This window comes from Oryctolagus cuniculus, chromosome 15, assembly GCF_964237555.1.
Source record: "Oryctolagus cuniculus chromosome 15, mOryCun1.1, whole genome shotgun sequence".
In the NCBI taxonomy this organism is placed as follows: domain Eukaryota; kingdom Metazoa; phylum Chordata; class Mammalia; order Lagomorpha; family Leporidae; genus Oryctolagus; species Oryctolagus cuniculus.
This window is the reverse complement of record NC_091446.1, coordinates 76,916,974-77,978,361: the sequence shown is the minus strand read 5'-3', so window position 1 is coordinate 77,978,361 and position 1,061,388 is coordinate 76,916,974. Positions and strand designations below refer to the sequence as shown.

Here is a 1,061,388-nt window from a genome sequence, read left to right as displayed (position 1 = left end):
CTGTCCACTCTGCCTGTCAAAAAAAACAAACAAACAAAAAAAAAACCAACAACAACAACAACTGTGGGTGGAGCGTGGGCCCCTGTGTCTTCGTCCCTCTAGAGTGTCCTATTGCATCATCCAACAGATTTACTGAAAACCCCCATCCTTGGGAACAACAGCAAAACACCTTGAGAAATCCAATTCCCTGCTTACGTTCATAAAGTTCTCAAGGACGCAAGTTTCCCGACAGCGCACTTGTCATGGGCGGAAATGGAGACCCGCTGAGCACTTGGCAGAGGTGCAAGGCTGGTGTGACCCCGAGGGGACAGCCACTCCAAACAGTTTGCTGAAGGTGGGAAAAGCAGAGGACCCTGACATTTGCGGGGTGGTCTCTGCAGATTAGGTGGCGGACAAAGGACAGAATTACAAACTTTCTGTGCATGAAAGAATGAGAAATTGGGGAACTCTGATAGATGAAGGTCTGTTTTATACGAGGGGCTGCAGCCTCGTGGATTTTGGTATCCTCAGGGGTCCTGGTCCAATTCCCTGTAGATACTTGGGGTGAACCCTACTTGTAGAGTGAGCCCATCAGAGAAGAGGGAGGTCAGAAAATTACTCACTGATTGTAAGCCCTGATCAAAGCACAGTGACCGCAGTGTCTAAACGAGTCCAAGCGGCTTGGACGGAACAGTCTATCATTGCTACACCAAATAGCAAGAGCGGCAGGCAAGCGTTTGAGCCAGCATTTAAAACACCAGTGAGGGGGCTGGCGCTGTGGCATAGTGGGTAAAGCCGCTGCCTGCAGTGCCGGCATCCCATATGGGCCCTGATTCAAGACCCAGCGGCTCCACTTCCGATCCAGCTCTCTGCTATGGCCTAGGAAAGCAGTAGTAGATGGCCCAAGTCCTTGGGCCCCTGCACCCACATGGGAGACCTGGAAGAAGCTCCTGGCTCCTGGCTTCGGATCAGTCCAGCTCTGGCCGTTGCGGCCAACTGGGGAGTGAACCAGCGGATGGAAGACCTCTGTGTATGTGTGTGTGTATGTGTATGTATAACTTCTCTCTCTCTCTCTCTCTCTCTCTCTCTAACTCTGACCTTCAAGTAAATAAATACATCTTTTGAAAAAAATTATCACTTTTAAATGTGCACCTCCCTGGGACTTGTTATGTACTCACAGAGTCATCTAATCCCGGGACATCCCCATCACCCAAGAAGAAACCCTGTTCCCTAGCAAGCACAACTCCACCCCAAATGCCGTGGCCCTGTGGAGCGGTCCCTCCTAGGGCTTCAGGGGCTGATAACCTCCCTCTCGGCCGTTCAGGCCACAGCCCATGACTTCCTGGCTTTCAGTATTATATGCTAACACGTGTCCCCTCCCACCCACCTCCCCTACCCCGATTCATTTGTCAAAGTCCTAAGCCCCAGGACTTTGGAATGTGACTGTATTTGGAGACAAGCCTTCAAAGAGGTAATTTGGGTCACATGAGGTCCGATGGATGGTCCCGAATCCAACAGGCCTGGTGTCATACTAGGAAGAGATGAGGACAGAGCCAACACACAGCCAGGGGTGGCCACGGGAGGGTGCAGTGGGAAGGCTGCCGCATCCTTCCTCATGACTGCTCCTAAGCCTTCTCCAGCCTGCTGCGAGATTAACCTGCACGTGTGCTTGGAGCCTCTTCGGATGAATGACATGCCCTCCTCTTAGCATTGGACCTTGTGTTTCCAGAGAAGGCCACGGCGGGCTCCCACACCCGGGGGCAGATTCACTCTGAACCGAATCTCTCATCACCCTCAGGGCCTGCCCGACTCCGCTGGTCTGGCCCTGGCTGCTGACCCTCCTCCATCACCACCCCACCCTCCAGCCCCACTCTCTTCTGCATTCCTCCATCAGCTCCTTTACCCTGGGGAGACGCCAGAGCTGACGACAAAGACCCACAGAGAACACCAGGTGGAAGCTCCCCCCACAGTCGTCTCTGCTCCCCGCCATGCCGCCATGCACCCACGACTGCCCACTCGCCTGCTGTCCCCACGTCGGCTTGAGAAGTGCCTGCATTTGGTGGATTTTAAACATCCTCTGATGTTGGTTTCCTTCCCAACAAACCACTGATACAGGAAGTGGGGTCCCGTGGGACCCACGCTCCGGCCCCACCCCACTTCCTCTTCACCTGCTCGTCTTCTCTCAGCTGTCTGCTGGGCTTTGTGGCTTTGCTGTGCTGCGGACTTGAACGTGAAGGGGGCAGAGCCCTGGGGAATGTTCCTGAGAAAGACCAAGAGCGGATGCTCACCGGGGGTAGCCGAATAGGGAGAATGAAACCTGGAGGAGTCTCAGGTCCCAGGCAGGAGAGGGAGTCCTGCGTGGGGAGCAACAAGGGGAACCGTCCAGGGGGAGGCTGCAGTAGGGTGGGAGCTGCATTGACTGTCTTCCGGCCTTCCTGTCACCCTTGGCATTCTGCAGGGGATGGGGGGGAGCTGATTTTTTTTTTTTTTAAATTTTGTTAGGAAAAGAGGCGGCAGAGTTACAGAGAGGCAGAGCCATAGAGAAAGGTCTTCCATCCACTGCGTCACTCCCCAGAGGGCCACAATGGCCGAAGTTTTGCCTTTCCAAAGCCAGGAGCTTCTTCCGGGTCTCCCACGTGGGTGCAGGGGCCCAAGGGCTTGCACCATCTTCTACTGCTTTCCCAGGCCATAGCAGAGAGCTGGATTGCAAGTGGAGCAGCCGGGACTCAAACTGGTGCTCAAATGGTACGCATGCACAGCAGGCGGTGGCTTTAGCCACTACGCTACCTTGCTACCTTGTTGGCCCTGAGCTGATTTTTGAACTGGGCTCCAGCTCCTCCATTCTGGGCCACTGTTGACGTTCAGCTTCCGTTTCATTGTTGGCTTCCTGTTACAGAAAGGACAGAGGGCCCTATCTTGAGATCCGTACTCACACACTGGGGTTCCCTAATAAGGGAGGTAACAGAAGAACAACAAGGCAGGGAGAACCACCTGTTAGCACCAGGCAGATTCAGCAGTCTGGGGGCCATGCCCTGTGCGCCAACCCCCACCCTGTGCTGGGCCGCCTCTCTGCCCCTCCACTCCCACTCTGGAGCGCAGGGGAGCCCGTCCAAGGATCAATCCACTGATGTAACCAGAAGTAGAGGATTTAGGTGAGAACGGGGTGCAGGAGCAGGGGCAGAGACCCTCATCAGAGAGTCGCACTCATCAGGGCTTATTTCTCAGAGGGTGATTGGGAAAAGCTGCTCTTGCTGTTACAGGTGAAATTGATATCGGGAATGACCCCCTAAAATCTATACCATAATGTGGCCCCTTAAAGTTCCCCAGAAGCACCATCTGGGGTGCCACATATGTTACTGGAATTTGGGGTGCCATATGATATCACCATATGCTTATTAATAAATCCCCAGTATTAATAACCCCCAAGGGTTCTTGCCTAATATTTAGAGAAGAATTCTAAATACCGCCATCCATGAACGAGGCAGCATAGTACATTTTAGGCTTTTATTTAGTGAGAAAGATGCATAGGAGAGAGCTTTATTTAAGAGACAGAGATAAATCTGGGTTCATACTGAGCACCAGGAATCAGCCACATGCAGGAGCATCTAGGCCAGGAAGTCTAGGGTGGATGGCCCGAAGGCCATGCGCCCTAGAGGCGCAGGGCTACAGCAAGCCCCCTCCTGGCAAGAGGCCAGGGCAAAGGGAGGGGGCCTTGGACACACCTTGTCCCAGGCTTTTAAACCACATCCAAAAGGGAGTGGTTAATTAACCTGATTGGCTGGTGGGCACCCAGGTGTGGCCAGAGTGTGGCAAAGATATCAGGTAGGGTGTGAGGTCACACAGGGGCGTGGTCACACCTTCACACACAGGTGAAGGCGTGGTCTTCCAGCTCACAAACCTAATTGATTTTAACCTGTATGCCTGCCTACTTCAAAACAGCAATGGAGAAAATATTATTATTTCAGTTCTTTGTTTCACACAGAATAAGAATTTCAAAGTGGACAAGCAGAGATTTTTTTTTTAAAGATTTATTTATTTATTTGAAAGTCAGAGTTACAGGCCGGCGCTGCAGCTCATTAGGTTAATCCTCCGCCTGCAGCACCAGCAACCTGGGGTTCTAGTCCCGGTTGGGGCACCAGATTCTGTCCCGGTTGCCCCTCTTCCAGGCCAGCTCTCTGCTGTGGCCCAGGAGTGCAGTGGAGGATGGCCCAGGTGCTTGGGCCCTGCACCCCATGGGAGACCAGGAGGAAGAACTTGGCTCCTGCCTTCAGATCAGCGCAGCACACCGGCCTTAGTGGCCATTTGTGGGGTGAACCAACGGAAAAGAAGACCTTTGTTAGGTAGGAAGTTAGATATGAGCTTATGTGTGTGTGACAGGCCTAAAGAGAAGACGTCTATGTCCAGCATATGCATCTGCATCTCAAAGTCATCCCAATAATGTTTCGGGGCAGCCCAGTATCTGTATCCTGCCTTGCCCCCTCCTACCCGATAACCTGCCAGGTGGGGGTCCCCCCCCCTTCTACCTGACAAATCCTCCACAGTCTCCCAGATGCAGCCCAGTATCTGCATTTCTAATACCCTGCTCCGGATCCCGATGCTCACCCTTCCTCTGAACCCAGGATGGCACCAGCTAGGCTTCCTCCTGTCTGATACCTTCAGGGGAAAACTCAGATAGGAGCTTCTTAATATTTACAGCCATAAAATCCCTTGTTTCAGGAGGAGATGTGTGAAGACAAAGATCCATCTCCTTAAAACCCCCGGCCTCAACCGGAAGGCGTGCTCAGCCCTCTGCCTCTATGCTGAGTCGCCCGCCTGCCTGGCCAGGTGTAATCTCTCTACTCAACCATGTAACCTCGCTTCCCCCCACCCCCGTCCGAGCGACTGCACTCTCTCTCAGGTCCTATCCAGAGAGGTGCCCATCCGTCTTTATGGATGTCCCTTCCCTAATAAACTTTGCTACTTTTTACTTTCCACTACTCTGTCTCAAGCCTGAATTCTTTCTTGCGCAAAGACAAGAACCCTGCCATTCACCGGTAACACTTTCTCTCTGTCTCTCTCTCTCTGTCTAAATCTGCCTGTCAAAAAAAAAAAAAAAGGATTTATTAGAGTCAAAACCCTCCATGCCACTCTGGCTGGTGGCATGGTGGTATGGAGCTGGTGGTACTGGGGCTTTTAAGCACAATTTTGGGGAAGGAAAAAGCTTGATGTTCAGTTACAAAGCTGGGACAAAACCCATTAAAAGACCTGGTTTGCAATCTTTTACCCTGTCTGGCTTTCTCAAGCTAAAACTAAAAGGGCCTTGAGAAGGGTGGGACCCCTAACGGACTCTACAACAAACTGGGAGCTCAGAAGGAATCGCCACTCCCTTGCTATTCTCATGACCGTTGGAAGCCTTCAAGGAGTGGGCAGGCAGGCACTTTTGACCTTGCTAAAGATTTTGCACCTTCAGTTTCCAGTGGGACCACCCTGTCTGAGTCCTCACTCTGGAGCATGGTGGTTAGAGGGAGCCAGAGCCCCACAAACAAGGAAGCCACCGCTTGGGACGCCTGCACTCCATATCACTGTTTGAGTCCTGGCTGCTCACTTTATGATCCAGCTGCCTGCTAATGCACCTGGGAAAGCAGTAGAGGATGGCCCCAGTGCTTGGTTCCCTGCCACCTGCGTGGGAGGCTCCTGGCTCTGCCCTGGCCCAGCCTTGGCTGGTGCAGGCATTTAGAGAGTAAACCGGAGGTTGAAAGATCTCTCTCCCACTCCCTATCACTCTGCCTTTCAAATAAATAAATTTTTAAAATCTTTAAAAACTCTATTGTTCTGCCTAGGAAGAGGCAGTTTCTTTAAGGAACTATTTCTTCCCGTAGTATCCCTTACTTGTCATAAGTAAATAAAGTTCCCGCTTGAGGGGTCACTTCCAACCCGCAGGGTAAGTGTGGACAGCGGGGCCGTCCTGGAGGCAGCCGCAGTACAGCTGGGCAGCCACTGGGTGGCACTGCAGTTCCAGCGGGAAACTTCCTACAAAAGGGGGAGCCGCGAGGGAGTCAGGGACGGGGCTGGAGGGGGGAGAGCGGCTCCACTTGGGCTCTCTAGTGCTGGACAAGTTGTTTTGGGGCCAGGGTTAGGAAGAGATACAAGAAGTAGTCCCTGCCTTCCTGGGGCCCACGGGGGAACAGACACTGGGATAACAGCGCCCTGCTGTAGGGTTCCTCTGCAGGCCACCCCAGGGCCTCTTGTGCCTGCTGGAGTGGCCAGGGTGGGCAGTGGGGGCTGGGGGTGCGCCCCAGAGAGGTTTTGCTGAGACCCCAGGAGGGCGGCCTGGAGGGAGCTGAGAACTGGAGGCCTTTGTGCCCAGGCGCTGGAGTGCGACCCCCCGGGGTGCTTTTCAGGCTCAGCACTCAGCAAAGGCACCCAGGAGAGACCCCTGGTGTCAGGAAATTCTGGGAGCCCCCATCCCTCGTAGGAGGGGGAGAAAAGTGGCCTCCCGCCCTCTGGCGGGGCCTTGCTCATGCTCCACCTGGACAGGGCTCTCAGGGGTCTGTGATGGCCTCTGCAGAGGGGTCCTCCATGCCCACAAATAAGGTTCCTCACAGGGTCCATGGAACACTAGAATTGAAAGCTAAGTTTATGTGGGTGCAAGGTATTTTGAAATTCATTTAGGGTTTTTTTCATAGTACGCATTTTCATGAACTTTTTGAAGAGCCCTCATGTACATGGATTTCAAGGTTTTTGCACCAAAGTAAACTTCTCTGCTTTCTTTCTTTATTTTTGTATTTGAAAGGCAAAGTGACAGAGAGAGAGAGGGAGAGAAAGAGTTGGAGAGAAAGAGAGATATTCCATCTACTGGCTCACTCTCCAGATGCTTAAAGAGTGGGGCTGGGCCAGGCTGAAGTCAGGACCCAGGGACCCCATGTGGGTCTCCCACATGGTAGCAGGGACTCAGGTCCTTGGGCCATCTGCTGCCTCCCAGGTGAATTAGCAGGGCTCTGGATTGGAAGTGGGGATGAGACAGCCTCAGGCACTCTGAAACGCAATGCAGGCGTCACTACAATGCCAACCCCAAACGTTTAATCCCATCTTCCACTAACTTTTTTTTCTTTTTATGGGCAGAGTTAGACAGTGAGAGAGAGAGACAGAGAGAAAGGTCTTCCTTCCATTGGTTCACCCCCCAAATGGCCGCCACGACTGGAACTAGCCTATCCGAAGCCAGGAGCCAGGTGCTTCTCCTGGTCTCCCATGCGGGTGCGGGTGCAGGGCCCAAGCACTTGGGCCGTCCTCCACTGCCTTCCCGGGCCACAGCAGAGAGCTGGACTGGAAGAGGAGCAACCGGGACAGAATCCGGTGCCCCAACCAGGACTAGAACCCGGAGTGCTGGCGCCGCAGGCAAAGGATTAGCCAAGTGAGCCACGGCACCGGCCACTGACTTTTGAAGTATCCTTGCATAGGCAGATGGAAAAAATCATAAAAACCCATTAAGAGTAGGCTGCTTAAGGGGTGGGCTTTGTGGTGCAGTGGGTTAAGCTGCTGTTTGGGACACATCATCCCGTATCGGAGCACCTGGGATTGAGCCCACCTTTGCTTCTAATGCAGCTAATGCTAATGTACCTAGGAGGCAGCAGTCAGGGCCCAAGTGCTTGGTTCCTGCCACACACGTGGGAGAGCCAGGTGGAGTTTCTGATTCCTGGTTGTAACCTGGCCCAGCCCCAGCTGTTACAACCATCAGGGAGTAAGTAAACCAGTGGTTGGAAGATTCTGTGTGTGATGTGTGATGTGTGTGTGTGTGAGTGTGTGTGTGTGTGTATCTTCCTTTCTCTAAGTAGACTGATTAAACCACACAGCAGAGCACAGACACAGTTAGGAAAAGGATAAAGCCTGTTCACATTCTCTAGGGCATGTCAGTAGGTCCTCAATATATTCTCAAGATTTTAAAAGCAAATTAAAAACAAGTCTGTTCCCTGGAGCTGGTGCTGTGGCTTAGCGGGTAAAGCTGCTGCCTGCAGTGCTGGCATCCCATATGGGCACCGGTTAGAGTCCCAACTGCTCCACTTCTGATCCAGCTCTCTGCTACGGCCTGGGAAAGCAGTGGAAGATGGGCCAAGTCCTTGGGCCCTTGCATTTGCTTAGAGACCTGGAATAAGCTCCTGGATCCTAGCTTTAAATTGGCGCAGTTCCGGAAGTTGTGGCCAGTTGGGGAGTGAACCAGCAGATGGAAGACCTCTCTCTCTCTCTCTGCCTCTCTGTGGTTCTTTCAAATAAATCTAAAAAAAATACAAGGAAAGGCAAACCGCAGGATGGAGAAGCCTCAGGGTGGGTGCCTGCTTGCGCGATCAGTCGCTTCCGTTGTTAGCCTTGTGCACGACTCTAATTTCTATGTCAAAAGAAGCCAAAACTTGCAATACTATTTTTAGCAGACAAAAAAAAAAAGAACTCAGCATAAAATGTATAAATATTTTTGACTTGAAAATGTGGATGGCAGTGGGTGCAAACACGCTCGGAAGCCGCGCGTGCGGGGAGAGGGCGGGGCCGCAGGGCGTCCGGGACCTGTGAACGCCCGGCCGCCCAGGCAGACGCGGCCGCCGCAACGCCAGCTTTGGTTTTCTGTTCGTCTGAAGAGGGAGGAAGCGTCTCCCTCGTCCTCACTGGCTCCCGGCTGCCCTGGCATCGGGGCCGCGACCCCGGGGCCACAGCCACAGGCGCGTTCCCGGCCAGGGTGCGGGGGCTCCCGGGCCGAGGCAGGAGCCCAGGATGTTTCGTTCATGATAAAACCGCTTTGTAAAATTCACATTTACAGAATAATAAAGTCAGTTCAAACCCAAAAAAAAAAAAAAAAAAAAAAACCACTAGTCTGTTCCCTATGAGTTTGTCTATGTCAAAATATACATCTAAATATTCATTAGCTTTGGGGTGTGTCTAAAACTTTCTATATTCTGTAATTCTGCATTTTAAAATGTTTACAATATACCTCAGTGTTATGACCAGTGAAAAACAACAGAATTTGCATTTGGTGAGAAAACCCACATTCTGCCCTATAGTCCCCATGTCTTTGAGGATCTTTAAATTCACTGCCCCTTGATAGCTAACGTGCTGTGTCCCATGTCAGATCCTTGGGTTCTAGTCCCAGCTCCCAACTCCAGCTTCCTGCTAATGCAGACTCGGGAGGCAACAGTGGTGGCCCAAGAAGCTGGGTCCCTGCTACTCACACGGAGACTTGGATGCCCTGGCTGTTGTGGGCATTTCAGAGTAAACCAACTCACTTGCTCTCTCTTGCCTCCCCCTTCCATCTCTCTCTCCGAGGGCAATAACCACACTCCAGCTGGGTCCTTGATGCCAATTTCAGGTTTGCCACCCTCCAGCGGGCAGAGAACACGCAGCACCCCGCAGGGTTCCAGTCCTCCAGAACAGGATTGGGCAAACCTGGCTCCGTGAAGGCCCAGAGGGTAAATATTTCATCCTGTGCCAGCCTCCTGGTGCCAGCAACCATTGCCCAGCTCTGCCATGATGGCAGAAAAGCAGTCCCAAGCCCGGCGCCGCGGCTCAACAGGCTAATCCTCTGCCTTGCGGCACTGGCACACCGGGTTCTAGTCCCGGTCAGGGCGCCGGATTCTGTCCCGGTTGCCCCTCTTCCAGGCCAGCTCTCTGCTGTGGCCAGGGAGTGCAGTGGAGGATGGCCCAAGTGCTTGGGCCCTGCACCCCATGGGAGACCAGGATAAGTACCTGGCTCCTGCCCTCGCATCAGCGCGGTGCGCCGGCCACAGTGCGCCGGCTGTGGCGGCCATTGGAGGGTGAACCAACGGCAAAAGAAGACCTTTCTCTCTGTCTCTCTCTCTCTCACTGTCCACTCTGCCTGTCAAAAAAAAAAAAAAAAAAAAAAAAGAAAGAAAGAAAAGAAAAGAAAAGAAAAGAAAAGAAAGAAAGAAAAGAAAAGAAAAGCAGTCCCAGACAATGCAGGAGAGAAGGGTGTGGCCAGCTTCCACTAACTCTGTGTTTGCCGGGAGACCACAAGCCAGGCTGGAGTTGATTGATCCCTGATCCAGGACAGCAGGCGGAAGGTGGGCGAGACCAGTTGCTGCCTCGGACTGTCTGTGTCCAGGAACAGAGCTCTCTGCCTGCCAGGCTTGTGGCTGTGCAGCTGGTGAGGGAATATTCCCACAGCTCTGTTACTCAGTGCAAGCCTCAGCTTCAAGCTCAACACCAGTTTCCACTTCACCTTTATGCTAATAGGGCACTTTCTTCTAATGGGAGAGTACTGGCTACACACACACACACACACACACAGAGAGAGAGAGAGAGAGAGAGAAATGCATGTACACAGGCCCTCAGAAGGAAAAGCAGGTGGATATTTTAAAAGGCACCTACTTGCATTGATAGACGATGGTGAGACAGCCTTTTTTTATTTTTTTACCGTGGTGAAAAGTACAGAAGCAAGTCCCAGCAGGCTGCTCCAGCTCCCTACTAATGCACCTGGGAAAGCAGCAGAAGATGACCCAAGTGCTCAGGCCCCTGCAACCCATATGGGAGACCTCAGTGGAGTTCCTGGCTCCTTGCTTCAGCTTGGCCCTGTCCTGGCTATTGAGATCATTTGGGAAGTGAACCAGCAGTTGAAAGATCTCTGTCTCTGTATTGCTCTCTCTCTCTCTAACTCTGGATTTGAAATAAATAAATAAATAAATATTTTTTTATTTTTTATTTTTTATTTTTTTATTTTTATTTTTATTTTTATTTTTTTGACAGGCAGAGTGGACAGTGAGAGAGAGAGAGACAGAGAGAAAGGTCTTCCTTTGCCGTTGGTTCACCCTCCAATGGCCGCCACAGCCGGCGCGCTGCGGCCGGCGCACCACGCTGATCCGATGGCAGGAGCCAGGAGCCAGGTGCTTTTCCTGGTGTCCCATGGGGTGCAGGGCCCAAGCACCTGGGCCATCCTCCACTGCACTCTTGGGCCACAGCAGAGAGCTGGCCTGGAAGAGGGGCAACCGGGACAGAATCCGGCGCCCCAACCGGGACTAGAACCCGGTGTGCCGGCGCCGCTAGGTGGAGGATTAGCCTAGTGAGCCGCGGCGCCGGCCAAATAAATAAATAAATAATTTTTAAAAAGGCTTTTTGAGGGACTGGTGCTGTGGCATAGTGGGTAAAGCCACCACCTGCAGGGCTGGCATCCCATATGGGTACCAGTTCAAGTCCTGGCTGCTCTACTTCTGATCCAGCTCTCTGCTGTGGCCTGGGAAAGCAGTAGAAGAAGACCCAAGTCCTTGGGCCCCTGCACCCACGTGGGAGACCTGGAGGAGGCTCCTGGCCCTTGGCTTCGGATCAGCGCAGCTCCGGCCATTGCAGCCAATTGAGGAGTGAACCATCAGGTGAAAGATGTCTCTCTCTCTCTCTCTCTCTCTCTCTCTCTCTGATTTTGCTTCTCTGTAATCTGCTTTTCAAATAAATAAATAAATCTTAAAAAAAAAAAAAAACTATGATAGGCCAGAGCCGCAGCTCACTAGGCTAATCCTCCGCCTGCGGTGCCGGTACCTCGGGTTCTAGTCCCAGTCCAGCTCTCTAGTGTGGCCCGGGAGTGCAGTGGAGGATGGCCCAAGTGCTTGGGCCCTGTACCCGCATGGGAGACCAGGAGAAGCATCTGGCTCTTGGCTTCGGGTCAGCACAGTGCGCTGGCCGCAGCGCGCCAGCTGCAGTGGCCATTGAGGGGTGAACCAACGGAAAAGAAAGATATTTCTGTCTCTCTCTCTCACTGTCCACTCTGCCTGTCAAAACAAAAACAAAAACAAAAAAAACTACAATAGTGATGGTCAAGTATCTAAAAGAAAATGCGAGCATGATAGGGAAATGAAAGAAAAAGGACGAAGTGGAATTCCTAGAAATGAAAAATACAATACCTGTATCAGAAAAATCACTGGGCGCTATCAAACAGCAGATTCAACACTGAAGGAAACGATTCATAAACGTGAAGGTACATAAACAGATTCTATTCCAAATGAAACAAAGAGAAAAAGAAAGACTAAGTAAAGTAAACAGGAGCGACGCTGTGGCGTAGTAGGCTAAGTTTCCGCCTGCAGCACCGGCACCCCATATGGGCACTGGTTCAAGTCCCAGCTGCTCCATTTCTGATCCAGCTCTCTGCTTCTTGCGCAGGAAAGCAGTAGAAGATGGTCCAACCGCTTGGGCCCCTGCACCCATGTGGGAGACCTGGAAGAAGCTCCTGGCTCCTGTCTTCGGATCAGCCTAGCTCTGACCGTTGCGGCCATTTGGGGAGTGAACCAGCGGATGGAAGACCTCTCTCCCTGTCTCGCTCGCTCTCTCTCTCTCTGTAACTCTACCTCTCAAATAAATAAATAAAATCTCAAAAAAAGAAAGAAAAGTAAACAGTCCAGTGACCTGTGGAACAATGTCCAATTATCTAACAAGTGTGTAATTGGAAACTAAGGAATAAAAGATACACAAAACAGAAGAAACAATGGTCAAAACTTTTCCCATAAATGGTAAACACTACAGAATCATAGACCCACAGCCACCAACTACCACAGGGCAGGATGACTGCATAGCCACCACCACAAGACACATTACAGTCAGATCACTGAAAGTCAGACTATGGTTAAGAGAGAAGTCTCGGGGCCAGAGCTATGGCATAGTGGGTAAAGCTGCCGCTTGCTACACCAGCAACCCATATGGGCACTGGTTGGAGTCTCGGCTGCTCCACTTCCTATCCAGCTCTCTGCTAATGGCCTGGAAAAAAATAGGGGAAAATGACCCAAGTACTTGGGCCCCTGCTACCCATGTGGGAGCCTGGAAGAAGCTTCTGGCTCCTGGCTTCGGGTTGGCCCAGCCCTGGCCATTACAGCCATCTGAGGAGTGAACCAGTGACTGGAAGATCTCTCTCTCTCTCTCTGTCTCCCTCTCTGCAACTCTGATCAAGCAAATAAATCTTAAAAAGAGAGAGAGAGAGAAAATCTTTTTAAAAAAATTTTATGTATTTATTTGAGAGGTAGAGTTACAGACAGAGAGAAGGAGAGACAAAGAGAAAGGTCCTCCATCTTCTGGTTCACTCCCCAAATGGTCAAAACAGCCAGAGCTGGGCAGATCTGAAGCCAGGAGCCAGGAGCTTCTTCCAGGTCTCCCACGTGTGTGCAGGGCCCCAAACACTTGGGCCATCCTCCACTGCTTTCCCAGGCCATAGCAGAGAGCTGGATCAGAAGAGGAGCAGCTGGGACATGAACCAGAGCCTGTATGTGATGCTGGCGCTGCAGGCAGAGGCTTAGCTTACTGTGCCACAGCGCCGGCTTTGAGAGAGAAAAATCTTAAAATCAGCCAGTGGAAAAAAGAAAAAAAAAAGATAAGGATAAAAATGACTTCCTTTCAGAAATAACATAAGGCCACGCACAGCAGCTTTTTAGTGGGGGTGGGGGATTGGGGGGTGGGAGACACAACATAGAGTCCTAGATCAATGATCCCAGTAAATTAAATCGATAATTTAAAATTGTCCCACGAAGGGGCCAGTGCTGTGGCATAGTGGGTAAAGACACTGCCTGAGATGAAGCATCCCGTGTGGGTACCCGTTCCTGTCCTGGCTGCTCCACTTCTGATCCAGCTTCCTGCTAATCGCATGGAAAAGTAGTGGAAGATGGCCCAAGTGCTTTGACCTCCTCTCTCCACATGGGAGACCTGGAAGAAGCACCTGCCTCCTGGCCTCAACCTCGCTCAGCCCCAGCTGTTGTAGCCATCTGGGGAGTGAATCAGTGATGGGAGATCTCCCTCACTCTCCCTGTCTCTCCCCCTTGCTCTGTAACTCAGACTTCAAATAAATAAATCAATCTTTAAAAAAAAAAAATCCCACACCAAAAAAAAAAAAAAAAAAACCAAAACAAAACAAAAAAACAGGATAAGATGGTTTCAGTGATGAATTCTACCAAAGATTTAAAGTAGTGTTAGTACGTATCCCTCACAAATTATGAAAAAACAGAAAAGGAGGAAAGACTTCCAAATTCATTCTGAGGCTAGTATTACCCTAAAAACAAAAGCCATATGCCAGTATCCCTATAAAACCTCCACCAAATTACTAGTAAACCCAACCCAGCACTTCAATTATATAAAAATCCAACTTATGGGGCTGGCGCTGTGGCACAGCGGGTTAACGCTCTGGCCTGAAGCGCCGGCATCCCATATGGTCGTTGGTTCGAGACCCGGCTGCTCCACTTCTAATCTGGCTCTCTGCTGTGGCCTGGGAAAGCAGTAAGAAGATGGCCTAAGTCTTTGGGCTCCTGCACCCGCATGGGAGACCCGGAAGAAGCTCCTGGCTCCTGGGTTCGGATCGGCACAGCTCCAGCCATTGCAGCCATCTGGGGAGTGAACCATCGGATGGAAGACTTCTCTCTCTGCTTCTTCTCTCTCTGTGTAACCCTGACTTTCAAAAAAATAAATAAATCTTTATAAAAAATCTAACTTATAAATTATATAAAATGAGTATAGATCACCACCAAATGTGATTTATCCTAGGAATCCAAGATCGGTTTAAAATCTAAAACGGCAATCGATATAAGACACTTTATTAACAGAATAAAAGGAGAAAACCACATGCTTACTTGAGTGATGCCGAGAAAATATTTGACAAAATCCAACACCAACTCAACAAATTGGGAACAGAAAGCAATTTCTTCAACCTGAAAAAGGCATCTATGAAAAACCCCCAGGCAACATCCTTGAAGGGTAGACTGAGGCTGCCGAGACAAGAAACAAGGATGTTCCCCATCCTCATTTACATTCAACTCTGTATGGGGGATGCCAGGCAGGCTTATTAGGTAACAAGAAGAAAGAAAAAGCGCTCAAATTTGGGGCCGGCACGGGGATGTAGCAGGTAGAACTGCTGCCTGTGATGCCAGCATCCTATACGGGTATTGGTTCGTGTCCTGGTTGCTCCACTTCTGGCCTGGGAAAAGCAGTGAAAGTGGCCCAAGCACTTGGGCCCCTGCACCCATGTGGGAGACCCAGAGGAAGCATCTGGCTCCTGCCTCCTGGCTTTGGCCGGGCCCAGCTCCAGCTATTGTGGACATCTGGGGAGATCTCTCGATCTCTCTCTCTCTCTCTCTCTCTCTCTCTCTCTCTCCCTATCCCTTTCAAATAAGTAAATAATCTTCAAAAAATAGATAAATGAAAGGAAGAAAATATATGCACGTGATATCCCATAGGCCAATTTCTCAAATAATAAAGAATTTCTAGAAATCAAGAAGACAATGACCAATAAATTAACATAGAATGAAGAAAGAGCAAGAACATGCTTTTCAGGAAAAAAATTATCCTTAAACAAGTGGAAGACCATGCAGCTCCACTCACAACAAGAGAAATGCGGATCTAAACCATGCCATCACGTTTCTCGCCTATCAGACTGGCAGACATTCAAAAGGCTGACAGCACACTGCCTGAAACTGTGGGGAACAGGCGGGCTCGCACTCAGCTGGTGCAGGTGCAAAACGCCAATACCCACCAGCACGGTCAGAGCACGTGCTCTTGCACACAACAATCCATTTCTGAGAGGGCATCAGACAGATATTCCTGGATGCGGACAACGTGATGTGTTTTACTACAAGATCGGGGTTTGCAAACTTCTTTACTATATTCACTATAACATAACGTTTAACAGGAAAATACTGGAAACTTCCCAAATGTCCATCTGTTGGTGTTTGGTTGAAAAAAGCATGGTTCATCTATATAGCAGATGTAAGTATTAAAAAAAAAGAATAAGAAAGCTCTTTCTGGGGCTGGCACTGAGGTGTAGCGGGTAAAGCTGCCGCCTGCAGTGCTGGCATCCCATATGGGCACCGGTTCAAGTCTTGGCTACTCCACTTCCGATGCAGCTCTCTGCTATGGCCTGGGAAAGCAGTACAAGATGGCCCAAGTCCTTGGGCCCCTGCACCTGCGTGGGAGATCCAGAAGAAGCTCCAGGCTTCTGGCTTCAGCTCTGGCTGTTGCAACCAACTGGGGAGTGAACCAGCGGATGGAAGACCTGTCTCTGCCTCTGCCTCTGCCTCTCTGTAGCTCTGCCTTTTAATTAAATAAATAAATATTAAAAAGAAAGAAAGAAAGAAAGAAAGAAAGAAAGAAAGAAAGAAAGAAAGAAAGAAAGAAAGAAAGAAAGAAAGAAAGAAAAAGAAAGGTCTTTCTGTACTGATATAAAGATATAAAGATTTCTCTGGAAAATACTGTTAATGAAAACACAGGATACACAACAGTATAAGTGAGATTCTACTTGTTTTCCTAAGGAAGAGAGAGAAATAGGCATATATATTTGTTCATATTTTCTTTTATCTGCATAAACAAACACTGCATTACAAGGCTATCTGGGTGGCTGGCGCCGCGGCTCACTAGGCTAATCCTCCATCTTGCGGCGCCGGCACACTGGGTTCTAGTCCTGGTCGGGGTGCCGGATTCTGTCCCGGTTGCCCCTCTTCCAGGCCAGCTCTCTGCTATGGCCAGGGAGTGCAGTGGAGGATGGGCCAAGTGCTTGGGCCCTGTACCCCATGGGAGACCAGGAGAAGTACCTGGCTCCTGCCATCGGATCAGCGCAGTGCTCCAGCCGCAGCGCGCCAGCCACTGGAGGGTGAACCAACAGTAAAGGAAGACCTTTCTCTCTCTCTCTCTCACTGTCCACTCTGCCTGTCAAAAAACAAAAACAAACAAACAAACAAACAAAACAAAAAAACACCTAACATGGTAAAAAGTCAATTAAATCCTCACTTAAGAAAAAAAAAACCACACACACACAAGGCTATCTGGGAAGTCTAGCACAGCAGCTCAGGAGGCTAGGGAAAATCTACCTGACACAGTGGAGTGGAACTGCGACTTTCCTTATACAGCTGCCAAATTAGTGAACCTATTTGTGATCTTGGTGGGACACAGAGACCATCATGTTCCACTGTAGAAGCCATAAAAGCTGAATACTCACCTTCCCAGCTTCCTTGCAGCCTCAGCCAATCAACTGTATCCTCTGTGGAGCCTGGGTTGGGAGCTGGTGTGAAGCCTCTCTCTGGCCGTCCACAGGAGCCAGGGCACCTGCGTGTTCTGGAGTGGTAGAAAAGTCCTGGGACCAGTGCTGGCAGGGAGTCAGGGGCTGCCAGTGGGTCCAGTGGGGATAACCTGGGCCCCCTGCCAGTGGGTTCAGTGGGGATAGCCTGGGCCCCCTGTGGACAGGCCTGGTGAAGGCAGCAGGGGACTTAGTTTGCTTGCTGATCTCATCTGACAGCACCGGTTTTGCTGTGATTTTGAGGGGCAGCTTCCCTTGCACCTGCCTACCTTCCAGTCCTGTGTTTCCAATGCGCCGTGTGTTCATTGGCTTCCTGAGCACTGGTTCTAGTCCCAGCTACTCCACTTCTGATCCAACTTTCAGCCGATGATGGCTGTCTTCCCACCCATATGGGAGACCTGGATGGAGTTCTAGGCTCTTGGCTTCAACCTGGCACAGCCCTGGTGTGTCGCATTTGGTGGAAGCTGGTGGAAGATCTTTCTCTCTCTCTCTGTCTCCCCTTGCCACCATCACTCTACCTTTCAAATAAATAATAAATCTTAAAATAAATTATTGCACAAGGATCGGTTTCAATCCTTTTTATTCTTTTGTGTTTATACCAAGAAGTGGGATTGCTGGGTCACTTCAAGACATGTATGCAAAAATGGAATTAAAAGATAAGTTTATTTTGGTGTAAAAAAATTAGGAATTCATGGCATATGAGGAATTTTCAGCAAGTTCATGGAAAATGCCTATTATAAAAAACCATATGCACAAATTTCAAAATTGCATTTACCAAAATAAACTTATCTTTTAAATTTTCTTTCCACAGAATTTTTAGTATCCGCCCATGGCAATTCTGTGCCTAACCCTTTGAGGAGCTGCTGGGCTCTGTACTGCTTGTCTTTCCATATTCCTGCCAGCGTGGTGTGTGGTATCTGAATGGGTGCGCAGTCACTTCCTAAGGCATCACCCCGCAAGGGGTGGGGCTTGCACACCCAAACTCATCGGACCCTGAGCTTTCCACCCTGCATCCTGGCCTTTCTGAGGACCCCGCACATTCGTTGTGACAAAGTAATCTCCCTAACATCACAGGCTTTAGCCGAGCCATGCAATCTTTGGTCTGCTCCCAGGTGCCCTGCCTCTGATCCAGCTCCCTGCTAAAGCGCCTGGGAAAGCAGTGGAAGATGGCCCAACTGCTTGGGCCCCTGTAGCCGACGTGGGAGACCTGGATAGAGTTCCAGGCTCTTGGCTTTGGCCCAGCCTGGGCTACATTTGGGGAGTGAACTAGTGGGTGGAAAATCTCTCTCCTGTATGTCTCTCCTCCTTCTCTCTCTCACGCTGCCTTTCAAATAAATAGCTAAATCTTGGCACATTCCGTTAGGCTGCAGCTTGCTACTTCCACGGGAGGCAGTGCTAGGCTAACTTTAACACTTGTAATGAGCTTTTCTTTCTCCAAGCCCCGCCCCACCTCCCGCCCCTCCCTGCAGACTCTCACACCTCGTAGACCCAGGAGGAAGTCCCGCCCCGTGTGGGCCACGCCCACCTGGTGTTCTGCTGCGACAAGCATTTTGCCTGTGAACCTAAGTAGAGTGGTAAGGTGATGATGGTCGGTGTTAGAGCTTTGAGAGTGTTCTTTTGAGAGTCTCTCGTAACGCGAGCTGAGGTGGAGCCAAGCGGCATCCAGATAGCCACCTGGACCGTTGTGTGAGTGTGCACTAATAAGAGAGTTAGCGGTTGAGACCTTGCCCTCCAAAGCTGGTATCTGGAGGCTGAGATAATACACGCCCGGGACCACTGATCCCAGCGCCTCCAGACACCTCTAGCTGGGGCTCCACCCTCTGGGAGTGCTCCCTCTGAGACAGCATCGGCTGCCAGAGGAAAGTCCTCTGCTTCCCTGCTGACCACGCACGGGACGGCCATGGCCATCTGAAGTGGGTCCAGTGCCGCCTTAAAGAGCTGAGCTCCAAGACTGACCACTTGGACAGTCTCTTTCCTGGACGCACTGTGTTTCCTTCCTCACCAGCACTCTGTGGCTGAATGATTGTCTTCTAATTTTTCCCAATTTTTTTTCATATATTCCTTTTGCTTATTCTGTTTTTGTGTAACTTTCCATGAACTGATTAATTTTAGAATTATCTTTGTTTTACCTGACTTGTCATTTGATTACAGAGGAAAGAACCCACCCCTCTTTTTTTTTTTTTTTTTTTTGCAAGATTTAATTAATTTATTTGAAGGGTTACAGAGAAAGAAGGAGAAACAGAGAGAGATGTTTTCCATCTGCTGGTTCACTAGCCAGATGACTGCAATGGCAGGGGCAAGACCAGGCCGAAGCCAGGAGCCAGGAGCTTCTTCCAGATCTACCATAGTGGGTACAGGGGCTCAAGCACCTGGCCATTCTCTGCTGCTTTCCCAGGCCATTAACATGGAACTGGATTGGAAGTGGAGCGGCCAGGACTCGAACCAGTGCCCAGATGGGATGCCAGCACTGCAGATGGCAGCTTAACCCGTTGTGCCGCAGTGCTGGTCCTGAGCCCGCCCCTCTTAGAGAAATCGGAATCCTTGAGGTTAAACCTTTGCCAGGTGGTAAGGAGCCAGACCATCTTTCCTGGTGCAGCCTGACAGCCCTTGGGTTTCAGCCTTTCTGAGGGCGCTGACCAAGGCAGGACAGGGAGATCTATGCCCAGCAGCAGTGTGGCTCAGCTCTCCCTGAGGCTGAGAACAGAACGCTCAGGGATCCCGGGGCTGTGTGGATGGTCCCAGGGGAATATCACCTCCGAGCAACAAGTATGCAATTCCGAAACCAGAGCCTAGGGAGACCAGAGCCAAGAGACTGCGCTGCTGGACAGAGCTCCACGTTTGCTTTTCAACGAGTCCCTGCATTTGTGGGGGGAGGGTGGTGGGCTTGAAGAGTTTCAGGATTTTAGACTCAGGATGCTTTGGGGGTGGCCATCTGGCCTAGGAGTGAAGACGCTCGCAATCCACGTTAGAGTGTCCAGTCAGTCCCAGCTCTGGCTCCTGACTCCAGCTCCCCGGTGATGCACATCCTGGGAGACAATAGGTGATGGCACTGAGTACTTAAGTCCCCGCACCCACATGGGAGACCTGGATTGAGCTTCTGGCTCCTGGCCTGACTCAGTTAGCCCCAGCCATTGCGGGTATTGGAGGATTGAATCAGTGGACGAGCGATCTCTATCTCTTTGCCACTAGAATAATAAAAACAAATTAAATTAAAAATTTTAAAAATAATGCTTTGTTTCCATTTCCCAAATTAGGGCAGTTTGTTATAATAGGAGCTTTTCTGTTTGGTGCAGTCTAAGCTGCTGTGTGGAAGCTGGGATAGATGGTGGGATAGAGCCTGGGCGACTCACACTCCAGAATTCTACCTTAGGGATTTTGGAAAAATGAGCTTAAAAAAGGACCAACTTTGGGGCCAGCATTGAAGCACAGCAGGTAAGCCACTACTTGCAACTCTGACATCCCATATTCAAGTGCTGGGTCAAGTCCTAGCTGCCCTGCTTCTGATCCAGCTCCCTGCTAATGCACCTGGCAAGCAGCAGATGATGGCTCAAGCACTTGGGCCCCTGCCACCCACATGGGAACCAGGATGGCGTTCTGGCTCCTGGCTTTGGCCTGCTCTCGCCCTGACTGTTGTACCCATTTGAGGAGTAAACCAATGGATGGAAGATCTCTCCCTCTCTCTTTTTCGCTCTTCCTCCGCCTTTCACATAAATAAATCTTTAGAAAAGGATCAACTTTGATCATAAAATGTCCATGGGACCACTTTTTTTTTTAAGGGAAAATATGTAGAATAGAATAAATGAACAGTAGGGATGCTGGTGAACCACAGCATGTCCTCTCAATGAGGGAGAGGCAGTTATCAAAGGCTGGCAAGGATGGAGCCTTGGCTGGACTCTCAAGGCTCAGAGAATGATACCCCAAGTGCAGGCCTCACAAGCAGCCAGGAGGGAAAGTGTCTCTCCACGCCTTCCACCTCCTGTCTCTTCCCATCCTGCTCCCCAAGGCAAGGCAGGTAAAAAATCCTTAAACCCTTTTCTCCAAAGCAAGACGCAGAGCCTAACATTCTTACCCTAATCTTCCCTGACCTTGCTGCGTGGGAGCTGGCCGTAAGGGCATTCTCCAATCCACCTTGTTTGATCGTGGGTCCTAAGACCCCACTTATAGAAAGTGTCCTGCAGCATGTCCAAGAGGAAGAAATCCTAGAAACGAGGGCCGAGAGCACTATACAGACAGGCCTGTGCCCATTCTGCCCAGTCATGTCTCTCTACGGAACCCAAGCACTCACAGTCACTCCCGCATCAGGGACGACTGTGAACAAGTCCATTTGTCAGGCTTTTCTCTTATCCACCAGTCTTTTCTTATAAAGATGTCAGCTGTGGGGGCCGGCGCCATGGCTCACTTGGTTAATCCTCCACCTGCGGCGCTGGCATCCCATATGGGCGCCGGGTTCTAGTCCTGGTTGCTTCTCTTCCAGTCCAGCTCTCTGCTGTGGCCCAGGAGAGCAGCGGAGGATGGTCCAAGGCCTTGGGCCCTGCACCTGCATGGGAGACCAGGAGGAAGCACCTGGCTCCTGGCTTCGGGTCAGTGCAGCGCGCCAGCCGTATTGGCCATTTGGGGAGTGAACCAACGGAAGGAAGACCTTTCTCTCTGTCTCTCTCTCTCACTGTCTGTAACTCTAACTGTCAAATAAATAAATAAATAAATAGGTGTCAGCTGTGACTCTTGGCAAAGGGGAGCAAAGGGATCACACACACACACACTCACATTGACACACTCACACTCACTTGCACACTCACACACATAACACCCCTTTTCTGTCCCTACAGGACCATTGAAAAACACAAGCAGAGACAGCACTCTATAAGGACAAAAATATGACGTTCATGAATAAAGACCAGAAAACACACTTCCCCCAAAAGTGACTTAGGGACTGGGGTTGTTGGTGATTTTATTTATTTACTTATTTATTTTTAACAGTTTGTTTACTTATTTGGAAGGCAGAGTGACACAGAGAGAGGGAGAGACACAGAGAGATATCTTCCATCCACTGGTTCACTCCCCAAATGGCCTCAACAGCCATGTCTGGACCAGGCTGAAGCCAAGAACCAGGAACTCCATTCAGGGCTCCCACATGAGTGGCAGGGGCTTAAGCACTTGAGCCATCTTCTGCTGCCTTCCCAGCCACATTAGCAGGGAGCTGGATTGCAAAACAGAGGGGCTGGGACTTGAACCAGTGCTCTGTTGTGGGCCGCTGGCCTTGTAAGTAGCAGCTGAACCTGCCATACCACTCACCAGCTCTCGGCTTTCTTGTCTAAAAACACCACTCACGTCCCTGTGTTGTGTTTCCACTAAGGAAAGGGAAGGATCAAAGTGAAGCGGACGTTTCGCTGAGGCCAGCCGCTGGGTGACAACAAGCGCGGGTTCCCATTTTGTCAGGCCCTGGGCCTCGCTGTGACTCTGAAATGTACCCTGAGTCACCCAGGGGGCTCTCCCTGGTGACAGCCTAGGGCGGTGTGATATTGTGAAACACGTTTGGACTTTGTCCCCACATCCTGGTGTATATCTCCTGAAATTCTTGGAATCTTCAAAGTATTAAGTGTCCTTTGATGCTAGAGAGTTGAAAGACGGCTGGCAGCCCCAGGTAGCCTGAGGAGGAGGCTGGCCACAGGTGGACTGAAACAAGATAGGGGGGTGGAACTTTCAGCCCCACCCCAAACCTCTGGGGAGCTGAGAGGCTGAGAATTAAGTTGGGCAAGATATGATCAGCGATGCCTATGTGATGAAGCACCCATAAAACCCCAAAAGGGCAGCCTGTGGAGCGCTTCCCCGTAGCTGAACATGTGGGAGGTGTGGAAGCTCTGTAGCTCCTCGCCCGTGCCTCTCTCCATCAGGACTTCATCTGCATGCTGTGAAATATCCTTCATCAGAAACCAGTGTACATAGCTCCCTGGGCCCTGTGAGTCATCTTAGCCAAGCAAACTCTAGGTCAAGGGAGGGATGAGGGGAACCCCAGCAGATAGCCCCTTGTCAGAAATTCTGGACTTACAACTGGCTTCTGAATGGAGGGAGCAGGGAGAGGGAGTCTTGGGCACTCAACCAAATTGGATAGGACACTGATTTGCAGAATTGCTTGCTTGCTCAGTGTGTGGGAAGATATCCCCGGGCGTTTTGTGTTGTAAGAGTAGAGACACTGATTTTGTTTTTTCCCATATTTACAAAATGGGCTCTAAGAAAGGAGTGATTAAAAATGCATCAGCAAGGGACCCAGCGCTGTGGTGTAACCAGTAAAACCACCGCCTGCAGTGCCGGCATCACTTATGGGCACCAGTTTGGGTCCCGGCTGCTCCGCTTCCTATCCAGTTCTCTGCTGTGGCCTGGGAAAGCAGTGGAGGATGGCCCAAGCCCTTGGGCCCCTGTAACCACATGGCAGGACCCGGAGGAAGCTCCTGGCTCCTGGCTTTAGATCGGCACAGCTCTGGCCGTGGCAGGCAACTGGGGAGTGAACCAGCAGATGGAAGACCTCTTTATCTCTGCCTCTCTTTCTCTCTCTGTATAACTCTGACTTTCAAATAAATAAGTAAATCTAAAAAAAAAAAATGTGTTAACAAGGCCGGGGTTGTGGCATAGTGGGTAAAGTTGCCGCCTGCAGTACGGCATCCAATATAGGCACAGTGGTTCAAGTCCTGGCTGCTCTACTTCCTGCTAATCCAGTTCCCTGCTAATGAGCCTGGGAAAGCAGTAGAAGATGACGTAAGTCCTTGGGCCCCTGCACCCACTTGGGAGACCCAGAGGATGCTTCTGGCTCCTGGCTTTGGATCAGCTCAGTTCTGGCCATTGAAGTCACTTGGGGAGTGAACCAGTGGATAGAAGACCTCTCTCTCTGTCTCTACCTCTCTCTGTAACTCTGCCTTTCAAACAAATAAAATAAATCTTTAAAAAGAAAAGTGTCATCCTGGGTGGGGGTTGCTGCTTGTGAAATAGTGGGTAACGTTGCTACCTAGACACTGGCAACCCTTATGGGTGCCGGTTCCTTTCCCAGCTGCTCCACTTCTGATTCGCTGCTTGCTAATGGCCTGGGAAAAGCAGCAGAGGATGATCCAGGTACTTGGGCGCCTACTACCCATGGAGGGAGACCCAGATGAAGATCCTGGCCCTGGCTTCAGCCAGGCACCGTGCTGGCCATTGCCACTATTTGAGGAGTAAACCAGCAGATGGAAGATCTCTCTCTGTCTCTTCCTCTCTCTCTGTAACTCTGACTTTCAAAATGATTACATAAAACTTTTTTAGAGATGTATGCATTTGAAAGACAGAGAGAGAGAGAATTTTTTCATCTACTGGCTCACTCCCCAAATGTCCACAACAGCTGGAGCTGGGCCGATCCGAAGCAAGGAGCTGGAGCTTCTGCCAGATCTGCCATTTGGGTGCAGAGGCCCAAGGACCTGGGCCATCCTCTACTGCTTTCCCAGGCCATAGCAGAGAGCTGGATCAGAAGTAAAGCAGCTGGGACTTGAACTGGCGCCCATAGAAGTTGCCAGCACTGCAGGTGGCGGCTTTACCCACTACTCCACAGCACCGGTCCCATAAAGCTTTTTTTAAAATGTGTCATTTAGGGGCCAGCGCTATGGTGCAGTAGGTTAACCCCCTGGCCTTCTGATCCAGCTCTCTGCTATGGCCTGTGATAGCATAGAGGATGGCCCGAGTCCTTGGGCCCCTGCATCTCCGTGGGAGACCTGGAGGAGGTATATGGCTCCTGGCTTTGGATCGGCACAGCTCTGGCCATTGCAGCCATCTGGGGAGTGAACCAGAGGATGTAAGACCTCTCTTTCTGTCTCTATCTCTCTCTGTAACTCTTTTCTTTTTCTCTTTCAAATAAATAAAATAAATCTTAAAAAAAAGTGTCATCTAGGGATGGACATTTGGCCTAATACCTAAGGTGCTGCTTGGAACATCTGTATCTTGTATCAGAGTGCCTGGGTTTGAGTCTTGGATTGGCTCCTGATTCCAGCTTCCTGCTGACGCATACCTTGGGAGGCAGCCGGTAATGCCTCCAGAGCTGAGTCCTTCCATCCATGTGGGAAACATGAATTGAGTTCTGGGCTCCTGACTTTGGCCTGATCCCAGGCATTTGGGGGAGTGAACCAGCAGATGAAAGATCTCTCTCTCTCTCTTGCAAATAATGTAAAATATTTTCCAGATGTGGCATCCAAATTTTCAGAGGCCAGGACAAGTCTGTCAGATCTGGTTGTTAACAGCCAGTCTGATGGGGACATCCCAAACCCTGGGGATTCTCCCCTGTGCTGAATAACCACAGGATGCTGCTATGCATAGGCTGTGCTACGTACCCCAGACAGGCTGTGCTTCCCCTACCTCCTTCCTGTGGGCAGTGACACTGGTTAAAATGGGCCTCAGGGAGCCGGTGCCGTGGCTCAATAGGCTAATCCTCCACCTTGCGGCGCCGACACACCGGGTTCTAGTCCCGGTTGGGGCGCCGGATTCTGTCCCGGTTGCCCCTCTTCCAGGCCAGCTCTCTGCTGTGGCCAGGGAGTGCAGTGGAGGATGGCCCAGGTGCTTGGGCCCTGCACCCCATGGGAGACCAGGAAAAGCACCTGGATCCTGGCTCCTGCCATCGGATCAGCGCGGTGCGCCGGCTGCAGCGGCGGCCATTGGAGGGTGAACCAACGGCAAAGGAAGACCTTTCTCTCTCTGTCTCTCTCTCTCACTGTCCACTCTGCCTGTCAAAAATTAAAAAAAAAAAAAAATGGGCCTCAGGTTCAAATCCTGGCACCTCCACTTCCCATCCAGTTCCCTACTAATAGCCTAGGAGAGCAGTGGAAGATGTCCCAAGTGCTTCGACACCCCTGCCACCCAACTGGGAGACCTGGACGGAGCTCCAGGCTCCTGGCTTTGGCCAGGTCAGTGGCTATGTGGGGAGTGAATCAGCAGATGGCACATCTCTCCCCCTCTCTCTGTAACTCTGCCTTTCAAATAGATAAATAAAAGTGTTTAAGAAGCTAGAGGAAGCGCTTGCATACACGCTTCTGCACCTGTACTTGCCCTCTGTAGTAAGGCAAGAGCTGAACCTCGTGTTGGAATCGGGATCTACCTGGTGTCTTTCACCTGGGCCTGGCACTTATCCTCTACCCTCTGTGCCCCCTGTCTTCTGATCACCTTTCCACTCTCTGTGTGCCCTGAGGCTCAGCAGCTGTAGGGCAATGGTCCCCCTCTGGCTGCCCCTCGGGTTTGGCTGAGAGGGAGCCCCAGCAGCAGGGGCCGGGAAGCAGAGCGTGTGTGCCTCCGTTTCCCCTGCAGAGCCTCCACTGATGGCTGCGGTGCCACCCAAGCCTTCGTCGGCACACAGGTGGGCGCTGACACATCCTCTCTGTCTCCAGATTCCAGAAACTGCTCCCCGCCCTGGTCTGTTCGGGCCTGTCGCTCCCCCTCTTCGTGGAGGAACGACACAGGACCCTGCGCTGTTCTTTCGTCTGCTCGGCCCTCCCCGGGTTTGCTGCTGGTTCTTCCCGGGTTGGCTACTATCCCTTCCACCTCCGTGGAAGGGCAGTTCCCCCTGGCCACATTCCCCACTTCCGCAGGGGAGCGGCACACCGCCGGCCGGCTCTTCTCGGGGGCTGCACAGGTGTTCCTTCAGCTAGATGTTCCCCTTAGATGTTCCTGGTGCATGCCGTCTCTCTCCTCCTTTATAGTCCTCCTCCGCCAATCCTAACTCGGCTGCCCACACGCTGAGTACGCTGCTCTCCTCCAATCAGGAGTAGGTCCTACAGTTTATTGGTTGAACTGGAGGCAGCTGCGTAGAAGCTGTTTTCTCCTCTCCCAGCGCCATATTGTGGGAGAGCAGATGCATAGAATAAGTCTTAATTCCAGTAACTCAGTCTAGTCCGGATTGCTCCCCACAGGGCCCAAGGGAAAGCACCAGCCCCATTGTTCCTGGTCCCTGCACCATCCCTGGTGGTTACTCTACACCTTACCCTCACATTTGTAAATACCCCTTTATTCAACTTTCCTCAAATGACCCAATCGCGTGTGCCACCTGATTTCTGCCGGGACCTCAACTGACGTAACCCCTGAAGAGATAGGGAGTAACTCATCCAAGTTCAAGGTTAGTAGGTGGCACAACCGGCCTTGGGAACAGGTCTGGCTGCATTCAGAGCCGGTGCCTGTGCTGCTGGATGCACTGCCCAGTTGGCGTCTGCTGGGGAGAGGCGCGAGCACCTTGGGCACTTGGGAGGCATCCAACACTGCGCATAGGAAAGGAGTTCTGCTTGTGTTCTAGAGCGCAGCTGCCCGGGCCTGTGCCCACATCTGTCCTTCCTGGAGCTGGTGTGTGCACCCTCATTACAGGCATACTCGGAGATCCTGTGGGTTTGATTGCAGGTCATTGCAATAAAACAACTCATGTGAATTTGTTAGTTTCCCAGTGCAAAAGTTGTATGGACACTATATTGTAGTCTGTTATGTATACAATAGCATTATACCCCCAAAACGATGTATAAGTCTTAATTTAAAAATATGTTATAGGGTAGCTGTTGTGGCACGGCAGGTGCACACGCTGCTTGGGACACTTGTATCCGACATCGGGTTGATTAGTATCCTGGTTCCTAGCTTCCTGCTAATGTGCACTCTGGGAGGCAGCAGATAATGGCCCAGGTATGTGGATCCATCCCTACCATCCATGTGAGAGACCCAGCTGGAGTTCCTGGATCCTGGCTTCAGCCTGGCCCAGCCTTGGCTGTTGTGGGCATTTGGGAGTGAATCAGTGAATAAAAAACCTCTCTCTCTATCTCTCTCTGTTTTCAAATAGATGAAAATAAACAAATATTTTAAAAACGAAAATTCGTTGTTGCTATAAGATGCTAATGATTGTCAGTGTTGTTGGAATTACAGCACAGATAGATTTGCTCCATAAAGGGTTGCCACAAACCTTGTACACAATTGTATACAAGGAAATGTATGGGGAGTACCATAAAACAAAGTATGTCTGTAACCAGCTCTAAGAGTCCTTTTTCTAGCCCAGGGAGCCTTTGCTTTCACAGAGCGGCCAAATTAAGTTTTTGAAACACTCGATCTAGGTCTCCCATGTGGGTGGTAGGGACTGTCCATTTGGGAGAGGTTGCATTAGCAGGAAGCTGGAATTGGGATCTGGACCTGGGGCTTGAACACAGCACTCAGACATGGGATAGAGGCTCTTACTCAGCATTTTTTTTTTTTTTTGGACAGGCAGAGTGGACAGTGAGAGAGACAGAGAGAAAGGTCTTCCTTTTCCGTTGGTTCACCCCCCAATGGCCGCTATGGTCAGCGTGGTGCTTCTCCTGGTCTCCTATGCGGGTGGGCCATCCTCCACTGCACTCCCAGGCCACAGCAGAGAGCTGGACTGGAAGAGGGGCAACTGGGACAGAATCCGGCGCCCCAACCGGGACTAGAACCCGGTGTGCCGGCGCCACAGGCGGAAGATTAGCCTAGTGAGCCGTGGCATCGACCCTTATTCAGCATCTTAACCACCAGGCTAAACACCTGCCCCATGGTCATCAATTATTTCTCCTCTTCCAATTCCTTTTACTCTCACCCTCTCTTTCCCTCTCCCTCCATTTTTCAGCCTTTCAAATAAGTAAGTAAATAAATCTTAAAAGTAATGTGGTGATTTGAACCAGGTCATATTGTTTTAAAAGTCATTATTGGGACAGTTGGCAAAAAAAAAAAAAAAAGAACTTGAATGGGGATTAAATGGTAGTAATGTTAATTTCTTGACTTTGATGCTTGTTTGATTATAGGAAGTAAATATAAACTTAGTGTTCCATGAGAGAAGTAAGCCTTAATATCCTCGTCACCCATAGCATAATAGGGATGGTGTCTTCCCTGTGACACCTTTCTTGAGAGAACTGTAATCATTAGTCCTGCAATCCTCTTCAGATGAGGAATTCTGGGTAAGAAAGGATGCACAGAAGTATTACAGGATGATCATACTGTTTCAGGCTTGAAAATGCTGAATCCTATAAATCCTTTTTTAAAAAAGATTTATTTATTTATTTGCAAGGCAGAGGCAGAGAAAGAGAGAGATCGATCTTCCATCCGCTGGTTCACTCCCCAGATGGCAGCAAGGGCCGGAGCAGCGCCGATCCGAAGCCAGGAGCCAGGAGCTTCTTCCCAGTCTCCCATGTGGGTGCAAGGGCCCAAGGACTTGGCCTATCTTCTACTGCTTTCCCAGGCCATAGCAGAGAGCTGAATCGGAAGAGAAGCAGCCAGGACTAGAACCAGTGCCCATATGGGATGCTGACGCTGCAGGCAGCGGCTTCACCCGTTATGCCACAGTGCTGGCCCAGCTATAAACTTTTAAGCCAAGGTGTGGTCCCAGGACTTTATCTGATTATGCTAAAAGAATCTCTAAGTTCTTGTAGCCCAGAGTGGTGAGATAACCAGAAGTCAGACCCAAAGTCTGAGCAATAGTTTGAAAAATTACAGTAGTTGTTGAATTCATACTTATCCAGTTTCTTAGGTAAACATTCAGGCAGTAATGAGCAAAGAATAGGATTGTCAAAAGTGCACGGAGGTTTACAGTACCCAAAACTGTGCTGAGCCTCACTGTGGACTCACCTTGCTTAAAGACCCCCTGGAGACCTTCCTGAAGAAGTTATCTGTGAGAGGAGTCTAATTCTGCACCTACGTACCCAGGGCTGGATCCAGACCTCCTACCAGAACTGACTCCCAATCTTGGAATACCACTCGGTGACCTTAAAAAACACCAGGTCACACTCTCAGAAGTTCCAACGATATTAGAAGTCATTGGCAACATTTAAAAACCAGGCGTCTAAGGGCCGGCGCTGTGGCGCAGTGGGTTAACGCCCTGGGTTGAAGCGCCAGCATCCTATACGGGCACTGGTTCTAGTCCCAGCTGCTCCTCTTCCGATCCAGCTCTCTGCTATGGCCTGGGAAAGCAGTGGAAGATAGGCCAAGTCCTTGGGCCCCTGTACCTGTGTGGGAGACCTGGGAGAAGCTCCTGGCTCCTGGGTTCGGATTGGTACAGCTCCAGCCGTTGCGGCCATCTGGGGAGTGAACCAGTGGATGGAAGACCTTTCTCTGTCTCTGCCTCTCTCTCTGTAACTCTGTGTTTCAAATAAATAAAATAAATCTTAAAAAAAACACTTCTAGATGAAGTGTTTCTTTTGAAATATAGCAGCATCCGACAGCCCCGGGGCCTCTCTCGCCCAGGGCTTCCATCAGAGCACCTGCCGTCTCTCAGGCAGGGCCTGCGTTTACCCAGTTCCCTGCAGACATCTCCTACCCCATCCCCACCCCCTAGAAGGGGAAGGCTCTGATCACTGTGTAACCACTGCACGCAACAGGGAGACTCTGTCTTTATATGACTGCTGAAAGCAGAACCATCCTAACATACCAGTCATTTAAAGAGAGAGTCTTCCTCTTTTCCAGAAACTTTCTACAGTGGGAATACTGGATACCCCACAGAGATGGCTGCTCTCTGAGGCTTCAGCCTTCCAGGGCCTCCCTTCTAGACCCACCTTCTTTAGGTTAAAAATAATACATATGCTTTTTAAAATAATATGGGGCAGGTGTTGTGGCACAGTGGGTTAAGTGGCCATTTGCAACACCACCATCCCATAATGGAGCGTGGGTTCAAGTCCCGGCTGCTCCACTTCCGATCCAGCTCTCTGCTATGCACCTGGGAAACCAGGGGAAGATGGACCACATACATAACTCAGATGAAGTTCCTGGCTCCTAGCTTCGGCTTGGCCCAGCCCTAGTTGTTGCAGCCGTTTGGGGAGTAAACCAACAGATGGAAGAGCTCTCTCTCTCTCTGTCTTTTCCTTTGTCTCTGTCACTCTGCCTTTCAAATAAATAAATCTTCCAAAAATAGACTTTTTACAAATGGTTTTGGAATTTAAGAAAATAATTGACAATATAGTATAGAAATTTTTCATATGCCCTGCTTCCTATTTCTCTTATTAATATTAATGGCATCTTAATGTGAATGTGGGATATTTATGTATATTAATATAGATATGACATATTAATATGACATTAATATTGCTACTGTTAATATAGTATACCGATTACAAGGAGTGCACCAATATCAATTACTAATTTAAAAAATTTATTTATTTATTTAAGAGGTAGAGTTACAGTGAGAGGGAGAGACAGAAAGATCTTCTGTCCTCTGGTTCACTCCCCAATTGGCCGCAACAGCTGGAGCTGTGCCGATCTGAAGCCAGGAGCCAGGAGCTTCTTCCAGGTCTCCCATGTGGGTGCAGGGGCCCAAGGACTTGGACCATCTTCTACTGCTTTCTCAGGCCAAAGCAGAGAGCTGGATTGGAAGAGGAGCAGGTGGGACTAGAACCAGCGCCCATTTGGGATGCCAGCACCACAGGCAGAGGATTAACCTACTATGCCAAAGTGCCAGCCCCTCAATTAATTACCATTAACTGCAGTCCATATTTTATGCAGATTTCCCTCTCTTTTCCCTGCTGCAGGATGCCTTCCAGGGCACCACATGGCATTTCACTGGTTCCCTTAGGCTCCTCTTCGCTGCGACCACAGCTCTGACTTGCCTTGTTTGGATGGCCATGACAATCTGATCATTTTAAGGGCAGGTGTTCTGTGTTTTTCTCATGGTTAAGAGGTTACAGGCTTTTAGGAGTAGGACCACAGGTACGAAGCCTCTTACAGGTGCACCCTGGGGGCGTGAGTTACCGCCTGATCCCCGCTGAGACGGTGTTAGGTTTCTCCACCGTAGACCCAGTTCCTTCCATACAAAGTCTTTGGAAAGAAGGAAGCCACTACGTGCAGGGCAGAGTATCTACATAAATTATTGAGGAGTCTTCTACATGGGAGAGCTGTCTTTTACTTTCTACTTGTTTATATTCAATCATTTATTTATAGCAGTATGGACTCATGGTCATGTATTTTATATACTTTGGGTTATAGTCCAGTACTACTTTACTTATTTTATTGCTTAAGTTGTTCCAGCTTTGGCCATTAGGAGCTCCTACAATTGGCTTCTGTCTTCTTTTGGCGTGACCCAGCGTTTGGTTTTGTTTTTAGAATGTCCTTACTTTCTGTCACTACAAGATATTCCAGGGTATATTTTCTGTCTGGTACTAGACTTGGCCGTTTCTCCTAGGGGCTGTAGTTCCTTTTACCAGAGAATATTATTAAAAAAGATCTGGCCGGCGCCGTGGCTCAATAGGCTAATCCTCCACCTTGCGGCGCCGGCACACCGGGTTCTAGTCCCGGTTGGGGCGCCGGATTCTGTCCCGGTTGCCCCTCTTCCACGCCAGCTCTCTGCTGTGGCCAGGGAGTGCAGTGGAGGATGGCCCAGGTGCTTGGGCCCTGCACCCCATGGGAGACCAGGAAAAGCACCTGGCTCCTGGCTCCTGCCATCGGATCAGCCCGGTGCGCCGGCTGCAGCGGCGGTCATTGGAGGGTGAACCAACGGCAAAAGGAAGACCTTTCTCTCTCTGTCTCTCTCTCTCACTGTCCACTCTGCCTGTCAAAAATAAAAAAATAAATAAAAAATAAATAAAAAAAAACTAAGATCTGAGCCTGGCATTGTGGCACAGCAGGTTAAGCCGCTGCCTGTGATGCCGGCAAACCGTATCAGAGCACAGGTTTGAGTTCACTTCTGATCCATGTCTCTGCTAGCTGCCTGGGAGGATGCTCCAAGTGCCTTGGCCCCTGCCACCCCATATGGGAGACCTGAAAGAAGTTCCTGGCTCCTGCCTCACCAAGCCCTAGCTGATGTAGCCATTTGATGGTGGAACAGCAGACGGAAGAGTACACTCTGTCTCTCTGCCTCTCAGATAAACAAATAAATCTTAAAGACACTAAGATCTGAGAACAGAAGTCATTTTTGTATTTTGCTACACTAAATAATAGACCTAGGGGTAGGCACTTGGCCACATCCCATATCAGAGTGTCTGCTTGGAGTCTTACCTCTATCTCCTGACCCCAGCTTCCTGCAAGGAAGCAGGTGATAGATCAAGTAAGTGGGTCCCTGCTGCCCACATGGGAGACATGGATTAAGTTCCTGGCTTCAGCCTCAGCTTAACTCCAACTGTTGAGAGTATTTAAGGATTGAGCCAGTGGATAGAAGCTCTCTCTCTCAAATAAACACATTTTAAAAATTAAAAAAAAAACCCTGACCCAAATAAAAAAGCTGTCAACCACTCTAGAATGTCACCTGCCACTCTAGAATGTCACCTGCCCAAGCCTGTGTCTTGGCTGTCTTTTGGGAGTCAGGGTTGGAGGTTGTCCTGCTGACCAGTGTCTGGCTGGTGGCCTTCCTTCACGTGGGTACCAGTCTGGCTCAGGTGGGCACTGATGACACAAACATATTTGGAGGAGTACTCCGAGAGTGAAGTCCTCACAGCAGTGTTGGGGCAATGCAATGTAATCAATTCTGAGAACTGTCTGGACTGATGGGGGTGGGGAGGGAGCCAGAGACCAGGAGCGTGCCAGCTGTGGGCACTCAGACAAACCCAAGGAAGATAAAGGCAGCACAGCAGGGAGCTCTATACCAGGGGGCTGAACAACTTGCTGGAGAAGCCAGGAGGGGAAGCCCTCTGTAGTTGTGGGGGTGGGGTTGGGTTGGGGGGAGGAAGAGCAGGAAAGGGGCATTCCTGTAGGCAAACTCACAGCTAGAGTGAAAACACTGGGGCTGGATAGCGCAGGTACCTGCTGGGGAACAGTTGTTTTTTTTTTTTTTTTTTTTTTTTTGAAAGGCAAAGTTACAGAGAGGTAGAGAGAGAGAGAGAGAGAGAGAGAGAGAGGTCTTTCATCCACTGCTTCACTCCCCAGATGGCCGCAATGGCCGGAGCTGTGCTGATCCGAACCCAGGAGCCAGGAGCTTCTTCTGGTTCTCCCACACGAGTGCAGGAACCCAAGCACTTGGGCCATCTTCTACTGCTTTCCCAGGCCATAGCAAAGAGCTGGATTGGAAATGGGGCAGTCCCATATGGATGCCAGCACTGCAGGCGTAGGCTTTATCTGCTTTGCCACAGTGCTGGCCGAGCAGGGCAGTTCTGTTACCGGAAAGAGCTGCTTGCACGTTCTTGTCTTCGCCCGAGAAAGAACTGAGAAGTGAGGCAGAGAGTGGTGGTGCCAGCCAAGTGTAATGAGAGGCGCACACAGAGAGAGCAGGCGGGGTCTCAGGGAAGAGCTGGGAGCCATCTGCATTCAGACTGCAGTCTTCCAGGCTATGGCTATGAGTGTCCGACCCCCTCCCTCTTCTGGGATATTGCTGGGTGGGGGCTTCCTGGGTGTGGAGTTCCCAAAACTCCTCCCGGGACCTTCTGAGCACGGTGTTATCCGACCTCACAGCCCTGTTGGTGCAGGCAGGGGAAGAAGCCCCTGAGCAGTCCCCAGGGACCCCACCTAACAAGGTGATTGTTACATATTAATGTTAGCCATCGCAAAACACACCAAACGCCGGAGTAAGGGAAAGAATTTATTGGGGGAAACCAGCAGACCAGAGGGAAGGGGTGAAGAGGGAAAAGGGAGAGGAGAGTATAACAGAGAGAGACAGAGGAGAGGAGATAGTGAGAGAAGACAGAGCAGAGAGAAGAGCCTAGAGAGAGTCAAGAGAGAGCCACGTGTTCAGGAACAGGTGCTTTTAAAACTTTGCCGGAGGGCGGGCAGGGAAGCAGGAGCAGCGAATCCCATTAGGATGGGGGTGGAGCCTGGCTCAGGTAGCTGGGCCATGCGGCCACCTGGCTAAAACTGCCCCAGTTTCCTAACAGTGATCCCACAAGAGCAGTAGCCTGTTCAGATGTGTGCTTGCTGGTCTGCTCTTAAGGCTTGTATCCTAGTCCCATGGCACAAAAAATGCCCATTTTCTTCTGCCCCTCTTACCATGGCTAACGTCTCTCTACTGCCTAATAGCCTGCTAAGAGCAACATTACGCAGGCAAGTAAGGTTCTGGACAAGATTCCCGAACCTGGGCCTGGACCCACCTCCAGGTCCGGAGCCGGAAACGGAATGCAAGATTGACAGGAGGTGCCTTAGCTCAAGGAGACTGAAGCCAACCGCGTTTCTCAGAAGCTGAGCATCTACCGGGGCCCCGCTAGCTTCTGGGTGGCCCGAGATAAAAACCCAGGCTGCGGGGAACGGCTTATCCACGGGGCCTGGAACCCGACCCACGGCTTATCAATAAGGCCCGCAGTCGCGTGGCCCCCGACTCGCGCCTCCTTGTCTTTACGCCTGTGCTTATCCTGCCTAACCGCAGTTCTCATTCCTTTTGCACCCTGCCTTCCGGAAGACCCTCGGAGCTTGGGGCTAGGGGCACACGGCAACACCCTGCATGTATATATTGCAGGAAAAGCCTGTCCGGGAACTGGGGCGGCCGGGACACTCCCGGGAGGGACGCGGCCCCTAGGGAAGCGAGGGCGCACTCAGCTAATTGGAACTGCGGCTGCAGCTTCGCACAGGAGGGCTTTCGGGACCCGTGGGCGTCGGCTTTGCTGTGCAAACCCTCCGCTGAGCGGAGGAAGCGCCGCCCGCAGGGGCGCGGATTGAGAGACGGGCGCTGCTAACTGCCGCGCCCTGACGTGAGCAAGCGGTGAGCGCCCAGGGCGGCTCTCCCGACGGCTGATTCGCGCCACCGCAGCCGCCTCACGCTGCACCTCGAAGGCTCGCGGCTGGAGGGAGGCGCACAGGTGGCGGGGCGTCCGCCAGGTTGGGGCTGGCGCTGGGCCCGGCGCTTTTAAGTCCCTTTGGACGCGAGAGATCAGAGACCAGGAGAGGGAGGGAGGGCGGGAGCGAGGGCGGGGGGAGGAGTCCCCGCGGCCGATCACAGGGCCCCTGCGCCCCCCGCCGCAGCGCACCTGCGCCCCTAGGCCCGCAGCCGGCACCACGACAGCCCCGCAGAGCAGCCGCAGCCGGACCGCCAACCCGGCCATCAGCACTACAAAGGCAGCCCCAAGCGGCGCCTAGGGTATCGTAAATGCGCAGTGGAACACTCCTCGCTCCCCTCCCGCCCAAGCCCCCTCCCCCCCCCCCCGGGGGGAGAAGCAGCCCCGAGGCCCCAGCCCCACTCTGGAGCCCCTTCATTTGAAATGTTAACGTTTGGGAACTTCCTTCTCGGCCCGGATCCGCCTCCGTCGGAAGCAGGATGCAAACACCAGCCTCTCTCGGCTGGGGTGGGGGGCGCGGCAGGCCTTGCCTGGTCTCACGGAGAGACGCTGGTTGTCCAGAGACGAGCGCGGGTGACTTCCCGCACGGCTCCGGACACTCGCTGCCGCCTCTTCTGCGCCCTCATTGTAGGAGCTTTAGAAGGCCAGGTCAGCAGATCCTAAATATCCGCCCCAGTCCCCGCACGCCCTCGGGGCGGAGCGCGCGGCCCGGCCGCCTCCCGCCCCCGCTGGCTCCGAGTCGCAGGTGGAGGGCAGCGCGAAGCCCGAGCACCGCCCACGTCCGCCTGGCCGACCCCGCCCCGCGCGGTGGCCGGACCTCGGGGAGTCCTGCCCGCTGCCGGATTGGGTGTCGCTGGCCAGGGGGCCACCGTGCCAGCAGAGGGGGACACATAGCGGGGTCACTTCTCAAAGACCGGGGGTGCGTTTTCCCCGTCCACGCTTCTGTAGTTTATGTCGTGTTGTTTTTTTTTTTTTTGCTGACACACTCAGGTCGGATTCCTGGTCCGGCCCCGCGGCAGGCGGCTTTGTAAACAGGACCGTGGACGCCATGCCAGCTCACGACCTGTGACAACGAGGTGGTTTCTTTCCAGAGCAGGACCACACCTGCGCACCGCACGCCTCGCGGCTGGGTGACCCGGGATCCCCGACCGCGCTGCTCATGGACCCCGATGGAAACGTCAGCGCGGGGCTGGGGGAGTCAAAAGGCCTCCTCTGGATTCGGCACGGTTTCCAGAGCTCCAAGTCTCCAGCTTGCACGCTCTCTAATCCACTAAATCCTCCGAGCAGGCACTGCCCGGTAAAGCCCAGGGCAGGAGTGACCGTTTTCTAGCCAAGGGAGCCGACGCTCACCGGTGAGGGAGCTAGGCACACAAGGGCAGAGTCTTTCCGTCCTGGGAGAGGCCCCTCTGCGCGCCCACCCTAACTGTGGGCGAGGTGGGGGCAAACAGGAGCCTTCCCACACACCCCAGGCTGCAGTCCATCCAGGGACTGTTCTTGAGCCTAAGTTACTCATCGGCTTTACTTTGAAATCCCGGTTCTCCTTTCTCTGCCCCAGGGCTGGCTGTGGATCCTGTGCCCAGCTGAGAGAGGCACTTCCTCCTCTGTCTCAGCAGTGCTGGATGCTGTCGGGAGGACCTGGTGGGCAGTTCCCCTTGCCCTGCTAAGACAAGGCATTGGCTCTCCTACACTTGCTGCCCACAGATGGGGGGGGGGGCACTTGATTTCCTCCCAGGCCAAGGCTGTTCCTCACTCATGCTTGAACTTGGCCTCTTCCTGTGACCAGCCCTGAGGCTGTGACCCGGATTTTCACTCCTCCAGGCTGGCCTCGGCTGTTTTGTGAGGACAAGGGGAGGATGGGGTTCCTCTATCTGGCTTGATATTCACAGCCCCAGGGAGCATATGCTTTGTGCCTGTGATCCCTGGACAACAGACCTGGTTTAAAACCCTAGCTCTGTCACCTGCTAGCTGGCTGGACGACATTTATCTTTGTGCAGTGTTCCTTTTTTTTTTTTTTTTTTTTTTTTTTTTTTTTTTTTTTTTTGACAGGCAGAGTGGACAGTGAGAAAGAGAGAGACAGAGAGAAAGGTCTTCCTTTTTGCCGTTGGTTCACCCTCCAGTGGCTGCTGCGGCTGGCGTGCTGTGCTGATCCAAAGCCAGGAGCCAGGTGCTTCTCCTGGTCTCCCATGTGGGTGCAGGGCCCAAGCACTTGGGCCATCCTCCACTGCACTCCCCGGCCATAGCAGAGAGCTGGCCTGGAAGAGGGGCAACCAGGACAGAATCCGGCGCCCCGACCGGGACTAGAACCCGGTGAGCCACGGCGCTGGCAGTGCAGTGTTCCTTAAGTTTCCCATCAGTGTGGTGGTCAGGAGGAGATGAGATGCAGATGATCTAAGTGACCAGGCAGGGACATTTGGGCTCAATCAGCAGTAGCCCCTTCTGCTCAGGTGAGAGCAGACAAAAGTTGTCATCGTTGCTGCTGGCCTCTACTCCCACCTGCTCTCTGTATGATGGCAGAGATTGTAACGTTCCTGCCAAGACTCCCCACACTAAAACCATATGGCTCTGGGATCCTGGCTTGGGCAAGCATCTTGGCTTTCAGAGCCAGGTGACAGCCCGGAGGCTCCTCTCCTGTCGTCATGGTGGGCAGGAAGTCAGGAAACCCAGCCTGACTCTGGGACCTTCCCTAACATTCAATAGCCCTGCTCCGCTTCCACTGTTTCCATCTCAGGGTGATCAACCCCTAGTCCGCCTGTGGCTGTCAGAATTCAGTATCAACATTTCCAAGAGAAGACTCACGTATACAAATCTCAAAATATTTTTGCACCAAAACTGAACTTACCTTTAATCCCACTTTTCACATCTTTACAAGAGGCACAAAAATTACCAAAAATATTATCTGCCTTTTTCTTGGGGGGAGGGGTATTTCTTTTTTAAAACATTGGTATTTGAAAGGCTGAGAGAGACAGGGATTGTGTTATCTGTGGATTCACTCCTGAAATGCTTACAGTGGCTGGCGCTGTGGTGTAGGAGGTTAAGCTTCTTCCTGTGGCACCAGCATCTCATATGGGCACCAGCTCTAGTCCTGGCTGCTCCTCTTCCAATCCAGTTCTCTGCTATGGCCTGGGAAGGCAGTACAAGATGGCCCAAGTCCTTGGGCCCCTGCACCCACGTGGGACACCCAGAAGTAGTTCCTGACTCCTGGCTTCGGATCAGCCAGCTCCAGCTGATGCAGCCATTTAGGGAGAGAACCAGGGGATGGAAGACCTCTTTCTCTGCCTCTCTCTCTCTCTCTAACTCTACCTCCCAAATAAATAAATAAGTAAGATCTTAAAAAAAAAAAAAAAAAAAGAAATGCCTACAATAGTTGGGGCTGGGCCAAGCGAAAGCCAGGAGCCAGGGACTCAAACATGGTCTCCCATATTGGTGACAGGGGAGCCATCGTCTGCTGCCTCCAGGAATGCACATTAGCAGGAAGCTGGAACTGGAAGCAGAGCCAGGACTCAAATCGAGCACTCTGACAGGAGTTGTGGGCATCCCGGGTGGCAGCTTAACTGCTATGCCAAAGCCCTTTGCTTGTACCAAGGACCAAGGATGACTGACCCACGTGTGGGTGTGTGTAGGACTCATGGTAAGGCCCCAAAAGGGCATAGGGAAAAGGGCATTGTAGGCAGGGGGAATAGGAGCCTGCCATGGAGCCTTGAGACCTGTGTGTAGTCACACATGGGTGGTCAGGAGCAGAGCAAGGAGCTGGAGGTGTGGGAAGGCAGCAAGCCACAGTAAGTGCCATGCAAATGACACTGGGTATGAACTTGGTGCCCACAGTGGGGAGCTAGCAAAGTTTTTTTAGGAGATGGAAGTGACTTGCTAAATGTATGTTCTAGAAATATAATTGTGGGGACTTACGAGGATGCATTCATCTAAGAAAAAGACATGTTTTTTAAAAAGTTAGTTCATTTGAAAGGCACAGTGACACAGAGAGGCAGAGAGAGCTGGCTCACTCCCCAAAGGCTTACATCAGCAGGGGCTGGGCCAGGCAGAAGCCAGGAGCCAGGGACTCCATCCCAGTCTCCCACATGGGTGGTGGGGACCAGAGAGCCTGGTTTGTCATGTGCTGCTTCGAAGATGCATCAGCAGGAAGCTAGATCAGAAGTGGAAGTCGGGGGTGGGGTTGGCGCTGTAGCACAGTAGGCTAAGCTGCCACCTGTGGCGCTGGCATCCCATATGGGCACTGGTTCATGTCCCAGCTGCTCTTCTCTGATTCAGCTCTCTGCTTATGGCCTGAGAAAGCAGTAGATGACCCAAGTATTTGGGCCCCTGCACCAGTGTGGGTGACCCAGAAGAAGCTCCTGGCTTCAGATCGGCCCAGCTCTGACCCTGTTGTGGCCTTTTGGGGAGTGAGCCAGTAGATGGAAGACCTTTCTCTCTGTCTCTCTTTCTCTGTCTGTAACACTCTACTTCTCAAATAAATAAAATCTTTAAAAAAAAAAAAAAAGCGAAGGTGGGACTTGATACTAGGCACTCCCACGTGTGCAGAGGTGCCCAAGTGGTGCCTTAACTCATGTACCACAGCACCCGCTGTGGTGAATTCACTTTTTATAGTTTTCTTCATCAAATATTTACTGTGCTTCTGTGTCAGTGCCACCAATACAGATACAACGCAAGTCACAGATGCAACTTAGATTTCCTAATAGACACATGACAAAAGTGAAATTAAGTTTAATGATATATTCTACTTAACCTAATATATCAAAAACATTATTGTTACAATGGTTAAGCAGGATAAAAAACGACCAAGATAGTTGATACTCTTTTTTTGTACTGAGCCTTTGGCATGCACTGTGTATTTTAACATGTTCAGCACACCTCGACTTGGACCAGACCAGCCACATTTCATGCACACACAGCTTGTGGCTATCACCGGGGTTGCAAAGCTCCATGCTGAGTGCTGAGGGTACAGTGGGAACGAGGACCAGCAAGGTCTCTGCCCTCGCATAGTTCACATTCTAGTGTGGGAGACAGGTAAGCAAATAGTTTTGGAGCCTGCTGAGTGTTTTTTAAGTAAATATACGATTATCTTGCCAGAGACCGGGTCAGAGAGGCCCTTCTGAGGCTGAGACCTGAACGAGGAAGACTTAACCAGGGGGAAAAATCAACTTCTCTATCAGTTATCTATCGCCAAGTAATGCTGACCAACCAAGTGCTCCCAAATGCTGAGGCCTGCGGTGGGAGTCTGGCCTAGCCGTGAAGAAGGCTGCATCCCACTGGTGCCTGCCTTCGATTCCGGGCTCAGGCTCCGCCTCCCGACTGCAGCTTCCTGCTAATGTGCACCCTGGGAGGCAGTGGTGATGGCTTCAGTAATCGGGTTCTTGTCACCCATGCTGGGGACCTGGGTCTCATTTCTGGGTCCCAGTTTGGCTTTGGCCCAGCCCTGGCTGTTGTGGGCATTTTGGAGTGAACTAGAGAATGGGTGCTCGCTCTCTGTTTCACTAGCTCTCCCACAATTTTTAAGATTGAGAGAGGAGGAGATAGAAAAGTCTAAAAAAAAAATTCAGGGGCTTAATGTAATAGGTTATGATTGCTCGGAAGTCTACAGGCCAGGGGGTCCCAGGTGAGCTCATGTAAGCCTCTCTGAACAGCTACAGGTCAGGCAGGTAGCCTTCTGGTCCTGGCTGGGCTTCCACGTCTGGGGCCTGCTGGCTGCCGACTGGTCTGGGATGACCTCAGCTCTTTTCTATGTGGCTCCTTATCCCCAGCCTGCTAGCCCAGGCCTGCTCTCTTGGCGGAGGCAGGGATCTGCAAGAAAACCTTGGATGCCTTCGAGGTTTCCTAAGGCTCAGGCTCAGAACTGCATCACTTCTGCCACTTTCTTTTGGCCAAGAAAAATTACAAGGCCGGCTGAGGTGCTGGGAAGAGCCGCAAAGTTACACTGCAAAAGGTGTGGCAACAGGGAGGGGTGGGAACTTCAGGTGACTTTTCCAATTATTCTCCCATGTGACTTTTTTTTATAAAGAGATTTATGGGACCAGCACTGTGGTGTACCAGGTAAAACTGCCACCTGCAGTGCTGGCATCCCATATGCATGCCAGTTCCTGTCTCAGCTGCTTGACTTCCGATCCAGCTCTCTGCTAATGACCCTGGGAAAGCAGTGGAAGATGGCCCAAGTGCTTAGGCTCCTACACTACGTGGGAGACCCTGAAGAAGCTCCTGGCCTCGTGCTGGCCATCATGGCCATTTGGGGAGTGAACCAGCAGATGGAAGATCTCTCTCTCCCTGTCTCTGTGTAACTCTGCCTTTCAAATTAATTAATTAATTATTCTTTAAAAAAAGTTTTCAATTCTACCAGGAAGCTATAACAAATCTAAACTTTCCACATCCAATAAAATAGCCTCAAAATACAAAACAAAAATAGAACCACAGGGAAAAATTGCCAGATTCACGGTAGGGGCTTCAATGTGTCTTTTGCTATTATTGATAGGTCAAACAGACAAAAAATACAGGAGTTGAACACAATTTAAAGCTCAGCACAATGCAGGTATTCGGCTAACAAACACACACAGCGTGGTTTCTGCATGTGGGCACGCTGGGCATAAAACAGTGACCACAAGTCAAGCACCCGTCTTCCCGAGTTTATATTCTAGCGGAAGGACATAAGCAACAAATTAATAACTAAGACAAATTTGGTGGCCATTATGGAGAAACACAGCAAGGAGAGGAGACAGAGGATGCTGGATGGCAGGCTGAGGGTTTTAAGTTAAACACAGCCACGCATGTTACAACTGAGGAGCAGGCACGTGAGCAGAAGCCTCAGAGTTTAGGGTAAGCCACATTCCTACGTGCAGGTCAGTTGGCGTGTACAGCAAGTGCAAAGGCCCTGAAGCAGAAGCTAGTTAGACGTATTAGAAGGCAGGCCTGCCAAGAAGGGACAGGAGTAGTTAGGGGTTTTAGTCTTACTGATGGGAAGCCCCTGGAGGGTTTTCGGTCAGGGCATATGGTATAGCGTTAGGGGTGAGGGCCCAGGGAGAAGACAGCTGTTTCCAGAGACAAGGGCTAGGAAGGCAGGTCACTTCAAGGTCGCTAGGTGCCAACCCTTGTTAGGCAACATGCCCCCAGGGAATTTCCCTTACTGAGTCTTTGGGTTAGTTAGGCAGCAGTGTGTTCCCCAAAGAGTGTCACCATCTCCAGAGAATATATTCCAATTATCCTGGAAAACAAGGTAATGGGGATCATGATAGCACTTTTCTTTTCTCAACTCTCAGCGTGAAAACCGACTCCAGAACACACCCTCCCCACACCCCCTGGGAAAACTCGGGAAGCAGTTTATAGAGACACCAGGCTATGCAAAACCACTGTTACTTTCAAGTCATGATCTCAAAGGCAAGGCGTCTTTACTGAGCAGTGACGATGTGCTAGGGATGAGACCCTGACGGTCACAGGAAGACCAACATGTTCCGATCAACATGCAAAATACATGCAAGGTCGAGAGAACATAAGCGCCTTGGACAACAATCAAGCAGGGACAGGGGACACTCGGGAGTCAGGGAAGGGTCACTGTGAAGTTCCATCTGAGAGCAATCCTAAGGGAGGCTGGGCTCTGGGGGAAGCCAGTTCAAGGCAGAGGGAAGAGGAGGTGCATGGGCTCAGGGATGCAAAGGCAGGGCCCGGCCCACCCCTTGCACTGCAACATGCAAGTTCCAATTTATACTTTTATTCTGTAGCCTATGACAAGAAGAAACCACTGCTACTATAGTGCTTGCTGGCTTCTCAGAGCTGGAATTCTGTAAGTTGTAAGACATGTTACTACACATTTATCAGAAAAAGATTGGAAGGTCTACTTAGCAATGGCAGTTCTGGCGGTTCCCACGCCTGGGCTAGGAGGCGGGCAGAGCAATGGTAGACCAGGTGCCCTCTCCTAGTTTTCTCTGTAGGAGTTTCTGTTCCCAGTTAAAAGCAAGCTCCAGTCTACTCCCGTGGAGTTCCAGGGAGTGGGGGTTCTGTCCTCCTCCAGGCAGCATACAGGAGGGAAGCCTGCAGCTTCAAAGGGTCCCAGACTTGGCTCACATTCATGATTTTCATTTTGCTTAAATATGATATTTAACAGGGAAAAAAAATCAGACATCGGAGGGGAGGTGGAATGTGAGTTGCAGGAACTAAGAAAACAAAAGCAAGACAACAAAAAGCTGCTTGCCCACCTGTACCTCATACTGGCGTGGAACTCAGGACCACAGCAGCGGAAAGGGGTGCCTTTGGGTACTGGCCAGCCTCAGTGGACTAAGGGTTAAGATGTGGTGTAGCCAGCAGGGACAGGAGAGTCTGAACTTCCTCCAGGTGGGGCCCCAGAGGTGTCAGGCTCGCCAGTCTTTTTTTTTTTTTTTTTTTTTTTAAAGATTTATATATTTGGGGCCGCCGCCTGCAGCACCGGCATTCCATATGGATGCTAGTTCCAGTCCTGGCTGCTTTACTTCCAATCCAGCTCTCTGCTGTGGCCTGGGAAAACAGGAGGGAGCTCCTGGCTCCTGGCTTTCGACCGGCACAGCTCTGGTGGTTGCAGGCATCTGGGGAGTGAACCAGTGGATGGAAGACCTCTCTCTCTGCCTCTGCTTCTCAGTCACTCTGCCTTTCAAATAAAATAAATAAATCTTAAAAAAAAAAAAAAAGGATTTATTTGAAAGGCAGAGTGACAGAGTGAGGGAGATAGGTCTTCTATCTGCTGGTTCACTTCCTAGATGGCAGCAATAGCCAGAGCTGGGCTGATCTGAAGCCAGGAGTCAGGAGCTTCCTCCCGGTCTCCCACATGGGTGCAGGGGCCCAAGGATTTGGGCCATCTTCCACTGCTTTCCCAGCCGCATTAGCAAGGAGCTGGATGGGAAGCGGAGCAGCTGGGACTGGAAGCAGAACTCATTTGGGATGCTGGTGTCCCAGGTGGTGGCTTAATCCACCATGCCTCAATGCAGGCCCCTGACAGTAACACATTTGAGGATTCAATCACCATGGATCAAAAACATTTGGAAGGGCAGAAGGCTAAGCTGCCACTTGGGATACCAGCATCCCATTTTCAGAGTGCCGGTTCAAGCCCCATCCACTTCCCATCCAGCTCCCTGCTTATGTGCCCGAGAAGGAAGTAGAGGATGGCCCAAGTTTTTGGGCCCCTGTTACCCATGTGGGAGACCCAGATGGAGTGCCTGGCTTTAGCCTGCCCCAGCCCTGGCTGTTGTAGCCATTTGGGGAGTGAACCAGCAGATGCAAGATGTCTCTGATGCTTAGCCTTTCAAATAAATAAATAAATATTTTTAAAAGTTTCTGTCTATACTGAACATGTGCCTTTTTCTTGCTCTTAGCCCACTAAACAACACAACTATTTACAAGCATCAATATATGGATGGTGTGTGAGTGACATTCAAATACAGCATGTTACACTCCTTTGAGGGACTTGAGCATCCGTAGACGGAGGGTCCTGGAACCAATTCCTCAGAGGGACAGTTAAAGTCCAGGTTCTGATTCCCAGGAGTTAGGGAGGGGACAGGAATTCTGCATTCCTAACAAGCTCCCTGGTCATGCCCACACTGCTGCCTAGGGATCATTCTTTTGAGAATTTGACACTACTATGTTTCATTGCTTATCTTAACCACCATACAGAAAGTCCTCAAACTGGCTCCACAGACTGTCTCTTTAAATAATTAACCCTTTCACTCCAGCTCCCTGGGCCTATCAAGTGTCCAGCAGCCAGGCCTGAGGAATATATCCTGCAGTGTAGGAGGGTCCAGGCATCCTCCTACTGGAAGATCTAGCAATTGTCTCCTCCATCACCTCCATCACTGGCTTTTGATCTTCCCTCTTGCCTCTGATGATAATTACTTTAATTAGCACCCACCACCGTGCCATCTAAATAATTACTGTAAGTGCAGCCAGCACCTCTGCCAGCAACCTTCAAACACAATGAAAAAAAGCAGCTCATGTGTTTAAAAAACACTGACACCCCCGCCCCCCTCCCCGCCCCAAGTCAGGTACCACCCGCAGTGGAAGACACAGACCTCTTATAACCGCCATTCATGAGCTGATATGGCAAAATTAAAAGAAAATTCTGATGCTGTATTCAGCAAGACTGTTCGTGTCAGCATACAAATTGTGCAGGCGGCCAGGCACAAACAGAACACTTGAACCACCCTCAATTTCACCTTGACTTCCCACTGGGAAGGGCTGCAGGGCCTCTCAACTATTTTTCTGGATTTTGGAGTTTCCAAATTATATGGGGGTGGTGGTGGTGGTGCTTGATGACTCTGGGTGCATTCAAAGCAAACTGTTTGCAGAAGTGCTAGTGGACACAAGGGGTCAATTCCTTTAGGATGTTGCCAAATAATCAAGCTGGAGGCCCTCAGTGGAGAGCTTTATTTACTTGTGAGACAGTGGGCAGGTAGATCTCCCTAATTAGACAGCTTACCAGGGAGTGTCCAAGATGCAGGAAAGAGGGGGCAGCAGGAGGGCCCTTCCTGCTCAGCCAGCACTCATCCTCACACATTCCCCTTTCAAAACTGAGGCAGTCTGGTCCTGGTGGGAGGCCTCGGGCTCCCCTTGGAGTACATACAACGTTACAAACTTTCCTGGGAGGGGACATCGGCTCTGCCCTCGTCCCCAAGCCTGCCTACACTTCCAGGTTACACAAAAGGGGCAGTTCCCGGCTCCCCGCCCCCCTCCCCACCCCTCAATAGTAATTGGTAGCATTCTGGTTTCCCAGTGGGTCCCCCTGAACCTCCAGTCCCAGGTAGATGAATCACACGCCCCCCTCAAGAGGCAGGACCGTGCCTCCCATCGAAGCCTGCACTGAAATAACAAAACTTTCCAATCTTCTCAATTAGGAAATGCACTGGCCCGGAAAAAACAAATATCCAAACCCAAACAGCACAAAAGGGCGTACAGCGACATACAAACACTTCTTCCTTCCACCTTCCGCCACCTCCCAGCCCTCCCCAGAGGTTTAGTTCTTGGAGCGCTTTATTATGGAAAATTTCAGACACACCAGGGTTTGAGTCCCCTCCCTCCAGTTCCTCAAGGAAAACTGACACCACCTGTCAAAACTTTGCCATGTATGTCTGTTTTTTTTTTCTTTTTTCCCCCCTCTCCCAAATAACCGCATTATCGCTATCACAGTGCACAAGGGTAACGATAATTCTTTAATGCCATCCAATATCCTGGGGGTCACTGCTAAGCAGGGGCAAGCAGGCAGGCAGGCAGGCAGGCAGGGGGAGACTGAAAAGCCAGGACGCAGGGGACGGAGCTGACGCCGGCCCGACACCGCTCGTTACCCGGCGGTCAGGAGGCTGCGCCTCCCGCTCCTCGCCGAAGTGGCCCGCGGGTCCGAGCCGCAAGCTCCCCGTCTCCCCGCTCCCGGGCGGCGGTCCCAGCAGGCCCGGCGCAGCTGCACGACCCACCGTCCCCAGATACCGGCGGGTCCCTGGAGGGGAAACGATTGACACAGCTGCCTGCACTGCGCCGCCGGCCCTCCCCCACCGCACCTGCGTCTCCCTGCTGGGCCGGGAGCTTGGAGCTGCCTCCCGAGCCCCGCCGGGCCAGCCCCGCCGCTACCGCCACTGCCACCGCCACCGCCACAGCCACCGCCGCTCCGCCAGCCGCCAGCTCCGGCGCGGGGGCTCTCGGCGCCGTGACCTCGCGGACCGGGACTACAACTCCCGTCGGGCCCCGCGCTGGGCCAATGGCGGGCGTCGGGGCATGCGGGGCGCGGCGCCTGCGCGGCGGTTTGAGTAAGCGGCCGCGCGATTGGCTGCGGGGTCGGGCGGCCGCGCGGGGCCTGTGGGAAGCGGAGTGACGGAGCGAGCGGCTGTTGGAGGAAGGAGGTGGGGGCCGGAGCGCAAATGGCGTTGAGATGGTTCAGGGCCCTGTTCAAACTCCAGCGCTGACCATTCACCGGCGGAAGCGGCGGCGCAGGAGGCGGCGGCGGCCCAGCGGGAGCACGTAGCGGGCTCGGCACCGGCTCCGGCGGCGGCGGCCAGGGAGGCCTAGGCCCGGGCCCGGCCGGCAGCGCTCGAGGCGGGGAGGGAAGTTGCGGGGCCGCCGCTCCCCCCCCCCCCCCTCCGCCGGGCTTCCTATTTACCGAAAGCGGAGTCGCGGCTTGTGACTGTAGTGGAGCCCCTCGCCGCCCCCGGCGTGCCGGCCGGCCGTGTGCTCCCGCGCGGGGCTCCCGCGCCCGCCCGTGGGCCATTGGGAGCGGGAGAGGCGGAGGCGGCCCGAGGCCAAAGCACCCGCCAGGCGCCGAGGGTAAGTGAGGTCTCGGGCGGCTGCCTAGGCCTGGAGCGGAGCCGGGCAGGGTAGGGGAGACAAGGAGCTGCGAGGGCGGAGTGTGTGTGGGTGGGGGGGGTCCCGCTGCCTCCTCGCCCACCCGGCTTCGGAGGAAGTTGGGCAGGGGAACGACCCGAGGAACTCTTTTTTTTTTTTTTTCCTGTTTTATTTCCCCCTTTCCCCCCCCCACTGAGTTCTTTTCCGGGAGGCTGCCGGTGGACTTCCCCCTCCTTGAGCCCCCGAGACCTTGCCGGTCTTCGCCCCCGCCCGTGGCCGCCCCCGAGGCCCGGCCCTGCCCGCCCCAGGGATTCGGTGGCAGAGGCTTCCGGGGCGTCGGAAGCGACATCCCTGGGCCGGGCGGTGGGGGCGGGGAGCAAAGTTGCGTGAGCCTCTCGCCTGCCCGCCGGCAGGTGAGGGTTTCTGGCTGGTCGGGTTTGCGCCTCTCCAGTCTTGGCTTCCTCCGTGGCAGCCCCCTGCGGAGCGTGGAGGGGCCGGGAGGGGGTGAAGTATTGGGAGGACTTCATGCTTCTCTTTAGACCCCAGCGCAGGTCCTCCAGAGTTGGACCCGGCCTTGGGCAGAGGCAGAGGTCTCAGAGTCGGGACTGGTTCGTTCTCCTTCGTAGTCTTTGGAGTTGGAAGGCGAGTTAAGACAGCCCGGGTCGTGAGATAGCACTAGTACAACGCACACCTGAGTTGGGGAGTTTTAGGCGTGCTTTACGCTTAGATAGTGCCATCGGTGCTTGCCAGCAAGAGCCCGGAGTATTATATAATGTACTCAGATGTGTCCGTCTCAGCTTCAGCAGGTATTAACACTTCCTATTTGTTCCAGTTGGAAAATCGCTGGTGTTACCTCGTCAGTATCTCAGAATGTATTTGTAAAAGACAAGGGCGCTCTTATCACACTTAGGGTAGTTCACTGTTTCCACAGTGGTGGCTTCGTCGTTCCAGGGACGTTTTTCCTATGAGCTTTTCTGGTGCTGGCCCAGAGGATCTGAAGTCCAGAGTTTTGGGTTGGCCTTTAGTCAGCGTTTTTAGTTGATTACCACTTAAGTGCATTCAAAACGTGCCAGCTCTGTTGGTGTAGGTGTAACTGTAGGGCTGTCGCTCGCGGCTTTCCATTTACAAGGAGAGAAGTGTCTTCATTTTGTCTTTGGTAGCTGCTCAGTAGCCTTAGTTTGGTTCTACAGTAAGACTTGGTAGTGTTCAGTCTACAGTGAAAGTGGGAAATGGCTCTCCCTGGGGAAAACTGTTTGCTCTTAGCACAGATGTGTATGATGACTATGTTGTTATTTTGACCAATTAGAATTGGCTACTTACCAAACATGGTGTGATCCTGTACTGAGTATATATAAAACTAAGTTGGACAGTGATTCGTTTTTAAGAGTTCTGTCTTTTAAAGATTTCTTTTTTCTTTATTTGAAAGGCAGAGGGACAGGGAGAGAGATCTTCTGTCCACTGGTTCACGCCCCCAAATGGCGGTAACAGTCAGGGCTGGGCCAGGCTGAAGCCAGGAGGCAGGAGCTCCATCCACGTCTCCCACAGGGGTGACAGGGACCCAGGCACTCAGGGCATTGTCTGCTGTTTTCCCAGGCACCTTAGAAGGGAGCTGGATCAGAAGCTGGGACTCAGACTGCCTTTGGGATATGGGATGTATTCCATCAGCATTATGGCATCCAAAGTGGCTGGTTAACTTGCATCACAATGCCAGCCCCAGAATTTTTTGTACGAAAGATTTATCCGTAAGGCAGAGTGACACAGGTAGAGATGGAGTTCTTCCATCCGCTGGTTCACTCCCCAAATGGCTGCAACGGTGAGGTCTGGATCAGGGCTGGGCTAGGGCAGAAGCTGGGAACTGGGATTTCAATCCACGTCTCCCGCATGCGTGGCAGGAACCCAATTACTTGCTGCTTCCCAGGGTGTGCACTAAGAAGGTAGAGTTGGGAGCCTGACCTGAACCCATTGTGGGTTATGGGTGTCTTAACTGAAGTCTTAACTGCTGGATTGAAAACCCACCTTACTTGTATTGAAGTTAATAAAGGGAACACATTAAAAGTACATTTCAGGGTCGGGCATTTGGCCTAGTGTTTACTTCAAGTTCCAGCTCTGCTTCGGTTCTAGTTTGCTGCTGTTAGGCATACTGCGAGACAGCAGCTTAAGCTTATGTAAGTGGTCCCTGCCACCCATGTGGGAGACCTGCATTGGCCTCCCAGCTCCGGGCTTTGGCTGTTTCAGGGCATCTGGGCAGTCAGTCAGCAGATGAGAGCTCTGTCTTTACCTAAAAATTTTTTTTAATTATTAAAAATGTACTTAAAATATATTCAAAAGTGTAGGTCAGATAGCATTTCCACTATTGTAAGTTTCAAAGTAATGAAGATTTTTCAAGCTCCTGTGCAGTTTATTTTTTCTAGTTGTGTTTGTTGTGATGATAAACTATAGAAGGTCAAAGTATAAGGGATGGATAAAGGTTGACTGGCTTTAAAAGTACTATAACTTGGTTTTAAAAATGTTTGTACTTTATTTGTTCCGTACCTGTTTTTATTAGGTAGATATATCACGTGAATTAATTTGTTTATCAGTGGAAGAGGAATATAAAGGTTCCATACTTCTATCCCTGTGAGAATCGTTGAAACTAATAAACTGAAGTTCATCAGCTCCAGAAAATGTAATTCAGCAAATGAACACAGCACTGGAGGGACGAGACAGACAGAATAAGGATGGTTTCTTGTGTGTAGGGAGATGTCCATCTAAGTCCAAATTACATTAGACCAGGGATCATAATCTTTCTGTTTGGGTTAAAAGCTGCAGGTTGTAATAATGTGGAAAAAAAAGTCATGCCATTTTGACCTTTTTTTCCCTCATAGAATAAATGCTGTAGAATTCCAGAGAACTAAATTTAGTCAGCTATTAGACATTTCTGAGGTCCTGAAAGAAAATAACATTTTTTTGCTTAAGATTTTATATTAGGGGCAATTAACCTATTCAGATTTTTTAAAGATAAAAATGATGTTTATGAAAATAGTTGATTGATTTGAAACTCCAAAAAATGTTTTACTATAAGTTAGTTTTGTGTCTGCTGTATTGTAAGTAGGTTAGTCAGTAATTTATTTGTCAGTAGCTTGTATGTGCTCACTATAAAGAAAAGGGAAGACATGCCGAGTAAAAAAAAAATGAGCCTCTTTGTTTACCCCTTCTTCATATTAACCATTTTTAGTTTTTGTTTTTAAAGATTTATTTTGAAATTCAGAGTTCCAGATAGAGATCTTTCATCCATTATTCACTCCCCAGATGGCCACAACAGGAGCTTCTTCCCAGTCTCCCACATGGGTGACAGGGGCCCAAACACTTTGTCCAGCTTCTGCTGCTTTCTCAGGCCGATAGCAGAGAGCTGGATCAGAAGCGGAGCAGCTGGGATTTGAACTGGCATCCATATGGGAAGCTAGCATTGCAGGCTGCGGTTTTACCCACTAAGCCACGATGCTGGCCCCATATGAACCATTTTTAAAGGCTTGTGTGGTGAATGTTGAAAAGTTGTGTGCAGAGAATGCCTAGGTTCTTATGTGTAGGTTAAATACTAGATGTATAAGTAAATATGATTGTATATTTTCTTAATTTTTTTTCACAGAGAATATGAAACAGGTGTCAAAATGACATCCAGATTTGGGAAAACATACAGTAGGAAAGGAGGAAATGGCAGTTCAAAATTTGATGAAGTCTTTTCCAACAAACGGACCACCCTTAGCACAAAATGGGGAGAGACCACATTTATGGCTAAATTAGGGCAGAAGAGGCCCAATTTTAAACCCGATATCCAAGAAATTCCGAAGAAACCTAAAGTTGAAGAAGAAAATACTGGAGATCCTTTTGGATTTGATAGTGACGATGAATCTCTACCAGTTTCTTCCAAGAATTTAGCCCAGGGTAAGGGTTCCTCTCACTCGGAATCTAGTGAAGCTGCTCCGCTGGAAGAAGTCACTTCTGTACTTGAAGCTAATAGCAAAACTAGTCATGCGGTGGGTGAGGACAGTGTTGTGGCTGTCAAATGCTTACCTTTGGAAGATACTTTGCTGGGGAAAGAGAAGAGCACAAGTCGGATCCTAGAAGATGACACAAGCAAAAGTAGCTGTACTAAATTAATGACTTCAGGTAAGTTTCGGTTTTCTTTATGTTGAGTCCAGAGCTCTCTGTAAACAGTTTATTTAAATGATTTAAGTTCTAAAATACCATATAACTTAGATTTTCTTTCTGCACTTGTGATTAATAGGGAGCACTGATTTTGTAAGAGATTTAAGAACTATAAAGAAAGTTGAAAGTTGACAATGTATTCAAACAACTTGGATATTAATGTTTCTAGGCTATAACTCAGTTTTAGAAGCAGTCATTTATAAATCCCTAACTTTCATTCCAGTAAGAAATCTCTTCTCTTGTTGTCTTAAGGTTACACAGCGTCTCATTTCTATTACCGTGGAGGATTTGGACGGTTATTGATAATGGAAATGAGATGGGCATTTACAGTGAGCATTAGTTAGGAGTGTGAGCTTTTTCTCCAAAACTAGTTCAGAAAGATTAAGGCGGTGTTCAGTGGAGACAGAAGAATTAAACTTCGTTGCAAATTGAGGGGAGGATGGGGACCAGTAGCAACTAGTATTGATAACATTTTATGTATGAAACTGGCTGTATTTTTAAAATGTTAATTGGTAAATTTGTTACCTAGTCTTTTCTCCTAAAATCATATATTTTGTCAGTTACATTCCCATTCACTTTTTAAAAAATTTTTTTTCAAAGATTTTATTTATTTGAGAGAGAAAGTTAGAGAGAGAGGGAGAGAGAGAAATAGGTCTTACATCCACTGCTTTAATCCCCAAGTGACTGCAATGGCCAGAGCTGGGCCGATCTGGAACCAGGAGCCAGGAGCTTCTTTCAGGTCTCCCACATGGGTGCAGGGGCTCAAGGACCTGGGTCACTTTCCACTGCTTTCCCAGGCCACAGCAGAGAGCTGGATCGGAAGTAGAGCAGCCGGGATTAGAACCAGTGCCCATATGGGATGCTGGCACTGCAGGCAGTGGGTTTACTCACTACGCCACAGCTCTGGCCCCCTGAAGCGTTGTTCTTAAGTTAAGCTCAAGTCAAACAGCAGCATAAAAACTGTTACCAGGTCAGCTCCTAAAACGTTTTATAATGAAGAACTTTTGAGCTTAAATAAATTCTAGTTCTACTCTTATTTTTCAGATGAGTTACAAGAAGTTAGTTAAGTGACTGTGCAAGGTCAACAACTAGTGGCAGAAATGGAATGATATTTATTTATTGGTTTTCCACATGTTATTGAGCACCTACTGTTTGTCAAACCACTGTGCTATGCTCCAGGAATACTGTTCCAACTGAATTATTTAGTGTTCTGACTGCCATTTGTCCACATTGCGAGGCTTGTAGGCTGGAGGAAAAAGACGAAGTCGGGCAAGTGGTGAATGTGCTCACAGAAGGCTGACCCAGACTTCCCTAAGCATGCTGGCTTCGAGAGAACAGAATGTCATTGGCGGGCCCTGATAGTGGAGGGTTTTAATAAGGATGAATGCTTGGGTGAGGGAACAGGAATGTGGCAGTTAAACATTCATAGGCAGTGGTTGCTTACGGCGCTTTGCTGATGGTGTGTGTTTGCACGCAGTGTGTCCAAACTAGTGTTGGAAGTTGACTGGTGGGAACTGAAAGCGTAGTTTTTTGGTGGAATGAGGTAATCCCTTGCCAGTCTGATGTGGCTGAATTGTAGTTCAGATGCTGATACTAACTGTGAATTCACACTGCATTATAATGGGTGCTAAAATACAGATAACCAGATGTTCAGGAACATCTTGTTTCTCTTCCTCCCTCACAGAGACACCCTTGGTGGGAAGGGAATGGTGTGGTAGTCAGTGCTTTCCCTCCTCTCCTTTGGCCACTCAGCTGCAGCAGCCCTGGCATCTTCCCTGTGAGATAAGAAGTAAAACTGAATGAAGGCTTTTAATTTTCATAGTAGTTGCTAATGTGGGCAAGTTAGTTGCTCTTATCAACTGTTTGTTGTAAGTTTGTGTATGTGTGAATTGGTTATAGCTGTGAGAATGCTTTTATGCTTTATCACCTTCCATTTTTTTGGCCCCTTCCCTCTAAACTTAGCAAGTCCTCTTGGATCACCCAAAAAACCTTGTAACTGTAGAAACTCAAACTTAAGTTTTTGATAAAAGAGGTCTAAATCTCAAGTACTCTTAACCTTTTTTGAATTAGGGATCCTTCTGAGACCTTTCTCCAGATGAAAATATTTATATACCTACTTAGGTCTAAGAAGTCTAGCTGGCTGTGTTTAGGTATTTTGTTTAAGAACCTTTCAGCAGTTTTATCAACAATTTGCTAGAAGTACACAGATTAAATTGCATAGGATCCTGCCAGTGGAATGTCCCTGGTCCCACCATTTTTTGCAGTAGAATTACATCATATCAACCAGAAGGGCTTATCCAAGCTCATAATGATGTCATTTCTCTTGGCATTACTTTTTTAAGTCCATCTCTCTTTCTGTAGGGGAATATGTGTTTTTTTTTTTTTTTTTTTTTTTTTTTACATTGTTAAAATTATTTCAGTGCTTTATCATAGATAGCACTTTCAAATTTTCTGACTAATTTGAAGAAACTCAGGACGAGGTCATGATAAAACATACAATAGTGGTTATTTTCTAAATAGATGCTTCATGGGTTGGGGTACTGGAAGCAACATTATAAACTGAATAAGACCTGTGGAGAGGGGTCGAGTTGCTAAAATGTCTTAACCTGTAATTTAAACAAGAAACACTTATTATGAAACTTTCACACACATAAAAATCGAATGGTACCAGAATCTCAAGTATTCAGTTGTCCAGCTGAAACAGTTGTCAGTTTATGGTAAACCTTGTAAACTACTCTTTTATCTTTTATTTATTTGAAGAAATAATGTTTTATTTATTTTGTTGTTAAAATTTTCAGAGTACCTCATATTTCAAAGTGGAATGATTGAATGATCAGGTGCCAAGGGTAGTAAGTACTGTTACAGGTCTGGCTTTTTCTTTTTTTAAGATTTATTTATTCAAAAGGCAGAGTGACAGAGAGATTGATTCATTGATCTTCCATCTGCCCATTCATTCCCCACGTGGCCGCAATGACCAGAGCTGGGCAAGGCTGAAGCCAGGCGCCTGGAACTCCATCCAGGTCTCCCACATGGGTGGCAGGGGCCCAGGCACTTGGGCCCTCTTCTGCTGCTTTTGCAAGTGCATTAGCAGGGAGCAGGATTGAGAGTGGAACAGCTGGGACTCCAACCAGCCGTGGGATTGCCTGCATTGCAAGAGGCAGCTTAATCCAGTACACTGCAATGCCAAGCCCCTATTTGTTTATTTTTAAACGATTTAATTATTTGAAAGGCAAAGTGATAGTTTCCATTCTCTAATTCACTCACCTAATGCCCACAGCAGCCAGGACTGGTCCAGTGCCGGAGCCAGGAACTCCATCTGGGTCTCTGACATATGTGGCAGGAACCCAAGTACTTGGGCCATCATCTGCCTACCTCCAGGCACATTAACAGGAGGCTGGATCAGAAGCAATGGTGGAAGTCTATCCCAGGCACTCAGATACCGGAGGCAGGCATCCCAGGGTGCAAGTTAACCCACAGTGCCACAGTTTCTGCTCCACATCTCCCATCTTTTACCCCCCTGGATTATTTTAAACCAAATTCAGCATTTCTAATTTCATCTGCACATACTTTTGTATTGAATGCTTATTTTTTTTTTAAAGATTTATTTATTTATTTGAAAATCAAGAGTTACACAGAGGTCTTCCATCTGGTGGTTCACTCCCCAATTGGCTGCAACAGCAGGAGCTGCGCCGATCCGAAGCCAGGAGCTTCTTCTGGGTCTCCCACATGGGTGTAGGGGCCCAAGGACATGGGCCATCCTGCACTTCTCCACTGCATTCCCAGGTCAAAGCAGAGAGCTGGATCAGAAGTGGAGCAGCCAGGTCTCGTACTGGAGCCCACATGGGATGCTGGCACTGCAGGCCATTGTGTCAAACCATTACCCCCAGCACACAGCGCAGGCCCCTTAACTGGGTAATTTTAAAAACAAAAAACTGATCACAGTTGCTGTTTAAATACTGAGTTGTTAGCCAGGTGTGCCACTGAAAAGTTTATTCTTCTGAGCTCCGAGGTATTCTTTGCAGTTTGGAGTCCAGGGCTGTGTGTGCTGGAGGGAAAAGAAGCCTTCTCTTGCCTTTTACATGAGGCTGCTTCTGTTTTCTATCTTTGTTAATCTGGACTTAGAATAAAGTGTGCAAAGACTTGTATTTCTGCTTGGCACATTTTCCTTGCCAGCCAGCTGGGATTCAGTCTACATGTCCTGCCAAATATTGAGATAACTATGGCATAGGCTCTTAATTTGCATGACTGAGTTTTTAGCCAATAAATTTTTTCTTATTTGCTTAAAGCTGTACTAAGTATTTGTATAAATTATAGTGATGGCATTGTCAAGGAAGTTATGACTTTTGATTTCAAACTGAAGGTGATTTGTAGAAAGGGAAATAAATTGTTCCTGAAAGTTTAAAGTAGGCCAAGAACTTGTGACCCGAGATGAGATTGTCATTTACTCACTGGATAAAGTACAGGTGATTAATGAGGATTATTTTAAAAATCCTGAAAGTACAGTATTAGCAAATTATCTTTAGATACTGAAGTATTTCTTGTATAGAATATATTTAAGTCATTCCTAAAATCAACTTTTTTAAAAAGCGAATTGGATAAAAGGCCTATTTCTTAAGTTCCTACTTTATGCTAAGTCTTTTATATATTTATTCTTAATTACAAATGTGTAAAACTGACTTCATTTCCATCATATAAAACATAGTTCAAAGTTTGAATTACTTACATTGTTAAGTGGAAGATCTGTGAAACATGCAGTGATTTCTTTTAGTACAGTGCTGCTGTATTCTGATAAAAATGAACTTAGTTTTGTTGACTTATTTAAAGCTGTATATTTAAACAACACATGATTACTGTAAGATCAGTTTCATCTTAATGTGGGAAATAACAAGGTTATGGGATACGGGTGGTCTGAGTATCATCTTCACGGCTGTGCCAGTTGCCCGCCCCAGTTCTTGGGTTTTTCATGTTCCACTGGGGAAGACAGAATAAAGAATAACAAATGTGCTGAAAATTACGGAAAACTGCAGGGTGCTATGGGAGTGTATAAAAAGCTCATTTGTCTTCTCTGGGGGTGGAGGTGTGTAGGCAGGGCTGACATTTAACCTGAGACCTGTTGGTGCACAGAGAAGATAAGACTGGCAGGGCTTGGGTGAGGGAAAGGAGGAGACACTCAGGAATGGTTCCCAGGTCTGGGACGCGAGTTGAGCAGATGATAGTGTCATCAACTGGAATAGTGGGCATTTTAAGGAAAAGGTCATTCTATCAGTTTTGGACATGTTTGGCTTGAGATGTTTGTAAAATTATGTTTAAGAGGCAGATCTACTGGGATGGAGCTTGGATAAGAAGTCTGGGTTTGAGATGGACAACGTGAAATTCAGCGTATAAATGTTATTTGAAAATACAGAATCAGATAAAGTCATTAAGGTGAGTGTAAAAGGAAAACAGTTTTAGGAAACTGTGAAAAATTTCCAGTACTGAATAGGTGGAGAGAAAAGCAAGAAACTAGAGAAGGAAATTAAGTAGGAGCAGCTAGAGCTGCTGAAGGGAAGTCAAGCCAGTGGCATGTTTCAGAAGCCGGCAGCAAAGTGTTTCTGAAGGATCCACTGAATCTGAATGCTGTGACAGAGTCAGCCAAAGTGAGGACAAATAGATGCTGAGTTTGCAGCTTAGATCTGAGTCATCTTAGGAGTGAGGGGAGGGGTACCAGTATATATACCATGTATTAAAGATTTGTAGAGAAGAAGGGTAGTTGGAAGGATATGAAGGATTCTGAACTTTTTTTTTTTTTTAAAGCTAATGATTGCCCCCTCCCCACATACTTCTTTTTTTATTTATTTATTTGAAAGGCAGAGTCACAGAGAGGGAGAAACAGAGACCTTCCATCCACTGGTTCATTTCCCTGGTGGCCACAACAGCCAGGGCTGGGCCAGGCCAAAGCCAGGAGATTCATATGCATCTCCCATGTGGGTGGCTGGGGTTAAAACACTTGGTCTACCCATGGCTACATTTCCCAGGCCATTAGCGGCGAACTTGGTTGGAGCTGGACACAAATTGCCAGCCAGGTAGCATGCTACCTTGAAAGCGGTGGCTTTACCCACTCCATTACAATGATGGCCCCTCTGGAAGGTTTTAATACATGGGATAGCCTTGAGATGTGGGCACCAGGACTTGGGGAGAGTGGTTGTGGGAGAAGGGATTCTGCACTTCTGTACAGGACGGTTGATGGGAGAAAGATGAGCTTAGATGAGAGATGGTAAGAGGTGATAGCTTTTTTTTTTTTTTTTAAGTGACATAAAGGGGCTGGCACTGTGGCTCACTTGGCTAATCCTCCGCCTGAGGCGCCGGCATCCCATTTGGGCGCCAGGTTCTAGTCCCAGCTGCTCCTCTTCCAGTCCAGCTCTCTGTGGCCCAGGAACACTGTGGAGAATGGCCCAAGTGCTTGGGTGCTTGCACCTGCATGGGAGATCAGGAGGAAGCTCCTGGCTCCTGGCTTTGGATCGGCATAGTTCAGGCTGTAGCGGCCATTTGGGGGGTGAACCAACGGAAGGAAGACCTTTCTCTCTGTCTGTTTCTCTCACTGTCTAACTCTGTCAAATAAAAAAAACACACACACAAAAAAAAAAATGACAGAAGAGGTTATTTTTGAAAGAGAGAAAGGCAGGGGACGTGGGAAGAGCAGGAAAGGGTTCAATATATGTTACCTAAAGTGGAAGAGTGAACTGTGTAGAGAGAGATTAAATACCTATCATGTATTTTTTTTTTTAATGTGTGTTTCCTCTTCCTTTAGTAGGCCCCCTATGTAGAATACAGAATGTGAGTCAGGATAATTGGGATTATTCTGGATTGGCATTTTGTCAGACAACCTATGGCCTGAAGAGATAAAGAAGCAAGGGAGTTTAGGATATTGCCTGGAGAGTGAGGAGTTGGACTGTGGAATTTGAATTGTTTAGCACACAGATAGGGCTGATAGATAGGAGAAAGGAGAGAAGAGGGCCAGTGTGCTGAGTCTTATGACAAATCAAAGTAAAAAATAGGAGTACTGGGACAAACCAATTGGATCAGTTGTTGAGTTACATAGGGCAGGTGCTTGGTACAGTGGTTAAGGTGCTGGCTGGGATATCTGCGTCCTGTGTCAGACTCTGGCTCCATTCCCCACTCCATTTTCCTCCTAAGGCACACTCTGGGAGGCAGTGGTGATAGCTTACGTAATGGGGTCCCTGCCACCACCTAACACAGGAGACTTGGATTTCAGTTCCTGGTTCCTGGCTTCAGCCTGGCCCAGCCTTGGCTAATGTGGGCATTTGGAGGGTAAATCAGTGGATGAGGGCTTTTTGTTTGTCTCTCTGACTCTGCCTCTGGAAAATATGAAAAAGCTGTGTTTTTCTCAATTGCTTTTGGTGTTAAATTTGGGTCGTACCATTAATGTGATGCTTAGTGAGATTGGGAAAAATGGGATAATTAAAAAAAAGGTTCTTTATACTTAAACTTAGATTCTTAGTGGTATTGCTTGTATTGACTTTTTTTTTTTTTTTTTTTTTTTTTTTTTTTTTTACTTGAAAGAGTTACAGAGAGGCAAAGAGAGAGAGAGAGAGATCTTCTGTCCGCTGGTTCACTCCCCAATTGGCTGCAACAGCTGGAGCTGGGCCAATCCAAAGCCAGGAGCCAGGAGCTTCCTTTGGGTCTCCCACGTGGGTGCAGGGGCACAAAGACTTGGGCCATCTTCCACTGCTTTCCCAGGCCATGGCAGAGAGCTGGATCAGAAGTGGAGCAGCTGGGACTTGACCTGGTGCTCATATAGGATGCTGGGACTGCAAGTGGCAGCTTTACCCACTATGCCACAGTGTCGGCCCCACTTCCATCGATTTTTTAAAAGTATTTGTTTGTTTGAAAGAGAGATCTTTTATTTGTTTCGGTCTCCAAATGCTGTCAACAGCCAGGGCTGGGCCAAGCCAAATCCAGGAGCCCCATTTGGGTCTTTCACATGGATGGCAGGCACTCCATCTAGGTCTCCCACTTGGGCTGTCATTTGCTGCTTTCCAGGGGGTGCATTAGAAGGAAGCTTGATCTCAAGTGGAGTAGCTAGGACTTAAACTGGCACTCTGATATGGGATATAGGCATCCTAAGATTGGCTTAATCTGCCATGCCATAGCACTCACCCACTTTTTTTTTTTCAAGTGTGTTACATGATTTTAATGTTTAAGAAGTGAAGTGCAAACTGGTGGCTGAGATGGAATGTGGTAGAAAGTTATTGGTGATGAGAGGAGGTTAAAGACTTGGGAGGCCAGAGGGTTGGAATTTGAGGGAATTCAGTATAGTAGCAAAACTATGATAGAGGGTAGAGCATAAATCTGGTGTAAAATCCTTAAATGAATCATAGGTTGTTAAATGACAGATGCTATCAGGAAGATTAGAGAGTAAATAGATGACACAAGCCTTCAAAGAGAGGACTTTTTTTTTTTTCTTCGATTTATTTGAAAGGCTTTTTTTTTTTTTTTTTTTTTTTTTTTTTTTTTAACAGAGGAGACACAGATCTCCCATCCACTGGTTCACTCCCCAAATGGCCACTACGGCCGGAGCTACGCCGATCTGAAGCCAGGAGCCAGGAGCCTGGAGCCTCCTGGTCTCCCATGTGGGTGCAGGGCCCAAGCACTTGGGCCGTCCTCCATTGCCTTTCCAGGCCACAACAGAGAGCTGGACTGGAAGAGGAGCAACCGGGACTAGAACCCGGCGCCCATATGGGATGCCGGCGCCACAGGCGGAGGATTAACCAAGTGAGCCATGGCGCCGTCCCCAAGACAGGACTTTTATAGTAAGATGGAGGAGTAATAGTTTTGTAAAGAGGCTCTGGAGAGTCAGCCTATCAGTGGTCCCAAACTGTCCTACTCTGAGGTAGCAGGGAGGCTGCCAGAGAATGGGCACCTTTAGTCAGATGTTAGCCAGGACAAGGCAGTGGTAGAAAGAATGCTCCTGGATACTCCAGTGGGGGATGGGGTGGTGGCAGTGATAGGTTGGATTAGGAGATGGGAAGGAAGTACAGATAAGTTGTGAGTATGGATGGAGTACAGAGGGTAGATGATAAACCATGTTTAGATTTTGGATTGTGAGCTAGAGAAACAGATGACTGTCCTGGAGGCTTAAACACCAAGGTTTCCTGGAACAGTGGTGGTCAACCTTCTTTGCTCATGTATTACCTAAAGGATTCTTTTAATCTGTCTCTCTACTTCATACATTTTTTTCTCCATATGTATATATGTATATGTATATATGTTTGTGTTTTTTAAGATTTTAATTATTTATTTGAAAGGCAGAGTTACAGAGAGGTAGAGGTAGAGAAAGAGATCTTCCATCCTGTGGTTCACTCCCCAGTTGGCTGCAACGCTGGAGCCAATCCAAAACCAGGATCCAGGTGCTTCTTCCGGGTCTGCCACGTGGGTGCAGGGGCCCAAGGACTTGGGCCATCTTCTACTGCTTTCCCAGGCTGTAGCAGAGAGCTGGATTGGAAGAGAACTGGGGGTTGAGGGGGAGGACTGTGGCTTAGTGAGTAAAGCTGCCGCCTGCAGTGTGAGCATCCCATTTGGGTACCAGTTCAAGTTCTAGCTGCTCCACTTCCATTCCAGCTCTCTGCTATGGCTTGGGAAAGCAGTGGAGGATGGCCCAAGTCCTTGCGCCCCTGTGCCTGCATGGGAGACCTGGAAGAGGCTCCTTGCTCCTGTCTTCGGATCGGCACAGCTCTGGCCATTGTGGCCAACTGGGGAGTGAACCAGTGGATGAAAGACCTCTCTCTCTCGCTCTCTTTCTCTCTCCCTCTCCCTCCCTCCCTCCCTCTCTCTCCTCCTCCCTCTTCTCTCTCTGTAACCTGACTTACATATAAAAATAAATAAATCTTTAAAAAAAAAAACAGCTAGGACCTTCAACCTGCCTCCATATGGGATGCTGGCACTGTAGTTGTTAGCAGCTTTACCTGCCTGGCCACAGCCAGCCTCACTCCCCCCCCCCCCCCCCCCAATACATTTTTAAAGTTTGTCTGGATCCCAGCTGGAAACAGATGGCCTTCCCAAATCTGGTAACAGGAGGAGGGTTTATTTATAATGATACTATTTACAAAAGTGGGGGGGGGGGAATGTTGGGAAACCAGGAGGGATGGTTCCCTAACCTTGGTTAGTTTCAGGGAAGCAGCTATCACCAGGCCCACAGGGATGAAGGATTACCTGAGCCATGCAGAGGAGGCCACCTTAAGAGAAACAATGCCTTTAGATACACATCAGCCTCCTGGGGTTGGGGTGGAGTGTGTGTAAGGACAAATTAAAGATATCTGGAACAACATAGCTAAGAAAAGACTTGTAGAATTCTCTAGAAATGTCTACATTCAGGTAACCATTATGCTACCATCAAAATAGGGAGTATTTCTATCACCTTAAAAAGTTCCTTTATGCATCTCTGTGGTCCTTTCATTTTCTTTTCTCCAACTCATGGCATCCACACTCATACATGGTTCATACACAATGTAGCCTTTTAAATCTGGCCTCTTTAGTATAATCTTTTTTTTAAAAAAAGATTAATTTTATTTATTTGAAAAGCAGAGTGATAGGGAGAGACAAAAATGGATGCAACAGGCAGGGCTGGGCCAAACTGAAGCCAGGAGCTTCATCCAGGTCTCCCATGTGGTGTCAGGGGCCCAAGTACTTGGGCCATCTGCTGCTGCCTTCCCAGGCACGTTAGATTAGCAGCAGGGAGCTGGTTTGGAAGCACAGTAAGTGGGACTCTGATATAGGCTGCTGTGTTGCAAGCAGGTAGCTTAGCTTGCTGTGCCACAACCTTGGTCCCTTAGTATAATCCTTTTAAGAGTTTTGTATGGGGCCAGCATTGTGGTGTAGCAGGTGGAGCTGCTACCTGTTACGCTGGCATCCCATATGGGTGCCAGTTCCAGTCCCGGTTCTGACCCAGCTGCAAGAGGACCTAATGTACCTTTGAAAGCTGTGGAACATGGCTCAACTGCTTGGGCCTCTGCACCCGTGTGCACCCAGCCTTAACTGTTGTGGCCATTTGGGGAGTGAACCAGTGGATGGAAGATATCCCACACCAACTTTGCCTTTCAAATAAGTCTTTTTTAAAAACAGTAGTTTATTTATTTATTTATTTTTGCTGAGTAATATTCTCTTTTGTGTGTGCTCTTAGTCATTGGGGTTGATTCCAGTTTTTGACAGTTGTGAATGAAATTACCATAAGCATTCATGTTTGTTTTTTGTGCAGCGTGTGTCTTCTGTTGTCTTGGATATGGAATTGCTGGTTAGGAAAGTATTGATTTTGAATTTAAATGCCTACAAATGATAGTTCTTATTAATATTGACTTTTTTATTTTTTGACAGGCAGAGTGGACAGTGAGAGAGAGAGACAGAGAGAAAGGTCTTCCTTTTGCCGTTGGTTCACCCTCCAACGGTCGCCGCGGCCAGCGCGGTGCAGCCGGCGCACCGCGCTGATCCGAAGGCAGAAGCCAGGTGCCTCTCCTGGTCTCCCGTGGGGTGCAGGGCCCAAGCACTTGGGCCATCCTCCACTGCACTCCCTGGCCACAGCAGAGAGCTGGCCTGAAGAGGGGCAACTGGGACAGAATCCGGCGCCCCGACCGGGACTAGAACCCGGTGTGCTGGCGCCGCAAGGCGGAGGATTAGACTAGTGAGCCGCGGCGCCGGCCAATATTGACTTTTAAAAACTAATATGTGTAGCCGGCGCCGCGGCTCACTAGGCTAATCCTCCGCCTAGCGGCGCCGGCACACCGGGTTCTAGTCCCGGTCGGGGCGCCGGATTCTGTCCCGGTTGCCCCTCTTCCAGGCCAGCCCTCTGCTGTGGCCAGGGAGTGCAGTGGAGGATGGCCCAAGTGCTTGGGCCCTGCACCCCACGGGAGACCAGGAAAAGCTCCTGGCTCCTGGCTCCTGCCATCAGCTCAACGCGGTGCGCCGGCCGCGGCGTCCATTGGAGGGTGAACCAACGGCAAAAGGAAGACCTTTCTCTCTGTCTCTCTCTCACTGTCCACTCTGCCTGTCAAAAAAACCAAAAAAAAAAAAAAAAAAAACCAAAAAAAAAAAACAAACAACAACAACAAAAAACTAATATGCGTGGGCAAGTGTTTGTCTCAGTGGGTTAAGCCACCATTTAGGATGCCAGCAGCCAGTATCAGTGCCTGGGATGGAGTCCATCCTCTGCCTCTGATCCAGCTTCCTGCTAATGTGTACCCTGGGAGGCTGTGGTAGCTCAAGGATGTGGGTCCCTGCCACCCATGTGGGAAACCTGGATGCAGTTCCTGACTCTTGGCTTCAGCCTGGTCCAGTCTAGGCATTTAGGGAGTGAACCAACAGATGGAAAATCTTTGTGTATCAGTCTTTCTTGAAAAGTTCCTGGAAAATGAAAAAAGTTTTTTTAAAAGTTTAGATACAGCAGTCTCCCCTTATTCAAGGGGGGATACATTCCAAGACCCCAGGAGATACCTGAAACATGAGCTAGTATTGTACACTATTGTACGGTTGTTCCCTATAAATACACACCTATGATAATGTCCTGCTCCTGCCCTTCTTGTGTTGATCTTTGTGATTAATTGAAGCAAAGTAGGTGACAAAGGCATTGTTGCTTGAATACAGGCACTGCAATGAACCATAGTTGATCCCAGTAACTGAGGGTTGAGAGGTGGTATAACTACAGCATGGATGCTGGACCAAGGGTCAGTCCGTGTCTGAGAGGGATGGTGCAAGGCTTCACCATACTACTCAAAGTGGCATACAGTTCAGAACTTAAGAATTATTTCTGGAATTTTTCATTTAGTGTTTCTGGACTGTGAGTAAATGAAACTGTAGAAAGGAAAACTGAGGATAAGAAGAGATGACTGTATCATAGTGTTTTCCTTTAACTTTTCTAAAGTTGTAAAGTAAAACATTGATAAAACAACACACAATGTGTTTAGCCTGAGGAATTATAAGAGCAGCACCATAGCCACTCAGGTTAAGAAGTGGGATTGTACCTGCCACTCCAGAGGCTTTCCAGTGTGTCCCTTTCTTACCCTCAAAAATGACTGCAGTGGTATCTTTTTCAGAGTCACTGTCTTGTTTTCAAGGGCCATAATTACTTGCTGTTCACTTTCATACACTAAAATTATCAGAACAGGCTCTTTAATAGCTAATATTCCAAAAAGGGGGGAAAAAGACCTAAAAAATAGCTAATGTTCCCCCCCCCCCCTTTTTTTGGTAAGACTTACTTATTTATTTGAAAGGCAGAGTTACAGAGAGGCAGAGGCAGGGAGAGAGAGGTCCTCCATCTGATGGTTCACTCCTGAGTTGTCCACAACGGCCGGAGATGCGCAGAGTGAAGCCAGAGGCCATGAGCTTCGTCTAGGTCTCCCATGCGGTTGTGCAGCGGCCGAAAGACTTGGGCCATCTTCTGCTTTCCCAGGCCATAGCAGAGAGCTGGTTCCAAAATGGAGCAGCTAGGACTGGTGCCCACATGGGATGCTGGCACTGCAGGTGGCGGCTTTATCCGCTACACTATGCTGCCAGCCCCTCCTTTTTCTTTTTTTAAGATTGTTTATTTGAAAGACAGACTGATAGAGGGAGATATAGAAAGAGAGCAATCTAGTTCACTCCCCAAATGTACATAAGAGCCAGAGAGCTGTGCCAGGCCAAAGCTAAGAACCTAGAACTCCATCCTGGTTTCCCACATAAGTGGCAGGAACCCAAGTACTTGGATCATTATTTGCTGCCTCTCAGGCACATTAGCAGGAAGTTGGATTGGAAGCAAAGTAATCAGGACTTGAGCCAGCAGTATAGGATGTGAGCATCCCAGGTGGCAGCTTAACCTGCTGTGCTGCAACACCTGCCCTTTTTCTTTTTGAAAATTTATTTCTGTCCCATTTTACTTTTAGAAGTAATAAATACAAAATAAACACTTCGGTTTAGTCTTTTAGTGGTCCTCATTTTTGTTAGTTTTGGCACAAAAATAGGCATATGCATTTAAATTTAAATGAATTTTCTGTGACTATATACTTTAAAATGTTTAATGAATTCTTCTGGACTGTGGTATGGCTGTTAGTGTCTAATTGATACTATGGATTTTTAAGGTAGAATTTATTGGAAATTGGTCTGTTTTTGAAATTGGTGGCGCCTTTTCCAGTTATTTTATGTGTTTGTGGATGAATATTATTGCTAGAATAATAAAAATATTTTGGCATTCTTAATTTTTAAAAATATATACTGAGAAATCGGCCGGCGCCGTGGCTCAATAGGCTAATCCTCCGCCTGTGGCGCCGGCACTTCAGGTTCTAGTCCTGGTCCGGGCACCGGTTTCTGTCCCAGTTGCTGCTCTTCCAGTCCAGCTCTCTGCTGTGGCCTGGGAGTGCAGTGGAGGATGGCCCAAGTCCTTGGGCCCTGCACCCCATGGGATACCAGGAGAAGCACATGGCTCCTGGCTTCGGATCAGCGCGATGCGCCGGCCGCAGTGCGCCAGCCGCAGCGGCCATTGAGGGGTGAACCAACGGCAAAAGGAAGATCTTTCTCTCTGTCTCTCTCTCTCTCACTGTCTAACTCTGCCTGTCAAAAAAAAATATACTGAGAAATCATTAATTGATATAAGAATAGTTTGGCTATAGCAGTTTATATAGCTCAAACCATGAGATAATCATCAAATTTTTTTTTAAATAATGACTCACTTAAATAGCTCTTTTGAATTTTGTGGAATGTGATAGTTGGAAGCCACCTTGTATGCAAAGGATTCATTGCTCAGAAATGAATTACTTAATTATGAAGCACGGAAGATCATAATCTTTTAAGGGTCATGCCAGAGTTGGAGACTATGTAATGTAGTAAGATTAGGGATCAGTGAGCTATGTGCCATTATTTGCAGTGTGGGAGAATGATTGATCCTAAGTGGTTTGGCAAATTAGTTTTTGGACTTGCAGATACATGAAGGCTGGGGGGACTTAGAGCCCTCTCTCCCTCCTTTTTAAAAAAGATTGATTTATTTGAAAGGCAGAGTTATAGAGAGAACTTCTGTCCATTGGTTTACTCCTCAGATGGACCCAACAGCTGAGTTTGGGCCAGGCCAAAGCCAAGAGCTAGGAGCTTTTTCTGGATCTCCCATGTGGGTGCGGGGGCCCAAGGACTTGGGCCATCTTCTGCTGATAGCCCAGGCCATAGCAGAGAGCTGGATCGGAAGAGGAGCAGCTGGGACTAGAACTGGCACCCATATGGGATGCTGGTGTTTCAGGCCAGGGCGTTAACCCATTGTGCCACAGAGCCGGCCTCTAGAATTTCCTTAAAACATAATTGTACCTGTATATATTTTAGAAGATCTTCGTATACCTCCAGTGGTATGTGTATCTAGTTAGAAGAGTCCATGCCACCTGGAAGGGAGTTCTAAGACTCATTTGGTTGAGCATCCACTGAGTTGTGTGGTGTGTTTCCTGTTGTGCTGCAAGGATGGGGCAGAAATGGGTGCTTCAACAGAAGGGCACAAAGAACTGTCTTGGTGTGCACATCAGATCTGGCATTTGGCAGACAGTCTCTACAGGTTGTGTTGATTGGGGTGAAGGGAGCTTGTGTTAACTTGGACTGCCGTGTATAGCGGACCCAGCTGAATAGTACTTCTGAAAATCGATTTTAGTTTATGGTCTCATGTTTAAACTTACATGTAAATTTTGAATTTTATAGGCATACTTTATACATTTTTATCAGTTGAAATGCTCAACTTTTTTTAAAAGATTTATTTTGGCTGGCGCCGCAAGCTCACTAGGCTAATCCTCCACCTGTGGTGCCAGCACCCCGGGTTCTAGTCCCGGTTAGGGCGCTGGATTCTGTCCCAGTTGCTCCTCTTCCAAGTTCTGGCTTCGGATCGGCACAGCGCGCCGGCTGTAACGGCCACTTGGGGAGTGGACCAACGGAAAAAGAAAGACCTCTCTCTGTCACTCTCTCTCTCTGTCTAACTCTGCCTGTCCAAATAAATAAATAAATAAATAAAGATTTATTTTATTTATTTGAAAGACAGAGTTACAGAGACAGGTAGAGACAGAGAGAGAGGTCTTCCACCTGCAACTGCTGGGGCTGTGCCGATCCGAAGCCAGGAGCTTCCTCTGGGTCTCCCACGTGCGTGTAGGGGCCCAAGGACTTGGGCCATCTTCTGCTGCTATCCCAGGCCACAGCCAAGAGCTGGATCAGAAGAGGAGCACCAGGACTAGAACCAGCGCCGATATGGGATACTGGTGCTTCAGGCCAGGGCTTTAACCCGCTGCACCGCAGCGCCGGCCCTGAAATGCTCAATTTTTAAAAAAGAAGTTATTTCTTTCATTTGAAAGGCAGAGTTGCAGAGAGAGAGCGCTTCCATCCACCAGTTTACTCCCCAAGTGGCCAGACCAGAGCCAGGAGCTTCTTTTGGGTCTCTCATATAGGTGCGGGGACCAAGCCCTTGGGCCTTCTTTTACTGCTTTCCAGGTACATTAGCAGGGAACTGGATCAGAAGTGGAGCAGCTGGAAATCAAACCAGTGTCCATAAGGGATGTGGTTGATGTGAGTGGTGACTTAACCTACGCCACAGTGTTGGCCTCTCTACATTTTTTTAAGTGCTTTTTACCATTCAAATATTTGAGTGCAATTGATTTGCTGAGGAAAGTGTGTCATGCTTTCCTGTGGCGTTTTAGGTGCCTGTGATTATTAACCACATGTTGACAGTATAAAGTCAACACTGAAGCAAATGTTGTAACCAAGTTTTTCATGTCATGTGCACAGCACTGATGACTGTGGATGTTTCCTTGAAAATGACACACCCCTGAATGGGAGCATTATATGCGTAGTACCCTATGCCTTTAAATACACATCAAGAGTAATCTTTAAGATGTATTTTTTAAAGATTTATTTATTTATTTGAAAGTCAGAGTTACACAGAGAGAGAAGGAGGGGCAGAGAGAGGGAGGGTTCTTCCATCCGATGGTTCACTCCCTAGTTGGCTGCAACGGTCAGAGCTGCGCTGATCTGAACCCAGGAGCTAGGAGCTTCTTCCAGGTCTCCCACGTGGGTGCAGGGGCCCAAGGACTTGGGCCATCTTCTACTGCTCTCCCAGGCCATAGCAGAGAGCTGGATTGGAATTGGAGTAGCCGGGTCTCAAACCGACGCCCATATGGGATGCCGGGTTAACCCACTGTGCCACAGCGCCAGCCTCTAAGACGTATTCTTACCAGTATTTATATGTACATATACATGTTCTAGTTTAGCAGCTTCATAGTTTTCTGTGTATAGATGTATTATGTTTTAGTGTCAGATGTATTTTTGCTATTTCTGCTTTTGGTATTACAAATAAATACTGCATCAAATTTTTTTTTTTTTTTTTTAATTTTAAAAATGTTGAGATGCTGAGAGGAGACACACAGATCTTCCATACTCTGGGTCATTCCCCAAATGCGCGTAACAGCTAGGCCTGGGCTAGGCCTACACCAGGATCCTGGAACTTAATCTGAGACTCCCATGTAGATGGTATAGACTCAAGTACTTGAGCCATCATTTGCTGCCTCCCAGAGTGTATATTGGATTGGAAGCAGAATTGGCACTTAACCCAAACACTCTGATAGAGATGCCAGTGTTTTAAGCAGCTACGGAGCCCATTGTTCCACACATCCTTCCCTGAATTGCCTCTTTAATATTTCTAGCATCTTTTTATATGAGTCATTGGGCTTATTGATATATGAGGATTCTTTATGTACTGGGCAATTGAGCCTTTTGCATTCCTTCTAACAACTAGTGATGAATATTGTAAATGTGCTTATTTGTTACCAGTATAGTTTCTTTGGTAATCCCTCTTCACATATTTTCAGTTCTTTTCTCATTGAACTTAGGAATGTATTCATTCTTTTTCTTTTTTTTTTCCCCATATTAATTTACATATTTGAAAGGCAGAGTTAGAGAGGGGGAGAGAGATCTTTCACTTTTTTCACTCACCTGATGGCCACAACCGCTGGGCCAGAGCCAGGGCCGAGCCGAGCCAGGAACTCCATCCTGGTCTCCCATGTGGGTGACAAAGGCCCCAGTACTTAGGTCATTTTCTGCTGCTTCCCAGGTTTATTAGGGAGCTGGATTGGGAGTAGAACAACCAGGACTAGAACTGGTGCTCTGAATGGGATGCCAAAACGAATGATTTCTTCACCAAGTTTTTTCTGTTTTCTCAAAGCAGCCATTCATGTGATAGTATTCCCTCTCCTCCATTTAAACCTTTCTTGATTCCTCAACTTTATTTCATGAGTTACTGTCTCCAAAGCCACCTTTTCTCTGTGCAGACTTCTTAGAAGTAGAAGACTTTGTTTAGAGTTATTCTTCTGCATGTTATGTGATAACACATTTGGTATTTAGCCAGCAGATTTGATTTTTCACCTTTTATTGGAACCTCTTCTGTTAATGTGGGTTAAGATGAGTATCTGCTTTAGTATTTCATGTTAGCAGGCTCTGCTAGAGGTTGTATAATATGATATAACTCAGTATGGAGTATGGACTCTGTGTGTGTGTGTGTGTGTGTGTGTGTTCTATTTTGGCCATTGGTTCAGTTGGCAGCCTTTGCAGTCAATAATTTTGCTGGGCCTCTTTCCCCTTAGCCATGTTAGGATGGGTTTGGTAAGAAATAAAAGGAAATTTCTAATAAAAAGGGCAGAAGAAGTATATACGTGTGTACATAGACAGACTAGCACCTTTCCTCTGCACCTTTCCTCCTACCTGTCTGCACCCTTCCTCCTACCCCCCACATGTTGTCCCTTGGTATCCATGGTGACTTGGTTCTAGGATTCCCTTCAGATGCTCAAGTCCTTTATATAAAATGGCATAGTATTTGCTTGTAATCTACACGCATCTTCCCATAGACTTTAAATCTTCTCTAGGTTACTTTTAATACCTATTAACTATATGCCTGGAATGGCCAAGGAACTGAAGCCAGGCTGTAGGAACTCAGTGCAGCAGATCTTCCATGTGGGTGGTCAGAAACCAGTCATTTGGACCATTACCTGCTGCCTCCTAGGGTGCATATTAATAGGAAGCTGAAATTGAAGTGGAGCAGGTCTCCAGTCCAGGCTAGCTCTGATAATGGGTTGTGGGCTTTTTACCTGAGATCTTAACCTCTAGGCCAGATGCCTATCTGGAAAGCCTTTGTTTTATATGTTAAACTATTGCTGTGGAGAATTTGGTCAGCTTTTCTTAAATAGAACTCTGTTGATTGAATTAGCTTATCTATGTAATGTGTTTCAGAAGTTATAAAATAGGTAATACATTTTAATAACAGTTTGGAAGATTTTTTATGCTGTATAGAAGGAGACATGGGTGGATGATGTTTGCTAGTGATGCAGTTCCTTTTTTTTTTTTAAAAAGATTTATTTTATTTATTTCAAAGAGTTAACAGAGAGAGGTAGAGATACAGAGAGAGAAGTCTTCCATCTGCTGGTTCACTCCCCAGATGTCCGCAAAGGCTGAAGCTGCACTGATGTGAAGCCAGGAGCTTCTTCTGGGTCTCCCACATGGGTGCAAGAGCCCAGGAACTTGGGCCATCTTCCACTGCTTTCCCAGGTCATAGCAGAGAGCTGGATTGGAAGAGGAATAGCTGGCTCTTGAACCGGCGCCCATATGGGATGCCCGTGCTTCAGGCCAGGGCTTTAACCTGCTGCGCCATAGTGCTGGCCCTGATGCAGATCCTTAGTGAAATATTTTCTATAGGATTCTTTTTCACTCTGTACTTAAAACAAGTTTGCAAGATAAGCCCAAGATAAAGTTAGACTTTTATCACATGAAAGATAGTCAGCCTATGGGGTAAGATCATTTTCTCTGATTTTAGGAAAATTGGGGGTAATAATGATAATTACATTTGTAGTAGTGATCTTTAAAAACACAGTAATGTTTATTCTCATAAACTCTTTTTTTGTCCTAAAGATGTTTATTTTATTGTCGTTAAGAATAACCTAAATAAATTTTATGACAGTGGCAATAGAATACTTCACAAGTGTAAAAATGATGTAGTTTTTGAGAAATTTATTGACTCTCAAAGACCTTTATGTAGCTAAGTGTACCAAGCATTCGCTAAGTGTTCCCATAGGCATTCAGTAACGCTGTGACATAGACAAGCTTAGTGGCTCACTGTTGGACATACAAGGAAATGGAAACTCTGGAGAATTCCTGAAGTTAGGGGTCTTGGCTGAGATCTGCAGACCTATTCAAGGAGGGCAGTACAGGTCTTCAGCATCAGCTACCAGTAGTAGTATTTTGAACTTGAGGTTTGGTTTTAGACTTGACTTGTCTGTCTGTCATGGTGTCAGATGTTAGAGTCAGCTTTTTTTTTTTTTTTTTTTCCTGACAGGCAGAGTGGACAGTGAGAGAGAGAAAGGTCTTCCTTTTTCCGTTGGTTCACCCCCCAAGTGGCCGCTGTGGCAGGCACACTGTGCTGATCCGAAGCCAGGAGCCAGGTGCTTTTCCTGGTCTCCCATGCGGGTGCAGGGCCCATGGATTTGTGCTGTCCTCCACTGCACTCCCTGGCCACAGCAGAGAACTGGGACTGGAAGAGGAGCAACTGGGACAGAATCCAGTGCCCCAACCGGGACTAGAACCCCATGTGCCAGCACTGCAGGCGGAGGATTAGCCTATTGAGCTGCGGCGCCGGCCAGAGTCAGCTTTTAATTTTTAGTTTTCTGTGTTTTATGATTAGTGATTGGTGCTTATGAAATTATGAAAGCTATAGTTCTTTAACTTTAGTTGGGAAATATCTAAGAATAAAGCAGACCTACCTTGTTCATAAATTAGATGCCTTCTAAAGGAAAGTAAATATAAATCTTAGGCAGTTGATTTACATTTAAACTCATTGGGTGGAATTAAAAATTATACAGTCATTCCATCCTTGTGAAACATTCTTCTTACCTATAGTTGATAGTTTGTTAACTGAGATTTGTAATGGCTTTTCTTTTCCTTTTAAAAGCAGTTTGTTTATCTGGAAAGACAATTGCAGAGAGAGACAGAGTAGTCCCTTGGCTCGCCTCCTAAATGGCCACAAGGGCTGGGGCTGGGCCAGACTGAAGTCAGAATTCTGGAACTCCATTTGAATCTCCCATGCAGGTGGCAGGGGCCTAAGCACCTGAGTCATCCTCTGCTCTCCTCCTAGGCACACTGGCAGGGATTTGAATAGTGCCTACAGGGGGAGTCAGCTGTGCAGGCCACGGCTTACCCACAGTGCCGCAGTGCAAGTCCCTATGAATGGCTTTTCTTAAATTAGGTATATTTTTTAAAATGTTGTTTTATTGTTTGTCAGAGTAAGTATTTTTCCCAGTGTTTTTCTAACAGTAGAGACTGAGAGAAATAATCATAATACCAGTTTGAATCACAGTTCCATCTCTCATTTGGAAAGGTTTCCTATGTTAAAAATTTGAGGCAGCAACAATAAATTTCCTGAGTATAAAGTGAATTAGGCAGGTTAAAGTTTACTGCCGACTGATGTGCATCAGTAATTATTGTAGCCACTTACCAGAACCACTGTTAAAAGTTCTTTGATGTTAAATGGCTTTTCAGAGCTGAGTAAAGAACAGAAACAACTAGAAAAATCTAATCCTGTGGACAGGTTTCTAGACAAAAATAGCATTCTGTATGGGTATCTCTACCCCAGATGATTTTCTGCTGGGAGATTTTCATTAGTTGTATTAAACTGGTTTAGGTTCTATAAATTTAAATGTAAGAATTTTAGTTTGAAAAGTCTGTAGTACCCCAAGAAGGTTTGGCAGGGTCATTACTTGTCATTTGAATTGATGCAGTTGCTTAACACTGTTGAAATCTCTCGAGTCTGGGGTGACAATTTTCAGGGACTTGGATGCCTGAGAAAAGATCACCAGGAGATAGGAGAGCTGTATACTGAAAAAGCAGGACAGGAAATGTAAAATTTAAAAGAATACAGTTTATTTAAGATTGACGCCAATTTCCCTGTTGGTTATTAACTTTTATGTTGATGGCACTCATGTATCATTGTTTGACTTGTATTCTTCATTTTTATAGATAAAGTGGAGAACTTTAATGAGGAACAGGAGAAGAATAGTCACCATTTTCACAGAAATGCTGAAGACAATACTAAGAAACCCAATGTAGAAACCACCCTGACTCCTGGATACAAAACTGAGGAAATCAGGGAAACAAATGATACTTGGAACTCCCAGTTTGGGAAAAGGTCAGAATCTCCATCAGAAATGTCTCCAATCAAGGGATCTGTGAGAACTGGTTTGTATGAATGGGATAATGATTTTGAAGATATCAGATCAGAAGATTGTATTTTAAGTTTGGATAGTGATCCTCTTTTGGAGGTGAAGGGTGAGGATTTAAAAAACCGATTGGAAAATGTAAATGAAGCCATCGAGGAAGATATTGTACAAAGTGTTCTTAGGCCAAGCAACTGTAGGACGTACTGTAGGGCCAATAAGGCAAAATCCTCGCAAGGAGCATCAACTTTTGATAAGCTAATGGACGGCACCAGTCAGGCCTTAGCCAAAGCAAATAGTGAATCAAGTAAAGATGGCCTGAATCAGGCAAAGAAAGGCGGTGTAAGTTGTGGGACCAGTTTTAGAGGGACGGTTGGACGGACTAGAGATTACACTGTTTTACATCCATCTTGCTTGTCAGTTTGTAATGTTACCATACAGGATACTATGGAACGCAGCATGGATGAGTTCACCGCATCCACTCCTGCAGATTTGGGAGAAGCTGGCCGGCTCAGAAAAAAGGCAGATATTGCAACCTCCAAGACCACTACTAGATTTCGACCTAGTAATACTAAATCCAAAAAGGATGTTAAACTTGAATTTTTTGGTTTTGAAGATCATGATGAGACAGGAGGCGATGAAGGAGGTTCTGGAAGTTCTAATTATAAAATTAAATATTTTGGTTTTGATGATCTCAGCGAAAGTGAAGATGATGAAGATGAAGACTGTCAAATGGAAAGAAAGACAAGCAAAAAAAGAACTAAAACAGCTCCATCACCCTCCCTGCAGCCTACCCCAGAAAGCAATGATAATTCCCAGGACAGTCAGTCTAGTACTAACAATGCAGGTAAGAATTAAAAAAAAAAATTGTATGTAAGTGCATTTTCAGATTTAAGAGCTTAGTTTTATTCTAGATACTCAGTTTTAACTTGTTATATTTAATTTTAATAGTACTTAATTCAGAACTACCATATCCAGATTACCCAAAGGTAAATTTTAAATGTGTTAATAATCAGGTCTAAAGTTGTTAGGGACCAATTTGTAGATTGGAGGGAGAGTCTTTTCATATTTGTGTTTAAAATGACATCAGCACTTGCTGATACTAAATCTTGTGTTTCAGGTAGGGATACCAAGCATCTTGATGTTTCAAGTTTGAAAATCCAAATGCTGTGGAGATACAAGGATACGTTTTTTGACACTTAGAATTATAGAATGAGAGAGATACTAGAAAACTAAAATTAACTAAAACCTTTTGTAGTTCTAAACTAGTAAACCTTCAAAACATTCTCAAATGCTCTTAAGTCGGTTTAGTAAAATGGAAAAGTGCTATGTAAGTATTTATTGCTTTTAATGGTGAAAATTTGTCTATTAAGGTAATAGGCCCAGTGATGACTAGAGGTTCTCAAGGAGTTCGAGGTTCCACTGTGAGAGACAAACAAAAGGTCAACTCTGCTGTAATTAAGTCAGTACCTGACAAGGGCTTTGTGAAATGGATTGACTGTCCAGTGAGGAGGAATATGTGAAAACCTCTGGTATAGAGGGTTTCTTAAGCAAACACACTCCTTCTGGATTGGTTTACTTGTTAAGTAAAGCTTTTGTGGTGTTAGAGTCACAGGAGTGTCATTATGGGGGATTGGAGTGATTATAGTATCCATAGATCTCTGTTGAGCATGTCATACTTGAGGTTACCTACCGTTTTGTTTTATGTGGTCTAAAAATAGCTTTGCCAGGTGAGAATTCTTATTTTTAAAGTTATTATTATACAGTTGCTTCTAGGGGCCCACCCAGTATTCCCTGTTTAAAAAAAAAAAAAACCCTGGAAACAGAACAAAAAAGGGTGTTATCAGAGTTCACCCCATGTTGCTTCAGTCCCTTCTGGAGAAGGGAGGTTTACAGCAGCCTCACTAGTCCCTTGAGATCTGGCTGGACAGGATGCCCTCAGGAGCATGATGCTGTGCAATACCTGAGTTCTTGCCCTGCTGCCATTTACTTTGCTCTTGTGCTAACCCAATAGCAGGTGTGTTTAACCGCAGTTGAAATTCTGTGGCTAAAATTTACATCTTAGGGTATGAAAACTTTTAAAACTTTAAAATGTGAAATTAGACTCCCTTTCAGAAACTTGAAGTTACAAGGAATAAGGTTTGAAAGTTAGAGACCATTTGGTTAAAGTACTTTTTGTAGACTTGTCACATGAAGTATGAGAACATTTTAAAGTTAGGATAGAAAAAAGTCTTGATTTAAAAAAAAAAATATTTATTGCCATCTGGGAAATAAGGTAATAGACCATTGAACTACATTGTACTAGGTCCCTTTATATCTTTTGCCAAGGACGGTTGTCTGTCTGTTTAAATATACCCTTCTTTGTAGATGCAAGCAGCCGTTGTTTGAAGGCCAACATGATTAAGTGGATTTAAAGTTGGAAAAACGTTAAAAGTAGATGCCACTTGGTGTTTTTTGGTGTGTAAATGAGATCATACCAGTGTCAATATCATGGATATTCAGCAGTTATATGACCTATGAAGTATGAAAATTATTTTGGAAGAGATTTTAGATTGCTACTTAAAGTAAAACTAGAGCACTTACAACAAACTAGGTTTATGGTTTTCTTTTAGGGGCAGGGAAGAGCAGAGGATAATGAAAGTATTTTATCTGTTTTGTGGTGCTTTTATTTCTTTACTCTCTTTTTTCCCACACAATATGTAAAAAAACAAACAAAGAGGCAAGTCTATAAGTTGACTAGTAGATAATTTGAAATCTTAGAAAGCTAGCTGGTTTTGATTACCATTTCAGAAAACTTGGATTTTACAGAGGACTTGCCTGGTGTGCCTGAAAGTGTGAAAAAGCCCATAAACAAACAAGGAGATAAATCAAAGGAAAATACCAGAAAGATTTTTAGTGGCCCCAAACGGGTAAGTAAAGCACTATCAGCAATTTTTATTATTTTTTTTTTATTACTGAAGGGCTGAACTCTTTCGAGCTTACTTTTTTCAACTGACATGAAAATTATGGTATTTATAGGGCACTATGTGATGTTGTTACATATATGTACATTGTATAATGATCAAATAGGGTAGACATCTATCTCCCCTAATATTATTTCTGTATGATGAAAACATTCAAAAAGATTATTAGCTGTTTTATAAAAATTATTTATTTTATTAGAGAGTTCGCATCTGCTGGTTCTTTCCCTAAATTCTGAGAATTCATCCTGGGTCTCCCACATGAGAGGGAGGGGTCTAAGGACTTGAGTCATCGTCTGCTGTCTCATGGTGTGCGCCGTCAGGACACCGCCATTGAAATGAGAGCTGTGTGCATCAGGTGTCTCCTTAACTGCATTGCCAAACACCTGCTCCTCATGTTTTCTTTATCCATTCATTAGTTTGTAGACATTTAGGTTGTTTCCATTTCTTGGCTATTGTGACTAGCACTGTAATAAATGTAGGACTGCAGATATCTCTTCTGGGGGGCCAACTCAATAATTTTTTATTTAAAAGTTACATAACAGCGGGTGTCTTTAAAATCATTGTAAACATTATTTATGTGATAAAATATATAACATTATTTTAACCATTTTCAAGTATACAGATCAGTGACATTAAACACTTTTACAGTGTCAATGTAATCATCCTTACCTGGGCCTGTGTTAATGAGCTTTTCATTACCATAACAGCATAACTGAGGCAGACTACTTGTGAAGAAAAAAGGTTTCTTTAGTTCTTAGCTTTGGAGGGGTGAGGGGTGGCACTGGCATCAGCTCACCCCTGGTGAGGACCTTTTTGACTGCATCACATCCTGGTGGATGGCAGTGGGGGAAGCACACATGGAGGGGTCACAACTTAGAGCAGAAGCCAGAGAGACGCAGGTTTTCCTAACAGGGATCTCACTAGAGCTAGCCAGAGTCCTTTTGGAATGTGTGCTCCTTGTTGACCTGAGGAACTCCCACTAGATTTCATGTCCTAAAGGTCCCATTTCCCAACATCACCTCATATACAAATCATAATGGTGCTCTCAACTTTTTCACATTCCCAATAAAAACTTTGTGCCCATTAAACAGTGATTTCCTGTTCCCTCCTCTCCTTATTCTAGGTAAACATTGTTCTACTTTCCGTCTCTATGAATGTTCCTGTTTCAATTCCTCTTACAAATAGAATCTTATTTCATTACCATGGTTTTTCTATGGTTTATCCATACTGTAGCATACTTCAATCTAATTCCTTTTTTATGGCTAAATAATACTCCATCATCATATGTGTACGAGATATATACACCTCCCACATTGTGGTTTACTCACATCCTAGATGGACACCTAGGTTGTTTTCACCTTTTGGCTATTGTGAATACGGCTTTGACTGTTGGTGCACAAATACAGATATTCCTCAACATATGATGGGGTTGCATCCTACTAAAGGAGTCATAAGTTGAGAATACTGTAAATAATGTGTTTCATATTCCCAGCCTCTCTCAGCACAGTAGTATGGCATGCTGTGGAGTGTTGCTTGTTTCCTCTTGAGATTGCGTGGGCTGCCTGGGCACTGCAGCTCACTGTGCTGTACAGCATCATTAGAGTATTGTACTGTGTGTTGCTGGCCCGGAGAAAGATCAGAATTCAGAGTATGGTATTTTGCACCATTGTAAGTTTGGGACTATCTCTGTGTGTTTTTCAAGTCTCTGCTTTCAGTCATTTTGATACATTCTGAGGAGTGGAATTGGTGGGTTGTGACTAGCACTGCAATAAATGTAGGACTGCAGATATCTCTTCTGGGGGGCCAACTCAATAATTTTTTATTTAAAAGTTACATAACAGCGGGTGTCTTTAAAATCATTGTAAACATTATTTATGTGATAAAATATATAACATTATTTTAACCATTTTCAAGTATACAGATCAGTGACATTAAACACTTTTACAGTGTCAGTGTAATCATCCTTACCTGGTTGTGTAGTAGGTCTGTAATCTTTTTGACAGTTTGCCAAGTGGCTGTACCACTTACAATTCCCAGCAGCAATACATAAGTGAGGGTCCAGTTTCTCCATATCCTTCCCAACACATTATTTATTAACCACTTTTGATATTAGCTATCTTGATGATTATGAAGAGGTATCTTATGGTTTAATTTGATTTTCCTTAATTGTGGAGGGTGACTTCAGGGCCTCCACAATTAAGAAAAGGGATATGAGCTTTCTAGCTCTCCCCTGAAATACAAGTCACCTGTCTGGACTACAGAAAATTTACCCTAACTGAAGAAATACTATAGTTACAGTATGCTTCTTGGATTGTAGTTCATGTTTTTATGGCCTGCCCATTGCTCCCTTGTAAGCATATGTCAACAGGCACCCTAACTACGAAGGGATTGCCACTGCAGTATACCTCTCAAATTATGGTCTGCGAGTAGCAGTTGTCAGCCCCTTCTTGACTTGCTTGCCTGCTGCTTCCTTGCAGTGTGTTCAGTAAATCTAGCTCTGCTGTCTGTTTTGTTCTTTTCACCACCTGTGATGGGAGCCTCAGTTGGTAGCTTCCAGCAACACTAAGGCTGAGTAATGGTGAGCATCTTTTCACATGCTTATTGAATGTTTGTATATCTAAGAAATGTCTGTTAAAGTCCTATATCCATTTTTTATTTGGATTCTTTGTTGAGTTGTACTAGATACTTATGTACTGTAGATATTCATTATCAAATATAGGATTTACAGATATTTTCTCCCCTTCTGTTCGTTGTCTTTTCACTTTGTTGAAATTGTCACTTGGTACAACAAAGTTTTTATTTTTGATGAAGTCCTTTATGTCTTTTTGTTTGATTTCTTCTTTTAAGTGTTTTTTTTTTTTTTTTTTTTTTTTTTTTTGACAGGCAGAGTGGACAGTGAGAGAGACAGAGAGAGAAAGGTCTTCCTTTGCCGTTGGTTCACCCTCCAATGGCCGCCGCGGCCAGCGCGATGCGGCCGGCGCACCGCGCTGATCCGATGGCAGGAGCCAGGAGCCAGGTGCTTTTCCTGGTCTCCCATGGGGTGCAGGGCCCAAGCACCTGGGCCATCCTCCACTGCACTCCCGGGCCACAGCAGAGGGCTGGCCTGGAAGAGGGGCAACCGGGACAGAATCCGGCGCCCCGACCGGGACTAGAACCCGGTGTGCCGGCGCCGCTAGGCGGAGGATTAGCCTAGTGAGCCGCGGCGCCGGCCTAAGTGGGTTTTATTTTTAAAAAATTATTTTTAGAAAGGCATAGAGAGAGGCAGAGACACAAATGAGATCTTCCATACTCTGTTTCATTCCTCAAAGGCCTGCAAACAGCCAGTGGTGGGCCAGGCTGAAACCTTGAGTCTAGAACTTAATCTGGGTCTCCCAAATGGGATGTAGTGACTCAGCCATACTTGAGCTGACTTTCCAGGCTGTGCATTATCAGGAAGCTGAAATCAGAAGCAGAGCTGAGACGTGAACCTAGGGACTCACTTCACTGGGATCTGGTGTCTCAAATGGCATCTAACCATTGTGCCGAAGGCCTACCCCTTTTTTCTTTCATTTTTCGTGCTTTTGGTCTAGAACCTAAGAAATCATTCCAACCAAATCCAGTGTCTTGTAGCTTTTCTTACATTTTCTTCCACGAGTTTTATAGTTCTAGGCATTCAGTTTAGGTTTCAGATTTTAATCCATTTTGAGCCATTTTAATCCATTTTATATTTGGTGATACAGTTAGGATCATTTAAAAAAATTATTTTTCCCACAGAAGAACTTACTTATTTTTATTTGAAAGGCAAAGTTACAGAGAGAGCAAGAGCATGAGAAAGCGCGCACGCTGCTTCTTTCAGCTGCCTCACTCCCCAAATGGCCGCAAACGCTGGAGGAGCTTCTTTCAGGTTTAAAGGGTTTCTTTTATTTGTTTAAAGTTTTATTTATTTGAAAGAATAAGAAGAGAGGTCAGTCTTCCATCTACTGTTTCTCTCACCAAAACCAGAAACTGGGACCTCCATCTGGGTCTTCTATGTGGGTGGTAGGAACATAAATACATGGGCTACCTCCCGGGCACATTAGCAGGAAGCTGTGGATTGGAAGTGGGGGCTTGAATCAGCACCATGATGTGGGATGGGATGTGCACATCACAAGTGGTAGCTTAACATACCACACCACAACAGATGCCCCGTCTTCATTATTTATGCATATGTAAGTCATTTAATATTGTCTAATATAAGTTATGAAGAGCAAATAATTTGCCTGACACTTTTCTAAAAAACTAATTATGTAACTAACTGGTTATGGTATTAGTTTTGTTATTGCAAGGTATATTAGTAGTCAATGATATTTATTCCTATAGATTGAACTGTTTTTAAGGAGTGTGTTCATTTTTTGTGTCCTTTTATTTTTCCTTGTTACACCTATATAAAAGACCACTGGGAATATTTTTAAAGTAATTGTGCTGAACTCTTGCATTCCAGGTGCTTTGGTGAGGCTTTTAATTTACATAAAATTGGGTGTTGAATGTGTTAGTTTCCAGAGCAACATTTTAACAGTTTTTTTGGTCTCAAAGCCAAATAATGCTGTTAAGAATTTCAAGAATCACAAAGAATTTTGAATTGTATGAGTTTTATCACTTTATATCAGAAATTAAAACAAATTTCAAATATATTTGTTCATAATTCATATGAACCCCTTCATTACATATTAATATAGCAAATGAAAAATTATTTTCAGGTGCAGGTGTTGTGGTGGGGAGAGAACGAGTTAAAGCCACTTCTTGAAAGGCTCCCATCCTATATGAGAATACAAGATTGAGTTCTGTCTACTCTTTTCCCATCCAGCTTCCTGCTAATGCACCTTGGGAGGCAGCAGATCATGGCTTAAATGCTTTAGCTGCTGCCGCCCAAGAAGGAGACCGGGATGGAGTTTCAGGCTCCTGGCTTCAGCCTGGCCCAGCACTGGCTGTTTGCATTTGGAGGATGAACCAGCAGATGGAATCAGACTCTCTGTTTCTCTCTTTCTCAGTGTTTCTTTCTCTGTCACTTTGCCTTTCAAGTAGATAAAAGTTAATTAAAAAAAAATTTAAGAGAAAAATCATTTTAAAAGCAAAAAAAAAGATAATAGCATTGTTTTACCTTCATACAGTTCTTTAAATGTGGCTTAATAAAAAGACAGCTGGATTCTCATATCTTCTGCATTTAGTATATTTTATTATGCTTTATTGATTGAAATGTGTGAAGAATATCCAATCTCATGCAGATATGTAGTTGCATTTTAAAAAGCCCTTTCAGGTGATTGTGAATATTCGTGATAATTACACCACAACTCCGAAGTGAAAGTTTCTTAAAGATTAATTGTGACTGGGAAATTGAAAGCTGTGCCTGTGAACCTTTCATGTTACGTTAAAATCTGTTCCTTCTGTAATCGTAAATTACCAGTGTGTGCTGAGTGACATCATATGTTGGTAACTGAAGATAGTGGTTGTACCGAGTTATGTAAGTCTTTAAAATGGTGACAAATTTCATTTTATAGTACAAAAAAAATTGCCTATAATTAGCAAGCTCACAAGAAAAGTTGGAAGTATTGGGAAGCTATTAAGTTCACAACGGTAGATGACATTCTCCAAGTTTTGTTAATGGTTTAAGTTTAAAATACTTCAAGGAGAATAACTGGCAAGGTTAGGTGCCTTTTTTTGGAGGATTGTTTATTTACTTATTTAAAAGGCAGGTGTTAGATCTTGTTCATGCCACAAACAGCCACAATGACTGGGTCTGGGCTATGCTGAAGCCCAGAACTCCATTAGGGTCTCTCATGTGTGTGTCAGGGTCCAAGCACTTGGACTGTCATCCACTGCCTTCCCAGGTGCATTAGCAGGAAGCTGGATTAGAAGTGGAACAGCTGGGACTTGAACTAGTACTTTTATTGGATGCAGATTAAGAATAGTTTGTTAGTCTTTAAAGGAGAGAATATTCTAGAAGGAAGTGGCTAGCTTACATTGTAATTCAGTGCATTTTTTTTTCTAAGTAGCAGAAGTATTTTGTGCATATTGATTTTGTCACACAGAATATTTGTATATACAGTGGTCAAGATTTAATACAGGGGATGGGTGTTGTGGCACAGCAGATTTGGCCTTTTTGTAGGATACCCATATCCCATATCAAGGTGTTCATGGGAGTCTTATCCATCATCTGCTACCTCTCAAGGTGCCAAGTAGTAGGAAGCTAGAATAGGAAGTGGAGCTGAGATTCAGTCCCAGGCACTCTGATACGGGATGTGGGCATCCCAACTGGTGTCTTAACTGCTACAGCAAATGCTCATCCTAGACCTTTGGTTCTTTTTGTGGAGATTAGTCTTTAGAAACCAGAATCTGAGTACTAGCTGCTAGTTTTAAGACTTCATTAAACAAAACTAGGAAATATATTGAAAAATACAAGTTCCGTCCTGGCTGGTCTTCTTCCAATCCAGCTCTCTGCTGTGGCCTGGGGAAGCAGTAGAAGATGGCCCAAGTCCTTGGGCCCCTGCACCCACGTGGGAGACCAGGAGGAAGCACCTGGTTCCTGGCTTCGGATCCTCCAGCCGTTGTGGTCATTTGAGGAGTGAACCAATGGAAGGAAGACCTTTCTATCTCTCCCTATCACTGTCTGACTCTACCTTTTAAATAGGGCCCGGTGCTGTGATGCAGCAGGTTAACGCCCTGGCCTGAACGTCGGCATCCTATATGGGCGCCGGTTTGGGACCTGGCTGCTCCATTTCCAATCCAGCTCTCTGCTATGGCCTGGGAATGCAGGGAAGGTGGCTCAAGTGCTTGGGCCCCTGCACCTGCATGGGAAACCTGGAAGAAGCTCCTGGCCCCTGGCTTCGGATTGGTGCAGCTCTGGCCGTTGCAGCCAATTGGGGAGTGAACCAACAGATGGAAGACCCCCCCCCCCCCGCCTCTCCTCTCTGTGTGTAACTCTTTCAAGTAAATAAATAAACCTTTAAAGAATAAATAAATAATATTTTAAAAAATAGAAGCTCCTAGTGATAGTTCCATTTCAGATTTAAAAATTACAGAATTTTGCACTTAGCTGTTACTTGTTTTATTCTGTAGCACACCTAAATATCCAAATTGCAAACCAGTTTTTACTATGAACAATAAGTACACCAAGCATAGTTTAAGCTTTGCAGTTCCTTTTGTCCTTAAATTATATTTCACTGAAGATGTTCAGTCATGGCAGTGGATTCAAAAGTGTCTTGAAATAATTATCTTGTGTGTCTATATTCAATATTAGAATTTGGTTCATTTGTATCCATTGTGATCAGTTTTTAAACTTAGTTTTAAAGTTCATATTGCTGTCATTTTATTGCTACTAATGTAGTTCAGAAGGCAGTAGTGCACATGTACTTGACCTGATTTTGAAGGAATCTGGCCTAAAGTAGATCAGGTCACAGAAGCTGAGTTGGTGGCAGACCTATTTACTGCTGATGGATACAACCTGGTAGTGTCAGAAGAAAATTGATGCTAACTTATGAAACTAACAGGGGCTCTGGAATTGAACTGACTGGAAAGATGTAATATGACTAAAGCCTCGTCTTAACACAATAATAGTTCTCTAACATTTTACTTCCTAAAAAGGCTTACTTTTGTAAGTGGCACAGGTTTATTTTATGTATGAGAAGTTAGGCTTTGTGGAAAGCTCAGTTCTAAGGGCTTTTTGTTTTAAAGATTTATTTACTTGAAAGGCAGAGTTACAGAGAGAGGAGGAGGGTCAGAGAGAGATCTTCCATTTGCTAGTTCACTCCCCCAATGGCCATAATGACTGGAGCTGGGCCAGGCTGAAGCCAGAAGCCAGGAGCTTCTCTGGGTCGCCCACATTGGTGCAGGGGCTTAAGGACTTGTGCCAGCCTCTACTGCTTTCCCAGACTAAAGTATTAGCAGAGAGCTGGATTGGAAGTGGAGCAGCCAGGACACAGTGGGCACCCATATGGGATGTCAATGCTGCGGGCAGTGGCTTAACATGCAGAGCCATAGCACCGACCCCTCTGAGGGGTTTTTACATAGATTATCCCCCATATACCCAGAGATGAGACAGAAGGGCTAGAAAACTCTATGTTGTTGTTATGCTCAGGAGTTGTTCCAGTATCTCTTATATTAGCAACACACTCATGTAACTAATAGGTCACTGGGAATAGCTAGGTTTTCTGCATTTGTTTTTCTAATCTTGCTAGATTTAAAGGCACCAGTGACCCCATTTCCAAGTGGTAGAGGTAGTTCATGGCTTGTATGTAGTGATGAGGTTTTCTCTGTCTCCGTTTCTCAGCCTGAGCACTACTGACATTTTGGACTGGGTTGGGGTGATGGTCCTGCACATTGGAGGCTATATAGCAGTCTTCCAGGTGTCCATCCACTAGATTCCAATGGGGAATTCCCTGGTGGGGTCACATGCCCCTTTCCTAATTAATTTGTGTGACTTGAGGGTCAATTCAGAGAGGATGTTCATAATACTAAAACCTCAGTTTGTACTTTGTAAAAACAAGAACACTCTCCTGTACAGCCAGAGAATACCTGTCAAAACCAAGAAGGTAACAGCAGTGTATTGATAGGATCTAATCTAGAGTCCCAGTTAGATTTACCAAATTGTCCACTATTGTGTTTTATAATAAGGCAAAACAAATACAGCACATCTTCTGAACAAAGAATCCATGCTCCAAACCTGAATCTTGTGTTTGTCATCAGTTTGTACTTCCTTTCAGTCTGTTAAAATATCTGTGTTTCCTCATCTTTTGATGATTCCGACATCTTTGAAGAGTTAATGCCGCTTATTTCCTAGGATGTCTCTCAGTTAGGCAATTCCTTATGATTAGACTTAGATCATGTATTTTTGGTGGAGATACCACAAAGGTGTCCTGTTAGGTAGTACTCAATGTCAGTTTGTTCTGTTACTGTTGGGGTAGAATGGTCACTTGGTTGAGGTGGTGTCTGTTGGGCTCCTCAGCCTCCCTCAGCAGACTCTCACCCACCAATTTTAACATTGATTCTTGCCTGAATCAGTTGATTTATGTTGGTCACCAAATGTGATTTCCCAGTGCATCATTCCTTCTGTTACTAGTGAGGAATTGGTCCTGTGTTCTGGGGTAGAGCTTTTCCTTCACCTCCATGTATGTAAGACTGTATGTGTATGTATACTTATTTATTCTTTCTCATATGCCAGTATGAACATGAATTTCTGCTGTATTACTTTTTTTTTTTTTTTTTTTTTTTTAGTATTTATTTAAAAGAGAGTGAGAGAGATCTTCCATCCATTGGTTTAATCCCCAAGTCTAGCCAGCCAGGGCTGGGTCAAGCTTAAGCCAGGGAACTCCACTCTGAGATGGCAGGGATGCAAGCATTGGCTCATCTTCTGCTGCTTTCCCAGATGCATTAGCAGTGAGCTGACTTGGAAGCAAAGTACCTGGGACTTGAACTAGAGTTCTGATACCATAAGCTGGCCTGGCAAGTGGAAGCTTAACCTGCTGCACCACAATGTTGGTCCCCTTATTACTTGTTTAAATGATAGTTTTATCATTTTCATACGCAGATTTTCTTACATTAGGTTGGTAGGTGTTCTTCAATTTTTTTTTTTTTTTTTTTTTTTTTTTAAGATTTCTTGATTTATTTGAGAGGCAGAGAAAGGTAGAGACAGAGAGAAATGTCATCAATGTGCTGGTTCACTCACCAAATGGCTGCGATGGTTGGAACTGAGCTGATTGGAAGCCAGGAGCTTCCTCTTGGTCGCCAACGCAGATACAGGAGCCCAAGCACTTGGTCCATCTTCCACTGCCTTCCCAGGCCATAGCAGAGAGCTGGATCAGAAGTGGAGCGGCCTGGTGCCCATAAGGGATGCTGGTACCACAGGCAGAGGCTTAGTTCACTACGCCACAATGCCGGCCCCTAAATCTGCTTTTTTTGACATCAATTTGCATTTCCTTATTTATTGACACCCTTAAGATATTCCAGTCTTGTTCCATGAAATAGAAATTCAGGATTCCTATTTCCATTTAGTGGTAGAGAATAGTATTTAGAAAGAACGATTAGGGCTGGCACTGTGATGCAGTGGGTTAATGCCCTGGCCTGAAGCGCTGGCATCCCGTATGGATGCTGGTTCTAGTCCTGGCTGCTCCACTTCCGATCCAGCTCTCTTATGGCCTGAGAAAGCAGTGGAAGATGGCCCAAGTCCTTGGGCCTCTGCACCTGTGTGCAAGACCTAAAAGAAGCTCCTGGCTCCTGGCTTCGTATCGGTGCAGTTCCAGCTGTTGCTGCCATTTGGGGAGTGAACCATCGGATGGAAGACCTCTCTGCCTCTGCCTCTCTGTAACTCTGCCTTTCAAATAAATAAGTGAATCTTTAAAAAACAAAACAAAAAACGCATATTCATCTCACAAACTACCTTTGTTTCCCTATCCATCTCTATGTTTAAAATCTTGAGTTCACACTGAGAATTATAATTCTGGCCCACACCATATTTTATTCCAGTCTTCTCATTTTCCATATTTTACTTCCCTTTGCCAGCAGTGAGAAATCTGGTTCTCATTATCCTCAGCATTTTTGTTTGCTCAGTGCTCATATTTGACCAATGTCTTGATCATATTGATCATTCTCTCACCTTAATCTCTCTGACGTGGTCTAGTTAAGAGTTTCTCTTCCACTCTCCCCTACCTCCTCGTGGTGGAAAGCGCTAACTTGAATTTGCTGTGTGTGATAATTTTCTTTTCCCTCACCAAGGAGTACAGAAGAGGGTTATTGTCATCAGGATTGAGGGCTTGCTGGGATAATACATGCAGGAGAAAGGTGGAGAAAACTGGTAAAGGACATTCACTGTTGAAGTAATGACTCAGAAGAATGGTCACTTATGAGTAAAGATAGAATTTGAGGGATTAGGTTGAAACTCACTGGATTTAAGTACTTTTTTGTTTCTAGATAATGTGTGTGTGTGTATGTGTGTAACTGTAGTACATGAATATTTTCACATGTTCCATTTTCTCTACATCCTGTTACATGAAGCTGTTGTACATGTGCTGATATACTTAAGATCATTTCTATTGTCTGCCCTGCTCATTGTTTGATTTCTGCCTTTCCATGTAGCTGATGCCTATCTTCAGTGCTTGAAGGGTTGTGTTTTATTTGCGATGTTGGCCATCTTTGTCTTGGTTTGCATTTAAGACGGCTGCTAGGTCATTGATGAAACTAACCGTAACATTATTCTCAGTTTCAGTTCTCAAATATTTATACCTTTTGCTTTCATTATTTGCCTGTGGTTTACTGCTGAGTCTGTCTGGCACTGTCTTTTATCTGATTCTCGAAGGAGCATTCTGGACTTAGTTTTTCTTTCCCTTCTGTCATTCAGTATGACATTAGTTAGTGGGCTTTGGGGCAATTCAATTAACTTTTTTCATTGGCATAAATCATGGCTACATATTCAGTTGTATTAGAATGTTGTAATTGCATAAAGCTGCAATTTTAAAGTTGAGTGTAGCTTTATTTGATAAGCTCATTTTTGTTTCATAAAATGAGTTTATGTAAGTAAAAGCTTAAACAGACTTTTCTAATTGGAATCTTTAAAGGATAAGTGCTCACACATCTCACCCAAGAACAATCTTCCACACAGTGTCTTCCTTTAGCAGTTAACAACCCGCTCTCATGAAGCAGCTTATTTGTCTTGTCACATGGCTTTACTCAGAGTTACCTTTGTTTGGTGTATGGAGATTCACTGACCATCTTGGGATCCAATCCTCAAGATGGTATTGTGAGATCCACTGTGTTTCCAGAGACTAGAAACCCAAGGCATTAATGGGTATGAAAGCTGAGCCATTGGTGTGGTGATGAGGATAAGAGGCTGCAGTATAGAGATTAAAAGCCACTGCTATTCATTTGCAGCTCCTAGCTTGGTGATTCAAGGAGTTCTTAGGCCCCTGCACGTGCGTGGGAGACCCAGAGGAAGCTCCTGGCTTCGGATCAGCACAGTTCTGGCCAATGTGGCCATTTGGGAAGTGAACCAGTAGATGGAAGAACTCCCTCTCTCTCTCTGCCTCTGCCTCTCTCTCTGTAAATCTGCCTTTCAAATAAATAAATCTGTAAAAAAAAATCAGGTTGATATTTAGAAGGGCAAAAATAATACTATGTTCAAATTTCTCTTGTAACTTAAATGAATGATTGTCTTCAGACAGAAATTATTCTAAGAAAAGTCTATGAAATATAGTGAGTTTTGTGCTTAGAATTGGCTAATGTACCTCATTATGTATATGTACATTTAAAAAAAAAAGATTTACTTATTTCAAAGGCAGAGTTGGCCAGGGTGGGCATAGAGAGGTCTTCCATCTGCTGGTTCACTCCCCAAATGGCTGCAATGGTCAGAGCTGGGCTGGTTTGAAGCCAGGAGCTTCTTCTGGATCTCCCACATGGGTAGCAGGGGCCTAAAAACTTGGGCCATCCTCCGCTGTCTTCTCAAGCACATTAATAGGGAGCTGGATTGGAAGTGGAACAGCTAGGACTTGGATTGGCACTTTTATGGTCTCTGCCTGCTACATAGGAGTTGAAGGGGAACTTCAAATTTAGATGAAATTTAAACCAAATGATGTTTCATAGACTTCAGCAAACATTGTCATATGTGAAGAGGTCAGTGTCAGATCCAGCTGCTAAGTGGACCACGATCCTGATTTCTTGCAAATTAAGAATTTCTGTTAAGGGGCTGGTGTTGTGACACTGTATCCAGAAATCCCTCATTTGAAGCTCCAAGTCTATGGGTTAAATCAAGGCTGTGTCTCCATCAAAGAGATTCCAAGCTAATATAGGGTATTTTAATTTTGCTGATAATATGGAAGTTTCTGATAGTCTGTGATTAGTGAATAAGGTTTCCCTGTAAGAAAGCAGTAGTCGCTCAAATTAGAGTGTCTATAGCACTTTACAGGTGTAAAATATTCTTGTAGCAGTATTCTTTCCTGTTAACTTCATAGCTGGCTTTATCTGTCATTCTCCTCTCATGGATGTCACAGCAGATTTTTATAGTCACAACTAATAACATGGTTACTCATACTTTTTTTTTTTTTTTTTTTTTTTGACAGTCAGAGTGGACAGTGAGAGAGAGAGAGAAAGGTCTTCCTTTGCCATTGGTTCACCCTCCAATGGCCGCTGTGGCCGGCATGCTGCGGCCGGAGCACCGTGCTGATCCCATGGCAGGAGCCAGGTACTTCTCCTGGTCTCCCATGGGGTGCAGGACCCAAGCACTGGGCCATCCTCCACTGCACTCCCTGGCCACAGCAGAGAGCTGGCCTGGAAGAGGGGCAACCGGGACAGAATCTGGCGCCCCGACCGGGACTAGAACCCGGTGTGCTGGCGCCGCAAGGCGGAGGATTAGCCTAGTGAGCCGCGGCGCCGGCCATACGTTTTTTATTGGACTAGGTGAACTGTCCCAGTGCATGTAGAGATTCTTATCTTTTTCTCTAAGATTCATTTCAGATAGCGCCTACTGCTACATTTTCATGTTTTACATCATCCAATCTATTAATACATCCATTATAATTTACCTATAAGAGATTAGGTTGAATATCTCTTAACTTTTTAATTTTTTTTTTTAAAAAGATTGATTAATTGACTGATTCGAAAAAGCAGAGTCAGAGAGGAGGGAGACTTTGAAATGGCTACAGCAGCCAGGACTGGGCAAGTCTGAGGGCAGGAGACAGAACAGATATACCATAAGTAAATCTTTGAGCTTTTCTGAAGCCACATCAGGAAAAGCTGTCAGTGACTCCTTGGCTTTTTAGGAAGGGCCATTAAAAATAGAAAACTTCTATTAACTTTAAGCCAAGTATTGGTTCTGTTCTAGTCTTTTGCAGGACGTCAACCAAGGAAGTATTATCGTTAAGCTTAAATTTGTTACTGGTGGTTTATTGAAAAATGTTTAGTTTCAGAATATAAGTGAAGGATATCTTTATTCCCATTTTGTAGGATTTGTCTGTATTGAGATTATATTTGTCTTATTACTCTTGATTTTTCATTTTTACTCTTTGCATTTGATATAGTTTTTTCATGAAATTAAAATATTCGGTGATAGAGTGATCATTATTTTGGTATTTTTCAGGTTTCCTGAGACAAATTTAGATAGATTTTGAGTTGGAAAAATTTAGTATCATAAAAACAGTTTAATTGAAAATAATTTGATAAGTATGGGAAGTTACAAAAGTAAGACTACAAAGAACAGACACTGTTTATCCTGATAGTGTTATTAGCATTTGCTCTTTCATTCTCTGTGTGTGTTGTGGGGGGGCGGGGGAAAGCTTGTTTATATACAAATAACCATATACATTTACACTTGATTTTTTTTTAAATATTTCTATATTTGAAAGGCAGAGTTAGAGAGATAGAGACAGAGAGATATCATTCTTCTCCTGGTTCACTCCTCAAATGGCTGCAACCGCTGAGGCTGGATCCATCAAAAGCCAGGAGCTTCTTCTGGGTCTCTCATGTGGGTGCAGAGGCCCAAGTACTTGAGCCATCTTCCTCAGCTTTCTCAGGCGCATTAGCAGGGAGCTGGATTGGAAGTGGAGCAGCTGGGACTCAACTGATGCCCATTTGGGATGCTGGTGCTGGAGGTGGCACAGCAGCTTACTGTTACACCACAGCACTTACCTTTACACTTGATTTTTTTCCCTTGAATATTCTAGGTTAAGTTTTATATGTTGTAGTGACTTATTACTAAATACAATGTAAATTTCCTAATCACTTACATATCTATATTACAGTTATCAATTTTATTGAATGTAATGTTATTAATATATTTTTACCTAATCTACTGTTTTGTTCCAGTTTTGTCAGTTAACACAGTAATGTCCTTTGTACTGGTATTTTTTTTTCCCTCCCCAGATTAGTGTAGTATTAGCTTTTAGCTGTCATGTCTCTCTTTAGTCACCTTTAACCTGGAACATTGTCTGGAACATTGTCACTAACAATTCAGTGGTTACTCTGTCCCCCCCCCCTTTTTTTTTTTTAAAGATTGTTTTAATTTATTTGAAAGAACTACAGAGAGAGGTAGAGACAGAGAGAGAGGTCCTCCATCCACTGGTTCACTCCTCAGATGGCCGCAATGGCTGGAGCTGCACTGATCCGAAGCCAGGAGCCAGGAGCTTCCTCCAGGTCTCCCATGTGGGTGCAGAGGCCCAAGGACTTGGGCCATCCTCCACTGCTATCCCAGGCCACAGCAGAGAGCTGGATCGGAAGAGGAGCAGCTGGGACTAGAAACCGTGCCCATATGGGATGCCGGTGCTTCAGGCCAGGGTGTTAACCCACTGTGCCACAGCACCGGCCTCAGTCTGTTTCCTCTTGATTGGATTCAGATTGTGCGTTCTAGGTTGGAGTATTGCATAGATAATAATGGGTCATTTTCAGGGTACCACATTGGAAAGATGTCAAGATAGTCTACACTGTTTATCTCTTTTAATCAAAAGATAGTCTTTGAAGAGACACTTCAAGACTATTCAGATACTCTGCTCTTCATTAGAGTATGCACTTAGATTTATGAAATGTACATGTTGATAATTTCCTGATATCAGTGTTTACTATGTTGACTATAAAATAATTTTTAAAAATAATGTCTTAAATTTTTAAAAATTTATTTCATTTTATTTTAAAGGTAGAGAAAGAACTATCTTCTATCCATTGATTCATACCCCATATGCCCACAATTGCCAGGACTAGGCCAAGCCAAAGCAGCCGGCCCAGAACCCATCTAGGTCTTGCATGTGGGTGGCAGGGATCCAAGTACTTGAGCTGTTGGCTGCTGCTTCCTGGGGTGCACATTGGCAGAAGCTGGATTAAAAGCAGGAGTACTTGGGATTGGCATTGTGGTGTAGTTTTTCTCGTAACTTTCTTTGCTTTTACCACCCATCTTAAAAATTCTTTAAGGCTTTTAAAAAAAGTGTTTTTATTTGAAAGGCAGAGCAATAGAGAGAAAGAAGTTTTCCATCCACTGGTTCACTCCCTGAATGCCTGCCACAGCCAGGACTTGGGTCAGGCTGAAGCCAAGAGCCAGAAACTGTATCTGGGTGTCTGTAGATGCAGGACCCCAGCTATTTGAGATATAACCTGCTGCCACCCAGGTTCACAGTAGTAGGAAGCTGTATGGAAGGGTAGGTGGAGCATAATCCCAGCACTCTGTGATACGGGGCGCAGTCACATCAAGTGATTGCTTAACACGCTGTGCCACAACGCCTCTTAATTCTGCTTGGGTTTTGATTTTGGTCCCTAACCCTGGGATAAGGCTTTAAAAAAAAAAGCAAACCAAGATTTGGGTTTATTTTGTTATGTTTTTTTCTTCTGTCTCTTCACCCTTTCTTTCTTTCTTTCTTTTTTTTTTTTAATATTATTATTTTTATTCCTTTGAAAGGCAGAATTAGAGAGCTTCTATCTGCTGGTTTACCAAATGGCTGCAATACCCACGGCTAGGCCAGACTGAAGCCAGGCCATCTTGGTGTCTCACATGGGTGCAGATGTCCAAGGACTTGAGCCATCTTCTGCTGCCTTCCCAGGCACATTTGCAGGGAGCTGGATTAGAGGTGGAACAGCTAGGACTTGAACCGTCACCCATATGGGATGCTGGTGTTGCAGGTGGCACCTCAACTCGCCATGCCACAAAAGCAGTCCTTTTTGTCCCTCTAATGGAATTGCCACTAAAGTACCATACATAGACACACAGTTGTACCTTATTTGCTCTTCATGCTAATTGTATTACTGGTAAGAGCACAATTGCTTTTTTTTTTTTCTTTAAGATTTATATGAAAATCAGAGTTAGACACAGAGAGGGGAGAGAGAGAGAGATGTCTTTCATCTGTTGGTGCACTCCCCAGTTGGCTACCATTATGCTTTGAGGGTTTTTAAGATGAGAATGGTATGTCCCAAGTCTGTTTGCTTATAATAGTAATACTTGCTATTTGTTTTTTCACGTTAGCTGTCCTATTTATTTATCACAAATGTTAGATGTTAGATGGGTAGACCAGTCCAATTTTCCTTTTTCTTTCTTTTTTAAAGATTTATTTGTTTGTTTGAAACTCAGAGCTATAAAGTCGGAGGGAGGGTGCGAAAATTGGTTTTTCGTTCACTGGTTCACTCCCCAGGTGGCCGCAACAGCCAGGACTGGGCCAGGCTGAAGCTAGAAGCCAGGAGCTTCTTCCAGGTCTCCTACATAGGTAGCAGGGGCCCAAGTGCTTTGGCCATTCTTTGTTGCTTTTCCCAGACCATTAGCCAGGAAATGGATTGGAAGTTGGAGCAGCCAGGACACGAACCAGTACCCAAATGGGATGCGTTCATGGTAGGCTGCAGCATTACCCACTATGCCACACTGCCACACCCAACCAATCCAATTTTCTTAGGAAGGTAATAGACTAAAACTGAATGGCGTATCATCACACAATTATCAGTAATATCAACATAGCACATTGTTTTTGGCATTCTCTTAAGTATTTTAATTTAGAACCCTCAGTTTCTTTGATATTTTATTATTCATGGAACTAGATAACCTTTTAACCAAAAGATTATTACCTGGATCTATTTTTTTTTTCTTTTTTAAAGATTTATTTATTTGGGACCAGAATTGTTGTGGGTAAAGCTACTGTCTGCATTGCCAGCATCCCACAACTGGTGCCAGTTTGAGTCCTGGCTGCTCCACTTCGGATCCAGCTTCCTGCTAATTTGCTTGGGAAATCAGCAGCAGATGACCCAAGTCCTAGGGTCTCTGCACCCACGTAGGAGACCAGAAGAAGCTCCTGGGTCCTGGCATCGGACCATCCCAGTCCTGTACATTGAGGGAGTGAATCATTGGATGGAAAATTCCTCTCTATGTCCCCCTCCCCCTCCTCTGTAAACTGTGCCTTTAAAAAATGTATCTATTTGAAAGGCAGTTTATTGGCGGGCGGGATGGTGGGTGCAGAGCTGAAGAGATCACACTACCAGAGCTGGGCCAGGCCGAAGCCAGGAGCCTTGAAGCTCTATCTGTGTCTTCCATGTGGTTGATAGGCCCAGACACTTGGTCCATTTTCCACTGCTTTCTCAGGCAGATTGAAGGGGGCTGGATTGGAAGTCAAGCAGCCAACTGCATTGCAGGCAGTGGCTTGACCTGCTGTACCACACAACAGAGGCCCTGCATCAGGCTTTTTTTTTTTTTTTTTTTTTTTTAAAGTAACAATGCTTAAGCTTTGAATCACCTGTTCTTATCAATAGTTTATTGTTAGCCTCAGCTAACCAGCAGGCACACTGATTATAGTTCCGGTAGAGAACTAGAATTTTATTGAATTTTGATTTTGTGTAGAAAGAGACAGAGATTCCCATCTGCTCGCTTACTCCTCAGATAGCCAGGGCCGGGCTAGGCCAAAGCCAAGAGCTAGGAACTCAGTCCAGGTTTTCCTTGTGTATGGCAGGAACCCTATTACTCTTGCTGTCATGCTAGCTCCCAGGATCTGCATTAGCAGGATGTTTGAGTCAGGAATGGAGCCATGTTTCAAATCCAGGCACTCCAGTATGGAATCAGTCATCCTAACTTGTATCTCAACCACCTAGCCAAAGGCCTGTCCCAAGAACTAGGTTTTACAGTCTTGTATTGAGGTTGGCATGTGTTTTGTGTGGTGGCACCACTTGGGATGCGTACATACCGAGTTAGAGTTCCTGAATTTGAGTCTTGGCTCTACTCCTGTTCCAGCTTTTCTGCTATTGTGCACCTGGGAAGCGCCAGTGATGGCTTAAGTCCTTGTGTCTCTGCCACAAAAAAATCTTTCAGGAGCCCTGAGTTGAATTCCCAGCTCCTGACTTCAGACTGGGTTAACGTTGGCTGTTGCAGACATTTAGGAAGTAAACCAGTGTGTTTCTTTGTCTGCTTATTCAAAAATAATGAATAAATGAATAATGTGTGCTGATACACTGTGCGGACTTAGGTAGCCAGATCAACTCATAAGTTTTTAAGTTGCCAGATTACTAACGTATCTTCACTTTGTGCAAACCTGGTGCTTAAGAAAGTAATGGGTTTATATGCACAATACAAATGAGGGACTTTGTGAAAGACAATACAATGTTAACTGTGTGGAATCAATTATGTTGCTACACTTCAGCTTATAAGGCAAAATAATTTTCTAGTGTGGATTTTGGCTGACCTTAAAGTTTGTTTTTCCACTTACTATTTTTTTCAATATAGTACTGAAAATATGGAGACCACTGTCTTGTAAACAGAAAGAAAATCACTGCTTATGGGGCTGGCGCTATGGCGTAAAAAGGGTTAAGCCTTTGCCTGCAGTGCTGGCATCTCCTGTGGGTGCTGATTCAGGTCCCAGCTGCTCCACTTTGAATCCACCTCCTTGTTGTTGTGCCTGGGAAGGCAGTGGAAGATGGCCCAAGTGTTTGGTCCTCTGCACTGATGTGAGAGACCTGGAGGAGGCTCTTGGCTCTTGGCTCTGGCCATTGCAACCATTTGGGGAGTGAAGCAGCAGATGGAGGATCTCTTTCTCTCCTCTCTGTATCTCTGCCTTTCAAATAAATAAATCTTTAAAAAAAGAAAATCACTGTTTAAAAGACATACAAGGTGAGGTGCTTCTTTTTTCCATGTTGTCAGTCTTTTTTTTTTTTTTTCTTGTGGTTAAGATGTATTTATTTGAAAGGCAAAGCACTTGAGAAATTTTCATTCTACCAGTTCACCTTCAAAATGGCCTCAACAGCCAGATCTGGACCTGGACAAAGTCAGGAGCCAGGAACTCCATTCTGGTCTCCCACATGGGTGGCAGGGCCTAAGCACTTGGGCCATCTTCAGTTGCCTTCCCAGGTGCATTGGCAGGGAGAAGGATGGGAAATGGAGCAGCTGTGCTCCAGCCGTACTCTGATACAGTGTGCCAGTGCCGGCAAACACAAGCAGCAGCTTAATCTGCTATGACACAGCGCTGGTCCCTAGATTTGTTTCTATAGGTTCACAGTTATTCTAAATTCTGAAGTTCAAGGGTAAAAATTAAGAGGTTTTTATTCTTGAATTTAAGTAAATTGATTTTGTGTCACAGTAACCTAAAGTAATGTGAGGTAGTTTACATCTTTATCCCATTTTATTGTATGAATTTTCACATTTTGCTGTGAATTATATGAATGTTATACCATGGTATTTCTTTAGGATCCACTGTGTTTTGTAATATTTGCTGTGTGTGCCATATTTACCTTTATAAAGTCTGGAGACTTACTGAATGATGGCACACATCTGTCCCTAAAGCTTTCACATTAAGTGAACATGGACATATATTACTGGTTCCAAGCTGCCGGCTTCCTACTGTTAGATGATTCTAGGGCTGAATCACTAGAATGTGGATCAAGTTTTGTCAACATACTGAACTGAATTCAGTGACTACTCGATTACTATAGTGCTGGCCAGGGGTTTCCTTTCAAGCACCCATCTTCCCTTGGTTGTTCTAGTGGCCCAGAGCACTAACTGCCAATTCCTGCAGTGACTGTATCTGCCATAGCCATGGAAGCATGACGGGAATGCACCCATATAGTGTCTGTTACCTTTGACTAGGATGTATGTTTATGGATTTAAGTTACTCCTTATGGTTGAAGTGAGACACTTTTGTAAAGACACGAAGACACTTTGGTATAAAAAATGCAAACAGTTGATACTTTTCTCATTTCTCTTAGTCGCCTACAAAAGCTGTATATAATGCCAGACATTGGAACCATCCAGACTCAGAAGAACTACCTGGCCCACCAGTAGTAAAACCTCAGAGTGTCACAGTAAGTGAAGTACGCGTACTCATTTTGTGTCCTTTAATAGGTTAGAAATTCATTAAGCAGTTACTGTCTTGTTTCATAATTTGTAAGTCTGTGGGTTTTCCATTTAACAGTTTATTTTGGTCTTTATTGAAATTTAGGAGCTTCAGATTACAGAGGAGTGAGAGTAGGGATAGGGTAGCAGAAATTCTAGTGCTACTAGATTATAAATGAAAGCCTCAAACAATAAGATTGTTTTTATTCATGGCCTGCATTTCATGGAATTTGAGGTTGAGGGTTTAAGAACAAATTATTCCTAATTTGAAGTTTGTAATAACCATTAAGTGTTGTATTGTAAATTATATCCTATATAGATCTCACAGGGCTTTCATTGCTTAATGAGAACCTCTTCCTGCATTCTAGTAGTACTTTAAAAAAAAAAAAAAAGCTTGAGTCTTACCCTCTCCTTCATTTTTATTTGAAAGGCAGGGAGACAGTTGGAGAAAGCTCTTAATCTGCTAGTCCACTTCCTAGTTTTCCACAGTAGCTGGGCCTGGGTCAGGCTGAACTCAAGAGTTTTGAACTCAGTGAGATCTCCCACAGGAGTGGTAGGTTCCCAAGTACTTAAGCCATCTGTTGTCTCCAAAGGTGCACATTAGTAGGCAGCTATATTGGAAGTGGAGTAACTGGGATTCAAACCACTTGTACTGATACAGCATGTTGGCATTCCAAGCAGCACCTTATTCCCTGTGCCAAACAACCCCACTCCTATAGCATTTTGCAGTCCAAAACACATTTGTGAAGAGATTCCTATAAAATTATTTTCTTCACAAGGAAAGGGGTAGCGTCATACATAAAACTTGTGGCTTAAAGCTGTCATTGGAAGCTGCCATAGGAGTAATTTTTTTTTTTTTTTTTTTTTTTAAGATTTATTTATTTGCTTGAAAGGCAGAGTTAGAGAGGCAGAGTGAGAATGAGAGAGAGAGAGAGAGTGGTGTCTTCCATCCATTGATTCACTCTCTAGATGGCCACAATGGGCTGGAGCTGCGCTGATCCAAAGCCAGGAGCCAGAAGCTTCCTCTAGGTCTCCCACGTGGGTGCAGGGGCCCAAACACTTGGACCATCTTCCACTGCTTTCCCAGGCCATAGCAGAGAGTTGGCTTGGAAGTGGAGCAGCCAAGACTTGAACAGGCGCCCATATGGGATGCCGGCACCACAGGCAGCAGCTTTACCTGCTATGCCACAGTGCCAGCCCTGAGGAGTGAGTTCTTTATAACAGGAAAAAGTGGGAATAGAGGTACATCTGAAATACTTTTCCAGTTTCCTGTTCTCTTGTTAGTTTTTTAAAACTATTTTGATAGTATAAGCTCATCCTTATACATAGTAGTGATTTTTATGACACATGTACATGGTATTGTTAGAGCTGATTTTTTCTATCTTCAACTACCTCAGATTCTTATGCTTTTAACATTCTTTAGTTTATCTGTTAATAGTTTTTCCTGTCTGCTCCCTAGTAGCCTATCAGTGCTATTTTTGCATGCAGTTGTGGTTCTTTATTCCTTCAGTGGTCCTTGAGGCAAATAACAAACTGTGTGAAAATATAAGGTTAAAAAGACCTGAAGGAATTCCTGAGTGGTTCTTTTGTGTGTAAAATATAAGTCTTACCTACTAGTGCATGGAATTTAAAGTACCTTTTATGATCTTGTATGGGCCTCCCTCTTCCCCCTTTTTTAAAGCTCTTACTTAAAAAAAACAAAAAACAAAAAACAAAATTTGCCAGATAGACAAGATGTTATTTATATATATTTATCTAGAGCAACTAATTTAATACCTTTATTAATAGGTGAGGCTGTCTTCAAAGGAACCAAATCAAAAAGATGATGGAGTTTTTAAGGCTCCTGCACCACCACTCAAAGTGATAAAAACTGTGACAATACCTACTCAGCCCTACCAAGATATAGTTACTGCACTGAAATGCAGAAAAGAAGACAAAGAAGTAAGCAGCTATGTATAGTTTTACTGCACGTGGATAGATTTTTGTATGTTAATATTTAGCCTTTAAGTGTCTTAAATATCAGTGCACCGATATTCACAGTTTTGAACCACAAACTTGCCTTGTCTCCTACCACTACCAGTGTTTTAAGAATGTTTTTTTGTTGCCATCTGTCTAACTAGTTTATATTCTTTATTTTGAAGTACAGTGAACCATGGATTTATATAATGCTAGTTCATATTTTAAAAAGAGCTGGGCTTATTTTTTTTCTTGGCAGCTATATACTGTTGTTCAGCACGTGAAGCACTTCAATGATGTGGTGGAATTTGGTGAAAATCAGGAATTCACTGATGACATTGAGTACTTGTTAAGTGGCTTAAAGAGCACTCAGCCTCTAAACACACGTTGCCTTAGGTAAGATCTTATTTTTATAATTTTTAATTATGCTCATGCTTTATCTCACTAAATTTTTCCAAATGGGTAGAATATTATTTTAAAAAGCCAGACTTTTTTGTTATCATGTATGTAGTATGTAGCCAGTGATGTTAAAATGTAGTCAGTTTCTTCAAAAGCACTTGATTCTGTGTGATGGAGGGAAAGCTTTGGGTGATCATAGCCTTTTTAGCAGATTTGAGGCTTCAGTTTCCAGATGCTTAAAGGAAGAGTCAGTACGCTAAAGTGTTTTTTTCTCTCAAAATTTCACTCATCAAAGGATAAATTAGAATAAATTAAGCATGTTGTGGTGTGGATCTTCTTTTGTGTACTCTAATGGATTGAATATTCTGATTTGGATGAATTAGTTAGTTGTAGTATATCCAATAAAATAGAATTTTTATAGTCTTCATATGAGCACCCAGGATTTTAATGGTAATAGACATAAGGAATGCATTAAAGACTAATCATTATTTTTCTATATGTAGTGTACACAGTCACATAGTAGACATTAATGTATTTTTCATAATTTGGTTTGCCTGTGGTTTATTATGATCTGTATGGGCAACCATTCGATCCCTTTACTTCCTCCTTATTTGCTTGTTTTGTTATTATGTAAACTACAGTGTAGTGTCCTAGCTGTTTTCAGTTGTCCTAACATAGTCTGTCTGTTTTCTAGTGTTATTAGCTTGGCTACTAAATGTGCCATGCCCAGTTTTCGAATGCACCTGAGAGCACATGGAATGGTAGCAATGGTCTTTAAAACCTTGGATGATTCTCAGCACCATCAGGTATTTTTAAGTTCCCGGGATGAAAAAGCATTATTGAAAAGTTCTAAATTATTTGGCTATCAGTAAATAACTTCATCACATGTTCATATAAATTATATCCTAATTGTAGGTGAAGCTTGTTTTATTTCTAATTATATAGAGCTTAATTCCTTTTTTTTTTGCTTAATAAGTCACTTGTTTTCTCAAAATAACATTTTTCATAACTTGTCAACTTACACTATTAAAATTTATTCAAATAACTGTAGCTAACATACTATCTGGAATGTTTAATTCTGTAAGCATGATTTCCTTTAATTAGAAAATACTGAGAAGACTTCTTTAATACTGTTGGATATTAATAGCAAGAAAAATGGTTTTGAAATATAGCCCTAATTTAAATTTTTTTAAATTTATTTTTCATCAATTCTCATGCTAATGTATATTAACACAAAGAGAACAGATTCCATGTAGTTCATAGATATAATTCTAAGAATATAATGACACTTCTCTTCCTCCTTTCCCCTTTCTATCACCCTAAGTTTTGTAACCATTTTGTTTGACGTTGAATCTGTAAAAGCTTGATTATGATAAGGAAAAAATTCCTCTTCATTTCCTTTGTTTTCTCTTAATAAAATATTTATAATGAAAGTGAGGCTTAACATTGTCAAAAATTAGAAGAAAGTAATCTTCATTGCTAGTCATTACCAACAGTTGTTTTGTTTTGTTAGATTTTATTTATTTATTTGAGAGGTAGAGTTGCATAGAGAGAGACGCAGAGACAGAGAGGGGTCTTCCATCCGTTGGTTCACTCCGCAAATGGCCACAACTGCCAGAGCTGAGCCGATTGGAAGCCAGGAGCTTCTTCCAGGTCTCCCATGAGGGTGCAGGGACCCAAAGACTTGGGTCATCTTTTGCTGCTTTCCCAGGCCACCAGCAGGGAACTGGATTGGAAGTGGAGCAGCCAAGACATGAGCTAGTGCTCATATAGGGTGCTGGCGTTGCAGGTGGAGGCTTAGCCTACTATGCCACGGCGCTGGCCCCCCACAAGTGGTATTTTGAGCTGGCCTTATTATATTTTTGCTCAAGGAAATGATGTTCCAAATACAGACTCCGACACAGAATTAATGAGTCTTCTGAAACCAAAAGTAGTGCACTTGACCCTGAGTGAGCAGATACAGCAGGAAGGAAAGATGAGAACTAAAAATTAGTTTCTTTTGTTAGGTAGTTAGACTAAGATTTGACACTATCTGTTCTTGGGGGCAGGGTACCCCTTATGGCCTTTACTGTGGTTTCTTTTAAAAAATAATTTGCTGTGTAAACATTTAATTAATGAGTCACCCTATTCTGAAGTTCTCTACTTTCAGGGGTTTAAAGTTTAAGTCTTCAGATGGTTAGTTGTATTTCTGTACATTCTGTGCATGTAAACAAGTAGAATGGCAGATACAGAGTATCTCAAATGTTGTAAATCCCAAACATAAGGCCTTTTTGCTATATAATTGTCCCTTTTGTGAAATGATGTTATATTTGCAAAGAACCTGTGTAAAACCTGATATATTTTAAATCATCACTACTTATACTACCTACTGCAATGTAAATGCTATGTGAATCCTGTTTTATTTAAGGATTAATGACAAGGGAACAAGTCTGTACATGTTACGTACAGATGTAATTTTTTTTCTCATATTTTTTGACCCGTGCTTGGTTGAATCCACTGATGTGGAAGTGTGGATTCAGAGGGCTGATCATTAACATTTATCTAAAAGATACCACCTTCAGGACTTGAGGTTGTAGTATCTGTTTTGAACTGGTAATTACCTGATCTGAGCAATTTTGAGAGCATATTTTATTAATGGGTTTTTAAAAACTACTTGGTGAGGGGATTGGTTTATTTTAAACAAGATTAGATATGTTTCTTTCAGCATCCTAGGTTTTATGTACTGTTGCAGACTCAGCTGTGTCTATTTTAAAATACATTTATGTTATGATTTTTAAACTGAAATTTGACTGTATTTGCTATATCATAAAGGTTTAGTTATAGTATTTTTTTTTTTAAAGAAAAAGATGTTCTATAAAATTGCTAGCAAAGACATGTATAATTCAGCTTAGTTCTTCCAGCTGCAGGGCACTCATAGGAAATATTTTTGAAATGGAAATTGTAAGCAACAATGCTTTATTTAATAGACATATTTCTCTAGAATATTTTAGGGAGATTAATGAATAAAATATTAAGATTTCCAGTATGGTCAGCAGAATGTTAGGCATCTTAGCTTGTCAACAAATGTCAATAATGATCTTATTTTCTGAGATTGTGGTAATTGCTTACCTGAACTTTTTTTGGGGGCGGGGTCTGTTGAAGAATCTATCCCTCTGTACAGCTGCCCTCATGTACATACTGAGTAGGGATCGTCTGAACATGGATCTTGATAGAGCTAGCCTGGATCTCATGATCCGACTTTTGGAACTGGAACAAGATGCTTCATCAGCTAAGTTATTGAATGAAAAAGACATGAACAAAATTAAAGAAAAAATCCGAAGACTCTGTGAAACTGTACACAACAAGCATCTTGATCTAGAAAATATAACGGTGAGTGCCTGCCTTCATCCTTCTGTTATAAAATGTGCTTTTTGGACAAATCATTTAACCTCTCTTAGCCTTGGCTTAGCATTCGGCAAATTCTTTTAAAGTTTTTAACTCTGAGCATAATTCCAATTCTTGTCTAAAAAACCTACATGGGCTTCTCTGTGTTTGTGTGTGTGTGTGTGTGTGTGTGTGTGTGTTTTTGACAGGCAGAGTGGACAGAGAGAGAGAGAGAGAAAGGTCTTCCTTTTTCTGTTGGTTCACTCTCCAGTGGCAGCCGGCACACCGCGCCGATCCAAAGCCAGGAGCCAGGAGCCAGGTGCTTCTCCTGGTCTCCCGTGGACTTGGGCCATCCTCCACTGCACTCCCGGGCCACAGCAGAGAGCTGGCCTGGAAGAGGGGCAACCGGGATTAGAACCAGGGTGTTGGCACCGCAGGCGGAGGATTAGCCTATTGAGCCACGGTGCCGGCCTTTTTTTTTTTTTTTTTTTAAGGGTTATAACTAAAGTGATACAAATTTTCTGTCGCATTTTGCCTAATCCTTTTCTCTCGTCTTTGTTTTAATGTAGAAAATGCATTTAGGCTATTGGGAATTTGCATTCTTACTCTGGATTTCAGCAACAGGGAGAGACATCTTCCATCTACTGGTTCACCCCCCACATGCCTGCAGTAGTCAGGGCTAGCCAGGAAAGGAGCCAGAAACTTCATCTAATGCAGGTGGCAAGATCCAACCATTTGTCCCGTAAAGTGTTGCCTTCCAGGTGCACTAGCAAGAAGCTGAATTGAAATTGCAGAGTAGGCAGGACTCACACCAGGCAAGCATCCCAAGTGGTAGCTAGACCACCTGCACTACAGTGCCCCACCCCATCTTGGGGCTCTTTTCAGTGAGTGAGCATTTTGCTTATTCTGGAATATCTCTGGTGTCTGACCAGCAGCTTTAGAGGACTGAAACTGTTCCAGTGATGCAGAAGGAATATTTCTGGCTCTTGCCCTTTATAGAGCAGTGCTTTTCAGAATGGGGTCATGACTGGTAGGTAGCCTTACGACAGCATAGCTCTCCATGTTTAAGATGGCTGTGCTGTTTTTACTTGATTCCCATTCTGCTTTCTTCTGGCTTTTTCACTTGTAGAATAAATAACATTCCTGTGGTTACTAGGCTAGTAATAGATAACTGGCCTGTGGTTTTGAAAAAATAAGATTATTTGTAATAACCTGGTTTTGGGGCATAAGCTCACTCTTTCCTTTTTCTTTTTTCCTACTTAACTGCAGTGTTTGCTACAGAAATTGATAGAATGTCTTGTGCTACCCAGATATGGTTTGATGGCTTTTACTGTCTTTTCATTTATGGTAGAACTAGTGATAGAATCTGGCGAAGCTGAGGGATGAGAAGGAGAACAAGTTATCTCTATAGGAGGTAAAATACAAAACTGAAGTTGTCAACACTCTTTCCTTAATAAAATTTAGGAGACTGCCTCTGTGTTCAGATAGCAGGACCATCAGGGATCCCTCTGCATCACCGCACTATCTCTGTACTGCCTTTAAAACTATCTGTCATCTTTATTTACTTTTAGCATTTATATTGTATACTAACTTTTAAGGCTATGAAAGAATAAATTTGAACCTATAATTTTTCTTTTGAATACTTGTGTTTTTTGTCTCAATATTTAGATTGATTTCAGTTATTCGTATTGAAGAGCATTATAAATTTTTTCATTGGATTTACTCCATTTCTTGTTGGATGGTAAATGCCAGTCTAAAAACTGTCCTCCAGTGTGTTAAATATAGTTTACTTACATGACTAAAATGAGAACAGAGTTGCTAATTTTAGGATACCTCTTCCCCTTACCCCTCCATGTCAGCAATTTTTGAATATGAGGTTTAAGTTGTACAATAAATTCAGTACTTAGTTGTGTACAGTGAACATCCCCTACACGTTAGTTTTGCGTGTTAGATTAATTGCTTCTTCCTTTGAAATAAATTGGTACTGTTTATTTGCCATAAAGAGATAATTGAAAGTGGTAATAGTATAGTTTTTTTCAGTTAAACACAAGTGACTGAGAGCTAGCAGTTGCAGAGTGGTGTTCTGATCAGTGATTTGGCTGAGCTTTAAAACTCTGAAGATTATTTGTTTTCAAATAAAATGTTTGAATAATAGGCTTTTTAAATACTAGCTTTAATATATTTTCATATCAATAGAACCAAATGTAAAACTTAAGAATTTGTGTTACTCTCATTGAAGCATCAAATTACTCTCCCCCTGTTTTCTTAAACAAAGAATGCCTCATTGATCTTCAGTTTCAATTCTGTGAGCCTGGAGTTGATAGACTTGGAGCAGTCTGATTCAATTACTCTGTAGTTTTGTAATGTTTGGTTCCAGATCTGTGTTTGTTACCTTAGACAACTTTTTTTTAGCGATCTCCTAAATCTGTAGTACTGATGTTTTTATTGGTAGTATGTGTTATTTGAATTTCTAAATATTCTAGTTTATAATTAATTCCAAATATAATATAGGTCAGGATGAAATTTGCATCTTTTGAAGGGCAGAAGTTTTGGGAAGGAAACCAGGTGTGTTATCAGTCTTTGCTATTAAAGCATTCCTTTTGTTATACTGAAATTAACTTTATTACATCAGGACCAGATTGCTCTTTTTTAGGCAATGGCTTTGTGTTTTTACAAAAGAAAGTTGAAGTCAAAGCAAAACTTGAACCTGCTTATAAATAATGGCTCTTACCTTTTGTGCTCCCTCTAGTGGTGGTCCTAAAGCATTTTGTCATGATGGTCATAGTGATGAGGATCCAAGTTGCTAACCATATAGTATAAAATTTAAGACAGTGCAGTCTGCAGCACTAAAATCAGCAAAGAATAGATAATGAAATGCATAAAGCAATAAGAAAAAACAAGCAGCTGTGCAGGAAGATCAGAGTAATGAACAGGGGACTCCTAATAGAAGAAATAATCAGAAAGGAAGCAATGCTGACATTTACTTTAGTTAGAAGAATATGTGTAGACATCAAAGCAGTAAGTTACTGCTAGGTAAACTATAAAATGGTATGTTGTAAGTTTGATGATTCAGGGCAACTGGTACTTGTATACTTTGTTCCTGAGAGTGTTACTTGTTACATCCTTTGTGTTATATTAATATATTGATTTACAATGAAATACTTGTAGCCTTTGATTCAATACTCCCACACTTGAGTCTCTACACTATAGAAATAACAGTATCAGTATATATTGCACTGAACTGTCAAATGATAGTTTTTTTTTTAATTTTAGATTTATTTATTTATTTGAAAGGCAAAGTTACAGAGAGAGAGAGAGAGAGAGAGAAAGAGAGAGAGGTCTTCCACCTGCTGGTTCACTCCCCAGAGTCCGCAACAGCCAAAGCTGCACTGATCAGGAGCCAGGAGCTTATTCTGGGTCTCCCATGAGGGCACAAGGACCCAAGGACTTGGGCCATCTGCTGCTGCTTTCCCAAGCTATAGAGAGAAGCTGGATTGGAAGTGGAGCAGCCAGGACTTGAACCGGCTCCCATTTGGGATGCTGGCATTGCAAGCAGCAGCTTTACCTGCTGTGCCACAGCTCTAGCCCCCTATACTGCTTTTAATGACAAATTTTCTCTCTGAAAATAGCCTTGTAGATAAAAACATTCTTTCAACATAGATTATTTTGATAAAAATTAGCTCAGTTTTACCTAACTTCCATTTTAAAAACCTAAAATTAATGCTTCAGAAATATTGCTAAGATTGATTAGTGGTGCTTCTCATTTTCAGACTGGGCATTTAGCTATGGAGACATTACTGTCCCTTACTTCCAAAAGAGCAGGAGACTGGTTTAAAGAAGAACTCCGGCTTCTGGGTGGTCTGGATCATATTGTTGATAAAGGTATGATGCACACACATGTAAATGCTTTTTGCATATTATTTATACACTTTAAAAATGTATTGTTTGGGAAAGGTCTGTTCTTTCAGAGGCATACTGTAAATCTCTAACTTTTAAAGAAGTGGCTACTACTAACACTTTGGTATTGGGAGGGTTATGGAAATAAAATAATTATAGAATATCATACATTTCACAATCTCACAGATTTAAACCTAGAATAAAGAGTGGCCCTAGCATATTTATAGCATGTGTGCAGATTACTTATTAATGTTAGCTAAGGGAGTGAGTATTGAAGTGATAGGAAATACTAACTTATGTCCATTTCTTTTCACTTAGTAAAAGAATGTGTGGATCACTTAAGTAGCGATGGGGATGAAGAGAAACTAGTAGCCTCGTTGTGGGGAGCAGAGAGATGTTTACGAGTTCTAGAAAGTGTAAGTATGGACAGCTATTTGAGGGAAATTATTTTAATTTTAATGTGTTGTGCTGTGGTAGGGGGAAGACACTGCCAAATGTTTGATGTGTTCCTGTCTCCTTTGTTAATACAAACTGAGATTGCTTTTGTTCTTTGAGCAATCAGTTGTTAATGAACAAGTTCTAAGTGAAGTTCATTTTTTGAGACTACATCTATTATTACTGCACATGAAATCTTTCATGTCAGGTTTATAAATATGTGCCCAACTTTTTAATTGTTCTTAATGTGGAATTCTACTTAAATACATCAACTTTTTACAGAAAACAATGGTTAAATGTAGTCATATTTTTATTTTAATTTTCAATGAATGAGTGTCTTCTTGATTTAGCATTCGAGTCATTATTTGTAGCCACAGTTTAACAGTATTTGACTTTGGGAGAAGGATACTGTTGAACTGTGGAATAGGTTTGTTTTGTTATTTGGCTGATGATTCAACCTAATTCAATTTGGATTAGAATTCATATTGCTAATGAGTTTCAAGATGCTTAATTGTTGACCATGTTGGATTAGCTACATACTTTTTAAACATATGTGGAGAAAATCATTTGGTGTTAATTATAAGCTGCTAACATAGATGAAATTGAAATTATTCTTCTCTTCCTGGAGTGTTTCAGGTATATCAGATAACAGATACTATTTCTTAGTAAGAAATTTTTCTAATTGAACCCACTTTTTAAAGTATTAATTTGTTTAAAAGTTGGGGACTTCACTGATACCAAAGTGCTTGATAACTCAGTACGGTAAATATATAGTAAAGGATATATAATTCCAAATAAGCATTTGTAACAGTGACTCCTTAATTTTGTAATAAACCAGGAGCTCTTTTATTTTAAGCCTGGGACGTGTGGGTCGTGAAGTTAGTATGTTAGATGTCAAGGACTGTTTCTTGCCATTGTGAAAGTTATGGATTGCCACAATCATTCTGTATTCTTCCCTTTTAGGTAACAGTGCATAATCCAGAGAATCAGAGCTACTTGATAGCATATAAAGATTCCCAGCTCATTATTTCATCAGCTAAGTAAGTTTTTCTAAAATCTCACATTAGTTCCAAACACTTGGACTGAGCATAGAGGAAATTAGATTGTATTACCTTCTCCATAAGATGCTCTGTTGAGTTCTAGGATTCAGAGTATATTACAGATCAAAAAGAGTACAGATTCTAGAGCTAAAATGACTGATGTGAGTTTCAGCTTTATAACCTTGGATAAGTCACTTAACTATAGAACCCCGTCTTGGTTTTTGATGATATGGTATTGTCATGGGATATGTGACATTTTTGTTTATTAATTTGAGATGCAGAGAGCATACTGGCATCCTCTGGTACATATCTCAAATGCTGGCAAATGCCAAGACTGGGCTAGGCCAAAATCAAAAGCTATAAACCCAGTCCAAGTCTCCCATGTGAGTGGCAGGAGCCCAGTTACTGAGCTGTTGCTGCTGCTTCCCAAGGTTTGTGTTTGCAGAAAGCTGGAGTGAAGAGCAGAAACAGGCACTCTGATATAGGACCACTGGGCCAAAGACTCACCTCTTGCTCAGGTTCTTTAAAGGGGATCAGAATATATCTGCCTATCTAGGGTTGTTAGAATAAAATGAGTTTCATATATATGTTAATACATATAATATAGTAAATATTTTAAAGTATGTATGTATTGAATATCAACAATATAACTATCAACAATAGTTTGGGTTATTTTAAAACATGTGTAGTATATACTAATGAATTAAATTTGTTAATATGTGAAGCCTATAACAGTACTTGGAATATAGTAGATACTAAGTATTTGTCCTTGTATGTATTGTAAATGAGGTTTTCAAGCCCTCTTCTGCCCCTTATTTATATTTATACCTGCTTTCCCAAATCTGTATATGTAGCTTCTTCCATTCTGTATGCTTCATCACACCTAACCTTCATCACAATTAGGCCAGTGCTATCACCATCGTGCGTGTGTGTCTCCAGGCCTGGTTCTATCTTGTTACAACAGCTTTCTCCTGATGTCTCTGTCCTAGTTCTTAATACCTTGTCCTAGTTCTCTGGTCTGTAGCCTCTCCTGCACAGTACCACGGGGAGTTAACTTTCTCCAGATCTCTTCTTTGAAAAAAAGGATCCTAAACTCCAAATCTCTGATTTCTAACTTCCTCTAGATATATGTCCAATTTCCTTATCCAAGGAAATGAGACTCACTGCCCATTGCAGTTTGAGTCTAGTTTGTGTCATTTTTTTAAAACTTCTTTTGAAGAATGTCAGACAGATGAAAGTAGACAAAATAGGGTGATGAACCTTAATGAACACATTGCTTAGCTTAAATAATTACCAATTGTGGCCAGTTTGTTTCCATATATGACATCTCTTTCCCTCCTATATAATTTTGAAACAAATCCAAGTGTCATATTTCATCAATAAATACTTGAGTTTATGATCTCTAAAAAAAGAATTCTTTTTAAAAACACACAATACTATTTTCAAACCATATAAACTCTTAACTACTTCATGTAATTTGTCTAGTCCACACACAGATTTCCAGTAGTCTCAGTAGCTGACAATAGATGTTTTTTGGTTTTTTAATATTTTTCAATAGTTTTTTTAATTTGTAGTTTGCCCTTCACCTTTTTTGTGTTGCATTTGTAAGTTTTTATTTCATGTTATAGTACCCATAATATTTCCTTTCTCATTTGTTACAGTTTCTTACTTTTTGTAACATTTGTTACAGTTTTCTTACTTTCCAAAGGGTGTTCTTGTAAGTTAAATCTGTTTATGATTTTTCTGTTAATTTTTACTTCCTTTTAAATTACAAATAAAAATTATATTTCTGATTTTATAATATCTCTGTATAGGCATTTTATAATCCCTGACAGTTGTCTTGTAAATGGAGATAATTAATATGACAGGTCTCAGCTCTTCCATTAAATTAGGAAGTTCAGGTCAGATTTCTGAGAAGTGACTTTAGAGGCTAGAATTTCCTGCTTGTGAAAGAGCACTCCTCTGGCATTTTGAGCTTTTCAGAACCATGATAGAGGCACAGAGATGGAGTCGACGCTGTAGTGTAGTGGGTAAAGCTGCCGCTTTCAGTGCCGGCATCCCATATAGGTGCCGGTTCAAGACCTGACTGCTCCACTTCTGATCAAGCTCTCTGCTATGGCCTGAGAAAGCAATAGAAGAGGCCCAAGTCCTTGGGCCCCTGCACTCACGTGGGAGACCTAGAAGAAGCTCCTAGCTCCTGGCTTCAGATTGGCGCAGCTCCAGCCGTTGAGGCCAACTGGGGGGTGAACCATCGGATGGAAGACCTCTCTCTCTCTCTCTCTCTCTGCCTCTCCTCTCTGCGTAACTCTTTCAATTAAAAGAAATAAATTTTAATAATAAAAAAAGAGGCACAGAGAGCATATTGAGTGAGACATTACATGATAAATATTAACCTCACTCCCTTCACAAGGAATTGTAGAATTTCTCAGTATGTTTTAGAGTAGTTAGAAATAGATAAGGTAGGGAACAGCTTTCTTTAAGGGTTTTGTATGGTGTTTCCTACATGAAGAATCAACTGACAGAATCAACTTAATTGATCTTTGCGGCACTTAAAGAAGTGAATGGACTCAATGAAATAGTCTTCAGAAATATTAAACCCGTTTAGGGTTTATGTTTTGTTATTTTGGGTTAGAATCATAAGAATCCTTGGATGCAGCTCATACTCTTAAATGGCTCCCAGGATATATGCACGTTAAAAATGATTTATTCTAATGCAAATTTTTAAAGGAATGATTGATTTATTTGAAAGAGTTACACAGAGAGAGAGAGAGAGAGAGATCTTCCATCTGCTGGTTCAGTCCCCAATTGGCTGCAATGGCTGGAGCTGCGCAGATCGGAAGCCAGGAGCTTCTTCCGGGTCTCCCACGTGGGTACAGGGGCCCAAGGACTTGGGCCATCTTCTACTGCTTTCCCAGGCCATAGCAGATCAGAACTGGAGCAGCCGGGACCTGAACTGGCACCCATATGGGATGCCGGCATTTCAAGCCAGGGCATTAACCTGTTGCACCATAGCGCTGACCTCTCTAATGCATATTTAATACCCATTTTTTATTATGTAATACTAAGATATGTAACATTCTCTACCTGCTAGGAGCTTGCTTTTCTAAATAAAAAATATCTGAATGAGACTTAAAAAGTGTATCATGTTAGCTGTTAAAGGTTTATTCACTTTAGGGAAGGGTTGTGTCTCTTGTGTTGGAGAGATGGGTAAAATGAGGGACAACTCATGGGAAAGTTTATAGTGGCAGATATGGTAGATGTTAACTTATGCTGTGAGTTTTTAATTTTAACTTTTCTTAAGTCTTTTAAATAATTTTTTGCAAAATAAAATGAAATTTAAAACCTACAGATGCATCAGACATACTTTGTAGATGATTGAGTAGTTAGCACATTGTAACTTCTAGAAGAGAAAATAATTGGGTAGCGTTTAATCCAAGTTAATAGATGTCTGTTGATATAGTTTGTATTGCATACTGTACTAGTGTACATTTTGTTGTTTCTTAAGAGCATTACAGCATTGTGAAGAACTGATTCAGCAGTATAACCGCGCTGAAAACAGCATATGCATAGCTGACAGTAAGCCTCTGCCTCACCAGAATGTGACGAACCATGTGGGCAAAGCAGTGGAGGACTGCATGAGGGCCATCATCGGGGTGTTGCTCAATCTGACTAATGATAATGGTGAGTGATACTTTTTTCATGTTTTGTCTTTGAAAGAGTATAAGAGGGTCTAGTGTTAGGGCATAGCGGATAAAGCTGCCACCTGCAATCTGTGCACCAGTTCCAATCCAGCTCCCTATTAATGGTCTGGGAAAGCAGCAGAAGATGGCCCAAGTCCTTGGGCCCCTGCACCACGTGGGAGACTTAGAAGAAACTCCTGACTCCTGGCTTCAGCCTGGCCCAGCCCTTGCCATTGAGACCATTTGGGTAGTCAATCAGCAGATAGAAGATTTCTCTGTCTCTGTCTCTCTGTCTCTCCCTCTGTAATTCTGTTTTTCAAGTAAATAAAAAAGACGCCGGCGCCGTGGCTCACTAGGGTAATCCTCTGCCTTGCGGTGCCGGCACATTGGGTTCTAGTCCCGGTCAGGGCACTGGATTCTGTCCCGGTTGCCCCTCTTCCAGGCCAGCTCTCTGCTGTGGCCAGGGAGTGCAGTGGAGGATGGCCCAAGTGCTTGGGCCCTGCACCCCATGAGAGACCAGGAGAAGTACCTGGCTCCTGCCATCGGATCAGCGTGGTACGCCGGCCGCAGCACGCTGGCCGCAGCGGCCAATGGAGGGTGAACCAACGGCAAAAGGAAGACCTTTCTCTCTGTCTCTCTCTCTCTCACTGTCAGCTCTGCCTGTCAACAACAACAACAACTTTCTTAAAAAGAGAGTATGAGAATACTTTAAAAAGTTGGTGGAGGGGTGGTTGTGCTCTCCTGGTGCAGCAGTTAAGCTGTTGCTTGGGATGCCAGAGTGTTGGGTTTGAGTTGCTGGTCCACTTCCTGGTGTGCCCTTGGAGGCAGCAGGTGATAGCTCAAGTTGTTAGGTGCCTGTCACCTATGTGGGAGATCTGGATGGAATTCCTGACTCAGCTTTGGCCTGACTCCCCTGGCTCTTGTGTTGCAGGCATTAGGGAAGTGAATCAGTGGAAGATCTCTCTTTTCCTCTCTGTCATTCTTGCTCTTTCTCACTGTCTTAGCTATCACTCTTTCAAATAAGTTTTTTAATATTTATTTATTTATTGGAAAAACAGGGTTACAGAGAAGGGGGAGAGACAGATCTTTCATCTGCTGGTTCACCCCCCAAAATGGCCCCAACAGCTGGAGCTTAGCCGATCTGAAGCCAGGAGCTTCTTCCTGGTCTCTCACATGAGTGCAGAGGACCAAGTATTTGGGTCATCGTCTGCTTTCCCAGGACCATTAGCAGGGAGCTGAATTGGACGTGGTACAGCCCAGACTCAATCCTGTCGTGCCCAGTTGGGATGATGGTGCCAGAGTAATTGGCTGTACCCACCATCCACAGTGCCAACCCCTCACATAAATTTTAAAAACTGAAAAAAAATTCCAGAGTCGTAATTGTGAAATGTTCTGTTTAAAAAAATGTTGATGGAGACTGGTGTTATGGCATAGCCGGTAAAGCCCCTGCCTGTGACACTGGCATCCCATACGAGTGCTGGTTTGTGTCCTACCTGCTCCACTCCCCATCTGGCTCCTTGCTAATGGCCTGGAGAAAGCGACAGAGGATGGCCAAAGTACTTGGGCCCTGCCACCCACTTGGGAGACTCTGATGAAACTCCTGGCTCCTGGTTTCAGCTTGGCCAAGATCTGGCTGTGAACCAGTAGTTGGAGAATTTGTCTCTCCTTCTCTGTCTCTCTAACTCTTTCAAATAAATATATTAATCTTTTTTTAAAAGTTGGTAGAGGCCGGCGCCATGGCTCAATAGGCTAATCCTCTGCCTGCGGTGCCAGCACCCTGGTTCTAGTCCTGGTCGGGGCGCCGGATTCTGTCCCGGTTGCTCCTCTTCCAGTCCAGCTCTCTGCTGTGGCCCAGGAGTGCAGTGGAGGATGGCCCAGGTCCTTGGGCCCTGCACCCCCACATGGGAGACCAGGAGGAAGCACCTGGCTCCTGGCTTCGGATCAGCACAGCGCGCTGGCCGTAGCAGCCACTTGGGAGGTGAACCAACGGAAAAAGGAAGACCTTTCTCTCTGTCTCTCTCTCTCTCTCTCACTGTCTAACTCTGCCTGTCAAAAAAAAAAAAAAAAAAAAAAAAAAAAAAAAAAAAAAAAAAAAGTTAGTAGAAGAATGGAATTAAAGGAAAAGGAAAAGCTTATTTTAGTGTAAAATGATTTCTCTCAATTCCATTTTCCCCACCAACATTTTGAAGTGCCTTTATATATTCAAGTAAAAACAAATTATTCTCCTTTTCTTGATGCATTGATGTTTTAATTGCCATCATGTAATTGAATTAATCCTGTAGGCTTAATTTACTTTGAAGAGGTTGATAATTTTAGAACCAGCCTTGTAGCTTTGCATAGCAATATCAAAAGTGTATTTTAATTTATATAGCCATATAATTCTAAGTTGAATAATTTAATTTAATTGATGCTGATTGTTAGTGTCATTAAGAAGAACTAGTGATAATTTTCCTATTTCCATTTGTTACTTCAGAGTGGGGCAGCACCAAAACAGGAGAACAGGATGGCCTCATAGGCACAGCAATGAACTGTGTGCTTCAGGTCCCAAAGTACCTACCTCAGGAGCAGAGATTTGATATTCGAGTGTTGGTGAGTTAAAACGACTTCTGCAGAAATGGGCATTTTAATATAATTAGATGATGAAAATGTCAGATTTTTAAGAACAAATTGATGAATATATTGTGGTTTATTTTGATGATTTCCTTATGAGCGTACTTGTAACTATAAAACCGTATGACAAGTGAAAGTGCTGATTGAAAAAACTAAGGGCATCATTCTTTGAGAAGACTGGTATCTTACATAATGATTTTGTCATATTGCAGGTAGAAATGTACTGATTAGGTTTTAGCTGCCAATTAAAGTTATGCATGTTGTATTTATTTGTTTTAAGTTCTTATCTGTGATCATATTCATCTTCTAAAATTTTTCTAGGGCCTAGGTCTGCTGATTAATCTAGTGGAGTACAGTGCCCGGAATCGGCACTGCCTGGTCAACATGGAAACAGCCTGTTCTTTTGATTCCTCCTTCTGCAGTGGAGAAGGAGGCGACAGTTTGAGGATAGCTGGACAAGTGCATGCTGTTCAGGCGTTAGTTCAGGTGAGTGACAAGGCGATCATTTTTGCTAGTCCTTTATCCATTGCTCCTTTTTTTCTATATTGTTTAGAACTCCTGAAGCATGTTTTTGTTAGTGAGGATAGCAAGAGAATGTTTTTTTAGAACTGACCAATTCTTAAATATTGATGATTTTATAGAATGAGGCTTTATTTTAAACTAGAATTCTGAACCAATTAAAATTGTGCAATTTATTTGTAGATCAGTAGGAGGTACACTTGCTTAGTATAAGGAGACTCTTAACTTTGTCCTGCTGGCTTTTTTGAACTGTTGTAATCACTCCTTAAGCATTGTTAGCAAAAAGCAAACTGTGTTTTATGAATCAAAGTATCACTGATAACAAATTAGAACTTGAGTCCAGCCCTGTCTGATCCAGTTCAAGTTCTCCAACATTTACTGGTCTGATCTGTGTCCAGGGCTCTGTTAGGTCCATGGACCATAGAAGAACTGGATACCGTTTGTTAGTTGCTCCTGAGCCAGTCTGAAAAGTGGTTGAGCATTGGAAAGGCTGTAGTGAGACTGCTTCTTTGAGTCATTTGAGGTTGTATTTTTCCATTATCCTGTCCTCTTCTTGTTTATTCTGTGTAACTGAGTGTTCAACACAGATGAGAAGTAATTTCTAGACTTTTCCCCTGGGATCCAGAATACTCAAATAGCTTTGAAATTTTACTCTTTAGTTTCTTTCTTTTTTCTTTTTTTAATAAAGATTTATTTTATTTATTTGAAAGAGTTACAGAGAGAGGTAGAGACAGAAAGGTCTTCCATCTGCTGGTTTACTCCCTAATTGGCCGCAACTACCGGAGCTGTGCTGATCTGAAGCCAGGAGCTTCTTCTAGGTCTCCCACGTGGGTGCAGGGGCCCAAGGACTTGGGCCATCTTCCACTGCTATCCCAGGCCACAGCAGAGAGCTGGATAGGAAGAAGAGCAGCCAGGACTCGAACTGCCACCCATATGGGATGCTGGCGCTCCAGGCCAGGGCTTTAACCCACTGAGCCACAGTGCCAGCCCCACGCTTTAGTTTCTAAAACAGTGAATTAAATGTGAAACCAGTGGAAAATAGTCAAGTTATTTACAATATAGACTTTAAAATATTGTATAATTTTTTTGTTGCTTTTCTTAATAGACCTCATTGACACTTTTCCTTCTAAAAGCATTTCTCATTAATTTGTTACTTCCAAAACTGTTTTTTGAAATCATTATAGACTCACAGAAAGTTGTGAAAGTAGTGCAAGGACTCCTGTGTACACTGTGCTCAGCTTCACTAATGATGTTATCTTACCTTAAACTAGTATAGTATCAAAACAAGAAATTGACACTGGTACATTACTGTTAACTGTATTTCATACCTTAGTTTTACTTTTAACCAGCAGTCATTTAAGTGTGTGTTTAATATATGTCTTCTGTGCAATTTTATCATGTGGATGGATTTATGAGCTCACTCTTACATTAAGCTACAGAACCATCACCATGGAAGGATTCTTTTTTATTTATTTAGTTTTTGGACAGGCAGAGTTAGAGAGACAGAGAAAGTTCTTCCTTCTATTGGTTCATTCCCCAGATGGCCGCTAAGGCCGGCGCTCTGAGCCGATCTGAAGCCAGGTGCCAGGTGCCTCCTCCTGCTCTCCCGTGTGGGTGCAGGGCCCAGGCACTTGGGCCATCCTCCACTGCCTTCCTGGGCCACAACAGAGAGCTGGACTGGAAGAGGAGCAACCGGGACAGAATCTGGCGCCCCAACCGGGACTAGAACCCCGGGTGCCGGCGCTGCAGGCGAAGGATTAACCTAGTGAGCAGCGGCGCCGGCCGGAAGGATTCTTTTATATTACCCATTACCTAGCCTGCCACCCTTCCTGTCTCCTAGCTACCTCAAATCTGTTTTCTATCTCTGTAGTTTTGTCTTTTGAGAATGTTATATAAGTAGACTCACAGTTTGTAATCTTCTAAGGTTAATTTTTTCCACTAAGCATATGCCCTTTGTGATGTATCCAGGTCATTGGGCATGTCAGTAGTTAATTCCTTTTTATTGCTAAGTAGATATTCCCTGTATAGTTCTTCTAGGATTTTTTAATTTTCAAACATTCTGGTCTCTGCCTTTTAAAAATTTTCTTGTTCAGGTGGAACTTAAATTTTAATAAAAACACAACCATGAATGGTCTCAAAGCATTTGTTCTTGAAGAAATAGATGATTGATCTGCTTTATTCATACAGTAAGCAATCATTTGCAGAAGCCATCCGCACATCACAGGTTCAGAGATCGTTTCAGTTTCCTGCAGTGTCTTGCTGACTTGGGTGTGTGTGGTATATCCAGCCAGTTCCCCGACTACATTGCATGTTAGAGAAGCTGCTTGTTCTGCAGTGTCATGGCTTTCTCTTCCCTTGTTAGGGTCTGTCATTGTTTAACCAGTCTGAAGTTTTTGCTTTTAGATTACAGTTCCTTTTGAGTAATGGGCTCTGTAATGCCATTTTACAACATTGTGTCACCTTAAAATATCAAGAATTGGCTGTTAATTATAATACTAAGATACTGAAGGAAAATTCACGTTCAGATTTAGGTCCTTTACACTACTGATAATACTGATCTTCATCCAGTTGTTTTCATTACTGATGTGAACTTTCTAGTTGCTGTCCTTCTCTTAACTACTTGTTAAATTTTCTTTATTTTAAAAGTCAAATAATTCATGCGCATAGTTTTAAAATTCACTTTCAGAAAGTTTAAAATGCATAAGTTCATTTCCTATAAAGTTACTATGTCTAATAGTATTGTGCATATAACAACATTGATATGTAATAATGTTTACCAAAGTGTATTAGTGTATACTGCTTTTTTGCATACTTTGAGTTTTTATGTTAATACCTGAGTTTATCTCATTCTCTTCAAAGATGACTTACTATTCAGAAGTTATTGATACACTTTTTTTAAAAAAAAAAAACTTACTTGAAAGGCAGAGTTAGAGAGAGAGAGGTCTTCGTTCTGCTGGTTCACTCCCCAAATAGCCGCAAAGGCCAAAGTGAAGCCAGGCCCAAACCATGAGCCATAACCTTCCTTCAGGTCTCCCATGTGGGTGCAAGGGCTTGGGCCATCTTCCACTGCTCTCCCAGGTGCACTAGCAGGGAACTTGGATTGGAAGCAGAGCAGCTGGGACTTGAAATGGCACCCAAATGAGATGCCAGTGCTGCAGGCCATGGCTTTAACTCAGCTGAGCCACAGTGCTGGCCCCTATTGCTAAACATTTTGATTTGTTTTTGGTTTTCTTTTGTTACGAAAATTACATGAAGAAAAACTTGTATCTAAAGATATTAAAGTAATATTGTGTTCCTCCTAACGTAATCCTGCTCAGTTTATTCTATGTCTCATGTTCCTTCTGTGCAGTCCATAGTCCAGCCAGCCAGTTTGCCTAGGTTTCTTTTCACTGTTTTTTAAACTCTAATTTTTTTACTTGGATTCATTGTCATTATTACCCAAGTTAAAGGAAATTATGAAGACTTTTAATTCTTATCAATAATATTTGCATCATTATTAGATAAAATTGAATACCAGGAGCATTTACACTTTTGTTTTGACTTTTGGTAGGAGGTAGTACAAATGCTCTTGCTTATTATATTCATCCTTTTTGGTAGACAACCTTCTTAGTGATGTTACCGGCAATCAGAACATCATGTTTGAATATATACGTTGGTTGGTGATGCCTTTTAATGGTTGTCAAAAATAATTTTTATCAGCTATTCCTTGAGCGAGAGCGAGCAGCCCAGTTGGCAGAGAGTAAAACAGATGAGTTGATCAAAGATGCCCCCACCACTCAACATGATAAGAGTGGAGAGTGGCAGGAGACCAGTGGAGAAATACAGTGGGTATCAACTGAGAAGACTGATGGCACAGAAGAGAAGCATAAGAAGGAGGAGGAGGATGAAGAACTTGACCTCAATAAAGGTATGTTTTCTTCCTGGGCCTTCCTTTCCTTTATTGACTTGTGGAGAGAAGCAACTAAGCAATGTGGTTTTCCTGATTTTGAGGTTTTGAAATTGTTTTACCAGTCTCACTTCAAACTGAGATCTCGCACCATAAGTTACAGTAATAGTTTTCAAAGAATCAGTACTAGGTACACATATATAGGCAATGTGCTAGAGGTAATTATTGTCATTAATCAAACATTATTGGGTATCTGCTTTTTTTTTTTTTTTTAAAGATTTATTTATTTGAAAATCAGAGTTACACAGAGAGAGGAGAGGCAGAGAGAGAGAGGTCTTCCATCTGATGGTCCACTCCCTAGATGGCCGCAATGCCCAGAGCTGCGCCGATCTGAAGCCAGAAACCACGTGGGTTTAGGGGCCCAAGGACTTTGGCCATCTTGTACTGCTTTCCCAGGCCATAGCAGAGAGGTGGATTGGAAGAGGAGCAGCCAGGACTAGAACCCGCGCCCATGTGGGATGCCAGCGCTTCAAGCCGGGGCGTTAACCCTGTACTTGAAAGGCAGTTACAAAGAAAAAGACAGCAAGTGATCTGTCATCTGCTGGTTCAGTCCCCAGATGGCCATGGTGGTCAGGGCTGAGCCAGCACAAAGCCAAGAACCTGGAACTCCATCCAAGTCTCCCAGGGGGCTTGCGGGGTCCCAAATACTTGGACTATCTTCAGCTGCTTTCCCAGGTGTATTAGTAGGGAGCTGGATCAGAGGTGGAGCAGTAGGGACTCAAAACAGCACTCATGGGATACTGGAATTGCAGGCAGCAACTTAATTTGCTGTGCCATAATGCTAGCCCCAAGTATCTGGTGTTGTCAGGAATTATAATATACCTGCTTTATCATTTATGTAAATTCTGGAAAACAGGCATTTGCAACTCATGTCCCTAAGGTTGTGAGATTTAAATGCAATGTTCCACTTACCTGGCTAGGAAGCAAGCTCAGCAGTGTCTGATTCTGAGTCTAATTGGTTTCTGTGCTGCCTGATCCTCCCTATATTTAATTTCTAATTAAATTTACAGTACTAGTTTCTAGTATTGTAAGAAATTGTTACAGTTAATAACTCGTTACAATTAATTGTGAAAAGTGAGTACTAACTTCTTAGATTTACTAAATTCTGATGTTTCCTTTAGCAGAACATTTTTGGTTGTTTAGCAGTCATTTAAGAAAAAAAATGGGTTTTGGGGCTGGTCTTGTGGCACAGCATGTTAAGAGGCTGCCTGGGACACCCACATTCCACCTTGGAGTGCCCGAGATTGAGTCCCAGCTTCCTGCTGATGCATCCTGGGAGGTGGCAGTTGATGATGGCTCAAGTGCCCCTATCTGCGTGTAGGAGACCCAGGTGGAATTCCCAGCTTCTCACTTCAACCTGCCCTGGCTATTGAGGACATCTGAGAGTGGAACAGGGAATGAAAGATTTCTCTGTCTTCTCTGTTGCTTTGTCTTTCAAAGAATAAATAAAATAATGGCTTTAAGAAAAGATTTATTTATTTGAAAGAGTTTGAAAGACAATTGAAATTGTGAAATTCATTTTTTTAACTGAATATCCAATTCAGTAGTTTTAGCATATTCACAAGGTTGTGCAGTCATCACCATTACCTGATTCCAGATATATTCCCATCAGCAGACATCCATTTTCCCCTCCTGTAGCAACTGGCCATCACTAATTCACTTTCTGTCTTTGGGTATTTCATTTAAAAGGAATTGTATAGTATGTGGTTGGTTGTGTCTGGCTTCTTCCAATCAGCAGCTTGTTTGTAGTAAGGTCCATCTGTGTAGTGTTCTGTGTTCCTTGTTTACATGACCCAATATCCATTTTATTGTTAGGCCATGTTTTGTTTAACTGTCCAATTTATAGACATTTGTGTTTATATTTTTTGGCTATTTTGAATAATGCTATATTGAATAATTCTAGAAATATGTTTTTATTTCTCCTGGATTATAGGTGAGGAATTGCTGGGTAAATGTTAACACTGTGTTTAACATTTTAAGGAAATGCCAAACTCTTTTCCAGTGTGGATGTACCATTTTACATTCCCATTAGCACTGTATAAGTGTTCTAGTTTCTCCATGTCTCCATAAATTATTTGTTTGAAAAATGTGCTTTTAGTCATGTTAGTGGGTGTGAAGAAGTATATCGTTGTGATTTGATTTGCAGTTCCCTGATCAGTGGGGAGCATCTCTTCATGTCTTGTTGTCCTACATATTTTCTTGGGAAGAAATACCTGTTCAAGTCCTTTGCCCAGTTTTTAATTGAGTTGATTCTTTTTGTTGTTGAGTTGTAAGAATTCTTTATATTGGGGCCAGCATTGAGGCACAGCAGGAAAAGCTGTTGCCTATAAAGCCAGCATTCCATATGGGTTCCTGTCTCAGCTGCTGTATTTCAGATCCAGCTGCCTGCTAGTGGCCCAGGAAAAGTGGTAGAAGATGGCCCAATTGTTTGGGCCCCTGCCACCACCACATGGGAGACCTGGGTGACATTTCTGGCTCCTGGCTTCTGCCTGGCCATTGCAGCCACCTGGGGAGTGAACCAGTAGATGGAAGATATCTCTCTCTCTCTCTCTCTCTCTCTCTCTCTCTCTCTCTCTGTCTCCCTTCCCCACCCCCAACTCTGACTTTCAAATAAATAAATCTTAAAAAGAACACAAAAGCCTTGATAATCTTCCTGATACTTGATCCATTTGTTCATTTTGTTAATGGTGTCCCTTGCAGCATAAAAGCTTTAACTAAAAAGTTTGTGGTCTCGGCATTTGGCATTTACTTTTGAGTCTCTTAATCCATTTTGAGATAATTTTGGTTAATTTGTGGCTATCCTATTGTCCTAGCACAATTGTTTATGTTATAGCAGTTTTGAAGAAAAGATAATAGAATAGTTGGTTTTGTAAGGTTTGTATTCTTTTCTTATCCTATTAAAATTCTTTATTTAAATGCTCTCAGCCCTTCAGCATGCTGGCAAACACATGGAGGATTGCATCGTGGCCTCCTACACGGCCCTGCTTCTCGGGTGTCTCTGCCAGGAAAGTCCAGTAAGTAAATGATGTCTTAGGTGTCTTCGCAGCACTATGACAGCATCATCCCAGTGCTCATTTTGGGCTCGTTTTTAGGATTGTTTCTTCCCCATGGAATAAAAACGACCAAAAAAAAAAAAAAAAAAAAAAAAGTCTAACATTTCCAACATTTTAAGCTACTTGAATAATTTTCTTTTTTTAATACAGTAGGTGTGTTTCCATTCTTATATAAGTTTTTATGTAGCAAGGTTTGGAGTGAAATGAATTGATCTTCAGTTTTTAAAAGTGAATTATATTCTTTATGGCTTTATTGTAATTGATGTGCCTTTTAGACTGAGGAGTTGTGGGAAACAAGCAAAGCAGAGTGCTTTCAGTCTCATGAAGAAGAAAGACTAAAATGAATTTAAGGTGTCATGTAAGAAAAATATTTGAAATATTTATTGGACTGTTTAAGTCTTTATCCCAAAGTAAGTGTGTATTAGTTCTAACAATTAGTTTTGTTTGGTGAATCGATCCATTCAGACATCTCTGGTTTTAGTAAAAGAAGTGATAGTACAAAAGTTGCACTTAGCTGCTTTCAACAATATGATTAATCTGGGGTAGTTGAGTGCCTCCGTGAGGTCTTCGGGAACTCAGCTCTTGCCTGTCTGTAGACTTGAATCCTTTGTCCTTTTTCTTGTCCTTTGCCAAATCTTTTTGTGGTTCTGTGCTGACAGTAGCCATGAGTCTCATTAGGTAAAGAATGTCTGGCAAAGTAGGTCCCTCTGCCCCAGTATTTCTTTTTAAAACAATGGTTTTGGTTTTTCCCACTGGCACTCATCCCCAATCTGTCCCAAGTAGATTCCCCCTCATGTTGACTGGTACTGGGTCACATACTTTTGCCTGAACCACTCACTGTCTAGGAAGAGGAGCTGTCAGGGGTTTAGATCATCAGGGCCTCAGGACAAACAGGAGGTCTGGGTAGTCTGGCTGAGTCAGCAAAGAAATAAAAGTTTGTAGCTGCTGGGCAGCCTGCTGCTGTGGGAAAAACAGGAGCAGCACAACAGCTTGTTACCTTTAAATTGCAGTGCAAGGCGGATGTTTCTAAGAGGAAGTGTCCTCTCGGAGCAGAGCGCTCAGGGAGCAAGAGTGCGCAGAGATCCACTCTGTAGTTAGGTGGCTGGCTTCAGTGGGAAGCAAGAGGCATCCATCTCGTGTAGGATTACAAGAAAGTGTGAAGGCCAGTGAATGGCTTCATGTGAGGACGTGCTCATGCCAGCCCTTTGCACCTGCCAGGCTCCATCTGCCACCCATAGTTCCTCATTTTCACCTTCACGTTCTCTGGGTTGCTCCCTCCCTTTCCAGTGGTCAAAGTCATTTGTATTTTTCTAAATCAGTCTCATCCATCCCTTCCGAATTTCTATTGTAGTCAACTAAAATATACCAGCCTATTCCACGTGACTCTCTCGGCCCCAGTGCCCTAGGGTGAAGACAAAGTTCTCCTCCTTCCCTACGACCGCTTCAGGTCAGTGACTGTAAGAACAAATGAGAAACACCTATCAGATATGAAGGGAAGGAAGGAAGAAAGAGCAGGCAGCAAATGAAGGTGGTGGGCATAATGTTGAAATGTAATTTTTAGGTGCTTTGTACAATGCTAGGTTAGTCATATTTGGTCATGTTCTTTGTGAAGTAATGGATATCGACATCATGTTGGTACCACGTGTGCTCTATCTTGAGCCATCTTTTCTGTGTTAATTCCTGTTCATGTTTGTCTCTCTCGAGCCTAAAGAGATGATGAGGTTAAGTTGTGGGCAGTGTTGTGAATTGATAGAGCCCCAGCTACGTCTGTTGCCTTGGAGATCATCACGGTTAATTCAGAAAGCTAGCTGGCACACCACAACGTGAAGGAAGTAGGCTTGCCCCGTGTGCCAGTGGGAGGCGGCAAAGCAGTGAGCACTGCCTGTGCTGAGGCGGCCTGCAGGAGCCCACGCTCCTCCTCTGTGCCCACCCTGACTCTGGGGCCTCTGTTGGTCGTCTCCTTGCTGTTCTGCTCTCCTGCCTTGCCCCGTCCCTGGAGTCTTGCACTCTGCAGGCACAGCACAGTTCTATTCAGAGCGCTCGCTGACTCCATCTCCCTCTCTCTCCCTCCCCCTTGCCCTCCTGCTCCCCTCCCCCTTCCTGGGATGCGCTCAAGTTGACTTGGATGCTGCCAGTCAGTCACAATCAGGAGGTGTGGCACCCTGGGGAGGCGTGAGGGTGCTGCCCTGGCATGCAGCATAGTTCATGGTACTTTTTGAATTATTATTAGGAGTCCACTAAACAGCAGTTATAAAGATAGTATAGTATATATATAAGCCGTGTGTGATGGGGGTGTTACACCCTGGACATAATTATATGGGCTATACCTGCATATACACCTGCGTACTGCTGGCAGTTGAGTAAGTACACTTACACCAGCATCATAAACATGCATGCTGCACTATAGCATGGTAGCAGCTATGCCGTGACTGGGGAAGAGTGAGATTTCAGCTCCATTACGATCTTATGGGACCACAGTTGTATATATGGTCTGTTATTGCCTGAAATGTCACTGTGTGGTACATAACTGTATTTTGCTCCTTTCTAATTGATAAGGACCCTGTGGGGGAATTTTTTAAAATGGAACGGGGAGGGCTGGTGGCAGAGTTCCTTTAAAAATGGTCTTTTACGGCCGGCGCTGTGGCTCAATAGGTTTACACCGGGTTCTAGTCCCGGGCGGGGCACCGGATTCTGTCCCGGTTGCTCCTCTTCCAGTCCAGCTCTCTGCTGTGGCCCGCGAGTGCGGTGGAGGATGGTCCAGATACTTGGGCCCTGCACCCGCTGGGAGACCAGGAGAAGCACCTGGCTCCTGGCTTTGGATCAGCACAGCGCGCCAGCTGCAGCAGCCATTGGAGGGTGAACGAACGGAAAAAGGAAGACCTTCTCTGTCTGTCTCTTTCTCTCTCACTCACTCACTAACTCTGCCTGTCAAAAAAAAAAAAAAAAACACGAAAAACAAAAAACACCCTGTTGATGAAAGATTAGAAGCTTGTTTTTTGTTTGACCTCTTACCTGTGTTTTAAAACTTAGCACAGCATATGTTGTTATGTGTTCTTTATCATAGGTGAATGTTCCTAGAGCGTTTTCTTTTACTCTTGCTGAGATCCTAAGGCTTTTTTTTTAAGACTTATTTTATTTATTTGAAAGGCAAAGTTATAGGGAGGGAGGGAGGAAGAGATCTTCCTCGCACTGGAATGACCACAACAGCCAGAGCTGGGCCTGGCCAAAGTCGGGCCAGCAGCTGCTTCCCAGTCTCCCACGTGGGCCCAAGCACTTGGGCCATCTTCCACTGCCTGCACTTCCACTTCCCAGGCACATTAGGAGGGAGCTACATCGGAAGTGGAGCTGCTGGGACTTGAACCAGTGCTCATGTGGGATGCCGGTGTTGCGACAGCAGCTTAACCTGCTCTTCCACAATGCCAGCTCCTGTAAGGCATTTTTTAATGCAATAGGGGAAAAAACAAACAATGGTTTAAGCAGATGTTGTAATGTTTTCTTTATAAAAGTTTGGTGTGTTTATGGTTTGCCTGCTTCTTGCTGGTAATGAAGGAAAAAGCCTTAATCTCTAATCTTGGCTTTGGCCAATAATTTCTTTGCCACAGATGATGTTAGATTACCTTTACAAAGATCTTTGCATTCGTTCCTGTTTTACGTAATCAGTTGAATTCCCCTGTGGATCATGAGTTCATTAGCAGCTCTGAGTTCATTCTTCAGTCAGCTCCTACTGCCAACCGAGCAGTGCTGCTCAGTATTTCAGGCTTTCTTTAAAAAAAAAAAAAAAAAAAAAAAAAAAAGTAAGTATACACAGAAATCTTTCTTGATCTGTCTTGGGCGCCTTTGCCAGCTTTACATTTTTCCCTGAGAGTGAGGTAGATAGGAAATGGACGCAGACAGGTCCACGTACAGTGAAGTACCTGTGGAGAGGATTACCAAGGCATTGCACAAAGCTTGTCGAAGTGTGCAGCAGGGTGTGTGCTAAGCCCACACGGCTGTACAGGTGCAGTCTCCTGTTTTCCGGCAGCTGAGCAGAGCGTTCTGGATCTCTCCTTAGATCAATGTGACCACTGTGCGGGAGTATCTGCCAGAAGGGGACTTCTCCATAATGACAGAGATGCTCAAGAAATTCCTGAGCTTCATGAACCTTACGGTAAGTGGCTCTCCCGGAGGGTTTCTAATTTAAGTATGATGGTAGACAGAGGAATAGAATACCGTGGCCACAATGAACAGAAACAGAAGGTACTCTGAGTAACTGGTTTCTTCAGGATGAGTACTGTGTATTCTGTGTTACACAGTGCCCTGCATTATCAAAGCCAGCGCCTTGTCTCTCTGTGCTCTGGTTTGTAATGCTCAGTTTAGTAAAGCTGAGGCTAATCCGTCTCTGATTTAATGCTTTTAAACGGTTATTAAATGTTAACTGTGACTTCCTTCCCTCCCCTTTCAGTGTGCTGTTGGAACAACAGGCCAGAAGTCTATCTCCAGAGTGATCGAGTATTTGGAACATTGCTAGCTGCTTTACCATTGCTTCAGGTGCTCGGTGACGCTGGAGCTGTCCTTAGACAGAGAAGTCCTTGAAGATAGACCGAGAACAGCCATCAGTACCGTTCGTGTTTGGATTCTTAAGACCACCTGATTTCTTCGTCATGCATTCTGCATCTGCTAAATGACAGTTACTACATCAATCTGCAGCTATCAAAAATGAGGGAAAAGGTTCAGGCTGTTAACAATTCCACGCAGTATTTAAATACCCTTAACTTTGGCAGAGTTTATGCCCTCCCCTTATTTTCTTGCTGTCTTCGGGGCAAGTGTTCAGGGGAAATTTTGTGCTGCTGTTTAGTGCGACTGCTGTGTACTTTGAGCCACTGTCGTCATGCCAGCCAGGTGCAAAGGCAGCTTAGCGACTGAGGTGTCGAAGGTTCTGAGGACATTCTAGACAACAGCTCAGTTCCTTTTTCAGGCTCATTTGCTTTTGCTTTTTGTTGAATGATTCCAATCGTAAATAAAGCTTTTAATAATTTTGTGAATTTTTTTGTTGTTGTTCCCTGAACTACTGTCTGTATTTAAAATTAGATGGAATCCAAAGACACAAGGGATTAATAGTATATTTTTTTATTATTGATTAGGTTTGGGTTGTTGAACTATTTTTCACTTTTGAGACCATGACCATATTCAATATCATGCCATAATGTGTCATAGCTATAGATAACAAGAAAACAAGTAACAGTTTGAGGGAATATTATATAAAATTATGTGCCCTGTTAAAGGATTAAGCAAAATAGACAAACCCAGGGTAGTTTACACTTACGCTAGGGAGGCTCTTGAAACATTATTACGTTTTGAGGGAGGGTCTCTAGATATCTTTTGTAATGTTCAGTTCAATAAATACAAGGAAGCTAAAACACCAATGTGGAATTCATGTTTCCAGATAACCTGTATGTTCTTGTTACAGAGTGACAGGATCAATTGTGTAAGCGCAAAGCCTTAAATTGCTGGTTTAGAGAAGACCCTTTTATTTTGCTTTGTTTTTAAATTTAGATTTCTTTTTCATAGAACAATTGTTTGGAAAACCGGTATGGAACACAGAAACCACCTTTTATAGATTTAATTTCATAATCTAGCAAGTTTTTCTTACTAATTATTGTTTAGACCACTGACAATAACTTTTTTTCTTTTTAATTGATTTGGGCCTGAATACAGGCTTTCCAGAGGTCTGTCTCATTAATAGTTTTAAATACCTTTCAGATAATTACATCACGTTTCTTCATTGGATTTGTAAAACTTGAAGCCATAAAACTATTGAGTTTGGTGTGTATTGAGGAAAATAGCTAGAAGTCTAATAAGGTTACCTGTTTAGACTTTGTTATTTCCTTGTATAAAGTGACAAATCGGGGCTCTTGTATCAGTGCCAGCTGTAATGTTTTTTAATGCAGTGGCTGCCTTCTATTGTCTTCCTATTTTTGATAATGCAGATTGTTGGGAAATCTATGAGGAAGTAACTGATTGCAGGCAAAATTGTTTTCTTCTCCCGACCCCAATCCCAATCCCAACCCCAACCCCAACCCCAACCCCAACCCCTCCCCCTCCCCATCACTCTCTGAGAACGCAGTGTACCAGTGTAACCTGGAAAGATGGAGACTGTTGCCCTGAGTGTGAGAGCGAGCTGAGCAAGCTGTTTAAAAAGCAGATCCAGACTGATCTCCGTAGAGTTCAATTAGCTAGGTAGATTTTGTTTAAGTATTTTAAAATATGTTCATATTTATTAATTGATGGATCTAGGAAAAGGAGCTGATTTTTGGTCCAGCTGACTTGTGGCAGACGGTAAGGAGTATTAGGACATTTGGGTGAGAACAGTCAGGGCGAACTGCATTTCTCTGTTACACTGGTAAGCATTTGAGAATTGATTTACCTCAGTGTTTAACAGTTTCTGTTGTGTTTTTTAAATAATAACTAATTGTCAAGCACTGATAGAGATGCAGGTTTGGGGGGCGGGCGGGGGGAGTTGTCTCCTCACCAGCTGCAGTGCATTTGTGTGTTTTTAACCCTCAGAGGACTCTGCATTTTAGGGTACTTGAGGCTGACTTGCAGATTAACTAAAGTTTTAAAGTAACCTTTTTTTCCACTGTAAATATCTCTGTAAATACTGCCAATTGGAAATTAGAACAGTAGAGTACTTTTCTGAATCCAATCCTATTTTTATTTTATACAGTATTTCTCAGCTGTGATCTTTGGAGCAAAAGCCAACGGCAGGAAAAAATAGTTTGTACCAGTTTCATGAAGTATGTCTTTGGGTTTTTGTAAATAATTTTAACTCGAATAAAATTGCTACTTTCAATACACATGTTGTCTTTAACATAAATCTCTTCACCTGTTTTGGAGGAAGAAGCCACACCAGCCTGATAGAGCCAACCCTTACGCAAACAGCGGGCCACTCCAGTGAGTTGCACCGTAAACACTGGCATGCACAGGTAACCAACCTGCTTTGGTGAAGTGTTTATTCCCTGCCCTGGACATTCACCTGACTGATGCAGACTCCCAAGCAGTTTCCTGGTGGTGGAGTTAGGTCACAGCCTACTTGCCTGGCTGTAGAGGTTTCTTCTCTTGCCCCAAGGCTTCTTTGCTTTACAGGTTTTACAGCTGTTTGTTACTTTTTCAGTTTTCTTTACATTATGGGTCTTGAGACCTCCACCTCTCCTTACTGCTTTTAGCCACAAAGCTAGGTTGAAGGATCTCTCCTGGGAATTCCATGTCTTCTCCCCACTTACACAAAGACCCCATCTAAAACAGTGGTTGAAAGATGTAGGCTTCAACCTAAAACACACAAATGTTGAAGCCTAGCTCTGATCCTTGCTGATTGACTTTGGGCAAATTCCTGAAACTTAACATATTTCTCCAGCAGAAAGATGGGACCAGTGCCTACTTCCTGGCTGTGAAAATTAAGTGCACATGAAACCTGAGCACCTTGACCCGAGCATACCAAGGTCTTGGTGAATGGTAATTGTTGCCGTTGGACTCTGTTGGCTCTGCTGGGAAGGCTGGGATTGTGCACAGTGGTGTAGAATACTGTGACTGCTACAGACAACCTGTGTGTGACGCAAGCTCCCCTCATCGCCCAGGTCGGTGGGACCTTGGGTGCTTTCACAGCCGATCTCTTAAACCAGGTGTTCCACAGTTGGGCTTGTTAATACCTTGCTAATGACCAATAACACAGGGGGAAACTGAACAAACTAAGTGATCATTCAAATGTTTGAAACATGTACAGGTTTTTTCTTTCCTTTTTTTAAAAAGATTGATTTATTTATTTGAAAGAGGAGAAGCAGAGAGAGGTCAGTCTTCATCCACTGGTTCAGTCACCAATTGGCCACAATGGCTGGAGCTGCGCTGATTCGAAGCCAGGAGCTTCCTCCAGGTGTCCCACGAGGGTGCAGGGGCCCAAGGACTTGGGCCGTCTTTCACTGCTTTCCCAGGCCACAGCAAAGAGCTGGATTGGAAGTGGAGCAGCCGGGACCTGAACCAGCGGCCATATGGGATGCCGGTGCTTCAGGTGGTGGCTTTTCATGTTTTGCCACAGCATGGGTCCCAGGTTTTTCTTTATGTTAGAAGAAAGGGTTGAAAGAGGTTTGCACAATGCACTATCAGTTAAGGTCTCCTGGTCTTGGACACAAAGGTGAATACCTTCATGTAGATTGTTTTTGAACAAAGAATTTGGATTTTGGGTGTTTTGCACAAACCTCTTCTTCCCAGTATGGCCTTTATGTGGGTACAGTTTGATAACCTGACAGCATGTGCTAGCTCTGGGAAGAAACAGAGAAGACAGCATGTGCACAGGACTTAGAGTGGCCTGTCTGCTATCCAGAATTCTATCACAGAGCTGGTGAGTATGTGGAACTGTACTGTCACGTGAGTCATTAGTATTGATGCAATGTAATACTGTGTAGGTTGTGATATGTTAGAGTTGTGTATCATAATGCAGAGAGAAAGCTGGATCTCTTAAATGGAAAATGGAGTAAAAATGGAACACTGAAAGATACTTGATTAACTTAAGGAAGGCAGAAAAAAGAACAGTAACAAAGATTCAGCATAGAGAAAACAATTGCAAAGACAAATAGAAAAGTGCCTGCCTTCTAAGGAACAAGCCAAGGATGTCCACTAAATCTAATGATACCACAGTTATATGTAAACGTATGACATGTGAGGTAAAAGGCACAGGTTGTCGAGTGAACGAAGACCCCTGAGTACAGATACACAAAGGATGAATAAGGATAGCGTCACGCAAGCTCCAGTAACAAAGCTGGGCAAAGCAGCTTCCAAGACAAGGGAGCACTACTGGATATAAAAGATCAAGGCGGGACGGTGTCGGGAAGAAGTGACAGTTACGTCTACTCATACACCTGATCGTAGAACTTTAAGTCACAGTCCGAGTCTGGGCTTAAGTATGTGCTCAAGAATTAATAGGGTCACCAGCATGTGAAAATATTTATTTGAACAACATAAAGAGGGAGAGGGCTCCCATCATCTGATTCACTCCCAAGTGCCTGCGGTGGGGAGGCTTGGGCTAGTGGGGGCCAGGAGCCAGGAATCAATCTAGGTCTCCCGTGGATGCGGTAGGGACCCAATTACCATAGCCGACACTGCTGCCATCCAGGGTATGCATCGGGAGGAAGCTGGAGGCCAGGGCCAGAGCCAGGTATCAGACTCAGCCGTTGAATTTGTATTTTAAAAATATTCCTGCAGATGAAAACCTTGTTCCTGAAGGCTTTACTGGTGTGTTGTGTGAGACATTAAGGAAAAATCCTCACTTACCGAGCAGGAAGGAGAATACTTCTCAAATCAATGCATGGAGCCTACTCATTTCCTTAACATTTTGTTAAGTATAGATGCAAAATCTTCTACCAGAATATTAGTGAAATAGATAGATTAAAAAGTAAAGCCCATCACAGTGAAGTGCCAATTATCAGAAGCATTTTAACTACAGAAATCAGTGATCAACGGCACAAAGGACTAAAACCACTTGGTTGTCTACTTAGAGATGGCTGAAGCACTTGCCAAAATGCTACACCTGTTCATGATTCACAGCAAAACAAAAACTTCTCAGGGAAGTAGAAATGGAGGAGAGCCAACCTTAATCAGACATGTGAAGAGCATGTTCCCGTGGTGGGTCTCTGACCACTGTCCTCCTGACATCAAGTGCTAGATAGATAACAAAGGTCCTAACACAAATAGGGGCTGCATTGTGGCAGCATGAGCCAATCAGCTGCCACCTGCAGTACCAGCCTCCCGTGTCAGAGCACTGGTCCAGGCTTCTGGCTGCTCCCCGGCTTCCTGCTGATGGCCTGGGAGAGCAACAGAATGGACCAGCTCTGCTCTGGCTGTTGGGGACATTTGGGAGGACTTAGACTGTCGGACTAGAAATACCATGTGAAAGTCGTCAGATCCATGTGGCAGTGACACCTGCATTAATACAAGGGAAGAGAGGTAGACTTATACATGTATGCTCAGTTGGTTGTTGGCGGTGGCACCAAGCAATTTAATATAGAAATGAATATTTTAAATTGGTGGTTCTGAAAGGAATAGCATGTTTAAAAAAAATTATTGACCCCCTCAACTTTGTGTAAAATTGAAAAATTAAGTCCAAATGGATCCGTAACTCGAAAAGCTAAAACTGCAATACTTTTAGTTTGTTTTTAAGATTTATTTATTTATTTGGGAGAGGCACAGGCACAGGCACAGAGAGAGCTCTTCTATCCACTGGTTTACTCCCCAAATGACTGCAGCAGCAGGAGCTGGGCCGATCTGGAGCCAGGAGCTTCTTCCAGGTCTCCCACGTGGGTTCTGGGTCGCTGCCTGTCAAAAAGTAAACAAAAAAATGCACTGAGCAGCTTACCAAAATGGTATTTCTTGGTCTAATTGGAAGGAGGGAAGAAGAAAGGACCCAGTACTCAGTCACTTTTTCCCTAATGGATTTGCTAATCTGCGAGAAGCAGCAGTGACACTTTAAGACAAAGAGTGTTGCTGGTCATAAACATTGTCACTCTTAACAACAAAATGGTCAACTCACCAGGAAGATATAAACTTTATTTTATTTTATTTAATGAACATAAATTTCCAAAGTACAGCTTATGGATTACAATAGCCCCCTCCCCCAACTTCCACCCACAACACTCCCCTCTCCCACTCCCTCTCCCCTTCCTTTCACATCAAAATTAATTTTTAATTATCTTTATATACAGAAGATCAATTTAGCATATATTAAGTAAAGATTTCAACAGTTTACACCCACACAGAAACACAAAGTGTAAAATACTATTTGAGTACTAGTTATAGCAATTATTAAACACCTAAGAGTAATTGTGTATTAATTACAGAGTTCAACCAATAGTTTTAAGTAGAACATAAAAAATACTAAAAGGCTAAAGTATTAAGTTCTTTTTTTGTTTGTTATATAGTTTTTTTTTATTTAATAAATGTGAATTTACAAAGTGCAACTTTTGTATTGTTGTGGCTTCCCCCCCGAACCTCCCTCCCTCCCGTGGCCCTCCCCTTTCCCACTCCCTCTCCCATCCTGCCCTTCATTGAGTATCATTTTCAATTACCTTCATATACTGAAGATCAACTTAGTATATACTAAGCAAGGATTTCAACAGGCTGTACTCACACAAACCACACAAGGTATAGGGTCACACAACCGCACAAGGTATAGGGTATTGTTCGACTAGTAGTGTTGTCTTTAAGTTTCATAGAACACATTAAGGTAGAGATCCTACGTGGGAGCATGTACCCAGTGACTCCCGTTGTTGATTTAACAATTGGCACTCCTATTTATGACGTCAGCAATCACCCGAGACTTGCTATGAGCTGCCTAGGCTATGGAAGCCCCTTGAGTTCACCGACTCTGAACTTCTTTAGTCAAGGCTGTATCACAGTGGAGGTTCCTTCCTCCCTTCAGAGAAAGGCGCCTCTCTCCTTCATGGCCTGTTCCTTCTGCTGGGGTCTTGTTCACCAGGATCTTTAATTTAGATTGTTTTTTGCCACCGTGTCACGGCTTTCCATGCCTGTGAGACTGTCATGGACCTTTTAGCCAGATCCGAATGTCCCAAGGGTTGATTCTGAGGCAGGAGTGCTGCCATTCTATGAGTCTGCTGTGTGTCCTGTTTCCCCCGCAGGATCATTCTCTCCCTTTTAATTCCAGCCTTCATTATTTGCTTACACTGGTCTTATTTGTGAAATCTCATCGACACATACCCTATCTTTTTGATCGGCTGTGTATTTATACTTATCACTTTACCAAGTGCACTGGCATTGGTACCTGCCTCCTTGGTAAGATTGAGTTGAAATCCCCTGGCACATTTCTAGTTCCACCATTGGAGGTAAGTCCGAGTGAGCATGTTCCAACCTATATATCCCCTCCCTCTCTTATTCCCACTCCTATGTTTAACAGAGATCACTTTTCTGTTAATTTTAAATGCCTAAGAATGATTGTGCATTGATTACAGAGTTCAACCAGTGGTCTTATGTAGAACAAACAGAGCAACAACAACAACAACAAAAATACTAAAGGAACAAAATAGTAAGTTGTTCCTCAACAGTCTAGACAAGGGCTGATCATGTCATTGTCTCTCAGTGTCCATTTCACTTCAATGGGTATCATTTTAGATGCTCGTTTAGTTGCCATCCATCAGGGAGAACATATGATATTTGTCCCTTTTGGACTGGCTTATTTCACTCCGCATGATGTTTTCCAGCTTCCTCCATTTTGTTGTAAATGCCCGAATTTCATTGTTTTTTACTGCTGTATAGTGTTCCATAGAGTACATATCCCATAGTTTATTTATCCAGTCATCCGTTGATGGACATTTAGGTTGATTCCATGTCTTAGCTATTGTGAATTGAGCTGCAACAAATATTGAGGTGCAAATGGCTCTGTTTTTCTCCCCTTTAATTCCATTTGGGTAAATTCCAAGGAGTGGGATGGCTGGGTCCTGTGGTAGTGCTGTATTCAGGTTTCTGAGGACTATCCTAACTGTCTTCCATAGTGGCTTTACCAGTTTGCATTCCCACCAACAGTGGATTAGTGTCCCTTTTTCCCCACATCCTCACCAGCATCTGTTGTTGTTTGATTTCTGTATGTAAGCCATTCTAACTGGAGTGAGGTGAAACTTCATTGTGGTTTTGATCTTCATTTCCCTGATGGCTAGGGATCCTGAGCATTTTTTCATGTGTCTGTTGGCCATTTGTATTTCCTCTTTTGAAAAATGTCTGTTAAGGTCCTTGACCCATTTTTTTATTGGGTCGTTTGTTTTGATTTTGTGGTGTATTTTGATCATTTTATAGATTCTAGTTGTTAATCCTTTATCTGTTGTGTGGTTTGCGAATAACGTCTCCCATTCTGTTGGTTGCCTCTTCGCTTTCCTGACTGTTTCCTTTGCTGTAATGAAACTCTTCAATTTGAGGTAATCCCATTTGTTTATTTTATCTTTGATTACCCGTGCCTCTGGGGTCTTCTCCAGGAATTCTTCGCCTGTTCCAATATCTTGAAGGGTTTCCCCTATGCTCTCAATTAGTTTCATGGTGTCGTGGTGCATCTCTAGTGCTTTGATCCATGTTGAGTGGGTTTTTGTATAAGGTGTAAGGTTGGGGTCTTGCTTCATACTTCGACATGTGGACATCCAGTTTTCCCAGCACCATTTGTTGTTCCAGGGGTTGGTTTTAGATCCTTTGTCAAATATGAGTTGGTTATAGATGTTTGGATTGATCTCCGGTGTTTCTGTTCTGTTCCATTGGTCTATTTGTTTTTGTACCAGTACCAGGCTGTTTTGATTATAACTGCCCTGTAGTATGCCTTGAAGTCTAGAATTGTAATGCCTCCAGCCTTGTTTTTATTGTTAAGGATTGCTTTAGCTATTCTGGGTCTCCTGTTTCTCCATATGAATTTCAGCATCGTTTTTTCTAGGTCTTTGAAGAAAGACTTTGGTATTTTGATTGGTATTGCATTGAACTTGTAAATTGCTTTTGGGAGAATGGACATTTTGATGATATTGATTCTTCCAATCCATGAGCATGGCAGGTTTTTCCATTTTTTTTGTGTCATCTTCTATTTCTTTAGTGTTTTGTAATTGTCATCGTAGAGGTCTTTGACCTCCTTGGTTAAATTTATTCCAAGGTACTTTATTGTTTTTGTGGCTGTTGTGAATGGGGTTGATCTTAGAAGTTCTTCCTCGGCCCTTGCATTATCTGTGTATACAAGGGCTATTGATTTCTGAGCGTTGATTTTGTATCCTGCTACTTTACCAAACTCTAATATGAGTTCCAATAGTCTCTTAGAGGAGTTTATTGGGTCCCCTATATATAGTATCATGTCATCTGCAAATAGGGATAGTTTAACTTCCTCCTTTCCCATTTGTATCCCTTTAATTTCTTTTTCTTGCCTGATGGCTCTGGCTAACACTTCTAGGACTATATTGAATAGCAATGGTGAGAGTGGGCATCCCTGTTTGGTGCCAGTTTTCAATGGAAATGCCTCCAACTTTTCCCCATTCAATATGATGCCATTGGTTTATCATAGACTGCCTTAATTGTGTTGAGGAATGTTCCTTCTAACCCCAATTTGCTTAGGGTTTTCATCATGAAAGGGTGTTGTATTTTGTCAAATGCTTTCTCTGCATCTATTGAGATAACCATATGATTTTTGTTTCTCAATTTATTAATATGATGTATTACATTGATTGACTTTCGAATATTGAACCATTCCTGCATACCAGGGATAAACCCCACTTGGTCTGGGTGAATGATCTTTCTGATGTGCAGTTGGATTCGGTTTGCCAGAATTTTTGTTGAGTATTTTTGCATCTATGTTCATCAGGGAGATAGGTCAGTAGTTTTCTTTCTCTGTTGTGTCTTTTCTGGGCTTAGGAATTAAGGTGATATTGGCTTCGTAGAAAGAATTTGGGAGGATTCCCTCCCTTCCAATTGTTTTGAATAACTTGAGAAGAACTGGGGTTAGTTGTTCTCTAAATGTCTGGTAAAATTCGGCGGTCAAGCCATCCGGTCCTGGGCTCTTTCGGTAGTGCATTTATTACTGATTCAATTTCTTCCATGGTTATGGGTCTGTTTAGATTTTCTATATCTTCACGGCTCAGTCTAGGAAGGTTGTTTGTGTCCAATCTTGCCATTTCTTCCGGGTTCCCCAATTTGTTAGCATACATCTCTTTGTAGTGGTTTCTGATGATTTTTTTTTAATTTCTGTTGTGTCTGTTGTTACATTTCCATTACTATCTTTGATTTTACAGATTTGGGTCTTCTCTCCTTTTTTTGGTTAGTTGGGCCAATGGTGTGTCGATTTTGTTTATTTTTTTCAAAGAACCAGCTCCTGGTTTTGCTGATCTTTTGTATTTTTTTTTTTCAATTCTGTTTATTTCTTCTCTGATCTTTAGTATTTCTTTCCTCCTTCTGGATTTGGGCTTGATTTGCTGCTGTTTTTCTAAATCCTTGAGGTACATGGAGAGTTCATTTGGTTCCTTTCCAGCTTCTTGATGTAGGCACCAATTCCTGTAAACTTTCCTCTTAGCACTGCTTTTGCTGTGTCCCACTAGAAATCTTTTGATTTCTCTTTTAATTTCTTTGATGACCCACTGTTCGTTTAGGATCATGTTGTCCATTCTCCATATATTTGCATATGGTGTAGAGATTCTTGGGTTGTTGATTTTGAGTTTCACTGTGCTATGATCTGAGAAGCTGCATGGTATAGTTTCAATTTTTTTGAATTTGTTGAGGCTCCCTTTATGACCTAGCATATGGTCAATCCTAGAGAATGTTCCATGTACTGGGGAGAAATACGTGAACTCTGTGGCTGTGGGGTGGAAGGTTCTGAAGATATCTATTAGGTCTATTTGGTCTATAGCGTCAATTAACTCTGTTGTTTCCTTGTTGAATTTCTGTCTGGTTGATCTGTCCATTGGTGAGAGTGGGGTGTTGAAATCCCCTGTTGCTATTGTATTTGAATCTATATCTCCCTTTAAATCCTTTAGTAATTCTTTCAGGTAGCTAGGCACCTTGTAATTAGGTGCGTATACATTTATAATAGTAATGTCTTCCTAAAGGATAGATCCTTTAATCATTATTTAGTGCCCTTCTCTGTCTCTTTTAATAGTTTTTATGTTAAAGTCTATTTTATCTGATATCAGGATGGCCACACCAGCTCTTTTTTGATTTCTGTTAGCTTGGAGTATCTTTTTCCATCCTTTCACTTTCAGTCTGCGTGCATCTTTGCTGATAAGGTGTGTCTCCTGAAGGCAGCATATAGATGGATTCTCTTTCTTGATCCAATCAGCTAGTCTATGTCTTTTGGTAGTAGAGTTAAGACCATTCACATTCAGTGTGATTACTGTTAAGTACTGTCTTCCCATTCATGTTTCCTAAACGAGCTGTTTATATATTTTGAACTTTGTAGGTTACTCTACATTCGCTTTTTTGTAGTGAAGTTCTTGTTTTTGTATTTCTGTGTGCAGCACGTCTTTGAGCAAGTGTTGTAGGGTTGGACGCGTGGATACAAATTCTTTCAGTTTCTGTTTGTCTTAGAAGATCTTTATTTCCCCTTCATTCATAAATGATAGCTTTGCAGGGTATAGTATTCTAGGTTGGCATTGTTTGTCTTTTAAAACTTGAAATATATCATGCCATTGTCTCCTTGCATGTAGTGTTTGCGATGAGAAGTCTGGGGTGAGTGATTAACTTACCCCTGAATGTGATTTGTCGTTTTTCTCTGGCACATTTTAGGATTTGTTCTTTGTGTGTCACTGAGCTGAGTGTTGCCACAATGTGTCGTGGTGAATTTCTCTTCTGGTCTACCCTGTTCGGAGTCCTGGATATCTGTTGAATTTGCCTGTTGTTATCCAGCTGCCTTTGTTTGAAGTTTTCTGATATTATTTCATTGAAAACACCTTCCAATCCATTCTCTCTTTCCACCCCCTCAGGGACTCCTATTATCCGAACATTACACTGTTTGATTGAATCTTGTAGGTCTCCAACCATATTTTTTAATTTTTAAATTTCTTCTTCCTGTGTTTGAACTGACTGTATTATTTCTGCAAGTTTGTCTTCGAATTCTGATATTCAGTCTTCTGTTTCATCTGTTCGATTTCCGAGGGATTCCACAGTGTTTTTTATATGGTCAATTGAGTTTTCATTTCCAGTATTTCATTCTGGCTTTTCTTTAGGCTCTCTAATCCTTGGGCTTGTTTTTCATTCAGCTCTCAACACTGTTTCTCATTATTTCTAAGTAATCTGATTATTAATTTTCTGAATTCTTTTTCTGGCATAGTTTCAAATTTTTCTTCTTCTTCAGCCTCTGTTATGGTTGGTTTAGCCTGCTCCATTGGCGAGTTTATATGTTCTTCTGTATTATTGTGGATTTTTGTTTTGTTTTTTGGCATTCTGTCTGGGTGGTTTTTGAGGTTGATTTCCCTCTGCTATGGGCTGCTGTGAGTCTGTACCAATATCCAGCGTAAGCAGGCTGCTCTGCCTTCTAGAGTTTGTTTATTTTATTTATTTATTTTTTTGTAACTTGAGTGGGCTGGTGTCAGGGCTTTGCGGTGCCGATCTCCGCCCCTTGGGGGCCAGTTTCCTTGTTCCTATGTTCACCCTTATGTGTCTGTGCCTGGGGTTCGTTGGTCAGCCACTCTTTTTCACTGCACCTCCTGCGTGAGGAGTGTCAAGTAGCTCCAGACCACCATTGGACTCCGCCCCTGCTGCTTCCTCCTTTGGAGCAGAGGCCAGCCTCCTTTAAGCCTGAATGTAAACAAACAAGATGACTGCACTCTGCCCGCTGCAGCTCTGATTGTGGGTTGGGTGGTTCCTAAGGACCCTGGCGTTTTTGATCCCTCAGTTCGTCCTCCTGGATCCTGCCCTCTTCCCGTGGGCGCTATTCAAAAAAAAATTTTTTTTCTGGTAACTTGAGTAGACTGGTGTCAGGGCTTTGAGCTGCCCTCCCTCGCTGCCTGCCCCTGCGCAAGGAGTGTCGTGTCACTCCACTCCACCTTTGGGCTCCGCCTCCGAAGGTTAGTGCAGAGGCAGTTCTCCTTTACGCCCGAATGTAAACAAACAAGATGGCTGCTTCGTGCCTGCTGCAGCTCTGATTTGGGGGAGGGTTCCTGGATTGTTTAGTCCCTCAATTCGTCCCCCTGAATTGCGCACTCTTTCCGCAAGCGCTACTCACTCTGTTCTGTTTTCTATTTCCTCCCCCACTCAGTGCGTGTCTCAGTGTCCATCACAGGGTGGGTTGGGGGAGGGACGGCGGCGGCTATTAAAGCAGTGCTGGGCGAGTGCCCTGTCTCACCTCGGCTTCCAGCGCTGGTGTGTACACACTCCTGCTGGTGTCCTACTCTTCAGGCGTCCGTGTCCTCCTCGCAGGTCCACCCTGTCTCCCCCTGTTTTGGAACAGCTTCCCTTTCCCCGAAACTACAAATTCTCACCCCTCTTTGAACCTTCCCTTCCCGGACCATCGGTGTGCTCCCTCCCTATTCCGCCATCTTGGACCAAGTCTTCCCAGTGATCTCAGAAGATATAAACTTTTTCACCCAATATTACAGCCTAAGGATACATGAGTCTAAAGCAATAAATCCCAGAATTTCAGTGATAAATTGATAGACTGGACTTCATCAAAATTATGAACTTCTGCCCTTGGAAAGATCCTGCTGAGAGACCAAACATACAAGCCATAAACTGGGAGAAAATATTTGCGAATCTATCAAAGGAATTGCACCTAGGACATGGAACTCTCAAATCTGAATAAATTAACAAGCCAGCCAATAAAAGAAGTGGGCAGATGCTTCACCAAAGAAAACTTAAGCATGAATAATAAGTACAGGTCAAGGAATAGATTGTCAATATCATTAGACATTAGGAAAATCCAAGTTAAAACCAACACACAGTGGGGCAGCACTGTGGTGTAGTGGGTAAAGCTACTGCCTGCAGTGCTGGCATCCCATATGGTGCTGTTTTGATTCCCACTTCCCATCCAGCTCCCTGCTAATGTTTTGGGAAAGCAGCAGAAGATAACCCGTCCCTGGGCCCCTGCACCCACACAGGAGGCCAGGAGAAGTTCCAGGCTCATGGCTTCGGATTGGTGCGGCTCCGACCATTGCAGCCATCTGGGCAGTGAACCAATGGATGGAAGACCTCTCTTTCTGCTTCTGCCTCTGCCTTTGCTTTTCTGTAACTGCTTTTCAAGTAACTAAATCTTTAAAAAAATAAAAAAACCAGCAAATACATATTGGAATGTCTGAAATTTAAAGATGGACAAAAGCAAGTGTTGACAAGGAGGTGCAGCACCTGGGACTTTCCATCTGTGTTGGTAAGGAATTTGGAGTGGGAGAGCTGCTTGGGAAAACTGTTTCCCAGTTTTGTGAACACACCTCCACACCCAAGGTACGTGAAATCGGAATTCCATCCAAAGACATGTGAATTCCACGTTCCTTGGAACTTCACTGCCATAACCAGTTGATTTTAACTGCCAAAACCTGGGGTTTTTGAATTGAATTTGAACATCCATTGCAAAGTAAATGGATAGAGTATTGTGTGTCCGTACAGAGTGGACAGCCACTCAGCAATAAAGAATGAACTTTTGCTACATAGAACCACCTCAAGTGATCAGGCTGTATGAGGAGCCAGGCAGAGTCGATGCCATTGGCTTCCATTATTACAACATTCTAGACCACACAGGCTAGTCACTAGTGTGGAACGCAGGTCAGTGTTCCCAGAACAGACAGAACGGCAGGAGTGGATCAAAGGGCAGGAGAACCTATCCAGGCGCTAATTCTGTTCTGTGGTGAAGGAGGGAACTAAGCAACACAATACATGTAGCTCATTGTGCTGTAATTCTACCTCAGTAAATAATAAACTTTGCTATGCAGGAATCATTTGGTCCATTTACCTTTACTCGTGATGATGCTTCCAACCTATTTTTTTTTTTATCTTTTTTATTTTATTTTTATTTTTTATTGAAAGGCAGAGTGACATAGACATAGAGGTCTTCCAACCACTGGTTCACTCCCCAAATGGCTGCAACAACCAAGGCTGGACCAGGCTGAAGCCAGGAGCCAGGAGCTGCTTCCAGGCCTCCCATGTGGGTGCAGGGGCCCAAGCACCTGGGCCATCTGCTGTTGCTTTCCCAGGCACAATAGCAGGGAGCTGGATCGGAAGTGGAGGAGCCGGAACTGGAACCTGTGCCCATTTGGGATGCCGGCAGCCACTTAACCCATTGTGCCACAATGCCAGCCCCCATTTCCAACATTTTAAGAAAGAGCAACAGCCTTCCACGAAGTCTTTAGGAAACAAGGTGTTCTTGGAGCTTCTTCCTGCCTGGTGTTGGGGCGCAGGCATCCCTTGAAGCCTGGTCCCCATCTCCCGTCTGCTTCAAACAAGCCAAGGGCAGCTCCTGGCCTGAGGGCAGCCGACACACAAGCCTCTCAGGGTTTGCCCAAGGGAGAAAAACCAGCAGCAGCAGCAGCTGAACATATTGGTGAAATGCAGAATGAAACAGACCTAACGAGCAAGCCAGCGAGATTTTGAAAGTAGAACAGAAATATAACAAACTCCACCCACCATTCTTTTTTCTCAGAAAGGTCAGAACTTACCACCGGAATCCCAGATTTTGGGGTAGTGCCATTGGCCACCCATCCGCGGGCATCTATGGAGCGGATGGTGAGGCACAGGTGGTGTTACTGAAGAGTGGAAGGGACAGGATCTGAAGATACTACAACAGGTTACAGAACAGATTTTTTTGGTTGATGAAAATCCTCACTTGGGGAAAAAGCTCCTCTCCAGAGAATTCTGTCTGAAGCCTGCTGGAATCCAGTGGAAATTGGAAGGATTTGGCCAGACGCTGAGGTCAAGGGCAGAACATAGGCAGCCGGAAGAGGCAGCGTGTGGAAACGGGGAGCTTCTGTGCCTGGGTCCCTGACCGCTCTGCTGCAGGTGCAGGGAGTGCCAGGGGTCGCCAAGGATGGATGTGGCCAGATCTGCTATGGTACTGCTGGTTCCTGTTGGGACCGTGCGGAAGGGGAGGGAGAGGAGGATGATGAAGAAGGGGATGAGAACCAAGAGGAATAAGATGATGATGACTAATGCAAAACACTAATGGGTTCCAACTTTTTTTTCTTTTTCCAATTTTCTCCAGTCCCTGGGAGCAAGTTGCCATCTTGTTTCTCTTTTCTCCCTCTGTGCTATCTCCCTGTCTTTGAGGTCTCTTCTCTACACCGTGCTTCCCACCTCATAGTGGAGGAGAATGCCTTAACAGAACACAGTGGTGAAAGAGGCTACCCCATTCACCGTTCTGCATTCATTTAATCCCTTGTCTCAGCAAGAACTGTACGCAGTGGGGTAGGTGGGCATCTCAGCTTCTCCTTTGGCATTGTCTGTGACGTTTAACGGACACCCTTAAGATGACACTTTTACAAATAAAATCCTCTCCTAGCGATCACTTGAGTGCTGCCACTTGATGGGGGAATCCGCAGAACCCTCAGGATCTTATTTGGAGTTGGCACTCTGGTAATTTTGTTCCTGTCTATTGTTAAATTTCCTTGTTTCACTGGATGATGCTCAGTTTTAAGTGCTAAAAGCGTGCAAGTTGCTTTGTTTCAATAAAACTCAATGTATACACAAAGGAGTTGCTTTTCTCTCCAAATAAACTATAAATTTTTTTTTAAATTAAATGCTTTCCAATCCATTTTATGAGATCAGTTTGTCCCTGATACCAAAACCTGACCAGGACATTATAACAAAGAAAAATTGGAACCCAATCTTTTAGTGATTCAGTGACAAAGTGGTAAATAAAACATTAGTGAGGGGCTGCCGCTATGGCATAGCGTGTAATGTGGTACCAGCATCCCATATGGGTGTCGATTTGAGACCCTGCTGCACCGCTTCTGATCCAGCTCTGCTATGGCCTGGGAAAGCAGTAGAAGATGGCCCAAGTCCTTGGGCCCCTGCACCCAAGTAGGAAACCCGGAAGAAGCTCCTGGCTCTTGGCTTCGGAGCGGCACAGCTCTGGCCGTTGTGGCCAACTGGGGAGTGAACCATCAGATGGAAGACCCCTCCCTCTCCTGCCCCGCCTCACCTCTCCTCCTCTCTGTGTAACTCTTTCAAATAAATCAGTCTTAAAAAATAAAACATTAGCTAGTCAGTTCCCACATATGGAGCACCTCATAGTCAAGCTGCTTTTATATCAGGACAATGACCAATTGGGTGGGTGCTGAGAAGCTTCTCGAAGGCTCTGCTAATGGCCGACGGTCCCTTTTACATCCTCCCTCACTTCTTGATGACCCTACCTACGGCTTGAGATATCATCTATGTAGCGATGGCTGCACAAGCAGTGCTTGCTAGCTTGCTTTCTCTTTAGAAGATTGATTTATTTGAAAGGGACAGTTACAGAGAGAGAGGGAGAGACAGACCGAGAGAGATCTTCTATCCATTGGTTCATTCCCCAGATGGCCACAACAGCCAGGATTGGGCCAGGTGGACGCCAGGAGCCAGGAACTCCATCCAGGTTTTCCACTTGGGTGCAGGGGCCCAAGCACCCAGGCCATCCTTCCTAGGCCATTAGCAAGCAGCCGGGTCAGAAGTGGAGCAGTTGTTACTCCAACCTGTGCTCATACAGGATGCTGGCATCCCAGGGGGCGGCTTTCCCCTCTGTGCAACAGAGCAGGTTCCTTGAACTGCATGTTCAGTCCTAAATTTGCACTAACATCGCACCCCCGTGCCTGCTCACTGTCCGCCCGTCTGTGCTCTCCCGCAGTGCTGCAGCCTTAGCTGGCTGAAATTCCAGCAGTGACTGCCGAGTCCGCAACTACTGAAAGTGTGAAGATGGCTTCTGACCCAGGAATTTTGTCTCTGGCAATGGACTGGGGAAAACACTGGCTTTGGGTACCCCCTGCAAAACAAACAAACAAGCAAAAACCGTGAACATGTTCTCTATAACAACAGAACAGTGAAAAGTTAAAGCTGCCTGAGTAGATGGATTGCATGCCTGACCCCCTCCCTCCTCTTCTGGAATATTCTACGGTGGTGAGAAGCAAGAGAGCCCTGGTGTGTGTGTGTGTGTGTGTGTGTGTGTGTGTATAAGGGAGCTGTAACTGTCAAAGCAGCATAGCAATAGGTAGAGGGTGTCATAATCGCTGACAATGTAATTTCTGTATGTGCGTAGGAGGGAAATGTTCTGGAAGCTTCCATCTCCACCCCATAGCAATGATTATTGCTGGGGGTGAGGTGAAAGGAGATTGAAGGCAAATTTTATTTGGATATTGATTGGAATTCCCTTTAAGTGAAAATATCTTTATTCATTTTATATGTATTTTTAATTATTTATTTTTTTATTTTTGACAGGCAGAGTGGACAGTGAGAGAGATAGAGACAGAGAGAAAGGTCTTCCTTTTGCCATTGGTTCACCCTCCAATGGCCACCACGGCCAGTGCGCTGCGGCTGGCACATCGCGCTGATCAGAAGCCAGGAGCCAGGTGCTTCTCCTGGTCTCCCATGGGGTGCAGGGCCCAAGCACTCGGGCCATCCTCCACTGCACTCCTGGGCCACAGCAGAGAGCTGGACTGGAAGAGGGGCAACCGGGACAGAATCCGGCGCCCCAACCGGGACTAGAACCCGGTGTGCCAGCGCCGCAAGGCGGAGGATTAGCCTAGTGAGCCACGGCGCCGGCCTCATTTCATATGTATTAAAAGCAAATAGGAGGGGCCAGCGCTGTGCATTAGCAGGTAAGGCCTGGCGCCTGTGGCGCCAGTATCCCATGTGGGCACCAGTTCAATACCCAGCTGCTCTACTTCGCATCCAGCTCTCTGCTGTAGCCTGGGAAAGCAGTACAAGATGGCCCAAGTCCTTGGGCCCCTGCACCCGCCTGGGAGACCCAGAAGAAACTCCTGGCTTCAGATTGTCGGAGCTCCTGCTGTTGCAGCCAATTGGGGAGTGAACCAGTGACCTTTCTCTCTCCCTCTCTCTCTGCCTCTCTTCTGTGTACACTGACTTTCAAATGAATAAATCTTAAAAAAAAAAATCCACATAATTAAAAAAAACAGGAAAGGACAGAAAATCAGTTGAACAGACGTGATGTGAACTTGGTACTGCTGGCATTGCTATCCAGCAGCTGTCTGTGGAGGGTGTGAAATATTTAGCCGTGACCTAAATGATGGTCTGGCTGCAGTTAAGACCAATGCAGACAACCGGAGATAGCATAGGAAAAGGAGTCCCCGTAGCTCAAGGGAAATCTGATCTTTATGGGAAATGATTGTTACTGTTTAAAAAACTTTTTAGAAAATTAGGGATGGGTGATGTGGTGCAGTGTGTTAAGCCAGCATCCCATCACAGTGTGTGTTCGAGTCCCAGCTGCCCCACTTCTGATCCAGACTCCTGCTAATGCACCTCGGAGGGCAGCAGAAGATGGCCCGAGTGCTTCAGCCCTTGCACCACGTGATGACTCTCATGGATTTCCTGGCTCCTGGCTTTGGCCTGGCCCAGCCCTGGCCATTGCAACCATCTGGGGAGTGAACCAGCAGATGGAAAATATCCTCCCTCTATCTCTCCTCTCTCCATCTTTCTTTCTCTTTTTTACCTCCCTTTCAAATACATAAATACATGTTAACAACAACAAAGAACCCCCCCCCCACAACTGATATTTGTAAACGTGTATCCACATCTAACTGCTGGAGACACAACCTACCCTGTGGCATAGCAGGTAAAGCCGCTACCTGCAGTGCTGGCATAGCATATGGGCACCGGTTCAAGTCCCGGCTGCTCCACTTCCAATCCAGCTCTCTGCTATGGCCTGGGAAAGCAGCAGAAGATGGCCCAGATCCCTGGGCCCCTGCACCTGCGTGGGAGACCTGGAAGAAGCTCCTGGCTCCTGGCTTAGGATCAGTGCAGATCTAACAATTTAAATAAATACATAAATCTTAAAAAAAATAAAATAAAACGAGTGGTGGCTGGGCCTGGCTTAGGATGGAAACCACAGGCCAAGTTGAGGCTGCCAAGCGTGGCACAGTTTCTGAGGTGGGGAAGCATGAATTCTTGCATGATCGCCCATGTGGTCCGTGGAAGTTCCTGGTGCGCACACATTGGAAACGTGCAAGGTGCCAGTGACACAGCAGGCCGTGGAAAATGGGATGATGCAAACCAAGTGTTAGGCACGCAGGCTACCCCAGCCTCTCCTGGTTTGTGTTGCTCGAGGTGAGCGTTTAAGCACAATCTCCATAAAAACAGCCAGCCCGCCCTGAGTGCTGCTGTATGTGAGGCAGACCTGGGGGAAACCACGTCCTTCGGATCACTGAGCAGTTTCCAAAGGGCTAAGCATGAATGACTGTGCAGTCTGCCGCTTCCGGACAGAAAGAGTTTAAATAGACTCATGTTAACTACAGCATTTATTTTTGGGCGTTTAGGAGGAACATGGTGGACTTGCATTATACAAGAGGAACTAAAATGGAGCAAAGTAAGCCACTCACTTAGCACCTGCTGCTGTCCCGCCCACCCCCCCCCCCCATCCCAGGATGACGTTTGGATGAATGATTTCCTGTGAACTGCTCACACTTGCCCTGCTCCTCCAGTGGGCCTGGCACAGCCTTCATGTCCAGATAATTCCAGAAGAGTTCATGTTTCACTTCTGGGGGCCAGGTCTCGGCTTGGAGAGTTCACAGAGTGTGAACAAACTCACTTGTAGTGAGTTTTCAAGGCAGCTTGAAGTTGAAAAAAAAAATAGGGTTTATGTTGGGCTTTGCATGAAAGTGTGTGTGTGTATTTTAAGATTTATTTATTTATTTGAAAATCAGAGTCACAGAGTGAACCTGTTGGTTCACTCCCCAAGATGGCCGCAATGGCCAAGGCTGGGTCAGGCCGAAGTCAGGAGCCAGGAGTTTCATTCACGTGGGTGGCAGGGATTCAAACACTCGGGCCCTCTTCTGCTGCTTTTTCCAGGCCATTAGCAGGGAGCTGGATGGGAAGTGGAGCAGCCAGGACTTGGACCTGCGCCCAACTGGGAGGCCTGAGTTGCAGGTGGTGGCTTTGCCTGGTCTACCACAACACCAGTCCTATGGTTTTTTTGTTTGTTTGTTTTGTTTTTAAGATTTATTTATTTGAAAGGCAAAGTGATGGGGCGGGGGAGAGAGGGAGAGTGGGAGAGAGGGAGAGAGGGAGAGAGAGGGAGATCAGTTTTCTATCTTCTGGGGCTGGGGCTGGCGCCGTGACTCACTAGGCTAATCCTCTGCCTGCGGCACTTGCACACCAGATTCTAGTCCCAGATGGGGCATCGGATTCCATCCCGGTTGCTCCTCTTCCAGGCCAGCTCTCTGCTGTGGCCCAGAAGTGCAGTGGAGGATGGCCCAAGTGCTTGGGCCCTGCACCTGCATGGGAGACCAGGAGAAGCACCTGGCTCCTGCCATCGGATCAGCACAGCGCCAGCCATTGTAGCCATATGGGGAGTGAACCAGTGGATGGAAGACTTCTCTCACTGTCTATAACTCTCTTTCTCTCTCACTAACTCTGCCTGGCCAAAAAATTAAAAAAAAAAATTTCCATATTCTGGTTCACTCCCAAATGGCTACAATAGCCAGAACTGGGCCAAGCAGAAGCCCGGGCCGGGAACTCCATCTTGGTCTCCCATGTGAGTGGCAGGGGCCCAAGGACTTAGACCATCTTTGGCTGCTTTCCCACGTGCAGAAACAGGGACCTGCCCAAGGGTGTGCTGCCCCGGGGGCTCCCTGAGTGGGTGAAGGAAGAAGTCCGTAGCTCCGGTGAAGGCGCACGTCAGTCCAAGCAGTCACCGCTGCGGACAGCAGGAGCCACATTAAACAAGAACAAAAGCAAACCCCGACTCTTTAGAAGGTGTTGGAGGGAGTGGAGGGCCAGTGTTTAGCCTGGCGTGTAGGATGCTGCACTGCGTGTTCGAGGGCCTGGGTTCAGCACCTGCATGCAGCTTCCTGCTCTTTAGGACCCGCGAGGCAGCTGGGGATGGCTCAGGGCCTGGGCTCCCCGCCCGCCACGTTGGAGACCCGGAGTGCATTCCCGGCTTTGGCCTGCCCCAGCCCCGCACCCATTATTGCAGGCATTTGGGGAGTAAACCAGTGAACAGTTCTCTTTGCTTCCGCCTTTCTACCTGTCTGCCTCTCAGGCTTATAAAAAATATTGCAGTGGAAATAGAAATGCTAGACAAAGTTTGTAAAGTTTAAATTTTCTAAAGTCTTCCTATAGCACAGGAGGGAGAAACCCTAAATAATTTTAGACTCTGATCAGTGACATATTAAAACTTTAAGGATAATCACTACAAAATAGAAATATACTAAAGCAGTTAGAATTTTATCACTTAGCAGGCAACCAGCCTTGCCAAGTGCCACCACCGGAAGGGCTTGGCTGCTATGTCACCAGGGACCTCCGGGCCACCTGTCGCCAACGGGACTCCCACAGCCCCGCTGTCTCCTCCCCTCCCCACTGCCAGCCCAGCCTGGCGCCGTCCCAGCCTCCTCACTCCTCCTTGCCTGGCAGCCCAGCCCCATGGGCAGTCTTGCCTTCTTCCGGACCCTGACCTCTCACACCTGCACCTGTCCAAGCCTTCGCTGCCTGCACACCGGACTCACCAGGGAAGCTTTGTAAAATGCTGATGCCCAGGCCATGGAGCCCGCGCCTCCAGGGGTGGGGCAGGGCCTCTGCCTCTTTACCCAAATCCCCCTGGTGCCTCCAGTGCCAGGCTGCCTCCTCCACTCCCCCAGATACAGCTCGGGGTCCAGCCTGCTGAGCGCCAGCTGCCAGTGTGTCAGCGCCACCTGGTGGGGAAGAGACAAAAACGTTCCTTAAAGCTGCAGCGAGCTTGTAACCACCGTGCGGGGGCGGCTGGAGCTGGGCCTGGAAGCTGGTGGCCCCCACAAGCTTGTGGCTCTCCCTAATCAAGTAGTACATCGTGCACGATGTGCCCGCCACTGTTTTAATTGCCTCATGACAGAGATGCTAGTATTCCTATTTTACAGCCTGGAAAACTGAGGCCCAGAAATTTTGCTCAAGGCCATGCAGGTAGCAGGTTGAGGAGCAGGGATCACGAACTGCCTGTTGCCCTCTGCAGGACTTATTTATTTATTTGAAAGGTAGAGTTAGAGGCAGAGGTGGAGAGAGGTCTTCCATCTGCTGTTCACTCTCCAGATGGCCACAGCGGCCAGAGCTGAGCTGATCTGAAGCCAGGAGCCAGGAGCTTCTTCCAGGTCTCCCACGTGGGTTTAGGGGCCCAAACACTTGGGCCATCTGCCACTGCTTTCCCAGACCATGGCAGGGAGCTGGATCAGAAGTGGAGCAGCCAGGACTCTAACCGGCGCCCATATGGGATCCTGGCACTGCAGGCTGGGACTTTATCCACTATGCCACAGCGCTGGCGCCGGTTCCTTCCGGATTCACCCGCAGGTGCAGGGAACCTATGGCTGTAGCTCCGAGCTGGTCCCATTCATGCCCTTTGCTTCCTGCCTCGCCCTCAAGAGGAGATGTTTGACAGACAAACCTGACGCACACATGACGGGAGATCTCAGTGGCAGTGTGGAGGGAAAAGCCCAAATCCTCAGCAGGCCCTTCCCCATCTCCCCACATCCTATTCTAGCCCCCCCCACTCCGAGCCGCCCTCCAGCTGTGTGGCCCCCTAGCTACCCCCCACTGGCCTGGGTCTGCTCCTCCAGGGAGCACCCCCAGTCCCAGCCCCCAACAGGCCTGCAGCCTCGCTCTGATCATGACTCACCTTGCAGCTTTTAGCTCAAATGCCCGACCTCCCTGTGCCCTGGCCTCGGCCCAGTTGCCCAGCGCTGTCGGCCAGTCTGGGCACGAGGCTGTGGCTGGCGGCGGCCGCAGGTGCCCAGTGCACCCCGCGGGCTCTGTCGCCCCCTGGCGGCGGCGGCGCGCCTGGCCTTCTGGTCCTAACAGCGCCCCGGGGAGGCCTGGCGCGGCCCCCTCCCCGGGGAGAGGAGACCCCCACCCCGCACCTGGCATTGCTCCCGGAGTCCAGTGAATCCCAACGCTCAGAGCTGAGCGGAAGTCAGCGAGGCCAGGGTGCAAATTCTCACCGCTGCGGCTTCCCCATCACCTGAGACCTTCAACCTACGTCACGCTTACCGGTCGACTTTGGGAGACGGATAGACAGTCTTAGGGCAGCCACTGGGCCTAGCAGTGAAGACACCCGTTGGGACACCCGCATGTCCTGTGTGGGTGCTTGGGTTCAAGTCCTGGTTCCGGCTCCGGCCCCGGGCCGCCTGTTCATGGCACGCTGGGAGGCAGCAGGGGGCGGCTCACGTAGCTGGGGCTCCTCCCAGCCACCTGGGAGACTTGGATGCAGTTCCTGGCTCCCGGCTTCTGCCCCAGCCCAGCCCCTGCTGTTGTGGGCTGGGAGCTGTCTGTGTCTCTGCCTGCCTCTGTCTCTCTCCGTCTTCCCTCCAATAAATAAAAATGTAAAAGGTTTAGGAAGGCACAGAACAGGGTGGGGGGTGTTGAGTGATTTGGGGCAGGGTGGTCTGTGAAGATGCCGGTTCTCTGCTTGGGGGCGGGGCTTTCTGCCCGGAGGCAGAGTGGGGAGGGAGGGAGGTGGCACAGCACCCCTGGGTGCCCCCATGCCTGGAGAACAGAGCCCAGGGCCCCAGCTGGAACCCTGGGGCAGGGCAGGTGGTGGAAGCGAGGGGACGGGAGTCCCAGTGTCATTGGAGGAGGCAGCGTTGGCTGCGGGGTCCCTGAGGGGTTGGAGGGAAGAGAGCTCCAGGCCGACTGGGATGTTGGCTGGCAGGTGGGGGGGGGGGGCCGGGAGGAGGGGGCTACACTTCCTCTCCTCCAGTCCATCACAATATGGTGAATACCATGGTTGGAGTTTTAGATGTTAAATCAACTTTCGTTACTAGAATAAAGAAAAGTTGGTTATAGCGGATGGCCTAGGCCGACGCTGCGGCTCACTAGGCTAATCCTCCACCTGCAGTGCCAGCACCCTGGGTTCTAGTCCCAGTTGGGGCGCCGGATTCTGTCCCAGTTGCTCCTGTTCCAGTCCAGCTCTCTGCTGTGGCCCGGGAGGGCAGTGGAGGATGGCCCAGATCCTTGGGCCCTGCACTCGCATGGGAGACCAGGAGGAGTACCTGGCTCTTGGCTTCGAATCGGCGCAGCGCACTGGCTGTAGCAGCCATTTGGGGGGTGAACCAACGGGAAAAGGAAGAACTTTCTCTCTGTCTCTCTCTCACTGTCTAACTCTGCCTGTCCAAAAAAAAAAAAAAAATAGTGGATGGCCTATTACATAATGCATACTTAATACGTACTTAGATGGTACTTAATTTGGTCAGCTAATGTTTGGGATTTTTGCATTTGCTTTCTTGAAAGTGATTGGCTTGTGATTTTCATTTCTTGATGGTCTTTGTCAAGTTTTAGTGTGAGAGCTGCGACGGCTTCCTGGACAAGTTGGTAGTTTTTCTCCTTTTCCCAGGCTCTGGAAGGGTTTCTGTACTATTGACAGTTGGGTAAAATTCATCGATGATCTAGATCTGGAGGATTTATATTTCTTTAACAATTACAGGACCATGAAGCTCTCTGTTCCATCTGGGATAAGTTTGGATAAATTGTATTTTGAAAGAGATTTATCTGTTTCGTTGGAATTTTCAAATATAGGCAGGTGCTTTCTTCTCATGTCTAGGAGCCTTGGCTAACTTCTCTTTTCCTCACTCTCGGTTAGCTGTTTTGGGTCTGTCTCCCTGCTCTCCCATTTTGGTCAGTTCAACTTTGTTAGTCATTTCTACGAAACAACTTTTGGATTATTGCTTTGATAGCTCTGTGGGAATTATAAATTTGCTTTAAATTTTATTAATTTATACTCTGTTATTAAAGTTTTTCTAAAGCATTATTTAATTTATTTATTTGAAAGGCCAAGAGATGGAAAGAGATAGAGACAGACAGATCTCTGATCTACTGCTTGATTTCCTACACGCTAGCAGCAGCTGGGGCTGGGCCAGGCTGAAGCCAGGAGGTTGGGACTCCGTCTGGGTCTGCCACGAGGGTTGCAAGGATCCAGGCACTTAAACCGTCACCTGCTGTCTCCCAAGGACTGTGTTACCGGGAATCTGGAATTGAGATGGAGCGGTAGCTCAAACCAGACATGGGTGTGGAATGTGAGCGTCCCCTCCTGCTTTCTGAACTGTGCGGCCACAGATCTTTCCCCGCTGTTTTCTTTCTTTTTTAAAATATTTATTTGAAAGAGTTACACAGAGAGAGAAGGAGAGGCAGAGAGAGAGAGAGAGGTCTTCCCTCCACTGGTTTACTCCCCAATTTGGCCACAACCACCAGAGCAGCAGTGATCTGAAGCCAGGCGCCAGGAGCTTCTTCCAGGTCTCCTATGCGTGTGCAGGCGCCCAAGCACTTGGGCCGTCTTCCACTGCTTTCCCAGGCCATCCTGCTGTTTTCTTTATTCTATTTTTGGGGGTTATGTTATTTTTGATTTTTCTGATTTCTCATTAACTTTCTGCCTTTCTTCCTTCAAGACTTCCAACCTCTCTCTGAACACCCCCACCCCGGGCTACCAGAGGGAGCTCATGTTTGGATAGGGGACATTTTTGCTGTTCTCCTGCTGTAAACATGTGTGCATTTCCCGTGCCGGTTCAGTCCGCCGGGTTGCTTAGGGATGCATCTTACCTTTCAAACCCCTGGAGATTTCCTAATCACTCTCTTATTATCAGTTGCAGGTCAATTACATGCTGTGAGAAATCATCTGGTTGATCTTTTTGTAGCGTTCGCGTGTGCTTGGGAGGATGGTGGCTGCCTGTTCATGGCATCGCACGTGCTGCTAATGCTTTGTCTAAATTCCCTCTCTCTCCACTGAATTGCAACTGCTTTTGACTGCTCTCCTTAACGATCCAGCGAGACATGTATTAAGTTCTCCTATTGCGATTGTGGATTTGTCTATTTCTTTTCCTACATTGATAATTTTGGGCTTTATGTATTTTGAGACTATGCTAACTGCAGATACATTTAAAATTGTTATGTCTCCTTGGTAAATAGAGCCTCCTATCACCATGGAATAATCGTCTTTATCTTTAATAATACCTTTTTTGCTTTAAAATCTATTTTGTCCACTGTCAGTGTAGCCACACAAGTTATTTTTTGGTTAGTACTCTCGTATCACATATTCTTACTCTTTATACTTACCAATCTTTTATCTTTGTGTTCTACGTGTGACTTCTGTAAATGACATACAATTGGATTTTTAAAAAGATCTGGTTTGCCACCATTTATCCTATAACTCAAGCATTGAATTCTCCCACATTTAACAGATGTTCTTATTAACGTATTTGTGTCATCAGGGGCTGGTGTTGTGGCACAGTGGGTTAAGTTGCTTCTTGCAACACCAGCACAGGTTTGAGTCCTGGCTGCTCCGTTTCTGATCTGGCTCCCTGCTAATATGCCTGGGAAAGCAGGGGAAGATGGTCTAAGTGCTTGGGCCCCTGCCACCCACATGGGAGATTTGGATGGAGTTCCTGTATCCTGGCTTTGGCCTGGGCCAGTCCTGACCATTACAGCCATCTAGGGCATGAACCAGCAGGTGGAAAATCTCTGTCTCTGTCTGCCCCTCTGCTTTTCAAATGCAGAAGTAAGCCTTAAAAATTACCACTGGGGCCGGTGCTGTGGCGTAGCAGGTAAGGCTGCCATCTGCAGTGCCGACATCCCATATGGTGCTGGTTCATGTACCAGCTGCTCCTCTTCCAATCCAGCTCTCTGCTATGGCCTGGGAAAACAGTAGAAGATGGCCCAAGTGCTTTGGCCTCTCTACCTGCATGGGAGACCGGGAAGAAGCACCTGGCTCCTGGCTTCTGGCTTTGGATTGGCACAGCTCCAGCCATTGTGGCTATATGGGGAGTGAACCAGCAGAGACAAGACACTTTTCTGTCTCCCCCCATCTCTGTCTGTAACTCTACCTCTCAAATAAATAAAATTAAAAAAAAGTCCCCACCCTTTATGTTGTGCTATTTGTTCTGTGTTCTTTCTTTCTTTGTTGCTTTTGGGTGCAGCTATATTTTTGTCTATTTAAGTGCATTTTATCATGCCATTTCCCCCTCAGAAGTTAGCCTCCTTTTATGTATGTTTTCTCTCAAAATTAAAATATGCACCCTTAACTTACCAACCTATATGGTTGATCAAGGCTTTCACCCTATTCCTAGGTGATGCACACGCTGTCCTGTCTTTTAATTCTGATTCTTTTTAGTCCGCAGAGCTTACTATCGTCTGTGGGCCCTTCCATGGGGTCACTTTCCTGCTGCCTGAAATATGCCTTCTAGTATCTCCTTCTAAAGGCACTGTCTGGGCTTCTATTTACCTGAAAAACCTTGATCTCATCTGCATTCTTTTTTAAAAAAGATTTTAAAAATTTAAATGAAAGGCAGAGTGACAGAGAGAGAGAGATGGGGGGAGGGAGAGAGAGAGAGATATATATCTTCCATCCTCTTACTGTGGGCTCTTTCCAGGACTACCCTGGCCCTTTTTCTGCCCAGGATTTATAAGAGAACCCCGGTGAGACGGCCCTCACCTCATCACTTTGGATTCTGGGATTTATTGGGATCTTGGCCATTCGAAGCTCCCAGGGAAGGCTCAGGAGAGTCCCCAACAGATGCACGGGACAAACAGCACCCCAGTCACCCCACGGGGCCCAAGCAGAGAACACGCAATCATTCAGGCTTCCAGATGCTTGCTTCTCGCTTTGCCGGAGGGACCTGCTCATGGGGTCAGACCCTCGAATCTGCAGAAAGTGACGGTTTTACACGAAGAGGACAAGGGATGGAGCGGGTGCACCTGCTGTGCCCCGTGCCCGATGCCTCGGCCTGGTTCCCAGGCAGCAGAGCCCCCCCCCCCCACCCCGCCCCTGTACTTCCCATTCTCCATAAATTACCCCGCCTTGCGTTTTGTCACAGCAACAGGAAACGGACCAAGGCAGTGTCCCGGCCCTATGGGGAATTGGATGAGGGGTGCATGAGGTGGTAACACACGGAACGTCTTCACAGCGCCTTGCGCACAGCAAATGCTGTGTAAGCCTCACTAATCCCGGTGACAGTCCCTGAGACCAGGCCCGGTCAGGGAGCCCAGTTCCCCGAATCCGTCCTCCTGCGGTTCCCCCATCCGTCGGCAGGGGACAGCATCGCACCACGGCTGCCCCAGAGCGGCGCGCGTAGTCCTCCCCGGGAAACCCCGCCCTGGCCGCGTCGTGGCCGCTGTGCCTTCTTGCGTCCGGGAGTCGGCGGGCACCGTTGCTTTGTGGCCCGGGCTCTCTCCACTTGCTCATGCAGGCATAACTGGCTCGGGAGGGCAATTTTGGAATTAGGTATGCGTAGCCTTTGACCCCGCAATTCCACTTCGATGCATTTAGTGTAGCTTAAGAACGTAAGTGCCCAAGAGCAAAAAATGCATGTGTGAGGATATTTACCATCGCCTTAAGACGTTGAGAATTGAGGGTGGGGGTGTGGAAGCCCAGCAGCAAGGGAGTGGCTAGGGGGTACTGTACAGGGTACAGCCGTAATCACGTTTTCAGAAGGAAAACGGAAGGCAAAGGGGGCAAGTGCACCATGGAAACGGTCTTCACGGACTCGCTAATTCATTCGCATGTGCTAGGCTGGCCAAGTGTTGTTGCAGGTTTCCTGGAGGAAAATTGTGAGCCAGAGGAAGACTGTGCCCCTGCCTATAGGAAGAGACAGGTAATAAAGACGTGAAAAGTGAATGCGTTCCCCGTAGTGGTGTTTTTGTCGGTTTTGATCTGTGCGTAGCTGCACAGGACTGGAAGGAAGAGGCACAGTGTCCGAGGACCTGCTTTGGGCTGATGCTGTCAGACCGGGCTTGTGTTCAGTTACAGCCACGGCCTCAGCTGGCCCAGGGCTCAGGACACAGGGCCCGGCTCTGCTGGCCTGGTCCCACGCAGGCGCGGCTGCTCGAGGACTCACGGGGGCCACCGCTCTCCTGCGTCCCCCACCTGTGCTCCAGGTAGAGGAAAAAGGTGGTCAGAGAGTGGGCAGAGCTCCACGGGGGCCTCTTGGGGAGAACTTGCATGTGGTGTTAGGGGTTAGCATAATTTTTTTTCTCCTTTTCTGGCATTTTCTAAATCAAACCAGACATTGAAATCAGCTTCTGTGCATCGGAAACAAAGGGCTGTTTGTGTTTTAGGAGCCAGGGTCGGGGTGGGTTGCTGTATGGGGTGGGGTGGGGAGAGGGGAAGCAGAGTGACGGCTGCAACAGCTGGACTTACATACACCTGCTGATTCCAGTGCTTTGGGGGCCTGCCCTTGCTCTCACGCTTTGCTGGTGCCTGGGGCATGTGGGGGGGCAGGTGCAGGGGTGTGTGTATGTCTGTGTGTGTGAGGTGCAGGGGTGTGTGTGTATATGTGTGTGTGAGGTGCAGGGGTGTGTGTGTGTATGTGTGTGTGTGAGGTGCAGGGGTGTGTGTGTATGTGTGTGTGGCAGGTGCAGGGGTCTGTGTGTGTGTGGCAGGTGCAGGGGTGTGTGTGTGTGTATGGCAGGTGCAGGGGTCTGTGTGTGTGTGGCAGGTGTGGTGTGTATATGTGTGTGTGGCAGGTGCAGGGGTGTGAGTGTGTATGGCAGGTGCAGGGGTGTGTGTGTATGTGTGTGTGGCAGGTGCAGGGGTGTGTGTGTGTGGCAGGTGCAGGTGTGTGTGTATGTGTGTAGCAGATGTAGTTTGTGTGTGTGGCAGGTGCAGGGGTGTGTGTGTGTGGCAGGTGCAGGGGTCTGTGTGGCAGGTGCAGGGTGTGTGTGTGTGGCAGGTGCAGGTGTGTGTGTGGCAGGTGCAGGGGTGTGTGTGTATGTGTGTGTGGCAGGTGCAGGGGTGTGTGTGTATGTGTGTGTGGCAGATGTAGTTTGTGTGTGTGGCAGGTGCAGGGGTGTGTGTGTGTGGCAGGTGCAGGTGTGTGTGTATGTGTGTATGGCAGGTGCAGGTGTGTGTGTTTGTGTGTGGCAGGTGCAGGGGTGTGGGCAGGCAGGTGTGGGGGTGTGCAGCAGTTTGTCCCACGCCCAGACCCTGTGGCTGTGGGCCCAGCCATCTGGGTTTGCATCCTTGCTGCTTTGTTGTGTGCGTTTATTGTGGTTGCTACGTGAAATGATCGGAGCTGCTGCTTTCCAACAACAGACGTGGGTTCTCTCGCAGTCTGGACTCCTGGAGCCTGAGCCAGGCAGGGCCACGCTGCCTCTGGGGATTCCTGGGGAGACTGCTCCCTGCCCTGCCAGCTTCCGGTGGCTGCCGGCCCTCCCTGGCTGCCATCACTGCCCTGTGGTCATGCTGCCCTCTGGGCACATGCTTTCATTCTGCCTCTGTGCTGTCAGGACACAGGTGATGACATCTGGGACCCACCCAGGCAACACAGGACAGTCTCCAGGACCTTACTTTATCAAACATGCATGGTTTATTCCCCTCTCCCAAAGCCGGCAAATATACAGGTTGTAGGGATCACGACATGGCGGCTTTTGGGGGGCTATGTTTGCACCTGCCATTCTCATGAAACATCAAGGGATTTGCGTGCTCTGAGCATCAGTGAGCTCCTCTGTAGGGAGGGGCTCAGGGCTCTGTTTTGTTGCTTATTTATTTATTTGAAAGGCAGAGTTATAGGAAGAGAGAGAGACAGACAGACAGAGATCTTCCACCTGCTAGTTCACTCCCCAGATTGCCACAACAGCCAGGACTGGGCCAGGCTGAAGCCAGGAGCCAGGAGCTTTTTCCAGGTCTTCCATGAAGGTACAGGGCCCCAAGCACTTGGGCCATCTTCCACTGCTTTCCCAGGTGCATTTGCAGGGAGCTGGATGGGAAGTGGAGCAGCGGGGACTCGAACTGGCACCCATCTGGAATGGCGGCAATGCAGACAGTGACTTTATCCTCAATGCCACAGCACCTGCTGAGGTGAGAGCCTTCTTACCTCGCCTGCGTGGGTCACCCAGGGCAGCAGGCAGGTAATGAGCAGGTGAGCAGGCAGCGCCTGTGCCTGTCTCTGGCTGACCCCTCCCCGCTGTTCCCTGGATCTCTGAGAGATGCCTCTTCCTCCTCCTCCTTTCGTCATTGACCTGTCCTGGTCCTGGGGGGACAGTTCAAGAGACCCTGGGGCAGCATGCAGCCCGAAGGCCTCCGTCTGCTGGCCCTTGTCCTCTCCTCCTTCCTGCCGGTCCCCACAGACAGGCATGGACACTGCCAGACTGCACAGACCTGGTGCTTAGCCAGGGTTTGGCACCTGCAGGTTCCTTCCTCACCTGGGGCTTCTGTTCCCTGCTGCTGCCTCTCTTATTCCCCCACATCCGGACCCTAGACCTCCCTCTGTTTGCACATGCTGGGATGTCAGGGTCTTTACCCATGGCTGCCTACCACATCCGTGCTGGGTGGAGCCATCTCCCCACCCCTCTGGGAGGGGCTCCATGCATCCCAAGCCAATCCTCAGGAGTATCCCTGGGAGATGCACCTGCTGGCTTCAGGTTTACAGGTGCTAAATGCACCGTGACACCAAGACAGGAAAATCAATCAGTTTCATTTCATCACTGGGTAGGAGAGGAGGTGTACAGGCCAGAAAATCTGCTCTTGGAAATGGGTGTGTCCGTGAGTAGCGCGCTCTGATCTGTTCTGGGCTGCGTTGGGGGGGGGGGGGCTGGGTGTGGGAAGCAGCTATCTGTGAGATGGGTGAGCTTCCTGCAGAAGAAGAGCTGCTGACCTGCCCCTGACTTAGGATGGGGTGAGCTTGGGGTCTGCAGGTACCCCCGTCACAGACAAGGTGAGTCCCAGGACCTCACCCAGGTGTGGACACCTGCAGCCTCATCCCTGAGGATCTATGAGTAGAACAGAGCATCCTGGGCAGGGCCAGGGGGAGGCCGTTTTCCAGGAGCTCCCTGGTGGCCAGGGGGAAAAGGGCCTGTGTTTCCGCTGTTAGACTCCCCTTTGTGGCTCAGTGGCTCTGACGACTGTGCCTGGGGTGGGGATTTGTCTGGCCCCAGCATCTCCCACCAGGACCCTTCTGGTACTGTCTATGCTGACTCCTCCAGTGTATCCTACTTCACATCCTTACCTCTAAACCACCCCCTCATTGGTCTCTCTTCATGGGATGTGTACCCCTTTCCTTAACCCAGCCCAAGATCTGAGCTCCACCAGCAGGGGGAGCCCTGGGAGCTGCTGCAGCAGGTGGCAGCGGGCAGCAAGAGCCCTGGGCAGTGGTGGGAGGGGCCAGGGCCTGTGTGGTCCTCTTCATTCACATAGGAGGGCTGTGGCTGGTGAGGGTGTGGGGGCCTGAGTTCTGCCTGGGAGATAGGCAGATAGGCCAGAATTCAAGTTCTGGCCACTTGGTCACCTGGGGAATCAGGCATGCCACAAAGTGCACAGAGCACAAAGCTGGAGGCCCAGGACGTGGAGAGAGGAAGGAACCACTCCAGACCCTGTGGCTGGGAGGCAGGGGACCCAGGAAGGGACCACTAGGGGACTGGCCAGAGAGAGCCCCTTCATGGCTGGTCAGCAGCAGAGCCCTCTCTCCACGCCCCACGGGACTTAGGCACCTGCGTGCAAGGTGTGGACTGGAGTGGGGTCCACGCTATGGGGCTCATCGCTGGGGAGTCCACATGGCTACCCCAGGAGGCCCGAGCCTGCAGTGCCGGCTCTCCCATGCCCTTCCCTTTCGCCTTATGACATTTGGTGGCATCTTCAGGCAAAGGCCACTTTACTTCAGCTGACCTCTGGGGTCTCCAGGGAAGGGAGGGACCTTGCAGGAGTGGAGGGCCCAAGGGGAGCCCTGGCTGTGAGCGTGAGGGCCCAGACCAGCCAGGCTGTGTGGTCTCTGCCTGGAGAGCCTGGCTGCAGGGACCAGAACTCAGGGGTTCCAGGTTGTAGCTGTGAAGGTAGTAATTCAGACTCATTTTTTTTTAAAGATTTATTTGAAAGGGTCTCTCTCTCTCTCTCTCTCACACACACACACACACACACACACACACATCATCATCATCATCATCTATCTGTTGGTTCATTCCCCAAATGGCTGCTCCAGCCTAAAGTCAGTAGCCTGGAATTCCATCCGGGTCTCCCATGTGGGGCCCAAGCACTTGGGCCATCCTCTGCTGCTTTCCCAGGTGCATCAGCAGGGAGCTGGATTGGAAATGAGTAGCCTAGACTCAAACCAGTGCTCACACGGGACGCCGGCGTTGCGGCCGGTGTCTTAGCTCGCTGCACCACAACGCCAGCCCACATTTGTCGGTTCTAAGCAGACTGAACAAACCCATACAGAGCCCCAATTTCCTGATTGTCTTGTGGGGACAAAAGGAAGTCTGCAAGGAGGAGTGGCTTCTGTCCCCAGCATCACACCCTGGAGGCCTCCTTCCTCCCACAGCACGGAGCTCCAGCTCTATCGAGCAGGGTCCTCCTCCTGGGCTGCCAGCCTCAGGGGTTTGCACTGGACAGCTAGCAGTGCCATGGGCACATCAGAGGGTTCTGTCCTGGAGGCTCAGGCAAGTTGGTGCAGGGAGGCCCCCCCATGGCCCCCTCCTTACACCCACCCCGCCCTCAGGAGGGCCAGGGGCTGAATCAATGGATGCTTTGAGTAATGGAGGGAGCCATACCAAACATGGGCAGCCCTGGGCAGCTAAAAGTAAACCCCCCTTCCCCAAGATGACCAAGAGTAAAAATAAGCCAAGACATACATACAGCGATAGAAAAGAAATGCAAATAGCGAAAGCAGAAGCGGAGAGCACAGGAAAAGCGAGGGGAAAGGGGTTAGCAAGAAGGCACAAGGAAGACAAAGCAGAGAGGAGCCGCTAATGTGCAACGAGGAGCCCTGGCCGCAGCCGCATTGGACGGAGCAGGTGCAGTCAGCAGTGAAGATTGGAGAGGAACCCCTGGTGGTTCCAGTGGAGGGGGGGTCCCTGGAGCTCCACGGTGGGGCTGAGCCTGGTGCTCAGGCTCCTTCCAAGACGCTGGCTGAATCCTCCCTGCTGGCCGGACGCCAGGACTTGGGCTGTCTTCTTCCTTGTGGACACAGCAGAGCTGGTCTTCCAGGCCGAAGTGGGCAGAGAGGCCCCTGGGCTGTCCCCGTCTCTTTTTGGCCTGCATGCAGTGTCCTGGGCCCAGCTGTCCTGGAAACCCCAGGGGAGGGAGGGAGGAGCACCCGGGATCCTGTGGGCTCCCTCAGAGGCGTGCGGCTGGGGAGGGGTGCCCGGCAGGGCTGGTTCTGCAGGCAGTTCCTGGCGCTGACCCTGCGGGAGTCCAGGTGATTGGCGGGGGTGACAGGGAAAGCTGGGAGAAGGGGGGCTGTGCATTTTCAGCACAGACAAAGCTACAAGTGCCCGTCTGCCCGGACGCTTCACCAGGAGCCTCTGTGGTGATCCGGTCTGCTCCAGCGACATCTCAGTGGACAGTCCCAAGAGGCCCAGCTGCTCCTTTTGCACCCTCCTCCCTCAGTTGCTTGTGTGGGAACACCATCTCCTGGGTTGGGACTAATGGACTCGGTGTTCATTTCTGGGAGCTTACCTTTGCACAGTGAGGAGCAAGCCGAGAGGACTCGCCTGGTGCCTTGCGCCAGTCATGCCTTGCTAAGGCTTTACTCTCCTTTCTGTGGAGTGGGCATGCATCCCACGACTCAGAGATGGCGGATTTATCTGCTCTGTGAGGTCTCTGCGGTATCGGTAACTCGTTCACTGAGTTCAGCTGCTTCTCCTGGTTTTGGGTCTTGGTTTGGGGGAGGCAGCTTTTGCTGTCCCAAGGGTTATCCACTCCAAAGGCTTAAGGGAAGCTGGACTGGGCAGGCCAGGATCAGAGTAACAAAGGCTTGACAAAGTGGACCCAGCCTCCTTAACGCCCCCTGAGGCCTGGCAGTCCCAAGTTCAGGGGGCAGAGGGTTACAGGCATCCTGCTTAGGGGCTGGCACTCTGCAACAGTGGGTTAAGCCACCTTCTGTTACGCTGGCATCCCTAATGGGCACTGGTTCAAGTCCTGGCTGCTCCACTTCTGATCCAGCTCCCTGCTAATGTGCTTGGGAAAGCAGTGGAGGATGGCCCCAAGTCCCTGGGCCCCTGCACCCATGTGGCAGGCGCAATGAGGTTTCAGGCTGCTGGCTTTAGCCTGGCCCAGTCCCAGCCATTGCAGCCATGTGGAGAGTGAATCAGCAGATGGAAGAGCTCTCTCTCTGTCTCTGTCTCTTCCTCTCTCTGTAACTTTCAAAATAATAAATAAATCTGTTTTTAAAAAATGTTCTGCCTAGAGGTGGCTCTGCATAGGTCTCCTGTGATCTCTGGGCATGTCTCCCAGCGCAAAGAAAAGTGGGGGCCACATAGAGTGTCCCTGATGTCCAAGCAAGGAGTCTCTGGGGACCTCAAGTCCTTCTCAGGGAAGCTAGCTGGGCTGCATGGAGGGTTTCAGGATCATCACCAGGGGCTGAGCACCTAAGGGTGGTGAATGAGCTTATCATCTGGGAGCTGGAGGAGAGAAGGGGGAGCGGAGGACAGGAGGTGAGAGTCACCCAGGACAGCAGGGGGCTACACCTTGAATCATTACCCTCAGGTCCCAAGCCATGTGACCTCCTCATCCAGACTAGAAGTTGCTAGACATTTCCCGTGTGTGTGTGTGTGTGCATGTGTGTTGTGTATGTAAGTGTGCACATGTGTGTGGTGTGCATGTGTATATTGGTGGGTTGTGTTTCCAGCATCTGGAGAGGGGTCTTGAGACTTGCCCCACAACCCTGCTACTCCCAGCTGGGGAAACCTGCATAGTGAATAGCCCCTAGCTGGGGGTGTCACAGGCCCATTCTGCCAACACACTGCAAAGCGCCAGACAAGGAGCTGCTCCGGGGTCTCAAACCCTGTGGCTCTCAGCCTCAGATCCGAGCCCCTCTGGGACGGTCCCCTAGGAAGCACACTGCTATATAATAAAGCCTCACCCTTTATTCCCCGTCTCTCAGGGACTGGTGGGATTCCGTAGGAATGAGAGTTGCAGGAGGGTTCGGGACGGCTGGGCGGGGCAGCTCTCAGCACTCACGTCCCCTAGCCTGGTTTCTTGAAGAAGTGGGGCTGTGTGAGCCCACAACCAATGTCGCAGCCCAGTCTCCGAGGACTTGAGTGGCCCTTCATCCTGGCCGTCGCTGCACCTGCCCTTGGGGTTCCTGGCTGTTTCCACCTGCTTCTGTTCGCCACCTGGATGACCCTGCTTGTCCTCTGGGCTCTCCAAGCCTCCACAGGTCCCTTTCCTGACTTCTCCTTCCTCTGTCTTTCCCAAGTAAACTTGCCAGTGAGTGGTGGGCAGCTTGGGACACACACACACACACACACACACACACACACTCACTCACTCACCAGAGCTTAATGCCTGCAAGAACCGCCCTCTCCTCTCGTGGTAACCTCTTCTCCGCCATTAGAACTGGCACCTCCTCCAGGAAGCCAACACTGCTCTTCCTCCCAGACCCCGTCGGAGCTCAGGGCTCTCCTGCGCACACGCGGGTCATTCACAGTAGCTCCCTTCTCATCTTCCAGTGCCCCGGTAGGGGTCTGCCTCGTTCACTGCGTCGGGTGCGCTAAGCCGCTCCAAGTCTCTTGCACCCAACGTACAGCCTGTCACTCTGCGGGGTTACGACGAGGCCAGCAGGCGCTTCGAGCAGCTCCTCGCACGAGGCTCTTCCCAGGCGCGCCCAGACCCAGCTTCTGCGGAACCCCGGTCCAGGAGGGCTCCGCTGTCTGCTCGAGATCCTGGGAGTGTCACGGGGAGCCCGGTCCGACCCGGACTTGGCGCGAGGGCTATGCGTCCGGCTCGTCTGGCCCGCCAGGCTCGATCCCACAACCGGCGTCGCGCTGTTTGGTGGCGGCTGGCCGGAGGCGTCCGCCCGGCGGCGGAGGCTGCCCCGCTGGGCTCTGGCCGCCGGGCGCGGGCTGTTCGCCCGGGCTCGCGCGCGAAGGCGCCGTGCAGGGTCGGAGTCTGAGCCCGCCGGACGCTTGGAAGGCTCCTCACGTCCAGGCGCCGCGGTCACGGCTGCGCCGGTTTCCGGCCATGAATTGGGCTTCAGAGTCCGAGCCTCCCGCCCGACTCGGGGCTGAGCGCACCGCCCGCGGCGCGGGGGATGGGCCTCCGCTGAGGTCCGCGCGGCCAGCCGGGGTTCGAGCCCGCAGCCAGGGCTCCCTCCGCCACGCTCGGACGCCACTGGCCCCCTTGGATCCCCTGGCATCCTGGTGCCTGGCTCGGCGCCGTGCCCCCGTCTCTCTCCGGGATACCCAGGTCCTGCTCCGAGAAAGGGCTGTCTATCCGGGTCCGGGGCATGACCCGAGACCCTCGGCGGCTGAGGTTGGCCGGGGCCGGGGCAGTCGGGGGCCGTCCCTCCTTCTTCCTCTCGCCCCTGGCGATCCGGAGGAACAAGGTCCGGGCCGCCACGTCTCTGAGCGCCGCAGCCCGGGCCGGTCCCCTCCGCCCTGCCGGCCTCCGAGCGTCCCCCGGGCCGGGAGCGCGGAGCGCCCGGCGCCCCCTCCGAGCCGCGAGCGGGCGAGCGCAGCGCAGCGAGGCTGAGGCTCCGCAGTCACGTGGTGGCGAGGAGGGCGGAGGGGAGGGAGGCGGGCAGGGAGGAGGGGGAGTGGAGCCGAGGGGGAGGGGGAGGGGAGGGGGCGTCCTCCGCAGTTCGCTCCTCGCCGGGGCTCAGACACACCGCGAGCCCGGAGCCGCCGCGCCGGCCCGGCCGCCGCCGCCTCTGCCGCCCCCAGAGCCGCTCGAGCCGCGGGAAGCGCCGCCGCCCCCGCCGCGGGCCGCCCCCGCCGCGCCGGCCTGGGCTCGGGCTGCCGGCGCCGCCGCAACCGCCGCCGGAGCCGGAGCGGGAGCCCGATAGCGCTGGGCTGGGCTGGGCTGGGCTGGGGCGGGCGCAGGGCGCAGGGGCGGGCGCGCGGGGGAAGACGCACGGGCGGGCTCGGCTCTGCTGGGGAGCGGCCCGGGACTGCACCGGGACCGGCGTCTCCCCGCTCCGCGCTGCCCTCGGCCTCGCCCCGGGCCCGGGCGGATGAGCCGCGCGCCCGGGGGACATGGAAGCGCTGACGCTGTGGCTTCTCCCCTGGATATGCCAGTGCGTGTCGGTGCGGGCCGACTCCATCATCCACATCGGTGAGCGCGGCTGGCGGCGGGGCCGAGGCGGGGTGGGGGCCCCTACGGCGCGGGGGTTGCACAGCGTCCAAACTTGGCGGTTCCCTGGGTCGAGGGGCTCGGCGGGCGGTGCTCCCCCGAAGGGCCGCGCCGCGCCGCCCCGCGGAGGAGCTGTGCGCGGGCTGCGCCGCGCTCCCGCGGGCGCCTCGCCGCTCCCCGGGGCTCCGCTCTGCGCGCGGGGCCCCGCGGCCTCTGTCGACACTTAGGGCCGCGGCTGCTGTGGGACGCGGGGAGGGACGCGCGTCGAGACCCGCGCCCCCGGCGGGGCCGTCGGCGGGCTCGGGCGGGCCCTTGCGCGCAGCTCGGGGCAGCTGGGGGCCAGGGGGCGGGCAGGGCCCCCGAGACTCGCCAACTTGGCAGGGCAGGATCAAAGAGGCCGGACTGAGGCCGTGCGCGAGAGTGGGTGGGTGCCGTCAGCGTGTGTCGCGGCGGGTGCACCTGGCACCGCGTCGGTGTCCCTGCGTGAGGGCGTTGGAGTGTGCGGGGCCATCGGAGTGTGTGTTGGCGCGAGCACCACGGTCTGTCAGCCTGTTAGAGTGGACGCAGCGTCTGCCTGTTCCCCGGCGTGTGTCTGTGTAGCTCTCGGTGTGTGTGGGTGTGTGTGTGTATCTGGTTGTGGCTACTGCAGCCCAATCCTGGACAGGCTCAGAGTTTCGCGTGGTCCAAGACTATGGGGCCAGCAGACGGTCTGCGTGGAGGGAGCCAAGGGAAGCAGCGTGGGCAGCGGGGATGGGGTGGGGGGCTCTGGGCGGGAGAAGATGGACGGAGGGCGAGAGGGAAGCCGGAGAGAAGAGCGCGCGGGGAGGAAGGGGCGCGCCGAGGGGGAGTGGGCGGGAGTTGCGCGATGCACGGAGGAATCCCGGGAAGTTGGGCCGGGCTGGGGGCTGCGGACAGTCGCTCTGGGGGCGCCCCTCCGCAGTCGCCGTTCCGGAAGTTGGGAAAGACCGGCGAGCCCCGGGAAACTGGGGGCTGGGAGGTGAGAGAGGCGGAGAAGGCGGGACACGCGGGCGGGAGGAGTCGGGTGGTGAGAGGCCGCCCCCTTCCCCACTGGGAGAACTGCATTGCCCCCCGCGGGGGTCGGCGGGCGCGGGTCTCGAGGTCAGCGTTGCGGGCTCCGGGAGTGGCAAGGACCCGAGGAGGAGCGGGTGCTCCCTCCTGCCCTCGCCCTTCTGGCCCTCAGCTTGGGGGTTCACCAGGCCTAGTCCGGAGACCTCGGCCATGCTCCGGGCATGGCCGGGTGGGGATCCGGAGCGGCCCAGGCTGCAGGGCCGGGCTCCGGCGGCGGATCCGAGGCTGCAAACGCAGGGTCTGTCGAAGCAGGGTTATGTGCGCAAAAAGCCAGCCGGAGGGCGCCCTGGAGGAGCTGTCCGCGGTTCTAGAAGGGCCTCCAAGAACAGCTTCTTCTGGGACCTTCGTCCCCGCTGGATCAGAACGCGAGGGGCGTAGGAGGCAGTCCCTCCCCCTGCCCCCACAGGAAGAGGAAGCGCGGGAGATGGGAGGGAAGAGAGCAGGGGCCGAGCCCCGCGCGCTGGGAGGGGAGCGTCGCGGCCATCGCCGCTGCCAGCCAGCCAAGGCCCCGGGCCTGAGCAGTCCTCCTTGGCGCAGGACAGCCTGCTTGGTTCGGCTCCACTCAGCAGGGGATGCACATGGCAGAAAGGAGGCACACTGCATTCTGGAGTCGGGGTGGGGATACTGCCCTCTCCGGGAACTCTCAGACTCCTGGGATGGGACTTACTAGGTCCACGTCGGGGCGGCTGGGTGCGCCTGAGGCCACCTCGGCTTGGCTCCATCCATTGTGGCCTGGCTGGGACCTGTAGTGCCTGGGTTATATGACACGGGTGTGACCTGGTGACAGCATGTGGGATGGGCGTGCGTAACTCATGTCAGCGGTGTGCACATGCACCCCGGAGGGCAGCGCGGAGCACGCTCTGTGCGCACTGAACCGGCAGAGCCTAACCCGCACAGACTTCCTCATCACCTGGGAACCGGCGGTCCCGGGAGCCATCAGATCCCGGGGACGTGAGGAAGGCGCGCGCGCGGTGGGGGAGGCGCTTCTCCAGGCCTGGTCTTGACCCGTCCTCTCCCCCAAGGTGCCATCTTTGAGGAGAACGCAGCCAAGGACGACAGAGTGTTCCAGCTGGCTGTTTCCGACCTCAGCCTCAACGATGATATCCTGCAGAGTGAGAAGATCACCTATTCCATCAAGGTCATCGAGGCCAACAACCCGTTCCAGGCCGTGCAGGAAGGTGAGTGGCCGCTGTGCCCACGGCTCGCTGGGCCACGCGGCCTGGAATCGGGGCGGCAGTGGCGACTGGCTCGGCTGCGCGGAGCCCCTTGCGGGCTAGTAGGCTGCGGTGCAACCTGCGATGGCGCACCTTTCTAGGCCCAGACCGGCAGCGGCACCGGGACTGCTGCGTGCGGAGGAGCTCTCGGACTCCGCTCTTTTCTGGCCCGGCGGCCGCGCGTGTGCGCTCCGCGCTCGCCGCGCAGGCGTGCTTGGCTCGGGGCGGTCTTTGTTGCTGGGGTGTTTGCGGGTGGGCGTGTCTGCGCACCGGGTACCTGTGTGGAGCGCACCCGCCCGCCGGGTTCTTGGTGCGCCCCCGGGGTCTTCCTTGCCTGGAGCCGACGAGCGCCCAGCAGCCCGCGCCCGCATCGTCTGCCGTCTCCGGAGCAAGACTCGACTGGCGCCCTTCCGCGGCCCCGGCCCCCCAGTTAGCCTCGGCCCCGCTTCGCCGCCGCGCTCCTCCTCCATCCAGGTTTGAACAGCAGGTTTCTCTCTCGCTGCCCACAAGGCGGGCGGAGGCGCCACCGCCTGGGCCGGAGGTGGGCGCTGTTTGCACAGGAAAGGAGCAGAGCTAGGCCGGGCCGGCAGCGGGGAAATCCTTACTCTAGGCCGGGCCGGGCTGCGGGGAAATCCTTACTCGAAGAGACTGAGGGGAAGGGCAGGCAGCCCCAGCAACAGGTACCCGGCGCGGGCGTCAGTGACCCAGCTGCCTCCCGCGCGCCTTGGCTCCCCAGTCGGCTCACAAGGCTCCTCTCTGCCCCTGACGCAGTCCAGAGTGGGTCCCATTTCCTCCCAGTTTGCCTTCCTCCACACACGGCCTGTGGGTTTGACTCTGAGACCGGCACCCTGGAGCGCTGAGCGTAGAGGAGACAGGGGTTCTTTGCAGAAGGGAGAGACAGGGCCCTGGGTGCAGGGAGGAGGCGGCTGGCTGAGGGCTTGGGCCCAGCAGTCTCTAAACCAGCAGACCAGACCCAGAAGTGCCTGCAGTCGCCCTGTCTTACCCATAGCCTGCCGGTTCCAGGGAGGCTGGTCTGAGTCAAAAGGTCAAGGCTGTTTGGTGCCCGACGGAAGTCCTCGGCGGGCCTCCTGTTCTTGGCTGCAGCAGAAGTGAGCTGTGGTCCCAGCTCTGAGGAAGGGACCACCTTGGTGTGGGGTCTGAAGGCCCCAGGGTGTCTGGGAGGGTTTGTACAAGCCCAGAGTCTGAGTATTTTAGTTTGCAGGGAGTGGGGTGGTGCTCGGACAGGCGGTGCTGGGATCTGCTGCTTGCAGCTTGGCCTCGCCAGCTGTCCTTAGAGATATGGGCAGGAGGCGCCCCCCGGGCTTCTGTGGGGTCTGGTCGTGGCCCTGCAGCAGTCTCTAGAATGTCCGGGCATCCCCGGGCTGCTTTTATGTGAGTCCTCAGTGCAGCTCCTTGCCGATGTCCAGCCAGGTGAGAGGGAGCGACACTAACTGGAGTGGAGCTCTGAGTGATGCCGGCTTCTCCGGTGACGCGTCACCATTTCCCAGCACTTCCTCGACACTGTCCCCACACACCTTGTCTCTGCGTCCATTCTTTGTGCAGGGGAGCTGAAGGCACGGTCTGCACGTGCATTCTTCCAGCATGCAGGAGTCGCAGGTGTGGCGGGGACCCTGCCAGCGTGGCACAGCCGGGCGACATCCTTCTGCTGACCTGTCTTGCTTGCTTGCTTGCTTCTCCGGAGTCCCCCTCTGTGGAGTTGAGTACGCCGTGGGCATTCCTCTCCCCCTGGGTGAAGCCCACACAGCAAGCAGCTCCTTAGGGAGAGGGTTACCATGGCAGGCAGGTAGCACGTGTGGTTGGAGTGGGCAGCCTGTCCCCTGGGGCCCGGGGCTGTGGGGCCTGCAGGGGTCATCTCTGTTCAAAGGAGCAGCTGTCACACGGCTTCGGTGATTTTACCGTTTGGGGGTGACAAATGTTGTAGAAGTGCCAATTTGTTTTTAAAAGAGGAACCCCAAGTCCGGGCTGTTGCTTCAGTATAAAATTTTGACTGTGCTAACTCATGAAGCAATTTCAGCAACCCAAACAAAACATAGCTGGGGCTATTCAGACTTCAGCCTCCTTAAAAGCCCGCCTCCCCCGGAGGGGGCTTTTCTGGTCAACATCCTGCTTTTCTGGGTGCCGTATGTCATTGGTATAACTAGAAAGTGTCCGAGGCTTCAGGGGTGGTGGGTTGACAGGGTCTTACGCTGGGTGACACTGAAAGTTTCCGCACAGTTGAAACCACAGCGTAGTGACAGCGTTTGGGTCTGGAGACGCTGGCCAGGTTTTAAAGCCCGTGTGTGGGCACACCTTACGACGCCAAGGGCAGAAACCCACAGTATTAGCTCATGGCCTTGTGTAGCCCGTGGGTGCCTGTAGGGGAAGGGAGGGGCCGGTCCCTGGAGGGCCTCTGGGAAGGGCAGAACACAGCTGAGAATCCCCAAGCTTTGCCTGGGGCTCTGCGAGCAGGTGCTCAGCTCCCTGGGTATCTGTCCGTGTGGTGGCCTTGTCCTCTGCTTGGTGGATGGATGCTTTGTCCCCTGGGCCCGGACATTCCCTGCAGTGGAACAGAGGTGGCACATTGCAGTGTAGGGGAGAGGCGGGGCAGGCTGGAGTCCTCACTGCGTGGGGACTCTGGGGGGGATCTCCATCCTGTCTCAGATCTGTTAAAAGGGAATAATGGCAGTACTGGCCTCACAGGATTATCGTGAGCGTTCAATGGGATGAGACGTGTGTCAGTTGCTTGTGGAGGGCTGGCGGCGGGTGTTCAGGAACCACCAATTCCCTCCCTGTCCCTTGACCCAGCTCTGAATCCAGCTCAGCTTGTCTTAGGCTGTTGGTATTTTCAGCTCTGTCATTTCTTAAGCCAGTGGATTCCTTGAGAGAGGACCCGACTGACCTCTTCATTTTTAGCTTTTGCTTTTCCCTCCCCAATTATAAAAGCAATGCATTGCTACGATGAACATGTATTACGTTAAAAATCCAGAAATGAACAGGGCGGTGGATGCCTATTGTATACAGCGAGGAAGGTGCCGCAGCATCAAGGAACAGAACAGAATTGTTCTGAGTTCTACCATTGTTTTTCCTTCCAGTCCTTCTTTCCCTCCCGTTGTGGCTGATAAGCCCCTATCCTGTTCAGTAGTATTTGCTGCTTTTGTTCACTTACTGTAGCGTCGACTTTTTCTGAAACCCCTGTGAGCTACTTGTAAACATTACTTTTAGTGGCTGTGTGTATATTTCAGTGTTCCAAAGCCACTTTTTTTTTTGTAAAATAAGATCATTTGTGCTGAGACCTGCAGAATTAAGTTATTACTGAAAATACCGAATTGTAGTTGGCTAGATTGGTCCTGCTCTGACTTCTGCAGGCAGGTACACATTGCTTACAAACACGATCCTCTGGGACAGTTTATGTGAAAGAATGAATCACTTTTTAAAAAAGCATTTATTTATTTGAAAGGCAGACTGTCAGAGAGAAGGGGAGATGGAGAGAGAGACCTTCCATCTGCTGGTTCACTCCCCAAATGGCCACAACACTCAAGGCTGGGCCAGGAGCCAGGAATTCCACATGGTCTCTCATGTGGGTGGGGCAGGGGCCCAAGCACTTGGGCCATCCTCCGCTGCTTTCCCAGGTTGCATCAGCAGGGACCTGGATTGGAAGCGGAGCAGCCAGGGCTCGAACCTGCTGTTGTCACCAGGTTGACTCCATGAATCACATTTAATAGGCTATGCATTTGATGAGGATTTAAAGTTAGCACATTCAGGAGTACTCAAAAAGTTCATGGAAAGAGCGTGCAATGAAACAATTCTGCATGAATTTTTTTTTTATTTGACAGGCAGAGTTAGACAGTGTGTGAGAGAGAGAGACAGAGAGAAAGGTCTTCCTTTCGTTGGTTCATCCCTCAAATGGCCACCACGGCCAGTGCTGCACTGATCCGAAGCCAGGAGCCAGGTGCTTCCTCCTGGTCTCCCATGCGGGTGCAGGGCCCCAGCACTTGGGCCATCCTCCACTGCCCTTCCGGGCCACAGCAGAGAACTGGACTGGAAGAGGAGCAACCGGGACTAGAACCTGGCACCCATATGGGATGCCGGCGCTGCAGGCAGAGGATTAACCAAGTGAGCTACGGCAAATGTAGCCCATGTAGCCTGGGCGCATGGTGGCCTGCACTTTCTCTCCCCCTTGAGTCTCTTCCGCTCGGTTTGCTGTACTCTCTGCTCTCAGCTTCGCCAGGCCTGGTGGAGGGACTTGGGATGGATGGCCATGTTGCTGTTTCTTGCGGCCTCACTGGGGAGGCATCACATCACAAACTTGCCGGATTCCACACACATGCCTGTGTTCTCAGACCACCCGTTAGCTTCCTTCGCTGGGCCCGGAAGGTGTCCGTCTGTCCGGCCCCTCCTGGAGGAAGCTGCTATGTGAGGGCACACCTGGAAGCTTGTGTTGCCACGTGGTTCTGTGTGGCCTCCTTTTCTGCCTGGGCAGGCTCTCCCTTGGCATCTCACCCTCCGAGCCCCTGCCCTTTGCCCACCTGTGGCCCCGGTTGAGCTCTGTCTTGCTTTGCTGTGCTGTGTCCCACAGAGCTCTCCTCTTCCTGACCTCTCGGGGGCTGGTATTAGTGACATTTCCAGCAGGAAGTTGGCTGTGGATGAGGCTGCAGCCACTGTTGGCTCTTCACAGTGTTTGGCTGGGGACGGAAGACCATCTGTCCCCTCTGTGGAGTCCCCACGGGCTGGGACTGTAGCCTGTCCCTGCTGAACTCCGTGACTTCAGGGTTCTCCTTTGGTCTGGGGTCCCTCCTGTTCACGTGCACACACACCTGCATATGGTGGAACAAGGGGTCTGTCGGAGCCCCGCCTCTGAGAACTCACACACACACACACACACGTGTGCAGGCATCCATATGAGCATGCCCATGTACACATGTGCACATGTATACACACCTGCATATGGTGGAACAAGGGGTCTGTCGGAGCCTCACCTCTGAGAACTCACACACACACATACACGCATACGTGTGCAGGCATACATATGAGCATGCCTCTGTGCACACACACACATGCACACATGCTACCATTTTATAAACTCCTACCTCACTCCCATCCTCCAGTTTTTCGAGGGACCTTGGTTCAGCGTTCCTGTTGTCCCAGCCTTGGCAGGGAGCACACGAGCACCCACCGAGCCCAGTGCATGAGGAAGCCTTGAGTCTGGTGCAACACTTGTTCTCCTCGCTGCCGCTGCGTTGCTGCCACTCCCGGGCTGATGATGCGGGGACTCTAACAACCTTCTGCCTTAGGAGCAAGTTGGGGCCATCACTCCAGGTTTCTCTTGGAGGCCGGCTTAGCGCTCGCAGCCTCAGTCTTTCCAAATTCTTGGAGCTGCCAGGTCAAAGTCCCCCGGCCTTGTCCCCTCCAGAAGCTGTCTCCTGCCTCCCCTTGGCATCGTGGAAGAGCATGGAGCATTTTGTCCACACTGCGTCTTCCCAAGCCATCTGAGACCCAGTCTGATGCCTGGGCACAGCCCTCCTTGGGCTTGCTGACCCAGAGCTGTGGCTGTCTGGCCCTCGCCTTTCTGCTGGCTCTGGGACATCCTGTTATGTGTGTCGGGGTTGGCCAAGTCACGTGCAGCAGTAAAGAACACTCCCTGAGCTCAGTGGCTTCCCAGGACCACCGCTGACTTCCTGCACCTGCTGTGTACCGCGCATGGGTCAGCTGGCTTTGGGCCCTGTCGTGGTCACAGAGCTTGGCTGTTTCTAGTCGCTGTGCCAGAGAGAGAGAGGGCTGGGGATGGGGGCCCAACCTGTACATGGCCCCAGTCACCTCTGCTTGTGACCAACTGCCCCAAGCCAGTCGTGTGGCCCTAGCCGGTCCTAGGGCACCCAGGGAGCATAGTCCTACTATGTGCTCTGAGCTGGGAGACCTGGAAGTACTTGGCGAATATCACAACTGCCCGCTTCCTATTGGTGTCAGAATAGCCCTCCTGTTTCCTTAGTGACTTGCAAAGCAGCAGCAGCGACAACGGATGGAAAGGTTGGGTGTGGGGTCCTGGCCCCCCACCCCATGGCGCTCACCATTCCCTACGGGCTTTCGCTTCCTGGTCCTCATGCCCGAACCTCAGGGCGGGCCTTTGGGGTGATGAGAGGCCAGAAGCCTGGCCCCCACCTGGACAGGATGGACTGCCATCTCTCCTTGCCCCTGGATCTGCCAGTGCGTGTTCGATTAACCAGGGCTGGGCAGGGCCCAGCTCTCAGCCTGGAGTTTGCTGAGCAGAGAGGTGGCGTCAGGGGCTGCAGAAGGGTCTTAGGGACGTGTTGGCCAAAGGATTCACAATTGTGGCCAAGCGCACGGACTAAGGTCAGCAGCTCCGTTGTCCAGGGTGGGGCTGGGTGACCTTGGAAGGTGCTCAGAGAGTGGGCATTAAGTGCTCTAGCTGCAGGAAATGTTAACTCTGCAGGTAATGCATTTGTTAAGTAGCTACGTTTAACCTCTGCACTGCATACATAGGCCTTACGCTGTGCCTGATAAACACGCAGGGGTTTATATATCAATACAATTAGTTTGAGAGAAAAAAGAAAGAAAATGGTGAGTTCCAGGCCTGGTGGCCCCGGGCCAGCACCCGCGTCCCCCTCCTTGTCCCTAGCTGGCCTGTGGCAAGTCTGCACTTCGCATTGCCTCAGCCCTCATGGCCTGCAGTGGGCTGGGGCACACTGTTCGTCTCTGCCCTGGCTGGCCCATGACAATCCCTCTCCCGGGGGCGCTGGCCTTGGTCAGTGGCTTTGGGTCCAGTATCCCGTCAGCTGGCTTGCCGGAGACTTCCCTCCCTGTCTGTAAACAACCAGCTTCCTGGCTGATGGCCGTGGGCAAGAAGAGGAGGATCTGAGTTCCCCGCTGCTGGACTGAAGCAGGGCCCCGTGGCTGGGTGTGACTGTGTGGCCTCAGCAGCTGAGGGAGGGAACAGCCTCCCGGGGGGAGAGGTAGGGTGGGGGAGTGGGGGAGCTGCCAGCTGGGGGCCCAGGGGCATCCCTCCAACAGATCAGGGACATGTGGTCCTGGCTGGCCCCGTCTGTCCAGTTTAGCTCCCTTATACCAGTCTTTCCCCAGACCCTAGCGGCTGTCTCTCCATCTGCCCTGCGCCTGTCCCCGTCCTTGTTCAGCTTTGCTCTTCCCTACCCGTCTGCCTGAGAAGACAGGGGTGCCCAGGAGCTGAGCTGGGGGGCAGGGGTCCTGTCGCTCTCCCTCGGGCAGCCTGAGGCTCCTGTCCCCCTGTAACCTTGCAGTGACAGCACAGGGGAGATGCACTGACAAGCCCCGCCCAGGGCTGAGCACTGGGCAGTTGCTGGGGAAAGTGGCAGGGGTGGTAGTTATGTGCCTGGCCCCAGTGCTCCCCAGGGGGGCCCTGGCCACCTCCCACTTCCTGCCCTGGCTGGGCTGCTGATGGGTGCGGCTCTGAGTCGAGCCCCAGTCTTTATGGCTGTCTCGGGAGAAGCAGGAGGGGGAGTTAGGATTGTGAGTGGGTTCATACGGAGTCTACTGGGCACCATCTGTGCAGGCCGGGGCTCCGGGCACCTGCTGTGTGTTACTGTGCGCTGTTTCAATATGGACAGCCTGGCCCAGCCCCATGGCCCGTTTGGTGGGGAGGCTGGGATGGGTTTGGGCTCAGTTCGGGCTCTGGGGCTGACGGGCTGCGTAGCCTGGGAAGGGCCAGCTGCCTTCCCTAAGCGTCAGTGTTGGGGGTGTGGGCGAGTGGCCGGGGCCTGACCTGGAAGGCCGACTCCTTGCTACCCGCTTTCCTTCAAGCTCCTGCTCCGTGCCCTGGAGAGGTGGGGACTCGCTGTCTTGCCTCGGCTCTGCCCTTGCCCTGGGGCTGTGGCTTTGTCCATCTTTCTATCTGTGTGATGGAGGGGCTCCCTCTGGCCTCTGCTTTGAGACCTGCCCTGAGCTTTGGGCTGAGCTCGTCTCAACAGCGCCCTTCTTTCTCAAGTGGCTCTGACCTGGCCTGGCTCCAGGGCTGGTGCCACCACCTCTGTCCAAATGCTGCTTCTCTTTAGTCCCGGGTAGCTCCAACCTTCCTTCCCTGGGGGGCTGCCAGGGCACCTGCCCTCCCTTACCTCTCCGACAGGGCTCTGGTAGCCTAAACAGCTTAGTAGGTTGCCCTCCAGAGGGTTGGCTCTCCTTCCCAGCCTCCAGCCAGTCCTGACCTCAGAACTGCTCAGCAGGCTGGGCCCAGGCCTCGTCCCCTCGGCCCAGCTCCCCAGCCTGCCCTGTGCCATGACTCGGGTCACTGAGCAGCACCCACGGGGCTCCGGGTTGCACCTGCTGCTGTGGTTCTGCATCTGACACGGTCCTGTACTGTCTTCTGTGAGTTCCAGGGAACCGCAGGGTGCCGGAGTCTGCTGGGGGCCTGTAGCCATGCCCGTGAGTCCTCCTGCGGTGTAGAAGCCCCGTGGGTCCCTGGGGCCAGTCTAGGAATGGGGCGGCTCTGTCTGCTCTGGCTCCTCCAGTTGCCCATTAGTAAGCAGAGGCATCTGCTGATAGCTGGGGTCTGTTGGCACATTGTGCCCGGGGCCGTCTGTGCACTGTTTAGGATGACTCCAGGCAGTGCAGGCGCCCGGCACAGAGAGCAAAGTGCGGCCTTGGTGGCCCATGAGCTGTGAAGTGTTGGCAGCCAAGTGGACGCTCTCCTTCTTCCCTTCCTCTCTGGCCTCTTTCCCATTCTCGCCACCTCTCCAGCTTGGCCTGGACCCCTATCTGTTCCCTGCCTCTACCATCCCTCCAGAGCCCTGACCAGGCAGCAGCCAGATACTCTGCAAAAAATCAATCTAACCACTTAGTCTCCTGCTGAAAACCTCCAGTAGCTCCCACTGCACTACAACTAAAGTCCAGACCCCTCGCCAGGACCTGCAGTACCCTGACGAGGCCTGGCTGTGCCTGCCTCCCGGCTGCTATTCCTCTTGACCTCACTGCTCAGGTTGCGTTGGCCTTTTTGCTGTTTCTCCAACAGGCCAAGCCATGCACCTACCCCAGGACCTTTGCACAGGCCATTGCTGCCATCGGGAAGGCCCTTTGCATGATGAGTTCTTCTCAGCCTTCAGCCGCATCTCAGATCTTGCTTCCCGAGAGAGGTTCCCTTCCCCAAGAGGGGCTCCAGCTCGGGCCCCCATTATTCTCCTTGTACTTCTTTGCAGGCTTCCATATCCAGAAATTAAGTTATATTTTTAAAACAATATTTGTTTAAGATTTGGAAAGAGAGAGAGAGACGGAGAGAGAAAGCTCGCTGCTGGTTCATTCTGCAGACAGCTCATGGTGACTGGGGCTTAGCTGTCACTGCTGCCTGCCAGGGTTTGCATGCGCTGGAAACTGGAGTCAGGAACGGAACCCTGGTACTCCGATGGGAGCTCTTAACCACCAGGCCAAACACCTGCCCCTGTGGCCCTGTGTTACTAATGCACTTTTTGAGGGCCTCAGCTCTGAAGGCATGGAGAAGGATCTATTCACTGCTGTGTCACAGTTACAGGTGCTCGGTGAGAGTGTCCAGATGGACAGACAGACAGACGGCTCTCCGCAGCCAGTGAGCTGCTGCCTGGGGTCCTGCCTTCATGCCCAAGCCCACTTAGGGGCGTGGCACATGGCCTTGCTGCAGCCCAGGGGTCTTGGGTGCCGGCCCCTCCTCCTGGGCGGATCTGGAGCTGAGGGTGCAGTGGGGATGTTGCTGCCACTCATGGGCAGGGGTGGGTGGTGTGGGAGGGGGCCTCTTTGGGGAACCAGAAGCTGCCCTGGGCTGCAGGTGCCGTGCTCGGCCTGTGTGCCCAGACCCGGGTCCCCAGGGCCCTCTCTCACCTGGGAATTCTCTGCTGGACTTGGGAGCCTCAGCCTGTGAGAGTGTGGAATGGGGCTGGGGTCCTGGCCGCTGCCTCTTCTGGGCTGGGGCAGGAGGAGGGGTCCCTGGTGACTGCAGGTGTGGGGCCAGCAGGCCTGGCAGCTTAGCGTGGCAGGGGTGGGGTACTGCCCCCAGCTCTCCCAGGGCCTGTCTCGGGGGTGCTCTGGGAACCCGAGAATGGTGCCTGTGTACGGAGACCTAGCCTGCCGCAGCCGCTGCTGTCGCGTGGGCCTCCGAGGAAGCAGGAGCGGGGGCTCTCCTGCCGAGCGGGGGGGCTGCCAGCCTTTGAAGCTCTGCTGTTGTTCATGATCAAAACCTCATCGGGGAAGCCTGCGTGAGCGCAGCACGCGGTGCGGGTCTGTGTCAGGGTACTTAGCTCCTGCGAAGAAAATAAGAAAATTAGCATCATTAAAGGGAGGAGAGCAGGGTGAGGCTCGGCACCCACTGGCCAGTCCTGACAGCTGCTGCGGGGCACTCCTGGCTGTCGGGCCTGGCCCCTGGCCCGGGTGTGGCAGGGGCGTGGTCTGCATGTGGACCTGCTGCCGCCCAGCCAGAGCCCCTTGCATCTTCTGTCACAGCTGTGGCTCCCGGGCCTGCAAGGTGCTGCTTGTGCTGGGCACTCGAACTTCGGGGTCTGGGCCCTGGCCGGGTGTCCTGCCCCATGCCTGCTATCCTCTTCCCTGCCTCCTTAGTCTCAGCTCCTTCTGCCAGGGCCCGGCCACCCATAGCTGTCGTCCGTGCCTTAGTTGTGCCTTGGTTGTCCCTAACTCCCACACGTGCCTCGTGGTCTGGGAGCACCAGCGCCATGAACTCCACATCTCGAGGCTTCCAGGTGTGGAGAGGCCGTGGCACCTGCAGGCAGGTTGGGGGGCTGTCTGGCTGCACCTGTGGTGTGGACACACCTGGGCCTCCAGGAACTCATTCTCAGGGTGGGTCTGGGGGCTGCAGGAGGCCCCTGGGGAGGTGCTGGGAGTGCCCCGGGGGACCTAGGGAAGGTGGCTGAGCTGTGTCACCCCCTGAGGGCTCTTGCCTGGCGTCACCTGGGAGGAAGTTGTCTCCTGCCCTTGTGTTGGGACAGAAGTCAGACGGTCTGCAGGGAAACGTGCTGTAGGCCCATCGTCGCTGCCGTGTGTGTCCTGGCAGTTGGAAAGCCACATGCTGGCCTAAACAACACGGGGGACCAGGCTACAGGATATTAGGCTGTGTGATAGAGGAGACCAGAGGCTGTGAACTTCAGGCATGGCTGGATCCAGGGGCTTTGGACCCCACCCTCCCCTAGGTGGGCTTTCTACTCAGAGCAGTCGCAGCCCCTCCCCATTAACAAGCATCTCACGGGAGTCCCGGGATTGCTGCTCACTGGCCTGGCTCGGCGACAGATTGGCTCCTCTCGGCACCAATCCGGGGGCAAGGGAGTGCAGGAGCCTGACTGCCCAGGTCTGGAGGCCGGTCCCAGCCCCTGCGCTGAGAGGTCACCCGAGGAGGAGAAGTGGGATCGGGCCCGAGGCGCAGCAGTGTGGCCTCACCAGGACGCACCCTGAGCCTGGGGCTTCACGGCCCGTGCAGATGGGACGTCCCCTCCCGGTGCCGACGTGAATCTTCTCTGTGCTGCAGGCAAGGTTAGGAGGGGGAGGGCCTGGCTCCATCTGGGTATAGGCAGTTAGCGAGTGCACCTGCTGGCCTGCAAGCCTGGCACAGGGAAGTGTGGAGCCCGCAATGTGGGCAGCAGCTGGGGGAGGGGAACCTGGTTCCTGAGAGTCCCTGTGGGCGTGGGACCACCTGACCTCTCCTGCCCTCCCTGGTTGCACGGGAGCCAGGGCCTGGTGTGCAGGCGCTGGAGCTGCTCCCTGGGAACCCGCAGCTCCTGGGTGGCAGCAGGATCCCCTTGTGCTGGGCTCCGGCAGGGCCCCGCTCCCACCTCCGCATGCGTGTTGTTGCAGGAAAGGGGCATCTGGACCTCGCACACTGAACCCGCTGCGATCCACACCCTCGTCGTGGCCATGGCCTTCCCTACAGCGAGGGTTTTTGCAGTCCCCAACATGCACCATGGGCAGAGATCTCCACTCCCTCCAGCTGGGCACATCTGTGGGTTCCTAGGCATGGTGAAGGGACGAGGGCTGGCAGCCCGGGACCTGGGCTCACCCCTGCCTGGGGAAGCCTCTGTTGGTTCTTTGCCCTGGTGGTGACCCTGCTGGGGCTGCTGTGGTCCCTGGATGCTGGGCTGCCTTAGTGGCCAGGGCCTGGCTCCTGCCACCTCCTGGGCAGTGTCTGCCCTGCACTGGCTGAGTAATTACATAGAATTCCTCCGACTGGGCCCTGCCTCATCTTGTTAAGAGACCCCCCCTGAACCCCGACTGCTGGCTTTGGGGGGCTGGCCTTGGGCCCAGGCCCCGCCCAGCTTCCTGCAGTCTCAGGACTGGGCAGGGGCGAGGCGGGAGCAGCTCGGCTGGTCACTGTCAGTCCTCACTTAATCCGTTCTGGTTTGCTGGACTTAATTACTCCGAAATGATGAGGCTCAACTGCAGGGAGCGGGTGGTGGTCGGGGAGGTATGTGAGCCTCCCTCGGGACTTGAGGTGGCTGGGCCTGTGAGGACGGTGTCCAGCCTGGCAGGGACCACTCTCTGAGACTGCCCTGGTGGCCATATCCAGCAGCCGGTGAGGACGTGGCCCCTTCTGGCTGCCCACTCTGCTTTGCCGTGGGTGTGGCGGGGACAGAGATGTGTGACTTGTGTTAAAATGGGAAGGAGGGGCCCAGGGGCTGTGGGAGCACAGAGACGGTGCTTAACCTAGCCTGGGTTTAGAGGTAGCCAGGGGAGGCTTCCTGGAGGAAGTGGTGTATTCCAGAGTATGTCTACAAGTGAATTATTGCATGTTGAGCAGGGGTTGGGCAAGCGAAGACAGGGAGGCAGGCACTGCAGGTGTTGGGGTGACTTGAGCCAAGGTTCAAGGGCATGGATGGAAGGGTCCATGGTGACTGTGAGCTGTCCAGAGTTGCTGGTGGACCTGACAAGGTCTGCAGAGACCATGCACCCGTGTCCTATGCGACTTGCCGAGGTAGTGTGCGGAAGTTGCCAGGCCCAGCCAATCAGTGACGGTGCCTCAGGCTGGAGAGGTGGGCTGGCAGGTGGGGGATCGTGGCCCGTTCTCTGGCACCCCGTGGGTGCTTGGCCAGTAGGGTGCAGGGCTGGGAGCTGGCCCTGGCTCCCGTCCCTTGCTGGGAGTGCTTCATCTCGTGACTTGCGCCTCCTGCTGGGAGTGCTTTGACCCGTGGCTTGCGCTCTGCTCTTGTGGTAGCGGGGTGTGGTGGAACAGAGCAGTGTGAGTGTTCTAATTCACAATTTTACGGTAATTTACAAAACCTCCAGATACTGGTTTTCCTGCGGTGACAGGCAGGCGAGCCCACCGTCTCTTCATAATCGGATTTAAATTGTTTTAATTACACAGCCCATATTCTCCCAGTAACATACCATCGCCGTGAGTTAATGGACTTTGAAATCTTCCTTTGTTCCATACACTGTAGATACAGATTTTTTTTGTTAAATGATTTATTTTAGATAGAGAATTCCTGAAAACTAGGCTGACGATGAGCCCTGGGAGGGTGTGCTAGTTTAAGGGCAGAGGGAATGAATGTCTCAGAAATCCAGCACAGCTTCCTGGACAGAATTCGGAAAATCTTGGCTCCAAGGTGAGGTGTTCAGAGCAGGAGAGGTGCACGGTGCAGTCAGCAGCAGGAGCTGCCGTGGAAGGTTCCATGTTGTTCCGTCAGTGGGGACACCAGGAAGACAGTGCCCACTCTTTCATTCAGACCTTGAACTTGCGTGTGCTTGCCAGGGGAGCGGACTCTGCCCCCAGTTCCCAGATAGGAGCTCTGCACTGCACTGGGCTTGCGGGCTGGACTCCCAGCACACAGGGGAAGCAGAGTGGGCTCCGGAGTGCACCTGCCCTCCCCACTCTGTTCTGGAGGCCTGGTCTGGTCTTACTCAGGCACAGGATCTTGTCCCTGGCCAGCCCTGGGGGTCTCAGCCCCTCCTTGTGGATCCGTTAGGGCCCAGCTGCCCTCTTCATGGGGCGGGGTCATCCCAGGCAGGCCAATGGGGTTGTCGGAAGACTTGCATCTTGATGGCCCCAGGGGCAAGTGTGTGTGTGTTTGTGTGTGTGTGTGTGTGTGTGTGTGGAGTATGTATGTGTTTTGTATATATGCATGTGTGTGTTTTGTGTGTGCGTGTATTATGTGCCTCTCAGTGTTGTAGCAGGGTTTCCTCTGTATTCTTACTTATTTATTTGAGAGTAGAGTTACAGACAGTGAGAGGGAGAAACAGAGAGAAAGGTCTTCCTTCCGCTGGTTCACTCCCCAGATGGCTGCAACAGCCGGAACTGCGCCAATCCAAAGCCAGGAACCAGGAGCTTCTTCCCAGTCTCCCAAGTGGGTGCAGGGGCCCAAGGACTTGGGCCATCTTCTGCTGCTTTCCTAGGCCACAGCAGAGAGCTGGATGGGAAGAGGAGCAGCCGGGACTAGAACTAGTGCCCATATGGAATGCCGGTGTTGCAAGTGGAGAATTAACCCACTGTGCCATGGCACTGGCCCCTCCTCTGTAGCCTGAGGGCCCCTTGTCGCTCCCCCTCTTCGTGGAGGAACGACACTAAACCCTGCCTAGGTTTCCTATCCGAGTCACGGCACCATTATGTCGCTCCCCCTCTTCGTGGAGGAACGACACAGGACCCTGCACTGTTCTTTTGTCTGCTCGGCCCTCCCCGGGTTTGCTGCTGGTTCTTCCCGGGTTGGCTACCGTCCCTCCACCTCCGTGGAGGGGCGGGCCCCCTGCCACTTTCCCCACTTCTGCGGGGGAGCGGCACACCACCGGCCGGCTCTCTCGGGGGCTGCTCAGATGTTATTCGGATGTTCCCCTTAGATGTTCCCGGTGCATGTTGTCTCTCTCCTCCTTTATAGTCCTCTTCCACCAATCCCAACTCTGCTACCCACACGCCGAGTACGCTGCCTTCCTCCAATCAGGAGCAGGTCCTGCTGTTTATTGGTTGAACTGGAGGCAGCTGTGTAGAAGCTGTTTTCTCCTCTCCCAGCGCCATATTGTGGGAGAGCAGATGCATAGAATAAGTCTTAATTCCAGTAACTTAGTCTAGTCCGAGTTGCTCCCCACACACCCTGTCCCCTTTATTCTGATGTTTTAGGCTGCAGCTGCCAGTGAGTTCCGGCCTCGCCTCCCCTTCTCCCAGTATTCCCTCTGGCCCTCCTTTGCTCCCTCTCCCGCTGGTTTTCCCAGCATTCTCCAGGCAGATGGCTTCCAGGAGGTCTAGAAGGCAGTGCCTTCTCCCGGGGCAGTGGGTGCTCATTGCACACTCCCAAGAGCATGCCGGCTCCCGCCTGCCCTGGGCTCTCCAGACACGTCCATCATCTGTATGGCGCCTGCCCCTGCCTCGGGAGGACTTGCCCTGCACACTGCCTGCCCCTCCTATGGGCGCTGGCTCCACTGTGGTGCTTAGGCCTGGGTCCAATGGGCCTGGCTCGCCCTCTGCGTCCCATCTGTGTGCCTCTCTTTGCCTGTCCCTGGCTTGGCGTTCCACCTCCTGACCGGGCTCCTACTTGCAGCAGCGGCACTGCTGTCATAGCTGGGAGACCCTGTCTGCTGCCTGCAGTCCCTGCTCAGAACCATGTCTGCGAGCTCCTGCCTAGCCTGACCCCAACCCCACGGAGGGTCCAGCGCTCCTGGCACTGCCCAATTAATCTCTGTGGCGCGTCTCTTTCTCTACCGTCTTTAGGAGCATAGGGACTGCTCTCCTGGGGACCCCCCTTCTCCTGCCCTGTGCCTGGCACACGCTGATACCCCCAAGCTGTTGCCATACCCCAGGGGAGGATGCTGTCCTGTGATCCCCCACATGTACGGCCCCTGGAGGAGCCCTGAGGCCGCCTCCGCTCTGCAGACCCCCAGGCTTCCTCCTCTGCTCCTTCCCTCTCTTGTTCTCATGGGGTCTTCAGCACCGTGCCGCTGACCCCAGCACTACCCAGCAAGGTTGACCGTCCCTGAGGGCCAGCTCCGGGTCCTTCTCCCTGTGGTTCAGCCACAGGGTGCTGTGGGAACTCCCATCGGGAGCAGCAAGCTCTCTGTGGGGCTGGAGCCAGCACGGGGGTGGGGGGTCACCAGGTCCACTCCACAGGGGACATGTGCTCACCCCCAGCCCTTCTGGTCTGGCCTCTGCCACCCTTTGCCACTTTTCTTGTCTTCTCCTCCCTACTCTGCTTCTCCTCTTCTGCTGTCCCCGGAAGCTCAGGAGACTTCTCTCCGGAGAGCAGAACTCCCGGAGGCTCCTGGGAGATGCCCAGGAGTGGTGCTGCAGGTGGCATTTGATCACTTGCACAGATGCTCATCGGGGCCAGGCACTGTATTGGGTGCTGGGCTGCATGGTGGACTTGGCAGGTGCATGGCATGGAGCTGCCTTGGAGTGGAGAGAGAGGGCAGGAGACGGCGGTCTGGAGGCTGGCTGTATGGATCTGAACCCCTTACTTAGGCTCATCTGAGGGATAAACTCAGAAGCTGCCACCCTGGGTATTTGTGTGAATTGAAATGGGAACAGGATGTAGCATAGCTGCCTTCCTCTTCCTCCCCAGCACACATCAGGGCAGCATGTATGTGCCAAGCACCTACTGTGTGCTAGGCGCTATGAGGACTGCAGGAGAGACTCTGGCTGGCTCTCAGAGCTGCAGGAACTCCCATCAGCAGGGAGTGTGGAGGACAAGGGGGCGACAAGGTGGGACCTTGTGTTGACAGGCAAGAGCTGGACCTGGCAACAAGGGACCAGGACACAGTTGCAGGCTCTGGTGTGAACGGTCCTGGGGCCCACTGAGACCTTGAGGGTCTCTTGACTGGGACCCTCATCTCTTGTCTCTCTTGACAGGCACTTATGCTGCTGGACTTTGAGGGTTGAGCTGAGCTGGCGAACAGAGAGCAGGAGATGCACCCCTGAGGGTGCTGGGTGGGCGTGATGGCAATGCTTGTGGCCCGGTGGCCCTGGGAGGGTGTTGCTTGGACCCGACATTGGAGCAACCAGCAGGCTTCCTAAATGAGTATCAGTCAGAGCTACTCAGTTGCATGGGACCCTGCCTTGGTCTAACGGGGACTCAGGGGGAAGTTGTCCCCAGGCCGTGGATTATCTCTTTGTGGCTCCATTTGCCTTCATTTTTTTTTTGTCAGACTCCCTCCATGCATCAGTTACTCTGCTTGCTTAGCAAACGTGGCAGGGGAAAGAGACAGGGTCCCTAGCCCCTACCAAAGAGAAGGAGGTGATTGGCTCAGCCTGGGTCATGTGCCACACCTGAATTAAGTATTACCAGGCACAGGAATATCCTGATTGGCCCATTCTGATTATGTGCCTATCCAAGAACCAATCAGCACCATCAGAGATTGGGGGGAGTCCTTCTGATTGGCCTCGCCTGGGTCATGTACCTATCAAGAACCAATCAGTGCCATCAGGGGTGTGGGAGGGTCTTCTGATTGTTTCAAGCGGTGTCATGTGCTTATCCAAGAACCCAGTCAGTGTTACCAGGGAGTGGTAATTTGATTGAGCAGCCTGAGCCGCTGCCTCACTTCTGGCCAGGTGGAATGGGAAAAAGTTCCCAAAGGGAAAGAGAAAGGCAGTTAGCAGAATAGGGTGAATGAGTAAGTGTGCTGGCATGGCAGCACCAGGAGCAGCTCCTCCTGGGCAGCTCTGGTCATCTCCTGGTAGCCTGGGCCACCCCTGAAGACGGCGGGCACCTGTATTTCAGGACAGTGCCTGTCACCTTTCCAGTGCAGGAGAGGGTCTCACCTTTGGGTGTCTCCCAAGACAGGGTGTAGCAGCTGGAGCCCAGGGTGAGTGGAAACCTTTTGCCCTTTCCATGATGATGTCCTTGGGAAAGTCGTGGCCACAGACTCCCTGGGGCACAAGGATCAGAGCCCCTCAGCTCCTGCCTGGGCCAGCTCAGCCCTGTGCAGAGGTGGCACCTGCTCCCGTGCTGCCCGCGCTCAGGTCGGAGGGGCTCATGGGCTCTCTGTCATGTGCGAGATGGGCTGTGCTCCTGATGGCTGGCTTGTGACCAGTCAGTTTGTTGGTCCATCAGTTGGTCAGATACTGGGCCAGGCAGTCAACAGGGCTGTGTGTCAGGATCTTTCTAGAAGTGTGTATGGATGAGTGGGCGATGCTCACATTTTGAAATAACACAACTGTCAGAAAGAATTTATATCCGTGTTCCCATGGAGCCAGGCCTAGTTATGACTCTGCGTGTTGCCTCCTGGCAAATGAGGTTTGTCACCTAATCATTGCGTTTTAGTACCTGCTGTGAAAGCCAGCCCTGCAGTGGGCTGGGCGGGGCCTCCACGGGGCTCCGCGCACCTGGGGAACGCACAGTGGGGAGCTGGGAGGTGTGGGGCTGGTGTGGATGCCAGGCAGCCTTAGCTGTCACCATGGAGGTGGCCTGGCTGTGGGCACCTGCTCAGATTTCTTTGTCCTTCGAGGAGGCCTTAGCTGGCCAGCACTGGGTGCTGTGCTGCGGCTGCTGCAGGAACTGTGCGGTTCCAGGTGCCCCGCTCCTGGCCTGCCCAACTCCTGGATGTCACATTGCTTCTATCCAGTCCACTGTTTGGACTGTGACTTGGAGCTTGCACCTGTCATTGCACTCCCCAGTGGTGTCTGTGTGTGTGTGTCCGTGCACATTTGGTTGTCAGCACAGTGAACAAACCCCATCTTGGGTGAGCTTTTACCTAGGAAGTCTGAGGATCGGCCTCCTAGGAAGGCAACCCAACATAGGGTATGATTGACAGTGGCTTGGACTCCTGATGTGCACAGCAGGTGTGATGGTCATGTGATTCTTGCCCCTTCCTTGGTTGGCAAGGCCCCAGGGGAACCATGCTCAGTTGAACCTGGGGGAGGCTCCTTGAAGGCCAGGACTAGGTCAGGTCCGTGACTACCCTGTCCCTTCCCAACCTCGAGGGCTTCTCTGTCATCTTTGGAGAGGTGGCTGTGGGAAGTGCGAGGGGTTTAGAGGCAGGAAGCTCCAGAATGCTCTCCTAGCACTCCCCTGCGTGGCCTTTTACTTGGCATCTCTTCCTGTGGCTCCCAGCTGCTCGTCCAGGATGCACCAGGTGTCGGCGTCTGTGTTGGCTGCTTGGGACCCAGCAGTGAAAGGGAGGGACATGGCAAGTTCGTGTCACCGTTTCTCAGCTGCGGACGGCTGTAGTCACTTTCCAGGGCTGGTGAAGAGTGAAATGAAGTGACAGCGTGTCCTTTTTTCTCTTTTTAAAATATTTTATTTATTTACTTGAAAGCCACAGACAGAGAGAGAAGTCTTCCATCTGCTGGTTCACTTCCCAAATGGTCACAAAGGCTGGAGCTGGGCTGATCTTAAACTAGGAGCCAGGAGCCTCCCCCTGGTCCCCCATGTGGGTGCAGGGGCCCAAGCACTTGGACCATCTTCTGCTGCTTTCCCAGGCCATAGCAGAGAGCTGGATCGGAAGTGGAGCAGCCGGGACTTGAACCGGTGCCCATATGGGGTGCTGGCCCTGTAGGCGGAGGATGTTCTGAATCGAATCTGGTGACTGCAGATTGTGGTGGGAGAGGTGGGCTCTGTGGCTGAGTACGTGCGGCCCAACTGGATGCATCTCTTAGAGACGTTGCACACGTCTCAGTGTCTCAGTGTATTTAAGGCTCTGAGAAGTCCTGCAGCAAGGAAGCCCGTTGCCTTTTGTGAACTCAGCATTTACAGGCTCAGTGGAATGTGGTGCTTTTGGCGCAGCCCCTGTTAACATCCTGGGTAATTACTGCTCTGCAGAACCCATCCTGGAAACGCCAAGGCAGCATATGTACAACGCCCCACCAAGTGCCGGGCACCTGGGAGACACTCGGTCACCGTCTGTCTGTCCCCTCTGTGGCATCCTGGAGGAGGCCCAGGGACAAGGTGGCCCGGGCTGGCTGCATTTCACCTTGGTAGTGCTGACAGTAGCCAGCATGCTCAGGTTTTAATGGTTACAGCCACGAATGTCAAAAAGGAGTTTGATGTTAAAAGGCCAGGAGTGATTTCCCCCAGGCTTTGCCAAAACAGGGCTTGGTAAATATTGCAGCAGGATTTGCTGGCTGCTGGGCCCGGCTCCGGGTTGGGCAGGATCTCTGCCAGGAACAGACTGGTAGCAAATGGCTCTTGCTTTTCCACACTCCAGTTCTTCATACCAGGACTCGCTGAGTGACGGATTCACCTGCCGTACAGCTGGTTGGCCAGGAGACGGCAGTGGGTTTGAAGGGCCTGTGTTCGGGAGAAGGGGCTGAGGCCATGGGAGGGCTCTCCAGCCCCAGCCCCCATGCACAGCCTCCCAGTCATGGGGCATGTTCAGGGAGCCTGGTTCCTTCTCTGGAACTTGGAAATCATTGCGCCCAGCCCCATTCCATGAAGTAGGAACTGCAAATTTTGCCTTGTGTCCTGAGCAACCCAGCAAAGGTGAATGTCAGAACTGGGTTTTGAAGGATGCAGAGGAGCTTCTTACGCACACAGTTGAAGAGTAGGGTGTTCAAGGAAGACAGCCCTCCGTGTACCAAGGCAGGGAGGCCTGAGCAAGCCCGGCGTGTGCCCTGCACCATGACCAGCAGGGACTGTGTTTGTTACAACCGGACCCGTGACAGAGAAACTATCGCACCGGGCACCTGCCTCCTGTGTCCTGTGTCAGCAGGAACTCCGGGAAGGGAGGACGGTGTGTGCAGAACCCCACCCCCCCGCACCCCACTCTGGAGAACTACCTCATTCCGTCCTGACAGCCGGCAGCAGCAGCAGCAGTAAATGAGGGAGATGGAACGTGTTATTTTAATTATATACTCTCACCACCTCATTATAATTTTAATTGATATGTGAGCAGGTGCTGTGCTCTTCAAAGCAGTCGAAGGCAAGCATATTCCCCAGCAGAGGAGCACAGGTTGTTCTCCTCATTAGTCAAGCAGGTGGATGGGCTGGAGGCGCTGGCAGGGCGCCGGGGGCTGGGGCCCAGGGCAGGCGGAGGCCCCCTTGGTGTGGAGCGTGCAGGAGCTGAAGGGCTTTGCCTTGGAGGATTGAGTCTGGCAGGAGAGAGGAGGAGGGGAGTGAGGAGGTGGTGGCTGGCACCCAGTGCCAGGGTGAGTTTCAATTCTCCACTCAGCAAACTTTCGCCAAGAGCTGCACTGGAGCAACCTCTGTGCTCGCTGCAGGGGCTTGCAGAGTGACTCCAGTACCCCCCCACCCCCCTTCTCTCAAAGTGCTCCCAGTCTGGTGCAGGGCTGCGTGGAGGTGGAAATGATTACTTCGTGGGATAAATGGGAAGCACTTGGGGGAGAGCTTAGTCCTCAGGGAAGGCCTCCTGCAGGACACTGGAGTTGAGGTGTTTCTTTTTTTGACAGGCAGAGTGGACAGTGAGAGAGAGAGAGAGACAGGAAGATCTTCCTTTTGCTGTTGGTTCACCCTCCAATGGCCGCCATGGCTGGTGCGCTGCAGCCGGCGCACTGCGCTGATCTGAAGGCAGGAGCCAGGTGCTTCTCCTGATCTCCCATGGGGTGCAGGGCCCAAGCACTTGGGCTATCCTCCACTGTACTCCCTGGTCACAGCAGAGAGCTGGACTGGAAGAGGGGCAACCGGGACAGAATCCAGTGCCCCAACCAGGACTAGAACCCGGTGTGCCGGCGCCGCAAGGCGGAGGATTAGCCTAGTGAGCTGCGGCGCCGGCCTGAGTTGAGGTTTTGAAGTGTGACTAGGAGTTGGCCAGGTTGCCCAAGGTGAAGGATAGGAGACAGGTGGGAGACAGCATTCTAATAAGAGGGGGAAATGCAAGGAGTGGGGTTTGCTGATGCTCTGGCCCGGGAGGAGCTGGTAGAAGACAAGGCTGGAGATTTGAGGAGGAAGTGGACGGCTCTCCCAGGGGTGGGAGTCAGACTTATCAAGTCTCGGAGGGGCGGGGATTTGAAGCCAAGGTGATGTCCTCGTCCTGGTGGAAGGGGAGCGGGGGAGGGGGAGGAGTGAGGAAGGCTGTGTGGAGGCAGGCTCAGGTGCATGGAGGCTGGCTTCTGGATGTTGGAGGGTGGGGAGTCAGGGTGAAGCTCAAGTGTGGCCTTGGGCTTTGGGGGAGGCCCCGTTGGAGGTGAGGAGCCACAGCCCTGGTTAGGCCAGCGTAGCCCTAGAGTTTGCCGTGTCTGTGGGGCCTCCGGGTTGGGGGGGTGAGATGCCTGTTGAGCAGAGGATGGTGACTGCAGGAAGGTGGGAGAGGGCGCCCAGAATGTCAGTTCCCGGGGAGCTGACGGAGCGGGAGCTGGGGTGTTAGAGGCTTATCGGTGCTGCTCTTGGGATCCGTCTTGGGGGGGAAGTCAGGGAGGGAGAAGGACAGAGGCTGGTCTGGGGGCAGCCCCGTAGACCCCTGTGAGGAAGGGGAGGGAGGGTGCTCTGGGCTAGAGGAGAGGCCAGACGCAGTGCTTAGGCTGGGGGATGGGATGGGCCTGGGCAGAGCGTTCTCATCAGCCAGGCTGGTTCCCTTGGAGGCTGACAGGAGGGGCTGCCTGCAGGCGGTGTCCCCACACTCAGTCCACATGTAAGGAGACAGGGAGAGGGCCCCGGGGACCGAGGTCCCTGGCCTCTGTCTGCCTCGTGTTCTCCCCTGCGGCCCTCACCTCTCCAGGGGCCCATTCTTACCCATCCTTCTTCCTGGGGCTGCCGCTGCTGCTCTGGCAGAAAGTCCAGGCCTTGATCAGAGGGGTCAGGGAGGGGCTGTGTCCATGGGGAGGGGGGAAGGCCAGGGACAGTGGTCTCTCTGCCTCGTCCTTCCAGCAGCCAGCTGTGTGACCGTGGGGAAGTCACCTTCCCTGGGACTCCCATCTGCGGAGTGGGTGGTCTGGACCCAGTGTGTAACGACATTTGCAGGTAGCTGGGTGGACCCTTGGTTGTCCATTTCTGCTGTCTGTCATCCTTGTCCAGCAGGATGGCTGGGGTTGTAGGCAGTGGGTCTGGGCCTGAGTCATCTCTGTCCACCACACTGAGCCCTGTGAGAGCTGGCAGGGATGGGGGCAGTGGCCTTGTTTTCCTGTGTCAGCCCAGTGCGTACCCTGAGCATTGAAATCTCAGGGCCATCTGGGGCTGATGCTGTGATGTAGCCGATAAAGCTGCTGCCTGCAGTGCCAGCATCCCATATGGGTGCCCGTTTGAGACCCATTTGCTCTGCTTGTGATCCAGCTCCCTGCTAATGCACCTGGGAAGGTAGTGGAGGATGACCCAACTGCTTGGGCTCCTGTACCCACATAGGAGACCTGGAGGAAGCTCCAGGTTCCTGGCTTCAGACTGGCCCAGCTTCGGCCATTGCAGCCATCTGGGGAGTGAACCAGCAGATAGAAGATTTCTGTCTGTTTCTCTTAACTCTCTGTAACTCTGACTTTCAAATAAATAAATGAATTTTAAGAAAAACAAGAGACCATCTGCCTGCAGATGAGGCTCAGTACCTGCCCGAGAAAACAGCTGGGTAGAAGTGACAGCCGGTTGGGAACCAGGTCTGCTGACCCCAAAGTCTGAGCTCTTTCTGCTCTCCCTGCTCCTGGGGACAGTGAGGGTCTGTGTCCCCTCCAGCTCTGCCTGGCGAGGGACATTAGTGAGAATGCCCAGCACTGGGTTGACCCCAGCCGTACTGTTTGCAGAGGTACCGTGGTGGTTTGCAGGGTGGGGGCATTGCCGTGGCACCTGAACTCCCCATTGCTCTTGGCTGTCCAGGCGAGTGCTTGGGCTCAGCCTGCAGAGGGTCCCCTCCCCCTGAGTGGGGTGGGGCCTCCAAGGAGGGCAGACTCCTATTGGCGACTCTGGCTGTGCTCCCTGCCCCACCAGGGGTGTCCAGTGTGGGAGCCCAGGGGGAACTTGGCAGGGGCACCTGGAGAGGCTGCAGGACTCTGAGTGTTGGCAGCGAGGTGGGGGTGGGGGAGGGGTGGGGCCAAGCCAGCAGCTCTGCACTGCTGCTCAGCTACCATCTTCCACAATTCTCCTGTGTGTGCTGCTCCTGCTGGGGACACCTGGGGGACACCTGTTGCGGGGACCCTGGGGGACACCTGTGCACACAGCCTGCCGTCCCTCCCGGCCAGCCCTGCTTTCCCCTTCCTTCCTTCCTGCCAGTGGGCATGTGGGCCACCATCCTGCCTTCCTGGCCCTCCAAGGCTGCCCTTGGCCATGGGCCTTGCAGGTGTGTAATGGGCTTCCCAGACAAGTTGCCCCCTCCTCCCCGGCCCAGTGCTCCTGGCTTATGTTGCTGGGGGAACCCCCTTTCCACCCTGCACTTGGACTTGTCGATTGGGTTGGGGTCTGAGCACAAGACCGTGCCCCAGTTCACTCAGCGATACGTGCTGAGGACTCAGAGGAAGCAGACAGATGGTCCTGCCCCATGGGACTCCTCTTGTGCGGGACATAGGACTCCTGTGTGATACCTGTGACATAGGCCCTGACGGCTGCCAGCTGCGGAGATGGAGGGCGGGCAGTGAGACGAAGGCCTGGGAATCTGTCGCTGGAGGGGAGCTCAGGGTGAGGCTGCGGGGCCTTGCAGATGGCTTCCCGGGGGTTGCATGGTGTGGCCGCCGAGCCGTGACGTAGCCCTGTTTGCTTTGTAGGAGGCTCCTTCCGACTTCTCCAGGAAATGTGGGCTCCGGGTCTGGGGGTTGAATCCTGAGTTGTCCCCAGCATGGGCAGGGAGGGGACTGGAAGGCTGGGATGAGCAGAGACCTCTCCCCCAACTCCAAGGGGCCTTTGCCTTGGAGGCTGCTCAGCTGGGCCCTCTGGGTTCTGGCACAGGGCTGGCCAGCGCAGGTGCACTGGGCTCATGCTTTGCACATCTCGTTTCTGAGGGGTCAGGGCAGCCTGCAGCTCTCCGTGCTCCCAGGAGGAGTGGCTGCCAGGTATTCACTGAAGATGCTGTGCACCTGCTTCTTGGATTGGTCCCCCAGTCCCTTCAGTCTCAGGCCCTGTACTCATTTGCTTGTCAAGTGCCAGACAGTAGAGAGAAACAGAGGCTGGGGTGAGGGATGGTCCGGGAATATGAGGAGCATAGGCTGGAAGGTGCAACAGGGCCCCGTGCAAGGTGACCCCGAGTCTGGGTAGTCTGGGGCGTCCAAGCGTGTCCTGGTGCCGGTGGCAGGGGCCTTGCCGGGTGCACGTAGCACTCCAGGGCTCCCTCCTGACCCCAGAGTGAATTCTCGGAATGTGAAAGCGTTCTATAGGAAATCCCTCCCCGTGGGAGAGTCAGCAGGGCTGGGAGGGGGGTGGGGAAGAGGTAGCGAGCCGAGTGGAGGGGGAGGGTGGCCATCTGTGCAGAGAAACGCTTCCTGCATTTTTCTGATTGTCAAAGCAAATATACAAGCCTTCCAGAAAAATTAGGGCGTGCTGAGCAGCGCAGGAGAGTGGCTTCAGGACCGGCAAGATAAATGCTGCCGGGAACCCGGCCGAGCGGCGACCCTGCTGCTGCTGCTGGTCCTGGTGTGGGACCCGTCCTCTCTGCGGACGCCCTCACTCGGCTGAGCACGCGCTGGGCACGTACTGGACTTTTACCTTCAGGCTTCAATCCCAACACCTTTATTTCTTCAGCTGTCACAAGCGACAGGACACAAAGACCTGTCGCCATACAAGATCTAAGAAAGAGTTAAAAGCAATAAAGCCCCGTTTCCTTCCTGAGAGGTAAACTGAAATCACGGTCATCCGCCTTCTGTGTTTACACGGACGCCCATAATGGGATACGGAGTTTGGCCTTGTTTTCATGTGTTTTGAATACATAAATAATGCTGACCGTGCATCTTCCTCTGTATCTTGCTTGTAATCGGTTTTCTCCAATATGTCTTGGTGAGCTTGCTGGGCTGTTGCTTCTAAGGCATTTTAAACAGAATCTCATTGCCAGGTTCTCTGTTAAGAGACGTTGAGCCGATTCCTCTGTTAACAGATATGCAGGTGCTTTCTCTGATTTCTCAGTTACACACCAGATGGTGGCGAAAATTCTCGTATCTGCCTCCGAGAGATTTTTTATTTTTCTACGATTTATTTATTTATTTGAAAGTCAGAGTTACACACACAGAGAGAAGGAAAGGCAGAGAGAGAGAGAGAGAGAGAGAGAGAGAGAGAGAGAGAGAGAGAGAGATATCTTCCATCGCTTGTTCACTCACCAGTTGGCTGCAATGGCCAGAGCTGTGCTGCTCCAAAGCCAGGAGCCAGGAGCTTCTTCCAGGTCCCCCATGTGGGTGCAGGGGCCCAAGTCCTTGGGCCATCTTCTGCTATCCCAGGCCACAGCAGAGAGCTGGATGGGAAGTGGAGCAGCCAGGACTTGAACTGGTGCCCATATTGGATACCGGCACTGCAGGCAGCAGCTTTATCTGCTATACCACAGCACTGGCCCCAATGAGAGTTTATCTAGGTGGACTTCAAGATACGGAGCTACTTGGGCTGAAGAGCACGTGCATTTAAATTGTAAATAAGTTCTCCCAAATTGCTGCGCTGAAAGCCAAGGCAGTTTGCTCTCTGACCTGAGTGTGAGGGGAGCGCCCACTTTTCCCATGTGCCTGCCAACACTTGATATTTTCAACCTTTTCATTTTTTTTGACAGAGTTAGTGAGAGAGAGAGAGAGAAAGGTCTTCCTTCTGTTGGTTCACTCCCCAAATGGCCCATACGGCCAGCGTGCTGCACCTATCTGAAGCTAGGAGCCAGGTGCTTCCTCCTGGTCTTCCATGCAGGTGCAGGGCCCAAGCACCTGGGCCATCCTCCACTGCCTTCCCGGGCCACAGCAGAGAGCTGGACTGGGAGAGGAACAACCAGGACAGAATCCGGCGCCCCAACCGGGACTAGAGCTCGGGGTGTCGGCGTCGCAGGCGGAGGATTAGCCAAGTGAGCCATGGCGCTGGCCAGCCTTTTCATTTTTGTCAACCTAATGGTTCAGACCAGGTACCTCTTGTTATTTTAGTGACTATGAGTCTTTTCTTCTGCTTCCATAACATATACCTATTGTTAATAAAAATATTATTTGTTCAATGTATCCAAAGAGTTCATTGCAAACACAATTAACAATGGCATTCTCCCTCATTAAATTACAGTTGCTGTTTGTGTCATAAGCCCTATTATGACACTTAGAAATTTTTTTAATTAAAGATTTGTATTTTATTTAAGAAGCAAAAGACACGCAGGGAGGAAGGGAGACAGAGAAAGATCTTCCATCTGCTGGTTCACTCCCCAAATGCCTGCAACTGCCCAGGCTGAAGCCAGGAGCCAGGAATTCCATCTGGGTCTCCTGTGTGGATGGCAGGAACCCAAGATACTTGGGCCATCATCCACTGCCTTCCAGGGTGTGTGTTAGCGGGGAGCTGGATCGGAAGTGGAGGAGCCGGCGGTCCGACCTGGGATGCACATGTCCCAAGTGATGGCTTCACCTCTGTGCCAAAGCTTCCTTCTCTGGGGATGAAGCTTTTGGAAGAGCAGTTTATCATCGTCACTTACTTATTGCTTGTGAGCGTGTTGTCTTCATGGGGATTTGTGGTGCTGTTTGGCTGCTTGTGTACATGTTTTAGTATGCTAGTCCAAGCGTGAGGTCTCCAGCAGTGGGCAGAGTAAAGCCTACCATTTGACGGCACACTCTGGGAGTAATAGCCGGTTACCACCGGGACGACCGTGAGACCCCGGGGCCCTGTAAACACTGGGATTTCAGGTTGCCTTACCTCCACAGCGAATGCAGCCTAGCAGCCCTCAACTACAGCATGCGTGCAAGCGTGCACAGCACAAGGTATCGGTTTTCTCAGGGTGAATTAGGAGTACTTTGAAATCAACTTCTTTTTCAAATGTGCTCTTGCTGAGGGCTCTTGCTTTGCTGGTGGCCTCCTGGGGGACCAGGCTCAGGCTGCTCTCTCTTGCCTCCAATTTAACCCATGGTGTGCCAGCAGCTGTGGCCAGTATTCATGCATTTTTTTGTTACTATAATCAAATACCCAAGCTGACTAAGTTTATAAAGAAAGGAGGTTTCTTTAGCTTACAGTTCTGGAGATGAAAGGGAATCCTGGCAGGAGTGTGTGTGAAAGGAAGACATCACATGTTGAAGTAGGAAACCAGCCGGCGCCGCGGCTCACTAGGCTAATCCTCCGCCAACGGCAAAGGAAGACCTTTCTCTCTGTCTCTCTCTCTCACTGTCCACTCTGCCTGTCAAAAAATAAAAAAAAAAAAATAAAAAAAAAATACATTCTATGAAGTAGGAAACCAGAGAGATTCAGAGGTTGGGCTCTCTCTCTCTCTCTTTTTTTTTTTTTTTTAAAGATTTTATTTATTTGAGAGATAGAGTTACAGACAGCAAGAGAGAGAGACAGAGACAAAGGTCTTCCATCCACTGGTTCACTCCCCAAATGGCCGCAGTAACCAGAACTGGGCTGATCTGAAGCCAGGAGCTAGGAGCTTCTTCCGGGTCTCCCACGTGGGTGCAGGGGCCCAAGGACTCTACTGCTTTCCCAGGCCATAGCAGAGAGCTGGGTCAAAAGAGGAGCAGCTGAGACTCAAACCGGCGTCCATATGGGATGCTGGCACCACAGGCAGAGGATTAACCTACTGTGCCACAGCACTGGCCCTTGGGCTCATTCTTTAACAGTGTGAGCTCAGAGGTTCACTTAGAGTTGCTTTAATCCCTCTGAGAGCAGTGGTCCCAGTGATTTCCCACTAAGCCCTGCCTCTTAAAGTTCCCATCATCTGCCCTGCTGCCACACTAGGGACCAAGCCTTTGTGGGACAGCCGACGCCTGCCACGTTCTGTGTGCCCATGGGACCTCCAGCTCACTGAGCCCTGGAGCCTGGTGCAGTGGAGCTCCATTCCTCTCTTCTGCTGGCCCGTCTTTCTTCTCTTGGATGCCCTTTGCCCTGTCTGGGGCTCCAGATTTTTAATTTAGGTCTCGTGATCTATTTGAACTGCCTTCTATTTCATTAATCTTTTTCTCTGAATCATCAGAATTTGTCCACTTGGTTCAGACCTCTTTGCCCTTCTTAAAACTTTCAAGCATTTGATTAAGTAAGGAAATGCTTGGAAAACGCATGCAGTTAGAATAATCATGAGCTCCTTGTCACCTGCTGATCAGAACTGGAAAGCGTGTCAGTGACGGGGTGCTTCGCGTACCTTGGTTAATAGGGCTGGAGCTGCCATCATCACAGTGCCGACAGCTGCCGTCCAGGGACTCCGTGCATCTCCCCATTTATTTTGGGGGCTCTTTTGCTGCTTTTAGTAAAGTTTTGTGTTTTTCTTTGTGTTGGTCTTGCCCATTTCTTATTAGGTTTCTCCTAGGGCTTTTATAGATTTTTGTTTCTAATATGAATGAGCTTATTTTTTTGGATTGCATTTTCTAATTGGGAGTGCTGGCATACACGAAAGCTATTGATTTTGCATATTGATTTTATATCCAGGAGTTTTGCTGAACTCTTGTGTGAGTTCGAATGGTTTATTCGTCGATTCTCTTGGAGGTCAGAGGTACATGCTCACATTTCCTGCAAATTATGACAGTTTTGTCTCTGCCTTGTCAATGCTTATTTTTAAAATTCTTTTTCAGGTGTTATTACATTGTCTAGGAGAATGATAAATATTGACAGTGGTGGAAAATCCTGATGCTCCGCAGTGGAGTACAGTACTTGCTGTGGGTTCTCAGGAAATGTCCCTTATCCAGTAGGGATGTTCCTTTTGGTGCCTAGTTTGCCCAGAGGCACTAGGGGTTTTGCCAAGAGCACTGTGTTGGTTAAACCCAATGGAGTACCCCAATTCAAGCTTATTTGTTAATGGTTTGGAATTTCTGTTCTCTCTTAAGCAAGCAGTTGTAAAAAAGAATGTTTTAAGTGTTCTAAGACCAGGAAGGGGAATTCCTTTGTTCATTGATAGTCTGACTTCATTGAACCTGGTTAATGTACCATGAGCTTCGGAAGATGTTTTCCTTTAGGACTGTACTAAAATTCCCACCGTGCAGTGTTGGATGTGCATGGCAAAGACTGCAGTGTCTGCTGGGTAATGGGAGGGAGAGGAGGTGGGGCCCGAGGGTGCAGACTCCGGGCCTGGCCCTGTCTCCCAGTGGGTGCGTGACGTTGAGAAAGTTGCTGGGGATCAGTTTCACCGTGTGGAAAATGGGCACACTAACATCCTAACTTCATAGCATCGTGTGTGGGCTTAGCTAATAGACACAAAACATTAAACCTGGACTTACTATGTTGAAGCTGACTTGTAAGGCACCTACAGCGTCACAGCTGTTATGAGGGGGTGGTGTCTTTTATCAATGGTAGATCTCTGTTTTTCTGAAGGCTTCCTCCTTGCCTTCTGTTCCGTCTGGTAAGCACCTCCTTGGGCTGGTTACCTTTCGCTTGGTGTTGAATTTCTCATGCCATTACTTTTAGCCTCTCTGTATGTTTATCTTTGCATCTTTTGTAAAAAGGTTGTGTCACAATGGAAAAATAGTCCTGTTTATTGAGGATTTTATTGGTGAAAATTTAACCTGTTTACATTTGTTGAGATTATTTATATGCTTGGAGTTTTTATTTTTTCTCTTTCTTTCTTTCTTTCTTTCTTTCTTTCTTTCTTTCTTTCTTTCTTTCTTTCTTTCTTTCTTTCTTTCTTTCTTTCTTTCTTTCTTTCTTTCTTTCTTTCTTTCTTTCTTAAAGATTTATTGATTTAAAAGTCAGAGTTACTGGGGGGGGGGGGTATCTTCCATCCACTGGTTCACACCTCAAGTAGCTGAAGCTAGGATCCAGGAGCTTCATCTGGGTCTCTCACATGGGTGGCTGGGGCTCAAGCATTTGGGCCAACATCCACTGCTTTTCTCTGACCATTAGCAGAGAGCTGGATCAGAAGTGGAGCAGCCGGGACTGGAACTGGTGCCCATATGGGATGCCGGTGCTGCAGGTGGTAGCTTTACCCGCTGTGCCACGACACTGGCCCTGGAGTTTTTTCTTGACATTTTCTCTTCTGTTTTTCAGTTATTACTCTTCCTTGTGCTGGTTCTGCCCTTCCCTCCCTTGTCTCGGCTTGGTTGGGTTTCCTCGTCTCAGTTTTTGTTCCTGAAAGCAGTGTTGTCCACAGGGTGCTGCTCTCCTTAGGGGACGTGGCACTCTGCTCTAGCACGGGGCGGTTAGCACATACCAGGTGAGAGCAGATCCCTCCGGCCACTCTGACTGTCAGAATACCTCCACCTCTCGTCTGCTGGTGGTAAGCCAACTATTAAAGTTTCAAAAATCATACATTATATATTTGTTTTCTAGTGATTATTTATATTTTAAAGATAACATTTAGGCCGGCGCCGCGGCTCACTAGGCTAATCCTCCGCCTAGCGGCGCCGGCACACCGGGTTCTAGTCCCGGTCGGGGCGCCGGATTCTGTCCCGGTTGCCCCTCTTCCAGGCCAGCCCTCTGCTGTGGCCAGGGAGTGCAGTGGAGGATGGCCCAGGTGCTTGGGCCCTGCACCCCATGGGAGACCAGGAAAAGCACCTGGCTCCTGGCTCCTGCCATCGGATCAGCGCGGTGCGCCGGCCGCAGCGCGCCGGCCGTGGCGGTCATTGGAGGGTGAACCAACGGCAAAGGAAGACCTTTCTCTCTGTCTCTCTCTCTCACTGTTCACTCTGCCTGTCAAAAAAAAAAAAAAAAAAAAAAAAAAAAAAAGATAACATTCAGGCTCCTGCTTGTCTCCCCCAGTGTTGCCATGGTCTCTCTGAACAAATCTAGACTTCAGGGTACCTCATCTCTCTACACCTGACCCTTAACCTTAACCACTGTCTGAGCTGACACCAGCCGGGATTTTAGTTCCAAACCTTAATACTCATGAAGAGTCATACAAGGTTTTAGCCATATGTTTGAATTTTGTCTCACTCCTGCTCTTGTGTCCCACATCCTGTTCTTGGATGTGTTTTTGTTTTGTCAAGTTCAAATTCATGTAACATTTAATCCTTTTAAGGTGTACACTTCAGTGACACCCAATTTATTTACAGTGTTGTGCAGCCATCACCCACCATCTAATTCCAGAACATTTTAATTATTCCAAGGAGAAACCCTGTATGCATTAAACGGTTACTCCCCAGGCCCCGAGTTTCCCCCTCTCCTCGCAGCCCCTTGGCAACCAATCATCTGCTCTCCATTTGGATTTCTTTTTCTGGTTGCTGGAGCACATCATTCAGTAATTCTAAGAGACTGGTGAACTTTCTGTGTTCCGTCATTGCTGAGAGAATGTGTTTCCTTCCCAATGAGTAAGTAATCAAGGCTATACCATTTCTCTCCTAAGCCATTTTAAAGCAATAGCATCTCATTTGTTATTTATTTGAAAGGGAGGGAGGGAGGGAGAGAGAGAGAGAAAAATCTTCCATCTGCAGGTTCATTCCCCAAATGACTGCGTTGGTTGGGACTGGGCCAGGCTGAAGTCAGGAGCCTGGAACTCCATGCAGTCTCCCACATGCGTACAGGAGCACAAACACTGGGGCCATCTTCTGCTGCTTTCCCGGTTGCACTAGCAGGGAGCTGGAGCAGAAGCAGAGCAGCAGGGACTCAAAGCAGTGCCCCGATATGGGATGCTAGCGACACATCATGAGTGCAGCTTAACCTCTTGTGCCTCAGTGCCGGCCACATTTTAGCCATTTTTCAGGATGCAGTAGAATCCTATACCTTCACACGTGTATAGCCATCACCGTCGTCTGTCTCCAGAACTTTGTGTCTTCCCAAACGGAAGTGCTCTGCCCCTTAAGCAATAGCTCTGCCTCCCCCCACCCCCAACTCCCTTCTTAGGGGCTCCACCCACCAGCATTCTCCTTCTGTCTCTGACTGTGACTGTTGTAGGTCCTTCCGGTGGGTGGGGTCTCACACTGTTTGTCCTTTTGGGACTGATGGATTCCACTCCCCCAGCAACCTCCCTGACCATATTCTGGAATCCCTGGGGGGGCTGTGTCTGGTGTCTCCGCTGCTGTCTCCGGTGTCTCCATGTCTCTCTTCACTCCTGTGCAGGGGGCTCTTCCCGGAGACTGCCATCGTCACTCGCTCAGTGATTCATCGCAGAGCCAGAGCCAAATGAGATGGAATTTCATTCCCAGCAGGCCTGGTCCCCAAGTTTGCTCATAAAGTTGGTTTACAGTAATCTATAAATTGAGTTTTGCACTCTGCCTGCACCGCCTCACCAGATGTGTTGTCCTGTGAGCACTGCTGGGCCCAGGTGGGCAGGGGGACCTCAGGACGCCTGCTCTGTGCACGTGTGCATGTGTGTGTGTGTGAGTGTGCGTGTGTGTGCATGTGTGTGTGTGTGTGTGTGTGTGTCAGACAGCCAGGGGGTGGGACTGAGAACCGGCCTTGCATTGGCTGCCGCCGCTGTCACTGAGAGAGCTGGGGCCCCTGCTTCTCTCTGCGCTGCTGAGGGCAGAGACTGACTGAGCTCAGGGAGGGAGGGAGCAGACCCCACTCCAGCCTGGGAAAAGGCTGTCAGTGGGGTCTTTGCCACTTTCTCTGTCCTCAGCAACTTCTGTCTGCAGATGCTGTGATGGCCCACTGCCTCGGTATCTCATGGGACTCCCTGTGAAACCATTACTAGGACCATTTTTAAAATTAATTTATTTTTAATTGACAAATATTGGCAGGATATACTGAAGGGGTACAATGTGACTTTTTTTTTTTTTTGACAGGCAGAGTTAGACAGTGAGAGAGAGAGACAGATAGAAAGGTCTTCCTTCCGCTGGTTCACCCCCCTAAATGGTCGCTACGGCTGGTGCGCTGTGCCAATCCGAAGCCAGGAGCCAGGTTGCTTCTCCTGGTCTCTCATGTGGGTGCAGGGCCCAAGGACCTGGGCCATCCTCCACTGCCCTCCTGGGCCACAGCAGAGAGCTGGCCTGGAAGAGGAGCAACTGGGACAGAATCTGGCGCCCTAACCGGGGCTAGAACCTGGGATACTGGCGTTGCATGTGGAGGATTAGCCTAGTGAGCCATGGTGCCGGCCAATGTGACATTTTTTAAAAAAAGATTTATTTATTTATTTGAAAGTCAGAGTTACACACAGAGAGAAAGAGAGGCAGAGAGAGAGAGAGAGAGAGGAGAGGTCTTCCATCGCTGGTTCACTCCCTCATTGGCCGTAATGGCTGGAGCTGCGCCAGTCTGAACCCAGGAGCTTCCTCTGGGTCTCCTACGTGGGTGCAGGGGCCCAAGCACTTGGACCATCTTCTGCTGCTTTCCCAGGCTCATTAGCAGGAAGCTGGATGGGAAGTGGAGCAGCGGGGAACTCTGATACGGGATGCTGGCGTTGCAGGTGTCAGCTTAGCCCTCTGAGCCACAATGCCAGCCTCTTCTTTTGTCAGTGTTGAAACTCACGGCACATTATCATGACTGTGGACACCACACAGGGCAGTTGCTCACTGAAGCTCCTCCCTCAGTCTCACTGAATCGTTGTCCCCTCCCAGCAACCTGGCCCTCTGCCCCTCCCTGCTCCCTCCCCACCTCTGTTTCTCTGAGGTTGATTGCTTGGGTTCCTCATAGGCATCTACCTGAGATCCTGCAGTGGTCGTCTTTCTGGGCCTGGCCTCACTCAGCATCATGTCCTTTACTTGGGTCCACGTTGCCCCCAGTGGCCCCACTGCCTCCCACAGAGGGGTGAGTGGCGCCCCCTTTGCCAAAGCTGCAGCCTGAGTTTGCTCCTCAAGGCAGGATGTTGCTTTGTCCACAGGGGTGAGGAGAGAGGGGAGGGCATTTGGAGTTCCTGGGTCCTGGAACACCAGGAATGTGCATCCCGGGGAGGGGATCCCGCTCCCTCCTCCCATGCGCTCACACCACTCGCTCCCTGGGGCCCCTGGAAGAGATGACAGAGCTTGGCTAGTTCTGGCACCTGCCTTCCCTCCCGCCCAGTGCAGCGGCTGCCTGGGGAGCTTGCTGGCCGGGGCCAACAGGTGGGGTGGACAGAGCCCCCGTGCGGCTTTAGGGGCAGTGAGTGGGGGACCCAGACTGGATTCCCGGCTCTGCCACCCTGGTTGAGTGACCTGGGCTCAGCTACTTAACCCCTGTGAACTTTGACCCCATCACTATGACATGCCCTGTGTCGCTCCCCCTCTTCGTGGAGGAACGACACTAAACCCTGCCTAGGCTTCATATCCGAGTCACGGCACCATTATGTCGCTCCCCGTCTTCGTGGAGGAACGACACAGGACCCTGCGCTGTTCTTTCGTCTGCTCGGCCCTTCCCGGGTTTGCTGCTGGTTCTTCCCGGGTTGGCTGCTGGTCCTTCCCGGGTTGGCTACCGTCCCTTCCACTTCCGTGGAAGGGCGGTTCCCCCTGCCACATTCCCCACTTCCACAGGGGAGCGGCACACCGCCGGCCGGCTCTCTCGGGGGCTGCACAGGTGTTCCCCTTAGACGTTCCCCTTAGATGTTCCTGGTGCATGTTGTCTCTCTCCTCCTTTATAGTCCTCTTCCACCAATCCCAACTCTGCTACCCACACGCCGAGTACGCTGCTCTCCTCCAATCAGGAGCAAGATCAGCTCCTGCAGCTCAGTCAATCAAATTGGCGAGAGGCAGCTGCGTAGAACTTGTTACTCCCTTCTCAGCGCCATATTGTGGGAGAGCAGATGCATAGAATAAGTCTTAATTCCAGTGACTTAGTCTAGTCCGAGTTGCTCCCAGTTGCTCCCCACACCCTGGACTTGGCCAGGGTGGCTGAAGCTGGTGTGTGTCAGGCTGGCTTGTGTGCTTCTGTTCCAGCTGTCAGGGTGAGCCTTTGAGGACAATCTGCTGCCTCTAACCTGCGTGGCTTCCCGTTTTCTAAGTTGAAGCCCAGGAGGCACGCGTGACTGAGTCCCCTCTTACACCTCATCTCTTTCCTGTCTCCCCGGGCTCCTTCCATGCCAGCTCAGCGGCCTCCTCCCTACTCTCCAGCACCCCAGACTTGGCCAAGCCCCAGGGCCTTTGCACTCCGTGCTCCCTCTGTGTAGCCCCCCGCCCAGGACGCTCACACGAGTTCCCTCCTGTCTGCCTTCTTTGGGTACGAGGTCCCATGTCGATGAGACCGCCCTTAACCCCCCATCTAAAGCCTGACACCTGCTAGAATGTACAATCCATGAGAATAGGGTCCAAGTCTGTTTTGAGTTCTGAGCTCCTGGCATCTGGTAGGTGCTTAAATGAATGAATGAATGAGGGAATGAATGAGCGATGCAGATGTCTGCCAGGTTGTCCTGCCCATGGTGGGCCTCAACAAGAGTTAGCTCTTTTCTCTCCCACACTCCTGCCCCCTGCTCTGTCCTCAGCCAGGTGCCCCAGCAGGGGATGACAGGCAGGACCCTAGGCCTGCTCTGCCTTGGGGTCTTGTGTTCTTCAGCCCCTGAGACATCCCCCAGGACACCAGGCTGGGCAGTGCTCTGTGGACCCCTGGTGTGGGTCAGCCCTGGTAGGTGAGCACAGGGGCCTTGGAGGAGCCTGGAGCAGATCCCAGAGCGTCTCCGAGCCTTGGTCCAGCTTCGGTGTGCTGTGACCAAGCCTGAGTTCAGTGCACCATGCAGAACTCATGGTTTCTGGGGCCAGTTCTGTCGCTTTATGGAGAAGACACCAGAAGGGGTGGCTGTTTAGCTCCTGTGTAGGTCAAAGCCCTTGCTTCCTGCCTTTCCCACTCTGGGGGTCCTGCCAAAGTCTGGCTGGTTGACTCTTGACCTTGACTGGAGGGGGAAACCAGCCCCATTCCCCATGACCAGATCTTTAACACAGTGAGAGGTTGGCTCCCTGATGGTGCCAGAGAGAGAGCTGCACCTGCTGCTGTAGGAGGGTTGGAAGAGGGTGAGACCACCAGGGGGGGTCTGGTTGGGGCACCTCTGCACGTGGGGGCTTCAGAGTGGGCAGTGGGCCCCCCAGCAGCCTCTCCTGGCCAAGCACCCAGACACTGAGTCATTGTCTGAACCTGCTCTGAGGCAGCCTAGCTTTTCTTTTTCCCCTGCAGATGAGGCTGGTGGTGGGGTGAGGTGAGGGGACCCCAGCCTGGCCCTTCAGGCTGAGCCAGGGACACATCGATGTGTGGGTGGGTGGGGCAGTCCCTTGGCCTCCTGTTGTCCTGGTCAAGCCAGGGATGGGGGCCCCAGCAGGAGTACGGGCTGAGCTAGTGGGATGCAGGGTCCCTGCCGTGTGTGGCCTGCCCACCTCTCCTTACCTTCCCAGCATAGGCAGGGTGTGACATACAAGAAGGTTCTCCTGAGAAAAGCAGTGGCATGGGGGAACTGGCGTGATGTTGGTGACTGCAGAGCGCCATCAAAGCGGTTTGTTGTGATTGTTAATGAGTACTTTCCCCGGGTGTCTCTGTACAGTCCCAGGGGCTCCTAGATCCACAGAGCATCCTCAGGTGCATCTTGTTCAGATGGGGGGCTTGTGGGAGGATCAGCCCAGCAGGCATGAGCAACCAGTTCTGGAGGGACAGCCTGGGTCCCATTGGTGAGCCTAGGATCAGGGTATGAGGAGGGCAGGATAAAGGGGCAGCTGTGCAGGTGTGGGCTGAGCCAGAGGACCTGTGGCAGCAGCCAGGAGGGCTGACCGGGATTGAGGGGGCGCAGGTCTGGCTCCTGTAGGGCGGTGGGGCACCAGGATGTTCTCTTCCTAGGGATATAGGTGTGTGTCCTTCTTTTACAAGTGACCCTGCAGCCCCCTGGATTTGAACCACCACACAGATTCCTACTCCCATTTCCCTACCAGCCCCACCTGGTCTCCCCAGAGGCACCTGTGGATGTGCATTTAGTCAGGGTGACTCTTGTGATTCTCCTGCACACTGAAAGCTTAGAATAGGTTGCTTCTAAACTCCAGTCTGTGCCTGTCTCATGGAAAACTCCATAAAGCCAAGATCGGCATCTTCCCTGGAGGCTGAACAGGTCTGTCTGGGGTTTATAAATCTGGGAGTGCTGCCCTCTAGAAGTGACCTTGGGAGGATGCAAGGCTGGAGTTCAGGCGCGATTGGGCTCCAAGCTTGCTGCGCCAGGTTGTTCCAGGCTGGGTGCCTCTTGCTGTCTGGAGCACTGACTTCATCTCCACCCCATGTGCCTGTCTTCCACTGGGTCCTGCCCTTGCAAGCCTGGAGGCTTCACCTGTGCTGTCCCCATGGGGCTGGCACAGCTTTGATGGGTGTCTGGGTCAGCACCGGGTCAGCTCTTCCACCTGGTTCCAGGAGTGTGAAGAGCATCAGGGCCCACGTGGGCCTGCCCTGTGGAGCTACTGCAGTTCTGAGCATTTTCAAGGGCACTGACTTCTGACTTGAGTCACTTGCAAGTCAGGGTTGCAAAGTCTCTTGTACAAAGGAGTTGTCAGTGCTGGTTATGGGAGTGAGTGGGGAGGGTGGAGAGCAAGTGCTTGGTGGCCAAACATGCTGGCAGCACAGAATTTGCCTGGAGCATTAGGGAGGGCATCCGGGAGTCTAGCACCTGAAGGTTGAGGTGGGTGTTGGCTGAGTGGGGGTTCCCAGAATGGGCAGGGCTTCCCTGGCTCACTCATGTCTCGTGTTGTGCCCTGTGATGCTCTCACTCAGTCTTAGAAAAAGAGCAGGGGAATGGAGGTTGGCTGGACGTGTAGGTGGGTGGAGGGGATGATGGATGGGTGCATGTGTAGATGGATAGATGCATGGGTGGATGGGGCTGATAGATAGCAGTTAGCATGTTGGGTGGATGGATGGATGGGTGAATACTTGGCTGAGTTTATGGCTGGATGGCTGGGTGGGCAGTCAGTGGGAGGATATGTAGATGGATGGATTGATGGAGATTGAAGTGGGATAGAATTGGAAGGTGGGGATGGCTGGCTGGATGACTGGATTGATGAAGTGTGGATGGAATAGATAGATGTATGGGTGGATGACTGGAGGGAGAAATGGATGGGTGACTGTAAGAAAATATGCAGGTGTCTGAATGGATGAGTGGGAGGATGGATGCATGAGGGAGGGGGTCTGCAAGTGAACGGATTTGTGGGGGTGGAAAGAAATGTTGTGGGGTAGGAAACTGATCAGGTGAATGACCAGGCTAAGTAACATAAAGCTAAGCTGTAGTCAGAAGTGCAGAGTGGTTCTCAGAGGGGTTACCTGGCTCCAGGTTCATTAAAGGACAAAGCCTCAGCCCCTCCCTGGACTGGGCAGATCATGCTCTCGGCTTGATGGTCACTGTGTTCTCTGTGCCATGCCTCAGCCGTGTGCATCTGGCAGGTGTGGCCACCTGGGGTCAGGGAGTGATGGCCTGGGGGACAAAAAGAGAGAGCTGTGCTGGGGGTGCCCGAGAGCCACGAGCATCGGGAAGGGCATGGGATTCTGCTCTCTAGAGTCTCCACCAGATGATGTGCTAAGTGCAAGGGCAGTGCTGAGTGTGCTAAGAGCTCTGTGTACGTGGCCTCGTTGTCTTCGTGACAGCCGAGGAGGTTTGGCCCCACGGATGAGGAGGTTGAAGGTGACTTGCCCAAGGCCATGCTGTGTGACGGAGGCAGAGCTTGGAGGCCTGGGTGAGGCAGAGGGCTGTGAACCAGGGAGGTCACAATGGGATGTGATGCCAGCAGCAGCAGTTCTCAGGTGGGAGTCAGTCTTGGGAGGGGTAGACTGGACAGAGGGCATCAGGGATGGCTCCCTGATCAGGGGTGACACCCATGGGATGGCTGCACACAAGGGCCCAGTGATGAGGTCCTGCACCCACGTGGCTTGCCCAATACCCCTGCAGTGGGCGCACTGGGCAGGGCTCCACACTCTGGGCTCCACATGGAGGGCCAGGCAGCAGGTGCACCTGTGAGAAGTGCTGGTGGAGGAGACTGCTGCCTTAAGCACCACGGACAGCTCCGCAAGTGCATCTCCTCTAGAGCGCCATCTCCTGTGGGTCTTTTGCTAGGCATGTGTGTTTCCTACAGCCTACCCTTTCCTTCCAAGGTCTTCCCCTGCCACTATTCCCCAGCCCTGGCAGGAGATGTCCCCCAGAACGCATCTCTGGGCCAGGTCAGAGATTCCTCTGATGTCCCCCAGGCTGGGCCCTCTGGCACAGCCGTTTCCACTTCGAGGGTGGAGCAGGGTGATGGCCTTTGGACCCAGAAGCCCCAGGGGTGGGAGGAGTCCTGGTCTCAGGGATCTGAGCCTTCTCCAGGCTACCTATCCTCTGCCGGAGGTTCTGGCATTGTGGCTGGGGCAACCCTTGCTACCTGCCTCAGCCCTGCTTCCGTGAGTCTTGTCTGGTCATGTGTTTCAGGCTAGGGTGGTCAGCCCTTGACTGTGTGGACCTTGGGCCCCAGCTAGGGTTAGCCAACCCCTCCTGTTGGTCACGGAGCCTGAGGTTGCAGAAGTGGAGCCTGAGGAGTGAGGAGTTGGAAGTCCTCTGTGTTTGGGAGGAAGGAGGGGGTGGAGAACTGGACCTGAGCTCTCTTGAGTGAAGATAAAGCAAGAGCACCTGAGAAGTAATTTTAGTGCATTAGGCTTAGATGGGAGCATGTTTACGGATCATTTAGCTTTAGGATGGTGATAGGTTAGTGGTTAGATTAGCAGGAAGCCAGTCAGCTTGAAAGGAGGGAATTAATTTATGAGATTGCAAAGGGGAAAATTGTTTGCAAGAATTATAGGAGTTTTGTTGTAATACCATCGAGTTTACAGAAACAGTAAGTGCTGGCAGGCCTGGCTGTCCATCAGGGAGGCAGATTCCAGGCTGTCAGTCAGGGGGCTTGGGGACAGGCAGGAAGAGTGGGATGCCCCAGTGGGGCCCCAGCCCAGCTTCCCAGCCAGGGAGAAGGCTCTCTCTGTCTCATAAGTTTCCAGGGCTTCAGCACTGAGGGTCTGGAGCCTGAAATCTGGACTTGGGAGGCTTTGGTGATAGGCGGGCAAGTCCAGGGACACCATTGCACCTGTGCCAAGGTCATGCTTTGCTGAACCTCAGGAGGGAAGCTCTCCTGGCTAGAGACCTGGGAGTCATTTGAGGAGGCTCCCCTGTGGCTTCTTCCTGCCCTGTGCTGCACCGTGAGACTTGTGCTCAGCTCATGTGCATGCCCAAGAGATAGTGTGATGGGGCCAGAAAGACTGCTTCCAATTCTGCCCCCCAAATTAGGAGCTGAGTGACTCTGGCTGGTTGTTGAGCCTCTTGGAACCTCTGTCGCCTCATCTGTCCATGTATCAGGATTGTTTTGTGGATGGCCTGAGGAGAGGGGTGGAGGAAGCTCAGAATGAGGCCGGAGCTGCCCTCCTCCTGCTGCTCTGCCACAACCCTGTCTCTGCACAGGACCTGCCTTTTCAATTTATTTGAAAGGCAGAGAGGGAGAGAGGGAGAGAGGGAGAGAGGGAGAGAGGGAGAGAGGGAGAGAGGGAGAGAGAGAGAGAGAGAGAGAGAGAATCTTCCATCTGCTGATTCACTTCCCAAGTGGCCACAACAGCTGGTGATGTTGGACCAAGCCAAAGCCAGGAGCCAGGAATTCCATCCAGGTCGCCCATGTAAGTGGCAGGGGCTCAAGCATGTGGGCCATATTCTGTTGCCTTCCCAGGTGCATTAGTTGAGAGCTGGACTGGAACGGAGCGGCAGCTTAATTTGCTGCACCATAGTGCTGGCCCCAGGACCTGCCTCTTGTCTGGGCTCTCCCTCCTGCCCCTGAGCACTGGCCAGTGCTCTGTCCAGCCCTCTTGGCCTCCCCTTTAGCCCATAGCAGGAGGCCTGGGGCATCCTAATGCTTGCAGTGGTGGAGCAAGGTGGGGATGGTTCTCCTGCAGCCCTGCAGGTGCTGCCAGCTCCTCCTATTCCACTGGCCCTGGAGGTTGGAGGTCTCCGGTGGGTCTCCTCCATGGTCGGTCAGAGGCAGGACTAAGACCTCAACATCCACTGCTGGAGGCAGATGGGGACGACTCCTTTCTGGGGGAGCAGCTGCTGACTAATGGAGGATGCATTTGCTGGTTGGGAGGTGGCGGGTGAGTGCTTTGGTCCTTGGCTCCTGCAGAGACAGGGCCAGCGTGTGTAGGGTGGGCTGGGACACTCAAGGGTACTTTTCCTCCCTCCCTTCCCAGCCTAACCTAGGGAGGTCGCGTTTCCTGATTGTGGAATTTTCTGATTTGGAAGTGAAATGACTGATGTCATCTGGACTTGCAGGAGCTAAGCCATCTGGAAACCCAGGGAGAAGGGTGTGCTTTGTTTTCACCCCCATTTCATTTAGCAGTGGCCAGGGCAGCCGGAACTTCACAGGAGTGGCCCGTCAGCAGGAAGTGCCCTCAGAGGCACTCGGCAGGTGACTGGCACAAGGAGATGGAGGCTAGCCTAGGGAAGAAGCCAGCTCCCAGATTCTGCCCATGAGGCTGGGTCCCTGGTAGGGGGAGGGGTCCTGGGAAACATAGACTCCAGGGCGTCAAAACCAGGTGATTAAAACAGATTATTCAGCCCAGGGATGGGGAGGGTGTGACTTAACTCCCAAACTAGAAGCTTGGACAGAATTGGTAGGACAGAGCCAGAGATAGAGATACGGAGAAAGAGAGGGGTCACGGTATGTCTCTTCATCATGGGAGCCCGGTGTCCTCAGGAGTGGGAGCCCCTGGGATCTGTCTTGGTGTTGGGTCAGACTTGTGTGATGACAGCCCAGGTATTTGTCCTACCCTGCCTGGATGGGGAGGCCCATGTGGGAACCAGTGGCCCCTTGGGTTTGGATGGTGGCTAGTTTTGTAGCTGAGCTACATCCCGGATAGAATGGAGGGCTAGGGGAGCAAGGCTGTAGGTGATGTGCATCTGTTGTCCTCTCTGCCTCCTGGAAGCCCCAAGATACAGAGGGATGGGCATGGTCTTTCCCTTTTGCCGTCTGGCTGTGTGTTTTGAAGGAAGTTTCTTAGCCTCTCTGAGCCTGTATCTGTACAGAACTGCTTTCTGTCCATCAGGCTCCTGAGGACTGAACCAGGGATCCACCTGTGCCGTCTCGGCTCTCTGGCTGAGGCAGAGGAGCTGTATCTGCCCCGCCTCCCTCTCTTTCCACTCCCGAGCTCTGCTGCCCGCCCCCCTCCTCTTGCCCATGTCCTCCTCCCTGCTCCTCCATCCTGACCTGTGAGGCTTTTCAGGATGGATTGGCTGGGAATCTATCAAGCTCACCTTCCTGTACCCTCTGCTGTCTGGGACTATGAGATCTGAGCTCAGAGATAACAGGCTATTACCGGGCAGACTTCTGCATGCTGTTAGCAAGGCTGGCCAAGTGGTAAATGCCTCTGACGCTGGCTTTTTGGAAGCTCCCAAAATAAATGTGGGGACATGTCAGTCTCCAGCAGACTGGGGTGCACCTGCAGCTCCTGGGCCAGGCTGAGAAGGGGAGCCGGGAAGTCTGGCTGGGTCTGAGTGGAATCAACCACCTCTACTGGGGTTTCCATCCTCTTTGTGGAAGTCGTGTATGAGGAATCAAAAGCCTGGGGGCCGGCCCCACATACACCACGCCACCCCCTCAACACTCAGACACAGATCCCCAACAAGGGCATTGTAGATGGATGCTCTGAACTGTGCTTGGGGTCCTGAGGCTCAGGTACAGGCTGAAAGTTGATGGGACTCTAATGCCCACCCCGTGCCTCCTATCAAGGCTGGAGACACCATGGCAGATGCTGGCCCTGGTGAGAGAGATGGAGATGAGGAGGCACCATGGCCAAGTGTGTAATGAACCCCTACGTAGCAGTGGAGCCCAGTCCATTGAGCAGGGCATGGCAGGGAAATGGCTGGGGGTGTTGGGCTGCGTCTGTTCACAGTGGAAGCCACTAGTGGCTGTGGGCCTGGCTAGAAGGGTCTGGGCTGGGGCTGGGGACGGGAGGGTGTGAGGACTGCTCTGAAATTGTTCTGGGTCAGGGCAGAGTGAGTGGGGAGGGTGGGGGCACTGCCCTGTGCACCAAGTTCTGGCTAAGGAAACAATGGAGGTGATTTTAAGCTGTGTGGATGGCGGAGCTGAAGCTGCAGACTAGCTTCAGGACACCCAGCCTGGACCGGAGAAGGTGGTGGTCAGGTCGGGACAGAGCTGCTGTGAGTTCTGAGAAGGTGGCCATGGAGAGGTGGAAAGAACTTAGTTCTTCCTGGGCACCTGCAGACGGCAGGGTGGGGGCTGGAGCAGGTTAGAGCTCCAGAGCTGAGCTCCCTGAGGCACTGGGACCAAGTCCTGTCTTAGGCTGGACTCTCCCGAGAGGGGCTTTGCAGAAGGGACTCCAGTGCAACCTTTGAATGCTGGTTGCACAAACACATTTGAGAAGGAAGGCGGTTGAAGGCTGTTGACCCTGTCCCACTTGGTGGACCTCCCTTGAGTTGGGCTTTGATGGCAGTAGCATGGGTGCCAGAGGCCACACCAGGTACGTGCCTATGGGAGACCTGACAGCAGGTGCACACTGGGACACACACGCTCAGTGGATTCCTTTGCCGCATGCCGTCTTCCTTTGTCCACCACTCCATCCCTCCAAACTCTGCCCCCGGGGTAGCTCATCCAAGACCCAGTATTGCCTGGTTACTTCCTTTACTGTGGTTTTGTTAATGATGACGTTGTTGGCATGAGGAGGGGCCCTTTGATGGGTGATGTGGAGTGGTATCTGTAGGCTCGAGTCTCCTGGGGGCTCTGTTTTTCACTTTGTCAGACTCCGGCTGTTTGGGACTCGCCTCACTCGTGTGGTCTCAGGAAAATTGATGCTGTGAAGTTTCCTCTCTGCTTATCTCTCCTGTGCCTTTGTAAATCCTGAGTCCAAGACAAGTCCTGCTAAATCTGCTAGTTTACTCTATCATCTTCCCACCGACAGGGGCTATTTTCAAACATAAATAACCAAGTGACGGTATGGTGGAAACCCTCGCACCATGTGTATTTTATGGACTCACTGTTGGGCATCATCCGTCTTCTGCAGAACAGCGGGTTTCTCTTCTGAGCCTCCCCCACCCCCCGGGGAGAGTCTGTGGCTTGTGGACAGTGACCCAAGGCTGGCCCGAGGTCGGGCATTTGGTACTCTCATTCCACCAGTTCATTCAGGCACAAACCGTTCCTCCGCTCTGACTTGTGAGGTTGATGGTGCCATGCCCTATTTGAATCAAATCTCCACGGATCTTGGACGTGGCTCTGGGACTGGGACCATCTCCAAATTGGGCGGGCCCTAGTTTAGGTCTGGAGACAGAGGACCTCAGCTGGCCAGAGAGGGGCTCAGTTCTTGTGTCCATGAAGATAGAGAGGGGCTGCTTCTGGAAAATACATGTTTAGGGTAGAGGAGCTACGATGGGTGGGTGGCAGGAAGTGAGCATAGCCCAGCCCCCTGAGATACTGGACAGTAATAGTCACACTGAAGAGGTGGCTGGGAGTGGGCATGAGGACTGGTGGTCCTGGGTTGGGGCACGTGGGGAGCTGTGGTTCAGTGGGTGAAGAGCTACAGTTCTGCCCGATGACTAAGGTCCAGGGCTCTGCCTTACAAGGTGGTGCACGTAGCTGGCAGTTAAGTGAGGTACCATGTACTTAAAGCCATTAGGAGGGCATGCCTCTTGTGGAGTGTTTTTACCACACATATACACAGAGCAACAGAAGCAAAAAGGACACAAGGAAGTATTTGTGTTTGCTCTTTTTTTCTTCCAGCTTTATTAGATATAATTTATAAATAAAAACCATACTTAAGATATACAATGTGCTATATATATATACATACATATGTATATATATATGATTATCACAGCCAGGCTAATTAACATGTCCATCATCTCATCCACCTAACTTGAGAACACTAAAATCTGCCTTGTTAGCAAATTTCAAGAATGCACTGCCCTATTGTTCACTACAATCACTGTACTGCTCATTCAACCTTCAGAACTTATTCATCTTATAACTCAAAATTTATATCTTTTGGCCAAACTCTCACTATTCCCCCCACCCCAGCTGCTGCAGATACCTTTGTATGCTTTTAGTTTTTGAGTTTTACTGTTTTTATATTCCACATGTGAATATACTCTGGTTTCTCTTTGTATTGTATAAATCTTTCATCTTCTATTCCACACATGAGTGGGATTCTGTAGTATTTGTATTTCTATGTCTGGCTTATTTCACCAAGCATAATGTTCTTTAGTTTAATTCAAGTTCTTGTAAATGCCGGGATTTCTCTGTTTTTAAAAGGCTGAGTAATATTTGTGTGTGTGTGTGTGTGTGTGTTCATGTGTGACATTTTCCTTATGCAATGTTTTCTAGACATTATCTTCTTTACATGTCTTGGCTATAATGAGTGGTGCTACAGTGAACATGAGCATCCAGATACCTGAATTCCTTTGGGCATACCCAACCTGAATCGCAGGGGAGGTCTCTTTTGAGTGTTTTAAGGACCCTTCCACATTCTTTTGTGGCCGTATCAGTTTACAGTCCCGGTAGTGGCGTCCAAGGATTCCCTTTTCTACACATTCTTGGCAGTACTCGTTCATATCTGGGAACACAAGGACTTTCTTGGAGGAGCTGAGTTTGTTTAGTACCTGAACTGTGGTGATGGTAGCAAGACGTATACATATGTCTAAATGTACCGACTTGTATACATTGATTGCAGTTTGGGGTATACAGTTGAACCTCAAGAATGAGGGGGAGAAAGGAAAAAGAATGGTGGTCTACCTCTTCTCCTGATTGGTTGAAGCACATGTGGACAGGTCAGGTCAGCACCTGGGACAGCACCGAGGTGGACCCCCCCCCCCCCCCCCCCGCCCCCATCCTACTCTCTGACTGCCTTGTGTGCTCTGGCCTCTGTCAGCCTCTAGTGTCAACATCATCTTCAAAGACTTTGAATCTGTCTGGGGAGTGGATTTTCCTTGTTTTCTGTCCCTCATGTTAGATCTCCCCCCTCCTTTTCCTTCTACATTTCCCTCTTCTTTTTCTTTACTTCTCTGTTGACATCTGGAAGCCAGGCTCATGGCAAAGACAAGGAGACAGAAGACGGAATAGAGTCCAATGTAGGAAGCCTTGCCAACTTGGAGACTTCTGGATTCTGAGCTCTGGCCAAACACTGGTTTGTATTTGGAAGTTTCTAGATAGTTTTCCGTTTGCTTGGAATCTGGAAGTCTCCTTGAGTCAGATAAGAGAGCATCAGATGTGACCAAGAGCTATTTAAAATCAATGGGAGGAAAGTAATTGGGGAAGATTACCCAAGCCAAGAGCCTTCTCCGTTGGCCTTGGCTCAAGAGAGCTCTTGACGAGCCACCAGGGTCCGTGAATGCCCACAGTTCTCGTGGGAGCCAGGTCTAGGGCAGGGATCAGCTGGGGCCCGAGCTGTAGCACGAGGGCTCCACACCAGGCCCTCCTCCAGGACGAATCTCATCCTTTTGCATTCTGGAGAATGGGCTTGTTCCCCATTTGTGTGCCCAAAGACAGACTTGAAGGGTCCAGAGGGCCCAGCCCTGCCGGCGTCTCCTGCTCACATCTGAGGAAGCAGTGTTTCCTGTAGGCAGGGTAGATGTTGGGCCACTGGTCAACCTCCCCGTTATGGGGGAGGAGGAATTGGACTGGAACACAGGAGCAAGCACTTTGAAATGTGTCGCACTCATTGTGGGCTTGTGACGTAGGTCCCTGAGCTTTAGGTGCATCAGTTGCAAAACGGGGACAGGGCCACCTTCCTGGGAGAAGGACAGAGACAAAGTAGAGGAAGGGTCAGAGGAAGTCTTCCTCCAAGGCTTGTAGGACCCTCCTGCCTGATCCCCTCGGCTGTCTGAGCTTGAGGGAGGGCCTTACTGAGACCCCCACCTGCCATTGTGTTCTGAGAGCCAGCGTTCCACTCCCTCCCTGCATAGGAAGCTGGCCTGGGGAGCTAGGTAGAGGCACCTCCTGCCCTGAATCCCACTGTACTTTGGGGCCTCTGATGTGGACTTGGAGGAACGAGGGACAGGGCAGAGAGGTCTGAGAACCACGTGGTTGTGCCCTCACAGCTGCTTTCTCTGGAGTTTTACACGGTCATAAAGCCAGGATCAGTGCTTGGCCATGTCACTTCCAGTCACTTTAGGGGAAATAAAGAGAGGTTTATGGGTCACACCTCAGAGCACACACCTGCCCTGCCTGTCTGTTTGCCTCTGAGCTCCTGACCAGTGATGGGAGCCTGAGGGAGTGCTTGTCCCAGGAGGTGGTGTAGACAGTGTGTGTGTAGGTGTCTGTGTATGTGTGTGTAGGGAGCGAACGAGGGAGACTGTGACACAGCCTTTTTTAAGCCCTTCAACTGACTGGGGAGGACCCCTTCACATTTGAGAGAGCTACCTGCTTCACCCAGAGCCTACTGGTTTCAGTGGGAGTCACATCTGAAAAACACCTTTACTTCTATGCTAGCAAACAGCTGGCCACCATGGGCTAGTGCTGCTGACACACAAAATTAACTCTCGGGCATGGGGCCTGCACCCGTGGCATCCAGGGGCTGCAAATGTTCTTCTCATCTGTGTGTAGAACCAATAGGCTCGGGTCCGAGAACAGTCCTCACTGACTTGGAGAGTGAATTCTTGTCTTCCCTGGCGAAGACAAGGGACCTTGCTCCTCTCGGAGCCTTCATCTTTCCACCTGTGAAATGGACACAGTAGCTTGTGTCTTCCCAGAGTGCTGGAGAGTCATGGAGATGATGTAGCAGGACCAGGCACAGTGCCGGACTGAGATCTCACCTTCAGTGGGTTAGTTTCCTCCTGGTTTCCCTGCTGGCCTCTGCCTGTGGCTCTGGCCCTTGCTTTGATTTCTGGTTTGAGGATGGCAGACAGAAGCAGAGTTCTACAGGGTGTAGCAGGTGTCTGCTGGTCAGGGCCCCAGCAGCAGGGCTTGGGGTGGGCACGGACCAGGCTTTGCAGGGAGGCAGCTGAGGATGGGGCGCATGGAGCCCAAGGGGGAAGATTTCCTCGTGCTGTCATTGCAGTCAGGCTTCTGGCTCCTGCCCTCCGTGTAGGTGCATCTTGAACACCCGGTGTCTAAGTTCTCCAGGAAAGACTCTGTGCCAAGGAGCAGAGGTGCAGTTTGAAGCAGGCTATTGAGGAGGCAGGGCAGGGAGGAGGCACAGGGACACTTAGTAGAGGTGCCCAGGGACTGAGCCCTTGGGACCCTCTCAGTGCCTCCCCTGTATAATGCAGGGCAGAGAGGGTCACTCATGGGGCCCGGGCTGGACAGCCTGAATGGGAATAAGGGTTGAGAACATGCAGCATTGCATCTTCCCATGGCACAACCAGAGCACACCTGCACACATGTCCAGCGGCAGCAGAGGGAACGTGGGCAATGGGAATGGGCCATGTCCTGAGGAGTCAAGATCTGAGACTACAGAGAGAAAGCCTGTTGGGTCCTTAGAAGCTCAATGGCGGTGAGGTTGGTTAATCCTGGAGCTGACCTTGGGAGGTGGCTCTTAGAGGGTGTTTCCAGAAAGGCCCCAGCACTGGAGGTGCCCAGCAGGGAAACAGGTGCTCAAGAAAGGTGCGTTCTTTCTCCTCCTGCTCACTCATTCCCCTTATCACCTGCCAAGTGAGCAGATGACCTGAGGTCAGTTCTTCCCAAGTCAGTCTTGGGTTTTTGTTGAGAAAACTCTTTATTTGAAAGGCAGAGAGGAGGAGGAGGTGGAGGAGGAGGAATAAGAGGTGGAAGAGGAAGAGGAGGAGGGAGAGTTGGGGAGGAGGAGGGGGAGGAGGAGGAGAGAACGACTGGGCTTCCATCTGCTGCTTCAATCCTCTAACGATGCAGTATGTGGGGTTGAGCCAGGCTGAAGCCAGGAGCCAGAAACACAATCCAGGTTTCCCACATGGGTTTTTCCAGCTACTTGAGCTGCTTCTGAGGCTGCACATCGGCAGGAAACTGGAATTGGGAGTGGAAGAGGAGCCAGGACTCAAACCTGGGCACTGCATTGCAGGAGTAGGACATCCCAGCTGGCGCCTCAATTGCCATGCCAAATACCTTCCCTTAGAAAAGTTCTTTAATGCAGTAAAAGGCTCTTTTTATTTCTAATTTTTGGTATAAAACAATACTTTTATGTATAGGTAGTGGATGCGTGTAATGGACACCCAGGCTTAGCATCTGGATTTGATGTAAAAATGTTAACATTTTGTCTTCTGTCTGCTTCATCTAGTTTTGTTGTTGCTGTTGCAATATTTAAGAGTAAGCTACAGACGTTGTGGCATTTCTACTCTTAAATACTTATGTGTGTGTCTCTAACAGCTGGAGGATTTTTCTTGCCTCTCATGCCTAATCCTAACTTATTGAATGTAGCACTTAATGTATATTAAAATTTCTCTGGATGTCCCCAAAATGTCTGTCATAGAAGACGGGATCAATCTGGGCTTCAGTCCAGGGTCATGTGTGGTGACTGGTCGTTGTTTCCATAAGTCTCCTCACTTAGATGAGTCCTGTCTGACTTGGGCATGTGCACCCTGCCAGCTGGGCATTTTTCTTGGCAGATTGTGATTTGGGGTCTGGGGTGGGGCCTGTAGTTCTGTGTTTCTAGCAAGTTCTAAGCGACCCTGCTGCTGGTAGTCCATGGGAGACACAGAGTAGCAGAGGTCTGGCACTCCCCTCCCCCGGCCCTGCCACTCCATCCTCCCCCTACTGGATCTAGCCAGGTGCTTTCTCTTGGTGTCCTTTAACTTGTCACTCCACCTGCTCTGCTGCTGGTAAACAGGAAGTTGGAGCTGGTGGCAGGTGCGACCCAGGTAAGACATTTGTGGCAAGAAGAAGTGGTTGGGGTGCTGTGTGTCTCATAGTGCATCACATCAAGGCACGCATCAAGAAGTCTTTCAGCTTGATTGGGGTTTGGACATCAGATGTTCATTCATAGCTGTGTGTCCCTGACCACCTGGGCTTGTAGGCAGATGCTGGGTGGATGTGGGCTACTGTATTTTGGGAAAGTTGGAAAAGGACCTATTGGTTGTATCCGATTCTCTAAAAAGTATTAGAGGTTTACACTCACACCCCACAGTACTTCTCAGCCCTTGGTGGCTATCAGGGATGGACCATGCCTGGGCGTTGTCTGGAATGTGTGCCAGGATGAGGAGGGCTAAAGATGGGGAGACTTGGGGCTGCATGAGCGAGGTGAGGCTTTCAGCAGAGAAGCAAGTGCTGGACCAGGAGCCAGGGAGGGTGAGAAGTGGAGCAGGGGCCAGGGCGACCCAGGAGGGAGACGGTGAGCCCCTGCCTGCCTCTGAGCCCATTCTGGGGAGCGCAGATTTAGCTTTAATGGCTCATGAGGCTCCTTCGAAGACACTGAAGACCCCAGGAACATGTTCTCTGGACTGGAGGAGAACAGCTGCTGTTCCACGCCCCTTAGCAAGTGCTGATGAGGCCTTGCAGAGGGTACAGGGATGGATCAGGGAAGGGACCTGGCCAGGGAAGGGGACAGTGGTGACAATGGTTCTGACAAACTCTGCTCGGAGGTGAGGGGTGGGGGCAGGGGCTATCTGCTTCCCAGCTCTCTGGGGTCCTTGTCGCCTCTTTGCTTGGGAAGGTAGGGATTCTGCACGGTGCTTCTAGATGTGGGTAAGCTTTGTGCCTGTTCCCTTGCTCAGAGTCGGCAGAGCTGGAGAGGAAGGCACGTGTGTGCAGGCTCAGGGGACCGATAATGCTGTATAATTTTATATCTTTTATGCTGTGCCTTAGCCACACATCATTAGCACAACAGGAGGGAAAATGAACGGAAATGAAGGGTGTCAGTGGCAGAGAGAGATGGATGGAGTGCTTCGATTTGGGGCTTGTGTCTTTCAACCTAAAGAAGAAAGTCCATTAGCCAGAATCTGCCAGGGTCCCTGGAGGCAGGTCAGGGTGGGGCAAGGAAGCCCCGGGTCCCAGGCCACCATACTGTCTCCTCCTCCTGGCCCTCTCCCGACACTGAGATGCTTCTGTGGGCAGGGTTGTGGCACGGCTGACCCAGGAGGGTGGACCCCAGGAATACGTTGTGTTTGGAGTCCCAGGGCTCAGAGGGTGCTGGCGTTCCTGTCTGAGAGTTGCTGCAGCTTCATTCCTGCCCGAGTGTCTGCTGCTGGGACCCCGAGGAGGCTGATGTGTGTGGTTCCAGGAGCAGGCCACGAGGGTAGAGGCTCCAAGGGACTCTGTTAAGGAGAGGAGCCTCCAGGCCTCCTGTTGCAGTTTGCTGGAGCTGCCATATGTGATTCCCACACACTGGGTGGCTTACAACCCCAGAAGTGATTCAGAAGGAATCCTTTGCCTCTTCCAGGCTCTGGTGGCTTCTACCTTTCGCTAGCATCCCTTGGCTTGGGGAAGCACCCCCCTGCCCCCAAGGCTCTGCCAGCATCTTCGCATGACTTCCTTCTCTCGGTGGGTCTCTGTGGGTCCTCTCTTCTTCCAAGGACACCAGGCATTGGCTTTAGGGCAGGACCTCATCCTGACTGATCACATCCACACATAAAGTGACATTTGGGTCGGGTGGATGGGACTTTTTGGAAGACATTCTTCAAGCTTGCACTCATCCCAGGTGCCCAGGCAGGGCAGGGCAGCCCTGGCAGAGGTGCGTCAGTGCTGCTGGCGTTTTGGTGTCCTAGAGATGATCTTCAGTCCGCGAGTCTGTCCTGTTGTCCGCTGTGGTGGCGCTGACACTGCCAGGGGAACAGTGGTGGCCACTGATTGTGCAGGTGCGTGGGTAGACAGGGACTAGCCCTGGATTTTCTGCTGGCTTTTTGCTAAGCCCTTGCAATCCGTATTAGCAAAGTGTTACTGAGTTCTTACTGCTCACATGGAAAGCCAGCCTCTGCCCTGCGGGGAGCAGGTGGAGCAGACGTGCACAGCGAGGCTGAGGTGGAGGCACCAGCTTTGGATCTGATAGGCCTGTGGTCGACAGGGTGGTGTAACTGCTTTGGGCTCCTCAGGGCATCTACAAAGGGAATGTAGAAACTTCATGGAAAGCAGAGTTAAAGATCAATGTATGGGGTGAGTGTTTGGTCTAGTGATTAAGATGTCAGGTCTCCTATCGGAGTGCCTGGGTTCAATTCCTGGCTCTGATTCCGGCTCCCTGCTAAGGCAGATCCTTAGAGCCAGCAGTGCTTGCTCAAATAGTTGGGTCCCTGCCACCTATGTGGGAGAGCTGGGTTGAGTTGCTGGCTCTGGCTTTGGCCATTGTGAGCTTTTGGGGAGTGAACTAGCCGATGGGAGCTCTCTTTGACTGTCTTGTCTCTGTCTCTCAAATAAGCTAAATAAATAGAAATCTAAAATGTTTATTTTGGTGTAAAAATAAAAATATTTCAAATAAAGTTTTTTTCATAATATATATTTCTCCTGAATGTTACAAAAATGTATTTTATTTATCGAGAGGCAGAGAGAGAAAGAGACGTCCACATGCATGCACGCACGTGCACACATACACATACACACACATGCACACACACAGATAGAGAACTCCCATTTACTGGTTCACTCCTCAGATGCCTGCAACAGCTAGAGCTGTGCCAGACTAAAGCCAGGATCTGGGAACTTAAACTGGCTCTCCCATGTGGATGTCAGGGACTCAAGTACTTGAGCCATCGTCTGCTGCCCCCTGCATTAGCAGGAAGCTGGGGAGTTGGGAGTAGAGCAGAGACCCTGATCCAGGCGCTCTGCATATGGGACACAGGCATATGAAATGGCATCTTAACCACTATGTCTAACACTCACTCCTCTGTGAGTGTGTTGAAGACTGTTTGCATAAAGTGGAGATGATGGCCGGCGCCGCGGCTCAATAGGCTAATCCTCCGCCTGTGGCGCCGGCACACTGGGTTCTAGTCCTGGTCGGGGTGCCGGATTCTGTCCCGGTTGCCCCTCTTCCAGTCCAGCTCTCTGCTGTGGCCCAGGAGGGCAGTGGAGAATGGCCAAAGTCCTTGGGCCCTGCACCCCATGGGAGACCAGGAGAAGCACCTGGCTCCTGCCATCGGATCAGTGCGGTGTGCCAGCCGCAGCGGCCATTGGAGGGTGAACCAACGGAAAAGGAAGACCTTTCTCTGCCTCTCTCTCTCTCACTGTCCACTCTGCCTGTCAAAAAAAAAAAAAAAGTGGAGATGATGATAGACATCCACCACCCCAGCAGGGTCAGGTGAGGATGGACTGGGGTAAAGCATGGATGGGCCCGCACAGGGCCTCATCAGTGTGAACTCCCTTCCTTTTCAGCTAATCTGTGAGCTTCCAGAAGGTGGGAGGCTAATCCATCCCTCTTGCCCACCCTCCCCTGTGCCACCCAGGATTGGCATTCAGTTGGAGGCCAAGGATGCATCGATGATGAGTGCATCTTTACTGGTGTCTGCTCTGTGTTGGACCAGTTCTTGGTGCTGAGCTGCCGAGGCCCAGCTGGACAGTACCACTGCTTTAAGGAGCCCCTGGGCCAGGAGCAGGAGATGGACATGCCAGCAGCTCCGTGTGGAGGTGGAGTTTGTATGGAGCAGGGGAGAGAGGTGAGGAAGCCCACAGGCGCATACAGAGCTCCTGGATGAGTACTGAACATTGGGGAGTTTTCCAGGGAGGCAGGGAGGGTGTTTCAGACATTCCAGGAAAAGCACGGCAGAGGACAGGATTTTGCCTGCTGGAGGAGAGCCAGGGGCTACCCGTGACCCTGCAGCTCCAGCTCAGGGTCTCTGCAGCTCAGGGAGAGAGAGGCAGGGGAGGCTGATTGCACAGCCCGAGAAACTCCTTTGAGCCTTCTGTAATTCACCAAAATGCTCTTTAATTGGAATTGAAGTAACAGACCAGACCTAATGATTCTATTTTCATGTTCTGTGTTCCTTTCCAGTCTTTGGTCTATAGGCATATTTTTAATACAGCACGAACCACAGTTTTGCTTACAGCTCTCTTTATTATACTGTAAACATTTTTCACTGTTGCTACAGAGTTTTCATAATTATCATTTCAATGGTTGCATAAATTGGCCATTAAGTGGATGCTCTTTCGTTTATTTAAACATCCACTTTTGTTGGAGGTTTAGCTGGGTTTCTAGTTCTCCACGTTACAAATCGTGTCGTGTCCAACGGCACCTAGAAGTCGTCTCTGCGGAGGCTTGGGTGAAGCATGGGTGTCTTCGTGGTGTATGCAAAGGTGACGCAGGACTGTTTTTGAAGGGATTGCATCCCATCAGTGCATGCAGGAAGATCTGATTGGCATCGAGCGCCAGAACTTTGCTTTTGGTTTGTGCTGTTTTCATGGATGGGAAGTGCCTTGGTCTTTGATGGCTTGTGTGTGTTTACTAATGAGCCTGCCTCATGCGTACGTTTCTGTTCAGCCTGTTCATCTCTGGGCATCTTGGCAGCACTTGTGCAAGCTTTTGGTTTCTGACACAGCACCACACATGTTTTCAGATGAGCTCTCTTGTTTCTGTTCTACAAAGCATCTGCACTTTTCATATGCTTAAATCTTTGTTTTTTTTATATTTTTATTTTTTATTTTTTATTTTTTTTTGACAGGCAGAGTGGACAGTGAGAGAGAGAGACAGAGAGAAAGGTCTTCCTTTGCTGTTGGTTCACCCTCCATTGGCCGCCGCGGCCAGTGCGCTGCGGCCGGCGCAGTGCGCTGATCTGATGGCAGGAGCCAGGTGCTTCTCCTGGTCTCCCATGGGGTGCAGGGCCCAAGCACTTGGGCCATCCTCCACTGCACTCCCTGGCCACAGCAGAGAGCTGGCCTGGAAGAGGGGCAACCGGGACAGAATCTGACGCCCCGACTGGGACTAGAACCCGCAAGGCGGAGGATTAGCCTAGTGAACCGCGGCGCCGGCTGTATTTTCTTTTACAAGTAGGGAAACTTGCAAAGTGTGCACTCCCTCCAAAGAACAGATAAATATTTTCTTCTAGGTTTTTTGTTCATTGCACTTCTCTGACCTTTTAATCATATTTTTGTATATTTTTGGTGAGTGATGTGTGCCGTGTTTCTGAATTAACTGCTTTTCCTCAAAATGACTGGCATAATTTATTAACCAACATTTCCTTTTCCCATTGTTTGTTGATGCCTACTTTGTAATGCATTAAATTCTCAAGTGCAATTAGGTCTATTTAGGGATTTTTATTCTGATTCCTAATTTCTATTTTGGAACCAGTTCAACAGTACTTTAATTATTCTTTTATAATTTTTTAATGTCAAGTTTCCTTTTAAAATTATATTTAATATTCTCTTTTCAGCCAGATCCGAATGCCTTAAGGGCTGATTCTGAGGCCAGAGTGTTCTTTAGGACATCTGTCATTCTATGAGTCTGCTGTGTATCTGCTTCCCATGTTGGATCGTTCTCTCCCTTTTTTGTTCTATTGGTTAGTATTTTCAGACACTAGTCTTGTTTATGTGATCCCTTTGATTCTTAGTCCTTTCATTTTGATCAATTGTGAACTGAAATTGATCCCTTGGACTAGTGAGATGGCATTGGTACATGCCACCTTGATGGGATTGAATTGGAATCCCCTGGTATGTTTCTAACTCTACCATTTGGGGCAAGTCAGCTTGAGCATGTCCCAAATTGTACATCCCTTCCCTCTCTTATTGCCACTCTTATATTTAACAGGGATCACTTTTCAGTTAAGTTTCAACACTTAAGAATAACTGTGTATTAATTCCAGAATTAAACCAATAGTATTAAGTAGAACAGACAAAAAAAATTAAGAGGGATAACGTATTAAGTTGTTCATCAACAGTCAGGGCAAGGGATTCCTGAGTTGCTAATTTCCAACTTCATTCCTTTATGGTCTGAGAAGCTGCATGGTATGATTCTAATTCTTTTAAATTTGCTGAGGCTTGCTTTATGGCCTTTTTTTTATTCTCTCCTGTAGTTAGTCTGGTGAACTTTCCCCAGTGGGGCTTCAAGCCTAGTTCCCTCTAGGCTCTGTCTGCTGTTTCCCCCGCCAATGTCTCGAGTTACTGAGCTCACCTCCCCTTCCAGCGCAGATGTGTAGACTCGGAGCTGTGGGCTTCCTTGCTCTCCCCGCAGGTCATCTGTGTCACCTTCACTAGATCTGGAAGATTTTCCTCTGCATTTTTTTCCCCGAGTCTTTCCCTGTAATTACTGTAATTCCTCTTTTATCAACCTGTCTTTTCCCAGACTATCAGTGTATGTCCTCACTATTCCACCATCTTGGCTCTTCCCGTGTTAGTGTATTTTTAGTTACTATAATGAAATACCCAAGGCAGGTTATTTGCCAAAGAAAAGAGGTTTATACTGGGCCACACTTCTAGAAGTGCAAGTTCCAAGGGTCTCATCTGGAGGAGTCCTGAGGATGCACAGAGCATACAAGGAGTGTGCATGTGTGTGTGTGTACACACGTGTGTCAGGTCTCTCTGTAAAGCCAGCAGGATTCAGTCATTCAGACTGCATCCTAATGATCTTTTCTAGTCCTACTCACTTCTCCAAGGGCCCAGCTCTGAACCCTGTGGTCACATTAACTTTGCACCCTCTCAGCACCTCACAATGGGAATTAAATTTTACTATGTGAAGCCCTGAGGGACACTCAAAGCATATTCAAGCCATAGCATATGTTAATTGATTCACGAGTGTTAAATTAAACTTACATCGCTGCAGGTTAAGACTACTTGTTCATATTAGGTCATCATTTTATGGATTGTCGGATTTAATTTTCTATCATTGTTTGCGTTTGTGACCATGGGGCACGTTGGCTTGATGTCTCAGTGTGGGCTGCTGTAACAAAAGTTCCATAAGCAGAGTGGTTTGCAAATAAAAGAAACTTGCTTCTCACAGTGCTGGAGTCTGGAAGTCTGGGATCGGGACCTGGCATGGGCTCACTTCACTGGCTTTGTGTACATTCACATGGCTGTGCAGCCTCCGCCACTTTCCATCTCTAGAGCATTTCTCATCTTCTCAGGAGGAACACTACCTGCAAAGCAATAATTCCCCATTCCTCCCCTACTCCCCATCCCACCAACTGGCAGCCACCTTTCTACTTTGCATCTCTCTGATTTTGGCCAACCCAGATACCTTATATAGATGGAATTGCACAGTGTTTATCCTCTGGATTATTCCACTTAGCATCATGTTTCCATTTTTGAAGGCCATTTTTGCTGGGTATAGAATTCCTGCTTAATTTTGTATTTTTTCCCCCTTCTTTTGAGCCTTTCAAATATGGCATCCCATTGCCTTCTGGCTTACCTTATTTCTGATGAGCAATTCACTAATAATCTTACTAAGGGGGCCAGCCCTGTGGTGCCCCAGGTTAAGCTGCTGCTTGCAGCACCAGTATCCCATATGGGCACCAGTTCGAGTCTTGACTGCTCCACTTCCGATCCAGCTCTCTGCTAATGGCCCGGGAAAGCAACAGAGGATGGCTCAAGTCCTTGGACCCCTGCATACACGTGGGAAACTTGGAAGAAGCTCCTGGCTCCTGACTTTGGCCTGGCCCTGTCCTGGCCATTGTAGCCATTTGGGGAGTGAACCATCAGATGGAAGATCTCTCTCTCTCTCTCTCTCTCTCTCTCTCTAACTCTGCCTTTCAAAGAAATATAATAAAACTTAAAAAAAATCCTATGGAGTGTGATGTGTTGAATTGTGTTCTTTAAAAAATTTAGTATGTTGACATTCTAACTCCCAGTACTTACGAATGTAACCTCGTTTGGAAATGGGGTCATTGCTGGTGAATTAGTTGAGATGAGTTCATTAGAGTAGAACCTAATCCAACACGACTGGTGTCCTTATGAAAAGGGAAATTTGGCTAGAGAAGACGGAAATGTGTAGAAGGAAGACCACGTGAAGAGACACAGGGTAAAGATGACCAGGCACAAGCCAAAGATGGGGACCTGTGGCGGATTCTTCCCTTAACAGTCCTTAAAAGGAGTCAGCCACCAATACCCCAATTTAAAACTTCTGTCTGGAATGGTGAGACAACGCATTCTTGTTGTTCCAGCATAGTGAGTGATACTCTGTTATAGTGTGTCCGGGGCAAGAGATGGAGTGAGGACCACTAGTGCGTGACCAGGTACTTCTTTTTTTTTTGTGTCTTCAAGATTCTCTTTGTCTTTCAACAGTTTTATCATAATGATTAAACTGTATGTGTCTGTGAGTTCATTTTACTGAGAGTTCATTGGATTTTACTTTTTACTATTTACTTCAGAGAGAGAGAGGTGAGAGAGAGGTGAGAGAGAGGTCTACTATCCACTGGCTCACTCCCCAGATGGCTGCAATGGCTAGAGCTGTGCCAATCTGAAGCCAGAAGCCAGGAGCTTCTTCCCAGTCTTCTGCACGAATGCAGGGGCCAACTTCTACTAACTTCTACTGCTATCCCAGGTCATAGCAGAAAGCTGGATTGGAAGTGGAGCAGCTAGGACTTGAACCGGCATCCATATGGGATGCCAACACTAAAAGTGGTGGCTTTACCTGCTATGCCACAGTGCTGGCCCCGAGGGAGAGTTTGAGAGAGAGCTTCTGTCTGCTGGTCGCGCCCTAAATGCGTGCAATGGCTGGGACTGAGCCAGAAGCCAAGCCAGAGCTGGGAACAGGAAGTTCCTTGTGTGAATAACAGGAACTCCATTACTTGAGCCATCACTGCTGCCTCTGAGGGTCTGCAGTAGTAGGAAGGTAGAATCAGAAGTTGAAGTTGCACTCAGGTGCTCCCAGGCGGGGCGAAGGCGTCTTAACCATGAGGCTGAATGCTCACACCAACCCTTGAATTTAGAATTCATGTCTTTTAGCAAATATTGTTCTTTCTTCAGATACTATTTGTGCCCCCTGCTCTCTCTCTTATCTGAAATGCTCACTATAGCTGTGCTGATCTGTTTGATGATGTTTCATAGGTCACATAGGATAGTTGACTTTTTTTTTTTTGTCTCAGGCTTGGTAATTTTCATTGTCCTGTCGTCAGTGTCACTGAATCTTCTTGTGCTCAAATCTGCTATCTTAACCGACCCCTCCTGTGTGTTTTTCATTTCAGTTGCAGATTTTTTTTAACATACTTTCTAACTTTCGATTGACATTCTAATTTTGCTCGTATATGATTTTCCTGAATCCTTTAGTTATCTGTCTGTGTCTTCCTTTACCGCTTTGAATATATTTAAGACAGTTGTTCTAAAGTTGCTCTCCAGTAAATATGGTGTCTAGGATTTCTTGGAGATGGTTTCTGTAAATTTATTTCTTTCGTTTGACTGGGCCATGTGTTCCTATTTTTTGTATGCCTTTAAAAAAACTGGAGAATTTGGATTTTATAGTATTAAAATTCTGGAAGTCAGATTCTTCCTCTTTCCCAGGCTTGATGCTTTTTTGTTACTCCATTTTCAGGTGATTTTCCAGACTGTCTTTGTGAAGACTGTATTTCTTGTCTTGTGTGGTCACTGATATCTAGAATCTTTTAGCTTGTGTTCAGCTAATGTTTTCACAGGTATTTTCTTGTGTGTCATGAGCTAAAAACAAATAAAAGACAGCAACAGTAGCAACGAGAAAAACGGAAATACCTGCCCATCTCAGAGTTTACAGATCTGTTCTGTGCTGGGAGCCCCTTCCCGCCTCCGCACAGCCTGGGATCAGCCGGAGGTGACAGCTCAGGGCCTTCTCAGGGCTTCCCGGAGCCTGCACTTTACTATATTCCTGGTGTGGCTTTTTGAATTCCCATAGTGCTGTTGTGTCCCAGTTTCCCAAAGAATCTACCTGACTCGTCCTCCCAGCCTCGGGCAGTCCCCTGCATGTCTCAGCTCTGTCTTTTGTCCTTGTGTTTGTAAGTAGTTAGTTTGTTTTTGCAGAATTTTGAGCAACATCTACCTCTTTTTGGTCTGAGTTAGGTGAAACAGAGATGAGTACATCGATCCTTTAGGTGGCCCCTAGACAGGCTGCAACAGATAAACCCAGCAGCTCGACAATAAGATCTTCTCTGTTGCCCCTGGAGTCAGTGATGAGGGTCTCTCACTTCAAGACACTGCCGTGCTGGGGGTGGGGGTTGGGTAGTGGTGGGTCAGGGGCAAGTTAAACCACCATGATGCTTTCCTGAAATTTTAAGCCCTGCCCTCCCCCACTGTTGGTTAAGTATTGTCTTAGTTGTCCAAAACTTGTGACCATTTTCCAGAGTTCTGAAAAAGTTGGCTCTGGAACTTTCTGCTTATTTCTTTTTATTTTAAAATATTTCTACAGGGAGAGGAGAACTTGGAGCTGCCTATTCTGCCATTTTGCTTCACTTTTGAGAGACGATCTTCTGTGTTCTGGTTCATGCCCCCAGATGACCATATGAGCCAGGCTGGGCTAGGATGAAGCCAGGAGCCAGGAGCCAGGAGTTTCTTCTGGGTCTCCCATATGGGTATAGGGGCCCAAGCACTTGGATCATCTTCTGCTGCCTTCCCAGGCCATTAGCAGGGAGCTGGATCAGAAGTGAGCAGCTTGGATGGGACCTGACACCCATATAGGATGCCTGGTGGCAGCTATACCTGCTCTGCCTCATTGCCAGCCTCTTTCACCTTTGTTTTGAAATATATTTTTGCTGGGTATAAAAATCCGGGTTGATAATTATTTTGCTTTCAGTTTCTAAAAGGTGTTTCATTGTCTTTTGTTGTATTTAAAAAATTTGCATTTTTTGTTTTGTTTTGTTTGAAAGGTGGAGAGATGGGGGATGGGGGGAGGCAAAGATGGATAGATAGATAGATAGATAGATAGATCTTCCATCCACTGTTTTACTCCCCAAATGCCTGCAACAGCCAGAGCTGGGCCAGGCTGAAGCCAACAGCATTGAACTCAATGAAGGGCTCCACATGGGTGGTAGGGAACCCAGTACTTTCCCCTCACCTGCTGCCTCGTAGGGTGTACATTAGCAGGAAACTGGAATTGGAAGTGGGACTGGTCTGGAACCCAGGAACTCTGATAGGTAATGCAGGAATCCCAAGTGGTGCTCTAACTGCTGCACCCAATGCCTGCCCATTTCTACATTGTTTCTGGAAAGGAACACGCAGTCATTCTTGTTCCTCTGACTGTAAATGTCGTATTTCTCTGGTTGCTTTTAACCTCTTTACCCTGGTTTTGAACATTTTGATTATGATGTGCCTGGATGTAGTTTTCTGCTTTATGTGTCTTGTGATTGGGTTTCATGAGGTTCTTGGGCTTGCGTATTTATAGTTTTTGTCAAATTGGAAAATTAAAAAAAATTATTTGAGAGAAGGGTGGGGGAGAGAGATCTTCTATCTGCTTGTTCACTCCCCAGTTGGTTACAACAGCCAAAGCTGAGCCAGGTAGAAGCCAACAGCTTGGAATGCCATCCAGGTCTCCCACCTGAATGACAGGGGCCCAAGCACATGGGCCATCATCTGCTGCCTTCCTAGGCACATTGGATCAGAAGCGGAGCAGCCAGGACACAAACCGGCACTTGATATGGGATGCCTGCATTACAAGCCATGGCTTCACCCACTGCACCACAGTGCTGGCCCCACAGTTGTTTTAATCAGGAGCTGCTGCTGCTCAGACAGAGGAGACACTTTGTGTTTCTTTTTCCAAAGATGAAGAATTAGCTTCATTGGAAATCTTGCTCATTGAATGCAGGTTTAAGTGCTATTCCGGGCTCTACAGATCAAGGTAGATTTGTTCAGCCATTCAGGGAAGAGCGTGGTTGCCTTTGTGAGGGGGCTGTAGGTGAAAGCTGGAGCTCAGGGTCACAGGACCCACGGATGAGCCTTACGGGGAGCTGGGTGCCCACACACAGTCACACAGAGATCATGGCAGGTCTCTTGCTGAGCTTGTATGGCAGGTACCTGTGAAGCCCTCAGGAGGGTGCCTGGCACCAAGGAGGGGTTTGCCAAGTGCAATCCCCATGTCTTTTTGTGCAGAGAAGTCCTTGGCTCGTGTCTTTGCATGGCAGGGCCTGCTGATGGGCATTCCGACAAGCCCCAGGTCCCCACTGCTGTCGGAGTGGAGCCCACACAGAAAGGAGCAGTGAGGGCCTTGAGTGATGTGCTGCAGTCTGAGAGATGCCCTCCTTAGCTCTTCCAGGGTCCCTGCTCTTGTGCCCCGCCCCAGAGGGCTTCCACATAGGTGTGCACCTGCCTCCAAGAAGTTGCTGCCAGCCTGCTCCCAGAGTGCCTCCGGTGTGGGAATTGGACTCAAGAACACAGAGGGAAAGGGTCAGTTCTGACCAGGGAGGGAAGGACCAAGGAGCAGGAGGGGTTTGAGGATGAGGACAAGAGGACTTGTATCCAACAAAAGCTGTTGATGCAGGCCAGGAAGCAGGTATCCTGGAGGAGGCAAGAATGGCGTCTCAGAGTGTGTGGTGGGGAGGGTCTGTGGATGCATTAGCTTGGTGACCCCTGTGAGCTCACACCCCCGGTGCCTGGGGCCCCTCTGTGCCATGTGTGGGTGAAGGGAGGTGCCCTCTCAGGTACAGCCTGTCCTGCTGGCTGGATGGTGCTTGAGTGTGCCCATGCCAGGACTGGGGGGCTCAAGCAGACTCAGATGCCCCCACTGCCCAGGGTCTTGGAGTAACTTAAAGGTTCTAGCAGGCATGGGCATGGGAGAGGTCCCAAGATGCTGGGCACGCAGTGCTGGACTCTTCTTATTTTGAGGACACTGGGAAGCAGGTTTTGTTGCACCTGTTTCAGGCTATGGAGCTGAGGTCTGAAGAGAAGGGACTTGGTTAAGGTTACGGATGTGACTGAGCTTGGATTGAACCCACCTCTGTTTGCCTTCCAAAACCCCATCTTTTTTTTTTCTTAAAGATTTTATTTATTTATTTGAGAGGTAGAGTTACAGACAGTGAAAGAGAGAGAGAGAGACAGAGAGAAAGGTCTTCCTTCCATTGGTTTACTCCCCAGATGGCTGCAACGGGTGGAACTACGCCGATCCGAAGCCAGGAGGTACTTCTTCCTGGTCTCCCATGCGGGTGCAGGGGCCCAAGCACTTGGGCCATCTTCTACTGCTTTCCTAGGCCACAGCAGAGAGCTGGATTGGAAGAGAAGTGGCTGGGACTAGAAATGGCGCCCATATGGGATGCCAGCGCTGTGGGTGGAGGATTAACCTACTGTGCCACGGCACTGACCAAAAAACTCCATCTTTCTAGCACCCCCCCCCCATTTCTCTTCCCTTTCCAAGCTTGGTTGTGTGTTTACTATGGCAGTCAGTCCACATGGAAAGCCAGCTGGGGGTGTCGGCGACCCCCGCAGGCCGCATTATCCTCCTACTGCTTGCACTAGTCCCAAGAGGCTGGCCTGGGTGACTGTAACCAGCAACCTTTGTGTTTCTGTGACTGGCTGGTTTCTTACCCAGGCTACATGTCCATCAGGGGCTGGCCTGGGCTCTGCTCCTGTCCTCTATGTTCCTGGTTCCAGGAACCAGGCTGGCGCGTAGCTGCTAATGGGGATGCTCTTGGTTACTGGTGGAGAAGAACAGGGAAGCAAGAACCAGTTCTACGACTTCTACCTGGAACCAAGGCTCACCACAGCTGCTTCCATCTCATTGGCTGGAGTGGGGCACCTGCCAGGCCTGACTCAGAGGCGTGGAGGGATTGTGGGGCATTCTTGCCAGTAGCCGTGGACAGTGGATGCTTTGTGTTCTCCCATGAGTGACAGCTTCCAAGGCATCTCCTCCCCAACATGACCTTGCTTGCTGGGCTGGGGCTGCTCAGTGGAGTCGGGCCCTGTCCCCTGCCCCAGGAGCTCTCCAAGTAGTGGAGGGACAGTCGTTACTGAAGAATGGGACAGTTTCATGGGGGAGACTGTGTGGCAGGGGTGACATGGGGCTGTGGGGTGCCCAGGAGCAGTGACAGAGGTGTCCTCGTCCTCAGGGCCTCTGTTAGAAGAAATCCCTGGGGGTGGGTCAGGAAGGAGAGGGCTGTGCATTGCATGTATAGGAATGGGATGGAGAACAGGTGCTGGGGTTTGCCAAGGGCCATGTGTCGGGAGCCCCCCTGTGTCCGGGGCCAAGGGGGTATGATGAGCAGATAGGGGGGCTGGGGCTGTACATGGGGCTGGGACTGAGGCTTCTGCACTGTGGGCTGGATTTTGGGGCCTTTTTGCCATCTCCCAGCTGAGCTGTGGCCTGGGCATTCTGACCTGTGGGTATAGTGGGCGCTGGGGACTGCCTGCCCAGGCAGTGCACGAAAGACCCCTTCCCCAGCCCAGCCTGGCTGCTGCAGGCTCCAGGCTGCAGGCAGGGTCTAGACCTTGCTCCCCTGCCGACAGGCCCTGGTGTTCACCCTGGGGGGATGAATCAGCTCCATTCTTTGTGAACAAAAGCTTCTGGGTTGCCAGGGAGATGCAGGGGCTGCCGCCTGCACTTCCTGGAGCTGCAGTTTCGTGTCAGGAAGAGACCAAGTCCGGGTCTGTCCTGAGGAGGGCGGGGCTCCCTTGAGCTGTCACTGCCCATTCACCCGCCTTGAATGGGCTCTGTGTGGGTCAGAGACAGCAGGGGCGCCAGGATTGGGCAGATTTGAGCATGAATGCATCGCTGCTGGTCGATGGCGCGTGGCTTTTGCCCCCCACCCCCAGCTGCTCTCCTTGAGTTGGGATAATGCTAGTGTCCCATGAGACAGTTGGTAAAGGCTCGCCACCCATGTGCTTACTCAACTCATGTTTGCTACTGTGTACTGGGGGCAGGCACTGTCGAGGGTAGGGGGAGTGCAGGCTGTGCTGGCAGGGTCTTGTTGCTCTGAGGACAGGAACTCTGTGGGGGCTGGGGGAGAGTCCCACCTTTGGGAGGTTAGGGGTTGGGTGGACCCTGCTTCCCAGTCTCATGGCCCTGCAGAAAAGTAGGTGGGCTCGGAAGAAGGCGATGTGGGCAGCAGCTTCTCCAGCTGGGAGTCTGAGAGGTGCAACCATCAAAGCTGCTACTCTTGGCTTTGGGGCCACCACAGAGCCACGGTGCAGGGGCCAAGTGGGTCTTTTCTGTTTTTTCTGCATCTCTCTCAGCAGGTCCGGGCAGGCTCTGGGGAACTGGACCAACCCAGCCCATCAGAGATGTGGGATCTAGGGTAGGGCAGGAGGCCCTGCCCTGGGAAAGGATCCTCTTCTCTGTACCCTGTTCACACATGGTGATGTAGGAACCTGGGCTGGATTGGAGTGTGTGTGTTGGGAGAGAGGGTACCGGGAAGCCAGGAAGTGCGTTTGGCAGTCTGGTGTGGGCGTTGGGGTTAGTCAAGCATTTGGGGGTAGTCGGGGATGCTGGGTGCATGGATGCTCCGTGGCGTGAAGGATTGAGGGGGTACTGGGGAACCTTCTGATGAATGCTGTGCACTGGGGTTGGCTGTGGTTGGGGTCACAGGTGTTTGTGGGTCGTCCCTGGTGGGGAGGTCAGAAGGGTCATTGATGAGCAGAGAGGTTCGCAGTGATGTCTAATCAGGAGTGGCCTTTCATTGTTGTAAAAGGTTGGCTTCCTCTCGCTGCCAATGACAGGTGAGTCACAACGGCCATGAAGGAAGACAGGCCCTGATCAGAATCCACGGCCTGCCGCACTGGGTTGTCCCCCCTCCTTCCCACGTGGCTGCAGGAGTGGGACTCGGTGTCTGATTTCATGCATGGGGCAGCACAGATCCCCGAGCTTCCCAGCCACGTGGCAGGGCTAGTGCTAAGAGTTGGGGGTTTGGGACTCAGGTACATCTGGGTTCATATCCAGGCTGGGCCACTTAGAAGCTTTGTGCCTGTGGGAGAGCCTCATTGTCCCCATCTGTAAAATGGGAGGCCTGTTCCCAAGTGGGTCTTGGATTTTTAAAGCTCCCGACACAGTGCCTGGCACAGGTTGTCAGGGCTGGGACAGCTGAGATGATCCCAAACTCACAAGATCCAGGGCCCACATCACTTTCTCAATGGCAGCAATGGACAGTGGAGGAGGCGGGATGAGGATGGGACAAGAGGAAAAAGAGGGGGTGCAGTGAGGGCAATTTTTTTAAGATACATTTATTTGAAAGGCAGAGTTACACACAGAGAGAAGGAAAGGCAGAGAGAGAGGTCTTCCATCCGTTGGTTCACTCCCTAATTGGCTACAATGGCCAGAGCTGCGCCAATCCAAAGCCAGGAGCCAGGAGCATCTTCTGGTCTCCCACTAGGGTGCAGGGGCCCAAGCACTTGTGCCATCTTCTACTGCTTTCCCAGGCCACAGCAGAGAGCTGAGTGGAGCAGCCGGGACTCGAACCGGCACCCATATGGGATGCCAGCATTGCAGGTGGTGGTTTTACCTGATACTCCACAGCACCAGCCCCAAGGGCAATTCTTTAAGACAGTGCTATGCCCAAGGCAGGGTTGTTGGGAGCTCACACCTGCTGGGAACTGGGCAGTGTGGGCCATCCAACATGAAGGACTGGCCCAGGCTGGCTGTTGAGTGGGTCTGAGCCACTGGTGTGTGGTTGGGGAGCCCGTGGCACTCATTTCGCTTAAATGTGTCTAAAAAGAACAGGGCTGAGAAAGTGCATGTCACACCTGGCGGTTCCCGGGCCTTGGTGTCAGGTGGCTATAGTCAGGGAGTCTCCCCAGGAGCCAGGGAGCAGCCCTTCTCCCCGGGGAGCCCCTGGGCTGCAGGCTGGAGGGGTTCTTAGTCTGAGTAGCCAGGTGGTGGTGCAGACGAGCACTGGGAGGTCTCTGTGTTGGGCGTCTGTCTGCCCGCATGCCTGCCTCTCTGTTGCTCTGAAGGAGGCAGGGGCTGGGCCTGCAGCTGCCTGGGCAGAGTGGCTCCTGCGTGGGACACAGCTCTTCTCTCTGGTTACAGACTCGCCGCTTCGCTCCCAACCTACGTCCACAGGCAGCGTGGAAGTCTCCTGTAGGGAGAGTAGTTGGCCTCTGGGAAGTGTGCAGGGGGAGGGCCTGGAGGGATGTGGGGGGGGGGGTCGGGGGCCTGGGGGAGCAGTGGTAGTGGGAGAGCAAGGCCCAGGCTGACCTCCAGCCTGTGGGCAGGGTGATACTCAGCCCTGTGGGTGAGAGTTTGAGGTGTCAAGGCATGGAGAAGGACAGTCAGGGAGATCCGGTAAGTCTCGGGGCCAAGGCGACACCACAGAGAACCCGAGGATGCAAGCAAGGAATGACACACCAAGGACAAATGGGCAAGGGGTTGCCAGACAGCAGAGTGTGTGTGTGTGTGTGTGTGTGTGTGTGTGTGTTTGTGGGGGGTGTTGAAGTCTCAGGGGCATGGGTTTCACCTGCTGGCAGGGCCGGGTTCTCGGGGATGGGCGAGGACAGTACCCAGCCGGTTGTGTTGTGGGGGTCAGCCGGCGAGCGTAGGGAAGAGAGTTAGGTCACACCTTCAGTGACAGTGAGGTGAGTGGGCATCCCTTTGTTCTATGCTGGAGAACAAAAGAAAAAAGAGAGAGAGAGAGAGAGAGAGAGAGAGAGAGAGAGAGAGAGAGAGAGAGAATAACCTGACCTGGGGGGTCGGAGGCCTGGATTCTGCTTTTGGTTCTGCTGGGGATCCTGGCCAGGTCCCTTCCCTGCTGGCTTTTGCTCTGCTCCTGTGTACAATGGGAACCAAGCATTTTCAAGCAGTGGGATGTTTTGTTCTGTGACCCCCCCCCCCCACCTTCTTGACCAAGTGAGGTGGTGGTGGTGGGACACTCATCCTGGATTTTAAAAATCGATGTTTTTAAACAAACTCCTGTTGAGTCCTTGATCTATGCCAGGCACTGTTTTGAGCACTGCACAAATATTCACCCAGTTCATTCTCCCAGGGACCCTGGGAGATGGGAAGATGACATTCCGAGGTCACAGCAAGCAAGTGGCACAGCCAGGATTCCAGGGACCCTCATTAGGTTTTCCCACTGCTCTCTGCTGCCTACTGTAGGTGACATACAGGAGGCGGCTTGTTCTGCTGGGAGAAAGCTCACCAGTGACTGCGGACATTCAGTGTCTGGAGGGCTGTGCCGCCGGGCCTGGGTGTAGAGGGGCTGGGAAGGCGAGACGTGATCCTCCCTGGGGCCTCCCCATTCCTAGTGGGGGCCACTAGGTCCAGGGTAGCGTGCGGCACGCAGGGGTTTCTGCGCCAGGCACACCCTCTAACCACCAAATTTATTTAAGCAGATAAAATGCAGGGGGTGTAATGTCAGATTAATGGATAAATAACCGTCCCGGGTTTTGGCACGGCGGCGGGCCGCGGCAGTGAGAAGCCTCATTATGTGCGCTCTGCCTCGAAGAACAAGCCTTGCGCGGCGCCCCAGCACCCGCGCCCGCGAACAGAGCATTAAATTGTTGGAAATGGCTCCCTTCCCTCGCTGAACAAAGATGTTTTCTCCGGAATAAATTGACTCCCTCTCGGCGCGCGGAGCCCCGGGTTCCCACAGACGCAGCAGCCTCTACCCGGGCTGAGCTCTGCACTGGGTAGGGGGAGGGCTGCGGGGCGGGCCTGGGGGCGCATGCGGGGCGCTTCCTGCCTGGCCCGGGGGCTTTCCAGCTCTCAGTTCCCCGGGGCCCCGGTGGGCCGCTGCTGGCGAGCGAGCCTGCCGGGCTCTGGAAGGGGTTGGGGTTGTTGGCGTTAGGGCACGCGGAGAGGCGATGCAGACTTGTGGTTAGCGCTTGGTGTGGACAGTGCCAGGGTCTGCATGTCGCAGGCCCCTGCGCAGCCATCAGGCCCACAGTCTCACTTCCCCGGGTTCCATTTCTTAACAGGGAGGCGGGGCTGTGGCGAGGGTAGGAGGGAAGGACCTTGGACAGCGCCAGGGCGGACGTACAAGGTGCTCCAGCCGCCTCTCTCCACCATGCCAAGGTGGGCAGTGAGGGACTGGGGAGGCCGCAGTCCTGCAGAGCCTTGAGGGGCTGGAGGGCTGGACTGAAGGAGCAAGGCCTCCCCAGTAGCTCCTGGATCCCCAAAGGTCTGCGCAGTGCCTGGCAGCCCCGTGGCTCAGAGGTACTAGAATCTCAGAGGAGAAGCTTTGCCCTGGGCCAGACGGGAAGGCAATGTTTGCCTCTCTGATCTGCCCTGCTTGGGCTGCTGCCCTGAGCTGCCTGGACTCAGTCCCAGCAGGGCTCAGAGAGGCAGCCCCTGGACACTGCTTTCTGCCTCACAGCAGCCCTTTCTTCCTCCTCCTCCTCCTCCTCCTCTTCTCTTCTCTTTCCACTTCCTCCACCTCCCAGGAGTCCCCTGAGGCAATGGGAGAGTAGCACAAGTGCTGGGGCCAGGTTTACCACGGTCACCTCTTGGCTGTGCTGCACGGGACAAATTGCCTCACCTTTCTGAGCCTCTGTTTTGCCACCTGCAGATGCCATGATAATATTTTCATTGAGCAAGACTGGTCCTGAAGAGTGACACTCCTCGGGGCAGGCATTTGGCAAAGTGGTTAAGATGTAGCTTGGGACGTGCGTGTCCCATTGGAGTGCCTGTGTCTGTCTCCTGTCTCTCCTTTTGATTCAGCTTCCTGTTGGTGTGCACCCTGGGAGGCAGCAGGTGATGACTCAAGGACGTGTGTCCCTGCTACCCATATGGGAGACCTGGATGAAGTTACTGGCTCCTGGCTTTGGCCTGTCTCTCGTTGGTATGGGCTGTTGTAGGCATTTAGGGGAGTGAACCAGGGGACAGATTTCTGACTCTGTGTCTCTCTCTGTCTGCCTCTCTGCCTTTCAGATAAATAAAAATAAATCAGGAAATACTTTTAGAAAGAATACAAAACTGCTGGGTGGATAGTGGGCATGGAGTGAACTCCTTGGGCAGAGCTGTTCTATAACAGACCCTCTGCCCCATGTCCTGAGCTTCTGTGCCAAGCAAGGCAGCCATGTGTGACCTCTGGGGCGCGGCCTGTAAGCTGGTGACTTCCCAGATGCATATATGTATGTGCCACCTACTTGCACCTGCTCAGGACCTGGGAGGCTGGCTGGCCTGGGGTTCTGCTACAGTAGCAGGATCTGGCCTTTGGCACTGTGGTCACCTCCTCCTTACCTGCTCCACACGTAGTTCCTCACTGATCCAGCTCAGAGGTTGGAGAAGGGAAGCTTGGACTTGGTCAGATGAAGCCTGGAGCAGGGGCATGTGGCACAGACCTCTCATCATTGATGGAGCATCTCCCAGCCGGTGCCTTGGGCGCTGTCCAGGTCCTGGGGTCCCAAGTGAGCAGAGCTGAAGCAGTCTCTGTTCTCCTGGGGAATGACAAGTGACTGAGCATGTCTCGGTACCCAGTGTTAAGAGCCTCATACATTAGATTCTCACCATGAGCAGGCAGCCCCAAGGACAGCTTTGAGGCCCATCGTTGTCCCCTGCTGGGGTCCTGGCTGCCCTGCCTCTCTCAGCTCAGACAGCAGTGGGTTCAGATATGGCTCTGCCCTGTTACCACACAAGTCTCAGCCTCGTCTGAGCCTCAGTCCCCTCATCCAGAAAACTGGGGTAACACTGTCCCCCCCAGGGGGGAATGTGTGCACAGAGCCTGGGGGTGGGGCTTGGCCAGTGGTGTTGGGTGAGTGGTGCCTTGCAGTGTAGGCTCAGAGCCTGCCCAGGCCATTTCTGCACTGTTTGGGAGGAGCAGTGTCCCAGGGCCTCATTTAGCTCCACATTAAAGCCCAAGCAAAAACACAAAACACACAGTGAGCCAGGTGATCATGGGCTTCTGCGTTGGTCTCCACTTGAGGCAGGCACCTGCTGAGGGACCCCTTCTGGCTGGAGCTGGCTATGCCAGGAGGTCAGGGTGTAGCCTGCAGCGGCTGCTGCCTCTCTTCACTCCACTGTCCTCGCTTAACTCTCCCCTCCTGTCTTTGCCTCCACCCACCCTGCATCTGCGAACGTGTGTGCACACACAGCCGCAGACAACGTTGTTAGGGATGCAACTCCCTGCTGGACTTCATCCCTGTTTGAATTTGGCATAATTAACTTGATTTCAGATTTGAAAGGCTCAGACCCACTCCTCCCTTGCTGGCAGTGCTCAAGCTTCCCTGTCATTTTTTTTAAATCCTGCTATTTTATGTTTTTAAATTTATACATTGATATTTACATAATTATGGACAAGTATAATTATGTGTTATTTATGTGGTTTAATAATATTCTGTAATAATTGAGAGATATTTAGTTTTCTGCATGCAAGTAGTTTACATACACAAGTGAGGGAGGAGAGGGGGCAGGTGCAGATTGATGAGAGACAGGAGGGAGGAGACAGAAGGGACAGAGAGGGAGGGAGGGACAGTGAGAGAGAGAGAGAAAGACCACTGAGGTCTGGCAACAGAGGCTCTTTACGCTTTTTGGGTGAACTCTAAGAGCTGACAGTTCACAAAGGAGTCAGCCGAGGACATCCTCCTGGGGCACAGGGGGCTGGGGTCACTAATGGAAACAAGACTGTATTCTTGCAGGTGTCCCCAACTTTGCGGGCTGTGGTCCTGTGTCCAGTCTCATGCAGCCATCAGCCTCCACCTCTGTGAGGCCACAGCCTCTCTGTTTTGCTTCCCCGTCAGAACAGTTCCCTCTCCTTGTCGGGCAGTCGTGGGCTCCCTCATCTGCAGGGCACAGGTTCCAGTGCTCACAGTGGTGCCCGAAACGACCCAGAGTGCTGACCCCAACCTATGCGATGCATTTTACTGCACATACTATGATAAAGTTCACTTTATAAATGAGGCACAGTAAGAGATCAGTATCGGTAACTGCCGACACAACAGAACAATTATGGCGATATATGTAATACATGGAATGGGGTCTCTATCTGGTAGGAGCCTAGACCAGCACTAGAATTTCTGGACTACGGTTGACAGCAGGTAAGAAAAATGGCAGATCGGGGAACTCCTGTATTCAGTGATGGGTGCAGCATTCATTTCTTTTTTTTTTTTTTAATTACTTATTTTATTTGAAAGGCGGAGTTACAGGAAGAGAGGGAGAGACAGAGACAGAGATCTTCTATCTGCTGGTTCACTTCCCAAATGGCTGCAATGATCAGAGCTGTGCCAGGCTGAAGCCAGGATCCAGGAGCTTCTTCCAGGTCTCCCACATGGGTACAAGGGGTCATCTTTTGCTGCTTTCCCAGGCACAGTAGCAGGGTGCTGGATTGGAAGTGGAGAAGCTGGGGCTCAAACTGGCACTCTTATGGGATGCTGGTGGTGCAGGCAGCGGCTTTACGTGCCATGCCACAGTGCTGGCCCCAACATTAATTTCTGTGTATGAACTCTTCCTGAGATTGGCTATGACCTGCTCATTTCAGTTCAGCCCCAGGAACGTTTCTGTTAGGCTTACAGAGATCAGCTGTTGTCAGTTCCTTTTGTCTTTTGTGGGAATCATTACCCCACTGTTGGGTCCTTGTTTAATGTTCCTTTTCTCTTTTCTGTGTCCTCTTTCCCATGAGAAAGAAGCCTTTAGGGGCCGGTGTTGTGGCATATGGGTTAAGCCTCTGCCTGTGATACAGGCATCACCTATGGATACTGGTTCACGTCCCGGCTGCTCCACTTCTGATCCAGTTCCCTGCTAATGGCCTGAGGAAGTAGTGGAAGATGGCTGAGGTGTTTGGACCCCTGCACCCATGTGGGAGACTTGGATGAAGCTCCTGGCTCTGGGCTTTGCCCTGGCCTAGCCTGGGCTGTTTCAGCCATTTGGGGAGTGGCCAGTGGATGGAATCTCAATCTCTGTCTCTGTCTCTCTCTCTCTCTCTCTCACTCTGCCTTTCAAATAAATAAATAAATCTTTTTCTTTTTTGGAAATCTACCCTATAGTCTGCATATGTATAGAAGATTGCCTTATTGTTCAAAGTATCCACTTCTGTCTGTGGGAGGAGTCAAGGCTGCCTTGATGATGTCATTCCTGGCCATGTGACTTGCCTGGGCCAATGAAATGGGGTGAAAGTGACATAAGTCTCTTGCATATGGAAATTCTAGGAACCATCCCATGCCATGGCTCTGCCATGTTTGTGTTTGCCTCTGCCCTGAGAGGTGGGGGCTACCTCTTGGCCTGGGTCCTGGGATACAGATGCCAGGGGACCCAGCCAGCCTGCCATACCCAGGAGGGTGAGGACAGTGTAGGTTGGCTGAAGTCCCTGAGACTCTGGGGCTACTCGTTATAACAGCCTGGCTTTGCTTTAATAATGGACTCACCTGCAGTTTTTTTTTTTTTTTTTGACAGTGCCAGTTCTGTTTTTATACTTTCCAACAGTGGTTTTATTAGAATCTCAGGGATTTTAATTTTGCTTTGAACTCTGTGTTCCATTGATATAATGTAGTATTTTTTTCTCTTTGAAAATGGCTTGTAGTATTTCCCCCCAAATCTTCTTGTGCTCTGTGAATCTATTTTAGGAGTGACTTCCTACGAAAATGTGTGTGTGTGTATGTGTTTTTTTTTTTTTTTAAATAGGACCTAAGGGATTTTGATTTCTTTTATCTGTTTTCTCATCTTGGAGTTTTCTCTGTTGAGCCTTCCTGTTTGGCTGTGGGATTTAGCAGCCTCACTGGGGGTAGAAAAGCTGGGTTGTGGGGCTGGAGGGCGGATCCCAAGCAGGCCCTGGCTGGTGCTGGGAGGCCCTGGGTGGGGGAGGCTGGGCTTGTTTTCTGCTCATTGCCTGGGCTGTGGCTGGGATGCCTTTTGTTTCTGTGGATTGCAGGCTGTTTTAATTGGATTAGAGGGCGAGAGTCCTTGGCACCGCTCTGCTGGGTTTTATCTTCCTGGAGATAATCCTTTTAGGTGTCTGATGCTGGCTCTCATGTCACCTTCACACTTAGCCTGCCGCCTCCCTGGTTCCTACTGGCTCCCTCAGCCTTGCCCTATGGGAGATGGACTTCTGTGCTGTGCACACCTGCCTGGCTGGCCCCTGTGCACACCTTCCCTGAGTGTCCCTGTCCTCCCGAATATGGAGCCCAGGGTGCAACAGCCCTCAGCTGACGTCTGGCCTGTGTCTCTCTCCTTCTCCCGAGTGTATCATCCTGGGAATTCAGTCCGCAGGCTTGTACCAAGCTCAGCAGTGGCTGAACACAAGTCTGGCTCCCAGAGACTTCTGGTGAGCTTTTTCCACCTGTGACTTCCCGTGCATCTCTGTGGTGTCCTAGAGGGATCAGTCTATGGCCCGTGATTCCAGACGGCCCAGGTCTTTTTGGATACCAGATTCTGTAGTAACTGTCTTGGGAGTGGAGCCAGGGGCAATCCTTGTCCTCTACCAAGTCAGACATAAAACTGTTGAGCCCACAGGTCTGAGGCTGGAGCCCTGAGGCCTGTCATTGCAGACTCTGCCAGCCATCACGAAGTGGCCTACTTTGGATGTAGCCAGCCAAGTCTCTGATCCACCTCATTGTCTTAGCACTCGGCCCACCTCAGAGAGGACTATGTGAACCCCTTGCTGAAGTCCAGCCCTGCCAGCTTTGCAGGTGAATTAGTGTTTTGCCTGTAAAGGGACTTTGCACAGAGCTGAATGAAGAGGAAGCAGCCAGGGATGGGGAAGCCCTTGGGGACCAGCAGTCACGAAGGGCTGCCCTGTCCCTGGTGTCCGAGGGGGCAGAGTTGCTGGACCTGAGCAGGAAGCAACAGTCAGGGAGGGGCTGCCCAGTGGGAGCTGTGTCCTTAGCGAGGGGAACACGGCCACCTTGAGGCCAGGCCTAACTCGGCCTTCTGACTTACTGCAGGTGCCTGCCAGTGGGGGAGGGATCTGGGGGCTGAAGCAAGTCTGGAAGGGTGCAGAGCAGGTGGAGCAAGAGACACAGCACACGAGGCTCTCCCCGGGGTCAGCCTGCCACTGAGGGCTGCGTCTCCAACCTCCACGTTGTGTCACACTCATCACTTACTGACGTCCCTAACGGTCCTGTGGATGAAATATTTGTCCGAGTGCCGATCCCTATCGTGGAGGGGGGCTTCTCTGTCTGCTGTCACTTGGGGATCCTCTGGCCAGTGGGTGAGTTTCATTGCAGTCTTAGGGATGTGAGGCATTGATGTAATCTGTGGAAATTCAGTGGCCCTGGGAGCTGGCAGGGCCCTTCCAGGTCAGGGTGGAGCCTGTGTCTTGTCAGGCTGGCAAGAGGGGAGGCAGAGCAGGCAGTTCCCAGGAAAGGGAATGGTTGGGTGGGGTGACCACCGAGTCACCCCTCTGCCCAGGGTTGTCCTGACACAGACAGAATCCACACAGACACACCTGGGCGGGGGCAGAGAGCTCTGTCCACTGCTGCAGAGCCACGCAGTTTTTGTCTGGAGCCTGCTTTTGAAGGAAAGGAGAGGGTTGTGTCGTGGCTGGGAGGACAGGCTGGACTGTGTGGCCAGAAGGAGGGGAGATGGAGTGTGTGCTGGGCTGGGCAGCAGAGGGGAGCCCCCCTGGGTCTGTTGCTCAAGTTGCCTGTGCACCTGCTGACTCAGCCTAGCACAGGTGAGTGGACACAGCCAGTCTCGTTAGCTGTGTTACAGGACTTGTGCCCGACAGACAGAATGAGGACACCCTAGGATCCCAGGTTGGGCAGTGTGGGTCCTGTCTGAGGCTGTGTTCTGGGCGAGAGAGCTTGTGAGGGCAGGAGGAGGAGGGTGTTGGGGGCCCAACCGGGGGTGCTCATGGGCTGCCGTCCTGAGGGTGGAGAGCTCAGGGAAGGGACTGGCATTTGTGTCTGGTAGGGATGATGTTGACCTGGGCCTGGAGTATAGATACAGTTTAATTATTAATTTTAAAATATATGTACAATGTCATCATAGGACAGAATGCTTGGAAAAGACAGATAGAGACTGAGTCTTGGATTGTTGCCTTGTGGGCACTTCTCAAGTTCTGGGCCAGGCTCAGGCAGGAGTTCTCCATGGGGACCCTCACTTGGCCTGCCCTGGGGCCTGGTTCTCAGGTTTACTGTGTTCTTGAGGCTTTCAGTGAGGGTGTCCTGGGCAGGGCAGTTCAGCTGGGGTCCCTCTGCAGCTTGGGCGTGCCTGGCTCAGACAGTGCACTGAGTATGGGTCTGGCTAGGTCTGTTCCCGGGAGCCATGGGACCCTGGGCATCTTGGTGGCTTGTGGAGAGCTGTGAGGCCTCAGGCAAGTGATGGCAAGAAGTGAACTTTAGGTGGCTCTGCCGATGGCACCTGTGGAAGCTTGCTAGGCCCTGTCTGCCATCCTGGTTCTGCACACCTGGCCAGAGTGTGGCCTTCAGCCCAGAACGTACGATACACTCAGCCGAGAACTTGTAAAAACCCAGACACCAGGTGCCCGCAGTGGGAGTGCAGCTGACTTTTGGGGTTGTTGAAGTCTACTTGGGTGATTTTGAAGAGCAGCCTTGGTGGCTGTTTGTTTTCTGGGTCTCAGGAGGACCTGGAAGTCTTGTTAAAAAACAAATTCCAGGGCCCCATCTCAAAAGTTGCTGATGCATTAGGTTTGGAGTGGCAACTGAGGCTTGATAGGAGGTTGAATACTGACAAGTTCCCAGGGGATACTGGGTGCTGCTGCACTGGGGTGTCCACTCTGAGAACCACTGGCCTAGACTGGAAGATAATGTGGGGAATCTTGGTGTTTCTAGGCGGGGAGGGTGCTGTCAGCTCTCCGGGTGGGGAAGGCAGATGCTAGCTCTCTCACACGTGTGAGGGCAGGTATTCACGCTTGCAATGTTCAGGGCACAGGTTGCTGTGTCACAGTGAAGCAAAGTGGTGATGGTTGCAGGTGGAAAGGCAAGGGGCTGGCCCTTCTAGTGGGGTCGGGAGTGGTCAGCCCACTGAGGCTGAAGCTGGCTCCTGGGACCCCTTGCCTTCCTCCCAGAACCCCTTGCATTCTTGATACCTCTGGGCTTCGCCTGTTGCTCTCCTGTGCTGCAGGGAGTTGGGGTCCCAGAAGGTGGGTGGCGCTCTGTGGCCTGGGAGGCAGCAGTGTTTGGGCATGGGGCTGTGTATGTCATTGGGGAAGTGCTTTGCACACTGTCCTCCTGGCCATAAATAATGCATCTGCCACATAACCGTGGCCCCAGGAAGCCTCACTTCCAATACACGCACACATTTCAGTGCAGAAGCGACAGGAAGAATCTTCTCATCTCTGTCTTTCATCATCCGTTTCCAATCAAGACTCACAGCAGCCGTGTCCCGGGGCTCCAGCCTGGTGCCTGTGGGGAACCCAAGTCTCCCCAGCAAGTGCATGCAGGCTGCTGGGGCCGGAATGCTGAGACCTGGAGCCGGGCCTTTGGAGACGCGACGTGTAGATGAGCTGTTTTTCTGGGGGGAGAGGGGGTTGGAGAAGATGGAGCTGTCAGTCTGACCAGGTCTGATGTCCCTGGTTTCTATAGCTACAGTAAATGTAATTACCAAAGAGGAACCCTTTGCGGATTTCACTGTAACCTCAGCTAGCTAATGACATTTCCTGGGTCCCTAGCAATCTGGGACAAAATGCTCATTTTGAATTTAACATGAGTAATGCCGTTTTCCATCTTAGTTAAGTACTTTGTGTCATAAAAGAGTTATCTGCCCAGAGCGCCGGGCTCTGTCGGTAAACATATTACAAATATTATCACCACGTATTTTCTGCATGAAAGATGTGGCGCAGGCCCAGAGAAGCACTCCTCCCTGCATTGGCGACTTTGCTTGGAGACTCAGCAAATTCAGCATGAAATCATCGTGGAGGGAGTTCGGCCTACGCACCAGTATCTCTCGAGTAGCCGAGGGCTCTCAGAGCCAGTCACGTTATCACAGGAAGCACAAACCGTGGAAACGTGTCCTTCCCCAGCCAACCACAGTAGGCATCGGGCCATGGTGCCTGGCTACCTGCAAAGGTGACGGATGCTGAAAGGCTGTGGTGGAGAGAAAGGGAAGTCACTCACTGCTGGGTTTCACTCACCTCCTGGAGACACTGGCGAGTTTGCACACCAGAGTGGAGGTGGTGTCAAGCTACACATTCTTTCATCCATCCATGTATTCATGTGCCACGCGGGGCCATTCACACAGGCGAGTCAATGCTCATTACAGTGCAGTGCGGTGGGTGTTTTAATGTAGGGATGTACAAGGCATGCTGGAACGGGAGAAGCACCAGTGGTGGAGGCACTTGAACTTCCTAAGGGTGTCCCCATGGGGGAGGTGATGTCTGAGCAGGAGCTGGGTGCATGTGATGGGACCGGGCTGAGGCTGAAGAAAGACATTCAGGGCTGGGTTCTTTTGGGGGTCAAGTTCGAGTCTTTGGTTAAGTTCAAGATTTGGCTGGAGAGAGGACAGCCTGGGCCCTTGCTTCCCCTGGGACTCATCAGTGCTGCAGGGGACCCAGGTGGAGGGAAAACCCAGGCCCTGGGCTCTGGACCTGGCTCTGCCACTTAGTAATGGAGCAACTTCAGGGAAGCCGAGATCCTCAGTTTTCTCGTATGTGAAATAGGGACAGCCACACTGGCCTCCCTCAGTGGTGGTGAGGGTGACACAGAATAATGCCCCCGGATGCAGGTGCTGCTGCAAGTGTCTTGCTTCCAGCACCTCATTTAGGCCACATGAGTGCCATCAGGATATTCCCCCTGGGAGACTGTGCTCATAGACCTTCCAAGCCAGCCCTCTTCCCAAGTGGACTAGAGATGTCTCAGCAGGTGCCCGCCTCTGGGCTGCTGCAGGCCAGGCAAAGTGGTTTAAGAGGTGAATGCACAGGTATGCGGAAGGCCCTGCATCTGTGCCACCTGACCCCTGGTGTTGCCCCGAGGTGATAGAAGGTCCATTGCACTCTGGAGATGCTTGTCAAAGGAACTGGTGGGTCAAGTCCAAGGTGAGAGAACGGTGGGGGAGGAGCTTCTGTGTCTCCTTCCTGGCATCCTGGTAGTGGGTCAAGTGGCTTCACATAGTACTGCCCAGTCCTGGTTCCAGCCCTGCAGGCCACCCCTGCCTGGGGCCTGAATTCTGGGGAGTCAAATGGAAGGGTGTCAGCCTAAGAGATTCCAGGAAAGGATGGAGCAGTGGCTTGCAAGGCCTGGGGGACTGGCTGCTTGCAGAGGTGGGGGCTGTGAGCCTCAAGTGCAGGGACTGGCTGTTGCTCCACTGCTGTGGTGATATGGCAGAATTTTGTCTTAGTGCATAGAAAAACCGTTTTTCAATGTTCCCTGGGCCAGCCGACTGAGAAGCCCCACTGGGGAATCGAGGTGCAGCACACTCAGACAGCTCCCTCTGCCCATTGAGGCCATTCCTCTTGGCCGATTCAAATGCTTCATTTTTATTTTTAAGATTTATTTATTTATTTGAAAGGCAGTTATAGAGAGGCGGGGGGGGGGGGAGAGAAAGAAAGGTCTTCCATTTGCTGGTTCACTCCCCAGATGGCTGCAACGGCTGGGACCGAAGCCAGGAGCCAGGAGCTTCTTCCAGGTCTCCCACATGGGTGCAGGGGCCCAAGGACTTGGGCTGTCTTCCACTGCTTTCCCAGGCCATAGCAGGGAGCTGGATGGGAAGTGGAGTAGCCGGGACTTGAACCGGCATCCATATGGGATGCTGGCACTGCAGGTGGCGGCTTTACCGCCATGGTGCAGGCCCCATGCATCATTTCTTGATGACGTGTCTTCCCCAAATTGCTGTTCCAGGAAGAGCCTGTGTACTGGGAAGGTGACTGTGGAGGCAAAGGGGCTGCTCCAAGGCAGCAGGAGGCGAAAGTTCACCACAGCTATCCCTCTGCCTCTGCTTAGGGCTGCCTGGAACTGCCCCCCCACCCTTTTTGACAGGCAGAGTGGACAGTGAGAGAGAGAGACAGAGAGAAAGGTCTTCCTTTGCCATTGGTTCACCCTCCAATGGCCGCTGCCGCCGGTGCACCACGCTGATCTGATGGCAGGAGCCAGGTGCTTCTCCTGGTCTCCATGGGGTGCAGGGCCCAAGCACTTGGGCCATCCTCCTCTGCAGTCCTGGGCCACAGCAGAGAGCTGGCCTGGAAGAGGGGCAACCGGGACAGAATCCGGCACCCTGACCAGAACTAGTACCCGGTGTGCTGGCGCTGCAAGGCAGAGGATTAGCCCATTGAGCTGCGGCACCAGCCTGCCTGGCACCCCTTGAAGGGAGGGGTAATCCCTGGCCTATTCAAAGTCAAAAGAATTGGCTACCAGAGGCAGTGTTTGCACCTGCTCTTGTGTCAGCTCCATGTGGTTTTCCCGTTGGACCCATGCGTGCATGCAAGCACTTGTCCATTCATCCGTGCAAGCGTCTGTCCAACATGGATGAGGCTGTTCTGAGTCATGCCCTGTCCCAGTGACCGAGGGTTGCAGGGTCCACCATGAGGCAGTCAGGGACACCAGCAGATGGGCCTGAGAGGTCCCGCAGCCCCTGTGGTGGGTTGGTGATAAGGCTTTCTCATGGAGGCCAATCTGGGCTGAGTCTGCAGTGGAAGGAGGTGGTGGGGGAGGGAAAAGCATTCTAGGCAGGGGGCCAGCCTTGAGAAAGGCTCCGAGGCCCGAAGTGGCTCTCTGTCCATGGGGGCCAGTGAGGGGAGGCGGCAGGTGCATTGGGATCAGTGGAGGACAACGGAGGTGGCTGAGGAGCCCGGGCAGTAGGCAGGGCCCTCAGAGAGGTTGCCAGCTGTTGTCCTGCTGGTCTGAGGGCTGGGAGGGGCCGCAGTCAGGTCTGTTCAGGTAGATTCGTCTGGTGGCAGTGACTGGAGGGGATGAAGGAGAGGCTGAGCGTGGGACAGGATGGATCCACAGGAGACTCTGACTCGACTCTAGGGAGGCCCCTGAGGACAGGATTGGTCGTGACCTTGGGACCAGCTGGCCTGTGCACGGCCAAATGCTGGGCCCTCTCGGGTCTCCCAGCGTCAGCCACTGGGCACAGGTCCTGTTGCCAAGGAAGGGGCACCTTGGGAGTTAGCGCTGACCTTGCCTTGGTGTTTGGGTTATCTGGGGTAGCTCCTGTCGGTTATCCCTCTCAGTAGGGGTTGTGGTGGGATATGGTCGTTACTCGGCACTGCCAGGACACCTGAGACAGATGGACACTACTAGAAACTCATCTTGGTTGTTCAGGGGCTTGGTATTGGGCCCACGTGGGTCTGCTTAGACTACCATGTATGCTTGTCGGGCCTCTTTGAGGGTGGAGTTCTGGCCTTGCCTCTCTCTCCAGCTCACGGTGCTCCCCGGGGGACCCATGCAAGTTTCTGCTCTGCCTGGTGTTGCTCTTTCCCACATTCATTCATCACTTCCCCTTCTCAGTCTCAGACTCCAGCACCTGTCTCTCCCAGCTTGGTCCCTGTACTTCAGAGAGACTCTTGGCGGGGGGGCATGCCTGTCATGGCCCTTTTTGGAGGCCCCTGTGCTTCTCTTCCTGGCCTGCTACCCTTGAAGACACTACTCAGCCAAACTTTTAATTTATAGGTCTGGTTTGGTTTCTTTGGAGTGATTAGTTTGAGAGTTTATTCATCTATCTATCCATCCGCCCATCCATCCACCTGTCCTCCCATCCATCCACCTGTCCTCCCATCCATCCATCCATCCATCCATCTGTCCATCCATCCATCCATCCGTCCATCCATCCATCCGTCCATCCATCCATCCATCCATCCACCTACTCATTCACCCACTCATCTTCTGGTCCATCCATCCATCTATCCATCCATCCATCCACTCACCCACTCATCTACTAGTCCGTCCATCCGTCCATCCATCCATCCATCCATCCATCCGTCCATCTGTCCATCCATCCATGTGTGCATGCATGCATGTATGCATCCATCCATGCACCTGTCCACCCTTTCTCTCAGCCAGCCAGCTTTCGGTTACTCCAGTGAAATATGTGAGATGAGCCACTTATGAAGAAGGAGGTTTATTTTGGCTTGCTGTTCTGGTGGTTAGAATCTTAGATCAGGCAGCCCCACTGGTTGGGCATCTGGTATAGCCAGAGGATGGGGATGGTGGGTTGTGTGTGGAGGGAGGGTCACATGGCAGGCCAAGGGGCAGAGAGCAGCTAGACCTACTTTGGTTTTATTTATTTATTTTTTTTGAAAGGCAGAGTTAGTTAGAGAGAGAGAGAGAGAGAGACAGAGAGAGACAGAGAAAGGTCTTCCTTTTTCCGTTGGTTCACCCCCCAAATGGCCACCACGGTCCGCGCTGCACTGATCTGAAGCCAGGAGCCAGGTGCTTCCTCCTGGTCTCCCATGCGGGTTCAGGGCCCAAGCACCTGGGCCATCCTCCATTGCCTTCCCGGGCCACAGCAGAGAGCTGGACTGGAAGAGGAGCAACCGGGACAGAATCTGGCACCCCAACCAGGACTAGAACCCGGGGTGCCGGTGCCACAGGTAGAGGATTAGCCAAGTGAGCCACGGCGCCGGCCTGGTTTTATGTTTTTATTTTATTTTTAAAATTTATGTGAGAGGCAGGGAGAGAGAGACAGATGGGAAGGGGTGGTATTTGCTGGTTAACTCCTCAAACACCTTCAGTGGCCTGGGTCAGACCTGAGGCTGAGGCAAGATCCAGGAGCTTAGAACTCAATCCAGGTCTCCCACCCGTGGCAGGGAGCCTACCTCCTGAACCATCACCTGCTGCTTCCCAGCACCTGTGTTAGAGGCAGGACTCAAACACAGGCACTCTCATACGGAATGTGGGCATCAGTTAATTGGCATGTTAATTGCTGGGCCAAATGCTGGCTCCCTAGCTCAGCTTTTATAACCTTGAGAACTGCCTTCCTGGGGCATATTCCCAATGATCTGAGAACTTCCTGTGAGGCCCTTCTCTGAGACACCACGACTGGATTAAACTTCTGCAACAGTTTATGATTTTGGGATTCAGTCATCTGTGTGAGTTTGGGAACCGTATTCTGTTCACACCACAACTTCATCCACCCACGCATGCAGCCATCCCTCCATGCGTGTAGCCATGCATCCATCCATTCACCCGGTTTGGGCCATAATCCTGAAATGTTGAGACCCCAGAAGATTCAAAATCCTTAAAGTTTACAATCTTGAAAATAAAAATCTTGCAAAAGCAATTTTTAAAATTCTTTAAAAGACCTTTATTTACATTTTGAAAAGGAGATTTATTTGGGACACACATAAAAATGTGAAAGAATACTTCGTAGGCCTCTTAACACAATAAAATGGATGATGATAACATTTTTACAAGCATAAACATATACGATAGTATGATAGTTGCATGGGTGTAACAGTTACGAGCAGACTGTATTCATAAAGAAAGGTGACTTATTCAAATGCACACCACTATGGTGGGTAATTGTGTGCCCCCAGCTTTATAACTGGGTCACTTCATAGAATCCAAGTCCTTTGAGGAGGTGCAGTGGCTTTCACTGCATATGCTATCATTGAAAGAGGTGAGATTTTGAGAAATTTTATCTTTCTGAGATGCATCTATGTGTATAAAAAGGCATCTGTTCATTTGCTGAAGAAATTTCAACATTTATATGAACACATTCTGTGTGTACACATCAAGTCAGCATTGTGCTCACGTACTTTTGTGGAGTCAAATTTGCAAAAAAAGCATAAAATGAATTAGAGCTTTAAATTTTAAACTGGAGGCAATTTATACCTTCATATATGGAAAACGATGTGAAGATGAAATATACAACATAGAGAATTATAACAAATAACATCAACAATTTAGAATAGTGGAGAGAAAAATAAAACTAAAAAATTCCCAAATCCCACAACAAACAAACAAACAAGCAAAGCTGAAATGAAACTTTGCATACAAAATAGCATACGCAGGGCCAATGTTGTAGTGTAGCAGGTCAAGCTATGACTCGTGATGCTGGCATCTCATATGGGCACTGGTTCAAGTCCCAGCAGCTCCACGTCTGATCCAGCTCTCTGCTAACACACCTGGGAAAGCAGCAGAGGATGGGCCAGTGCTTGGGCCCCTGCACCCACATGGGAGACCCAGGTGGAGTTTCTGGATCCTGGCTTAGGTATGGTCCAGCCCTGGCCATTGTGGCCATTTAGAGAATGAACCAGTGGATGGAAGATCTCTCTGAGTCTGACTTTCTAATAGATAATATACATATACATATACGTGTATATTTTAAGAAGCATACACAGGGAGGGTGCGTGGTCAGTGGCACCGCAGAGCTGGTAGACTCATAACCACTGTTTTGGAGTCACATGTCAGGATGAGTGGCTGAATTTTTTCTCTCAAGTGTGGCTGTCCTCAGAGAGTGTGTTCATGTTAGTTTTCTGTGTGGTGCTGCTCTTGGAATTCTTCTATGATTGGGTGCAAATCAACAGGAGGATTCCCTATTCAGTTTCGCCGTCTCCTGTGCCATCTTCTGTGCTGTGTGGGGTTTGTGGAAATCCATTCTGTGTACGGTCACACACAGAACATATATTTGGCAGTAACAATGCTGGCGATGGAGCAGCAGTGGGCTGCCTGAGTGTCTTTGTATCCTCCATGCACAGAATTACTTTCTAAGCAGGCAGCAACTTCTCTGGCTTCTTCAGGCTAATGTGGCTCACATATATTAGAAGCTCCTATAGGGGCCGGCGCTGTGGCATAGTGGGTAAAGCTGCCACCTGCAGCACCAGCATCCCGTATGGGCGCTGGTTCAAGTCCCAGCTGCTCCACTTCTGATCCAGCTCTCTGCTGTGGCCTGGGAAAGCATTAGAAGATGGTCCAAGTCCTTGGGCCCCTGCACCTGCCTGGGAGACCTGGAAGAAGCTCCTGGCTCCTGGCTCTGGATCAGTACAGCTCCAGCTATTGTGGCCACCTGGAGAGCGAGCCAGCAGATGGAAGACCTCTCTCTCTCTCAGCCTCTCCTTCTTTCTCTGTGTAACTCTGACTTCCAAGTAAATAAATAAATCTTAAAAAAAAAAAAAAAAAGAAGCTCCTGGGAGGAAACGGTTGGGAGGGTGCCAATGCAGACAGGTGGCCCATACAAGGGGTCTTTTGGAAAGTTCATGGAAAGTGGATCACAACATTTGTTTGCACTGCAATGAATTCATCTTGTAACCTCATTTCCCCAGGACTTATTGAAATACTCCGGTATTTAATCTGATGTTTTCCTCATTGCTGTGTCGTGTGGCCAAGGCCTTCCACAGAGTTCAGCTTTCTACTCCTCTAATGTCACCTTTTTTTTTTTTTATCCATGGGAGTTTCAGTTTTCAGAATTTCAGCATTTCAATATTCAGGATTTTAATCTTTTGAGATTTTAGACTTTGGGGATTTTGATCTTTCATGATTTAACGTTTGAGATTATGGCGTTCAGGATTACGTATTTTGGAATTATGATCAGCATCACATCTCTCCACCCATCTTTCCATCCACCCACCCATCTGTCCATCTATCTATGTATCTGTCCATCTATCTGTCCACGTATTCCTCCATCTATCCATGAACATCCATGTATCCATATATCCACCCATCCTTCCATCCATCCATCCATCCATCCACCCACCCACCTACTCACTCGTCTGTCATCTGTCAATCCATCTGGTCATTCAGCCAGCAAGTGTTTGTTAACACATATGAGGGTACTTCAGAAAGTCTGTAGAGGGGCTGGTGTTTAACCTGGTGGTTAAGATGCTGTTTAAGATGCCCGTGTCCTACACTGCAGTACCTGGGTTTGATACCCGGCTGTGGCTCCTGATTCCAGCTTCCTGGTAGTGCAGACCCTGGTAGGCAGCCATGATATGGGTCTCTGACACTCACATGGGAGACCTGCATTGAGTGCCTGGCCCCCCAGATTTGGCCCCTACTCTAGTGCTGGCCGTTGCAGGTATTCCAAGATTGAACTAGAGGATGGGAGTGCTAGCTTTCTCTCTTTCTCTCTAATAAATAAACATTAAAAAACAAGTGTGTGCAACATGGACTAAACGTGTTTATCTGGGTATACATATTTTTGAAATCCATGCATAGTTTTGTTATAATGCGCATTTTCCACACATCAAAGATGCCTCCTTCGGTGTGCTAGGCACCCGAGACCTGAGAACAGATGCGGCCTTTGTTTCCAGTTGGAGAAACGGCTTGCAGGGGGATATCAGTCACTTCGTGGAGCTGTGGTGAGGCCGTGTGTCGCTCCCCGTCTTCGTGGAGGAACGACACTGAACCCTGCCTAGGCTTCATATCCGAGTCACGGCACCATTATGTCGCTCCCCGTCTTCGTGGAGGAACGACACAGGACCCTGCGCTGTTCTTTTGTCTGCTCGGCCCTCCCCGGGTTTGCTGCTGGTTCTTCCCGGGTTGGCTACCGTCCCTTCCACCTCCGTGGAAGGGCGGTTCCCCCTGCCACATTCCCCACTTCCGCGGGGGAGCGGCACACCGCCGGCTGGCTCTCTCGGGGGCTGCACAGGTGTTCCTCAGGTGTTCCTGGTGCATGTTGTCTCTCTCCTCCTTTATAGTCCTCTTCCACCAGTCCCAACTCTGCTACCCACAACGCCGAGTACGCTGCTCTCCTCCAATCAGGAGCAGGTCCTACAGTTTATTGGTTGAACTGGAGGCAGCTGTGTAGAAGCTGTTTCCCTTCTCAGCGCCATATTGTGGGAGAGCAGATGCATAGAATAAGTCTTAATTCCAGTAACTTAGTCTAGTCCGAGTTGTTCCCAGTTGCTCCCCACACCGTGTGTTGAGATCTAGGTGCCGTGGGGCTTGGCCGGCTGCCCATGGGTTCTGAATGGTTGGGCTCATCACAATGCTGTCACTGAATGTGGTAGAGGCTGGGTGTGCAGGGGCAGTGAGGGCCACCCTGGCTAGAGAGGCCCGGAGTAAGCGTTCAGGCCATGTCACTCCCTGTGGCCAGCAGGGTATCAGGAAGACCAGGGTGCATGAGGATGGGTGGTTGAGGGAGGAGGGAAGGACCAGGGGTAACAGAGGCTGGGAGGGGGATGCTGGTGGGGGCTTGGCTCTGTGGTCCTGTGGTGCTGGGCAGACTCTCAGGCTCCTCTCAGAGTCACAGACCTGTGTCCATGAGCTGGCTGGCTGTGGCCAAGTTTGCAGTGACCAGGAACTAGCTGGGGTCACTTGTCAGAAGCTCCTCTGGTGGAAGCTGGCACCCAGCCTTGGCCTGGGCTTCTCTTCTCTAGATACATCATCCTCTCCCTGGAGAGAGGCCGTGGGAGAGACACCCCTGGGGCACAGGTGGGCCCTGGCTTCTCAGGGGCCTTTACCCGAGTGGCCCTGATCAGAGGTTGGTGGGGGCCTTGAGGACAGGTGAGGGCAGAGCAGCCACCACCTGCCAGGTGGACCCTGAGCCCAGGCCAGAGAGGCCCCGCAGGTACCTCAGGCCCCTGTCCTCAGATGATGGGGGCGTTGCTTTTCCAGCTGTGCAGTCCTAGGAAGGGTCTGAGCGCCCCTCGGTCTTCTGGGTTCCTGCCTGGCACTTGGTGCCTGTCCTGGCAGGGGCTGGGCTCTTGATCCATCTTTCCCGGCCAGGGTGCCCACTCACCACTTGTACGGCACCGTCAGACACGGGTCCTTTGGGTTGAGCTCTTGGGCAATGGCAGTAGAAGTTGTGATGATGATGATGATGATGATGATGATGATGATGATGATGATAGAACGCTTTGGGAACAGCTGACTGAGGGGAGGCTGCCTCTTGCCTGTCCCCTCCGGGAGAGACAGATGTTGGGACAGTGGCAGCATCCTGCTGCCTGCCAGCCCTAAAGCCATCAGGAGGGGAATGTCTACTGTTCCCTAGCCCTGGGTCGAGCCCAGGAGAAAAACTTCCAGGCAGTGAGAGCTGGGCCCAGGCAGGCTCGGGCTCCGTGCCAGCCCAGGTTCTCAGAGCTTCTGGGGCAGGGTCCATGTCTGCGAGAGGAGGAAGGGGACACTGAGAATGGCCAATCGGCGGCCGTCTCTGCGCCCTGGGTGACGTCAGGGCTCTGGTTTTGGGCCCTGGTGCTCCCTGTAATTTGGGGTGGTTAAATATTTACCTGCCAAGGAGAGGGACAAGGCTTTCAGACTGCTGAGCTCTTCTGACAGCAGTGCACTGGGAAATTCATTAAACCACAGTTAATTAGGGGATGAAAGATACGTGTATAGCTCATTAGTTCAGCCCACATCATTTACGTCTGGGCGGGTAGTCGGGTGCCGGCCCTGCTCAGGTCCTTGGGAATGCAGTGGTAGAGTCGAGCCCTGCGCTGTGGCTGCCTCTCCGGGCTGGGGAGAAGGGCCACGGCTGCCCTCCTTCCGTCCATCTGTCCAGGAGCAGGTGAAGGGGCTGAGGGCCTGGCTGCCCCTGCTGTTTGCTGCTGGGGATGATGGAGGAGGCGGCAGCGGCCCCCTCCCAGGCACGCTGCTTAGCATAATGGTGTCTGAGCAGGTTTAAGCTGCGCCGAATCCGGTCCCTAGATCAGGCACATTATCCCCGATTTAATCCGTAGCAGTCCGAGAAATCAGGGCTGGAGCGTCAGATCTGAGAGGCTCTTCCCAGACAATAAATCCTGTCCTGGTGCCTGCCGGGGCCTGGAGTGGGGGTGGGGCCTGGACACCCAGCGGGCTCCTGACTGCTCCCTAGAAGGGCCTGCTCCCCTGTGTGACTGCACTCACCTACTTGGGGCTCCCGTGGGGTTATGACATTGCCCAGGTTGCTGCAGACTTGGGTGTTGGCAGGAAGTGGGATTGGTTTAAAAATCTTGCCTGTCTGGCCTCCCACCATCAACCCTCATCCCAGCTGGAAGAGAGACGAGAAGAGACATATGTGAATGTGTGCACACACAGATGTACAGAGGTGCACACATGTGTGGATGTGCATGTGTGGTATGTGTGTGTGTGTGGAGGGGGGTGGCTGTGAGGGCTGAGGGAGGCTGGATCAAGCATCCCAAGGGGTCCGGCTCTGACGTCTGCAGTCTTGTGTTGGGGGCTGTGAGTGAACAGAGAGTGACGGAAATCAGATTTGTAGGTGTGAACTGCCGCATCTGCCACTAAGTGCCTGTGGCACTTTGGGCAGCTGACTTCCAAGTGCAGCACTCGGTTTTCTCATCCATACGTGGCAGCTGTATTCCCTAACTCAGGGCTGGCTTTGAGCGTTACAGGGAGATTACGCAGTGGACATTCTTTCTCCAGAGCCTGGCAGAGAGCAACTTCTCACTCAGTGCTGCCTCCTTTCATTAGATTGCTTTTTTTTGTTTGTTTGAAAGTCAGACTCACAGAGAGAGAGAGAGAGAGGGAGAAAGGGAGAGAGATCCATCTTCCATCCTCTGCTTTATTCCCCAAGTGGCTGCAATGGCTGGGGCTGGGCCAGGCTGAAGCCAGGAGCCTGGAACTCCATCCGGGTCTCCCATGTGGATGCCAGGGCCCAAGCTTGGATCATCTTCTGCTGCCTTTCCTGGTGCATTAACAGGGAGCTGGATGGGAAGCAGAGCCACTGGGACTTGGAACCGGAGCTCTGATATGGGATTCCAGTGTTACTCCACGATACCAACCCCTCATTATTGTTTTTTTTTTTTATTTATCTCAGTGAACTTCAGCTTTCTTTTTTTTTTTTTTAAGATTTTATTTATTTATTTGAGAGGTAGAGTTACAGACAGTGAGAGGGAGAGACAGAGAGAGAGAAGTCTTCCGTCCATTGGTTCACTCTCCAATTGGCCACAACGGCCGGAGCTGCGCTGATCCGGAGCCAGGAGCCAGGAGCTGGTAGCCAGGAGCTTCCTCCAGGTCTCCCCCACGGGTGCAGGGACCCAAGAACTTGGGCCATCCTCCACTGCTTTCCCAGGCCACAGTGGAGAGCTGGATTGGAAGAGGAGTGCCGGGACTAGAACTGGTGCCCATGTGGGATGCCGGTGCCGCAGGTGGAGGAATAAGCCACTGCGCCACAGCGCCGGCCCCAACTTCAGCTTTCTTATCTATTAAATGGGGTTAATGTTGCCTGGCTTTCCGGGTGATGTCAGGAGCCAAGGACTGCTTGGCACCTGGCACATAGGAACCAGCCAGGTGGATGACTTTGGGCCATGGGGCTGAGTGGGGAAGGGTGGGTGTGGCCCGGCAGCGCTGTTGTCTCATGCCTGCGGTAGGGCTGCAGACGGACTGAGCCCTGAAGTCCACATCTAAGGACCTCTGGCCCCTATCCTGGCCTGCCTCGGGGGAGAGCTACCTCCCTCCTTGAGCACTGGTCTGTGGAGCCAGTGCTCTGATTACTGCTGTTCATCATGGCTCTCACACCTGTTCCAAGTTCCTGGCTACAAATCACCATGCATACCACCACACAGCAGCAGCAACAGCCTCCAGCGTTACAGCTGCTGTACACTGTGCTTGCATCGTGTGCCAGCGTCGTCTCTGCCGCTCTACACCACTCAGGGACCTAGAGCTTTCAGAGTCCTCATAGAGCATCCTGCAGGGAGGAGGGTGGCTGGGCTGGTGGGGTTGTGGGAGGGGCTTGACAGGGGCTGCTGGGGAGGTGCTGTCAGATCCCAGGATGTCTCTGCTGGGGGGGGGGTGGTGGTGGCAGGGGCTCCCTGTGCAAAGCACCTGGCTTGTGCAGTGCCCTTGTTGCCGGGAGCGGGGACCAGGAGAATGTGCCCATGGAGGGAGGGCCTTTTGGAAGAGGTGTCCCTGAGCTGATGCTGAGGTTCGAGGGCTGGCACGCTGGGCACTTCTGTTCCTGGGTGGCCTCTGAAGCTGAGGCCTCGGCGTGCCCTGAGTTCTCTGCAGAAGTGTGCCAGGCCGGAGACTGCCACACGGGTTCCTGGGAGTGGAAGTGTGGCAGACCCCAGCCTGGCTCCCCAAGGCGATCAGGGCTGGGGTGGGGAGGCAGTCTCCCTGTCCCCCATGCCCATCCCAGCAGTGTATGGAGACTTTTCCCCCAGACTCCCCGTGACCCCCAAACCAGCCTCAGTTCCCTGGACTGCCGGGAACTGCCCTGCTCTGTCTGGATCTTGCCGTGTGCCTGGAGCACCAGGGCTGGTTCTTTCCTTGGCACAGCTCAGTCTTCAGAGGCCTCAGTTCATGATTTAGCCTCCCCTGGGGCTCACCAGGTGGGGACATCATTTGTTTCCAACTCCATGATGTCACACAACCTGGCACAGGGCTTGGCACGTAGAAGGTGCACAATAAAAGTGTCACTGAATCACTGTACATTATTAAATCTGTCTGTTTCACATCTCTATTGCCTCATCCACACGGCACCTTGAGTGAGGTAGGGCCTGACTTGAGGATGGGGGGGCCACTTGGTCCCCATGTCCAGGGGCCCAGCGTGGATGTGAGCGTGTAGCAGGTGCTTCCTGAAGGTCTGCTGAGTACAGAAAAATACACCAGGGCTGTGACCAGTTTGGGTCAGATTGGGGTATCCCCTGTACCACCTTGTGCAGGCTGGGCCTGTGCCCATAACCTCTCACAGGTGAAGATGGCCTAGGGGCTGTGATTGGGAGTTCGTTCCAGCAGGATTTGAGGACGGATCTGCACTTGAACATTCATAGCTGATGAACCGCACTGCAGAACTGAGCTTCCTTCTTATTACTCACTGATGAGAAAATTAAAGATCTCTCGCTATTGCAGTGATGAATTGAATGAAAGAGTGGAAATAACTGTGCAAACCCTGGGTGGGATTAAGTCGGAGTGTTAATTCCCCCATGGTCAGAGTGCAGAGGAGGAGTCCTGCTGAGGGAGTACGGGAGGTCCGAGGCCTGGAGACCCTGTCTGTTGGTCCAGGAGGTGGCACAGGCTGATGGGTGGTGCCTCTGTAGCATGGGTGTTTCCCCGAGGGGCAGGGATGGAGAGCTTGGAAGGACGCCTCACTCCTAACCTGCCAGGAACAGAGTGGTCCCCAGGACTGACCAGGGCCTGCCAGAGGATGGCGCCTTTTCTCTGTAATGACTGGGAAGGAGGCTCGGGTTAGCAAGAGGAACCTCATTCCTGCAGGGAGCACAGGTCCTGGGTCTGGGAAGGCCCAGGGCAGAGTGAGCCAAGAGATCAGGGAACAAGGCAAGGCCGTGAAGGGTGTGAGAGTGGTTGATGGCTGGTCTCGTGTGCAGCAGGGCCCTGGGCGCTGCGCGGGGCGTGGGCAACAGCTGCCCTCTTCAGCAGAGTGGTGGTCTCTCCTAGAACCAGATGCTGGTCTTGGTTGTAGTACTGGGGTTGGGGAGACTGCATGCTGCAGGTCCTCCGTCGACCAGAATGGGGCGCTGTCCCAGGATTTGTCTCAGCCTGGCAGGTGGTGCTTGGGGATGCTGGAGAAAGCTCTGTGGCTGGGATGCCCTCCTCAGGCTGCGTGCTCCATAGGTGGACAATGGTCCTCTCTTCTTCCTGGCATGGCTGCTGCCCGGTAGAGGTGGGTCCTGGGCCCCATCTGCCCCCAGAGTGTGCTGGGGACCCCCTGCCAGCCTCTTCACTGGCCAGTTTCTGCTTCTCCCCCTGTGGGGAGAAGGTGCTGTGCCTTCATTCTCCAGGGAGTCCCTGAGCGCCTCTGTGTGCCAGGCACACCCTAGCAGAGTCCTGTTCCCAGAATGCTCATCCAATCGCGATGTGTGCTGGGGTGAGGTAGGGCAGACAGGGTAGGGGCTGAGGGTCTCAAGGCAGACAGTTCAGGGACAGCCCACTGCCCCAGCCTCAATTTCCTTATAAGGAAATGGGGTGTGCTGGTTTCCTGAGGCTGAAACATAGAAAACCACAGAGCAGCAGCTTCAGCAACAGGAATTTATCTTCTCACAGTCCAGGATCCAAGTGCGGGCAGGGCTGGTTTTTCTTGAGACTTCTCTCCTTGCCTTGGGGATGCTTCTCCTCCCTGTGTCTTCACATGTACCCCTCTGTGTGTGTCTGTGTCCTGATCTCCTGTTCTTGCATGGACACCAATCATCTTGGCTTAGGGACCAGCCCAGTGGCCTCACCTGATCTTAATCACCTCCATCTCAAAGTAAGGTCGCATCTGAGGTTCTGGGGTTAGGACTTCAGTATAGGAGTGTTTGAGGGGTCACAGGTCAGCCTGTGAGGTGGGAGGTAAGGCCGCCTCCTCTCAGGATTGCGGTGGGGAATCCACAGTGTCCGTTATATAGCTCCTGGCACAGAGGGCTCCCCCTGGTCCCCGGGGCTGTGGGGCTGCCAGAGGAAGGGCTGGGAGGGGCTTCAGAAGCTCAGGGCTCTGCTATCCTCCTGGCAGGTGGGGTTCAAGGTTCAGGAAGGCATCTCAGCAGACCACCTCATCAGGAGCGGTGCCCTAAGGCTGGCTTCCAGGCGCCATGCCACTGCCCGCCCCCCCTGTGACTTTGAGAGCTGGGTCCCGTGGGTAGCTCTTCCCTGGGCTCCCAGAATGAGCTTGGCACCTTGTCCTGTGTTGTGCCTGTCCGCCATCTTGTCGTCCCCCTCTTGTTCACAGTCCTGCCCACTGGATCTGAGCTTCGCTGCCAGGATGGCTGAGTAAGTCCAAGGTGCCTGGGTCCTGCTCTGCACCAGGCCGTGCGCTGGGCTTCAAGCTGAAGGCAATGACTGCACAGACCCTGGTTTCCAGGGATGCAGGGGAATGGCGGCGATGGTGGTGGTGGGGCTCCATTTGTGAAGGCGTGTATGCCAGGTCTTGTGCCGGACACTTAATACTCATTAGCTCTGCTCTTGCCTACGCCATGGCTGGGTGTTCTCATGAGCTGTACTTCCAGGTGAAGAAACTGAGAGGTTGAAATGCTGCCTAGGAGAAAATATTTGCAACTCACATATTTGATCAGAGATTATGTAAATGAGTCTTACAATTCGATAACCAAGGCAAACCACCCAGTATAAAATGGGAAAAAGATCCGAGAGGATACTTCCTCCCAAAAAATGTGTACAGATAGTAAGCAAACACACAATGGGATGCCCAACATCTTTCGGAATGTGCAGATCCAAACACTGTCAGGTTACTGTTCCACACACGCTAGGATAGCTGTAATAAAAAATGACAGCATACTGCAAGTGCTGTGAGAAAGGTGAAGCCACTGGAACCCTCAGACACGGCAGGTGGGAACGCAAGGGGGTGCACCTGCTGTGGGAAGCAGTTTGACAGAGGCTGAAAAAGCTAAACATCCACTTCCCCATGTTGTTCAGCAGTTCCACTCAGAGGGGTTTATGCACGAAAAGTGGGAACAATTGTAGATACAGAGATATGCATGTGACTGTTCATAGCCGCATTCTACATCCTGGCCTTGAACTGGCCACGACTCAAGGCCCACCAGCAGGTAAGTAGATAAACAAAATTGGGTGTATCTGTGCAGTGGAATGCTACTCAGAAATGAAACTCTGATGCTTGCTTTCACATGGGTGGCTCCTAGAAGCATTATGCTGAGTGGGAGAAGCCAGTCTTTTGACTGCGTGTCATATTATTCCATTTATATGCAATTTCCAGAACAGGCAAAACTACAGAGACAGAAAGTAGATTAGTGGTTGCCTGCAGCTGCGGGTAGAAGCAGGAATCCACTGCACACAGGCATGAAGCAACTTATCTGGGGCAATGAAAGTGCCATAAAGCTAGATGATGGGAGCTGGTGTTGTGGCGCTGTGGGTTAAGCTACCGCCTGCGACACCAGCATCCCATAGGAGCACTCTCGAGTTCCAGCTGCCCTGCTTCTGATGCAGCTCCCTGCTGATGTGCCTGGGAGGGCAGCTGAAGATGGCTTAAGTGCTTGGACCCCTGCCACCCATGTGGGACACCTGGATGGAGTTCTAGGTTCCTGGATTATGCCTGGCCCAACCCCGGCTGTTGTGGCCATCTGGGGAGTAAACCAGTAGGTGGAAGATCTTTCTCTCTGTCTCTGTAACTCCTACTTTCAAATAAATAAGTAAGCACATCTTTAAAAAAAGGTAGATAATGGGACTGCTGGCACAGCTGTATATAAATTTTCTAAAACTCTAAGAAGTACACAGGGGGCTGAATCTCATGGTATATGATTTGTATCTCAATATAGCTTTTTTTTTTTTTTGACAGGCAGAGTGGACAGTGAGAGAGAGAGACAGAGAGAAAGGTCTTCCTTTGCCGTTGGTTCACCCCCGAAATGGCCGCTGCGGCCGGCGCACCACGCTGATCCGAAGGCAGGAGCCAGGTGCTTCTCCTGGTCTCCCATGGGGTGCAGGGCCCAAGCACTTGGGCCATCCTCCACTGCACTCCCTGGCCACAGCAGAGAGCTGGCCTGGAAGAGGGGCAACCGGGACAGAATCCGGCGCCCTGACCGGGACTAGAACCCGGTGTGCCGGCGCCGCTAGGCGGAGGATTAGCCTGTTGAGCTGCGGCGCCGGCCTCAATATAGCTTTTTTTAAAAAAGATTTTGTTCATTTGAGAGGGAGAAGGGGAGGAGAGAGAGAGAGAAAGAAATGGTCTTATTTGCTGCTTCACTCCCAAAATGGCTGCAGTGGTTGGAGCTGAGCCGAGCTGAGCCCACACCAGGAGCCAGGAGCTTCTTCTGGGTCTCATGCGGCTGTAGGGGCCCAGTACTTGGGCCATCTTCTATGGCTTTCCCAGGCTATAGCAGAGAGCTGAATTGGTAGAGGAGCAGTAGAGACTCGAACTGGCACCCATATGGGATGGCTTAGCTCACTCTGCCACAGCGCTGGCCCCTAGCTGTGTGTGTGTGTGTGTGTGTGTGTGTGTGTGTTTATTAAAGCCTTGCCAAGGGCATAAGTGGTTAATAGCCAAGGCAGAGTTCAAAGTGAGGTCAGCCTCCGGAGCTCTCTGAGCCCCTGCTCCGTGCTGCCAGGTAGAGACAGATGGTGTTGCAGTTGCACTGGGTGCTGGGTCGGGGGCTGGCAGGCTGAGACAGGTCCATTTCCAGGCTCTGGAACTGGGGGCTCGGTGTGTTTGTGGGCGTGGCCGGCAGAAGGTCTGGGCAGGGGAGCAGGGCGGCTGAAGGGGCCAGTCCACGCACTCCCAGTTCCTGGAGGAAAAGTCTCTATGCACAGAGGTCCCTGGAACTCCTCCTGCTCTCCCTGCAAGGTGGCTCCGTAGCAGGGCCCCAGGCTGCAGGTCCCAGCATGGCCAGCTAGCGTCTCAGCTCCTTAAGGACACCTGCTGTGCTTTGCCTGTGGGATGGCCGTTGCCTTCTCACCCTCTGCTCCCCATCATTCGCATTCCAAAGTGCAAAAATGGGCCTGGTGCTGTGGCTGCCTAGTTATGGGATGCTTGCTGGGGTCAGAGGGTGAGGGCCATCCTTGGGGTTAAAGAGGGATGCCTCAGTGCCTGACGGGGCAGGGCCTCCGCTTGGCGTTCTAACAGGGCTTTCTGTTTGCTTGTGGGAAACTTAGTCTTTCTGGGTTTTTGAGGTAAAGTGCGTGCAACTTTAACCCAGGGCTTTGTACTCCTTCTCCCTGCGCTGTTACTGAGTGGGCAGGCCAGGGGTGCAAGGCTGCCATGGGTGAGGCTTTCCTTTCTCTGGCCTCACAGGGAGGGGCCCTGGGCGGGGTGTGAGCTGGGAGCAGAGGGGCCCAGGATGTGTCTCCCTGGCATAGAGAGTGCCCTTCTTCACCAGAGCGTGGGCAGGGTTAAGGGAACTAAAGAGGATACTGAACACCCAGGGCCCTCATCCTGAAGGGGCAAAGGGAGGGGACAGTGATCAGGGCAGGGCAGTGCAGCCATGGCCAGCCTGGTGAGAGGACAGTGACCAGGTCAGGGCAGTGAAGCCATGGCCAACTCAGGGAGGGGAAAGTGACCAGGGCAGGGCAGTGCAGCCATGGCCAGCCTGGTGAGGGGACAGTGACCAGGTCAGGGCCTTGCAGCCATAGCCATCCCAGCCAGGAGGGAGCTCATTCGCTTCCTGCCTGTGTTTCCCACTGGCCAAATCCCAAAGGGATGGGAGGCCGAGGGAGTCTTGGTGATGCTGACAGTGGTCAGCCTCTCAGAGAAGCGGGGATGGAACTGGAGGACCCAGTAGCCTCCAATGGGGAACCCTAGGGGCAGCAGCTGGAGGCAGGCAGGTGAGAGGAGGAGAGAGCCGATCAGGGAGGTGGTGTCAGTGTGGTGGAGCCTGCCTTTCTCAGGGTCAGTGGACAGTAGGGCCATCCCTCTGAGGTCACGAGGTACGGGCTTCTGCAGGCTGGGAGTGGCCGTTACCTCCAGGTGTGGGCCCTTGCAGGAGGAGGCAGCTGTGAGCCTTGGCTAGCCAGCACTCGTAGCAGCAGGGGTGGAGGTGTGCTCCCATCCAGGGGGTCTGGGTGCAGCATTGGCAGCACAGGTGGCACCCCCCCACCCCAGGCATGGCCTCCACACCACAGTGTGGCTTTGGGGAAAGGCTGATGTCCACTAGCAGGAGCCTTAGTTACCTGGCTCCTTGGCTCCCTAATGATCTTATCCGGGGAATTAACCTGAACACAAGTCTTCTCAGAGCTGGGCTGGGCAGTTAAGATGCCTGAGTCCCACACTGCAGTGCCTGGGTTTCAAACCTGGCTCCGACTCCTGCTCAGGCAGATGCTGGGAGGCAGTGCTGATGGCTCCAGTAATCGGGTTCCTGCCACCCTTGTGGGAGACCTGCATTGAGAGAGAGAGAGAGAGAGAGAGAGATCTTTCATCCATTAGTTCATTCCCCAATTGACTGCAACAGCTGGGCCGGGCCAGGCCAAAACCAGGAACCAGGAACTGCATCCGGGTCTCCCACATGGGTGGTAGGGAGCCAAGCACTTGGACCATCCTCTGCTGCTTTCCCTGGTGCATGCGCAGGGAGCTGGATCAGAAGTGGAGCTGCTGGGGCTTGAGCCGGCGTGCTTATGGGATGCTGGCGTTGCAGGCAGTGGCTTAGCCCACTGTGCCACAATGCGTCCCTCTTGCTTCCTGCCCTCCTGCCTGTCACAGAGACACTGCGGTGTCCCTGCTCTGTGAAGGTCTGGCTGCAGTCCTCCCTCTGGTTATCCTGGGAGATTATCCTGAAGGATTGCTGCAAGTGAAGAATTTCAGATGAGGGTATTTATCAGAGCCGAGCATCAATAATAAATGCCGCATGATTTTTTTATTAGAGGCGCCACATCCGTGGGCCACCCCGCCTGACTTTTCAGCTCCGTGGAAGGCTTGCAGTCTCTGGCCCTTCTGCTGGGGAAAGTGCCGGCTAATCAGGTCCCATTCAGATGCAAAGCACTCCTTAGCTGAGCTCATCAAAATTCAGTGGTTTAAAAAAATGTTTATAGACTTCTCCCTGCAAAGGGCTGCGAGGAAGACGAAGAGTGAAAAATACAAATCGTTAATATCCTGAGTTGGAAGCCTTGTTCGGAGCCCGCTAAAGTGTTCCCTATTCTTCGAGGAGAACTTAAAAGTGGGCATTTGTATGCAGCCTGCAGCCTCCTTCACTTCCTTTTACCAAACTCCCTCCTTTATTCCAACTGCTTCTCTGTCAGGGTCTGGTCTGATCTTTTTCCGGGGGAGTGGTGATGGTTTTGGGGGTTGGTTAGCAATCTCCTTAAGGCTTTTTTTTTTAGCATGGTAACTCTGGCCCCATTATCATGATAGGAAAACTGAGGTTCAGAGAGCAGGCCCATGGCTCTCAGCTAAAGGACCCTTGGCGTGTCACTACCTGAAGGAGTAGCTTTGCTTTGCCCCAGTTTGCTCTTTCCTCGCCTCCCTCTGCCCCGTGACGCTTGCTGTGTACCCCAGTGCCCTTCCTGGTCTCTCAGTGGCTGCATTGTTCCAGGGAAGGGGAGCTGGGATTCGGGGCGCCCATGGCCCCCTCCTCTAATCCATTTGTTCTCCCTCTTGATCCTCAAGTGCAGTGAGAACAGAGCAACCAGGCCTCAGGCTTCGGTGCAGGTGCATGGTAGGGCTTGCAGTAGGGGATGGTGCTCCCTCCCTGCCTGGCTCCTGTTGGGTCTGTTGTATGCTGGCCACTGAGAGTCATGGTCACACGCTGGGGCTGGGCTGCCTGTCTCCTGGGTAAATGCAGATTCCTGGGGAGGGGTTGGCGTGAGTCAGTGAAAGCAGTAGGTCTTCAGATGCAGCTGGGAGGCACAGAGCAGGTGCAGGATGGACCTCAGGTAGCTAATGGCCTGTGCGTGATGAATAACAGCTGCTCACCTGCTGCGACCTCCTGTGGCCCCAGGTACTCTTTAGAGACCCAGTCAGACAGGTTGTTGTAACCATTTGTCAGGCGGGAGAATGGAGGCCTGGATCATGTTCTTCATCCAGAGCTTTGGCTGTGGTATGGCTTGGGTGCATGCTTGGCCTGGCCATGGTCTGTCTGGGCAGTTGGGGAGTGAGCCCGAGGTTGATATCAGCCTGCCCCAGCTCAGGGCATGGGGCTCTGCTCGATGTGGCCCTGAGCACCACAGCCAGGCATGGGGGCTGTGCTATGAGTGTCTGGACAGGGGAAAGGGTCCAGAGAGTGGCCCTGTCCCTTTGATGTCGGCCCACAGGGCAGCTCTGGATGGGTGGGGGATGAGCAGATGGCTTTGACATAGCTAGAAGGGGAGGTAGCCCTGCTAAGATGGAAGAAAGACCTTGGAGAAATTAGGGTACTTCCTGGAGGAAGTACCAGCTGGGTGAGTTACTGAAATATGAGTAAGAGTTCATAGCAGGAGGGGTGGGGAGAGTTCTGCAGGTGGAGGATGTGGGAAAGCTCAGACAATTAAAGATGAAGTGGGTCAGCAGCTGTGAGGGCTTCAGGTGTGGAAAGGAAGGGATGCAGCTGTCCTTGCTCCGGGATTGCTGCTGACGGGGCTCACCCACCGGGGACCAGGAGAAGCCTTGGGCTGCTCTTGGATGGCACTTCCTGTGGCCCTGGATGAGAACTCCCCAGATGCTTGTGTGACCAGGGACAGCTGGGGATCTTGGTGGCCTCTCCCCCTCTGGTGGGGTGGAGTCGGGGGCAGGGAAGTATCAGGTGTGGCCAGGTGGGGCTTGGGGGTCGGGGTTAGGAAGCGAGGACTGGGGGTGGGCTGGGCGGTGGGCCCTGTGAGGGATGCAGGGGAGGAGCATCCACTTTGAGCTGCACCTGCTGCACCTGAGGCCTGGTGAATGGCGCTCCCTCACCTACAGTCGGTCACTGGTTCAGCTGGCAAACACCTGTAAGCCGCGCTCTGCCTGAGGACCCTTAGGTGGGCAGAGAGGTGTGGCTCCATATTTGGATGGCGCCCTGAGCACAGGGTTATGTGTGGTGGCATCGTACAGGGTTCACAGCCTCATGTAGGGGCCAGTGCAGGTCAGCTCAGGCAGGACTTTGTGCAGGGTGGAGTGTGCAGGAGGCCATGCTGTCAGAGAGTGCAGGAGGGCCCTGTGCCCTGCCTTGGGCAGCCCTTCTGGAAGATGTGGGGCTTGGGGACAGGGTTGGGGTACCCACTGGAGCACAGCGTGGAGCCCACTGGGAGCACCCCCGGAAAGCTGACTCCGAGCGGCCCCAGGCCTGGTGTCACAGAGCTATTCTGGGTGATCTGCACCGTGGCCCCAGGCAGTGCTGGGTGGTGACACCTGCTTCAGGAGGAAGCTTCCCCGGGCCCTGGGGACCTGCTCATTCACCACCTCCGATTGTCACCGTGTCTGGAACACAGGAGGAAGAGAGCTCCGTAAGTCACGTTACCCCATCTGCCCACCTGGCCCTGGGCGGTGGGACTTCTTAGCCCATTGTGCTGGGAGGAAATGACATAGAAGTCACTGCCCTTGTCCACAGGCCACACAGCTGGTGTCGGCTGTGACCTGGGCAGCCTGGCTCCCCTGGCCTTCCTGTGGGCTCTGCACCTTGACTGCACGGTGCCTGGTGTTTCTGGGGGCAGGGCTCCAGTCCCAGCAGGTACACTTCTGGAAGGCCTGGGGTGACCTGGCTCAGACTGAGGTGACTGGCTGATGAGACTGAGGGAGCAGGGGGCAGGGTGGGGCCACAAAGGAGAGGACCCCAGGAACTCACATGGGGACGCTTGCCTGAGCCCAAAGAGGTCTCTATTTCGAGGGCACGGAGCCCCCCTCTGGACTGAGGCAGCCCTCCCAGCTGAGTGTGCTCAGGGCACCCCTGGAGAGTGGTGGAATGGAGTCTCGTTCTCTCTGTCACTGCCCGGCCAGCCACGGAGATGCCAGTGTTCCTCAGGCACTGAAGGGATGCTTCACTCCTGTACAATGAAGGCCCCTGTCCGAGGTGTCAGCCCTTGAGGACAGGGACCCGGTCAGTGACCAGGGCAGAGGGCCCCCCATGTCTATTTTCTCAGTCTTCTTGGTTTTCCAACTTCTGCTCTGGACTGCAGCTCCTGGGCCACCTTTGTCCCCCTTGGACCTTGGGGACCTGGGCTACCTGCTCTGCTGGGCAGGCCCATCCCTTGCAATCCCTACTATGGTTCCAGCACCTGTGGCTCTGGGATGCCTGGCCAAGGGGTCAGGTGGAATTCACTGGCAGCAGGGCCAGGTGGGTATGGGTTGAGGCTCCCATTGTATCACGAAGACTTAATCCTTCTAAGTGCTTTGTGTTCTGGTAGCCTGGAATGAGGTTGGGGAACCAAGGCCAGAGCAAGGTCAACTTGTGATAGTCTGTGTTTCCTCTTCTGCCTCCCATCCACCCATTTACCCTCCCTGACTCCCTCATTAGTACCCCTGAATGCCTACCTACCATCTGCTTGTCCTCCCACCTATTCATCCACCCTCACTCATCTTCTGCCACCTGTCTATCCTCCTTTCTTCTTTCCCTCCCTTCCCTTCCTCCTTTCTCCTTCCCCACCCTCTTTCCTTCCCCTCATGTTCCTCCTTGCTTTTCATCTTGGCTTCTATCCATCCATCCACCCACTTACCCATCCATCCATCCATCCATCCATCTATCCATCTGCCCATTCATCTATCCACTTCAGCCACCCACTCCATCCACCCATCCACCCATCCATCTACCCACCCACCCATTCACCCACCCATCCATCTATCCATCTCCCATCCATCCATCCATCCACCCATCCATCCATCCACCCATCCATCCACCCACCCATCCATCCCCATCCATCCACCCATCTGCCCATCCACCCATCTTCTGTGGTCATCATCCACTTTCCTCCCTCAGTGTCTCCTGGGTGTCTGCAGTGTGCCAGACACCATGCTGGGACCCGGGATGCAGGCACAGAGGAGGTGTGGCCTCGGCCCTCAGCAGCTCATAGTCCAGTGGTGTTAGGAAGGATTGGACAGCCCCACTGGGCTGAGCAGGAGGGATTTGGGAAGGTGCTTCAAGGAATGTGGCAAAGGGGCCCTCACTGCCACTGTCCTCTGGCCTCTTTCTCTTGACCCCACCTGCCCCCAGCCCTTCCTCTCAGGCTTGCCTCCCTTGGAAGCTACACTGGGTGGGAGGCTGTGCAGGGCCTGGGGAGTGCGTCCTGGGTGCCCACTTTCTCTGGGCCTTCTGCGTGCATCTGGGGCTGCATGAGCACAGTGCAGGCAGCTCCTCCTCCAGTCGCCGTGTGTGAAACACAGGATGCGATGCAGGCTGCGAAGCCCCAGAACAGAGGAAGCGGCTGGGTTGAGGCAGGCGCTCCTCTGCAGCCGTCATTAATGCAAGCTGCCGAGCTCAGTGAGGGGTCTGCGTCTGGCCAGGGGCGGTGGGGGAAGTGGAGCCTGGCTGCCAGCCTGCTGGGAGAGAGGAGGCTGGCCCCGGGGCTCAGCCTGCTGCCAGCACACTGAATCTTCTGGAAAGCACAGAGTAGGGGAGGTGGGTGCTGCCCACTGCTCCCATGCGTCAGTGAGAGGCGGCCCTGCCAGTAGTTTGCATAGGAACGAGTTCCTTGTGTTTATGTGTGCATAGCATGTGTGCTGTACCTGGTGTGTGCTGCATTACATGTATGCATATGTGTGTTGTATACAGTGTATGTAGTACATGGCATGTGTATGCATGGTGTGTGTGTGTATTGTATGTGATGTATTTGTGTATATATGTGTTATATGCAATGTATGTGATAGGTGACATACATGTATGGTATGTTTGTGGTGTGCATATGTATATTATGGTGTTTGTGTATGTTCTATGTAGTATGTGTAGTGTATGACATGTGCAAGTGTGTATATGTGTGCACTGTGAGGACATAAGTAGTGTGTATATATGTGTGTTGTGCAGTGTATATAGTATGTGACATATTCATGCATGGGTGTTTGTGTGGTATGCACAGTGTGTGGTGTGTTTGTATGTGTATGTGTGCATTGTATGCAGCATTTGTGGTATGTGGCACTTATATGCATGTTGTGTTTTTGTGTGTATGTGTGTGGTGTGCACAGCACATGGTCTATGTAAATGTGTTATAGGTAGTGTGTGTAGTGTGTGACATGGTTAAGTCTGCTGTGCTTTCCTTGTGTGCTGTATTTGTGTATATGCATGTTGTGTGCAGTGTATGTAGTGTGTGTCATATGGTGTGTTTGCTATGTAGACTGTGTGTGCATTGTATGTAGGGTGTGTCATGTGCATGCATAGTGTGTGGTGTGTGGCATGTAGAATATGTGCAGTGTATATAGGGTGTGTCATGTGCATGTATGGTATGTTGTGTGGCATGTAGAATATGTGCAGTGTATATAGGGTGTGTCACGTGCATGTATGGTATGTTGTGTGTGGTATGTACAGTGTGTGTGCCGTACATGTAGGGTGTGTCACATGCGTGCATGGTGTGTTGTGTGTGGCAAGTACAGTGTGTGTAGGTTGTGTCATGTACATGTATGGTGTGTTTGTGTGCAGTGGTCGGGGTGGTCAGGTTGGAGGCTCAGTGGGTCCTCATGGGGCACACAGGGCCCCCTCCAGGTGTGTGGCTCTGAGACGCTCCAGGATGGCCTCTTCTCTCTGTCCTGTTCTTGCTCTGTGTGCCTCTCCCTGTACTGCCCATCACCCCGCCTGCCCACCTGCAAGCTCTCCACACCCTCACCAGGAGACTGCGATTGGAATGCCACATCTCCAGCGAGGGGTCCCCAGGGGGCCCCCAGCTCTGTAGCCAGGGACCAGGACTCCTGGAGCGCTGCCAGCCATGACAGTGGCCCGGCCCTCACACGCACATCGTCCCGCTGGTGTGGCTGCTGCAGCAGCAGCATGCAAATTCATTCACTGAAGCTCTGGGCCATGCCGGAGGTGCTCTAGCTACAGGTACTAAAGCAAAACCGCTTCATACCGGAGGAATTCCCGAGCCTGCAAGGAGAAAGGGCGCTGTCACTCAGAGGGATTTGTGGGGACCCCCCAGCCATGTGGACTGATGCTGCTCCTCTCGCCAATGCCTTGGGCCCCTCCACCTTCTTGTTTTCCCCCAGGGTGCAAGTGCCACCTCTCAAGCCCAGGATAGGGCTGGAGCCGGGAGGCTGCCACCCTCCAGTGCCTTCCAGACCCCAGTGTCTCCAGGCCAACACATGGCCGTCAGTTCTCCTTCCAGGCAGAGCTGCAGGGTTCGAGGGGTGTGCCTGCTGCAGCAAGCAATACAGAGCCCTCATCTGAATACTACTGTGCTTAAGCACCACACACAGTCATAATTCTCAGCCCTGAGTACTGCTTCCCTGGTGTTGTATCATTTTAAAAACCATTCAAGAAGTCAGCCATTTAAGGCAAAGAAAAAAAAAAAAAAGGGCTGAGCATCTCCTGGGTGGCTGCCTTTGCTGTCTCACCATTGGAGAAACATGGTAGTGATTGAGACTTGAGGATCTTAGCGTGTGATCTGCTTGGCCCTGGGACAAAGGGTGGTGGCCCGAGGGAGGGACTGGGAGACCGCACTGCCTCCTTCCTCTCTTCCCATCACTCTTTGCATCAGCTGGAAAACTTGGGGCAATGTAGATACTGTGTGGGTGAAGCTGCTCCCTGCACCTGACCATGATCTAACTCACCCCGTTGATAAACATTCCCCAGACACCTGCACCCTGGGGACTCTGAACCATGGTTTCTGACCTCTCACAGCTCACAGCCTGAGTGATAAGTCACAGGCTGAGCTGAGCTCATGGGGTTGTGTCTGTGGGGTGGAAGGTTCTGGGGGCTTCCTGGAGGATGGAATGCTTGCACTGGGGGGAGGCGAAGGGGACAGGACACCACAGGCCAGGGTGTGACTGTGACAATGGCCAGTGCCCTGGATGGCTGTGTCCAAGGGGTGCACTCTGGCTGCCCTAAGAAGATCAGCTGGTGGGGCAGGGCCCAGGGAGCGAGAGTGGTGTTTGGGAGGAATGGATGATGTTTGTGTGCCCTCCACGTCCCATGTGTCCACTCCCTGTGAGGTCCTATGAGAGCAGAGACAGTTGTCCTGGGAGGGTCATGGGCAGGGCAGCTGCAGCTCCAGCCATAGCAGGCAGTGGCGGCAGCGTCCCTGGGTTCCCATCTCCTTCTGGGCATCCCCAGGCTCAGGGACTTTGGGTGCATCTCTCTTCCCATTATCTGTGTGTGTGTACGGGCAGCTTTCTAAGAAGGCTTTGGGGAAGGGGGACCAGACTGGGCAGGCTGTGCCCAGACAGACACCCACCCACACTTGGGTCATTAGCCAGCAGCAGCACCTTCCTTCAACTTGTGCAGGCTGTTGTGGCTTAAAGAGATGCAGAAAAGAGAGCTGTGAGTCTGTGCATGCCGGCCATCAAGGCAGGGGTCCTGTGAGTCCAGGAGGGGTGGGCAGAGGGTAGAACCAGAGTCCTACTAGTGGGGACAGTGGTGGGGATGAGAACAGGACACTTTCCTTTCAACATGTGACTTGGAGTATTAGTCTGTCACCTGCTGGTCATGGTCCTCACTTGCTCGTCCCTGGTCCTCACCTGCTAATCCTTGTTCCTCACCTGCTGATCCCTGGTCCTCACCTGCTGGTCCTTGGTCCTCATCTGCTGATCCTGGTCCTCACCTGCTGGTCCTTGGTCCTCACCTGCTGATCCTTGGTCCTCACCTGCTGATCCCTGGTCCTCACCTGCTGATCCTAGTCCTCACCTGCTGATCCTTGGTCCTCACCTGCTGATCCCTGCTCCTCACCTGCTGGTCCTTGGTCCTCACCTGCTGATCCTTGGTCCTCACCTGCTGGTCCTTGGTCCTCATCTGCTGATCCTTGGTCCTCACCTGCTGGTCCTTGGTCCTCACCTGCTGGTCCTCATCCTCACCTGCTGGTCCTTGGTCCTCATCTGCTGATCCTTGGTCCTCACCTGCTGGTCCTTGGTCCTCACCTGCTGGTCCTTGGTCCTCATCTGCTGATCCTTGGTCCTCACCTGCTGATCCTTGGTCCTCATCTGCTGGTCCTGATCCTCACCTGCTGATCCCGGGTCCTCACCAGCTGATCCTTGGTCCTTACCTGCTACTCCTTGGTCTCACCTGCTAGTTCTTGGTCTTCACCTGGTGGTCCTCATCCTCACCTGCTGATCCTTGGTCCTCACCTGCTGGTCCTTGGTCCTCACCTGCTGATCCTTGGTCCTCACCAGCTGGTCCTTGGTCCTCACCTGCTGATCCCTCTTTCTCATCTGCTGATCCTGATCCTTACCTGCTGATCCCAGGTCCTCACCTGCTGATCCTTGGTCCTCACCTGCTGATCCCAGGTCCTCACCTGCTGATCCTTGGTCCTTACCTGCTGATCCTGTTCCTCACCTGCTGATCCTGTTCCTCACCTGCTGATCCTTGGTCCTCACCTGCTGGTCCTTGGTCTCACCTGCTAGTTCTTGGTCTTCACCTGCTGGTCCTCATCCTCACCTGCTGATCCCGGTCCTCACCTGCTGATCCTTGGTCCTCACCTGTTGATCCTTGGTCCTCACCTGCTGATCCTTGGTCCTCACCTGCTGATCCTGGTCCTCACCTGCTGGTCCTTGGTCCTCACTTGCTGGTCCTTGGTCTCACCTGCTAGTTCTTGGTCCTCACCTGCTGATCCTTGTTCCTCACCTGCTGATCCTGGTCCTCACCTGCTGGTCCTTGTCCTCACCTGTTGATCCTTGTTCCTCACCTGCTGATCCTGGTCCTCACCTGCTGATCCTGGTCCTCACCTGCTGGTCCTTGGTCCTCACTTGCTGGTCCTTGGTCTCACCTGCTAGTTCTTGGTCCTCACCTGCTGGTCCTTGGTCCTCACTTGCTGGTCCTTGGTCTCACCTGCTAGTTCTTGGTCCTCACCTGCTGGTCCTCATCCTCACCTGGTGGTCCTTGGTCCTCACCTGCTGCTCTGGGGTGCAGGGTCTTGCAGAGCCCCTCCCTACACCTTGCCTGCTGCTAGATGTGCTGGCAAGCCTGGGCTCTGTGGTCTCTGCCTGGCCTGCCAGGCAGCGTGGTTTCAGTGGGGCTTCAGCCTGGGTACAGTGGGTGATGGCCCTGCTTTTTCACTCGCCTGACCGGCCACCCCCACTGCCTCTCCCCTGGACCCTCGGCTCTCAGCGAGTCTCTGGAGCAGCTCTGACACAAGCAGAGGAGTGTGGTCTGACATCCTGCCCTGGCTCCCAGCTGCCTTGACCTCGGCCAGGCCTGAGGCTGGGCAATGTGAGTTTCTCAGAAGGCCTGGGTTCCCAGCCTGGCTCAAGCTCTGCTAGCCTGCCCGGCCACATCCCATCGGCAAGCTTTAGCTGTGCCTGTGAACATAGCAGGGGAGGGCGACCCCCTCCTAGCCTGAGCGGAGGCTAGCAGATGGTGGGTAAGCTGGGCGGGGGGTGCCCTGCCCCAGTCCTGCTGCCCTTGGGTGGCCTGGACCCCTGGAGCTCAGTGTCTGCTGTAGGCCTGTCCACCTGCTTGCTCCCCACTCTGCTCAGTTTATCCCAGGTTGTCGCAATAGCTCTAACTCCTCCCTGGTTGCCTCTTGCCTTTCTGCATGTATCTCCCTGCTCCTGCCAGGGTGAAGAGCAAGAGGGGTCAGCTTAAGCCTCTGGCTCTCTGGCTGCACCCTCTCTGGAGCCAGACTCCCAAAGGCAAGCCCTGCTTCCATTCAAGAGCCCTTCAAGGCTCCCTGGTGCTCTTGGGATAAAAATAAAACCACTCATCTGAGCACTCACAAGATGTCTGCTGTGGACTGCACCCTCCCCTTCATCCTGGTAGCCACCTTGCCCCCTGTCCTTCCTGCCCGGGCGCCCCCTCTCCCACAGACCACACAGGCTGCAGAGCCATGCCTGTGCTCACAGCACCATCAGCCTGGGTTGTCCTCTTACTCTGCCAGGCATCTGCTGTCCCTAGTCACGTGACTCCCCCCCATCTCTGCTCCTCCTCCTGCTGGACATAGAACCATGGCCTGTTCCACCCTCGGGTTCCCTCCAGCCAGCATTCGCCAGGGCTTAGACCTGTATCTGCGTCACTTCTGTGTCCCCAGCACGGGAGCCCTGGGTGGGGGCATGGGCCATCCTTGGAGAGGTTTTTGGTGGGCTCAGGGAGTGGGGGGCGGTTTGATTGCCTGCTGGGGAGGATGTGGCTCCCAGTCTGTTTTCTTGCTGCTGCATAGGTGCTGATGGGAACATGGAGTCCCACCCGAGCAGGCCACTCTGAAGTTCCTCTCTGGTTTGTGAATTTTGTTGTATTGTTTTTCAATTCTCTCCAAGCATCTGCTACTGTGAAAATTTTCATTATCACTGGCAAAGATCCCCTCCCGTCCCTGCTGGCTGCTGGAGATTTCTGATTTCTCTCTCCCATCTGCTTTGAAGCACCTGGGGGCTGAGCTGGATAATGCCCCTTGGCCAGCTGGGCCCTTGCTCAGATCCCAGGAGTGAGCTGTCCCCTGAGCTGTGGCTCTGCAGGGCTGGCCTGGATGACCATGGCTTGTGTCCTGAGGGCTCTGCCTCTGCTTCCCCAGGTGGTAAGGCGCTCGTGCTGGGAAAACTGGCTTTGGAGGCTGCATCAGCTCCTGTACTGTCCTCTTTTCTGTTCTGAGTGCCCTTCTCTCCTGGGGGTGTGCTCTCAGAAGCTGGAGCCGGAGCAGGTGCAGCTCCTCCCTCCTCCCCGCCCTGCCTGACTTAGTCTGGAGACTGTGGTTGCCACGACAGCAGTGGGGGACTCTGATGAGGTGGTGGGAAGCAGGATCCTTCAGGGCTTGGGGAGGGTGAATAGGGGGAGCTGCAGCAGGTGGACCCCAGGCTGCCCATCACCTGCAGAGTAGCGTCATCTGAGTACTGTGCTTGGGGACAGCACCGATAACAGAGGATGGCCCTGGTCCTGCCCACTCTCTGAGCCATCAGCTTGGGCCTCACTCTTCTGCCTGGTTTTGGGTCCTTCCCCAATGTCCAGGCATGTGAGGGAGCAGCCTGAGCCCTCGTCTGCCATGCCGGAGCTGGGACTTGGGCTGCGTGGTTGTCATGCTCCTTGGGTGGCTCCGGCTGCCTCCCAGGGAGAGCCTCTGTGTGGGGATGGACAGAGACCATTTGCAGGAGACACCTTGGGGGTCTGCGAGGCTGCTGCTCCACTCGGTTGTTTGGGTCACAGTGCCCCGGAGTGAGAGCTTTGATCCCTTTGTTGTTGTGGACAACAGCAGGTGAGTTGGATGTATCCATGCCAGGACCAGGACAGGTCAGGACCTGGGGGCTGGGGCCACCTCTGCCACCACCTCCCCAACTGCACCCCGAGCTGTCGCCCCTGCTGCCCTTACCCTGGGCGCCCTGTGATGAGGGCTCAGGCTCCTGCCGAGGAGAGTGGGGCAGGAGGGGACCACAGTCCCTGGGCTTGTCTGCAAGGCATGCTGGGGACTTGATTGCAGCAAGAAAGTATGAGGGAGTGGGCAACTGGGCTGGGCAGAGACAGAGGGGGTGGAGCCTGTGGAGGTGTGTTCCCTGGAGAGGGAGCTGCAGCCCACACCTGGGCAGAGGGAGAGAGTGCAGCTGGCAGCTCGGAGCTCCAGGCTCATGTCTGGAGGGCGAGCACAGCTCCCCAGTCTTGGAATCAGGAAAGGCGGTGGATGCACTGTGGGCTCCCCTGGGTGGGTGGAGCCCAGTAGCTCAGGGTGCAGGGGTGGCAGCCTCCCCATGAGAGGGTGGGCTAGCCATGCTGGTGCATCAGTCCTGAGCCCCATTAGGCAGCAGGGCAGAAGGTCCTGCATAGGGGTCCTGCTCAGGCAGTCGTAGGGGAGTTAGGTGTGTGTAGAGTCCCTGTGTACACTTGTCCCAGGGATGGCCCCCTGCTTGGGGAATCACCACGGCCCAAGGTTTGCTGGTGAGCATAGCTGTCTCAAGATGCCTGGCTACAGTGGGTGGATTGGGGCCAGAATTGTGGCCATCAGCATCATCCTGCTGATGCCTGCTGCTCTGGGCACTCGTCAGGGAGAAGTCCAAGGGGGTGACAGAGACCCACAGTTCCTGGCACTGTAGGAGCTGCAATCCTGTATAAAGTGATAAGGGAGGCAGCAGAGGAGGGGCCTGTGTTCTCCTAACTGGAGAGGAGGAGGCACCTGCATGGGGTTCAGGATGGTGAGGGGCTTCCCCAGGTGGAGGAGAGGCAGTGATGTGAGTTTCCAGCAGGGGAGTAGCAGGTGCAGGCCTTAGGCAGCCTGGCGTTGGGCTCCAGAGCCTGGAGGTTGCCCCCTGGAAGTCTGCTGGCAGAGCTGCAGGCTGGAGCTGGTAACTGGAAGGGCCACCAGCCCAGAGGTGAGGCTCGCTCCTGCTTTGCGGATCCCTGGGCTGGGGGAGACTAAGGGCCTAGCAGGTGTGGCTTCCTGGATTAGCTTCTGAACCCAGGATGGGAGCAGGAGCCAAGGCACCCACTGGAGCTCTGCCCTCTGGAACAGTCAGCTCTGCCCAGGGGAGAGAGCATAGCAGTGTGGGGGTGGATGGGAGTGAGAGTGTGAGATGCCCACCAGCTCCGTGCACATGTCTGCACACACACATGTGTGCAGATGCACACACACACGCATGCACATGGCTGAGACAGAGAAAGGTCAGGCACAGAGTTTCCCATGGGGGAGTGAAGCACCTGGGATGCCAGGAGCACTTGGGCCGGGGCTCTGCCTGCTGTGTGGCTGGATTTGGCTTTCAGGAGGCAAATGCAGGAGGAAGAGGAGAGTGAGGGTCACTGCAGCTGAGCATGGAGGCCCAGGCGGTACCGGGAAGGCTGAAGGCAGGCACTGTGGTCTGGTCCGAGCTGCCTTGGGCTCCGGGTCTGTTGTGCTGGCGCTTGGAGTGGTCTGTTGCTAGGAGATCAGGTTGGCTCCAGGGATAACCCAGGTAGAGGGGCCGCTAGGCACCTTCCTCCTGGAGCCTGCTTGGGATTGCAGAGGACATCTGTCCCCATGGCCCAGTGACCCAGCACAGGTGTTGCCTGCTGGTATTACACTATGCCCACAGCGCTGCAGCCACCCCATGCTGAAGTCTGGCTAAGCAGGTCTCGGGCTTTCCTGCTCGACAGAGCTGGGGCTACCCTGCTCCTCTTGAGAGGGTGTCGTGGTCTCCATGCACCCCCTCCAAGGGCGGGATCCAAGTGCTGCCCCACCCCCAGCTCAGCTGTCTTTAAAAGCCAGGATCCCTTATGAGCAGGTCCTGTGCTAACATCGGAAGTCATCCTGTGTGAGCACGTTTGGTCCTGGCAGCACTAAGGAGGCAGGGATTGCCCTGGGCCCATTTCAGGGTGGGGATGGTGGTGGTGGTGGAGAACTGAGGCTCAGCAGGGGCACACGCCTGCCTGCAGGTGCAGGGCTGGCCCTGAAGGTGGGCCTGCCTATCTCCTGGGCTGTGCTCTTCCCTCTGAGGGGTCAGGGACAGCTCAGGCCTGAGCCCAGCTCCCTTGGGATTTTAGGCAATGCCCTAGGCTGGAGTGTCAGCTCCTGGTTCTCCTGCCCAGACTGATCCAGCAGTGGCCATGTCCCAGGGAGGCTGTGGAGCTCAGTGTATGAGTGTCTGGGCTGTGTAGCCTGGGGGTGATTTGGGAAGGGGACTGCCTCCCTCCTTGGTCACCTCTGCAGCTGCAGGGAGCCCATCCTCACCCCCACCTGAAGCCCTGCCATGAAACCCTTTCTTCCTTCTGTCTTTCTCAAAAACAGAGCTGAAAGCAGTTTCCTGGTTACCTTGGGGATCCCTTTCTGGCCCCAACTTGGCTGAGATGTGGCCACACAGGGGTGTTCCCATGCCCTTCCTCTCTTAACCAGTCCTGGATACAGCTGAGTCCCTGACTGTGCCTTCCGGGTCTCTATCACTGCCTGCTCTGAGTCAGTTCTGCTCCACAGTCCTGGGACCTGTGTGTCCAGCCCCTGGGCCCCATGGGGCCAGCAGTGGCCAAATCCTGCTGCGTCTGTCTCCCTCTCTCTGCGCTCTGTCCTGGAGAGCACCGTTGCTTTCTCCCGAGGTCCCTGCCGTTCTCTTTTCACCCTGGAGCAGTCCCTCCTTCTGGGGCGGAATTAGCTGGGGCAAGCCCAGGTCTGGTTGGGTTCTGGGCCACATCCAGGACTTTCCTTCTCGTGTTGCCTGTGGCTGGTCCTGTGCTGGACAAGGCGGAGGCTTCCTTTGCTTCCACCAAGCCTGTCCTGCCGGTTCTCTGGGTGCTCGCTTACCTGGTGGCACCGATGCTCCTGATGCTTTCTTTAGAACCCACGCTCCGTGTTGCTTCTTGCTCAGGCATCGCTGGTGGTTTGAGTGCAGCCCCTGGGAGTGGGAAGTGGTTAGATCTGAAGGGGGTATTGCCCTTGCAAGGGATTAAGTAGTTCTCTAGGACCGCATTTAGTTTCCTCAAGAGTGAGTCAGGGGGCCAGTGTTGTGGTGTAGTGGGTGAGGTTGCCACCTGTGATGCTGGCATCCTGTATGGGCACTGGTTCAAGTCCCAGCTGCTCCTTTTCTGATCCAGCTCTCTGCTATGGCCTGGGAAAGCAGTGGAAGATGGCTCAAATCCTTGGGCCCCTGCACCCAAGTGGGAGACCTGGAAGAAGCTCCTGGCTTCTGCCTGGCCCAGCCCTGGCCAATGCAGGCCTTCTGGAGAGTAAACCAGCAGATGAAATCTCTCTCCCTGTCTCTGCCCTTCTCTCTGTAACTCTTTCAAACAAATAAATAAATCATAAGAAAATGGTGAGCCGTGAAGGGAGCCAGGACTGCTCCCCACCCCAGGTCTCTGGCTGCCTGTCTTGAGATAGGACCCCTCCCTCTTGCATGTGTCTCTGGTATGACACCATCCATGAGGATGGGACACTGCCAGGGGGGCCTCACTAGAGACTGTGCCAACAGAGACATCCAGTCTTGGACTTGAACCTGTTTTCCCAGTGGAGAACTCAGCCTCAGGTATTTTGTTTATTGTAACAACAAATGGACGAGTGCAGCCACCCAATATCCTCTGGCTGTCTTGGTGCCAGGCCCTGAGCCTGGTGGTGCAGAGAGCCATCATCCTCTGTCCCTCTCTTTTGGACCATGACGGCATAAAGAGTAAGATGATGGAATACATACCTGACAGAAATGTGCTGGCAGCAAGTGTCCTACACCCACGTAAAAAGGAAGGGTGGACTTTGCCTGGCAAGGGGAAAGTCAAAGGTTAAGAAAGCTCCATAGCGGAAGAGGCACTTGGGATGGGGTTTTGGGAGATGAGTAGGAGCTTGAAAGGAAGACTAGGGAAAGAAGAGCATTTCGGGAAAAGGGAACCAGCAGGTGCAAAATTAGGGATTAGCAGCCACATGTTAATGACCTGAACCGAGAATGTGGGGCAGGTAAGGTTGAAAAATAAACTGTGAACTCCCAGAGTGTGGTGTATCCCACAAGCTGCCCTGAGATCCCCAGGCAGTGGGGAGCATGGCACATGTCTCGTGCTCAGTGCTAAGCTTCTATGGAGTGAGCTGGAGAAAGAATAGCTGGGAGGCAGCGAGACCAGTTGGCTAATGAAGGTTGAGCAGACAGAGGGGGAACTGGGTTCAAGATTTTGATATTCCAAGGCAGGAGGGGCAGGGGACCTCTCCTGGGCTGTCGGAAATTCAGGAGGTACTGTCTGGACTCAGAGCACTGAGGGATGTGGAGGACCCCCATCATCTAGGCTGCTTTTTTTTTTTATTTAAAAAAATTTTTTTTTTGACAGGCAGAGTGGACAGTGAGAGAGAGAGACAGAGAGAAAGGTCTTCCTTTTGCCGTTGGTTCACCCTCCAATGGCCGCCGCGGTCGACGCGCTGCGGCCGGCGCACCGCGCTGATCCGATGGCAGGAGCCAGGAGCCAGGTGCTTTTCCTGGTCTCCCATGGGGTGCAGGGCCCAAGCACCTGGGCCATCCTCCATTGCACTCCCTGGCCACAGCAGAGAGCTGGCCTGGAAGAAGGGCAACCGGGACAGAATCCGGCGCCCCAACCGGGACTAGAACCTCGTGTGCCGGCGCTGCTAGGCGGAGGATTAGCCTAGTGAGCTGCGGCGCTGGCCTTAGGCTGCTTTTGAGGTTCTCCACTGAGCTCCAGGTGCGCCCAGGATTCTGCCCTGTCCCAACTTCCCTTTTGCAGTGCAGACTTCTCTGTGTGACTGCCGTGCGGGAGCCTAGTGTTCCATTGGCGGAGCAGTAAAAGTCGTTAACGAGGAGCTGGAGAGCTATAAATAAGCGCGCACGGTCCCACCCTGTGTTCCCTGCGTTCTCACCCGTGGGAGCGGGGGAGTAGGTTTTGATTCGTTAATTGGCAAAGGCATGAGGCCCCAGAGACCCCTTGGAGCTGCCAGCTCTTCCCTGCCTTCCTGGTTGGTTCTGTGCCTCCCACCTGCACCAGTTGCCCACCCCCCAGGCTGTGATCCATCATCCTGTAAGTCCTGTTGGCTCTGCTCCATTGGCCCCCAAGGCTGAACTGAGCTTGACGCCAGAGGGGAGCTGGACTGAGCTTGTAGCCTGGTGGGCGTCCGGGCTGAGGTCTTCAGAGAGGCCTGCCCAGACCTGGCTTCAGCAAGCTCACTTGCCTCTCCACTGTCCCCTTGGCTCCCTCCCAGCTCCTAATGACCCATCCTTAGAGCACCGTGCAGTGTACTCCCCTTCTCCAGACTCTGGGCTGTGGCTTCACGCTTTGGTGAACGGCGAGCATCACGGGACCCGGTGAGACTGAAAACTGTGTCTCTCCCCTGTGAGACCCAGGCCCTGATGGCCTTGTTCTTCCCAATGTCAGGAGCGCTGGATGGTTTGAAGCTCTGCTCTGCCATCCCGGGCCCTGGGCCGGGTGCTGGGAGGGTGGGTGTACAGGTGTTTCTGCACATGGGCTCGTGGGTCAGAGACGGAGAGCTCCAGGCAGCGGCCACACAGAATAATCTCTGATGGCCAGTGTGGGTAGGGGTGGGCGAAGGCAAGCCAGGGGATGGGGAGATGGAGTTGTGCCGGGTTCTCTGCAGGTGCCCACAGAGCACACAGGAGGAGGAGCGTCAGGCAGATGGGCAGGATGGAGATGCGGCAGTGATGGTGAGAGCTTGTTGGCACCTTCTACCTTACAAAGACCGGCTATGTGAGACACAGCATGGGGTGTGGATTACAGGGACTGTGAACATCTGTTGGGGGTGTGCATTCTATTTTATGGGCAGTGGGAAGCTGATTTTTTTTTTTGACAGGCAGAGTGGACAGTGAGAGAGAGAGACAGAGAGAAAGATCTTCCTTTTGCTGTTGGTTCATCAGCACCGCGCTGATCCGATGGCAGGAGCCAGGTACTTCTCCTGGTCTCCCATGGGGTGCAGGGCCCAAGCACCTGGGCCATCCTCCACTGCACTCCCTGGCCACAGCAGAGAGCTGGCCTGGAAGAGGGCAACCGGGACAGAATCCGGCACCCCGACCGGGACTAGAACCCGGTGTGCCAGTGCCGCAAAGCGGAGGATTAGCCTAGTGAGCCACGGCGCCGGCCTGATGTGTTTTTTTAAAGTTTCTATTTATTTATTTATTTTTTAAAGATTTATTTATTTGGCAGGTAGAGTTACAGAGAGAGGTAGAGACAGAGACAGAGAGAGAGAGAGAGAGAGAGATCGATCTTCCATCCGCTGGCTCACTCCCCAGATGGATGCAACGGCCAGAGCTGCCCCTATTTGAAGCCAGGAGCCAGGAGCTTCTTCTGGGTCTTTCACGTGGGTGCAGGGGCCCAAGCACTTGGGCCATCTTCCACTGCTATCCCAGGCCATAGCAGAGAGCTTGATTGGAAGTGGAGCAGCCAGGACTAGAACCTGCACCCATATGGGATGCCGGCGCTTCAGCCCAGGGCTTTAACGCACTGTCCCACAATGCCAGTCCCAAAAGTTTCTATTTATTTATTTGAAAGGCAGAGAGGAGGAGGGAGTAGGATATTTCCTATCCATTGATCACTCCCCAAATACCCCTGAGAACCAGAGCTGCGCCAGGCCAAAGGCAGGAGCTGGGAACTCAGTCCGGGTCTCCCATGTGGCTAACAAGGACCCATCTACTTGGGTTATTATTTGCTGCCTCCCAGCTGGAGCTGGAGCCTGGATCCAAACCCAGGTGCTCGGATATGGGATGAGGAGGTCCCAGGCGGTATGTTAACTGCTGTGCCACATACTTGCCCCATCTATGTGGCTTTGAGTGGGGACAGCACAGTTTGGTGGCACTTCCTAAAGACCAGTCCACTGGGGTGTGTGAGTGTTCAGGGATGGGGAGACTGGGTGTGGAGGTGACCGGTTTAGACCACTGGGGTGGCGGTAACCTGGAGGGAGTTGGCAGTTTTTGAGATATATTTGGGAGCTAAAACTTCAGGGCTTGGGTATGGGGCGTCAGGTGAGGGGAGGGTCAGGAACAACTCGGGCACTGAGCAGGGGACCAGCTTTCACCCCTTGGAGCTCAGTGTTAAGCTGCTGATGGCCTCAGTGAGTGCGACATTAGGTGTGTGGTTGTCTGGGGGTCCGGAGCTTGGGGAGGCTACAGCTGTGCAGTGGCTGTGGGGGCATCTACAGGGCTGGGGTTGGGTCAAAGGGGAGGGGTCAGATAGGTAAGGAAGTTGATGATCCCATGGAGAGAGGATACAAGAGGTGAGTCTGGGTGTGGGAGGAGGCAGGAGGCAGGAGCCTGGGAGCTCGGGCCTCCGTGGGAGCAGCTTCCTTCTCAGCTCCTGGCACAGATGCATGTGGGCCTGAGGGCCTTGAACAGAAAGTCAAGAGTTACCTTGTGATAGCCTCGGGCTTGTTCATGAAGAATGAAGCAAGGTCATGAATTGGCCTTGAGGGAGAAGCCTGGGGAGTCGGGAGGGAGGTAGTTGAGAAAGGTGGTGAGGTGAAGGCAGGGGTCACCAGTTTGCTGGGTGTGTGGCTGTTTCTGGGGTTCCCTATGTGGGGGTGGTGGGCCAGCCCCAGGTGGTCCTGCCCTGGGTGCACCTGTCCCAGGTGGGGCTGCCCAAGGTGGGCCCTTTTCAGGTGGACCCCAGGTTGGGATTTCACCAGCCCTGTTACATAAAGAAAGAGATGGGATCCAGGGAGTCCCCAAAAGATGATGTGGGACGAGACTGGGAAGGGGCAGTGAAGGGAGGGAGAGTCAGCAGGTGTCTGGGCAGTTGGCCAGCCTGCAGGAGAGTTCCTGAAACCAGCGGCCTCCCAGATGCTTGTCAGGACTGTGCCCTGTGCTAGGGAGGGAGGTGGCTTCCCACGGGGTGGGGGAGGAGGGTGCATGTGCCCTGGGGCCCAGGGCCAGGCCTCTAGCACTGCCACCCACTTCCCCATTTGATGGTTTTGTTTACCTTTTATAGACATCTTAATAAAAGATGAAAAATATTTATTCTCCCTAGGTCAATAATTTACTCTGAGTTATGACAATACTAAATTTGGTCAATTATTCAGTGGCTATAAAGTATTTATAAATGCTACCTTAATTTAAAGCATTAGCCACTAGAATTCAAATATTCATAAAGCCCGTGCCGGTTGAAAGGAGCAGAGGAAGGGCACAGATAACGAGGGTGGCTGGGAGGGTGGGTGTACATGGCTGCTGAGATTATTGAAGAACAAGCCCCAGGGGTTCCACTTGTGGGAGCAGCCTCAGTGCGGGCACAGGCTCTGGACTCCCCCGGGGAGCGATCGTCTCCTGCATGGCCAGGGTTGACTCCAGGTCTCCTCGGAGCATGCCCTCCTTTCTGCTGCCTGTGGAGACCAACAGAGCCTTCCAGGCTCCTCTGGAACACAGGCACCTGGACCTGGCTGCTTCTCCCCAAGTGGAGGCCCTGTCTTGCCTGTCCATCTGGGAACGTCCTGCTTTAAGTGGGTACTCAGAGGCCAGCTTCCACACAGGTTGCTGGCTGAAGGGCTTGCAATGAACAGGTCTGATAGTTTCAGGGGGAGCAGGTGTCGCTGTGCCTGGGGAATGGTGCATCCATGTCCCCTGGCAGCTGAGTTGGGGGTGGACAGAGTTGTTGGTGGCTGGCATCACTGGCAGGTGCAGACCCCAGGAATTGTGGGTCTCTTCTCACGTAAGCCTTCTGAGTGTTGCTCCCTTCAGCCTTGTCCTGAAAGTCTTCTAGAAACTTCCATGGGGATGAAGAAAGGTGGGCATGGATCAGTGGCGGTACCCAGAGTGACCTCTTATCACCTCTTCTCTCCAGTGCCCACCTGTGGGCATTGAGTGAGTTATCAGCAAGGGATCTGTAAAGGGACCTTGTTCCTGCCTTCCCACCCCTTCCCGAGAGCCTGGCCTGAGCTTGGAGCTGCCCTGGCCAATTCCATGCAGGGAGGCGTTGGGTGGGGTCAGTCTCAGCATCCTGGGCTTTGTCCCCTGCTGGCCACCTGTCTCCCTAGCGCTGTCTGCAGAGGTGCCTGGTGCTCTGGTTGTGCTGTGCTCTGGCTGTGTGGCCATGGGCAGATGCATCTGTTTTCTTGTCAGGTGATCAGAATGCCCACCTGGGGTGAGAGATCCTTCTGTGAAGTGGCAAGGACTGTACTTGTCACCTCCTACCCTGAGAGCCCTGGGTGTGCAGAAGCCTGGCTCAGCGGGATCAAACATCCCAGGAGAAGCTGCTGGGAATATGATCGTGGGTGTTGGGGCTGTGTCTGGGTGTGCTGGCAGAGCCCCTGGGGTTGGCCAGCCCAGGGACTTTCTCAGAGACCCCGTACTTCCCCGGGGCCACAGAGTGCTGGTCAGGAGACTTGTGCTGTGGGTTCCAATTCCACCGCACTTCCTTACTTGCCCTGCTGATGGGTGAGTGTCAGGGAGCTCTTATCAGTCCATCAAACCTGTATTGCAATCAGGAGAGAAATCAGCTTTATGACCAGAGGATATTGGAGGCAGAGGATGGTCACAAAAGCTGTTATGCTCCAGAGAGCTGTGAACATGCATCTCAGCGCCAAGCTGGACAGAGGTCACTCCTAACTGCTTACCACGCACCAGGCCGTGTGGATGGTCCTTCACATATAAACACCTTTTGTGGGATACACACAGCAGCCTGGTGAAGTGATGCCATTGTCTTTTTTTTTTTTTTAAAGATTTATTTATTTATTTGAAAATCAGAGTTGCACAGAAAGAGAAGGAAAGGCAGGGTGGCGGGGGGAGGTCTTCCATTGCTGATTCACTCCCCAATTGGCCGCCAATGGCCGGTGCTGCACCAATCTGAAGCCAGGAGCCAGGAGCTTCTTCTGGGTCTCCCACGCAGGTGCAGGGGCCCAAAGTCTTGGGCCATCTTGCACTGCTTTCCCAGGCCATAGCAGAGAGCTGAATCAGAAGTGGAGCAGCCAGGACTGGAACCAGCGCCCATATGGGATACCAGTGCTGCAGATGGCGGCTTTACCCGCTATGCCACAGCGCCGGCCCCGCCATTGCCTTTATTTGTCAGAACAGGATAGAAAAAAGACACTCACTGGAAGCCCAGGGATGACCAGCCCCTTGCTTAGAGTCATGCGGCGCGGCCAGCTCAGACCCAGGTGGTTGGGCCTGGTCCTGGGGTTCAGCGTCTGTCCCCATCGCTGGGATGTGGGTTGTGTGATGTCCCGTCTCACCCAGCGTTGATGAAGCTAAGAGCTGATTTGGCTTTGATCTGATGTATTTTGATCTTATTATTTTTATGTTAGAAGCGTCCAAATAACCGTCATTTCGGCAGTGCCCCAATTAGCAGGCCATTCACGGTGGATTGAAAATTGACTGGGATCGGGCCTCTCCATTAGCGCTCGCAAGAGGCCTCCAGGCTTAATTACCCGTGCTGTTTGCTGAGCCGGGGCGCTGGTGGCGCTGCAGGTGGCGGCACGAGGGACAAGTCAGCCGTGCCCACCTGCCCCGCCAGGGGGGCTGTCAGCCTCTGGGGTGCGGGCAGTGGGGAGATGGCTTGTAGTTCTGATGATAACTCTTATGATCCTGCTGTGACCTGGGAGGGGATGCTGGGCCCATGAGGATGTCCAAGGAAAGGGTGGGGAACTGACACCGCTGTAGGATCTTTCTGCATTCCAAGTCATAGCTCTGCTGGGTCCGGAGTCTTATCCCCAGTGAGTAGACTGGAGGCACAGGCAGGTGAGGTGCCCACTGCCTCATGGCTACTGATTGGGGGGCCCCAAGCCAGAATGTGGGCTGAGATCCTCATGTTCTTCCTGCTGTCCCTGTAAGGGGTGCTGCCTGGCCCCTGTGTCTTTGTCATGCTGTTCCCCCCAGCTCTGCTGGTGCAAGGCCTTTTCTTCCTTGGAGACTCTGATGCAAACCCCACCTGGGTTCATCTTCCTTGGTGTCCCAGGGAGCTTCTCCTCTTTCCTCAGGTTAAACTGTGGGGTCTGGCTACCCCATGGACCCTGTGTGCTCAGGGCAGGGGCTTGCGTGGTGTTCTGAGAGCATGGTTGAAACATGTAGGAATATGGGGGCCCACCCAGAGTGAGCAGTGGCATGTGTGCCCAGATGGGGAAGTTGAGGCTTGGAGAGGTTTTGTGACTTCAGGGGAGTGGGGTCGGGGCTGGGGAGGTGATGAGAGCCAGGAGTGACGGATGGCTGCAACGGGCTCTGCCGCAGGTGGCCTGGGATGGGATCGCCCCCTCCCTAGCCTGGGGCTGGAGCTCCTGGACAGTGTAGCCTCCACTGATGGATGGTTGATGTCATAAGTTTGCATTGTCAGATTGTAAATTCGGGGCCCATGTTACAGCACAGTCGATTAAGCTGGTGTTGGAGCACCGGTTCAAGTCCCAGCTGACCCAGTTCCCATCCAGCTCTCTGCTAATGTGCCTGGGAAAGCAGTGGATGATGGCCCAAGTCCTTGGGTTCCTGCTATCCACATGGGAGACCTGAAAGGATTTCTGATTTCCAGTCTTTGCCCTGGCCCAGCCCCAGCCGTTGTGGCCATTTGCTGAGCGAACCAGCAGATGGAAGGGCTTTCTCTCTGTGTGTCTTCCTAAATAAGTCTTTTAAAAAAGATCATAAATGCACCATAGCAACATGACTAGAACATGCACAGAGGAAGAAGGCAGGACACTCTTCCACTTGGTGCCAAGGCTTTTAGTGTTTTTCTCGCCTTTTCATGGGTGTGCTTTCTATACTTAGCTGTGATTTATGGTCATCGTGGAATTTTGTGCCCTGGTTTTATTGTGTTTTTTGCTTGGCTACTTCTCAGAAGTTTTTTTCCCAGGGCTGTGGCAACATGAAAAGAACCCTGGGTGGCGTCAGCCCAGCCCTGTTCCTTGTCGGCTGCATGGCCTCTTGTCTTGTTACCTGGAAAGTGCACACACGACACACACGGCTGTCCTGAGATGCACGTGGATCCACACACACGAAGTGGGGAGCTTGGCACGGAGGAGATTCTCACATGATAGTCCCTACTCCTGCATAATTCCCTTCTTACTCGCTCTTGGAAGATTATTTTCTTTTCTCTAAATTATCTGTTCATGTCACAGAGTTTTGGCAAAGTATAGAAAAGAGCGAAAACCACTTCTGGGGCTCCTTCTGCATTGCAGTCATTTTTAACACTTTGCAATATTTCCTTCCTTTTTTAAATGCATGTTGAGTTTCATTTCATTGACTTCATCAAATACATACAATTTTGTATTAATTTCACGCTCCTTTTTTGTGACTAGCACTTTTTCATCTTATGGAGCATCTCCAGGAATAGTTTTCAGGATGGCACGTGCCTTCAGCAGGTGCGGGATGTTTGTAACCACTCACCTGGTCATGTCTTTTGCACAATTAGCAATATTCCGAGAATGTGCACATGTGTTGGATATGGTGCTGTCTGCATGATATGGACAGGTGCCCGGGGAGGAGTCGCTGGCCAGCAGGCATGACATGTAAAGGCTTCTGGTGTCCTGGCACGAGTCTTTTGGGTTTTCCTCTTTCTAGTTTTATTGAGATTGGATTTTTTTTAAAGTGACATGCAATGATTGTCCATCTTTATTACAGTATGATCATTCAATCCATGGATATAATGTGTAGTGACCAAATCAGGGCAGTTGGCATTTCTCTCTCCTTAAACATTTACCATTTCTTTGTGTATTGGAGCTTCAGAATCCTTTCTTCTAGTTCTGTATAAATTGTGTCATATGTCCTTATGAACCGTAGTCACCTGCTGTCCTATAGAGCATTAAAACTCACCCTTTTGGGGGCTGGTGTTGTGGCATCTGCCAGCAGTGCTGGCATCCCACATGGGCACCAATTCGGGTCCCAGCTGCTCCACGTCCAGTCCAGCTCTTTGCTAATGCACCTGGGAGAGCAGTGGAAGTCTGTAGCAGTAGAGAGTAGAATGATGGTCACCAGAGGACAAGGAGAGTAGGAGGAAGAGGAGAGAGAGGAAGGCTGGACAGCAGGTGTCAAGGAGGAGTGAGCTCTCTCTCTCTCTTTTTTAATATTTATTTGAAAGGCAGTGTTAGAGAGAGAGAGAGAGATCTTCCATCCACTGGTCTATTCCCCAAATGGCTGCAGTGGCTGGTTCTGGGCTGGCTGAAGCCAGGAGCTGGGAGCTTCATCTGGTTCTCACATACGGGTGACAGGAGCCCAAGTACTTGGCCACAACGATCAGGGCTGGGCAAGGCCAAAGCCAGGAGCCAGAAACTCCATTTGGCTTTCTCACATGGGTGGCAGAGGCCCAAATACCCTGGCCATATTCTGCTGCTTCCCCAGGCACATGAGCAGGGAGCTAGATGGGAAGTGGAGCAGCCGGGACTGGAACTGGAGCTCACGTGGGATGCTGGTGCTGCGTTGTGTTGCCGGCCCCCTGCGTCTCCTTTAACTCCGCTGACTTTGGCCTTGGAGGCCCAGCGTTCTCAGGGAGGAGTGTAGGGTTTGAGTTATCATTCGGTGATGCTCATGGTGGCACAAGGCAAGCCCCTGACGTGGGGAGCAGTGGTCTCTGGTGCTGGTGAGCACGGAGGGCTTTTCCTGGCCTCCCATTGCCTTCTTCCTGGGGTGGGTGCCCCGTGTTCCCCATCTGAGGCACAGCAGGAGCTCTGGGCTCTGGCCCGTGTGCTCGGTGATGTCAGAGTCGTCGGGAGCCCTGCATGCAACAGATGGCGGCCGCCACTCACAGGCGTTGTTGTGACATCGCAGCTGCTCGTGCATGCTCCTGCCACCACACACAGCACTGGCGAGAACCGTCGGCTTCAAAGCTGGCACCGAGGGTTGGGGCACGGGGAGGTATGTCTTTCTACAAGCCTGGCATAGTGAGGAGGGGCACCCCTTCTTCCCAGGTGCCCCCCAAAGGTGAGCCCCTAGGTGCACCCACCCCAGAAATGGCTGCTGGCACCTCCACAGCTCTGTGCACCCCACACTCTGCAGTCACCACCCAAGCAGCCCGAGCACCTGCCTGCGTTGTTGCTGTCCTGGGCTTCACTTTGCGTGGGGCCTGCCTCAGTATTTCCATGAAGTGCACCAGGTGCACTTGGTCCTGTCTGTGTTTTTCCGCCTGCTACCGGGGTCCTCTGGGGTAAGCATCTCCCTAACTTTCCCGTGTTCTGCAGTCTCTTCTGTCCTTCCAGCCGTTGCGGGACACGTGTGTATTCTCAGCCCATGGCTAGGCCACTGGGATGCAGTAAAACCAACTGTTGGCCCTCAGGGGGGACTCCCATCCCAGGTGGGAAACAGACTCAGCTCTGTTGGGTGAGTCAGGCAGCTTCAGTTGAATCCCTGTATGTGTCCCTCCTTGAGGGACCTCAGTTTGCTCATCTGTTCAGTGGGTGCAAGAATGTCCCACTGGTATTGTCTCCAGGGATGTCAGTGGTCTGGGATGGGTTCTTGGTGCCAGGGTGGGGTGGGGGATGGGGAGGGCGGTGTCTCCCAGGGTCCCAGGTGTGGGCTGCTGAGGCTGACCCTCCCTCTCTGTCTCCTCTCTCTTTGCAGCCTGTGACCTCATGACCCAGGGCATTTTGGCCCTGGTCACGTCCACGGGCTGTGCGTCCGCCAACGCCCTGCAGTCGCTCACCGACGCCATGCACATCCCACACCTCTTTGTCCAGCGCAACCCCAGCGGCTCGCCCCGCACTGCCTGCCAGCTGAACCCTAGCCCCGAGGGCGAGGCCTACACGCTGGCCTCCAGGCCGCCCGTCCGTCTGAACGACGTCATGCTCCGCCTCGTGACCGAGCTGCGCTGGCAGAAGTTCGTCATGTTCTACGACAGCGAGTACGGTGAGTGGGGGAGGAGCCCAGGACCCGGATCTGTAGACAGGCATGAGCGTTGCCTGGCAACAGCACTGTATCCTGACAGCTGAAGTTTGAGTCATCTTAGAGTTTTCAGTAAAATATTAATCAACTGCTGGCAGGGGTCCGAGGGGCTGCACGCAGGCAGCGGTGGAGGCCACCAGCCTGGATTCTCCTGGACGCCTCCCCTCCGAAGGCTGCCCAGCCTTCTGGGTTCCCAGCCCCACTCACCCTTGTCCGTCCTCCGTTTTGGGGTGAAGGTCAGGAGGGAGGGATGGCCTGAGTGTCCTGGGGACAGTCCAGCGTCGGTGAGCACAGCTGGACGTGGCTTCTCTGATGACCTGTCCTCTGATGAAATTTGGCTTCTTGGGAAAACACAAAGATGTGTGCTTTGCAGAAGATAGCTTAGATTTTTCTCACAGCAGCTCTGCACAAAACCTGCCTGACTCCTCGTCCTGACATAGGATGGTTTCCATCTCTGATGTTCTGTTTTGAGATAGTTGAGATTCATGGGCAGTTATGAGAGATCGTACAGATCCCAGGCACCCTACACTTGGGCTGCCCGAGGCTAGCATCTCACACAACTGGAGTGTTTGATGCTGACCTTGTCAGCTGGCCTTGTTTGTATCTCACCTGCTTACAGGCACTGTGAGTGTGGCTGTCCTCTCTCCCTTATAGACCTGGGTGACCCCCGGTCAGGACAGAGCGCAGCTCCCTCACCAGAAACCCCGGGACCAGCCCTGCATAGTTGCAGCCACCACCATAACACGGTGTGAGGGTCAGTGGCTCCATGCCCGGGGCCAGGGTAGAACAGGTGGAGCCTTGAACATCTCTCTCCCTCTCTTTTTCCCCCCTCTCGGTGAAATAATTCGTTTGCCAAGAATGTAACTAAGAAAAGAAATCAGCATATGTTTGCATTTGCCTAAATACCCTGCTTCTCTAAGCCTGAGATGTTGCCCGCAGCTCTTGAGCAAATACGCCAGAAGAGCAGACAGTTACTGTGATCAGACAAAGAGGGAGGCTCTGTCCAGGACCTGAGGTCTCCCTCCTACCTCTGCTCCATCCCAAGACTTGGAGACAAGTTAGAGACCTTGCAACAGCCCCCAGATGCCCACAGGGAAGCCCCTGAGAACACTTCAGGCTGGTGGCTCTGATGCTGGGCCCTGTGAGAGCTATGGGCCCAGGGAGGGCTGGGGCTGCTGTGGTCCAGTGTGCACAGGCCCATCCCACCCCGCATCCCCTGGGTGCTGCTGCTCCCCTTCTGCTCTGGCCTGGGAGTGGGCCTTGGGAGCCTCGGCCACATGGAGGGCCAGTGCTCGGCTCTGTCCAGCCTGCCCACTCCTTCTGGATGCCAGTGATGCCTGCAGACTGAGTGATGCCTGAAGGCATTTGCCCAGCGCCTGTGTCTGCTTCTTACCACACCCCTTACTCCCACGAAGCTCGAGAAACAAGTCATTGCTCCAGCAAGGTCATCCCTGACCCCTGTGCGTCCCACAGAGCTGGCGCCTGGCTTACCCCTTCTCCTGCCCTCAGCCTGTTCTGGGCTTCTCAACACTGGATGACATCTTTTGTGGGGTAGCAATTTCCAGGACAGCTGGCCGTGTCCCTGCTGCCCTGGCACAGAAGAAATAGTCACCGTTGTGAGTGAACAGTGCTCGGATGCAGATGTGGAGTTTCCAGCAATTTTTGCACAAGAAAAAGGAGAAATGGGGAGAAACACAAGATGTGGGGAAGGGGCTAGGAAGCACATGTTTCATTCCTCCCCCACCAGTCAACCTCCTTTTCTGACATGGGCACCTTTGCTGCCTGTGCTGGGGATGCAGTAGTTCCAACCAGACTTATCTTTGCCATTCATTCTATAGACACAGGGGGACCCGTGGCTTTCCTCTGGTGGACCACTGTGGCTGCTGGTTCAGGAGTCTGTGGCTATCATGTTGGCTGAGTCCAATCTGGGGCTGAGAGTGCGCTTGGGGCACTGTCCAGGGTGCTGACATGTTGGCTCAGGGCTTTCGGGGGGAGGGGGCGGGGGTCTGAGCTCTCTTGCTGGATTCTGTGTAGGACAGCCTGCCTTTGCCGGCTTTAGCATTGGCCTTTGGAGCTGACAAACCCCAGCACATTCTCTGTACAACTTTAACCAGCCCAGCTCCTGCTGCCTGTCCCGGCTGCTCCCTGCACGCACAGCTTGTGTGAAGTGATTGGGACCCACGTGCCATTTGATGCAGCACCTCCGTTCCTTAGTGAGGGTGTGGGCAGGCAGCGGTCTGTTCGAGTGCCTTGGGTGTATTCACATCGCTTGCACAGCCAAGACAAACGAAACCCCTCGGGGCCCTTCCTCCAGCCCACAGACTGCAGATGAGCCCAATTAAAGAGCAAATTGCGTGTAAAGACTGTTTTACTCCTCCCAAATTCAAACAGAAGTGGTTTGGGAAGTTCCGGCTTTTTGATGCTGATCGACAAATACCTTTACATAACATCTGTTGTAGGATAATTGCAAAGTTTTACAAACAAGACCTTTTGACCTTAAGACCCACAGGCTTAGCCAAGGCAACATTCTATTTCTGTAACTGGGGCTTGCGAATCTCCAGGTCAGCTCTCCTGTCCCCAGCCAGGTTTGTCTTTACGGAACATCACATGTAAGATCCCTCCTTTGTAGATGAGACCCAGTTCTTGCTCAGTTGCCCATCAGAGTCCACTTAAGCCCAGGAATGTTCTACCCAGGTGGAGACAGAGGACTGGGCACCAAGCCATGAGCCAGAGATCATAGCAGGAAAAGCCTGGGGCCCCGAGACAGGACCTGGCAGAGGAGCGAGAGAGGAGTTTGTGTGTGTACAGTTTGTGCCATTTGGTAAAATTCCATGGAAAATACTTGTATGCTTGTTGTGACAGTGAAAGGAAAAATAAAAGAGAAGCTGACATTTGGGAGAGAAAATCTGTAACGCTGAAATACCAAAAGTTTGGATGGAACGGAGCAGAGCACTTTCTGACTTGCCGCTCCAAATGCTGGGATATTATTCATGTGTGTGTGTTGGGGGGGTGGAAGGGGTGTCTGTAGCTGCAGCCACAGTTTCCCTCTGGTGAGTACACTTGGATGAGGGTTGTAGTTGGGATAGTGTAGTAGACATACTGATTAAACTGTTCAACAGATATTCCCAGAGTCTCCGTGTGCACCATGTATTTTGTGAGGCATTTATTTAAGAAGAAGCATAAGGGTGGAGCGACTAGGCTCAGTTTGCACAGTGCTGGGATTGGAAGTCAGGACCCATGGGCTCTTTTCTGCTGTAGCAGTTCCAGGGTGCAGGGATTCCCTTTTTGGCCTCTGGGCTGGCTTGCAGGGCTGGGATGGGTTGGGAGCTGGGATTCAGCAAAGGAGAACCCCAGGGCTCTGCCTGAGTGGGCATTGTCTATTCGTGCTAGTTTTAAAATTATTTTCAAATCCATGAAAGTTGTGTGTGGTCACGAGTGTGTCCAGTTAAAGAATAATAAGTGAAATGAATGCTTATGAACCCATGATCAGCTTAAAATATGTGAAGGGTCTTTGTGTGCTTCCTGCTTGGAGGACATAACCTCCATCCTGACTGTGTGCTATGCAATCCATTAATTTTTTGATAGTCTTACCACACAAGTGTGGATCTTAAAATACACACAAGGATACTTCAGAAAGTCTGCGAAGGGGCTGGTGTTGGGGCGCAGCAGATTAAGCCACCACTTGCAATGCTGGCATCCCATATCAGAGTGCTGATTTGAGTCCAGCTTGCTCCGCTTCTGATCCAGCTCCCTGTTCATGCACTTGGGAGGGCAGTGGATGGTGGTGCATGTCCTTGGGTCGCTACTGTCCATGTGAGAGATCCAAGTGGAGCTCTGGGCTCCTAATTTCTGTCTGGCCCAGTGCTGGCTGTTGTAGGCATTTGGGGAGTGAACCAGCAGATAGAAGATCTCTCTCTCTCTCTCTTGCTCACTCGCTCTCTCTCTCTCTCTTGCTATTTCTCTCTCTCTCTTTCCCCACCTCTCTGTCTGTCACTCTGCCTTTCAAATAAATAAAACAGGTCTTTGAAATATTTTTTGGAAAAAATTGAGCTGAAAGGTCAGTTTTTTATTGCAAAAATTTTTTTTGGAATTCACGCATATAAGCAAGCGGTCTTCATAAAATTCATGAAAAATGTTGATCATGAAAAAACTGTGCATGTACTTCAAAATTATTTTGCATCAGAATAAACTTGTTTTTTTAAAAAGGTTTGCTTATATTTATTTATTTAAAAAGAGTGACGGGGAGAGAGGGAGCAACAGAGAGATCTTCCATCTGCTGTTTCACTCTCCAAATGCCCACAACAGCTGGACTAGACCAGGCCAAAGCCAGGAGCCAGGAACTCCATGTGGGTCTCTGACGTGGGTGTCAGGGACCCACCTACTTGAACCATCATCTGCTGCCTCCCAGGAGCATTAGCAGGAAGCTGGATGGGAGCACAGAGAAGCCGAGACTTGGACTGGTGCTCCCACGTGGGAGGCAGGCGTCCCAAGCTGCGGCTCTGTCCGCTGTGCCGCAATGATGGTTCCTGAACTTTCCTTCTAATCCCGTTTTCCATGAACTGTTCGAAGTAGCCTAGTGCTGTTCAGTTAGTCTGCTTGTGAATCCCGTATGTGTGGAATAACATTTCTTTCTTTTTTTTTTTTTAAAGATTTATTTATTTGAAAGTCAGAGTTACACAGAGAGAGGAGAGGCAGAGAGAGAGAGAGGTCTTCCATCCACTGGTTCACTCCCCAATTGGCTGCAACGGCCAGGAGCTTCCTCTGGGTGTCCCACATGGGTGCAGGGACCCAAGGACTTGGGCCATCTTCTACTGCTTCCCCAGGCCACAGCAGAGAGCTGGATTGGAAGTGGAGCTGCTGGGTCTCGAATCAGCGCCCATATGGGATGCCGGCACTTCAGGCCATGGTGTTAACCCGCTGTGCCACAGTGCTGGCCCCAGTGGAATAACACTTCTGTGTCCTTCTGCGGTTGCTTTTTTCACTCAACCTTGGGTTTTTGAGATTCATCCATCTGATGCCAGTGAGTGTATTAACCATTTTCAGTGCTTCCTGGTATACCATGACCTATGTATCCCTTTGGTTGTTAGTGGGCAGTTGGGTTGTTTACAGGACTTGTGGTATCACAAGTGATCCTGGTAGGACACTCTCCTGTTTGTCTCGTGATGTTAGTGTGCAAGAGTCTCCAGGGAGCAGCACTGCTGGACTCTGCGAGGTCAACACCTGTTTCTCTTGGTTCGCTTCTCTCGATGGTGCCCCCGAATGGTCCCCATCTGCAGTGCACCAGAGTTCTCTAAATTTCCCACCCTCGCCAACTCCTTACCTTTACTTTTAAGTCTCTAGTGCAAAAGGTGGCCTTACTCTGATTGCAGTTTACATTTTCTTGATGAGAAATGAAGGCCATCTTCTCATATCTCTATTTTGTTTTCTCTTCCGTGAAATGCCTGTTGGTAGCTGTCTTTTTTTCTTCCCCAAATGGAGTCTTTGCTTTTGTCAACGTGGCAAATATCTTCTCTCTGTTAGTTGCTGGTCGTAATAAAAAGATGTTCTTCATTGTGTTGTCAAAATGTATTTATCTTTTTTGTGGTCGGCTCTCTCCCTTGTCTCATTGAAAAAGCCCTTCCCTACCAAATGTCGGAGTTTGCTGCTAAACTCCCACTCTGTACACAGAGAAGTATTGTTCCCCTGGCCAGGCACCCATAGCCCTGCGCCTGGACCCTGCTGCAAATCTGCCTCTCCTTATCTCTCCCTTCCAGCCCTGGACACTGCTGCACTGTGCCATGACCTTGGGGTTGATCTTGTTCTTGGTGGTGATTGAAGAAGGCTCACTCATTCAGCACAGCCTGTGGCCAGGCTGTCAGAGGGTTTCCCGCAGGAGGTGACAAAGACAAGGCGTTGGGTGGGAAGAGTGTTCCAGGCAGAGGGAAGAGCTTGTTGGGAGGCCTGGGAACAACAGAGAAGAAGGGAACCTTGCTGCTGGGTGATGGGTGGCAGCCAGGGCTGAGGCCAGGGCAGGTGTGGAGGCCTCACTGCTAAGCTCAGGGTCCCTGCTGTGTCTTGCTTCCTTGTCTGGTGCCTTTGGGTCTGGTTCTTCACACCCATCCAGGGATCTGAGGGCATACAAAGGAGATGAGTCTTCATCGCCAGAAGGCTCTGGTCCTCCCACGACATTCCTGTGCTGACTCACTGGCTACAAACAAAAGGGGCGGAACCAAAATATGGGCAGCAACTGTGGTCTGACTGAGGGCGAACAGCAGGCCCAGAGCCACGCAGAGGTGGGGCCTGAGCTCCCCAGGTGACCGTGGCCTGTGCTGGGAGCCACGTGGGAGCTTTGGCTGCACTGCCTCAGTCAAGAATACACTGATTCAACTGGCATAGATCTACATGAATTTTTAGTAAACACATTAAAAAACAATCCCAGGGACAGAATGATGCCGCTAAAATTGGAACAAGAAATTTTAGATTTCACTGGTAATAATGAGTCTCCACGTAAAAAATTTCCCCCAGTGACATCTTACCACAGGATGCTATTACACAGAATAGCTGCTTACTTTGGATTAGACCAGAATGATAGAGGCGAAGACTTTCAGAAACGATATATCCTTAAGAGAGGTAACTCTAGCTTTGACAAAGATGATAATCAGATGAGAACACATTTGAAAGATGACAGAAGTAAATCTATAGAAGAAAGAGAAGAAGAGTACCAGAGAGCTGGAGACCAAATATTTTCCCAAGATTCCCAAGGGATCAGCCCGGCTTATAAACACTGGGGATCCTTTCCATCCCAGACCCCAGCCCCTATGGTTAGGTGGAAAGACCCCCTGACAGGAGAATGGAAGAGACCACACCCTCTGCTAACCAAGGGTTGAAGATATGCTTGTGTCTTTCCAGAGAATGTGGGGCAGCCCATTTGGGTACCAGCCAGAAACATCAAGCCTGCAACTGACACCAACCAGAACCAGCTGAACAAGACTGAGAGTCTGCCTTGTTAGCAGACGCACCTGCCCTATCATCCTACCCCGAGAAACTGCCCATAGCAACATCCATTACTGCTTTGTACCCCACTAGCTCTGGTCAGTCACTCAAATGGCCCACAGCCTGTGTGTGGTCATGCCATTCCTGATTACCACTGTTCCTCATTCCTACCCCCATCTGAGCAAGCACTCCTGTGGTCTCCCATTTTGATTGTTGGTTAGTCAATGACAGGTAAAATCCCCTGGGGGACAACCTAAGACAGGCACAGCCTCATACGGAGACCACATGGAAACAGGGTCAACAATGGTATGGCCAAGAATCATGCCTCCCGTTGCTCAAAAATAAACGAAAAGGGGGAAATGTAGTGGAATGAGAAGGTGAGAAGGTCATGCCAAGATGGCCGCTGACAACAGAAACTGCCTGGCAACAGGCCGTGATTGGATGGCTTCCGAAACCACATGACAACAGAGCCTGACTGACAACAGGCCGTGATTGGATGGCTTCCGAAACCACATGACAACAGAGCCTGACTGACAACAGGCTGTGATTGGATGGCTTCCGAAACCACATGACAACAGAGCCTGACTGACAGTAGGCTGTGACTGGATGGTTTCAGAAACTGGCTGGCAACAGAACCTGACTGGAAACAGGCTGTGATTGGATGGCTTTGGAAACTGCCTGGCAACAGGCTGTGATTGGTTAGGGCATAGACCGCCTCTTGACTGGATTGGCTGCCTTGGCTATGTAAGCAGCTGTAGCAACTGAAATAAACGAATCTACAGGCTGCTTGCCTCTGGCCTGCTTTCACCTGACTCCCAGGGTCTGTGTGGTGACTCCTGCCCCCAGCATGCTCCTCCTCTCAGAAATGAATCCACAGCAACATCTCTCCCTCACAGCATCTGTGTACCTGGTGGGTCTGTATTGCTTCTGCTCCACAGATGAGGAAACCAGGCTCAGAGAAGGGGGTGGGAGTTTGCTCTGGGTCATCTGGCTGGTGAGTGACAAGACAGGCTGGGTTTGATTCCCAAGGCCCTAATATCTCTGCTCATAGCCTTGTGGCAAAGCTGTGGGGAGGTGTTTTTTTCAGTATGCGAGATCTATTGTGGCAGTGTTGATAATGGCAGAAATTGGCGATGACTTAAATGTGCATCTTTGGCAAATTGGTTAAATATCGTATGTGTCCATTTAATGGAAAACTGTAGTTCTTTTAAAAATTGTATTTGAGCGGTGGGGATGGAGGGGAGGGGAGAGCATGAGAGAGAGAGCTGCTATCTGTTTCATTCCCCAGATTCCCACAATGACTGCAACTAGGTGGGGTCAGGAGGAGCCAACAACTCAATCCTTGTCTCCTGTGTGGAGGACCCAATTACTTCAGCCATCACCACCGGCTCCAGAGTCTGCATTAGCAGGAAACTGGAACATGGAGCACAGTTGGGACTTGAACTTCAGTGCTCAGATATGAGACATGGACACCCTAACCGTGTCTTAACCACTAGACCAAATGCCTGCCCCTACAGTTCTTTGTGTACCTCGAGGCAGTAGTTGGCAAACATGTACTGTTAGCTGACACAGTGAGAACAGTGGTCAGAGCGTAGCTCTGTGCAAATGTGAGCTTTATCCGAGAGTGCTTCACGAAATTAATGGAAAACAGGATTAAAAAATCAATTTACTTTGGTGCGAAAAAGTTTTAAAATCCATGCATTCAAGCGGCCTTCAAAAATTCATGGCAAATGCTTCGCATGAAAAAACTGTGCATGCATTTCAGAATTTCTTGCACTAATATCCACTTGTCTTTTAATTCCTTTTTCTCTGAACCTTGTGAATGTGTGTCAAGAGTAGATGCTCTCAGTCTGTAGAAGGAAAATATAGTTGTGGTCAGGGAAACTGTGGCTTGGGGTGGGATGGGAGATGTCACTGCATGATTTCTTGTACCTTTTGGGGTTTGTGTCAGGTGCAGAAAGATAATAAGTAAACTAAAAAAGTGAACATGAGTAGCTCCCACCCCTTTCTGCAGACTTTCATTTCCCTGGGCTTCTGCTTCCTCATGTGTGGAGCCCAGCTGGTCATTTCTGAACCCTGGCAAAAAGCACCTCATATCCTGTCTGGCACATGGTGATGGTTTATAAGGTGCAGAATGTCTGGCCCTGTCCTGACAACCACAGGCGAGACGTGAAATTCAATAAATGCTTAGCAGGCTTTGTTTTTTTAAGATTATTTATTTGAGAGGCAGAGCTACAGACAGAGAGAGGGAGAGACAGAACAGTCTTCCACCCATTGGTTCACTCCCCAAATGGCCTCAACGGCTGGAGCTGAGCCAATCCAAAGCCAGGAGCCAGGAGCTTCTGGGTGGCAGGGGCCCAAGGACTTGGACCATCTTCTGCCACCTTCCCAGGGCTTCAGCAGGGAGCTGGATTGGAAGAGGAGCAGCCTGGACCCAAACCAGAGTCCATATGAGATGCAGGTACTATAGACAGAGGCTTAACCCACCATGCCACAGTGCCAGCCCCAAGCAGCCTAACTTTTAAGTTGCTAATTTTGTATGGCCTGCTCATGATGTTTTAAATATCTGAATGTGGCCCTTGGAGGCAAAAAGGTCCCTCACCACTGGCTGATCATAATAGCTGTGTTGGGGGTGGTGGTGCTGGGAGCTGCAGGAGTTGGCATTCGAGACCCTCAAAGCAGTGAGTGGCCATGGGGCAATCTCTGTGGGCACTGGAGTGAGAGATTTGCCTGTTGGGTTCTTCACTCTGGCTGAGGTTATTTGTTGGATTTTGTAGACGGGGGCCCGGGCTCTGCAGCAGCCTTGCTGGCTTGAGTCCTGGCCTTGCCTCCATAGCTGTCACTCAGTCTTGCTATGCAATTGCTTCTTCATTTATGAAATTGGGATAAAATGACCATTCTCGCGTGGATGTGTTCCGTGTGGGGATTGAATGATTAATTTGTGTAAAGGGCTCAGCTCAATGCCTGGCATATGCTAAGTGCTCAATAAGCTTCCTGCTCAGGAACTGTGCCCAGTGGGGGCCCCAGTACTGCTGACCCCCCGGCCTCCCAAATGATGAGTCCCATCCTGTGCTGCAGCCCAGAAAACAACTATATCTTGGTTGCATTGTTGGTGCTTGGGGAGACAGACATGGGCGGGGGTCAGCTCTCCCGTGATGAGGCCGGGCTGCCTGGCCCACTTGGGGTCACAGTGCATGGCCACACGTGACTCTGTGAACCACTGTGCCTTCTATGCTAGTTCCCATAGCAAATATCTATCAGCCATTGGACCCCAGCCCCAGAGCCTTCTTGCAGTAAGACTCCCTGGAAGGAAGTGAACTATGATGACGAATTAAATGGAATCTGTGTTCTCCCGAGCTGCCTCTCCATTCCAGGCACTGGCAGAGCAGGCAGGCCCTAGGACTGAACTTGGACAGCACACGAGCTCATTAATAACATATAACAGATCATGATGGCATTAGTTTAAATGGAAGTAATAAATACTTTTTCCAGACGAAATGAGTAAGTGAACATAATTGCTAGGAACCCTACCAAAGAAGTTCAACTCTAACTTTCCCTGGATGAGTGTTTTGGGTTCTGTTCTTTGATCTAATTGCAAAGAAGATGTGCTGTGGGGCATGCTAATTGCCACGTTCACTAGGAGATTAAAGTTCATTAACTCTGAGGTTCCTGTACCCTCTCTGAGAGGAGATGCTGTGTGGGGAAGGGCCTGGTGTGGAGGCTGCACTGGCTCCTGTGTGTGCCCCCTGGTGCAGCTATATCCTGCAGGCACTACACGAGCAAGGATTTGGCCAGAGCACTTGCTTTTTCCTGCAGTGCCCCTTGGAGGACGGGTGTGGGCTCTTGTGAAGATCCCCCTTCTGCCTGGCCCTCCTTTCCCTTCTCTGTTCAACCCTACACGTGAGAGGGAAAGCCAAGGGGCTGGATTGTTAAAAACCAGAACTCCAGGACAGGCATCAGTGAGATGCAGCCCCAAGCCTCTCAAAGACCCCTGGGTCTGAGTGGGACCCGCCTCCCCCTACCTCATCCAGCCCCTGCTGTGAGCGAAATTGTGGTCTCAGTGGAACCCTCCTCTACCTCCCATCAGGAAGAGCGTGCTTTTTCCTAATAGGATCTAGCAATGGTCAAGAACGCACCTTCGTTTATTAAGATTTAATTGGTGTGCAATAAAATGCATCTCTTATCTTGCATCGTTTTGATGGTTTTGACAAATGTGGCCATCATTCTGACTTCCACCTTAATTAAGGTGCATAAGATTGCCCAATATAGGAATCTCTTTTTTTTATGAGACTATTTATATGAGATTCAGAGAGAGATGCAGCTGGCGTTGTAGTGCAGCAAGTTACTATGAAGCCTGGGATGCTGGCATCGCATGTGAGCACTGGTTTGAGTCTTGGCTACTGCACCTGGGAAAGCAGTGGAAGATGGCCCCTGCCCCCACGTGGGAGAACTGGAGGGAGTTCCAGGCTCCTGGCCCAGCCCTGACTGTTGCAGCCGTTTTGGGGTGGGGAGCCAGCAGATAGAAGATATTATCTCTCTCTCTTTGTAACTCTGCCTAGAGAGGCAGGGAGGGAGACACGCACACACACAGAGAGTCATCAGTCACTTTGTCCCTGGCTGGATGGCCTGGGAGCCTTTGGGCAGTGCTGAGAGCCTGGGCCTGGGCAGAGCCTCCGGGAGCTTCCCGTGCTCCAACAAGGGCCTCAGGTACCTGCAGTGTCAGTACCCTGCCCATAGAGGGAGTCAGTGAGGAAGCACGGGAGGCAGCATGGAGGGTGGGAGGGGAGCAGGGAGGCCTGTGGGTGTCCAGGGCACGTGCGTGATGGAAGTGGTCCCCAGCCAGGGCTGCAGCCCTGACCACGTACTCACTGGCCAGAGATGCCCCTCTGCCCTGGCACCCCCTTGGATGTGGCCCTGGGGTTGTTTATGAGCACAGACTTCAGGTGTAGAAGGAACTGTGCTCTAGTCTCTGCACATCCTCATCAGTGACATGGGTACCACGGCTCCTCCCTCCTGGGCTGCTGGTGGGGCCCCGCTCCTAGTACATCAGCAGAGGGAGAGCCTCGCATGGTTAAAAGCTTGGCTCTGCCTGCTGCCAAAGACTCCCAGCTGGAGACACCCACTTGGTGGCCTGGGAAGTGGGCTTCCTTTGCTTTCCCGTAGCCCAGCCTTGATGTCCAGGCATGGGCCATGGCAGGGGCATTTGGAAAGTTCCCCCTTCCCAGACAGTGTCTCTCCAACAGCTTCTCCATGGAAATCTTGGGAGATGGAAATGCTGGGAGCACCTTAGGATGTTTCCCCGTGGAAGCAGAGGTCCACTGTGACCCCCGAAACCTCTGCCGCTCACAGAGGAGTAGCAGCCACCATGGCTGCCATGGGCCTCCGTACCCTCCCTGTGGGCACACCAGGCACAGTCCTGCCACAGTACCTTTGCATTGGCTGTTGCCTCTGCTTGAAATCTTCCTGCTGATATCTACTTGATACTTCCTTAACTGTGGGGCTAGGCCTCATGATGCTGGACCTTGTCTCCTCCTGTACCCCTTTCTTTCCTGCCTCATCTTCTTCCAATAACTATATTCCTACTTAGATTTTTAAAAATATATTTATTTTATTTATTTGAAAGGAAGAATAACAGAGAGAGATGGACACGCACACACACACACACACAGGCCTTCCATTTGCTGGTTCACTCCCCAAAATGCTGCCATGGCCAGGGCTGGGCCAGGCTGAAGCCAAGAGCCTGGGGCTCCATCTGGGTCTCCCACATGGGTGGCAGGGCCTCAGGGACTTGGGCCTTCTTCTGCCACTTCCCCATGAACTATTATCAGGGAGAAGGATCCCAGGATGTGGAGGGGAAAGCTGGCCCTTCCCCAACTTCCAGCAGAGGGCTGGCATGTTCAGCCTGCTGTGTTTCCGCCTGTATCTTTCAACTTGGTGGGTGTGTAGGGCATGCCTGTGCGTGCTGGGGGTCAGGGCTTGATGGTAGGTTAGACGTGCCTAGCCCTTGGGAATGTGCTCCCCACAGCTCCACTCCTGTGAGGCAGGGAGCACCTGTCACTGTCATGGTGGGCTGGCAGTGGTGCCCTGAGGTGGTGGGAGGCCCCAGCTTCTGCTGCAGCAGCTGCTTCTCTTCCTGACCCTGCCTTTTCCTCTTGTGTGTCTGGGCATGCTGATGATTCTCTGTGGTCCTTGGCTTCCTTATTTTGGGAGCAGGATTGGTAAACATGCCTGGTGCAGAGGGATCTGGTGAGGCTGACGTGAAATGAGGTCATGGGGTTGAGAGCGATGGAGCAGCCTGATGGTCCCATTGCTCATTTGTCTTGTTCCTCTTCAGTACCTGGGACAGCACCAGGCACGTGGCAGCTTATCATTGAGGTGTGTTTGGAACAGACTACCTTGGGAGGCAGTGGCCTTTGCATTCCAGCTGGGAGCAAGGGGGCTGCAGCAGGTAGAGGCAGCCTGGGTATAAAGCTCAGGATGTGACATGGCATGGAGGGGACAGAGGAGGCTGTGGAGGGTCAGCAGCTTCATGGCAGAGCTGGGAACAGGGACTGAGGGCTGGAGCTGCACCTGCTGCACCTGCTGCACCTGCTGTACCTGCTGCCTGGCCAGAAGTCTCAGTGGTCCATTCATTGTGTCTGTGGTAGTTCCATTCTTCTGATGTGAGGCATGTCATCCTGGGTGAACTCTCCTGTCCAGTAAGGACGACAGGACCAGAACCCTGTCCTCTGCTTGCACGGCCTGGGAGTGTTGAACACATGAACTTAACTGTACATTGTGTGGCTGGTTCTCCACCAAATGAAGCTGATGGTTTCAATTTTGGTGATAGCTGCCCACCCATGTTGACCTCCAGAGGTTCCAGCAGGGATGACAGGGCCACTGAGAACCAGAAGATGGACGTCACTGGACATGGCCATTGTCCACCTGGCGGCATTGTGTCTCCTCTCCAGGCCTCCATGTGTCTGATTTCTTGCTGGAACTTAGTCCCCAGGCTTCTTGGCATAGTGCCTACCTGCTTCCAGCTGGGACAGTGGGACCCACGGAAGCCTGGGCATGCATTGTCAACCTGTTGGCTTCTTTGCTAGTTTATTTCCTACACACTTCCAGAGTGGATGTGCAGGTGCTTATGATGCTCGGAGAGAGACCACGCGCTTACAAAAGCAGCAGTCTCCAAAAGCCGAGATGTGACAAGGACAGCTGTGGTCAGAGTGAAAGGGATGTGGCCTCAGGTTACGGAGTGTCCACACCCTCGGGCAGGAAGCAGCAGAAGGATCTGGCTTCCCCCGACACTGCACGGAAGCCCCCTTAGAGGTTCCCAACCCGTGCAGGAGACGCCGGGAGACGGCCTGGATGGTAACTGTCTCAGCTTTAAAGCCATTGCAGGGTGGGTGCTTGTTTGGCGGTTGAGAGTCAAGTCCAGTTCTCTGTACAGTGTAGCCCTCCTGGAACTCGCCTTTCTGGGAGGAAGGTGGGGGCATGATTTGCCTCCATGTGAATGTCCTTCAGGCTGGTCTTGGAAGAGGGCCTCAAGTTCACACTTGGCAAGGAGTGCATGCTCTGGCTTTCCTTGTTGGCCAGTGAGTGTGGCTTCCTCTGTCCACTCAGCCCAGTTCCATTGCACTCAAGCCCATTGAGGTCCTTCTTGGTCCCAGGTGCTGTGTGGGGCTGTGTGCTCTCATGGCCTGGTATTATCTTCCATGAGCCAGATGAGAGCTGAGAGCCATGTTGGAGCCATGCGCTGTGCACCCCAGAGCTGTAGTGGAGCCTGGGAGGGCCCTGAGGGCCCCTGGAAGGCCCTCAGGTGCAGTGGAGTCTTAGGGACTGAGAAGGGCTGAGCGGTATGTGTGGGGGTATGTGGGGGACACTGGAAGTCATGGAGGGGCACTTGTGTTCCAAGGGCAGTGGGCAAATGCCAAGGGGTAGGCTTTGCCTTGCGGATTTTGCTTTGAAATTATTTTTTTCTAAAGTAAGATTCAACCAAATATTGTTGAACTGTTTTTTGAGAAGATTATTTACTTGAAGAGGAGAATGGCAGAGAGAGAGAGAGAGAGAGAGAGAGAGAGAAAGAAAATATCTTGCATCTGCTGGTTAACTCCCAAAATGGCTTCGTGGGCAGGGCTGAGCCAGGATGAAGCCAGGAAACAGGAGCTCCATCCAGGTCTCCCACGCAGGTGGCAGAGGAAGAAGTACTTGGCCCTTCCTCCATTGCTTTCCTAGGTGCATTAGCAAGGAGCTGGACCAGGAGTAGAGCCACCAGGACTTGAACTGGTGCTCTGATACGGGATGCCATCACTGCAGGTGGCGTCTTAGCTCCCTGTGCCACAACACCAGCTCTTGAAATTATTTTGTCATCATGAAATGAAATGTTCTTGTTGAAAGCAATGAGAACAATAAGGTGGAATGCGTAGGCGCCCCCTAGGCCCCCTGTTCTCCTTCCCTGGGGGTGGATGCCTCTGGGCCTTCTTTGTTTCCTGTGTGAGGTTGTTTCTGGTTCCTTGCTAGTACACAGGGCCATGGCGCACAGCCTGGAGCGTTCTGAGGATCCTGTGGGACTGGCTGCCAGAAAGCCAAGTGTCTGGACTTCAGGGATGCTGTGCTTCTGGCCAGATGGCCAGGAGGTGCCAGCTACAAACATGCGGAGAACAGATCCTGTTGTGGTCCTTGCTTTTTCCCAGTGCCTGGGAGGGAGAGGGATTCTCGGTACGGTGTTGCCGAGAAGTGTGGTTAGGCAGGAAGGCAGGCTGACATCCAAAATAAGAAAACCAGACGTGAAGCATGTGTGGGGTCCTCCTGAGTCAGCAGCAGCTCTTGGGAGAGAGGGTTTGGGAATTGAGTGTCCTATGGCATTGCTGTGTGCGTGAGCATGGAAGTGAGCGGATGTGAGTTCAGAGAGGATGGGTGCCTCCGGAGCAGCAGCTGCTGTGTCTGGGCTGGGAAGGGCCCATGTGAGCCTGTGGTGGTGACTGCACTGAGTGGTCCCTGGGCCAGGACATGGAGCATGAGGCAGGTGGAGAAGAGGACAGGGTTCAGTCCACAGAGGGACTTTCTGGAACTTTCCACATGTCTGAACTGGTCTGACCTGGAGCTGGCTGCTTCCAGCCCCTTGGGAGCCCCAAGGGCCATGGTGGGAGGAAGGGTCCTTAGCCCTGACCCCCTGGAGCAGGGGGCTTTGAGTGAGCTGTCTGTTGTCCTGCACGTGGGGCCTCATCTCCCCAGGCTTGGCTGCTTCAAGGTGGGAGGGTGGAGCTTCATGTGCAGATTGTGCAGAGAGTGCTGTGTGCTGCATGCAGCCTCCCAGAGGAAGGGGCAGGATGCATCTTGGTGCCAGCACATCTGGCATCCTGGTCCTCCAGGTGGCTCGGCAGGGTGGGCATCTGCCCCCAGCCCCTGCTGGGATCCTGGGCGTCTGCCCCCAGCCCCTGCCAGGATCTGACTGGGGTGGGCTGCAGCTGTCAGTGGTGACCCAAATCAGGTTTTTTTTTTTTTTTTTTTTTTTTTAGAGATTTATTTTATTTACTAGGAAGGAGGGAGAAAGGGAAGTGGAGAGGGAGAGAGGCCGTCCATCCATTGGTTCACTCCTCAAATGTTGCAACAGCCAAGTTGGAACCAGTCTGAAGCCAAGAGCTTGGAGCTCCATCCGGGTCCCCCATGTGGGTGGCAGGAGCCGAGTATGTGCGCCATCTTCTGCTGCCTTCCTAGGGGTGATGACAGAGAGCTGATTCGGAAGCGGAGCAGTAGGAAACTCTAGCTAGAGTTCCAGTGTGGATGCTAGCGTCACAGGCGGCGGCTTAACCCGCTGCTCCACAATGCCAGCCCTAAGGGTCACTTCCATTTTTTTCCCATTTGGTTTCTGAGGGTGTTGGAAGAGGGGCGTAGTCTCTTGGAGCCCCTGCGTGTGGGTGTGTGGTACATGCTCTGGGTTTGTGTGTGGTGAGCGTTTAATACTATGTCTCCTGAAAGTCATTCGTTCTTTGCTCTGCTACCAAAGTCACTTTCCTGAAATGCACCGTCCTGCTTGCAGCCCCAGGGCCCCTTCCTCCCTTTAAGGATCAAGTTGGGATCCCTTGACAGTGCCCGTGGGCCTCTGTGATCTGTCACACATGTCCCTCCCCTGTCTCTCTCTCCTGCCCTCTCAAGACCTCGTGTCCCAGCTATGCAGGAAGTTTCAGCTGGGGCCCAGGCAGGCAAGCAGCTCCATCCGGGTTGGTCGGAGGAGAGGGGTTAACATGCAGGACTCCGACAGGTGTTGGCAGAGGTGAGAACAGGAGAGGTGGAAGCAGCCCAGACTAACAACTAGAAGCAGGCACTGAGACCTCAGGGCTGGAGGGAGATGGTCGGTGAGCCAGGACTGCTTGGTTGGGATTGGGACCCCCTAAAAGGGCTAGGCCAGGGGACTGGGAGTCTGAAGGAGATCTAGCCATGGCAGAGACACCAGAGGCAGAGAGAGAGAGAGAGAGAGAGAGAGCGAGCGCGAGAGAGCCTCTGTGTGTGTGTGTGTGTGTGTGTGTGTGTGTGTGTGGTTGTCAGCAGTCCCCTGGGCATAGTGAGGAGAGCAGGGCACAGCTCAGAGTGCAGACTGGCTGGGACCCCTGTTCCCATTGCTGGACATGTCCTATCCACTCCTGGGGTGGGGGGCTCACCCTCGCCAGACCCTCTCTCTGTCATCAAGACTCCGAGTGTCTCTCCATCCTGGAGGGCTTCTCTGGCTCCCATGTCCCTCTGCCAGACTGGCTGTCCCTCCTCTGAGCTCTGCAGCCCTCTGCATGTCTCACACTAGGTCATGGGGTTGTCATCATGGAAGGTCTTTTCTCTCTCCCTCTGAGCAGTCGGCTCCTCAGGGGTGGAACTCCTGCTTGACTTGACTTTGAATCCTTGGCACCAAACTCTGGGCTTTGTCCATAATGGGGCCGAGCAGATGCTTGCGCAGTTCAGCAAATGGGTGAGAGGTAACTGAAATAAGATGTGGGGCTTTCTCTAATGCATGCATGTGCACACATGTTCACACACGTGCACCACATGCCCGTGCGTGAGCACACATTGATGTGTATGCACATGCATGCACGTGCACCCAGCTGCATGCACACACACGCACGCACAAGCCAACACCCGCTCATCTCAGGTGCTGGCAGCAATTAAAGTCAGAGGCACAGATGAATGTAGTCTGTGGCCAGCTATGAATCTTGCTAACAGTCACCAAGGAAGATCAATAAATTTGCCTGCTTCCTTCTAAGTCGGCACGAGGTTTCACTGGAGGGCCTAGGGCAGCTCAAGGTGAAAACTCTTCCCTCAGAGGTTCCCCAGCCTGGCCTCTGCGGGGAGGGGAGATGCAGGTGAGCCCCAGGCTCCCTGCAGGCCCACAGGATGGGGGTGAGCATGTCAGGGCACCTGTGCCCTGGGGTCAGAGGCCCTGGCTACAGAGTCAGGCTGTGGCCTTGGGGTGCTGCCCTGGTCATTCTGTGACACTGCAGAAAGCCCACACCAGTACATTTTGGCTTCATGGTCCCCCTAGCTGCTTGGGGCCCTGGAGTCTGAGGATAGGGGCTTGTGACAGCAACTGGGCCACTGCTTTGGTGGCTGGGAAGCTGCCATGGTGGGAGTGTTTGCATCAGGATATCAGCAAGTGCTGCATACCAGGACCCAGAGCCCAATCAGCGCAGCCCAAGCTGCACACTTTGTCACTTGCACCACTTTGAGGGTGTGTGTGCACACATGCAACTCGGCAGTGCTCACTGAGGGTGGGCTCCGCCAGGGGCTGCACAGGATGGGAAAGACGGGGCTGAGGCCTGGAGTGTCCCTGGAGGCTCCACCTGGCCCTGCTGTCACCAGCTAGTGGGCTTTGGGTGACTCTGAGACTCAGTCGCTCTCCATCACTCAGGATGGGGGGAAGAGGTGCATGTGGCCGAGATGTCTCTGGTCCTGGCTGCAAAGTAGACGCTCCTTAGGAGGTGGGTGGTGGGGGCTTCTCCTTGAATTATGTGCAAATGAGCTGATAATGGTTCCTGCACCATAAATACCTCCCCTGCGACCAAGACAGCTCTGCTCCCCCCCCCCCCCCCCAATGATCTCTCTGCCTCTCAGCAAAACACAGCTGCCAGGGTCCTTGCTTGTTCTTCCTGGGCCTCTGGCTGCTCCCGGATTTCTCACATTTTCTGTTCTGGTGCAGTGCTGGGCCTCTGGGTATATCTGTTAGTTCTCACAGTCCCTGGGAGGATGGGTCACTGGCAGCAGTGGAGGGTTGCTGAGCACATCCACTTGCAGTCTTTGGAGTGCTGTGATGGTAGGAAGGCGTCCGTTTCTCTGCATCCACAGGCAGCCTTCCTTCTCATGAGGTGCAGAGGAGTTGGCCCCGGCACTTGGAAAATGCTGCCAGATCTTTCATGTTATTACCAACCCAGTTTTTCCCATGATGCCATCAAGCCTCAGGTCGGCTAAGTGACCTTCCCGATGTCGCAGAGCACATGTGCTGGGTCCCGAGTCCCTGCTTTCCCCATGAGCTGTGGGTGTCCATTGAAGGCGATGAGAAGGTGAAGCTGGAAGGGACCTGGGATGCCCCTTTTTTGGTTCTCCTCTAGGATGTGTGCCGAGCCCTTGGTTTCCATGGACACACTGCCCCAGGTCATGGACACGCCGTCCTGGTTTCCCAGCTTGCTCCTCTAAAGCTGATGCAAAGGATCAGGTGGTTCTGCTGGGGAAATGGTCTACTCACCTCGATTTACTGCTCTCTAAAAGAGTTCATCAGATCTGCCGGCCTCTGTGGCTGCATCAGCCTCTGTGTTTTATGGCCGTGGGGTGCTCATTGTGTGTCCTCGGCTGTCACTCAAGGAGGCAGTGGGGGTGGGGGCCTGTCAGGGAAGGGAAGAAGCAATTGCTGGTGTCAGCACTGGGCCCCGTATTTCATAATTGATCTCATTACATTGTCACAACAGCCTTGTATGGTGGACACTTGTGGCTCCATTTTTCGAACAGGAAGATTGAAGCTCAGGTTATTTAACATAAGGTATTTTTTTCAAGATTTATTTTATTTATTTGAAATGCAAAGTGACAGAGAGAGGGAGAGACAGAGAAGGAAAGATGTCTTCCATCTGCTGATTCACTCCCCAGATGCTGCAACAGATAGGACTAGACCATGCTGAAGCCAGGATCCAGGATCTCCATCCACTTCTCCTGCATGGGTGGCAGGGTCCCAAGTATTTGGGTCATTCTCTGCTGCCTTCCCAGGTGCATTAACAGAAAGCTGGATTGGAAGTGCAGCAGCTGGATTCAAATTGGCACTCCTGTGTGGGATGGCAGCATTGCAGGCAGCAACTTAACCTGCTGCACCACAATGCCAGCCCCTGACTAAGGTTATCCAGCAAGAAACACAGCATTGGTGACTGTGACTTCCGATTCCATTGCCCCTTGGCAAAGCAGAAGGTTCTCAAGTGAATCACCAAGCTTCCTCTTGAGAAGAGAGCCACTGGAATCCAGAGTCAGTAGAAGAAAAGAGTGAAGATCAAAGTGGAAATTATGAAATAGAAAGCAGAAAAGCTCAAGAGAAAAAAAAAGGCAGTTTAGAGCTGGTTTTTTGTGAAGATGAAATTGGTAGGCCTCTAGAAGACTGATCACAGAAGAGAGAGAGAGAGAGAGGAGACACAAACCACCAGCGTCAGGACCGAGAGAGTTGTCACCACTGTAGAGCCCACAGATATTAGACAATCAAAGGATGTGATGAAGGCCTTGAAACGCTAGCAGTTTTGACAACTAAGCTGAAATGGATGATTTCTTGAAAGGCACAAATTACTAAAGATCGTTTGTGGAGAACTACAAAACCTGAATAGTCACATGCGTGTTAAAGTCCCATGCCTATTCCAGGACTCGGATTTGTAGTTTGAAAGCCTCTGAAAAAGATAACTCCTAACCCGGATAGCTTTGCTGGAGAACTCTGCCAAATATTTGAGGAAGAAACAGTAGCAAATTTGTACAAGAATTTGTACAATTCAATTTGTACTTGAATTCCAGAGAATTCAAGAGAAGGGAATACCTCCCAAGTCATCCTATGAAACAAGTGTTATCTTGATACTGGAGCTGACCAGAGCTCTACAAGGCAATTAGATGGATATCTTTTATAAACAGACACACACACACACACACACAAATACTCTGCAAAAAAAGATAAGCAACAATATATGAGGGTTCTTTAAAAAATTCGTGGAAAATGCATTTCGAAAAAAACTATGCATGGATTTCAAATTTTTTTGCACCAAAATAAACTGATCTGTTAATTCCATTTTCCATGAACTTTAAAAATTATTTATCTATTTGCAAGGCAGATTGACAGAGGGAGGGACAGAGATAGAGATAAAGACAGATAGATACCTTCCATCTGCTGGTTCACTTCCAAGTGGCTGCAACGTTATGGGCTGGGCCAGGCTGAAGCCAGAAGCTCTGTCCTGGTTTCCCACATGGATAGCAGAGGTCCACACACTTGGGCCATCTTCCACTGCCTTCTCAGGTGCATTAGCAGGGAGCTGGATCAGAAATGGAGCAGTGGGGACTCAGGATGCAATGTTAGCTTAACTGTGGTTGCACCACAATGCTGACCCCATTAATGAACTTTCTGATGAACTCATAAATACCAGCAATGAACAATTGAAGTAAAATTCGAAAGGATACTATGTATAGTATAAAATAATGTGAACTATTTATGGATAAATGTGGCAAAAGCTAGCAACCTATATCCTGAGATCTACAAACAATTCTGAGAGAAGCTGAAATTAAGTGGGAAGATGCCCTGTGTTCATGGATTGGGAGACTCATTACTGTTAAAACATGAGTTTTCTCCACATTAATCTTGATTCTTGATTCAATGCAATCCCAATAAGAATCCCAGAATGTTTTTCTTTTTCATGTGGAAATTGATAAGCTGATCTTTTTTAAAAGATTTATTTATTTTTTTGAAAGTCAGAGTTACACAGAGAGAGAGGAGAGGCACAGAGAGGGAGAGGGAGAGGGAGAGGGAGAGCGAGAGAGAGAGAGAGAGAGAGATAAAGTCTTCCATCTGATGGTTCACTCCCCAGATGGCTACAATGGCCAGAGCTGTGCTGATCCGAAGCCAGGAGCTAGGAGCTTCTTCTGTGTCTCCCACATGGGTGCAGGGGCCCAAGGACATGGGCCATCTTCTACTGCTTTCCCGGGCCATAGCAGAGAGCTGGGCAGGAAGCGGGGCAGCCGAGTCTTGAACTGGCGCCCATATGGGATGCCAGTGCTTCAGCCCAGGGCGTTAACCCACTGCGCCACAGCGCCGGCCCCGACAAGCTGATCTTAAAATTCATGTGGAAATGGGCCGGTGCCACAGCTCACTAGGCTAATCCTCCACCTGCCGAACTGGCACCCTGGGTTCTAGTCCCGGTTGGGGCGCCGGATTCTGTCCCGGTTGCTTCTCTTCCAGTCCAGTTCTCTGCTGTGGCCGGGGAAGGCAGTGGAGGATGGCCCAGGTCCTTGGGCCCTGCACCTGCATGGGAGACCAGGAGGAAGCACCTGGCTCCTGGCTTCGGATCGGCGCAGCACGCTGGCCATAGCAGCCATTTTGGGGGCGAACCAACAGAAGGAAGACCTTTCTTTCTTTCTCTCTCTCTCTCTCTCTCTCACTAACTCTGCCTGTCAAAAAAAAATTCATGTGGAAATGTAAAATATCTAAAATAGGCAAAACAACTTTGGAAGGAAGAATACTCTTGGAGAACTAACACTATGTGACTTTTTTTTTTTTTTAAAAGATTTATTTATTTTTTTTTTGAAAGAGTTACAGACAGCGAAGGAGAGACAGAGAGCGCAAGAGAGAGAGAGAGAGAGAGAGAGAAAATCTTCCATCTGCTGGCTCACTCCCCAGATGGTGGAACAGTCAGGTTGTGACCAGGCTGAAACCAGGAGCCAGCAATTCCTCATAGGTCTCCCACATAGGTGTCAGGAACCCAGGTACTTGGGCGATGTTTGGCTGCCTTTTAGCAGGGAGCTGGATCACTAAATAAGCAACTGGGATTGGAACCAGCACTCCGATATGGGATGGTCGCGTCCCAAACGGCAGCTTACCCTGCTGCACTACGGAGCCGGCCCCAGAGGATTGATTTTCAACAGCGGTGTGAAGGCAGTTCAATGGAGAAAGAATAAATAGCCTTCCAACAAATTGTGCTGGCATGGTTAAATATCTATGCACAAAGAAGTACACTTCAATCACCTTGTACTCTCTATAAAAAATTAGAAAATACATCATAGCCATAATCGTACAACTTAAAGATATAAAACTGCTAGGAACAAACGAAGTAGAAAATCACTGTGAACTTAGGTCAGGCAAGGCTTTCTTAGATATAATGCGAAAAGCACAACCCACAAAAGAAAAAACTGGATAAGCTGGATTTCATTAAAAATGAAGAACTTCGGCTCTTTGAAAGATACTGTGAAGGTAATACAAAGCCACAGAAGGAAAGTATTTACAAATCACAGATCTGATAAAGGAGTCACGGAATATGAAGTCCTGTTAAAAATCAGCAAGAACAGCCAACACAATGGAAAACGGCAGACACATACGGGTAGCAAAGAAGTGGGTGAATAAAGTCTGACTGCTGATGACCGAGATGTACGTTGGAGGCGCAGTGACACACCACCTTCTAGAACTGCTAAGATCAAGAAGGACCAAATAGAGCAAGCGCCGGTGTGGTGATAAAGCAAGGGGAATTCCCACCCCCTGCTGGTGGGAATGAGAAGGGACCTCCACCAGCTACTTAGCAGAGCAGTTCAGCAGTTTCTTACGAAGTCCGTCGTACACCGTCCGCATCAGCCACTGGACTCCTGGGTAGTTATGGGAGAGAAATGAGAGCTGAAGTCTGTGTGTTGACTCAGGGAGCAGCTTCAATACCAGCAGCCCCCAAGTGGAGACAGCTGAACTGCCCGTGCGCAGGTGAGAAGCAGCATAGAGTTGTAGGAGGCTTAGCCTCGCAATACTGCTACTTGGCCATGAAGTGGGATCCGCTCTTGGTACAAGCAGCGACGTGGATAAAGGCCAGAATAATTAGGCTGAGTGAACGAAGACAGAGGAGGGGATGGCCTGTATGATTTCATCTGTGTGCAACACTAGCACAAATGGACTCAGCTGTAGCACATCAGTGGTTGCCTGGAGACCAGCACGGGGGCGGGGCAGGCAGGGAGGCCTGGGAGGGAGAGACCCCAAAGGGGTACAAGAAAACTTTGTGTGTGTGTGTGTGTGTGTGTTTGGGGGGGGGTGATGAGCATGTTCATTATCCTGTGATCAAACATACACCATGTGTTTAAAATGTTACATTTTGATATGTGCAATTTATTGCATGACAGCTACACGAGGCCTGTTGCAGGAGTTCTGTCTCCACTTTGAGAAGCCATAGTGGCTGAGATCTTGTGAACAATGGCTTACCTGCTATGGTTTCTGAAGACGCCTGAGTCTGAGCATCGGGCTGCAGAGCATGCGCTACATCAGGGGGCGGTGTGGATTGGCTGCTGTCATGCCCGGGAGAGAGAGGGTAGATCTGCCCGGTTACGGCAGGCGCTCCGAGTGCACGGAGCGATTTTTACTAATAGTCCTTGGAGTGCACTGTACAAGCAGCTAAGTGAATTGCAATCTCTTGGAAGCTGACATCACAGTTTCTAATCTCCGTGTTGGTAATTTTCTTCCTTTATCGCCCGTCTGCATTAAGGTTTATTAGTGAGTGTGCAGCCCGCCCAGAAGCCATCAGGTGGGGACAGATTAGCACGGCGCTTCTGGAACAGTGCTAGGGCACAGCCCATCCGGTGAGCTCAGATGGCGCAGTAATTAGCGTGACCGAGACACCGGGCTGCCACGCTGGGGCGGCCTTGGCCGCTCTCGCTGTGCAGTAGCTTGTTCCTCTCCATGAAGAAATTCATTAGTGGTGTGTGGTGGGGAGCGGTGTAGGGGCTCCTCCACCACTGACTCCAAGTCTTCATGGTCCCCAGTCGCCCTTTGCTCTTGGCCAGGAGACAGAAGTCCCCATCCCGGCCGACTGGCTGCTTCCCAGAGAGAGGCTGCCGGGAAGCACCCACAGCCTCACCCACACTCCCGGCTCCAGGGCTCTGAGTCTGTGGACCCTGATGTACAGTGGGTGCCAGAGGCCAGTGCAGGTCTCAAGTCACTGAGTCAAGCTCTCACAGAGCTCGTTTCTTTGTGGTTTGCTCCAGCAACTTCTGAGTGTGAAAAACAAGGCTGGAGATTGTGTTCTCATCCAGTGTTTCCTGTGTGCCTTCCGCCCACCAGGCTCAGTTCTCTGGGTGTTCACAGAATGTTAGAGAGTCAGGGTTCCCAATGCCCTCATGGCATTTGTAGTCTTGCCCAGGGGACAGGGACTAAACATACAAGCCCACAAAACAGGTGCTAGGGAGTACTTGGTAATGAGTACTTCTTAGAACAGAATGCACAGAATTCAGGTGGCTCCTCTTACTCTGAGATTCCTTCTCTGGGTTCATAGCTTCCAAAAGCTGCTTCTGCTGCTGATCCTTCTCCTCCTCTCCCTCCCCCTCCCCCTCTCCCTTTCCTCCCTTTCTTCTCCCCTCCCCTCCCCCTCCTTTATTTATTTATTTTTTTGAAAATCAGAGTTACGTATAGGGAGGGAGAGACAGAGAGATCTCAATCTTGCAGCTGCTGGTTTACTCCCCCATGGCTGTTGCAACTGCTAGTACTGGGCCAGGCTGAAGCCAGGAGCCAGGAGTTTCTTCCAGGTTTCTCACATAGGTGACAGGGCTCCAAGCACTTGGGACATCTCCCATTGGTTTTCCCAGGTGCATTAGCAGGGAGCTGGATTGTAAGTGGAGCAGCCGGGACACAAACCAGTGCCCACATGGGACGCAGGCATCACGGGCAGCAGCTTTACCCGCTATGCTATGCCACCGGTCCCTCTAAACACTTCTTGAAAGAGTGTGAAGTGTGTCTGTGTTGGCACAGGTGTGTGCATGTTGCTGTGTTTCCTCTGGCTATACTTCTCACCGGATGTCTATAAAGTGCCTGCATCCGAAGGAAGGGGTGGAGGGGTGACTCCAGGTCATCTGCCTGCTCGTGTGTCCGTGGGCACAGACGTCTGTTCTGAACCCTCTCCTGGGTCCGATGCTCTGCTGCCTCTCTAAGTCACTTTGCTCTTACCCTAGCTGGGCTTCAAGCTGGTGCTCCCTTCTGTGGGTTCAGTATGTGTCCCCTGGCAGGTGCAGCTCACCTGCCTTCTGATGGGGGGTGACTGCCAGAGTACAAGTGTTTCCCTGTAGTCACGAGATGGGGTCTGCACCCCCTGCTCCTGGAGGGCCACACCCTGTGGACTGAAGCTTTGGAGCAGCTGGATGGGGCTGGATGGGGCTTTTTCATCCTTGCCACCCCCGAGCTGGACCTTTGGACCCACATGGTGCTGGCTGCAGTGGGCGGCCGTGGCTGGGCACAGGTCACAGGTTCAGGCACACAGCCGTTGGGCCCTTGGGAGACAGTGATTTTGTGGCGTGGCTTCTGGAGTTGGCCACTAGGAGGTCGGGGTCAATTGATGACTTTGTCACATGGGGAGCTGACTTTGGAGGTGCAGTTTTCGTGGAGTTGAGGTGATTTCTGAACTGAAAACACATCTCGTCCAACGTCCCCTTAAGGCCCTGATACAACCCATCTCCTCCTGGAGGGAGTATGGCGTGCTCTTCACCGTGGGGGGACCAGGCCCCTGTCCCTGCCTCTCTCGTGCATACTAAGGTCTCTGCGTGTCTGTGTCTCCCAAGCACACAGGTCGGTCTGTCTGTCTCTCATTCCTTCCCCCTCTGTCTTTCTATCTCACACACACTGGAGCCTCTCTCTGTGTCTTTGGCACTTTCTCTCTCTCTCCCTCTCTCTCTCTCTCCACACACACACACGTACCCCTTCCTGAGGCAGGATTTTCCCACAGGTAGCTCTGAAAGCAACCATCATTGGAGGGAGACGGGGGAGCCTAAGGCACCGTAATTGGCCTGCACGTCTCTCTTTGCTGAGGTTCAGGTGAGAAAGTTCTTGGGAGCAGGTGCAGCCTTTTCCTTCCCTGGGTGTCTTTGCCGTTTTGGAAACCCTTGTTCTGTGCTGGCTGCTGTCTGGCTGCCGACCTGATGTGATGGCAGCCGCCCCGTGTACGCCTGGGGCTGTTTCACCGATGCCTTGTCTGAATGCGACTTCTCTCCCCAGATCCGGTCCCCTCCTGTGGTGGGTGACACTGCTGTCGCTGGGTGGTGTTCCTCTCTTCCCTTTGCAGCTCCCAGCTGCTGGAACACGGCCTCTCTCCTTGGCTCTCCGCCTTTGTCACCCTCGCCCTTACAAACCCTCACTGATTTGGACCTGCACTAGAGTGACAGTCACCGGTCAAGACTTTTCTGCACTGGCAGTTTCTGTGTCTGATCTGCTCCTGGGGTCACCAGAGGGGGTCTGGGCACAGGAGGCTGATGAGTTGAATCCTAGCCTGAGCATGTTCAGTTGCTGTCCTCTGCTTGTGGGTCAAGTTCAAGCTTTGCAAGGTGACCTTCCCCCTGCCTCTCCCCTTCTTCTGCACCCTCACCTTTTCATCTTCTCCCACCATTGCCTTTAACTGGCAGCAGTGTTGGATTGCTTTAATTCTCAGAGCACATGTGGACTGCTCCCTCAAGTGCTTTCCTCTTTCCAAGCCTCAGTGCCTTTGCGCATGCTGACCTTCTGCCTGGGAATGCCTTCTTTTTGCCTTGTACCCTGGTGTATTTCATAGGCATCTTCCTGTTCTTTTAGGTAACATTAGGTAGCCTCGCCATGTGCCATTTTTGTTGTTGTTGTTTGATGACATCTATTGTGTTTCTTGCACTGTGCTAGTATTCATTTGTTTCTGTAAACTACTCTCTTCCTTTTCCTGTCCCAGGCTGTGACATTTGAAACTCTGCGTTGTTTACTCTCTGTTCCTAGAGAGTACTGGTCCAGGACTTGGCATAATAACTGTTCTGGGGCCGGTGTTGTGGTGCAGTGAGTAAGCTACCGTCTGCAGTGCTGGCATCCCATATGAGTTCTGGTTCGAGTCCCAGGGGCTCCACTTTGCATCCAGCTCCCTGCCAGTGTATCTGGGAAAGCAGCAGAAGATGGCCCAAGTGCTTTTGGGCCCCTGCCACTCATGTGAAAGACCTGAATGGAGTTCTGGGTTCCTGGCTTTGGCCTGGCCCAGCCTAGGATGTTGTGGCCTTTTGGGGAGTGAACCAGTGGATAGAAGATCTCTCTTAATCTCTCCTTCTCTCTCTGTAACTCTCTTTCAAATAAATGGATAAATAAATACATAAAACTTTTAAAAATATAACTCAAGAATGGCAGTGCACTCATTCCAAAATAAATCCATTCTGCCCATGGTAACCAAAGGCTCGCTATGTGCTGGGCACAGCTGCAAGCCCCAGGACCACACACAGGTGAGTGCCAACCATTGGATTTAGCACACACTCACCCCCCAGGGGCCGCCGGTGCCCGGAGTGTCCTCAGCCGTACATGTTGCAGCACAGTAGCCTGAGCTGAGGAGAATGGGTTCCAGAGAGAATGGGGAGGGAGCGGGGCTGGCAGTGCGGACAGCTTTGTTTGGAAGGCTGTTTGTCAAGGGAGCTGACAGGCGGCAGGTGCAGGAGGGGTCATGGTGCTGAGAGTGCTGTTTCTCTCCTGGTGGGAGGTACGGCCGTGTGAGCAGGTCCTGATGGAATGGCTCTGCAGATGGCGTGCTGCAGAGAAGAGAGAAATGACGGGAGGGGATGGATTCTGTGCTCTGGATCTAAGGGTAATTCAGTGAGGGGAGTGATGGGGCCTCGTTCAACTTCTCCCGGCTCCATTAGTCAGCCAAGGAGCTGAACATGGAAGAGAATGCAGGGCTGGCCTTTCCCTCACCAAGTCTGAGTGCCACTGCTGCCAGGACTCCTGGCACGAGCAGGTGCAGGTGGACTTGTGCTGACGCACAAGGATGTGCAGGTGTGGCCCTGTCAGTCTGGACAGGGTGGAGGTGGACAGATGGCGCTGAGGACAGGGTTGACTGCGGTTTGCTTGAGAAGATGTTGGAAAGGCATCAGGGTGGTGGTTATGGTTGAGGTGGGGTCCACAGATATCCAGGATGGTAGGAACACCAGCAGGGAGCCCATGGTTGATTACAGAATAAACTGTTCTAGAACTGGGATGGGAGTGAAGTGGGTGTGGCCCACTGGGAGGTCCTGGCTTAGGAAGTGGGGGAGCGGGCCAGAGCTCACTTGTCACATTGCTGCACAGTCTATGGCACATCCATATGGGGAAAGGATCTCTCAGTCATTGGTGTTGTGGGTTGGCCTTTTCTGTAGATTATTTATTCATAATCCATTTGTTCAGCAAGTGTGTCTCACATCTAGTGTGCTCTTTGTTGGAGAGCCACTGTTCCCATTACTAATGAGGGCCTGGGGCTCAGAGGAGGTGAAGAACAGCCCAAGCGTAGGAAGCAGCTCAGCCTCTTGCCATAGAGGGGTTGGACCAAGGTTCCTGGAATCAGCAGAGGGAGAGTGGGTCCTGGACCCAGCAGAGAGGCGTGTGCACATGTGTGGGTGTGTGCATGGGTGTTCAAGTGTGCATGTGTGTGTGCATGTGTGTGTGTGTCTGTGCCTGTGTGAATGTTTGAGTGTATGCATGTGTGAGTGTGTGCATCTCTGTGTGCATGTATACATGTACACACACACATGTGTGTGTGTGCATGCATGCGTGTTGAGGGTGTCAGGAGGCTTCAGCCAGAGGGATGAGGGATGAACAGGCCTGGAGCTTGGAAGGTCCGGAGGCTGCCTCATGTGGCAGCAGCTCTCTGGGTGTGCAGGTGCAAGCTGCTGGCTGAGTGAGTGTCCCTGTGTGGTTCATTGAGCCAGCAGCAGCCTTGCCTCGTCCTGCCCACCTCGAAGGTCCAGGGGAAACCAAAGAGGCAGTTCCTGGGCCGGAGCAGCCACTGTGGTTCATGCTGGGTGGCGCATCTGAGTGCCAGCTCCTGCACTGGCTCTGCAGTGTGTGCTGCCGGCACTGCAGCAACCCTGTGCACTGCTGACGGTCAGAGCTCACAAGGGCATCTGGGCAGCGGGCATGTGCTCCTCATGACCACAGCCTCTGCCTGGGGTTGCTTCTTTCTGGCGCTCCAGCTGTGTGTCTGTGTGTGCGTGTGTGCGCATATGTGTGTGCATGTGAGCACACATGCATATGTGTATTTGTGTGCTGATGTATACGTATACATGCATGTTTATCCATATACACACATGCGCACACGTGCACATGTAAATACGTGCATGCACGCATGTGCATATGCATGTATATGTTGCTTGCATCCATGCAACGTGTATGTGTGCACATGTATGTGTATTTGCACACGTGTATGTTCATGTGTATATGTGTGCACACATGTATATGAGTGCATGTATGTGTGTGTATTCATGTTTGTATATGTGTATCCACGCAGGACGGAGCTTTAGGAAGCATTGCTTGAGCACCTACTCTGGGACAGCCCTGTGCCATGAACCTCACATTTTTATCTTTTTCCTCATGATGACCTGTGAGATGAGCAGTCTGAGTGCTTTATCCAAGGTCACACAGCCTGTGAGAAGAGCACTGCATTGGAACCAGGTCTGCTTGACCCATCCAGGACCTTCACTGCGGACCATTGCATTACTGGCTCTGATTAGGCTGTCCTGGACTGACATGTCTAAGGGATTATGTGTTCATGTGTGGACAAATGAAGACCATCCTGATGGTTCCAGGCAGTGCAATGGGATGACAGCTGGTTGAAGGAGTAGGGTAGGGCGGAGTCCAGAAAGTGAGGTGGAGATGGCAGGAGGCAGAGGGTGGGTAGGGTGCTCCACAGGCACCAGTTACACCTGCTCCCTGCACAGAGTCCTCAGCATCTGCCTTAGCTCAACCTGCATCTAAGTATCAACCTCTGTGTGTCTGTACACGAACATGCATGTGTGCTTTTGTGCACATGTATGTGGGGCACACATCAGTTCATATAGTGTGGGTATGCAGGACACAATACATGTTCACATGCATCTGTATAATGTATGTATGTGTAGAGTACATATGTGTGTGTGTGCAGGCCCACACATTGGTGTGATGAGTATACATGTACATGTGTAGGCAGCACCAGGTAGTTCCATCCATCCCTCTATTTATCCTCTATTTGATGTACTGATTTGTTCATTTATAGCTGTCATTTGCTTATCTCTGTCTTCAGTGCTGGACAGGGAGGGGCTTAATAAATGCCTGTGAGGATTCTGCCTGGCTCCACCTCCATGCCAACTCATATTCTCATGCTGTACGTAGCAGTGGTGGCGTGGCTACTGTCCCTACTAATGGGGGGAATCCCTTCCTGGTGAGTGCATTTCTGCTTTGGTGGGGACTCAGGGCCTCCTCTGTCCCCTTTGTCCTCCTGGAATGGTGGAAAGAGAAGGCCCATGGTGTGAGTCCGTGGGGGAGGAGACTTCCTCCTGTGTGGTCAGCTCTGGGTCTTTTCCTGGCTCTTCCTGGTGCTCTGTCATGGACAATGTTGCCTGATCTGCTGTCCCTCTCTCTCTCTCTAGTCTGCAGTTCTAGTTTTCTCACCTTCCCTCAGGCCACAGCTATCTAAAATCTCAGAGGTGAAAAGCAGAAAACTGTCCCTGAATTTTCTCTGACTGAGGTCAGCACTTTCTTTGGATTCTTTATTTATTTTACATTTTGCTACTTTAGTGAGGGCAGCAAAGGGACGAAATGGCTGTTAGGGTGTGAATGCGTGAGGAAAATGAGAGAAAGACTCAGACATTACCTAGGTCAAGGTGTGGAGATCCTCCATCTGTACCTTGCCCTGTCCATACACCTACACCCAGTCTATGCTAGACTGATAGTTAAATCCACACCTATGCACACTGACAGCTGTACCCACACCCATACTCACACCTGTACCCACACCCATGCTCATACCTATGCCTACACCCACACTCACAGCTATACCCACACTCATGCTCACAGCTATAACCACACCCACACTCACACCCATACCCACACCCATGCTCACACCTATACCTACACTCACACTCACATGTATACCTACATCCACACTCACATGTATACCTACACACACACTCACACCTATACCTACACCCACACTCACAGCTATACCCACTCCTACACTCACACCTATACCCACACCCACACTCACACCTGTACCCACACCCACACTCACATGTACCTACACCCACACTCACACCTATGCTCATACCCATGCTCATGCCTATACCCCCACTCATGCTCTCACCTATGCCCACATCCACACTCACACCTATACCCATACCTACACCTCTGTTTATAGCCTATACCTACATGTACAACCGTACCAGGACCTACAGCTGTGTTTATGTCTGTATCATCCATATGCACATTCCCTGATGTAGACATATTCATGCCCATACTTTAATAATCTTTATGTAACTTGTTATTGTTCTCAAAGGTCCCACAAAGCTCTGCTATGTTGCCTTGGGGGAAGAAGAAGAGGAAGGGGACAAATACAGACTAACAGCAATTTAAGAGGCATGCTGTAAATAATTGTACGTGTGGACTTTAGGAGATTTGAAAAGATACTGTGAAAAAGAAAAATCTGTGGGCCATGGGGCATCTGAACACTGACTGGATACTGGAAGATGTTAAGAAATCATCTGCTTTCTTTAGGTGCACTCACAGTGTTGTGTTTAAAGAATCCTTGTCTTCCAGAGACTGTCTGTGTTGCCAGCATCTCATATGAGTGCCAAGTGGAGTCCCAGTGCTCCACTTCCACCCTGCTCCTACTAGTGTGCCAGGGAAAGCAGCAGAAGTTGGCCTAAGTTCTTGGGGCCCCTGCATCCAGGTGGAAGACCCAGATGAAGCTCCTGGCATAAGCCTGGCCCAGCCCTGGCCATTGCGGCCATTTGGGGAGCAAAGCAGCCTAGATGATCTCTCTTCCCTTTGTCCCCGACCTGTAACTCTGCCTTTCAAATAAATAAATAAATCTTTAAAAAAAGTGAAATAAAATCTCAGAGCAGTAACTATTCCTCTAGTTGTGCAAGGAACAATGTTTTTTTTTTTTTTTTTAGAGTTTGTGCCTGAACTTTTCTGGAATCGTAGGTGCTGTTATCATTGTGGTCCAGAGTGAGGAGCAGATGGCAGGATGGATGGAAAAGTAATGAGCAAATATTAATGAGAACAGGAAGCTATCAATCGGGTTTCCTGGACAGCTTGCTTTTGTCCCTGGATACTTTTGCAAAAATTACATGCATATAATGTAGTCATATCTTTTTTTTTTTTTTTTTTGGCTAGAAAATGATTCATCCCAAGGGATTAAGAGGGCATACTTTGTGGTGGGAGGTTTATGGAGGCTTATGTTGGTCGTGGAGGCAGACTGCCTGGCTCTGCACTTTGTAATGCTGACAGGAGCTCCCCATCAGCTGGATGAAGACAAAGGCAGCGCCTACTGTATACTTAGGCAATGGAATCTGGTACAGCCACAGAAAGAAACAAAGGAGGCACATACAACCATGTGGGTAAATTCTGAGGACATATTATGTGCCACGAAAGAGGCCAGACACAAACGACCATCTTTTGTGTTAGTGCATTTATGTGGGATTCCAGGTCAGCTAAACCCAGAAAGACGCTGCCCAGGGGCTGGGGTGTGGTAGGAGTGGCCACTCACAGACACGAGCTTTCTTTCCGGGGTGATGGGAATGTCCTAAGATCAGACCCTGGTGGTGGCTGTACTACTCTGAGTGTGATGATAAATCGTGGAATTGGACACTTAAAACAGGTAGACTGTGTGCACGCGACGGATGTCTCGATCGAGCTGTTTGGGAAGAAGAGCCTACCCACACCGTGGAGTCTGGGATTCCACGGAAGCAAAGGGGATACTGTGTGTGAAGTGTTTAGCAGCGGGCCGGGCAGGGCACGCAGAGATTGCGGTTCTGGACTGTTTGGCTGAGGTCCGTGGGAAGCGCGTCCTCCCCGCTGCTGTGATGTGTGTTTCTGAAGGGTGTGATGTGTATCCGCTGTGAGTCTCTGCAAACGAGCGGTTTTAGGTGGGATTATCATCTGGAGGGTTTAATGACCACACAGCGGCACGGAATTAAACGCCTTCGAAGCTGCCCGACAGTAGGTTCTTCACACTGCTCTGCGTTTTGGGCTTTGGAGAAGCTCGCTCTTGCAGCTTGAGAATATTTTGGGCAGTCCGTAGCATGGCTTTCTCTTGTTCCCCTGCTTACCTCTCTCCTCTCTTCTGCCATTTCCGTGGCTCTCTGAGTGTCGGTAATGACTTCACCCTTCAGCTCCTCACCTCCATTAGCAGATATCAAGCTAATTAGGAGCTAATCTCATTGATTCCCCATCTCCTAATTTGCCTCTGTTCCTTCAATAATTCCTTAATTGCCCATGGTGTGGGGAGAGAGATGGAAAGTGGGCAGATCCAGAGAATTGGCTTCGCTGTTGGTGATTTCCTTTCCTTTCAACTTGCAGACTTGCACAGCAAATCCCTGGGCTGGAGGGGATCACTGCCCCAGGTCTCTTCCCCAGGAATGCCTTTGAGAATGAGAAACAGGACTACTGTTCCTTTAATTTAAATTTTGGCTGTCCTAGCGGGGGAGCTGCCCAACACACTTTTCATAGTGGCTGCACCCTGCAATCTCTTAGGGAGTTTAAGAAAGTGTTGATGCATGAGTCCTGCCTCTCGATGCCCTAACATAATCGGTCCAGAGTACAGAGAGTAGAGAAAACGTCTGGGTGATTCTAACAAGTGGTAAAGTTTGATAACCACACTGGACGGGAAGCCATCTGCAGGCAGGGACTATCTAGCACAGAGAGGAAGTGTACAGGGTAAGCGTTGCCTTGTGTGCAGAAGGAAACCTTCGTGTAACCACAAGCATACTATTTTCAACTCCTGTTTGCCCTTTGTCCAAAAATAGTGCAGAAGCAGCAGGCCAATAAGCATTCAGCTTTTAGAGCACGGCCCACAGGAGCTTCCTTTCTGCATCCTGAGAGGCACTCTGCCTCTGGCCGACATGTCAGTAGTCGCCAGTGCCTGGCAGTCAGAACATGTGCGTGCGTGTGTGTGCGTGTGCGGACGATGGAGAGGTCGTGCACAGACATGGTGCATGCATCTTCTTTTTTGTGGGTCTCTTGTCCCTGGGGGAGTGCAGGCCCACAATGTCCTGGAGTCTGGCAGGCCCCAAACTGCTCTTGGGAAGTCCTGCCACTCCCACTCCCCCTCAGCAGCTCTTCTCTCTCCCCAGTTCACTTGCAAGGTTCTGGTGTCCAAAGATAGGATGTCCTTGGCCTCTGGGATTTCTCTTCTGCATCCTGGGGACAGGCCTGGTTCTCCATCAGTGGAGACAAATGTTCCCTGGAGGTCTGGCTCAGCGGTCCTGTCTGGGATGCAGGCATTCGAACAGCCTTGTGGTCCCTCTTACCACTGCTCACCTCCAGGAAGACAGGAGCAGGGAGGCTCTGGGCTCCTGACAGGCAAGCACACTGGATGCCCAGCCTCCCAGGGCTGGGCGCCTCTGTTCCTCTCAATGGAAGCCCCAGAGCAGCCCTTAGGAGTGCAGTGTGACCATCTCTCCCCCTGACAAGCTGGTGCTGGGGTGTCTGGGGTGTCTGATTCCAGGGTTTGGGGAGAGAGGGTCCTTCTCCCCCTGCCTCTCCTGTCTGGGCTGGTGTGGATGGGGTGCTTTGTGCCGGGAGGCCCCCTTGCTATAGCTGAAAGGTGGGGATGACCATGGATGACCAGGTGCGAGCACAGGAGAGTTGGGACTCTGGCTGTGGGTCTTGGCTCAGGCTCCCCTGTTTGGGAGGTGAGGAGGTCCTGGGTGCCAGACAACAAGCCGCCCTGTGGTAGGTAACGTGGCAGTAGAGACTGCCCAGCAGAAATGTGCTAGCGCTGTGGGGAACCATGGAAACTGCACGCTGGTCCCTACTCTGCTGCTTCAAGAAAGCAAAGCAGGCGTTTATCCCTCCTACACTTGATTTTGTTTTTAAAGATTTATTTACTTATTTGAAAGTCAGAGTTACACAGAGAGAGAAGGAGAGGCAGAGAGAGAGAGAGAGGTCTTCCATTCACTGGTTCACTCCCCAATTAGCTGCAACAGCTGGAGCTGCGCCGATCTGAAGCCAGGAGCCAGGATCCTCTTCCGGATCTCCCTTATGGGTGCAGGGGCCCAAGGACTTGGGCCGTCTTGTACTGCTTCCCCAGGCCAGAGCAGAGAGCTGAATTGGAAGTGGAGCAGCTGGGATTCGAACTGGCACCCATATGAGATTTGCTTTACCTGCTATGCCACAGTGCTGGCCCCCCTCCTACACTAAATGCCAGCCAGGCCAACTGCTAACTGTGGGGCCGGGGAAGCGACTGTCTGCGGCATGTGCTGTTTTGAGACTTCCCAGCTGTGGCCCTGCCCTGTACCAGGTTACTCCTGTACTCTGAGCCTCAGTGTGTTCACCTGCAAAGTGGGACAGTAGTACAGACCCTACAGTGAGGACCAAGTGAGGCAGCATCTGCAGTGCACTGGGGAGACTAGACCCGCAGGCCCAGTAGATGGTGCCAGTTTGATTGCAGTGACAAAGAAGAGCGACAGCACTCAGTTCATGAGTGGCATTTACTCCACAGGTAGCTTGGGCATAATGAACCGTAGCGCATTTTCCTGAATCAGCCTTCTGTCCTCTCCTTCTGTCTTGACTGCTCCCCACGTGGCTTGAGCCTCGACTGAGGGTGCTGGGAGCCAGCATGGTGTGCAGTATTCCTGGGTGGGGCTGTGAAGAGGAGGCGTGTTTCCTTTCTCGACTCCCGGGCCTTGCTGCACTTGGCTTCCTGCTCGAGTGCCAGCCCTGGAGACAGCCAGCAGCTCGCGGCCCTGCCTTGCTCTGCGGCAGAAGCTGCCCTGTGTTTCCTCCTCTGGGCCCCCCTCGTGGGAGGCAGTGTGTGGGACAGATTGTCGCTGGGCTCTTGGGAGAGTAAAGTGAGGGCTGGCCACCCGCCCTGATGTCAGCTCCCCCTTGAACCCTGACCAACCCCAATCCTAACCCCCCTGTGGCCCAGCCCCAGTCTCAACCTTGAACCTAACTGAGAACTGGAAATGACTTGCTGTTCAGCGAGGGGTCTCTCGCCCTGTGAGTTGTCCCAGCCACAGGCAGCCCCTGTGATGCCTGGACTCCTGCAGGCCCGGCCCTTGACCCCGGCCCTCACACTCTGTCCTGATGCTCTGCCTCTCCCTATTCTCTGAGCCTCCCGTGTCGCTGCAGTAATGCCTGTGGGTCCCACAGAGTCCTGTGGGGCCTTTCCCCATGCCCCACCTTGCTCTAGCCTGGGCCTTTTGTCCCAGAACCCAGCAACCTGATGACAGCTGGGTGAGGTAGAGACCATCCTGTCCCTCTGGGCTTGTGTTGAGCAGGCTGCCTGGAATGCAGTGTCACCTCGAAGTGCACATTTGTCCCGTGCATGCATGAATGATGGACTGGCCCAAGCTGGGGGCTGAGGGCTGGCTGTCAGCACCAAGCTCTGTTAGTCTTTGCTCCAGGGTCTGCTGGGGCTGGGCCCTCCAGGCCTTGGGATGCTGGGAGTTGCATGCACCCCCTAGTTCTGAGCCTCCTTCCTCTTTCTTCCTGGGCCGCTGTTCCAGGTCACTGGGCTGGAGCCTCCCCCAGATTTTGTCCTTTAAAATGCATTGATTTTTGTGCTGACTTTTACAGTACAAATGTCATTGTTAGATAAAATAATTGAAGCGGGTAATCTATTCACCGAGCTCTCGGAGCCCCTCCCACTCTGCTCAGCTTCGTGCACCTGGGAACCTGCAGCTGCATTTGTTTCGGCCTGTTGTCCTCTCTAAGGCTCCAGGGACAGGGGTGAGCAGGACCAGGTGGTGCAGCAGCCCCAGGCCAGGGCCCTCCTCTGCGAGGTCAGTGGCTCCTCGTGATGCGAGGGCCCCCAGTGAGGCTTAGCCTGCAGCCACCTGCCGGCTCAAGGGCCTGGGCTCCACTTCATCCTCTCAGCTATTCGGTTGGGATAATCACGCTTCTCCAGAAAGGAGATTAAACGAGAGACCACAGATGGATGGCCCCCACAGCCCCTGCCACCAAGCCGGGACTCCACAGTCATGTTCCATCCCACGCAGAGTCCCTGCACGTGATCCTGGGCCAGAGGGGGCACCCGGGTCCAGCGGCAGAGGCAGGGTTCACAGTCTCAGACCCGCCTGACTCCTGTTTGTCCCCACTGGCTGGCCACTGACATGCCAGTCCAGAGTACAGCACACTTGTGTCTTCATTGCTGGCTCAACAGCTAATGCATCAGCAGAAATGTGTTGTAAGCTTGGGGCTCTGGGAAGGGGGACAGTAACCCGCTGCAGCCCCTAGCTCTGCCTCCACTTTAGGTCTCAAGGGCCATTGAGAACCTTGCTCAGTCAGACGGCAACAGGGCACAGCACGGTGGCCCAAGCAGCCATGGGGCTCAGAGGCCAGACCCAGGCCCGGCTCTGCAGCTACTCTGCCCCAAATCTCAGCCTCTGTGTCTCCACCAGGTCTGTGCTCTGGTGTATTGCTCAGAACAGACCCTCCCAGGCTGGGTTCCGGAGCCCCTTGTAGGCTCACACCCGCAGCAGTGAGTCAGATATCCCTCATGCCCCATGCCTGCACCCACCTAGGAGAGAAAGCCTCAACCCCCAGCAGCCAGATTGTGGTGGGCTGTGGGGCTCTGGGATCTGGGGGCCTGGCCCCAAAGGCACTCTCTGGGACTTGGGAAAAATGCACAAAGCCATTCCCTGGGAAAAATAAGGCCCAGGGGAACGGCGCTTTCCTCTTGTAGGTGGGGGGGCTCCTTGCCCCCACCTAGGCTGCCCCAGGCACGTTGCTGGTCTCCACCAGCAGCTTCACTGCCTGCAGGACAGGCTGGTTCTCCCCTCCTCAAAGCCTACCAACCCCTCCCCCTGCTCTGCTTCCTGCTTCCCTAGTGAGCTCCTGCCCCAGCAACAGTTTTCAGTGCCTCACCCAGCACAAGGGGCAACTGGTTAGCCCCCCAACCCAGCCCAGCCAGCTGGGGCTGATGGGACCTTGCAGCGCCTCCAGGAGAAGCTGGGGCGGGGCAGGGGCCAGCAGGGCTCTGTCTGCACTGCCCTTGGGGTGAGTCTGGAGTGTAGATCAGCAGGGAGGGAGGGCTTGCTTTGGCCTGAAGATACCCATGGTGAGGGGTGCCTGGGCAGCCCACGGGTCTGGGGCTTCCTTGGGGACCCTGGGCTTCCACTGTTGTTCTTTGGCCACGACCCCAGCCTGCCTCCGACTTGCTCGGGGCTCATGCCTCTCCTTGTGCTTGCTCCACCTGCCTTTGCAGTGGGAGCTGCCTCTTCCCCACTGGAGGAGCTGTGGCCGTCTCCCTCCTGCCCCTGTGTACAGCCATGGTCTCCGGGGCCAGCACCAAGGCAGTGCACATGGCACTGCGTGGGTGTAAGGTCCTGTTTCCCCAGGCAGGACCTGTGGGCCCCACAGGTAACCCATGCTTTTCCTACTGCATGTTTTTTTTTTTATCCTACACCACCAGCTCATGAAGTGGGTACCCCTTCACAGAGCCGGGAAGTGATGGAAGTCGAACCCACACCTAGACAGGCAGGTGCTAACTCAGTGCTTTCCTGGGACTTGCCTGATACAACAGCTGCATGCTGCAAGCCCCTGGTCCTTGGGGAAAGCCAGCCAGCTGGTGGAGCTCTGTCCCAGCTCTCTTCACCATCCAGAGCTGCCAGTAATGTGCCCAGCAGCCTCTAAGCAAAGTCCTTTCTCTCCCTGCCCCCAGACTCAGCCTCACCTTTCCAGCACCCAGAAAAATGAGCAGTCAGGAGCATCCAACCTGTTCTTGCTGGTGGAACAAACAGCCCTACATGACACCCTTGCCTGCCCAGAAATGCACGCTTGGCTGGCTCTAGGTCCAACAGACTTCATGCCTTCAGGCATTTATTAATTTAAATATTTATTTGTTTTAAAGGCAGAGTTACAGAGAGAGAAGGAGAGACATGCATACACACCCACACCCACACCACACCCACACACAGATCTTCCACTTGCTGGTTCACTCCCCAAATGGCCACAATGGCTAGGGCTGGCCCAGGCTGAAGCCAAGTGCCTGGAACTACATCCAGCCATCCCACGTGGGTGCAAGGGCCCAAGCACTTGAGCCATCTTCTACCACTTTCTGAGGCACGTTAGCAGGGAGCTGGATTGGAGGTGGAGTAGCTGGGACTAGAACCAGCACCCATGTTGGATGCTGGCATCACAGGCAGAGGCCTAACCTGCTATGCCACAATGCCGGCCCCACCTTCTGGCTTTTCAAAAGGTGGCCTGAGTCCCTTCTCATGAACAGGAAGCTCCATGTTTCTAGAGGCAGGACTTGCAAAATTGGGAGCAGAAATTGAGTTTAAGCCAGTGTACGTTACCCAGGGAGAGTTCCTGAAAACAAAAGATTTGTTGGTTTATGTTATTGTGATGGAGCTGTTTTCTCGGTGTGGGGTGGTAGTGTTGGTAGCCATCCAGTGTTTCCAGTGATGCTGAGTCAATAGTATACCTGTTGGCTGGCGCTGTGGCTCAATAGGCTAATCCTCCGCCTGCGGCGCTGGCACACCAGGTTCTAGTCCCAGTTGGGGTGCCGGATTCTGTCTTGGTTGCCCCTCTTCCAGGTCAGCTCTCTGCTGTGGCCCGGGAGTGCAGTGGAGGATGTCCCAAGTGCTTGGGCCCTGCACCCGCATGGGAGACCATGGCTCCTGGCTTCAGATCAGCGTGGTGCGCAGGCCACAGTGTGCTGGCTGTGGTGGCCATTGGAGGGTGAACCAACGGAGAAAGGAAGACCTTTCTCTCTGTCTCTCTCTCTCACTGTCCACTCTGCCTGTCCAAAAAAAAAAAAAAAAATAGTATACCTGTTACCTGGCAGCTGTGCACTCAGGAAAGGAGGAGTTGCTTTGCTGGGTTTTCGGTGGCTGGAGTGGGTGGAGGGGTGGAGGGCTGCAGGTGCACCTCCAGCCGTCATGGCTCCTCCCCCGAGTCTGGAAGGTGGTGGGTGTCCCTGGGCCTCAGTGGGGACACAGTGATGAAGGTGGGTGGTTTGTCCTTCCCCTAACTAGCTCTGTGCCAAGGGCAGGTCTCTGCTTGTGATGGCCACACCCTCTTCCCCTTTGCCTCGAGGCCATCACTCACCCAAGCCCCTCAAGATTGTGGGATCCCTCTGGACAAACTGGTGCCACCAGGGTGCAGCCGCTTACTCAGCACTTAATGTCAAGTAGAAGTAAAACCACCCCCCTGCCACCAGCACCAGCCCTCCCGCCCCCCAGATGCCCTGCCTTCTTCCCGGGCCATCACTGGTGTTTTCCTCCTGTGGCCCAGGTGTGCCCATCATAAATTTGTACAAAATAAGCTATACTTCTTTGTCGGCCTTGGCTATCGATTGGGTTTTCGAAGGAAAAAGCTGGATGTAATTTTCCTTTGATTTTCCTCTTGGGTTCCAAGTGGATAGAGATGTTTTTTATCAATTCCTTGCACCCTCCCCTCTCCCCCTTGGCGATCCGATTCCTTTGTGAGCGTCTGCTCCCAAGCCTCTTGGCACAGCTTGGCACAGCAGACCAGCCAGGAGGTCTCTGCTGCCCCTCACCAACATCATGCTGGGTGCCCAGGCGGGTGGCCAAGCGCTGTGGAGCACTGGGGGCAGGTAGCTTCTGGCTGATGAGAGACAAGGCTTCCTGGAGACCTCCACAAGCCCTTGCACTCTGGAAGGGCCCTCGCTCACTCCTGGGCTATGTCGCAGCTTGAGGTCCTCTCTGACCCTCTGTATCCTCTTCTGTGCTGGGCGTTTCTCGTGGGAGGCCCAGGAGCATTTGGTGAGTATAACAGCCACCCTCCAAATGTTGTTCCCTTCCCATAGCTGCCTGTCAAGGCTCCACTTTTTTTTTTTTTTTTTTTTAAGATTTAATTGTTTGTTTAAAAGTCAAAATTACAGAGAGAGAAAGAGAGAGATGTTGCACTTGCTGGTTCATTCCCCAAATGGCTGCAACGGCCAATGCTGGGCCAGGCTGAAGCCAAGGATCCAGGAGCCTCCTCCAGGTCTCCCACATGGGTGCAGGGGCCCAAGGACTTGGGCCATCTTCTGCTGCTTTCCCAGGCCATAGCAGAGAGCTGGATTGGAAGTGGAGCAGCTGGGACTCAAACTGGTGCCCTTGGGACTCCATCCAGCACCCATATGGATGCTGGCACTCAGAAGACAGCTTTACCCTCTGTGCCACAGCGCTGGCCCCCAGGCTCCAATTGTTGCTGGAGTCACTCCTCCAAATTGTGCAGACTCCCCTCCCAACCCTCAAGGCTTCAGCCACCTGAACACCCACCCCCCAGCCACCCCCTAGCCACCTGACCTTGTGAGGACACCAGCCCCAGCCTTCCCTCACGACACACCTGCTGTCACTTCTTTCTTTTTCTCCCCAAGGTGCGGCTCACACTCGGGTTCTCTGAGCTGCGGGGGGCAGGTGGCCATGGCCAGGGGGCTTTTGCATGGCTGTGACTGTGGGACTTTGACATAGCACAGCCTGCGTTATTGTTGTTGGAAGCGTCAGCGCAGAGGTCGGAGGTCGGGACCATGCACAGCTTTCCCGAGCAGCAGCTGGGCAAACACTTTTTAACAAGAACAATCTCATTCTTGCATAGTAACTAGCAAACTGATGTCAAGAGACTGATATGGGCTTTTGGTCTCTGAGAAGAGGGCTGTGTTGTTTCCAGTGTGCTCTGACTGTGGGCAGCACCATTCTAAGAGAACAGCTTCCAAGCTGGACTCCATGCCCTGCCACACCCCTGTTCCCTGTGTGACCCTGGGTGAGTCACTTTACCTCTCTGATGTCAGACTGCTGATCTATAAAAATGCAGGTACTTTTCCTACGTGGAAGGATTGTTGTGCGGGCCTACTGCGGGAGTGCGTGGTTCCTGGCACATAGTAGGTCTTGGGTGCGTGTTGGTGACTGCTTCTTCCTGCTGTTGCTGAACTTCTATCTGCCTAGCACTTCCAGGTGGGCACCTGGACCTCGAAATGGTGACCACCAGCAGGGAGTTAGCTACTGGCCACTGGCCACTCAGTCTCCTGGGCCTGTGTTGAGCAGGCTCTTTCTTCCCCTCCCTTCGGAATGCCTGGAGGCATACACTGAAATGTCCCCTGGTTGCCGAGCTTGTGTGAAGTCTCACCGTCGCTGCTTCTGAATATGTACTCAAGGGTGACGGTGCCAGTGTTGGTCTGCTAGAGGTGTGTCAGGGTGGGCAGGAGGAGCAGCAGTGGTCTGGGCTATGCTGGGAATGCCACGTGGTTGGGATGGAATATTTGCTTTGGAGAAGCAGAGGGAAGGAGAGCACGCAGTGGGCACTTGGAGGGCACCTTGGGACTCAGCCATGGCTCTGGCAAGACTAGTATAGCATGCACCGTAGATGGCCACCCTGCATAGAAATCAGACCCTGCCTGGCCCAGTACTCCAGGTTAGGGATTGGTATCCTGGAGATACGGAGTGTGCTTCGACTCACATGGTGATGGTGAGGATGATGATGGTGATACTGGGGATGACGCCGATGTTAGTGGTTATGATGAGGATAGTGGTGGTGAAGAGACTGTTGATGATGATGGTGATGGTGATAAGGGATGATACAAGTGATGATGGTGATCGTGATAATTGCGATGATGATGATGGTGATGGTTGTGGTGGTGGTGGTAATAGAGCCAATTCAGCATTTACTGCATACCAGATAGTGATGTACCCACATGGCATGAATTCATTGAGTTCCCGAGGAATCCTATGAGCTGGACACTGTTATCTCATTCATTCATTTAACTGCATAAGAATCCAATGGGCTTGATACTATTACCATTTGTTCACTCATGAATTCATGTAATTCTCATAAGAATCCAGCAAGCTTGGTACTTTTCCCATCTGCATTTTATGGCTGAGAGTCAGAGGCAGACAGAGGCTGTGTAAATTGCCCAATGTCAAGTTTTCAGGAAGAGGTGGAGCCTGGGGGTGGACACTAGCTGACTTAGCTGCTGTCCCCACCAGGCAGAGAGAGACAGCGTCTTGTGAGCAGACCTGACTCTGGCCTGGCTTTGTCTAATAGACCTATAATGTGAACCTCATATGTGATTTAACATTTTGAGAGTAAAAAGGAACTGGTGAAATTAATTTAGTGTATTTCATTGAGCCCATTATTTTCATTTCAACGTGTAACTAATATAAAGCATATTTCATTTAATGAAACATCTTGCCTTCTTTGTTTTGTACTGTGTTTGAAATTCCATGTCTGTCTCATCCTCATGCCTAACAATTGGATTAGCCCTGTTAAAGAACCAGTGGTCCCTTGTGGCTCATGGCTGCCATATTGGACAGTGTGAGATCACCCAGCCTCCATGCCTGCTGGGTGCACGGCCGGACCAGGGAGATCTGCTCATTGGTTTGCTTCCCATTTGTCACACGGACTCCTCAGCTCTGTGTTCTGTGTCTCCCAACTTGCTCCACCATCCTCTCATTTGGGTCACTCCCTGAATGCCTGTCACAACCGGGGCTGGACCAGGCTGAAGCCAGGAGCCAGGAACTCCATCTGGGTCTCCCATATGGATGGCAGGGGAGCAAGTATTTGGGCCATCTTCTGCTGCCTTCCAGGGTGTGCCTTAGCAGGGAGCTGGATCAGAAGCAGAGCAGCCGGAACTTGAGCTTGCACTCTGATATGCGATGCCAGCATTGCAAGCAATGGCTTAGCTCACTGTGCCACAGTGCTGGTCCCCCTTTGTGCTTAAATCCGTGGCATTACTGGTAGGAAACTGAGGCACAGAGCAAGGTCAGAGGCACCTTAGCTAACGGGCAGTGAAGTCAAGGCTGGAGCCCAGGGCTCTCAGATTCCAAGGCCAGGCACCTCTTTCCTGTCAGGGCATTCAGGCCAAAGAATTGTAATTCTTCTTAGGGCCTGGGAGCCATTGAGGCTTGTGGGGGATGAGTCTGGCCAAGGGAGGACTAGAAAGACATCAGCCACCATGTGGAATAGCAGTTACTATTTGTGCTATGCTGCTATTCTGGGCACTGGGCCCCAGCATCCTCCTTGGGGAGACCCAGGCAGCCTGTGGGAGCAGCTGCAGTTGGACCTCAGCCAGTTCTCCTTTCAGTCGGGAACAGTGGGCAGTAGTGGTAATGCTACTACTAATGACTGATAGTTAAGGAGAGGAGGCGGGAGCGGGGGAGGGAATGCCTTCATTGATTGCTCGTGGTCAATGTGCATTTGTAAGTCTAGCGAATTCCAGGTTATCCCCAGAGCAACCTCGCTCTTGCTCCCTGGAGGTTTTGTCCACTTTTTCCTATGGGGACTGCAAAGGTGGCCTAAGAACTCAAGTCACTAGGAATTGCCCTCAACTCGGAACTGCCTGTGGTAGAAGGCAGAGCATGGCAGGTCTGGGGAATTTCCTGGCGGCGGCTGGTGCCTTGAAGGACCTACTGTGTGTCTGGGCTGTCAGACAGGTTCCCAGGCTGGGTGTCCTGCCCTTGCTGGTAAGTTCAGAAGCTTCTGAGCCCATAGAATCCAAGAAGACTGCATTTTATTCCAGCTCAGCAGGGGCCAGTGACATCCAGGACTGGAGGACCAGAGTCTCATGGCCACGGCCTGTGAGTTTCCAGGTTTCCCATTGAAGCAGTGAGATGCAGTACCCAGAATCTGCCCCAGTCTCTCCTCCTTGCTGTGTGAAAGCATGTAGCCCAGCTTCCTGGTAGTGGGACGTGTGTAGGATACCCATTTCTCTGGACTCAAAGTTGGGGTGACTACACCTCCTTGCAGTGTCCTGGTGAGGACTGGGGCAGGTTTGCTCTGGTCCCACTCAGTGGCCAGCATCCATCTGGATTGGCTGGTAGCCATACGGGCACTTGTGGCCCCCATGCAATGGACAGTATGTGAACCCCTCTCCCTGTCACCCTTAGTTCTTATCTTTCTGCATCATTCAGAGGCCTTGGTGCTCAGTCCAGTTTCACTGTTTCTTGTTGTTCTCTCTGCTTCCGTTCACTCTGATTTCTTCCTCTTCCACGTCCCTCCCCCATCCTGAGTCTCCAAGCGCCCTCCTTTTCCAGTGCCAGAGCCTGGCAGATGCCCTCTCTGTTTACTGCTCTATCTCATCATGACGTTCTCCATTTCTGGGGGGTCAAGATGGTTAGGCTCAGAATGCAGATGTTTGGTTAAGCAGTAACCTAGGTAACTGGCAGGAATGGATTTTGGAGACGTGGTGAGCAGGTGCACTCCATTGACCTTACGTATGGGAAGTCATCCTCAGCTGTCTGGCTGAGCCTCACCCAATTACAAGACCATAAAAGGACCATAAAAGGAAACAGGAAGTATCCCCGAGCACGAAGAAACTCTGCCTGAGTGTTGCAGCCCGAGCTCCTGCCCAAGAATTCCCAGTCCCCTGCATGCCTCGCCTGTCCCCACGGGTGTGTGAGCCAGCTGCTGGGAAGAAATCCCCTCTGCTTCTGCTTCCCTGGACAGGCCTGGCTATTGGAACCCCTCGTCTTTGCTCCCCCTTTGTCACCTCGCTGCGTTCTCCGAGGGCTTCATTGGTGCCTGTGGGGTCAGCCTCCAGCCCTCCGTGGTACCCGGCCATCTCAGCCACACTGATTTCTGGCCATTGTCCACTTCACTGGTTTGGGGGAGCTTGGCATCTGGGTATGACCCCCTGTCCTCAGCCATCATCTGTCTCACTTGGTCTCTTCCTGGCCCCGTGTCAGCTTGGTGACTTCAGTCCCTCCCATGCTGAGAAGTCTGCCATCTGCGTCTTTAGCCCTGATCTTTGCAGACTGGAGTTTTCAAACCTGTGATTAGAATGTGGACCAACAGCTCACAGTCAACAGGCCCCTGATGGAAGGCCTTGCTTCCTCCCTACACTCGCGCCTCGTCCTCTGGTTTGTGGATTCATTACTGCCATCTGCCTGCCCCTGGGGAGCCAGTGTAGATGATCACAGGTCACTCTCTGTCCGGTCTGTGAGCTTGTCCACTCTGCCCCCTGAGCGCCTCTCTGCCTTCCTCCCCTGCTATTGCTACTGCTGTAGCTCCTGGGGTCTGCTTTCCCTCCTCTCTTGTCTGGCCCATTGTAAGACCTTCTGTGTCTCCCTGGTGCCTGCTCCAATATGCTTCTGCTGGCCCAGCCATACGAACCTGTCATCCTCAATGAGACTTCAGATCTTCTTGATGTGACTTGTTCTAGAAGTCTCTTCTGGCATCCTCCTCCCCCTCTGCTGCCACACAGCACCTCTCATCAAGTCACATCTTTTCTTCTGCAACTTTGCTCCTGCTGAGGTGTCTCTGGGCTATCTGTGCCAACGACCCAGCATGAGCTTCCAAGTTGAAGGGTAAGAGACTGCCTGGGCCCCTGGGACTCAAACGTGGTCAAGGCTTTCTTTCCTTGGTTTCTCCACCTGCATTTGCCTAATTCCTGCAGCCCAGCTCCCTCCAAACTGTAAGACAGAAGGCAGCTCCCACCTCTTGAGCTTTGTACTGCAAGCTTTGTCACTAGAAGGCTACCCCTTCTCTTAGCTGTAGTTTGAAAAAAAAAAAATAACAGGGAAGGACTCAGATTGGCCTGGCCTGGATCATATGACTTCTCCTGGACCAATGAGCTACAGCTAGTGCCTGGAGGGGGATGGGCTGCTCTGGCTGGACACTGCCACCAGAATTGCATGTGTGTGTTGGAGTAGGATGAGGAGACAGTCCCCCAAACAAGAGCAAGTCATTCCAGAAGAAGAGAGATGTGGCAGGCGGGCAACGGGCTTCTTCCTGTCTTTGACATCTCCTGCAAACAGGAGTCTTTCCCTGCGCTCTCATGGCATTTGCATGTGTGTGTGTGTTTTAAAAGATTTCTTTATTTATTTGAAAGTCAGAGTTATACACAGAAAGAAGGAGAGAGAGAGAGAGAGAGAGAGAGAGAGAATGTTTTTCATCCACTGGTTCACTACCCAGTTGGCTGCAATAGCAGGAGCTGCGCCGATCTGAAGCCAGGAGCCAGGAGCTTCCTCTGGGTCTCCCATGTGGGTGCAGGGGCCCAAGGACTTGGGCCATCTTCTACTGCTTTCCCAAGCCATAACAGAGGGCTGGATTGGAAGTGGAGAAACCGGGAATTGAACCAGCACCCACATGGGATGCCGGCATTGCAGGTGGCGGCTTTACCTGCTACGCTACAGCACTGGCCCCTGCTTGTGTCTTTAATGGAGTGCTTGACACAGTGGTGCCCATGTCTGTCTCCCCAACCCCAGCCCAGCTGCACGGTGCTCTTGGGTCAGCAGAGTCCCCTGGTGTGTGGTGGAGGCACAGCGTGTGTGCGCTTCATCCCTCTTTCCCTGCTCACATGTTCTTGTTCCAGCTTCTGCTTTCACATAGGTATTTCACATTTGTTGTTATTGTTATTAATAATAATAACATCAGGCTGATTGCAAGCACCTTGCACCTGCCATCTCATTTAACCCTGGAGTGGCAGCCCTCAAAGGAGGCATTACAGTTCTCCCCTTATAGACGAGAGAGTGGGTGCTTGGGGAGGTTTGAAGTGACTTGTGTAAGGTCACATGGCTAGGAGGAGGGGCCGGGCTGAGCTGGGTTCACACTTGGAGCAGTCTAGCTGTAAACTTGGGCTCTCGACTCCCTCCAACCTGCTGCCCTAGCATCTGGTGAGTGCCTACTGTGCACCAGCTTGTGGGGATGCAGGGGTGCAGCAATCACAGCATTCTCCTAAGAGCATGGGCACACTCTCTCTCCTTCTCTCTCATGCTCTCTCTCCTTTGTGGAGTCCCATGCGGGTCCCGACTGCTGAATTCCCAGTTCTGCCATGTGGTAAAGGGGAACTGCTCCACCTCAAGTTGGCCGGCCACCCCGTGCTTGGCATTTGCTCTTGACCTCCTGCCGCCCAGGGGGAGCCCGAGGTCAGTGTAGGGACTGCACCTGGCCTCAGGTGTGGGAGGTGGCGTGGTCCTCCCCATCCCAGACTCGGGGGTGCCTGCCTTCCCATCTTCCCTCCGCCCGCATCCTGCACTGATCTTCAGGCCTTCCCAGGGGGCTGCACACAGGCGAGCCGCTCCCCGCCAAGCCGCCCTCCCTCCTGAGCACTGCTAACCCGTCTCCTCGCTGGGGGCTGACGCATGCAGCCAGCAGCAAGGACAGGGGTGTGGCGGTGACAAGGGCAGCTTCTGGCAGTGTGTTTGACACCTCCGGCCATCCTGGGAACCTGTGCCAGCCCACGGGCAATCAGCTCTCTCACTCCTCCTGGTGACAGGGCTCCTGATGTACTGCTCATATTTCATTGCTAACCGAGTTTTATTGCTTCTCCGGAATGGGAGGATTAATTCTAAATGCTTTCTGGGGGGCTCATTTCCTTCTAAACTGGAAATCACTATAATCGTCACGAAAACTCTGACTCAGAACCTGAATCTGCATCTCCAGTTGCTCTGGGGAAGTTGGTGGAAAAGGCAACTGTGGGCCATGAAAGAGCCCATTTGGTGCCCCCGGGTGGAGGCTGCACGGCCACTGCCTGGAAGAACAACAGATCAGCCACCCACCTGCCTGGCTGAGCCAGAGGACGCCACCACCCAGCTGTGGGCTGTAGGACGGGTCAGTGCCACCCCAGGGCCACTGCTCTGCAGCCAGCCTATGGCCAGGCTCCCAGCCCATGGTGCAGGTCTTTGAAGAGGGTACTTGTCAGATTGCTGGCTTGTTTTGGATTTGTTGTTTTCCTGGAAGATGGTGGTGGCTGACATTGGGGGCTTCTGCTGCTAGGCTGAGAGCAGGGGCTTTGGGGCCGGACCAGCTGGGACTTGCACTGCGGTATTGACTGTTACCTCTCTGAGTCTCAGTTTTGCCATCTGTAGAATGGGGTTAATAATCTCACTTCTCTCCTGGGGTGGCTGGAGTGAGCAAATGAGATGGAGCATGCATAGAGCTTGTCACACTGCCAGGGGGTCCCCCATGGTCGCTGCTGTTGGGGAGGCTGCAGTGGGCAGAGGCACGTGCACTTAGGCAGCCCACGGCGGCAGCTTTGGCTTTTCCTCTTCCTCAACGTGCACAGCCCAGCCCCAGTATGGGGCCCTGCATCAACCCAGCAGCCCCTTGTTGGACCTGAGCGTCTACCCTGGCCTTTGATGAGTTAATCGAGACCCTCCTCATGTGACTGATGGAACCAATACTCCACGCAGGCTCTGTGCTTGGAGCGGGGGTAGACAGTGTGGATAAGACTCTCTAGGCTGGCGCTGTGGCTCACTAGGCTAATCCTCCACCTGCGGCGCCGGCACCCCAGGTTCTGGTCCTGGTTGGGGCGCTGAATTGTGTCCTGGTTGCTCCTCATCTAGTCCAACTCTCTGCTGTGGCCCGGGAGTGCAGTGGAGGATGGCCCAGGTCCTTGGGCCCTGCATCCACATGGGAGACTAAGAGAGGCACCTGGCTCCTGGCTTCGGATCAGCGAGGTGCGCTGGCTACAGTGCACTGGCCGCAGCGGCCATTGGGGGATGAACCAACAGAAAAGGAAGACCTTTCTCTCTGTCTCTCTCTCTCACTGTCCATTCTGCCTGTCAAAAAAAAAAAAAAAAGACTCTCTAGAGACACCTGCTGCTGCTTGTGTGGAACCCTTGGAATATGGGGCCAGCCCAGAAGTCAGGAGTGCGGACTGTGGTCTCTGGTGCTCCATGTTCTACTGCGTTCGACCCCCTGAGTCAGCCCCTATTACTTGAGTTTCTGAAGCTCTCTGAGCCCCAGTTTTCTCACCTGTAATGGCGTCACCGACTTGCTGGAATGTGTGACAGCTATGGGGACAGCAGCCGGGAGGTGCTACCATAGTGAACATCTGCTTCCCAACTCCCCTGACCCTGAGCCACAGGAAGGACACTTGCCCAGCATGGGAGGAAGAGGAGGAGGAGGTGGAGTAGGAGTCGGAGTCGGAGTCGGAGTCGGAGTCAGAGTCAGAGTTGTCTTCGGGTCTCTGCAGCCAGCCCATGGGCATTAGTCATGTGATTAGTCCAATTGCCTGCATCCTCTTCGGTGCCTGAGTGCAGCCCTGGCATTTCCAGGGCCTCTGGTGGCTGGTGATGGATGGCCTTGAGCCGTGGTTCGGCCCTTGCTTGTGGCAGCCCCGAGTGGGTTCGGGCATGTGATGGATCAGCCTGAGGCTGGTATTTGGAAGGAAAAGTTCAGATTCTACTCCAGGGTAACATCTTGCCTCCCCTGGCCTCCAGCCTGCGTCCCATTTGTAATCTGGCCCCAGAGGTCCTGGCAGGAGGTAACTAGCTTGTGATGGATGGGCCCGCAGGTCCTGGCTGTTAATTAACACAGATGTGGGTTTAATTTGGGGATTTAGTGCATTTCAAAAGCAGGGCAACACGGAGCCTCAGAGGTCCTCGGCCACCCTCTCCTTGCCTTGTTCCCTGCCTCCAATGACTGATCTCTGCCTCTAGCGTCTTGCTGGCCAATGACCAGAGTGAGGCTTGGAAGCTCTGCTCCCAAGGCATTGTGGGGAGGCAGCTGCAGAGAACCAGCTTCCCTGGTCCAGTGTGCAGGGGAGGGCAGGGGGCTCTGGATGGAGCCTTCATTCCTTCAGCCTCAGAGCAGCTTCGATTCCCTTCCCTGGGCGTGGGTGAGGTTTCTGATATCTGGGTTGTGTTGGGTGAGATAAGATGTTAGTGCAAGTATAAGTGTGAGAGTGTGCATGTGCATGTGTATGCATGTGAGTGTGTTAGCATGGATGGGCATGAGTGTGTGTGCATATGGGAGCTGGGTGCCAGTGTCTGTAAGTGTGTTAGCATGGGTGTGTAAGTGTGTGCATATGTATGAGCTGGGTGCCAGTGTGTGAGTGTGTTAGCATGGATGTATGTGTATGTGTGTGAGCTGGGTGCCAGTGTCTGTGAGTATGTTAGCATGTGTGTGCATGAGTGTGTTAGCATGGATATATATGTGTGAGCTGGGTGCCAGTGTGTGTGAGTGCATTTTGGCATGGGTGTGCATGAGTGTGTGCATATGTGCTGATTGCCAGTGTGTGTGTTAGCATGGGTATGCATGAGTGTGTGCACATACATGGACCAGTTCAGTCAGCCCACCTGTGTCCATAGGTTCTGGGTCTGCAGATTCAAGCAACAGGGGTCCAGAAATGTTAGGGAGAACAGTTGCTTCTGTACTGAACATTTACAGACTTGCTTCTTTATCATTATTGCCCGGACAATACAGTGCAAGGACCATCTGCATAGTGTTGACGTGGGATGAGGTTTTATGCATAATCTGGAGATGATTTAAAGTCCATGGGAGGACGTGTGAAGGCTCTGTGCAAAGCTCAGTCATCTTTTATAAGGGCCTTGGGCCAGCCGTGGACTCTGATACCCGGCAGGGAGTCCTGGGACCAGTGCCCCCAGATGGGTGACCACGTGTGTGCGCATGTGTGTGTTTTGTGAGCAGTGACGTGCTACTGTTTCACAGCCCACTCTCTGAGGAAAGCAGACAGCCCTGTTCTGTGGAGCATGCTGATTTTTAGGATGTAAACCCTCCTGCTGTGGCTGCCTTTTCGTGATATGATGTCACTGGACGTGGGGTCAAGGAGAGAGGAGAAGTCCTTATGTCCTAAGTCCCACACGATAGATGTTCATTTCCTCCAGGGTGTGGATAACAGCAGAATGTGGCCAAATACGTAGGAAGTGATTAGCCTGGTGTCTTTATCAGCTTTGTTTGTAACGTAATTTATTGAATTGCAGGTTTACATAATTTAATTCACAGCATCCGTGTTTAATAACTGGCTCATGAAACTCCTGAAAATTGAACAGTAGGCTCTCAGAGGTAGCCCAAGCTGGCTTCAGCACACTGTGAATGTGTGAGTGTGAGTGCATGTGAGTGTGTGAGCCTGTGTGAGTGTGTGCCTGTGCACAGGCAGGGCGAAGCAGAGGCGCTGGCTTTGCACCCACCTTGGGGTCCTCCCAGGCTGAGTCCTCCACCCCACTCTCCTTGCCTTGGCCTTAGTTCTTGTCCACTGGGCCTGGCAAGTGTAACTCAGCCCTCCATTGCTTGCTGCTTCCTCACTTTCTGCTCTGCAGCCAGAGGTGCCTCTTGTCCCCCTGAGGGCTCCTGCCTGTCCACACCCTGGCTCCTTTGGGTCCTACCTTGGCCACGGCTCTGGTTCCCCTTAGCCTCTGGGTCTTGCCCCCTACGGAACTGCCAGATGCACTTTTTTATTTTTGACAGGCTGAGTGGACAGTGAGAGAGAGAGAGAGAGAGACAGAGAGAAAGGTCTTCCTTTTTGCCATTGGTTCACCTTCCAATGGCTGCTGCGGCTGGCGTGCTGCGGCCGGTGCACTGTGGCCGGTACCTCGTGCTGATCCGAAACCAGGAGCCAGGTGCTTCTCCTGGTCTCCCATGGGGTGCAGGGCCCAAGCACTTGGGCCATCCTCCACTGCACTCCCGGGCCATAGCAGAGAGCTGGCCTGGAAGAGGAGCAACCGGGACAGAATCCGGCGCCCCGACCAGGACTAGAACCCGGTGTGCCAGCGCCGCAGGTGGAGGATTAGCCTATTGAGCCGCGGCGTCTGCCCAGATGCACTTTTCGAATCAAACCCTTCGCTCTACTCCAGGGAGCGAGTGTCTGCTCTGCCCCAGCCTCCTCCAGTCCCTCCATGGTCCACCCTGTCTCTGACTCCTGTCTCATTCACACAACACCCCTGGGACCCCCATTCTGCAGCAACAAGGAATCCCAGGCAGTGCCGTCCTCAGGCCTGTTGCCCCCTGAGGGACCGCCCCCCTGCTCCCACCTGGCGCTGTCCACACTTCCTCCAGGGTAGAGATTTCTTCTGGGTCCTGGTGTTTTCCTGCCTCTCCCCCTCCAGAGCGAGGCCTGCGGGGGTGGTGACGCCACCTGACCCGGCAGTGTATGGCCTGGGCCAGCTGGAGCCTCTGATGCGCCCTTGCCCTTGAGCTTGGGCAGAATAGGAACCTCCTGCAGAGGCGGCATTCGAGAAGCCCCCAGTGAGGGGCCCCGGCTCAGGCTGGCACTGCCTCTTCAAAGACAGGTTCCAAAGGAAACAAATTAAACCTGAGTAAATATCAGAGTGTAATTATGCAAATTACATGCATAAGTTAGAGAACACTTGTCGTGGGGTCAGTGGAAAGCTGTGAAGACAGAGCCTCCTACGCCCAGGCTGGTGAGACGCAGGAGGGTGAGGTGTGGAGGCTTCAGGGGCGTCACTGGAGAGAGAGCCTTGTTGTCACAGGCCTCTGTGCCCTGGGCCCTGTCCTAGATATTTTATTTCTTTTTTTTTAAAGATTTATTTGTTTATTTGAAAGAGTTATACAGGGAGGGAAGGAGAAGCAGAGAGAGAGAGAGAGAGAGAGAGAGAGAGAGAGGTCTTCCATCCTCTGGTTCACTCCCCAACTGGCTGCAATGGCCAGAGCTGTGCCGATCTGAAGCCAGGAGCCAGGAGCTTCCTCCAGGTCTCCCATGCGAGTGCAGGGGCCCAAGGGCTTGCACCATCTTCTACTGCTTTCCCAGGCCATAGCAGAGAAGCTGGATTGGAAGTGGAGCAGCCAGAACTCAAACCCGTGCCCATATGGGATGCCGGCACTGCAGGCGGTGGCTTTACCTGCTACGTCACAGTGCTGGCCCCCTAGGTATTTTCTATACCCTATCCCATTTGTTGCTCCCATCACTTTGCCCATTTTATGGAGGTAGCCACTGAGGCTCAGATGGTTTAAGGGCCCTGCCCAGGGGAGTGGATGAGGCCATCTGCATGTGTCAGGCGCAGGGACCACGCTCTCTCCCACCTGAGGCCACACAGCTCAGCCACGAGGGGAACCGAGCCTCAGAGCATGCTCCAGGACTGACTCAGATGCACGGACCTTGCTGCCCTCCCTCCTTCCTCGGCCTCAGAACCCTGACTCACAGCAGGTGGGCAGGTCCTATTCTCAAGTGACTGGAGGCCACTGCAGCACCCCGCATATCCAGAAATGCTGTGTGGCCATCCTCCAGGGGGACACAGCAGGCCTTGCACCTCTTCCCCATGCAGCACCTCCTGCAGGTCCCTCTGCTGGGCTCTGTGAGACCCTTGACCCTGAGGTTCTCTTGATCTTGGGTGCTCCTCTCTCTCTTTCCATGCAGCAAATGTCTCTTCATGCTGTTGGCTCCAGCTTCCCATCCCCTGAGACCGTCTTCTCTCAGCACCACCTTGGGAAGCCGGCCCTTCCTGAGCATGGTACACTGGTAGAACCAGTGTCTGATCTGTCCAATGCAGCATCCACTATGGGGAGTGGCATGGTTGGGGACCGGACATGGGCTGGGACAGACCTGAGAGAGGGAGGTGAATGGGGCCAGTGCTGTAGCCCTGTCTCTGGGAGCTGGCAGGTGTGGGGAGTGGCCAGAGCTCCCAGCACACACCTGGGCTGCTGCTGTTCCTGGGGCTCAAGAGGGTGGGCAGCTGAGAGCCCCTGGGCAGTCGCATTGCACGGTGTAATGTCAGTTATTAATCCTGGTTGCAAATTAACAGGTGGAGATGCCATATGTCACCTTTGCATCCACTCACCATTCTTCAAAAACAGACTAGAGCCCTTGCCCAGGGTGCCGTGCAGTCTGCGTCTGGATCTCTGTGTGCCTGCGGTGGCTGCTCTGGTTCCCAAGTCCCAGCACAGCAGAGAGCAGAGCCTCTTATAGCAGACAGGTCTGGATTGTATTCTAAATCTGTTCTGAGCCAGTAGCTTGTCTGTAGCATGGGTGTAACCAGTCATCCCTCAGGAGTGCACGGGCTCAGGTGAAGTGTGGCTGCCAGGTACTCCCACTTGGCTTCCGGACATGTCCTTCCCATCCAGTCCTAGGTGCCTTTTGTTTGCTGCAGGATGTGGCCACAAAGCTCTAGCCCTGGAGTGGCGGCTGGGTTTGAGCACCAGTCCTGCCTCTCACTGGCTGCATAACCTTGGCAGAGACATTGAGGGCACTGTGGGAATTAAATGAGAGAACATATGCAAACTATGTAGCACAGAGCCCGGCCTGAGGTCAGACCTGAACAAGCCTGTGCTATGTCCCGGTCAGCTTGGGCAGCTTTAACAGAATACTTGACACCTGGGCGACTCCAATTCTGGAGCCTGGGATGTCCAGGGTGCGAGGTGCCAGATGGAGACTCTGCCAAGGTCCCTCTTCCTGGTTTGCAGATGGCTGGCTTCTCACGGTGTCTTTGGTGGTGGGCAGAGAAAGATCCGGAGCCTGAGCTTTCGTCTTCTGTAATGGCATGATTCCTATGAAGAAGACAGCACCCCAACGGCTAATTCCCTCCCAAAGGCCACCCCTAATACAATCAGGATTAGGGTTCCAGCATCCCAAGTTTGAAGGGAAGCAGACATTTAGACCGTAGCACGTGGTGACTGTTTTTCCAGCATTGATTCTGCCCTGCCACACAGTGAGGTCGTCCGGCTGTGCCAACAACAGCACAGACGTTGGGGGCCCTTGGGAATCCAAACACGGCTGTTTTGAGCAAACACTTGGTGGTGACTCGCCTTGATTTGCTCCAGGCTCTTGCCTACATCAGAAGTCCAGGGAAGCATCCGGAGCTCCCTCCAAGCTGTGGTGGCTCCTCTGCTGCTGTTGGTGGAGGCACTCACTTTCTCTCTGGCCTTCAGCTTTCTCTTCTGCGCCATGGGTGCTTCGCATTCCCCACAGATGCTGGAGAAGAGGTGAAGCATCTGAGTGTCCAGCAGCTCGGGGGATGGAGAGGTCTGACTCCCAGCCTGCGGGACGCTGAGGGCCTGAAGGTTTGGGGGGCCTCAGAGGCCAGAGGGCAGCGTCCCTGAGTCCCGGGTGCACAGCCCCACCGTGGGCACACTCAGCGGGGACCTCGCTCCGAGTCCCCAGGAACCTGTGGGTGCAGTAGAGATGTTTGCCGTGAAACGCCAGGCTGGTTCCTCATCCAGAACAGACGGCATCCAACGTGGCAGGGTTTTGAATTTCATCCCTACCAATCTTGAAGGGAGGAGAATTGCTAAAATCGATATCCGATACTTCGTACATGGAAGGGGACAGGAACATCAAACTGTATTTGTGAAAATTCTACAAATAATTAGCATATTATGGATCCTTTAAAAATATGATCTCACATATTTGACGGAAGGGAATTGCAAATCAAAGGAACTATTTATTGCAGTGGGAATAAGGGACCTGCCAGATTGAAAAAAAATATATACTGGAGGAGCCAGGGATTTGAAACATGAAAGATAGTAGCAAATAAACACTGCAGAATTTTATCCAAATACTGGAACCCAAATAGGAACAGAAGTTGGTGAAGAATTATTTTATAAACCCATTTTCATCATAACATGTGTAAAATGCAAATCTTGATCATTATGTAAATTAGTTACTTGGTGTAATTTACTTAATTCAAAGCACTTAATGCAGCGTGGTATGTTTTTTCCAAAGTGCCAGAGTAGACGTTTATTTTAAATTGTTTTTAATCTCCATCTTCCAGCCTGATTATTTAAAATGTTTTTCCCTTGTGTGTGTGTGTGTGTGTGTGTGTGTGTGTGTGTTTAAGGAAAGGATTGGAACCTGGTGAGAAGTGGGGCATGTTGTAACCAATGGATGCCCTCTGGAGCCAGGGCCTTGGTGGGGAGCGTGAGTAGGGCTCAGGCAGAGCCTTTCTGTCCATCCCTGCACGTGGGTGGACACTCCCTGCAAACGCCAGCCGCGACCCCTTCCTCTTTGCTGACCTGCCCTTGTGTGGCTCTGTGGCCAGTGCTGAAGCCTGTCCCAGCAGAAGTCTCCTGGCTGTGACTGGCTCTTAGTGGAGGGAGGCATTTGTTCCCTTTCTCAGAGAGCTTTGGATGCCAGACCTGGCCCTGCAGCCACTTCACAGTCGCAGAAGGGAGAGCCTTCCCTTTTAGCCGTCTATTGTGTTGCCCAATTGTCTGTGTGGCACCCTCCCTTCCTGATGAGCCTCTGGAACAAGTGAGCTGATTTGCTCAGTTGGGAGCTCTCTCGGAGGCGTTTCCCGTGCTGATGAGAGGCCCCAAGGCAGCGGGCAGCCACCCCACGCTGCTTTGCCATGCACCAGCTGTCGTGTGTGCCCTAAACGCAAGGTTCACGGGACTCCTAGGAGAAGGCCGGGAGCTCTGTTTTGCAAACGCAGAAGTAGGCTCAAAAGAGTGGGTGCTCAGGGTCACCCAGCAAGGGAGAGGTGGGTCTTCAGCCCACACCTGTGCTTTTTCTGTGTAACAGTGGGGAAGGGGGTGGACCCTGGAGCTGCCCGTCTGTGCCCTTCCCTAAGATCTGCATCCCATGTCTTCATGGAATGGGTGGATTCTTTTACACATAAAAAAGTTGTACATATTTGTGGTGCTCAACAGGTTTTGAAGCAGGTGTGCATTGAGGAATGGCTAAATCAAATCATGTAACACATGTGTAATTTGACATACTTATCATTGTGTGTGTGTGTTGAGAACACTTAAAATCTACTCCTCTGAGCCATTTTCAAATGCACAATACATTGTGCTATATAAAAACTGTAGTCACCATTTGCACTGTGGCTTATTGAGATAATTCCTCCCATTTAACTGAAGTTTTATGTCCTTCCATCAACATCTTCCCAGCCCACCCAGCTGCCAGCCCCTGATAACCACTATTCACTATTACTTAACTCATTACTTTATTATTTTTAAGGTAACATATTTTTAATTTATATCATAGTCAAAGGCTTAATGCTTCACTGAGTAAGAGCTCAACAAACAAAAAATGAAAAGACCACAGCTGAGCAGGAAAATAGGTGGGGGCTGTAAACAATGATCAAATGAAAAGGTGCTCAATTTCACTCATAGAAAGTGAATTTTAAAATAATCACAAAGATGGGCTTGGTGTTGTGATGCAGTAGGTTAAGCATCCCATAGGGGCACTGGTCTGTGTCCTGGCTGCTCCACTTCTGATTCAGCTCCCTGCTAATGAGCCTTGGAAAAGCAGTCGAAAATGCCCTAAATGTTTGGACTCCTGCCGCTTAAGTGGGAGACCAGGAAGAAGCCCCTGGCTTCAGCCTGACCCCATCTCCTGCCATGGTGGCCATTTGGGGAATGAACCAGCAGGTGGAAGCTCTTTCGCTCTGTCTCCTCACTCTGTATGTAACTCTGCCTTTCAAAGAAATAAAATAAATCTTTAAAACAAATAGTCACAAAATCGTTAGAACTATAGTAGTATATAATTCCTGTCAATTTTGTATTTGCAGCAAAACTGATGCACACATGCATTTCTTTCAATTTTTTTCTTTCTCTTTTTTTTGCAAACTGCATGTGAGTGCAGATCATACATTATTTGTCTTTCTGTATCTGGCTTATTTCACTTAGCGACCCCCAAGTTCATCTCTGTTGTTGCAAATGTCAGAATTTGCTTTATTTTATTTTATTATTTTTTAAGATTTATTTATTTGAGAGTTACACAGAGAGAGAAGGAGAGGCAGAGAGAGAGAGAGAGAGAGAGAGAGAGAGGTCTTCCATCCACTGGTTCACTCCCCAGTTGGCTGCAATGGCCGGAGTTGTGCCAATCCGAAGCCAGGAGTCAGGAACTTCTTCTGGGTTTCCCACGTGGGTGCAGGGGCCCAAGGACTTGGGCCATCTTCCACTGCTTTTCCAGGCCACAGCAGAGAGCTGGATTGGAAGTGGAGCAGCCAGGACTCGAACTGACGCCCATATGGGATACGTGTGTTGCAGGTGGCAGCTTAACTTGCTGTACTACCACGCTGGGCCCTGATTCTGTACCTTGACTGTTGTGAATAGAAGAATGTGAATGGAAAAAACGTGGAGTGTTCATGGGTTTTATTATGTAGGTAGAGCAAGGCCAACAGATCAGGAGATGGCTAATCTTAAAGAGATATTTTGCTTTTGTTAAAATTTAAAATAAAAAGACATTTAAAGTTTCATTTCTTTTATTTGAAAGGCTTAGGGACACAGAGGCACAGACAGTGAGTTACCCCAACTTCTGCTTCACTCCTCAAATGCCTACAATGGCCAGAACTGGGCCAGGTCAGAGCCAAGAGCTGGGAACTCGATCCAGGTCTCCCATAAGGGTGACAGGGACCCAACTATTTGAGCCATCACTGCACATGAGCGGGAAGCTGGAATTAGGAGTGAAGCTGAGACTGGAACTCAGGGACTCTGATAGAGGATATGGGCATCCCGAGTGGCATCTTAACTGCTGTGACAAAGCCCAGCCCCTAGGTAGCTTGTTACACTCACGGGTCCCGGGAGAAGAGCACATGCCAAACCACAGGGCCACAGACAGCACCCTCTGCAGGAGGACCTAAAACAGGCTTCAGGCTCAGTCTTACCTGAGTGCTTCTTACAGGCTGGGCTGAGAAGCTCCAAAATTCTGTTGTTCTGGTGCCCAGCACAGGGATGTCCCAGAAGGGCGCCCAGGATGTGTCTGAGGAAGGGTGGAAGGAAGGGAGAGAGGGAGAGAGGAAGGAATGCCTGGCTGAGAAGCCGTGGTCCGGGGGGGAGTGGAGGCACCAGAATGGGGTCTGGGTGGAGGGCCGCAGCAGGTGGGCCTTCAGGTCCCCATGCTGGCTTGTGGGGTCGGGCAGAGGGAGGCGGGTTCGCTGGGGAAGGGACAAGGAGTCAGCAGGAGCAAAGCTGACGTGTGCATTATGGATGGTGGGATATTCTAAGTACTCACTTGCTCGATGGAGAAGAGTAGGGGAAGCAATTTGAAATGTGTTTTGTTCCAATTACTTTTCAGAAAGAAGATACTTAAAATACCCAGTGAGGTTTTGTTTTCCCCAAAATAGAGGAGGGGTAGCTGCAGCAATCAGGTTAGTTGTGCAGCAGTTGTCCCTGGGCCCCCACTGCCTGGAAGGTCACCACGGAACGGTGGCTGAAGTGCTGGCCTCTGGCTGGAGCTGGCTTGGGTTCAGTCAGATTCCACAGACTTTTACTGTCCCTGCTTCAGAGCCTTGGGGCTGAACAGAGAGACATTCTGAAGGCCCAGTTTCTGCTTGCCTTATGAGGGGACTTTCAAAGTTGGTGGGAAAATGGAATGAAATCGTAAGTTTATTTTGGTGCAAAATTTTCTGAAACTCATCAGCAGTTTCTTCATAATCTTCATTTTCCATGAACTTCCTAAAGACCTCTTATATACGTGGATTTTAAATCTTTAAAAAATTATTTGTCAAGGCCAATACTGTGGTGCAGTAGCCTAAGCCTCTTCCTGTGGTCACTGGTATCCCATATGGGCGCCTGTTCAAGTCCTGGCTGCTCTTCTTCCGATCCAGATCCCTGCTGTGGCCTGGAAAGCAGTGGAAGATGGCCCAAGTCCTTGGGCCCCTGCACCTGCATGGGAGACCTGGAAGAATATCCTGGCTCCTGGCTTCAAATTGGCTCAGCTCTGGCCATTGCAGCCATTTCAGGGTGTGAACCAGTGGTTGAAAGACCTCGCTTTGTCTCCCCCTCCCAACTCTACCTGTCAAATAAATAAATAAAATCTTTAAAAAAATTATCTATTTGAGAAGCTGAGGGAGGGAGAGAGAGGAGAGAGGAGAGAGAGGAGAGAGGAGAAAGGAGACAGAGAGAGAGAACACTGCCAGTCACTGGTTCACTCCCCAAAGGTATGCAATGGACAGAACTGGGCCAAGTTGAAGTTGGGATCCTGAAATGATGCATGCAGGTCTCCCATGCAGGTGACAGGAACCCAATTACTTGAGCCATCACTGCTCTCTCTCAGGGCCTGGCTTAGCAGGAGGCTGGAGTCAGGAGGTAGTGATGGGCATTGAACCCAGGCAGTCTTACGTAGGCCTGAAATATCTCAACCAGCATCTCAACTGCTAGGCTAAATGCCTCTCCCAGTTTCAGAATTTTGTGGACTGAAATAAACCTTTTAGTTTTGCTTTGACATGAAACTTTGGAAGTATATTCTTATCTAATATTATTTATTCATGTTTAATATTCCTAAGTTTGAGAGAGGCTGAGTTGCAATTAAGTACCTGAGCTGGTCTTCCAGGAGGAGTATGATTTGAACGGGGTGTTGGTAGAGGAGTGGGCTCTGTAATTTTGTACTGAGGGAACACAGGTGACGAGGTGTGTGTGTGTGTGTGTGTGTGTGTATGTGTGTATGTATGTGTATATATGTGTATGTATGTGTGTATGTATGTGTGTGTATGTGTGCATGTATGTGTGTTTGTGTGTGTATGTATTTGTGTGTATGTGTGGATCTCCCAGGGCCCACGGTTTGTCATAGTAGGATTGGGTGGGGATGGCCACTCCCAAACATAAGTAGAAAGAGCTGTTGTGCCCTGAGTGTCCCTTATGCAGTGAGCTGAGATGTATGGAGTTTAGTTTGTGTGTATTACAAAGTCTCTGAAAGGCTTTTGATTTATTTATAATTTGATTCGCTGGTGCTTTTGAGGGGATTAATTTCTTGGTCCCTTTTAAAATAAACTTGTGTTCTTCCTTGAACGTTTAGAGAAGAGCTGTACGTGGGTTCTTTGGAAAGCATAAGGAAAATGTGTATTCCAAGTACACTTGCGTTTTAATTCCATTTCCATGATTTGTTTTGACACAGCCTTGGATCATGAGTGGATATGGCTGTCTGGGGGCATGTTGCACGTGCTGAGGGGATGCGTGGGGGATAGACACCAGCTCGGGGGGCCCTGCAGGAGGCTGGGCTCAAGTCCCAGGGGCGGAGTGGAGGGTGCTAGAAGCTGAGACGGTGGAGAGGGGTGTAAGATTATTGGAATAAATAGAGAGGCCTCTGTTGTAGGCTTTCTTCATCCGTTTTGTGCTGCTGTAACAAAATACCTGGTGCTGGATGGTGTATACAGAGAAAAGAGGTTTGATATGTGGCTTGCGATCCCAGTGGCTGGAGAACCTTGATGGCATGGTGCCGGCATCTGGCGACAGCCCCCGGCACGTTCTGTAGTGAAGAAGGGAGAAGGGGGCTGGCTGACTGCAGAAGTGGGGCACAGGGCAGGTGCCAGGCTCACCTGCAACAGCCCATTCTTGCAGGGACTGTCCCCATCCCAGAAGGCCTGACTTCTTTCTCTCTCTTTTTTTTAAACATTTATTTATTTGAAAGACAGAATTACAGAGAGAGGGGGAGGGAGAGAGGGAAGGAGAGAGAGAGAGAGAGAAAGGCCTTGGACAGCTCACGAGGAGGACAGGGAAGCTGGTGGAGGGAGGACAGGCCTTGTCTCCTCACGTTCCTCGTGGGGAGGACTTGCCTGTCTTCACTGAGCTGTCCCCTTTCTCTGGCCGGGATTCCTCTCCTGGGAGCCTCACTGTGTCCCCGTGGGCAGCCAGTGCCCTTCTCTGCTGTTTATATCTCCTCTCGCCGTGTCCCGCGCCAGGGCAGGGTGAGGCTTGGTGTGGTCCCAGTTAGCTGGCACCGTTGGGACAGTGGATGGGAGCTGCATCTTGGAGCAGGTGTAGGATTCAGTGGAAGCTGGTCTTCTAGAGCTGCCTCCGACCCTAGTCCGTCCTCTTGAGGGGCTCCCCCTTCTTGGGGAGCAGCAGCAGAACTGGCTTTATTAGGGGAGGGGGTGAAGTAGCATGGTGTTGCAAGCTTGTTCTTTTGCAAAGAGAACATGATCAGGGGGGCTTCCCTGGGCCTCCATTTGTGGGGACCGGGGAGGAGTGCTCCGTACCATTGTTCTCTCCCTGGTCCTCCCCAAGTGCAGCTGCGCGAAGCTTCAGGGAAGAGAGCTGCGAGTTGACCTTTTCTGCCGAGAGAGCTGGGGAGCCATCCCTGGGGAACGCTGCCTTCAGCTGGCGCCACTAATTTCAGGAGTGAGGAGGCAGCCGCTGACGGGAAGCTGGAACTCTCTCTGGTGGCTCTGTCCCCCTGGGGGATGCTGGAAGAGGAGCCGGAAAGGCAGCAGCCGAGGATGGGCAGGGGCCCTGAAGGCTCCTGTTCTGTGTGCCATGTCCTTGGATGTCCTTGTGGGTCCCTGGACAGTGGCTGGCTGCCCTTGCACTGCACCTCCTACTCCGGGAGGAAATGGACCCCTCTCTGTAGACAGAGATGGTGGCAGGTAGGAAGGGACTGAAGGGGACTCCTCCATCCCCAGACACTGGCATGGATCCAGGGGCCACATGGATGGTGCCACCAGACTCATGGGCCCAGGGGAGTCCTTGTAGAGCAGGTGCTTGTGTGAATGTGCAGCCAGGCCTGGCCAGTGTCTGCCACTCAAAAGACTTACCATGAATTTAGGAATCTTTGGAAGAGGAGCAGACCTGGCTGGATGGTGGGTCTGGGGCTCCACCTTCCTGCCTTTGCTGGGCAGCTCTCACTGTCCTGACAGCTGTTTTCAGATCTGGATCACAGCCAAGGCCATGGGGACAGTGTCCTGGGGGAGGCATAGGGCTGCAGAAGCCATCTGTGGGTGGCTGTGTCTTGCTCCGGGGCTGGCTTGTACTCAGCCTTGTGCACAGTGCCACAGGCAAGCTGTGGCGGGTGACTCTAAGGTTTAGGCCTTGTTCTTTTTTTTTTTTTTTTAAGGTTTATTTATTTATTTGAAAGGCAGAGTTCCAGGGAGGGAGGGAGAGAGAGTGACTTTCTATCTGCTGGATCACTCCCAAATGGCCACAATGGCCAGGGCTGCACCAGGCTGAAGCAAGGAGCCAGGAGCTTCTGGGTCTCCCACTGGGTAGCACTTGGGCCATCTTCTGCTGTTTTCCCAGGTGCATTATCAGGGAGCTGGATCAGAAGTGGAGCAGCCAGGATTCAAACCGGTGCCCATATGGAATGCCAGTGCTGCAGGCCGTGGCTTTAACCCACTGTGCCACAGTGCTGACCCTGGCCTTGTTCTTTTGCTTACAGTTCCATGAGGTGGACCAGATTGAATGCATCCAATGACCTTGGTCTACCTGTTGGTCATTTCTGGGACATCGACCCTCCCTAAACTTAGTGGCTTAGAACAACAGACATGTGTCATTCTTGAGGAATCTGTAGACCAGATAGACAGCTCTGTTTTGGCTCGCATGCCACAGGCCTGTCCCAGGGGCTGTTCTCGCAGTTTCTCAGGGTCCACAAGCAGAAACGGCAATGCCCAAGCACATCTTCAAACCTCTGTTTGTCTCAAGTTTAATGCTGTCCTGTACTCCAGAGCAGGTCAGACGGCCAAGGCCAGAGCTGAAGCTGGAGGATTTTTTAAAAAAATATTTATTTGAAAAGCAGAGTTAGAGCAAAAGAGAGAGAGAGAGAGAGAGAATCTTTCATCTACTGGTTCATTCCCCAAGTGGCTGCCATGGCCAGAGCTGGGCCAATCTGAAGCCAGGAGCCAGAGCACAGGTCCAAGGACTTGGGCCATCTTCTGCTTTCCCAGATGCATTAACAGGGAGCTGGATTGGGAGTGGAGCAGCCAGGACTTGAACCAGTGCCCATGTGGGCTGCTGGTGCTGCCGGCGGTAGCTTAACTTGCTACGCGACAGCACTGGCCCCTGGAGGAGTCTTTAAGCACAAGGCAGGGGGTAGGGGCCTGAAGGCAGCTGTTCTCCTGTACTCAGGAGCAGTGTTTGCTGTCCACCGGCCGGCTGTGCTGAGGAACTGAACATATCATTTGGTTTCATTTTGGTGTGTTTGATAAATATATTACTTTATGCACATTTAGACACCATGTGTGGCCAGCAGCTGTTACTGGACAGCTCGTGTCTAGGGGGAACCCTCATAGAGTGGGAGAGCCGCTGTGTGCTGGGCACAGGAGCCCTCTGCTGGTCTCCTCACCGGTAGCTCTAGGTGCTGATGGGCAGGTGTGGGCTGTGCTGTGCTCAGGAGAGGTGGACCCAGGGTGGCCGCAGGGCTGAGGGTGTCTTGCTGGGTCTCTCCCCCTCTCCCTTGTGCCTCGAGTCATCCTGTCCCACTGATGGGCTAAAAGGGTCTTTGTCTTTCTGTGCCTGGCTTACTTCACTTACATACCGTGTCCAGTTCATCTGGGTGGCCTCAGTGATGTTTTCATTCCTGGTTTATGGCTGAGTCATATTCCACTGTGTGTATCCGCCACCCTTTCTCTATCCATTCATCTTTTGATGGACACTTGGGTTGTTTCCATATCTTGGCAGTTGTGGACAGCATTGCAGGGAGCAAGCACTGCATGGTCTCACACGTGTGGGATCTCAGAAAGCCCATCTGATAGAAGTCAGGTGTAGAAGAGATGAGTGGGGGGCCTGGGAGATGGGGGCAGATGGGTCAGTGTTTGATGATGGTCTACGGTGCAGCAGGATGACTGCGGTTAAGTCTCCTATTGAATGTTTCAAAGTAACCAGAAGGGGGCTGGCACTGTGGTGTAGTGGGCTAAGCCTCTGCCTACGGCGCCAGCATCCCATATGGGCAATGGTTCATGTCCTGGCTGCTTCTCTAACCATCCAGCTCTCTCTCCGATGGCCTGGGAAAGCAGTAGAAGATGGCCCGAGTGCTTAGGCCCCTGCACCTGCATGGAAGACCTAGAGGAAGCTCCTGGCTTCTGGCTTCTGATAGACCCAGCTTTGGCTGTTGCAGCCATTTGGGGAGTGAACCAGCGGATGGAAGACCTCTCTCTCTGTCTCTCTCTTTCTGTCTGTAACTCTACTTCTCAGATAAGTAAGTAAGTAAGTAAGTAAACAAAGCAACCAGAAGAGAGGATTTGGAATTTTCTCGCCACAGAGAAATACTAAATGTTGTGATGGACTTGTAGTACCCTCTGATTTGATTATCACACAATGTATATACATCTTAAGACAACACACTGTACTCCGTAAATGCGTAGTTATTATTATGTGTCAATTAACAAATTAAGAAGGAGAGGAGATTCATTTACCTACAGAGCTGCAGGGTCCTCAGCAGGCTTGGGGGGGTGCTGTATGGCTGCTCCAGGACCCCCAGGAATATTGACAGGTGGAGTCCCTGTGCTGGGGGCCCTGGTGCTGGGGCAGGCCTCAGGTGTTGTGTGTTCCCAGTGAGCAGGTTTGGGCGATGGCTGTGCCTGTGATAAGGGCTGGGTGGAGGCTGTGGCCAGATTGGAGTGCAGATGCTGTGGGCTTTAGTCTCAGTCACGCATTGGCCATCTCCAGGAGGGCTCCCAGCCTTCCCCTCTGGCCACTGCGGTGCCCTCCCCATGGGCCATCAGGAAGCTGGCTCCCTGCCTGACTCAAGCAGGTGGTCCCCACAGGAACCAGATCCCCCAGACTATCCTGGAAATGGTCGTGATTTCCACCCCCAGCTTGCGGCTGAACAGGGAAAAGGAGCTGTCCAAGGGCTGGAGTATCGGTGTCCACAGCAGGTGCTGGGGCTGCAGTCCAGGGCTTCCCCTTGTGGGGAGCAGGGGCGCTGTGCTTGGCTCCCAGCAGCACAATCATCATGGCCACAGCACTCTCCTCTGCTCTCTGGTACTGAGTTTGGTTGTCTGTGAAGCTGTTGGCACCTCCAGCTGGGATGTGCTCTGTCCTCCTGGCAGGATGGGACACTCAGGGGACTCAGGCAGCTCTCATGGCTCCTGGCACGTGTGGAGCACAGATTGACAGAACGCATTCGAAGAGAAAGTGTGGGGATGAAATCTGGCTGAGTTAACACTGTTTACTGGGTTTTGCTGCTTGGGCACCCTGGCTGAGTTAATGCTGTTTACTCGAGTTCTATGCTTGGGGACTCTGGCTGAGTTAACACTGCTTACTAGGTTTTGATGCTTGGGGACCCTGATAGTGTGCCTGTGGGGTACTTAGGACATGGGGAGACCCAGGGTGCCCTTTCCTTTGGGAAGTAGGAAATGGGATGGGTCAGAAGAAGCAAACATCCAGGCTGGGAAAACATGGCCTGAGGATTGAGACCCTGGGCTGCAAGTGACAGAACTTACCTTTGCCGAGAAAGGGAGTTCCCTGGCTCCTGGACAGTACAGCTCAGGAGAAAGAAGCCTGAAGAATGTCTTCAGACTGTCCCACTCCCAGACCCGCTGGCCTCTGTGCTGGCTCCGTGGTTGGGCAGAGGTGCCCCTTAGGGGAAGTCAGAGGGTTTGTTCTGGCTGCTGCTGCGAAGACACTAGTCTTGGTTAGAGAGAAAAATCGGTTACCTCCAGCTCCAGCAAGTGTTGATTCTGCTGGGCTGTAGGCTCCCTCTAGGCTCCCATGCCCCCGTGGTTTGTTCCAGCAGGGCCCACCTCGTGGGGACTCCACCCTCCTGCCGGGATGGAGTCTCAGTGGACGGCATTGGGCCATCTGCTCATCCCTGAGCCCACCAGGGGCGGAGCTTCCAGCTGGACTTGGGTGTGAATCACCCACTGGTCAAGGCGTGGATGCGGGCTCTTGCAGCCAGGGAAATCAGGTCCTTGACATGAGACCCGAGCCTCAGCACAGGGGCACATGGTGAAGGATGTTTGGTCACAAGGTTGGGGTGGGGACCCAGGGCTGGAGATGAGCATATCCTGGGGCCGGTCCAGCTCTGGTTGGGGTGGTCGGTGATCTCTGCTCATCATTGAGGCTATAGGGGTACCAAGGGAGCTGGAGAGAACTGGGGTTAGGGCCAGGGCCTGCTGTACCCAGATTGTGGCCCACAGAGGAGGAAGAAGAGGAAGAGAGGAGGTCATCGTGAAAGACACTTCCTGGCCACAGGGCCTGTCGGGGGAGGCGGTGACCCTGCCCAGGTGGGGACACTGCACTTGATGTCCTGCAGGGTCCTTTCCTGCTTAACCACAGTTTTATCCTCCTCCTCCCCCACTCCCCTTTTCCTGCTCAGATATCCGTGGGCTCCAGAGCTTCCTGGACCAGGCCTCGCGGCTGGGCCTTGACGTCTCTTTACAGAAGGTGGACAAGAACGTGAGCCACGTGTTCAGCAGCCTCTTCACCACCATGAAGACGGAGGAGCTGAACCGCTACCGGGACACGCTGCGCCGCGCCATCCTGCTGCTCAGCCCGCAGGGCGCCCACTCCTTCATCAACGAGGTAGGTCATGGGGGCCCGAGGCAGCAGGAGCCCAGTGTCCAGTGCTACTGGACTGGCTCAGGTTGGCGGCAGGGTGCCATCTTCCTGTGCATTGCTGAAATGTGTGTGAGGACCCATGGTGTGGGGCCCACAGCACATGGCCATGCAGAGACAAGCTTGGCTCTGAATTGGTCCCTGACCGGGGACTGAAGCCTTGTCCAAGTTTTGAAACCTGCACTGTGGTGGTGGCTGGTGGGATGCCTGCTCACTAGCCACAGGCAGAGACTTTTGAGAAGACGCTGGGGCTATTTGCTTCCTTTTTAATTTCCCTCTCTTTGTTGACAGCTGTCAAAGTGTGTGGTCCTCTGCGGAGGTGGGGTGTGCAGTGTTCCCCTGGGCATTTGGTAGCGTCTGATTGGGGTGCCTTTTGCATATCACCCAGTGAAGTTGTGCCAGCTTGTTGTTTTGGTGCTTGGGCTAATCAGTGGTGTTTGCTTTAAAAACTTCTTTATTGGAGGTTTGGAATTTTTAACGGAGGGGTGAAAATCAGTTTAATACCAAGGAGTCCATTCATCTGAGAACAAGTGAGAAAACCCCAAACTTGAATGGGCTGGCTGAGGGGTGCTAGCCCCAGTGGCCTAATGACAGAGAGGTGATGAGTGGATGCTGGGTGGGTTTCAGGGGACCTCTTGTGGGATGGTGTGTCTGGGAGGAGGAGTGCACTGAGGAGGTCACAGGGCCTCTAGGTCTTCCCTGCAGTTTGTCTGCACAACCCCAGTCACCTTGTTGGCCCTCTGTGATTGGAAGTGACATGAAAAGACAGACAAGTTTATATTAATTCCATCTGAGGTCGTTTGCTTGCTTATTCTGCCTTCCTCTAATTAATTATGACTCAGAATGCTACCTTATGCATCAGGAAGCAGCACAAAGCCCACTGCCCAAGCACTGAAAACCCAGAGTGCTTAATTTGATGCTATGCGTGGGCAGCCAGGCTGAGATATTCTGTCAGCCAGTGGCACCTGGACTCGAATGTTTTCCTAAAAATCCATCCCAGTGTTGGGTGGCCCAGGGTTAGCAAAGCACGTGTGTCCATCTCCTGTAGCCTGCTGTCACTCTGCCACCTGCCTCCCTCCTTCCCATCCTCCTTGCTCTGCCACAGCTCTGCAGTGCAGCCTGGGAGTGCAATGAATGTTGTTGTCAAATCCCAGCTCACTCTTTTACTATTTGTGTGACCTTTGGGTCATCGACTTTGCCTCCCATCCTCAGTTTCGCCACGAGTAACGAAGGGATGGAGGAGGTGACAGCAATGATAGATACCTCTCAGGAAGCATCTTCTCTTTCCGCTGCACACGTCGGCGCATTTCCCTTCTGCATGAATCCAGCCCCTTCCTGTTTCTAGGCCCTGTAAAGATTTAGCACATGGCCAAGACTGGCCTAAAGATCTTATTTCCATGTGGTTAATTATTCAAGCTCCTGTTGCGTTGGAGTCAACGCCTGGCTTTGGTGAGTTGCCTTCTCCAAAGCCCCCAGGCTGTGTTTGCAGATCCTTTGCATTGCTGAGTGCTTTGGGTCTCCACAGTGGCCACTCTGAATGCCGGGCAAGAGTGGCAATGTCCTGACAGTGTCGGCAGGAGACAGAGGGGATGGGATGGCATCCGGCCTCCAGGCTTGGGGGTAGCTGCACCTGCTGTTGGCCTTCAGCTCCTGTCGTGAGGGTCTTGGTCTCTCATGGCGGGTGCTTGCTCTTGGCAGTTGGAGGAAGCATTTGTTTCCTGGTGGGCTGGGCACATGCATTTGAGCACTTTGCATTAAACTGAAAGAATCACATTGAATGACTTGTGTAAGGTCACGCCAGTGCCGCTAAGAGACAGAACAAGATCCACATCCACCTTCCACCCATCCTGGAGGCCCTCTCTTCCATACTGACAAGGACCTGCTGGCTTCATGGGGGAAGATGTGGGTTGACTGCCTCTGGCCTGGGCCTGGCAGAAGTGTTCTGGATGCTTACGCACGTGGAATTGTGGTGCCTCTGTGAAGCCTGGTAGGTGAAGGCATCCGGACTCTGGAGGTGAACCCGGACCTGTCCTGCTGGCCAGCCCAGCAGGTTCCCCAAGAGACGCCTGAGAATGCCAGCCCTGTACAAAGTACCTCGTCACTGCTGGAGGCTTTGCTTTGGGTTTGTTGAGCAGACAGACCCAGCCTCCTCTTTGTTGTGACGGGGACAGGTGATGTTCACAGGGGTGATCCCTTGCTAGACATGTCCTAGATTTTCTGAAACTGTTATTGAGACGTAATGGCCTGATTCCCCACTACCATCCATGATGGGTCAGTGTCCTGCCCGGCTGGGGGTGGAGTGGATGTGCTGCTGTCGGCGTGGGGTGCATGGCCATCCCAGCCGTGACTTCTGCACTCCACTTGCAAACCTGGCTGAGTGGGAGGGAGGGAGAGAGGAAGCGGGGTGGGTCTGCTGGAATCTATAACATTTTGCAAAACGTGACTCTGTTGCTGAGGCTGGCACTTTCACTGTTGTTGGTGTGAGACACAGACGCGGCTGCCTGTGACCTGGCTGGCTGGCAGGGTGCTGCACTGGGAGCCATCTTCCTAGCAGCATCCACAGGGTGTCTGTTTACTGTGGGTGGCCCTGGGCCCGGTGGCAGTGGTCACATGGCACCGCTGGCCTCTCTGTGATCCTGCTTCACAAGGGGCACACTGGCTGGGCTTGGCAGGGTCAGGAGCCTGTCCTTGCTGGTAGGAAGGGTGAGGCTGTGGACCAAGGCACTGGGACATGCGGAGGGCGGGGTTCTTACGGGCTCCTGTAACAGACCCCACATGGAGATCCCTTGTTGTCCATCTCAGTCCTGGTTTCAGATTGTTTCCCATGGAATCTTTCAGCTGGCTTTGTGGCCACCGCATCAGTGCATCATCTTAGAAAGGTGTTGAGAGGATCCCCATGGGGAGGCTGGGCTTGGGGATGACAACACTCTGGTCTCCTGGTCCCAGGCCTGGGGCCCACTGTGCAGCTGCCTTTCGGGGTTGCTGAGGGAGCAGGCACTGGAGGGATCCCTTTCCCCAGTGGAGCCTGTTCTGCTTTGGGGTTGGTGGGAGCGTGGATCTTTGCAGTCAAGCCTTAACTGGGGAGTGGGCTAGACTCAAGACCTCTGGTCTTCCCCTTGGTTCTCCTCAAGACCCCTGGCTGCTGAGTGAGGCTTTGGGGGCAGTGACAATCGTCTTGGTGCTGTGCTCTTGCATGTCTGCTGGCTGGCCTGACTCAGAAATGAGGCAAGGTGGTGAGGCCTCCTCCCCTCACTCCAGGGTCTGCTGCTCCTGCACTCATCAGCTGGCAGCTGCAGAGAGGGGCTAAGGGCAGAAGCCTTGCTCTGGGAAGCCCGTTGGTGGCTGCTGGAGCCTTGCCTCTCAGCCATGCTTCCTTCTGTCACTTCTCCAGACTTAGTGATCCCCAGCTCCATGCCAGGCCTGTACCAGGTTACTGTTTCTGCCCTCTTGGGACTCATATCTACATGAGGAAGACAGAGATGTGGACAGAGACCTGTGAGAGCACTGAGGATGGAGTGGTGCCCTCTGTCCAGGAGGGTTCAGGGTAGTCAGAGGCCAGGGGAGCTTCCTAGATTGGGTGACTCTGGGACTGGGTCCATAGGAATGGACTTGACTGACTGTGGATAGGTTGGGGATAGAGGTCTGCAGAGCCTCAGCATGTTCAGGGACTTGTGTGTCATCAGGTTGCTGCAGTGGACATACAGGGCAGGGAGTGGCGGGAGGTCAGGCTGGGGTGCCAGCAGGAAGGGCTCTCTAGTTGGGGTGGGGAACTTGAACTTCAGGACTGATTGGTTCCTGGGGTCCTTTTCAGGATCTTAGAGGCTAACAGCCTGTAGTTTACATATCTTATTGCTTTTGCTCTTCTCCAAGCCAGGTTTGATGGGAAGACTTCTAGTCCACAGTCAGGGTTCATCTCAGCTTTCTGGAGGGGAATCCTTCCTTCCATCCCTCCATCCATCCATCCATCATCTGTTCATCATCCGTACATCTGTTATCTGTTCACCATCCATCCATTCGTTTTTTTTCTCCCATCCATCCATCCATTGTCTATCATCCATTCATCCTCCACCTGTCATCTGTTCTTCATCCGTCCATCTGTCCATCATCCATCTATCCATGATCCATGTGTCCATCAGTCATCTGTTCATCGTCCATCCTTCCATTCATCCACCCCCTTATCCGCCCAGTCCTTGCCCCCCAGCAAGTGCCAACTGGGTGGCTCCTATGGATCAGGAAGCATATCCAGTACTGAATGAGAGCATGGCACAGTGCCTCCTCGCCAAGGCCAGCCACACATTGAAGGCAGTGGCCACTCACCATGGCCACAGTCCTGTTGGGCCTCCCCAGTGACCAGCAGAGCAGCCTGCCTCAGGGCTCTCCTCCACTGAGGTCACCTCTGGGTGTGTGTGTGTGGGCATTATGAGGGGCTCAGGACTTCGGCCTTTCACCCCTCTGTCATCCTCTCTGTGCCTCTGTCCCTAACTGTACTTGGGTCTTCCTCTTTCCTCAATCTCCCCATCTCCCTCATCTCACTGGAAATAAAAGAAAAGAAAAATTAACTATTCTAAGCCATTTGTGCACTTAACAGGGAAGAATTTCTGCTCCTTGCTTATAGCTTCTGGGGAGATAGTGCAGCCTCCCTGTCCCAGGTGCTCAGTGTGTCCTGCAGATGCTGGGCAGTCTGTCCATCTTGCTGGAATGTGCCACACTCAGCACCAGGCGCTGTGTGGTCTTTACCATCTTATCTTCCAAGAGCAACACAAGGCCTGGTCCATGGTACAGCCGAGGAAGTGGGTGAATGTGTAGTTTGTATTTCTCACTTCCAGTAGAAAAGCTGCTGCTTCTTGTGTGCGCCTTGGTTGCCGCTGTGGCTGTTCAGCCAGTCCTAGGTCAGCTATCAGCAGGTGCTTTGGTCTTAAAGCTTCTGCTCTGGGGAAGGCTTTTCTGTTTCTTAAGAAACCTATCTTGGACCTGGATGGGTCAGCACATGGGGCCTGGGCTGCTGCTGCAGACGGTGAATTCCTGACCCAGCCGTGGCCCAGAGCAGAAGACCTCTGGGTACATAGAGGTGACTACAGGGGCAGCGGGCATCAGTGGTAAGCAGCAGCACAGGCACGTATGGGACTGGCATCCATGTGTGTATGTGTGTGTGTGTGTGTGTGGTGTGTGCACATAGACATATATGGATGCGAATACACAGGCTGATCCAAGGATGCAACCAATAGCTACATACACTGGTACAAACAGACCCTCAGACTAGCATAACCCAGTGGGCACACACACACACACACACACACCCCTATGAGATCCACACGGCAGCCAGGCTGATGGCAGTAGTGGTGGCAGAGTGGTCTGAGCAGGTGTTGCTGTGCTGGGAAGGAAGTGACAGGCACTGCAGCAGGTGGCGTCTCCCTTTGCAGTGACACAGATTTCAGGATCTCTTCTGCAGTGAGAAGGGGGAGACAGACAAGCAAGGGGACAGCCTGCCGGCAGGACGGCTTTCCATAGCTCTTGGAGCAGATATCACCTTTCTCTCAGACTGCATGGGGTCCTGAGGGTGATGGGACAAAGGTGGAAGGGGCCACTGTCCACACCCCCACCCCAGGTTACCTTCTCAGGCAAGGCGTGTGGCTGAAGCCAGTTTCAACCTGAGTGAGCTCCCGCCGTCAAATCAGTTGCTTCTAGGAGTTTGTGGTAGTGAGTGAACCTCCCACTGTTTGAATATAAAGACTGTTTCATTTCACACATTTATAGCAAAGGTAATTTAGATCATCACCATGTTCCTTGTCCCACATGATACATGCAAATATTTCTCACTCTGACACAGTAAATCTGTAGCAGATGACTTTATCATTCAGGGCTGAGATAATGCTGTGCCATTTAAGTATGGTTTACCAGCATATTTTAAATTACTAATTAATTATAAAGGATTAATTTTTAAATAATGGCTCGTATTTGCATTTAACTACAGCCTCTGTTTATGGATTTTTAGCCTTAGCGCTTTAGCAGAAGTGCTACGAGTTGGAGAAATTAATTTATTTTTCCTTTAGAAATTCTTAGAAATGAGCTCACGTGGCAGAGATGTTGTCTGGCGGGTTTGGCGCTCAGTGGCTGCGAGAGGCAGCTAGGGCCTGTGTTTGGAGACTCCACGGAGCCTCTGTCCCCTCCCTTCTCTGTCCCCAGCACATGGCTCACCTTTCCCAGCTTCTCCCAAGCTGGCGAAGCTGCAGGGGACTCCTGCCCTAGGTGCTGGACTCCGATGTCCCAGGCTGCTGTCCCCTCCCTGTGGCAGCAGCATTGCACCCCATAGGGCCTGTCCCAAACCCACTGTACCCCCAGTGTTGCTGCTGCCTCATCCAGAGCCAGCCCCACACTCACGGTCTGTGCGTGACTATGTGGCCTCCCCTTCCCACGGAGAACCTGGTTGCATCAGCGGCACGCGCCGGGGCCTGCCCTGTGCAGGCCCTGTGCAGGCCCTGTGCAGGCCCTGTGCAGGATGGATTGGCAGATGGACCAAAGGAAGGTCAGGTCCCAGGAGCGCTGACTTCTGCCCCCAGCTGAACGTCACTGCCCTGTAGACAGACTTCACTACACTTTTAATGCTCAAGCCAAGCAGAGGCATCTGAGAGAATTTGTCTGATTTTTGATACGTCAAAGGAGCGTCGAAGCAATCAAGGGAAAGCACCCGAATACTCCCGTTTCCCACCCTGTCTTGAGTCAGGCCGACACATTGCCTGCATTAAGGGACACTGAAGGCCTTATGCACAGTGATGTGACTCCTGGGCCTGGGACTCCTGGGTCTGAGGAACCTGGTGCCCTTTCCTTTCTTTGCAGGTCATTAAATAGCTGGGTCCAGTGTCAGTTTCTCCCTGCGGGCATCTCTGCGACGGCTTATTAGCAGGTAGCCCCTGTGGCCGGGGGAGGCAGGAGGCATCAGAAATAGCCACTGACAAAGGGAAGTGGCCTGTAGCAGCTGAAATGGCTCAATTACCCTTTGTGCTCCGGATCCCCAGGAGCGGTCACCTTGGGGGGCTCCCCTGAGGCGGTGAGTCAGCCTGCTTGTGGATGAAAGGGCTGGCCTGGGGAGCCCAGTGGGGAAGCCCGAGGCAACTGTGGGGGTGTTGGGAGAGGCAGAGGTTGGGGGAGGTTTTCTGTACTGGAATGGATTCCTCTTGGGGAAGCTGTCTGGGCCGCGTAGCCCACGCCTGGTGCCTTCCTCTGCACAGGGTATCCCCTGACATGGAGCCCTCACTTGCTGCTGGTTGGACTTGGTCTTGGTCACCTGCCCTCTGTGCCCCAGGAGCAGGGGGTGGGGGTGGGGGATGGCCTGCCCATCAGCTTGCAGGGGAGACGGCCCCCGCAGCAGCCGGCCAGTGCAGGTGGCAGTCGGTGCTGGGAAACAGTATGCATCTGTTGTCATCCGTGGGTCACGCTCCGCTGGTCTTGCCTGGGCTGGCTCAGAGAAATGGTGGCTGGCCAGCTGGGAGCGGAGGTGAACAGGCTGTGGGTCTCTTCTCCTCTGGCACGGGGACCCATGCCTATCCCCGAGGCAGCAGCTGAGTTCTGAGAGAGCTGGTGGAAGTGGCTAGGGCAGCTCAAGGCTTGGGCTTGGACCTAGCAGGTTGGAGCCTCTGCTGCCCAAGCCAATGACAGGCTCGCTCCATTAGGCAGGGAGAAGAGATTGCCCCTCTTAAGAGGGGAATTGCGGCTGGTGCTGCAGCTCAATAGGCTAATCCTCCACCTATGGCGCCGGCACCCTGGGTTCTAGTCCCGGCCGGGGTGCCAGATTCTGTCCCGGTTGCTCCTCTTCCAGTCCAGCTCTCTGCTGTGGCCCAGGAAGGCAGTGGAGGATGGCCCAAGTGCTTGGGCCCTGCACCCGCATGGGAGACCAGGAGAAGCACCTGGCTCCTGGCTTTGGATCAGCGCGCCAGCCGCAGTGGCCATTGGGGGGTGAACCAACGGAAAAAGGAAGCCCTTTGTCTCTGTCTCTCTCTCAGTGTCCACTCTGCCTGTCAAAAAAAAGGTGGGGGGAATTGCAAAAGGAGTGCATACAGGAAGGGGTGGGGAGTTGGGGGGACTTTGGAAGCCATCTTCCAGCACCCCAGTGTGCAGGTGAGCTTCCTGGAGGAAGCTGTTGGCTGACAGCTGTGAGAAGGACCTGGGGCCCTGTACCTCCTGCCTCTTACTTTGCTTCACAGATGCTCAACTTCGGGGTGAGGGTGGCGAGGAGGGGATGTGCATGCGGGGAGGGATGGAGCACGCCTGCCCTGACTCAGTGCCCGGAGCCCACCTGGTCTCAACAGGGCTGGAAGGGCAGGGTGGCGATAACACTGGAGCCATGGGATTTTGGGATCAGCTTGTGGTCCTGCAGATGCAAGGTGACAGAGCTGGGCTCTGAGTTCAGCGCAGCTCCCCCAAGCCCAGATCTTTCCCATACTGGGGGAGGAGGCTCGGGGTCCTTGACGGGACCTCCAAGATCACGACCCAGAGCAGACGCCAGGAGTCTCACTGAGGCGGGATGTGACGGGGAATGTAGGATGAACACTTCTGCAACCTCTTCTGGGGGTGCAGGACACGCCCACAGGCCTCTCCTGCACCACACCTGCAGAGAGCAGAGGGTAGGGGTGGGGGATGGCCTGCACGGGACCCCTGGGCGCCAGAGTCTGAGGATGTCTGATTTGGGGCTGGTGTTCTGGCGCAACAGGTTAAAGCTCTGTTTGTGACACAGGCAGCCCACATCTGAGTGCCAGTTCAAGTCCCAGCTGCTCCACTTCCCATCCAGCTCCCTGCTAGTGCACCTGGGAAAGCAGCGGAGGATGGCCTAAGTACCTGGGCACCTGCACCCACGTGGGAGACCAGGAGGGAGCTCCAGCTTCCTTCTAAGTTTCAGCCTAGCCCGGTCCTGGCTGTTGCTGCTATGTGGGGGGAGTGAACCAGCATATGGAAAATCTCTCTCTGCCTTTCAAATAAATAAATATTTTCTTTAAACATGAGAGTGTCTGACCTCACCCTGCTGTATGGGGACAGGGGAGGGGCAGGGCACAGGCAGCCCCGCCCTCTTCCTCACCATTAGGCTTTCTGACCTCCTTCACCACCCGCACAGTGGAGTTAATCCTGCTGGACCCGCCAGGTTGCTCGGAGTATCAGCGCGGGGCATTGTGGGGCCAGGCCTCCTCATTCTCCTCTCCTGGAGTCTTTGATGGCCCTGGGCGCTTAGCAGGTGTCCCGTAGCTGTGGAGTGCATTGGGAGATGGAGGGATCTCAGCAAATGTGAAGAGGTTGGGGGCGTAGAGGACGTGGAGAAACAGGAGACCTCTTCCGAGAGTTGGAGCCGGCTGGACACGCCTTGGGGCGTGGCCGACACCTGGGTCTGCGAGGGAGACCTGCGGCCAATCGGGGGGCTGTGCACTGCGGTGTGTGCGAGGGCGTCTCGCTGTGCCTGCGCATGCTCAGTATCGATCCTGTGTGTGCCTGCGGTGGTGTTCGCGAGAGCCAGGGTCCGGGTTTTGCTCTGCCATTGGAGTCCTGGAGGTAGGGGTGTGGAGCTGCTACAGGAGACAAATGTGAGGGGAGAGGAAGGGCCCACGTGGAAGCAGGCATGGAAGGAAATACCAGGAGGACCATGTGTAGCCCTACTCCTGCCCAGGGAGCCAGAGAAGTAGGGGGCCTGGCGGACCCAGGGTGGTACAGGACTGCACCTACGTCGGTTATATAGCAGCAGACAGGGCGAGGGACCCTAGGCTGTCCTTGCCCACGGCAGCTGCTCTCTTCTTCACAGAGGCTGGGTCCGGCTGGCAGGTGCAGCTCTGGCCACGCCACACTCAGGAATATGGTGCTGCTGGAGGCAGCGGAAGGGGCGGTGCCTGCAGAGTAAACAGACCCCAGCCTGTTCACTAGCCTGTGAGCTGGGGTAGTCCTACCTTCCCAGAGGGTTGCCATGGGAATTAACATGCGATGGAGTGAGAGAGGGCCCGGTGCGGGGCTGCTGCTCTGCGAATGGCAGTTTTCCTTCTTGTGTCTGTGGATGATGCCTGGCTGAGAGCGTGCGTCCAACCTCAGAGTCAAGGTCAAAGTGGCAGTGGCTCAGAGAAAGGAGGCTGCGGCTGACCTGGCCTTGGTCTGTGTCAGGAAGCTCAGCTCTTGGCGCCCAGTGAGAGGGAACCCAGACGAGGGGTGCTGAAGGGAGGGGCCTAGCCGAAGGGGACACCGTGCGCTCAGCCCTGAGCTGGCGCCTCGGGGATGCAGGTCTGGCCTGTCTCTCTGGCACACCTCAGACAGTACTCGATAGAGTCCTAGGGGGATGGAGGAGGTGGGGTCTCAACGCCCCCTGGGCACCTGCGGGTCTTGCTCTGGAGCAGGCCGGGGACTCTCAGGGTGCCTCCCGTTTGGGCTGTCAGTGGGCCGTCAGAGCAGGCACAGCTGCCTGTGCATCTCAGGATTGCTAGTTCCTGGGCTGATGGAGGAGGGACAGCCGCTGGTGCTTGCTTTATTTATTTATTTATTTATTTTTTTTTTTTTGACAGACAGAGTGGACACTAAGAGAGACAGAGAGAAAGGTCTTCCTTTTGCCGTTGGTTCACCCTCCAATGGCCGCCGTGGCCGGCGCACTGCGGCCGACGCACCGCGCTGATCCAATGGCAGGAGCCAGGTGCTTATCCTGGTCTCCCATGGGGTGCAGGGCCCAAGTACTTGGGCCATCCTCCACTGCACTCCCGGGCCACAGCAGAGAGCTGGCTTGGGAGAAGGACAGCCGGGACAGAATCCGGCGTCCCGACCAGGACTAGAACCCTGTGTGCCGGCGCTGCAAGGCGGAGGATTAGCCTAATGAGCCGCGGCGCGGGCCCGCTGCTGGTGCTTTCTGCCTGCAGCGTGACTCTTCAGATGAGAGGGCATTTCTCAGGGCTGTCAGTGGTCAGCAAGGGCCCCTTCCCTGGACCTATTGCAGTGAGTCTCTTGGGGCAGAAAGACCTGGTCCCTGCTCCTACAGAGCTGCCCGGCTTAGCTAGAGAGAGAGCATTTGCCGTGAGATGGAGAACTGCTTGCCCACAGAGCTGAGCACCTGGGGAAGCAGCGTGGGAAGGGGGCTGCTCATCCCTGCTGATGCAATCCCAGCAACCCCAGTAACTCCTCCGGGACAGGTCTCTAACTGGGGTCTTTGGAAGACAAACAGAGGATGAGATAAGAATGACGAAAGCCACCCTTTGAAGTGACAGCTCAGTACAACACAAGTCAAAAAGCCAAATGCCAGGGCGCCCCAGCAGAACTACTGAGGCATGGAGCAGGTGGGCTGCAAGCTGAGCTGAGAGTGCAGCAGCTGCAGATACCTCGTGGGCACCTCTGTCCCTGAAGGGGACCACCAGCCACCCGCCACCGCCCCGAGAGTCCCATGAGAGTCCCGTGAGAAGGCCTGATGTGGTCCTTGGTTCTTGTGTTTCAAGAGGAGCCAGAAATCTGGACTTTACTGGGACATCTATTAATTTTTTTAATGTTAGCAAATAATTACAGTTCTTTTTAAATTCCCTGTTGGCTAAGTCTGCCTTGGCAGGGCTGATAAGGCTCACAGACTGCCAAGTGACAATGTCTGATCTCGCAACTGAAGCATGTTAAATATGGACACGGTGTGAAGCGAGGCCTTTCTCCTTCCCCGGGGCCATGCTCGGTGAGGACTGGCACCCATCACTCACACAGTGGTCCCAAGAGCTCTTCTTTTCTTTCCTTGGATCCTCAAGGCACCTCCCCCTTTTGCTAGGCATCAGCCTTCCTCTTGGCCTTGGTGGTCGGTGCTAGGACCTAGCTGACTCGCCTTAGGGACCTGCTTTTTGCTTGCAGGAGGTTCCTGTGCCTACCAACCCATCGCACCCTCAAAGTCCACCCTGAATGCTAAGCAGACTCTTCAGCAATTACAGGCGTCTTTGTTTGCTTCTTATCGCTCCTGCGTGAAGGTCAGCTCTCTAGATGGTTATCGCTGGCATTGCTTTCTCCCTGTCCACAGTGTAGCTGCTAGTTTCTCATTATCCTGGGACTGGCAGCTTTCAGTTCATGGTGCTGGTGGCTTTTTCCTTTCAGCTTTGGACGCACTGGCTCTGTTCTGCGGGAGGGGGTGTGGATTTGACTTGCTTGGTCTTTAGCATGGGAAGTGACTCTCCGTTTCCGGTCGCGGTGGGGGAAGAAGGCTTGCTATTGGCAGTAAAGTGGAAGCCACAGTGCAGTGCCCTAACATCAGACTTTATTCCCCCAGTCCCTGCTGTGGGTGCAGCCTCTCAGGGGAACCTGACCAGGGTAGCGCTCAGCTTTATTGTCTTAGGCAGAGTGCTCAATTTTCAGGTTTTCCTGAAACCATAGCTCCCTTGCAACATCAGTCCTTACCCATGTCCCAAAATGCAGAGTAGACTCAGAGTCCCCAAATGCATCAGCCAGGACTTTAAGGAATTGCCCTGTTCCCTGTGTCGTACTCAGGCCCCCTCTAGAGCACCTGGACTGTCACTCACACAAGCTTCTGCCCTGGCTGTGTTCGGTGGCTGTAGGTTACTGTCTTGCTTCTCTGGAGCTCAGTTTGCCTGCCTTGAAATGGACTGGGTATTAATTAAGCAGCTGAGAAGGCTACGTTCTGTTCTAGACCCTAAGGATGCAGAGCCAACATGCTAATGCACGTGTGGGCCAGGCAGGACACATGTAGATGAGCAAACCAAAAGTAATTCAGGTCGACGCTACTTCTATGAAATAAGGAGAAAGGTGTATCTAGTGCAGGGTGAGCCAGGGTGACAGTGGTGGCAGGTGGATGTGGGGAGGGGTCCAAGGCCAGGGCACAAAGAACCTCTCAGGCCACTGTAAGATTTTGAACTTGATTTCATTCTCATGGGAAGTTGGCGGAGGTTCCTGAGCAAGTGAGTGGCATGATCTGGAAAGGGACCAGGCTGAAGATGCTGTCTCTGCCATCTCTCTGGATTCGAGGCATGGGAAGGCTAAGGGGGTGGTAGCTCAGTTATCAGCCCCCAGGGGCTGAGAATGGCTACCTTGGGGAGACACTCTTCTACCCTCTCTGCTTGCAGGGCACAAGGCAGGGATGAGCAGCCCCCTTGCCCGGCAGCCACACTCTGGACTTCCTGCCCTTAGGCTGCCCTGGATCCTTGGCGAGGGAAATCAGACTGGCCCCTGGTTGAGCAGGTTCACAGGAGTGCTCTCAGCTCCCGGGAGCTACCACGGCGGCCTTTTGCAAGGTTCAAGTGTCAGTGCAAAGAGCTCTGCACGTGACTGATGCGTGCACAGACGGGCCTGCTCTCTGCTCTGAGGGCTGTCCTTCCAGGAGGCCAGAGAGCCACCCTTCGCAGCCCATTTTGCCTCTTTCCTTCAGCAAGGAATTCAGGACAATGGCAATGGCAAACCCTGCCGCTATAACCTTTCCTTGGTCACCCGATGAAAATCAGGCAGGTTACAGAGCCCAGTGCAGCCTGGCTGTTCCCAGGGCCTCTGTTTGCACTTGTGCCCGTAGGTAAACAGACCTGCACTGCCGTTGTGTGCTTGCGTGTGTGCACGTGTGTGTGTGCACCTGTGTGAGCCAGAGAGGCAGAGTATCCCACCATTGTTCACCTGCTCTGTACTTTGACTTTGGCATTGGCTCAGCGCTTAGGACCTGTCTGCAGGGTTGGGGGGCGGTGGGGGCAGTGGGAAGAGAAGGGCTTGGGAGTTAGGCAGTTGCACAGCCTCTCTGAACCTAGAATTGCTCACAAGTTGGAGAGCTCTTCTGTGTTGACTCCCTGAGCTGGAGCGTGGGATGGGGGAAAGTGGGAAGGAGACAACATGATGATGTCTGTGGCCTTGAGAAGATGATAAGTGAGTGAGTGCAGCTTTCTCCCTTCCATGGCAGAGCCTGGCTGCTGTCACTTCTCCTGTTTCTCTCCTTCAGACACTGACACCCTGCAGGGCTCTTCTTATAACTTATGGTCTCCAGGGAAATATTTCTAAAGCAACCCAGACTTGAAGGGAGAGGAATCAGAGAGGGTATGAGCATGCCTGGTCTTAGGGTTGTCCATTTGGGATTAGAATCCAGGCACTGTCCTTAGGGCTGGTGGCCATGGGCAAGTCACAAAACCACTCCAAACCTTTTTTTTTTTTTTGACAGGCTGAGTGGACAATGAGAGAGAGAGAGAGACAGAGAGAAAGGTCTTCCTTTTGCCATTGGTTCACCCTCCAATGGCTGCCGCGGCCGGCGCACTGCGACTGGCGCACTGTGCTGATCTGATGGCAGGAGCCAGGTACTTATCCTGGTCTCCCATGGGGTGCAGGGCCCAAGTACTTGGGCCATCCTCCACTGCACTCCCTGGCCACAGCAGAGAGCTGGCCTGGAAGAGGAGCAACCGGGACAGAATCCGGCGCCCCGACTGGGACTAGAACCCGGTGTGCTGGCGCTGCAAGGCGGAGGATTAGCCTAGTGAGCCGCGACACTGGCCTCCAAACCTTTTCTTTCTCCTTTCTGAGATGGGCACACTGGCAGGACCACACAGAGAGAGGAGAGGAGAGTTCTGCAGGACAGTGCATTTGAAGTGCCTAGCACAGTTCCTGGTACGTATAGGTGCTTAGTGAACGTCCCTGGCGCTAATGAGGCCATGGTGATGATTGTGGTGCTTGCTGGTGATGACAGTGACCATGGTGATGATGGTGGCGGTGTTGACTATAATGATGATGATGGTGATGATGACGATGTTGATGGTGGTCACAGTGATGTTGGTGATGGGGTGATGATGATGGTGCTGATGTTGATCATGATGGTGGTGTTGATGATGTGACAATGATGATAGTTATGCTGATGACGGTGATACTGATGATGGTGATAATGATGGTGGTGATAGTGATGATGGTGACAGCAATGACAATGATGATGGTGGTGTTGATGCAACTTGTGCTTTCCATCAGAGCCACTTTGCTTTTGGGATTGCCTTTGTCTTAATTGGAAACACAGGTGACCCAGGGGTCTCGACCCAGCCCTGGAGTGTCTGAAGCTTACTTTTACTTCATTTCTGGATTGAAGGGAGGGAGTGAGGCAGGGGTGGAGGCTCCTTGCTGTGTGAAGTCAACAGGGGGTCGGGGACCCCAGGCCTGGTGGCTGTGGGGTGTGAGTGAGTGTTGCAGGGAGATGTTTGAAACATGAGCTCCAGCACATTGCAGAAGGTCAGAGCATCCTTCTCTGTCCCCTGGAAGGACTAGGGGAAGCTGGTGTTGAGCTTGCTGCTGGAAGAAGGATCGGAGAGCTGTCTGTCTACTGCAGTGGCTCTGATGTTGGGTCTTTGTTCCTGTTATTTAATGTTGTATGATAAATGACCACCAAGCTTAGTGGCTTGGCAGAAACAATCCTTAGCTCTCTTGGGTTTCCCTTGGGTCAAAAATTTGATCTCCGATGGGAGATTTGGGCTCTGGGTCTGTCATGTGAATGCAGCAGGACCTGGAGGCTTGCTGGCTGGAATGCATCAGTCAGCTTTGCATTCCTAGGCATTCGGATCTGGCTGAAGAGCACATGAGAGTATTTTAGGCATGGAAAGCCAAGACACTCTGGGAAAAAAAAAAAAGACCTAAATGAAAGATCTCTGTGAGTGAGATCCCAGTGGAAAGAACGGGGCCATCAAAGAAGGAGGTACCTTTCTCTGAAGGGAGGAGAGAACTTCCACTTTGACTATGACCCTGTCGGAATAAGAGCGAAGTCGGCAAACCCAAAAGGCTTCCATAGCCTTGGCAACTCATGACTAGAGCCTAGGGAGATTACTGACGCCATAAACAAGAGTGTCAAATTGTTAACAACAGGAGTCACTGTGTACTTACTTCTCATGTGGGATCTGTCCTTAATGTGTTGTCCAATGTGAAGTAATGCTATAACTAGTATTGAAACAGTATTTTTACACCTTGTGTTTCTATGTGGGTGCAAACTGATGAAATCTTTACTTAATATATACTGAATTGATCTTCTTATGTAAAAATAATTGAAAATGAATCTTGATGTGAATGGAATGGGAGAGGGAGCGGGAGATGGGAGGGGTGCGAGTGGGAGGGAAATTATGGGGGGGGGGAAGCCAATGTAACCCATAAACTGTACTTTGGAAATTTATATTTACTAAATAAAAAAATAAAAAATAAAAAAAATAAAATAAAATTCCTGAGAGAGTTTTCCTAGGAGGGAAGTTTTGTTTCAGCTTACTGTTTGGAGGTTCATAGTCCAGGATCAAGTGGCTCCGTTAGTCTTGCATCTGATGGGGATGGTGGATAGTGGAACCCACACAGAGGGAGGATCCTGTGGTGGGCCAGGAAGCAGAGAGACAGGAACCACACTCTGCTTATAGGACCAATCCTCTTAGGAGGACTACCCCCCCACCCCCCTTTGACCTAACACTTCCTACCAGGCCTGCCTCCCAGATGCCACAGTTAGATTAAGTTTCTACTCCTAATCCATCAACCATTAACTCTGCAATGTAGCACTTTGGAGTTTAAATGTCTCTGTGAGTTTGGAGAGACAGATTCTGGTCTATGCATAATACTGGGAGATCTCTTTATTCGGTGTCTTGCATGAGTTTGCCTAGGTGTCCACTTAGGGCTCTGTAGTGAGTGATCCATGAAGTTGGGAACATTCGGGGCTATGTGTTCTAACCTGATCCACAGCTGATGGAATGGCCTAGGGTGAGTTTGGTTTTCATGGTAGCAACATTGATGTTGCTGCCATTTGTGAATGGCCTGAAGGTGATTGGCTAGAGGTGAGATTTTTGTCAAGGCACAGAATGAAGTTGCAATTTTTAGTAACAATGCCAAAGCAAGAGTTGGGAAGTGGCTGGAAGAGAGGATGTGGCGGAGGGGTGGAAGCCCAGATGGGGTCTCCTGGATCCATGGGAAGCTAGCAGCCCCTCCCAGGCTTGCCTTTGCGGCTGTCACCTAGTCACAGCTTACTGAGGGTCCCGCACTCCTTGTGGGTGCTGCCACTTCCTGTTATGGGAGGAGCTGGAGGTCGTGATGGATGTGTCACTTGGGGACCTCTCAAGGGACCTGGACAGAGCCACAGATCCAGGTGTGGCGGTCTGCACTAGGACATGTGAAAGACAGCTCATACAGAGGCAGGTGCGCTGGGAGCCCAGCCCCAAGCCAGGGAGGTGGCACAGTGCTGAGAGGATCACAGCAGCTGGCAAACCAGATGTTCTACTTGGCACTACTTCCCCCGTGACAAAGCCGCTTCTCATCAAAAACTGGTATTTCCGAGCCCGGCGATCACAGAGTTAGAGAACAGCTATGTTGAAGGTGATATTTAATATTTATGCCCAAACTGGCAATACCTTGACATTAATTATCCTGTTATAATTAAATCTAGTAACCCATTATATTGCCATATAATGGAATGTGGTTATACAGGACTCTAGTGAGGATAATGGAGTTCTGAAGAGTAGCATTTGTCATTTAAAACCCAGGAACAGAAGACCTGGCTGGCTGGCTGCGATTTTCCACAGCACCTTTTTCCCCAAGTCATTTACTCATCATTAAATAAGTATTGGTTGAGGGTTGGCACAGGAGAGGCACAGACGAGAGCACATGCTCATCCCAGCGATGGTGCAGGGGAGACGGAAGTGCAGGGACTTTTAGTTGACTTCAAAGCCAACATGTTCATTCTGGGGTGAAGGAGGGCTTTCTGTAGGAAGCTGTGTCTGGGCTGAGCCTTGCAGGATGGGCAGGGGTGAGCCAGCGAAGGCGGTGGGAGAGGGCGTCCCTGGTGAAGGGGACACAAGGGGAGGCACATGGAGGTTGCAGGAAGAGTTTTTTGGAAAAAGCACAATAGACATCTTCAATGGCAGCATCAGGGGAGGCGTGTGGAGGAGGAGGAGGAAGGAGAGGAGGAGGAAGAGGGGGCAAGGCTTGGAGAGGACCCTGTGTAGTATGCAAGAGGCTGGGATCTGTGATTAAAATAGTGGGAGCCATCGCCACATGAGTATCCTGGTTGTGTCTGTGTTCCCAAAAGCTCTGGGTGGCCTCAGGAAACAAGACAGCTCCAAGAGGCAGCTGGGGCCAGAGAGGAAGGGTGGTGCCAGTACATGGTTGCTATTGGTCCAGAACTGAGCTGAGGCCGGGGTAACGGGCCTTTTTTTTTTTTTTTTTTGACAGGCAGAGTTAGACAGTGAGAGAGAGAGAGACGAGAGAAAGGTCTTCCTTCTGTTGGTTCACCCCCCAAAGGGCCGCTAAGGCCGGCGCGCTGTGCCGATCCAAAGCCAGAAGCCAGGTGCTTCCTCCTGGTCTCCCATGCGGGTGCAGGGCCCAAGCACTTGGGCCATCCTCCACTGCCTTCCTGGGCTACAGCAGGGAGCTGGACTGGAAGAGGAGCAACCGGGACAGAATCCGGTGCCCCAGCTGGGACTAGAACCTGGGGTGCCGGCAATCCCTGGCTGTGCTAGCTTCTCAGAACTTTCTCTTTGGTTTTGAGGAGAGCTGGTCAGGTATTTTGCATCATCCCCCTCAACTGAGATCTGTGATTTATCCAAACAGGGTTGTGGGCTTGCTGGAGGCAGATTACAGTGGTGAGTGCTGTCAACACGATGTGTCAGCGTAGGTGTTGGCCCTGGGCACCCGGCTGAGGCCATGCTGGCCAGGCTTCTCTACCATGAAGTTAGTCTGTGCTTCTCCCTTTCTGTTCTGGACTCTTTGGAAAGGTGTCACTATGAGCAGCTCGTACTGAAGAGGTGATCTACCTCCTGCAGGGTGGAGAACTGATATGGAATTCTTCAGCTTGGGGGATTCTGATTCACTTTCTCAAATGCAAATTCATTAGATACGGTCTGTGAAGTTTATGCGTGGTGGTGATGTGGTAGTGGTGATGGCGATAGTGGTGGAAATGGTGATGGTTATTGTGGTGGTGATGGTAGTGGTGATGGGTATCATGGTAATTGTGAAGTTGGTGGTTATGGTGGTGGTGATGAAGATGGTAGTGGTGATGGTGATGATGATGGTGGTGATTGGTGATGGTGGTGATTTGGTGGTGGTGTTTGTGATGATGGTGGTTACTATGCTAGTGGTGATGGTAGTAGTGATTTTGTGGTGATTATGGTGGTGATGGTGATGTGATGGTGGTGGATATGGTATTGATGATGATTGTGGTGGTGGTGGTGATTGTGGTGGTGATTATGGTGGTGCTTGTGATGGCAGTGGTGGTGGCAGTGGACAGGCTGGCAGGAGAGGAGTCAAAGGTTTTCCTGAGAATCACTCTTTGGGCTACCTCTGCTCCTCTGGGCCTGGCTCCCGGGGACAGCCTACTTGGTGGTGAATCAAAGACTTGGGCTGCATCCTGAGCTCCTAGGGGAATAAGGCTTGGCCTCTCCCTTGTGAATCTTAGCCCCAGGCTACAATGTCTGTCCTGAGCTTACAGAGCTCCTCTCATCATGAAATATGGAGACCGTTCGATTGATCTTTCTTTATTTCAGGTCAAACCTGTAAGCATTTTCCAATGTTGCCTTGTGTGTGGGCTAGACCTGTGCTGGCTTCAGACATAGATAAATGAATCCAACACATTCTCAGCCCTTGCGAGGCCACCAGCTGTGCGTGCCCTGCTTCCTCCCACCAGCAGTCCTCGTCCCCTTGGTCTGTCTCTGAGAGAGGCTTCACTTGGTTGAGTTCTCAGCCATAAACCTTCCAGCTGGGCTCCTTTTTGGGGGTGCAGGGGAGAGAGCGACACTGTTCCTAAACATTTCAGCATGGTGTGGGGTGTTCCATGGCTGCCGCCGCTCTGCACCTCCTCCCTGCCTGCTGTCCAGCCTTGTGTCCTTGGAGGACAGCATAGGCCACGTGCTGAGTTCTGCCATTCTGCAGGGGGCCCACGCAGGTGACTCTGCCCGGGACCTCCAGGTTGCACCATAAGAAGAGTCAGACCCTTACACTGCTCTCCGTGTTGGGAAGACAGCTGTGCCACATCCAACACCTTGGTCCCTGCCCCGTGCAAGGTGCTCTGGGCATCAAAATGAGTCCCTGCCCTTCCTTGGGGCATTGCGATCAGATTGGGGGACTAAGGCTGAGATAGAAGTTACCAACATGAGGCCAGTGCCATGGCTCACTTGGTTAATCCTCTGCCTGCGGTACTGGCATCCCATATGGGTGCCAGGTTCTAGTCCTGGTTGCTCCTCTTCCAGTCCAGTTCTCTGCTGTGGCCCAGGAACGCAGTGGAGGATGGCCCAAGTGCTTGGGCCCTGCACCCACATGGGAGGCCAGCAGGAAGCACCTGGATCCTGGCTTTGGATCAGTGTAGCTCCGGCCGTAGTGGCCCTTTGGGGGGTGAACCAACGGAAGGAAGACCTTCCTCTCTGTCTCTCTCTCTCACTGTCTAACTCTATCTGTCAAATAAATAAATAAATAAATAGAAGTTACCAATGTGAGGCTGTGGACTCTGGACCTTGTGTGATGCCCCTTTCCCTAGTACACATGCTCCAGTAGTGGCGTCTGCTTATACCTCTGGAGACGGGGAGCTCACTACCTATTCAGGATCTCTCGTTTGTGTTTGGGCAGCTCAGAAGTGAGCTCACTCCCATGTCAATAGGGCTTTGACCCAGCAGCCTGTACTACACAGCACCTATATGGTTTTCTGAAGATAGGATGCCTGCACTTTGTGTCCTCTTGCTCAGCCCAAGTCCAACAGCACCCCCACTGGGCTCTAGCCCACGCGTATTTATTGTCAGATCCCCTGCTGCCCTGGGAAGTAGCAGGTTGCATAATAGGTGAGGTCCCCTCACCTGTGGAACTTACATTTCAGATGAGAGAAGTTGCAAAAAGATTCTTTTATAGAGTGAACGCTTCCATAAAGGACCCAAAAATGAGACCATGTGATAGGCGTAGCTGGGAGCTTTTGGTCTCTCTGATATTTACAATTTTTTTTAATGTTTTATTTTCATTTTATTCGAGAGGGGGGAGAGTGACAGGGAAAGAAAGCCCAGCACTCCATCCAGGTCTCCCACATGGGTGGCAGGGACCCAAGTACTTGAGCCATCACTGCTGCCTCCCAGAGTGTGCATCTGCAGGAAGCTGGATCAGAAGTTGGGTGCAGGCAAGCTGCTATGGGTTAGGGGTATACCAAGTGGTGGTGTCTATTTTTTTTAAGATTTGTTTATTTGTTTGAAAGCCAGAGTTACACAAAGAGAACCAGCAGAGAACCGGCAGGCAGAGACAGAGAGAAGTCTTTCGTCTTCTGGTTCACTCTCCAATAACCACAACTGCTGGAGCTAGGCTGATCCGAAGCCAGGAGCCAGGAACTTCCTCCTGGTCTCCCACGTGGGTACAGGGGCCCAAGGACTTGGGCCATCTTCCACTGCCTTCCTGGGCCACAGCAGAGAGCTGGAGTGAAAGTGGAGTACCTGGGACTTGAACCAATGCCCATATGGGATGCCAGCACTGCAGGGTGCAGTGCCACAGTGCCACATGCCTGTCCCTTGTCTGACCTTTGAGCTGATGCCTGATTGATGGAATCAGCCCTTTGAAGGCTTTGCTTTTAGCAGGGAGACCTTTGCCATTTCCAGGCTCCCAGCATGGGAAGGGAGCCTGCCAGGTTAGGAGAAGAGAAAGCAAACGCCTATGTAGTTCTTGGTGAGAGGAGGGCAAGGGGCCACAGTGGTCCTTTCTTCGTCAGTGTCAGTGGTCAGAATGTTGCTGAGAAGGCCCATCCTCATCAGGAGCCAAGGAGGAGGTGAGATTTGGAGGAGGTGAGATCGAAAGCTGGGGCTCCGTGGCCCATGCCGCCGTCATGCTCCCTCAAGCCTGCCCCTCCTTGGCCACGGCTGTCGTGCGTCTGAATTTCACTTCTGCTCTCATCCTTCACTCACTGTTTGTCATTTCTGGGGAAGGAGCCACTCTGCCAGCATGTTCAAAAACCGGTTTCACTGCCGGGGAGAAGGGAACAATACAGGTTTCCATCCTAGGCTAATTATGCCTCCAGTACACTGATGCTGAATAAAACCGAGGGGAAGAGGATTGGAAATTTTTGATGTGACATTCTCAGCTTTGAGACAACCAGATGTTCACCTGGGAGCTGGGAAGAGCAGGCCTCTCCCTGCCCCTGGCTGCTGAGATGGGTTCCTGGAGGTAAGAGAGGGAGAGCTGGTATGGGGATCCTCTGCCGAGCCCCTGAGTTCCTGGCTGCCCCACGCTGGCCTGGGGCCCCAGGTCCCAAGGCTGTGTCTCCTGTCCCTAGCCTTTTAGCATCCACTCAGGTGCTCTGTCTGAGCCGACTTGGACCATCCTGTGTTGAGTGATCCGAGACACTAAGTGGCAGCTCAGACCTCACACCTGAGAGCATCCTGCTTGTCACCTTGCCCTGCCACCCACTGACTGTGGGGCTCCCTCGTCTCTGGTCTCTGTGCCTGTCATGTGCTCATCCAGCAGCTGGAGAGAGCACCCACAGGGTCCTAGGAGACTTGGACAGGACATGTCTGCAACATACCCGGAACCTGAATGTCATCCGGAAGCTTCCATTTTCTCCCCCAGACATGGAGCCTTCCTGTGTATAAAGGCTGGGCCTAATCTTAGTGCTTCTAGACAGGGCATAAGTACCCTTTGGGCTAGAAAAGACTCTGGCACCCACTTGGCCGTTATGACTGGGGAGAATCCGTGTTGTGCTGCAGCATTGCTCTCCGTCTCCCTGTCTGGGCTGGGAGCTGGCGTGGTCCCTTGTATGGTTACCCCCAACTCACTGTCCTTCATCCAGACCCCAGTGGTGGCCCTTGGCCTTGGGCTTTGAGTTGGGCCACGTGACTTGCTTTGCCCATGGCAGGTAAGTGGAGGTGACAGCATGCCAGTTCTGAGCATGGGCCTTAGCAGATATTTCTACCTGAGCCCTTGAGTTTCTACCATTTCTGCCTTCACGTGGAGCAAAGCAAACCCTGAACAACCCACTGGTCCAAGGAGGGAGAGAAACACAAGGGGTAGACCGGGGCCGCAGAGCTGGCGGAGCTGCCCCAAGCAGCCCACCCATCCATAGAGTAGATGGCTTCTGTGCTTTAGCCACTGGGCTCTGGGTGGCTCATCACACAGTATGATAAGGTAATATAGCGGACCGATGCACTGGGCTGTATTTGTGTGTCCCTTATGCTGAGTCCATCCATGCCTGACATAGAGGAGGCTCTAAGAACTTAACTGAATGAGCAGGCGAGTGAATGAGCAAGCATCGTATTTGGTTGTGAACCCCAATTGTTGCAATGCTTCCATCTTTGTAAGTTGATACCCATGGATGCTCTGAGCCTGAGGGTCTTCAGGCAGGTGTTGGGGCTGCCCACTCCATCCACTGGGCTCTTTATGGGTTTTGTGAGGATCACAGCTGGGGAAGGGGTGGGAGAGGAGTGGGTCCCAGAATGACCTATGGAATACCAAGCCTGGTCCTGGGATGGTCATCCCAGTGTTGGCCTGAGGGGGGCGGTAGTGAGCCCAGGCTCCTGCAGGATGGAGCCTGGGTCTCCTCTGGGCCATAGTGCCCTCCTTCCCAGTAGATGGTTGCTATGGGGTGTTTGAAGTGGTCTCCAGGAGACCTGCCCCAAAACCATTTCCCTCAGTACCTGGACGAAGTAGCCCAACATAGGCAGACTGGGAAGGCCTGCTCATTTCCCCCTAAAAGCCCTTGGCTGTGGAGGCAGGGGAGACTGGTCCTGGGATGCTGTGACCCATGGTGAATAAAGAATGCAGATCCATCCCCCATCTGAGGCGTGTCTCATGGGCATCTCCTGCTTTACCCACAGGAGGGACGCTTTTGATTCTCCTCGTGACCAAGGACACAGGGCCCCAGAGAGGCTGGGTAACTTGCAGGGTTGGGGTCCCAGCTGGCTGACTTCAGAATGCCTGTTCCCCAAAGCCCAGTGGTCTCCGCCCGGCCTGCACACGAGGGTCAGCTGGGGATGGAGCCTGGGACCCACTCTTTACTGATAAGTGGGAGCCCTGGCTGGGGAGGGAAGGCCAGGCAATGATGAGCTTAAACATCTTCCAGGTGATCTGATGACACTAGGATGGCTTCCTCTGTGCCCTGAGGTCCGGGCTGTGTCCAGGGGCAGGACCTGGCTGCAGTGCCCTCTGGTGTGGGGACACCAAGCACCATGTGTGTGTGGTTGTCCCTTTGTGGAGTTTTTTTGTGAGAGGGAACTAGCCTGCTTCTGGGGAGGGCCTTCAGGCTGCTTGGCCACTGGGACCTTGAGCGTGGCCGTTGTCTCTAGGCTTCAGAGCTCCTGCAGCAGGCCTGTGAGGCCTCTTGTGCTGGGTCCCTGGTCCTGTGCTGAGAGCTTTGGTGGCCTTGTCTGGCAGGGCAGGGGCGGGTGCATCACCTGCTGATTGGTGCCTCTTTGTCTTTGCACGTGGCATTTGCTCCTTTCTGTCTCGGTGCACCAGGCCCTATTAGCTGCTACGTGAGGTCCCGCTGGAGTTAAGGGAGCCGTTGCTTTGACCTGCAGAAGAAGGGAACATAGAAGCAAGGCAAACACGAGGGGTCAAGTATGCACCAGGAGGGGTATTCCATCTGTAATGGCGGCTGGAAGAGTTTTGGCTTAGGAAAGGGGCAGGAGCAAAGCGGAGGAGAACGGCACAGGCCGCGCAGGACTATTTGGATTTCTGTGATGCAGGCAGGCTCAGGCTGGGCAGGGGTGAGGACTCACACTGGGCATGGGGAAGGGGTGGGGAAGGGGCACAGAGAGCAGGGTGGCCACTGTGGCAGCTGATGGAAGCCCCCGGTGGCAGGGACTGCTCCAAACAAGTCAGAGAAACCGAGTGATCAAAACCCGCACCTGCAGCCCTCAGATGCGTGGGCCTTTTCCAGAAGGTGCTGATGGAAGTTTGAAAGTGATCAAAGACCTCCCCTGTTAAACACAGGGCTGGTGAGACAGAGAGTGGGAACCATAAAGACTGGAAGTGAAGCGAGTAAGAAAATACAAAGAACCCGGAGAAGAAAGGGACAGCCCAGGCTGGCCCAGGTGGGGGGTGTGAGGGCTGGGGAGAGGGAGCTGGGCTCCTGAATGTAATGTGTGCATGCATGTTTGTGTGGGTGCTCCTGTGTGGGTTCACAGGTATGCTTGCCTATGTGTCTGCATAGCTGTGTTCACATACATGGGTTTCCGTGCATGTGAGGTCAGTTGTATACATGTGTGTACACACATATGCAGGTTGACAAGTGTGCTCACAAGGTGTGTGGGTGTTTGTGCATGTATGGTCATAGATGTGTTTACATTCACAGGAATGCGTGCATAGACGTGTAGGTATGGCTGTGTGTGTGCATGAGTTATGCACATGTGTATTCAATGGTATGTATTCCTGGGTCCATATGTGTGTGCTTGTGTGTGTTCATGGATATGCATGCCCCAAATGCATGTGGTTCATAGGTGTGTGTTCATAGGTGTGTGTATGTGTGTGTTCACAGGGGTGTGTCTGTATGCGTGCAGATGTGTGCATGGATATGTGCATGTGTGTGTGCATGTGTAAACACCTGATTCCTGGGAAATTTTGTGTCCTAAGGGAGGAGAGGACCGTATGGTGGCTGGGCTGCATTCTGAGCAGGCAGTGACGATGAGGCTCACCACAGGCCAGCCACTTCCTGAGTACTTTCTGTGTCTACCCTTATTGAATCACCTCAATTCCATAAGGCGGGTTTTTTTTTTTTTTTATCAATTCCATTTCACTTAGGGAAATTGAGATGCAAAGAGGTGACGCTCCGTGGCTGAGGTCTGGGCCAGCAGTCTGGCTTGGGCTGCCTGCAGAGCAGGTATGTCTCAACCTAAGGGAATGCCTGTGGTCATCCCGGCACGTCTGGCCATCAAGTGTCCCGAACAGAGCAGTTCTTTGGGCTGGGCCAGGGCTGCAGTGTAAAAGGGACTCCCTGGCTAGTGATGGGTGCAGGTGGCCTAGCTCCCCCAGAGTGAGGGTCTTGGCTGCTGGAGGACGGAGCTGCCCAGCAGTCTGCAGCCCCTGCTGTGTCCACACTGGATGATGTCTGATGCCACTCACGGCAACCAGGCCATCACCAGGCCTCCCTCTGGAGTGCAGGCCTGGGCGCCCCCACCTGTGCTGGGACACCTCCTTTTCCTGGGCTTGCAGTGCAGGACTATGCTCCATTTGTGCCCACCTGGGGTTTCTGTAAGCAGCTGTCCCATTCTCTAGGCTGTTGACCTTGAAGCCTTCACTCCTAGGACTTCACACTCTGCTATTTTTTCTCCGCTGAGCTCTTCACCTGTTCACTTCCATTCTTCAGCCCATCTTAGTCCTCAACTCTGACGGCCTCTGCCTGGGCCTGCCCATCCCCAGAACTGCTCCCCCTGCAGCTGCTGGTCAGTCTTCCCACAATGCCCCCTTGCTTTCCCTAGGCCTCACTGTCCTGCTTTGTCTGTGGGAAGGATTGAGAGTCCAATGACCCTACCCAAGCCCAGGGTCAGAGCTTTAGCTCCAGTCTCACACCTTGGTGCAGGTGTCTCCTCCCTTCCCCACACCTGGTACAGGTCCATCCCCTTATCCCCACATCTGGACCTAGGTTTCCTTCTCCCATCCCCACACCTGGTGCAGCTGTCTTCTCCCTTCCCCACACTGGTACAGGTCCATCCCCTTATCCCCACATCTGGACCTAGGTTTCCTTCTCCCATCCCCATGCCTAGGTGCAGTGCAGGTCTCCCCTCCTTTCCCCACACATCAGGAGATGTACATCTCCCCTCCTATCCCCACACCTCGGTGAAGGTCTTCTCTTCGGGAAGGCTTCCCCCACCTCACCGCCTAACTGTGTCATTGCTTTGTTTCCTGTGTTCTTCTCCGAGTACATGCACCCGGATTTTCCCGGGAGGCACTCGTCACTCCATTGTGATTCCGTGCTCTGCAGTTTCGGCCTGACATCTGGCACAAACACTTCCTGTGTGGCTGCATAGCCTCTGTGATGATCATTCCTAATGATTGCACCGAGATGAGGAATTGAGGCTCCATAGCTACCTAATGTTTCCTGTTATTGGACATTGTGGATGTCTCCAATCTTCACTCAATTTTCTTGACAACATTCAGTAAAAACCTTCATATGTGGTGCTTTGCTTTTCTCCTTGAATTATTGCCAATAGGACATTTCCTGGAGTGAGTCAGAGGGTCAGGGAAGACAGTGACGACTGATGAGTGCCAGCTCTGCCCAGCACCATCCTGGGCTTGGCTGTGGTGCTGAGTGCTGGGCCTGCTCACCCTCCTTTCCTTGACTTTTCTAGAATCTCCCCTCCCAGGCCTCCCTCCTGCTCTGCCCCTTGTGCCCCTTGCTTACCTGTGTCTTCCTTTTAATCTCCCGCCTGTTGCTGCTCCCAGGGCACCTGCTCTGCCCTGCCTGCGCATGGTGCCCGCGCTTTTCCTGCAGAGCGCACTCTGCAAGGGCACATCCATCACCTGCTTATGTGATCGATGCCAGTCTCACCCACCGTGTTCCACTCTGCCAGGGAGGGAGTGTGGCCGTCTCTCCCCTCAAAGTCCCTGGGACGCAGGAGGGGCTTAAGAAGTGCTTGCCGAGCAGTGAATTCAGGCTCCGTGGGCTCAGGACACATGGCAGGGGGCAGCTGGCCCTTCGAGCTCTGCTGTCCCTGAGGATCATGTTCCCTGCACAGTGCAGAAATGGGCCTGCGAAGACTAGGACACGAGTATGAGAACCGAGTGGGAGTCCCAGAAGGCCAGCACACTGCTCCTGGGAGACTGTGGGGCTGCCTGCCCCTCCATGCCCCGTGACTGGAGACCTCAGAGTGCCACGCCCTCGGGCCTCGGTTTTCCCATGCGTGTGATGGGCACACACCGTGCCCCCTGGATCTGAGGGTGTCCTTGCCTCTCCTTATTGTTGTCCTGAGGGAACACAGCCCATTACATCACAGAGGCCTTTTCAACTCACCGGGAGGGAAAGTGACGATGGGGCTGGTGTTGCGGCTCAATGGGTTAAGCTGCCACCTGTGATGCTGCAGCATCACTTGTGAGCACTGCTTTGTGTCCCAGCAGCTTCACTTCCCATCCAACTCCCTGCTAATGCACCTGGGAAAGCAGCAGAAGATGGCTAAAGTGCTTGGACCCCGGTACCACATGGGAGACCCAAGTGGAGTTCCAGATTCCTGGCTTCAGCCTGGACTAGCCACAGCCATTGCTGCCATTTACAGAGTGAACCAGCAGGTGGAATATCTCCATCTCTCCCCATCCATCTCTCTGCCTTTTTGTTAAGATTTATTTTATTTATTTGAAAGGCAGAGTGACAGAGAGACAAAGGGAGGTGGGGAGAGAGAGAGAGAGAGAGAGAGAGAGACAGAGACAGAGACAGAGACAGACAGACCACAATGGCCAGGGCTGGGCCAGGCTGGAGCCAGGAGCTTCTTCCAGGTGCAGGGGCCCAAGTACTTGGGCTTTCTTCTGCTGCTTTCCCAGGCCATTAACAGGGAGCTGGATCAGAAATGCAACAGCCAACACTCGAACTGGCACCCATATGGGATGCTGGTGTCACAGGCAGTGGCTTTACCTGCTATGCCACAATGCCAGTCCCCACTCTGCCTTTCAAGTAAATAAATCTTCATTAAAAAAAGAGAGTGATAATAACCAAAGCCACATGTTCCAAGCAACTGTAGATCACTACTAAAAAAAAAACACCCCCAAACCTGGTATAACTTTGTGAATAACTAATGAAGTTAGAAGTGGGTAGGACTGAACTGTCAGGTAGATTAATCTCAGCGGCAAGTGCAGGCTTGTGGGAGCACGAGACCATCACAGACCTGCACCTGCTCTGGGCCTTGCTGCCTCCTGGCTCTTGATGGCTGCGTCTTTCACCCTGCTGTTCTCCACTTGCCTTCCAATGCACTGTCTGATAGAGAGGCTGCATGGACAGGTCTGGTGTGCCCCTCAGCCCCAGAGGGTCCTGGGAGTGAGGGAAACTGAGCGTGGCGTGTTTATGCAGGGTCCTGGGAGTGAGGGAGACTGAGCGTGATGTGTTTATGCATCCCAGTGTATATCCAGCGTTGAAGGGATGGAGGCAGAGCCCTGGTGCCCTGAGGGCCTGGGAGTGGGGCATGGGGCAGCTGGGCTCCCGCAGAGGGTGTGGGAGTTTGTCAGCTTCGTTCTGTTGAGCACTCCCCTGATGGTTCGGCGAGGCGCTGGTCTTTGGCCACACGGGGGCTGATGCTGGGCCTGAGAATGCACTGGGCATGGCAGGTCTGGACCTGGCTGGGCTGTCCTCACAGCAGGGACCTGCACCCTGGAAGGGAACCCTAGGTCTCGGGCAAGCTGGTGGGTGTGAGCTGTTGTTCTGTGTCGGTTGGAGGACCCTGGGCCCCATGTCCGAAGCCTGCTCTTGTTAACTCTGTGATACTAAATGTATGGGGGAGGCGGTCAGTGGGACAGTACCTCACCCAGGGGTCTCTGCTAGACTGGAGTGTGTGTGAATGCATATGAGTGTGTGTGTGTGTGTGTGTGTGTGTGTGTGTGTGTGTTGGGGGTGGGGGTCAGAAGAGACTGCAGGGCCATGCCAGAGAGTGGCGCTTAGGAAGGAAGTGTGATCACCTCTGGGATGCACTTGTGGTAGGTATGCAGACATGGGGTGACGAGGCCATGCCCACTGTCTGTGATTGGGTGACTGATGTCTTCCCCAGTGTGCAGGATGCCGCCCTGCTGTGCTTAGCAATGGCTTCGTCTCTCCTTGCTGACATGTTGGAGAGGGGGGAGCTGGGCGGTGTGCAAGGTGGCCCCGCCCTCTGTCCTTGCTGCCCTTGGAGTGTAGGGTGTTATCTCTCTCTTTTAAAGATTTATTTTTTTAAATTTGCAAGTCAGACTGACAGAGAGAGAGGAGAGACAGACAGACACACGGAGATCTTCCATCGGTTGGTTCACTCCCCAGATGGCCAGCGCTGAGCCAGGCTGAAACTGGGAGCCAGGCACTTCATCTGTGTCTCCCATGTGGGTGCCAGGGGTCCAAGCACCTGGGCCATCTTCTGATGCTTTTCCTGGGAGCATTAGCCAGGAGCCAGATCAGAAGTGGAGCAGCTGGGACACGCATCAGCGTCCATATGGGATGCAGGTGTCACAGGCAGTGGCTTTACCCACTGCGCCATGCTGTCATTTTTGAGGGTTCCTTCCTATTGCAGACATTTAAGAGCTGTATCTGGGGTGGGACCTGAGATGCGAAATGAAAAGAGGAACCCATGCCTGCTCCTCATTCAGGTGCTGCCTAAGCCAACCCTGGGAGCCCTTCCTCCTGAGCCTGCTGCAGTGTCATTGCCCACCTCCGCAGGCAGGCAGGCACGTGGGCTCCAGCTCCTGCACCTGATGCTTGCCCTTGGCATCCGGAGCCTTGGACTGGAGGTGCTGTTGAGTCTGCTTTGGTCACCCCTTGTGAACCTGGCCAGACAAAGAGCTGTGCTTCAGTGGGACAGAGCTCACATGGGACTGTTGAGGGCCTCAGCTGGGCCCCAGGTGGTTGTGTGGCCACTGACTCCAGGACTGTCCTCCTTCCCAGCCTCCTCCCTGGGGCACATGGGTGCTCCGCGTGGGGCGCGGCCGGGGATGCAGCCCTTCCTGTTTGCATCGGCTCCCCTGCTCTCTGGCTCTTCTGCCCTTCCTCAGGCCTTGTGGTCTGTCCAGGAACGGTCCCCAGGGAAGGCCCAGCTCCCTCCCTCTGAGCTTTTGTGCAGTGGCCCTGGGCAGGTTCTTTTGAGAACCTTGGGTGCACAAATCCTGCTGGGATCTTGGTGTGGGGAACGCTGTCAGTCCCTGATGACCACATAATGCTGCCTATCAGGCATCTCCAGTCGGTCCTGCTGGCGTCCAGGGGCTCACGCAGCTCTGAGGGTGTCTGGGCTGAGGCTGAGGGAGCTGTAGCCACTCAAGGCAGCCACGCAAGGCCATGATGAGTCCCTGCCTCCGCCCAAGCACATATCAGGCACCTGTCAACGTCCCGTTGGCTGCAGCAATGGAGCTGGGCTGATCCACAGGGAGGGACCGGTGGACACCACAGCAGTCTAGACCATCCGCAGCACCTCCCAGCAGGCCTTTCCTGGCCAGCCGGGTTTCTAACCCTCTCTGCTTTCTTGTTGTCTCAGCACTCACCACTGTGTAACTTATTAAACACTTTATTTATTAATCTTGTTCATTTCCTGACTCCCTCGCTGGAGTGCTTCACCGGAGCAGCAACATTTGTCTGTTTCATTCTTCTATCTCCAGCACCTAGAAAAATGCTCAATAAATATTTGGCTAAATGATTGCCTAGGGGTGTGCTCGGAATTTATTGAGATGACATTGGAGGCATGCGTAGAATGCCGGCTCGCGCACAAGAAGTGCTCAGTAATTTGTGGTTCCTTTTACTCTGCTGCATGAATGCTGTTGGGAGAATTAGGGCCGCGGTTTATATCTACAGTTGCAATACTTTGCAGGCAGGCAAGCCTTTGAGGCTGCATCTGGTCTCATTCTGGCTTCAGAGGTAGGCATTGAGGCACGAGGGGGAATCCTTTGGCCAGAGTCACCTGGCCAGTGAAGGTCGCTTTGATCCAGAGCTCATGGTTTCCCCCCTTCATGCTGGTTTCCAGGATCTGGCCCTGTTCCCTGCACCTGCTCCTTGCACCAGTGTCACTGTGATGTCAGAGTAGCTGATGTGATGCTGCAGCTCAGCTCCCAACACCCCTTGTGGCTCCCTTGCAAGACCCCCAGAACATGGAGGGCTTTCCTATGACACTTGCAGCCCCCAGGGATCCCCGCACATGGAGACCCTAGAGGGGCAGCTCTCTGCAGACTTTGACAGTCAGACCCCAAGGACGGGTAGCTGGGCCTCTCTCTGGGCAGAGAAGAGCCCAGGCACACAGGCTCAGAAAAAGCGGAGAGTTGCCGGTGGGAGAGTCACGGAGGAAGGGCTTGATGGATGGGGCATGGAGAAATTGATGAGAGTCATTCCATTTGGTCTGTGACCCGTCATGGATGACATTGGGCTGCTGGAGCTGGGCTGTGCACAAATGTGAAACTTCAGAAAGATGAATTTGACCGTGAGTGGCCGATTCTGCCCCAGGAAAGGCACGAGGGGACTAGGTTGTGCCCTCTCAGTCCCTTGAATGGGGGCTTCTGCCGGGATGTTTGGCCGTTAGCAGTGTCTGTCTGTCCTTCCTGCCAGAATCTGAGTGCCTGGCTCATCTCTGTATGCCCAGTGCCCTGCAGGGTGCTTGGCCCTAATGACATCACAGATGTTTGTCAAATGAAGGCTTTCTTAAGCAGTCACTCGCACTTAGCTTCTTGGGTCCCTTGTCTCATTTGCTGCCTTCTCGTGATCCAGTAGGAAATTGCTGTTCTTATCGTCTCGGGGGTAGAGCTGAGCTATGGCTCTGGGCTTATTACCTGAGAGCCGTTTTACCTTCTGAAGTTGGAGATCACGTTCTGGACCCAGCCCCACTGGTTAGTGGCCACGGGACATTGGCACATCCAGTGTCCTCACTTTAGACCCTTGCTGTCTGCCTTGTTGTATGCAGCCTAGAAATCCCTTGAATGCTCCAAAATAGGATACTTGAAAAAAACAGACCCAGGTGTGCTTGCATCAAGGACAGCCTAGACATCCCTTGCTGGTGTTATTTCAATTGGGCGCCAGTGGACGCAGGAGTCACAGCGGAAGAGTGATGCCATAGAAGACTTGGAGCAGCGTCTCTGATGCTGATTGCTCCCTGTGGGTTGCAGAGAGCATACCCAGCCCATCACAGCGGGAAATGCGGCTTGGTAAGAAGCATATAGAAAAGCACTTGAACCTCAGTTGCAATCAGAGCCATGCAGATTGAAACAGGACACCATTTTTCACCACTTAGTTGAAGAACCACTGATGCCTGGCTGACTTTGGGCAAATGAACACTCTTGTCTTCTGCTGTGCCCTGTGGGGACGGTATGGAGGAAAACAGTACCAAGGAGCTGAGAGAGAGAGAAAAAGGAGAGCAAGCACTCCCATCTGCTGGTTTACTTCCTGAATGCCTGCAATGGCTGGATTTGGGCTGGACTGAATGAAACTGGGATCTGAGATCTCAATCCAGGTCTCCCATGTGGGTGGTGGGAACCCCATGACTTGACCATCACTCTGCCTCCCAAGGTCTACAATAGCAGGAAACCGGAGTCAGAAGCCAGAGCCAGTAGTCAAACTCATATGAGATTCAGACGTCTTCACTGCTGGGCAAACCAGCCATCCCCAGGCACTGTGTTCTTTTTTTTTTTTTTTTTAAGATTTATTTATTTATTTGAAAGCCAGATTTACACAGAGAGAGGAGAGGCAGGAGAGGCAGAGAGAGAGAGAGAGAGAGAGAGAGAGAGAGAGAGAGAAAGAGGTCTTCCATCTGATGGTTCACTCCTCAATTGGCCGCAATGGCCAGAGCTGCGCCGATCCAAAGCCAGGAGCCAGGAGCTTCTTCCAGGTCTCCCATGTGGGTGCAGGGGCCCAAGGACTTGCGCCATCCTCTACTGCTTTCCCAGGCCGTAGCAGAGAACTGGATTGGAAGTGGAGCAGCCGGGTCTCGAACTGGGATCTGAGATCTCAATCCAGGTGCCCATATGGGATGCCGGCGCTTCAGGCCAGGGCGTTAGCCAGCTGCGCCACAGTGCTGGCCCCGGCACTGTGTTCTTAATGGGGCCCTGGTAAGTTAGAAGCAAGAGGGGGACAGAATGTTCTCTGGTGTGTTAGGTGCTTTCCATCTGCTCTGCTTTGGAGCAGAAGCGTTCATTTTGATGCATCTGCGTTTCCAGCTCAGCCATTCACTGCTCTGATGGTAGCCCTGAGTCAGTTCCTTACCATCTCTGAACTTCTTCCTTCTCTGCACCGTAGAAGCTAAATCTGTACCCTTAGGCTGGTGGAGATCCTTGAACCCCTGGCCCATAATATGAGATGAATAGAGGCAGGCTTTATCATTAATGAGTCCTCATACCCACTACAGGTCTTATATTAGATCCTGTGTATTCGTGAAGAAAAAGAACATCTAAGTCACTTGTCCAAGGCCCCAGTGCTGGTGTTTGCAGTATGGCCAGGTCAGCCGCAAACTTGCTTTCCTTTTCCTCACTGGCAGAAGGGGTTGCTTGGTGAGGTGGAGATGTGTTCACCCAGAGGCTGATGACCCTTCTTCTGGGTCTCTTGAATCCAGTGGAATTTAGGAATAGGTCATCATTTTTCAAATTGTGCTTCTAAGAGGATGTTGCAAGGCAGTAGGGTCCTCTGGCCAATAAAATTGCAAATACGAGGCTTAAACAAAGTTCATGGATTCTTCGTGGTGGGACTTCTCAGTGTCTTTACTGCGTGTGCACTAGAATCACCCAGAGCTAGGCCCTCAGAATGGGGTGATTCTGCTGGCACCCCTGCCTCTGGCCCCGGCCTCGAGCCTCACGTGATGATTCTCAGCTGGGCTCCCCAAAGTATAGTCCTGCTTCCATTCCTTGTTCCTCCAAGGTGATGGTCCCTTAGGGTTAGGGACCAGGTTGCCCCTTCCCACAGTTTCTGGGGCTCCTGCAAGTCACCTCCAGGGGTGCTGGTTGGCGCCTTAGATACTGGAATTTTCTGTCCCCTCAGCTTTTCCTTTCATTATGATTTTCATTTTGCAATAACTGTAAGTAGTGCAGAGGGATCCAACAGACTCTCTGCACTTGGCCCCAGTGGAAACATCTTGTAAAACCGTGGCACTGTTGCACAGCTAGAAGGTGGAGACCAGTGCTGGCAGCACCACAAGGACCCTTCCTGTCGTCCTTTTATAGCCATAGTGCTTCCCTCGCATCCCAGCTGAGAGCTGTCACCACTAATCTGTTTTCCATTGCTCTTAATTTTGTCATTTAAAGAATGATGGACGGGGTGGGTGTTGTGGCGTGGATGGTCAAGCCACTGTTTGGGACACCTGCCCACACTGGAGTGCTGGTTCAAGTCCCAACTACTCTGCTCTGGTCCACGTTCCTGCTGACGTGCCTGGGAAGGCAGCAGAAGATGAGTCAGCTACTTGGGCCCCCGCCACCCAAGAAGAAGATCTAGGTGCTTTTCCAGGCTCCTGGACTCAGCTTTTCCCAGCCCTGGCTGTTGAGGGTGTTTGAAGAGTGAACACACAAAGGGAAGATCTTTCTCTTTTTGTTGCTGTGCTTTTCAAGTAAATGCATCGTTTTAGAAATCATGCTATGCAGCATGAAGCCTATAGGACTGATTTTTTTTTTCACTCTGCATAATCCTAGGATTCTTCCAGGATAATGTGTGTGTCCTGAGTGCCTTCCTTTTCGTTGCTGAGTAGTATTTCATGGGATGCGTTAGTACTGTTTGTTCCATTAGCACTCATTAAATGACATCCCCTCCCTACAAATTTTTTTCTACTACTGGTAATGTGTAAAGGTGTGTGGGTGACCCTGTCTGATTTCTCTGGGATACGTGCCCAGAGTCATTCCTGGGTCCTGTGTTCTTTGCCTTTTTCTTTCATTCCAGCCTCTGTCATTGGTGTGTCCTGCCTCCCAGCATGGTCTCCATGTGCATTCCTGTAGGGTTGAAGGCCCTGAGCACCTGCCCCCATGCTGATCTGCCATGCCGAGGTTCTCTGCAGAGATGATTCCCTCCGTGCCTTTTCCTGTTTGCTCTTTGGTTTGCTTCTTTACTCTTGAGTTCTAAGAGCTGTTTGCATTCCTGCCACCAGGCCTTTATGTGACACGTGTTTTGAGTCTGTGGCTTGTCATCTTTGACAGTGCCTTCACAGGGAGAACGGTTTTCATTTTGGTGAGTCCACTTTATCAATTTCTAATTTTACGGGTCGTGCCTTTGGTGTCATGTTTAAGGATTCTTTGCCTAGGATTAGATTCCAAAGATAGCTTGTGTTTTTCTAAAAGTTTCCTAGGTTTAGGTTTTATAGTTAAGTCTCTGATTCATTTTGAGTTGATTTTTGAGCAAGGTTTGAGACTTAGTTCAAGGTTAATTATTTTGTTTATGTTTTGGCATTGAAGTTGTCCTGCGGTGAGTTACTTTGCACCCTTGCTCAGGTCCAGTTGAGCCTGTTTGTGTGGGTCTGCTTCTGGTGTTGCGTTCTGCCCCATTGATGTGTGTGTCTGCTTTCCTCAACACCATGCGGTCTTCATTACTGTGGCCCTGTAAGTCTTGAAAATGCGTGTACTGATTCTTCCAGGTGTATTTTTTTTTCCTTCAAAATTGTCAGCTATTCTAATTCTCTCACTTTTCCAAATACATTTTATATTAATCTTGTCTAGTTTTAGAAAAACCCTTGCTGAAATTTTGATAGGAATTACCTTAAATCTTTATATCAATTTGGATAGATTTTATATAGTTACTGTGCTGTGTCATGTAATTTATAAACAGTGTGTCTTTCCATATATTTAGATTTAGATTCTTTGGTCTGCATTTTGTAGTTTTCAGCATGCAAATTCTGCATGCTTTTTCTTTTCTTTTTCAAATTTACACTTAAATTTTTTTTCTTTTTTGTTCAATTGTATATGTTGTTTTCTAATTTCAGTGTCCACATGTGTTCATTGCAAGTACAGTAGTCCCTGCTTATATGCACAGGGGGCACATTCCGAGACCCTAGTAGATTCTTGAAACCATGGAAACACTGAGCTCTGTCTCTCTGTCTCTCTGTCTCTCTCTCTCTCTCTGTCTCCCTCTCTCTCTCTATATATATGGTTTAATTTATAAACTAGGCACTGTAAGAGAGGAACAAGAAAAACTAATAATAAAGTAGAATGATGCTTTCTTATGCAACATATTGCCATCATATCTACAACCACAAACAGTGCCTTTTCCATTTTTTCATATATATATTTTAAAGATTTATTTATTTTATTTGAAAGGCAGAGTTACAGAGAGGCAGAGGTAGAGAGAGAAAGAGAGAGAGAGAGAGAGAGGTCTTCCATCTGCTGGTCCACTCCCCAGATGGCTGCAACAGCTGGAGCTGCGCTGATCCAAAGGCAGGAGCCAGGAGCTTCCTCTGGATTTCCCACGCGGGTGCAGGGGCCCAAGGACCTGGGCCATCCTCCATTCCTCCACCGCTTTCCCAGGCCATAGCAGAGAGCTGGATTGGAAGTGGAGCAGCCGGGACTTGAACTGGCACCCATGTGTGATGTGGGCACTGCAGGCGGTGGCTTCACCACTATGCCACAGCACCGCCCCCACCTTTTCCATCTTAATTAAGCTTTGCCATAACTATGACCCAAACTTTTACATTTTGATGCACTGGCAAGACTAGCATGCATTTCTTTTTCTTTCTTCACAGTTTCATGGATAGAAGAATTGCTTCATTATAGATCTTAATCTCAGCATATGATTTGCTTCTTTCCTGAGTCAAGAACTTGCGCCTTTTCAGTTAAAAGAAGCACTTTACAACTTCTCTTTTGCATATCTGAGTTGCCAGCATTGCTACTCTTGTCCTGTGGGGTCACTATGAAGTGAAATAAAATGACCTGGACACAAGTCCTGCAGTGCTGTGGCAGATTTGGTTACCGAGAGGTCTGCTGAGTGAGTGATGGGCTGGTAGTGTACACCGCTTGGATACATTGGATAATGAGATGGTCCCAGCCTTGGGAGGGATGGAGAGGGATGGCATGACGTTTCATCACGCTGCACAGAACAGTGTGCAGTTTAAAATTTATGAATAGTTTATTTCTGGATTTTCCACTTATTTTCAGACCAAGGTTGACTGTAGGCAAATGAGACCACAAAAAGGTGAAAATATGTGTAGGTGAGCTGTTATACATACACAAATACACACACACACACACACACACACCACTTTTGGTATATATGTCTCATATCCTGTGACCCTGTTGATCCCTTTTTATCTGTTCTGTCTCTTTTATTTTATATACTTGCAGCTCTATTGATTGCTGCACACAAGTTAAGGGTTGCTTTGTCTTTCTGGGTTGACCCTTTAACTGATATATAATATATAAGGTCCAGTCTCCCTCTGGTAACGTTCTCTGCTCTGAGGTCTACCTTATCTGCTTTCTTGCTTTAGTTTGATTAGTGTTTGCATCGTGGATTTTTTCCATCCTTTTACTTTCAACCTTCTGTATTATTATATGGAAACAATGTTCCTATAACAAATCTGCATTTGTTATAGTCAGCTTATAGGTAGCTATGGTTTTTAAGGAACTATGCCAATCTTGGTTATTTACTTGTTGTAGTTAAGATTATTTATAGTCATATATATATATATAGCCATATATATATATATATGTCATTGTTGTTATCAGGCTATTAGGGCTTAAGTTTGCCATTTTATTTATTGTTTCTTGTTTGTTCCCCCCCCCTTTTTTTTTTTTTGGTTTGTTTCCCTTTTCTTGTCTTCCTTTGTGTTACTTTAACTTTTTTAGAAATTTCATTTCAACTTAACTATGGAATTATTTTAAATAAAGAAATTTCTTTATTTGAAAGCCAGAATTACAGAGAGAGAAAGAAACATACACACACACACACACACACAGATCTTCCATTCACTGATTAACTTCCCAGATGTCTGCAATGACCATGGCTGGGCCAGGCCAAAGCCAAGAGCTTCTTCCCTGTGGGTGTCAGGGGCCCAAACACTTGGGCCATCCTCTGCCACTTTCCTAGTCCATTAGCAGAGAGCTGGATTGAAAGTGGAGCAGCTGAGACTTGAACTGGCATCCTTATGAGATGCTGGCATTGCAGACAGCAGCTGGCTCCAACTGTAGGGTTTTAAGTTTATCTCTTTGTATTGTAAAGTGTTTTCTCTCAGACACACCAACACAGACACACAATCACATTGTGTCTATTGGTGTTGACATTTTACCTGTTCATGTGAAATATAGAATCCTTACCTCCTTTTACTTAAATTTTTGTCATTGTTTATAATACATATACCTATATACATATTATGTATGGCATTACATATACATTATATTTTCTATCAAAATATCTTACATATACTATACAAAGGTTCACAACCACACCATATGGTGTTATGCTTTTCTTCAGCTTTCCATCAAAGTTTGGAAAACTTAAGCAAAGGAAAGTAAATCATATTTACGCATACTTTTGTTTCCCATTTTCTTTCTTCCTTTGTGACATGCCAAGGTGCCTTCCTCAATCATTTCTGTTTTGTTCCGAGAACCTCCTTCATCCATTCCTAGCTGCCGGTCTGCTGACAACGGATTCTCTTGGCGCTTATTCATATGTGAATGTCTGTGTTCTCATCCTACCTAAAGGATATTTTCACTGGATATAGGATTCTTGGTGACAGGTCTTTTCTTTCTCTCCACTTGAAAAATCGGATAGTACTTCTTTATGGCTTCCACGGTTCTGATGAGAAATAGGTTGTCATTCAAATTGGTTTTCCTTTACAGATACTGAGCTGTTTCTCTCTTGCTGCTTTCTGGAATTGTTTCTTTGTCTTTTAGCTTTCAGAGGTTTGACTATGATATGTCTTGGGATTAATTTCTTAGGCTTTTTCTTATCTGGGGTGTACTCAGCTTCTTACATCTGTAGGTTTATGTCTTTTGACAAATTTGGGATGTGTTTAACTGTTATGATTTTAGTTTTTTTTTTTTTTTAAATTCTTACCCTCATTCTTCCAGTTGCAGGACTCTGGTGGCTTAAATATTAGATTTTTAAAAATATTTCCATAGGTCCCCAGTCTATGTTCATTTAATAACTTCACTCTCATTTAGCTCTGGAAGTTTCTGTTGTTCACTGGTTTCTTCCCTTTGTAGCCTCTATCCACTATATTTTCAGTTATTTTTTTTTTAATTCTAAAATTTCCATTTGGTTATTTTTTATTACTATTTAAAAATTTTTTTTTATTTGAAGGGAAGGGGACATTCCCTTCTGCTGGGTTACTTCCCAAATGCCTGGATGGCTGGGCTGGGTCAGGCTGGAGCCAGGAGCCAGGAGCCAGGAGCCAGGAGCCAGGAACTCAATCCAGGTGTTCCATGTGGGCGGTGGGGACCCAGTGACTTGCCCCACATCAGGTGCCTTGTAGGAAGCGTGAGTGGGAGCAGAGCTGGGACTTGAACCCTGGTACTCTGGGTTCTTCTTTATCCCTTGCATTTCTTTGCTGAAGTTTCCTGTTTTTTTTTTTTTTTTTTTTTTTGTCTGTTTCAGATATATTTGCAAGTGCTCCTTGAAGCATTTTTGTGATGGCTGTTTTAAAAATCTGTGAGACTGTGACACCGTGGGTGAAGCCTCTGCTTAGCACACCTGCATCCTCTGTTGGAATGCAGGTTCAAGTCCTGGCTACTCCACTTCTGCCCTGGCTCCCTGCTAAATACCTAGGGAGCAGCAGATGATGGCCCAAGTACTGGAGTCCCTGCACCGACATGGGAGACCCAGATGTGAATTCCTAGCTCTTAGCTTTAGTCTGGCCCTGCCCTGGCTGTTGTGGGCATTTGGGGAGTGAGCCAGTGAATAGAAGAACTCTTCTGTATCTGTCACTCTGCCTTTCAAATAAATAAATCTTTAAACAAATCTGGCAGGTTGTTACTAACATTTCCTTTTCTCAATGTTGGACTCTGCTCATTGCCTTCTCCTTTCCTTCATTCTGAGTTCTCTGCGGTTGTTCGTAGGCCTAGTGAGTTTTCATTTAAAACCTGGACATTTATGGATCTTATGCACAGCTTCTATTTTTTTTTAAGAGATTTATTTTATTTATCTGAAAGGCAAAGTTACAGAGAGAGGTAGAGACAGAGAGAGAGAGGTCTTCCATCTGCTGGTTCACTCCCCAAATGGCTGCAATGGCTGGAGCTGGACTGATCTGAAGCCAGGAGCCAGGAGCTTCTTCCATGTCTCCCACGCAGGTGCAGGGGCTCAAGGACTTGGGCCATCTTCTACTTCTGCTTCCTCAGGCCATAGCAGAGAGCAGGATCAGAATTAGAGCAGCCGGGACTAGAACTGGTGCCCATATGGGATGCCGGTGCTGCAGGTTGGTGCTTTAACCTACTGTGCCACAGCGCCGACCCCCCATACCTTCTGCTTTAATGGGTTTCTTGTGATGCCACTCTGGGGAGGGAGCTGCTGTCTAATTGCCACAGGAAGGGAGGAGTGTAGCCTCTCCTGTTGTTCTCTGTTGCAACCTGCCACGGGGGCTGATTGTCACTGAGAAAGAGATGTGGGGGTGCTGGCTCCCTGCTTGGGCCTCTGCTGACCCCTCTCTGGCTGGGAAAAGCAGGGAGGCATCACAACATGGCCTCCACTAACCACAGCTGACCACGGCTGCTGGGTGTGCGAGTATGATCTCTTCCTCTCCATAGAGGGTGAAAGTTCTGAGTCGACACTGGGGAAGGGGAATGGGGCCTCGTTTTAGGCCAGTGAAGGTGGGAAGTCCAGTCTTCTCTCAGGCTTAGCTGCTGTGAGTGAGGGTGGACCCAGCCTTGTTTTGAGGTGTGAGACTGGAGTAGAGTGGTTACTGTGGAAAAGCTTTCTGTTGCGGTTACTACCTCTTTCCTGGATTGGAAGGAGCAGCTCTCTCTCTCGCTCTCGCTCTCTCTCTCTCTCCACACCTACTAGCATTTCCAGGTTGCCGAGTCTTCAGCTCTGAGTCTGGGGTCTCTGATGCTAAAACCAAGACTAGGGACCCCATCACCCAGTCATCCCTTGGGTCCTGCAGCCCTGACTGCTGTGCCTTCGCCTCTCCACCATTCAGATTCTTCTCTTGTTTCTTTTTTTTTTTTTTATTTTATTTTTTGATAGGCAGAGTGGACAGTGAGAGAGAGAGACAGAGAGCAAGGTCTTCCTTTGCCGTTGGGTCACCATGCAATGGCCACCGCAGCCGGTGCGCTGCGGCCGGCGCACCGCTCTGATCCGATGGCAGGAGCCAGGTGCTTATCCTGGTCTCCCATGGGGTGCAGGGCCCAAGTACTTGGGCCATCCTCCACTGCACTCGCTGGCCACAGCAGAGAGCTGGCCTGGAAGAGGGGCAACCAGGACAGAATCTGGCGCCCCGACCGGGACTAGAACCTGGTGTGCTGGTGCCACAAGGTGGAGGATTAGCCTAGCGAGCTGTGGCGCCAGCCCTCTTGTTTCTTTTATTAACGTGACGTTTGGGGGTTGCAGCTGTGCTTAGTGGGAGGAGTAGGGGGAAGAATGTTGATGTCCTTTCCTTGGAAGTCCTTGCCCTGGCCTGCGCTCTGAGCCAGCATTCCTTCCTGCGCTGCCCCCCCGAGCTGGGAAGCCCACGCTGTCCACGTGGCGGTGTCAGCTGCTCCGTAAGCAGAAGATTCAGAGTTAGTCAAAGTACAGTTGCTCATTTTTTCAGACGTGCTTCGTGATAGAATTCATTTGCATACTAAGCAAGTGCATTTGGATTCTAAGAAAGTAGTTAAGGAGTCTTAAGTGGAGGATATTTATTTAGTTCTGAATTAACAGTTGTGATCACGTTCTCTCGCTTTCTTTTTATTTGCCTTTTATCCTATTGTTGTCTTTTAATTAAACAATCCGCTCGCAGGATAGTCTTTCATTGAGAATTATTAAAGACCAGCCGCCTCTCTTTGTCAAACCGGGGGCGGAGCGTGTCACTGTAGACGCCGTACGCCTGGCTCTGGGGAGATTTCAGCATGGCGGGGGAGAAGGTACTTCATTAGCTGCTGGAGCAAGACTGTGCCTTCCGTGGTGATAAAGCCACGGAAGGTGGGGCTGGAACAGCTTGTGGTTGGTGGCCAGGACAGAGGTGGGTAGTGCCGGGTGTTCTGTAGTTGGTTCTTCCTCCTGCACTGACCACAGGACGCGCCCTGTGTGGGCGGATGGAGGGTCAGGGGGTGAGCAGGAGCCTGGACTGGGGCTGGTGGCTGCACCACCCACCTGCAGAAGCCCCTGGAGTCTTGGGCTGCCTTCTTACCTCAGGGTGTCCAGAGGCCAGGGGAGACGAGGACAGATGGGACAGGCAGGCTGGGAGGCTGGGAGGCCTGGGGTGTGAGTCTGAGCACCCCTGAGGTTCCTGGACAAATAAGTCAGTTGTATTTGGAGGATGTCTAAGAAGTGGCCAGTGAAGGGAGACAGAGAGAGACTGGTCTGGCCTCTGGGGTCAGGAATTACAGCCTGGAGGGGAGGCAGGAGATACACACATGCGCACACACAGATATGCATGTGGGTTCCCGCCATCCATAGTCCCAGCAACATAAGACACACAGGTTCAGACACGCACATGCATGCACACACAGCCTGCACTGGCCTAGACACACCCATACACTCACACATGGACAGGTATGCACACGTATCACACCCGGCATTCCCCAGGCAGGCAGGCACACGCACTCTATCATTCTGTGCAGAGGTGACCGTAGCTGTCAGGATGGAGGAGGCCCAGGTGGGGAACCTGTACAGCCATTGGAAGGAAACCAAAAGCTTGTGGTGGTTTCAAGGCCCAGCTTCTCCACGAGTAAACTCATTTTTTAAAAGATTTATTTATTTATTTGAAAGGCAGAGTTACAGAGAGAGGAGGACACACACACACACACACACGCACACACAGATCTTCTATCCACTGGTTCACTCCCCAGTTGACTGCAATGGCCAGAGCAAGGCCTCCTGTCTGAAGCTAGGAGCTGGGAACTTCTGGTCTCTCATCTGGGTGCAGGGACCCAAGCACTTGGGCCATTCTCTGCTGCCCTCCCAGGCATACCAGCAGGGAGCCAGATCAGAAATGGAGCAGCCAGGACTCCAACTAATACCCATACACAGGTGGCAGCTTTCCTGGCTGCATCACACTCCTGGCCCCCTAAATTCATTTTATTTTTTTATTTGTCAGGTAGAGTTATAGACAGTGAGAGAGAGAGAGACAGAGAGAAAGGTCTTCCTTCCGTTGGTTCACTCCCCCAAATGGCCGCTACGGCCAGAGCTATGCCGATCTGAAGCCAGGATCCAGGTGCTTCCTCCTGGTCTCCCATGTGGGTGCAGGGCCCAAGCACTGGGGCCATCCTCCACTGCCTTCCCGGGCCACAGCAGAGAGCTGGACTGGAAGAGGAGCAACTGGGACTAGAACCAGCGCCCATACTGGATGCCGGCGCTGCAGGTGAGGATTAACCAAGTGAGCCACGGCGCCGGCCCCACCATAAACTATTGCTAACTTTCTCTATATCTCTAGAGACCCAGGGGTGCTCCTTCCACTGTTCATGTTCATGCAAAACATGTTCATGCAAAACAAATGAACTTCTAACAGTGACAGCTCACATATGCACACAGCTCTAGGGTTTGCAAGTGGTTTAGTAAACTTTACCTGTTGCTCAGATGTAGGGCCTGTGGAATGTCGTGGGCACAGAACATGGATAAAGATGAGGTCCTTCTCTTTTGAGAGCTCCTGGACCTGTGGACTGGGGCCGAGCCCAGGGACCGGGAGAGGCCACGGTGCATACACACACACTTGGGCAGTTCATGCATACACACACTTGCACACATGTGCACACCCCATTTCATTTGCTTCTTGTAATCTCCTGCAGGTTCTGCAGGACCTGTACACAGATGTGGCTGTGAATCCCAGCCTGGCCTCTCCTTGCTATGTGACTGTGGCTCTCAGCCCTGCTGGGTTCACTTCCTTGATCTGTAAGGTGGGGACAGTAATTCTTTTTTCTTTAAAGATTTATTTATTATTTATTTGAGAGGCAGAGGCAGAGAGAGAGAGAGAGAGAGAGAGAGAGAGAGTGAGTCTTCCATTCACTGGTTCATTCCCCAGATGGCTGCAATGGCCAGAGCTGCGCCATTCTGAAGCCAGGAGCTAGGAGCTTCTTCTGGGTCTCCTATGTGGGTGCAGGGGCCCAAGGACTTGGGCCATCTTCTACTGCTTTCTCAGGCCACTGCAGAGAGCTGGATCAGTAGTGATGGGCTGGTGTGGCAGGGCCAGGAGCAGGCGGACCCTCCGTGTGCTGGCAGATGTGGGTGGAGTGGAGCACATCCCAGGGCAGGACGAGCCCTCAAAGACCCTGCAGACCAGCAGAGCTCACATGAGGCTCTGGGCTACTTCTCAGTGGTCCCTGTAGGGCTCGTTCCTTCTTGCTGTCAGTGTAGACGTCTGCCTCCCACTCGGGGGACTCTTAGAAGCTCTGAGAGACACCTTTGGCCTGCCCTTCAGACTCTTCTAATTACGGTATACTCGGGGTAAAATGTGAGCCTCGTGCAACGTATCCTGGTCATCATTTGCATGTGTCCTGCTCTGTAGCTTTGAGTCCCTCTGCCTTGTGTGCAACCCTCATCACCATCCACCTGCAGAGCCTATTGCTTTTTTATAAAACTGGCGCCCTGTATCCTTGAAACATGAGCTCTCCCCTTCCTTCTCCCCACAGGCCCTGGCAATGCCATTGTGCTTTCTGTCAGTCTGACTGCCCTCCCAGGCACCTCACACAGTATTTGGCTGATTGAAATTAACATTGATGTCTTGGAGTCTCCTCCATGTTGGAGCTTGTGTCAGAATCCCCTGACACATGGGTATAAGGACCCAAGCACATGGGCCGTCTTCCACTGCTTTCCCAGGTGCATTAGCAGGGAGCTGCAGCAGAAGTGGAGCAGTCAGGAATCGAACCAGTGCCCACATGGGATGCCTGCCCCGAAGATGGAAGCTTAACCTTCTTCACCACAGTGCCGGCCCCAGCTCAGGGCATCTTGGAAGAATGAATGTGCAAAATCCAGAGCCAGGCTGGCCTCCAGGACTGATAGCAGGGACTTCAGACACAAGGAAAGGAGCCTGGCCCCTGCCCCTGGGACTGCTGGCCTGCAGACCTGGGAGTTTCCATGGGTGCTGGACTGGAAAGCAGCTCTGCTGTGGCAGGGTCTCACGGCTGAAGTCGCAGATGCAGGGTCCACACCAGCTGGACTGGGGCTGATCTGCCCCGGAGTCAGGTGTCCAGCCCACAGCTGCGCACATGTGCTGGGCGGCAGTCACTGGCAGGGTTGGCTAGGGTACCCCAGTACCTGAAATGAACAGCAGCAGATTTTGCTTCTTCCCTGGGATGGAGACAGTTGTTAACTTCTCTGCCTGGTGGTTTGGTGACAGCTGCAGTCCTTCTCAGAATGGCTACGATTCTTGGATCTGAAGGGAGTTGGCCTTTTCCTACCCTTTGCAAAAGCAATGTCAGCTGTAGCTGTCCTTACCTTGCGGAGAGCTGTCTGCTTCGTGGATAATAGCCCAGGAGCTCTGTTCTTGATTGGATCTGTCCCATTAGAGAGAGGAAGGGAGTGAGAACCTTAGTGCATCAGCCCAGTGTAAACCACCTGTGGGTGCTGCATATCTCACCATCTCACCGTAGCATGCCGGATAGAGCCACAGAGGTCACACTCCAGAACAAGAACTTCCTGCTGGTCCCAAGCCCCTCCAGGGCAGTCCTCTGTTATTCTCTTTATTTGGGAGAGAGAGGGAGGACGGGGATGGAGAAATCACTCCCCTCTGCTGGCTTACCCCTCAAATGCCTACAATAGCCAGGGCTGGGCCAGGCTGAAGCCACGTGGGTGGCAGGGGCAGGGACAAAAGTCCCTTGAGCTCTCACTGCTGCCTCCAAGGGTCTGCATTTGTAGCAAGCTGGAGTCAGGAGCTGGAGCTGGGAATTGAACCCAGGCCCTCTAGTGGGAGATGCAGGCATCTTAACCACTAGCCTAACACCACCCCTGCTCCCCCAGTGATGCTTAGGAAATGATTGCAGGAGAATAGAATGTCCAAGGGAGGAAGAAAACACTGCTTTCAATGCCAAGTTCAGATTTGGAGCTGGGCCAGGTGACGCTTGCTCATCTTTTTGCTCTGTCATTCCACAAACTTCTCTGTGCTCCTACCATGCATCTGGCCTTGTGCAGAGGGTGCTGACAAAGACAAGTAGCATGGCATCTTCCACTCTTCAGACTCCTGGTCTCACGGAGCAGAAAGTTGGGCAGGTCCTTCCATGCACCATCGTAACTGCGGGATGAGAAACAGGAACCTACAGCGGTAAGGTCCCCGACTGCTTGTGCTGCTCCTCCTGGGTGTGCTGGGGAGGAAACGTTTGGGCTGGGTTTCGAAAGGTGCAAGCAAAGAAAGAGGGACAGATGATGTCATCAGAGGGGCACAGTGTTGTGGTTTGGGGAGCACTCCATGGCTTGAGACAGAGGCAGGGAGATGAGGCTGGGCACCAGCAGAGTTGGTGAAGGGCAGTGTCCCCCTGGAGTTAGTTTTCTTTGAGGCTCCCTGTGGCAGTAGCATGAAGGATAGGGTAGCATCTGGGGGGTCAGATGGGAGCTCTGACAATGGCCCAGGTGACAGATGACGAGGATGGGGTACAGGAGAACCCCTGGAGAAGCATGCCTGTCCTGAGCAGTCCTAGGCCTGGTTAAGTCCAAGGTTTCCTCTCACTCTGCACCTGTAGCTGCACCTGGGCTGAAACTGGAGTGTGGCACTTCTGGCTGCCCACTCCCCAGGGACCCTTTGTGCCTCCTGGTGATCCCGTCACATTCCCCTTAGTTGCTCATATCACAAGTTCCCTCTCCTCATCTCCCCCAAACTTCTATACTTACTTTCTGCTGATTTTTTGAATTAAGTCAATAGGATTAATTTTGGGGGGAGTTTTGGCTTTACACAATAAATGAACAGAAAGCACAGAGATCTGTAGACCCCTTGCTCCTCCTCCACTTTCTCCATAAGTAGTGTCTTGCATCAGAGTAGATGTTTGTTAGAACTGAGGAGCCTACACTGACACATCATATCACTCAGTGTCCATGGGTTACAGTAGGGCTCACTCTTGAGTTGGGACATTCTTTGGGTTGGGCAAACCCAATCACTCTGACAGCACTGTGCTGTGTATAATATTTACAGCCCTAAGAATCATCTGTGCTGTGGCCGGCATGGTGGCATAGTGGGTAAAGCGGCAGCTTGCAGCCCTGGCATCCCATATGGGTGCCGGTTTGGGTCCTGGCTGCTCCACTTCCTGTTCAGCTCCCTGCTAATACACCTGGAAAAAGCATTGGTGAGTGATCCTTGTGCTTGGGCCCCTGCCATCCGTGTGGGAAACATGGATGAAGTGCCTAGTCCCTGGCTTCGGCCTGGCACATTTCCAGCCACTGCAGCCATCTGGGGAGTGAACCAGCAGATGAAAGATTCTCCCCCCACCCCCATCTCTGTAACTCTGCCTTTCAGATAAATATATCTTGTTTTTTAAAAGATTTATTTATTTGAAAGTCACAGTTACACATAGAATGAGAGGCAGAAGAGAGAGAGAGAGAGAGAGAGAGAGATATTGAGAGATCTTCCATTCCACTGGTTCACTCCCCAAATGAGCACAATGGCTGGAGCTGAGCTGATCCAAAGCCAGGAGCCAGGAGCTTCTTCCAGGTCTCCCATGTGGATGCAGGGGCCCAAGGACTTGGGCCATCTTCTGCTGCTTTCCCAGGCCATAGCAGAGATCTGGGTAGGAAGAGGAGCATCTGGGACTCAAATCAGTGCTCATAAGGGATGCTGGTGCTGCAGGCAGGGGCTTTAACCAACTGCGCCACCTCGCCCCACCCCCCGGTAAATAAATCTTAAAAAATAGTTTGTGTCCCACTTACACATGTTCTGATCTACAGCCCTGGCAGTCACTCACTTTTCCGCTGCCTTCCCAGTTTCCCTTGCCAGACCATCTCAGAGCTCTGGGCGGAGTAGCAGCAACTTCTCAGGCTGGCTGCTTTCACACGGCACCAGGCACGGAAGGGCACTCGGTGTCTATTCTTGGTTCCACAGCTCATTTATTCCAGTGCAGAATAGCACCCCATTGTGTGGCTTCAGCACGGTTGGTCCATCCTCCTAACTAAGGATACCGTGGCTACTTTCAGCTTTTGGTGATGGTGGACAAAGGCTCTGTCAGCCTACTGACCGACCCTGCGAGCTAACTTATGGAGAGAACAAGAGGTGGGGAGAGGGCAGCATGGGGCATGCCCTGACATGGCCACCGGCTTCCGTCACTGGGGGGGTGGGCTTTACTCTGATGCTGCACCCTGCTATCAAGAGATGACCCCCAAGCTACTCCTGGGTGGTCACCAGTGGTTATTTCTTGGCCTCCATCTTCCTCCATCTCTTAACAACATTTGGCCTGTTGGCCACTTCCTTAGACTTGAACTTGGAGATGCTGTCCCTCCCTTTGGGCTTCTTCATACTTTCCTGACCCCATTTTCTAACTGATTTCCTTCCTGCCCCCAACACCCTCTGTCCAGGACGTGGGCCAAAGCCTATAGTACCACTGCAGCATGGCGGAGCTCATTATGCCCTGTGACTGCTGGGTGCAGGGGTGGCAGGGACATGTCTACCAGGTCCCTGATGTGTGCGGGACACTCTGCCCCACTAGGATCAGCCCCACAGTGGGGTGTTTCTCACCTCTGCCAAGGAGGCTACACAGGTTCGGGGCAGTGGAATGACTGGATCAAGGACACCCAGCATTGGCTCTGGAGTTTGGATCCTGGGCTATCCCCTTTATAGAGCTGTGGGCCGAGATAGCTCTGTATGAATTAGACTTTGGTTCCGTTCCTATTTCTTTCTCCCCCACTTGCTGGCCTGACGGATGCCTTATTCCCTCCAGTCCAGAGCCCTTAACCCTGGATTTGGCTGAGCCCTGGAGGCCTGGAGGCCTGGAGGCAAACGGGTGATTAACCCATCAATGATGCAGAGCACCAGCGACTCAGAGGCAGTCCCTGCTCCCTCCCCTGGCTACAGTGCTCAGCCTCTGTCAAGACCAAGGCCGACTTCAGAAATTCCTTTCCTGCACTGTGCCCAGAGGGTGGTCGGTCCCCACCCTGGCCCTTTGCTGAAACAGGGCTGAGTGGTTCACCAGGCCACTGCACACAGCTACCTGTGGCCTGGCTGATGCTGTGGAGGCTGCTGATGGAGCTTTCCAGAAGGGATGGTGCTCCTATCCCCACACTCACTGTTCAGAAACCTGGGCGAGCACAGCGGGAGTCCCTTCATGCCTTGTGCAAGGCTGAGTTTCCTGGTCCTGTGCTGCTCATTGGGGCAGCTCCGCTGGCCCTATAGGGGGTTTCTCTTGTGTACACTGAGCTGCCCTGGAGGTGGACCTTAGCCTGTCTAGTTCCTGATACAAAGCCTGGGCCAAGGAGGTGACTGGTCACTTTTGCATGAGTGAGGAGTGTCTTGCTGCTGCTTCTTGCTGTCACCAAAGGCATTCACAGTGCCAGCGAGGTAGCGGCAATGCCTGGAGACTGGGGACCAGGCCCTGTGGAGCAGGCTGGGGTTGGAGGTGCCCTGACCTGTCCTGAACCTTCATATGTGGTTCCTGTTGTCCCCCCAGCCCTAGGCACTGAGTTGTGCCTGGGGTTCATGAGTAGCAGAAGGGCACAGTCCTGAAGGCAGGGCCACTTGTTCCCCTATGGAGCCAGTGTCTTGTTCCTTGTTCAGGGGAGATAGAAGACAGGAGGCAAGACTCTTGAGAAAGAAGACACAAGCCCCTGATTTACACAGCAGAGTGAAGAGGAGGGACTGAGAGGGCAGGTGCAGAAACTGTTGCAGGTGTGTGCTGTGCCCCCTCTGCCCCGTCTGCAGTCGGGGGTCCTGCTGCTGACTGTCCACGTGAGGACATTTCTCATTTCCAGATTTTACACGTTGGGGTGTCTGCAGTGAAGAAGCAGCTGTGTGTTTTAGCAGGAAGCCAGAAGGAGGCCGAAAGCCCAGGCAGGGATGCATCGATTGTGCTGCCAGTTAAAATTATTCCAGGGCTTTGCAAGGCGTTTCCTTGGAGCTGCCCCTGTCTCCTGGCCTCTGGGAAAGATAAGCTGTGTGGTCACGGCCTTTTCCAGCTGTGAAGCTGAAAATCACTCCTTGTGCATTTCCTTTTTTTTTATTTGACAGGCAGAGTTAGACAGTGAGAGAGAGAGAGACAGAAAGGTCTTCCTTCCGTTATTTCACTCCCCAGTTGGCCACTACGACCGGTGCGCTGCATCGATCTGAAGCCAAGAGCCAGGTGCTTCCTCCCAGTCTCCCATGCGGGTGCAGGGGCCCAAGCACCTGGGCCATCTTCCACTGCCCTCCCGAGCCACAGCAGAGAGCTGGACCGGAAGAGGAGCAGCCGGGACTAGAACCTGGCACCCAAATGGGATGCCGGCACTGCAGGTGGAGGATTAACAAAGTGAGCCATGGCACCAGCCCCGTGCATTTCCTTGAAGTTGAGTTGTAGGAGCTCAGGGCTAGGCCCACCAAGGGGGAGATGGGTACAGCTCTGGGGTGGCCAAACCCTCTCTCCTCCTGTGTCTTAGAATAGCCCCTGAGCATACATGTGGCCAGATGGGATGCTGGGCAACCTCAGAGGAGCTTTCCATGGGAGCTTTCGAATCAAATTGTCCTGAGCCTGCTTGGCAGGCTAGGCCAAATGAGCTGTTGTCTCTGCCACTCACTGTCACTAGAGACACTTAGGCCCCGTGTCCTGGTCCGTGTAGAGATTTGTGGGTCTGAGACCAAGGTTGCTTTGTCTGCTTTCCATTTTCCCATCCTGATGTCCACTTCCCAGTAGAAGTTCTCAGAAGGCCACAGGGGCTCCTGATCAGCAGGTGGGGATGGCTCAGCCAGTGGTCACATCAGCATGGGGACAGATTCCTTTTTCCTTCAACACAGGTGAGCCACTGATCAAAGCACACAGGATGTGGTTTCATGGGGGTCTGTGTAGATGGAGACACAGAAAATAGATATCTTGATTCTGTGTGCAGAGAGTGGGAGCATGACCTGCATGACCTCATGGAAGAAGAGTTCCAGGACACAAGGTCTCGAGGGGGAGGGCTCTCCAGGTGGGAGGGGTAGAGTGTGCAAAGGCACAGTGGTCGGGCGCTGCAGGGGGTATTTGGGCAGTGGGGCTTGCTTTGACATTTGTTTTTTTAAAGATTTATTTATTTGAAAGGCAAAGTTAGAGAGAGGGAGAGACACACAGAGAGCGTCCATCTGATGCTCACTCCCAAGATGGCCACAATGGCTGAGGTTGGACCAGGCTGAAGACAAGAGCTTGGAATTCCATCCAAGTCTCCCATGTGGGTGGCAGGAGCCCAAGTACTTGGGCCACCTTCTGCTACCTTCCCAGGTGCCTTAGCAGAGAGCTGGATTGGATGTGGAGCAGTTGGGACTTGAACCCATGGTCATATAGGATGCCAGTGTTGCAGGTGGTGGCTTAACCCACTGCACCAGAACGCTGTTGTCACTTTGGCGTTGTTGGATTGGAAGGCGTCCCATGGACAAGTTGGTGGTAACTGAACCAGGGAGGGCTTTTAAACTGCAGTGAGGAAACGAGGCTTCTTCTGCAGCTGATTTGGAGTGAGCAGGAGGGTGCTAGTGAAAGGTCACGGTGCCGGAGATGCTAAGCTCTGACCTGTGGACAAGTTTTCAAGGAGTTGGTGGGGCAGGGCTGGAGGTCAGGAGGGCATGTTAGGGTCTCAGTGTTTGTGTCCATCCAGAATCCTCATGTAGAATCCTAATCCTCAGGCTGGTACCATGGCACACTAGGTTAATCCTCTGCCTGAGGCGCCAGCATCCCATACGGGTGCCAGGTTATGGTCCCGGTTGCTCCTCTTCCAGTCCAGCTCTCTGCTGTAGCCCAGGAAGGCAGTGGAGGATGGCCCAAGTGCTTGGGCCATGCATCCACATGGGAGACCAGGAGGAAGCACCCGGCTCCTGGCTTCGGATTGACGCAGCTCTAGCCATTGTGGCCATTTTGGGGATGAACCAACGGAGAGAAGACCTTTCTCTCTGTCTCTCTCTCTTTCTCACTGTCTGTAACTCCACCTGTCAAATAAATTTTAAAAAAATTAAAAAAAAAATAAAGGGGAGAGTGATCCAACATGGGAAGTGAGATACTCAGCAGACTCATAGAATGGCAGATGTCCTAAATAGCACTCTGGCCTCAGAATCAGCCCTAAAGGCATTCGGATCTGGCTGAAAAGCCCATGAGAGTATTTCAGGCATGGAAAGCCAAGACACTCTGGCAAAAGATCTCTGTGAGCGAGATCTCAGTGGAAAGAACAGGTCTTCAAAGAAGGAGGTACCTTTCTCTGAAGGGAGGAGAGAACCTCCACTTTGACTATGACCTTGTCTAAACAAGATAAGAATCGGAGAACTCAGAGGGCTTCCATAGCCTTGGAAACTCATGACTGGAGCATAGGGAGATTACTGATGCCATAGACAGGAGTGTCAATTGGTAAAGTCAACAACAGGAGTCACTGTGCACTTACTCCTCATGTAGGATCTCTGTCCTTAATGTGCTGTACATTGAGATTTAATGCTATAACGAGTACTCAAACAATATATTTCACTTTGTGTTTCTATGGGGGTGCAAACTGTTGAAATCTTTACTTAATGCATACTAAACTGATCCTCTGTAAAAAAAAAAAAATTATCAACTCCTAACTTGACTTTCACTGGGATTAAACATGACAATAGGTCTGATCTGATTTCATCATCATTTAAAAAAATCATCTATTATTTTTCACTTTATGTTTCTGTGTGGGAGCAAACTGTTGAAATCCTTACTTAATGTATACTAAGCTGATCTTCTGTATATTAAGATAATCGAAAATGAATCTTGATGTGAATGGAAGGGGAGAGGGAGTGGGAAAGGGGAGGGTTGTGGGTGGGAGGGACGGTATGGGGGGGAAGCCATTGTAATCCATAAATCGTACTTTGGAAATTTATATTCATTAAATAAAAGTTAAAAAAAATTAAAAAAAAAAAAGAAACCTAATCCTCAAGCTGATGGTATTCGGAGGTGGGGCCTCTGGAGATGGTTAGGTGATGAGGGCAGAACCTTGATGAGTGGGTTTAACACACTGATAAAAGGACCTTGGAGAGGTGCCCCGCCCCTTCCAGCACGTGAGATTAGAGAAGAAGACAGGCATCTGTGAGCCAGGAGGTGGGCCCCTCAGCAGTCACAACGTCTGTTGGTGCATTTTGTCATGGCAGCCTGGATGCAGAAGCCAAGGTCCATGGACCTTTCCGTTGCCCTGCTGGCTGTCGTTTTGCTGGGTCTGGAGCCTGGCTGGACCTGTTCTGCCTGGGCCTTCACCCCTCACCAGCAGTCCTGACTTTTAACCCCAGGAGTTAAGGTTAAGTTGATGTCTACACAGGCTGGGCCCCAGAGAGGTCACCTGGCCGCCTTCTGGATGTCCTGCAAGAGTGTTTTGGATGGGATTAACACTGAGCTTTGAGCAAAGCAGAGGGCCCTCCGTCACATGGATGGAGTCATCTTGTCAGTCAAAGGTCTGACCAGAGCCAAGGACCTTCCCCAGCCCCCCACCCCAACCCCACCCCTGCACTGGGAATTCTGCAGGGGACCTGCATGCTTGAAGCTGCACCATTGGCTCTTTCTGGGTTTCTGGAAGGTCATGAGAGTCAGCTCCTGAAAATGGACTTTCTTTCTACTTTTATCCATTTCCAATTGGTTTGGTTTCTCTGGAGAACCCCTACCCAGACACCGGCTTTGGCCAGGCTGTTGCTGCTTCGTGAGCGACTCCCACGATTTCTGCCATTATCCTGATGCTACCTGTTAATTACTGTCGCTCCCCCTCTTCGTGGAGGAGCAACACAGGACCCTGCGCTGTTCTTTCGTCTGCTCGGCCCTCCCCGGGTTTGCTGCTGGTTCTTCCCGGGTTGGCTACTATCCCTTCCACCTCCGTGGAAGGGCAGTTCCCCCTGGCCGCATTCCCCACTTCCGCAGGGGAGCGGCACACCGCCGGCCGGCTCTCTCGGGGGCTGCACGGGTTCCCTTAGATGTTCCCCATAGATGTTCCTGGTGCATGCCGTCTCTTTCCTCCTTTATAGTCCTCCTCCGCCAATCCTAACTCGGCTGCCCACACGCCGAGTACGCTGCTCTCCAATCAGGATCAAGTCCTACAATTTATTAGTTGAACTGGAGGCAGCTGTGCGGAAGCTGTTTACTTCTCTCCCAACGCCATGTTGTGGGAGAGCAGATGCATAGAATAAGTCTTAATTTCAGTAACTTAGTCCAGTCCGGATTGCTCCCCACAGATCCCCCTTTCTTTTTATTTTTTGGCGTTGATACGCGCCTGTCTTCGGTGTCCCGCGGCACACACTCTGCTCTACTTGCTAGAGTTGCCACAGGCTCTTACAAGTCCTATCAATCAGGCAAACCGAATCCAAGCCTTCTCATTGCCGTATTGTGGGGGAGACTTATTAGTGTTGGTTTGTGCCTATCTTCGGTGACCTGCAGCTCATACTCTGGTCGAGCTGCTTGCTGGCGCTTACCGCCTTAATCAGGCAGACCGAATCCAAGCCTTCTAATTGCGGTATTGTGGGGAAGCCTTACTGATGTTAATTCGTGCCTGTCTTCGGTGACCTGCGGCGCATAAGCTGCTAGCCGCCCAGGTGCTCATCGCCTCACTAATCGGGCAGACCGAATCCAAGCCTTCTAATTGCCATGTTGAGGGGAGGCCTTTCTATTTCTCTATTTCTCTATCTCCGGGCATTCCTATTTCTCCCATTTTACTTCTATCTTCCAGCATTCCTATTTTTCTCATCTTACTTCTAAACTTCTGTTTCTCTTATCCCCGCAGCTTCCCGCTGCCCGCCCCGAGGCTACTTCTCGGCGGCTTCCCGGCTGAGCCGCTTCAGCCCGCGCCTCTCTCATCTGCGCAGCTTCCCGGCTTTGCGCGGCTTGGCTTCGCGCGCTCCGCGGTCTCCACGCCCTTCGCGTCTGCACCACGGCCTACGCCAGCCCTGTTCCCTATCTACTTGTGCCCCGCACGCTCTCTCTGCGCACGGCAGCCTCCGCGAGTCACACAGCGTGTAGCTTACGTGTCCGCCACTAGCATTCAATCTAAGTTCCCCGGGCTAGCCTGGCGAATTCAACCCAGCGTACGTCTCCGCCCCACGGTTTGGCTTCCCGTCCTTTGCTCCCCGGGCTAATCAGACGGATCCCAACCTGGCTCACGTTTCAGCTTCTGGTTTCAACTTTTCGCCCCCTATTCCCGGGCTAACTTGAGAACCCCAAAGTGGCTTCCGTTTCCGCCTCGGCCTGCCCCCTGCGGCTTCAATTTCCCTAACATTTTTCTCTACCCGGTATGTTTCCCCAAGCTTTCCTCCAACGATATTCCTCCCTCATTTCTCCTGGCCTCTCCCCACAGTCCGCGTCCGAGTCTGTTTGTTCTAGCTTTCACTTTCGCTTTCGCCCTTAGAGATTTCTCCCAGCTTCCCCCTGTAGTCCGTATCTGAATCTATGCCTAGGCTTTCAACAGCTTCTTCCGGCACCCTTTTCGTCCGGCTTTTCCCTAGGCTGTTTGCTAGTCTCTCTCTCCGGTATTTTCCCAGTTCTTCCCGTTTCTTCCCTCTTAAGTTTGCTATCCGACCTAGGTTTCCTAATCCGAGTCATTTCTTCCCTCCTAAGTTTCCTATCCGCCCTAGGTTTCCTATCCGAGTCACGGCACCATTATGTTGCTCCCCCTCTTCGTGGAGGAGCAACACAGGACCCTGCGCTGTTCTTTCGTCTGCTCGGCCCTCCCCGGGTTTGCTGCTGGTTCTTCCCGGGTTGGCTACTATCCCTTCCACCTCCGTGGAAGGGCAGTTCCCCCTGGCCGCATTCCCCACTTCCGCAGGGGAGCGGCACACCGCTGGCCGGCTCTCTCGGGGGCTGCACGGGTTCCCTTAGATGTTCCCCATAGATGTTCCTGGTGCATGCCGTCTCTCTCCTCCTTTATGGTCCTCCTCCGCCAATCCCAACTCGGCTGCCCACACGCCGAGTACGCTGCTCTCCAATCAGGAGCAAGTCCTACAGTTTATTAGTTGAACTGGAGGCAGCTGTGCGGAAGCTGTTTACTTCTCTCCCAACGCCATGTTGTGGGAGAGCAGATGCATAGAATAAGTCTTAATTTCAGTAACTTAGTCCAGTCCGGATTGCTCCCCACAATTACTTCCCATCTTCTCTTTAAACCGATGCCCTTCTAACGTATTGCCTCAGCCCTAGCAATAATTCCCATGAAATTGTGCATCGGATATGCTAGCAGTGAATATTTTTCCCAATTAGAATTAATTAAAATAAATATATAACCATTAAAAATGTTCACACACATACCGTCCTATGTCAAGTCACGTACACCTTGCAGTGGGTGATAATGTGTTGCGAAGAGTAGCTGGGCCTTCTCAGGGACCGGGACACGGCCCTGCTCGACTGGCTGTCTCCTTCAAGACTTTGCTGGGCACTTAGGGTGCCAAGCCTGGGGCGGAAGCTGGAGAAGCCGACTCAGCGCTGGCCGTGACTTGCTCAGTTCTGTGGGGAGAGTCGGATGCCAGCAGTTGTGAGGGTGTGGGGAGCCCCAGGCATGGGGCAGGGGCAAGCCTTTTATCCTGCTGCTGTGTGCTGCCCTTCACATTTTAATTCCTCTGCTATTTCCCCCCACACACACCTGGCCAAGCTCATCGGGAGCGCTGTCTTCCAAGAGCAGGGTGGTCTCTGCCTTTTCCCTGCCCTCACCCCCCTTGGGCACCTGCTCCCACACAGCCATGCACACTACTGGAACTGTGCAGCCATTAGCAGCAGTAGCTGTAGAGAGGGCCTGGCTGGGGGTTGTGGGGAGGGGGACCCTTAATGTGGCTGTGTGATGTGGCCCCACCACCAGGCCCTCACCCAGCACGGCATTCGGTGCCTGGCGGTCCAGGGTCCAGCTGTCGGCAGGCATCATTCCTTCTGTGCTGTCTCTGCCCCTCCATTAGCCTCTGTGGCTAGCTGGCAGCCTTCGCCCTTCCTTTTCTTGTGGAAGAATCATTTCATCCCTGGCTGCTTCTTCATGGGTGTCCTCCCTGGCTGTGTCTCCCAACCTCCATTCTTCTTCTTTTAAAAGATTTGTTTGAAAGGCAGAGTTACACAGAGATGAGGAGAGACAGAAAGAGAGAGAGATCTTCCATCTGCTGGTTCACTCCCCAATGGTTGAAACAGCCGGAGTCGGGCTTGGCCAAAGCCAGGAGCCTGGGACTCACTCCATCCTGGAGTCCTACATGGGTGGCAGGGGCCTGAGGACTTGGTCCTTCTTCCCAGGTGCATCAGTAGGGAGCTGGATCAGAAGTAGAGCAACCAGGACTCGAATCAGAGCCACTGTGAGATGTCGTAGGCAGTGGCTTGTGCGCCACAATGCTGGCCTTTCTGAGTCCCCTTCTTATCAAGACGTCAGCCATAGCATGTGAGGACTCACCCCAATACCTCACTGACATAAATTGGCATTGGGGAGTGCTGGGAGTTAGGACTTGCACGCCTGGGGGATGGTTCCACCTGTACAGGCTTCCAGTGACTGTCACTGATACACAGTGATGGGGCAGATGGCCATAGGTGAGGAGCTTCTGCCAGGACCAGGGTGGCTCCCGTGTCTCTTGCTGAGCGTTGCCGTGCTCATCCACACCCAGATGGAAGCTTGCTCCTTGCAGGGCACTCCCTGCACTCTCTGCACACCCACAGTCACACCCAGTTATTCACTCATTCAATTCTTCCTCCCTACGCTGATAACACTCATTCACACATTTTTGCACTTCATTCATTCATCCCTGCCTCAGTCACTCACACATCCGCCCTCCTACTGTCACTCATTCCCTTGGTCCCCCCTCAAAGGCAGGTGGGGCCCTGTTCTGTGCCATGGCTGTGCCAGGAGCTGGGGACAGGTTTGAATAACGCTCCTCCCCTTCTCCAGGTGATGGGGGTAAGGCATGTCTCTTCTGCCGTGTTTTGACACTGCACTGCTGAGCTGTCGCTACTTGGCCAAAGACCCTTGGCTTTCCAGACCTGAAGGGCAAATATCGGCTGGGTGAGGAAGGGGTGGACAGACCTGTTGTGCTCTTGGTTTCCTGGCCATCAGAAAGATAGGGGTGCCACCTCCCTCCTGCTAACTGTGGGGGACAGGAGCTGTGTCCTGAGCACACTTGCTGGAGATCGGGGTGCCTGCCTGCCATGGTCCCAACTGTGCCCACCTTTACCTTCCTAGGGCGCTTGGAGAGCCCAGGCAGTAGGGCTGGTCAGCCGGGCAGGTGTGTGCATTGCTGCCTCTCATCCTCTGTCTTTGTCCCAGTCCTGAGTCTCACTCAAAGGAGTCCAGCCCTGCGACATGGGCACCTGGCCCTGCCTCCAGCTGGCACTTGAGGGGTGGCCACATTATGATCTGGTGCTCTGTGGAGACCTGGGATGTCCTAAGTTATCCCTGGAGCAGAGAGGACACCAGGATCCTCCTCCTGTCTCATTCCAGCAGGTGGCAAGAAAGCATCACCGTTCTCACTGTTGCTGGGCTCTGAGTCCACATCGCCATGAGACTCACCAAAGTGCTGTTGTTGGAGTGGACAGTGAGGAGCAAAATGCTGGGGTGGGCATTGTGGGGCAGCGGGTGAGGCCAGCACAGAGGACGCCCACACCCTTTATCGGGTGCCTCGGATGGCGTCCAGTCTCGGCTTCCAATCCAGCTTCCTTCCTGCTAATGCACACCCCGGGAGGCAGCAGGTGGTGACTCCCTGCAGCCCACATGGGAGACCCACATGGAGCTCCTGGTTCCCAGCTTTGGCCTGGTCCAGTCTCTGGCTATTGTGGGCATTTGGGAAGTGAGCCAGCAGATGGAACCCCCCCCCCCATTTTTTCTGTAGCTCTGCCTTTCAAATAAAAATAAATAAGTAAACTTTTTTAAAGACCCAAATGTCCATTGAAGAAGGCTGTGGCTCCTGGCTGATCCTACTCTCCCAGGAGCAGAGAGAGTGTCTTATGTCTCCGTGCTCCAGCATGTAAAGGGAAATCCACGCTGGTGTCCCTGCTGCTCCCATTTGGGCTTTAGCTGAAGGTCATACAGAATGAGTCAGTTTGACCTTGAGCATTGCCTTAGCTGGTGCACATGTTTACACTCTCCATTTTGCTAATCATCTTAATCAAAATTTATTCACTTACTGCAATGTCTGGGGTGTTTGTCCCCCTGAATCCCTGCAAGAAGCAAATCTTTCACACCATTAGTGGTTGAATATCTCCTGCCCACATTGCCTGGGGCCATGAGTGTTTCGACTTTTGGATTTTGAAATATTTGTATAAGCATAATGAGATATCTAGGGGATGGGACCCAGGTCTAAACACACAATTCACTTATGTTTCAAATACACCTTGTACCCATAGCCTGAAGGTACTTTTGTAGGCTGTTTTTGGTGCACCTGCGTTTTGCCTGCAATCCCTCACGTGCAGTCAGGTGTGGGATTTTCCATTCGTGGTGGGAAGTTAGCAGTCAAGAAGTTTTGCATTTCGGAGCATTTCAGACTTCAGGTGTTGGGGTCGGGCATGCTCCACCTGCACTGATGAGTCACAGCTGGAAACACGAGTGGAGCTGGTTGCTCTGCATCTGTTCCTGCTTCTCAGGACTCAGGAAGCCACACAGCTGGATAGGAATTTCTGGGGCAATTCCGTCAGCTGGATTGGTGTTTCCAAATGTGATGGTTTGGCTGTGGGTCGGTGATGTAATGCAGTTAAGAAGCATCTCGTCCCACATAGACCCCACGCCGCACAGGAATCTGCTCCCTCCCAGCCGGCAGTTCTGGGTGTTTTCATAGGGGCTGAAGTGCCTGCTCCGTGCAGACTGAGCTCTGAGGCTGTGAAAACGTGTAGGATAAGCTGATGAAGACACATCGATAGAAACGTACATCAGGAAGGCAACTCCCTGGGCCAATCACATCCAAGCCTCCGTGTTTTAGGTATCGCTCTTCATGTTGGCATTGAGTGGAATTTTATTCATTGACTCAGCGTGGAAACATTTAATTTGTACTCATCATCCTTAAGGATATACTGGGGTCTTTGGAAAGTTCATGGCAAATGTGTATTGTGAGAAATCTGTGCATGGTTTTTCTTTTATTTTTTTAGATTTTATTTTTTGTTGGGGGGGGGGAGAGACTGATCTTCCATCACCTGTCCCACTCCTCAAATGCCTGCCACAGCTGGGTCAGGGCCAGGCTACAGTCAAGAGCCAGGAACTCCATCTGGGTCTCCCACATGGCTGGCGGGGGCAGGTACTTGTGCCCTCACCTGCTGCTGCCCAGATGTTGACAAGCAGGAAGCAGGATCAGGAGTGAAGGCGGGACTTGAACCCAGGCACTTTGATATGCAACATAGGTGTCCCAAGTGGCAGATTAACCATGGCACCACAGCATCTGTCCCCATGCATAAATTTCAAAATTGGTTCGCACCAAAATAAATTTTAATTTTAATTCCATTTATCATGAGCTTTTTGGTCTCAGTTCTGACATTTCGCTTTGTTTCCTTCTGTTTCTTTTGGTTTTCATAATTTGTTTTTCCATTTGGGCTTCCATAAGTAATTATTTTCTCTACTCATTTGAAATGAATTCATCTTTATTTGCAGAGTGTTATATTTAATCACCTCTGTTTCTTAAAACGTATCTGTATTTGCCCAAACATGGCTGTTTCTTTACCCAATAGAATAAAAACAAAAGAGTATATAAGCATCCATTCCTCTGGGTAGGAGGGGAAGCAACTTGTTGTCACTGCCTGAGAAATGTCCGCTCCTTGCCTTGTCCACAGGTCTCAGCTCCTCAGAGCTGAGGCTCAGACTAATTGCAGAGGTTTCCTGACCCCAGGCCTTGGTCAGTGATCAGGTTCTGGGTCAGTGATCAAGTCTTTGGTCAGTGATCAAGTCCTTGGTCTGTGATCAGTCTGTTGATCAGTGATCAGTCTACTGGTTATTGATCAGTCTGTTGGTTATTGATCAGTCTGTTGGTCAGTGATCAGCCCCTTGGACAATGATCAGGCTCTTGGTCAGTGATCAGGTCCTTGGACAGTGATCAGTCTGTTGATCAGTGATTGTTGGTTATTGATCAGTCTGTTGATCAGTGATTGGCCCCTTGGACAGTGATCGGGCCCTTGGTCAGTGATCAGTCTATTGATTATTTTTTTTGACAGGCAGAGTTAGACAGTGAGAGAGAGAGAGACAGAGAGAAAGGTCTTCCTTCTGTTGGTTCACCCCCCAAATGGCTGCCACGGTCCACGCTGCACCGATCCGAAGCCAGGAGCCAGGTGCTTCCTCCTGGTCTCCCATGCGGGTGCGGGGCCCAAGCACTTGGGCCATCCTCCACTGCGCTCCCGGGCCACAGCAGAGAGCTGGACTGGAAGAGGAGCAACCGGGACAGAATCCGGCGCTCCAGCCGGGACTAGAACCCAGGGTACCAATGCCACAGGCGGAGGATTAGCCAACTGAGCCGCAGCGCCGGCAGTCTGTTGATCAGTGATCAGTCTGTTGGACAATGACCGGCCCCTTGGCCAGTGATCAGTCTTAGTGTGCTGCTTTCATCTCTGAATTGTCTGTCCTGAGTTCTCTCTGCAGGGAAGGTGGCTGAGGGTGGGTTGTCCCCAGACCCTGTCTTAAGCTTGAAGTCTGCACAGTACACTTGCCTTGTCACTTATCTGCTTCAAACCTTCCATAGAATAACTTTCTGCTCCGCTAGCCCCCACGGGACCCTTAAAGACCAGCCCACCTTTCCTGTACCACCCCCACCCCTGCTCTCACCTGCCAGCAATGTCCCTCCCGTCACCCTGTCTCCCCTCTTAGTCTCTGCTCCTGCAGGCACTTTTCTCTTCCTTTGACCTCACTGATCATTCTCATCCTTTAACATTCACTCAGATGCTGTCTCCTCCTCCAGGAAGTCCTCCCTGACCACATTTTCCCACTAGTTGGGGCTGTCCTCACAGCAGTCAGGGGTTCCCTCTCCTTTCCAGGCTCCTATTGGGCGTTAGCATTATGAGTCTCTACATAGACTGTGCACTCCTCATGAGTGACCCAGCCTCCTCACCACTCCCCGTTAGCACACTGTGCACAGATCTGGCCCACAGCAGGTGCTCTGGGAATGTTTGTGCAACCTGAACAAGAAAGATGTCGGACATGGTTTAGACAGAGAGGTGGTGTGTGAGTTTGATGGTGTGGAAGTAAAACTAGAGTAAGGAATTTGAAGAGAAGGGCTGCCTGAGTCGGCATTTGCTGACCTGCCTCACCCCCTTGCTCTGTGCCTGGGAGAGTGCGAAGGGCCCAGCTGTGTAGGTGAGGGAAGTCAGACTCCAGGAATTTCCATACCCTGGCTGGCAGGGCCAGGGCCCCAGCCTAGGCGCCCCCAGCCTGTGTGTCCCCCAGGGCCCTGAAGCCAGGCCAGGGTCCTGGGTGGCACCAGCGCTCTGCCTGTGTCCCAGGACCATGGGCTGCTTCTCTGTTAGTGCGTGAGCTCTCTCGGCCCAGGCTGGGCCAGCGTGTGCCTGCTGTGGATGGGGGCTTCTCTCAGAGCTTATTCCTCTGCAGGTCTTCCTGTTGGAATTGTAAAAATCAGCCAAAGTGGCGAAAACCAATCGCAGGAATAACTCCCTTGCATGAAGCAGGTAGGCTGAGGACCAGAGGCCACCCTGAGTGTACAAATTCACCTGCCCTGTGCCAGCATGGAGTCAGAGTCAGGTGCAGGGGCTCCGGGAGGGGGTGAGCGTGCAGTGCTTCTCTTCCCAGACAATTCCCTCTTCAGTGCTTCTTCTCCCTTGTCAGCCTAGAGCTCCTGCAGGGTCAGAGCAAACTCAGATGACCCCTGCCGGTGTCTGTGTCAGCAGGGCCAGGTCAGCGCCCACACCGTCCACCGCTGTTGAGAGACGGCCGACTGCACAGTGAGTCTGTGAGCATGGGCCCGTGTGCGGGGTGTCAGGGAGCAGGCTGTGGGGTCACCACGGAGACACGCGCTTCTGTTGCTGCTCGGGGCGGGGGGTTCTGGGAAGGCGAGTGGACACTTCCCCACGTGTGCTGTGGAGAGGAGTGGCGTGTGTGCAGGAGTCTTCCCCACTGTGCTTGCAGACACTTATGGGGGTGGGGGTCCCTGTGGAGGGCACCCAGGATCAGGCAGGATGGCTGTCAGAAGAGGGTCTGGCCGGAACAGTGTTTGAGACAGTCGCCTTAATGTGAGTGCTAGGACGCTGAGGGCTTCGCCCAGGGGACTAGCCTCCTTGGTGGGAGATTTGACTATGGATGGAGACTGCACTACTCAGTTCTACGTGATTGTCATGAAGCGCCGGAGGCAGGTGCAATTTGTACATAAAGGAGGCGTTCCCAGAGGTCCACGGTTCAAACAGGAAGACGGACAAGAGAGAGGCAGAGAGAGAGAGAGAGAGAGAGGTCTTCCATCTGCTGGTTCACTCCCCAAATGAATGTAACTGCTGGGTCAGGGGCCAGGCTGAAGCCAGGAGCCAGGAGCTTCTTCCAGGTCTCCCACATGAGTGGCAAAAGCCCAAGCACTTGGGTCATCTTCTGCTGCTTTCCCAGCCATAGCAGGGAGCTGGATCCAAAGTGGAGGAGTGGGGACAGGAACTGGCTCTCATAGGGGATGTTGGCATTGCAGACAGAGGCTTAACCTGCTGTATTGTGATGTCGGCCCCTCTGTCTCTGGTTTTATAAATCTATTGGAGTTCAAACCTGGGGGCTGCCCTTTGACAACTTGATCTAATCTTGATCACTTCCCAAAGCCTCCCCTTCCCCTCCTCAAACACTTTGATTGGATAAAGTTGTCACCCTCTACGTGTTGTTGATGTGTGACACTGGGGTTTAGACTCCTGCAGGAGTGTGGAGGCTAAACCATAGCAGAGATTCTCCCGTAGAAGTGGGGTCTGGTTAGGTGTGCGGACCATGCCCCCTCGACTCTGCTCCCGTCGCTGATGCTGGTTTAGACAGTGCCAACTTCTGTCCTGCCCCGAAGCCTGGATGCCTCTGGCTAGTGCCTCTTGGAGATAACTGACTGTCCCTACAGCCTTTCTGAACTACAGGGAGGAGCCATCGGCAACAGGGAGAGAAGTAAGCGGGGGGAGTGGAAGCATTGCTAAAAGCGCTGACATCCCATTCCATGCTCCCTGCCTTCTGAGAGGTGCTCGCTCTGGCTCTCTGGCTCCCAAGGGCTGGCTCAGCCGAGACAGCTGCTTGCCTGGAGCCCTGCTTTCCTGCCACACACTCCTTGCCTTCGACTGTATCATGCCAGGACCCACAGGGAGGCAGGGGTTTCCTTGTGATCACGAGCAGGTGGCCCCCACACCTTGCACCCACCCCTGCACCTGGTGCCTGGCACTTTCAGGATCTTCTGCACCAGGGACGGCCTCTTCTCTCCCTCACACCCAGCGCAGGCCTGGCGGTGCGCTTTGCCAACAGGAAAGGAAGCTTGCCCGGCGCAGCTCGCCTGCCAACTTCCTGGGCATTCTTCCCTTGGAAAATGAGGCTCGGTGTGGTCTTCCTGCTGAGGCTTCTTACCTGTTCAGGTGGCCAGGGAGGGAAGTGGTCTTGATGGTGTCTCTCCCAGGGCCTGGCTCTGCAGTCCTGGACAGGATACCCTACCTATTCTCTGAAAACTGGGACCTGCTTTTATTCTGCTCACGTCCTGGCCTGAGCTCCCTTGGCAGACCTTGCTGCACACCTGGTACAGGTGAGCCAAGTCCTCTCCTGCTTACAGCTCCCATTGGGGAACCCTAAATACATAAACACCTGCTCCTCCCTCCTTCCTACTCCTTCCCTGGCCCTCCACGGCCCAGCCTCCCTCACCTGCACACACAGGTACTCCTGCAAGTTGTGAGATCAAATCCCACCAGAGGTCAAGGGGCTGCAGGCCAAACTATGGCTTCATTTTTTTATATTTATTTATTTATTTATTTATTCAAAAGTCAGAGTTACACAGAGAGAAGAGAAGCAGACAGAGAGAGAGAGAGAGAGGGCTTCCATCCGCTGGTTCGCTCCCCAATTGGCTGCAACTGCTGGAGCTGTGCTGATCTGAAGCCAGGAGCCAGGAGCTTCTTCTGGGTCTCCCATGTGGGTGCAGGGATCCAAGGACTTGGGCCATCTTTTGCTGCTTTTCCAGGCCATAGCAGAGAGCTGGATCAGAAATGAGGCAGCCAGGACTCGAGCCAGTGCACATATGGGATGCCGGCACTGCAGGCAGCAGCTCTACTCGCTACGCCACAGCGCTGGCCCCCAGACTGTGGTTTCTGACTGGGGCCATGGGGGGAGGCTTGCACAGCCTGGGAAGGTGTGTGTGTGGATGCATAATGGCCAGCCTGGGAGAACAGGACCTGTGCCTCCCACTCAGGGCACCTGCCTGTCAGCCGGGAGGGCCCTGGACATTCATTAATACCAGCTCAGGGCTGGCTGGCTTCACTGGTGGGTTTTCGTTTCACATTTTTGATTGAGGTCAGCGCTCCGTCTTCCCAGGAATGGGGTGTCCTTGGGTGACCCCATTGGAGCAGGTTGCCTTCCCTGAGATGTTCCTCCCAGAGCTCATTCTAATTAAGCGAGAGCGGGTGTGACAGCATCAGAAGCCGCTGTCGCTGAGATGGTTAGCTCCTGTGCACAGGCGTGCACAGCGGGAGTATTTGCCCAGTGAAACACACATCCTAAATTAAAAAGTAGGATCTGCCTTATAACTGGGAGTCAGACAGGTGGCAAGCCGTGCGTGCAGGTGCTACGTGGCCATTCCGCGAACGTCCCCTGTGGTTATGAGCTCCTCAGTGCAGCCATGCCTTCTTTCTCTCCGACCGCTGGCCACCTGGTGCATCTTCTCAAAGCTCCATTCTGTCTTCTTCTCACACCCAGCTCGTGGCAAACCCGGGGGGACATCCCACGGCATCACTCCGATGTTCTTCTTATGACTCAGCGTCCAGCCCGCCTGGGTCCCGTCTTGCCTTTGCCAGCTGAGATCGGTGTGACCTTGGCCGAGTCCATTCCCTTCTGTGTTTGTGAGTGGTGCTGATTTCCCACACTCACCAGCATGCAGGGGGGAAGCCTGCGAATAAGTGGATGGATTTCTCACCCTCACTCTGCAGCTGGCACGCAGCAGTGCTCAGAAGATGGACATTCTCACCCGCCTTCCTCCCTGCCCTGCCGACCTCACAGAGAGCTCTGTAGGAGGGGTGGCATGCAGCCCAGCTTCTGTGTTCACAGGCTGCAGACCTCCCCCAGGGGCAGGGCGTAGGCTTCCGGGCGTTTCTGGGGTAAGCAGGGGAACACAGCATATGAGTTTTGGGTGTGAGGCCCACCTTGCTTCTGCTGTCCCCTCGTGGGCAGCTCTGGCTGGACCTAACCACAGGCCAGGCATTCGCAGCCCTGCACCTGCAGGTATCTCTGGGAATGTGTGTTTGTATTCTGCAGCCCTCTCAGGATCAGTTCCAAATCAAGAAGCTCCCAGGGTTTAACTGGCTCAGCCTCCCCTGTGTGTGCAGAGAGCCAAGGCCCTGTGCAGTCGGAGCCGCCTCTAATCAGCGTTTGGCTGGGGTTTATTAACACCTTATCAGTGCCTGCGAAAGCTCCAAGGACACTTCCTTCTCAGCGGCATCATCTCACTCCAGGAAATCGGCAAACATTAGATGGGCAAAGCCATCCGGCATGCTTCATTAGCTGTTCAAAGTGCGCCTGGCTTGAGGGCCATTGGCGGAGCCCATCAACCCCCCGGGGCGTTTAAGGAGGGCTGATTGATGGGTGAGTCCTACACGGAGGTGCTGTGCTCCCCATGGCATCGGGCAGGTGGGACGTTGGCCCCCATGGGACAGCCCCAGGCCTGCCAGCACCTTGGGGACGTTTGGCTAGGGGTCTGGGCTGTGGCTGAGGGTGTTTGCTGCCTCAGCCCTTTACCACTCTGCAGTCACACCACAACACAGATGGCCGGATGTCGGGAAAGAGCACCGAGAGCCTCCGTGGTTAGGCAGAGTTGGCTTTGACCCCAGCTCTGCCGCTTCCAGAGGCTTGGAAAATGGAATTCGCAGGTGAGCTATTTTGGTGCAAAACATTTGAAAAATTCATGCCTAGGTTGTCCGTAATTAGCATTTTCCCTAAGCTTTTTGAGCACTCTTTCTATGCATTGATTTCAGATCTTTTTTGATCCAAAATAAACTTTTTTAAAAAAAGTTTTTATTTATTTATTTGAAAGGCAGAATTACAGAGAGAGAGAGAGAGAGAGAGAGAGAGAGAGAGAGAGAGAGAGAGAGAAAGCTTCCATTTGCTGGTTCACTCCCCAAATGGCTGCAGCTGCTGGGACTGGGCCAGCCTGAAGCCAGGAGCCTGGAACTCCATCTGGGTTTCCCATGTGGGTGAGAGGGCCCTGCATATTTGGACCATCTTCCGCTGCTTTCCCAGGAGCATTAGCAGGGAGCTGGACCTGAAGTGGAACAGCTGGAATTTGAACTGGCAGCACCGCAGATGGTGGTTCAACCCTCTGCCACACAATGGCAACCCCTAAAGTGCTTTGAATTCCATTGTTCCTCCAACTCTTTGAAGTATCCACTTATAAGCTATGTGAATGTGGGTGCAGTCTTCAGTCTTCTTATCAGCAAAGTGGGAACAGATCCTCCCCCTTTAGAGATAAGTGAATGCCCCCCCCCCCTCGCAACGGCACACAGCCTATTGATAAGTTCTACACCCATATTAGCTGCCCGACTGTTAGTAACAGTTTTTGCTACTACTACTATTAGGACAGGATTTCAATCTCTAGCTTGGGTTTGAGCTCCTAGGAGGTGTGAAGACCCTCTGAGCTTCTCCTTGAAAGGGAGCCACTGGAGAGAACATCTCCGAACTCCTCTGTCTGGGAAGGGGCCATAGGTGTGTGTGTGTGTGTGTGTGTATGAGAGAGAGAGAGTGGGGGGGGGGAGAGAGAGAGAGAGAGAGAGAGAGAGAGAGAGAGATATGAGTGCCTCCTCTTCTGAATCTTGCGTTTCAGTCAATCCAACCTCCTGCTGTGTGTGGGCAATGGCACCACCTTAATACCACCCTCCCCCTTCTTTAATCTGTCTTTTGAGAATGTTCTGTCAATTAGAAAATGCTTGTCAGCTAAGTGACTATTCGGGGAAAACAACCTACATGAGTTCGCCAGCACTTGAAGAATTTAAAATAATGCTGGGGGATTAACGTGCAGGGGAAGGCATTGTCGGGAAGGAGGCGGCCCCTCGTCCGCACGGTTTCATTAATAACACCTTTCATTCTGGAAGCATCGTGAGTGATTCGCAGGTGCTGTTAATAGGAATTACTTCATCTGCTGCTGCAACACCGCCGCTCCTGGGGGCCGCAAGCATTTGATTCTCACCATCCCTGTGGTGCTAGAGAGGAGCTGAGGTGGCTTCATGGTCACCCCTGCTTCTGTGAGTGAAAGGGACATAAATAACCAGCTAGTGAGTGGCTGGCATTCTGCAGAAGCTCCTGGGCCTTGGCTCTGGGCTAGGCACCCGGGAGGGAAATATCTGAAACAGCCCCTGCCTAACAGGTCTCATCTCGGGGGAAGACAGGCAGGCAGGTGAAGAGCACGGGGCCCCTGGGCAGGGGGAGTGCGTGCAACCCCCGGGGTGCTGCCTGGTCTGGAGCTGACCCAGGGTGGGGCTTTGCTGGGGCCCAGGATGGAAGGCAGGGGTGGGGTAGAGAGGGGAGGGGTGGGCATAGGCTGGCCATGGTGCTGGAGCAGGGGTTCCAGATCCTCCAGGGGGCTGCTTGTCATACACGTACCACTGGGAATCCCTGTATCCAAGTCAGGGCCGGAAGATGTTCCATCTGCCCAGTTCCCTGGTGATGCTGTTACTGCCGGGCCGAGGACCATGCTCTAAGAACCATAGTCCCAGATGAGCATCTCCAGGGGCTGGCAAGGGAGGTTGGATGGTGGTGCTGGGGGGCCCGTGACCAGCTGGGGGCGTGCACCCCTTATATGGGAACAGCAGCCCTGCAACCACACCCTTGCGGTTACCACATCTTCTGTTTGGAAAGACTGGGTATCTCGAATTTGTTTTAAAAAATATGAAATGTCTTTATTTTTGCAATGCCCTTTGGATCTGAGAAAATGCATCTGTAGGCATCCTGTGGTCTGCAAGCTTTTGGTTTATGACCTTTCTTTTAAAGAATGAACAGGGATTTGCCAGATGGCGAGGGAGAGAAAGGGCTTGTCATGTGAAGGTGCCCAGAGCGGGGGCAGTGGGGCTTCCCGGCTGGGTGTGGTGGATGTGGGGAGGAGACCCCTGGATCTGGGGTGGGAAGGTAGTGGGAGGAGGCAGACTGGGCCTTGAGGAGATGTTAGATCAGACCTAGGACTCTGGCTTGGCAGGCTAGGCCTGCCCGTCTCAGCTCCCCCATGTCCTGGGGTCTGGGCAGCGATTTCGTACCCATCACAGCTGGCCCGGAGTCCTGACGCCTCGCTCCTTTGATGATGTGGTCCACTCAGGCCAGCCTCTGGGAGGATGGGAGGAGGAGCTATGGGCCCGTGCTGGTGTCTGTCCCTAGGGAGGGGCCCCTGTCCGTGTCCTCTGGGAACGGGAGCCCAGTGGCCTCCCATCCCTTGTGGGTTTCCTGCTTGGCTTCTTGGACCACGAGGACCTTTGGCAGGGGTCACGACTCACGTGCATTTTGGGAAAATTGCCAGAACTTTCTCAGACTCCCTTCTTCAGCTGTGAAATGGGGAAGATCATCATGAGCATGAATAAATTACTTCTAATGCAGAAATTCCAATAGATTATTTGCCTAAGCAGTATTTTTTGGGGAGGTTATACATTATCATGGAAGAAAAACAGGTATAATCAAACACAAAGAAAAATATCAAAAAATGTAAACGGCCCAATTTTCCACTGCCTTGAGGTAAATATTCATATTTAGGGCTCAATTCTTCTAGGCCAGGAGTTGAACTTATTCTTGAAGTCAGGTGGTAAATATTGCTGATTTGCAGCACGTAAGATCTCTATAGCAACTACTCAACTCTACTCCTGTGGTCTGTGGTGCTCAGGGACAAGTCATACATGACTGGGCGTGGGTGTGTTCTAATAAAACTTTATTTATAAAAACAGGCCCTCATGTTATAGTTTGCTGACCGCATTCTAGACTTTATGCAAAGTTCCATGTGAATCCTATCTTTTATGCACATTCATACTTTTTCTTCATCATTCTGATCTTTCAAAACTCAGTCTGTGACCAGAGTCCTTTATATGTTTGTTTCTGAGAGTTGCAGAGTGTCTCTTACAAAAACAGTTTACTTAAAAGAATTTGTGGGGGGGCCGGTGCTGTGGCTTACTTGGTTAATCCTCTGCCTGTGGTGCCGGCATCCCATATGGGACCAGTTCTAGTCCGGGCTGCTCCTCTTCCAGTCCAGCTCTCTGCTGTGGCCCGGGAGGGCAGTGGAGGATGGCCCAAGTGCTTGAGCTCCTGCACCCACGTGGGAGACCAGGAAGAGGCATCTGGCTCCTGGCTTTGGATCGGCACAGCGCGCCAGCTGTGACAGCCATTTCGAGGGTGAACCAAGGGAAGGAAGACCTTTCTCTCTCTCTCTCTCTCTCACTGCCTGTCAAATAATAATAATAATAAAAAGAATTTGTGGGACCCTTAGTAATTTACTTCACCAGTCTGGTGCTGTTGGGAGCCTTTCCAATCCACTTCTGTTTAAATGTGATCCTAGGGACAAGGTGGATATGACACCTTTGTGCACTTGCCCAGTTTGCAAGCAGCCTGCTCTCTGTAGGTTCCTCTCTTGGGCTCCTGTCTCAGCTTCCCCTCATGGTGTCTCACTCCAGTGTCCTCCTTGTTGAGTTATCCACGAATCCCTTTGTACTTCCCTGTGACGGGTGAGTGTTCTTCCAGGACCTCCAGGATTCCCAGTGTGACTGTATCGGTGTTATGTACATCACGTGGATGCTCAGTTCCCGCATGCACACACGCGAGCAGCCTGCAATCATGGCTTCCTCCTGGCTCTGGAGGAGTCTGTTCAGGGCAGTGGCCTCAGTTGTCACGCCTCTGACAGGGGTGGTGCTGCTGCCCTGGCCACTGAGGACATTTGGACACCACCCTGGGCGGTGGAGGAGGGAGGAGAGTGATCGTATCACTCTGTCCCTAGAGAGCAGTGAGAAGGGACACTTTGGGACCGAAGGAGAGGCTCTGCTGGCTGTGGGCGTGTGGTCAGCAAGAGCCACGGGGCCATGGCTACAGACTGCAGCCACAGGACCAAGAGTGGGCCTGCTTGTGACAAGCAAGTGCTGGGTGCTGGAGCTCACACAGGTGTGCAGCCATGGCCACCCACTGAAGGAGCTTATGATCTGCAAGGGGAGATGAAAGCATGTGACTGACAGAGAGCGGGAGCCAATCTCAATGCTCCAACTGTAAGGCAGGCGTTGGGTACCGCAGCTCTGCGGAGGCACTTTGCATGCATGCACTGACTCTGCACGGCCACTCTGCAGGGCAGACTGCCCCCAGCCACACCTTGAGCTGAAGATTTGGGTGCAGGTGATTTCCTAAGGAGGTGTGTGTTCTCAGCAGAGGGTGGGAAGGACGGGAGAAACAAAACAGGGAAGAGGTGGAAGCCAGGCATGGTGGGGCCTTGGGAGAAGTCTCAGCAAGTCAGCCTGACCTGCAGGGAGCTCAGGGCAGGTGACAGTCCCTGACTGTCCCTGAGGCAATGGAGCTGTGCTCTCGCACCTGCATCCCTCATCTTGATTGTGTGTGTGTGTGTGTGTGTGTGTAATTCTCAGGCCTGTGCAGGCCTTGGTGCCTGTTGGGCACTGTAGGGTCTCCAGAGGGCCATTCTGTGCACAGGAGGCCCAGGTGGTGCTGGGCAGCAGAGGTGGGATGCACAGCAGAGCTCCTCCTCCCGTTGCCAGAGTGTTACGATCCACGTGGCACTGATGGAGAAATCAAGGCCGTCGGAAGTCCATGAACTCGAGTGCAGCAGGTGGAAAAGCTGGGCGAGTCCTGACTGTCCCTCAGGCAGCCCCGGTGCCGTCGAGAGGGTGGGTGAGCACCTGCTCCCTGAGACACGGGAGCCCCGGGGATGGGTTCCTGCAGCAGAGGCCTCCACTGAGCCGGAGGGTGGCAGTGATGGCACCAGGGACAGAAGTGGGCTGGATCCAGGGGAGGCAGGGGGTCCTCTTGGATGGGGACTTTTCTATGGGGCCCGGAGGGAACCAGGAACCCTCTGGAATAGGATGGAGGGCTCTGCTTCCCCTTGCTATGCAGAGAGGGGGTGGCAACTGAGAGCATCCTGTGGACCTGAGGCTGTGCTGTGAGGGATGCGAAGCTGGCGGTTGGGAAGGCTGAGCCAGATGGCAGGGCTGCTGGCGTGCAGGCTGATGTCACGTGAGCGGTGGCTGCTTTCTGGGTGGAAGGAGGTCTGTGCAGAGATGGTCCCTGTCGGAGTCAGAGGTGTGGCATGGCCTGTGGAGGGGCCCTCGCTGCTGAGGGGAGCCTGTGACCGGCCTTGGCTTCTCTGCAGGGCCTTGGAGACCTCAGTGCTGGAGATGTGAAGGCATTCAGGTTGCAGGGTTGCAGGTGCAGGCGGGGAGTGGCCCTGAGCATCCACATTCAGGAGGTGGAGGAAGGAGGAGGGAGTAGAGGGGTACCAGGAAGGGCCAGGGACAATAGAGGATGGTGTGGGCAGCAAGGCAGTGGGGATCCTGTGGAGCGAGGGGAGGGCTGTACTATGGAGTGGACTGGTCTGCGGGAGGCTGAGAGGTGAGCACTAAACCTGCTCACCTTGCAGCAATGTGGGGAAGTGCTGCACAGAAGGCATTGACATCTGTAAGGAAAGGAGCTGTCAGTGGACAGAGGACAAATTTGGTCCACGGAGGATTCAGGAATGGTGGAAGTAATGGCCTGGGGCCAGCAGGCTGGAGTCTGGAGCTTGGGTTCAGGCCATGCCCATCGGAAGGACGGAGGGAAAGCCAGCCTGGGGTTCTGCTAATCACATACATATGCACACACAAACACACACACACGGGAATCTCCATGTGCAGAAAAGGGCGGCAGGTCACTGAGATCAGGGCCCTGTGGGGTGGTGTGAATGACATCTGGGGACTCCCAATATGGTTAAGGGGCAGGGTCTTCTGAGTAGCAAGGGGGCTGCAGCCCTGGCGATGCCCTTCCAAATTCCTCGACAGTAAGGTGAGACTGTGCTACCTGCAAAGTACGGGCATCCTCATCGGAGCTCTGGCTGGCGGGGCCGGGTCTGTCTGGGGGCTGGAATGGGAGAAGCTTCCTCTCTGCCCCTGGTAGTTAACTCTCATATGTGCTGTAGTACAGAAAAGCTCCTAACAGAAAGTGATGTTTTTGTATTTTCCCAGGAGGATGGTCCTGTGTTTAGGGGAGGAGGTCAACCTGAAGTTGAACATAAAATCTCCTAGGGAGGCAGATGGGAGAGTCAGATGTCTAATGGGAAGCATTCGATTGATTAATTTAGTTGTGCATATGTAATTAAGTGCATGAGATACAAAATTAATTTAGAACCAATGCTAGCTTTTTCTCTGCTCGCATGTTTTTTAAAAGATTTATTTTATTTTGAAAGACAGAGTTACACAGAGAGGGAGACAGAGAGAGGTCTTCCATCCACTGGTTCACTCCCCAAATAGCTGCAATGGCTGGAGCTGAGCCCATCTGAAGCCAGGAGCCTGGAGCTTCCTCTGGGTCTCCCACATAGGTGTGCAGGGGCCCAAGGCCCTGGGCCATCTTCTACTGCTTTCCCAGGCCATAGCAGAGAGCTGGATCAGAAGAGGAGCAGCTAGGACTCCAACCTGCGCTCTTATGGGGTGCCGGTGTTACAGGCTGGGGCTTTAACCTGCTGCACCACAGTGCCAACAGCACCTCCCCACCTCACGTTTTATGAGGTGGTTTGATCCCAAGTCCCTCAGGGCCTTTGTCACTGCCAGAGCTAGTGTGTGTGGCCCCTAACCCAGGTTGTCAGGGTGTAGAATCTGCACTGCCGTCATAGCTGCTTGAGACCCAGCACTTTGTAGATCGTGCAAAATGCTGTGGCTGGGGATTTTATTCCAAACACCTGAGCTCATTTGCATACCATTAGGAGTTTTTTTCTCCAAATTTGTTCTGCCCGTGTATATTCACGATCTCCACGGTGCCACTACTTGTAATAGTGGTTTTTAAACTGATTTGTGAAAGGCTTATTTAAAGCAACATCCCCAGCTTGTAATTCTAAGGTCAAATCCAGGAATAATTATTAAATAGGGGTTAAATATCTTTATCTTTTCTGTTAACAAACCCATCAGGCAACCTCTTAGAAGGATCCGAAGTAGCATTGATTGAGGTCATTTCAGGCTAATGTCTTTTCCCCCTGATGGTACCGTGTTGTTTAAAATAATGTAAATGAGAGAACTGCCCTTTAATAGGTGAGTTTGTCAGGAATTTGAATATAAATTCACTCACTCTTTTTATTAAAAAATTACTTATTCAAAAGGCTGAGTGACAGAGAGAGAAGGAGAGATGGAGAGAGAGATGTTTTCCACTTTCTGGTTCACTTGTCAGATGGCTGTAACTGCTTGGGCTGGGCCAGGCTGAAGCCAGGAGCTTGTACCTCCATCTGGGTCTCCCACATGGGTGGCTGGAGGCCAAATACGTGAGCCATATTCATTGCTTTCCCAGGTGCATTAGCAGGGAGCTGGATTGCAAGCTGTCGGGACCTGAAGCAGCTCTCTGTTTGAAATGAGATGGTCTATGATATTGCAAGCAGAGGCTTAACTTAATTCCCCATAATGCTGGCCCCACTCACTCTTTCTTTAGGATGATTTTGGGAAAAAAATATTTTTTCTTTTGCTAAGTGAGAAGGAGTGCGGTGACTCCATAGATTGTTGGTGAATGCAATGGATGAATGAATGAATCTAAGGATTTCATAAATGACAGAACGCTTGGACCTAGTGTGTGCTTGGTGAAGACGGATTCTTTCCTGCTGCCTGAGTCCCATTGCTTCTTTCCCTCTTGTGTCCCTAAGCAGTGACCAGCAGGGAGCTTTTGCCTATTACCTGTCCCTGTGATGTTGTCAGGCCCCTAGAGGGGGAACCTATTGCATCTTCCCACATCGTGACACTCAGGACTTGCGTGGAGTGGCCACCCCTGCTCCTTTGGCCTGCCTTGTCTCAGACCACATCTGCCTTCCTCCTTCATCCATCTGCTCTGTCATGACTCATCAAGGGGTTTTGCACCTGCTATTTCCTCTGCTGGGAACACCCCTCCCCTGTAGCTCTTACACCTGGCCCTGGGGTCCCTTCCTGAGGGAGGGCTCCCTGCCCCCTAGATGAGGTCAGTCACACCCCTGCCAATGCTGTCATCTCTTAGGGCTGTGTCCTTGACCTTCCCAGCACTTCTCCCGGCTGCCATTCAGCATCCATGGGGGTGGGCATTTGCCTGGTGTGTGTCTGTCCTCAGGACTCTGAGCTCTGAGAGGGCAGGGCCCTGGCTGCCTCCCCAGCTGTGCGCAGGCTCAGTTCTGTGCTGGGCACAGAGCAGGTCTCAAGATGGCATCTGCCATGTGTTTGGCTGAGTGTGTGGTGCAGGCTAAGGCACAGCCTCCAGGAGGACCAGGATACCCTCGTCCTGCTTCTTGGGACCTGGAGCCCTCCCCGAAGAGCTCCGGCAGACTGTGGTTCTGTCATTTTGCATAAGTAGGGTGGGCTCAGGAAATAAAAGCACATGGATACCCAGAGTCTCCAGCTTGGTTCTTTTCTCCAGAGGGAATGAGCTAGGCCTTTGGGTGTAATCAGATGGTTTTGCTTTGCTTTGGAGCCAGCTATGAGTTATCTGAAAAGATGTCCATGGGCACATGGGCAGTAATGAGAACAGAGGGTGCTCATGTGAGCATAGACCTGGGCTGGAGACACCACCAACCGGCTGGAAAGCCAGGTGGCAAAGGACTGAGTTCTCCCTCACTCCCACTGGACCTGCTATGCACACAGGACTTCAGTTGTCCTCTAACTTTCTCTCTGCTTCCCTGCCTTCCCCAGCCCTCGAGTCCTGAGGTCTTGTTTTACTCTTCCTTCCTTCTTCTACCTTATTATTCCTCTTTCGCCCACCTCCCTCCCTCCCTTCCTCTCTCCCTTCCCCATCTATCTCCCCCACTTCCCTACCAGTTCTTTCTGATTTTACTTCCCAAATAATCTTATTTACACTCAAATTTTGCTCCCACCATCTTCTTCTGGGAGACCTACCCTAAGACAATATGGATCTTCCACTTCCCACAGCCAAGCTCCTCGTTAGAGTTCTTGCAGTATTAGTCCATCCATGTGTTCGCTCAACAGCTAATTTTGCACCAGCTTAGATGTGGAACATGCAAATGTAAGCAAAAGTAGGCAAGGTACATGCCCTCATGGGATTCACCGACTAATGGGGAGGACAGATGTGAACTGAGCACTTCCATGGATGGTGATATGGGGAGAGAGATGGAGATGGAGATGGAGATGGAGAGGGAGAGGGAGAGGCAGAGGGAGAGGGAGAGGGAGAGGGAGAGGGAGAGGGAGATAAAGATAGATATAGAGTTAGAGATAGAGATAGAGTTAGAGACAGAGAGATAAAGTTAGAGAGAGATAGAGATAGAGATGAGATGGAGATGGAGTTAGAGATAGAGATGGAGATAGAGTTAGAGACAGAGATAGAAAGAGAGATAGAGAGGGAGAGAGAGAGTGCTCCCTGTGAATAAAACTCATCCAACCTGGAGGGTCAGGGTGTCTCCCGTGAGGAAGTAGCCTTTGGGGGTGAAACCTAAAGGCAGAGAAGTGGAGCATCAGGTCCTGTGCTGAGGGATGTTGTCCCAGGGAAGGAAGAAGCCCAGTAAGGGAGGGTAAGAGGGCAAAATGGCTGATGGAGTGGGCCAAGGCCAACCTGTAGGATCTCATAAGCCACAGCTAAGGCTGTAGACTTCATTAATTAAAAAAAAAAAAAGGAAAGCCACAGCCTGGCCTTCAGCAGCTTGGTGGCAGTAGATAGAATGCGAGCCCAGCCGTTTGGTGGCGGTTGAAGGAGGAGGCCAGCCCAGGCACTGGAGAACCTGGAACATATAGAAGGTCCCACTTGGGTGCCGCAGAGGGCCAGGTTCGCCTGACTTGAGTCCTACATGGTTCCAGGTGGCCTCTGGAGATGTGGCCGCAGAAGGATCTTTTGAAAGGCCCCAATGTTGTAACCTCCAGACCTCATCCTCTATGGTTCCTCCCTCTCTGTCCGAGCCAGAGCTGGTTGCCTTCTGTGTGCATCCGTTAAGTCATTACCACCCTCACTGCTCTGCCAGGGAATCCTCAAGGGCTAGGGACATGCTTTGTTCATGGGAACCACAGAAAGCTGCCCTTATCTTGGCTAGGAGCTGCACGGCAGCCTGGAGCTGGGGGCAGTGCTCCAGCTCTGAGGGGAAGCACGTAGCATCTTCTGATGCTTCTTGGCATCCCACATGAAGCCGTGTCTTTGCACAGCAGATGGGCCGCAGACCCTAAGGGCTCTGGATTGCGGTGTGGTTTGCAAGGCCCAGCAAGCAGATGCCAGGCTGCCATATGTATGGCAACAGCCAAACAGCCTCCATAAGCTACAGAGCCTGGCGCAAGATCCACCGTGTGGTGTTGGAGAAGCTACGTGGGTGACCTGGGGCTCTGTCTCCTCCACGGGCACAGCATGCTGCTGCCTTTGTGATGGCGCTGCCCCAGTGCAGCCTCATCTCCTCGGTTTCAAGTAGGGACCCAGGCCCCCCCATATGTGTGCATGCTGGGTAACCTGTGTGGCTCAGCAGACTGATTTGTGGAGATGGCTTTGGGGATGAGGGTAGATAAGACTAGGATGTTGTAGGCAGGCCCTAGGAATCAGGGCTGGCTGGGAACCTTGGGTCTCTGGGGTTGGGAACAAGATGAGAATTCCTGCAGACAAGTCTTCCTTGTCCTTGCTAAGCCTGGAAGGGTGATCAGCCCAGTGTGGACCGATGCGCACTTTCCTGGGTGCTAAGAGACCTTCATTTCTGTCTTTCCTTTGCCTTTATCTACAGTCTGACCTCAGCCAGTTCCTTGGGGTCTTCTGCTCTTCTGCTTCATCAGCCATGTAACCAGGAAGTTAGACTTAGGCCCTCCAAGACTGTTGCTAGCCTTGGAATTCTAGAATACGTAGAATTCTGAGATGCTCTAGCACAGTCCCGTGGCTGTGGCTGAGAAATGCCCTGGAGGTGGAATCTGTGCACCATGGCCACCGCCCCAAGGCTGGGTGGGGAACAGTGGACAGTTTGTTAAGAGCACGGTCTTTGGATCCTTGCTTTGTCTTCTCCTAGCTATGAAATCCTGTCTAAGTCTGCTGACAGACTGGGTGGCTACAGGCTGGGAGTCAGATATCAGGGTCTCAGCAAGCTCGGTTTCTGGTGAGGGCTCTGCTCCTGGCTCGCCGCGTCCTTGCAGTGCCCACGCCTGGCACGGGGGCTGAGGCGGGATCATCTAGTGATTTCTTCTTGCGAGGGTGCAAATCCCGTGGAGCCCAACCCTCATGACCACATGTACTGCCCATCGCCTCCCACATGCCCCATCTCCGATACCATCACATGGGTGGACACTTTTGGGAAGACATAAACACTGAGTATGTAGCAGGCAAGTTTCTCTGATGGAGCCTGAGCACAACCGTGGGGTTCATCTGTGCCTGTTTATTTGTTATCATAATAATCCATTGTCACAAACTACCCCCAAACTTAGACAACCACGATCATTCCACTAAGTACAATAAAGCCAGGCCAGAAAGACAAATATCACGTCTTCTCTCATTTGTGGATGTTAATATATGGGGTATAAATATTGTGTAGGTGTCATATTACTTGGCACAGAGTTGCAAACACTGCTTCAACTGAATCGTACCGTGTATGTGGCAGTATGCCCTTTTTTCCCCCATTATGATCATTTTCACTAATCCTCATTGTTTTTAAGAAAAATAGTATCTGTGTGCAGGTATATAAAATCTACATGTGGAGTGAATGTGGCAAAATGTCAGAGAATTGTTACATTTTAAAATTTAAAAAGTAATAAATGTATAATAAAAAGAAAGACAAAAACAAACCATGTGTTACTCCTCATGAGTGTGCAAGACCACTGGGCTGGGCTGGGCTGGGCTGTCGCCTGTCCCTGGTCGGGGGAGGTTTTCTGGCCCCATGCCCATAGCTGGGACGGCTCCTCACCCTGTGGTCACATCCTCTAGCAAGCTGGTCCAGGCATGTTCTCACAGAAGCGGCAGGATTCCAAAGGAGTGAGTGCAAGGGCCTGGAGATGCAGGCTTGGAATTGGCACACCAGCGTGTCTGCCCCATTCTGTCAGCCAAAGAAAGTCCCAACGTCTGTCTGCCCAAGGTCACAGACGAAATGGAGTTTCATCCCAGGAGCTGCCAAGTCCCCTGGCACAGTCTGTGGATGCAGCAGGGAGAGGCCAGTGCATGCTGCCTGCCTTACTGCTGGGCTTCTGCGAGGCAGCTTATGTGGTGGCAGAGCCTGAAGACATGTTAAGGGTGGCTGCCGCTCCAGGGGCCCAAAGGAGAAGCAGGGTGCCCTGCTGCTGCTTCATATGCACAGGGATGAACGCTGAGGCTGAGTTGTGGGCCCCTACCTGGGCACTGGTTTTGGTCTTGACTTTCTTTTTAAGTTAGGGGGAGCCCAGCGCAAGTCTGAGTCCCCACTAACACACTTTCTTTGATGGGAGATGTGGCTCAATGCGTTCTCCAAGACTGATCCATGTCGCTCACGCTGTAGAACCTACTGGGGTTCTGATGCTACCCTCAGTCTTTGCTGCCTGCTACCCAGGTCAGTTCACTTGGTTGCCCTGTACCCCAACCCCCAGTTCCTTCTCTCCGTAGAATGGCACCTGCAGGATTCATGGATGCTCTTTCAGGGGATAATAATGGCCCCTTGGACTCATTCCCTGAGTTCTGAAATAGTGGTCTGGGGGTGATGGGAGATCAGTGGCTGCTCAGTGCCTGGAGTATGTCTATGATCTGAGCTTCATGGCATAGTATTTCTTTGTGTGTTTGCTTGCATTTGAAAACCATTTTAGTAAAGTTTGCAAAATACAGAGAAGTGGAGTGACTCAGAAAGAGAGACAGAGAGAGAGAGAGAGAGAGAGGGAGAGGGAGGTGTGCAGCAGAGGCTGAAATCCAAGATCCTCTCTCTCCTCCCCATCCCTCTTGTCCTCAGCAGCCCCTGAGGAAAGTTTTTGGATTCCATGGTGGCAGCATTTAAAAACTACTTGAGGGGCTGGTGCTGTGGCACAGCGGGTTAAAGCCCTGGCCTGAAGCACTGGCATCCCATATGGGCGCTGGTTCTAGTCCTGGCTGCTCCTCTTCCAATCCAGCTCTCTGCTATGGCCTGGGAAAGCAGTAGAAGATGGCCCAAGTCCTTGGGCCCTTGTGCCCGTGTGGGAGACCCAGAAGGAGCTCCTGGCTGCTGGCTTTGGATCAGCGTAACTCCAGCCATTGTGGTCATCTGGGGAGTGAACCAGCAAATAGAAGACCTCTCTCTCTGTCTCTACCTCTCTCTGTAACTCTTTCAAATAAAAAAAATTAAAAAAAGCAATTCGAATAGAGAGACTCAACAAATAGACATCCATTAGAGTAGCGCTCTCGGATATCAATCAACCAAGCTGGGCTTTTTCCTTTCTTTTTTTTTTCCTTTTTAATAACTTCTGAATTTAAAAAATTACATAAATGATAATATTCATGGTAGAAAACTTAAAAAATATGAATACGCAGAAAGAATGGAAGTCATCCATAATCCCCGCCCAGAGATGAGTGTCATGAATTGGTTGGTGCATCCCCTTGAAGCAGAGGGTGAACATCTGTTGGTATCTTTAAATATTCTACAGCTTGGCATCCCATTGTATAGGAGGCTGGGGTTTATTTCATTAATCATTAATTTTTGGGCATTTAGGTGTAAGGTGCAATCTTGTCCCCAAGTCCTTGAGCACCTTCTTAATGATTTTCTTTAAAAAAATGTGATTGCTGGGGACAAAGGGCATTCATTGCCTAGCAAGAATTTTTAGTTATGAAATATGTATTTGTGCTCACATAATGTGAGTTTTATATAATGCATATGAATAGTTCAGACATGCGTGTATGAAAGGACTTCGAAATGTTCATGGCCATGGAACTGAAAGATGAGTTTTTCATTCACAATTAATTTTTAAATCCATGCATACAAGGGGCCTTCAAAAAGTTAATGAACGTGTATGCTATGAAAAAACTCCATATATTTCAATTTTTCCTGCACCAAAATAAACTTAATTCCATGTTCCTTGAACTTTTGCAAGCACTCTTGTATTTCTGTGTTAAATTCCTTCATGATACCTATCAGTGACACCTGGCACTTCTCTTTATTTTAGTCCAAGAGAATTCTTTAAAAAAGATCTATGTATTTATTTGAAAGGTAGATTTATATACATACATACATATATATATATATATATAGAGAGAGAGAGAGAGAGAGATTGATTTTTCCATTCATTGGTTCACTCCCCAAATGCCTGCAATAGCCAGGGCTGGACCAGGCTGAAAACAGGAGCCAAGAACTCCATCTGGGTCTCCCACATGGGTGGCAGGGATCCATGCATTTCGTCACTTGCCACTGCCTCTCAGGTACATTACCAAGAAGCTGGATAAGAAGCAGTGGAGTCAGGGCTTGAACCAGTATTCTCTTGTGGGATGTGGGATTTGGGCATCCCTAGTGTTGGCTTAACCCATTATGCCACAATGCTTGTCTCAGAGTTTTGCTACCCTGTTCACTACCATCATCCTCTTCCTTTGTCCTATCTTGGTGGCTGTAGAATTTAATTTCATTTTTGTGGTCTCTAGGATGTGTTGCATTAGCATTTATTTATGTCTTAAGAAACACAATAAATCATATCCCTAATGGTAACATGTAAACTCTATGCAGTCGTTCGCTGTGAAAAACAGTAGTGCATAGCATAATCTTGTAATGGGGTCAGTTTGCATTTTTTGCAAGTACATCTATCAGATAACTTCCTACAAATGGAGTTGCAGAGTAAAAGGATTTTTGCATTTGTAATTTAGATGGATGTTGCAAAATTTCCTTCCCAAAGGCCTGTGCCAGTTTGTCCTCTCACCAGCGGTGTGTAAGCATGCCTGTTTTTCCATTGTTTTGTTGATAGAATACGTCGTCAAACTCTGGATTTTTGCCAATCGGATGACTAAAAATAGTGGCAGAGCACAGTTTTAATTTGCATTTTTTTTGCTGTGAGGTGAAGCATCTTCTCGCACACTCAGCAGTTACTTGGCGTTCATTTTCCATGAGCCGTGTGTCTATGTGCTTTGCCCATTTTCCTATTGATTTTTGGGGGCTCTTTATTAAAGTAGGGATATTATCTGTTGATCTTCAGCGTGCATTGAAAATATTGGACCCAGTCCATTACTGCTTTTACTTTGCCTGTTTATCCTGAAAAAGTTCTAAATTTATCTGCAGTAAAATTTTTGGTTACTTCTTCTTTGGCTTCTGGATTTCAGTTCAGAGGAAAATATACCCCTTACAAAGCTGTAAAGGATTTCCTTCATTTTTTCATCTGAGTGTTTTTATGTTTCCATTCAGAGTTTTTTTCTGGTGTTTAATTACATCAATATCATTTATTGAAAATCTAATTTTTTTCTCCTTGGTCTATAATATCACTGTTATACTAAAAATCTCATCATGTATGTGAATTTATTTCTAGAATTTCTGTCCTGTTTCACCAGTTTTAGAGTTCTTCATATGTCTGTACCACACTGTTTTATTAATGATTTAAGCTTTATATCATGTATATATTGCTACCTGGTAGGACTAGACCCTATACCCTGTACTATTTTTTATTCAGTTTTTTTTCCTGATTCTTTGATTATTTTTTTACTTTAAAATGCTCTATCCTCCCCACTCCCCCCGAAAAAAAAAAAAAAACACCCCACACAACCTATTGGCATTTAATTGGTATTGATTTAAATTTATAGATTAAGTTAAGGAAACTGAAGTCTTTGCAGTGTCAAGCCCTGCCCAAGACAGTGGTCTTTGTACATTTTCGGTGCCTACTCCTGTCTTTCGGTAGCATTTAAATTTCTTCATATAGATTTATGTATTTGTAAGTAATTTCTTTTCTAGGAATCTTCCCTTGCTATCCTTGTGAATCTTTTTTATCCTGTGCTAAATCTTCAATATTTATGAGAATTACTGACCTTTTTATGTTGCTTCGTACTGAATTTTTACGAAGTTTTTGGGTCCCCTGTTTTTTCTTCCCAGAAGTGCGTCAGCATCTCTTCCTGTGTTTCTCAGAGATCTTACACAAATTCAGCCATGGTTACACATTAAAAAATTACATTCCCGTCTACTGTTAAATAAACAGCTGTTCAAAATTTGTAGTGCTGCTTAATTAACTAACTACATGCATACAATACACACATGTACACACACTTCTCACAAATATCTTTGAGTATTGTGAATTCCAACTAGGTTTTGCCAGTTGAGAAATTCTGTGCCTTATTCCTCATTGTTGTATTTTTATATGTTAGTTGTTATTTATTTGTTTGAAAGGGAGGGAGGGAGGGAGAGAGAGAGAGAGAGAGAATAGAGAGATCTTCCATCTACTTCCCAAATGGCTACAACCCCGTCCAGGTCTCCCACATGGGTGGCAAAGCCCCAAGCCTTGTGGGCATCATTTGCTGCTTCCCCAGTTGCATCTAGCAGGAAGCTGGATCGGAGGTGGAGCAGTGGGGACACAAACCAGCACTCCGATGTGAGATGCCAGCTTAACATTCTGTGCCACAATGCCAGCCTCCGTTTTTATTTTTTTAATTGAAGAAATTTCTGTATTTTGATAGTCAATGGTATTGTCTGATATAAGGTTTGCCATCAGCTTTGTCAGTTGTCCTGACAGCGTCCACTCTGACGGTTCCTTCTGCCCTCACTTGCCGTTCTGCATCCAGTACAGGACACACATTTCATTTAGCTGCAGGTGATTTTAGTCTCCTTTAATCTGGGCGAGTTTCTCAGCCTCTCATTGTCTTTCCCGACGCTGACATTATTGGACGAGTACAGGCTAAGTGTTTGGAGTTTGTCTGATATGTCTTCACGTCCCCAGGCAGGTTATGTGTTTTCAGCCCATGTGGGGTAGAACAAATGTCCTTGCAAGTGCGCGACATCAAGAGCTCGCGATGTCAGGCTGTCACTGGCGATGTTGACTTTGATCACTCAGCCATGGTGCTGTGAGTCAGGCTTCTTCATTGCAAAGTTACCGTTTTCCCCTTTGTGTTAACAGGGAGGCTGTGGAGAGGTGCTCCGAGTCCTATATAAATATCCTATTTCTCATCAAACTTCCACTGGTTGTTCTAGCATCCGTGGCGATTCTTACCTGATTAATATGGATGACAGCAAAGTGGATATTTTTAAACTTTTTGTTTTATTTTACTGGTAATGGATATGCTCAATACCTTGTGCCTCACTTTTCTAGGCTGAAGTCATTGAAAATCAGAAATGCAGACATTTTTTATGACATGCCATTGATGACCTGGGTCCCCCCTGTCAGTCCTTTTTTTTTTTTTTTAAGTTTTATTTATTTATTTGAAAGGCACAGTTACAGAGAGGCAGAGGCAGAAAGAGAGAGAGAGGTCTTCCATCCACTGGTTCACTCCCTAGATGGCTAAAACTGCTGAAGCTGTGCTGATCTGAAGCCAGGAACCAGGAGCTTCTTCCAGCTCTCCCACCTGGGTGCAGGATCCCAAGGACTTGGGCCATCTTCCACTGCTTTCCCAGGCCATAGCAGAGAGCTGGATCAGAAGTGGAACAGCCAGGACTAGAACAGGTGCCCATATGGGCTGCCAGCACTGCAGATGGTGGCTTTACCCGTTACACCACAGCACTGTTTCCCCTCCCCCATTCAGTTCTTATAGGTGGATCGACTGGATTTCCCTGTGATCGCTGGGTGCAAGCCATCTGTGGAATCCCACCTGGCTGAGTCTCAAGGGAGCACACCTGGTTTCTGTGTGTGCATGCGTGCACAGCCTGCCAGGTTGCATTGGGTGGATGAGCAGATGGGGTGAGGCTGAGCTCTCTGGCAGGTGTCTGCGTGGATCTATGTGTTGGGAGATGACAGTCTTGCCTCTCGAGGTGAGGGGCCACACGGATGTTCTGTGAAGAAAAGCTGGCAGCAGCTTGATGACAAGCAGGAGGGGATGGGTTAAGCTGCAGGCAGGATCCACGTATGGTTCTCAGAAGAGAATTTGATTTCTCAAAGGCTTGGATAAGTGAGATTCATAGATGGAATCGGGGGCCCAGCAGCAGGCGGAGCCAAGCAGTGCAGCCGTACCCACCAGCAGGGTGGTATCCTGGGGCATGCATGCCATTCAGAGTCACCCCTGTTCTGGCAATGGCTGGATTTTCTCAGCACTGTTGAGAAGCAGCCTCTGCTTTGTCCAAGACTAAGCGTGTCAGTCTGTTCCCTGTAGGTCACATCTTTCTGACTCAGGTTCCCATCTCAGCACTGAGCCAGGCTTTTCCTGGGCCACACCGTAGCCCCACCTCCAACCAGTGCTTCTTATTCCAGATACACAATGGAAGGAAACAAATATTGACACTCATAGAATGTTGGGTCCAATCCAAAAAGGTAAAAATTTGATATGTGTCAATGCAGTGGCTAAGAGCTATCCCCCCATCCCAGCTACCTAATAGGAGGAGGGGATGAAGTGGTTGACGTGACTTTGCAGGCTGTCCCTATCCTGGTTGGTTGCTCCCACACCTGGCATCGTGGGGTAGTTGTGTGACCATGCCTGTGGCCAGCCCACCAGTTTTACTTCTCACTTCTGCCACTTACTGGCTAGTTGCTTTTGGAAAGTAGCTAAACTCCTCTGCACTTCAACTTCTGTGTCAAACAGGGATGACTGTTGGTTTGTCTCATGGCATGGCTGAGAACCAGGCAGCCTCTGAGAGGGACTCAGCACGATGATCACAACACAGAGGGGCTCTTTCTGTTTTCAGTTCTTCCCCTAATTCTGGGAGCAAAGCGAATTGCTACTTCATGCTACAGAGAAGGAAACAGCCCCCAAAGGGGAAAGAACTGGAGAGCCCAGGTCTGCAGGGTGCCAGAGCCTGTGAGCCTTCCAGCACGTTCTGCAGTGCCCCATAACAATATTATTTTTTATGCAAGTGAGGTGAGTCTTCAGTATGACGTGTTAGTGATAAAAAGCTACTGTAGGTTTCGGCCACGTGGATCTACAGTTTTGTATGTGTTGTTTCCAAACACCTAGGATCAGGAGCAGGGGGGCCTTCAGCATTCGCTGGGTGCTCTTCCAGGGACTCCACCCTCAGGGGCTTCAGCTCAGGCCATTAGCCTAAGTCCCCTTTCCCTTGAAATAGTTTCATTGCCAAGTCTTCACTGCCTACCTACTTGGGTCTCTGGGACTTACCATTTTGGGTTCCTGGGGTTTTAGTTCTCCCTGGGAGGTCTCTGGAAGACTTTGCAGGACACAAAGGAAGTAATTCTGTTAATAGACTCATAATTCCTGGCAGTAGCTGCCTCCCTGCCCTGCTTTTGTCCCAAGTGGTCATTTAGAGGTCAAAGAAGTCATGTTCATGATTGCACGAACTTAGAAAGTGAGTGCACATTAGAGCCTCTGATTGATTACCTTTGGTCCTGGAACTTTCAAATTGTCTGGCTTCTTCACTTGACTTCTCGCAGTGGTGTAAATGGACTCATGCTCACTTATGAGCAGGGTTGGTTTAGGCTTGAGCTCAGGGGCAGCAGAGCAAATCGTGGTAGCCCAGGAGGGGGATGCAGTGGCCGCATTGCCATGTTGGGTATTCCCAGTGAGAACAGAGCACCTGCTATTTTTCTCCTAGGAGGTGGTAGGCAGCCAGAGAAGGAAAACCCAAAGGCCTTTATCAGCACCATTTATGCCCAAGTTCTGGCTGGCCTCACTGTTGTGGCGGGCTCCCAGGCTTGTGGCTTTTGTGGCTGTTTCTATCTAATTACACATGTAATTCCATTTTCCAGTCTTGATTAAAAGTCATTTTTCTCCCTGGAAACCACATCGCCGAGTGCTTCTGCAATGCCGTGGAGGGCACCAGGGTAGCATGCTTGTGGAGGAACAGCAGTCAGGACTTGGCACGTCCGAGATTACCCCAAAATCTTCCCCGGTAATCATCGCTGGACTCTCATTAACCCCAAGCTTCTTTGATTTCAATTCTTAAAGTGTACTTCATGCCCATTTTGAAGGCAAGCACAGGGACAGGGTTAGGAACTCTGCTTAGGCTCGGTAATGCGACGCCCCCACCCCAAAGTCCCAATTAGCCATGAACTTGTGCACACCACCCTGTGAGTAACAAGTCCTCTAATGTCCCCATTCACGGGGAGTAATTGCATCATTTCTCAGGGCTGTTGCTATGTCTCAGGAAAGGGCCAACACCATTAATCACCAAACGCAGAATAAGTGATTTCCAGCTTATGTTTTAATAATGCGTGCCCGCTCAGGTCTGTGTAAGCAGGGCTTGGCTCTGCTTCGTGCTCCTGGGTTACTGCTCTGCCTGTTCCAGGCTTACTTCTCCCCCGAGGGTCCAGGAAGCTTAGGAGACTGAGTCATTTAAACCCGCAGGTTTCTTACTGGGGGAACCGTCTTGGACAATGATCTTGGGTTTGGTATTTTCAGTCATGGAGAGTGAGACTTCAGTGAGCTTAACTAAGATTAATTGGTTGTGAGTATGAACAGCTAATTCGTTTTAAGGCACTCATTTGTTCTGATGCTTGGAGAACAGTGGTACCCCGCTGTGGAGACATTTTGCAGCAGCCGTTGGTTCTGAAGATGCTGGGGAGCGAGGAGGTGGCCTTTGCTGTGGGATGGACCTGAGGGGAGTCCCCACTTGACTACTTGCCAACCATGTGGCCCCAGTGATGACTTTGACCTCTCTGAGTCTCTGCATCCCTTTGAGATGTGGGCTTAAAGCTCTGAAGTATTGCTGCAGGGGCCCAGTGCACTTACAGATATAAAGAGACTGCATGCAGACAATGGGTGTTCTATGGGGACCGTTGTCCAGAGATGAGCAAATGGCACTTCCCTCTCTGATGTGTTCCTTGTCAAGGTAATAACCCCTCCTTTTGGCATGGGCATTTTGCTTAGTAGTTAAGATGCCAGGTGAGACATTTGCATTTCTTATCAGAGTAGCTGGGCTCCACTCTAGGCTCTGTCCCCAATTCCAGCTTCCTGCTCCAGCACACCCTGGGAGTCAGCAATTGATGGCTCAAGTAGTTGGGTTCTTGCATGTCACCTGCATGGGAGACCTGGACTGAGTTCTCAGCTCCTGGCTATAGCCAGGTCCAGCTCTGGCCATTGTGGACATTTGGGGAGTAAGCCAGCATAGGGAAACCCTCTCTCTGCCTGTCAAATAAAAAATAAAAAATAAAAAATATTCCTGGCATCCTTGGCTGACAGGGGGAGAGCAATCCACGGGAACCGAGATGAAGTTAGGGCTTGATGATTATATATGATCTCTATGAAACTAGCTCTTTGGAGAAGAGGATGAAAAGGGAAATTCTCAAGTGTTGAATTGACATGGTCCTGCTGCCTCAGCCAGAGCTCAATAAGGGCCTCCGTGTGCCTTGCAATCCAGGCAAAAGTGCTCTCAAACCCTCTGCTCTGGTCCTTGGCCTGTGGGAGTCTAGAGCCCCTCCAGGGATGGCTGGCTGTCTCCAGAGGATTAGTGTCCACTGGCTTCCTTTCTCTCTGACCCTTGGTTTCAGCAGGTGTGCCCTCTGTCCTTCACCAGGTCTTCCCCAATGGAAATCTTAGCCCTTCTTGGCCACAACAAAAATGACAGTCCTTGTGCCAGTGAGGCAATGAGCCATCATCACCATCATCACGGCAGCAAATCATGGAGTTGGAAGAGTGTCTTCAGGATTTGCTGGGTGGATTCCCCAGAGATGGTCTTGCTCTCGCTCGGTTCCCAGTTTTCTTGCCATCTTGCTCTTTCTCCCCTCTCTCTCTATCTCTTCTCTTCATCCTGTCCCTCCCGGATCATCTCAGGATTCCAAAATGCTTCTCCTTTATCACACAGGCTGCCTTGTGGCCCTTCCCTCTGAATCTTGGAGACTTGTAACACTCAAGACTTAGGTGGTTCTCTGTTACTGTGAGCAATTGTCTGCTGTTGTTCTAGGTAGACAGTTCACTCCAAGAAAAATCCAAGTTTCACTTGTCACAGTAACTGCTCCACCTCTCCACCTCATTACTCTATTGATCCCCACGTTATGTGTTCATCTTGCTGTACAGTCCCTGATAGAGAAGGTGTGGATGTGCCAACCCAGGACTTGCAGGCTTCTGTCCACCCAGCTCCTGGAGCGGCTGCAAATGAGGACTCCAGAGCAGAGCTGGGATTCGGGTCCCAGTCCTGCTGTTAACACTTGTGTAACCTTGAGTGCATCACTGAACCTCCCATGCTTAGTGTCCACTTGTGGACAATGGAGATAGTATCAGACTCTGCCATGTTGGGTTGTTGTTCAGATCAGATGAGTTCATACAGACAGAGCTGTGAGGATAGGACCTGGCAAATGACATGCACTCAGTATCTGCTTTCCATATACAGACAACAGCCACTCAACCATAGGTTACACAAGAGCCCAAGGATTTGTACATCCTTGGGGCTGATATTGTGGACAGAGGGCTAAGCCACCACTGCTTGCAATGCCAGCATCCCATGTTAGAGTGCTGGTTCAAGTTCTGGCTGCTCCACTTCCTATCCAGCTCCCTGCTAATGTGCCGGGAAAAGCAGCAGAAGAGGGACCCATGTACCTGAGCCCCTGTTCCCCAATGTGGGAGATCATGATGGGATTCCTGGTTCTTGCTCTCTATTTCAGGCTGGTCCAGACTTGGCTGTTGAGGCCATTTGGAGAGTGAATCAGCAGATGGAAAAATCTCACTCACTCTCTGCCTTTCAAATAAATAAATAAATAAATAAATCTTTAAAAAAAGGAACTTGAAGCTCCTTGTATTCCAGTGTCAAGAGGAGGGCCTGGCACACAGAAGCTGTCCAATAAACATCTGAGTGATGAAAGTATGAGCAATTCGTGTGAGTCTGCCTGGCGCCAGCACAGGACCCAAGAATGCTCTTGCACTTGGCCTGGGCTCGGGGCTGCAGTGTGAAACTCGGGAGTCCACACAGAGTGTGCTCTTGGCTCTGTGTGAGACCACTTGTCCATGTCAGCTGCCAAGTTCTGCCTGAAAACAAAGGGCTTGGACTTCTCCTTTAGCACAAAAACACGGTTCCCACGAGGCCCAGTGACAGTCTGGAAGTCACCCTGCCCCCCCACGCCGCCATCCCCAGTCCCATGTTTGTTTTATACATCCCAGAGAAGTGGGGGATATCTCCCGGGGCCCTGAAAGAGAGCCTCTGTGATGCAACTGGTAGATTTTCCTCCTTTGAGAGAGGTTTCCTATGAGAGGTGAGGACGCGGAGCCCCCTGGGGGAAACTGGGTGTGCTGTGGTTGTGGATAGGCATGGCAGAGAGCAAGGAATTTACGTGAATGCCTTGTTCTTTTCTAAGCACATCAGGTATCTTCTGTTGATCAGAAGTGTCTGCAGAAGGGTGGCATTAAAACACACAACAACGGAAAGTCACAGCCCAGCATGTCAATGGCCAGCGCCAGGTTAGCAGTTTTATTCACTATGATTAGCAAGTGGGGCAAAGGAGAGGCTTGTGGGAGTCTTTGCCCAGAGTTTCAAAAGCAAACAGTGAATATAAGAGAATGCCATTAATTCCTTCACTCCTTCTTTCAGCAAGCATTGGAATGGCACTCATTGCGCACCTGTTACATTCTGAGGAAGGAGAGATTTTTTTTTTTTTTTTTTTTTTTTTTGACAGGCAGAGTGGACAGTGAGAGAGAGAGACAGAGAGAGAAAGGTCTTCCTTTTGCCGTTGGTTCACCCTCCAATGGCCGCCGCTGCAGCCGGCGCACCGCGCTGATCCTGGCAGGAGCCAGAAGCCAGGTGCTTTTCCTGGTCTCCCATGGGGTGCAGGGCCCAAGCACCTGGGCCATCCTCCACTGCACTCCCTGGCCATAGCAGAGAGCTGGCCTGGAAGAGGGGCAACCGGGACAGAATCCGGCGCCCCGACCGGGACTAGAACCCGGTGTGCCGGCGCCGCAAGGTGGAGGATTAGCCTATTGAGCCACGGCGCCGGCGAGGAAGGAGAGATTAACAGCTCTCTGTCCCCTTCCTGACCTTGAAAAGCCTGCTGTCTTTTTTTTTTTTTTGACAGAGTTAGACAGTGAGAGAGAGAGAGAGAGAGAAAGGTCTTCCTTCTGTTGGTTCACCCCCCAAATGGCCACTATGGCCAGAGCTACGCTGATCTGAAGCCAGGATCCAGGTGCTTTTTCCTGGTCTCCCATGCGGGTGCAAGGCCCAACCACTTGGGCCATCCTCCACTGCCCTCCTGGGCCACAGCAGAGAGCTGGACTGGAAGAGGAGCAACCGGGACTAGAACCTGGTACCCATATGGGATACCGGCGCCACAGGCGGAAGACTAATCAAGTGAGCCATGGCGCCGGCCCCACCCTGCTGTCTTGAGTAGTGTTGTTCTCATGGGGTTTGGCAAAACTATCTACCATATCATTAGTGAACTCCTGAAAGTAAAAGTGAAACTGCTATTCTAGAATAATAAAGAACTTACTTTCTTATTCTTAAATACATGGTTGTTAGTAACGTTTATTCCATCTCCCAATGTTCTTACGAAAATAATTTTATTTTTGTTTTTTTTTTTTTTTTTTATTGGCATGCATGAATCATTCAAGATCTCAGAGGCTCACCTCACATGGGGATAATTATCTTGTAGGTAAAGATGCTGCTATTTAAAGTTCTAGAAAGTATAAGTTATTGTAGGTTGGTGGAACTCAGTGGAAGGGCTGACATTTGGGAAACAGAAATGGAGGTAGTGAGAAGGAATTGTTTCTGTAGGAGTGGTCAGGTGTCGGGTTCTTTATGATGCAGTGTGCAGCTCCGGAGGGAATTTTACTGAAATCGGCTGAGCTGTGAATGCGCCAGCGATCAAGAGGAAGCTGCAGCTGGTTGCAGAGGTGAGGCAGGTCAGTTGGTACCTGGAGCCTGCCCACCTGTGCCTGTTCTCACTGTGCCTCTGGGTGTCATCCAGCCAGTAATGAGGGCAGCTGAGCTGGTGGCAAGAGGCCTGAGGGAAGCTGCCGCCTCTAGCCTGCAGGATGCACTCCCTGGGGAGGCTGACTTGGGCTCCCTGACATCACCTGTGTGGCCCCACCCCTGCCTGTGAAGGAGGTCTGCCTTTTGCTTAGCTGAGCTGCTTCCAATGGATGGAGAGGAAGCTGCTTCCCGGTTTTCTGTCCCCAGATTTTTGTTAAGATTTTTTTTTTTTTAATTTGAAAGGCACAGTGACACACACACACACACACACACACACACACACACACACACCTTACATTCGATGGTTCACTCCCCAAATGGCTGCAACAGCTGGGGCTGTACCAGGCTGAAGTCAGAGGCCAAGACTCCATCTGGGTCTCCCACACAGGTGGCAGGGGCCCAAGCACTTGATTTGTCTTCCACTGCCTTTCCAGGTGCAATAGCAAGGAGTTGGATTAGAAGCAAAGCAGGGCCGGCGCCGCGGCTCACTAGGCTAATCCTCCGCCTTGTGGCGCCGGCATACCGGGTTCTAGTCCTGGTCGGGGCGCCGGATTCTGTCCCGGTTGCACCTCTTCCAGGCCTGCTCTCTGCTGTGGCCCGGGAGTGCAGTGGAGGATGGCCCAAGTGCTTGGGTCCTGCACCCCATGGGAGACCAGGATAAGTACCTGCACCCCATGGGAGACCAGGATAAGTACCTGGCTCCTGCCATTGGATCAGCGTAGTGCGCCAGCTGCAGCGCGCCGGCCGCAGCAGCCATTGGAGGGTGAACCAACGGCAAAGGAAGACCTTTCTCTCTGTCTCTCTCTCTCTCTCTCTCACTGTCCACCACTCTGCCTGTCCAAAAAAAAAAAAAAAAAAAAAAAAAAAAAAAAAAAAAAAAGGAGCAAAGCAGCCAGGACTTGAATCAGAGCTCAGATACAGGATGTCCCAGCATCACAGGCTGAGGCTGAGGCTTAACCCACTGCACAACAATGCTAGTCCCAGTCCTCAGATTCTTGGTGGTTTTCATCTCAGAGGCTTGGGCTGACAGAAGGCCAAGGTTTGGTAGGAAGGGGGGAGTCAGACAGGGACAGGGCCTGCTAGGTACCTGGGATGAACGGTTTGACTTGGCCCTGATTCGCTGCTCAGACATTGGCTGTACTCTTCACTACTTTCAAGCATCAAGTCTTCTAGAAGCTTCTTGTATTACAGGGCAGCCATTCCAACAGATGTTCCCAGGGGGCTCTGCTTTCTGCTTGGCCCTGCGGTGCTGTGCAGGTGGGGCTTTGTGAGGCCAGAGGCTTGACTGCTGGGTTGAAGGGAGACTCCAAGGGCTCAGACACCTCCTGTGGGTCCTGGGGGGCCTTGAGGCAGGTGTGTGGATTCAGTATTTGGCTGAGCCCTGCTAAGGTCCTGGATCCCCTGGCTAAGCTGACGGGCACTAAGGTTTGGGCTCAGGAAGTGTGACAGTGGAGGTGCCGCAGGTGGCCTCCCCACTGACAACAGCAGGAAAAGCAGCCTGTTGGGCTCCGGCCCCACTTCGTGTCAGGTCACTTCGTCATAAACAGCACACACCAGGGAGGTTTCTGGATGAGATCAGCATCCTCCTTGTGGGTCATGGGGTAGGATGTGGCTCATGCACCAGCCACTAGGAGGCCCTTGGGGTTTCCCTGGGCCCCGGGGCAGGGGGCGACAGTGGTGTAGCAGGTGCACATTCTGCGCTGCTGCTTTGATGTTTGTGAGTCCTCAGGCTTCACAGAAGGCCCCTCAGAGGCTCATGGACTTGCCTCCACTTGTCACACTGGGGGTTGGTCTGCAGGGTGATGTCAGCTGACATGCCGCTGGTTCAAGGTGTACTAGGAAGCCTCTGTGTGCATCTGATTTCTCTTTCTGGTAAACTGGAGGAGAGAGGAGGGAGGGGTGACACCAAAGAAAGGCAGATGATGAGGCCCTGAGAGAGAGAAGCCCTGAGAGAGAGGAAGTAGGGATGCATTCAAGATGGATTTTTTGTCTTTGATCAGAGTGAAAGAAGGAGAGGGAGGGAGGGAGGGAGAAAAGGAGTGATAGAATGAGCTTGCATTCACTGGCTCACTCTTCCAATTCTCTGCAATAGCCCCCATCTCCAAGCCAGGGCTGAACTGAGGAACTCAGTTGAGGTCCTCAATTTAGATGGCAGAATCACAATTACTTAAACCATCACCACTGCTTCTCAGGGTCTGCATTAGCAGGAAGCTGGAGATAGGAGTCAGAGCCAGGTGTCCAACCTTGGCACTGCAATACAGGATGTGGATGTTCCAACGGGCATCTTCACTACCAGGCCCAATGTCCATCCCCAGATCTATGGAGAAAGCAGAATTGGCAGGACTTGCCATGGCTTGGTTGGCCCACCGCAGGGATACCATTGGCTTGGGGTAGAGTTTGAGGCTGCGGATTTAGCCTCTTGCCTAGGAGATGAGGGCTGTTGCAAGGTTTCTACAAAAACGCGGAAGAGAGCCAGCCATAAGGTCATCTTTACTCCTTTAGCCAACACAAAATAGATGTGCACAGACATGCACCTTGCAGAGGTGGGGCAAAGTGGGATCCTTGGAAGGGCTGAAAAGTGGGAGGCAAAGACAAAGGAGCATTGCAGGGCCACATCCATCTCAGCACAGAGCTAGGGGTGTTAGAGGCCAGCTTTGCAGGGCATGGTTCTCAGTCAGGGCCATCACCAGTGTGGAGCACAGCACCAGAAAAGCAACGGGCTTCCAGACTCATCAGCCAGAACTCAGCTCTGCGACGCTGTGCAATTGGCTTGCCTGCTTTGTCCCATCAATCAGCTGTGGCTTCTGATTCGGGAGTCCAGGAGATTTGCCTGCAGCAGAACGCATCCTGTCCTGGGGATGCAGATTTCAGTCCTGGGCTCAGCGCAGCTGCTGTTTGTGCTGCACCTGGCTTGTTTCTTCGCATGAGAACTGCCATGCCCATCTCTCCCTAACCCTGTTTCATTGTAAGTCATCACATGGGTGGCTTGAAATTGGCCACGGTTGGAGGATGTGTGTGCCCAAGCTGCTGTATCAAAGCATCACACACTGGGTGGCTTCAACAACAGAAGCTTGTCTCCCAGTCTGGAGGTCAGATGCCCCAAATCAAGATGTCAGCAGAGTCGGATTTCCTGGGAGGTCCTTCGCCTTGGCACCCAGGTCGCTGTCTTCTCCCCTTTGTGTGTATGTGTGTGTCCTGGTCTCCTCTTCTTAAAATGCCATCAGTCATCCTGGATTGGGGCTCATCCACATGTCCTTAGTTTGACTTCATTCATCTTTAAAGACCCCATCTCCGGGGCTGGCGCTGTGGCTCACTTGGTTAATCTTCTACCTGTGGTGCCGGCATCCCATATGGGCGCCGGTTCTAGTCCTGGTTGCTCCTCTTCCAGGCCAGCTCTCTGCTGTGGCCCGGGAAGACAGTGGAGGATGGGCCAAGTGCTTGGGCCCCTGCACCCACATGGGAGACCCGGAAGAAGCACCTGGCTCCTGGCTTCAGATCCGTATATCTCTGGCCGTAGTGGCCATTTGGGGGGTAACCAACGGAAGGAAGACCTTTCTCTCTGTCTCTCTCTCTCACTGTCTAACTCTGTCAAAAAAAAAAAAAAAAAAAAAAAAAAACAAAACAAAAGACCCCCTCTCCTGTGACAGCCACATTCTGTGGTCCTTCAGGCTAGGATTTCAACATAGCTATCTGGGAGGACACACTTCAGCCCATCACAATGGAAGTATTTGTAGCATAGATATGAGCAGATGTACAACTCTCGGCTGCCTACCTCCACCCAACCTGAGAGCTGGATGTTAAGCATGTAGCAGCATACCACCTGGAGATCGCTCACTGCCCTGGGTGTGTGTGTGTGTGTGTGTGTGTGTGAGAGAGAGAGAGAGAGAGAGAGAGAGAGAGAGAGAGTGTGATTGATTCCTGGAGCTGGCTTAGGCCTCAAAGGGAAACCTCATAAACTAACAAAGCTAAGAAAAGATCCATCTCTGGAGGGGAGGATGTGTCTGTGAGGTGCCTTAGCACCTACCAAAGGCTTCCTGACAGTGCTTCCCTGCCACAGGGCCATGGGAATAAGAGTAGCAGCTTTTGCTGGCCAGTTCCTATGGAGAAGGCCCTGGCCTCAGCCCCTTGCATGGAGTGCTCCCTGTAACCCTGCACGTTAGGTTGTATTATTACTGTGGTATCCGATTCTGGGTGAGAAACTTGCCTAATGCCACACAATTGGTCTGTGGTGTTAGGGTTCCTGCCCTGCCATTGTCCTTGTCTAAAGAGGCCCAGGTGCTCTGTCATTTTATGCCGTCTCAAGACACTAATTGTTATTAGCGTCCCCCAGAGGCCAGATCTTGGTCTTGACCTTCCCTGCTTCTCCAAGAAATGAAGTAAATCTTTGCCAGTACTTGTGCACGTAAAGCTTGTGTGGAAAGTTTGAGGCTACTCCTAGGCACTTCAAGCCCCTTGTATCATCCAGGAAAGTGGTCCCAAAGGGCACCTTTAGAATGCAATCTGACTGCCTAAGCACTTTAAAGAATACAAGTGTAATTTGTGACATATATTCTCTCAGCGAAATATAGTAAGGCATGCTTCAGGGAACACACTGTGCTACTGTACTAATTCATTTGTCAAATTGTGGCTAATTATAAAATGCAGCCTTGCTTATTTTGATTTGTAATGTAGACCGCATGGTTTTAACCACTGAACAGGAAGCAACAGAGCGTGGGGGTGCAGAACATTTCCTCCAGGCTACAGGCTATAGGCGTCTGGGTTGCTTGTGTCAGGAGCGTGCATTGCAGGTGATCCTTGGCCTTTCCTGCAAGGCTGGACGTCCAGCCCCAGTCCTTTCCTCTCCCAACAGGTGGACACTGGAGGGTGTCCCTGCTGGTCAGCTGGTGGACACTCCCACCTGAGTTGCAGTGAGGTCTGATGCAGCGGGGGAGGGACCCAGGCTTTCAGTTTCAAAGCCAAGAGGGGTCTGGGAGGCAGGACAGGGGGACATCCTGTTGGTAGGTGCTAACCAAAGGAAGAGGGCCTGGCTCTGGACCTCTGGCTGTTCCTCCTTAGGGTTGGAGGTGATGGCTACTGGATCAGGCACTCAGGGTGCTGTGGACTGGCTTGCGAGATGCCTTGGGTGGTGCTCCTTGGGACCTTCTCTGTGTAGATTGGTAATCTGGAAGCTCATGGTCAATAGCCCTTTTAGAGGGACTCTTTCCAAGCCACAAATGCACAGCAACCAGCCAAAGAAATCCATGTGTAACCCCAGGTCAGATTTCCTGGGACAGTACCTCCTGGCCTCACCATGAGTCACCCAGCCCAGGGAGATCTGAGACCCGGCTCATCATTTAAAGCCTTCCAGGACCACTCTGCACCCAGGGCTGGAGCCTGGGGGTCATCCTGGCTTCTTATCCCCCAGTCTCATTGCATGAGTGCTGCTGCCAGCTTCTGCCTCTGTGGGCTTCCCTCCCGGAATTCCAGGCTGATCTCCCCACCCCAGTGATTGCACTGTCGGGTGACCTCTGTTACCTTTTGAGGACACACCAGGGCTGTGAGAGGGTCTCCAGCAGATTCAGCCTGAGGCTCCACCCCATGCGTCTGAGGGTATCAGTGTTCTGATGTCCTCCTGTATTTTCCCACCTCCATGTTATTCTCTCACCGCACCCGCACTTGCTGTTCTCACTGGGAGTGAGTATCTCATCTTATAAATACTAGTTTATTACTATTTATTGATGTGTATTATAATTATATGATGACATATTTCTGTAATCACTTTATTCCCCTTCTCTGTCTCCCAGACCCCAGCTGTTTTGTTCTCCAGGGCACACCTGCAGTGTAGCCTGAGGGCTTCCTCCAGCTGTGCTCAGTAAAATATCTGCTGACTGCACAGAAACTTCAGGAACTTAGCACCGGAAGGGAGCCCCAGGAGCACTTCCCTTCCCAAACCTGCTCAGCACTGCCGGCTTGCTTTGTCTATGGCCATAGTTCCAGGCACTTGACTGGCTGAGCACCTGCCTCAGGCCGGATCCTGCACTGCTCATTCACTGCCATCCATGCTTCATAGTCAAGAGGGCACTTGATGAGGTTAAAAGGCTGCAAATTTAAAATAGACATGCGGGGACCCTTTGTGGACAGCACACAATTAATCACCCTTTAGAACTCAGTTCTGCAGGATGTTATGGAGGAAATAATTCAGCCTGACTTGAGAGGGGATTACAGAGTGCTGTGGATAAGGATGGCATCTGTTGGCATGGGGCTTCACCTTTCAGAGAAAGGTAAAATTTCACCACCAGCTGTGAGGGAGGGTAGCAGGCCTATGAGAACAGAGTAGATGAAGTAAAGGCTGCCATTGAGAGGTGATTATGGACCCTGTCTTCCAACTGGCCATGGAGAAAGATGTGGGCCCTAGGCAGCCCAGCTCCCGAAAGCTTCTGCCAAAGAACTGTGCTCCTCCTACCCATCCATCTGTCCTTCCATCCAGCCACTCATTCATCAATATTCATCTATTTTCCATCCATCATCCATCCACCCACCTACCCATTCATTCATCCATGTACTCACCCATCCAATCATCCATCCACCCATCGATCAATCATCCATCCATTATCCCTCCATCCACCCACCTACCCATCCATCCATCCATCCATCCATCCACTTATCCATCCACTCATTCATCAACATTCATCTGTTATCTATCTATCATCTATCCACCCACCTGCCCATTCATTCATCTATAGACTTATCCATCCACCCATCCATCAACTCACCCATCCATCATCCATCCATCCACCTACCTACCCATCCATCCATCCATTGTTCCACTCACCAACTCACTTGTCCATCTGTCCCCTTGTTCTCGGTAACTCACTGTCCCGAAGGAAGACTGAAAATAGACAGCTCTAATTACTATCACAGGCTGACTTTAATGACAGGAGAACTCCCAGATGCCAGAGGAGTCCAGGGGAGGGCCTGCTAGGTGGAAGTAAAGCTCTTCTGGGTCTTGAAAAGTAGTGTAGTGTCATGTGAAGAGTGTTTGCTTTGAAAAACTCATCAGAAATTTGAGTCCTGACTGTTCTTTTTATGATGGAGCTGTTATGGAGAAGTCATGGGGCCTTTCAGAGCCTTCATTTCCTACCTATGGAATGGACATCACAGTTGCCACCAGGGCTCCTTGAGGGTGCACTGGGATGATGCAGGTGAAGGGTTTAGCAGAATGCCTGCCCTCAGGAGCTGGTGGGGGATTAATGGTGTGTTTCTTCCACTTGCCTCATGCTAACTTTTCAATGAAATACAGATTCTACTTTAAGATATTCATATAATTCATATTCCACACATATACATTCACACACATACAATTAATTTCAAACTATCATTTTGGCCTTTGAGTCTCCCTCTCTCCCTCTTCCTGAGCAACTTGCAACGACATTTGTTACCTGATGCTGTGTTAGCACACCTATAAGTGCCTCATTAAAAAAAATCGAATATTAACAGCATTGCAGGAGCTTTGGGATTTTTGTTTGATTATTCCGAAGGGTAAATTTACTTAATATAAGTTGATTTAGAATTCTGATGCTGTAAATTTGAATAACACTGTTCCCTGCAGACTTTGCCCATGGAATCCAGGCATAGACACAGAATCTGCAGAGAGGAGATACCAGGGAACCTGGGACAGAAGTGAGGTGGCCAATACCCCACATCTCCTTAGTGCAGTTCCTGCCGCTACCACTGGGGCCCATGGTGGGAGTTGGGCACTTGTTGCTCTGATGGGGCCTGTTACCATTTCCATCTGAGGGTCTCCTATGATGACTGGTTTTTCTTTGGGTATTATGGGAGCTCTGTGCAGTCTGGAGATGAAGCCACCAACCAAGAGGGCTGGGATGGCCCAGAAGACTGGGGCCGTGGGAAGTGACAATGCCTTCCTGTCTGGGTGTTCCCTGGAGAAGCCTTAGAGTGCACACTTCTGCAGGCCAAGTCTGCTGTCCGCCTGCACAGGCTTCAGGTGGTGGAGTTGGGCTGTAGAAAAAGAAGTGCAGTGCTCATCTCATCTGCACTCAGTTCCTATCCTTCCCAGGCTCTCTGCTCTTTTTCCCACCCCTTGGACTGTGCAGAAGGCTGAAGCATCATTCATATTAATGGGCCTCCTATTGTCTGCTGTTCCAGTTTCCTCTCTCCCTTGGAGCTGTGTGCCAAGCGGGGCAACATGTGCTCATGGGCCCTTAATAAATGTTTGATGATGATAATTAGATCATGGGCAATTTGTTACCATAACATTTATTTTTCCCATTTTTCTTGGAAGTGGTATGGGTCTCTGGCTCTTTTGCTTGACTCGGGACAGTGATTTAAATTTCCACAGAGCATGTGGCCCAGAGAGGCAGTTCAATGGTGAAGAAAGGGGAAAGGCGTGGGGGCTGGGTGGATCAGGCTTCCATTCTGGCTGCTCTGCTTTCTAGCTGTGTGAATCTGGGCAGCTTTGATTTCCGTGTTTGTGAAATTCCTTCTCCTCCCACCCACAAATATTTAATGGGCACCTAGTCTGTGCCATTCAGTGAGACACAGCTGTGAGCCAGACTGAGCTGCCTTTATCATGGAGCTTACAAGAAGCCAGATAGATAAAATCCAGATGACTACGTATATACCTTGTGGTGACATGCACTGAGAAGGGAAATAAAGTTGAGCAAGGGGAAAAGAGAAGGGGCAAAGTGTTACAGAGGGAGGGTTCTCTGATTTGGGAGACATTTGAGAGGCCTGAAGGGGCAGCGAGAGCGAGATGCTGGGACATTGTGGAAACAGCATCCAGGCAGAGCGACAGCCAATGCAGAGGCTCTGAGGGTATACTTTGCATGTTCAAGAAACACCCTGGTAGTGGTTCATGTTAGGGTCTTGTCGGGCTTTGAGGGGAAATTGGATTTTACTGCAAAATCGAAGTTGTTTGAGAGTTTTGAGCTCATCTTAGAGAAGGAGAGGAGGAAGGCAGGAGGGAGGCCTTTGAGGACGTGACTGGAGAATCTAGGCAACAAGTATTGGTGCTGTGATGAAGCAGACAGAGGTCAAAACCTGAAAAATTGGCAGATGCTGGGCCTGTCTGGCCAGCACGTGGACAGAACCTGCTGAGAGATTGGCTGTGGTCTTTGGAGAAAGAGGAGTCAAGAACAGTACCATTGACTTTGGTCTGAGCAGCAAGGTGGGGTGAGGAGAGCCCGGGGCTTGGTTTTGGATACATTGAACTTGAGACACTCCTGACACATCCATTTGGAGGCTTGGAGTGGCAGTTGGATGAGGGAGAATTTGGAGCTGCAGGTACAACCCAGTGTCCCTTCACAGAGACACTGCAGAAAGCCAGCATCCCAGGGGAGATGCTTGAAGGAGGGAGTGAGAGCAAAAAGAGGCCTGGGGTCTGGTCTGGTTGCAGATGGGAGCCTGACTCAGTCACCTTTGGTCCCTCCACATTGGTGGGAAAATGTTGACCTTTGGATTTTCTGATTCGGAAGTCTACCAGAAGGCCTGGGACTTGACAAAAAAAGTATAGATATTTTGCTTCTGATATTGCAAACTATGTAGCACAAAAGGTCTTTGGAGGTGGGCAACACCCCCTTACCCCACAGCCTCTAAATTTCCTCCACCACACAGCTTCTCAGAGGCAAAGTGGGTGTCCCAGACCCCGGACACTCACTGGCGTGTGCCTTGATGCTAAGTACTGAATAACACACACACACTCTCTCCTTCTCCAGCTGCAAGCCCAGCTCTTCCATGGGGATATGAACACAGATTTCTAAAGATTCCAGTAGCTAAAGACAATTCTCATCATTCCTAGAACATTCCAGACCAGACAATGGATTCCCATTCTTTTCAAGAAAAAGAAAGCTATTTGACAGACATACAGACACACATACACAGATCTACCATCCACTGATTCACTCCCCCAGATGCCTACAATAGCTGAGGCTGGGCTGGGACCTCAATCTGGGTCTCCCATAGGGGTGGCAGGGAGCCAACTACTTGAACCGTTACCTGCTGCCTCCTAAGGTGTGCAGCAGCAGGAAGCTGGAATTGAGAGAAGAGCCCGTAATTGAACCCAGGCACTCTGATATGGGGTGCGGGCTTCCCAAGGTATGTCTTGACTGCCAAGTCAAATACCTACTCTCAGATTCCCATTCTTCTGGCAGGAAGGTCAGGGTCAGCTTGGTGGACTGGCTTGCCTGAGGTCAGGTGGGAAATCAGGGCTCACCAGAGACTGTGGCTTCTGGTCTTTTGGCTGTGGACCCCCATACCATAGCCTCGCCTCCAGAAGGAAGGAGATAGAACTTCTCCAAGCACAACATCCAAGCACGGGAGCTTTGCTGAGTCACAGAGTTGCCGTGGTTCCCAGTGTGATGGGGCAGGAACCCAGGGATGTGACTGGAGCAGGCTACAGTTGCTAATAATTATGCCATTGAAGAGGCACTGGGCTGTGAGTGGGGAGACAGCTTTGCAGCCTGGGGTGTGAATGCCAGTGCAGCCTCTCCTTGGCTGTGTGATTGGAGACTAGTCGCTTCACCTCTTGGGGCTGGAATTGTTCTCATCTGCATAACTGGGGATGTTCACTCCTACTTCCAAAGGATCAAGGCAGATAACTGCCATCAAGGAGCCAGAAAGGGTCTGGTACAGATCCAGTGCTCACCCAGTGTTCATTTTCTTTCCTCATTTGTATGCAGCCAACGAGAAACTCCTGATGATGATAGTTACAGGCTAATGGTTAACCGTTTTGGTAATGACACTCATAATAATGCAAGGGTTGATTTTATGTCAATAAATCAGTCAGAAAACCTGAGTTGAGGAAATACAAGGCAGCGTTGATGTGCAGGCAAAACAAAGGCAGTGTGTGCATGGGAAGCTCTTGGCTCCCAGCTTTACTCAAAGAAGGTTGGTTTTAAAGAAAAGTCAGGCCGGCGTCACAGCTCACTAGGCTAATCCTCCGCCTGTGGCGCCGGCACCCCAGGTTCTAGGCCCAGTTGTGGCGCCGGATTCTGTCCCGGTTACTCCTCTTCCAGTCCAGCTCTCTGCTGTGGCCAAGGAAGGCAGTGGAGGATGGCCCAAGCGCTTGGGCTTTGCACCTGCATGGGAGACCAGGAGAAGCACCTGGCTCCTGGCTTTGGATCACCGTGGTGTGCTGGCCTCAGTGCGCCGGCCATAGCAGCCATTTGGGGGGTGAACCAACAGAAAAAGGAAGTCCTTTCTCTCTGTCTGTCTCTCACTGTCCACTCTGTCTGTCAAAAAAAAAAAAAAAAGTCAGGAAGAACATTCCAGACGCTCCCGGAGTGACATGAAGAGCTGAGCTCAAGACTGTTGGAGTGGAGTGGTGTGTTTCCTGTGCATTAAAATCAGATAAGTGTTTCATGGCAGCACCATGCCCAAGAGGCAAAAAGCATCACCAACTTAGTGCTCACCAGTGGTTGAGTGGACCAATGGTTTGCAGGACGTACACGCAGGGGAGTAGTATGCAGCCATGAAAGGTAGGCAGTCGTGAAAGAAACCCAACAGAAAAGGATGAATACCACGTGACACCTTTCTTATGAAATGTCCAAAGTAGACAGAAAGAAGACTAGTGGTGGCCAGGGCCTGGGGAGCGAACGAAGCAGGGAGTGACTGCTGCTGGCTATGGAGTTTCCTTTTGGAAAATATTCTAGAACCCGATGGAGGAGATCCATCCTTGTGAATGGATCCAATACCACTGGACTGTATGCTTGAAAATTTATGTCATGAGTGTTCTACCACCATTATGAGATCATCGTGTAGGGGGGCTGGCATCTTATCCCACTAGATTCTTCAGATGGGCTGCAAACTACCTGTGAAGCTTTTTCCTGACTCCCACTGTGGACCAGATACAGGGTCGAAGGCATTAGGCATGTCCTGCCTTCATCTTTGCAGCAGCTTCTTGGTGAGCCTGGGGGCCTTAATCCTGCTTCACAAATCAGACACCAGAGGCTGAGAGAGTCCTGTCATTCATTTCCTGTGGCTGCCAAGCCAGCATGTGCTCTCTCTCTTTCTCCCTCAGGGCTGCACCTGCCACCCCAAACACCAGTCTCCTGTCAACTATCCACCCAGTCACTGCCATTTTTTGTGCACTTGGCATGTGCTGGGCTGCTGTCTCACCATTTGGGTTCACTCCCAGGTCTCCTGTGCCTACCTAACACAGCATCTGTCAAAGGGTAGAAGGTGTGTGTTATGTAAATGACAGGTGTCTGTCACTGAAGTTGGTGAATTGGCAGTAGATGGTAGGACTGGGTGGGGAAGTAGTTTTGTCTTAGGTGACTGTGAATATGAATGACTTCAAGAAGAGTTTCACTCATTACTTGTCTATGAAGTGAGGCTCTTTGGAACCCCAGTCTTCCTTCCCCTGGTGAGCTTGGCAGTCACAGCTCATCAAGTGGTTGAATTGCACTGATATGTTCTGAAATGGACAATTCTGTCTTGTACATTTTTAAAAATTAGCAGACTGCTAAAGGATCAGCGCACTTCAAGTTGTGGCAGAAAGCAAGCATTCTGGCACTTGTAAGAGCAATATGTGTACGTGTGTATTTCAGACATCACCCTTCAAATACAAGCATATGTCTGTAACCCACCATCTATATGCAAATTGCTTGTGGCGTGGTGCTTCCACCCCCCCCACAAACAGTGTGAAATGTATATAAATTATGCAATAATATAGATGTTGCACATATGCTAGTCGGAGCTAATTGTCGTCAGAACTCTGGGCTTGGTTGGGTTTGTTGGAGTGCAGCACAGCCCCTTTGCAGGCCTTAGGGTGGCACTGGTGAGAGTCCTGCATGGCAGGGAGCCCTGGAGCTGTGTGGCCAGGAAAGGGCCTTATTGCCTGCCTAGGACACAGAGAGGAGAGAGGATTTGGAGGCAGGTCCTCAGGGTGGGATTCTGGCTTTCAGTTCTGCAAGATACGGCTGCCAGAGCTGCTGTTGCAGACAAATGAAATCCCAAGACTGGGTTCTTAATTCATAGTGAGAAATCTCTGTCCATCTTCCAGATAACACACAAGTCACAGATACCAGGTTTTGCTCTGAGTTCGAAGTCTAGCCCTGGCACTTACTAGCCGTGTGACATCCCAGGGAAATACTCCACTTCTCAAAGACTTCTTTCCCTTCTAGGTATGGCGAGGGGGTAATGGTTTCTCTCGTAGGGGTGTGGTGGGGACAGCAGTGATACCACTGGGGAGACTTGGCTTGTCTAGTGTGTTCTCAGGTACTGCACCTCCTTAGTCATACCTGCCATTGTTGGGAATCTATGAGGGGGAAGCTGATTCTAATGAGAAGGCTGCTTGGTCTCCCACCCTGAGCAAGACCATGTCAATGGCAACAGTGCAGCCAGATGCAGGCCCTGCCTGCATATAGCCCAGCACGGGGAAAGCTACCAAGATCACTAGACTGTGCACCTACTGTGTGGCAGGCACTGAGTGCTTTGTGTGCATTTTATTCCCTGGTCTCCTAAATGCAGAGGTGATGCCATTACAATTTCTGGCTTCCAGCTGGGGGAACCCCGTGTTTGGTTCACAGAGCTGATGAGAAGGTGCCAGGGTTGGGGTCCAGCTCTGAGTCTAGAACACACAGCTCTGGGGCTGACTGCTCCATCAGCGCAGCTTCTCCCCAAGCAGCGCAGGCCCCGTGGGGGACAGGCTTTGAGCTCTGATCATCACACACTTCCTATGTGAGAGAGTTTCAAGCCACCAACACTCTTTCTGCATCTCTGCTCACTGGGACCGACCCCACAACTTTCCCAGGCTTGCTTTTCTGGAATGAGCCTGATGTGAAGACCCCTGGGCCTCAGAGAAAGTGTTAGGATGCCCAGCGTCATCTCACCTATGCTTTGGGCATTGTCCTTGCTTACATCTTGGCCGAGCGGAGTGGGTTCGTGGGTCCTCTTGGTCCTCTCCCTGTGCTGGGGAGCAGTGCCCTGAATGCCTGGACCAGCAGCAAAGGATGAGGCAGGAGACTGCCGGGGGTTGAGAGGAAAGGCTCTCTGGCCAGCAGGGTGAGGCCACAGGGCAGCTATGCAGTGGACAGGCAGGAATCTGGACTGTAGGCAGCTGAGACGTGGGGCTCCGGATCAGAGACCCCCCTCTTCTGGGAGTGCCTTGTCCCTGGCTCAGATCTGCCGACCTTGCAAAGCCCCTGGTCCTCACCACATCGTGCAGAAGCTTCTCATGGTGGCTTCTTAGGGAGCACTGTGGACCCCCCAGAGAAGCTCACGGACAAATTTAGCCTGGCATATTTTGGGCTGATTGAAGTTGTAGGCATGCTGCCTGGGGACAAAAATAGATCTTTTCTTGCTTGATGTGTGACAGATGAGAGCGACAGGGAGGCCCTCACACTCTGTCCTGCACTCTGTGATGGCCGCCTTGGGGCTTAGGCCCTGGGGGCTGGCGCCTGTACCATCTGCTTTGGGGAGGTTGAAATGGGTCATCCTCAGCCTGCTGCTGGAGGACAGTGGGCAAGGGGTGCAGAGGGCAAGCAGGTGCATTCCTGCGGGACAGTGGGAGAGGGGTGCTCACCAGGTCCAGTACTCCCTGTGCCCACTTTTGGGAGCTGGGTGATCTCATCCCAGCCCTGCTGTTTCAGCTAGCACTTTGCCTGTCTGTGGCTTATGGGCTGTGGGAGTGCAGAGACCCACCCACCTCCTCCTCACCAGCCTCTTATGCAGGAGAAGCTGACAGCTCTTGTGTCTTCACTGCTCGGAGACATAAGTGGCTGGCCTTGAAGAAGTGGCCCTGAAGAAGATGGACTAGAGAGGAATTAATTAATGAGCACAATTAGTGAGCTCAGTATATTTGCCAGGAATACAGACATGATTGTGATTATGCTTTGTAGCCTTTTTCTTTGGATGTTGTTATTTTTCCTGTAGCCCAAGTGAGAGATTGTAAGTCCCTTGGAATATATAGCCCAAAGGTGGGAAGTGGGTCTTTCTTAGGTCGTGTTAATGGAATTAACTTAGAGGTAATTGAACTTAGAGAGGTGGGAGCCGGGTGGATTGGAGGGCAGTGTCTGGGGCAAGCCTGGGTCCTTGTGTGCCTGGCTGTGTGCACCATGTGCGATTCAGAGAGCGCAGGAGGCCAACAGGAGTGAGGTGTTTGGTGGGGAGATGGTGGATCGGGCTGCAGGCATTTGGAGTGTGTAGTGTTCGTGTGAATAGGCATGGTAACAAAGAAATGGTGTTGCAAGAGAGGGCTCCAGAAGGGGGACCTGGAGAAGACGGTTGGTGTGGGGCAGTTTTCAGAGGGGACTTGAGACAGCAGGGTAGACAGGGTGGGCGAGGGCTGTGCTTGGGCAGCAGGATCATCCTAGTCCTCAGCCTGTGGGGGTGTGAGAATTCCATGGGGTGAAGCACAGGGCAGAGATCAGTGGGAGCGCCAAGCACCGGGGCTGTGCAGGGTCTCTGGTTGGTGGTGTGGATTGCGCCATGGCTGTGATGCTGCCTCCATTACTCCTTCCGGCCTTGTTGGGGTGCACATTTCACCTTTAGACTCATCAGACGTTAGTGAGGAAGGGAGCTGGGACTCCTGACTTGATGGACAAGCAAGACCCTGAGTGCTCTGGCCTGGGGCGGGAGGCCAGGAGAGCTGCAGTCCATCTGCCTGGGGGATGGTGACTGAAATATCCCTGTAGGTGTCACCCAGGTCTCTTCAAAGGGGCTTTTCATAAAACCCATTCCCTGTGGACTAGTGGCCTCAAACTAGCCCCTTGCAAAGAACCTGGGAACAAAGACCTTCAGTATAGAAGACTTGGTGCAAATGTCAAATGTCTGTAATAATTTTTATATTGATTGCAAGTTGAAATGGTAATACTTTGGATAGATTGGGCCAAATAAGATGTGGTATTAAAACTATTTTTAACCTATTTTTACCTTTTTATGATGGCTAAAACATTTTAAACTTATGCAGCTTGCACTGTATTTCTTTTCTTTTTTTTAAGATTTATTTATTTATTTATTTGAAAATCAGAGTTACACAAAGAGAGGGGAGGCAGAGAGAGATAGAGAGTTTTTCCATCCGATGGTTCACTCCCCAACTGGCCGCAACAGCCGGAGCTGTGCCAATCCGAAGCCAGGAGCCAGGAGCTTCTCCTGGGTCTCCTACACAGGTGCAGGGGCCCAAGCACTTGGGCCATCTTTTACTGCTTTCCCAGGCCATAGTAGAGAGAAGGATTGGAAGTGGAGCAGCTGGGTCTCAAACCGGTGCCCATAAGGGATGCTGGCGCTTCAGGCCAGGGCATTAACCCGCCAAGCCACAGTGCCGGCCCCTTGCATTGTATTTCTACAGGACAGGCTACACTGGTCTCACCAGGACCAAAGCTGCAGCTTCAATGCATCTGTCTAAGAGCCAGCTAGCCCTTTGCAGACATGTGATTGGGTCAGCCCCTCGTTGGAGAAGCTGATGACTCCAGGCTTCCCTTCGAGAATACTCCATGTGGGTGAATGGGAAAGCTTGGTAAGTTTAAACCTGGACATCCACCTTAACATCAGCACTGGACTTTGGATGACAATGTGTCAACCTAGGGACAATTAATATGCCCCAGTGTTGGGGGTGTTTATGGGGGGCTGTGCCAATGTGTATGGGGGGCCCACAAATAGAAGATGCTGTCTTTGTTGCTCAGCTTTGTTGTGAACTTCAAACCTCCCCAAAAAGAGTCCAAAGGAAAAAAAACCCCAAAACTTCAAGGAAAAAGTAAGAAAAACACTCAAGCAACCCAAAATCCCTACAAATAGGCATCTCTGGATGTCATTCCTGTCACTTTCAGGGGGAAAAGAAGTTTGCTAAATTAATTCCAGCTCATCAGTGAGGGTATGGACAGATCAAAGCATGGCCTTGCACAAGGCCAGGCTCAGTGAGGAGCTGGCGGATCGCCCAAGAGTCTCCCCTGTGAGACCATGTGGGAGAGAAAATGCCTGCTCTTAATTGGCCTGCCTTCCATTTGGGAGATCAAGGCATGTGATCAAACTCCACAATTACAGGCAGATTCCTCGCAAGCTTTGATCATAGGCGGTGTCTGCATGGCCAAGTGGCTCGCAGGCAGGCTGGTCCAGGTTGTAGGAGCCACGTTTGGGAATCAGAAACACCAGGTGGAACGGTCGGCCAGGGTTCTGGGGGCTGCTAGGATTCTCTGTGCACACTCTCCTGTATGCATATGACACTCCAGTAAGCAGAGTTTGTTTATCAAAAGGCTCCACAGCCAACTGTCCTTGTCACCAAATCCAGCCCAGAGCCAGGGGGATGATGCACCTGGGAAGGCTGGTGCCATCCCTGTGGGCTTTGCAGACAGAGGCCAGGTGACATGACTCACGCTGGGGCATTTTGCACAAGGTGGGGATGGAGCAAATGATGATGAATTTCAAAGCCCTTCCTACTTTTTCCTCCTGTCTGTTACTTCCTCTGACCCATATTCACCTTCTCAGATCTGACCTCACCTAACAGGTGGAAAAGGCCCTTAGGGAACCCCAGGGGTCTTTATCAAGATCGCTGAGCCAAGAAGCAGAGGAGGATTGAGTTCAGTTCAGCACAGCTCCCATGGAGCCCACGGTCATCCCCATAGGCAGGCAGGGGCCAAGTAGGCCAAGAAAATGAGGGGTGGCTTTGACTCCTGCTGTCCTGCCTGGATGCCTGCCAGTCACTGCTAGTACCTGGGAGCCGAACTGTCAATCACGGGACATGTGGGCAGCCAGCCTCATGCTGGTTTCTCTCCTTGCTTCTGTCTAGCACGTTGCAAATGTGGGAAGGAGCACCATCTAAAGGAGAGCCCAGTTGTCTCCCATGTGTGCATAGCTTTGCTCCTCTGCATCTGCACCACCTCGCTCAGTGCTGGGGGTGTGCCTGAGACTTGTGTGTTATAAATGGGTACACATTTAGGTGATGTATGGTGTCTGTCATGTTTGCTCCAGGCTAGGTCAGCTGGAGGGCATTTCCAAGGCTTTGGTGTCCATGGTGTTACTATTTTCCTGCTGTAGTCACTAGGGTGAGGTTGCCAGTGAGCCGGCCATGGCACCGTGACGCTCAGCTCTGGCCACGCAGTCCCTGGATGTGCCTGCCCTGGCCAGGTGTTCTTCTGGCTCCTGAAGACCCAACATGGAGTCAGACAATCCTCTGATGGAAGCTTGATCTACTTAATAGCTGGCTGTGTGTCCCCAAGGAAGGCACATGCCTTCTTTGTGCTCCTGCTTCTGTATTTGTGATAGACAGAGAAAGCTGACTTCCTCCAAGGGGCTTTCTGGGGGGATGCAGTGGAAATTCTGAAAGGGTCCTGGCCTGCAGGTCTCATTCATGTGGACTGCTTTTCCTCATCTCTAAGTGGAGAGCTCACATTCCACCTGCTTTGCCTCCTACTGGGGAGTCGGTTTCTTAAAATGGGGCTGGGGTCGTGGGCAAGATCCCTGAAGCCCCCAGAATCACAGGAACTTACAGCTGCTGCCCCCTCCCCAGTGGGGCCACAGTGGTCATCCTGGTGGGAGCATGAGGCTAAGGCATCAGAGGGCTTGTTAGTAGTGCCCAGTGGAGCACCTACCTGTGTTGAAGGCAGCTGGGGCAGAGGAGGCAGCTGTGGGGTAGGGCTCCCAATGGCAGCACAGGAAGTGGCAGATGAGTACAAGTGCACAGGCTCCCATGGAGTGCAAGAGCCAAGCCTGGTCCAGCCACCAGGCCTGTGATTCAGGCTGCCCGTCTTCCTCCCTCTGCTCCTCCCCTTGGGAGGGGAGGCTGCACCTTGGTCAGAGACTCCTTGTGGCTTAGCCTTCCAGGCTGGCATCCGGTCTTAGCTGCCTTGACTCTGCACGCTGATGTGAGGAGTGTGAACTCCTCATCCCACATCTCAGGGGTCTTTTGCGGGAGGCTTATTTCGACTGGGCACGTGATGCTCTCTTGGAGTCAGACCAGTGCAGAAAAGTATTTGGTTACATGATGAAGGAGAGGGCAGTATTGCAGGGATGGTGTCAGAACCCTGGGTCTGAGGCTGTTGGAGACACAGACACAGAGCAGCCTCCTGCTCTCAGCCTTTGGCAGGGCTGGCAGACAGAGCTGTGCCTCTTTGGATTCCAGTTGTCTGTGGGGCTGGTGAGGTACACACGTGCTCACAGGTTTGGAAGAAATGAGCTTTGCAGGTTCGGCCCAGCAGAAGGCGTGGGCACCTGCCGTCTCCTGTGTATGCCGGAACCAGCTGTGTGCTGTTGTCCTCAGAGCTGTAATGAAGAACCGAGGACTTGCTGGAGTGAGAGACGGGTTGTCATGCTGTGTGCGAACGCTGCGTGTGTAGCTCGGTAGAGTTCCCCCAGACATTTTGGCATGGGTTGCCGTCTGTCTTGTAGCATTTGCCGAGGCTTCACGGAAGCCTGTCTTATCTCTCCCCGCAGGGGTGTGGGCGGCCAGGGAGCGAGTCGGGCTGCTGCGCTCATGCCCGCTGCAGGTACTCATGGAATTGTGACCACGCTGGCAGTCTGGATGTGTTTCCAGGAAAGGCTTCTGATGCCAGGGCTCGGGTCAGGCTCATGTACAAAGGAGTTCACGAGAAGCCTGTGTCCCCATGGCCCAGTGCCAGATCCCCTTACGTGGAAACAGCAATGAACAGACGGCCCTGCTTAGTTGTGAACATTGCTTCAGGTAGTTCTCTGTGGCCTGGACTGGTGGGACAAGCACAGCACCTCACAGCTTGCAGGGAGGCACCTGGGAGAGTCCAGCAGGGAGGTGATGCAGAAGATCCATATAATGAGGCTGAGTCTAGGTTGCATTGTTGGGCTTAGAGGCAGGTGTGCCCCTCCACAGGCCTGAGCACTGGGGGCGCGCCTACCTCCTCTCTCTGGCCCCTCCCTGTCTGCCAGTAACCGTTCAAAGTCCAGGTGGGACTTGCATCCCCTCTATCTCTTCCCTTCTTGGAATCTCCACATCTGCTCTTGTTGCTGCAACATGTGTTCTGATTCAGAACTACTCGAAACTACAGATCCTTTGCAGTTGTCAGGGGTGCTTCTTGGATTCATACGAATGGCTCAAGGGTAGAGGGACACTAGAGTTGTCAGCTGGACATCATGGCTCTCTGGATTGTGTAGCTGCCGCTCCATGCCTGCCCTATGTTGTGGGGATGCCAGGGTCCATTTAGCCAAATGGGCTGTGGCCTGGCTGTGCTTGCTCAAGGGCTCTAGGGAAAGGGGCTGAATAACTCCCACTTTTGCAAACATGACTGGGGCAGTGGGAAGCCTGGTGCACAAGTCAGTGGCCTGGGGTGGCTCAGTGGTCACTCACCAAAGTCTTCTGTGGGGACCTGTAGTCCTGCCTTCTCCAGCAACTGTGTGCCCAGCCTCTTATTACAGAAGAGAATGGGCAGGATGGGAGATGTCTCCTGATACTTATCCACATGCCAGGAATTTGATTATGTTGGGCTGTTGTTCCTGCAGGTAAATGAGGGATCTGAGCCTCAGAGAGGGTTGGGTCATTTTCCCAAACCAGTGTGTCATCACAGCAAGTGTGTGGTTAGGGTAGAATCTGAACCCAGCCAGGCAGCAAATGCAGTCCTCTTTTCTGTGCCCTCTGATCTTCATGGTTACATGTGTGTGAGCTCTTCTGGGAGTTTCGGACCCTCTCCCTCTGAGCTGTCAGATCAACAGCACAGTAGCATCAGTAAAGCTTTATTGCATGAATGAAGGAACCAGTTCTGGACTCAAGCCTGAAACGGTCCGTCATCAGAGCACCCTTATCCTGGGGATGTTGGGGGTGAGACCATGATTCTTGGCCATGTGGTTCTGGCTGACAGAGTGCTCACTGTTTGCTGGGGAGATGGAGTTGTATGCCTAAAAGGAGAGGAATTTAGAAATGGGAGCTGAAGACTTGAGAGAAGGACCAAGGTGTGTGACCAACCATCCTTCAGAACCATCAAACATAAAATACTACAAAAGCTGGAAGGACATGAAATGAAGAGAGGCTAAGGCTCATTCATTCATTGTATATACTATGAATATTTACTGGGGGTCTCCTATGTGCTGGGTGCTGCCCTTTTCTCCTGGGGGATAAGAATGCAGAAGATAGAAAAAGTCCAAATCCACTTTAGAGAGGAGTGGTAAACCAACACTTATTTGCAGCTCTCTTACAGTTCAGCACAAAGAAGGCTTGCTACAGTTGAATCTTCAGAAGACATTGGCTATTCTAGGCCCTAGGGATTGAGCAACAGCCATCTCTGATGCCCCTGTAAGATGCACTGCCCTTTGGAGCCAGTCTGACTATCAGCACAGCCTCCAGCCTACTACCTGTCATTTGTCTAAGGCTCTGGTCCTGTCTTCCTTATCAGCCTGAGCCCAGGCATGATGCTGGGTAGCCGTGCTGTCTGCGGGTCACACTTCACTCTATAGGCTCTCATTCCTTGACCACCATATTTCCAGAGGTCTCTTCCCTGCTGCTCCCCAGCTTCCTCCCTCCATGGGCGCCTTGCACTTCTTAGCATCACTGGAACCCACTCCACTCCCAGCTCCTGCTTTCTGACTGCATCCTTACTGCTCTCCCTCCCTCACTCCTGTACCTTCTGGGTTTTGATCACAAGCAATGGGAGTGAGCAATACTCAGTCAGTGAAATTTATGAATTTTTAGGGTATTGGGCAGCTAGCTCACAGAAGCAATGGGATGTCTGGAGGATTAGATTAAGGAAATGATCAACAACCAAGGCCAAGAGCAGACACAGTTAAGTCACTTAGTGACTGTGTGATTGACAGGGGGGCCAGGGCTGAGTTCCATCCTACCATGGCCCCCAAGGCTGGACTTGTGATTGCACTGCTGAGGTCTCAATAAGCCTTATGCATCTTTCTATCATTTGCATCAGCTTTGGGGGCCTTCTATTCCTTTCTCTCTTTTCACATCTTCAGGAACTCCTAGAACTCGTATGTTGGGTCGTTTGATAGTATCCTGCAGATTCCCAACAGTGTTTTTTTAGTTTTCTAATTTCTTCTTGTGTTTGGTTTGACTGTGTGATTTCCTTGGCTTTGTCTTCTAAGTCAGATATTCTTTCTTCGGCTTCACCAATTCTGTTGTTAAGGCTCTCCACTGTATTTTTTTATTTGTTCTATTGAATTCTTCATTTCCAAGATTTCATTTTGATTTCTCTTTAAGATCTCAATTTCGTGGGAGGAATTTTCTTTCATGTCATGTATGGATATCATCACTTCATGCATTTGCTTCTGATTACTTCTAAGTAATCCTATGATAAATTTTTGAATTCCATTTCTGACATTTCTTTCTTTCTTTCTTTTTTTTTTTTTTTTTTTGACAGGCAGAGTGGACAGTGAGAGAGAGAGACAGAGAGAAAGGTCTTCCTTTGCCGTTGGTTCACCCTCCAATGGCCGCCACGGCCGACGCGCTGTGGCCTGTGCACCGCGCTGATCCAAAGGCAGGAGCCAGGTACTTATCCTGGTCTCCCATGGGGTGCAGGGCCCAAGCACTTGGGTCATCCTCCACTGCACTCCCTGGCCACAGCAGAGAGCTGGCCTGGAAGAGGGGCAACCAGGACAGAATCTGGCGCCCCGACCCGGACTAGAACCTGGTGTGCCAGCGCTGCAAGGTGGAGGGTTAGCCTAGTGAGCCACGGCGCCGGCCTGACATTTCTTCAATATCATCATCTTCACAATCTAGTATTGAAGTGTTGTGTTCTTTTGAGGGTGTTATGTTGTCTTACTTATTCTTGTTTCTTGAATTGGTGTGTTTGTTATTCAGCATTTGTGGAGATACTCATTGGTTTCTTCTTTGATTTTTTGCTGTGGCAGCTTTTATCTTAGGACTGTGTCTGAGTGGATTAGTGGAGTGTCTGCTTTCAGGAAATACCTAGAGGCATGTGGTAGGTGTGGCCAGGGCACTCTATTCAGGGTGAAGGGTGTGTCTGAGGTGACACACTCAGGTTTGTCATAGTAAGTCTCTCTCTCTTTTTTTTTTTTTTCATCAGAGGGGAGGTTTCTTCTTGTCTGTTGGCATAGTCCCAGCTGAGCTCCTGTCCTCAGAGGAGATCAGTGCCTGGGCAGTAGCCCCAGTGAGGATATTATTTGTCTGCTCTGCCACAAGGACCATATAAAATATCTGTGAAGTCCTCTGTGTGAGCTCAGATTCCCCATCAATGTGCCTCGCCTGGTGACCAGGGAGCGCTGATTGTGTGGATCCTCTCACAGTGACTGCCCAAAGTCCCAGTCACACCCTGAGTCCTCCTACACAGCCTCAGCATTTCCACAGTCCCAGCACATAAGCCTCCCACAATCATGAGCACCCAGCCCCCTGTCTGTTCTCCCCACCAGACTCAGGAGTCTCCACTTGGCTGGGTGTGGACACAAGCTGGCAAAGCTGTTATGTATGTTCAAAGCGGCACCTGCTCTCTATCAGCTTGTTATAGGATGCCTCTGCAGGGAGATCAGGGAGAGAGAAAAAGTGTCCCTCCCCTTCTTTTTTCTCCTGTAGTTTGGCGGGTACACTATCCCCCACAGTGCTCCAAGTTGGATTCCCTCTGGGTTTTTCCTGCAGCCTTTTCACCAGTGGCTTGGGCTGCTGCAGTCTGGTCTTACCTCACTCTCCAATGCTGGTATGAAGACTCTTGGTTGCTGGGGTTCTAAGTTGTGTGCGTCCTCAACATCCACATAGATCCACTGTGTTCTTCCAATTTGTGTAGAGTTTTCTCTGCTGTTTCCCCCCAACTCTTCCCTGAGACTGCACTCTTTCCACTTTTTACAAATTATCTTCTAGACTAGAGCATCAAGCTCCCTCCCTACCCCACCATCTTAATCCAATTCTCCTCTGCTTTCATAGAAGTTGTTTTAATCCAAATGCACACTCATGTCCTATGAAGGAACTCTGTGCTAATTTATGCTCCCCATGACGTCAGCATGATGTCATCAATGTATTGGACCAGCGTGGTGTTCTAGTAGGTGGTCAGACAGTGAAATTCTTATGATATGGTTTTCAGGTACAGCAGTGAAGTTTTATTTCTTTACTTACCTGGACAAGGAGAATGTTTCTAGTAGTTTTCTTGTTATTCAGATTGAGGGAAAAAATACTGACAGATCAATAACTCTGTACTAGTTGGCAGGCTCTGCATTGATTCGATCCAGTAAAGAGACTGTATCAGGAACAGCAGATACAATTGGAGTCATCACTTGATTAAGTTTATGATAATCCACTGTCACTGTATATGACTTATTGTCTTTTGCAGCTGCCAATCTAGAAAGTTATATAGGGATGCGATTGGATTTCTCTGCTTTGCACCTTTTAAATATTTAATGATGGAGCTAATTCCTGTGATTTCCCTGGGGAATGCAATGGTGCTTTGGTTTTGTTGTTTTGGTCAGAGGAGGGAAATTGTTTCCATTTTGCCCTTTCTACCTTATTAGCCCTGACTCGATTTTCAGGAAGTCGATTGGGATGCTCATTGTATTGCCGAAGACATCTGTTCCAAACAGGCAATCAAGAAATGGGGAAAACAACCCTTGAATAGGTCTGAGGTCCCTCTGGCCTCCCTATGACATTGACTAAGGTCAAAACTCTGTTTTTCATTTGACCATATTAGCTCTTTCTCTTACCAGAGCCAGATTTCTAGGAATTAGTGTTAGTTAAGATTCAGCATTCACTAATATCCAAAAGGGCATAGTGTTTTCTTTCCTCCTCTTTAGTCACCCTGATAGCTAGCGTGCTAGACCACACAGGCTTCTGCAGAAAACACCATAAACTGGATGGCTTATAAACAACATAGCTGTATTTCTAATGGTTCCGGGTGCTGTACTTCTAAGATCAAGGTGCCAGCAGATTTGGTGTCTGTCAAAGTCCACGTCCCTGCTCACGGGAGGCATCTTCTCTGAGTCTTCCCATGGTCCCAGGGGCAGAGAGGCTCCCATCATAACCCACTTGTGAGGGCTCTGCCCACAGGGCCAAAGGCACCATCAACACTGGGGTTAGCGTTGCTGCGTCTGGATTTTGGGGGAACTCAGACATGCGGATCATAGCGTTTAGTTCCAAGTCCCAATGAGAAAGGCTAAGGAGGATTCATGGTGCTTAATTGTGTTGTTCTATGGAGCACTCAAATCCTCCTTCCCTTTAAAGGGTCCAGAGTCATTCAGGAGACTCAAGGTTTGGACATTGGATGAAAACAGACTATGCTTCAATTTTTATCTCTGTTAAAGTCTTCCTTACACCCCTCCCCCATTACACCAATTAAGTGAGACTTTGTGGTCATCTGTCTACTTTTGATTTGAGGATCTAGGGTCAGTTAAGCTCTGTTGGCTCTCCCAGAGGATGAGAGCATGCTGATAACTCCTGCAGCTATGGTGATCCACCCAAGCTTCCCAGACAGCTGATGCTTGGGTATTGCCACTGGCTTCTGACCTTCTCTTGTTAAAACCAGGGGCCACGTTCAGCTGCAGTTGATGAATACTTCATAGGCTACTGGGGCCGGGCTCTAAAAGATTTCCTCCAAATACTGAATCTCCCCTGGTCTGTCTTCCTTCCTGCCTTCCTTCCGTCTTACCTTCCTTCCTTCCGTCCGTCCTTCCTTCCTTTCTCTCTCTCTCTCTCTCTCTCTCTCTCTCTCTCTCTCTCTCTCATCTCAAAGGCAAAGTTACAGAGAGGCAGAGACAGAGAAAGAGGTGTCTTTCATCCGCTGGTTCACTCCCCAGTTGGTCACAATGGTCAGAGCTGGGCCAATCTGAAGCCAGGAGCCAGGAGCTTCTTCCGGGTCTCCCACGTGGGCACAAGGGCACAAGGATTTGGGCCATCTTCCACTGCTTTCCCAGGCCATAGCAGAGAGCTGGATTGGAAGAGCAGCAGCCAGGACTAGAACTGGCGCCCATATGGGATGGCGGTGCTTCAGGCCAGGGCTTTAAGTTGCTGCACCACAGCAACTGCCCCCTGGTTTTATTTTTGAACACTTGGTGAAGAGGTTGACTTTAAAGAATGTGTTTAAAGATGAGTGACGTGAGGTAGCATGTGATCATCTATTTTAAAAGCCTTTTGTCTTTGCGTTGTTTCTTCTAGATCATGTCGAAGTCCTGTCGTCTCAACATCATTTAGAGTTGATCCCTGTTGAGTTCAGATTTCTGTTAAATATCTGGGCAGGCAGTTAGAACACTGTCAGCTGCTTGAGCTGGGACACTGGATTTGGAATTCTGTTGAATGCCTCCATATCCATGAATTTAGTCTGATCTGAGATGATGCTCTGCCTCCCTTGGTGTGGTCCTCTCACGGCTGTGCCTACACATTTATTCCTGGTGTACATTAGCCAAATCCTGCTGTATTTTTTTTGTGTGTGTGAACAAATCGTCTCCTCCCAGCCTCTGCTTTGGAATTCGTCCTCTAAGAGATGCTGGGTGCATTCTCTAGTTACAGATATGGAGATGGTGAGTGTGTGCGGGAAAGAATTGGATCTGTGCAGAGGGACATTTTTCAAAATGCGAAATGTGGAAGTTGTCTACCATCTTCCACCCCAAATTCCTTCTGCCATTTTCACTGATGTAGAGTAAAATCCAGCATCTTGGACGTGACATGCATCGTCTGTGTAGGTTGGACCTGACTTGGCACCTACGTGTTTCCTCTGCCTTATTTGCTCTTCCTGTCACCCACACACCCTTTCAAACTCATTACTTCGCTTTCATCCTTCAGAAATCAATTTAAATGTCACTTCTTGATCCCCACTCCCACTCCTGCCAACATAATCAGGTCCCTCAGCACCCTGCCTGCTCTTTATAGACCTTACTTTGATTCGTAATCAAACATAGTATTATAACCATCTGATGAAGGGTTTTTCCCTGCAAAGAAGCAGGCCCCAAGGCAGTGAGGCAGTAGGCGCCATGTTTGGGTGTGTTGGCTGCTGTGTTTCCGGTGCTGAGCGTGCTGTCTAGCACATAGCAGAATACCCACCTATTCAATGAGGATTTGTCTAGTGGATTAATGACACCATGACTCACATCTTGTTGATTGCTCAGTCCCAAGTGCCAGAATAGGGGTAGGTACTGATACTGTCAGGTGGGCAAGACACCCTTCAAGGATTCTAAGGGCAGCCTGGGATGGCTTCTTGGAGGAGAAAGAGTTTGAGCCAAGAAGTACAGTGAGTTTCTCCTGGAATGAGTATTTTTCAGTTGCTGGTGGCTTTTTTGTTCTGGATTCTATTGTGTGCCTGGTATTCAAACCTGGATGAAATGACTGTTGATTTTAAATACCTTTCTGGATTCCAGCAGGTGTAGAGGCCGCATTTCTGTATCTGATCTTTGGAAACCATTGAGACAGGGGTTTTCAGTCTGGTAACCTTACTTATTTATCTGCTATGATTCTGACCCAACTTTTTGAGTTGATCCTCTTTCTGCTCTCGTCTGGGGCTGATGCATAGAACGTAGGCAGTGAGCAGACCTCAGTGTAGGCCTGGTTAGGAAACACTTGATGTTTTCTTTTCAGTTTTGCATTCCACAGTTACAGCTGTACAAGTTCAGCCACATTCTGAAAACAATAAATGGAAAATTGCAGGAGTAAAGAATTCATAAGTTCTACTTTACACACTGTTTTCAGTAGCGTGATGAAATTTTGCACCATCCTGTTCTGTGCCATTGGAGACTGAATCATCCTATCCACACTGAATATGCTTGTCACTCGTAGACACTTCGTAGCTGTCTAGTTACCGGATCAACCTCCACAGTATGGCAGGGCTTGTGTTCAGTTCTCTTATTTTACTTAACACTGAATCCGAAGCCTAAGAGTACTGATGCTGGCATTTTTATCACCATGTAGTATTATAATGGTTCTACTTTTTATTAGTTATGGCAATTAATTGTGTACTGTACATAATTTATAAATTAAAACTTTTCATATGTATGTATGTAGAGAAAACCCATAGTGCAGGGTTTGGTACTCTGTATCTGGAATTTCAGGCATCCACCGAAGGTCTTGGGGTATATCCCTCATGCCTAGGCTGAGGCCTCTGTAAGGTGTCCATGGTCCTAGTTTCCCCAAGCTCTTTTGAGGAGAGTGAAAAAACTTCTTTAGGGGAAGAACATAAACAGTTTGGAAATCTAAAATCTCACCACAGCGGTTTTTTTTTTTCTGTTGTTCCAGTTATATCTACAGTCCTTCTTAGTAACACATTATCTCTTTTATCACCGCTGCTCCATTTGTCCAATAAACTCTCGATTATCCATTTTCAGTGGTGTGGCCAGGATTTATCTCTGGCAATTGGTTCCAGCAGACAGACTGATTAGAAGCCATTTCCTTCCCAAATTCCCTATCTTGATGTTCCTGTTAACTTTTATCATCAGGGCTGTAGAATCCGCTCTTAGCTCTGTCTGAATGCATGCATAAATAAAAGTGGCTATGGCTAAGCCCCCATCTTCTGCCTTTTAGATCCCAATTTATCTCGCTGTGGGCTGCTGCTGTAGAAATTTCATTTATGGTATTGGCTTGAGAAATGTCATGAGGGGTTTTCTGCTAAAAAAAAAAAAAATTCTTCTGCCACAAGCATTTATGCCCCTTGCACGGATGAGGTCACAGTATTTGTCTAACTATGGAGAGAGGGCTGTCTTTCAAAAACAGAATTTTCTGCATATATTTTGGACTTGAGAATCGGATTGGTTCACAACACAGTCTCATCATTGCTGTGTGGCCAGAGTTCATTACAGAGTTCTGCGTGTCATACGGCATTATAGTGGGATGCTGCTGTGCACAGTGTCCATTCTCCTGTTGATGGGCATCAGGCATGATGCCAGGATGCGGCTTTGCAGGCTGTGCAGCTGTGATCAGCCTTGCACATGCTTCCTCCTACTCATACAGAAGTTTCTTTCGGAGTGACACTGCTGAAATGTTGGGGCCATGAATGTTCACGCTGGGCAGCAAACTCTTCTAAATTGATTGTATCAAGTTATCGTCCTGCTAGCAAAGTGTGGGAGATGTTCTTAATCTGTGCACTTTGACATACAGGGAGGCTTCTTAACCTGTGTCCAAAGAATGTCCGCAAAACAGTATTTTGTTGTGGTCTTGAATTGCATTTCTCTACTCATCTGTCTACTCTACAAGGGCAGTGAAGGTCCTCTGGCTTTATTGCTCATGGCCATTTCCTTCTCTGTGAGTTGATCCTTTATGTCTTTTTTTTTATCTTTTATTTAATGAATATAAATTTCCAAAGTACGACTCATGGGTTACAATGGCTCCCCCCCCCCCATACCGTCCCTCCCACCCACAACCCTCCCCTTTCCCACTCCCTCTCCCCTTCCATTTACATCAAGATTCATTTTCGATGATCTTAATATACAGAAGATCAGCTTAGTATACCTTAAGTAAGGATTTCAACAGTTTGCTCCCACACATAAACATACAGTGAAAAATAATAGATGATTTTTTTTAAATGATGATGAAATCAGATCAGACCTATTGTCATGTTTAATCCCAGTGAGAGTCAAGTTGGGAATTGATAATTTCTTTTCTTTTTTTTTTTTTTTACAGAAGATCAGTTTAGTGTACATTAAGTAAAGATTTCAATTGTTTGCACCCCCATAGAAACACAAAGTGAAATATACTGTTTTTGAGTACTCGTTATAGCATTAAGCCTCAGTGTACAGCACATTAAGGACAGAGATCCTACATGAGGAGTAAGTGCACAGTGACTCCTGTTGTTGACTTTACAAATTGACACTCCTGTTTATGGCATCAGTAATCTCCCTATGCACCAGTCATGAGTTTCCAAGGCTATGGAAGCCCCTTGAGTTCTCCGACTCTTATCTTGTTTAGACACGGTCATAGTCAAAGTGGAGGTTCTCTCCTCCCTTCAGAGAAAGGCACCTCCCTCTTTGAAGACCTGTTCTTTCCACTGGGATCTCACTCACAGAGATCTTTTTGCCAGAGTGTCTTGGCTTTCCATGCCTGAAATACTCTCATGGGCTTTTCAGCCAGATCCGAGTGCCTTTAGGGCTGATTCTGAGGCCAGAGTGCTATTTAGGACATCCGCCATTCTATGAGTCTGCTGAGTATCTCACTTCCCATGTTGGATCACTCTCCCCTTTATTTATTCTATCGGTTAGTGTTAGCAGATACTAGACTTGTTTATGTGCTCCCTTTGACTCTTAGTCCTTTCATTATGATCAATTGTGAACTGAAATTGATCACTTGGAATAGTGAGATGGCATTGGCACATGCCACCTTGATGGGATTGAATTGGAATCCCCTGGTATGTTTCCAACTCTACCAATTGGGGCAAGTCAGCCCGAGCATGCCCCAAATTATACATCTCTTCCCTCTCTTATTCCCACTTTTATGTTTAACAGGGATCACATTTCAGTTAATTTTCAACACTTAAGAATAACTGTGTGATAATTACAGAATTAAACCAGTCATATTAAGTAGAACAGACAAAAAAAAATACTATGAGGGATAATGTATTAAGTTGTCCATTAGCAGTCAGAGCTATGCTGATCAAGTCACCATTTCTCATAGTGTCCATTTCACTTCAGGAGGTTTCCTTTTTGGTGTTGAGTCAGTTGTCACCGATCAGGGAGAACATATGGTATTTGTCCCTTTGGGACTGGCTTACTTCACTCAGCATGATGTGCTCCAGATTCCTCCATTTTGTTGCAAATGACTGGATTTCGTTGTTTCTTACTGTGGTATAGTATTCTAAAGAATACATATCCCATAATTTCTTTATCCAGTCTACCATTGATGGGCATTTAGGTTGGTTCCAGGTCTTGGCTATTGTGAATTGTGCTGCAATAAACATTAGGGTGCAGACCGCTTTTTTCTTTATCAATTTAAACTCCTTTGGGTAAATTCCAAGGAGTGGGATGGCTGGGTCGAACGGTAGGGTTATATTCAGGTTTCTGAGGAATCTCCAGACTGATTTCCATAGTGGCTTGACCAGTTTGCATTCCCACCAACAGTGGGTTAGTGTCCCTTTTTCCCCACATCCTCGCCAGCATCTGTTGTTGGTAGATTTCTGTATGTGAGCCATTCTAACCGGGGTGAGGTGAAACCTCATTGTGCTTTTGATTTGCATTTCCCTGATTGCTAGTGACCTTGAACATTTTTTCATGTGCCTGTTGGCCATTTGGATTTCCTCTTTTGAAAAATGTCTATTGAGGTCCTTGGCCCATCTCTTAAGTGGGTTGTTGGTTTTGTTTTTGTGGAGTTTCTTGATCTCTTTGTAGATTCTGGTTATTAACCCTTTATCTGTTGCATAGTTTGCAAATATTTTTTCCCATTCTGTTGGTTGTCTCTTCACTCTCCTGACTGTTTCTTTTGCAGTACAGAAACTTCTCAATTTGATGCAATCCCAATAGTTGATTTTGGCTTTGACTGTCTGTGCCTCCCGGGTCTTTTCCAGAAATTCTTTGCCTGTGCCAATATCTTGAAGGGTTTCTCCAATGTTCTCTAATAACTTAATGGTGTCAGGACGTAGATTTAGGTCTTTAATCCACGTGGAGTGGATTTTTGTGTAAGGTGTAAGGTAGGGGTCTTGCTTCATGCTTCTGCACGTGGAAACCCAGTTTTCCCAGCACCATTTATTGAATAGACTGTCCTTGCTCCAGGAATTAGTTTTAGATCCTTGATCAAATATAAGTTGGCTGTAGATGTTTGGGTTGATTTCTGGTGTTTCAATTCTGTTCCATTGGTCTATCCATCTGTTTCTGTACCAGTACCATGCTGTTTTGATTACAACTGCCCTGTAGTATCCTTAATAGAAGTTCTTTATGTATTACTGGCATTAACCCATGCCCAGTTATAATTGTAACAACTATTATTTTCCCAGTTGTCCTTTTCACTTTCTTGAAAGTTTCCCTTAAGAAATGGAAGTTCTTAATTTGGATATAATCAAATCCATCCATTTATTTAAATACTTAATTTATTTTTATTAAAGTTTAAAAAATTGAGAGGTGCATGCATACACATGTGCACACACCCACACGTACACAGCAGGGAGGGAGAGAGACCCTATCCTCTGGGTCACCTCCCACTTGCCCACAGTGGCTGGGGCTGTGGTGGGGCTGGAGTCAAGAGCTGGGAACTTAATCCAGGTCTCCCATGTGGGGAGGCAGGAACCCAGTTACTAGAGCCATCACTGCTGCCCCCTGGAGTCTGCATTGGCTCCTGGAGTCAGGAGCAGGATTTGGAAATTGAACCCTGGCAGTCTGACATGAGACGTGAGCATCTTAACCAGTAGACTAGACCCCCTCCTCATCCACCATTATGCAGCTTTTTCTTTTGGTTTAAGAAATTATTTTCTGCCCTTCGATCAGAAAGATATTCCCTTATGTAAAAGTCAAGAAGTTAGCTTCTGCCATTTAAATTCTTAATCCAACTTCAATTGATTTTTATATTTGGAGTGAGTTGGATTTTGAAATTAACTTTTTTTTCTCAAGTGGACAATCATATTTTTATTCCATTGATTGAATAGTTCTCATATGTCCTGGGAGCTGACTTGCTATTTCTGTCACCTAGAAAATTGTCCTCATACCTGCCTCAGGGCTATGTATTCCATTCTGCTGGTTAATTTGTCTATTCCTGCATTAGTGCCATCGTTTCTTAATTGCTATAGCTTCATAACAATTCTTTTTATAAAAAGATGTACTTGTTTATTTGAAATACACAGAAAAGGAAAGAGATCCTCCATCCTCTGGCTCATTCCTCCAATGACCACAGTGGCTGGGGCTGGGCCAGGCTGAAGCCAGGAGCCAGGAACTCCATCCAGGTCTCCCATGTGGGTAGCAGGGGCCCAAACCCTTGATGCCTCCCCAGGCACTTAGCAGGAAGCTGGGTCAGCAGCAGATCGCCAGGACTTGAAGCAGTGTTCTGATAAGGGATGATGGCATTACACGTGGTGGCTTAACCTGCTATGCCACAGCGCTGGCCCCTTCATAATAATTCCTGATGTCTGGTGAAGCAGGCCTTTCTTCTTCACTCTTCTTGAGAATTTTAGTGACTATTCTTTGTTCTTTAGTTTTCTGTGTGAATTTTAGCATCAGCTTCTTAGGGTCCATGAAAGTCATGGTGGACCATTGGATAGAATTACATTAAATATATAGTTCTATTAGCGAAGACTTTGCATTTTTGAGATATTATAGATTCCTCTTCATGAGTATAGTGTATGTCTTCATTCATTTAAAATCATCAGAGATCAGATGGGGCCTTATATTTCAATAGTGCTCTTGCTTGCTGTCACACAAAGCCCTGCCACTTAGCTCTTCCATGGTCACACCAGGAGCCGTGCCCTATAATAGTACAGATCCTCATAAACTGTCGTCACTCAGTGCATGTTCTTGTCCAAGTTGATGGTGATGTTATCTGACTCCAGGGAATCTAGCATGTGTCTTAGAGCCATCACTGTGACCCTCATCAGAATTTGTCTTCACTGTGGACTCCCTTCACTGAGCCTGGAAGTAATTGATCAGTGTTCTGTGTGCGTTTGCTTTCACCTTTACTTCTTGGCAGTTCAGGAATCCTCTACTCGGTTATTGGAGAGCCTAGTGTCCATTGCACCTCTTTGACCTGCTACCTGGTCTACCTGACTAGCCAGCACACTTCCTAACAATATCTGCCCTTACCCTTGGTCTTTCTCCTTTCTAACTTAGAGGTAGCCCCCATATGTGGGAGCTATGTATGAGTTTTACCTTTGTTCCCGTTGGAGGGTATTGGGTAGCCAGACCCGCGGGTCCACCGTGGGGTCTTCTGTAGGCAAACCATATTCAGATCAGCAGCTCCAGTGTCCAAACTGACCAGCTGCTAGGATTCATGGTACTTGCACCATTTGTGGTTCGATTGTTGGCAGAGGCAAGTCTACCCAACATCTGAGCCCTTGCTCTGGGCTTTTGAGGGCAAGATAGAGAATTTAAGCCTTAACGCGTTTTGTTGCTTACCTGAAGTGAGACCTTGGTGCATTGTTTAGCTTCTCTAAGCCTTGGCTCTCCTCCTTTTAAGTGGAATCAGCCAGAACTCCTTTGGAATGTGGTGTTATGATAATTAATAGCTTCCTTGTGGTTTCCTCTCTCAAGATGCCATACAACACAGCTTCCAGGCCTCTTTCCCTTGGCCCAGCCCCAGCTGCACTGCCGGGAAGGACTGGAGGGAGGCCTTAATAGTCAGGGTTGTCCACAGAAGCAGAGAACCCATAGGAAAGAGAAATTTGTCTTAAGGACTTGGCTCACACAACTACAGAGTCTGGAGTCTGCGGTCTGGGCCAGCAGGTTGAAGACCCAGGACAGCCAATTACGCAGATGAGGTCTGAAGGCAGTTTAGAGACTGAAGGCTGCAGAACTCTCTCCCCAGGGCCAGAGCAAAAAGCCTTTTTTGATCTATTGAGGACTTCAGCTGGTTGGGTGAGACCCACTCACATTACAGAGGGCCATCTGCTTGACTTAGAGTCAGCCGATTGAAACATAAACCTCACCTAAAATCAACCCCACAAAAACATCCAGAATGATGTTTGACCAATATCTGGGCATGGCGGCCCTGCCAGGTTGACAGGTAATTAATCATGAAGGAGGGGCTTTGGCAAGCTCTTCTGTTGTAGCCCTTCTTTGGTGGTTAGGACACGAACAGCAGGGAGCGTTGCAGTCTACTTTCAGAATTCCGTAGAGGAAGCATTGCAGACAAGGTTAGAGCACAGGTTTTAGGCCAGGTGGCCTGGATTTGAACCTTGGTTCTGCCTTTTGTAGCTGTGTAAACTTGGGCAAGCTACCCCCTCTGTGCCTCCATTTCCCCATTGGGCAATGGGGGTAAATGGTTCACTTTCCTTACTGGGTTGCATGAGAATTCCCTGCTAATGGGACTCCTGTGTTAGGGAGAGTTCGCCTTCTTATTCCTGTGCTGCAGCACATTAAGGAGTGCTGTGTTGAGCACCATCTGTTCTCCTCCTATCCTAAGTGCATGGGCTACAGAATATGGCAGGCACGCAGTGGCAGGGTCACTGGGTATTACCCAAGAGTTCTCCGGCTTGGCTCTCTTTATTTTTCATGCTCTGATGGATAGTATTAGACTTTTTAAATCATTGCCAGTCAGATGGGTATAAGTGCTATTGGGGTGCAGTGTGACTGTCTCCATTTATAGCAGTTGAACATCTTCCCAGGTACTCATTGCCCGCTGGGCTCCAGCATTTCATAGAAAGAGAGCTGCCTTCACATTCGGTGGCTGGCTCTCTCCCGGGAGGCCAGTCCCCCACCCCACTCTGGGTTTCACCAGCTGGCTGCCATGTGCTCTGCTGGTTCCCGGTGGTCTTAGTGTCTTCAAGAAGCGCCTCAGAGTCTGGGGCAGTTGGGCCTCCCTGGTTAGTGACTGCAGTAATATTCTAAGTGGGGCACAAGTGCCAGGGAATTAAAAATACTTCTTTTTATTGAATCAGAAACTGACATGTTCTCAGGACAGCAGGGCTATATCTGGAGGAACAGCTGGCAGCTGCCTCGCGGGCTCTCCCAGCCAGCCGAGCCGCCAGGGCCCCCTCCCCTTGCTCCCAGCTCCCCGGGTCCCCTGCCTCTGAGACAGAGGCTGTGTGGGGGCCGTCACCTGTCTCCACTGCCCACCTGAGACCAGGGCACGCTGGGTGTGGACTGTCAGGAATGTGGCATGTGTCTCCAGGTGCCCCCAAGTGGTCTGAGGTGTGCGGCATGGAGTAGGGGAGCAGAAAGAGAGGAAGATGTCTTTGCCCTGGTGGGGTTTCCATGGCCTCAGGGAGATGAATGATTCCAGCTGCAGGGCAGCAAGGCATCCCTTGCTCTCAGGGTAAGTTAAGGGCAAGACCTGGGTCCTGTGGTACCTTTTGTTAACTCATGAAGGACACTTAGGACACTGAGTTTTCATCAGTGTTTGTGGCTTTGCATCTCCAGGACAGCGCATGGGTATGGACAGGGCATGCAGTTAATGTGTATTTACTGAAAGAATGAATAAGTCAACCAAGAGAAGGTACAGCGACACTCCCCAACCATCGTCTTAACACACTGACTGCTTTTGTATCTCTGTACTAGGTGTTTAATTCCATGACTGCTTTCTGTATGTGCAGCACAGCGAATTCTCTGTAAACCGCAGCACGCCATGATGGATACGGCTGCTTTCTCCTGCAGAACATGTGGCTGGGCTTGGGGAGCAGTAGTAGGGGAAGAGAGACTTGTTTATACGCCTCCCAGGGCCAGTAACTACCCTGGTAATTCTGTGCAGAGGCCAGGCGGTTAAACAGAGATTTTGCTGAGACTTGGGAAATTGAAACACAGGAGAAGGCAAGTGCAAAAAAAAGTATTAAATTTTACATCTGCGAGCACTGGTTGGCACCTTTAGAAAGAGGTGCAGCCGGCATTCTATATAAAAGAAAGCATTGGGCTCCAAGGAGGCCTGGATTTGGTGAGCAGTTCTCAAAGGTGACTCTGGATGAGCAGAGGCATTCATGCCAATGAACTTCTGTGAATCAGCTGTTATTCGTGCATTACACAAATGAAGGTCAGTGTTGCCGTTTTAGCTTCGTTTCTCACTTTCTATGAGGTCGTGATGCTTCAGGTTGACTTGTATTCCCCCCCCCCCCCAAAGATAGGCTGAAGACCTGAAATGTGACCTGATTTGGAAATGGGGGTCTTTGCACGGGTAATCAAGTTAAGATGAGGCCAGTAGTGTGGCCCTGGTGCAGCAGGACTGGTCCTCCTTGTAAAAGGAGAAAGCTTGGGAGACAGACACACAGGCGGCACAGATAAAGAGGGAAGGCAACCCTGTGGAGAGGGAGGTGGGGACCACAGCAGTCTCGCTGCCTTAAGCCAAGGAATGCCTGGGGCTACCAGATGCTAGAATATGCAAGGAAGAAGGGAGCATGCCACCCTCCCCGAACCCCCCACCCCCAAAACCTTGGCTTCAGACTTCTAGCTTCCTGAACCCTGAGAGAACACAATCTATTGTTGTAAGTCACCTGGTTTGGCAGTCCTTTGTTACAGCAGCCAGAGCCAAGTAATATGCTTGGTGTAGCTGGTGAGTTTAAGCAACCCAGCTGAACGTCAGGCATAACCCACCAATGGTGAGAGAGCATTCTGGATCATTGAAGCCTAAGCAGTAAGGCAAAATCACAATCGCTGCTAGAGCTGAGCCTGCATTTGTGACAGACACAGCCTAACTCCTTTAAGAAGTCTTTCCTAGGGATTGGCCCCGAGGCATAGCAGGTTAAGCGGCCACCTGTATGCCAGCATCCCATATGAGCTCAGGTTTGAGTCCCAGCTGCTCTACCTCTGATCCAACTCTCTGCTAATGCTCCTGGGAGAGCAGCAGAAGATGGCCTGAGTGCTTGGGTCCCTGTCACCCCTGTGGGAGAGACCTAGGTGGAGTTCCAGGCTCTTAGCTTCAGCCTGGCCCAGGCCCAGCTATTGCAGCCATTTGGGGAGTGAACTCGTGTGTGCAAGATCTCTCCCTCTCTCTGTGTAACTCTGCCTTTCAAATAAATAAATAAACTCCAGTGAGCAAGCAAGTGTGAGCCTCAGTGCTCCCCAGTCTCACCAGGTGTTGCTAAGTGCAGGGCGCACGGATGAGCTGTTCTGCAAGGCTCAGGAGGAGGAATCTGGACACCAAGTTGGTGAGGCCCTCAGGAGTGCACCCTGGCCCTGCACTGCCTTGCCAGCCTCTGTCTTCAGCTTGCGATGTGTGTTTTCTTTCATTTGTTAAGTTTTTGTTCCCATCCTGGGTCTCAGAAACTGACTGGAATAGACACAAGGCCTCCTGTGCGGGTTTTTTTTTTTTTTTTTTTGGTTGGTTTGTTTGGTTCCATCTAGAAATTCCCTTGTGTTATCCCTTGATAGTTACACTAGACTCTATCCCTAACTCCTGGTAGCCTCTGATCTGTTCTCTATCGTGATGGCTGTATCATGCTCAACCTGTCATATAAATACAGGCAGGCAGTATGCTTGCAGCCTTTTTAAAAAAAGATTTATTTATTTATTTATTTGAAAGTCAGAGTTACACACACAGAGGGAGAGATAGTTCATCCTCTGGTTCACTCCAACAGATGGCTGCAACAGGCAGGGCTGGGCCAGGCCAAAGCCAGGAGCCAGGAGCTTCTTTCAGGTCTTCCTCGTAGGTGGCAGGGCCCAGGCACTTGGGCTAGCTCCTGCTACTCTCCCCAGGTCATTAACAGGGAGCTGGATGGGAAGTGGAGCAGCTGGGACTGGAACCGGTGCCTGTCTGTGATGCTGGCATTGCAGGCAGTGTCTTTACCCGCTACGCCACCGTACTGGCCGTGAGTGCAGCCTTTTGGTACTGACTTCTCTCAGAGGAGTGGTGCCTTTCTGCCTCCTCCAGGTTGATGAGTGATGTGCATCAGTCGCTCATGCATTTTCTGGCTGAGTAGTATTTCACTGGGGGTACCAGAGCTGGATTCTCTGCTCACCTGCTGAGGAACAATTGGGTTGTCTCTAGTTTGGGGTAATTATGAAAAGTGCTGCTAAAAATACTTGTGTACACTCTTGTGTGAATTTTTCATTCACCCAGCAATGGGTTTGCTGAGTCATCTGGTATGTATTTAATTCACTACAACTGCCAAATTTTCCCAGACTGACTGATCCAATTTGAGTTAACTTTTGAGTAAAGTGTGAGACCTGCTTCAAGGTTTATATATATTTTTTGTATGTGGATATGTAGCTGGTCCTACACCATTTGTTGAAAAGATCAGGCTTTCTCCATTTAATTGCTTTTGTATTGTTGTTAAAATCAATTAACCATCTCTGTGTGGCTCTATTATGGACTCTCTCTTCTTTTTCATTCAATATTTGTCTATCCTTATACCAATTCCTTCCTCTCCAGATTATATAGATCCATATTAAGTCTGGAAATTGGATACAGTGATTTCCTTAGCTTTTCTTTTCACCCAAGATTTATTTATTTTATTGTTGTTTGAAAGCCAGAGTGACACACACACACACACACACACACACATAGAGATCTTTCATTTGCTGGTTCACTTCCTAAATAGTTGGAACAGCTGGACTGGGCCAGGGTGAAACCAGGAGTAGGAACTCCATCCTGATTTCCCACATGTGAAGCATGGGCCCACGTGCTTTGTCTGTCCTCCACTGCTTTCCCAGGAGCATTATCAGGGAGCTGGATTGGAAGCAGAGCAGCCAGGACTTGAACCAGTGCTCCCATATGGGATGCTGGTGTTACAAACAGGAACTTAAGCCATTGCACCTCAATGCCTGTCCCTTAACCTTTGTTTTCAAAAGTGTCTCAGCTGTTCTAGTTCATTTATATTTTAGAAACTTATCTGTGTTTTGAAAAATCTGCCCGACATTGTGGGGATTGGCCGATTTAGACAAAATTAACATTATTGCTATATTGAGTTGTCTAATCTGTGTACATGATTTGTCTTTCCATTTTTTTAGGTCTTTGATGTCATACATCAGTGTTTTGTACAAATTCTTTGCAGGTTATATTAGCTTTATAACATTTCATTTTTTGGCTGGCGCCGCGGCTCACTAGGCTAATCCTCCACCTAGCGGTGCCGGTACACCGGGTTCTGGTCCCGGTTGGGGCACTGGATTCTTTCCCGGTTGCCCCTCTTCCAGGCCAGCTCTCTGCTGTGGCCCAGGAAGGCAGTGGAGGATGGCTCAAGTGCTTGGGCCCTGCACCCCATGGGAGACCGGGAGAAGCACCTGGCTCCTGCCTTCAGATCAGCGTGGTGTGCCGGCCGCAGCGCGCCAGCCATAGCGGACATTTAGGGGGTGAACCAACGGCAAAGAGGAAGACCTTTCTCTCTGTCTCTCTCTCTCACTATCCACTCTGCCTGTCAAAAAAAAAAAATTCATTTTTTTGGAGCTACGCATGACATATCTTTAAATTTTGTTTTCCATTTCTACATTGCTAGTATATAGAAATACAACTGAGTTTTATATTTTGAGCTTGAATGTTATAACCTTGCTAAATTTAGTTGTTGGCTCCAGGAATTGTTTTGTAGATTAATTGTGGTTTCCCTGTGGACAATCATGTTGATTGTGAATGGGGACACTTTTATTACTTCCTTTTCAAACTGTATGCTTTGGTTTCTTTTTCTTGCCTTCTTACACTGACTAGGGTTTCTATTAGGATGTAGAATCAGAAAAATACAGTGGACCTCTTTATCTTTTCCAATCCTTAGGCAGGAAATCATTCAGTCTTTCACCCTAGCTTATCATGTTAACCACAGAGTTATTTAAATGGATGCCTTTACCGTACTGAGGAAGTCCTCTTTCATTTTTCATTTGCTGAGAGTCTTTTAAATCTTGCATGGAAGCTAAATTTTATCAAATGCTTTTTTGGGCATCTATTGATGTAATCATATAGTTTTCTTTAGATTGTTAACAAATTATATTATATGGCTTGATCTTTATTTATTGGAAAGGCATAGTTACAGAGATGCAGAGGCAGAGAGAGCAAGAGGAAGAGAAGTATTCCATCTACTGGTTCACTCCCCAAAAGGCCGAAACAGCCAGAGCTGCGCCGATCTGAAGCCAGGAGCCAGGAGCTTCTTCCAGGTCTCCCACGTGGGTGTAGGAGACCAAGGACTTGGGCTATCTTCTACTGCTTTCCCAGGCCATAGCAGAGAGCCAGATAGGAAGTGGAGCAGCTGGGACTTGAATTGGTGCCCATAGGGGATGCCAGCACTCCAGGCAGCGGCTCTACCCGCTATACTACAGTGCCAGCCCCGTGGCTTGATTTTTTTAAAAATTTCTTTCTTTATTTGAAAGGAAGAGTTACAGAGAGGAAGAGGCGGAGAGAGAGAGGGAGAGAGAGAGAGAGAGAGAGAGAGAGAGAGGTCTTCCATCTGCTGGTTCATTCCCTAAATGCCTGGAATGGCTGGAGCTGGGCCAATCTGAAGCCAGGAACCAGGAGCTTCTTCTGGGTCTCCCATGAGGACGCAGGGGCCCAAGGACTTGGGCCATCTTCTACTGCTTTCGCAGGCCATAGCAGAGAGCTGGATTGAAAGTGGAGCTGTCAGGATTTGAACTGGTGCCTATATGGGATGCTGGCACTATAGGCCGAGGCTTTAACCTGCTGTGCCACAGCGCCAGCCATGGCTTGATTTTTTTTTTTTTTTTTGACAGGCAGAGTAGACAGTGAGAGAGAGAGAGACAGAGAAAGGTCTTCCTTTTCCGTTGGTTCCCCCTGCAATGGCCGCTGCAGCCAGTGCACTGCGCTGATCCGAAGCCAGGAGCCAGATGCTTCCCCCTGGTCTCCCATGCAGGTGCAGGGCCCAAGCAGTTGGGCCATTCTGCACTGCACTCCCAGGCCACAGCAGAGAGCTGGACTGGAAGAGGAGCAGCCGGAACAGAATCCGGTGCTCCAACCGGGACTAAAACCTGGAGTGCCGGCGCTACAGGTGGAGGATTAGCCTATTGAGCTGCAGCGCCGGCCCATGGCTTGATTTTTAAATGCTGAATTAATCTTGCACTTTGAGAGAAACCACATATAGTCATGGTATATTATTCTTTTTATCTATTGCTAGCTTCAGTTTGCTAATAAGTCATGTATCTTAAAGATTTTTGCAACCACATCCATGAGGGATGTTAATCTGCAGCGTTTCGGTTTTGTACTGTTTGTTTGTTTTTTAGAAATATTTGTTTATTTATTTGAAAGGCAAAGATACAGAAAGAGATAGGTAGATAGAGATCTTTGATTCACTTGTTCACTCCCCCAAATGGCTACAGCAGCTGGGGCTGGGCCAGGCTAAGCCATGAGCCTAGAACTCCATCCAGGTCTACCATGTGGGTGGCAGGGGCCTGATTACATGGACCTTCTTCAGCTGCTTTTCCAGGAACATTAGCAGAGATCTAAACTGGAAGTGAAGTAGCAGGGACTCAACCAGACTCTGATGGCACTCAGATGGGATGCTGGCATTGCAGGTGGTGAGCTGACTTGCTGTGCTACAGTGCTGTCTCCCGTACTCCTTGGTTTTGTTAGTAGGGTAATACTGGTTCATAAAATGAGTAGGGAGTATGCCCTTCTCTTCTGTTTCGGAAAATATTTGTAGAATTGGTGCTATTTCTTTTTAAAAGTTGTGATAAAACTTTTCAGTAAGATCACCGAGGATTTAGGAATCTGTTTTGGATGGTGCGTAACTATGCATTAAAATTATTTAATATTTATAGGAATATCCAGGTTGTTGGTTTCAATTTGGGTATATTTTGATGTTTGTGTTTTTCAGTGAATTGATCTATATCATCTGTTAGGTTTATGTGTGTAGAGTTGATCGTAATATTTCTTTACTATCTTTTTAATATTGTAGAGTCTGTTGTGATGCCTCCTTTACTTTCCTGATATTCTTGATAATTTGTGTCCTCTCTTTTTTCTTTGCTAGTTTCACTGGAGGTTTATCAATATAATTGATCCTTTTAAAGAACTAGTTTTTGTTCCATTAATTTTTGTATGTTTTAATGTCTTTGATGTCTGATCTTAGTGTTACTATTTCCTTTCTTCCGCCTGCTTCGAGTTTAATAATATGCTATTCTTTTTCCAGTATCTTAAAGTAGAAGCTTAGCTTAATGGTGTGAAACTTTTTTTCAATATAAATATTTCAAAAAATTTCTGTCTAAACATTGCTTTTCCTGTGTCTTGCAAACTGCAATATTGTATTTTTGTTTTTGCATAAATATTTTCTACTTTTCTTTAGACTTTCTTTCTGACCCACAGACTGTTTGACAGCATGTTCTCAAGTACTTGGGGTATTTCTTGTCATTTTCTTTCACTGAATTCTATTTTAATTTCATTATGATCAGGACACTTTCTTTGTGTGATTTAATTATTTAAAATTTGTTTGGGGGTTGGCATTGTGTTGTAGAGGGCTAAGTGGCCACCTATGACACTGGCATCTCATATGAGCACTGGTTCCAGACCCGGCTTTTCCACCTGTGATCCAGTTCCCTGATAATGTGCCTGGGAAAGCAGCAGAAGGTGGTCTGAGTGCTGGGGCCCCTGCATCCAGGTAGGAGACCTGGAAGAGGCTCTGGGTTCTTGGCTTCAGCTTGGCACAGTCCCAGCCATTGTGGCCATTTGGGGAGTAGAATGAAGATTCTCTATCTCTTCCTCTCACTCTGTAACTCTGCTTTTAAAATGAAAAAAAAAATTTTTTTTGAAGATTCATTTATCTATTTGAAAGAGTTACAAAGAGAGAAGGAGAAGCAGAGAGAGGGAGAGAGGTCTTCCATGTTCTGGTTCACTCCCCAATTGGTCGCAATGGTCGGAGCTGCACTGATCCAAAGCCAGGAGCCAGGAGCTTCTTCCGGATCTCCCATGTGGGTATAGGGGCCCAAGGACTTGGGCCATCTTCTACTGCTGTCCCAGGCCATAGCAGAGAGCTGGGTCAGGAGTGGAGCTGCTGGGACTTGAACCTTCTCCCATATGGGATGCCGGCATTGCAGGTGGTGGCTTTACCCACTACACCACAGCGCTAGCCCCCCCAAAAAATGTTTCATGAAACAGGATATGGTGTATCCTGAGGAATATTTTGTCTACACTTGATAATAAATTGTATTCCACTGTTTTGTGTTCTATGAAAATCAGTAAGATCTGGAAGGTTGAGGGTGTTTCCTGATTTTCTACAGTCTTGCTGAAATTTCTACTAATTCTATTATTGAGAAAGTTGTATTGGAATGTTTATAATCATGAACTTTTTATTTCTCATTTAAGTCCCTCCAATTTTTTCATCATATATTTGTACTTGTTTTTATGTGTACATAACATTTAGGATTATACTATTTTCTTGGAGCACTGACTCTTTCATTGTGTTTTATGTCTCCTTATATATGGTAATTTTTTTGTTTTGGTGTTTTCTCTGTCTATTGTTGATATAACTGCTACAGCTTTTATTTGAATAGTGTTTGCATGATATATTTCTCCATCCTTTTGAACTTAATCTATCTATAACATTATATATATATATATATTTATTTATTTATTTGACAGGCAGAGTTAGACAGTGAGAGAGAGACAGAAAGAAAGGTCTTCCTTCTGTTGGTTCACACCCCAAATGGCTGCTACAGCCGGCACTGCACCAATCCGAAGCCAGGAGCCAGGTGCTTCCTCCTGGTCTCCCATGCAGGTGCAGGGCTCAAGCACTTGGGCCATCCTCCACTGCCTTCCTCAGGCCACAGCAGAGAGCTGGACTGGAAGAGGAGCAACCAGGACAGAACTAGCGCCCCAACCAGGACTAGAACCCGGAGTGCCGGAGCCACAGGCAGAGGATTAGCCTAGTGAGCTGCAGCACTGGCCCCTATAACATTATATTTGAAGTTAGTTTCTTATAGGCATGTGTGTGTGTATATGTGTGTGTGTGTGTGTACAAAATTCACTCTTTGATTGGTATATTTAAGCCATTTACATTTAGTGCTTTGGTTGGATTTAGGCCTTTTATTTTTTGTTTTATATTTCCTCACTGTTTTATGTTCTTCTGTTTTTTTCTTTCTTTTTCTGAGTTTGAATTTTCTTACTGTTTCACTTGCATTTAGGTCCTTCCTTTTGTTTTGTTTTATATTCTTCACTCTATTTTGTGTTGTTTCTACTTTCTTTCTTTGTTTTGAGTTTGAATTCTTTTAGAGTTTCATTTGGATTTATCGGTTGTGATTTTACTATAATTCTTTGATGCTTTATGGTGGTTGCTTTGGTGGTCACAGTATGCATCCTTAGCTCTTCACAAGGTACTAAAAATCAGTAACTTACCATTTCAAGTGAAATGTAAACATTTGTCACCATTTAGTTCCCTTTACTCATATTGAAAGCTCCATGAGGTTGTATAATTGTCACTTTCAGCTACTCACTAATGAGGAGAGCGTTCTATTATATATAGACTTGATTGCTTTGAGGATTTTTTTTCTTGGTCTCTAGTTTTCAAAAGTTTGATTGTGATGTGGTCTGATCATGAGTTTCTTTAGCTTTTTTCCTCTTTGGGGTTTGTAGAACATGGATATATAGGTTTTTAGTCTTTCACCAAATTTGGGACATTTTCAGCCATTATATCTTCAAATAACCTTTCTTTCTTGTTTCCTTCTAGGATGCTGACAGCACAAATGGTTCATCTCCTAGGCTCTGTTCAGTTTCTGTTATTGTTTTTAAATGTTTCTCTCTCTCATTTTGTTGGGTAATTTCTATGTATGTCTTCAAGTTCACTGATTCTTCTGTCATCTGCATTCTCCTTTTGAGCCCATACATTGTATGTTTTTTAAAGGTTTTATTTATTTATTTGAGAGGTAGATTTACAGACAGAGGTAAAGGTCTTCCATCTGCTGATTCACTCCCTAAATGGCTGCAATGGTTGGATATGGGCCAATCTGAAGCCAGGAATTTTTTCCCAGGTCTCCCATGTAGGTGCAGAGACCCAAGCACTTGGCTATCTTCTTCTGCTTTCCCAGGCCATAGCAGAGAGCTGGATCAGAAGAGGAGTAGCCAGGACATGAACCAGTGCCCATATGGGATGACAGCACTGCAGCCAGAGGTTTAGCCTACTATGTCACAGCATTGGCCTTTTGTTGAGGTTTATTGTTGTTGTAATACTTTGGTTACTGTACATTTGAACACAGAACTCCTATTTAGTTTTTCTGCATCTTGTACGTTTCCTTGCTGAGAGGTTCTATTTTTCCATGTCATTTAAGATGTTCAAGGTTGTTATTGGAATATTTTTCTAGTAGTTACTTTGAAGAATTTTCCAGAACATTCCAGTGTCTGTGTTATCTTTGGAGTCTATGGACCATCTTTTTCCTGTGAATTGGGATTTTGCTGGTTGTTATTCTGAGCAATTTTGGATTTTATATTGGCTGTTTGGAATATATAAGGCTCTTGGTCCCATCTGTGTCCAGTGGAGGATGTTGATATTTTCCTCTTGGCAGGTGCCATTTGGGCCACAAGTCCAGTCCAGCCTGTTGTCTGTATGCTGTTCCCGTGGACAAAGGCCCGCTCAGGTTTCAAAGCATTTGCATTGCTGCTGTCTTCTTTCCCTATGCGTGCTCCCCAGGGGCCAGCCTGAAAATTGATGGGAATCTGTGTTTAAATTCTATAGAGAGAGAGAGAGAGAGAGAGAGAGAGAGAGAGAGAGAGAGAATCTTCCATCTGTTAGTTCACTCTCCAAATGCTCACAACAGCCTGGGCTGGGCTGGGCACTCAAACCGGTTCTCCCAACTACTTGACCTGTTGCTACTGGCCCCCACCCTCCAGGGTGCACATTAGCAGGCACTGGGAATAGGGATAGAGCCAGAACCCAAACCTCAGCACTCTAATATGGAAAGCCAAGTCCTGAGTGGTGTCTTCACCTCGTGCCAGTGCCTGCCCTTGTTCTTGGTTCTTTATCTGCTGATTAGGACACTGTCTGTGTGTGAGCAGTTCTGTGGTGAGCCCAGGAGTCACAGAGAACCTGGTGGGGCTGCTTTCCTGAGCCCCTTCCTCTCTGGGAGGTCTCTGTTTCTTTTCTGTTCCCAGGGGCTCCCCTTTTCAGTTCCTCTAGCTGGGCAGCTGTGGCTTTGGAGACCTCACTCTGCTGCACATTTGTGTGGATACTCCTGCCTCCAGAGCCAAGGGGTGAACTGACAGGCAGCTTCAAGTACTCTGAATTTTTGCCCTCTATCCCCATCCACCTGCCACTGTTCACTCGTGAGAGTCCTTGAGGTACTGCTCCATGCTTTTTGGCCAGGTTTTATGGCTTCACCGTGGAGAGGTGTTGTTACCCCATTGTCCCACATCAGTGTTTGGTAACCAGATGTGCAACGTTTTCCCCTGGGGTAGTGTTCAAGGAGCCCTCCAGGTGGGGTCCACCACCCTTCCTCACCCCAAGACTGAGAGTTCTTTTTTAAAAAAGATTTATCTATTTATTTATAAGGCAGAGTGACATAGACAAGGGAGAGAGAGAGATAGAGAGATCTTCCATCTGGCAGTTCACTCCCTAAATGGTTGAAACAGGGCCTGGCACTGTGGCATAGCAGGTAAAACCGCTGGCTGCAGTGCCAACATCCCATACGGGCACCAATTCATATCCTGGCTATTCCACTGTGATCCAGCTCCCTGGTGATGGGCCTGGGAAAAGCAGTGGAAGCTGGCTCAAGTACGTGGGTCCTTGCACCCATGGAGGAGACTTGGGAGAACCTCCTGGTTCTGAGCTTCAGCCTCACTCAACCCTGGCCATTTGGGGAGTGAATCGGAGGATGAAGAGCTCTCTCTCACTCTTGCTCTCTCTCACTTTCTCTTTTTCTCTCTGTTCCTGGCTCTGCCTTTAAAATGAATAGATGAATCTTAATTAAAAAAAAAATGGTTGCAATAGCCAGAGCTGGTCCAGGCCAAAGCCAGGAGCCTGGAACTCCATCCAGGTCTCCCATGTGGGTGCAGGGGCCCAGGGATTTGGGCCATCTTCTGCTGCTTTCCCAGGTGCATTAGCAGGGAGCTGGACTAACACAGAGCAGGCAGGCCTCGAGCAGGCTTTCTGATATGGGATGCCTGCATCTTAAGTGGCGGCTTACCCTGCCTCAGCACAGCGCTGGGCCCCTGAAGAGCTGTGGACAGGGGTAGTCATGGTGAGGTGCTCCCTAGAGACCAAGAACACACAGCTGCTCAGAGTGTGTGGACTCCTTCCTTTGCCAGGATGCTCTTGAGACCCAGGATCTGACCCAGAAACAACCCACAGGGTGGCAGATAGGTGGCTAGTCCCCTAGAGGACCATGGCCAGTGATACATCACCCAAAACTGCTTTGTTTCCAAGTGACACAGCTCTGTGCAGTGTTAGGTGAAGCTCCGGTTTCCTGTGGGTGCGGAGTTGTTTTCTATGGATGCAGGGTTCTGCTTCTGGAAAAGCACTGTGAACAAAATCCCCAAGCCTAACTGAAAAGAAATGAAGAGAACACAGAACACAAAGATGTGCCTTTCCAAACGTGTGGTGAGCATGCAGAGCCGAACAGAATCTGTTAAGAGTCGTTTTACACTGGCAGTTATTCCAGCCGGGTGGGGACCGCTGAGAAGTACAAGCCTGGTGGCATTTGGAGTGAAGACGCTGTCTTCTAGTAAATCTCACAGATTAGGCACTTCTTACTGCTCAAAGAACCTTTAAGCTGAATTCAGAAGTAGGGAATTCTATTCCCTAGAAGCCTCTCTCTTTAAAATCACAGCCTCCTCGCCTACTCCTCCTGCCTGGGCAACTGGAGATGAAGCTCCATGCATGGCTCCCAGCCGGGGAGCCACTGCATTGAACCCAGGCCACTGTCATTTTGTGCTGTTATGCTCTGAGTTATCTAACGGTTTGCAGATAAGTGGAAGTATGTGTGCACACACACACACACATACACACACACCTGGTGCTGCGACCAGAACTGATACCAATTTCTTCACCTCAATGGGCACCCAGGAAAGTTGGGTCCTGGACGGGCAGATCTGCAGATCGAAGCCATTACAGATCAAAGGTATAGTTAGACCTATAGCGACTGCATCAGTACTGGACATGTGCAGACTTTTTGTTTTCTTGCCATCTTTCCATATGTCGCTCCCCGTCTTCGTGGAGGAACGACACAGGACCCTGCGCTGTTCTTCTGTCTGCTCGGCCCTCCCCGGGTTGCTGCTGGTCCTTCCTGGGTTGGCTGCTGGTCCTTCCACCTCCGTGGAAGGGCAGTTCCCCCTGCCACATTCCCCACTTCCGCGGGGGAGCGGCACACCGCCGGCCGGCTCTCTCGGGGGCTGCACAGGTGTTCCCCTTAGATGTTCCTCGTGCATGCCGTCTCTCTCCTCCTTTATAGTCCTCCTCCGCCAATCCTAACTCGGCTGCCCACACGCCGAGTACGCTGCTCTCCTCCAATCAGGAGCAGGTCCTGCAGCTTGTCAAGTTGGTGAGAGGCAGCTGGGTAGAAGCTGTTGCCTCCTCTCCCAGCGCCATATTGTGGGAGAGCAGATGCATAGAATAAGTCTTAATTCCAGTAACTCAGTCCAGTCCGGATTGCTCCCAACACCATAAACTGCATAGTTTGAGAGTATTTCAAAAAGTTGCTGCAAATATCAAAGTGCCCTCCAAAACAACTATTTGCATGGTGTTTACATTGTATTAGGCATTCTAAATAATTCAGAGATAATTTAACTTAAAAGGGAAGACGTACATGTGCTATATGGAAGTGCAATGCCATTTCATGTTCCGGACTTTAGCATCCCAGGAAGGTCCTGGAACCAACCGTCCATGAATGCTGAGGGATGACAGTATTTCTGGTTCTGCTGGTTTTGCAATGGTCAGAGAAGTGGGCAGCTAGGACTCTGTGTGGCTCTGAGCCTCTGCTTCCCAGTGTGTGATTTCAGAGCAGGGATGGTGGGTGCAAGGATTGCAGTTACTGACAGTTATTGGCTGGATTTTTGGCAATGTCAACTCTGAGTGCATCTGAGTTCAGGTCAGCGCTCTCCTCTGGACACCACCTGCTTTTCCTCTGTCTATGCCCAGCTGCCAACCCTGTGTGGTCCTCCTGACGGCTCCAGCGGGCCCGTCCACCGGCTGTGGGTCACCGCACAGCATCTGCAAGCCCAGATGGAGGGTCCGTTTTCCGAGTGGGAAGAGCTATTTAGGGGCACTGGGTCAGGCCTCTTTCGGGTCCGGTTTGCTCATTTTTCTTTCCTGTTGTTTGATGTGTTTGAAAAATCAAAGCAGCTTGCAGCCCTTGGCCTGAACATGTTTGATTAGCTGGTTCATCGTGGAAGATGGCTCCATAGGGTGAGAGTCCAAATGAGGTTAAAAGTTGTGGCGTCCATCTCTGTGGCAGGGGCACCTGCTCTGTATTTAAATCGGTCACTCCACGGGGCAGCTGCTGCCTGATGGGACTTGGAGAGTGACTTCTGTCAGGGGCTACTGTGCCGAGAGACCTCATCTACAGAACATCAGCAAGCATGGCAAGGGGTCCTTGGCTTTGACCTTGGGCACGTCCCATTGCTCTTCATGTCTGTAAGATGGGTCTGTAATAGCATTTATGTCTTAGTTTTGTCGTGAGGATGAAATGAGAGGATGCATGTAAAGCAGGTAGCGCCAGCACACAGGGAATAAGTGCTGAAGAAATCCAAATGGCACTCCTCAGCATCATCTTCTTATTTTTAAAGATGTGTTTATTTATTTGAAAGGCAGAGTTACAGAGAGGCAGAGGGAGAGAGAGAAGAGAGAGGAGAGAGAGAGAGAGAGAGAGAGAGAGAGAGGTCTTCTATCCACTGGTTTACTCCCCAAATGGCTGCATTGTCCGGAGCTGGGCCGATCTGAAGCCAGGAGCCAGGGGCTTCTTCCAGGTCTCCCACATGGGTGCAGGGGCCCAAGCACTTGGGCCATCTTCTACTGCTTTCCCAGGCCATAGCAGAGAGCTGGATCGGAAGTGGAGTACTCAGGACTCGAGCCGGCACCCACATGGGATGCTGGCACTGCAGGCGGCAGCTTCACCTGCTACGCCACAGCACCAGCCACCAGCATCTTCTTGTCCTTCCTCTTCCGTGCACATTGTGGACCCTGGGTGGGGCTCCTGTTTTCTTGGAGTGTTGTCCTCAGGCATGAGAAGGGAACAGCAGTGCCTCCTCTGCAGACTTGTGGGAGGATTCAAGGGGGAGCCATTACAGAACCCTGGGGACCAGTGGGTTTCCAATTCTAACCACCTCTCTGACTTCATTGGGTTCATATCAGTGTCTATTTTCTAAAGGTTATCAATATGCGAGGAAAGGTGGCTCCTGCGCTGTGCCTTGCCCGAGTGAGGCAGTGTCCTGAGACTCACCATTCCACTGAGCAGAGAGCCAGAGACCCCAGCTCCAGAACTGGGTGGTCCTCCCCTCTGGACATTGCCCCCCATTCTGCTGCCCTGCTTATCTCAGAGCCGTCCTGGAAGCTGTACAGCCTCCACTTGCTACCCTGGGCCAGAAAACGCCCCAAACTCCTCCTCCTGTCTTACCTTTCTTTCCTTACCTCAGACCCAGTGGTCCTCTGGGGACGGCCATCAAGTCGAAGGGCTCATTCCCTTCTTGTCCAGGTCCTTCAGGACGTATACTCCTGCCTGCCTCCAAATCACCTCCTCCTCTTCTGCCTGCACCTGCCAGCTCGTTCTGTCTACACCACCTTCCCCATCCTCACAGCCAGCCCCCTCCCCCTCTTCCCTTCCTAAGCCTCCGGCTCACTCTCTGTCTACACCTCAGCCTGGCTCCTCCGGTTACATCTCCCAACCTAGCTGATCCTTTTGCCCCTGTCCAGCTGTGCTCGCAGCAGTGACCACAGCACGCTGGGACCACAGACACAATCAAGCTACTCTCAGCCGCCCCACCCCCTCCACCCGAAATGTTCTTCCACCTGGGGAGACCTCCAACCCCACCTTTGAAGATGGTGGTGGTCCCCAGTAATCTCTCCCTCTCCCACCCAGTTTTCTAGAGCCCTTTCCTTTGGAAAACCCACCAGGGAAAACTCGCCCAGGAACCCAACCTGGCCACCTGTCTCTGCTCACCAGTACCTGAACACCATGCATTGCTACAGGGAATCACAGAGACCATTGCTCGTTTTGCTTTGCGTGCTTCCTCACACGTCTCCATGGGTTTCTCCCTGCTTCCCTAAGCACCCGTTCCATACTTCATCTGCTGCTCTCAAGCCCCATCTGCCTCCTTCCCCACCGCAGCCATCCACTGGGAGCCCCTCATCTCCTGCCTCTAGAGCTGGGAGTCCACCTGCCTCTGCAGCCATTGGCTCCCTGCCCCATCTGGGGATGCCAGAGGGAGGGAGTGTCCTCCATGGAGCAGCCACGTCCTCAGATCCAGGCTCTGGATCACGGCCATTTCCCCTCTCCAGGATTTTCCTCTCGTTTGTTTACCACATCTCCCTCTGGACACATTACAGGTTTCTTCTTCCTCTCATTTTCTCACTGCTGCTCTGCCTGGAAACTTGCGCAGAGTCTTGTAAGGAACACACACACACACACACACATTTTCCCACACCCCTAAAATTGTAGCCCCAACTCTCCAGCTGTTTGCTCCCCTTTTGTCTGCTTTTCCACCCACCTGGGTTTGGCTGCTGATTTTCCCCTCTTTGCCTAGAAGTGGCCGTTGCCAAGGCCACCTGTTGTCATAGCTCCCCCCAGGTGTGCCGCTCGCCCTGCTCACCCTGCGCCCCACATTATGACACTGCCTTCAGCACAGGGCTCCCCCTACTGCCCAGGACGTTCTCTCAGCCTCCTTTGCAGGCTGCCCCTGTGCCTGCGCAGATTCCAGCCCCCACAGTCCAGAGGGAGCAGGCCTTTGCCTCCTGTCTTCTCTCTGGGCTTCAGCCGCACCCATGGCTTCAGTATTTACCCATTAAACTCAGGGCATCCGTGTCCCATATCAGAGTAACTGGGCTTGATTCCCTGCTGTGGCTCCTGCTAGTGCAGACTCTAGGAGATTGTGGTGGCTCAAGTAATTGGGTTCCTGCCACCTATAAGGGACACCTGGTCGAGTTCCCACCTCCTGGCTTCAGCCTGGCTCAGTCCTGGCCATTGCAGACATTTGGGGAGTGAACCAGCAGATGGGTGCATTGTGTTCTTCCTGTTTCTCTCTCTCTCTCCCTCTCTCCTCTCTCTCTCTCTTCCTCTCTCCTTCTGTCTCTCTGCCTCAAAATAAACAAACATACAAGTAAATAAATAAATAGATTTAATCTTTTCCCAATGCTAGTCTCTTACCCAGACATTGCGTATGAGCCGTGGCATGCACCTGGGTGTCTCACAGGCATCTTGGCTTTGATAAACCCCCAAAGAGGATTCGCCCTCCTCCTCCCCAGGTCCGTTCCTCTTATACAGTGGCTCTGCAGCCACCAGCTGCTTGAACCCCAAACAGAAATCATCCCTGATCTTCCCCTGCCCTTCACACCCTCCGTTCAGCTGGACAGGTACACCTGCCTCAGAAGGAACTAGACTCAGCCAGAAGGAAGCAATAGGTGGCAGATGATCTGGGCCTCTTAAGAGCTCTGTGCTTGTTCCCCAACGTGGGCCAGAGCAGTGGACGTCCTGAGGAGTAGGGAGGGATATGAAAGGAGTTTTAGTAGATCCTACCTCCCTGTTCCCCAGGACAGAGGGCTAAGCATTAATAATTGAAAGTGTCTTAAAATTATAGTGTCTTTCTGGGACCAAGGAGAGTGACTGGAGGAAAAGAAAGCTGTCTTTCTATTCTTACTCTGCTGGGTTCTGATTGTTCAATAAACCACTCATAATAAACATGACAGCACTCCTATTTAAGACTGTTCAAAGACATCCTACTAGGCTTCTCATGAAACCTGAAGTTTGCATGGGGGGGGGCTCCATGCTGTCCACCTTTCCACCCTGAGGGGCTTCTAGCCTCAGGTCCTCTGTTCTTGGAACGGTTGTGGCTGCTTGCTTCTCATCCTTCTCATGACACCCCTGAGTAGAAACACCCTGCTGTCCCCTCTGGCTGGACATGAGCTGGTTAGGGAGGGCAGGAAAGGGGAATCCTGCCTGGCTCTGCAAATCCTTGCTAAACACCCCCAGCTGGGAATGCTGCTAGTGGGGGAGGGGCAGGCTCCTGAGCGGAGGGGGCTGGTGGTTACTTCCCCACTGACACGGACACCCCTCGAGGGAAGGATGCTTGTGCATGATCTTGTGCATCTGGAACAGTCCTGAAGGTCAGGGGTGCTCAGCAAGCACTTGTTGAATCAGGGAAGGTTGCACGTGGGTTGGGCTGGGCGGGGCGGGGGGGGGGGGCATTGGGCTGAGCTGATCATGGAGCAGGTTCTGGATGCCAGCGTCTGCCTGCTTCCCTCCCCTCTGCAGGCTGGGCTCAGGCTCCCCTGTGCTTCTCAGACCTTGGCGAGGTGCGCAGGAGCAGCAGGTTGCAGGGGGAGATTGAGCAGTGATGCTAAGCTTCTCCAAGCCGCCGTGTTTACCTGATTGTTACGCAATGCTCTTCCCAGCCGGCCTCCCTGCCAGACCCATCTCTGCGGCTAATGCCATTTCCCCGGCAGAATGCACAGACAAATCAAATATCGCAAACAACCTGTATTGTTATCAGCTTTTTCCCTTGGATTGACTGCTCCGGCGCCCACCAAGGGCTTTTGCAGGGCATCTGTTTTGGAGATGTTCTGGGTTTGCTCTCTGCAGGCGATTGCTTTTAAGACAAAGGCCGTTGGAGACAACTTCATTACCTTCCAGATTTTTCCTCTGTCTAATGTGGGCTGCCTCAACCACGGGTGAGTGACTGACTGTGGACATCGTAGCATACCTCTCTGCGTCCACCTGTCTGCAAGCAAACATTGGGAGGCAGGCACAGCCTTCTGTCCCAGTCGGGCTTAGCATTGCAGACTTTTATTAAACAAATGATTTATCAAGCCCCCTGAATGCAATGGACAGGACGCCAGCCACGTAATCTCCCATGCCTCGTTTTATTTCCACCAGGTCCCAGTGAGGGAGGCGGGCTCTTACTGTATTTCTTCTTTTGAAGGAGTGAGTGAACGCTTCAAGAGATGAAATGATAGATTTAGAAGGTGGCAGATTTATCCTAAGAAACCATGCCTTGCTCCTGTCTCCTTGGGAACTGGCCTTGGGGGAAACAGAGGCAGGCTAAGAACTGAGTGGTTCTTTGGCCTCCTACTGTGGGCCCAGAAGCCACAGCCAGGAGATCAGGTACAGCCATGTCCGGAGATAGAACCACCCCCAGGCACTGGTTCAGGCTCTGCAGATAGAAAATGGAGGTACTTCCAGCTGGTGGCCGGGGGCAGGGGCTGGCATGCCGGGGTGGGGGGCACTTTGAGCATGCTGGCAGTCTGGGGCCCTGGGTGTTGCTTCTGCACAGACAGTGGCTCCTACAAGGAGGACCTGCCCTGTGAGCTCGATGTACCCCAAGTCCTACCTCTGGCTCTGGTCTGGTTGCACCTGCTACATCCATCAGGTTTGGGGAGGCGGAAGAAGTTGATCTGTGCTTCCGAGAACAGAATCAGGGGAGAATGCCTCAGACATTGAGTCAGAAAGCCCTGGGCTACAGCGCGAGCTCTGTCCGTTGTGCAGTGGCCTTGGGCACAGCAGCGGAACCTCTCAGTCTCCCTTGCCCCATTAGCACCTCAGGGTAGAAAAACCTGCTGCCCTCCTGAGGACTGAATGGTGCACGCCAGTGGTTCTCACCTGGGGTCCGTATTGCCCCCCTAGGCCACATGGGGCAATGTCCGGAGGCATTTCTGATAGTTACAGCCAGGGGCACGGGGTGCTACTGGCATCTAGAGGGTGAGGCCAGGCAGTGCTGCTGAGATCCTACAGTGCAGAGGTTAGCCCTTCACAGTTACCCAGCCTCCAATGGCAGCAGTGCTAGGTTGAAAAAGCCTGGGGTAAGTGATTAAGCATCACCCAGCGTTTAGCGCCCCAGAGAGTGTTAATCAAGGCTAATTGAATTAGGTTCAGGGTGTTAAGAACCAGAGGGCTTCTGACAGGGGCTCCCAGCAGGCACTGCTATGCTCATGCTCCATAGCTTGCCCTGGGCCCAGGGTGGGGGCTGCTGGGGAGGTGCACCTGAGTCCTGAGCTGGCTGCTGATGGAGGACATTCCCTTTGCCTCTCCCTGCCTGTCTCATGACAGCAGCCCACAGAGCTCCCAAGGGCCAGCTGTCTGTGACACCTCTCCCCAGGTGCTGGCGTGTGCTCGGCTTTGGCCAGCACCAAGCCCCTGTTCTGGCCACTCCTCCCAGCTCCAGGTCCTGTAGGCAAAGTACAACCCACTCTCCTGTGGCTGATGGGGAGGGTCTCCCTCCCCAAGACCTCTCAACAGCCTGGCTTCCTTGTTGTCTTAAGAGGCCCATGCCATAGCTCCAGGTGGTTGGGGGATCCTGCAGCCCAGCAGGCTTGGGCTTGAAGCAGACTCCTGGCCTTGGGCCGAATGCAACAAAGCCATAGGAAGGAGGAAGGGGCATGTGTCTCTTGCTGGTCCCATGCAGACTGGCTCCAGGTCTTTTCTGAGGCCGCCAGGCTGAGGATTCAGGTGTGCAGGGCATCTTTGGGGAGCTCGTGTGAGTCACTAGCAGCAGGTGCAAAGGAAGATGAGGGGGCAGGGAGCTGGGGAGACCCCTCTCTGTGGCTCAGGGAGAGGTGATGAGACTGCTGCAGGCTGTGGAGAGGGGAGGAGAGCGTGGGGGTGACAGAGCAGGGGTCAGGAGGGTCCAGTTGGCTGTGCTGAGGGTGCCCTGGGCCAGAGCAATGCTGAGCCGTGGAGGAACGGAAGGAGCACTCTGGTCCTGCTTTTCTTTGCCAAGCCCAGGGGAGGCCTTGAGCAGTGAGCATGGCCTTGGGGAGCAGGAAGGCCGCTGCCTTAGAGTCTCGGGGAACTGCCTAGGCCTGGCCAGCCCCTCTGACACCCTGCAGGTCCAGACGCTCATTGTGCACTGACAGCCTGGATGCCACACAGCGGCCCTGGTGAGGATGAGCGGCTGCAACCATGGGCGGTGTGGGGAAAGGCATTGCTGTTGGTCCTCAGAGCCCCTCTCTGAGCCTCATTAAGATGGGACCACTGTTTGTACCCTGTCCACTTCGCCGGGCAGTTGCAAGGTGCAGCTCTGTGTACTTGGGAGCTGCCAGAGAGCTGAGACCACCCTGAGATGGATCCACACAGGGGTGGGAGCCGGTGCAGGACACAAACCTCAGTTTCAGCAGCAGAACTTGGCACTGGTGCTTGCTGCCTTCTTCCCCAGCCACGCTTCTCCCCAGTGCCCTCTGCGAGAGGCTCCCCGAGTCTTCCTGTTGAATTTGGTCCAGTCCCAGCCCCAGGCCCAACAGCATGCATGGGAGAGACCCACTTCCATACGCGGGGTCTCAGAAGAGGTGGTGGGCCCAGGGGAGGTGCTGGAGCCCCTGTCCCTGTCACGGCCATCACCTGCTTCTGTGCAGGCAGCTCCTTCCTCTCTATGGGTCTGCAGCAGCTGCTGGGACTCTGAGCTGTTTCTGGCCCGGGATTGGCTGAGTTCCACGCCGGGGCCTCGGGAGAGAAAACACCACGTGTGTTTCTGAAGTGTTTTTAGGGAACCGTAAAAGTGCCAGGTTGTCTTTTTTTATGATGGTTTTTAAGGTCCTGATTTAAGAGTCTCGCGTCTTCCTGTTCTTGCCTGTGGGTTGCTTCTGCTGAGAAGCTTGGTCCCCTCTGAGAGTGCGCCCTTCCCAGCACCGGCAGCCGCTGTGGGGACAGCGGGGATGATGGCAGAGGCTCAGGTCTCGGATTGGGCCAGGTGCTGTGCAAAGCTGCTGGCCTGCATGGTCTGCCTCGCTCCTGAGGGAGCCCGTGTGGCCTGGGGTTGCCCCCTGGTATCGGGGGAGGCACTGAGGCCCAGGGAAGTCCTAGCTTGTGCTCAGTCACACAGCTGCCCAGAGCTGGGCTCTCCTTGGAGTCCTCCCCACCTCCCCTGCAGCGGTGCCACCCACGCCGCTCTGCACAGGAGTCTCAGGAATGGCTGTGCTGCACCCCTACCTTGAGCCAGTGTCTCACAGGCACCCAGGCTAACTGCTTTTCTTTTTTTAAAAAAAATATTCGTGTAGTTAAGGTATATTTCATGATGTTTTCATATCCATACAAATAGTGAAATGGTTATTGTAGTCAGACTGACATATCTCTCATCTCAGTTACTCTGTGTGTGTGAGATGTATGTTTGATGTATGTGTGTGATGTGTATATATGTGTGGTCTGTGATATGTATGTGGTGTGTGTGTATGGTGTGTGATTCTGTTGTGTATGTGTTTGTGTGATGTGTGGGTGGTATGTGGTGTTTATGATATGTGTATGGTACATGGTGTGAGTGGTGTGTGATGTATGTGAGAAAATGGTATGTGTGGTGATTGTATATCTATGGGGTATGTGTCTGTGCATGTGATGTATGTGTATGTATGTGATGTATGTGGTATATGTGTGATATGTGTATGTGTGTATGTATGTATATGTGGTCTGTGATGTTTATGTGGTGTGTGTATGAGATGTATATGTGTGCGGTGTTGTGTGGGGTGTGTGATGTGTGTGTGTATGGTGTGTGATGTGGTTGCATGTGATGTGTGTGTGTGTGTAGGTGATGTGTTTGATGTGTGATATGTACCTGTGATGTGTATATGTGTGTGTGGTGTCGTGTGTGGTGTGTATGCGTGTGGTTGTGTGTGTGATATATGTGTGTATGTGATGTGTGGTACATGTGTGTATATGTGTTCATGTGGTTGTGTGTGTGGTATGTATGTATAGCATGTGGTATGTGTGTGTATGTGTAGTGTGTGATATGTGTGCATGTGATGCATGTGATGTGTTTGATATGTGTTATATGTGTCTGTGATGTGTATACACATGTGTGTGGTATGTATATGTGTGGTGTGTGTTTGGTGGGTATGTGTATGGTTGTATGTGTGATTTGTGTGTGTGGTGTGTGTGGTATGTGCGTGTGATGTGTGTGTGGTGTGTGTGGTGTGTATGTGTGGTGTGTTGTGGTGTTTGTGGTATATGTGTGATTGTGTAGTATGTCTGGAGTGTGTGTGATGTGTGTGTGCGCTATATATGTTTGGTGTGTGACATGTATGTGTAGATGATATGTGATGTGTATATGTGTGTATATGTGTGTGTATGTGTTGTGTGTGGTGTGTATGTGTGTGTGGTGTGTATGTATAGTGTGTGATGTGTGTGTGTGTGTGTGTGTGTGCATGGTGTGTGATGTGAATGCTTTCCTCACCTTCAAGGCTGTCCAGAAATGACCATTGCCCTCTTTGGCTTCCTCTTCAATTTCTGTCCCCTAAATTCGTCAGTCACAGGGCCTCCTTGTCCACCACAGGGCCTTTGCACTGGCCGTCCCTGCTGACTGCCTCACTCTGCATTCGTCCAGCTGGCTTGCTTCCTCACCCTGTGCGTGCCTCATCAGAGAAGCACCCGCTCCCTTGTCTGGTCCTCACCTGCCCTACATCACAGGGCTTGTTGAGACCTGACATGTCACCTGTCGGCTGGAGGGTTGGTTGAATGTCTCTTTGGCAGGCTATAGTGAAAGGGATGTCTTGCCCCTAAGGCTCCCTCCGTGCCTGAAATAGCACCTGGCACACAATAGACACTGGATGCGTCCAGTGAACCAAGGACTCGTTGAATGAAGGCAGGGATCAAAAGAGTGGTGGGGGTGGGGAAGTGCAAAGCAAGACCTCCAGGAAAGGGAAAGCCGTGTGCTTTAAGGTACGACTTCCAAATGCGGGCATCCAGGGTAAGGGCCCCGACCTGCCAGAGATCCCAGGGCAAGGAGGCAGCGTTTGCAGGAGCTCGGACTCTGTTTGAAGGAGGCCGGCTCATGGCCCTTTGCCCAGCTTCCTCGTGGCTGCTGGGCTTTGTTCAAAGGTGGGGTAGGCCAGGTGGCCCTGTGAAGTTGGCATCCTTGCAGCCGGCTGCATCTGGGTTCCTTTACCACGAGGCCTGATGATGTGTGCAGCTCTTCCTTAGAGCGCCTGTGCTTTGTGTCCCTTGCCCGCATGTATCTATGCATGAAGTAGGGCTCATCCTTGCAGTGTGCATGGCCAACTGAAAGAATGTGCCTGCGGGTGTGTGGGATAAGACCTGCCCGGGGCAGGGGAGAGAGGGGAGACTCACCCCTGGCAGTGGCTGGGGCATCCTGTCTTCTAGGGCCTGTGCCAGGACAGGGAGCCTGTGGGTCAGTCCGTGGTTCCTGGTACTCATGGGGGCCACTGCTCAGCTGTGGCCTGCTGAGATTTCTCCCTGGGAACAGTGATCCTTCCACACTGTGGCTGCCCTGGAGGAAGAGAGGAGACAACTTACTTCCTGGGTGTCTGTTATGGCCAGCATCAATCTAGGCATTTACGTGCGTAGGTGGTCTGAGTCCTGATGGCAACGTGGGTTCACCGTGCTCTCACATAGTACAGCGTAGGAAGCCAGGAAGCTTCACAGCCTTGTCCCTGTGAAGCACCAGAAGGCAGGACCTGAACCCTGTCCCAGGGCTCCACCTGTAGTGCGCAGCTCCTTGCACCGCGCTCAGTGGCAGAACCTCATGCAGACCCTGCTGGGGGCTGATGGCCAGAGCTTTGCCCTGCTCTCTTTATCACTCTCACCAGCACTGCCCTGGACCTCAGCTGCCCTGGGCTGGGAGCTTTACTGTTGTGCCCTGGGGAGGAGGAAGCAGAGAGGTTTGCTGAGTAGGAAACACCCAGAGATGAGCGCCAGGAAGAGGAGGAGGAAGAGGAGGAGGATTGGTCCTAGGTCATCCCCAGTTCAGATGCCAGCAGGAGCTTTGCCACTGAGAGTTCAGAGTCTGGAATCAAGCAGCCTTGGCTGTGGGACCTTGGACGAATCGCTTCTGCTCTTAGAGATTCACTTCCTCATCTACTCTGTGAAAATGGAAATGGCACCTTCTGTCTAAAGCTCCCAGTGTGGTCCTTGCACCTAGTAAGTTCACAAACAAGAGGAAGAAGTCATCCAGGAGGTACTCCTTGAATGTGTCACTGCTGTTGTGTTGTTCACTTAGCAAATGGAGAGCACCTGCCAGGTGCCCAGAATGTTCTAGGAGCTCAGGGTCCAGTAGTGAACAAAACAGGGCCGTGGTGGGGGCCAGGAAACAGGCACAGAGGAATCACACCCCTGATCCTGGCAGAATGGGGAAAGGAACATCACTGTGACTGGGTCCAGGTAGGGCCCATAGTGGGAGGTGGAAGGAGCATGTGTTCCAGGAACTGGCACAGCATTCGGAAGGTAATGAGCACGGAATGGGCTTGTCCAGTCCCCTGAGACAAATGGGAAGCCATTGAGGGCTTTTAAGTAGTGACTGCTGTTACCAGATTCGTGTCTGGGTGGAAAGTCCTCTCTGACTGCCGTGTGGAGCCTGAGTGTGGGCGGTACCATGATGAGGAAGTGAGGGCACCGTGGTGAGGAAGTGAGGGCACTGTGGTAGGAAGTGAGGGCACCGTGGTAGGAAGTGAGGGCACCATGGTGAGGAAGTGAGGGCACCGTGGTAGGAAGTGAGGGCACCGTGGTAGGAAGTGAGGACACCATGGAAGGAAGTGAGGGCAGCGTGGTGAGGAAGTGAGGGCACCGTGGTGAGGAAGTGAGGGCACCGTGGTAGGAAGTGAGGGCACCATGGTAGGAAGTGAGGGCACCGTGGTAGGAATGTGAGGGCATTGTGGTGAGGAAGTGAGGGCACCGTGGTGAGGAAGTGAGGGCACCGTGGTAGGAAGTGAGGGCACCGTGGTGAAGGAAGTGAGGGCACCGTGGTAGGAAGTGAGGGCACCGTGGTAGGAAGTGAGGGCACTGTGGTAGGAAGTGAGGGCACCGTGGTGAGGAAGTGAGGGTGCCATGGTGAGGAAGTGAGGGCACTGTGGTAGGAAGTGAGGGCAGCGTGGTGAGGAAGTGAGGGCACCGTGGTGAGGAAGTGAGGGCACTGTGGTAGGAAGTGAGGGCACCGTGGTGAGGAAGTGAGGGCACCGTGGTGAGGAAGTGAGGACACTGTGGTAGGAAGTGAGGGCACCATGGTAGGAAGTGAGGGCACCGTGGTGAGGAAGTGAGGGTACCATGGATCAAGCAAGGAGCAGCGAGGAGGCTCCTGCAGGTGTTAGACCACAGATGCAGGCAGCCCAGAGCTGGCTGCTGCCTGTCCTTCTGGGCCCTGCCTGAGTCCCGTGGACAAGCCCCGCGTCTGCCACGGAGACCAGCACTGCAGCCTCTGATACGGATTGAATCGTGTGCCTCAAGAAAGGAGGACTGACTAGGCCCTAATGCTTGAACCTCAGGACGTGCTTACCTTATTTGGAAATAAGTCTTTGCAGGAGATCTAGTTCAGAGGAGACCACTGGGGTGGGGCCTAAGCCAACATGAGTGGCGCCTTCACAACAAGAAGTCTGCCCACAGAGATGGACAGGCGCGGAGGGAAGGGGACAGTGGCCATCTGCAAACCAAGAGGAACCAGCCCTGCTGACCCCGGACTTCAGCTATGCAGCCTTCCCGACTGTGAGATAAGAACCATCTGGTGTCGGTGTCAGTGGCACTTTGTTACGACAACACTGGCCAAAGGACACCCCTCACCTGTTCATGCAGAGAACTGGGGACCTGCAGAATCACAGCACTCTGTCCCACTCATGGCCATGCACAGAGGTAGAGGGTGGGGGGCTCTGTGGGTGATGCCGAGGGGCACCCAGGTCATGGCAGGCTGGACTGGAGAGCAGGGGCTTCATGCAGGGCCTCTCTCTCTCTGCTTTTATGCCCTCGGACCTCAGCTCTGTCCCCCAGGCTGGTCAGGCCACCTGCAAGCTGTGCACTTGACCTTCATTGTGTCCCAGATCCCAGTCCCGTCCTCTCTTAACACACAGGACACATAGTCCTGATGGAAACCAGGATCCAGGAGCCACCTTCCACACTGGAGTGTGTTCATCTACATTGGCTAAAACTTTTTATGGGTTGGCAGGCTAAATGGCTCAAGGTTCCTAGCATGTAGTAGATGTTCAATAAAGGTTTGCTTTCTCTTTGAAACAATTGTCTTATGCAGTCCAGAGTGCATCTTTCAGAACTGGGGGACTGTCCACTTCCTGCCTAGCAATGTGATCGATGTAACAATGTGTTTCCCTTCTCACTGTCACTGCTGGGAAGGTCAAGTCCATTAATTCTCATGTTTGCACAATTGTATTCCCCTTTCCCCTACTCTCATTTATTATGCTTTATTTATGTTGTATCGGTTGATTAAATATGTTCTCGTGGTAAGCTATCCCAGTCCCTTTGGAGAAAATATTTCTAAGTAAACACAATATGGTTTTGGACTTTGGACAACACATCTTCTGGTTGCTCTGAGTCCCTCAGCCTGGAAGGCAGCCAGAGGTGGGCAGAATCACCCTGGCATGTGCATGGAGCTGTACCTGGACCTGGGGATGTGGCTCTGGGAGGCCTTCCTTTGCTTACAGGGTGGGTGGGAAGGTACAGTGTGGACTAGAAATAACACCCACCATTAGGCCTCTTGTTGATGGCTTTGTACAGGGAGCAGGAAGTGCAAGGATAACCAGGTATCCGGGCAGCCCTGGAAGGTTAGTGGTATGCTTGCAGAGGGTTGGATAAGTTTCCTGGCCCTCTAGGCCCTCCAGCCCACGCTGCCCTGGGTGCTGTCATGTGTGCGCAGAGTGCACATGTGTTACTGTATTTGTTGTCATGACCCCATGTCAGCACGCCTCTGCCAACTCTCCTTCTGTGTGTCAGACCAGGTCCCTGTTGAGGCTCCTGTGTGCTGCCCGTGAGGGTGCACTGGGATGCAGCTGGGCGTCCTGCATACATATGGGATTAGGAGAGTGTTCAGTCAGTAAGACTGTCAGCCACGTGAGAACGGGCAGGAGATTTTAGAATGTGAACTGGGCACCTGTGACCAAAGAGGGAGAGACAGCAGGAGGGAGGGGAAGAGAGAGGGAGGGAGAGGGAGAGGGAGGGAGAGAGGGAGAGATATCTTGTATCTGCTGGTTTACTCCCCAAATAGCCACATTGGCTGGAGCTGGACTGATCTGAAGCCAGGAGCCAAGAGCTTCTTCCAGGTCTCCCAAGTGGGTGCAGGGGCCCAAGGACTTGGGCCATCCTCCACTGCTTTCCCAGGCCATAGCAGAGAGTTGGATTGGAAGTAGAGCAGCCGGGACTCGAACCGGCACCCATATGGGATGCCGGCACTGCAGGCAGCAGCTTTACCCACTATAGCACTGCACTGGCCTCTGCTGGCCCTTTTTCTAAGTGGCTTTACAGCCCTTCTCACGTACTAACTTTGCATTACCCCCATAAAGTTGACATTAACCTCGTGGGCAGTGTGTCAGATGCACACAGAGACCCCATGGGCTTTGTCAGATGGGGAAGATGCTGCAGTCCCCACCTGATCCTGCTAACTGACACAAAGTCCTCCCTAAGGAGCTTCCATTTGGGGCAGGAGAAGGGACACGGTGCCTTTGGTGATGGCAGATGTCCTACAGCCCTACAGCTCACCAGTCAGTTCCTATTGTGGCTGAGCAAACTTGTCCTATATGGTCCATCTTCTAGGGTTCTTGCAAACAGTCTTGCTGTTTTTGCCAGTCATGTGGGGCTGTTGGAGATGGCCAGGCCTGCAGGCAGGAGCATTTTAGAGTGTCCACGGATATAAGCCTCTCCAGGCTGCAGAAGGAAGAGCTGCTGTGGCTTCTTGGGCTGCTGCTGGGACACTGGGGACAGCAGGGCTGTGGCTGCTGGTTGGCAGGCTGGAATGGGCCCTGCTGCTGGGGCTCACATGGGCTGGTTAGGGGCAGGGAAGCCCAATGAAAGGGTCAGGTTTGCTGAGGGGCAGGAGCTTGCCCTGGGATTAGGTCGTGGAGGAGCCAGAATCAGCTTTCCTTCAAGTTAGCAGGAGCTGGGGAGGAGCTGCTGTTCTCTGGAGAGAGCCAGGCATGTGTCTTGGAGCAGGAGCTTGGTCTGTGTTCGCCCTGCTCCTTGGGGTAGTGATGCCAGATGGTATGACCACAGGACATGCCAGTCATCTAGTCCACACTGTACCTCCCCACCCACCCTGTAAGCAAAGGAACGCCTCCCAAAGCCACATCGTGATGTATTGATGAACGCCGTCAAGAGCAGTGATGGACTTGGATCAAAGAGCAGCTCGGCTTTGCTGGCAGATTAATTGGGACAGGAAGTGATCACAGTTTGATCTCTGTTCATTTTGTTTAGTTGAAAACAGAGCAAAAATCCAATAATCAAATTAGAGAAAATAAATGTGTGTATACTAATGAGGGGGAAAGAGAGAAGAGACTAGCAGAAATATAGTCGGATTCTAAGGACGACCTGGCACACAGCGCAGCAGCATTAATGTCTGTTAGCACTTGCCCAGCCGGTGGTAGCTGGTGTGAATGGGGGCACCTGAGCCATGTCGGGGAGGGGCCGGGAGCGCCCCTGGGCCTTCCTGGTGCTCTCCTGGGTGGCAGGCACAACAGTTCTGAAGGTGTGGGGAGAACAGTAAAGAGGCCATGTATAGAAGTGTTAGTAGTTGTCATGAGGATGAAACATAGGAAAATATTGCTGCCTTCCTCTTAAAATTTATTTATTTGAAAGGCAGAGAGAGAGAGAAAGAGAGAGAGAGAGAGATAATGAGAATCTTCCATCTGCTGGTTCACTGCCCCAATGCCTGCAATAGCCAAGGCTGGGCCAGAAGCCTGGAATTCAGTCTGTGTCTTCCGCGTGTGTAGCAGGAACCCAAGTACTTGAACCATCACCTGCTGTCTCCCAGTGCAGGAAGCTGGACTCACTTGTGGAGTCATGACTCAGCCCAGGCACTCTGATACAGGATGTGGGCATCCCAAGTGGTGTCTTACCTGCTGTGCCAAATGCCCACCCTCCTGTTGTCTCTTTGGAGGAGTTAACCTAGTTGTTGGGGGAGGTGACCTGTGAGAGAGCTTGGTCTTGAGGGTTGATTTTTCTCAATCACCGACCAGGCAGCCCCCTGCCTCTTGGAAGTTAGTTGAAGGAAGGATACTTGGAGACCCTTGAACACAGGCCTGGGCCAAGAAAAGTGAGGTCCTAGAACTAGGGGTTTTAGAGCAGTCCCCTCTGAACTGGACCCAGCTCATCAACCACAGGGAAGCTGCCCAGCTGCCTGTTTGCAAACCCCAGGCTGAGTCCCAAGCTAATTCCAGTTACAGACAAGACATGTGTTGGGTCTCCTCAAGCATCTTACAGCTCTGATTTTATTTCCCATGTGACAAGTGATCCCACAAGGACCACTGCTACCTTGGCCCTAAGTAGCATGGAGGAGACATTTGGTCAAGTAGAAGAGAGAGGAGTGTTTTGATCGGCTTCCCAGCTTACCCCTAGTTGGCTGCAGTTGGAAGGGGAAGGCTGGGCAGGCTTTGCTCACCCTAGACCTTGGTAAGGAGGCTCTCAGGCAGCCCCAGGACAGGCGTCTGGCACGGCAGTTAAGACATCACTTGGGAGACCTGCATCCATACAAGAGTTCCTGGCTCAGCTCCCGTTGCCAGCTTCCTGCTAATATGCACCCTGGGAAGCAGCAAGTGATGCCTCAGATTCCTCTGGATCCTTGCTATCCACGTGTAGGACCTGGATTGAGTATCTGTTTCCCATGGCTTTGTCCAGGCCCAGTTCCAGCTGTTGTGGACATTTGGGGAATGAACCTATAAATGGAGCTCTCTTTGTCTGTGTCTCTGTGTGCCTGCCTCTCTAGTTCTCAAATAAGTAAGTAGATTTTTTAAGAAAGACAACCTATGAAATTCTAGTGTTTTGTTAAAATCAAGGTGACTCTTCAGGCTGTCAAGACTCAGACCTGAACAGGGTGAGCCATTCTGAATGCCCTTAGTGTAGACAGGGGAGGTTGGATAGACCCACAGAGCCACACACAGAGAGTTTGGACAAATTCTTACTTAGGGTGTGGGTGGAGGATGGGAGTGGGGAAGCCTCAGTCAGCAACATTACATTTGTGTGAGGCACTGGACAAAGCCTTTGTGGAGACAGTGGAGAAACATGAATGTTTTACGGGGAGCAATTGGGTGGATGCCTAACTTTAAAAACACTTATCTAACCCAGTGGTTGTTGATCCACTGATGGATGTCAATCAAAAGAGAGCTCTAGGGTTGTCCCTGTTCCCCTTAGTGTGTCCAGCAACCACCCTGTGTTGGAGCTGTGCCAATCTGAAGCCAGGAGCCAGGAGCTTCTTCTGGGTCTCTCTCATGGGTTCAGGGGCCCAAGGACTTGGGCCATTTTCTACTGTACTCCCAGGCCACAGCAGAGAGCTGGATCGGAAGTGAAGCAGCTGGAACTCGAACCGGCTCCCATAAAGGAGGCCGGCACTGCAGGTGGTGGCTTTACCCGCTATGCCACAGCGCCAGCCCCGGGAGCCTTCTTCTTAGTATGGCACTCATTTATTTGCTATGTAGATGAGGACCCCAGAATAATTCCAATGACTAGAACAGTGTGTCTTGACAGGAAGAAGAAAAAGTCTGACCTGGAGAAATGGCACGTCTTGCACTTGGGTTCTAAAGTCAGTTGTGGCATTTGGCCTCTACCTAACGACAGTGCCAGCACTTGACCCTGGCATGCCCTTGCTGCTTAGCCAGCGTGGTGCAGAGGTTTCTGACTTTATCCCCTGCTTCTTCTGGCAGCCCTGTGAGAGCAGCAGGTGGCTCACACCCAGGCACTCTGCACGCCTTGGTTCTTCACCATCCCACAGTTTCACAAAGGGTAATCAGGCAGACAGGCTGTGCTCCTGCTGAGGTCTTTAGCCTAAATATTCTTCTGAAGGTCTATTCTCAGTTTATAATTGTAGTCCAATCGTTATCAGAATCTCAAATTCTCCCTGAGCTTTTACAGAATCATTAGAAAATACAGCTGGAAATGGGAAGCTGATGTATATAAAAAGACTGAGAGAGGAGAAAATGGGAAAGGAACCAGTATCAACAGATTTTGGAGTGTTTAATTCAATAGTAATCAAATCAGAGAGATACTGGTACAAGATAGAGGTTCACAGTAATAAAAGATAAACTGTGCAGGGGATCTCAGTGCATAAAACAATTTGAGAAGATAAAGGAGGATCCAAACTCCGTGGAGAAGGGAAGGATTATGTAACAAATGATGCTGGCAGGACTTATTAGTGTTTGGAAAGAAGTATGTATATCGTTCATCAGGAACAGAAGTAAATAATAGTTCTGCTAAGGAGTTTAATTTTTTGAAGATTTATTTGTATTTATTTGAAAGGCAGAGTGAGAGACAGAGGGAGAGGCAGAGAAAGAGAGGGAGACTTTACATCTTCTGGTTCATTCCCCAAATGCCCACAAGAGCTGGGGCTGGGCCAGAAGGAAGCCAGGAGCCAGGAACTCCATCTGGGTCTCCCATGAGGATTGCAGGGGCCCAAGTGCTTAGGTCCTCTTCCTTTGCTTTCCCAGGTGCATTGGCAGGGGGCTGGATTGGAAGTAGAGCAGCCAGCACGCAAACTAGCACTCCTGGCTTCTCTAGTGGTAACTTGACTTCTGTGCTACAACACTGTCCCCAAGGAATTAAATTAAAAAAAAATAGAAAATTAGCAAAATATAGACCATATTATAATTAATATTATTAATATTTTTCAGATAACTTCCTAAAAGTGGTAAACACGCTAAAAAGGTAAATAGACAAAAATTTATAAAAATTTAAAACTTTATAAAGACAGAGAAGAAAGAAAGGATGGTGAGAAAAATATTTGGTATAAATATGGCAAAATGGAAATATCTACCTTGTCTCATTCAAATTAGTGAGGCAAACATCAGAACTCTGATTTAAAAATGGTAAAAAGATGTGAACAACTGACATCACAAGAAATAAAGTTCAATTCCCCTCAAAGGACCCGGCTGCATGTTGAATACCGAGATCTCAAAAACAAAAATGGCAAAGCTGAATATCTTTAGGAATAATCAAAGAGCTGCAAGATAAAAAGACCGCCATGCAATCATCCTTTTACGATTAAAGGTTATAATAATATTGCTACGGTTGTGATGAAGGTGATATCTTTATACACTGCTGGTGGCCATGCCAAATTAGAAAAGTAATTTTTGTAACACATACCTAGAATCCTTAATTTGTTCATATATTTGACCCAATCATTCCATTGTAGGAATTCATCCTAATAGTATAATTTAAATGAGAAATGCATGAATATATAAGGATTTTTACTGCAGTGCAAGGTAAATGTTCAGTGCAGGGAATAGCTTAGTAAATTATGGGATGGCTACATGACAGACTGTTCTGCAGCCAAAAACATGATAATGGTAAAGACTATGAGAAAATAGTTATGATATAAATAAGTAGAAAACATAGCACATTTGTATCTATGGGCTGATTGATTGTAAGTCCATAGCAATTTAGGATTTTATACAAGGCCAGGGACTGGGGGACCCTGCACGTTGGTGACTGGTGGGGGACAGCCCGAGGGGAACTGTCCTTTTCTCGGTTGCCTTTGATTTCCATGAGTGCTGTTCCCTTTGCTGAATGAGGATAATGAGAGGGTTCTAGCTGTGCACGGGGAAAGAGAGACTCAGGAATTGTAGGTGGCTTCAGGATCTCTTTGCGCTATCAGAATTATGGGCTGGGAAAAGCAGTGGTCAGGAAATCCTTGGGTTCTGTTGTTGAGACATGGTGTGAGGCTGACAGGACCAGCGGGAACACACTGGGGGAAGAGCCAGGCCAGAGTTCTGGGTGCAGGTTTTTTTTTTAATGTAATATTTTATTTTGCTATGATTTAATGTATTTTAATTTTACCTTTAATGATGAGATTTTCAAGCAACTTTTTTTTTTTTAAAAAGATTTTATTTATTTACTTGAGACAGAGAAGGAGAGACAGAGAGAGATAGAAAAGTCTTCCATCCACTGCTTCACTCCCCAAATGTTCACAATAGTCAGAGCTGCGCTGATCCAAAGCCAGGAGCCAGGAGTTTCTCCCAGGTCTCCCAGATGTGCTCAGCAGCCCAAGCACTTGGGCCATCTTCTACTGCTTTCCCAGGCCATAGCAGAGCATAGAGGAACAGCCGGGACTAGAACTGGTGCCCATATAGGGTGCTGCATTGCAGGCAGAGGACTACCTACCACAGCATGGCCCCTGCAAACAACTTTTTCATTGCAGTTTGGTAAAGAACCTAAGCAATTCATCTTCATGTGGGTGTTTGGCATAGTGGGGAAGATGCCACTTGGGACTGCAGCTTTCTGTTGGTGTGCACCCTGTTGGGCAGCAGGTGAGGGCTCAAGTACTTGAGTCCCTGCCATCCACGTGGAAGACCTGGTTTGAGTTCCTGGTTCCTGGCTCTGGCCTGGCCCAGCTTTGGCTGCTGCTGGCTCTTGTGGAAAGTGAATGGACAGTCTCTGTGTCTGTTTCTCAACCAAATAAAATTTAAAAAAAAATTCATCCTGAGTGTGCATCTTGGTTTACTTTTACAGATGTACACACCTGGGTAGCTGCCACCCAGAGCAAGATATAGGAGCATAATAGCATTCCAGAAGGTTCCATCAAGCTTTCTCCCCAGTCCATTCCCTTCTGTTCCCCACTCCACAGTAACCATGGACTTTTATCAGCATTGATTAGTTTGCCTGACCTTCCTATGAATGGAATCGCGTAGTACATTCTCCTCCAGGTCTGGCTTCTGTCATGTGACATAATGTCTTTGAAATTTTCCTGTGCTGTGTTTATTGAATTGGTTCTGAATTCCACTATATGAATATATTACTTATGTATATACTCCCTAGTTGGTGGATATTTGGGCTGTTTCTAATTTGGCACTATGGCAAATAAAACTGCTTTGATTGTACTTGTTCAAGACTATTGGCCTATGTTGGAGTCTGTTTCTCTCAGCTACGTGGGATTGCAAGATTATAAAGTAGGCATATATTTGGCTTCAGAATATGCTATCCAATATTGTCCTAATTTTTAACCCCACTAGAAAATATGGGAGTTTCAGAAACTGTGTTTTCACCAAGGCCTAATTTGCCAGTCTCAAAATTTCAGCTGTTCTGTAGCAGAGTAGACTGAAGTCTCATCGTGGTTTATTGGTGTTTTTTTTTTTTTTTTTTTTTTTTTTTTTAGATTTTATTTATTTTATTTGAGAGTTAGAGTTACAGACATTGAGAGGGAGAGACACGTAGAGAGAGGTCTTCCTTCCATTGGTTCACTCCCCAGGTGGCCGCAACTGCTAGTGCTGTGCTGATCTGAAGCCAGGAGCCAGGAGCCTCTTCTGGGTCTCCCATTTGGGTGCAGGGACCCAAGCACTGGGCCATCTTGCACTGCTTTCCCAGGCCATAGCAGAGAGCTGGACTGGAAGAGAGGCAGCTGGGACTAGAACTGTCACCGTGGTTTTAATTTCCATTCCCTTGATGACCAAACTTGCTAAGCATTTTTCACATTTTTACTAGCCATTTGGATAGTCTTTTTTGTTTTTTATCTGGCACAGGCTTTTTTCCCTATTTTAAAAAAGAAGTTAATTCATTCATTTGTTTGAGAAGCAGAGAAACAGATACAGAGAGAAAGCACCCATTTTCTGGTCCACATCATAGAGGACCACAAGCACTGGACCTGGGCCAGGCTGGAGCCAGGAGCTGGAACTGAGGTCTCCCCCGTGGGTGGCAGGGTCTCAGCTGCTTGGGCCTTCACCTGCTGCAGCTCAGGGTGTGCATTAGCAGGAAGCTGGATCGGAAGCAGAGCTGGAACTCAGACGCGGGCACTCTGACACAGGATGTACAGGTTTAACCACTAGGCCAAATGCCTGCCCTTTCTAAACTGGGTTATTGACCATTTCCCCTTTTATTTGTAGGAGAATTTGTGAAAATATATATTGAATATGAGTCTCTTAGGGATATATGTATTATGAATATTTTGTCACTTTTTCCTTCTTTTTCATTCTCTGGTATCTTTTGGGGAGAAGCAGTTATTTTAGGGAAGCATCAATGATCATTATTTTTAGTAACTATTTTTTGTGTCCATTTTCTGAAACCTTAGCCTACCTAAAGGTCCTGAAGCCATCTGTGGAGCCTTGTTAGTTCACCTTTTACATTTAGGTCTGTGTGATCCCTAGGGAACGGTACTCACTGGGGAACTGCTGCACCTGCTTGCACTTAGAGTTGTTCATTTTACTGTTGCATTCTAATTTTTTTTGTGCTATTGTAAGTTTAATTTTGTTTTCATTCCTATGCTGATACATGTAAATATACTAGATTTTTGTACATTGATCTTGTATCCCTGTAGCTTACTGAAGTCCTTTTTTAGCACTAATTGTTTTCTCATGGATACCATAGGATTTTTTTTTAGCATGTGAGCTCATATCCTGGGCAGTGAGAGATAGTTTTGCTCCCCCTTCCCTCCCTCCCTCCCTTCCTTTTCCTCCCTCCCTACCTTTCTTCTTCCTCCCTTCCTGCCTCCCTCCCTTCCTGCATGCCTGCCTTCCTTCTCTTGCATGTCTACTCTTCCCCTTTCTTGCCTGATTGCTGTGATTAGAACTCAAGGAGAATGGAAGTGTCAAGAGTGAGCATCCCCCTCTCCCTCTTGATCTTAGGGGAGAGGCATTGCATCTGTCTTCAGTAAGGGTGATCTTAGCTGTGGGTGTTCCATAGATGCCCTTGGTCAGGTTGAGGATGTTTGCTTCGAATTTGAATGTTTTTGTTGATTCATGAAAAGGTGTTACATTTTTTCAGATGACTTTTTTTTTGTGTGTCAAGTCCTTTATTCTGTTAATATTGGTTGATTTTCAGATGTTAAACAAATCCTGCCTCCCTGGAATAAATCTCACTTAATCATCCCAAGTAATCCTTTTAAATGTTGCTGGCTTTAGTTTGCTAGTGTTTAGTTGGAAATTTTTGTCTATTCCTAAGGGATGTTGGTCTCTGGTTCTCTTGTGATACTGGTGTCTGATTTTAGTATCAGGCTAATTCCAGCCTCATGGAATGATTGGGAACTGTTCCCTCACCTCCTGTTATTTAGGAAGAGTTTATGCAGGCATGGCATTCCTTCTTTACATATTTGAAAGGATTCATCACTGGAGACACCTGGGCACTTTTATTTATGGGAAGTTTTAAAATTGCCAATTCCGTGTTTTTACTTGGCATGCATTAGGTCTATCTAGACATTCCATTTCTTCTGAGACAGCTCAGTACTTGGTGTCTCTCGAGGAATGTGTCCCTTTCATCTGAATTTTTTAAGTTGTTGCCCTATGGTTATGCATAGAATTTTCTTACAAGGCTTTTGGTTATGGAAGTAGCAATGACATGCTGTCTTTCATTCCTGATTCTGGTCATTCACATCTTAGGTTCCTTAGTAAATCCAGCTAAGCTTTTAGTATGTTGCTTGTTTGTTCATTTTTCTCCATTTTAAGTGTTCTCCCTTTCATTTATTTTTATTGAAATCTTTATTATTTCCATTTCTTGACTTGTTTTAGGTTAGTTTGCTCTCCTTTTTTATTTTTTAAATTTATAGGTAATAACTATATGTCTTTAGAAATGTGATAATTATATGCATATATAAAATGTGCAATGACCAAACCAGTATTTGTCTTTCCTTGAATATTTATAATTTCCTAATTCTGGGAAGCTTTAAACTCCTTTTCTTCAGACCTTTGCAAAATATATAATAAGTGGTTGTGAATTCGAGTCACTCTACAGTGGGATAGAACACGAAACCTTGCTCCTCCTATGTAACTGTATTTTGGCACCTGTTATCCAACCTACATCTGTTGGCCCTGTCCTTGCATGTCCTAGCCTTTAGTTGCCATTGTTATACTTTGTACTTCTATGAAATCAGCTTTTTGGGCCTCCAATATGAGGGAGAACACACAGAATCCGTATGTCAGTGCCTGGCTTATTCCACTTAACACAGTGTCCTCCAGGAGGTCCATTCACGTTGCCACAAGTAGCAGGCTTTCATTCATTTTCATGCTGAATGCTCTTTATCTGTTGATGGACAACTCAGGCAAGGAGTCCATTTCTTTGTTATGAATGCAGTAAACAGGAGAGTGCAGGCATCTCTGATTTCATTATTTATTTTCTTAAGGGGGAGGTTTAGGTTTACTGATTTGAAGTCTTTCTTCTTTTCAATAAAAGTATTTTCAGCATCCAGACGAAGTCCTCACTGCCTCCTTTTTATTACGGCGTGGTTTGCTTCATTTTCATTCACCTCAAAGTACTTTTAAGCTCCCTTTGTGATTTTATTTTGACTCATTGATTATTGAGATTTTTCTCTAACTTCCACATATTCACGAATTTATGAAATTTTCTTCTGTTACAGATTTCTAATTTCTTTGAGGTCACGTAACAAACTTTGCATGAATTTATCCATTCAGTCTTGTAGAGCCTTGCTTTGTAGTGTGACACCTGCTCTGTCCTGGAAGAATCTTCTTTCTATGCCTGAGAAGCAGGTGTACTCTGTCTTTGAATAGAATGTGCTGGCTGGCGCCGCAGCTCACTAGGCTAATCCTCCACCTAGCGGCGCTGGCACACCGGGTTCTAGTCCCGGTCGGGGCGCCAAATTCTGTCCCAGTTGCCCCTCTTCCAGGCCAGCTCTCTGCTGTGGCCCGGGAGTGCAGAGGAGGATGGCCCAAGTGCTTGGGCCCTGCACCCCATGGGAGACCAGGAGAAGCACCTGGCTCCTGCCATCAGATCAGCGCGGTGCACCGGCTGCAGCGCACCGGCCACGGCGGCCATTGGAGGGTGAACCGACGGCAAAAGGAAGACCTTTCTCTCTGTCTCTCTCTTACTGTCCACTTTGCCTGTCAAAAAAAAAAAAATTAAAAAAAAAGAATAGAATGTGCTATGCAGTGTGTTAGGTGTAACTGGTTTATCGTGCTTCAAGCAGAGTTGATTGCTGACATTCTGTTTGGTTGATCTGACAGTTATTGAAATTTGAGGCATTGTAGTCCTTAACTGTTATTATTTTTGTCTTCTATTCTTTTAGGTTATGTTCTATGGGTTTAGGGAGACGTATTGTTTGATGCATTGATGTTTATAATTGTTTTATCTGTCTGATTCGGTATAAAATGTCCCTCTTTGTCTCCAATAATACTTTGCATCTTAAACCCCATTTTGTCTGATATTAGCATACTAATCTGCTTGTCCTTTGGTGACTGTTTTCATGACGCATATTTTTCCACTTGTTTACTTTCAACCTGTTTTATCTTGAAGTCTAAAATGCATGTTTTGTAGTCTGCAGCTGGTCGGGTCATTTAAAAAAGTCGTTCTTCCGATCTTTGCCTTTCCGCTGGAGTATAATTTACATTTAAGTGTAATTTACACTTAATGTAATTACAGACATAGAATTTGCACCTTCCATTTGGTCTTTGTTTTCTACCTGCCTTATGTCTTTGTTCCTCTGTTCCTCCTTTACTATCTTATTTATCATTAAATAGGAATTTTCTAGTGTAACATTTTAATCCCTTTGTTGTTTCTTTTACTTTATGTTTTTGAGTTATTTTCTTAGTGGTTGACCTAGGGATTGCAGTTAATAACTTTCAACAATCTGCTGCAGGTTAATAGTGATTAGTAACTCTTAATGTTATGTAGAAACATCGCTCCAGTACAGCTGTTTCACTCCCTCTTTTATACTGTTATTTTCTTTTATTTTTTTTAAAGATTTTTAAAAATCTATTTGAAAGGCAGAGTTACAGATAGACAGAGGCAGAGAGAGAGAGAGAGAGAGAGACAGAGAGAGAGAGAACTTCCATCTGCTGGTTCACTCCCCAAATGGCTGAAATGGCCAGAGCCAGGCCAATCCAAAGCCAGGAGCCAGGAGCTTCTTCCAGGTCTCCCACGTGGGTGCAGGGTCCCAAGCACTTGGGCCATCTTCTACTGCTATCCCAGGCCATAGCAGAGGGCTGGATCGGAAGTGGAGCAGCCAGGACTCAAACCAGCACCTTAATGGGATGCCGGCACTGCAGGTAACGCTTTTGCCTGATACACCATGGAGCCAGCCCCTACTGATCCATTCTTAAACCTGTTCAGATCTGCTGTGTGTCCTTCTTAGTATTGTTAATTTCAGCTATTGTGCTTTCCAACTCCAGAATTTTTATTTAGTTCTTTTTAAATGCAAAATGATGTCTGTTTATTGATATTCTTTGGTCGGTAGGATATTTTTGACATACTTTTATTTATTTAGATATAATTTTCTGTAGCTATTTTTTTCTTTTTTTATTCTGTAGCTATTTTAATATATTTATAGTAACTTATTTAAAGTCTTCCCCACTCCCCAGAGGTAGTTTCTATTAAATATACACCCCTCTCTTTCTCTGAATGTTATATAAATTTTGTTTTAAACTTTATGTTTTAGATAATTTAGCAACTTTTGAGATCAGATCCCTCTCCCTATCCAGGGTGTGTGGTTGTGGTTGTGTGTGTGTGTGTGTGTGTGGTATTGCTGTTGCTGTATGTTTGTTCAGTGACTTCTTGGAACAGGTTTGTGAGGGTTGTATTCCATGCAGTCTGTCTATTGAGGTCTGCTCAATATCTAGTAGGCAGCTGATGATTAGCCAGATGTTCCTCAAAAAATGCCTTTAACTGGGGCCAGCACTGTGGTGTAGTAGGCTAAGCCTCCACTTGCTGTGCTGGCATCCCATGTGGGTACTGGTTCATGTCCTGGCTGCTCTTCTTCCGATCCAGCTCCCTGCTAATGTCCTGGGAAAACAGTAGAAGATGACCCAAGTCCTTGGGCCCCTGCATGCACATGGGAGACCTGGAAGAAGCTCCTGGCTCCTGGCTTCAGATTGGCCCAGCTCTAGCTATTGCAGCCATTTGGGGAGTGAACCAGCAGATGGACGACCTCTCTCCCTGTCTCTCCCTCTCTCAATCTGTAGCTCTACCTCTCAAATAAATAAATAAAATCTTAAAAAAATCACCTTTAACCAATACATTTTTCTCCTTTCCAAGGAGGGTCTGTACATGCACTGGGACAGGCGGAAACCTGTGTTAGCCTTCACTTAACTGCTGGTGTAGGGCCTCAGGATCAACCAGAAATAAGACACAGGCACCTTCTTGTCTCCTTCCTGGCCTTAGATGCATAGACGTGCACATTCAGACAGCTTTGTAAGTTTTCACTCCAAGAATAGATCAGCGCTCCCCATAAACACATTCTCCTCATGTTCCCTTTAAATTTTCGGCCGGGCTGATATTTGTCCCAGCTGGTGTTGCAGACTTGGGCTCCTGTGAAGCTAAACAATTGCTGCTTGGGCACAGAACATTTCCCACAGAGTGAGTTTTGAACCGAGTCACAGAATGGCAGCACCTTGTGAGTGAGGGTCTTCCAGGGAGCTGTGAGCCACATCAAATTGTGACAATGCCTGGGGGTTGAAAGCTGCGGACGAGTTCCAAACCCCACCTTCACCTGTTGTAGCTGCAAGGATGCTGATTTTCACAGCCTGCTCTGGGGAGAGGCTGCTGCATTTTTTAAACAAAGATTTATTTTATTTTATTCGAAAGACAGAGTTACAGAGAGAGGTAGAGACAGAGAGAGAGGTCTTACATCCGCTGATTCACTCCCCAGATGGCCGCAATGGCTGGAGCTGCACAGATCCGAAGCCAGGAGCTTCCTCCAGGTCTCCCACATGGGCACAGGGACCCAAGGACTTGGGTTATCTAATACTGCTTTCCCAGGCCACAGCAGAGAGCTGGATCAGGAGTAGAGCAGCCGGGACTAGAACCAGAGTCCATATGGGATGCTGGCATTTCCGGCCAGGGCTTTAACCTGCTGTGCCGCAGCGCCGGCCCCAGACTGCTGCATTTCAAGGCTGCTCTGGAGTTGGGATGGTGGTGATAGGACTTGGTTAAGTCAAAGCTAACTCTGAACCCTGCTGTCCACAGCATGATTGGGCAGTTTTTGGAATAAACCAGCTTTCGTAGTTATAAGTCTTGGATTAATCTCCAGAGTTCTGAGACAGCTGCATTTATACAATCGTTCCTGTATTTTCCTTGCTTTTATGAAAAAGTTTATTTACAGAGGCCCTCCCTCTGTCATCCCAGAAGTTCCCTTTCAATCACACTGGACATCTTCTTGAAGAGTTTCTGCACGCCCTGTGCTGGGTGCTGCAGCTAGAGAAAGGACGTAGGGCGTATTTTCAGTTAACAATGTGGAAAGGAAGAGAGGCAGGGTGCACATGAGAGCAATGCCACGTTACACATGCCCGAGGACATCCAGGGTGAAGTAGCGACTCAGGAGCTGCGTGGTTACTTCTGCCCTGGAGGAAGGTTCTGATGGAGAGAGACTCTGTGAAGGAACCATCTTTATACACAGACATTGAATAACTCTGCATTTGGGGCCTTGCATTGGAAACAAGATTAAGAGTGGTGAGGGGGAGGATGGGGAGAGCATCAGGGGCTTGGTGTCAGGAGTTTAGAGGGTTTTCTTCTTTGGGAGTGAGGGGAAGGCTCTGGGGAGCCTTGGCAGGTGTTTGAGCAGATGCTTGACTTGTGCAGATGGAAGTTGAGGCAAGGGGCTGCTATGGGTTGGGTGTGACTTGTCCCCTAAAAGCCCATGGACTGGCAGTTTGGTCCTCAGTGCACTGGTGTTGAGGGCTTGGTTGCTGTAGGAGGTGGGGCCTGGAGGGAGGGGGATAGATCTGGGAACTCCACCCTCATGACCACATCGACGCTGTCTTGCAGGAGTGGGTTATTTCCTATGGGTGTGGAGTCATTGCAGGATGGCTGGAAGTGCCCCTGAGTCCCTCTTTTGCACTCACCACTCCTGCCTGTGCATTGTGATGCCAGCTGCCCTGGGGCCTCCCTGGAACCAAGCAGATGCTGGCACCATGTTCCTGAATCTCCAGAACTGTGCACTAAGTAAACCTCTGTTCTTTGCAGAATTCTCAGCCTCGGGTTTTGTGTGGTAACAGTAACACAACATAGACTAAGAATGAGCCACTGGCAGCTGTGCAGGGTACATTGCAGGGCAGGGGAGAAAGGGCACAGGACACCCTGCAAGAGAGGGCTGCTGTCCTGGTCTGGCAGAGAGGGCGTGGCCCCACCTGGGAGTAAGGCCATGGCAGTGGGTGAGGGAAGGAAGGGTGGGATGGAGGGAGAATTCAGTGGTGGAATCTGTGGGGCTTGGGATCCAGTTATATGTAGAGGAAAAAGTCAGAAGGGTCGTTTTTGTGTCTGAAAGATGGAGCTTGTTCCTTGGAAGGGAGCCCTGGGCTCTAGGCTCCAACTGCATTTAGGAACACTTCCCAGAATACATGACAGAGTGCAGCAGTCCACAGCTCAGGCATCAGCAACACAGACAATCTTCGGGCTCCCCTGACTAGTTGAGGCATCTCTTCCTGGGATTACATAAATCCATGCCTTTTAGCCCCAATGGAACACTTAGCACATTATTTTTAAAATGATCTGGTTTGGTGCCTTTCTTTCCTAAAACTGTGAGTGCTTTAAGCATAGAACCGATTTGTGTTCGTCATTGTGTCACTAGGTTGTACCAGAGCAGGTGCTTAATGCAATGCTTGTGCGTTGAGCTAAGGGTAGCCTAGGGGTTGAGAGGGAAGAGAACTTAGCAGGCTGGCACTGAGAGGTTCTGTTAGTCCCTTAGTCCTGCTCCAAGCTCAGTACCTCCGACACCTGAGTAGGGTGTGCAGAGTCCCTACTGTAAAGAATGGAGAGTCCACAGATGGAGGTCCTGGTGCCCAGGAGCTAGTGTGGCATAGCAAGTGGCATCATGAATACACACTGAGCAAGGAAATCACCTCCTGACTCAAGGTGGCCACTTCTGAGCCCTGCACCCCCTGGTCCAGCTGGCCACACAGGGGGAACTGCTTGCCTGCTTGTGAGTGCATCCAGCAGTCTGCTTAGCTGCTGACGTCATCCGGAAATTTGACCCCTGTCTCAGACTGTGTTGGCATTTCCCAGGTGCTTGCAAGGGTGGATACTGAACCAGGGCTCCCACAGGTGTTAGCATGCTTAGGTCCTTGCTCCTGTTCCTGGATTTTCATAGCCCTGCTGGGTGCTTGAGAGGCCAGCTTCTATGGAGTAAAGGTGGCCCCTGGGTGCATGTTTCATTTCTAGCATCCTGGGGTCCCTGTAGAGAGCGCTCAGCATGCCTTGGTGTCCAGGTTGTGCTGGACACAATGTCTGTCACTGGGTATTCTTCCGGCCCTCTCCATGTGGGCAGCTGCTACAATTCCTGGTAATGGAGCTTCTCTGGAAGTTGCTTTCCAGTGGAAGTTGAATAGTTGTGGCACTTTCCAGGCACCCAGCTCTGCCACTCTGCCAAGTTGGGGCTTTTTCTTATCTTAGGGATTGGTCGTGGTTTCTTTTGGGAGAGAAGCGAAGTAGAGATGGGGAGAGAAGGCTGCAGGGGAGGCTCACCCAGGTCCAGCCACCAGGAGCTGAGCAGCTTTGTAACAGGAGATGAGGGAGAGGGTGCTGGGGAGAGGGTGCTGAGAAGGAGCCCTGGGGATGGAGGGTGGAGGGCAAGATGGAAGGAGGAAGGCCAGGGTGGTCAGAGGCTGGGGTCCCTGGACACTGAGATATGTGGTCTCGGGCCATGTGCCGTCTTGTACTGCAAGTCCTGACTGTGCTCGCTCTACAGGGGTCACTGATAGGCACGGGCAGTGGGTCTGTTCATGGCTTCCAGGCTGGCAGGCACAGGAGAGCTAGTTCAGCACAACTAATGAGCTGGTGGTGCTGGCGGTGAAGGAGGGAGGGGGCAGGGCCACAGGAAGAAGAGAGCCAAGTGCCGCATGATAATGGGGCCTTCCATTTGGGGAGCAGTTTAGTGTTTTCAAAGCACTTTGATATACATTATCTCCCGCTATCCTCAGAGCGCGGTACTGGGAATATGTTATTACCACTCTACTCTGTTCCAAGAAGACAAACTCCAGCTTAGAACGCCCCTGGCCATGCCACTGAGGCTGGGGGCACTCTTGACGTTCACAACACGGAGCCCTGGAGCCCTGCACCCCCACGTCCAGCTGGCCACACAGGGGGAACTGCTTGCCTGCTTGTGAGTGTGAGGGCTCTTGGTCCCCAGAGTGTCAGGTATGAGCTCTGCAGGGGTCCTGGATCCCCTCCCCACCCCCAACCCAGGCTACCACCAATCAGGCATGAAGCCTCTCCAGAAAATGTACCAAGACATGTTTTCTCAAAACATGTCCCCAGGATCACTCAGACAAGGGTAGAAAGCAGTGCTCGGCTTCAGGAAGCCAATTAACCAGGCTGCACGCCTTCATCCAGTAGCTCCTCAACATTTATACCAGCAATCAGTGATGCTAGGAATGGTGCAAGATTCTCAGGGGTAGAGTGACACACGGGTTAATAAGATGGGGCCCTGCCCTTGGGTGCTCGGCTCATGGGCTCCGAATGAGTGCTAGAGGTGGCTTCAGCCATGAGAGGGCGCCTCCCTGGCCAGGAAGGCCCACCACAGGTACACAATCCTAGCTAGTTCCTGCCTCCCCACCCTGCAGGCAGCACACAAACACCTCTCTACCTGTCTGTGCGGGCAGAGCAATAGTAGAATTTGGGATGAAAATGAAAGATGGTGCCACCTGTTTGGAAGACTGTTTTTCTGCTGCTTAGGAAATTAAGCATAGCCTTCCCTTAGGACCCTGCTGTCCTGTTCCTCAACATTCACTCTGAAGAAATGAAAACACACGTCCTCAGGAAGGCTTGGATGTGAATGTCTAGTTTGGCTTCAGTCATGAGAGAAAATGCCTGGGAACGCTCTTCACGTCCATTGGCGGTGAACAAGCAAATTGTGGTGTGCATAGGCGATAGAAAATACACAGCAATGAGAGAAAATGGTCCATCTATATACATGGTGACTGGGATGAATCCAATGCATTCTGCAGACCAAAAGAAGCCAGCAGAAAAAGAGGACAATAGGTGTGATTCCATGTCTATGACACCTTACTAAGGTCTTGTCTGGGCTACACTGTCGGACAGCAGATTGGGGATTGCCAGGAGTGAGGTGGGGGCCACACACAAGCTGGGCAGGGCACAGGGACCTTTCCAAGGTAGTGGAAATGTGCTGTGTTGTGGACAGAGTGGTGGGCACCCAGGTAGATGCTCACCTCCAGCAGATGCCAGCAGAACCCTGGGGCAATGTCCTGGAGACACCCACTGGGCTGTGTTTCTCCTCCTTTATTTTCTAGACCCAGAAGGGGCTCAGGTTTTCCCAGAGGAGGGTCCAGTGTGCTCAGGACGGGGTCTGGGTTTCCCTGAGGGGTGTTGGATTATCCAGGATTCTTGAGGGCAGCAGAACCAACAGGCGGTGTGCACAGATGGAGGGACATTGGTTGTAAGGCAGTGGCTCATGTGACTGTGCAGGTTAGCAAGTGGCTTGATCAACAAGCTGGAGACCCCGGGGAGCCAAAGGTGCAAGTTCTGGTGCAAAAGAACCAATGTTATTTTTTTAAAAAAAATTAGATTCATTTTATTTATTTGATTGGGAGAGAGAGAGAGAGAATCGTTCATCCACTGGCTGTAATGGCCTGGCCTGGGCCAGGCTGAAGCTAGGATCTAGGAACTCCATGTGGGTCTCCCACGTGGGTGCAGGGGCCCACATACTTAGGCTAGCTTCTGCCGCTTTCCTAGGTACCTGAGCAGGGAGCTGGATCAGAAGCAGAGCAGCCAAGATTGGAACACAGGCATCATAAGCTTTGACTCAACTGCTACGGCTCACCACTGAGCTGGCTTACATGTTCCCTGGGGAACACGTGCATCCTTGCCTCCTGCCCCCAGTGCTCTGGTTTCCTTTTAGAGCCCCACCCCCTACCCCTTCCACAAAGTCTGGGGGAGCTTCCCTATTTACAGATGCCAAAGGGGCCAGGTAGTTCCTGACTGCCTAGCACCACCGGGGACAGCACCAAGACCTCCCCTGGTCGACCAGGTGCTTTCTTGTGGGGCTTTGAAGGTTTTGAAAACCAAAGGCCCAGCTGGAATTCAGTCCTGGAGGGTGTGGGGCTCAGGGCACTCTGGCCAGGCTGCTCCCGCCCCAGTTATTTTTGCACCTGTTCTTCAAACCCCTGGAGCTGCCTCACATCCTAGCTGCATTCTCCAGCCTTTCAGCAGTGCTTCTGTGAGCTCCTAGATTCCTTCCAGTAATTCTCCAATTTTGGAATCAATTTCTGTTGCTGGCTCTAATGAGTGCAGTGGTAGTGGTACCGTCCTGGACCCATTTCACATAGATAGTTCCATTTCCACCCTGTTGTCTGCAAGGAAAGGGCATTTTCTTCAGCCTCTGTGGATCTCTCTTGATTGGCATTTGCAGAGTGCTGGGCGGGGGAGGGGCTGTTCTTGTGCTACCACGGAATGTTTGGACAGCTTAGGGTAACTGGACAACATGCATGAGCCCGAACTGGGAGAAGATGCTCCCCTGGGGTCCAAAACCACGTGTCATCCTCTCCTGCTCCCATTTGACATGAGAAATCCCGAGTACCTATTACACTCTTTAAAGATACAACGTTTATGTAACTCATCCCTTTGAAGCTGGAAATATTCTCATGAACATGGCGCATTGGCAGTTTAACGAGTTTCCAGAGGAGTGTTGGGGGTGAGGTGGGCTAGCAGGAGCTTACTGGGATAGGACTTCTTCGGGAAGGGAATTGGCACTGCCAAGGAAAGGCTGAGTGGCAGGGAACGTGGAATGAGGGGTCCGGGACCTGCCCAGCAGGTGCAGACTTGAGGCAGGAGCTTACAGTCAGACTCAGGAAGTTATCTTGGTTAAAATTAAAAGAATAAATATTTGGATAACAAAACCTGAGCCCAGTGGATATTGGAATTCAGAGGCGAGTGAGCAAGGCTCTTCCCAATAGTTTGTCCTGAGAGACAGGACTGCGGCCCTCAACTTGAGGCCTTGGTGCTCTTACTGTGATAGGGTGACTCCAGGTGGCAGGGCTCATAGGGGCTTCTGTGCATGTCACACCCTAGTTTCCTCATTACAGGGAGCATGAAGAAGGGCCTTGGCTTACACCACGGCTGCCTGTCCTGTTGTGGCAGCTGGGCTGGAGGAGGAGCCTCCTGGGGGTCCAGCATTGAGGAGGGGTCCCACTCTGGGACTGCAGGGACAGGTCAGCTGTGCTTGTAGCAGACAGGGGCACTGTGTCTGCACGAGCAGTGCCCAGGAAACGGGCTAATTGACGGAATGATTGGGTCTTGGAGAAAAGGAGGGCTAGCGCCTCCACCTGCTGTGTCGACAGAGCCCTTTCTGTCCCTCCGGGCCCTGTCAACAGTGGCTAGAGCTCTCTCACTTCTTATCCCTTGGAAGCATCTTTCTCTCCCTTCAGGCTGCCCTGTATCTTTGAGCAGAGCAAAACCCCTAATGAGGCTGATTCATGTTTCCAGGCCCTGCTCTTCGCTGCTTCCCTGCAGACTCTCCAGGGCATGGGGCCAGGGCCAGGGACCAGCCAGACCCTCTGTCCCCCTGATTTCAGCAGTTTCACTCCCAGAGGAGGTCTTTGTTTTCAGGTTCTTGGTACCTGCAGACGTGGCTCCTCTAAGCTGCAGGCTGGCAGCCTAGATGCTGGTTCAGATGGGCCGCCTTGAGCCTGCATACGTGGCTTGCTTGTGGCTAGAGGTTCACCACCTTGGTGCTGCCCTCTGGTCCCTGTGGCCTGGGACTCAGGGGGCAAGGGCAGTAAAGCTTCTTTGTTCCAGTTCTTGCTTGCTGAGCAAGGTCTTCCCAGCCCCATCCAAGAGGCAGGGGGACGGAGTCTCCCCAGCCCTAGCAGCTCATCATCCGACACTGAGAGTCACTGGGGGAGGATCCAGGGGTCCTCTCCACTCTGAGGGGCGTGGTCTTTCCAGAGTTGGGCAGGGGCTGACGCCCACTCCGTTGCATGTGGGGTCACTCTGTGTACTTGTACCTGTAGACCCCAATCCTTCGGGTCCTTTTCAGAGCAGGTACTGGAAAAGGAGATGACACAAGTTCTGGTGTCTGCAATGGGTCTGACACTTTATATCCATGATTCTGTTTAAGTTTCACAATAGCACCCTGGGGAAAGGTGGCTCAGAGGGATTAAACGATTTGTTTTGTATCACATGATTAGTAACTGTTGTGCTGTCACTCCTTGGACACTTATTAGTGGAGCTTATTACCTTGACCTGCACTTGGCGGGAGGGGGTTAACACAGCCCAGCAAGCTTGTGAGGACCCAGGAGCCTGTGCAAGGGCAGGAATCAACTGGTTTTGTTCTTTTCTGCTTACGCTGGAGCCCATAGCTTATGAGGAAGCAGAGGATACAGTAATATTGTCCAGTTCGGGGCCAGCTTTCTCAAATACATCAAGAGACAACTATCTGTGTTTCATGAGCTAATCCCTTTTATGACAGAGAAGATCTACAATTCCTTGGCTTGCCTGGAGTGCTGATCAAAAGGCCATTTGTATTTCCTGTACTAATGAGTTAGGCTTTTCATATAGACTTAATTTCTGAAGATTTCCCATTGTTCTAAGTTATTCTCAGTCCATTAAATGACACAGGATAAAGGAAGAGGGTGTTTAGTATAATTTGGCATAATTGCTTGATGCAATCATTGATAGCCACTGGTTTGCAGTGGAAGTGATGGGACAGCCCTATCTTTAAGATTTTGTATTTAGGGGCCAGTGCTGTAGCACAGCGGGCTAGGCCTCCGACTGCGGTGCGTGCATCCCATGTGGGCACTGGTTGGAGTCCCAGTTGCTCCTCTTCCGCTATCCATTTCGCTATTATGGCTTGGGAAAACAGCAAATGATTACCCAAGTGCTTGAGCCCCTGTACCTGAGTGGGACACCCAGAAGAAGCTCCTGGCTCCTGGCTTCAGATTCACTCAGCTCTGGCTGTTGGAGCCATTTGGGGAGTGAACCAGTGGATGGAAGACCTCTCTCTCTCCCCCTCTCTCTGTCTGTAACTCTACCTCTCAAATAAAGAACATATTTCAAAAAAAGATGTTGTATTTAATCAAACATGCCCTCCTGTCATTGCATGTCTGTCCTGAGAGTGGCATCTGGGGTTATCCTTATGAATAGGGCTTCTCGGCACAGCTCTCTGGGGTATGAGCTTCTCTTTGCACCCCCCACCCCGCTTCTTTGCATTACTCTGTGCGTTTGCTAATTTGAGGTCAGTTTCAGCTACTCCTGTAAATGGTTGAGCAATGGCAGCCTCCTCTCCTACCCGACTTGATTGTGAAGTGCCAGATTCCAAGTTGGAAGGATTTGTTATTTGGAGATTATTTTGCCCTCTTTTGTAAATTAATTTCCTTTCCTGCTAAGACAGCCAAAGCACCGCAATGATTTTCTACCACAGAGAGGTAATGAGGCTTAGGGGAAAATGCTTAATAGGAAAACATTGTCCCACACTGGGAATTAGGAGCTCTGGGTGGAGAAGAAGCTGATGAATATTAAAACCAGACAGCGTGGTGTTGCGTGGAGGGTTTCTGAGAGGGTGTGCAGGCATTGTGCTGGGAGCCAGTGAGGCCGGCACCCTCAAGCATGTTAGGGGGACCATGCACTGGTTCCGCACTGAACCCTTCAGGGGCTGAAGGCATAGCAACAGCGTGCAAAACCGGGAAGCCCGGAGGATCAGCTTGCGACATCCACAGATGCCTCACAGTGGGGATGCCTTTTTGTTTTACGTGCGGTCTGGAAGTTTCTTCCTGGAAGTGATGCAAGTCTTCCGAGGTGACTGCCCACATCAGTGGAGGGAAAACATATATGCATGAGAGTCCGCGGGCTAGAGGAGTGGTTCAGCTAGCAAGACCTTGATTTTGCTTCCTTGCTTCCTATCTTATTTCCCTCTTTTCCTTTTTCCTTCCATCTCTCCCCCTTTAAATAAACTTGTCTTCTAATTCCATTTTCCATGAATTTTTGAAGTACCCTCCTATTTTAAATTTTTTGTCAACTTTTTGATTATTATTATTATTATTTACTAGAGAGCAAGCAAACTCATCTAATAACTCATTCCTCAAATGACCCCCGACAGCTGTGGTTGAACCAGGCTAAAGCTGGGAGCCAGCAACTCCGTCCAAGTCTCTCACATGGGTGGCAGGGATCGAACCACTGAGCCATCATCTATTGCTTCCTGGAGTCCACATTAGCAGGAAGCTGGAGTAAGGAACAGAGCTGGAATTGGAACCCAGGCAGTGACATAGGATGCAAGCATTTTACCTGGTGTCTTAACCACGCGTCTCTTCCTTTCCCCACCTACCCCCTTTTGGTAGAAGGCTTTATTTGGAGAGAGAGCCAAGCTGTGGAGGAAAATGAAGCCCCTTAAGTACTAGATTTGGAGGGCAGCCTGAAGTGAATGGAAGGGCTTGCAGGAATGTGGCAACTGACATCAAGGTGTTCATTTCATCACAGAGGAGCTGGGGAATTTAGGGATCCTTGAAGATCAATAAAAGGAGAGTTACAGAACTGTAAATCTATCCACACTTAACTTTTCTTCTTGATAGAGCTGGGGCAAAAAGTCTATCATGGTTGTTCTCTGGATTGCCGAGAAGTCGTAGCCTGTGCTAGAAGTGTGCTTCCCTGTGCTGCATGTCCAGGTGCGCACTGTGACACCTGCTTGTCCTGGCTGGCTGAAACTCCTTGCTTTCTCATCCTGCATTCACGCACCCCTCCAGGCTACTGTACGGAGGATGCTGCTTCCATGGGGGCACGGAGTGTGCTGCAGGAGACAGGTGCGGGGATCCTGGAACATGGGGTCTTTGTGACCCAGGGAGTGCTCCTTAGGCTGAGCCCGGTGGGGAGATTCAGGAGCTTTCTATGGAGAGGGTGAGAGACCCCTCAAGGAGGGAGGGCAGTGCAGAGAATGGATGAGTGGTACCTTGTTTAACATGAGAGGCTGGCTTTTATCCTGTAGCCTGTTGGTCACAGGATGGAGATGTGGCAACTCCCAGGCACTTGTGGGCTCCAAGTGCTTCTGGGAAGGTTTAAGTTTGAGCCCTTGGCCTGTCCCTATAGCTGCCAGGCTACTGGAAAGCATCCTGGGGTGGATCTGGGTCGGGCGCCAATGGTGCCTACAAAGTTGTACACACCATTGGCCTGACATCCATGAGACACTTGACCAGCAGTCTGCGCTTAGGTGTGCTGAGCACTCTGAAGGCACAGAAGATAGCATCTGGATAGACGGAACAGGACAGTCAGCCTCGGGAAAATGGAGCGAGAAGAGGTTTACAGTGTGGGCAAGGAGGGTCTTTTGGTGACATGTGACAGAAACGCCAAGTCAGGTTCGATCAAGCAAGAATGCAGAGCTGGGACCTGCAAGTACACTTTGCATGTTCGGAGCTCACATGCTCGCTGGCTGTGCACCCAGCACTGCTTGTCCTTTCATTTGCCTGCCGGTTGGCTTCCATCCTGACGTTTGTTCATTCATTCAACAAACATGCACGCACCTTGTGCCACACAGAAGGCCCCCGCCCTTGTGGAGCCCAAGGCTGATTCTCTGCATGGCAGGCAGGATGGGAGCCAGCAGCCCCAGCCAAGGAAGATAGAGGTTGGGTCTTTCCTTACATCCACCAGTCACCTCTCACGGAAAGGCTCAGTTTGGTTTTGCTGGGTTATCCTCCTGTGTGTGGGCTGGTTGCTGAGCACAGGAGAATGGGAGCCTCCAGTGGCTGGTGTGGGAGTGGCACCCTGGGAGTGGCACCCATTCAAAGCCAGATACACCATCCAGAGACTGTTTCTCATTGGAATAGGAGTGCCAATTCCAGGTGCCCACCATCTGTATGCCCAGCCCAGGCTGCAAACCAGGCAACAGTGCATGGTCACCCACAGATGGGAATGCTTGAGTGGTGGGTGGTAGTGCGGTCAGAGCATGGGGTGTGCTGAGGGCAGTGGTGCAGATGTGGCTGGGAGCCTCTGTGAGGGGCCTCTGAGTGCTGGGCCAGAGGGGCTGATCAGACACTGTTCTGTGAGCCACAGAGGGTGATCTGCAGCCTGGTATAGGAAGAGACTCTGCAGGAAGGTGGTACTGGGCATGAGGTCGGCTGAATTTGGGGACTGATTGCATTAGAGGGTGGATCAAAGGTGACTCTAAGGCTGTGCTCCTGCTTCTAAATATTTTGTTATCTCGTAGGCCTTTGGAGCTCTCCCCGCCGCTGCTCCCTGCCAGGGCTGTTTATTGCAGTCCCAGAACCTCCCCCACATCTAATGCTGTGTCATTTTTAAGACTACTGGGATGTGGAGTTATAACTCGCTTTTCCCTGGGTATTTTACACTCTCTCAGGCCAAGTCTGCAACACATCTGTGATTCTGTCAAGTTTCACCCTCTCTGGTTCACACACAACATTAAAATGCCAGGGCCACGTGCCCTCAATGTCTTGTGACTCCAGTTTCCTGAGCCACGTCTCCTAAATGCAGAAGAGAGGCATCTCCTCTGTGGCTACCTCCATCTTCTCAGTGGGGCCACTGCCTCTCCTGCTGCCTGCGCTGGTTTGATGACTTTTCAGACAGATTCCTTAGTTGATCTGAATCTCCCAGCACTACGGTGCTTTGTCAGCTGCCTATGTTTGTAAAGGGAAAAGGAAAGTACTTAAGTTTATTGGCACTAACTTATGAAGCTCTCCTCATGCTATGTTAGTGAGGAATAACTCCTCCTAGACTGTTTTACCTACCTGATATGTGTATGTCCATCTATCTGCCCGTCCATCCATCCATTCATCTGCCCATCCATCATCTGTCTACCTAACCACACACCCATTCATCCCTATACCCCTCCCTCTCTCCCTCTCATCTATACACACACACACACACACACATATCTAGGAAACTATGAGACATTTTTGTTCATTTATTTTCACTCCTTTATGTAAGTTTTTTTTTTAATCCACACAGTATCCATATCAATATGCTCTACAATGAAAACGAGGGTGTTGAGTTTCAGGAAGGTTCTATTATCTCTCCAAAAACACAGCTTTGGCCTTTGGAGGAGCTAAGCTGGAGGCCTGAGGGTGGGGTGTTTGTGCTCATCAGTGCACAAACAGGGTGGCAGGTCCATCCACCATAGCAAAGTCTGGGCACGCTGGGGGTGAAAATCGACAGGCAATTGGATAAGCAATTTAAGATTTACCCACAAAATGGAATACAAAGCAACTTTCCAAAAGAGTGAATTAAATCCATATACACAAGAGGTACAAATGCCCATGATCTATTGCTTCATGACAAAAAACTGTTGATTGTATAATACTGTGTGTGCCGTGACCCCACCCCTGAGAAAATGATGACCTTACCTATGCATAGAGAGAGCCTGGAGAGACACCCCAGAGAGTGCAGTTACCACAGGTTACTTCTGAGACATGAGATTGAGGGAGAGAAAGGAATTTTCAATTAAAATTTGTTTCAGTTTTTTACAAATATTATTTTAATGCTAGTGATCATTTTAATAAAAATTCAGAAGTCTGTTTCTGACCACAACACATTGCTGCTGAGGAAGGGCTGATGTCTCTCTGCCCCTGCACCTGCTATGACCTGGGGAAGCAGTAGAGGATGGCACAAGTCCTTGGGCCTCTGCTGTCCCCACAGTGAGAGCTCTGATTCTGTCTCCTCTGCCCCAGTCTAACCATCCTGCCCTCTCCAGGGTGTGTCCCTGTGTGGGCTCGAAGCATCTCTCTGATACTTTTTCCTGATTAAAAAGCAAAACTTAATAAGCAAAAAATTCAAACTGAGACAACAGTGAAGTATCATCTTTGCAAAGAGTCAGGAGATACATATTTCCTTAAAGCACATGTTCTTATTTAAACATTTAAGTAGATTATACATACTTAGGAATATTTAGAATGTCAACAAAACACCTACATCTCCTTTTTTGCAATTAAAAATTGATATTCAGAGAATTATTTAACAGTAGCTGTAGCCAAAGCAAAGCTGTCAGCCTGTGAATAATTTGTGTAATCCATGTCCCACCGATGCGCAGCTTCGTACTGTGTTCCAGGTTCATGGCTACTGCAAACACCGTGGAAAGTTGACTTAATGATTTCTTCATCTTAATACTAGATTTGCTGTACAAAAATGATCTTACTTACCTTTCTGATTTTATTTTCCTTTTGGAAAAACTGAGGTATGTGTAGGGCTCGTGTGTTAATCCCTTTGGAGAGGAGAAAAACTTGCACCAGAGCTGACTGATGCATCAACTTTATCTTCAGCCTCATCTTCCCTCTTCTTACTCCCTGGACCCTTGGCAATTCTCTCCTGTTTAAAAATAAAACTTTTATTGGGAATAATTTTATATTACTAAACACAAAATGAAGAGAGTTATGTATCCCCTTGCTCAGTGTTCCTTGATGATAACTATCTAATGAACTCTTACATTTTCATTTTTAAAAGACCTTTATTTTTATTATTTTTTTAAAATTTGTAACACACACACAGGGAGCTCCTAACTCAACTGCTGGTTCACTCCCCAAATGCCTACAAGGGCTGGGCCTGGGTGGACCAAGGCCAAAGTTGGGAGACAGAATTCAATACTGTCTCCCACATGGGTGGCAGGGATCAATTTACTTGAGCCATCACCACTACTTCCAAGGATCTGCATTGGCTGGAAGCTGGAGTCGGTGACTGGAGCTGGAAATTGAACACAGGCATTCCTGTGTGCACTGTTAACATGGTGCAGGGGCCAGCGCTGTGGCACAGAGGGTAAAGCTGCCGCCTGCAGTGCCGGCATCCCATATGGGTGACGGTTCGAGTCCTGGCTGCTCCACTTCTGATCCAGCTCTCTGCTATGGCCAGGGAAAGCAGTAGAGGATGGCCCAAGTCCTTGGGCCTCTGCACCCACGTGGGAAGATCCGAAGGAAGTTCCTGGCTCCTGGCTTTGGATTGGCTCAGCTCCAGCCATTGTGGCCAACTGGAGAGTGAACCAGTGGATGGAAGGCCTCTCTTCCTCTCTCTCTCTCTCTCTCTCTCTCTCTCTCTCTCTTTCTGCCTTTCCTTCTCTCTCTGTGTAACTCTGTCAAATAAATAAATAAATCTTTAAAATAAATAAATAAATCTTTAAAAAGAACCTATCTTCTAAAAAATGGCGCATTAGCCAAAATTAAGAAAGTAGCAATGGTACGTTGCTATTAACTAAATTGCTATTAACTAAATCCCAGACCTCATTTGAATTTCACCAGCTTTCCACCGATGTCCTTTTTCTGCTATTGCATCGCACCCAAGATAGATACTGTGTGACATTGAGGACGACTTCCTCTGTTTTCCTGAGGGTGCCAGGCTCTGCTTTAACATGCTAATGCGGCGTCACCGTCAATTTGGTTCTTCAGTTTAGCAGACTCCTTGCGAGGTGGCTTGTCACCTGCACGTTATCCACATTGGCTCTGTGCTTGTGCAGCATCTCCAGGATGCTCTTTGATTTCTGGACGATATGCAGAAGGAAGTGGGAGCAAGGTCAGAGGACGCTGGCTCTGTTACTGGGCTTCTTGAACCTGTCTTCTCTCCCCATCACGAGGAGCTAAGGCTTCCGGAACAAGGCTTTAAATGTCACCCTGTCTTCAGTCTCTCTCCTTGGCAGACCCAGTGAGCTGCTTTCCCAGACTCCATGATGGGGGTCCCCTCCCCAGGGATGGCCATGGGCACAGTTGGCACCCATTTCCAAGACTGCATTGAGCTCTGTTAGTCAGGTCTCTCGTGCAGTCTCTGCCTGCCTGAGTATTTTTATCTCCTTGTGGCGTAGAAAGTATTTTTCCAAATGGATTATTTGGAGCAGTGATCTCCAAAGTAGCTTGCACAACTGATTCCCTGGGGGGTGAAAGGAAAATATTGAAACTTCTGTTTTTTTTTGAGACTACAAAGCAGAGAGATGGAGCTCTCTTAATATTTCATAGGAGATGGCACTGGGTGCAATGGGATGGGCCCTGCAGGGGCTGTGACGTGGTGACCTCACCCTGCTGTTGATCTGCTCAGGGCATCAAGTGTATCCCATTTAATCTGCCCTGGGATACCATTAGCTGATTACTTTTACAAAGCAAGACCTTTCAGAGGTGGACTCCTTACAGAGAACCTTGTAATGAAATGGGGACGATTTTTGAAATCTCTTTTATGACTCAGATCTTCACCAATGATCTCATGGCCAAGTGCTTAAAAGATTGGAATTGATGCTAAGATACTTTTCTTTTGTAAAAAAAAAAAAAAAAATTTGAGTTTGCTGATCCTTTTTGGAATGATCAGTCAATGTTAGCCACATGTTACCTGATAAATATTTTCAAAAAGTTCAACATATTTAATCTGTCCCTCCAATGTTTTAACACTACACGAGAAAGTAATTGCATTTTGAAAGAAACTCTTGCTCTGAGAGAGCACTTTGAAAATGAATGCTTGGGACGATTTCCATTATTATTTTGTCATTGCTAAAAACACTGTGTGTCACTCAGAAATAATCATTTTTAAACCCTTCTCTCTCTACATTTTTTAATAACATCAGGACACAGAATTTGTTTAACCCATATATGAAAATCTTCCACAGTGAAAAGTTTCAGTGTACTTTGAAAGTACTTACTAAATCTGTGAAAATTTCAACATTTCCCCAGTTCTGGGAGACAGAATGTTCTAAGTCGTGGCTAAGAGTCTTCCAGAGTGCAGAGTTTCAGTGTGCTTTGAGATGTCTTCCTAAAAACATGAATTTTTGTGGTTTGGAACCTTTGCAAGAAAAGGGCTGGTTAAGCTAGGAAGATAGAAATGTGTTAGCCAGGCTGGTGTTGTGGTACACCAGGGTAAGCCACTGCTTGGAGCACTGGCTGCTCTACTTCTGATCCAGCTCCCTACTAATGCACCTGGGAAGGCAGCAGAAATTGGCCCTAGTGTTTGGGCCCCTGCTACCTATGCAAGAGACTGGATGGAGTTCCTGGCTCTTGGCTTTACCCTGGCACAGCCCTGGCCATTGTGGCCATTTAGGAAGTGAACCAGCAGAAAGGACAATCTCTCTGTCATTCTGCATCTCAAATAAATAAAAATTTTTAAAAAGAAATGTATTAGCTAACTATTTGAGAAAGTCTTTGGTGGCTAACATTGATAAAACAATGCCATTGAAGACCTTCTGTTTGGATGTGCAAGACTAAAATAGCTAAATAACCATTGAAATTAAATAACGAGATAAAAAGACACTGAAACCAGACCTATGAATTACTGTTTCACAGATGATGAAACTAAGATCGTTTTTAAATAAAGCATTTCAATTACATTGTTGGATTTAAACTTTTTTTTTCTGATGGAGGATATGGTTTTGATAATAGCAATAACGATTTGTGCTATTAATCATATGTAATGATGTTACTTATTGAAAATATTTTATTTCCTCTTCTGAATATCTTTGCAATCCATACTTCCATGCATGTTTTATAATCTGTCATAATTTAAGTCCCTAAGGACTCAGATCAAGGGGAAGTTGCTTCAGGGTTTCACTGGAGGCTAGAGAGGGGTACAGTGTGTGTTAGTAATGTACTCAACAGCCAAGAACTAACCTCTGTTTCTGTAAGCTGCTGTGGGATCCATTGCTTTCCATGTCTGAGAGGTTGTTGGATTAAAGGAATAGTAAAATAAAAATGTTGATATTATTCTGCTTAAACACATGTTATCTTTTTGTAAAAAAATGGAATCATACTCTATCCATTTAAATAAGCACTTGGGCCATCATCTGCTGCCCTCCCAGGCGCATTAGTAGGGAGCTGGATTGGAAGCAGAGCAGCTAAGACTTGATCTAGCACTCTGATATGTAACCCACTGTACTACAACAACGACTTCCTCATATTTTTTCATTTCTGTAAGATAAATTGCCACAGTGGTCTTTTAGGGCAAAGCTTATTCAGTACGCCCTCCCCCGTATCCACAGAGAATCTGTTATAAAGCCCAATTTCCGGATGCCTGATAGTAACAACTCCTTCGTCTACTTGTTGCTTTTCCTAGTCCTTTTATAACTTTCTGTGATAAAGTTTAACATAAATGGGGTACAGAAAGAAATTAGCAACAATAATTAATAATGTAATGGAACAGTCATCTCAGTCCTTTAAAAAGTTCATGGAAAATAGGATTAAGTAAATTAATTTTAGTAAAAATAACGTGAAATTTTCCAAAAAGTTTATAAAATTGTGTACTATGGAACAAACTAAATACATGGATCTCAATTTTTTACACATCAAAGTAAACTTTGATTTTAAAGCAGTTTTTTCACAAACATATATCTCACAATCTACCATAATACGATATACCAGGACTGAAGTGAGAATTGTTTACTTCCGGAATTTTCCATGTAATATTTCCAGACTTTGGTTGCATTGGGATAACTGAGACTGTGGAAAGTGAAAATGTGGATAATGGAGGACTCCTGGGTGTATTTTCAGTTTTTGTAAAATTTATTTATCTAAGAGAGAGAGAGAGAGAGAGAGAGAGATCTTCCTTCTGCTGATATACTCAACAAATGCCTACAATGGCCAGGCTGGGCCAGGCGAAAGCTAGGAGCTTGGAACTCAGTCTGGGTCTCCCACATGGATGGCAGGGACTCAATTACTTGAGCCACCCTCTGCTGTCTCCCAGGGTGAGCACTAGCAGGAAGCTGGATTAGAAGCAGAGGCAAGACTCCAACCCAGGGACCCCAGAATGGGATGCAGGTGTCCCAGATGATTTCTTAAGCACCGCACCACACACCTGCCCTTATTCTCCGTTTTAATGGGCACTGTCACATGACTTTTCAAGTAAACATGTAGCAGTTTACAATCTTGCCGGGGATGAATGGAAATACTTATTTCTTCCCATGCTCGCCTATATCGAAATTATCATTTTTATTCATTTCTTGTCAAGTTGCTTAGTAAAAATAATGCAGTTCTGTTTAAGTTTTCTGTTTGTGAACATCATATTTTCACTCATTTGATAACTGTCTTATTTAGCTTATTCACTGAGCCTCCCCACCCCCTGGACCCCGTTGCAGCCTGGTGGACTAAAGCAACAACGATTGATTTAGCTCCCACTGCTGTGGGTCAGCAACTGGGGCTGTGCTCAGTTGGGCAGTTTTGCTTCTGGTCTTGGCTCTGCTCTCTCCCAGGGCTGTAGTCACTTTCTGGCCCTTTAGGTGGCTCTGGGTATCGGGATGTAGCTGGGGATGCGAGCGAACCATATGTCCATCACCACCCCCAGACAGAAGGGTGCCTGTGGCCACATTCTTCAGTGCCACAAGACAGAGCGGGCCCCAATTCCAAGCCTGGTCTTTCCAGTCTCTTTCCTCCCTTCCCCCCTTCCCCCCTTCCTCCCTTCCTTTTCTCTCTCTCTCTCTCTCTCTTTCTCTCTCTCCCTCCCTCTCTTTCAAGATTTTTTTATTTATTTGAAAGGCAGAGTTACAGAGAGGCAGAGGCAGAGAGAGAGAGAGAGAGAGAGAGAGAGGTCTTCCATCTGCTGGTTCACTCTCTAGATGGCCGCAGTGGCCAGAGCTGGGCTGATCCAAAGCCAGGAGTTCTTTCCAGATTTTGCACGTGGGTACAGGGGCCCAAGGACTTGGGCCATCTTCTGCTGCTGCTTTCCCAGGCCATAGCACAGAGCTGGATTGGAAGTGGAGCAGCCAGGACTTGAACCGGTGCCAATAGGGGATGCTGGCACTACAGGAGGTAGCTTTACTCGCTGCGCCACAGCACTGGCTCCCCAAGTACTTTCCAAGTCTCTGATCACCCTACATTGGTTAATATCCCACTGGTTATAGCACAGCTCATAGCCAGGTCAGACTCAGGTGTTGCTCCTTGCTGAGCAGGAGAAATTGCGTGGTCTATTAGTTTTTCATTACTGCAGTGAAATAACTTTATAAAGAGAGAAGGTTCTGTAGGTTGAAGTCCAAGAGCAGGTGGCCCCATTGGTTTGATATCTGGTGAGGACATGGGATGGTGATGGCCAGGTGTGTGCAGAAGGTCATGCTGAGCCAGGAAGCAGGAAGAGAAGATGGGCCCAGACTCAGGCTTACATAGCAATTGCATTGCAGGACCCGCCTCCCAAGGACACCCTCAGGGACCTGTGGATTCCCCACTAGTCCCACCTTTCAAAGATGCCAGCAGCCCCCGATGGAACCACGCTGAGGTCCAAGCCGTTCACACACGGTCCTCTGGGAGTCAGTGAACTTTCAGAGCATTGTGTAGGCCATGGTTTAAATCTTCTACAGGAGTCTCTTCCATTCCTTTTTCTCCGCATTGCCGTTGTGATCCTTGACCATTTTTTCCCCTTATTCATTCTAAAGGAGGCTTTACTGACTGATGTTAACCAGTCTCCTGTCGTGCACATGGCAAATATTTTCTGCAGTTTTTCATTTGTCTTTTGGTTTTATGGTATCATGTACTAAAAATGATCTCACTTAAGAAATTCTTTCTTATTCCAAGGTGAAGTAATGCTCATGTTGCTGGTGTTATTTTTCCCTCTGTCATATAGCTATTTTATTATTTCTACCTACATCTTTAATATCTCTGGCATACAGCTTTTTAATGGAATAGATATTAATTATCTTTGATTTATTCCATCATTCTGTATTAAATTTGCTTATTAAATGAAGCATCATTTTATGTCACAGAATTGAAATGTTGTTTTAGTTACCCACAAAGTTCTCATATATAATGAGAACTTTATTAATGGGGGGTTAATGGGGGGTTGTTTGTTGATATTCTTTTTGATAGAATAATTGCAACTCCTAAGAATTTGTCATCTTGAAATGGCTGACAAAATGAGCAAGAGATATGCTCAAGGATGTTCATTGCTGCATTCAATAGTGAAACATTTGAAACAACTCTCTTTTTGAAACAAATGATTAAATAACCAAATAGAATAGTAGAATAATGTTCTGCTATTGCAAAGAATGTATTCCCACTAATTCAAAGACATATGGTTTGGTGGGGGAAAAAAACACTGCAGAAATTCCATATAATATAATGCTAGTTACACTGTTATTAATTATCTGTGTGTCTTTACTTCACACAACAATACACACTATTTAGTAACACTATTTAGTATTTAAATGTATTAGCAGGTGCCTTTTTCTCTGTTTATCTGTGCTTGACTCTCCCCCACCCCCAACCTTCAGGCAACACATGAGCCCTGGGGACCAAAGTTAATGCTCAGCTTTGCAGTTTCAGAGTTGACTTTTACCACACAGGACAGGGATGCTGGTTCGAGGGGAAGGCTTACAGAGCCTCCCAGTCTCCCCACCCCTGCAGCTTATGTCCTAATCCTAGGTCCCTGAGCCTCACGGTCCGCTGGACCCATGCAGAGGAGACAGAGACCGTGCAGGCTGCAGGAAGGAGAAGCAAGCAGCTGGCCTGGGAGCAGCCCTGTTACCTGTGGGATCAACCTCTGAGAAGCACTCTGTGACACTGAGAGCCTCTCAGGCTGGGCAATGGGAGTCTGGGTCACCAGCCCCAGGGAGTTGAAGACGCGAGTCAGGGGCCCCATCTGAGCTCTCTGGAGGTGGCTGCCTTACCAGCATCCTGAGCCAGGTGGAGAGACAGAGTGGAAACTGGCAGGTGGAGGTAATGTATGTCTAGGTAGAGAGAGACTGGGAAAGCCCTCCCAGAGAAATCTGCAGCATCCACAAGTTTTCCATGTGCCTCCTCTAAAAGGGGGCTTTGAGAAACTAAGACCCCAAGGCTATTGGGTCACAGAGGCCTCACAATGGAGGAAGGGGTGCTGAGGCCTCACAGTGGAGGAAGGGGTGCTGAGATGAGTAGGAGAGTACCTTGAAAAGCCCACTGAATGGTTGGGTGTTTGGTGGAGTGGTTAGCACATCACTTGGGATGCCTGTGTCCTTTATCAGAGTGCCTGAGTTCAAGTCCTGGCCTGGCTCCTGATTCCAGCTGCCTGCTAATGAGCACCCTGGGAGCCAGTAGAGGATGGCTTAAGTGCTTGAGTCCCTGCCACCTAGATGGGAGACCAAACTGAATTCTGGGCTCCTGGCTTTGGCAGGGCCCAGATCCAGCTGTTGTGGGCATTTGAGAAGTGAACGAGTGGATGGGAAATCTCTGTTTGTCTCTGTCTCTCTGCTTTTCAGATAAACCAACTAAATAAATAAAAATTTAGAAGTTCATGAAAAACATGTATTGTTGTTTTACTTACTTGAAAGGCAGAGAGAGAGAGAGGTCTACAACAGCTGGCTGGTGCTGGGCCAGGCCAAAGCCAGGAGCCTAGTATTCCATCAAGATCTCTCACATGGTCATCAGGGGCCCAGATATTGGGCTGTCTTCTGCTGCCTTCCCAGGCACATTAGCAGGAAGCTGGATTGGAAGCAGAGCAGGCAGGATTGCAACAGGTGTTCCGATGTGGGATGCCAGCATCACAGGGAGCAGCTTAACCTGCTATGCCACAACACCGGCCCCTGTGCATGGGTTTCAAAACCTTTGAACCAAAATAAGCTGACCTTTCTCTTGCACTTTCCACAAACTTGTTGAAGTCTGCTTGCACATTCTTGGCTCAAACTAGAAAGGATCATGATAAGTGAGCATCAGGGGCCCTGACATAACCCCTCCCCACTTACACCTTGCTACTGTGTAAGCTCCTGAGGCTGAAGAAGGAGGGGGCACCAAGTTAAACCCATGGCAGCATTCCTGTATGCCTGAGCTTACTCTCTGTTACTTCAACGGCTGCCACTCGGGGCAGAAAGAAAATTGAGTTACAGTGCACTAAAGATGCCCTCTTTTGGACATCACCTGAATTTGTGGCCCATAACTCACGCCCTCTACCTACATATTCAGATAGGCAGAGAGAAACATCTGGAAGGGTTCATAACAAGCTGTTCCCTGTGGAAACAAAGTTTAATTTCCTACACTGAACATGGATCACTTTTGCAATAAAAATGCAAATCTACAAAAATATTTCAAAGTATGTCATGTTCATTGTAGGCAATTTGGAAAATATGAAAAGTACACTTAAAATTAAATCATCTGGATTTCTACCATGTGGAAGTAGCCATCACTAGTATTTGTATTTGTTTTATTTCATGTATATGCATGCATGTATATTCCATGTATATATTCTTTTTTCAAAATCAAAAGGGTGTTGTTTCTATTCATCATCATCATCTTTTTTTTTTTTTAGGTAATACTGTTAATGAGAATTTTGTCATGCTATTAAATATTCTTTAAAACACTCCTTACTCGTAAAAGGGTACATGCTCTGCGGGGTACATCCTATAATTTTTAAATACAGATGAGAAAATGAGGGTCAGAAAGGTTAAGTAACTTACCCAAGGACACCCAGCTAGGACATAGCACAGCTGGGATTTGAAAATAGTTCTTCCTGGTTATTAAGGCCAACCTTCCCAAGGTTGGAAGAATAAATGAGCAGATGTCATAGTGGGACGGACGGCAGCCAATGTGTGTGGGTCTTAGATCAATGTGCTTTTCCTCTTCCTCCTTGGTCTTGCCTTCCCTTCTGTAAGGAAACTCTTACATTCTCATGGGCTTCCACCTCTTGGTTGTCAGTCTTGGTTTATCCCAAGCCTTCCTGGGAAGCCCTGGCTGCTTGAACTGCTGCTTCTGCAGCACTCTGTGTTGCCTGTGGAGCCTCTGCTTTGGTGCCCTCTCCTCCCCAAGGTTCCAGCCGATGCCCTTCTGCAACCAGGCCTGGGCTGTGTCCCCTTTGCATGTCCGGCTCTGACGGTGCCATGCAGTCACCCTGTACCCACCGAGACCACAGAAGCACAACAGAGCCTCCACACGGGATGAGATTTAAATACTGCAGGCTGCCAGGGTTCTCCCAGAGCCCCTTTAAATTTAAAGCGATCAATCCAGTGAGTTATTGTGGGAGCAGTAACTGGGTTTCAGCTGGGGGAAGTCTGGGCTCTATAAAATTCAGATAAATTATTCCAGAGATATATATCTAGAGCTCTAAGTCACTCAGACATCAATTGAGATGAATGCTTTTCCAATTTCCTCTTCAGAAGCCACATCTCTGTGTATATGCCCCAGAATCTGCATTCATGATCACCCCAACAGCTTTGGGCGGACAGAAGATGGCATGGTGCCAAGCTCTCCCAGGGTCTGCATGCAGCTGGAATTCTTTTTCTTAAAGATTTATTTATTTATTTATTTATTTGAAAGTCAGAGTTACACAGGGAGAGGAGAGGCAGAGAGAGAAGTCTTCCATCTGATGGTTCACTCCTCAATTGGCCGCAATGGCTGGAGCTGAGCCGATCTGAAACCAGGAGCCAGGAGCCTCTTCCAGGTTTCCCACATGGGTGCAGGGGCCCAAGGACTTGGGCCATCTTCCACTGCTTCCCCAGGCCACAGCAGAGAGCTGGATCAGAAGTGGAGCAGCCGGGTCTCAAACCAGTGCCCAAATGGGATGCTGGCGCTTCGGGCCACCGTTGCACCACAGTGCCAGCCCCTCAGCTGGACTTCTAACAGCTGAGGCCAAGAAAGGCTCCCTGGGTCAGAAAACTCCAAGGCCTCCTTGAAGAGAGATGATGGGAAGCAAGACAGAGAGCCCTGTGAAGAGAGCTGCAGGGACCGGGCAGGCTGCAGAGGGCTTGTCCCACAGATATTTGGATTCAGTGCAGCAATGATTGTGGTAATCTGCCTGGTCCTTTGCTGCCATCCAAGAGGTATGACAGGTAGAACTGTACCCCCTGCCCCACAGCTGCTCTTGTCCTAACCCCCAGAATCTCTGGCTGTGCTCAGCTGCATGGCCAAGGAGAATTAGAATTGCAGGTAGATTACAGTTACTAACAATACACTGACTTGAAGATAGGGAGAGTATACTGGGTTATCCAGGTGGGACCTTAAAAGTGAATGAGGAATGGGGCTGGCGCTGTGGTGTAGTGAGTAAAGTCACTGCCTGTGGCACCAGCATCCCATATGGACGCCAGTTCGAGTCCCAGCTGCTCCACTTCCAACCCAGCTCCCTGCTAATGTGCCTAGGAAAGGCAGCGGAAGATGGTCTGAGTGGTTGGGCCCCTGCTACTGTTGCTGGAGACCCAGATGAAGCTCCTGGCTCCTGGCTTCATTCTGGCCCAGCCTTGACAGTTGTTGCCATCTGGGGAGTGAACCAGTAGATGGAAGATTGATTCTCTCTCCCTCTCTCCCTCTCTCTCTGTAACTCTGACTTTAAAATAAATAAGTAAATTGTTTTAAAAGAAACTGGAAGAGGGAGGCAGGAGAGATGAGGCCGCAGAAGACATGACAACTGGAAGAAGGCACATAGAGATGCAACATTGTTGGTCTTGAAGACGAAGGAGCTGCAAGCCAAGGAATGCGAATGGCTTTAAAAGTTGGGAGAGGCAAGGAAAGAGCTCAATTCTAGAGTCTCCAGGAAGAAGCACATCCTTGCCATTCTTTTTTTTTTTTTAAGATTTATTTATTTATTTGAAAGTCAGAGTTACACAGAGAGAGAAGGAGAGGCAGAGAGAGAGAGGTCTTCCATCCACTGGTTCCCTCCCCAACTGGCTGCAACAGCCGGAGCTGCGCTGATCTGAAGCCAGGAGCCAGGAGCTTCTTCCGAGTCTCCCATGTGGGTGCAGGGGCCCACGGACTTGGGCCATCTTCTACTGCTTTCCAAGGCCATAGCAGAGAGCTGGATTGGAAGTGGAGCTGCTGGGACTCGAACTGGAGCCCATATGGGATGCCAGCACTGCAGGCGGCGGCTTTACCTGCTAAGCCACAGTGCTGGCCCCTGCCATTATCTTGATTTTAGCTCCGGTGGCCCATATCAGACTTGTCACTTACAGAACTCCAAGATAATAAACTTGTGTTGTTGGAGCCACTCAATTTGGGGTAATTAGTTCAGCATCAATTTAGCTTCAACAGAGAAATCATGCAGGTGATATCTTTTCTATGAACTGATAAGGAGAAGGTCTCTCTGCATCAGGGGGCCCAATAAGACCTACCTGGGTAGAGGGAGGTGGAAAGGCATCCATGTGAGCTTGAGCTAGTTGTTGGCTCAGGTGTGAGGAATCATGGGGCCTGGAGGCAGCTCAGGTGCGCTGGCTGAGAGGCAGGTCCTATATACCAGGTGCCAGGTGGAGCTGGGACCGGCAGAGTGGCCTCAGGCAGCTTGGCCTCAGAGGACTCTCTGTGGGCAGCGTCTCGTCTTCTAGGGGCTAAAACTGGCCCCGTTCACTTGAGAAATAATCAGCTGTTGGCCAATTGGAACAACGGTGCTCAAATTGATTAATTTTGGGGGGACAAATTAACTTTAAAAAGGGATTTTGCTTAATACATTTCCGTGTGACTCCTTTGAGTTGAATAAGAGATTTTTATTGTGGGCATTAGCAAGTTCTAATTTTTTAAAGCTTTTAAGTCAAGGATTTTGTGACTACCTGTGATGGTCCAGCCACCATCTGGCAAAACTGGTCTCCAGCCTGCTTCCAATCTGTGGTTATGGGCGATGTCCCACAGAGGATTAGGCTGGTAATTGTTTGGCCATCAGACTATAGCTGGGTAGAACTAGAGAGCGTTTTGTCCATTTCCAGCACGTTCCCTCCGGATCTCTGAGTCCAGATCCTGCCTCTGAGGGCCACGTGTTTGGCTCAGCAGTTAGGACTCCTCCTGGGAGCCCAGCATCCTCTATCAGAATGTGTGGGTTCGAATCCCAGTAACACCACCCATTCCAATTTCCTTCTAATCCACACTGTAGAGGGAAATGGGTGTCGTGTTAGGTGCTTGGGTCTCTGCCACCCATATGGGAAACCTGGGTTGAATCACTAGTTCCTGGCCTACCCTTGGCCATTGCAAGTATTTGGGGGAGTGACCGGTAGATGTAAGATCTCTATCTGTCTCTGTCTCTCTGCCTTTCAAATGAAGAAAATCAATTTAAAACATTCTGGCTGTGTTGTATCATGGCATATTAGGGTGTCTCTGAACCTCGTTTTCCTCGTCTGTATAATAGGCATTATGACACGCTGCTTCTTAGAGTAGCTGTGAGAATTCAAGGTGCTACACCACCTACTGCTCTGAGCACATTACCTGGCACAGGAGGAGGCGTCACACAGACTTTGTGGAGGGGCTGGCATTGTCGCCTAGTGGGTTAAGCCACAGCTTGGCATGCCTGGATCCCATCTAGGAGTGCTGGTTCAAATGCTGGCTGCTGAGCTCACAGTCCAGCTTCCTGATATACCTGAGAAGGCCGCAGATGATGACCTAAGACTTGGGCCCCTGTCACCCATGTGGAGGGCCTGGCTGGAGTACAGGGCTCCTGGCTTCAGCCAACACAGCCCTCACCATTGCATGTATTTGAGAAGTGATCCAGTGGATGGAAGATCTCTCTCTCTCTCTCTCATCACTCTGCCTTTCAACTAAATCAGTAAATAAATCTTTCTAAAAATTTTGTGGAAAATGGAATTAAAGGATAAATTTATTTGGGTGCCAAAAGTTTTGAAATCCCTACTGAGAAGAGGTCTTTATAAAGTTCCTAGGAAATGCATGCCATAAATAGTGCATGGGCTCAAAGTCTTCTTGCACCCAGATAAACCTGTCTTCCAGTATCATTTCCCTGCAAACTCTCTGAAGTACCCTCATAGACTTAAGTGCTGAAATGTAAATAATGATGTATCCCGTCGTTACTCTAGTTTTGGAATAGGTAATGTGAAAAATTGGAGAAAGCTGTATTGATGATCAGTGCAAGAATTAAGAATGGACTTTAGGGGCCAGTGCTGTGGTGTAGTGGGTTAAGTTGCTACCTGTAGTGCCAGCACCCCATATGGGTACCAGTTGGAGTCCTGGCTGTTCCATTTCCAATCCAGCTCCTTGCTAGTGCACCTGGGAAAGCAACTGAAGATGACTCAAGTGCTTGGACCCCTGCACCCATTTGGGAGACCAGGAAGAAGCTCCTGGCTCCTGGCTTCAGATTGGTGCAGCTCCGCTGTTGCGCCCAACTGGGGAGCGAACCAGTGGATGGAAGACCTCTCTCTCTCTGCCTCTCCTTCTCTCTCTGTGTAACTCTTTCAAATAAATAAATCTTTAAAAAAAAAAAAAAGAAAGAGCATCTGTGGGGCTGTAGGCAGATCGTTTTTTGGGGCAGCAGTAGCACCAACAGCACAGGTGACCAGAACACAGCAGCAGCCGTCCACCAGGGATGCCCCCTTTTATACAGGGTTACACAATAGTGGCCGTTAGCCAGCGAATTACCCAGCAGAAAATGTGTCAGCTTTACTGGGCCTGCTGACCAGCAGAAAATCTGTCTATCACTGGGACCTACCCAGTTGCCATGGAGATACAGACAAGAGGACACAGCAGCATGCAGTCTTGACACTATTAATCAACCTGCTTACCTGGATTTTCTTACAGTTCCAACAAAGATACTGAGTCCAAAATTTGTCAAGTTGAGACCAGGTAGCTAACAAATCTGGCATGGAAAGCCTAGACATTGACAGATCCCATCGGTCTAATCGGGATGGTGAAATGTTAGAAGAGGAAAGGTCTTGGTGTGACTGTGCTGTGATACTTAGTGTCACCCTGTCTTGAGCATTAAGCTAGCCCTGGGTTTCTCAAGCATGGTGCTATTGATATTTTGGGTTGGATAATTATTTGTGGTAGGGGCTTTCCTGTGCATTGTGGGATGTTCTTAAGTCTCTCTGATCCCTAGCCACAACATACTCTTAAGTGTCCCTCTCCCCAAATTACTGCAACCCAAAACATCTCCCAACATTGCCAGATGTTCCCTGGGTGCAGGAGCAAAATTGCTCCTGGTTAATGACCCCTAGGCTAGGCATGGGGTTACAAAAGTTAATAGGAATCAGCTTCTGTTACCAAAAATCCTGCAGCTTAGAAGGGGAGACCCCAAGAGCAATGGGAGTCGAGTCAGCCACGGGACTGACCCTGTGCAGCAGATGCTGCTGAGAGGAGCTGGAAGCACCTGGGGGGCGGCAGGATGATGCTGTCACCCAGCTACAAAGAGGTGTGGTCTTTTCTTGTTGGATACAGAGCAGTATTTTGAGTGCCGGTTTTGGTGCAATCAGAAGGTGCTACTTTGTGCTGCTCTGTATTTTGCTTTCCTGTGTCTGTTCTTTCTACATTAGCTTGGGCAGTGTCCACGTCTCGCTGCTTGCAGGTTGTCTGTCTCTCTAGCATCTAAGCCTCTAAAAGCTTCTAAAAGTAAACCTAATGCCTGCCCAGGCCTCATGCCAGACTAAGGATGCCAGGTTTTGCCAGGGATGGGGCTGGGCCACAGGGACTGCTTAAGGCTTCCCAGGTGATTTAGATGCGCAGGTTGAGAACACCTGGATGCAGGTAAGAGGCTGGCCTGAGATGGGGTTTGAGTACAATGGACCAGAATCTCCCAAAAGCTGCTGTCCAGGAACAGGCTGGGTCACATCCATAAAGTCTGGCTATGGCCACTTCTAGGAAATCAAAGCCCCATTTTAATTTACAAATTGAACTCCATTGATTCGAAAAACAAATACAGATTAAAATGAACTTTTTAAACGTAATACCAGAAGATATTTTATTAATGCCAGTTTAAAACTCAATGTCCACTAACCGAGTGTTTTTTTTTTAATTGAATGTCAAAATACCTCAACAAAAATGTTGTAAGTCAGCTTTTCTTTCAAGCTACAGTCAAGTTCTTCTCAAGAGCTTCTGTTAGCTAGTTTTCCAAAGGTACACTCCTGCAACCTTGCTGCCTCCAGTTTTCCTTAACATAAACTTGGAAATAAGGAGTGATCATATCCAATTCAAATACTTTTTTTGACAGGCAGAGTTACACAGTGAGAGAAAGAGAGAAACAGAAAGGTCTTCCTTCCATTGGTTCACCCCCTAAATGGCTGCCACAGCCAGCGGGCTGTACAGATCTGAAGCCAGGAGCCAGGTGCTTCCTCCTGGTCTCCCATGCGGTGCAGGGCCCAAGCACTTGGGCCATCCTCCACTGCCTTTCTGGGCCACAGCAGAGAGCTGGACTGGAAGAGGAGCAATGGGGACAGAACCGGCGCCCCAACCGGGACTAGAACCCAGAGTGCCGGTGCTGCAGGTGGAGGATTAGCCTAGTGAGCCGCGGTGCCGGCCCCAATTCAAATACTTTCAATGGACTTGAATTCAGTGAAGCTCACTTTAATTTTTTTTGAATATTTATTTATTTGAAAGGCAGAGTTACAGAGAGGCAGAAAGGGAGAGGTCTTCCATCCGCTGGTTCACTCCCCAGATGGCTGCAATGTCTGGAGCTGAGCCATTCGGAAGCCAGGAGCCTGGAGATTCTTCGTGGTCTCCCACGTAGTTGCAGGGGCCCAAGGACTTGGACCTTCTTCCACTGCTTTACCAGGTGCATTAGCACAGAGCTGGATCAGAAGTGGAGCAGCTGGGACTTAAACTGGTGCCTGTAGAGATGTTGGCACTGCATGCAGAAGCTTTTATCTGCTACACCATAGTGCTAGCTTCGATTAATAGACACCTGTGGTGACTTCTCTGTGCCCAGCACAATTCTACAAAAGTTAGAAGGCAGACAGGTGAAGCCCAGTTTCTTTAGGACGTGTATATGGCACAAGGAACATGCACTTATGCCTTTGGTCTGCCCATCCATCCACCTTGGTAGTCCCAGGCCAGAAGGCAGGCAACACATGTTCCCTAGAGAAGGCAGATGGCAGCCAGGTTCACACCACGCCTTCCTCGGGAACCTTGGGGAAAGCTGTGGTCAAGGGAGACCATGGCAGAAATTCAAGAGGGGTTTGAGTGCCATGGGAGTCAAGAGAACCAGGCCAGGACACGCGGGTCCAACCTCTCAGTGAGACCAGCACATGTAGAGGAGACCAGAGCAGATTAGCCTCACCTGAGGACAGTGCTCAGCTGAGAGCCCCTCTGCTGGACCGCTAGGCCATGGAAACCATGTTCATGGGACAGCAGTGGGAGAAGAACGAGTGACAGGTACCTGGGAGACTGAGCATCCCCCAAGCCTGCAGTGACCAAGGTACAGGGTCCTGATGCCACACTCATTTCCCTGGCTTCAGGGATGGGAGTGGAGGCTTGAGAAGAAAATTCTGGAAAATAAAAAGGCTACGTTCTTTTTGCACATCTAAATAAAAGGCTAGGTAATTTTGTGATTCAATTGTATGAGAGCATCTAAAATTTTGTGGAAAATGGCACTAAAAGAAATTTATTTTGATGCAGAGGATTTTGCAATGTATGTATATGAGTGGTCTTCAGAAAGTTCATGAAAAATGCCTATTATGAAAAAAACTGCGTGGATTTCAGATTGTTTGCAACAAAATACATATCTTCTAATTCCACTTTTTGACAAACTTCTCAAAGCGGCCTCGTATCTCATGTCGTTTGTTCAGATGTGTCGTTCACCGCTTCACTCAGGAGATATTTTTTGAATTGTGTGTCATAAATATGAGTTCAGCACAGGAAGTCACCTCACTCAGTAAGACAGACACAGTCTTCACCTGTGGGCCCAAGGTCTAGCAGCGAATGGCCAAAGCACTTCACAGGCATGCTTTTGTAACACTTCACGCACAGCTTCTGTTGCTTATTTTTGTTACCACTTTGAAATTCATTAATTAATTAATTAATTTGAGAACAGAGAGAAAGAGAGACAAAGAGTTCCCATCCATAAGTTCATTCCCCAAATTCCTACAACAGCTGGGCCTGGGCCAGGCTGAAGCCAGGAGCTGGGAAGTCAATCTGGGTCTCCCACATGGATGGCAGGGACCCAAGCACTTCGTCATCACCTCCTGCCTCTCAGGATCCCTGTTAGCAGGAAGCCAGACCCAGAAGTGGAAGCCAGGACTTGAACCCAGGCACACTGATATGGATTCAGGCATGCTAACCGTTAGGTTAAATGCCTGCTCCACCAACTTTATTTTGTGGATGAAGAAGAAAAAGCAGGGCTGGCCCTGTGGCTCAGCAGGTGAAAGCTGTGGTTTGCAAATGCCAGCATCCCATGTGGATGCTGGTTCAAGTTCCAGCTGTTCCACTTCCAATCCAGCTCCCTGCTGGGCCTAGGAAAACAGCAGAACACCTGACACCTATGCAGGAGACCCGGATGAAGGGATGAAGCCCCTGGCTTTGGCCTGGCCCAGCTCTGGTTATTGCAGGCTTTTGGGGAGTGACCAACAGATGGAAGATCTGTCTGTAACTCTGCCTCTCAAATAAATAACCTTTTTAAACAAAGATAAAAAGCATTAGTTATGGCAGGATGAAGTATGAGAGGTCGGTGGATTTGGAGGGAACACACACACACATACACACACACGATGAAAGGCAGCCATAAACCCCTTTCACCAGCATTATTGCAGATACCAGTCCCGTGTTCTGGGGGCCAAGTGTTCAGAGCTGTCCCGAGTCCTGTGGGCAGAGTTTAGGGGTAGCACCGTCTTCTGTGCCAGGAGGAGACTCTTGGGCATAGATCCCAGGGCAGGCAATTGGGGGTGGTTTGGCCCATGGACCTTTCCTGTTTCACTGCAGATCCTGACTCATTGCTTGTGGGAGGAAAGGGACACTCAGGGTTTGTCATGGAAGGTTGTAGGTATCAGTGAGCTGGGGAGCAGGGTAGGCATTGAGTGTTCAACAAGGCTACTCCTTTTCCATGTGCTTCCGTTTGTTGATAGCTGAAAGTGCACACACACACACACACACACACAATCTACTGTGTAGTTATAATCAGAAGTCTATGGAAATCCATGAAAATAAGGTTACAATGCTTAGATCCAAAAAACCAAAAGGCAAAGGGACCCTTATGCCAGAAAATAGGATAAGGGAAGCTCTCTCTCTTTTTTGAAGATTCATATATTTATTTGAAAGGCAGAGTTACAGAGAGGCAGAGGTGGAGAGAGAGGTCTTCCATCTGCTGGTTCAATCCCCAGATGGCTGCAATGGCTGGAGCTGCCCTGATCCGAAGTCAGAAGCCAGGAGCTTCCTCTGGGTCTCCCATGGACTTGGGCCATCTTCTACTGCTTTCCCAGGCCACAGCAGAGAGCTGGATCGGAAGAGGAGCAGCCGGGACTTGAATTGGTGCCCATATGGAATGCCAGCACCACAGGCAGCAGCTTTACTGGCTACACCACAGCACCAGCCCTAAGGGAAGCTCTTAACATTGACCTCAGCTCTGAGTTTCCTGGTAGGCCAAGCAACAAGCAGAAAGTGGCAGAATGCATAGTTCTCAATACTTACTACAAAGAAATTGGGACAGTGGTTCCTAACTTTATTTTTTAAACACTGGGCTTCGGGCATTGTTTATCAGGTGAGTTTCCAGATAAGGGACACAGCACAATACGGATAGTGTCTGTACTTGCAGATTTACAAACAATGCAAATGTGATTCATATGGCTGCTTCTTATAGCAGCCCTGGCAGAGAGCCAAGGGCTTAAACAATGCGATATTCTGGTTCAAGTGTGAGTTTTTCTGTGGAAAGCTGAAATGATATCATCCAGACTTGGAGCTTCCCAGGGATTTGACTTGGCACAAGGCAGAGCTTAAATGCTCTGGGAGAATTAAGGTTCAGTGTTTCTTAGGCTGCCTTGCTGGCCAGCTTCCATTTAATTTTTAAGCACCTTCCCTGATGCCCAGAGGCTGAGTTGGGTGCCCTACTATTTGCTCCCATAATGCCGTGTGCACCCCCCCCAACAACACACACACAGAGACCCCCGCATCCATTGTTCCCGTTGTGTGTCTGTGCTGAAGGTGACACCCTACGCAGTGGGCATGATCTTGGTTGTGTTTGTGTTTACAGCTCTCACACTGGCCTTCACAGGTGTGTATTAGGTGCACCAACAGCAGACTAGTTCACAGCATTAGGCAGGGTAGTACACCAAGAGATCAGATAAGATGGTGCCAACGCTGGCTTCAAATCTGGGGCTGACCTGCCCTCCATCTCTGGTACCTTGGGTCAGGAAAAGGATCACTCAGTGTCCCTGTTTGCTCACCTGTAAGATGGCACTGGCTGTAGTACCTACCTTGTGGCATTGCTGAAGACATTCATGGCATCGACCTGTGGAATACACATAGAAGAATGCTGGCTGCATAGAAGTTGCTGTGTGATTGGCGATCATGTTCGGCTTCTCAGTGTTGGTGGGCAGATGTGCTGAGCCGTGGCCCGTGCTGGGCCTGCCATACAGCCACCCGTAGGTCCTGTGCCTAGGCCTCTACAGGTGTGTGGGCCTGTGCTGATGCTTGTGTACACACGGATTGGCCAGGCTGCCTCTGTCCATGCGGAGGACGACCCCATGCCCCCTTCTCTGAGCTCCCTCTCCAGCCCACTGGTGTGTGTTTGTTGAAGGATGTCCACGATTCCCAGTCTCTGAGGCTTTCTTGCCCTCTCTTGTGGCCTCTCACAAAGCCTCAGAGTCCCCTAGGAGACAATCCATTGAGGGGTCTCTTGCCACCAGTAGTCCTGGGCTCCTCTCGTGGCTCAGCTGTTGTGAGATCTGCAACCTCAGCTGTCTCCATCTGCAATAGTGGGGATCATGGTAGCCCTTAAAGGGCTGGCTGCTGGAAGGTTTTCAGTGAGGCATTGCTGGAACCTGCACGTGGTCAGCACACACTCGATATTAGGACGCTGTTGCTGGTGACTTTGTGAGACCCACAAGGTCAGACTCTCCAGGCCACCAACTCGGCATAGAATGCTTCTCGGTGAAGAAAGCATCAAGTCCCAAGATGGCCTTATCCCAGCCAAGGCCCCTAGAACTTCTTTGTGAGCAGGGATCCATGGAGAGATGAGGGCTCGCTCATAACCTCTCCCTTCCTGGTCCTCTCGCAGTAGGTGGGCTGCCTGGCATTCAGGTCCTGGCCTGCCCAGGGACTCTAACCTGTGCGTGGCTGAGCTGTGATGGGGAGTGTGAGAGCTTTCTCACCTGTAGATTTTTAATCATTGATCCTTCTATAGGACTGTGTCAATCATTGGCTGCCTGTGTACATCCCGGCCAGGGTTGGCTTCTCATCATCCTTCCCATCCTGTTTTATTTTTATTCTGCTTGAAAAGATGCACAAGTGTTTTACAAAGAAAAGGATTAGGAAAGAAAATTTATGTACTTTCGATCATCATGTGCAGACTGTGGTGTGTACAGTGGATTGGTGGAGGGGACACATTTGCTTTTGTGCCAGGTTTTGACCTGGAGAGGCCAGTCCAGACCCAGCTCTGTTCCCAGCTGCCTGCGTCCTGTCACCCTGGTGAGCTGCCTGTCTTTGCTGTGGTTTCTGTCTCCAGACTCGGCAGCTTGGGCTTATTCCAGGCCCACTTTGGGGTGTACTGTGGGCACCCTGGCCTCAGAGTAATCTGTCTCTGTACTTAGGATCAGTTCTGAGGGCAAGGGGACCTTTCGCTCTTTGCTGCATGCACCAGACTTGAATGACCTCTGCCGTCCTTTAAGTCCCTGCAAGTCCCCTTATCCCTCCAGCCCATCCCCTTCACCAAGCCTTAGCCCCTCCTCCTCACCCCCTGCTGTCATGTCTCCCATCACAGCCTGCCTGTTCGAAGGCCACAGCATGACTGGCCCCTCAGCCCACCTGCCCCAGCACAGCCTAGTCTGGTTCATCTACAGCTGCGCTGTTGCTCCTCAACCCGCCTTTGCTGAGGACACAGGGTACCTAGGAAACCCTTAGCCTATATTTATGTTGAAGGAGCCTGCATCCCCTGTTCTGGAGATTTTTAAATCATTCATCCTCTAGAGGGATGTGTTGATCAAAGGGAGTCGGGTGTTTGAACTCCTTCTTTCAACAGGCCCTCATCCACATCTGACTGATACCACATTGGTCCTCCTCTCGCCTTGCCTTGGTGTTCACCTGTGTTGATCGAAATGGGCTGTGGGATGAAGCTGTAGGACAAGATCTGACATCCTGTCCTCTAGGAGTGATGAACAGTGCCAGAAAAGGCTTGATCCAGAATCCTCTAGAAAATCACATCTGTTCTATCGAATTCCAAAGACCCCATCGCCCCTCAATAGCCTCCAGGGATGTAGGAGCAGCGGAGGGAGCTTTTCCTTTTCTCATCGCAGCATTTGGGTCAGAAATTTCACCTTCTCCAAATTTAGCAAAGAAATTCTGTATGATACATTTTGCGTCCTCAGCTGGTTTCGCAATTCTTGGTTCAGTTCCAGTTGGGTCACTGGCTTGCCCTCTTCCATCAGCTCCTGCACAAGCCACGCTGGTCTTGATCCGCCCCCCTGTGGCTGCTTTGTATCATCAGTTAGTGTTTCTAGTTGCCAGCAGAAAACACCTGCTCTAGTTAGCTCAGGCACAAAGGGCATTGACTGACTTCTGATAGACTTTCTGATGTGTGGATGGCTAGTTGATGAGACAGTTCTGATTGGTGGCTCATGCTTCTCCCCTCTGTCCATCAGACTGCTCTAAAGTGACAAGAGAGGCCCACGAGATCAAGAGAGAGGAGGCAGCAGTGGATGAGAGCTTGGGGCCAGTTTTTGGAAGAATAAAGTGGATGGAGGCAGGATGGTTGATGTGCCAGGATGTGGAGTGGGTAGGTGTGCAAAAGAAGACAGGAAGAGGAGGAGGAGGAGGAGGAAGAAAGGCAGATGACGTGAAAGGAACAAGAATTAGAATGGCATTCAGAGCTTAAGGGTAACATCAGTGCTAGAAGACATTGGAGAAACACTATTTCTGTGGAAGAATTATGATGATCCAAAGACTGAATCAATATGATAACAAAACAAAACAAAGGCCATACATAGAAAGACTCAAAAATGTACACCCCACGCACCTCTTCTTAGGAAGCACGTGTAGGATGGGCTTCATAAAAATAAAGCAAACCACCAAAAAGGTAAATGCAGGTAATAACGGGTGTGGAGCATCTAGGCAGAGGAGCAGAAAGGGAAGTGTCGGGGTGACCCCTGGTCCTCCAGAGAACAATGGGCCTCAACAGGCACTGGGCAGAGAGGACTGTGATAGCGTCTCAGGGCATAGGGAAGTGAAAGGCTATTTTACATGGTTAGACACTGGAAAAATATGTTGTAGCACTTGGGCAAATAAATACAAATCAAGGCCATTGTTAGCAAGTGAAGTTGAAATTGTATAAGCAAGGAAATAATATAATCATAGCCTACTATTTGGCTTAGAAGAGGATCATATCATAATAGAGTCAACACTTAATTTAAAAAAAGCTTTGTTGAGGTATAATTCACATATCAGAATTCACTAATATAAAATGTATAATCCTGTAGGTCTTAGCAGAACCGGAATTATGCATCGCAATCATTTCTAGAACAGTACATTATATTAAAATATCAATAATCATCAATGATCATTTCCTATCTACTGCTGCCCCCATCCTTTCCCTCTTCTGCCTCTTGATCCTGAGCAATTACTTAACTATTTCCTGTCTCTCTCTATTTGCCTATTCCAGACACACTTTAAAGACCCTTCCTCCTATTTCACTGTAATGATACATGCTTTAACCAACCTGTTCCTACCAATCCTTTCTCCCTAACCACCCGAGCCTCTGGTCCTCACTGTTCTAACACTCTACTTCCATGAGGTCAGCTTGGTTAGATTCCACATACAAGTGATAGCAGCCAGCATTAGTATTTCAGTGTCTGGATTATTTCACTTAACACAGTGGTCTCCAGGTTCATTCACGTTTTTGTAAGTAACAGGATTCTGTTCTTTATCATGGCTGAATAGTATTCCATTGTGCATATAGAGCACACATTCTTTGATTTATCTTCTGATAGACATTTGAATTTATTCCACATCAAGGCTATTGTGAGTAGTGTAATGGCAAACATGGGGGTGTGTATTTAGCTTAAAAATTATGATATAACTAAGATTGGAAACGCTTGGAAGGAGAAATAAAGAACGGGGGTGGTTATAGGAGAGATTTACTTCTGCTTTACCATATCAGGATGGTGCTGGGTAATGCTCATGTCTGCCATTCATCAATCAAGGATAGCAGCATGAGCAGGCCTGAGTGTGGCTAAGAAATGAGGAAGCAAGACACAAAGAAATAGCTAAAAGTGTTACAAGTCTTTGCCTCCAGGGAGCAGGACTAGGGGAGGCCAAGAGACAGGGACTGCCGTCGGTCAACAGAAATCCTTTTTTAAAAATATACTGCTGTTTTAAAATACTGCCTTTAAAAATTATGACTTAGTACAGAAAAATAGGTTTATAAGCTATTGTCTGTTTTTGTCACATTGTGCTTTGAAATTACTCTGTCCTCCTTTGTAGAACATGTGATTGTGTCTCATTCAGCACATTGGTCTGACCAATATTAAATACTCAGATCTTTAAAATAAGTATTATTTTCCCTAGTACTTGTAAAAGGTTTCAAAACAGAGCTGGTGAGAAATAAAAGGAACTTATTCAGATGCTATTGGGCCATGTGCAGAGGTGGGCAGAATGCTGGAGGAAGCCATGGGAGGCTGGCTGGGCTGGGGGTGGGAGGAACATGGGCATGTTACTCCTGGGGAGAGCCTGGGGAAGACGCCATCTTTGTTTTGTGTGGCTATAACAGCGTGCTACAGACCATGCAATTTATAAAGAAAAGAAATGTGTTTCTTCTGGCTCTGGAGGCTGGGAAGCCCAATGTCAAGTGCTACCCTCTGGGTGCCTCGTTCTGTGGCGCAAGGGAGAAGGGCAAGGGAGCAGGAGTCAGGAGAGGGTGGGACTTGCTCTTAGCAGGTGCTCACTCCTAGGACAACAATCTTAATCCATTTCCTAAATAGCCTTCATCACCTCTCCCAGTCCCCACTTCTCAGCACTGTTGCATTGGGAAGTATATGCCCCATTCATGAACTTTGGGGAAGCATTCAAACCACAGCAGATCCCATCACTGCACTCCCAATGCTGCCTTGATCACTGCGAGTGAATTCACTTAGATCTTTGGGACACTCTCTCAAGACTGGGAGCAGTGCAGTGGGCTAAGACTAGGTCCCATGCTTGCCTTTGAGAGCTAAGGTGGGGAGGGACGTCCTCTTCCCTGTGTAGCCCCTGCTTCTGGCCAAGATGCACACAATGGGAAGTGCCGTAAGTCCAGGATTATCTGATGTTGGGTAGCCCAGATGCTACAGCTGCCTCTTTTTTTTATTTTTTTTTTATTTTTTGACAGGCAGAGTGGACAGTGAGAGAGAGAGACAGAGAGAAAGGTCTTCCTTTGCCGTTGGTTCACCCTCCAATGGCCGCCTCTGCAGCCGGCGCACCGCGCTGATCCGATGGCAGGAGCCAGGATCCAGGTGCTTTTCCTGGTCTCCCATGGGGTGCAGGGCCCAAGCACCTGGGCCATCCTCCACTGCACTCCCTGGCCATAGCAGAGAGCTGGCCTGGAAGAGGGGCAACCGGGACAGAATCCGGCGCCCCGACCGGGACTAGAACCCAGTGTGCCGGCGCCGCAAGGTGGAGGATTAGCCTATTGAGCCACGGCGCCGGCTGCAGCTGCCTCTTAACATATCCCGTCTGGTAGACCCTTCCCCTCTCTCTTAAACTACTGGGAACCTGTTCATGCAATCTTACCATATATTGAGACCCAAACACCAGTCTGGCCTACATCCCAGATTTTTCTGAAGAAGAAAATGCAATCTGGAAAAATTAAAAGCAAAAAAACAAAAAAAGGAAAGCCTCAGAGTAGGTTCTAGGTCGTTTTGATATACGACATTTCTCCTGGCTGATGGAGCATGGTGCTAACCACACACAACTTACCTGTGCTAACAAATCCAGGGTGCAGAGACTCCCTAGTGGTCTGAACACTCTGGATGCAGCAGTGGACTGATTCCACCAACATGCCATTGACAAGGGTGAACGTGTGTGTGTGTGTATGTGTGTGTGTGTGTAAAACTCATCACTTGAAACAGTATGGGGTCGAAGGGGAGGCATGAGCCATGCTGTCCCCAGGAGCATGGCTGATGGGCAGTGGTGGATCAGTGGATCAGTGGATCAATGGTGAAACAGTAGGGGTCATGAGGGGAGGGCAGTACCGGCATTGTGCTGTAGTGGGTTAAGCCATGACCGGTTATGTCAGCATCCCATATGGGCGCTAGTTCATGCCCAGCTCCCTGCTAATGCACCTGAGAAAGCAGCAGAGGATGGCTCAAGTTCTTGGGCTCCTGCCACTCATGTGGGAGACCCAGAAGAAGCTCCTAGCTCCTGGTTTTGACTTGACCAAGCCGTGGCCATTGCAGCCATTTGAGTAGTGAACCAGCACACAGAAGATTCTTTCTCTCTCTTTCTCTCTCTCTCTCTCTGTTTGTCCCTCCATCTCCCTCTCTCTCCACTTCCCATAATTCTACCTTTCAAATAAATAAATAAATCTTTTCAAGAGAACAAAAAGAGAGGGGAGTTTTCTGTCCACCAGTCCTCCCCTGCCCTGCTCCCAGCCTTCACGGGTCACTGGTCCCACAACTGGAGCAGCTAGAATGTGGCTGTGTTCATCACTGATGCTTCTTATCCTAAAGGATGGGGGGGGGGGCTCTCCAAGCTAACTGGTCACCATGATCCTGCCCTGTCCCTGTGGCCCTTCACCTGCTGCCCGAGGCAAGCCTTCACCTTGTCCCTGCTCACACCGGGGGTGGCCCATCTCTCTCTAACTTTTACGACTGGCCTCTCCAACTTGTGGCTACCCCGGGAAGTTACATCTGAATTCATCGTCTTCCTCAGGGAGCCTGCCACAGCGTTTGCTTTGCACCTGCATCTAGAAATCACGTAAGGTTCCTTCTGGCTCATTCTTCACTCAATTTCCAGCTAAGGACCACAGCTCTTCACTGCCTTCTTGCTAAACACTTCAAAGTCCACACCCTTGGCTCTGGTCCCATGGTTGCTGCCCTGGCCTGGCCCTTGCTGTCACTTTTCTGGACCATTATAGCTGCCCTCCAACCAATTCCCTCAACATCCCTTTCAACTCCACATGGCCAGACCTGATCGCGCCCTTCCTCTGTCAGACACCCGATGCCTGGAGTTTCATTTACACCACTGTGTCACTGCCCTAACCTTAGTGTCCTGTGACCTACCAAGATCTTCCTTGAACAAAGGAGCCTCATATTCTTGGGAGGAAAGTCAGGTGTACACTGAGTTCGGCCAAGTTCGCAGGTGTCTGTGATCCAAGAACTTCTCTGCTGGTGTGCTTTGTGCTTCCAAAGTGGGGGCATTAAAGCACCACAGATGGTCCCCGACTTAGCATGGTTCCACTTAGGATTTTCAGACATTATAGTGGATTTATGCATTTTTTAAAATATTTATTTATTTGAAATTCAGAGTTACACAGAGAGAAGGGAGGCAGAGAGACAGAGAGAGAGGTCTTCCACCTGATGGTTCACTCCCCAAATGGCCGCAACAGCTGGAGCTGTGCTGATCTGAACCCAGGAGCTTATTCTGGGTCTCCCATGTGGGTGCGGGGACCAAGGACTTGGGCCATCCTCCACTGCTTTCCCAGGCCATAGCAGAGAGCTGGACAGGAAGTACCCTGTCTCATCTATAGGCATCCCTGTGTTATCTTCTTACATGCTCCATAGCCACAGTGTTCTCCCCAAGCAGGCAGTACCTTTCTAGATGCTTTGCACTGGTGATGTGTGTGCGTATAGGGTGGGTGGGATGAGGGGTGCAGGTGTGAGAGACCCTTAAGGGCAAAGCAGAATCATATTTGCTTTCTGACTGTTTGGTTCCATTCTGGAGGCTGAGGTGCAGGGAGTTACATGGTGGGGCTCCTGGCACCCCCAAGTCTGGCACTCATCTGCCTGGGGTCTTTGTATTCAGACAGAGGCTGTCTAAGAGGTTGTAAAACAATCTATGCTGGGGACATTGAAGAAAACAGATTGTTCTGCTATGCTCTGTGTTCATAGGCTTTGCTGTATCCTCTCCTCCTATTCCCCAGACCTCAGGGCCCCACCATGGCCTCCTGGTCCGTTTTCACCAAGCCGGAGTCCCAGACTGGGCTCCAGGTTGTTGATGTGAGCGGCATATCATGGTCTAGCTGCTTCTCCTCCTGCCCCAGCCCTCCAGGCACCTCCCTAACTTCCCATGCCCCAGATCAGGCCTGGCTTGTTTCCTGGCAATGCCTGGGATCCGAGTTCCTCCCCAACACCCTGAAGAAGAAGCTCTTGTCTCCAGAAATGAAAAGAAGGCATTTTTCTTTCGATTCCATTCTCCACAAAAGTCAGGCTCATAAAAAAGGATACAAATTACACCCAGCAGCTCTTATCAGCTTGGTAAAGAATTGCTACTTTCAACTTTATTGCCTTAAAAAGAATTCAGATGCTTCCATCTTTTAAAAACAATTTGGGTTGAGGAAAAGAATTAGGTGTGGGTGCAGAAGCAGTTGGCTTGGGCACCCCTGGGAGGGGTCGAGGTATTGACCTTGAAGGCAGATGCTTTAACTGAGCAACTCAAAGCGGTGTTGTCATTCTCCCAGGGGAGACATCTCCCCCTTGGGTCTGTGCCTCTGGGGCACAATGTGCTCCAGCAAGGCCAGGAGGGACTCACCTGCTCCAAGCAGTCTCCACACCCTCCCTGATGCTGTGGGTCCCTGGAGCTGGTCCTTGGGTGCAAGCAGTAGCGTGAATGGGGAGATATCGATGGGAGGGAGAGGAGAACATTTTCAATGCATTGTGGACCTTGCTTTGCTTGTACCTGAGCAATCACTTGAAGCCGGAGCTGAACAGCACATGTGTGAGGAATGGCTTTGCACAGCCACCTGCCCCCTAGGAGCCAAGCCCCTGCCCTCTGGCAGACTGAGTCATGAAATTGTTCCCTTTCTATGCTGCAGAGGTGCTGCTCTCCCCAAGCCAGATCAGAGCATAAGAAAGCTCAGAGGAGATTTGTTCTGCTGTAGATCTCCATCCTCAAAAGGAATTTTGTGACTGTCTGTGTGGCCAGGGGCCTGAATGCCTTGCTTCTCTGTGAGGCAAGATTGGGTAGCAGAGCCAGGGCCCCGGTAACCCCCCCTGGGACACAGCCTGAGTCCTTGCAAGAGTGAGAACACTCTTGGCTTTCCTTGGCTTTTGTGCCCTGCAGGTGGTGGGGCGATGATGGACCGTTGATTAAAAGCCAAGTATCCATTGGCCGATACTCACCGGCCTCGCCTGACTCTCACTGTCCGAGTTGATCTTATTAAGCAGACCGTGCCTGCGAGCAGACCCCATTTCATTTTCCTGCTAATATTAACGTTTCCTCATAAATTGTCCGCATGTAGCATATTCTCACTTTTTATTACAGCAAATTGCACGTCCTGCACAGCGCTGGAACCTGTCTCTATTTCATCTGAAGGATCTACAAATGATCTGTAATGAATCTTCATCCCCCCGAGGCTGTGGCTTACTGCTTCTGCCCTGCACACAAAGGGGGTGGGCAGTGTGGACTGGCCTGGCTGTTTATCTCAAGCATGGCCGGCAGGGAGGAGAGAGACTAGGGGGTCTTGATTGAATAGACAGTGCCTCGAAATTGTTCAGTTCTATCACATTTTTATGTGTATTTAATCAATCAGCTTTCCTTCTTCTGTTTTTTTCCCCAACAGCAACATGATAGTTATTCTGAGGTCCACACACACACACACACACAAATGAAATCTAATGCTGAACATTCTCACCAGTGCTACAGTGATATCTTTGCAGACGCCACTGATCAGCCAGACAAGTCCAGAGCTTACGATGTTGTTAAGCAGAATAGATTGGCACTCAGCACAGAGGAAGAGACATCTGAGCCCTAGTAGAAAAATTCCAGGATCCCATCATGTTCTCTTAGGTTCCTTGAGGTTGTGGCATGTCACATTGACTCCCTTTCGTGTTCGCTTTGTTTCAATCTTGGTTGGGATGTGTAGAGGGAGGGTGTTGTTTCAAATACAGGCAGGGCTCACTTTGCAAAGCACAGTGTTAGCTGAGGTCAGGTGCACTCAGAACCTGCAGGCAAGGACACGGGCGGCACATATGCAAGGTTTGCTTCACGCTGTCCTGTGCATGGCTAAGGTTGTCTGGACGTCCGTGTTTCCTCTCGTTGCACTGGGCTTCCCACTATGTCCTTGGCCTTCCTCCTACTCAGCAGTAGAGGCATACTGAGTGTGGATGGCTGATTGGTTCATTTCAGTGACACCTTCTGAGGTTCCCTGTCTGCCGGTGCTGCCTCCCACCAGGGGCTTCGTGATGCCCACACCAGGCTTTGGCGACTGGCAGTGCACCTGAGCCAGGAGTTCTGGAGGGAGCATGGCAGGAAACTTCGGAAGCCAGGACCACACTTTGTCAAAGTTGCTGCGGCTTTTCAAGCCTCCCTGGCTTCTAAGCGTCATGGTCACCTGCATCACCACCCAGCTCAGCAGCTGCTTGAGCACTGAACGTATTTGAGAAGCGCTGAGAATGAGCTGTGTCTTGCTGAGGTTCGGCAGAAAGGGCAGTGGGCTTTGTATCTGGATGGCCTGGTTACACTGACTTGCTGGGAGAAACTGGGCGAAAAGCGCTTAGTCCCCCAAGCCTCTCCCTGTAGGCTGCAGCTCAGAAGCCAGGCTGTGGTGAGGACCCTAGAGGGGACCCTGCATACCGGGCTTGGTGAGGGGTCTGGGATGCAGGAGGTGTCCTGGAAGTGGCAGCAATGACCCCAGCCTGCAGCCATCCCTCCCTCCTCTGAACACCTAGGCAGCAGGCTCAGATCTGCCTTAGCAAGGGGGTCCTCTTAGCAGCCCCCCGAGCTGTGTTCTGAAGCTGCCCAGGGGCAGATGGATCATACCTTCTGCAGATGGCCTGGCTAGAGCTGGGAGAGATCGTCCCAGCTGCACCATTCCTCAGCTACCCACCTGCCCCGTGTCTGCCACATCCACTGTGCCAAACCACCTTTCTCCTTGGATTTCCTCTCCCCACCCAGGACAGGAGCCATGAGATTCAAGGATGCTATGGCAGAGGGACTCATGAGGTGGGTACAGAAGACTCACCCTTGTCCCGGACAAGGGACAAGACTGTAGACAAGCAGCCTGCTTGGGCTTGGAGTTCCCCAGAGCATCAATGAGTAAGGATGGAGCCAGACATAGAAGGCACAGGAGACTTGGGGAGTGGCTTTCTGCAGAAAGCAAAGTCCATCAAGGTTGAGGACATAAGGCTGGGATAAACGGGGAAGCAGCCGGGCCCTGATCTTGGCCCTTTGCCCGTGGGGGTAGGGAGCACAGAGTGGCCCGAGGTAGTTCAAGGTTTCTTTGTGGCTCTGGGGACAGCATCTGAACCTGGGGCCTCATGGTAGCTGCTTTGCTGATTTCCTTGTAAACAAGCTCCTCAAATCAGTGACTCCCCTCTTGGGGTTTGGGAGGCATTGTGCTTGCTCCTGCTTGGCAGGGCGATGTGAGGGGCGACGTGGCACAGAGAGAATTGTTTCAAAGTAGCATGTTGTGGGGAAGGCAGCAGCAGGTCTTTGGAGTTAGCTCGGTATCTGTCCTTGGGAAAATGCCAGGCCCTGGGCTCTGTGGGGGGAATGTTCTCAGATCTCGGAAATGGGGTTTTCAGAAGATGCTAATTGTCACCAAGCTTCCATTATCTTGGGCTGCCAGCATTGGGAGGCGGGTGCCTGGGTAAGTGGCGGACAATGAGCGCATACATAAATAAGTGACACCATTTGCACTCTGTAGAATAAGCCCTCAGCGATGGGGCTGGAAGGCTTCCACGGGGAGGTTTTTTCCACTTCACATACTCTTCCATGAGCCAAGATAAAGGGAAACAGGCTTACACATAACAGCGCAGGTGGAGTGATGGTCTCAGGCGCATGAGAACAGGTTAACCTGGAGAAGGGAGGCACGGTTGCTCAGATAGGAGGAGAAAGATCCTCCTGTTCCCCTGGCCACAGGGCCAGGCCCAGGTGCAGGGGCTCACATGCTTTCTCAGGTGAGGGTTTGGGCCCTTTCAGGCGCAGCGTGACCAGGGCATAGGACGCAGCTGCAGTCTGCAGAGTGCTAGCTCGGACGTTCTGCCAGATCTGTCTGGATGGAGTTCTCCACCTCCTAGCTGTGGACAGGGGACACACATGCTGCCTGGCTCATTTAGGTCATGGGGAGTCAGAGGCCTGTGTGTGCTGTGATGATGCGGGTCTGCAGTGTTTAGGTATCGGGAGGGCGTTGGATAAAAGCAGACTCTTGATGCCTTTGGCAATGGCTCCAGCTTGGTCCTGTGCATCAGGCTGAGCACAAAGCTGAGGACACTTCCCCCAGAGCGCTCAGCACCGCTGTCTTCTCTGCTTCCGTGTAGGCTCTTGGATATCAGAGTTGATCCTCACCACCATGTGGTCCAAGAGCAGCTGTCAGCCCGCCCAGCTGCAGTCCAGGCCAGCTGCCCGGCACCTGCCATTCCCACAGTGTGCTGGGAATGGTTTCCATCCAGAGCCTGCTTGGGATCCAGGAGCTGGAGCCTGGCCTGCATCCACTTCTTGATGGAAACCGTGGGATCAGGGGAGCCAGAGTTGGAACCCAAGTATTGCCTGCTTCTGGTGAACGGGCAGGATGGCATATTGCTGTCCTGTGTCACTTACATCTCAGCTCTGGTGATGCCATTGGACTTGGAGAAGGTACATGGGATTCAGACTGGGGCAGCTGCTTGGGGACAAGGGGACATTTTTCCTTCCCTGCTTGATCTTCCTAGGTGTGGGAAGGGCAGCCACCCCCAGCTTTCTTTAGCAGGCTCTGCCTATGTCGGCAGATTTTCCTCTCCAGGAGGTGGCATGTGGCTGTCAGTACGTGTGTGTCCACACACATCCAGCTCTGCCCCTGCCAGCCTTGCCTCTCTCTACTGGCTGCCTGTGGCCAACCTCCCGTGGGCCAGCTACTGCCCTCAGCGTCTGCTGTCTCCTCCGTGCCAAAGGAGCTGGAAGGGAAGTCAGCCTTGGAAATTCCTACCTCTTTGCTCTCTTCTAGAATGTGTGTTTGCCAGCGTGTCACAGGAGGCATTGGGCCACCCAGGCTGTCCCTTTGGGCCCATTGAGACCAAGTCTCTGACTCCTACAGGGACTGTGTGGAGCTTCTGCAGTTGTTCAGGCTCCTCTGCCACCTGCCGCTGCTTCATTCAGGCCCAGGGTAGAAGTCCAGCTACAGGGCACCTAGCTCCCCACCTGCTGAAGGCGATTGACAAGGGGAACCCACCTTGAGGGACCCCACTCCTCCCCACCCAGAGGGCCCAGGAGCTGCCCTTTCTTTGACCAGCTGGGCCAACACTTCTCTGCGGTTCCCCACCATGATGTACGGCTGTAGTATGATGCTGTGGTCCAGGTGAGGGAGGCACCGTGCTGTGAGCCTTGAAGGGTCTCTGAGCTCATAATGGGCAGGGCTGTATTCGTTGTCTTTTTGCCACAGTCTGGCTCCATCTGATGGCAGGGACAAGGCTCCTGTTTCACTGCTGTAGCCAGGAAAGCTAGGCCAGCTGCCGTGGTGTCTATGGAAAGGAGGAAGGAAGGAGAGAATGTCCTTGGACACATTCAGAAGGAGCCATTGGATGAAGACCAGACAGGAGACATGATGGGAAGGGAGGAGGAGGACCCCGTGCTGAGTGACGATCCACAGCCAGCTCCTTCCAGGGCTCGGAGCCTTGCGTGTGATTTCATGGAATCCTCCCCGTCACCCCGGGTGGGAGGTGTTCGTCTCAGGTCGGGCAGACTTCGAGATGAGGATGTGTGTGACAATGGTTTATTAAGGAGTAATCCTAGGGGAATTCTTAAAAAAAAAAAAGACAGCGGGGGTGGGTACAGGAGAGGACGTGGAACAGAGAACAGAAAGAAGCCAAGTGAGGTAATGTTGGCTCCATACTGCAGAGGAAAACAGCTGAGATCACACCAGGGGATATCCCCTGCAGGGAACAAGGCAGCTGGGGTCTGTCACTGGGGTGCCCAAGGCCCTTGGGTAGGGCTATAAAACCCTGGGCACCGTGAGTGCCAGTCCAGATTCCGCAGGTAGAGTGGAGGGTGTTGGTGGCAAGGAGTGAACACACACAGGGAGCCCCTGGGCTTTAGATTCCCTGCCGGATCCAAGGGGAACGTGGGCAGAGTGTCCTCAGCACTGCTGGTTCTCAAATAAACTCTTCCTGGGCGTGGAGGCTGCAGCTCCAACAACAAAGCAGCTCCCCCAGATCGGGACTCGAAGGCGTCCTGCCTGCCGGGACTCCTCCTTACTGCACTTGCTCTGCAGAGAGGAGGACCCTCCTCCACCTCCACCTCCACCTGCTGCAGCCATAGCTGGGAGGGAGAGGGGAAGGGGCAACACTTAGAAGGGGAAACAGTGGCTCTGGCAGGACCCTGCCCCCTGGGCTGTGCGCCTTTAGGGCTCTTCCCACGGAGTGGGCAGCTCACCAGTGATGGCAGGAGGGAGCAGGCAGTGTTTTTGCTAATTGTGCAGTAGCTTCGCCGTCTGGCCATCCATCCCAGCCTCCGTGTGAGTGAGTTGCACCCTCTGGAAAAGGCTTCATCCAAACAGTATTTATCTCCATGTGGGGAAAAGTGGCTTAACAAATTATCTGATGTTTAATTGGTGGGGGAAAGTAGGACAGGAAAGTCGGCCGCTGGACCTGTGGGGTTTTCTGATCAATTCTCCCTGCCGACAGCTTCCTGCGCTTGAGTCCGATAGCGGGTGAGAAGGCTCCTGGGGCAGCCAGTGCTCCCACCTGCTCCCTGGGGTCTCCCAGTCACTGAGGCAGATCCTCTGCAGTGCTGCTCTGAACAGGAACAAGCAGAGGTCCTGTCACCTGCACAGGTGTACATGCCCCTGCACGTTGGCGTTCTGCTGTCAGAGTTGGAGCTTTGAGACAATGCAGCATTTCAGGGACATCACCTACATGGCTGTTTTCAGGCAGTGGAGCCTGGAGCTCTGCATTTTCCCACACTCTGTGGGCTTGAGAGTGAGAGTCAGGGCTGTGGGGTGTCCATGCATGACCGAGTGTCACCCTCTGCTGTGCTGTTCCAGCACTTTCCTTGGCACTTCATTTGGTGCAAACACCCAGGCACATCCTGTGATGGGACCTGGAGTCATGGGAGGCAGCCCCTTCTATCTTGAGCTACTTGGAAGCACTGAGTTGCTACCTCCCTCCCTGAATTCTACCTGGTTCTAAATCCACTTGCAGAGGCTGCAGGAGCAGCTCCAGGGTCTCTTGCACATGACAGTTCTTCACGTGTCGAAAGATGCGCATGCTGTCCTGGCCTTCTGGTCATGAGTTTACACTGCCCCCCTGTATGACTCAGCCCCACTGTGGGATGTCGTCCATTTTTGGTCATACTCCAGAGTGTTGCTCTCCCACTGCATTTCCCCATCTGCCCCTCTGCTACTGGGAATCAAGTGCAGGGCTCTATGTCCAGCCTCATGAAGCAGCAGCATCTCTTGAGACTCAGCGTTCTAGTCTTCTGAGATGTTAGGATGTCCTCTGGGCTTTGGAGCAGGTGTCAACTTGATTAGGGTGCCACCATTGTCCTCCACGTAGGCATTCAGGGAATACCCATCTGCCGGGGACTGGGGTGAGCCAGAGCTCAGCGGAGGGTTATCAGACCAGCCATCTCCACTTCTCTCTCCTTACCTCCTCTCCAGGGCCTCGGGGGTCTGAACACATCCGTAAAAGGCTGCACGTTGGGAGCAGAGGGCTGCGGGCTGGGAGGCCAGGGGCCTGCCCTAGCTGCCTCTGCTCCACCTGACTGAGGGCTTCTCCAGATCCACTGATCTTGAGTAGCTGCAGATTCCAACAGGGCTTTGGTTTACTGACTTTGTACAATGTGCACACAGAGTGTCTTTGGGACATGACTCCAGGGCATGTCCAGCTGCACAACTTGGCATCTCTCAGGGCCAACTTTCTTTCAGGTGCAGGAGAAGGCACCTGGAGCCTCTCTCTAAGATAGGAGAAGGAGAGGCCAACATGCCAGCATGTCTCATTTATCCCAGCAAGATAGGATCCCCAGGGCAAGGCCTGGGAAAAGAAGGTAGTGAGGGTGCTGGTGTTGTTAGGACTCCCAGGATGCATGGTTGCATATGAGCAAGTAGAATGGCAGGGCTGGAATCCACAAAGGAATATGGGACAGCAACTTCCTGTCTGCTTCCTGGGAAGGCTGGGGACGAGAGCATGGCTCTGTTCTCCATGTTTGCCTCTTCCTGAGACCCAGGACGTAAAAGGAGTTGACATGCATTGGCCAACAGCAGGAGGCAGGTGTTGTCTGTGTCTTACAAAGGAGCAAATGGAGACCACAGTGGTTCATTGCTGGTGCAATCAAGGCAGCCCCCTCCAGTCCTGGCTCCTGACCCTGTTTGCCTAACCAGGTGCTAGCACCCTCTTGTTCACAGGCCAAAGAGCAGCCCTGCTGGGCTCAGCAGGGGCCCCTGTGCCTGCCCCTGGTGCTCTGTGGGGGCTGTCTATAAAGCACCAGGGTTCTCAGGCTCACCAGGTGTGTCCATGTGCTCTGTTCCCGTGCACTCTCATCTTTGCTAGCAAAGCTGTCCATCTGATGTGGAGGTTGTTCTGCCACAGAACCCTGTGCAGTGCAGGGTGCGCATCTGGGGGTTCCTCTTAGCATGGCTGGTGCCAGCTCTGTCACCTCTGCCCCTCCTTCTTTGAGAAAAAGCCAGATCCCTGTGTATTGATGAGGAAGGACATTCTGGATACGTTGATCTGTAAAAATAAATAAATAAACAAACAAACAAAGGAGTGTTCTGACCAAATATATATTTTATAACCTGATTTTTTTACTTTTTATTTTTCTTTATTATTTTAAAGATTTATTTTGCTTATTTGAAAGGCAGAGTCACAGAAAGGAAAGGGGAGGGGGGAGAGAGAGAGTGCACGAGATCTCCCATCTGCTGGTTCACTCTTGAAATGGCTGCAGTGTCCAGGGCTGGGCCAGACTGAAGTCAGGAGCCAGTAGCTTCCTCCAGGTATCCCATGTGAGTGCAGGGGCCCATGGCTTTGGACCATCTGCTGCTTTCCCAGGTTCATCATCAGGGAGCTGGATTGGAAGTGGAGCAGCCAGGATTCGAACTGGTGCCCATATGGGATGCGCACACAGGCAGCTTTACCTGCTATGCCACAATGCTGGCCCCTAACCTGACTGAGCATTTATCTTAGCAGTTAAGGCATCCCATCCCACATCAGAATATCTAGGTTGAGTTCCTGGCTCTGGCTCCTGACTCCAGTTTCCTGCTAATGTAGACCCTGGGGCCCAGCAGTGATGGCTCAAGTGATCAGATTCCTGTCACCCAGATGGCAAACTTGGATTGAGTTCCTAGCTCCTGGCTCTAACCTCAGCCCAACCCCAGCCATTGTGGACACTTAGGGAGTAAACTAGCATTTGGGAGCTCTGTCAGTCTGTCTGTCTGTGTTTCTGTTTCTCAAAGAACCCCACAGCTGTCTAATGAGCACTTGCAGATCTGACTGTGAAACGTTCCGGAACCTCAGACAGACAACCTTCAGGACATGAATTTGGAGGGATAGGTGGGGGGAATTTCACTAGCTTGGCATTTTTTTTAATGAGGAAGGATTATGGAATGATTTTGAGCATTTTTATTGTTCTATATTTTTCCCAATAAAAGGAGTAATAAGAATTACATTACAAAAATACCAAAACAAAGAAATGGAGCGAAGAAGACTACAATCCTAGAGCCTCTCCGAGGTCCGTAGATGCCTGGCGCAGTCCCAGGTGGTCAGCAGGCAGTGGGCACATGCTTGCCATGAGCATCCTTACAGAATGTGCTGGAAAACCTTCTGTCCTTCCCAGCTCCTCCGCTCTGCCGGCTTTGCAGCCAAGGGAGGGAAAAAGCTCTACTAGACACTTTCATGAAACACAGCAAGCTGCTGGGTCTTCTCTGCCTTGGCCTCCCGTTCTCTTCAACTACTCAGCCCCATTTGCCAAACACCTGCTACGGGACGGTGGTAGCGTGAGGTCCTGGGATACAGCGGAGGACACAGACCTCTGGCCTCCAACTGGATGGAGTCCCCAGCCTGGACAGGAGATAGATGGAAAGCAAGAACACTGGTAACTGCTCTTTGTGGCTCAGCTGCTCTAAGAAAGAGAACAAAGTGTTCTAGAAGAGAGTGATAGAACGGGGTCACTGCCCAGGGGCTAACAAGAGCCCAGTTCTTGGGGGCCGGAAGAGTAGAGGGCAGCTCCGAGCTGCCATCTCAGTGTCGCTTGGCACCAGCAGATGAGCTGCCATCAACGTCTCCTTCCAGCATCCCAGTTCCACAGCCTCCGGCAGTGATGGGATCCTTCACAAGGCATCCCTGTGCAAAAGTGTTTCCTGATATCTTTAGGGAAGGGAGGTGTACCCACACCTCCATCCTGCAATGCCAGCAGGGCCCAGGGCTTCTGACCTTGCTCCAGGCTGGTGCACAGAGTGAGGACGCATAACACGTAATCAGTTATCTGTGTTCAGACGAGGGTTTGTGTGGCTAAGGCAGCCAGAGCAGGCTCCAGGGGGATGGCATGTTTTGTGAAGAGAAAATTCTGCAGGAACAGTGTTTACAAACGCCGTCTTGGCAATCACCCTGCGTGTGTGCTGGCTTCTGGCTGGCTTCCGTTCATGTCCGTTCTCTCTCTCTCTGCAGGCTGTGGAGACCAACCTGGCTTCCAAGGACAGCCACTGGGTCTTTGTGAATGAGGTAAGAGCCCCGGAACGGTGAGGCACGTGGCCTGGGCTGACGCCCCGTCCCTTGGGAGACCTCCAAGCAGTCTTTTCATTTCCAGTCCTGACTTGGGGGGCTGGAGTGAACTGTGGGGCTCCACCCTGCCAAGTACAAGGTCAGGGGGTTGTACCTGACCTGCGCAGATGCTGACGTGGAGGAGGCGGGAGCCAGGGAAAGAATCCAGACCTGAGTCCCCCAGGAAGTCGAGAAGCAAAGAGAAGTAGAGTATTGGATGTGCAGCAGGGGCTGGCTGCAGAGGTGAGGGTCAGCTAGAGCAGGGGGCTGGGGCACAGGGCCAGGAAATGAGGAGGGAATGGAAGGTGCTGAGGGTGTGTGGGAGTGTAAGCAGGAGTGCAGACTGTGTGTGTGTGTCCAGGTGTGAAAAATGTGAATATGTGGTAAGTATGTATGTGAGAGTATGTGTGTGTGAACTGTGTTTATTATGAGGGCACAAGGTGTGAGTGTGGGTGTGTATGTGTGTGAGTTGTATGTGTGCATGTATGACTTGTATGTACAGGTACATATATGAGTGTGTGTATGTATGAGTGGAGGCGCAGGCACATGTGAGTGCACATGTGTGAGCATGTGTGTGCAGCCAGTAAGAGTGGAGATCAGGGCTCCCATTTAGAAGAGAATGAAGAGATCTCTCCCATGACTGGCCATCCCACTGGCTTGACCCCTGGGAGGAATGGGGACACAGGGAGTCACCGGGCCTGGTCTGTTCTTTGTTAACTGCACCTGCCCAAGCCCTGGCTTGCCCCTTGCTGCAGGCACTGCCCTGGTGTTGCAGGGTTCTGCACCACATGTCTTCACTTTCCTGAGGAACCCACTCTGCCCACGTGTCCATGGAGGAGGCACCACCTCGGACCTCCTGTGCCTCTGTCTCCTGTGAGCCTTTAACGGAGAGCTGATTTGGGAATCCATGTCCTGGTGTGTGCCTTCAGCTGCTCCTGAATTAGCAGATCAATTTCTAATGGTTTCATCCTGGAAGACGCAGTTTATTAGGTAGTAATTTCTTCTTTTATGGTGTGTGTTTCCTCATTAGCCCATTAGCCCAGCGCTAATATGGTTGAAGTTTTTTTTTTTTGGGGGGGGGGTGGCTACTGTTAATAATTGCGTAGGTGGTGTAGCAGAGTAGCTCCTTGCAAGGTCCACCTCTCTCGTGATTTTCCTGCATGATTTCCCACCGCTGGAGCTGGCCAGCAGCAGACATGCGTAGTGGCTGTCTCTGGCCGTGGCAGTGGAGGGGTTGGGCTGGTAATTAGGCGAAGGGGCGTGACTGCCGCCTCCCTCTTTGCAGAGCCTGCATGAGCCCTCCTTGATCCTGGGGAAGTTTTGATTCTGTGTGCTGTGCAGGCCTCTCCACGGGTTCTTCAAAGCCAGCTTTCCTTTGTTCCAGAGAAAGGGAGCCTTCCGTGTGCCCTGAAGTCAGGTGTCTGGTGCCAGCTCTGCTCCTCTGATCACTCTCCAGGTTGAGCAGCCGTTGTCTCTCCCTTGCCAGTCCTCAGATGTGCGCTCTGGTGGTTTTACATTTTCCTTTTCCTGCCCAGCCCCCCTGGGGCCCTCTGTTTGCTTCTCCTGACTCAACTCCCAGTGTGAAGCATCTTTAGGGTGTTCTGTGCACATCAGCGCTCAGTCAATCACTGATGGCCAGGGAGAGTCAGGAGTCCACCTGTCAGAGCCACGGGGAAACAGCCTCACCCAAGAGCATGGTGGTGCCCCCCACCCCATGGCCAGCCAGGCAGTGCTCACTGACCTGTGAGTTTCTTCAAAGGTGAGGAGGTCTCAAGGGTTTCTTCTTAGGCTTCGCCTTCTTCTTAGGCTTCCTTCTGTGTAAGGAGGCTCTGCTCCTGGGAAGGCAAGGGATAATGGCTAACAATTTTGACCTCCTATCATGTGCCAGTTACTATCCACAGCTACTACCAACCCCATTTTACAGATGGTAAAATGGAGGCCCCCTTACCCAGGGTCACACAGCTGTGAAATGGTGCATCTGGGATTCTCTAGGAAGACTCTTCTCTAAAGCCCTTTCTTTGCAGTGATGGGACCATGCACTTGACCTTGGCAAAGATCCTGAGCTCACTGTCAGTGTCTGAGTAAAGGCAGTCTGTAGGATTCAGGCATGCACACTGTCAAGGACACTCTTGAGCTGCCCGGCTCATGGACATTCACTGGAAGTCTGTAATCCAAAGGTTGGATTTGAAAGGCAGAGTTACAGAAAGAAAAACAGAAAGATTGATCTTCCATACTCTGGCTGCTGTGGCCAGAGCTGGGCTGACTGAAGCCAGGAGCCTGGAGCCTCCTGTGAGTCTCCCACATGGGTGGCTGGAGCCCAAGGATCTGGGCCATCCTCTGTTGCTTTCCCTGGCACATTAGCATGGAGCTGGATTGGAAATGGAGCAGCTGGGACCTGAACCAGCACCCATGTGGGATGTCGGCACTGCAGGTTGAGGCTTTAATCTGCTGCACCACAGCGTCGGCCCCTCTTTTGAAGCTTTGACCCATGGCACTCAGTGTAGATTCTGGTTAATGGGGGAGGTGTTCTCTGGGCTATGTGTGGGCTTAGCCTTGGGAGCCAGCCATATTCAAAAGCACTATTTTCTGTTACAGCATAGCCCCATGGAAAACATAAGCTGTTGGGAGGGATTTGGCCTAGTGGTTAAGACACCAGTTAAGTTGCCTGCATCTCTTGGGGAATGCTCTGGTGGTGCAATGGGTTAAGCCACCGCTTGCAATTCCAGCATCCCATATTGGAGTAGTCCTGGCTGTCCTGCTTCCAATCCAGCTCCCTGCTAATGTGTGTGGGAAAGCAGAGAAAGATGGCTCAATACTTGGGCCCTGGCCACCCATGTAGGAGACTGAAATGGAGTTCCTAGTTCCTGGCTTTGGCCGGGCCCAATCCTGGCTGTTGCAACCATTTGGGAAGCAAATCACAGATGGATGATCTATTACTCTCTCTGCCTTTCAAATAAATGAATCTTTTTTATTTTTATTGTTTTTAAATATTTATTTATTTATTTGAAAGTCAGAGTTACAGAGAGAGAGAGGCGAGGCAGAGAGAGATCCTCCATCCAATTGTTCACTCTCCAATTGGCCACAACAGCTGGAGCTGTGCCAATCTGAAGCCAGGAGCCAGGAACTTCTTCTGGGTCTCTCACGCGGGTGCAGGGGCCCAAGGACTTGGGCCATCTTCTACTGCTTCCCCAGGCCATAGCAGAGAGCTGGATGGGAAATGGAACAGCTGGGACTCGAACCGGCACCAATATGGGATGCCAGCACTTCAGGCCATGGTGTTAACCCACTGCACCACAGCGCCGGCCCCTAAATGAATCTTTTTAAAAAGATACCCTCATCCTCCATCCTAATGCCCGGGTTCATATCCCAGCTCTGCTCCAGTTCCGGCTTCTTGCTCAAGTGCATCCTCGGAGGCAGCAGAGCATGGCTCATGTAATTGGATTTCTGCCACCCAGATGCAAGACCTGGATTGAATCCTCACTCCTAGCTTCAACCCCTTGGCTGAGGCATTTGGGGAAGGAACCAGTGGATGGGAGCCCCTTCTCTTTCTCTGTCTCTTCTCTACCTCTCAAATAAATAAACAAACATATATTTAAAAATCCACCAAAAGTCCTGTTATCATTACAGCAGTAGGCTATTCTTGCTCTGTAAGGCTTTTCAGCCGTCCAGATGTAGAGTCACAGACAAAGCGCGTCCAGGTACCATTTTGTCATATACCATGACTAGGGATAGGATAAGGTAAAAAAAATGATGTCAAGGGCAGGCATTGGATGGAGGCTCCCCGTCCACCAGGATCTCCAGGACGCAACTGCTGCACCAAGTCCTGGTCTTCCTGTTTCTGGAAACTGCCCTCCACTCGCCTGCAGGAAGTCCCACCCCTCACAGGAGCTCAGACCTCCAGCTCTGCCTCTCCCCTACCTAACACTTTTTTGTTTTTGGACTTTAGCTGTTCCCCTCCTCCCCTCATTCCTTCCAGGGTCTGTCCTCCAGTTTCTTCCTGTATATTTGACTTTGTGTGTTTTTTTTCTTTTTTTCTGGATTCAAGATAAACACTCAAGGGCTTGTTTGCTTTAAGCACCGATTTTCCTAAAATGCCTGCCCCCTCACCAATGAGCACTGGTGTTGCATATCGCAGAGACCTGTTTTATTTGGAGGAAAGGTAATTGGATGCAGAGGATGCCTTGTGAGTCTGGGAGATTCCCTGACAGTTTTTGCAGGTCTGTGGCTTCCACTGTGGCTACACTGGCAAACAGATGCATTTTGGGATATACTTTTTGTGTTTTCATCGGTTGCTTAAGTTACAGGATATTATGGAGGAGGGTGGGGGATTCAAAAAATTTTTTGGAAAGCATTAGTCAAGCTGTGGCCACTAGGCTGTGAGTCCCCTAAGGACAGGTTCGAAGCCACTACATCACCATCTCCTCAATGCCTGTGAAAACAAGAGATGCTTATAAAAGGTTTGGTTGAAGGCAGGTCGATGTACATGACACAGAGCAAATTGCATTGACTTGTGCTTGCCAGTCTGCCTCAGAGAAGAGACAAAGGTAGCAATTAAGACCTGAGCCTGAGACATGGAAGGGCCGCTCTCAAGGGCTCATTAGAGGACTCAGGTTCAAGGCCAGGCAGACCTGACTCGCTTCCAGAATCTCTTGACCAACTGGGGTACAATGCTATTCTCCACATGACCTTGGGAGATGCCGGCTGAGTGGGTCACCCCCAGTGACTCGGGGACATCCTTAGTGTTGAGTGGAGTCTGCACACAGAGGACAATCCCTGCTCTAGAAGCTCATCGTCTGGCCTGCTGGGGACTTTCTGAGGGAAACTCTTGCATGGGATATGCGAAAAGACTATCCAGCTTCCTGAAGAACCGACTGCACTGGGGACTTGAAGCACTGTGCTTGCTCTGGGCTGCTCTCGTGGCTAGACTAATCTTCCAGATGTGGGGCCACAGCACGTGTTGGTGGAAGTGGTTGAAGATGCTCTATAGGCAATGGAGGAGCACACATACAGCCTCTGCACTTGGGTTTTCTCAGGGAGTGAGGCTCTGTGTGCTGATTGGTGGGTCAGCAGGGGCCAGACAGGAGGTGGCATCTCAGGAGGGAGGAGGCATAATGGGTAGGCCCTCAGCAGCCCTCCCCAATGGCCAGCATACGTCCACGCCTCCCATGTCCCATATCCATGACCTTGCCCTTGAGCCCAAGACCCAGAGACCCAACTGCATTCTTTTCTAAAAGCTATTTCTTTAATTTGTTTTAAAGGCAGAGATGAGAGAATGAATTTCCCATCTGCTGGCTGTCTCCTCAAATGCCTGCAACATCTCATGTTGGGCCAGGCTGAAGCCAGGAGTCAGGAACTCAGTCCAGTTCTCCCACATGGGTGATGGGGACTCAGGTGCTTGCTACTTCCCAAAAGGAAGCTGAACTGGGGAGTGGAGCTGGGACTTGAACTCAGAAACCTAGATATGGGGTGTGGACATCCTAAGCACCATCTTATCTGCTGCAATAAATGCTCACCCTCCCCAACTACATTCTTTCTATTTTTAGAGATTTGTTTATTTATTTGAAAACAGAGAGAGAGAGTAAAAAAAAAAAAAACCTTCCATCTGCTGGTTGAGTCTGCAAAAGCCCACAACAGCCAGGGTTGTTGGGTGAGGCTGAAGCCAGGAGCCAGGAACTCCATCCAGATCTCCCACAGAGGTGGCAGGGACCCAAGTCCTTGAGCCATTCTCTGCTGCCTCTCCAGGCCCATTAGCAGGGAGCGGAGTCAGAAGCAGAGCAGCCTGGCCTCCAACCAGCACTGCTGTTGCAGGTGATGGCTTAACCACTGTGGCATAACCTCCGGCTCCCCAGTTGCTAGGAAACCCCTTTGCCATCTCAAGCTCAGAGCACCTTTCTCTGGACCCACTCCCCACCTGGCTCTCAGCCAGCGCTCCTGGTCTCAGAGACCACTGCCCTCATGCTGTGGTTGACACCCCAGCCAGTGGAGAAGAGCCCATCTCAGGCCCTCCTGAAGGAACCTGGTTCCACTTTCCACCCTTGTGTCCATCTTCCCCTCCCACTCGCTGTCTCATGGTGCATCCCTATGAGTGCATCAGTGACCTCTTGTTTCCCATATTTGTTTTCTTCTCCTGGCTCTGGGCTTTGGCCAGGACCTTCCACCTGCTATGCCCTTCCCGAATCGTAGGTTGTCCGGCACCTCCCTGGCCTGCAGGTTTCTGTTAAACACTGTCTGTGCCTAGAGGACCTCATGGGTTTCCCCTGTAGGGTTGCTCTCATGCAGTCCTGTGCTCCTGACCCCAGCTCTGCAGGGTTATGTGCACCTGACTCCCTGGGCAGCCTGTTAGGGAGAGCCTGCCTCTCCTTTTTGTTAGACTCTCTGATCTCAAGAACATACAACACTGGGAGCTTGCCAGGTTGAACTTGCACTGCTGCTGTCTGTCTTTTGCTTTCCCTACCTAGACTCTGCTGGTCCAATGTCCTATATGTGCAGGAAGATGAACTTCTCAATTCCTCATGGTCTAAGAAAGCTATGATCTGCTTCACAAGCTACAGATGTCAGTACCCTTGTTCTATTGCTCCCCGTTTTCCTGTACCTGCATTGCATGTCCCAAGGGCACCAGCTCCTCCTCAGTGACACATGCACACTCCCCTTAGTCTTGCACCCACATTGGGGTGATACAGCGGCCAGAGAGAAGGGCACGGGAAACACTGATCAGATTCCTACAGAAGTCCCCAAATTATACTCTGGGGAACATGTGTCCTGCTGGTTTGTAGGTTCTTTGTGGAAAAGCAGTCTATGATCATATAGAGTGACACATGGGGGTCTCCTGCTGGTGGCTTTGGGTTCCAGTGCCTGTGATGCCTTTCCAAGGAGGAGGTAGTGGTCACTGTCAGCCACATGAGTGTGCTCTCCCCACACACACTCCAGAGCCATTTGTCTTCGGGTGCTCAGCTCCACGCTGCAGTAGGTGGCAGGGTGGGAAAGCCCCAGAGAGCCTATCATCACATGCATTTGTTCTGTGGCATGTCCTGGGAGGACTTCACACCCTCAGGACACGTCAGCAACTTGTGGTACCTCTTTGGCTCCTCCTGCACAGAAGGCTCCCTTGGTCTTGCCCTGCAGGCTACACCCCCACCTTGTCACCTTCATGCTTAGTCATCAATAACTACTTCCTGAAGATCCTCCAGGGGACAGAGGCAGATTCTGCTCTCTCAACAGACCTGAGTCAACCTTCCCTAGTTCAGAGCATCCTCTGAGTTAAACCCAGGGCAAATGGGATTAGGTCCCTCATAGACAAAGCAGGGTAGGAGACACTACCACTCTTATTGAGGAAAACAAGGGAAAGACCATGGTCTTAGGCTGGATCTCAAGGCTTGCAGGCATCTCTGTTTGGGATGCAGAGAAACAGAGGGAGGGAGGAGATTTAATTGTTTTCTTCCTTTCATTTCAAAGATCTTAATTCCACTGGAATATTAAGTCCCTGTACCATTTAGCTGCTCCAAATTTAATTTAGTATCACTCAAAAGCAATTAGGTTTATTGTAGTCTGTTCATTTGTGTCTCTCCCTAGCCTTACTTCTCAACCACTGCTGTAGCCCCAGCTCAGAACCCACAAATGGAGAACAAAAATTACCGCTTATCAGGCATTGGTGGAATCAGGTGCCGTCTTTGAATCACCATGATCTATTTTTTTTTTATTTTAAAAGTAATAGCTTTATTGAGGTTTACTTGACATACAGTACGTGTGCATACTGAAATGTACAACTTGTTCTGTTTGGCATATGTATGCATCCAGGAAACCAGAACCAAAATGCAGATACCGAACATGATCCATGACCCCTTGTACCACTTGGCAATCCCACCCTTCTCTCCCACTTGGTAGGGAAACTCATCTATTTCTGGTACCATATATTGTTCACATTTTCTAGAGTCTTACATTAATGGACTCAAATAACTCATACACTTTTTCCTTCTTTGGTATGGCTTATTTCACTCCAGGGTAACTATTGTGAGATTCTGTTGCAATGTATAGTGCTAGTTACTTCCTGTTGCTAATGAGGAGTGTTCAGTTGCTTGGATGCTAAACAGTTCGGTGACCCAGTCACCTGCTGATGGACATTTGGATTGCTCTAGATTTTTTTTTACTTATTTGACAGGTAGAGTTATAGACAGTGAGAGAGAGACAGAGGGAAAGGTCTTCCTTCTGTTGGTTCACTCCCCAAATGACCGCTACGGCTGGCGCTGTGCCGATCTGAAGCCAGGAGCCAGGTGCTTCCTCCTGGTCTCCCATGTGGATGCAGCGGCCCAAGCACCTGGGCCATCCTCCACTGCCCTCCCAGGGTTCCAGCAGAGAGCTGGCCTGGAAGAGGAACAACCGGGATTAGTACCCGGTGCCCATATGGGAGGCCGGTGCTGCAGTGGAGGATTAACCAAGTGAGCCACGGTGCTGGCCCTGGATTGCTCTAGATTTTTGGCTTCTATAAATAAAGCTGTTAGGAACCTTCGTGTTTTAGTCTCTGTATGGAAATTTGCTTCCACTTTTCTGGGGATGTCTGTACACAGTGTAATCCCTGGGTCATATGGTAGACGTATGTTTTGAGTTTTTAAAAACCATTAAGTGGATGAGAGCGCTAAGCTGCTCCACGTCCTCTCCAGTGCTAGGGATGGGCAGTCTTGACATTCAGTGTCGTGATCCTCATTGTGATTTTAACTTCAATGTCTGGTGAATAATGATACTGAGCATCTTTCCATGAGTTTATTTGCTATCTTTATCTACGTATCTTCTTTGGTGAATTGTCTGCTTGAATATTTTGCTTGTTTTATTGGATTAGTTGCTTTCTTAGTGTTGAGTTTTGAAAGTTCTTTATAAATTCAGGATACAAGTTTTTGCTTTAAAAAAGATTATTGAATTTATTATTTATGCAGAATGACATGGATAGGGGTGGGGAGAATGAAAGATGTCAGTCTACATGTTTACTCCCCCATGGCTGCTACAGCCAGGGCTGGGCCAATGTGAAACCAGGAGCCAAGACTTCCATCTGGGTCTCCCAGGTGGGTGACAGGGACTCAAGTACCCACTCCAGGATGAGATCAGGGCATCACAAGCTATGGCTCAACCCACTGCACCACAACGCCCACCCCAAGGATACAAGTTCTTTATCCAATGTATACTTCACAAATATTCTTTTCCAATTTGTGCTGGTAGTTTTATTCTAAATTTGTCCTTCAAAGAGCAGACTTCTATTTTAAATCATATTTATTTTTAGATGGAACAATTTTTAACATTTTGCCATAATCATTTCATATACACATATTATATACATACATGTACATGCTGTTTTTCTTGAAAGCACTTATTAATATCATGTAATGTGGGATTTGGATGAAGTCCAATTAATTTTCTCCTTTTATTGATTATGCTTTTAGTGTAATATTTAGAACACATCTGAACTATCTTTCCTCTCAGTGATCTTGTTTTCTTTCTGTTTTAGTGCAAATCCCACACTCCCTTGTTTCCTCTATCTTTATAATAAGATTTGGAATCAGATTTTGTTAGCTGCCCATTTTGTTTTTCATTTTTCAAGTTGTTTTGGCTGTCGTAGGTCCTTGGGATTTTCATATGAATTTTAGAATCAGCTTGTCAATGTCTACAGAAATGCTGACTGGATTCTTATTTGGAATTCGATTGAATCTACAGTCCAACGTGGGGAAGACTGACATGCTGACAGTATTGAGTCTTCTCACTCACAAACAAGGTGTACCACTGTGATTCTTTAGGTTTTCTTTAGTTTATTTCAACAATAGTCCATCATTTTCACTGTTCAGACCCTTCACATCTTTTTTGATTTATTCCTTAGTATTTTGTGTGGTGGAGGCTGTTGTAGGTGGTATTTTAAAAAATTTCAATGCCCGGCCAGCACCGTGGCTCAACAGGCTAATCCTCCACCTTGCGGCGCTGGCACACCTGGTTCTAGTCCCGGTCGGGGCGCCGGATTCTGTCCCGGTTGCCCCTCTTCCAGGCCAGCTCTCTGCTGTGGCCTGGGAGTGCAGTGGAGGATGGCCCAAGTACTTGGGCCCTGCACCCCATGGGAAACCAGAAGAAGCACCTGGCTCCTGCCTTTGGATCAGCGTGGTGTGCCGGCCACAGCGTGCTGGCACGGCGGCCATTGGAGGGTGAACCAACAGCAAAGGAAAACCTTTCTTTCTGTCTCACTCTCTCACTGTCCACTCTGCCTGTCAAAAAAAAAAAAAAATTCAATGTCCAGTTGTTCAAGGATACGTTGTAGAAATATGATTGATTTTTGTGTAATGATCTTCTATCCTGGAAACTGGCTAAACCACTTGCTAATCCTGTAGGATTTGTTTATTTGTAGACTGCATGAGACTTTCCACATTGACTGAGTGTATGACAGTTCTACCACTTCCTTTCCATCTGGAAACTTTTGATTCTTTTTCTTGATTAGTACTTTCAGTACATCACTGAATATAAGGGACAAAAGCTCACGTCTTTCTCTTGTTGCTGGTATTTGGGAGGGACATGCCCTCTGTTTCACTATTAAGTGTCAGAGTAGTTGTAAGTTGTTCATAGACACCTTGTATCAGACTGGAAGATTTCCCTTTTATTCCTACTTTAGTGATTATTTTATCATCAGGAATTGAGGTTGGATTCTATCTAATGCTTTTTCTGCACCTATTAAGATGACCTTCTGGCTTTTCTTTATTCAGTTTGTTAATTTTATGAGTTACATTGTTTGATTTTTAAGTTAACCCAACTGGGCATCCTTGGAATAAAACCTACTTGTCATTTTTTTCTTTGTACATATTGTTTCATTTGATTTGCTGAAGTTTTGATCAGAGTTTTCCTCCTATGTTCACAAGGGATATTGGTCCCCACTCCCCTACCCTTCTTGTGTTTTTCCGTGGCTTTGGTTTTGATGCAATGCTGGCCTCAATAAGCAAAGTAATGAGTAAGTTGGGAAAATTCTCTCCTTTTACTGGAAGAATTTTTGTGTGGAATTGCTTTATCAAGTGTTTGTTAGATTTTACCAATGAAGTCACCTGGGCCTAGACAATTTTTTTGTTATGTATGTGTAGTGATGATTTAACTACAAATTAAACTTATTTAGAGTACTCAGAGCTATTGTTTCTTGAGTGGGTTTTGGTAATTTGTGTCTGTCAATGAATCTTTCCTCTCATCTAAGTGGTCACATTTATGGATGAGTTTATGATATTCCCTTTTATTTTTTAATGCTTATTATTTTTATCAATTTTTTATTTTTTAATTTTAATTCTTAATTTTTTTAAGATTCAGTGTGCTTTGTAGATATGACTCTAAGAACATAATGATATACATATCCTTTTAATACTTGCTTGTTGAAGCCATAGATAGATGATCTCCCGCTCATTCCTGGTACTCCTAACTTGTGTCTTTTTATTTTTTTCTGACCAAGCCAATAAGAAATGTATTGGTGTTATTGATTTCAAGACACCAGTTTTTCATTTCATTGATTTTCACTGTTATTTTTCTGTTTCTTTTTGTGTTGCGTCCTGGTTTTTCTCTTCACTACTCCTTTCTTTCTGTTTAATTTAGCTTTAATTTTGTGTCTTTTTAAAAAATATTTTATTTACTTGTTTGTGAGGTAGAGTTACAGACAGTGAGAGAGGGACAGAGAGAAAGGTCTTCCTTCTGTTGGTTCACTGTCCAAATGCACTGATCCAAAGCCAGAAGCTAGGAGCGTCTTCCTGGTCTCCCACGTGGGTGCAGTGGTCCAAGCACATGGGCCACCTTCTACTGCTTTCCCAGGCCACAGCAGAGAGCTGGATTGGAAGAGGAGCAGCTGGGACTAGAACTGGCGCCCACTGGGATGCCGACACTGCAGGCAGAGGATTAACCTGCTGCATCATGGCGCCAGCCCCAATTATGTGTCTCTCTTCACCTCCTTTGGGGGCAGCTGTGATGGCTAATGGTAGGCCCTTCCTTGTCTCCAGTGCTGTTCCCCATTCCGGGACTCAGTGGCATCCCACGCATTTTGATATGTGGTATTAGTCCAAAATACTTTCTTTATGTTTTTCCCTGCTTTGACCCATGAGTCATTTAGAAGTGTCTTGTTTAATTTCCTAATACTGAGAGTTTTTCAGGGATGTTTTTGTTTCGGATTTCTAGTTTAATTCCTCTGTGGTCAGAGGATGGTTTTTCTATTACTGGAATCCTTTGCCTTTGTTGAGACTGATGTGTCTAATATCCTGACTTTCTTGGTAGATGTTTCATGTGTACTTGAAAAAGATGTGCAATCTATTACTGTGTGGAACATTCTAGACATGAGAATTATGTCTTTTTAGTTGATAACGTTGTTTGTATCTTCTGGGTCCTGGATGATTTTGTGTCTACTTGTTCTATCAATTATTGATAGAGGTGTATTAAAATATTCAGTTTTAATTGTGACTTTGTTTATTCCCCTGAAGTTGTATTAGTCGTTGCTTAATGTATTTTGAAGCTCTGTTATGGGGAACGTAAATGTTTATGTCCTCTTGAAGACCAGGTAATTTGTCAGTAAGAAATGACATTCTTTCTCCCTGGTAGTTTTCTCCTCTCTTAAATATACATTATCTGGTATTAGTACAGCCATTCCAGATTTCATTTCTTTTACTTTAAATTTACTTGTTTCTCAAGTTTATTCCCTGAAAGCAGTGCTTACTTTGGTCTTGCTATTTTATCCATAGCAACAGCCTCAGTATTTTAATGAGGGTGTTTAAATAATTCATGTTTAATGTGACCATCGAGATGTAGGTGTAAAGCCTACTTCTTCCACTTCGTACTTGTTTCCTTTTTGATCTGTTTTCCTCTCTTTTAAACCTCTTTTGGAGAGATTGAAAACTTTGAATGATTCAGTTGTAGCTATCTTGTTGGCGTATTGATTGAAAGTCTTTGAAAATTTTTATAGCTGCTTTAGGATTTTTAATATGCCTCTTTAATTCATCACGATCTACTTTTAAGTGACTTTATACCATTTCACATATAGTGTAAGTATTTTCCAATAATATACACTTCAGTTTCTCCTCTCCTGGCCTTTATGTAATCGTTGTCATATATATTACATCTCTCTATATATGCATATATGTGCTTATATACACATGTTTATTTATAATATGTAATATGCACTACACTACATTGCTATTGTATTTATTTAAGCAGTCAATTATCTTTTCTATCTTTATTTTATCTCATGTCTGTCACACATATGCCCACTTTCTGCTTTGTTAAGAAAGAAGTGTTTGATTGTGTGACCATTCGCTCCCACAGCTGCTACCCTGAGAACAGGTGCAGAACAGTAGTCGCAGAACAGTCAGTTGTCCTTTAAAGGGAGGTGAAGGTTACCAAAAAGATCTTGCATGGTTTCCTGCGAGTTCCCATTTTAGGTGCTCTTTGTTTCTTTGTGAAGATCCAGGTTTGGTCTGGTGTCACTGGTGTGCCTGCGGGATTCCCTTCCGCATTTCTCACAATGTGAGTCTGCTGGTGACACATGCTTGCAGCTTTTGGCATCTTTCAGTCTTTGCATCTCTGACAATGACTTTATTTCACCTGCATTTTTGAAATGTACTTTTGCCTGGTACCAAATTCTAGGTTGACAGTTTTTCTTTGAGTATTTTTAAAATGTTGCTCCCTATCTTCTTACTTTTATTATTACTTATTTTTGTGTTATGTTCATGTCTTCTATCTCTGATTCTTTGAAGTTTCTCTCTCACTCGCTTTCATTTTGATTAATGTAATTATAATGTGCCATGCAGTTATTTTCTATTTTTTGTACTTACACTTTGTTGAATTTCTTGGACTTGTGGATTTATAATTTTCATCTATTATTTCTTCAAAATATGGAAAATTTTATCTGCTACTTCAAATGTTTTCTCTGCTTCCCCAACCTCTTACCTGAGGCTCCTAATTGCACCCATATTAGACTCTTTAAAGGTGTCCCGTATATTGCTGGTGTTCTTTTAATTTTCTTTTTGTTCTTTCTAAGTTTCATTTTGCATAATTTTATTGCTATGTGTTCAGAGTCATTATCTTCTTTTAATGTCTCACCTTTCAATAATCTCATGCAGTGTGTTTTTTATCTCATACATTGTAGTTTTGATCTCTCGAAATTTGAGTCTTTTCTGTAAATCTTCAGTGTCTCTACTTCCATTCAAAACATTGTATTTGTTTTAGAGGGAGAGGGATGGGGTAGGAATAAGGAAAGAGAGAGGGAGAGAGAATGTGTTCCCATTTGCTGGTTCGCTATCCAAGTGCCAGTAGGGAAGCCAAGGAGTCAGGAGCTGTATCCAGCTCTCCCTTGTGGGCGGAGTCATCCTCACGACTCCCCAGGCTCCACATTAGGAGAAAGCTGGAGTAAGGAGCTCAATCTAGAAATGAAACCTGGAGACTGTAATGTGGGATACGGGCATGTTAACCAGCATCTTCCCCACTGGGCTGAGTGTTCACCCCTCTGCCTGTATCTTTGAACATGCATTATACCATTATAATAGCTATTTGAATCATTGTCTGCTACTTCTCATCTCTTGTTTCAGTCCCGGGTCAGTTTTAATTAATTGATTATTATTCTATGTTTTCTCCTTCTTACTTAGTTTTCTTATTTTTTAAAAATTCCTGGTAATATTTGCTCATAAGCCCAATTTTGTGAATTGAATTTTGTTGGATGCTTTGCATTCATACATATATATATATGTATATACTGAACGTTTTTCTAAGACACAGTTCTTCAGAAATAATTGATTTTCTTGTCTTTCTGATTTATTGAGTGTTTCTGGAGTAGGACTCAGCCTAGGGCTAATTATTTCACACTATGGAGCTGAACTCTCTAAGTATTTTACATAACGCATGTGATGTATGCAGTTTTACAGTCTGGATGGTTGGTGGGAAGAGGTATTTTCCCAAACCTGTGTGAGCTCCATAGACTGAAACCTCTGATCATTTGGGCTGTTCCTCTCCAGCCTCAGTTACTTCCTGGGATGCATGCCCTGCCATGCATTCTGCTGGGGAGTCCTCTGGGAAGGAACATGTTCTTCCTGTGCAGCTCTGTGCTCTGTGCTGTGACCTCTGCCTGCTTGGGTCTTCCAGCATCTCAGAACCACGTCCTTCACACACGGCTTCTGTGGGTCTTCTCTCCCCACTGCACTGCGACGTGGATGTGCCCCAGGGAAGACATCTGGGTCCGTCATAGGCTCATCTTCTTTCCTGTCTCAAGAATCACTCTTTTGTTATCTGTTGTGCAGTGTCTTGAGAAAACAGTGTTCCCTGTATATTAAGCTAGGCTTTTTGATAATTTCAGGCAGGTGAGTAAATCTGATCCCCGTTTCTCCACCCTGGTCAGCTATATCTTTTTGTTTAGCACACAAAATGCTCTGGTTTTGTGGAGCATATTTTGAGTGGGGAAAGACAAACAAGCAGGTAATAATTAAATATATAATCTGATGGATTTGATGGATTCTATGTAGAATGCTTCAACTATATAAGAAAGACAAAGGCATTGGGTTCTAGTGTATACGGAGGCTGCGGAAGACTTCTATGATGGCGTAACCTTGGAACAGGACCTTGGGGCTACAGGGAGCTGAGTGCACATCTAGAGAATGGCTCTGGGTGGGAGCCTGGTGGGCAGGCTCTGGGAGCAGCACAGAGGCCAGTGTGGCTGATGTAGGGTGAGCGATGGGAGGAGGAGCAGGAGGCCAGGGCACATGAGCTTTCGTGGACCCTTGTAAGACAGGCGGCTTCTGCTGTGCATGGAGCAAGAGATTGATGGCATGTGATTTGTTTTTTTAATCATGTACCCTGGAAGCTTCCTTCACAATGTCTAAGAGGTAAGGAGAGCACGGAGGGCATAGAGAAACCATCTAACAGACTGTCGTGATTATCTAGGGAAGGAGGAGGGTGGTTGGGGCCATGAGGGTAGAATTAAAGTGGTGAGAAGTAGTTGGATGCTGGATGTTATTGGAAGATGGAGCCAATAAGATTTGCTGTTGGATTATATAGGTTATGAGAGAAAGAAAAGTCGAGGATGATTCTAGGGCTGTATTTTTTGTTTTTGGCTTGAGGCTCTGGAAAGGGAAGATATTTTCTGAGCTGAGAAAATTGCAGGGATATAGATTTGAGGGGTAAGATTAGGAGTGTGTTCATTCTGAGATGCCTACTGCAGCAGCAAGTGGAGAGATTAACTAGACACGTGATAGTGTGAGTCTGGAGCCTCAGCAGGGGGCGAAGCTGGTGGCGTGAATTTGGGAGCTTTGTCCATACAGCGAGTATTGAATGTTACATGATTTTATGAGGTCACCAAAGTATCGCTAAAACCAAAAGAGACCCCAAACCCTGACCCCCAGGAACAGCCATGGCCGAGGAAGGAAGAGAAGCCTCCAAAGGAGACTGATTAGGAGGTGGCCAAGGTGGAGGGAACCAACTAGAGGCTGGAGTCCCAGGAGCCAAGTGCAGGAACCACGTCGGGGCAGCCTGTGAGCCCATGGCTGCCAGGTGCTACTGCGAGGACTGTGCGAGGATCAAATGGGTAGACCTACAGGGAATAGCCCAGCACAGGGTCAGGCAGATAGTAAGCACCCTTAAAAGAAAGGGTTCCTTGGGCCAGCACTGTAGCATAGCAGGTAAAGCCACCGTCTACAGTGCCAGCATCCCATATGGGCACCAGCTGGAGACCCGGCTACTCCACCTCCAATCCAGCTCTCTGCTATGGTCTGGAAAGGCAGTAGAAGATGGCCCAGATCCTTGGGCCCCTGTACCCACAAGGGAGACTCAGAAAAAGCTCCTGGTTCCTGGCTTTGGATTGGCCCAACTCTAGCCATTGTGGCCATCTGGGGAGTGAACCAGCAGATGGAAAATCTCTATCTCCCTTTTTGCCTCTGCTCTGTCTTTGCCTCTGCCTCTCTGCAAATATTCCTTTCAAATAAATAAATCTTTAAAAAACTAAAAAATGACAGGGCTCCTTATCAACAAGTCACTAATGTTCATCGGGAACATTATAGCCTGCAGATCTTAATCACCAATTTAAGGGACTACTTCCGGGTTCATTAACCTTTCTTGAGGTGTGCATGCTGGCAACATAGCTTGCTTCATGCTCTGGATGAACCTGAATGGCAGCACTCACAGCCATGCCCTGGGCTTGCTGGCACCCCTGTTCACCCTTGTCTGCCTTTCTAACTGCTGGGCATCCTTAGGATTTCAGCTCCAGCTGCACCTGTGTGACACCTGTGACTGTCTTCACTTTTTGTTTCTTTTTTTTTTTTTAAAGGAGGTATTTTATTTATTTAAAAGGCCTGGAGAGAGAGAGAGAGAGAGAGAGAGAGAATCTTCCATTTGCTGGTTCACTCCCCAAATACCTACAACAGCCAGGACTGGGCCAGGCTGAAGCCAGGAGCCTGGAACTCCATCTAGGTCTCCCACAAGGATATCGGGGGGCTGAGGACTTCCGCTGCTTTCCCAGACACATTAGCAGGGAGCTCCAATGTGGGGTGCTGGTGTTGCAAGCAGAGGTCGCACCACAATGCCAGCTCTACTTTTTGTTTTGTGTCCTGGCTCCCTACCGTGATATATCATTCTGGAGGAGCTCTTATGCATTCAGCGTATATGTACTTGATACCTAGGAAGCACTGAGGCTGCTCATAAGGCTTCAGAAGATGTGTACCTTATCCTCAGAGAGCCTGTAGTGCCCTGGGCAAGGAACCTATGCCCGTGGATCCCTACACCACAGCCAGCTAAGGGCTGTGGGAGCTTTTCCCGGTGCTTTTCTGCCCACGTCTAACCCCCCTACAGACAGACAACCTGCTGTTGCTGTGGAATCAGACTCTGTGTTTTTAGACGTGAGTCAATTGTTCCTAACAAGTGTATTGCCGTTTTGCAGCGTTTTGACAGAAGAATGCTTGTGAAAGGGAGGGCTGACACTTAGACAGTTTTAAAAATAGCTTTAATTACCACGTGCAGCAGATGTCTCTGAAAACTAAAGGTTAGTGTCTTTACCTTTCTGTGTTTCCATCCATCGCTCTTCCCCATAAATGGATTCTGGTGGATTCAGATGAGCTTGCAACTTGTGCCACAAAGGCCCTATTATCTGTGCCTTCTACCCTGTTATTATACCTCCTTTGCCAGGCTGGGTAGTCATTATGCACCCCATGGAGACATGGAGCAAGTACGCTTGAGGCACACGTACACATACAAACACACACACACACGCACGCACGCACACCTCACACGTGAGATTGCTGCCATCACAAGCCAGCTCTGGCAGAGCTCACAGAGGGTCCCTCCAAAGCTGGAATGTGGAAACTGTAACAGGCAGGAGAAGCCCCCAGAACTTCTCTGCGCAAAATGCCTTTGAGGATCTTGGGGGCTCACAGCGATGGTAGTGTCTGCTTCCAAAAATGTTACATGCACTGGGACAGCCTGTCTCTTAGACCTGGATGAAGAACCCAAGTGAATGTCGTGCAGTTTGAGACAGGAGCTTGAGACAGCTGTTTAGCTGTCAGTGATCAGAAGCAGGATGCAGTTTCCAGCAGCCCTGAAGCCCGGCAGGACTTCTGGTCAGGAACTGCTGCAGAGCCAATGGGCTGAAGGCAGTGCAACCTGAGACACCCTCTGCTTACCCTTTCATGTCTGCTGCTTTGCTGTGGGGCATTGCCACAGCGAGCGGATTTGCTGCCCTCAGAAACAAAGGAACTCATATTGCTGAGCCCTACCTGTATACCCAGCCCTCCCACGGCTGCTTTATAGACATTATTTCTAAACAAATTACATTTGTCAATTAAACAGAAGTCAAGATAGTTGATCCCAGTTATGACAGAATTGTGTTCTCTCTGCTCTCCAGGATGCACAAAGGATCCTGGGTTTTATGCGAAGATCAATCATAGAAAACCAAAGGAAAGGACATCAGTGTGCTTTTGAAATTGAAATTACTGTTATTTTTTATTTCAAAGGAAGAGGGGGAAAGGAGGTAGGAGAGAGACAGAACTCCCATTGACTGGTTCACTTCTCAAATTTCACAACAGCCAGAGCTGTACAGGGTTTGGAACCAGGGGCCGGGAGCCAGGAAATCATTCCAGGTCTTCCACGTGGGTGGAAGAAACCCAGCTACCTGAGCCATCACCACTGCCTTGCAGGATCTGCACAAGCAGGGAGCTGGATGCAGGAGCTGGAGGCAGGAATGGACCCCAGGCACTCTAGTGTGGGGATTGGGCGCCTGCTCACAGAAATCACTGTGTCTGAGAGATAACTGCACCTTCATATCCTCATGTTCTTTACAGCGTGATCCTCGGTAGTCAAGACGTGGTCAAACTCAGTGACCAGGCATAGACGAAGGGATGTGTATCCTCAAAAGATATTTATTTTTTATTGAGGGAGGGAGGGAGAGAGAGAGAGAGAGAGAGAGATCTTCCATCTGCTGGTTCCCTCCCCCAAATGGCCATAACAACCAGGGCTGGGCCAGGCCAAGACCAGGGGCCAGGCCTTACGTCTGCATCTCCCACAATGATGGAGGGAACTCAGGCATCATGTGCTGCCTTCCAGAATGAGCATTAGCAGGAAGCTGGGTGGGAAGCAGAGGAAGTGGGACCTGAACCAGTTCTCTTATATGGGATGTGGATGTCCCAAGCGGCAGCTTAACCCGCCGTGCCACAGTGCCTGCCCCGATCATGTTAATTCATTTGATTTAGCCATTTCGCAATGTGTGTATGTTCAAACACATTGTCATATATCACAAATACAGTCAGTTTTAGCAATGAACAAGAAATAAGTAGAAAATAAATAATAATGGGTCCCGGCTCAGCGCTGCGGTGGAGGTGCTCATCTCCCATCCAAACCCAGGACCCAGCACATGGAGCAGACCGCTGGCCTGAAGGGACAGGACGCGACCATGTCCCAGCCCCGGTGGTGGGAGGCCACCGAGGCGGAGGAAGAGGCACAGATCCCGCCACACAAGGAGGGGGAGCCTTGGGACTCTCAGGATGGGGAAGAAGCCTCGTCCTCTGAGCCCAAGGAGCAGCCAGAGACCCTCGCGTCTGCAGAGGAGGAACCAATCCTCATGTTCCCCGCTTTCTGCATTTCCCCCAGCTGACTGCTCTCCCCTCCGCACGCCGTGTTTCCCCCTCCGACGGCGCCCACATCTCAGGCCACATTTCCCCCCACAAGCGCGTGTCTACTGCACACCGTGTTTCCCCCTCTGACGGCGCCCGTGCCCCAGTCCACTTTTCCGCCTCCAAATGGGGTCCCTCCTTGTTGCTTTTCCTTCCAGGGGGGCTTCCCCCCAATCCTCAACTCCTTGAACTGTTTGTGACACAAACTCTTTTCCAATATCGGATATACTCTGTGCTTTGACTCCCTGTGCCACTGAAGAGCTTAGTTTTTTTTTTTTTTTCCCAAAGCAAAGTCTAACTCCATTAGAACTTTATGTTCTATAGTAGAACTGATACGTGTTTAATAAACTTTCCACTTGAGCGATGAAAAAAATAATAATAATGGCAGTAGAAGAAAGACCTCAGTAGACACTCAATGAATCCCAACCCACTTTGAGCCTCAAGCTTGAACATGTTAATCCCCATCCCCCCAAGGCTGGGAGACCCCATGCCCAGGACTCAGCCTGCCTAAGTGATTGGCAGCCTCTGCTCTCTGCAGTCCCACCCTGGGAGCAAGAGTGGTCAGAGGCTCAGCAGACCTGTCTCTCTCCCCACCACTACTAGAAATGTCCAGCCTCAGCCACTCTGGCCAACTCCATGCTCCAAGTCAAAAAACACTCTGGAGGCAATCATCACTGTGAGTTCACCTGTTTTCTTTAAAAGATGTATTGATTTTATTTGAAAGGCAGAGAGAGAGAGAGAAAGAGAGAGAGAGAGAGAAATCTTCCATCCATTGGTTCACTACCCAAATGGCTACAACAGTCAGGGCTGAGCCAGAACGAAGCCAGAAGCCCAAGAACTCTACCTGGGTCTCCCATGAGGGCAGCAGGGGGCACACATGCTGCCTTCCCAGGTGCATGAGCAGGTGGGTCTTAAACTAGCACTCTGATATGTTATGCCTGCATCATACATGGTGGGTTAACCCACTGTACCACAATGCCAGCTCATTATTTCTATTTTTAAAAAAAGATTTATTTTATTTGGAAGGCAGAGTGACAGGGGCAGGGTGGGGGAGAGTTCACCTGTTTTTTGAAAGAGACTATCTTGAGAGAAAGAACTTATCCTGTATAGTGTAAAACGTTGCTCACTCACCTCTGTGTGGGTGGGCAGACAAAGGATAGTGGAGGCAGAGGGACGCAGATGGAGGAATGCAGAGAAAACTTACTCTGATTCTTGCCGATTGTTCTGCAGTAGTAAAATGCAATATAAATTAGTATACCAGTGAATTTTCTTTTCAGACATCCTTATCTATTTAGCTCATTTTGCCACATTGAGATTTCACTGGAATGTTCATCTTTGTGTCCTACAGTTTTCAGTGAATACTATTAGCATTTTATCATGTCAGTAAATTGCATTTGAGGTACTATTTCATGGCTTGGTCGTATTCTGTTGTTTGAAGGGATTGTAATTTATGCAAATCTCTATTGTTGGAAACTTAGATCAGTTAATGCTATTGTAAATAATGTTGCAGTCATTCTTATACCTACATCTGTGGCTGCCCCTTTGGATTGGTAAAAATGTGATGGTGGCATCTGAGACTCTCACAGGGTCCTAATCACTCTATCAGAGTCCCTGTTCATCCCAGTCTGTGAATATGAATGCAATCAATGATTTTTACCAGTTTTATAGATGATAAAAAGGCTCACTGCATTGTTAAATGTGTATTTCTTTGTTCATTAGCCAAATCAAATACACCCAAGTCCTTTGTTAAGATGCCCTAGTGTTCTTTGAATCAAGCCTTTTGACCTCCTGAGAGAGGGATTATTAATAAGATAGCACAGAGGATAAGGTGGAGACTCAGAAAAGATCTAAGGTGTTCCAGTTGTGTAAAAATAAGCTGGGAGCCAGCGCCACAGCTCACTAGGCTAATCCTCTGCTTTGCGGCGCCGGCACACCAGGTTCTAGTCCTGGTCGGGGCACTGGATTCTGTCCCGGTTGCCCCTCTTCCAGGCCAGCTCTCTGCTGTGGCCAGGGAGTGCAGTGGAGGATGGCCCAAGTCCTTGGGCCCCGCACCCCATGGGAGACCAGGATAAGGTTCCTGCCTTCAGATCAGCTCGGTGTGCTGGCTGCAGGGCGCCAGCCACGGCGGCCATTGGAGGGTGAACCAACGGCAAAGGAAGACCTTTCTCTGTCTCTCTCTCTCACTGTCCATTCTGCCTGTAAAACATAAATAAATAAATAAATAAATACACTATTTAAAAAAATAAGCTGGGATTTTCAACTCACTTTTTTTCTTACTCTAAGACTGATGTTAGGCCCATATAAAACCATCTTTAGAGAAGTCTCTGTCAATGGGAGATATGCATTGATTTATGTCTTTTAAGACTCAAATTTCTGCACCAAGCAAAGTCAATCTTATTATATTGGAGTAGATCATTTTAATTTCTGAATCAAAACTTGGGTTCCCAACTTGAAATGACATGGACGTTTCTACATAGAATAAACTGAAAAGTCATGAGAGTTCCCCAGTCAAAGAGAATGAGTGAGCAGGGTGAAAGGGCTAAAGAAACATAACATAAAGCAACTTTTATGAAGAAACCTGAGAATCCTGCTTGTTTAGGGTCCTGGCTGTGCTGTGTGGCGCTTGTCAAGGGAGTCACTGAAGCCCCCCAAGATGGTCTTCTGTGACAGAACAGGACCCTTCCCATCCTCATGGGGGTGGAGTCTCATCCAAGTTCTCTTTTTTATCCCAGAGATATACATTGTTCACCACATCCTTTTGCCCACAACTGTGGCTCTTCTGTAGTTCTACATCCTCTTTGTGGATGAGAATTTTGGAGCCACGATATTCTGTTACTTCCCTGGGACTGTCTGCTTCTGGGCCATGCATGTCCACTATAGGATTTCAAATCATTAAACAGGGAGCCTCAATGGAAACTTTGCATCTGACACAATGGTTGAGTTTTACAGAAGCATAGTTTCTGCTTTTCTGGCTTCCAGAAACACTGTATTACCCACCAGGACTTTGTACCACAGCTCCCACGGCACAGCCCCAGGAGACATTGTCCCTATGGTTTAGAAGTGGTTTGTCCCCTCCAAAACTCATGTTGCAGCTTGGTCCCCAGTGTCATAGTGGTGGGCCTTTTAGGAGGTTGATGGGTTGTTAAGAGGGATTGATGTCTGTGTTGTAGGAGTGATGTCTTGCCCTCACACAACTGTATTAGTTACCACTATAGTGGGGCATTATAAAGCAAGGTCCTTTCCTCCTCCTACTCTTTTTTGTGTAACCTATCTCTCAGTGAATGATTTCAATGTTAATTCATGTTGTTTTGTATGTTGATGGTTAATCTTTGTCTATGGTGTGAGGTTTGGGTAAATTTCCCTCTTTGGATCTTTTGCCAAAAATCAACTGACCTTCCAGTATGTGGATATACTTTGGACTTTCTGTTCTATTCCATTGCCCTGTATGTCTGTTTCCCTCCAATCACACTGTCTGGTTTTCTTCAACTTAATATGTCATCAATTTTGAGATAACATTTTTAATTTACATTAAGTCAAAGGCTTAATGTTCAACCAAATAAAGAGTTCACGAAATGACAAGTGAAAAGACCATAGTTGAGCAGGAAAATAGGCAAGCGCTATAAACAATAATCAAGTGAAAAGATGTTCAACTTTAATCACATAAAGTAAATCTTAAAATTGTCAAAATCATTGAAACTATAGTAGTATATAATTCTTAACAACTTGTTTCACACAGATTTAAAACACAGTTTGACAAAACAGTATCTGCAGCAAAACTTACAGACACAGGCATATCCTTTGTTAGTCTTTATTTTATTCCCCTTGTATAAGGGAGAACAGGCAGTGTTTGTGTGTCTGTGTTCAGCTCATTCAATTCTACAGGATGTCATCCAGTTTTAACCATTTTGATGCAAATGATAGAATTCCATTCTTTTTTGTAGCTGAATATTATCCCATTGTGTTATATACATTTCCTTTATCCATCTGATGGTGGACACCTTGGTTTGTCTGTTGTAAACAGTGCTGCTATAAGCATGGTGGAACAGGTATCTCTTTGAGAGAATGTGTTCATGTCTTTTGGGTATATATCCAGTAGTGGGATTGCTGGGCAATATAAATTCTGTTTCCAGGTTTTAAAGAAGTCTCCCTACTATTTTCCATGCTGTCTTTATTATTATAGCATTATAGTTAGCCAGTCTGGGAAGCTTCTCCAGCGTTTTTTTTTTTTAACTTTTATTTAATGAATATAAATTTCCAAAGTACAGCCTATGGATTACAATGGCTCCCACCCCCCATAACTTCCCTCCCACCCGCAACCCTCCCCTTTCCCTTTCCCTTCGCCCTTCCATTCACATAAAGATTCATTTTCAATTCTCTTTATATACAGAAGATCAGTTTAGAATATATTAAGTAAAGATTTCAACAGTTTGCACCCACATAGAAACACAAAGTGAAAAATAATGTTTGAGTACTAGTTATAGCATTAAATCACAATGTACAGCACACTAAGAACAGAGATCCTACATGAGGAATAAGTGCACAGTGACTCCTGTTGTTGACTTAACAAATTGACACTCTTGTTTATGGCATCAGTAATCACCCTAGGTTCTTGTCATGAGTCGCCAAGGCTATGGAAGCCTTTTGAGTTCACCAACTCTGATCATATTTAGACAAGGTTGTAGTCAAAGTGGAAGTTCTCTCCTCCCTTCAGAGAAAGGTACCTCCTTCTTTGATGACCTGTTCTTTTCACTGGGATCTCACTCGCGGAGATCTTTCATTTAGGTTTTGTTTTTTGTTTTTGTTTTTGCCAGAGTGTTTTGGCTTTCCATGCCTGAAATACTCTCATGGGCTTTTCAGCCAGATCCGCATGCCTTAAGGGCTGATTCTGAGGCCAGAGTGCTGTTTAGGACATCTGCCATTCTATGGGTCTGCTGCGTATCTTGCTTACCATGTTGGATCGTTCTCTCCCTTTTGTATTCTATCAGCTAGTATTTGCAGGCACTATTCTTGTTTATGTGCTCCCTTTGGCTCTTAGTTCTATCATTATGATGAACTGTGAACAGAAATTGATCACTGGGACTAGTGAGATGGCATTGGTACATGCCACCTTGATGGGATTTGTTGCTCCCCCTCTTCGCGGAGGAACGACACAGGACCCTGCGCTGTTCTTTTGTCTGCTCGGCCCTTCCCGGGTTTGCTGCTGGTTCTTCCCAGGTTGGCTGCTGATCCTTCCACCTCCATGGAGGGGCGGGCCCCCCTGCCACTTTCCCCACTTCCGCGGGGGAGCGGCACACCGCCGGCCGGCTCTCTCGGGGGCTGCTCAGATGTTCCTCAGGTGTTCCTTCAGATAGATGTTCCTGGTGCATGTTGCCTCTCTCTTCCTTTTTAGTCCTCTTCCACCAATCCCAACTCTGCTACCCACACGCCGAGTATGCTGCTCTCCTCCAATCAGGAGCAGGATCAGCTCCTGCAAGTCATTGGTCGAACTGGAGGCAGCAGCGTAGAAGCTGTTTACTCCTCTCCCAGCGCCATATTGTGGGAGAGCAGATGCATAGAATAAGTCTTAATTCCAGTAACTTAGTCTAGTCCGAGTTGCTCCCCACAGGATTGAATTGGAATCCCCTGGTATGTTTCTATTCTACCATTTGAGGTAAGTCAGCTTGAGCATGTCCTGAATTGCACATCTCTTCCCTCTCTTATTCCCACTCTTATATTTAACAGCGATCACTTTTCAGTTAAGTTTCAACACTTGAGAATAACTGTGTATTGATTACAGTATTCAACCAAAAGTATTAAGTAAAACAAACAAACAAAAAATACTAAGAGGGATAACGTATTAAGTTGTTCATCAACAGTCAGGGCAAGGGCTGACCAAGTCACTGTTTCTCATAGTGTTCATTTCACTTTAACAGGTTTTCTTTTTGGTGCTCAGTCAGTTGTCACCGATCAGGGAGAACATGATATTTGTCCCTTTGGGACTGGCTTATTTCCCTCAGCATAATGCTTTCCAAATTCCTAACAGGGATCACTTTTCAGTTAAAATTTAAACACCTAAGAATAATTGTGTGTTAATGACAGAGTTCAACCAATAGTACTAGAACAAAAAAAAATACTAAAATGGATAAAGTATTACATTGTACATCAACAGTCAGGACAAGAGCTGATCAAGTCACAGTTTCTCATAGTGTCAATTTCACTTCAATAAATTTCCCCTTTGGTGCTCAGTTAGTTGTCGCCGATCAGGGAGAACATATGATATTTGTCACTTTAGGACTGGCTTAATTCACTCAGCATGATGTTTTCCAAATTCCTCCATCTTGTTGCAAATGACCGGGTTTCATTGTTTTTGACTGCTGTATAGTATTCTAGAGTACATGTCCCATAATTTCTTTATCCAGTCTACTGTTGATGGGCATTTGGGTTGGTTCCAGGTCTTAGCTATTGTGAATTGAGCTGCAATAAACATTAATGTGCAGACAGCTTTTTTGTTTGCCAATTTAATTTCCTTTGGGTAAATTCCAAGGAGTGGGATGGCTGGGTTGAATGGTAGGGTTATCTTCAGGTTTCTGAGGAATCTCCAGACTGACTTCCATAGTGGCTTAACCAGTTTGCATTCCCACCAACAGTGGGTTAGTGTCCCTTTTTCCCCACATCCTCTCCAGCGTCTATTGTTGGTAGATTTCTGAATGTGAGCCATTCTAACTGGGGTGAGGTGAAACCTCATTGTGGTTTTGATTTGCATTTCCCTGATTGCTAGTGACCTTGAACATTTTTTCATGTGCCTGTTGGCCATTTGGATTTCCTCTTTTGAAAAATGTCTATTGAAGTCCTTGGCCCATCTCTTAAGTGGGTTGTTGGTTTTGTTTTTGTGGAGTTTCTTGATTTCTTTGTACATTCTGGTTATCAACCCTTTATCTGTTGCATAGTTTGCAAATATTTTTTCCCATTCTGTCAGTTGCCTCTTCACTTTCCTGACTGTATCTTTTGAAGTACAGAAACTTCTCAATTTGATGCAATCCCAAATGTTAATTTTGGTTTTGACTGCCTGTGCTTCTGGGGTATTTTCCAAGAAGTCTTTGCTGGTACCTAATGGGGTGTCAATTTTGTTTATTTTTTCAAAAAACCAGCTCCTCGTTTGGCTGATTTTTTGTAATTTTTTTTGGATTCAATCCTGTTGATTTCTTCTCTGATTTTAATTATTTCTCTTCTCCTACTAGATTTGGGTCTGGTTTGCTGCAGATTTTCTAGATCCTTGAGATGCAGTGAAAGCTCATCTATTTGGTGCCTTTCCAGTTTCTTGATATAGGCACCTATTGATATAAACTTTCCTCTTAACACTGCTTTTGCTATATCCCATAAGTTTTGGTATGTTGTGCTGTTATCCTCATTTACTTCCAGAAAATTTTTGATTTCTCTTTTAATTTCTTCTATGACCCATTGTTCATTCAGGAGCATGTTGTTCAATCTCCATGCGTTTGCATAAGCTCTGGGGATTCCTGAGTTGCTAATTTCCAACTTCATGCCTTTATGGTCTGAGAAGCTGCATGGTATGATTCTAATTCTTTTGAATTTGCTGAGACTTGCTTTATGACCTAGTATGTGGTCAATCCTAGAGAAGGTTCCATGTACTGCTGAGAAGAATGTAAATGCTTTATGTGTAGGATGAAAAGTTCTGTATATATCTGTTAGATCCATTTGGGCTATAGTGTCGTTTAAATCTACTGTCTCCTTGTTGATCTTCTGTCCTGTTGATCTGTCTATTTCTGAGAGTGGGGTATTGAAGTCCCCCAGTACTATTGTATTGGGGTCTAAGTCTCCCTTTAAGTCCCTTAACAAATCTTTTAAATAAACCGGTGCCCTGTAATTAGGTGCATATACATTGATAATCGTTATATCTTCCTGTTGAATTGATCCCTTAATCATTATATAGTGCCCCTCTTTGTCTCTCCTAGCAGTTTTTGTGGTAAAGTTTGTGTTGTCCGATATTAAGATGGCTATGCCCGCTCTTTTTTCATTTCTGTTGGCATGGTATATCTTTTTCCAGCCTTTCACTTTCAGCCTGTATGCATCTTTATTGGAAAGATGTGTTTCTTGTAAGCAGCAAATAGATGGGTTTTGTTCCTTTACCCAATCAGCCAATCGGTGTCTTTTAACTGGACAGTTCAGGCCATTAATGTTCAGTGTGACTATTGCTAAGTAGTAGCTTTGCCCTGCCATTTGCCAAAGATATTTTCTGATATATGTTTTGAACTTCCTGTGATCTTTTGGTGTGAGATTTCCTTCATTTACCTTCTTTCATATTGATGACTGTGTTTCTGTGTTTCTGTGTGTAACACATCTTTAAACATCTTTTGTAGGGCTGGAGGAGTGGTGACAAATTCTTTGAATTTCTGTTCGTTGTGAAAGGTCTTTATTTCACCTTCATTCACAAATGAGAGCTTAGCAGGATATAATATTCTGGGCTGGCAGTTTTTCTCTCTTAGTACCTGGGCTATATCTCGCCATTGCCTCCTAGCTTGTAGGGTTTCTGATGAGAAGTCAGCTGTGAGTCTGATTGGAGATCCTCTGAGAGTAATCTGACATTTCTCTCTTGCACATTTTAGGATCTTTTCTTTATGTTTCACTGTGGTGAGTTTAATTACAATGTGTCGTGGTGAGGATCTCTTTTGGTCATGTTTATTAGGAGTTCTATGAGCTTCCTGTACTAGGATGTCTCTGTCCTTCTCCAAACCCGGGAAATTTTCTGCTAATATCTCACTAAAAAGGCCTTCTAATCCTTTCTCCCTCTCCATGCCTTCAGGAACTCCTAGAACCCGAATGTTGGTTTTTTAAATAGTATCCTGAAGATTCCCAACAATATTTTTTTAGATTTCTAATTTCCTCTTCTTTTCTTTGGTTTGATTGTATATTTACCTGTGCTCTGTCTTCTAAGTCTGATATTCTCTCTTCTGCTTCACCCATTATGTTTTTAAGGCTCTTTAATGTGTTTGGCATTTGATCTACTGAATTCTTCATTTCATTATGATTTCTCGTCACTATCACAGTTTCATTTTCCACAAGTTGTTTCATTTCATTTTGATTCCTCTTTAATATTTCATTTTCACGAGAGAGATTTTCTATCTTGTCCATTAAGGATTTCTGTAGTTTGAGAATTTGTTTTTTAGAACTTCTTAATGTTCTTACCAATTTTTTGAGATCTGCTTCTTGCATTTCTTCTATCTCATCATCTTCATAATCTTGAATTGGGGTGTCTATTTCATTTGGGGGAGTCATAGTGTCTTCCTTGTTCTTGTAACCTCGGCTTTTGTGTTTGTTTGGCATATTAGAGATATTCTTTGTTTTTTTTTCTCGTTATACTGTGACTCTAGATTAAGAGGACTGTCTGCTTTTGATGGATCCTTAGAGGCTGTGATGGGTGTGGCCAGAGAGCTCTGGTTCTACAGGGTTAAGGGTGTGCCAAAGGTGATTCACCCTGATTGTTTTCTCGCTCTCTCTCTCTCTCTCTCTCTTTTTTTTTTTTGACTCAGTTGGGAAGTAATTCCACACAGCTGAGTGGAATTGAGAGTAGTTGATGTGTGAAATCTGGCCCCTGTGGGTATTCTGCTTACCAGAGTCAGGTTTTTCTGCTTGGCTAATGATGGGCACTGCTTTACATATGCAAAATGGCGGGCACCGCTTTACTTACATAAAATGGCGCCTGCCCTTTGTCTTGTTCGGCTTTGTAAGGTGAGTGGAGAGAGAGGCTAAATGTCCGTGCCTGTTCCCCTTATTTATTCGATTTTTTTCTCTCCTCCAGCCAGCCTGGTGAACTTTCCCCAATGGGGTTTCAGGCCTTGTTCTCTGCAGGCTCTTTCTGACTTTCCCCGCCAATGTCTCGGGTTACCAAGAGGTTTTTAGCTCACCTCCCCTTCCAGCGCTGGTGCGCAGACTCTGCAGCTCCAGCGGGTCCGGTGGGTCCGGCGAGTCTGGTGGCTCCCGTGGCTCGGCTTCCACATGGTGGGCAACCTTGCTCTCCTGGTAGGTCCTCCAAGTCTCTTTATTCATCTATTGAAATGATCACATCATTTTGATTCTGTCAACCCATAGAAGTATATTGAATTATTTTCAGATGTAAAATCAACCTTATAGACTGGCCCCAAACATACCTGATCATGGTGCTTTTGTCCTTTTATTGAATTAGAAGAAGTATTTTAGGTAAAAACTACATAAGGTATTTTATTTTGGCTTTATTTTTTCTCTAGGATGTTTTTGTTTATTTATGATAGAGGTGGGGGGGTGGGGGTGGAGAGAAACGGAAAGAACAAGAGAGCACTTCTCTCTGCTGGTTAACTCCCCAAATGGCTACAATAGCCAGGTCTGGGCCAGGTTGAAGCCAGGAACTCCATCCTGGTCTGCAGCCTGGGTGGCAGGGAACCAAGCACTTGACCATCTTCTGCTGCCTCCTCAGGTGCATTAGCAGGAAGCTAAATTGGAAGAGAAGGCAGGGCCATCACTATGGCTCAATAGGCTAATCCTCTGCCTGTGGCACTGGCACACCGGGTTCTAGTCCTGGTCGGGGCCCCAGATTCTGTCCCGGTTGCCCCTCTTCCAGTCCAGGTCTCTGCTGTGGCCCAGGAGTGCAGTGGAGGATGGCCTAGGTCCTTGTGCCCTGCACCCACATGGGAGACCAGGAGAAGCACCCGGCTCCTGGCTTTGCATCAGCGCGGTGCGCTGGCCACAGTGTACCAGCCGCAGCGGCCATTGGGGGGGGGGGTGAACCAATGGAAAAGGAAGACCTTTCTCTCTATCTCTCTATCTCACTGTCCACTCTGCCTGTCAAAAAAAAAGAAAAGAAAAATAAAGAAATATGAAGGAAGCAGAAAGTGAGGAGTTTATTGATAACCAATTTCAAGCATGGTGACCAGCAGGTGGAAGCAGTCATTGCTTTCAATAGCTCTGTTCCTTTTATCTCTATTACACAGAGACCCTTTCCCCTAGTTTCTTATTGGTTGAGCAAGTCAAGAGGCACGATCTAATTTTGATGCAATGCCTAATGTGGCAGGGCCAGGGGGACGTTGGGGGTTGCTGAGCAGGTAGGATGGGGAGGGGGAGGTTACGCTGTGGAGGCACCAAAATCCGTTTGTTCTGAGGAATTCCAACAACTGACATTGAGAGAGAACTTATAAGGAGCCTCCTGCAGTTGCATAGTTGAGTCAAGGGTGCAAGAACTGCTAAGCAAGTTCATCAGTTGACCTACTTTGGGTTTTTCACTTAGTGCCCTTTGTAGATGGAGACTAGGCCCTGGCATCATGGCAATACTAAGGCCAAGTAAGTTCTCAAAATACACCACTGGGTCACTTCTGGCAGAAGATGCGGGACTCTTTAGGCTGCCTGTCTCTTTCTAAGAGGGATGTGGTAGTTTGGTAGCTTGTGTTTTTCAAGAAGGTGTTCTGTTTTGTCTGAGTGCCTTACAGATCTCATGTGTGAGAGATGAATTCTCTTCTTTCTGATTTGCTGAAAAAGTCTCTCTTTTGCCTTCTTTTAATTATGTATAGAACTCTAGTGAGATATATTTCCCCCACACTTAAGAGATCTTAAGAGATTGTTTTTGGTTTCTGTTTCTCCCAGAATATTGAGCCTTTTTCTTCTGGTTGCTTGTAAGATTTTTCTTTGTCTTTCTTTGTTTATGTTCTTTGTTTATGTCCTGTGGTTCTCATAAACTCAGAAAAGTTTTGCTCATTACTTATCCGAGTAGTGTTCTCTGTCTCTTTCCTTCATGGACTTCAGTGACATCTAAGTTAGAATTCTTGCAGTTGTCGCATTCTCACTAATGCCCTCATGATTTTCCCCAGTGTTTTCCTTGCTGTCATTCTCTGTTGCAGTACTTTCCAGTTCATTGGCTTTACTTCCACAATATCTCATCTGCTATTACTTTCATTCAGTATATTTTACATCTAAAACAGTGTGTATTTGTAGAAGTTAAATGTTTGTTTTCTATTTCTTCCCCTGTCATGCACATTTTCCTTTATCTTCCTGACCATATGGTATGTATTGTATTTATAATATCTATTTCAGTGTCCTACCCTGCTAATTCTTCCATCTGTGTCATTTCTGGGTCTGCTTCTATAGATTGATTTGTCTCTTCACTCTGAGTTATAGTCGCTGCTTCTCTGCATGCCTGGTAATTTTTGATTAGATGGTAGACATTGTCACTTAATGTAGTTGGGTACTTGATTAATTTTAGTCCTTTGAATGTTTACCCACCTAGGACACAGTTAAGTTGCTCTGGAGTTTTTTTTTTTTTTTGAAGACTTGCTCTGAGGGCTTTGTAGGCAGATCTCTTTGGTCTGTTGCTGATTTGACCCACCACTGGGGCTTGCTGCACCTGCTTCTTCCAGATAGCTCTTTCCCTGGACTCATAAGTGTTTTCTCACACCTATGTGCTAATCAGTGCTCAAGTAAAGACTGAACGAGAACTTTCTAAAGATTTCCAGAGGGATTTTTCTGTGTAGCTCTCTCTTCACTGGTGTTCAGAGTTATGAACTTTAACTGCAGGCCTCCTAAATCTGTAAAGTCTCTCTCAGCTCATGACAGTCATTAGACACTCTGAGTTTTCCTTTTCCGGTGCTTCCACCTGGAGATTCTGTCTAAGCAGAGGCTTGGGATCACCTCACTTGTTTTTCTTTGAGACATCAGTGTCCAGCTCTGTGTGTGGCTCAATGTCTGAAAACTACAGTATCATATATTTTGTTTGTTTTTTAAATTAAAGGTGGTGTGTAAATTCAGCTCTACTAATTCTTCATGGCTATTATTGACAGTCTTAATTACCATGCTGTACTCATTTATCCTTTGGATTTGTGCTTTCTGATCTTTACGCTTGAGTCTACACAGCTCGGTCTTGTTCAGATGTCAACACTTTGATGTATTCAACCCTGGGCTGTCAACCTCAGAACCTCCCCACTCCAGTGTGCCAGGCCACACAATTTTACTTTTTATTCGCCTTTGGAAATTTGGGAGGGTGGGGATAATGTTTCAGGATTTTAAAATACAAATGCAATTAAAATTTATGATTTTCCTTCAGCTCCTTGGGGGTAAAAAACCATGAAGTGTTAATGTGAGACATAAGGTCTCATTTTCCTGGTGGTAGGGACAGTTGCGCACAAATAGAAGCGGATTTAAATATTCCCCTGAGACAAACAAATAGGTATTGCAAACAAAATAATTAAAATGGTTTGTAACAAGCAAGCAAATGAGTGCTGTGAAGGATCAGCTGCTGTTATATTTATTTTTCTGTTTGAATATCTGCCTGGGGAGTAAGCTGCAAATTAAAGGAGCCAACCAGCTTTTAAAAATTTAATAACAGAATGAAAGGCATCAGCTTGTTTTATGGAGATCATTACGTAGGTCCTAGTTTTAAATATTAAAATTTTTGAGGCTCCCCGTGTGAGAGACTCTGACCTGCTGCTCTCCCTCCACTGCTCTTTCCTCTCTTCCTTGCTTTCTTCCTCATGAGTTCTTCCCAGGCAGAGTGTGCAGCCCTGGGGAGCCAGCAGAGGGAGAGATGCTCTCTGCCCCATCCAGGATCTGGTTTGGGGGTTTGGGTTCCACTCCAGCATAGCTGGGGAGAGGGATTTGCACTTGCAGTTTCCTTCTGGTTCAAGGCGGAGGGAGCACTGAGAATTCACCGAACTGCATGAACTGAACCAGACGGTGAGCTGTCCATAAAGGACCAGAGGAGCCATCCGGATTTGGGATGTGAACGAGTGCAATTTCCATGTGTGGCACTCTTGAGCCCCAAGTCCTGGGGAGGGTGCCGAGGTCTTGAGGGAGGGGCTCCTTCTCTACCTGCAGGAGCAGAGTCATGACACCTGGAGAACATCCTGCTCCCCCATGCCCCGGCTGGCTTTGCCCTGTGCCCCCCCCCCACCCACACACAGGCAAAATTATCTTTTTTGTTTTTAAGATTTATTTATTTCCTTGAAAGGCAGAGTTACAAAGAGATAGAAGGAGAGGTAGAGAGAGAGAGAGAGATTTTCCATCTGCTGGTTTACTCTCCAAATGGTCTCAATGGCCAGAGCTGTACGAAACCAAAGCCAGGAGCCAGGAGTTTCTTCCGGGTCTCCCACGCATGTGCAGAGGTCCAAGGACTTGGGCCATCTTCTGCTGCTTTCCCAGCCCACAGCAGAGACCTGGATTGAAAGTGGAGCAGCCAGGTCTTGAACCAGTACCCATATGGATGCTGGCATTGCAGGCAGCAACTTTACCTGCTAGGCTACAGGGCTAGCCCCAAAGCTATCTTTAGCCAGTTTTTTTTAAGTGCTTTAAAACCAAGACAGAGACCTGCAAAAGTGTATATTTCAGATCCAACTTGGAACATATGTTCAGAATATTGCACCTGAAAAAGTGAATGCAAGATTAGCATCACTGCACTTGAGATCCCATTGAATTACACTTGTCTGTGGACAGCTCAACAAGTTCGTGGAAAATCGCATATTATGAAAAAACTGCATAGATTTCAGGGTTTTTTTCACCAAAAAAGGTATCCTTCAGCTTCATTTCTCAGTTTAATCTATTGCAAAATAAATTTTTGGAATTTTTCTTTTAATTCCAAAGTTACAACTTGGGGAATTGCTTTGATCTGCATAGTCTGAGTCCATTGGAATAAAGGGGAACCACAGTGAGATGGGGAGGTTAGGACTGAGACCCTGCTGAGCTGGTGGAGGCAGGAGGAATACAGAAGGTGGAGGGGAAAGAGGGAGAGACAAAGGAGATAATAAGAACCACAGGCAAAGAGAAGGTACTCACAGGAGGCGGGAAAGAAGGAAGACGGAGCTGCGGAGAAGGTGGATCAATCTCTCTGACAGCCCCCAAGGCTGTCCACCATCTGCAAATAATCTGGCAGCCACAGGAGCTTCAGTGACTGCTCTTAGGAAATGCTGGGGACTTGTATGGGTCACTTGGCTCTTTGGAGGCAAGTGTCCACCTTGGGCTTGAGATCAAATAGAATAAAATGTGATGAACTACGATGGTACTTCAAAAGTTCACGGGGAAGATAAGTTTATTTTTAGTGCAAAAAATTTGTGTCATCCATTCAGAGCTGCTTCTTCACACCCGTTTTCTGTGGACTTTTACAGGCACCCATGCACAAGTGCAATTCAGTAAAATGGAATAAAAGAGCCATTGGTGGCTTTCTTTGGAAGAGCCTTCTGATAAACCCAGAACTGAGCAGAGAGCCTGGGGAGACACCTGTGACCTTGGCCAGGTGCCAGTGTCTAGTGGGTGGGGTGAGCTGGCCACTGTAGGTGGTCCTTCCAGGGCCAAGTCGTAGAAATGGATATTGATGCATGAGGTGGCATGGAGAAAGCTATGTCACCTGTAGCCTGGGCAGACCAGGTTGAAGGTCGGGCAGAATGCTGGCCATCCTGTGAGCAGAATCCATCTGTGTCATTGACAAAAATAAAGAAAGCTGCACTGCTTCCTGACAGTGGCCCATTTTATTTATGGTTGATTCCTGGTGTGGCGTCTCAGCAGAAGAAGAGAGAGTGAAAGCTCCTGGGATCTCTTGGAGGTGAGGAGCAGAAAGGGGATGATGCAGGTTGGGGTGATCATCCTTGGGATCCCTCGGGGTGGGGGTGTGGAGGAGGCTGCAGGAGCAGCTGCTGACAGGAGGGGCAGAGAAAGCCTTCAAGGTCAGTGCTGCCTTCAAAGGCTGTAGAAAGAGCTTAAGCTGTTGAGTGACAAGGATAAGGAGCACTTGCTGCAAAACTCTGCTCCACCCATTGTATCCACTGATTTAAAGCCACTGCGTTATATCAGAACCCCCCTAGAAAGGACTGGGATTCCATTGGCAGAAAACACTCAGAGAAATTCCGTACCCTGTTACACAGTCAGGAGGGGAGAAGACAGCAGTGGGACCCAAATCCCTCTGGCTCTCCATCTTATGCTCTTGTCACTACCTAGACCAAGGCTTGTGTTCCCTGGGGATCTTGTTACAGGGCAGACTCTGATTCAGTGGGTCTGGGGAGATTGTTTATCCCCAGCAAGCTCCCAGATGATGCTGGTACTGCCACATCGTGACCCCCACATGGGGAGAGAAGAAGGTCCCAAGTAACTTGAAGAGACCCATGCATATCCCGGGAGCCTTAAGGGACAGCTCATGGGGCAGGGTACAACATCTCTGGTCAGGACAGCCTCTCGCCATCACCTGTCCAGGCTTCGACTGTGTCCTTCCACCCTCTGTCCCTCACTGGGACAAGCGTCATCTCTTGCAAGTCTTTGCCCACTGTGGCCTGAGCACTCCGTGGGGGCCAGAATGCTGCTGATATTGTGAAAACCCTGTGGACTTACTGGGAGTCCTGCTTCCAGCTCGATTTTATTGCATCCTTCTATTTTCTCAGCTTCCCCAAGCCAACCTTGTCTGAAGTTTCGCTACTATCATTAACTTTAGATTACTGATACCATGGTTTTTTAGGAAGGAAATAAACTTTATTATTTCTCTAGAGATGGAGTCATGCTGATATCACACAGATGTTTGATAGATCTAGGTCCTTCCAAGGAATAAAAGGAAATGACTAATAATGTGATTACACAGCCTTATATAAAATTAGAGATCTATATAAATGTTTAATAAAATCCTCTCTGATATCAGAAGGCTGAGAAATTTTACTGGAGTCTTAAAGATCAGAAAACAACATATTTATGCATGAGTTGTGCATCCGTTTTGTCCAAATCTATATTTAGAAAAAAGAGATCTTTATAATTATAACTGCTATTTTAAAATTTTCTTCTCATAAAAATTTCTTCTCTTTGCTACTCAATGCAGCTTGCAGTGAGACCTCTGCAGTGGTTTTTTTAAACAATATTTCTAAGAAGCATTAAAGACCCAGAGAGTGATAAAACCAGCACCCACATGTCCACCCTGCAAGCTATGCCGTGTTTAAGACCTCAAATGTTAAGAAATTGACCATTGCAGGTACAATGGGGATCTCCTTGGTGTTCCGTTACAGCTCCCATTAATTCTGTGTCTGTCAGGATACTCTGGACTAGAGTAAGAGAATTTGCTGAATCAGATCCCCCTGAACAGTCTCAGAATTTATGATCTCGCCTTTGAGAAGGCACAGAAATAGGTTATGGGGCTTCAGGGAAGTATGACTCAGGCGCTAAGTAGCTTGCTCACCACTCCTGCCCTCTGCAGTGTCAGGGACCTGCCCGAGTGGAATCTGCCCATGACTCAGACCTCCAGGGGCAGAAGGGTGCTGCCTCTTTGAGGTGTTGTTAAGAATGAGCAAACCAGACTGGTGCTGTTGCACGCTGGTTAAGCCACCGCCTGCAACACCCACATCCAGTATCAAAGCACCAATTGGAGTCCCAGCTGCTCTGCTTCCGATCCAGCTCCCTGCACCTGGGTAAGCAGCAGAAGATGGCCCAAGTGCTTGGGCCCCTGCCACCCACATGGGAGACCTGGGTGAGGCTGCTGGCTTCAGCCTGGCCCATAAATCCCCAGCTGTTGAGACTGTTTGGCGAGTGAACCAAACTGGCGATTAGAAGACCTCTGTCTCTCCAACTCTCCCTCTCTCTCTCTGTAACTCTGCCTTCCAAACAAACAAATACATATTATATATAAATGAAAAAGAATATGCAAACCTTCTCAGAGTCTGTCAAGGAGAGCCTTCTCAGATCTCAACCATTAAAGGGATTCTCAGCCTCTCCCCAAACTGCCTAAAGCAGTAGGACCAGAGAGGATGGCTCTGTCCCAAGCAGGATGCACCTCGTATTCAGAGTCTAGGGTCGCCTCCTGTGGAGGCCCGTATTGGAGGGAAGGGCACACAGAGGCTACGCCAGCATGGGAGAAGAGGGGTGAGGCTGGCAGGCAGGTTGTCTCCCTCCGTTCCCCCGGTGGCCACTGCTCTCCTGAAGTCAGCAGGTGTCCATCACATCTCAACATTTGTTAAGGTAACCCATCTCTGCAAATGTACTGTATTTTATAAGGCATTTCATCTCATGTGCTTTAAAAATTATGTATTTGATTATTTATTTATATTTGAAAGGCAGAGAGAAAGAGAGAGAGAGAGAGAGAGAGAGAGAGAGATCTTCCATCGCTGCTGGTTCACTCCCCAAATGCTGTCAACAGCCAGGGCTGGGCCGCAACAAAGCCAGGAGCTCAGAACTCAATCTGGATATCCCCTGTGGGTGTCAGGGTCCCAACTCCATGAGCCTCATAGTGTGCACATTGTCAGGAAACTGGAATAAGAAGCAGAGCTGGAGCTGAAACCTGGTGGTGCAGTACATGATGCTGGTGTCCAAAGTGGCGTCTTAACCACTGTGCCACCCGTCTTTTCTGTTTCTGCTCACTCTGTGATGCACATTTGTACAGGTAATAATGCAATGCTTCAGTTTTATACAGTCACGTTTTAGAGTTGCATAATAGTCCATTGTATAAATGCTGTCGCTTCTCAGAGTCTCTTTGGTTTTTTTTGTTATGACATCGGAGACCTGAGTAGAAGTAAAGGAACAGTGGAGTCTGACAGATGCCGAAACTCCTGTGTCTCCCAGTTACCCTGCTGACACTGTCATCGTGTTTATTCTTCTAGTTAGCAACAAGGAGCACTTGAAACACCGTTACTAGCCTCCATATCAGTTGTTCATGGCCTATTTTTTTTTCTTTTTTGGTCTAAAGGCTTCTTTGAAAATTGGATACAGCCTGTGGGCTGTCTCCAGGGGAGAGTACACACATGCTCGTGGCCATTGCATTAACGACAGCCACCAGCCCTGCTAAAGTCAACCAGAGACGCTGGCTGCAGTCCCACGTTCCCTTCCCTCTGAACAGCAGCAGTCAGATCTCATTCTCTTCCCTTTCTGTGCTCTATAGAAGCACAATTTTGCTTGCCATCAGTGAATTAAGTATGTGCCTTCTGGGAGAAGGTGGGGGTTGGCTTTTCTTTAGAGTAATTCTCAGTTTTCTTTGATCTTAACCCTTTGTCAGTGAAGTAGAGACTTGTAGAGATTTCCTAATAATGTATTTGACTCAAAATGCAGATGTTCTAAGCTTCGGTGTGCAGTATTAGTGGAGAATTAGAGGCAGGGAGCGTTTTTATTATTCCGTGCATGAAGCGATTTCTCACATTATATTGTATTCATAGACATCTTCCTTTAAGTGTGCTACAGGGCACAAATGAATCTTTTTCTTTTTTTACTCTTTCTGATGATGGTGAGAAGAATGTGATGTTACCTGGAAACCCCATCCCTCATTTCTTCCCTGCTTGTTTTAGTGGATACAATATTCTTATTAGCTGACTGCAGATAAATACTTACAGCATTGAAAAGGGAGTGAGATCTGTGGGTATTTTGCCATTGGCCTACTCCAATTCCATTGTCAATAAGTGCTCTAGTTACTCAGTGTTGACTGTTTCTAAAGGTGACTCCTTTGCAATGGTCCACGATTTTGTCTCTCAGTGGAATTCTGTCTTGAGTGAGCAGGACTGTTGGGTGGAACCTACTAGATTGTAGGAGGGGGAAGATAACAGAAGTTCATGGGGGCAGATTTCTAAAGCAACAACAAAATGGGGTGGAATTTGCAGAATATTTGCCTTCTGCCATCCACAGCAGTGAGATGATCCAAGACTACAGTTTGCATCTGGCCCAGTGGAGGAGGTGACTCATGCTTCTCTTGGGCCTTTCATACAAAGCCCTATTTCTATTGTTAACACCAGTGAACATAGGAGAAAACATTTACAGGAGGTCAATCTAAGTGGAATGTGACACCTAAGGTTCATCAGTCCCACAGCCAGGACAACTGGGAATGGTTTCAGAGACAGGCTGTGTGTCCCAGAAAAAGAACAGGGTCATGGGCTAAAGAACTCAAATTTCATACAATAGGATTAGCAGTATGCTTCGTGAAAGAATAATAAGCCTGAATGGCACTCCCCAAAGGGAAAGGACCCAAAGAAGTGGGCATATTTTTTAAAAATTTTTTAAAATAGAAGCTGTCAAATGTAACATCCAGAGAGGCCAGATATATGATGAATTTAGATATTCTCAGTATATGCAGGCTTCAAATCTAATTTCTACCTTGAATGTGTTGGCCAAACTGTGGAAAACTTGAATATTCATTCTACATCTAAGTGAGGAATAGGAAATAAGAGATTAAGTCTAAAAACTAAATACACGTGGAACCAAAGAGAAATTTCCTCAAGCTGGAAACTTGCATCCTCCATGTATGGATTAATGAGAAGTGAATATACTATGCAAAAGGTGAAGCAGGGAGAGTTTCCTATGTTGACTTCAGAGTTGCATGGTGGGGAGGATTTTCTTCAGAACTGATAAACTTGATGTAGGTTTGTGCCCCTACTTTACACCACCTGTGGTGTCTAAAAGCCTAAATGGAGAACTTAATTTACAGCAACTAAAGGGAGATGGTGGAATTAAGCTTGAAGAGTCAATGAAGTAGAGTGAATGCCACTGAGATTTCAGAGAATGCTCATGGAAGTTTTAAGGAAAATGAGGGAAGGAGGGAAGGGAGCAGGGAAGGGAGGAAGGAAGACCAGAGACAAAGAAAAACCTATAGTACATCAGAGAAAGGCTAGACCATCTACAGAGGAATAACACATAAAGGTTTTTCTTTTTTTTAAGATTTATTTGAGAGGCAGAGTTACACACACACACATGGGAGGGGGGAGATCTTCCATCTCTGTTTCACTCCCCTGATGGCCTGAATAGCCAGAGTGGGGCTGATCCAAAACCAGGAGCCAGGAGCTTCTTCTGGGTCTCCCATGTGAGTGCAGGACCCCAGGCACTTGGGCCATCTCCCATTGCTTTCCAGGCCATTAGCAGAGAGCTGGATCAGAAGTGGAGCAGCCGGGACTCAAATTGGCATCAATAGGGGATGCTGGCATTGCAGGCGGAAGCTTAACCTACTACAGCATAGTGCTGGCCCCAGTTGAAGGATTTCTAATATCTGGATGTGCTGGTTGAATAATGGCCTCTAAAGATATCTCAGGCCTAATCCTGGAACTGATGAGTGCTCCATTACACTGCCAAAGGGATTTTGCAGGTGCCATGAAGTTAATAATCTTGAGATGAGAGACTACGTTAGATGATCTGGATGAGCCCTAAATGTAGCCTCAAGCATCTTCATAAGGAAGAGCAGAGGAAGGTGTGACTACACAAAGGAGCAAATGGTGATGCAACTTGAAGGCAGAGGTTGGAGTGATGCCCACTGCCAGGGACTACAGCAGCCAGCAGATGTTGGAAGAGGTAGGGAATGGTTCAGGAACTGCGTCTTTCTCAACACCCTAACTGCAGTCCAGCAAGACTGACTTTGGACTTCTGACCTGCAGAAATGTAACAGAATAAAACTGTTATCCTAAGCCTCTAACTTTGTGATAATTTTTTATTACAACCGTAGGAAACTAGAACACTGGACAACAGTAGGAGCCTGAAGACTGTGTCCTGCTACTTTCCATGTGCTAAAGAGAGCATAGTACTCAACTTATAATTGTGGCTTTTGAGAATAAGACTAAATCAAGACATTCTCTGGAAACAAAACCATGTTTGTCATCAACAGACCTCTGGGAGAAGGACAGTGGCCCCAGATGCAAGGTTTGAGTTCCAGAAAAAAAAAAATCTGACCAATACATTGACAAATATTGGTTGAATTGATAAAATTAACTAAACAATGGAAATAATGCATAATAGGAGGCCAAAGGAAATAAAGTGCTATGTGCTATGTGCTGTTGGTGCATCAATAGTTGGGATGATGGTGATTGGGAGAAAACATTGCAGAAGAGTGAACACATTGATAAACTTGAAACTTTGTTGCTTGTTGTGTAATATAATACTCATTGCCTCTAGAATAAGGCCTGGAATATCTTTGGAGGCAGTATTCAGCCATCACACCAGATATTAAGATATCTAGGATAATCAGTGAAAGGAAAACCTAGAGAATGTAACTTCTGAAGGAGGGTAAAAGTTAAAATGGGAAAAATTCATTCCAAGGGGAAAATGAAAAAGGAAGAAGGAAAAAACAGCAAAATATGTAATGTAAATAATGTGGTAAAGATCCAGTTAATTATGTAAATTATTATAATCAATAGAAATAGATTGCTATTTCTTCTAAAGCATCAAATATAGATATAAAATTATTTAGTATATTTTGTTTTTAGCAGTCCCAATTTGGAGAAAGACTGACAGCAAAGAGATGGGGAAAATGGAAAGAAATTAATCAAAATAAAGTTGGTATAATATCAGACATAATAGACTAGAAATGGATTACTACATGGATTACTAGAAATTGAGAGATTACCTGCAGAATGATAAAAGGTTCATTTGGGCAAGGAGCTAATTCTAAGATTGTGTGCAATTAATTTTAAAAACCCTCGAGATATATAAAGAAAATATAGGCAAAATACAAGGAGAAATAGACATAGTCCTTCTGTAATTGACCTAAAAATAGAGCACAGACACCCTCCCGTGACACGAATGCACCTGACGTTGTCCTGCAAAGGAACTGCAAAGCAAGCCTCTCTATGAAGAGTGAGCCAAGTGAGATGGTCTCCAGGCCATTTCTGCCACCCATTCCAGTGCCTGGAGACGGTGGCAAAGACTTAGTATTTGGAATAAAAAGAAAAATCCCACAAATCAGTATGCAAGAGACCCAACCCAATGGAAATGAACTACAAACGTAAGTTCAGTAAAGGAAATATAAATGATGCATAAATATATGAAAGATATTCAACTCTGTGAAAAATTAGAGAAGCAAAGTAAAACCTAACAATGTTCCAGTTCATACTCATCAGACTGGCAGATTTTAGGAAGTCATCAGTTGTAGGCAGGGAGACAGAAGATCAGAAATGTCTACCATGCAAGTTGGCCTAATTTCTTTGCAAATTTGGCATTATTTATAATTGGGCATCTGTACATTCTCTTTTCAAAGAATCCTAATTCTAGATGTACACTCTAGAAAAGTTCTTATGAAAGAACACCATGACACATATATAAGAAAGAAACTTTGCAGTAGCAATCAAACAAAGCATCCAAATGGTGATCAAATCAATTGTGGCACTGGTCATCTAATACAAAGTTGTGGTGTACAACTTTGCAAATCAATAAGCTAGAGCTGCACCCAACACTATGCATAAATCATAAAAACTTGGTGTTAAATCAGTGTTTTCAGCATTGTTGAGTCTTGGGATTATCTGGGGAGTTTAAGAACAGTCTCTGCTTGGTGAAATGGAACAGGACTTGATCTCTAATTTTCTCAAGTTCCCCAAGAGATTCTGATACACACAGTTTGAGGACCACTATGTTAAGACACAATTGTAGTAGGAATGCATGGAGCTTAACATACACAAAACATGCAAGACTAAGCAATATGCTATTTGTGTTACATGCATAAATCATAGCATGACAGATCACTTCTGGTGAGTAGGGAGTAAACATTGGACAGGGAGACTTCCAACCTAGATGTGGGTGGCATTTTATTTCTTAGTTTGATAAAAGGCGCATCAAAATCACTTTATTCTTCATATCTAATGTTTGTAACATTTGTGCATGAGATATATTTCACAATATTAACTTAAAAAGTAACAAAGTAAGAAAGGTTCCTAAGTTGGAGCTTGCACACTCCAGTGACATGTGGTCTGAGGTATTTGTTTTTTCCTTCTGTCCATCAAGAGCACTACCTGGAAGAAGTGTTCAGTTGGGACAAAGGGAAAGTTCATTCTTCAAACAGATGTTTAAATTGGCTGCTTATTATTACAGTTGTCTGTTCGCATAGGAAGGTCCAGACACTGGGGTCTCTCATGGGTGGTCTGGAGGCTGACCTGGAGTAAATCTGCCAAGTGGTTTCTGACAGCAGAGTGCAGGGAGTGAGCACCTGCCTGTACACACATCCTTGTGCTATTGAAGAGACCCAGGAGGGCCAACAGGACAGGAGCAGGGCCTGGCATGCCACTGCTAAAACTGATTATACAGCTTCAGAATTAGGGCAAGGAGAAGAGGGGTCCCTTTTTGTTACCCCCAAGGATTCGGGAAAGTTGCTTCTGTGAACTCGTAGACACCGATGGCAGATGCCCCTGCATTGGACACAAGGATCGTGCCAGGAGTGTGGATAGGTGGGTGGGAGTGCATCGGCAGGCAGTGTACGTGCTCTGACCCAGAGTGGCCGGATGAGTCCCAGGCCAGGAAGACAGGAAGGTCTACAATGTTGCAGCAGAGCCTCCCTGTGAGGAGGGCATATGGCAGCTAATGGGCTGGCAGAGGGCTGTGCCAAGTCCTCACGGAGTCCTGGGCAGACAGAATGGAAAAGGAGCAGTCTGCAGACGGGGGCAGCTGGGGGCAGGCCCTGAGTGCCCTCAGTGCTGTGGCTGCCCTTGGCTCACTGAGCCGCTCCCCGCAGGTGTTGCTGCAGGCTGCCAGGGAAGGGGATGGTCATGCTTAGAGAAAGGGACTGTGCGACACTTGTAGATCAGCTCTCTAATGGATTTCCTGGGAATCGGATTCCCAGGTATTTGGAGGTACACTGGGGAGGGCTCAGTGCTGCTGACACTCCTTCCAGGAAATTGAAGTGGGGGAGACCTAATAGAGGGACTTCTAGGACAATGACCTTGAACAGTGCCTCTGACAGCAAGAGAACTTGAGGATGACAGGACGCCGGAGCATACCCTTTCCTTTCCTTTCTGGCTCTCAGTCATCCGCTTTTGCATAATCCCAAAGAATCACAACCTCATGCTTTTTCTAGACAAAGTTTCCTCTTCCAATCCTTTGTCTTCCTTCTACAAGGGAAAGCTAATCGGGTGGCTCATTGGGCTTTCCTGTACTCCTGCTCCCTCTTAGTTTAAGGTGTGATTGCTCTCATCCTGCGTCCTGTGCTCCAAGCAGGACCTTGGTCACCAACCGGTGCCCACTGCGGTCTGGACCCATCCCAGCCGATGGTCCTGAGACGTGAACATTTTCCAGTTTCTTCGATTGCCCATGGGTTGCAATCCTGCAAGATCATCTGCATTAAACAGAACACTTTGAAGTGCAAACTTTCATGATGCCTACATCCAGAGTGTAATTGCACTTTAATTCTTTAGCGATCCCTGCAATTCAGTGCACCTGGGAACTATTGATCATGCTAAAAGGACATGGTTCTTGGATTTTTACGGTCTCCCAGTTGCATCTGTGGTTTTGACTGACTAGGCTTCACACACACATATCCGCTTCTGAAATACATTGTTTCCCTTCCTACCTCTGAAAGTGTTGTGTTCTTTAAATGATTTCAAAACCTTAATTTCTAACCTCATTAGCTCCATTTACACCATCATAAGGTCTCAAAGCTAGAATGGGTCATCTACAAGGAGAAAGATTTGAGACCTATTTTAAGACATAGTGATTTAGAGTTAAAATCTTGACTTGCAACCAACCACCGACTCAATCACTTGTAAGAGACAGTGAGCCTGAGCTTTCCTTAGCCTGATTAGCCCTCTCTCCCACTGCTGGAACTCTTGGCTTATGATTCGTCTCCATTTTTCATAGTGCCTATGTTGCACCAGCTCTCCTTCCTGCTCTCACCTCCTCCACTTTTGTTCCTTTCTAATCCTCTATCCAACAGCCAGAAGTTAAATGTAGATCTGATTGCAGCTCATTTGTGTCTGAAACCTTTCAAGAGCTTCTGATCACCCTCAGAGTGGGTCTTTAACTGACTCCCTGAAGCCTCATGTGCCCTCACACAGCTCCAGCCTCCTCTCTGACAGCTACTGCTTCCACATCCTCTCCAGAGGGCCAGCGACCCTGCCCTTGCCCTGGGTGGCTTCTGTACCCCTGTCTCCTGTGGCTGCACCCACTCCTCCACTGCAGTGCCCTCCCTATATACACGTGTCCATGCAGTTTGCTGCCAAGTTCATCCCCAGCCTCTGGTGCAGTGTAGGTGATGATTCCTGGAAGGAGCTCCCTGTGCTAGTCCTGTGCTTGAGGCTGCTCATTTCAAATGGGATAATAACAGGATCTGCCTAATAGAATCCCCGAGGTGGTTGTGAGCACTAATGAGATATTGTAGGAGAGGAACCTGGTGCAGGAGCTAACAGGGAAAACACAATGGGTTTCCTTACCCTGGGACACTCGGCATACTAGGGGACTTCAAAATGTTCACAGAAAATAGACTTAGAGGACACATTTATTTTGGTGCAGAAATTGTGGAATCTGTGTGTGTGTGTGTGGGGGAGGGGTTCTTCCAAAAGTTCATACAAATGCATTTTATGAAAAAAAAACTATGCATGGATTTCAGAATTTTTTCTCCCTAAACAAACATATCCATTAATCTCCCTTTTCTACAAACGTTTGAAACCGCCTCCTATGTCATCCCACAAAGACCAGGAAACCCACAGGATGGGATTAGCACCAACTCCCGCCCAGCTTTATCCCTGGTGCTCAGAACAGAACAAGTGTCACAGGTGATGTGGGCCAGAGCCTGTGGAATAGAGGCCGAGTGCATGAACAGATATGTTTTCAGAATTTGAACGCAAATACTTGTATAACGTGAATGTCATTAGTAAAGAATTCCAAGAAACTCACTGCATTTTGAGCAGCTGTGTTGGTAAATCCCGGCTTTCCCTGTATGCATAAGATCGATGACTCCCAGTGAGAAATTTCTCCTCAGTGTGGGCTGATGCCTGCCGTGCTGTTTGGCAACGTGGGTTTCTAAAAGCTTGACCCCGTGGAAACCTTGCTCATCTCTTGCTGGCCTTTAGGGAAAATGTTGAACCATCTCGTTGTATCTCAGTATTATCTGTGAACAAGCAACTAAAGAGCTGTGTGGCCCGGGCCCAGTCCTTTCACCTCCCTGGCCTGAGCTCTTGAGGATGTGTTAGCCTCCATGCTTCCTGGTAGACCGTCTGCAGGAACCGTGTGTGGGTTGCTGGTAAGCACGATCTGGTTTTCTTCCCAGGAAATCAGCGACCCCGAGATCCTGGATCTGGTCCACAGTGCCCTCGGCAGGATGACCGTGGTCCGGCAGATCTTCCCGTCCGCGAAGGACAACCAGAAGTGTATGAGGAACAATCACCGCATCTCCTCCCTGCTCTGCGACCCCCAAGAAGGCTACCTGCAGATGCTTCAGGTCAGTGTTCAGCCTCCAGGACCATGGACAGCCACAGAGGGGGCCAAACTCTGAGCCGCACCCTTGGGTACCTGCAGAGTGCTGTTGCCCACCTACTTTGATTCCTACAACTGTGTCCCTTGCTGAAGAGGAAACCAGTTGCCCAGGCAGTGCCTCTGAGTGGCACTGACAGGCAGTTTTGCCTGTTGCCAGCAGGCAGGCCGTGTTAAGTCCCCAGGTGCCTGTGGTAGTTAACAGTGACGTGCTACTGCACAAGGAGATTTCAGTCTTAGGCTGCAGGTTTGTGGGGATGGCTTCATCTGGCTGGCCTGGGGCTGGAGTCTCCCTTTAGGAAGACATCATTTTAAGCCTGTTGAAGGCCTTTTTGGGTAAGAAGCCACTGGCACAGACACGGCTCTTGCAAAACATCTCAGAACTTCTCCAGCACTTTGGTTGCACATTGTATCCCCAGCTGAGTAAGGAGGGGCAAGGGTGCAGGGCCGTGACCCGCTCACTTTCCCTTCCCTTCCAAGGTGAGAGGCACAAAGTCATCCCTTCAGCCACGCCATGGTGTATTGCACTTTGCGTTAGGTGGTTGTGGGACCTTAGAATAGAATGAGGAGCTCCGTACCTTTCCTACGGCATGGTTTTCTCTCCAGATGCTTGTGGGCGACAAGGAGACAGGACAGAGAGTGCCCCCACCCCACCCAGCCCCCAGGCTGCCATAATGCACTTTGCCATTTGCTGTTGTGCACAAGAAAACTGTGGCTGATGCCCTGTGAGAGCCACAAGACAGGAGGTCTCTTCTCCCACTGGGGGTTGTGGAAATTGCCTGGAAGTCTGTGTGCCATCAGCTCGCCTCTCAGCACTGGAAGCCAGTCTTGCCTTCTTTACCCAGACAGGCACGAGCAGTGGGAAGCAGAGTTTCAGGATGGAGGCGACTGTGTCCACTGCTTGAGGGCTGGCCTCACCCAGAGACAACTGGACGTGGCTCTGTCAAGGGCTGTGTGTTGGAGAGGGGCTCTGCTGGAGTCTCAAGTGGGCCATGGACCTGCGTTGTGTGCCAAAGCCCAAAGCACTGAATCTGTTCTAGGCTCTTGTATTTGGGGGTAGAAGAGGAAATAATCCACAGAGTGAACATGAGATGTGTCATCTTTGTGGTTGGGAAACAGAAGACACGAATTCAGCTGGAGTGACCCCATTCTCCAAGTGCCCAAGGAGCTCATTAGATGTCTGGGGATTTTTTAAAGGTGTGTTTTATTTATTTAAATTGTATATTTTATTTATTTTAAAGTGTATTTTATTTATTTATTTGAGTTACAGAGATATAGCTTCCATCTGCTGGTTCACTCCCCAAATGGCCACAGTGGCCAAGGGCTGGGCCAGACCAAAGCCAGGAGCCAGGAGCTTCTTCCAGGTCTCGCACATGGTGCCAGAGGCCCAAGGACTTGGGCCATCTTCCACTGCTTTTACAGGTGCATTAGCAGGAACCTGGATCAGAAGTGGAGTGGTGTGGACGTGATCCAGTACCCATATGGGATGCCTACACTATAGGCAGCAGCTTTACCCACTACACCACAGTGCCAGCCCCTGGGGTTTTTTCTAATGTGGTGGGGGTTGACCAAGAGAGTAGTGTGAAAGCCTTTGTAGACCATGGACTTGAGAGCCCCGGGTAATTGGGTTAGAGTAGAGATCTCTCTCAAAGATTTATTTATTTATTTGAAAGGGGCAGGGGAGAGAGAGAGAGATCTTCCACCTGCTGGTTCATTTCCCACAGGGCCTCAATGGCCAGGGCTAGGCTAGGCCAAAGCCAGGAGGTTGGCACTCCCTCTGGGCCTCCCACATTGGGTGGTAGGGGTTCAAGTACTTTGTTCATCTTCTGCTGCTTTCCCAGGTGCATTAGCAGTTGGAGCTCGAACTGGAACTCCAATATGGGATGCCAGTGTTGCAAATGGCAGCTTAACCCACAGCACCACAATACAGCCCCATCAGAGTGAAAAGCTCTTCATGTGGTTTTACATTTATGGATGCTGCTGGCCTGTTCTGTCATCCTCCTTTCAGGTGTCTGGAAGAAGCAGTAAGGGCTACATAAACCTCTCTGTAGGTGTCACACTCACTCTCCACGTGGACTGAAGTAGAGTTAGATAGCAGGGTCCAGTGGCCTGTGCCTGATCCCATCCAGCACAGGACAAGGGCAATCTCTTCACAGGTTCAGACAGAGAGAGGTGTCCCCCTGTGGGGCTTGCACGCCCTAGGAGGGCTCCCCGGCTCTCCCACCTTGAAGGGCTCCAGTCGTGTGCACAAACGTGTCCTCCTTGCCTCTGCCCAGCCTCACATCTCCAGTTCATTTCTCCCACCCCTGCTTTGTCACACTGCACTCCGTCTACTTAACAAAGAATGGGATGCTTTCCACTGCCCAAAATGGGGTTGCACCTGCTCGGGTTGGGGAAAGAGCAGGTGCTTCTCGTCCAGGTCTGTGGCTGAGACTGTGCTGTGGACTAAAGGACCCGGGTGGGATTTTTGATGGCACATCCAACCTGCAGGATGCAAAGAGGCTGCCTGTTGGAGGCTGAGACAGGATGGCAGAGTGAGGGAGTCTGGCTGAGGACATCCACCCACCGGTTACTTAAGAGGATAAACAAAGGCACGGTTGAGCGGTACAGCTAGATACCACCAAATAAGGCAAACACAACATTGGACCTAGCAACCCTGGGACACACCCTACCTCTGTCTGTTCCTGCTGGGACCCAGGCCCTACCTGAGGAGCAAGGTTTAAGAGCAACACTGTAGAGATCTTGCAGAGATAGCATAGGCAACAGCAGCAGAGCAGGTGCCAGCTCACCTGGGTTCAGATCCCAGGAACTCTAGTTACTAACCAGTTCTTGAATTATTACTGGTACTTATTTGCCATTTGGTGCCCCAGTTTCCTCCGCTGTGAGTTGGGGATTAGAATATTTCCAACCCTCTAGAGTCCTAATGATAATTAACTGGGAGACTATAAGAAAAGACTCAGAACAGGGCTGGGCTATTAACAGCCTCACATCACTGTCACTGAGAGGGTAGGAGGTGGTGTTCAGGGTTTCCACAAAAAGGCTCAACCTTTTCATGGCCTCTGTTTCTCTTTCTGGTATGATATGGTCGATCTCTCTTCCTAAATGTAGTTTTTTCAAAATTATTTATTTAATTTGTCCCCTGCACCCACATGGGACACATAAATGAAGCTCCTAATCCTGGCTTCACTGTGGCCATTTGGGGAGTGAACCAGTGGATGGAAGTTCTCTCTCTCACCATGTTTCCACCCCTGTAACTCTAAATAAACCTTTAAACAACAACAACAAAAAAGAATGCAGGTCTTGGGGCCAGCACTGAGGTACAGCATGTTAAGTGACCACCTGCAATGCTGGCATCCCCTGTGAGCACTCGTTTGAGTCTCAGCTGCTCCACTTCCAACTCAGCTCCTTGCTAACATCCTTGGGAAGGCAGTTGATGATGGCCCAAGTACATGGGCTCCTGCCATTCACCTTGGATGCCCAGATGGAATTCCAGGCTCCTGCCTTTAGCTTTGCCCAGCCCTGGCCATTGTGGCCATTTAGGGAGTGAACCAGCAGATGGACAATCTCTATTTCTCTCTCTCTCTCTCTCTCTCTCTCTCAATCTTTAACCCTACCTTTCAAATCAATAAATAAAACGTAAGGAAAAAAATAGAATAATTCTTGGCCAAATTAACAGTCCCTAGGAGCCTCTTTATATGTAAGCCAAACACTTTTTAAAAGAAATTTCTCTCCATTTGTTGCATTGTCTTCAGTGTAGGGAGTGCACTGGGAAAGAAATGTGGATTTATTTACTCATCCTGCCCAGCAGTGACTTGGGCAGCTTGTAGATTCGTCTCATTTACAAGCCATTCCCTTCAAGTCTCCTCTGGAAACTATTACAACTTCTTTCTTTCTTAATGACAGTGTAGAACGCAAACTAATTTCTACTAGCCTCTAGCTGTGAGATTTATCGAGAAGATTCTAACATGTTTAGAACAACCAACTCAAGGAAAAAAAAACATTTGTGTCATGGATTATTAACTTTGTCTTGATGAAATTAATGAAAATCCTGTTGGAAATGGAGCTCTCTAGTCCATCTTCAGCTCCTCTCCCGGATGGCTGCTCCTGGGATGATACTTCTCTGTGAGGACCATCAAGAACAGGGCACTTTTGGAAGCGCATTCGTCTCTTGCCTTGCTGCTGAGTTGACCTTGGAGACTCCATCTTCCCCTATTAGGCCTGTGGTCAGGGCTTGCTGTGTTCTGTAGCCAACCAAGCACTATTACAGCAAATCAGTTTGGTCCCTGTTTAGCAGAGAGAAAGATACCTAAATAAGTAGCTTCTAGTAGCTCCAGAAGTCTGGCATTTGCCAACACGCAGTGCTGCTGTTTATTTTTCCATACCCAGCACTGTCTGATCTGGGCATTTCTCATTCTTGAATTTTTTTGACAAGTCCGTTTAGGGCTTGTCTGACTCAGTGAGTCATAAAAGTGATAACCGATCCCTGAGAACCCTGTGACTTTGCTATGATTTCACAGGCAGGGGCAGCTGCACTTGGAGAATCTGTTACTACTGTGTCTCTGGAACATGGCATTGCCCAGTGAGTTCCTCAGGGCTCCTGCTTGCACTGCTGCCCCACCAGCATTCAGATGTTCTCTCCCCGGGGGGATAACAGGCTAATGATGTAAGCCCTGTTGTCTGGTCACTGTGGAGCCCGATGATGCCTGGGTTAAGCTGTGTGGGTTAACGTGGTGGTGTTATTGTGGAATGCTCCCTGAGCATTTCACAGTTGTTGAATGGCTTGGCTGAATCACGCCTCCCTCAGGCGCACTCCATTAAAGCAGGCCCCATCTTCCCTGCCCTACACATCACGATTTCTTCCAGGCTTTCTGTATTCTTCCCAGACTGCAAGGTTTTCTGTCAACCTGTCAGCGGACGCCTTCCTGCTGCAGCTTCCTCGCTCACACAGAGCTACCTTGGATTTCATGTCACTCTCAATAGTTTCCTTAACCCCTAAGACCCATACAGGTGCTAGGAGAAAGGGAAGCTTTTGTCAGAGACACAATTGCACAGGTGGTCTCCTCGGGTGCACCTGCTCACCACGCTGGCTGCAAGGGGGCTGCCTGAGCCCAGAGAGCCTCTGCTCTGGGCAGATGCCCCTCTCCCCTCAGCAAACTCGCTGCTCAGATCTGGCCTTTGCAACCCCTTTGCCCTCTGCCACCACCTGCTCCCTCCCCAAGGCCTGGCCATGGTGCGCTCTCTCAGGACAGGTGGACCAGCAGCAGTTTGGCAGAGAACTCTTGCCTGGGGACGGATTCCTCAAGCTGTGGCATCTGGACATCAGCTTGTGCTCCTAGCTGGACCCTCTGTCAGCGGCTTGTTTGACTTTGGGGGCTGACCAGAGCTGGTCTGAGGGTCTGCTCAGAGGTCAGTCCCTGCCATTTGTCTCTTTGATGTCTCCCTGAAGAGGCCACTTTGCTTGATTAATGATGGAGGGAGGGGGAAATCAGGCTGTCCAGAAACCCAAAGGAAATGCGGCCTTTCTCAGTGAGACTGTTTCCCGCATCACCGGCTTCAGTGCAGGGGAAGACAATGGACTGATGCAAGGTGCAGCTGGTCCTGAGGCTTTGATGCTGGCCCGCACTTACTTCATCTTCCCAAGAATTGTCCTTACCTTGATACAGCAGGTACACAAGAATCCCTGGGCCCCACAGCATGGCATCTAGTGAGGCTTGCTGAGGTCTCAGACTTACCCTGGAGCCCACAAGCATGCTGGGAGTGTTGGGAGGCTGACAGTCTGGCTGCGCATCCATGCACCCTGCTGTACTGTGGAGACCTCTCCTTTGCCGTCTGGTGGGGACACGCAGAGGTCTCAGCCTGCTGATGTCCGGATAGGCTTGGAAACTAATCGCTGTCCCCAGGAGCTCTGCCCATTTTATGGGGGCTCATATTTTTTATTCCTGGTCCTGATTCTGTTTCTGGGGACTCAGTGACTGACCAGAGCATCTGCCCTGGACCTGCCCAGATGGGAAATCCTATCAACAAAACCCCCATCCCCACATGCACAGATCACCTGCTGTGCTCTGAAGGCTGTGTCCTCCCTAGGGTCATAAGCTGCAACCTAACTCTCAAGGTGATGGTACTGGGAGGTGGGACATTGGAGGGGTGATTTGGACATAAGATGGGAGCCCTCCTGGAGGGGCCAAAGGCCCACAGAGGGCTGATGAGGCCACAGTCCTCCTCTTCCACTGCTTGGAGACCCAGCAAGAGGGAGCCATCCACGATCCAGGAAGGAAAGGGGCTCTCATCAGACAATGATCCTGCCCCTGTCTGGGTGCTCACCTTCTGCCTCCAGAACTATGAGGAGTAAACTCCTGCGGTTTATAAGTCACTAGGTCAGTGGTGTTTTGTTATAGTGGCCCAAGCTGAGTCGGCCTCTGTGTCTCAGAGCTGCCAGGAGCCCTGGTGGCAGGGGTAGGGGCGTGGTGGGGGTCCTAGCTGCACAGACTGTCTCTGTGGACCAAGCCCTGCTGCTGAGCCTTGCTCCTGTGCCCCAGGGCTCCCTGCCTCTCCACCTGGCTGGCTTCTTTCTCCATCCTCATCTGCTCCCTCTGCATCTTGACTCTAAATTCTTATTTTCTCATAAAGATCAATTTAACCATCTTTCTTTTGCTCTTGCTGACACAAGGTGTTCTCCTAAATAAAATATAGTTATTGATATGGGATTTTTGGCTCAAACTCAAAAAATCCAACCTGGTTTCCTGTCACTGGTGCTTATGTCCGTGACTGGTCTCTGTCCAACAGCCAGCTGTGTCTCCTGGGTTTCCAAAGAGCTGCAAGCCCCCAACAAGTGCTCATGGCTTAGTTCTCTCCTCTGCCTCTCAGAAATGTATGCTCTGCTTCCTGTTTCCTGGCTGAGTCTCTGCCTTCTGTGTGAGGGAGTGACAGTGCGGCTGGACGCTCCCATCCCATGCTAAAACAGTGCTGGCTTCTGAGAGGAGCTGGACAGCTCCCACGGAGTGTGTGTGTGTGCGCATCCGGCTCCTCTGTTGCTCCCAAGTCAGCTTCTGTCTGCCATCGCTTGTCTTCTAGAAGGGATGTTGCTTTGCAAATACCTCCTCATCTCTTTACCTGGGTGTGTCCTCCTATGAACAGCTGTAGAACTAGTCATTCAACCTTGATGAATCCACAGCCACTTATTTAATCACTTCTTCATGCCATGCCAGTTCTTACGTGAAATCATTCACAAATGTTCTCTTAATTCTCACCAGCCCCTCAACATTAGGACTTTAAAAAAATAGTTATTTGTTTTTATTTATTTGAAAGTCAGACAGATACACAGAAACATACATACAGACATTTTCCATTTGTTGGTTCACTCTTCAAATTTGCATTACAGCCCAGTTTGGGCCAGGCTGAAGCCAGGAGCCTGGAGCTCAATCCAGGTGCTACCTCCTAGGGTACACATTAGCAGAAGGCTAGAGCAGAAGTGGAGTTGGGACTTGAACCCAGGACAGTGTGTGATGCAGGTCTCCAATGAAAATTAACTGCTTCACAAAATTTCTACCCCTGAAATTGGGACTTTTTAAAATACTTTATTTATTTGAGAGGTAGAGATACAGAGAGAGAGAAACGGAGAAAAGTCTTCCATCTGCTAGTTCACTCCCCAGATGGCCACAACAGCCAGAGCTGAGCTGATCCAAAGCCAGGAGCCAGGAGCTTCTTCTGGGTCTCCCACGTGGATTCAGGGGCCCAAGGACTTGGGCCATCTTGTACTGTCTTCTCAGACCATAGCAGAGAGCTGGATCGGAAGTGGAGCTGAGACACAGACAGTGCCCATATGAAATACTGGTGCCAAAGGTGGAGGCTTAGCCCACTATGCCACAGCATGGGCTCTGAAATTGGGACTTTGAAGTTCCATTTTGTAGCATGTTCTGATTAGGGAGAATGGCACATACAAAAGTCCAGAGGCCTGGTGGAGCAGGGGCAGAGTTCACTGTGCTTGAGCCAAGAGACGAGAGGCAAGAAATGCTGGGAAGCAAATCAAAGGAGCTGTGATCTGGCAGGAGGTGCATCTGAGAAAGGTGATTGTGCAGGGTGCAGAGGGAGGGTCTGAGGCTGGGAGCAAGGGAAGTGGCCGTTACCAATTCCCTAGGGAGAGAGGAGGCTGCTGAACCATGCTATGGCAGTGGGAGGTGATCATTTAAAGAGGTCACCAAGGACTTCCCCAGGACTGTAACCCCTGAGCCTGTACAGGGGACAGGTCCAGGTGACTATGTACAGAGTTATAGGTGCAGGGTGACGGCTGACCCTTGTTCTCACCATGTGCTGCCTGCCTTCCTCACCTACCCTGCACACCTGGGTGGTCTCATTGCAGAATCAACTATGCCAAGTAGCCCTTCGAGTGCAGTGGGTCGTGCAGCTCACTCTCAGGAGCCTGGATACATACACACTGCACCTGCCTCCATTGTTCCGTTCCGTGGAACGCCTCAGGGAGTGCTATCACCTTCCCATCAAAGGGCAGCCCCATGGCACCTGAGGGTGTGCAGCCCTGACAAACCCGGGACCAGTGACAGCTGTGGCTTTGTGCTGGGACTGGGAGGGGGCCAGGGACGCATGCCCAGGTGTCCAGGTGAGCAGACTGCACATAGAGTTGGGGATTAGTGCTTAGCATGGCTTCTTTGTCAGCCTTCTGATCCACAAGCTGCAGAATCCAGACATGACTCCTGCACACTTTGAAAGAGGGAGAAGATCTTGTTGCCAGATCTGAGTTCATCTTCCCAGTAACTCCACATTCTGTGTGCCTCACCCATGCGGACTTCCCCGATAAGCCCTCGGCTCACCCACTCTGAAGTCAGGGGCCGCTTAGGTCTGTTGTTTGCCCTTTGCATTCCTTTCTAGCTCTGCTCTCTCCAAAAATGACAATGTGTCATTTGCAATTCACAGGGGCAGTAAACCAGGGCTGCTGTCTGCGCCTTCCCAGGGCCCTGGTCACACTGTGTTTTGCTGTGATAAGTCTGAGAGTCTTCAATGGCTTGCTCAGGGTCACTAAACAAGTAGGCGCAGGAGATGTAACTCACCCATTCAGTGAACACTGACTCAGTGTGTGCTGTATCCATGCACTGGGGGTCCTCCAGGGAGCAAGGCTGGCAAAGCTCTTGGGCCACCCTCCTATGCTGCATGTATGGCAGTGTGAGTCATACTGTATCATAAAGAGTGAGAGGGGAACTGGACTTACAAGCTGGCATATGTCTCTGGAGTGGCCAAGTGAACCAGCCAGCTCTCTCCTCACTTAGCACAGAGCCCACAGGCTCCCAGAAAGACTCTTGCCCCTTTCCTCTTCCCCTGACTTCACTCCTGGTGTCTCTGACTTGGTTCTAAGTCTTGCTTTGCAGTCAAAGCCCTTGGCCTTGACACTTTGACTTCTCTTTTGGTTTTCAACTTGACTGTGACCTGGGAAGAGGCACGTTTCCCTCCTCTCACTTTGTGCAGCACTGTTCCCAGGTGGTCCTATCCCTGGCTCTCATTTTCATGGGCTGAGGTTTAACTAGACAGTATCTGCCCTGTCTGGCTGATCTTTGCTCATGAGCTATATGCTGTGTCTTATCTGAGATGGGAAGGAGGGAGGCAAGACTCCTTCAGGCCAGGCTCCTTTCTCTCCCTGTGGTCCATGACCCCAGCCTAAGCTGTTGACTCTTTGTGACAGGTGATGAGTGAGTATTCTTGCAGCTGGGGCCCTCTCTCCTTCAAGACCACCCCTACTGTCTTGGGGGCTTGGTATGACCAAGCTCTGACACTGTATTCATCCACCTGCCCTAAGGAAAGCCTTAAGTTTACCAGGCTATGGAGAGGGTCTAGAGAGCCATTCTCCCATCTTCTCTTGATCTCATCCCCACAGCAGCTTTTCCCCAGACAACCGGATTGTGAAGGCAATGCCGTCCCCACCTGCTGCATCTCCACCAGTGAACCATAAGCCAAAGTCAGAATGCACAAAGTAGGTTACCTAAGTGATGATGCTGAGGTTGGGGGCCAAAGGCAGATCCACAGATCAACACTGACTCTTAGCTTCTGCCCAAGGCAGGGACAAATATGGAGACAGTGTATTACCAGGAGAAGGAGAAGGAGAAGGAGAAGGAGAAGGAGAAGGAGAAGGAGAAGGGGTGAGTAGAGTAGATAGAAAAAGTTCCAATGAGGAGCTAGAAGGCTTTTCAAGTAGGCTCTGATGAGAAGCTAATTGCTGTTTCGGAAAAGGAGTCTTCCACCCAAGTCAAAGTTTGAGGCAGTCAATCTTTTCTTCTTCCTGTCTGTTTTGTATATTTTTGTTGTTGTGAAATACAGTTAGTGTGTGTCTTCTAAGCAGGAGGTCAGACCATCCATCTGTCTGTCCATCCATCCATCCACCCACCTACTCACATATCTATATATCTACCTATATCTATCTATTCATCCATCCCTCTATCATTCTCTCATCTATTTACCTACCTATCTGGTTATTCATCCATCCACTCACCCACCCATCCACTCACATTTTTGTCCTTCCATCCATCCATCCATCCATCCATCCATCCAGTTATCCATGTATCTGTCTATTTGTCTATATCTAGTTAGCTATCCATTTATTCATCCATCCACTCACCCAGCTGTCCACCCACACACCCATCCATCCACTGTTCCTGCATTATGTGTATCTTCCATGAATTCATTCGTCAAATGCATGTTAAGCACTCGCCATGTTCCTTGGTTGGTGCTGGATTCTAGAGACAGCCCTTAGGGAACTCAACAATTGATGAGGTAAGCACATTCATGAACTGACAGTGCAGAATGCATGCGCAGAAGAGGGTGTGCTCAGGGAGATCTGGGGGTGGTGGTGAGCAGGGTCTATCTGTGCTTGGAAAAGAGCATTGCTCCAGCCTGCTCCTCTGAGCTGGAATGCATTCATTCTTTACAGCAGACACACTTGTGGGAGGACTGAGGGCTTCCTCTGGCCTTTCTTAGTCATATTCTGCATTCATACATTTGCTGAGTACCTTAATTCACTGTGGCTAGAAGTGCTGGAGGGGAAAAGGTACCTTATGTTGGGTGTTTGTCTGGGCCACAGCAGAGGTGCTATGAGTCCTGCCCTCAGTGCGTGAATGGGGGTGTGAGTGGGTCGAAAGGTCTGGGCTGGATAAATAGTCCTCGCAGTGAGTGGGTGCCTGCGAGATCCGCGTATATCTTGAGAACAGACATCTTCACTTTGTCAAGGACTCTCAGCATTGAGTTATTCTTTGGGAGAAAAGAAAACCAAAGCTACCTCTTAGTGGTTCGTATTCCCTTCTACTGAAAGCTCCATTCTGCTTGTGTTCCAGAGAGGGAAGGCAGCTGTGCATCAGTGGGGGCTCCCAAGCACTGGGGGGGGGGGGGGCAGGGCACGGGCCATCCCTGCTCCCTGAGGCGAATGAGTCTCCCACCCTAAGGAGGCCAGGATATGATTCTGTCATGATGCAGACAGGGAGTGGGTGCCTGTTGGTGGGAACACTTCCTCTCTGTTGTTAGTTGACACCTGACAAGGATGAGCCCAGTCACTGCTTTTGCTGCTTCCCATGTTTCGGTGAGCTGTGGTCAGTCACCCAGGCAAGATCTGGCCACCTCCTGAGCATCGACCCACCCTCCACCCACTTCTCACACTTGCAGCAGGCACAGCAAGAGCACAGGACAGTGACAGATGGGACACAGCTCTTTAGCCATGTCCTGCCCATGAGGAGACTTCCAGGGAAAGCGGTCGGCTCTGCTTGGATGTGCCCCTGTGGAAATGGCTCTGGAGGGCTAGCATGAGCGACTGGATGGACAGGGCAGAGCCCATGTGTCTGATGTCCTGTGCCCCGTCCTGTGCTCCCCCTCCCACCCTGACTGCAGCTTCAGTTGTGGGGGATGAGTTCCACCACCACGTTCTTGCCTGCAGCATCCAGAGTAAGACGCGTGGGGATGGAAGTGCAGGCAGAGACGGAGGCATGGAGGTGTAGGGGGCAAGGGAACACATTGAGGAAGGAGAGGTGGGAGCAGAAGGGGAGACTTCTTGTATTCCAAGGAGCGTATTTGATCTTCCCAGACCTCCTGTGAGGCTGACATAGTCTCCTGTTTCTATCCGGTGGGTTTTGTTTTCCTGAAATATTTTTAGCAGGCTCCTTGCTGCTCAGGTGTTCAGATACTGGTCCCTGTGACCCACTTTGCTGGCCATTGTCTATGCAACAGTTAGAAACAAGGGGCCCTAACCTGACCGTGGGTGGACGTTAACTCTCCCAGGCCACTCCCTCCTCCTCCGATGCCTCCTTGAGGGCTGAGATGGCGTGAAGGTGACATCTGGGAACAAGTGCGCCCTCCTCCTTGCTAGGCTCTTGCTGAGCCATGAGCAGGCAGGTGTAGGCCTTCCTACCCCTCCAGACAGGAGTCTTCCATCGCAGTCACCCCCGGATGCACAGGAGGGTTGCTCTGCAAGCATTCTTCCAGCTTCTCCTCCTCGGCCCATCCTGAGACCAGAGTGGTCTTTTATTTAAGATTTATTTATTTATTTGAAAAGCAGAGTTACACAGAGGGAAGGAGAGACAGAAAAAGAGAGAGAGAGAGATTGTCCATCCACTGGCTCACTCCCCAAATGGCTGCAATGGCCAGGGTTGGGCCCAGCCAAAGCCAGGAGCCCAGAGCTGCTTCTGGGGTTCCAGAATGGTCTTTTCTGAGGCCAGGTTGATCAGCAGCTGTTTGGGCACAGACCCACCAGTGGCGACCTTCTTCCTGAAGTCACCTTATTAGTCCTCAGCACACAGCCCCCACCCCCATGGCTCTGCCTGGCCCTGGCCCTGCCTGCCTGTGGATCCTGCCCATCCCTTCTGCTCTACCTGTTGACAGTCTTGATCTTGAACTGCCTTCAGTTCCTCTGACCCAGAGTTTGGCCAACTGAGGCCATGGGGGTGTACCCAGCACACAGGCCATTTTGATAAATAGCATCTTATTACCCATGGCTGTGCTTACCCCTTCATGTCTTATCCAGGATGCTGTCAGGTTACTAACAATAGAGTTGAGTGATTACAACAGAGACAGCAGCACCCAAGTCTTTACTACCTGGTTCTTTGATAGAAATTTTGGTAGGTGCTGCCCTAAGTGGCCCTGCCCCTTTGCACCTTGATGCAAATGCTGGGCCCTCTTTATACTGCTCATCCCTCATCACCTGAGCAGGTCATTTGCCCAGGTGCATGTCTCAGTCATGGTGCTTATCTTGCTGGTCTTCCTCAGGTTGTACAAATCCACCTCCCACTCTCATACCTGATGCAGGGATAAGCCTTATCCTACTCAGCATCTCAGCACCTGCCTGGGCTGTCGAATGAACACCTGGAAGCCACACCTCAGTGCTGGGGACCGTATCTTAGGGTCGGTGTCCTGCACCACCCCAGCTTTCTGCTGGTTTCTCCCCATCTCTGGGAACGCATGAGCCAAAGGCATTTCATTTCCTCTGTCTTTGCAGATCTCCAACCTCTACCTGTATGACAGTGTTCTGATGCTGGCCAACGCCTTTCACAGGAAGTTGGAGGACCGGAAGTGGCACAGCATGGCGAGTCTCAACTGCATACGGAAGTCCACCAAGCCGTGGAACGGAGGGAGGTCCATGCTGGACACCATCAAAAAGGTGTGTGCATGGGGACACCTTTCCAGACCAAGGTGGGAGCCAGGGCCACTCCTCACACCCCAAGTCTTTGCCCATCCTGCAGCCAGCCTGAAGCTGGGCCCTCTGGGTGGCTATCCCAGGAGGGGCCTTCCCAGGCCTCTCTTCTGATCAGTCCTCCTATTGTAACATTTGAAGGCTGGTTGACCTGGGGCCCATGGATAGTGTTGTTCTTATTATTATCTCCATGCTAACATGAGGAGCTTGGTCTTCAGGGAGATGCAGGAGCTTGCCAAGGTTATGGGTAAGCAGACTCTGAAGGCAGCTCTCTGTGCTGTGCCTGTCAGACACCCCTCCACACAGGCTGCCTCTCTGCATAGGAGAGGTAGTTTCACTGGGCCCTGCCATAGGTCCTTGGTGTATGTGCGTGTGTGTGTGTGTGTCCTCTACGCTAGTGAAATGCCCCATGTGCTGGAGCCTGGATATAAAGTGAACTCAGAAATCCATGCAAGACGTGTTTGAGTGAATTGGCTTTCCGAGGCTTCAGAGGAGCATTTAGGGAAATCCATAGTGTTTGGAGTTTTTGTTCACCATACACTGTGTGTGGTTTCAGTAGCAGAGAGCAGGTTCTGATGTTGGTTTGAATCTACTACAGCCCACAGCAGAGCCCAGGCCTCTTCCTGGGCCAGTGCAATCTCTGGAACTCTCCAGGCTCACAGAAGGGAGGCTGCTGAAGCCCCCTCCGCAGGCTTGAGGAGAGAAGAGGCCTGCCCCAGCTCACTAAATCACCACTGCCTGCTACCGCTTTGGGAGCAAAGGCAAGGGGGGCAGTTCATGACAGCCAGGCTGTGTCAGACACTGGGTTTTGGATGTCGTTTCTCCTTCAGTTCCCACAGGCTCTATCATGTGAGCCTGACTGACTTCAGCCTGGAGCGGGCAGATGGACAATGACTTGGCCAACGTGGCCCATGTGGCAATGCCTGGTGGACTAGAGCTGGGTTTTCCCTTCCCACACTCATGCTTCTGACCTGTGGGCTCTTGGTCCTCACCCCCAAGGTCCTGACCTGTGGGTTCTTGTTGCCCTGTGACTTCCTCTTGCAAAATGGAGTCCATGGATCAGGTTGCAAGAAAGCATTAACACTCAGGAAAGTCGGGACTCAAGCTGTCAGTCCTGCACAGTGCTTGGCTCATAGCCGGGTCTTCTCACATATGACAACGTGAACAACATGAAGACAAGTCTTTGGGGATGTCCCCTGCAAGCAGGTGGCCTGGGAAGTACTGATTTTGTTCCATGGCCCAGGTCTGCAAAAGACTGTTCTTGTTACAGGCTGCCCTCCTCCAGGCCCTGTCTTGGTGGCTGCATTCTTTGTGCTTCCTAACCTTTGAGACTGCCCACCCTTCAGTGATCTGTCCTTGTCTCCTGCAGGGCCACATCACTGGACTCACAGGGGTGATGGAGTTTCGCGAGGACAGCTCGAATCCCTATGTCCAGTTTGAAATCCTGGGCACGACCTATAGCGAGACATTTGGCAAAGACATGCGCAAGGTAAGCTAGAGGCTCCCTGCCTCCCAATCTTCCTACTGCAGTACCATCGAAGACAGTGAAAGCTGTGTGGGCCCTGCGTCCCCAGCAAGTGGGAGCTGGAACAGAAATCCCCTCTGCCACTCATGGTGTTGAGGCTAGCGTTATGGGGCATCCTGGAGAGAAAGCAGAGATGTTTCTAAATAAACAGCATTGCTTGTGCACTCTCTGAGTACAGCAAGGGCCCCTGGTAGCAACTAGGCCCTGCTCCCTGAACCAGTAGGGCCACCTGGAAGCTGGAAGGGGCAGTGTGATTCCCCAGTGTGGTGGAATCAGCAGAGTGGATAGCGAGTATGAATCATGGCTGAAGCAGGAGATATAGGTTACAGTCAGAGCTTCCTCCAGATCCAAGGATGAGACAGGGCCACAGATGGAACACTGGTCAGCAAGGAGGGTGGGAGGTGGGAGTGCTGGAGCCATGAGGAAGTGAGGAATGGGCTCGCTGAGTAACTCAGGTGAGGCCCGGCTCTAACTGGATGCTGATGCAGGTGGCAGACTGGGCAGTGTGAAATGTTGCCTCTTGTTTTTCCTCTTGGAGCTGCAGGACAGTTTGTTCAGGATCAACAGTATCATTAAGTGGCCTTTTAACTCAGAGTGGGGACCCTTCCCAACACCCCAGAGGGGAGGACTGTGATGCCAAAGTCAGTAAGATCGGGGACCAGCAGGTCCACATGGCAAGGGGCTGGGATAATCATCCAAACATTGACATCAGATGGGCTGGTCACTCTCACAGCAAGCCATTGTGGACCCATAGTTCTGTACAGGTGGGAGCTGTGGCTGCCACCCCAGGGCCTGGCCAACGCAGCTGGCTTGGATGCAGGAGGACCATATGTGTGTCAGGGCTAGAGACAGAGTGTTCATGATCTAAATGGCCCACAGGGATTCTAGCTTCTCAGGAAAGAATGAAAACATTCACTGGTTGACACACGTGCAGGCACAGGGTTACGTAGTCCCACACTCATTCTCTCTTTGTCTCTCTGTCTCTCTCTCTCTCACACACACATACACACACACACATTTCTACACCCTTGGGAGGATGATGTCTTCACTAATGGCAATACCTGGGAGATGCTCATCAAGAGCCCCATAGCCTGGCCTCCTGGCTTGGCCAGGGGCAGTGGAGGAGCAGGTAAGGGTTAAGTGACATTGGGTATTGAGAGTCCAGTTGGGAGACTTCCTTGGTTTGCTCCTGGAGGACCAGGGCCAAAGGAGGTGTGTATGGAGCTGGTGAGAGCTGTAGAGCAAAAAGAGTGTGCAAGGCTCATCGGTGATGTCAGAGGCAGGGGACTGGCTCCCAAGGGAGGGGCTGGAATCACCAGGCCCCTGTGTGATGGGGCAGGTGGGGAACACCCAGCTCATCATGTACTGGAAGACAGAGTTGTAGGTTGATCGTGTAAGTGCTAGGAGGTTCAGTAATTGGCTGTGGTACAAATGCTGACACACAAGGGTCAATGACATTTCAGAACTCAGCACTGCACGGGTGGCATCATCGTGGGGGTTGATGACTACCCAGTAACATCCTGGAGGGCCAGGGGTCCTACTCTGTCAGTGGAAGTCCGGGTTGGCCTGTGATGCCTTCTAGGGATGCCCAAAGCTTGCAGCTCGGGCTGTGGGCTGCAGATGGGTGGCCAGCATTGGACAGAGTCATCTCTGCAAGAGAAATCAGCTTGCACTGGGACTCCCACCTGGTCAAGGGAAGCCAGTGCAGAGAGGAGTTCTGTCTACCACTGAGGAGAGTAAGGAGCTTGCAGAGTGCAGCACCCTGCTGAAGTGACCATTCCCATCTGCCACGGTACATGGGCACTGCCTGCATCCCTGAGTGTTCCTCCAGGGTTAGGGACAATCAGGCCTTGCCCACTGGCTCCTTCCCTGCTGCCCACCTGCTTCATGAAGCTCGGCTTTAACTGCAAGGTTCCCATGGATGTTGGCTGGGGTGGGGTGGGGTGGGGGAGTTTCCTTTGCCTCATTTCTGACACCCAAGCCCCTTGCCTGGCCCCAGACTGCCCACTCCAGGTGCCTGAGAAGGGCAGCTGCAGTGGCCTCCACTTCCTGTCTCAGGTGTCTGGGCCTTCCTTGTTACCAAGGCAACAGTCCTCAAAACCCCCGAAGCCAATAGGAGCCAGAATCTCCAGTTTGAGGAGCTTCTGAGCAGGAGGTCTGTGTGTGATTGAGTTGCAATGGAAGCTGATTTTCAAGAGGGTTTTATTTTAAACGTCTCCTTTTGTCATTTTAAAATCTTCCCTTAATAACTGCATATCCCGCTTGTTATCTGTGTGCCTGTCAGCTTATGGCTGTGAAGGAGAAGTTATCTGGGAAGCAGGGCATGGGATTTGCCATAGCCAATGTTTGTGATTCAGGCCCAGGGTGCATCGAGAACTGGGTAGGGGGTGTGGTTCAGGATCAAGCAAGGGAGGGGATTCGGATGGGGCTGGGGGAGCATCACAGGCATGGGACAGGCTTTCAAGGTGGGGCTGAGCTGGGGTTCCTGGTGGAGGATGCTGGGAAATTGGTGTGACTTAAAGGATGCTCCCGTAAGAGATAGCAGCTGAGGATGAGTGGCAGATCTGGGGGTAGGGTTAGAGTGCTGAGTACAAAAAGGCAGTGCCGAGATCAGCTATGGAGGAGCCCCCCGTGAAGTGGCCCCTGATGCAGAGCTACTCGAAGGCCCCATGTTCCGACTGCTGAGTGCTGCCCTGCGGGCCAGGGTCAAGAGTGCTGCACAGAGATGATGCAGATCCCGTGCAGAAACTGAACAAGAACCATGGGAAACACAACCAAATGAACACCAAGGAGTTTCTTTAAAATTCATGTAAAGAGGAATCATCTCGCTTGGGGAACAAATGGATATTTTCTCAAAGTAAGTGCCCTGGAGGGGCCCTCGGGGAGGGTGAGTCACCCAGACATTTTAGATGAAGTGGCACCGGGAAGTTGTGGGTTACTCAGCCCTCTCATGGGCGGGAAGGCGTGTGTGATCGTCTTTCGATGCAGGGCGCTGGGCAAATGCTAATTAAATGATTGCATCCAGGAAATGCGTTCTTGTGGAGGGAGTGCCAGATGGCAAAACCAAAGGTCAGTGTCGCCGGCTTGCTGGGGAGCTCCAGGAACAGTGGTAGTGGTCTCAGGGTTGTACTTGGAGCTGCCCGGCACAAGCCTGCCACCAGGGCAGGATTTGCAGCAGAGTCACTTCTGGCTCTCGAAGGCGTTCTCCGGCATCCATCCTGCCAAGGGTGTGCGCCTTCCTCTGGGACACTCATGTTCTCAGAAGTGTGATGAGCGCTCCAGGACTTTCCACTCCCTTTGAGCAGACAGCAATCCCCAGAGGAGGGTCCTGTGAGGTTGCCCATGCAAATGTCCTTCACACGGGACATGAGCTGGGACAGATCTGTGGTAGTGGAGTCCTCAAAGAGGGAGGAGTCTCAGCAGCTGTTTGGTGCGGGACAGGAGAGTGGAGCAGGAGCTACTGTGCGCCCACTGTGTATAAAAGTCCGTTAGATGTGTGCTGTCTCATTGGCTCAGGGGCCTTTGTGTCGCTGCTGGGCCTGCCTCTCCTGAGATTCTGCAGCCACACCTCCTCTCTGAACCTTCCTCAGATGGAAGATGCAGGTGCCGTGAGCTGCTTGTGGAATGGAGGGGTCTGTGAGTCAGCGTGATGACCCTGGGCAGCACTTGGAACCCACAGGGCCCTCACTAAACCTCTCAACCCCAGACTGCCAGAGCAGAGACACTCAGGTAGGCCCTAGAACCAAGCCTTCTGCTTTACAGGGCCTTGGGCTTGAACTTCTCCCCACACCAAGTGCAAAAGCCCACTTCATGCAGCCCTGACAGGCACAGCTGGGATCACCAAGCCCTGTGCTGGGCCAGAGCCCCCAGGCCTTCCACACCTGGAAACAGGTGCCTACGGCTCAGGCTCATGAAAACTGAGGGCTGAGGGATCCGGGGAGCCTCAGCCTGGTGGGATTTTATTTTCACGACTGTTTTGCTATTGGGATGATCCGCAGAAGAAGAACAGTTGTCCTTTAATGTCCAAGCAGACTTGCCTGGATTGAGACTCCATTAACAGTCCTGAGGAAACACGTTTGTATGACCCTTTTCTGCCCTAATGACACCAGCTTGGGAGACCCATTCCATTCCCCAAACACAAGGTCCCCGGTTCAGTAAAACCCTGGGAAAATTGCCAGCTGCCTTCAGGCCTCTTGAGTTTGATTTCCCACAAGGCAGCCACCTGACTGTGGGCGCAGCAGAAGACAGTGGGTCTCCTGGGGCCAGAGAGGGGGAAACAGGCAGCAGGAGTACCCAGATCACCTGTGCATTTGCTTTCTGTCTCGTGTCCAGAATGAATGCCAGCCTGGTGTGGCAGGAGAGACCACGGCTGCTTTTTGCTCCTTTTTATGGAGGATCGAGATGGTACCAAGAGAGGCCGAGGAAGTATTTAGTCCGGGACGTGCCTGCTTTTCTCCAGCTCTACAAAATTTGGCCAAGCAGGGACTCACGAGAACCTGCATATACTAACAGTCCTGGAAGCACATGTGTAGTGGTTGCAGGGAACCCCGAGGCTCCTGCCACAGTTGTCTCCGTCCCCAGCATCTCCATGGTTTTCTGCACAACTCCCTTTGGGAACCTGAGGCACAGAGACTGAAAAGACCCAATTATGCAATTATGCAGTGCTAGGAGCATGTGGCCATGCTGGGGCTGGAAGGCAGACTTCCTGTGAGTGTGTGTGTATGTGTGTGTGTAGCACAGCAGCCCAAGCATCCTTTCTGAATTCGAGATGGTGTCTCACTCCCCTAGCCCACTTTCCACAGTCTCTTCCACTTTCCTGGCAGCCAGCCAGCCTTGGGGCACCATGCACGGTCCCCACCCATTGGCCCCACAGCCTGCTGAATTCTTGAATTTTATTGCTGCCCTTGGCTCAGCCTCTCCATTCCAGCAAATTACCTAGGGCAACGAGAAAGCTGCATTCTCCTTTGCTAGTTGAAGATGCCTCTCCGGTCTTCTCTGTCGCTTTTGATTCTTCATGAAAGTTGGTTTTGGACAGGAATCAAATGCCCGACTTGATGTCATGTCCCCGGGTGGGCCTTGTGGCTGCGGATCATTCTCCAAGTCCTAATTGCTTATCATGCGGTGATTGCCACGCCATAGGACCCCGGTCCTCCCTGGCCTTTGGAAGTGCGTCATTAACATACTCTCCCAGACCTGCCACTGTGCGTTACAAATCATCCCCACCCTGGCGGGTGCAGAAGTTCCACGCCATGAGGCCAGGTTGCCCTGCACAGGGCAGGCTGTCTTTGGTAGTGACGCTTCGCCTTGTGGCTGCAGGCGACCGGCAGTGCCTGAGGGGTGCCGTGTCTCTATTAAGCTGCTCCCAGAGAGACCCCTGGCTGTGCACAGTGAGTTGCACAGGACTCATAAACTTCAGTCTCCTCATGGATTAACATTCTCGCAGCGTATTCCCCGAGTAAAATGTCAACCATTTGGAACCCTTGCGCAAGAACTGCTTTTGACAGAGCTGAGCAGCAAAACAAACAGGGCTACATCTTCAGAGGAAGGGCAGGAAGCAAAGATGCAATGGAGTATTTCATTCTGAGGATCATTTCATCCGGGCATTCTCATTTCCAGTCGAATGTTTGGAAAATACAGATAAATGAAAAGAAGAATATAAACGTCAGTTCTAATCTCTCAACCAAGAAATAAATTCTGCATGCATTCCTGGTGCATTTTATGTCTTCTCCCCACCGTACCTGCAGAGAGATCTGTATATTTATCCAGTTGCTATTTATCGAACACACATTTTGTATGCAGACTTTCCCACTTAAGGCTATATTGGGAGTATTTCCTCATTTCTTTAACTATTCTCTACAGCGATGAGTTTTTAGTGGAAGTGCATATCTCAACTTACAGGGAAACGTCCTTTATTTTAGCTTCCTATGTGATGAATATCTTGGCATATCACTCCAGAATGGTGCCATAATGGAATCCCAAATATATAAAATCTTAATTATATCTATATTTATTTTATTTTATAAGAAGTAGAATTGCCAAACCAAGGATAATAATTCTGTTGATGCACTTGGTACATATTTTCAAACTGATTATAGAAAAGCTCTATAATTTTTTAAACATTTATTTATTTGAAAGGCAGAGCAACAGAGAGAGAGAGAGGGAAAGGGAGAGACATTTTCCATCCACTGGTTCACTCCTCAAATGGCCACAATAGCCAGGCTGAAGCCAGGGGCCTGGAAATCCATCTGGGTTTCTCATGTGAGTGGCAGGGAACCCCATACTTGGACTGTACTCTGCTGTTTTCCCAGGTGCATTAGCAAGTAGTGAGATCAGAAGTGGACATGTGAGTGGCAGGGAACCCCATACTTGGACTGTACTCTGCTGTTTTCCCAGGTGCATTAGCAAGTAGTGAGATCAGAAGTGGAGCAGCTGGGACTAGAACCAGCACTTGGATATGGGATGCAGGTGTTGTAAGCAGCACCTTAACCCTCTGAGCCACAATGTACCAGGCTCATTAATTTTCATATCCACTAATAGTATACAGAGATAATTATTACGGTTGGTGCTCAGAAAACTGATTGACAGATTAAAAATGTTTGCTAATTTGTAGCAGTATGTAGAAAAAGCTAATGAAGTTGCATTGCTTGTGACATTGTACCTAAAAATACAGTCATTGGCCATTTGTGAATTATAGTGTAATCTACATCCTTTGCATGTTGATATTGGGGATGAAATTTTTCTTGTCAGTGCATATAGCTTTCATTTCAGAATAGAATTGATAGTTGTGTCAAATAGTCTGTTGTTGTACATTATTTGCTCTTGAATTAGGAACAGTATTTTCTCATAAAGGCGTTTAAATTTTGATAGGGTCCAGTACTTAGTTGAAGTATTTGTAATGTTTTTCCACGTTTGCATTTTTAGGACATCTTTTTTATAATTTCTGCTTTACTTTGTTTTTTTAAAGATGTTTTTATTAATGACATCTAATATTTTTAAGTGATAAAGATTTAATAACCATGTAACTTGAGAATTAAAATCATATAAGACACATCAACAGCTGAAAATGAATAACAAAAACAGAGTGTATACTAAAAATGAAAAATTTTTCTAAACACCATGGTAGGTCATGCCTCTATTTTGTTATTCTTCTCATCTGGAAACAAAATAACAATCCTACTTTTCTTAATTCTTCTTGTGCAAGTATTTGGCATAGCTGGTCATAACTTGATTGTGTGATTGTTTCTCATCCCTTTAGTTTTTTTTTTTTGCATGTTTATATATATATATATATATATATATATATATATACACACATCTAAGAGTATTTACCCATGCTTTCTTCCAGTTATTCCTATGGTTTTATCTTTTAGTGAAATCTTCCATCGACCTATAATTGTGACACAATGACTTAGACTTAGCTTGGATGTTGTGTACCAGACAGTTGCTACCCTGATTATTTACACAGTACATCCTCTTTGCCCCACTGGCTTGAACATCACATTTTGTCCCATGGTGACTAATTTTTGCATAATCTTAGTCTTGGTGCTTTACACTCTTATTTATTTTTCTCCCAGCGTAAATTTGCTTCATTCTTGCCTATCTTTAGAATGTGTCTGTCTGCAGCAATGTCCTGACCTCCCTCAGGTGGCTGAAACACTAAGGCTTGGATCTTGGGTAGCTTCAGGGACAGCCAGTAAAGATGCTCATCTACCAGCTCAAGGGCCCAGGGCATTTTGTAACCTCCCAATTTCAGGAGAGCTGTGGCAGGTGTAACGGCCATACCCAGGAAGACAGTAGCAAGTGGCAGGAGTGAGGTGGCTGTTTTCTGTGTGTCTGTTTTATCAACGAAGGGTATGTCCCAGGGAGTTGGCTGTGGCTTAGCCTTTCTGTGTCATGGGCCTCTTGTGATTGAAGTTTCAGACTCAGATGAACACATAGCAATGGCAAAACTCCTCTCTCAGCTCATGTGACGCATGTGCCCCATTTAGGACATGGATAAGGGATCATTTTGTACTTAAAAGGGTATTTCAAAGTTTGCAGAAAATAGGATTAAAAGATAAGTTGTTGGGAAAACTTTTAAAATCTGTGCATACAAGGGTCTTTCAGAAGTGGAAATGTGTATTATGGAAACTTATGCACAAATCTCAAAACTTTTGTGCCCAAACTTATTCTTTTTTAAGATTAAGAAAATTTGGGGCCAGTGTTGTGGCACAATGGGTTAAGCCACTGCCTGTGATGCCAGCATCCCATATAAACCATGTTCCAGTCTAAGATGCTCTGTTTCAATCAGCTCCCTACTAATGCATCTGGTAGCCAGTGGAAGATGGCCCAAGTGGATGGGTCCCTGCCACCATCATAGGAGATCCAGATAGAGTTTCAGGCTCCTGGCTTCAGCTTGGCCCAACCAAGCCAGTTGCAGCCATTTGGGGAGTGAACCAGTGGATGGAATCTCTGTCTCTCTCTCCTGTCTTTGTAACTCTGCCTTTGAAACAAACAAAATAAATATTTTAAAAAAGAAACATATTCTCTTGGGCCTGTGGTGCAGTGAGCTAAGCCTCCGCCTGTAGCACTAGCATCCCGTATGAGTGCTGGTTTGTGTCCCTGCTGCTCCTCTTCTGATCCAGCTCTCTTCCGTGGCCTGAGAAAAGCAGTGAAAAATGGTCCAAATTCTTGGGTCCCTGTGCCTGTGTGGGAGATCCAGAAGAAGCTCCTGGCTCCTGGCTTCGGATCAGCCCAGCTCCCACTGTTGTGGGCATTTGGGGAGTGAACCAACAAATGGAAGACCTTTCTCTTTTTCTTTCCCTAAATCTTAAGAGAGAGAGAGAGAGAGAGAGAGAGAGAGAGAGAGAGAGAAGAAAATTGTCTTGAATTCCTGCTTTGCTAAATTTGTAAGAATGGGTATTATATTTAGTCAAAGGCTATTTTGTATCGATCAAGATACTGTTATTTATATTTTTATTCCCCTTAGTGTGATAAATAATGTTGATCAAGATTGATTTTTCCTTTTTGATTCTGCTCATTTCTATTTTTTGTATAAATTCCACACCATAGTCTTTTGATTAATATCCTATAATAAGTTCTAATATTTGCTAAGGTTGAGACCTTCTAATTTTTCTTCCTTTTTAGAATACTATTTTTTAAATTTAACTTCTATTTTGAGATTAACACAGTTCATATGTATTTGTAATAAATAATGCAGAGGGATATAGTATATCTTCTACTCAGTCTCCCCCTCTGACAACATCTTATGGTACTATTGAACAATAACACAACAGGGATACTGACATTAATAACAGTGCAGGAATCTGTGACAGAGCCACATTTCCCCAGTGTTATTCATGTGTGTCACTGTGTGTGCATTTCGTTCCACTCATCATGTGTAAGTGGAGGTAGCCACCAACACAATCAAGACACAAAGTAGTTATTGAAAAGGTCCTCAAATTGCTCTCACTTAAAAAAATAGTTGAAAGGCAGATTTATACAGAGAGAAAAAGAGAAAGAGTTAGAGAAGGAGAGAGGGAGAGAGAGAGAGAGCACTTCTATCTACTAGTTCACTTCCTAAATGGCTGAAATGGCCATGGCTGGACCAGGCAGAAGCCACACACCAGGAGCTTTATCTGGGTCTCTCACATGGGTGCAGGGCCCCAAGCACTTGGACCACCTTCTACTGCTTTCCTAGGTGCATTTGCAGGGAGCTGAGTCAAAGGTGGGGCAGCCAGTACTAGAACAGGTAGCCATAGGGATCTTGGCATTACAGGCAGCGGTTTAACCCTCTACACCACAATGCCTGGCCCTCATACTGCTCTCTTATACCCACACCTACTTCTTTCATGTCTCCCTGCCCTGCTGAGACAGTGGTCTGTTTTATTCTCCACATCTATAATTTTGTCATTTAAGAAAAGTTACATAAATTGAATCATATAGTAGTGTACTTCTGTGACTTTTTTCTACTCTGCATAATTTCCTAGAGATGAATTGAAATTGTTGCATGCATCAATAGTTTCTCCCATTTATTGATGAGTAGTGTTTTATACAATGGATGTTTTACTGTTTCCTCAACCATTCACCCACTGAAGGATACCAGGATGCTTTGAAGTTTCAGACTATTATAAATAAAATTTCCTAGAATATTTGTGTACAAGGTTTCTGGGAAAAATGCCCAAGAGTGAAATTGCTGAGTCATATGCATATTTAGTTTAAAAAAAAACACAAATATTGGACTGGAATTGTGGTATAGCCTGTTAAGCCCTTGCTTGCAGCACTGGCATCCCATGTGGGTGCCAGTTCCTGTCCCAGCTGCTCCACTTCCTACCCATCTCCATGCTAATGGGCCTGGGAGGGCAGTGAAAGATGGCCCAAGTATTTGTACCCCTGCACCCATGTGGGCAATCTGAATGAAGCTCCTGATTCCTGGTGTTGGCCTGGCCCAACCCTGGTTTTTGCAGCCATTTGGGGAGTGAATCAGCAGATGAGACATCTCTCTCTCTGTCTCTGTCTCCCTCTCTCCCTTTCTCTCTCTCTCTCTGTGTGTGTGTGTGTGTGTGTCCCTCTGTCTCTGTAACTCTGCCTTTCAAATAAATAGGTAAATCTTTAAAAAAAAAAAAAAACAACCTGACAGTTTCCCAGAATAGCTGCATCATCTTATACTCCAGTTTCATAAGAGATCATTTCTTCACATCCTCAACAGCATATGGTGTTAGCACTATTTTTATTTTAATTATTATGCATGGATATCCTATAATGGTTTTAATTTGAACTTCCCTAATGACCAATAATGTTCAGCATTTTTCATGTGCTTATTTGCCATCTGGATTTCTTCTTCAGGGAAATTTCTGTCAAATTTTTTTTGCCTATATTTCTAATTGGATTGCTTACATTTTACAGATGAGTTTTGAAAGTTCTTATTCTTGATAGCAGTCTTTCATTGGATCTGTGGTTTGCAAATATTCCATTGCATGCTATCGTTGTCTTCACTCTCCGTTAAGGATTCTTGAGAAGGTCAGGTTTTAAATTTTGGTGAAGTTCAGCTTCTCAGTTCTTCCTTTTATAGATTCTGCTTTTTGTATAAAGTCTCAGAATTCTGCCTATTCACACATCCCAAATATTTTGCCTTGTCTTTTTCTGAAAGTTTTATGTATTTACATTTTACATTTAAATCTACAATGCATTTTGAATTAATTAGCTCATAAACTATAAAGTTTGAATTTTTTTTGCCTGTGGATATATAATTGCTTCATGGTTATTTATTTGAAAAATACTCATAAGGGCCAGTGCTGTGGCACAGAAGGTTAGTGCCCTGGCCTGAAGTGCCAGCATCCCATATGGGCACTGGTTTGAGTCTCGGCTGCTCTGCTTCCTGTCCAGCTCTCTGCTATGGCCTGGGATAGCAGTAGAAGATGGCCAAAGTCCTTGGGCCCCTGAACCCACATGGGAGACTCATAAGAAGCTCCTGGCTCCTGGCTTCAGATCAGCACAGCTCTGGCCATTGCGTCCATCTGAGGAGTGAACCAACTGATGGGAAACCTCTCTCTCTCTCTGCCTCTCCTCTCTCTCTGTAACTTTGGACCTTCATCATCCATCATTTGGATGTATTTGTGACTATTTATTTCTAGGTTCCCTAGTCTGCCCATTAATCAGTGTGCCTGTCCTCAGTCAGTACCACACCATCTTCAACACCTTTTAATGCATTGTTGTATTGTATTTGCCGGTACATGATTCCAGAAGTTTCCCTTGTAAGTTCAGAGGAGTACAGGAATGTAGTATTACTTTACTGTATATATTTCTCTGGTTTTGGCATTAGGGCAGTGCTGGCCTCATAAAATATATTAAATTTTCCTTTGTCTTCCATCTTTGGAAGAGATTGTGTAAATTGGTTTTACTTCCTTAAATGTTTGATAGAATTTTCCAGTGAAATCAATAAGGCTTGGAGATTTTTTTTTCCCCTGGGGCTTCTAAATTACAGATCCACTTCTTTCATGGTTAATGGTCTATTCAGATTATCCATTTGGTCATGGTTGACTTTTTGTTGTTTGTGAGTCTTAAGGAATTAATCCATTTTTTTCAACTTGTCACATTTATGAGCATGAAGTTGTTTGTATTATTCTCTTTTATTTTTTCAGTAGTTACATTATCATAATAATTTCTTCTGTGTCATTTCTGACATTGGCACTTTGCCTCTTCTTTATTATTGATTTAGTTATTTATGCCTAGGGTTTACCAATTTTATTAAATATGTTGATAAACCAGCCTTGTGTTTTACTCTTTCCATGTGAGCTTTTACTGCTCTAAAGTTTCTTATCAGAACTGTTTTAACTGCATTGCATATACTTTGATAGGTTACAGATCATTTTTATTCAGTTCTGTGTATTTTCTAAAGCTTTTCCTTTGAGACTTCCTGCTTTATTCATGGACTATTTAAAGGGAGAGAATGATCCAACATGGAAATTGGGATACACAGCAGACTCATAGAATGGTAGATGTCCTAAACAGCACTCTGGCCTCAGAATCAGCCCTTAAGTCATTCAGGTTTGGATTAAGAGCCCATGGGAGTATTTTAGGCATGGAAAGCCAAGACACTTTGGCAAAAAAAAAAATACCTAAATGAAAGATCTCTGCGAGTGAGATCCCAGTAGAAGTAACGGGCCATCACAGAAGGAGGTACCTTTCTCTGAAGGGAAGAGAGAACTTCCACTTTGACTATGACCTTGTCCAAATAAGATCAGAGTCCATGAACTCAAAAGGCTTCCATAGCCTTGTCAACTCATAACTAGAGCCTAGGGAGATTACTGACGCCATAAATATAAGTGTCAAATTGTTAAGTCAACAACAGGAGTCACTGTGCACTTACTCCTCATGTAGAATCTCTGTCCTTAATGTGTTGTCCAATGTGAATTAATGCTATAACTAGTACTGAAACAGTATTTTACACTTTATGTTCTGTGTGGGTGCAAACTGATTAAATCTTTACTGAATATATACTAAATTGATCTTCTGTATATAAAGATAGTTGAAAATGAATCTTGATGTGAATGGAATGGGAGAGGGAGCGGGAGAGGGGAGTGTTGTGATTGGGAGGGAAATTATGGGGGGGAAAAGCCATTGTAATCCATAAACTGTACTTTGAAAATTTATATTCATTAAATAAAAGTTAAAAAAATAAAGTGTGTTATTAATTTCCACTTTTTGAGATTTTCCTCTTGTCTCTCATTATTTACTTTTAGTCCAATTCCACTATGAGCAGAGACTATATGTATCCACTCCTTTAAATTTTTTGAGTTTTTTTTTGTGGTCTGGAACATGGCCTATCATGGTGACTATCCAGTGAACACTTTCTACTAATGTTGGGGGAGTGGTCAGTATTTGTCAATTAGGCATTCCTGTTTGAGTGTTTGCAGTATCCGTGTTGATCTTCTGTTAATTCTGTCAGATTACTTGGGGCTGTTCAAGCCGGACTGGAGTTGAAGCATTGTGTATTTCTCTTCTCATCTGTAGCTATTTTTGTTTCAGGTCTTTTGAGGATCTATTATTTGGTGCATTACATTACATTTCAAATCATTATGTCTTCCTGATTGGTTGTTCTTTTTATTTTTTATTTTGCTTTTTTTTTCTTTTTGACAGGCAGAGTCAGACAGTGAGAGAGAGAGAGACAGAGAGAGAGTTATAAACAGTGAGAGAGAGAGAGATAGAAAGGTCTTCCTTCCGTTTGTTCACTCCCCCAATGGCTGCCATGGCCGGCGCTGCACTGATCCGAAGCCAGGAGCCAGGTGCTTTCTTCCAGTCCCCCATGCAGATGCAGGGACCCAAGCACTTGGGCCATCCTTCCACTGCCCTCCTGGGCCACAGCAGAGAGCTGGACTGGAAGAGGAGCAACCGGGACTAGTACCCTGCGCCCCAACCAGGACTAGAACCCGGGGTGCTGGCGCTGCAGGCAGAAGATTAGCCAAGTGAGCCACTATGCTGGCCGGGTTATTCTTTTAACATTATGTAATGTCCCTCTATCTCTGGTAATTTTATTTATCTGATAACATATGGCCACTGGTAGTTTAAAAAAATAATGTTTATATGGTATATGTTTTCATTCTTTGACTTTAAACGGTCTATGAAGTGAGTTTCTTGCAAACAATATTTAGTTCTGTCTTTAAAATAACCCACCCTGCCAATCTCTGCATTTATTGGTTGTATTTGCATTATTAAAATGTAAGGCAATTGTTGCCTTAGCATTCAAGTAAGTTCTAAACAACGATTGTATTGTTTCCTCTATATTTAATTTCTCTGTTTCTCTTCTTACTTTCCTTGGGTTACCTGCATATATATATATATATATACACACACACACACACACACACACACACACATATATATACATATATTTGTGGGAGGTAAAATAGCAAGGTTTATTAGGGTGGGGACATCTGTAAAGACGGATGGGCACCTCCCCATACAGGACCTGAGAGAGAGTGCCCAGTCCCTTGGACTGGGTGGGGGTAGTGAGGTTACATGGATGAGTGGAGAGATTACACCTGGCCACACTGGGCGGGCGACTCAGCAGAGAGGCAGAGGGCTGAGGGAGCAGTCCAGTTGAGGCGCGCGGGGGCGGGGGGGGGGGTAAGGAGATGGGTCTCACTTCCCCACCTGTTCCTCTTGGAACAAAGGGCTTTTTGGCTGCAAATGTTAAGAAACTTCTCCCTGAGTTTTGCAAATGTTAAGAAGCTTCTCCCTGAGTTTTCTCTGGAAGGTCTGAAACAAAGGACTTTATGGATGCAAATGTTATCAGACAGGAGGAAGGGAGCAGGGTGTTTGAGATGCAGATATTGGGCTGCACCTGGGAGATTGTGGAAGATTTGTAAGGCAGAAGGGGTGGGGACCTCCACATGGCAGGTTATCAGGTAGAAGGGGGCAGGGCAGGATGTGAATACCTGGCTGCCCCTGAAACACCATCAGGATGACTTTGAGATGCAGCATGTGCTTGACATAGATGTCTTCTCTTTAGGCCTTTATGTCACACACACATAAGCTCATAACTGACTTCCTACCTAACATTCCACCCTCAAGAGGTAATACCCAAAATTCTTCTTTGGGATTATGGATGGAGTTCCGTTTTCTGTTCTTCAAAGCTGGCATATGGGCATTGAGGGGGTTTGGGTATTTCCTCTTGCTATTTGTCTTATGGTGTGCAACAGTGGCCTTGGAAAGACTGTGCTGCTCGGTCCAGAGGTCTGCTCAGGTCGTCCAATGGAATGGGCTGGAAGCCTTGTCTGACGACAATTTGGAGTTCGACAGCTTTTAGTCTGTTAGAGACAAAATGAACAGGGCATTAAAAACACACGGTGCAAAGAGAAGCATCAAGATTACAGAAGTTATTGGACCAAGGAGAGGAAATAGCCAGGATTTCCGTGATCAGATGTCAGGCCAGAAATCCCAGCCCTGCTTGGCCTGGTCCTGGAGCTGTTTGGCTTTGTCCAGGAAAAGTACAAATTTGCATTTGTACCTGTCTAGTCTGATTGACCCAGAGACAACATTCTTCCTGGAACATGGCATAGACACCCCCCAGAACAGCAGTTAGCATGTCCAATATTTCTTTCATAACCTTTTGTGACTTCCACACACCCTCTTCAACTTACTTGAAACATTCCATCATTTCCGTTCCAGTCTAGAGTAAACTAGCCATCAGGATTCTTACAAACCATGTCCTTTCCTTATTTAAAAAGCTCTTTCCTTTTTAATCCTTTTTACCAACAACACTCTTTCCCTCTAAACCTTTCTTACTGAGCACACATTTCTATACTTGTGATGTTTTCCATAGAGCCTGGTTGGCTCTTTCTACCTTACCAGAAGACTGAGGTCTCCATGCAGAGTGAAGGTGCCTTACAAATCCCTTGTGTGATCTAGAGCTCTGTTTAAGGCAATCAGTTCTGCTAATTGAGCAAAAGTTCCTGGGGGCAGAGCACGCTTCAATAACGTGCCATGCTGTAACTGTTGCATACCCTGAGAAGCAGGTCCTGTCTGACAAAACTGTTTCCATCTATGAACAAACTTCATCTGCGTTAGTCAGGGGGCTGTCTTTTAGGTCCCTTCTTCTGGCATAGATCAAGTCTATAGTCTCAGCACAGGAGTGGAGGGGACCACTTTCCCCTGGAAGTGGCATTAAAGTAGCTGGGTTTAGAGTAGAGCAATGCCTTATTTTTACCTGAGGATTTTTTAGAAGGAGGACCTGATATTTCAGTATTCTACTATTTGTGAGCCAGTGAGAGCCCTTTTGCTCTAATAGAGAATTTATTTGATGTGGGGTATAAAGGACGATATCTTGTCCCACTGTAATTCTAGATACCTCCTCTGTCAGCAAGGCAGCTGCTGCCATTGTCTTTAGGCAGAGAGGCCATCTTGTGCAACCATGTCTAAGGTTTTAGAAAAGTATCCCACAGGTTGCTTAACAGGTCCCAGATCCTGAGTTAACCCTCCTAAGGTGACTCCCTGCCTCCCAGTGATGTACAGCTGGGAGGGTCTCTCTGGATTTGGCAGTCCTAGCACAGGGACTTTAGTCATAGCATCCTTTAGCTGAGCAAAGGCTGTGGTTTTCTCTTTTCCCCAAAGGAGGGGGCTCTGCTTTGGCTCCCTGTCAAGAGCCTGGTTTAGGAACTGTGCTGTTTCCCTGTATCTAGGAACCTGATAGAGAAAACTGGGAGTGCCTGAAGTTTGCAGAAGTAGGAATTTGCTGCATGGCCCATATCCTCTCTGGGGCAGGTTTTCTCTCCCCAGGGGTGAGGATAAGGGTCAAATAATTAACACTCTAATGGACTAGCTATGCGTTGCTTTCCTCTGGATATCTAGTAGCTAGTTTTGCTAGGAAGTTAAGCCAATGTACAAGACTAGAGTCTCAGGCTGGGAAAGGAGACAAACTAACAAATCATTTACATTTAACCATCTATATTATGAACTATTGTGCACCCCCCTCAAGAGATAGGCCCTTTAAGTCCTCAGTGAGGACCTGTCCAAATAGGTGCAGGACTATGTGAATTAGCTGTTACTGAAAGCCCTGTTTTTAAGAACTGGCAGGGAGGGCTTCCTAAGCTTAATACTATTGAAGGACCCCAAAAGCAGTGTCCTTTTGTGACGACCCCAGAAACACAGACTCCAGACCAGACGATGCAAAAGGCAGGAGGCAATTTTATTTCATTTGCGCAAATGGGCCCTCTACTTGCTGCTGCAAGGAGCGGAGCAAGAGAGAGGAGCCCCGAACAATCATTTTACACAGTTTTTAAAGGGCAAAACCACAAAATTAACATACCATAGGGTGGCGTAAGTTTATTGGGCAACTACAAGGGGAGGAGGTCGTCGAGGAGGAGGAGAAACAGGGGGCTACGTGCCCTACGTGTCTAAGCTTGCATATGGGGAGGGGGTACTTGAAGAGCAGAAAGGGGTGGCTACGTGCCCTACGTGCCTCACGGTTTCTTTGTTAAGCTTGAACAAGCACAGGGGAGGGGGCTTAGGTGCATACCAGGATGTTCTGTCGCCCTTATCTCTGGGTAGTAGCCCTTATCTCTGGTTAGTAGCTATCTGCCTTCTCTGTGAACTCAGTTTACTCCCCATTTCCCAGGACTGTTTTATTAAGGCCATTCTTATGGTGGCTCTTGGCTCTCGGCCGTTCCTTTCATTCCCCCATTTTTTTTTTTTTTGAACTAATTTTAATCCTAAAATTGTGTGCCCATTAATGAGGGGTTTCAATACGGTCACTGGTGGCCGGGGCTTGATACTGTTGCGTGAGGACTAATGCCTGTACGGTGGACAGCCTGTCCCTAACAAACTGGAGTAATCGGTTTATAATGCATGGCCCGAAGGTCAGGATTAGAAACAGGATAATGAGGGGGCCCGCTATGGTGGAGAGCAAGGTTGTCAACCAGGGTGACCTGTTATACCATCCCTCAAACCAGCTCTGAGTCTGTTCTCTTTCTCGTCGTCTTTTTTCTAGCCGCTCTCTTAGTTTGGCTAGAGAATCTTTTACTACCCCGGAGTGGTCTATATAGAAGCAGCATTCTTCTTTGAGGGCAGCACATAACCCTCCTTCTTTTAGGAACAACAGGTCCAAGCCCCTACGATTTTGGAGGACTACCTCTGAGAGGGAGGTGAGGGACTCTTGTAGTCGGTAGGCGGGGGCGAGAGCCCTGTTAGGCCCTACCGGTAGGGGGTCGGGAGAGGTGATTTTTAGTCTAATTTTGAACCAGAATCCAAAATCGTAGCCCGTGGCATAGAACCGCAGTCCCCATACCCTACCCTTCCTGCGGAGGTAAAATTTCGCTGCACAACAATCCACTCCCCAGTGCTGAAGGGCTTCCAGTAAGTTTCTCCAGTAGTCTCACACCCCCAAGCCGCGCAGTAAGCGGCATCGTTTGTCTGGGGTCCTGCAGCCGGCCTGAAGGTCACTGGGGAGATGGATAGTTGGCCAACCCTGATTGTCACCCCATTCCGGGACGTGGTCTAGATCAGGCAGGTCCCATGTATCCACCCCTATGATAATATTGCATACATCGGGATAAAGGGAGGGCCACCACGTTCCTGGTACTTGAGTGTCGCTGGTCAACCAGGCCACACTACCCGAAGGAGAGATCACCTCCCAAGTGAGCTTTTGTGGCTCGTGGGGGTTAGAAAGGGACGAGTTGGATAAAGTGAGACTGAGACTGGGGCGAATCATAAGCAGTGCAGGGGACAGGCTAATGATTACAAACATTAGGCAGCTTTTAAAAGTCTTATCTTGAGGGGGTTTTGAGTACGTTGGAGTGTCCATTTGGCTGAGTCGTCCGCGGGGCCTTCTCCCTCCGGCGGTGCCCTCTTGAGGTGCGAAACATGAACCCAAGCGGCAATCCCGTCGACTTTCACTGCAGTGGGTGTCGTCAGCAGCACCGTGTAGGGTCCCTTCCAACGCGGCTCAAGGGTCCTGGACTGATGTCTGCGGACATACACCGAATCTCTGATCTGGAAAGGGTGTGGCACTGTAGGGCACTTGGATTGGTACACTGCCACTAGAGGTTCCCACACGTGCTTTTGAATCAGCTGCAGAGCTCTCAGCCGGGTCTGCAGACTGGGGGAAGTGGCATAAGAGTCAATACTGGGCCCCAATAAGTCAGCTATTGGGGGAGGGCCCCCATACAATATTTCATATGGAGTCAACCCGAACGCGGAGGGAGTGTTGCGGGCCCGAAATAGAGCCAGTCTTTAGCGCCAGTCTCCATCATTAATTTGGTTAAGGTCTCCTTAATTGTTCTGTTCATGAGCTCTACCTGTCCTGAACTCTGGGGTCTGTATGTGCAATGCAATTTCCAATCAATCCCCAGCACCTTGGCCACCAACTGACTTACCCGGGAGACTAAGGCCGGCCCATTATCGGATCCCAGTACCTTAGGTAGGCCAAACCGCGGAAAAATTTCTTCCAAGATTTTCTTGACCACCACCTGCGCTGTTTCCTTCTTTACCGGAAAAGCCTCTGTCCAGCCGGAAAAAGTGTCTACAAATACTAGGAGATACTTAATTCCATACCTACCGGGACGAATTTCGGTAAAGTCCACCTCCCAGTTTGTTCCCGGGCATGCCCCTCGCATCCTTGCTCCCTCTGGTACTTTAAGACACTTTGGATTTACTTTTGCACAAGGAACACAGGATTCTGTCGCTTGTTTTACTAGTGAGTTCAGTCCTATTATGAAATAGGTTAGTTCCTCTCTGTCCAGTAGGGCCTTTAACTTTTTATGCCCCAAGTGGGTCCATCTATGGAGGTCTTTTATGAGGTCCTTGGCTTCCTTTCTTGGTAATACTGTTTTCCCCTGGATCTCCCAGACCTTACGCTGGCCGTTGTACGCGCCTCCCAGTCTTTGGATGGCTGTCACATCTTGCTCCGAATATGACCACCCTGGGTTATTTGAGGTTTCAGATGACTGCGTTACCAGAGTGACGCTGTCCAGGGCTCTTGTTCTAGCTACCTCATCCGCCATTCTATTCCCCTTGGCCACTGCATCATCTCCTTTCTGATGACCTGGGTAGTGGATGATGCTCATTTTCTTAGGAAGGTGGAGGGCTTGTAGGAGGTCTAGGATCTCCTGCTTATTTTTAATGTCCTTGCCCCCTGAGGTTAACAACCCTCTCCTCCGATATATTTCCCCATGTATATGCGCTGTGGCAAAGGCATAACGGCTGTCTGTATAAATATTTACTCTCCAATTCTCAGCGGCACGAAGTGCTTGGGTGAGGGCCACAAGTTCAGCCTTCTGTGCCGAAGTCCCTGGGGGCAGAGCAGAGGCCCATATGACAGTTTCCCCATCAACCACCGCCGCCCCTGCCTTTCTCTCACCTTGGTGCAAGAAGCTGCTCCCGTCCGTATACCAGGTGACTGCGTCTGACAGGGGTAGATCGGTCAGGTCCTCTCGGGTCCCATGCACTTCGGCTAACACTTGGTGGCAGTCGTGATTGACTTGTGATTCAGACCCCGGCTCAGGAAGCAGGGTGGCCGGGTTGAGCGAGGCAGCAGACCCATACCAGACCCGTTCAGGGTTGAGCAGCACGGCCTGGTAGTGGGTGACCCTGGCGTTTGAGAGCCATCTATCTGGCGGTTGGCTGATGACGGCATCAATGGCATGGGGTGCCACTATGGTGAGTGGTTGCCCCAAAGTCAATTTGTCTGAGTCTTTCACCAAGACGGCCACAGCCGCAATCATGCGGAGGCAAGGGGGCCACCCCGAGGTGACACTGTCCAGTTTCTTTGAAAAATACGCCACAGGTCTTTTCCAGGGCCCCAAATTCTGAGTCAAGACACCCTTTGCCATTCCCCCTTTTTCATCCACATAGAGGGTAAAGGGCTTAGCGGGGTCTGGGAGGCTTAATGCAGGGGCCTCCAAGAGGGCCCGTTTTATTCTGTCAAAAGCTAATTGTTGTTCCCTTCCCCAGATGAACGGGGAATTTGTCCTGGTTAGGGGGTACAGGGATGCTGCCATCTCTGCAAAACCCGGTATCCAGAGGCGGCAGAAACCGGCGCTGCCCAAGAACTCCCTGAGGTGATGAGCATTCTTAGGCAGCAGAATGAGTGCTACGGCCTTTTTCCGTTCCTCAGTCAGCCACCTCTGACCCCCCTCCAATACGTAGCCTAGGTAGGTCACGTGTTGGGTGCAAAGTTGGGCCTTTTTTGCGGAAGCCCTGTATCCTAGCTCTCCCAGCCTACAGAGTAGGGCCTCCGTACCTCTGGTGCAACCCTGCTCAGTCTCTGCAGCTAACAATAGGTCATCCACGTATTGTAGGAGAGTCAACTCTGGGTGGCTTACCCGGAAGTCCGCCAAGTCCTGGTGTAGGGCTTCATCAAACAGCGTAGGGGAGTTCCTGAACCCTTGGGGAAGCCTGGTCCACGTTAGTTGTCCCGAAAACCCAGTCTCTGGGTCTTTCCACTCGAAGGCAAAGAGAGGTTGACTCTGGGGACTCAGTCTTAGGCAAAAGAAGGCATCTTTCAAGTCAAGCACCGTATACCAAGTTCGGGTTGGGGACAGGGTGCTCAACAGGTTGTATGGGTTAGGGACCATGGGGTGAATGTCCTCAGCCCTACGGTTTACTTCCCGTAGGTCTTGCACTGGCCTGTAATCATTAGAGCCAGGCTTTTTGACTGGTAACAAAGGGGTGTTCCAAGGTGACTGACAAGGTCTCAATATGCCCAGTTTTATCAGTCTCTGTATGTGTGGTCGAATTCCATCCTTCGCCTCCACAGCCATAGGGTATTGGCGGATTGATACGGGAGTGGCCGTGGGCTTCAGGTTTACTATCACCAGGGGCTGTCTGATAGCCAGCCCTACTCCTCCCGTTTCCGCCCAAGACTGGGGGAATTTAGTAAGCCATTCAGATGTTACTTGGGGCTGAGCTGATAAGGGGCTATCGTGAAGGCGGTGTTCATCTTCCAGCTGGAGGGTCAACACATGGAGGGGTTGGCCTGCGGGGCCGACTACTGTGGCTCCCTTGTCTTGGAAATGGATCTGGGCCCCAACCTTTGAGATAAGATCCCTTCCCAGCAGGGGGTATGGGCAGTCCGGTACTAGTAGAAACGAATGCATGACCCTCCCTGTTGCCAGGTCGACTTTACGCTCAGTAGTCCATTTGTACAGTTTTCCTCCAGTGGCCCCCTGGACCCATGATGTCTTGGAACTAAGGGGGCCTCCGGCCGTTGTGAGGACTGAATGTTGGGCTCCCGTATCGACCAGGAAGGTGACTGGCCGGCCTCCCACTTTTAGAGTTACCCGGGGCTCAGGGGGAGGCGCCTGGCCCTGACCTACCTAGTCATCGTCTTCCAGTGCCAAGACGGGCATCGTTCTCCGCTGGCGCCTTGGCTGTCCTTTGTTCGGGCAATCCTTAGCCCAGTGTCCTTTTTCCTTGCAGTATGCGCACTGGTCTCGGTCCAACCGTGGCCTCCGTTTGTCTCCCAGGTCCCTATCTTGTCTACCTTTAGTCTGCTCTGGTCCTGTGACTGTGGTGGCTAGGATTTTAACTAAGTCCTTGTTCCTTTTTTTATCTCTCTGGTCTTCCCTATGTCCCTGTTCTCTGCGTAACCTCTCTTCTCTTTCCTCCTTTGTTTCTCTTTTATTGAAAATCTTTTCTGCCTCCTTAACTAGGTCCTGCAGTGTATACCCCTGCAACCCCTACAGCCTCTGTAGCCTTGTGCGGATGTCCGGGGCCGATTGTCCAATGAAGGACATGATTACATCAGCCTGCCGGTCAGGGGCCTGTGGGTCAAAGGGAGTATACCTTCTGTATCCTTCCATTAGCCTTTCTAAAAATCCTGCCGGAGTTTCCTCACTACCCTGCACAATCGCACGTACCTTGGCCAAATTGGTGGGGCGCCTTCCTGCCCCTCGGAGCCCTGTCAGGAGAACCTGGCGGTAGAGACGGAGTCGCTCCCTACCCGCTGTCGTATTGAAATCCCAATTAGGTCGAGTCCGCGGGAACAACTCATCAATCTCGTTAGGTAGCTGAGTGGGGCGGCCGTCATCCCCCGGCACATTTTTGCGGGCTTCTGTGAAAACCCGCTGCCGCTCTTCCATGGTCAGGAGGGCCTGTGAAAGCTGCTGACAGTCATCCCAAGTGGGTTGGTGGGTTAACAAAATCGACTCGATCAGTCCCGTGAGGGCCTGCAGGTCCTGCGAAAATGGGGGGTTGTGGGTTTTCCAGTTGTAGAGATCTGATGCGGAGAATGGCCAATACTGAAGCTCCCCCCCCCCACCGAACGCAATGGGAGTGCCTGGGATTCTGCCCAAAATTCCCTGCCCCCCTTCTGCTCTCGGCGAAGACGCAGGCGGGTATTTGGTGGTGAGGGGTCTCGTAGGGAAATGGGTTGTGGTTCCCCTGATTCTTGGACTGTAGAGTCCGGGGACGGGGCAGAGGGAGGCATCTCCCTCAACGCCGGACGGTTGTATGGCGGTGGGGGATCCATAAGGAGGAGGTCCTCCTGTCCATCCGAAAGGACGGGTGGACATGCGGATTTTAATGGTTGGAGTTCTTTTAGGGGATAAAGATCTGAGGTTGGCGGGGGACCTTGTACTGGAGTCTCTGCTGGAGCGGGGGTCAAGGGAGCTGAGGAGGGGAGCGGGGGAAGCCTGGGACTCTTATCAGCTTCCTTCTTATCTTTCTGCTGGCGGTCTTTTGTGTCTCCGTGTGTGATGAAAGGCTTAACCCACAGCGGGGGCTTCCGGGTCAAGTCTTCCCACACCGTAACATAGGGTACTTGTTCTGGACGTCCCCCTTCACCCTTACGGCAGACTTGGTCTTTAATCTGCAAAATTAAGTCAAGGTTAAAGGTTCCGTCTTTCGGCCACCCAACACTGAAAGTGGGCCATTCGGAGGTGCAAAGCATCACCCACTCCATTTTGCGGACTTCCATCGACAAACTGCGGGCGATCTCTCGAACCTCCTTCCAGTGTCCTAGAGTCAGGCTTAAAGGTGTCGTTAATTGTTGTCCCATGGCGACAGTTGGGGGAGACAGTAAAAAACAGAGTGACAAAAGCAGTGACACACAGAACACAAATCACAAGCCGCGCGGCAACAGACCGAGACAAAACCGAAACTAAAATTTCAGAAGGGAGCGGCCATCTGGCCAGGCTCTCCCCTGGAAGAAGGGAAATGCCCTCTTTCCCTCCTTCCCAGACCACCACTGGAGCGTCCTCCAGGGTTGAACCAGGGGTCTCAGGACACGTCTGTCTCCCCCACTGGTCCAGTATTCTCAATACTGAGCCTGTACAGGCGCCCCAGGACGGATTCCACGTCGCCCTGGCAGACAAAGACAAACAGTACAAACCACAATTACAATTATACACAAGTAAGCAAACTTACCTCCGTCAGGCCGATGGAGTGTGGGAGTCTGGGGTCCCCCAAATCCCGGACGAGCCCCCAATGAAGGACCCCACAAGCGGTGTCCTTTTGTGACGACCCCAGAAACACAGACTCCAGACCAGACGATGCAAAAGGCAGGAGGCAATTTTATTTCATTTGCGCAAATGGGCCCTCTACTGCTGCAAGCAGCGAGCAAGAGAGAGGAGCCCCGAACAATCATTTTACACAGTTTTTAAAGGGCAAAACCACAAAATTAACATACCATAGGGTGGCGTAAGTTTATTGGGCAACTACAAGGGGAGGAGGTCGTCGAGGAGGAGGAGAAACAGGGGGCTACGTGCCCTACGTGTCTAAGCTTGCATATGGGGAGGGGGTACTTGAAGAGCAGAAAGGGGTGGCTACGTGCCCTACGTGCCTCACGGTTTCTTTGTTAAGCTTGAACAAGCACAGGGGAGGGGGCTTAGGTGCATACCAGGATGTTCTGTCGCCCTTATCTCTGGGTAGTAGCCCTTATCTCTGGTTAGTAGCTATCTGCCTTCTCTGTGAACTTAGTTTACTCCCCATTTCCCAGGACTGTTTTATTAAGGCCATTCTTATGGTGGCTCTTGGCTCTCGGCCGTTCCTTTCACTATTGGATAGACTTTTAAGGCCTGGCTGGGTGTGTGAAGCCCAGACCTATCCATGAGGTGCTGGAAGAGAATTGAAAGGGATTCAAATCTCCTTTAAGGGAGGCACCCTGTTGACTTACATTACATGGCTGGACTAGGAGGAGAGCTGAATAGGAGGCTGATAGAAATAGGCAAGTTGCGTTTCACTGACCCTAGGCCATCCCCTCAATAGCAGTGGCTGGAGCTGGAAGCTGGGCAGAGGCTGGGCAGAGCCAAAAGCTTTTGAGCTCAGGGCCACAAGGTCTGCGGTTCTGAACCAGGAGTCCTTCGACACCCAGGGCAGTTCCGTGTCCAGTGGCCTTGCTCTTGGCAGAGCTGACAGAAGGCAGTTGCTGTCATGACAACTGTTTGCCCAATGCCCTGGCTCCTTATATCAACAAGTTTGGGGTGCACTGGCCTTGCTGGGTCTCCTTGATGGCAGATCACCATGTAAAGCAGCCATTGATTGGCCTGTTGCCTATCCTTTGCTGCTAGCTTACTCCTCGTTCTCCTGGTCTCTAATAAAGTAGACCAAGGAGGCAGCCTCTATGATGCCAGTCAAGGGGGTTACCTGCATATTTTAAGGACTTGACTTTTTTATTTTTACAGTGTTTCTTCATGTACATCTTGTATAATTTTCTTAGTGGTTGCTCTGGGTATTACAGTATGCATACATGGTATTTCAGAATGTTTGTGGAAAATGGAAATAGAATACAAATTTACTTTGGTTTAAACAATTTTGAAATCCATGCAATTTTTTCCATAAACATTTTCCATGAACCTTGTGAATACACCTCACATGTGACTTATCACAATCTTGATATCAACATTTTTTACCATTTTGAATTAAGTTTGGAAATATCAACATCTTGAGTATCAGATCACAATCTCTGTTCATCAAACAGAACGTGTAAAACACTCAAGGAGGAAGATGACACACGCTTGTGTTTCTACTCTTTCTGAGTTCCTGATGTCCCAGTAATCCTTCTGCTACCATTTCCTTTCTGCTGAATGAACTTTCTTCTTAGCCAGTCTCGAAGGATCGTTTGCCAGCCACCAGTGTGGTTAGTCTTCCTTCATCTGAGAATGTCTTTATGTCCCTTTCATCTCAGAAGGATAGCTTTGCCAGACATAGAATTGTGGTTGTGCTTTCTTTTCTTTCAACACTCTACTCTGCTGTTTTCTAACGGGTCTTCATAGTTTCAGTTTGGGAATCTACTGCCAATTAAATTGATGTCCCTTTAGGTAGTTCCTGCTTGGATGCTTTCAGTATCTCTTTCTGTCTTTTGCTATCAGAAGTTTCATTGTGATTTGTCTCTGTGTGGATTTCCTGGAGCTTATCCTACTTAGGGTTCCTGTCTTCTTGAATCTGTAGATTTTTATATCTCACTGAATGTGCTAAGTTGTCAACCACTATGTATTCAAGTAGTCTTTCAGGTGACTGTAGCTTCTCCTACCAGTCTTCCAGTGGAAAGAATGGTGGCTGTTAGATCATTTCCTGTTGTCCCAGAGGTCTGAGACTCTTTATTTCTTGTCACTCTGTTTTCTCTGTTGCTCATAAGGGGTAAAGGTCATTGATCCATTATCCAGTTTACTAATTCTGTCCTCAATCATCTAAACTCTGACTGATTCCATCCAGGGAATTCTCCATTTTTTTTTTTTTAAAGTATTCGTTCAGGCCCATGGTTTCCATTTGTTTCTATTTTATATTTTTTCATTCTTTGCTGAGATTTTCTACATTTTTCATTGGTCTCAGGAGAATTTGTCATTTTCATGATGACTTATTTTAAATGCACATCAGATCTTTCAAACAACCTGGCCCATCTTGTTTTTAGCATCATTTGACTGTTACCTCTCACCCAAGTTGTGATTCTCCTTGTTCTTGGGATGATGTGTGATTTTTAATTGTATCCTGAACATTGTGGTAATGTATTAGAGGACTGGGTTCCAGTTACACCTTTTGTTTTCGTAGTGAGTCCTGGTCTGTGTGGCCGACTTTCGTTCTGCTGTGCTTTCAGTGCCTGCTGAATTGTAAACACTGGGATGACTTAGTGGTGCTATTTGGATCTGCGTAGTTGGCCTGTTCTGTTGGAGGCCCCCACTGCTCCCTGCTGCTGCTTCCCGAGGAGCAGGCTGGACCACCTGGAACTCTCAGTTTACGGAAGGAAAGAAGTATGTTGTCCATGAGGATGAAGAGTGCTGTGCAGGCGGGACAGCTGTGGCCAGACCACCCTGCCCCTATAAGGAAAGAGACCTGTTCCCTTGACTGGAGCCTGGATGTGTCAGCATCCCCCACACCTCTGCCACCTCTCAGTGCAGAAGGAACCACTCAGGCCTGTGGGGATGAAGAGGTTTCATGGACAAGAGCTGTGCACTTGGGGTGAACTCGCCCTTGTTCCTGCCCAGTGTTTGTGGGGAGTAGGAGTATGGTCTTGGGTCCCAATGACAAAGGGGATGTCTGGGCTATGAGGCTGTGGCTGTGAGATCCCCTCTCCAGTGCTGCCCAGCTGCCTGGCCTCTGCTAGGTCAGGGGAGTCCTGGGCTGGTGTGGAAGGAGGGTGCTTCCAGGGCTGGCCCATTTGCTCTTGGCAAAGCTCCTAAGTTATCACCCTCCTGGAAATGGCCAGGTTGGTAGAGAACATGAGCCTGCCGGGGCTACCTTCTGTTGCTGTATTGGGATTTGGAAAATTCTAGCCCAAGTTGCACTTTTCTGTCGACTGAGGAACTTAACATAACCTGCCCCTAAATTTTTTCTTCAGTGCTGGATCGCTCTGCTGGTTTGCCTTCTTCTTTCCGCCCTTCAGAGTTCTCTTTGGGTTGCCTGTTGCGTTATTTCTGGGGTTTATAGCTGTGCTTAGCAGGAGGAACAGGGAGAAATGAGTCTATCCCATCTCACTCAGAGGCTCTCACGTTGATGGGTTTTTGATAGCTAAGCCATTTGTCATTACTCACATTATGCTTGGCCATAACTTCTTATCCTTGTTATCTGTCACTGGGTGTGATTTACTAATGCCTTGTTGACAATTTCTTTACGTTCATGGAGTTTTGTAGTTTTCCTCTGTGGTGATGGCCTTGTCTGATTTCAGTGTCACAATTATTGAGGCCTGAGGCTTGGAGAATGAGATAGAAAGTGTTTTCTTGTCTGTTTCTGGAAGAGTTTGTGTGCATGAGTACAACTTCTTTCTTATAAAGTTTGGGAGAACTCACTAGTGGAGCAGACCCAGGTTGAACATCACCCATACACACACACGTCAGTATGGGTTTGCTTTATAGTGAAGTGTACTTATCTACCCAGGAACACAGACTATGCTAGTGTGTAAATTTAGGTTTTAAATTGTTTCTTGAGTCAGTTTTGTTGTAATTTTGCAAGGAATCTATCAATTTTATCTAAATTGTCAACTGTCATAGCAAAAAAGATACTGTCTTTTTATAATTCATTTTTGTTATTTGTATTTTGTCTATTTTTCAGACTTTTTAAAAACTTTTATTTAGTAAATATAATTTTCCAAAGTACAGTTTATGGATTACAATGGCTTTCCCCCCATAACTTCCCTCCCACCCGCACCATGTTTTAAAATAATTATTCGTTTTCTTATTTATTTTCTGAATTCCTACACTATGATTTGTCATTCTTTTTTCTGGCTTCTTGACATCTATGAGGGATATTTATTTTTTGTTTTTCTTCTTTTCATCTAACCCTATGGTTCTTCTTTTCAATGTAGTTTTAGCTACTGTACAAATATTTTGACATGTTTTACTTTGTTATCTTACTCAAACATTATTTAATTTCTTATTTATTCCATGGATTTTTGAAAAACACATTGCTTATATTTGAAGCAGAGGTTTCCTGGTCATCTATATTTTTTTAAAGATTTATTTAGTTATTTGAAAGTCAGAGTCACACAGAGAGAGAAGGAGAGGCAGAGAGACAGGTCTTCCATTTGCTGGTTTACACCCCAGTTGACTGCAACAGCTAGACCTGCACTGATCCAAAGCCAGGATCCAGGAGCTTCCTCCAGGTCTCCCACATGGGTGCAGTGACCCAAGGAATTGGACCATCCTTCACTGCTTTACCAGGCCATAGCAGAGAGCTGGAACAGAGGTGGAGCAGCCAGGATCAAACTGGCACTGGGATGCCAGCACTGCAGGTGGAGGCTTTACCCACCATGCCACTGTGCCAGCCCCATCTGGCCATCTTTTTGTTACTGGTTTATGACCTATTTCTGCCATGATGGGAGAACTTGTGGGACAATTTAGGTTCTTCACAAGTGGCTTACTTTAGAACTGCATTATAGTATTCTTGGTAAATAGTCCATATATCCTTGAAAACCAACTGTGTGTTTTGTCCTCCTGTCTCCTGTTGTACTTGGGGATTTGTCAGTTTCTCCTTTCATTTTAGTTTAGTTTTGAATGATATGTTTTGAAGCTATGTTATTAGGAATTTAGAATTTAGATTTAGAATTCACAACACTTAAAGAGCTAACTAAGAACAGAAAATACCCATGGTATATCTCACATGTAAGATCACATACTGGGTTACCTGGCTTTATTTTCCAAGGCAACAAAAAGGTTGATCGTCTTATCTCCTGCAACACGGCTTTCATTGGACACCTAGAACAAGCCCGTATTGTACACCTACACCAAAAATTTCATATGTCAGCAAGCAACATAAAATTGCTTTTGCCGGAGCTAACAATGAGCCAATGCAAACACCTAGTGCGCTCTTGCAAGAATTGTGCACCCCTCACCCCGTTAGGCCCACTGCAACAAGCAGGAGTGAACCTGCAAGGCCTTGCTCCTAATAAGCTCTGGCAAGTGGACATCACCCACATTAACTCCTTTGGTAAACTTAAGTTTGCCCATGTGGTGGTAGATACTTATTCAAAGGCTGTACTTGCAACAGCCCAATCTGGAGAAAAGGCTAGTAATGCGATAAAGGTGGTTAAATCAGCCATGCTGGTCCTTAGTGTCCCCTGGACCATAAAGACTGATAACGGGCCAGCGTATACATCACAGGAATTTAATTCCTTCCTGAAATCCTGGAACATACAGTCTGCCACAGGTATCCCATACAACCCACAGGGACAGGCAATCATTGAAAGAACTCATAGCATGATTAAAGATCTCTTACAAAGACAGAAAAACAATCATATGCCCCCAGACCCACAGCTTGCTTTGACTGAGGTCCTTTTCACTATCAATTTTCTTAGTTTTGATTCCCAAGGGATCAGCCCATCTTATAAATACTGGGGGTCCTTTCCATCCCAGACCCCAGCCCCTATGGTTAGGTGGAAAGACCCCCTGACAGGAGAATGGAAGGGACCACACTCTCTGCTAACCAAAGGTCGAAGATATGCTTGTATCTTTCCAGAGAATGCGGAACAGCCCATTTGTGTACCAGCCAGAACCATCAAGCCTGCAACTGATAGCCAACCAGAACCAGCTGAACAAGACTGAGAGTCCGCCTTGTTAGCGGACGTACCTGCCCTATCATCCTACCCCAAAAAACTGCCCATAGCTACATCCGCTACTGTTTTATACTCCACTAGCTCTGGTCAGCCACTCAAATGGCCCACAGCCTGTGTGTGGTCATGCCATTCCTGATTACCACTGTTCCTCATTCCTACTCCCATCTGAGAAAGCACTCCTGTGGTCTCCTGTTTTGAGCGCTGGTTAGTCAATGACGGGTAAGATCCCCTGGGGGACAACCTAAGACAGGCACAGCCGCATACAGAGACCACATGGAAACAGGGTCAACAATGGTATGGCCAAGAATCATGCCTCCCGTTGCTCAAAAATAAACGAAAAGGGGGAAATGTGGTGGAATGAGAAAGTGAGAAGGTCATGCCAAGATGGCCGCTGACAACAGAAACTGCCTGGCAACAGGCCATGATTGGATGCCTTTGAAAACCACATGACAACAGAGCCTGACTGACAACAGGCTGTGATTGGATGGTTTCACAAACTGCCTGGCAATAGAGCCTGTCTGGCAACAGGCTATGATTGGATGGCTTTGGAAACTGTCTGGCAATAGGCTGTGATTGGTTAGGGCATAGACCACCCTTGACTGGATTGGCTACCTTGGCTATATAAGCAGCTGTAGCAACTGAAATAAACGAATCTACAGGCTGCTTGCTGCAGGCCCGCTTTCACCCGACTCCCGGGGTCTGTGTGGTGATTTCACTCCTCTTGCCCCCACCACGCTCTTCCTCTCAGGAACAAATCCACAGCAACACTGGTGTTCTTCTTTATACTGCACTTTTATCATTATAACATGTTTTTTCTTATGTATAGTAATGTTTCTTGCCTAAAATATGCTTTTTCTAATAATCTAGCTTACATATTTGATTTATTATGGATAACATTTGTATAATCTTTCATTTGCCATTATTTTATTTTAAAGTATTTTCCTTATATTGAAAGTAAGTTATATTTAAGCAGCATAGAGTTGCTGTTGATTTTACTGAATCTACTCTGAATATTCTAGGCTTTGGTTTAGGAGAATCTTATCATTTTATCTAGCTACATTTAATGTAGTGACTGTGCTTATGGTTATTTTCTTATGTGTTTTGTATATGATGTTTTTCATTGTTTTTTTTTTCCCTCCTTTCTTACCTTATTTAAAATAGATGTGATTATTTTTTCTCTGTGTTCATATATATATATTTAAAATCCTATTAGTTATTACTATTGGTATAGCCAGTATTCAATTTAATTTGTATTAAAAAATATTTTCCATTCTGATTGCTGTTTCCTTTTTTGGGGTTTTGTTTTGCAGTTCTTTGTTTCCTATCTTTAAAACTATATTTTCTGTTTTTTGATTATTTTAATTTTTTAAAATTATATTTCCATTTTTTTAATATTTTCAAAAATTAGTTCTCTGCCCTCACCCCATTAACTTGTTATTCACATAGCCATTCACTGTACTCTTAATGAATACCTCAGAGATTAAAACATAAATTTTGACTCATTGCAGTCTAATGTAAATTATAACTTTTATGCTCTCCCAATGGATTTTAGAACCCTCGATGTTAACCTCTCTTAAATCCTTCCCTCTTTCAGATTATTATTGCACAATTTGTATGTGTGCTTTAAACTCCACACGATATTGCTGTTTTTGTACATTGTTCAGTCACTTTGTGTTTACCCAGATGTTACTTTTTCCGTGTTCTGACTCCTTTCTGTCTTCCTCTCCATCATTCTCGCTCTGAAGCACATCCTCCAGTGATTCTCTCAGTGCAGGCTGGCTGATGTCCAGTGGATTCTCGCAGTCCTTATGCTCCTGAAAACTATCATCAGTGAAGGGCATTTTCCCTGGGTATGGAATTCTGAGTCAGCAGTTACTTTTCTTTCAGAACCTAAAGGTCTCTCCTGCTTTCTTGTTGAATCTACCATTTCTGATACTATCCGTGTTGCTGCTTCTCATTTGAAGACAAACTATCATTGTTTTCTGGCTGTTGTTAAGTTTTCAGTACATACTGTGGGTAGAATGAGTTTTCATCTCTCAGGCTTGGGATTGACAGGATTCTTTGGGTCTCCAGGCTCACGTGTGTAATTGATTTTAGACAATTAGCCTTCTTCCCATCTTTTATTGCTTCTGGCTCATCCTCTCCTCTCTGGAACCCTGAGCATATACAACAGAACTTTTGAGCATCACCCACATGCTAATTCTTTCTTGCTTTCTCTTTGTTTTCAGTCACTGAGCACTGATTTTTTAATTTTATTTTTTTAAGTTTGTTGACATGTATTTCAATTACATTCAAATTCTCTGTCAAAACACATAATTTTCTGTAATTTTTGTTTTATTTTAATATTTTTGTAGCTTTCTTGGGATGTATTTGAGGCATTGTATGAGAGGGCTTCAAAAATTCATGGAAAAATATAATTAAAAGATAATGCAAATTGCCATGAACTTTTTGGAATCCTCTCGTATAATGGGCTCATTTCAGGTGTATATGTTAATAGCTTCTTGCAGCTGCATTGAGGGATAACTGCAGTACAATAAGTTGTGAATATTTACAATGTACATTTTAATGTGTTTTAGGTGCTCATGCACATATATACACATGCATGCAAATACACATGCATTATATATATATAATCATACATATGAAAGGTGTTTTAAAATTCATGAAAACTTGTGTTATGAAAAAACTGTGGATTTCAAAAATTTTAGCATCCACACAAACTTGTCTTTTACTTCCATTTGTTCACTAGTCTTTTGAAGTACCCTCGTGTCTATATACCCAGTCTGAGAAGACAACAGACATTGGCATCCCACGGAACTCTGCCTGTGCTTTGCAGGCCATCGCTCCCTCTAACCCCTCTCCCAGTCAACCACCGACCTGCTTTCTATCACAACACTTTACTTGATGTTCTCTGGGATTTCATATATATAGGCTCCTACACTCTGAGCTCTTTTTCACCCTTCTGGAATAAAGACTTTGAGGCTCATGTGTAATGTTGTGTTTGCTAAGAGCTCCTTTCTCTTTACTGCTGAGTAGTTTTATTACGTGGGGAAAACACAGTTCGTTGATCTGCTCATCTATTGATGGACATTTGAATTGTTTCCAGATTGTGACTTGTTTTAATAAAGCAGATAGGAAGGTTGTATAAAAAGGTCTCTGTGTGGATATACATTTTTATTTCTCTTGAATAAACATCAGTGAGAGAGAATGGCTGGATCATATGACAAGCTGATCTTTAATTTTTAAAGAAACTTCAGAGCTGTTTTCCAAACTGATTATTCTATTTTTAATTCTTCCCATGATGTATTAGAATTTTGGTTGCTGTACATCCTTGGTAACACTTGGTGTGGATTAAAGGTTTGGGGCCATCATAATTGGCCTGTGTTTTTAAATTTTTTAAAATAACGAAATAGTTTTACATTTTTAGAAGAGTTGCACAGATCACCAAGACTTCTTTCTTACACTTCCCCACCTTCCTCTAATGCTAACATCTGATCTAATAATTGCATGGGTTTCAGACTTGAGAGGTTAACCTTGAACTATTCTGTCAGGTAAACTACAGACTATATTGATTACATCTGTTGTCCCACTGGCATCTTTTTGCTCCTGTAGGAGCTTTGCCAGGAACCCAAGTAGCATTTAGTGATGATGGCTCCTAGTCTGCTCCAACCTAACACAGCTTCTCAGGATTTCCTTGTCTTTATCAATGCCTTTGTAGAGTGTTCATCAGGAGTTTTGTAATCTTCTCACAGTTGGAGTTTTCACAATTGGACAGGGGCTGCAGCTATGGGGGAAGCATCACTGAATTGAAGGGTCCTTCCGATCCCATCATGTCAAGAGGCACACAGAATCCCTGTGTTGCTGGTGACGGTAAAGTCACTCTTTTCCTTTATATCCATTATTCATGAGAAGCCAAGTCACTTAGTCCAGAGCATGCTTGAAGGGAGAGGATCCAGGCTCCATCATTTGTGTGCAGAGTATAAAAAGTATGTGGATGTGTAAAACCATCACAGTAATTAATGCACGTCTGGGAGAAGATGACTTTGAACTGCATCAGTATACTGTTTCTCCTTGAAGTGCTGCCCACTGGGTTTAGTGCTTGCCTGTGGACCCTGCATGCAGCACTTGGTGCTGTGTACTTTCTAATTTGTTTCCCTTCTCGCATCATTCAGAATTCTAAGTAAGATCTGTAACTTCATATCCATTTATTTATTTGTTTACGTATGTGTTAGATTGGAGTGGGCTCATGCTCATGTGTATTGATGATATTCTTTTGTTTATAATCAAATATTGCTGTTATTTATTTTGCCATTCAATTGTTCTGCCTCAATTTGCTGCTGTCTCCTTTGGGCATGTACCTGCCCTCCCAACCCCTTTCTGAAGATGTCTTTACTTCCAGGTGGATAAGATACTCTGGGCTCATCTTGCGTTTTCTTTGCCTCTGACCCAGAAATAGCTAGGTCCCCAAGGGGCTCTGGTTTATCTCATTAGGGAACGGTATTTAGAAAGCAAATCTGACTGATAAATGTGTGTGTTGCTACTGAGACATAATGCTCCTAAGACACAAGTAGAGAAACATATGCATGTATATTAGCTCATGTACACTCATGTCTCTATCGACCATGTTTCATTTATCTATCTGCTGTCTGTATCTATCTACCTATCATCCATTCCACCTATCATCTTCCATCAGTTTTATCTATCATCTATCATCTTTCATCCAACTGTCACCTGGCTATCTATTATCTATCATCTATATCCACCTATCATCTTCCACCTGTCATCTATCTATCTATCATCTATCTGCTGCCCATTATGTACTTGTATTTCTCTCTCTCTCTCTCTCTCTCTGTACCTTTATGTCTGCACACAGATGGGGATAAATAGGAACATGTAGACACACACACATTTTTATGTATAAATAATCATGATTTCCAACTCATCCATTATGAAAGGTTCATTAGCCTTCTCTCCTTGCTTGTCATTTTACTCTCTGATGATGAGAAACTTGGCTCTCATTATTTACAAATTATTTATTTATTTGTCCGTCCCTTGGATACAAGTAGCATTAGAATTACTAATCAACATGACTGTGAGAAACAAATTTACCAATTAAGGAACAGTGTTTGACTATACTTCTTTTGGTATTTAGCTTCTCAGTATCCAAGCAAAACACTGTTTCCCAAAGCTACTTAGGTCAACTCCCTTTTCCCTCACCATCTTCAGTGAGGTTATGATTTACATTTGTACACAGATTCATTTTTTCACAGTCCACTGTCATCCTGGGACCTGCTGACATTTTGGCTTGAGCTTTTAGAAAAATTATGCAATCGAGTTTAATTTTTGTGATGTACAGTTCTGTGGGTTTTGACAAATGTATAACATTGTGTGTCCACCAACATGGTAACATATATTTCTGTCATCCTTAAAGTTTTCTTGTACAGACTCTCTGCCCTCCCCAGTGCCTGGAAAGTAACTGCTGATCCATTTTTTGTTCCTATTGTTTTGATGTTGCAAGAATTTCATGTAAATGTGACAAATAGCCTTAGGGATCTGTCCTCTTTCACTTAGCAAAATCATTTAAGACTCATCCATGCCACTTTGTAATTCAGTGTTTATTCTTTCCACTGCTGAATAGAATTCCTGTGTATGGATGTTAACAGAAGGACATCTTGATGACAGGGTATTTTTTTTAAATTCACAGATACCAGGGGACTCCAATTTAATCCCATCAAGGTGGCATGTACTAATGCCATCTCACCAGTCCAAGTGATCAATTTCAGTTCACAATTGATCATAATGAAAGGACTAAGAGTCAAAGGAAGCACATAAACAAGTCTAGTACCTGCTAATACTAACTGATAGAATAAATAAAGGGGAGAGTGATCCAACATGGGAAGCGAGATACTCAGCAGACTCATAGAATGGCAGATGTCCTAAACAGCACTCTGGCCTCAGAATCAGCCCTAAAGGCATTCGGATCTGGCTGAAAAGCCCATGAGAGTATTTCAGGCATGGAAAGCCAAGACACTCTGGCAAAAAAACAAAAACAAAAAAACAAAAACAAACAAAAAAAACAACAAAAAAAACACCTAAATGAAAGATCTCTGTGAGTGAGATCCCAGTGGAAAGAACAGGTCTTCAAAGAAGGAGGTACCTTTCTCTGAAGGGAGGAGAGAACCTCCACTTTGAATATGACCTTGTCTAAACAAGATAAGAGTCGGTGAACTCAAAAGGCTTCCATAGCCTTGGAAACTCATGACTGGTACATAGGGAGATTACTGATGCCATAAACAGGAGTGTCAATTGGTAAAGTCAACAACAGGAGTCACTGTGCACTTACTCCTCATGTAGGATCTCTGTCCTTAATGTGCTGTACATTGAGACTTAATGCTATAATGAGTACTCAAACAGTATATTTCGCTTTGTGTTTCTATGGGGGTGCAAACTGTTGAAATCTTTACTTAATGTATACTAAACTGATCTTCTGTAAAAAAAAAAAAAAAGAAGAAATTATCAATTCCCAACTTGACTCTCACTGGGATTAAACATGACAATAGATCTGATCTGATTTCATCATCATTTAAAAAATCATCTACTATTTTTCATTTTATGTTTGTGTGGGGAGCAAACTGTTGAAATCTTTACTTAATGTATGCTGAACTGATCTTCTGTAGATAAAGAGAATCGAAAATGAATCTTGATATGAATGGAAGGGGAGAGGGAGTGGGAAAGGGGAGGGATGCGGGTGGGAGAGACGATATGGGGGGGAAGCCATTGTAATCCATAAGCCGTACTTTGGAAATTTATATTCATTAAATAAAAGTTAAAAAAAATTCACAGAAAGTATGATTAAAAGATAAGTTTATTTTAGTGCAAATGACATTTAAAAATCCTTGCACACAAAGAATCTTCAAACAGTTCATGAAAAACACGTGTTATGAAAAAAATTAGGTGAATTTCAAAAAAAAAACTTGCACAAAAATTATCCTTAAAGTCCATTTTCTATGAACTAGTCATCACATTACTAGTTTTGGACGTTTCAGGAACAAGATATGATCAACATTTGTGAAAAAACCTTTAGACTTTTGTGTGAAGATAAGTTTCAGTTCATTTGAATGAACCCCTTGAGATGGGAATAATGGGCCAGGTGATAGTGTATAATTATCTTCATGGGAAACTGCCCAATTCTTATTCAAAGTGACAAAAATTTTGCATATCTACCAGCAATGAATTAATGTTAGTGTTGTTCCATATCCTTGTCAGCATTTGGAAATCCGTTTTTAAAATTATTAGTATTTTAAAAGTTTTAACTTTCACATAGATAGTATTGCCTCATTTAAATGTTAATTTGAGCATAACTAATGACTCAGAATGTTGAATATCTTTTTAGATACTTATATGCCTTCTGTGTATCTTTTTTGTTAATGTGTCTCCTCTTTTGCCCATTTTAAGAAATGGATTTGTTTTGTTTGATTATTCTTGACATTTAAGTATTCTCTATATGTCTACTTTTGACACCATGTGTTTGTTGAGTATGTGTTTTCAAAATATTTTCCCCACCTGTGACTGTTTTTCCTTAAGTGTTTTTTTCAGAGTAAAACTTATTTGTATTTTGACAAATTCCAAATTACCATTTTTTGTCTTTTATGAATTGTGTTTTTTGTGTGTTAACTTAGCTTTCTGCAAACTCAGGAGTAGGATGATTTTCTCCTAGGTTTCATCTAGAAATTTTAAAGTTTTCTTTATAAGCCCGTGATCCAATTTGAGTTTATAGCCAGTGGTCTTGTTAAACTTACCTATTAGTTCTAGTAGCTTTTTATGTGATTCAGGCTTTATACATGAAGAATCATTTCATATGCAAATAGAAGCAGTTCCATTTCTTTCTAATCTGTATTTTCTGTATGCCTTTTGTTTATTTTTCTTGTGTTATGACACTACCAAGTACTTCTAGTGTGATGCTGATTAGAAATTGTAAAATAAGGCCTCTGTTCTTGGTACTGCATGTTGAGGATAAGGAATTCAGTCTCATACTGTTAACTGTGATATTACCAGGCAGGCACTGTGGTGTAGCAGCTGTTGACTGGGCCAGCTAAATCCTGTATCAGAGTGCCTGGGATCAAGTCCCAACTCCACTTCCAATCCAGCTGCCTGCTAATGTGCATCTTGGGAAGCAGCAGGTACGTGGGTCCCTGCCACCCACATGGGAGACCTGGATGGAGTTCAGGGCTCCTGGCTTCAGCTTGACCCAGCCTGGCAGTGCAGCCATTTGAGGAGTGAATCAGTGGATAAAGGATCTCTTTGGTACATGCCTGAATTCAATTTGCTAATATTTTGTTGAACATTTTGCATCTGAGGTTGTAAGATTTGCTACTCTCTAGTTTTCTTGTAAGTCTGTGTGCTTTTGGTATTAGAATAATACTACCTTCAAAACATGAGTTGGTAAATGTTCCTTTCCCTTCTGTTTTCTTAAAGAGATTATTTCTACATGATATTTCTTCCTGGTTATATAAATGAACCCATCTTTGCCTCAGTTTCTTTTTGGAAAATTTTTTCATAACAAATTCAATATTCTTGATGGATATAAAGTATATACTCATTATCTATTTCTTCTTGGATAGACTATGATAGTTTGTATCTTTCAAGGAATTGGTCATTTTCCTTTGAGTTATTCATCTATGAGCATGTAGTTCTTCACAGTAGTGCCTTACTAGCATCTTCAAAGTCTATATTAATTTTCTATTTTCATTCCAGATATTAGTAACCTGTGTCATTTCTGTTCTTGTTTTATTTATTTTATTTTATTTTATTTTATTTTATTTTTTGACAGGCAGAGTGGACAATGAGAGAGAGAAATGTCTTCCTTTTTCTGTTGGTTCACCCCTCAATGGCCTCTGTGGCCGGCATGCTACAGCCGGTGCACCGTGCCAATTCAAAGCCAGGAACCAGGTGCTTCTCCGGGTCTACCATGCGGGTGCAGGGCCCAAGGACCTTGGCCATCCTCCATTGCACTCCCGGGCCACAGCAGAGAGCTGGACTGGAAGAGGAGCAACTGGGACAGAATCTGGCGCCCCAACCGGGACTAGAACCTGGGGTACCGGTGCCACAGGCGGAGGATTAGCCTATTGAGCTGCAGTGCTGGCTTTCTGTTCTTGTTTTAAAGATGTATTTATTTGAAAGGCAGAATTACAGAGAGAAGAGAAAGAGAGAATGGGAGAGAGAGACAGAGGAAGGGAAAGAAAGAGAAATCTTTCATTTGCTGGTTCATTCCCCAAATGACCACATAGTTAGGGCTGGGCCAGGCCAAAGCCAGGAGACTGGAACTCCATCCGGATCTCCAGTGTGAATGGAAGGGGCCCAGGTATTTGGGCCATCTTCCACTGTTTCCCCAGGCACATTAGCACGGAGCTGGATAGGAATTGGAGCAGGCAGGACTCGAGCCAGTGCTCATATGGGATGCTGGCATTGCAAGTGGCAGCTTAACCTGCTGTGCCACAACACTGACCCCTCGATTTGTCAGTCTTGCTAGAGTTTTATCAGTGTTCTCAATCTTTTCAAAGAACCAGCTTTTAATTTGATTGATTTCCTCTATGTTTCTGTTTCCAATTTCAAAGATTGCTGCTCTTATCCCTCGTACTGTTTGTTTTAGGCTTAATTTGTTCTTTTCTTTCAGCTTACTTAAGGTGGTCACTTAGGTTATTTTATGTCTGTCTTTGATATGAATATTTAATTCTACACTTTTCCCTCCAAGTCCTGCTCTGGCTATATTCCAGAAAACTTGGAAAGGTGTGCCATTATCCACCCACTTATTTTCAGTTCATCTGGTATGTATGTTTAACCTGTGGCCCCATAGGAAGCATGTTATTGGTTTGTGTTTATTGTGTTAATGCCTGTCTTTAAATTGTAGTGTTGAAACCATTAAAGCAAATTTTTTATCTGTGTATTTGAGAGACAGAGGAACAGAGAGAGAAGCAGGGATGGGGTGAGGGAGAGTCAGCATTCCCTTCAGTGGGTTCACTCCCCAAATGACTACAGATTATACTAAAAAAATTATATTGCTAACTAGCATTTTGGTCCTACTGAGGTTCAGTTTTAAAATTTGTTATGGTGATTGTATTTTAATCTTTCCATCCATCTTTTGGCTCACTCACTAAATGTCCGTAACAGCCAAGGCAGGGCCAGGCCAAAGTCAGGATCCCAGAACTCAGTCTCCGTCTTCAGTGTGCGTGGTTGGAACCATTAGTGGGCCATCATCCCCTCCTCCCAGGGTGCACTGGGAAGCTGCATGAGAAGTGAAGCAGCCCAGACTCAAACCACAGCTTAGCTGGCTCTGCACAATGCCTGCCTCTGTGTGTGGGTTTCACCGAGGTGTTTTGGAATTCTCTCATTTAGCTTTTTCCTCTCTTAACATACCTCAAAAATCCTTCTAACTTTGGCACCACACGCTGAGTTCTGTTCTCTTCACCTAGCGAGACTGTCACTCCTTGCCCGTGTTTAATTTCCATGAAAATCACATTGGAGGATGACCTCAGGTAAGAAGACCCGGGTGAATATGGAGCACCTCTCAGTTTTTCCTTTAGTATCTCAGTATCATTCATGTACTGGTATACTGTCAGTTGCCAATTCTTTGTTATCATTATTGGCATTGTCCTTGATTTTATTTCTCCTTGTGTTCCAACCCCATAGCTTATCATTTTTAATTTTTCTTATCACAACTATTTTTAAAAAAATGAAAAAAGATTGTGATATGTGTACATTTTCCTTTATTGTTGTAGATCTGTTAGAGTCACATTTTCATGTGATATCATTTTCCATCAGTCTGAAAACCTTCCTTTAACATTTTATGTTGGGTATTTGCTTAGCTGGAAATGTCTTTTTATTTCTTTATATTTTTTGAGGGATTTTATTTTTGCTGCATATTTGGCAACTTTTATTTCTATTTTGTTTTATTATATTGCAGCTAATATTGTAACTGGAAAGAAATTTGCAGTAATTTTTATATTTTCACCCATCTAAACAGTATTTCTTTTTTTCTCTAGCTGATTTTTAAGACTTTCTCCATTTTTTAACCAAATTCATTTTTTTCTAAGTGGAAAGAACACTGTTCCTCAAGAGTATAGACAGTATTTAAACAATAATCAAATCTCAAAATGCCAGTTTTGCTCGTATAAATTACATTTTTTGTAGTCTTTATATTGATTGCCACAAATCAGGGAAAACGTATACTATTTGTCTTTTTGGGACTGACTTATTTCACTAAGCATAATGGTCTCCAATTGTATCCATTTTGTTGAGAAAGACAGGGTTTCATTCTTTTTTATGGCTAAGTAGTATTCCATCAGGTACATGTGCCACATTTTCTTTATCCAGTCACCAGTTGATGGACATCTGTGTTAATTCCATATCTTAGCTATTGTGAGTTGAGGTGATATTTGATTTTAATATACCTGTGGTTGTGGTACCATGGGTATGTGTGTGTGTAGGATTTGTTCATATGTGTGGAGTGTGTGTGCAGGGTATGTGTAGTGTGAGTCTATGTGTGTGTGTGTGGAGTGTGTAGTGCATGTGTGTGAGGTATGTGTATATGTAGATGTGTGGGATGTGTATTGGGGGGTTGTGTGTGTGTGTTGAATTGTGATCAGTGTGTGTGTCGAGGGGGGATGTGTGTGGATGTGTAGTGTATTTGTCTGTGTCTCCTGAATTCTCTGCTCTGTTATGTTGGTCAATTGATCTTTCACTGCATTAATATTGAACTATCCAAATTTATATCTTAAAATAAATCACATAAATGATATAATTTGTTAAGCTGGACCTCCTCTCCAGGTCTTCAGCTATGCATTAGCCATTCTTAGTTCCTTTTGCTACAAAGTTCCTTATGAAATGTTACTTTTTGATTAGCTGTTTTCTTCCTGTATAGATCGATTAAAGAGAAGTGCTATCATTACTGTATCATGTCTGTCTGTCTTTCCTTGTTCATGGACAACATCATTTTAAAAATTATTGAATGACTTTCAGTGATTTTTATATTTTGTTCATACAAGTCTTGTACATATTTGGTTTGATTTGTTTACTACTGTAACTGCTGCTCTTGAAATACATTTTTCTAATTTTTGGGACATAGAAATACAATGGACTTTTATACATAGATTTTCTATCCATAGATTTTGGTAAATTCATCTCATAGCTAATTTTCTCAAGATGATTTGTGTTTGTTTTATACATAGATAACCATGGACTTTGAAAGTAATGATCATTATTTCCTCCTTTATACTCCCTACTCCTTTTTAAACTGTCAAATTTATATGTTCTAGAACATTAGTATGATAATGAGTTAATTTGATAATAGTGAAGATCTTTTCACATTTATGATTTTAATCATTATTATTATTTCTCTATAAATAGGGCTATGCTTATTAAATATATTTTGTAGTTAGCTTCTATTAGAATCAAGAATCCTTTTGATTCTTAATATGATATTGTTCATAGAGAGAATATTCTCAAATATTTTCTCTGCCTCTATGATGACATGGTTTTCCTCATTAATTTGTTTAATCTAGTTTATATGATTTTGTGTTTACTTGCTTAAGATTTAGTTTTAGAGATTTGTGTTCAGATTTTTAAAAAATATTTATTTATTTATTATTATTATTTTTTTTGACAGGCAGAGTGGACAGTGAGAAAGAGAGACAGAGAGAAGGGTCTTCCTTTGCCGTTGGTTCACCCTCCAATGGCCGTTGCGGCTGGCATGCTGCGGCCGGCGCACTGCGCTGATCCGATGGCAGGAGCCAGGTGCTTTTCCTGGTCTCCCATGGGGTGCAGGGCCCAAGCACTTGGGCCATCCTCCACTGCACTCCCTGGCCACAGCAGAGAGCTGGCCTGGAAGAGGGGCAAGCGGGACACAATCCGGCACCCTGACCAGGACTAGAACCCTGTATGCTGGCGCTGCTAGGCGGAGGATTAGCCTAGTGAGCCGCGGCACCAGCCTAAATATTTATTTATTTGAAAGGCAGAGTTACAGAGAGACAGAGGCAGGTGAGAGATCTTCCATCCACTGCTTCAGTGCTCAAATGACCACAATGGCCAGAGCTGAACCAATCCGAAGCCAGGATCCAGGAGTCTTTTCTGCAGGGTATGGGGCCCCAAGCACTTGAGCTACCTTCTACTGCTTTCCCCAGCCATAGCAGAGAGCTAGATTGGAAGTGGAGCAGCTGGGACTAGAACTGGCGCCCATATGAGATGCTGGCACTGTAGGCTGTGGCTTTACCTGCTATGCCACAGCACTGGCCCCATGTTTTTAGAATATTTTAAAAGGTTTATTTGTTTATTTTAAAAGTCAGAGTTGGAGGGAGGGAGGGAAGGAAGGAGGGAGACAGAGAGAGAGAGAGAGAATCAATCTTCTATCTATTAGTTCACTCCCCAAATGGCCATAATGGCCAGAACTGGGTGATTCCAAAGCCAGGAGCCAGGAATTTCTTCTAGGTCTCTCACATGGGTGCAGGGGCCCAAGCACTTGGACCATCTTCTGCCGCTTTTCCAGGCACATTAGCAAGGAGCTAGATTGGAAGTGCAGTAGTCAGGACTAGAACCCAAATGGGATGCCGACATCTCAGGCAGTGGCTTTACCTGCTAGGCCACAATGCCAGACCTTTGTTATTAACTTTTAATTTTATCTAGAACATAGTTCGCTCTTTTTTAGGATATAATTGGGTTTTTTTGGGAATGTGCTATGTGTGTCTGAGAAGAATGGATATTTTAAAATCATCCAGTACATAATTATACATTCATTAAATTGCACTATTCACATCTTTGATATTTACTTGATTTACTTGATAATGATTAAGAAAATGTCCTATGGATCACTCGGTTACTAGATTTTTTAAATTTCTCTTTGTGATTCTATATATGTTTGCTTTATACCTTTGGGGGATAATGCATTAGGTACATACCTAGTATATGTTTTGGTTCATTAAACCTTTTAACTGTGGTGGTCATTTTCTCTATGTAGTGATTGTTCATAGTGACTATTTTCTCTATGTTTTTGTGCCCCAGTGTCTATTTTATCTGACATTGACACAGTTTTTGTTAGTATTGCTTGGCATATGCTTTCTTCTCCTTTTGCTTTTAGAACAATGCTTATTTTTCATCTACTTGAAAGACAGGGAGAGAGAAAGAGAGAGATCCTCCATCCACTAGATCACTCCCCAAATGCTCACCATAGCCAGGTGTAGGCCAGGCTGAAGCCAAGAGCCAGGAATTCTATCTTGGTCTCTGATGTGTGTGGCAGGGGCCCCAGTCCCTTGAACCATCACTTGCTGCCTCCAAGAATGTGAATGAGCAGGAAGCTGGAATTGGGAGTGGAGCAAGAACTCAAACCCAGGTTCTGATACAGGATGCTGACATCCCAAGTGGCACCCTAGCCACTAGCTAAACACCCACCCTCACATCTTTCTTAAACGGATCTTTATGAGACAAACCAAATGAAGCCTTGTATATGTGAACAGATCTTTATGACATTTGAAAGGCAGTTTGGCTGGATATAAACTTCCAGGTCAATGTTCCTGTGCTTGAAAAGCTGTAATATCATTGCTCCATTGTCGTGCTGAACCTAATGTTGCTGTTGAGAGGTTGGCTGTCAAGTTGTTCTGAAAGGTTATCTGTGCTCCCTCTGGAAACTGTAAGCATTTATCCTTTGTCTAGGATATTCTTAAATTTCACCATAATACCAAATCTTACAATTTATTTCCTTGTATTTCATTCTGTGGCCATTGCTGTTGAAGACCATTCCATGCATCTTTGTGTCTTGGGAAATGGATCCCTGCAGTAAACTTATTTTTTTCCTCCTCCACTTTGCCTCAGCCCCTCACCTGAGGGCAATGCTTTGTTTATTTCTTCTCCCTCTCCCTCTGCTTTCTTGTGGTACCCAGTATGGTCCAGGGGTGTTCTATTACTGTCCTGTGCATTGCATTCTTGTGTTCCAAACAGTAGTATGAAATTAGCATGGTTTCGTGATCATCTATTTTCTTGTAAGCAGAAAGTGGAAGATTGGCATATAATTATCAGCAAGTTAAAATGTATTAACTGTGTACCTACATTACTTTGGTGTTCCAACTTTTTGCTTTTTTACCACGATTTTCCCATCTGGATTTCTTAATTCCACTAATCATTTTTAGGTGGGTGGACTATCTGTTCAGGCTTGTTCTGCATAGGTCCCTTTTTATTAATTTCTGAGTCTCTTGGATCTTGCAGTGTCTTTGTTAATCTTGCATGAACTTCTTGTGTCATTACACAAGATGTTCTTTTTAGTATAAAAAAGGTGTGTCTGAAAACAAGCTTTTAGTCAATATGATTTTTTCATTGTAAGAATTTGTTACACTACATGTTCTTCAATATTTTAAAATGAAAATATGTCTAAATTTATTTTGAATGTTTGATGGGAGCCTTTAGTAGAATTGACTCTAAAGAACCCTTTATTTGATCTCCCATGGATCTGCTGAAGTTTTTGTGGGTTTCCTGGTTCGTGCATTCATCTCTCAGGAATCCTTCGAAACTCTGGCTTGGATCCCCATTCTCTGTGCTTTCCTCATCTGTCACCTGAGCCAGTTGTTGCCCTGTTCATACCCTTCTCATTTTCTAGGAGGGGTGGTTTCTCCTCACTGGCTCGATCTCCTTATCCTTGAACCCAATGTAGATTCACATGCTAGGAGTTGAAGCTCGGTGTTATTGAAATCCTGCCTTGCCTAACTTACCAAGTCCCCCTTAACAAAGCCTTCTCTTCTGTCTTTTACTGTGACTTCTCATCTCTGCCTCCTTTCTTCTTCTTGTTCTTTATAACAGTTGCATTAAAACACACACACACACACACATGCACACACACAACCAAAAAGCCTGTCTGAGAGACTGGCATTGTGGTGTAGTGGGTAAAGCTGCCACCTGCAAAGCCAGTATCCCATATGAATGCTGGTTTGAGTCCCAGCAGCTCCATTTCTGATCCAGTTCTCTGTTAATGGGCCTGGGAAAGCAGCAGAAAGATGGCCCAAGTACTTGTGCTCCTGCCACCGACATGGGAGATCTGGATGGAGATTCCAGGTTCCTGGCTTCAGCCTTACGCAGCCCCAAGTAATATGGCTGTTTAGGGAGTGAAGCAGCACATGGAAGATTCTCTCTCTCTCTTTCTCTCTCTCTCTCCCCCCACCCCCCCCCCCACCCTCTCTGTAACTCTGACTTTGAAATAAATAAATAAATCCTGAAAAAAAATGTCCTCTTAGTATTTTTTGCAAATTCTGTTTGCCACACTGTGCATTGTCCTATCCAAGGCCACTTCCTTGGTATTACGCAGTAAGCAATTACAAGCCCTGCTATAAGATGTTGAGATTCTTTGTAAATCCTTCTCAGCTGACAGTGCTTTGCTCCTGGGATCCATACTTCCCAGAATTGAATGCACACTGCTTGGTTCCTTTCTCCCCCAACTTCTGTCCTATTCTCTAGAAATCAGTTTCTCTAAATAGATTAGAGCACTTACTGAAAAATACATTTCAGGAACACTAGTTCATATATATATATATATGTATGTGTGTGTGTGTGTGTATTATATATATATATATATATATATATGTGAAAAATAATAGTGCCATGTATTCTAATGCATTTAAGAGATATTGACGCAAGCTAAACAGTAACACAGTGTCTTACTGAGTGGCTTCTCGGGCCTTCCATGGCTCTCTAGCTTCTTGAGGTGAGGACAGCTGAAACCCTTTGAGGTGCGAATTATAAGACTGATATTCTACAAAATAGCTTAAAATTTAAAAAAAAAAGAAAGTAAATTTATTTGAGAAGCAGAAAGAGAGAGAGAGAGAGTGCTTCCATCTGCTGGATCACTTTCCAAATACCTGCAATGGCTGTGGCTGGGCTAGGGTCAAATCTAAGAGCTGGGAACTCAATTCAGGCCTCCCACATGGGTGGCAGGGACCCAACTACTTGAACTGTCACCTACTGCCTTCCAGGGTGCATGTCAGCAGGAAGCTGGGATCAAGAACAGTGTGGGGCCCTCCTTTGTGGGATGTGGGCCTCCGTGCTATTGTCTTAACTGCTAGGCTGAATGTCCACCCAGGACATCTTTTTGTGTCCGTTGCTGTCACATCCTTGGGGAGATGCAGTACAAATCGGGTCGTACAGGAGTCAGTGGGCAGCACACAGTAGGGGAATCACAGTACACTGTCCATTTGATCTGCACCCTGGGCCTCCAACCTCAAAGGCAAGCAAAGGCATGAATGGTGCTGGGATGCCCTCCTGCCATGCTTGAGAGTGCCAAGGCTGTCCTCAAGAGGCCCTCCGGGTTGTCCAGCAATCACATCTCACGATCCGTATCCATCCACCTTGAATGCAAGGGGAATTCTCCCAATAGCTACACCAGGGGCTGCCAGTCAGGTCCTTTATCATATGTTCTTTTATTGTGGTGTCATTTCTGTGCCTTCATAAATATTTTAGTTGGAAATTGGTTGAGAATGGGGCCTCTGCCATTTTATTTTTTTTTAATTTTTTTTTTTTATTTTTGTAAATAGTGGAAGGAGATAGGAAATAGCCCACATTGAGTGTGCTCTTTCTTTGGGGGAAGGCAAAGCGATCACTTGGAAGAATGCTAGTATGTCACATCTCCAGGAGGGTTTAACCTGCAGGGTGTGGGGGTGTGGCTATGCTGATTTGTGATCACAGTAGGCAGGTGCAGGGCTACCTCCCTGCATCAGTGCCTCTCCCAGCACTTGGCTCTGTCTTCATCCTGCAGCAAGCACTGGCTGCACCTAGGCACTGGTTTAGAAGCGAAAACTTTTGAACTTGAAGCTGCTTAATCCCCCATCCACGGTCAGTTGAGAGAAATAATTTTAGCAGATTGCCCAAGAGCTCTTTCTCTGTGGGGAGCAACTCGGACTAGACTGTTACTGGAATTAAGACTTATTCTATGCATCTGCTCTCCCACAATATGGCGCTGGGAGAGAAGTAAACAGCTTCTGCACAGCTGCCTCCAGTTCAACCAATAAACTGTAGGACTTGCTACTGATTGGAGGAGAGCAGCGTACTCGGCGTGTGGGCAGCCGAGTTAGGATTGGCGGAGGAGGACTATAAAGGAGGAGAGAGACGGCATGCACCGGGGAACATCTAAGGGGAACATCTATCTGAAGGAACACCTGTGCAGCCCCCGAGAGAGCCGGCCGGCGGTGTGCCGCTCCCCTGCGGAAGTGGGGAATGTGGCCAGGGGGAACTGCCCTTCCACGGAGGTGGAAGGGATAGTAGCCAACCCGGGAAGAACCGGCAGCAAACCCGGGGAGGGCCGAGCAGACGAAAGAACAGTGCAGGGTCCTGTGTCGTTCCTCCACGAAGAGGGGGAGCGACATAATGGTGCCGTGACTCGGATATGAAGCCTAGGCAGGGTTTAGTGTCGTTCCTCCACGAAGAGGGGGAGCGACATTTCTCTTATTCTGTTTTGTGTTGTCACAACAAAATATCTAATACTGTGTTCTTCATGAGGAAAAGAGGTTCATTTTGTCTCTCTGAGCTGGAGGCTGAGAAGTTGGAGAGCATGGTGCTGGCAACTGCGTGACCTGTACTGAGGGCCGTGTGCTGGGCGATGTCACATGGCAGGAACACATGGATGAGTGGCAGGTGGGAAAGTGTAGAAAGGCACCTGTTGAAGTAGACTGAGGAACACGCCAGGCTCACTTAATAATAAACAACTCTCGCTGTAACTGATCCAGGCCCACGAGCCAGCACAAGATCTAGATCTTTAATCCACTGCTTCACTCCCCAAATGCCCACAGTAGCTGGGGCTGGACCAGGTTGAAACCAAGAGCCTGGAGCTCAATTTGGATTTCCCACATGGGCAGCAAGGATCCAAGTACTTGGGCCATCACCTGCTGCCTCCCAGGGTGCACGTTAGCAGGAAGCTGGGATGGACAGCAGAGCCGGCACTCTGAAGGGAGGTGTGGGTGTCCCGAGAAGCATCTTAATGGCTGAGCCGATTGCCCACCCCTGGGTAAGCAGCTTTTGTGGTGAACGTTGATGGAGATAAACTACATACAAACTGTAGCACTATTCAGTCTGCCGATCTTTCGGATACCGACATTCATAATCAAGGGAAGCTGGGCACGGAGCAAGCTTCCTCTGGTATGCATTGGCATTCCTCCTCGGAGACCCATTTCATCAAGCATTTTCTGTGTGCTGTCAGTAAGTAGCTGTCATTCCGGGACATGGTTAGAGTCATGCTTGCGAAACTCATTATTGACTGTTTTTGTAAGTATGAGCATGTTTTCTCTGTAAGCATTGATGCTCCAAGACTCTGTCTCGGGGATGGGAATAGCTATGCTTGTTTTCATCCTGTGATGTTATAAATCATACAAATGATTAGGTTACTGATCACATTAAGTAGCTAAAATGATGGGTGACAGAGTTGTGATTTAAATCATTATGGCAGGCTGGGTAGAGGCTAACCAAATGACCTCAGCAGGGGAAAACCTACAACCTTCGTTTCGGCAGAAATAATCCATTGGAACACCTGTTCTGACAGCAAGATTAATTTGGCTTTTCCAAAAGTGTGTTCTGAGCAGCAGTGCTTCAAGGAGGTGCTTCCCAAAGGGAGAGCTAAATGGGCGATGCTATGTGTTACGTCTCTCTTCTCTTCTCATGATGCAAAACGCACACCAGCATGTTAGAAGTCAGTAGTCATGAAATGTGTTTAATTTTTGTGTCATCCACTCCCCCCACCACAACGTCCACGTACTGTAAGGTTTTGTTGTCATCATCTCCCATAGGACCTAGGACTGATGGGGGAGTGCCCTGTGCAGTTCACTTTGGAAAATGTGGGGTTAAATCGTTCACAGACCAATGAGTTTGTCTTCCCACTCTGGATTGACTGTCACTGTAACAGTGTTTTTGAGGGGCCGGTGCTGTGGCTTAGCAGGTAGCACACCCCCATCTCTCATACCGCAACCCCCACTCCAGCCTGCAGTGCAGGCACCAGCATCAGGAAGCTCCAATTACAAGGGAAAGAAACCAGCTTCCCTTGGGAAGGTCTGGGGTGGCCCTGTCTTTGAACTTGCCCTGTGCATTGGGAGCTCTCCTGGCCAGCCAGCAGAGAATGGGGAGAGGGACCAGGGTCCTGGGACCTCCGCATCATGAGCTGGAATCCAGAATAATAAACGATGCAACCTGCCGGAGAAGGAATCATTCCAGCAAGAAAGAGGAGTCTGGCTCCCGGTGTCTGATGACTTCTTAGGAAGCACAGCCAAGGGGAAAAAAATCATTTGAGAAATATTGAAAGCACCTTGCCAGGGCTCCCTCCACTGGTGGAAATATCAGCCCAAGATTTATGGGAGGCCCCGAGTGCAGAGGCATCATCAGAGACAGGGACAATGCTGTCAGCATTTCAGAAGTGACAGTTACAGCTGTTTCTTCCTGTGGCTGCTGCAGCCGCCACTGCCATCAGCGCTGCCTGTCGAGACAGACGGCGCTCTGATGACACTCACTGTGGGGACACGATCTCCCAGTGGGGTGGGCGGCAGTTCCAGGTGGTCAGAAGTCCCAGGCTTGCAGAAGGAGGATTTGGGGTAAGGTGTGCCCCATATTAAGCAGGCATGGGTAGAGAACCAGGGCTATGCACCCGGATATCCTGGGCCTAAGGGCTGGCTTCCCTTCTGGGCCACCCGTCTGCCTGGTCCAGCTCCCCTGCCTCCTGCTCAGGCCTCAGGGACTCAGCTGCCACCCACCCAGGGTGCCCCCACTGCAGCCCTCCCTCTCTGACCCCTGCACAAAAGCCCAGGGTCCCCTGGACTTGTCTCTTTCTGCAGCTCAGCCGCTTGCTGTGTATCTCTGTCTGTTGTTTCATCCTCTCTTCTTTGAACTCCTGTGTCTCCCATGCTATCGGTGACTCCTCAGAGACGGGGAAGAACATTTGTCTGAATGTGTCATCTTTTTCTCCCCACTCAGGGACAGTTCCTTGCGATGGAGTTCACCTCTCCTTGATCTGCTTTTTCTGATGTTCCCCTTCCTTCCCCCAGCCGTGGGGGGAGTTCTGATGTGTGTTTGTTGTTGCTTGCTTTCTGCTGATCGCCTGTCTTCAGGCAGAGCTGGCTCCCTGTTAAGGAAGGCGTGGGGAGGGCTGGAGGGCTTGGGGTCCAGATTGGCTGGGCCTCAGAGATGCCGTCTCACTGAGATTGGTTCACTTTGGCCTGGGCCTATCTCTCACTATAGTTTCCACCAGCATCTGTCTGATTGCTCAGTCATCACTGCCTGGCACAGTGATTGGGAGTCTGGGGGTGACGTTCCTTCATTGTCTTTGGGAAAGGAAGGGCTGGGAGAGAAGCAAGCTATGATGGGGTGCTCTGGAAAGCATTACCTTGGAAGCCTAGGACCAGAGCCCAGCCAGTGTCCTTTCTCTGCCCCATAGACAGAGCTTAGAGGTGGCTGGCACCGGGAAGGCTTCTCAGGGGCCAGCACAGCCTGGGCTGCAGACTGCTCTGTGTAGCCATGAGGAGGGCTGGGTCAGGGCCATGGGGTTCAGGGCGGAGTGGGCGGTGCAGGATGACGAAGAGGAGGAGGAGAAGCCAGGGGGCTCTGCACAGTGACCAAGCCTCAGGAAACATGCAGTCATGGGCAGCCACCTTGGCTCTCCATCTTTGGATGCCCTTGCTTGAGTAGCATGATGGGTTCCCAGTACTCTTAGCCAGCCCAGAAGGTCAGTGGGCCCAGGGCCCAGTCATCCCTGCCACATGGCTCCTGGACCAACCCCAGGGACCCCAGTGCATCCTGGTCCCCCATGTTGATGGGGCTTGAATGCTACTCCCCTCGCCCCATCCTGGTGGCTATCCCCATGTCTGCCTGACCAGGCCATCCCTGGATTGACTGTCCTGTCCTCCTGATTCTGACTTCCCACTTGCCTCTCTGTCTGTGTCCCCTTGCGACTCAGACCTTGTTTGTTTCTTGCCAGTGTCCTCTTTGCCGAGGCCTGAAATGGCCCCTGAGTGAAGAATCGGGTCTCCTGAGGACGATCGCTGAGTGAGACACTGCTGGTGCTTGGCAGAGTGTGCCGTCTGCATTTACTGAGTTCCTGGTACCTGCCAATCACGCAGTTAGGTGCTAAGAAATGACAGAGGACACAGGGTGGCACAGCCTTGCTCTACTGCGTTAGAGTCTGGGTGCTGTCCTGGCCCCCTCTGGTCCACACTGCAGGCTAGGATGGGGGAGGTGGCCCCAGCCTGGCTGTGGGGGGAGGCGGGGTCACAGGAAAAGGCAGAGACGTGCAAGTTGAGGCCTGAAGCGGAGAGAAGAGTGGGAAAGGAAGCGACCTGGCTGTCCACAGAGGAGGAGCAGGTGTCCATGCCAAGAGACAGGAGAAGCAGAGCTCAGGGCTCTTCCGTGTCAGGGAAAGAAGGAAACGGCAGGGCTGGCCGTTCTCTTCTTTAAAGGCAGAGTAACACAGAGAGAGAGAGAGTTCTCCATCCGCTGATTCACTCCCCAAATGGCTGCAATGGCCAGGGCTGGGCTGATCTGAAGCCAGGAGCCAGGAGATTTTTCCAGGTCTCCAACATAGCTGCAGGGGCCCAGTACATGGATCGTCTTCTGCTGCTTTCCCAGACACATTAGCAGTGAGCTGGATTAGATCTGAGGTGGAGTAGCAAGGACTCGAACCAGCATCCATATGGGATGCCAGTGTTAGAGGAGGTAGCTTTACCCACTACACCGTAGCGTTGGCCCCCAGACTCTTGTAAATTGAACCTGAGTTAGGACAGCAGGTGTGCATTTTATGAGGTCACTCCGCCATGATCCTTTTGCATAATTCCTCATCTCTGGACACTGAGGACTGCCTGAGGCTGGAGTGGTGGTGGTGGGGCTCCCTGACTCTGCCCCTCTGACCTCAATGACCCCAAATCTTGTGGGTCCCTGGGAAAATGTCCCACTCCAGGCTGAGTCTCAAGGCAGCCTGGGTGCTTCCTGTCTGTTCTGAAACCTGGGAGTGTTTGCTGCTTTCCGTTGTGGCTAAGGGGTTCATCAGGCCATGGCTCTGAGTGTGGCACCTGAAGCCTGACTGTGTGATCACAGAGGGGATTTGACAGTAAGAAGCCTGTGTTGACCTGCCCAGCACCAGAGCTTGGGGAAACCCGCTTTTTATCCCTGGTTCTCCATTTTCTATATTTGAGGTCCAAGGAGAGACACAACCTGGGTTGTTCATGGTTCTTCTGGGTTCGCAGTGCTATGGCTTGGCGTGCTGGCAGGTCCCCTCTGGAATCCTAATAACTGGCCAGTGTCAGCCTGGATGGGAGCTGGTTGGCATTGGCAGGTGGCTCAGCCCCAGCCAGCGCCTTGGTTCCTGCTTACACAGTCAGAATCTTGAAGTTTGAAAATAGATCATAGACATGCGGATGACCTAAATCCGAATGACTGGGGCACCCTGGGGGAAGACAGAGCTCACTTACTTATTTATATTTATTTATGTATACCCTGCCTCATTCCCAGGAAGGATTAGTGGAACTCACAGAAATACTTCATATCCAACTGAAAGTTTTTTTTTTTTTCCTTTTTCCTCCTACCCTAATCAAGAAATGAGGGAAATCAGGGCACAGAGAAAAATGAGGGCAAGGATGAAGATGCAGCTGGTGGAAACCTACGTGTGTAAAGTCCACGTGCCCACCCTGCCTCCCCCTCTCCCTCCCCTCTAGCCCCCCAACTTCTCTGGCCCAGTTTCCTTTGGCAGCAAATCCTGATTCTGCCCGAAGCTCTCCCAGCTGGTGTTGTCTGCCAAAGACTCAGTCAGTTCCTGGAGGTCAAGTCCAGGTGCACCACCTGTGCCTGTTCATCTCCTACTGGCCACAGGGAAGAAGGCAACAGGTTCTACTCAATGTGCCAGGCTGGCCTAAGGGAAGATGAAATGAGGCACCCAGGAAAAGATGAGCCTTCTCAGACACTCAGGCCTGAAGCACGTTTCCGTCCTAGGTTTAGAGAGAATTAGAATTGAATGACGATCAACTGGTACATTTTCACTGATCCTCTCCTGGGCCAGCCATGTGCTGAGTGCTGCAGGTGGGACAGTGAGCAGAGAGGCTCATCCCCATCTTAATGGGATCCCTGCTGCCCAGAGGGTGGACCACGAGCAAGGACGCACCTGGACATCATCCATAAAGGGTGGTAAAGGCTGACAAGGAACCAAGGGCTCTGATGATGGCCGTGGGACACAGTGGGTGATAGGATGTGTGACAAATGCTCAGTGTTGGGAGTCACAGAGCAGGGGAGCCAGGCAGAGGGAAAGGGCAGGACCAAGGCACCCAGTCGTGGCCACCTTGGAAAGTCCTGTTGACCACCAGAAGCCCCTGTAGCTGCCCTTGTGTCTCTGGCTTCACAATTCCTCTCTGCTGTTGGGCCCCAAGCCTCTGCCTACGAGGCTGACTCAGAGCCCGGCACAGAGGAGAGGCTGAGTGCTCTTAGGATACAGTGGGGGCCTGGAGAGCTCACCACGTCTGCCTCTTAAAGCAGACCATGCTCTTCAGTCCTGGGTGGGTGCTGCGTCAGGGTGGCCCCGTGTCAGAGACTCCATCATCTGCAGTCAGGATTGACCTCACGTGATGAGAAGGGTGACACTAGACTAGGAGCCAGCAGGTGTGAGGGAGCCCTTGAGGATTAGGGGGATCGGAATTAAGGACTGGAACAGAGAACGAGGGCAAGAAACCAGCCCTCCTCTAAGAGACCCCAGGGGCCGACGGCTCCTTCAAGAAGTGTGCATGTTCAATAGCTTTTAACTCACAGTCTCTGAGTCTTGCACCGTAAGTAGCTGCGTGCAGGGAGCTGCTGGCCATTATCTCAGCTAACCCATTAGTGGGACAAACTGACACAGAGGACAAGGAGATGGGATCTTGCATAGGCAGGACAAGACTTGGTCTGACTCCCCACTTCCACCCCTCCATGAGACCTGACCACAGGAAGTGCAAGGCTCAGAAAGGATCCAGGGCAGACTTCCTCTGTCTCCCACACATCACACGTTGGCTTTGGAGGACAGTCACGGAGATGTTGGAAGGATGTGGAGCACACAGAGGCTGCATTCTGCAGGATTCGGCCAGTGAGAGGTGGGGGCACCCAGTGGTTATCTTCCTGAGGCTCCACAGGGAAGGCTACAGGTGCCTCCTCCATCAACATTGGTTGGGGTGTGTCAGGCATTCCAGCCTTTGGACTTGGAGAATAGAATGGGGGCCTGGTGACTGGGCACTGCCAGTGCCCCTGCTCTATGCACACACCTGGACTTCATTTCTTTATGCAGATGGCAGGGTCCAAGGGCAAACCTTTGGGCCTGGAAATAAACAGGCCCAGGAACAACTTGGAGAGTCTCAGGAAAGCACTGATGCAGAACTCCGTCTTTCTCATAAAGAGCAGAGACACAGATCTAGCAGCAGTCAGGTTGCACAAGGGCCAGGGCATGTCTTAGGGTGTCAGCTCTGGCAGGAGTGGCTATTGGTAGGAAAGGAGGCCACATGGAATTACAATTCTCATTTACTTGCATCAGCAGTAAATAACTAGTGTCTGTGAGGCCGTATCTCCAGGGAGCAGAGTCATCCTGCCACAGCCAAGAGTTCCTAAAATTGGAAAAATTTCCTCCCGAACTCAAGCATCACCCCAGAGAGAGCCACAGCCACCTTTGCGACCTGCCATGGCTTCCTGACCCATGGACCTGTCCCTGCCTTCCTCTCTCATTGTAATGGACATCTGCCTCTCTGGCCAGGTTCACTGCACCTCCTGCCCCTGCCCATGTTGCATAAGGAGCTCTTCCCCTGCAGAGGAGTAAATCAAGACAGTGAAAGGTTGGCAAGCTGCTAGGCCGTCCGTCATTTCTGATTTTTTTCATTCATTCATCAACTTCTAATGGGTGTCTACTGTGTGTCAGACACTCCGCTAAAAGGTAATTAAAAGGCAAATTCAGTTCTTCTTCTTTTTTTTTTTTTTCATGAAGTTTATAGTCTCCGGAGGGTGACCGATGAGTAAGCAGATACGTGTGATGTGATCAGTGTTTTAGCAGGAGTGATAGGAGATCAGAGAAGATGGGAACCAGCACCAAATCCTGGGCAGAGATACAGGAATGCATATGCGGGCCTGTGGCTGATGGTGTCTGTCGCTCCCCCTCTTCATGGAGGAGCGACACAGGACCCTGCGTTGTTCTTTTGTCTGCTCGGCCCTCCCCGGGTTTGCTGCTGGTTCTTCCTGGGTTGGCTACCGTCCCTTCCACCTCCGTGGAAGGGCGGTTCCCCCTGCCACTTTCCCCACTTCCGCGGGGGAGCGGCACACCGCCGGCCGGCTCTCTCGGGGGCTGCTCAGGTGTTCCTTCAGATAGATGTTCCTCGTGCATGTTGTCTCTCTCCTTTATAGTCCTCTTCCACCAATCCCAATTCTGCTACCCACAACGCTGAGTACGCTGCTCTCCTCCAATCAGGAGCAGGTCCTGCTGTTTATTGGTTGAACTGGAGGCAGCTGTGTAGAAGCTGTTTCCTCCTCTCCCAGCGCCATATTGTGGGAAAGCAGATGCATAGAATAAGTCTTAATTCCAGTAACTTAGTCTAGTCCGAGTTGCTCCCAGTTGCTCCCCACAGATCCCCCTTTCTTTTTATTTTTGGCATTGATACGCGCCTGTCTTCGGTGCCCCGCAGCACACACTCTGCTCTGCTTGCTAGAGTTGCCCACAGGTGCTTACAAGCCCTATCAATCAGGCAAACCTAATCCGGGTCCTCTCTTTGCCGTGTTGTGAGGAGGTTTTTATGCGCTGATGCATGCCTGTGTTTGGTGCCCTGCAAGCGCATGCTCTGCTCTGCTAGAACTGCCTGCAGGTGCTTACAAGCCCTATCAATCAGGCAAACTGAATCCAAGCCTTCTCATTGCCGTATTGTGGGGAGACTTATTGGTGTTGATAACGTGCCTGTCTTCAGTGACCTGCAGTCGCCCACAGGTGCTTATCATCTTACTAATCAGGCAGACCAAATCCAAGCTCTCTCATCGCCATGTTGTGGGGAGGCCTTTCTCTATTTCTCTATCTCCGGGCATTCCTATTTCTCCTATTTTACTTCTATCTGCCAGCATTCCTATTTCTCTCATTTTACTTCTAAACTTCTATTTCTTTTATCCCCGCGGCTTCCCGGCACCCGCCCCGAGGCTGCTTCTCGGCGCCTCACCCCGCGGCGGCTTCCCGGCTCTGCGCGGCTCACCTTCGCGCGCTCCGCGGTCTCCACGCCCTTTGCGCCCGCACCACGGCCTTCGCGCCAGCCCCCCATTCTCTCTATTAGCGCCCCGTGTGCTCTCCCCATTCGTGCCCCGCGCGCTCTCTCTGCGCGCGGCAGCTTCCACGAGTCACACAGCCTAGCTCACGTTTCCGCCACCGGTATTCAGTCTAAGTTCCCCGGGCTAACCTGGCGAATTCCAACCTAGCCTACGTTTCCGCCTTACAGTTTGGCTTCCCGTCTTTTGCTCCCCGGGCTAATCTGACGGATTCCAACCTGGCCCACGTCTCCGCCTCTGGTTCCAGATTTTCGCCCCTTGTTCCCCGGGCTGACTCGACGAATCCCAATATAGCTTACGTCTCCACCTCAGCCTGCCCCCGTGGCTCCATTTTCCCTAACATTTTTCTCTACCCGGTATGTTTCCTAACTTTTCTTCCAACAATATTCCCCTCTCATTTCTCCTGGCTTCTCCCCACAGTCCGTATCCGAGTCTAAGTTTCTTCTAGGTTTCACTTTCGCTTTCAATCTCCTAGCTTCCCCACCATAGTCCGCATCCGAGTCTATGCCTAGGCTTTCAATAGCTTCTTCTGGCACCTTTTCCGTCCGGCTTTTCCCTAGGCTCTTCTAGTCTCTCTCTCCGGTATTTTCCCACTTCTTCCCTCCTAGGTTTCCTATCCGAGTCACGGCACCATTATGTCGCTCCCCCTCTTCGTGGAGGAGCGACACAGGACCCTGCGTTGTTCTTTTGTCTGCTCGGCCCTCCCCGGGTTTGCTGCTGGTTCTTCCTGGGTTGGCTACCGTCCCTTCCACCTCCGTGGAAGGGCGGTTCCCCCTGCCACTTTCCCCACTTCCGCGGGGGAGCGGCACACCGCCGGCCGGCTCTCTCGGGGGCTGCTCAGGTGTTCCTTCAGATAGATGTTCCTCGTGCATGTTGTCTCTCTCCTTCTTTATAGTCCTCTTCCACCAATCCCAACTCTGCTACCCACATGCCAAGTACGCTGCTCTCCTCCAATCAGGAGCAGGTCCTGCTGTTTATTGGTTGAACTGGAGGCAGCTGTGTAGAAGCTGTTTCCTCCTCTCCCAGCGCCATATTGTGGGAAAGCAGATGCACAGAATAAGTCTTAATTCCAGTAACTTAGTCTAGTCTGAGTTGCTCCCAGTTGCTCCCCACAGTGTCATAGCAGCCCAGAGCAGCAGTTTCAAAGCAAGGCTCCCATTCGTGGAGGAGGGATGCGTGAGGGGGCGGGGCCCCTGAGGGAGTCTGCACGGAGGTGAGGATGTAGCCAGCAGGCGAGGTCGGAGCTGCTCATGCTAGAGTCTCTAACCCACAGGCCACCCCTGCCTTGGGTTGTGTGGCAGCTGGCAATCTCAGTGTTCATTCGGATCCAGGACAGTGAGGACAAGAATTCCAGTAGGCTCAGCAGGGGCCCCGGGCACAGCCAGACCTGGGGAAGCAGCTCACACATCAGGCAGGGCCTCCTCCTCGCCAGGCACCATAGGACCTGGATGCTGCACCTGTGATGTCAGCACCACGCCTGCATGGGTATGGTTCCTGCATCTACCAGCACCACCTGCTTAAAGTCACCAGCATCCTTGGGGGGATGCTGTGCTCCCAGGCAGGCCTGTGAGGCACTGGTGGGAGACTTGCTGACCGGAGCTGGGGAAGAGGTGAGGAGGGCTGTCCCTAAGGAGACTCAGGCCCCAGTGCACAGTGCCCTGCCTGTCATGTGAGAGGAACCCCAGGCAGGCTGGAGAAAGACCCCAGTCCCTAATGGCAGGTTTGTTTTCAGCTTTGGAGCCTGTGCCTCCCACTGCCTCTGCCCTTAGCCGCCCAATGTGGCCATAGTGACATCCGACACTGGCAGCGGGTCCCTCGCCTTCTGCACAAATCCCCTTGATCCCAGCTGGGGCCGGGTGGGGGTGGGGGTGGGGGTGTGCTAATCTAATCGGCCTTTTCCCCCCTCTGTAATTACTGTAATCTATAACAATAATTACAGGCCATTTTATTTTAGTGCCACTTATCTAAATGTGCATGTACACCACGGAGACTGCCAATAGAAGCAAGCCCTGAGTGAGGAGGCGGGGTGGGGCGGGCTGTGGGGACCGTGCCACCTTGCACCCGCCCGTGGTTCCCGCATTCCATGAACAAGCCCTCATCTGCCTTTCGAGAGGCCCCACTGCCCCTTGGTGTCCCACGTGCCTGCTGGGGGTGGGCCCCTGAGCCCAGGAGGGGCTGTCCCATCCCCAGAGTCCATCCACTCCTGGGGAGAGGTTCAGCTTGAATTCTAGAGCAGAGCAAGAGAGGTGCCCCTTGTGGGCCTCGTGGGGCTGGTACCAGCTGCACAGTGTGGCTGCAGCACTCTTCAGAGCAGGGGTCGTGCCCTGTACATGCAGTTTCTCAGGCACGTGGCAGGTGCCTGATGGATGTGTGGTGGATGACACAAATACACTGTGTCATTGGAGCCGGCCTGTGATTCAGGCAGCTTCCCGTCCATCAGTCAGGACTCACTGCCTCTGTAATTTGGGAAAGATAATTACGTGGAGGAAATCGCATGGAAAACAGCATTTTTGTTTTACTCAGCATAGTGTGGCCAGATATTGTGAGCGTGTGACGTGTATGTGTGTGCGTGTTTGTTTGATGCACTTTTTTAAAAAAAATCTGAGTTATTTATTTGTTTGAAAGAGTTACAGAGACAGAAGGAGAGACACAGACAGAGAGATTTTCTGTCTGCTGGTGTACTCCACAGCTGGCTACAGTGGCCAGGGCTATGTCAGGCTGAAGCCAGGAGCCAGGAGCCTCCTCTGGGTCTCCCACGTGAGTGAATGCAGGGGCCCAAGTACTTGGGCCATCCTCTGCTGATTTTCCCAGATGCATTACAGGGAGCTGAATAGGAAGTGGAGCAGCTGGGACTTGAACCAGCACCCATGTGGGATGTCTATGCTGTAGGTGGCAGCTTTACCAGCTATGCCACAGTGCCAGCCCCTTGATGCATTTTTCTAGCCAATTTTCCTTTTTTTATTTCTTTCTCTGAGCCAGGCAGATTCCTGGACTCGAGGCTTAAAAGTATAGGAGGTGGTGGTGGTTGTGGTAACACAGCTGTGTCCAAACCATGTTTCACCAGAGCTCCATCATAAGGTTCCATGGGCTCCTTTATTGAATGCACTGGGTGCCAGGACCACAGGGAAGGGAAGCCGGCTCCCACGTCCCTGGGATTGGTAGGGACGGATTCTTTTATTGGAACCTGCAGGCCTTGGATTCTGGAGGTCCTGCTTCTTTGTTTTGAAGATTTGCTTATGTATTTGAAAGTCAGAGTTACAGAGAGAGATGGAGCGAGGAAAGGAGGGAGAGAGGGAGGGAAGAGAGAGGGAGGAGGAGAGGGAGAGGGAGAGAGAGGGAGATAGAGAATCTTCCTCTCACTGATTTACTCCCCAAATGACTACAGTGGCTGGGGCTGGGCCAGGCCAAAGCCAGGAGCCAGGAAGTTCATCTGGGTTTCCCATGTAGATGCAGGAGCCCAAACACTCAGGCCATTCTGCTGCTTTGCCAGGTGCCTTAGCAGGGAGCTGGATCAGACACAGAGCAGCCAGAACTTGAACCGATGCTCACATGGGATTCTGGCATTGCAAGTCCTTTGGATACGTTTAAATGGCTTGAGTTCTCACCCATCTTAAGGCTTGGAAGCCCCCCTCCCCTGCTCCATACCAGGGCACTGGGGGCTTAGCACAGCTTCCTCCCAGGGCCTGTATTCTCATCTCTTTTGCCTCTACAACAGTCATCCATGACACTCTGTCTCTCTCTTTGTGGGTCTCTTTCTTTTGCTCGCTCTGAGCTATTGTAGTACCAGAGTTGTTTCCCTGGGTTTACACAAGTGCCCCTGACAGAGGCCTGTTGCTGTCACAGTTTCAGTACAAGTTCAGGGGAAAACTCCTTGAATATTGAGCCTCTAAGTAAAAAAAAAAAAAAAAAAAAAAAAAAAAAAAACAAACCAAAAAACACCTCTTTTCAGTTTATTCCTCATTCATATAAAATCCAAGATGACAATGTCTGGTTGCGTGTGTGTGTGTGTGTGTATGTACTCAGGGGTGCGTGTGTATGGGTATGTACACACGTGTGTATATGTGCACATGCATGTAGGTGGGCATGCATTGTGGGCATTATGTGCACATATGTGCAGGTGTGTCAGTATGCATGTGTGTGTGGATGTGTTATCATCCATGAGTGCATGCATTGTGTGGGTATATGTGTGTGTGTGCGTGTATGCCTCTGTGTGTGTTTGCCCCCTAGTCAAGCCAGGCCCCAGGCCGAATGACTGTTTGTGAAGCGATGCAGGGTGAAAGCATGCTGTCTGTAGACAAGGGACAGCGCCGCCCATCTGTGGTGCATCTCTGGCCAGGCTTGGAAGCGTCGTCTTTCATACCTCACTGAGCAGAACTGAGCCCCAGCCATGGGGAAGTGGAAGTGAGGCCAGATGAAGGTCAAGTGTGTCCTCTGAGGGGAAAGAATTCCATCAGCAATGAAATGCAGCACGGCTAGTCCTGGGCACAACAGTGCCCCATCTTCCTTGCCTCACCTGGACCACACACCCCCTTCCTTCCTACAGACAAGTCCTACCCCACCTCTGGGTCCATCTGAGAGCCACCAACTAGACTCTGTCAGCTTCACATGGGGCTCCTCATCATTCTGTGACCTGTGTTTGCTAAAACACACAAACCAGGGCCTCTGGGGGTCTGCAGCCCTCCCCCAGCCCTAGCACCAGGGAAGATAAATGCAGTGACCACCCTCGCTCCAGGAGGAAGAAGCGCAGAAGGTCCCCAGCAGTCACTCAGAGCAATGCTGAGTTCCCACAAGCCCCAGCGAGTCCTTGGCCCTGGCTGTGGTTAGCGTCCCCCAGGGCAGGCTCCCTGGAAGTGTGTGGAGGAGGTGTGCCTGTGTCCCTGTGGGTCTGTGCACACACACACACACACACACACACATGCTGCTGGATGAGCAGGTGCCTGCTGCTAAGATAAGAGGAAACGTCCCTTAGTCGATATCCGACATCAAGAGCTGAAGATTCCTGGTCAGACAATAAGTGCTTCAAAACAGTTCTTCCAAGAGAAGGTCCGCACATCACCCTTCTTAACATGTGTGTCACTTTCTTTGCAAGGTGCCTCACAACTCCTTTTTATCTGCAGCAGATGATACTGGAGTTGGATGCCTTGGCTGGCATCCCACTGTTCCAGCCGGTGCCCAGGAAGTCCCATGGAGATGGGACGTGGCATGCTCTTGTTCTCAAGGGGTCCCCGGGGCCCCCTGACCTCTCACATCACGTAGCGGGTAGCGTCCTGGGTGTGGCCAGACTTTCACATAGGCTGCTCTTCTCTAGGAGGTGTGATTCTGGAGAAAAAAGCCTTACATTGGTTCAGGGTGAAAGGGTGCAGCCCTGCCGATGGAAGGAAGTGTTCACGCAGGCCCCATATCCCTGTGCAGACCCCCAACAACTTTCTAAGGTGACCTGGTAGCAATCCTCTGTTCATGCCTCAGCCCAGGTGGGGTGTGTTCCTTGTGGGATCCTGCTCTCCTGCAGCAGCAAGTCATCTCTTCTGCGGGCTCCATTGCCTGAGGGCCCTGCTCACCAGGCAACAGCAAGAGTGATGCTGCAGCAGCATGTGGGGCAGTGCCAGCCTGGACCTGGGCTCAGCACCGTGTTCACTGTCTATAAATCAGCAGTGAGGCGTACGTGAGGGCAAGAGGTCTGGCCTGTCTTCCAGGTAATATAAAATATGCCCTACAGTCGGGCTGGTCTGAGGGTGACAGCCTCCAATGCCCAGCTCTGCCTGCACCCTCTGTGGACCCGCCTCGAGTGCCCAGCCCTTTGCCATGGAGGACAAAGCATCTGGGAAGTTTCTTGTTGCCTTCTTTTGCAAGGATAGTGCTGATGGTGCTGTTGTCCCCTGTGTTTCTGAGTCTGTGTTGACCATCTCCCAGGAGAGTCTTTTTCTCATTGCAGTGCTGAAAGCTGCTGTGATCCCAAGTGACTTGTCTACACCTGTCTGTGGATGGAGTGAATCGGGACTAATGACATTTTAGTGCTGGTGCTGACTCATAGGAGTCTGAGCACCCCAGTGAGCCTCACTCGTTGGAGGTGTGGAGGTCACCTTGGCAGCTAGGCATTTCCAGTTAGGTTCTGGTCCAGTTCATTGCCACCTCAATTTGTTTCTTTTCTTCTTTTGATCTCATGTCAGTGCATGGTCTCTTTTGATGCCTAAAATTCTTCCTGGAAAGAGACTTGGGCACACACATACTCTGGCTTGTTCACAGGCATAGAATGTATTGTTCTGTATACTGCTCTAGAATAGTTCCTGAAGTCAGTGGGCTGGCCTCCCTGTGGCTCTGTCTGCCTGCTGGGCACTTGTCTTCCTCCTGGCCTTTACACTTGCTGTTCCATTGGCCTGGCATTCTCACTGCTATTCACTTGCCTTGCCCTTGCTTCCTCAAGTACTCCTCAGTGAGGCTTTTTTGTTTACTTAAGATTTCTGCCTCTAACATCTCCTTTACTCTTAGCATACAGCTCTCTGTGTAGGTCTACCAGGGCTCTCCAGAGAAATAGAACAGATAGGAGACTTTTAAAAAGGATTTATTTATTTATGTACTTATTAATTTATTTACTTGGAAGGCAGAGTGACAGAGAGAGACAGAGAGAGAGAGAGAGAGAGAGAAAGATCATCCATCTATTGGTTCATTCCCCAAATGGCTGCAGTGGCCAGGGCTGGGCCAGGCAAAAGCCGTGAGCCTGGAACTTCATCCAGGTCTCCCAGGTGAATGGCAAGAACCCAAATACTTGACTTGGGCCATTCTCTCTTGCCTTCCCAGACACATTAGCAGGAAGGTGGATCAGAAATGGAGCAGCCTGCACCTCAACTGGAACTCTGATATGGGATACTTGACATTGCAAGCCACAGCTTAACCTGCTCTGCCACACTACCACACTACCAACCACACCCCATGGGAGATTTTTATACTTATGTATAGGGTGCTAGTAAAGAGAGAGGTGATAGGAGGTGGCTCATGCAATTAGAAGACCCAGGATCTGCAGGGTGAGTCTGCAAGCTGTAGACCCCCAAGAGCTGAGGGTGATGGTGCAGCCCCAGGGGAGCCTGGAAGCCTGCGGACCCGCAGGGCTCACGACGTACCTTCCAATCCTAGTGCTAGCGGGTTCCAGACCCAGGAAGACCTGATTTTTCATCTGAGCAAGATGGCAGGAGACAGCCCATGGCCCCCTTTGAAGGCAGGAAGAATTCTTTCTTTTTTGGGGGAGGGGGCCTTTTTGTTCAGTTTAGGCCTCTACTGATTGACAAGGTTCACGTGTGTTCTCAGGGGCCATCTGCCTTACTCAGTCTCTGGATTTAAATGTTAATCTCACCCCAAGCACACTAACAGAAACAGTCATAATGATGTCAGATGGCTGGCCACCTTGTGGACCCGTCCAGCTGATGCAGAAAATAAACCATCACACTTTCTACCAGAGTCTTTACCATGATTTTGTGTCACTGTCTCTCCACTATACGGTAGCATACAGGAGAGCATTGATTTTTGCTTGCTTGCTTTGTTGCTGGGTCTTCAGGGTTTAGGACATGGCTCAGTATGCATGATAGACTTTTGTCAAAATGATGAAGACATTCCGTGTGCAGATCATCAGTAGGCAATATTATTATCCAACCATGGAAACCTTATGAAAGATAGAGTCCATGAAATCTCCAACCATTTCCTTGGCATGTTGCTAGGATGTAGATCCAGACTGTTGTGTGCAACTGTGTTGGTGTGTGTGTGCGCATGTGCACACACGTCTCTGGTCTGAGGGTTAATTGCTCAGTGTTGTAATTAGTATTATTGCTGTCATTATCATTTTGTGCTAACGATCCTGGCTCCCAGACCTCACTGGCTCTTCAACTTAGGAATGTTATGAAATTCTTATGAGAACATTAATTTGGATTTATTATAATTAAACTTTTAATTTATGCCTTTAGGAAGATTAATTTTGAGACAAAAGACTAACAAAAATAGGTCAAACCAATGTTAAGCTATTGAGAATTCACAGCCTTCTAAATCAGCAGTCTGTAAGAGTTTGTCAGAGCTAGTGATTAAGATCATGGCTTCTTAGTCCAGACACTCCTGGGTTCAAATCTAGGACCAGCAAGTTACTAACAACATGTTGCTGAACTGGATTTTCTAAATACACAAAAGATCTCATTTTTCACAGGTAAACAGACGATGATTTTTACTTCACAGGCTTATTGTAATCCTTTGTGTAAAATGCTTGACACAAGGCCAAGCAATATAGTAGGTGTTCATTAAAAACAGATTTTACTCCAGAGGCTTAGAGTAATGAATTGGCATTTCCTGAGCCAAGCCCTCTGGTTGAGAGCCTGTTACTCAGTAACCTGGATCTGAGCTGCTTACCCAGTGCCATACAGCAGTCTTCCCATCTGAATTACATGTGTGCGTCTGGCCGTCCACCACTCTGTCGTGGCTCATGGACGCAGTCATGTGATATCTCACAAAAGCGAAGAATATTCATTCATCAGAGACACGTTATACCATAGTAACAGTAAGGATTTATTCCAGAGGAAAGCAGATAACTTCTGGCAGTGCTAACGGTGCTCATGTGGAGCCAACAGAGGTGCCTCAATATTAGAAGGGAAACATGCTTCCCCAGAGGATATTATGACTCAAGAGTCCAGGAGAACTAGTATCTGTTTCTCTCTAACAGAGGGAAAATTATCCTTGATTTAATATTGATTTTTTAAAATTGAGCTCTGCTGCCTACACTCTCTGAGAGCAGAGATTCAAATGTCAACTCTTAAACCTGTGAGCAGTTACCTTCTCATCTCCCTTTCCTGCTGGGAACCCCAGGGTGAGGTCCCCAGAGCTCTGCAGGGCTTGCAGGAAGCATCTGAGATATGGAGAATCATTCAACACTTGTGAGCCCCTGAGCCACGCTCTGGCCTGGGCCTCCTTTGCAGCACACCTGTGGCTGCCATATAGATACCTGCTGGGCCATGAGTAGGGCCTCCTGGTTGTCCCTCTTGACAGGACTACACCTGCCAGAAATTATCACAGTAGCAAATATTTATTAAGCACTTACTGTGTGCCAGGAATCCTTCAAAACACTTTACACCAAACAGATTTCCTCCCCATAACAGCACAGTGTGGGCCTTCATGGTTAGGTAGTGATACTGGCCTCTGTTTCACAAACAGGAACACAGGGAGGTGTGGTTCCCTGCAGCTCTCCCAGCTCAGCAGGACTGGAGGTAGCAATGGACCCAGACTGTGTGCCTTCACACCGAGTCTGCAGGAATACCACCCATCAGGCCTGCTGCATGCCAGGCACTTGGTGTGCAGCCACCCTGAGTACTGGCAGCTACCTTCCTAGGAGGGCTTAACACCCACGCTTTGCTGAAGGGGGAACTGAGGATGATTTAGGCTAAATCGTGTTCTCCGCTCATATGAAGAGTCAGCGGAAAATGTAAGACTTGCACCTAGGGGTGCGGGATGGGATACTGGGCTCCTACATTTTCTGTGACGCCAGCCCTCACTGGCTGCCCTCACTCCCTTCCTCCATGACTTGCACCAAGCTGACTTTGGTTTGTGGCTCTGCGGGGATCTGCTGGCAGCTGAGACCAGGCACATCCCAGAATCCCAACTGCTGGTGGCCTTGGCTGTAGTCCATCTGGACTGCCACACCCATAGCCACGAAGAGCCCAGTGGTCCATGGCCTGGGCACAGAGTGTGCTGAGGGCCTGGACAGTTAGTGTGGTAAGATGCTGGTCAGCTGGGGAGGCGATGTCTTGTGTGCATACACAGGAGGAGGAAGAGAGGAGTGTCCCAGCTAGAGGCAGTGGATCAAGGGGGACAAGCTGCACCTGGAGCTGACCTGAGGCAACCAGGTGTGCCATCAAGTGTTCACAAAGAAGTGCTCTCAGCTCCACATGTAGAGTCCTCCTCTGCCTTTGGGAAGCAGCCCCAGGGGCCCTCCCACTCCCTCCAGAGCCCCTCGAAGGCATCTGGCTTGGTTTGGGACAAAAGGAGTGTGCGACAGTGACAGATCTCTGCCTCCTGTGAGAGGCGGCATTCAGTGAAAGCCCAGATCCCCCCTCTCTTCCCCAGAGAGACCATTCCCATCCCACCTGGTAGGTCTGCTCTGCAGCTCTGGGGCTGGCTGCAGCCAAGGTGGCCCTCCCAGCATGGCACAAGGTGGAACTGCCTTGCTCCTTTTGTTTCATTGGATTCTGACTCGGCACTACCTGAGCACTGAAGGAGCCTGACTCGGGCTTGTGCAGGTGGAAGGGACCTGGTTGGGGAAGGTGTACATGGCCAGGTCCTCCCATCGCACCCCCTGTCCCATGCCCTCCCAGGCATGTTTCCATAGAATCCTTCTATGGACAGAGGAACCCCTCCCTGACGTGGTGCCAGGATAGGAGCTGCCCATCATTTCTGCACCTGGCTCCCTTCTTCCTTTGTACGCTCGACCCGGCAGCTGCTTTGCAGCAACTGTTGTGGGAGATTAGGAGCACTGACGACTGACTGCTCACTCAGGGGCACACGGATAGCAGAACATGCCTGCAAGGGGCAGTTAGGCCCTCTTTAGATGATGTAATTAACCTTGTCACATGTCTGTGTGTAGGGCAGGCAGTGCTGTCGAAGGCTGTCCAATCTTTCTGGGATTTCACATGCAGTAATTAAAACAGAAAGGCCAGGGCTGGGTGGGCAGAGGAGCAGTGAGCCTGTCCTTTCTCATTTGCAGGGGAACTTGGTGCTCTCTCCGTCTCTGCCCTTCTGAAGCATCTGGGAGTGTTGTCTACTGGGGGCACATAGGAGGTGCTCAGTTTACATCTGCAACTGAGAGCCACAGTGAAACCCAGGTGGGAGACCCAGAAAGGAGAGATTTTCACTGTGCCGAGGCAGGTCTTGGAATGGTCCAGCAGAGTCAAGCAAGAGAACAGGAATGGAACCCTTGCTTCTGCTTGATGTGTTTTCTGTGCTTGCCTAGAGGCCTGCATAGAGCGAGCAACTCCAGACACTGAGAGCAGGCTTCCTGGGCCAGGCCCCCTGTGCACACACTTCCCTTCCTGGGAGGGGTAGAGCCTCTTCACCCAGCTTCTCTGGGAGCACTGAAAATACCTCAAAACACAGCAATGCACGGCACTCCCAGAACTCTTCTCCAGGTAGCTGGTTGGCTCTGTCTCTGGTTCCTTGATGCCTCTCCTCCGTCATCCACCTCTTATTGATGACCATTGGCTGGGATGCTGGGATGCTCTGCTCCACACTCTTCCTAGGTAGTGTCAGTGAGACCCCAGCTTTGAAGACCTCCCGTTGACTTCATCCCCAGCTCAGGAAGGTTCTCAAAAGTTCAAAGGGACTTCAGAAATTCATGGGAAGAATGGAATTCAAAGCTAAAGTTATTTTGAGGTTAATTTTTTTAAATCCATTTCTTTTTTTCTCATGAGACTCATTTTCCAGGACCCTTTTGGAGAAAGACCCCTCATACCTTCCTGAGATCTTTCTCCTGCTGGGAATTCTTGGTTTCCTGTTGAGGTAAGCTAAAATCCAAACCATCTGCACAGCACTGGTGGCATTCTTGTCCCCTTGCCCTGAAATCACTCTTACAGGCAATCCCTCCCTTGCACTCTAGAAAGTGAACTTGTTGAGTTCTGGAAGTACATCATTTGCTTGATGCAGTATCTCAAGGGCCTTAAAGCAAAGACGAGAAGCACATCAAATCTATGTAGTTTTTGTAAATGCCACGTGGCTCTTGGCAACCTGGCCTTGGAGTGACATTGCCAGATTTCACTCACTGCTGCACCCTCCAGGGCTTCCTGGGACCTCAGTGAGCCACCTGCTCATCACCTCCTCACTCCAGCTCTTCACTTCCTCACTCCAGCTCATCACCTCCTCACTCCATGGTCCTGCTCACTGCCGGTGGCTCCCGCTGGAGTTTCCTTCCTGCCTCCCATGTGTCTGAGCTCTCCTGGCTTCTCTGGCTCCTGCTAGAGCGCCTTCCCCACAGCTGCTGCTCCCTGGGCAGGCTTCCTGGAATCACTTTCCTCCACCAGGACAGCCTTAGCTGCTCTGTTTGCTGCTCGCATCTTCAGCTTATCAGTCTCTCAAGTTCCTCAGAGAGTCGGAGCTCTTCCTGCAGACCTCGTGTGCAACAAAACCTCTCAACAGGATGCCCAAGAATCAGTTAAATGAGTTGCAGCAAAACTGGGGACATGAATCCCTGTTTGTGTCCTGGTGTCGATGACAGTTTATGAGAGCAGACACATGGGGAGAGTAGAAGAAGTGAAGTTTTATTTAAGTAAGAAAAAGACGACTCCAAACAGGCAGAGGGGCTGGTAGAAAGAGACAAGCCACTGAGGTTTCACACTATTTGTATGTCTTTAACTCATCATCTCCAAAGAGCAAAGGCAGTGGTTCTGTGTTAGCTACAGTGAAGGCAGGGACAGTCTTAATGGAGCCTTTTTAATTTGTATCGAAACCTAAATCTTGGTGTCCGTTGGTAAATATTTATCACAAGGGGCCTCCACTGTGTTTTGTTTAGTGTGTACATGCTGGCAAGGAGCCGTGGGTGGCGCTAGTCTGGCCTGCTTTGGGTCCTGGGCTCCCTCATTTTGACATGCAGAAATGCCTTGGGGCGTGGACTGATTCTTTCCTCTGTATGTTGGCCGTAATCCCAGGGACTGTCCAATGATGAGGCTTTCTCTGTCTCTCTGCTTTTCAAGGAAACAGAAATTTAAAAAAATCAATCTGAATGTAAAATAATGATTACTAGGGATTGGAAGAGTGGGGAAGGGAGGTTGGATAATGGGAACCAAGGCACAGTTGGGTGGAATTGAAATGTTCCGGTGTGCACACAACATGCTGGGGCAGCGATAGTTCACAAAAAGTGTTATTTACTGTCTGAAGAACTGAAGGAGAGGAGCTGGTGGCCTCCAAATACAATGAAAATATAAGAAAATGGAAATATTATTTGCCCAATTTGGTTACGATTCTGCTGTATACATGTGTTGAAATACTGTAGGGTACCCCACCAAAAAGTATGGATATTAGGCATTAGTAAAATTTTTAAAATATAGAAAAGTAAAAGCTAGATAAAAATTTTATGATTTCCAAAAAAGTATAATGAACATGTATAGACTTTTTTTGGGTCATTGTTCCCCAAAACAATACAGAATCCCAACTATTTGCACAGCATTCATATTGGATAGGTGTTGCAAGTCAGCTAGAGAGGATTTAAAGTGTACGGGAGGATGTGCATTGGTTCTGGGCAAACACTTACTATTTTATAGGAGGGACCTGAGCATCCCGGGATTTTGATGCCCACAGTGGGTCTGGAGCCAAGTCCCCATGGATTTGGAGGGATGACTGCATTTGCTTGTTTGCACAGGAACTAAGACACTGCAGCCTGAGTTGGGGCTGTGGTTATCAGGCTCGGCAGAAAGACCCCTCCTCAGGGCTGGCTTCCAGGTACTTGCCTCACCTTCTGCCCCCTGCCCCCACCCTCTGGTATACCCACCCCTCCTGCTACACCGCTTCACTGTGAGGGTGGCCTCTATCTCCACCCCAGACAAGACTCCGGCCCTGCCTTGTCAGTGTGTGGAGGAAGGGAGAGCATTTCTTCTGTATTTGGTAAGCTTTTATATCCTGTTCTTTATTATGGTCTACTCCATGCTTTTTGTTATGGAAATCATGAAATTGATCTGAGTCTTATTTTTGCCACTTATAAAACAGGGTTGCTTTGAAGATTACTTTTTACTTCATATTGTGTGTGTTAAGTACTCATTCTTTTGGGCTGGTGGCACCAAGAGCTGCTTGCTGAATCTTTGTAGCTTTCTCTCAAGATGGCAAAGGTCTTAGGCACCATCTCCTGCAACACACAAGGCTAAGGGTGTTGATGATTTGGCTGGGAACCTGGACATTTGAGGTGTGAACCAGCGGATGGAGGATCTCTCTCTCTGTCTCTCCTTTTCTCTTTAACTCTGCCTATTCCCACTCCTCAAATGTCCATGGCACCTGGGGCTGGGCCAGACCAAAGACAGGAACCAAGAGCTCCATGTGGGTGTCAGGGGCCCAAGTACTGGGCCATCATCCATGACCTTCCCAGGTGCATTAGCAAGGAACTGATCACAAGCTGGGACTCAAACCAGTGCTCCAATGTGGGATGCAGACATTCTAACAAGCACCTTAACCCACTGCACCACAATACTAGCTCCTCCCACAGGAAACTGTGTGTGTGTGTATTTAAGATTTAGTTTTTATTTGAAAATCAGAGTTACAAAGAGAGAGGGGGAGACAAAGAGATCTTCCATTTCGTGCTTCACTCCCCATGTGGCTGCACCAGCTGGGGCTGGGCCAGGCTGAAGCTGGGAGCCTGGAGCTTCGTCTGGGTCTCCCATATGGGTGGCAGGTCCCCAAACAATATATGCCATCTCCAGGCCATTAGCAGGGAGCTGGATCAGAAGTGGAGCAGTCGGGACACAAACCAGGGCCCATATGGGATGCTGGCCTTGCAGGCAGCGGCTTTACCTGCTATGCCACAACTGAAAATATTTGACTGCTTTCCTGATTATGTTTTTTTTTCTGATCTCAGACAAGTATGATTTTAGAAATACCATCTATCATCAGGTTAAAAACTTGTCAAAGTATTGACATGTAATACCTTTGTATGGTTCAAAAATAATTTTTGAAAAATTCTATAGTGAAAATTCTCTGCCTCATCTACAAACAGAATAACTTCTGTGGGACTTGTGCTGTGTCACAGCCTGTGGTGCCGGCATCCCATATGGATGCTGGTTCTAGTCCCAGCTGCTCTCTTCCAAACCAGCTCTTTGCTATGGCCTGGGAAAGCAGTGGAAGATGGCCCAAGTGCTTTGGCCCCCTGCACCCACATGGGAGACCAGGAAGAAGCTCCTGGCTCCTGACTTCAGACCAGTGCAGCGCCGGCCGTAGCGGCCATTTGGGGGATGATCCAACGAAAGGAAGACCTTTCTCTCTGTCTCTCCCTCTCACTGGCTGTAACTCTACCTCTCAAATAAATAAATAAAATCTTAAAAAAAGAGAATAACTTCTGTGTGTTTAATTCATTTCCTCCCTACCTGAAGAGATACTTGCTAGTCTTAGTTTCCTGTGTAAAATCCTTTAAACTACACACAAACAAATAGGAATGTATATTCTTTTTTTTAACTTTTATTTAGTAAATATAAATTTCCAAAGTACAGTTTATGGATTACAATGGCTTCCCCCCCATAACTTCCCTCCCACTTGCACCCCTCCCATCTCCTGCTCCCTCTCCCATTCCATTCACATCAAGATTCATTTTCAATTCTGTTTATATACAGAAGATTGATTTAGTATATATTAAGTAAAGATTTCATCAGTTTGCACCCACACAGAAACACAAAGTGTAAAATACTATTTCAGTACTAGTTAGTTATAGCATTACTTCACATTGGACAACACATTAAGGACAGATCCCACATGAGGAGTAAGTACACAGTGACTCCTGTTGTTGACTTAACAGTTATATTCTTTAACCCTTCTCGATTTTCACCAATACCCTTGCAGATGTTTTCAAATTAGTTCAAAAAGAACTTCTGGATTCTTTTTCCAGGTTCATTACTGTGGGATTTTTTGTTTGTTTTCAGTGTACTTCCCTTTGAGTGAATAGAACCTGATTTGTTTCATAGATGGACACTGGGCTGTTTCCAATCTTTCGCTGTTGACTACATTATTGAATAAATTGCTGTGACTATGCATTAATTCACGAGACAGTTAGAATATCTTTCATTTAAGCACCAAAAAACATAGAATAGAATTGCTGGTTAAAAGTGTGTGTCTGTGTGTGTGACTTTGCTAAACGTTGCTAAGTTCCTCTCAATAGGTATTTGAATACCCACCTTCCTATAACCTTGTCAGCCCAGTGCTGTACCTAACTCGGGGAGTTTTGCCCTTCTGCTAGGTGAAGAAAGGTAACAGCAGCTCCAAGAAATGTAACACAGAGCTTTGTGTTTTTCTTATCCTGCGTGAGGCTGTGGATCTTTTCAAATGTTTCAGAGCCCTGGGTTTTCCTGTTAACTGCTGGTCATTGAGTTTCCCTGCGTTCGAAGTGGGGTTGTTGATGTAGCTCTTGTTGATTTGTAGGAGTTCTGTGCATTAAGGATATTATCCTTTGGAGTGTACATCACCAGTATTTTCTGCAAAATAGTGTTAGTCTGTTTTCTTTCTTGTTATGAAAACAGCATTATTTTTTAACCACGTGAAAGGTTTTTGCCACCATTCTTTTCTTTTATAGACTCTAGATTTTTAACAGTTTATCCAAGTTTTCTTCTAGTGTTTTCTACGGTTTCAGTTTGATGCATGTAGACCTTTGATCCTTTTGGAGTTCATCCTGGCACATTGTTTGCCTTGTGTGAAGCATGGATCCCACTCAGTATTTCTCCACAGAGTCATCCAGTTGTCCCAGCACCAGTTATCAAGGACTTCTTTTTTTCCACACTTTGTTAGACTCTGGATAAGGAACAAAAACAGCCTCAGCTTTCATTCTGACTTAGTGGATTGGGACCTGAGATTTCTTAGGAAGGTGATGAAACTTCTTGCCAAGCTCCCTGGGCTTGGCGTTTCTTGTTTTGCTTTGATGACCATGCATCTCTTAAGGCTGTCTCCTGCCCCCCAAGCCTCTGCGGTCTGCTTCACTTCACAGTGGGATTCTTTTCTACAAATGCAACAGGAGGCTCTGTGCCTCTGCTGTGCCCTCCTGGCTGCAGTGAGGGCTCCAACCACAGCCCTGTGCAAGCAGAGAGCTCTCAGCAGATACCCATGCTTGCTAATTTCTACCAAGGGAATCAGCCTCAGGACAGAATGGGTGCTGAAGAAATAACAATGGGATAGAGGCCACATTCCAGAGAGGGTGCATAAAGCCAGGGCTGCCTTCTCAGCTGTCAGGCATGTGAAAAGCTCATGGTGGAATATCCACTCCCTCCCCAAATTCCACTTTCCACCTCCCTCCTCCCCCACCAAACCCCAGAAGCTGTTGCGGAGTTAATAACAAGCCACAGACTCCAGCAAAATGAAGTGACTTGGGACTTTGGGGTCCTGTTTGCCTATTTATGCCCTTCTGTAATAAAATTGATTTTCCCATTATAAAAATGAGCATGCTCTTTGAATATTAGATATGCTTTTAAATTTATTTGCATTTTTAATGAATCTAATCTGCTGAAGAACTCGAGTTAGCTAACATATGCCAAAAAAAAGGATGCGCAAAGATGACGGGTAGCTAATGAAGGCCAAGAAGTGAATTAAGTTAGGCATGGGGGTGGTGGTATGGAGGAGGCTGGGTTCATGCCCATGTAAATTAGAGGAGTTCCTGCGAGGTCTACATTGTGCACAAACTTGGCCATACATTTCCTAGTGGGCAAAGCCAGACATCAGCTGTTAGTTATGACCTTTACCATGGCCGTACCTGAGAAGTCCCCCTTCTGGTGCTGAGTTCTGGACACAGCTCTACAAAAGGCTCAAACACACATAACCGAGAACTTATAGACCCCACTGAGGCCTGATAACCATGTATGTGGACTGGATAAGTGGATATTTCCTTATCTATAGTTTAGAAGGTCTTTTTGTTCCAGGGCCTCCCAGGCAGATTGGAATCAGCTTTGGTGAGAACAAAGTCTATACAATTTCAGAGATCATGAAGTGCCGACTGCAAAATCAGCATTAAAGGCAAATTTATTTTTTAATGTATTTATTTAATGAGAAAACAAATCATAATAAAAAATCATAGAAGACAGCGGTGGGCTTTTGGCGCAGCAGCTAAGGGACTGCTTGGGATGCCTGCATCCCATATTGGAGTGCCTGGTCCCAGCTCCTCTGCTTCCAATTTTAGCTTCCTGTTGATGTGCACCCTGGGAGGCAGAACATGGGTGATGGCTCAAGTACTTGGTCCCTGTCACCCACGTGGGATATCCAGATTGAGTTCTGGGCTCCAGGTTTGGGCCTGGCCCAGCTTTGGCTGTTGCAGGTGTTTGAGGAGTGAGCCAGCTGATAAAAAAACTGTCTGTCTTCCTGTCTCTCTCCCTCTCACCATGTCTCTCTGCCTTTCAAATAAAATGAAAACTAATACATAAAAAATTTAAAAAAAACAATGAAAACATAGGAAAGCTTTTTTCTCTTTTTTTCCATCTACTCTTTGATCTCTTCTTCATATGAACTTAATGTTTTACATAGAGAATAGAAAGATAATTAAATCTTTCTCCCAGTTTGGTTGATTGAATTTCCTTTTAAAAATAATGCTTTTGGCCGGCGCTGCGGCTCACTAGGCTAATCCTCCGCCTAGCGGCGCCGGCACACCGGGTTCTAGTCCCGGTTGGGGCGCCGGATTCTGTCCTGGTTGCCCCTCTTCCAGGCCAGCTCTCTGCTGTGGCCAGCGAGTGCAGTGGAGGATGGCCCAGGTGCTTGGGCCCTGCACCCCATGGGAGACCAGGAAAAGCACCTGGCTCCTGGCTCCTGCCATCAGATCAGCACGGTGCGCCAGCCGCAGCGCGCTGGCCACGGCGGCCATTGGAGGGTGAACCAACGGCAAAGGAAGACCTTTCTGTCTGTCTCTCTCTCACTGTCCACTCTGCCTGTCAAAAAATAAAAAATAAAAAAAAATAATAATGCTTTCAATTTTAACTGCCATAAAATTGTACACATTATGGGATACCATTTGATGTTTACATATATGTGTCTATGTGACCTAATGTGTTTCTCCTCAAACATTCATCACTTCTTTAGGGTTAAAATATTTAAAAATAATTTCTTCCATTTTTTTTTAAGAAAAATGTGCACTACATTATCATTATCTGTAGTCACCCTACTAGGACATAAGGCATTGGAACTTCTTACTCCAATCTCAGTATCAGTTAGCACCTGTTGGGTAATCTCTCCCCGTTCCCTCACCAACATCCTGCCCTCCCTGGCTATGGGTAACCCACCATTCTATCCTCAGTTTCCATGAGATCAACTCATCGTGAGAGTGAAGTTCTGTGATACTTGTCTCTCCTGTGCCTGGTTTATTTCACTTACCATGGGTGACCTGCAACTCTATCCATATTCTTGCAAATGCCAGATTTAACTGACTTTTTAAGGCCAACTATTATTCCCTGCGAATGTATATGGACAACAGCTTCTTCATCTGTTCATCAGCAGATGGACACTTGGCCTGTTTCCATTTCCTGACTATTGTGAACAGTGATACTGTGAACATGGGAAGGCAGATGTCTCTTCCCTGGGCTGATTTCATTGCCCTTGATTGGAAGTGTTTTACTAATAATTATTCAGAAAGATTTTATTTTGTTTCTCATCACTGGGAATGGGTTGTTAATGTAATTGTGTTGTCAGATTCGTGGAAACCTCACCCAAGTTTCCATCATATGCAAGTTGCAAGATTTGGTAGATTTTCCTATGTCTAACTTGCTTATGTCAAACCTTGTTTTTTCTGTACTACCACATATTTTTTTTGACAGGCAGAGTTTAGACAGAGAGAGAGAGAGAGAGAGAGAGAGGTCTTCCTTTCATTGGTTCAACTCCCAAATGGCTGCTACTGCCGGCACTGTGCCTATCCGAAGCCAGGAGCCAGGTACTTCCTCCTGGTCTCCCATGCAGGTGCAGAGCCCAAGCACTTGGGCCATCCTACGCTGCCTTCCTGAGCCACAGCAGAGAGCTGACTGGAAGAGGAACAACTGGGACAGAATCCTGCGCCCCAACCAGGACTAGAACCCGGGATGCTGGCGCCAAGTTAGCCGTGGTGCCAGCCTCTTTTTTTTTTTTTTAACAGTTATTTATTTATTTGAAAGAGTTATAGAGAGAGAGAGAGGAGAGAGAGAAGATCTCTTATTTTTGCTGGCTTTCTCCCCAAATGGCTGTGACAACCAGGGCTGATTCAGACCAAAGCCAGGAGCCAAGAGCTTCTTCCAGGTCTCCCACATGAGTATAGGGGCCCAAGCACTTGGCCATCTTCCACTGCTGTCCCAGACACATTAGCAGGGAGCTGGGTCAGAAGCAGGGTAGGGGCCGGCGCCATGGCTCAATAGGCTAATCCTCCACCTGTGGCATCGGCACCCTGGGTTCTAGTCCCGGTCAGAGTGCTGGATTCTGTCCCGGTTGCTCCTCTTACAATCCAGCTCTCTGCTGTGGCTCGGGAGTGCAGTAGAGGATGGCCCAGATCCTTGGGCTCTGCACCCACATGGGAGACCAGGAGAAGCACCTGGCTCCTGGCTTCAGATCAGCGTGGTGTGCCGGCTGCAGCGTGCCGGCCGCAGCGGCCATTGTGGGGTTAACCAACGGAAAAGGAAGACCTTTCTCTCTCTGTCTCTCTCTTACTGTCCACTCTGCCTGTCAAGAAAAGAGAAGAGAAGAGAAGAGAAGAGAAGAGAAGAGAAGAGAAGAGAAGAGAAGAGAAGAGAAGAAAAGAAAAGAAGAAGAAGGATAGTCAGGATTTTCACTAGCGCTCTGGGATGGGCTGACTGCATTGCCAATGTCAGCCTAACAAGCAACACCACAGTGGCAGCCCCCACCACGTATTTCTGATATGGGACATGTGTTGTCACCACACCCCCTCACCTGTGTGCCTCTGTGGGTCGGGTGAGTCAGCACACAGGGTGATTAACCAAATTCCTGGATTTCCACCGTGAGACAGCTAGCAAGAAGTTAACAATGCACAGAAGATACATTAGACCATGAAAACGTATGCCACTGAACTTACATCAAACGTATCCAAAATTCAGCTTCCCCAAATGTCTCAACAGCTGCACCAACAGCAGTAGACTCGAGATAAAGTGTGACTAAGGAGAAATTGGCTGAGAGAGTGGTCTTTATTGATTCCAATTAAGTATCCTACTTTTGCAAGATTTACAAAACCATAGACACATGGAACCACATTGCTAGGGCTCTTCCCTAGCTGTTGGAGGGCCAGAGCAAAAGAAAGGCACTGAGCCACCATCCCTTTGAGTTAAATCCTCTTCTGCACATGCAGTTCTTAGGAGAACTCTTTTTTTAAGATTTATTTATTTATTTGAAAGTCGGAGTTACACAGAAAGAGAAGGAGAGGCAGAGAGAGAGAGAGAGGTCTTTCATCTACTGATTTACTCCCCAGTTGGCTGCAATGGCCAGAGCTGCACCAATCCAAAGCCAGGAACCAGGAGCTTCTTCCAGGTCTTCCATGCGAGTGCAGGGGCCCAAAGGCTTGGGCCATCTTCTACAGCTTTCCCAGGCCATAGCAGAGAGCTGGATCAGAAGTAGAGCAGCCAGGACTCGAACTGGCTGCCATATGGGATGCCAGCACTGCTGGTCACAGCTTTACCCACTTCACCACAGGGCCAGCCCCTAGGGGAACTCCTGATCACTTCCTATGACCCTGGGAGGGTTATCTGGGACCTGAAGGCAGACACCAGGTCCAAGTTGAACCATTTTCTTGCTGTGTGACTGTGGACTGGTTATTCAAGTTCTCTGAGTCTCAGTTTCATCTGTTCAAAAATTGAGATCATATTTATAATACCAAGTCATGGGGTTGTCTTGAATATTCAATGAGATAGATGTCAGTTGCTTTGTTCAGCACCCAGAACATCCTAAATTCCTAATCAATTTTGGATATGAAGATACACCAGCTATCCTGAAGAGGCCATTTAACCACTTGCTTGGTCCTCTTTGGGACCCAGAAAAGTCCCTGCGGTCACTTGGGCTTTGTGATCTTACCACCATTATTTTCAGACAAATAGTTTTTAATTGAAATGACCTGGATTTTTGCTTGCAGTTTTACCCTTTTCTTTTCCTTGGATTGTGCCTGAGTCTGTCCTGTGGCATTTGTGTTGCACTAACCAGAGGTGCAAGTTGAAGTAAGAGCAAGCTGTGGCTTCAAAAATGTTTGCCTTTTGAGAGTGCAGCAATGGTGCTAAGGTGGAGGATGGACTGGAGGCCTCAGGTTTACTGTGGAGTCAGAGAGGACTCAGGAATGAAGCGCACAGGTATTTCCCAAGGTTGGAGCATCCCCTGAGCACAGCTTGGACCCTGCGCCTCTGTCCCGCATTGTCCTGGATCCCAGGGGACTTAGGGGACCAGAGAAGCCTCATTTGGCTCAGCCTTGCTCTCTCTGTTCCCGGAGTTTCCCACTGAGGGCTTGTGAATGCCTCTAGAAAGTGCTGCGCAGGGTGGGACTAGGGCCATGTAGTTATTTCTGAGACTGTGCAGTGGGTGGATTTGCCACAGGTGCCCTTACCAAGAAGGACGCTCATCCAGCCACCTTACTGGACAGGGCTCAGCAGTGCAGAGAGACGCTGGCTCTCTGAGTGTTCAGCACGGCCGCCCCTTGGCCTGGAAAGGGTTTGTTGAGCATCTTGGTCACCTCCTGTCACCTCCCGTGGACAGACTCACAGTTTCAGAAACCATTGCCCTGTTCCTGAACAAACTGGATTTCTCTGAAAAGAAAACATTTATTTCACTTTTATGAAGATCTAATGTTGCAGTATCCAGCAGTCTCCAGAGGTCTGCTTCTCCATTGCCTCCTCTATAATTTATGTATTATTTAATCTTCAGATGCGGCCTCACAGAGGCTTTGCCAGATTCTCCTCTCCTGCCTCCCCACACAGAGATGAAATTACTCCCTGAGTGTCTTAGATCACGAAAGAGTACCTTTTGGAAATGAAAAGATAATACTGTTTATGTATGAGTACGAGAGAATCACTTTGCTCGTCTGTAGTAACACTGATTAAATTGAAATGTCAGAGCTAATGTTACAGTTAATAAATGTTATACATATTCAAATCTGTCTCCATGCTGAAAATTCTAAAGGATGCCGAGGATGTCGGTTAAAATAGCAGGAATACCCACATCACCACATGAAGCCATCTGTGCTCTGCATTTCTAGAGAATAAGATAAAATTGTGTATTATACAGAAGGCACAGGTTGGCGATGACTGCAGACAATATTTGGTCACCTGGAGTTTTCATAATCAGATCAATAGGTACAGTGAAGTGAAATCACCCAGCATCCGGAAAGAATTGTCTAAGATAAGCTGCATCATGCAAATTAGAAGGTAGTGAGGTAGGAGTGCCAGGCATCAATATTCCGGAGGCCTTTGGTGAGACGGGGGGAAATTGGTTTCCCACGTCCTCCCCTCTAACACCCTGGCAAAGATTATCATTGCACTTGCTCTTCTTTATAAGAGAAAGCACAGCTGGGAACTACAGTCTCTGGGCATCCCAGGCAGACAGCTTGTAGCTTCTTTTCTTCCAAGGAGTAGAATGCAGAGAACACACAGGTAGGACCTCAGAGGAAAGGAGATGAGAGCTCCAGGGTGGGCAGCTGGCTCTGGGCCATTGACAACAGACACCAAGACCCCAGCTCACCATGCCAGTCTTCCCCAAAGTCAAGTCTTGATTTCCAAAAAGAGCAGCATCCTTGCTCAGGTCATAGGAAGCCCTTGTCTGGCTGCCATCCACCTGTGCCTCTTCCCAAGTGTTCTGCTGTGCTTGTTGAGTTTCCAGAAAGATGCAGTTTGTCGTCTCATAGCTATAGTCGCAAGCATTGTGGGACTTTGGGCTTGGTTTTAACCCTGAGGCTGCTCAGGGGTGCCCTGTATTAAGAAGGGCTTAGAAGTATCTTCTCTAGGATGATTCTGCTTCATCAGTGAGCTAATGGCTCCCAGGCACCTGGCTGCTCACCTAGCTCCTAGCAGGCACTCGCCGCTTCCTCTGCCCTTCAAGCTGACAGTCGTGCATTTTTAAGTGAAGCCTGGGAATTCTCTTGCCTCTCCATTGCATTTCCTGGGTCCTGGATTCTTGTGACTCAAAACCCCGGCCACCTTTGTGGTCAGCAGGAAAGGAGGAAGCAGAGTCCATCTCTTCTGTCCCTGGCTCATGGAGCAGTCCAGTTCGCTCAAAAGAAAGAAGCCGACCCATGCACTAGGGTTGGTCTGGGAGTGACTCACGTTCAAGCTCCACAGTGGGCCGTCTGTGAAAGCCCAGCTGGCATCTGTGGACAGGTAGCTCATCTCCCTGGGAGAACTCTAATTCGGTTGGATTTGACCAGCAAGCGACTGTAACAAAGAAAGGGTATATATTAAAGTGTGCATTAGGGATTGTGGTTATTATAAATTACATTCTTTGAAATCTCATTTAGATCCAAGAACCAGACTGCATTTGGAAGGCTCTGAGGATTAATCCTTTCAGAACAACGGAGTGCCGGTGATCATTTGGAAAAGCAATTATGCCAAATTTAATTATCACGCACATGCTTTACATGGGCATCACCGTGTGCACCCAGGGGACAGTGCGGGAAAGGAGCGCTCCTGTCCAGGCACTTGATTATGGCTCAGAATTATACATCTTGTAATTGAGCGCCACTTAATATGAGGCTTGGTGCATACAGAGATTGTGGGTGGAGCAAAAAGGAGGGGGCGTTGGGCCCACTCAGCAGATGTTTGAGATATGTTGGAAAGACTTGTCAGTGTTTTCCACATATTGAAGAGGAGCCAACCGCATTTCAAGTATGCTGATAAAAATGCTTTCCCATCTTAAGCATTTCTTTTGTTCTCTGTTCTTGTGGTATCCTCACCTCTTCTGCATTGCAGAATTCAGCTTGGAATACGAAAGTGAGCTGCCAAGCAGGACGTGGGAGATGTGACTCTATCTGGGGGAACTGAGGTGGCTCATGTGGACTCCAGCGTTTTCAGAGCTTGTTCTGCTGGATGGTGACCTCATGGAGGCCTGGGTCAGGAGCACCTGTCTCCTGACCCCCTGCGTGCCTTCCTCCCTTTCAATGGCAGACACCCTTTAGAACCCATTGTCATTGCTGCTTTTTTAGGAGGCCTCCGCTGATGACCCTGCATTGGGTTGGCTACTCTGCACTCACTGGCACAGCACAATAGTGTAATTAGTCATCTGTGTGGCTGTTACCTCTGCACACAGGGGACCCTGAGAGAGCAGTGACCTCGTCCATGACTCAGCATTGGATCCCCAGCCCCCAGCACATCACCTGCACAGAAAGGGCTCAGTAAATATTTGTCTGAATGGATGATCTAAAACTGGAAGGGACAGCAGTCAATTTCTCCCTTCTACACAGAGCTAACTGTGCTGAATCCCAAACCAGCTGTCTTCAAAGCTGCTATCTGGGTTTCATCTGGAGATAAAACCATTGGTGTTTGACATGTGGATCTTCCACTAGAAGTGTGATCAGGTGCTAACTGGTTAGCTCCTCTGGCTCAGTGAGGGTTGTTAACACTGGCTGTAAGCATCACAGAGAGTCTAAACTGAAATAGTGGATGGCAGGTTCTTGGTGCACAGCAGATGTTCCACTCTTCCTGGATACTCATGAAAACTTACATTTTATTTGCACAGCTGAGTTCAGAGTTTTTATCTTTTCAGGAGTTGTCAAGAATTCATAAAGGCTCCAAATGCTGAAGCCTTTAAAAGCTTCAGGTTAGCAGTGCTATTAGATCATCCTGTGCCCCGGGTGCTGAAGCCACATCACATGAGTGTGAGTTCTTAGTAGGAAAATATACCCACTTCTGCTTCCTGCTTTCCGCTGAGCACCTTGCTGCTTCAGGTGGGACTCAATGGCCCTGCTTGGGTTCGGTACCCATGAGAAGCAGCTCCAAATGGCAGGGGTATTCCACCAAAGCCTGGACTCTCAGCAAAGTAGAATGGTTTTTGCACAGGACATCCAGGCTTACCTGCTACTTCTTGGGCCTCTTAGGGGAGAGAAAAGAGGAAAATTGGGGAGTCTATGCCTGAGAAGGCGCGGAATGTGCTGCAAATACACATGAAGTCTTGACCTGTGCCTCACAGCTCTCGCAGTGAGTGACCAGCCTTATACGATTTCCCAAGACACAAACTGGCTTGCAAGTAGAAGGGTGTTTGTCTCTCATAGACTGCTGACTAGTTCTGGTTGAGCAGATGAATGGAGCAAGCCCACGATGGACAAAAGGAGAGAACTAAGTTGAAAGTGGCCTGTGAGCCAGGCAGAGGGCCAAGTGTATTTCTCATGCAATTTCCTCTAACTTTCCTTACAATATGGGAAGTATGAGGCACTGTCTCTGTAGCTGAGTTGCTCAAATCATGCTAAAAATAATAATAATGTCTAAAATCGATTGAGTGCTTGCCTAATGTCAGATATTTGATAAGGCCAAACCATATCCCTCCCTCTGGCCAAATGCATATGTCAGAATTAATTGTGGGAACCCCTTGCCAACTTACATTGGACAGAGCTATTAAGCATCAACCCCCAGTGAAGTGCTACTAACAAAAGTGGGTGTTAGAATGCTGTTGTATACATCCATGTTGACAACCATGGTTACTACCATGGTCCCGGTGAGACTGCCCATGCCCCAGGGCTTGAGAACGAGGTGGTGGCAGGGGCAAGAGAGAGCAAGTCTCCATACCACATGCTGGGGGCTGCTTCTTTCCTGCACTAATTCTATTTTTTAAGATATATATTTATTTGAAAGTCAGAGTTACACAGAGAGAGGAGAGGCAGAGAGAGAGAGAGAGAGGTCTTCCATCCAATGGTTCACTCCCCAATTGGCTGCAACGGCTGGAGCTGTGCCAATCCAAAGCCAGGAGCCAGGAGCTCCTTCCGGGTCTGCCACATGGGGGCAGGGACCCAAGGACTTGGGCTATTTTTACTGCTTTCCCAGGCCACAGCAGAGAGCTGGATCAGAACCAGCACCCATATGGGATGCCGGCACTTCAGGCCAGAGAGTTAACCCACTGCGCCACAGCACCAGCCCCCATTGCACTAATTCTTTACCTGGCGTGGCAGGGTGCCCTCAGTGGCGGAAGACACTTTCACTCTATTAGGTTGAAAATGCCATCACTAATTAGCTGGGATTACAGGCTGGAGTGATGTAGCGGAGGCCTGGGGACTTAACTTTATAGACGTGGAATTGAAGGGAAAAATACATTTTCCAAACTCATTTTAAAAATAGTTTCCCTTGGAAATTAAAACCATTAAATGTACATCATTATGCAGATCAGTATTCACGCTTTAAAGAAACATAATTTTGCCTTCGTTTAATTTGTTTCTCCAAGACCTAATTATGGATTGGATAAAAAAATGCTATTTTTCTATCCCTGTGCAAATCGCCTTTTACCACCCAGGAGGACAGTTCTCTTTGGTTAAAGAGGGTTGTTTCCACGCAGTGATTACTCAAGGGAAAGTCAGGGAGATGTGTTCCAAAGAGAGTGGATGGTTTGTGAAGACAGAGAAGCCCAACAAGTGTGACCCTTTCCAGCAGGGAGCAGAGGTGCAGAGATGGGGAATGTCTAGGATGGGGTTTCAGGGCTCCCCCCTGAAAAAAAAACAGGTGCATTTGGCTGCCTGTCCAGACTCTGGTTGTCAGGGTGCAGTAGACCCAAGGCTGTCCCAAGAGTCAACAGGAATGTTTTTGGACCCATCAGGGAGCAGCAGGGAGGCAGAGGAAGGAAAAGGCACTCAGCGGCCTTGAGCCACATCCAGAGGCAAGGCGGAAGACAGTGCCTCTGCAGAATCACTTTGCTTCATGGGAAGTGTTGATGCTAACAACCTGATGGAGGCCGAGACCCGGAGATCAGAGTGGGTTCCGGTTAGGAGCATGACAATGGCAGGCATTTGTGTCACATTCAGTACATGCCAGGCATGATTTTAAGCACTTCACAGACATCAATGTGTGTCCTCCCAACAGCTCCAAGAGGCAAGCACTGTTATTATCTGTATTACATAGATGAAGGCTTAGAAGCACACAGTGGTTAGGTAGCCTTCCCCCTAGCAAATGGTGAGAGTGGAATAATCTTAGGGGAGTCGGCTTCCCCAGCTTTGGCCACTCCACTGTACTGTCTGTCAGCATCAGCAGAGCACTCATGCGTGGGTAAGTGCTATAGCTATGTGGGTACATTTGATCCCACCCATAGCTCTATGGGGAAGACAGGACTGTGGTAAGAGCTGCTATTCCGATGGTCCCCAGTGTATCATACATTCTCCAAGTCCCCTTCAGCCTGGGCCACCCTGTAATCCACTTGATCAACAGAATGCTACAGAACTGATACATGACAGGGCTGGGCCTCAATCTTTAGATCCTGGACATCCCCTCATTTGGCCCCAAAGTGAGCTGTCACATGCAAAGTCTGAGTACCCTGAAGCCACAATGTTCAGCAATGAAGAGAGGCTGTGTGCAGGGAAACTGAGGCCCTAGCCTGCAACCCCTACTGAGCTCCTGGTTGGTAGCTCCACCAAGTCTCCAGCCGTGTGAGTGAAGTCATGTGAATGAAGCCGTGTGAGTGAAGCAAGAGTCTCTGTAGCCACCATGGTCCGCCATGGCTGATAGCACATGGAGCAGAGATGAGCCATTGCCAAACTCTGTCCAAATTGCAAGAGCGTGTTCTAATAAATAAAACAATGGTGAGTGATTGTTGCCTTAAGCTACTGTTTTTGCAATGATTTTATGATGCAGATAGAGATCATTGAAATGGTTATTAACTTCACTTTACAGATGAAAAATCTAGGGTACAAAGAAGCCTTGGAACTTGCCCAAAATGATATGACCAAGAAGCGGCAGGTGCAGAAACTGAAGCAGAGTGTGAGTGCAGAGCTGCACATGGTTCTCTTCTTCCTTTGAGGAGAGCCTGGGGAAGCCTCCCCCTTAGAATGCTTCCCAGTGTAGGAATGTGCTTCAGGGTTCACTGAGCTCCAAGAATGCCCCAGACACATTTTAGCAGGCTTATCATGTGATCTTATATAAAGCAGGTGGATATGACTGTTCCTACCTTGCAGATAGGAAAACCAAGGCTTGAGCATTCAAGTAATGCGTTCAGGTTTGCACAGAATAGTTTGAGGTGGAACTAGACTTGAACTGGTTGCAGCTCAACCACCCTTCATAGCACACAGTCCAACCACACCTCCTGTAACCCCTCTGCACTGGCTCTGTCATACTGTGTGAGCCCTCCCACCCTTTCTCTAATAAGCTCAGCCACCATCCTGGGGATGCTTTGAATGTCAGACCACCCAAAATGTAGTATCCTCTTATTGTTTCCTCTTCAGACACCACTAAGTCATTATTCCCAGCCATGCCAACCCCTGTGGTGGGCAGGTGGGAGGATTTTCTGCCCTCACTCCACTCGTGTGCAGATTGGGCATGAGCCCCTCAGCATCTTGGGGACCAGAGGCTTGCTTGCACCAACTGTGTTAAGGAGTTGACTCCAGGTGGGCTGTGCAGGGAAGTGTTCCTAAGTGAGGGGCTGGGTGTTTTCCTAGCGAGAGCAGGTGACAGAATTTTGAGTTAGAGGCACTGAGGTAGTGCCTATGGAACCACCGCTGGTGGAGGAACATCCGCTGAGTGGATGCATCTTGAGCTCTGGGGCTTCCCCTTGTTGGCTTGGTGTGCTTCTCACACCTTAGATCCTGCTCTTGGCTCAGGGCATATCCCAGAAGCCAGGGCCCTGGAAGGGTAATGTGAGAGTAGCTATGAGACCATGGGCACATTGTGACCAGAAAAGGCGGTCATCGGTCCCTTAACTGGAAGCCCACTTTTGCTTCAATCTGCTCATAGTACATGGAGTTGGTAACCGTGCCTACCTTAGAAGGGTATCACCACAACTAGAGAGTTCATGTATTTGGAAACAAAAAATTACTTTTTTTCTTTCCTGTCTTCCTTTGGCAGAAAAAGAGGGAGGGAGGGAGAGAGAGAGAGAGAATCTGCTGCTTCACTCTCCCAAAACCTGCAACAGCTATGGATGGGCCAGGTCAGAGCAAAGAGCAGGAAGCTAGAATCACAACCCCAGCCTCCCACATGGGTGACAGGGACCCAGCTGCTACAACCATCACCATTGCCTACCAGGGTTTGTCTGCTGTGGCAGGAAGCTGTTGCCAAGAACCAGAACTGGGAATCAAACTAAATACTGTGATATGTGATGCAGGCATCCCAGTCTTAGCTGCCTCAACTGCTACGCTACACATCTGCTCCAGGAGTTCATACCTGTGTGGTTGTCAGAGCAGCACCTGGCATGACGTGTGTGTTTGGGGACTAAGAAGGATGGAACACACAGCTCTGTGTATAGGACAAATGGATACATGGCTGAACACTTGTGGCTGGGGATGAGAAAGAGCAGATGTGGTGTAAGCTGGGGACAGAGTGCAGGTGAATAGCACAGGTGAGGGTTGTTTCCAAGCAGTGCCCCACCCTGCATGCCCTTGCATCTGCACAGAGGCTTCTGCAAGGTTGGGATATCATGGCCCTCATTTGAGGGATGAGATGACTGAGACCCCGGGCCAGGGGAGGGGCCTGTGCCACCACAGAGGGGGTTTCTCCTAGTTCTTTCCCATCTAGCTCAGCAGGAGTGGGGCCTCTGGATGGGCCTGGGTGATGGAGCTCCTACAGCCCCCACTGCATGTGCGTTTGGGCTTGCTTCGTCTTCTGTGTTCCCTGCAGAGGTGCCCAGGTGACCTGCACAGAGGCACTGTGGCAGAGCCTGAGAAGGGAACGTGGCATCTCCTCCGGCTCATTTCAGTGTGCTCACCCTTAGCCACATGAATCCACTGCTCCTCCCCTGTAGAGCAGAGGCTGACGGGGCCCTGGGAATCCCAGCTGGCTGTGACTTGCTCTCACCATTGGAGCATGGTAGAAGTGACACAGCAGATGTTCTGCAGCCTCTGTGGACTACACAGCTTCTGCCTTACACTGCAGAGCTCCGGATGGAATCTATGGCATGGGCAGAAAAAGACCAATTCAACTCCATGGTCTTAGCTGACCCCAGCTACCCATCGATCTGCCACGGAGTGTCAGTCCCTTAGCTCCCTGACTTGTCGAAAGCAAGAAAAGGCAGCTGCTTTAAGTCCCTAGGTTCAGGGTGGTTCCTTCTGCTGCCGTGGGTAACTGAAATACCTGTGCAGGTCACACCAGAGTCTGGGTGCCTTTCTCCACCAGCTTCGGAACAAGGGACTCTCAAGAACATGTTTCCTGAGGAGAACAGGAGGAGCTGGTGAGAGGCAAAGACTGAAAACTCACAGGCACATGATTAGGCGACTCCAATTACCGGGAATGGCTGTCGGGTGCAGAAAGACTCAGCCGATTCAAAAGCTCTCTAGGAGAAAATCAGGACGATTAGGAAACTAAATTCAGCACCTCTGATATGCCGCTCATTTCCTACGCAGCCTGCAAATAACCCTTTGAGGTAAGGAAGGCTGTAGTTTCGTTATTCTGCAGGTGGAGAAATCCTCATAGCAACAAGGAGGCTCCGTTATGGGCTCAAGGTCACCCAGTCTGTAATGTGAGGAAGTAGAATTTGAGCTCAAGTTTGACTCAAGGCCATCCTCTATCCACTGTGCCTGTTGTCCCTGCCTCTTGGAGGGATCTCTTCCCACAGCACTGTGTCTTTCCCTGCCATTGCCTTGAGGATGCCCTTCCTTTAACCAGCAGTGGTCTTCATGCCCTTCTCTGTAACGTCAGTGCTCCTTTAATCAGTGGCTCTGTGGATGATTCAGTGGAAGGAGCAACTCTGTGATCCCTTGCCTGGATTTGGAAAAACGACACTTCTGTTGGAAGGAGCCCCTGCCTCCACTCTGTTGAAGTGTCTGGGTGGTCATGTAGGCTGATGGGATGTGGATCTTGGCTACAGACTGAAGTTTCACTAGATGGCTGATCTCATGGGTGAGAAGGTCCCAGCACTGAGTGAAGCGGAGTGGAATTAGAGCATCTCTTTATAGATCTTTGGTCCTGCAAGCTTGAGAAGGAAATTGCATGCGTGGACGCTAGTGCTGGTGGGGAAGTGCCCCGAGGAGCTTGCCTGCATCCACGTAGACCACTCTGGTGCAGGCTGGAGCCGTGACTGATAGGCATATTGGCAGAATACCTGACACCCTTGTGGGTATGAGAGGAAAGCAGGCCTGGGAGGAGTGGCTGTGCGGTTGTATTCTTTTCCTTCCCTGCTTGCCCAGAGACCCTGTGCATGGTTTCCGGTTGCTTCTCAGGGTCTGATGAGGTGCCCTACCCTACATACCTTGGGATGTAGCTGCAGCATGTGACACTCCTTAGCTGAAGTCTGGAATCCGCTCTTCTGCACAGAACTTCTGGCCAGCAACACCCTCTTGTTTCCAGGTCATCTCTTTCATTGTTTTGGGGAGAAGGACCCAAGGAACTGGCACATGGTGCTCCTTGTGCATTTTCTATGTCGGGGATACATGGCCTGAATCTCAAAGTAGTTTATGTCTTTGCCTCTGCATTGCAGGCCTCTGTCCTGGCCTTCCTGCTCTGGCTGGGCAGTACCCTCCCTCTGTCCACATGCATCTGTCCAGGGGTCACGCATGCTTGTGTTTCTCAACTCTTTGTAGTAAAGGGATGAGTGGTTTTATTTTCAATCTGTCTACAACTCTTCCTTTCATAAAGCCTAGTAACAGGCATTTCAAAAAATAAAATAAAATGAATACAAAATAGAAAAAATACAAACCTCTCCCTGTAGAGTGAAATGAGATGGCATAGTGTTATCTTTGAGACTGCCAGAAGTTTTCATTTCTCTACTTTATCTCATTGAGGCCTGGAGATAGTTTGAGGGCTGATGCTGGCCCACAGATTACACTCTCAGTAGCACTGAAGTGTGGAATGTGGGATACCCCAGGGGACAAGTGGAGATTTCAGAAGGTGTATGGTTTGCTAGAGCTCCCTGTGTTTTTATTTGATTTCAATTATTTGTAATGCATTGTAATTCATATTTATCTGGTAAAGGGTTGATGCATAATATTGTTTTAAGTACAAAAACCCTTAGAGGAATGGAAAACTAGCTTAAATTATTTGTAATAATTTTGTAAAAATTTGCAATAATTTTGTAATAACTTGCTAAGTAACACTGGCAAGGCAAGTGTGGATAACAGCAGGAAAACAGCAGAGTGGGCATTTCTTCAGATTGTTGTCTGAGCTCCCTGTCAGCAATGCTTTGAGTTAAAAAACAAAGGTGGGCATTTGGCCTAGCGGTTGACACCACTTGGGATGCCCACATCCCATGTAAGAGGGCCTGGGTTTAAGTCCTGGCTCTGTTCCCAATTCTGCCTCCCTGCTAATGTGCACCCTATTGGGGGACAGGGGTTGTAGCAGTGATGACTCAAGTTCATGGGTTCCTGCAACCCAAGTGGGAGACCTGGATTAAGTTCCCAGCTCCTGGCTTCAGCCTGGTGCAGCTTCTGGGCAGTGAATCAGCGGATGGGAGTTCTCTGCCTCTAGCTCTAGCTCTTTCTCTCCATCTTGCTGCCTCTCAAATAAAATAAATGAATAATGTTTTATTCTGACATGGCAAGAAGCTGATTTTAAAATTCTAATTTTCAAAAGAATGTTTTAAAATATCAAATTAAACTGACACTCTTTAACGATGGACTTTGCCTTAAGTATATGGGAGAACTTAAAAAATGCTGTAATAATGTAGGTGAGATTGCAGTAGAGGGGCCAGCATTGTGGAACAGTGGGTGAAACCAGTCCGGTGCTGCCAGTATCCCACATTGGAGCACCAGTTCAGCTCCGTGGTAATGTGCCTGGGAAGGCATTAGAAGATGTCCCAAGGGCTTGGGCCCCTGCAGCCACAGGGGAGACTCAGATGGAGTTTCAGGCTCCTGGCTTCAGCCTAACCCAGATCTGGCTGCTGCAGGCACTTGGGGAGTGCACCAGTGGACTGAAGATTGGTCTCTCTTTCTCTTTTGGTCACTCTCTTTCTCTCTCAACCTATCTTTCAAGTAAATAAAATAAGTCTTTGAAAACTTTGAAAATAAGATTAAAATGTGGACCGTGTTTCCCAACATAAGCTCTGTCAAGTTCAAGACACTTTTGTAAGTGATGCGTGCAGCCATTTAGTTTATCTCTAAATAAGTGAGAGTCCTGGGCTTTTAACCCGTGCTCATGCGATCTTTTCTACACAATTCACTGAAGAAAAATGGGTTCCTTTAAAGAGTTCTTAAGATTAGAAGACAAAGTCAGAAGGAGCCAAATCAAAGGCCCAATGATTTTCCTTTAAAACACTTGCAGAATTGCCCTTTTTGGTAAGAAGTCTGAGCAGGAGCATTGTGGTGGTGGAGAAGGATTTGCTGATAAAGCTTTGCCAGGCATCTTGCTGCTAAAGCCTTGGCTGACATCTCCAAAGCAGACTCAAAATAAGCACAGGTTATCATTCTTAGACCCTCCAAAAAGCCAACCAGAAAAATGCCTAGAACATCCCCCAAACTGTTGCTGCAGCCTTTGCCCTTGACCAGTTGAGCCCCTTTTGCTTTGACTGGACCACTCCCACCTCTCGGTAGCCGCTGCTTGCATTGTGCTTTGCCTTTGGGATCATACCAGTAAAGCCAGGTTTCATCTCCTGTTGCCCTTCTTGGAAGAAATGCTTCAGCATCTTGATCCTCATTATTTAGCATTTCCATTGGAAGTTCTGTCTTGTCTGCTGCTGACTATGGAGCAGAAAATTTGGCCTGCTTTAATTTTTCAGCCGGGATTGTGTAAGCTAATTGAATTGAGATGTAGGTGGTGTTTTGTACCATCTCACCTGGTTAGCATTGGTCCTCTTCAATTAGGGCATGGACAGGGTTAATTTCTGCCTCACAAATTGAGGTGGATGAGCTGCTGCAACAGACAATGCATCCATGTGTGAACTGCTGATTTCTTTGGGGGCGTTGTCCTCCTGCACTTTTTGGTGCTTTCACCATTCTCCCATCAAGCTTTGCCACAGACCTGCTGTTTATTCTTACTAGGCATTTAGCAGAATTTCTGTTGCTTTGTTAGGGGCTCTCTCTCTCTCTCTTAAGAAGATTTATTTATTTATTTGAAATGCAAAGTTAGAGAGAAAGAGCTCTTCCATCTGCTGATTCACTCCTCAAAACACAGATGGCCGCAGCAGCTGGGGCTTGGCCAGCTTGCAGAAAGGATCCTAGAATTCCATCCAGGGCTCCCATGTGGATGGCAGGAGCCCATGCACTTAAGCCATCCTCCACTGCTTTCCTAGATGTGGTAGCAGGGAACTGGATCAGAAAAGGAGAAGCCGGGACTCAAACCATCACCCATATGGGAGACTGGCATTGTAGTTGGCTGTTTAACCTGCTGAGCCACAGTGCCAGTCCCTTTAGGGCTGTTCTTCTTAGTGCTTTGAACTAGATCTTGTGCAGGCATGGCATCACAAGTTAGTATGTGTTCACTTTGGTGCAAAACATAGAAATACATGCATGATTTTTTTCATAATATATGTTTTCCACCAATTTTTGAAGAACCCTCATATACTGGGTCTTGAAATAGTCATGTTGGGTTCCTGAACTAGGACCCCGACACGTCGAGATGCGCACCCCAAAGACTCAGATTCCAAACCAGTAGATGCAACACACAAGAGGATTTATTCAACGTCTGCGCAGACGGGCCCCTCAACAGCACAAAGCCATCCAAAGAAGAAGCCCCAAACAGTTGTTAATGAGCATTTTTAAAGGGAAAAACCACATAATTTACTTAATACACACAATTTACACGCTAATTGGAGGGTTTAAATGATACACACACGATTTACACACTGATTGGAGGATTTAAATGAGGGGGTTAGTGGAGGGAAAATTTTTCTGGCTATCACAGGAGTCACTTTAAGACTTTAGGGTGGGATATCTGCTGCTCACCAGAAGGTGCTCTGCAACTAGGAGTTATCACAAAGCCTGGAGGCGGGGTTCCTGCTGCTAACCACATCTCAAGTGACAGCTGGTGCCTAGGGCTCTTTCTAGGAACTAGCACACTAAGTAGGGCAAAGGTTACTTCTAAGAACTAACTCACTAAGTAGGACAAAGGTTACTTCATCTGGGCCGGAGGGGAATGGCTCTTCATCCCCCTCTTTTTCTTATGGGCAAATTTTAATCTTAAAATTTATGTGCTTCCTTTGTTCCAGAGGGGTTGGTACTGTTGGGTGAGTACTAGAGCTTGCACAGTAGACACCAGGCTTCGTATGAACTGGAGTAAACAGTTGAGGATGCACAGACCAAAGGTTAGAATCAGGAGGATAATGAGGGGGCCCATGATTGAGGATACAAGGGTGGTCAGCCAGGGTTTTGTGTTAAACCATCCTTCAAACCAGCCTTGTTGAGCCTCTCGTTCCCTACGCCTCTTGTCCAGCCTAGCTCTAAGTTTTGTCATGGAGTCTTCTATGACTCCTGAGTGGTCGACGTAAAAACAGCACTCCTCGCCTAGGGCTGCACAGAGGCCACCCTTCTCTAGGAAGAGTAGGTCAAGCCCTCTTCTGTTCTGAAGGACCACTTCGGACAGAGAAGTAAGAGATTCTTTTAGCCTGGTTATGGATTGTTCTAGGGCCTGAATGTCCTCATCAATGGCCCCTTTCAGTTCATTGTAGTATTGAGGACCTTTAACTAGGGCCGTTACCCCAGTCCCCACTCCCGCCAGACCTAATAGGACTGCCAAGGTTAGGGAGGCCGGCTCTCTGTGGAAACGGGTGGGATGTTTGTCATAGAACTCTTCTAGGGTGTTAGTCGGATGGTACATTATTGGGGACACCAGCCGCACCATAACGCAATAATCCTGGGTGGCATTAAGAACTGAGGGAGACACACAAGGAGTGATCCCATATTACAAGCCCACCAATTGCCGTAGCCCGGGCTAACATAAGCATAAGTTGCTAACTGTACACTGGGGATGGTGTTGTTACATAGTTGGGCATGGGACGGGGGAAGGTTCCCCACACAGGTTCCCTGACCGGAGACCTGGGTCAAAGTGAGCCTGGGCTGCATTCTTTCCCATGGGCATTAAACACCTCTAGTAGCGTTGTAGGGTTCGGTGACTGCTATGCCTTCATAATATGGTGGACTGGAGGTCAGGCAAAGCCAGCAAGAGGAGGTCAGGTTGGGATTGTTATGATTAATAATGGAATAAGCCCCTTTTATGAGGTTGTTTAACCCAGCTGCTGGAGGATGGCCCACACCTGGAGCAGCGCCAGCCGGTCGCTCTCGATCTGAGAGAGGAACTTGGTCTCAAAGATGCCCCTCGTCTTGAGTGGCTCGGAGACCTGCCCACGGAAGAGGAAGCCCTTCTTGAAGTCGATGAGGATGTTGCAGACGATCTCCCCCAGGTACATGCCGCTGATCATCTTCTCGTACCTCTGCTTCCCAGCGTTTAGAGAATATTCGTCCACCAGTCGGTCATAGATGGTTCTGATGTCATCCAGACAACCGTTGTCACCAAAGGCGCCCCACTCCATGTTGATGCACATCTGCCCCTCGTTCCCCTCCAGCATCTCCACGTTCCTCATCTCCTCCATGTAGCAGGCATTGCAGCCCGTCCCTACAATAAGTCCAACCTCGCAGGTGGGCTCCTCGTATGCACAGGTCATCATGGTGCCCACCGTGTCATTGACCATGGCCACCACATCCAGGTCAAATTCCTCTCTCCTTTTGATGGCGTCCCTCAGTAAAGTGGCTACGTCATGGCCCACGCAGTCAGTTGCCTTGAAGCCTTTGGTCCAGGTGACCAAGATTCCCGCGTCCAGACTCGTCTGCTTGCAGGGGAACGAGAATGTGAAGCCCAGTGGCATCCGCGGGCCCTTGATTCCCATGTAGTCCAGGAAGTTGGAGATGCAGGAGATGATGTGGTCGAACAGCTCTTCCCCAGTGCCCTGCATGATCTCCAGAGGGATGGCATAGATCTTGTTTTGCATCTCCACTGTGTGCTTCTTCCCGCTACGGATTTTCACCAACAGGACGCGGAAGTTCGTTCCTCTGAGATCCAGGGCCAAGAAGTCACCGTTCTCGGTGCCGTCGGGGGTGCTGCGGACGAAGGAGGGCAGCATCTTGACCACGGCCTTGTCGTGCGTCTGCCTCCTCAGCCCCGCCTCCATCTCGGTCCGCATCCTCTTCTTCACCTCCAGCAGCATCTCCTTGGTGAGGCGGAAGTAGGCCAGGGTCTCCTCTATCTGCCAGTGCTGCTCAGCCAGGCGGTAGGCCACCGCCATCACCATGGCAGCCCCCTTGCTGCTGCCACTCTCCGACAGCAGGAAGCGCACATCGGAGTCAGGCACCAGGCGCCTCAGGGTCTTGTGGAAACGCCGGGAATACTGTGGGTGTGTCTTGTACAGAGAGCCGTCGACACCAACGGTGGTGCGTAGCCGGGGCGTGCCCTTGTTGTCCCGCAGGCGGTTCAAGATGGCGCCCAGCGTGGCAGCCGCCAGGTTGGCCGAGCGGAACGAGACAATGGTGCACACATGCTGAACGGAAATACAGTCATCGTCGGACGGCTCCACTCCCAGGCGGGTCAGGATCTCTTTGGCGTTGTGGAGGCCTTCCTTATTCTTTTTGATGGCTGACACGTCGCTGGTGTTGGACTTCCCTCGGGTGAGCAGCTCTGGGGTGATTCGCCCTTCGAACAAGAGGCCCTCTTTGGCCATCTTGACCTGGATCAGCCGGACCAGCTCCCCCATGTACATGCCACTGACCATCTTCTCGAACAGCTGCTTCCCCGGGTTGAGCAAGCCCCGGTCGATCTCCCTGTCAAACTCAGTGCGGATGTCTTCCAGGGCGCCGTCGTTGCCGAAGGCCCCCCACTCCGTGTTGATGCACATCCTGCCCTCGTCACCCTCCACCAGGTCGATGTGCCTCAGCTCCTCCATGTAGCACGCGTTGGTGCCGGTGCCAATAATCAGGCCGACTTCACACTGCTGGTCGTCGTAGCCACATGTCATCATGGTCCCCACCGTGTCGTTCACCACAGCCACGATGTTGGCGTCATAGTCCCCTCGCTTTTTGATGGCTTTGTTCAGCAGCTTGACCACATCTGCCCCTTCCACGCCGCTCGCCTTGAATCGCTTTGTCCAGGTGATCAGGACAGCCTCGTCTATTTTTGATTGTCGGCAAGGGAACGAGAAGGTGAATCCCACGGGCAGTTTGTTGTCCTTGATGTTCCTTTTCTCCATGAAGTCTCCCAGGCATTCAGCAACATGATCGAAAAGCTGGCTCCCGCTGCCATGCACGATGTTCTCGGGGGTTTCGTAGGCCTCGGACTCCATGTGGACATTCTGCTTCTTCTCGTGATTCACTTGCACCCACAGAATCCGAAAGGAAGACCCCCCGAGATCCAGGGCGATGAAATCTCCCTTTTCAGAACCATCAGGAATGGACCTTACAAACGTTGGCAACATCTTGACTGTGGCTGTTGGGTTAAAATCCTGGGAGAGGCCATTCTTCATCTCCTTCTTGAAGCGAGTCATGATATCTACCAGAGTTTCATCAGAGAGCCGCATGGCGTAGAGATACTTGTCAATCTTCTTGATCTGGTCATCCTTGATCTCGGTGAAGTAGCAGGCCAGGAGCTGCGCGGCGATCATGCTGGCGGCCGGGCGCGCGGAGCGGCAGGTGGGCGGCCGGGCAAGCAGTGGTCCAGTTAGTGAAGGAGGTTTTGCTGTTAGAGGGGATGGTGCTTCCATTTGGCTGATGTTCAGAGGAGATGAGGCTTTTGCATGGGGCGCTACAGATGTATAAACTCCTCGGGTTGGGGTATTATGGCTTGGGGTGGTTGTTCAAGCCCGGACAGTTGCCCCTTTTTTTGCATTTTAATAGTGGGGGTCCTTGTTCTGCTAGGACCGGGTTGGGTCCTACTGGCACTGGGTTTGGGCTCTTTATGCTCAGCCAAATTGTAAAAATGAGACCCTTATCATGGCCATTTTGGTACAATCGGAGGCCCCATTGTTTACCTGCTACCCACTTTTGGTAGTTTTGTCCTGCTTCTGTGAAGGTTATGCTAAGGAGGTTACTTGTAGGACCCCCCCCCCCCTTGGTGGGCCCCGCATAACCCTAATGAGATCCAGTTGGAAAAGGGTTTCTAGTACGTAGTTCCCGTGGTTTTGCAACCCCAAGCCTTGCAAAAGAATTGTTCTTCCCCGCCACAATTACGTTTGTAGGAGTCCTTTCTATCTCTCTGGGAGCACACATAAAAGTCATAGGTTTGGAGGGAGGCTCGAAAGTTGGGCTTGTTACATCCAGGCAGGTGGTGGAGCCTAGAAGGTCCCGGGATAATCCCCATTTTTAGACTAGTAGGTCCCGCATTAGTTTCCTCAAGGGAAAATTCCTCCGGGACTTCCCAATTTTCTGAGCCATCCGCCAGGTCACACAAGTCCGGGGTGAGGGGGGCCACCGTGTCCAGGAGGCGTGAGGTAGCTGCGGGACCATACAATGTTACCCGTGGCCGACACTATTTGCCAAGTTAGGTTTTGGGGGGCATGAGGAGCTTTGGCCGTCACAGTTGAGACAAGCAAGATTAAAAGCATTATGGGGTTTTTAAAAGTCTTAGCTTGAGAGGATTTTGAGTGCGCTGTAATTTCCATCGTGGTGACTCGCCCGAGGTCCCGTCGGTCTCCAGTGACGCTCGCTTGATGTGGGACGCGTGGATCCAGGCAGCGACTCCGTCCACCTTGAGAGCCATTGGAGTGGTCAGTAGCACAGTGTATGGGCCCTTCCAGCGTGGCTTGAGAGTGGCTCGAGAATCTTGGACTGGTGCCTCTGGACATAGACTGAGTCCCCGATCTGGAAAGGGTGAGGCACTGACGTGGTCTCGGTCCTGTAAGCTGCAGCCAGGGGCTTCCAAATTTGATTCTGTATGATATGGAGCGCCTTCAGTCGAGCCTGCAAGTTAGGCATATCAATAAAGGGATCTAATGCGGAGTCAAGGAGACTCGCGGCTGGAGGGGGTCCTCCGTACACTATTTCATATGGAGTTAGTCCATGGTTTACGGGGGTGTTTTAGGCCCAGAACAGAGCCAGGGGGAGGAGCTGGACCCAGTCTCTAGTGCCAGTTTCTATACCCAATTTAGTTAAGGTCTCTTTAATTGTCCTATTCATTCGTTCTACCTGTCCTGAACTTTGGGATCTGTAAGTGCAATGTAATTTCCAATTTATCCCCAATGCCTTGGCCACCATCTGACTTACCTGGGAGACAAAAGCAGGTCCGTTATTGGATCCAATTACCTGAGGGAGACCAAACCGCGGGAAGATGTCTTCAATGATTTTTTTAACGACAATTTGGGCAGTCCCTCGCTTGGTAGGGAAAGCTTCCGTCCAGCCTGAGAAGGTGTCTACAAAAACTAGGAGATACTTGTTACCATACTTTCCTGGCTTAACCTCAGTGAAGTCCACTTCCAAACTGACTCCTGGTCCCTCTCCCCTGAGTCTTGCTCCTTTCAGCAGTTTGAGGCGCCCCACATTAACCTTGGCGCAGGGGACACAGGATTCAGTGACCTGTTGGACTAGAGCGTTAAGTTCTGGGATAAAGTAAGGTAGGATCTCTTGTTGTAAGAGCCTTTTTAATTTTTTATGTCCTAGATGAGTCCATTTATGAAGTTGTGATAATAGTTCATGAGCCATTTCATGGGGCAGGACAACTTTGTCCTGATACGTCCAAACCTTTTTTTGTTCATCATAGTTCACCCCTAGACACTGGATTCTGTCCAAGTCTTGATCTGAATAGAGGAAGGGGGGTTGCTTGTGATCTGGCTCATGGTGGGCCTCTGCAGCACTTAGGTGTAGAACCTGCGGGCCTAACGCAGCCACTCTAGCAGCCTCGTCCGCCATTCTGTTTCCTTTTGCTACAAGGTCATTTCCTTGCTGGTGTCCTGGGCAGTGGATAATACTCAACTTTTTGGGTAGGAAAAGTGCCTTTAGGAGGTCTAAAATTTCAGTCTTATTTTTGATGTCTTTACCTGTTGAAGTTAGAAGGCCTCTCCTTCGGTAAATTTCCCCATGGATATGGGCCGTAGCAAACGCGTAGCAGCTGTCAGTATAAATGTTGATCTTTTTCCCGCTAGCCTGCTTGAGAGCCTGTGTAAGGGCCACAAGCTTGGCCTTTTGGGCCAAAGTTCCTGTGGGTAAAGCACTCGCCCATATTACGGAGTGTCCATCTACCATGGCTGCCCCCGCTCTCCGCTCACCATTATGCAGGAAGCTGCTCCCGTCCGTGTACCAAGTGTGCTCCGCGTCCGGCAATGGCAGGTCCATCAGGTCTTCCCGGGTGCCATGGGTCTCGGTCAGGATTTGGTGGCAGTCATGAGGCACCCAGGCGTCGGGCTCCATGTCCAGGAGCAGGGTTGCTGGGTTTAAGGGAGTAGCGGGCCCGAACTGAATCCATTCCGGATTGAGCAACATAGTTTGGTAGTGAGTCACTTGGGCGTTGGAGAGCCACCTATCCGGCGGCTGCCGAATAATGGAGTCAATGGCGTGGGGGGCCACCACGGTGAGGGTTTGTCCCAGAGTTAACTTATCTGCGTCCTTGACAAGGACTGCTACCACTGCCACCATGCACAAACACGGGGGCCATCCAGCGGCCACATTGTCCAGTTTTTTTGAGAAATAAGCCACTGGCCTCTTCCAAGGTCCCAGCTTCTGAACCAGGACGCCCTTCACTATTCCTTTCTGCTCATCGATGTACAGCGTGAAAGGCTTGGTCACATCAGGGAGGCTCAGGGCGGGGGCCGATAATAGGGCCTTCTTGATTCGATTAAATGCCCTTTGGTGCTCTGCTTCCCATAGGAAGGGGGTACTGGGTTTAGTAAGGGGGTACAGAGGCGCTGCCAGTTCCGCAAATCCGGGTATCCATAACCGGCAGAAGCCCGCGCTTCTGAGAAACTCTTGCACCTGCCAGGTGCTCTTGGGTGGTGGAATTAGGGTAACTATCTGTTTTTGGCCCTCTGTTAGCCACCGCTGGCCACCTTCTAGTAAATATCCCAGGTAAGTCACCCATCTTTTGCACACTGCGCCTTTTTCGCGGATGCTCTGTACCCCAGTTTCCCTAGTTGGTTTAGCAGGGCCCCAGTACCTTTTAGGCAGTTTTGTTTAGTTTCCACTGCCAAGAGCAGGTCATCCATGTATTGCAGGAGGATTACACTGGGGTTGTTGACTCGGAAGTCTGCCAGGTCCTGGTGCAGGGCCTCGTCGAACAGGGTGGGCAAATTTTTGAATCCTTGTGGTAATCTTGTCCAGGTGAGTTGCCCGGAGAATCCGGTCTCCGGGTCCTTCCACTCGAAGGCGAACAGGGTCTGGCTTATAGGACTAAGTCTTAGACAAAAGAATGCATCTTTAAGGTCTAACACCATATACCACTGATGACTCGGAGGCAGGGTACTTAACAGATTGTAAGGGTTAGGCACGGTGGGGTGTAGGTCTTCTGTCCTTCGGTTAACTTCCTGTAGGTCCTGTACTGGCCTATAATCCCCTGTGCCTGGTTTCTTGACTGGGAAGAGGCGGGTATTCCAAGGCGAGTGGCACGGTCTCAAAATGCCCAACTGCAACAGTCTCTTTATGTGGGGCCTGATGCCTTCTTTAGCCTCCTTGCTCATAGGATACTGTCGAATCGACACTGGGGTGGCAGAGGGCTTTAAGTTAATTATTAAGGGAGGTTGGTTGACTGCCAGTCCCACCCCTGCTGTTTCCGCTCACGCCTGAGGAAAGTCTGTTAACCACTTAGGTTCTAGAGGGGTTGCATTTACTGGGCCCTTTTCGAGCAGCCAATGTTCGTCCTCTAGGCGTACAGTCAGTATTTGAAGGGGCTGTCCTTGCGGTGGTCTGTGGTTGAAATCCCCTTGTCATGGAAATGAATTTGAGCCCCCACCTTAGAAAGCAAATCTTGGCCCAGCAGGGGGTAGGGGCAGTCTGGCACTAATAGGAACAAAGGAGTCACTTGTCTGGTGTTTAAGTGAACCTTTCATTCAGTTGTCCACCTGTATAACTTTCCCCCAGTAGCTCCTTGGACCCAAGAAGTTTTAGAGCTTAGAGGCCCCCTGTCATCGGTTAGCACCGAATGTTGTGCCCCTGTATCTACCAGAAAGGTCACTGGATGCCCCCCTACATTGAGAGTTACCCTGGGCTCGGGGTGGGGGGTCTCCTGGCCCTGACTTTCCTATTTGTTTTCTTTTAGGGCTAGGACTGGAGCTGTTCTTTTTTTAGTTTCTTGTGGTAGTTTGGGGCAGTCCTTGACCCAATGTCCCTTTTCTTTGCAGTAGGCACATTGGTCTCATTCTACTCGGGGCCTTCTTTTGTCTCCCAGGACCCTATTTTGACCTGGCTGTCCCTGTCCAGTACTTTGCACTACCGTGGCCAAGATTTTGGTCAGCTCCCGGCTTCGATTTTTGTCCTGTTTATCCTCTCTTTGCTCCTATTCCTTACGTAATCTTTCCTCCCTTTCTTCCTGTGTTTCCCTTTTGTTAAAAATCTTTTCTGCCTCCTTTAATAGGTCCTGCAATTTATACCCCTGTAACCCTTCTAGCCACTGCAGTTTGCTTCGGATGTTGGGGGCCAACTGTCCGATGAACGACATAATCACATCTGACTGTCGCTCATCAGCCAGAGGGTCAAAAGGGGTGTACATCCGATAAGCTTCCATTAATCATTCTAAAAAACCTGCTGGCGTTTCTTCCTGGCCCTGAACAACCGCACGTACCTTAGCCAAATTGGTGGGGCGCCTTCCTGCCCCTTTGAGACCCACTAGCAGAGTCTGGTGATAGAGATGGAGTCGCTCCCTACCGGCCACGGTGTTGTGGACCCAGTCCGGGCGAGTCAAGGGAAAGGCGTCTTCAATTTCGTTGGGCAGTTGAGTTGGTCTGCCATCAGCTTCCAGCACATTTTTGCGAGTTTCCAATATGACTCATTGCTTTTCCTCCGTGGTGAGGAGGGCCTGCAAAAGCTGCTGACAATCATCCAAGGTGGGTTGGTGAGTGAGTAAGATGGACTCAATTAGTCCGGTTAAAGCTTGAGGGTTCTGTGAAAAGGAGGGGTTGTGAGTTTTCCAATTGTACAAGTCAGAGGCAGAGAACGGCCAATACTGAATCTGACCGGTCACCGACCATAAAGGGTAAGCCTGTGAGGTCCAAACACTTTCTGGGCCTCCGGCCTGCTCCCTCCGTAGTCATAGGTGAGTAGGGAGTGGGGAGGTGGACTCCCCTGTCTCAGTGGAGCCGGGAGAGACTGGCTCAAGGCCCTGGGGTTCCCGGACTGGCTGTGGTAGGGCCTGAGGGGGGTATGGAGGGGGAGGCATCTTGGGCATCTGGAAGAACTGGCGGAGTCTTAGACTTAGGTTTAGGTGGTTCATTTAAAGGGAGAAGGGAAGAGGGAAGCAGCGGCATGGAAAGTGGGGGTGTGAGTGGGGTAGAGGAAGGCCAGGGAGCCGGACTCGGGGCTTTCACTCCCAACGGGGAAAGAAAAGGCTTAACCCATTTAGAGGGGTCTCGGGAGAGGTTTTCCCAGGTGATGATGTAGGGCACTTGGTCTGGATGGCCATCTGATCCTGGTTGGAAGATCTTTCTTTTGACCTACAAGATAGTAGTAAGGTTAAACGTGCCATCTCGCGGCCATCCGACCTCAAGGGACGGCCATTCATAAGTGCAGAAAGTTAGCCACTTCTTCTTGCACACTTCCACTGACTGGTTGCGTGCTCGTTCCGTGACCTCTTTCCAGTGTCCTAAAGTCAGACTTAAAGGGGTAGTTAGTTGTTGACCCATGGGTGTGGCAAGTGAATTGACAAGGTACAGAATACAGACTACACAAATGAACAGAACAAAACCCAAAAGCCGCACGGCATTTGATCAGCAGCAAACTGAAAGGAGTAGCTGTTTATGGCTAGACCCCCTGGGGAGGAGAGAAACTCAATCCCCCTCTCTCCCCTAAGGAACCCCTGGAGCGGCCTCCAGGGTGGGCCCAGGGGTCTCAGGGGTCTCAGGGTATGTCTGCCTCCCCCACTGGTCCACCAAACAATACAAACCCTGTACAGGTACAATTTTCAAAAAATCAAAACACGCAAACAGACACCACAACAACCATGTGGATGAGCTAGCTCTTACCTCCAACTGGTTTCTAGAATTGAGTCTGAGGGCATACGAATCCCGGACGAGCACCCATGAAATGTTGGGTTCCTGAACTAGGACCCCGACACGTCGAGATGCGCACCCCAAAGACTCAGATTCCAAACCAGTAGATGCAACATGCAAGAGGATTTATTCAACGTCTGCGCAGATGGGCCTCTCAACAGCACAAAGCCATCCAAAGAAGAAGCCCCAAACAGTTGTTAATGAGCATTTTTAAAGGGAAAAACCACATAATTTACTTAATACACACAATTTACACGCTAATTGGAGGGTTTAAATGATACACACACGATTTACACACTGATTGGAGGATTTAAATGAGGGGGTTAGTGGAGGGAAAATTTTTCTGGCTATCACAGGAGTCACTTTAAGACTTTAGGGTGGGATATCTGCTGCTCACCAGAAGGTGCTCTGCAACTAGGAGTTATCACAAAGCCTGGAGGCGGGGTTCCTGCTGCTAACCACATCTCAAGTGACAGCTGGTGCCTAGGGCTCTTTCTAGGAACTAGCACACTAAGTAGGGCAAAGGTTACTTCTAAGAACTAACTCACTAAGTAGGACAAGGTTACTTCATCTGGGGCAGAGAGGAGTGGCTCTTCAGTCATTAATGATGATATGATCTACCCAGTCTGGCAAGACATTCGGCAATAATTCATTCCATCTGTATCTCCACTTGTGAAAACCAGATTATGTATCCGTGTGTGACTGTTATAGTACTACGTGCACATATATAAGCCATAAGTAAGCTTGTGTTTATTGGTTTGAGATTGAGCATTCTTTCATGGAGGCATGTGGTAAGCTCCAAGACCTCCTGAACTTCAGATGTGGTCAGTCACAGCTTGACCTCTGGACTCTTCAGCTGGAGTGTGTCTCCAAGAGTGTGAGCTCAATGCCAGCCCTGGGATGTGTTTTCCACCAGTTCTAACTCATAAAGGGCCTCAGGGCTGGGATTGTGTGTACTTTGGTCTTGTACCAATTACAAGGATCGTAAAGATACACTCAAGGGACACATTGGCTCTTTCTGCAGTTTGTCTATTCTAAGCTTCATTAAAGAATGTGGATCAAGGAAAGTCCATTTGGGGGAGGCTAGTGTGTCTCTGTCCTGGCTTCTCAGAGCAGGCTGCCCAGAGTAAGCATGGGGACGATCACTGTCATCTAGCCCCTGGACTTGCATAGCAGCATGACTTTATTTAAAATTATACTTCAGTTTCACATTTTAGAAGCGAGACAAGCTCATAACAAAGCTTTAAAAAGGCATTGAGTGATAATGACAATTCTGTAATAATTTCATTTTTTAAGGATCTCTCTCTCCCTCTCTCCCCCCTTTCTCTCTTTCTCTCTGTTATATATCCCCATATTGCTATATATACTATATACATGTACATATATAGGATTAAATATGATATGGCTGTAGTAAGATTATATTTATATTTTGTATCTTTTAAAAATCATGTAATCTCTCCTTTTCCCTATATGGCCCCAAAGACACTATGGACATGGACCTCTATAATTTTTTTGGTCCCGTGTTTTACTCTTCCAGATAACAAAAGGCACCAGACTGAGCACCTAGTACCATGTGGACTTGCTGGTGTCACGGGGCCATCTTAGTGGGAGTGACAACAGGTCTGATTTAACTGGCCTTCCTTATTTTGAATACAATGCTTCCCTTCTAGTGTCCCCTCTGTCTTCTGCACAGACTTTCCAGACTCTCCCACAGACCTGCCCCAAGGCAGAGCTTCTTAGGGCCAACTTCGCTCTGTGTGAGTATCTGCTTCCTTCATTTGCATGTTGCTTGTCTCCTTTATAATATCACTGCTGAGAGAAGGGGGCCCGTAACCTGGGCAACCAGAAGAGGTGTCTTTGCAATTCAGAGGTGTCTTTGAATTCAGAATTGGCCTGGGATTTCTGTTGCATTTTGTTGGATCCTTGTACATTCTTGGCTCTCTTCTCTCTTGAGATTACAAGAAGGTAAGCACCAAGAATCTCCCCTCAGCTCATTGCCTTCCTTCCCCCAAGCCTCTTCTCCACCCAGCAACACATAGCACATGCCGCTTCTACCAACGGAACCATTCTGCAGCAGTTACAAATTCCCCTCCTGATGATCACCACTCAAGGTGTAGAGCCTTGACCTTTGCTAATGTGGGTGTTGATTAACAGTGATAATGAGAATACCAAGGATAATCATTACTGATAAAGGATTATTATCTCTCAAGTCGTTTCTTTTCATGCCGCTTAGTGTTATATGCAGGGGGTGGATCATAAGTACTTAATAGTTCTCATGTGATTGGATTTTAGGGAGTTTCCATTTTTGTTTTTGTCATTATGTTTGACTCTCTGATGATCATCTTGCTGCAGAACTTTTTGTCTCAAGTATGTGGAAACCCTTCATTAGGGAAGTTCCCTGAAGTTGAAGTCATGGTCAACAAAAGTATCTGTTGTGCTTCCAACGCCAAGTTTCCCACCACAGAGTGTCAGCTCACTCTGTAATATGTGCCCATTTCACTGTGCCGTCACTAGCTATTTCACTGAAAATTATTTTTATGAGAAAGAAATAATGTATCACCACCACTTACCTTGTTCTATTATTAGATTATACATAGCCCCATGCTTGTTAGGTAACTAGATATTATCTTTTATGGAAGCATTTGCTTTGGTTTCCTTTCTTTGCAATTTTAACACGTGTTTTATATTGTAAGGTGATTTGCTGAGGTGGCTAAGAGAGTGATCCTGTCTTGAAACTGGAGTACCACACCTTTCAACCAATCAGAGCTGATGCCCAAGTTCTTACCAAGACAAAACGAAAACAAGTCTCTTCTTATGGGATTCTCGTTTTGCTTAGCGTTTTTGTTTGTGTTATTTAAAAAAATAATTTCAATATTTTTTCTTCCTTTTTTTAACTTTTATTTAGTAAATATAAATTTCCAAAGTACAGTTTATGGATTGCAATAGCTTCCCCCACCCCCATAACTTCCCTCCCACTCACACCCCTCCCATCTCCCACTCCCTTTCCCATTCCATTCACATCAAGATTCATTTTCAACTATCGTTATATACAGAAGATCGATTTATTATATGTTAAGTAAAGATTTCATCAGTTTGCACCTACTCAGAAACACAAAGTGTAAAATACTGTTTCAGTACTAGTTAGAGCATTGCTTCACATTGGACAACACATTAAGGACAGATCCCACATGAGGAGTAAGTACACAGTGACTCCTGTTGTTGACTTAACAATTTGACACTCTTGTTTATGGCATCAGTAATCTCCCTAGGCTCTAGTCATGAGTTGCCAAGGCTATGGCAGCCTTTTGAGTTCACCGACTTTGATCTTATTCCGACAGGGTCATAGTCAAAGTGGAAGTTCTCTCCTCCCTTCAGAGAAAGGTAGCTCCTTCTTTGATGGCTAACATTCCACAAAGGTTTTATATATTCTTTGACTAAAACGTAGTCATTAACTTATGTACTACTTCAAAAAATTCATGGAGGGCCAGTGTTGTGGTGTAGTGGGTAAAGCTGCTGCCTGAGATGCTGGCGCCCCATATGGGCACCAGTTCATGTCCCAACTGCTCCATTTTTGACCCAGCTCCCTCCTAATGTACCTGGAAAAAATGGCCCAAGTGTTTGGGTCCCTGCCACCCACATGGGAGACCCGGATGAGGCTTCTGGCTCTTAGGTTCAGCCTGGCCCAACCTTGGCCATTACAGACATCTGGGGAATGAACAAGCAGATGGAAGATCTCTCTCTCTCTCTCTCTCTCTCTCTCTCTTTCTCTCTCTCCCTCTACCTCTGTAACTAAATAAATCTTTTTATTAAGTTCATGGAAAATGGAGTTAAAAGGTAAGTTAGTTTTGATTACCTTTTTAAAATATTTATTTTATTTATTTGAAAATTTGACAGAGGAGAAGGAGAGATGGACAGAATGACCTTTTATCTGTTGGCTCAATCTCCAAATGATTGAAATAGCCAGGGATGGGCCAGGCTGAAGCCAGGAACCTGCAACTCCACCCAGGTCTCCATGTGGGTGGCAGGGGACCAAGTACTTGGACCATCTTTGGCTGCTGTCACAGGAGCATTAGCAGGGAGCTGGATCAGAAGCAGAGCAGCCAGGACTCAAACTGGTGCTCTGATATGGAATGCCAGCATTGCAAGCAATGGTTTAACGCGCTGCCCCACAGTGTTGGCTCCTAATGCAAAAAATGTTTAAAATCCATGCATAGCTTTGTCACTAATACACATCTTTCATGAGTTTTTTGAGGACCCATTGTATGCATAATCAAACATTTTGTGTCAAAATAAGCTTATCATTTTATTTCACTTTTCCACAAACTTCCTGAAGTTCCCATGTATTTAAAATCTTCTCTGAGTTTTGGTTGATGGAAATTTCTACCTGATCTCACATTAGAGTTCTTCTAGATCTTTAACTCAGACACCTACCTTTCTAGGAATAGATATTCCTAATGGAATTTAGTTAGCTGTAAATATAGGTATGCATGTCTTCACTTTTTGGGATAACAATAGCAGTAGTCACTGGCTTTTACTGAAAGCCTCCTCCGTGCCAGGCATTTTACCGAAGTGTTGAGAGTGCGGCTGAAAATGAATTAAAGAATCATCTGTCCTTGTGCAGTTTATATTCCGGTGGAGGGAGACAGACAACAAATGTAGAAACTTTTTTGCAATTAAGTAATTATGTAAGTTGGATCATTTCATGCAGTCAGGCATACTGTCAGAAACAGAAATGGGAAAATAGGGAGGGGTTGAATAGGGGATTCCACTTAGAGAGGACTGACTAATGCAAGAAGTCAGCTAAGACTAGTTCTGGGGAGAAATATTTTTAGTGGGAGAGCGTGTACAGCGGCTCTGCATTGTGAATATTCTTGGAACGTCTGGGGAATAGAAATAGGGTCAGTGTGGCTGTTTTAGGTAACTTGGAGAAGGTGGGAGACTGTCCTTAGCTAGGCTGAGCTCCAGTCATGTAAATGAAGGTCATGGTTAGGAATTTGGATCTTGCTGTAAATGAGTGCCAGGAAGACACTGAAATGAAAGAGTATCATGCAATGATCTATGTTTCTGAAGGGTCACTCTGCCTGCTGTATGGAGGATGGGTTATGGTCAGGATAGGCTAGACCATGTTAATTTTAGAGTCTTAAAGCAATAAAGATTTACTTTTTGTTCATAAAGAGCCCAGTGTGATTGAGTATTTCTATTGGAATATCTTTGTGCAGTGACTCAGGGACTGGGCAACATCTGTCTTGTGATTCTGATTTATCAACAAGCCACTGCCAAGATTATCACTAAAGAAGTAGGGATGGAAGAAGCAGCACACAGCCTCGTGTGTGCTCTGGGACAAAAATCCAAAACCTCTTTGCTGACATTCCCACTTGTCAGGACTCAGGAATGTGGCACTGACCTCCCTGAAATGAGGGGAACAAATTGGTATTTGATGAACAGTGACTGCCTGTGACCACATGAGACCAGAGTAGAAAAAAGGATATGAGCTGCACAGTGGTTTCAGTGATCCAGATGATAGTGGTGCTGGGACCTGGGAGGTAGCAACAGGGACATCCGGGTTCAGGACTGAGTTCAGCAGTGGGCGCAGCATGATTAGCACATGGCTTTTTTTTTTTTTTTTTGACAGGCAGAGTGGACAGTGAGAGAGACAGAGAGAAAGGTCTTCCTTTTTGCCATTTGTTCACCCTCCAATGGCCGCCGTGTCTGGTGCGCTGTGGCCGGCGCACCGCGCTGATCCAATGGCAGGAGCCAGGTACTTATCCTGGTCTCCCATGGGGTGCAGGGCCCAAGGACTTGGGCCATCCTCCACTGCACTCCCTGGCCACAGCAGAGAGCTGGCCTGGAAGAGGGGCAACCGGGACAGAATCCGGCACCCCGACTGGGACTAGAACCCAATGTGCCGGCGCCGCAAGGTGGAGGATTAGCCTAGTGAGCCATGGCACCGGCCAGCACATGGCTTTTACAGAGGGAGTGAAGTCAAGGATGGCTGTGAAGTCTTTGGTTTCAGCCACTAAATAGGCGGTGGTGCTTGTGGCAGAGAGGAGGGAGATGTGGAACTGAGATCAGAATGTGAGGTGTGTTTGAGGATGCTGAGGATCAACAATTCTATTTTGGAGATTTTTCACTTTGAGATGTTGTGTGGGTTTTCAGGTGGAGATGCCAGGCTGGGACCTACATAAGTAACCTGGAGCCCAGGGCATAAATTTTATTTCACTAAAAGCCTAAACAGATCTGATATCAATAATATTGTATTTTCTATTTTAGGGAAATAAAACTTGAGGCTAAAAAGTGAATGGTTCAAGGTCCTAATTAGTATGTAATTGAGGTAGGAGTCAATTTGAAGTCTGTGCAACCTCATTGTGCCCAAGATAACGATTACATTTGTGTTGTTAATGCAATGTCAATGGTTCTGTTTTGTGGCTCTCAGCCCTCTTTCTTTTCGTACATGGTTTAACTGGCAAAGTGATGGGTGTTAAGACCACTCCCCTGCAGGTTTCAGGTGATGATGAAGAGAGTGGAGAGTCAGAGGAGTTTACTAAGGTCATGTGATGTTTCTCAACCTCACTCTGGATCTTCAATGTTTTTGACTTCAATACTGTACTCGATCCAGAAAGAGGTATATGAATATTCTGATCCATTTCATTTCTTTCAGTCACTTGCAAATGTCTGTATTGTTTCTCCAAGCCCAGCATCTTGGGTGGCCACATAGAGGCACACACTCTCAGCTGCTCATTACGACTCTGTTGGGAGAAACACAGTCATGATGGGCAGGTGCACCTCACTGCTATGACTTAATTTCCCTGTATGTAGTTTTAAAGCTCATTGAACCTTCTCTAAATCTTACAAAGTAATGTACAGACTATTTTCATTTTTACTGTTGTAGGAAGAAAGATTCTTTATTTGATTACTGTCAGATCTGAGTTATATGTACTGAGTAATCTAAAGAAGACTCACTGGTAGCTAAAGTATTACCATTTGCCTGTTAAAAATTTTTATTATTATATGCAGAACAGATTTTATGCATTCCATAGGTACAGTTTCAAGAAGGTGACCACACTTTCCTCACTCCCCTGTCCCCCGTCACCTCTCTTCATCAATTTTTGCAAGGACATAATATTGACAGGCTTAATTCACCACTAATCATAATATCCAACTAGTTAAAGTATAGAAGAATATAAACATGAACTAAAAATGGCAGTCATATCCCATAGTGACCATATCATTTCCATATATTTTTGTATTCTATATTAACTGCCACATATCACAGAAAACATGATATTTATCTTTTTTAGACTAGCTTATTTTACTAAGCATAATGGTTTCCAGTTGCATCCATTTTGTTGCAAAAGAAAGGATTTCATTCTTTTGTATGGCTAAGTAGAATTCCATAGTGTATATATACCACATTTTCTTTATTTAGTCATCAGTTGGTAGACATCTGGGTTGATTCCATATCTCAGCTATTGTTAATTGAGCTGCAATAAACATGGGGGTACAGATAACTCTTTTGTATTCTGATTTCATTTCCTTTGGGTAAATTCCCAAGAGTGGGATGGCTGAGTCATATGGTAGATTTATTTTCAGATCTCTGACGAATCTCCATACTAACTTCCATAATGATTATGTTAGTTTACATTCCCACCAACAGCAGATTAGGGTACCCTTTCCCCCACATCCTGGCCAGCATTTATTGTTCTTTTATTTTTAGATGATAGCCATTCTGACTCAAGTGAGATGAAACCTCATTGTGGTTTTTATTTGCATTTCCCTGATAGCTGGTGTTTCTGAGCATTTATTCACATGTCTGTTGGCCATTTGAAGTTTATCCTTTGAAAATTGCCTGCTCATGTCATTTGCCATATCTTGACTGTATTATTTTGTTATTTTTGAATTTCTTGAGCTCTTAGTAGATTCTGGACATTAATCTTTTATTAGTTGCATAGTTTGCAAATAGTTTTCTCCCATTCTGTCAGTTGCTTCTTCTCTTTGTTGTTTCTTTGGCAGTGCAGAAGCATCTTACCCTGATGTAATATCTTCTATTTTTGCTTTAATTGTCTGTGCTTCTGGGGACTTTTAATAGAATTCTTTGCCTACACCAAAGTCTTGAGAGTTTCCCCAATGTTTTCCCTTGGTAATTTGATGGTATGGAGTTATAAATTTAGATCCTTGATCCATTGTGAGTCGATTTTTGGATAAAGTATAAGATTTTGGTCTTGTTTTATACTTCTGCACAAATACATCCAATTTTGCCAGTACCATTTGTTGAAGAGACTGTCTTTTCTCCGGGGATTCATTTTAGCTTGTTTGTCAAAGATTAGTTGACCATAGATATGTGGATCAATTTCTAGGGTTTCTATTCTGTTCCATTGGTCTACATGTCTATTTTTATGCCAGTACAAGGCTTTTTGGATTATAACTGCCATGAGTATATCTTGAAGTCTGATACTGTGCTGCCTCCAGCTTTGATTTTGTTGCTTAAGGTTAATTTAGCTATTCAGGGTCTCATGATTCCATATGAATTTTAACATCATTTGTTCTAGATTTGAGAAGGAAGAATGTCATTGATATTTTGATTGGGATCCCATTGACTCTATAAATTGCTTTCAGTAGTATGGACATTTTGATAATATTAATTCTTCCAATCCACAAACAGGGGAGATTTTTCCAGATTTTGTGTCGTCTTCTATTTCTTTCATTAATTTTTTTTTTTGTAATTTTCATTGTACAGATCTTTCACCTCCTTGGTTAAAATTGTACCAAGATATTTAATGTTTTTTAAAACTATTATAAGTTGGACTGATCTTAAAAGTTCTTTGTCAGCCATGACATTGTCTGTGTATACAAAGGCTTTTGATTTCTTTGTGTAGGTATCATATCCTGTAACTTTACATAAATCTCTTATGAGTTCCAATAGTCTTTTAGTAGAGTCTTTTGGTTCCTCTATAGGTAGGATTATGTCATCTGCAAACAAGATAATTTGACTTTCTCCTTTCTAATTTATATCCCTGATTCCTTGCCTAATGGCTCTGACTAAAACTTCCAGAACTATATTGAATAGCAATAGTGGGCATCCTTGTCTGGTTCCTGTTTTTAGTAGAAATGCTTCCAACTTTTCCAACTTTTTCCCATTCAATAGGATGCTGACTGTGAGTTTGTTATTACCTTGATTGTGTTGAGGAATGTTCCTTCTATACCTAATTTGCTTAAGGTTTTTATCATGAAAGGATATTGTATTTTATCAAATGCTTTCTCTGCATCTATTGAGATTATCATATGGTTTTTGTTCTTCACTTTGTTAACATATGTATTACATTGATTGATTTGTGAGTGTTGAACCATCCTGCCCTCCAGGGATAAATCCCACTTGGTCAAGGTGAATGATCTTTCTGATGTATTTTTGAATTCAGTTAGCTAGTATTTTGTTGAGGATTTTGCATCTATGTTCATAAGTGATATTCAGCTTCTGAAAATTAGGGAAAATTAGGGAAGAACCATTTTTTTTACACCTGTCTCAGTCTGTTGTGTGTTGATATAACAGAATATGAAGACTTAATGATTTATAAATAATAAAGATTCATTTTGTTTCGTGATTCTGGAGACTGGAAAGTCCAAGAGCATGGCATCAGTGAGGGCCTCGTGCTGCTTCAACTCATGGCAGAAAGCAGAAAGGCAAGCAGATGTACATAGAAGAACACAAGAACAGAAGGAAAGGCTTTGCTTTGCAACAGCCCCCTCTTGGAGTAACTAATTCAGTCCCATGAGAGCAGGAACCCTCTGGAGAAAGGCATGAATGCTTATGTGAGTACTCTACCCCAAAGGTCCAGGCACCTCCCACTGAGCCCCACCTTCTCACACTGATGCCCTGAAGAGTGCTTGTTCCGGACATGATGATCCACTTCTCTCTCAACTAAAAATTACTCCGAGTCTCTTTCTTGAGAACCCCAAAGTCCCATTCATTACTATTTTGACTCAGAATCCAACATTTTGTCACCTAAACCAGACTGAATTAGAGATGAAGCTCCTTGGATATGGCATCCTAAGTTTATCAGGAGGACTTAAAAAGTTTTTGGAAAAATAGAATTAGAAGACAGTTTTATTTTGTTGCAGGATACTTCTTGAAACCCATGCACAGTATTTTTCATTGTATGCATTCCCAGGAACTTTTTGAAGACTTCTCATAGTTCTCAATCTGAAGACCTTCATCTAAGGGCACAAGTCATAGGACTCAGCCACATGCCATGGAAAAAGGCAAGACGGTGATGTGATAACTGTAACATCCGCCTCTGTGGGGCAGGGGGAAGAGAGAAGGCACACAGAAGCACTTGTTCCTAGCAATTTTGATATGCATCTGGGCTCCTTGTCATTGTCTCCTTGCCTAGGGCATGTGGCTGCTTCCTGGGAATGAGTCTCTGTCTCCTTGACATCTTTGATTCTGCTTTCTAAGTCATCCTTCCATTTCCACAGAACAGATCGATTCCATTTGCAGCTGAATCATTTTTGAGCCACATTCTTAGCATAGAAGTTCAGGGATCTAAACTTGGTTTCCATTTGGCATCATCTCATTTAGGCTCACTGGCTGTGCTGCCACCCCTACAATTCCTTTAAAATGTGTGCGGGTTTTCTATCCCATTTATTGCTGCTCACCACATCAGAGGATGGCACAGCCATGAATTTCTCTGAGACAGGCTCATCTTTGTGTTTACAAATGAGCTACTATAGATTTTTAGAAGCTCTGTTATCTGGCATCGAGAGTCTGTGATGTGTACCTTTAAGATAGTAAAGCAGGTACAGCTGCCGCCTTCAGTGCTGGCATCCCATATGGGCGCTGATTTGAGTCCCGGATGCTCCGCTTCTGATCCAGCTCTCTGATATGGCCTGGGAAAGCAGTGGAAGATGACCCAAGTCTTTGGACCCCTGCACCTGCATTGGAGATCTGAAGAAGCTGCTGGATCCTGGCTTTGGATAGGTACTGCTCCAGCTGTTCCAGCCATCTGGGGGTGAACCAGCAGATGGAAGACCTCTCTCTCTCTCTCTTTCTCTGTCTTTGCCACTCTGTAACTCTTCCTTTCAAATAAATAAATTAATTAAAAAAAAAGATTGTAAGGAGCCTTTGCTATGAAAGGTCTGCCAGACACCACCTCAAATACTTACGAGACCTGAAGAAATGGTTTTGCAGTCAGACCTTTGATTTTCCCATGGGTCTACATTTCCCCCAGGTGTTCTGCAATATTTCATCTTTGCATTGAGAGCATCTCTTATTTTGGAGTTTTCTCCTTAAGGCTAACAAATAGGTTCATTTTTGAGTCCAGAAGGCTGTGGCCTCTATAAATTTTATCTGTAGTCTCCTTGAGAATTGAGTTCCTTCTTTAATCCATGGAAGAGCTACCTGTGTGTATCTGAGTATGTGCACACTTTGTGATACGTAGATCTGTTCACAGTTCTGTCCAGATATGCTCTTCGGCAGATTCATCAGTTTATCAAGCAGATTTTCTACGTTCTACACTGCTTCAGGTGACAGCTTTTGGCCACTATATAATAAAAATAATTCTTCTTCTGGCTTCCAATATTTTCTGTCATTATGTCTACCAAAAATCTTCTTAAGGACTTTGTAGCTTCTGCCTCTGCTCAGCTCCAAAGTCAGTTCTCCATATTCTGTTTTATTTTTTTCTTAACAGTAATACTACGTTTCCAGGTACAAAATTCTCTTTGAGTTACTGCGATTTCTATGTCATGAAAAATGACTCAAATTTAGTCATTTTATATCTCAGGGATTGTGTATATCAGAAATTTTTGTGATTCTTTTCAATTTGAGAGAGAGAGAGAGAGAATCCATCACTTCGCTCCCCAAATGCCCACACTAGTTGGAACTGACCAGGGCAGAAGCTGGGAGCTAGGAATTCAATCCAGTTCTTTTACAGAGGTGGGAGGGACCAGGGTGCTAGAGCCATCACCTGCTGCTTGCCAGGGTGCACATGAGCAGGGTGCTGGAATTAGTAGCACAGGTATGTTGGGTGGGCACCTTAACAGGTGGCTTATCTGCTGGGCCAAACACCTGCCCCTGAATGTCAGAAATGTGGTCAGGACTTGGCTTGACAGTTCTTCTGACATCAGTGGAGGCCACTAGGTGGTACCTGACTTTGGCTGGGCTGGTCCTAAAGCCCAAAATGTCTTTGTGTGCTGTCTGGTGCTTTGGCAGAGATGGCTGGGTCCCTTTGCTACTGTCCACTGGAACACACATGTGTGATCTTTTGGCTTGGCAGCTGGATTCCATCAGGTGAGCGATTCTTAATGGGTTGTGGCAGAGTGTAATTTTGTCCTCCAATGGAAGTGTGTCGATGTCTGGAGACGTCGTTGGTTGTCACTCTGCAGGGATTCTGTTGGCACCTAATTGGGAAGGGCAGTGGTTACTGCTAAACATCCTAGAATACACAAAACAGCCTCCCTCCTCCAATAAAAAATTATATGGCCCCCAATGTCCATGGCATCATGAGTGAAAAGCCTTGTGCTTAAGCGAGCATCCCCGAGAGAACCAGGCAGATGCTGCATGGCCTTTTCCAACCTAGCCTCAAAACATGTAGCATCAGATTCAGACCAGATTTAGAGGGAGAAGAATTAGACTCCACTTCTCAATAGTGGGTGGCGGAGTCACATTGCAGAAGAGCATGAGGGATGGGGATATCATCATAGCCATCTTTAAAGAATGCAATCTGCTGCAGGAGCTGTCAGCAAAACCTGCATTCGCTCTAGCCGTGGAAAAGGCTAAGCACGGTGATTTAAGGATGCAGGAGGATCTGTCACTGTGGTTGGAGGGATAAGATTTAGTTTCCTGAAAGCATGACATTAAACCATTTTTTAATGGCAAACCTTGAAAGACAGGTCATGTTTTGAGAACGGCAATGGAGGAGAGAATATTCTTTATGGAAGAAGCAATAGAGGCATTGACTGACAATCGCAGGTCAGCAAACTGTCACCCTTGGGCTCAATCCAACCCAACATTCGTTTTGTACATAAAGCTTATTGGAACCCATCTATACCCATCGAGTAGTTGACCATAAAGACCATATGACCCAAAGGTCTAAAATATTTACTGTCTGCCATTTTCTGAAAATTACACTGACCCTGGACTAGCTCTTAATTTTTTGGTTAGTCAATAAATATTTGCTATGTGCATGCTATGTGCCAAATATTGTATCACATGTTTTGTTTATGATGATGGGAAAAGCAGGTGTCATCTTCATCGTGGGCAGTGGTTTTCAGAGGTTGCGTCTTTGGGAGTTAGGAAGAAAATAACAAGATCCTGTATTTGAGAATATTACAAGTACTTAAGAATGACCCAGGAAGCCTTTATCAAGATGAAAACCCATCAGGCAAGACCTGCCAAATGAGAACAAGGCAACCATGGGTTTTGAATAGGAGAGATAAGAGTTATCAGGGGAGAGGAGGGTGTGCACAATGTTTCTAAGCAGTGAGGAACTTGACCTGAGAGAAAAAAGTGAAGGGTGGCTTGTGTCTGGATTGTGGGCATAGTGTGCAAAGTGGCACAAGGTGAATATGAAGGGCAGAGAGGACTGAAGACTCTTAGAGACCACAGAAAAGATAGTCAAGCTTAATAGGAAACCCCTTGGGAATATTAAGGAGAGTGGAATAAAGTTGTTTTCATTAAAAAAAGAAGAGAAAACTGGCTTCTGGGTGGAAGCTGAATAAGATAGGACCTAAGAGATTGGTAAAACAGCTCACAGAGGTTTAAGGCAAGAAATACTGGTGCCATGATCCAGAGCTTGTGTTTCTGATCACTTACTACACTTGTGCATCACCTGGGGCTCTTGTTCAAGCGCAGACACTGGTTCAGTAGATGTGGGAGGGGCCAAGATGAGCTGCTCCTGTCCATCAAACCATGCACCAGCAAGAGTCCAGAGGTAGAGACTTCTAAAGTAGGTTTGTAAGAACACCATTTGAATCATTCATTTTACCAACCTTTTTCAAGATCAGAAGTCTGAGAGTAAGTTTTCAACACAAAGTCATGCCAAAGAGAAAATCTGTCCAGGAACTTTAAACCAATGTGAAAAATTCAATATTGAGTGAGAATAGCTTTGGGGAGCTTCAGATATGGGACAAGACCCGGTAGCTAGAGTTTGAGAAAATCATGAAATTGCAGCCAGTTAATGAAGAAGCACCAAAGGAATGATCGATTTTATTAATATTTCTAATAAGATTTTATTGAGTGAAGCAAAGTGAAGCAGATAGCCTTGCCTTCAAAGAGATTTAGTCTGTCTGTGAGTGGATAGGCATGGTGTTTTAGTATGTGGTGGTAAGGATTCCCACAGAGTTATAGTCAATTTATGGGCTTGTGGAAGGGAGACACTGTTGGAGTGCAAGGAAGAACCTCTAGAATGATCTTCAAAGAGCTAGAGAACAAAGAAAGGAGAGGATGTTCCAGGGAGAGGGGCTGGCCAGGGATTTAGGGAGAATCCAATGGGAAATACCTGCCACTTTTTCCAATATAACACTCACAGCCCTGGCTGTCAGAACAGATCTTATCATACTTTCAACTGATGTACAGTGTGTATAGCACCATTGATTCTAGTGAATTCAAACTAACAAGAATTGCATAAGTTGTTAGTATGGGATTTAGCATAGTAGAAATGAAGAGAAAAGAAAAGATTGCCGAAAACAATAACAAAATATCTCATAGGAGCTATGGGTGAGACTCTGTGAGCCCCAAAAACGGAATCTAAGCAGTCCCAATGCCTTACCCAAACTGCCTCTTCTCATGAGTAGAACAAACAGAATGCCAGTCTAACTCACCCCTCTGCAGAAACACCTCTGCTAGAATTTGTGGATTATTTAGAGAGACAAAATCAATGTCCCTAAAACAATTAGAGAGGGATACAAACCTCTATGTTGCCATCACAAGCTAGATCACAGTGCAGTTTCAAAGTGAAAATTGCTTCCTCATTTTTCATCTGATTATAAAAACCAATGGTGGCCAGTGCCGTGGCTCACTAGGCTAATCTTCTGCCTATGGCACTGGCACTCCAGGTTCAAGTCCCGGTTGGGGTGCTGGTTCTGTCGCAGTCACTCCTCTTCCAGTCCAGCTCTCTGCTGTGGCCCCCAGAGTGCAGTGGAGGATGGCCCAGGTCCTTGAACCCTGCACCCACATGGGAAACCAGGAGAAAGCACCTGGCTCCTGGCTTCGGATCAGTGCAGCACGCCGGCCGCAACACACCGGCCATAGCGGCCACTTGTGGGGTGAACCAATGGAAAAAGGAAGACCTTTCTCTCTGTCTTTCTCTCTCTCACTGTCTAACTCTGCCTGTCCCCCCCCCAAAAAAAAAAACACCAAAAAAACCCCAAAACAAATAAACAAACAAACCAAAAAAACCAATGGTTTCCTGTCTGTGTGAAACAATTCAAACATTACAAGATTATGTTGTACAAGAGGTGAACATTCCATGTGATCGCATCACTCTACCCAATGCTAGAAACAGCCACATATCACTACTTTTGTGGTTTAGGCATATACACGCACCATCTCACAAAAAGAAATCAGAGTTTAAAAAGCTGAACCTACTGTGTGTGTGTGTGTATGTGTGTGTGTGTGTAATGTTATGTAAGCTGTTTGTCCCATGCACACAATGAAGCTACTTGCAGGTAAAACTGCACTTACATTCTTCTAAATCTCAAGCAAGAATGTTTCTAGTTCTTTGAGTTTGGTAGACAATTTCTTGCCTACTTCATGGCCTCTAGCTCCATGGTCAAAACGCAATCACCCAGAGGCAGTAACGTCAGCCAAGGATTTATTTTGGAATTCCCTGCCTCTAATCATTAATACCCCTCCTTAGCACATGGCTCCATTATCTTCAAAAATAATTATGGCTATCTCAGGTTTACTTAGGTGAATTATCTGCAATAAATTCCCTCAGTTGAGGTTTGATCATTCCTGACCAATGGATATAGTATCACCAGGAGATTCAAGGTATAGGACACTTCCATTGTCCCCAACAGTATCTGTTCCCTCTTTGCATTAGATACCCTGTGCCCAGTTGCAGTTCCAGGCAACCTATAATCTGCTTCCAGTCCCTAGAATATGGCCTTTGCAAAAATGTCATAAAAAGAGATCATAAATTACACCATCTTTTGCATCTGTCTGTATTCACTTGGCCTATTTCTTTTGTAACTTATCCAAGTTTTTGCACATGACAGCATCTTGGGTGTTTTTTTGCTGAGTAGGGTTTTGTTGTATCAATAAACTACAGTTTGTTTACCCATTTACCAGCTGATCAGTACTTGGACACATTGTCTCCTTTGGCTATTATAAATAAAGTTGCTATGTAGACATTGTATGGATGTATTTTATATGAGGAAACTTCAAAAAGTTCATGGATGGGGCCAGCACTGTGGCATAGCAGGTAAAGCTGCCGCCTGTGGGGCCAGCATGCCATATGGGCACCAGTTCCAGTCCCAGCTGCTCCACTTCTGATCCAGCTCTCTGCTATGGCCTGGAAAGCAGTAGACGATGGCCCAAGTCCTTGAACCCCTGCATCCATGTGGGAGACCTGAAAGAAGCTCCTGGCTCCTGGCTTCAGATCAGTGCAGCTCCAGCCATTGCAGCCATCTGGGGAGTGAACCAGTGGATGGAAGACTTCTCTCCCCCTCTCTCTGCCTCTGTCTCTCTGTAACTGCCTTTCAAATAAATAAATAAAACTTTAAAAGAATTTCATGGAAAGATAGAATTAAATGATACTTATTTTGGTGCAGAAAATGTTGAATTTTATGCATAATTTTTCATAATATGCTTCTTTCTTGAATTTTCTGAAAACCTTTCATGTGTATGAAGTTCAGATTTTTTCCCAAATATATACTTTTGGTTTCACTTCATGAATGTTTTGATGACCTTTTGTGTCTCCATTATATAAATGGCCAGAGATGGACTGGTTGGGTCCATGGCAGGTGTATGTCTACCTGTGGAAGAAGTTGCTCAGCCCTGCTGCAGAGTGACTGCATATTTTGCCTTCCAGATCCTCAGCAACACTTGATAAAGTCAGTCTCTGATCTTAGCCATTCTGTTCACATTCAGTATTATCTCCTGGTAACTTTATTTTGCATGTTTCTGATGACTCACGATGCAGAGCATATATATTTCCATGTGCATATTTCCGTTGGAGAAATAAGTTCATTATTTCTAAAAATTGAATGCATCTTATCACTGAGTTGTAAGTTTTCTTAGATACCTGACACACTTCTGAGACTGGGAATGCGCGTGTGGGATCCTGTCCCCTGACTGTGGGCTGCTGTGTTCTCTTTTGCTTTCTCCCACTCCACTTGCTGGAGATGTGGTGGAAAAGTGTAGATGAATAGGGGGGCCCTCCCTAGGTGCTGGAGCTCCTGGGGACTCTCAATGTCCTGCTGGACCACACGTGGCCTTCCTTACTTTGCTAAAATTCCACACTATTTTCCCTCCTGCTTACTTTTGTAACAGCCACTTCTAGGGACCCACGCTCAGCAAAGAGGAAACCTTTCTGATGTCCTCTCTCCCTGGAGGGCAGAGATGATCTGGTGACTGCAAGTCTCTTAAAGGCTGACTTTTCGTTGTTGTTAAATAGGTTGTTGGTGATTACCTGGCTCTTTTCTTGTGGTGAAAATCAGCACAACATCTTCCTGCTGCTTTCTGTATCTTAAGCAGAAGAGGGGATGCCCCCATCTTCACTCTTAACACGACAGAAAGTCTCCTTTGCTGGTGCTCGTGAATCTGTCAGTACTTCTAGCCCAGGGAGCCCATTGTGCCCTGGTCTTCCGGAGACTGGAGACTTGGAGTTAGGTATATCTGTCGGCTCCCTCGTGCATGATACAGATGCCAGGGCTCAAAGCATTTATGCTCAGGTGTCACCTGCTCCTTGCCAACACTGCAGGGGCAGTCTCTTTCTCCCATCCTTGCTAAGGGTTTTTCATGAAGCCCCAAGCCTGACAGCTCCCCTGGCCTATTTCACTCTTCTTCAGTTCTTTAAAACTCTGCCCTCTGGAAATCCAGCCCTTGTTCTGCTGGGGCATGTTTTAAGATAGTACAGCTTTCATCAAATGCTCGATTCCCTTTGCAGATGGACTTGGCTGAGAGGGAGACGTCCAGTCCTCCCCCATCACAGAGTGAGTCCCCCCATCCTGTATGGCGTGGTTCCAGCCATTTCTCAGCAGGTATATATAGACTTGGTGTAGTATATATAGACTTGGTGCAGGTGTATATAGACTTGGTGCTGACTGCCAACTGCTGTGATTCTTAACCTCCAAAGCCTTGCCTTAGTGGCACCGATATGCTGTAATTCCCCAAAGGAACTTTCAAATTAAACCTTACTTCAGGAACCCTGGCTACCAATGTTAGTGCTGTACCCTCAGAGGCTTAGATTCTCTTTCTGAGATGCTGCATCTGTGTCTAAAATGTGTTATTCTTGCTTTTAGCCAAAACTAATACTTGCAGTCAACTGTCTACCATCAGGGCTGGCTGAATGGTCAATCAAACTGACTCATGACAGGGCCCTCCCTTCACCCCATCCCCATCCAGCACAGTGATCCCTTGAAATGCACACTGTGCCCATTTTGTTTTCCAGTGCAAATGGACAAGGGAGCAAAATGCAATAGAGGGCTTATTATGCACTTGATAATAAACCCTCATGGCCATCATTTCTGAAGCCTGTGTCCTGACAGAGGCCACCTGCACTCAGCTGACACAGTTGCTGGCTGCTGAGGGTGCAGCTCACGTGGGACTTCAGCAACGGCCCTGGGGTCAGACACTCAGGGTCATAACAATGTGACCTCACGCGCTCAGTGCTCTCTTGCCTCAGATAAGCTGTATGCTCCACTCAGCTCTGAAAGTGTAACAGGCAATTTGGGTAAAGTAAACCCTTCCTTCCCTCCCTCATTTTGTTCCTTCCCTCCTCTCCCCAGGAAATGGCATGGCTGCATATGAGGGGGTCTTCAAAAAGTTCATGGAAAAAACAAACTATGCATGGATTCCATTTATTTTTTTGCGCCAAAATAAACTTCTCTTTTAATCCCATTTTCCATGAATTTTTACAGGTTCCCTGATGTATGACACAGGTCTTATTCCATCTCTGAGCTGTAAGGCAGTTGGATTGTCTCCTCTCATCATCTTCCATCCCCAAGAAAAGACAACGGCACTGTCCCTAGGTCACAGATCCCAAATCTCTATCTTCCAAAAGAGGCCTGGCCCCACTTAGGGTTAATAGCCCTGCCTTTCGTAAGGGCAGGCCACAGAGTCCCAAATCCCTGTAACTCCCAACATGAAGAACAGCCCGCTTAACTCAGGAAATACATTTTCCTGAGGCCAGTGATTTATGAAATCTGTTCTCCGATTGGCTGATCTCCTGAACAGTTGTTTGTCATAATCAGATTTGGAAACCATTCATCTCCTTCCAAGTGATGATTGTGCCATCACCTCTGGCTCTACCCACGTTTCTGGCCCGGCCAGGGCAGATCACAGCCATGAATGAAAACCATAGCTGTCTTATCAAATACAAGCAGTGCTCGTTTTGTTTAACAGTGCTGGAAATTAGTTTTTCAGGTGCTGATCTTGACAAGTCAGCTATCAAAAGTGGGTGTCTGTGGCCATAAATTCATCGATCCCATAAACAGCGTCTGTCTGCAAAGTACAAGGAGAAGTCAGAGTAGATGCACACGCGTGCAAATGGAGCCATATGACGAAGTGTCAGGACTTCCGTGGGTAAAAGGTTTTCTTGGCTTCCCATTTATCAAACCTCTCTGCCCCATTCAGCTTTTATTGACTGAAACATTTTCCGTGGCATTGCAAGCAGGGAGCACCAGTGTTCTTGGGACACAGGTAAGGGCACAGTCTCTCCTAATGTTGCCTGCTGCGTGGTTGGGGATACATTTAAAGGCTGCATTACAAACAAAAATTTCCACTGGATTCCCTCCTCTGAATTATGCTTTTCTCTGTCCTGTTCCAATGTAACGGGTGTTCAGAGGGATGGCTTCGTTCAGAAATGATGCAGGTTGATTAGTCTTTAGAATTGGGCGAGAGCACAGAACTTCCTGGAAGCAGGGAGATTCACGCAGCCTGGGGCGCTCAGCTTCGTCCAGATGTGAGGGAATAATAAAGTCTCCTGTCCAACATGCAGTATCCCGAATCCGGGAACACAGCTGCACTTTGATGTGTTGGAAAGGCAGAATTTGGGTTTTGCTTTGAAGTAGTTTTTCTTTCTTTGTCAGGGTGCAGGATGCCCAACGGCCAGGTAGAGAGATGCTTGCATTGAAACAAAACAAAAAATAACTAAGTCCCGAGCACTTTGAGACAAAAAGATAAGGGTGATGACAGCTTTAGAGAAACCTTTTTTTTTTCACCTCTCATCAAATTCCACTTTTTTTTTGACAGGCAGAGTGGACAGTGAGAAAGGTCTTCCTTTCTTCCGTTGGTTCATCCCCCAATAGCCACTGCGGCCAGCACACCACGCTGATCTGAAGCCAGGAGCCAGGTGTTTCTCCTGGTCTCCCATGCAGGTGCAGGGCCCAAGCACTACCTTCCCGGGGCACAGCAGAGAGCTGGACAGGAAGAGGAGTGACCGGGACAGAATCCTGCGCCCCAACCATGACTAGAACCTGGTGTGCCAGCGCCGCAGGTGGAGGATTAGGTTATTGAACTGCGGCGCCAGCCCCACTTTGTTTTAAAAGGCGCTCTTGTATCAGGGTCATCTGAATATTAACTGAGATGCTTTGGTGCTGTCATTCTTAGTGGAAAAACGTTGCCTGACCTCACACATCTGTGTTTCAGCTCTGGCTGCGTCCCTATACCCTGCTACAACAGGTTTATGGAGCCTTTCTCCAGTGTGGAGGGGTCTTTAATAAGAGACGCTGGTTGAATCTGCAGTAGGAGTGCACCCCCAGGCCACAGCTCCTTGGTGCCAGAGCACTGATTTTGTGAGTTCTGACTCTCACGTGGGCCTTGGGGTACTGGCAGATCGCTTGACTCCTTTTGTACCCTTGACATTTGCCTCTCGTCGAAGTGCATGTGATAAAGGTTTTGCTTAATCACCTATGCCAGTTATTTTTATCCAAGGCTTATTTTTCTTCTTGTGAAAGGAATGAGAAACCTGTTAAAACCCAGAGGAGCATAAAGAAGGGAATGATGGTTATTCCTAATTCCACCAACCACGTGTAACACATGCTTACTGTATCTCATTTTAATATATCCTTTCCTCCTTCTACTATAGCTGTTGTTTTATTTTTTAAACACCATTAAGGCTGCACAGGACATGCGGTTTTACAATCTGCTTCTTTATTTTGTGTTTCTTAATTAAGCTATTTTATAATAGATTATTTCAAAATTCTTTTCTCCTATGAATAGCCCCTCAACTTGGTAAGCAGGGAAGATGGTTTTCTTCCATTTTATAGATAAGAAAATGGAATCTCGGAGCAGTTTAATTAATTGAACAAATATTTGTGGACTTGCTTTCACTGTTTCTAATGCTGTACTTCCCAGGGAAGGGGTGAGAGCAAGGAGCAGAGATCTGCAGGCTCACATACACCTACTTATTCCCAGCTTCCCGTCTCCATCCCCAAAGCTACACCAGTGTTAGAAGCAAATCTTGGAGAGAAGGATGTGGTGTTTGGTGCATGGTGGACAGGAATGAACAAGGCACGTCTGAGCTGCAGAGCCTGAGACCAGATGGCTTAGGAAGATGGAGTTTTGACCCAGAGAACACAGCAAGGAAGCTGGGTCCCACAGCTGCCTCGCAGACTCAGCCCCAGAGATGATTTCTATTGCAGGTTGAGTGGCACATTCATTAGTCGTAATCAGTGTGGTCAGTGTGTCACAGTAATGTTAACACCTCAATGACAGAGAGTGGGGCATATGGACATTCTCTGCACGATTCCTACAACTTTTCTGTAAATCCAAAACTACTCCAAAGTGAAAGCTTATTTGCAAAAAACCCACACAGATGATTAAGGGGTGAGCGTTTGGCCTAGTCGCTGAGATATTGGTGAAGATGCTTGCATCCCATATTGGAGTGAGTGGTTTGAGACCTGACCCTGGCTCCTGACTCCAGCTTCCTGCTAATGCAGACCCGGGGAGGTGGTGGTGATGGATCACATGACTGGGTCCCTGCCACCCCCGTGGGTGACCAGACTGACCCCAGGTCGGAGCTTTTGTGAGCATCTGGGGAGTGAACCAGTGAATGAATTTTCTCTCTCAAGTAAATACATAATTCAAATCATTAAGCATTTACCAGATCCCGAGGAAGACAACTGGCGCTCCAGGCAGAAGGAGCTGATGCCCAGGTCGGGAGGGAAGACAGTGTGCTGTAGCTGTACAAAGTGAAGTGTGGCTGAGGACCATTGCTGGCCTGGGATTGGGAAGACCTTTCTTTAACTGGCATAGTTCATGTTTGGGTTTGCTTCCTGTAAAGGCACCCACCAGCATAGCACAAGGCTGGAAGAGAAAGAGAGAGGGTGGGTTAATGAGACCAGTGAGCAGGCTGTTGGAAGGTTTGAGGCAGAGGAGCTGCTGCCTGCATCCAGGCAGTGGCTGGAAGCTTCTTAGAGCTGAGCTAGCACCCTGGCAGCACAGGGCTCTGTCCCAATGCCTTCTTCCTGCTTCATTCTCCATCATGCCTGACGCAATCCTGGTAGACGGGCAGGTAAAGCCTTCCTGATCAAGCACAGCCCTGCTTCTTTTGCTCGTCTAAACCAGAGCAGCAGGGGGCCAGCATGCTCCGTCCTTGTGCAGGGGTCCGGGGTGGGAAACATTTGGCACCAGGTGTTAGGAACTCAGATCCTGGCGTGGGACAGTGCGTCCAGTCTCTGAACTCGGAAGCCAGGATTAAGAAACAACCACCTCCACTATCAACTTGTGAGCCACTGGGATGCTCAAGGAGACCTTCAGAACTCTACCCAGGCCTGGAAGAGTACAGAACACACATGAGGGTTAAGCAACTCCAGTACCTGGATTGAGCAGTTAGGGGGTGCACATCATTATGTCATGGTGAACACATACCATCCCTGCCCCCTGAGTCCCCACTGAGGTATCCAAAGAAGGCAGAGAATCAATCCCTTTGCTCTCCTCCTCGGAATTTGTTGTCTTCCCTCTGACTGTCACTGTAATCCAGCTGCAGGAATCAATTTGAGGTCTTAGGACTCTTTCTTCAGAACCAGTGGAGAAGCATCCATGTTTCCTTCCCACTGTACCAGTTCCCAAAGTCTGGTATCATCAGCATCTTGATGTCCTTGACCAGAGTTCTGGGTAGATCTTAACTTGCTTTCACTGGAGTGCCTTCTGAAATAATCTGGTGGTTTGGGGCCGGGGGAGCTCTTCAGAGTGCATGGCCACACTCTTAACTAAATTCACATTCATCACTGCTAGACATCCTGCTAAGAGAGAGCTGTCTTGGTAGGTGTCATTTTCAAAGTGACAGTAGGACATGTCAGATTCCTTGGAAACTGGCTCTAGGATCCCCTTCCTCATCCTGGTGGTTTTGATTGAGGCCCCAGAGATGTATCATCTTCCAGGTGGAATGGTCACTGAGGTTCTGGACCTCATAGCCAGGTCTCAGTGTGCAGACCCTGCAGCCAGTGCCAGGGCTGTGGTTGGTGCTGGGAGAGTGCTCATGTCCTCCTGTGGAGCTGCTTATGGCTCCATTAGATCCCACAGTGCCAGAGGAATATTTCCACTGCTCAGGTCAACTAGGGGTCTTTGGGGTCTTTCCTGACAAAGAATAGGCACTGCGCATGGCTGTCAGATCCTTACATAAATGGTGATCCATGAAGCAGCAGCAATCAGCAGCACCTAGGAGCTTGTTAGACAGAAATAATCTCCAAGCCTAGAATCAGAAAGTGCATATGAAACCCCTGAGTGATTTGTGTGTGCATCATCGTTTAAGAATTACTGGTTCAACCTACAGCAGTGGCTCGGAATCCTGGCTGTCTGTAACCACCATATCTAGACCATGATACCTAAATCACTTAGCTCATAATCTCTGGAGGTGGGGCCCAGCATTCAGGGTATTAAAGAGCTCCCTGAGAGATCCTACTATACAGCCAAGCCAAGGATTCCAGAAGGGCATGCCAGGACCGTTCCAAGGGCATGGATATTACCCTAAGGCTCTGATTTAGTTGCTTTGAAGTGGGGCCAGTATGTTCTGTATTTTCTCTCACCTGTCTCCAGTTTATAGTTGAGAATCATTGACCAGACAAAGATGTGGCCATTTTTGCTCTGGCCCTGCAGGGATGCAGGCCACTGAGTCCTGGGAACAACTGTGTCTCCTCTGTTTCCGAGCGATGGCAGAGTCTTCACCACCTTAGGGCACCTGGCACAGTTGCATCGAGCCACTGCACACAGCCAGGAAGTGCAGAAGGATGTGGCACACACACAGAATATTTTTGTGCTCTCCCCCTCTGCTGCCTATCTGATGGCATTTACACTACAGAGAAAACATGCAGAGAGCTCCTGGCCATGCTTGCAGTAGGCACCAGGGTGCAAGAGAAGCTGCACACTTGGGCTTTTGTTACTTGCTTTACTGCTGAGCCCCAGCCTGCCTGTGGCAGTGGCAATGGTTTAATTTAAGGCCCTGTGGCCTAAGAAAGTCAAAGGAGTGATTAAAGAAAGAGGAGACTTTGTGGAAGACAAAGTGATACAGCCTCTGTGTGCAGACAGAATACAATTGGGACATAAACATTTGTCCTAGTGACAAGCTCTTCCCAACTGCTTGCATTTTGGGGATACCCGCAGTCCCAGAGGCCTGGGTGAGCTGATGGAGGCAATGGACCTCTCTGTTCTCCTTTACAACTGCAGGATGGATCTGGGTCTCTGGGAAGCCCACAGGGCTGCTGCCCACCTCCCTGCCTGACTCAGGTTCCCAGTTTAGGAAACGTGTTCCTAAGGAATGCACAGGTGCCTGTACCATGTGTGTGTGTCTCACACTCCCTCTCCTCCACAGCTGGCAACGTGGGACTCAGAGAAAGGCCTGAATGGCAGCCTACAGGAGAGGCCCATGGGCAGCCGCCTCCAAGGACTGACTCTCAAAGTGGTGACTGTCTTGGTAGGATCACGGGGATATTCTGGGAGCTTAAGGCTGCTGTCTGTTTAGGGCTGTGTTAGGAGAGAAAGGGGATCTTGAGGAGCAAACGAGCCTTTCAATCAAATAACTGTGAAAGGGTAAGACTCCAAGGGAGGTCCCTCAACTGCTCTAGAGCAGGGGCCCTGCATCCAGATCCACCGCTGACCTCAAGAGGGCGCTCTGCCGCTCCTTTGCTCCTTGGGCATCAACAGGGTCTTGACCAACTGGCTGCTGGTCTTCAGGTGAGTGGTGCGGGCAGCCAGGGTCCCCAGAAGGGTGCTGGGAGGAGGAAGTTCTTTCAGCCCCCAGCACTCTGGGTGGCCCACATGACACAAACTTCCTGATGAAACGCACTTGCTAGTTGCTTGGGCCAGCATCATTGCCCTGGGATCATAGACTTTTGCATTTCTAAGGGACTTCGGATTTACCCCTTACTTACGAGCTGGGTCGGACATGGTCCAGATGTTCCCCTCAGTTCCAGCAGGCACAGAAGCCCCTGGTGTTTCTGCAGACCCTGAATGTGCCTTGTATCTTTTTCTCCCAACAACACTAAATTAATGAGATATAGGCTCTGTCACCATTTGCCCAAAGCTCCTTCTTGTTCCGTTTCCTGCAAGAAGGAAGGGGAGTGTGAGGGGGAGGCTGGGCTGCCTTCCAGGGAGCCACCTGCTCCACACATGACACAGCACAAAATGTGTGGGTGTGTACACAGCACAGCTTTGGGCTCAGAACCTGTGGATTTTAATTCGAGCCTACCCTTTCACTTATAGCATGACCTTGGCTGGTTCATCAGCATCTATTTTCTAGTACAAGCTGATAGATAAAATACGGTCTTCTCTCAATTTAATATCTCAGATCTTTATTGCCATTTATTATCCTGGATGAGAAGTGTCACATGTCTTATGTAGGTCTCCTAAAATTATGGCATTTCCTAAGGACAGAGTGTGTTACAAATGAAAGTAGGAAAACGAGGGCTGTTATTCTACGAGCTGGGGTTTGGGCACAGCCTGGGATGACGTCACACAGGACAGGTAAATTTGCATGGCTGTGTGTTGACCTGCTGATTGGGGTGATTGTCCTGCACACTGTTCCTTGATTGCCCATAAACTGCTTTTAGAAAAGGGCAGAGGAGTTCAGCCTCCAGGTCGAAATTGGGTAAATGCTAACAATTCAAGTTAGGATTCCTAGATGGGTCTGTCCGACTGTACCCCAGACATGGGTGTTAATGAAGATCGTTCGTTCTGCTGTTCCCAGGAAGAGCCTTTCGTGATGGTGGCTGAGAACATCCTTGGGCAGCCTAAGCGCTACAAGGGGTTCTCCATCGATGTCCTGGACGCGCTGGCCAAGGCTTTGGGCTTCAAGTATGAGATTTACCAGGCCCCTGATGGCAGGTACGGTCACCAGCTCCACAACACCTCCTGGAACGGGATGATCGGGGAGCTTATCAGCAAGGTAGGTCCCACAAGCTGGTTCATGACAAGGGGCCCCCTGGTGTGCCCCTGGGTGGCCTCACTACTTGGCCCACTATGCTGTTGGTCCAGCTAAACAGTCTGGTTACCCTCCTCTGCACCTGTGACTGCTCTGTTACCTTCTCCTCCTCCAGCGCTCTGTGTCTCCCTCCCTAACCATTGCTTTCATCTGTTCCAAGCCCATCCACCATGCCTACCCTGTAGCACTCTCATCAGGAGACCCATCCCCCTTCCTGGTGCTGAAACAGGGACCTAGTGCCCTTTCTCCTCTTGCCCAGAGACAATAGCGGGTTACGTGCATGTTGGCATTTGCGTAAACATGCGTATGTGACTGTTCTGCATAGCCATGTGTCTGTGGTGTGACATCCCCAGCCCTGCATACTTGTCTCAGATCTTTACCTTTCATCCCTCCTGCAGAACCTGTATCCTCATGGGAACTCGGGGCTTGAGGCCAGTCCCTCTCACCCCCAGCCTTGCCTCTGGATTCTAGGGACCTGTCAATCATTTCCCCACCATCACTTCTAACAGTGGTATTGGACTCATTCTTACTTTTTTTTTTTTTGACAGGCAGAGTGGACAGTGAGAGAGAGAGACAGAGAGAAAGGTCTTCCTTTGCCGTTGGTTCACCCTCCAATGGCCGCCGCGGCCAGCGTGCTGCGGCCAGCGCACCGCACTGATCCGATGGCAGGAGCCGGGTACTTGTCCTGGTCTCCCATGGGGTGCAGGGCCCAAGCACTTGGGCCATCCTCCACTGCACTCCCTGGCCACAGCAAAGAGCTGGCCTGGAAGAGGGGCAACCGGGACAGAATCCGGCGCCCCGACCGGGACTAGAACCCAGTGTGCCGGTGCCGCAAGGCTGAGGATTAGCCTAGTGAGCTACGGCACCGGCCTCATTCTTACTTTTGACACATACATGTTGACAATTGTGTACTGTGCTGTGGACAGCCCTTGACTCCCAGTGTGTAGACTCCCTGCACCCATGCATGTTGCTAGTATCTCACATTAGTCACCATAACTGTCATGCCCGCCCTCCCCAGCCTGGACCACAGCTTGTTCTGCTTTGACCTCTTTGGGGTCTTTACTCCCCAGACACAGGCTCTTTGCTTTTTAAAGGTATCAAGGTAGGCACTAGGCCTGGGATCACTGCAATTTCCCTTTATCTTTTTTGAGAAACAAATTTATTGTGGGGAATTTCAGATACTATGTAAGTTAGCCATTTTAGATGTCAATGCAATGATTTGAGTAACTGTACTGAGTGTGAAGCCCTCTCTGTAATCTACTTTGAGAGCTCTGCTATAATCCCACTGTGGGCTCCCCTACCGATCTACAGTTACTGCCATTCCCGCCCCCAGCCCAAGGCAACCACTAATCTACTTTCCATCTCTGCTGAGTTGCAGTTGTGACATTTCATACAAATGCACTCATGCAATATATGGTCTCTTGCCTCTGGCTCTTCCCACTTAGCCCGTGCATTTGAGTCTATCCTGCTCAGATGTTTCTGTGCCCACCTGGCACTGCAGCCTCCCCTGCCTGGTACATCCTCTGTGGCTGACCACATAGAGAGAGCCTCTCTTCCTTTCATCCCTCATGCACCCATGCTCCTGATGTCCTGTTGCATCCAAGCCCTGAATTGGTTCTGTTCTTGGCCTTCTTAACTCTGATAGCCAGGCTGCTGCACGCAAGTAGAGAAGAAAATGATGAATCTGTTCAGATGAGGGTCTGAGCTTTGCTCTCTAGCCTCAGCTGGGCCTCTGTGCAACGCAACCCCCAAGCTTACCCTTTGTGGGTCCCCTTGGCCACATCCCTCAAAGACGTCTTCCAAAGTTTCCCTTTCTCCTAGAGCTCCCTAATGAGCCTCCATCCTCCTCTTATATTGGGGGAAAGAAATTGAGACTTCTGGTCATGAAATTAATTTTTACTCCTTATAAAATACATACCTGCTGGCATCTGCCCTCCCCTCCATAGGCGAGTATTGCCTGCCCTGTCCTGCTGTGGGGGGAGTGTCTCTCTCCTGTCACTGGTCAACCCCTCCACCTCTGTCATGAGTTGATTCGCTAGTGTGTCCTGTAGACCTTACGTACACTAGAGTATAAACCTACCCTTAAATATGCTCCAAACTCTCCCAACCCTAAAAGCAACAACTGGATATTGGGTTTCTGGGAAGAAAGGCAAGAACCAGAGATGAAAGATGTGACAAGTGTAAGAGGAGTGCTTGAACAAAGTCCTCTCCCACATCTTATGTCCTCTGTACTCTAGATGGTGTTGGATGTCAGTTTATCTGCACTTCCAAGCCATACATTCAATCTTATAAAATCCTTTCCCCCACTTTGACACATGGGTCAAACCGGTGGTCAGGATTGGCTGTTCAAAAACACACCATAATCACTGCTGATGCCTCCTACCTGGAGGTCCCAGAGCCAAGATCAAAGTGATGACCATGCCTCTCAGCACTCTAACAGCCACAGCAAACTAGACCATATAGCCCATCTCCCTCTCTCTAGGCAGTGAGGCTCCTAACCTCTCCCAGACATGGCAGCCTCATCTCCAGTCCAGGTCCATACTACTGGAGCATTTGTCTGTTTTTAAAATGAAGCCATTTTTGGAAGCAGAACTCTTGGGGGACATTTTGAGGTCACCGTAGGGCATGTGCAGAGCAACCCTTCGCAGTATGGCTTGGGTACAAGAAAAACCAGCTCATGTGTCTGTAGGCCGTGAGATAGGGAATGGAGGGAGACATAAACCAGTAGATGACCCTTTATTCCTAGGGAGTTTTACTCTGCATATAAAACAATCCGGGCCCCAAATGTTAGTGGAGTTCACCATGGTTGAACAGCTCACCATCTAATTGCTGAAATCTTTTAGAAAAGAGAGGGATCGATGGGGTGATGGTGTTGTGGAGACTGGCCCTGCTGTCCAGGGGAAATTTGGATAACCCTGGAAGAAGAGAGGAGAGGCAACAGCAGACAGCAGTGTTGGACTTGACTTTACAGGGTGCAGAGCCACAGGGTGTCAACCCTCAAATCCGCTTCCTCTGCACAGAAGCCCTGGAGGGGCGGGGGTGCGTGGACTGAGGAGCTGGTTTGCCTTTCAGAGAGCAGACGTGGCCATCTCCGCCATCACCATCACCCCCGAGAGGGAGAGCGTCGTGGACTTCAGCAAGCGGTACATGGACTACTCAGTGGGGATCCTCATGAAGAAGCCCGAGGAGAAGATCAGCATCTTCTCCCTGTTCGCGCCCTTTGACTTCGCGGTGTGGGCCTGCATCGCCGCCGCCATCCCTGTGGTGGGGGTGCTCATCTTTGTGCTGAACCGGATCCAGGCTGTGAGGGCACAGAGTGCCACCCAGCCGCGACCTTCCGCCTCTGCCACCCTGCACAGCGCCATCTGGATCGTGTACGGAGCCTTCGTGCAGCAAGGTACCTGCCTGTCTCCTGGCCTTGGTTAACCCTGAGGACCTGGAAGGACTTTTCCCTGTGGGCAGTGTTCTTAGAAATGACTTCACCCAGTCATTTTAAATGCAATTTGATTTCATCTCTAACACAGTCCTAATATCACACTGCCCCAATTTCTCTATGTGATATCAGATTGAAACAGAATAAAATGATGACAAAGAACTCAACTTCAGATCCTGATTCTCCCCGTTAGGTAAAATTAACTTTGGAGTTCTGCCTTGAGCGTCTCTCCTCTCCCACCTTTGATTGCTAGGCACATGAGGTTGTCAGGAGAAACCCTGCATCTGGTTTAAATTTGCAGTCATAATGGGGGAAAATAATCCCAATTGTACTGCAGTCTGCTAGGCATTCTCCTCTGCTTGAGGGTTCTGCACCGTGCAATTTGGGGTGGAAAAGGACAAATTGCAAAGTTCCTAATGTGAGTCGTGGTCCTGTTTTTACCCTAGTGAAAGCTTTTCAAGGTTATATAAGGAGAATAGGTGGGCAGTGAGGAGCTTTCCTCTGCTACCACCTAAGGGACCAAGGAGAAATAATTGGCCTGAAAGAGGCAGCTTCTCCCTGAAAGTTACTTGCAATGATTTCTGAGAATCCTGGAGAAAAAGTCTTCTAGTGAGGGTTGAATATTAATAGAAGTCGTATGGTACATCTTATTCCTTGGTTGAAAAGAAAGCTCTGGAACCCTCTGGGTAGACAGCCTGTATTTACAAAATCTCTGAGTCTACTCTGCGTGGCTTTGGAATCAGAGGGGATGCTGCCCTAGGAGTTCTCACCTCAGTGAGAAGGTTTTGGCATTCAGAATTCTGTCCCCGGTGTTGTGGCACGCTTCTTATCCCTGCACGGCCCGTCTGGACTCCTGCGTGTTCTGTGGTCCTCCATCCTGTTCCAAGGTCAGTAGCTGTAGACGTCTTGGCTGCTACCAGCAAAGCTCCCCTCACGCAGTGGGCAGTCCCTTCCCTGGTCCCCTGGCCTGGCCACAGGGCAGAGCAGGTCTCTGGGGAAGGGAGTGAAGCTCCCATCCCCCACCCCCACTGGCCAGTTCACCCTGCCTGCCTTCCGCAGGTGGTGAATCTTCCGTGAACTCCATGGCGATGCGCATCGTGATGGGCAGTTGGTGGCTCTTCACCCTCATCGTGTGCTCCTCCTACACAGCCAACCTTGCTGCCTTCCTCACAGTGTCCAGGATGGACAACCCCATAAGGTAAGCCTGTTCCTTCTTCTAGATCTAGAGTGATGTAAGACATGGTACAAACCTGTCAGGGCTCTCAGGTGTTGTGGATAGAACCTGAGGGCACAGAGAGACTCAGATCCTGGATCTGCAGTCAGATAACTAAAATCTTTCATGCCAAGAGAAGAGCTTCATTCTTGTTGTATTTTGTTTCCTGTACAATTGCATAAATGTATAAATTCATGTCTTTGAACTTTGAATGCTGCTTACAAAAGTCAACAAATCAAACATTAAGATTAACAAATTAAATTTCCTCTGACATTTAAACTTGTTCGCAGACATTTAAGCAAATTTTATCAATGTTTAGTTAAAATTAATTTAAGTCACAAGTCTAATATTTTTCAAATCTTCAAATACCTTAAAGTGATTTAAAACATGCCAATTATCACAAAGAATAGAAAACTTATTCCACTTACATTTCAACAATTTTTGAAACCAGGGCAGGCATTTGGCAAAGAGGTTAGGATGCTGTTGGGATGCCCACATCCCATATTGAGGAGCCCGAGTTTGAGTCCTGGCTCCACTTCTTTTTTTTTTTTTTTTTTTTTTGACAGGCAGAGTGGACAGTGAGAGAGAGAGAGACAGAGAGAAAGGTCTTCCTTTGCCGTTGGTTCACCCTCCAATGGCCGCTGTGGCCGGCGCGCTGCGGCCGGCGCACCGCGCTGATCCGATGGCAGGAGCCAGGAGCCAGGTGCTTTTCCTGGTCTCCCATGGGGTGCAGGGCCCAAGCACCTGGGCCATCCTCCACTGCACTCCCTGGCCACAGCAGAGGGCTGGCCTGGAAGAGGGGCAAGCGGGACAGAATCCGGCGCCCCAACCAGGACTAGAACCCGGTGTGCCGGCGCCGCTAGGCGGAGGATTAGCCTAGTGAGCCGCGGCGCCGGCGCTGGCTCCACTTCTGGTTTCAGCTTTCTGCTAACTTACACACACCCTGGGAGGCAGCAGGTAATAATGGCTCAGGCACTTGGGTCTCTGCCACCCACATGGGAGATCTGGATTGAGTTCCAGGCTCCAGGCTTTGGCCTGTTCCAGACTCAGTTACTGTGGGCATTGTAGGAGTGAACCAGCAGATGGAGGATCCCTGCCCTTCATCGCCCACCTCTCTCTGCCTTTTAAATAAGATGAAAATACATAAATGAAACCTTTAAAAATTATTGAAACCAAGGACTCAAAGACTGTCTTCATTTTTACAAAATGTTAAAATGATGGCCTAGAAGAATGAGTTCAGGATGGATGGATGCCTCTTGGAAATGCTTTTATTTTATGATCAGACTCGGAAATGCACATCGAGAATGTGATTGCTGACGTGGCCGCCTCACAGATCTATTCCACACTCACTGCACTCTCTGTGGGCTTCCATATGACCCCTCATTTGAGCCCCAGCTGGGATTTTCTGAGTCTCTGCCTTCAGTAGCCTCTGTAATCCATCCCGCTCTGTTATCACATCCACTCTGCATCGTGGCTGTCCTCAAACCAGCCACACTCAATGAGCTTCTCAAAGAGTTCAGACTCCTTGATCAGGGTTCAAGGTTAAGTATGATATTATCTAGTGTCTGTATTAAACTGACATTTTGACTGAGACAATTGTAGATTTGCGTGCAATTTTAAGAGACAATATGACGGTCTTCCAGTGTCCTTTACCCAGTCTCACCCAGTGGAAATATTTTGAAAAGTTAGTATTGTACCACAGGCAGCGTACTGACATTGATAGAATTGATGGATTTTATTCAGCCTTCCCCTCCTGTATGCATCTGTGTCTGTGTGTGTGCATTTTGGTCTGTATGTCTGTGTGTATGTGTGCATTTGATTCTGTGTCTCTCTGTGTGTGTATGTATGCATTTGGTTCTTTGTGTCTTTCTGTGTGTCTGTGTGCATTTGGTGAGTAGCCACCTCCACAGTACAGACACTGAGCAGTCCTATCACAACAGGAATCCCTTGTGTCATCCCGTGATAACCATACTTGCCTCTTCCTAGTTCTTGCCCTCTCTTTCCATCCCTAATCATGGCAATCTCTAATTGCCCTCTAATTATAAAATTTTATGCTTCCAATCATGTTATACAAATGGGTCATATCTTTTGGCTTTAGCTCCTTCAGCATAATCTCGTACATTTATCCAGCTTATTGTATGTATTAATAGTTCATTGCTTTGTATTGATGAGTGGCATCCTGTGTACTACAGTTTGTTTAGTCACCCATTGAAGGACATATGGGTTGTTTCCAGTTCTTGGTAATTATGAATAAAGCTGGTATGAACATTTGGGTGCACATTTTTGCGTGAACATAAGTTTTCATTTACATGTGATAAATATGCAAGAGTGCAATTGCGGGGTCATATGGTAATTACATGTTGAGTTTTTTTTTTTTTTTAAACTATCCAACTGCCTTCCACAGCGGCCATACCATTTTACATTTCTGCCAGCAGTGGGGGAGTGGTCCAGCTTCTCTGCATCTCTGCCAGCACCTGGTGTGTAACTGTCTTTCCTTTGACCATGCTGGTAGTGTGCAGAGCTGTCTTGTGTGGGTCTCATTTTGCATCTCCCTAAGGATTCATGAAGTAGAGACCATTTCCTGTGCTCATTCCCTATCTGTGCATCCTGTTCAGGGAAATAGCTGCTTTTGTCTTTTGTTCATTTTCCAATGAGAGTGATTGATTTTTACTGTTTGAATTTGGAAAGCTTTTTATGCAGTTTAGATATGCGTTGTCAAGTAAGTGATTTGCAAATAAGTCCTACCATTCTAAGGGGTCTTTTCAACCCTTTAACAGAATCTTTACATAGAGAAGAGGTTTTAATTTTGATAAGGTTAAATTTAGAAACTTTTTTTTTTTATGGATCCTGCTTTTGGTGTCAAATCTTTGCTTAGCCAGAGACTCTGAAGATTGTCTTGTGTTTTCTCCTTCCACCTAAATCTTTTGAATTTTTGCAGTTTTACAATTCAGCAAACAATTAGTTTTATATAAAGTTTGAGGCTTAGGTTTAGGTTGAAGCCTCTCTCTCTCTCTCTCTCTCTTTCTCTCATTTGTCCAGTTCCTTGAGCATCACTTGTTGAAAATGCAATTCTCTGGCCTACACCGTGGTTCACTAAGCTAATCCTCTGCCTGCAGCGCCGGTACCCTGGGTTCTAGTCCTGGTTGGGGCGCCGGATTCTGTCCCGGTTGCTCCTCTTCCAGTCCAGCTCTGTGCTGTGGCCCGGGAAGGCAGTGGAGGATGGCTTAACTCCTTGGGCCCTGCACCCGCATGGGAGACCAGGAGGAAGCACCTGGCTCCTGGCTTTGGATGCCGGCCGCAGCGTGCCAGCTGCAGCGCACCAGCCATAGCAGCCATTTCGGGGGTGAACCAACGGAAAAGGAAGACCTTTCTCTCTGTCTCTCTCTCTCTGTCTAACTCTGCCTGAAAAAGAAAGAAAGAAAGAAAGAAAGAAAGAAAGAAAGAAAGAAAGAAAGAAAGAAAGAAAGAAAGAAAATAAATGCAATCCTCTAATGGATATACTGCATATGTGTGTGTGTGTGCCATACGACACAATACATTATGAAATGATGACCACAGACAAGGAAAACATAGCGATCACTTCACATGGCCATCATGTGCGTGTGTGGTGAGAACATATAAGATCTTAGCTTCTTAGTTAAAAATTCCAGCTATACCTATAGCATTGCTAATGAGTACCACCAGTGCTTAGACCTTCACAACTTACTCATCCTATGTAACTGAAACTTTTCTACCTTGCACCAAAACCTCACATTTCCTTCAGCCACCATTCTGGTCTCTGCTTTGATGAGTTCAGTTTTTTTTTTTAACTTTTATTTAATGAATATAAATTTGCAAAGTACGGCTTATGGATTACAATGGCTTCCCCCCCATAACATCTCTCCCACCCGCATCCCTCCCCTTTCCCACTCCCTCTCCCCTTCCATTCACATGAGGATTCATTTTCGATTCTCTTTATATACAGAAGATCAGTTTAGCATACATTAAGTAAAGATTTCAACAGTTAGCTCCCACACAAACATAAAGTGAAAAATAATAGATGATTTTTTAAATGATGATGAAATCAGATCAGACCTATTGTCATGTTTAATCCCAGTGAGAGTCAAGTTGGGAATTGATAATTTCTTTTTTTTTTTTACAGAAGATCGGTTTAGTATACATTAAGTAAAGATTTCAACAGTTTGCACCCCCATAGAAACACAAAGCGAAATATACTGTTTGAGTACTCATTATAGCTTTAAGTCTCAATGTACAGCACATTAAGGACAGAGATCCTACATGAGGAGTAAGTGCACAGTGACTCCTGTTGTTGACTTTACAAATTGACACTCCTGTTTATGACATCAGTAATCTCCCTATGCACCAGTCATGAGTTTCCAAGGCTATGGAAGCCTTTTGAGTTCACCGATTCTTATCTTGTTTAGACAAGGTCATAGTCAAAGTGGAGGTTCTCTCCTCCCTTCAGAGAAAGGTACCTCCTTCTTTGAAGACCTGTTCTTTCCACTGGGATCTCACTCACAGAGATCTTTCATTTAGGGTTTTTTTTTTTTTTTTTTTTTTTTTTTTTTTTTTTTTTTTGCCAGAGTGTCTTGGCTTTCCATGCCTGAAATACTCTCATGGGCTTTTCAGCCAGATCCGAATGCCTTTAGGGCTGATTCTGAGGCCAGAGTGCTATTTAGGACATCCGCCATTCTATGAGTCTGCTGAGTATCTCGCTTCCCATGTTGGATCACTCTCCCCTTTATTTATTCTATCGGTTAGTATTAGCAGGTACTAGACTTGATTATGTGCTCCCTTTGACTCTTAGTCCTTTCATTATGATCAATTGTGAACTAAGATTGATCACTTGGACTGGTGAGATGGCATTGGTACATGCCACCTTGATGGGATTAAATTGGAGTCCCCTGGTATGTTTCTAACTCTACCATTTGGGGCAAGTCAGTTTGAGCATGTCCCAAATTGTACATCTCTTCCCTCTCTTATTCCTACTCTTATGTTTAACAGGGATCACATTTCAGTTAAATTTCAACACTTAAGAATAACTGTGTATTAATTACAGAATTAAACCAGTCATATTAAGTAGAACAGACAAAAAATAACTACTAAGAGGGATAATGTATTAAGTTGTTCATTAACAGTCAGGGCTATGCTGATCAAGTCACCGTTTCCCATAGTGTCCATTTCACTTCAACAGGTTTCCTTTTTGGTGTTCAGTCGGTTGTCACCGATCAGGGCGAACATATGGTATTTGTCCCTTTGGGACTGGCTTATTTCACTCAGCATGATGTGTTTCAGATTCCTCCATTTTGTTGCAAATGACTGGATTTCGTTCTTTCTTACTGCGGTATAGTATTCTAAAGAGTACATATCCCATAATTTCTTTATCCAGTCTACCGTTGATGGGCATTTAGGTTGGTTCCAGGTCTTAGCTATTGTGAATTGAGCTGCAATAAACATTAGGGTGCAGACCGCGTTTTTGTTTGCCAATTTAAATTCCTTTGGGTAAATTCCAAGGAGTGGGATGGCTGGGTCGAACGGTAGGGTTATCTTCAGGTTTCTGAGGAATCTCCAGACTGACTTCCATAGTGGCTTGACCAGTTTGCATTCCCACCAACAGTGGGTTAGTGTCCCTTTTTCCCCACATCCTCGCCAGCATCTGTTGTTGGTAGATTTCTGTATGTGAGCCATTCTAACCGGGGTGAGGTAAAACCTCATTGTGGTTTTTATTTGCATTTCCCTGATTGCTAATGACCTTGAACATTTTTTCATGTGTCTGTTGGCCATTTGGATTTCCTCTTTTGAAAAATGTCTATTGAGGTCCTTGGCCCATCTCTTAAGTGGGTTGTTGGTTTTGTTTTTGTGGAGTTTCTTGATCTCTTTGTAGATTCTGGTTATTAACCCTTTGTCTGTTGCATAGTTTGCAAATATTTTTTCCCATTCTGTCGGTTGTCTCTTCACTCTCCTGACTGTTTCTTTTGCAGTACAGAAACTTCTCAATTTGATGCAATCCCAATAGTTGATTTTGGCTTTGACTGCCTGTGCCTCCCGGGTCTTTTCCAGAAATTCTTTGCCTGTGCCAATATCTTGAAGGGTTTCTCCAATGTTCTCTAGTAACTTGATGGTGTCAGGTCATAGATTTAGGTCTTTAATCCATGTTGAGTGGATTTTTGTGTAAGGTGTAAGGTAGGGGTCTTGCTTCATGATTCTGCACGTGGAAATCCAATTTTCCCAGCACCATTTATTGAATAGACTGTCCTTGCTCCAGGAATTAGTTTTAGATCCTTGATCAAATCTAAGTTGGCTGTAGATGTTTGGGTTGATTTCTGGTGTTTCAATTCTGTTCCATTGGTCTATCCATCTGTTTCTGTACCAGTACCATGCTGTTTTTATTACAACTGCCCTGTAGTATGTCCTGAAATCTGGTATTGTGATGCCTCCGGCTTTGTTTTTGTGGTACAAGATTTCTTTAGCTATTTGAGGTCTCTTGTGCCTCCATATAAATTTCAGCACCATTTTTTCCAGATCTGAGAAGAAGGTCTTCGGTATCTTGATTGGGATTGCATTGAATCTATAAATTGCTTTTGGGAGAATGGACATTTTGATGATATTGATTCTTCCAATCCATGAGCATGGAAGATTTTTCCATTTTTTGGTATCCTCTTCTATTTCTTTCTTTAAGGTTTTGTAATTTTCATCGTAGAGATCTTTAACATCCTTGGTTAACTTTATTCCAAGGTATTTGATTGTTTTTGTAGCTATTGTGAATGGGATTGATCTTAGAAGTTCTTCTTCAGCCATGGCATTGTCTGTGTATACAAAGGCTGTTGATTTTTGTGCATTGATTTTATACCCTGCTACTTTGCCAAACTCTTCTATGAGTTCCAATAGTCTCTTAGTAGAGTTCTTTGGGTCCCCTAAATAAAGAATCATGTCATCTGCAAAGAGGGATAGTTTGAGTTCTTCCTTCTCGATTTGTATCCCTTTAATTTCTTTTTCTTGCCTAATAGCTCTGGCTAGAACCTCCAGAACTATATTGAATAGCAGTGGTGAGAGTGGGCATCCCTGTCTGGTACCAGATCTCAGTGGAAATGCTTCCAACTTTTCCCCATTCAATAGGATGTTGGCTGTGGGTTTTTCATAGATTGCTTTGATTGTATTGAGGAATGTTCCTTCCAAACCCAGTTTGCTTAGAGTTTTCATCATGAACGGGTGTTGTATTTTATCAAATGCTTTCTCGGCATCTATTGAGATAATCATATGGTTTTTCTTCTGCAGTCTGTTAATGTGGTGTATCACATTGATTGTCTTGCGCACATTAAACCATCCCTGCATACCAGGGCTAAATCCCACTTGGTCTGGGTGGATGATCTTTCTGATGTGTTGTTGCATTCTATTGGCGAGAATTTTATTGAGGATTTTTGCATCTATGTTCATCAGGGATATTGGTTTGTAATTCTCTTTCAGTGCTGCATCTTTTTCCGGCTTAGGAATTAAGGTGATGCTGGCTTCATACAAAGAATTTGGGAGGATTCCCTCTTCTTCGATTGTTCTGAATAGTTTGAGAAGAATTGGAGTTAGTTCTTCCTTAAATGTCTGGTAGAATTCAGCAGTGAATCCATCTGGTCCTGGGCTTTTCTTTGTTGGGAGGGCCTTTATTACTGTTTCAATTTCTGTCTCAGTTATGGGTCTGTTTATGTTTTCTATGTCTTCCTGGTTCAATTTAGGTAGGTTGCATGTGTCCAGGAATCTATCCATTTCTGATAGGTTTCCCTGTTTGCTGGCATACAAGTCCTTGTAGTAATTTCTGATGATTCTTTTTATTTCTGTGGTGTCTGTTGTTACATTTCCTTTTTCATCTCTGATTTTATTGATTTGGGTCTTTTCTCTTCTTTTTTTAGTTAGTTGGGCCAATGGGGTGTCAATTTTGTTTATTTTTTCAAAAAACCAGCTCCTCGTTTGGCTGATTTTTTGTAATGTTTTTTTTGATTCAATCCTGTTGATTTTTTCTCTGCTTTTAATTGTTTCTCTTCTCCTACTAGATTTGGGTCTGGTTTGCTGTAGGTTTTCTAGATCCTTGAGGTGAATAGAAAGCTCATCTATTTGGTGCCTTTCCAATTTCTTGATGTAGGCACCTATTGATATAAACTTTCCTCTTAACACTGCTTTTGCTGCATCCCATAAGTTTTGGTATGTTGTGCTGTTATCCTCATTTACTTCCAGAAAATTTTTTATTTCTCTTTTGATTTCTTCTATGATCCATTGTTCATTCAGGAGCATGTTGTTCAATCTCCATGTGTTTGCGTATGCTCTAGGGATTCCTGAGTTGCTACTTTCCAACTTCATTCCTTTATGGTCTGAGAAGCTGCATGGTATGATTCTAATTCTTTTGAATTTGCTGAGACTTGCTTTATGGCCTAGTATGTGGTCAATCCTAGAGAAGGTTCCATGTACTGCTGAGAAGAATGTAAAATCTTTAGCTGTAGGATTGAAACTTCTGTATATATCTGTGAGATTCATTTGGGGTATAGTGTCGTTTAAATCTACTGTATCCTTGTTGATCTTCTGTCCTGTTGATCTGTCTATTTCTGAGAATGGAGTATTGAAGTCCCCCAGTACTATTGTACTGGGGTCTAAGTCTCCCTTTAAGTCTCTTAACAAATATTTTAGATAAACTGGTGCCCTGTAGTTAGGTGCATATACATTGATAATTGTTATATCTTCCTGTTGAATTGATCCCTTAATCATTATATAGTGCCCCTCTTTGTCTCTCTTAACAGTTTTTGTGGTAAAGTTTATGTTGTCCAATATTAAGATGGCTACGCCCGCTCTTTTTTCATTTCTGTTGGCATGGTATATCTTTTTCCAGCCTTTCACTTTCAGTCTGTATGGATCTTTGTTGGAAAGATGTGTTTCTTGTAAGCAGCAAATAGATGGGTTTTGTTCCTTAACCCAATCAGCCAATCGATGTCTTTTAACTGGACAGTTCAGGCCATTAACTTTCAATGTGACTAATGAAAAGTGGTAACTTTGCCCTGCCATTTGCCAAAGATAAGTTCTAATATATGCTTTGAATTCCCTGTGATCTTTTGCTGTGAGGTTTCCTTCCTTTACCTTCTTTCATATTGATGACCGTGTTTCTGTGTTTCTGTGTGCAACACATCTTTAAGCATCTGTTGCAGGGCTGGACGAGTGGCGACAAATTCTTTCAATTTCTGTTTGCTATGAAAAGTCTTTATTTCACCTTCATTCACAAACGATAGCTTTGCAGGATATAATATTCTGGGCTGGCAGTTGTTCTCTCTTAGTACCTGGGCTATATCTCGCCATTCCCTCCTAGCTTGTAGAGTTTCTGCTGAGAAGTCAGCTGTGAGTCTGATGGGAGATCCTCTGAGAGTAATCTGACGTTTCTCTCTTGCACATTTTAGGATCTTTTCTTTATGTTTCACTGTGGAGAGTTTAATTACAACGTGTCGTGGTGAGGATCTCTTTTGGTCGTGTTTATTAGGGGTTCTGTGAGCTTCCTGTACTAGGATGTCTCTGTCCTTCTCCAAACCCGGGAAATTTTCTGCTACTATCTCACTAAAAAGGCCTTCTAATCCTTTCTCCCTCTCCATGCCTTCAGGAACTCCTAGAACCCAAATGTTGGGTTTTTTAATAGTATCCTGAAGATTCCCGACAATATGTTTTAGATTTCTAATTTCCTCTTCTTTTCTTTGGTCTGACTGTATCCTTTCCTGTTCTCTGTCTTCTAAGTCCTATATTCTCTCTTCTGCTTCACCCATTCTGTTTGTAAGGCTCTCTATTGTGTTTTTCATTTGATCTATTGAATTCTTCACTTCAGTCACTATCACAGTTTCCTGTTGTACTAGTTGTTTCGTTTCATTTTGATTCCTCCTTAATATTTCATTTTCATGAGAGAGATTTTCTGTCTTGTCCATTAAGGATTTCTGTAGTTCAAGAATTTGTTTTTGAGAACTTCTTAATGTTCTTATCATTTTTTGAGATCTGCTTCTTGCATTTCTTCTAACTCATCCTCTTCATAATCTTGAATTGGGGTGTCTTTTTCATTTGAGGGCGTCATGGTGACTTCCTTGTTTTTATTACCTCGGTTTTTGCGTTTGTTATTTGTCATATTGGAGATATTTGGTTTCTTCACTGTGGTGCTTTTTCTTGTTATACTATGGCTCTAGATTAAGTGGACTATCTGTTTTTGATGGAGCCTTAGGGCTTGAGATGGGTGTGGCCTGAGAGCTCTGTTTGGTGTGCCAAAGGTGACACTCCCAGGTTAGGCATGGTAAATCTCTCTCTCTCTCTTTTTTTGATTCAAAGGGGAAGTAATTCCGCACAGCTGAACGAAGTTGGAGGTAGTTAGCAGGCAAATGATATACCCACAGGAGCCAGAGATCAGAAGCTCTTTCCCAAGGACCACACAGGGAATCTGTTCGGCCCTCAGAGTGGGCTCAAATTCTCCTTCAGTCTCCTACTGGGTTGCCAAAGTTACGGAATTGTAGCATCTCTGGAGAGTGCTCACGTGAATTCCGTGAGTTCTCTCCCCCACCGTCTCTTTTTTCACAGTCTCAGTTCAGTAGCACCACAGATTTACTAGGTCCTAATCTCCTGTTAATTTGCCCCACCCAGAGTCAGGTTTTTCTGCTAGGCTCAGGGCCGGTGCAGACCTGAGGTCGCTCTGCTTATGAGGTATGTCCAAGATGGCGCCTGCTCTTTGTCTTGCTCGCCCTTGAGAGGTGAGCGGAGAGAGAGAAACCCGTGTCCGTACCAGTCACCTTTTTTTTTTCTCTCTCTCTCTTCCAGTTAGCCTGGTGAACTCCCCCCCCCGGGGGTCGTTCCCTCTAGTCTCCTCTCTCCGCTTGCCTGCGGGTGTCTCAGGCTATTGAGGTTTGGCTCACCTTGTGTTCCAGCACTGGTGTGTTGAGTCTGCCGCTGGTGTCCCAAACTGTGGGCTCCCACGCTCTCCACGCAGGTCCGCTGTGAATCACGCGTTCCAGAAGAGTTTCTTCTGCTGTTTCCTCCCCTACTCTTCCTTGAACCTGCAGTATCTCCACTTTTATTAAACTATCTCTCCCTGGACTATCAGTGTGCTCCCTTCCTATTCCGCCATCTTGCCTCCTCCGCTCGAGTTCAGTTTTTTTAGATTGCACATATGAGTGAGATCGTGCATCCCTTATATCTGTCTGTATGTAGTTGGCTTATTTCATTTAGCATATTCTGCTCCAGCTTCATCCCTGTTGCCATACGTGACAGAGTTTTCATGTTTTTGAAGAGTGCAGCTTTGGTCTAGATACAAAGTGTGTGGAGCCAGAAGTGTTTCACACCATGGCCCGTGAGCAGTTGCCCATCTCAGCACACAAAGACTTATACGGAAGTCCAGAGGGTTTTGTTGGTTGTCTTCCAGGCCCGGGGCCAAGGTGAGGAGGACAGGTGGGCAGTGTGGGTGACTGTGCATCCTGGTCTCCCATGTTTTAGAATAATGAGTCTTTCTCCCATTCATAATGTTTCATTCAGCATTTAAATGGCCGTGGAACTGGTGGAAAGGGGTGTGTGTGTGTGTGTGTGTGTGTGTATTTCTCATCAGAAACCTGTGCCATGAGGGGAGCCCAGGGACATGGAGGCATTTGATTTTTACCGGCTGCTGGCTCTGATTATTCCAGTTCCCTTCACCCTGGGCCTCCTTTGAGCATTTTGTGTTCATCTCCATTCCCGGGGAGGAGCAGAAGAGAGAGAAGAGGGAGGTGGGGAGGAGTCGGACCCACAAGTCCCCAGTCCCCTCTGTGCCTATCCTATTCTCCCCCAGCATGCAGGGGCTCCAGGGAGAGCCAGCAGTCCCTGGGGAAGAGGAGCACAGCTTTCTTGAGGTCCCTACCTCTGGACACCTGGCATCTCAGCACTAGGCAGCATTTCTCTCCTGCGAATTGCCTCTTCACAGTCCTGAACTGTTTGTCAATTGAGCTTCATACCCTGGTCTCTTTTGGTTGTAGAAGTTCCTGCTATAATCTATCACTTTACTGGTTTTTTTTTTCATGCTATTACATATTTTTATTTGATTTTTATTAATATAAAGAGAACATTAGTCAAAGCCTTAATTCTCCACTAAATAAAATGTTCAACAAGGAAAAAGCAGAGAGAGCATTGTTCAGCAGGGATATAGACAAAGACTATAAACTAATCAAATCCAAAGATGTCAATTTCACTCATATGTATTAACTTTTTAAAAGTTTTTATATTATTTACTTGAGAGGCAGAGTTATAGACACAGAGAGAGACACACACAGAGAGAACAGTCTTCTGTCTGCTGGTTCACTCCCCAAATGGCCACAACTGCTGGAGCTGGGCCGACCCAAAGCCAGGAGCCAGGAACTTCTTCTAGGTCTCCCATGTGGGTGCAGGTGCCTAAGCACTTGTGCCATCTTCTACTGCTTTCCCAGGCCATAGCAGAGAGCTGGATCAGAATCAGAGCAGTGGGACACAAACTGGTACCCATATGGGATACCAGCACTGCAGGCCAAGGCTTAGCCTACTACGTGACAGCACCAGGAACTATATTAACTTTTCTAATACTCTCTGTACATTTTAACTATAACAAATGAGAGAAAACATATTTTTTGGGGGGATCTGGCTTATTTACTGTGCCTAATGATCTCCAGTTGCATCCATTTTGTTGCAAAAGTCAGTGTTTCATTCTTTTTTAAGGCTGAGTAGTATTCCATCATGTATTTATACTACATTTTCTTTATTCAGTCATCTATGATCGTTCCATATCTCAGCTATTGTGAATTGAGCTGCAGTAAACATGGGCGTACTGGTAGATATTGAACATTTTTAAATATACCTGTTGGCCATTAATATGTCTTTTGAGAAATATATATACAGGTCCTTTGCCTATTTGTGAGATATTACTTTGTCTTGCTATAGAGTTGTTTGAGCTCCTTAATGCATCATCACATGTATAGTTTGTAAAGATTTTCTGTAATTTTTTAAGTTCTCTCTTCACTCTGTAGCTGTTGTATGGAAAATGTTCAGTTTGATGCACTCTCTTTAATCTATTGTTGCCTGTGCCTTGGGGATCACATCTGAAAAATCACTACCCAGACCAATATCTTAAAACTTGGCTCCTGTGTTTTCTTCTGGAACTTTTACAGTTTCAGATCTTATTTTTTAATCTTTAATCCACTGTGAGTTTATTTTTTAATATGGTTGCCGTAAGGCTCTATTTTAATTCTTCCATGTGTGATTATCCAGTTTTCCCAACACCATTCATTGAAGAGACTTTCCTCCCCACTGGCAATTTTGGACCAAAACCAAATGAAGGCCGATTGACTCTAATTGTACGGGCTTATTTCTGTACTCTTTATTGTCTACTGTGTGTGTCTTTATGCCAGTCTTCTTTCTGCTCAGCTATTCCAGTTTTATAATATTTGTTTGTTTACATTTTAAGATCAGGTAGTATGCTTCTAGCTTTGTTCTTCTTGCTCAGGATTGGCTATTCAAGAATCTTCTAGGATTCCATTGGAACTTTAGGATATTTTTTTCTATTTCTGAGAAAATTATCATTGGAATTTTGATAGATGTACTGAATCTCTACATTGCTTTGGGTAGTATGCATATTGTTAACAATCTTTTTAAGTCAATCAACACAGGATATCTTTTCATTTATTCGTGTCTTCAATTCCTTAGACCAACATTTTCTACTTTGCAATGTACAGATGGTTCAATTCCTTGTTTAAATTTATACCTAAGAATTTTCTTGTTTATACTATTCCAAATGGGATTATTTTCTTAATTGCTTTTTCTAATAGTTCATTGTTAGTTTGTAGTAGCACTCCTGATTTTTGCATGTGAATTTTCTATCTGCAAATTTACTGCATTCATTTATTAGTTCTAACACTGATTTGGTGACATACTTTAATGTCTTCTACATAGAAGGTCATGCCATTTGCAAATAGAGACAGTTTTTATTTCTTACTTCCCAATGTGAATGCTTTTTATTTCTTTCCGTTGACTAAATTTCTCTGGCTAGTACTGCCAGCACTATATTGAATAGATGTGATGAGAATGGGTATCCTTCCCTTCAGCTTTTCACCATTGTTTTTAAAGATTTATTTCTTTATTTGAAAGGCAAAGTTACAGAGAGAGAGGAAGAGACAGAGATCTTCCATCCACTCCCCAAATGGCAGCAACTGCCTGGGCTGGGCAGATCCAAAGCTGGGAGCCAGGAGCCTCTTCTGGATCTCCCACATGGTGCAGGGGCCCAGGCACTTGGGCCCTCCTCCTCTACTTTCCCAGACACATGAGCAGACAGCTGGATCAGAACTAAAGCAGAACTCAAACTGGTGCCCATATGGGAGGCAAGTGCTGCAGGCGGCAGCCTAAAGCGCTACACCACAGTTGCAGCCCCAGATTTTCACCATTTAATATGATGATAAGTATAGGCTTGCCACTTATGGTCTCTGTTATGTTAAGATGCATGATTTCTCTTGTTAATTTGTTAAGATTTTTTTATCATTAATTTTGTCAAATGCTTTTTCTGCATCTGTTGAAATGAATGTGTATTTTTAATCCTTCATTCTGTTAATATGATGAATCACCTTTATTGATTTGCATGTGTTGAAACATCCTTGCAACCTTAGGATAAATTCTCCCTGGGCATGGAGTAGGATCCTTTTCACATGTTGTTGAACTAGGATTCCTAGTACTTTTATTGAGGATTTGTTCATGGATGTTCATCGGGGTTAATTTCCTGTAATTTTCTTTTCTTGTAGTATCTTTGGGTGGTTTTGAAATCAGGGTAATGGTTACATCCTTGTTTAAAACCATTTAGCCATATGTGAGAGGGTTTGTTTTGGGTGCTCTGTTCCAGTCAATTTGCCTTTTGTCTCTTTTCGTGCCAGTACCACATTGTATCCATTACTGTAACTTTGGAGAATGTTTTTAAAGTATTTATTTAATTATTTATTTGAGAAAGTTAAATAGAGACAGAGACACACAAGAAAACTCCTATCTGCTGGTTCACTACCCAGATGCCCACAACATCTAGGGCTGTGACAGACCCAAGCCAGGATTGGGAACTCAGTCCGGGTCTCCCATTTGGGCGGCAGAGATGCAAGTACTGGAGCCTTCACCTGTTGCCTCCCAGTGTCTGCCTCAGCAGGAAGCTGGAATTGGGAGTGTAGACAGGACTCAAGCCCAGGCACTTTGGAATGTCAGTGTACTGATAGATCGGTGCTGTAACTTATAGACCAAAATCTGCCCTTGGAGTATGTTGGAAATGTAAGCCCTCCAACTGTGTCCTTTTTCAAAATTGTTTTGGCTACTTGGCATATCGTGAGATTCCATATGAATTTTATGGATTTTCCTATTTCAAAAAAAAAAAAAAAAAAAACAACCTTGGAATTTGAATAGAGATTGCATCAAACTTTTAGACCACTTTGGGGGACTGGCGCTGGGGCGCAGCAGGTTAAAGTGCCAGCATCCCCATATGGGCGCTGGTTTGAGTCCTGGCTGCTCCACTTCCAATCCAGCTCTCTGGTGTGGCCTGGGAAAGCAGCAGAAGATGGCCCAACTCCTTGAGCCCCTGCACCCACCTGGGAGACCTGGAAGAAGCTCCTAGCTCGTAGCTTCAGATCAGCTCAGCTCTGGCCATTGCAGTTCATTTGGGACGTGAACCAGCGGATGGAAGACTTCTTTCTCTCTCTCTGGCTCTACCTCTTTGTAACTCTTTCAAATAAATAAAATAAATCTTAAAAAAATAGATCACTTTTGAAAATATTGACATTTTCATGTTATTAAATCTTCCAATCCATTTATGGAGGATATCATTGTATTTATTTGTATCTCAGCGACCATTTATAGGTTTCAGTGGGTATGTTTTTGCCTCTCTGGTTAAATTTATTCTGAATTATTTTATCCTTTTTGATTTTGTTGTGTGTGGGATTGTTTTTATAATTTGCTTTTCAGACATTCCATTGTTACTGTTTTGAAACACAACTAATACTTACGTTGATTTTTGCCCTGCATTTTCACTAAGTTCGTTTACTGATTTTAATAGATGTGTGAATATTTATTTCTATGTATTTAATTTTAGTGTTTTTTGCATATTAAATCATTCTGAGACTAGAAACACTTTTACTTCTTCCTTTCAAATATGAATGACTTTATTGTTTAATGTTCTTACCTGTCTGGGACTTCTGGTACTGTTGAAGAGAAATGGTGAAAGCAGATGTCCATTTCCTTTTTCTCACCGTAGAGGAAACGCTTTTGGTCTTTCATCATGAATATGACGTGAGCCATAGATTTCTCATACAAGGGGGCTTCAAAACATTGTGACAGGTCGGAATTAAAAGATCAGTTTATTTTGATGCTTTTTTAAGTCCAAGAATTTATAGCCCTTACTGTATAGACTTTTTAATCATGGAAGTGCTGGACTGTGTGGGGTTTTTCCTTCAATCTGTTAATGTAGTATATTGCATTGACTGATTTCTGTATATTGGAACATCCTTGCCTTCCAGAAATAAATCCCACTTGGTCATGGTGTATAAGCCTTTCAATATGCTGCTGAATGCAGATTCTAGAATTTTGTTTGGGAATGTTACATAAATATTAATTGGCAGTATTCATCTTAGTTTTCTTCTTCTGTAGTGATTTCGCCTGGCTTCAGAACCAGGGTAACAATGATGGCCTCATAGAGTAGGTCAGAAAGGGTTCCCTCCTCTTCATTTTTAAATTTTTGATAAGAGTATGGGGTGTGCCTTTGGCACAGCAGTTAGACACTGCTTAGGTGGCCCACATCCCATGTCAGAGTGCCTGGTGTGAGGGCCCCTGGCTACAGCTGGACCCATCCCTGGATTTTGCAAGTATTTAGGGATATAAATAAAAGACTTGCTGTGAACCACTAGGTGGAAGATCTCTTTCTCTCTCTGTCTCTCCCTTTTAAATACAGTACAAATAAATGAATTGAAATATTTAAAAAAGAATACAAGGAGAATCACTGTACATTCTTTATATATTTTGTAGAATTCACTAATTAAATTATATGGTCCTGGGCCTTTCTATGTTTCCAGGTTTTTCATTACTTATTCAATGTCCTTATGAGTAATAGGTCTATTCAGATTTTCTATTTCTTCATGATTCAGTCTAGGTTGAGTGTTTCTGCAAATTTGTCCACTTAATCCAGGTTATCCAATTTGTTGGCACATAATTGTTTGTAATAGTTGCTTGCAGCCATTTATCATTTCTATAATATAGGGATTAATAAACCTCGTTTCATTTCTGATTCTCATTATTGGGTCTTCTGTTTTTCTTCTTAGTCAAGGTAACTAAAGGTTTGCCAGTATATTGGATTTCTTTAAAGAACCAACCCTTGATTTTGTGGATTTCTGTGATGTTTTTATATTCTCCATCTTATTTCTCTGCTCCTATGGTTGTTATGCATTCTGCTAGTTTTGAATTTAGTGAGTCCCTTAACTTCTGATTCAATGCCTTTCTTTTCACTTTTAAGTGTTTGTAGCTATAAACCATCCACTGGTTCACTCCCCAAACAGCTGCAATGGCCAAGCCAAAGCCAGAAGCCAGCTCCATGTTAGTCTCCCACAGGGGTGGCAGGGGCTGAAGTCCTTGAGCCATCTTCTGCTGCCTTCCCAGGCACATCAGTGGGAAGCTGGATGGGAAGTAGAGGAGCCAGGACTCAAACCAGCACTCAGATGGGATGCTAGTGTTCCAAGGAGTGGCTTAATCCACTGTGCCACAGCACTGACCCCTGATGGTTTCTTAAACCCATGATTTAGCCATGGTTCATTTCTTTACTCTTAGGCATTTTTGATCAGCCAGAGTAGGTTTTTGAGAAATACACCTAACAAGAGTGAGCTAATTTCTGAGATAGCACACCTGAGACTCTTTTTTCTATTATGTTCATACATGAATTAAACTTGTTTGGGTGGAATAATACTCTTGAGCCAAGACTCCCCTTCTGGGCTGGCACTGTGGTGTAGAAGGTTAAGCCTCTGCCTGCAGTGCTGGCAAAGGGCACTGGTTCCAATCCCGGCTGCTCCTCTTCCCATCCAGCTCTCTGTTATGGCCTGGGAAAGCCATAAGAGTATGGGGTGTGCCTTTGGCACAGCAGTTAAGACACTGCTTAGTTGGCCCACATCCCATGTCAGAGTGCCTGGTGTGAGGGCAAGATGGCCCAAGTGCTTGGGGCTCGGTTATTGCGGCCATTTAGAAAGTGAACCAGTGGATAGAAGTGCTCTCTCGCTCGCTCGCTCTCTCTCCTCTCTCTGTATCTCCGCCTTTCAAATAAACAAACAAACAAACAAACTCACTAGAAGAGAAGACTCTACCCCGATTACTCTGTGGAGATTGCTCCTTGCAGGCTTCCTGTGTGCAATGCTGAGGGAAGCCTTGGCCTCTTCCTCCTGCCTTCCGCTCGCCTTCCCTCTGTGTCCCTCCCACATGGTCCCTTCTCTCCCATCTCTTCTTCTCCCCTGTTCCCCCTTCTTTCTGCTCCTCCTCCTACCCTCTTCTCTCCTCCTTCTTCCTCTATTCTATTCCTTCTCCTTTCCTCTTCCTCTTTTCTCCTTTCCTGTTCACTTTCTCCTCCCTTTGTCTTCACTCCTCTGTCTCATCCCTATGTCCCGCCCCCATTTCTACATTTTCTCTATCTCCCCTCTACTTCATCCTCCTCTCCCTTTTTCTGTTTCTTCCTCCTTTATTGTCCTTCTCCTTCTTTCCCCCTCCTTCCTCCACTTCTTCACTTTTGTTTTTTCCTTTGTCCCTGCCCTTACCAACATCATTGGTTTTTAAAACTACCATCTGTATTTATTAGAGCCAGCTTGAGTGCCATCCATTTGGTTAGAATTCTTGAGTCTTCTAGATAGGCAAAAAGAAAATTGCACCTTCAGCTCAGTAATTTTGTCACCTATAAATATTAAATCCTTCCTTATTATTTATGTCCTGCTTACCTTTATCTTGTTTCCAGGAACCTTAACTTCCTGTGTTGGTACTGCGAGTCTTTTATTTATATCCTGCTCTTTGATCATTTTCAATTTGTCTCCTTTTTCCTATTTGTTATGGGAGACTCCTTGGTTTGTCTTCCTCAACTTTCCGTTGTGGCTCCTTTGAGCTTTGTTATCTTTTGATACAAAAGCAACAAAAGCAAATCCCCTGAGATAATGCATTTTCTCTAGTCTTCATATACTTTTCAGCAATTATAATGATTATATAAATTCTGCTTGAATACTTTTATTTCCTTTTCAAGTCTTTCTTCATCCTACTTTGCGGGTATATTCTTTGTTTCTCAGTCACTATTTTATTTAAAATTTTTGTTATAAAGAGTCCTGATATGATGATGTGTACTATAATACACAAACCACAAAAAATTCCTACTCCAGTTTTTAAAAAATATATAGTTTCCAACAAAAGTTCTTTAGTATCTTTTTTTTAAGATTTATTTATTTGGGCTGGCACCACGGCTCACTAGGCGAATCCTCCGCCTTGCGGCACCAGCACACAGGGTTCTAGTCCCGGATGGGGCACCAGATTCTGTCCCGGTTGCCCCTCTTCCAGGCCAGCTCTCTGCTGTGGCCAGGGAGTACAGTGGAGGATGGCCCAAGTGCTTGGGCCCTGCAGCCCATGGGAGACCAGGATAAGCACCTGGCTCCTGCCATCGGATCAGCAAAGTGCGCTGGCCGCGGCAGCCATTGGAGGGTGAACCAACGGCAAAGGAAGACCTTTCTCTCTCTCTCTCTCTCTCTCTCTCACTGTCCACTCTGCCTGTTAAAAAAAAAAGATTTATTTATTTGAAAGAGTTACACAGAGAGAGGAGAGGCAGAGAGAGAGAGAGCGAGGTCTTCCATCAGCTGGTTCGAGTCCCTGCTGCTCCACTTCCTATCCAGCTCCCTGCTGATGACCTGGGAAACAGTAGAAGATGGCCCAAGTGCTTGGGCCCCTGCACCCACGTGGGAGACCTGGTTAAAGCTCCTGACTTTAACCTGGGCTAGACCTAGCTATTGTGACCATTTGAGGGGTGGAGCAGAAGGCAGAAGACCTCTCTCTCTCTGTCTCTCCCTCTCTCTATCTGAATTCTCCCACTCAAACAAACAAGTAAATCTTTAAAATAATAAGCAATTCTATGACCAGAACAATACTTCTCTCCCTCCTCCTTCCTTTCTTTAGTGGAGTTGCCACATAGACATATTTCTGTGTTGTGTCTTTTACGTTGAAACTTACCTTTGTACCACCATGTTGTCTTCATTGTTTTGTTTTCAGTGTGGAGAATTCTTTCCATAAACACAGATACATGGGTTTTTTTTTTTTTAATATTTTATTCATTCTATATTAGAGTTAGAGTTATAGACAGTGAGAGGGAGAGACAGAGAGAAAGGTCTTCCTTCCGTTGGTTCACTCCCCAAATGGCTGCAATGGCCAGATCTGTGCTGATCTGAAGCCAGGAGCCAGGCGCTTCAGGGGCCCAAAGACCTGGGCCATCTTCTACCGCTTTCCCAGGCCATAGCAGAGAGCTGGACTGTAAGTGAAGCAGCTGGGACTAGAACAGGCACCCATATGGGATGCTGGCCCCGCAGGCAGAAGATTAACCTACTGTGCCATGGCGCCGGCCCCTTGGAGCTCCTAGTAGTACGTCTGGCTGGAGTCATCCTCTCAAATCTTATTCTGGGTTTGTGCAGGTGAAGGCTGTGATGTGAATTCCATACTAGTACTATGAAATAGTGGGGCATTTTCCCTTCTGAGTTTTTTGCCCACGTGATGAAGTTTCTGTTTCTAGCATTCTGATTGACACTACGGTGGGATGAAACACTATGCTCTTGCTTTTCATAAACTCTTATGCACATTACTAAGCTCTGCTATTTACTGATAAATTGCTGTTTGTCAGAGACAAATGCCAGAGAACTGGGATTTGTGCATGCAGAGCCCTACAGAGCTGTGAGGACCTCAGGGGCTTTCCACTGTTGCTCCTTTAAACTTCATTATCTTTAGATATAAAAACAAATCACTAAGATGATGCATTTTCAAAGCAAGATGGATTTGACTCTCTCATTGTTGTCTCCCATCAGTTATCTCCCTTCTCCCCTAGAAGTTTTTCAAACAGTTAAAAAGTTTGTATTTATTTGAGAGACAGAGAGAGAGAGAGAGAGAGAGAGCAAGAGAGAGAGAGAGAGAGACAGGAAGATGGACAGATAGGCCAAACTCCCATCTGCTGGTTCTTTCCCAAATGCCCACCATGGCCAGGGCTGGGCAAGTCCATAGCTGGGAGCTTGAAGTCCAATCCAGGTCTTCTGCATGAGTGGCAGGGACTCAATCACTTGAGCTATCACCTGCCACCTCCCAGCCTGTGCTTTAGCAGGAAGCTGGAACCAAGAGCAGAGCTGGAACTCAGCACAGCAGTGTCCCAAGCAGAGTCTTAACTGCTAAGGCAAGCGCCTCGCCTTTCTCATAGTATTTGATAATTGGATAGCATCCTTCCCTTGCTCATGAAATGTGATCCTTGTGGCTTAAAAAATTGCCAGGTAATTTTAGCACCTATCTAAAAAGATGAATTATGCATAGCTGTCTTCTTTTTATTAATATATTCCTCAGTAAGCCAAATAATCTTAAATCTATAAATTTTCAAGCTAATATAAAGCATTCAATTATTATTGTAATCTACTCTGTCCATATAAATGCCCACATTTAAAATGTTCATAAGAACCCTGAGAGATTAAAATCTTCCGGAGAACAGAGATACCCTTTACAAGTACCTTAAGCAATTTTTACCTAATCGTTGGGGTGGATTTGAAGTGAATTAATCAAGGAGCACATATCTCACTTTTGGCTCATGAACACGTCTCAAAATGCAGTACCTGCTTTCATGTGCATTACAATTCCCAGTGAGGGTTCACCTGTTACTATGACAGCCCAGCCATTTGGCAAGGGTGGAATTGGCAGGCAGTTGGACACTGCAGGCTGCTGATTTCATCAGTGCCTGAAGTTAGGAAATATTTTGGTTAAAATTCTAGAGGAATACACTCAGTGGGATCACATTTAGCCCAGAGGTTCATGTTGGAAAGCAGGAGAGCAGTGGAAGGACCCAGAGGGACAATGGGGTATGGCTGTAATGAGCCTGGATACTGGGGCTTGATTGCCTGGGTGCAAATCCTCTCTCTCACTACCTGTCTGATCTTGGGCAATCACTTCACTTCTCTGTACTTCTCTTTTCTCATTTGGACATAGGGTAAGAATAGCATCCACCTCACAGGGTTACTGGGAGAATCAATGAATACGTGTTAGAGCTTAGGCCATTCCCAGGCAGGTAGGAAGGGCAACAGAGAAGCTGGATACTGTCACTGCTGTTTGTGATCTTTGGTAAGGGCCTTGGTGGTCGGAGGGACAGCTTTGAGACCTGGAGTTCTGGTCCAAGGTAAGGCAGTAGGCCTTGGAGATGTGGGAGAGGTGATATTGTAGGAAGTGGTCAGCTCTGTTTTGTACTTGTCACCAACTCTCAGATGACTGCATCTTCTGCATTGTAAAACAGGGAGGTTGATGTAATTGGCAACTTTCAGATGTTTGCTTATCTGTTCCTTGAATTTGGAAATAGCAAATTTGCAAATTAATAGGAGCAAATGCTTCCTACAGATAAATCCTTCTGCTAAGCTAAGGGAAAACAGGCAATCTATAGTAAGAGTTCTGCCTTTACCCACAAATCTAAACAATTTCAGAGGAGAAAATAAAAAGATGGAATTCATCAGAAGCCTAATTTGTCACAAGGTAATTTTCCTTCCAATCATATTGATGCAAATAAATAACGTTTACTCACACAACATTTCCTATAACTTTTTTATTTTAAATGTAACATTATTTGCAAACATTTTATGATAAACAATGACCTAGATGACCTTGACCTTGAAGATGATTTCTTTGATGCAACACCAAAAGTATGATCCATTAATTGAAAAGAGAAACTTAGAATTTATTAAGTTTTAAGTGTCTGTGGAAGATACTGCTAAAAGAATGACAAAATAAGTGAGAGAAATCTTTGCAAAACATGTGTAAGATAAATGACAAGTGTCCAAAATACACACAGGACTCTTAAAACTTAAAAGTAAGAAGGCAAACCATCTGAAAATGGCAAACGATCCAAACAGAAAGCTCACTAAAGATTTACCGATGTAGGGGAGAGCATTGTGGTACAACAGGTTAAGCAGCTGCCTGCAATGCCAACAACCATATGGGTGCCGGTTTGAGTCCTGGTTGCTCCACTGATGATCTAGCTCTCTGCTAATGCACCTAGGAAAGCAGCAGAAGATGGCCCATGTCCTTGGGCCTCTGCGCCCATGTGGGAAACATGGATGACATTCCTGGTTCCTGGCATTGGCTTGGCCCAGCCCTGGCCATTGTGGCCATTTGGGGAGTGAATCAGCAGATAAGAAATCTCTCTCTCTCTTCCTCTCTCTGTAGCTCTGCCCTTCAAATAAATAAAATAAATTAAAAAAAAAAAGATTTACAGATGGCAAACAGACACAAGAAAAAGATGCTCGACATCTTAGATCATTAGAGAATTGCAAATGAAAACAACATTGGGATATCATGATACCCTTATCAGAATGGCCACAATCTAGGATCCTGACATTTGGAAAACCCTTTGTCAATTTCTCCTAAAACTAAGCATTCTGCAACCATACCATCCAGCAGTATTTAGTATTTACCAAAATAACTTTAAAAATGTACCCACATAAAACCCTGCACATGGATGTTTACAGCAGCTTCATTAATGATTTTGAAAACCTGGAAGCAACCAAGATATCTAGGTGAATGGAAAAACCATGGTACATCCAAACAATGGAATATTATTCAGTACTGCAAAAAAAGATTGCTCAGGACATGAAAAGACATGAAGCAAATGTAAATATATACTGATAAGTGAAATTATTATGATAAATAGAAATATACTTACGTTTTGGGGTGGGCTTTGTGATATAGTGAGTTTAGCTGTTGCTTGGGACACCCACATCCCATATTGGAGTGCCTGGGATGAAGTCCCACTTCCACTTCTGATCCAGCTTCCTGCTAATGTGCCTGGGAAGCACCAGATGATGGCTCAAGTACTTAGGTCCCTGCCACCCATGTAGGAGACCTGGATGGAGTTTCTGGCTCCTGGCTTTTTTTTTTTTTTTTTTTTGACAGGCAGAGTGGACAGTGAGAGAGAGAGACAGAGAGAAAGGTCTTCCTTTGCCGTTGGTTCACCCTCCAATGGCCGCCGCGGCCGGTGCGCTGCGGCCAGCGCATCGCGCTGATCCAATGGCAGGAGCCAGGAGCCAGGAGCCAGGTGCTTTTCCTGGTCTCCCATGGGGTGCAGGGCCCAAGCACCTGGGCCATCCTCCACTGCACTCCCGGGCCACAGCAGAGAGCTGGCCTGGAAGAGGGGCACCTGGGACAGAATCCGGCGCCCCAACCGGGACTAGAACCCGGTGTGCCGGCGCCGCTAGGTGGAGGATTAGCCTAGTGAGCCGCGGCGCCGGCCTAAGGCTCCTGGCTTTGACCTGGCTCAGCCCTGGCTGTTGTGGGCTTTTGGGGAGTGAACTAGTAGATGGAAGATCTCTTCTCTCTTTTTCTCCCTTTTTTTCTCTCTCCCTCTTTTTCTATTTTACTCCACCTTTTAAATATATATATATATATATATATTTAAAGATTTTCTTATTTATTTTAAAGTTAGAATTACAGAGATAGACAGAAGAGATGCAAACAGAGAGATATCTTCTATCTGCTGGTTCACTCCCTAGATGGCTTCAGCTGCCAGCACTTGGCCTTGCTGAAGCCAAGAGCCAGTAGCTTCATCTGGATCTCCCACTAGGTGGCAGGGGCCTAAGTACACTAGATACACTTTGCTCCATTCTGCACTGCATTTCCCAGGCCATTAAGAGGGAGCTGGATTGGAAGTGGAGCTCCTGACACACGAATGCACTTGGGATCCCAGCAATGCTGGGCCCTAAATATATCTTTTAAAAAGAAAAATACATGTAGATTTTGATAATACTTATGCCGAGGGTTTTAAAGCTATTTGTGGATAAAATGGGGATCATATGAACTGTCCAGGGCTACTGAGGATCAAGTACTTTAGAGATTGAACTTCAAGACTGTTTAGGACATGGGTCCTTGTCACTTTGAATGTGAGAATTCCATCGTATAGATTAACATATGAGTAAAGATCCTAAGCAGGAGTCAGATGGTTGGCCTTTATAGAGCACTTCACCCCAAAACCGAAGAATACAAGTTTTCTTCTAGAATGCACAGAAAATTCTGTGCAAGAAAGACCACTAGTTGAGCAACAGAGTTAAATTTCAGTAGGCTTCACCACCACAATCAAATTAACCCAGAAATCCATAAAAAAAAATCATCTAGAAAACTCACAGTGAAATTAAATAACATAATTCAAAATAACTCATGTACCAAGGATAAAAAACAGAAAAGAAATTATAAACATATTTCTAATGAAATAATAACAGGGATACAACATATCAAAATTTGTGGGATGTAGTGAAAATAGTGCTTAAAGGAAAGTTTGCAGCTTTAAATGCCTCTATTAGAAGCAAAATTATTTTTGCAGACAGTCAGCATTCTTAGTTTTGCCCTTAAGAGAAGACAAAAATAAGAACAAGCTTAATTCAGTATAACTTTAAGAAAAAATGAGAATATGTGTAACAGCATGGAAAATTAGAAAAGCTAAAAGTTGGCTGTTGGATAAGTTTAAAAACTTAACCTTATACAAATTCCAAGCAAGAGTAGCCAAGATGAATGAATCAGAGGAATGGAAATTCCCACTATCAGGGGTGAAAAGAGACATTCCCCTATAGGTTCTTTAGTTGGAGATGATAATAGGACAACATTATTGTGATGGTTAATCTGAAGGTGTCACCTTGTCTGGATCAAGGAATACCCAGAAGCCTGGAGAAGCATTATTTGGGTGTTATTTGAGGTGTGTATTTGGGAGGGTGTTTTCACAGGAGATTGACGTGTGAGTCCACATGGACTGGGTGGGAGACCTGACCTGGATGAGGGTGGGCAGTGCCAGATGTCCGTGAGTCTGGAGCAACTGCAGAAGGTGAAGTGGCCGCCACTGTGGGCTCAGATGTCAGTGGCTGCCCTTCAGCCTCTAGGACTCACCCAGCAGCCCTCCTGCTGGCACTCACAGCCTCAGCCTCCCTGGGCGTGAGGCTCCAGGCTTGGACAGGGCCACACTGCCAGCTTCCCAGGGCCCCCAGGCTTCAGATGACTTCTCAGTTGCCATCCTCACGTGAGCCAAGCTCCTGAATGAGAGCCCTAAACAAGTCAACGTGTGTATCCAGTCATGTCTGTGTCATTAACCAGCCCTCAGTGCAACAACTTTGTGCCAATAAATTCAATAACCCAGGTGAGATGGACAGATTTCTTTAAAAAGCAAGATGTTGGGTTTGTGAGCAAACATACTGCCACCTATGACATGCTAGTCCCAGATGGCCTCACTGCTGGCACTGTCTGACCTCCAAAGAAATCATGCGAATCATAAATTCTGTCAGAAAGTAGAGGAGAAAATGTGTTTTTAAATGCATTGAATGAACCCAGCATAATCCTGATAACAAAAGTAGGAAAAGATCATAGAAGAAAATTGCACATCATTATCTTCGTTGAAGTTGGATGCAAATGTCTTCAACAAAATATTAATAGGTTTAGTACAGTGATAAATCAAAAGGACAATATGTCATATTCAAATGAAGTTTTATCTCTGAGATACAAGCTTGTTTCAGCTGAGGTTTTGATAGGGATTGCATTGAATATCTTAATTGTGGAGATTTGCCCTATTAACAATATTGAGTCCTCCAATCATGAATATTGAATATATTTCTATTCATTTAGATCTTCTTTAATTTCTCTCAGTAACATTTTATAGTTTTCAAGGCATAATTCTTACGTACCTTTAAATATTTATTCATAATAATTTTATGTTACTGAAAAACAATCACACAATCATCTTAATGTAGAAAAACCTCTGACAACATTCAACATGCATTCATGATTTAAAATAAGTCAGTTTGAAATTAAAGGAAGCTTTCGTACCATGATGAAGGAAATCAAGAACTGACTTTGATCATATACCTGATGGAATTTTCATTGCTTTAAGATCAGAAACTATGTTGTGACTTAAGTGACAACAATGAAAGACTTAAAGCATCCAGACTTGAACAGGTGGGGTACCTGTATTTTGTGGTGACAAGATGGTCTTAGTAGAAAATAATAGCAACTTTCTAAAACAGTTAAATCTTGTATGTAAATTTTATGTTGCAGGAAACAGTCATTATACAATTATATTTTTAAAGTTTATTTGAAAGTCACAGCCACAGGGAGAAAAAGAGACAGAGGTAGAGATGGGGGGTGGAGAGAGAGAGAGAGAGAGAGAGAGAGAGAGAGAGAGAGAGAGATTGCTCATCTGCTGTTTTATTCCCCAAATGCCTGCAACAACTAGGGCTGAGCCAGGCTGAAGCCAGGTGTCAGGAACTCCATCCAGAGCTCTCATTTCAGGCCATCACCTGCTGCCTCCCAGGCACATCAGCAGGAAACTGGTGCAGAAACAGAGTAGCTGGAACTCAAGCAGGCACTCTCATAGGGGTTGCAGGCATCTTAAGCAGCCATTCAACCCCCTGAGTTACAATGCCCTCCCCTGTACACTTGCATTTATGGATAGTAACAGCCAGTAATGGAAACAATAAAAATAAAATCCAAGCATTACCGTAGCATAAAAGCATAAGATTGATGCAAACACATTTTTTAAAGATAGCTAACATTTGTGCCTTGAGAAGTATAAAATGTTGCTGAGAGAAATTAAAGAAGATCTGACATTCATGGCTGGAAGATGCAATATTTTTGAGGTGGTCAGTCTCCCCGAGGCACAGACTCAGTGCTTGTCAAAACCCCACTGGACTTTAAAAAAATTAAAATGACATGATTATCCTAAACATTTATATGTAAGTGCAAAGATGTAGAGTAATGGAAAGAATTTTTAGAAAGGAAAACAAGCACTGTGATTTCAAGACTTTCCATGACATGGGGGGTTTCTGCGCACCCTCTCTGGTTTCTGCTCACCTCTTCCACTGTCTTGCTTCCTCGCTCTGTTTGCTCCTTGAGTACCACGGGTAGATTCCAGCTCATGGTCTTCAGACAGGCTGCCTGCATTCTGGGATACTCTTCTGTTTGTGACCCAACCAACTCTCTCTCAGTCCTGAAGCCTGCTCAGTGACCTTCCCCAACACCCTTCAGTTCAAATCACCTCTCTCGATTTTTCTGTGTCATCACCCCAAACGCTTGTGATTCTTTGCAGTGATCACACTGTGTAGCTGTGAATTTATGAGCTAACTTTTTGTTTAATATGCATCCATTCCTCTAGATAATAAATTTTGGGGATCCAAGGGCTGCATTTGTGTTTCCCCCATTGAATAACCAGTGTTTAGTGCAACGCCTGACACAATGTATACACCTAATGCATATGGTAATTGGAAGAATTAATTCCTAAAGGCTGACCTGGTTTCTTAGTCCATGTGGAGAAAACTAGGAACTTTGGATAGGAGAGTTTGAGACAGAATGCAGCTCATGTGGAAAAAAAGGAATGCTTTCTTGGTGTCAGACCTGTCTGAGGTTGGATAAACATCCTTGAAGGTGATGAATTAGGTGTCCCCGAGGTGCGTCCATGACAGCTGGGAAGTCGTGACCATCTCTTTTCAACCCCAGAGTCGCTTATTCTGTGCTCCCTCTTGCTTGGGTCATGCTCCATTTATAGCTCTGCATGCAAGGAGCTGGCTCAACTGTTGTTTGGTGGGTTTGTTGTTTTCCTGTTTGTTTATTTTTAGCTGGAAGACAAATGTTTATGTAAGGTCTACACATCAATATCCTGCCGAGCTAAGTGTCAACAGCACATTTTTTCCTAAAGGTCAAATTGGAGTGCTTCTACATCTTTTGATTTTTGCTTTCAGCCTTTTCATTCCTCTTTTGCTCCTGTATTCATAGACTTCTTAGGCTTGTGAGGAATGCGGTCTGCACTGTGTGTTCTGATTCACATTTGAGCAGCAAGGTTCATGAATTGGAAACATCCAGATTTTATAGCTGTGATAAGTCATCCATATGCACGACCTGGCTGTAGAATTTCTTCCTGCTCAGGCTTATGAACACACGATATATTGGTAAGAAATATATAATTCAGAAAATCAAGGTTCCTGAAGGGCAAGCATGTTATGCAACTCCTGTGTTGGGGTGCATGTCCAATTCTCTTACAAGTGCAGCATCTGTCTGTCAAAGGAATGCCAAGGACATTGAGTCCAACCCTCCAATGCTGATGCTGAGCTCTTAAGGAAGTGTGGAGGCAGCTCTTCCGTGGGCTTTCTTCCTAAGTAGATGGCACTCAACAAGATGACCCTCTATGACGAACCTAAATTGGACATGCCCAGGTTACTTGGAAATCTCAAATTGGTATTTCTCCCACCTCCTGTTTTTTAGAAGATGTTAATAGAGTCTGTTTTCTGAAAAGTTGAGGTTTGTGGGACAATTGAGAAGGAAGTACAGAGTGCCCATGTAGCCCTTCCTCCCTTTCTCCCATCTTCCCCTTTTATTGACATTTGTTGCAGGTGATGAGCCACTGTCACGCATTATTACCAACTGAATACAATCCTTTACTTGAGACTCCATCTTTGTCCTGTATATTCCATGAATGATGATAAGTGTACCCTTGACCCTCCTTATCTGCAAGTTCTGCCTACATGTAGAACTGTATTCAACCAACCTTGGATGGAATACACTGAAGAAAAAATAATTGCATTTGTACTAAATATTTGTAGATTTTGTTCTGGTCATTATTCCCAAACTGTACAGTGCAACTACTGTGTATATGGCATTCCCATTGTAGTAGGCATCGTGAGTGAATAGAGATCATTTGAAGGATACAGCAGGATGTGTGTAGGTTGCGTGCAAGCGCTGTGTCATTTCTCAGAAAGGAATTGAGCCTCAGCAGATTTTGCTATCTGTGGAAAGTCTTGCAGCCAATCCTCAAGAGCTGAGGGATGACTGAGTCATGACATGTGTTCAACATGCAATATCAAACATAGCTGTCCCACTGCACAGGAAAATCCCTTGTACTCCACCTCTTCATCTCACTCTCCCTCTCCCCAAATATTTTAACTAAGCAAAAATGGGGTCATTGTACATATTGATCTGCTCCACATTCCATGCAATGACTCTGTTGATTGATTCCATTCATTCTACCCCCTAAATTTCTGAAGTATGCATCAGGTCATATTCTCGGCTACATCCCAGCCCCAATGGCCATTTAGTTTACAATGGAAATTTTCTGACTTAACTTTTTTCCTCACTTTTTTACTCCTTTATATTGCCAGTAGAGAAATCTTTGTAAAATAAATTCTGATCAAAGTCAATCCTTTGCTTATAAATCTCCAGTGGTTCTTTCCAATGTTCAGGTTCAAGGCACTCTTCCTTGGCTCAGTAACTTTGCCCTTGACCTTGGATGTTTTCCCAGCCTTCCCTTTAGAGAAACATGGATGCTCTGTGATGTTTCACACTACTAAGCCTTGCTGAGTATCGGGATGTAGTTCCTGTACTTAGGAGTTCAAGATGTTGACATTGTCAGGATGCAGTTTTGTTTTGTTTTTAATCTTGGGGGATTTTCTTTCCATTATTACTTTTATGGCAGCTTCTGTATAGAGCTCTTTTTTTTTTTAAAAAAAATTACTTATTTGAAAGGCAGAGTTACAGAGAGGCAGAGAGAGAGAGAGAGAGAAAAAGGTGTTTTCCATCCACTGGTTCACTCCCCAGTTGGCTGCAACGGGCTGGAGCTGCACTGATCCAAAGCCAGGAGCAGGAGCTTCTTCCAGGTCTCCATTGTGGGTGCAGGGGCCCAAGCACCTGGGCCATCTTCTGCTGCTTTCCAAGGCCATGGCAGAGAGCTGTATCTGAAGAGGAGCAGCCGGGACTCAAACCAGTACCCATATGGATGTCAGCACTGCAGGCAGCAGCTGTACCCAGTGCACCCCAGTGCTGGCCCCTGTATAGAGCTTCTTAAATTGGACTTTCACCACTCATTTATTTGTTCTCCTTGTGCCTTTCTCACTGAACTTACTAAGTTGAGTGATTACTGTTCATCTGTAAACTCTCTCCTTTATAGAACACAGCTTCTTTGGGGGTGAGGACTGTGCCACCTTCATATAGTCTCCATGCTAAGCAAGGGCTCTGACACTTAGCTAGGGCTTACAGGAGGCAACTAAGGTCGTGAGTGAGTTGTCGAGGGATTCTGAGACACGTCACTCATTAGTAGTCAGCAGGAAAGAATATAACAATGAAAACTAGCTTTGAAAGCTCTTAGAAGAGAAGGGTGGCTGTAAGGAGGAGGTTGTGTAAGTATGGCTATTGCTGGAAGCAGGAGGCTGAGCTGCTGCCAAGAATGAGCTGCCCCATTCTACTTGTTCAACAGGGTGGGAAAGTACCAAGAGGGAGCCGGTGACAACTTGAGGCCACCCAGTGCCCACTGGGATCCCTGCTCCAGACTGTTCTGAAGTTGAAACAAGGTAGTTTGGGGGAGCTGCTCGCTGCTTTTGCTGCTCAGTGGCTGTGCCCAGATGTTCTTGGTATTCAGCGACTGTCTTCCAACAAGTCCGGGTCGAGTGCCTTGGAAAACAGCCAGAATATTTATGGAGAATTTGGAGCCACACGGAGTTGTTCATATTTTTACAATAATGGAAAGAAAATAATTGGTTGATAATGCAAGCAATGGGAGGTTTGGGAGAAAGCATCACCATCTTGTTGAAATGTATTCTACCAGATGAGGAATAGAAGGTGGGGTGGGCAGAACGTGGCAGTTAGCTCAGTGCACAGGAAAGGGAACATTCTGAGGTCCAAGGCTATGATTCCAGAAGGCAAAGTCTTTAAATAATGAATTGGTGGTTGTCTAATCACAAATGGTCTCCACAAGAAAGGGGCATCATGGGGTTGGATGTCCAGAGGTAGTGCATAGGGTCACAGAACAAAACAAGGATATTTACTTGAAACGATTTGCAAGTAGGGCCAAGCTACAGAATGAATTTCCACTCTGGAAATATGCAGGTGAGGTAATACTTTGGTAGAATTGATTTCGAACTTTGCTTTTGACTTTAAAAAAAAAAAATGCAAGGAAAGAGGTTAGTGCTTAGGGGAATCCTGGATTGTATTAATGGGTAATGGAGTAGAGTGGAAACACAGAGGCCATATAAAAATCACTGGATTTTCTCTCTGTGCCAGCACAGAGGCTTGCTGGAGTGTGATTTTAGATGATCACTTTGGGATCTGAGCTCTAACTTTCTTACCTCCAAGCAGTCACAGTCCTACCAACGCGCTGGTGCATTGTGTCTGTTAGTTAAGATAGCTGTGGCGTACTAGGCCAGTTCATGTCCTGGCTGCCGCTCTTCTGATCCAACTCTCAGCTTCTGGCCTGGGAAGGCAATGGAAAATGGCCCAAGTCCTTGGGCTCCTGCACCTGCGTGGGAGACCCAGAAGAAGCTCTTGGCTCCTGGCTTCAGATTGGCTCAGCTCCATCCGTTGTGGTCATTTGGGGAATGAACCAGCAGATGGTTCTCCCTCCCTCTCTCTGTAACTCTGCCTCTCAAATAAGTAAATAAAATCTTTAAAAAAAAAGATACACAATGTAAGACCCAGCATGGAGTTAACATTCAGTGGTTCTCAATAAGTAAATAAATCCAACTTTCCCTTGATACCTTTTGAAAGCTTACTTCCAGATTCAATTGGGAAACCATCAAGACATAATTTGTAGATATATATGTATAGGCCAATGTGCTGCTGATAATATTTGAAACTCAGCATGGCATCATAGTACTGGAGATGGTTAAATGTTTAACTTTTTGAGAAACAGCTGAATAATTGAATTTTTGATTTTTTTACTATAGCAAATTTAATAGGCACAATTTATTTAAGAATTAAAACAATCATTTATAAATGAAGACTAAAATTGAGAGCATACAAAAGTAATAAAAATAATAGATATGCCTTATTTTTAGTAAAAGGTCAAAAGAAAGGAAGGAAGAAATAAATGTAATTCAGGGAATGTTTAATTCAGAGTGATTATTGAAAAGAGAGAAGCTGCAACTGACAGATAATAGGGAATACCTAAGATGAAAACAAATCAAGGACAAATACTAAAATTCAAAGAAGATTTTCTGAAACCTAGATGAAAACCAGTTTGTAATTGCTTCTTGGAAGAGTGAACTTCAGTTGATTATTTCTTTGCCATGCAGAAGCTCTTTAGTTTGATGAAATCCTGCTTGTTTGTCTGTGCTTCTGTTTCCTGTTTCTTTGGGGGCCTGGTCTAGAGCATCCTTGCTCATTCCAGTGTCCTGAAGTGTTTCACATATTTTTCCCTCTAATGGTTGCAAAGCTTCAGGCCTCACACTTAGGTCTGATCCATTTTTGAGTAGGTTGTTGTACAGGGTGAGAGATAGAGATCTAGTTTCATTTTCTGCATTTGGATATCCAGTTTTACCTACATCATTTATTGAAAAAGACTGTGCTTTTCTATTGCAAGTTCTTGGCAACATTATCAAAAATCAGTTGGCTGCAGCTGTGTGGGTTTCCTTCTAGGGTTTCTATTCTGTTCTGTTGGTCTGTGGATCTGTTTTTATGTCAATACTATGCTGTAGCATTGTAATATAAATTTTTATTTAACTATTTTTATTGATTTTATAAAGGGAACAGATTTCATGTATTTCATATATATAGTGTTAAGAACATATTGTATTTCCCACCCTCCCTCCTCCAGGCTCTCTTATCTTTCTTTTAATTTTTACAATAATATATATTCAATTTATTTCATAATCACAAGCTTAGTCCTCCACTAAGTAGAATTCAGCAAGCATTATGGCCACTGTTCCTCAGAAGTACAGACAATATAAACAATATTCAAATTTCAAGATGCCAATTTCACTCACATACATTACATTTTGTGTATTCTGTATATTAGCTACAAATAAGAGAAAGCCTTATATTTGTCTTTTATGGACTGGCTTAGTGCAGTAAGCATATTAGTGTCCAGTTGCATCCATTTTATTGCAAAAGACAGGATTTCATTCTTTTTATTGCTGAGTAGTATTCCATCATATATATATGTATATGTATATATATATACATACACACACATACACACACACACACACCACATTTTCTGTATGCAGTCATCAGGTGATGGACATCTGGGTTGATTCCATATCTTTTTTTTTTTTTTTTTTGGACAGGCAGAGTGGACAGTGAGAGAGAAAGACAGAGAAAAAGGTCTTCCATTGCCGTTGGTTCACTCTCCAATGGCCACTGCGGCCGGCGCTCCACGCTGATCCGATGGCAGGAGCCAGGTGCTTAACCTGGTCTCCCATGGTGTGCAGGGTCCAAGGACTTGGGCCATCCTCCACTGCACTCCCTGGCCACAGCAGAGAGCTGGCCTGGAAGGGGGCAACCGGGACAGAATCCGGCGCCCCGATCGGGACTAGAACCTGGTGTGCCGGCACTGCAAGGCGGAGGATTAGCCTAGTGAGCCGCGGCGCCGGCTGATTCCATATCTTAACTATGGTGAATTGAGCTTCTGTAACAAGGGGGTGCAGATAACTCTTTCATATGCTGATTTCATTTCCTTTGGGAATCTCCTTACTGTCTTCCATGATGAGTGTACTAATTTATATTCCCACCTTTTTCTCCACATCCTCACTAGCATTTTTTTTTAAATTTCTGAGTGATAACCATTCTAACTGGGGTGAGGTAAAACCTCATGGTTTTTATTTGTATTTTTATTTTGCATTTCTCTGATGGCTGGTGATCCTGAGCATCTTTTTATGTGTCTTTTAATCATTTGTATTTCATCCTTTGAAAAATGCCTGTTGCCGTATCCTTAGCCTGTTTCTTAACTGGATTGTATGTTTTGTTGTTGAATTTCTTGAGCTCCTTATATATTCTGGATATTAAATCTTTATCAGATGTATCATTTGCAAATGTCTTCTCCCACTCTGTCAGTTGCCTCTTCATTTTGTTGAGTGTTTCCTTTGCTGTGCACAAACTTCTTGGCCTGATGTAATTTCCTTTTATTGTCTGTGCTTTGTGGGGGTCTTACCCTAGAAGTCTTTGCCTAGGCCGATGTCTTGCTTGCTTACCCTATATTTGCCTGTAGTAATTCGATAGTTTCTGGTCTTAAGTTTAAATTTTTGATCTATTATAAGTTGGCTTGTTATAGTGTTTAAGGTAGGAGTCTCATTTCTGCATGTGAAGATCCAATTTTCCCAACACCATTTGTTGGAAAGACTGTCCTTTCTCCAGGGAGTGATTTTAGTTCATTTGTCAAAGATTAGTTGGTTGTAGATGCATGAAAATTCAACAATTTGTGTGAATCAATTTCTGGGGTTTCTAATCTGTTCCATTGGTCCACATGTCTATTTTTGTGTTAGTACCAAGCTATTTTGATTATAATTGCCTTGTAACATGTCTTGAAATATGGTATTGTGATGTCAGGCAAAATTTGTAAATGGCTTATTTGAAAGACTGAATACTTAGAAAGTAAAATATGATCCTTAGGAGGCAATTCCAATTCACAAGAACAAACCATATTGAGTTAAGCTACCATATGCAATGCCATACCAGCGTGTGGGTTCAAATTCTGGCTGCTCTACTTCTGATCTAGTTCCTGCTAATGTGCCTGGGAGACAGTGGAAGGTGGTCCAAGTGCTTGGGCCTTTGCCACTCAGGTGAGAGACCAGGATGGAGTTCCTAGTTCCTGGTGTCAGCCTGGCCCAGCCCTGATGGTTGGGACCATTTAGGGAATGAACCAGTAGGTGGAGGATCGGTCTTGTCTTTCCTTGTCTCACTATGTCACTCTACTTTTCAAATACATAAATATATATTTTTTTTAAAAAGAAAGATATTGGGTCTGGTGCTGTGGCACCGGTATCCCATAAGGGTGCCAGTTCTAGTTCTGGTTGCTCCTCTTCTGGTCCAGCTCTCTGCTGTGGCCCAGGAGGGCAGTGGAGGATGGCCCAGGTGTTTGGGCTCCTCCACGTGCATGGAAGACCAGGAGGAGGCACCTGGCTCCTGGCTTTGGATCGGTGCAGCGCCGGCCATGGCAGCCATTTGGGGGTGAACCAATGGAGGGAAGACCTTTCTCTCTGTCTCTCCCTCTCACTGTCTGTAGTTCTACCTGTCAAATAAAATAAATAAAAATAAAAAAAGAAAGAAATTTATTTTTCTTTGTTTCTGACAGGCTGATTAGATTGGCAAATTGGGAAGTATGTCTTGGTTTCAGAAATGTTTGGTGATTTTGCATAGTATTCTCATGAATAGGAAGCTAAGTAGTATTTAATTAAATTTGCAGTTAATGAAAAACTATCCTGGAGAATTAATAAATGAATATTTGTGTTGACCTGCCAAATAGTTGTTTGGTTGAATGTTATAGAATTCTGACTTGGTACCATTGTCTTCAACATTTGTATTAGGATAGCAAAGACATATTAATAAATTTTATGAACAGTACATAATTTGAAGTACACAGGTGTTTTATATAAAGTTATACTATAAAAATAACACTTGATAAAGAATTAAAATAAAGGAAAACATTCAAAAAGTATAGAAACACAAGACTGCTTTTTTTTTTTTTTGACAGGCAGAGTTAGACAGTGAGAGAGAGACAGAGAGAAAGATCTTCCTTCCATTGGTTCACCCCCCAAATGGCTGCCATGGCCAGCATGCTGCACTGATCTGAAGCCAGGAGCCAGGTGCTTCCTCCTGGTCTCCCATGCGGATGCAGGGCCCAAGTGCTTGGGCCATCCTCCACTGCCTTCCCAGGCCACAGCAGAGAGCTGGACTGGAAGAGGAGCAACCAGGACAGAACTGGCACCCCAACCGGGACTAGAACCCAGAGTGCCAGCGCCGCAGGCAGAGAATTAGCCTAGTGAGCCGTGGCGCCAGCCAAGACTGTATCTTTCAATGTATAATTATTTTATTGCAGATTTAATTCATTGTGAGCTCAAATAGGTGTAGTTAAAATGTTTTATTAAAACCTTCTTATAAGTTGAGTGTTGTTTCTGCTGATAAGTTAGTTGGTAAATCTAATTTTATGTACAGTTTCTCTGTACTTAGATTCTTCCTGTCAATTTAACCCTTGATTCATTGAACTGTTTTCAGTAGGCACTTCAACAATAGAACATAGACTTTTTTTCCTGAACTCCTGCTTTTCTTCAGATGTGTTTTTTTCTGATTCTTTATATATAAAAAATAATATTTGGATGTGTCCAAGTTCATATTATGTAGCATGTAGGGCTCCGCAGGATAAAATGGGCAGCTTTGTTTTCCTTCCTTTGAATCTGTTCTCCAAACCTTTTATAAAAAATATTCCTGTAGGATATGTTTTATTGACTTGTGAGGATTTGAGAGACACATACAGACAGCTCCCATCTGCTTATTTGCTCCCCAAATACCCACAGCAGCCAGGGGTCGAAGCAGGGAGTTGGCAAGTCACTGCAAGTCCCACAGGTGGGTGGCAGGAATCCAATCACTTGAGTCATGCTGCCTCCCAGGGCCCTCATTAGCAGGAAGCTGGAACCAGGACTCAAGCCCATGTTCTCCAGTGTATGCTGTGGCTGCCCTGACTGGTGTCTTAACTGCTGAGTCAAGCACTCAGCCCCTACATAGCATATTTTAAACAGATTGGTGTTAGCATTTGTATAAGTAGTATTTGTTCCTCCTCATTGGATTTCTTTGGAATGTGAACTCTCTCATTTTCATACTTATTTCGTTGTATTTGAGGATCTTTTTCTTCAGTTATATCTGCGGTTACTACTTCTTCTATGGTTGTCTGCAGGTATCTCAGCAGTTCCTGTATTCCGAGGGTGCTGGTCTGGTCCTTAGGTTCCATTAATACTGTCTTTTTCTGTTCAGTTTCCTTCCATTGCTTTATTGCCTTACACTCTGGATTCGGAGCCAACTTTTGGAGCACATCCTTCACAGATTATACTGTTCTTTTTCTGTTGTGTGGATTTCATTTCACCAATTTCAATCCTCCCCTGTAATTTTTTACTTTGCTAACTGTTTGCCTTTACATCTTATCCTGTTGACTTTTCACATCTGGATGTTTTCCTCTCAGGCTTTCTGTTCCAGACTCAAAAATGCTTGCAAAGGCAGGGCACATTTGCCATTTTACAAAGCTGTAATTTTTGAGTGATGGTGTGACTTTTTATCCTCTTTATCTTATTATCTTTATCTTATTAGCCAATGGGGAGAATAGTGGGTGTTCCACAGGAGCCATTTTCAACTGGAAAGCCTGGGATGCCTAAGCCTAATATGTTGACTGATCGAATCAGGATTATAAATGATGCCAGCAGGAAGGAACAAAGTGTTAGAACCAACAAGATGGATAAATGGGATCTGACAGGCTGCCTGAAAAGAATGTCAGTTAATGGCAGGAGAGGGGGTCCTGACTTGTGTATTTCCAGGATTGCACATCCTGTTTACTGCTGAGTTCACTCCTTGCCGTTTCTGAGCAATGTCACCTACCCTGAAGTCTTCAGTTACCACCAGATGCTGAAGATGTTAACACCTGGGGCCCTGGGCCAGGCCAGGCACCTAAATGCAACATGTCCCACAGTGAGCTCATTAGCTAGACTCTGAGCCTTTCTGCCAACCCTGCCCATTGGCTGAAGTGCACCCGCCTGGTCACTCGGCCACTCTTGACCTCCAGCCTGGCTTCATCTCCCACAGGAAACCATTTGCCTCCCGGAGATTCGGCCTGCCTCATAAATATTCCTCCAGATTTGGAGCAGGTGCTCAGGGCCTGGATGGCTTCTTCCCTGTCTTTGCATGTTTAAATCCATCCTTCATGCTTTTTTTCATCTGATAGCATCTCAGTATTTTTTATAAACACAAACCACATTTGATCACATCATTGCTCAATGCCTTCCCAACTGCTCCACGCCCACCCCCAAGAAAAAGTCTGCGTAGGGCTCCTGACCCTTGCATTTTTGTGACATGTGGGTCACAGCCAGTTGTCTCGCTCCTCTGCTTTTGCAGTCAGAAATTTTTTCTCTTTCCTGGAATGCTTTGCTCCCCGCACCTTCCTGGAAAGCTCATTTTCCTTTTGGGAATGCACTCAAGTTCCATCCTAGGTGCATCCTCCATGAATTCTGAACAATCCATTTCTCAGTGCTTTCCCTGGACTCCTCACAGACCTGCATGCATGGCCGATTCCCTCTTTGAAATGGCATCATTAATATTCAGTATCCCTACGTATGTAAGTACAGCCATTTTGCTGTCAGTAAACCAGTTGTTTTCCCATTAATTCACCTCCCCCAACTTCCTCTCCCAAACACTCACTCCTTCAGTTCCTTTTGAAACTTCACATCCTTTCCCCCACAAAACCCAGTGGGCTCTGCTTCTCAGAAAATTCTCCTTAAACTTACCTGGTTTAGTTGGTGCTATCTTCATTAATATCCGTTGTCACACACTGTTTCTAGAACTTTGTGCTTCATTCTCATGGCCTTATATGTTTTAAAATAGTAATGGTCACATTGTATTTTGCATTTCTTATTCTTACCAAAATTTCAAACCCTAAAAAGTAAGTCAATCATCAAACATTTTTCCCTTTAGGCCAGCGCCGTGGCTCACTAGGCTAATGCTGTGCCTGCGGCACCAGCACCCCGGGTTCTAGACCCGGTTGGGGCACCGGATTCTGTCCCAGTTGCTCCTCTTCCAGTCCAGCTCTCTGCTGTGGCCCGGGTAGGTACTGGAGGATGGCGCAAGTCCTTGGGCCCTGCACCCATTTGTGAGACCAGGAGAAGCACCTGGCTCCTGGCTTCGGATCGGTGCAGCACACCAGCCGTGGCAACCATTTGGGGGGTGAACCAACGGCAAAAGGAAGACCTTTCTCTCTGTCTCTCTCTCTCACTGTCTAACTGCCTGTCAAAAAAAATTTCCCTTTCCCTAAACCATCAACACTTCTACTTGGAGAAATTATTTTCGGTATCTGGATCTGCATACTTATGCATATGCAGAGGCAGAGGAATATAGGAAAATATGGGATCACATAATAAACCTCCTTTTCAAAAATTATTACTTTTATTTTTACTTGACTTCGAGGAAAAATGACTACAAGCAAAACTAACGATATTGCTGAACTTTGATAGACTTTTTAAATCAAAGAATATTAGTTCCTACATTATCCTTCTGTAGTGATAAGGTCAGACAGGAAAAGGTCAATAAGTTGGTGCACATTGAGCTCCTTCCTTTGAATTTCTACTCTGGAAAATAAGGAACTTGTCCTACACAAATATTCTCCCATTTCCTTAAGCATTTTTCTTATCTATGATATTTACATGACAAAATTATGAATTTTTATTTTTTTCTATACTACAATTATCCATAGTTGCAAAATATTAATTCTATATGAAGATTAACTCAGAACTTGATCACTATCTGTAGGGATCGCTGCGCCAATCCGGAGCCAGGAGCCAGTGCCTCCTCCTGGTCTCCCATGTGAATGCAGGGCCCAAGCACTTGGGCCATCCTCCACTGCCTTCCTGGGCCACAGCAGAGAGCTGGACTGGAAGAGGAGCAACCGGGACAGAATCTGGCGCCCCAACCGGGACTAGAACCTGGGGTGCCGGCTCCACAGGCGGAGGATTAGGCTAGTGAGCTGCAGTGCCAGCCCATTATCTGTATTTTTATCATAGCTCACATCTCATTAAACTATCTTGTATTTGTATAAAATATTTAAACAGGTGAAAAATAAATATATTTATATGTACTGGTATAACAAACACTTATACCCCACTTCCCACATGTAATAAATGTTACTTCATCAGTTTGCTTTTCTAAATTTTATTTATTTATTTATTCTATCTGAAAGGAGAGAGAGAGATGATAGAGTAGATAGATATAGACAGATCTGTCCATCTTCAGGTAGATAATAGAGAAAGACAGACAGACATACAAAGACCCCATCTGCTGGTTCACTGTGAGGATCCCCACAATTGCCTGGGCTAGGCAATTGACTTTTCACATTTAAATGTTTTCTTCTTAGGCTTTCTGTACCAGATCCAAAAATGATTGTGAAGAAATGACACATTTGCCATTTTAGAGTTGCAATTGTTTGAGTGATGGTGTGACAGTTCGTCCCCTTCATGTTTATGTTAGTAGCCAAGAGCTATATTATTTACACAGACAGGAGCTGTAAACTCAAGCCAGGTCTGCCACCAGGGGGGCAGGAACCCAGTCATTTGAGCCACCATAACTGCCTTCCAGGGTTTACATTAGCAGGAAAACAGAATTGGGGCTGGAGCCAGCACTGGAACCCAGGCACCCTGATGAAGTAGGCGGGAATCTTAACCACTAAAAAAAAAGGGAGTGGGGAGGAAAAATACTCATTTGCACTTCATGTTTTTTGAAATAAAAATTATATAAAATGCTTTTGAATACAAATTGAACTTAGAGCTAGTTTCATGTTTTTCTATTCCACATATAGGCACTTGCTGACATGCATTCAGAGTTCAGCAAGTTCATATATGGAAATATATATTAATGTATAAAATGGATCTGAAAATAACATGTAATATCATTTTAACTATTTTAACATAGCTTTACTTTATTAATATGTTTTCAAAAATATACAGTATTATTAGATTTTATATAATCAACATATAATGGAAAATTGATGTCATTGCCTTGGCAATCAATATTTGGTACATTTAGGTATACTCTACTTATTTAGATACCATATAATGAGATATATGTTAACTTTAGACCCGTCCTGTGCCTTGCTGACTGCCTGCAGACATTTGGGTTGTTTCAGAATTTTGCCAGCAGGCCAGCATTGACAGCCCTGCAGTGGGCATTGTTGTATATATCTTGGGAGCAGATGGATGTGTTCCTTTGGGTCCGTACCTTGAACTAGAATTGCTGGCTCATTGGTATGGGCCTGCTTAATTTTATTAGACATTTGCAAATTACTCTCTAATGTGGTTTTGCAAATTTACATTGTCAGTAGCTGTGTCTGAGAGTACACATTGTTTATCAACGTTATGAATATTTGATTTCACACTTTTCATTTTTGAAAATCTGATGGATATCACATGCTATCTAATGACTATATTAATTTGGATTTTTCTGATTACAAATGAGGCCAAACATGTTTTCATAAGCTTATTTCTATTTGGGCTTCTTTTGCACATATCCTATGCATATTTTTGTCCTTTTTAAAGATTGCATTATATTCATCTTACATTTATATGTTACCTGTGAGCTAAACTTTTCTTCTACAGGGCTTACATTTAATTTTATTTATAGCATCTTTATTGTGAGAAGATTCTAATACTAATATAGTTAACTGGATAAGTTATTCCTTTTAGGGTTTGTTCTATTTGTATGCTCTTTGAAAATATCATCTTTAACGCCAGGTCATATAATTTATTTTAGAAATTATACAGTATTGATTTTCACATGTAGGTCTTTTATCCATTTGGAATTTATTTTGGAGATTGCCATTTAACCCATACAGATAAACAGTTTTTATAGAAACATTTATCAAAGAGTCTGTCTTTCTGCCATGATTTGTTTAAGTAGGCATTTTATTCTACAATAATTTATATTTGTTGAAAATTATACAGGTAGTACCAAGTCTCTACTTTCCTGTATTGTTAATGTTTTTACATTACTGTGGGACATTTGCCTTTGGCTAAAATCCAACATTGGTGTAGGATTATTAACTGAACGCCATAGTTTATATGGATTTCTCTACTTCTGCCCAGTTAAAATGATCCCATCCTAGGATCCCATCCAGGACAGCACATTATGTATTTGGACTTTGTGTGCCATTATTTCTCCTGTGGTCTTGATGGCTTCTCTCTCTTTGCTATTCATGACCTTGGCAATCTTGAATCATATTTTGTAAGGTCCCTTAAGTTGTCTTTTGCTGGTGCGTGTGTTTCCTGGTTAGTCTGGGCTCGTGGGTTTAGGGGAAGAAGACTGCAAAGGAGTGCTGTTCTCCCCCATGAAGTCATGTTTGTATGCCATGCACGTTACCCACCGCTGGTGATGTTAATCTTGTTCTCCTGGCCAAGGTCGTGCCTGGCAGGTTTCTCCAAAGTGAATTTACATTTTTGTATTTGTGGAAACAAATATTCTACTCTTTGGAAGCAAGTCATTAGGCACTGCCCACACTCAGGATTGAGGGCATATTAATTTTCACTTCCTGGAGTTGGAAGCATCTACCAAGTGATCTGGAATTCTTCTCTAAGGGAGCTTTATATCAACTCTCCTAGTCACTTAGTTATTGAGTCTTAATTTATATTAATACAGGTTCATGAATATTTTATCTTCGAATTATAACCCAATCCTAACATATTCACTTCATTGTTCTTACGGTTTCATTTCTGGCCAGTAGGAGCTCTTTAAGTCAGCTCCCATGTCCTTTGGAATATTCCCATTTTTTTAGCATCCTGTGGGATGAGGCCTGGAAGGAGGAGAGTGGAGGGGGTTCAACTTGTGCTCTAGATCTGCCTGCTGCTCCATCCCCTCACCTCCTGCTTCACCCTCCACACCCCACACTCATTTGTTCTGGTGTTGGCTCTTCTGCATGATTGGGAGGTCCTGGGCCTCCCAGAATTGGCTGACAGCACCATCTGGGGCACCAAAGGGAGGAGCAGGTTGGTGGTGTAGGCCACCATGTGTCTTGCCATGGTGGACATTAGGACACAGGCTGTGAAGCCTGGTCTGCCTCTTCCAGGGCCACAGGACCCCTCCTGTGACCACCCATGTTGACCCACTACCTTCTCTTGGCTCATCAAGATCAAGGCCATCATGCAATGTCACACAGACACTGGACTGTGTCTCTGTCACCACAGTGCCCCTTACAGGTGGTTTGTCAATGGGTCCCCATGCTCATTCATGTCACTTGTGCTCATTCACAGTCACTTTCTCCCCTGGTTATGGGACTCAGCCCTTTTGTACCTTCTCCTGAGCCAGCAGGGTGGCATTTCCTCTGGACAAATTCTTACCTTGTCCACTTCCATACCATGCTGGTCATGTTTGCCCAGCAGACCAGGGTCGCCCCAATTTCTGCTGTCTGGAAAGTCCTGCTCCCATGCCTCCCCAGGGAACTGATCTCTTTAAGACACAATTCAGTTATCCCTTCCTCTGAAAGGGTCGCTCCACACCTCTCCAGGCTGGGTTGAAGAACAGCTGGAAGCATTCCCCTTCTGGTCTGGGAGGAGTCATGGCTGCTAAATCCAGCAACTTCAGAGTCTCCTGAGAAGATGTGTACCTCTGTAGCTGTGAACAGATTCCCAATGGAGACACTACTGTAACTGGAAAGTCAGGGCACTTGGACAGACCTGGGTTAGGGGTCACTTGTAGGGCATAGCAGAGGAAGACGCAAGCCTGTGAGCAGACAGGTGGAGGAGAGGCCTGGGGGAACACAGGAAGATGCCATGGTGCTCCAGGGAGCATCAGAGGAGCAGGTGCAGTCCAGAGTTGGTCTCAGAATGCCCCGGGGGAGGGGAACATCGAAACTCTGCCTCCACCATCACTGCCTCTGTGGTTTCCACAGGGGAATTCCAAGGCCTTGCTGTGATGGGCTCGCAGGCTGGAAAGAAGACTGGATTAAATAACACATTAAGCCATTCATGTTCTTTGAGAGCCTGTTTCCTCTTATGTCAGGTGCAGAGTAACTCTAATGACGCATGCTAGGCAGCAGTGTGGGACTCAGCTGAGTGTCGCTCCCTCTCCTTTATCCATGGAGAGAGAAAGTTCGTTGCTAAGGGTGTCATTTGAATGTGAAGGAATATAAAGCACAGTTGAAGAGGAGAGGCTCTATTGTTACTGAGAACGTTAATGGTGAGAGGAAGGGAAGAGACAGCCAGGAGCTTGCATCAGCGGTAGTGGCACTGTTGGGCAGGGGAAGGTGTTGGGGGATTGCATGTTGGAGTTATCATTTTAGGATGAGGCAAATCGGATCAAGCTTTTAGACTGAGTGGATGGGGCAAGCGTTTGGTACAGCAGTTAAAGTTGCTACTTGAGATGCCTGCATCCCATATCCGTATCCATATCTGCTTCTGATCCAGTTTCTCACTAATGCCCATTTTTGGAGGCCACAGGTGATGGCTCAAGTACTTGGATCCCTGTCACTCACCTGGAGACCCAGATGGAGTCCTGGTTCCTGGCTTTGGCCCAGCCTAGCCCTGCCTGTTGTACATATTTGGGGAGTGAACCAGCAGGTGGAAGATTGCTCTTTCTCTCTCTCTCTCTCTCTCTATCTCCCTGTGTTTCCAAGGAACACAAATAAAAATAATATTGAGAGGAGCCACAGGGGGCTGCTGAATGAGGCTAAGTCTCTAAGGGAAACTGAAGAAAATGAAAATAAAGTTGAAATCCAGATGGAGAGGGAAGCAGGGAGGACGGGGCCGCTTGTGGTGAGAACACTAGCGAGGCCTCCGTTTGGGGAAGGACTCAAGCCCATCAGCAGGTATTGCATCTTCTTGAAATCTGCTCTTCTGAGTTTCTAATGTCTGCTTCTGGGTAAGAGAAAGGGCCCAAGGACACCACAATTCACTTTGAGTGTGTGTGGATGGGATAAATGAGGGTGTGAGGCCAAGCCCTTTTCCTTAGGGACATCACTGAGAAGAAGACCTTCTTTGCCCACATCACAGACAAGGTTTTCTCCTGGAGTACCCTGACCAGTAGAAGGATGATCGTTCCTCTTGGCACCCAGTGGGGCTCTGAGACCTCCAATGAAAGGCTCATGATGACCTGACATTTTCCCAGGAAGCCAAACCCTAGGCCCTGTTTCAACTTGGGCCAATTTAGAGTTTGGATGTCAAGGGTGGGGGGCGCAGTGCTTAGAGTAAGGAAATGGGGCTCTTGGCCATTGAGTGCCAAGTCACTAAGGGATAAGAACTGGCATCCTGCTTGCGTGTATTGTGATTGAGTTCATTCTTCTGTAGATTTGAGTACATTCTGGGAGTCTGGGGGAGACTCCAGCACCAGCCCTCTCTCCAGCTGCTCGAGTTTTTGTCCCCATGTGCTCATTGCTCTCTGATCTCTTCAGTAACGAATGCACCATGTCCTTCTTTCCCTGTTGTGGTCTCCTTTCCCTGGAGTGGTCTCCACAGTTTCTTTAACCCTACATTCGACTTTTCATTCACAGCTCCTACTCACTCCTATCTTGCAGAGACCAAAGATGCCAAGTCTCCATGTAAGGTCCCATCCAGCTAAGATTCTAGAAAAGTATTGAAAATAAAACGTTGAGAGGAGGGGTGAGAATCACATAAACTTTTATAATTGGCTGATGTGGGTGTGTATCTTCTTGTCATTGCTACCTTTGGCTCCTAGAGAGAGAAATATCAACCAGGCATTGAAAATTATGAAAATAGACAACTATGCGCATGCATCCAGCACATGATGGGTCTTCTATTAAAATGACTGTGTCTCTTTTCCCTCCCACTTCTCAATTCCCAATTCTGTGCTTTTTTTCTCAAATTGCTTTTTGAGACCAAGAGACAAACAGCACTAGAAAACTCCCATTCCGTGGTTCAGTCCATAAATGCTCTCAGTGGCCTGGGCTGGGCTGGGCCCAAGTTGGGAGCTGGGAGCTCAATTCAGATCTCCCACGTGTACAGCGGAGATCCAGCTACTCAATCTATCACTGCTGCCCACCAGGGTCTGCATTAACAGGAATCTAAACTGGAGCTGAAGCCAGGAAGGGAACCTAGCTACTCGAGTAGTGAATGTGGGTATCTCAACCAGTGTCTTAGCAGCTAGGTTAAACACCCACCCTTCAATTTCCAGTGCCAGGAAACTACTGAGCCCCTAGCCTGACTTTCTTCCTCAATGGAATCACAAGGATGACTCATGCCTTGGCTCTTCCCACTGCTCTCGGGTCACCCTGGGCTGAACATTCTGACTGGGGCAATCTCAGCCTGCCTACAGCCAGCTCATTCGGACTCTGGTCTTAGTTAAAACTTACTTACCCCTGTCTAATTTTGTTTTTTTTTTTTTTTCCATAATTGAGATTTTATTGGTGGTGAGAATCAGCACACACATTTTAATTTGTACACAATTCTTAACATACGTACCAAAAATCTAAAAAGCCATGAATTGTCATTCTTTTTTTAAAAGTTATTCCGTGACTTTCCAGCTTCAAATTTGGAGGCAACTCTTCCTTAAGAGGCTATCAAGTACAAGTATCTTCAAATGTTGCTGTTACATAAATCCCACCCATTCACAATATAATAGCATATGCACGACACTCAAATTTTCAATCTTTCACGGCACATTAACAAAATCATTAGGAAAACTGGACTACCACAACCAAAGATGTTACAGAGTGCACATGGTTCTGACAGAACAAGGAGTGGTTTTCTGTAGGAAACAATTCTACAAAACATGGGAGAAGTAACTGAAAATATTCAAGACAGATTAATTGCACAATTGAGACTCCAAATTGCCACTTAGTATGTTCTGTACTGTAAGATATAAAAACCACCCCCACCTATGGAATGTTAAGCTGACACCCAAGACAGTCAAAGCCTCCCAGAATTCAATATGCCACTATTTTCTGGTTGTACCAAAAAATAAACAACCAGCAAATGATTTCACCTCTTAAAAAAAATCATTTACACTTAAAAAATGGAATGAGGTGGGCTTCCCTCCTTCTTAAAAATGTTTCTAGAGCTACTAAAAAACTTGCATTTACAAAATAGTTGATAAAAATATTCCTCTGGATTGTACAAGAAGGGAGACAGGGACCACTGATAACACATGGTGTATGGTATTAATCGGACTTGGCTTCTTTCTCTTCTGCTTCATCAGAGGCTGGACTCTCCTCGTTTTTCGTTTCTCCGTTTTCTGCAGGCAAGTCTTCTTTAGCTTCTTGGTTAGCCACCTCGGCCTGTTTTCCCTTTGCTCCTCTCTTCCCCTTTGCTTGCACTTTCTTGTCTGATGACTTATCCTTCCCAGCAGCCTTCTTGGGCTTCGCTTCCACCTTCGCGGGGCCGGCTTCGCCGACAAGCGCGCCGACCTCCTCTTGGGCTCCTCCTTGGCCGCCCCCTCGGCAGAGCTGACCTTCCTCTTGGGCATCCTGGCGGCGCAGAGGGCGCGTGCCGGGTGCCTGCGGGCCGCGGCGCGCCGAGTGCCTTCGCGGAGCTGGGCTGCCTTGCCGCTGCCGCGGCTCCCGCAGCCCGAGCTGCTGGGACCCCTAATTTTGTTTTCAAATGGTGCTCTGGTTTAGGTGCAAAGATTGGTTGATTGGTTGATTGATAATTGATTTGAAAGGCTGAGTGGCACACACAGAGAGAATTTTCCATCTGCTGTTTCACTCTCTAAGCAGCCACAATGGATGCGGCTGGGCCAGGCTGAAGCTGGCAGCCTGGTACGCCCTCCTAGTCTCTTCCACATGGGTGGCAGGGACCCATGCACTTGGACCATCTTTCACTGCTTTCCCAGGCACGTTAGCAGGGACCTGGAGAAAAAGTGGAGCAGCTAGGACTCAAACCAGCCCTGTGGTATGGGAATGTTGACATTACAAACTGTGGCTTAATCCACTAGCCCCATCCTAGTCCCACTTGACCTGTTTTTCTGATGAACACTTTGGCATTTAACATTTAGATTCAGAAATAAATTCCAGGCTTAGCACTGAAGAGGCTGGGCTGTGTTCCTGAGTCTGAGTCTATCAGAGGACACCTGACCCACAGTCTAAAGTCATCATCATGGGCTGCTTAGAATGTGCCACAGACTCAGGGCCTGACAAATGGGTGTCTCTGCTCATCTGCAAACAATACCTCCTGAGGATCAAGTGTTCTCCCAGGCCTTCTTTACTTTATTCCTTCTCAAAACAGAAAAATGATGGTTCTGATAACTGTGCCTGCCATTAACTAATGGCAAACCCAGTGACTAATTGTGTTTGGATCTGATGAGCAAGGGAAGTTAATTGTCCTTGCAAAGCCTGGCTCCTGAGGACTTGAGCGGGATGGAAAAGCAGGCGTGCAAAGACTGTAGGTGATGTGCAGCTTTAGGCATCAAGTCAGACCTTTGGGACGTCAAGGGTGCTTACGATGAGCTCAGCGCCACACCCCACAGCTTTCTGGGACCTGCAGGCTAGGTACTGGGAGTGGCTCGTCAGAAGCTGCGCTCCACTGTGACAAGAAGCTCCATACTTTCTGGCCTCAAATTGGGAACCCTTAGGAGCAGAGCCTGAGCTGGGAAATCTTGCACAAATGGCTTATGGGTGGAGGGGGCATTTCCAGTGAAGCAGGATGAGGGACACAGAGCAAGGCAGGGAAAGATTTTAAGCAAGAGTGTGGTGTCAGCTGGAAACAAGCTCCAGCCAACCCCAAGAGAGCAGAGTTCTGGAGGGCAGGTTTCCCCGCAGACATAGATCTGCCTTAGGCAGAGGGGCTGCCTCTCGCACTGCATCTCCAAGGGAGGCAGCTTCCCTCGGTGGAAGGCAACCCTCTTGTGCTGTTTGCAGCTGACCTGCACGGGAGGGATGAGCACATCTTGCACACAGGGTTCTAGGCCATGCACCAGCCATGTCTGCGACAGTTCTGGGTGACCTCCCTCCCATGGACAGGGACTCAGGTCATAACTGTGTTCTTTGCTGCCACAGGAAACCTGCAGATCGGATCCTTGGAGGCATTGCACAGACTTTGTAGTGGAAACAGCACGGGCAAGAGAGGAGGCAGAATTTGTCTGTTGCCCTTTGACCAAGCCAAGGGTTTAGAAACCAGGGCCCAACTGTGGATCTTCAAATCTCAGTCATGACTTCACAGGCAGGTCCCAGCCCTCACAGGGTCACTGGACACTTAATTGCACCTCCCCGTGGTCCCCCGACATGGACCCCACGCTGGCCTCTGGCTTTGCCCAGTAGGTCAAGAACCAAGAGTATCCCTCTCGTGAGCACACTAAATCTGGCCAGTTCTGCCTGTGAGGATTGATATCACACCAGGCTTGGACGTGACTTTATAGCAAGGGTCCCACCAGACACTGAGGGACACTGTCCTTCCGGTCCCTGGAGTTTGCCATTGAACTCACTGTGCTTGTGGTCTGCCTCTGTTTGGGAGAGATAAAGATGAGGCGGGCAGTGGGGGCTCATTCTCCATGACACACACACACTGTAATTAGCTTGCTTTGTCATTTCCTCAGATGTCGCCCCTAAGGAACATCAGGCATGGTATGCATATGGGGTCAGGGGACTCTCCAGTGACATAGGGACAATGCCACTCCTCCAAGCAGCCTTTCCCAACAACCCTTATCCCAAGTCCCTGCTCTGTGTCTGAGCTCTTCCTGTATCATCCTTGTCCCTTAGCCTGGGAGAAGCTGGGGCGGATGCAGAGGATGGGGGACAGGGAGAGGCCACTTGGCTTCCAGGCTTTCTGTGCAGGGTCAGTTGCTGGCTCTGAAGTTTCCCCTCACTCCCTCCTAGTCCTGGCTCTCAGGCATGTGCTGCCCCCAGGAAGACACCATCATTCCACTTCTAGGCCTCAGAGTGAATAGTTTCTGAAACTGTGGCTGGGAATAGGAGTCTCTTTTATCTGGCCAGTTTTCCTAAGATGTAATGACACAAACAGCATTGAGCCTGAAGTATGGTCCCTTATCTCCTCTGAAACAGTTGTAAAGTCATCGATAGTACATTGAACATCATCCCAAAATGAGCTCTAAAATATAATTTTCAATATGCTCCGATGGAACATTTCAGCGCATTAGGCAGAACAATTCTGTGTGTCTGAGCATCAGGCCCAGGGTTTGTCCTACATTTATCTCCTCCTGGGATAAGGGACCTAATATGTCTTTGATTAGGATTTGAATTAATAGTTAATGAGCCTCCCATTAGCATACACTGGGGGTGTCAGAGGCAGGTAATCCGTCTGACCTTGCTATGAATGGATTTAGGTAGCAATTATAAAACCCTACAGTGATCACTTTTAACTTTTCTATGGTAACTGGTTATGCAGTTCCACAAAATTTTAGCTCTATGCCGGCGCCGCGGCTCACTAGGCTAATCCTCCGCCTAGCGGCGCCGGCACACCGGGTTCTAGTCCCGGTCGGGGCGCCGGATTCTGTCCCGGTTGCCCCTCTTCCAGGCCAGCCCTCTGCTGTGGCCAGGGAGTGCAGTGGAGGATGGCCCAGGTGCTTGGGCCCTGCACCCCATGGGAGACCAGGAAAAGCACCTGGCTCCTGGCTCCTGCCATCGGATCAGCGTGGTACGCCGGCCGCAGCGCGCTGGCCGCGGCAGCCATTGGAGGGTGAACCAACGGCAAAGGAAGACCTTTCTCTCTGTCTCTCTCTCACTGTCCACTCTGCCTGTCAAAAATAAAAAAAAAAAATTTTAGCTCTGTGATCTTCAACTTCTCAGGGTCTGTTTGCTCGTCTTTTTTTTTTTTTTTTTTTTTTAAGATTTATTTATTTAGTTGAAAGGTAGAATTGGAGGAGAGACAGAGAAAATTCTTCCATCCAGTGGTTCATTCCCCAAATGGCCACAACAACCAGGGCTGCATCAGTCTAAAATCAGAAACCAGCAGCTTCATCTGGGTCTCCCCCGTGAGTACAGGGGCCCAGAGACTTGGGCCATCTTCCACTGCTTTCTCAGGCTTGGAAGTGGAGCATTCAGGACTTGAACCAGCATATGTATGGGATTCCAGTACTGCAGGCTGGGGCTTAGCCTGCTATGCCAAAGTGCCAGCCCCCTAGCTCATCTTTTAAATGGGGGAATTAATTGCAGTTGATTTTTTAGGATACTTACCTTAATCAATCCATATGATTTATGTGATGATTCCTGGAATATTCTAAAATGCCATGTGGGATATGCCATCTGAGCTTTTATAACCCATTCGCTCAAAACTAGGACTTTTCTCATTTATCTTTCATGAACTTTGAACTATGCAGAGGGAGATATGGAAGCCGTGCATCTATCTGATCTCTCCTTTAATCACATTTCCTGGGTACCTGCTTTTGGAGTGATGTGCACCACCAGCTAGAGATGCATAGCTCATCCCCTAGTGAATTCAAAGGGCAAGCCAACTGGACAGCAGCTTTGTAACTCCAGGCCAAGTCACAGCTCATGAGCCAGAGAGGAGGCCCAGAGGGAAGGGCAAACACACACATCCTGTTGCAAAAGTGGACAGAAGGAGGCTCAAAGGTAGTCATCCTTGAACCTGGACAGGTGTGGCAACTAGGGCAGGTAGTGAAAGGCAGGAAAGAAGAACAATTTTTAACATAGGTACAGTCTGTGAAAAAAAAAAAAACAGATCTATCAGTTAAGAAGACTGATATGCAAAGAATTATTGGCATGGAAAGAGCAGAGAGAGATTGAAATACTGGAAGCCCAGGAGGAGGCTTCTACAACAGACAGGTGACAAAAAGATTGAGTTAAAAGGGTGGTGGTTGGCATAGTTTCTCCTTCCCTAAAAATGAGGGGGAAGCATTGGCCATAAAATTCTGATTTTAAACACAGCAGAAGCTATGGTACAAGTGAGGTTTTCTCCATAAAAATTCATGTTGAAACCGCCTGCCGGTGCTGGAAGAGTGAGGTCCTTAGTGTCTTTCCCATGAGACTGGATCAGTTCTCAGGGTTGGGGATCTTAATGTCTTTCCCATGAGACTGCATTAGTTCTCAGGGTTGGGGACCCACTTCTTTGTCCCCCTCTTCCACATGCAAATGCTTCCCTTCTGCTTTGTGCCATGAGCTGAGCAGATGTGGTCACTCATTGTTGGACTTTCTCCTGCCTGAAGCTCAAGTTCAGTTAAGCCTCTTTCCTTTGTAAGTTTTCCCGTTTCCGGTATGCTCTGATAGCACCAGGCAGTGGATCAAGATGTAGAAAAGCCCAGTGTGTCAGAAGCTAGAGAGGAAATACGGCAGTCAGACGGTGAGCTGGTTTGGGAAGAAGAGGGTTGAGCGATGGCATTCTTGCAGGAAATCCGATGTGAGGGGTGGGAGGAGGCCCAGGCAGATGGAGGAAGGAACCAGAGAGAGAGAGTGCAGCCTTGAGATGGGGAAGCGGGGACAGGGAAATTGCCAGGAGGTAGGAGTCTGCGTAGTCTAGTGACTCAGCAAGATAAGGGACCCCATGAGCTGAGGGGGAGGATGCACCTGCTGGCCCTGAGCAGGGGGCACAGACACAGGACCTCAGGGGGCTTCAAGGCACTCCCTTGTGTTTCCCATGTTTTCAGTGTCTTCCCCTTGGTCCTTGTGGACCCTGGAGGCTGTTCTTTAATGTTCTCTGCTGCTAAGGTCCCTTGTTAAACTTCTGATATTTTGTTTCTGGTTTTTTTTCCCCTGAAGCTTCTCCCTCTGTTGGGGAGTGATATTCCTTCAATATGGAGAGGAAAAGATTCAAGGTTTGTTCTAGTGCAAACTGGGGGTCTGTGCTTTCTGGAGACCCCTTATACTCTGGGTTTGTGAAGAAGCCCCCAGAAATCCCACTGACAGGGCCAGTTTTGTTTTGTAGCCCCTGTAATGCCAGCATCCGCTATTGGAGTGCCTGTTCAAGTCCCAGCTGCTCCATTTCTGATCCAGTTCTCTGCTAATACACCTGGGAAAGCAGCAGAGGATGGCCCAAATGCTTGGGCCCTTGCATCCGCATGGGAGACCCAGATGAAGCTCCTGGCACCTGGCTTCAGCCTAGCCCAGCTCCAGCTATTGTGGCCATTTAGGGAGTGAACCAGTGGATGGAAGATCAATCTCTCATTCTCTCTCTGTCTCTGTCTCTGTATCTCTCTCTCTGCATTTCAATGGGCAGAGAGTCTTCAGCAGCTGTGTGTCCCTGGAAACTCACTATCCTCTCTGACTTCACTATCTCATTCTGTGAAGGGAAGGGATTTTACAAGATTTCCAACCCTGCCTCCTTGTTCTGACAATTTGTGAGTTTATCTGTGACTCAGCACTGACTCTGCTCTCGCACAGTAGCTTCTGTGTGAGATCTCCTAAGTGGCTTCTCTTGTTAGGTAAAGAATGAGTGCATTTTTCCTCCTTCTGTCTCAGAGCTCTACACCAAGAGGATATGCATTAGGCCACTGACCCCCCCAGCTCAGAGGTGGGGACCTGCACACACACACATACACACACACACATGATGTCACAGCCTCACACTCTTGTTCACACACAGACACTCTGCCTGGTCCTCATTGTGCATTGTGGTCTTTTACAGGAGTGTCTCTCTCTCTCTCTCTCTGACCCAGAAGGGCTGTGCTGAGCTGTTGCTCTCCCAGGGAGGGTTTCCCCAGCTCCTATGTGTGACAGCTGTGTGGCTGGCATTCCTGATGCCCTCACACCACTAATGTGCATTAACTTAGAATAATGTGGTCATGACACAGTGGCCAGGGTTGGGGAGGAAGCTTCCTCTGAACATGGGGAGAACTCAGAGGGCGAGATGGCGGGTCGTCTCTGCCTGGCTGGCCCTTGCATGGGGCTGGGGAGGTGGTGGGGAAGTTAGCCACCTTCCTGGTAAGAGCGCTGGCTCTGCCTGAATTGAGGGAGAAGCAGGGAAGGAGGAGGAGCCACTTCCTGCTGGGGGAGAGGGAAGCCCATGTGACAACATGGCCAGGAATGGAGCGCTGCTGAGCCCAGGACCAATTTCCAGCAGTGACACACATGTGGTCAACCACCCTTTACTCCCAGTGTCGCTGTTGACATCCTACCAAGCGTCAGGTGCTACACTCAGTTCTGGGCCACACAGGGGAAGAAGACAGAATGGTTGGCATCTTCCTGAGCTTATAGCATTGGCACAGGTGAGGAGAGCATGCGTGCTCAGAAGGCAGATTGCCTGAGCTCAGAGCCTGGACCCAGTAGCGAATGGATGTGTCACGCTGGACAAATTAATTAACCTTCTTGGCTCCAGAGTCCTCTTCTGTAGATCGAGAATAAGAATAGGTTTTAGCTAGGTTGTTCTGTGAATGCTCAGAGCAGTGCTCCCCATGCAGCAAGTCCTCCCTAATAATCTCCTCTTATTCATCTTTCCTCCTTTTGTGTCAGATGCAGTTTATTAGGGGAGCAAGCGGGCAAACCAGAGACATAATGTATGTGCATGTGTTTGATATATATGGCTCTGGGTAAGGAAGAAGTTGCTGCATAATAGCATGCTTGCTCTGTCCCAAGCTAGCCATCACAGAGGCTGCTAAGGAGAGTTCTCCCAGGAAGCCCAGCATACCACAGAGGAAGCAGAGGCAGACAGGCCTCCCAGGAGCTAAATGTGGGTGTTGTTTTATACCCAGCTCAGCCACACTGATCCCATGGTCACGTTGTCTCTGTGGTAGCACCAGGAGCAGGGAAGATGGGTCAGCCCACTTGCCCGCTGTTCATGAGGCTCAGCTCTTCTCCAAGAGCCTGCTCCTCTCTGCCTCTGCTTAGCAGTCTTTCATGACTACCTGATGAATGTGCTCGGGGTTTGCCTGAGCTAGGGCGGTAGCACTGGTGCTGGAGAAGGCGGATCTGAGAAAGCCTGGGGTGTGTGTACTTGGTCGCACCTGTCAGAGGATGGCACACAGGAGAAAGACAAAGGAGAGAACAGGCAGAGCAGCCGGGGTCCTGATTCGGGGCACTGAGTGGGCGGTGGTGCCAGACCTGGCATATAAGTGAGGAGCCAGTGTGGGGAGGGCAGCACGGTCCACTTGGGTCCAGGCAAATGCTAGATGGCCACGGATGTCCAGGCGGAGATGCCGATAGGTAATGACCGCGAGGAAGCTAAGGCGAGCTGAAGTCACATCCCATGTGTTAGCTGAAATCAGGGCACATAGCCGCGCAGTTGGCTGCTGAGATTGATTTATTGATCACAGTGAAATTGACCTACATACAACCAGGCAAACATGAACATCTCCAAAATCATCCACTGGCGCCTTAGACTTACAAGTCAGCCTCAGTGAAATCTCGTCTTCACTGGGGATTGCCAGTGCCTGGCCCTGCCCCTGGCTGAGGGTCAGCACGGACCCTGGAGGGAGGTCCCCAATCTGCTCCAGGCCTGGCACCATGGGAAACACTACTGGTTCTACCTGGGTGTCCCAAGCCTCCTTTTTATCAGAGCAATATAGAGGAGGACTTTTAATCAGAACTGGTTTTGGGTTCCTGCTGAGCTAGTAACTAACCATGTTGGACTTCAGCTTCCTCTGCTATGAAATGGCACCATTTTCTCCCCATGCAGAGGTGCTGCTTGGCTTATGATGGCCTTACATCCTGGGAAACCCAGTGTAAGCTGAAAATGCCCAAGTTCAGAAATGCACGGGACGGCTCTAACCTCCTGAAATCACAAGATAGCAGCACAGCACCCTGCAGAGTGTCCAGGTCATTTCCCCTGTGTCTGTGGGCCTGGCTGGGTGCTGCTCCCTCTGCTGCCCCCTGGCATCATGAGATTGGACTGCACACAGTGAGCCCAGGGAAAGATCCCACATTTCAAAACTGAAGTACGGTTTCTACAGAACGCGTGTCATTTCCATACCGTCGTGAAGTCAAAAGAGCATTAAGTCACACCCTAAGTCAGGGATGATCTGTATTCTGAAAGTAGAGTGCATAACACATATTCACTAAACATTAGCCCCCATTGGGGGACACTTACACAAGGGATAGTCCAGTTCTTTACAAAAGAGGTGGGCCATCAGCAAATTGCTCTTTGTCCAGCTTCCTTGCTTGCATTTTGTGTGCATTGGCCAGAACCAGAGCCTTGCCCTCCAAGGGTGAGCTTCGCAGGCCCCTCTGCACCCTGCCCTTGGTGGAGTTATGCCGATCTTGCCTGGCAACGCGCCTCCCTTCCTGAGGCAGCGTGGAGATGCATATTTATGTATTTCCCATCATCACCCCAAGAGCTCAGATTTTCCTGTCCTTGGTGTCACTTTAATTAATATACTCCCATGTGCTGGGTGACAAAATTAGGTTGTAGGGGCGGCAAGCATTTATATCACGAAAGGAGAGAAAAAGGTGTTTTGCACCATTTTCCTTCTCAAGCTCCGTTATTAATCTTTTGCAATCAATACGCCTTTATTTTTGGCTCCTAGAGCGGGTGGGGTGGGATCACACCAAAGCCGTCTCAGGCCACATCTGCATCAGGAATAGAGATGGCTTGTTGCTTTCACTCTCGATGAAAATGTGTATCCCTGGCCAGATGTGGCAGGGCCAGGTTCTGTGATTCTCATGCCAACTTTATGATATGTTTGATTTAGGTAAAGTGCCTGGAACCTTCTGGGACTAAGTTGTTATTAAACACCATCTGCAGCTTTCACTTTAATTAATATCATAAGAATTAGGACCCCATGCTTTAATTACCATGTTAACCTTTTAGTGTCGTGAGCAAAGGCAGGAAGAAGTATGAATGTTGGGTCGGGGTGGTGCTTTAGGGAGCTCTAGAGCTGAGTGTCACTGACCAAGCACCAGCGCTGGCCACTGTCCATGAGTGACCCTGGGGCTGCTGGGGTTTGCTTCTCTAGAAAGGGAAAGTGGAGAGCACTGGCCCAATAGAGAAAGATCAGTCATGCTCATTTCTCTGTACAGGAAATTGCCAGAAAGCCACCCCAGCAGCACTAGTAATAATTACAAAAATGGCATAAACAGTGAGTACCATTTGCTGAGGAATGAATATTATTTTACTGTATTTTATAATATACCATATATCCATATACAAGGGTACTTCAAAATGTTCCTGGGAAAATGGAATTAAAGAAATCTTGGTGCAGAATTTTTGAAATGCATGCAAACTTTTTCCACAATGAGTTTTCCACGAACATTTTGAAGACCCCCTCACGCTCCCGATATGCATGGATTCAAAACTTTCTTGCAGCAAAATAAAATTATCTTTGAATTCCATTTTTTCCATGGAGTTCTTGAAGTACTTAGGTATATACTGTGTTTATGATACAATTACTTGCTAGCAACTGCCTGAGTGCTTTCCATAAATTACACCATTTAATTTTTACTGAGTTTTAACTTACTGACCTTTTACTGCAGATGAGGAAACTGGTTTGTAGCAGAGCTTGGATTCAAATGTACGCTTGTTTGCATCAAAGTAATTGCTTTACAGTACCATACATTGCTTAATGAAAGTCACGTTGAAAAGTTAAGAAGAAAGTCTCAAGTCGAGAGGACCCCTATTGTGCCCTCCTGGATCTCCTGTCCTTTAGGGGAAATAGGGTCTCAAATTCTAATATCATCGCTGCCACCACTTGGAAGGTACCCATGGCCATGGCTTCCAGCTTGGCTCCCAGCAGAGGGGCTGAGCTCAGAGCTTGGGTTCCCATGTACAGCTGGGGTTGCTGGGACTTTGAAAATGCTTCATCAAGCCATGCAGAATAATGAGACATGGATACATTCCCTTTACAAAAGGTGAAAGCCTGAAAGCAGCCATTGTGAAGACTGAGATGTGAGGTTAGCCTAAAAGCCATGCTGTGGTTCTCCGAGAAGAGCCTCCATCACTCACACCCTTACCTGTGACAGGACAACACTCTGGCCACCTGCCCCACATGCCTTGGCTTCCTCCTAGGGCACTTGCCTCTCTTGGACCTCCTGAAGATTTTACACAGTACCTAACAGTTAGCAGCTATTCACCATGCGACTCCTCTCATGGGAGGCTCTTCCATGTTGACTCTTAGACTGGCGGCACAAAGAGATTGTGATCTTGTGACCCCAGTGAGGAGCTCCCTCCCAGGCTGCTCAACATCTCTGCATTCATTCCATTTCTGCTGCTCCTCAATTGTCACGTGGCATGGTCCTTCCAAGGAGCACAGCACCGGGAAAGAAATCACGCCATGCCTCTTACGTTCCAGGAGTCGTCTGCTTGTGGATTAACAACTCATCTGTCAGTTGCCCAGCCCTCAGGCAGTCACTGAGCACGTATGGTACCTGGATGGGACTGAGAATGCATTGGGTGAGAGTACTGCAGTAACATCAGCTCATGACCAACACAGTGAGCATACTGCAAGAGTTGCCCATAATTAGGGTTAGTCTCCCTTCCTTCCTACCTTGTTCCTCTTCTCTGCTTCCTTCCTTCCTTCCCCACCTCTATCCTTCCCTTCCTTTTTTTTCTTAAAGATTTTTATTTATTTATTTGACAGGTAGAGTTACAGACAGTGAGAGGGAGAGACAGAGAGAGAGGTCTTCCTTCCGTTGGCTCACTCCCCAAATGGCCGCAACGGCCGGAACTGTGCTGATACGAAGCCAGGAGACAGGTGCTTCTTCCTGGTCTCCCATGCAGGTGCAGGGGCCCAAGCACTTGGGCCATCTTCTACTGCTTTCCCAGGCCTTAGCAGAGAGCTGGACTGGAAGAGGAGCAGCTGGGACTAGAACCAGTGCCTGTAAGGGATGCCAGCACCACAGGCGGAGGATTAACTTACTGTGCCATGGCACCAGCCCCAGATCCCTCCCTTCCATTCTTCCCTCCCTCCATTCCTTTCTCCCTCCATTCCTCCTTCCCTCCCTCCCACCTACAGCAAAAAGATCACTTGTCCCTGTGGCCACAGCATTGTGTCAGGCTCTGGAGATGAGAGGGTGATAGAGAAGGCACGTGTGCACCTCCCTGGAGTGGCGGTTGGCAAGGGAGAGGAGCAGGCGGGTGAGTGAATGGATGCAGTGTGACAAGACCTGTGCTGTGACGAGGGAAGTCTGATTGTCAGAGCACATGGAGGCTGTACCAGCTCCACTTGGCAGCTGGGACAACAGAAACGTATTGTCTCAACCGTTCTGGATGTCAGAGATCAAGAAGTTAGCAGTTCCCTCTGGAAACTGTGAGGGAGAGCCTGTTCTTGTCTCTCCCTAGCTTCTAAGGTGGTTGTTGGTGATCTTTGGCCTCCCTTGGTTGCCATGCATTACCCTGACGTCTGCCTTCATTTTCATGTGTCATTCTCCCTGTGCAACATCTGCGTCTGAATTTCTCCTCCATCCGAGGGTGCTGGTTATGATGGAGTGCAGCCCTCATGATGACCTCACTTACCTCTGTTGCAGCACACTCATAAACACTGGGGGATGGCAGTCCAGTGTGTCTATTTTGAAAATGCATTTACTGGCGTAGTGGGTAAAGCCACCACCTGCAGTGCCGGCATCCAGACCTGGCTGCTCCACTTCCGATCCAGTGCTCTGCTATGGCCTGGGAAAGCAGTGCATCCACATGGGAGACCCAGAGGAAGCTCCTGTCTCCTGGCTTTGGATCAGTACAACTCTGGCCATTGGGGCCAACTGAGGAGTGAACCAGCAGATGGAAGACTTTCTTTCTCTCTGCCTCTCTTTCTCTCTGTGTGTAACTCTGCCTTTCAAATAAATGAATAAACCTTTTTTAAAAAAATATTTATTTTCATTGTCTTTGAGAAAAGAGGGACAGACACAGTGAGACCTTCCATCTGCTGGTTCTTTCTCTACATGACCACAACAGCCAGGGCTGGGCCAGACTGAAGCCGGGAGCCCAGAATGTCACCCAAGTCACTGTGTGGTGGCCAGCATACTACTTGAGTCACCAGCTGCTGTCTCTCAGGACGTGTGTTAGCAGTAAGCTGGATCAGAAGTGGAGCAGCCAGGACAAAAACCAAGTGGCAACTTAAGCCACTGCACCAGATGCCTGTCCCAGCACTTGTATTTGGAAGGCTGCCGTTCAGCTCACAGTGGGGAATGTCTTCAACAGAATCTTGGAGGCAGCGATTTGCAGCCCACGATCTGCAATGTGAGGCGTTGGTGGCATGGTTAGGAGGGAGAAGCTTTCCATGTCACACTTGGGAAGGAAAGAGAAAGCATCGTGGTCTTGGGAAACGGAAGGGTTTAGTGAGACAGGACATAAAGAACAGAGGTGGCTGGTGGGCTACGTGCAGGCAAGCCCAGGAAGAGTGGAGAGTTGTGCTTGGAGGGTTGTAATGGGCTCATGTAGGCAGCGTCATGGTCAGAGTCTATCACTGCCCTCCATGGAGAACCTTGCTGCAACCACGTGGCAAGATGCTGTGCCTCCTGCAATGAGACGCAGCTCTGTCCTGGGTGGCTCCATTTTCCTGTTAGGTCCCAAGCTTAAAAAATGCTGCCCATGAACACCGCCTCTAACTGGGTTTGGGAGAAGAGAGACACCTGTTCCTGATGAGCATGGGCCACAGGGGATGGCAGGAGTCTGGCCAGGGCAATGGGAAAATAGCGCCTGGGGCTGGCAAGAGATAGGCTCCCTTCAGATGGTCCTCCACCTCCCACCGCCCACTTGCTGGCTCCCTGGCTGCTTTCATTGTGGTCACGTGGCCCGAAAGTGTCCCATGCTCACATCCAAGCCCTCTCCGACCCCATGGTCTCCTCCAGGCAACTGCCCCCAGGTCCTATTGCTGTTCATTTTCCAATCTGGCCAGATCCATGAAGTCACATTTTCAGAAATGCCTTTATAGACAGGTGTAATCACCCCTGTTTGTGTGCCTGACCAAGAAGCCTCCAGAGTGGAGGAAAAGGAGAGAAAACCAGGGCTGAAGCAGTAGGGATGTGTGGCTTATACATCTTTCATCCACTCCAATCATCATGCAGCATTGGCCAAGCGGCTCCTGGGATCTAGACATAAAGATGCAGGTGCAGCCTGATCCTGGTGCTCCAGGCGCTGAACCCCAGGATGCTCAGTGGGGAGGCAGCGTCCATCCTGCCTAGCCTGGATGCTCTGTGAACATGGCAGGAAGGGGACCGTCCAGGTGGACTCTTGCTTCTAGTGGACACAGCGATCTGCAGGGACAGCAGGCCCAGGGCACCGCATGTGAAGAGCAGTGCTTTGAAGGTTGCTTTGGAATTCTCATTTCTCTTGAAGCCTGGCAGCCGCTTCCACCTAGAATTCACCACCAGCCTCCCTGCTGCACAGCCCACTTGCCCCACTGAGGCAGGGGTTGGCTTTGCTTTGGCTTTGTTGCTGGTTTGTTCTGCATTATTTTTTCAGCCTACAGCTGCCCATGGGGGCAGTGCTATGTTGTGGAGTCAGAGAAGCCGACAGCCCTCTGAGCTGATGCCTTTGAGGGTTGGTTAATTTGCTTTGGCACATTCAGCCTGGTGTGGCTGAGACCATGTTGTGACGATGACAAGGCCCCTGGGCCCTTGCTACTGGGGATGTGGCTGCCTACAGTCTGCAGGGATGGGGCTCCTGCTGTATAGACAAACTGGATTTTAATTGTTAAGAGTCTGTTCCTTGTGATGCTCTGGGTACCAGCAGACACAGGAAAATGAGATGCAGGCTTTCAGAGGAGAGTCCACAGTGCTGCTTTGTCTGAAGAAAGAATCTCAAACAAGGTTTTGTGCTCCAGCCCAGCCACAGACTCATGAAATCTCACAGGAGGGCAGACCTGGCAGATCCTCTTGTCCCAGATGGCCAGGGCCAGGCCAAGAATGTCAGTGTTGGTCTGAGACCAGGGAAGGTGCCGGTCCTATGGAGACCCGGAAATCACACATCTGGGCTAAACACATTCGAAACAAATGCACTGTGACAGCCAGACCAGCTGCCCCTGGACCCAACCAGACATCATGACCACAATATAGCATGATCCTCTCATTTAATAATTTTTGCTATTGAGGCTAAGAGTTATTTATATGAGATGCAGAGTAACAGAGACAGGTGGGAGAGAGAAAGAATTATCTTCCATCCACTGGTTCACTCCCCAAATGACCACAATGGCTGGTGATGGGCCAGGCCAAAGACAGGAGCCAGGAACTCCATCAGGGTCTCCCATGTGGGTGGCAGGGACCCAAGCATTGGTCGCTCATCCACTGCTTTCCCAGGCACATTAGCATTGAACTGGATTGGAAGTGGAGCAGCTGGGACTCCAATAGGCACTGTGATATGGGATGCCAGTGTTGCAGGCAGCCGCTTGACCTGTTACACCACAGAATGCCAGCCCCATGAGGTTGCTCATGGTGGAGCACGGTCCTTGGGTGTTTCCCATGCGCTAGTGCTGTTCTCAGCACTTCGCCTGAATTAACCTATTCCATGAAGATCCCTGTGGTGTCCATGAGGCCACTGATGCATGTGCAGGTCACAGAGCTAGTACATGCTAGGGTGATATTCCAGAGCACAGTCTGCCTCCAGCGTCCGAGTGATGAACCCTGCCCTGCATCCCCATGCCTACCCTGCTCCTTGGACACTTCCTGGAAGCCAGAGCCTACCCCACTATGATTTAACACATGACCTAGACCTTGTTGCTGCTTCTCAGGAAGGAACCATTCAAGGTGCAGAGTCAAATCTTGCAGCCAGAACAGCCTTGCTTCTGTGCTGGGCTCTGGTGCTGACCAGTTGCAAAGTCCTGGGTTGGTGGGTGTGAATCTCCAATTCTGGGGGACGTCAGTTCCACTCTCAGAGTTCTGAGGCTGTACAAACTGCCTCCCGGGGCTGCTGTGTCTGGTGCCTCCTCAGTGGCAGGGTCCTTTAGTCTGCTTGTCCAACAGCTTTACCCCAGTGGTTTATCTGGTGTTTCCTAGCCGGGCGTTGTCTTTCCATCAGGCAGTCCATTGTTGGACACAAGTAGACATACTGGGTGTCTTGCCCAAACCCTGAGAAGTTAATGGGATGAGTAATGAGCTCAGAGAACATGAAACCAAGATCATGCTCCTTCCTGCCAACACCCTAGGTCTGCAGCTGTGGACAGTGCTGTTCTGTTCAGGGCACAGGTGGGAACTAGGTAATGCCCATGACAATGCCCACCCGGGGAGTGCAGCAACCAGCAGCAGACAGTCTGTCACCAGTCAAGGCCAATTGGCTTGTGGGGTTCCCGGTGGGGTGAGGCTGTACCTGGCATTGCTAATGGTGTCACAAGAACTTTTTGTCCAAGGGAAAACCAGCTGTGGCTTAACGGTCCACAGTGGGGACATCATCCCTAATGGCAGCTGGTTTGGGGAGATCTCTCAGTCTCTCTGGCAGCTTGAAGATGCAGACCTGCAAATGTTTAGCAAGTCCAGCATGGCCCTGGCATGGACCAGCTCTGCAAAGCCCAGTCTCTTAACTTATCTCCAAGGGTGGTTCTGAAGCTGGAACAAGCCAAGCCAAATAGCGGCACAAAATGGGACTCCTTCCATCCTCAAAACTCAAAGCTCATTAATAATACAACATCCCTTTCTCCTCTAACTCTTTTCCCTGGCGTCTCCACCTGACTATGTCCTTGTTACAGTGATTTTTCTGAAAACTGGCTAGCATATTGGAGCTTCAAACTTAATTACAGCTGCTTTTGCACTGTTCAGTAATAGGCTTCTGTGTGCTGGAGTTTTCCCTGCAGCTTTCCCACACGGGAAGTTCCCGAGTCTCTCGCACAGTGAGTGCTGACTGCCCAGAACTAAAAACAAGCTCTGGAGTACAGACGACCTGTGTGCCGTGAGCTCGGCATCAACTGCTTTGCGTGGTTTCTCTTGCCGTGCAAATCTGCCTCCTATGTGGTCCCCATCCCACCTCTGCAGAACCCACAGCTGCTCCATTTATTTGAAGTTTATCATAGCATATGACATCCCCTGGTCTGAGCATCCCAGCCTTGCAGTGATACCCCCCTCTGTCCTTCTCCTCCTCTTCTTGTCCTGCAGCCCTCGGGCACACACTCACACATGCACACAGCCAGGCCTGCATGTGGTTGCATTGTGCAGTCCTCTGCCCCTGAGTTCCTCAAAGCACATGATATGTCCGCAGTGTAGGATGTGCCCACCTGCTCAGCTCAGGTGTCCTCTGGCTTTGTAATTATCCTGGAACATTGAGAGCTCATTTCCCCATTATCTGTGCACTTCTATGAAAGTTCCATTATCACTGTCTTGTAAGTGTTTGATGGGCAGTTGTTGCTCGCTCCCATTCTTGTGCTTTGTAGTTGTTTATGTGACTACTCCTCTTCCTAAGCCACTGGTAGTTGCTAGAATGTTCCACCCTCTGATACACACCTACCTTTGATCAGAGCATCTTATATCTGCCCACTGCATGCCAATTTTCTCTTTTTCTCCTCAAGTCTTCTCTTGGCTTCACCTTGCCCACAAATCCACTCCTCCTGCCCATACCCCAGCTGCTTCATCTGCAGGCTGGCATGCATTCTATATCACGTGCCCATGACCGCTTAACTCTACCTTGTGTTTGCAGTCTGTGTTAATTTTACATGGACTTGTTAATCACCCCTCCTTTGCTTTGGGTTACTTAGCGTTACTATAGGATGACATTGATATAGCACAGTTTTTCTTAAGATGTTTACTTATTTAATCGATAGAGTAACATGGGAGGGGGGAGATTTTCCATGTATTGGGTCATTCCCCAAATGACCACAATGGCCAGGGCTGGGTCAGGCTGAAGCCAGGAACTTGGAACTCCATCTGGGTCTCCATCTTTTGCTTTCTCATGCACATTAGCAAAGAGCCAGATCAGAAGTGGAGGAGTTGGGCATGTCCAAGATTTTGTCTCCGTCAATCCTGAGTGGGAAACAGCTGCCCTTCTATTCCTTGTTTCTTCCACCTTCCATAAATCCCCTAATCGCTGAGCCTTGGCTTGTTCCTCTTTAAGTCAGGGGAGGCGGAGTGATAATAACTTTGTGAAAGGGTTATTGCCAAGGTTAAATGAAGCAATACCCAAGAAGTGTTAGCCTGGGGTCTGGGAGTTAGTGCTGTCATGTCGTTGCTCCAGCACATCAAGTGGCTGCCAGGAGACGGATTGAGGAGCGGGGCTCAGTCAGACCTCTGCCAAGAAGGAGGAGAGGGCAGGGGCATGGTGGGAACGGTGACTTTCTGGCCAGGAGAGGAAAGTCTCGGCCACTGCTCTGGAGTTGAGGGGGATGCAGGCTGTGCCAGGAGGCAGGGGAGGTGCCTTGACCTCTCCCAAAGGCTGCACCTCTGATTTGCATCTCAGTCAGTTATGACAGCCTCATAATGGATTAAGAGCTCCTGCACCGATATCTTAAAGTTTAATGGTGCATCCTGCTTTTATATTGATTTGTGGCAGTGAATATTTCTGGATGTTAGGAGCTGGGAGCCAACCATGGTCTTGGCATTGTGGGGATGCTGGTACAGGGCTCCCATGGAAAGGCAGAACAGCATCCAGAGAAGCAGACAGCGGCTGCATCTGGGGAGAATTCTCTCAGCTGATAGATGCTGATGTCCACCAGACCCGTGACTGTGAAGCTTCAACACCCTGATTGGACCCCACAAAGAAGTGGGCTTGATTCTTGAGACCCCTGTTGATTCATTCCTGAGCTGGTTCTGATCCACATGGTTTGGTGCTGAGTCTCTTAGCCCAAGGCCACACCTCTGCCATTCGGGCACCTCCCACCCATTGCCAGAAAGAACACTAGTTGGCTCTGGATGAAGACTTTGAGGACTTTGAGAATTTCCAGCAGGTTGCTTTCTAGGCACACAGGAAGCTCATTTGTATCTACTGCATGATTCACACACACAACCCATGCTCATAAGAGCACCTGCTGTGTGCGGGCACTGTTGGGGTAGGGGGCAAATTACCCTGATTTAGCTGGAACCTTCGTGGTTTCAGAACTGAAAGCCTTACATCCCAAGAAACCCCTCCATCCCATTCTAGGGGGAGAAACGGCATGAAAGAGCAGCATACGTCAGGCTGTGTGGTGTTTATTTTTGTCATATAATTTATAAAGGGCTGTCAGTAAAGGCCTCTCGTGGAGAAGGTGACATTTGATTAGAGACCCAAGACACTGAAAAAGAAAAGCAATTAGGAATCTGCAGCTAAGGAAAAAAACGAACTATGAAATACCCCCAGTGGGAAATGAGGGAGGCCAGAGTGGTGAGTGTGCTGGTATTGGGGTTCCACCACATGGGAGCTCTCAGGCCAGGGAGGGTTTGGATGCTCTTCTGAGACCAGAAGTCATTGGAGGATTTTGGACGATGAAGTGACATGATCACTCTGCCTCCTGGAAGTAGACTGTAGTGGGTCTTCACAGACTGGGAAGGTGACTCAGGAGGAAACTCTGGACAGGGAGGAGGAGAGGGCATGGAGCCATGTCCCCAAGGCCTGGAGCTACACCAGTATGTGGGCAGCAGGATTTTAAACTCATTCAAGTCCCATTTTTATTTGCGATGCAATAAAAAATGCAAATTTTACAGAAATGACATTTGTAAGGAATGACTTCTTATAGCTATTTCCAACGTAGTCCTCCTACTTTTTTATTTATTTACATTTATTAGTTGTTACTTTTTATAATGGTGCAATTATACTATGCATAAGTGCTTTGAGGTGGTTTTTTTTACCCCTGTTTATTTTGGGCATCTTTTCATTTCAAAAGCACAGAATAGGGGTTAGTTCCAAGATCCCTAGTGGATACCTGAGCCCTGAGATGGTACCTTCCCTACATATACTATGGTTTTTGTCCCTATGTATATGAGGGTACTTTATACACACACAGGCACACATACATACACACATACAATGTATTACTACCTTTTCAAAGAAGGAAATTCTGTCATTTGTGACAACATAGAGAAGCTGGAAATTATTATAACTGAAATAAGACAAATATTGTATGATCACTTTTATATGAATTTAAAAAATTGCACTTATAAAATCAGATAGTAGAAATGTAATTACCAGAGATTGGTGAGGTTGGGGGATGAGAGATGAGGAAAAGGAAAACATTGACCACGGAGTACAAAGTTTTAGATAAACTGGGGGAGTGATTTTTGTGTTCATGCTTTTCAAAAGTTTTATCTAGAGTTCTTACATTAAGAATATTATTAATTATTTAGCCCTTTATTGCTATTATAAATGGACTAAATTCTATATGTTTTCTAAACTACCTATTTATACATATAAAAATTACTTATTCTGTATATAATTCTCTTGGTTTATCCATATATATGATTTTACTATCCATATATAATGACAGTTTCAACTTCTATCTTTTTTATTTAAGGAGTACAAATTTCATAAGTACAAGTTTAGGAATATATTGAATCCTCCCACCATACCCCCTCTCCCACCCACACTCCCACTCTACCTCCTCCTCCCTCTTCCATTCCCAGTCCCATTCGCCATTAAGATTCATTTTCAATTAACTTTATACACAGAAGACCAACTCTATACTAAATAAATATTTCAACAGTTTTCTCACACACACACACACCCAAGCTGTTTGAGAACAAGTTTTACAATTAATTCTCATAATACAACTCATGAGGACAGAGGTCCTGCATGGGAAGTTAGTGTACAGTGACACCTGTTGTTAATTTAACAGTTAGCATTCTTATGTATGACATCAGTGATCACCCAAGGCTCTTGACATGAGCTGCCAAGGCTATGGACACAGTTTGAATCCACAATCTCCATCAGTATTTAGACAAGGCCATAAGCAAAGTAGAGGTTCTCTCCTCTCTTCAGAGAAAAGCACATCTTTCCTTTTTTTCATCTTTTATTTAATGAATATAAATTTCCAAAGTGCGACTTATGGATTACAATGGCTTCCCCCCCATACCGTCCCTCCCACCCACAACCCTCCCCTTTCCCACTCCCTCTCCCCTTCCATTCACATCAAGATTCATTTTTGATTATCTTAATATACAGAAGATCAGCTTAGTATACATTAAGTAAGGATTTCAACAGTTTGCTCCCACACAGAAACATAAAGTGAAAAATAATAGATGATTTTTTTTAAATGATGATGAAATCAGATCAGACCTATTGTCATGTTTAATCCCAGTGAGAGTCAAGTCGGGAATTGATAATTTCTTTCTTTCTTTTTTTTTTTTTACAGAAGATCAGTTTAGTATACATTAAGTAAAGATTTCAACCGTTTGCACCCCCATAAAAACACAAAGTGAAATATACTGTTTGAGTACTCATTATAGCATTAAGCCTCAATGTACAGCACATTAAGGACAGAGATCCTACATTAGGAGTAAGTGCACCGTGACTCCTGTTGTTGACTTTACAAATTGACACTCCTGTTTATGGCATCAGTAATCTCCCTATGCACCAGTCATGAGTTTCCAAGGCTATGGAAGCCCCTTGAGTTCTCCGACTCTTATCTTGTTTAGACACGGTCATAGTCAAAGTGGAGGTTCTCTCCTCCCTTCAGAGAAAGGTACCTCCTACTTTGAAGACCTGTTCTTTCCACTGGGATCTCACTCACAGAGATCTTTTTGCCAGAGTGTCTTGGCTTTCCATGCCTGAAATACTCTCATGGGCTTTTCAGCCAGATCCGAGTGCCTTTAGGGCTGATTCTGAGGCCAGAGTGCTATTTAGGACATCCGCCATTCTATGAGTCGGCTGAGTATCTCACTTCCCATGTTGGATCACTCTCCCCTTTATTTATTCTATCGGTTAGTGTTAGCAGGTACTAGACTTGTTTATGTGCTCCCTTTGACTCTTAGTCCTTTCATTATGATCAATTGTGAACTGAAATTGATCACTTGGAATAGTGAGATGGCATTGGTACATGCCACCTTGATGGGCTTGAATTGGAATCCCCTGGTATGTTTCTAACTCTACCAATTGGGGCAAGTCAGCTTGAGCATGTCCCAAATTATACATCTCTTCCCTCTCTTATTCCCACTATTATGTTTAACAGGGATCACATTTCAGTTAATTTTCAACACTTAAGAATAACTGTGTGATAATTACAGAATTAAACCAGTCATATTAAGTAGAACAGACAAAAAAAATACTAAGAGGGATAATGTATTAAGTTGTTCATTAACAGGGCTATGCTGAACAAGTCAACGTTTCTCATAGTGTCCATTTCATTTCAGGAGGTTTCCTTTTTGGTGTTCAGTCAGTTGTCACCGATCAGGGCGAACATATGGTATTTGTCCCTTTGGGACTGGCTTACTTCACTCAGCATGATGTGTTCCAGATTCCTCCATTTTGTTGCAAATGACTGGATTTCATTGTTTCTTACTTCAGTATAGTATTCTAAAGAATACATATCCCATAATTTCTTTATCCAGTCTACCGTTGATGGGCATTTAGGTTGGTTCCAGGTCTTGGCTATTGTGAATTGTGCTGCAATAAACATTAGGGTGCAGACCGCTTTTTTGTTTGTCAATTTAAACTCCTTTGGGTAAATTCCAAGGAGTGGGATGGCTGGGTCAAACGGTAGGGTTATCTTCAGGTTTCTGAGGAATCTCCAGACTGACTTCCATAGTGGCTTGACCAGTTTGCATTCCTACCAACAGTGGGTTAGTGTCCCTTTTTCCCCACATCCTCGCCAGCATCTGTTGTTGGTAGATTTCTGCATGTGAGCCATTCTAACCGGGGTGAGGTGAAACCTCATTGTGGTTTTGATTTGCATTTCCCTGATTGCTAGCGACCTTGAACATCTTTCCATGTGCCTGTTGGCCATTTGGATTTCCTCTTTTGAAAAATGTCTATTGAGGTCCTTGGCCCATCTCTTAAGTGGGTTGTTGGTTTTGTTTTTGTGGAGTTTCTTGATCTCTTTGTAGATTCTGGTTATTAACCCTTTGTCTGTTGCATAGTTTGCAAATATTTTTTCCCATTCTGTCGGTTGTCTCTTCACTCTCCTGACTGTTTCTTTTGCAGTACAGAAACTTCTCAATTTGATGCAATCCCAATAGTTGATTTTGGCTTTGATTGCCTGTGCCTCCCGGGTCTTTTCCAGAAATTCTTTGCCTGTGCCAATATCTTGAAGGGTTTCTCCAATGTTCTCTAATAACTTAATGGTGTCAGGACGTAGATTTAGGTCTTTAATCCATGTTGAGTGGATTTTTGTGTAAGGTGTAAGGTAGGGGTCTTGCTTCATGCCTCTGCACGTGGAAATCCAATTTTCCCAGCACCATTTATTGAATAGACTGTCCTTGCTCCAGGAATTGGTTTTAGATCCTTGGTCAAATATAAGTTGGCTGTAGATGTTTGGATTGATTTCTGGTGTTTCTGTTCTGTTCCATTGGTCTATCCATCTGTTTCTGTACCAGTACCATGCTGTTTTTATTACAACTGCCCTGTAGTATGTCCTGAAATCTGGTATTGTGATGCCTCCAGCTTTGTTTTTGTTGTACAAGATTGCTTTAGCTATTCGAGGTCTCTTGTGCCTCCATATGAATTTCAGCATCATTTTTTCTAGATCTGAGAAGAATGTCTTTGGTATCTTGATTGGGATTGCATTTTAGGAGAATGGACATTTTGATGATGTTGATTCTTCCAATCCATGAGCATGGAAGATTTTTCCATTTTTTGGTATCCTCTTCTATTTCTTTCTTTAAGATTTTGTAATTCTCATTGTAGAGATCTTTAACGTCCTTGGTTAATTTTATTCCAAGGTAATTGATTGTTTTTGTAGCTATTGTGAATGGGATTGATCCTAGCAGTTCTTTCTAAGTCATGGCGTTGCTTGTGTATACAAAGGCTGTTGATTTTTGTGCATTGATTTTGTATCCTGCCACTTTGCCAAACTCCTCTATGAGTTCCAATAGTCTCTTAGTAGAGTTCTTTGGATCCTCTAAGTACAGAATCATATCGTCTGCAAAGAGGGATAGTTTGACTTCTTCCTTCTCGATTTGTATTCCTTTGATTTCTTTTTCTTGTCTGATGGCTCTGGCTAAAACTTCCAGAACTATGTTAAATAGCAGTGGTGAGAGTGGGCATCCCTGCCTGGTGCCAGATTTCAGTGGAAATGCTTCCAACTTTTCCCCATTCAATAGGATGCTGGCTGTGGGTTTTTTATAAATTGCTTCGATTATATTGAGGAATGTTCCTTCTATACCCAATTTGCTTAGAGTTTTCATCATGAAAGGGTATTGAATTTTATCAAATGCTTTCTCTGCATCAATTGAGATAATCATATGGTTTTTCTTTTGCAGTCTGTTAATGTGGTGAATCACATTGATTGATTTGCGAATGTTGAACCATCCCTGCATACCAGGGATGAATCCCACTTGGTCTGGGTGGATGATTTTCCTGATGTGTTGTTGTACTCTATTGGCCAGAATTTTATTGAGGATTTTTGCGTCTATGTTCATCAGGGATATTGGTCTGTAATTTTCTTTCAGTGCTGCATCTTTCTCTGGCTTAGGGATTAAGGTGATGCTGGCTTCATAGAAAGAATTTGGGAGGATTCCCTCTTTTTCGATTGTTCTGAATAGTTTGAGAAGAAATGGGATTAGTTCTTTAAATGTCTGGTAGAATTCAGCAGTGAATCCATCTGGTCCTGGGCTTTTCTTTGTTGGGAGGGCCTTAATTACTCTTTCAATTTCTGTTTCAGTTATGGGTCTATTTAGGTTTTCTATGTCTTCATGGTTCAATTTTGGTAGATTGCATGTGTCCAGGAATCTATCCATTTCTGATAGGTTTCCCTGTTTGCTGGCATACAGGTCTTTGTAGTAATTTCTGATGATTCTTTTTATTTCTGTGGTGTCTGTTGTTACGTTTCCTTTTTCATCTCTGATTTTATTGATTTGGGTCTTTTCTCTTCTTTTTTTAGTTAGTTGGGCCAATGGGGTGTCAATTTTGTTTATTTTTTCAAAAAACCAGCTTCTTGCTTGGCTTATTTTTTGTAGTGTTTTTTTGGATTCAATCCTGTTAATTTCTTCTCTGGTTTTAATTATTTCTCTTCTCCTACTAGATTTGGGTTTGGTTTGCTGCAGTTTTTCTAGGTCCTTGAGATGCACTGAAAGCTCATTTATTTGGTACCTTTCCAATTTCTTGATATAGGCACCTATTGCTATAAATTTCCCTCCCAATACTGCTTTTGCTGTATCCCATAAGTTTTGATATGTTGTGTTGTTGTCTTCATTTACTTCCAGAAAGTTTTTGATTTCTCTTTTGATTTCTTGAATGACCCAGTGTTCATTCAGGAGCATGTTGTTCAGTCTCCATGTGTTTGCATACTTTCTGGGGTTTCCTGAGTTGCTAATTTCCAGCTTCATTCCGCTGTGGTCTGAGAAGCTGCATGGTATGATTCTAATTCTTTTAAATTTGCTGAGACTTGCTTTATGGCCTAGTATGTGATCAATCCTAGAGAAGGTTCCATGCACTGATGAGAAGAATGTGAAGTCTATAGATGTAGGGTTGAAAGTTCTGTAGATATCTGTTAGATCCATTTGGGCAATAGTGTCAATTAAATCTGCTGTTTCCTTGTTGATCTTCTGTCCGGATGATCTGTCTATTTCTGAGAGTGGAGTATTGAAGTCCCCCAGTACTATTGTATTGGAATCTAAATCTCCCTTTAAGTCCCTTAACATATCTTTTAAATAGACTGGTGCCCTGTAATTAGGTGCATATACATTTATAATAGTTACATCTTCCTGTTGAATTGAACCCTTAATCATTATATAGTGTCCCTCTTTGTCTCTCTTAACAGTTTTTGTATTAAAGTTTATTTTGTCTGATATTAATATGGCTACACCTGCTTTTTTTTGGTTTCTGTTGGCATGGAATATCTTTTTCCAACCTTTCACTTTCAGTCTGCATGCCTCTTTGTTAGAGAGATGTGTTTCTTGTAGGCAACAAATAGTTGGGTTGTGTTGTGTGAGCCAGTCAGCCAAACGGTGTCTTTTAACTGAAGAATTCAGACCATTAATGTTCAATGTGACTATTGATATGTAGTGACTTTGCCCTGCCATTTTCCTGGAAATATTTTCTAGTATATGCTTTGAGCTTCCCATGCTCTTTTACTGGTAGGTGTTCTTCCTTTCCCTTCTTTCATATTGATGGCCGTGTTTCTGTGTTTCTGAGTGTAGCACATCTTTAAGTATCTTTTTCAGGGCCGGACGAGTGGCCACAAAGTCTTTCAATTTCTGTTTGCTATGAAAGGTCTTTATTTCACCTTCATTCACAAATGAGAGCTTGGCAGGATATAATATTCTGGGCTGGCAATTTTTCTCTCTTAGCACCTGTGCTATGTCTCGCCATTCCCTCCTAGCCTGTAGTGTTTCTAATGAGAAGTCTGCTGTGAGTCTGATTGGAGATCCTCTGAGAGTAATCTGACGTTTCTCTCTTGCACATTTTAGGATCTTTTCTTTATGTTTCACTGTGGTAAGTTTAATTACCACGTGTCGTGGTGAGGATCTCTTTTGGTCATGTTTATTGGGGGTTCTATGAGCTTCCTGTACTAGGATGTCTCTGTCCTTCTCCAAACCTGGAAAGTTCTCTGCTAGTATCTCACTAAAAAGGCCTTCTAATCCTTTCTCTCTCTCCATGCCTTCAGGAACTCCTAGAACTTGAATGTTGGTTTTTTTTAATAGTATCCTGTAGATTCCCAACAATATTTTTTAGATTTCTAATTTCCTCTTCTTTTCTTTGGTTTGACTGTATGTTTTCCTGTGCTCTATCTTCTAAGTCCGATATTCTCTCTTCTGCTTCACCCATTCTGTTTTTAAGGCTTTCTAATGTGTTCGTCATTTGATCTATTGAGCTCTTCATTTCATTTTGATTTCTCTTCACTATCACACTTTCCTGTTCTACTAGTTTCTGAGTTTCATTTTGATTCTTCCTTAAAATTTCATTTTCACGAGAGAGATTTTCAATCTTGTCCAATAAGGATTTCTGTAGTTCAAGGATTTGCTTTTGAAAACTTCTAAATGTTCTTATCATAAATTTTTTGAAATCCGTATCTTGCATTTCTTCTATCTCATCATCTTCATACTCTTGGCTTGGGGTGTTTTGCTTATTTGGAGGCATCATAGTGTCATCGTTGATCTTGTTCGCTCGATTTCTGTGTTTGTTACTTGGCATAGTTAATTCTTCTTGCATCACTGTGCATTTTTTTTATTATTATTTATTTTATACTATGTCCGTGTTAAGTGGACTGCCTGCTGTTGGAGGAGCCTTGGGGGCCTGAGATGGGTGCGGGCTGAGAGCTCTGCTTGGTTCTTCCTGGTTAAGGGTGTGCAAAGGTGACACCCTCAGGTTATGCGTGGTAAATCTCTCTCTTTTTATTTATTTATTTATTTTATTTATTCAGGGGGTAAGTAACACCTCAGGGCAGGGCTGTGCAGAATTGATGGTATTTAGCTTCTAGTCTCTGGCTTCTACCCCCAGAGTTTAGGCTCCTCTGGACTCCCACTGGGTTGCCTAGGCTACTGAATTGTAGTGACTCAGTTCCTTAGCTCTCCGCTGTTGATATGTAAATCCAGAGATTGGGCCTGCTCTTCGTCTCTTGGGAATTCTTCAAGCCTTGCAGCCCTGCAACCTTTGCAAGGTTAGGGGGAAGAGAAACCCCCAAGCTTTTTTTTTTTTTCCTTCTTTCCGGTAGTGAGTTTGCTGCACTTTCCGGCCCCCCTCTAGATTCTGACCCCCGTTTCCCCACCAATGTTCGGGTTATTGAGCTCACCTCCCCTTCCAGCGCCGATGTGTGGACTCGGAGCCCTGAGCGTCCCAAGTCTCCCCGCTGTTGTCTGTGTGGCATGCACACTCCCCTTCGAGTACTGGCGCGCAGACCCTGCGGCTTCCGCGGCTGGGTCCCGCGGCTCGGCTTCCGCGCGGTGGGCGACCTTGTTCTCCCAGTAGGTCCTCCGATTCACAGCCACTCGATCCAGAGGAGCTTCCTCTGCAATATTTTCCTGGTTCTTTTTTCTGAGGCTACCGTAACTCCCCTTTTATTAAACTAAATTTTCCCAGACTATCGGTGCGCGCCCTCACTATTCCGCCATCTTGGCTCCGCCCCCAAAAGCACATCTTTCTTTGATGGCCACTTCTTTCCACTGGGGTCTCATTTACAGAGATCATTCATGTAGGACATGTAGGACTTTTTTTAAAAGATTATTTATTTGAAAGAGTTACACAGAGAGAGACGGAGAGAGAGAGAGAGAGAGAGAGAGGTCTTCCTTCTGCTGATTCACTCCCCAATTTGCCACAATGGCCAGAGCTGCACTGATCCACATAAAGGAGCCAGGAGCTGGTTCCAGGTCTCTCATATGGGTTCAGGGGCCCAAGTACTTGGGCCATCTTCTACTGCTTTCTCAGGCCACATCAGAGAGCTGGATCAGAAGTGGAGCATCTGGAACGTGATGGGATGCCAGCATTGCAGGTGGAGGCCTTACCTGCTACACAAAAGCACCAGCCCCATGTAAGACTTTTTTTTGCCACAGTGTCTTGGCTTTCCATGCCTGAAATGCTCTTGTGGGCTTTTCAGCCAGACCAAGAAGCTTTAAGGGCTGATTCCGAGGTCAGAGTGCTATTTAAAGCGATTATCATTCTGAGTCTGCTGTATAGATTGATTCCCATGTTGGAATATTCTCTCTTTTTTAATTCTATTATTATTACCAGACACTTGATCTTATTTATATGATCCCTTAACATTTAATTCTATATATGATCACTTTAACACTTTTAAAGATTTATTTATTTATTTGAAAGTCAGAGTTACACAGAGAGAAGAGGCAGAGAGAGAAAGGTTTTCCATCCGTTGGTTCACTCCCTAATTGGCTACAATGGCCAGAGCTGTGCTAATCCAAAGCCAGGATCCAGGAGCTTCTTCCAGGTCTCCCATGAAGGTTTAGGGGCCAAGGACTTGGGCCATCTTCCACTGCTTTCCCAGGCCATAGCAGAGACCTAGATTGGAAGTGGAGCATCCAATATGAGATGCTGGCACCAATATGAGATGCTGGCACTGCAGACAGTGGCTTTACCTGCTACACCACAGTGCTACCCCCACTTTAACACTTAATATGATCACTTTAACACTTCAGATGGCATTTTACCACCCAGCTTAGTGGGATTTGGGGTCCCATGGCAAGTTTTTAAACTGTACCCTTAGAAGTAAGTCCACAAGAATGTATGCAGAACTATACAGCTTTACAGTTGCAAACTTATTCCTCCCTCTCTCATTCCCACTATTTTTATTTTTACTTTTCAACGACTTTATATACATATGATTAACTCTATGATAAGTAAAGTGTTCAAATAGTATGAAGAAAAGAACTGTTCCTCGACAGTCAAGACAAAGGCTGTTCAAGTCATTGCTCCTTTCCCCCCCCCCCACAGGCAGAGTGGACAGTAAGAGAGAGAGACAGAGAGAAAGGTCTTCCTTTGCTGTTGGTTCACCCTCCAATGGCTGCCATGGCCGAAAAGCTGCGGCCGGCACACCGTGCCGATCCAATGGCAGGAGCCAGGTACTTATCCTGGTCTCCCATGGGGTGCAGGGCCCAAGTACTTGGGCCATCCTCCACTGCACTCCCTGGCCACAGCAGAGAGCTGGCCTGGAAGAGGGGCAACCAGGACAGAATCCAGCACCCCGACCAGGACTAGAACCCAGTGTGCCTAGTGAGCCGTGGCGCCAGCCAAGTCATTGCTTCTTAAAGTGTCAATTTCACATATACAGATTTTCTTTCAGGTGCTTTGCTAGTTATCAAAGATCAGGGAGAACATATGTTATTTGTCCCTTTGGGACTGGCTTATTTCACTAACTACGATTTTTCCAGATTCTTCCATTTTGTTGCAATGATTGGATTTCATTTTTTTTACCATTGTGTATTATTCCATGGAGTACATATCTCATAATCTGTTTATCCAGTCTTCAGTTGATGGGCATTTAGGTTGATTGCTTGTCTTAGCTGTTGTGAATTGAGCTCCAGTAAACATGGGTGTGCCGATAACTCTTCTATTTGCTGAGTTCGTTTCTCTAGGATAAATTCCTAGGAGTAGGATGGCTGGGTCATATCGTAGGTGTATATTCATATTTCTGCGGTATCTCCATCTGTTTTCCATAGTGGTTTTGCCCATTTACATTCCCAGCAACCATGGATTAGGGAACCTTTTTCCCTGTATCCTTGCCAGCATTTGTTGTTTGTGGAATTCTGTGTGAAAAACCATTCTAACTGGGGTGAGATGAAACCTCATTGTGGTTTTGATTTGCATTTCCATGATGTCTAGTGACCTTGAGCATTTTTATGTGTCTTTTGGACATTTGGGTTTCCTCTTTGGAACAATATCCATTAAGTCCTTTGCCCATTTCTTAACTGGGTTGTTTGCTTTGTTGTTGTGGAGTTTATTGATGTCTTTATATATTTTGATTATTAATCCTTTATCGGTTGCATAGTTTGCAAATATTTTCTCCCATTTACCTCTTCACTTTCCTGATTCTTTCTTTTGCAGTACAGAAGCTTCCCAATTTGATAAAATCCCATTTGTTAATTTTGGCTTTGATTGCCTGTATCTCTGGGGTCTTTTCCAAGAACTCTTTGCCTTTGACAATGACCTCAATATTCTCTAATAATTTGATGGCATCAGGTCATAGATTTAGTTCTTTAATCCATTTTGAATGGATTTTTGTGTAAGGTGTAAAGTAGGGGTACTGATTTATACTTCTGTATGTGGAAATCCAATTTTCCCAGCACCATTTGTTGAAGAGACTGTTCTTGTTCCAGGGATTGGTTTTAGCTTCTTGATCAAATATAAGTTGGTTGTAGATGCTTGGATTGATTTTTGACATTTCTATTCTGTTCCATTGATCTATCCATCTGTTTTTGTACCAGTACCAGACTGTTTGGATTATAACTGCCTTGTAGTACGTCTTGAAATCTGGTATTGTGATGCCTCTTGCTTTGTTTTTGTTGTACAAGATTTCTTTAGCAATTCAAGGTCTCCTGTGTTTCCATATGAATTTCAGCATCATTTTTTCTAGATCTTGGAAGAATATCTTTGCTATTTTGATAGGTATCACACTGAAACTATAAATAGTTTTTGGGAGAATGGACATTTTGATTATATTGATTCTTTCAATCCATGAATATTGAAGATTTTTCCCTTTTTTGTATCTCCTTCTATTTCTTTATTTAATATTTTGTAATTCTCATTGCAGAGATCTTTGGCATCCTTGGTTAAATTTATTCCAAGGTATTTGGTGTTTGTGTAACTATTATGAATGAGATTGATCTTGGAAGTTCTTTCTCAGCTGTGGCATTATCTGTGTATACAAAGATGTTGATTTTTGTATATTGATTTTATACCCAGATGCTTTAACAAACTCTTCTATGAGTTCCAATAATCTCTTGGTGGAGTCTTTTGGATCCTCTATATATAGAACCATGTCATCTGCAAATAGGGTTTGTTTAACTTTCTCCCTCCCAATTAATATCCATTTGATTTCTTTTTCTTGCCTAATGGCTCTGGCTAAAACTTCCAGGTCTATATTGAATAGCAGTAGTGAGAGTGGGCATCCTTGTCTGGTTCTGGATCTCAAAGTTGGAATGTTTCCAATTTTTCCCCATTCAATAGGTCACTAGCCATGGGTTTATCATAAATTGCCTTGATTGTGTTGAGGAATGTTCCTTCTATACCCAATTTGCTTAGAATTTTCATCATGAAAGGGTGGTGTATTTTATCAAATGCTTTCTCTGCATCTATTGAGATAATCATATGGTTTTTGTTCAGCAGTTTATCAAGGTGGTGTATCACATTGATTGATTTGCAAATATTGAACCATCCCTACATACCAAGGATAAATCCCACTTGGTCAGGGTGAATGATCTTTTTGATGTGTTGTTGGATTTGATTGGAGAGAATTTTGTTGAGGATTTTTGTGTCTATGTTTGTGTAGTTCTCTTTCTCTATTGCATCTTTTTTTGAGTTTAAGAATTAATGTGATGCTGGCTTCATAGAAAGAATCTGGGGGAAAAAAGAAAGAATTTGGGAGGTTTCCCTCTCTTTCAATTGTTTTGAAAAACTTGAGAAGAATTGTACTTAGTTCTTCTTTAAATGTCTGCTAGAATTCAGCAGTGAAGTGATCCAGTCCTAGGCTTTTCTTTGTTGGGAGGGTCTTTATTACTGATTCAGTTTCTGTCTTGGTAATGAGTCTGTTTAGGTTTTCTGTGTCTTCACGGCTCAATTTAGGTAGATTGTATGTGTCCAGGAATCTACACAATTATTCTAGGTTTCCCAGTTTGTTGGCATACAGCTCTTTGTAGTAATTTCTGATGATTCTTTTTATTTCTGTGGTATCTGTTGTTACATTTTCTTTTTCATCTCTAAGTTTATTGATTTGGGTCTTCTGTCTTTTTTGTTTTTTGGTTAGTTTGGTCAATGGTGTGTCAATTTTGTTTATTTTTTCAAAAAAACAGCTCTTCATTTTGCTGATCTTTTTGCATTTCTTTTTTTTTTTTTTGGTTTGGATTTTGTTGGTTTCTTCTCAAGTTTTAAATATTTCTCTTTTCCTACTAGTTTTGGGTTTGGTTTTCCATTGTTTTTCTAAATCCTTGAGATGCATTGATAGCTCATTTATTTGGTGCCTTTCCAATTTCTTGACATAGGCACCAATTGCTATAAACTTTCCTCTTAACACTGCTTTTGCTGTATCTCCTAAGTTTTGATATGTTGTACTGTCTTCTTCACATATGAGGATTCTTTAAAAAGTTTGTGGGAAAATGAAATTAAAAGGTAGTTTACTCTGGTGCAAAGTATTTTGAAATGCAGGCATAGTTTTTCATAATATTGATTTTCCATGAAATTTTTGGAGACCCCTAATATGCATCTTTCAGGGAGTGTGGCACCAAAATAAAGATACCTTTTTTTTTAAAAAAATTATTTATTTATTTATTTATTTATTTAGCTGAAAGGTAGAGTTACAGAGAGAGAGAGGCAGAGACAGAGAGAGAGAAAGGTCTTCCTTCCTCTGATTTACTCCCAGACAGCCGCAATGGCTGGAGCTGTGCCAGTCTGAAGCCAGGAGCTTCTGGGTCTCTCACATGGATTCAGGGTCCCAAGGACTTTGGCTATCTTCTACTACTTTCCCAGGCCATAGCAGAAAGCTGGATCGGAAGTGGAACACCCAGGACTCGAAACCGGCACTGCAGGTGGCAACTTTACGCGCTAAGCCACAGCACTGGCCCCAGGATACCTTTTAATCCCAGTTTTCCATGAATTTTCTGAAGTGCCCTTGTATATCATGATGATAATCTTTAATTTATAGGTTAGACACAGTAAGAGATTTACATTTACACCAGTAACTAATAATAAAGCTATTATTTTTTATTTTATAATACTATATTATATTATAAAAAGTACAGTGTTATAAAATATCTTTAATGTTAATATTTAATATAACAGTATAAAATGTAATATGTTTTGTAATATTATTTGATAACAAAGTTATAATATAATGTAAAAAGAGTATGGACAATTTCTCAATTATTTATTTCTAGATTTTTCTCTGTAGTATTTTTGCATTATGTTGACCGTGGGTAAGAGGAAGTGAACCTGTGGTTAAGGAAGGGTGGCTGTAATGAGAGAAATGGAATTTGGGGAGAAGTGGATGTGGAGGAGGGGTTGGGGAGATGGCCACAGGTCAGCTGGCTCTCCAAGGCCAGTATCTGAGCACAGTGTGAAGGGCTTATGTCCGTGATGTCACATTCTCCTGCCAGGGACCACACAGCCTCATCCTGGTGGGCCGCAAAGTTTTCCAACCCAGGGATAAGGATGATGGATCTGCAGTCGCTCTTCATATGGACCTGGGGCAGGAGAAGTGGCAGAAGGACTCCAGGAGCAGCCTGTACCCTGGACAGCCTGGGTGCCTCAGGCCCATACTGCCCTCCATGAACTCGCTGCTCCAGGCTCCTCTCAGTCAGGCACAAGGAACGGGCTGGGAGAAGCCTGTTTCCTAGATGTCAACTTCAAAGCTAAACCACTCTCCCTGGTGACCCTCCCAATTGTTTTCTTGGTCTTCGACAACCCCTACCATGCTTTCTTAATCTTCAGGGCATTTTTCTTCACTAGATCCATGACTCTAGGGTCTCCAGCTGCACCCACACCTGGCCTGTAGCTTGTTTCTTCACAGCTTGCAAGCTAAGACTGCGTGTCCCTTTTTTTTTTTTTCCTACCATTTTTAAGTGTTGGGAAAAATAAAACTGAAAACACAAAAAGAAGGATTGTGTGACAGAGAGAGTCCTCTGTGGTCCTTGGAGGCCATCTGTATCCTTTCCCAGGCTGGTATTACAGCATGTTGGTGGAGTGGACGCCTGGCTTCTTGTCCACTACCCCCGTGTCAGTGCAAATGGCAGGAGCGCTGTGCTGTGTTGTCCTAGCATAGACCCAGAGCACAAGCAGCTGCTTAGGAAATAGTTTATTTCTTTTTTTAAATGAATGAATGAAAGAGGAAAGATACCTGGGAAGACCTACAGGGTATGAAGGAAAGTTCAGAGAGGAGAGAGATGTGAGGTGAACCCTAGGGAAGAAATCCAGGAGGAACAGGGAACAGGTCTCTGGTGCAGAAAGACCTGTAGGCTGGTTGTGGAGCCCCCACCAGGCGATGCTGACTGCTTTGTGCCACGTCCTCTGTCCTCTCTTGTAGAGGCAGACATGAGAGAGAAGCGAGACTGCTGGAATGTGAGTAAAGACATCTGCAGGCTGTAATTAACGCAGCATCAATTTACCAGGCTGAGCGTCCCTGCCCGCCCCCGTCTTTTGGGCCATTCCACTACCTTCTTTTCCTCCTTAAAGAAGAAGAATAGGGCTTGGGGGTTTAAATTTATAAGTCCCGTGATGACGGCATCCCCACCGTTGTTGAAATCTGCTTTGCATACCGTGTATATTGATTCTGTCCTTGTTACAAGTGTATTTATCTCTATTGGCCATGTAAATACTTCTGTTAACATGCAAAGATGCATTTATGAATGCTGTATTATTGATTTGTCTCATGCTGCAAACGCATTTATCTCTTTGTTAATGAGGAGATTGATTTATGGGGAGAAGTGTGGGGAGGAAGGGAGGTGTTGCTGAGCTGGGTAGACTGTCCTTGGCCACGACTGTAGGAGACATTGTGGAACTACCAGCAGGTGCATCTGTGAAGGGAGGAAGCTGCTCTCAAAGGCAAAGGACATTCACACAGTCTTTTTGCAAGACGGTCTGATGGGCTTATAGTTGTGAACTACGAAGTACCTCCCACCCCCAAATCAGCAATCCAGGGCAGCACATACACACAAGCAGCTGCATTGGTCCCAAACCCAGCTTTTCTAGGGCACGACTGAGTAGAAGCCATGAGGTCAAAAGTTGGCTTGGAGGAGAGGGCAGGCTGTGCCATGAGAGGATTCTAAGCTTCAGTGTTATCAAGAGTGAAAGCAAGGAGATAGGCTGCAAGCAGAGATGGGGCAGGCCTCAAGCTGCACCTGCTTACACCATGACATGTCATCAGCCAAGCCAGGCCCAGGTGGACAGCCTGGCATGATGCTTTTGAAGCGTCTCCTGAGTCAGCTCCTTGTCCGATTGGTCATGGCTTTTCCCAGGGAGGCTTCTGCTAGGCACCTTGCTGAGCTCTGGCCCATGTGTCATCTGCTTCTCCGCTGTGCTTCTGGGATCCACTGTATGGATGGACATGCATCTCCACCCAGCTGCCATTGTTTGGTTACTGCTGGTTGACTTCTCTGACCTCTGCTGGGAGCCCCTTGAGAATGAACTCCCTTCATTCTGCAAGATGATGCACCTTGCAGATGTCCAGAACTGTCGAGGAAATAGCTGGTTGAATGACTTCAGCAAGTTGTGTGCTGGACCTTAGAGACCCCACCTGTGAGGGGGCACATCTCCCCCCCCTCCTTCTGTGGTGGGAGCACTTGGCCACTATCTAAGAATCAACTGCTGAAGACATTGACTTTACACAGTGCAGTGTACTCCCAGTGACACCTGTCTCACTGGTTCAGATAGGCCTCCTCTCTGGCTACCATGTCTGATGGCTGTTCACTTAGCCACCTGGGCGGGTGGCTATCCTGCCCCACACCTCCTTGCTCCTCCCCAGGTGTTCCTTCCAACACTGGATACTCTGACAAGAGGATGATGCCCCAGGGAGGTGATGATAACTTTGGTCCGTGAATAACTGAGCCCTCCTTCCCAACCACACCCCCACCCCGTACCCTTATCTAGGTTTTTTCACCCTGAAATGTGGGAGTGTGTGCTGCACATGGCAGTGGGCTTACCTTCGCTGAACAGGGCAGTATGCATCTGTGGTGGGAGAGATGCTTCTGTACTGATCCCTGGCTGAGGGAGGTGATGGGCTGGCCCATGGAGTCTGAGCAAGGGGGCTGGGGCCTTTCGGGGTGACCTTGAGGACAAGGAGCTACACCAGGACAGATGCCATAAACATCTGGGCCGCATGCTTGTCATCCAGAGATGATGCTCCGTGTGCCGCTGGCCACAGGCACCATATGAGTAAGTGCAGAAGACTGTCTATTTCCAGTGGGGGGATGGGACTGCTATACATCCACTCCGGGCTCTTGGAGAGCGAGCGCAGTCATTTGGAGCGGTTCAGTATTTAGACTCCACTGTGTGATTCTTCCGGATGTTCCCCATTCATCAAAGCCCTGTGTTTGTTTGTATTAGCATGAGAAAAAAATGTTTTAAATGTGGGGAGAAAAAAAGATTCCCTTTCCTTTCATTTACAGGCAAATTACGACAGAGTTACAACCCTCGGAGCCCTTCAAGCAAAGGAACATTCTGCTTCAATTAGATATAAATAATGAACAATAATTAGGGAGATTTCTTCATCGGATTTGTGATTTTATGTTTCCTTTTATCTGTAACGTGTTGAAGCAAATACGGAGCTCTGTTTCTAGGCCGCGTAGCTGGCAGGGAAAGGATGCCGTTTCGGGCATCTCTGAGGCAGTAGGGAGCTGCCGTTCCCGACTGGGGCTCCTGTGTGCTTGCTGTGTAGGCTGCTATGAGCCCTGAATCCAGGGCCTCCGATGCCGACGGGGCTGCTTCAGCACCAGTCCTCCAAATTCTGATCGTCTACGGGGGACCCAGATGTATACTAAGTGCACGGAAGAACTGGTTCTAGTGACAGTGCGCTGAGTGCAGCAGGCACTGCTCTAAGAACCAAGCACACATCCCGTTGCATCCTCACAGAAGTGCTCTGCTATTCCTGCCCACTTGTAAAACATTTGGGAACTGAGGCACGGGGGTGTTGGCCAACTTGTCTGGGCTTGCAGGGTTAGTGGTGGTGGAGCTGGGAGGCAAGGCTGGCTGCTGGGTTCCGGAGCCCCTGCCTGCCCTGGTTCTGCACACTGCCCTCTGCAGTCACGGTGAGATCCTGCTGTCCCAGAAGCCTGCAAGGCACAGAGACAGCACAGGGAGGCAAGGCATGGGGACAGCATCAGTGGCATCCATCATCAAGAGGCTTATAGAAGTAGATGGGTGATGAGAGCGGTGCGGGAACACTATGGCCCAGTGTCGTGGCTGTGGCATGTGGGGGTTTTCTCCTTTCAGTACTGGCCGCAGTACCATGTGGGGGTGAGGACAGCAGCCAGAGAGGAGACGAACAAGGAGGGATATGTAGAGGTTGGGAGGAGTAGATGTTCCTGTTGGAATGGGGATTCAATGGGAAATTGGGGTGATGAATGTTGTGAGTAGAGAGCAGTGAGTGAGTGAATGAGTGAGTGAAGTGAGTGAGGTTTCCAGAACAGAAACAAAGCATGGATGGTTGGAGGCTGGAGAGGGGGCTTGACTCCCCATTGAGGTTTCTAGGGCACTCTCAGCACCCGGAGCCAGTTACTGCTTGTCTTAGGGCAGATAGGAACTTGCTATCAGCTGGTCATCCCTGCCTTGACCACAAGTCCCGAACTTACCATGGTTTCACTTTACAGTGGTGCAAAAGTATTCGTGTAGGGGAGAACTCTGGTTTCAAAATTTGAGTCTTGAGTCCTTCCCTGGGTTGGTCCTCTGTGGTGCAGTCCTCTGTCTTAGTGCCAATCAGCCACAGTGAGCACAGCTCCCTGCCAGTCCTGCAGTCATGAGGGGAAGCCACTGACCCTCGCAGATACCACATTGTCAGTCTATCTCAAAACAGAGCTATTCATATTCAATGGATTCCATGAGATAGTCATCACTCTACCATAAAGTGGCTTCTTTGAGTTGTTTTGCCAAACTGTAGACTAATGCAGAGGTTGTGAGGATGATTAAAGTTGACTAAGTATTAAATGCTTTTTTGACTTACATTATTTTCAGCTTATGATACTTATCTGGATAATATGTTTTCAGTTGACTTATTTTTATTTATCTGAAAAGCAGACAAAAGGTGGTTGGAGAGAGAGAGAGAGAGAGAAAGAAAGAGAGAGAGGAAGGAGGTTTTCCCATCTGTGGTTCATTCTCCAAATACCTGCAAGAGATAGGGCTCAATCAGGCCAAAGCCAAAAGTCCATCTAGGTTTCCCATGGATGGACAGGAACCAAGAACTTGAGCTATCACCTGTTGCCTCCCAGGATTTACATTATCAGGAAGCTGGCTTGGAGGTGGAGGCAGGGCTCTATTCCATACACTTCATTATGGGATGAGGGTGTCCCAAGCAGCAGCTTAATTTTCTGTGCCACAACACCCAGCCCAGGATGCAGTCTTATAAGTCAAGGAGCATCTGTATTCCTCCTCCCACGAAGAAGTCTCCTCCTTCACCCCCAGCTCAGATATTTGCTCTTACGTTGCTGAGCCCCTCGAAAATCTCTCTCCCTCCGATGTGCTCTAGGCCAGAGATATCTACCTCTTCTCTGTAATAAAGCAAACACAAGGCCCCCCAAAAATGCTGTGGCTTAATCTGAATTATCTTTTGAATAATTGCAAATATTTAAAAGTCAGGAAAGCTCATGCAAGAACCCAATTTCTTGGGATGAGTGTTGGGGTACAGCATGTTAAGCCACTGTTTGGGACACAAGCATCCAGTATCAGAGAGCCAGTTCAAGTTCTGCTTACTTGCTTCCCATCCAGCTCGCTGTTAATGCACTTGGGAAGCAGTAGGTGATGACTCAAGAGTTTAGGTCCCTGCCATGCAAATGGAAGACCTGAATTTAGTTCTAGGATCCTGGCTTCCATCTGTCCCAGCTCTGATTATTGCTGCCATTTAGAGACAGAATCAGCAGGTGGAAGATCTCTCTCTCTCACACACTCACTCGCTCTCACCCTTGCTCTCACTGTGCCTTTCAAATAACTAATTAAATACATAAATCTTGTTTTAATCCTATTTCTTTATTTGTTCATTTATTCGTTGATTTATTTTTATTTGAGTGGCAGAAAGGAGTGGGGTGAGGGAGGAAGGGAGGGAGAGAGAGAGAGAGAGAAAGAGAAAGAGGAAGGGTGTGCTCCCATCTGCTGGTTCACTCTCCAAATATCTACAATAACCAAAGCTGGGCCAGAGCTGAAGCCAGGGACCAGCAATACAAACCTGGGTGGCAGGGACCTAATTACCTGAGACGTCATCCACTGCCTCCCGTTAGCAGGAAGCGGGAGTTAAGAGCCAGAGCTGGGACTCGAACCCAGATACTCCCATGTGGCATGCAGGTGTCTCAACCAGTGTCTTCACCGCTAGGGCAAACACAACCCCAACTTACATCATGATCATCAGTCTGCATATCTGTCTCTGTAGCTGGACTTTCAACTCCTTTTGGGCAGGAAATGTGTCTTATTCATCCTTCCATTCCTGGAGCTCAGCCTAGAACCTAACCGTGGGTGCTCATTAATCTTGCTGAATTCATGTGCATGCAGGAAACATGCCTGTGATCCAGTGATGGAGTAGCGGTCATGCTCCAGGCTGAGGGTCTGGTGCTGTCAGGCAGTGGGTGTGAAGAACGTGGAGTGTGGGCTGTGGTGGTCTTGGCCTTGCAGCCTGCAGGGTGCAGCACACACCCACGACCCCCCCCCCCGCCTGTCTGTGTTTCAGGACATTCCAGGACCTGTCCAAACAAGTGGAGATGTCTTACGGCACCGTCCGGGACTCTGCTGTGTATGAGTACTTCCGAGCCAAGGGCACCAACCCGCTGGAGCAGGACAGCACATTTGCCGAGCTGTGGAGGACCATCAGCAAGAACGGAGGGGCCGACAACTGCGTGGCCAGTCCTTCGGAAGGCATTAGGAAGGTAGGAGGGTGTTGGTGCTTGGGCCCTGGGCGTGATCATCCCCCAGTGCATCTGAACAGCCCTGTCACCTGCAGGGTGATCCCTCCCCACCCCTCCTCTCCATGGACTTCCATTCTCGGCAGCAGGGGCAGGTTCTTTAGGTGTGTTCTAAGTTTCCAGGGAGGTGCTGGTTGGGGGAAAGCCAGCAGATGGAGTCCCAGCCTCGTGCCCTCCCTCCTGGTGAGTTCTGGGGATGCTGGCACTCGGGAACACTTGGCAGAATCAGAGTGCTGGCGAGAGGCACAGGGGTGGAGGAGGAGATTCAGCAGTGGTGGAGCACGTGGTGCTGCAGCCTGGGGGTCCACATGCTGGTCCACACACAGGGCAGGGGTCAGGCAGGGTCTTTGGGGCCCTGCTGTGAGGAAGTGTGCCTTGGGGATGGTGGTTAGGGCAGCAAGCCTGGGACAGAGCCTGTACTTGGGGGACAGGTGGGAAGTGGCCAGGTCCATCAACCCTTACTCTACCCACTTCCACAACCCCCGACACTACACTTGATGTCTCCTGCAGCCCCTCAGGAGCTGCCTGTTGAGGGCAGGGGATGGATGTGAGGATGATGTAGAGTGAGCTTCGGGGCCACCAGGATCTACCTGCTCTTTATAATGAGAAGCATCCTCAGCAACCCACCAGTCACTCCCAGGAGAGCTCCAGGCTGTCCAGAGACAGAGGCCTGAGCCCTGCTTGGGGACCACTGGGCAGAAGGCTGAGAAGGAGGCAGCTTCTGGCTGTGGGGCTGTTGAGTGCCTGCTAGGAATAGGTTTGAAACAAGCTCAGAAAGTGCTGTCTCAGGTCCACTGGCTGAGGCCGGGGCGGGGTGGGGAGCTGGCCCTTTGGCACCCCTACTTAGATCAGCTGCACAGCAGACAGTGCCTGGGCTCTGAGCCTGACACAGATGGGTGGGAATCCCAATTGCATGATTCGTCAACCACGTAAAATGCGGCACACCAGCCACCTAACCTGGGACCTCATGGAGTCGAGAGAGACCTGGAGAACCTCCTGTTTGGGGGTTTCCTTCTGGACTTCAAACATCTGAAAATGCATGTGATGGAAGCTTTTGGATGTTTACATAGTCGAGTGATACTTTCACAGGAGTAATGGGATGCAGTGTAACTCTGCTGTTCTCATGCTTAGAAGACTTAGGAAAACCTCCTAATTCCTACTGCGCTGCCAAGGATGGTGCCTGGACTGGAGCTTCCAGTCTTCTCTCATCCCTGACAGTGACTCTTTGTGGCTGTAGGTGACCTCATTTGAGATAATGAATACAAAATTGATTTAAGGCGTTTTGTGAGTGTGAGGCCAGAGCCCAGTAGCCCTGAGTTCCTTCTCCCGATGTTCTTTGTCTCTCTGAGACAGCCAATATGCCCATCCACACAGGGTATTAACAAGATACATTGCAACAATACTACGATAAGCTCTTCCTGTAAAGGAAAGGGAACTGTTTGATAATATTACACTTCTGTTCATTAGAGGACACTCTAAAAGATCAAAAGGCAAGTCATACACTACGAGGGGCTATTTATAATACATATACCCAATATTCAGTTAATATCGAGAACTGTTATAAATCATTAAGAAAAGCTCCAAGTTAATAGAAAAATGAACAGAAGACTCGCACAGCCTTTTACAGAGGAAGCAATGCATATGAGCAATAATTATATCAAGAGATGTTCAAACTCATTAATGATCTGTGAAAGACAAATCAAAAGCACAGAGATATATCATTTTACACCAATTAGACAGCACAAAATGAGAAGTAGCTGAGAGGATGTGGAGCAACAGGTGTTTAATTGCTGGTGGGCGGGTACTTGGGATGACCCCTTTGAAAAAGAGTTTGTTATTCTCTTAGCAAATGGAATGTTCACAGACCCTATAGCCCAGCAATTCCACTCATATCCATCAACCCCGAATTAATATTCACACATTCCCTTGGAGTCAGGAACGGCCATGGCAGCCTCGCTCACAGAACCAAACCCCTGTGAACCATCTAAATGACCATTAGCAGGGCCAAAAATGTATATGGCTCAACAGTGACAGGGATGACCTACAGCTGCATAGAATAATATGGAAGAATCTTAGCAGAAATTATATATGTATCAACTAATAGAAAATAGCATACCCATCATAACTCTTTTTAGAATGTACAAAACATATGCATACACACATCTAAAGTAACGATGAAACACATGAGTTGCCCCAGTGCCTGCTGCAGTTGGGGGAGGCAATGCAACAGGAAAGAGAGCAGCATGTTGATCTAAAAAACAAACAAACCATCTCAGAGAGAGAAAGAGACTCTCTAAAGACAATGATATTGATTTGGAGCTACCAAAACACAGCAGTTCCCGGGAATAGCAGAGAATTATAATGGGCATATGCATGGCATAGAAAATTATGAACATATTCCAAGAGGTTGAGGCAAGGCAAAGTTTTTAGAAACAAAAGGTTGTGGGGGGGGATTCCTTCAGATATTTTGGAGCAGTACACTTTGGCCACAATAATTAGCAGCCAGAGCTTTCTCTGAGGTTGAACAAATAGTTGCTGGACAAATATCCTTGCAGAAATGTTTTGTTTTGATCTGAAGGTTTATTTATTTGTTTGAAAAGCAGTTACAGACAGAGGAGAGGGAGAGAAATATCTTCCATCCATTGGTTCACTCTCCAAATGGCCTCAATGGCCAGGACCAGGCCATGCCGAAGCCAGGAACCAGGAAATTCTTGCAGCTCTCCCACGTGGGTGCAGGGGTCCAAGCACTTGGATTATCTTCTGATACTTTCCCAGGCACATCACCAAAAGGTGGATCAGAAGTGGGGCACCCAGGGCTTGAACTGGTGCTCATATGGGATGCCGGAGTCACAGGTAGCAGCTTAACCAATTATGCCAGAGCGCAAGCCCCAGAAATGTTTTTTGTACAAAGCTGTGCCTTTGTGTAATGTTATAGTTTTGTTATAGTAACTTTTAGGTAATCATGTATAAGAACCTTTTCTTCATAACCTCTTGGCTGTACTTCTCTGTTCCCAATTCTTTAAAATAAATTATTTATTTTATTTTTGGAGAGGCAGAGAGATGGAGGAAAACCTCCAATCCACCTGTTCACTTTCCAAATGCCCATCATAGTGCAATAGCCAAGTCTTGGCAAAGCCAAAGCCAGGAGCCAGTAACTCAATGCTGGTCTCTCAAGTGGGTGGCAGGGACGCAAGTACTTGAGCCATCACCTGCCATTATCAGGAAGTCCATTAGCAGGAAGTTGGAATTGGAAGCAGAGGTAGGACTGAAACCGAGCACACCAATATAGGATGTGGGTATCCAAAGTGGTATTTAAACTGCGGTGCCAAATGAGCTTTCTCGGGTGTTTTATTTTCGTTTTTCATTATGATAGTGAGAGATTTAACAAAAAGGAGGGATCTCTACTTGAACAAATGGATGGGTGTTCTCAAGCAATTGTTGTGATTAATCCTTTCTGCACACCTGCCAGTTCTCCCAAATACACCCAGACCCAGCCAGCTAGCATGTGGCTGCCCACTAGTGCCAGTGTCTTGCCTCCTTACAAGCTCTGTGCACCTGCCCTGGTGTGGCTCAGGGAGGCCAGCACACCCCACTAAAACCATCTGGGAAATCTCAGGAAATTGCCGCCTCAGCCTCCTATGCCCGTGGTCCAACATGAGAAATTATCACTCTCTGATGATATTTTGGATTTTGCTCATGAATTAAACTACTTAAAGAAGAAGCAATGATGGATACAAATGAATGATTCTTCATCACTGCCTATACATTCATTATATAGAGTCTAATTTTTTTTTCAGGAAATAGGATGTGTTACTTTTATTATACCCTGTTTTTATAACCCAAGCTGGTTTTGGGATCACAATTTTCTCTCTTGCATTTGAATCTGTAAAAAAAAGGACTGCTGGCACTAGACAAATGTTAAGGATTTTATAACTGGTGTCATAAAAGGGAGTTTATAGTATTGTCAAAAAATGAAGCACGTTGCATTTCTTTTAATAGAGAAAGAGCTCAGTTTCACTCTCAAATCCTCCGTCCACACCTGTTGGGGTGAGCTTGTCTGAAATTTGTCCTGTCCATCTGCCTACGTGGGACTATCTCTCCCCTTAGTGTAGGGCTACAGTAACCTTAGAAACCCCAACCTCTCAGCAGATGAGACTGGAGATGGCCATGCCCTGAGTGAGGAACCTGGCTTGAATCTAGAAACCACAAGGAATCCAGCAAGTAGGGGAATAATGGTCCCTGTCCTAACATTCAGCTCTGGATCTCCAACAGAGCCTATTCTGTGCAGGGCAGGCAGCCTGGCTAAGGCGAAGCGGCGTCACCAAGGGACTCCTGGATACCCCTCTAGTCCCAGAGGACAATCACACCTCTAATTTCCAGTTTCCCTTTGGTGACTTTGGCTCGGTTTGCAGAGAGAGCTGGGTCATGGGGAAATGTCTGATTGCTACTAAAGTGATGGAGCTTGGCGTCAGGGTAACCTCTGGGAGCTGCTAGCATTGTTTTCCCTGGGAATGCTGTAGTTTTTAATGACTTAAAACCAATATAGGTGGAATATTGCTCAGCAAGAGGAGGCGATCACTCTTACACAATATCAGAAGTAGAAAAAGGTTATACCACAGTTGCCCCATCCCTGGGACCCAACCCTGCATTGCCAGTGATCATGCAGACAAGGACGGTGAGGCTCACTGGACCTCACTCGGAAGAGAGCAAGAGGAGGGCATTTTTATTTAATAAGAGCCTGCAACATGCACTTTAGACAACAAACCTGCCTGGCATCCAGTGAGTCTGTGAATTCCACCTTGTTCCTGAATGAGTCATCTGTTTGCTGTCTGATGAGCAGAGACAGACAAATCTGAGACCCGGTGCCCACCAGCAGTTAGCGGGTTGTCTTCCAGAGGTTCTGTCACGGAAGCCACAGGGAAACAGCTGCAAACTTTGTTTCAGGCTTGTCTCCCGATCAGACTCTGCTGGGCACAAGAGATGTAGCAGAGAGAGAGAGAGAGAGAGAAAGAGAGAGAGGGAGAGAAAGGGGGGGGGGATCAAGGTTACTGCCTCCATTGCCCTCAGCCACATGCACCTGTTAGAGCTGAGGAAGGTGTAGATTAAGATCAAGGACTGGAAAACTATGTCCTATGGTCTAAATCTGGCCCACTGCTCATTTTGTAGATAAAGTTTTATTGGAACACAGTCCCACTCATTCATTTACATATCATGTATGGCTGCTTTCTTGCCATTTCATCAGAGTTGAGTAGTGGGACAGGGACCATACAGCCTGCAAACCTTGACATAGTTAGGATCTAACCCCTTAGAGAAAAGGATGGAGGTCCTTGGTGTGGAGCAGAGGTGCACTCCCCAGGTGCTGCATCAGCTAAGAGCCCAAAGGCACCTGTAGTCATGCACCATCTAACTCTGCACAATTGAATGGAATTGTTTCGGAGTTCAGATCTTCCCAGATGTTACAGTACTTGCATATGCATAATAAGATATCTTGTGGATGAGACCCAAGTCTAAATAGGAAATGCATTTATGTGTCATTATATACACACCTTACACACACAACCTGAGGATAATTTTGTGCAATGTTTTAAATTGTGTTCCTCAAACACGCTTTACCATGTGGAATTTTCCACTCATGGTCTCCTATCGGTTCTCAAAATGCTTCAGATCTGGGGGTGTTTTGGATTTTGAGTCCGGGTGCTCAACCTGTAGTATACAGGCTGTGTCCTTCCCTGTCCCTTCCAGGCCTCACTTTGGCTCTTCCCTGTCCCAGGCACCAGCTTTCCTCTTGGCCTGCTCCAGTCTCTTCCTGCAGTCTGCCGAGCAGCCTCCATGCACCAGGCACAGTGCCAGATGATTTGCATCCTAAACAGACTACTTAATTATGATTCCCATAGCATCATGATGGGACCCGAGCTGCTGCGAGGCTTGATGATGTGCCCAAGGTCACACAGCCATGAGTAAGTCATGGCATGGTCATCCAGCCCGCCAACCTTGTCTCTTCCCCTAGGCTGACATTGCCATCTCCGCTGCTCAGTGCCCCTCCCACTCCTTCCATGGGCTTCTATAGCCCTTCCACTTTGATGCCAAAGTACCTTCTGGCTCCCTTCTCTCCAAGCCTTACCCCTCCTTCCTTGCATCATAGCCAAGATTATTTAAGTAGGTGATTTTATCTTTTGATTTTCAGACTATTAAAAATATCAAGGAGAGAAACTCTGTGATGCAGAATTGAGCTGGCAAGTGGTTCAAATTTATATGCTAATTACTTGGCCATGTGAAGTCAACTTTAATGTTGCTGGTGGGATCTTTTTTTTTTTCTTTAACTTGATCCACTCTATCAAGTCACGTCCAACTTAACCCATTTCCTGTGCAATGCCAGGGCTGACCTGAGCTACCAATTGATTAAGTCCTTCCATAAATCAGACTTAATATTTAATAACATTGTTGGATAGAATATAGTGTTAATAGTTTAAATATCAGTCCTCACAGTTCATTGAGCTCTCTGAGTAAACAGACAAGTAGCTGGTTTTGGACCCTGTGGCTGGAGATTGTATTTTTCAGAGGCAAGTCGCTTTGGAGCCCGGCAGTGCTAACCAAGGGTGGTTTTTTCCACTCAGTAAACAGCACTCAGGTCATAAAGTGTAAGTGCAAATGCAGGGAGAAAACAGGCCCACAAATCTTATTTATTTCTCCCATCAATGTAGTGCTGGCCCCGGCACCAGATAGTATGTGGGCATCACCTCTCAGCCGCTGCACTGACTCCCTGCTCTTCCTTTCTGGTCCATGGCAAGGGCAGCTCTCACTGCACACACTGTGGAGTGGCAGGGACACTGGATTGCCATCTTCCATAGAAGGGCCAGGGGTGGGAACTTGAAGTCCTCTCACCCCACCCCAGCACCCTCCTTCTGAAAGAACAAGGTGAAGACGATGGCCCTGTGTGTGAGGCTTTAAGGGATGGCACATCTCGGGGATGCTTGATTCCAGTATCAGGAAGGTTTGAGCACGATGGTGGGAGGGATGCAGAAGGGAACCTGTAGCAGCGATGTGGAAGGCAGCAACACTGCCCTCAGTGGCAGCAGAGGCTTTGCAGGCCTGCTTCAGACTCAAATCTGCTTTCTCTGCTTCCATGTCAGTGCACACTGAGTCTGTAAAGTTCCTTCCTTCTCAGCCATTCTTTCAATGATTGCTCCTTCTTTTGTACTTGCTTAAAGGCACTGTAGTCATTTTGTAAGTCGGGTGATCTTTTCTCTTTACTTATTCATTTATTCACCTATCCATTCAAGAAATGTGGTTTGAATAGCTTTTGCCTAGGACTTAGGGAAAGTGAGTTTAAATTCCACTTTCAACCTAATTTAATCTGCAGCTTTGAGCAAGTGAATTCACCTGCTAGAACCATCTGTGAGACTTGCCACAGGCCTGCCCAGGTTCATCGTGAAGTTTCCAATAAACAGAACTGGAAGCACACAGTGTAGATGCAGCCTGGGTCTGAAATCATCAGATGACAGAGGACTGTCTTAGCATCTCCTATGCCTTAGGCCAAGATGAAAACACAAAAGACAAATAGTGCTTAGTCTTTTTATGAGGCATGCTTTATATACAATAATATAATACACATCTATCTCATGAGTTTAGATGGTTGTATAATTGTGTAATCTTCATTGAAAACTGCAGTACATTTTCATCACTTAAGAAATTTTCTCTTGGGGCCGGTGTTGTGACACAATGGGTTAAGCTGCCACCTATGATACCAGCATCCCATATAGGAGTGTGGGTTCCAGTCCTGGCTGCTCCACTTCCAATCCAGTTCCCTGCTGATGTGCCTGGGAGAGCCAAGGAAGATGGCCCAAGTGCTTGGACCTGGGCCAGCCACATGGAAGACCAGATGGATATCGGGGTTCCTGGAATTGGCCTGGCCCAGCCCTGGCTGTTGAGGCTGTTTCAGGAGTGAATCAGCAGAAGGAAGAACTCATTCTCCATCTCTTCCTGTCCCTCTGTAACACTGCCTTTCACATAAAAGAAAACAAATCTTTACATTTTCTCTTGTCACCTTGCAAAACCTTCTCTTCAGCCCCAGAGGCAACCTTTTGGTGATTTTTAGCAGCTTGTCCGTGTTTTTGTAGTTAATATAAATGGAACCCTACAGAAATATATAAGGCTACTTCCGAAAGTTCATGGACAAGGCGGCATGCTAGGGAAAAGCTATGGGTAGGTTTCACAAGTCTTTGCACCAAAATAAATTTATCTCAGGATCCTGTTTTTCTAAGAACTTTTCAAAGTCCTCTTGGATGTGTTGGTGTTTGGCTTCTTTCACCCCAAAAAAGTGTCTGAGGTTGGCCCAACATTGTGAATATCAGTTCTGTGCTGTGTGTTGCTTTCTTTCTGTTTATCTTTGAGTAGTATTCCATTGTTGGAATAAAGCCCGGTCTGTTTATCCATTCTCCGGTTGATTTCAGTTTCAGTTGCTAACTAATTTAAGGCTATTATAAATAAGACCACATAGACATTTGTAGTCAAGTCTTGTGTGGACATATGTTTTCATTTTTCTTTGCTAAATACAAAGGGTGTAATTTCTGGGTAGATGTGTGTTTACTGCTGTGTGAAAGTCTCACCACCTCCAATGGCTCCTGCTATCTTACCCCCACTGATAACACCCCACTCCTTGCATAGCTGTGGATTCCAGCTGCTGGACGTTCCAACCAGCTGCGTTGGTGTTACCAGTCTCTCTTGGCTGGCTGGATTGCAGTAGTGTTAGTGGGTGTGAGGACATATGTTAGTGTTCTAACTTGGTGACTGGGCTGTCGCATACGCTCTCATTTGCTCATCGGCCACCCATGGATCCTCTTTCCTCCAGTGTGTGCTCAAGTCTCCTGTTAATTTTTATTGAACTCTTCATCTTTTCATTGCTGACTGTTATGAGCTTTTTATAGAATCTGGGTACAGGTCCTTGACGAAATGTAACTATTACAAATATCATTCCCATTTTGTAACTTGCCCATTAATTGTCTTAATGGTGTCTTTTGATGAGTTGAAATTTTTAATTTTGATAAAATGCAAAAATCACTTTTTTCCCTTTGCTTTTATGGTTAATGCTTTTGGAGTCCCATCTAAAAACGTTTTGTCTAGAGCAGGCATTTGGCCCAGTGGTTAAACTGCTCCCTGGATTTGAGTCCCAGCTCTGTTTTTCAATCCAGCATCCTGCTATAGCCTCCTGGCAGACAACAAATGATGGCTCAAGTATTTGGGTTCCTGCCACCCATATGGGAGACCTGGACTGAGTTCCTGGCTCCTAACTTCAGCCTGGCCCAACCCTTGCTGTTGTGAGCATCTGAGGAATGGACCAGCATATAGTTTTCTTTCTCTCTCTGCCTTTCAAACAAAGTAAATAAATAAAAATTTTTAAAAGTTTTCACTCACTCAGACTTGCTAGCTTTCTTCTAGAGGTTTTTATGTAGGATCTACATTTTTGTTTGAATTTTTATTTGTCTTTATTAAAATATTTTATTAGCAATACTCAAACATAGTTATGGGATATAGTGTGACATTTCTTTTTTCTTTGTGCTCCTGGAAACATTTTTAAAATTTATTTTGATATTTTACATTTTTAAACATTTTTCCATATTTGCTTTACATGTAGTTATATATGCATATGCTATTTTTCTTGAAAACAGGGATATTACTGCCATATAATGAGAGACTTGTGGCAATGATCATAAAGTGAGGAAGGGAGGGGTTTTTGTCATCATTACATGCATCTCAAATTAATGTTGCCCTACTAACAAATGACCTAGCATCATTTGTTAAAAAGACTTGTGTTTACTCAGAAAATAGATGAGATACTGGATTCTCCATTCTATTCCATTGATCTGTTTGTCTATTCTTATACAAAAATGGTCACTGTAGTTTTATAATAATTCCTCAGATCAGGTAGTGTTAAATCCTGCTTTGTTCCTCTTTTGTAATATTGTCTGAGAAACTACAGAAACTTTGCCTTTCTACTTAAACTTAAAATTACCTTGTTCATTTCTTCAAAAAAGTCTGTTGAGATTTAGATAGCTGATATATTTGATGTGTGGATCATTTAGGGGAAATTGATATTTACTTCTGAGTCTCCCAATTCATGAACATGGTATTTCTACTAAGCAAATGTAAACATTTGATTTCATTAATGTTTCTTCTTTTTATATTTTATTAATTTCATCTTTTTTTGTAAACTATATTACCTCTACTTAGATTATAATTTTCTCTTACCTCTTCTAGTTTCTTAATGTTAACACTTAGATTATTAATTTTATATTTGTTTTCTTAATATTTGTGAAGCTATAAGGTTCCTGTTAAGCACCGTATTAGCTATATACCATGACTTTTATTTTTATTTTTGTTTAAAATTTTTATTTATTTATTTTATTTGAGATGCAAAGAGACAAATGGAACACACTGACAGAGCTCCCATCCTCTGGTTCACTCCCTAACTGTCCACATTGGGTGCTAACCTGTGGTGTAGTGGGTTAGACTGCCACCTGCAATGCCAGTGTCCCTCATGGGTGACAGTTCCAGTCCTGGCTGCTCCACTTCTAATGCAGCCTGGAAAAGAAGTGGAGGCTAGCCCAAGCACTTGGGCCCCACCCACCCATGTGGCAGACCTGGATGGAGTCCCAGGCTCCTGATTTCTGTCTGGTCTAACCATCTGGGGAATGAACCAGTAGATGGAAGGTTCTCTTCTCTCTCTCTCTCTCCCTCCCTCCCTCCCTCCCTCCCTCCCTCCCTCCTTTCCTCCCTCCCTCACTCCCTCTCTCCATCTCTCTCTCTGTAATTCTGCCTTTCAAATAAATAAATCTTTAAAAACCAAAACACACACACACACAAAGATCCACATTGGCAAAGGCTGGGCCAGGCTGAGCTGGAAGCCGGGAACTCAACAGAGGATTTTATAGGTGGGTGACTGGGACCCAGCTGCCTAAGCCATCACCTGCTGCCTCCCAGGGTACACATTAGGAGGAAGCTGGAATTGGGAGCAGAGCTGGGACTTGAACACAGGCATCCAGGGTGAGCTGCAGAAATCCCAGTCAGCATCTTCACCCTGTGCCAAACACTTACCTCTGTCCCATGCATTTTAATTTGGTGGTGTCTTCCTTATTGAATCCAAAGGATGAAGTCTCAGGATCAATCTTTTTCAGTGTGTCTGTGTTGAGTTCCGGAAGATGGCTCTGATTTAACGCACAGAGCATGGGTTTGTTCACTGAGTAAGGCTGGAGGCAGCCTCCTAGGGCAGCCCTGCCATGCACACATGATGTAGAGTCCATACGCCTCAGCTCCCTTCCTATTTTGAAGGTAAAAGGGTGAGAATGTGAAAGAAAACTGGCAAGTGGGAAATAACATACACAGAAAGATAATGGGAATCAGAGAGGCGGAAAAGACAGTCCAATGCCACACAAACGAAACCCGCTTTCATTTCCACTCAACATCGGAGAAGGAGGGCAGTGGTGTCCACAGTGTTGGGAAGAGTCACTGTCCTGCCAGCTCCCTCTTGTGTGGCCTGGGCTTCTGCCTTCTGAGTTCCAGGTGCCCTTGGCCAAGAACATGCTCCCAGCCCTTCTCCCAGGCTTTCACTGTGTTGTCCAGCCCATGTCCAAGTCCACTTGACCTCCCCTTATCCCACCATCTCAGCTTAAAATAATAACCAGTGTGGAGAGGGGAATTAGGATATCCACTATCCATTCATTAAAATACATCAGTGTTACCATTGAGAATGTTTTTAAAAATGTATTTATTTTATTTGAAAGGGTTACAGTGAGAGAGAGAGAGAGACAGAGAGATCTTGTATCCTCTGGCCCAGAAAAATACAGGCCAGGGCTGAGCCAGGTCTAAGCCAGGAGCCAGGAGTTTCATCTGGGTCTCCCAAGTGGGTGGCAGGGGCCCAAGCCCTCAGCCTTCTTCTGCTGCCTTTCCTAGGTCATTAGCATGGAGCTGGATTAAAAGTGGAGCTGCCAGGACACAAGCCAGCACACGTATGGGATACTGGCACTACAGGCGGAGGCTTTACCCACTACACCACAACACTGGCCCCAGGATAAGTTTAATGTATTTGGAAAAATAAAAATAGGCAGAAGAAAACCAATTTTTAAGCATCTTTTTATTTTACCCTCTAAATATAGCTCCAGGAATTCTTTTATGAATTTGTCTAGACTTTTAAAAATTTCTACAAATTTTAATGTAATAATGATGCTATAAAATATTTTTATCCTGTGGTTTTCTAACACGATTGCAAAACTTAGTAAAAATCATTTAGTGGCTAATTGTAGTTCATCAAATAGCTGTAAAACAATGTATTTAAGCATTCCCACCTTGACTGCCATTTTGGATCATTTCCAGCCTTTCACAAATAAATAATATTGCAATGAACATCGTTGAGCCTAATGCTCTTCCAGTTACTACATTTATTTCTGTAGGTCTGATTCTCAAAAGTAGAATTATGGTGTTAAAAAGGATGTAAACATTTAAAGCTCTTGACAAAATAGTACTGAGTATTGCCAAAATCAGTATTTGGATGAATTACATTCTTATTCTAGGGATAAAAAGAATATTCAGGTTTCATTTTTTTCCCTATCCAAGTTTTGTGATTTTTCTTTAGCGTGGGAAATCCTTTTATGAATTAGTATTTTTTCTACTTCCCTCATATCCTTTACTGTGATTGTTTTTCTGTCTCCTTTTACATTAGTACATATGTATTTATATCTGCATGAATTTTTCCTTCATTATTCTGGGAACTGTAATGGAACAGAAATCATTTTCTTTTCAATCTTTTTGTTATCTAGGTCCACCTAAACATGGCCATGATAAACTGTGAGACAGCCCTTGTGCTGGGTCTGGGGAAGTTAAATAATCTCATGGTTAGGGAGTCCTTGCTGCTCAGCAATCAGAAGTGATACATATACAAACCACTTCACCAACTATGGATTTCTGCAGTTAGTTACTTTGTGAATGATTTGGTCTTTAGTCCATTTATTAGGCTTCTAATTTTTTCAATGCATTCACTAGTGCTAAGCTCAGCTAACATGAAAAAGTGGACGTGCACTTCTCTCCTAATTCTGACTGAGACCTTGTGTGAGGAGTTGACTTAACCCTAGGAACAGATGGAGGCTGATTTGCCTTTACCCCCAGTCTTGCTTCCCTCCATGGGGACCTTACATCAGGGTTTCTTGAGCAGGAGGTTAATTTAAATCCTGCTGGTGGGGCTTGGCATGGATCCGGTGGGGGTTTAACTTTCTCTAAGGTATGAGCTCACTCATGCTTGAGTGTACCTGTTCATTAACAAGGAAACTGAAGTCCCCTGAGGGCAGGGGACTGGCTGATGAGCACACTCGACCCAGGGGTTCAGCTCAAGACTTTTCCCACCCTGGCACCCTGGCGTGACACATGGAGGAGAGGTGCCCTTAGAATGAAGCCTGGGTGACACCTTCCTTTCCCCACCCCTTGTGCACTGCAGAGTTCACAGCACGAAGCACTGGGCCAGGCTGGTTCCTGATGACCCCATAAGGCACAGTAGAAGCATCCTCTTCCCCCAGCCTTCCCTTACCCCACTGTGCATCTCAGAGAACACAGCCTCACCTGGCATCCCCTACTCCTCAGTGCCCTGTGCTGTCACAGCCCTGTGGACTCAGGGCTTCCAATGGCTGGGACCTGCCTCTTGATTATTTGTCCATCCCCAAGGCTGGCCTAGGGTAGGGGTGGGTACAGGGACAAAGCTCATGGGTCTTCAAAGCCTCTTAAATCTTCAGAAATCAAAGTAAGTATCCCACGAGTAAGATGGAAATGCAGTCACATGCATGTTCCTTAATGTGAGTGAGCAGGACCACTGCATCCAGTTGCAGCAGCAGCGAGGAGGGGTGCACAGGGGCAGGCTGGTGGGGTCTTCTGCTCTGGTCCCCCGGGGGCATAGCCAGGGACCCTGGAGCCAGCTGCCTCACAGTTGACAAAGCTGGCTCCCTGCTGACTCCCAGCGTTTCATTCAGTTTGGAGACTGGTTTGGGATAATGCAGTCCAACGGTCAAGCAACACCCTCTCTGCACCTCCTTTACCAAATTTACTTTGCTTTGGGTTTTGGACATTGCCAAGCACATCTTGTCACGAATTCTTCAATTCCTTTTTTCTGCAGTTTCCACAATTTGGTCAGGTAAGCTCAGGAATCAAAACAATATCCATGCCATCATGTTAACTTTGATTATTTTCCAACTCCTCATTAGAGAGTGGGAGGATGTTGACTTTCCTGAAGTCTGATTTTATTTTTCAGATTTCGTCTGCCCCGTAATTTGCTTTGTCCTCAGCTCTGACATGCTCCACCTTCAAGCTACTGTAAATGGGAGCTGATTCCATCCTGTTCGTTCCACTGAATATTACGGCTTTGGGTTTTATGACTTAAGTTTTTGCATCTTGAATGGGATTGTTTTTGTTATTTGGTTATATTAAAATCAAACAGATGGTTGGCAATTTTTGCGTAGGTTACTTTTATTTCCATTTTGTTGGTACCGTGTTGTTTGTTCAGGAACAAAAATGGAGAAAGGGAAAAAGGGAAATCATATTTATGAAGAAATTATTATGGCTGGTCCAGTGCTTGTGTCCTTTATCTTCAGTGTGGAGGGCATTTTGTCATAATACCATGTTGCAAGTAAGGTGTGCAAAACTCAAAAGCATTAAACCAAGATTATCTAACTCTTTGCACCATCCATCTACTTTATCAGTATTTTTTTTTTTAATTTTTGACAGGCAGAGTGGACAGTGAGAGAGAGAGACAGAGAGAAAGCTCTTCCTTTTGCCGTTTGTTCACCCTCCAATGGCCGCCGCAGCCGTTGCGCTGCGGCCGGCGCATCGCTCTGATCCGAAGCCAGGAGCCAGGTGCTTCTCCTGGTCTCCCATGTGGGTGCAGGGCCCAAGCACTTGGGCCATCCTCCACTGCCCTCCCGGGCCACAGCAGAGAGCTGGCCTGGAAGAGGGGCAACCGGGACAGAATCCAGCGCCCCGACCAGGACTAGAACCCAGTGTGCTGGCGCCGCAAGGCAGAGGATTAGCCTAGTGAGCTGCAGCGCTGGCTCTTTATCAGTATTACTATCATCTGTACTGTATCATTATTACTGTCATCCTCATCATCATTGTATCATCATCGTCGTCATCAATAAGCGTAAGATGTGCATGGGTCCAAGGGAGTGACTTCCACTTTGATGGGTAGCTCTAATAAAGAGATGATAGTTTTTATTTTCCAGCATGTGAGCCATTAAATTTTCTCTGAGACCTACATTTTAAATGCTTTTTATTTATTTCTCAGAGAGAGAAAGAAAGAGAGATGGAAACAGAGACAGAGAGAACTCCCATCTATGGGTTCACTCTCATGTTGCAGGCAATGGCCCCTGACTAAAGCCACAGCCCAGGGCCTCAATTGAAGCCTCCCACATGAGTGCCAGGAGTCCATCTTCTTGCGCCATCACTGCCAGTGCTCCAGGGTCTGCAATAACAGGAAGCTAGAATTAGGAACCAGGGCCAGGTATTGAACTTAGGAGCTCCAGTGTGGGTTGTAAGCATCCTAACTGCTAGGCCAAAAACGTGCTGCAGGGCCCTACATTTAAAACCGAGGCAGGGGTGGGGGGGGGATGGGGCGCCCTGGCTCACTTGGTTAATCCTCTGCCTGCAGCACCGGCATCCTGTATGGGCTCCGGGTTCTAGTCCCGGTTGCTCCTCTTCCAGTCCAGCTCTCTGCTGTGGCCCGGGAGGGCAGAGGAGGATGGCCTAGGTGCTTGGGCCCCTGCACCCTCATGGGAAACCAGGAGGAAGCACCTGGCTCCTGGCTTTGGATTGGCGTAGTGCTGGCTGTAGCGGCCATTTAGGGAGTGAACCAATGGAAGGAAGACCTTTCTCTCTGTCTCTTTCTCTCACTGTCTATAACTCTACCTGCCAAATAAATAAAAAAAAAATCAGAAAGGGCATGGTGTGTGTGTGTGTGTGTGTGTGTGTAAGAGGGGGAGAGACTGAATGGGGGCTGTGAGTGAGGGGTAGAAGGAGTAATAGCAGTAAATCCTGCAGAGGGTGTGCTATCTGCAGGTCGGAGACGGGAAGCACAGTGGTTGTCCTGCACAGGAAATTCTCAGCAGTGGAATCTGAGGTCTGACGTCTGAAGACTTGCCCCGTGGATGAAGACCTGCTCTGTGCTGCCCATGTGCCAGACCTCGGTTCATTACCTGGTGGTGATGAGCACTTTGCACTGAGTGTGGAGACCTCAGCATCCTGGGACTGTCCAGTGGGGCCTCCAGCTGAGTGGAACAGGGCCTTGACCCAGTACCCCTGCCAGGCCCCTCGGGTGGTGAACTTAACGTGATGCTCTGACCTCTCAAAGCTGTAAATCCTGGCAGAGAGCCCCCAGGTTTGTTCTGCTGTGAGGGATTGGAGTCCTTCTGGAACTTTCTGGTCAGAGCATGACCTCTTTAGTAGGTCCTGCCAGTGCCATTGTGCTGGCTCTGTCTCTCCAGGCTGATGGTGATCAGAGGCCAGGAGGGAAAACTTAGCTGCAAATGGGGCTCTGCCTCCGGCTCCAGCTCTGGCTCCATGCTGGACACTCACCAGCGAGAGTCCAGTGTAGTAAAGACACGATCGTTGCTTGCTCGGTTCTCATGGAACTTGATTCATCCAGATGCAAGGTGAAAGAAAAGAAGCCAAGCCCTTTTGCACAGTACTATCCCCATTATATACCCAAGGTTCCCCTAGCAGGACGCTCCCAGCCAATGGCAAGTCTGTTCACATACAGTCCATGCAGGCACAGTCCAATCAAGTTGAAGGGCACATAGTGCCTCAGGTCGAAAGTTCATCTTGCTCCATCGGGGTTGTTTGTGTGTCTTCAGGACATCCTGTGGTTAGCACTTCCTTGACTTGTTTTGCTCAGCAGCCAGCACTTCCTTAACTTGTTTTGCACAAGTTGTTACAACAGGCCATGCAAACAGCAAAGTGAGGAAGTTCCCACAGGTGGCCAGCCTGCGGTTCCCCACAGCTCCCCCTTTTTTCTTTATTAGTAGTATGGCGTGGAGTCGTGCCTGTCTTAGGCTCCCGGAGACGCATCACCTGCTTACCCGTAATTGAGACATTGGGGAGCATGCCCCATGCTCTCTTAGGTTGCTAGGTGCGCTCTCCAGTGATTACCTGTCATTGACTACTGCTCCATCATGCTGAGCCATACTTCCTTATGAGGGTTGGAGTGCTACACTGCGAGCATGGCCTGACATACAACCAAGTTGGTGTGTTGCTGGCGCTGAACAATGGCTGCAATAGCCCTGCTAATCACAATGAACCCTAAAAGTAACAGCACAAACAATCCTCCTATGGCTGCCCATTCTTTAACGGTTGACCATGTACCAGAGATCCATCTTCCTATTACAGAAAAGGGGGACCAAACTTCTATCTGGGCTCGGGTAGGGCTCTAAGCAGGCCCCAATACACTCCATAATCCTGGCCCCTAACAATATTGCTAAATATCACAAAGCAAAATACTCAAAACAGCATTATTGGTTCTATTATTAATAGTCGCAAATATCAGCAACGCATAATAGATTATCACTCCAAAAATACCACCAATACAAGCTAAAAACAAGACTATCAAAGGCACAAGCAGAAGTCTCTTCGTAATTTTCACTCGCTCTCTGTTATAAATTGGCCTTGGGCCTCATTCACTGCTTCCTCCCGTTGGTAGTCCTCTGTTTCGGGATGATCCAAGGAATTGTCCCCCAATGGTTCTGTGGGCTCCTTTGTGGGCTCCTGCTCGTCGTCGCCTTTTGCGAGAAGCCAGATCCTCCTTTCTGGTGTCCAAATGGGTTGCGTGGCTCCCTGTGGAAAGAAACAGACAGCTCCCCGTGCCCTTCTCAATAAAGGGAACGGGCCTTTCCATTTGTTATCCTGTAAATCCTTCCACATAATCCATTGCACTGATTCCTTTTCGACAGCTTGAGAATGTAATTCGGCTGGAGTTTTCCCATTTTTCTTTTTATTTAAAAAATCAATGGTATATAAAGCAAGGGCTAAAGCATCCTTGTTAGATACCACATATTCCCCTATTCCCCCTTTTTGTTTAATTATTAAATTTTTCAAATACAAATGAGTACGTTCCACAATAGCCTGTCCTTGGGAGTTATACAGAATGCCAGTTTTTCTTCCGTAAGGGGCCACTGAGGTATCCACACAGGCTTGTTGTCGAGCCATGTCAGTGGCATCAGCTGCTTTTCAGTGACCCCTATGAAAAACCCAATCCCTGCCTTCCCTTATTTGCTTCAGGCCTAATAGGTTCCCTTATGCCCTGCTCTTCTACCCTGAGTCCTCCCCCAGAATACCCCATCTGGTTCATCATTTTCCATCCTGGGGAATAGGCAGGTGTGAGCTCATTTGTTAGTCATATGCGCAGTTGTTCTAATACATCCCTTCCCCATAGCATAATGGGAACAGCGCATACGTATGGCTGGATATTGCCTTTGCTACCCTCCTGGTCTTGCCAGTCCAACACCTGAGCACTCCTAGACGGAGCGAGAGCAGTGCCCAAACCCACTAAGGTGTTGTCTCCCTCTTGTAGGGGCCATGACTTTGGCCACTCATTCTCAGAGATGATACTGACATCTGCGCCTGTATCCAGCAACCCACAGATTGTTTTTCCTTTGATGGTGAGGGTCCATGTAGGACGGTCTCCAAGTGACATGGACAGGGCTACAAAATTTTTTCCCTGACTGTCTCTATTGTTGGTAGCAGGTGTCATGATTATCATTTGAGTGACTGGTTGGGATGGCAACAGCTCACAATCCCTTTGGTGGAGTGCAGCATTACCCTGAGCTTCTTACAGGGCAATGGAATAATTCCTGTCACTACTAAAAGACCCATTAAAGAATTAGTAGCTTTTCCTATGGTAATTCCTATACCTTCCAAATCATCTAGGGAGTCCGGCAAACACACATCTACTGCTTGCACTCCCATCTGTGGTGTTAATACTGCATAGTCGGTGGCTCGCAGCTCTGCACAGCGAATGCCTGTTGTTCCCTTTGGGGCTGCCCTAATGGTTGCCCCCGCACCCATTGAGTTTTTGGGCCCCTGGGTGAGGGGGCTCCCATTCCATTTTTGCAGGTGCTGACCCTGATCCTTTTTGCCTTAGGTTAAAGTTTGGTACTATTGGATTACCTGCTTTGTCCATTTTTGAGTAACATTCATTTGCCAATGGTTGCCCTTACCACATCGGGGGCAAAGACCCGGTTGACGCCCTGGGGGCTTTTGAGCTGTACATTCCCTTTTCAAGTGGCCCTCCTTCCCGTATTTAAAGCATCTGCGCCCATTCCCATTGTTACGCATCATCCTAGCCATAGCCACTGCTGCATGCGTGCCAGAGGCAACATCATCCAAAACATCTCTACAAATTTTTAAAAATGTGGGAATGTCCTTATGTTGCCAGGGCCTTAGGGCCTCATGGCATGTTTCATTTGCTTGCTCATAAGCAAGTCTTCTGACCAGAGGCATGGCTTCATCTACTGTTTCAAAGATATTTCCTGTGGCCTCCATTAATCTGTTTACAAAATCAGCATAAGGTTCTGTAGGGCCCTGCATAATTTTAGTCAGACTGTGCTTAATCTCCCCCTTTTTTGGAATTATTTTCCACGCCCTTCAGGCCGATTCTCTAACCTGCATCAAAACTTCATTAGGGCACCTTGCCTGTTGGTGTTCATCATTGAATGCTCCTTCCCCATTGAGCATGTCCTCATTCCAGGGAGCTCGGCCGTTTCTAGCATTCTCCGCTGCTTGCTTTCTGGCCAGTTCTCTATAGGCCGCCAGCCAGAGCAGAAAGTCTCCTCCACCGAGCACGGCCTTAGCTATATTTTTCCAGTCCTCTGGGACCAACCCCTGAGTCCCTATATTGTCCAGAACTGCTTTTGTGAAATTTGCATGCGGCCTGTACAATTGTACAGCCTGCTGCAGCTCCTTTAAGAGCTTATGATCCACAGGGGTCCATCCTTGGTTACCCTGACCATCCAAAATGACAGGAAAGACTTGTCCTACCTGATGATATTCTTCCCAATTCAGGGGGGCACCACGTGTTCCCCCCGTGGCTGTCCTGTCTCTCATTATAGCAGGGCCTCTGTCTATAGGCCCATCCTCAAGTAAGGAATCGTGCTCACAAGTGATAGGTTTACTCAATGTGAGAGGTCGCCAGGCTGATGCATTTTCTATTGATAAGTTAGCAAATCTGCACTGGCAACCGGGCTTATCTTGATAGCACAAGGGTCCCAAGCCCGGATATGGCGGTGCGGATGGAAGGGGCTCGGTAACCCCCGCCCTCACATCTCCTTCCTCACTAGAAGCCTCCTCGTTCTCCTCACAATGGCATCCGCTTATGGACTCCGTTTGGACCTCTTCTAGAATTTCAGACCCCTCATCCAGGAGGCGCACTATCTGTTCCGAGTCCGCTTGCAGTGCCTGATCCTTGACAGGCATCCCCACCGTTTTTAATGAGCGGCTCAGCAGCAGACGCAGTTCCGTCGTGGACGGAGTGTTACCCATTACTGCTAAAGACAACTTCCGCCTTGAATCCGGCGTTCATTCACAACTCCCGCCCTGTTACCGGTGTTCATTCACAACTCCTGCCCTGTTACCAGTGTTCTAGTCCCCGCCTATTAGGGGTCTCTTATTGTCCACTTTGGCGGCTATATATTTTCTTTCTTCCATCTTCACCGATGGTACCGTGGTCTAGTCCTAGGCTTTATTCTACCCGCCTAGATTCCCGTGTATGCACGCTTTTAGTTCTCTTACCTTCTTCCAGTGACCGCTCCCGATCCGAGTCACGGCACCACTTGCTGGACACTCGCCAGCGAGAGTCCAGCGTAGTAAAGACACGATCGTTGCTTGCTCGGTTCTCATGGAACTTTATTCATCCAGATGCAAGGCGAAAGAAAAGAAGCCAAGCCCTTTTGCACAGTACTATCCCCATTATATACCCAAGGTTCCCCTAGCAGGACGCTCCCAGCCAATGGCAAGTCTGTTCACATGCAGTCCATGCAGGCACAGTCCAATCAAGTTGAAGGGCACATAGTGCCTCAGGTCGAAAGTTCATCTTGCTCCATCGGGGTTGTTTGTGTGTCTTCAGGACATCCTGTGGTTAGCACTTCCTTAACTTGTTTTGCACAAGTTGTTACAACAGGACATGCAAACAGCAAAGTGAGGAGTTCCCACAGGTGGCCAGCCTGCGGTTCCCCACAGCTCCGGGTCCACAATGTGTCTCTTCAACAGAAGCCCCAGGGATATTCTCACCACCCGTTATGGGCAAATCTTCAAGATCAGTGGTGAGCACATTCAGTTTTGCTGCTTCTCTCTTGTTCCAGATTCATCAGAGTTCCCAGATGCCAACAACCCTCTATGGAGCCAGAGAAATATAAAGAAGGGGTCCCATGGCCGGCACCATGCCTCAATAGTCTAATCCTCTGCCTAGCAATGCCGGCACCCACCCCAGGTCCTAGTCCCAGTCGGGGTGCCAGATTCTGTCCCGGTTGCCCTTCTTCCAGGGCAGCTCTCTGCTATGGCCCGGGAGTGCAGTGGAGGATGGCCCAAGTGCTTTGGCCCTGCACCCCATGGGAGATCAGGATAAGTACCTGGCTCCTGCCTTCAGATCAGCGCAGTGTGCTGGCCACAGCGCATCGGCCTCGGCAGCCATTGGAGGGTGAACCAATGGCAAAAAGGAAGACCTTTCTCTCTGTCTCTCTCACTGTCCACTCTGCCTGTAAAAAAAAGAAGAAGAAGAAGAAGAAGGGGTCCCTGTAGTTTCATGAATCATGAATCTCACTTGAACTTTGTCTCAATGAAGGTGAATGCTGGGTTAAAGCAACATAGCATAGTCAAGAGACTGGGACTTGAGTTAGTAAGAACTGAGGTTGATCCTTGTTTGATGTGACATCTTGGGCAAGTTCGCTAACTCCTGAAGAAATAAGAACTACCAAGTCTTCCAGAATCATTGCAAAGATGAGAGGTGGCATGAAGGGATTAGTGCAATGCCTTGTAGAGCGTATTTCAACACCGTTCTTCCCAAGGAATGAGCTGCTGTTCCAGCAGCACCAGCAGCGTCTGGGAACTTGTTAGAAACAGAACTTCCTGGGTTCGCCTCCAGGTCTAAGGAACCAGGAGCTGGGGATGGAGATGCTAGCAATCTGTGTTTTAATGTGGCCTCCAGGTGCATCGTGTGCCCTCTGGAGTCTAAGAGCCATCTACTTAAGCCAGTGCTGCTCCTTGCCAGGACTGCTGTTTTGCTAGTGTTTGATTTATTCTTGAATTTTAGAAAATGACTCCTACTCTGATACCAAGGTACCCATTGGTGTTGTCCAAAGAATGCCAATCTCTAGAGAAACTACAGGATGGAGGAGGGGGAGGGGAGAGATGGAGGGACACAGGACATGGCCAGCCCAGCCCAGGACATGGTGATCAAGGCCTCAGCCTTCCTGGATTCTAATGTTCATCCATTCAACTTTCCCTTCCATCACTCGACACATGTTTAACCAGCACCACCTGTCTGTCAGTCATGCTAAGGGAGTGAAGAGGACATGTGTGGCCACGGAGTCTACATGCTTTCATGCATGTGTTTGAGTGCATGGCACATGAAGGGTACCTACACTGCTCCATGCTTTGGGACATATTTGCCAACATGAACGTTTGTGCTCTCTGTTCCCTGGGTTCATGTATTCTTGTGTTGTTCCACAAACCTGGGGTGGCAATGCTCCTTCCACACTCATTTCCCTTTGGAATCTATTTGGTATCCAGGCAAAGCAATTTGCTCTTTTTTTCTGGATCATTCTGAATTTTTATCATGGAATAGCTCAGATTAGATTGTTGCTTATCATGGTCCTTGTTCAATTTAGAATTTTGATAAATCATTGAAAATCAATGTGTCCCTTTGCCCTCCTGAGAAGCTTGTTTATGGCCCTGGTTTTTGCTGATGGTGAACAATTTCAGATTTTAAGCAAGGAGCCATTGATTCTTGCAAGTGAGGACTTTTCTTTTTCTCTTGTGCCAAGGTTGCTCCTTTTCCCTTGGGTATTTGAGAGACTTTGTCCCACCAGGAGGAATCTCAGTTTACTAAATAAAATGGTTTCTCCCTTGAGTGCTGGAAGCCTCAGAAGGGAGTGCAGCCATGATCCATCCTAGGGTCAGGTTCTAGGAGCTGGTGCTATTAGAGAAAGCATGGCCAGAATCCAGTGGCAGAAGAATCAGCAGGAGTCACTACAGTTGCTGAGGGGGCTCCATGTGGCTCTCTAGGGAGACTGATGTTGGACATTTGATTGACTGAGAGGAAGGCCATTTGCATTCAAGGACATTTGGAGAGAGATTTCAGCTCTACCAAGATCTGGTTCATGGCTTTGGGCATGGTTCTTTCTAAGCCCCAACTTCCTTGGGTGGGAAATGGATGGAGTTTGTACCATGGAGTTGTTCTGAACGTTCCTAGAAGAGAATGAATGAAAGCACCAAGTAGAGCACTTCTCAGACAGAAAATGCTAAGCCTGACTTCCCTTTCAAGTTTGTCTTCTGTAGCCCTGGTCTCTGTATGGTGATTTATCTGCCTCCATTCAGTGCCCCACCTAAGAACCTAGAGCCTTCCTACTACTGTGTCCCCTTCTCAGTTGTCTCCCAAGAGAAGATCTAAGTTAATTGACCTGGAAGTTCGTGTCGTTGGATCTCGTCTTTAGCATCTGGTCCACTCCCTGACTCTCTCTGCGGTAGGTCTGCTAGGAGACCTGAAGAGTTGCATTTCTTGTTAAGTTCCCAGTGAGACTGATGGGCCCGGCCTGGGAACACATTCTGAGAATCACTATTCTGTAGAATTGACTTTGAGGATGGCAGTGCTGGAGAAGGCCTGAAGGCCCAGCTGGGCTCCTGTTCCATTTGTCTAAGTGGACAGTGAGTTGGTAACTGGGCCAAGAGTGTGACCCAGGCTGAGTCTCTCTAATTTACCAGGCCGACAGCAAGAGTATTCCAAGTGTTATTTATCTCAAGGTAATTGCAATTTAGTTGGGATCCAGAAATCTCAGCTGTAAGCTGATGTTGGTAATGATTACCATGAACATGAGGGTGTCTGAGCTCCTGTCATACACGAGGCCTTTGCCACCCTGCCTCTTCCTGTGACAAGTGTGTGACATGGGCACAGCTACCCCAGTCCTCCAGATGAGGCCACTCAGCTCACAGGCCCCAGGTGATGGGACAAGGAGGCTTGCAGGAGCCCTGGTCACCCTGCTGTCACCAGCATACCATGCTGTGCTTTCTATGACCTGGAGTGGACGATTCTGAGCAGGTATTTAAAAGAAGAGCCCCCAGTAGCCTTTCCTGAGATGCAAAGCTACCTCCACTCCCCCAGCCCTCGCTGTTGCCTCATTATTTACCAGGCTCCCGTAGGAAGCAGGAATACCAAGATAGGTCAGGCTGTCGCTGGCAGGAATCCCAGTGCCTGGCACCAGGAGACTCTCTCTACTGCTGCAGGCTGGAGCTGTCTCCATCCCCTCAGTCCCCCTGCCCAGGCAGTAGTGGCCACACCAGGACCACGAGGACCCACCCACCAGTGGTCTCATGCCCCCACTCCCAGCCACACACACAGAGAAGACGTCCCTTTCTCACATGGCCCTGCCTGACATCTCATCGTCCAGTTCCATCCTGTTCACTCTGGTCGGAAGCCAGGAGCCAAATTGACTTTGTACCCATGGACACTTCAGGATAGCAGTTTTCTCAGTAATTGTGGGAGAGTCCGGCTGCCAGCTGGCTCTTGCCCACCGCACCTCTTCTGTTTTGCCTCCTTTCAGTGGTCCAAGGCCAGACCCAGGTAAAGGGTCATTGTCTTTTGCTCTCTGGGAAGTGGGTTTCCTGTGGCTCCTGGGTTGGCTCTGTACACAACCTCTGAGCATCCCTCTGCTCGTCTGCCTCACCTTTCCACGTCATTTTGGGTGACCTTGTTCCATTGTTCCGCAAGACCAGCTGAGCCCTTGGTGCTTCTCCAAGTGCTTGGTTCCTGAGTGCACTTCCCTGCTGCCTTCCTGGATGCAGTGGGGTTCACAATTGCATACACACACACACACACCTATGTGCATATATACAATTCTCTCTCATACATGACTGCACACCTGCACATACACACATGGTTCATGTGCACACACACTAATACACCCACACACACTCACATACAATCCTCACATGCATTCCTACATGTTCTCTCCCCACAACATACCTGTACATACTCTCACATGTCTCAGCATGCATACAGCCTCACATGCCCATACACACTCACATATTCCCCTCCTCCAACATGTGTGTATATGTGCTCACACAAATCTCACACAGGTACATAGTCACACATATAAACACACACCAACACACATTCACTCATGCACACACACTCACAGAACAATACACATGCACTCTCCCACACTTACATGCACAGACACAAGTCTCAGATGCACATAAACCCACACACTTGCACACGGGCACACACACTCCTGTGTATGCTTTGCACACTCACCCAGAGTGTGTTGCTGATTCAGTGAAGGTGGAGAATGGCTGGCAGGAGGGGAATTGGGGAGGGGAAGATGTTTCCATCACAGCTGCTGACTGATCTCCTAACCCTGCTGGGGACTGAAGGAAAGGGGAGACAGAGTTTGTGTGGAGCCTCCCCCAGTGCCAGGCCCGGTGCTTGGCATTTTGCAATTTCACACCACCATTGTCCTCTTGGGAGCACCCTGAGGGGCCCCCCTCAGACTGCAGTTTAACCAGAGAGCTGTGGTTTGCTCTCTGCAGCCCTCTGCACTGTGCTCAAGGAATGAGGCTGAATCTCTCAAATTCCCCCTTCAGCCTCTGCAATCACAAGACAGGCTTGCTGATCTGCAGGAGACGTGCACCACACATGTCTGAAACGACACAGACGTGACCCATGAGAGCATCACCCAGGGATGGCCGCTGTTAGCACTGCACATTTGATTCTGATTCCTCATAAACTACAAGATTTCACTCAGTAACTTAAAGGGGACAGCACAATGTGACTGCTTGATTGTGAACGGCTCTGTGTTCCAAACAGTGTAACATGGGTTACGATTTACTGAACTAACTGTATGCTAGGCAAGGCTCTGTACCTGTCCTGGTTATTGGGGAATTTAATCCTCACTGGAATGCTGTGAGAGATGGCCTATTTTATACCCAGGGAACTGAGCCCCAGAGATGTTAAACAACCTGCCTGCATGTACACAGCCATAGGCAGTGGAGAGGGGGTTCAAATTCAGGCAGTAAGACTCCAGAGCCCAGGCTGGCTCATGCCCAGTGATGCCTCTGATGTTTCCATGAACATCTTCTTTAGCAATCAATGCTAAATGCCACATTACTGACAATATAATATTCCATCACCTAATGCTACCATTTACCTGACTCTGTTGGCCATTTAAGTTGTTTCCAAGTTCTCGATAGTTTAAGCATTGCTAGTCTGAAAAGCCTTTGTATAAACATCTTTTCAGAAACTGAATAATTCTTAGGCTGGCTCCTGAGAGGTGGAATTGCTGTATGTGCAGATTTTAAAAGCATTCAATTCTCCCCACCAAATTGCCATGCCAGAAATATCATGCCAGCCCACACACCCACCAGCACACTGCAGAGTTGTCCTTTTCTCCGCAGATGGTCTGGGCTTTTACTGTAGCATCTTGCGATTTGGCACAGTGCATAATTCAGGTATCACTATAGCCAGGGTTCAGACTGTGTGGAGATGTTTTGTCATTGTACCAACATGACCATAGAAATTAAGCCTTGGAGACTTCAAAGGGCAGAGCTCTGCATTGTTGTAGAGAGCAGGGGGAAGGGGCAGCGGGGAGGGCACACAAGGAGGCATCATGTGTCCAGAGAGGCTCCAACACCTGGTGATGGTGCAGAGCCTGTGTCCTGTTTTCTTCCAAATTTCAGTGGTTCCCAGTACCACCTCTGTGGTCTGTGCTCAGCGGCAGCTGCTCCTGGGAAATGATGCAAGGACAAAGGGACCAGGGGCACTTTCCCCATCTCCATTCATGAATCTGGGAAAAGCAAAGGAGCAAGCACAGGCTCTCCTGGAACTGGAACTCCAATTGTCCTGGCTCTGCTGCTCCCTGTCTGGTCTTACTTGAGACAAATCATTTTCTGACCCTTAGTTTCTCCCTGCATCAAAAGGATGTGTGTTTGGCCGTTAAGAATTCTTCCATGGCTGGAGGCAGCATCATGTTTGAAGGCACTGGCACCCCCAGGTGCCCCACACCTAACCTGCGCCTGGCACTGCGGATGCTGGCTTGCTCCAGTGCACCTTTCTGCCAGCATTGGTGACCAGTGTTTGCAGCACCAGCATCCTCATTTGAGGAGACGCTGTGGCTGTTTGCCCTCTCCCAAAGCAGTCGGGACGGAGTGGAGCAACATAATGAGGTTTTTGCCTCGAAGGCAGATGTCTCTGACAATTTGTGCTCCAAGTTGAGTTCTGGGAAAGGTGGAAGCAGTGGAGCAATGAGAGGCAATGCAATCTCATTTTTTTGCCAGTGTGGCACAACGGCGTGGGTAGGAGAGTCACCCGGGTTCCCGCTCAATCATGACATTGTCATTGGTGCCCAACCTTCCCGAGCATTACAGAGTGACCATGATTCCCAACACGTGTTGGGAAGGACGCTTCAAGTGCTGGGAACACACATTGTCATGGTCCCAATTACTAATTTATTTATTTTTGCAACACGTCCACATACAGGTGGACTGGAACGAAAGTGTGCATTGGGAATGGATCTGGGTTCTGTTGCTACGAGGCTTGCTGGGAGAGAAGCTGGAGGTGCTTTCTCTGCCTGCTGCTGTCCTGGCATCCTGGGGATGGACACTCAGATAGATGTCCTTGACTTTCCCCAGCCAGTACTGGGGATACTCTCCCTCCTTTCCCTAACACCCTCACATCTATTCTTTTTGTGCCTGAACCAAGGGATTTTTTTCCTTGTAAGAAATAGAAGAGTGAAATGAAGCAGGCCAAGGGTCTGAGGGAGACTTTAGCCAGGTGCTTGGGTGCTCTAGGGCCATCAGTGCCCTGGGGAATTATGGGAGGGAGCTGTTCCAGGCCCTGTTGTCCTGTGGATGGGTCAGGGCAGTACTGCAGTGGAGCTGGAGGCACACAGGGATACAGATCAGATTTGATGCCAGTGCAGTGTGTGATGGCATAGACTGTGGAACAGGATTAAAGAGAACATTTTCATCATGTTGCCCCAAGATGTTGTGGCACAGTGAGTTAAGCCACCACTTGTGATGCTGGCATCCTATATCAGAGTACGAGGTCAAGTCCCAAATGCTGTGCTCCTGATCCAGCTCCCTGCTGATGCACCTAGGAAGGCAGTGGATGAGGCCCAACTACTTGTGTAAACTCAAGATGGAGTTCCTGGCTCCTGCCTTCAGCCTGGCTGAGACCATTTAGAAAATGAATCAGTAGATGGAAGATCTCTCTGTCTCCCTCCCCCTCTCTCTGTCACTCTGCCTTCCATTAGAATGAATCTTAGAAAAAGGACTCGTCACTGTCCCATCCCATTAGCTGACACTCTTGTCTGTCTTTGGGCCTGTCCCACTTCTCATGCACAGAGCAACAGTAAGACTGCATCTGTCAGTAACACTAGTATGTCTATATCCATCCTGTTGCTTTTGACTATTTTCATCAAGTGTATGTACACTCACATATACCCATGCATTCATGAGAGTATTTCAAAAAGTTTGTAGAAAATGGTATTAAATGTGTTTATTGCTGCAAAAAAAATGAAATCCATGTGTAGATTTTTATAATTTACTTCTGCATGAACTTTTGGAAACCTCTCTGTGTGTGTGTGAATAGTGATCCTGTGATGTCTTTTTAATTACTATCTATTGAATAAGACCCCGACATATGTGAACCATAACTTATTTCCTTAATACTGAATATTTTAAACTGTTCCATGTTCACTTTATAGTCAACTTTAGATTTAAAATATTCGCCCTAACTTTCAGATCTATTGGGGGCACTTTTTAGGTCAAATTCTGGTTTGCCAGGGTGAGTGGTCTGGGCAGCTTTCAGTGCTCACATTGGGCGTTGCTGCATTGTTTTCCATGGTGTTGAACCATTCTGAGATTCAAATGCCATGAAAGATCACGCACATTTTCCATAACCTCACCAACACTGGATATTATTAAAAAAAAAAAAAAAGCAGACTAGGCTATATGAACGTTTAGATCTCTGCTTTCTTAAATGGTCTGCAGATCCCTTCTACAGCACTGGGAGGGGAAGCTCCTGGTGTCCCAGGATGCCAGAGCTGGTCCTGAAAGGGCTTTCTAGGGGTCCCCCCAGGAGGTGGGCAGGTAGGTCTGTATGTCCATGTAGGCTGTGCACAGAGCCAAGGACCTGGAGGAGGCTGGGCCCTGCTGACAGCCTCGTCTCCTCCCTACTTTCCAACAGCTACCTAACAAGACACTGATGCATGGGAAGACAGTGATTGGAAATTCAGGGCACATTTAGCATTACAAATGGACCAGCCAGAGAAAGGTAATTTAACCCACTGAAGAGGTGCAATCCAGTGTTTGTTTTTGTTTTGTTTTAATGGCACCCCTTCGATCTCTTGGGCTTCGTGAAATCGATACCAACAATCTATTCGTGAGCAACCCACCATCTCTCCTGCATGCTCTGTGGTCATCATGCTTCCTGCTTTCACATAGCCACCTGGGAAGTAGAGAAAAGACAGCACTGGGAGACATAGGAAGAAGGCATTGGTATGGACAGGAAGCCACAACAGTGAATCTGAAGACTTCTTGTTCCACTGGGTCCAAGGTCTCAGGACACCCACAGAGAGGTAGCTGGGCTCACCTTTCTCACTCCACAAGCATCCACCACCAGCACGTGGTTGAGAGGAGGCTACATTCCTGCTTCTATTGTGTCTTCTCCAAGCCTCAGAAAACCCTCAACAGAAAGGAGCAGTTCATATAAACAGGGAATGATGAGTGTCTCGTGCGAGGTCTCTGCTAAGGACTTGAATGGAGAATGGAGGATGAGGGAGAGACACGCTTTCCCAAAGAAACCAGAGACTGGAGAAAAGAGGAGCTGGGCCTAGGAGTGGAGGCAGGGGGTAGTGCTGAGACTGAAGAATGGAGGGGATTGGGCTACAGACAGGAGGGCCAGGAAAGAGAGGAGCTGTTTGGAGGCAGAGGCTTGGCATAACTCCACTCGTATCAGGCAGCCAGGGCTTTGAGAAACATGAATAAAGAGGTGGACTTACAGTCATTAGGGGCCGGTTCTGATCCCTGTAGGAAGAAGTGCATCTTAGAATTGTTCTCGATGGGGAAGGTGTTCTGCACCTTTGCAGAAGGAGGATCTATGCACAGGAGACAGAGCCACCGAGGGAGGGCGTGTTTTGCTTTGACTTCTCCCAGCTTTATCCAAAGTGTTCCTGACAGCATGGTCAGACCTTAGAAGCTTCTGTCTCCTGCAAGTGCCGACACACCAGAAAGTCTAAAGAGACATCCGCAAGGTGTAGGAAGTTCTCCTGGGAACTGATGGACTCAAGGGCCCCATGGGAGGTGTTGGGGCTGCATCCAACCCCGTGAGGGACTAGGAAGCTCTGGGGCGCCCTGGAGGTGAAGAAGGGCTGGTGGGAATGGGGAGTATTCCATAGAGACAGAGCCGGGAGGTGGTCTGTCCTGCAGCAGCTGCAGTTTCTGATTTGGTTCCCATTACAAAAGGTGGCACACCTCCTCCTCTAGCTCTTCCCGCTCTGGGGTTGTCAGGCAGGTGAAGTACTCAGCACATTCTCAAGTAGACATGGGATATACGATGGTAAATTTAAATCCTGTTTCCAAAAAGCAAATAAGGGGCTGTGGCCACCCGTGAAGCCAAAAATGAGACTTCTACTTTCTACTACCCTCCTGAGCAGAAGGACTGAAGCTGAGGCATTGGGAGCACTGCTTCTGGATGTTTCCTGGACAGCACAGCTGTCACTGCAGCTTCTTTCATGCAGCTGTGCTCGCCTGTCCCGCGACCAAGCTGGAGTCACACGTGCCTGTGGCTTGAAGGAATCCAAGTTCAAGTTCTCTTTAGTGTGACCCCACCAGGCTGCCTTCAGAGTCATTTTTCTCTTGATCCAAGGCAACACATTTCTGTTTCCTTCTTGGAACATCATTTGAAGGGTAGACGAACCTGCTCTTAATTCTTCCTTCAACATGACATGCCCTTTTGAAATCGTACAAATAACAATGTCTGATTGTCATGTTGAATTGCGAGCATGGATGTGAAGTGCTCCCAAGTCTGACTGGAGCCAAATATTAGGTCATAAGTCAACATTTTGCCAAGAAACTTGGTTACTAAGAGGTTGAAAATTTATATCTTTTCATAAGGAAACCTGTTTGCCAGCAGGAAAAAATTTCAAAGGCTGTTATCTTCCCATATGGAGGGAGAGAGATGTGTGTAATTTTGCAACCTGGGTCAAAGTCCTTCAGGACTTATGAAATTGGATGGATTGAGGAATGAAGTTTGGTGTCCTATCTGCATCGGTCCCTGAGGTACGAGTCAATGGGTGGCACAAGTGCATGTCATTTCTTACAAGGAGGTTGAGCAAACTGTGTGAATGGCTTGGAGCAGCCCATTCCATTGGTGGGAGGTCACGCTCCACCCATAAATCCTGCTGATGGAGAGCTTCTGGTGGGAAAATGAGCCATCCTGCACCACGGACAAGCAGGTCTGAAAAGAAGAAAGTCTTGATTTTCATTTAAGCAGCCATGGTGTTCTTTGGAAAGTCTTGATAGATGTATTGACTCAACTGCACAGAGGCAGGAGCCAAGGAACAGTGCCCTCCTTAGGCTAAGAAGCCTGTGGCTTGCCCACTTGGCCTGCTATTGTCTGTGATCACCTCCCATCCCCAGGCCCACCCCAGGGTCTTCCAGCATCTAGTGTGAGCCATAGTAGGAGGGAAGGAAAGAGCAGAGAGACGTCTGCATGCTCACAGCACTTTGCTGCAGTGAGAACATTATCCTCTATTTTAGGATGGCCAAGTGACAATGTCTGCTTTGCATCTTCTTCCAAAATGTAAAGCAGCTCACATTCCCTCTGAGTGTCCAGACACCAGGCAGAGTTAGGATTATGGCTCAAGATAGAACTGAACGTCTGCTGTGGAGGGGTGTGATGGAGGGGACTTTGGCTGAAGCCACAGGCAAATTCTTGCTGAAATAATCTGCAACCATGGTGCCATAGGGGAATGTGGATGCTAAAAACTGGCTCCTGGATGTGTGTGTGTGTGTACACTGCAGAGATGTGTGGGTATGTGTGTGCACCTGTACACATGTATGTCCTTGTATATGTGTGTGTGTGTGTGTATGTATACGAGCATAGGCACAGGAGCAGATCTGTATGTGTGTACACACATTGCACATGTATATGTGTGTTGTGTATGTATGCACATGTGTGTACACAGAAGCAGATGTGCATGCATATTGTGTCGTGCACACACATGTATTTCTGCATGTATGCACACATGTTTGCATGTGTATGTATGTGCACACTCTGTAGAATGGGCAGTGCAAGGCATGTGGCAGAGACTGGTATAGCACCGTCATGATCAGGACAATGTCCTTAATGGGTTCTTTCCCATGCATAGAAAGCTCTAGATATGCGCTTGTCCTTGGCAAGTGGTGGCCACTCAAGGGCACTGAACCCAGGGCCACCCACATTTACCCTAAGCAGGACTTGAAGTCAGATTCCAAGTAGAAATATGAAGCAAGTAAGATTTACGCCAGTAGTACCTTCCACTTCTCCTGCAGACCGTGTTTTCCGGGAAGGATCGTCTTTCTCCCACACTAGTCAGCAGTCCCTACACCTCTGATCTGAAAATCTCACTCCTCCGGGGTGAGACTCTGCTCTCTGCAGGGCTGAGCCCACCTCCAGCTCACATCTCTTGCTCCCACCCCCCATCTCTGACTTGCTGGAGCTGAAGCCTGCACATCCTTTCATACCCAACCAAAATGAGTGACACAAACCAATGGCACCACTCATGGGCTAGAAAATGGAAGGAGAGTTTGCTGCATCATCTGGTGACCGGGAGGGATGCTTCAGGATGGGTGGGTCCCTCAAAGTCCACCCTCAGGTGCCTCACTGCCCAGAGCTAACACAGCAGACCAGGCCCACTGACTCATACTGATTTTGGTCTTTCAGGCCAAGAAGGGCAACTATGCCTTCCTATGGGATGTGGCTGTGGTGGAGTACGCAGCTCTGACGGACGACGAGTGCTCGGTGACTGTCATCGGAAACAGCATCAGCAGCAAGGGCTATGGGATTGCCCTGCAGCATGGCAGCCCCTACAGGGACCTCTTCTCTCAGAGGTAGGCACGGTCAGCAAGGCGGCTGCAGCAGCCTCGGGCCTCAGAAGTTGGGGACAGGAGAATGGAGCATCGCTTTGTCTCAGGAGACAAGAGCCCACCCAGACTTGCTTCTTCGTCAAATCTTCTTAGCCCCAGCTCTGCACGCAGGGTCTCCCACTCTGCCTGGGTCTTGTAGTGCTGGGACAAAAGACATTGTTATTGTAGACGCTTCTCTGGAGGGCATGTCCTCTCGGTGGGCACAGTGATGTGAGTGGGGAATGCCAGCCCGAGGCCTCTGTGCAATGGCAAGGACATTCTCAGGGAGCTGAAGGAGGTGGTGGAGGAAGGCAGGAGACCCAGCAAGACTTCCCAGAAATGGTGACAGCTGAAGCCTGAAGGGTGGGTAGGAGTCAGACAGACAATGAATAATGGATAGGATGTGATGAAGACCTGGTGGTCATTTTTTTTTAGGATAAATGTATTTGCAAAGTGGCAGTAATCTGTGGGATTAGAGATGCAGACTGTTTACCAATCCAGGTGTGCATGGTCTGAGGGGGCTACTGACCATGGGTCAGGTGCATCCTGGACCAAGGGGGTACAATCTGTTCAGGGGAGGAAAAGACCTGAGCTTAACCAGAGAGGGTGGCAGTAAAGGGCTTAGGGAATTCTACGACCTTTTCCCAGCAGCTAGCACAGGGGCCCCTGTCCCCAAGGATGTCTCTGTCTGCAAGGTGGCTTCCGGATGGGTCAAGGGGCTGGACCTGCAGAGCCCAGCAAGGAAGCCCAGAGGACAGGCTCACCTTGGTCTACCGAAGTTTGAAATGAGGAAGAGGTATACAGCAGGAAAAGCCAGCACTGTGACAGGCTCAGGGGACCCCTCAATTGCCTGATTGACACATGATTTTCAGCAGTGAAGAGCATCCACTGGGACGGGGGAACTCAGACGTGGTCGCTCTGACACCCAGGTGGCGCAGTGTCTGCTGGCAGAGTCACGATGGAATCCCGGTCCTGAGCTCCCAGTGCTGGGCTGTGTTGCTGTTACAGCTCCAAGCCCTACCACTTCCTACGCCCACCACCCAAATGTCTAGACTGGGCCCTTTGGGTGATGGGCACCCAAGTCGTCAGTCCAAACTTGAAAAGGTGTGGTTGTCGGGGTGTAACCAAGCCTGCATTCCAGGCCTCCCTCCGCTCCCTGGAGCAGAGAGAGAAGACAAGAGAGAAGGAGGAGGGGTGATTGATCAATTGCTCAGATTAAAGGCAGGAAGACAGTGGCTGCTTTCCAGGATGTGTAACTCGTGGGTGTTCTTGAGGTTTACTCCAGTTGGTTTCCTGGGATGGAAGGCTTAGGGTGATTCCATGACTCCACAGATTATCAGTACATGAGCATCTCCCTGGAGCAGGTGATAGGGGGCCGTGGGGTCAGCAGAGCAGCCACACCAGCCTGGTACCCACAAAGCATGGGGCCCTGAGCAAGGAGAGATTGGGGTCCTGTGTGCTGGCACAGCCCAGGGGTCTCCTGAGTCTGACGCATTGAACAGACAACAGAGCCAACCCTGGCCAGCAGCTTGGGTCTCAGCTACATTGCCAAATGGAGCCAGGGCAGTGGGAGGCTCAGACTCGGTTGGGAGAAGACAGGAAGCCCTTTCCTTGGAGGATAAGATGAGCAGGAGTCACTCACCTTCAGTACTGTGAGGCTTGCTGGGTGCAGAAGCAACAAGACCTCCTTCGTGTGGCTCCAGAGGGCAGTGTGGCAGGACCAGGCAGCGTGGGAGCCCAGAGTGACAGGCCCACTCTGGGGAAGGCCTTTGCATCTTTTGTCCACTCGCTGACTCAGGTCTCAGTGCCAAATGTGACCTCACAGGGACAATGAGAACAAGGTGTAGATGAACACGCACAATGTGTGTGTGTGTGTGTAAGAGGGAGTGATAGGCTGTAACATGTTTGCAGACCACAGCACACCAAGTGGGCATTGGATGAATGTTTAGCAACTTAATCTCCACATATTGAGCACCTGCTGAGTAGCAGGCTCCATGAGTATTGAATAAAGGAAAGCACCTACACTTCTCTCTGAAAAATAGAACAGCGGGCCCTAGGAAGTGGCAAGGATCACTCTGACTTACTCCCAAGCAGAAGCATGGATTACAGTGGTGTATTTTAGTTTAGCCTCGTTCTAGAAGTCATTTTGTACCCGTGATTTGCTTTGTCATTCCTGTGTTGTTTTGCTTGTTCAGGGTTTATGTTTTTGTTTTTGCTTCTCCTTTGTTTTGTGGTTTCCTGTCAATTGCCTTACATTCTTTCTGGAATAAGGTACAGTCGTAGGGAGTAAGAAGAAGGGAAGGGCAAAGAGTTCAAGCAGCCTGCTTCATACCGCACAGGGGCTGCCCTCGTGGATGGAGGAGTGGGGCGACCCCTCCACACTGATCTGGCCAGGGCCTCAGCATGGCCCAGGCCAGAACTTGACCCGCTGCTGTGGAAAGAGCATGCGTGACCTCCCAGGTCAGAATGACCAAGCTCTGAAGAGCAGCACTACCACTTTCTGAATGCAGCTGTCAGCCAATGATGTAGAAGTGTGTGCCTCGTGTTTTCAAGAAATAAGACAGACACCCTAAGAACTACACTGTGACGAGGATTCAAACAGTGTAAATACCAAGGCGGTCACTGCCCAGCCTGGCCATCAGACTGGACAGCCACTGACCAGCTTGAATGGGACTCTAGCATTGGCTGGGTCTTAAGCATCAGGTCTTCATGTGCTCCCTTGTTTCATTGCGTCACTATAATCCTGGGAAGTGGACACATTTGTTATCATCTCACATCGTAGTGGAGAGGTTCCAAGTCTAGGTTGGAACTGATGCCCAGGCCAGCGTGTGTGTTCATAAGCACCTAGTCCTGCCATCTTCATGGTGAGCTGGTTCAACCCCTAGCCTTCAGGGCCCCAACATCCTGTTTATCTGGGCCCTGGGTTTCTTCTAAGTGCCAAAGGCCCAGGCTACTCAACCCTACCAGCAGAGGCTGAAATAAGGTCAGGGGACGGCCAGACATGCATGATAGACTCTGAGCCAACACTGTAGCTGCCCAGTTTATCACATCATGTGTCACACAAGAGATCTGTGGTGTTGAGGGGCATTCCACGCTGACCCCGACCCGCATGAAGGCATGCATAAATCACGCAGGACCAAGTTCTCCCATGCACAGCCACATTCTGTGTCTTCCCGCTGATCAGTGCCCTGGACATTATTATCAGTATCTCCCCCGCAGCTGTTTTAGTTTAGATTAGCTTTCATTATTCAGTTAAGACCTTGGTGTATTTATTGATGCAGCATACATCTGTTGATGGCTTGATTCTGCTGCTCAGGAGAAAACGCGGGCAGTTTGCAAAGGATCTGCTCATCCAGAGAGATCTGAGGTCTTGCTTGCAAAGATGAGGACACTGATGTTTAGCTGGGGCCAGTTCCTGTCCAGGGACACACAGCTGAGGCCTCCAAAGCCCACACTTTGCACCAAGCCAGACTGTGCCCATGCTAGGCCCATGACAGGTCAAAGGAAAGCCTTTGGGCTGTCACTCTTTGCCTCTACCAGATGCAAGCCCATGAAGGAGACTGCGCACAGTTGCAGGCCTGCTGCCACAGCCAGCAGGTGCAAGACAGGCGCAGGGTAGAGACTGTTCAGCCATCCAGCCAACAGCGGCTCCAGCTAGGAAGAACCGCTGCTGTCGCTACAGAGGTCGGTGCAGATATTGTTAGCTGAATACAGCTCCATGGGTCAGGCTTTAAGAACTCTATTCCTCGACTGGGAAAGTGTGAGTGTTTGGAATCTGGGGGCTACCGCCTACCACTGTTCAGACCCCTGAGTGACAGAATCTACAAAATATCCGCACAAAAGTATATCACCACCAGGACTCTAGGAGCAATCACCATCACCATCGCATGAAGAGCCTGCACTCTGGGTCCTGCCCACGTCACCGTCTCCCTCACACCATCCACTCCACAGCCTCTCTGACCATGTCCTGACTTCTGAAACCCCCTGAGCTCTCACCCAATGGCACAGACACACACAGCTCTCTCTGGGGCAGTTCTTCTCGCCTATCCAATACCCATCCTGGGCCTCGATTTGCTTCGCTGTCCTAAATGGAAATTCATGACCACTCAAGGGTCAGGAAGATTCAGCCCTGTTTGCCAACTGAAGATGCTCCATGGCCCCCAGCATGTGCTAGACCAGTATGAGCTAGTTTATGATCCATTCCCCCAGGCTTCCCTTTCCTGTCACCTCCTCCATGAGTTCCTCCCTATCCTCCAGTCCGAGCCACACATCCCCACGCAGTGCAATTTCCCCGGGGCCTCTTCTTCCATGTCATTGTATTTATCCCAGCTTCTGCCTTTGCACCATGGCTCTAGCTGTTTAAAGGGTGATGCTGAACTTCATACCTGGCACATACAGAAGCTGCTCAGATCAAATGAGCAAATGAGTGGAGGATTTGATGAGTTCTGCTAGGACAGATGTAGGATATAATTATTGAGGTTTCAAAGAAAGCATTTGTGTCATCAAGAACACCCTGAATCCATAGTCAATGTTGGCCTCATTCTCATTCTGTATTTCCCCATCTTTATTTATTTGTTTGAGAGGCAGAGAAAAAGAGAAGAAGAGAGAGCTTCCCTTCACTGGTTCACGCCCCCAAATGCCTGCAACAACTGGGAACTCAATCCAGGTCTCCACGTGGATGGCCGGGACCCAGTTCCTTGAGCCATTGCCTGTTTATTCCCAGAGTGTGCATTAGCAAGAAGCTAGAGTTAGGAGTGGAGGCAGGAATCAACCCAGGCACTCCAGTGTGGGATGAGGGCATCCCAGCCTGCCTCTTAGTCACTGCTTAGTCACCCCTGTTTCTCAACTCTACCCTGAGTGTGTGCCCCAGATGCCGTACAAAGGGCCTTCTGTGCTTTGTTGTTGGCTATCCATGGGCAGTGGGACAGAGGGAATGAGGTAAGTGGGCCTGTGCAAAAGGCAGGCAGTGGCCAGACCCAATGCATATTCTGGAGGGTCGTGTGCCTGCAATGTGGAGAGGTCGAGTGCTGAGCAGAGAGCTGCTATGGAAGTTCAAGGTTGTCCTCTGGAGGGGTTAGCCAGGACCCCGTGGCTGAACGGGGGCAGTCAGTGGCTGTGGCTCACCTATGTCGTGTCTTGCAGGATCCTGGAGCTACAGGACACAGGGGACCTGGATGTACTCAAGCAGAAGTGGTGGCCACACACTGGCCGCTGCGACCTCACCAGCCACACCAGCGCCCAGGCCGACGGCAAATCTCTCAAGTTGCACAGCTTTGCTGGGGTCTTCTGCATCCTGGCCATCGGCCTCCTCCTTGCCTGCCTGGTGGCTGCCCTGGAGTTGTGGTGGAACAGCAACCGATGCCACCAGGAGAGCCCCAAAGAGGTCTGTAGCCTGGGTCCTGCATCTCTCTTCCGTGCAGCTGGAGGCAAGAGGGCCACCCTGAGCCGTGCAGTGGGCAGCTTTCCTCCAGCTAGGGTTCACCCCTCTGTGTGCAGACAGCTGTGTTTTATAGGGGGTGGGGGTGGTGTCTTTGTTTTATCTTGAAAGCAAGAGAAAATAGTATAAGGGATGTTTTCATGCTTGAGCAACACGCTGAGCTGCCAGCCTTGGGCACTAAAGTCCTGTATTTATCCATAGAGCAGGTACAGTGTGGGCAGCACCAGAGAGCCCTGCCCTGCCCTGCCCCGCCCATGCGCCTCCACCCTGACCTGGACAAACCACCTGTAGGGTAAGAGAGGACCCTGCATCCCTTCCTAGTCCTCTTTGACTTCTCCCAGGGTGTAAGGGGGGCCCTGTGCCCCTACCCCATCAACCCTTTCTCCCACCTCCCTTCAGGGCCCCATCCCTCCAGGGCTCAGCCAGCTCAGGGGACATTGTAACTCCACCCAGAGGCGGGCTTCAGGGCACACTTGCCTCCCCGAGGTGTGCCGACCTACTGACCGCAGGCCGATTCTGGCCCCTGGACCTTCCTGCTCATTGGGCATTGTTTTTCTTCTTCAAGCTCATTTTACATTTTTTTAAATCAAGCCTGTACCAGGGTGCTCTGGGGATGGCTCCCCTAAGAGAGGAGGGAAGAGTGACACAACCCTGCATCCAGGCCTCCGTAGCACAAGCACAGCCCCTCCATCCACAGGCTCCCCCTGCCTGACACACACAGACAGCCTAGCTGCACCTGGAGACTCAGCTTCACGGGCTGGTGCCCTTGGTGCAGACAGATCTCAGTCGCCACAGGGAAGTAGGAAAGCAATCAGCACCGAATCCAAAGACACCTTTTCCTTTGGCCCATGTTTGTCTTCCCCAGAGGCTCAGGTGACCCGTGACAGTTTATAAAATGGCTTCAGAGGTGGGCGGCTTCAGATATCCTGGTATAGGGGGTGGGATGGGCGAACAGTAAGAGCAGGCCAGCTCCCTCTCTTCTGATTGGGCCACACCCTCATGCATTGCCAGGGCCACAGCTGCCATTCATGTCTGCAGGCCAGTCCAGGGGCCTGGGGGAAGACAGTGCCGCCATCCCACCCTCTCCCCCCCGCCTCTCCGCACTCTCCGCTAGCACCAGGCACTGGGTGCTCTGTCTTGTATGGTTTCCCCTGGAAGTAGGGCACTGCTTGGCTCAGTGCTTCTGATGTTCTGAGCCTCCTGTGTAGCTGTGTGACAGGAAATGCCAGGCCTGGGTCTGCTGCCTCCTCCAGTGCGCGTGGACCACAAGAGGCCAGGAAGGAAGCAAAATCCACCGAGAGGAAGTTCTCCGTTCCATCCTCAGCTGCTTCTGCTGTTGTAAATGTGGGATGGAGAAGTCATGGGGAGGCACATGATGTGTGGGTTTTGTCAAGGAAGGGCCATGCACACCTCGCCCTCCAGCCTGTGTGTCATGTGCGTGCTGCCATCCCATGGCCAGGGCACTTCATCCGCTGCCACCGCTCAGGTCACTGTACACAGAAGCATCTGCAGGCAGCAGGGGTGCAGTGGCCACAGAGCCACCCCTCGTAGGACCAGGGAGCACAGGAGAAACGGGCCCTCCAGCTGGCACCCACTGCACTCACTGCACAGGTGTGTTTGGGACGTGTTCATTTTCCTAGGTCTGCAGCCTCATTTCTGCTACCCCTTGGGTCAGAGGAGCAAGGGAGGGTACTTCTGGCCGGTGAGCTTCTTGCTAACATGAAGGTGTTCTTCGCCCCCCCGGGCCAGGGGCGTGGGGAGCAGAGGGGTGCAGAGCGAGTGGATACAAGCTCAGGCCCAGCCCTGCAGCACATCCTCTGGGGGCGGGTGCAGGAACAGGCAGCTCTCTGGATTGGAAGTCCTTGTCTGCCTTCTGTCATGGCCCTTCACAGCCCCTAAAATGGTGACAGTTCCAGCCTGGAGCAACCCAGACTCAGTTGTCATGGGGATGTGAGAGAGAGAGAGGAAGAGAAGACAGACAGATGGACCTGTTGGGGGAGGGGTGTATGCACACCTGTGGTGTATGTGAGAGACAAAGACAGAGGGAGAAAAAGAGTGACAGACAGAGACAAAACAGACAACCAGAGAGAGAGAGAGAGAGAGAGAGCAAGAGGGAGAGAGAGAGATGGACAGCTGTGGATAGGAAGGTAGAGGAAAAAGACAAATCAACAGACCAGGGGAGGACCCAGATGTTAGGAACAGCTCCCTTCTGGCCAGCATCCTGTCTTCCTTCCTGGCTTCTGCCTAAGCCCATTGTCTCAAGGACAAGAGGTTGAACACATTGGTCCTGCTTCCAAAATATGGGGCCTCCTGCCCCAGCACCCAGCTGCTTCTGGATAGAAATGAGGACCTGCAGAGCAGCGGGATGGGCAGAGGCCGTGACAACCTTTCCCTCTGCCCTTTTGGGTGTTGCTAAAAGGAGCTGCATGGAAACAGCCCATCTTTCACTGGCTTTATTGGAGTTTCTAATATTCAAGTGAAATCTCCCCTCCCTGTCTCCCTGCCCTTCTTTCTTTAATAAGCATCCTATGGAGGCTGAGCCTGCCCTCAGGGAGCTCACCTTATCAAAGGCAGGTGGGCAGAGGATTCCCAGGCAGTCTCTGTCCTGTGGATCAGGGCCGAAGGGAGCAGCAGGTACCATGAATGTGCAGGGGGCCATCCAGCCAGGATAACAAGGATACTGGGTCATCAGGACTTCTTGGGGCTTGGTGTTTTAGGGCTTAAGTGGTGTAGGGCTGGGGCAAATCCTTGGAGTGGCACTGAGATAGGAAGTTGTATTTGGGGCTGGGTAGACAAAGGGAAGACGAAGTGTGGAGCTCTGGGGACCGACATGGGCACCTGAGGCAGGTGATGTGGGGAGAAGAGGCGGGAGAAGGAGGCAGGCCACATCAGGGGTCCTGGACCTGGTGGCATCAGGAGTATGAACCAGGAAAGGGGTTGAAACAATACTGTTGTAGAAGCATGTCTTTAAAACCTTCAAAAACTAATGATGATATTTAATCTTGAGCTACTTTGTGTTGCTGGCTGCTCATGGTTTATGGAGCAGCTTTTGCAATTAGGTGAAAGTGTCTGGCTACTCTTCGGATGCTTCATTTTGGGGCCCTGTGCCGTATTTCTTATGAGCCAGAAACCTGTCTTTGGGTGGGGCCCAAGTCGTGTTTAATGGCTTGCTCTGGGATGTTTTCAGAGTTTAGACACCTGCTCGGGGAAGGGTAGTAATGTGTGTTCAACCCCTTAATATTCATGTGGATTTGAGCTCGTATTTTTCCTAAGGAATCGGACGATTATGTAGTTCCCCAATGCAGGTGAGTGCACCATGCTCCACAGAGGCGGTAAAGAGCCACCCGCGAGATTTATGGGGGCTGTGGAGCCATTGCAGGGAGAATGAAATATTCATGAAATAAAGATGAGAACTGCACAAATGGGAGATGACATGAGGAGTGAGGGATGAATCATCTGTCGCGGGCTGGGAGCTTGCAGTTCTTGTTGCTTCTGCTCTCCCCAGTCCCTGTGTTCATGGCAGACAAGAGCTGACCAAGGCCAGGGTGGCTGGGTGGCAGGGGGTGGGGGGAGCAGCAGCTGGGCCCTCTCCTCTGGCCCTGGGCCAGCATCTCTCTGCATGTCCCACAGCACCGCTCTCCTGGGACTCTTCTTTCAATACCACGCCCTTGTTTGATGCCTTCTTCTACTCCATGTAGAGATGTTCTCTTCTGCACCTGACGCCTCTTGTGCGTGACCACTCAGCAGGGTTGCACTGAGGAGTCAGCCTGGGAAGGTGTGTAGAATGCCTAGAGAAATACCAGGCTCAGGGGATGTGCTGGTTATTGGTGACCAAGGGGCTGCTTGTCATGCACCTTCCTCTCCCCAACACACACACAAGGACATGATGGTGGACACTGAAGGTTAGAGGGGAGGCAGATCTCATCCTATGCCACTTGTATCTTCTTAACCATCTTCCGGAACATTCTATGAAGGCATCCTTATCTCTGGAGAAATGGGGCTCAGAAGCAGCTAAAGGGAGAGCTAGCCTGTATGTGATGTGTCCACTTCAGGACACCTGCTGCCTCCTAGAAGTAGGCTCATTGCAAGGCTAGGGCAATGGACTTTGCATCAAGAGTCCATCAATGGACTTTCCATCCAGGAAGCACAGGACCCTGGCTGGCATTTTTCAGAGGGCTTGGGGAATGAAGGGTGTGACTCAGTTCTCCCTTGGGCCTGGTTGCTGGCACCTGGCGAGCCATCTGCATTCTCTAAGCTCCAGTTCCTCTCTTTTGCTAAACACTGAGCCAGGCCTGACAGCCATGTTGCTGAGATCAGATAGCTTGGCATGAGAACGAAGGAGAGTGAGCATGCATAGTTTGGACCTTTGCCCAGGACCTTCTAGTCCTAGACCACTGTGTGGCTCAGAACAAGCTCACTGGACAAAACCTCCCCTGACCACCACAACTGGCTGCCTCCCTTGCTAAGTGCGATTCCCCATTGCTGATCACTGTCCACCTGCCTGTCTGTACACAAGTCCACAGGTGCCTCCTCACCACTGCATTCCCTTTGCCCATTCTCTGCAACAGTAGAAGCTCTCATTAAGGGGTGATGAATATAACTGAAGTACCAAGAATCTTGTGTGTGCCAGGGACCAAGATGGATGTTTTTCGAAGGACATCAACTCATTTGGTAGCAGGAAGCTCCAAAGCTTTTATTGGAATGAGTGAATGGGTCTGGAATTGCTGTGTAGTTGTTGCAGCTGGATCAATGGCTCTGCATCCCAGGTGACCCTCGCGGGAGCTTTGTAGAAGTAGAGATGCTTGGGTCCCATCCCCCGTGGGCTGTATTAGGGAGACCCGGACAATTGTACTTTCTAAAATCTCAACATGTGCCTCTGATATCCTGGTGACAGTGAAAGGCACTGGCCCACGATAAGCTCCCAAGGCAGAACTGAGAACAGACCACCAGGCCTTGTGGAACAGAGCCAAGGTGTTGGAGCTGGGTAGATGCGAGTGCTGATACTGTGTATCCTTGACTGAGTCACTTCACCCCTAGCCTCCACTCACTCCTCTGTACACCTGCTGCTCCTGTGATGGAGCTCTCCCCTCTTCCACTGCCTGCTCCCATGACATCTGCAAAGGAGCTGATGAAAACTCTGGCATGATGCTTTGAATAACTGCCCATCATCTCCAGAGACGCCCTCATCAACTTAACATTCAGCCCCTTTGCTCTCACCTAAGCATGGCTCTCAGACTCCCACCCTTGGAATCAGAGAAATCACTGGACAACACTTAAGATGGTGGCTTTTCTCCCAGCTGTTTGTCCCTCATTTGCCACCTGGCTGGTCTCAGTGTTAACAAGAGAATGTCGCCAGTAACCTTCCCTGTGAGGTGGGAAGTCCCTCATCCCCACTTTTGTTCCTGCCCAACTTAAAGTAGGAACTGGTGAACTCCAAACAAAGTCAGTTCTAACGAGTCCCATGTGTGCCAGGCTGTTACACAGATGATAGTTTAGTTAATTACCGTTTTCTAGCACACTGTATTATTTCCACGTTGGTGAACAGTGGCTTAATTACAGAACTTTATCTCCCTGCAAGGCAGTGCTTGAGGGAGGGTCCCCAGTAACCTGTGCTGGTACATCTGTCGTCATTTTCATGTGGGATGAGAAATGCAGAGCTGGAATCCAGCTGGTTCCTGGGTAAATGCAGTCAGTGAGTTTTATGTCATATTCAGTCCTGTTCGACTAGGTCAGTTACCTGTAGTCAATTAATGAACATAGCGATAAGTCTCCAAGTCTCTTTCCACACCTGTCATTACCTGGCTGAACACCGGAACCTTGGGCTAATGAGGATGTAAACTGGTGTAGTTCACATAAAAAAAGCCTATTATTTGAATTTGCATAACATAATAAAATGCACCATTTTTGTCTAAAAGATAATTATTTCAATCACTCCTGCCTCTGCCTTTGAGTAGGCTGATGACTTCTGCCCTCTTTGCTTGGCCAGAGACATAGCAGGTGCAGGCAGATGAGACTGTGTGTACAGAGTCAAGTCTGTGGCCCCAGGAGATGGAACTAGACAGTGCTTCCAGGGTCTCCTGTTCTCTGTGCCTCTGTCTGATCCCTGTAGACACAGCGGTAGGAAGATGCCGGGTGAGATGCAGCAACAGGCTGCCTTCATTTTCCAGAAATGACAGGGAGACATCTGCTTTCATGCTAACTCGTTTTCCTGCCCAGTTGAACACCCTATAGAGGGCGCTCGTGATGTAACTGCTTCTCCCAGGGTTTGCTTTGGTGTCGGAGCTACCAGGAATCATGGGATTCAAATGGAATGAGATCCTCCTGGTGGGGGCAGGGTGGGTTTCTTGGCAGGTGTTTGGCACAGGAAGCTCTCCTGGAAAATCGTCCAATTGGTGTGTGGACATCTTCCGTGCGTCCTGGCGAGGAGAGGGCAAAGGCTAATGAATAAACACAACTGGGAATTGATTCGCACCGCACGGCTTAGCAGTCCCTGAAACTGCTCCATCTGTCCTCAATTTGAGGCAAGGGAAAATATGTGCATTTAAGGAACCATTCAAGCTCTTTTCTCCTTTGGTAATCCTGACTCTGAGGTACTCTAAATCCTTTGCTATTACCTGATCACCTGCTCACAGGGGCCTTTATTACACAAGACCACTGCCTGTGCCCCCCCCCGACACTTGCACCCCACCCTTGCCAGCCCCCCTCCTTGTGCTCCAATGAGGAAGCCATTGATGTGGGGACCCTCTCTTGCTCACATATTTCTCCAGATGGTTTGGTTGGCTTCTCTTCCTCCAGAGCCTTCCTTATGCTTATTTCACTGGCTTTGGGTAGCAAGGGCTCCTTGCTCTTTGCCCTCTGCTCCCAGCTCCCTGCCTCCCTGAGCCATTCTTGGACAGGAAGTTAACCTTTCTCTCTCTCCGAGCCCTGGCAGAGTGGGAGGTTGGGTGGGGGAGGCACATCTTGAACACCCATCCTGGCCCAGTGTTCAGCTGACTCTGAGGAAAAGGCCAGACCCTCCCTTCTAATAGCCAGAGTTCAGAGTGAGCACAGCTGGGACCAGGACACTTGCTCCCCTCTGCAAACTGCTCCACTCGTAAACTCCGTCTTTCCATCCTGAAAAATCCTAAAGGGGAACCAGAAGGAAAGGACAAAGTCGTTGGACAGACCCATTCTTCCCATGACCCCCAGCGTCACTTGAGCATCAGCTTTCTCCCCTGGAAACCGGGGCTCTGCAGTGATGGCACCTGGCCTGGGCAGCTTGCTCCTGTCGCTCCCCCTCTTCGTGGAGGAGCGACACAGGACCCTGCGCTGTTCTTTTGTCTGCTCGGCCCTTCCCGGGTTTGCTGCTGGTTCTTCCCGGGTTGGCTACCGTCCCTTCCACCTCTGTGGAAGGGCGGTTCCCCCTGCCACTTTCCCCACTTCCGCGGGGGAGTGACACACCGCCGGCCGGCTCTCTCGGGGGCTGCACAGGTGTTCCTTCAGCTAGATGTTCCCCTTAGATGTTCCTGGTGCATGTTGTCTCTCTCCTCCTTTATAGTCCTCTTCCGCCAATCCCAACTCTGCTACCCACACGCCGAGTACGCTGCTCTCCTCCAATCAGGAGCAAGTCCTACAGTTTATTGGTTGAACTGGAGGCAGCTGTGTAGAAGCTGCTTCTCCCTTCTCAGCGCCATATTGTGGGAGAGCAGATGCATAGAATAAGTCTTAATTCCAGTAACTTAGTCTAGTCCGGGTTGCTCCCCACAGCTCCAAGCTTTGCTAACTGCAGAAAAGGGAAGGTTATTGTCTTAAACCCTAAAAGGATCTGCAATTCTCTCTGTTTCTCCAGCTCCCAGGCACTCAGGTGCCCTTCTTGTGCCCGTCCTATGTTTGGAGAAGAGCATAGACTGTGGATATGAAAGTTTACCCAGATCTAATTCACCTACCTTTGGCTAATGCAGATGAATGGACCGTATCCTGTATCAGAAGCTTAGAAGGAATTCCCAGCAGCTGTGAGAAGGCTGGAGCTGCAGGCTTGAAACTGGGCAAGACACAGGGCTGGTGGGAGGCCTGGGAGTCAAGAGCAGGGAGAGTGGCTGTGGGGCAGAAAGTTGGGTGAAGCATTGCTGCTGCGCAGTGAAACTCCCACCAGTTTCTGTCTCTTTATCTCTTTGTCCAGGATTCAGACTCAGGCCTGTCATCCTTGTGTGCATCACAGACCTCTTGGCTAAGTGGTTAAGTTACCTGCCAAACCTTTGTCCTGTGGGGAGAGTAATTTTTTGAGAGCAAGTAAGCCTCAGATGCTGAGTGGCCCCAAGCCTCTAACACCCAACTTCACAGCTGTAACATACTGTGAAAAGGGTTTCACATGCAAAGATGAACACAAAACGGGGGATGGGGGACAAAAAGACCTACCATGCAGAAAGAGGCAGAGTTGCACAGAGCCAGCTTACCCAGGGTAGAAGGTCATTCAGAGAAGCATTTGAACTTGCTTGCTTGCATGGACAGACAGTCCCTGAGTTATAATGGTTTGACTTGGGGTTTTCACATGGTGAGAGTGATGGGCATTCAATAGAAACCAAACTTGGAAGTTCTGATGTTGAACCTTTCCCACGCTGGGGACGTGCAATCCATAGTCCTCTCTTTGGGCTCCATGGTTGCCAGGGGAACAACCATCACTTCTAGGTGTGCTGTGTGGCAGAGCTGGGCTGCACCGTAATAGGTCATCTGGATTCGGTGCATTTCCTACTTAAGAGCATTGTCAGTTTACGAGGAGTTTATCAGGTTGTAACCCCATCATCGTCAAGGAGTGTCTTTTACACAGTCTTGAAGTAGGCTGTGACACCTTGGCACAGATGCACCTGTTCTCCAGCTATTTCACCCATGGCATTTGCCACCCAGAGGTGCCCCCAGGACAGAGCTGGCCTCCCAGCATGAATGATCTGAGTGAGCTCTGTCTGTGTGGGGCTTTGGAGCATTGCCTAAGGGGCCTTGCCAATGATTTCTGATGTCATCTCCTCCTGCAAGATTGAGCCGCATCCCATTGTCTCCTCCACGCTTTGGTGCATCTCTTACGCTCAGATTTCCTCCTGGCCTGGGATGACCTCTCCGTATTCTTATGGATGCTGTCAGTGTTCTGGGACAGCAGGTTCCCACCAGAAGCCAAGCTGTTCACCATGAACTCACAAAGGTGTGGAGGGAATAGCACCCCCCCTTCTCCATGCCGTGTTAGGGCATGGGGGGAACTGCAGGGTCTTTCCGTTCTTGTCTGAGACATGCCTGTGGGGCCTGTGACCGGCGTACTCCTGCCAGTCACCCAGGGTCACCTTCTTCTGCGGGAAATCCCCTCACACCAGCCCCAAAGGAGCTTAAAGAAGTCACTGGAGTGGCTGTTAGATTTTCATGATTCCTTTTTCTTTTCTTTTCTTTTTTTTTTTTTTTTGACATGTTCAGGGTTTCTAAATGTTTTTGTACTTCTAACTTCCCTGCAAGGTGGATAGGGGGAGGAGTTTCTCCAGCACACCACGTCAACCTCGCCTGTGACGTTATGTCTCAGAGCTGAGAAGTGACATGGTGCTGCTCATGGAGCTTGAGGGAGGGCTGGGAAGCTGTCAGTTAAAACCTTGACTGCTACGTGGGCACCCAGGCAACCTACAAATAGGACTGCAGCCACTCACCTCCCTGGGAGCTATAGCATTGCCAGCCTGCTGGGTACCTGATCCTGTGCTTCACCTCACTGGGGGAACCTGAGAGAGGAGATGGCTACCTGTAGGCAGATTGTCAAGTTGTCAGAGGGAGATTCACTATGCTTTATTTCCTTCTTGAACAGATTAATGAAAATATTAGTAATTTAAAATTAATAAATTATTATTAATATTAAAATTAGTAGAATTATTTCCCTTCTGGAACAGATTAATGAAAATATTATTAATTTAAAATTATTAAATTATTATTAATATTAAAATTATTAATAAAATTATTTCCCTTCTTGAACAGATTAATAAATGAGCAAACCAAATGACTTTCTGTGACACCACCCACCATGAAGAGTATCATGAGTCCAGGGTCAGCTCACCCCTCTGCTCCCCCTCCCCAGAGAGGGTGCTTGTGACTATGGCTTGTCACTGGACCCACCCTCCTGAACCTGTGACCCCTGCAGCGTAGGGCAAGATGATCCTGCCAAGAAGTAGCAAACATACAGGGCATGTTCGAAGCTCCAGCACTGGTCCCTTTAGTCCCATGGGACACCTTGTTTCTCTTCCTGTTTCTTCCAGTTCTTCAAAGCATCCTATCTTGTCACAAGGGTTGGCTCTGGGCCCAGCTGTGACTCTAAGCTGAGGACAGAAGGAAGGCATAACATGGCCTAGGCCTGCCTGCAGGGACTTCACCCCATGGCAGATCATGTTCTAAGCTATGGTCCCCCCAGAGCACACCAGGTTGGCCGTGGAATTGAAAGGTGGCGAGTAAGGTGGGGATACTCACCTGCCGCCCAACAGGCCCTCCAAGCCTCAGAGTTTGTAGCAAACCAGATGCAACTCACGGTGAGGCTCGCCCTGACCTTCCTGTGCTTTCTCTCCAGGACAAAGAGGTGAACCTGGAGCAGGTGCACCGACGCATGAACAGCCTCATGGATGAAGACATTGCTCACAAGCAGATTTCCCCAGCTTCCATTGAGCTCTCGGCCCTGGAGATGGGGGGCCTGGCTCCAAGCCAGGCCTTGGAGCCCACTCGGGAATACCAGAACACGCAGCTGTCAGTCAGCACCTTTCTGCCCGAGCAGAGCAGCCACGGCACCAGCCGGACACTGTCCACAGGGCCCAGCAGCAGCCTGCCACTGCCGCTGAGCACCGCGGCCACCATGCCCTCCATGCAGTGCAAACACAGGTCGCCCAACGGGGGGCTGTTCCGACAGAGCCCGGTGAAGACCCCCATCCCCATGTCCTTCCAGCCTGTGCCTGGGGGCGTACTTCCAGAGGCCCTGGACACCTCCCACGGCACCTCCATCTGACCGCGCCGCCTGCCCTCCCGCCCGCCCGTCCACCCACCCACCCGACCAGCAGAGCTTTTTAATACAAGAAACCACACACACACCACACACATGCACACACACACACACAGAGACTTTCATTTTTCTTGTACATATATGTAAATAATGACAGAATGGAGTGGGGTAAAAGTGTATTTTGAATATTCCCAATTTTCGAAGTCAGTAAAAAAAAAAAACACAAAAACTGTACGAATGACTTTGTAAATTTTGTTCTATATGAATAAAAAGGCAAATTCCTTGTGATCATTCTGAAGTGCCAAAGGAAACCCTATTCCTCAGGCTGCCTGAGGGCAGGAGAGGCAATCACAGGAGGACCCCTTCCTGATAGAGGAGGGCCTACAGGAGCCCCCCATGCTGCTTGCTGCTGTGAACCACAGCTTCCCATGCTGTTCCCTGGCCCCTGGCTCCCGATCCTCATTTACTCTCCCTCGCGTAGATAAAGAATGAGCTTGGAGCCAGCGTTGGCCTGGCCTGTTAGGTCACTGTGCTGCAGAGTGACCAACTTCTCCTGCTAGCCTGGGACAGAGAAGGGACCCTGGACACAGGCCAGTGCTGGGCAATCTGTGACAGCCTGGGACCTCGCCTTGTGTCACAGCAGGCAGGGTGTAGCAGCCACAGGAGCCCCGAGACGCTGCACATAGGGACCTAACTGTCTCTGAGCATTTCAGTGCAATGTGCACTAGTGTCTCTGGTTGGCTTGTGTTTTACTTTCCTCTCCTATTTGGCAGACTCAGCCAGTGATAGAAGATTAGAGAGAGGAGGGCAGGCCCCATGATGGTCTCAGGGAAGCAGGGCAGAAGTGGGCTTGGCTGGCTGCAAGGTTCATGGGCAGAGAGAGGTGCCAGGTGTGGTTGGTTCTGTGGACCAGAAGAGGTGGAGGGCTGGGATGCCAGTAGAAGAAGATGATTCCTCAGAGATGGGGCCGGAGAAAGGGTAGGGTGCTCACAGATGCAGGGAGTAGAAGCGCTGTGGTTTTAGGTTAAAGAATTCTGTTGGGAGGAGCTGGGGGAGGTGCACTAGGTGGGTGGATGGATGCTCCAGGTAGTGAGGAAACCAGGAAACACAGAAGAGAGGAAGCAGCCTGTGCCCCTGGGAGGGAAGGTTCAGCATGTCCTTGAATGATAGGAAGACAAGTACCTCACAGCACCATAGGGAAGTTTCTGGTGATCCCAAATGTACAAGCCTGTTCTGGGTCTTAAGCCATTCAGGTCATCTGCCCAACTGGGCCAGACCCCAGCTCAAGCCCCCTGGCCTGGCTACACCGCCTTCTCCAGACCAGCAGTCCTCAAGCAGTGATCCAGCCCATAGCAGGGGCTCTGCTGCTGAGGGCATCTGGTCTCCTGTGAGACTCCCAGGCCTGGCTCCACGCTGCAAGACCTTGTCTGGTGAGGCAGGGACAGCCTGACAGCCCCGCCTCCCTCCATCGCCTCTATGGGTCAACTCAACTACAGAACCTGGGAAAGAACCATCAGGATGGAGTCCTTGGCGGAATCTGAGCTCTGAAGAGAAAGGCGGTTCTGACACCTGGAGGACCTAGTCCATACCTGGCTCCCAGGGGACGGGGCTTCTGCCCCAGCAGCACTCAGGGACCGAGAGCCTGGGGCTGAGGTGGTGGAGAAATACTAAGTCCTCTTGATTGCTTATTCTTTAGCCCTGTCCAGCGGCTCAAGAGATATGTTGTGACAATGATAACTAGTGTGGGACTGATGTCCTTCCTAAAGTCCCGAGTGGCTTGGCTGAACAGTAAGGAGTGCCCGTATCACACAGTTAGCTAAAAGCACCCTGAGGAAGACACTGTTTATAATTATGTATGCTATTTGTGGATGCTGAGAAGGGCCTGACATCTGTGCCCCCAGGGCCATCCACTGACATGTCTCTAGTCAGAGTGTGTGGACCTGGAGCCAGGTTGCGTGGGGCAAAGCCCAGTGGGCACCATCACCCTGGATGGATGGTCAATTTTTCATATATATATACATATATATATATATAATCTCTCTATTTTTTTAATCAGACTCTGGTCTCACTGCCTTATCTCACACCCAAGTATGCCCCTCCTCCCCACAAGAAGAGCAGTCTTCTGGAATATTCCATGGATATGGACATTGTCTTGGATGGCTTTGCTTAGAATGGGTGTCAGGGAGGGAGGTGTGTGTGTGTGTATGTGTGTGTGTGTGTGTGTGTGTGTGTGTGACAGAGAGGGAGGGAGGGAAAGAGACCAGCATCTTCAAGGGGAAAATATTCTGCTTCCAAAATCCTTAACACCTCATGGTGTTATTCTTCACCGTGTTTGTTATTTTTTGAATTTCTTCCTACCTTTGGCACGAGAGGAAATGATTGATATTCAAGCAAGTTCTCTAGGGGAAAAAAAAGGCAAAACAACAAGGTTCTTCCCAACTCAGATTTCTGTGTCCGCTCAGAATGTACCTTTTTTTTCATGCTTTGCTCTTTGGATTTATAACTCTGTTTAGACTATTCCATACATTTTAGGTATATTTTGTGCCTTCAGACACTGCAAATAATAATCAGCATTTGGATTAAAGTTGTTTAATAATAAAACTTGTCTTTTCTCCCTACTCTCTTATTCTCTGGTATGGAGAAATGCTGTCTGGTTGTTCCTGGGCATGCTGCCGTGGTGAACTGAGTCCTGTCCCACTGACAGGCACAGTCGAGAGGGGGCTCCTCTTCCCACGTGGGTCTCAGCTACACTCAGGGGTGGGAGACACACCACCCTCACCCCCAGGGAATATGGGGTCCCCTGATATCACCCAGGGGATGGTGTGTGGGACAGACTGAGCCGGTGGAATGAGCACTCTAGTGCACACATCTGACTTCAGTTCTCTCGTCTCTCCACGTGCTCTGCCCTCAGGGGGTTCCCTGTGTTAGGTCTCAGGCTGAGGGACTCACTCTTGCAGGAGCAGCAGCTTGGCTCCGCAATATTTGGTCCTCACCCTTCTGCAGGGGACACCCTTTACCTGTGCTCATGTCCCGGGGGTCGAGACCTCTTTCCTGACTCCCACAGGCCTTTGTACCCAGGCCCCACCTCTGATGCCCCACTCTTCCTTTTGGCTTCAGGGCCTCTGTGGGGCAAAGAGTACCACTGTGAATCCTGGGCTAAACCAAGCTGGCCTGCAGAGGTTGGCCAAGGTTTCAACCTGCAGGAGCTAAAGGGGCATGGCCAGCTCTTGGGCCTCATTCTGTGCACCGTTGATGGGCTCCTCCGTTGTTGGGGCCAAAACCCTCAAACTGGAGTGGGAGGAAGGGGACAGACAGTGGGAGCCACATAGGAACTGTTGAAGGACTGTTTTCTTGGGAAGAAGCAACCCAGTTCCTAAATTCCATACACACCCCCAGGTCACACCAAGACAAACCTCAGTCCATACCCGATCTTTATCTTTTCAATCATGAACAGCTGCAATGACATGGGTGAGTTCTTCATTTCTGTGGCTTCTGCCTTTTAATAATCATTGAGTTGAATTACAGATAAGATAAATTTGATAACTGAGATGGACAACATCTAACAGACAACCCGGGTTCACTGTGTGACATTCTGGTTCCACCAGAAGGGGTTCCTTCATTTTCTGCAAACTGCACAAAACAGGTTCACAAATTAGCACATACGTCCTATGTCTTCACTAAAGCATTGTTTTGTGCTCCTAGCTTTTAGCAACACAAGATTAGATAAAAGCTCAAATGTTTTTTTCACTGACCTTTCTTTGCAAGGGACACAATGAAAGAGACAGCATTCCTGTTCCTAATGCCACACTTTTTATATCTCAAACATGCTTTTATTTCCTGCCATTGGTTGTTTTCAATAAATGAAGATTATGTGAATTATGTGTGACTGGTATTACCTTCACCCTTCCTACCAAGAAACTCAGATAAGTAACAATTTTCTGAGCCAGGAACTTTAATCATTGTCATGCTTCTTCCTCCCAGTGGTGGCATTTAGTCAGAAGAGATTATTTGTGGGAGAAGTGCACGTATTCCAGGTGACTCAGGGGAGCTAGCAGCTATAAAAGAGGAAGTGATCATTGTCAATACCTCTGACCACCTCCCTCCCTGGCTTTCGGTCTTTCACCTCTGAACTTGGCACTGAGTGCTGAGCTCTAGAGAGAGTAGGAATTCTCTCTGCAGCAGGAAAAATGCTGACCATGGAAATGTGCAGTTGCCAGTGTCTTCAAGGTGGAAGAATGGGCACCAGACAGGCTGAGGTCACTTAGGGTGAGTGATACAGTGGGAGTCAGGGGGAGCTCTCTTGCTAACAGATTCAAGTACACAGTTGCCATGGGCAACCAGGAGTCCAAACCCGAAGGAAAACTAAACATTCCCCCAACATATGCAGACTTAGCCACACCCAAAACAAGTATCCACAGACACAGGCATGCACACTTGCACTCAGGTTCCCACAGGCATGGTCACCATGCCAGGCTCATGCACGCGGAGTTTAAAAGCAAGCAGCAGTGCACTTGGTACTGTGTGCAGGTGGTGTTCTGTCCATCAGAGCTGGGATGCAGAGTGCAGGGGAGGAAGAGGCTGTGTCAGTGCTTCCCTGCCCTGCGCACAGCTCCTACAAAGCAATCAGCTGTGGAGCACTCAGCAATCAGCCACCAAGGCAGAGGGTGTGCCTGTTGCAAAGTGGGCCTCACTCCTGCTGGAGGGCCTGGGGCACACCGCCAACTCTCCTGTCACCAAATCCTGGTTTGTCACCACAATCCCTGAAATGTGCAAAGAAGTCCCAACTAAGGACGTTAAAGATCTCTACGATGAGAATTACAAAACCTTAAAGAAAGAAATAGAAGACGACACAAAAAAATGGAAAAATCTTCCATGCTCATGGATTGGAAGAATCAACATCATCAAAATGTCCATTCTCCCAAAAGCAATTTATAAATTCAATGCAATACCAATCAAGATACCAAAGACATTCTTCTCAGATCTAGAAAAAATGATGCTGAAAATCACATGGAGAAGCATGAGACCTCGAATAGCTAAAGCAATCTTGTACAACAAAAACAAAGCCAGAGGCATCACAATACCAGATTTTAGGACATACTACAGGGCAGTTGTAATAAAACAGTGTGGTACTGGTACAGAAACAGATGGATAGACCAATGGAACAGAACAGAAACACCAGAAATCAACCCAAACATCTACAGCCAACTTATATTTGATCAAGGATCTAAAACCAATTCCTGGAGCAAGGACAGTCTATTCAATAAATGGTGCTGGGAAAACTGGATTTCCACATGCAGAAACATGAAGCAAGACCCCTACCTTACACCTTACACAAAAATCCACTCAACATGGATCAAAGACCTAAATCTATGACCCGACACCATCAAATTATTAGAGGACATTGGAGAAACCCTGCAAGATATCGGCACCAGCAAAGACTTCTTGGAAAAGACCCGGGAGGCACAGGCAGTCAAAGCCAAAATCAACTATTGGGATTGCATCAAATTGAGAAGTTTCTGTACTGCAAAAGAAACAGTCAAGAAAGTGAAGAGGCAACCGACAGAATGGGAAAAAATATTTGCAAACTATGCTACAGAAAAAGGATTAATAATCAGAATCTGCAATGAGATCAAGAAACTCCACAACAACAAAACAAACAACCCACTTAAGAGATGGGCCAAGGACCTCAGTAGACATTTTTCAAAAGAGGAAATCCAAATGGCCAACAGGCACATGAAAGAATGTTCAAGGTCACCAGCAATCAGGGAAATGCAAATCAAAACCACAATGAGGTTTCACCTCACCCTGGTTAGAATGGCTCACATGCAGAAATCTACCAACAACAGATGCTGGCGAGGATGTGGGAAAAAGGGACACTAACCCACTGTTGGTGGGAATGCAAACTGGTTAAGCCTCTATGGAAGTCAGCCTGGAGATTCCTCAGTAACCTGAATATAACCCTACCATACAACCTAGCTGTCGCTCCCCCATTCGCGGAGGAATGACACTGGACCCTGCGCTGTTCTTTTTGCCCAGCCCTTCCGGGTTTGCTGCCAGCTCTTCCACCTCCGCGGAGGGGTGGCACCCTCGCCACTTTCCCTGCTTCCGCGGAGGAGCAGCACACCGCTGGCTGGCTCTCTCAGGGGTTTCTCAGGGGTTGCTCAGATGTTCCTCAAGTGTTCCTGGTGCATGCTGTCTCTCTCCTCCTTTATAGTCCTCTTCCACCAATCCGTACTCTGCTGCCCACATGCCGAGCATGCTGCTCTCCTCCAATCAGGAGCAGGATCAGCTCCTGCAGCTCGTCAGTCAAACTGGTGAGGCAGCTGTGTAGAAGTTGTTTGCTGTCTCTCAGCACCATATGATGGGAGATCAGATGCATAGAATTAGTCTTAGCAGTTCCAGTAATTTAGTCTAGTCTCGGTTGCTCCCCACACCTAGCCATTCCACTCCTTGGAATTTACCCAAAGGATATTAAATTAGCAAACAAAAAAGCTGTCTGCACCTTAATGTATATTGCAGCTCAATTCACAATAGCTAAGACCTGGAATCAACCCAAATGCCCATCAACAGTAGACTGGATAAAGAAATTATGGGACATGTACTCTATAGAATAGTATACAGCAGTCAAAAACAATGAAATCCGGTCATTTGCAACAAAATGGAGGAATCTGGAAAACATTATGCTGAGTGAATTAAGCCAGTCCCAAAGGGACAAATATCATATGTTCTCCCTGATCAGTGACAACTAACCAACCACAAAAAAAGGAAACCTGTTGAAGTGAAAGGGACACTATGAGAAACAGTGACTTGATAAGTCCTTGTCCTGACTGTTGATGTACAATTTAATACTTTATCCCTTTTAGTATTTTTTGTTCTAGTTAATACTATTGATTGAACTCTGTAATCAACACACATTTATTCTTAGGTGTTGAAATTTAACTGAAAAGTGATCCCTGTTAAATATAAGAGTGGGAATAAGAGAAGGAGGAGATGTACAATTTGGGACATGCTCAAGCTGACTTGCCCCAAATGGTGGAGTTAGAAATGTGCCAGGGGATTCCAATACAATCCCATCAAGAATTCATGTACCAATGCCATCTCATTAGTCCAAGTGATCAATTTTAGTTCACAATTGATTACACTGATAGGTCTAAGAGTCAAAGGGATCACACAAACAAGAGTAGTGTCTGTGAATACTAACTGATAGAATCAAAAAGGGTGAGAATGATCCAACATGGGAAGTGGGATACACAGCAGACTCGTAGAATGGCAGATGTCCTAAACAGCACTCTGGCCTCAGAATCAGCCCTTAAGGCACTCAGATCTGGCTGAAGAGCCCATGAAAGTATTTTAGGCATGGAAAGCCAAGACACTCTGGCAAAAAAAAAAAAAACAAAAAAAAAAAAAAAAAAACAAAAAAAAAAAACAAACACCTAAATGAAAGATCTCTGCAAGTGAGATTCCAGTGGAAAGAACGGGGCCATCAAAGAAGGAGGTACCTTTCTCTGAAGGGAGGAGAGAACTTCCACTTTGACTATCACCCTGTTGGAATAAGATTGAAGTCGGCGAACTCAAAAGGCTGCCATAGCCTTGGCAACTCATGACTAGAGCCTAGGGAGATTACTGATGCCATAAACAAGAATGTCAAATTGTTAAGTCAACAACAGGAGTCACTGTGTACTTACTCCTCATGTGGGATCTGTCCTTAATGTGTTGTCCAATGTGAAGTAATGCTCTAACTAGTACTGAAACAGTATTTTACACTTTGTGTTTCTGTGTGGGTGCAAACTGATGAAATCTTTACTTAATATATACTGAATTGATCTTCTGTATATAAAGATAATTGAAAATGAATCTTGATGTGAATGTAATGGGAGAGGGAGCAGGAGATGGGAGAGTTGTGGGAAGGAGAGAAGTTATGGGGGGGGAAGCCATTGTAATCCATAAACTGTACTTTGGAAATTTATATTTACTAAATAAAAGTTTAAAAAAAAGAAATTCCAGCCATTCTCTAAAACGTGCTAGTTATATTCAAATAAGAATGCTCATTATCCTCTCCATTACAGGCACCGGTTACTGATAGATATGGTGTCCCCTTCACATATAAACTCTTTTATCCTTGTATCAGCTGTGCATGGTAAAAATTATTACCTAAAATTTATAGCTAGGGAAACCACCTGAAAAGACCTGTTCTGAGAAGTGGTGAGAGAGAGCTCGGTTGAGGATCCATGAAAGCACAGGTAAGCTGTTTGCACAAATACACCCCCATCCATAGTGATCTGCACACCCACCACGGCCTGCCCCTCGGGTGACCTCCTCAGCCTTGGAGCATGGCCATCCCTCTCATGCACAGCGCTCACACTTGACCCCTCCCTTCCAGCTGGGGGCGGGAGGTCTAGCTGTCAGCACGGAGGGAAGCAGCATCTCCATATCCATCACTGGAACAGGGCTGTTTGCTTTGCACTCCCTCCTTGTCCCACTGGGAGCTGACGGCGCTGGCAGCCCTGGCTTCTGTTGCTGAGACCCACTCAGGTGATAATCCTGATTGTTCCCAGGAAGCAAATGAAAAGCAGCACGGCTTAGCTGGGGAGGAATGCCTTGATGGTGAGGTGTTCACTCAGCACCCTGTAGGCTTCCAGGCATGCTCACAATGCAATGCAGACGAGAAGAAGCAGGACCAGAGAGATGGCATCTCCAAAACTGGAAGAGATGCTGCGGAATCCTCTGGGGCATGGCTGGAAGGGGCGGGTCCATGGCTGGACCCTCTGCAAAATGCCAGGCCCTCAGGGGCTTCCTGGCTGCTGCGGTAAGCCCCAGCTCCCTCGTGTCACGTCTGGGGAAAGAAAATGCATACCTCTGGAGCTACAAGGGATATGTGTGGTAGGATTATTTTTACGTGTATTTTGAGCCTGTTTTTGAGTTTCTCAACCTCAGACCCAAAGCCCACAGTGGCTGAATCTTGCTCATTGGGCAACTTGTCATCTGGACAGCGAATTTCTCATGGAGAAGGTGCGTGTTGCACTCAGGAGAAAATGATCGAGTGGGCTGCTCTAAGCAATGGCACATTGAAGCTGAGGATTTGAGCAGAGACTCCCTTTGGAAAGATGTATGCAGGTAAAGGAAAGTCACAGGTTAGCAGAGAGGCCTCAGGCTGCCAACAGTCCCATCTCCAGCCTGAGCAGTGGTGGGAAGGAGTGTGGCTTTTAAGAGTTCAAGGGCTGCCTGGTGGGAGATGAGTTCAGCTCTGGGGATGAGCCTTCCCTTGGTGACCCCACAAGCAGTGACTGACCTGGGGGAATGCATGCATAGTGACTTCACTGTCCCCACCTGCCAGTCTCCTACCTGTCCATGAGCAGGGGAGGTCACAGAGGTCATCCACACTCATCACCCCCAGCCCAGGGCCCAGAGCAGGGTGTGGAGGATGGAGAAGGGGTACAGGGTAGGAGGATGGGGACATGTGGGGGAGTCATACAGGTATTTAATGGAACAGGGACCAGAGGTAAAGAAAGGGGATCCCCACAGGTCTATGCCTGTTGTGAGCTATAAGAACTCACTCATTCTTCTCCCTAGAAAAAGTTTTAAAATCTGTTTTTGATAATCAATGCAAATAAGATAGTCTTTAAGAGGTTCACTGAAGGTGGTCCAGCTAGTGTGATAACCTAAGTGAAGCCCCACGTTTCCCACTGAGACTTCCCTGTGTGTTCAGACAGTGTAGACAGACACGGTCAGGCACAAGGTCACTTCCCAGATCAGGAGCTCAGCCACCAAGGACTGCAAGCCTGGGTGGGGGAGAGCAGTAGGCAGAGTGAAGGATGTGACATTCACCAGGAAACACTTGTCTGCCTTCTCCCGGTTACATTAATGGGACTCCATCCTGCAAAACTGTAACGTGGTAGTGAGGACGCGCTTCTGAACAGATCCCCAGGAATTCCAGGGCAAGCTGCCCAGGAGGCAGGGTGTTGGGATCAGGAAGGTGTGCTTTAGAAGTGAGGCTGGCCAGTAAGGCTGGGGACATGTGAGCCCCTTCTGACATAGGCAGGATGTCTCACAAGCAGGCTGCCAGCTGTGGCTGGAAAGCCTGTCTCCAGACCAACCGGCATCTTCCCCCACTTAACAGCTTCTTGTGCTGCACGTGTGACCTTGCGGCTTTAAATCACAGCTTCAGGGTGAGTGCAATCTTTCACCCAGAGCTGGCAGGGGAAGGGGCTGAGCCCCTGGAGAGACTCAGACTGGCTGCAGGAGATCCCGGCTATCTTATGTGACTCTGGTGGTTTTAAATCACGCCTTCAAGTTAGTCACAGTCTTCCACCCACAGCTAGCAGAGAAGGTGGCTGGGCCCCTAAGGAGACGGGCTGTCTCCATGGGACCCTGCTATCTCCATGAGCCCCAAGCCAATCCACATACAGTATGTGAAACCCCTGTCCAATGGGCACCCTCACAGAATGACCCAATGGAAAAAAACAGTAATGCCTTAAAAATCCAGGACACTTCCTCAAAGCCAGTGTCCCTCTCAGACCAGACACTTTCTCTGTCGCCTGCCAATCAAATAAAAATTTCTTTTCTGTCTAATAAAAGTCTCTGCCCCTTTGCAAATTATTTCCCAGCTTTTTATTTCTATACTATGCTGAGGAAAAAAACCCACAAGACTGGTAACAGGAAGCCAGGCTTTGCTGTTTTCTAGTTCTGGGATCCTGAGTCAGTCACTTACCTCTTCTGAGCATCAGCGTCCACTTCCATGAAATCCACACAGTGAGAGGAGCAACTCTGTCTCAGAGGATGAGCCAAGAAAACTCAGAATAAGGCACCAAGTGTCACCATCAGTGACTGGCACATGCAAGTGCTCAGTGATAACTATGATCAGGACAGGAAATACCACCACATAGGCCACAGTTTTAAAATGGAATTATATATATATATATATATATACACACACACACACACTGGGGCCAGCGCTGTGGCTTAGGAGATAAAACTGCTGCCTTCAGTGCCGGCATCCCATATGGGCAGGGGTTCGAGTCCTGGCTACTCCACTTCTGATCCAGCTCTCTGCTATGGCCTGGGAAAGCAGTAGAAGATGATCCACATCTTTGGGCCCTTGCACCGCATGGGAGACCAGGAAGAAGCTCCTGGCTCCTGGCTTCTGATCAGCACAGCTACAGCTGTTGAGGTCAACTGGGGAGTGAACCAGCAAATGAAAGACCCTCCCCCCTGCCTCTCCTTCTCTCTGTGTGTAACTCTTTCAAATAAAATAAATATTTTTAAAAAGTATATATACATACATTTGCAAACATGTACACACCACATGCGCAAACAGATGTGCAAGTAAATATACAGCTCAATTCATTGCAACAGTGAGACTGTTCTCGTGTGGTCCCAGCCAATTAAAGCATAAATAGGGCACCGTGTCACTGCTTGCGACACCAGCATCCCATATTGGAGTGCTGGTTCAAGTGCCGGCTGCTCCACAGCTGATTCAGCTTTCTGCTCCTGTGCCTTGGAAGGCAAAGAAAGATGGCCCAGCGTATTAGGCCCCTGCCACCCAGTGGGAGGGGAGACCCAGATGGAGTTCCTGGATCAGACCTGGCTGTTACAGCCATCTGGGGAGTGAACCAGATGGAAGATTTCTCTCTCTCCCACCCTCTTTGTAGCTTGTGTTTCAAATAAATAAATCTTAAAAAAATATTAACAGCCTCCCCGAGGCCCCTCTTGTGCACCTCCTAGGTTGACAGCTCCAGAACTCTCAAGGGAATCACTACTTTCAGTTTCAACATCATTGATTGATGGGCGGGCATTTGGCCTAGCCATTAAGATGCCAGCCAGGACTCTCACATTCTATATCAGAGCACCTGGTTTCAATCCCTAACTCCAGCTTCTGATTCCAGCTTCCTGTTAAAGAACCCTGGCAAACAGCTCTGACAGCTGAATCTGAATCAGATTCTTCCTCCTATATGGGAGACCTGGATACTGTTCTTGCTGCTAACATTAGCCTGGCCCAGTGCTGGTCATTGCAGGCATTTGGGGAGTGAACCAGCAAATGGGAGCTTGCTCCCTATCTCTCTCTCTGTGTCTTAAATAAGTTAACTGAAAATTTTTAATGAAACTTTTAGAATATATATATATCATACATAAATGGAATCAATTTTTTTTGTCTGGCTATTTTCATTCAAACATTGGTTTTTATTTTATTTTATTTTATTTTATTTTATTTTATTTTGACAGGCAGAGTGGACAGTGAGAGAGAGAGACAGAGAGAGAGAGAGAGGTCTTCCTTTTGCCGTTGGTTCACCCTCCAATGGCTGCCGCAGCTGGCTCATCGTGCTGATCCGAAGCCAGGAGCCAGGTGCTTCTCCTGGTCTCCCATGCAGGTGCAGGGCCCAAGCACTTGGGCCATCTTCCACTGCACTCCCAGGCCATAGCAGAGAGCTGGCCTGGAAGAGGGGCAACCGGGACAGAATCCAGCACCCCGACCGGGACTAGAACCCGGTGTGCCGGCGCCACAAGGTGGAGGATTAGCCTATTGAGCCATGGCGCCAGCCCCAAACATTGGTTTTAGAAAATTTATCTACATTTCTGCATAAAGTTAATTTTCATTGCTGGAGAGAATTCCACTGTGTGAATACACCATGGCTTATGCATTCCACTGTGCATAGACTTTTGATCTGTTTACATTTGGGGCTGTCACACACAGTGGACATGAATGGGGTTAAGTTACGTATGCCTTCCTATGGACTTCCTGGGGTCCAGGTGTGCAGGTGGTCAGACTCATGTAGATGCTGCTAAAAGGCTTTCGGGCACAGCTGTCCTGATTTATGCACGTGAGAGCTGCAGCTGTTTTGCATGTGCACTAATGCTGGTGCTGTCATATATTTTAATGTTCCCCATTCTTGCGTTAATGTGGTACACCTAATTGTGGGCTGGATTTGCATTTACTGATGATTAACGAGATGGAGCCATTTACACGCGATTGCTGGATCTCACTTTGGTAAGATGTCTCTTGTCCTCCACACCATAGCTTGCCTATGCACTGGGTCTCAGGTGTCTGATGAGCAGAGTTTGTGAATTTAACTCTCAGTCCCAGAGTTTCTGTTATCTTCAATGCTGGGTGTGTCCTGTTGCTTAAAGCTTGGCCTCACCTAGGCCGGACAGAAACTCCCCCAGGGGATTTTCCCCGGGATGCTTTATTGCTATTGATCTTTTTCCTTTAGGATGACATCTGCAGGCTTCCTAGAATGGACTTTTGAACATGAGGTGAGCTACAGGTTACAATACTCTTAAAATTGATATTTGATTTTTTTCAGGACAATTCACAGAAAAAAAAGTTTCTCATTATGTTTCAGTGTCAGATTTACCATAAATCAAGAGATCTCAGTGCTAACCTGTTTTTGTGTCATGCTCTGCTGACCTGTTTGTCTATTTTTATGCTAATATTGCATTGCCTTAGGTACTGTAGTTTCATAATCAGCCTGACATCTGGTGGTCTCAGTTGATTCTTTGCATTTACACACAAATTTGATCACCATCTTATTTGCCATAAAAGTCCCTTTGAGATTTTGATTGAAATCTGCATTGAATTTTTAAAATGTTATTTATTTATTGAGAAGCAGAGAGAGGGAGAAAAGGAGAATAAATAGAGAGACAGAGCTGTCATCCACTGGTTCACTCTCCAAATTGTCCACAAGACTGGGGCCAAAGACAGGAAGCAGGAAGTTAATCCAGGTCTCCTTGTGGATGGCCGGAACACAATCACCCAAGCATCAGCACACAGCTGTTTCTGGAGCCAGGTATTTTGAGCCTGTGAGAGGCCAGAGGCAGGCCATGACAGGCTTCTCTCAAGACAAAGGAACTGGCTAGGCCCAGGATGCTTCCTTGAAGATGAAACCTGACACTGGGCAGTCCTTGGTCTGGTAGGGCCAGGTGGGAGCAGCCAATGAGGTGGGCTGTCCTTGGTCCAGCAGGACCAGGGGAAAGAAGGAATGTGGACATAATACTTGTTTGCCCATGGACTATAAAAACCCTGGGGAACAAAGAGAAGGGGGTCTTGGTGTCCCAGCACTGCATTGCATAGAAGGCCAGGCCCCAGCATGCTGGACCTATAGACAAAGTCCCTTTGTTCTTTGCATTTTGGTGAGTCTCTGGTGCTTTCCATCTGGGTGATCTGAACACAAGCCTAGGTACTGTCACATAAAACCTGGACATTTAACCTGCTATGCTAAGAGCCCACTCCTATTATTCTAATTCTACATACCTTGTCAACAAAACAAGGAGTTATCACCGGAGAAAAAGCCATGGTCCTTGTCTTCATGCAAGAAAGAATTCAGGTGTGAGACAGCAGTGAAAAGCAAAGTGGCAAGGTTTATTAGGGTAGGACAACCACAAGAATGGACAGGCGACTCTGCAGACAGAACCTGAGAGAGTGCCCAGCTTACATTTCCTGGGATCTTTAAGGGGATAGGTCTTGCCTTCCTGCCTTTTCTCCCCAGCCCCCTTCTTCTCCTCCAGAACAAAGGGTGAAAATAAGATAAATTCCTTTCCAAGTTTTCTGCTGAGGTTGTCAGACAGAGGAAGCCTGGCTGGCATGGGTCAAGGGGCTTCTCTCTAGGGTGCCCACCTTAGAGGAAAGATATTTATTAGGCCAGGTGGAAGGGGCTGGACCCCCTGGATGGTCATCAGGATCTGGGCAGGACTTTGAAGTGCTAAGTGCTGGCCTGCACCTGGAAGGTTCCCAGGGTGACTTCGAAATGCAGATGCAGGTGCAGATGCTGGGCTGCTGTAGATGTCAGTTTCCTTAGGCCCTTCTCAAACACACAGCTAATTTCCAACTTCCTGCCTAACCATTGCTGTGGTTATCTGCAGTCAGTAATCATTTGTGCTTATCCTTATATTTATTTTTTCTGTGTCTCTATTTTTTCCTCTCTCTTTCTTTCTGGGAATTCTTTTTCCTACCAGAAGAATCCTGTTAGGACTTCCTTTCACATTTGTTCTCCCAGTGATAAACATCACCCTGACTTTTTGGAGGAAGACCAAACACATATGAGGGTCTTCAAAACCGTCATGGAAAACCGTACCATGAAGAAACATGGATTGCAAAGAAGCCATACATAAAAAACTTTTGCATCCAAATAACTTATCTCTCTTTTCTTTAAAGATTTATTTATTTGAGAGGTAGAGTCACAGACAGAGAGAAGGAGAGACAGAGACAAAGGTCTTCCATCTGCCAGGTCACTCCCCAAATGGCTGCAATGGCCAGAGCTGGGCTGATCCAAAACCAGGAGCCAGGAGCTTCTTCTGGGTCTCCCACATGGGTGCAAGGACCCAAACACTTCCACTGCTTTTCCAGGCCAACAGCAGGGAGCTGGATCCAGCTGAAACACAAACAACATTCTATATGGGATGCCAGCACCACAGGCAGAAGATTAACCTACTGTGCCAGCCCCTATAAACTTCTGACTTCTTTTTTTTTTCTTTTTTTTACTTGACAAGCAGAGTTAGTGAGAGGGAGAGAGACAGAGAGAAAAGTCTTCCTTCCATTGGTTCACCCCCAAATGGCCGCTATGGCCGGCACGCTGCACCCATCTGAAGCCAGGAGCCAGGTGCTTCCTCCTGGTCTCCCATGCAGATACAGGGCCCAAGCACTTGGGCCATCCTTTACTGCCATCCCGGGCCACAGCAGAGAGCTAGACTGGAAGAGGAGCAACCGGGACTAGAACCCGGTGCCCAAATGGGATGCTGGCGCCACAGGCCGAGGATTAACCAAGTGAGCCAAGGTGCAGGCCCCTAAACTTCTGTTTTAATTCAATTTCCTCAGAAGCTTTTTCAAGTCCCTCCTGTCTGCACACTGTTTTTCCCTCTCTAAGGGACAAAGCATTCTAGGCCAGCACTTTCTCCTTTTTTTCTGGCCTCCAGCTCTCCTGCTGAAGTTACTTCTTAACTCTAGTGTTTTGCCTTTGAATGATACATGCTTTCCTGCCCTCTGGCTGATTTTTGGTTTCCTTTGGTCTTTGGTTTTCAGAAGTTCTACTACAGCACCTTTAGTTGTAGGCTTGTTTGAATTTCTCATGCTTGGGTTTTTAGAATTGCTGAATCCATGAGTTGTTGTCCTTTGTCAGATTTGGTAAAATTTTAGCCACTCTCCCTTTCATTCCCTTTTATGTATCTATGTGTATTTAGAATTTTTTTAAAAAACTGTGGTCTTGGGGCTGGCGCTGTGGCACAGCATGTTAACATCCTGGCCTGAAGTGCTGGCATCCAATATGGGCGCAGGTTGGAGACCCTGCAGTTCCACTTCCAATCCAGCTGTCTGCTATGGCCTGGGACAGCAGACCCATATCCTTGGGCCCCTACACCCTCCTGGGAGACCTGGAAGAAGCTCCTGGCTCCTGGCTTTGGATTGGCACAGCACTGGCTGTTACGCCCAATTGGGGAGTGAACCAGCAGATGGAAGACCTCTCTATCTCTCTCTCTCTGCCTCTCTCTGTAACTCTTTCAAATAAATAAATAAATCTTTAAAAAAAAAAAAAACTGTGGGTCTTTAGATCCCTTAGGATCTCCATCATATTTTTCATTTTTAAAAAATCTACTTGATTCAATGTATTTTCCTTTTACACACTGATCATATCTTTGTTTTTTTCTTTGTCCAATGCTCAAATCACCCACAGGACCATTTTCATATCGGTTATGTTTCTATTTTGTTTTATATTATTTTAATGTCCACATTTCATAATATTCATCCTTGCCAAACTATGAACAACATTTGAGAGCACTTTGAGATTCACAACAAAATGACAGAGAATGTCCATCTGTCCACTGTCCCATGTATGCGTAGCCTCTGCAGGTGTCAGCATTCAGCATGGGGTAGTACATGGTGAGAGTTGACGAGCACACAGTGATGCCTCCTCACATAAGGTTTCACTCTTGTGGGGCTGGCGCTGGGGCGTATTGGTAAAGCCGCCACCGCTTGCAGTGCTGGCATCCCATATGGGCGCTAGTTAGAGTCCCAGCTGCTCCACTTCTGATCCAGCTCTCTGCTATGGCCTGGGAAAACAGCAGAAGATGGCCCATGTCCTTGGGCCCCTGCACCTGTGTGGGAGACCCAGAAGAAACTCTTGGCACCTGGCTTTGGATTAGCACAGCTCGGGCCATTGCAGCCAATTGGGAAGTAAACCAGCAGATGGAAGACATACCTCTCCTCTCTCTCTCTCTGCCTCTCTTTTTCTGTGTAACTCTGACTTTCAAATAAATAAATAAATCTAAAAAAAAAAAAAAGAAAGCTTTCACTCTTGGTGTTGGACCTGCTGTGATTTCACAAATGTATAATGTGTATAATGACATGTGCCTTAGTTTGTACTGCTATTCAAAAATAACTGAACAGAAATTTATTGCATTAGAATGCTCTGTTGTCTGCTGAGAGCCATACTCTTTCCTTTTTTTTAATGATTTTTTTTTAATTTGCAAATCAGAGAGATAGAAAGGAGAGAGAGAGAGAGAGAGAGAGAGAGAGAGATCTTCCATCTGCTGGTTCACTCCCCAGACGGCTGCAACAGCCAGGACTGAGCCAGACCAAAGCCAGGAGCCAGGAGCTTCATCTGGGTCTCCCACATGGGAGCAGCAGGGACATGAACCAGCACCTATCAGGGATGCTGCCATTGCAGGTGGTGGGTTTACCTGCTATTCCATAGTGCTGGCCCTGCCATGCTGTCTTTCCAAGATGCCATCTTGCTGACGCATCCTCCAGAGGAGAGTGACCATATATCTTCACACGGCAGAGGACAGACTGGCAAGAGAGCGAAACGCTGCATAAACCCTCTTTGAAATGGGCTTAAATCCACTCCTAGCTGTAGGGAGTTTCATGATCTGGTCACCTCTTAAAGGCTGTCTTAGTTACATCACGTTGGCCATTGAATCTCAACATCTGAAATGCTGGAGGGGACACATTCAAAGCACAGCAAGGTCTATGTCCCTTCCCCCCCCATTAGGGAATCATAAGGAGTTGCTGCGTAGCCTCATATCCTCCTGGTACTCCCAACCCATGGAAACCACTTCTCTTTTTGGTCTCCATAGTTCTGCCTTTTTCAGAATGCCATAAAGGTCACAACACTTTAGGACTAGCCTCCTCCACTTAGCGATATGCGTGTAAGATTCTCCCTTATCTGCCTGTGGCTTGATAGCTCATTTCTTTGTAGCACTGAATAATGTCTCATTGTCTGGAGGTGCTACAGCTCATTAATCCTTTCACCCACTGAAGAACATCTTGATGCTTGCAAGTTCCAGAAATTATGAATAAAGCTGCTTGGAACATCCATGTGCAGACTTATTTGTGTGAATTTCTCCCTCATTTGGGTAAATACCAAGGAGCACAATTACTGGATTGTATGGCTGTGTTTGTTTTGTCAGAAATGGTCAGAGTGTCAGATTGTCTTCCAAAGTGGCTGTGGCTGTGGTCAACAGATCCAAGTTCCTATTTCTCCATATTTGGTGCTGTTGCTGCCTTTGTATTTTGGTCATTCTAAGAGGTATGCAATACTGCTATTGTTATTTTTCAAAGATTTCTTTCTTTGGAAGGCAGAGTGATGGGGTGGGGGAGTGGGGAGGTATCTTCCATCTGCTGGTTCACCCTCCAAATGTCTGTAACAGCCAGGGCCAGGTCAGGCTGTAGCCAGGAGCCAGGAACTCCATCCTGATGGCCCACATAGATGGCAGCGCCCAAGCCCTTGGACCATTTTTTTTTTTTTTTTTTTTTTTTGCTGTTTTCCAGGCACTTTATCGGGAAGTTTGATCAGAAGTGGAGCAACCTGGACTGGAGCTGATTCTCTGATGTGGGATGCAGCATCATGAGCTGTGGCTTGATCTCTTGCCCCTCAACATCAGTTCCATCATGCTTTTTTAGTTTGTAATTCTTTAATGAGGTATGATGAAGAAAATGACATTTCATATGCTTATTTGCCTGCCACTCCTATATCTTCTTTGGTGAGGTGTCTTCAGGTATTCTGCCCCATATTAATTGGGTTGTTCATTTCTTATTGTTGAATTTTTATTTTATAAATTTTGTAAAGACATATTTTATTTATTTGAAAGGTAGAGAGAGAGAGAGAGAGAGAAGAGAAGAGAAGAGAAGAGAAGAGAAGAGAAGAGAAGGATCATCCATTTGTTGGTTCAATCCCAAAATATCTGCAACAGTCAGGGCTGGGCCAGAAGAAAGCCAAGGGCATGGAACTTCATCTGGGTTGCCCACATGGTGGCAGGGGCCCAAGAACTTGGACCACCTTCAGCTGGCTTCTCAGGTGCATGAGCAGGGAGCCAGATTAGAAGCAGAGCAATCATGACTCAAACTGTTCCTCATATGGGATGCTGGCATTACTGGAAGTACCCCAACCCTTATTGTTAAATTTTTAAAATTTTATTTATTTTTGCTTATCTAAAAGGCAAAGTGACAGAATGAGACAGAGACAGAGAGAGAGAGAGAGAGAGGGAGCCCATCTTCTTGTTCACACTCCCAAATGCCCGCAATAGCCTGGCTGAGCTCTAGCCATTGCAGTCATTTGGAGAGTGAACTGATGGACATAGGTAGATCTTCTCCCCTCCCCTCCTCTCCTCTCCTCCTCTGCCCTCCTCATCTCTCCCTTCTTCTCCTCTCCTCTTTCTTTTCTGTTCTCTTTCCCTCCCTCCCTCTCCTCTCTCTGTAACTCTTTCAAATAAATCAATCTCTTTTTTAAAATTCTTAATATTTTGTTGAAGATTTTTGGATCTATGTTCATGAGAAATACTGGTCTGCAGTTTTATTTTCTTATAATGACTTTGGTTTTTGGTATCAGAATAATGCTGGCATACTAGAATAAATAAGGGAGCATTTTCTTTGCTTCTGTTTTCTGGAAGATCTTGTAGGTATTGGGGTAATTTTCCTATACATATTTGGGAGGGATACATCTGTTTCTATTGACTGCTTATTGATTATTGACTCAAATTCCATTTTCAAAAGATTTACTTATATTTTTGAAAGGCAGAGCTTACAAAGAGTGGGAGAGACAGAGAGAGAGAGAGATCTTCCATCAGCTTGTTCACTCCCCAAATGTCTGCAATAGCTATAGCTGGGCCAATCCAAAGCCAGGAGCCTGGAGCTTCTTCTGGGGGTCCCAAGTGGGTACAGAGGCCCAATCACTTGGGGCCATTTTACATTGCTTTTCCAGGCATATTAGCAGGGAGCTGGGCTGGAAATGGAGCTGCTGGGAGTCAAACTGGTGACCACATGGGATGCTGGCATCACAGGTGGTGGCTTTACCCACTGTGCCAAAATGCCAGCCTCAATTTAAATTCTTTAGTAGATGTAGGTCTACTTTTTCTTGTGTGAGTCTTGAAATTTGTGTCTTCCAAGAATCTGATCTATTTCATCTAGGGTTATCAAATTTGTTTACATAAAGTTGTTCATAGTATCTTTTGATTTTGTTTTCCATGTCTATAAAATCTTTAGTTGTATACCTTCTTTCATTTCTGATATTAGTCATTTCTACCTTCTTCCTTTTTTTCTTAGTTAGCTTAATAGAGGCTTATTGATTTTATTCATCTTTCAAAGAACAAATTTGTTGTTTCACCGATATTCTTTACGAATTCCTGGCTATTTAAAAAAATTATTTATTTGAAAGGTAGAGTTACAGAAAGAGGAAAAAGAGAGAGAGATATCTTATATCAGTTGGTTCACTTCCCAAATGGGCACAACGGCCAGGGCTGGGTCAGGCCAAAATAGAGCCTGGAACTTCATCCAGGTCTCCCACATGGGTGCAGAGGCCAGAGATCTTGGGCTTTTCCCAGGTGTGTCAGCAGAGAGTTGGATTGGAAGTGGAGCATCCAGGACTTGAACTGGTGCCCATAGGGATGCCAATGTCACAGGTGGTGGCTAAAGCTGCTTCACTACAATACCAGCCCTGACCTTCTGTTTTTGAATGCATTGATTACTGCTTTAATTTTTGTTATTTCTTTCCCTCTGTTTGCTTTGGATTTAATTTGTTGTTCTTTTTCCTGTTTCCTTATGTGGAAGCACTGATGACTCACTTATGAACATTTTTTCTAAAGTAGTCATTCAATGCTAACAATTTCTCTCAGAGCAGTGCTTTTGATTCATGTTGCAAATTCTGAAAAGTTGCATTTTCAGTCCATTTAGTTAAACATATTTTTTTTTTTGACAGGCAGAGTGGACAGTGAGAGAGAGAGACAGGTCTTCCTTTTGCCATTGGTTCACCCTCCAATGGCCTCCACGGCCAGCGCGCTGCTGCCAGCGCACCGTGCTGATCCGATGGCAGGAGCCAGGTACTTCTCCTGGTCTCCCATGGGGTGCAGGACCCAAGCACTTGGGCCATCCTCCACTGCACTCCCTGGCCACAGCAGAGAGCTGACCTGGAAGAGGGGCAACCGGGACAGAATCTGGTGCCCCAACCGGGACTAGAACCTGGTGTGCTGGTGCCACAAGGCGGAGGATTAGCCTAGTGAGCCACAGCGCCAGCCCAGTTAAACATATTTCTAAATATTTCTTTTGATCTCTTCATTGATCTATATGTTATTTAGAAATGAGTTGTTTAATCTCCAAGTAAGTTTGATATATAGATGTGAATAATTTATTCAGGAGGAAAACATACTAACTTATAGAATTTTACCCTTGGTTATCAGAAAATATATATACTTTTCAAGTACAAATGTTAACATTCCCAAAATTGATCATGCACTAGGATACAAAGGAAGCAACAGTACATTCTAAAAAAGTTATCATCATGAAAATTATGTTCTATGACCATAATGCAATACAGGAAGAAATTCAAGTATTGGGGGATGTACCAGATATCTTTTGGTCACCAACTAACACTTCAGTTCCATTTTGGTCTGCAATCAAATATTGTATGATTTCCACTTTTTTAAAAGTCTTCCCAAGCGGGCTATGTTGGTGAATGGTCCCCCCAGACTTGAGAAGAGTGTGTGTTCTGATTTGGTTGGATGCAATAATCTATACATGTGAACTACATCCAGTTGATTAATGGGGGTGTTGAGTTCAGCTGATTTTCCTGATTTTCTACCTGCAGGACCTGGCCCTTATAGATAATGGGATTTTGAAGTTCCAAATGTAACAGCGGACTCATGCCTTGGAGTTCTATCAGTTTTCATTTCACGTATTTTGATGTTTTGTTTTTAGGTGCACACACAGTAAGGAGCGCTATTTCTTAATTCAAGTCTACCTGCTTTCCAGTGCCCCTCTTGATCCCTGATAATTTTCCTTGCTCTGAAATCTATACAACCTGAGATTAATGTAGTTTCTCCCTTTTTCTTTTATTAATATAAAGCTTCTCTATCTTTCTCCATTTCATCATCATTGATCTATATCTGTCATATACATTTTTAATCTATAATTGTTTTAAACATTTACAACTAATTCAGTCCATTTCCAAATAAAAGACTTCATAAATAGAGCAAATACCTTATAATAACAAAGTAGTCCTATTTCTTCCTTCCCATTCTTTGTATCACTGTTGTCATTCCTTCCATTTATAAAAGCTATAATCATTGAAAATATTGTAGCTCTTATTATTTTGAATCAATTGTTACTCATTAGATCAGTTACAAGTAAGAAAAATGAAAAGTGTTTATTTTACCTCTGCCTGTTCCTTCTCCCAGGATCCTTCTTTGTTTGTGTAGTCTGAGGTCTGACAACATCTTCCCTTTCTCTGAAAACTTATTTTAACATTTCATGCAAGGCAGGTTTACTGGCAACAAATTTCCCAATTGTTTTTTGTCTGAGAAAGTTTTATTTCTCCTTCACTGTTGAAGGGTAATTCTGTAGCGCACGGTATTTGAGTTGGGTGTTTGTTTTCTCTCAACACTTTAAATAATTCACCCTTTGGCTGGATGGCTTGGCTTCCGAGGCATCGCAGTCAGATGCGATGTTTATCTCTGCTCCTCTGCATTCTCCTCTCTGGCTTCCTTCAGGATTTGTTCTTTATCTTTGATTTTCTGCATTGGAATATGATGCTTCTAGTTGCCCGCCTTTTGGATTGGGGGGGCGGAATGTTGTCCTTTTCTTTATTCTTTGAACTTCCTGGCTGTGTGGCTTGGTGTCTGACATTAATTCGGGGAGGTTCTTCTTCATGACAGCTCTAAACACTAAACAGCTCTTTTGTTTTGTGTATATTTCCCCCCCATTACCTATCTGTTACACCTTTTGTGGTTGTCTGACAGTTCCTGGATATTATGCTCCATTGTTTCAGTCTTTTTTTTTTTTTTCCACTTTTGGAAGTTCCTGTTGCCACAGCCTCTTTTTCTCAGCTACATCCAGGTTACCCATGATCTCATCAAAAGCAGTCTTCATTTCTGCTACCCTATGTCTTGTCCCCATCAGTTTCTGTCAAGACTGTCAACATTGTCATCTCTCTGCTTACTTTCTCCTATTTATACATGTTATCAACTTTTAAAAATATGCATTTATTTATGTATTTGAAAGGTAGAATGACAAAGCAAGATGGAGAGAGAGAGAGAGAGAGAGAGAGAGAGAGAGAGTCTTCATCCACTGGGTCACTCTCCAAATGGCTGTAATACCCAGGGGTGGAATAGGCTAAGGCCAGGAGCCAGGGACTCCATCTGGTTTCCCATGTGGGTGGCAGGAAGTTAGATCAAAAGTGGAGCAGCAGGGATTCACATTGTGACACGGCGGGTTAAGCTGCCACTTGAGACTCTGACATCCCATATGAGCACAAGTTTGAGTACTGGCTGCTTTGTGTCCAATCCAGCTCCCTGCTAATGCATCTAGGAAAGCAGTAGATGGTGGCCCAAGTGCTTGGGTCCCTGTTACCTATGTGGGAGGCATGCATGGAGTTTCTGGCTGCTGGTTTTGGTTGGGATCACCCCAGCCTTTGTGGCCGTTTGGGGAAGTGAATGAGCAGATGGAAGATTCACTCTCTTTCTCTGTCTCCCTATCTCTCTGTGTAATTCTGCTTTTCAAATATATAATTTTTAAAACAACCACGACCACAACCAAAAAAAAAAGGAAGCAGAGCAGCCAGAGCTCAAACCAGTGCTCTAGTATGGAACACCAGCGTTGCAGGTGGTGGCTTTACTCAATGTGCCACAATGCCAGCCCCTACAATGTCTACTTTTGTGTATTTATCTTGGTTGTTTCAAGTCCCTGGGCTGGTAATTCCAAGATCCCTGACATCCATCAATCTTACTCCAGAGCTTGCCCTGTCTCTTCAAACTGTGTTTTCAGCGGGTAGTATGTCCTGTGATTTTTCTGTTGCAAACCTGACCAAATGTACTCAGTAAGGGAATGAGATGAGCATGCATTTAACAGTGTGGCTGTAGGTGTGGGGACAGGGAGACCCTCTGCAGTCCTATGGTCAGGTTCCATCTCCTCCTGAGCCTATGCTCCTGGACTTTGGACTTCACAGATGCTTCTCAGTTCCCATGCTGCCATCCCAGTTGGAAAAATATGGGGAGTGGGGGTGGTACCATGGCGCAGTAGGTAGAGCCTCTGTCTGCATTGCCAGCATCCCATATGGGCAACGGTTCGAGTTCCATGTGCTCCACTTCCAATCCAGCTCCCTGCTGATGGCCTGGGAAAGCAGTGGAAGATGGCCCAAGTCCTTGGGCCCCTTCACCCACGTGGGAGACCCAGAAGAAGCTCCTGGCTCCTGGCTTCAGCCTGGCCCAGCTCTGGCCATTGCGGCCATGTGGGGAGTGAACCAGTGGATGGAAGACCTCTCTCTCTGTCTCTCTGTAACTCTGCCTCTTGAGTACATAATTAAAAAAAAATATGTATGGTGAGAGGGGAGCTAGAGCTGGATATTTCCTTTCCCCCAGGTTAGTTAGGCTCTGAGGGAAAAAACAAAAAACCCACAAAAGCTTAGGCTTTGTGAAGAACAAAATGCTATGTGGGGTTTTAAACGGTTGCTTTCCCCCTCCCAATGCCAGAACCCATTCGGGGAGTTTCCTCCAAGACTCACTTGAAGAACACGGCGGTTAGGGGCCTGGAACTCTTTCCTCTCCTGCAGTGGAAGGCTATGTCTTTAACTGTCAGTGTGATACACCCGCCTTCCCAGAATGCACCTGTCACATCCGGGTCCTGGATGCATGCTCACACCCCACAGGTTCCTGGAGCCAATCGGAGGGCGCACCAGCCGGAAGGAGCTGCACCTCCAGCGCAGATGAAAGCTGCTGTTTTCTCTTTTTCTCCGCGGAGCGCTCCACGCGCGGAGTGCTCCACGCGCAGAGCCAGGGACCGCTTGTGCGTGCTTTTCCCCGCGCAGAGCCGTCCACCTTGGTGCTTTCCTGCTCTCTATCTCCGACGCGTGCACGGACACCCCAACTGTAGGTACCATTTTCGTTTTTTTCTCTCTTGCCCACGGGCAGTTCTTTGGCCCGCTCATGTTGAGCATTTCTCTGTGAGGGGCGGCCCACACTCGGGCCTGAATGTGTGTTTGTTTCCCGAGTGCTACGTAACCTCCGTTCCTATTTGTGCGTGGGACCGGTCTGCGTTTTGTATTTCTGTCTCGGAAGTAGACAAGAGCCTGCATCAAAATTAATACATTTGGGGTTCTGGTTGGAGTCTCGGCTGCTCCACTTCCTGTCCAGCTCCCTGCTAGTGCCCCTGGGAAAGCAGCAGAGGATGGCCCCGGTACCTGGGCCGCTGCACCCATATGGGAGACCTGGATGGAGTTTGAGGCTCCTGGCTTCGCCCTTGCCCCTGGCCTGGACATTCTGGCCATCTGGGGAGTGAACCAGCAGGTGGAAGACCTTTCTCTCTGTCTCTCCCTCTCTAACCACGACTTTCAAATAAATAAATAAATATTTAAAATTATTAATATGTTCATGGCCCACATAGTAGAACTCTGGGAAGTAAGCTCGTGAAGAGTGAGGAGACTTTTCCTGTCCCGCTCCTCTCCAGAGCCCCTAATGGAGGTTGGGATTCTCTGCCCCTGCTGCTTTGTTTATAATTTTGGTCGGGGTGATTTACCCTGTGAGCTTCTTTCTTCGACCAGGTTAGGAAGAGTTTTTCTGTTTTTTGAGTTTGTCCAGTGTTTTTTACTTGTTATGCATATGAACTGATGATCTACAAGCTCCTTAGTGTGCTGGACTAGATGCCAGCGAGGTTATTTTATGTTCATGCCTGGTAACATCTTATTGAAAGTTGGACATTGTATTAAAAACTTATGAAGGCTCAGAATGATAATCTCATTGCCCAGAGATAATTCACTCTATCATAGACCAGGCAAATAGCATGAGGGCCATAACTCAATCTTTTGGGGTGGCCCTGGCTCGAGTCTGCATTTCCTTCCTTAGAAGAGTCTGGCTTCATCTCCACCCCTAGGCTGTGGACCTCCAGGGATCCCAAGTGAAAATCAGTGACGTTTACCAACGCCTCCTGATGGCTGATTCTCAGAACCCTAAGTCGGCCTCTTACTAAAATGACCAAACCCTGCACTCCTCTTTCCCATTCTTTCTTCCCCTCTACTTCTTAGTCTTTTTAACCTAATGTTGTAGTAGGAAAACTGGCATCTGGTCTGCTTGTGTTTTACTGTGACCTGCTGTTCTCCAGGATTTTGGTCCCTCAAGGTCTAGATGCTGGAAATTGGCAGTTCGCCTAGTGGCTCAGATGCCCACATCTCACGTCATGGTATCTAGTTTTGATTGCTGGCTCTGGCTCCTGGATTCAGCTTCCGTTCAAGGCAGACCCAGGGAGGCAGCAATCATGGCTCAAATAATTTGTTTTTCCATTCACAAGGGAGACTTGGATGGAGATACTGGTTCCCAGCTTCATCCTTGGCTGCTGTGGACATTTGGTGAATAAGCCAATGGATGGGAGTTCTCCCAGCTCCCTGAAATAAATAAACATACACCATTAAGAAGATCTGGATGTTTTCATTGGCCCAAACTCCACCTTTTGTTCCCCTGGTTCTGTGATATGTGGAAAGCTCTGCCTGGGTAATGATCTTCCCTTGGCTTCTGGTCCATTCTCTGGCTGGCTTCTCAGCTCCTTGCTGCAGACCAAAGTGGCTACTGCCAGTGGGAAGCACCTCACACCATTCTCCACAGGACTGTGGCCCTCAACTCCTGGATCTTTCAGTAGCTCCCAAATAACTTGCAACCAGATGCTTTTGTTTTATGCAGTTTTTCTGGTTGTTGTTCTTGGAAATGTTGGTCTTAGTAGAAACAGAAGACCCGGGGCAACTTACTTATGAGAAGTAAAGTTGCAGACAGGTGCTTCTAGCAACTGTGAGATAAACAGAAGTGGTATAAAGAGCCCAGAGGGCAGTGTTGGCCATCCAAGTAATGAGATGACCCCTGGCTATAATTGAGGTTGTGTTTCTCTGTCCATCAGAATTGTTGCATTCTCTTGTGTCTAGAGATGACACTACTGCCTCCTTTACCCAGAGTCATCCCTGGGAGAGAAAAGGGGGCAGCTTTCTAACAGATCATGTTCGGGTGGCCTCTTGGGCATGGGCTAGTAAGGAATTCTTAGGAAAGGGCCAAGGCAGGGCTTAACCTGTGGCCCAGGGTAGCTCTAGTGTCAGTGCTGGAACCTGCTCCTAACAACTCACAAGAGCCTATGGTGTGTTTATGTGTGGTCACTTTAGTACATTGTACAGGCCATACAAACCATGGAGATCCACAGGCACTATAAACCAGGGCTTTGTTTTACGCAGATGCTGGTTGTAAAACTTGAATCAGGGAACGGCCACCCAGGAGGGATGTGTGGCAGTGGGGCTGGGGCCAGATTCAAGCCCTTTGGGTCAATAGATACTGGGGGCTGACTCAATGATTGGCTCTGTGTTCATTTGTGTGTGAGTGTGTGTGTGTGTGTGTGTGTGTGCGTTTTATCATTTAGTTCTCACTACACCATGAAATCAGATGGTAGAGACTAGGAGATTCTCTTTTCCCTGCTTAAGTCCACATTGCAACCCGGGTCGCTGTGACCCCCTTCATCTTCATCCTTAACCACAGCACCTGTAGCAGTGCAGGGCGGGAGGACTGAGCCTAGGCTAGTTTCTGGTTGCTGAGGGCAGACAGTGCAGTGTGGTAGAGTCCAAGGACCCGTGTGGCCCTGAGCACACACTCAGCCCATATAAGAAATGCAAACAGGATTCTGAGCCCAAGCAGCATGGAGAGAACAGAGAGGGATTTGAGAAAAATTGTCCTTGGTTGCTTATTGTTCTTGCACCTTGTTGTCATGCCCCTGTCCTGGACAAACCCCACCACCTGTTTTCTCCATTTCTATACCAAGACAGTGCAGCACAGGTAATGAAAGCTCACACAACAGAGCAGATTGCCGCATTCTAAATTCCTGATCACCAATCTCCAAGACAGCAGGGGTCCTACCAGAACTTGTGGGCTGACTTTTCCTTTACTATCCCTAGAAAGTTTTCACACTTTTAATGTGCGGAAGCATGCCTCTTCTCCCTCACTCAGTAATTCTAAAGTCAAACTTTCCTGTTTATTTTGCAGTATCTATAAATTCATGTAATGGGGTGAGACACAGTACAGAGAGGGTCCCTGGACCCTGTATCCAGTCTCCTGCAGAACCAGCCTCTTGCAGAGTTACAGTACAGTTCCAAAGCCAGGAGACCACAATGGGCACAGCCAAGGGAGAGAATGTTTTGGACCTCACAAGACTTCATGTCACCCTCATAGAGCCACACCCATTCCCTCTGACAGGCTCCAGTCTGTCCCACGGCTCCATGACTGTCACATCCTGAATGTCATTTGTGTGCAGTCACACAGAGTAGGTGCCCCGGGGACTGGGTTTTATCAGTCAGCATGGTTCTCTGGAGATTCCTATAGGTCACTGTGCATACCCATAGTTCCTATAGGTCACCGTGCGTACCCATAGTTTCTGTAGGTCACTGTGTACCCATAGTTCCTATAGGTCAGTGTGCATATCCATAGCTCCTATAGTCACTGTGCATACTCATAGTTCCTATAGGTCACTGTGTGTACCCATAGTTCCTATAGGTCACTGTGCATACTCATAGTTCCTATAGGTCACCGTGTGTACCCATAGTTCCTATAGGTCACCATGCATACCTGTAGTTCCTATAGTTCACCATGCATACCCGTAGTTCCTATAGGTCACTGTGCGTTCCCATAGCTCTTATAGGTCACTCTGTGTACCCATAGCTCCTATAGGTCACTGTGCGTACCCATAGCTCCTATAGGTCACTGTGCGTACCCATAGCTCTTATAGGTCACTGTGCGTACCCATAGCTCCTATAGGTCACTGTGCGTACCCATAGTTCCTATAGGTCAGTGTGCATATCCATAGCTCCTATAGTCACTGTGCATACTCATAGTTCCTATAGGTCACTGTGTGTACCCATAGTTCCTATAGGTCACTGTGCATACTCACAGTTCCTATAGGTCACCGTGTGTACCCATAGTTCCTATAGGTCACCATGCATACCCGTAGTTCCTATAGTTCACCATGCATACCCATAGTTCCTATAGGTCACCATGCATACCCGTAGTTCCTATAGTTCACCATGCATACCCATAGTTCCTATAGTTCACCATGCTTACCCATAGTTCCTATAGGTCACCATGCATACCCATAGTTCCTATAGGTCACTGTGCGTTCCCATAGCTCTTATAGGTCACTGTGCGTACCCATAGCTCCTATAGGTCACTGTGCGTACCCATAGCTCCTATAGGTCACTGTGCGTACCCATAGTTCCATCCTTTGTATTAACATCCGTGGGATGGATGGTCTGGTATTGCTCACTAAGGTCCATCAGGGTTGATTCCAGTTCTTGCCTATTAAAAATTAAGCTGCTATAGATATGAAGTATTTTATATGAATGTAGGAATTAATTTTTGAGGGATAAAAACCTCTGGCACTTTCACATTTAATTTATTATTAATTTAGTGTTGAGAGACTACCAAGCTGGTTGCCCATGTAGCTGTACCATTTCATAGTCTCATTAGCAAGGTAGAGTTGATTCAGTTTCTCCACATCCTTGCTAACATTGCATATTTTAAGTGATTTTTATTTGAGCCAATTTGATAGGTCTATACTGATGTCCCAGGTGGTTTTTATTTGCATTTCCCTCATGGATAATGATATTATCATGGGCTTATTTCCCAACTGCATACTTCTTAGGTGGAATGCATGTTTTCTATCTGGATTCTTATTTTAGTGTTCAGTTGTGAGAGTTTTTTACATTTTCTACATAGTCCTTTGTCATCTGTGTTCTTTGTAAATACATGTCTTAAAGTGTTTACCTCATTCTTTTTTAAAATTTTTTTTAAATTTATTTGACAGGTAGAGTTATAGACAGTGAGAGAGAGAGACAGAGAGAAAGGTCTTCCTTCCACTGCTTGGTTCACCCCCCAAATGGCCGCTATGGCCGGCGCTGCACTGATCCGAAGCCAGGAGCCAGGTGCTTCCTCCTGGTCTCCCATGTGGGTGCAGGCACCCAAGCACTTGGGCCATCCTCCACTGCCCTCCCAGGCCACAGAAGAGAGCTGGACTGGAAGAGGAGCAACCGGGACTAGAACCCGGAGCCCATACAGGATGCCGGTGCTGCAGGCAGAGGATTAACCAAGTGAGACATGGCGCTGGCCCCTACCTTATTCTTTACTGCTTTATAGTTTTCTGGACATTTTGTCATTTTATATTTAAGTTTGTGATTCATTTTGAGCTCCATTTTAAACAAGCTGTGAGACTTAGGTTGAGTTTAATTGTTTTCCTCTGGGTAGCCTATTGCTCCAGGACTATTTGTTAAAAATCTTACCTTTATCACTTCTTGGCCTTTTTGCTGAGATCAAGTGTAAAAAGTCTACCTTTCTGCTGTCGACTTGCTCTTCACTATTGTCAAAAGAAGTTGAACATCTTTGCTTTGTTTTTTTAGTTCCCTATTCTCTTCTCATCGTCTATTTGTGTACCCATCTACAAATATCACACAGATCTCTTAAGCTATTTCTTCCTATTTATTTATTTATTTTTAAAGATTTATTTGAGAGGCAGAGTTACAGACAGAGAGGTCCTCCATCTGTTGGTTCACTCCGCAAATGATCGCCATGGGTGGAGCTGGGCTGATCAGAAGGCAGAAGCCAGGAGCTTCCTCTGGGTCTCCCATGTGGGTGTAGGGACCCAAGCACCTGGCCTGTCCTCTACTGTTTTCCTAGGTCATCAGCAGGGAGCTGGATCAGAAGTGGAGCAGCTGGGATTCGAACTGGTGCCCATATGGGATGCAGGCACTGCAGGGAGACTTAATGTACTATGCCACAGCACCTAAACTGACAGATTTATTTATTGCACTTTTTCTTCAAAGTTGTTTTAGTTATTCTAGTTATTTGCCTTTTCATATACATTATAGACTAATCTCACCCCTATCTCTAAGATTCTTATAAATTTAGTTGCAATTGCATTAAGCTTGTATCTCAATTTAGGGATAATTGACATAGTTACTATATCATGAACATAGGATATCTTTCTAATTAGATGTTATTTGATTTATTTTGTGAATATTTTGTGGATTTTTAGCATACTAAAGTTTATCATTTTTAAAATTAATGATACTTTATTTTAAATTATTGTATTCATGTGCTCACTGATAGTACATTCAGAATCAGTTGGTTTTTTGTGTATATTGACCTTGTATCCTGCAACCTTACTAAATTCAGGTAAAATGTATAAAAAGTATTTTTGGAGGCAAGGGGTAGATTTCCTGAGATTTTCTATGTAGAAAATTATGGCATCTGGACATAGGGACAGTTTTGTTTCTTCCTTTGCAACCTGTATGCTTTATTTTCTTGTCTTATGCTAGATTGAAATCCAAGACTGTATTGAATAGGATTGCTGAGAGTGGAGGTTTTTGCATTCCTGTTGCTTCTTTGGATTTATTTTGCTCTGCTCCCCTCAGGCTTTTGAGATGGGAGCCTATATTATTGTATTAATTATGTATAATTACTTTTCTTATATATATATGTGTATATTTAGTAATATACATTTTCTTCTTAGCACTGCTATAGCAGTGTACCACAAATTTTGATTTTGCAATTTGGAGATTTTTAAAAAATTTCCCTAGAAACTTTGTCTTTCATCTATGGATTATTTCCAACTGTGTTGCTTATTTTCCAAGTGTTTTGATGTTCTCCACATTTTATTCCTGTTACTGATGTCCAGTTTGATTCCATTGTGGCAGAAGAATATACTCTTCGTGACTTTAACTCTTTTAAATTGGTTGGGGATGATTTTAGAGCCTGGAATCTGATGTAACTTTGTGAATATTTTGTGAGCATTTGATAAAAAATGTAATCTGCAGTTGGATGAGGTGTTCTAGAAACATTGATTAGATGCTATTGACTGATAAAGTTGTTGATTCTTCTATCCTTGCTGATTTTTTTTGCTAGTTTTTCTGTTGTTTGTTGGGAGTGGGGTGTTGAAGTCACTAACTGTAATTATAGGTTTTTCCATTTTCCCTTTTACTTTATCATTTCTGCTTCACATATTTTGCAGTTCTGTTGTTTGGTATACACAAATACACATTCAGAAATGTTGCAACTTCTTGGTATATTGAACCTTTTGAAATATGTAACTCTAAGCCAGGTACTCTGGTATGGGGTGTGGGTGTTCCAAGTGGCATCCTAACCACTGTGCCAAACACCCAAACCGATGGTGTTTTTGGATAAATCTCTGTGCTTAGCTTGCTAGTGTTTCCTCCAGATACTACATTATACACACATAACTTCTCACTTTCTACAAGAGTTTTCCTCTTAACACTTACAGTGAAATATTGGGCTGCTTCCCTTTCTACACTTTTACCTTTCCTTTCTATAGTAAAATTACCTTAAGTGTTCTCTTTAAACATCTTTACAATCACATAAAAATGTGTTTAATTCTTCCTTCAACCATGAAGCATAATTTAGTAAAATCAGTGAGGAATGCTTATTTGTTTACTCATATTTTTTCTCCCTGTATACTTCCTTGCTTCCTGATCTTCCAAGATTCCTTCCTTGTTCTTTCTGTTTAGAGAATTTCCTTTATCCATCTTTTAGGATCAATCTGCTGGTGACAGATTCTCTGTTTTCATTTGTCCCAGACCATTTTCATGTCCCTTCTTTTGATGAAGTATATTTTCACTGAATAGAGAATTCTGGGATGGCATTTCTTTTAACACTTGAAAAATGTCATTATTTACCTTTTTATTTTTATTTTATTTTTGACAGGCAGAGTGGACAGTGAGAGAGAGAGACAGAGAGAAAGGTCTTCCTTTTGCCATTGGTTCACCCTCCAATGGCTGCCGCAGCCAGCGCGCTGTGGCCAGGGCACTGCGCTGATCCGATGGCAGGAGCCAGGTGCTTCTCCTGGTCTCCCATGGGGTGCAGGGCCCAAGCACTTGGGCCATCCTCCACTGCACTCCCTGGCCACAGCAGAGAGCTGGCCTGGAAGAGGGGCAACTGGGACAGAATCCGGTGCCCCAACCAGGAGTAGAACCCAGTGTGCCAGCACCGCAAGGCGGAGGATTAGCCTAGTGAGCTGCGGCGCTGGCCCATTATTTACTTTTCAAAGCATTTTAAAACTTTATTTTAAGATGTAACAATGTTTTGGCTGGCGCCGCAGCTCACTAGGCTAATCTTCCACTTGCAGCGCTGGCACACTGGGTTCTAGTCCCAGTTGGGGCGCCGGATTCTGTCCCGGTTGCCCCCCTTCCAGGCCAGTTCTCTACTGTGGCCCGGGAGTGCAGTGGAGGATGGCCCAGGTCCTTGGGCCCTGCACCCACATGGGAGACCAGGAATGGCACCTGGCTCCTGGCTTCAGATCAGCAGCATGGTGCGCTGGCCGCAGTGGCCATTGGGGGGTGAACCAATGGAAAAAGGAAGACTTTTCTCTCTGTCTCTCTCTCTCACTGTCCACTCTGCCTGTCAAAAAAAAAAAAAAAAAAAAAAAAAAAGAAGATGTAACAATGTTTTAAAGGTTTATTTATTTGAAAGGCAGAGTTACGGGGGGTGGGGGGAGGAAGAGATCTTCTATCCACTGGTTTACTCCCGAAATGGCTGCTGGGCCAGGCTAAATTAGGAGCCAGGAACTTCACCCAGGTCTCCCACTTGAGGAGCCAGTCTTCTGCTGCTTTCCTAAGTGTATTAGCAGGGAGCTGGACCTGAAGTGGAGTAGCTGGCACTAAAACTGGTGCCCATATGGGATGCGGGCATCAGAGACAGTGACTTAACCAATTATACCACAACAGCAACCCCAGATTTAGCAATTTTTAACATTTCTGCTGTTTTTGCTTCATATGTAGATATTCTATGCATACACATATATATTATTTTTCTTGAATACAGGGATATTAATATCACACAATATGGGATTCATGACAGTGGTTATAAAATGAAAAAGGAAGGGTATATTGTCATGTAGATGGCATAACTCAGAGGAGAAACACATAACTATATATACACTAAATAATATGACATCCATATCATTTTCATTTTTATACTCTTTCTATATAGTAGCTTCCACAGTAAGATAAAATGTGGTATTTGCCATTCTGTGTCTGGCTTATGTCACTTACCATAATGACCTCCAGCTTCACTGATTTTGTTGCAAATGTCAGGATTTCATTTTTTTTAATGGTTGAGTAATATTTTGTTGTGTATATATACCACATTTTCTTTATCCAGTCATCGGTTGATGGGCATCTAGGTTAATTCCATATTTTTGCTATGGTGAATTGGGCTGCTGTAAACTTGGGAGTGCAGTGTCAGCCTCCCCATTTTTTTTGAAGGAATTTGCTGTTATTGTAATTATTGTTCCTTTATGGTAAGATGCTTTGCTTTCAAGATATTTTCTGTGTATTTAGTTTCTGGATATGTGAATACAATGTGTCTTCCATGGCTTTCTTTAGGTTTATCCTGTTTTGGTTTCACTCAGCATCTTGCATCAGTTTTATGTCTTTCATGGAATTTTAAAAGCTTTAAACTATTACTTTATGAGTACTTATTTTTATTCCTGCCTTCTTTCTCTTCTTTCTGGGACTCTGATATCATGCATGTCAGATGTTTTTGTAATGTCCCACTGACACCTGAGGCTCTGTTTGTTTTTAAAATCCATTTTCTATTTTCATTTTTCAGATGATCTAATACTAATTGTTCTGTCTTTAAGTCCACTGATTCTTTCCTCTGTGTTCTTCAGTTTGCTTTTGAGCCCATTCTGTTTTTACTCTTTTTTCCTCACAGTTGTATTATTCACTTTCAAAATTTGTGTTTGATTATTATTTATGTTTTCTGTTTCCTTATTGAGACTTTCTATTTTGAGTTCCCCCCAGTCTTTTGTTTCAAGTATGTTCCTAATCATTTGTTGATTACTTTTATGATAGCTGCTTTAAAGACCTTGTCAGATTAATTCTGACATTGATGTCATCTCCATGTTGACATCTGTCGATCATCTTACTTTACACCTTTTTAAATCTTCCTAGTTCTTGTTATGATGAAGGATGTTAATTGAAATCCGAACATTTGGGGTATTATGCTAGGAGATGCTGGATTTTTTTTTTAATTTAACAGGTAGAGTTATAGACAGAGAGAGAGAGAGAGAGAGACAGGTCTTCCTTCCATTGGTTCGCTCCCCTAATGGCCGCTATGGCTGGTGTGCACCGATCCGGAGCCAGGAACTTGGGTACTTCCTCCTGGTCTCCCATGGGGGTGCAGGGACCCAAGCACTTGGGCCATTCTCTGCTGCCATCCTGTGCCACAGCAGAGAGCTGTACTGGAAGAGGAGCAACCAGACTAGTATTCAGAGCCCCAACTGGGACTAGAAACCGGGGTGCCGGCACCACAGGCAGAGGATTAGCCAAATGAGCCACAGCGCTGACCAATGCTGGATATTTTTAACATTTGTGCCTTTTTTTCCATTTATTAAGAGGCAGAGCAAGAGAAGGAGGGAAGAGAGGAGGGAGAGAAACAGATTGAAAGAGATCTTCTATCTGCTGGCTCACTCTCCAGATGGTGGCAATAATCAGGATTAGGCTGGGCCAGGTCATGGTCATGGAACTGGAACTCCACCCTGGTCTCTTTACAAGGGCCCAGGCACCTGAGCTGTGATCCTTGAGCCAGGCTGCATTGGGAAGCTGGACTGGAGGTGCAGGTGGCAGAACGCAAGCCTGCCCTCTTATATGGGGTGGCTGCGTCCCTGGCAGTGCCTTAACCCACTGTGTGACAAACGTGCCCTGGATTTTATGAAATCCTCTGTGTGGTTGACCTCTCTGCTCTGGTAGGAAAAGGTGTAGATGCTGCCTGGTTACTGCCACATAAGGAGTAGAGATCCACATTCCCCGCTTAGCCTCCATTGAGATCCAAAATTGAATTCTTTGTTACTTCTGCTTGGACATGGAAGTTCCAGCTCCTCACTGGGTCCTCACAGATACCACGATGGCGGGGGGTGGGGGGGTGGCTGCTCATTACCCCTGATGGGTAGTCATAAAAGTCTGGTTTCCCACCACGATGCCTCTGACGCTGCCCTGGCAGTTATGGATGGAGAGGGCTGATTTTCATCCTTCCCTTCTCTGTGAGCGCCCTAGTTGGAGACAAGCCTCACTTGAGTGCCACAAAGGTGGACGTCTAAGCTTGCCTCTTGGTTTCTGTTGGTGCAGGTGAGGGTGGGTCATGTCCTTTCTCTGTAATTTTTGCTGTAGTGAAACAGTTATTACCCAGTTTTCTGTCTTGCAAAACTGCATGTTTCCTAGTACTTTGGAGACAGAGAATAGTACTCTGCTGCTGGGGCTGCTTTGTGCCCCTTGGTGTTGCCCAGTTGTGTGCTTCTTCAGCTCCGAGTCCAGGATATAAAAGAGAAATAGGAAACCTGGGGGATTCATCCGACATATTGTTCCTCACAGCCCAAGGTCCAGCCAGTCTGCTGCCATCTCTCCACCTTCCAGAGTCTTCTTCTATTTTTCCTATGTGATATCCAGGGCTCCAAGTTGTCATTGGTGGGGGGGGTGGGGAAAGAAAGGCACATCTACTCCGCCATGTAGAAGCAAAAGTCCTGGCTCAAGTCATTTTATTCCAGATCCATTTCACAGGAAAAAACCATGTTGAAATAATAGCTTTCATGTAATAATTTGCTTGTCTTCCCAGATCTGCCAGTGACTTGCATCTGCATTCTCTCTCTCTCTCTCTCTCTCTCTCTCTCTCTCTCTCTCTCTCTCTCTTCCTTGTAATATAGGAGACCTCTCTCACAGGAGCTAAGGCCACAGCTCATATTGAATAATAGATTCTATTCAGTTCTGCTTCCTTGGGAGCATTGGAACACATTAATTATATGTACTCTCTCTTACTCATAGCTTCATCCTGTTAACTAGATTTTCCTATTGGCTTTTTAAATTGTGTTCAAGCTCTTCCATTAAGTACAAGTCAAATCCTAGCCACAAATTCCTTCTAGCTATTGCAGTGTCTCCCTGCTTCGTTCATTGAACTTCTTAAAATGTTTTCATTTATTTATCCACCATTCATCCCTCAACCACTCCAGTGTGGTTTTGGTTCCCATAATTTCACATCCAGTTAACTCTACTGAAGAGTGATATTTCTTAGTGCCCTCTTTATTCTATTAAATGTTAAAAAATGTAGATTTTCCATTTGCTGGTTCACTCCCCTAAATATCTACAACAGCCAGGGCTGGGGCTGGGTTAGGCCAAGTCCAGGATTCAGCTGGGTCTCCCTTGCGGGGGGTAGCAGGGGCTCAAGTACATGACCCATCATGTGCCACATCCCAGGGTGTGGGTGTGTGTTAGCAGGGAGCTGGGTGGGACGTGGAATCATCAGACTTGCACCAGGCACTCAGATACAGCACACAGGAGCCTGAAGAAGTGCCTTGACCAGCCCATCAAACGCCCACCCGCTCTGCTTCTCAAACTCTCAGCAACATCTTTGTTAACAATGATCACTCCTGGTTCTCAAAGCACTTTTACCTTGGCTTCCACACGACAGCATTTTCCTGGCATTTCCTCTACTTCTGTGGACACGTCTTCTCTGTTTATTCACTGAACTCCTTCTTTCTACGCAGCAAGCGGACATTGGCATTCTCAGAATTCAGTCACAGCTCTCATTTCTCAACTCACTCAGATTTTTCTTCCTGGACATTCTCTTACACACAATGACTTTTGGTTATCATCGATACACAGACAGCATACACATTTGTATGCAACCTCATCTCTCCTCTGAGTTTCAGACTTGCAATACATATCTCCTCTTAGAAGCCTGCAAGTCCCTGCAAACCAATCTGTCCATAACTAAGATCAAGATCTCCTGAGTAGACCTCCACCCTCCTCTCCATCACATACCCTTCCCCTGCTCTCTGAGTCAGTGAATGGCTGCATCACCCACTGAATTACAAGAGGAGGAATCTGTGTAGGGATCTGATTCAAAGTCCTCCTCTCTGTTGTCTCCCATGGTCAACACATCATTGCATACGGTTGATTTTTTCTAAATAACTTACCAGCCTGTTGCCTTGTCTCTCGTCCCAGCACACTGACTCAAGAGATCATCCCCCTCTCCTATCATGGACATTGGCATAGCTGCCTCAGCTTCCCCTGCACCTGCCCTTGCTCCTTGCCAAGCTGGCTGCCACTCTGCAGCCAAAATATTTTTTTTCAGAATTCAGATCTCTCTTTCTCTCTCTCCCCCTCTTTCTCTCTTTCTGTCTTACCAATATTCTTAGAACAGAGGCAGTTCCTTTCTGTGGGCTAGGCTCTGCATGAACTACTTGGCTCTAAATTCCCAGTCTCATTTTGTACAATTTCACTGCAATTTCTGCTCCAGCCACTCTGGCCTTTCCATGACCATGATGCCCTGTGATACTTCTGCTCCAGGGCAGGGTTCTCTGTGTGAGACCGTTATCTTCTTGTACTCAACTCTTCATCTTTTTCTCATCCTATAATTCTTGACTCAGTCATCTTTTTTCTGGATATCTTCTGGCAATTTTTCACTTATTTGATGGTTATCTTACCCAGGTCCATGCCCCTGTATTAAATTTTAAGAGCCATAAGGGCAGGCAAAGCCGTGCATTGCTTATTTGGATGTCTCCCATGTGTAACACTATGGCTCACGTAATGCATGGTGCCCCTGGAGCTGTGTATCACTGCAGCTGGGATTATTTACTTCACATGGAGGGAACTTTAAATCAGTATTCTAGAATGAACAAGTGAATGAGATCAGGTCAGTGGGACTTTATATTGATTGCACACATGTAGGAAAATAATGCATAAGAAGGGTTAAAATGAGTCTTACATTTTTACCTTGGGATATTTGATTGACAGTAACCTTAGTAACTAAAACAAAAATTATTTTTTCAAACAACCTTCTTGAAGAGGAAGAGACTGGGCTTATGTTTTGACACCTACTTTCTGTTTGGTAAGTGCAAAAATACCTAGTAGTCAGTTATGATCTGGACTTGGGAAACTGGGTTCAGAATCATCAGGGTGTTGATGGCCTTTGCTTTCATGCACTCCTACGTGGATAAAATCTACTCAGTGAAGGAAGGGGGTAGATGGAGTGAGAAGAGAGTCAAAGAGAAGTTCCTGAGAAGCTTCCCAAATATTAGCAGTGTGTCCTCCCAGAAGCCAAGGGAGGAGGGGGTGGGGGAGACATTTGGTGTAGTGGCCAAGATGCTGCTTGCAATGCCTTAATCCCAGTTCTGAGTTCCTGAGTTGGAGTCGTTGCTCTGCTCCTGATTCTAACTTCCTACTAATGTCACCCTGGGAGGCAGCACTGATGGCTAAGTGTTGGATCCCTCCTACGCATATTAGAGACCCAGGCCTGGTCTGGCTGTGGCAGGTGTTTGGGAAGAGAACCAGCAGATGGGAGATGTCTCTGTCTCTCAAATAATAAATTAATGAATTTTCTAAGGGAGAAACTTCAGATTTTCACTGTGATGAGCTGTAGGGTGGGAACTGAAGACTTAATGTTTCCAGAGGACTCATACAAAGAATGCTAGGAACTCAAGAGATAATGGCACAGTTGCTGATAAACATGACCCTATGGACACTTAACCATGATGTCCATTTTAGCTTTGGGCAAAGTGTGGTCCAGCTAATGATGAGGAAATGTGAACTTTAGCCAACAGGTGAAGACAGAGGGAAGGCACAGGGATTTCCAGAGGGAAGTGGAAGGTGTTCATGCTTAATGTTCCCAGTGACACAAACCACATGTCCATCAACTGGGAGGAGGAGAATGAGGCCGGGGGCCTGGTCGGGGAGCCTGAGGCCAAGACAAAACTGGAACTCATCCCTGTGGGGGGAGTGTGGGAAAGGGAGACCACAGGGAAACCTCAAGGCTTTCTGAGCGAGACTGAGAGCTCACAGAAGGCTGCACGCAAATGCGTGGCATGGATTTGGTCCAGCAGCCTCTGCCTGCCTGGGGCAGCAAAGGGAAAAACAGGTTGCCGTGTTAATCCAGGCCTGGACATATGAGAGCCTGTGCAAGAAAAAGAGTCGGGGGCCGGCGCAGTGGAGAGAGCTGGTAAACATGTCATTAAAATGATTGACAACAGCAGCTGGGCTGACAGGCAGGACGTGAAGGACTGTGGAGAAAAGGGCAAGCCTGTGAGGCTGCAGCAATCCACACGGCTCACACTAAGGCAGCTGGGAGGAACCTGAGCCGGACGCTGAACGGTTAACTTAGAGACGCTGGAGAAGGAAAGGGAATGCGAGATCGATGAAAGTGCACTCCACAATGTCAGGCACACCTGTGGATGAGTCCTGTCTTTTTAGTTATTAGCTGTGTGAACTTGGAGCTCAGTGGCTTAATCGGTAAAGCAAAGGTAATGATAGCTCCCATGTCAAAAGCTTGTGGTGTGAATTACACGTGAAAATGCACAGAAAGCACTCGGCACGGTGTAGAATGGTTCTTGGCGGAGCAGATGGGTACTTACACTCTCATCCTTGGTGTCATCATTTCAAGACCTCAGGGTGTGGCCATGACTGTGGGAGGATGAAAATGTGCACGACTGTAGGATTTTGGAATAGAGATGATTTGGAGCTGAGACCAGCGTATAGGAAACACTGTTCGTATGGCTGTTTTTGGCAGGCACCGATATTGTTTTGTCTGTTACTGAGTCAGGTGGCATGATTGTTCTCCAGAGATGGTCCTGTTGCCTCCTCTGTCCCCAACACTGGCACCTGGCTTAGGCAGCCCAGGTTGGGACTTTCCTATGGCTGGGTGTACATGTGCACCTGTGTTCAGTTTTGTTTGGTCAGAGAATATCCCAGGATGTTACATTGCTTCATCTGCATGAAAGGATGCCCAGGTTTTAGTAACGAGGCCTTTTTGATTGTTTGGTTTCTGCACATAAATTAGTTTGGAGTCATCCAAATATGCTTACAATTAGGAGACAAACAGCAGAGGCCAGTCAGTGGCATTTCCCTTTTGCTTATTTAGATAGTTGTCTTACTTGGAGTCAAGCCATATTGATTCTGAGAAGCTTCATTCAATCAGGCCCCACATGTGCAGTCAGTGCTGTGAAATCAGTGGGGACTCAGGTGGGCTTGGGGATGACTCCAGAAGCTTCCCAGGGGCGTTGGATCAATATGTGTCCCACACAGGTTAGAGGGACTCTGGCTGCTGCAACATGGCACTCATGCTGTCCCTGTGAGCGCCAACCACACCCACACCCGCAGGGCCACAGTAGGCCTGGAAACCTATTAAAGCTCACAAAATCTCAGCCCGAAAGACCTAGAATAAAAAGTCATGGCTCCTAGCTTCAGAGAATGAAGGAAATCGGCAGTCAGTAAGCACCTACTGTGTGAACACACTGTATGTTCTAAGCTGTTACTGAGAATAAATCATTAACCCTAATTCCCTCTCATAGCAAAAGGAAGTGGCTCAAAGAAGCAAATGTCTTATCTAAAAAACACACCAAGGAGCGGGCTTTTGGCCAGGATGCCCATGTCCCACATCAGGGTTCAGTTCCTGACTCTGGCTTGACCCCAGCTTCCTGCTAATGCAGACCCTGGGAGACAGCAGTGATGGCTTCAGCCTTTGGTCACTGTCACTCAGTCAGCTCTAGCTGTTGTAGGCATTTGGAGAGTGGGACAGCAGCTGATCACTCACTGTGTCTCTTTGTCTCTCAAATAAATATTTAAAAAAATCATACTAAATTATAAGGACCCAGGCATTAGGGAATCTAAGGCCTGCATGATCCATGGTCTGATAGTGTGTTTTCCTAAACATTTTGAAATTCATGTGTGTGTATGTGTGCATGTGTGTATGATCACATACACTTGTGTCCTCTAGGTTTTATTCTCCCAGGGCTTATTAGGAAATTTGAACAAGTTCCATAAAGGATTATATATTTATGCCCCGAAATAGCACCTCTGCTTGCACTATCCAGGACAAGGTGAGGCTGTGACCTGCAAGAGCTGAACACTGGGTATTCAGGGCCATGGCTGTTGAAAAGCCACTGACGTATAGCACCAAGGCTGAAGGCCTCCTGGGTCTGAAATATTTCTATGAAGAGGAGCCACAAGGAGCATAAGACCCCTTTGGGGTAAATTTCAGGATGGCAGATGTGAGATCATTCAGTGTTTGTCTCTCTGTTCCTGCCCAGTTTATTTCTTGTAGCACAGTGTCCTCCAGGTTCACCTGTATTGTCATAAATGATGGGATTTCTTTCTTTTTCAAGGCTGAATAGTATTCTAAAGAGTTCTATAGCTTATCATTCATTCCTTCCTACAGCAGTTATACCTTAGCAAAGTTAGTAAGGCTGTGTGGGGTAAGTTTCAAGATCCAAGATCAAGTTCTATCAGCCTTGGGCCCAGCAGAGATTGACACATAGCGTAGGTGCAGTCATGCACCTCTGTAGCTTCAGCAAGCTGAAATTTAATGAAAAGACTGGTGAGGAGCAAGAAGACCCAGGGATGCTGTCAGGATGGAGAGCACAAGAGTCACTGACTTTCTGGGTAGAAGAATTTCATTGGGAAAACACATACAGCCAAAGGGATGCCCCATCTGCAGGGAAAAAAAATCAAGAAGGAAAAATAGTAAAATCCTAGAGTGGGAATTTATGGTGATCAGTGATCTGTGTTTGCCCAGGACTCTCTGGGGTTTTAGCATGGAAAGGCCTACTTCAGAGAAATCCCTCAAAACAGAATGATTTGGGAACAGGTCATCAACTCGGGGTCCATGATAGACTCTGGACAAGGGCCAGGGCAGACGGCAGGGCAACTGAGTGCTTCTCATTGTGATCAACCAACCCTCGCAGCCCCAGTGGCCTGTCTTTTGTGGGTGTGTGGTCACGTGGGAAATAAGCCTTGGAGGAAAAGGGACAAGGACGTGAAACCATGGAGCTTTTTCTCTGAACCCCTCACTGTAGAGATTAAACATACAAATTACAGGGATTTTTAGGTCACTTGTCCCAAGGTGGAAAGTTGTGGAGTGGCATTTGCAGACCGAGTAACAGGGGCAGGGGTTAGAGGCAGCTGGGAATCTCTTTGCCGTGGGCTTATCTCCCCTGCCCCCGGAGTCTCCTCTATCTGGATGAATGGCCCAGGAGGAAGTGACCTCAGTTTGAAGCATCTGAGCCGTGGAAGCAAAATGATTCTCAGAAGAACTGACCCTCCTGACCTCGGCATTCTTTTTCTTTTTTTGAAAAGGAAAATATCCACTCTAGATTTCTGTTAGGGAGCGAGTTGACCACTGCAAGCACACAGGCAGAGATAAGATGGAATGGGTCCTGCGTTGTCAGGCCCGAGAGTCCTTGCCAGGGATTTGTTCCACCTGACATGAAAGAGGAGAATCAGCCCAAGAAAGAGAAGGCTCCATGGGGGATAAAAATCTGTATTTTGAGGAGAAGCCTCTAGTCCAAGGGCAGACATACATCTTAGAGTCCACCATGGCCCATGAGCCTCATGCCCTGCTGAGAAAGTAGTCATTTCTAGCAGAATTAGCAAGGAACGGCTCTTTCCAGAGCCAGCTCCACAGGAACTGCAGAACCGCATGCCCACGGGAGGGCCATGGGTCAGGCTCTTGGAACATCATGAAGGCCTGCAGCTACCATATTACCTTTATTTAAAAATTTTAAATTATTTTTTGTCATTAGAGAGAGAGAGAGAGAGCACTATCATCCTCTGGTTCACTTCTCAAATGCCTATAACACCTGGCGCTGGGCCAGGAACTCAATCTGGGCCTCCCACTTAGGCGGCAGGAACTCAATTACTTGAGTCATCATTGATGTCTTCCAGAGTCTACCTCAGCAGGAAGCTGTTGTCAGGAGCTGGGCCTCCAACCAGACACTCCAGTGTGGGACGCAGATGTCCTGACCACTAGGCCAAGCACCTACTCCTACATCTTGCCTTTGGTGCGAGTAGATTCAGCCAGACTGGCCTTGTCACCTAGCACCCCCCTATACCCAGGACACTGCAAAAGGAAAAAATGACTTGTAGCTGCTGAATTCTGAAATGTTAATTTCCTAATTCTTAATAATTAGCTTTTAATATCTTTAACTGTGGAATAAAGGAAGATAGTTCTAGGGGCCAGCTCTGTGGCCCAGCAGGTTAAGGCCTTGGCATGCAGTGCCCACAACCCATATGGGCACTGGTTTGAGTCCCGGCTGCTTCACTTCTGATCCAGCTCTCTGCTATGGCCTGGGAAAGCAGTGGAAGATGGCTCAAGTCCTTGGGCCCCTGTATCCACGTGGGAGACAGAGAAGAAGTTCCTGACTCCTGGCTTTGGATCAGCTCAGTTCTGGCTGTTGTGGCCATCTAGGGAGTAAACCAGCAGATGGAAGACCTCTCTTTCTCTTGGCTCTGCCTCTCTCTGTAACTCTGTCTTTTAAGTAAATAAATCTTATATATTAAAAAAGGAAGATAGTTCTATACAAAACAATGACAGTCAGTGCAGAATTAGAAGATCACCAATCTGGGGACAGCATTGTGAAGCAGCCAGTTAACCCACTGCTTAAAATAAATAAATAAAAACAAAAACAACTTGAAACTCTCCATATAAATACTCATTCAAGGAAATATTAGCAATGGTTACAAAAACCTTTGGGTGAATTCTTTTTGAGGAAAAATAAACCCAGGGAAATCACACAGTGAATAATATCACTGCTTGATTACTTACCAGGCATAAAGGAGAAAATACTTTCTTAAAATGGGAGATGGTGATAAACACATTAAGCCAAAATATCGTATCCAAAACTGGTGACATATACAAGATCTGGAAAACTGTCTCACAACTACACACAATTGATATTTGTAGAAAACTTCATCTCAAAACTACAGAATATTGACTATTTTCAAAATAGTCAATATTTTCAATATTCCAGAATAATCATTATTTTCATAGGGACCAGTCACCAAGATAAACTAATATTCTGGGTCATGAACCAAGTTTCAATCAAGAGAAAACAATTGATTCATGCAGAATACATTGCCCCACTGCAAGTTTCAAATTAGAAATCAATAACATCCAAACACAGAGAAAATCCCCCAATATTTGACAATTTAGTAATAACCTTTTAAATAACCCAGTTCAGAAGACAATCTAAAAGTATTTCAAACTAAGGAATGATGAAAACATAAAACATCTAAATGTGTGGGTTGTAGTTAGAGAAGTTCTTTGAAGGAATTAAACACCTTCAAACAATTTTATTAGAAGTAATACATTAACAAAGAAAGAAGAACTGAAGCCAGTTGTCTTTACTTTCACCTTAAGAAGAAGGCACTGTGACATAGCAGGTAAAGCCACCACCTGCAGTTCTGGTTCTAGTCTCAGCTGCTCCACTTCCCATCCAGGTCCCTGCTAATGCCCCTGGGAAAGCAGTGGAAGATGGCCCAAGTCCTGTGGGCCCCTGCACCCATGTGGGAGACTTTGAAGAAGCTCCTGACTCCTGACTTCCAATCAGTCCAGCTCCAGCCACTGGGGCTACTTGGGGAGTGAACCAGTGGAAGAAAGAAAGACCTCTCTTTCTCTCTGCCTCTGCATCTCTAACTCTGCCTTTCAAATAAATAACTCTTAAAAGAGGGGGGCACTGTGGCTCAGTGATGAAGATGCTGTTTGAGACACCCACACCCATAGTCACAGTGCCTGGGCTCAAGTCCATGTTTTGCTTCCGACTACATGTTCCTGCTAATGTGCACATCCTGGGAGGCAGCAGTTGAAGGCTGAAGTGCTTGGGCCCCTGCCACCCACACAGGAAGCCTGGATGGAGGTCTGGGCTCCTGGCTTTGTCTTGACCCAGTTTAGGCTGTTGCAAGCATTTAGGGAGTGAAACAGTGTCTCTCTTTTTCACTCACTCTTGCTCTTTCAAATAAATAAAAATTTCATTAAAAAATTTCAAGAATGTTTTAAAATCCCAATATCTATTGAAAATTTAATTCATGGTAATGAAGTTTTTTTTGTGTGTGTGGAAACACACAGAAAATTCCAGGCTCAGATGACTTCATAACAATTCAATGAACTTTAACAGAGGAAACCACAAATCCTACACAATCCTTCCAGAATTAAAAAGAACGTTTCTACACAAACATTTTAAGAAAAAAAGAAGGGGACTATTCCTAACATATTTTATGAAACAGACACAAAGATTTTAAGAGAAAAACACTCACAAATCAATAACCCTCATGAACATGGAAATAAAACCCTTAATAAAATATTACTGAACATTTCTCAGCAATGGATGATAAAAAGAATGATAAATCATGACCAAATACAGTATCTCAGGAATGCAAGATTACATTAACATTTGAATACCGGGCATTTGGGAGCCACATCCTGGCACAGTGGATTAAGCCGCCGCCTGTGATGCCAGCATCTCATATAGGCATAGGTTTGAGTCCCTGCTCCTCCACTTCTGATCCAGCTCTCTGCTAATGTGCCTGGGCAAGTAGCAAAACATGGTCTAAATTCTTGGGTCCCTACCACCCACGTGGGAGACCAGGATGCATTCTAGGCTCTCAACTTTAGCCTGGCCTAGCCCCAGCCTTTGCAGCTATTTGGAGTGACCCAGGGGATGGAACATCTTTGTCTCTCCTTTTGTCTTTCTCCCTCTCTCTGTAATGCTGCTTCCTAAATAAAGAACTCTTCCTTAAAAATCAAGCAAGGTAACACCCCACATCAACAAAATAAAAAGAAAAAAGCATCATCTTGGTTAAAGCAGAAAGCATTTGATTAACCTTACAACCTCTTTATGCCAATAGTCTTGTGGTTCTCAGTTTCTGGGGAAACACAAGAAAAATTCCTTATTCTTAAAAAGGACATTTGTAAAACGCAGAAATAAATACACCATAGTTAACATCATGCTTAATGGTGAAATACTGAATGCTTTTCCACTAACAGCAAGAAGAAGGTAAAAATATCTACTTTCCTAATTTGTATTGAACAATGTATTAGCGAAAAAAAGAGGGGTTGGGAAGAAGGGAGGAAGAGAAAAGATGAACCTGTTAACTGTTACTGTTTGCTGGTAAGGATTGTGTATGTAGAAACCCCGATGGAATCTGCCAGAAAACTATCAGAAATAAAATACAGATTCAGTAGGTTCACAGGAGGCAATGCCAATCTACAGGGACCGAGTACATTTCCAATGTTAACAAGGAAGAATTGGCAAGTGAAATGTAGAAAACAATGCCATCCACAATCTACCAGAAAATGGGAAAGATGAACAAATAATATGCAAGACTTGTGCATTGAAAACCACAAAAGTATTCCATTTAGTGGCTGTTATAGGAATTACCGGAAAAATCTTCCAAAGGAAAAGTTCATATTACATTACTTTACCATGAGTATAAGAACTTTGCCACGGTATAGTTTCATTTGTCCTTGTACTTTCTCACTATTATTGCATGAGAAGTTGCAACTCTTAAAGAAATTAAGAGAAGAAAAATTACATAGGCTTTTATATTTCCCCCTATGTTGTATTACTTCCTTGGCTTTTCATTTCTTCCTGTTTATCTGAATCTCCATGTATTGTCAATTCCTTGCAGTCAGAAGCAATTTCTTTAGCTTTTTCTAGAAAAGAGATGTGGAGACAGATCCTCTCAATTTGTTCCCCTTAAAATATCGCTATATGCTTCTTATTTTGAAGAATAGCTTCTCTGGATATAATTGTGTGTGCACATGTGTAGACACATGTGTGTATGTACATATATAGACATGCATGTGAGTGTTTCCCAGCACTTCTTTAGAGATGATATTTTACCATCTTACAGCCTCTCTGGTTCCTTCTGGTAAGTCAGCTGTCATTCAAATTGATGTAGCCCCTATCTATGTAGTCTACAGTTATCTCTGGCTACTTTACATGTTCATTTTCTCTCTCTCTCTCTCTCTCTCTCTCTCTCATTCTGCCATTCAACTAACTAAATGAATCCTAAAATGGAATCCTTCAGGGGTTGGCATTGTGGAACAGCAGGTTTAAGCTGCATCTGTGATGCTGGTGTCCCATATGGGCACTGGTTCAAGTCCTGGCTACTCTACTTCCCATCTAGCTTCCTACTATTGGCCTGGGAAAGTACTTGGGCCCCTGTACCCATGTGGGAGAATGGGGAGAAGCTCCGGGCTTCTGCCTGGCCCAGCCCTGGGACACTGCAGCAATCTGGGAGTGAACTAGCAGATGGAAGATATCTCTCTCTTTGTCTACCACACCCCCACCTTTGTTAACTCTGCCTTTCAAATAAATAAATAAATATATCTTTTAAAAATATATCATAGAAGATATTGTAACCCTTGTATAACATTGTATAAACAGATAAAATGTCATAGTGTTCCACTATAAATGTTGCTACTTTTTGCTTAGAATTGATTGTAAAAATATCCAATTACAGTTTATCTTAGTTCTTTCTTTTTAAAAAAAAGATTTATTTATTTATTTGAAAGGCAGAGAGTGACAGAGAGGCAGAGGCAGAGGCAGAGAGAGAGAGAGAGAGAGAGAGTGAGAGAGGAGGGAGAGAGAGGAAGAGAGAGAGAGAGAGAATCTTTTATCCTCTGGTTCACTCTCCAGAGGGCCGCAATGGCCAGAGCTGTGCCCATCTGAAGCCAGGAGCCAGGAGCTTCCTCTGGGTCTCCCACATAGGTGCAGGGGCCCAAGGACTTGGGTCATCTACTGCTTTCCCAAGCCATAGAGAGAGCTGGATCAGAAGTAGAACAGCCAGGACTTGAACTGGCGCCTATATGGGATGCTGGCACTGCAGGCGGTGGCTTTACCCACTATGCCACAGCGCTGGCCCCTAGTTCTTTTTTTTAAGACTTATTTTATTTAGTTTAAAGACAGTTACAGAAAGACATGGAAAGACACACACACACACACACACACACACACACAGAAAGAGAGCGAGCGAGCGAGAGAGAGAGGTCTTCCATCCACTGGTTCACTCCCGAAATGGCCCTACCAGCCAGGGCTGGATGAGGCCGAAGCCAGGAACCAAGAACTTCATATATGTCTCCTATGTGGATGCAGTGTGCCCCGCTGCCTTCCCAGTCACATGAACAGGGAAACAGGGAACTAGATTGGAGTGGAGCAGCCAGGACTGATATCCTCTCCCACATGGGATACATGTGCTGCACCACAATCTGGCCCCTCTCTCTTAGTTCTTTGGCTCCTGTCCTCAGCCATTTGGTTGTTGACAGCCTGGCTGGCCCTTCCTACCCCTGCTGGTGCAAGGTGCTAGCCTTGTATACCTAGGGGAGGGCCCTGCGCCTCTGTGGGACCTCTCAGCAGTGGCGGTGTGTGCAGCCTTTGGAGCACCCAGTGAAGGTCCGTGGAAAGACGAGGTGGGTGGTGCATACTTATTCTGTGCCTAGAGAACTCAGAATTTCAGACTAGCTCGCGGGACTGCACATGGCTGTGGAAAACTTATTAGAAGTTTCTATTCTTTCTTCTAAAACACAGCCATGATGGAGTTTTCCTCTTTACATCTCTGTATAAGTCACCAGACTCTTTCATCCTGTAGTGTGTTTATCCTTGCCTTTGACTTAGTCCATATGTATTTTTACATTTCTGATAGGTTTTAAAAAAATCCATAATTTTTTCTTGACAAGCATGTTTTGGTTGATTGTCCATACAATGGTTTTTGTTCAACTTTCTGATACTAACAGGAAGAGAAGATTGTTTTGTTTTGTTTTGTTTTGCTGTTGTTTGTTTGTTTTGGGGATTACTTTTTAAAGCCTGTTTTTGAATATGTGAAACCTTTACTTTTAAATCAATTGTTTGTAAAAACTATGCTGTGAGAAATTTATTGCAATTATTTTCTTCTGAAAATAACAGTTGTGCATGACGTCTTGTTTATTTTTTGTGCTTCATTTTTCAAATATAAGTGTGTGTGTGAGTGTAGGTAGGCAACATAGGAAGCAACATTCCAACAACTGTTTGGTGCCTTGTCTCATTATAAATGTATTCTCTCATGCAGAAAGTGCACAAATGATAAGTATATCGCCTCGTGTGTAATTTTAGATGAGCACATTGGTGTGATCACTACATTTTCCAAGAAATGAGATGTAACTAGAAACCCATAATCCTCATGTCTCCTCTCAAGCATGGCATTCTGCTCTCTCCTCAGATAGAAGCACAGTGCATTGTCAGCCATTAGTCCTGCCATCTTTTGAAATTTTACAGGTTAAATTACACAGGCTGCCTTCTGTGTCTGGTTTTATTTACTCAAGAATTATTGATGACATTCAACTGTGTTTTTATGTAAAGTCTTACTTCATTCATTGTTTAGAGCCATTTAATATGGTATTGTGTGAGTATCATGAAATGATACTTGGAATTCTACTCTTCATGGGTAGTTGCCATTGAAAATTGTACTTTTAAACTCATATCATCTACAAACAATTAGAGTTTTATTTATTACTTTTTAAAAAAGTTATATATTTATTTGAAAGGAGAGGAGGAGAGGGAAGGGAAGGAAGGAGGGAGAGAACCATCTCTCTTTTTTTCAAGGTTTATTTATTTATAAATAAAACCTTGGGGAGCAGCCTCTGGCACGAGTCTGGGGATAGAAACCATACTCAAAACCTAGCAGAATAGATAACAACACTGTGGTATGGGTTTATGGTAACTGCACCCACCATATTGTTAGAACTCCTGGTTGTAAGCTCCCTCTGTAAATCAGACTGGAATTTGATTCTTGCATTTCAAGTTAGGTAGTGAGGGGGACAGTACTCATCTGGGTACTGTGGTAATGTAACTGTTAGACCCTCTGAGTGAGGATGCTAACATGTCGAGAGGCACACCCCAAAGACTCAGAGTCCAGACCAGCTGATGCAAAAGCAAGAGGATTTATTCAGCGTCTGCGCAGATGGGCCTTCTGAACTTGGGAGTCCAGAGAGTGCCCCCAGCACAGAGCCACACAGTTCATATACCCGCAGCGACCAATCAAAAGCACTATAGTGTCCATGCACACAGCAGTCCAATCCGTGAGCTGATCATGTGAAAGGCATGCGTCTTCTATCCAATCAGCTATGGGATCACATGGGAGGCATGTGCACAGCAGTCCAATCCATGAGCTGATCATGTGAAAGGCATGCGTCTTCTATCCAGTCAGCTACGGGATCACATGGGAGGCATGCAACTCATCGCCATTTTGTTGTTTACTTCTTTAGCAGTTGCTTTCCCTGTCAGCGTCATCTTGTTCACCCTGAGGGGGACGACGTCTCACTCCCTTTGTTCCCCTGGAGGGAGAGCAGCGTCCCGCTTCCCACACCGTTATTTGAGTATTAGGAGGCATACAAACTGGGTTAGGTCTTAGCACAGCCAGGCACAAGTGTCACAGCTAGCTAAGCATAGGGTCCCTTATTTTTATAGCTGCACCTAATTTTAGCTTTGGGGAAAAAGTTTAGGCCTATAATTTTTAAACTTTAATTTTATTTGGGGCAAAGGTGACTTCTTGTATTTAATAGTGTTAGCTTAAGTCACTCCATCTTGGTTTGATTTTTAAGGTTCTTCAGTAACAATGCTTTTGGATGATCAGGAAATAAGATGAAATGGATCAACTGTTAACATAAATTTTATTCTCTTTGCAAAATGGATGGCATAGAAAAATACTACTCCTGAGACAGCATGGCTATCAAACAAGTCATAACAAAAATGTGCCCATGGAATTGAGCATAAATAAATTAGAACATGAAATTATTCTTTTTGGTGCTGCAAATGCATGTGAGAGCAGAGGTTGAAAATAAGTCCACTCTGGGGGTTGGGGGAAATCAAGCCCATCAGCACTTACTGGATTTTAGTGAATTTGGCTTCACCTATCCATAATTTAGAGTGTCTCAAAGTTTGCAATTAAAAGCTACAACTGAACAGTGGCTGAACACTGACTCATTAGAAGGGAGTTTCAAAAGCTCAACCAAAACCACCTAAATTACAGACTTCAGCTGTTCACAAAGCTCCTTCTGTGTTAGCAAGTCAATGTTTTTAAAGGATAAGTGTGTGTTTGGGGATGAGAGTGCGTATTTATTGATTAGTACTGTGTGTTTATTTATATCGGTCTTTTATTGAATCCCAGATATAGATATGTGCCTTAATAGAATTTCACCATTCAACCATCCAGTGCAAAATCCTTTTAGTCCTTTTTACCTACCCATCCCTGATTCTGTTTTGTTCTCCCACGACAGTGACCACAATGTGTAAAATCTACATGGTTTGGATATCTAGATATTCTTAAAAAGAGAATTTTACACACCACAGTGGTTAATATTGATGTCTTGTCCCCTATCTTAACTGCCTTGTATGCTGGTCAGTGACACTGCCTTTGTCCCTTCTCTTGTCTGCAGTAGGGACCCCCTCCCCTGCCCTACCTTGGTTGTTGCTTTGCTCATTATTTTTGCAAGAAAAACTCTCTTCCAAGAAAGCTTCTTTCAGGCTGTCCTTTTAGAGAATGCAAACAAAGACACAAGTTTGTTATAGAAATTAACAAATTGACTCATATATGTGAATGATAAAATGGCAAGGAATAGTCAGAATAATTTGAAAAATGAGGATTAAGGGGAGGGTAACTTCTTTTTAAAAATATTTACTTATTTGAGAGGTGGGAGGAAGCTCCCATCTGCTGGTTTACTCCCCAAATGACTGCAATGATCCCAGCCAGGAACTCAGTCCAGGTCTCCCACATGGGCCAGAAGCCAACATTAACCACCACCTTTGCCTTCCTAGGATCCTTGTTAGCAGGAAGCTTGAATCAGGAGCTAGAGCTAGGACTTGAACCCACGTGCTTTAGACCTGGGATGTAGGTGTTGTGATAATGTCTTATCTGCTAGTCCAAATGCCTACAGTGAGTTTTTTTGATACCATGATTAAGTAAATGTGGCATTGTAGGTTTGAGTTTGTTAGTCACAGAGATATCAACTTAAACAAAGGAACACAATGGAGACCCAAGATGAGATTCAAGAATAATATTTTATCATTGACATATAACTAGTTCTTAGAACAGAGTCGACTATGTGATAGAGAGCTAAAGCGTGTTGAATGAGTGAAAAAATGATATGTGACAGCATTGCCATCACAAATGAGTTAGGAAGAAAGGATTATTCCATAAAAGTTTCTGGAGAAATGCTTTATTCATATGAAAAATAAATATTGGACCCCATGTTCATACTATTAAAACAAATCAGTTCCATGTAATTAAAGGTCTGTGAATGTGAAATGTAAATTTTAACATGTTTAGCACAAAATATAGCCAATTCTTATGACTTTGATATTGGAGAATTCTTAAATATTTCAAGAAAAATGTGAACAGTAAAGAAAAGGTGGATTTTAAATTTTTAATTAACATAAGCAGATTGAACAGGTAACCTACAGGAAAGATATTTGCAATACACAAAGCTTTCTCCTTTCCCCTCTGCCCTTCCTTCCTTCTTGATTGTATAGCTTCCTTCTTCAGTCAGTTTCTTGCTTGTCTACTGGGGTAAACAGGAACACAGAGATCAATAAGACAACATTTTAAAATGGCCCTGAAGAAGTTCCACTAATGTGAGAGCAGACAAGGAACCAGCCATTACAGTGTAGTGTGACAAGGGCTGTGAGAGAAGAGTAAGCACAGCGTTGAAGCAGCCCTCAACTGAAAAAAAGTGCAGGTGATAACTGACCTGCGCATGAAAGCATAGATAGAAGTGAGCATGCTTTCCAGAGAGAGTTCAAGAGCACTCGGGGAGGTCGGGGTGCCCTTTTCAAGGCCTAGAGGCAGGGGATTGAACAGCCGGTTCTGCCGCTCTGGTGCAGTTCCTAGTTCAGCTTTGTTGGGAAACAGAGAGGGAATGGGAGGTGCTGAGCGCTGAGTCAGAGAGTTGTCAGGGGGTCTAGTTGGGGGAGACCCTCAGCTCTGGCACAGAGATAGAATTTTGGCTCAAACACAAGAGGAGCCATGAATGTATTTTGAGGAGTGGAGAGGTATGGTGGGACCCTTGGGCAAGACAAATAACCATGATTACTGTGTCAAAAGTCCTGCAAGGGGCATCGAATACTGAAGCCAAGAAAGAGTCAAGGGGTGAGAATCCTAACCTCATGAGATGTAGGTTGTGACTGACATTGGAGAGTAGTATAGTGTTCAAGAGAGTTGGGTGGAAAAAGAGTTTAGTAACTGGCAGAGTGTGAAATGGAGGTGGCACCTGGGTTCTGGCTCGGATGACTGCATAGATAATTAAAACAGAAACAGTTGGAGAAGAATAGCAGAGAAGCATTCATATTTTTATTTTAAGACATTTTTGAAAATATAAGTACAGGAGACTGGGAGGAAGTTGGTTCTAAAACTGAAATTCAGGAGAGAGACTTACCCTGGAGGTAATGATTCTTAATTGGGTCTTCAGGAGTGAACAAGTTGCTCAGAGACTGTATAGAGTAGGAAGACCAATGCTGCAATGAAGGGTGAAACAATAGGAGCTGACAGCGGAGTCTGCGGAGGCACAACCAAGAAAGGAATGAAAACTGGAATATGAATACGAAGTCACAGGAGCCAATGGAATGGAGATTTTAAGTGCTGAGAAGATAAAACTCAAAATGGAAAAGAAAAAGCTCATTAGAGTTGACATTGAACAGTTCATTCATTCCTTTTTGGAATGTGACTTATGGAGACATGAAAAAGCATCAGATGACATGGGTGGAGAAGGACATAGAAAGCAAGAAACCGGAGATAATACTAGCAGATAGCCATCCATAAGGGAGGAAAGCACAGAACTCCAGTGTTTATTTGAAGAGGAGTCTCCCCAGCCCCTCCACCAAATTGGGAAAGACTGATGATGTATAAATGCTGTATGGGAAAAACTTGCAGAGAGAAATACTCTGAAAGTGATAAAGTAATAACAATGAGAGAAGCAGTTGGTAGGATGAGATCCCAAGGGAGCAGGAGCAGGCCTGCAGGAGAAGCATCCCAGAAGAGAACAATGATGCTGGGTGGAGCTACGTTGTCTGCAGGCATAGCAGGGACAAGTTCTGGTAGCTCTCCCACCACACCTCCTGTTTCATTAGTGGTTAAGTCTCAATTGTTGAGAACAAGCAAGTGGTAGGGACAGATATTTAAGAAAACTGGAGAAGGTTGAAAGTCACGGCCGTGGAGGAAGATTTCCCAGGAAGATATAGCACTGATACTGAGTAGTGCCATGCAACTCCTCGAAACTAGAGAATGAGTGACCATCTCCCAAGGACCTGCTTATGCTGTGTGTGATGTTGCAGTAGGAGGACAGTTGAATGGCTACACACTTTTCAGCTGATGTGCAAATAGGGACAAGAGAGGCAAGAGAGTGGAGAAAATGATCAACCAGGAAATCCAGCTGGCTGTGGGGGAAGGAAAAATGCTCCACAGGAGTGGAGTCGCAGGAGATGGAGATTAAGTGACACTGAGTGACAGGAGAAGAAAGAAAGGTTACTACTTGGAGAGTGAATATTTTACTGTATTATTTTAAAAGATTTATTTTATTTGGAAGGCAGAGTGACAGAGCGAGCGAGAGACAGAAGGAGAGAGAGATATATATCTTCCATCCACTGGTTCACTGCCCAAATGGCCACAACAGCTGGGTCTTGGCCAGGTTGAAGCCAGGAACCAGGAACTCCTTCCAGGTCTCCCATGTGGGTGGCACTGGGGCAATCACCGCTGCTTTCCCAGGTGCCTTAGAGGAAGCTGGATTGGAATCAGAGCAGCTGGGACGTAAATGAGCACTCCAATGTGGGATGCTGGTGGCAACATGTGGTGGTTGAGCCTGTTAGGCTACAACACCAGCCCCAAGTGTTTATGCTAGTATGTCATAAAGAGTCCATATCTGTTTAATGATGGGTGAGTCTACATGCCCATAAGTACACATAAACTTTCTCCTGTTGCCCGCACAGATTGCTTTTATTTTCAATGTGTTTTTGAAATCATCAATACAGTAGAATAGATTTTTGTCTGACAGTGTACAGTTCTATCCCTTTTTAAATTAATGGACCGCTTTCCAGAGCAGCTTTGTTTCACAGACAGAGCAGAAAGTAGAATGTTTCCATCATTGTTTTCTAAACCCTGCACACAGCTAACACCTCACAGTAATGTGTATTTGCTGTATTGATGAATAAATATGGGTGTATCATCATCAATTAAATTTCATACTTCCCAAAGGACTCACTGTGTGTTATATAGTTTTATGGATTTCAGCAAATGCAAATATTATATATCTGCCATCATAGTGGTATCATACAAAACATTCCATGCCTTTTTAAAAAAGGTTTATTTATTTATTTGAAAGTTGGAATTACACAGAGAGAGAAGGAGAGAGAGAGAGGTCTTCCATCTGCTGGTTCACTCCCTAATTTGCTGCAAAAGCTGGAGCTGCGCTGATCTGAAGCCAGGATCCAGGAGCTTCTTCCAGGTCTCCCACGCAGGTGCAGGGGCCCAAGGACTTGGGCCATCTTCCACTGCTTTCCCAGGCCATAGCAGAGAGCTGGATCAGAAGTGGAGCAGCTGGGACTCAAACCAAATGGGATGCTGGCACTGCAGGCGGCGGCTTTACCCACTATGCCACAGCTCCAGCCCCATCACTTCATGCCTTAAAAATCCCCTGTGCTCCATCCATCCATCTCTGCCTCCTCCTTCTCATTCCTTAGCAACTATTCATCTTTTCATTGTCTCTATAGTTTTGCCTAATTACTAAATTCATAGTTTAAATTATAGGAGGGGATCTTCAAAAATTCATTGAAAATGCAAATTGTAGAAAAACCATGCATGCATTTTTCAAAAATTTTAGCACCAAAAATAAGCCTGTTTTTTAACTCTCTTTTTTAAAAAAAATCTGTACTTAGTAATTCGCATTTAAGGCTCACCCATGTTTTTGTGGTTTGATAGTTCATTTGTGTTTAGTATGAATAATATACCATTTTATAGATACATCAGTTTACCTGTTGAATAATGTCTTAGTTGATTCCAAAATTTGACAGTTATGAACAAAGCTGCTATAAACATTGATGTACAGATTTGAGTGGAACATTAGTTTTCAGTTCATTTGGGTAAATTCATTTGGTGATTGCTGGATTGTATGAAAAGACTATGTTCTTCTCTGTAAGAAGTTGTCAGACTGTCTTCAAAATGCCCAAACCATTTTACATTCCCACTGTCCATGAGTGGAGTTCCTGTTGCTCCACATCCTCATCAGCATTTGATGTTGTCAGAGCTTTGGATTTTAGCTAACAGATTTTTGACAGATTTGTTTTATCATGTGTTTGCTTTTGTTATTTTAATCTGAAATTATCTAATATCATATTTTTCTGAGTATCTTTTCAAATGCTCACTTGTCCCCTGTATGTCTTTGGTGAATGTTATCTTCAGATCTTTTTCCATTTTAATTGTTTGCTTTGTGAGTTTTAAGAGTCCTCTGTATGCTCTGAATGTTAGCATTTGGATATTTTCTCTCACTTTATGGCTTGTCTTTCCATCCTCTTAACAGGTCTTTCACAGAGCAGAAATTGTTTTAATGAAATCTAGCTTATCCATTTTTTCTTCCATGGATTGTGCTTATGTGTTATATCTAAAAAGGGCATCACCAAAAACTCATAGCTCCCTAGAATTTCTCCTATGTTATCTTCCAGGAATTTTATAGCTTTGTGTTAGGTTTAGGTTTATGATCCATTTCTACTTAGTGTTTGTGAAAAGTGTAAAGTCTACATCAAGATTCATCTCTCTGTGTGTGTGTGTGTGTGTGTGTGTATCCAGTTTATTTCTGCACCCTTTAATGGAGAGCCTGTCCTTTCTTCACTGAGTTGCCTCTGCTCCTTTGTCAAAGATCGGTAAACTAGATTCATTTGTGTTATATTGGACTCTCTATCTTGCTCCATTGATTGTCTTTCTGCCAGTGTCAGATGGGTCTTTATTACTGTCAAATCTATGAATTATAATGCATGTATGGCTTTATGTGACTACCACCATAACCAGCCTACAGAATTCCAGCACCCCAAAACTCCCTCACTCTGTCTCTGTATACTTGTACCTCCCACTCAGACACAACCTCCAGCTACTGATAATGCTTCCTGACACAGTAAAGTTGCCTTTTGTGGAATGCCAAATGAGTGAAATTTCTATGACATATAACCATTTGAGATTGGTTTCCAGCAATGAGTGTCCTATTTTCCTTGCATCAGCACTTTGTATTTTTCAGCACACTTGACTTTTTTTTTAGACAGTTTTCATTGGCACTATCGTAAATGGTTTTTGGCTTGTTTAAATTTCTAATTTTATGTAGAAAAAAGTTTGTTTTTCTGTATTGTATTTTACGACCTTGCTTACTTTACTGTTTTTAGAAGTTCTAAATGCTTATTTTGTTTTTTATTGCCTAATAATTTCTATGCAGGCAGTCATGTTGCCTATGAATATGGGCAATTTTGTCATTCATTACTAGTCTATTTTTTAAAAATAATTTCTGTTTCTTCCCAATTGCATTGTCTGAAACTTCCAGTATTATGTTGAATAGGAGTATTGAGAATGGAATTCTTATTTATCCTAATCTTTTTTTTATTTAGTAAATATAAATTTTCAAAGTACAGTTAATGGATTACAATGGCTTCCCCCCCATAATTTCCCTCCCAATCACACCCCTCCCATCTCCTGCTCCCTCTCATATTCCATTCACATCAAGATTCATTTTCAATTATCTTTATATACAGAAGATCAATTCAGTATATATTAAGTAAAGATTTCATCAGTTTGCACCCACACAGAAACACAAAGTGTAAAATACTGTTTCAGTACTAGTTATAGCATTACTTCACATTGGACAACACACTAAGTTCAGATCCCACATGAGAAGTAAGTACACAGTGACTCCTGTTGTTGACTCAACAATTTGACACTCTTGTTTATGGCGTCAGTAATCTCCCTAGGCTCTAGTCATGAGTTGCCAAGGCTATGGCAGCCTTTTGAGTTCGCCAACTTTGATCTTATTCCGACAGGGTCATAGTCAAAGTGGAAGTTCTCTCCTCCCTTCAGAGAAAGGTACCTCCTTCTTTGATGGCCCCATTCTTTCCACTGGGATCTCACTCACAGAGATCTTCCATTTAGTTCTTTTTTTTTCCCAGGGTGTCTTGGCTTTCCATGCCTAAAATACTCTCATGGGCTCTTCAGCCATATCCGGATGCCTTAAGGGCTGAATCTGAGGCCAGAGGGCTATTTAGGAGATCTGCCATTCTATGAGTCTACTGTGTATCCCACTTCCCATGATGGATCATTCTCTCCCTTTTTGTTTCTATCAGCTAGTATTAGCAGACACTAGACTTGTTTGTGTGATCCCTTTGACTCTTAGACCTATCACTCTGATCAATTGTGAACTGAAATTGATCACTTGGACTAGTGAGATGGCATTGGTACATGCCACCTTGATGGGATTATATTGGGATCCCCTGGCATGATTCTAATTCCACCATTTGGGGCAAGTCCGATTGAGCATGTCCCAAATTGTACATCTCCTCTCTCTCTTATTCCCACTCTTATATTTAACAGGGATCACTTTTCAGTTAAAATTTAAACACCTAAGAGTAATTGTGTGTTAATCACAGAGTTCAACCAATAGTACTAGAACAAAACAAAGAGAAAATACAAAAATGGATAAAATATTACATTGTACATCAACAGTGCAAATGGCCAACAGACACATGAAAAAAAGTTCAAGATCACTAGCAATCAGGGAAATGCAAATCAAAACCACAATGAGGTTCACCTCACCCCGGTTAGAATGGCTCACATTCATAAATCTACCAACAACAGATGCTGGCGAGGATGTGGGGAAAAAGGGACACTAACCCACTGTTGGTGGGAATGCAAACTGGTTAAGCCTCTGTGGAAGTCAGTCTGGAGATTTCTCAGAAACCTGAATATAACCCTGCCATTCAACCCAGCCGTACCACTCCTTGGAATTTACCCAAAGGATATTAAATTAGCAAACAAAAAAGCTGTCTGCACCTTAATGTATATTGCAGCTCAATTCACAATAGCTAAGACCTGGAATCAACCCAAATGCCCATCAACAGTAGACTGGATAAAGAAATTATGGGACATGTACTCTATAGAATACTATACAGCAGTCAAAAACAGCGAAATCCGGTCATTTGCAACAAGATGGAGGAATCTGGAAAACATTATGCTGAGTGAATTAAGCCAGTCCCAAAGGGACAAATATCATATGTTCTCCCTGATCGGCATGGTGCACCGGCTGCAGCAGCCATTGGAGGGTGAACCAATGGTAAAGGAAGACCTTTCTCCCTGTCTCTCTCTCTCACTGTCCACTCTGCCTGTCCAAAAAAAGTTATAAACAGATGCTGAATTTGTAAAATTATTTTCCTTCACCTGTTGATTTATAATGTATTTTATTCTCCAATGGTATTTCACATTGATTGCTTTTCAAACACTGATAAGTCCCATCTGGTTGTTTGCTATGATGATTATGGTTGTATCACTTCATGTAATATGGTTTTTGATGGTTTTTGTAAGTTTTAACAAAGGGTATTGCTCTATTGGTTTCCTTTCTCTATTGTGTTTGTGTAGTTTTGGCACAGAGTGGGAGAAAATGATTTAGAAAGTGTTTCTCTTAGTTTCAGAAAGACAGTGTGTATAATTGTTGTCATTTCCTTAAATATTTGGCATAATTCACCTCTAAAACCATCAGGGAATAGAGTTATTTTTCAGAAGATTTTGCCAAACTAAAAATTCTATTTCATTGATATTTGTAAGAATCATCAATTTATTTCATCTTGTTTGAGCTTATAGTTTATAGCTTTCAGGGAAATGCATTATTTCAGATAGAGTATTGTGTACATAAAGCTCAGCAGAATTCTAGCTTACTATCTTTTCTTAAATATATTTATTTATTTATTAGAAAGTCAGAGTTACAGAGAGATCTTCCATCTGCTGATTTACTCACCAGCTGGCCACAATGGCCAGGGCTGGATCAGGCTTGAGCCAGGAGTTTCCTCTGGGTCTCCCACTTGGGTGCAGAGATGCAAGCACTTGGGCCATCTTCTACTGCTTTCCCAGGCCATAGCATAGAGCTGGATCAGAAGAGGAGCAGCTGGGACCCAAACCATCACCTATATGGGATGCCAGTGTTGCAGGCAGCTTTACCTGCTTCACCACAGTGCTGGCCCCCACTTATTATCCTTCTGATGTGTGTGTGTGGTGTGTGGCACCTCCATAATTTGTCTTCTCTCATTTTTCTTTATCATTTCAATAAAGATATATCAGTTTTGCTGACGCAGTTTTTGTGTTCACTGGTTTTTTGTTTTGTTTTCAATTTTATTCTGTTTCACTCTTTTTTTTTTTTTTTTTTTTGACAGGCAGAGTGGACAGTGAGAGAGAGAGACAGAGAGAAAGGTCTTCCTTTGCCGTTGGTTCACCCTCCAATGGCCGCCGCGGCCAGCGCGCTGCGGCCGGCGCACCGCGCTGATCCGATGGCAGGAGCCAGGAGCTAGGTGCTTTTCCTGGTCTCCCATGGGGTGCAGGGCCCAAGCACCTGGGCCATCCTCCACTGCACTCCCTGGCCACAGCAGAGGGCTGGCCTGGAAGAGGGGCAACCGGGACAGAATCCGGCGCCCCGACCGGGACTAGAACCCGGTGTGCCGGCGCCGCTAGGCGGAGGATTAGCCTAGTGAGCCGCGGCGCCGGCCTGTTTCACTCTTTGACTTATTGGTTTCTCCCTTATGCTTGGCTTAGTCTATTTTGCTGTTCTTTTTTATTTTTTTTAAACTAAGAATCATTGTTGAATGGACAGCCTTCTTTTCTAATAAACACACTTATTGCTATGAATTTTACTCTAAATACTGCTTAAATTGCATCTGTATAACTCTTTGATACATCTGCATTTTAAATTTTTTAAAGTTATATCATTTTCTAATTTATCTTGAGACTTCCTCTTTGACTTAGGGATTTAGAAGTGTATTGTGGGGCCAGTGCTGTGGCTGTGGCACAGTGGATAAAGCTGCCACCTGCAGTGCCGGCATCCTATATGGGCACCACTTTGAGTCCCAACTGCTCCTTTTCCTATCCAGCTCTCTGCTATGGCCTGGGAAAGCAGTAGAAGATGGCCCAGGTGCTTGGGCCCCTGCACAGCATGGGAGACCTGGAAGAAGCTCCTGACTCCTGACTTCCTTGGATAAATTGGTTTTCCTTTTTGGGAAACCAGGTTTATTTTCCTGACACACAGAGGGAAAAGGTCTTCCTTTTGCTGTTGGTTCACCCTCCAGTGGTGGCTGCGGCCAGCGTGCTGCGGCCAGCGCATCGCGCTGATCTGAAGCCAGGAGCTAGGTGCTTCTCCTGGTCTCCCATGGGGTGTAGGGCCCAAGCACATGGGCCATCCTTCATTGCACTCCCGGGCCAAAGCAGAGAGCTGGCCTGCAAGAGGGGCAACAGGGACAGAATCCGGCACCCCGACCGGGACTAGAACCCCGGGGTGCCAGCGCCACAGGTGGAGGATTAGCCTATTGAGCTGCAGCGCTGGCCCTGTGCCACTCTCTTGACCAAGTCATTTTAACATCTGTGTTATCTTGGCGTCTGTATCTGTTCGTAACAGTCTTCACACTCAAGTTGAGAGTTTCCTGATTTTCCAATGCTGCACAATCCAGTATTGTTTCCTGAATATTATGAATATTATATTTTGTACTCTGGGTCGTTTTTTAAAGGCAGATCACCAGGCTACATTTCTACCACAAGCTTCAACTTATTTTCTTTGGACTGTGATTCAGATTTGGCCCACATGTGTGCCACCTTGTGGTCAGTCTGAGACTTGGGCAATGATTCGTTGGTTGATTTAGTTCTAAATCTCTTGTACACTCAGCAGAATCAGATCCCTTCATGGCCAGCTTGAAGGTGAGTCCATGAGTTGCTGAATAATTTTATGGAGTTTCTTTTCTTCCTATTTGCTCAATTCATGGTCTCTCAGATACAGTATATACATTTTTAAATTCATTTATTTTATTTATTTGTGAAATAGCGAGGGAGAGAGAGAGGAGAGAAACAGGCAGACATACAGAGAAAAAGCTCCCGTCTGCTGCTTCACTCCCCAAATGTCCACAGCAGCCAGGGCTGTGCCAGCCTGAAGCTGGGGGCCGGGAACCCCATCCAGGTCAGCCACATGAGTGGCAGGGACTCAGCTGCTTTGAGCCACCGCCCACTCCCTTCAGGATGGACATCAGCGAGGAACTGGCATTGGAGTAGAACTTGCACTCAGACCAGGGCACTCTGACTAGGGGTGTGGACATCCCAAGCAGCATCTTCACCTTTGTACCAATAGTGCACTTCTGTTTTGCATTTTTAAAACTTTTTAAAAATTTTGAGCTAATTTAAAACCCTTTAAAGTGGCAAAAATCACATAGGAATTTTACATGTGTGCCTCAGGCAGCTTTTCCCAGCAACACCTTATATCCCCGAGCGTATTTTTGAAGTCAGGAAATGGGCAGTGGTACAATACTATTGGTTAAACTGTAGCACTTGTTTGTTTTTCACCAGTTTTTGTTGCTGCTGCTGGTGTGTAATACTGTGGGGTTTCTCCACAGGTATAAATCAGTGTTGAGACCTCCACAATCAAGACACAAAACTCTCCATCACTGCAAAGGAACTCTTTAAGTCAACCTCTGTATAATGACACCTTCCCCCGTCCCTAACTCTGGCAACCACTGGTCTGTTCTCCATCATTAAAATTTTGTCATTTCAAGTCTGTTCTAAAAATGGAATCACAAGTAGATCCATTAGTTTTGAACAGAACCCAGTTTTTGGCCCCATGTGTTTTGTTGTTGTATGGCATTCAGACATCTAGCCAACATGCCTTTGCTGGAACAAAAACTGTGAAATGCAGTCCCTCCCCTCCAGTTCTTTGAACAAATGCATACATTTTAAAAAGAGGCACTATAGCCAGGGTGTATGTAGTGATGGTGCTAAAGGCCTCCCCCACCCCATTGTTGTCCACTTCCAAGAGCCAGACTACTGGCCTGTGGCAGAAAGAGTGAAGTCAGCTTCGCCTGGACAAGTCATGGCTCTAGGTCACAAACAATGGCAAGGGGACTGAGTGCCTCCTCCTTGGCCCCAGCATGGTCCCTGTCTGCCTCCATGTGAGGATTGGAAAACAATATGCTGGCACCACCGAGTGAAGCTATGCCAGAAAGGGCCCATTTAAACACACCTATTATCCCTGCGGCTTTGTCAACAAAATATTTCAAACCCTGATGAATCTCTCTGTGTTCCTAGATTTATTTTTAGGTGTAGCACAACAGATTGTTTCTTTGTTTGTGTTTCTGTTTGCTCACAGTTATTACTTCCTTCTGAGTGGTTCATCATAGCTGCAGTCATAGAGTGATCCTCTGGCAGCATGAGTGTATTATTATTTATTATGTATTGAGTGTCATAAAGGCTCATAAAACTCATCAGGTGCCCTCAAGTGTGGGGAGCAACTCGGACTAGACTAAGTTACTGGAATTAAGACTTATTCTGTGCATCTGCTTTCCCACAATATGGCGCTGAGAAGGGAAACAGCTTCTACACAGCTGCCTCCAGTTCAACCAATAAACTGTAGGACCTGCTCCTGATTGGAGGAGAGCAGCGTACTCGGCATGTGGGTAGCAGAGTTGAGATTGGTGGAAGAGGACTATAAAGGAGGAGAGAGACAACATGCACCAGGAACATCTAAGGGGAACATCTATCTGAAGGAACACCTGTGCAGCCCCCGAGAGAGCCGGCTGGTGGTGTGCCGCTTCCCTGCGGAAGTGGGGAAAGTGGCCAGGGGGAACCGCCCTTCCACGGAGGTGGAAGGGACGGAAGCCAACCCGGGAAGAACCAGCAGCAAACCCGGGGAGGGCTGAGCAGACGAAAGAACAGCGCAGGGTCCTGTGTCGTTCCTCCACGAAGAGGGGGAGCGACACTCAAGAATCCAAGCCATTGGCTGCCATACACACAGACATGCTGATGGACTTACTGGGGCCTGGACCTGGAGCCACAAAGACAGAATGGCAGTTTGGGAGAGCAATTAGTCCCTTCCAGCTTCCTCCTAGCAGGGGAAGTGGCTGCAGAGCGCAGGAAGCTCCAGGCAGTAAGGAAATGGAGAAGAGAACGGACAGACCATGCACTCCTGATGCAGGTTTAGTAAGTGAAGGTGGCATGGGGTGGTGTGGCTCCTTCACTTAGGAGAACTCAACTCTGAATTTCACATTTTCTGAAATGAGATGCTCTAGTCATGAGAGAGGCTGGGGGCTGATAACAGGAGGTCAAAGGAACTTTACATTCATTGATTATCTATGTGTGCCAGCATTGTTCTGGGCCTTGAGGACTAGCAGACTGGACTTTACAGTGTGGTATAAGAAACACAGAAGGCTGGCATTGTGGCACCAGGGTTTAAACCACCTTCTGCAGTGCCAGTATCCCATAAGGGCAGTTTGAGTCCCGGCTGCTCTACCTCCTATCTAGCTCCCTGCTAATGTGCCTGGAAAGGCAGAGGGGATGGCCCAAATGCTTGCACCACTGCACGCATGTGGGAGACCCTGAAGAAGCCCCTGGCTCCTGGCTTCAGCCTGGCTCAGCCCTGGCTGTCTTGGCTGGTTAGGGAGTGAACCAGCAGATGGATGATCTCTCTCTGTCATTCCCCCTCTATCTGTAATTCTGACTTTCAAATAAATAAGTAAATCTTTTTATAAAAAATTATTTAAGTTATACAAATTTTGTGTGTTTCCTAGATACAGATTTAGGAACATAGTGACACTTCGCCCCCTACCTTCCTCTTGCCCATGCTCCAACCCTTCCTCCTCCTCCCTCTCACATTCCCACTCTTAATTTTTACAAAGGTCTATTTTCAGTTTACTTAATTATTAAACAAACAAAAATTGGTGTCTTTTAAATTTTTTTAAAAGATTTATTTGTTCACTTGAAAGCCAGAGTTAGAGAGGAGAGAGATAAAGAGAGAGAGGTTTTACATCCACTGATTCACTCCCTAGATGGCTGCAACAGCCAGAGCTGCCCCAGTGTGTAGCAAGGAACCAAGAGCTTCTTCTGGGTCTCCCACGTGGGTGCAGGGGCCCAAGGATTTGGACCACAGCAGAGAGCTGGATCGGAAGTGGAGCAGCTGGGAATTCAACTGGCGCCCATGTGGGATGCTGGCACTGCAGGCAGTGGCTTTACCCACTACACCATAGCACCGGCTCCATTTTTTTTTTTTTTTTAGATTAGGAAATAAAAGGAATTCAGAAGGAGGCAAATCAGGGCTATTTTCCATTGAACCTCTCACAAAATCGCCTTCTTTGATGAGAGGAATGAGTAGGAACTTTGTCTTCATAGAAGATTCTCTTGTAAAGCTTCCTGGGCATTTTTCTGCTAACCTTTTGGGTGACTTTCTCAAAACAGCCTTGTAAGAAGATGTTACCGGGCCGGTAAAAAAAAAAAAAAAAAAAGATGTTACCTTGATTTATTCCCCAGTCAACAGCACAGTGCCTTGAGCACCTCCAAAACTGTTGCCATGATCTTTGCTTTTGATAAGTTCACTTGTTTTTCTAAATCTCATGTTTTTAATATTTACTTTTTAGCCTTCTTTCTATAGGGAGTAATGTTCCATTAGTGCAGAATTACTTTGGGTTATATAATGTATTCAAGTATTCTTTTCCATTTTTGCTCAAGAAATCATATGTGTGAAGTTCTGTTTCAGTACCTTGGAAGGGAGGAGGAAAATCTCACAAATTATGAATTTTTTTTTCAGTAAACTAACTCACTGGTGTCCTCTTTTAGAGTTAATAGGTGTACACATGAATAGAAAAGTTGAGAGTCGCTGCCTTTACATACACAACCTCTCCTTTCATGGCTAATATAGCTTTAATTGGCAATTCTGTACCAGTTTTAAATGTTTATATAATTTTGGTGAATGTAAATAAAGGAAGCTAGTGATCTTGTATCACCAATTGTGTTGGACATCGAAGAGTTACTGGTTTTTATCATGCTGTCATTCAGATGAATCCCCTGGGATGTTATTACACACATGTAATCAGTTGTCTATAAATGATGCATGTAAATGTGCTGTACTTGTCATATCCTATGAAGGATCCCTTCATCAACTGTGAGCCTGAAGACACCATATCATCTGCCCACACTCTGGCCCTTGTCTATATGTGTATGTACATATACACATATATATATATCACTTTGTTTTTGTTTTTTAATATTTATTTATGTATTTGAAAGTCAGAGTTACAGAAAGAGAATGAAGGACAGAGAGAGAGAGATCTTTCATCTTCTGGTTCACTCCCCAGATGACCACAATGGCCAGGGCTGGGTCAAGCTGAAACTAGGAGCCAGGAGCTTCATCTGGGTCTCCCACATGGGTGGCAGGGGCCCAAGCACTGGGGCCATCTGCTGCTGCTTTTCTTAGGCACATTAACAGGGAGCAGGATCAGAAGTGGAGCAGTTGGGACTTGAGCTTGTGCCCATATGGGATGTCAGGGTTGAAGGCAGTGACTTTACCTGCTGTGCCACAATTCCAGCCCCACCACCTTGGTTATAAGGAAGAGTAAATGGAGATTTTGGCTTGTAATAATCACCTTGAGATGCAAAAATGTAATGTTTTGGTGTGTGCTGTATGTAATCAAACACAAATGAAACAGAATCAGCTATAACTAAAAAATTGGGAAAATCTAGATCACTTTCATTACATCAGTCTATGTATTTTAAAGATCATATTTATGTTCTTAGATTTAATCTTTTCAACGTTTTCCCAAGTTCACTTCGTATGTAGATATCCTATACATGCATACTATTTTTCTTGAAAACAAGGATATTGATATCACATGATGCAGGATTCATAAAAGTTGTCACAAGTGAGGAAATAATGGTGTATTATTTCTTTTAAAAGTATTTATTTATTTACTTGAAAGGCAGAGTTATAGAGAGGCGGAGGCAGAGAGAGAGAGAAAGAGAGAGAGATCTTCTATCTGCAGGTTTACTCCGCAGATGGCCACAATGGCTGGAGCTGTGCCAATCCAAAGCCAGGAGCCAGGAGCTTCCTCCGGGTCTCCCATGTGGGTGCAGGGGCCCAAGGACTTAGGCCATCTTCCACTGCTTTCCCATGCCATAGCAGAGAGCTGGATCAGAAGTGGAGCAGCCAGGACTCAAACTGGCACCCATATGAGATGCTGGCACTACAGGTGGTGGCTTTAACTGCTGCACCACAGCTCCGGCCCCAATATGGTATGTTATTAAATTCTAGGGATTATAATTTAATGGAGTTATAACTATGGACCAAGCAATATGATATCCACGCACTTTTCTTTCTTTTATGTGTGTGTGTATCAACCAACCTTTTACGTATGAGAGGAAACATGATATTTGTCTTTCTGGGTCTGCATTATTTCCCTTTGCATAGTGATCTCCAGTTCCACCCAGAAGTCGGCATATGAAAGCACTCCCATGTTTATTGTAGATCAATTCACAATAGCAAAGAAATGGACTCAACCAAGATGTCCATCAACTGATGACTGGAAATAGAAAACGTGGTTGGCTGGCGCCACAGCTCAATAGGCTAATCCTCCACCTGTGGTGCCGGCACACAGGGTTCTAGTCCCGGTCAGAGTGCCAGATTCTGTCCCAGTTGCCCCTCTTCCAGTCCAGCTCTCTGCTTTGGCCTGGGAGTGCAGTGGAGGATGGCCCATGTGCTTGGGCCCTGCTCCCCATGGGAGACCAGGAGAAGCACCTGGCTCCTGCCTTTGGATCAGCACAGTGCGCTGGCCGTAGCGGGCCAGCTGTGGCAGCCGTTGGAGGGTGAACCAATGGCACAAGGAAGACCTTTCTCTCTGTCTCTCTCACTGTCCACTCTGCCTGTCAAAAAAAAAAAAAAAAAAAAAAGGAAAAAAAAAAAACATGGTCATGTGCAAGGTGGACTGTTAGATACGGAACACACTGCTCCCTTTTGCTTTGACTGGACCACGTCCACCTCTTGGTAGCCACTTCTCTAGCTGTGCTTTGTCTTCAGAGTCCTTCAGGTAAAGCCAGGTTTCATCTCCTGTTATAACTCTTCAAAGAAATGCTTCAGAATCTTGGTGTCACTTATTTAAAGTTTCCACTGAAAGTTCTGCTCTTGTCTGCAGCCGAGTTGGATGCCACATTCTGGCACCTGTTGAGTGGAAAGTTTGCTGCACTTTCTTTTTGGGGCCACAGCTGTTTAAGCTGAACTAGTTGAGGTGTCTGTGGTGTTGGCTGCTGGTTCTGCTGTCATTTGTGTTTCTTCATCAAGTAGGGCTTGAATAAGTTTAATTGCTTCTTTGCAGATTGATGTGCATAGTCTTCTGCTGCGGGCTTATCTTCAACATCCTCTTGTCCCTTTTTGAAATAATTTACCCATTTGTAAATTGCTAATTCCACTGGAGCATTGTCTTAATTTCACCATTCTCCCCAACCTTCCTAAGTTTGGTGTTTGTTCTTGCCTCAATTTTAGCAGAATCCATGCTGCTCTGATTGGGCGCCTGATTCAAAGTGCTGTTTGATCTGAGTACAATCTTTCGAACTAGATTGTACTCAGACACAGTATAATAAGTTAGTATGATTTTGGTGCAAATAAATTTTGCAGCTTATGCATAGTTTTTCCTTGAAACTTACTTTCCATGTCCATGAAAATTTTGAAGACCCCTTGAATATCTCACTACAAACTACTGGGCAGTTACTTATGTCCGTGCCTCAGTCTGCCTGTCTGAATTGATTTACATCACTGGTAGTCCCTATGGAGTGTGTGCTGGCTGGGGGTCCTCCTTGCTGGTGCTGCTGTTCACTGTCTTTACAGACTATTTTCTCCAAGTTCATGGCCCTGGGGGTGCATAGCACAGAAAAGAAACAGAACAGGAGAGCTGCCTCTAGCTGTTCCTGCCTCCTAGGCTTGCCTCTCTCTGTGGTGGTAAGGGGCACGTACTCCAGCCTCATGAGGGCAGTTGTGCTTCATTTCTGGACACGGGGGCTTTCTTTACCCTTCTCCCTCTGGTGTGAGGCTCAGGACAGCATCTCACAGCTGCTTCCCTATTGGTGCTCTTTCTCTTGGAGTCTGCAAATCCCAGGCAGCCAAGATGTTGTCAACACAGTCTCTGAAGTTTGTTTACAAGCTAATGCTCTATCAGCCACGTGATGCCCCTGTGCAGTTGCAGGCGTGCCTCTTTATTTTCCCCTCAATGACAATAAGATGTAGCTTGTAAATCTCTGAAGTTGATTTTTCACTTTTGATTGCAACCCAGGGCTGATGAAAATTTTCTCCATGTTTATGACCCATCAATCCTTCTAACGGAATTAATGGAGAGAAAGGCATTCGACCCCTGTGCTCAAGTCAGTAGCCTACTCAAAGTCCTATGCAAGACAGAATTTTGTCATGCATTTTAAATGATATGGAGCTCATATACACCCTAGATAAAACTTGATGTCTCTGGTTAAATATTCCTGTTTAAATTTATCTGTCTTCCCAGAGCTGGCTCCAGTGAACCCTGAAGCTTGAGGAAAGCAGCAGAACACTTTCCCTGGGAAAGCAGGAGTGATGCCCTAGCGTTCACCTTCCCCTGACCTAACTCTGGACCTGCCCCATGGTGTCCAGCAGCTGTCTGCCGTGGGCATCACTCCTGATGGTCACACACTTGGGACATCTGTACCTGTGCAGCCACTCACTTCTCAGGGCTGGAGAGTGTAAATTCTGTGAATACAGGTACAGGCCCAGCTAGTCTGCTGCTGCCTCTCTCATAGCCACATCGGTGTTTAGCACATGATGAACCCTCAGTATTCCCTGAAAATGAATGATTGCAATGAGTAATGGAGATTTTGTCTACTCACAACTATCACATGCTGTAGCAAATATTTAAATATAAATAAATAAGATAAATTTATAAATAACTATATAAATAAATAAGCAGTTTAAATTAAGAAACTTCTGGCCTGGTGTTGTGGTATGGTAGATTAAGCCATTGCCTGCAATGCTGGCATCATATGTGGATGCTGGTTCAAGTCCTGGATGCTCTGTTTCCCATCTAGTTTCCTGTTTTTTTTTTTTTTTTAAGATTTTATTTTATTGAGTGGTAGAGTTACAGACAGTGAGAGGAAGAGACAGAGAGAAAGGTCTTCCATCCGCTGGTTCACTCCCTAAATGGCCGCAACAGCTGGAGCTTTGCCAATCCAAAGCCAGGAGCCAGGAGCTTCTTCTTGATCTCCAACGCTGGTGCAGGGGCCCAAGCACTTGGGCCATCTTCTACTACTTTCCCAGGCCATTGCAGAGAGCTGGTTTGGAAGAGGAGCAGCTGGGACTAGAAGTGGTGCCCATATGGGATGCTGGTGCCACAGGCGGAGGAGTAACCTACTGGGCCACGGCACTGGCCCCTAGTTTCCTGTTAATGTGCCTGGGATAGAGTGGAAGATGGCCCAAGTCCTTGGGCCACTGCACCTAAATAGGAGACCCAGACAGAATTCCAGACTCCTGGCTTTGGTCTGGCCCAGTCTCAACCATTGCAGCCATTTGGGAAATGAACCAATGGATCGAAGATCTCTCTCTCTCTCTCTCACACACACACACTGTCTGTCTCTCTCTCTCTCTCTGTTTAACTCTGCCTTTCAAATAAGTAAATTTTTTTAAAAAATTAAGAATTTTCTTACTGTTGACTCAAGTTCTTATTGCTGGAATAGTTAGGAAACAACTAATGAATGCCAACTCCAGCCAAATAAGATTCTCAGGGGTAGGGGTGAAAGGGAAACATTCTCTCCTTCCTGTGAAGGTTCACTGAGAGGAACTGAAGATAGACAGATACAGAAGCTGTCACCTGCATGGAGGCCATCATGGTGATGACCCACTAGCCTGACATGATTTATCTGTTTGTCAGCTTTTCTTGACTACAGCAAGATACCAAGAGAAGCTCCTCATGAAGGAAGTAGGTTTATTTGGCTCCTGGTTTTGAAGGTTCACAGTCCAAGACTGGGTGGGCTATCAGGTGGAGCATATTCAGGATAGTTCACATGTTGAGCTAGAATACAGTCAGCAACACCCATGCCAAAGCTGGAGCCCTTTGCTGCCTTCCAATGGGCTCTGCAAACGGATCCACATCTTGAAGTTTAGCCTCCCACACAGTATCAGGGTTGGGCACAGTGAGGCTACCAGGGGCCTTACTGCAGTTCCCTGCTGCATCTTCATTTCCTTCTGAAACCTCAACAGCACAGCTTTTGTTGTTCTTCCAGGCCCTTGTTAAAATTGCCCTGATCTCAGCTTTTAGCACTTGAGGCTTTCTCTAGTTGGCTCCCCCAAGCTCTTTTTATTTTTTTAAAGATTTATTTGTTTATTTGAAAGACAGAGAGAGAGAGAGAGAGAGAGAGGTCCTCCTTCCACTGGTTCACTCCCCAAATGACCACAATGGCCGGAGCTGTGCTGATCTGAAGCCAAGAGCCAGGAGCTTCCTCTAGGTCTCCCATGCGGGTGCAGGGGCCCAAGGACTTGGACCATTTACTGCTATCCCAGGCCATAGCGGACAGCTGGATGGGAAGTGGAGCAGCTGGGACACAAACCGGCACTTATATGGGATGCCAGCACCACAGGCGGTGGCCTTACCCGACACACCACAGTGCGGGCCCCTCCCCCAAACTCTTTTCCAATAAACCTTTTCTTCCCCCAAACTTTTTCCAGTAAACAAATTCCAAAGCTTCCCCCAAGTTTTTGGGTTTTAGTTACAGTGATGACCCTACTCCCACTCTCAGTTTTATGTACTGGTCATCTTATTACTAAAAGGAAAGGCAGCTGATTTCAGCTCACAGTCTTGGGTTGGCCATGTGTCAAGGCCGGGGATTCAAGATGGTGACACGGAGAAAGAGTCCATCACAAGGTGAACCAGGAAACAGAGAGGGAGCAGGTAGGCCCAACCTGGCTTTTGTAGCCAGCACTCTCATGAAAACGACCTGAAGCATGCTCACAAGTGATCCAAGGACCCCCCAGCAGGCTCACCTCTCAGACACCTTAGTGGGGTCAGTCTTTTACTCTCTCAATACCATGAACTTAACAACCATGGAGCTTACATGTCTGCATGAATCCTGGGAGCCCTGTCCCATCAAACCATAGCATTTCAGAAGCCTGTATATCCCTTGTCCCCAGGGGAGGAGGAGAATGGAGCAGATAGACAACTTAGAGGAGACTAGTAGATGAGTTTTAGGGAATTCATAGGGCTTGAAGACACACACAGTTGCCTGGGACAAAGTCCACCCACCGGACCTGCAGAATAGACAAGGGGTAACACAAGATTCTTTGTGATACTGAATGGGCCCAAGTAGAGACAATGGAGTGTGACAAAAGTCACCTCAGATAGGTTGACAGACTTCACTCTTTCTTCCTGCCATATGAGTTTCAGTTGATGAAAACTCAGCAGAGGGACTAGAGGTAATTAAATTCTTCTTTGGGGGTCCAGAATTTAGCACAATAGGAAACATGAGAGGAATTCTCTCCTGACACCCGCTCTGCTCTAGGTCCCTATAGTTTAAAATAGGCAGCAAGCCAGGGCACCATATTTAGGAGTGATAGTTTCTGGACTCCTTCTTGGGCACTGTATATATAATGTCGCACTTCACGGGGATTATTCCAACACTGGGGAATGTTGACTCTGGGTTTATTCCTCCTCAGTCTCAGCCAGCTACTTCAGAACCTGAGTTCAGCCCAACCTCTGAAGTTTCATCTTTCAGTGATGTTAACTCCAGAAAATCGTCGAGAAGTCCCTATGTCTGATTTCTCACTCTGCTACGGTGCTCAGTTTACTTTCATTTGGTTTCCCAGGCTTTCTCAGTAGGGATTGGATTATGCTTCAGAAAGTTCAGGGGTGCTCAGGGAGACCAGGGAACACATGGAATGTGAAACCAGTTTGCTGCAGAGAATTATCAGAAAATGAAGTGACAACACATTTGGTTAAAGGTCTTAACTGGTGTTAGACTCCAGAATTAGGCAACCCTTCCTTCCTTTACAGAGAGTGAGTTCCTGGGAGCTGCTCAGAGGAGATTGGTATTGTAGACCAAGAAGGGCTAAAGAACATGGAAACCAAAACCAAAATGTGGCTTAAAGAACAGAAAGTGGATAAATATTGGATGATGATAAAAAATAAAAGCAATTTGTTCTTTTTAATTTTTTAAAAGATTTACTTTTATTTATTTGTAAGGCAGAGTTAGAGAGAGGAAGAGACAGAGAGGGAGGTCTTCTATCCATTGATTCACTCCCTAAATGGGCGCAACAGCTGGGGCTGGGCAGGCCAAAGCCAGGAGCAAGGAGCTTCTGGGTCTCCCACGTGGGTGGCAGGAGCCCAAGCACCAAGCACTGAGCTGTCCTCTGCTGCTTTCCCAGGCATATATGGGATGCTAGTGTTGCAGGCAATGGCTTAACCTGCTGTGCACCACACCAGCCTGCACTTTTTCTTTCAAAGCGACTTTCCTTGTAAAGTGGGGAAGAGGAGACAGAAAACAGAAAAATCAGGTAACTTGTTTCTGTAAAGGGTGAGACATGCATAGGAAACTTTATTATCTTGCCAATTTCTTTTCAAGTATTTATTTATTTGAAAGGAAGAGTTAGAGAGAGAGAGACAGAGAGATCTTCCATTGGTTCCTCTACTTCCCAATTGTCTGCAACATCCAGGCCAGGCAAAAGCCCGGGACTAGGAATTCCATCTGGGCCTCCCACGTGGGTGGCATGGGTCCAATACTTGGGGCATCCTCCACTGCTTTCTCAGGCCATTAGCAGAGAGCTGGATTGGAAGTGGAGTAGTCCAGACTCAAATCGGTACTCTTACGGGATGCCAGCATCACGGGTTGTGGCTTAGTCTGTAGTGCCACAACCGTGGCCACTTATCTCGCTGATTGACACTGGACTGTGTGGGAAAGGTGGCTGTTAGCTCTCTCCCCTGCATGCTATGGTCTGGTCAGATGACCACTTAGCTTCACTTTGGTAATGTGGAACTTTAGTATGAGTGGCTCCACTGTGGTCTTCAGTCTGTTTTTCTGGGGGGACCCATTGCAGGGGCTTCATCTAGAGACAATGATCTTTGGTAAGATGTTCCTGTGGGTGGACAGAATTCCTGGGACTGGCACTCAAGATTGCATGCCCACATCCCTAGAAGCTGTGACTAGTGAGAGGTATCATGCCCAGACTGGGTAAAGTGGCACAGTACAGTTGCCCTTGAAAATGAGAAATTATTTGGGTAGATCAGATCTAATCACACATCTTTGAATGAACAAACTTTCTGTGTGATGTGATAGTGACTTGACCAAACCTTACTCAGGCTCCTAAAACTTCCCCCAGGCCCATCTGTGCCTGTACTTGTCAAATCTGGTTTCAGCAAAGAACTCTGCTAAATCAGTTTAACCTGAAACCCCAGCTGCAGTCTCTGATCAGCTTCAGCATCTGATCAGATTCCTCACCCTCCATTGTGCCTAGGTGACATCTGGTCACCCTGGGCTGTCTTCACAAGATCCTGGGAGGGTGGTGTGGCCAGAGGGCCTTCCACTCCTGCTGTTGCCTCTTAGTGAGTTCTGGTGCAGATACACCCCTCACCATGCTTGTGCACTATAAACAGTCATACTGTTCTTACAGCTGTGTCCAGTCCTTGTCCTGCTGCAAAGTCCCACTGTGCTCTCTGCACCTGTTGCTGTTGTGGGGTATGGTCTCAGCTGGACTTAGTGTGAGTTCTTGTGATGGAGCCCAGGACTAACAGCAGGCCAGGCTGGCTCCATCCTGCAGCTTCTTGCCTGCATGTACACACTAACAGAACAGGAGGGAAGCCCACTGTAACAAATACTTGCCAGTGGACCACAAGACTTCGGTTTTGACAGAGCAAGTTAGAAAAGGCTCCACTGAGACTGCCCCTGCCTTCATAGCAGCCCATGTAGAACTACTACATTTTTCTCTTTGGAGATGACGTGTTAAAGATATAGAAACGCCCCTAGACTGTGAGACCTCAGTGGCTTCGTCTCTCTTTCCACCAGCCCCTCTGTTTGCTCAGAGCTTCTCCGCTTCTACTCAAGTGAAACATTGCTGCGTCTCTTCTCTCCCTTGTATCGGTCTTGTAAATTGTCATTGACACCAGGACACTAACCTGGACTCATCTCACCAGTTTTCCCTCAACACTTGTCTGGACGTGAGAGATGAACTCAAAGCAGAGGCATAGATAAAGTGCAAGAATGGGAGAATTTAAAGTGATAGTACACATTCCGAGGTGCATGCTGGCAGCCTCATGAAGGTGAACTGTCCCCAGCCCAGTTTTGTCACCCCTCTATCAAGTAGGGTTGTGTCCTAAGTGAATATACAGTGGGGGTGGAGTTTGGGTGGGGTCTCTGGGAAGGTTTCATAATGCCTCCACGTAGAAGTCAGCACACATGTGTTCATCATGGCATCTCATACATGATGGGAGAGTGATCCTGGGGGCACCATGGGGAAGTGGGTGTGCAGAGTAGGCTGGGAGTGGTCAGACTTTAGTGGTGCATGGCGAAGGCACAGAGACTGCTGGAGGCCTCTCAGTTTTCACTAAACAAGAAGCTCTTTATCTCTCTGGTGTCCTCTTGACAGTCCTGTGCTTTTCCAAGCGTCCTTGAGTAACGTTTTGTCTTCCAGAGGTAGTAGAAAAAGAAAACAGAAGGAAAGTCCAGTTGAGAAAAAGAAAGGCCTCAGTGCCCTGTTGCTGGTTTGGAGAGGGAGAGGACCCTAGGAGAAGGAACACAGGTGGTTCCAGTCTCCAGGAGCACCGAGTGGTCCCCAGCCCACAGCCAGCCAGGAAATGAGGCCTTCAGTCCTGTAAGCACAGGAGGCAACTGGGGATGGATTCTTTCCCAGAGCTTCCAAAACCAGAGCCCAGACTGGCCGGCCACAGTTTGACTTTGTCTCATGAGACCCAAAGTACCAACACCTTGCTGAGCTCTCCCTGTCTAGACTTCAGACTTAGAGGAGTAGAGCTAATTAGAAAAACAGAAGTTTTGTTTTAGGCTGCTAAGTCTAGTAATTTATTACAACAGCTATAGAAAACTAATTCTTCAACCTTCATGTGTAATTAAACTCTAAACAGAATAGGTAAATGGAGTCCAGAAATATCCTACTGGCAAATTAGAGGGTGGACTCATTTACCCAGAAAAGGATTCTTCACATTACAAAGGGGGAAAAAAGGTCTCTTGAAGTAGCACTTATTTAAGTGTTTGTTTACACATCATTACTTGCTTAACAGAGGACGAAACTAAAAGCTCAATTGTTCCAAGCTATTGCTGATTAAACAGCAATCAGAAATGAAGATAAAGTGTAAGATTATAATAACAAATGGACACTTATACATCCATTTTAAAAAATCTCATTTTATATAACCCAAAGGGAAAATTCCAGAATCTCCAGTTCTCTGCAGGACACCCAGCCTCTTATTCAAACCACATTTAGCTCACACAAGTAACTCTGTAGCTCTGAGCACCTGGGAAGTACGAGGAAGAGACAAGGAATTCTCATTCTTGGATTCTTGGCTCCACACTGCTGTGTCATTAATTCTCCCACTCTTTTGGCCAGAGGAGTCAGGAGGGAGCAGAAATACCAGGAACTTCAGCAGTCCGTGTAAAGGATCCCAATCACAGGAATCTTGATTCTGTGGATGGGAAAATGGGGTGACTGGGCAGGCCCATTGCTAAGGCCCCATCCAAGCCACTCTGTTTTCTCTTGCAATTCTGTGGCAGCAGCAGTTTTCCCTCTGTATGTCAGGAAAATAAACCTGGTTTCCAAAAAGGAAAAACCAATTTATTCAAGTTTACAAAGCACGCAAATGAAGGTCCAACTCTGTTGGGCTCCCAAGCCTATGACTTCCCCCTTACACATTCTGCCTCTTCAGACATAGCCCAAGGTGGACAGGTGATGTTACGGGTCTAGGTCTCTTAATCTTTATTCCAGCTTCTTGATCCTACAGAGATAAGGATTTAAGTGTCATAAAGAGCCATCAATACAGTGCCCCAATGAGAGCAGGATTCATTTAACAGAGAGAGTGCATGTACATTCACAGGCGAGTGTGGTAACTCCACACAGAGAGATACCTGTCACGCAGAGAGCCGCCTATGAGGAGAGAGGGTGGGAGGAGTTCAGAGAGGACACAGGGGCATGGTCAAAGGGCTAACAGCAGCCCTCTCAGTATCAGTGTCTTTCCCGAGATCGGGCTGGTGGAGTTTAGCTTTAGTGAGGTCATCTGGGAGTTTGCTGGCACCTCCACATGTAGGTTAACTTCCACCTGGTCATCATAGTGTCTTCTTCCTGGTTCTGGATGGGACACAGGTGCATCCTGGGAAAGTGGGGTACAAGTTTGATAGGGGCAGGGATGAAGTTACAGTGCAGGGCTGGCAGAAAGCCCCGCTCATATATTCCTCCATAATCTTACTGCCTAGTTCCCCCAAATCACACATAGAAAATGAGCAGATCTGCCTCTGTAAACATGATTTGAGGGCTCAGACTAGGTAGTAACAAATCCATGATTCAATTAAAAAGTTCCTAGGTGCTCTGACCCTGTTCCTTCTATATGCACAAACAGAATTGGTATTAGTCCTACTCATTAATATCAGGATTATCCTTAGGGGTCTGACTTAAGATTCAGTTAGCAGAGAGAAGTCAGACTTAAGCAGCCTGTGTTCAACCCAAGCCTAAGATAGAACTGAGTACCATTGATTGCTAGAATTTCCTACTACCTTGAACTCAAATTTTACCTTTAGGAGATCGCAAGTTGTAAAATATATTCAAATGAAGTAAATATTCTCTTACTTTCAAAATAATTACTGCCTGGTGAATACTGAGGTATTCATCATTTAAGCTCAGTCTTATTACACACTTCACCTGACATTAACTAGGCACACCATAAGTATGCCTGAAATTAATACAATTGGTCTCTAGACAACTCCAGTCTTTCCCCCAAAACCTCCTGGGTTCCATGAAACCATCAGTCATGTACTTAGCACTCTCTGACTTTTTAAATAATTAAAACCCTTATGGTCAGGTTTGTTGCATTTGTATTCATTTCCCTCACTCTCTTGAGGGATTTCTTTGGGTAGTTTTAAAAAGAGATTGTATTTATTTGTTTATTTGAAATTTAGTGTGACAGAGATAGGAGAGACAGACAGAAAAAGGGGTCTGGTTAACTCCCCAAATGGCCACAGCCACCAGGATTGAGCCAGGCTGAAACCAGGAGTGAGGAACTCCGCCTGGGTCTTTCACGTGGGTGGCAGGGACTGAAGTACTTGTGACATCTTCACAGCTTTTCCAGGCACATTAGCGGGGAGCTAGATCAGAAGTGGCCAGACTTGAACCAGAACTCCAATATGGGATGCAACATCACAAGCAGTGGCTTCACCCTCCGTGCCATTATTTATCTTTTTTGAAGTTTATATAAGGGTTCAGCATTTATTGAATGATTTCTATGTGGCAAATTCTCATAAAGTATTTACTAATTTTAATATTTGTATGCAAGATAATATATTTGGTGACAGCAGGATTCTAAGCATAACTGCAAACCACTCATACATTCATTCTTTCAATCATTCAGCAAATGTTTGTGTTCGCTGTTTGTGTCACACTAGGAATGAAAATACAGAGGTGATTGGCAAGCTTTCTGTCCCTTATAAACCTTCTAATAGGGTGTGAGAAAATGAGAAATTATTGATTATAAGAGAAGGAAATAGAAAGTGCATTGCTGTTGGCAAAGTCCACGGAAGAATACACAGAGATAGAACCAAACATGAGTGGAAGAAGGAGGTGCGAGAATGGAGAGAGGCTTTGGATGGGAATTGTGTGAGAAGTGACTTGGAATCAGCCAGGTGGACCAAGAAGAAAGGAAGGGAAAAGCACAAGCTTCTGAGACTTGATATTCCAGGGGTCAACGGAGAATCTCAAGTATGACTGAGTGACACCTGGAAACGAATCACGAGACGGAGGTGGAAAGTGCGCCTTTCCCTGTGCCTCTGTCTGTGCACACATGCGCTGAGCACACAGGGCCTGAGCAGCAGGGAACTGTGATACGCAGTATGGCCCTGGCAGAGCAGCAGAGCTGAGAGGTGCTGGCTCCTGTGTGAAGGACAGCACTGCTCTGCAAGGTGAGGCCAAGCTTGCAGGAAGCCAACCCCAGTAGCTGGCCTGAGAGGCCAGAGGGGGCAGTGCAGAACCCCAAGGCATCTGCCATCCATGGCTCACAGTGTGACTCGGGGACTAGATTCTCCTTGATTGCCACAATGATCAGGAGGCCCAACTGAGATGAAGAGGAAACTGGGATGAGGCCTCAACCAGTGCAGCCCAATGGCTGAAGAAAACGGAGACAAATCTAACAGCTGTGCCCTTGTTCCCGTGCAACCTGCAGGCCCTGTGGGGTCCTGAGGACCTGCATAGCAACCCAACCTCGCTTCTTTTTTGAGACAGACACTGGGGTTGGACATTTGAAGGGACAAAGGCTAGACTTTAGGGATGAATAAATCTGGCCCAGAAAATGGCTCCAGAAAAAAGAAACCCGAGTTATTTTTAGCAGAACGTCTAGTCTCAGTTTTCCAAGCTGCATACCAATCCCTATTGACCTCTGACCTGTTCCCACATTCATTTTCCTTTCCTGACCTGGAGTGTCTGACCTCTGGAAGAGAGTAGATAATGGAACTCTAGGAGGCTCCAGGCCAGTTCAGCAAAGGCCAGATGAAAAAAGTCCAAGGAAGATCAGTTGAAGGGATATGAGGGCAGCCAGGACAAAGTGGAGAAGGAGCTATGAAGAGTAGGTTCCATGTCGAGGAAGATCAGGCAGGACGCAGTTATAAAAATATTTTAGGCTTTTGAGAGCCACATTCTATCTGCATCGCTTATTATTATTTGGTTTTCTTTTAAAAAGATTTTTATTATTTATTTATTTGAAAGGCAGAGTTAGAAAGAGAGAGAGAGAGAAAGAATCTTCCATCTGCTGGCTCACCCCCCAAATGACTGCCAAGGCCCAAGGCTGGGCCAGGCCAAAGGCAGGATCCTGGATGCCATTCAGGTCTTCCCCGTGGGTGCAGGGGCCCGAGCACTTGGGCCATCTTCCACTGCTTTCCCACGTGCATTAGCAGGAAGCTGGGTTGGAAGTGGAGCAGCAAAGGCTTGAGCTGGCACCCACATGGGATGCTGTGGCCGTAGGTGGCAGCTTACCCCGCTATGCCACAACCGTGGCCCCCAGATGTACATTTAAAGCCTGTGTTGTGTGCTGCATTAAATGAGACCACAGCAGGCCCTGTCTAGGGAATGTACCAGAAGAGCAGTCGGCCCAGGTTTGATTGTGCTTTCCCCCAAGTGTTCATGTGTTAGGAGCTTAGCTCCCAGGGTACGATGGAATTTTAACAGGTGAGGCTACATGGAAGGGCCTGGGGATGCTGGCTTTCTGGAGTGAGTCCTTGTGAGAATGAGTTGTCATTAAAGCCTGACATGACCTCTGACTCTCTCTCAGGCTTCCTGTCTCCTGATGTGGTTTCTCCCTCTGCCAAGCATCCCTGCATTGTGATGCCATCTGCCACGAGACTCCCTGAAGCAAAGCCAGTGCTGCCACCGCCCCCTGGAACCTCAGAAGCATGAGTGCTTCTCTGTTCTCTGTAAGGTTCCTCAACCTCAGTGGTTTAGTATAGCAATGAGAAATGGGCTAATAGACAACTGAATGTTGTTAAGAATTTGGAAAGTTAAGAACCATGTACCTTACAGTCAGTTTGCTTCGTGATCATCAGAATTCTGATCAACATAACTGCAGTTTTGTTCACATGGTCAAGAACTGAATCCACAGGGGGAAAGTAGGTTCCTGTTGCCCCATGGGTTTCCTTCCTTGCTTCTTCCCTGACCCTCTTCATGTTTCCCCACCCTGGGCCCCTTCTGTTCTTCCCCTTTTAAGCTCAGTTGTGCCTCCCTGGGACATCTTCCTGCTGCATTTGTTCAAGGCCAAGGTGATGGGAACCATCTGAAAGCTTTCCTCTTACCTATTTCTCCATCAAAGGCTGTCAGTCACTTTGTTTGACAGCTGATGCTGCAGGTAGAAAGCCCTGACTTCCCTTCCTCCTAGGTCAGTGGCACAAAAGCAGAGCCTCCTAACATCTGGAAATGGGAAAACTTTTCAAAAATGACTCAGCAGTTGCCGTAGGTGAGGGATTGCCTGGTAATGATGCCTGGGGGAGTGACAGAGTAGATGTACCATGCCTCCCCTAAGTCTCCTAACAAAGGATCCCTTTGCCTTCTCTCTGAGAGGGAAGAATAAGGAGGGAATAAGGAGGGAAATGGAGCTCCCGCCCTTGCTGATACCATGGAGTGGGGCTCACGGAATCCAAATCCACTTGGAAGCCTGTATTTTCACTCTTTATTCCGACTGTCATTTTACAGTTGGCTTTCTGGTAAAGAATGGTTCTGCACATCTGCAAGACAATCTCTCTGCACATCTGTGCAGGAATCTTCTTCATCTGCAGCCTTGCGTACTCATGAGCTCATTTGATCCTTACAGCTGTCATACGTAATCTTTGCCATGATGATAAAAATCATTTAATTCTTACTCTGTTCCGCCGAGTATCCTAAGGGTTTTAGGCTGCCTAACTTAATCAATATGAATCCTAGGATGGAGATATCTGATTGTTCCCATTTTACAGATGCACAAGCTTAAAAGCTGGATAGTTTATCTCTCTTAGACAAAGATGGTCAGCTTTTCAAGGTCACGTAGCTTTTTGATTACAGAGCTGGCATCAACGGTGAGGTGTGCTCTTAGCATCTCCCCAGTGTTCGTGTTAGGATGTTAGGCTCTTACACACTTATCTTGCTGAGCAGTGTTTCTGAAACTAGCATTTTGAAGATTTATTTATTTGAAGGGCAGAGTGATAGAGAGGAAGTTAAAGAGAAAGAGAGAGAGAGAGAGAGACATACAGACAACTCTTCCATCTGCTGGTTCACTCCCCAAATGGCCACAACACCCAGGGCTGGGCCAGGTTAAAACTAGGATTTGGAACTCCATCTTTGTCTCCCACATGGATGAAAGGGGCTCAAGGACTTGGGCCATTCTCCACTGCCACCCCAGGCACATTAGCAGGGAGCTGGAGTGGAAGCAGAGCAGCAGTGTTCTAACCGGCACTCTAATATAGGATGCAGGTGTCAAAGGCAGCAGCTTAACCCTCTGCGCTTTACCACCACCTCCAGTGTTTCTCAGACTTTAATGTACACAGATTCACCTGTGAATCTTGGTAAGTGCAGATTCATGCAGTAGGTCTGGGGTGAGGCCCATGAACTTGCATTTCAGTAGCTCCTGGGTGATCTTGATGCCATGGACCCAGGCTTGACGCTTCATATATTTTAGCTTTTAGGACATCACTTGGAGGTTCAACCCTTGTCTCATCAGTGTCCATTTTGAGATTAAAGACCACTTTCAATAGAAGGTTTGTGTCACTGCCTCATCTTGGTAGCTCTGAACACGCTGCAAGCTACTGCTTTGAGTGAGCAGCCGAGCTGACCATGTGAAGGCAGAAAACAACCCCTGAGCCAGGTCCTGAAGAACCTCAGAGAAGCCACATCATAGGGCCTCTAAACACCTTTTTCTGAGAACTGGGGAAAGCGTTGGCTACATAGAAAAGTCCACTCGGCATGAGAGATGCACCAGGGGAGAGAGACCCAAGCCTTGTTCAAAGGGTGCATGGTTTCCCCTCAGGTTATCAAAGCATTGCACTTCCTTTACAAATCATTTGCAAGGTATATAAAATAACGGAAGAACTTTTCAACTCACCAAACATTCAGAATCTAGCAAGAACCACTATTTACAACTTTTATGTATTTACAATGAGTTTTTAAGTGAGATGAAGACATCAACTGGTAGATAAAACAGTTGAGATCTCTCTGTGCTTTTAGATTCATGTCCTGGGATTTGTTTAAAATTCCATCAGCAACATCTTCCTGTGTTGTTAAAGATTCTTTGTAAACGTCATTTTTGATGGGGCCATAATTTTTCAATCATTTATCCCCACTGTAATTTCTTTAACTATTCCCACATTGCTGTCCTTTCTAGTTACTTTCTGAGGTTTCACTGTTAAGATCCATGTTGAAATACATCTCTGTTTATGAGTTTTGTGATTTCCTTTCAGTAAGTCCTTAGCAGTGAAATTAGGGGAGCAGTGGTTCCAGACATGTTTGAGAATTACTCCCTGCTGCCAACTTGCCTTCCAGAACAGCTCTTCTCTGGAAAGGACATTTATGGCATCTTCTCCAACATGTGGTCCTGGGTCCTGAGACAGAGCCCATGCTCTGGGCCTTCCTCCTCAGGGAACTTCAAAGGGTGTCCCAGCTATTTGCTTTGCAATTGTCTTCCCACTCATCCCTGCCTCTCATTATTGGGAAAGTGGCAGTGGAGGACCAATTTGGTTCTTAATGCACTTTTGCTAATTGCACCGTATGTTCCACATTTGGGTCACGGTTAGTCTTGGGTACTGTTTGTGTGTCTTCAAGGAGGGGGATGGAAATGAACCGATGGAGCAGACTGGTGGTGTGGGAAGCCCAACTCCCCAATCATGCGTCTGGCTGCACCCTGAATCCCCGTGGGCCTTCAGGAAATGTGCACAAGAGGTCTGGTTGCAAAGACCCACCCGAGATCGCCTGCTATTCCATTTTGATGGACTGGCAATTTAATTGCAGTAAATTGACTTGCAGTTAAATTACTTATGATTTCATTGTGAGTGCCTCCCTGCCCACCAGGTTGTATTTTGCTGTTATTCAAAGTCACATGTCTGTGCTTGTGGACAAAATGACAGTGCTGTGGTTATCCAGAAGCCAGCATCCTGTATCCTATGAGAGCATTCTCTGTCATCCTGTCTGTACCTGGCATATGTCAGGGCACAGCGCTAGGAACCCAGGCTGCCCCTGCTCTGCTGCCGTGGAGAAGGACACCTGTTGGAGGCAGTGGGCTCAGTGATAGATTGCCAGCTCAGAGCAGAGCGAGGCGGGGGCACAGCGAGGTAGAGCAACCCGAGATCACAGGACAGAGAGTCGGAGGAAGATGCTGAAGCATGAAGCTGATGAGCCCACTGTGTGAGCTGCACCTCACTTTAGACACAGCCATACCCTAGACTAAGCATTGATCTTAGTCGCGAGTTGGCTCCCCAAGTCTTGACACAACGCATGTAAACTCTGACTCTGGCCATGGTTCAAGATGTTACCTGGCACCTATATGAGCCTGACCCTCTAGCCAAGAAAAATCCTGTTTATCTGTTCAAAGAATATGTACGCAATGCCTACAGAATGCATGATTCTAGGTGAGTCACCAACTTTGGATCCTCATCACTTCTTCTCAGTAGCAGCGTGAGATTTGATGAGGTAGCACATGGCCAGGGTGGTTACTTCTGTACATAGCTGTGACCGCAGGTGCCCTCACCATCGCCTGAGCCTTCTTGTCCCCTGCCCTGACTGGGGCAGAGGGAGGAGTAGTGATTTTTCTCAGCATGTAGACAGGGGCTCCTGTAAGGCTGTGCAGGGGCCTCGACAAGCCTCACCTCTGCTGGCCTTGCACGTGTGGCTCTCCGGGTCTCCATGCTGACACAGCCTGCACGGGTTCTCTGCTTGCTCTGTGCCCAGCCCACCTGCCCTGCCTGGGTCTTCTCAACCTCTTGTTCCCTTAGTTTGTGTCTACAGCAAAACAACCCCAAAGGATAAGCCTTCTAGGGGTGGCCTTTCTTCCTTAGCTTCCCTCCACATGCAATTTCCTCTCCTGAATTCACATGTTTTGAGCATAGAGAGGATCTATGACCTGTCTTGGCTCTAGAACTGGGTGTTCACTCACCTATTCTGAAAACAGTGATGTTCTCCTTTGATGCTGGATGAAGCTCTGTATCCCCAACCTGTGGGTGGAGGTGGTCACCTACCAGGGACTCCAAATGACCATTCTGGATTCATTGATGATGGAGCCAGTGCTTGACTCTGAGTAGTGTCTGAGGGCCTGTGTTGTCATCAGCATGGCTTCCTCCTTCTAGTGGAAACACCTGGGTGTTCTGAACACTTCTGCTGTGCATGCTATCTGTCAATATGTATACTCCCACTAGCACCAGACTTCACAGAGAACAGGAGTTGTGCAGAGGTGACCGTGAAGTGCACATAAGCTCCAGCGCATCAGATCTCACTGGGAGTGCACCTGTAGGGATCAACAGACACGGATACACTGGTCTTTACCATACAGAGAACTGGGGCAGCAGAATGCACTGGAAGGGGGCCCCTTTGATGTTGGCACAAACTGACCCAGATTCAGAGATCAGCCATGGCGAGGAAGGGGTTACTGTCTTCTTCACATAACGGAATGGAAGGGTCACTTCCCTTTCTCTCTGATATAGCTGATTTAAGTGAATAGAATTATCCTCATTTGCCTGATTAGGAAACTGAAGCTCGGAGATGTCAAAGAACCTGCACAAGCTCATACAGTTCCTGACACAGCTGGGATCCAGAGGGACAATTTCTGCCTCCCAATGACCACACTGCGGCAGACAGAAAATCGCAAATCAGTATTTGTGGAGCACAAGAGTGAACTTCCCTTTTTATGTGCAAGTGATGTCTCATAACTAGGTGCTCCCTCCTCCCTCCAACTTGAGATGTGCAGAATTTCAGAGCGAGATGGGATCACACAGGCACCCTAGATCAAGGACGGCAAACCAAGGTCAGGTTGCTGGTATGACATGCAGATTATCAGCAGGAAAGACTGTCCGGGATGGAGGCAATATCATAGAAGGGAAGAGAGCGCAGGTTTTGCAATAGACAAGTAGACAAATTTCTGAACCTCCTTCAAACCTCTCTGTTTCCCTTATTTGTAAAATGGGAGTCGTAATACCTGCCATCTGGGACCATGGAGAGAATTCAATGAGAAGTTCATTTCTGAAGCATCTGTCACTGTGCCATGGAGGTTTAAAGAAAGAAGGCTCCAATTGCAGTTAGCATAAAACCTAAAGACTTGGAACCCAGATCAAGCCACTCTGTCCTCCATCTCTGCTTCTCTCCACTCCTCCCTTGCCTGGACCTCCTTCCCTTGCCCCCTGGCCTGGGAGCCTGCCCACTTCTCCCCTCCATCTGTCTATTCCTCTAGGCTGGAACACATGACTCCTGTCCTACCTCCAGGCGCCCTCCACTCTCTGCACATCCAGACATTGTCCAGCCTCAGGGAGCATCTGTTTGGCTAGTAGTTCAGTGCCTACAGACCTCTTCCTCATCTTCTTCCTATTTCTTGTATCATTGTGGGCTCGCACATTGCTCTAAACCACACCTGGCAGATTCCAGCAGCTCTGGAGCTGTTTTGTCAGTGGGATTGTCAGGCCCTCAGTGCCAGAGCTCTTTTATTGTAAGTAGAGCTGAGTTCAGGCCTCAGTTTAGGAGCCCATCAGTGAGCATGTCCTTCTTGCTGGTGGTTCCAGGCTATAACTTTTTTTTTTTTTATTTATGTATTTTGACAGGCAGAGTGCACAGTGAGAGAGAGAGACAGAGAGAAAGGTCTTCCTTTTGCCATTGCTTCACCCTCCAATGGCCGCCGCGGCCGGCGCGCTGTGGCCGGCACGCTGTGGCCGGCGCACTGCGCTGATCCAAAGGCAGGAGCCAGGTGCTTCTCCTGGTCTCCCATGGGGTGCAGGGCCCAAGCACTTGGGCCATCCTCCATTGCACTCCTGGGCCATAGTAGAGAGCTGGCCTTGAAGAGGGGCAACCGGGACAGAATCCGGCACCCTGACCAGGACTAGAACCCGGTGTGCTGGCGCTGCAAGGCAGAGGATTAGCCTATTGAGCCACGGTGCCGGCCATGGCTATAACTTTCTGGAACAGAACATAGAATTTGGAAGAGAAAGGCAGCAGACACTTAGCATCTTCTGCTGCTCTAGTCCTTTTCTGGTTAATCTCCCAAACCCCAACACATAGACTAACTCATGTTTAGACATGCACACACGTACACACAACATGGTGCACAATATTGTACCCATTTGACCAAAGCAGCCTTGTCCCTGTTTTCTCCTTGTTATCACTATTGATATAAACTCCATTTTCACTCATGTCCTAATTTATCTGAACAATTCAGGCTAATTTTGTCATTGAGTGGCTACTCAAAGACATCAGCTAATTACTTAGTGCTCTTATCTCTGATGGGACGTTCTGTCTTCAGCTACAAGAGGTCTGCATGATGAAGAATGGGACATATAGCCACTGGTGCAGCAAGGTACAGCTCTCCTGAGAGCAGGGCACTGAGAGCAAAGGAAGCCTACACGCTTTCCAGAGGCTTCCAGAAGGCTTGCTCCACACACAAGCTTGTCCCAGAGCTGCACGTGAGGCATCTGACAGAGCACACATAATTTCCCCTGCCTGGAACTCTCTCTCTGTTGTTCCCAACTGCCTCAGAGACAATAGAAAAGGGAGTCAGAGCAAAATCAGATTACCTCTGATTTCATTTCTTTGTTTCTTGGATCATAGGTTTAGGTTATTTTAAGAACTGCTGCCAAAGGCCGGCGCTGTGGCTCACTAGGCTAATCCTCCACCTTGCGGCACCGGCACACCGGGTTCTAGTCCTGGTTGGGGTTCCGGATTCTGTCCCGGTTGCCCCTCTTCCAGGCCAGTTCTCTGCTGTGGCCAGGGAGTGCAGTGGAGGATGGCACAAGTACTTGGGTCCTGCACCCCATGGGAGACCAGGAGAAGCACCTGGTTCCTGCCTTTGGAACAGTGTGATACACCAGCTGCAGCGCGCCAGCCATGGTGGCCATTGGAGGGTGAACCAACGGCAAAAGGAAGACCTTTCTCTCTGTCTCTCTCTCTCACTGTCCACTCTGCCTGTCAAAAAATAAAAAAAATAAAAGAACTGCTGCCAAAGAAGAAAAAGCAAGGAATTCAATAAAATAACAGCAGCAATGACACAATAGAACAGGACTGTGCAAACTCCTTCCATGTGCCTTCCTCTCTTCCCATCCTTCCTTCCAATCCCTAGACTAGGTACTGAAGGCAGGTTCCTAGGGAGTGACTGGGTGCTGGGGATAAGGAGATGCACAAGGTCAGGGCCGTTCTCCCAGTCCACAGGCAGAGGGGGAAGTGCAGGCTGGCACTGCAGCTCACTAGGCTAAACCTCCGCCTTGCGGCACTGGCACACCGGGTTCTAGTCCCAGTCTGGGCGCCGGATTCTGTCCCAGTTGCTCCTCTGCCTGTCAAAAACAAACAAACAAACAAACAAAAAAACCAGAGGGGACAGTGCAGGGCAGATCAGAGCTATGACAACAGCTGCAGGGTGATGGGAGGCATGCCGGCCTCCTAGTTAGACCTCAGCCTTCTCCCCTACTGTTTCTACTAAGTTCTCCTTCCCATTCAGTGCCAGTGAAAGATGAAGAGAGGAAGCTCAAGCAAGAGACAGGAGATTGCAGCAGGCGGGAGTGTAGCAGCTGAACTTGAGGATTCTTCAGCCTTCCTTCCCGTTTTGGTAATTAAGTAAAATTTTAAAAGTCTATTTGAGAGTTGGAAAGATGCCCTCAGAGAGAGAGAAAGAGAGAGATCCCCATCGCTGGTTCACTCTCCACATGTCTACAGTGGCTGGGGCAGGGCTGGAGCGGAGGTGGGGACTATGCAGCCCATGGGACAAATAAGGCCCATGACATCATTTGGTCTGATCCTGCCAAGGCAACCACAGGCAGGACTCAGAATTCAATGTATCTATGCTAGGCTGATTTTTTAAGTTGATAATGCTTGATGGCCTGTGAATGATGTTATAAATATCCAAAGGGCTCTTGGCAGATAAAAGATTCCTCACCCTGATAAGCCCAAATCTGGAGCCAGAGATGCAATCTTGGTCTCCCATGTGAAGGGCAGGGATCCAGCTACTTGAGGCATCCCTGCTGCCTCTCAGGATCTGCACTAACAGGAGTCAGGAGCAAGAGCCAAATATCAAACCCACACACTGCAACGTGGGGTGTAAGCATGACAACGGGCATATTAACCGCTAGGTTAAATGCCTGCCCTGGTAATATTCATTTTTAATAGGCTTTCTTTTTGTATTTAAAATAAAAGCTCACCCTAGAAACATTATTAAAAAAAGATAATAGCTCACATTTCCTAAGTTCAGACTTGGTTGCTAGGCTCTGAGCAAAGCGAATTGCATATTCAAATTGCTGCTGGGATTTGGAGGAGTCCATACACCAGCAGAGCAAAGCAAGTAAGCAGCACGGCAGGTTTCTAACCAAAATGTGCTCCCTGCGAGATCTTAACTGGAACCTATCCTGCCCAGAGACAGAAGCGGGGCAGTTAACCCCATGGAAGGTCCTTTTGGGGTTAGTATATTCCCTCCTTTCTAATACTTACAGCCCTTATTTTGATCTCAACTACATTGGATCCCATTTCCAGACAGATATTCAATAACATTGACACCAACTTACCTTGTTTTAGATTTCCAAGTTTTTCTAAGCATGGACTTTTACTGGAATCTATTTCAGCAGTTTTTGGGGTTATTTTTGACCTACAAGTACTCTCAAGAATATCAATACATTTGTGAATGTTGCAGTTTCTGTAGGTTTCTAGTGAACGTGATGCCAGAGTGAGTAAGAGACAGATACAAGACTTCCTGCTTGGATCACACATTATAGGGAAGGAGGTAAGCAGCTGCCCTCCTAACAGAAGTAGATAGTATGTATGTAGATAAATACAATACTTAGAATTGAGGCTGGTGTCCCAAGGAGAATACATAGGATCCTGAGATAAAGAATAGAGGTATGGATCAGTTGTTACTTTCATGAGATCAGTGGTGGACTTGAGAAGCTGTTATCAGTATTAAGTTCAATGATGGCAAATTAGAAAGAGTTGGGCCTATGAAAGCTGAGGCTGATGAAATCCAGGAATCCTCAAATCTTAGAGTTTAAACAGTTTCTGGGAGATGATGGGGGTTGGCATTTGGCACAGCAGTTGAGACACTACTTGGGGACATATCCTTGTGCTGGGACTCAAGTCGTGCTTCTCTGCTTCCAATTCCAGCTTTTTGCTAACGGGCATACTGGGAGGCAACAGGTATTGGCTCAAGTAGCTGGGTCCCTGCCACCTGTAGGGGAGACCTAAACTGAGCCCTAGGCTGCTGGCTTTGGCCTGGCCCAGCCCAGCCAGATGTTGGGCTGAACCCCAGATGATGGAGTGAACCAATGGATGGAAGGTTCTCTCTCTCTCTCTTCTTTCCAGTAAAATGAAAGTAAACAAATAAAATGCTGAAGTTTTAGGGCTCTAGGAAGCATCCTAAGGTTCCTAAGCAGACAAGAACCTGATCAGGACATGGCAGGTGAAGGCAAGCTCTCCTGTTGTGTACAGAAGGAAACCTCTGAAAGGATCCTTTTAAAATGGATATTTTAAGGACATAATAGACATATTGTTGTGTAAAACTGGGACTTCTGATAAAAGGTTAACTAGGACATGCAAGGAACTCCTACAACTCAACAACAAAACTTAATTAAAAAATGAGCAAAGGACCTCCATAGACATTTATCTGAAGAAGATATACAAATCACCAATAAACACATGAAAAGATATTCAACATCACTAATCACTAAAGGAAATACAAATCAAAACCACAGTGAGATACCTACCACTTCACACCCACTAGGGAAGCTATTATCATAGAAATAGAAACTAAGTCTTGGCAAGCCATATGGAGAAACTGGAGGTTTGTTCATGCTAATGGGAATGTGAAGTGGTGCAACTGCTATTGAAAACAGTTTAGTGGGTACCAGAAAGGGAGGCTGAGTCCTTAGGTGAACCCCGTCAAGGCCTGAGGCTTCTGCCAGGGGCACACTTTCCTGATTGCAGTGCAGTGAGCTGAATTCCAAGAAGAGCAGAGCAGTATCATTGGGCAGAGGGGCCATATATTGGGGCTGGAGGACACTATGTGCTGCAATTGAAGAGTCAGGCACTAGGCGGTCAGGAGCTGAGCAGAGGTTCCCTGACAAGTGTCTGTGAGTCCTTGATGAAGAACAAGGCTAGACAAGTTTAAAGTGAGACTTAGAAGATGAATCTGCTGTAGAGAGAGAATGGAACACACACTAGAGTTCAGGCACTGCTCCTGGGTGTCAGAGTCATCCAGTGGAGATACTTTGAGATCTGCCTTCTCAGGAAAGTATTGAACTCTAGAGGAAGACCCAGTTTGGACCTCTCTCACAAACACTGAAAGCAAACCCTAGAAAGAGGCCAAGCAGAAACAAAAGTGGGGAGATTGGGTCTTTCCAAGTAACAGAGGCTAGGGAAATATATTTGTCCTGCAACACATCTGCCATCATAAAACATAAACCAAATGAGTTCTAAAGTGAGCAGGTGGCAGAGCTCCTACCTGCAGGAACAGAAGACACGACACAATTCAGAGGAAGATGACAGAATCCAACCTAATACAGCAATGTTTATTATAAAACAAAGTATTACCAAACACAGGTGAAACTAGGAAATGTTAAGAGTGAAGATATCAGGAATCAACACAAGGAAGTGGAAAGTGCCAAAGCAGTCAGTGAGGGGTACCCAGGCATTAAGCCCAGGAGTTAAGACACCTGTATTCCACATACAGGTGAGTAGGTTTGATCCCTGGCTCAGAATCCTGACTTCAACTTCCTGCTAATGCAGATCCCAGGGAGTCATGGTGATGACTCAAGTAATTGGGTTCCTGTAACCCACATGGGAGAGCTGGGTTGAATTCCCAGCTCCTGGTTTCAGTCCGGCCCAGTTCTGGCTGTTGTGAGCATTATGAGGTAAACCAGCTGATAAGTACACTGTTTTCTCTCTTTCTCTCAGATCAGCAGATGAACCCCCCCCCCCCCCCCCGCCTTCTCTCTCTCAACCTGTGTCTTTCTCTCTCTGCATCTCAAACTGAATAGAAAGAAATAAAATTTTGGAATGTACTGGATTTAAAAAGTAATTATATCAACAGATTGAAGACAGAAAAAAGAGAAGCATTCAATTAGACTCTAGATTCAAAGAAATCATCTGATTTGAAGAAGAGAAAATATAGAAAAAATTGAACAGACTCAAGGCTATGTGGGTCAATATCATACAATCTAATGTATAGGTAAATAGGGTTTCCAGAAAAAGAATAGACCAGTAATGTTTTAGGAAAAGAAGGGTTTGTGATATACTAACTGAAAAGTTGCAAAATTTAATGAAAAACATTGACTTACAGATAAGAAGCTCAGTAAACTTCAAGCAGAATGAATGCAAGGGAAACTTCTCCCAGGTATATATAATAGTAGTCAAGCCACTGAAAAACAAAGATGAGGTGAACATTTTGAAAATGTTCAGTGCAAACCAATTACATTATGTACCTGGGGACAAAGGTGATACTGATCCCCAGCCTCCCATCAGGAAGGGATAGTTAGAACACAACAGAAGGGCACCCTGAAAGTGCTGGGGTTGTGGTGGGGTCAGCCAACTGAGAAGTCCACATAAAGTAAAAACATTCAAAAATGAAGGCTTTGTAGAGAATGTTCTCCCAATCAAAACTGACAAAACCTTCTTCTGGAACACCCACAATGGAAGACGTATATGTTCTTAAAGCCCAAGGCAAATGTTACCAGAAAGAAACTCAGATACATGGGAAGTCAAGGAGGCAAGAGAAACAGAAAAGAAACAGTCACACGTGGAAGAACGCATTATTTCTACCCATAATTTTTATGAATAGTAACTATTTTAAGCAAAAATAACATCATAAGGTAAAATTCGAAAAATTATTTTTAAAAATGATCCATTAGCACTAGAGAAGGGTATTGTGAACATACAATTATACTACTCTCTCTATTTTTTAAAGATGTATTTATTTGAAAGAGTTAGAGACAGAGAGGGAGAGACACAAAGAGAGATCTTCCATCTGCTGGTTTACTTCCTTAATGGCTGCAATAGCCAAAAGTCTGGGCCAGGCTGAAGCCAGGAGCCAGGAGCTTCTTCTGGGTCTCCCATGTGGGTGTTGGGGCCCAAGCCCTTGGGGCTATCCTCTGATAATTTCCCCAGCACATTAGCAGGGAGCTGGATTGGAAGTGGTATAGCTGGGACTCAAACTGGTGCCCATGTGGGATGCCGGTGCCACAGGCAGCAAAATAACCTCTTGTTCCACAGTGCCAGCCTCTATATTGCTCTTTATTAATTACATTTTTAGAGCAGTCTGTGGGAGGTGTGTAGAGTAAAGTGGAAAGATGTAACGTAGGAAGTGGTCCATTGTTAATCTAACCAGCTAACGGAAGTTTAAGATACCTTGGAGCAAGCACTGTAAAACAGCAAAAGACATGCTGAGAAATTAATTGAGAAGATAGATGATTATTGCATGTGACTAGTGCTCCTCAAAAAGAAAGTGAAAAATAAGAAAATGACAACAGAAGAACAAAACCAGAAAAGCACAGATGGAAAAACAATGATTCTGTGGCTGTAGCCCAATCATCGGAATAATCACATTGAATGTATGAGGAGTCTTCACAAAGTTCATGGAAAATGTAAATTTTGAGCAAGCTGTACATTGATTTTGGAGTTCTTTGCATCAAAATAAGCTTATTTCTCAATTCCATTTGTTCATGCACTTTCTGATGTATCCTTATACATGAACTGAACATTCTCAGAGATTCATAGACTGAAAACAAAAATCTGAAGCAACTGCATTCTTTACAAAGAGATGAAGAAATTCTCCACCCATGTGGTTTCACCAGTGAATTCTACCAAGCATTCAATAAAGAATTGCAATGTTACGCAAATGCTTTATACCAATGCTTATAAGAAGGAACTTCAAAAAGCCCATAGAAAATGAAATTAGGAGGTAAGTTTACATTGGTATTTTGAAATCCATGCATAGATTTATTTATTTTTTGACAGGCAGAGTGGACAGTGAGAGAGAGAGAGAAAAAGGTCTTTCTTTTCCATTGGTTCATACCCCAATGGCCACACTGATCTGAAGCCAGGAGCCAGGTGCTTCTCCTGGTCTCCCATGCGGGTGCAAGGCCCAAAGACTTGGGCCATCCTCCACTGCACTCCTGGACCACAGCAGAGAGCTGGACTGGAAGAGGAGCAACCCAGACAGAATCTGGCGCCCTGACCAGGACTAGAACCTGGGATACCGGTGCTGCAGGTAGAGGAGGATTAGCCTATTGAGCCATGGCACCAGCCCATGCATAGATTTTCAACAATTCATTTTTGCTCTGAACATTTTGAGGCCTCCCTCTATGCACAGATTTCTCAATTTTTGTACCAAAATCAGCATCTTTTAATTCCATTTTCCATGTAGTTTTTGAAGCACCTGTATACATCCTCAAAATTGAAAACTATAGACCAACATTCCTCATGGACATATTTATAAAAAGGAAAATATTAGTCAGTTGTATCTATAGTGGGGTCCACTTTCTCATTCCTAGTGCTGATGTATTTTCTCTTTTTGCCCCCTTACTTAAATTGATTGCAGTTTGTTTTATTGATGTTTACAAAGACATGTAAAGGTATTAACTCTAAGTTATGTTTTATTACAATTCCAGTTTTACATTGAATTTAGGTTCTCTATGTGTGTAAAACTCAATCTTATGTTTTATTTTCTTTTCAATACCCTGTGCTATTCAAAAAGATCATAGAGTACAAAATATATACATTAACTTTATTTATAACATCGTTCAGTTTCCTCAAAAAATATTTATTATTTTCTATTTGACCTGTGAAAGATTTAGAAAATTGACTTTGCATCCTAACTTGACTACAGTAGCATTGCTTTCTCTTTATTACACTAGTTGTTATATTTGCATTGATGGTGTGTTATAAAGCGTAAATATTTCATGTGTCTATTGAGATCAGTTATCATTATCAATAATGCTATTAATACTAAAAATGCTTCCCACTTACCTTAAATGTCCAGTTTGGGAAATACCCCCCTTAAGAAGCCTGGGCATGGTCCATTAGTCTCCTTTTTTATGTCCCCTCAGATCCCCTCTTAATTCTTTTATTTCATATACACAATTTTATTAATGCAATGCATCGAACGGGTTCTTCCTCACGAAATTGTGAACTGCATGAGAATGGAGCCCATGCCTTGTTTCCTTTCGAATTCCAATTCTCAGCACAGTTTTTGTACTTTGGGGAAGGGTTGAATAAAAGTTTGTGGAATTGGACTGAAAGAAAAATAATGGGGGAAAAAATGAGGTATTTAGAAATAATTATAGCAGGGCTTGAAGAATGTGCTGGCTATGAGGTTGGAAAATGTGAAGAATTTGAAAACAAAGAGAAAACTGAAAGAAAGCTGCATCTTTCGATCCGCTTCACCTTACCCTACCCCAGCACCCCTCCTAAAGCTTTCTCTTGGCTGGGCCAATCCTTCAGCTGTGTCTCCTCCTGATCCCCTCCCTGTGTGTCCTCACCGTACCTTTCGGTCTGGCTTGGGCAGCGTAAGATGGCTTGTTGTGTGCATGGCAAGTCTCCAGGATAAAGCACTGTGTTTTGACAGCTCGGGGGTATGAAATCATTCATTATAAGCTACCTCTTCCTGGGGTTCTACCTGACATGGGGAGAAGCAAACCAAGCTTTTGCTGGAAGCTCTGCAGAGGCGGGGTGAGGAGTTGGAGGGATGAGCCTACTGATTTCTTTGCCACACACCCCATGCCCGCAGTTCTAGGCATGCCCTTGGAGGGTGCAGTCAGCATAAAATCTGGGAGAATGCAGCATGTTAGTATCAGCCACAGCAGTTGCTAACTTTTGCCTTGTGGATTCCTAACACATCTTAAGCTATAGCTTCATCTGGGGCTCAGCTGAGGGGGAGATGACTCTCAAACTATTTCTACCATTATTTCTCCAGTCTTAAACTATTCCTTTCCCTCACTGCTCAATGTGTTCAGTCTTTGCACCTGGGCAGGACAAGGGCTCTGACTGTACTAGCACTTGCATTCTGTGGAAGTAGCACAGCCTGTCTTACACCTTCAGCCTGGACACTTGCTCTTCCCTCTACCTGGGATGTCCTCATCTGTTACTTCTCTTGCAGTTCTATCCATCTTTCAGGAACAAGTTCAAATGCCAGCTCCTCTGCGAAACCTTTCCTTTTACAAGGAATGTTGAAAATAATCTTCCCTGCACTTCCAATTTAACATGGCTATTTAGTCATCTCAATTTTTTATCAAATAGATAATAGTGAATGTTTAGGTTAAATTTGTTTTTGTTTAATCAGACTGTGGAATCCTTATAGACAGAACAGAATTTTATTCATCTTTTGCAATCTTAGGACCTATGGTTGTTAGCACACATTCAATAGAATTGTGGGTTTATTGGAATTGGAAAGGTAGATGCACTAACTGACTGCTAATGGGAGGTAAGGATGTTTAAGTTTGGAGGACTGGTCTTTTGGGAAAGACAGAAGGTATTTCTGATATCCAAAACCATGTCTGTAGAGCATGGAGCCTCACACTGACAATAAAGCTGCCTCCCCCTACTCATTTCTCAAGAACTGATAAGATCCTGGTGCTCACGGCTGGGCTGGCATGGATTCTAGTTCCTCCAACATGCTAAAGCAACATCATCTGTGGGGAGTTAAGTTCTGCTTTAACCTTCCAATAGGCATGTTTTTTTTTTTATAAAGATTTGTTTATTTATTTGAAAAGCAGAGAGTTACAGAGTTACAGAGAGGCAGAGGTAGAGAAAGAGAGAAAGGGAGAGAGATATCTTCCATCCACTGGCTTATTCCCCAGATGGCCGCAATGGCCAGAGCTGCGCTGATCTGAAGCCAGGAGCCAGGAGCTTCCTCCAGGTCTCCCATGCAGGTGCAGATGCCCAAGGACCTGTACCATCCTCCACTGCTTTCCCAGGCCATAGCAGAGTACTGGATGGGAAGTGAAGTGAAGACTTGATCTGGCACCCCCATGGGATGCCGGCACTGCAGGCGGTGACTTTACCTGCTACGTATGCCACAGCACCAGCCCTGAGGCATGGCTTTTGAGACAATTTATTCATTAGTAAAATACAGACATTAACACCTTCTTTCAACACAACCACCTGCCTGTGTTTTTTTTTTTTATTATTATTTGAATACTCTTGATATGAAATCTAGTCTCTGATTCATGGCATTTCTGGCTCCCCAGCATCTTGTGCAGATGAAAGGAGATGACACAGACCCCTGGTCAGATTGGCACTGGGGTTCAGGCTGCGAAGCTCCCTTTGTGCTAAACACAAGAGGAGCTTACACACAGGAGGGACCTCTCGGGAGTCAGGGCAGAACTGCAGGTCTCCGTGGAAGGCAGCAGCAGTCACAGGGCTGCTGCATTCTCCATCGGGCAGTGGCCAGAGCTGGAAGCAGGCACGTGTGTGGGTCATGGGAACCACCCCTTACCTCCACTGCCACATGGCTGTGGCAGGGGTCCTGAGCCAGCACAGCATAGGAAACCAGGGAAAGGCAGGGGTCTTGTACCAGGGCAAGAAGGCTGAGGAATATGCTGTGTCCTGGAGCTTGGTGACTTTCATAAAGCTGTAGGCACCATGGCTGCAGAAATACTAAGAAGAGCTGCTCAGGCCTGGACCCATCCCGTGTTAACAGTGCGGGGGCTGCTGGCCATATTTACAAAATCACTGCAGGATGGAGCCCCAAGCATCAGTGCAGGGTCTCATTATGAACTAGCTAATGCTGGGCATATGGACGCTATGGTGAATTCTCTAGATTGCAAGGGGTGAGTACTGAGAGAAGACAAATACATGGAAAACAAAGAAAACCGCCTCTCCATCCTCTCCATCTGGGTCTGCCAAGGGCAATTGCAGGCAGCCTGAGACGTACGAAGAGTCGCACAGCAATGCTACCATCCCTGCCTGTCTGTCCTGTCCCTTCCTGCTTTTTCTAATACATACTTGAGGAGCTGCCACATTTTCCTTCTATGTCGTGTTTTCTCGATGGTCAGGTTTTCTCCAAGTCTCCCCTCCTGCCTACAGGGGCATGGACTCAAGCTCAGAGATGGTTTGCTTTGGGGAGGAATATGTGCCCACCAAATGCTATGCCTTTGTGGTGGAATCAGTACCAAGAGCTCAGTGGGCCTGAGCCGTGTCACTGTGAAAGGGAGCCAGAAACACTTCCTAGCCACCCCACCATTTCTGAAGACTGAACTGTGGCTCTGGGGAGCTTTTCCTATTTCTTAGAGCTAATAACATTTTCTACAAACACAGCCTCAGTGCCCGGGAATCCTGCGCATGGACGGAGCCTTTGCCACAGAGTGGGACAAGTCCCAGGCCAACAGCTGCCTGAGGCTCCAGGCTCATTAAGCACACTTCATCTTCCTTGCTGGCCGGTACCGAGTGTTCTCCTTACTGCCTTGTTGAATCTTTCTTACTTTCCTCTAATCTATTTTGCTCACTTGGGCCGGCAGCTCTGTGTGTCCCAAAGTATGAAGAAGCCGGTAGCCTTCACAGCATAACAGTCTCCTTTTTGTTTGTCTCCTTCCGAGTGTTTGATTTGGTATTTTTTGTCAATTTGATATCGTTTGGTAGCACTCTATCCGTGCATATCCTGAGGCTAGAGTGTATCTCTCAGTGGAACTGACTCTGCCTCTGAAATTCTGTGCATGAATTTTTGCTATTTTGATCCTGGTCTGTTAGTTCTCGTCTGTTCTCCTTTGTCTCTTGTTCACCTCTGGCGGCTCATCACTCTTCCTTTGTTCTTAAGTGCCTGGGTTTGAAGAAGAGACCTTTGTCTTGGCAAAGCAGTCCTTGTGTTGCCATCCCTCGAACTGATGCTTCTCACCTGCATTTTAATTTCAGGAGCCAGCAGTTACACAGTACTTATATCCACCACGTTGTTGGACTCACACAACTTTGAACTCATATGAACATGGAGAAGTCAAAATATAGGCAAGCAAGTGAGTGCTTGCAAGGTGATTATTTTTGTGTATTTTTAAAAATTTATTTTAGAGGCAGAGAAACAGGGAGGGAAAGAAAGAGACCTCCCATATGCTGATTCATTCCCCAAATGCCTACAACAGCTGGGCTTGGGCCAGGCTGAAATCAGGCGTTGGAAACTTGATTCAGATCTCCTTTGTGGGTAGCAGGGACCACATACTTGAGCCATCACCTGCTGCTTTAGCAAGATGCTCATGAGCAGGAATCTGGAACCCGGAGCCCAGATTCAAACCCAGACACTCCAGTATGTGATGCCTGCATCCCAATCAGCCTCTTAAACACTAGGCCAACACCTGCCCCAGAGTGATTGCTTGTAACTCCAGTCTACACCTACCTGACTCCCAAATCTGTTCTTTCTCCATCCAACCACAATGACACCCTCTCTACCACCACCACACAGCTAGCCCCATTTTCTTTTTCTCTCCACACCATGCACTGGGCTTCTTTCTGATATGTGCAGTCTATCTTGCTTAGATTGTCAGTCACAGTTGTTTTGAAAGAAGGATCTAAATCTTTTACCCAGACTGACATACTCATTGATTGCCCAGTTGTCAGTAATCTGATTCCACCTGACACTTGCATTGACATGACAGTCTTGACTCTTTCTCTTCAATCCAAGTTCTGGTTTGAAATATTTCCTCCTGTCTACCCATAGCTCTACTTTTCCCCAGTCTTCTTCCCTCCCCTCACATTGCTTCCTTTCTGGACTCAAGTCAGGGCACAGTTCTGAGAGCAAGTAGATGTGAAGACTGTAACAGCACCCCTTAGTGCTAATCACTTAGTGCCTTTACTTAGCTTCTATAGGAAGCTAAGCAAGATGTTCCTGAAAAAAATCTATGTTGTCTCCCTATTTTATTTTCCAGGATATTTTTGAAGTCCCTTCATGAGACAAGGGAAACAACATCACTCATCATTGACTAGCATCTGCAGGTGACAGCATGTTTGTCTGTGGTCTTTGGCTAATGATGTGAAATGTAATTGTCAGCCCCATGTATGCATCACTGAGACTATTAGGGGAAGGAGAAAAGTGGAAGTCAATGATGGGTACATATTGATGTATTTAATGAAAACCTACATATCTACTAGAGTAGTAATTCTGTACCAAGTCTTGCACTAGTTTCTTCTTCTAAAGTCATTTCAGGTTCTCTTTGCTCTTGGTCAGCACCTTATTGGGTTGAAATACTTTGTCTAGCAGGGTAAGGGAAATAGTCCTCATGAAATTTCTGAGATCTAAGCCGTCTCACCTCTGTTGGACCTGCTCTTGGCTTCTGTCGACTTTTATTCTATAGATTGATGCTCCTGTCGAACCCCTGAGCTCCAGACATAGTCCTTAACTACTCCTGACTTAGTTTCCTGCCCATTTTATTTGGTAGAAGATTCTGAATTTTCATATGTTACTTGGTTAAAAAAAAAAAAAAAAGCCCGGTTAGAACAGCACCTTAATTATCTGCTCAGTAGCTCAGTGGCCTGAAGAATATAGAATGTCCGGGAAGCAAGCTCAGCTTCCATTTCAATGTCATTGCTAGTGAGTGCCCTGTGGAAATATCTTTCCTTTGGAAACCAAGACCTGTAAATCCAGAGAACTCTGGGGCCTGCGCTGTGGCATAGTAGGCTAAGCCTGTACCTACAGCTCCCCTATCCCATATGGGCTTTGGTCCATGTCCAGGCTGCTCCTCTTCTGATCCAGCTCTCTGCTAACATACTGGGAAAGCAGTGTAAGACAGCTCAAGTGCTTTGGCCCCTGCACCCATGAGAGTCCAGATGAAGCTCCTGGCTCCTGGCTTTAGATCAGCCCAGCTCTGGCCATTGCAGCCATTTGTGCAGTGAACCAGCAGATAGAAGACCTGTCTCTGTCTCCCACCCCTTCCCTCTGTAACTCTGCCTCTCAAATAAATAAAGCTTAAAAAAATCCAGAGAACTCCAAAAGAAATGGATTATTAGGTGGTGAGTACCTGACCTGTGCAATGGGACAGTGGGAGACAGAGCAATGTGTATTGGCTGCAGGTCCAATATGTATGTCACATCCTACAAGCAGTAGTCCTAACTCAGAGAGTATTGGCACTGTAACTAAGTCTTCAGTTAGGCATTCGGCCTTTGTATGACAGTAGGAGTTTCTGGATGTTGGAATGTATCATAGGATCACAGACATTCATGGGCATGAGTCCATTGGCAAACCTATCTTTCTGCTAAAAGAATTCTTTGGTAAGAAATTATGTTATGAAGGGATCATAAGACATAGTGAAAGGTTGTATAGGAAGAAGCATTTCAAACAGGACAGGCAAAAACCTATCTGGAATAAATATCTATTCCTGTGAAGATAAATCACTGTTCCTTCTCTAATGGAAGGGATCCAATGAACTTGAATTGCTTGCAGATATTGAATGGTGCAAATCAGGGGCTCAGCAATGGGCAGTGCTGTTGGCACAGTGTATATTTAGCACACGCAGGAGTCAGGTCAGCACTGGCAGAGGGCAAATCCACATACGGACCAGGATTGCCTTCCTTTGATGGGTAGGGTGGGGGACCTAAGATGATCCACCCTCGGGTTTCCCTTCTGCTTCTGGGTTCTCCAGCAAGAGCACCTTTCTTTTTCTGCCATCAGAGTTCTTGTTGATTGCCCTTGTGTTGTTTCTGCAGTTATAGTTCTTAGTGGGCAGAATCTGAGCAGCACTAGTTTGTGGCAACTCATCTTGATAAGAAATTCCCAAGAGAAGGAAAATATTTTTAGAATATGCCAATGCCAATTGTTTTGCACTGTTGCCAGGTTAAAACCTTTCAGAGGTGTAGGCATTTGGGGCAGAGGGGAAGTTACTGCTTGGAGAACCAACATCCCATATTGGAGTTCCTGGTTCAAATCCTGGCTACTCCACTTCCAACCCAGCTTCCTGATACTGTGCACTCCAGGAGGTGGCAGATGATGGCTCAAGTACTTGCGTCCCTACCACCCAGCTTGTAGACTTGGATTGAGTTCTGGGCTCCTGGCTGTGACCCAGCTAAGCCTTAGCTGTTGTGGGTACTTGGAAAATAAGCAGCAGATGGAAAATCTCTTTCCATCTGTCTGTCTGTCTCTCAAATGAAATGAAAATAAACAGAAAATTAAAAGAAAAACACTTTAAATCTCCACATTCCAATATACAGCTAACTTCTATAAGGTCTGCCACACACTCCAACACAAATGTCAGAGAAGTTCACTCCTAAGAATAAAGGTGTGTGTGTGTGTGTGTGTGTGTGAGAGAGAGAGAGAGAGAGAGAAAGAGAGAGAAAGAGAGAGAGAGAGATGGTGAGAAATATCAAGATCAAATGAAGGTTTTTCATAGCAACATGCTATGATCTAGAAATAACATTTGTAGAAAGAAGTAACCCAGAAGTTACATAACGTCAGTGGTAGCTGAAACCAGAGCCAAAGGCCATCATGAGAATCTCAGTCTGCGATGTTTTTAAAAACCATCTCCAAGAAAGCTAAACCATCCACAAACTATAGACTAGTATTCTAGGTGAGATTGATAAGGTATCAAAGGCCAGGAGATACCAGTTGATAGGTGTGTTACCTGTGCATTTCCTTATCATTGTGTCAGGACTTGTGCTGATTCAAAGGATAAAATTGCTCAGATGTTTTGAAATAAGTTTGAAATTTAGATAAAATGGCTCTGGAGTCATTGCAATCACCTCTGTGACATTTATGTTTTGGTTGCAAGGTGAAAAGCTGATGTAGGTTATCCCTTTGATATTCTGAATTTTCAGAGGAATAAAACTCATTCTCATTTATCTGTTCATAACCTGTGCACATCTGTGAAGATTCAGGTCGCACAAAGATTTTTACCAGAAAGAGTATTCAATGTTTGGCTGGCAGCTGGCCCCATGATCACCATCGGGTTGTCAGGAGGACTTGAAGTTAGTGTCTGGGGAGAGACACGTCTAAGGGTCAGACAAAGGCAAAGGCCTAAAAATGGAGACTAACACAGAACAGAGAAACAATGGCAAGCAGACGGTGTCTTTCCTTCCCGAAGGAAAGATGGAAGGAAGGTCAGGACCACCCTTCTAGGGGTCAGTGTGGACACTCTATCTGGCAGTAGGTCAGTTTCAGTGAGTCCTGGGACTGGAAGACAGATTGTATTGGGTACATAGCGACCATGAGATGAGAAGTCTGAACTTTAAGGAAAGACAGCATTTCTAACTGAATTTTGCATTCCTGATAGTTCCCTGTAGAGAATATGGCACACAACAGATGGTTGACAATACTCCCGCTTGCCCCCTTGGAGTCTTAAGTTTCTCTCATTCCTCCAGGGAGCTGCTCTGGGCACTCCTCCTAGGAATGGCTGTTCCATTTCCTACAGTGGGCCTTGTGACTGTGCCTCCTGATGGGGCCTGGCATGCAACAGGGGGAGCTCTTGAAACTAAGCCATTAACCCCAGTTCTGCTCTGGCTGACCCCAGCCTGCTTGCCAGTGAGGGCTTGCTGCCTACTCTCCCAGGGAGGCTCAAAAGTTCTCAGATAATTTCACAGAGGGATGACAATTCATCCATTGTAAGTGCAAATGTTGGAATAAAGGAAACACACTGTTCAACAGCTGTAGGTTTAAGAGACAGTTGCTGTCAGTCATGGTCTCTTGCTGGGTGAAGACATTTTTAATTAGCTGGTTTGGGAAAATAATCAAAGGAAGGACATTGTTCTCAAACTGATGAATTAGAATTGGATGATGTCCAAATTATACATTTTTTCCTCTGTGATGCTGACCACCTGATCAGCACAACCCACTGTTCTCTGCCATTTTTCATCTCAAAGTTCTCTCTCTCCTTGGGTGGAGCTGCAGCCTCAGCCTTGAGTGATGACCACTGATCTCACTACCCAATCTGCTCTGTCTGCTGTGGATAGATTGCAACTCCCTTGGGTCTTCTCCTTTGGCTGCATTCCCTTAAATTCAGTTGGGTTTTTCAGGGGGTGTTTGAAATAAAGAGTTGCGTGAGAGTGAGTCTCACATGCATCCTCTTTCAAAGGAAAAGGTTCTAAAATGCATTGAGTTCTCTGCTGTGTGCTAAGCACTTCCACAAATACTATCTAATTTAGTCTTTATCACAACTCAATGGAGTATGTTTAATTACTCCATTTTAGAGATAAAGAAATCGAGTCTCAGCTAAGCAACCTGCCTATGATGACATTTCCAATTTGCAATAAAGCCATAATTTATATTCATGCCTGTCTTAGTGCATCGCAATCCACAATGCAGCAAATTAAATCCATGTGATCATCCAGCTCCCTGTGGTGCTTGTTATTCCCTCTACCTGCAGTGGTCTTCCCTGTGGCTGAGTGCTTCCTTGCATTCAGGCACAAACTTTGTTAAAAGACAGAATTACAGGAAACCTTGTTTTACAGATTTAAATTGGCTTTCCTTGCAATTCTAGGCTCAGGCAGCAAAATGGTTCAGAATATTCCACTCTGCCACATGAGCAGGTTAGATGAGGGTGCTTTAAAAGGTTCATGGGAAACATGTAACATCCTTTAAATCCATTTTCCATGAGCTTTTTGATTTATAACCAGACCAAAGAAAGTGAGGTACAGAAAATGGAAGTGAGGGGGTGGGTGTTGTGGCATGCTCAGTTAAACTGCCACTCGGGATGCCTGCATCTTGTATCAGAGTGCCTGGAGTCAAGTCCCACAACAGCCTCTGATCCGATGTCTGCTAATGCATCTGGGAGGTGGCATGTGATGGTCCCAGTACTTGGGTTCCTGTCACCCACAGGGAAGATCTAGATTGTTCCCCTGGCTCCTGGCTTCAGCCTGGCAGGCATCTGAAGATTGAATAACTGATGGAATAATCTCTCTGCCCTCTCCCACACCTGCTTTGTCTCTCATCATGTGTTTCCAATAAATAAAATAAATCAATCTTTTAAAACACAATAAAATGCAAGTGAGGGTCAGGCACTTGGCACAGGGGGTTAGGACGCTGCTTGGGGATGCCAGTTTTGGAGCATGTGGATTCAAGATCTGGCTCCACATTTAATTCCAGCTTCCTGCTAATGCACACCCTAAAAGGCAGTTGATGACTCCAATACCTGGGTACTGGCTTCCTAAGTAAGATTGAGTTCAGGCTCCTGGCTTCAGTCTGGCCCAACCTCATTTGTTGTAGGCATTTGGGGAATGAATCAGCAGATGGGTGGTCTCTCTGACTGTCTGTATCCCTGCCTTTCAAGTAAATAAAAACAAATCAAAACACAAAGAAAGAAAAGAAAATGAGATACAGACACAGTCTAATTGGTTATAGCTTGCTTCTCTTGTGGTTGGCCAGGACTCAGTTACTTGTTACAAAGTGGGTTACAGTCTGTTTACACATTAAGTTAGACTAGAGTTTACTAGACCTGGAGAAATCTTTAGACTACATTTATAATATGTTAATAGTTAGCTTTGAACTAAACATGATTCAATATAGCAACTCAAATATTCTCTCTTTTGAGAGCTTCTTAAAGCCACTTCTGACCTTTAGCACTCTCTGTCCCAATATGGTGGTTCTTGCTACTTGGCAGTTTATTATTTACTTGTCTTCTCTGTCTAGAATGAAACTTCTGTGAAACTATAACACTGGTCTGTCCTAGTCAAAACTACTGCTAATGTCTTTAGCAGTGTCTTAGTAATTGCTTAGTAAATCAAGGAAAAGATGAATAAATAAACCATGAATTAGATTGATGACTGAATAAATGAGAAGAAATCTCTATTCTGTGAAAAATACTTTTTAAATTTTAACTTTTATAAACCAATGTAAAGCAATGAAGCATTCTTTTCAAAGTGATACTTGCTTAGTTTAGTTGGTTTAGAATAATGTATACAATTTGATTAAATGAAAGCCTATTGAAAAAAAAAATGAATGCTGAGTGGGATTTAAGAGGACTTGGGCTCTGTTACCAATTCAGCAATGCCTGGCTCTATAACTGCAGGTTAGTAGCTCTTTGTCAGACCAATTCTTGGTCTTTCTTGGTTAAAAATCTATATGTGTATATATTTGCCTGTTGTCTTCTGAGTCATAGTCCCTGCTAGCATTCAGAAGGTTGGACACTTACATTCCCTGAAAAGGAATAATTGCTGGAGATCACCAAACTTGGAAAAAGTAAATCAGTTTACATTCTGGGTGTGTGGATGTATTAGTTTCCAATTGCTATTGTAATATATTATCATAGTAGTGCCTTAAAATAGCATGCACTTATTCTCCTGTATTTCTGGAGGTTGGAAGTCAAAACCAGACTATGCTCCTTCTAGAGGCTCCTTGGGAGTGTCTCACTCCTTGTCTTTTCCAGCTTCTAGATGATTCCTTGAGCCTCGATGCTTTTATCTTCAAAGGAAGCCAACTAGTATCTTCAAATCTCTTTGCAACTCTGACATTCCTGCCTCTATCTTATACAGATTCTTGTGATAATAAAGGGCTCATACAGGTAACCCCATCTCAGGAGTCTAAAATTAATCATGTATACAAAGTTCCTTTGTGTAAGGTAGATATTTAAAAGTTGGGGAATTAGGAGGTGGGCATTTTTGAGGACTCATTATTCTGCTTGTCACAGAAGATGTGAAAATTCAGACTTAATTAAGAGACAAGGAAATAAATTACTTTCTCCCTGAACTAACATTCCTAAAAGCTCCATCGTGCACACAGCGCTATTGTGTGTTCAGTGGGTGTCCTGTGTCACCGGAAGAGGGTCTGAGGACTGTGCACCTTGAATTCACACCTGTCCAAACTCCACAGTCCCCCAAGGATCTGGATCAATATTGTTCTCTCCCTGTTTTCCTTTTCTTTTCCCTCTTGCTCTAATCCCTCTCTTCTAATGATATTCTGGTGCTATGTCAGAAAGTGATATTTTGGAACAGATGATGGAAGGATCTAGAGTCAAATGTGTTGATAATGTTCATTGACCTTAACTTTCAGCACGGCTCTATCAACTTGTGGCTTCTTGATTTTTGTACATGAAAATATGAGAATTGTCTCTTCTCCTTGTCTTCCATAGAACTAGACATACCTTAATCTCCTCTTCAGACTCCATGTTCTCAATGTTGTTGATGGTCCTTGGTCCTTTGCTTACTCTCTGCTCTCTTCTTGAGCAACAATGTCCATTCCCAGACTTAAGTTATTGATGCAGAAGACTTCAATGTGTCTCCAGCCCTGACCAAGCTCTGATGCAAGGCATTTGAAGTAAACAACTAATCTGAGGGTGAAAGAAGGCATCATGAATGGAAACACTGGAACAACTGACATAAACCTGAACTTGGGATCCCTGAAGGTATAACTGATCCCCTCTTGATTTCTGCACTTGAATGTCCCTTAGATACCTTGGGTCAGTATCTCCAAAGTGTAAACTCACAGCTTTCCCTGCCAATGGCAGTCTTTTCCTTATTTCAGTAAACGGTGTAAATATTCAGTTGTATAAAGAAACGTAACAGTCATTCTCCACACCTGTTTCTCCCAGACACCAAACTTTTTCTCCATTTTCACTGTTGTGTACTTAGGTCAAGTTGGCATCAGGTTTGGGGTAGACAGGACTTCATGCATATATGCTTCTTTCCTGTGAACAATCCTTTTAAATGCAAAAAGACCATGTCAAATCCTCTTTAATTCTACCTCCTCTAAAATCTTCATTATCACGGTGCTGGCTCCGCAGCTCACTAGGCTAATCCTCCTCCACCTTGCGGTGCCGGTACACTGGGTTCTAGTCCTGGTCAGGGTGCTGGATTCTGTCCTGGTTGCCCCTCTTCCAGGCCAGCTCTCTGCTGTGGTCAGGGAGTGCAGTGGAGGATGGCCCAAGTGCTTGGGCCCTGCACCCCATGGGAGACCAGGATAAGTACCTGGCTCCTGCCATCAGATCAGTGCGGTGTGCCGGCCGCAGCGCGCCAGCTGCGGCGGCCATTGGAGGGTGAACCAACGGCAAAAGGAAGACCTTTCTCTTTGTCTCTCTCACTGTCCACTCTGCCTGTCAAAAAAAAAAAAAAATCTTCATTATCAAAATGAAAATCAAAGTTTTTAAATGTCTCCAAATCATTGGTTGATTCTTTCATTTAAGAGAGGTCTGTTGACTACTTGCCCTATCCATAGCACTAAATGTGCTATGGGAGGTACAGAAAAAAAGCTCCTAATATCAGAGGTTGGAATTTAATGTAAAGACTGAAAGAAGTATGGAATAAACTAACTGAAATCATGTTGGGAGGTTTTAACACTGCTTTCTCAGTAACTAATGAAAGAAACAGGGGAAATGTCAGTAAGAATATAAAAAACATGAACAAAATGATTAGAAAATTGCCAGAACAGACAGTATATAGAATACCACACCCTACAAATGCAGACTAAACATCATTTTTAAGCACACATGGGATATCTGTCAACAATGACAACAATGGCATATGCTAGACCATAAAGGAAATCCAAAGGAGGCCCATTGATTGTGGCTATATGAAGCTGGAACTCAATTACAAAAGGGTAACTGGGAAACCCCCATTTGCCAGAAAGTTAGGAATCACAGTTGTAAATGCTGTGTACTAAACTACCTATTGTGTGACACCACCTGTGGCTCCAACATCCCACATCAGAGCATCTGTTTAAGGCCTTGATGCTTCCACTTCTGTTCCAGCCTTCTGCTAATGCATCTGGGAAGGCAGCAGAAGATGGCTCAGAGTACTTGGGCTTCTGCCACTCCTGTAGGAAACCAGAATGGAGGTATATGGTAAATATATGGAAGGCATGAAGCCTCATAACCATGTTAGGTTAATTCCAGGTAGCAGGGTTGTGTTGAAATTAGAAAATCAAATGATAGGATTTACCACACTAACATAATAAGGAAGAATAAATTATGTGGTCACTGAAAATTCTGCAAAGATGTTGATGAAATTTAATACAGATTCATCCTAACAAACTAGGAATAGAAGGAAAATGCTTGGATCTGACAAAGGATATCCAGAAAAAAATCCTGTTGCAAATATCATGCTGTTTATGGTGTCAGCGTGACTGATTCAGGGATATCCAGCAACTTGGGAAGGTGTTGTTCTGTGTGTCTGTGAGGGCGTTTGTAAATAAGGTTAACCTGTGAGTCTGAGAGCACTATGGGGAAACTCCAGTCTCCGTGTGTGTGGCAGCATCAATTAACTGGGGGTCTGAAGAGCTTAAATACAGAAAGCAAACTGATCTTTCTCTCTGAGAGCTGGGACACTCTGCCTTGGACATCAGTTGCTGGCCTGTGGACCCCAGAGCTTATACCAGTTGGGCCTCCCTTTTGGCCTCAGACTGAAAGTTGTATTTGTGGCTTCCTAGTTCTGAGGCCATTGGATTAGGACAGGGTGATGCTACAGGTACCCCGGGGTCTCCAGCCTTTAGAAGGCCTGTTGTGGGACTTCTCAGCTGCCATCATCACATGGGTCAATTACCGTAATCAATCTGTCCTCATATATCTGTATACATATCCTATTGATTCTTTATGGGAGCAGAGAAGTTGCTTATGAAGACAACTTTATAAACAATTTTTTTTCCTACAAAAGGAAATTGAGCAGTATGGCAAATATTAAGGGAATTTGGCTCCCAGTGGAGACTCTTTTAGATATGCGATGTCAGGGTGTGTTACAGACTAGTGGTAATTCTGCAAAAGAAATGAACATCATGAAGTTGACCTCAGAGAGAGCTGCAACAGTGGGAAACCCTTGAAGATGGTGGGAATGAGCTCTAGACCTAGGAGCTCCCCAGAGAAAGGATGCCTGAAGGAGGTCCAGACAGGGCACAAATTAGGACTTTGCATGTGTGAGCAGTAGAAGCTTTATCTTCCTGGGTGGGGTGTGGGTATCAGTACATCCTCAGGCTGCTCATCTAAGCTTCTAGAACCTTCTTTCAGTTCCTGTGGTGGATCCTGCTACCTGCTACCCAAGCGCCTCTCCTCATGCTATCTGCTGCTGCACTTATGGCTATACTTGCAGCTTGTCTCACTTGATTCACACCTGCACATCCCACCAGACTCAGCTGAACCCACATCTGCAGGAACCTGTGTGCTGTCTCCCCAGGAAGCATCCTGGGTTGCCTCACTGCAGGCGCCTGTGATGTAATTGCATATTCATTTCATTTAGGCTGTCCTCCCCCCAAGACAGTCTGTGCTGTGCATTCTGACAGTATTTTTCCCCTGGGCCAACCCCGGGCATCTTGTGAGTACCATTTTTGAAGTCATGAATTAGTGAAAATTGTGCAGAAATATTCTTAGAAATATTATTTGAAGATATGAGTTTGTTGGCAAGAAATGTTAGCAATGATGTTCTGTTCACTGATCAAACCCTCTAATATTGTTAACCCAGTAAATCGTATATGCACTTGGGCAGCCATTCATTAATAAACATGGTTAGTGAGGATCTTAGGCTGGGGGCTGGGAAAGGTGGCACTGTGGGAGAGGGCGCACTCTCAGAAGCCATTCAGGGTTTGTGTGGTTAAAAGAATTCTGTGGAAATAGTCTCTGACTTTAAAGTGTGGGATTTGCTTAAATTCCAGTTGTTTTGCAAACTTGTGGATATTGCTCAAATCCTTTAAATTCTTCCAATTGTTATGTACTTATTAGCAAAATGAGACTCACCACATGTGGCCATTCAGCCTATGTGAAGATGTGTGGATGTCCAGGGCAGATCTGTGTCCTTCCATTAGTTAGTGTCTAAGTGGGAAATGAGGCAGAGATATTGGGCCCTCAGTATGTACAGGCTCTGTGCATTAGCGGGGCTGGGGGACTGATGCTATAGGGAGTCTTGAGTTGATGCCTCTGGTGTCACAGCTGGAAAGGACTTAAAATTCATGTAGCCAGAAGCCCTTCATTATAGGGGAGGCCTCTAAGGCTCTGGGTGGGGAGGATGACTGGATCCAGGGCTTCCTCCGGGAGCCCAGGGGCCAGCCTGTATCTAAGAGACGGCACACTTCTTCCTGCCTTGCCTGTGGGGGCTCTCTGCTGGGCACTAACAGGCCAGCTATTTTGAGCCAAGAGTTGTATAAAGACAGGCTCACAGCAGTGCCCAGCCTTGGTCTTGCCATTGTGTTGGCCTCCCGCAATGTCTCCCCCCCCTTCCAAGGCGCTTTGTGTCAGCAGGAATGTGAGGCAAATTGTGAAATTCAATTAATTCTACAGCCAGCCCACACACCTCCCTCCAGGGCTGGCCCAGTCAGGACGAGGCAGCACTACCCACTCTAAGAAATGAGATTTTCCTAACCCATCCCCTTCCCTTCCACTAGCTCTTTCTTAGCTCTTCCCTAGCTCTCCACCAGGTCTTCAGAGAAGACAAAACTAATCCATAGGGATATGGTATGATATCTAAGAGTGGTTGCACACTTTACGTTTATTTGGAATCTCTGCAAGTATAAATTATAACATTGCTTCTGATGATGTTGGGAGGGAGTGACTAGGATACTCCTTGAGGGTACTCTCTTGAGTTCTAATAGAGTCAAAGCAAAGAGCAACGTGTTTCCAGGATGCACCTATAATCCTAAAATACAGAAGTTCCAGTTATCTGAAATCAAAGTAGAACCATCATGTCTCTTTCCCATGAAGGAGGGAGAAAGGGGCAGGGCCTTGCCCTGGCTTTTGTGTGGCAGAAGGGAAAACAGAGTCTGTTGGCCTTGTATTGCAGCAGGTGTCAGGAAATGAGAGATCCAGGGGATCTTCAGATTCTACTTTGGAGCAAATTCAGTGCTTTTTTGAGCCTAGTGAACATCCTGAGTGCTAAACACAGGAGAAAATGCAAGAGTGCAGAGAGGAACTGCAACACTCACTGTGGTATTTTCTCCTCCAGGGGAGTGAAAGAAAAGTCCCCTTCCTGGGGGCAAAGGGAACAGAGGGACAGGCTGAATCTTCCCCAGAATATTTAAACTCAGATATGAATCCCTCACTCCAGGAAAGCTGGAACTGGACAGAATGGGTCATTAATTAAGTTAAATTTTTTTTATTTTTTATTTATTTTTTTGACAGGCAGAGTGGACAGTGAGAGAGAGAGACAGAGAGAAAGGTCTTTCTTTGCCATTTTTCACCCTCCAATGGCCGCTGCGGCTGGCGCGCTGCGGCTGGTGCACCGCGCCGATCCGAAGGCAGGAGCCAGGTGCTTCTCCTGGTCTCCCAGGGGGTGCAGGGCCCAAGCACTTGGGCCATCCTCCACTGCACTCCCTGGCCACAGCAGAGAGCTGGCCTGGAAGAGGGGCAACCGGGACAGAATCCGGAGCCCCGACCGGGACTAGAACCCAGTGTGCTGGCGCCGCAAGGCGGAGGATTAGCCTAGTGAGCCGTGGCGCCGGCCAATTAAGTTAAATTTTAAGGTCAGATTTTTCCCTCACTGTGATTTGCCCATGGTCCTGCTTTTCATCCCACACCAACTCTATATGCCCAAAAGAATAAGAGGAAAAGTGCTGCAAGGAACAGTGTGTGATGGCAGCACCTCCCCAGCTAAGTCAGCATTCTTCACAACTCTTACGTAGCCCACATTTGTGCCTAGCATGCTGGATAACACGAGAATCACAATAGTGGACACAAAGAACTTCTCATTTTTCTGGAGTGATTTTGTTCCTGGGACACAGTGCAAAGTGTAATCAGGACTGACATCACCATTGTCAATCAAAGATCATAGTGATCATAATGGAGACTTAATCCTGGGTAGAGGCTCAGCAAGAGGAGAAAAATGAGTATGATAAAATGGTCTTTGTGTGGAGCCAGTGCTGTGATGTAGCGGGTAAAGCCACCACCCACAGTGCTGGCATCCCATATGGGCGCCAGTTCGAGTCCCAGCTGCTCTGCTTCTGATCCAGCTCTCTGTTATGGCCCGGGAAAGCAGCAGAAGTTGGCCCAAGTCCTTGTGTCTGCACCCAGGTGGGAGACTCAGAAGAAGCTCCTGGCTCCTGGCTTCAAATGGGTGCAGCTCTGGCTATTGTGGTCACCTGGGGAGTGAACTGGACACCTCCCTCCCACCCCGTAACTCTGCCTTTCAAATAGATAAATAAATCTTTAAAAAAAAGTCTTTGTTTCAGCATCACTAGAATGCCAGTTCTTCGGAGCCTATTCCAGTTATGTGTGGTCCATGAATTTCCCTGAATGGGAATAAATTGGCCAAGAATAGTTTAATCATGGCTTAGATTTTTCTCCTTGTAGTACCTCCTTGTGCTATAGTTAGGTTGTTTATTTGAAATATTTCCACTCTTCCAATGTAAGCATTTATTGCTATGAACTTCCCACTTAGTGCTGCTTACACTACATCCCATAAATTTTGGTATGTTCTGTTTCATTTGCCTCAAAGTATATTCTAATTTACTTTCAGATTCTTTTCTCCATCAGTATTCAAAGTGTGTTGTGGAATTTCCAGATATTTGTTGTTTTTTGCATTTTTCGTCTGCTATTGATTTCCAGTTTCATTCCATGGTGGTCAGAAAAGATACTTGGTATGATTGCCTTCTCCTTACATTTGTTTGGATCTGTTTTGTGATGTAGCATGGGATCTCTCCTAGAGAAAGATCCACGTGCAGCTAGAGAAGAGTGTATATATTCTAGAATATTCTCTTCATGCCTGTAGGTCATGACTCCTGTAGAATGATAAAGTTCTGTTTCCTTATTGAAATTCTGCCTGGAATTGGAGTTTTGGTATATCCTATTTTTTTAAAGATTTATTTTATTTTATTTGAAAGGCAGCGTTAGAAAGAGAGAGAGGGAGATATACACAGAGAGAAGTCTTCCATCCACTAGTTCAATCCCCCAAAAGCCTCAAAGGCCAAGACTGGGCTGGGCACTAAGAGCTTCTTCCAGGTCTCCCACAAAGATGCAGAGGACCAGGTTCTTGGTCCACATTCTGCTGCTTTCCTTGCTGCATTAGCAGGGAGCTTGATGGGAAGCAGAGCAGCTGGGACTCCAACCAGTGCCCTTATGGGATGCAGGAGCTGCAGGTGCTGGCTTAACATACTCTGCCATGATGCTGGCCCTGACATATCCTATTTTCATATTTCTGTCCATTTCTTCCTTTGGTTCTGGTGGTGTGTGCCTTACATACTTAGGTGTCCTGGTGTTGGGTACACGTGTTTGTAATTGTTACATCTTGCTGGTGGATGAGTAAGCTCCAGAGTTCTGCTGTATGGCCCTGCTCCTGTAATCAGTGATTATGTGTTACATACTCAACAGTTGCTAACAGGGTAAATCTCATGTGAAGTGTTCTTATCAGGATAAAACACTTTAAAAAGTTTAATTTTGAAAATATGAATGAGACTTTCTTCACATGAAACACAATGAGCATTGTTCTGATTTTCTTTAAAAAGTATACTTATGAGATGATAGTGTTTTTGAAATATTTAGAACATTGTTGAGGTAACACTGCAAATCAATAGGTTTATCCTGACACTTCTTCACCTCACAGTTTCTATTTGCCTTATATCCATGGCATCTGAATGCGAACTCTGTCTAGTTCCCCCCATTTCTGCACCTACTAAGATAATTCACATTTTTGTTAAGAAATTCTCTGGTTGGGTTTTATTATTTTGTTTTTTATTGTCCCAAATTTCTGTCCTTATCTCTGTAAGAGATATCTTATCTCCATAATTCCTTATCTCCAATAAGATCTTAGAGCACTCACCCTAAGTCTTTAATTCTACCATAGCTCCTGAACTCCTGGATCTTTACCTGTGAAACCCTGTTTGAGAAATCCTGATCAGCCTAATGAATGGCCATAGAGTTCCACTTAACGGCCACTTTGATCCACAGTGGTTGCTGTGTGCTTGGCATGAAGACCTCATCAAAGGAAGCATAGGTACCCCTGGCCAGCCAACAAATGAGATAATTTCATTCTCTCACAAATACATGTTGGATATCTATGAAATCACAGGCATCTCCAAATACCTACGTGCTTGAGAGACAGCAATGAAAAAAGCAGCCAGACTATCCTGCCTTGATGGGGCTTACATCCCAACAATGTCCAAATAATCACATCAATATGTATATTATATTAAAATATAAGGACTATGAGGAAAATTGAAGAAAAGCAAAGGTGGTGGGTAGGACTTGAGAGCCATTTTAAATGTAGTCAGAGTATTACTTAAGAGGTGAGATTTGAGAACAAATGTGGATGCTCTCAGGAGAGATGGCTTAGACACACTCAGAAACAGACACTGTGGATAAGTAAGAGAGGTAAGCAAAGGCCAGAAGCAAGGTTGTTACAGCCTGACATGAGTAGCACAGTGACACATTACCCTAGAGGCTACCATTAGGTGCTAAATGTAAACCAAATCAACCACAGAGTAAGAAAGGGTGAATCATGGCAGGGAGAGGGCTAGAGCAAATAAGGAAATTGTCAGGGAACACGTGTTAGACATTGACTACCTGAGGGTCTGTGCTCCATGCAGGTGTCTCATTTCATGTACTCATAATTTGTGGGGATGAGCAGGTTCACCCCCATTTGGTGGCTTAGGAGAATGAGACACAGGATGGCTAAGTGACTTGTCCAGTTGTCCTATAACATCCTTCATGCAATTGTTCTCCCAGTCAGTATCTGGTCCAGGACCACACATTGCAATTAACTGGCATCACTCTTTCATCTCTTTCAATCTGTAGTACTTCCTGAAGTTATCTTGTGTTTCTCAATCTGGTATTTTTCAAGAGCATAACACACTGTAGAATGCCAGTCAATTCATGTTTGAGACCTTCTGAAGATTGTATCCATTTTGCTACTATGATTTTTTGGCAGTAATAGAACAGGATTGCTATAGTATTCTTCCCAATACATCATATGAAAAGATTACATAATTCCAGATTCCCCAGTGTTAGTGATTGTCATGGATTGAGTGCATTGCCCAGATCTTTATATCTTAGAGCCTGTATTTCTCAGTGTAGCACATTTGGGGGGTGGGTCCTAGTGGGAGGGGTTTGGGACATGGAGGCAGAGCCTTCATGAATGCCTTTCTCAAAGAAGTTTGTCTCATTTTTCTCTTTTCTTCACATGCTTATATACCTTTCCACTTTTCTAAAACACGTAGACTTATGTGTGAACCTCACCAGTTGTGGTCACCCAATGTGGGATTTTTTTTTAAACACAGAGAATAATGATAAATGTCTCTATTTATAAATTACCCAGTATCAGGTGTTCTATTATTTCAGAAAATAGACTAAGACAGTGACATTAACTTTGATCACTTGGTTAACATGGTATTCACCAAATTTCTCAACTGTGAAATTAGTATTTTTCCCTTTTGTAAGAAATAATTTGTGTAGAGATATTTTGAGACTATATAAATATCCTTTACCCCATGAAGCACTCATTCACTGTTTTAATATGAGTAGAGATTTTCTAACTTCATCCTTTTTATATGATCATGTGTCACTTATCAATGGGGATATATACTGAGAAATGCATCATTAGACAATTTCATCATTATGTGAACATCTCAGGGTGTACTGATACAAACCCACATGGTGTCAGTCAAATACTTGATGTGGACCCTTGATGCAATCAAAAGATGTTGTAAACCTGAGATGTGTGAGTTTCTCCTTGGATAATAGGACACACTATTTCACAGCAAACTTTTAAAAAGATTTACTTATGGCCAGTGCCACGGCTCACTAGGCTAATCCTCCGCCTTGCGGCACCGGCACACCGGGTTCTAGTCCCGGTCAGGGCGCCGGATTCTGTCCCGGTTGCCCCTCTTCCAGGCCAGCTCTCTGCTGTGGCCAGGGAGTGCAGTGGAGGATGGCCCAAGTCCTTGGGCCCTGCACCCCATGGGAGACCAGGATAAGTACCTGGCTCCTGCCATTGGATCAGCGCAGTGCGCAGGCTGCAGCGCGCCAGCCGTGGTGGCCATTGGAGGGTGAACCAACGGCAAAGGAAGACCTTTCTCTCTGTCTCTCTCACTGTCTACTCTGGCTGTCAAAAAAAAAAAAAAAAGATTTACTTATTATATATTGAAAAGCAGGGGGAGAGAGAGAGAGAGAAAGAGAGATGTCTTCCATCTGCTGGCTCACTCCCCAGTTGCTTTGGGCCAGGCCAAAGCCAGGATCTCAAGTACTTGAGTACGGGTAGTAAGAACTCAAGTACTTGAGTGTGGTGGAATGAGAAGGCCATGCCAAAATGGCCACTGGCAAGCAAACATCTGTTACTAAGGAATGGCTTCCAAAACCACATGGCAACAGATCCTGCCTGGCAACAGGCTGTAATTGGTTAGGGCATAAACCATCCTTTGACTGGATTGGCTGCCTTGGCTATATAAGCTGCTGTTCCAACTGAAATAAATGAGTCTGTGGGCTGCTTGCCTCTGGCCTGCTTTCACCCAACTCCCAGGGTCTGTGTGGTGACTTCGTGCCTCTTGCCCCCACTGTGCTCCTCCTCTCAGAATGAATCCACAGCAACACTTGAATATCTGTCATCTGTTGCCTACCAGGTTCTTTACCAGGAAGCTGGACAAGAAGTAGAGATGGGACTCAGTGTCAAGCAACTTAACCCACTCCTTCACAGCACCCACCACAACATTTTAAATCAATAGAAGGACTACACTCTAAAGTAACAATAAAAAGTATAGTTTACCAAATACCAAGGCAGGGGTATAGTTGTTTATTACCATTATCAAGTACAGTGCATTCCATGTGCGTGCATGTGCCATACTTTGATAGGATGAGAACACAGTTGATCTGATGACATGAACATCATAACAAATATATGACTAACGCATTGCACTTCAGTACTAGGCAGCAGGGATTTTGCAGCTCCATTACAATCTATGGGATCAGGGCTATATGTGCATCTGTCATTGACCACAAGGTTCTTATGCACCACATGGTTGTATTTAGTTGTCAGGATCCTGTAGGCATCCCTATCAGAATTCCTGCTGCCTCTTAAGACATGAAGATATAACCCTAAAATTCATATGGAAATGAAAGGACCAGAATATTTGAATAATATTGACACAGAACAAAGTTGGAAGACTTACACTTCTGGATGCTAAAACAAATAGCCATAATCAAGTTGGGTAGACGTATAGATCAAAGGAATAGGAGTGAGAATATTGATGCATTCATGGTCAATCATAACATAAAGAAGACGAACTTGCATCTCATTCTTGTCAGCATGTCTGCCATCTGTCTTCCTCATAGACTTTCTGTCTTCCTGTATTTAACCTTCTGTGGGATGGGCATGGTTTGCTCATGTCTTGTAGGTTTGGTCTTAAGTGTGGCAGTGTTGGGAGGTAGAAGGCATTCCTTTAGGAAATTACACCTAGTGCCAGGTTATTGGGTGATCAGAGAAATCACTTTTGACAGGGATATTTGTAGGGACCTGGTTAGTTCTGCTAGAATGAGTGGCTGTGAAAGAGTGAGCCTGTTCCTTTACCATTCTGTGGCTTCCTGTCTCCCCATGTGATCTCACCCTCTCACAGAGGCACTTTCTGTGTCACCATCCATCAGGAGGTGACACAGCCATGGGTAGAGGGGAGGCTGCAAGGAGCCAGAGCAATACTGTTTGCACTTTCGCATCCAGAACTCCAAGCTAAATAAATATGCAGCCTCAGGTGTTTTGTTACAGTAATGGAAAATGGGTAGTAGATAATCCATGTCTCTTTTTAGAAACATGCATATATTAAATAGTATTGCATATGTACTTGCATGCACAAACATATATACATATGTATAATACATTTGTGTGCACACACACAAATACCTCCACTCAGGTTACCGTAACAAGAAAGCACAGACATCTCCCCACTTGGGTTACCATAAGAAGATAGCACAGACTGAGCAGCTTAAATTACCTAGAATTATTTTATCATGTTTTGGAGGTTGAAAGTCCAAGATCCAGTTACAGCTGGGTGATTTCTCATGCAATCTTTTTTTCTGGCCTGTGGCACATCTCAGTTGGGTTCTCGGCTGGCCATTCCTTTGTGGGTGCCATGAAGGGCTCACGCACACAGGTTGAAAGCACAATGCAGATTCTGCATTGGGCACTGGGGTTAGAAGTGTGGAGAAAGTAAGCAGTATGCTCTTAAAAACTTACAGTTTAATGTAAAAATCAATTGTTTTGTTGTTGGCAAGAGTCAGGCCTGAAACAGTCATAAATGTAGGAGTTCTGCAGGAGCACTGATTAGATTGCCTGTCTTGGATTACAGGTAGACAGTTGGCTTGGAAAGCTTGTTGAAGAACTTGGTCAAGCCCAATGTCAGGGGCAGGGAGGGGCAGAACGTGCCTAGGAACTGAAAGAATGGAACACAATGTGCATGTAGATCCTGGAGGAGAGGAAGATTTGGGAAAAGATGCTCCTTTGCCAGAGAAGCTGGAATTTGTCTTGAAGCCCCTGGGGAGACTGTGATAGGTTTTCTTCAGGGCATTGAAACATTGATGTTTGTCCAAATGATTCTTGATACAGCATGGCATGGGTGAGCTTGGTTGGGTTTTTCCTGCAAAACCCCATGTAATGCAGTAAGTGGGCCTAATGCTCATGAGCTAAATATCCAAAGCTCCTGAGGTAGTGGGATTTTCAGAGTTTAGTAATGAGTTGGATTTGGTATGCAGTACAGGTATATAGGCAAGATATGATAGGTCATGTACTTGCTGGGAGCATTAGTAAGTTTAATCAATGAAACTTACAGTGGTTCTTAGCGACCCTGCTCCTGGCCTTGTAAGAACTAGAATCTAAAAACTTTACTTTCTTGGTCACACTAGTCACATTTTAACTGTTCTATAGTCACAAGTGGCTGGTACTACCAGACTGCTAAGTGTGACTCTAGATTAAAGGCCAGATCAATCATTTTCCTTGTGTGTGTGTGAATGTTGCTTTCATAAGAGCTTTGGGAGTTGTGGTTTCCTAGTGTTATCATGAGCTCATTCAGTGGGATCTGGGATTGAAAAACCATTCTCCACTTGTTCAAGATGTGATCAATATCTGAAATTCCACTAGTCTGTCATTCTTGTTTGAATCCTCTTTTCTTTGACTTCAGGCAAGACCTACCTCCCTTAACCTGTTTAATGGATATAGGTTAGGTATTCATGACTCTGAATGCCAGCTTGGATGTTGATCCCTGACCCTAGCAAGACTCGCCTATCTTCAAGTTAGGGATGTTCTTTTCACAGCCTGTCAGTCAACAACAAAAAAGAATAACCAGACAAGTCAACAAGTCACTTTAACATTGAATACAGTTTTATCTTTTCTGTCCTTTTAACTGTTGCCCACAAAGAATTTATGCTGAGAGTTATTATGAATATAAATGAATCGTAATGAATCCAGCAGGATAAAGATCATGTCTCATGGGAAGGTGCTCAACCTGACACCTCATCTAGTGGCAGCACCATGCCTCTGATGGCTCACTAGGCTGCATTCCATATAGGTGGCAAACAGCTCTATCCAGAGTCTGTGGAATCTTCAAATTAACCAAAACTGTATGCCTCATTTTTCTGCAACTCTTTGTTATATTGTAAAACACACGCCTTTTAACCCCGTGTTGTTGAGGAGTTCTTCTTCCTCTAAAACTCCCAGTAGCATTGTTGAGCTACTTCTAGCACTGGAGCCTTAAAGATCCTGCTATTCATTAAACAAACACCTGTTCATCATCAAAATCCTCAGGGAATCTTTCCTCTACCTGAAGAAACTAAGTTTCCATATAGCCCATTGGTGATTTCTGGTAGTTATTTCAGTAGATGTTCATTTTAAGGTAGGAAAGCCACTTCAACCTCTTTTTACTCTTCAGTGTCTCTTCCGAACTATTTTTCCTCACTCAGATAAACCAAGTCCCTCATTTAAGGCAATGGTGAAGTACACACAACTGGAAGTCAGATTGCCTGAATGCAGATGCTGCTCTTCTAATTATGGAACAGCTATATTCTGTTGGCTTTTTTAGCCAAAGGGATGAGGGGAAGAGATAGAGAAACAGAGAGAAGAAACTCCCACCCACGGGTTCACTCTCCAAATGCTTGCAATGGCCAGGACTGGTCTGGGATCAGGGCCAGGAATACACGGGAGGGCACCCATGTGGATAACAGGAAGCCAGTCACCTGAGTCATCACTCTTTCCTCCTGGGTGTGTGCTGACAAGAAGCTGAAGCTGGGAATCAGCTGTCACTCCAGTGTGAGATGTGGCCATGTTAATCACTAGGCTGACCCCTGGCTTCCTGGGCAGATATTTGACTTGTCTCAGTAGTGCTTATATGTAAACTGGGGAAATCCTGAGAATTAAATTACTATCACACACATGCACTGTGGGGAGCAACTTGGACTAGACTAAGTTTCTGGAATTAAGACTTATTCTATGCATCTGCTCTCCCACAATATGGCGCTGAAAAGGGAGAAACAGCTTCTACACAGCTGCCTCCAGTTCAACCAATAAACTGTAGGACCTGCTCCTGATTGGAGGAGAGCAGCGTACTCGGCGTGTGGGTAGCAGAGTTGGGATTGGTGGAAGAGGACTATAAAGGAGGAGAGAGACAACATGCACCAGGAACACCTGAGGAACACCTGTGCAGCCCCCGAGAGAGCTGGCCGGCCGGCAGTGTGCCGCTCCCCCGCGGAACTGGGGAAGGTGGCAGGGGGAACCGCCCTTCCACGGAGGTGGAAGGGATGGCAGCCAACCCGGGAAGAACCAGCAGCAAACCCGGGGAGGGCCGAGCAGACGAAAGAACAGCGCAGAGTCCTGTGTCATTCCTCCATGAAGACGGGGAGCGACAATGCACATCTGCAGCACAGAAAGCACTTAATAACTGTTGGCAGTTACGGGAGTCATTGAAGTTCATGACGTCATACTATGAACGTTTCTGCTTCTCTCCTTCTACAGCTATGGTGACTCATCAGAATTTAAGTGCCTTGGGCTTTTGGTTCAGTCTTCTGCTGTAACCAAAACTTGATTTTTCTTCCAGTCACATGTACAGATATTCACCTAATGTCTTGACACCTAGGTTCTTCCAACTTCTAGATTTTACCACTCTCTGAACTTTGAGTTCCTTGCCTCTAGTCTTCCAATTTATTAAGGCAATAAATCCTCACTTTTCTTCATTTTCTCATTCATCAATGTCTTCTTGGGGTTCCTCTCTTTTCTTTCTTTCTTTTTTTTTAAAGGATTTATTTATTTGAAAGGCATAGTTACAGAGAGGCAGAGAGAGAGAGAGGTCTTCCGTCTGTTGGTTCACTCCCCAGATGACTGCAACGGCCAGAGCTGCACCCATCTGAAGCCAGGAGCCAGGAGCTTCTTCCAGGTCTCCCACATGGGTGCAGGGGCCCAAGCACTTGGATCATTTTCTTTTTTATTTTTGACAGGCAGAGTTAGACAATGAGAGAGAGAGAGAGACAGAGAGAAAGAGAGAGAAAGGTCTTCCTTCCATTGGTTCAACCCCCAAATGGCCGCTATGGCTGGCACGCTGTGCCGATCTGAAGCCAGGAGCCAGGTGCCTCCTCCTGGTCTCCCATGCGGGTGCAGGACCCAAGCACTTGGGCCAACCTCCTCTGCCTTCCTGGGCCACAGCAGTGAGCTGGACTGGAGGAGGAGCAACCAGGACAGAATCTGGTGCCCCGACTGGGACTAGAACCCAGGGTGCCCGCGCCGCAGGTGGAGGATTAGCCTAGTGAGCTGCGGTGCTGGCCTTGGATAGTATTCTACTGCTTTCTCAGGCCATAGCTGGATGGGAAGTGGAGCAGGTGGGACTCGAACCAGCACTCTTATGGGATCCCAGCACTGCAGGTGGCAGTTTTACCTGCTACACCACAGTGCAGGCCCTTGTTTCTTTTCTTACAGGGTATTCATGCCAATACCCTCACCCTTCTTTTCCATCTACTCTTTCATGATACCATGAGTCTGGATAAATACCAAGTTTTGCCTTATTTTCTCTTGCCTTGGGACAGTTTTGTATATACTCTGTCTCAAGAATATTAGACATACCTGAAAACTGATCTTATTTAGATTCATGGTTACCAGTACCTGGTGGGGCATTAATATTTCCTGGAAACCCTCTCATATGCCCTGCCTTATGTAATTTCTATTCATCTTTCCAGTGTTGTTTAAGAATGTGAGTATTCATGAGAAATTTTCCCTAATCCCAAGCTAATTGGTTATTCCTTCTCTATGGCACCCTAGCTTATCTTTCTCAAAGCTAACATAAAGCTGGATGATAGTTTATTCATTAATCTTTCTATCAGTAGATGATCTCTTTTAGATGAGTGTACTAGATTGCTAAGTCACTCACTCTACCAAGAACTCAGAATTCAATCTTACTAGGAAGTAGTGTCTTTATAGATATAATTAGTTCATCCAAACTTATATTGGATTAAGAGAGTCTCAACCCAATGATTGATGTTCTTAGAAGTAGGCCTTAAAAACAGAGACACACAGGAAGAAATGTATATGAGAGAGGCAAAGATTGGCATGATAGGGTACAGCACTGTGGTGCAGCAGGTTAATGCCTTGGCCTGCAGTGTCAGCATCCTATATGGGCACTGCTCTTCTTCCAGTCCAGCTCTCTGCTGTGACCTGAGAAACAGTAGAAGATGGCCCACATCCTTGGGGCCCTGCACCCATGTTGGAGACTTGGAAGAAGCTCTTGGCTCCTGACTTTGGATTGGCGCAGCTCTGGCCATTGTGGCCATTTGAGAAGTGAACTAGCAGATGGAAGACCAAGACCTCTCTCTCTTTCTCTCCTTCCCTCTCTCTCTCTCCCCCCATCTCTGTAACTCTGTCTTTAAAATAAATAAAAATAATTCTTAAAAAAAAGAGATGGTCCTGATGTATTTGAAAGTGAAGGAACACCACAGGCTGCCAGCAGCTACCAGAGCTAGGAGAGAGGCACAAAGCCTACTCTTCCTCAGAGCTTTCAGAAGGAACCAGCACTGATGATCCCTTGGCTTTGAACTTCTGGCCTCCAACACTGTGAGATTCAAATTTCTGTGTTTGAACACCCCCCAACTTGTGATATTTTCCCCCTCCCCCCAGCAGCCTAAATAACTAATGCAAGCTGAATTCCTGTCTTGATTCATATTCATGCATTTTGCTTCTAACTCAAAGCATGCCACAAAGTGAGTTCTCAAGAAATGATTGTTGAATGAATAGTCAGAGCAAGAGAGATATTTTCCAGAATCTTGGTTCTGGGACAAGGATTGGCTACCAGAGAGAAGGGACAGTTTTTAGTCTATTTGTTGAGTGTAATGCAGATTGAGGCCCAAAGGTTAATCATCAAGGGGACATGGCAGAGGCAGTTGTTGCCTAAACAAGCACATTCAGCTCATGAGGGATTTGGGAGGGTGGGAGAAGTGACTATATTAGTGTCATGGGGAGAGCTGGTGAAGAAAAAGATCCAGGGCATGATAACCGGGAACTGGGAAGTAACACAGCCAATGTTGGAGTTGGGAGAAGACCATAGAACCAGAGCATGAAGCCAAATGATAGGAGGAGAGATTAGGAGAGTCCTCTCCAACAGGGAGTGGGAGTCCATCTCAAGGAGAAGTAGAGGAAGCCAGTTCTGAGCCACATGGTGAACAGATTTGAATACAGATAAAACAAATCATGCAGGCACCTGTAGGAAGAAGGGAAGCATTTGTTACTGGGTTCCCCATAATTCAGCAGCTGAAAGTAGAAGTTTCTGCTTCCATTGTTGGGACTTTACTGTCGCTCCCCCTCTTCGTGGAGGAACGACACAGGACCCTGCGTTGTTCTTTTATCTGCTCGGCCCTTCCCGGGTTTGCTGCTGGTTCTTCCCGGGTTGGCTACCGTCCCTTCCACCTCCGTGGAAGGGCAGTTCCCCCTGCCACTTTCCCCACTTCCGCGGGGGAGCGGTACACTGCCGGCCGGCCAGCTCTCTCGGGGGCTGCTCAGGTGTTCCTTCAGATAGATGTTCCTGGTGCATGTTGTCTCTCTCCTCCTTTATAGTCCTCTTCCACCAATCCCAACTCTGCTACCCACACGCCGAGTACGCTGCTCTCCTCCAATCAGGAGCAGGTCCTACAGTTTATTGGTTGAACTGGAGGCAGCTGTGTAGAAGCTGTTTCCTCCTCTCCCAGCACCATATTGTGGGAGAGCAGATGCATAGAATAAGTCTTAATTCCAGAAACTTAGTCTAGTTCGAGTTGCTCCCAGTTGCTCCCCACACTTTACCTTATTTTTTTGGGTGCCATTGGTGATTCAATTACCTACTCTCCAAGATCCACAGGGCTTGGAGTATAGATGAGATTGCATTTCTTGGCACTCAGGAGAATTTAAATCCTCTACTATAGATGAGAATTTAGCTAAAAACATTTAGCTCACGGTCATCCTATTGTGGACTTGTTTCACCAGTCAATGTTATTACAGGGAAGCATTTGTAGAAAACTTTCCTACTCCTTTCATTTGCCTTGTCTTTTTTTTTTTTAAATGTATCCATGGGCTAGAAGCCATACTTGCTTTTCTTTTGCTAGGATCTTAAATCCAAAGTTGTTGTTTGGCACATTCAGATGTGAAGCCATCTCAGTAATTGCTACAGTCAGTGGATGCAAGCCAAACAAGAGGACTGGTAGACTGTAACCTGGGAGACATGTTGAAGATGACACTTTCCATAAACCTGTTGTTTTCTACCTTGGGGGCCAGTGGCAATAGAAACTCACTTATTTTCCTTAAGTCTTCACCAGTCCTATCTGGAGACCGAGATTCATCTGTATCACCTAATCTGTGGGTGTATTGTCTTCAGGACCATCCTAACAACCACCATGCTACATTTAGGCACAGATTTGGCAAATCAAGCATAGAGAAAGTCAGGAATTGAGGTAGGTTTGCCACCAAACAGGCTGAAATGGGGGGGGGGGGTCAATCAGACAAATTTAGAAAACAGCCAGGGGAGCAGGGAAGAGAAGGGAGTCAGAAATTCAAGCTGCTGGACAGTTCCCAAATTGCTCAAAACCAGGGGCTTACAGACATTGCTAAAAATGGAAAAGAGGCTGTAAATCACAGAGAGCTCTAGTGATGTTGTGATAATGGAGTTACGGTTGACTTGCATCTCTGCAGATGTTGCATCTGTGTATTCAACCAGTCCTAAGTGGAGAGTACACACAAAAAATGAGTCACTACTAAACAGATAGAGACTTTCTCCTTGTCCTCTCTCCCTTTATGTTTATTAGGTATCACAAGTAATCTAGACATGATTTAAAGTACACAGGAATGGGCAAATATCGTGGTGCAGCAGATAAACCCTGGGTACTCACATCCCATATTGAAGTACCTGAATCTGATTTGCTTCCAACCCAGCTTCCTACTCACACACACCCTGGGAGGCAGTAGAGCTCAAGTAATTGGGTCCCTGCCACCCACATGGGAAACCCAAATAGAGTTCCTGGGTCCTAGCTCCTGGCTTTGGCCTGGCAAAGCCACGGCTTTTGCAGGCATGTGGGCATTTGGGGAGTGAACCAGAAAATGGAAGATTTCTTTCTCCTTTCATCTCTCTCCATCTATAAATCTCTCTCTCTGTAAATCTGCTTTCAAATAAATAAAAAAAAATCCATAAACTTTAAATAAGAAAGTATGCAGCAAGATGTGGGTAGCTTGAACACAAATACTACCTAAGGGACTGAACATCTGCAGATTTTGGTACTCACGAAGGGTCCTGGAATCAGTTCCTCACCACCACTACTGGGAACAACTTTGCTAAGACTGCAAAAATAAGACTGACAACACTTATCTGTTCTTACTCGACCTAAACACTGTTGTAAGTTTTTTACATGTATGGACTCATTTGATTGTCACCATAAGGCAGCCGAGGGCTATTACTTTCATTTACATTACAGACAAGGAAATTGAAGTAAGGTCACACAGCTGGAGAGTGACAGTTCTGAGACCTACACACCTGGCATAGCTCCAGAATCCATTCGTTTAACCTCAGATTCTATTCTCCGTTCTGGGTGCTTATTTGTATGTGTTTAGAGGGTCTCCACATTGACACATTGATTTATCTTTGGCACCTGTAACTGCTAGTCCAAGGTCAGGAATCGAGGCGCGTGATATCCAGGTTGACCATATCATTACTGGATTTAAATTGTATCACATTGGAATATTTATATATTGATTAATAAGTTGGATTTATTTTACTGGTAGAAGTGCAAAAATGGTTATGTTCAGTGCTATTTTTAATAAATATCTTAAAATCAAAACCATGATGTCATTTAATGAACATTAAAGCAAAGTGAAGCAAACTTTATATTGATTATCTGAAATGAAAAAAAATAACATTAACAAAATAATTTACCCTTAACACTCACTTATCCATCTTCATAGCTTTCTCTGTGCCTCAGGTACTTTTCTGAACATCTTATTTTTAACATGGGCTTATTCATTATTTTTAAAATAAAATTGTCTGAAAAGTTTCCAAAGTTGTATTTTATGGGTAATAAATTTCAAATTATTAACATTTTCAATTAATCTTTTTCTGTAAACTATCATTTTTCTAGATGAAAAATTACTGTCTCTGCAAGTGCTGATACTTGATAATTTCAGAGAAAATGGAGGTTACTCATACTTCCAATTTTTATGCAAAATTGATGTCTATTTTAGATCATATATTTCCAGAGAACTGTTATTTGCCTCAGTCAATTGTACTTTGCTTTGAAAAAATATTTTCACAACCAAAATCTCATTAAGTAAATTGTATTTATAATTAATTTGATTGTTTCACCAAATGTAGATGTTGAAAAACCAGAGACCATCTTGATTTTATTCTTTTCTGTTCCTAAATATTAATTTATGGACATAAAAATAGTGTCTCTATCAAAAGATCTTTCCCCCAAATTGAGATATCTAAAAGGATAGTTACAGAATTTGTAAATTAAATCAGGACCATCAGTAGAGTTCTGTTCAGTGTGTTTGGTTTCCATTTTGCTTTTGCTGGATTAGTTTAAATGTCTTGCTCAAAAGTTTCAGTTTGCTTAATGCTCAAAAGCTGATTTATTTATTTATTTACTTGTATTGCTGAGAACTGATTAAGATGTACAATTTATTTTTAATAAAATGTGAGCCAAATGTAGAAGATTTATTTAAAACAACATTAAATATCCTTGTAGGACGTTGAAGTTGATTTACAGAGCAATTCTTCAAAGGCTCGAATGTTTCTGAAATTTGATTGATGTTAGGCAACACAATGGAAGCACATACTGCCAAGCTGAATTTTGGAGTCAACGTTTTTGTCCTACTAAACTGTCATTCAATTATTCTGTATATATGTGTATATGTGTATATATGTATATATAAACATGTATATTTGATGTATTTATTTATTTGAAAGAATCACGGAGAGAGGGAAACACACACACACAGAGCAAGAGAGAGAGAGAGATCCTCCATCTGCTGGGTTACTCTCCAAATGGCTGCAATAGCCAGGGCTGAGCCAGGCCAAAGCCAGAAGCCAAGTGCTCCATTGAGGTCTCCCACCTGGGTATCAGGGGCTAAAGCACTTAGGCTATCTTCTTCTGCTTTTCTCAGGCCATTAGCAGGGAGCTGGACTGGAAGTGAAGCAGTTGGGACTTGTATGGGGCCTATATGGAATGCAGGCACTGTAGGTGGTACAGTGCAGTACAGGGCCTATATGGAATGCAGGCACTGTAGGTGGTACAGTGCAGTACAGGGCCTATATGGAATGTAGGCACTGTAGGTGGTACAGTGTAGTACAGGGCCTATATGGAATGCAGGCACTGCAGATGGTGGTTTTACTCCACTGCGCCATAATGCTGACCACAACATTAATATATTTTGACTATAGTTTTTGCCTCCATCACTAGAAAATTAATGATTATTTTAAAAGCAGTTAGGAACTGTGTACATTTTTGTTCTGTAGGTCTATTAATTTAGTAAAAATATTCTTTTTACTAAAAACAAGAGCCTTGACTCACTAAAAATTTTGTTTGTATTTTTACTGTATGACAAGTTAATTCTCAAAATTGAATTCTTTAGCTGAATTTGCAGTTGCATTCACGATGACACTAGATGTTTCACCTTCAGTGTAATGAACCTCTAACCACATGTATAGATTCTTTAAATGGACTACAGTGTGACCCATTATTGTAATTAACTTGACTAATTTTCTCTTTGAAGTACTCATAATCCTTATGAAAGTCTCGCTTCATTTAACTATTTGCAATATCTTTCAGCTATTACTAATAAGACAACTATTACCAACTTATCTGGACTCTGCATATTTATAGGAAAATTTGGAATCAAATATAAGTGAAGTTAATTTAGAAAATCGATGGTTGATCTAAGTGCAAAGCTGTGTTTCATTACGTAACTGTAACTTCTGCAGTGCACACATTAAATCATCATCTCCAGGCATCATTTTTTTTTTAAATTGATAACAATTGAGGTTGCTGCTGAAGCTCAGTCACATTTTGTCTTGCTTTTCAGTTTCATATGATCATTGTGGTATAAGAGCCAGGCAGTGGGGAACAAATCCAGTGCAAACACACAGGCCTGGCACGTGATGGAAGAGGTCTCTGGCATGCAACATTATTTTTTCCAAAATGAAAGATAGGTTGCTTGCATCCACAGAAAGAGAGGCTAAGTCATTTTGTGTGGGACATTTTGGGTTCTGGAGGCCACAGAGACAGCAATTGAGTATGTTTGGAATCCTTAACCCAGTAACCCACAACTCCTCCCGTTTCCAGAGAAACACAGACCTAAAGAAATTCAGTGGCAGGTCTGGGCTCCTGTTTCACGACTTGTGTCCCACCATGCAACAAATCTACTGCAACTTAGAGGGTCTGTGAGCCTTGAGGATGCTGTATGGAGCTCCTGTCAGACCACGTTAGACCTGCAGCACAAAATCACTCTGATTGTGGAGCAAAAATGTACATGTTCTATAAACAACTTTTCCTCCTCTCTTTTTATAACTTTTAAGTTGAAATTCACGTAACATAAAACTCACCATTTAAAAGTGAACAGTTCCATGGCATTTTTGTTTGAGATTTATTTATTTACTTGAAAGTCAGAGTTATGGAGAGAGAATGAGAGTTAGAGAGAGAGAGGTCTTCTATCCACTGGTTCACTCCACAGTTGGCAGTGATGGCTGGAGCTGCACCAATCCAAAGCCAGGAGTTTCTTCCAGGTCTCCCACATGGGTGCAGGGGCCCAAGGACTTGGGCCATCTTCCACTGCTTTCCCAGGCCATAGCAGAGAGCTGGATCAGAAGTGGAGCAGCCAGGACTTGAACCGGCACCCATATGGGATGTTGGCACCACAGGCGGTGACCCTACCCGCTACACCACAGCAACAGTTCCTTCATGGCATTTAATTCATAATGCTGAATAGCTACTACCTCTGTTGCAGTGCTAAATGGTTATGTCTCACGGGGAGTGACTTGGAATTACAAGATTGAAGAATGAGTGACAAAACCTTCTGGGAAGGAGATCCTTGTGTGGATCTCTCAAAATCAGCACTGATGAGAGGGTAGCTGTTTTCTATGTGCGAATGCTCACTGAAGAGAATCCCTATACAGGAGCTTTCATTAATCAGGCCAAGAAGATGATAGCATTGTGAAGATAGTGGACGCTTTTCCTCAGCCACAAAAGTACTTCTTTACAGATACCCAGAGCTGAAGTGGCCAGATCTGCAAGGATCAGGATACAGAGGGATGCCATAGCAAGGTTCTCCCTGATCCACTCTAACCTGGCCGTGTTTTCTTTTGTGTGTATGTGCCGATGACAGAGATCAGTGCTGAGCCTCCAATACAGCAGTGGTCCACAGGGGAATCAGCCAGCTTCTCAGAAGCAGGTTAATTACAATGACCCCATCCACCATGATTGGACCTTCCAGCAGGGCTGTGTTTATAGTCACTGCAGAGCCTTTTGCCTTGTATATGGATTTGCTTTAATATCCTAATGCTTCTGCCAGCATCGCCATCCAAATGTTTATGAAATACCGTATTCACTATGCTTTTATCCCAAATAACACTTGTTTCTTACTGTAGGGCTCATTTATATACTTCTTTCCAAGGTTGTTTTATCAATATATGTTCCCACTGGGTGTGGATGAGAACCTCCATTGCTACACCTCCTCACCAAGGCTAGCTGTTGTTCAGCTCAATTTGTGGAATTTCTAGTGAAAGTGAAAATGAAAATACCTATAGCTTAGCAACTCATTTCATCAGTAGAGACTCTAAATGCTCTGGAGGGAGTTCATGAGAAGATACACACACACAAATGTCCTTAATAGCAGCATTTGTATTAGCAAACAGATCTAAACAATCATAAGTGCATAAATAGTAGGATTGATAAATAAACATTGGTATACTCACGCAGTGTAATACTGGGCATTAGGGAAAATAAATTGGAGTTACACACTGCAATCTGAGTAAATCTCAAGAACAATACTGAGCTAAAGAAATGGCTGTAAGAAAATATCTATACTATGATTCTGTTTATATAAAGTTCAAGGACAGAAAATCTAAGTACATTTTTAAGGAAATACAGACAAACGTTAGGACCTGTAAAAAAGGGGAAGAGAATTGTTAATGCAAAAATCCCGATAGAATTCCAATAAGAGGATGATGGAGGGGGTAGGCACACACATATTGTACAAGTCTGTTGTTAAAGCTGAGTGGTAGCTGTGCAAACATGTATTTCATTTCATTTCATTTCATTTCATTTCATTGACTCTGTTTGATCACAGACTGCCCCTTTTACTAGGGTTCCTGTTGATGTCCCAAATTCAGCAACCTCCTGATACAATTCTCCACTCCTTTCCTGAAAATTTCTCACCTGCTGCTTTAACAATGGGTCTGATTATGTGCTTAAAGTTTCTGGTTTTTTAAAATTATTTATTTATTTCAGAAGCAGAGTTACAGAGTGAGGGAGAGACAGAGAAAGAGAGAGAGATCTTCCATCTGCTGATTCACTCCCCAAATGGCCATAAGAGTCAGAGCTAGCATCCAAAGCCAGGAGCCAGGAGCTTCTTCTGAGTCTCCCATATGGGTGCAGGGGTCTGTGCACTTGGGCCATCCTACACTGCTTTCCCAGGCCATAGCAGAGAGCTGGATTGAAAGTGGAGCAGCCTGGACAGGAACTGGTGCCCATATGGGATGCTGGCAAAAGCTTAACCTCCTACGCCACAGTGCCAGCCCCTAAAGTTTCTGTTTTCTTTGGAGAGTTGCTTAATTTAGCCCCACACAGGCACAGAAGGAATGCAGAACAGAGACTACAAGTCATGCATCCTGAGCACGCACACACACACACACACACACACACACACACACACACTTCCAGAGTCCTAACCTGTAAAACAAGAGACCAGGGCATGGCTGTGTTTGAGGCACTAGTGCCCCTCAGAGTGAGGGAGCCACTGAGCAGGCAAAGATGGAACTGGGTCCATCCGGGTAAACTTTACCACAAATGGCCTGATTCAAATCCCTCCGATGAGAACTTGTCTTGTCTGCTTCTCCATACTAGCTCTTCCCACACAGTTTATAAATCTCCCCCCAGACCCACGTCAGGGAATCAGATTTAGGTCTGACCCTCACACGGCACTGGTTGCTCCTACCAATAAAACCGCTTTATTTCCAAAAGACCAGTGTCCCTGATTGAGCTCTGTATATACTGAGCTGCGAACCCACCTTACCAGGTAACTCATTCACCAAAGCCTTTCCTCTTCTAAGATATACAGAGCTCAGCATTTCCCAGCCTCTCAACCATTGCAAGGACCCACAGCATCAGCTCCAGTCAGTGCACTGTGGGGGCAGGGAAGGTGTATCACCCCAGGGCTGGGACAACAAGCACTGCCATATGACCCATCTGTCATGCTTTGCTCCGTCCTGTTGGCTGGGCCAGCAAATGGAGAACACCCGGACTTCCTGAGTTACACTGCTGAAGTGGGTGACCCCAGAGAACTCTGCACCTGCTGTTGGCTTTGTGAGTGAAAATTGTCATTTGTGTGTTAAGCTACTGAGACATAGGCATGTGTTATGGCAACACAAACTAGCCTTTCCTGTCTAATACCATGGACTTAAGTGATTTATTTATTTATTCTTGTGCACATAGTCAGTTTTCCAGTTTAAAAAAGGAAGTTCATGCTCAGGAGACAGACCTGCAGAGAGAAGTTGTGGGTGGCAGAATCACACACCATCCATTCCCTCCCCAGGCAGCCTCCTTACTGGAGTAGCTTCATCCTAGGAGACTCAGTAGCTTCACTGAAAGTAGTGATGATGATGATGATGATGATGATTGTTATGGTAGCAGCAACTATATCTTCCTTACAGGGTCACTGGGACTTTAAATGTCTGAGTAAGATGCCAGCTATGCAGTGGGTGGTAAATACATATTACTTTTTGTCTCTTATTCCCAGAAAGGAAATAAGAGAAGGCACAGCAAGAACAGGTGAAAGGCCCTTGGTTAATTAGATTGACACTGTAGCATTTTTAAATTTGTTTTTGTTTGTTTGTTTATTTGAGAGGCAGAGAGAGTGAGAGTGAGAAAACCAGCTCCCCAAATGCTCACAATGGCTGAGACTGGGTTAGGAGTGAAGCCAGGAGCCAGGAATGCAATCCAGATCATTCACATGGGTGGCCAGGGTACAGTCACTGAGCTGTCACTGCAGCCATCCAGGGTGCAGTCGTAGGAAGCTGCAGTGAGGAGCTGGAGCCAGGAACTGACCTGAGCAGTCTGATGTGGGGGGCAGGTATCTTAACCTTCAGTGTCTTGACTGAGCTAAGAACAAAGGAAATGTAGACAGAAAGAATGGGAACCTCACTCACCACCCTCTCTGGTTAATGTGTGTTGAGATGTAAGGGTCCCCACAAAGCTGACATAGGGTCACGGTTCACAATCCCCAAACCTAGGATCACCCAAATGCCAAGTTAGTCATTGTGACTTAGCACCAGACTGGCAGAGCTGCTCCTCTGGGCAGACTTGCAGCTAATGGACTTCAGGGCAGGTGATCAGTCGGCAGTGTTGAGTTAGTTCTCAGATCCCAAGAAGTGGGTCCTTCCCTTCTTGGCTCTTGCCTTTCCCCATGCCAAGCAACCCCCCGAGTCCTGGGGGCTTTGCAAGGAACTAGGATTTCAAGACCAGTGGACCTCAACCTTGAGTCTGCACAAGCCTTGCCCAGAATTTGGTAAAACAGGTGGATTGACTTTTCCATCAGAACTTTGGATCCAGTGGGTTGGACGAGGACCCAAGAACTTGCATTTCTTTCAAATTCTGCAGTTGCTCTAATACTGCTGCTCTGGGAACCCCACTTGTCTGTGATTGTGCTCAGAAGGCATGAATCCCATGCTGTAAGGGGTCAGATTCTTTTTTAATTATTTATATTCATTATATTTGAGAGAGAGAGAGAGAGAGAGATGGGGGATGGAGGTAGGGAGCAAGGGCCACTCAAAGCCAGGACCCAGACCTGCATCTGGGTGTCCCACGTGAATGACTGGGACCCAAGCACTTGAGCCGTCGCCTGCTGCCTCCCAGGGTGCACATTAGATGGAAGCTGGGTCAGAAGCCCAGGCCAGGACTCCGACCCAGCACTCTGATATGGGATGTGATACGGGATGCCAGTGTCCCAAGTGGTAACTTCAGCACCGTGCCGCACACCCACCCCAGGGGTCAGGTTCTCCGCAGCATCAATGACACGGAGATGACTTCCTGCCTGTCCCATGGCCTGGGGAAGGCTGTGTGGCCTCACAAGTCAGAGTGATCCTGGCATCTACACTGGTCTCTTTCAGCTGAATGAATGCAACAGCAGAAAAAGCTGGCTAAAATTAGGGAAGGGGCAGTTCTTAAAATAGACTTTTTTTTCCTGAGGAAATGAGTTTTTCCCTAAGAATCTATTGTGTGGGCAGATTGTGGAAGTGGCCCTTGGGAGGAAAGTAGGTGGTTCCAGACCCCCTGTGGGACCTTCCTGCTTTAATTTCTCTCGTGATAATGAAGCCGGATGGATAATGGGATCAGCCTTCTGCCCCAGGGCCTGCCTGGTCCTGGAGGAACCTTTTCCCACTGCCACACATTTGGTCTGCAGCGGGAGGATGCTTGCTGCAGGCAGGCTCAGCTGACAAAGAGGCAGAGTGAGGCCAGCCTCCCACCATCTATGCCCCTGTACTTGGCTGGCCCAAGGGAGTCAGTCACCTGTCCTCCTTGCTGTGAAAGGTGAATGAGAAACTGGGACTGCTGGTGGCTGACGGCTGCCCCCAGTTAGAGCCCCTGGAGGCAGGCTCTGCAGAGGAATGGGATTTCATTAAAACCCACTGGCCCCTGAAGGATTTGGAAGAGACAACAATCTTCTTTAGACCCAACCCTGAAATTTATAGAAATTACTAAAATAAAAACATGGGAGAGCATTTTTCAAAAAAAAAAAAAAAATCAAAAAGGTCCAGGCCAGTAAGGGAAGCTGAGATTGAAGGGGAGAACAGAGATTTCTTAAACCCTTTCTAAGTACCTGGTGATTTAAATACCTTCTCTCATTTGCACATTTAGGGCAATGCTGGGACTGGAATTCATCATCATAATTATATGAGAAAGAACACTGGAGTCAGGCAGAGTAATTGAATTGGCGAAGTTTGGTTTGGTGGCAGAACATGGGTGTGAAGTCCAAGCTGGCCTGGCTCCAGAACCCAGTCCTGGGCTGCAAGTTCCTGCTTTCTGAGAAGTTAGTGTCCTTCTGGGTGAGGATGAAGGCAACCATCAGGGAGCAGAGTGTCTGAGCATGTTGAGCAGGTGTCCTTAATGTTCTGTGAAGGACCCACACGTTAGCTCCACTGGCACTCCTGTCCTGGTGCAGAGGGGCTCTTCAGAACAAATTTGACTTGGAGAATCAGCCCAAAATCCATTTAACCTCAATAGCATCCCTTCCAACCCCCTCCACATTTTCCTCTGTTATGGCTGTCTCTCTCTCAGCCCCATTCATTCATTCATTCAATAGATATTTGTTAAGAGCATCTATTTTTTTTTTTTTTGATAGGCAGAGTGGATAGTGAGAGAGACAGAGAGAAAGGTCTTCCTTTGCCGTTGGTTCACCCTCCAATGGCCGGCATGGCTGGCACACTGTGGCCGGCGCACCACGTTGATCTGAAGGCAGGAGCCAGGTGCTTATCCTGGTCTCCCATGGGGTGCAGTGCCCAAGCACTTGGGCCATCCTCCACTGCACTCCCAGGCCACAGCAGAGAGCTGGCCTGGAAGAGGGGCAACCAGGACAGAATCCGGCGCCCCGATTGGGACTAGAACCTGGTGTGCTGGTGCCACTAGGCAGAGAATTAGCCTATTGAGCCACAGCACCGGCCAAGAGCATATATTTTATGTCATACATTTGTTAAGGCTCTTGATGCATGGGTAGAATGCAGGTGAGATCAAGTCCCTGCCTTCCTGAACCTTTCTATTAAGAAAATAGAGCCTGTTTGATTTAGTTGGTGACAAGGGTAATGACGAAAACACACTGATGTCAGGAGCTTGAGAATGGGCTGGAGGGAAATCTGTTCTAGAAAAAGTGGTCACAGGGAGCAGGTCAAGCCTTGGCAGCACCACTTCTAATGCAGCTCCTTGCTAATGCACCTGAGAAAGCAGCAGAAGATGGCCCAAGTGCTTGGGCCCCTGCATCCATATGGGAGATGCAGAAGAAACTCCTGGCACTTGGCTTTGGATCAGCCCAGCTCTGGCTCTTGCAGCAATTTGGGGAGTGAAGCAGTCGATGGACGACCTCTCTCACTCTGTCTCTCCCTCTCTCTCTGGAAGGAAGGAGGGAAAGAAGGAAGGAAAAGAAAGAGTGATCAGACAAGACTTCATTGGAGAGGAGACATTGGATCAGACACCTAAAGCTATGGAGCAGGTGATGCGGTTGTGTGGAGGGAAGAATATTGTAGGTGGAGGAACAACCAGCATGGAGGTGCTGTGATGGGAATGCTGGACATGTTCACATCGCAGCACAGTGTCCTGCATGGCTAGGGTGAAAAAGCCTAGAGATGATGGTGGCCAGCATGGTGGAAAAGTCTGGCAGGCTGTGGACAGCTCACAGCCCCATGGTTCTCCAGCTCAGACACAGAACAGACCACTCTCTTCTCTGAGTCTCAGTCAGCTACTAGGCAAAGCATAGACTGTGATATCTGTTACTCTGCATTGTCTGGAAGTTGAACCAAGAAGACATAGAACAACCCTGACTCAAGTAGGCTGAATCATCACTTTCACTTTTCTTCCTATTTCTTGCCCCTATCCACATTTTCTTCTCTATTTCCCCTTTCCTTCTTGCCTTCCTTAAGCAAACAAGAGGCTGTCCATCCTAAAATCCAGAAGTTCTGGTCCTTGTGCACATGGAAATTTCTTGACCAGTTTTCTTTTGTTCTCACTCTCAGAGGGGAGAGTACAGTGATGGAAGAGTTAGCCTGATGATCTCTCTTAAAAGATTTTAAAAGAGTTAGAGAGAGAAAAGGAGAGAGAGAGGTCTTCCATCCACTGGTTCACTCCCCAGATGACCACAATGGCTGGAGCTGAGCCGATCCAAAGTCAGGAGCCAGGAGCTTCTTCTGTGTCTCTCATGTAGATGCAGGGACCCAAGTACCTGGCCACCTTCCACTGCTCTCCCAGGGCATAACAGAGCTGGATTGGAAGAGGAGCAGCTAGGACTTGAACCAGCACTCATATGGTATGCCTGCACGTCATGCTGGGGCTTTAATCCACTATGCCAAAGCTCTGGCCCCCTGGTGATCTCTTGAGGGCGAGATCCCCTTCTGTGTGAGGGAATAATTCGGCCCAGAAAGTCAGTGAATGATTCCTGAGGAGGTGCTATTTTAAAGAATGTCTGGGATATTCTAGGGCATTGAAAATAGTGTAACATGTATTCCTTATAAGAGGCAGAATAATGGCACCCCAAAAGTGTCCATGTCCTAATTTTCTGAGCTTGTGGTGAACATGTTACTCTACATGGCAAGTGGGACTTAGTGTATCAAGGGTCTTGAGAAAGGGAGGTTCTCCTGGGCTTTCCAGGTGGAGCAAACATGATTGCAAGCAAGAGAATGAAGAAAGTAGGAAGTCAGAATCAGAGACAAAACTGAAGCCATCAATCTGTTGGCTTGGAAACTAAAGTGGAGGACCACGAGCCAAGGACTGCCAGCAACCTCTACACTGGAAAAGGCTGAGACACGGGTTCACCTCTGGCACCTGCAGAGGGCACTCAGCCCTGCCAACACCTTGTTTTTGTTTAAAAGATTTATTTACTTGAAAGTCAGAGTTACACAGAGAGAGGAGAGGCAGAGAGAGAGAGAGAGAGAGAGAGAGAGAGATATCTTCCATCTACTGGTTCACTCTCCAATTTGCCACAACGGCGGAGCTGCACCAATACAAAGCTAGGAGCCAGGAGTTTCTTCTGGGTTTCCTACACGGGCGCAGGGGCCCAAGGACTTGAGCCATCTTCTAAGGCTTTCCCAGGCCACAGCAGAGAGCTGGATGGAAAGTAGAGCATCTGGGTCTCAAACCAGCACCCACATGGGATGCCGGCACTGCAGGCAGCGGCTTAACCCGCTATGCCACAGCGCCGCCCCCCCCCCTTGATTTTGGCTCCATATCTGTTTCAGACTTTTGACCCCTATGATTATAAGATCACACATTTGTGTTGTTTTAAGCCTCTAGGTGTGTGGTTGTTTGTTACAGCAACTGTAAGGAACTAGTACACCCGTGAAGCCAAGGGAACAGAAAGGTGCACAGACTCAAGCTTGCAAGGGCCTGGTCCTTCATGTTCTTTATCCTGAAACCAGGGACACTTGCCTGTTTTCCTCTGCTTTTCCCCCAGAGCTCTTCAGTATCCACCCAGGGTGCGCCAGCACCCTAGTTCCACACTTGATCTTAGCCAAAAAGCTGATTTTAGAACTAGGCGATACACCCTAGTTTTTTTTTTTTTTTAACTTTTATTTAACGAATATAGATTTCCAAAGTACAGCTTATGGATTACAGTGGCTTCCCCCCGCCCCCGTGACTTCCCTCCCACCCGCAACCCTCCCCTTTCCCGCTCTCTCTCCCCTTCCATTCATATCATGATTCATTTTCAATTTTCTTTTTTTTTATCTTTTATTTAATGAATATAAATTTCCAAAGTACGACTTATGGATTACAATGGCTTCCCCCCCATACCGTCCCTCCCACCCACAACCCTCCCCTTTCCCACTCCCTCTCCCCTTCCATTCACATCAAGATTCATTTTTGATTATCTTAATATACAGAAGATCAGCTTAGTACACATTAAGTAAGTATTTCAACAGTTTGCTCCCACACATAAGCATAAAGTGAAAAATAATAGATGATTTTTTTAAATGATGATAAAATCAGATCAGACCTATTGTCATGTTTAATCCCAGTGAGAGTCAAGTTGGGAATTGATAATTTCTTTTTTTTTTTTTTTTTTTTACAGAAGATCAGTTTAGTATACATTAAGTAAAGATTTCAACCGTTTGCACCCCCATAGAAACACAAAGTGAAATATACTGTTTGAGTACTCATTATAGCATTAAGCCTCAGTGTACAGCACATTAAGGACAGAGATCCTACATGAGGAGCAAGTGCACAGTGACTCCTGTTGTTGACTTTACAAATTGGCACTCCTGTTTATGGCATCAGTAATCTCCCTATGCACCAGTCATGAGTTTCCAAGGCTATGGAAGCCCCTTGAGTTCTCCGACTCTTATCTTGTTTAGACACGGTCATAGTCAAAGTGGAGGTTCTCTCCTCCCTTCAGAGAAAGGTACCTCCTTCTTTGAAGACCTGTTCTTTCCACTGGGATCTCACTCACAGAGATCTTTTTGCCAGAGTGTCTTGGCTTTCCATGCCTGAAATACTCTCATGGGCTTTTCAGCCAGATCCGAGTGCCTTTAGGGCTGATTCTGAGGCCAGAGTGCTATTTAGGACATCTGCATTTCTATGAGTCTGCAGAGTATCTCACTTCCCATGTTGGATCACTCTCCCCTTTATTCTATCGGTTAGTGTTAGCAGGTACTAGACTTGTTTATGTGCTCCCTTTGCCTCTTAGTCCTTTCATTATGATCAATTGTGAACTGAAATTGATCACTTGGACTAGTGAGATGGCATTGGTACATGCCACCTTGATGGGCTTGAATTGGAATCCCCTGGTATGTTTCTAACTCTACCATTTGGGGCAAGTCAGCTTGAGCATGTCCCAAATTATACATCTCTTCCCTTATTCCCACTCTTATGTTTAACAGGGATCACATTTCAGTTAATTTTCAACACTTAAGAATAACTGTGTGATAATTACAGAATTAAACCAGTCATATTAAGTAGAACAGACAAAAAAAAAATACTAAGAGGGATAATGTATTAAGTTGTTCATTAACAGTCAGGGCTATGCTGATCAAGTCACCGTTTCTCATAGTGTCCATTTCACTTCAGGAGGTTTCCTTTTTGGTGTTCAGTCAGTTGTCACCGATCAGGGAGAACAAATGGTATTTGTCCCTTTGGGACTGGCTTACTTTACTCAGCATGATGTGTTCTAGATTCCTCCATTTTGTTGTTGGTAGATTTCTGTTTGTGAGCCATTCTAACCGGGGTGAGGTGAAACCTCATTGTGGTTTTGATTTGCATTTCCCTGATTGCTAATGACCTTGAACATTTTTTCATGTGCCTGTTGGCCATTTGGATTTCCTCTTTTGAAAAATGTCTATTGAGGTCCTTGGCCCATCTCTTAAGTGGGTTGTTGGTTTTGTTTTTGTGGAGTTTCTTGATCTCTTTGTAGATTCTGGTTATTAACCCTTTATCTGTTGCATAGTTTGCAAATATTTTTTCCCATTCTGTCGGTTGTCTTTTCACTCTCCTGACTGTTTCTTTTGTAGTACAGAAACTTCTCAATTTGATGCAATCCCAATAGTTGATTTTGGCTTTGACTGCCTGTGCCTCCCGGGTCTTTTCCAGAAATTCTTTTCCTGTGCCAATATCTTGAAGGGTTTCTCCAATGTTCTCTAATAACTTAATGGTGTCAGGATGTAGATTTAGGTCTTTAATCCACGTTGAGTGGATTTTTGTGTAAGGTGTAAGGTAGGGGTCTTGCTTCATGCTTCTGTATGTGGAAATCCAATTTTCCCAGCAGCATTTATTGAATAGACTGTCCTTGCTCCAGGAATTGGTTTTAGATCCTTGATCAAATATAAGTTGGCTGTAGATGTTTGGGTTGATTTCTGGTGTTTCTGTTCTGTTCCATTGGTCTATCCATCTGTTTCTGTACCAGTACCATGCTGTTTTGATTACAACTGCCCTGTAGTATGTCCTGAAATCTGGTATTGTGATGCCTCCAGCTTTGTTTTTGTTGTACAAGATTGCTTTAGCTATTCGAGGTCTCTTGTGCCTCCATATGAATTTCAGCATCATTTTTTCTAGATCTGCGAAGAATGTCTTTGGTATCTTGATTGGGATTGCATTGAATCTATAAATTGCTTTTGGGAGAATGGACATTTTGATGATGTTGATTCTTCCAATCCATGAGCATGGAAGATTTTTCCATTTTTTGGTATCCTCTTCTATTTCTTTCTTTAAGATTTTGTAATTCTCATCATAGAGATCTTTAACGTCCTTGGTTAAGTTTATTCCAAGGTATTTGATTGTTTTTGTAGTTATTGTGAATGGGATTGATCTTAGCAGTTCTTTCTCAGTCATGGCATTGCTTGTGTATACAAAGGCTGTTGATTTTTGTGCATTGATTTTATATCCTGCCGCTTTGCCAAACTCCTCTATGAGTTCCAATAGTCTCTTAGTAGAGTTCTTTGGATCCTCTAAGTACAGAATCATATTGTCTGCAAGGAGGGATAATTTGACTTCTTCCTTCTCAATTTGTATTCCTTTGATT

The 1,061,388-nt window shown here is 48.2% G+C and overlaps 3 protein-coding genes, 3 long non-coding RNA genes, 1 other non-coding gene and 2 pseudogenes across 19 annotated transcripts; 5 read left to right on the top strand and 4 right to left on the bottom strand.

Moving 5' to 3' along the window:
* Positions 1-46,770: 46,770 nt before the first annotated feature.
* On the bottom strand, positions 46,771-47,845 carry LOC127484264 (translation initiation factor IF-2). Its single transcript, XM_051824367.2, has 2 exons — positions 47,212-47,845; positions 46,771-47,080 (listed from the first exon to the last, which is right to left on the bottom strand). Exons 1-2 carry the CDS (start codon positions 47,843-47,845, stop codon positions 46,800-46,802), a joined length of 915 nt encoding a protein of 304 aa, XP_051680327.2. The 3' UTR covers positions 46,771-46,799.
* On the top strand, positions 47,418-129,791 carry WAPL (WAPL cohesin release factor). 9 transcript variants are annotated; one of them, XM_070057990.1, is made up of 19 exons: positions 47,418-47,480; positions 51,545-52,065; positions 74,131-75,174; positions 77,118-77,236; positions 97,934-98,029; positions 99,849-100,001; positions 100,276-100,412; positions 101,110-101,221; positions 103,557-103,784; positions 107,549-107,660; positions 107,994-108,091; positions 109,074-109,150; positions 112,656-112,831; positions 115,304-115,419; positions 115,762-115,926; positions 119,659-119,866; positions 122,831-122,919; positions 127,010-127,105; positions 127,400-129,791. In XM_070057990.1, the coding sequence occupies exons 2-19, from the start codon at positions 51,567-51,569 to the stop codon at positions 127,463-127,465; spliced, it is 3,591 nt and encodes a 1,196-aa protein (XP_069914091.1). In that variant the 5' UTR covers positions 47,418-47,480; positions 51,545-51,566; the 3' UTR covers positions 127,466-129,791. The 9 variants fall into 9 exon arrangements, with proteins under 9 accessions (XP_069914091.1, XP_069914090.1, XP_069914093.1 ...); XM_070057989.1 differs by having other exon boundaries at positions 97,934-98,038; XM_070057992.1 differs by having other exon boundaries at positions 47,423-47,480; positions 77,136-77,236.
* Positions 129,792-166,309: 36,518 nt separating this feature from the next.
* LOC127488765 (glutamate receptor ionotropic, delta-1) lies at positions 166,310-921,264 on the top strand. Of its 4 annotated transcripts, XM_070057984.1 has the most exons (17): positions 166,311-166,552; positions 168,682-168,837; positions 293,031-293,315; positions 362,024-362,229; positions 583,576-583,629; positions 630,688-630,858; positions 644,365-644,526; positions 645,929-646,048; positions 774,623-774,724; positions 775,997-776,194; positions 779,303-779,627; positions 780,723-780,861; positions 868,414-868,609; positions 901,854-902,020; positions 907,178-907,418; positions 907,674-907,764; positions 918,031-918,159. In XM_070057984.1, exons 1-16 carry the CDS (start codon positions 166,474-166,476, stop codon positions 907,761-907,763), a joined length of 2,691 nt encoding a protein of 896 aa, XP_069914085.1. In that variant the 5' UTR covers positions 166,311-166,473; the 3' UTR covers position 907,764; positions 918,031-918,159. The 4 variants fall into 4 exon arrangements, with proteins under 4 accessions (XP_069914084.1, XP_069914085.1, XP_069914086.1 ...); XM_070057983.1 differs by lacking the exon at positions 907,674-907,764 and having other exon boundaries at positions 166,310-166,552; positions 918,031-921,264; XM_070057985.1 differs by lacking the exons at positions 907,674-907,764; positions 918,031-918,159 and adding an exon at positions 915,301-915,499.
* Positions 236,080-236,139, top strand: MIR346 (microRNA mir-346). The gene has a single exon (NR_162611.1). It is a non-coding gene; the product is annotated as a microRNA mir-346 (primary transcript).
* On the top strand, positions 646,055-654,923 carry LOC138845408 (uncharacterized). The gene is made up of 2 exons (XR_011382504.1): positions 646,055-652,392; positions 652,478-654,923. It is a non-coding gene; the product is annotated as an uncharacterized lncRNA (long non-coding RNA).
* On the bottom strand, positions 740,693-743,190 carry LOC103351328 (hexokinase-1 pseudogene; annotated as a pseudogene).
* Positions 828,621-829,159, bottom strand: LOC103351329 (non-histone chromosomal protein HMG-14 pseudogene; annotated as a pseudogene).
* A 12,322-nt stretch (positions 921,265-933,586) lies between the features above and the next one.
* LOC127488770 (uncharacterized) lies at positions 933,587-956,973 on the bottom strand. 2 transcript variants are annotated; one of them, XR_007916616.2, is made up of 4 exons: positions 956,906-956,973; positions 943,422-945,293; positions 936,115-936,223; positions 933,587-933,815 (listed from the first exon to the last, which is right to left on the bottom strand). It is a non-coding gene; the product is annotated as an uncharacterized lncRNA (long non-coding RNA). The 2 variants fall into 2 exon arrangements; XR_011382503.1 differs by lacking the exons at positions 943,422-945,293; positions 956,906-956,973 and having other exon boundaries at positions 936,115-943,410.
* Positions 943,101-1,008,000, top strand: LOC138845407 (uncharacterized). Its single transcript, XR_011382502.1, has 2 exons — positions 943,101-943,785; positions 1,000,283-1,008,000. It is a non-coding gene; the product is annotated as an uncharacterized lncRNA (long non-coding RNA).
* Positions 1,008,001-1,061,388: the final 53,388 nt, after the last annotated feature.

What these genes read in the sequence shown, in the direction of transcription:
- LOC127484264 (XM_051824367.2), bottom strand. Translation starts at nt 47,845, where the DNA reads ATGGCCCACGGGCGGGCGCGGGAGCCCCGCGCGGGAGCACACGGCCGG. An exon ending in CGGTGGCGGTGGCAGTGGCG is followed by an intron (nt 47,081 to 47,211) that starts GTAGCGGCGGGG and finishes TTTCCCCTCCAG; the next exon opens with GGACCCGCCGGTATCTGGGG.
- WAPL (XM_070057989.1), top strand. Translation starts at nt 51,567, where the DNA reads ATGACATCCAGATTTGGGAAAACATACAGTAGGAAAGGAGGAAATGGC. An exon ending in TACTAAATTAATGACTTCAG is followed by an intron (nt 52,066 to 74,130) that starts GTAAGTTTCGGT and finishes TCATTTTTATAG; the next exon opens with ATAAAGTGGAGAACTTTAAT. An exon ending in GTCTAGTACTAACAATGCAG is followed by an intron (nt 75,175 to 77,117) that starts GTAAGAATTAAA and finishes TTACCATTTCAG; the next exon opens with AAAACTTGGATTTTACAGAG.
- LOC127488765 (XM_070057983.1), top strand. Translation starts at nt 166,474, where the DNA reads ATGGAAGCGCTGACGCTGTGGCTTCTCCCCTGGATATGCCAGTGCGTG. An exon ending in GTTCTACGACAGCGAGTACG is followed by an intron (nt 293,316 to 362,023) that starts GTGAGTGGGGGA and finishes TTTCCTGCTCAG; the next exon opens with ATATCCGTGGGCTCCAGAGC. An exon ending in ACTGGGTCTTTGTGAATGAG is followed by an intron (nt 583,630 to 630,687) that starts GTAAGAGCCCCG and finishes TTTTCTTCCCAG; the next exon opens with GAAATCAGCGACCCCGAGAT.